Here is a 1,144,318-nt window from a genome sequence, read left to right as displayed (position 1 = left end):
ACTTATCCTGTGATCATGATATGAAAGTATCAGTATTGTCTTGTTACAGTACCAAATACAGTGTTGGTCATTGCATTTTAACAAGTTTTTAACATATGTTCCCTCATGACTCTAAAGCTTTAGTTTAAACATCTCCCTGCTCACGCACACTTGAAGTAAACACCACTGGTCCTGTGAGCAATTTTACTGCCCACATACACATGTTCAAATGAAACCGAGACAGCCTGTAATTTAATGGTCTGTAGCAGAAACTGTGTTCATAACCAACATATATAATTAGTTTTTCTTTCATTTGCTTACTTCATTGATGTTTACTCTATGTTCCGAAAAGAGTATTGCTGATATAAGATAAATAAACAAGCTCTGTTCTCATTGGCTGCCATGTATTGTACCTCGTTCCAAAAGTAGTCTATTAAACTCATAGGGGATGCATTAATTAATCCAAAACAGGTTAATTCAACTTAGGCTTTGACCTAAATGGATCTGTACTCCTTCATTAGTATTGCGTTATATAGAAGTGATTTATTTTTGTTCTCTAATTGGTGCCAGAAACACTGGTGGACTTGGACACTGCCTCATCATTAACATGCGGCTGCAACGGTCACATAAACAACCTTGTGAGTGGCTGAGCTGTATTTAGATTTAGACATGGCTCAGTCACTTACGTGTTTGTTTATGCAACTGGTATTGCTGCATGTTGCTAATGGGAACGTGTCTGAATACATGTTTGGTTCATACAATTTTACACACAAATGAAGTGAATTATGAACTAAAATTAGTTGTTAAAAAAACAGTTTAAACTTTCATATGTTTCTAGGATGTTTTTACACCTGCAATTTTTTGAAGTCTGTTTAAGCAAGACTGGTTTGGCCAGGTGTAAATACAGTTATCACACATTGTGGTGAGAACAGGATCTGACCTTGATTCAATCCCACAGCCCCACAGTTTAACCTTGTATATTACCCAGATAATTACTACATCTATGAACAAATGCTGTTCTAGTTTAGAACACAGGGCCTTCTTCCTGTATTTACTTTTTTTGCTTCTAGCCCAGACAGCTCTAAAAGTACAAGAACTGGACCTGTGTGAGTGCTTAGATATTTCCCTGTTTGAAAACAACACAGACACAGACTTTTTTCACGTGTGTGAAAGGGAGTGGGCTCCCATCAAACTTATTTCACCTCTGACTACTGTAAAGTATATCCATGTCTGGTAAAAAATAAAAAACACAGAGGATGAATGAGTGAAATACCAATGTTGCAAAGTTTAAAATCATTAAAACAAAAAGCAAGTCTGCAGAAGTTTCCCACTGGCCAGCAAAAACATAAACTGTGACTGAAAGCTGATAAGAGTGAGCCGTGCACCAGAATAACTCAATTATTCAAGAATGGGAGAACACCACACTAGGATTGGACTTCATTTGACTTGATTTGTTTTGCACTGTAGCAATTTCCTTTTCCAAAAGCATTTCCTTAAAGCACTCACAGATCTAATCACAAGATATTGCTTAATTTTGTTTCCCCTCTTGAAGTGACGCAAAAATGCAAAATGCTGTTATCCAAACACATTCTCTGGCAAAAAAATGATCATCCAGCAATATAAATTCCCATATTTACTGAGCCTAAAGTCATAAAGTCAAATAAGGATAAGCCTCTGGTGCATGAAAGGAATGCTGTTTAATGTAAATGAGTCCTTTGCTCAGAGTTAAATGCAGTGGTTAAGCTAATGTAGCACATTTTCTCAGGACATGGCTTGGCAAACACTTCTGGCAACTGTTGGAGATGCTTGAAAAATGTTACATTCCCTTCTAGTTGGAATCTAAACGTGGTTTAGCTATCATTTTTATTAATGCACTGGCCAGAGGACTGGAAGTGTTTATGTTGTGGCATAAATGGTGTCATTTAAAGGGTAAAACATTAGTTTTGGTCATGTACAAGAGTTTTTTAAAAACATGACAGAACCTGTTGTGCTGAGGTTTACAGTATTACCTGCGTTGACCAACACACAGTACAATAGGCAAGTCAGTGTCACTTTTTTCAGTCAACCAAGGTTTTTACAGATAGAGACTGAGGTGCAGCCATCCAATAAAGAAGTCTGACACCTTCAAGCTCCACTGCAGTTTGGAGATGATCCCAGGGACTAGAAGAAGCGTTCTAAAGGAAAGTTGTTTGGTGGCATTAATGGCAAAAGAAATGTTTGAAGTAGAAAATGAGAAAGTGAGGCATTCAATTCCAAGAACATTAAATCAGCTGTTTAGCATGGTGGTGGTAGCATCACGATGATTAAATAAGGACACTTTACAATTCAACACTCCACACACTCCTTTTACACTCCACACAACACACACAACTGCGTACTTGCTACCAAAAAGAACCATCGACCTGGCAAACTACACTGGACACTGGGGAACTGACCCACTGCAAATCCATATATGGGTGTACAGACATACACATACAGTATATACTCACACATATAAGGGCAATTTGATGTTTTTGAACTGTGGGAGGAAACCCACACAGACACAGGGGTAACATAGAAACTGCTCACTGAACCCAGGACCTCATTACTGGGAGGAAAATGTGTTAACCACCAATCCACTATACTGCCCAACACACTAAGGGCTGTTTAAGAAAGAGGAGCACCTTACCTCAGCTTACCTTCAGGAATTCTTCAGCATAACTTTAAAGCACTCAATTTAAACAATGATCTCACTATTAAAGCAGGCTAACATTTATGTTAGCTTATGGGATGGCCTTCTAGAAGACCTGTCCTCAAATATGAGGACAGTGCTTAATGTCCCTGCCCGGAAACTAAGAAATTAAAATGAACTTTTAAAAACATCCATATTGAGTTCTGCCTAAAGCTTGTCATCAGCTACCAAAAGAATCTGGCCAAGATATAAATTACTGAGAGACGTTTAACTGAATATTAGGTGTTCCATACGTATTATTTAGACTCAAAATTCTTGTGTTTTCTGTATGTTGCTGTAGGTTGCTACTCATTCTTCAACCCCAAAAAAAGAACAGTTATTGTAAAGCTTAATATTACCATGGCCACTTACCATGATATCATATCTATCATGAGTGCATGTAATCGTCTGACCTTGACTCATATCCTTCGTTGGCTTAGCAAATTAATTGTTTATCTGTAGTCATGGTGACAGCAGCTTCCTCCTACCGCAAGACAGTCACAAGGGTGTCCCCAGGTTTACCCCTGCATTCATATCCTCTCCCTTCATTAGGAAAGCCCTTGGCCCCACAGCTGCGACTAATAGAGTCTTAGTGGGAGAGACCAGTTTGGGAAAGGCTGACAGCCTCTGGCCCTCTCTGGCCCTCTCTGTCTTTTTCTCTTCTGCCTCTGTCTCTTACTGTCTCTTAGTTACTGTCCCTCTCTTTTTTTAGTATATGTCACTGAGACCCTTTTTTCTGTATCAGATTTGACGGATCTGGTTCGCATTCAGGATTACTTTCTTCTTTCTGCCCAAGTTTCAGGACCTGAACATGTGTTAATCTCTGTGCCCCCAAAACGTCTCGGATGGGGTAAACATTCTGTGAGGTGAAACAGCACCATGTTTGGCTGTATAAGGCCTTCAGTGCTTCCCCGCTCCTGCTCTTGACCGTGGAATGTTCTGGAGAGTCGAGGCCGGGCACGGAGCCACAGAGCCTCAGACGGGCCATCACATACACTGCAGCCACAGGCTCCAGCCTGGTCCTCTGAGTGCTGTCGCTTTGGAAGTCATACAACAGCCTGAGAGACTGAGGCTGCCTCTGTTCTCTGTGGAAAGTTTTAAGAGCTCAGTGTGACTGTGAGACCATGAGCATCACGCGACAGAGAGAAGGTAGTGGGATACAGCGTTCAAAGATGAGATTTCTCTTCACAGTGGATAAGCTTTGTACACTAAGGGTAGAGAGATACTTGCTGTTAACTATGTGATACCGTGTGCATGATGGCTGCCTTGCATTCCCTGCATCAGTACGCAAGATGCAGTACACACAATACTAATACCGGTAGTGCAGGCACACAGCAGCTCCTTAATGGCTGAAAGTTGTGAAGAAAGAGTACTCGTGTCTGCATGATGTGTCCTTGCAGCTGTAGCTGCAGCTCTTGGAAACCTCCAGTAACTCACGTAGCACACAGGCAAGTATATAAACAGCTACTCTGCGTTCACAATGCCGCCAGCTGTCTATGCAATTGCATGGCCAAAAATCAAGTATATCTCAAGCCTGAAAATGGCTTGAAGGACAAGGAGGTTTATAAGGAAGAAGAGAATCTGATGAATAAGACCGAATAAGAATGTTAAGAGCTTTATACCTCGGCCAAAGAATTCTGAAGTGCATGCAATACTTTACAGGAAGGCAGCGAAGACTGTGGAGAATGGGTGTAATGTGATGAAATGACCAAGAATGAGAGAGAAGACCAGCAGCACTACTGGGCATCTGAAACCTGTGAAAATAAGAAGCACGAATGCCAGCAAGAGCAGATTTGCAAAAGCTGAAGCAGCTCGAGATGAAAGCACAAGATTTAACAAGTTGACTTGGGCACCAAATAAGAGAGTCGAGTCTCGGATGACACCCAAGGGATAGAGAAGCTACTATGACATCTGAGGAGAGTTTTCCTTGGCTGACCTGTTGGATCTCTGGTGCTCTAATACAGCAGTGGCTTCTTCCCTTTTCAAGATGTTCCAAGCTCTTATAATACCTGGCTTGCTTTTCTCCTATAGATAACGCTTTTTTCTCTTTTCCCTAGGTCTTCGTGTTGGTGTATCCTTTTTTAAAGACTAACACAGTATTTACAGGCCTAACTCATGGGTCAAACCAAGACTTGACACTAAGAACCTGTTATTGTTTAAAGCTGTGGAAAGTCTCTCAAAAGTGAACTAGGTCTAGTGCCTCTGCAGAATGGTTGCAGTATGATATAAAGCTTTACCCATCCTCAACTGTTTCGATGAAAAAACAGCCAATGTTCAATCACATTTCATGCTCTAAACTGTCTGTTTTTCGAAAATGTAGAAATGTAATAAACATAGTACATTTACTGGACAAATGTTCCAATGGCAGAAAAAGTATTTCATCTCAGTCATATGGTGTAAGGTGTTTAGGATGACGATCATTAAAAAAAAACAGCTGTATTTCAAATTACCACAAATTTTTTATCTTTGCTTATGCAAATTATCAAACAGTTATGAAATTATGAATAATATGTTGATGAGGTCTCTCCAGCACCAAACAGAAAGCAGATGTTCCCATTCATTTATCTGATCTGGTCCGCACACACAAGGGTAGCTGTGTCCAAAAGCTGCTTCTATTTGTGCTTCTATTGTGTTCAACTCTTTCTTGTAAATTTCCACAGGGCATGATAGGAAGAAAATCTTTAAAGAAACGTAGTCTTGTTAATAGTGGCACTGCAAGAATTTCTGTATGTGCAGAGTAATGGCAGATTTTCTTTAGATGTAAGTGAATGTTACACTTTAGTCTTTTAAAAGAAACTTTTCGAAGACTTATAGTGCATGGTTGGCACTAAGCTGTACTGTAAACTCAATGAAGGTGGTCTGAGATGCATGGTCTGGGAGAAGAGGATGGGCCTATCAAATCAATAGGCAAGCCTGGCTCCACCTGTGGTCTCCACTGTGCAGACTCTGCTTAAATAAATTTGGCAACATGGCAGACATTTTTTGCTTTATTTCTATAGACAAAAATGGCATCACACTACAGTCAGTTAGCAGGGTTAAAATATAGTAAAGTTAGATTTAGATATATATGTGAGTAAATAAATGTTAAAATATCGATTGACTGTTTTATATTATAATTATTTTAATCCCTTGGTCTGAAACCTAAAAATCCTCATAGCAAAAACACAATAACTGGTCTTTTTATGGGATCAGTTTTAGTGAGAGTTAGATTGCATTTGAAAGCACAAAGAATGAATCAGTCTTCTCTATTTTTAACATGAGGAAGTTATGTTTCATCCTGTGATAAGCCAGTTTTCAAATGTCTAAAGGGTGGATTTTTAATGGATTTAGTTCTTAAATAAATCTACTGGTCATTAGGGTGAAAGTGAAAATCTAAGGGGAGTATATAACTAATGAATATGGAGAAAGGAGAAAAAAGGAGGCTTTCAGAGTGAGGATACACATAAAAAAAAGAAAATATATCTTGATACACAGTAGTTTCTACAGTGGTCAAGATTCTAGTGCTCAGGTATGTGACTTACAACAAGATATTTTATGATTTAGATTACATATAATAGGACATCGGAGCCAAAAATAGCACTGTACTTTTACTTTTGATACTTAAGTACACTTTATGGCACATACTTTAATACTTTTACTCAAGTATAACTTGAATATGTGGTTTGTGTACTTTGTCCACAACCCTATGTGTGTATAAAAATCAGGTTCTTTAGCTATAAATATTCTTCTATAGACCAAGGTTATATGGTCATAGGTTTTGCATTTGTTTCCTGTTACACATCACTCCAACTATTGCCACTGCAGCACAGAAGCGTAAATTCCTGAGTGTGCCTGTCTATTTCTACACCTACACTCCCGCCATCACAAACACACATGCTAGCATTAAGATTCCACCGTCTACCACACTTCAGGGGTAATTAGGCGGAGATTTGTGTACAGACGTCAGATGTGTAATTGAAGAAAAGTAGGAATAAGTTAGTTCAGATGGTGTAAACATTCATTTTCTCTACCCAGACAGTAGAAAGATCACTGAGCTGTTTGTTGTTTGCTTGTTTTGGTGATGTATACTGTATGTGCTGTTTGGTCATGCTGTTACAGTAACTGTGAGAGGGAAAAGATAAGTGAGGAAACTTACGTGAGGAAAGTAGACGTGAATGCGCTTATCTTACAATATATCTCTGGCTGTCAGAGCCAGAGGGAAGGAGAAGGAGGGTCAGTTCATTGTTTGTCTGTGTGCGTTGGTTTGTTTTTACACATTTTTAGAGCACAAATGTCCCGACTGTAGGAAAAGCAGAGATAAACAAGATTAAACCCAAGATTGACAGACCCAACAAGCTCAAGGTACATTTACAAACAAGCCCCATTACTCTTTACAAGGCCCACTCTTTAGACTACTTAGAAAATGACACCTTTAATGGCAAAAGTCCCAACATTTAGTTGAGTAAAACTTTAGGAACAAACACTGACGCGCCAAAATTCATGGGATAGCAATATGTTAAATGGATCATGAATTGGTGGATGGCTTGGAAATGCCCACATCTGTATATGTTGTAAGATGTTATCTTGTTCTTGAAAAATTAGAAAAAAAAATGACTAGCATGCTCATTGCAAGAAAACAAGAATTATTGGAGTCCAGGCGAGGCCTGATATACACACACACACACACACATATATACATTATATATATATATATATATATATATATATATATATATATATATATATATATATATATATATATATATATATATATTATATAAGACACACAGGTAATTTACATAATTTGATCTACAGTGTTATGTCCAAACTGAAAATACATAATAGAAGCCATTATCGCCACAGTGGACAGTGTAGTGTGTGGTAATGATTGTGACTGGTGGCATCTGGCTAGAACTGTCCATGCAACAAGAAAAGTGACTCTGGCAGAAAACACATTCGGATTAACACACATATCCCACATATGATAGGTGTCCTGTATACAGATTCTCCCACCTGAGCTGTGGATCTCTGCAGCTCCTCCAGAGTGACCATGAACCTCTTGGCTGCTTCTCTGATCAGTGCTCTCCTTGCTCGATCTGTCAGTTTGGGTGAATGACCATGATTTGGTAGGTTTGCAGGTGTAGAATACTTTTTTCTACTTTTGAATGATGGATTATACAGTGCTCCTTGGGATGCTCAAAGCTTGGGATATGTTTTTAGAACCTAACCCTTTAATCTTCTTTATCTCTGACCTGTCTGGTGAGTTCCTTTGTCTTCACGATGCTGTTTGTTCACTAGTGTTCTCTAACAAACCACTGAGGCCTGCACAGAACTGCTGTATTTATATTGAGACTAAATTACATACAGCTGGACTCTTTTAACTAATTAAGTGACTTCTGAAGGTCAGTTGATTGCACTGGATTTTATTTAGGGGTTTTAGTGTAAAGAGAGCTGAATACTTTTGCACGTCACCCTTTTCAGATTTTTATTTCATAAAAGTTTTAAAAACCATGTATCATTTTTGTTCTACTTCACTCTTATGCAATATTTTGTGTTTGTCTATCACTTAAAATCTCAATAAAATCGTTTAAGTTTGTGGTTGTAAGGTGAAAAAATGTGGAAAAGTACAAGGGGTATGAATACTTTTGCAAGCCACTGTACTTCTGCTGATGAAGTCTTTTGTTGTGATTTAAGTCATTGCCTTGCTGTATGATAAACTTCCTTCTGATTAGATTGGACGTGCTTCTCTGTAAACCGGCAGACAGAGTGTTTGTCTAGATGTCTGGCTTCATTCTCCCCCACCATCATGCGTTATATCATAATAAAGATTGGTGATTCCGTTCCAGAAGCTGTGACACTACCTCCACCATGCTTGACCCATGAGCTCATATGTTTTAGGTCGTGAGCAGACCTTAACTTTCTCCATACATTGGCCTATCCATCACTTTGTTAGAGGTTAATCTTGGTCTCATCAATACACAAAACTAATTTCAATATAAACTTATGATTTCAACTGCTGATGAATGTGCTTTGTGTTGTGCTGTGGTTTCTATTTTTATATGTCAATGTATTTTCGGTTTGTGATACCTTCACCCCTACCCCATGAAGGTAACTGATGAAGGGACTGACTGTTGTTTTGGGGGTTTTCTTCACAGCTCTCACACTGTTTCTGTCATTAATGGCTGTAGATTTTATTAGAGTTTTCCTTATAGACCTTGTGGTTAAAACAAAGGCTAAACTCATGTCCAAACACTGTTAAAATAGTCAGTGTACACCTGGAAAAGACCTGTCATTCAGTTTTTTTTTTTAAACTTTGGAACATTATTATGAGAATTTGACTCCATTCAATGACAGTGTTAATAAGATGTAACAAAATGTTCAATGATCACCACATCACCTCTTCCTCAATCCCCTGTATCATCTTTAATACACCTCTAATCCATGCCTGACACTAGACAGGGTTCCAGTAGGTTTATGTTTATCCAAAGAGTTCTATTTTATTGGCAGTACTCTTTTAACAGATGCTCAACAAACAATGTGTGTGCATTTGCATACCTGTGTTCTGTGTGCAATGAGTGCAGCTTACAGGTAACTAGATGCTAAATGTATTCTTAAAAAAGGGGTGTCCACAAATATATATATATATTTAAAATTCTTAAAATATAATTAAAATAAAACTGAAGTACTAATTTATTGTCTTATTCATCTTTTGATCTTAAACCCTTATATCCTACATAAAAAAACAAAAGAACTAGCCCTGCCACTCCAATCGCCCCCTTATCCGTCACACCCACTTTCAAGAGTTTGTTTCTTCTGCCTTTGTGTTAGAATTTCCGGCCATTTCATATCATATTTTGAGAGGATGCAGTCTGATGTAGGCTACTGCTCTGGATTATACTGTAACTAAATACCAGTCTTATGCCAGTTCACAGCTTTTCTGAACTAGTTCAAGTTCAGTTCATACATGCTCAAAGTGAACAGTTCACGTTCAAAGTTCACAATTTTAATTCTGAACTAGTTCAAAGTTCAGTTCATTTTACTTTTTTCGTGAGATATTCAAATAAATACTTTTTTTCACACTACAAGCTAGAAATCACTATACGTTTTTTGAAACTGCTTATTGTAGACATTTTATCATGACACTGCAATTGTGGGTTTCTTACCAGGTGAGGAAAATGTTCATTAGGAGAATTGGTGTCTGTCTCTGTGCCATCACTTCCACTAGCCATTTTTTTAATTGCAGCGCTTTCTCTCACTCCCGTCACTGGTCTCTCTCTCTCTCTCTGTATCTCTTTCTCTCTCTCTCACCCTCGCGCTCCGCGCTCTTGTCGTCGGTCTCTCTCTCTTTCTCTCTCTCGCCCTCGCGCTCCGCGCTCTCGTCACTGGTCTCTCTCTCTCTCTCTCTCTGTATCTCTCTGTATTTTTTTCTCTCTCTCTCGCGCTCCGCGCTCTTGTCGTCGGTCTCTCTCTCTCTCTCTCTCTCTCTCTCTCTCTCTCTCTCTCTCTCTCTCCCTCGCGCTCCGCGCTCTTGTCGTCAGTCTCTCTCTCTCTCTCTCTCTCTCGCTCGCTCTCGCGCTCCGGTCGTTGGTCTCTCTCTCTCTTCTCGCATTCTTTTGAACTATTTCAAGCACAACACTGCTAAATACTAAATATTATGTTAACCTACTTAATGCATAGCTAACTAGTCATGTTGTGGTGCACCATACTTACATTGCCCGCTTCCAAAGAAGAGATTTGTCTGTGCTAGATGGTGCCAAATTTAAAACCTACACAGAAGTCAATACTTCTGTCCTTGTATGCTCAAATTGGACAGTAAATTGGTTATGAAGATTCAGTGAACTAGATTTGTTGGTTTCAAGCGAAGATATTGGGTAAGACATTAGCATATTTAAGAGCTAACTTTCACCTAAGAATACTGTGTTTACTACTAACTGTGAACATGTTTCTACAGTGTTTTGGATGTGCAAAATACTGTATAATGATATTGGAAACAATGCTAACAATGAAAACCTAGAGCATAAATTGGGGTATATTTTGGTTGTATTTATCATAAAACAGTGGTAAATGATTATCAGTTTGTTGTGGGTACTCTGAGGTTTACTCTGAGGTTTAGGTTAGGGTTAGGGTTAGGGTAAGGCAAGGGTAAGGTTTTTGATGATAGTGATGGTTTTCCTCCAAAAAAAACCTTTGGGTCAGTGATGATTCTAGAGTCTGCTGGGCCCTATAACCAGCGTTCATTCATTTCTTAGTCCAAAAGATAACACTGAAATATATTTTTAAAAAATCACACATAGTTGCCAGTGCCAAAAACATAAGTAATGATTCTAAGGAAGGATGATAAAGTGATATAGTATTCTTTTTGGCTATATATTTCACTGTTCATTGTTACTTATAAACCACTCATTTTCTTCCTTCCCCTCTTCATTTTATATGAACACCACTTGCAACAGAACTGCTGTAGATTAAAGTTTTGGTGCCCTCAGTGACACTCCACTGGCCTTGAGCATCAAGCATTACAACATTCCTATCTTTTTATGTTGTGTATGTTTCTAACACTCTTGATCAAGTGAAATTCTCTTTTTTGTATGATTATAAAACGTTCTAATTAAGCATATTATACTACTTACTTTGTATGTTTATTATTTCTGAGTACTTTTAGAGTTAGAGTTATTTTGCCCCTGTCCAAAGAAAAACATGCAACTTTAAGAGACAGAAAAAAGTCATTTTGTAGCATTTAATTGGTCCATTACGTGTGGCCTTTTGATAAAATGTAAAGGACAGTGGCTGTGTTTATATGATGTGGTAAGCTAAACATAGACAAAAATGAAGACACATCTTCTTTTTTTGAACAGTGACAGTTTATTTATTTATTCTTAAAGCTGTATGTATGATCCATAACTTTATTCAGAAAACATTACACTTACTGCTCTTTGACCACATGTCCTGATATTGTACAAAAACAAGTGTGTGTGCCTACACACACACACATGAACAGCCTAGGCCTTGGGCCAGAGGTCAGACTGTGACATTCCTCACAGCTCTAGACACACAATCTTGACCTCTATTTTTTCCAGCGCTGACCACACACTGAAAATAGGCTAAACTAAGTAAACACACACACGGTTACATAAGCTGTCCTCTTCAGTGTTATCACATCAGCAGATTCAGGATTAGGGATGGGTTTTGCTTTTTCCACAGGATCTGAAGCCTCTTGAAAGCCCAACCTGCAAACTGGCCACCTTCAGCCACACCTCACGGCACACGGCTGCTCAGAGGAATACAGACTGAGGGAGACCAATTTAGCACATCCCAACAGAAAGAAAAACAAGCAAGACCTCAGTGGCAATCCGTTATTTTTACTTCTACTCAGGGAGACACCAGCCCGGCCGTGTAGCTGAGTGTGTATGTGCAGTCTTTCCTGTTGCAGGCTCACAGCAGCGCGGGCCGGCCCTCGCCATTGTCTATTGTCCTGTGGCCTGAGACACACTTCCTGACAGGCCAGAATTCACGGAAACAGGAACGCAGTCCAAACAAATTCCTTTAGGTTACACCTCCACCTCTGTCTCAGAGCACCCCGCCATCCAAAGATCTCAGAGAGGGCCCTGTTCCCAACAGGATGTTAATTAGCGACACAGTCTTCAGGAAGCCAAGGACGGAGCAGGTGGAGACGGAGAAAGTATACACCAAAGATTGGCTTCTTCTGCACATGAGACTCATTACTGTGATTTTTAGCTATTAAATCAGGAGCCTGTGGAACTTAGTATGTGGAGCCAGGCATCAGTGTACTCTCTGCAAGTATATTAACCATACTCAGCTATACTCACTGTAGAGAACATTACTGTCACCACAACATTTTGTGCAATTAGTTTACTCTTAGAAAACTAAGGCAATTCATCATTGCCCAATTATTTCATGCCATGTTAAAAAACTGATCAATTGTGCTCTAATGAAAAGCTTATTTTACTGCTTACAAGCTGAATCAAATCATACTCTACTAGAGATGCAAGTATGGATTGGCTATATATCTGTATTGGACGGTTCTGAGCCCAGATCAACGATCAGCAATCATCTGACTTAAACTCCAATATTTGTAAAAAAACAAACAAACAAACAAAAAACTAGTGGCCTGAAGACTTATAACATCATTAACTGGATTCCCCTCTCGAGAGTACATCACTCAGCCCAGTATAGTAAGTGTCACAGGATCACAGCAGAGGTAAAAAAAAAAAAACACTGCTTAAGACACTCAGAGCTCCACATTGCACTTCTCTACGGAAATTCTCAGGCTCTTGCAACTGGTGCTCAGAGTTTGATAGGTGTTTTTAATGTGGTTGATTCCAAGGTGTAAAACCTGCATGAAGTAGCTTTAATAATTAATGCCTGAAAGGGAAAGGGAAACTAATAACAATAGAAGTTGATAACAATGCGTTATCCAGGTTTGTGCACATTCAAACAGTATAAAAAACATGTGGACAGATAGAAGACACTACTGTCTGTGTGTATGATTAATTTAATGAGATACAAATAGATCCAGAAATAGAAGTCCTAATTGGATTCTAAACTCAGGGTTGGTGAGACTATCTTGATTTTCCTAGAAGGAATTCAATCTGCAATAAATTTCCAGTTAAATTTCTTGCTTGAAACTAGCGAATTCCGACATTTGAGCACATATAGAATGTAACAAAGGTTTTGTTCTTGGTAGCCACATTAACCTAGCATGTTTTGTTCTAAAACATGTCAATTTACGTTTAAACCAGGCTACTTCAGGGATGAGCAATAAATCAAGGTCATTTGAATGTCCTCTATTCCTTTAAGGACTGCAATTTACCTTTTTACATTGTCATCATGGTGGGAAAACAGATGAGATGAGATATCAGAATTTGGAAGATTTTGTAATACAAGCCCCTAGACTCCACTTGGTGTCTCCCTGCTGGATAACCTCATCAAAACCATCAGCTAATTACCGAGACTTCCTGAGAGTAAGTAGGTGTGGTAAAGGATAGTAAACAGAGATACTCCACCATCAGGGCTGGTGTGGGAACCACTGTGTGAAAGTAGTAATGAGTTCATACAACACAACACAACACAACCAAAACTGCCTTCATTGATCATCTCTAATAAAACCAAAGCTATTTGGAGTCTTGGTTGTGAAGAGTCTCTCTCAGGCCCCGCCCTCGCCGCAGCTCCCCCTTTAACCGCTTTCCTTCTCAGACGGCAACATCTGGCTTTCATAACCCAAGCCAACGCTGCTTTCCAGCTCCTAATGGACTTCAAATAGCGAGCCACTGGGCTCCGTGTCTGCAGCCTGGCGTTACAATTACATAAATATTTGCTTTTAGGGGAAAATTGATGGAGGGAAATATGAAACAAAAGGTTACAGAATTTGTGTCCCTCAAATTCAAGTGGTGGTTGACAGCTAATTACATTAGTTGGAAACAACAACCGCAAACCCAACAAGCAGCATTCGCACAAAAATGTCCAGTTGTCCACAGCACACACACTCAACCACACACACACACATACACACACACACACACACACACACATATGCCTGAGCATTTTTTCAAATGCATATACTCATACTGTACTACTGAGCTGAGAGGGAAGTGTGGATGAGGAAACAGTCTCTGTAAAAACAAGTCTGCTAAGATTTTCAGCAAGCTAATAATTCACAGCCGTGACCCCTGAAACCATCGCTCATTTCGCAGCTCAGAAACAGTGAAGGCTCCTGAAGAAACTTCTCATATAGGCCTGCCCAAAGTGTTAAGCCTAAGAAACACAGTAGCTTTCTTTGAAAAAAGGATATAATTGTGGGGCACTCGATTTTTACTATTTTTACTGTTGGACCCAGAAGGAATGTGGATGTCAGGTGAAGACAATCAACGAATGTGTCTGTGGACAACAAACCAGTGGTACCAGTGTACCAGTGGTCTGCACAAAGATGAACGTTTTGTTGTAACGCTTTACACATCCAGAAAATCTGGTGTCCTGGTATGAGTTGCAATTCCATTACCTTCCAGATCACATTTGGTCTTGTAAACAGTGGTCCTACCTTTTCTAAACACACACTCCTGTGTGTCATTCCAGCAAGACAATGCTAATCTGCACACTGCTGCCATCTCTTGAGCTCACATATGATATGCCATGGCCAATGCATCCCCAGATCTATTCCTGACTTAAAATGTGTTGGATGCTATTGGACATGCTATTAACTCTCCAATGCTTCTATCACAAAATCTGGAGGAACTACATGAGAATAATCAAGCTACATTGTACGGAATATCTACAATGTCTGGCATGTTGCATTATACAGTATAACCAAGAGTTGGTTATAGGTCTAAATATAAATTAGTAACTTTTATTTTCCTTCCGAATAGCATAGCAATTCAACACTTACTTCTGAGTGCACTTTTTTGCAACTGGAATGAGTGCAAATGAAACAATGGTCTTGAGAGTGTAGTTCTACAGCAGCACACACAATGTTGTAACCATGAGCTTAAGGCGACATCGATTGTAATGACAGCTGTTACGGGGAACTCGCCACAGAGGACGTCCAACCAGAGAGGAACTGTACTTTAGAGACAACATAACTGATCACGACACCAGGCAGACTGTCACTTCTCCTTCTCTCTGACTTTTGTTGACTGCATATGAGAAGATTGAGTCCATTGGTAGTGTAGACTCTTCAGGGGCTTAAATTTTGGCAGGGTGTATAACCTGTGTGAAAGTAATTTCCTGAACAGTCATCCTTTTTTTTCTCCTGGAAATATGCCTTTTTATTACCCCCCTCCCACCAGCCACTCCTCCACTCTTCCTTTCTACTGCTTGTCTGCGCTCTAAGTAAAGCTCATCCCTTTTCCTTCCATTGTGGGCTACTACTTTCTCACTTCACTACAACCCAGTTTCAATGTAGTAAAGGGACACATGCAAAGAATATACAGCTCTGGAAAAAAATTAAGAGACCACTTTTGTTTCTGAATAAGTTTCTTTAATTGTACTATTTATAGGTATATGCTTGAGTAAAATTAGCGTTGTTGTTTCATTCTATAAACTACAGACAACATTTCTCCCAAATTCCAAATAAAAATATAGTCATTAGGAGCATTTATTTGCAAAAAAAAAAAAAAAAAAATAGGCAAAAATAATAAAAAGGATGCAGAGTTTTCAGACCTCAAATAGTGCAAAGAAAACAAGTTCATTTTCATAAAGGTTTGGGAGTTCAGAAATCAATATTTGGTGGAATAACCCTGGTTTTTAATCACAGTTTTTTTTATGTATCTTGGCATATTCTCCTCCACCAGTCTTACACACTGCTTTTGAATAACTTTATGCCACTCCTGGTGCGAAAAGTCAAGCAGATCAGCTCGGTTTGATGGCTTGTGATCATAACTTTCCTTATGTTCCAGATTATATTCCAGAGGTTTCCAATTTAGTAAAATCAAACAAACTCATATTTTTTAAGTGGTCTCTTATTTTTTTCCAGAACTGTATAAAATAGCAGAAAATATAAAGTGATACGATTTAATGACTACCAAGTGTTCTCTTTCTCTATACTGTAATCAATGTCTTAACTTAGCAAGAATGAGCAATGAGATATACATTAATCATTAAACTGGTTGTTGTGGTAAAAACAGGGGAATGCAAAGCTAAGGGCAAAATATTCCAACTGACATGGCCTATTGATCCCCCTACTGATTCCTTTAAACCTACTCATGCAATTGTATTTTTACAAATTTGTCCAAACTACCGAGTAAATTCATGGCGATATTATCTAGTAATTTTAGCCCAGCAGTTTGCTTCAAGCCAGGCGCTGAATGTTGATCACATGGCCAAGCAAAGGGCAAAGAGACATAAAAACCCAAGCATGTGAGAGTCAACACAGTCTCACAGTTTCCACCGAAGTTCAGCCCCCGGTGGCCTTCTCTGATTCTCCCTGATGTTTCCCTATTTGTTACAGTAATTACTCTCTCATCATGCTCAGGAAACGGCAGCATGATCCGTATCGGTACAAAGGGATGCTGGCGTAGTCTAAACACCACGGAGACGCAGTCTCGCCTGGCTGCATGATCACCAGGCATGGACATCAGCCGCAGTCACACGAACAACAGAGAGCAGCATTCTCATAGGCCGGAGCGACACGCCCGAGTTAGTGATCAAGAAGCAGAACAGAGGGGCCTGTTTTGTAACGGCCAAGCATATCAACAGCTGGAGAGTAAACAAGCAAAGAACAAAGCAGACAAACACACTTAGCTTAAGGCAGCAGAGTCCTTGAGTCCTTGATTGCCCCAAGACCAGGCCTGCATTACAGGATAACGCCTCCGAAGCTTAAAGAGCCCATAGTATTGAAAGTGAATTTACCTGTTTGATGTTCAATGTACACACTGTTAACATTTTGCTTCCAAGTTCACACTTATATTTGTCCAAATATTTGTGGACATTAGGGTGTCCAAACGTCCGTATTTCCCGGGACATGTCCGTATTTCACGTCCTGTCCCGGGCGTCCCAGGTTTTTTTTTTCAGAAAGTGAGGAAATCCTGTTTTTTAAAATACCTTCATTGGACCAGAGAGCAGTAGACCGCGTGACTGTCAGCGTGGAGCCCTCCGTCCCTCCCCTTCCGGTGCAGTCTCATAATAGTAGCACACACACAACCCTCCACACCTCCCCGCTACCAGGTGTCCTGGTTTACCCAAATGAAAATATGGTCACCCTAGTGGACATCCTTTCTAATGAATACGTTCAGAGACTTGCAAGGTTGCTTTAACCAATTTTGCAAGTGCACACACACAAAGGTGCTAGACTGCTCAAGGAAGCGAGACCATATCATGCCAGTTTTAGCCTCCCTCTACTTGCTCCCTGTTTGCTACAGGGTCCTGGCTGTTTCTCGGTCTCGGCTAAAGCTCAGGGGTAATCAAGCTTTTGCAGTCGCAGCACAGCGACTTTAGAATAGCTTACCACTGGACATTAGGTCCGCCCTCTCTGTTTCAGTTTTCAAAACAAGGCTGAAAACGTATTTTTATCATTGTGCTTTTTTTATCTGCTTGATGTTTTGGGTTGTACTTTTTTCTCTTGGATTGTAATTGTACAGCACTTTGTTTTTAAATGGGCTTTACAAATAAATTTTACTTACTTACTCATTTACACAGAGCTTGTCTAGTTCCTGTAGTGAAGAAATATTAACCATATAATATAACAAACCTCTTTGGATCAGATAAAAAAGAACACCATGTACTTGCACTATTCCTAATGCCAGACGTGGGCTAGAGGTGTATAAATAAACCAATTCAGCATTGTACCGTAGAGCAGTGAAACTGTATTTTCTGGAACGAATTCACTGCAATGCGCCTTCCCTGGACAATTGAGACAGTTACGCCAACAAAAGCAGGACAAACTCTTTTTTAATACCCTTAATTTCAGAAAAAAAACAATGAATGAGTATGTGTCCCAATACGTTTATCCATATAATGTATGTTAAAGCTAAGGTGTAAACACAGCTCATGAGCACATCACTGTGAATACACCTTGATGCTTAGATTCTTATTCATGTTGAAGCTATAGTGATGTCACTGCAAATGAAGTTGGCTATGGGTGGGAGAAAAACTTTGGCTATATTCAAAAAAATTACACAATTGAAAAAAATGTGAGGTTAAGTATGAACATTACTAAGGTTTCAGTTTGAACTCTTATGCTAAAACTGCATTTTGAATGTTCAATAAAGGCATGATATATAATAGGATTATATAACGTCAGAAGACCTTAAAAGTATAGTAAGAAAACTGGTTTATTTCTAACAAGGTTGGAACCTGGTTATATAAAAATGAATTACAATTGTTTTGGTACATTAAACCATACAAATATGTAACCTGTATTTGTACAGGTTATATAACAAATATGTAAATATGTATTTTTAAACCATACAAATATGTAATGTAAAGGCACAAAAAATACAGTACAAATGCAGAATATGGGTCCTTTGAAAGATGCACCACTTTAACAATAATAAGAACTGACTGTGGGAACGTAAGTTGGAGGGGGATATAATTCAAAATCTCAATGTTTTCTCCAAGGTCGTTTTCACAGCTGAGGCATGAGTGAAAATAAGTCAGAGTGTGTTTAAACGGCTTTCTTTTTTTTTAAAAGCCTTCCTGATGCGATTTGTGGTGTTATAAACTTCAGCGCTCTCTGTTTGTTGTCCCAGTCTTCATTACGAAGCACTGTGGATAGTCAGCCCCAGGACATCCATCAAGCTTGGGCTTAATAAACATTTCCATGATAAGCTAAAAATTCAGTGTTGGATTGGTTCCCTTTTGGCTCCTCACTCGACACAGGATTCACAGCAGAGGGCTTGAATACCAGCGGTTTGTGTGCAGAGGGACCACAGAAGAAACCGAGAGAGAAATGCTACATGTGAGAATAAGTGTGTGCAATGAATACTGAACAGTAGGCATACAATATAATAGCCAGTTTACAACAGACAACCTCAAAAGGTGAATAAGATGAGGGGACACTGCTCTGTAAACAGCCCTTCTTAATGAAATCATTAAGATCACATACGGTAACTTAAATACTACAAAAATTTGGGATCACTTAGGCTGGTTGAGCCAACTTAACTTTAAAATAAATTTTAAGATGCACACGTCAACTTTTTGGTATATTTTGGCTGGTGAACAGAGTGGTTTCTATAGACCACTGAAGTCATGCTGTCATTTTGTTGTCTGTTATGCCCATATTTGGAAGTTTGGGTTTGACTGTACTTTTAATGGCACACTTAAACAAACTGACATAACTTTACAGGGATTTTTTAAAAGTACTGCTTTAATCAAATACAGAACACTGCTGTAAATACAGCACTCCAATGTGAGAATTACTACTGCCAATTACAGTAACTAACAACACATAGCACTAGCTACCTGCAAGAGCTGGTCTTGAACTGTACAGGTTAACTCAATGTATTCAAGTTGCAAAATTGTTTTTAAATATATTGTTCAGTATTTCAGGTACATTCAGCTTTAAACCTTTCCATTTGTTTTACAAAATTGAATCTATATTTTTCAAAAAGGCACTGGGTTGCCTGGCCATTTTTAGGTTAGCTAAACTTACTGGTTCTAGGCTTACAGAATAGATGCGATTGAATCAACATCCACAGGGGCTGACACAGACACATGGGTGGGTCCTTTGAACTTATGAGAAAGGAAGGGCAGGAAGAGAGATGACGGAGGGAAAGATGGACTGTGGAGAAGTCAAACGCAGGGCTAAAAATGTAACCCGGCCTCCCTCAGGGGACCAACTTCTGAACCACGTCCAAAAACGACATGTTTTTCAGAGCAAATAGCTGGCATGCTTAAGCAGAAGCAATTGTTTACACTAGAATTGAGATGGGGTTGTTTCAAGGGGCAAACCGAGAATTTTTTGGACAGAGAGAAACATGATTAGCATCAAGGCCTAGCTTTCGACATAGTAGTACTATCCTCCTCTTATCTACAGAACACAATTTCGTCATGAACCTAGAGAGGAATGCGCAAAAAAGTCCAATCAATTTTCCAATAGACTTTGGATAATTAACAACAGCTGATGAATAACAGGGTTCCCATCGATCTGGTTATTCACTTAGACCAAACAACAGTGCTTTAGGTTATAAATGGTATTGAACTAACCAAACTTGGCACCAGAAATAAAGCAGCCAGTGCTTGCAGGCGTAGATGACCTCTTCTGACAGTCCTGCTAAAAGCAAATAGAGCAGCCCGAGGCTTCATGTTTCTGGGTAGCTGATCGAACCATACACTTTTTGTAGGCCCTGTTAGTAGGCCAACACTGATTCAGTCTGGGGTAGCACAGGGTAACGCTTTATATTTCTCTGGTACTGATACACATAGTGATATGCTTAGGTTCTGATTTTAGAACAAAACATTCTCAATATTGTGTGTTATTATTTTTACTGACTGCAATGAACAGCAGGAATTCAGGGAACACCATGGTCAATTAAAAAAGTTCTGATATTGACATGTTTGGAAAGGATATTTTAAAATAATTAGTAAGCATGTTAGTAGTAGTTTAGCATGGTTAAACTTATTTTAATGCAATTATATTAATATTTTCAACCTACATTTGGCATTTAGGTAGTTTGGATAAACTGAAAAAAATTAAAAACAGCTAAATTTATTTATTTTGATCAGCTACATCACTGGTCCTCCGGGTTTTTTTTTTTTTTTTAATTGCAGTCCGGATGCAAGAGTTTTATCACTGAGTAGAAGTGTGAAATATTTTTCACAGGCGCCCCCTGAGAAACTAATCCCATCTGGATATGACTTAAAATTATCAGAGGACCACGGAGTTTAGCGAAAAAGAGTAGCTAGGTAATTTAGCCTGTAATTTTCAGCACGTCTGAGAGAAACACATACATGGTCCTTCCGGATGGGAATAAAATCACAGAGGACCCCATAAAAGAGAAAAAGAAATCCGGGCGGGATAGGGCTTTATAAAAGTAGTATAACACTAAAAGTGTGTGATAGGTCGAAGTGACCGAACTCCCAGTGGGATTTTTTGTTGGTCATGTTTGCTGATAATGGTCGCTGGAGAGTCTCTGCTCTGCTCACTGCTGTTCCTAAAATAAGAGTTTTACTCAATGCCTGAAAAAACCCGCCCCTTTTTGTCCCTTGTCCAAATTCGCCCTCTCCTTGAGCTGTGTGTGTGTGTGTGTGTGTGTGTGCGTGCGTGTATGTGCATGTGTGTGTTTCAGCCCCAGCGGTTCATGGTAAGAGCAGAAGGCTGCCTCAGTGGGAGAGTGTGTGTGTCAGGGTCTGGACGCTCACTGGAATATAACCACATACATGGACTAAAAACACGTGAATAAGAGAGAGAAGCGCGTTCATATTCACCAGGTAAGCGGCTAAAAAAAGCTAACTTCCCGCTCTGTAAACAATTGGAACTGATGAACTGGTCTGTTTATAAACTGGTTAAATAGAGGCTAACGTAGACTAACGTTAGAAAAGGTCTAACTAAAGCTACCTAAAGTTTTATGAATGGAGTAAGTGTGAAAATGTGGCTTTTGGATGATTTACATGTAGTGAGGGTTGCTGGAGCTACCCTGTGTACTAATGTTATATGTGCAAAAACTTCATAACGTTACTATTTAATTTCTCTTCTCTATTCTACAGTTATTCATATAATTTAGAATACACACTGTATTTTAGAGAAAAGAGAAAAGGAGAAAAGAGTAAGCTTATTGAAAGTAACTTGCCTTTTTAAATACAATTTAAAACCATTAAAAGCTGCCATTCTAGAGGGAAGAATGGGAAGAGGAAGAGATTAGATGCATATAAAAGCCTCTATTTAATACAGTGAAACAGTACACAGAATTCTTACACAAACTGTTAATGGTAAATTACCACTGTGTGTGACTTTCATTAGAAGCAAATTGTAAATTCCACAACAAAACATGAAGCAGGTCTTCTGAGGCATCCCCAGTAAGTGGTATTAGTGTTCATTTACCAGTTACCTGAATGTGCTTTAGTACAGGGCAACTGGTGAACCGACCAAGCGAGTCTTGGGCATCCAAGACTCACTAATGCGATTCACAAAAGCTCCACCTTGAAATATATATGAATTCAGTTTTATGCTGAATGTCTTGGTGCCAGATTCCACAGGACACCTTCAGAGGTTGAAAAGGTTAAGAGTCCATGCCTTGACAGGTCAGAGTTCCTTTGGCGACACAAAAGTGGTCTACACAATTTTAGAAAGTTGTTTTTGCTGTGCAAGAAAAATATGCTAAAAGAATTATCCCATAATAGTGAAATGCGTCACGAGTGCCATGTGTAAAACAAAAATACTATCAAAAATGAGTGGAATTATTTTCATTTAGCATTTCACATCCTATCCAGGATTTCCCAGAATTGTCCTGAATCCCAGAAGTTTTTTAAATAAGCTAGCACTTTTTAGGTTAAGCCATTCAGTTTATTGAACCAAATCATAAAGTTGGAAACATTTTGACTGGCTTAAAATCCTATCATGTACTTTTGAAAAAGTACACAGTTAAGGCTCATTTATACTACTATTTATACTATACCACTGTTTATCTATAATAATGAACACACACATGTTGTAATTGTCACTACATGCATACATCTATGCATCCTTTACATTGGCATACATAGGCAGTACATAGGCAGAGTCAAATATTTATAACAACCACCAGGGCAAAGTGGAGATTGTTTATTAACATCATAATACTATTTTAATAGACTGCTCCTTATCAAGTTTGTATTCATAAGCTTTCAAAAATGTGTACAAATAAGGACAAAATGAATGCAGAATATGGACAAAAGGCTCTGTCAGTATCCATATCTGTGTTTAATGATATATTAAGGAATAAGGCAGCACCAGAGCCACAAGACTAGATTCTGTATCTGAGCTGACATCTGTTTATGTATTATGGCATAATTACCCATCCATGGAATATAGTAAACAATCAAGCCAATGATTGAGAGTCCAGGAACTTAATTTTATACTCAAATGGATAATCGTATTTGTAGATATTGTGGTAGATATTGTAGAACTACTGAACTATTCTGTTCTATGTACTTATTAAATTAATGTTGGCTTGGTTCACAGTCAGTATTTGAAAACTAAACATTTTGAATGGAGATTTTCTAATCTAATAATCTAGTCTAATAATCTAGGTTTAGGAATAATCCCTGTCTAAGAAACTGACAATATATATCAAAATGTTTGTGGACACATGAATTCAGCTACTTTTAGTTGCACCTGTTTGTAACACAGATATGCAAATACACACACATAGCTTATCTTGTCCTTGTAGTACTGCCCATAGTTAAACATGAAGCTATTGGCACCATGCCTAATAAATAGACTAGATGGAAATATAAAGACCATATCATTGCGCTGTGAAAGTTTGTTCTCTAGAATTAAGTACTTTTTTAAAGTTAGGGGTGAGGTTTGGTGGTGATCAATCAATGTTCTGACTTCACCAAGAGAATATCAAAGTATCCTAAAAAACAAACTCTGATCTACAAAACAATCTCTGAATAAGGAGAAAAGAGAACAAAAAGGACTTGAATGGTTGAACAGACTAAATCACTGCCAGTTCCAAATTTGAATGCTGCTGCTAGTCAAAAGCAGCCAGAGTCTGAGCAAGCACAGCTGGTCATGCTCTCGCTGGATGGGTAGACTCCTAGTGTTATGTTGGTCAGCACAGGAATCTGTTAGCTGATGTATCAGAGCTGGGTTGCTGTGCTTTCCTTTTCTACTTCAGCGGCAGTTCAAAAAAGGCTGTGACTGGCTTCACATGTATCAGAGGAGGTTTTAACCTGCCTTCACCCTTTTAGTGTTGGGGCATTACTAGTAATTGAGGGGAGTTCTCATGAGAGAGTCTTCCAAAATTGTGAAGAAAAGGGGAATGAAGTATGATTAAATTATTAACATGGATATATAAGGGTAATTTTGCAGAAGAATCAATAATATAAGTGATACAGTTGTGAGTCTAAGAACCAGTAGTGGGACTAGCTTTTCACAGGTAATAAAAGAATTACTGATGAAATATGAACATGTGCTTATTATCTTGTTTTATTTATGATAAGTTATTTATGATATCAGATATCTGATCATGACAAAAAAAAAATCATGAGGTGGTTAACGAGTGAATTTGCATATTTCATCCCACACAGCAATTAGATTTCAGTCTGACTAACTGGAGACATATTTGACTACCTAATATCTTATCAGGGCACAAACAGTGGCATAGTATAAGCCCTCGTTTTTTCATTAATTTTGAAGGAAACATGGGAAATACCATAGTTTCCATCTATAGTGTTATAGATTTGTGTATATTAGGTGTATATTCATTTCTGTAGATTCTGTAGAAGCAAAAACGTGCATATTAAAGGTGTGCAAAGGTTATTCTAACAGTACTCTGTAGTATATGTGCAGACTGAGTAGCAAAGTTCACAGTGTGCAAACCATCCCAGACGTACATGATACCACCATGCATGCCTCTGCTACATTCCTCACATGAGGTGTCATTGACTAGTAGCCAAATAGCTTTGACGTTGAAGTACACAATATAGACAAAAGTATTGAAACACCTACTCATTTATTGTTTTCTTCTGAAGTTAAGGGAATTGAAAAAGTATTTCCTGCTTTGTTGGGTAAATTTAATTGAATTTAGTAACGATAGCATTACTGAGGTCAGGATGTTGGATGATTAACATCCCACCTCATCTCCAACTCTACAGCCCACCAAAGACAACATAGTTTCACTGCTCCACAGCTCAATTCTGGGGGCGTTATTATACCCCTCTAGCCCACTCATGGCATTAGGCATGGGGTTAATAGGTTCACAGTTATCTGCTCAAGAGATCCTTATTCTAGTGGCAGTACTCCTCCACAGTGACTAGTCAACCTGTGGAAGAGTGCCTTTGCACATCTGTGTTGACAATGAGTGCAACTTAAATAAAATAGATAAATGTCTTGGTTAAAGGTTGTTCACAAATATTAAGACACAAATATAGTGAATTTAAAAAGGAGTAGATTGGATCAGATTGGCCAACTAGTCAGGCTAAACGTGTGTTATTAGACAAAAGGACTTAAAGACAATGTTTTGTAAACTTGGATTTTAGTTTTAGGTGTCGTTTGTGTTGTTAGAAATTCTTGGCTCGGTTGTAGAGGCCTGTTGATGCTATTCAGATTAAGCAGTCACCCTGAGTGGGAAGGGGACACTCAGCTAAGGTCACTGGATGAAGATAAATGTGTTGTTATCTTGTATGTTTGTTCACCTGGTTAACTCAGTTAAAGAGTACAGGGAAGTTTGGAGGAGGGAGTTTGGCAGGAACAATTAGGTGGAACTGTTGGAGAAAAGAGTCTTGAAAAAGAGAGCAGGATTTAAGACTATGACTTGGAACACACCAGGAACTAGGGCTTTTTGTATTTTCTTATATTGTCAAACATAACAGTCCAACTAATGCGCTTAGCATATACGGGCATGCCAAATATCTTGGGACACAAACTAGTAATGAATGAAAGTAAAAGAATTAGACTAAAGAACACTGCACTGACTAAGTCGCTGGTCTGTTCGCATGGACAGTTCAAGCCAGATGCCGCTGGTCATGATCATTACCACCCACTGCTGTGCTGTCCACTGTGGGTGGTAATGCCTTAGTTAAGCTTTGATCATTTATTTTGCACTTTTATGAGCCTACTGCCCCATGTTAAACATCGCTCATGTGTAGAGTCTGGAGGTATATTAATTAATTTGATTAAAAAATAGCTTGCACATAATTTTAAATGGTGCTGTCTGTTAGAAATAAAATCTTAATTGTAATAGTATTGCTTATCTATTTGAAGAATATTAAGATTACTTTTTTATTGCCCAGCCTTACTCACAATTTACAGAGATATGAGCATTCCCAAGCCATTCCTTGAGGTAACCTTTCATGATAAATTTATAAATTACTTAACATGAATTTTGTCCGTATATTTGTGTTGGTTGTCTTGTCTATATTTCACTACTGTGTGAATTGTTCTACCAATTTTGAATTGTACCTAAAAATGAATCAATCAAAACTTTTTTGAAAAATCAAATTGTGAAATTAGAGATTTTAAACTCAGGAACCTGTTATAGGCTAGATTAGGTTTAGAGCCCACTTAGAGCAAATGTATATCTGTATCTATACATCGGACAGGCTGATGTTGGTCGGCGGAGAGAACATGGAGCATGGAGAAGAACCCAAATGTGTTTCCAATCTCGGACGGGGATGCTCTTCAGTGGAGGGAGTCCAGTGATATTGTTCCCAGGAATGTGTTCACACACACGGGTCCCATTATTCTGCGGTTTCAGAGGTTTACATGCACATCTCCTTTATGGCAGCACTTCTCCTTCTGCTTTCCAGATCCCAGCCGTGATTGCTCTGTTTGTATGTTTTGTGTTGCATCAGGACAAGGTTTATGCTGTGTTTGCTTCAGCAGGCCTGTGTCTAATCTGGCCACTTGATGTGGTTTCAGGAGCATTACGCTCAAATGTCATGTAGCATCTGTGACCTCCACAGCAATGCTAATTGACAGTATGCTGAGCAGAAACTACTTAAATACGTCTCTTTTACTTTGTTTATGAAAGACATGGATTAGGTCCCTGGTGACAATTTCAAGTGAAGGCCAACTGGTAGTGCTGGTAGTGGGTATCAAATGGATTGGGCTGCTCTTTGATGCTCAAAGTGGCTGAAAAGCTAGTGATCCATGAGAGAACATACCCTATACTAGTGCACCAATAGCTAACCTGGTTTACCTAGGGTATGTCATCTTTTTTTTGGTATTTCTTATTTGTGTAGGGTTGTCCAGGGTTATTCATTAATTTCACATCATCAGTGTTTTCTTCTCTCTTCTTTACAGCTTTAAATCAATTCTATTGATCTACATGAAATTGAATCTACATCAACCATTGGTCTAAATACGACCTGCCACAGAGGATTGACCATAGCCTAAAAATGCCTAAACACTTGCGTCAGTACACATACACACCCATTAGTTTGACTTTATCTAGTTAGTTTAACTACATCCGCATAAAAATCATGTCATGTAAAGGTAGTATACGTGGAAAAGGGCAGTCTTGGTTAATCAGTAAATATTTTTGTATTAACAGTTATTAGATTATTAGTATAGTTGTATGATTTTAGAGATATTAAACTCCCTCCTACCCTCACACACACACAGCCTCAGTTTTACAACCAAGGTGTGTGTCTTCTCAATGTCAATCTTGTAGTTAATAAAAAAAATCTATCTAATCTGTCTAAGGGACTGTGGTTCTCTTTTTTAGTTTTGCACAAATTATACAAGTCATACCAACAACCAATAACATCGTAAAAATTGTATGACTAAATCCTCACACACTTTTCTCAAACCCTGCTGTTGTTAAGCAATTTCAAATAGACCTACTTATGCTGTTCTGTTCAGTGTTCTGTTCACTGTTCCCTATAAATATTGGTACTTGTTAAGTTTTTAACTATGCTACATACATTTGTGCATGTTAACAGCACACAGCAGTGTGACACAGTGTTAAAAAGTTTGAGATTACTTAACAACCCAGTGTGATGTTATGAAAGCATGTGGTGATTTAGAGAGGCAAGGATGCAGCTACTACAAACTCCAATTATCTTTGGACTTTAATACTAAAGAAGGTAGTTTCATGTACCAAACACGTCTTACTTGATTAAATACATGTGGGATGAATCAAGGACAATTATGTAAATAATTTTATACTTCTGTGAAGCAACATGAAGAGAGTGATAATGACATTAACAATGATCTTTCTCCTCAGGGACACTGACTGTCAGACCAGCCACACCAGCCACCCACGCAGCCAAAAGCCAAACAGACTGAGGGAGGCCGAGGGGATTGAAAAGAGGGACGAGAGGAGATGGGCGATTAGCCACTAATCCAAGACAAGACCAATCCTTAAGGAGTCAATCTTTTTGCCCCTTGAGACAGACTGTCGTGAAGATTACCGCATTTACTTATTATTGCCTTTAAAATCCTTCTTTCTTCATTTTTTTTTTGGCCGGAGTCGCCTGGATTTGTGGGACTTTAAGCATGGAGAAGGGGAGCCCATGGCCAGGACACAGTGTGTTAATGCAGGGATAAATTAGTGAGCCTTTGTGGGGTGCCCTGGACTCCCCCCACTAAAAGAGCACACCACAGCGGGACACTGAGTAAACTGGGATTAAAGCAGTGCACAGTCCGGCTAATTAGTCACGGGAGCTGTGTCTTTATTTTACCAGGATAAAGCAAAGTACTTCAAATGATGTTATGCTCATGATTCAGAGGGCTTTGGGTTTCCACGCTTCGCTGCTTGGTCAGAAAGCGGGCTTGTGGGTGGATGTCACAAGAGGTTTTGTAGGGAGACGCCAGCACAAGACTCTTTATCAACACAGTCTAGAATTGCACAGTTAGTGTTCTGCAAACAGAGGACTTGTTGAAGTGCTGTGGGCTAAATAGAACATCATAGCTGAGCTCTTCACCATATGAGGGCATGAGACCTACTGCCATGTGCCAATAGCACAACTTTAAAGCTCCTCTTTAAAAGAAGAGACGGATAAAATAAAAGGGCCAGGATCTGGAATGCGGGCAAGGCCAAATTAATAGGCCATTTAAAAGCTGATGTAGTCCTGTTGGAGCGGCGTAATAACTCATTAATGAAGTCGAACTAACATGTGTGGGAGGCCAGTCTTGGCAGAAAGCTCGTAAAACACGCAGGCCTGTAAATGTGCTCTACTTTGTCAAAATGTTTAAGGAGCAATGGCCATTATACATTCCAGCTTGAAATAACAGCAAAAGAAAACAGCAGCAGGGCATTGTCGAAGACTTTTATTTTTCTTTAAAAGAAGTTGGTGAAGCGAGTCTTTATCTGATACCACTCAGTATCTTGGGTGCTTTTGGCTGTATATAAGCCCATATTTTGAATAAGCTTTAGGCTGCTCTTTGTAAAGAGCTTGGCCTTTTCCAGTTTCTCAGGCTCACTCACAGATTGAGAAACTCCACTTAAGGGGTAGGAGGCTTATTTGCAGCAAGATATATTGCTAATAAATGACCAAGATACTATTTGTTACTTGCCAAAAACAAATACTCCCCCCCTTTTTGATTTAGGGTCCATGACCACGAAGCCATTTGGAATTTGGACACTCGAAGAGCAATGGACTTTAGCCTGGGGAATTTGGCATAGAACATAACCTAGTTTTCCAAAGCCTAGAATCAGCAGGATAACTAACTGTGCAGCAGAAACGTCCCCATTATTTTTGTATCTCAGCACTACCCACTCATACCGCATGCACCACGTCACTTTCTTTTTTTGCACAAAAAGAAGCTTGCATATATTTTCTTAACATTTGATCTTCCTCAACACGCAGCGGTGGACGCTCTCAGATTCAAATAGAAGGAGTTTCATGGTTCCAGTTCTGAACCACAAAAGATATCTGCAGCTGGAGCTGGATTTATTTCTGAGCTTGTGTTTTCTGAGCCAGAAACCCCAAAACAACTGCGCGTCCCAGCATCTCTGACCACATACTCGACCAAGGTTTCCAGGATTGGGGACATGCATATTTTCAACTCGCATCCATCTCAACTGGAGCATTTTGGACATGGACAAGAACCGGCAACGAAATGCGTACTTTCTCATGGAAAAAGCCTTTCTGAGAAACATCTCTCTCAGCTGCAGTTTTTTCAGTTTTGCTCTGAGGAGCCCTGAGCCAGGCATAGTTTTGCATGAATGGTAATGTGTGGATCATTTCCTGTCTACATTAGGCCAGATTCTTTTCACTGCATAGGAGAAATCCTGAACTGCTGGATTTTTACTGGAATAGCAGAACGTCCAGCTCAAAGTATTTTGAGTGTTTTTGTTTGTTTGTTTGTTTCGTGTGGGTAATTCTCATTGTCAGCCCAGGAAAACGCTGCAGTCATGAACTTGGGCAAGCTGTCAGGACTAAAGGGCCTGGTGTCCCACTCATCAGGCAAGCGCCGCTTTAAGGGTGATTTGACCCCGGAGATGATCAGCCCACCGCTGGGTGACTTCCGCCACACCATGCACGTGGGCAGAGGGGGCGATGTTTTCGGAGACACATCATTCCTTAGCAACCACGGAGGAGCAGGGAATGCTGGAGATGGAGACTCCATCACTGCCTCAGAGAAAAGTGAAGGCTTCTTTTCTCGAACCCTGCGCCATGTCCGCAAAACCCCAGAGAGGCCACGGGGAAGCACCAAAGACCTTTCTCCCCCACCTCCACCCATTTCCCCCATCATAAAGAACGCAATATCTCTCCCTCGTCTGGATGTGGACACGCCCAACGGCTGCCCTGTTAAAGTGCTGTTCCCCAGCACGCCCAAATCACCCGAAGACTCTACATACTCCTATGGTAAGACCTGTACCACTCCACCCAGCTCCTTTTACCACTTAAAAACATTCAACATTCGGGTAATACTAGCATACATACCTACTACCTCACTGCATACTGTTACTGACATTATATGAGATGATATTTCTCAAAAACAGATAGGTGCCTTACTTTAAACATACCTTTATCTGTTTTTACAGTTGCATATGCAGTGGTATACAGATGGTATATCTAAGAATAAGCAAACATTAAGACAAGACAGAATATGCATCAAGTAGATTTTACCCCACACTACCAATTTAATTTATTTTGGTTGGAAAGCATTCTGAATAGATGGAACTCAGTCAGAATCATTCTGTTTTTGACTAGACATATAATGCAGTACTTGTAATATGTGTAATATGTCAGTGCTCCAATCTGGAGTCGTTATCTAGGGCTGTTTCTTGTAAGCTTTTAAAACTTTCAATCAGTAATTAATAAAGACCTTGAAGCACCACAGTGGACATTCTCTCCCACTCACACTCCCTTTACCTCATTACAAGATAAGAGAAATCCAGACGCTACAAATCACAGTGTCTGAATTCCAGTCTTACTCATATAAACCCCAGCCAAGCCTCGCTGTCTGCTCTAACCCGCTTCTCTCTCACACACAGACGTACACACACATGCCAGACAGTTATGGATGGATGTATATATAAGACCAGACACTTTCTCCACATGTTAGGAGGCGTAGAGTTACTGTGAGCTGCCAGAATGCAGCTTTCTAAAAAACCTCACTGAAAATGATTTAGTCTTAATTCTCACTCCCACACTCTGTGCCATTCATCCTCTGGAGCTCAGTGGGATTGAACTTGCTGAGTCATCTTGTCTGAGTTAGATGTTTTTTTTCAGAGTGGTGTATGGCAGTGTGTTGGAATGGCACAGAAGCAGGCAGAGGCAGATTTATTCAGCAGACTAACTGACAGATGCTACTGATAAATAGTGTCACAGATGTAAAGGTTAAAAGTTTTATCATGAAACTGTTACCATTCATTTTATCCAGACACAGACCAAATTTACTTGAAGCAAACAGCATGAAAACATTTTCACTTTAGCACATGAATGACTTAATAACCAGTATATAAATATAAACTTGATTTACTTTAGGGAGTACAAAATATGTGCCCCTGTTTTACTGGCCATTAGCAGCTCACTGAGGTCAGATACTGTAACATGGCAGGAAAGTTGTCCTGAGCCTCTTAGTCTTCAATGCCACCTGCTGGTGAAAGGGTCATAACATTGTAAATAGGGTTGAACATTGAAGTTGTTGGATAATAAACACAGCTCTGGAAAAAAATAAGAGACCACTTTAGTTTCTGAATCAGTTTATCTGATTTTGCTATTTATAGGTATATGTTGTTTTAAAAATGTTGTTTTATTCTATAAACTATGGAAAACATTTCTCACAAATACCAAATAGAAATATCGTCATTTAGAGCATTTATTTGGAGAAAATGAAAAATGGCTCAAATATAAAAAGATGCAGAGCTTTCAGACCTCAAATAATGCACAGAAAACAAGTTCATATTCATAAAGTTTCAAGAGTTCAGAAATTAATATTTGGTGGAATAACCCTGGTTTTTAATCACAGTTTTATGTATCTTGGCATGTTCTCCTCCACCAGTCTTACACACTGCCACTCCTGGTGCAAAGATTCAAGCAGTTTAGCTTGGTTTGATGGCTTATGATCATCCAGCTTCCTCTTGATTATGTTTCAGGGGTTTTCAATTTGGTAAAATCAAAGAAACTCATCATTTTTAGGTGGTCTCTTATTTCTTCCAAAGCTGTATAAAAAGCAGGAAGGGAGCAGAATAACTGTTCAGCAGCTCACTTATCATTGTCAATTTTCCACTTGAGACACTTCATATAATTTTTATACTAGGCAATCCCATCAGAGTGAAGAATGGGTTTGCTTGATATTAAACCAGGGGGGGGGGGGGGGGGGGGCTACTAAATCTAATAAACTGGTTGGTTTTAGATTGGTTGCATATGAAAACAATTAGTGTACAGAGTACACTAGATGGAGTGTCTTACAAAATTAAATTATCATTAAAAAAGTATTGGTACACCTACTTATTTATCCTTCTTTAAAATCTAGAGCATCAAAAAAACTTGCTGAAGTTTTGCTGAGGTAACTGTCTCTACTGTCCAGAAAATGGTAATAGTTTTCTACTAGATTTTGCAGCATTGCTGGTTGCATTCAGCAACAGAATACCCCAACAAATAATCTCAAAACTGAGTTTATTTTACTGCTCCATAGCTCAGTGTTGGGGCTTCATACCCCTCTAGCCCATGCCAGACATTAAGCATGGTGCCTAATGTTTTTTCTGTCCAAGTGTTTTGAAACCTATTTCACTGGCAATACTCCTATATAGACACTTAACACGGTGTATAAGTGCATTTGCACCTTTGTGTCAGCAATGGGTGTAACTTACAGTAGCTTAATGCATTCATTACCAGGTGTGTCCATTTAGTGTTCATATATCAATAGTTACTTCTTTACTATGTAGCAGCTTATCTATTAAACTCTTATGCAGTCACTTTACATGAAGTATGACTATCTAAACATAAAAAAATATAAAAAAAATACTGTACATAACTGTGGAATCATTTTAGTTATTTTCTAGGCCAGCATAACTCGTCATGTACCATGTAATTTTAAATATTATCAACTATAAATTAGATTTTTATATTTTCCTCACAATTTCAAGTATTTTTGTAACAGAAATAATATAACAGTATAACAAAAATTCTTATGTATATATTGAATGTTATTGCTGTTCTCCATCTCTCTGCAGGTTTGGAGTCTGGTTTTGTCACGCTGCCCCGGTTGTCCCGCACTGAACGTTCAACGCAGGGCAGCTCCCCCACTGGCTGTTCTGCCCAGATCCACCGTGGCTCCATCACTGACAACAACGCCATCCCGTCCTTCTCCTGCCCAGATACCCTCGGCCGCTCTGACTCCATCTCCTCCTTCACTGTGGATCTCGGTCCCTCCCTCATGTCTGAGGTTTTTGGCATGATTGACAGCCCCACTGACCAACAGGAAGTCACTGAAGTCTCTGAGGTTGAGCACGAGCCCAAGGCTCTGTTTGGGTTGTCCAATGGCAAAGCTGGAATTGACCTGGATGCTAAAACGTCACTGGTGGATTCCCTTTTGAGGGAGGATTCTGAGGGCCGGAGCCGCTTGTATGGTGTAGAATGGGGGCGTGGGGACGTAATGAACAGAGAAACCCCGAAAAGGCCTACAGGTGTGCCTGGTGACCTGGTGCAATCTTACACTGCAGGAGAACACGGCATGGAGGCTGAGAGATTTCAGAAGGCTGCAGATGTGCTGGCACGTCACTACGGCAGCGGGACTCGCAAGAACATTGACATTAGCTGCTCTCAAAAGAGAGGGAATTACACTTACCTGGATGAAGAGGAAGAGATCAAAGTCTAGCCTAAAGAAAGGATGCTCTTGAGATTATCAAAAATATTTTTAAATGATTTAATTTCATGGTATTAAGACATTAAGATATTTTAAGGATTTAAAAGGATTACAAAACTTAATATGGATACCGAGTGTCTTTTCAGTGTGAATGTGTTTAAAATGCAAAATACATTTTCATGGCACTCTCTTCAAAATAAAAAATAAAATAAATAATAAAAAGGAGGACCCTAGGATTTGACAGAAAAGGAAAAAGACTGTTTTATCATGGCTGTGGATATTATTGAATTTAAAGAGTCAGGCAGTGGCTTAGTGTTTTGTCTAAGGGAGGCATCACACCACACAGTTGAAGTTGTAACACTTGAAGTGTTAATTTAACACTGAGAGTGTTGGTTTAGCTCCCAGTGATGCTGAATTGGCAGCAGTTGGAAAATAAGTGGTGGTTGACTTCACATGTTTTGGAGGAGGCATGTGTTAATCTTTACCCTCATAGTGTTAGGGACATTAGTAATAATAGAGGAAGTTTATATTAATGAGGATTTGGCTTTCCAAATTGGGAAGGAAATGGGTTAAATTTAGCATTTACCACTGACAAATTTACTGTAGACTTCCTAATGTTAGATTCTGATACTGCAACCTTGAGTGTCTGCTGATGCTGATATCAAATCAACAGCTTGTTTTTTCTCTTCAACTAAGCTGTTAACAACGTATTTGTCTGAATGCACTTTGCCTGTGCTCAAGCTGTGAACAAAATATTCTACTTCCTTATTAAGTCTAGAATACTGGCAAGCAGACTTAAACACGTGTAGGGTTGGGTTATAGGATTAAAATGACTATGTTTTTCCTCCGATATTCGATTCAGTAATTCTGGACATCATTACGACAATGCTGATGCTATTATCAGATTGATACAATCCTAGTTTTATCCACAGCCATGATACAATACAACATTTTTCATTTTAAAAACAGAAACTTAAAAATTCCTTTTTGTACTTAAGTTGGACTGAGAGCAACAGACATGTAGCTGGAAATGTGTGGTGAATGAGGCATGTATGGAGTCATTGAGTCAGGTGTGGATGGTGCTTTAAAGGGAACAATGAGAGTTGAAAGAATGTAGAATAGATGTTGAAGAATATGATGAATCTTTTTTATTTTTAGTTTGGACATGTTGTATGATAATACTTGTTGAAGTGATTGAGTAAGTGATAGAAAGTCTTTTTCTCCTAATTATAAACATTAGTTATATTCAATAGCCAGATCCCAAAGCCAAACATGAGTGCCTCCTGCCAGAGATACATTCTATACACTTTTATGTGCCAGGTTATATATATACATTATTTTTTTCTTTCTTTTTAAGAGCTAAGCTTCTTATAGTTCTGTTTTTTTTAGCATTTAGCACAATTTATTAAACCAAACTGCATTGTTTTTCTTTTCAAAAGGTATGTTTAAAAATAACCTAAACAATATGAACTATTCCAGAACTTATGGTATACTCTTAATTTTTGCGCCAGTACTCTTGGTGCATTTGAATGGTTTATTACACATGTATTATGCTTCATGTAAACTTTGATTAAGCCTTATTCCAAACAAATATAATGGGAAAGCAGTTTTATTAATCAAATTATGCTGTGAGCTGTGATTTCTGGGCAAATCAACAGGGCAAAAACATTTTTTATGGTTCTGGAAATTCTGTTTCTCATTTAGTTTATTAGGCAATAAATATTTGTGTCCACAAATAACCAACAAAATCATAAAACACTCAAGTTTTGTCATAAGAAGGTCTTTTTACAATATTTGTTTGACACACCAAAGTTTTAGATTATAACAGCTTATATGATGTTTATATAAATTTATTTTTTTTTACTATGACAGAGGAGTTGACTTCTCGATGATGTCATCTATACTGTATATACACGAATGTGCTCTTTTTGCACAGGAACTACACACAGACCTAATGTATTCTTATAAAAATATCAACTGTTTCTAATAAAAAAATAAAGACAACAGTAAAAAATGACTGAAATCACTATTTACATTAATGATTATAATTACTATTCTGCTGTACTACAGCTAAAAAAAATCCTTGAATCGGTGAAGTTGTACAGAGAACCTGCAAAGCTGAAACTAAATGAGGTGAGTTTGCACTTTGTATTATATATGCTCCATGTAGAGGCCATTGCTATGGAACTGGGCCTCATTAAGCTAAAAGACACACTGAATACCCATACTGTCCAGCAAGTGTAATGTATAAATAAAAGTGCAGTTCATGTAAGTTTAATTACAATTCAGCTGCTCAAAGTAATCAACAGAAACTCTGCAATGCTGGTCCTCCAAACAGTCACCTCCAGCCAAGGCTGTCAATAGACTTCTTATGATAAAAGTAGAATAATGTTTTAAAACTGATTTCTGGGGGGAAATAAAAATGTGCACAGGGAAATCTAACTGTTAAAATAGAGATGGAAAGACAGTTTAGAAGCGAAAAATAAGATGCAAATGAGCTGTTTTTTTTTCTTTAAAACATAAGGTGGATATGCAGACATCATACTGCAGCCAGCCAGCAGACATGCTAAAACTGTGGTTGCTTCTCTTTTGAGACGTTATGATGTCACTTTTTCCACAGTCATTGGAGGTAACCAAATGTGTTTTACAAACTGAAGGTGCCAGTAGGTCAGTTTTAAAAGTAAACTCAATTTAAAGACATTTTTGGCTGGACTAATACTTTTTTGATCTGTAGATCAGCCCCAAGGTATGCATTTTTCCCCTCAGTACATGAGACTCCCTTCAAATCTATCTTGAAAGCCATCAGTTTGACTTCAGGGGTAAGAATCTAAAAAAAAACTCTTGAAACTAGCTAACTAATGTTAGCTTAGCTTCCCCTGATATCAGTAGGTGCTCGTAGTAAATTACAATATAAATAACAATACTTCAGTAATTATATGTTGAGCACTGTACTTAGGTATTTCAAAAGAGAATTTAAAATAGGCAACAATATAAAATGTAGACCTTCAGAGTAGCAAGTACAAATCAGGCCCAAGAGATTTTTCACTTTTACTCTTGACAACCAGTAAAGTTATCTTTGGTCTTTGATGGATGCTACCTCCACTAGTCACCATGTTACATTTGATTTGCTTGAAAAAAAAAAATACTGTCTCAGGTAATGATGTTTAAATAATGTTACGTCATTATTACAGTTTCTCTTTTTAAAGGAACAAGACTTAGTAGCTGTAATGCTAAGTAATGCTAACTTTAATGCAAACTGCAAGCGTGACAGTCTGTCCTGAGTCCAGGTTTTGAAAGTGAACATTTTCTATTTAAAAAATACTAAACGCCACACTTTCTTTAGACAACTACATTCACATTACTTACGTGGCAGATAAATATTAGGGGATGGCTGAGGGGAAGTCAATCAAAAAGTGAAGTGAAACTGGGGCCAGAAAACCAGTCTCCTTTTCACACCTGCAGTGTCAGGTCATACAGAGGCTGCGTTGACTAACTGATTGTAGTTAAAGTCATTAGTTAGAATTCTAAGCCAAGAAAGCCAACAAATAGTAGAGTAGAAACTGAAATTCTGTCAGAATGGTTAAGATGTAAGTGGGACTGAGTGTTATGCTAACACAAAATGCTAGTAGACACAAATATAAAACCAAAATTATGTTGTAAAACCCCAGGTCTAAAAGTGATTCTGGCTCTGCAGATCTGCAGACGAATGCACCCAGACTTACTGGGCCGAGGATGAGAGCTGCTTGGGCAGTTGCTGAGGCGGCAGTGGAGGAGGGACATTGGGTCTTCTGCCAGGGGCCTTTCTCTGCGGACCTCCTTCAGGCAGTGAAGCTGGAGGGGCAGGCGGAGCTTGGGCCTTGGCTGCAGGCTGTGCTTGTGCTTCGGGAACTGTGGGCAGGGCTGACGGAAAGCTTCTTGGCACTGGTGTCGGAGGAATTCCAGCTTGACTCAAGGAAGCAACAGGGGCTTTGGGTTTGATAAAGCTTATGGACACAGCTTCTTTATTTGGCCTGGCCTGAATAAAAGATCTCCTTGCTGTAAAATATCAGAAGAAAGAATAATTAAGTATCAGTAGAGGAAAACGTCATGGATTCTTATTGCACTGTCTTTGTGTCACTGCAGTGAATTCCTAAACTGGTCTTGGAACAACGCTATCTCAGATTTGTCCTGTGTTGGGAGTGTGTGCATTAAGAGCAGAGAAAACATGATTTAAAGATAAAAGGCAAAATGTACACAAAGATCAAGAAAGGAAATGTTTACTGGAAGCCATACGTTTGAATGGAGTGGTGATTTTCAGTGTGGGCTCAGGGGAACTGCAACCTTCTGCAGGTCTTGGCTCCTTCGTCTGAGGAGGGGCCTGTTTCTGAGGCTGAGGTTGGGTTTGTTCTCTTTTCTGGGCTTGTGAATTCCGACTGACTGGAATGGTGTTACTCTCCCAAACTGTTGCACCATGGTTCACTGGGCTTGTCTTAATGTCATCAAATGAAGTTATGCTAGATTGGATACAAAATGGGGTTAATGTAAACGTGTTGTATTTCTCACTGGAAATATTGATCATATTTCAAAATGAAGGTTGAAGATGTATTTATTGAACAGACATCAAGCAGCAGCCGTTTAATTAGGTATTGGCGTTTACTTCAATTCTAGGCAAAAAATGTATTAGAATGATCTGTAAATATGTTTTTTGCACAAATGCACTATGAATTGTCCTGTTATGCCATGAAATAAAATAAAAAATATATAAGAAAGATAAATTAACTAACATGGCCATAGTTCACATAAACAATTCATTGATGGGCAAGAGTAATGACTACCTGTCAGTTTTGGAGACAGAAGCATGAGAGGAGGCAGGTGGAGAGGATGGAAAGACACTGTCAGACAAGCTTCTCTGGGATATAGATGGAGACAGCTCTGGCAGTTCTGGAATCTCAAAATCAACTTCTGCAAAGAAGTACAATGCCTAGTTAGTTACTCTGAACACTGATCAGTTCTTTCAGTTTATACAACAGCTTCGACAACGTATGTCTTTCAGTGGTGCTGGTCTTTCAGTGTATGTATTCCACCGATCACTGGTTGCTAAGTAACAGGTAACAAGAAAAATAGTAAAATAGAATATATTTTGTCACTGCCCCATAGCCAGCTTTTGGCAAATGACAGCAGCATAACACTTTTGGTATAACTATAAAAGAAGATGCAAAAATCCAATGCATCTTTAGTTCCTTTGCTTATCTGTTGTGAATGTTGCTGACAAAGATGTGCAGATGCACACACACACAGCTTATCTAGTCCCTGTAGGGAAAGAAGTGGCAATAGCAGAAAGGACTATCTGTAACAGATATCTACTATACTACTAGTCTGTTTTTTTATTTTTTTGATCTGACAAAGGCGGTTGAGACATAAAAAACGCCTGGGAATCAGGTAAGTCTCCCTTTAAAGTGTTTATTTGCGAAGACACAAAAAAATAGAAGCAGGTGGACACTAAACTGTGCAAACTGTTAATTACGCTATATTCATACTTTAATAATAACATTTGCATGCATGCAAATCTTGGAGGTCCAGTTAAGTATATTTGTAAACAATGTTGGGATCTTTTTCATAGTTTTATTTCTTTTTTCCTTACACAGGTACCTCAGCTCCCATTCCCTAGAACAACCCTTGGTTTCTACCTAACCATTAAGTGTCTAATAGTGCTCTATCTAAATGTTTGGAATGAGATGGTGTGCTGATTATCCCAAATTCTGACCTCACCTGACACTCACTGACATCAAATTCTTAGGTGTTCTTTAAATAGACCTTAAGTGTTCCTTAAATGTAACATAAAATCTACATATTATACACTCTCAATTAAAAAAAATCTATTAACAATTCTCTGCGTCAAAATTTCATCACTATTGTTTCCATTATGAGGAATGGTGCATATTCATTTATTTTGATTTACTTAAACTTATTTTATCTTTTGTATCTTTTTCAACAATCAAATTCTGAACATTTTTCTCTACATTTTACTTTTTTACATTTTACTTTTTTACAGCTTGAAATACATTAAAGCAATACCTTCAGGAAACAGACTCTTTGAGTACTGAATCAGCGGTTCTATCACCTGCACAACCTGCACTGAGGAGGCAGACGCCATGTCCAGCAAGGAGGTCTCGCTGAGACAGGGCAAGAAAGAGAGGGAAAAAATAATGTTTCATTACTTTTTAATACATGGGTGTACACTTAAAATATTCTGGTGCATTGATATATACTGTATGTGTGTGTGCATCTGTGTGTTATACAGACCCCTCAGTGCGAGGCCACAGTAGGTTAGGTCCAAGAACTATGGCAATATTACTTGGAGTCATCCTGTTCACAGCCTGGTGCTCAGACAAACATGCCAGAAACTGAACAAGGTATCTGAGCAACAAAGAAAGAGAAAGAGAGTGCTGGTCTTAAAGCAGTGCTTCAGCTCATTTATTTTATAGCCACAAAACGCAGTTCTGATATAATGAACCTAACAATAATGGAAGTGTATAACCATCACTTTAGCACTGTGCAAACTGTATACAGACCATTCCACCATATGGGTGCCATTTGGAGGAAAATACATGTATAAATGTGCACACAAAATAACTTTTTTTTATTATTAAGCATAGTGTACATTGTACATACTTTTACACTGACCTAATTGCAAAAGTAAGTTATGTAATTAAATAAATTACTAAAAACTACTTAGACCACTGAAAAAATTGCATTGGTTACCTGCCAAAACTCTCTAACTCTAAACTTTAACATGAAATATAATTATTAGAATCCTTCAGAGATCCCATCTCCAAATAACAAATCAATAATATTTAAGTTTAAATACACATTTTATTTGTGTCCCTGGGTTTTACTCATTTCTGTTGCCATAAAACATTACCCCATCTAAAAAACTTTGGAACATTCCACAAGTCACATCTATAAGGGGAAGTGACATCAGTTGGTTCTTCTGAAGACCACGGGAAGACCAAAATAAAGTTTCTTAGTTTATTTTTCTGTATATTTTCATACCTGTCAAGTTTTAGATTTAAAAATAAGGGATATTTTCCTCTGTCCGCTTAAAGCCGTCCCATCAGCCCAACGAAGGTTCAGTATCCCTTACATTTTAAGACAGGTTTACAAAAAATCTAAAATAACCACATGTGAACCACTTACACACTACAATTAGATTATCAGAATCTGAAATGTTGTGGACATTCCTACATATGTCATTCTTTTAATACAGCCAAATTAAAAATCCTTTTCTAGATATAAAAAAGTTAAGATTTCATGTCTTTTTTGCCATAATGCACTCTTTTATATTATATAATTATTTATTTAATAGATTTAAAATTTAACAAAGGGTGCACAAATTCTGCAAAATGACTGTAGGTGACCTAAAAATAGCATTATGAGCTTTTACTAAAAGGACATGGACCACATATAATTCATCAAAAAATTAATCCTAAGTGGCCTACACAATTAATATTTTTTAATTAATACTTCTTTCTTTTGATCACTCCACCCCTGATCAGTTCAGTTCATTTCGGTCCTCTCCACATTTCTAGTTAAACTGAGTCACAAGCTGTATTTTTTTATTTTAAAAGGTTTAATCTGTGTGTTTTATTTCGGAGACAAGTATTTTTAAGCAGCTATCAGAAAAATCTCATCACAGTTTACATGATTAGCCTACCGTTACCTTTCTTTAAGAAAAATCGCTGTATATCCAGATGTGTTTTAACATCAGCTGCTCCGACTAGCTGCCTGAACTCACAGCGACGCTGACCCTCCTTTGCCAGCTGATTGGCTGTTTCTCCTGAAAGGCGGGACTTTCTCCTTGAACCGGCTCCACGATTGGTTAAGAGACACAGAGCGGTCAGTGCCCTGTCTCCTCAATAATATATATTTTTAAATATTAATATAATACGGGACATTTACGGGAAAATACTAATACGGGAGGACGGCGGGAAAGAGGAGTAAAATACGGTAGTTTCCCGGCCAAAACGGGAGACTTGACAGGTATGTATTTTATGTTATTGTAACTGTATGACTGAGAAGGTCAATCTCAACACTCATTCCTGTTACCTAAATTAATTTCTAGATCTTATTTATTTATTTTTAAAATACTAATTTTGGAAAATTATTAGAATGTGCTTGGTGTCCTCATGCTATCAGCATAGCCACCATTTAGCTATTTTTCTGTTTTTGCTAATTCTATGCTGAAAACGTATTCCTGTTACGTAAAACATAAAAAAGTAACAGAAATAAGTGCCACTAACAGGAGTGAGTTCCAGTTACAGGAGTGAGTGCCATTAACAGGAGTGATTTTTTGTCATAAATATCAATTATTTGAACATGCAGTCAACCAGTTCTTTACAATAAACACTTTCTTGGGAGGAAATCAAAGGAATTAGTGGACTTGCTTTTAAACATGCTTTTTAATTGTCACGTTTTGTAACCCTCTTCAGTTTAGAAACCTCGTACAAAAATTAAGCAAAGCTGAGTTTGACCAGTACATGTTTTAAATAGTTAAATATATGTTTTTAGATTAGAATTTTTTTTTTTTTAAGTTTAATTTGGAAAAGTTACAACAAGCAGATGGCACCCATTCAGTGGAATGGCCATACACACATCATTACACACTCAGAACACATCAAGCTGTGGAATAGTCATAGACATAAAGGTAAGAAAAGCCTATTTGTTGGCTTAATCACCCAGAACTGATCTGCAAGACTTAACAAACTTCACCAAATGTTTTTTTCCTGGGCACTGAGGTGGTGCCTACCCACTTTTCTTAACCACTAGTGTGTGGGCGTGTATTCACTGCCACATTTTAGTTAAATTAGTAAACAGATAAATTGAGGTCAAATCCTGTTGTGCTGATGTGCAATGGTACAGTAACTTGTACTTGATTTTTCTTTATAATAGTCGGTCTCTAAGTGGCATGGTTATAAACTATATATATTATCAACTATATGTATTTAATTTGGTCTTGTTTTACAGTAAAAAAAAACACATGGTTGTTTTTTTTGTACAAGGATTAAGCCTAGTTTTTGACTATATTTACTTTTTAAGGCAAATACTCTATTCAAAATGCTGTGTAGTCCAAGACTAGGCTTAATCCTGTTCTGGTAAAGTGCCCCATATAGTCAATTTGATATTACTTAAAATGAAACGTTAAAATTACTTTTTGATATTTTATATAACGTAAAACCTGGGAAAATCTGGGACTAATTTCTTTCAGCCATATACACTGACATTGGAAGTGTCATAGGATATTAGTAGGTAAACTCATGATCATAAAATGTTATGTCAGGGGATGGTTTGTGAAAGATTAAACACTCACAAATATGATATTGGGGTTCAAGGCGTGGCCTGAAAGCACGTGCCAGATTAATGGGACGTTCCATTTCCATAGTTGTGCCGGTATTTAACATATCTCAATCTACAGTGTGACGAGTGAACGAATGACTCTGACAGGTATATAGTGCAGTGTTCTTTATCTTGCATGAGACTGAGGAAAATGATTTTAGCTTTAACTTTACCTTTAACTTGTTTTGTTTGCATTATTTGAGGTCTGAAAGCTCTGCCTCTGTTTTATTATTTAGACATTTCTTATTTTCTGCAAATAAATGCTCTAAATGACAATATTTTATTCAACTTAGTCCGCAATTTATAGAAAAAACAACAATGTTCATTTTATTCAATCATATAGCTATAAAAAGCAAAATCAAACAAACTGATTCAGAAACTAAAGTGGTCTCTTAATTTTTTCCAGAGCTGTATATCTTGTTTTCTATCAGTAATTTTATCTCTCTGGATTTTTTTTGCATAACCCTAATGCTGTTAACAAGCTAGGAAACAAACATTGTTTCTAAGATTCTCACCTTCAACAAGGGGTTTTCCTAGAACTGAACTCAGGAAATCTTACGCTAGAGACTAGACACAATGCTATAAAGAGCCAAATAGGTATGTTTAGATGTAGCGATAAGATGAAGGAATGTTACTTTATACTTTTTGGATATAGTGCTGCATTACCCAATGACATTTAACCACAGAGTTTGCACATTGCTAACAGATGGGGTATATAAATAACTGTCCGTTATTTATTAAATATAGTATATTAGTCTTGTAGCTCCAGTGCACCAATTAGGTCTTATTTCAACAAGTGTGTTTGATTTAGATTAGAAATTCTCTCACAATTTCAATATACATTAACATTTATTTAAATGAAACAATTAAAAACATTTAAATGAAACTGATCACATGGAGATGCAGACTAGCGTACCGGAGGTTGTTGTAGTTCTCTTGAGGAAGTTTTTTCAGTATTGCCCGCAACTGCTCCAATTTGTCCTCTAATTCTTTCTCTCTAAGAAATAAGAGTTGGAGACACAGAATTATCATCATATTTCACACTTAAGCATTAAATGTGGTAAACAAACCATCAAATGTATTGTTACTTCCAGCCACAAAAGAATTTACCCCGCTGCTTTGAACCAGTCGTTGTACAGTTCAGACGTCATGAGAGGTTCTGGCAGCTCTCTCAGGTAGGACTTCAGAGCACCTGAGAACACATTAATTAAACAGTACATTGCAAATACCCTGCAAAAATCATTTACATTTACCGCAAGTCTCCACCTTAAATGGACATTATTACACTAATTAAGTCATGCTGTATATTGTCTGCTGTAGTGGAAACTTCTTCAACTTTGGTCAGTTCTTACCACCTAATACATCTCTTGCATCCCCAAGCTTTAACAACCACAGACCTCAGAGCATGACATCACACTGTGAAATCTTGCTGGTGGCTGGTGCTAATGTGAACCATTCAACTCTTCATACAAACATACAATGCATGCACACTTCCTTTCAAAAGGTTGGGTACAACAGTATTGTTGTAATGCACCCTTAAAAATTCAGATGCTATAAATTGTTCTTTGAGAAAGTTCATACAAAAAACATTATATAGATTTAATAAAGAACCCTTTTTTTTTAAATATGCAACAGTGCTTTGTTTTTTAATTGATAAAAGACATTTATATCTGCTTGCTCAACTTTTTGATTGTTTTCATATCTATTTTTATGACAAAGTCATTAATGGCGTTGCTGCACATCATACAAGGCATCAGGCCCAGAGAGGGTGTAGATTAGTATGTGCTTTCTCCTAAGCATCCCTGCATCTTTTTAAACTGCCGGTAATGCAGTGCAAATATACACTGTATAATGTACACTTGTATATGACTCTTATAAGAGAACAATAACTGCAAGTTCTGTTAGATTGTGATAAGCCAATTATACTCTCTGTCCTTATAGAGTGGGCGTCGCCACCATTAAATCTGAGGAGGGCGTGTCCGCTTTACATTTGAACCTCCCTGCATTTAACATATTAAATAATATGCAGCCCTGTTGAATTTCCCTGTTATTTAAATAAGGTTTTAGAAGAAATTCTACAAAACGTTCATTTTTATTTGTACATTGTACATTTATTTGTACGTTTATTTGTGCTCACACATTTTAATTCACTACTTTCTGTTAAAATAGGTTCAATTGCCTGTCAGTCAAAAGCCTGACTAGAGGGCAGGGCTATGAGGTGCCTTGGGAGCAGCAGAGAGCAAAGAGAGAACAACAGAGAGAGAGTGAGAGAGAGAGAGAGACGAGCAGAGTCTAAAATGTGGCTAACGGACAGTTAAACCTTCCGTATGACACTTTAAAGTATATTTATTGAGGTAAATTGTGTTTACATTGTGTCAATGTAGCTTTTGGTTTGCTTAGCAGCCATGCTAGCTATCTCAGTAGTCCTAAAATATGATGTGTAGCTGCTTTTTCCACACACAAGCAGCTACACATCATACTTTAGCACTACTGAAATAGCTAGCATGGCATGTGGTTAAAAGTTTAGCTTAACTAAGCTGCTTAATTTTGTAAATACACACACAGTGTTTCTGAAGAGCCTAATGAGTTGCACAGAGCTAGAGCTACTTATAGGTGAGCTAAAATTAAATAAAGTCAATTTTGTAGATGAAATTAGATGTTTAATGATCTGTTAAAATACACCAGGATGCAGGAAATGGCACCTAATCCACACATATATATATGTATATATATATATATATATTTTTTTTTCGGACCCCAGACCAACAACCATAACACTGCCTCTGCCTAATACCAAACAGATTTAAATACAGCATTTCAATATCATTTTTATTCCTTATTTCAAAAGTATCGGTTAGGACATTCCAAATAATAAAACTAGATGTGTTTATACAGCTATCACGATACCTGCTACAGCATGAGGGTCTGTGTAAAACTCGGAGTGGTCCACTGTCCCTGAGTCCAGGCTGCTCTTCAGCTTCTTCACCACAGAGGCAGCTGCTGCCAGCCTGAACAAACCCTGCAGAGATGTCAGAATATGTAAATATATTACACTACCACAGCTACCGTTTGTTGTTTTTAGCTATGCGTGTTTCTGTGTCTGTGGGTGAGTGCTAATGTGCATGTCCTGTGGTCACTTATAGCAGCATTTCTGTGGTTAAAAATATACAGCTTCAGTGGACTCAAAGCATTTGTATAGAGCTGGTTTTGTTTTATTATTGTTCTGTGACTCTACTCATCTTATTTTAATAAAGATTATTTGGCAATCTTCCAGTATAGAGTAATATTGAACAAAATAACCTAAATGACATGTATGTGTCCACACAATCTACATACAATTTTAAAACAAATAGAAAATAATTAAAATTCAAGAAAAAATGTCAAACATTTTGTGACAATAGCATCCTGTGTTCTACATGAAATAATCCCCCAAAACCCCACTGCCAAGTGCACAAACAACCTGGACACGGCAGCCCTGAATCAGGCAATGCCTGCACATGCAAAGAGAAGGGCAAAACAAAACCCACAGTCTGCCTGTGCTGTTTTAGAATTTCTGTGTATTATAAGCCAGTACTGCACATCACCTCTTCTCTGAGTCCTGTACGCAGCAGCATGTTAACACATTCCCGAATGGGCAGAGCAATCTCTTGACCACAGGACTCCAGATGAGAGCACAAAGACGTCCCGTAGACCTTTCCAGCTGAAACACCCACCTGGCACTCTGTGTTCAAATGCAGACAAACACATTTTGGTATATTAATTAGAGGTGGCACGATGCCACTTGCTGATACAGCAACCTTGAGTGTCTGCAGAGGCAAGTATTAATCAGACGCCCTCTCCTAAATTAAGATGTCTGAATGAACTTTGCTTAACATAGCCATCTAAATATCATCATACTCAAACTGTGAAACAAACGTTGCACCTCCTTATGAAGCCTAGAATACTGGCATGCAGGCTTTAACACACGTAGGCTAGGGTTTTTAAATTTAAGCATTTACAGTGAAAGAAAAAAATATTTGATTTTATAAGTTTGACAAAGACAAAGACATGAAAAACACAAGTCTATAATTTTAGGGGAAGGTTAATTTTAACAGTGATAGATAGTATATAAATAATAAAATCTAGAAAATCTTAAATCACACTGTATAAATTATATATATTTATTTGCATTTTATTTAAGCATTTGATCTCTCTGGCAAACAAGACTTAATACTTGGTTGCAAGCACAGAAGTCTTGTAGCTGATGATGGTGTGTAGCTGATGATGCACATGTCAGGAGAAGTTTTGCAGATCATCTCTAAATCATTAATGATCATCCAAATCATATTTTAACCCCTAATCATCCATGAACTTGATGTGCTTCTTTTGAGCCACTCCTTTGTTGCCTCAACAGAATGTTTAGGGTCACTGTCATGCTGGAAGACCCAGCCACGATCCATTTTTTAATGTCCTGGAAGAGGGAAGGAGGTTGTCATCCAGGATTTTACGGTGCATGGCTTTATTGATTCTCCCATTGATGCTATGTAGTATTCCTATGCCCTTAACAGAGATCTAATAATTAATTAATTCCTTCACTGTATGTAACAGTGTAGGCTAATGGATCACATTGGATTATACTTTTGTGATCCAGTGATTTTGGCCAGTATCAGACTTGTCCAGTCTACTTGAGACTACTTACCAACTGAATTAAGTTTAAGGCAAGCGTGTAACATTTGGTATGTAGTGTTTATTCTGCTTATTCAGTAGTTATAAAGTTCCATTACTTAAATACATAACTGACAAATGGATGGTACATTTTGCTGTAATTTTTCTCACCTGTTTGGCTCTGACTTTCCTTGATCTCAGTGATATTTTTGGCCAAGAATTCATGAGAGACTCTGTGATATTCAGCTTGGAGCTCTAAAAGCTAAAAGAAAATCACTGTAAGAAACTTATAGAACATAAATTTGTGCATTTCTCCGTTTGAACATACATACTAAAATAGAAGTATGTACTATAAGTACTCACACGAATGAAGTAGTTAGCATACTCATCTTCTTTAGTGGCAAAATGGTAAAGATCTGCTGAATACTGATCCTGTGGGCGAAAAAACATGCATTATCAGTGTGTACACAGTTAAAAGAAAAACTAAATGAACCCCCGATTAGAATGACCTGGATTTCTACATTAGTTACTAATTAAATGTGGTCATCATTACCTAAATCACAATTTAAGACAAACATATTTTAATTCAATTAATAACAGAGTCCTTTGCTCATTAAATACAGGCACACATAGCCAAATCTGTTCTTCTTAAGAAATATTGGTTAGTGTAAACCATGCCTAGATGCAAAAAATGCTTATAAGATGTGTTAAAAAGATGCAACAAGCAGTAAAAGTCATCAAAGGCTATGATTAAGACCTGGATGTACTTTAATCCACCATTAGTAACCACTATTAGTCACTATTAGAGTCATCCAGGTCATTTTAAAGTGTTCACTTACTTTGCATCCCAACTTAACCAGTATAGAATGCCAGACAAACAGTAACAATGATATTTAACCTTGATTGCCTCCAGTTTCCTCCAGGCTTCTTCCACTTCCTCTCTTAGTCCATCTTGCTTGGCCTGAGGACCTGTACTAGTCTGGGACCTGAAAAAATAAGATACACAAATATAAATGTTAAAGCTGCTGAAGAAAAAAAAATTGTTAAACTGTATTTGAAATGATACAGTCATTTGTGATCAATTATAAATATCTTTCTTGGCCTAAATTTGAATAAATGAATAATAAATACAATATCTGACTTTTTTACATATTGCAGCTCTGGAAAAAAATAAGAGATCACTTCAGTTTCTAATTCAGTTTCTCTGATTTTGCTTTTTATAGGTATGTGTTTGAGTAAAATGAACATTTTTGTTTTATTCAATAAACTATTGACAACATTTCTCCCAAATTCAAAACAAAAATATTGTCATTTAGAGCATTTATTTGCAGAAAATGAGAAATGGCTAAAATAACCAAAAAATGCAGAGCTTAAGTTTTTATTTATCTTGGCATGTTCTTCTCCACCAGTCTTACACCCTGCTTTTGGATAACTTTACGCCACTACTGATGCAAACATTCAAGCAGTTCAGCTTGGTTTGATGGTTTGTGATCATCCATCTTCCTCTTGATTATATTCCAGAGATTTTCAAGTTGGTAAAATCAAACTCAAAGAAACATTTTTAGGTGGTCTCTTTTTGCGCTTTTTGTCAAGAGCTGTATATATGAAGCCATGGTTTACTGTTTTATCGTCTATAATCCACTACTGTGTAAAAACTTCATCCATCCATGTTTACATATGATTTTTTTTGTTTTTGGATCAAACCAAAGTTTAATCAAACTGAAGTGAATCATGGAAATTAGAAAATATTTAGAAAATACCCAGAACTTTATCACACCATTAGATATTCCTAATAAATCACATGATTTTTCTCATCTGCTCTACAAATGAAGACATAAAGGAAATGTACTTGGTGCGTGCATTGTTCCAGTCTGTCGTAAATTTGGCGAACTGTTTCTTGTTCTTCAAAATTTCTGGCAGGTCATCCTGATTAGAGAAAAGGAACGTGGAATTAGTGATTTCTTGCTGATATGGAGCTAATGAGAAAATATGATGATATTAAAACACAAGTTCTTACCTCACTCAGTTTATTTAGAGGCTCCAGAACATCTTTTTCCAGCTTCATCTCAAAGTCTGCCAAAGTTTGTGCCAGAAAATTTTGCATGAAGCAGCACATTTCCAGAACTTTCCTGCAGGGAGACAGGATGGGTGTGGTTAGGAAAATTATGGAGCCATTTTTGTTTAACTTCAGGGAGCCATAGTCAATTTTTATAACCACACTAATTATCTCGGACTCTCTCAACAGGGTTGTTTTTGATATATGATCTCATTTTAACATTTACTTTTTTGAGATGCCCTCCTTCATTCCTCAGCAGAACAGCAGACCATACGCTGTGCTCTGCTGGGGCCTCCAGTAAGTAAGTAAGCAAGTAAGTATATAAATAATCATACAGATGATTAGATAATAATATGCAATGTGTGTTTAATGCTAAATAATGAAAAGAACCATAGAACCAATTAAACCCTGGGCTACTAAGCTGTACTATTCCTACTTTCAGGATTTTTTTTTGTAACTGATAAGCATGTTGTGTGAGTCCCACAGTTCTATTTTAGGACACACCAAACTAATATTAATTATAAGATTAATGCAGTTATAAGGGTGAGGAACTAAAGTTTTTGCCAACTTATAGATTTTCTTTTCAGCCAAGCAGAATCACATGTGATTAGCTGTTTGAAGTGAAATCAGGTTTTGCTGCTGGATGTTTATAATAAAAACCTGCAGCCACCCTGGCCATTTGAGGGTAAGACTGAACAACCCTAGTTTAAAGAGTAACAATTTCAGTTTTAAATCTGTTTCAAATACAAATACATATACAGTATCAGTCAAAAATTTGGACGCATCTTAAATAAAGCATATGACATTATTAAGTAAGCAAAAATGTGTTAAACAAACCAGAATATGTTTTACATTTAAAGCAGAACCTCTTGCTTAGATGACAGCTTTGCACATCTAGGCATTTTTTTCAGTCAGCTTTAAAAGTTAGAGCCTGGAATTCAGGCTTTCAGTAAACAGCTGTGCTGAACTTGACAAGAGTTCCCTCCTAATGTGTTTGAGAGCATCAGTTGTGTTGTGAAAAGGTAGAGTTTGTATAGAGTGAATAGGTCTATTTGAGTAATGTTCTAATTCATATTATGGCAACTAAGTAAACAAGAATTACTTTAAGACATAAGGGTCAATTGATCCGAAACCTTTCAAGAACTTTGAAAGTATCCTGAAGTGCAGTCGCAAAGTCCTCATTAGGACTGGCCCAGGAAATGAAGAGCAAGAGTTGCCTCTGTTGCACAGGATAAGATCATTTTTACCAGTAACCAGCCCCAGAAACCACAAGTTAACAGCACCTTAGAAAAAAGCCACTCTATTGCTTCACAGATTAAATTGGTTTGTTTAACACTTTTAATTTACTACATGATTATTTATGTGTTCCTTCATAGTCTAAATGACTTCAGCATTCAATTACAATGTAGAAAAAAAGAAAAACATTAAATAACAAGGTGTGTCCAAACTTTTGCCTGGTACTGTAGATATTTTGTGTTAAAGATAAATTGCACTGAAATGTTTAGATTTTGCAGATGTAGACACTCCACTATTCACCCTAATAGCAAAATATGGTGATATAGTTAAACTTTCTTCTTCCAGTGTAGTGCAAATCCAGTAACCATTTTTGGTTATTATATTGTTTTCTGAACATTAAAATTAACATTATTAGAATGTTTAAGCTGTCAAGTTCCTAGAATGTTTTACTCAATGTTTTTAAAAGTTCTTGTATCTGTCTCAATGTTAAACATTTTTAGTTTTGGGAATGCTACTTTTAACATTTCCAGAATGTTAGTATTTGTCTAGCTGGAAAAAATTGTGTGAAAAGGTTCTAATAACATTGAGGTGCAAACCATTATTATATCACACGTATTTAGAACGGTTCTGGAAAAATAAGGTCTGTAACACTACAGCCTAACCTTTCGGGAGTGTTTTTAAAATGTTACTTAATTTTCTTAGAACATTCTCTGTTAAGTGGGCATGTTCTGTCTAAAATTAAACAAGAACATGAGTTTGTGGGTGACCATTAAATCACACTCACCTAATAGAAGATTCTGCATCAAAATCTTTAAAGCTTTCAGCCATACTGACAGACAGCATCATGAGGGGAAGCTTTTTCTAGAAGATGACAGGAGAGAAAAAGACAAAACAAAAATAAAATGCTGATTAAATAGACATAAGTTATAAGAAATAAGTTAACGCTAAAGAGACTGTTCAGTTGAAGCACATTTAATTCCACACAAGGTCAGCCTGCTGAGGCTAATATTTCTAATAAGTAATTTAATAAGCTGGGATGTTTTGCATCATGAAAGCAGGCCAGAATTGTCTTGTACATCTTTGTAAATACTATAAATATAAAATCAGAAATCAAAGTATAATTAAAATAACTTTATGAGGTTTTCTTCATTTTGGCATGCACATAAAAATACAAATCTTAGACCAGGTATATAATATGGATATATTTATTATTTATGGAAAAAGCTGAGGAGGTATGGGTATGGAAAAAAGTGTTACCATGCGTTTTTCTGTATCCAGACCTTGCTGACTCTGTAGACAGCTGGTCAGCTTTTTATGAATGACCTGAGCCGCTTTCTTGGCCGGCTCCACACGCTGCTCCACCTGCACACAGCCAAATGTGCACAGGGCAACCAAGCATATGTAAAATAGCTGCACTAACTTTTGTAAAGATATGTATGTGAAATTTACCACCGAGACTTAATGACGCATTCTAAAGAGAGAAACAGGATGAATGAAGATATGAAAAGAACTCACCAAAACCAAATCTTCAGAGAGGAGGTCAGTTGCATCTTGTGACCTGCATTTTCAGAAGCAGTCACAGATATATATATATTAACTTTTACACCCCGTAAAATGTATTTGTATGCAAGCCAACACTTACACCTAAATAAATATACCACATAACTACTGATAATTTTAAAATAAAAAAAGGCCAAAGGTTGACTGGGGTTTTGCTGTTTTAAACCTGAATATAGTTCACATTGAATAACACACATGCATACAAAAACAAAAACACTGCATAAAAGTAATCATTAACTGGTCACTTTACTTACAACATTTTAACAGTTTACATTATTAAATATAAAGAGACATGTCATAATATGGTAATCTTAGTGTTGACATGACATAAATACTGCTGTTCTTTTCTTATTAAATTAAATGTTTGATGCTAAGGCTCTCTGTTAAACGTTTATCCAGCACATTTAAAAAACATCTAAACTAAAACTTGAGATATTATAAAGTAAATAAGTAAATCATTTCTAGTCTGTTTGTTAGAGATACCAAAACTTGTCATATATATATGGAAGTACTGATATTTAAACTTTAATCACAGAACCTCATTTAATTAATCACATTAATTTTATACTCGATTTGCACCACTAAAGAAGGTTTTTTTTTTTTTGAGTAACTATCTCTACTGTCCAGGATAAACAGTCTAACTGACTTTGTAGCATTGCTGTGAGAATTTGACTGAATGATCACCAAAACTCCTCCTCATCCCCAACTGAGCCCAAAAGTACTGAATGGAGCACCATCGTTCCAGAAAACACAGGTATACAGATCTACAGGTCAGTGCTGGGAGACTTAGAGGTCTCCTTCCTTTTTCTTTATTTTTTGTGAAATACAATAGGTCTCTCTGAGTTTGCTATCTTGTGTAAGTAACAATAGGTTTAAATCGGATCTCCAGTGGATTTTCGCGTTTTACCAAGACCTTATATATACAAGGGAGGCACGGTTTGACAAGGTAGCACAAATTGACAGATGATTGCACTTTCCCTGCAGCATTGACAACATTTCTCTCCCGTGGAGAGCATTTCGGCCGCGGGGCCACTCACTCGCGAATCTGATGTTAAGCAAAGTTTAAGGGTTAACTTTACCTAACACTCAGTGATATATCTTCATAACTAAGGCTGCATCTCTGAAAACATTTTATCCTTTGAGTTTTAGAGATGCAAAATTGACTGTGAGGGGAAGGCAGGTAACATTCTCTGCTGCAGTGCTGTTAGCCATTTAGAGCCAATATGTTTGCATGTATGAATATTCATGAGCAAGAGCCAAAATAATGTCTTTCTTCAGAGACCTCTAATTCAGTGATCTAAAGCAGGGCTAAATAGAAACACTGGAGCACTTTTTTCCCACAAAAAAAACGCCTCCTATGACATTCATTCATACTAGAGATACCACAACTAGACATTTTAAAATTAATTTTAAAAAATAATGTAATGAGACCTTCAACACCACTCTAGTCTCTGAGCGCATTTGTGTTAATACTGAAGGCATAGACATCTTAAAGCATCAGACAGTGTGGCTAAAGTGAGAAAATGACATCTGTTTTCTGATTATTGGCTTGTCGCAAGCATCTCTTCCGTTGCATCAGGCAGGCGAACTCTAACATCCTAAAATTAGACAGTGAGGGGTGCTGTGGTTAGGAAGCAGGCCAAAGAGAATGGAGGGGAAGTGGCCTGCAAGCTGAAACACACAAACCGTCTAGTGCAGCATTTACTGTCACTTTTACTTCCAAGTACTACATTAGGATATAAAACATTTTAATGGATTTAGGAAGACTGAAAGTAACAGTACATGTTTCAGATTACCATCCTACAGTAGCCATTGCTATAAGTTAATCATTAATCATACTGCGACTCTGTGTGTGATTAACTAAAACTCTGCAGTAACAGACGAGATCCGGCTCATATCAGATACATCTACACGATTCCCACAACATGGCAGGAGACAAAGTCTTGAGAGAAACCACTCTTCTCAAAGAGAGGATGCCACTCCCTGTTGTTGGGGTCACGCTGATGTCACCTCAAGCACGTCACATCTTGCTAACTGTTTGTGTTGATTATCTTGTTATGTTTTTGTTTGATCAAGCTCAGAGATAGAGAAGACAGAGTCTCTTATCTGATGCTAACTACGGTTTTTACCACTCGACAGTAGCCTTAACTAACAGCTATGTGTACAGAGGTGGAAAAGACCTCACAGACTGTTTTATATAATATAAGACGGTGTGGCAACCATATTGCTGGTCTACATCTTTCTCTAAGCGGTAGCCAGCATAGCAAACACAACATTTTTGTTCAGATTAAATATAAGTTTATAAGTATATATTATTTGACCTGATGTTCTTATAGTTAAAAAAGAAAGTGAACAAGGACAGGGCTATGAAACTGCTTACCTGAATTGCCGTTGTGGTAACTGAGGCCGTCGTGGTATCTAATATGGGCGATGTTAATTAAAGTTGGTGACTTAAAAACATCTAGGTTAGAATGTAGCCTAACAGTATGAGCACAGACCTATCAAGAGGACTGTGTTTTATTTCATATAAAGGCTGTAGCCTGGTAAGTTGTAATGTAGCACAGATACATTTTTCCCGCCATGCAATGGAGTGTTTGGTAGTTAGCCTAATGTCGTGAATACACAAATTAAGCCATAGTTTTCTAGTCTTTCTAGACTTAAATTAGTTTCTTCATATAAAGGACTTCCAGAAAATTAAGTATTTTAGCTGGTGGAATGTTTTCAAACAGTTCTTTCATATTTGCAACCCTATGAAAGTTATTTCTGGTGGTTAAAAGTGCAGGGCAGTCTACTAAGATGTGTTTAGTAATGTCAGTAACGCGTTATGAGTAACAAGTAATCTAATGCATTACTTTTTCAAATCAGTAATCAGATTAAAGTTACTTATTCAACGGCGCCGAGTGGTCCAGCGGTCTAAAGCACTGCCACTATAAGCAGGCGGTAGCAGGTTCAAACCCCAGCTCATGCAGCTTTGCCATCAAGCTGCCGGTGCTCCCACTGGGTGGGTAGATGGCGCTCTCTCCCCACATCACTCCTACGGTGAAGTCTGCAGCACAGGGCGTCTGTGAGCTGATGTACTGGAACTGAGCCGCTGCGCTTTTCTCCGAGCGTGCTGTGATGCTGCTCGGCAATGCTGCATCAGCAGCAGCTCGAAAAGAAGCGGTGGCTGACTTCACATGTATTGAAGGAAGCATGTGTTAGTCTTTACCCTCCTGGAGTGTTGGGGCATTACTAGTGATAGGGGGAGTTCTAATGAGTGGGTTGGGTAATTGGCTGTGTAAATTGAGAAGAAAATGGGAAATATTTTAATGTAAAAATAAAATTATATTTAAAAAAAAATCGTTCAGGATGGACGAAAAAGGTGTTTACAGTCGTTCCCTTATTGCTGGTTGCGTTCAGTCACAGACACGCCAAAATAACAACAGGCTAGCAAGTTAAAACTAGCACTATACTATAACTAGCAGAATACACACATTCACACAGCGTGCCCCCCTCTCTCTCCACCTCACCACACACACAGCCTCCCTTCTTCTGCTCCTAACACACACACACACACACACACACATAGAGACCCCGCATTCTCTCGCAGTGCCCCTCTACACTCTCCCCCAATCAAACGCTTGTCTTGTACCCTAAACACAAAACCAGTATATTTTAACAGTCAGTAAATACAGAACATTACTGCAGATTCGCTACAGTATATTTTTACTTTCTTCTTGCATCTCAGGGAGTAAAGTCTGGCCTGTGCGACACACATGTTGTAGCTGTAAATATAGCCACACTAGGAGTGTTGTCTAGTTAGCAGCTGCTAAACTAATAAAGTAACTTGTCATCTAACTTAGTTACTTTTAAAATCAAGTACTCCATACAGTACTTTTTCAAAGTTACTATTCCACACTGTATTTAGAAGTGGAAATTTGCAAAAAATAAATAAATAAATAAATGTATGAGTTTGCTACTGTTATAAGATAGAATGACAACAATATGATGTAAACCACTTACAAAAAGTGCTAATGATACTGGGTACGTTACACTATGGATGTAACCTATGGAATGATGAAGCATCTGGTGCTTATGTGGTGGTACGGGGTTCGCAAATGAAATTCTGCTTAGAGCCCCATAAACCCATGGGCCGGCCCTGCTGTAGTGTATTCTACAACACTGATTATCATATACAATACTAAGAGAGGGTTGAAAGCGGTTAGATAATGAGTGGGGTCTGTAGCAGCGTTGGCGGGTGCTTCTTTCTGTTTTAGACCCAGCACAATTGTTCTATGCTATACTGTTAACTGTGTTAGCTGAGCAGGATGCAAAACGTGCACCTTGCCCTGCAGCATGCAGCTTACAGTGAGCAGCAGCTCAGCACAAGCATTCATCAGAGCAACAATATGTCCAACAATATGCACTCAGTATCACATAAAACATACAGCTCTGGAAAAAAAAGAGATCAGTTCAGTTTCTAAATCAGTTTCTCAGATTTTGCTATTTATAGGTATATATTTGTGTAGAATGAACATTTATTCTATAAACTACAAATTCCAAATAAAAATATTGTAATTTAGAGCATTTATTTGCAGAAAATGAGAAATGGCTGAAATAACAAAAAAGACCCAGAGCTTTAAGGCCTCAAATAATGCTAAGAAAACAATTTCATATTCATAAAGTTTAAGAGTTCAGAAATCAATATTTGGTGGAATAACCCTGGTTTTTAATCACAGTTTAATGCATTTTGGCATGTTCTCCTCCACCAGTCTTACACACTGCTTTTGGATAACTTTATGTCACTCCTTGTGCAAAAAGTCAGGCAGTTCAGTTTGGTTTGATGGCTTGTGATCATCCATCTTCCTCTTGATTTTATTCCAGAGGTTTTTAATTTGGTAAAATAAAAAAACTCATCATTTTTAAGTGGTCTCTTATTTTTCCAGAGCTGTATTTGTGAAAAATAAAAATAATTACATTAAAATAATTATTAATAGTACACAATGAGCCAAATTTAATTAATTAAAGTTAACATAGGATAGTTTTGAACATATAGTTTTTGCTTCAATGAGTCACAAGCTGCTACAAACCTCTAGTTTATTTAAAGTGAGTTTGAAAAAGAACATAAAGGAACTTAGGCTAAAATCCCAGGTTTACGAAACTCTGTGAGTCTCCATCACAGCAAATGCCACACAGCCCGATTTAGTCAAGATCATGCTTAAGTTCATTGTACAAATGTACAAATTTAGACATTTGCAAATGAATACAACAGTAATCGAACAACAGCAAGGTAAAAAAAACGGCAATCTACAGCTGTTGTGTAAATTACGATAAAACACGAACATCAGTAAATGTCAGACGAAAGTACTTACTTCCCCACACCTCCAAACTGCTTTAGGATGTTAAAAGGCTTAAGCATAGTTATGGTTAACTTTCCAACCACTCCTGTAGTCCGTTTTTCTCAGGATCACGTCACAGGCTCCTTACTTTCATTTGATGGTTGAATTTAGTCTATGATTCATATAAATAAGAAAATACGCTGTCATTCACTCAAGTTCTCCATTTCAAACACTTCACAGCAAAACTTCTCATGCACACACGCCTCATCAAGTCAGAAAGAAGAGGAAGTTACAACATGCTCACAGGGAAGGAGATCAGTGTATCACGCTGTGAAACTCTAGATCTCAGCTACTGTGAAAACAGAACTATGATCGCCAACACTCACCGTCCGTTTTTAGACAACTCTCTAGACGTTGATGTATGATGACACATTTATATGACTGATGCTATGTTAGATTAGAGAAGAACTAATAGATCTTCTCAAATAGTTTACATTCAAATATCCCAATCTAAAACATATAACATTTACTGCAGCACTATATGACTGCAGGCCCAGGAATGGCTGGTGTTGGCTAAGTTATTTCTTTACTTAAGCTGCATTATGAGCATGTTTGAAGTTGTAAGCTGTTGGTTGATTAATTCATTACGCTTCTTTAAAAAATATATACCATTCTTTACCACCACTCACTGTACCTAATTTGTACTTTGTGCACATGGTTGTAATAGCCCTGAAACAAACTGAAACAAATCTGATGTGAAAAAGCAGGATGTGAGACCAGTTGGGTAAACAGAACCCTCATACCTTTTAAGTCATGTGTTACAATACTGATCTTATCATTTGTACTGACATGCCAAAAGTCATGGGACAGGAACTAGTATTGGGTTCACGGTAATTACCACACACTGCGCTGTTGATGATATTGATGGTGGTTTTGAAGACATTAATGCTATACAAGAACTTTAGTTTCTTCTAAGTACCACATTTAGATTTGAGAACAGATCTCTCACACTTTTCTATTTGATCTCAGTGACTTCATGAGTCTCGAAGGAGCTCCTGGAAGTGCTGAAAAATAGTTGCTGCTTTTCCGTTACCAAATCACCAATCTCAGTTGGGTTTAGGTCAGGGGATTGTGGAGAATTAATTTTTTCCCATTTCCTCTCCAATTTACACAGCCAATTACCCAACCCACTCATTAGGACTCCTCCTATCACTGGTGAGTGAAGTCTAGCCTCCTCTGATACATGTGAAGTATCTATAACTGCCTCTTTTTTTAAACTGCTGCTGATGCAGCATTCCAGAGTGGCATCACAGTGCACTCGGAGGAAAACGCAGCTCACAAATGCCTTGTACTGATCAATATCATGAACAGGATTCGAGCCGGCGATCTCCTGACCATGGTGGCAGCGCTTAGCCCGCTGGACCACTCGGGTCCCCCCCCAAACACTTCTTTTGTTCGCTACATTATTCCATATGTGGCCCTAATTTTTTTTGTCTTTAATATTGATCTACAACATACAAAATAAATTAGATATAGAAATAAGGGAAAACATTAAATAAAATGTGTCCAAACTTTTGATTGGTACTAAACTGTAATGTTTGATGACCTTAATATTGCCCATTAGGTTTAGTTCCAGTACTTCTTAGCAAGTTATATGTAACTTTAATATCTTTATATTTTTGATCATTAAAATTGAATTGCTCCTTTAAATATCTATTAAAGAGAACATTGATAACAATAATATCAGTTATTCATCAATATCAATTACTTCTAGAACAATACATCCTCCAAACAAAAATGTAATTGTGGCAGTCTTAGTAATTGCATTATCATATTACATTATCATTATATTATTGCCACTCAATGATGTTAAAATGACAATTTATAGTTTATCACACTTATTTCTGGGAAACTTTTTTGTCCAAACCTAGTAACTGCAACAGGACTACTCACAATATAACACCTTACAACTTATACAGGTGTGTGGTAACACTGCATGATCAATTTAAACATGTATACATTTGAATACAGTACCAGTTAAAAGTTTGGACACAAAAAAAGTTTTCTTTATTTCATTTATTTTCTACATTGTAGATTAATATTTAGGATATGAAAACAATTAAGGGACACATGAAATTCTGCATTAAGCACAAAAGGTGTTTGGCCTCCATAATCCCCTGATCTATACTGAGACAAGTGATTTGGGTTGCTTTAAGATCAGCTGGAGCTCACAGCGTTTGTTTAACTATTCTTGAGCAATTATTGTTCAGTACCTCCAGGAACTCCTCCAAGAGTTTGCAGCTCTGTCCTTAAAGCTAAATATGGCTACTTATTAGAACATTCTGGTTTGTTTAACATTTTTTGTTTATAATATAATTCCTCGTGTGTTCCTGTATAGCTTTATTGTCAAGATTAAATTTAAGATGTACAAAATTTAGAAAAAAAAAATTTATTAAAAAGTGTCCAAATAGGGCGCCAATTGGCCCTGCTCCCTCTGGGTGGGTAGATGGTGCTCTCTCCCCACATCACTCCTAGGGTGATGTTCACAGCACAGGGCGTCTGTGAGCTGATGTACCGGAGCAGCTCTAAAAGAAGCGGTGGCTGACTTCACATGTATCGGAGGAAGCATGTGTTACTCTTCACCCTCCTGGTGTATTGGGGCATCACTAGTGATAGGGGGAGTCTTAATGGGTGGGTTGGGTAATTGCCGTGTAAATTGGGGAGAAAATAGGAAAAAATAGGAACAAAAAAAAACAACTTTTGACTATGTATCAATATATAGTGAAAAGTGTTTAGTACAATTATTCAAATGAATACAAGTCATGTTTAATGTCAAAAGTGTACTTATTTTTTTTCTAAAGCTCAAATGTTTCTGAAATAAAACAAATCAACAGTTGCACATTGCTAGATCTGGAAAACAAATATTTAGTCCATTAATATAAATTCATTTCATAACTTTATAGCTACATTTATGTTAAAGCACCAGCATAAAACAAATTTTCTGATAAACCATTTGGTAAAGCTTCAAAGAATTAAAAATATTCAAAAGTATTACTGCCCCTCAGTGGCCAGAACCAGGTCTTAAAAGCATTGGTGGCACAAGAAAGACTAATCTCACTTCTCTACAGCCTGTATCTCCCTCTACAATGTAGAACACTTTGCAGTATAACAAACTATTCTTTTTTCCAGGTTTTTTTTGGCCTTGTAAAAAACTTTTAATTAGGTATGACATTCAAACCTTTTGTTCAAGTGAACAATTGATAATCTTCTTTTATGACCTGTCAAACTGTTAGGATAAACAGTACATATTAAGCAGCAAGTGAACAGTGAGTTGTTTAAGGTAATTAAGTCACTTTCATAAGGTCCAATTTGTAATAGCTACACAACTGGATCAGAGCATCTCAAAAACATGAAGGTGAGCCAGCAAAGGGTCATGGTCACTGCTGCATGTGGAGAGCAAAAGCTAACTTGTTTGGACAGGATCTGCTGATAACATCTTGGTGCTAAATAGCACTGGACATATTCCAATGTCTTTTAAAGTCAATCCATCCAAGGGTCAGATCTGTTTATTATTGCTTTATATACATTCACACTCTTTAAATAAAAAGGAGCCACTGTCATGTAAGAAAAATCTGTAAACTGGGCTCTGTTTGACCTGCTTTTTGCCTATTCAATAAATAAAAGTTTAAATAATAGCGGTATGTTCTCTGCTTCTAATACCGGTATGTTCTATGCAGCCTAGAGCAATAGAACATGTTGTAATCAGGATATGTAATACCTGTAGACAGTAGGCTATCCTAATTACATTAATGGACACTAGCTAATACAAAAAAAATAAGGTTCAACATTTGGTCCACTTTTGATACTCTTATTTCATTGGTGGTTCTTCATTTTGTGATCCCATAACAAACTTAAAAGCACTGATTATTTACTAGTAAATATGTACTTAAATGTTTTAGATATTATGAAGTATAGTTCACATACATAAAGAGACAATACAGTACTGTATATATTACACATATAAGGCTATGGTTTTATAGGTAACAAACCCAGTCTTTGACACAATGACAGACAATCAATTTAATGTACTAATGAATTTATTTCTATACAACAAATCAAGATAGGATACAAGTGAATAATATTCTTCCTATCAATACCTCATAATGTAAATACTTTCTTAGTCCTGGAGAGCACTTTACAAATGTTCACTTTTCAAAATGTATACATTTTTGAGCTGAGCTAAATGTTGCATCACCTGCATCAGTGTAGTATTGCTTTCCTTACTGTTCAAGGCAAGTCAGGTCCCACAAAAAGGCTGAAGCATACAATATTCACACAAGAGATATCTCTCGAGTGGGTCATGGACAATTAAAGGCAAAAAAAAAAAGATTATTTTTTTAGAGGAAAGCATGAACACCAAGTGGATAAAACAAGAAGTAAACCTTTTCTGCTTAAAATATCTATATATTGTGAACATTACAAAAGATGGTGGATTAATACTGCTGATGCCCTGTTCATAGGCAAATCAACTTTTTACTTATTAATGGAATAATACATAATCTTCTGTGAATCAGCAAAATGACATTTGATACATCAAAAAACTGACATGCACGCGAAAAATATGCTCATTCAGAGCAGGTGAATCTTTCTCTAGGTAGCTTATGCATTTGAAAATTAAGAAACATGATGCCACAGAAGTGGGCACAGGCCAGAACAGGAGCAGATGGTGTTCTACAGGTGCTACAGGTTTGCTAGTGTTTCTCCATTCTCTACTTTACCCCACTCCTTTAGTACAGGTCAGGAGACATCATTAAGGGCACAACCCGCCCAAACCTTCAACAGTATCCCAATCAGAGGTACATTAAAATATATCAAAAGAGCTAATTTGTAAGAGTAAACTCCAGCAGCTTTAGGATCAGAGCACAGTGGAGGTGTGGGGGCAAAAAGGGCATTACGGTGCTCCATACCAACCTCTATTTTAAGGAGTTTTAGCTCCTGCCTTTAACCCCCACTTCTAGCCGACTCTTTAAAATGTCCAAATCGCCGTCCTGTCCCGCTCCAGTGGAGGATGAAAAGACGGTGTGCCTGGACACCCCTGAGCTGAATCCCTAATTAATTTGGTCCCTTCCCTCCCACCCCAGTGAAGCCCTGTCCTGAGGGGTGGGAAGGAGGCTAACGTTTAGACTTGGCCTCCTGTGCCTCTTTTTCTGAAAAACATAAAAAGAAAGAAAGACAACATTTAAGCTTTTGGCTCAAACACACTCAAGCCAACAGGCAGCATAGTTCTCAAACTATAATACAATTTGATTTACTTCTTGTTTCATCTTACAGTCCCTGAAAATTATTAACTGCAATGCCAGTATTGTGCTTAATATCATACAGTCCTAATCTTTATTATTACAAAAAAAAAGAAAACATGGAAAATTTTCATTTATTGACTTTTTATCCAAAACAAAAGCATCTGCAAATGTTGTAAACATGCTAAATGAGGAAGGCCTGCATGACTAGTACACTAACATAACTTTCAACCTACAGTGAGAAAGAATAGACTCACCTTTCCTCATTTCTTCTCTTTTTTTGGCTGCATCTTCTCTTTGTTTCTTAATAATAGCAAGTCTAGCCAAATCTGCCCTGGCCTGCTCAGTCTTCCCCTCTAGATGCAGCTTCATGTAGCGCTCCTTTGCTTTCTGTTTCTCAATCTCCTCTCTGCAATGAAGACATATGTAAATTAACAATATTCATAGTGTTCAGCCTATGAAGGTTTATCTATTTGTTGCCACAAACCTTTCTCTGCGCGAGAGCTCTTTTGGCGCATTGTCGTCTATTTCTGTAACTTTTTTGCTTTTCTGGGAGATACGATTTGGATTCTCGATTTCAATCAATCCTGCCACTCCACTCTTCTTTTGGTCCTTTAACAACAGACATTGAGAACTAGTAAGTCTGATGATCAACATGTGATGAGAGTACAGGACAATTTTTCTGGGTGCCTTTTATGCATTAAAAAAAATATATCCATCTCCATGCTTTGTACTTACTTGCTCATCTTCACTGCTGCTTTCCTCCTCAGAGTCTGAAGCACTTTCACGTTCTACACCACCATTTGCCTCCTACAAAAAAAATGTTAAGACATTCATCCTCAGATTAGCTTGGATCAAAGTGTGTATTCCTTGATGAACAAGCTTAAATGAAGAGCTGGGAGAATTTCTTTTCACAAAATCTATTTAGATTCTAATTTTGGCATTTATTCACAGAATAGTTTGAATATATGAAGTTTGGGAATCTTTAACAATATTCACATCATAGGTTAAACTTATTTAATATTACAAAGCATAGAATTTGCAGGGGGACCAAAAACAACACTTACTTTTTCCCTCTGTGCTCGCATCTGTCGGTCAATTTCTTCAGGATTGCTGAACTGTTTGCCACGACCTTTGTAGCCTTTTTTTCCTAAGGGCATATCAGTGACAAGTCAGATATATGCAATGAATAACTAACACTTATAGGCAGATTCTTTCCCCAGGTCACCATAATCCAACTGAATAAGAACCCTTCTTTCACATTTCACAACTGTAATCAGATTCTCATCCATTTTAGCAAACAATACTATGGAAAGGAATTGGTGCCAAATAAAAAAAAACAAACACTACTGTGGAACACCATAAAATGCATTTCACATAAAATGCAAGTGCATTTAACTGCACTTGATATTATTGAACAATACACGAATTACAATACAAAACAATACAAGAATTTGCGTTTTCAAAACCAAACACTGAATTCGTGTCAGAATTGTACACAAATCTCATTAAACGCAAGCAGTTTAGCTGAACTATATTTGTACTGTGTGGCGCTACAAATGTTTAAAAGCAAATCACAATGCACAGGATTGCATTTCGTCTAGGAGCAGCGCTGCAATGTTCATTCAGGACCAAACTTACCAAAGCCCTGGAGAAAGCACAGCCTAGTGTGAAAACATCCTAAGTGTGAGAAACGGACCTGTTTTAAAATCTACATAACAACCTAAAAGCAAGCAGTCGTCTATAACTTTTCCAGCCTTAATTTATAGAAATAGTGTGTTTATTTCCTCTTATATCCTGTAATGAAATACCTTTTCTCTGGTTTAAAGTACAGCTATGAGTGCTCACATCTGACTGGTTTCTCAGCCTCATCCCAACTTCAGTAGTGGGTTCTGATTGGACAGTGTTTACATTTCATTTTGGCATGAATACTGTGCTGGTTAATCTGGTTTTTAAAGTGTACATTTTTTTCCAATAAAGAGGTCAAGTGCAGTGAAATGTAATGTAATAGTGGTTTTGAATTTTATTTATTTTGACACCTATTCAGTATGTTAGAGTAGAAAAGCAATGCATCTTGTGGACTGCATTTACATTTTTCCACAGTAGTGTTTGCTTTTAAATTTGGCACCAATTCCTCTCCATACACTACAATATGCATGATATAGATCCACTTTATGTTCTTTGCATGCACTTGTGCTTCTAAACTATGAATTTATCATTTTAGACAAAAACACATATACTCAAACACACTGTACATGTACAGTCACATCACTCATATATTCAATCGTACATACCATTTATAAAATTCGATGCAAAGATATTGTGAAATTAAGTTTTGCTGCATATTTTAAACATTAAAACAGCTTGTGCACAACTATCATTTTTCACTGGGGAAAACATCCATTTGCACAGTGTTGTATAAATATTTGCATAAGTGCACATGGGCAGGAGAGCTCCGCAGGTTAAATACCTGGGTTTGGCAAGCTGCCATTGTTATGTCCTTGAGCAAGACCCTTAACCCTCACTGTTCCCCAGGCTCAACAATAATGGCTGCCCATCACCATTATTCCTGTAATTCTGACTAGTAAAAATTCCATGTTTAATTATCTGTAAAGGAATTCTGTTTAGAACAAACGCTAATATCTGCATCTGCAATTTCTACTAGCGTAGTATTTTTTACACATAAAATTGTAATTATAGAGCGTGAATCTCCATGCAAATCTGTGGTAACATGATTAGTCAGAATCACATGAACCCTCTATAGCATGAAATTTGTATTTGTTGAGAATAAAATTCTGACCAAATTTAAAGCTTGGGGGTAGGGTTGTGCCATATTTTTGAATGTTGGGAACGATTTATACCCTGAAATATCATGCCATACCACCCACCCCTAATTATCACATCAGGATACTTTTTTTTGCTGTTTTTAGCTAAAGAAAAACTTACACTGTTCTTATTTCCCATTATATATCTACTAGAGACAAATTTTATCTGTTCAGTATCATTCATTGTACTTAATTATTGGATATGTAGAGATATTATTAGTATCAGGGCAATCTGGACCATTGACTATTGTTCATATTGTATGCAATAATAAAATTACATTTTCATGTTGTTGGTGTATTCTTGTTTCTTCTTTTTTGTGTTTTGTCATACATTATCAAAAAAATACAATGAAATATTGTGACATTATTTTAGGGCCATATCACCCACTCCTACTTTGGGGTCCTTGTTATTTTAATAAAAATGAGAACCACTGCTTTAGTATGTTTACTCTTTGGTGAAACTGTGTAATGTTGGCCTAAAGCAACAGATACAAAAATACCTGTAAATAAAAGCAAAAAAGCCAAAAATAGGCTTTTAAATATACTTCTTTAAATAATAAAAGCACAAAGGAGAGTTTAATAAGCAAAAAGGGCAACAGCATCCCATATAGGGTTAAGGAGACTTCTGTTGTGACTAGTCAAAATTGTTTACAGATCTATTTATCTAGCTATAATCTCTGATAGTCCAAAATATTGTTTTAGGCAGAAAAGGCTCGCTATAAACGCGCGCATTAACAGCGCATGTATCATGGCAACGGATTCGACTCAGATTACAAAAAAAACATACTTCACGCATGCGCAGTGCGATTGGCGGTTAGCGACAAGCTATCTAGCTGACTAGTAGCTAGGTTAGCTAGCGGCGGTGGCCTGCCCTGTAAAAACACATTAAAAACACAAAACTGTGAAAACAATACGGTCCGCGTATAGAAGAGACCAGTTACAACTGGGGAACAGTGGTCTCAACAAAAGTCTTAAGCGTTTACTAAACTAGCGTTAGTTAACCACGGCTAACTAGCTAGATTATTACCTCACCCACACGGACCGCTACCCAGATGCCGCCAGAGATGCGAAGCTAAGCTAGCGTTAGCTGGTCTAGCTAGTTTAGAAAAGGCTATCTCGCCCAACATGAGGAGTACAGCTTTTTTTACCTAACTGAATGGTAATGTCGTCGTATCTATACACTTGGTTATATTATAACCTGGTAACTAACTTACTACTGAAGCAGAACTAGTTACTGCAGCTACATAGCTAGCTAACCGCTCTGCGCGAAGGAAACCTCTGCTAGCTGGGTTGGCTAACAAATGGAAAACCAGGCGGGTTCAGACCGTTTCATAACTCAGACTAGTTTTAACTTAATTATATTTAATAGCTAAATAACACAGTGAGTAAGCACTGTGGTGTTGTACTCACTGTGCTTCAGCGCCTGAAGCGAACTGATGCCAACTTAGCCAAGCCAAGTTATGGATGTGACAGATTGAGAAAGTAAGCGGCATGTTAACACGTTTCTCCTCCAGTTAGCTTCGTGTTTTTCTCCGGCTAAAACAATTCAACTACCAACCCCCTCCATCCACTCACCTCCTCTGGGCATTGTTAACGTAGTCCGGAACCGCGAGAGAGAAACCTGCGAACTAAATCTAGCTCTTGTGAGTGTTTTATTTATTTTATATTAAAATGATGAGTTTTGTTCTCAAGGCCCTCGACTGCTGGATGTGCTCGAAGAACAACGTTGCCGCTTCCTGAGTGAGTCACGTTGAACAAAGCAGAAACCTCGAGCCATAGCCAATCAACAGCCGGACAGCTGACAGACACGGGATTTAACCAATTAAAATGCGCCGTAGGCTGACTATGGCAAGTCAGAGCAAATGAAAGAGCTAATAGCTGCAACGGGGCGGGTCTCATGCCTCCTACCGTGCATTTCATTGCCAGGCGGTTTTCTGAATGAGAAAACATGACGTGAAGAAATATTTAAGGTAAGAAATAAACATAAGCAACTTAAAAAGAAAGGAGGGACATATATACCTATACACGGAATCTCTCCAGCTAAAAATGATTTCGTACAATTTCAGCACAACACTGAATCTAGCAACTACCCCGTCATTTTTTGGCAAAGTCAATATATTTTACATTTATGCAAAACCTTATGTGTTTATTATTCATAAGAGTAATGAAAATATTTTGTTTTGTAGAAGGATGTATTATTGGTTGTTTTAAGGAATGACAGATAAACAAACATGCATATTTAAATATCTAGCTTATACTTTTATTTTTAAGTTGTTTTTTTTGTCATATATATATATATATATACATATATATATATATATATGTAAACTCACATAAAAAAGATCTTTTTGTTGCCTTTAAAAAAGACATAAAACATTGCATTACTCTTATACTACCAAAAGAGAAGCTAGATTTTAAACTGTTTAAAATTTGTGTAGTTTTATGTCTACACAAGCAATATTTATGCATCATGTACACTATTATATGTATATAATATTTATATGCATCATTATATGCATATGCATGTACTGATTTGTTTCCATTTAATAAAGAATACACAGCTAAAACAACAGAATTATTCATTCTGAATAATCTTTAAATAAGTTTAATTTATTTTTGTTTTATTAAAGTAGCGTTCTATACAATCATTGTCCTGTAAATGTGATGAATAAATATATTTAATAAATAAACCATCTGTAGAATGTCAGTATAAAAAGCAAAATCTGGGGTTTTAGGAGGAGGTACCTGCATAAAATAGTTATTGATCTGCAACAAAAGAGAATAATTATTCTCATTTATAATTAGACATAAGTAACATTGAATTACTAAAACATATCTAATGTTAAACTCAGATGACAGAATTTTCAAGTTTGAGTGGGAACTTCAGTATCCAAAATGGCTGCACCAGTAGTAAAATTAATATTGTGGTGTTGTACAGTTTATTATTATTATTATCTATTTGTGTGTCATTAGTCCGGTCATACACACAGTACTGTCCAGCTACTATCTGTGAATATGCCGAACACACAATATACTGTATAATGCTTTGTTACCAACTAGTATCCCCAACAGCGCTAACCTCGATTTACCATAAACAGTGTCAACAAGACTGGAATGCCTTCAACATAGTGTAACTTTGTAATTGTGTAATTCCGAGAGGTGACCTCCAACTTCCGTGATAAATGGAACGCGTAGGTTTTGCAACTTAGGATTAGGGACTTAGGATTTGCAACTTAAGTAGCTGACTACTTAGATATACACTACTAGCTGTCTAGACATGATAATTACCACAATAAAGTTTAAAAAACATATTGATTTAAATGTAAAAACAACCACTTACACTTTTATATCTGAATAACTGAACTAAATTTCCCATCAATTTACATTGTGCACGTTGTAATCTTACACCTCTATCTTTCATTATCTTTTATGGCACAGTTGGATTCATGGCTATTATGGTTATGTTCAGTATGGTTGCTCTCAATATCAGAGTCTTCTCCCAAGCCTGTGTCCTTATTCCTTCGTCGCTTGAGGCAGCGATATGATGCTACAGTAAGGAATATGCCAGCCGTGATCAGCTCTCCTCCAGCCATATAGAAAATCAGCTCATAGTTCTTGTAAGCATCCACTAAACGCCCTGTAGGGAAATATAGCGGCAAAAACATATGTTAAAATAAATAAATAAAAAACAGAAGCCATAAGATAAGAAGATGGACTTTCATTAATAACATCTAATGTCTGACTGGCTGATTTTAACTGCCATGTCAAAATCTGTCAAAATCAATGCAGGATTGCTAGCTTTACATTGTAATCATTTTTCATCACATAGGCAAATATTTCCTTATTTACATACGATAAAATGCCTTTACACCAGTGTACAGCAGTTTTGTTTGTACATTATACTATACATTTAACTTTCTAGATATGTAAGGTTTTGTTCCTGCAATAAAACACTATAGATAAACTCACCAGCAGAAGGAGGTCCAATGAGTACTGCCACTGCCTCAAAAAGAAGCACCAGTCCCAGGGCGCTGGAAAAAGTGTCAGTTCCTGTAATACCCATCAGCACTTCAAACTGCAGAGCTCCCACCATACCATATGAAAGCCCAAAGAACACACAGAAGATAACCAGTCCTTTGTAGTCTGTACTTCTGGCTGAGCAAACATCTGTAAGGCCATTAAAAAGTAAGGCTATGCTGAAGAAATAGGGCATCTTGGGCCTTACCCATTTTAGGCCTGCCACTATGCCACATGTTGGGCGAGCAAAAATATCAATGAATCCAATAATGGAAAGCAAAAAGGCTGCATCCTTGTCGGGAATACCTTGGTCTTTGGCATAGTTGACCAAGAGAATTGTTGGAACAAACAAACCAAGGACGACTATGAATTTGGCAATAATATAAATTACAAGTCCCTTATCACGAAGCACACTGAAATCAAGGAGCTTCTTTTTCTTGTTGTTTTCCTTATTAGCTTTAGTATTTACATTGCTGTTCTCCTGGCCAGGTTTTGATGGGAGCATCTCTTTCAGCTCTAGAGCATTCGCCTCACCCCTGGCTGCAGTTGTCCTAACTCTGCATCTCAGTGGTCTCATAACAGCTCCACAGGTGCAGCAGTTAAGCAGCAAGCCGCCCATGATGAGGAAGCCACCTCTCCAGCCATAGCGTTCCAGCAGTACTTGTCCTAGTGGAGAGAGAACTGATAGAAAGACTGGACTCCCAGCAGCAGCCAGTCCGTTGGCCAGAGGCCTGCGCTTATCAAAATAGCATCCAAGCATAATTAAAGAGGGCTGGAAATTCAGAGCCAGGCCAAGACCTATAGAGAAGAACACATTGGATTAAATTGCATGCCATTTTTCAGATCGTGCTTTCCACTCAAATGTTTTTTTTTCTTTTTGTTGGACACTTCTTAAGGCTCATATTTCTTCCTTCACATACAAAAAAGGAACTAACTACATGATTATATTACATATTTTACATTGGCATGGATGTTAACCAATACAGGGCAGTTCTGAGCCAAATGTTATGTCTTTAACAAGTGAAGGAAGTACTGATAGTGTACTTATAATTACAATTAAACCTGCATCTCCATAAAAGTTGTCAGCAGAGGGGAAACATGAAGATTTTGTGGGAAAACACTGCACTGACTTTAGACTTGATATAACACAGTAGACCAACACCAGCAGATGACATGGCTCTCCAGTAATTGTGGAAACTTCACACTAGACCTCAAGCAGCTTGGAATGTGTGCCTCTCTCTACTGTTCCTCCAGAATTTTATTTCTAAATGAAATGCAAAATTTTGTGATGGTTAATGATGGTTTGTTACCTGTGATTACCCCAGCTGTGAGGTAAAGTTGAATGATGTTGGTGGTAAAAGAAGCCCCAATCATCCCAGCTGATGCCAACAGTCCCCCAAAGAGCATGACTGGACGACAGCCATACCTGTTCACCATAATACTAGAAACTGGGCCTGTTTAATTAAAGCAAAATGGCTCATTCAATTAAAATACAGAACCAAAACTTTATACATATTAAATCAAAATGTTTATTTATATCACTCCCCAATTTAGTTATTTAATAGTATCTAATAATAATGTTCGGTTTGGAGCCACAAGACAGGTATATCTAAAATGTATTTGAAGTCTATGTCACCCATACAGATTATATTATTACCCTTGTAGCTTCAGTTCAAAAATTAAGAGGAAGAAGTAAACCTCAGACTTGCTTAGGGGTAATTATGTGCAATGTCTTATATATGTGTAATGTTACTGTTGCTCACCTGAGCCATACAGCATGGCCAGCATGATGGAGGAAATCCATGCCGTGTCGCTGTAGCCACACCCAAAGTCTCGCATCAGTTCCTTAAAGTACACACTTATGGCTTTAGGAAAGGCATAGGAGAAGCCTGTGATGACGAAACCCCCAAGAAGCACGATCCAGCCCCAGCCTCCATCTGGAGGCTTCACTTTATCTACAACACCAGCCCCCATCCTCCTGCTGATGGAGGTGATTCCTGCAGAAATCACAAGAATAATATGTAAATTGTCTGATTTTAATACATTTTATGATAAATGACCTAGTAGAAAAAGTTAATAAAAAAATAACCAAATTGACCAGACATACAGATAGGTGCAGTGCAGATATCAAAAAGACTGGTTCATCTTCATCACTGCATTTGATAGTTTACCCTCACCAATGACTTATTAAAAGTGAATGAACTCTTTATAATACTGTTAAAATCATGTATTCCCTTTCTGTGTAACCAGTATGACTTCTTGAAACAGTTCATTAGCAGAATGTAAGCTGATTAGACCAGTCTAAACTTGACTGATCTTATTCTGAGGGTTAGAAAGGTTCATTCAACACTGGTTTTTGAACTTGTGTCATGTACTGTTCAAATAATCCCTTTATTCAGAATATATACTGTATTTGATATATATTTACAGAATGTATACTTCCAGTCAAACATACAGTGTGATGATTTGATTAGATACATGTATTCAATTATTTCAATATGTTAGTCAATTGGATAGTCAAGGAAAAAATAATAAAGAAAATAGCTCTAAAAAAATCTAAAACGAATGACAAAATAGTATAAAGCAGTATATAAAAAATATAGAAGTATATAAAGCTATCATCCATAATAACTAACGTAAACAAACAATACATTCTTAAAATAATGTCGACTTTAATATAATCAAAACATAAAAATATATATATCTATATTAATAGTCATAGTAATATTCAGTTATATTATAAGGTCCAAGCTTTTTACTGTACCTAGAAGAAGAAGAAGTCACGTAGGAGCTCTCCAAAAACTGACTGTATTGGCTACTTCAGCACCTCAGTTTCCAGAGGTAGATGAGCAGATAAAATCAATATGAACAAATGTTCTTCAGTCTCATTCATTTTCACACTTACAAGCAGGCCAGAGTTTTTAGATGACCCCTAAAATGGATAAAGTATTTCCAATCTTAAAAAATGAATGAATCATGTAAAATATTTCCAATCTTCCAATTCAGCCCAGTTCTCCACTTCTCTCCTAGCACCAATCCTGTTCTGATTTGCCAAATAAACTGCCAAATAAACCCTCTGTTCCTGAGCGAGAGGGAGGGCCCTGTCACACAACTCCCCAGCTAATCATGAGTAATTCCGCAAAAAGCTCATATTTTACTGGATCTGAGGTTCAATTTGTACTGTAGATTAAGCTAAATTACGAAACCTGTTTACAATTATACAGCTTTCTTGCACTAGACATTTCTTTAAGCATAACAACAACAGTGGGGTTAGAAACCGGGCTTTAGATCTGCCGGTTGATTCTGGTCTGAGTCAGATTTTTTGTTTGTTTGTTTTGATGGAGCTGATGTTTGAACAAATACATTTGAACACTTAAGGGTCACTATCAAAATACTGTTTCTTTGGCCTCAAAGCTGTATAATGTATGATCCAATCTGTAGGATCTGTATTACTTTTATCAAAAAAGCTTTTAAAAGACCTCAGACTACACAGTAATTATTTTACTTTTTATTTCTTGTCATGCATGTATCCATCCTGTCAAGGCAAGCTTCAAAGTGTTGACAATGAGAGGATGAACCGTGACAGGTTGGGCAGTGTTAATGAAAATTGGCAATTGAGTTATAAACATTTTGAATTGTTCAGGTGTTTGTGTTTTCTCAAAAAAACTAAAGTGTTTAGGAGTACAGTCCCAGATAACATGCCCATGTGAGAACTGTATGGGTAACCCGACTGAGGACCAGAAGGCTTTATCCCAACATGTAAGCCCAACATATGGACGTCAGTACTGGACCTCATAAACAAAGGCCCCCACCTTGGTTGTACATTGCACATGGGACCTACATGCAACCAACGTGAGATTAAGGTGGGCTGTACAAAGGGGACCCTATTGGGAAGTCCAATTGGTTTCCTCCCACCCAGCTCACATTCCAACCATGTGAGTCCCACATGAGCTTCTTGGGTGGGATGATTCTGAACATAAAGCCAAACAACCCAGAAGTGATTGAGCAAGGAAAAGTTTTACAATGGCCAATACCACAATAACAGTTGTTTAAATTAGCTGTGTAGTACCGGTGCTAAATAAAAAAAGCAAACCTCAGACAGCAAATGGCTGTTGGCGGAAATTTTTAGAAGAAAAAAAGAAAAACAACCAGTCCTTGAAATACTGATGCAAGCCCAGTAGAGTACGTGCCTCACACTGCATATGAAAATTCCTAGAACACACGCACACAATCCAAGTAATCTTCTTTTCCTAATGCCAAAGAATACGTGTGATTGTTCTCTATACATTTGGATGAATGCATAAGTACATTATGAAGCAGGGAGACTTTAGGATTACTGACATGTAAGAGAACTTCCGGGGATCGGGGATATACTAGCACCTCAGAGATGTACTGCGTAATCTGATGATAAAACCTGGCAATTCCTTTGCAGTTGTACAGTACAGTATTTTGAATGGAGAATTTTCAATAAAATAAAATGTAGTCTACAACCATTCTGGGAAACCAACCCAACCTGTACTTTAAAAGAATTGGCTTTTAATTTAAATGAGGAAGGGCCCCATGTTTCTTGTAAGTTTATCAAATCCCCTAATACAACGCTATGAACAAATGAAATTATTAATGGGGCAAGCATGCTCAGACAGGGTATGAGACAAATAGGCGAACTGCCAGTACACTCCTGCACTCTAGATTATCACATCACAACTAGGCTACATTATATGTTAGCATAATGGACAACACTTCTGTCCTCAATGTTGTAGACTTTGCATGCCAAATGATGCACAAGTAAAATGCAAAGGTGTAAACATAACTGTATGCAGTGTGTGAGAGGATCCAATGTAAAGCATAAAAAAGAAAGACTTATCAAGAAATTGGACATTGATGTTTATTTATTAAGAAGGACCTGATACAAAAATGCCACACCCATAAAAAGTATGCTCACCTTGGATGTGCTCCCCTTTTACCGATCTTATTAATGGAATTACTGTGCACTACAGTAGTAGTGATTTCTATAGTCTTTTGTTCATAAAATCTAAAAAATAAAATCTATATAAAACAATACAATTTAGTGTCTGACATATGTCAAATATTATAAGAACTCAAAAAAGGTGGTGATAAGATCAGATGCCAAAACAGAATTAATTAACCAGATATACAAGAAGCATGAAGACTAAGTTACTCATCCAAGGAAAGGCAAACCATTACATAGGCTGCACCTCCCCCACACAAAACTAACCAAATAACAAATATTTCATACAATGATCATATAAAGTAAAAATATATACATATCTGCAGTGTATAAATTAACATCTCTTTTGTTTGGTTTCCAATCAACTGTAGACATTTACGAAAATTCACAAAACATAAGATCAAGATTTGAAATCCTTTTCTTTTTCATCACTTCTTTCTTTTGTAATGATTCTTCATGTCTTCTAGTTCCTTCAGTACTAGATGTGACTCTGCTGTGGTTTCTGTCAGCTAAAAGAGATACAATGGGATTAGATACAGACTGAGAAAATATATAAAATTAATAAAATATGTTTTTGCATTCTTACAATAGATCAAACTATGGAGGCAAAGCAGCCAACCTAACCTTGACAGAAACTCACCATATCCAACAATAGTTCAATCTTAAGCTTCAAAAGATTATTTTCCTCTTCTAACTGAAGGTTTCTCTTTTTCAGCTTCTGCACCTCTTTGCTGGACATGTTGCCTCCTGACTCTGTGAGTAAGAGAGTAGCATACTTCATACCACATCCAAGAAGTTACAAGAAGAAAAAACAAATACATGCAATATATGGAATTGTACATCATGTATTAACACTTACCGGTAATCCACTGTCCTTCTTCAAATTTTAAACTCTGACCTCCAATATTCAATACAGGTGCTCCATACTCCACACCCAACTCTACCTCCCTAGTGGATCGATCTAACTGTTAGAAAGTAAATACAAGTTACACCATCATCTTAATTTATTTTTATTATCATATTGTTGTAAATAAACATACCATTATCAGCACAAATTCATTCATTTACTCTCTGCAGGACAGTATAGGATGTCTGAGTATTCTGTGAGCACAGATGTAGATATTGTCAACTTACTGTGTGAAGACTGTTGAGAGATGCTGATTTTCGAGGTGGTGTCTTCTTAGGACTGAATGTGTTGCCAAAAAGAGGCATTTTGGCTTAAAGCTGTGGCTCTTCTGCACTGCAAGAACAAAACCTGGACAAAAAGAGAAGCGTTATTATTAATAAACACACCACACTGTTCCTCTGATCTTATCTATAAAGAATACTGCAATAACAGAGCGTGCAGGAAAACACGATGGTCAACCAGAACGAGCAGCCCAAAGCTAGAGGACCTGAGTAACTAGCCCTCGGGAAAACTCGGAGACGAATAAACTGATTATTTTACGTGATCGAGTAAAATTATATTTAGTCAATAGGTGTTCTATATTTATTTATTTTTAATCAGACAGACAGAAAGCAGCTTACCCTTAGACCTCCACACAAAACCGTGTAAACACCGAGCTACTTCCGGAGCTGCTTAGCAACGATGCATTTAATAAAAGTCCCTTACAATATACTTCATACTGAAAACACATAAAGCACCTCGGTGACTTTTAAACTACACGATGTTTATACCATAAATTCAATATAAATATGTATAATTATATAGCTGTATATTTAAATAAATATATATTTTTTATTTTGGTGTCACACAATTGAAGTAGGACAATATCATAAAAAATAACAGGCCATGATCATTATCTACAGCTCTGGAAAAGAATTAAGAGACCACTTCAGTTTCTAAATCCGGTATAGGTATATGTTTGAGTAAAATGAACATTATTGTTTTATTCTATAAACTACGGCCAAATTTCAAATAAAAATATTGTCATTTAGAGCGTTTATTTTAAGAATTTTTGGGGGCATTGTGTGAGAAATGATGTGCGTAGTTTATTGAATAAAACAAAATCAGAGAAACTGAAGTGGTCTCTTAATTTTTTTTTCCAGAGCTGTATATTCAGAAAAGCCCATCATGGTCGTTGAGTGTTATAGAACATGTTTTGAAGAGTCATCTCAATTATGCTGTTTATTTTTAAAAACTATTAAACAGCATAATCAGTCATATTAAATAAGTTATTTAATCTGCCGAAAAATGCATACAACTGTAAATACAGTTTTATGTATTCCATTAACTATTAAATAATGAATGAGTCGGGAGTCGCTCGGTTGGTTCTGAGTGTGCTCTGTGTTCTCAGAGCGCCCTCTGTTGAGAGGAACGCAGCGTTTACTTTCAACCAGCGGCCATCCGCCTTTAGGACCCCGCGGTCTGATCAGCGGCCCGATTAAACTTGAGCGCAACTTGGACAAAACCGACTGGGAAGTATCACATGTTCCGTCCAGATTCTTCAACCGTATTTTGGAAGCAAGTGGACACTTCTAAAAGCATGATTTTAGAAGAATAAAAAACATCACGCGTCTCTTCTTTGCAGCTCGACTTTGCCTGGATTTCACGTGTGTTAAAGCAGACTGTGGGAGTGAGCTCGGCTTTGCCCTTTAGGTGGGTGAGCGATCGATCGTGCAGAAAAACAAGCTAACCTACTACTTTTAATTAATTGTGCATTGGCAACGATAGCTGGGTAACACACAGTCTGTTTGTTAGAATTCAATGAAATTTATGTTTTTGTTATTTGAGTAAATTTAACGCTAATAAGCTGCAGTGTTTGGAAGTTCATCTGCTAACGACAACTTAGACTAGACGCTAGCAAGGCTAGCCAACCCAGTTAGCTATGCTAGCTACAGTACACACAGGCGCTCTCACGACGCTGTTGTCTAAAAGCGTCGCACAGTACGTTCAGATTAAATACACACCCAAACACATGTTAAAATGATAACTGTGCTGTTTATCTGGCTAACCGCGCTGTTATCCCGCGGGTCCGGTTAACGGTAACTTACTCCCTGTTTTAGCTAGCGGCCCAGTTTGGCTAGCCTCGGTTTATAGCGGGTGTTGCTTTTTTATGTCTCTGATTTCGGGAAACTTTAAACATGTTTTTGATTGTGTGCATTTTATCTTAGGCGAGATAGTGACTCAGGTCTTCCAGGCTTAAACCGATAAATATGCAGCACCAAAACACTAAACTTAGTTGTGGCTCAGCACCGGTGTGTAAACAAATCCAGGTTGACAGAGCGCAGATGTAGCTAGCCAGTGGTCTGTCCAATTGTGCTACCCATCGATGTATGTTATCTACCGTTCTGCGCATGCGCCGAAAATTCAAATAGTTTTTGTTTTTTTTCTGGTTTTAATCATTATAGCTTAAATGTTATTCATTGCGTGAGTGCTACAAAAGAGTAAACTATTTAAACGATGTAAGTAAATACAAACCTGCTGGCAGCATTCTCTGAACTAATGCTAAGTATTCTAACTTACCTGGTGTTTTTTTTGCATTAATACAGCTAACCTAGGTTAGCTAGTTAGCTAGCTAGCTAAGTTAGCTATACCATGGTAACACGATTTGACAAGGTATCACAAATCGACAGAACACCGGCGAGCTACAGAACTAGCGGGCTAGCTAGCTATATGGCTAATTGTCATTAGCAGCAGCGGCTACCGTTAGATCCTAGCTAGTTGAAAAAGTACGTTAAGCTCTAAAATAAATGGTTAGCTGGCTAATCAAGTGAACTTTTTAAAAAAAAGATGAGGGACACTGAGAGCTTTCGAAACAGCCTGCGAAATAGGCAGGTGATAAAAAGAAGGCCGGTGGTTCTCGGGTTGGTTCGGTTCTGTATTTTACTTGTGCGGGAGGTGTTAGCCCAGCCGCTAGCCAGCCTGCTCCGGTCGGCCCTCTCCCCTGGAAAGAGCGGGGATCCGCTGAAAACTGCTACGCCTCAAAAACACACAGGCCGCACTGAGAAAGTGGAGCCACTTCGACTTCTGTTTATTCGCTGTGACTGTTGTAGTTGATTAAAATTTTGATTTGTAAGTGATTATATTTAATATCAAAGTTGAAGACCAGTTATAAGACAACCCACATCAAGATAATTATTGTTTAAATGTGATAATACGAATTAAGACACTAAATATTTGTTTATATAATTTCTTTAAATTAGATTTAGACTGAAAAAGGGGCAGTTAAAGGGGAAATCCCGTGTGAATTGGACTTGGGGTGTAGTGTAACATGATGACCAGTACAAACTTCTGTCGAAGTTTCCCCCCAGCATTCTGAAATACATAAAATACATTTTTAGTCGATGCTCTCCCAACAGGTTTACAATGCTAAAGATAGGGGCAAACCATGGCCCATGCAAAGGAATTACTGTTTTTTTTATTACACCTTTAACAGGCTAAAAAGTATCTTTATGCTTTAGTGGTTGAATTATGAGACTCTGACATTAAAAACCACTGAGAACTTTAAAAGTGCACAGATAGGTTAGTAAAAAACACTGTTTATACAAATTGAAATTAAATCACAATAAGTCGACTGTCAAGCGTTAATAGGGGATTAAATTGCAAAATGAATGCTGTGGAAATGCTTATATTATAGAGATATTTTAACTGCTTAATTAATTTTGCGATCTGTTCCCTTATCCTACCTATTCATTCGTGATCGTAAGTCGACTTATCGTGGCTTAATTTTGAGATTGTTGTGCCTGGAGAACTGCCTCAATGTACTGTGTTTTTTTTTTTTTTTTCCTAAATAAACTACTCATGCACTTGCAAAGTTCTCAGTGTCTTGTTTTAAATTTGCATTTCGCACCAGACTTCTCTTTTAACCTTATGTTCCTCTCTTCACCACATTTGCACATTAGATAAATGTTGATCTGAGGAAAATCTGCCACTGATGCCTTTTTGATTTCTGAATGTTGCAGCTATGGACCCAGAAAGACAGAAGCGCAAGGAAGAAATAGAAAAAGCTCTTGGATTCATACAGTATGTTACTTTCTTCTTTTTAATTATTTATGCATCAGTGAACACATGAACATTGCCCACAAGTAAACTTGATAGCTGCTATGATATCTCTAAGTTCTTCCTTTGTTGCAGCAGGTCGTCTTTGCCTTTTCCTGATCCTGAAGGTTATGAGGTCAGTGAGCCTTCAGGTTATTTGTGTAAATTGTTATTAGAATCCTGTAACCATTCCATTATTAATGCTGTAATTTGAGTGTTGATAATCTGTTGTTCTGCTTTCTTTCTAGGCATTTTTGACTCAGTTAGTGTGTAATTTGCTGGACGAAGGTAACACAGTCTTTCGTGATGGAGATTGGAGACAGGCGGCCTCACATTACAGCGAAGGTGTAAACGTAGCCCGCTATGCCCAGTCTGAAGCATTGGTGATTCCTGCAGAACTGCTGGAAAGTCTGTATGTTAACCGGGCAGCTGCACACTATAGTCTAGTAAGTAGCCACCTTTGACTGGTATCCATGTCTCATGTTGAGTTCTGTTAGTAATATGCAAAAAAGTTAATGTTTTTTGGACTTAAATCTGTCACAGTGCATGTATTAGTTTCAGTACAGCAGTCCATACTATATTTTTTTAGGAAAGGGACGGAGAGAGAAATATATATAAGTGGCTAAAACCTTTGGGCTTTGGACTTTCAGCAGTTTTGTTAGTTTACGTTTGTCAGCATGTAGTGGATATTTTTCACGGCAGGATAAACTGCAGGTACAAAAAGTCATTGCTGTGTGATTTCATATATTAATTTATATATCTTCAGCAAACCACTGAAACAAAATAGTACTATAACTGTTTTTTATAAACAAGTAATTTTATATTTTATAAGTTTTGATTGTTTGACTAACCTAACAATGTGACTGTTTTAGTTAAATAAAAATGTATATATAGCAAAAGAAACTAAAGCTGGAAATTCATGATCAAAATATAAAAAGCATTTGCTTTTGTTGTTGCTACATCAAATGTATGAAATGTATATAAATATATTATAATGTGTAGAAATGTGTTAGTATATTTGTACTTTATTTTTCTGCGTTCTCTGCACCATAGTTTATTTTTTTTCTTTGTGTCTTGTCTTGTTTAGGGTGAGTATGAGCGAGGGGTGCAGGACTGTGACAGCGCGCTGTGCGTGTCTGAGGGCAGTCGTAGGGCACTCTACAGGAAGGCCCTGTGCCTTAGAGAGCTGGGCCGGTTCAGAGAGGCTTATGAGTGTGGCACTGGCTGCTTGCTCACTGCACCTCATGTAAGTACTTTTTTCATAGGACTTGAGCACATTTCTGCCTTGGAGATGCTGCTTTGAATATGCCTTTTTATTTTTTATTACTATTAGTTTATTTAGGAATTTATTTTTTATATAATTAGATTAGTATTGGTTAAATATCTAAACAACATTTTTAGTATTGTTTTAGTACATGAGTGACATCCATTATTATTGTTATTTTTGTACATGCTAACACATTGTTAGCCTTTTTGATCAGTAAGGATCATAGCAGACATAGATGAAGTAGATGGACATACTAAGATTAGATGAACATACTAAGTAAACCCAAATTGTAGGTTTAATCAAATTATTAGGCTAAGTCTTAACCATGGTATATGCAATTCTTAGATACACTAAAGACAGCTTGAAAGCGATGTAAAGAAATATTGTTTAATTTTCTCTGCAGGACAGACAAGTCGGTGAGTTGGCTCAGGACTTGGCCAAGAAACTTGGCCTGAAAATCCGCAAAGCCTACATCAGCTCCCAGGTGTGTAATGTGCACTTATCTCATTCTGCTTAAAGGTTGTGGGAAAAGCACAGAGAAACAGTAATTATAAAAAATATGAAAGGCTTTGATGTAAATGCATTTTTAAAATATTTACTAATTTAATATTTATTTATTTATTTATTTTCCCCCTGTTTCATTTTTGTGTTCAGGGTGATTCTACAACATCTCAGCCAGATAGTAATGGAGAAACTCCTCCTTCTACAGGAGAGGTAAAGGACTTCTGGTCTGCTCAAAAACTGGGAAATTCATGCTTTCTGAATGCAAAATTTCAAATCCCCCCCCCCCCCCCCCCCCATTCCTCACTCTCTGTTTTTCTCCAGACGTCTTCAAACGGGCTTGAGTCTGTGACAGAGACCGGATCAGGTAATGCTGCTGTCTTAGATACTCAAACCTATGTTGGTCAGTGCTGCTTGGATACTTAAGTGTAATGCTCATTTGCGCTCCCCACACACCACTCGTTCTTTAAGCTTTTAATCTCTTACAGAAAATGCCCAGTGCATCCCTGCACCATTGGCTACTCCAATTCCAGTCAGTGATGATCCTCCAATGCCACCACTAAGTCCAATAGTGCCCCCGGAGACGCCCGAGAGCCCGAGCCAAGGGCCCACGGGGCGGGTACAGTATTCTGTGCCAGTTTCAGAGCAAATGGGTGAATGCGTGATAAATGAGGATCTGGAAAGCCTGCTGGAAAACATTCCTAAAGGAGCTGAGGTCAGCGTGGTGAGTGAAATGGAGAACAGCACTGAGGGATTGCTGAACAGTTATGCACTCTACTTTATCAGCCTAGCAGTATTTTGGTTTGCTTAATAATTTGCGTATGGACAATATTATAAAATGATGTTTTGCTACCAAACCAATTAGTTTATTCTGTTTCAAATGCAGTAAAATAAGCCATAAACAACTGATTATTTTCTTTGTGTAAATCAAACTTATCTAAAGGCACATATAAAATATATTTTTTGCTGACAGTTTATACAACAGTTGATATTACATTAAATTTGTTCTTTCATTTTTCCTTTGTTATTAGAACCCAGTTCAGGGTGCCATTCCTACTAACCTTCCAAACACAGCAGTGGGTTTGCGTCCTCCCTACCCCTCTGGTCTCCCACCTTCTTCCTCCCAACTCACCCCCCCTTATTTTGGCTCTGCTGTCAGCCCCCTCACTCAGCTGGACTCTTTCTCCACACTTGGTCAGAGTGAGAGTTCCACACAAGCGATGGAGTCTCTTATCCCTTTTGGTTCTGCGTCTGGGGCTGCAGACGCTGCAGGGAGGGCTAGAGCTGGATCACTGAGCACGGAAGGGCTTGACTCGCTTTCTGAGTACACACTGCCAGGTAATCTAAGATGTTTAGTTTTTGTATGGCTTGTGTTAAAGTGCTTAATTTATCTGTGAAACGGAGAAGTGAAATAATTTAAACAAACACTTTAAAATATGCTGATTTCTGTTTCTGTATTTAGGAGGAAGAATCAATACCAGTTTCATCCCTGGATTACGCAACCATGCCATCCATACGGTAAGCATATTTTCTGGATTCCCCACACCCAGATAGATGCATTACCTATTAGTGGTGTAACTGATCCAGGATAATCCATGATTGGTACATTTTGTAAACAGTGTGTCAACGAGAACTAAAAGGCAACACATCAAGCATGGCCCTATGTCTGCAGTGACGTAACTTAACCTCTTAATTCAAAACAAACAATGTCAAAATAAAAGTCACTAATACATAAACACTGATACAGTGTTATGTGATATGGCCTTAAAATAATATTACTATATTTTAGGGTATATTTGTGGTAATATTTTTGGATATAAGACAGAACACTGCAGAAATATAATACTGCAACAAAAATGTTTTGTCTTTTTTGTATTAAAAAAACAAAAGCTATAGTAACTTTCCAAGACTCAATTTTGTATTTAATAATAATGTAACAAAATATCTCACGGAAAGTTAAAAAATAAAGCTACCATGCGCTAAAATGTGCAGTATTTAGTGCATGCATATAAACCCCCTAATGCTTCACAGTAAGTAGCAAAACAAAATGAGAATAGGCTGCAGAATACCACTATTTTCACAAAATAGATTTTTCATTTGAAAAAATAAAAATATATAAAATGTATAATGATATTAGTTTATGCTATATGATATGGCACATGCCAGATGATATGATTATTTTGTGATCTGTTACACCACTGTTACCCAACAAGCTTTAGTATAACATTGCAATGTAATATGTTGTTTGATAACCAGATTTTATTTTTAATCCTTGCAGAATGGTTCAGCTGCCACTAACCTTTCACTGCTGTCCCGCAATCCACTGGCTGCCACCCACGAGTTCAGACAGGCCTGCCATGCCTGCTACAGTCGCATAGGTAATGTGTCAGGCAGTGCAGTAATGCTCAGAGCTTGTATGTAAGTTCAGAGTGCTGTATGTATATGACCTCTTAGAGATAAATGGACTGTCATTCTCTTATAAAGGTCCCCGGGTCATGGATTACAAGTACCAGCCTGAAGCAGCTCATCGCTGTAAGAGAGATGTGCTGCTCTGCCGCCTCAAGACCTCAGACGACACCACTTGGAAGAGGATACGACCTCGCCCTGCCCGCAATAATTTCTTAGGAGCATTTGTTCTCTGCAAAGGTATTTTTTTCTGTTACAGTGTGTACCATGTCTGTTTATTTGGGGGGGGGGGCTCTGTTGCCTGACACACACACATCCCTTAGGAATGTACATATGTTTTCAGCAACATACACTGCAAGAACTGATTGTTGTTCTTGGTAGTATTGTATTTCTACAGTCGCTGACATTTAATTCATTCGGTTGGACCATCAGATTCAAACCTCTTTAGGTGTGTGCCAAACAGTGCTATGTATGCTCCAGGAATCTTAAGGCCTCGTTAAAACACACAAAAAGGTAAAGGAAAGAAATGTCAGTTTATTGTTCAGACAGGGAGTGCACAACTAGTTACACCAGTCTTGTTGCAGAAATTATAGAAAGAGCAACGGTTGTTTAACAGTCATTAGTTCCAACTCCATCATTAGTTTCAGCTGTCATCATTTGGCATAGAAACCTCATCGCTAACTAATAATTTAGTAATTATATGCAAATCAGTGCAGATATACAAATGCTCACACATGATGCTGGTAATAAACATAAACATGCTCACAGCAGCGGTGGGGCAGGCTTTTTTTGTAGACTGTTTCGGAAAAGAAGCATAAGTCAGCCCTAATCTCTGTATTCAGTTAAATTTTATTTGTTTATATAGTACTTTTTACAAAAGATAAACTTAACAGGGGTACATGTCTAATTGAGGTCTAAGTCTTTTGAGTAAGCACAAAAGCATAAAAGGCTAAGTGTTAGAGGAAAACTTTCTTGGACTGATATGAAGAAGTCTCAAGTGGAACCAAAGTTTTTATATTATGTGAGCAATAGTTTACCAGCTTCATGTTTTGGGATAGCTGGGAGATACAGCCTTGAATTTGGGAGACCTTAAGCACAAGCCTCAGCAAAGGCACAGACATTTGTGACCGGAGATGCAAGAGAGCATCACCAACCTTGTTTTCCCTTCATGTAAAGCTAGACAACATCGGCATTGCTGCTGCTGCTTCAACAGAACTGGCAGTTAATGATCTCCTGCAAGCATGTTGAGCTAGTTGGTGGGTATTAGGCTAAGGCATTAAATTAAATGGACATTTCTTGAGTTTGTTTCTCCTTCCCTGGTTTGCTTTGCTTTTAGATCAGCTGAGTTGTTGCACAAACTAAAGTATCCACCATTTATTGTAAACAAAAATGTTCACTGGTGGACACATTGTGTGTATTTTGTTGTAATGAATAGTAATGTTACAGTTACTACTGTAATTTTCTATCTTTTTCTTCTCACCACAAGAGCAATGTCGATAATATCCCAGTTGACCAATTCAAATATTTATATTAGTTTAGTCCCTGCTTTTGGGGTAAATCATTTGTGAAAATTCGTAAAAAAAACTACTACTTTTACAAATGAGCCTTCACTGTTTGTGAGAAAAATATATAATTTGGAAACTATAAGCCTTTCATGGACAATGTGATTACATTGTAAAATACCATTCCAAGGAAAATGTAAATGATACAAAACCTAAACATAACTTATTATTATTTTCTTTGTTTGTTTGTTTTATCTAATTTGGTGCCTTACTTATTTCACCCCATGCAGAGGTGCAGGAGCGCCAAGAGTGCCAGTACGGAGAGAATTGCACCTTTGCCTATTGCCAGGAGGAGATAGACGTGTGGACTCAGGAGAGAAAAGGAGCTCTTAGCCGAGAACTTCTGTTCGATCCCCTGGGCACAAACGAGAGAAGAGCACTTAGTGTCACCCGTCTGCTACAGCTTCATATGGGCATGTTCATGTTCCTCTGTGAGGTAGAGTACCACTAGACCACAGTGCTCACAAATTAACTCAAACTAATTTGTGAACACGTAGGTTTTAATCTGAATTAAATGTATCACATCTTTGTTCTTTTGTTGCTCTAGGAATGTTTTGACAGTAAGCCTCGCATTATAAGCAAGCGTAGCAAAGAGAACCTAGGGGTCTGCTCCAACCTTACTGCTAGACATCCTTTTGATGACAACAAGTAAGCTATATCTCTTCTATATACTTCAAAAATTGTGCATGTTTGGGATTTTCTACCTGGTTTGGCATTATTTCCTACACATAATAAACATACTCTAGTGTGTATTTTTATAAATTGGGTAACAAAAAGTCATGTTTGTGTTGTGCTTTCTGGCAGGTGCCTGGTGCACGTGGTCCGCTCAGCCAACGTGCGCTACAGTAAGATTCGGCCGCTGCACCCATTGTGCCAGTTCGATGTGTGTCGCCATGAGGTGCGCTACGGTTGCCAGAGAGAAGACAGCTGTTCCTTTGCTCACTCAGTCATTGAGCTTAAGTGCTGGGTGCTGCAGCAGGACACAGGTACATAATACATGCACACTGCATAATGCATATTCTGTAATACCTACAGGCTGCTCTTACAGTCCAGTTTGCCAAAATGTAAAAAGAGATTGCTAAGCCAGGAAAGAAAAAAAAAAGAAAAACCCTTTTGTAATTGGCAGACAATAGTAATGTTGAACACTGTCCTTCACCTTCTACTCACACCTTTTACTACTGCTTTTGAAAAACAGCTGCTGTGTTTATTTTGTTTTTGTTGATTTTAGATTTTGTTTTTTATAGATTTCTAACTTATTTTACTTTTAATGTGGATAAGAGTATGGAGCTCTGTGGAGATAGCAGTTGTAATGGGCATTTTCATTTTTTGAGGTTGACAGTTCACATGGTTTAGGTGATATTAGGATGGATTTGATTATCACTCTGATGACCTGAATCTACATGGCCTATGATGTTATCCATTCGCTTTAGACCCCTGGTTATATGGTGGTGCCCAGTCTCTTCTAAGGACCCTGTCTGCATATCATCGTGTGTAGACTCATAGGTTTGTAGCTATTGGTTATAAGGCCCGCCTTTGTGGTGGTGTCTCCAAACTTCATGGTCCTCCAGATGGGTTGAAGATGCAGTTGTTTGTGTCGAACCTAAAGAGCAAGATTGAGAACGTGACAGATTTTCATCTGATTTCTTTTTTTTATTTCAGTTTAAAAATGATGTCTAATGTTAGAGTTGGAGTCAGATTTGGCATTTCATTGGCAGATAAAATCTGGCCCTGAGAACCTGGGCAGTTTGACCTGCAGAAGCTCTGGTGCAACCACAGTGTTTTATAGAATAAAATAAAATGAGCTAAAATAGCTTTCTAGTAGGCTTGGAACAGAACTTTAAAAACAACAGTAAATACAGAGGACAGGTTGATAATTAAGAAGTTACACTATATGGAGTTTTGCCCTATTCCAAAGTTCAAGTGCCAAAAATATTGACTAATCAATCAGCTTCTAAGACTGTAAATCCACAATGCTTGGAGAACGTTTAAATTAACCGAATTACTGTCTTTCTCGTTTGTGCTTAGGTATTACTCATGAGGAGATGGTACAGGAGTCTAAGAGACACTGGCAAAGACTGGAGCAGAATGCTCAGCGGCAGAAGGTGAGAATTTTACAGATGCTGAATCTTGACTTGGGTAGAATTTTTCAATTTGGCTGGAGACATAATTGTTACACTAAATACAGAATTATACTGACTTTCTAATGTTATGAATTTTAGTACTTTTTGTTTTGTTTCTATAACTATGCTTGTTTTCTGTCTTTCGCTCTCTTAGCCCATGCATGTGCCTCATCACACCAGCAGCAGTAGCAGCAGTGCTGTAAGTGCTGGTGTAGGGAGTGGAGGAGTGGCTGGAGGTGGTGGTGACGGCATCGGAGGCGGCGGCTCAGGGGGAGGCAGCTGTGGCCGAGGTCGTGGGCTTAACCTGAAAATGAAGTTTGTGTGTGGTCAGTGCTGGAGGGAAGGCCAGGTCAATGAGCCGGACAAGGCACTGAAATACTGTACTGCCAAAGCTAAACACAGGTTAGACCTTCACAGCTGTGACAAGTGTATTTGAGAATACTCAGACTTAAAGTTACTTTGAAATGGATGCATCAAAAATCAGAATTTCTGTGAAGTGTTCTTTGCTTGATTACAGTATATTAAAAAATTCAACTGATAATCCTTGTAAATTTCAGCTGGACAAAAGAGCGCCGGGTGCTGTTAGTAAAATCGTTTGAGAAGAAGAAGTGGGTAGTAGTACGACCTCTGCCTTTCTCTCGGACCTACCCCCAGCAGTATGACGTAAGTCCTGAGCATTTATTTCTTTTCAGTGGACACTAAGCTTAAACTGACATGGATTTAAAGAAATGTCCCAAAATTATGTCTGACTATAAAACTCAACAGTAAAGTAATAATGAGTTTGTGTCTGTAGATGTGTGTTCACGTGATGAAACAGAAGAAGTGCCACTACATTGGGAACTGCTCTTTTGCGCACAGTTTGGAAGAGAGGGATGTGTGGACCTACATGAAGAACAACAGTTGTAAGAATCAGTTCTTATTTCTTGTTTAATGTTCTGTTATTTTCAGGTTGTAGTCAGTTTCTATTTGTAGCTGTAGAAGTTATTGATTTTGTTGCCCCTAATCTGGTATTACGGTCAGCCACTATTATAGCTGGGTATCAAAATTCAGGTCTTTTTTGGAACAAAACAAATGACTTCAAAACACAGCTTTTGTTTTCTGGAAATATGCAGCAGCTTTGCTGTATTAAGATATATTTAAGTTATGTGCCTTAAATTTGTTTGCAAAACAGCTGGAAATATGGTTTGGGCCAAATAAAAATTAATTGGGCCTTGTAAATTAGTTACTTAATTTTTTTTTTACTTTTTGTGTTAGTGGGGTGTTAATGTTACATTGTGTTTCAGTTTCAAACTGGAAACTTTTTTTTTTTTTTTTACTTTTTCTTTCTGTAACTTCACAGTGAGAGACATGCAGCAGATGTATGATCTGTGGTTATCGTTAACCAATCAGAACCGTCGACCAGATGGCACCCTGATGACTCCCCCTCCTGAAGAGAAACCCAGCACTATGCCAGCTGACTACACAGAGGCAATGGTTGGTAACAGTAACACTTATAGGGTTTGATGCTGACACAAATTTGTTTATTCTAAAAGGGCGTTTTTATATGTGCATGTTTATACATGTTTGTGTTTCACTAGTAATCAAACAAATACTTCTGTTAATATAAAAAAAAAATTCTTCACTCATTTTCACTAAATAATACATAGTATGCATATCAGGGCAATTATTTTACGACAAAAATACTTCAGTGTTTTATGTCATAACAACCCTTAACCTTAAATTGAGTGTCAATATTTTTACTTAAAATTAAATTGTTATAACAATGGCAAAACTTTAGGCTATTCTTTCATTTGTACACGACCTAAATAAAACCTAAATATGGAACACTTTTAGATAACAATTTTACCATTACACTTTTATATAGCGCCTTCCTGCCACTCAAGGCACTTAAGGATGCTTACAATTACATTTTACACACAACTGGTAAGATGCAGCAACCATGTGTGCATAGTGTACATTCAACCGGAACGACCGTCCACCTGGAGAACTGGCCAATTTAGAATATCCACTTAACCTGATCTCCATGTTTTGGAGCTGTGGGAGGAAACCGGAGTCTCCGGAGGAAACCCGTGTTAAAACAGAAAGAGCATAGAAAACTTCACCCAGATAGGGACCTGAACCCAAGACCCGAGCGCTGGGAGGTGAATGTGTTAATCGCTAAGCCACTGTGCTACCAACCACCGATTACTGTAACAACAGGTTATGAAGACAGCACTTAAACTTTTATGCTGCTGTCTTGACAAAGCACTTTGGGATGCTTTTTCTTTAAATACATCGTTGCATCCCTAACCGCATACTCTTCTATACTTTTCTTCTAACATGAATGCACACAGATCTAATAGCAATGCTCTGTCTCGATCTCTAACGCAATATTAAGTGTGGTAATGAGCGGTTTGGGACACCTGTCTGTTTTTCAGAGGACACCTGAGGGAGTTGATTACATCAGCGAGTTGCTTTGGCTCTGTCTCACACTATCTGACTTATCATACAATAAAAATAAACAGACTCTCATATCTAAAACAGTAGTAGACACACCACAGCATGAATTTGGATTTTGAACAGTGTAGCAGTTTGAACTATTACTAAGTAAGATGTTTGACTTGTCTATGGCTTTGGTTGACAGGCTGGGCAGCGGTTGTCGGGGAGTGGAGATCTGTGATCCTGGCCAAAGTGTTGAGTGGCAACCCATGCGGTGACCTGGATGAGGCTTCCTGCAACAAGATTCAGCCATTCTCCAGATGTCAGTTTGTATGCCCTTGTTCCTTTCGGTGCAAATAGGAAGCACTTTGTCCTCCTGCACTGCGGACAGCCTGACTGTAGTACTAATGTGGTGATCGTGAACATGCACGCACATACATGCTTTCTCATTAATGCCCAAATGTTCTTATTCACTGACATTACATCAGGCTACAAATACATGCCATGTCATTTGACAGCCTATGTAATTTCTGGCCTATTATGAAGGCCAAAAATAAAGATGCCAATTAAACAAAAATTAAACATTTATTTGCCCCTCCTAATACTATGCTATTTAAACTTGTGCTCAGGCAAATGCCAACTAAGTCCCCCAACTGACCAACTGTTTCATTAGAGTGCATCATATCAGACAGCGGAACAAAAGCTAACTGCTTTCTAAGTAGATTTCTATGATTTCCCCCAGCATTTTATTGAATGAGTGGTGCCTCACTCTCTCTACCTGCCATATTGGCAGAACAAATCTGAATGTATAGCCAGCAAAAGGCCATGAATAAGAATGTAGAATGTATTAGAGACACCTTGGCAAAACAAAAAAAATAGTTGTTTAAAAAATAATAATAATAAATCCCTTCTTACCCCTTCTTGCGTTTTCTTAACTCATAGAGCTAGCATGTAGGTTTACTGCTTGTGTAACTCCACCTGCTAGTCTTGCGTGCACGTACATGCATTAACATTTAGTTTGCACTGAGCGAGCTGTAAAAGAGGCAGTGTTTGGATGATGCTGAAGAACTATTTGCACAAAGTGATGAGGGCAATAGTCTCTGCTGCTTCACTCTAGTGGGATCTAGCTAGTCTTATTTAAGCTGTTCAGAAGCTGAATTGTTGTAGGCTTTTGAGATGAGAAGCAATTTAAAGAGGGCAAGTGATTGGATGTAGTTTTGTTTAGGCTTATTGGACCCTGTGCTTTTGGAAGCTATGGTGAAATATTTGAAACTCGCAGGGTTATATATTACGGTTCAGTCATGAATTCTTTACAGTTCAGATTGGGTCAGAACCACCACCACTATTAGTATCTGGTGTTAGTTGATTTTTAGAGTCAAACTTGCAAGGAAGTGGGCAAACAAGCTCATGCGTGGTGTGCCTATGCGTAATTATATTCCCTCCAATAATAATATATCCTCACAGCATACCTTGTTATCTTGCTAGTAAGTCTGCCTTTGTGGTGGACGTAATGTATACACATACATACAAACATACAAACATACATACATATTTACTATATCGGTATACTACTAATGATTATTGATAACTTAGCAGTTAAGCTTAATTAAATATAACCTGACCTTGTATTGATTATATAGAACCTCTTGTTATTGAGCTATGCTATATGAACTGTATTGCTGAATAGATGATTAGTGATTTTTTTTTTTCTTTGGCTTTCGTGAGGGTCATTCCAGAAAAGCTTGGATCTGTAAGCTGTTCCCAGCCCAAACTGCCACAATAGAGAAGGTAATAATTGTAATAAGTGTATGAAGCTGGAATATAATTCAGTAAGAATATGATAAAGGGGCAGGATTTGTAGGGAACCAAATTTGAGTTTAACTGGAAAGGAATATTTTGAAGGATTTTCTGGAATGGCCTAGATGTATGCTTCTCTGAGGGATCGTATTATTACTACTACTATTACTACTATTATTATGATGATAATGATTGCTATTATGACTTTCTATCCTCCTATATTCTATTGATATATGTATATGTTAATTGCAATGTATAACTCTCTCTTTAAATATATGTATCCATGTATGAATATAAAAAACTTAACAGTGAATAGTCTATGTATGCTGAGTCACATTTTCAGTTTAGGGAAGGGAGACTGTAGATACATGTGCTTGAGGTAATATGATGCTTATGATTTAGTTTGTATTTAAACTGGAATAGAAGTGCAAAGATTGTCCCATTGGACCTGGTTTAGCGCAGGTTATGTTACAGAGTCCACTCTGTGTTTTAGTTGGCGTGTCTTTAGTTTTGGACTTTAGTATCAGTGGTCGAGAAATTGTTTCCTGTAGAGGAGAGATTTCAGGATTTTTGGTTGGTTGTTTTTCTTTAAATGCAGTAAGACTTAATTCTGATACTATGTTATTGAGCTATTCTACTCTTCCAAGGCCTTTAGTTGTGATAAACCTCAAGCACATGTATTTGTCAGCTGTATCGTAAGAAAATACTAAGCATACATATTTGTTTGTTTGCATAGCGCCTTATACAATATAAACATATATACAGTTATAAATATCCTAATATGTATAATCTTTCCCCTTCAGTATATAATTATATACACACTTAGACAACTTGGATAAGAAAATAGATGCAAGGTGATGGATGTGTGTTTCTTTTTTTTTTTTTTTTTTTTTTCGTAACTTGCTCTGTTGGCTGTTTGCTGAAGTCAGAAGCTAATTTGATCGGTTATTAATGGCATGCGACACGAGCTCTAGAGTATTCTCGTGGGTTGTGGATCCAGTGGATTGTTGGTCGCATTTCACAGCGATTTTGATGCCGTTTAAGCTTTTGGCCGAAGCTAGACAATCAGAGAATGTGTCAGTAAGCTAAGAGAAAAGGACAGAGAGGTTTAGTCTATAGATACCGTCTCAGTCATGATAGTGTTTGTAAAGAGTCATATCAAATGATAAGAATCTCTTCCCACCAGCTAGTCAAGGGGCTAGAAAGAACATTATCCACTCGAACCAACCCACCCATACACACCCACCCCACCAACCCATCCATTGTTTTCAACTTGAGTTTACTTCATTTAAATGTGAACTAGTAACTTTCTATACCATCTTGGACTTGGACCTCTAGCCAAGTATGTTAAAATCAGTGAGGAAAGATTGCACATGGTTAAATGACCTTTGCGTTTAATGGCCTCTAACCTCTGTCTTGATGAATGGGAGATGTGATTGTACCAAATTCACCCTGAAAAGACTTGTCTTTTCTACAGAACATGAATATACACAGTTAGATTGATGTTCAAAATGCTGTTTCTGTCAAAAGTTATTTTTCAACTGCTTGAGATAACTGATGAAAAAAAAAATCAGAGTTTTGAAAGACAAAAACAATGCCTCTTTTTGTACTGTATTTTTACATTTGTTTTTGTTTTGTTTCTCCTTTTTTTGCTCCCTGGTTGGAAGTGAATAATCACAGTGGACCAAATCTCATGAGTGTATAACAATAAACAGACTGTTTTAGCAAATGTGTGTTGCTTGTTTTTTTTCCATATGCCATATGATGAAACGTGACACTGTGAAATTACAGGGTTGGGACTGTTGACTAGTGCCCACATTGTCTAAAAACGTGACAAAAACTGGATTGTAGTACATAAATTGATATTAAAGGCCTGATATTTTGTGCTGAAGCAGTACATTTTATCATGATGATCAACGGATTTGGAATTCATTTATCTATTATTTCAGATAATTGGCACGAGAAGGCTCATGACCCTCCTTTATACTGATCTGCCCTCAGGAGCTTTAATAGCTGCCATGTGCTTTGCACAACAGGGAAGAGCTCACGTGTTGGAACTCAGTACACATATATAATTCATCTTGATTAAAGGCATTGACAACAAACTGTGCATGGCATTAGGATTAAGCGTCTGATAAAGTCCTGAAATGCAGTTAAATATAAGTTTTTAAATTAAAAATATATTAGTATTTTTTCATTTCTATTGGAATAAATGTAGTTAGAATGTCTAATTTTAAATAAGAACAGGTCAAACCCACTTCATATTATTGCTACAGCTTTTTTGTATTATTTTTATTATATAAAAAATGATTTAACCCCAAAAACGGCGCTTTCATAATTTCATAACAGCGACGTAGACGGATGTATTGAGTTTGTTACGCTTAGATAACTTGTCTTCGCTACTATTGGCTGTTCGCGGATAGTTGGCAACTCTTGCAACCAATCGTAGACTATCACTTGTTGAATATTCATTCTTGGAGAGGCTCTGAAGACGTTTATTGGTCAGACCCGGTCTCCATGGATATAATGATTTTTAGGCGGGTCTGGTTAAGTAAGCCTAAACCTTGTGACACTCTGAAAGTTTCATATCTGACCTTGCCTCTCAACCTTGCCTGTGTTTTATTTTATTCGTCAGCTGTGTGGTTTAGTAATTTCTGAGATGTCTGCAGATATCCCGGAGATATTCAAGGCCCTGCTCGAGCACCCTTTCTCAGTCCCCTCCTTTATTGACGGTAAGATTAATAGTGGACTATAATGAGCTGTTTATAATATATTGTTATAGCTATATTAATGTATAGTGGTACTAACTTTTGCTGACTAGTCCATTCTGATTGCACTGCAGTCCAAGGACATTAAAACAATTTTTAAGAATATAAAATTTGAGTTTTTATTTAAAATGTATTAGATTTGCAACATTTGTACATTTTGAAAGGTTTTTGAAGAAGCTGCGCTAAAAAAAGTAAATGGGACAGCTTTTAAAGGCTTGTAAAAACTTTTTAGCTAGATAATATCAGAAGAATCTGGAATGGTTCATACTACCTAAAGAGTTAGTGTACTTAGTAGTGCATGAAACTAATGTATTTATATCCATGTGTAAAACACTGCATGTTAGCTACCTAAAATGAATTGCTGCGTGCGTAAATACTCTCATTATTAGCTAATATTGCACATTCACTAATGTTACTTATGAACTATTTGTGTGCATTAGTAATTATTTCGCGCCCTATATATCTAGTGCAGTAAATAGGGGGTAATTGATCTCTGGGAAAAGTGAGATGCGTGTATTTAAGTGTTATTTCAGTTAAGACTAAAGGTGGGTAACACAGGTCCAGAAAGTAAAAATCCATCCCAGCTGCAGCAGAGCAGCGCAGGCAGTTGGTACAAAAGCCCGGGGTGGATTTGTACTTTTTTGGACCTGGGTTACCCACCTCTAGTTCAGACACCGTTTATTCATAGATATTGCTAAGGTATGTGGGATATTCTCTTGGCGGGTACTCATACCGCTGTCTATTGAAACAAGCCCACAAAGACACGACTTGTCTTGAGATTGAAGTATGAGAAATGAGCAGGCATGCATTGGCTTGTCATGATGCGTGAATTATGTTTATGCTCTTTATTTCTGAATCAATAAGCCAGTGTCACTGTGCTGCAGCATGCTATGTTTGTCTAACGATAGCTGCTTGTGCACCAGAAGTATTCTAGTCACCACTGCATCATTAATTATTAATTAATTAATTAACTAGTTAACTAATTATCAAAAACCGCTGCACTACAGCCACATCCCATTATCGTATTTTATTATAAGAATACAAATAGAATAACAATGCTAGTTAAATAAATTAAAGTGTTACGTATGGACCCCCCCCCCCTTTATTTTATTTCCGCCCCGTCGCCTCTGCGCATGCGCTGGCACACCACAGCACGTGCTCGACACACGTGCGCGCAGATGTTTTTGTTGACTATTGTCAACATAATATAAATTTTTAAAGCAGCCAGAAATTAAAACGCGTTATTTCAGCTTGCCTAAAATATTTGTTTGGTTTATTTAGTTATTTATTGTTTTAATAAAAGTACAAGCAGACTTAGCTACAAATAGTATAAATTAACTTATTGGCCTGCAGATCTTAAATTGTATGGAAAAACAATTTAATCGAAAATATTTTGATGGAACGAGTGTCCTATTCTTTTAACCCAAAATATAAATTCTACTATGAAATGTGGGACAATGCAGTAGAATGTTTAAATCTGAATGACTTGCAGCTATGTAATATTTTTTATACTTCTGTTTTTATTGCTTTATTTATTTTATATAATCTTTTAGTGCTTATAACATTGGTGCTCATTATCTTTGGTGTACTACCAACAAATGTTTTTGCTTCTTCTTTGAGGTTGATTAATGTGCTATTTTCCTTTATTTGTAATTACTTTGAAACCAATAAAACATTAAAAAGAAAATATATTTAAATATTTACATTATAACATTTGTAACTTGCTAGTGAATTGATCAATAGTGGATGATTTTGCCAATGTAGAGCAGTGGGTCAGTTCTTATCCGCCTTCGACACGTTTTTTCCAGTGTTTTCGACGAGAACTGCATATGTAACACTCTTAACCGGCCAATGGCATTTGTCTGCAGTGAGCTAACACCCACTTTAGGGGTGTGTGTCCGCTTACTTGTCTCTGGAATGGTGAATAAATTATATTGAAAAGGTGTGAGTGGCCTATCAGCGTCTGTATACAGAGTGTGTGTGGAGATCAGGGCTGCTGGCCTCATTCAGCATGGAGAATCGGGTTAAATGAGGGAACCGCTTCAGTAGGGCGCGGCGAAAGCTTCCGCAGTTCTTTTAGTTTACAAGAAGTAGCTAGGCACTAAAAGTAAATTATATACTTATCATACGGGTTATCACAGGAAAAGCAGATAAAATGTCAGTGGAACCGGTATCCGTTAGTACGGACGAAGGTCCTGACACCACAGCTGCATTTCCAGTAGTGTTAAAGAAAATTCTGGAGACTCCTCCACCCATCCTCTTCTCTGGTGAAGACGGTAAGTGTTTATGAGGTTTAAGCGGGGTTGTTTTAGGGTGGGTGTGACCGAATGAACCATAAACATGTAATCTAAACAGGGCTTTGGTACACAGACAAATTCAAACTGTAGTTTATATAAATTTAAACGGTTACTAGACAAAAAGCTGACATTAGATTCCCATTGTAATTTTCCGATCCACCTTAAATAATGCAGCTAGCGGTGCTGTAGTCCCCGCACAGACTGTCGAATGTAGCCAAACTGCTGCACCATTTAAGGTGGAACAGAAAATTCCAATTTTAGCTTCACAAGGAATAGGATGTACTTAAAAGTTTAGCGTGTTTCTGCTAGGGGTGTAAGAGTACACAATTTCATGTTTAATAAAATTGGTTTGGCTCAGAAAAAATATACAGCTCTGGAAATGTTGATGAGTTTCTTTAATTTTAACAAATTGTATTCCCCTGCAATTGATCAAGAGGAATATGCCATCAATCCAAGCTGAACTGCTTATTTTTTTGCAACAGGAGTGGCATAAAGTTATCCAAAAGCAGCGTGTAAGACTGGTGGAGGAGAACTTGCCAAGATGCATGAAAACTGTGATTAAAAACCAGGGTTATTCTACCAAGTATTGATTTCTGAAGTCTTAAACCTTTATGAATATAAAATTGTTTTCTTTGCATTATTTGAGGTCTGAAAGTATCTGCATCTTTGTTATTTCAGCCATTTCTCAATTTCTGCAAATAAATGCTCTAAATGTCAATATTTATATTTGGAATTTGGGAAAAATATTGTTCGAAGTTTATAGAATAAAACAACAATGGTAATTTTATTTAAACATATACCTGTAAATAGCTAAATCAGTGAAACAGATTCAGAAACTGAAGTGGTCTCTTAATATTTCCCTGAGCTATATATATAAATAAAATATTGTTAGAGATCAACCAGTTTATTAGTGGTAGTTTTAACTGTACATACTTTAAAATATATATTAAATCTTTTCAATACAGTAACTAAAGTTTTTACACTTGGTTTTATGCTGTAATACTCTTACTTTGACTTTGTGAGTGTTTGATATGTTTGTGTTACTTTGTAAGTTTGGTAAAAAAAAAAAAAAAAGTATGTTATACAAAAGCGCAAATCTTTTTGACAAATGTTTAGACTTGGATGGAGCTCTGTCATGGAAACCCGCTCAATGAAGCTCTCTACATTCTACTGTTCTTGAGCTAATCTAAAGGACACATGAAGTTAGTAGGTCTGTAGTGATTGTCTATGATCTGCAAAAAGTTAGGCACCTCTGTGCATTATGCACCTCAGCTGACCCCGCTCAGTCGTTTTACGATGTAAGTTCTAATATCACTGACAGTTGACTGTGGAATATTTAGTAGTGAGGAAATTTCACTACTGCACAGGTGGCGGGATCCTATCACAGTACCACGCTGAAATTCATTGAGCTCCTGAGTAACCTATTCTTTTACTAATGTTTGTAGGAGGACTCTGCATGTCTAGGTGTCTGGTCTTTTGCACCTGTGGCTATCAAAATGATTAGAAACTGAGTTCAATGATTTGGATGAGTGAGCGAATATTTTAGCCAATATAGTGTATTTTACATCTTTCAGTGTCATCTTGTGTCTTTGTGTCAAATCATCTTCAAATGATTTGACACAAAAAATATGACAATATTTGGACATTGTGTCCATGTGTTTTGATATTTCAGAAAATGAAAAAGATAAGCTGTTGGGAGATGATCCAGACAGCGGAGGAGGGGTCAGTGGACTTGGGCCTTCAGCCGCCTTGACCCCTGCAATCTGGGATAAGACTATTCCCTACGATGGTGAGACCTTCCACTTGGAGTACATGGATCTGGAGGAGTTTCTGATAGAGAATGGTATTCCTGCTTCATCTGAAGAAGCCCAGGTAAAAGAGCTGACCAAGGAAAGCTCCCAGCAGACACCTGAGAAGCCAGTTGATGTCATTTCGAAGACAGAGCCAGCCCCAGTCTCTCTGTTGCCAGTCGTAGAACTGGACCAGTGTCAGGAAGAGGTTATCACAACCACTGCATCAAGCACAGACTCAGTAGAGACCAAAACAGGTCAGTATGGTAAAATTTCAGTACAATAATGTTGAACTAACATGCAGCATATGAGAAAATAACTTCTGCTTACAGACAATGACCGGTTGACGCCGGAGCCTGTTGACCCGGAAGACATTGAGGTGGAAGTGAACTTCGAGCCAGATCCTACAGACCTCGTCCTGTCCAGCGTACCTGGAGGAGAACTGTTCGATCCCCGCAAACATCGCTTTACTGAAGAGGAGCTCAAGCCACAGCCCATGATCAAAAAAGCAAAGAAAGTCTTTGTGCCAGAAGAGCATAAGGTATACTTTATTCATTAGCTTACAGTCAAACCTTAAGGGCTTTTTTGTGAACCCAGTTTATCTCACATTATATAAACATATAATTTTTTGTTTTGTAATTACTAAGTATTTACTGTAAAATACAAGTACAAATGACAGAAAAAAGTGTTCTATTTTTAAAAGAATAATAATTATGTAATAACTGTTAATATCAATTTTAATATACACTGAAGCAGCACATTTTAAATGTTAAATAGGATTGCCACTTATAAACCAATCTGGCTGTGTGAATGGAACTGTATCATGATTGGTGTTATAAACCATTCCAGGATGAGAAATACTGGCAGAGAAGGAAGAAGAACAATATTGCAGCTAAACGTTCACGAGATGCCCGGCGCCTGAAGGAGAATCAGATCACGGTCCGTGCTGCCTTCCTGGAGCGGGAGAACACAGCGCTGAGGCAGGAGGTGTCTGAGCTGCGCAAGGACTTTGGGCGCTGCAAGACTACTTTGTCACGCTATGAAGCCAAATATGGACCACTGTAAGAGACAGCTAACACTATACAACACTGTCAGCCAGTGTAGGCCAGTTCCTGCCTAAACTGACTGTAGTCACATCACTTGTAGCCTGCAAGGATAGAACTGTTAACAGTTTCCAGTTTACAGAATTAACATTTCAAATCTACAAATATGTATGAATCCACCATATTTCAATAATTTACTGCATTGTCAGAGCAAGAGTTTGGAACATTTAAATGTTTAGAAATTAAGGCAATTTCACTGTGTGATGGTAACTGATAACATCTTTCTCTTTCTCTTTCAAGTGCTCCAGCTGAAGACCAGTAGAATGTTTTACTAACTTTAAGAGATGTTATACATTAAAGGAGCATTCATTCTAAATCCATCACCCAATACATGAGGGCGAAACGTCAGTTTAGGAGAATGTAACTGACCCCTAGCCATTTTGTAGCTGAAAGTAAATCTGATGCAGAAGTTCAAGTTGGGGCAAATTGGAGGTCTTGTAACATGAGCTGTGTCTATTACTGCTCTATTAACTATTCCTTGTCTTGTTTTACACGTTCCCATGTCTTCAATGCATTGTTCAGATGCACTAACATCAATTTTGTGGCACACATTAGGTAACATATGCTTAACTAGCTAGATTCCAGATTCAATCAGTACCACAAAGTAGAAGTTTGATTCTGACTAACTGCAGCGTTACTTATACAACTGACAGAAAGCTAAAATACAAACCGTTTTCTTATGCTAGCTGCTGTGACCATCAAGCTAGGCTAATGCTAGCTTAATTAGCAGGCACAAAAAGCCCACACCACAGTTCAATCCAAACTATAGGGTTCCAGACAAGAGTTAGTGGATAAAGACTCGAAAGAGAGTAAAGTGAATTATTTTTGGAACAGCTACGTGTTATGTGGTGTGTGCGTAGCTCTAAGCCTGTCAGCTATCACTTAGCCCTATTCAGGCACTGGTTTTCTGGTATTTCCTAGCAGCTTAGCTCATAGCTTAATGAATCTGATGCAGAACAGCCATATAAAAAACATTGTTTTTCTACAAGGGGAAATAAAATCCTTTTGTTCTTTTTTTTTTTGTAAACGTTAAACACATATACACTGTTCACACCATGCTTGTATTGTCTCTGGTGTTACCCGCAATTGTCCCCAAGGTTAAAAAATTACCACGAACCTTTAGTCAGAAATGTAATACAAAAAATTGGATTTTGAATTGAACACTCTTTCTAATGTGAAAAAGAATGATATTAGAGTGTACTGTGCGGAGAGGAAGATGGTGAAGAGGAAGAACAGACAGGATGCTGGTGAGGAGTGAATTTGTGGTTTACCAGTGATCAGTATCTTGTTTAAAGTTGTTTTAATATCATGGTTTGCACTAGGTAAAGGCTTTTTTAGTGCAAATAGTAGGGGTGTCACGATCTCGATATTTTATCGAAATCGAATCGAAATGAGGTCACGATCTCGAGTATCGAAGTCAAAAAGAGGATCGACGATCCCTCCCGCGCGCGCTACGCAAATAGCGCAGCGCGCTACGCAAATGGCGCGGCACCAACACAGCGCATCCTATTCATTTAAATAGAGATAGCCACTGCATGAGCGCAGTCGGCGGGAGTGTGATCACTGTTTTTATCTGTCCAACGGGGGAGGGGGGGCGGGGGTTGGGCGCGCAGGTTTTGTATCTGTATCTAACGGAGGGGTGGGTGCGCGCAGGTGAGAGCGTGTGAACTCGCTGAAATGCGTGTGTCAGTGTGACTTGAGAACACTGACTATAGATCACAGTGAGGTGGATTAAAAATCTTAAACTTATAATTGACTACACCTGTTGCTTTCCATTGAATTAAAAAAACATCTTTCTCTCAGATAAAGTAAACACAAGCGTGTTTCTGACTAAAATAAAAGCTTTTCAGGAGAGATATAAGTTATGTGTAAATATTTATAAGACAATACCCACATCACTTATCTAACCAGCCTGTACTGATTTCTGCCCCCCAATAATGCTTTCAATAACCTCTTGTAACCCCTGGGAGCCAGGGGTTACACTCTAATAGCCTTTAATAGTCTTCAGTAGCCTTTAAAAGACTTACCTGGCGGCCGTGGTGTGTCCACTAAACTCCGTAGTTATAAACATCCTGAGGTTAGCAGCGCGCTAACTGACCTGTTTCTAATGTAATCCGAGCAGTGCCTCCGTGTCGGCTGTTCTAACCTGCTGCTGTTAGCTGCTTGGGCTGAAAGATGAACTGTAGTGAGCTGTATTATCCGGTTAGTGGGGTTAAAACCTTTATTTGTTTACAGAAACAGTAAAAACGGACTGGCTGAGCTCTGTAGCCCGTGGCTGGGCTGTACTGAAGTAGTGACTGAGTGAAGAGAGCGGGGCTTGTGCTGCTGCTGCTAGTGGTTGGATGAAGAACTGCAGCTTCATGTAATGAGCAGTTTCACCAGCCATCCACACACAGCTCTGATAAACTGCTTGTTTTAATAGTGCACACTGTTGCTACCAAAAAAAGTCACTAGATGGCATTACCATATATATCTTAATAAATAATAATAATAATATTTATAATATTTATAATAATAATAATAATAAATATATTATTTAAATTTTATGAGGCATAAAATAATAACAAGAAAAAAAAACAAGAAAATCGAGAATCGAATCGAATCGTGACCCTCAAATCGAAAATGAAATCGAATCGAGGATTTAGAGAATCGTGACACCCCTAGCAAATAGATAAATGGAGTGAAGTGACCTTTTGCCCTTTCTTGTTCTTATTCTGGGGATACAAGAACATTTGGGACGATTATTACAGAAAAATGGCTTTGTAGCTCGTTGTACGTTCTTTGTCTTTTTTTCTACATTGTTTCTCTGGAGTTTACTTGTTTGTGTATAAATGCAGGGTGTAACACAAATTGTAGATATATAACTGGATATCATTAGACAGAGCATGATCAAAAGTAAACGTGTAAACGTTCCTCTTGTGTTTTTTGTGCTGTGAACAGGTTGTAATTGTCTGTGTGTCCATTTAACATGTATCCAAACCCTGTAGTGTCTTAAGAGATTTGTTTTGTGTGTTTTTTTTTTTTTATAACAAGTCAGTAACAACAAAACAGTTATTTTTTTGTAATCTTGCTTCATGTAACTTGTTCCCTCAACCTTGATTAACATCAGGCATTATTTACCCCACCAAATGCAATAGAGGTTAATTCTGCCTCAAAGCCATGTGGTTTGGTCAGAACAGAGCAGAAACTTGATTATTATGTTATTAAATCAAGGGAGGGTGTACAACAAAAAATACTGTAAATAGTTCTTTGTGTGTAAATAAGAGTTTATTCTGTTCCAATTCTGAGCTTGTTTTCTGTAACAATAACACATTTCACACTGTAAACTGAGCCTAACTAATACAGCAACCTCATATGTTTAAGGCTCTTGCTGTGTGCATATCAACCCAACAGTTAACCCAACATATAAATATCTGCTTGTTTACAAAAGGGCAAAAAAAAAAGGTATATTATAAATCATTATCTTGTATTAGTGTGTGTGTGTGTATGTGTATATATATATATATACACATACACACATACATACACCTTAGTCTCCCCCATTAGACATGTCTAAAGATCATCACTGTGTGCTTCCAGGTTTTATATATATATATATATATATATATATATATATATATATATATATATATATATATATATATATATATATATACTACAAACCCATATATCAACAATAATCTCATGATCTCTTCATGTTTTAAATATTGTTTCTGTTCTGTGACAGGCTAAAAGGGATTAAACATTTCTAACCAATGTCTGTTATGTTTTACAGTTCTACAGTAATAACTTTCACTCCTATTTGATGTCGGAGATTAATTTCCAAAAAATTGGAAAATTGTCTTAGATAAGGCGTGGCTTACCTTTTTTTTTCTTTGAGAGAGTTTGGTTGAAAATGATTTGTAAAGCATGTTTGATATTTTCAGTAGCTAGCAGTTAGCATTTATGTACATATTTGACTGTTTTACAAGTATTTGGTTTTGGATATTTTAGAAAGCAGGATTTCTCTGTTAACCAGATAACTTAAGCCTAAACATGAGGTCTGTACTGATTCATATATAAAAACAAACCTTAATATAATATTGAAATAAATTTAACATTACATATCACCAAAATTAGAATTACAAAAAGAAGAAAAAATGTATCCGGTTTCAGCTATTTATGAAACATTTATTAACTTAAGACTTAATTTTCTACTTTTTGTATTATCTGAATATGTTGGTTGGCCTGTTTGCCTGTAGTATCCCCCTCATGCTTTTATACATAGGTTTGTTTTAATGTAAAACTGTTGATGTAAATCTGTTAAACTGTCCTGATAACCCCCTGTTGTACATATTAATAAAGAAAAAGATGTCGACATTAAAAAAATTCTCTGTCATAATTCAGACTCCCTGTGTGATCATAGTTCACCTTAGCAGAAAAAAACATCAATGACATATTGCAAAACAAGTAGTTTTTTAATACACTGAAAACACAATAAAAAAATTATTCTTTACAGAAGAAAGGGTTTTGAAAACTACATCAGGAAGGCCTTCTTCGAAATCTTCACCTCTTTTTGAAGCCATACTTTTTTCTCTCGTAAAAGAGGTCAGTCTTTGAGCTTCCCAGGTTGACAATCTTCGGGCAGCCGTCTCTCTGAAGAGAAGAAATATATAAATGTGTTAGGAACTACGTTAAAACTATCGCATGCAATGTTTTTTATGATCAGATCACATCTAAATTATGTACTTTGAAAGTCAACTAGTACTAAAATTCTTCATTACTGTGACTGGATTAAATATTACTTTCTGAAGTAAAAAGCACAAACATGCTTTGTCCTCTTAAAAATGTACTAGTCATCTGTTACAACCAATGTATAATTCTTAACTTTGGCCAAAATTGAAAGGGCTGGTTTAAACTTATTTCTGTATGCCTTCAGTGGCTAAAATTCTAACAGCGCCCAGTGTAAAGAAGCTCCTGTACAGCATAGCGTGTGTTCAACGAGCTTTACCATATATTGCAAATTATCTTTTCAAATGTAAAATCTAAATTAACATTATCTACATTTCCTCTCCGATCTTATTTATCTCCCCAATCAAACTTCTTGCGTGCCTTGTTTCAAATTAAAAGCCCTTTGCCAAGTTTTGCTATTGCAATGGCATTCATTTTTTACAAAATATAGCAGCTGTAATAATTTACATAAAAATAAATATATTGCAAAAACAGAAACACAGTAAAACTCAAATAAATGTCTCTTTATCACATTTTCTTCAGGAAAGAGCCATGGGCTTTTCATAAACACACTTAGAATTCATTATATACTTTGCTATGCCTTCTGTAACGTTTTAGTCTTCACTGTTTATCCTCCAACAAGTAACATGCTGGGTGAGTGTGCCAGGAAGAGGGGTGTTTTGAACATGCCAATCAGTTAACAGTATGATCTGTTCAAACTATATCAGATAGACCAAATATACCCAAACTAAGGAAAAAAAAATAATATATATATATATATATATATATATATATATATATATATATATATATATATATATATATATATATATATAATTATTTTTTTTTCCTTAGTTTGGGTATATTTGGTCTATCTGATATAGTTTGAACAGATCATACTGTTAACTGATTGGCATGTTCAAAACACCCCTCTTCCTGGCACACTCACCCAGTATATATATATATATAATAATCACTCACGTCTTTCTCCTGAATGGTGCATTCTTTGCAATAGTACGCGTCTGACACCCCTGGGCCTCCGCAAATCACACAGCGCCCTTGGTAGGACCCGTAATTACACTCATCACAAATGCGCACAAGTGTGCAAGGTCTGACATAGGAATCACAGATAACACATTTCCCATCACCTGAAGAGGAAAAGAAAGAACATAGTCATGGTTGTTAAATATAACTTTGACATAAGCATGATATGAAAGAATACACAGTTTCTCAGTACTTTTGTTAAAGCTTCATTGCCGAAGGTCAAACGTAAATCTTATGCACAAACTTGACCAACACAAGCTACACCTTGTGAAACAAAAACTAATAACCATGATAGTTCCCCTACACTACTAATCCTCTACTGTCTAGACATGCTTATTACTAAAAACAATTCAATGTCAGTGGTTGGTGTAGGATAGTGGGCAATACTTCTACCCTTCAGAGGGCAAACATTTGCTTCCCTGCTCAAATAAGACCACCACAGTACACAAAGTTTACATTTCCTTTTCTCAGTAATATTATTAAACTTTAAGTGGTCATGGAAAATACTAGCATCTCCCAACAACTGTTAATGTAAACATCAGTATAACTGATATTGGTGGACACTTCGTGGCATTATGAGAAATCAAAACGGAACACACGTTTCAAGTAAGACCTTTACTATCAGTGTGAAACCTTAAATGCTCACAAAGAGTGAAGTATTATCTGCACTGGTGTACTGGCTACACAGACACAGAAGATGAAATACAAAATATAACGATCTCCACAAACTGACTGCATGAAGCTACATGATTCTCTTTTGCCAAAATATATAATACACATAAAATGTTCAAAGTAATAGATACTCCAAAAACTTACATTTTTCACACAGCCTCCCGATAGCTATAAAGATAAAAACACAAATAAGGAGTTAGTAATTTACAAGACAATAGTACACACGAACTGATAAATGTAAAATAAACAAAGACTACTTAAATAGACAACTACCTGATTTTGTAAAATAGGTTACCAGCCGAAATAAATTAACCAGCTAGCAAATATTCACACGATAGTAGAGGGGAGATTTAATTTAGTTTAGAGACCATCACAGACAATCACAATTATTGTTGTAAGCTCAGAGTTAAAGTTTTTTGTTTTCAAAAAATGCCATAGAAAGGCGTCAACAGCTTATCCGCAGTGCTGTTCTGTAAAAGTAGGTCAATATTTATAATAAACAAAAGTATAAAATGTACTTTATTACGTGAAATAAACTATATTTCCCTCTTTAAACACAGTGGAGCTCGTTCGCCTGTTCTGGATCTACAGCAGCGAGCCTGGCTACGCTAGCGTAACGTTGGCAGATGGCAGCTAGTTAATACATCTATTCGCCTGTTAGGACTAAAATAATGATTACGGAATTCCAAAACTCGTTAAAACAAAATCAGTACTTTCTAATTTTTTTGTCTTTCTTACCGACACCGGCCTGTTTCCTACAGAAGATTAGATCTGGATGATGTTTAGCCATCGCGGGTTAGCACACAGTGTGGACTACAGCGGCGGAACCCATTCACTTTTACCATCGCGGCTCTGCTCACAGCGCCACCCGCAGGCCCGGCGGGTCCACTGACGCGTTATAAAACCAGTTGAATACCGAATTTAGAGGTTAGTTAATCCTTGTATTGCCGTATTGTAGATATAAACCATTCTTCAAATGTGTGTAAATATCGAGGTGTTTAAAAACAGTCGCCATTTTTTGTATAGTTAATAAATAACATTAGCGCCAGTCTAGGACTAACCTTGTTTAGTGGTCAGTTTGGGGTAACTTATACCTCTGCATTCGTGTGGAGCCAGTTTTATCGGAAAAACGAATTTCCCTTCGAAGCGGGATCCTCCTCATTCACACTGACATTTTTGATGCAGGACAAAATGAACGAGTTGTGGCATAAACGCTTTTCAGCGTCATTAAGCATGTTAACAATGGCGGTGAGTAACCCAGGTCCAGAATGTAAAAATCCAGCCCAGGAGTTTGTACCAACTACCTGAGTGGCTCTGCTGCAGCGGAGTTAGTACAAAAACCTGGGCTGGAGTTTTACTTACTCGACCCGGAATGCCCACCTCAAGTAAACAAAATATCAAACATTTTTTTTTTTTTTTGTCCGATATTCTAATAGCAACACACTTTTTAAACATCTACAATCACTATATATATTTGATTAAGCTTAAAAAATATATAAAAAAATCTATTTTTGTTTCATACACAAACCATATGAAACGCGGCCAAGTCGTGGAACGACTTCTATTTCTGAGAAGCGCACGTGACTGCAGCACAATTCACAAACACCGATGAGGAGGACAGCAAGACACCGGAGCAGGTGTGCGGAGTATAGGTATAAAACTGAGATTTCATAAAAAAATACATGTCACTTCAATAAATTATTAAATTATTTTAATAGGTTGTTACGTATAAACGAAGGAAAGTCCTTTAAAATGCACTTCTCTGGCTTTATTGGGGGTATATAGTTTATAGGGTAAAAACTTGTTTCTTCTATTGTTGTGGTACATTTTCTTTAGTGAAATACATTTCGTATTTATCCATTGCTATAATCTAGATAAAAAAAAAATATTAGCCACTAAAACTGTTGTCCATCCCCAAAATGTTCATAAATTATGTGACTTCGTAATTAAAAGAATAAAAGATAAAAGAATCCCATTTGGAATTTCTGTTGTAACTTAATTCTAAAACATGTGTGTATTTTTCATGAAGCTTTTTATTTATGCCCATAATGGGTTAACGTCCAAGTACCTCCCTATTCTGAACTCCACCAGGGAAACCTGTAGTGTAATTACAAGTAACACTTTTAAGTTTATTTCCCTGGTAATGGCTTTCTTTTATGTGGCTGCAAAATGTTTGAGTGAACATGAACTTCAACTTTTTATAAACAAATGTCTAATGTTTTATTAAAATGTGTAAAGTTGATTCTCGTATTAATGTCTGTGATATTATTATCAGTTTTATGAATGATTTATAATAGTATGGGTTTAATTTATGTGACATATTATATTTTGATTTTATTCATGTGACGAATTGGGATGCAAGATTATTTGAATTACCAAAATTCCCACATTGCTGCATATTTAAGTTAAAATACACATTTAGGGTTTCACTCAGTCCTCAATACTGTTACCCCATCTGAAACATCTGGAACATTCTACAAGTCACATGTACAACAGGAAGTGACATCAGTTGTTTTTTCTGAAGACCATGGGAAGACCAAAATTAATTTCCCTCATTTATTTTTTTGTATATTTAATCTTATTGTAACTATGTCTGAGGAGGTCAATTTCACTCATTCCTGTTACCTACATTATTTTTTAGATCTTTTTTCTTTATTTTTAAAATGAAAAAAAAAGGAAAATTACTAGAATCTGTTCAGTGTCCCAAAAGGGATTCCCCCCCCCCCCCACACATATATATATATATATATATATATATATATATATATATATATATATATATATATATATATATATTATACACATTTAGACAAAATAAAGAGACCACCTAAGTTTCTGAATCAGTTTCTCTGATTATGAAATGAACATTGTTGTTTTATTCTATAAACTACAACAGTTCTCCCAAATTCCAAGTAAATATCTTGTCATTTAGAGCATTTATTTGCAGAAAATGAGAAATAGCTGATATGACAAAAAAGATGCGATGAGTTTCTAGACCTCAAATAATACAAAGAAAACAAGTTCATAAAGTTTTAAGACTTCAGAAATCAATATTTGGTGGAATAACCCTTGTTTTTAATCACAGTTTTTATGCATCTTGGCATGTTCTCCTCCACCAGCCTTTGAATAATTTTATGGCACTCCTGGTCTAAATATTCAAGCAGTTCAGCTTGGTTTGATGGTTTGTGAGCATCCATCTTCCTCTTGATTATATTCCAGAGGTTTTCAAATTGGTCAAATCAAAGAAACTCATAATTTTTAAGTGGTATCTTATGTAAATTAATATATATTAATATATATCAATTTAGAATTGTTATAATTTATACATTTATTGGAATTAAAGTAAAAGTCACACTACAGATCTGGTGAAATTTAGGTTTTAGGTTTATCCTAAAGGATAACTCTTATTTGTTATTTACGGTACCGGAGTTTCTCTAGAGACCGGTATTTGTGTGTAAAATAATAGATTGTAATCTGAAACTCTCTCTCTCTCTCTCCCTCTCTCTCTACACAGGCGGAGGGAGGCTTTAAAACCCCGACGTCATAACCAGGCGTCACATCTTTGTCAGTGAACAAAATGGCATCGTACTGCTTGACTGTGGCCCGGCTTCAGGTATGTGTAAAAACAGCGGTTTAGCCCGGTCCTGCCGGCGGGTCTGTGTGTAGAGCTGGGCTGGAGGACGGAGCGGGAGCTCGGGGTGTGTGGGGGCTGTTTAAGGGGCTGTTTTGTGCGAGTTTGGTGAGGAGTTATGGTCAGTCAGCTCTCAGGTCACCCGCTCCAAGGATGTAGCAGTGTGTGTGTGTGTGAGAGAGAGAGAGAGTTAGTGTACCTGTGAGTGTGTGTGTGTCCTACACGCAGGTCAGCGCAGTACAGAGGAGGATTATACATACACAGTTATAAAATCACTGCTTTACAATGGCCCTGATAGCCGTGTTTAAGTGCTGCTGTGTCTGAGGGAGAAGGTCAGATGGTTTATTACAAGGTGAACACAAGGTTACAGAGAGACCGCTGGAGCTGGAGCACACAGAGCTACAGGATCACTGAAGCTACAACAGAAGAGGGGAAAAATATAAAATATACAAAGATACAGGGTGACAGTTAGCTAAATATACAGATAAATGACAGAAATAAAGTGTAAAAAATTAGAAATGAATTTGTCTTTAGTGCTCAACTAAAATTACATTTGATGATGTATTTCACAGACCCTTCAAAGCTGTGTAATGGTACTTGCAGCACTCTGTCCTTTACTTTAACTCATGAAGTTTCTAGATGACACATACTTTACATCCTGTCTTCATTCATCCCACCTTATTTACATAATATAGGAGTGCTGGAGACAAAACTAGCTTCTTTTAAAAGTGTACTTTTTGCTTTTACAGTTCTGTTACAACCATTTAACCATTCAAATGCTTAAATTAAATGTTTTCTGTTGCATATAACAAGTTCTGAAATGATTTCTGAACTTAAATTTTTAAATACAAGTCATGAAAGTATTGTTATTTGTTACATCAACATTTTAACCTTAAAATATTAAGTCATATGTCTAGAATATAAAGCAAACATGAAAGAGCTGCTCACTAAATGTGTATATTAATATTAATGACCAGCCCTATTTGATGCTGTCACATGCTGTTTTTTGTAAGGTGACGTTTTTAAAACCTTTAATAGGTAATGAAATGGTAAATAAAAATGTTTTGTTCAAAGCTTTTTGGGATCATTTCTATTGCTCTATTTTATTGGCTTTGTGAATTATGTATTTTTATTATAAGTACAGCTTTATTTTGACATTAGTTGTCAAGAATGGCCACAGTGGAGGTCTTTACCTACAAACCTCTTATTTACTTTACTTGCTATTTGCCATGTCATTTAGTGACAGTGCTTGGATAATGTATTGACACTTGTGTCAATACTTGTGGAAATGTGTCTAAAAATAATTTAATCGTTATTAAAACAGTTTTTACAGCCTTTCTTGGCGCTGTCGCGAAACTTGCATTTTTTTTAAATGGCAACTTTACCAGAAGTAGGGGTTGTAGTTTTTCTTGGTTGTATTTTGGTTGTTTGTCTTTCAAAATAGTGCTGCAATAGCTCCATAATGAACAGTTTTTTTTAGTTGAATAATTATGTGCTTGTCTTAAATTATTGTAAACAGAGGTTCTCTGTTTTGACAGGTCATCCTGGGGCATGGCGCCCGGCGCCTGCACGTGTCCGCGGCCTTCAGTGCCAAAGCGAAGGTGGCCATGAGCCGCTTTGAGTCCAACTCCTTCGTCAACTACGAAAAAATGCAGTCGAATGTAAACATTGTGCGCAAAAGGTCAGACTGCCACACAAGCTTTTTCACTCGCTCTTGTTTGTTTTTCCTCCCTTATCAGCATTGGCCTGTTTTATCACAACTTTCACTATTGATTTTCCTGCTTGTTGGAAGCCTCCCTGTTTTCCTTTTTTTTAATATAAAATTTAAATTGTATTTTTAAAAAGTGTTTGCTACTTTAACCCTGTGACTCTGCATCCTATAGGCTGAACAGACCCCTCACTCTGTCAGAGAAGATTGTTTATGGCCATCTGGATGACCCTGCAGGTCAGGAAATAGCTAGAGGGCGTACATACCTGCGCCTGCGGCCAGACAGAGTGGCCATGCAGGACGCAACAGCGCAGATGGCCATGTTGCAGTTTATCAGCAGTGGACTGCCCAAAGTAGCTGTGCCCTCCACCATCCACTGCGACCATCTTATCGAGGCTCAAGTGGGAGGAGCCCAGGACCTGCAAAGAGCAAAGGTGAGTAGAAATTCACCACTGGTCTACATCAACATAAACATCAACATCAGTGATTTACTAAAATGTATGGTTATGTTGTGGAGAATCACAGACAGAGCTTTAGTTATTGAAGGTTGAATGTTACTGACATTTCCAACAGTCCCAGTTTAGTGAACTGAATTTAGTTTTTATTATCATTGTTTTTTTTAGGTTTGTTAGTTTTATTGTATCGTCCAGATTGATGCTTATTGGATGCTTTAACTGTTAATGGTAAAACTTGATTGTTGATAGTGATGATTATGATTAGTATAGTGTTTTATGTATAATTGGTTGTGTAATAATAATAATTAAAGAAAGTGTTGTAGCAGTTGTTTTATTAGTGGTGGTAGTAGCTGTAGAACAGGGATGGGCAACTTCCATGATGGAGAGGGCCACATTTTTTTCAGCATGACCATTGGAGGGCCACATGACCTCGCACTTCAAATAATTGAATATGAAAAACGCTACAAATGATTTTCAATAAGAACAAATTTTATATGAATTTATATCTGTATGTTTACAGCACCAACATTTATCAACAACTATTTTCTTCTGCATATTAATGCATTTTAATACGGCAAAAGACAAACCGTTTGCTAAAAAAAAGTGCAAAAAGGAAGTCCTTCATATCAAAGAACAAAAAGTTTGCTTAAAAAACTGATTGCAAATACAGTAGTTCCTCTGTGTAAAATAAGTTCATTATAACAAGTCCTTCATAAGCAACAAGGACAAAACATTTGCTTATAAAAGTGCAAAAGGCATTCAATAATAGCAGAAAACTAGACCACAGAGGCCCAACATTTATTGAAGCTAATGAGAGAGCTGTGGTTTGGCCTGCTGGCTCACAATGGACTGGATGTCAATGTCAATTTTCGTGTTTTTTTTTTTTTTTTTTTTTTTTTTTTTTATTATTTTTTTATAATTATGAAATTATTTTTGATCTATTCGCGGGCCGCACTGAGTGATGACGAGGGCCGTGTGCGGCCCCCGGGCCGCCAGTTGCCCATCCCTGCTGTAGAATATTAGTTTTTCTATTTATTATTTTAGCCTAAATGAATTAAATACACTAATGTTATGGTCAGTTATGTTAAATGGACTGAACGCACCAAAATAATAAAATGTCATTAAATGATTTACTGTAATTTGAGTAGATGGTAACGAGTTCAGAGATTTATCAGTGTGATAAGTCACTGAATATGGTTTATTTATTTCTGCCGCTCGCCTTCTTATTCAGGATGTGAATCAGGAGGTTTATAATTTCCTTGCCAGTGCTGGAGCTAAATACGGTGTTGGTTTCTGGAAACCTGGTTCTGGGATCATCCATCAGGTACAGTTTAAGACCACTATGTAGTACTAATAACAGGTTGAGACTAAAGTCCCCCCCAAACCCTTAAAATAGCGAAGTATTCAAGATTCTTACTGTTAAAGAATCTGAAATCTTACACCCTTCTCTCAGATTATCCTGGAAAACTATGCGTACCCTGGAGTAATGCTGATCGGTACAGACTCTCACACTCCTAATGGTGGTGGATTAGGCAGCATCTGCATTGGAGTCGGTGGAGCTGATGCAGTTGATGTTATGGCAGGAATTCCCTGGGAGCTTAAGTGTCCCAAGGTGAGCTTACAGATGCACACAGTCCAACACTACGTTAATTACGCTTTTTAATTGACCATGATGATTATTATGATTATGATGATTATTATGATGATGTTTGTGTTTGTGCAGGTCATTGGGGTGAAGTTGACAGGCACTCTGTCAGGTTGGACTTCACCAAAAGATGTGATCCTGAAAGTGGCTGGAATCCTGACTGTAAAAGGTGGAACTGGTGCCATTGTGGAGTACCATGGTCCTGGCGTGGACTCCATTTCTTGCACTGGTGAGAGCTTCCACAACAATCACGAAACATTTAATCCAAACATGCTGTTTGATATGTTTTATTACATGTTTTGATTGCATTTTCTTTTTTCACAGGAATGGCTACTATCTGTAATATGGGGGCTGAGATTGGAGCCACTACCTCAGTTTTCCCTTATAATCACAGAATGAGAACCTACTTAAACAAAACAGGCCGTGAAGGTTAGTATTTTAACTTTAGTAAACTCTTATGAGGCTTAAATTGCCCTTGAATTCCAAACGTGTACCTATTGCTTGCTTCTTTCAATTAATATTAATTTTTGTTTGCTCAGATATTGCTGCTTTGGCTGATGAGTACCAGGACCTCCTGGTCCCTGACCCTGGCTGTGAATATGACCAGCTGATTGAGCTCAACCTAAGTGAGGTAAGGACGTTAGTGCTGCAGTTTTAACAAAAAATAACTTTTCCTTTTATTCTGATCAAGCAGGATTATATTTCATTACACTTTTTGGTCTCAATCTTCAAACAAGTGATTATATTTATGAAGTGAGCTCCGGCTCTTTGGGAGTAACTGTCTTTTTGAGTAACTGTAGATTTATGGCCATTATGTTATGACCACTTAATCAACTATGATCTTTAATTTGTATTATTCTAACAAAATAGGGCTTCTTTCACTTGTTTGTTCAGGATTGTTTGTTGCTGAATTCTTAACGGTACTTTGGGCACATTTAGACTAACTGATCTCTTGCAGCTGAAACCACACATAAACGGTCCCTTTACTCCTGACCTGGCTCACCCAGTCTCAGATATTGGAGCTGTTGCAGAGAAAAATGGCTGGCCCCTGGATGTTAAAGTTGGTAAGTACTGCAAGATCAGCATGTGTGGGTATAGCTATTAAAAAAAATCTATATATTTATTTATGAACTTTTAAGCACACAATTGTATTGTGCAAATGACTGTACATTGTCTTTGTAAAGTTATATTACTGTTTTATTAAAAATTCATTTCTGAGAACCCCCCCAGCAATTTCAGAGATGATATTTTAATTTATGCCAATTGATTATTAATGTGAAAACCTGCCAATTGCATAATATTTAGCATAACATTCTTTATTTATGTACAATATATGGTCTCTGAATCTTGTAACTGACTTATTTATAAAGTTACAATTTAATTTTGAGCATAAAACTCATGATGTGTTATGAGTGAGCTTGTCTTTTATTTTTATTTTTTTTTATCTAGGTCTGATTGGAAGTTGCACCAACTCAAGTTACGAAGACATGGGTAGAGCTGCCTCTCTGGCCAAGCAGGCTCTGGACAAAGGACTCGCCTGCAAGTCCATATTCACAGTCTCTCCAGGCTCTGAACAGATTCGTGCCACCATTGAAAGGGACGGCTATGTGAGTTTGTTGTATTTGTACCTATGTTATACCATTGCTCATCATAGTTCAATACCTGCTTGATATACCAAAGAGGTTAGCAGACTTTTTTTTTTTTTACTAGTAATCTCGTTTTTTCTGGTTACAGGCAAAGATTTTGAGAGATGTTGGAGGTGTCGTCATGGCTAATGCCTGTGGACCATGCATTGGTCAATGGGATAGGTAATTTCAGAGGAGACTTACACCCCCTTTTTTTCTTTTTTTTCACTTTGCAATCCATAGATTGAAAATATGCTGTGAAATTATTTTAAATGTGTTGCTTTTCTTATTTTACAAGAACCAACTTTATTAAACTATCCCCACCTATTTCACCTACTATAGTTTATCCCCGCCCACTCATAAGGCAGTTGTACAGAGGGGTTGAGGAATAAGTTGCTTTTGAATGTATTGGAGTTAATTTATCTGATGTCTGTAGTAAATTCCCAGTAACAGAATCAATCTTCTCAATTCTAACAAACAGATTTGTTGGTCTTACAAATACATTATGTTTAAAAACAGTCACACAATATTTATATTTTTCAGACGAGATGTTAAGAAAGGGGAGAAGAACACAATTGTGACCTCCTTTAACAGAAACTTCACAGCAAGAAATGATGCCAACCCTGCCACCCACGCATTTGTCACTTCTCCAGAGGTACTACATTGATATGTTGAACAATTATTTATATTCTTGGTTAACCTTTTTCCACTTTAATGACAAATATGTTCTGTCTCAGTAAGAAACACACTATTCAAGGATTCAAGGAGATTTTATTGTCATTCGCATCACATGTGGTACATGAGGTGGAACGAAATTGTGATCTCACGATCCAGTTTTACACCCAAAGAGCTGTTATTAATAGATATATACTGCAATACTCTCTATATACAATACTCACTATACTCTCTGCAAGTATGATGGCAGAAACAAGTAAGCAGTATTTAACACTGCGACTGTGAGATGGCAACAAAACTCTTAAAGTGACTAAAACTGAAATATTTTAGTTGATGTAAGTTTTATATTGCATTTAGATGTGTATATAAAAAAGCCACTGTTTGGGTTTTACGTGGTGTTTCCCTTATATTATTCTGTGAGGTGCATGAACAGATTCAGTAATGGATATAAATATTTATTTTATTCTCATGGTTCATTGTTGTAGATTCTACTTTTATGTATATTAATCTCTTCTCTTGTTTTCTTGTATTTTGCTGTTTAGATTGTCACAGCTCTTGCTATTGCTGGCACCCTTAAATTCAACCCTGAGACAGACTTCCTCACAGCTCCTAATGGAGAAAAATTCAAACTGGAGCCCCCAACAGGAGATGAGTTGCCCGCCCGAGACTTTGACCCAGGCCAGGACACGTATCAGCACCCCCCATCTGACGGCTCTGGCCTGCGTGTGGATGTTAACCCACAGAGCAACCGACTGCAGCTTCTGGAGCCCTTCGACAAATGGCAAGGTGGAGACCTGGATAACCTACAAGTTCTCATAAAGGTAATGTGGAAAATCTGATTCCTGTTTAAGTTTATCGTTCAAATTGTTTCTTAATTCTTCTCTAGGCCAACTCTACACTCTTTCTTTCCTCAGGTGAAGGGTAAGTGCACCACAGACCATATCAGTGCTGCTGGACCTTGGCTGAAATTCCGTGGTCATCTGGACAACATCTCCAACAATCTGCTCATTGGAGCCGTTAACATTGAGAACGAGGCTGTCAATAAAATTCGTAACCAGCTGACTGGAGAGTACGGCGCTGTGCCTGATGTAGCCCGTCATTACAAGGTAGTACTTTGAGCAGTATCCCCCCCCTTTGTACGGGTCAATTTTTGTGTGTTACCGTAAAGACACATTACATTACATTTTACCCCCATAATATATATTTTTGTAAATGTAAATAAATTCAAGCACAAATATAAACAAGTGTGATAAATGTGTGTATAGTCTTGAAAGTGTCAGTAGTTAATGATGTTCATCTCGGATCCCCTTTGTAGAGTAAAGGCATTTCATGGGTTGTGGTTGGAGATGAGAACTACGGTGAGGGCTCTAGCAGAGAACATGCTGCTCTGGAACCCAGGCATTTAGGTGGCAGGGCCATCATTGTGAAGAGCTTTGCCAGAATCCATGGTGAGTGTTTTGCTACTACTTAATCTTTCTCCTCTCTGTTAGTACAGTGAATGTAAGTTTTATTTGATGCATATCGCCAACATAAATTGCCCTGTACTAAAAAAAAAAAAAGGGTACAAAGGACCAGCGTTTATATATTAACATTTTAACGTTTAAATATATTAACATTTTATTACATTATCTTCTATTTTTATGTCACTATTTTACTTACAATAAGTGCACTGTCAAAGTGAACTATAAGCGTCTGGCTAACTTTTGACTTTTCTGCACAGAAACAAACTTGAAAAAGCAAGGACTGCTTCCTCTCACATTTGCCAACCCTGCCGATTATGACAAAATCCGCCCAGATGACAAAATCTCAATTACAGGCCTCAAGACTTTTACTCCTGGAAAGGTGAGTCAGATATGCATTGATCTTATTTCAGATTTTGTTTAATTTTCTGAATTGACGCTGTACACCATTTTTTTTATTGTTAATTAACACTTTGTCTTGATTCTAATATAAAATCACAGCTCTAAATAATGTTAATTTTTTTGTTGTATGTCACATCTGTACAATTTACAGTTACTGCATCCCAACGTGATTCACACGTTTTAACTGAGGCAAGCTAAAACCTCAGCAAGTTTAATTTAAAGTGTGCAGGTCTGCATAGTCTCCAAGGTGAAGTGGGTGATGTGGGAAGATGTAAATGACATGATATTTGCGTAGATGCCTTTTGATCAGTACTTCATACAAATGTGTTAGAAACAGACCAAGACCCACATGAGTTTGAAAGGAAGGATTAACACGCCCCAGTAAACTGAACACCAGAGTTTGTTTTAATTGAACCAAAGCAGACAAGTATAAACTCACCTTTTAGCATCCAGTGTGTATTTTCTGTCTTAATGTATATGCTTTGCTTTAATTGTCAGCCTTTGTTAAAAGAACTTTTTGACTTACTTACCCATTAACTTGTCTGTCTGTGCTTCTAGCCTCTGCAGGCCATCATCAAGCACATTGATGGCAGCAAGGAGACCATCGAGTTGAATCACACTTTCAACGAGACTCAGATCGAGTGGTTTCAGGCTGGCTCTGCCCTGAACAGGATGAAGCAACTGCAGCATTAAAGAGAGACTGATTGTGAAGGAGGAGCTCCGCATGCACATTGGAGTGGGAGGGATCAGATAACAAGCTGAGGGATCATATTTTTAAAATTGATGATCCTCTCTGGTTGACTTTACTGTATGTTCCCAGTAACAGATAAAAACTATAAGGTTTTAAGACAGATTAAGCATAGTCTAGCACTAAAAAGTAATTGACAAATTTAAAAGACTGCCTTGAATTAAGCTTAATCTATTTCTGGGAAACCAGCTCTGAGTGTTACCTAAAGATATATACAAATACATAAACAGGCACAAGGGCACATGCAGAGGGTAAATGTGGGTGAAGGGCATGGCATTGTACTCACATGGATTGACATGGTTGTTTTCAAGTGAATTGAGTGTCTTTTTGTATTTTACACATTTGAAAAAAAAATTTATTTTGAAACTCCAAGACATCAAAACTCTGTATCAAGGATGATCACTTTGTTCCACTGAGGAACACTGCCATTCTCTTTGGTCCCTCATTGCCCTAATATGTAATCAGATGTTCTCCCAAGGGCAGATGCTTATCAGTACCCTCCCTTTTTTACGCTAGTCACATAAATCAGTATTGCAATGAAAACTGCTTGTGAATAGTGTTCTGTAATCAGCCGTGCTCATTGGCGTTTCACACACTCTCGTTTGCCAGTCCACACCTTCTCGACTGTCAAGGTTGGGCAAGTGATCTGCTGTAACCACATGATTAATGTTTATGACTCCGAGTACATAGTTGTATTAACATGGAGAGGGGTTTGGCTGGCTCTGCTGTCTCACCAGTTCAGCAGCACAGAGCAAGTTCATGCAACACAACGCTTCATATGACAAATCTCTTCAATATTTTAAAAATGCTTATTTATTAATAGAATCAATGAAAAAGCAAATTCTGTATCTATCAAAATATTTAATGTTCATAACTGTTGATTAAAGCTCCAAAGGTAGACATCTTGACCTGGCATCATTTTTCATTCTGTAACTTTTGTGAAGCTGTGTGTTTGCTTATTTGTGGAAGTATAGGACATGCCGTTCCCATCACTATACTGGTAAATGCTAACCTTGTGACTGACACTATTTTACTTCAATCTAAGTCTGCTCTATTAAATGGATCAAGTTGTACTGTTCATTAGTGATTTTTTTTTTCTGCTGCTAGAATGCAGTGTACCTTCCCTGCTATGTTTTTCTTTCCTTTTTGGCAGTTGGAGTTATAGGGTTGCTGCAAAAAAATTACACACATTCAAGATTATGTTGTCTTCTATTCATCTTGTGATGGTGTTCATTTTCTAAGAGCAAATAGGCTTAGCTCTATATTCTTTGCTTCATGTCCTACTGATTTCTGAACTTGTTTCCCTATTCTCCCCAGAGATTATCTGTCACCCGGGCCCCTATTTTTATTACACTTTTCCGCAGAATTTTACCTACGCTATACGACTGTACTTGGTCCTTGGACTTGATAGCTTTCCACTGAACAGTAACTGGTAATGGCTAAAGTGACAGCCCTTTCTGATCAATCAGTGCTCTGTATGCTTTACACATTACATTTTGCTCCCTATTTAGCTCACTTGGAACAAAGCAAATAGGTTCAGCTCTTTATTTTCTGTCCTTATCCAACACAATACTTTCATAAATGTTTGCTATAGTAATGGGGTGTCACAGACCAAATACCTGATTTCCTATGTAATGAACAGATGGCAGGCCTTCTTTTTGTTGTTGAGAAGAGAAGAATCACCGCATTGTGTCTGTGTTTAAGCAAGAGCCGCAATAAAGTGTAAGCCCAATGTGGAACAATTAAGTACATCTCTGTTTGCTCTGCACTAACGTAACATTGCAAATCATAAAAAGTCTTGTGCTGGGAACTGCCATTGTCACACATTTTTAAATAATGATAATAAAAAAATCATTTTAATGTGTTAAATTCTAACAAATCATAAACACCTTTTTAAAACACTGTTTATGTAAACACTGTGGAGATATCAGTGATAACTAAATTAAAGATGTATTACACTCTTTCATCAGAAACCAGTGAGCGCTCAAATTAATAACCAAGCTTAAATGGGGTCAAACCCCTCCAATCTAATTATAACTTTGGGCCTTTGATCGGAGTGACCGTGGCCCCAGATACATTGTTCAGTCAAGCACATCTAGCCATACAAAAGAGAGATTTCCTAAATTCTCAGTCAAATGTTGTGAAACAAAGGTTAAATAAGGCTCTAGGGCTCCTCAATTTAAGCCATATGGTGTAAAAAAAAATTGACAAAGAACCTCAGAATATCAAATAAAGAACAGCAGGCCTTTCTTGTCTGAGCGACAATGGGATCCTTGGCTTGAGTTATGAACAGATTGATCTAAATTGGCTGGCATATGCACCCTGTTATGTCTGGTGAACACTGCTTTTTAAAGTACAACCCACATACCCAATATGATTATTATCTTAGGCTGTGCTGTGTTAATTTCAGAATGGGTACCGATAGTTAATGTTGACCCCAGTATAATAAAGGTGTCAAATTTAGGGATGCTACAAAAAATCCAGCTCAAGGCAAGCTGGTCACCCAGAAAAAACATACACTAACAAGACCTGGTTAAGGAGCTAGCCTACCAGCATAAGTTTTTTTCGGGATTAACAGTTAGTCTTGAGATGTTAATTATTCATCAATGATTAGATTATTTTTAAAGTCATGCCACAGCATCTCAAAAGGATTCGGGTTAGGACCTTGACTAGGACACACCAAAATCTTTACTTCGTTTTTGCTTTAGCCATTCAGATATGGACTTGCTGGTGCATTTTGGATCATTTTTCTGCTGCAGAACCCAATTTAGTTTCAGTTTGAGGTCACAAATAGATGGCAGGTGACTTTTTGGTAGAAAGCAGAATGCATGGTATCCTTTTATCACAGCAAGTTTTCCAGGAAGCAGCAAAATAGCCCTAGACCATCACACTACCACCACCATGTTTTACTCTAGCTATGATGTTCTTTTTTTTAAATGTGTGTAACAGGACAAACACCTTACAAAAAGGTCAGATTTTGTGTCATCAGTCCAAAGATTGTTTTTTCCCAAAAGGAGATCATCAAGGCGTTTTCTGGAAAAATGTAGCAATGCCTTAATGTTCATTTGCTCAGCAGTGGTTAAAATCTTGGCACGCCACCATTTTTTCCCAGTCTCTTTCTTATTGTGGAGTCATGAACACTAACCTTAACTGAGATGAGTGAGGCCTGCAGTATTCTGGATGTTGTTTTGATGTCTTGGATAAGTTGTCACTGCACTCTTGGGGTAATTTTGGCTGGCCAGACCCTCCTGGGAAGGTTCAACACTGTTCCATATTTTCACCATTTGTGGATAATGGCTCTCACTGAGTTGCTAATCTTTAGAAATGGCTTTATAACCTTTTCCAAACTGATTGATCTCAGTTACTTTCTTTCTCATTTGTTCCTGAATTACTTTGGATATTGGCATGGTATCTATCTTTTGAGTATCTTTTGGTGTACTTAGCTTTGTTAGGCAGGTCCTGTTAAAGTGATTTTTGATTGACAACAGGTGTGGCAGTAATCAGGCCTGGGTGTGGCTAGATAAATTGAACAAAACTGTGGTGTGATAAACCACAGTTATGTTTTAACTTTGCAGTCACAGCAAACCAGTCTAGCACATTATGCCACAGAAATAAGATTTCTTAGGACCTTAGTAGGACCAGGTTGTAATAGAAAGGTTACAAATCCACTGCTAAGTTCTACATAATCACAATTAGAGCTGTGTTGTGTAAAATTACCTTGGAAGTGACAAAGAGCCTAAACTGAAGGAACATGATCCATGGTATCCATGGCACAATGAATCACAATGAAGATCTGACACATAAACCCTATTAGGTGTAATGAGCACTGCTTTGTAAACTAAGAACCAATCAGTAAGAATTTCCTGTGAAGCATGGTGGTGGAACTGTAATGGCCGGATGAGACATTATGGGAATAAATGCATTTCGATTTTTTTTTTGTCAATGTAACAAACATTAACTGATTTTAACAATAACATGAAAGCAGATTAATTGTAATTACACAAAAATAATGCAACTATTGTTTTAAGCGTTTGACAACCATAGGAAATGTTTTGTTTATTATGTAGTGCATATAAACATGTTTAGGTGGATATTGATGGTTGGTGACTGTTGGTGATTCAGGCTGAAGGCTCTCAGTTTTTATCCGCATGTTGTTTGTAAGGTTTTTGTGTGTGTTTTTTGTCTTTTTCTGTGTAAAAAAAATTACGGCTTCGTGTGACTGAAAGCAGTATGGTGGGAATGAATGAGTGTGCTGATGAGTCTGACTGGGCTTTATTCTTTGGGGACCCCGGGCTCCCCCCTCCTCCTCCTCCTCCCGCTCTGTCGTCGAGTCTCCTCAGTCTCCTGACCGAGCCGCGGAGGAGAATGGAGGGCATGATTAGCTCAGGAGATGGGGGACAGCAGCTCACTGACTGATTTCCTGGATGCTATGTGAGGATTGTGGCTGTGTTCAGTCGCTGCTGAGACTCTGAAGAGGACTATTATATTGGAGGACCGTTTCTAAACACGGTAAGGGCGATATTTAGGTCTTTAGCCTAGCCAGCCCGCGCCCATACTCGGCTAGCGCTGCTCCGGAGCCGCCGCGGTACTCTAATAATAATGGAGTCACACGGAGAGGAGGAGGAGGAGGAGGAGGAGGAGAACAGGGCGAGGACCATTCCTCCACATTCACCGCGGTTTATCGGCTCTGTCAGAGGCCCATTTGGGTTACTGCTGCCTGAAAAATACAAAACTAGACCATTCACACTTAAATAAAGCCTGAAACTGTAGCGCTAGTCCTTTATTTCTGATGTATTTAACAATCTCGCTAACATGACTGGTTGTTATTCACCTGCTGCAGTCTGTGAGTCTCTTCTCTTCATTGATTTTCTGACAGAAAGAAACAGCTTCCTCTGTTTATTATGCTGCAGTAAGTAGAGGAAAGCTTGTTTTAAGGCCCCTATAGCAATTTAATTGAATTTAATTATGTCAATATATCATTTGTACACAATATTATTGTATAGCTTTGGTTTAGAACAGTGTTTCTCGGCCTGTGTCCGTGTCTTTATTTCAGAGTGATCCCAGTATACTGAGGGTAGGGCTGGTCAAATATTTTTTTTTTTATCATTGTTTATCGCTACATAAAATGTTTTAAATTATTTTTTTTTCATGTATTTATTTCTTTATACAGTTCTGGAAAAAATTAGGGGACCCCTTCAGTTTCTGAATCTGTTTCTCTGATTTTGCTATTTATGGGTATATGTTTGAGTAAAATGAACCTTGTTGTTTTATTCTATAAACTACGGACATTTCTCCAAAATTCCAAATAAAAATATTGTCATGTGGAGCATTTATTTGCAAAAAATGAGAAATGGCTGACATAACAAAAAAATAAATCAATATTTGGTGGAACAAACCTGTTTTTTATCACAGTTTTGGCATGTTCTTCTCCACCAGTCTTACACACTGCTTTTGGATAACTTTATGCCATTCTAGCAGTTGAGCTTGGTGTGATAGCTTGTGATCATCCATCTTCCTCTTGATTATATTCCAGAGGTTTTGAAGTAAAATTACAGAAACTTATTTTTAAGTCGCCTATTTCTTTTAGAGCTGTATACATTATCTACTGTGTTTGTTACTGATGGGTTAATTAAATAATGCATTTGGTGAGTATTTATATGTTTGGCTGTTGTTCACCTGCTGCGAATCCATGGGCCTTTATTGATTTTCTGCTTAGGTTCAATTGCTATAGGGGCCCTAAAACATGCCGATGAGTAAGGGTGGCATGTATGTACCCAATATTGTTGTTTTGCTGTGTCTTTATTTCAGAATGAGTACTGACAGTTGTTAACACTGGCCCTAGTTTACTAAAGATATAAAAAAGTAGGGATGCACAATGATTTTAGAATCATGGGTCATATCAGATTGTTAGAATTGTGACTGTACTGAATCTAAATATGATGGCTAGGATGACTAAACCCACCGCCCACAAACACACATCTATCTATTGTTTACTACTGTGACTCTTCTCTGAAATAAATATCATAAAATCATATGCACCTCAGTGTTTAGCTGCCTTATGGGCAGAGTAAGCAGATACATCACTGTGAAATGTTCCTGATGTTTTGTGACGTACTGAATCTTTTCTTAAAGAGTCATTATTAAATTTAATGAATGCACAGTGAGAGATTTACACCCCTACAATAGACTCCAGCTGGTGTTGTAACTGATCTGCTCTGTTTGCAGCCGCTGACGCCTGAGGCTTCAGAACTTCCTGATTTCTCCAAGCGATGGCTGACTCGGATACTTCATCACCACCATCTGAGCCCCCGCTGCACTGCCCCCGCACACCACTCTCGCTCTCCTTCCCCTTCCTGAGAGAGGGCAGTCGCGTCTGGGAAAAGAAACCTCCACAGCCTGGAGAGCCACCTAGTCCACTGCCTACCAAGCGTAACCGCACTTACTCAGCGTGAGTACACAACAACATGCAGGAAAATGACACTATAGTAGTGTGTTTGTTTTTATGAATCATTGTCTTGATTTTAAAAGAGAAAAGCTCAGTTAATATGTAACACAATATTATTAAGATACAGTTCAGACCACTGTTTTAGTACGGGGGAGAACAAACACAGAAAATGAAAAGGTACATCAATCAAAGTAAAAAATTAAAAAGGTTGAAAGCACGAAAGACTCAGAGACTAATTATAAAGGTACTGAACCAGTTCTATGTTGTGTGATCTAATTATGCTTTTAAGCATAAAAACATTCAAGCAACACCATTTAGCATTTTAAAAATTAACAGTTAAAACAACAGTTTCAAAATCTTTATGAAGCTCCACTGATGGTAATAGGGAGTATAAAGTCATTGTTGATACTACTGCATGCTCCAAATGCTGTATAATTAAAGTCAAATATGTAGTCATATATCAGTCAATATATATAAATATATCAGTCAACATACTTCTTACACTTGCGGTCCTGTATCTCTTGTCCAAAAAAAGCATGTTTTTTTTTTTATTGGTGGCTCCTAGGTGAGCCCAGCAGTAACAAATGAAAGTTTCCATTGTGCTGTTTTAAAATATTTCCACCCAGATAATTATAATTATTGAAAATAATTATTTATTTTTGAATGTAGGCACATTGACTGGCTAAAACTAACCCCACTTTGTGGAGGCTGTACTTTATCCTAGCTAGTTATTTATATGCTAAAAATAATAATTAATTTGAAATAATAGTAATATTACATTTCACTAAGAATGTTATTAAATTAAAATGTACTATATTCTGTGAACAGTGTAAAAAAATTACAGTTGGCATGAAGATTATAAAATGACCAAAAGCATGTGTCACTTGAATGTGTTCACCTACGTAAAAGTCAATGTTACCTTTTAACCCACATTAATTCTCCCCTACTTCTGCTGCTAACATACTGCATACACGCTGAAATTACAACAGTTAAATTCCAAGGATTCTGATTAATCATTCATGACATTGGATGTGTGAAATACATGAATGAATGTAATGGGTTTGTCTTTTATAGAAACCCAGGTTACTTTTACATTACATTACATTGCATTTTGTTCAAAGCGACTTACAATACTTACTTGTTTGCAGGTATCTCATCACTGCAGTCTCAGTGAAAGAGCTGTTTGGAGCAAAACCGTTGTGCATTGTGTGTGAATAGGGTTATATCTTTAGTAATAAACATTCAAAACATTCTTTATTTATTGTCTCTGTCTAATCAGTACGGTTAGGGCCAGGTCTGGACCGGTTTTCAAGGGGGTCTGCAAGAACTTCTCCAGGTCCCAGGGCCATGGCTTCATCCGCCCTGCCCATGGAGGAGAGGACATATTTGTTCACATCTCAGAGTGAGTGTGATTCCTTACTGCAGACATCTGGTTATTATAAAGTATCATACTGTATTAGTGACCCATAATAACACACACACACAGTCTCACTAGAAAAGTTAATACATGTTAATGGATCAGTGAATTAGGACTGCAGATGATCCAGATATATTTTTCTAGATTTTAATATAAATGCATATATATTGCCTAGGGCTGTAAGATATGGCCATATATTATTTCATTTTGTTTGATATAATATAATCCTGATCTTTTTGTGCTCTATTCACACCACTATTATAGTGCCAGTTACATACAGAAGTGACAGAAGTATGAATGTAATTAAGGCCTTTTCAGTTATTTTATTTATTCTCCAAAGGCACAAGTGAATATGGTATTTTCTGGAATGATGTGTTGATGGTGGTAAATCCTAAATCTCTAAATCTACCATAAATGCTCTAAATTTTACATGAAAGCTTTTGCTTTTGCGTTAGCTTTGAGCTTAATAATAAATGTATGTAGAAAACTTGTCCGAATTCCTCTTTAACCACTGTAATTTTAGAGTTGTTTTATCACTGTGCAATGGATTACGTATTTACTGAGATAATAATGTGCATTTTTCTGCTTCTCAGCGTTGAGGGTGAATATGTGCCAATGGAGGGGGATGAGGTGACCTACAAAGTGTGCCCTGTGCCTCCGAAGAACCTGAAGGTCCAGGCTGTGGAGGTGGTCATCACCAACCTTACACCCGGTACGAAGCACGAGACCTGGTCCGGACAAGTGATCAGCTCCTAGCTCATCCTTTAAACCCTGACAGAATGAAGAACAGACGTTTGGACGGGAAGGGTTCTGACACAAGAGAGGGAGAACGCTAGCATATGGAACAATAGATAGCTAAAGGGAGTAAATTAATATGTAAAAGGGGGCTAATGAGGACAAACTGGATGCAGGAGCTTGAAATGGCATTATGTGTAAGTAGGTTATGGATGGAATGGGAATTAGGGTTACGTAACTTCTGTTTCTGTAGCTTGGCAAATGTGGTGAAGGAACAAGCGTCAGTGGGAGGTCTCCTTTGGAACGAACTGGACTCTTGGCAAGGTCAACTGATCTGTGAATTGGCAGCAGCAACAATTTAAACAAAAGGTTTCCTCTGGGTAGCATTGACTCTGTCTGTGTTGTCATTTTATTTATTTGTGTATTTATTTTTATTTCAGGGAACTGAGATTTTGTTTTTTTAGGGGCACTTAAACCTAGAGTGAGGTCATCTTAGAGAGTGGCTCTTTCATTACATGTTTTACTGTTAAACAGAACTTTAAGGATCACTTAGATAAATAGTGCTAGTTATTATAATAAATAATAATTTTAGAATTTTGCTTAAACTAAATTCTGATAATTTGTTGGTGCAAAGCACTTCAACATTCGTTTTGTCACACCTTGTCCTCACACGTTTAACAGATAATGTGCATTAAGAAACATTACCCCACATTTGACTTGACTCTTGTGTTGATCATTGTGACCGTGTTTGTTTGATCATTACATGAAAGGTTCTTTTTAAATAAATTCTTTCATGATGTAACATTTCCAATCTTCGTTTTACAGTTTTGTCCCACTTAGACATACACTGTCTTAGACATACCACAAGTCTAATATGGCAAAGGTCATGGGACAGGAAATAGAAACATGTCCCATGGTAACAGAAAGCTTTACTGACCTGCAGGATATGCTTTTGGAGCATCCTGCATTTGATATGGATGTGATGTATGCCAGAGTCGTTTGTCTGTTTGCACAGACAATACTAGCCAGATTGCCACCTGCTGCACACTGTCTGTTGTTTGTGGTAAAGTCTTCTATGACGTATTCCCAGTACACTCTACATCATTCCCAGTACACTCTATATCAGAGAATGTTAAACATCTGCACGACTTAAGAAATTTATTTTTCTCAAACCCTCACTCAAATTTCAAAAATATTTATTTCCAGTCACAAAATAACACCTTACAACGTATAAAGGTGTGAGTATTCCTAAATTGCCCTCTGATGTTAAACTTTGTGACAATACTAAACCTGTTAATTCTGCTTCTAAAGTCTGGAGTTCCTTTCAAATCCCCATTTTAGTTTAATGCAAATCTGGGGTGCAAATCAGGTCTAAAGAGTTTATAATAATCCTTTCAGGCAATATACTGCAATGCTAAATATTGCTTTATATTTCTAAATCAAAACTAGAAAATTAGCAATATAATTAACAGAAACACAAAGCATACTTTTCTGATACTGACACATTCAGAATACACTAACTGGACACTTTCGAACAAAATCCAAAAGAAACCATTTAACAAACCTTTACTGACCAAATAGTATCTGCCTTCTTGTTTATAGCTACCAGACAAGATTTATTATATTGTACCATAGTAAAAACAATAACACTGTTAAGAAAAGGCATAAGTCACTTATTGCTTTTTCAAGGCTAAGTCTCTTATGAATTAACCTGGTAAGTAAAACAAGCATGTAGGTTAAATGGTGTCCAGAACGATGCTGCAGTGCAGAAGGATGCTGGGAGCTGAATGGGTTAAAAGCTGAAGTGTGGTCGTATGTGCTGACGTAAAATGGTGCAACAGCTCTGATGGAGCTGTGATAAGAATGAAAAGTGGAGAGAAAAGCCATGAGACCAGACTTCACACATCACAAATCTGAATAATGTAGACCAAAAGCAACACACTCACTAGCATGTCTAGCAATTTCCACCCTTCCACTGTGGTTTTCCATAGTTCTTTTAAAGTTTATTTAATTTTGACTAATATCTGTGTTGATGTTTTTAACACGTATAAATACATGTTTCAGTTAAACTCAATGCAGACCAGAAAAAATAGCTTTCCACACAACTGCCTTATGTATAAGCCCTCCTTATTAAAAATATATACATGGTGTACTGCAATGCCTGGTTTTAAAAATCTTTTTATATTTCATGTTTTTTAATGAGTGGTATTAACTGGCCCAAACACTTCTTACACCAGCACACCACCTCCACCAGCAAGTTGAGTTAATCACTTCTAGCTGTTCTAACACCAAATTCTGACTCAACCATCACTGTTCCTCAACAGAAATCCAGATTTGTTTTCCAGTCGTCAGCTGTCTCGCTTTAATGATCCTGGAGAAGCTTCAGCTTCAGCTTTCGAGCTTGTTCATCCAACACAAAGAATAAAGAAGTTATATAGTTGCAAAGGCCCTTCATTAACCATTTAAATCCTAAAAAGAAATATGTATAGGCCCATACATCAATTCCTCTCCACAAATTAGTTACTGAATTATAAGGTACTAGATAATTCCCAGCAGATACTAATCATTTACAGCAGGTACAGAATCAATTACAGCTGATAATAATCATTTATTGTAGACATTTAATCATTTAGAGTATACTAAACATTTACAGCAGTTACTGAGTCATTTTCAACAGTTACTGAATCATTTATAGTAGTTACTGAATCGTTTACAACAGTTACTAAATCCTTTATAGCAGACACTGAATATTTTACAGCATACTAATCATTTATAGGATGTAATTAATCATTTACAGTTTATACTTATCGTTTATAGTAGGTACGCAATCAATTACAGCAGACAATAATTATCGTAGATATTGAATCATTTACAGCATACTAAACATTTACAGCATATTAGTCATTTATAGCAGGTACTGAAATATTTACAGCATAATTAATTTATTGGATAAAATAATTAATTACAGTTGATGCTAATAATTTATATCAGGTAGTGAAATATTTACAGCATACTAATAATTTATAGCATGTACTGAAATATTTACAGCATACTAATAATTTATAGCATGTACTGAAATATTTACAGCAGATACTCTACAGTGACTGATAGGTCTTAAAATGAAAACTCAAAATAAGCCTGGGGTGTAAAAGATAATATTAAAATTGTTCTACAATATAATTTATAGGAAAATAAAAAAGCGCATTCTGAGTATAATACCTACTTCCTCTAAATCTTACACATTAATTTTATCTCAAACAAAACTCAACAGATTTATGGTGACCGCTTACAACTTCCCTCGCAGTCTAAAAGAGCTTGTGAGCGTGTCAGTAGAAAATAAATCAAAAACAACATTCAGAACCATTCAAAAGGCCTTTTCTGTAATTAACTGAACAGTACATTCATATTGCTTAGTCTGCCATAGAGGACTCAAGTTTTAGTGCGGAATCTGTGCGCCCTATGCAGCCCGAGCATGTTTATTCTTCTGTGTGCTACACTGCAGTTTACTCTGCAAGGGCGGGAATGTGTGGACGGCTCAGAAGGCCAATCATATGTAGCTACATTTCTGGTTAGGTTTGGAAAAAAGGACAAGAACATAAGCATTTATATTAGTGTGCTGCTTTGTGGTGTAGTGTTTGCAGAAGTGAGGAGATTCACACCTTATCTAGCGAGGCGTAGGGGTGTCCAAGAGTGTTGTGGGGACCCTGGCAGAACTGCCAGTCACTGGATGTTTTTGAGTAAACAATGCAGATCAACAGGGTGGACGCGATGATAACAGCCAGGAATCACATAAGAGGGACAGGACAGCCTCTTTGGTAACAGCCGGGCTCAGCAGAGTGCAGCCAGTCAGGTAGATGTGATTCTAACAGACTCAGCTGCTGGGTTAGCCATGATGCTAATAGCTGGGCTCAGCAGAGTTGGAGTAAGTGAGCTCTGGTGGTAACCACTGCTCTCAGCTGAGCTGAAACAGGATAACTGCAGCAGTCAGGTAAATCAGAAATCACACAAAAGTAGCATACAAAAGCTGAACATGAGGAAAAATAGCTTTTTAGAGAAATGCCAGCATATATGCTGAAAATGCTAGCTAACATAATCAGTGCCTGCTGTGACTGAAGGCTGGTACTGAGTGCAGCTTTAAAGGGATTTATCTTTTTAGTATTTTATTAAATGGTTAAGTTGTTAATAAAGCCATTCAGGGTGGTTTGTGTAAAACACTTCATTCTATTTCCCTATTTGTTTCACAAATTCTAATTTAAAAACATCACAAATCAATCAATATTGTACAATAGTAAATGTCTGTTAATGCTTTGATACATTATTCCTATCACAGTCAAATACTTACTTAATACATAATTCTTCATTTCATATTAAACCTTTGTTTACAGTAAAGTTTCCACACTTATGTGTGTAAATCTGTGTAATTAACATACAGTTTAATAAGACATTATTTCATTATTAGCATAACTGTTATAAATGTAGTATAATATAGCAATATTCTTTAAAGAAGAGCTTAGTCAGTGTTGTATTTAAAATGTACATACAATTTCCCCTCTTCAAAATCTGTTTTTAACAGGTAAACAACACAAAGCAGACCGCAGCTGCTTTTATGGCACTTAACTCAGCAGCATAATCGTATCACAGCACCCCAACCACAACCTTCGCTCCTTAAAAAAAGTCATTAGTTTCTTCCTTTTTCCTTCCTGTTGTCCCGACATCTGAGATTTAGCCCTGTATTCAGTAACTCCTTATTGTTTCTGACAAGTAAAATAAAGATGTATTTCATTATTTTCTAGTGTTTCAACATTACAAAGGTGAAACTGCCTGCTTATTTAGATGCAGTATTGAAGCTCCTTTATTGAGGCAGTAAATCTGGTCACATAAAATGAAGCCACGTCCACTTATCATATCAGTTGTTCATAACAGTTCAGTTTCAATTACAGGACTGTTGTTTAGTTCATTCTTGCATCACTTTTACCACGTTTCTGATGAACCATGCTTCAGTGAAAAAACATCACACCCCAGAAACGTACTAACCTACTTCTCTCCTGTCCTATCTTTTAAAACACCAGTTAAAATATCAAAGGAGCGCATGAGCACCAAAAGGGATACATGACCTGCTGCAGAGCAACAGAGCATTCAACTAGCTGCCCTAAAAATGAGCTGGGACAGTTCCTGCTGTAGGGTGCTGTAGCAGAATGATTAATAATAGAGGTGTCGATTGTAGCTGCTAAAAAAGCGCAATCTCTCCCTCTATTAAACCATGTCAGAATAGCAGCAGAGTGATGCACACTTAAGGATATATATAAAATGGACATTTAAAAAAGGTTTGAAAGGTGTGAAAGGAAGAAGGTTCTAGACCAGGGGTCTTAAACTCAAATGGGCTGGGGGCCACTAGCTAGGCAGTATCTTTACAGGAGGACAGTATCACATACATGATGAGGACTGAGGAAATCCACAGACTGTTTCTCTAAGAGAAAAGCAAAGGTTTTATCTAGAGATACTGACATAAAGTGTCCCACTGAAATATAGAGCAGAGCTCTTATCTATACAGCACTTGTTTTAATGGCTAAGGTCACATATGATTTAGGTCTACAGCCCAGAGTAGAAGCTTTGACGATAGCTGTTGATCATTAACACTGAAATGACTGGAAAGAGGAGCTGTTAGGCTGGTAGAACAGATGAGCAGATAGACAGTGTACAGTTCACCTCAGCTTTAGGCACACTAGTGCTTCCGTCCTTAATGTTGTTCCATGGCTGTGGTGTTTAAAATCTGTATTCTCAGCTACAGGATCTTCAACTTTATTAGTCTGTAACTGTCTTACATTTCACCTTTAATTTTTTTATTTGCCCTGTTTTTGTCAAACAACGCTCAATGGAGGACGCTGTAACACCCTAACATGACGTTGGGGGCCTAGCTAGCTTCTAGTGTGAAGTTGGTCATCTGGGTCAGCTGTGCTTGTCCACTGACTGGGAACAGCTGATAATTGAAAATGCGGTACTGGCTGATAGTTTTTGCACTGTGGACCTTTCCAGCTGGATCTCTCCTTATGACTTCATCCTGCCTCAATGGAGAGTACATGATGAACGTGGTGTTACTGCAGGACGGCGTCTCACCCTGGAGTATGGAGTTTGTGCAGCCATATGTGGTAGATGCTATTGAAGAAGACGCCCAAATCAACTTAAATTATAGTAAAGTATTATTTTTTTACTAAGTGTTAAATCATATTGATTGATAGCCTATTGAAACTGTAATGTTTTCATTGTTGATTTTGGTTATGCTAGGTCTTACCAGGCATTAAGGTTGCACAGACTGGACATTAGAGGGGTGGTGGTTATCTAGTCTGGTGATTAAGACCTGCTGGCCATACTGGTCACTTGGTGCGGTCGTGCTGGTCAAGCTTGTACACCAGCTAAACCACCAAACTCAAACAATAACATGTCCTGTGCTGGTCAGATACTAAGCTGGTCTACTAGCTTAACTATCTTCACCAACATGAGCTGGCCAGGCTGATTTTCTCAGCAGACTAGTGAAGCAAATTAACAGCAGCAGTATATTTATCACAGCTGCATGGAGCCAAACATTATTATATTCCTCTTTTTTCACTGTAGAAAAAAACTTAAACAAATATTTTTGTTTAAGATTTAGAATTTTAGTCTTTGGATATAATTAAAATAAATAGGCTTAAGGTGTTAAGAAGGTACGACTTAAAATTATCAGTTACTCGTTATTTAATATATTAAATGCGCTTTAGTAAATTAATTGAAAAAATGTATAAGTTACCAAGATTAAAAGTAGAGTATCTTCCTAAAATCAGATTTCACATACAAAATAAATCACTTATAGCTCTAGACTACTGCATGTTTAAATGCTTTGATTCAGCTCTTTTTTAATTTTGCTTTCATAAAAGAAGGTTTTTGGAGAATAGCTTTTTAAAAACATTTTTGTGAACTTGTGAACTTTATCTGAAATGTATGTTTTTCTTAGGAACGATGTTGTGATTACAGAACCTGATATCTAAAGATATAACATTTTGTAATAGTTTTAGTCCAAACACATTTATAAAACACATTCATGCCAGAGAAATTGGTACTGTAGAGCATGTTTTTAATACATTTACTGTAAATGATATTTTCCACATTTTCCATTATTTTACCCTCATCAACATCACACACAAATCTTATCTACAGTGAAATAATTAACATTAAATCAGTCAGAATGTTCAGTTGTATTTGTTTTTTGTAGAAATGTGGTAATAATGTAGTTTTGTGAAAACTGTATTAGAGTGTTGAATATTTTTTTTAAACCTTTGTCTAAAAAAAAATCAGTATTTTTAATTAAATTTTCATCATTAAAGGTGTGAATCGCAATCTCACTGCCAGCTACAATGGCTTTCAGACCATGTATTACCTGCAGAAAGGCTGCACCAGTAGCACCTGTGAGGCTGTAGAGACCCTGAAAATTCTAAAGGTGAGTTTTTTAAGTAATCATTTGAGTGGTATTCCAATATTTTCATGTACATTGTTTTAATTATCCAGAAGATGAATATTGTGACACAGAAATATTTTAAATGGCAAAATTTGTTAATCTAATTCTAGCCTAGCATAGCATCGTGTGGTGCAGTTAGCTAGCTAGATAGAATAGCTGAATAGATGGCAATAGATGGTATTAGCTTTTAGCCTAACGTAGATATTTATATAGCAATGCAGAGTAAAATACTGTTTTTTAGGACACTTCTGAAAATTATTCCTAAATATGGCTTTTTTGTGCTTTGTGCAACTGTTCTAAATATGTTTACCTACAAAGGTAATTTGTAACTGAACCATAACTAAACTTTGTTTAACAACAAATTATCATATCAATATTTCTCCTTTTTTGGGAAAAATCACTTATTTTATTTTAAGAGTCTTTATGACAAAAGACATATGAGTATTATATATAATTAATTATTGGAAGGGAACGTCATACCTGTTTTCTCACAACATATTTCCAGTTATTACATTACACCCTAACCCTGTCTGTGGCACAGGTTCATAATGTATGCCATGTTAAATCTCAGAGACAACTTTCTGTTACAGGATTCAAAAATGGTGGGCTGTGCTCTGCTGGGGCCAACCTGTACTTATGCAACCTTCCAGCTGGTGGAGTGAGTACAGTTAAGACTGTAGTTTGTAAAAGTGCCTGTCCTTAAGTGTGATATGTTTACTTTATATTAACAAGACAGAAGACATCATGTGGTGAATTAATATAATTTGTGTCTATCAAACTGTTTCTAACTGTAAGAGAGAGCAGTGGGAAAATATACTATATACATTACTGTCAAAAACATTTTTAAAATATCACAGCTGAATTACATTTAGGATTTGTTTAATCAGTTAATCACAACAGCCTAACAGTATGTGTGTGTGTTTGGCAGTCTTGACGTTGGTCTGGAGCTCAATATGCCCATCATCTCAGCGGGAAGCTTTGGTCTGTCATGTGACTACAAGACTAACCTGACACGCTTATTGCCTCCTGCTCGCAAAGTTGCCAGCTTCTTTATCAACTTCTGGAACTTTACAGACCATCTGAAGCCAGTTTGGAAAAATACATACATCTACAAGAAAACCGAGAATACAGAGGATTGCTTCTGGTGAGTGGTTGCGTTTGGATTACAAACCCTTTTCAATTCCTGTTTTTTGTTGTACAAAATGCTCTACAGAAAACATAGTTCACTTCTTCCATTTTAATAGACAGCTATTGTTTATTTGCTTAATTTAACACTTATTTAAATACATTAACATGTCAATTCATGGGATGGCAGTATGTAATTAATAATGAAGCATTGCTTCTCAAGAATGCTCAGACCTGTGCAAGTTGAGGAGTGATCTTGTATGGAAGAGTGAACAATGGTTCACAGCAAGTTGACACAATTAGTTACAAATAAAGCAAGGTCTGGGTCCCAGAAGGATGAAGATTTTTTCTCTTGTCCTGTAACATTGCCATTTTGGAAATTTGTGTGGAAATGTGGTTGGTCTGCATAGCTGTATTGTAATATTGACAGACTTTGTTATGATCCTGTCAGTTATAAAACTAATAGGGTAATCGGTTTTATAGACTCATTAAATAACAAAAGTGTAATAAACTTACAACCCTGAAGTTTAATAAAAAATATTAAAAACTTTATAAAAAGTTATAAAAAAGTTGTTTAAATAGCCCAAATTATGACAACCAATTTTACTAATTACAGTAAGACATTTTGCAGAAGCTTTTAAAGATACTGGGAAAATTCTTCATCAACAAAAACTGCAAAAAAAACTGGCTGAATACTTCATACAGAGAGAACAATCAGCTATGATTGTATAATAGGATCAATTTTAATCAATTATTTTCAACCAGACTGTGAAGTTTAATTTATTAATGATGACAGCTCTAAAAAAGTTACTATTGTTTTCCGTTTCTGTAGGTACATGAATGCACTTGAGTCTGATTCAGGACCCTTTGCTCACTACGCTGAGAAGCGAGAGATTCTAAGAACGGAAGATAAGCTCAGTGCTGCTATGACAGACAGTCGAAGGACTAGTAACTGTGAGTCATTCTGTTATTGTTTCATGTTCTTTTTTAGATAAGGATAAGTCTATACATTATTAACAGATTTGTGCATTTTTGAAATGTGCTCTTTTCACACAGTGTTCATTTTATGTGGCACTCCTGATGACATAATTGATTTGAAGAATGGATCCATGGACTCTGACCCACGCACTGCTTTTCTTCTGATCGATCTGTACAGGTCAGTCCTGATGTGAATCTTTAACTGTGCATTGAAAAAAACATAAATGGAAAAAGCTAAAGAGGTGTAAAGGATATGAACATTTTATTGATAAGAAATGTGTCAGAGGGGCTCAATCCTTGTCCTTGGGATCTGACACCCAACAGCTGCACACAAATTAAAGACCACTATCGCCCGATATGTATGAAGATATTATGTATAGAAATATTAAATTGAGGGAAATATTTCTGTGGCAATAGAAGTCCACGCGTCACAAGTTAGAGCGATAGTACCTGGCACGCCCCCGGAACTGGGCCTAGAATCAACCTGGAGCCGACTTAAATCAGGCCTGGTGTGTGGCTTTTTAAAATCATTTTATTTCTATTTTTTCCCATGTTCTCCCCAATTTTGCACAGCCAATTACCCAAACCATTCATTAGGATCATATTGGCAGCGCCTTAGCCACTCGGCGCAGTATCTGGGCACAAAATCTGAGATATATAACACCAAATTGTGTTATCTAGAGTGTTGAATTACCGTTCACTTTGGAAGCTTGATGGACAAGAGAAATAATGGGGCTGATTTTCAGGGTGATTGCTACAGCATTAGGGTTGCAGCGGTAACCGGTTTCACGGTATACCATGGTATCAAAATGCACGGTTATCATACCGTGTGTGTTTGCTTATTACCGGTAAAACGCAAGCCAGCGGAGAAACTCACCCGCACATGCGCAACTCTGCTCCGCTTCAGCTCCTCAGCACACAGCGTTGAGAACAGCAGAAAGTGCATCAGACTAAACATTATCTCCGTCCGCCTTAAAAAAGGCTAAACTAAAATCAGCAGTGTGGGACTATTTCGGATACCCGCCGAACGCACCCGAGGATGGTTATCTGATTTGTAATCAATGTGGACGTAAAGTCACAGCTAAAGGTGGACATACGTCAAACCTGTTCTCCCATCTCCGAGAACACCACCCCACTGTGCAGCGCAAAGTATGTGTTTAGTTTATAATTTTAATCTGAACCTAAATAAAACCTCTTTGTAGTCGTGCACAACCCATGCGGTAAGCGCCCGCAAAAGCGCTGAGTTATCCGAAATTTGGGCACGCAGGTACAGGCGTGAAGTGCGTGCTACGACGGATTCACGTGTCCGTGCATAGGTCCTGGCCGGACTGGATGTGAAAGACGCCATTCATTTACATGCGTTCATTTTCAAATCCTGACGTGCCTGTTTTTCATATGTTAAAACCAGACTCGGTGTGAAAGCCTTAAAATAGAAATCTCTATTGTGAGGATCATGTCAGAAATAAATCCCCTCTTTCTGCAGTATCTGCTTATATACCAACTTGGCAGTAAAACGGACGTTTACAACAGTTGTTGATCAGACACTGACCCAGGCTCAGTTTATCAGATATTAAATAATTTAAACTTAAATAATTGTACTGAATATTTTAAATACAGGATCTTTACTTCTTAGAGGACATGTAATGTGTGTAACGTGTGTGGGTGTGTGTGTGTGTGTGTGTATATATATATATTATATATTTATATATATATTTTTTTATATACACTCTTAATGCCCTTAAGAGTAGTGGAAAAAACTAATTTCCTTCACCTGATGGTGTACAGCTTTTTTTTTTAAGGAGACATTAAATTATAATTGTTCCAGGTTTCTACAATAAATAGTTAATTGAACAAAAAACCTTTGTTGTAATTTCTTTAAGGGTCAGTTTAATAATATATGTAACAAACTGTGATACCGTGATAACCGTGATACCGCGGTATTTTCTGAGACGGTTATTATACCGTGAAAATCTCATACCGTTGCAACCCTATACAGCATTCAAAGACCTTTTAAACAATAACTGCATATGTTTAAAAAATAAATAAATAAATAAATAACATGAGTATCCTAACACCCCAAATTCCATATATATTAATAGTGACAGATACTACACTGAAGCGTCCAATTCTGCTATGAGGAATGTCCTGGTGTTGACCATGCCCAATACAAGGAACTACACCGTCAGCACAAACAACACGGTCAGTAACTGCTTTGATATATTAAACCTTGGTTTGATATTATCTGAACTAATATCACTGAGCTATTTTAAAAATATTTACTTAATGTATAAAGCAAGAAAGTCTGATTGCTTCCCCTGTAGTTCACTTCTGCATGAATTAGAAGAGTTAAACCTGCTGCAACCTGAATCAGACTTTGTATACCAATTAACTGTTTTTACTGTTTGTTATTTTTTATATTCTATTGGCAATACGTCTCTACAATGACTAGTTAATGAGATGTTAACAGAATTGCCATACTATATCAAATTATATTTACTGTATTTAATAATTTAAAATGAGAAGGCAATTTGGTTTTCTTGACATGGACTGTTTAATATATATAAATTAATTTAAAACTTGAATCAACCAATTTAAATCAGTAAACCAAATATCTATTGTTTTTCTGTATTGTAAATATCTTCTGTCTGTTCATTTGGTTCTTCTACATGTAGATGAACGATTATATTGCAGCATATCATGACGGGGTGCTGCTGTTTGGTCAGATTATGAGGGCAATCTGGAGCATTCCCGCATTAGAACTTCAAGACGTAGAATCCGTCAACATCAACTACTTTAGAAACGTGTCGTTTAAAGGTGAGTGAAACATGTTGAAATGCCAGTTTATTTTATGAACCCATATGGTGTTCAGTTGTTTGATTTATACATGTGTGTTTGTGTGTGTGATCACAGGGATGGCAGGAGTTTATGAGTTAGATGAGCATGGTGATAGAGATGTGGTGTTTTCACTGATTTACACCAATGCCAACAATGAGGTAGGCAATAAATCTCACTCTTCCAATCAAAACAGATTGATTACTATTGTCTGACAGGTTCCGAAAGTGTGTGAATCAATCATAAAGTCATTACTTTATTACTCTGAGTAAGCATGCACATTTCTATGGCGACAGGGTGCAGTGGATGTGTGTTATCTGGTATAAACACTGACGTTCCTTTGTCTGTCTTTTAGTACAAAGTTCTTTATGAGTTCAACACCACGGTTAATCAAACAGAGCTGGTCGAGAACAACCCCTCCTTTATCTGGCTCTCCGGGCTCCTTCCTGACGATCGGCCCAATAGTGATCGCAAAGGTGCTGTGCTGTCCAGTGCTCTCCTTATTTTGACAAAGTTAGACTTAGACTGGAGGAGTACTCTTTAAAAGAAGTGTAATTTGTGTTTTTAATATTTATCATTTAACATTTTTATGTTGTAGTAGGTAAGTCAGAGGGTAGGTCAGAAATGCCATTAGAGTAAGACTTTGTCAGTTTTAAAAGTCCCATGTGTTATTTATATGTTCATTTGAAAATATAGAACATCTTATGGACATAAGGTGCATTTACCAAAAGTACTTTGTACGCTAGTACTTAAGATGTATTCTTAAAATTACAAGCATTTCCTTCATAACTAACATAGTAATTCATCATTTTGAAAACTAACTTTTGGGAAAGTTACATAGTCTATAATCTGGAAGATTTATAAGATTAATCGTTATTGTGAAAATAACATAAAGAAAAAAGCTGCTGATCTGGGCATTAATTTTACTTTGGCAGGTGGGGTTATGCAATTATAACCAGAGTTTCTTAGGCCACATTCACATTACCAAGTGACCCAAATCCGATTTATTGCTCAATGTGGCACAGATCTGATTTTTTCACGGCTGTGTGAATGTGCCAAATCCAATTGTTTCCAGTCAGATTTGAGTCACTTTTATATGTGGTCTTAAATGGGATACATATCCAATCCATGGACATGTGAAATGAAGGTGAACGGTCATTCACGCTTCTTTTTGCTTTTACACATGTGCTACGTGCTTCTCTCTTGTATCCACACATCTCTTAAAGCAGCTGTGCAGCTATAGCTGCAAAAACAGCAAAAGCAAACCACCTGGCCTTTTGTCAACTCCTCGACCTGAGCATGAACTTTAGATCAGCTGTTTGCTGTTTCTCCACTCCATCAAAAGATGCTCCACATATGAGCTGCTAACTCATCAATTTTACCTTTTAAGTTACGAGTCATCTCTCTAATATGAGTTTTATTTTGTTGTTGGTGAAGAAGACGATGTTTATACATGTATCAATGTGCGCATGTGAGGCGTTTCAGGGACAGATTCGTTCACATTACACACATACACAGATCACTTACATTTGTGAATGTGAACCGCCAAATCTAAAGCAATGTGGCTTGTAAAGTGAAAGTAGACATTTTTAGGGATTGTGCGCTCCCACATCAGTTAGGATTCTGTAAAAATAACATCAATATAACATATTAATTATGTGTGAATACACAGGTGGTTAAGTATTTTGTGATTTTTAAAAAATAAGTTTTAGTGTTTTCTCAAGTATAGAGGTGCTCAAAAATGCATTTAGTTTATAATGCCTGCCATAGATACCTCTGGTCATTCAAGCTCAGTCAAACCAGAAGACAATCCAAAGGACCATCAAATACCCCCATACTCACTATATAATGAACTACAGAAGTCATAAAGCTACAGTGTCTACATGTAGATGTTACTAGATTTCAGATTTATGTATATATTAAAATATATAATGTTCTATTAGGCTTTCAGTTGACTTGACTTGCATAGTAGGGATTAGTGTGTAATTTTGGATATAACCTCTGTTTTTCTTTTGTAAAGTAATATCACCCGCACAAGTTAGCCTCTCTATGTGGACAATTATGTTTAAAAACGAAATGTTTAAATTATGTATGTGGACAGTGCTTTAATCAGTCAAAAAGGGCATTTAAAAGGACATTTCTTCAAAATATCTGCTATCGCTTTGCTTAAAAAATCTGACAAACAGCATTTTTTAAATATTAATAAAACTTACTTAGTACAGCAATTACTTTTATCACTATAAAGAAGATTATATATATATATATTTTATTTTTCTCTGATATGGTCTTTTTATTGTTATGTCTAACCAATTGTATTGTTATGTTCAGGTCTGTGGATGCAGGAGATCATTGTTATAGTACTGGGATCCATAATTGTAGCAGTAATAGCTTCAGTTGCATTCGGCTTCTACTGGTGAGAAAGTCAGATTTGATTTAATCACTTCACCATTTTGTAATATTATCTGTTTTAATCTGTTTTAAATATTATCTGTTTTAAATATTATCTGTGGATGGAGCATGGACTGACTAATTATTTGCCTTATGCTTTCTCAGGCAGAACAGGTCATACCGCCAAAAGCAGAGGCAATGGTCCCACATCCCTACAGAGCTCATCACACCTATAGAGTTTAGTGAGAGGAGCATGGTGTCTTTAAAGGTGATGTGACCTGTTGAGGATTCAGACATTATTCTTTCACATCTTTTACACCTTGAAACATCTAAATTACATAGCAGTGTTTCAGTTTTTCTTAAGCTGTGTCCGGAAACTCTCTACAAAGGGCACTGACCTTTTCTTTTAGTGTGTAATATCTGTATTACACGGGTACATTCCAATGTATGTAACTGAACCAGCAGATATATAACTGCAGTGTTTCTGTTCATTCAGATTGATGAAGATTCACGGAAGGATAAACGCTACAAAATCCGCTGTGCACGATACGATAAAAAGGTACTTTATCTTTTTCCCAGTAGCTTCTCATCAATTTTTATGTATCCAGGTATTCATTGCTCCAACACAACTGTGTGCCTTTAATTGCAGATTGTGTTCCTTAAGAAGGTGAAGCACTCGGACGGCTCCTTCAGCGAAAGTCAGAGAATAGAGCTTAATGCAGTAAGAATAGAATTCTTATGTATCCTTATGAGTTTTGTGCTTTGTGCTGCTATTATTGTGTTTTTGTTTTACTGTTTGAATTACAGGGACCCTTATTTTTCGATTTGAATGTAATTAAACAAAGAACTCTAACTTAAGGAGTATTTTAACACCTAATTATATCAGAAAAGGGTTCTGAATGTGAGCTTTACGATTTTTTTTACGATTCTTTTCAAATATACATGTACCTTTTGGTACATCATTGCTGTCACACAAAAATCTCCACAATGGCAACTTTACTGGTGAAAATATATACGTTCTTTACTTTTCAATTAATAAATATTTTGTTCTTTATAAGTCACTTTTAGCGATGACAATATGCACAACTGAAAAGGCAAAAGTCTTCTAAGAGACATTTAAGAAATCTAAGACAGTATGTAAATTTAAGGCAGATATAAAATATTAAATTTCTTTAAGTTATTTGTTTTTTGTCTTTTTTGGTCAGATTGTCTTCAGTATGTTTCAACAGAAAAACAAATAATAAATCATAACAATGAATAACAAAATAATCATTTTTTCCAGCTGTTGCAAATAGATTATTACAACCTGATAAAATTCTATGGCACCATCAAGCTGGAGCAAGAAGTTCTTGGAGTGTTTGAGTATGGTGAGCGAGGATCTCTGAGGGTGCGTACAACAGTGTTTATCTTTACTTTACAGCTAATTGCACTAATTTGCACAAGTCCAAACATATTTTACAAATAAACATTGTAAAACATTACATTCATTTTATGTATTTTTTTTTTTCAGTACCTACTTGATGACAGGATTTCATACCCAGAGGAAACCTTCATGGACTGGGAGTACAAAATCTCTGTCATGTATGACATTGCAAAGGTATGTAGACTAGAGTTCTATTGGCATGGGAGTAATTAATGTAACTTTAAGTAATGGACAGGACACTTTGATTTAGTGCAGTAATGTAGTTTGTACATCATCCTTTTAAAGGGCATGTCCTACCTTCACTCGAGCAAAATTGAAGTCCATGGTCACCTGAAATCCACCAACTGTGTGATTGACAATCGTATGGTGGTGAAAATCACTGGTTTTGGCTTTAATACCATTTTCAGCCCAGACAGAGGTAATGACTTTCATTCATCAAAAATCTATTTTTTTTTAATCAACAAATATCTATTTTTTACAATAAAATACTGTTTTGAAAACAAGATATGTACATAAACAATAAAAAAATTCAATAAACAAAATTTAGACCAAATAAAGGTAGGAAAATGATAAAGAATAATTGGAAATATAATATTTAAAATCCTTTAGAAAAGGATTTTGTGGTGTGAAATGCATAGTCCTAGAAACATTTCCTGAATCATAGTTGAATAAAAACTGATGTCCAAAGAGTTAACTGAAGTGTTATTGTTTTTTTATTATATATATATTTTTTTACGTGAAGTGGTTGGTTCACAGGTCATTTTGGATTGTAAATACACTGACATGCCAAATGTCATGAAAAAGGTACTAGTTTTGAGTCTCATGCTGCACTGTGTGTTTGCACATCCAGTTTTTGCCAGATCCCGTCAGTCATGATCATTAGTTTTAATGCGTTGTACTCTGTGAAAGGTATTGCCTTTTTTAGGATGTATTCCCAGTTGACACATGCATATGTGGATAAAGGAATGTTAAATGGCTGTCCATGGATGTCCATCCATTTGGCAACCACTATTAGGCTTTGTTTGAACTTTGATAATTCACGTCAAATTTTCATAAGCACGCTAGCCCCTCTCACAAGAAAACACCTCACAAAATATACAGGTGGGAGAGTTCCCAAGCCATCCCCAGAGGTAACAATTCACGATCAATTTACATACTGATATCTCATGACTTTTGGTATGTCAGTGTAAAATGGCAATATATAGTCCAATTCGTATGGGATAAGTTTCTCAGGGGGACATCTGTGAAAAATATTTTACACTTCTACTCAGTGATAAAACTCTTGCATCCGGACTACAATAAAAAAAAAACAAGAGGGTCAGTGAGTTTTTAGGCTTTCTTGGTCACATGACATTGCGTTCAGTAGCTCCTCCATTTCCACTCACTGTTGTGTTTATGTGGATATCTGTGACGCCCAAAGTGTCATTATGGTGCGTGGCAGTGGACAAAAAGCTATTTTATTAAATGCGGGTTGTTGCAAAATGCGGGGAGTTCAGCAAAAACAGTAGGTAATTCAGCTTGTCTTTTTTTCAAAAGAGGTCTGAGAAAAACACATACATGGTCGTTCCGGATGGGAATAAAATCACAAAGGACCATAAAAGAAAATAATTACCCCACAATCTACTGAGAAACTAATCCCGTCCAGATAGGGATTTAGAGGAAGGAGGAAGTGAAAAATTTCATTTTTTTTATTTAACATTCATTTTAAATTTCTCATAGATCTTTGGACTGCCCCAGAACACCTACGGAAAGAGGGGATCTCTCAGAAAGGGGATGTCTATAGTTTTGCCATAATTGCGCAGGAAATCATGCTGAGACAGTGCACATTCTACACCAGAGACTGTTCAGACCAAGCTGGTGAGAGATCATGTGCTTTACAACTCAGATCGTACATATAGTGCCCCCTGCAGTTTAACCACAGATCAGATTAACTGGCCACTTTACTTCCTGCTGACAAATAATAAGTGCTGATTTATTGACCTATTTTTATCTACCATTAACAGAAAAGCTGGGTCATGTTCAGTATCCCAGAATGATGTCTTATTTTAGACCTGATCTGAACTTTGAAACTGCGAGTGAGAAAGAATTGGAGGTATTTTCTCTTAAGCTTTCATTCATTTTTTTTTTACACAAATGTACTGTTGTAATAAACCAGAATGTAATTCATATTGATTCCCCTATTGTCTCTTTTGTGTCTGTGTACATTTAACCCAGGTCTTCATGCTAATCAGAAACTGTTGGGATGAGGATCCTGAGAGAAGACCAGATTTCAAAAAGATTGAAAGCACTTTGGGAAAGATTGTCAGGTAACTTTTGGTCACAATTTCAGTTCGCTTGTTTTTAGAATTGACAAAAGCTTAATTAGAGGTTGGTAGAGTAAAATATCAGGGCCAAAAGCTTCTCAAATATTGCCTTCTAAAAAGAGTGGGAACATTGAAAGTAAATTAGTACATTGGTCCAAATACAACAAAAGTTTTTGTACAAATGTTATTTGCACAAATGTACCAAACTGAATGTAACAATCCTTCTTTTATTTTGCTGCTGAAAGTCTGCATAACCAGGCCAATGAGAGCTACATGGGTAATCTGATCCGGCGGCTGCAGATGTACTCCCGTAACCTGGAGCACCTGGTGGAAGAGCGCACCGCCCTCTACAAGGCAGAGAGAGACAGAGCGGATAATCTTAACTTCATGCTGCTTCCAGGGTTAGTCTCAACACTGAGGGTCTGTATAGAGTAAGCCAACATCAGAGAGCCTGGTAATTTATGGCTAAATTATTAGAAGAAAAGGAGACTAAACATTTGTGTTCACAAAAAAATCTGTCACATATAAGATTTAACCATAATCATCTCTCTCTTTATGTAATAAATCAGTTTCATGTTTGAGGTGTAAAACATTCAATTACATCCTATTTGATAGATGACTTTTGATCATCCCTATTCTTTTGATTATCCCTATTCTAAATTCTGAACAAAAAAATCTAACCTGAACTCACGTGTTTGTGTGTGTGTGCCTGTGTGTGTCTGTCAGGCCTGTGGTGCGCTCTCTGAAGGAGACGGGCAGGGTTCAGCCTGAGCTGTTTGAAGAGGTCACGATCTACTTCAGTGACATTGTGGGCTTCACCACTCTTTGCCACTACAGCACACCTATGGAGGTGGTGGACATGCTTAACGACATTTACAAACACTTCGACAGCATCCTTGACCATCATGATGTTTACAAGGTGAACTTTTCTGTCTGTCGTTTTTTGTAGCGTCTGACTGAATTTGAGCAGTAGAGTATAGCTGTACTTCTAATAGTCACATTAAACCCTTAAAATGCCATGTCCCGTATACACGCTACAAGTGTAGGTAATACAAAACCATTTTTTCTGCAGTAAAATAACTAAAAAAAAAAAAAATCGAGGGCTTTGAAATATCCTACAGGCCACTTGGAGAAGCTGCCTGTTTTCTCTCTACTCCACTTAATAACTCCAGATCAGTAACAGGAATTAACCTCTAGAATCAAATTCTGCATGTTTAAAATATATGTAAAAGCTAGACAAATATAACAAAACTAAAGGTTTAGAGGACATGAACTGTTTGATCTGCATTCATGAAAATATTGCCAATATAGCCAATTTTATTATTTTATTCATTATATTTTGACCTTATTTGGTTTACTTTTTTATATTTTCTATTACAGTTACACTTTTGCTTTTCAGTAATGTTTCTTATCAATCATGAAAGCTTTTCATATACAGCAATGCTTAAATAGCAATCCTCATGATTTAGTTTTGTATTGTTAGGCAGACAATTGACAAAAATTCTGGCCTGTTAATATAAATAATAAAAATCAGTGACCCAGTTTCAATAGTAGCTTCACAAACCTATGTCATAATACTGCCACCGTGTTTAACAGATGATGAAGTACTGCTTTGGATCTTTCTTTCTAGTTAATTTGGATCATTATTCTAGTTAATCTTGGTTTCAGAAAAATGTGCCTAAAACTGAGCAAGAGTTTTTTCATTATTTTTTGTTTTATCAAATAATCTTATGAGCTTTATTGAGCGGTATCAGGGGTTTGTCTAGTCACTGTAGATTTTCTCAGTCACCTGACTGCCACCTTAAACATCATCTTGACTTAAAGAATTTTGCTTTAATCCACTTTAATTGTCTTTTGTGGTCTTCAAGGTGTTGCTGAGTGTACCAGTGCATACCTTTTTTGATAGTGATTGTATTAAGCTGTTCCACTGTAAAATATAATTATTCAATGCATAATTTACTCTGACATTGTCTATTTCAGGTCGAGACCATAGGTGACGCGTACATGGTGGCCTCTGGTCTCCCGAGGAGAAATGGGAATAGACACGCTATGGACATTTCCCACATGGCGCTGGACATCCTGTCATTTGTGGGCACGTTTGAGCTACGCCACCTGCCTGGCCTGCCCCTATGGATTCGTATAGGGGTGCACTCAGGTACCTTTCAGAGACAGACTGTTTCATAGAGGGTCAGTTACATTAAATAATTAATGCAACATGGATAACCTTTATTTGTTTAGAAATCCTACACCTACAATTAATTAATAATTAATGCTCATCAGTGTGCATAACGCATGTACTGTATGTTTTAATAGTAGGGACCAGGTTACTAAGCATTGTTTTACAGCCTTTAAGCTTTCCTTCACTTGAAATACCATAAGTAATTCTGCACCCTGAAACCTAAAATTCTAGGATATTGTGTTGACATTTGTTTTGGTGTTATAAGTTAAATATATAGCCAATCATAAACTAGCACATTTTAAGTTTTTATTCTTCTAATAAATGTAGATCCTGTTGGCTTTTATATGATTACATTAATAAATATAAAAAATGTAAAACAATGTGTAGAATAACATATACACATGATTTTGCAAACGTCAGAGACACTTGATTTGTTTTTGAATGTTCAGGAAATATTTAGGGTTAGACAGAGGTGCAAAAACGGATTAAGACAACTCATAACTGTAGGTCTAAAAAGACATGAAGCTGATCAAAATGCTCTTAGGGAAAAAAAGGCTAATAGATAGAAAAGAACCAAAGATGCTGCTGCTCTCAAAACATTGTACTGACCATTCCGGAGCCCAGACCTCAGCGTCATTGAATGACTTTGGGATGATATATGAGAAGCAGGAAACTAAAACTTCCTTTGCACTTGTATTTTTTTATCATTAGGTCTGATAACTGAGAATGCAGCTGTGGAGTATTTTTTTTATGTATGTATGTATGTATGTAAAAATGTGGCCCAACAGTTATCTTCTTATCTGCTGAAAAGATGTCCCTTGTACATAAAAGATTGTGTGTCTGTTTTAAATTTAATTTTTTTCTGATATTTCCCTACTCACTTCTCCTGAATTTCATTTGCGTTTTTTTGTGTGGCTAAGTTTGTTGAGTGCTCAGCGTGCCTAAAACTCTGATCTGAGAATCCGCCCTGTATGTGGGATAGGTCTAAATTTTTACAATGACAGATATGACTTATGTCCATGCATTTCTGCATAGTGTTTATCACAGGTTTGCTACTCTGTGAAATAAACGTTTTATATTTTTCTGTATGGAAAGGCCCGTGTGCTGCAGGTGTGGTGGGGCTTAAGATGCCCAGGTACTGCCTGTTTGGAGACACAGTGAACACGGCCTCTCGAATGGAGTCGACAGGATTACGTAAGCAGCCCACCAGGACTACACACTACTTTCCTTCTGTTTGCCTTGATCAAAGACAACAGCTCATCTTTCTTGTAGGAATGTCTAGAATGCTAATTTGAAGTTGTTAATATTTACCTGCACAAGTTGAGAAAACTCAAAATTTCAAGGCAACTTACTTAACTAGATTTTTGCATTTTAAAGACAACTCAAACTTAAAAAATACAAAAAAAAAACAGACAACTGTGCCAACTAGGAATCTTTAGTTCAGATAATTTATTTTTCATATGCATGAAAAAGTGGCAACTTACATGCTGACTTTTCTGCTCTTCATCACCTTTTCATCACTCAGCCCTGCGAATCCATGTGAGTCAGTCAACCATCAACATTCTCAAGCGTGCCAACTGCAAGTTTGAGTGTGAGATGCGGGGAGAGACATATTTAAAGGTCTGTGTGATTTCTGAAAGCATTAAAATGTACAGATTGCATATGTAAACATGGTTAAGACACTATCTCTTTCAGCATTGTGTAAATAGAGTATATTTGTTTTTTTATCATTAGGGTAAAGGCAAGGAGATGACATACTGGTTAACAGGAGTCACAGGGAAAAACTACAACCTGCCAGTACCCCCAACCGCGTAAGTCAGCAACCCTTCCACGCATTTCTTCACATTCTTCACTCACACTGGATATACTGGAGTTTACAAGCACTGTAATCAGGCTGCTTTGGAAGATTTAAATCAGCTGTCAATATATCAGAATGTGTTCAATACTAATGTAACCCTTAAAGTTTGAGTGTAATTCCTAGTAACTTCAAGTCTCTTTTTCTGAGAAGTGTGAAATGGTCGGGTTACAAGGTTGAGGTAGAAATCGTACGGCTATGGACAGTATCATTAGCAACAGCAAGCTAACACACTCTCTCTCTCTCCCTCTCCCTCTGTGGGTGCTTTTCCACCGGCATGGTGCCGGTGTTCTGTCGAATTCTGCTACCTTGTCGAACCGTGCTGCCCCAATGTATATTTAACTGTAAAAATACAAAAGAAGCACTATTTTAGGGCATGTACCCAGTGATATTCCAGTAGATGTACGTTATTAGATTTGGATTGCATAATTCATTGTACCATGGCAAAGCTATAGTAAATATAGCTCATTACAAACTGCTTTTGTATTTATTTATGATAATAAGTGTAATTTTTAGTTTCCATTTACACTTTTGTGCAATGATAGTGCGTCCAGGTCGTTTAATGCATATAAACCCCCCTAAACCCGAGTAATTATACATAAAACTCGAGAAATAATTAAATTGTGTAGGTCGGCGCATGCGCAGTACCTTTGGGAAGCATGTATCGATGGGTAGGAAAATTCGACAGAACACCGGTGCTGGTGCCAGGTTCGCGAACGGTTCTTTGCGTTTCCACCGCAAAATCACAGGTTCCGGGCCAGAAAAGCCGGTTCCGTTCTGGCCCCACAATCTTGCTGGTCTGGAACCAGCGAACCTGTGACCAGGGTTGCCAGGTCCAACAAAAATATCCGGTCCAAAGTCAGTCTAAACTTAACTAGCCCAAAATATATGTCTGACAGACGTTTGAAGCAAATGACTAAACAACTATGAGTGTACGACTTAATATTTTGTTTATAAGGGATTTATTATCAGTATTGATATTTATCTTTCATTAATAATTTTGTAACATTAGTGTTTTATTAGTTATTTTATAACAGTTTATATCCCAGTTACGAACATTTAATAGTAAGTTAACATAATTAGTTAAAAAATGATTTTTACTTAAACCCCCACTTTTTTTTTTAAAGTAGCCCAACAAACGCATCCCGCCATCCTTGAATTTTCACCCGCGACTGGATTTTCAAACAAGCCCAATTTGGCAGGAAAACCGCGAACTTGGCAACTCTGCCTGTGACGCGTGCGGGGCAAAGTTGTTTACAAACCTCATTTCCATTCACTGCTAAGAGCAGCAGAAGCAGCTAATGAATGGAAATGAATTAACAGTGCTCCACCGAGAAGAGCAGCACAAGTTTCAAGAGGAGCTCTGGTTCCGCCGTGTTGTTTTAAAATCGCCCCCCGGCTTCTGCCTACGCCCACATTCACATATGTAGTGAGTGACTCCTTAGAGCAGTTGAAACACGGGCCGGTTCTTAAAAGGTTCGCAGGAACCAGCTCCGGCTCAGCCCTTTGTCGGTGAAAAAGAGGTATGTGTGCGCTAGGGTCTAGCTCTGGGGTGTGTGAGTGTGGGTGTCCCTCAATTAGTCCCCCCTACAAGTCTGCACATAGGAACTAAACATCAGGGCTGCAATGCTGTGCTACTGGAATTATTCTCAACAGTTTAAATTGCATCACCCCACATTTTAACTATTATTTTTAAACTATAAAATTAACACTGGATTATAAACATAATATACAATATAACATTATTATCAACTAAATATACAAATGATTTACCTCTCACACTAACACTAACCTATTATAATCTGTTAAATGTATTAACTTTTCCTAATGATCTATTGGGGGAAAAAAACAACAAAAAAGTACATTTAGATTCTTCTGAAATGGTGTGTGCTAGGGCATCCAATACCTTTGGGATGAATGTAATCAAATCCTTACAGAATTGCTCTTCAAAGTTTTATATAAAGACTTTCCTGCTGAACAGTAGACAGTAAATCACACAAAAGCAAGATAAAGTCTTTTAAATACACCTTGATTTCAGTAGAACTGGTAAATAAATTAAGTGCCCTGATACTGTTCTCCATGTAGTGTAGTAACAGACATCAGTACAGTCTGTAATTGTAAAACTAAAAGCTGTACCTAGGTGGTGCCCTTTTATTAAAAATGAAATGGACTAATAAACTTAGTGTCCCCACAAAGAACATACATTAGTAAAGTTTTTTAAGCTCTAGGTTTGCAGCTCTCTGTTTAGTGTTTATCGTGTAAATGCTGTTACTGAAAATAAGATTATCTTGCCTTGGCTAGGCACAATAATTACACTTTTTAATGAATATATATTGATTATTGTTCAAACATATTTTGCACACACAATTATGCATCATAATAAGGTCAGCAGCAAATAATAAAAAAAAGATGTTGACCATAATAATACAATGAATTCATATATAATGATAGATAGAAAACTGTTACAGTTAGTATGAAAATAGAAAATGTAGTTTTATAATTACACTTTTTTTTCTGACCTCAGTATTATCCATTAAAGTATATTCCAGTAAAAATCTATGAATATTCTTGATAATTAAAGTTCATTTCTTAAGAGAAGGGTGTCACTGCATTACTTTACTAGAAATAAATGAAATGTTTGTAGTATTGATTAGTGCAGTTTTGCATCCAAACAAAATTATATATCGTGACAGGCCTAATCTTAATGTACAGTACTTTCCTCTTCCCAATGTTAGAGAAAACTTTCAGCGACTGCAGCAGGACCTGGCCCAGATGATAAAGATGAGTCTAGAAAAGCGATTTCCGAGGCTGGAGAGGAGGAAAACTCTTTCAGCACGGCAGAGGAGACTCAGAGGAAACTCCATGTTGGGTGATTCAGAGCAGCCAGAGTACCTGCAGCTGGTTACTGTAGATAATGTGAGCACTTACCTGTAGCACCTCAGTACACTCTCAGTAACAACCACACCACAGTAAAACACTGCTGCCCACCGTCCAATTCTGTACGTACTTTATACCTCCTATTCCCTAGTTCTATTCTATTGATATGCTAGTTTTAACTTTGCCTGAGTACTTTGTTTCTGTTTGTTTCTTTGTGCTCTGTTTGAAGTTGGCTGTAACATTTACTGACAAAATGAATGTGCGTTTTAAGATACAGTTTTCAGTCATATAATGAATAGGTGTAATATAACCCATATTTTATTGTTATGATACATCTCTATTAATGCATGCAATAATATCAGGATCAGCACTTAGACAATTGCACTTACAGACATATTTAGATATTTACTGATATTTAATTTTTATTTATTGTACTCTAGACTTTTAGTCCCAAATTCAACATTTTATATACGTCAATTTACAATCACTATCTTAATGCAATTTTTTAAATTGTGTGGTTAGGTGTCAGTTTTTATTTATTTACTAAATTTAATGTTATGTTTTATATATTTCTCAATTTTGTACTTAACTACTGTATATTTTGCCATATTGCTCACCCGTACTATCACAATTTCTTTCAACAACAAAAACACTTCATTAAAACTTTTCTTTTATTTGAAAAAAGAATTTATTTGAATGCTGCGTTTATCCGCTAGTCACACAACGATGCATGGATTTTCTAGTGTAAATGTGATTGTTTTGTATGCTTAACAAAATAGTCTTGGAAAATGCACTGATCCAAATTTCTTTGGTCTATGTACAATATTTATGAACAATAAATGTTAAGACTACAAACTTGATTGTTTATCACACAAGGAAATTTCTAATCTGTTTTTCATAAAATCTTTGTAATGTTAAACTGATAAGCAAATCTATGATTTATACACATGGAACAGCTAGTTCAGATTTACCAAATCAACTACAAAAATAAATAAAAAAAGGCAAAAAAAGAAATTAAAGTAAACAAGTAAACAGTATGTTCTGTACAAACAATGAATAAATAAATCCAAAAATAAGGCAAAAAAATACAGAAAGAAATCTTAGTTACTGTACAGAGGGCAAACTTTACCAGAGTATCATCTCCAAACATCCATTAGTATAAACTTAACGGTTTAGGAGTGACTCAGTGACCTTATAAAACACATTCACAACTTTTTTCCACAAAAAAGGCATTTAAAAAACAAAACAAAAATACAGTTGAGGTCATTTACCGGTAATCCATTACTCTGACCCGGAACCCGATGTGCAAAACCAAATGCAACGGATTTCAACACAAAGAAGTATTTCATAACAGAATAATTCATCATAAGGCTTAAAATAATAAAAAACAAACCAATTGTTCTATTGAAGTTAAATTAAATCTACTGTATAGGGTCATGGCTTTTTGTGTTCATAAATAAGAGGCGCTTCTTAAAAAAAAAAAAAAAAAAAAATCAAAATATTTCTAATGTTGACCACAGTAGAGCACAGTGTATTGATTCAAGAAAAAAAAATGCTTCACATCTAAGCCATGTTATTGATATACACTCTAAAAAAGTGTGTTAATTGAACAACAAAATTGGATTGCTCCCTTTCCAGTACTTCAATATGCTCTACTAAGGACATGCTGTCTTTTTAGTCGACACACACACACACACACACACACACACCCCTAATTGGAATTGACTGACCCACTAAAGCACTGGCCTATTCTAACATTATGATTAAAAAATGCCTCTTGGCTGGGCACTGAGGATGGGTATCGCAGAGTAAACCATTTTAACATTCAGAATGATTGGAAATGCACACACATTTCATAGTGTTACAATACAGACCCTTAACATGCTTTAGTCTTCACATAAAAAGAAAACAAACAAAACTACATAATGGGTTCTGAACAAGCTCAGACTGATTACAGCACAAACACAGAGGAACGCTGAGCTAACCTTCACCTGAAGGAAGCACAATGTGCTTATTCTCATTCGCATTATTCTGTGTAGAACTGAGGCTTGCTGTTTAAGTTGAATCTTACAGAAACTCTCCAGCATTTCTATTTTAAACCTTATCTCTCTGCTCAATCTGTAGCACACGGTCAGTTACTATGGGCATTAGCAAAAACAAATGGTCTGTAGCTATTTGCATTCCAATATTAAGTTAACAATGAACTGGAACTGTACATTACAGATTGTATGACACATTGCCTATTTTCACATAAATTACATACTGTAATTGATCCAAATTGAACCAACTGCCAGTGAACAAAAGCACAAAGTGTCTTAGCTAACGTTAAATAAAAGAAAGCATGTGATGATATCCTTAGTTCATAATGTTTTCTAATACGATTAACATAATTGTGTCCCTACTGCAGACTACAGACTTTTTTTTTTTAACCGGTGGGCTAAACAGGTAGTTAGTTATTGGTACCTAAAGGACACAAAGCACACTGTTAGAGTACAGTTGCAAAAAACAAAGTAGTTTTAAATAGCTGATATCGGATCCCAAAGCTGAGTGGATTTCCCCAGAGGCAACCAGAATTTCCCTCTGGGATCAATAAAGTATTTATCTATTTGGAGTCACGTTAAAGAAAGTACCCCTCCCACCCACCACAGCATTTTGGAGCCTTTTAATCAGTCTATATACTATTTGTAAAAAAATAGTTAGATGTGGATCCAGTTCATAATTCTAGTCTGCATTTAAACCCTTCCTACCTTTCAGGCTGTTTTCCTGTATTTAGAAAGAAAAAGAAAATCTGTTCACATAGCCGGCAGATCTGTTTTCTGTTCTAACAGTAGTAACTGACCACAGATACACTACAGATGGACCAGATAGAGATTTGGCTGAAAAATTCATGAGTACTCCTTTAATTGAGGCCTTCTGCGTTAAATAAATAGGACCTTTTTCTTCAGGACAGAAAACTCTGTCTACTACCTTAACCTACAACAATCTGACCTCACATTATCATCCTGTAGTCCAGTGTTAGCTTATAGCACTGCAGCACTCCCTTGGCTTTTATTCTGCTGTGGGCAGAGTGATGCTGGCATCATGCCAGGGTGACACTGTAAGGACATGTCCACTAAGGCTGATGCACACATGCTAGCAGGACCTAACAGTACATGACTGGTGCCTTTTTACTGCCAGACATGATACAGCACTAAAACTCAGCAAAAAAATTGTACAGCTTTGTATTGTTAATTGCCAATCGTATTCCACAATTAGGTTGATCTTTGGTCACAGGTTACTAAGATGCACATGCTTCCTTTCGTTAAGCAGTAATACTTTCTCCCAAATACCTTAACATCTCCTGTTAAGACATCCTTTATACACAGTTCCAAACTTCTTCTTGTGTCTTTATGCTGCTGGTTGTAAGCTGGATCATTTTCTCCCACTGCCTTCTGAGAGGGACAATTATGTAATTCTATAAAGGAATTATGATAGAAAACAGGATCTAAAAACTTGACAAAAGTCAAAATAAATGTACTCTACATCCGAGATCCATGAATCTGGAAAAGCTGTTGATAAAGAAGAAAGAAAGCGAGACTGTTAGAGGGAATATAATGACAACCGAATAACTACGCTGCACAGTGCACTGAGAATAAACTAAACTTGTTTCACATCAGTAATCGCAATGACAGCTGAATGAAGTCTGGGGATGCAGGTGAAGATGAAAGTGACTGAATGAGTTTATGGAGCTGAGACTGATGGACAGCTATAGAAAACTACACCCTGACAATTTATGTAGAATTCCGTATCAGCAATTATGAACCACCAGTGCCCTGATGCATTAGGTACAGTGCACGTGTAGCAGGAACCACAGATGACCTTTAAAATTTAATTAAATGTTTAAACTAAGATATGAACATCAGCAATTACCACCAATTATAAAAAAAATGCTAATACTGTTACTATTACTACTTCTACTAATAATAATAATAATATCACCACTGATAAATACTGAGAAGGATGCAACTATGCTTGCACATGTGTTAAGGAGGATGTCTGGGCTATTTCACTGCATCCTGTTTAAGTAAATGTCTAAGGACAACTGTCATTATATTGTTTTCACAAAACAGTCTCAACTAATGTTCATAAACATCTTTAAGATTGATTACACAAAATACAACTTTTAGCATTTTGATATTTTTTAATTCAGTTATTTGTACCACATTATGATAAATTGTCTTATGGAGGGTTCGTGTAGGTTTATGTTTTTGAGACTTGTCACAAGACTATTTTTTCAGGCGAGCCTCAGCATGTTTTATACTCTCCAAGGAACCTCAGCTCAGTCTTCCACCCACTGCTTTATATAATTAACCGTGTTACTTTTTAATCTGGTCCCATTTTCAAAATATTGGACATGTGTACAAAATATTGTTACTTAAAGGAAAACTCCGGTGTAAAATGGACTTTTGGTGTAGTAAAACAAGATAAGTATTTACCTTTAATGAATAGCACACCTCCGTTCTCCCAGAGCAATCCGAGATTCAAAGATTTTAACAATTTGTCCAAACACCCTTCAGACACAAGTGAATGGAGGTGGGCTATCCGACAAATGTTTGTACTGGTTATCATGTTCCAGTACAACCCAAGTCCATTTTACCCTGGATTTCTCCTTTAAGTAACAGTATTTTGTCCACAGTGGAAGAGTATTAAACATGCTGAAGTCTAGTGCCCACTTTGCTCGTTATCATGTTTCTCTACACCAAGTCTATTTCACATCATATTTCTATGTTAATATCTGTATTCTGAATTTGTTCTATCCAAACCTTGCTTTAATAGAAGTAAGTGCCTTTCTTATCAACTTCAACCATTTCTCACATACCTAGTTTTATCCATAGTTCCTTTCATACTTTGTGTTTAATTGATAAATTAATGAAAGCATTGATTTAGGGATATGGTGGCTTTAGAAACCTTTTTTGAGTGGGGGTAAAGAGTAAGGCACTATCTTCGCAAAACAATTGACATTAACTCTCTACATTAAATACGAAAATGTGAAATTAGATGAAATGAAACTCCCCAGCATCCTCCAAATATAGCTCAGTTGGGATTTCTACATCTACAACCAACACACAGAGCTAGTGTTTGTCCTCACCCATCGCTGTGATTGGAACAGTGACACAAGCCTCCTAATCTCTAATCCACTCATTGGGGCTGGCATTTCTCTCTCTCTCCTCCTCCTGCTGCTCGCCCTGCTCCTCCTTTGCTCCTTCCTCCTCCTGAGTCTCTGATGTCTTGGCGTTTAATGGATGGTAGACAGGGAAAACAAAAAGGACCACAACCACAGAAGTGACAAATAAAGAAGAATGCTTCAGAGAAATCACCAAAGAAAAAATGTGTAGATGGTTTTTACTAAAGAGAAAACATAAAACCCATACTGACGTGATGCTGAATGGAGCGTGATAAAACACTGAATGTAATAAAGCATACACAAACATGGTACTGTAGCTTTAATGATAATACCAGTGTGTAAAATGCATGGCATTGTGGCTGGCTGAAAATGTCAAACTGGCCAATGGATACAGCGCAGCAGTGTGTATAGAGGTTCTGTTCTAACCTTAGTCTTGTGGCTCTGCTCAGTACCCAGACCACTGCCAGATGTGTGCAGCTCTTTGGACACAACACAGAGAAATTCAGCCTGGTCCTCAGTACCGTAGCTGTAGGACGAGCCGATGTTCACCATCTACAACATCGAGAGGAGTGAGAAAGATAGTCTTCCATTAGTGCAGGTCCTACGCAAAATCAGGCACTATTAAATCTTGCTTTAATTCCAAGAAATGCACAGTTATTACTTCCACTTTGATATAACCTAACTGATTTTGTCAGTAATCTGATCACTTGAGTATTTAGATAATAGGGAAACTCCAGGTATTCATGAGATGGGCAAAAAACAGATTTGTGCTTGTGTTTGTCAATTTCAAACATTCTGTAACTGCTTTTTGTGAACATGTACCTCCTGTACATCTATGCTTTCTACCTAAAATGGTACCTAAAATGGCTATGTTTGTGCACATAAACTCCAGAACAATCAAGAAAATCAAGTAAATGTATACATGTGCTGAACAATCCAAATGCTACGCTAAAATCCAGCGCCCTTCATAACCGACTTCTAACCCTTAACTGGATCTATAAATACCAGTGTATACTGTTTACATGGCCACTTGAATAACTGGTAGATGCAGAAACCATGATTTCTTTTTTGTTATATTTATTTTGCTTGATATTTTTAAATAAGTTTCAACATGCTTGAGTTTTCACACATTTATGTTTTATTATTAATTATTTGTAAGAATGTAGAGGACATTTTACTTTCTGCAAAACTCTGACAAGCTGTTTAATAAAATGTCCTGTTATATCAGATCACTTTTAAATTTAGCACCATAATATATTAAATAAGGTGATTATTATTAGATATGTCAAAATAAATGATCATGTCCCATGACTTTTGCCATGTCCCATGAAAACTAAAGAAAACTGACCTGAAAGACATGCATGTGGGGCCTCCTACATTAAAATTTAATGTGATTTAATTTGTCTGTTTGCATGGAAAATTATAGCCAGTCACCACTAGTCATGATTATTACCACCCACTGTGCTGTCCACTGTGAGTGGTAATGCCTTTGCTGTATTCCTAACAGTGTGGATTGAGGAATATTAAAATACCCACACTCCAATGGAAATGGAATATCCCATCTATTTGTCACCTGTAATCAGGCCTCCCTCAAACTATGATCGTTCATGTGTTCAACCTCACTCACAAGATAACACCTCAGATAACATTGCCTTTACTTAAGAGTGCAATGTGTGGCTGTGACACCACATTAACCATAGGTGGCACTGCACCCATCAGGTACATAAGTGGACTCTTGAGTTCTGGAGGGACAGCAGGGGGAGGGAAATCAACTCGGTGTCAGTCCAACCCACAGTCCAGAGCAGTCCGGGGCGGGGCTTTCGGCAGGCGCGCACGCTGACCTGCTCAAACTTCCAGCCGTCCGACATGGTGGACACCATCTGGGTCAGCTCTTCCTCCTGGCACTGCAACACCCTGTACACGTGCTTCGGCGGTACCTGCTGTGAGAGCGAGACAGAGAGAGAGACAGTGAGTGAGAGTAAGGACAGTAAAGAGACAGGCAAGATAGCAGAGATGACAAAGAGAAGAGTCTTAGTGTAAGTGAAGAACGTGTGTTGCAGAGGAAAGATAGAGAGCAGTTGAAAAAGGTGCAAATGGAGAAGCAGAGTGAGGAGAGAGTGGGAGAAAGACTAAGGGGGATGTTGAACAAGAGGCTGAATACTGTGAAGAGATGGCTGTGAAACAGTGTACATGGAGAAGCTAAAGATCTAACATACGCTCTTAAAGAAAAGGGTGCCAGAAGGTTCTTTGCGCAATGAGACCCAATTTTCAGTGGATTGTTCTTTGAAGAGTTATTTTTTGGAAATAAGGTGCTTTCACACCTACATAGTTTTGATTAGACTTTCTGATTTTGTCAAAACCAACATTTCTGGTGGTAACTAAATCTGAGGGAAAAATTGGCTAGTAACCAAGTTCTATATCTATAAATAATATAGCTTGTGGGGCCCGGCTTATATACAATATGGACAAAAGAGATTATTCTGCTTTTCTTTTAGAAGTATTTATCTAAAAAGGCTAGACAAGCTGTGTGTGTTGAGTGTATTCCCACATCTGTGTCAGAAACGGATGCAACTTATGCACTGAATGCATAATTTTTGTCCATTTGATGTTTGATGTAAAGCTCCTTACCTGGGAGGCTTTACAGTCCCGTTCTAGGATCCTCTCTTTAATTAATTTTATTAATGGAGTTATGTTGTAGAATTCCGCCTCTTCCAAGACACCTAAAGTTACAGAAAGACTTTTGTTAAAAAAACATTGTCATGCTATTTAATATTGCTAAAAATATCAACAATAAAACACACCTTCTTCAGCCAGTTCCTTGTTGTACACTAGCTTCCCATGCCGAAGGTAGTTGAGTATAGGACCGAAATACGTCGGGTCTCTGTCGATCACGTAGGCGCCCGTTTCATCCTACACACAAACATTCAGCCTTAGTCAGGATTTCAAAATGTCACGGATGTAGCCTGACACGTAAACCATCTTTATTCACACAGTTATGTAAGCCTTTATCTCACCATACCTGGCCCTGGGTAAAAGGAAATGGTAAAAACTGCATTGCTGAGAATGTATGAACAGCCACAGATTAGAGTTATAAAAACCCCAAAAAGCATACAGTTTAAAATTTTAGTTACTTCAATTGCCCTGTATGATTACTAGTCTTTATTAATACAGAATGTCAGAAAACATTGCTGGTACATTATTACAGTAAACCAACACAGTTTTTGTGTCTTACAAATGTAATACCTGTGTTGAGCTGTTTTTTTATTTATTTGTCTTTGTTGCAATGCAAGTTTTCTTAAATCCGTTACGTCATCAGAGAAATGATTGTCATAGCAATATTACAATTTCTATATTATACATACAGTGTTAAACAAATACATATGTTCACAGATGAATAATTTAGTGGTTCCTATTCGTAATCGTGTTTTTCTACTGCTTGTAGTTTCAAGTCCAATGAGTTCAGTGCTACAGTAAATTTGGGAAATACTAGGCATGCCTGTTTTATCTACATATATGCCCATTGAAAATTAATGCATTCTAGTACAATGCATATATATTAAGGAAGCTTAGTTGGGACATTCTCATCTTCATACTAGGCTACGTACGTCTGCTATGTTTGTGCTGGAGTGTGGCATGACGTGCAGATGTGATGAATCGTGTATAAACCAATAGGGTGTCAGAATGGTCTATGTTTATACTTCACATTCACCCACAATCAAATTTAGCCTATCTGGATGGAGAAATTTATCTGGCTAGGGATTTTTTGTATGAGATGCCGGAATGAAAACAAGCTGAAATTAAATAGGAGTAATGAGTAATAGGAACAGAAGTAAAAGGTAGTCTAAAAAATAATTTGTCCAGTTAAGTATACATAACCAAAATATTTACTTAATGAAATATTTGTAGTTTGTTACTCGACACCCCTGCTGCTTACTGATATCATGATAGGAAACTTTTAGTTTAGTCTCATCCAATCAATGGAGAATGTAAACAGTGACTGAGAGAAAAAAGAAATGTCAAAGGAAAAAGCACACAGGGAAGCTGTGACTGCATGTCTCATCAGCAGAGGTACTGTAATTGCCTTGCATATCTGAGTGGCTGCTCTCTGCAGTGAATTAACCTTAAGAGCTCAGCAGGGTACCCGCAGGGCCCGTTACCTTCACTTCACTTGGCCTTTTCTTAGCTCAGAGATAAGGGCTCTCCTTTAAATCATGCCCTGTGGAGAACATTACACAACCCAGCCTCAGCATCACCGCACTGTGAGAGTGAGAAAGAGAGACTGAGAGAGCATGAGACACTCACTATACAGAACCACATGGCAACAAACGTGCGTCTGTACCTCACAATAATACTCCAAACATGAAACAATCTGAGCTGCAATGGTCTGTGAATCTTTACCTGACCTTAGATCTGCACAAGCTCAGTCACAGGCAGAATCAGAGATGACTCCCTGGGTGGACTGGGCAAATTGACCAACTCTTGGAGAGAGTGTAGTTGAGTTTTATATCCATTATTGCATTGACCAACACACTACAAAATGCTCAAGGACCTTTGAACCTTGTCAGAAACACTGTATGTTTTAAAGCCATTTATAAACATGAGCCTATTCCAAAATTAGTTACAAAATTTGAACATTAGGAGATTAAGAGGCACTGAAATAAGATCCAAACTATCAACTTCAGCTAAAAGAAAACTGAGGCCATAATTACACTATTAGGATGTTAAAAAAGGGGGTGGTAGCATTTTCTAAAAATACATGCAAAAGTAAAAAATAAAGCACAAACATGAAAAAGAAAATGATTGAAAATCCATTACAAAAAAAAGAAAATAATACAAAAACAAAATACAGACCATGTAAAAATGAACACCCTCACAATGACATTCCCCAAAAAATACCAAATACAATTACAATTACAATCTGACTAAACCAAAAATGCTTGAAATTGAGATTATTTTGAAGTATTAATGGGGGTAAAGTCGCTCCTTCACAGCAAATGACCTGGCGCATACAGTCTACTGCACCAACTGGACTGTTTTTTTTCTGTTTTTTTTTCTTTTAATAATATAAAAATCTGAAAACTAATTTTGGCCAGGGTAACCAAAACTTTTGCAAGTGACCCCCCCCCCCCCCCCCCCCTCTTATCTGATTCTAAATCCATAGTCCATAGAAACTGATGTGCCATCTCTACTTGGTTGCACATTTCAAACCCATGTGTTTTGAATGCTATGAATGCATAGCAGTCAAGCAAAAGAAAGGTCATTTACATATACAAGGCAAATCTGAAAGGCACTCTAAGAAAAAGAACTGGAGGTTGGAAATGGTAATGTATTAATATACCTTAATTATGACAGTTTTACATAACACATTATATAAGTGGACTTCAGGAAAAACAAGCTCCCCTCCTACTCACTGAAACAGTATGGCAAACCCAATGTGCACAAATACCGTATACACACCCACATGGAGAGAACAAGCTCCAGGAATGCTTTTCAGCTGCAGACACCTCCACACTGGATGTGACTGGACTGACAACACCTGCGCAGGACTCATCAGTAAGAGGACCATAATACACAAATGTGCCAAAACAACCTGGGAATTCAGCACAGTAAGAGCCCTTATATTACTATTAACGTTTCCTCAAACCAGGGTATTTCCACAGAAGCAAGCACCCTATGAGTCAACGCTCATCCTGGGATCATTTGCACATGGAAATAAGAAGAGCAAGTCCCTGTAGCAAAGCACCTGGCTCCCAGAGGAACTACCTGGTGAGCAAACAAAGAACTTGTTTATATCAACATGAGCAAGCATATTATCTCTTTCCCTGTGCTGATCCATCCTTTTCATTGTCACCTGATGCTTTGTGTTGTTTTCCCACACTTAACTTTTAAGCTGCGGGCATGTTATTCATTATTAATAAACTATTATAAATTATTCTGCAACTACTGGAGCTGGGCAACGTTATTGTTTTCTCTGAGCACTCTGACCAGTCAAAGAGTTTACTGAGTAGGGAGTGATTTGTATTCATAAATGTATTTTGGATTTCTTTCTAGGTGAAATGTTAAATTTAACCAGTGCAGAATACAGAGTGAGTTTGTAAAATGTTTGGCTGAGATGAGTTTGTACCCTCTGACAATGTAAGTTCCTTGCGTTTTAATTCCTCACTGTCATACCTACCTAAATGAACCAATATTAAAAATGACATGACATGGGATAGGAACTAGTATCATATGTAAGTCTGAGTTCGCACAAACAGGAAGAGTAGCTAAACAAGAAAAGACAATCTGCATTATATGCCTCAAAACAGTACAAAATATTAACTACTCACTCAACCGTGTACTCTTTTAAGGTTTGAGGGTGTTTTTCTAAACATTGCTGGCTAGAAGTTCAAGACACAACAGAACCAGAAACATTAGGCTTTTCTATCACTTCAACACAAGACACTCGAATTCACTCTCTCAGACACACACTTTAATCAGCAGTGTTTATGTCAGTCTAGCTTTTCAAGCGAGGTACAGAACCCATGGAAAATTTACTTTCAGCTTTTTGTGACCCAGCAGTCACTTATTCTGAGTTATTCTGGTTAAAATGTTTAGAAGTGATATTTTTAGGACATACACAGTGTGTTCTGTGGTAAACAAGATGTTAGCCATCATGCTAGCAAAACAAACTCTTTGATTCTAGCATTTGTTATAGCCTAAGTGACCTTTCATCATAAATTGTATGATTAATTTAAGTGTGCAGGGTTCATTTAGTCTGTGACCCTGTAAACTAATTTAATTTTGGATTTTATTGGTTTTTACTTGTGAAACAACCCAGAATTAGGCTATGTTCACAATACCAGTCTGAAGTGACTCAGATCAGATTTTTTTGGTCAATGTGGCTCAGATCAGATTTTTTCATGGCTGTGTGAACGTGCCAAATCCGATTTTTTCAATATGTGGTCCTAAATTCCCTTTGTAAAGCAACAAGTTGTCTCTCAAATATGACGTTTTTTTTGTTGCTGGTGAATAAAGCAACATTTATACACAAATCAATGTGCACATGTGAGGCGTTTCAGGGACAGATTCGTTCACATTACACACAGATACAGTTCACTTACATTTGTGAATTTGTCAAGATCTAACCAAAACATCAGATTTGAGCAACGTGGCTTGTAATGTGAACGTAGCCTTAGATGGTATGGTAGTCATGTAATCACAGGTAAATCTGTGCTTCTTGTACAGCTCACAAATCCTGCCCTTGGTAATAAAGATACCGCACAACCCTTCTATGAAGCATTCTCTGTACACACAGGAATGTTGAGGAATGTTAAATGTCTGCATAGTTTTCGGATTAAACCTCCAATCTATCTGGCATGTTACTGCCACACATGACTTTTGGCATATCAGTGTAGTTTCACAGTAGTTATTAAGTCTTAGGCATTAATAAATAACATGTTCATGTAATAATTAAATAATAAGATTAAGGTTCATGTAGTTCACAACATTACTCACATGCGTTTGGCCATAAACGGCAAAAAGAGAAAACAATCCTGCAGTATGAAAAAAGCAAAGAAAAGAAAAGCAGAACCCAGAATAGAAGCGAAAATGCTCCGTAGATATTTTTGGCCAGAAGTCTGGCAGCCTTCAAGGTGCCATGCTTCTAATCTTATTACAAGAATAATGCATGGTCAGTGAGTGTGTACACAACAGAGCAGGGCCAAGGGAAGCAGAGCCTCGGCATTACAACAAATCTTTAACACAAACAGCTAAATCAATACGTGGTTCTCAGTAGACTAAACAGTTGTTTGTGAACACAGGCCTTCAGACAAATCTGATGTCAAAGAGCAAGCACAACCTTACTAAGACGCTCTCTCTGGAATGACTATTAAGGATGGCTTCTAAAGCCGAGGGATGATGAACCAGAGATGGAAGTGAAGAGCAAATGATGGTGTGTGTGTGTATACAAGCGAGAAGAAAAGGATTTGAGAGACAAGAGACAAGGAGGATGAGACAAGAAAGTAGAAGACAGATGCTGTTCTACTGAGCACATTCTCACTGTAGCTGTTTTTAGCTGATTTTTTAGAATGATGCTACAGCCCAGAAAGTTGGAAATCTCAACTGGCCCTTACAGGTTAAACACAACATAACTGTCTGCCACCAATCTTTTGTGTAAACTAAGACTGCAGGCCAGTTTTGTAGTATTTTTTTGATAGTTTGATGTATGTTTATTCACATAAAATGTAATTCATTACTAAAGTGTAATTGAGATTTCATGGAGATAGCTGCACCAGCCAGATATTGTTCTTAATTTTAAGATGATCCTAAAATTCACTAAGGCTTTCTGTACTCTCTATCGCCTAAACACTACAAAAAAAGGCAAAACAGCAGATCGAATTGCCCAAAGAACATTTAAATTCAGAATATGCTTAAATTCTGTGACTAATGTTATGTAATTGGTTGTGTTGTACTTGTGCAGACACAGAGACCAAAACCGAATTGAGTGAATGGTTGAGCCCTCCTTCCCCAATCATCATTTACAGAGGCTGGGCTGTGCTCATATGTGTAGTCATATGCACTCAAGGACAAGGTCAAGATAACATTTTTCGAGCTAAATCACTCGCTGACAGTACATGACAGTTGATGGCACTGAGCTGGTTAGATATGGTAAGTCTTGTTTTGTATTATTTTATGCGCAATATATCCATAAACTATGCATAAAGGTCCAAAACCACAGTATGAAAAGTGTTCAAATTAAAATTGATACTGTAATTTTGAAAATCAAAACATAACATTGCAATTTCAATTATATCAATTATATTGAGTCATCACGTCAATTTTTTTTTTTCAAGTTTATGATTTAATCTGGGTCTGTGAAATTTGTATTGGCTTGTAGATATCCAACATTTCCTCTGAAATTAAGGATATTAATAAAGACTTTCCCACCTCCATTCCTTATTAGAGGTAATAGCAACTCTTTATATTAATAATAGCAAATTCTTTTGAAAACTAGATACTGGAGCCCAGATGTAAGGATTTGACTGCATTCGGCCACAAGAGCATTAGTGTGGGTCAGGTGCTGATGTTGGATGATTAGTTCTGCATGACAAATGCCATCTCATCCCCAAGGTACTTCCAGAAAATGCAGTTCCACATCTCCACAGCTCAGTACTGGGGGGCTTTATACCCATCTAGCTAATGCAGTGACTTTAGGCTCATTCATGAGCAGCTCATGGCTACATCCTATGGCTATACTATGGGTTAAAAACAAAAGCTGTATATTCACTGTATATAAAGTTTGGTCTGCAGAAGGAAAGACAGTGGGCGTGAAATCAGTGCAGTGAGCGTGCTCCAGCTGGTCAGGGATGCTGCACTGAGAGAGCAGATGCTGTATTAATAGCTCAGCGTGGCACTGCAGAGCACATGCATGTCCATCTGACTCTCAAGCTTCACGCTCTCTCACTATCTCACTGTAAAAGGAGTCAGGGGGAGGCTGAAGAGGGCTTTGTGTTATGCATGTTATGTTCGTGCCACCTTAAATACTGCAGCAGCAGTGGTGGGCTGTTTGAAGGGCAGTGGTGAAAATATCTAAAGTGCACCTCTTCTTCATCCTTGCTTAAGGATACAGGATAAACTCTATATTCAAAACCTCAAAGAAAGCTCGCCTGATTACCTTCTCACACACTGCAGGAGGATGTTGTAGTAATAGCTCAGACTGAACATTCTAAAGGAGGGTGGTTAAAACTGAAAACCTAAAGGGCATCCAATCACCTTTTCTTCACATAACAGGCTTCCACTAGGAAACATTAGAAATTGCTCATTTGGAACACCACTTACAGGACTGCATTATATTTAATCCATTGGAGGGACACTTTTCCATGAAAGAAGCACCTAATTGGCCACCTGTTCATGTTTTCTCACCTGTAGGAGAACCATGTACATCACCTTTTGCCATATTTTCTACTGGGATGACTACCTTTTGGGACTAAGTCTAGTAGGAAGGGCGTAGAAGGCACTTCATAAATGCACCCGTTTCTATTTAAAGGGCAGAGGACCAACCAAATAAGAGCACTTTTTAAGTCACATCATCATAAGTTGCCCCACCCCACAAGTACCCCATCTGGGCTGAACAATGCACACGGGGCCTACATATAACTCATGTAGTATTGTGAGGCCCAATGATTTTAGAAGACAAACTGGGTCCCAATAAAAACGTACAAACCCACTTTGTCATCGCCAAAAGAACAACTTTACAGGACAGAGATAATAATACCTTCTAGACTATCAATTAACATTAATGTAAAAGAGTTTATTTCAGGTCTTTTTTGAAGACTTTTTATTGATTCATTAATGAAGAAATTGAGACACATTTTAAGAGACAATTCGTAATAGTAATGTAATGAATTAAGAGACAATACAAAATGTAGCAAACTACAAATTGACAGAAATGGAGATACAAATTTTTCACTGGATATGAATGGCCTTTTCAGAGGAAGTGATCTGGCCAGGACAGGGGGTTAAAGACTAATGTTTATACACATTCTTTTTATACTGGTACTGTCATTCCCTCTTTAATCCCCCCATCATACCTAACTGGTACACTCTCACTCTTGTGTATGGCACTATTGTCTTGTGTCTCTTGTCTCATGTATGTCTATATCAGTGAACTTTGTTGTATTGTACATTTAGTGTCTCTCATTCTTTCATTATTTATAATTTTATTTTGCTGTACCTGCTGCAACTTTGGGATGGAGAGTAATGTAATTTCAATCCTCTGCATGTCCTATAAATATGCAGTATTGACAATAAAACTACTTGACTTAAACAAGGTTCCAATATGAGCTGAACAATGCACATGGGGCCTACATGTAACTCATGTAGTTTTATGTTGCCCAATGATTTTAGAAGACACGTGTAGAAGTCCTCTTTGTCATGGCCAAAAGAGAATCTTCACAGGACAGAGATAATAACGTTACCTTTTAGACTCTGAAATTATGACAGAGAGTAAAGGACAGTTCAGTGGTAAACTAAAAAAACATTTGTTTTTGTGGGGCCAACCTGGAACCTGTGTAGAACACTTTCTGGTTCCCAGTTAAGCTAGCTACAAATACAGGCACCATATGGGATATTATATAGTCTCACTGTGTACTGAGAGTAAACTAGGCTGGATGTGGCGTCTTGTTGTGATCATCCGTTCCACCTTAAATGCTGCAGCAGTCACGTTCAGTGACAGCCTGTGGCGCCAGAATGTCAGCGCTGCAGCATTTAAGGTGGGACGGAACGCTTGCAGACGGTAATAAGATATCTTCAGCTTCACAATATAAGAAAAGATGATTGGGGTATTAGAGACTTGCTACAGCCCCCACAGCACGTCTAAATAACCCGGTTTATTGAGAAACCTGTAGAGGTGACAGTCACGCACCCGCATCCCAGCCCAATCCATCCGAGTGGACCTTACCGTGTCAGAATGGAGGTCCTGCTGCTGGCACAGGCGGTACAGAAACGAGGTCTGCTCCTTCAGCAGCGTCTGCCGTGTGGTCAGAAACACCGTGCCGCCCACGTTCAGCCGGACCCACTTGCCGTTTCCGTTCCCCCCGCTAGCCCCCTTGCCGCCGCAGCCGCCGCCCGCAAGGCTGTTCTCCGCGCCGCTCGCCTCAACGGGCGCCGCCGTGGCGGTGGATGCCGCCCCTTCGCTCGCCTCACTGTCTTTGTTGTTGTTGTTATTGTTGTTGTTGTTGCTGTTATGGTTGCTAAGCGCTGGAAGAGCAGGAGCGCTTTCCGGTACAGCCTGAAGCGCCGTTTTCCGTTTCTCCTCCGCAGCCATCGGTTAATAATGTGAGAATGAACCGGCGTGACGCGCCTGGACGGACTTTCTCTGGCCGCCGATAGAGACTCTCCACGGCTCTGTGTGGAGCGCCGCTCTCCGCTGCTGGTGATCTGGTAACCCCACCCACCGCTCCGCACTGCGCAGACTCCGACACTCGTCTCCTTGGAGATGATTGATTAGCTAATGTAGCCTAGCCTAGCCTAGCCTAGCTCCTCAGCTCAAAATGGAGCTTTGTTACATTTTTTATTCAGATTCAGTACAAACTACTGTCGTATATAATTGTTTAAAAAGTCGATTATATCTTGGTGATTTGTAATGATCAACAGTTATGTGAAAAAGTATTTTCCTCCTTACACATTTCTTCACATTACACATCCGCACCAACCTGGCCCTGTGTAAAAAAAATAATTGTCCCCCACTACAGTAAGTTCAGACCCTGCAATGTGATTGGCTGAGAGGTGTTTAATGAGTGCTGCTATCAGCCGGTAGCACTATAACCGAAGCACTCCATGTGTAAAAAAATCGGATGGGAAGAGACAAGGGGAGACTTATTGCCAGTTATCCAAATGCTTGATTGCAGCTGCCAAGCAAGTTATGAGGTTTAAAGGGCAAATACTTTGTAACATAGTGCCAGGTTGGTTATTTTTCCCCTTAATAAATTAAATTATCATTTAATATTTTAAAAAATGAAAAAAATGTTTTGCTAATTTTAAAAATGTAAGTATGACAAAATAAATCTGTGGGGGAGCAAATACTGTTTCACAGCTAAAAGTATTTTTTATATTTCATGAATACATTTTAATTAATGTATGATGTATCAGGGGGTGTAGCTAAACAATAAAACCTAAAACGGAAATCATAAAAGGCCATTTTACCCCCATTATGCTAAATATGCCACACTAAGAGTCTTGGAAAAGCCTCTGAAAATTATTTTAAACGACTGAAGTTGGACACTCTCTTACATCTACAGACATTCTCTTATTACTCTGCATAGATTGAAAATCTGGCAGTGTCACAATTTTTCAAGACAGCAACTACATTTATATTGACATAGTTTTTCTGTGACTGACTGAGAGATGTGTTTTTGTTCTTTAAAGTTATTATTTTATGGTATATTTTCAACAATTCAACCTGTACTGTGCCAAAGTTAAAGTCCATTTTCTTATTCAGTTTCAAGTAAAAACTATTAGGAAGGACAAATTATTTATTTTCAGAATCAGGAAAAAATATATATGACAAAAATATATATATATCTATTTAGAATAAATAACATTTATGAGGTTTTATAAAAACAAACATATCCATTGATGTGGCTGTCTGGAATTGCTAAAATGTCTAAGGTAAACCAAGTACACAGTAAAACTATTATTGTTTTTCCCTAAATACATTTTGCACACAAGAGCTCTTCAAACGTACTGTACAAAATCACAGTGCTTTACTTGAGAGATTCCCAAAGTGTATGAATCATTGTTTCTATGTCTATACTCTTGTCTGTGTTCCTACAAGCTGACACCTATGGCAAACATCTGCCTTTAGGGGAGAAACAGAGAAGGCTGCATTGTGACAAAGGAAAAGTTATAAATCAAAGGAAGCCCATGATGTGCAGTCTGGTTAAAACGACTCCAAGTAAAAGGTGGCAAGCCATTTTGAGTGGTGGGACCGTTTACAGCCTCAGCCACAAGCTTCCTGGCCATGTGATAATCGGTGACCTGTAAGGAAGATAAGAGAAATATTTGCAAAAGACAACATATGAACATTTGTAATGAGGTCTTTGGAATTTTGTACCTTGGTGTCAAAACATCCTCCTGGAAAGGGCCTTCTAAGCCTTAGGTCATTTCGGCAACAGATGGTCTTACACGGGTGTCTCTTGGAGTACGGATCGTTCTTGTAATCTGGAACAACATTACTCATGAACTTGCTTGACTGAATAATAAGACAATACAATTCACTTAAACATAACAAAGATAAACATCAGAGGACTCACCATTGTATCTCATTATGTACTTCAAGGAGGCCAGATCTGTGACCTTTGCTTGGTCTCTGCGAAAAATCTTGGCTCGGGGACAAAGGTCATAGGAGAAGTCCTCCCAGTGTATTTCCCACATCACCCCATAACCACTCAAAGTGTAAATATCGGAGTGGAAGGGTATATTATAAGATGACCAGTAACCTGGTGAAAGAGTATATAAAGAGGACCTGAAAACACATTCATATTAATATTTTATATTTTAGTTAGCAGTTTAAAGAGACTGTATGAGGAAACAGCCTTTTGGCTGTGGCCTATAACTCAAATTTGAGTGGCTTCTAAAAGACTGAGAAACAAGAAGCATTTAGAGTGATGTCAGGGTATGAAAATGCTGTCAAAGGAAATGGGCAGTAGACATTATATTTACATGGCAAAAGTCATGGGATAGCAGTATGTAAATTGATTATGAAGTTGTACATCAGGAGATGGCTTGGGAACACCAGTATAACACCTGTATTAACTATTAAGTGTTATCCTGTGAATGAGGCTGAACACTGGTTAGTGTGTTTATTAAAGGTGACATTAATGATCAGAGTTTGACTGATTGCCTAATTTTGGGTGTCAGAAGGATGGGACATTACATTTCCGAAGTTGTGCAGGCGCTGAACATTCCTCAGCCTGCAATATTACATATGTACTGGAATATGTCATAGAATGTATTACCACCCACAGTGGACAGCACAGTGGGTAGCAATGCATGACATGCATGAAAAATAAAAATCATGAGATAAAAGTTATTATTATTGGAACGCAGCATATATGGGACTGTGTGTGTGTGTGTGTGTGTGTGTGTGTGTGTGTGTGTGTGTGTGTGTGTGTGAGAATATACTGTTTTCTCTACCATGCCGCAGTGCCTGTGTCTGGTCCGAGTACACCACAAGCCCTGGTATCTGCTCCACCACAGTCAGAGCGCCATCCTTAATCTCCCTGCCTAGCAACACCCTGTTCAGGTCCACCACCATATACTGGTTATTATACGTACCTGTGAGACAGAAAGTAATCTCCTGAGACAAAACTGTATCCAAGAAAACAGCTCAAAAATAATCACATAATGTTGGTTAACTTTCATAACTGCCAGATTGTCAAGCAACATTTTAGTATAATGTATAATTTATTAATCAAAAACGTGTGTCTGTGTATAAAGCCCATATTATTTATAACAGTCGTACCAGAGTTATATCTGGAAAACACCTGGGCCCACTCCTCCCCTGTGTGGGCAAGAGAGTTTGCGAGACGCACCCTCTGCCAGGCAAGCAGGGCCTCTGGGGTTACCAGTGCGTACAGGGAGGTATTAAACACACTGTTTGTGGTTTGGGTAATAAGCAGTCCATTACCCAACAGATAGAAGTCATCCAAAGATGAGAGCAGTCCTGTTAAACACGAGATGTTGCACATAAATAGTTAAGCAAATTATACATAAAAGTAAAGCTTATTTTACACAAAAATCACATACATAGTATACAGTCATTGAAGAATTCAGTCATAAGATTTGCCTGAATTATAAACATTGCAAACAAAGATTGTTAGTCTGTATTTTAATTGAAAACCAATTGTGCTTTTCAGTTTTATACAACTTATAAAAAAAAAGAATAATAATAATAACACTTGTTGGATTGCAAGTTTATTGAGAAGAAAGATAAAGGTTAACATGAACTAAAAATATATTTTTTTTATTTATGCTGATAAAGGTAATATTTAGTGAGCCACATAAACAGAGGTACTGTGTAAAAACGTAAATATGTATTATTTGTCAGCATATCTTTAAAAACTATGCTAAACTGATAAATCCTCTTCAGACTAATACTTGGTAGATCTACCTTCTGCTGCAAACTGCTTTAAGTCTGTTGGAAGGAAATTTTAGCAGAAAAGTTTGAAAAAAAAAAAAAAAGTGAAAAGTGATTTACATAGATTATTTTTCACAGGTTATTTGGACGATGGTTCTGTACCAAAATATCCAGTTATCAATTTCCTTGCTACTTAAAGGAGCTCATTTATTAGCCTTTAAAGAGTCAGAAAATATATAAAAAAGACTCAACCTTATTCCATGACTTTGGGCATGTCAGCATACCTGAACACATTTAATTCAATCATGGTTATATCTGCTGTTGTACTTTGTGGTCTAAATTTTATTTTAATGCAGATGATTTTAACATATTTGGCTTATTAATTATTTTGGTTGAAATTATGTTAAAACAATAATTATTTGTGTTTGTATTAATAATACTGGTATTAATACCAGTCCCTATGACATAAGGAACATTTCTTCTGACTTTACTGTACTAAAGATGTACAAGTTGTTGTGTGAAGCCATTATAAATATTGCTAAAACACTTTAGATTAATGTATTATTTGTTACTTATTACTTACAAAACATTGTAAGATGTTTTGTAAGTAATATCTAACTAATGTTAGATTATATTAATGTTAGAATAGACAAATTAGATTTTGTCATTTTCTGCCACATAAGATACAGTTGTACCACATATAAGAGCCAGTATAAACTATGGCATAATACCAGGGTAGCTACTGAAGGACACCTTGCCAGTGCCAGTGTGACTGTTGCTCTGTTTGAAGTCCCAGTGTTTGTAGATTCTCATGCTGGCAGCATAGGTATACCAGCTGGAGTGAGCAAACAACAGATTCTCATAGCCGGGTAACATCTGAGAATGAGAAGACAACAGAGTTCAGCTCAGACTGTGAGATACAAAAATTTCAGAAAGATTTTTATAAGAATGGGGTGGACAGTCTGCTTAGTTCTAAACTCGAGAGGAAATGCAGACGAGAGGCTTCAGCTCTGACCTTAATGAGAGCGGAGCAGTGGCCCATTCCTGGCATTCTGAAGGAATCAAGAAAGAAGCTGGAGCGACTTCTGAGAACAGGGATTAGGTCCAGTAGGTCCCCGATAGCATTAAGGAACTGAACCGCAAACACTGACAGAGGCTAATGGATTAAAAAAGAATTGATTTGCCTACAGATTAGTAATTTTTTACATTGGAAGTTGAGGCAAAATTATAGAAATATAACAAAAATATTTTTACACTTTTTTTAGGAACATCTGTAAATCTATTAATTTGGGTAATTAACTAATTAGCCAATCAGAATAGGGATGAAAGATGATTGCAGTGATTTTGAGCATGGCATGATTGTTGGTGCCAGACAGCCTGGTGTAAGTGTTTCAAGTACTCAAAACATAACACATCCAGTGAGCAACAGTTCTGTAGAGGTGAAATGGCTTGTTGATGGGAGAGATCAATGAGGAATTGCCAGACTGGTTAGAGCTGACAGAAAGGCTACCGTAACTTAGATAAGCACTCTGTACTATTGCAGTAAACAGAAACACATATCAAACCCTGAAGCAGATGGGGTACAACAGAAGACCATGTTTCAATTATGTCAACATGAATTCGAATCTCAAAGTGATGTATCAAACAGCTTGTTTTGAGAGCAAATGAGGTCAGTATTAGTACAGTGTTTCTAATAAAGTGCTCAGGGAGGTTACATGTGACATTTTTTTTACATCCAATGAGGACCTGCATACATCATAACTACTGGTAGATTTGAATTAGGATAAAGCCAAAGTAAGTGTCAAATACTTGAATACTCCTGAGCAAAACTACAAAAGCAAACACAAACAAACAATTGCAGACATGCGCTGGTTGATGACTACTGGTAAAATGAAGGGAAAACAGTTTAAAAGAAAATGTAATTACACTGACCCTTTTATGTCTGCTTCTGGCCCAGTGTGCAGCCCCAGCATGCAGTCCATCCAACTGAGCCAGTGTTAGCCCTACTTGCTGCCAAAGTGGATCATTATTCTCATTTAATCTCACCTGCTCCCGAGCCCAAGAATCCTGGTCACTGAGAAATGGAAAAGATGAAAGCTGAGGTTCTGTGATCATGAATTCAAATTGAAAGATCAGCATCAGATAAAAAAAACCTAAATCCAGTCAATCTACTCTGAAAAATGTAAAATGAAGATTTATAATAAGCATTTAATAACCGTGTTTGAACTAGATTGCTACAGCAACTGTAACAATGATTTCAAATACATACAGTGTAACATTATTAATCACTGCTTAAATTACACAGCATATTATACAAACTTTTACAATAAAAACAAGGATCTGAATAAATGGATTTTACTTACCTTAAGAACTTCTTTAGAGGATTGAGAACCTTTTTATCCTTTATTAAGTGAGAGTGCATGTTGAGATAGTGGCTGGCCATCTGTCTGTCAGTGAAAAAAAAATGGTTCAATTCATAAATGATGCATTAAAAACCAGACATCATCCACTTGATCGCATAGGTCACATACGGAACACCTCGTAAATTAAAGCATCATTATGTAGCATTTTTACCTTTAAAAACATGTTGATGTTCCATTGACCTTATACATCCATAGTAAGGAGAACAGAGAGCACACATAGGCAGAGGTGTCAAGTAACTAAGTACAAATTATTTGGTATCTTACTTATGTAGAAATGTAGGTTATCTATATTTTACTTGAATAATTATTTTTCAGTCAACTTTTTACTACTATGTACATTTCATTATTATCTTTTATTATGAATTATCTATTATTTCTACTTTTAAAAATAGCTTCATTACTCCTACAAAAACCTAAGATACCTTAGGTTTTTAACCTCATATAAATCCCTCCATCTGGATATGTGATCCATCACACCTGCATGTCACGTCACACTCCAGCAAAGACACAGCAGACATTAACATTTTAATATAACATTATAGTCATTATGGCTTTTAGAAAAATGTGGATTAGGGAAGTGGGGTAGTACACTATAGGCCCCTGTGGCTGGCCTAAGCTTTTGTCCTTGTAATGGCATTTTTCCTTAGGTTAAAAGCTAGGAGTATTTTTAAACTCTAGTATCTATACCTCCACCTGAATAATATATGTGAATTCTTTTGACACCTTTGCACACCTGGTCTAGTTTCTGAAGTGCATCCTGATAAGATTGTGGCCACATGCATTTACACTTTGTAGTCAAATGTTATTATGGTTAACCGGACTGAAATCTGATCACTGTGTAAGACTGTGTAATATTTAAATGTGCTCATTACGAAGCAGTCAGTTCATTTCAAATGGATGCTGGGGGTCAGGGCACATGCCCATGATGCAAATAAATATAATATATATTTTAATAAAATATATTTTACTTAGAATTGTGAATAATATTTAATATAGTGAGTAATAGTTTCTCTAAAATTCTACTTCGTATTTTTTGTGTGTAAGACTTAGGAATCTTTTGCACAATGTGTCTTTTGTGTCACTCACAAAACAAACAAAAACCTCCAGAGTGATGGAAGAGTGGGGGTCCAAGACACTGTTACTGACAATGACCACAGTAATCAACACAGATACATTTGTAATTTCTGCACACACAAATCTGATCTAATCACTTGCAAATAACAGTGTGGACAGTCATCTCATCAAATCTAATTTAATAAATACGATTTGATCATGTGTCTTGGCTTCATCCAGATATAATCCTGATCCCTAAGACCAATTGTGACAAGTGGCAAGTTTAGAGATGTAAAACTTTAAGTGAGGAGCTCACTCATGGGGCAGTGAGGTAGCCCTCGAGGTATCCAGCCAGAAAGTAGGTGATGTCATCACTGTGCTCTGTCTGGCCGTAGCCTGCACGCAGCTCCAGCACTCCCCAGCCTGTGTGCTCTAGGCTGTGGTTGTAGAAGCCATAGACCACAGAGTCCTCCCTCAACACTTCCTCCAGCAACACACTCTGCTGCACTGGCTCCCAGGAAACAGAGGCTACAACTTGTTCTGATGAAAATAAAAACAATATAATATAAGCAAACAATAACTATTACATGATTACTGAATACATCATATTTCTTAATTAATTATATTAAACCCCTAAAATTATTTACAAATTATCATTAGACACCAAATTATGTTTTAATATAATTTTTTTTATTAATTTCCGACCCAATTGAGAAGTCCAATTACCCAAACCAGTCATATGAAAATGAAAATGTCTTTGTCATCCAGAACTAAACTTTACCTTCTAGACCTTCACTATAACTGTTAACTGCCATTTATTTAACACATTATGAATTGAAAAAAAAAAAATTACCTTAAATCTGAAATTAATCTGTTTTGCCTGAAATCATTAAAAACATTTATAAAACAACTTACGCTGAGCTCCTGCGCAGGTTACCAGAGCCCACAAAGCAAGTACTCCCCCTGTAAAACACACCATTCTCTTATATCACTGTTTCATCTAAGTTCACTTCACTGTCCAACCATCACTGTTTGCTGTTCACTGTCTACTCCTACTGTCCAGTATTCACTCTGTACTGTCCAATCATCACTGCCAGCTCTTCTCTGTCTGCGATTCACTGTTACAGTGTCTACACTGTCCACTTTCCAGTGTCCATATTTTTCTGCTCAGTCTTCTTTGTCCACTCTTCATTGTTGTTTTTTTGTCCACTCTTTGTTGTCCACACTCCTGTGTCCATTCCTTGTTCACACCTCTCTATCACTCTACATCGCCCAGACTGTTCTTTGTCTGCTCTTTACTGTCCACTCTTTGCTCCTCACTGTTCTTTCTTCATTATCTACTGGTTTTGTCCACTTGTCAGCATCTATATTTTACTGTCCACTCTTCACTCCCTACTTTTTAGTGTCCACTCTTCACAGCCCATTTTTCAGCATCTATTCTTCCCTTTTTTAGTGTCCACTATTTAATGTTCACCCTTAATTGTTTACTTTTTATTGTCCACTTTTTTTAGTGTCCAATCTTCACTGTGCACTCTCCACTTTTTAGTGTTCATTCTTCATCATCAACTCTTCCCTTTTTTAGTGTCCAATCTTCACTGTCCACCTTTCAGCATCCACTCTTCACTTTTTTAGTGTCCACTCTTGAATGTTCTTTATTGTCCACTTTTTATCGTCCAGTCTTTACTGTTTACCCTTCTCTTTTTTAGTATCGACACTTCACTGTCCACTCTTCACTGTCCTCTTTTTAGCGTCCAGGCGTCATTGTCCACCACTTTTTGTCCACTTTCTGATGCTGGCTCGAGGAGAAGAGGAGCAGGGACTTGCTTCTCTGCTGATGATTTCCAGAGTGGAGCTGCACTTCAGTCCTAATACTGATATAAAAGATTTTGAAGATATTCGATGCGAGCAGATCCACGAGCATAGTTTCCACAAATTCAGCTTCTAAGAACAGCAGAACGAAATCACTGCAGACTCGAATCCACAAATGCCAGGTTTTAGGAAGGTCGGCGTACTGAATGCAGCTTTCTGAATCCTATATTGAAACACTGAAACACTGAATCACTCGCTTCAGAAAATGATTCACTGCTACTGAAGGTTCAAAATATTGCTCGATGGCGCCGCTTGGTGATTAAACATGCACTTAAACAAAAAAGAAAATCTAAAAGCTTAAATACAGTGATTTATAAGCAATATTGTTGGTCTGTTTTAAACTGCACTACTCACATTCAACAGGCTAACAGACAATTCAACTACTAAAAACTTTAATTAACGGTAAACCATTTTTGGCCTTATTTAAAAAAAAATAGACCAGAAAATAAATCACGGATATAAGTTCATTTAAAGTAGCCTATTGGATGGATCAGCATCAATCCAGAGAGCACAGTTCAACTGATCCACAGCTCAAAACTGAGAAGATTTTAATCCCTCTAACCCACACCTGACGTTAGGCATGATGGCAATAGTTTCATGATTATTTACCCCTGGGGTTGAGTCCTTGTCTATAGGATGTATGGCTCTACAGGGACTATAGTATCAGTAATGGATGCACTTTAAGGTAGCGGACGGCTTTTATTTTAAGGGGCGTTCACAAACATTGTAAAGAAATGTTTTTTTTAAAAGGGCTCAAAATGGCCACTAGATAGCAGCACAGTTCAGTGTTTAAAGCTCACCTTCCGTCGTTTTTTCTTTCATTTTAAAATGTCTAGTTGTGGTCTCTAGTATGAATGAATGACATGTGAGCCGTTTTTGTAAAAAAAAAAGTGCTCAGGTGTCTCTGTATAGCTCTTTTTTAATGGACTGTTTTAGGGGTGTGTCCAAAATGACCGGATTCCAGCTTTGCTCATGAATATTCATACATGCAAACAGCATGCAAATATCTCTCCTCTGATTGGCTAGGAGCACTGCGACGCCCCTCCACCGCTCTGCCGCTCACTGCCTCCCACCTCCTAAAGGTGCTTACACACTGAACGCGGTACACCGCGCTGTATTCCGCTGTGCCGCCGCTCCGCTGGACCCTGGCCAGTTGTTGTTGCGTTGGGCTGCTGCTGAAGCCAAGCGTCTCCTGCTGATAATAGGCGGAGTTTTCTAAAAACCCGCCACCTCTGCGGCCGGTGTTTTGTAGTTTTGAGTCTCTACAGCCTCTGTGGATCTGTATCTTCTTTCTCAGCGTCAGAACAAAGCTCTGATTCTGCTCTTCCTCCTGTTATCTTTAAATGAGTGTAGGGAAGTGATGTACAGCTGAGGGGATTCACTAATCGCTATTATTAGTCTCTCGCGCACGTTTATTGTTGTGTGGACTACAGTTTCTCTCTAGTCGCGTGAGTTCACGTCATGCGTTTTCTGCCGAGGTACCGCTTGCCGCGAGGTCAAAGTTGAACCATGTTGAACTTTGCCCGCGGTAAGCGGTAGCGCGGTGGAGGCGTGGTTATGGGCGGGGAAACGCGCCGTTTTCCGCTCTGCTCCGCGGCAGCGACGCACCGCTCTACCGCTCTAGACACTATTGAATCCTATGGGGGTCAGCGTACCGCGCCGCACTTAACTGATGAGCGGTGATGTTGCGTCGCTTCAGCTCCGCCTCTGGGAGTTTCTCGAGCCAAGGTGGGCTGGTCTGTGAGTTTCTGCCTACGTAGGCAGAAAGATAATTCAAAATTCACCCGTTTTTCGGAGGGGGGGAGGGGGGATTTCTTTGCTTAGCTCCTGCAGACAATGGGGGCTGCAAAACAGTTTAATGTGCAGGTGTACACATTCAACTCGGAGAGACCTACTGTATTCCACAAAAAACAAGAAAAATCGGATTTTCGCGGAAGGTGACCTTTAAACAGAGACACGCTGAAGCCTTCAATAGTTGCAATTAAGAGTTGTATTCCTGCTAGGTCGGCAGTACAACTTTTAAAGACACAGCCCTCCAGTAGGCCTGAAGGTTGGCCCCTGCTTTACTAGATACATTCATGTCTGTGTATCTAATAATGCAATTGGATTTACTTTAACTGAATATTGTAAATTCAGTTAAAATATAAATTCGTGCTCTGAGATGTGGAGAGAAATTGTCGAATTTCAGTTTTATTATCTGTAGAGGATATGCTGACTAATCTGCATCGGGGCTGCAGCGATTAGTCGATATAATTGACAATTTCAATATCACCTCATCGTTAATGTGTGGGCTCATACAGGCACCACACTCTCTGTGTCTTCAAGATAAGATTAACACATCCGATAAGGGACAAGACAACAGCCGTAGCCACTGTAAATCAGCTTATTATACATTTAAACTGCATTCTCTGTGTTTTAAATCACACATTTAGTGAATTCTGTAGTCTTTGGAGTGATAGAGAGAAAGCAAACAGAGAGTTTGCGGAAGCTGCAGCCAGGGTTGCCAAGTCTGTTTCCACTTTGCCCGTCAGATTTATTCCAACATCTAAGGTTGCCACAGACCTTTACAACACAGTAGTTTCTTTTTTTAACAGCCTGAGATAAAGGCTTGAGATAAAGGTAGCCCAAAAAAACGCACCTCTGGCACTCATGACTATCAAACAAGCTTCCTTAATATAGAAGAAACTTATTACATTTTTTATTTAAAAACATGGTCAAATGTGAAGTAATATTGTCTGTTAATATTTACATCCCATTTAAATATATTTAAATCAATCGCCTGCTGTTCGGGCTGCAATTCACTAGATGCTGAAGGAACAAAAAAAAAAAGACTCAATGTCCAGACAATATAGAGTTCTGTATTAAAAACAAAAGAAGCATTTATTCAATTAGCAATTGGAAATGTGTACATGTTTTGTGAAATTTTGTTCATGCAGCTCAGAAAATCCTTTTTTGTTCCACATGCACAATGTATTAAATTTATTTGATAACCAGAAAGAGCACTCAAGTGTCACAGAGGGTTTATTTGGCCAAACATGCCAAAGGAGAGATGAAGAACCTAGAGGCAGATTTGTTAAGTGTCTGTGTGCATGTTAAAGATGTAAATGCATTATTTTTGGAAGAAAATAAAGCGCGACACTGCATTGATTAGCTGCCTCAAACACAATTTTCCATCAACTGCTGAGGAAAAGGTGCTACTGGCCAAAAATGGTCCATGAATCCCATTTAGCTGTACATTACCATTGTTTGGCCTGAAAAAAGGCTTATGAAAACTGCAAGAATCTGATTAGCCTGCAGCTGCAGCACCATGTCGAAAGAAAGTCAGACTGGGAGTTTTAAGGCGCTTTATCTGTGAAAACACTCCTCAACCTTCAACTGTATAGTTCTCCGTGCATGTTTTAAGATTAAATGTTACGAATCTCTCAAAATGAACAGTCTGTAATTAATTCCCTGTTATGTTTTGTGTGCCAACTGGTATATATCCTTTAAAAAAGCAAGAACTTATTATGGTTTAGAGCATTATTGTTATTTTATGCAACAATCAGTTCCAACCACACAATCTGACTCGTGGTAAATCATTTTATCTATGATCTCATATCTGATAAGAGCAGTTTTTGTTACCATGCTTGCATTATTACACAGATCAACCGCTAATAATTCACAACAACAGTTCCTTTACTGTAAGCAGCTGGAACTACTTTTCAAATTTTCAATATCAAAAACACAGTTAAGTTACACAAAAGCAAAAGCACGCTCAAAGCTTTGTGTTCACAGGTGATTGGGGTCGAGATGATCTTAAATAGGCTAGCACCTGTGACTAAACCACAACCATAATATAATTCATAAAAACTTCCTCTTATGGGTCATACATTATATTTAGGTTCTGTCCACATGTATTCGGATACTTATGTTAAAACATTCTCTCTCAGTTTCAGGAAAATATTGTCCACATCCACAACAGAAAATGACCCAAGCTAAAATGCTAACGTTAGCATAACAGGGGACATAAAATTCTTATGTGTAATAGTAAAACAGAGCTAGTTAACTAGCCGGGGATAAAGAACATTTTCTGCAACAACAAAGTTCCTGTTATAATAATGTGTTATTTAATAAGCAGTATCTCTCTCACACACATTCATATCATTTTTAAGAGCAGAAGGACCCCAAAACACCAAGCTAGCAAGCTAGCTATGTTTTAAAACACCCGGTTACGTGTGGTGTTAGTTAATGGAGTAATTGTGCTAAATTTCAACATCTGCATTGCAATAATGCAAGTTGCAGATCATTTAACCTTAAAAATGATCTTGTATGTTACTCCTGTGCCTTATATACATCAAAAGCATATCATAGCTGCAATTTATACAAGTTTTTCAAAACAGAACTCAAGCGAATAAAGAGAACGCTGCCAATTACATGTCAACCCCTAGCTGTGCCCTGCTTTGGTATTTGTGTAGCCTTTTGTCCTTCCCTTGATGATTTACTGATTCATGATTTGACAACACAGTATAATCAGATAATGTAACTCAGAACGTGTTTCACAAGGCAGTTTCAGCAAGCAAGATAAAGAATGCCAATCAAGATAAAGAATGACTAAGAGTACTGACTGTCCAACTGGGCTAGTCATCACTTCCTTTTCTATTGGAGAGTCTTGTTACTGGCTTATGTAATATCTGATAATGTCCATTATCATGCTAGACTGACTAGATCTGACATACTGACTAGATCTGACTGTAAACAGCTGGAGCACCAGCTATCCAGACTTCAGCTTTACACACACCCAGACACACACACACACCTCAGTTCTTTCCTTACATTTAAACAGACTGAATGCAAGCTTAATGCAACCAACACAGTTGGTCAGATGAAGCATTTTTCAAGGTCCATCAACATACCTGTTAAATACAGCGGAACAATCTTAATTTAAAGCAAATTTTACCCCCCTTTTACTGTTTTGGTTTAAAGGTTCTGAGTCACGGTTTAAAGCATGGTTAGCTCAAAACACATAAAAAATATTTTTTTATTTAATACAACAAATTTATTTTTCAAAATGTTTAAAAAGTTGAATAAAGTTGTTTATTTTGATATGTGGATTTGTAGTTTGTACAATAGGGGCAGTTTTTACATTCTTAGTATAAACTGGGTGCTGTCAAATGAGAGGAGAATTTCAGGAAACCTTTTCCACCTTTAACTAATTTGTTTTCTGTGATCACTTGACCACATTTTGATCAGACTGTGATCAAAACATACATTTGGAGGTGGAGACACATCTAAACTGCATTTAAGCCAAATGCAAACAGAATGTGTTTCCCAAATACAGTTGGGCAAGCTAAAATGCATTAACTGAAAAAGTTAACACAAGTGCTATTTACCATAATAGATACTGGTTTCTCTTTGTGTAATCTCAATAATGCGCATGTGCCAGTAGATGGTCAATCACTAAATCTAAAATTTAAAACTTTGGAGAAAGTGAAATTGAATGCCACCAGCCCACACCGGGGATGCATTTTTGTGGAAAGTGTAAACAAGACAGAATCTGGCCAAAGTATGTCCAAATACTAACTAGATAAGAAACTCATGTTAATGCCAGGTGTAAACAGCCTTGCCATATATAAAGTGCTGCACCCATATGAGGAAAACACCGCAGTGTTCCACCTCATTTAGCACACCTAATTTAACCCATGTAAACAGCAAGGCATTTGGGATGTGACTACAGGTGGAAAGTGCTGATCTTTGCAGCTGTGTGCTAAAAGGAGCCCAATTTGACACAAATTTAGCGTTCAATTTGCATGCATGAGAAGTAGGGGCTTGTCCAAGTGCCCTTAGCAAGAAAGACAGACAAACAAACAAACAAATAAAAGTACAATCATATCATGCACACCATGCGCCAAACCGTGACCTGAAGAACCACAAAACCGTTACAGCTCTACCGGCTACTTTCTGGACCATGACAAGAAAAAGCAACAAGCGGAATGATGCTATTGCTGATGCTGCTACTGAAGTGTTTTGCATGTGGGTCTTATTCTTCTTAGATTCATTTCCTTCCTGTTTTGCTGGCAGTGGTGTGAAATTTAACTAGCTCATAATGCAGACCTTTCAAACATTCACAGAAGCATCTGTGTGTATCTGCTTTAAAAGAACTTCATAAAAAAGGACATCACAGCATTCTGAAAGTATTATGTTGTAAAGGACCATGTAAACATATCCCAGAGTTAAATATTAAAAGTGATAACAGTCTTGGGAAAACAAATCAGCTCCTTTACTCCTCCATAGCTGACCAAGCCTCCTCAGCCTTCATATAGTACTGATTAGCCAGTCTGCCTTTCATTGCCTCCATGGCTGCTTCAGCTGCCTCAGTGAACAGATCACCTGCAAAGAAAGAATGGTGGAAATCACTTTTACTTCTAAATGCTGTAAAAGAAAGTAATAGAGACAATGTCATGTTTAACAAACAAGTGCTACAAATTCCTAAGAATATCAGATATTAAACAGCAGCCTTAATATTTTTAAAACATGGTAAACTTATTTCCAGTTACTGAATAGAATATTAACAGAATCATTTCATTTTTTTATGTACAGTATGTACTGATGAAGAGCTGAATTCTCTTTGTAGCTTGCTTACCTGCTCTCTGAGGGTCTGCTGTTAGGTTAAACCCTCCCATCTGAAACAGTTCAGCTTCACGAGCGAGTAGAAGATATCGTGGGTCATCCTGCATACCGTCAAACTCTCCACCCTCATCATAGTCTGTCATATTCAAAACACAATCATACCACTGCACGGCTTCCTCCCAGTCCTGAGTCCTACATTTTGGGAACACAGGTAAAAACAGAACATTACTTCATGCATGTATTAAAATAAAAGCACATTAACTATCACACAACAACAACAATTTACAGTGTTGAGACTGCTTTGACATTTACTCAAATGTTTATTTAGATTATAGTTTTGTGGCCTGGTTTGGTAACTAATTATGTATTTACTGTACTGATTTTTGTTATCATGAATCTGCATATAAATCTGCATATAGTCTGCATATAGCAATGTGATGTACATTATACACACTATAGACCCGAAAAAAATATTTCTAAAAAGCTATGTTCATGGCTGTAATATGTGTGCAATTATTTGATCTCAGCAGAACAGTACTTAGAATGCCCCTTAGTCCTACATCTGTATGGTAAGGCTGAAAACCACGGGTCATTTTTGCTTCCCTGTAAAAATGTGTGATACTTAGTTACCAAGATTTGTTGCAGGATTAAAATATTGTCACTATTGTCAGAACAAAACAAAAACAACTGTATATATTGACCAGTCCACAGTATAGTACATTCAGATATGCTTTAGGGGACTGTAGTGGCATGCTGGGTCATTGATCACAGGGTTGTGGGGTCAATATCTGGTTGCGCAAAGTTGTCACTATTGGGTCTATGATCAAAGCCATTATCTGCTAGCTTTGCTAAACTTGTGGTTTGACATGCAATGAGAACCTTTTTCATGTATAATAACAATAAAGCTAGCTAAATGATTAGTCCTGTCTTTGGACAAAAGTCAATGTACTAGAGACTTTTACTGCTGCTTTTACTGGCACTACTAAAGCATTCTGTCCATGTGTCAAAATATTGTGATACATGTGGTGTATTGTAAAAGTGTCTTTAGCTATTGTGATCTAATATTTTTGTCATATTGTCCCCAGTTACCTCCCACAAATGTATTCATATAATTCAGCAAATGCACAATGGCCTCTGTTGTATATGACTTTTCACGTTTTGAGCTCTTGGTTCTTCTTTAATTGAAATAGAGAAACACATAGAGTCTGTTGTAATCAACATTACAATGCTTGTGTTGGATAGAGATAAGGCTAAAAAACATGCAAGAGTTTCTTTATATAACACATTGGTGACCATTCTTACGCACCTGTCAGATGGGAGGTTGATGCCTGTGTCAAACGCTCTGGCCACTAACATCATGCTGGGTCTGTCTCCAGCTTCAGCCGCCTGAAGTAGAAAACGGAAGCCTTTCTTTCTGTTCTCATCACTGTCCTGTTGTTATAGTGAACAAAGTGTTACCAGTTAAAACCCAGAGACATTTTGTAAAATGGGATTAGAGGATTAAATGGTGATCTTCTGTTTTGTAAAGACAGAGAAAGAAAATTACCTCCAGTTCGAGCTCAGATAGAATGTGATGTGGCAGCTGCAGATAGCACTGGCCAAGAGCTACAATAGCCTCCAGCTCGCCACACATGGCTGCCCTTTCCAAATGATACAAAGCTGACTTCTGGTCCCATGGTGCATCCTTCTCACAGAATCTTCCGGCCTCATGGTACCGGACCATGGCTAGGTGAACCTGAACATTCACAAGCAAAAAAATCCAGACTTTAGAGATTGAGTATTTAGGATTAGAAATTTAACTGCTTCAATACTGAAAAGACAGTGATAGTTAGGAAATAATCAAATGTAATTTAATTTCTACATGTAGATTATTATTAAAGACATGAAAACAATTAAGGAACACATATGGAATTACGCAGTAAACAAAAAAAAGTTCGGCCTCCACAATCCCCTGACATAAGACAACTGAGATGGGTGATTAGGGATGAGCTGGACACTTTGAAAAAGGTGTATCCAAACTTTTGACTGGGACTGTACTTTCATGTATTACAAATTGTTCTAATTCAAATAAATTGTATGCATTACTTATAATATGCTATATTTCTTTTACTGAAATGGAATTAAAGTGACATTAGCTCTCAGAGTTACCGTCCAACACCTAAGTTATGTCTGATGATTTGATCAATGTTATACTGGTTAATTTACAATAAGGGCTTAATAAGTAAGAACTGAAAAAAGATTCAAGATTCAGTTTTAATAATTTATTTACAACTCGATGCATAAAAATGCTGTATAAACAGCAAGTAATTTTTATGGCAGTTTTGTTAGATTAGTTAATGTGGCCGTGTATAACTGCATCACTCATATGTGTTTCCTAAAAATCTTTGGTGGTGTCCTAATCAGTTGACGTATTGAAAAGTGAACAAGTCAATGAATTAACCATTTTGAACAGAGTGAGCTTCTGGAGGAACTAAACAAATATTTACAGTGTCTGGAGGTCACAGAGAAATCAGCAACCAAACCGGTGTTTTATTCTTTTGAATAAAAACAATTACCTTGCCCAAAACAGACTTGCCGATTTTCCTTTCAAGCATCAGATTGTTCAATCTCTCCACCTCTACTGCTACACAGGAGGGTCTGTGAATATGGGCACGGGATGAATGGAAGAAACTCCATTTTTCCTCTGTGAGCTGAAGGGTAAAAAAATAGAAAAGATATTAGCATAGTTGTACCGAGTCTGTAAATGAAGAGATACTATTCACATATGTGCAATGAATGCATATTCTCTTCAATGCAAAAACAAGCTCTACTGTCAGGGATACAAGCTCAAATCAAAGTTATGTAATGCATTATGTAATGTATTTAATGCACTGTATTTGCTGGAGAGAGCAGTAACTCTGCTCTTCAGCTAAAGCATTCACAGGACCGGAGTGCTCTCCTTTAAAGTATGCTGCATAATCCACCATGCAGTGTTTTAAACTCCAGCTTCTTTCTAAAATACTCCAAACATGCACAGTCCTGTAGAGCCTCTGTTGTACCGAATTTTGTCTTATAAAAAGTAAAGGAAAGTACTTGTACAGCTTATTGACCCACAATGCTCTCAGGCTACAGTGCGCACTCTCTCTCTCTCTCTCTCTCTTTCTAACAGCAGGAGTGATACTGCACATGTGAGTACACTTTAAGAGCTGAAGGCAGTCATGCTGATAACACACAGCTGTACAAATATAAAATAAAGAAGGGACTTATTCCAGTCATTTCACTATCTTTTTCAGTATACATTAGGAATATTATGTTCTGTCCTTATTTGTTACATATTAATGTGTCTGTTCTGAGTTTCCCCTCACAGACCACATGACCAAGTCCTGCTTCACCTTGGATAAACATACTGCCTGACAGGCACTTGAAAGCAGAGTGAGTGTTCTAACAATCACAGTTTACACAAGAACTTACATTAGTGTCTTTGGATGAAGTGTGTTTCGAAAAACGATTACATGGTTACGTTGCTTTTTTGTGGGATCACATTTGTATTTGTTTAAATGCGTACTGGGTGCATTTCCATGTTTTTATATTTTTGTAACTTGGTTTTATCAAGATATAATCCTGATACTCAAGAAGCATGAAGTGACCAGTTGTAAACATGGCCTATGTATGTACATAGAACTGCACTTCATTAACATATCTTCTATCTCCAAAGCAAAAAAAAGAATTGGTAGCAATTAAAGAATTGGCTTGATATGATTTAAATGATTCATCTGGACAGTAAATGAAAGTAGGCAAGCCTCAGAGCTCTGTATCCTGGCTGTGTGGAGTCTCCCAAAAGCTACAGCTGGGGAAAATTAAATCAATCTTCCAAGTTAACCTAGAATTGTCGACACTGTCCCCAAAGAAACTAAATGAAAAGGTGAAAAAGAAACACAAAATCACTAGAGGTTAAATTTTTTTTTTAATTATTCTAACAAATTAAAAAGCCAAAGTACGAATGTTCTTCACAAAAAATGCTTTAGCCTGGTCCAACAAGCAAATACTTTATATCATATTTTCAATACCAAAGAAAGAAGCAAACAAAACATTATCTGGTTCTATGTTAAATTTTCAGAAAGAATAGATCAACCTCTCAATATGGAAGAAAGTATGAGACAGAGGGTAAGGGAATGCAGGGATACCAGTGTTTTAGTATTCATTCACCAAACACAGTGCAATGCTGACTGTGGTGCATGCAGGAAATCACCGTGTGAGAGTCAGGGCTGTTTACAGTAAGGGACAGCTTGCTGGCATTAAGCACCGCTTTCTGCTGGGGAAGGTGAGAGGAGGGTGAGACTGATGAACATTAGAGATTATTGGTAATGCAGGTAGTGCTAAAGATAGAACCACCGTAAATCAGTGTGAGAAGACAAGAGGTTAGACAGATGAGGGAATGGGAGTATACTGGATTAAGTGATTATGGATTAGACTCTGAAACAGGAAACGCTTGTATTTACCCTGCGAACACTGTCTTCATCCGATTCGGAATAATGTCTGTTGTAGGCGGGTCGAGCCTACGTCAACGTATTAAAAAAAACATGCTGTCATCTGTAGAATCCAGTCAGCACTGCATTCAGTCCTTGCAATGGACTGAACATTTACTTTTTTGAAATAAATCACAATCTGTCATATCCATAGCTTATGGTGTCTATACATATCTCTGTCACACAAGAAAACTACAAAACAGCAACTTTACTGAAGGAGGAAATTAGTGTAACCAGATTTTGAAGCCAGTCAAATTTAATGGTCCAAATTTGACATAACATAAAGAACAACTTCCAAATTAAACAATTGTCAAAATTTCTAAAACGTTAAACTGACCAATACAGTGAGCAGGAAAAAGAGAAAAATAAATACCCGGTCATGATGTTCAGCCAGGTCTCCTTCACTGCGTCTTTCACTGGGGTATCCACTGTCTCCTCCACTGTCTGAAGCCTGGGAATGGAAAATCATTTAGTCTCCAGCCGTCATGCCTCATGACATCGATACTTATGTTACACTAACGCTAATACGCTTACTAAAACTTCACACTCCACAGCATGAGGCACTCTTCACACTCCTACCTTGTGGTCTGTGTTGTTTCTGTCTCCTTCGTTCATTTCATTCATGAATGACCAACCTGCAAGTATACGAAAGCACATATAGGGAAACAATATAAAGGCAGACAACTTGATAACCATAAAAACAAAATAGGCTAGTATAGCAGAGAACTGATTTAGAACAGTGGAACTGATTAAAATTGTATTACAACATTATAATTACTGTTTATCATTATGGGCAAGCAACCAACTATGTAATTTTTTATTGTGTTGAAACTGAGTGATGAATGACCAATAGAAATGCTTTAAAATAAAAAAAAAAGATACCATTTGACTTTTTAAAGTCAGGGTAAGAAATGTGGCATAAATGCTTTATTTTTCGGATTCTTTTGGACAAAATAAATTATTTAAAAAATGTTAGCAAAACTGCTGATTTTTATTCAACATCCTATACAAACCCCATAAACAGGACAAATGTATGCTCTTTTTTAATAACAGAACATGCAACAAATTCTGACAGTTTCCTAAGAAAAGCATTGTGTAGTGCTGTGATGTAATTTACCCTGATCTTGGTAACTGATCTTATCGTGATAATTGGATTGGTAAGAGGTGTTCTAAAGAATCCTAATTCAATCAAATCCATGTGAGATTTTACCCAATGGCGATCGGTCCACAGAGACGCCGAGACTAAGGGGAGAGCAGGGAACTGATTCTGCATCACTGAGGTTCTCATCAGCTGAGGAGGTTTCCGAAAGGCGGGAGAGATGAGGGGACATATGGGTGAAAGAGGTGGTCCGAACCCTGGGGGAACCACACTGTTCCTCACAGCCACGGAGCATGGTCTTGGCTGACTGCTGCACAGCAAGATAATAAACAAGTATGAATCAGAATTTTGCCATTTCTGAATTACACCACAAAACTAAACGTTTAATTGTTTTTTACTTATTATTTTTCTAATTTTATCCCACTTTTCACCCAATTTAGCAACACCAATATTCTACCCACTCAGCTTTATTCCCCCTATCACTAGCAATTCTGCAACAACAGGAAGGTGCTGCTGTTGTAGAATTACAGAGTAGCCAGGGCTCCGATACATCAGCTCATAGATGCCAAGGCCAATTGTGCTCTCTCAGGGCTCTGGCTGCTGATGGCTATAGTGGCAGTGCCTTAGTCCACTCAACCAGTCGGAGCCCAGAATGTTGTTTTTATAAAGGTAACAAGTAAGCTTGGTCTACTAAAAACTTTAATCACATTTAATTTATATTTACAAAAATAAACCAAAGAAAATATATTTAAAACAATGATGTAAAAATGGGCCAACAACCAATCTGTTGCTTGTTACTATGTAGTTTGTCCTTATATTGTATACTAATCATTCAAAATCTCTCTAGAAATTGTCCAATTCTATTAGAAAACAACTATTTATTTAAATTAAATGACGTCTGAATTTTTTGTGTCCTGTAAGGATTAATGATACCTTTCTAAACTCAAGTTTTGCAGGACAGTTCTGATGGTATTAAGAATATTAAAAATACTTAAGACACTTAAGAACTAACCAGCAGCTTATTGGTGCAGTCCAGCTGAGTGCTTTCTGCAGGGGCCACATCAAAAGGTGTGAGACCCATACTCTTACAGATCTTGTTACATAGGTGAGAGTGGAAGAACAGGGCCATGCCACGAACACCTTAAAGAAACAAGGCACACAAACAGAGACAACACTTGAAACTATTTTAGTTCTACTATTATATGCATACTTTGACTCTGAGCTTGTTTACTCTACTGTCACTAAATGACTTTTACTAAATGACTGCATGCACAGAAAACTGAGCAATTATGAAAGTGGTTGCTGAAAAGATAAGCAGAGATAAATACCCAAGTTGCCATCACCAAAGTCTGTTCCCTTCTCTGTGTGGATCTGAGGGTCTGTGTAGAGATCGCCAACTCCCTGAATGTCCACAACTATCAGCTGGTGACCAGAACGCTCGAATGTGAAGTGACTGAATGCCTATAAAGATAACAGTGGTCACGTATTAAACAGACAGCTGGTGGAAAAAAAACAATTAAAAAACATGTACATCAGAGCTACTGTTGTCAATGTTAAAAACAGGTCAACAGACCACTTTTATTTGTTTAATTTTCAGTTTGTTAGATATAAAGCAATTTATTTGCAAAAGGCCTCAAATAATGTGTGGGGCTGTGCAACAAGCTCTTACTGTGAAAAGCTCAAACAATAAAAGAATTTTGATCAAATCCAACTTCTGAAGCTAGTGATATTCTCAGAATAAAGGTATGTCCAATATTTACTAATCTATTAAAAATGTTTGAAAGTTACATAGATGTTGAGAAGCAGAATTTTTATTCCACCTTTCAGAACTGAACTTTGGAGATGTGAAAAATCTTAAAATGAAACTCATTAGGACACCCCAGAGCTCTCCTAGCAGTGCTGGGAACGTGAAGACTAGCTTGTACTTCCGTGGAATCAAATAAAGCCAGCCAACACATCTTATTAAACTGCTACTAAAGCAACATCCTGACAATTTTGATACGTCAGCAAACAGACACCAGCACTGGCTAGTATTGTGCCTACCCACAGAGACAGAGTCTTTTTATGCTCCTTGTCACAAATGGCAAAGGTTTGATCTCTAAATAAAATGCCAACGCTTTGACAGCTATACCACTCAGAAACCCCATTAATGGAAATTAAATTACTGAGGAGTGGTCTCTGATATTTGCACCGTAACATTATATATATTCAATGTATCTTATGTATAAGATGTTTTTTGAGTCTTTTATGTGCATTTTCAATTACTGTACCTGGGGTGTGAGCCGTATATTATCATCCCTCACGAAGCCAGAGTTGGAATTGTATTTGATGTACTGCCCCTCGATGTAGTGCTCCAGGTGGTAAAGTGGTTTCCCTGGGCGAGATGCCATTTCCACAACACACATCTGCATAATGTCCACCTGATGGCCAACAGGAAGAGGACAAAACAGACAATGGAATAAACAGTGTGGTTTCTGGAGTAAACGCTTTACACAGTTTGTTAAAAGCAGAACTAAAGATCTAAACATCTATAAATAGGTACCTGTTTTGGAGGCCTGTGGCGATTGTACTCCTCACCCCACAATTTAGCTTCCATTTGTAACCTTACATCCTCAAAGTAAACGTCTCTGTCCACAGTCTCCATGTACCGCTTAGCCACATAGTTTGAGGCACATTTCCAGTTGCTGCTGTGAGAGAAGTTTGACAACTTCTTTCTGCAAAAAACAAACAAAGAAACAAAAAAAAAAAAAAAAAATCACCAAATGGATAGAGATATGCATGAAGAACAACATAGAACAACATGTGAGGAAGGAGCCCTTGCAAGTTGTCTGGTCAATATTATAAACTAGTACAGACAAAGCAAACAAAATTTTATATATACAAAATATATATATATACACATATATAAAAGTCTCTTTAAGACTAGACATCAGTATTGCCATTATTGTGACAACTACATTGACGTTTGAATGTACATTAGCTACAGCGCTTAAGGCAACATTACATAACACACTGTGAAGGACTCCTTTCAGGGGGCAAAGTTATCACCTGATCAGGAATTTGTGGAATGCAATTCTGGGTAAAGAGTGAAATTTAACACCACTTACGTTCGGTAGCACTCTCTCATGGCCCCTTTTCCAAAAGGCTGTAAAAGAAATATATTTCTAAATGTTAGTAAATAATAAAATAATAGCTATAGTGGCTCCCACAATTTTGGAACCATCTGATCAAAATATTATATTTCTGGGATTACCTAATTGCGTGAACAATAAAGTAACAGACATCTTAATAATATATTCACACAATTTTACATGCCACATCTAATTAATTTAAATGGATGATCTATAATAAATACATAAAATAATAATAATAATAATAATAATGTTGTAAAAAGGTGCCATAATACCTGAGAGGACATCTTAATGAACACTTGGTCCTGTACCCAGTCACCTGTAATGGCATTATACCTAAAACATAAACAAGAGCATTTAGTCAAACTGATAAGATGTTTAAGGGTGATCATGCAAATGTGTTATAAATGCAAAACGAAAGCTTATGTCTATACTACCTAAAGTAACCTGTAATTTTTATTGCAATACCGGCCTCTGCAGCTCATTTTAAACAGTGTGCTACATACTACATTAAAACAATTATCCACTTTTTTTTTTGGTGTCCAGATTACTCAAGGTTTTATGAACAAACATAAATGAATATGGTCTTTTATAATCAGGTTGCATCAAGAAATGGTTCACCAATTTGTTGAAATTGAAATATTGTAAGACGTACAACAAAAAGTGCTACATAGCAGTATAATTATGAAGTATTAAACAATATACAGGCCATGTTTTATTAAAAGGCTTAACTGAAGGAATAAATGAATTAATTAATTAATCAAATCAGTAATGCTACACAGTTCAGTCAAGTATGTCAGTGTCACTATTTTCCTATTTATACTAAAATAAAAAGATAAATCATAGGAGAGGACAGAGACGTGCAAGACATGCACAACCGCTCTAGCACACAGCCTTTATTTTCACATGTAAAGTTTGCACACGCTGTACCATGTGAAGAATTCCATCAGGCGCACAACTCGTGCGTCTGTGTGTGTATGTGTGTGTCTGCACAGGCACACAGCCACTAGCTGTACATCAAGATTGGAAGGGAATTACGTTACAGCCGTTTTTAAAGTTGGCACATAAAAGGGAACATAAATCCACATGTCTCTCTGCAAGTCCAGCTTCATATCGCTGTTATCGATTACTACACATAAACACCCATTTGTTCAAAGGCATTTAGCTGATGTGAAAATGGAACTGGGTCAGTCGAACAGGGTTTAAAAAACTGATCATTTATTTCTCTCCATACAGACTGTATTAATACATGATTCAAGCGCATGAAACAACCACAAATTACTGAATTTAAATATACCAAAAAAGACTATAGTCAAGACAGGACTCAATTTGTCTGTGTCATTAACATAGTAAATAAAACCAAGAAGTGTCAGTGTAGGGCAGTATGTTCATTACAATATAAAACATGTCGATATTAAAATTGAACAGGTTGTCTTCTGTAGATGTAGTGACAAGATGACCTCCACATTTTCGGATACAGGATGCTTAACTTTCTATCAGTTTTATGTGTACAGTTAAGAAGATGAGTGACATTGTAGAATAGAAATATGAGATCATTATTTACACAATGCATTACACTACTGAGATGAAAAAAAAGAAAAAGGCTAGGTTTATAAAGTAAATGAATAAATTGGAAATATTCTATGGTAACACTACATGATATTTTGCCATCTGAATGAGAACAATTTGATGATTGTATATGTAAAAATTAAATGTTTGAAAACTGCAAAATAACTCTTAAACGTTATGAATTTAAATTGGCCCGTTGAAAATACTTAAAATAATATATGTTCTTGACCCAGATACTGATAATATTATTTAGGGTCCCAACATGGAGGCTGTTGTTGCTGGTGGACAAGAAAAGTAACACGTAATGCTACAAACCTGTATCTAATGCAGGGCTCAGTCTCAACTTCTTCCAAATGGAACTCGGCCCAGGGGTCTGGCATAGCTCTAGCTTTTTCAATAGCATGTTTCCAAGTGGCCTATGGCAGAGAGAAACAGTGCTCAGATTTCAGCTTCTCTGCAAAAGCCTCAGTATTCCTCCCACACAAGCACTCCCATACTATTACATCTGGACAATGATGATTGATGTTTTTCCTTTTTCCTGTGTAGGATTTAAATAGCAAATGTGCAATCAAAACAGTGGGATAAAAGGAAAGGAGCACAGACAGGCATGGGTAGCAATACGTGAGGAATGCTATAATAAATCTAAAGACAGAATTATCAAAATAAAATAAATTAATAGGTCATTAAAAGGTCCACCGAGCACTTTACTAGGAACACTATACTATAACTGGTAAACACACTCTCCTCTTTGGCTCAATTCTTAACAGCATGAATTCCACAAGATTTAGGAAACATTGTCTCTGGTCCATTCTAGTCCATTTTGACATAATTGTGTAACACAAATCCTGTAGGTCTTTCAGGGGAACTTTTACACTACCATTCTCCCTGCCAATCTACCCCATTCATAGAGTGTTCTATTGGATTTAGATCCACTGAAAAAACACTGAACTCATGGTCAAATTTCTGAAGCCAATTGTTTTAAGTTTTGCTTTGTGCATGGGCTGGACATGGGCTGGACATACGCCATGAAGATGGGTGAACTGGGCTGAGAAGGAATGCACATGGTCAGCAACAATACTAGCATTTAGGCGGTGGCATTCAAGCGATGACTGATCGATACTGACAAGCCTAATATGTGCCAAGAAAACATTCCTGATTCTTGTCAAAATTCCTGATGCTGCAGGCCTGCACATGTATGACTTTATGCACTGCACAGCTCCCACACTGGCTGTTTTTTATAATTGAATTTGAATGAATTTGACTATATGAATTTGACTATAAATACTACTAATAAAGTGCTTAGTGAGTGTAAAGCAGTTCGTGGTTCTGCATGCAATGCTACATCAATGAAAAGCAGACATGCCTTAGATACTGTATACAAGTAAACAAGATACTGTAGCAGAGTACCGGTAGCCTATTTTTAGCCATTTGGATCATCCGCGCCGACCAGCGAGTACGTGTAGATATACATGTGTTCCCTATTTACAGAGAACTCCATCTAGAAGTCATGAGATCACGTCAGAAAGTAATACGCACATACAAATATACCTTGTTAGATATAATTCCAAGTAATCATGAGGCTAATGCAAATGTATGAAAGTGCTATCCCTTCATTTATCTATTGGTACATGCGCCCAGACATTTTTCAGTAAGACATTACAGACTGTACTGTAATCGGTTTATCATTATTTGGACCAAAAACAAATATATGATACTATGTTAAGCACTAAACATTAATTAAATTATTACTAAATAATAATTATTCAACATTTATGATTTCATGATTACTTTTCAGTGGTTTATTTAATTTCATTATGGTTGTTTTCTTGTGGGGGGTAAGCTGCTAAAACACTGAGCAGGAACAGGTGACGCAGAAAAGGGGGTGGAACTCCTATTGTGAAGGAACAGCATGCGTACCAAAGGAAGCCAGAGAAAGAATGGATTAATGAGTAAGGGAAAAGAAAGAAGTGAACAGTGCAGAGAGGCTAGAAAGTACTGAACGTTGAAAAACTTGAATGTTGAACATACCCGACCTTTCTCAGTTAAAGAACCAAACCTGACCGATCGCACCTCTGGCTCCTTATTTTTGTTCTAAATAGATAGGGGAGGAGGAGGTAGACACAGTGGAGAGTTAGAAAGACGTAAACTACACAGTAGCTACATTAGGATTGCTAAATACTAAATAACTTCAATGCCTAGATTTTTTAAAATGGACCACAACTGAATCTGAAAAGACCAGGCTTGCATGCATCAGTATTCAGAGCCTAACTGTGCTGAAGAAGGACTTAAACAAAACCCAAATGTATAAAAAGACAGGACACCATGTGTCATGACATGCATCGAGAGACTTGAGTGCTTGTCTAAACCTACCCACAGAGATAAAACACTGTGTCATGACTTCCTGTTCTTTAAACAAGGTTTAGTGAAGCAGCTGCTGGTTACCCTTGAAGCATGTGTTTCAGACAGGGCTCCTTCTCCATATATGGGAGAAAGATTGTACAAGAGAATGCACGACCATTTGTAACGGTATTGTAAAAACAATATGTTGTGAAAGGATTGCAGCATTAGGAACACCTTTAATTAGCAATAAGATGCTACTAAGATTATTGTAATATGTTCTAAAGCTTACATTAAAGGCTTCTTTGTATTTTATGTAAATTAAAGAGCCCAACCTGTTGTGACTGACAAGGACGTGTCATAATAAAGATACATCACTGACTAGGGGGTGCTATTTTTAACCCAAAAAAGCCCATGCTGATATATATGTCACACGCCCTTTGAAAGATGTGTAAAGTTCCTAACATCACAGAACAGTATGTGAACTGGTATTTATGCAACTCATCTTATTTTTTTTTATAGAATGTAGGAGTGTTGGGTTAGTGCTGGATATAAAACTAGCTCCTTTTAAAAGTGCATTACTTGCTTCTATAGCTCAGTTACAACCATTTAACTATTCAAATGCTTAAATCAATGTTTTACGTTCCTTAGAACTATTTCTGACCTGATTTCAAGAACAAAAATGTTAGAAAAAATGGTTAGGAAATTGGTGGTGTCATTTATGTTACATCATAATTTTAACCTCAAAATATTTAGTCATGTGCCCACAATAAGAAACAAACATGAACGAGCTGCTCACTGTTTTTATCTGATTAAATTCATTTTGGATTTGGTATCAATATTCCGAAATGTGTCTTGGCTCTTATGGGTTAATATTTCAAGAAAACTTCTCATAAATGAAAAATCAACTTAATTAACAAAAAATATTTTTTATATATATATTTAAAGTTGTTTTCATTCACATATTTTTAATAAATTCAAGTAAAGCTTCGTTGTTTGGTATAAATTGTTCTGTCTTTTTGGCAGAACAGTGGAAGTGTTTTTTAGCGGTTTTCGGGCAAACAGTTTTGATCGCCTAATGTGTCAACGCATCTCTATTAAATACGTAAGACATGAGGAACACATTAATGAAACATACAAAATAAAATGTTCCTCACCTTGTAAGTGAAAGAGTTTTTGGGCAGGGAGTTAGAAAGCTGCCTGTTGTTGGCAATGTTCTTGAGGTAATCGCAAATTTCCTTAGTAGGACTGACAGGGTCATCAGTGATGGGGCAGATATAGAAGTCGTCATCGTCATCATCAACTGAAGGGTCGCGTCCAAAACGCACAACCCGTTCACCACTACTCCTTTTTAGGCTGCCCACCTCCTCCATACTGAACATCAGCTCGTCGTCTGCCATGGTGTTGTTGTTGGTGTTATTGAGTGAGTGACAGGCTGGAACTTGCAGGATTGTTGACAGCTGAAATACATACATGAACACAAAATTTAGGCAAGTCTAACAGGACAATGAATGACAATAACTCTCAGAAAGTCTTGGTAGCTAGGTTCACGTAGCTGTGACATATTTAGCTAAATGAACACCTATTCAGGTAGGTTAAACTACACATTGAAAACGCTTATTTTTGTTTATAGTAAACTTAAATGGCTTTACCTAGCATGCATGTGAATAAACAGCTTTAAAATATACATATAAATAGAGTTTTTAAGCTAAGGTTAGCATATTAGCAACAGTATTAGCTAACTGCCATATGCATCTGAATAGCTTAGTTAAACTAGCTGTCCAATCCCCACATATTCGACTCAAATGAGCCAATCAACATAAAGTAGCAAGCAGGAATAAATACAAAACCCCTACTCGTGTAACCTAGCTAGTTCTGGAAAGCTGTTCAGATTGTGTGGAGCTACAGAAATGAAGCTGCTACCAGCTAAAGAACACAATGTGTCATTGTATGAGCTGCAATCTAAAGTAAACATAAGAGGACGCGGATGGCTACACGCCTACCTTTGGCTTGTATAAACCAGGCTATTCACGGGAAGAAGGCATGTCTGTCGTTCACAGGTGGAGCTTCTTCTCTTCCTTTCTCTGCTGTCCAGGCCCAGGTGCAGGTGCGTTAAATCCTGTGAACGCTTGTTGATTTGAGCTCTTCGTTTCAAGGGAAATTTCAGCTGCACTGTGTGACTGACTATCCCTGAAACAGCTCTCGTCCCATTTAAAGGTGCAACGTGTCCTCCTCCCCCAGCCGCAGCAGCAGCAGCTCTGCCTGCCCTGCTGCCTGTTTTTGAATGCACTTTCAGGGAGGTGGGGGCAGTAACATTAGCCTGCTCCACTGCACTGTCACCCTGCCATGACCCTGCTGCGCCCTCTAGAGGACCAAACCCCCACTCTCTGACTTGGTGAGGGTTACAAAAGAATAAATAAATAAACCCAATATAATAAAACAGTACAGTGTTGTCTGGATGTGCCCCATAAGCATAAGCATGTTTTTCGAAGCTTAAACTCCTGTTTAGAGCTGTAGCTGAATACATAGCTCTAACACTCTCAGCCTTCAGATTAACGCTGTGTTATTAGTGCAGGTTTCCTCCTGCAGGGATTATAGTTACTGTTAATAGGGGAGTAGTGGTGCTGGCAACAGTGGACCACCAGAGGTCCCAGTGAGCGACACAAGCAGGCCGTGATTAGAGTACAGCCCGTCCACAGCGCCATGCTTTTGAGTACACGCCATGCTTTGAGTACACGGAGTGCACGTAGCGCACACGCCCACTAACACACACATACACACTCAGAGAGAGAGAGAGAGAGAGAGGGAGAGGCGGACAGAAGCAGCACACATAGCTATCTACAAAAATACACATACGTATGCCAAACCTCAGGGGTGCTTGTGGTGTTAGGAGAAGTGAAAAGTAAACACGAGGTCCCCCTTTCTCTTAGTGTAAAATAAAAACATAATTTCAAAGCTACAGTTTTGCACCTTTAGCCCAAGTTAAAGGCCCAATTAGCCACCAGGATATCTAACTAACCTAGCCACTTCACTATGGTTTACAGTTTTACTTATTTTTGTAACTTAGGCTGATTTATCCCAATTCACAGACCACACTGCAAACCTAAAATATCCTGCAAAATGAAGCAATGCAAACAAAACTATATGTAGCATTATCAGAATCAGAACAAAATAGCACCCACTTAATTCATTTCACCAGATTGTTCTGCTGTTTTAACTGCAAAACGTGTGTAAAGCAGAAAATGTGTTTTAAGTGTTGGAGACTTGAGTGTGGCAGTGTGGCAGTTTAAATAATTCTGATATGAACTTGTTTTCTTTGCATTATTTGAGGTATGAAAGCTCTGCATCTTTTTTGTTATTTCAGCTATTTCTCATTTTCTGCAAATAAATGTTCTAAATGATTATATTTGTATTTGGAATTTGGGAGAAATGTCTGTAGATTATAGGACAAAACAACAATGTACACTTTACTCAAACATATACCTTTAAATAGCAAAATCAGAGAAACTCATTCAGAGACTGTAGCGATCTCTTAGATTTTTTCAGAGCTGTAAGTTATATCAATATAACATTAACATAAATAGCCTAGCGCTAGCTAACTAGCACGTTGACTACTGGTTAAGACGTTTCGGTTAATTATCACTTAACCAACCAATTTTATCTTTGTTAATAACATAGAGTAAACTAACACTGTGCAGGACGTGACTAATGCTAACGTCTGGAGCATGTTTCACAGAAAATAAATGTTGAGAAATGTTTGCTAGCCAGTTAACGTTAAAACTATGAGAATCCATTAACGCCATTCATGTAGCCATAGTTAGATAACTTAGCTAGCGCAGCTAACATACCTAGCTAGCTGAATAACTAAAGTTACAGTTTAAGACATTTCGGGGAATTATCATTTAACCAACCACCGTTAGCGTTGCTATTTATACATATTTTTAAAACTGTTAAACTGTAACTTTACAGGACATACTTAACATCTGGAGCACGTTAGCTAAGTTCAGATAGTTAACGTTAGCTAGGTTGGCTAACTAGCTTAGTTTTCTAGGTAACTTAGGTTGTTTAACGAGCGAGCAACAACAGTGAGTAAGACCTATGTAAATGAATTTACCTCAGCTCTGTGTCTTACAAATAATAAACATAACAAATAATAAATAAATCAGTGTACGCTAAATCCCAAATTCTCACATACATTTGTAACCAATAAGTTTAACTAATTTTAAACGAACTATTAACGATTATAAAATATGATCTGCAGGTCTTAGTTTCTTAAGCCCGAGTTCAAACGCTGCTCCTCTGCGGTAGCGTGGCCGAGTGGTCTAAGGCGCTGGATTTAGGCTCCAGTCATTTCGATGGCGTGGGTTCGAATCCCACCGCTGCCAAACCCTTTTGAGCTTTTTTTAAACGAAGCTGAAACACATTTTGACTGTAAGGATATTAATATCATCACTACCACCAGCGACAAAACAGGGGTCAGTTATTTCAGTCAGACTGCGCTTTCTCTTCGGGTCTCCCCTTAATAATTTGCAGTCCGCGTGCCTCTCTACACTGTTCAGTTCAGCTGCAGCGCCACACCGTGGTTAACTTTTATCATCTTTTATTTGTGTTTTCAGAACAGAACTCAGGCTTTTTCATTTCTTATGACACCACCTTTATGTGTTTTAGTGTAATTTTAGTATTTATTACACAGCAAATGCCGTATAGAACTAATGTAAATGTTATTAATATATATATATATATATATATATATATATATATATATATATATATATATATATATATATATATATTTTTTTTTTTTTACTTTTTCCACAACTATTTGTATGAATGTTTGAGCTGATGCTGTCAAATGCAGCTTTTAGTCTTTTTCCCCCTGATGTGTTTGCTCTTTGTGTATACAGATTAAAAACCTGGAATATAAGGATGATCACAAGTCATCAAACCAAACTGAACTGCTTGAATTTGAAATCAATTGAAATATTGATTTCATGACTCTTAAAACTTTATGAATATGAGCTTGTTTTCTTTGCATTATTTGAGGTCTGAGTGCTCTGCATCTTTTTTGTTATTTCAGCCATTTGTCATTTTCTGCAAATAAATGCTCTAAATGACAATAGTTTTATTTGGAATTTGGGAGAAATGTTGTCCGTAGTTTATTGAATAAAACAACAATGTTCAATTTAGTCAAACATATACCTATAAATAGCAAAATCAGAGAAACTGATACAGAAACTGAAGTGGTCTCTTATTTTTTTCCAGAGCTGTATATGTAAATAAGTGTAGAGTGTGTAATAAGGTGTACTTTTTCTTTTCTGATACCAACACTGGAAACTCCTAAATTAAAATTTGTTTGCATCATACCAAGACTTGACTGGATAATTTCTTTCTTGGTACCGATATTAGATTAAGCATTTTCTATTTAAAGAAATCTATTCTTCAAGAGTTGTTTCATTAGATGCATTGTTTCAAAATTAACCCATGAACATTGTTTGAATAGCTAACTGATTCGTTGTCTAGATATAATATGTTTTTGTATATTTCAGAGAACATTCTACAGTGATTCTACAACGCTATGCAAAATTATGGAATTCACCACTCTTGGATGAAGTTATTTCAATTGTTTTTTTCCAACTTTTTAGAAATAAAAATAAATCACAGGGACATCTCACAAAACTATCCTTCTTCTAAATTATAACATTCTGTTATTCTGAAAAATGTTTTGTACTTACTTTTAGACCAAGTAGAAGAAAGAATATGGAATCACTCAATTCTGAAGAAAATATCATGGACCATCTCAGTAATTTACAGTTCTAAATCAAACACGCTGTCATAATATTAAATCTGCTAATTAGTCTTCAGTTAAAAAAGAGTGCTGAAACCTTGGAGAGCTGTAGCACAAAACAGAGTGACATGAATCGTGGCTTCAAAAAACAAAAGATGTCAGTTGAAATATAGGAGAGGATTATAAACTTCCTTGAGAAGTTAAATCATCATGGAATGTTGCAAAAGATGTTGGTTGTTCCCAGCCAGATGTGTCTAAAACAAAATGGGAAGGTTGTAAATGAGAGGCATACAGGTAGAACAAGAAAGGCATTGAGGTTTCAAGATGGAAAACTTGTAGCAACAACAGAAAATTCACTGGACTCAATGTCTCAAAACTGGAATCAATCTGTGACTGAACTGTAAGAAATGACCTAAAAGAAATGTGGATCACATACAGTAAAGCTTCATTAACACCTAAACTGAAAAGAACAAGGTTTCAGTGGGCTAAAGCAAATCAATCATGGAGTGTAAATGGTTGCATGTCATTGATGATATGGGTCTGCATGTCAGGTAAAGACCCAGATGATATGACAGTCATTACATTTTCAATAAATGGCAAAGTCTACATTCTTATCAAAACAACTGAAAGGATGTATGGTAATGATAACTTTTTTCAAGATAACAAAGGACATGACAACTTTTCTTCTAGAAAGACATCTAATGTCAATGGCATGGCCTTCAAATAGTTCGGATCTCAAACCAGTTGGACATCTCTGGTGAAGAAAATGGTCAATGACAAGGCACCAAACTGCAAAGCTGATCTGGCAGCAGCAATAAAAGAGAAACAGATTGATGAAAAATACTATTTGTCATTAGTTCAGTCCATGCCTCGGAGAATTCAAGCTGTTATAAAAGCCAGAGATGGTGCAACAAAGTACTAATGGTGCAGTGGTTTTCCTCGTAATTCTATAAGATTTTCCTCAGAATTAAGTGATTAATTTTTTCCTTATTTCTTAAAACTCCAGAAGGTTGGGGTTTTGAAAAAAGAGAGTTTTGTGTCATGTCTCTGTGATTTATTTGTTGCTGAGGAATGAAACAATTATAAGAACATGATCCAAGAGTGGTGATTACATATTTCTTGCCAGGGGTTATATATAGAATTGCTTCTGTATAGTACCAAAAATAGTTTTGATAGTCACAGAACCATTTCCTGCGTATATAAATATAGATGCATATATTAAATGTCATGATACTGTCAGAGATCATAAAAAAAAACGATCTAATCATCATTACCATCCTTCACTTTCACCTTAGTTTATTTGTCTCGGCCTCATTATCCCAGAAATTCACAATGAACCTCCTCTAGCTCTACATGTTGCTCTCCTTTTCCTCTACAGAAATGACAGAACTGCATAATTACTGCTGATGAACAGTCATCTCTTACAAAAAGCTCATTCTCTCACTTCTTTTCTCGAAATACTGACCGTTGCTAAGGAAACAAGAGATGGATTCGTACAGGGATGAAGCTCACAAAGAGATGGATAAAACTGAAAGTGGCACAGGAGACAAGCTATAAATATCTGACTGAGGTTTCATCTTTGAGGGGGTGGCTAGCATTGGTATCTTTGCTTACAAAGACTGTTCAAGTACAGCAGGAACACACACATTCTCAGCTGTGCAAGCAATGTTAGATCCTCCTGCCTTTAGCATTATGTCCAAAAAAATGTGCATTTAACTTTGAAAACTATTCTAATGCCACAGTACATAAATTCAGTTTTAGGAGAAAACTTGACTCTTTGGAGACAAATCGCCTGGAAATCATACCCAAAAAAAAAGACAGAAACATTGGCCTTAATCAAGTGTTGTTTTAAATAAACTGAGCTGAAAAAGGAAAAAAAAAATACATGGCAGATTGTAATAAATCACAGAAAAGTAACATACAACAATGTACAACACAGTGCTTTCTAAAGCAGTCCTAAAGAATACCGCAGAATACAAGAATATGTACTTTGCATCATTCCTGTCCATCTGAAATGACTACCCTAAGGAATGGAAATGTAGAACTATTAACAAAAAACTTATTTTACAATCAGTATCGGTGCATTTATAGAAATCCTGAAAGATCATACACATTTACAACATATATAAATCAAGCAATAAAAAAAATAGTAATAATAAACACAAAAACAATACATGGATTGAAAACACCACTGGCATTGTTTCAAGACCTCTAACATCCTCTCATCTATGATTTGATAGCTGTTTCAGGGTATTCTGATAGGTCAGTCCTTCTCAGTTTACCTATTTTCCTATTGTTTTTGTCCTTGTGGATTCATCAGACATATGTATAGAATTTTTTTATGTGCATTAATTTAGTCTTTGCTCAACTTGTTGACCCAATCTGGTAGCTAAAAGAGGCATGTGAACAAATAGTGGACTGTAAAATCGGGGTTTCTGGTCCTCCAGTAAAGGTAATAATTATACACTGATCAGCCTCAATATTAAACCTTATGACCAGTGATGTTACTATCTTTAATTATTTGGTTACTGTCAAGGAGTGGGATCTGAAACTAAGAATCTGAAACACTTAAGAGCCAAATATCAATAACTAGATGACTGAGTTACATGGAGTGCATCTCCAAATTATCAGGCAGATTTTGTGGGGTGTTCCCATTATTAAGTGCCAGCAACTGGGTCTTGGTCACAAAAGGCTCAGATGAGCAGAGCAATGCTAAATTAGGCAAGTGATGATTTTTTTTTATGGCGGCTGATCAGAGTATATAAAACCATTACAACCCAACCAATAATTTGAATGCTTAATTGATTCTTCTCTTTGGATAAACTGTTGTGTATGGATCTTTCATGAACCATTGAATATACCAGTTATATAAAATAAGGTTACATAGTACACAGTACCAGCACTGCTAAAAGTCCTTCAGAACCTTTTTTGACTATGCAGAATTCTTTAATGTTTTGTCTTGAGTTTATGATTTAAATTATGACTGGGAAACAAACTGTGAATATGACATCTCAAGTAAACCAATATGGTAACACTAAATGGAAATACTTCAAACAAAACAAAAAATATCAAATTTGTACAGTGTGTAACTCATTCTATTGGTCAGTTGTCAGGCATCAAAGTGAAGTCATCTTTTATTATCCCAGTGAAGCACACATTTAACAATGAACTTAAATTTAATCATCTCAGATAAGGTTACTAACCATTAAGGCCTTGCACATTTTACAGTATACCCCTGCCTCAGTTAGACCAACCAACCATATTAACATCAGTGGCATCCCTTAAACAAATGTGATCTCAATGCAAGGATCATGTGAGGAGCTGATTTTCAAAACCAATGCAAAAAAACAATAGTTAATACAATAGTCTGTTCTGTTACTATATGTGCAGACAGTGACCTATCCACCAGGCCTCATCAGTGTGAGTAAAATACTGTATAATCTCTTCTTTGAATCTTCATGGGATAAGTTTGTCGTCTTCTAGGAACACCAACTTTCCGCCAAGAAAAAGAGAGACCTTTGTTTTATAATCCAAGCAAATCAATTGCAGAGATGTTTCAGCCAGGCAGACACACCTTTCCAGCAAACAATAGTCCAACAATTGTGAAAAATATTGATAAAACAAAAAGTACATAAGATGATCCCACAACTGTGTTGTTAGGCAACTTGTAAGGCTGTCCTCCAACTTCATTGATGTAAAATCCAGTTGGAAATATGAGGGCAGCCATGCAAAAAAAGACCACTGTAAAACAAGGAAGGAGACAATTATTAGAAATGCATTCTTTTTAAACTGACACTTTAAGCCAAACTTCAAGAAGTGCTACCTACTTCCCGTGAAAGCAATCCAGCGGGCGTACTTTGTTGTTTCCTGATGCCAGTGTGACAGCACCAGCAGGACACATGTAACTGAGAGAGAGATGATGCCCATAATAATGAAGAAGAGAGTGGTGATCCATTCTGGGGGAAGACGTGGTGGCATACATATCTTTTCCCGTCCATGAATTGTCTGGCACTGCCGAACAAGCCCCATCGTCAAGGCACCTGCATTTAAAAGGACATCAGTGCATTTTAGAGATTTATTTATTTCCATTACTGTACATATATATGACTTCATACACTTTATTTTAGTATGTAGTTTGGTACTACTGAACAAGTCTGCAGAGCATAAAAAAGTACTCTATGGTTAAATGAGGTTCTAGCACTGGACTGTGCTAGCCAGAACAGTAGTCGATTTTTTTAAATCAGATTTTATCACTGATTATTCTGATGCTCAGTTTTAAGGTTTAATTTTTGTTCCTCCCTATTAATACAGTTAGACGCTAGCAGCCTTGCAAAGGTGGCTCTTGAATGAACAGACCTTCCTATTAGAACTTCACCCATAGCCAGCATTAACGAGTTAACTGAAGGTAGTTTATTAAAATATGACCATGACTTTAAGACATACCACAAATATGATTAACATGTTAGTAAGATATAGAAAACTTCTTAGAGTTAAATGACATTTTTTTGCTACATTTATCTGAAATTATATGTAGAAAAAACTTTGTGAGTTTCTTCACAGGTCATTGATTAATGACTTTTCCTATCATTAATCTGGAGTTCTATTCTGGCTACTGTGTGATTCACACTGGTCTGGTCTGTCAACTTTCTTAACAAATCCCCTGAATCTGGACAAACCGGCTGGATTTTGTAAGGCTGAGGTCTAATAACCTCCCATTTGAAATCAGGCTTCCTGCCCCAGCTCCCCTGAGACTCAACAAAAACGTCCATGCCTGAGAGTTGGTATGGGAACAGACCCCCAGGAACAAGGGCCTGTGGCTGAAGGCCAATGACAGGAGCCCCTGGGGCTTCCACAAATGAAGAGGGTACGCAATGTCTGAACCCAAACATCCTTTGAACTAAACAGTAAAAAAAGATAAGTCACAATGTGGTGAAATGAAGATAATCAACAGGCCAAGATGGGAATTGTTATAACTATTTTTAATCAATTTTAACCATTTCATACTACATTCAAACTGCCTGTCCAATAAAATATAAATATACATTTATGACAAATCAATTTGTCAATGTTTAGTTGTTTCCCATTCCCATTCCAATTCTCATTTGATTATAATCAGACAGCTTTGTATTAAATCTGTAAAAACATCAGTCATTGTACTTATTGAGTTTATAGCTTTACATTGTTGTTTTTCCCCTATTTTATTTTTATTTAATGTTTTATTTTAATTTAGTTTAATTTATGTATGTATATATTTATTTAGTTATTTATTTCTTCTCTCTTCTAAAGTTAGACACTAATTGCAGCTCGGCCTGCTCAGCTTAGTGCTTCACAAGCCTTATTTGAGAGAAAGCAGATCAAAGGCCGAGACCAAATCATATTTGGTAAGCCTAATAAGATAAAATGGCTGAGATGAAGGATATAATTGGATACGCAAGCTAGGTCTCAAGAGACACAAGAGGGAACCATTAAAGTGAGTGAAAGGCCGAACAGATGAGTTTTTCAATAAATCACAGACACAAGGACATAGTTTTGACTTTTCTAAGATTAAGCTCAATCTTTTCGTGAGAAACTTTAACCTGATCTTTAGCCTATTGCTATGCTTTATCTCAAGCAATGTTATGAGAATTTGTTTTAATGAGAAACTGATTACATGGAATAAATGGCTTCCTCCGAGACTCTGTGGTGTATCAAGATATAACTAGATTTACAGCCGCTAGCCGGAAGTCCCAAAAAGAGCTGCTGACCTCCATCTCTCTGGGCAGTTAGGATGGTTCCTCCTCATTGTGTAACGCTAGTCCGCGTATTTTGAGCTGCCCAACGATACTGTGTTAGCTATTGGCAGTTCCAAAAAATCTGGTGGCTGGCTCCATTTAACTTAATATGGGGAACATATGCTAGCTTTTACTCTTATGTGAATCACTGAGGGCATCTTAGCTAGTGGATGGCAACTGGATATGACTCAAATTAGAACTGATGAACTAATGTCACTTAGGCTATGTCACATCGCAGGTAAATGTGGCCCAAATCCGATCTTTTACATCATATGTGATTGTGTTGTTTGTGTGGCTGTGTAAACAGCTAAAAACATTAAATCAGACTTTCAATTGCGATTTGGGTCACTTTAATACGTGGCTTTGAAATGCGATTTGTAGCAATGCGACTCTGCCGGAACATCCAGGTCGGCATTTCACTTTTTTTACCGTAACTGTTAGAAGACTATGAAACAACAGCAACAGTGATTTGAGGACTGAAGTGGCGGAAAAATTACATAACAGACCTCAGATAAATATTGATGGATTGATGTGTTTCTTCCAATAATGTTAGAAGTCTCGTGTTGCAGCTGTGCTGTGTTCCTAATAAATTAGCAAAACACAGCTACAGACTGTGGCTGGAGTGTCAAACGAAAAAAAAAAAAAAAAACTGTGCATGGAAGAATAATGTGTCCTTTTCAGCGAGCCATGCTGCTTAGCTGCTGTCTGATAGCTCTTGAGAATCTTACAAAAATTAAAACAAAACTCAACATGAAGCATTGCTCTGTTGCACTTTGTTGCTCTGGTGGCACTAACAAAGTGTAAACTAATCTAAATATTGAATTTGTACTACTTTTACCTGGTGTGTGAACGTTGTGCTTGTGCTGACCGTTATGCTATGCATTATGTTGCAACATAAAAAGGAGGCTTGTTGCTCTGGCTGTTACTTGCAGCATACTTAAGATTCCTTTTGTTGGGCTGTTTTTATTTGTTCTACATTGAGGTTTCTGTGCTTCCTTTTAGCATTGTTGGCTGAATTTGATTCTTTCCCAGGGCTTTGTCTGCTTTGATATCTGTGTTTGAGATTTACTGAATGTAAAATTTTGCTAATTTAGGTGTCTCTAATATTTTTTTAGCACAAAATTTTGCTGGAAATGTTTGGTAAAGCTAAAAGTGTTAAAGAACACCTGATAAAGCTCATCAGTATGCAACTGCCTGAAACGCTGAGGTACACACACATTCATTTTTTAAATCTTTTTTTTAAACAAATTTTTGTGTACTTTTGAGTGTACCTGGACCCTGTGAGAACGAATACTGATCAACCCTCAGCCCCAGCGCCACGAAGCTGTGTGGTACATACACTACTTGCTGTGGCACTGTTCTCCAAAATTACTTTTCATAAACTACCATTAAAAGTTAGGAATGCTTGCCTTGTCGAGCAACGTTCCCGTTTTGGAGACTCATGGTTTTATTGGGACTCCGACAAAATGCTCTCATGCCTGATTTGTTGTAAAATTTTGGCTCACTTTGAAACAGGATGTGGCGGCTTACTGTAATCCTAGTTGTACCTGTAAACCTAATCAGAACATGCCAGATTCTCCACATGCACCCCATACTTGCTTTTCATGAACCACTCAATGAAGTGTTTGTACACTGTGTTCAAAATGCCAAGATGGCCATTTTTAGTATCTCCCATGATAGTTTTAGGATTAAGAGTGACAATTTTTTTCACACCACTGTAAATAAACATGAAAGCTGCATGTGAGGTGAATCTTCAGCTAATGGTGATGTTATAATTGTTTAATCAGCTGATTTCCACCACATCAGGCTAACATGGTATAAGAACCATCTAAACCATCTAAACATCAAAACTCTGAGCTTTTATTAGGCAGCCTTTATTTGTGCTCACGTGATGACAGTGAGATGCCCAGGAGTAAAGTAGCTTAATATATCTAAGGCACAGAAAGTGTAAGAGGTAACTGATGTAATTAACGGAATTGTTTCCTGATGTTCCAAGCAAGACAAATTTGATTAACCATACCATGTGTAAATGTGATGATGGATTAACTAACTCAAATATACTGTATATTTATTAATCTACAACCATTTTAACACACAGACTCCTTGCACCAAATAAGCATACAAAAATGTATGCTAATTAAATACATTTTTGTTGTTCCAAACTTTGAAAGTGTGCTCCAAAGTGGATTCAACTTCTCTGCATCGACTGCACCTGTAGTAGACACTAGGGCTGGACCCGAATATTCGGGTATTCGGATATTCGTTCGTTGAGTAGGTATTCGGTTTTTAATTTTGGTATTCGTTTTTTTTTCTCCTTTCCAGAGTTCCACCTCACTCTAACCACTTCTGTTCTCGCGGGTCCCGTCAGAATATCTTGCGCGCGGGACAGAACTGAACTGTTATTGGCTGGAGCGGGAGTTTAATCCAGACGATGCGGGAGCAAATTAATAAATAGTTAAGAAAACTGTAATAATTGTAAAAAAAAAAAAAAACCTAAAGAAAACTCTCAACGCACAGGATGGACCGACACACACACGCACACACCGATGGTGTTTGGACTGGGGTAAGGAACGGGACCACACTATTCAGCGCTGCTGTTTTAATAAATATATAAGTAAATTTGAAGCATTAAATGTAGTTTATTTAATTTATATTAGGAACGTGGGGCGGGAGCGGCAGAAATGTGTATGTGGCGGGCGGGCGCGGGATTAAAAGAAGCTATTTTTTTGCGGCGCGGTAACGAGACAGAAACGCGGGAGCGTGGAAGAGTGGGTTTAAAAATCAGTCTCGCGCAGACCTCTATTATACATGATAAAAAAAAATGCAGGCTCTTCGAAACTGATTTATATAATAAAACGTAAGGGGTAATGTGGCAACAGTAGGGGCTAAATCGGTTACAAAGGCCTGGCCTACAAAAATGATGTCTGAACAAATTTCCTCTTATCTTATATAATTTAAAATGGTTTAAAAATGTAAAATAATTTCTAAGCAAACGAAATATTTAATATTGAGCTTATAGCCCAAGTGCAAAAATACAAAATCAGTAATACGGCTATGCCCTCCTTAAACCGAAATAGACCAAGTACAATAACGTCATTAACAATGACTTTCCTCTACTCTAATATAATTTAACATGGTTTAAAAATATAAAATAATTTCTAAACAAACGAAATATTTAATATTGAGCTTATAGCCCTAGTGCAAAAATACAAAATCAGTAATACGGCTATGCCCTGCACAATCCTTTAACCGAAATAGACCAAGTACAGTTTACAATGACTGTCCTCTAATATAATTAACAATGTTTAAGAATATAAAATACTTCCTGAACAAACGTTTTTTTTGTTTGTTTTTTTAAGCAAATAGCCTAAGTGTGAAAACACAAACAGCAATTTACTGGGCTGGCTTGCGCAGCGGAGAAACCGTGCAGCAGCAGCCTCGATGTGGGGCAGCAGAAATTCCGGGATGAAAACACAAAGAAATCTGGGCTAAAAACACAGAAAAAATATGGGGTGAAAACACAAAAATCCAGGATAAAAACACCAAAAATCCGGGGTGAATATGTCTCGTCGGTCAGAGCAAATTGAACATTTTTCAGTGGATTAAAGGGGCCGTGATTTGCTTTTTTTTTTTTTTTTTTTACCTCTTTTTTTTAAAACGAATATTCGAATATTCGCGAATCAGTGCCGAATATCCGGAGCTCAAAAAACGCTATTCGGGCCAGCCCTAGTAGACACCTCAATTAATGACAAAATAAAGAGAATGTTTCTGCTATTATGTAGCAGTGGGCAGAGACCTTCCAAATGTAAGTGCTCTCGTTGGCTGCTGATGCAATGTAAAAGCTTTGGACTGGCTCTTTTCTCCTGTGCTTGCTCGTCACGAGGTCCCATCTCCACACGCTAGTTATCGACCCCTAACATGCATTTTCAAGCTTGCTGAGTAGGCAGAAGACCTGCTGATACTAAGGGAGAATATACTCTTTAAAGGCATGGGTACATCATGACATGTTAAGCATCTTATCTGTTCCCTTCTTTAGTTTAGAACAGGAGATGATCGTCTAACACTGCTTCCAAACACTGGACTTGACCTGCCACCATTCTCATTTCAGTAATAACACACCACAGTGCATCCCTTAAGTACTTTAAATCACATCCAGATCTTCATTTGTTTGGCACAGACAGTTTGCTCAGTATGCTGACAGTTTGTGTTTATTAAAGAAATGGACATTGTGGTCTAGTTTAAAGCTTTTCTGTAAATTTTGCAGCCAAAAATTTACATTTTTGTAAAGGTTTTTAGTTTTTTTTTATTATTTACTTAGGATTTTATATTTTTATAGTCCAATTGCAATGTTTTAATAATCCTAATAATAAAATGTTAAAATTAAATTATTGACGTAAAATTGTATCAATATGACAATAATATTCTATCCAAAAATGCATATAGTCATTATGTCATGCCTAATTTACAGTGTTCAGACTGGTGAAAGTCCAAATCCAGCGTCTGTTAGCACTGTTTCTTTGCAGCTCATTTGTTCAGTTGATTTTTCACCAAACCACTCCTTTGAGCAGACTCCACATCCTTTTCCTGTTAGAGAATGGAATTTGTCTGCTTGGACATCCCTATGTCTACCAGTTCATAAGTTTTTGGATTCTGTACTGTATTGATCACGGAGGTTAAATTCTAAAGTAGACTAAAGCGGATTCTTATCCTTTGTCCAGAGTAGACAACTGTATTTAATTGGGAAGGATGTGCCAATAAATAAGCTCAGCTAATGTTAAAGAGCTTTACTAAAGAGATTAATTAAAGGTACATCTTACATACAAACAACATGATCTGCCAACACAACAATACACACCTCTCATCAAGTAGTGGATTAAGTCGAGGATTGAGTATGTTTAAGTGATGGCTAAATACAGAACTGTTGATAATGTAAGCAAAGGTAAAACTATACTATAGAGTGACTTTTATGAAAATTTGACAGGAGTGCTGTATGGCAGACATCAAGGCCAGAAAAGGACCTAGACAATTTTGATAGACACTCCGAGATGTTTGTTTTGGTTTTGTAAATTACTTTTGGCATGCATCACAGATTATAAAGAAACACAATTTGACAATATTTTACTAAAGCTGATAAGGTGTGGGCAGCCATTTAACTTCTCTTCCACCTCTCCATTCATGTTACCACAGAGATGAGGTCAGGGGAGATTATGCAACTAGATCAGTGAAGTGCTTTATTTACAAACATGAGGTGACTTATACATTTAGATATAGTTTAAATAGTCTTGGCGGTCATATCTGTATGCATTCCAAGAGCAAAAAGCTATTTTAAGCAGGACGATGCTAACAAACATATTTCCATCTCTATCCAGCGGCACCAGTACGATCTGGTGCACAGAAAAAATACAAGCAAGGAACTTTAACTAGAAAAAAGTGTGTAAACAATGTGATATTTACAATTCAATCACACTGTTTATTAATGATAAGGTTATGATTTGTCAGTTTATGAAGATAATGTAAACCCAACTAGCTGATGGGAGGACAGATGACAGAGATTCCTATTTTGAAAAACTCTACTTTGGGATAAAATAATTAGGCTGAGTGAAAATGTTATAATGACATAGTATAGGAAATAGCAATGTAACCACCCAAGAAAAGGTCAGGTTTAGTCCTGTCAGTGAGCTGTAAAGTAAATGTAATTTTGCGAGACACAAAAAAGGTATAAAAAGTAAAGATTGTCACCCTCAATTGAATAAATTATATTTTTGGGGAGAAAAAAAATCCACCTTTATTTGGGATACTTTGTTGTTGTGAACATCTTTTAGACCCTTTTTTTTATTGATAACTGAATATTATCTGATTATTTTAATCATCACTGCTTTATTATGATGGCCCTAACAAACGTTATCTAAACAAAAACATTGAAAAAACATTGTTTTAGTAAGTTCACACCAATAATGTAAAATATAGTAAGAATATAAACAGCCAATTATGTTAGCTACATATTCTTGTACATACACATAATTTCTGTAGTTCTCATTGTATTTTATAAAGATTCCTTAGAACATTATATTACAAATACAATAAATTAATACATGATAATAAATAAAGTATTGCATGGAATGGAGTAATAACCAAAATATGATTTGAAGGAGGGCAACAACATGTCTTAAAAGGGTTAAAGGACTTGATTTACTATAAACTACAGTTAATAAATTGAACTCAACAATGGTTTACATGTCAATACATGTTGGCTGGGTTTATTAAGCTTACTTCTTTAGTTAGCTAACCAGGTTTTAAACGGGTAGCGTTAGTTAATTTAACTAAAGATTTTGGGTGATTTCCATAATGAGTTCCATAAGTGTTAAGTTAGCTAACCTAAGCTAGCTAACAACATTAGCCTTTTAGCTCCATAACAAAACTAAAGAAACAAACTTCAGACACTCAGTTAAATAAATAAAATAATAACTGGCGAACATGTATGTTCCAATCTTAGGACATTAGGAGAGAGAGATAACACTTTTATTCAGATTTTTCTGGTAAATAATGTGTTTAATCTCTGTGACAGGCGACTTTTACCTTCTGCTTCTCCAGTGTTGATCCAGTCCGGGTTCGCCACACTGGCAATGGCAAAGATATCGGCGGCGAGGAACAAACATCCTGAAATAATGGTGAGTTTATCCATTTTCCATAATTTCCAGAAGGCAGTGAGGTCGGGGCCTGTCCGCTGTCTCCTGTGGTGAACTGTACAGAGGGAGAGAAGCAGCTTTCTCCCCCCGGTCAGGGGGAGACCCGCCGGGCTGTGTTTAGTTCACCATGGCAGCATCCTGGAGCTCAGCCGCCGGAGAGACGCGGGGAGAAGAGCCAGACTCAGCACATTTAAACCCGCCTCAGCGGTGTCTTACAGCCGCTACGGATCCGGAGTCAGCAGTCGTGGTCGGTGCTTTACTCGCTGTAATAATCCAGAACAAAACAATCCGGTTCTTTTCAGCCTTTAGCTATAACTGAGAAATGATGAATAATTCTGTTTAAGCTATCTTAGCTAAGTAGAAATTTTGCACTAACGGTCCACAAAGCCACCGTCCCCTCCCTCCCTCCCTCCCTCCCTCCCTCCCTCCCTCCTTCCTTCCTTTAGGCTAACTCAAGCATTCACCTCCAGCAGATTATACAGCTTCAATAACCTACAGATATCTCCACTGTGTCTATAAGAGCTTTCCTTTACAAAAACGGCCCCGTCTTTCTTTGTTAAGCGAACTAACAGCTAGAGCTAACCTGGCTAAAGCGTTTCTCTGCGCCGAGGACGCTCCTCCGCTCCGCTCTCCTCCACGTTCCTCTCAAAACATTGCATATGCCAGTCTGACCACTCCTCGCGAGACGTCCGTTCCCTGGAAAAGGAAACGGGATTTCGTCATTGAGAGAAAATAAATAAATAAATAAAATAAATAAAATAAACAAATAAAGCCCTGCTTATACGTGTCGGCGTCATTGGTGACGTCTGCTACAACCCAGATGAAAGGCAGTACCAGGCTCACCATCTTCTTAATCAATAAATCACTAAAAAATTTAACTGCTATTTAGCTACCGTTCCAAAATATACCGTTCAATAACTTAACGCTAACTCTGTATACAGAGTGCATGAAAACTGTGAATAAAAACCAGGGTTATTCCACCAAATATTGATTTATGAGCTCTTAAAACTTTATGAATATGAACTTGTTTTCTTTGCATTATTTGATTTCTGAAAGCTCTACATCTTTTTGTTATTTTGGCCATTTCTCATTTTCTGTAAATAAATGCTCTAAATGACAATATTTCTATTTGGAATTTGGGATAAATGTTTTCCGTAGTTTTTTAGAATAAAACAACAATGTTCATTTTACTCAAACATATAACATATAAATAGCGAAATCAGAGAAAATGATTCAGAAACTGAAGTGCTCTCTTAATAATAATATAATACATTTGTCCAGTATAATAATATTTGTCCAGAGCTGTAGGTAGCCCAACTGGGAACTAGGGCTGGAAGGTTAATCACAATAATTTGATTAATCAAATTGTAACTGTTTTAATAAAGATACTGTTTTAATAAATATTTTACATGTAGAAGCTTCTTCCAGAGAGAATCTCAGTAGATAAGCATTTGCTTCTGTCAGAAACCTGTAAAGAACTCTTTTATGCGGCAGTGATTTTCATATTTTCCACTTTGTCCTTTACTGATATACAAGGAGGTTATTTATTTTCTACCGTATTTAATATAAAAGCTGCATGTAAGGTTAAAGGGGGCTGCCTACTATTCGTTAAAAAATATTAAAAAATGAGAAAAAATAGCTTGCACATTATATGGTTCTATCTCTTTTTATGTAAGAAATAAAAATCTAAATTGTAATTGAGAATCTCTTTAGCATTTTAGCATTTTAAGAATACTAACCAAAAGATGGTTTGAAGGAGGGCATAGAGGGTTAAAGGCCATGTCTCTTTCGCAGCTCGCTGAACTGACTATTAGCAGAGCGTGACTACAATTATAGCCATATAAAACTCAGTGCAGTTAAATAAGCTTAAGATAAGTAAGGACATATAAAGTTAATTAAATATTGTCAAATATGAAGGTATATACAGGGCTATCTCAAAAAATTTTGAATATCTTTGAAAAGTTACTTTATTTCAGTAATTCAGTTCAAAATGTGAAACTCATATATTATATAGATGTATTACACACAGAGTGATTTAATTTAAGTTTTTATTTATTTTATTATTGATAATAATGGCTTACAGCCAATGAAACCCAAAAATCAGTGTCTCAGAAAATGTTTAATATTATATAAGACCAATTGGTACTTTCTGCAGTGTGCCAAGTCCTGCTGGAAAATGAAATCTGCATCTCCATAAAAGCTGTCAGCAGAGGGAAGCATGGAGTACTGTAAGATTTTGTGGGATAACACTGCACTGACTTTAGACTTGATATAACACAGTGGATCAACACCAGCAGATAACATGTCTCTCCAAACCATCACTGATCATCAGTAAATTTTACATTTCATTTGTAAATCAAGAGATCAATCTGGAGAAAGAGTGGAGAGACACACAGTCCAAACTGCTTGAGGTCTAGTGTGAAGTTTCCACAATCAGTGATGGCTTGGAGAGACAAGTTATCTACTGGTGTTGATCCACTGTGTTATATCAAGTCCAAAGTCAGTGCAGTGTTTTCCCAGAAAATCTTATAGCACTTCATGCTTCCCTCTGCTGATAGCTTTTATAGAGATGCGGATTTCGGCTGAAATTATGCTTAATAATAAAAAAAGGCCAAAGGCTTCCTATTCATCAACGTTCATTCGTTATATTATGTAATTTTATTGTTTGTTCTCTCTATCGGTTGGTTTCACTTTTAACACATTTAAACTAATTTATCTTCCTTAAAGCGAACACATATTGCATTTCTTCCCACTTATGATGCATTTTATTAACCAAAAGCATTGTCATTCATTTTAACATTCCATCATTTCCCCGCTGTTTATGTCTCTTACAAATCAACTCACTATAAATTTTAGATATGCAAATAACAACTCTGATTGGCTGACCTGTATGTATCATGTCCCATCAAAAATGCAGTCTTTAAATACATATTATATCATGGAAGGGCAAATAAGGGCTAGATTACAGCAGTTCAATTATTTCTCAGATCTAGAAAAACAACTGAACCTGTTAATATGCTGATGATTGGTGACTGAGCAGCCTGGTCACTTTACTCTTCAAGAATCCTTCCATAAATTCAGTGTTCATATGTTTTCTTTTCATTAAGTAAAAACAACCTCCTTTACAGAATACTGGAATTTGGTAAAGAACGATCAAGCAGGTAAAACCTTCTGGTTGTGGTGTTTGAAGAACATATTGCTGACACAGAAAAACACATTTTTCCCCGAACAAATATGTTTTATTAGTTTACATGTTCTATACAGTTCAGATGGACAGTGGTAGAGTCTTTCCTCTTATTTAATGTTTTTCCACTTCATAAAATAATATTTTAACATCAAACATTATTACTCTGGACAAGTGCTGGGACTGGTATCAAGATTGTTTTCTTGCATCCTCTCTGAATCGGAGGAGCACTGGAGGTCAATTAGATTTCATCCAGGAAAGGGGTGTTCACCAGATGTCCACTGGCAGCCATTGCCTTCTTGCCGGACACAAACTTTTTTGCGGCCTGAAGAAAGGGAACAGAAGATTGTTAAAAAGCATCAATATCAATGTTAATAAATATATACAAAGAGGAACTGCATGTTCTCCTTAAACTCAGATCTGAGGTGCGGCTTACATTAATAACATCACTAGAAGACACAGCATCAACTTTTTGGGTTATCGCCTCTGGGGAATGGTAGGTGCCCTCGGTTAATGCTTGTGTCCCAATAGTTTCCAACAGGCTTTCTGAGCTTTCAATAGACATAAGGTACTCAGCCTTCAGCTGGGCTCTAGATACACACAAACAAATGCAAAGACATTGAGTAATCTCATCAATAACCACATGTAAGCATCTACAGATCACAAACTATATTTTGTATTTACTTACTTGGCTCTGCTGAGGTCTGATGCAGCAAGGTTTCCCTGTGCGATGGAACTGACCTGGCCAATGGCAGCCTTGATCACCTGAGGAACAAACATGTTGGAGAAAGCAAAGCCACAACCAGCTATATAACTCAATTGCTCTAATAAAAAAAAAAAGATAAGTTCCTTTCTGACACTTTAAAACAGCAATGTGACTTACATCTCTAGTTGTAGCGGCCTGTGAGATGGTGTATACTCCAAACAGACCAGAGTCAGAGTAGCTGGCATTAAATGCGGAGGCCTGTGTGGAGAGGCACAATAAGCTATACTGTAATCAACTGTGAAAAATTAGGAAACCATAACTACTACTTGAAGCAAAAAATAATAAAAGGGAAACATTTTCACTGATATCGTGTGTGTGCATGTGTGTGTGTGTGTGTGTGTGTGTGAGAGAAATACACAATAGTAACTACACAAATAGACTTACACATGTATTTTGAGTGATATGATTTTTCATTTACTGTTAAAGTTTACATTTCTCTGTAACATGAATCCATATAGATTTACTCCCAATATTTTTCCAATTTCAAAACGTTAGATACATAATCAGTATTATGCAATTTAAAAATAAGTGCTGCTTAATTTTTAATGACTTTGGAGAAGGAGCTTAGAAACTATTTTTCATGGCAAATGAAAATTTCACATGAAAATTCCAAAATGCACAGTTATCTTATTTTTTTTACACTATAAGGTGCATTGGATTATAAGGCGCACAAACAATACATGTCTATTTTCTAGTCTATTGTTATACATGAGGTGCACCTGATTATAAGACCCATTTTATGTAAGTAAGGCACAAATGTGTCACAATGTTTTCTTTCTAATTTGGCAGGTCTCATCGATCTGTGTCGAGACCTGTAAAGCTAAGCTAAGTTAAGCTAAGTTTAAAAAAAAAAAAACAACTTTCAGACAAGTTAGATGAGTCAAACGAGCACTGTATGTTAATCTACACAGATTTCTCTCCTGAAGCTAATTGGGGGTTGAGCGCTTCCATTTATTTAGAGTAGGCTTAGAATTCCAGATTTCAACTAAAGCTGGAGCATTAGCATTAGTGGCTATCCGCTCACAGTAATGCTAATACTACTCCGCCAGTGCTAGCCGGGGTTAGCAGCAGGCTCCAGGTCAATAATACTCCCTCTGAACAGCCAAAGAGCTAGTGCTTAGCACGGTTAGTGGCTAATGCTAATGCTGCTCCAGCAGTAAAAGCCGGGCTTTGCAGCAGGCTACAGGCTGATAATACGTACCTCTATACAGTCAAAGAGCTAGCACGTTGTGCGGTTAAAGGCTATTGCTAATACTGCTGGAGAAATAAACTGAAACTTTTTTAGAACCCTGTATTTTAGCAGAGTGGCTTTACTGCTCCTTACAACCTGACCTAAACCTAAAATTTAAACATAAGGCGCACCAGAATTTTAAGGCGCACTGACTTATCTATTTATGATTACTGATTATTTGATTACTTTCCAAGTACTTTCCTCTCAAGAACTTGCACAACTACTTTCACTTATATAAAAGAAACACACTTCACACAACAAATTACAAACTCACCAAAGCAGGCCATGTTGTGTGTGTGTGTGTTCTAGTCACTGACTTTACTTACATCAAAAGGCTGAGTTGAGACCTTAGATATGGCCTGGTCCAGCAGGCTGGTGGTGTTGGAGCCTCTCTTGACACGTGGTCCCACCCCCAGAACATGCTGCAGCACTCCGAAGGCTGTGGCCTCAGCAGAGCTCACTGCTGCTCCTTCAGCCACCAGAGCTGCATGTACCAAGCTGTCCCCTGTCTGTTGCCGCAGCTCACCTACGCAAAGACATGCACAGTTTCTGACTAAGGTACTAAGGTTCAAGTCTATTGATTTATTAAAGCTACAGTTTTTGGATTCATGAAGTGCTCAAAATAATATTGATTTCAGAATTTATAAGTCCCTTTGCAAAAGTCTAAAATCTCTTTAATTTCTGTACAACATTTGCCACCAGGGGCTGGTACGCCTGTAGGTTTTCAATCTAAACAATTAGCAACAAAACTGATTGTTTTAACTATCAATCAATCAGTCATTTCTCAAATAACTGTTCACATGTAATTCTGCTTGGCTACAATGTAAAAATATAGCCAAATTGGACGTTTGAGGATAAGTTAGACACACTGATCTACCCAACATTTAGAACCTCTAATCAGTGTAATCTGTGTAACTGAAATAATCAACACAATCTTGTCAGTCATTTTGTTGTTTAGTTTTGTAATTCTGTTATACCTTTTCCCCACTTTTTGTTTATGTACCCTCCCCTTAAAAACACACCATCATATCATGTGTCTAGTTAAATGGCTTAGCACTGTCCAGCCTGCTAAAAAGAAATGAATTATAATGCTTACCTCCATGATACACAGCATTTGACCCAGCAGTGCCTGTTCCACTACGGATGTTAAGGAACTGCTCTCCTACTTGCTTAAGAACAGCATGGTCCACACCTGTGTAAGAGTAAAAACAAAAACAAAATAGGTTTAGGAGTATAACACCAGCTAGCACACTTGGTAAATACACTCTGATAATCTAAAATGGATTATTTTAACTAAATAAAGCCCCAAAGTGGAGACTATCCAGCAGGAATGTCTCCTATGGGACATACTTGACCCTGGGGCTTCAGTCATCCTACTTTGTAAACTACACCCCACCCCATGTGAAAATCTAAAACATGCCATACCCAGTCCAACAAGAGCCATTCTTCCACTTGTAAAATTGTTCTGAACAAAGGTGTGCATCTGTAATTAAGATGGGAAAAAAGTTAATATAGTTAAGCACAACTTTACTGCACATCTACACCCGTTACATCTGCAAGTCTTACCTGGTCTGTGGAGATTTTGCCAACCATGTAATCTGGACAGTACAGAGAGTTGGAGAGCGCATTCTTGTAAGCAGCAGCATGCAGATTCTCAAGGACACCTTTGGAGAATCAGAGTGATAAATCACACATTAGTGCATATGGATTTTAAAAGCATTTTTGTGTAGATAAAAAAAGAAAAAAAAACATAATAAAACTAATACTTGTAGTATTAAACGCACCAATCTGCACGCTCTTGCTTGCAATGGCATTGTCTAGTTTCACCCTGGGTGTGAGCTCAGCCAGTTCCCAGGGTCGAAACTCTGGAGCAGTGGTCACATTGATCAGATATTCCATGACTGTGTCTCTACAAACAGACAAATACAAACAAAAGAAAAGTTAGTTAAATGTTAAAAGAATGTCCAAATGATCTTTTATTTTAGCTAGGCCAATTGTCCCACCCATTCAGCTGCTAGTAAGCAGTATATCCCCCATCACAAGTGATGCCACAACACCAGGAGGGTGAAGACTAGCACATGCCTCCTCTGATACATGTGAAGACAGCCACCCCCTGTGTTCAAACTGTTGCTGATGCAGCATTGTTGAGTAGCCAAAGTGCTCGGAGAAAAGCACAGAGACTCGGTTCCGATACATCAGCTCACAGAAACAAGTGATGAGGGGAGTGACGTGGGGATAGAGTGCCATCTACCCACCCAGAGAGAGCAATGCCAATTGTGCGCTCTCAGGGCTCCGGTAGCTGATGGCAAGCTTCATGACCGGGATTCAAACCAGCGATCTCCCCATTATAGTGGCAACGCTTTAGACAATCAAACCACTTAGCACCACTGTCTAAATGAAAGTTACTTACATCTGATCTCTCAGACAGTCCACGGTGTACAGCATGGTTTCTCTGGTGGTAGTCACACTGTATAAAAATATAAAGAAGACATAAGGCTACAAAACCTAAACCATATATTTCTAAAAATTACTTTTCATATGCATACAGCAGAGCCAGACACATATAAACAATGTAGAAATTTGGACTACTTCTTTAATAATTTAAACATCTATTTAAATTGTTCCAAAACCGCAACAGCTAAATATAGATGAAACTGAGCTACAGATTGTTGTTTGGAGGACCGAAATGGAATGACCATTTTTAGAATCAAATAACAGTTTGCAATATTGGCTAATTCTAAACATTTGCCTGCAGTTACCAACACATGCGACATTATATAGTTGTTATAAAATGATTATAAAAAAAATGATATGTTGTTATGAAATAAGTTTTGGGAGTAGGAATGTGCCTAAAGCTCCTCCCCTTTCCAATCTAACAGGCTTTGAAATCACTGGATTCTCTTATGTGTCATCTCCTCTCTTTTTACTCCAACTCTAACCTTCCTGCCTTTACTTAAAGAAGAGTGGGGGGCTCGCTTTCTGCGACAAGTCAAAGCTATTTAAACTTCAGTCTAAAGGTCTCTAAGTTTTCCTCCTTCTTGTTTTTCTCTTTTCAGATAGCCATAAGTTGATGTTTTAAACTAGCAAATAAATAATTTGAGCATGAATATAACTAAGCCAATATAACTAAACCAATCAATTATGTTTATATGATATTATAAAGCCTTTTTTATCTCTGACAACTTCAAAAGACTATTTTAATATTTGTTTGCTTTTTTTAAGGCGCAAATAAGGTGTAAAACTCGGCATTCAACATGTTATATTTCTTTATGCTTATATTTTGGATTTTTGTGTTCCATGCTGTTTCTGTTGTGTAATGGTCTACAGGAATGCAATGAGGGCTGCAATGATATCAGCAGATGAAATGAAGAGAGTTGGCTATCCCTTGTAAAAATAAAAAAAAGTGTATTAAGTATATATATTTTTAAGTATGCCTAACATGAAAAAGTACATACTTTTTAAAATTAGAATATGTACTTAAAAACACCTACTGTCACCGACTGTCCTGTAGAGCTCTTTAACTGTATCGCGGAGCTTTTTAACTGTCTCGCGGAGTTCATCTACTGTCCTGCAGAGCTCTTTAACTGTTAAATGTAAAATCCTCCGCGGTACAGTTAAAAAGCTCCGCGAGACAGTTAAAAAGCTCCGCGAGACAGTAGCTGAGCTCTGCTGGACAGGTGAGTGGCACGAGGCAGCAACAGGACAGGAAAAGTTTTTGCTCTTACTGCCTCTCCCTGTTAGGCTACAGAGGGGTGTGTAGTATCGTGTTATGGTGTTTGCTGTTGCGCCGCTAAAGTATGGAGGATGAAGAAAAAGAAATCCAACCGATTTGAAAGAATCGGAAAAAAATCTAATCGTGAACCCAAGAATCGATTCTAAATCGAATTGTGGGATTCCCAAAGATGTACAGCCCTACTCTTAAGTATATTTCCTTTTCACTAGGTATGGGAAAAATAAAGGATAAAAATACAGATAAAACAGAATACAAACCCAAGACTTCCTCCTACAGCTTCAATCCCACGGCAGATCCTAAAAGCAGAGGCTCCTTTGGTAGTCTGGAGATAGCAGCACATGAAAAAGTGAATATTAAGTGACTTTGTACACTTAAGTACACTCTAGACATGTTCATTCTCTGACACCATCGCTACCTACCAGACCACTCGCCAGTCGAAGCAGGTGTGTAACACCCAGGCTGTCCAAGGTTTCATAGCGACTGCCAGCCCTCACCAGCACACCAATGCGAGACGCAGGGGAGTAATTTTCCAGAGAAGCGATGACCAACCCACTGGGCAGTTTAGTCACCTAAAAAGTGTGAAATGATTTGCTTGGTTTGGTTTGTGTGTAAAATTGCTGACAAAATCATAAAAACACCAAATTGTTATTTTGCCAAAGTTTGCATGATGTGCTCTAGTCTGTAGTTAGAGTCGCGCCCTAGACTCTAATTAGTCCTCATCATTCTGAGAATTCTTATAGGTATATACACACAACTGTTAAATGCTTAAAATACAGTAAGATTATAGAAAAAAACATTTAGATTACTTTATTTTAATGGTGAATAAAGTGCAAAAATAAATGAAAACCTGCAAACTTTGTTCGGTTTCAGACAAAATTTTCATTTTGTGCATTCCTAGTACCGTGATTGGTCTTCGTCATCACAATGTTGGTTGTGAGACCTCCATCTTACTACAATTCTTATCATTTCTCATCATTGCAGGATTCAGAATGAACACTTCTCTGACTGTAATCGGTCCTTAAAACTGCAATGTTTCTTCTGAGACATCCCATCCCACTGCAATATGTGTTTTGATGCTTTCAAGTGGTGTCAGTTTTATTGTATCCCATCCCAAAAGAAGACACCACATGTGCACTTTATAAAGTCGAACACATCAAATCTGTGAGACAAATGTTATTTCCAAAATATCTGAACAGTTCATCAATGATTAGATTTAAAATAATAATTTTATTTAATTATATAATGTTATAATAATCTGATTAAGATCATTCCCTGCCACTGGGTTGTATATTTTGAGACGTCCCTCTGACTGTGATTGGTCCTGATCACTGCAAAATGTGTTCAAAGACTGACCCCTGATTGTTATTGTTCCAATTAGGTGTGGGCAATATGGCCCTAAAATAATATTACGATATATCATGGTATTTTCGCAATAAAAAAAAAACTGAATTAAAAAACATATTTCAAGAATACACTACAGCAACAAATAAAAGTTATATTTTATTATTGCATACAATATGATATGGCACAGCCCTAACTGAAAATTTCATTAGATTTGTAACAAACGTCAAATATTTCAGGGTATAATATCATTTAGGATATTAAAAATGTTGGTGATATTATTGCGTACAATACGATATCTCCCTAACTGTGATTGGTCCTAATTACTGCATTGTTTGTCCTAAGACTGTCTTGACGGAAATTTCATTAATTCAAAATCTTGTATGACTACAACTCAGCCATGACACTTTTCTCCCATATCAGGTACACAGACACACGAACACACATACATGTACATCCTGGTACATGTGGACGGCACCCGCAGACACCTTAAGGCCCGACAGAGGCTCACTCAAGGGTGGGTGGCTTGAAGTGGCCGCAAAGGCCCGTCTCTGTGGAGAGAGAGAAAAGTCAACAATCACTGACCTGCACCTCCTGCGGCAGAAACTTTACTGGCTCCGCTGCCTCCACCTTACGGGCAGCCTGGGCGGCATAAAGCCTCCTCTGCAAATCAGAAAAGGAAGAGGCGGCATCATGCCGTAATTACGCCTGAGCACTTCAACTATATACCAAAACAAAAGACTGATCTCTTTCGATGTTTGAAATAATCTATAATGTGTAAAATAAAATAACTTAAATAAAAACATACTTGAGTAAAAAAAAAAAAAAGAATGGATAAAAAAAATGGAGAGTGATGTAATATGACCTATTATGTAATAATCATAAAGCAAGGACTATTCTTCTGTATTATTTAACTATTAATGCTGCAGATGAAAAAAAAACACATAAAAAGTATGTTGTATAATAACACTTCACAGACACACAGAAATAACCTTAAAGGCCTCTTCACACTAAGTACAATTTTCTTCCAATGGAAAAAAACAGATGCCTAGTGGAACCTTCACACCAAGTCTGAAGATTTTTTGCTCATTCATAAGGCAAACTGAAGTTTGTGTTTTTTGTGTGGACATGAATATACTAGGACATTGTTTGCACCTGATCATGTCATGCATCTTGAGTAAAGGGATTATATTTGGATAAGGCCAAGACACATAAAATTACAAATGTAAACTCACCCAAAACACATTTAGAACAGATACAAATCAGATCACGCAAAACCACTTTAGGAGACACATTTGAGCCTTGTTATAGCACTGTAAACACATTCACTTCTTCAAGATGCATTCAACAACCAGCACAATTACAAAAACACTGATACCTGCTTGGAATAGAGCAAACTTGCATATTCCATTCCATACAACAACCAGATTTCAGAGTGTCTAACCAGCAATGCATTTAACTTTTAAGTGTTTTCAAATGCATGCGGCTAAAATCTTATCAGGACACAATACAGATACTAATCTCTTACCTTTCAAACTCTGCGTGAAAAACAATGATATACGTGTGCTTGTGTTCAGAACTGACACGTGTAAGAGAGAAAGAGGAGATCCATGCGACCACTACATCACAAACAAACTAAAAGTAACTAATACACACAAACAAACAAAAAAGCATTTAAATATAAAAGTTACTAATACAAACAAGCAGAGGTTGCAGGAAGACCATGTTGAATTAATCACTAATATAACTGCAAAAATATTTAAATTAAAAGCTACAAATCTCATCTCGTGTTTGTCTTCCCTTTTTTTTTTCTTTTGCTAATCCAAAAATTGATCCAATCCGTGACATTTGTATAGGTAAAATGCCAGGTTGGTTTCTTTAGTTTCTTCAGTTCAGATCTAATTCAAATAAATAAACAGACAAATGTACTCAAGCTTGTAAGTACATAAAGCAAACATATTTTAAAGAGACTACTATCAACAAATCATTAGCTGAAACAACATTAGTATATTCTGGTCAGAAGAAAGAGTGTACAGGTTGGTGGGTGTAAAGCGTGTGGTGGAAAATCTTCTGCATGAACTTTCTGGCTTTGGAACCTGTTTATATAGAAGGCTCTGAAGAATTTAAATTAATCTGTGAACGAAAACACATCAGTCTATACCGTAAAAGGAAAATATTAAACAAAATTAAACAAATCAGACTAATATTAGACAATCCTCATTAATTGCAATAAAAAAAAAACAACTCAAATTAAAGCTCTGATATGTTACACACGTTCCAAGACCACGACAACGCAAGCAGCTAAGAGTGGTCATCATTATCCTAAATGAAACAGTGTTTTGATGACTACATACATTAATATATAATTATTTATAAAATATTGTCTTTATATCATATACCTTTTGTGAACTATGTTCTACAAACATTTGATTAAAAACATAAACACTAAAAAAGAAAACCATGCATGCATGAGTCTAGAGGAAAAAATAAAGCTCTTACAAAAGAGTGAAACATTACAAAAACCTGCATTAAATAAAACATTTTACATGGAATCTCAAAACTGAAAAAATTAATAAATAAAATATATATTTTTTTCCTTCATATATTGTGTTTTCCATTTTATACATTGAAGGAGATACCTTTGGAGATGGGTTAACCCAAAGAGCCCATAGAGATGTATGTGTCACAGAACCTTTCAAAGCTGTGTAAAGGTCCTTACAGAACTCTGTCCTTCACTTTAACTAATGAAGTTCCAAAGTGATTTATACTGTCCATCCTAAAAGCATCACTACTGCACAGTATGTTTACAGAAATGTATTTACAGAATGTAGGAGTGCTGGCTTTAGTGCTGAAAATATAACTAATAAGTAAGTATAATTAATAAGTGTATTATTTGCTTCTACAGGTCTGTTCCAATCCAACCATTAGAACACACAAATAATGTTTCACTTTCCATAGAACTAGTTCCATATAAATAGTTAGGAATTTGTTGTGTCATTCATGTTTCACCATGATTGTAACCTTTAATATATTTACAGTTATCTGTCTACAATAAGTAACAAACATGGCTGAGCTGCTCCCTGAATTTATCTGATTTAGTTTTGAATTTAGTGTCAATATTCAGAAATCGGTGTGGGTTCTATAATAAGTAATGATAGCTACATTTTTTCGTGAAACACTAATCTTACTCTCCTTTTGTTGGTTGTTTAAATTGTTTAAATGGACAACTCACCAAATTAATCATATTTAAGAAATGTTTAATTGCCCAATATTAATCAGTAAATCAGACAAAACAGGCAGAGTGTCTGAAAGCTCCAGTTTCTCCAGTTTTGGTCTGGAGCTGTAAGGCTACTGTCTCTGTCACTCCAGGGTAAAACCACAGCAGCTGTGTTTAAATAATAAAACATATGTATAATAAGATAAACATACTGAATTACAGTTTTAGTGAATTAATCCTCTAGCTATCTAGGTTAAGTAATGTAAGTTAATAATGTCTATAATCAGAGCCACTGAAGCCAGGGTTAGATACAGCAGGCTGAGGCTCACTCTGGGCTCTATTAACCCTTCACTCCTGTAGCAGATCAAATCCCTCATATCCACACCAGCAAATCATCCTCCAATAACTGACATGTATAAAATGAGATCCTCACCGATACTTGACTTATCCCCCGAATCCCCTTCATGTTCTCTCTCTCTCCTTCAACTCCAACCGAGAACTAATATGTCTGACCTGGACGTCCTTCCCACAACCGCCTGCGTTTCCCTGCAGCGCAGCTGAACCTGCAGCACAGCCCCCTACCGGAGCGGAGCGGACACGTGTTCTGTCGAGGTGTGCTAGCCTGTCAAATCGTGCAACTATGGTGTTTAAAAACTGTTAAAAACTATAATCCTAAACAAAACGCGTTTTTTTCTTTCTTGGCATATATACTAGGTGTGCAAGACACTGTTTCGTTTTCATTTAATTAGTAAAATCACAAAAAACATGTATTTTTTTTTTACAAATAGTCACCTTCACCCTTGGAGATTTTATATTAAACACAGTACAAACATAACCTCGAGGATTCAAGGAGATTTTGTTGTCATTCACCTCACATGTGGTACATGAGGTGGACTGAAATTGTAATCTTATGATCCAGTTACACCCAAGAACAATTGTTTTGTGGATAAAATAAAACAAGAATAAAATATAATATGAAATAAATAATAAGATAAATACACATACACATATACAAAGTGAGACTAGGGAAGTAGGAGCAACATAGGAGAAACAATAAGTGCGAGTTCATAAGGCACTTTTGCCACAGCAGCGTGGATAATGGTGAAAGAATAGCAGTAACATGATAAAGTGTCTCAGTGTTGTTTGAAATAACATTTTAAAAAACTTGAAATAAAACTACACATAAAATAGTTATTTACAGGTTTATGACAACAGCAAATGTCTATCTACTGGTATTTACTCTGCAGCTTCTATATGTAAAGAAGTACAATCTTGATTATACCATTTTTTAAAATCCTTAATTCGATTAATCAAATCAATACTATTAACCTCCCAGCCCTAATTTGGAATGCCTAAAAAGATAAATCAGGGTACATATGAATTTCAGTTCATATAACATCAATAAGCTCGTTTTATATAATTCACCAGATGAGAACAAATTATTAATAAAAAATATGAGAATAAAACGATTGTGTGTCAGCGCATGCGCAGAATAGCTAAGTAGCACATATCGATGGGTAGCAAAATTCGACAGAACACCTGGTTACTACGATAACATATACGGAAATCATTTGAAACCTAATCTGAAAAAACAATAAAAAGAATATCGGTGAGAGTTTATCTGTCACCGTAAATAATTTAACCAGCAATGCTAGCTAACAATGTGCGGCGAGTTTAGTGTGAACAGGATCCATCCTGCGCATGCGCAGTCACACACAACCAAACACGTGTTGGAAGCGGCGGTAGTTCAGCTCGTCCAGCTTAAACAGCTCAGTTCAGTCGCGAGTTTTTGTATCGTGTTTTGTGAGTGTTTTTTCAGCTTTTAGCTTAAAGTAATCGTTGTTTGTCCTCCGTGAAGCATTCGCCGAGAGGACTCGAATACGTCATCAATCATGGTGAGTAAAAGAACATGCTGTTTTACAGTCAGGTCACAAAAGAGAGAATTGAACACGAGACTGAGTGAGTGAATGGATGAATAACACAATGAACCGGATAAACTGACCAAAATAATTATATAGAATCTTTAAGTTAAAGGTTACGTGAAAACGTATCATATGCATTAAATGCTGCTGTAAACAACTCAAGATACTGAATCAGAGTGTGTGTGTAACTTTAATCGTCTTTTAAAGCTGGAAACTTAGCAAGTAATTTTAAAGTTACAATGTAATTAAGTCATTGATCTGTAGATAAAGTAATCCAGAGTGTTTTGATGCAAAATGTTAAACTACATGACGAAAAAAAAAGAGTGATCAGATGTTTTCACATTGAATGGAACCAGGATCACGTGGTATACAATACAAATGTGGCTATTTACAGCTCTGGAAAAAAATAACTCGCCACTTAAAAATGATGAGTTGACCAAATTATAAAACCTCTAGAACATAATCAAGACAAATATGGATGATCACAAGCCATCAAATCAAGCTGAACTGCTTATTTTTGTAAAAAGTGGCATAAAGTTATCCAAAACCAGTGTGTAAGAATGGTGGAGGACATGCCAAGATTCATAAAAACTGTGATTAAAAACCAGGGTTATTCCACCAAATATTGATTACTGAACTCTTAAACCTTATTAATACAAACGTTTTCTTTGCATTATTTTAGGTCTGAAAGCTCTGCATCTTTTTGTTATTTCAGCCATTTCTTATTTTCTGCAAAAGAATGCTCTAAATGATAATATTTTTATTTGAAATTTGAGAAAAATGTTGTCTGTAGTTTATAGAATACAACAACAATGTTCATTTTACTTAAACATATACCTATAAATAGCAAAAAACGAAAAACTGATTCAGAAACTGAAGTGGTCTCTTACTTTTTTTTCCAGCTGTAATCTCAAATGAAATGAAATCATGTTGGTTATATTAGACCAAAACAACAATGTGTTTGGTATACATAACTTTCTTGTAGTATACATTTGTGAGAAGATGTTTTAGGTGGTTCAGGTTTAGCTGTCTGGTTTCTCTAACCTATTGAACATTTATGAACAAGCAAGTTTCACTAAACGGTGCATTTCCACCCAAAAACCCAACAAATTATCAGTAGTGAATTAATTCTAACCATGTATGCTCCTTTTGTTTTCCTTTCCTCCCCAGAGTGAAACTGAGGTGAATCCCAAAGCCTATCCTTTGGCTGATGCCACTCTGAGCAAAACTATTCTGGACCTTGTTCAGCAGGCATCGAACTACAAACAACTGCGCAAAGGAGCCAATGAATGTAAGAAATTGTCATTATTATTAGCATTATCTTTATTTAAGACCTTTTGGATCAAGAACATACTACATATTGGCCTGGACCTATTCACACTTCAGGACCCCTAATGCAGAAATGCTGTTTCCATACTTTTTTCCATTGAGTTAGACATGGAAACAAAGCTTATAATTTGTTTTTGCATTGTCACGAAGTCCATTTTATGTATGGTTGTATTTAATGTACAGACATTTAGTGGAACTAAGTAAGTTAATGTTTGAACTGCTTTTTAAACAAATTACAATACTGGACAGCAAATTGTTCAGAGATCACATAAGTGAACTTTTGGGGAAGGGTTGAATACAACTTGGGGGGTGTGAATATAGGGTTGTGTATGTTGTCTGGGTCTGGGCTTAATTTCCTATATGTATTTTTTGTATTGTTCACATTTACAGCCACCAAAACTCTGAACCGAGGAATTTCAGAGTTTATCGTCATGGCTGCTGATGCCGAACCACTGGAGATCATCCTGCATCTTCCACTGCTATGTGAGGACAAGAACGTGCCTTATGTCTTTGTGAGGTCAAAGCAAGCCCTTGGACGGGCATGTGGGGTGTCGAGACCTATCATTGCTACATCCGTCACCATTAAGGAAGGATCACAGCTGAAACCTCAAATTCAGTCTGTGCAGATGGCTATTGAGAGACTATTGGTCTGAGCATGTTGTGATTTTATATCTTCATATGTTTTTGTGTAAGTTTTAAACTGTTTCTGTACATCTATACAGAAATCATATGGGTTTTATTGTAATGTGATATAGGAGTTAATTTTCTAACATGTAAGTAATGCTGAGTTACAACAACCAAAATAAATTTTGGTTATTTGTAAACCATGTGCTTGGCTGGTTTCTTCAAAAAATGTTGGTAAACATTCAATAAAATTGTTTAGAGACGGGACTATCCCAATGAGTATGATCTAATTTGGAAGTGCTCCTCATTTCCCACTAATTTTTCTCCCCACTGAGCGTCAAAATGCTGTATACTTATCTACACATAGCCTATGAGCTGTCTTGGCGTTAAACCTCCAATACTACTACTTCTAAGCTAAATAATGTTGGATTTAATCTCATTACTAGTTTTGGTACCCTTGGCTAAATGCCATTTTGTAATTGGCTTTTTTATTATTATTGAGAAATAGTAAACATAGCCTCAAAGTTTAGTTTTTGCTCTGTCATAACTTTGTGGAGTTATGAATATAACTTAATTTTGGGAGATTACTTTACTCCTCCCATTGCCTGCTCTATATAAAACCTCATTCCTCTCTACCTGTGTGTCGAACTTCGCACCCATCTCCTTCCCACCTTCCTCTTTTCCTTCTCCATTTTCTTTTCCGGTGTCTCTTCTTGTGGGGGGCTTCACGCTTCCCAGCGAAGCTACCCCGAACTCCTCCCTTTTCATTCCAGTCCAATGGTGTGGAAAATACTAGCAAATTATTATTTGTGTTGGGATTACGAAAGCTGCTTTTTAAGTTTTATTTTGCATTTCTTAAGGTAGTCTGTAGTGGATTTTAGGATATACTGTGAATCTTGTTCTAGAAACCACTCCCTTTTCTCTCTGGAATGGTGCACCACTTTCTGCATCTTCATGCAGGTTCTTGGAGGCGGTCATGGCATATCAGCAGTAATTTTCAGCATATCAGCAGTAATCTTCAAGCTGTTTGATTAGATGCAGAGGCTGCTTTACTACATCTCCATGAAGTACAAGCTTATGCACACTTACATAAGTTGGCTTTTCCATATGCCCTGTATAAAACACAATAACAAAAAGTATGACTTTTCCTGTCAAATGGATTAAATGGATTGGCTGTGTAAAAAAAAAAAACACACACACACACTCCTGTACTATTACAGTCTACTTTTTGAACTTGTATGTTGGAATTTCTGAGTTTCATGTAGCAAATTTTAAATGAAACCCCACAAGCTGTATTTATTACTTGGAAAGTTAGAAGAGCTTCACAAACCCTGAGTTCAGAATCCAAGATGACTGCACCTTACATAAACAGTAGTTAAATCAGTACTGCAGTGTTTATCATTTTAGCCATTTTTACCTCAATAACAGACATCCCAAGTTGCAAAAATAAATTTTAGGGAGGTACCCCTGGACCACATTAACTCATATTGACATGCATTTTGCAATCATTTATTCCTTGTGGGCAATGCTAAAATCATTATTACAAACTGTACAGTAGACAAGACTCTTAGTGTTTTTACGTTTACCAGACATGGATATACTTTACAGTAGTCAGAGGTGAAATGAGTTTTGATGGGAGCCATGATGATCCTTTCTTTAATTACTGAACACATCCCGTTCAGGAGGGGAAATAAAACACTGCCCGCCCACACTAAAAACTGAATAGCTGACTCACAAATTCTTTGTAGAGAACAAGCCAATCAGAAACCTCTCTGTTTTGCATGTGCTTTATGAATATGCACACAAGGGGAGCGCCTTTCTTTCCCTCTTCCTCACACACGATGGGGGGGAAAGTCAGTTGCCTGTGTGCGCATTTGTGTTCACTCTTGGGCCACTTATTCTAGATTCTGGGAATTTTTTTACTGAGTTGCGGACATCAGGGAGCCACTATTAATATGCGGTAGACTTCCACAACTTCCAGGAGACTTGGGACGCCTGCATTAAATAAGTTGTACACAAAAGTACTTTAGAAACTTTCTCTGTAAACATGGTATTCATGGTGTTTGGATGTGCAAAAAGCTGAATATTATATTACCAACTGGAATAACGCTAACCTGGGGTACAAAAAGTGCGACATATTTTGTTTGGATTCACCATGGTAATTTATTACATTTTATGGCATTTCATGAACATTTGGACTGTGTTGTTTTGGTCCTTCAGCTTAAATAAAAAAAATGGGGTCTGTGGGTTTTGTAGTCTAGTTTCCGAAGTGTTCACAGGTGTAAACAAATGTGCTGTAAATAAGATAATACCTGTAAAATCCAGGTAACATTCCTTTAGTCCTATCCTATAGTTTCTCTCGACTCCTCCACCGACTAATGCAGCGTTATAGCGGATAACCAGAGCACTTTTTTCACCAAAAAAAACAGCTCACTTAGCATTAATTTATTCTAGAGACCATAACTAGACATTTTAAAATAAATGAAAAAAAAACGATGGAATGAGGCCTTTAACTCGCGTGACTGTGAACGACCGATTTAATTAGCTACTATAAATCTAGTACACTATTGAGTGAACTTTCTGTGGAGGCAGTGCTACGACTCGGTTTGGGACGCAGCTTTTATTTTACAGTAATATGAGCGGATTCAGCTATTGGCTGAGGCTGTTCATGTGACCCGGTGAGACCCCGCACGGTACTTCAGGAACTCCCTGCTCACCTTCACACACATGAAGGAGTTCGTAAACAGAGCTGGAACAGCCTTTCCAGACTGCAGGGAGTGAACCGGGGCAGGCTGGGGAAATGTCTCGGCAGCCGGTGTTCCTGAGCGACGGTGTGGTGGCCGGACTGCTCCGCTATGAGGAGCTGATACCGCGGCTGGAGGAGGCTCTGGGGAAGTTCTCGCTCCGCCGGAGCTCTGAGCTCCTGCAGCCGGTCAGATCAGTGATGCCCTTACAGAACCACAGCGGGTACTAGAGCATAACCTGAGCCCTCAGAGCTTTATTTATCAGGAGAACCGCTCTATTAACCAGAGCCTGTATTAACCAGATCTTCTGTTCACAGGTTCCTGGGGCTGATGCCTTCTTACATGCCGAATGAAGGCATTCTGTGTACGAAGATGTTGACCTTCTACAGGCGTGAAGCTGGATCTAGTTTACCATCAACTCAGGCCAGTGTGCTGCTCTTTGACCCTGAGTATGGAAACGTTACAGCGGTGAGTTTAAATATTTTACTGTAATTTAGACTCGCCAGGATTGTAAAAGGGAGTTTACATACAGGGAGCCCGGTCTCACTTATAGGAGTGCCCTAAATTTGGCATAAAGTTATCCAAAAGCAGCGTATAAGACTGGTGGAGGAGAACATGCCAAGATGCATGAAAGCTGTGATTATAAACCAGGGTTATTCCACCAAATATTAATTCCTGAACTCTCAAACGTTATGAATATGAAAATGTTTTCTTTGCATTATTTGATGTCTGAAAGATCTGCATCTTTTCATTATTTCCGCCATTTCTCATTTTCTGCAAATAAATGCTCTATATGACAATATTTTTATTTGGAATTTAAGAGAAATGTTGTCCGTAGTTTATAGAATAAAACAACAATGTTTATTTTACCCAAACATATACCTATTAATAGCAAAATCAGAGAAACTGATTCAGAAACTGAAGTGGTCTATTAATTTTTTCCAGAGCTGTATATTAAACATCACATGTGGCCTTTTTAGTCAAATGTAGGGATGCATCAATGTGGGAATTCTGGGCCCATGACAATATCTGATTTTACACATGTATATATCGGCAGATGCTGATATACAGTACATATGTATAACTTACAGAAAGACTACACACTCTGGTATAACTTTAAAAACAAATGTAACAATTTATATACCTTGCATTTTAGCTTTCCAACCAAAGAAAAACACATACTATTGTACTATTGCTGCGTTCTAATTGAACTGTCAGAATTCAGATTGTAAAAGAGAATGTGTACAATTAGAGGGCAAAGTCCAATTTAAGGAGCCCTGACAACACACCCGTAAAAGACATGCTGAGTTCCAAAGGACATACATCCTCAGGGCACTTTATTAGGAACTTGTGCACCTACTCTTTCATTCAATTGTTTAAAAATCACTGTGTAATGTGATCATTTCAGCATGGCCAACATCTTGTGGAATCCATGGCATAAGGAACTGATTTTTTTTGAGAACAAGAGAAGGAGTAGTATTAGTGCAATATTACTAATAAAGTGCTTAGTGATTGCACACATCTGAAATATCTTTTTGAGGACTACATCCATCTCAATTAGCATTTCAGGGAAGAACAACATGTATAGTAGGGGTGTCCGATATTAGAATGAACACAGTAATAGCATCATCGAAACAAATAGCTGTATTCTGTCTATAACAGTCTATGTTTTATTTGTTTTACTATTTACTGTTACACAGTTGTGTGGTATTTTTGGTTACATAATTTTTGTTTTCTTTGTAAAATGTAACATTTCATACAATATACAAAATCAGTCTTTGTAAGCTACTGTTGTTTACAAAGTAGGCAAAGGTTTATAGATTTTTTTTGACATATGTAAATATCCATTTTTCCCCAATTTATACGGCCAATTACCCAAACCACTTATTAAGACTCCCCCTATAACTAGTGATGCCTTTACACCAGGAGGGTGAAGACTAGCACATGCGTCCTCCGATACATGTGAAGTCAGCCACCACCTCTTTTTGAACTGCTGCTGATGCATCATTGCCGAGTAGCATCACAGTGTGCTTGGAGGAAAGCGCAGTGACTCTGTTCCAAAACATCAGCTCACAGATGCCTTGCACTGCAGACATCACCCTTTGGGGTGATGTAGGGAGAGAGCTTCATCTACCCACCCAGAGAGAGCAAGGCCAATTGTGCTCTCTCAGGGCTCTGGTAACTGATGGCAAGCTACATGAACAGGATTCGAACACCTGATCATAGTGGCAGAGCTTAGGCCGCTGTAAATATATATTAACATTTATTTTGTTGCAGTTCTATATTATTAAATTTTGTTTCAATATTTTTCAGTCATCTCTAGAATATTGTTGATATTATTTCAGGGCCATATTGCCCGCCACTAGTTTGTAGAGTTGCAAATGCAGTAAAAGGTGCAATATAAAAATATTGTTCAGTGTCTTTTATGTTTTTTACTTTGATGTTATTCAGTGTTGGCTTGCTTGTTTGCATAAAGCTCATAAAGCTCATGATAAGCATAGATTAAAGATTAGTAGATATGGGGTAAAGCAAAACTCCCAGCACGTCTATCAGATAATCTAAAACTTATTCTATTAGCAGTCATGCTCTTCAGGTTCCTGATTTGTAGCCTAGTGACCACTGGGTTTATATGACCATGAAAATGTCCTGATGTACTGTACTGATGTACAGTAGTTACTCAATTCAGTGTTGCTGTTGCTTTTACGGCAGGTTATGGATGGATTAGACATCACGCATAAGAGGACAGCGGCTGTATCAGCCATATCTGCTAAAGTAAGTCCCTTAACACTCTCTTATGGGTTTATAATAATACATCATGATTGTGTAATGTGAAGCAGCAATAACATTATTTACTCTTATGTTTCCACTTTTTTTTTAAGCTTTTAAAGCCAGCTCAGTTAGACATACTGTGCATCCTAGGCTCTGGACACCAGGCTCTGAGCCATTATGAAGTCTTCACACTGCTCTTTTCATTTAAAGAGGTAATGCAGACAGAGATTGAAGAAAAGAATACACATAGGTTATAAAGGTACCACTGAAGACTTATGCCTGCTTGGCCAATAGAGGTGTAAGAAAATATCTATATATGCAAGTATTGCGATATTTTGTTTTGCAATACTGTATTAATTTTAAAAACCCAATATTAAGCCCTATCTGGACAAGACTAGTTTCTTAGGGGGTCCTGGGGTAATTTTCTCTTTTATTTCTCTGGGATTTTATTCCCGTCTGGAACAACCATGTATGTGTTTTTCTCAGACGTCCTCTGAGAAAATTACAGACTAAATTACCTACTGTTTTTCACTGAACTTCGTGGTCCTCCAGTAATCTTAGTCCCTTCCGGACTCACGTCTCTGAGTTTCGTTACCTCGCGTTTAATAAAATAGCTATTTGTCCCATGCTACGCACCGTAATTACACTTTGGGCGTGAGTTTCCACAGGGATACATGTAAACACAACAGCGAGTGGAAATGGAGGAGCTACTGAACGCAATGTCATGGGACCGAGAAAGCCTAAAAACTCACTGGTCCTCCTGTTTTATCACTGAGTTGAAGTGTGAAATAGTATTCACATATGTCCCCCTGAAAAAACTAATCCCGCCCTGATAGGTCTTCATTTATTTTATAATTATTAGTTTACATGTAAGGAGGAAGTGGTTAAATCTGTGTTATTGATAATTCTGACTATTAGATAATTGTTATATACTGTCAAAAGAACCCACTGTCATAATTGAATAAAAAGTTTTTTTTTCAATTTTGCGATATATTGAATCACAACTGCTGCATCATGATACGAATTGTATTTCCAACAGCCCTTTAAGGAACTTTAAGAAATCTGACAATTTCCATCAGATAACTTAATTAATGACTGATAAGCTGTCATCAAGCACTGTAATTACATCCTTCTTTCCCTTCATTTAAAGTCTAAATTCTTCTATTGTGACAATCCTAGTTGCTGTGTCTTCTTCAGGTCCGTGTGTGGAGCAGGAGAATGGAGTCGGCAACACGATTTGCTGCCAGTGTCAAGGGTCCCGTCACAGTGTGTTCATCTGTTAAAGAAGCCGTTAATGGAGCCGACGTAATCATCACTGTCACCAGCTCAAGTGAACCTGTACTTTTTGGGAACTGGGTTAAGCCTGGTGCTCATGTTGCAGGTAAGGAACGAGTGAGTGGACTCTGGGGGACAAATGTAGCTGAACCCTGAGAAAAGCTTGGGCCCACTGAATATACAACTGGGTTTTAGTCCTAGTGTTAAAGAAACCACTGTCCTACAGAAGCAAGCGATTAATCTGGAAGTTCTCCACAAATATCACTTTTTATATCTTGAGGAATTTGTTGTGTTTTAATAATGTAAACAGTGGTTAATATGTTAGGGCTATTCAGTAATTTTCAGTGCAATTTAACAGGATTAAAAATATACTTCACTTGTACACTAATGTGATTTGTTTGGGCAAGTGTGGATCTGGTAATCACACTTGGATGTGGACCAAAACATGACAAGCAAAAGCTTTGTGCGGTTAATGCATCGTCGGACAATGAGCTTAGTAGCAGAACAGTAACTACTTGTTCTGATACCACAGCTAACACACCCCACACTTGTTTGCATAGAGCAAATGGATGGGGGAAATCCTCCCTGTTCAGGGAAGAAGAGTGATATGTAGGTTACTACATTATTTGGAAAACCCAGTGTGATCACACACTGAAGCAGTGTCAAGTAAAGTCTTTGAAAATAGACCTGCTCATGGAGTTTTTCAGTAAGAACTTAAAAGAATGTACAATTAAAAACAGTAGTTGTTTGTAAAGAAGACAGTGTCATAGTGTCAGAAAAAGCACATCAGCAAGATTACTTTTAAAGATTACTTGACGTACAAAAAGGCTGGCGTGTAATCTTCTACTGCTTGTTAGCTACAATAGTATTGTTAAAAAAAAGAGATTTAAGATTAATTTACATACAGTTACACCATAATGAAACAATTTAACAATGTAAATTTCTACATTTGTAAATGCAGCGGTGGGGGCATGCCGACCGAACTGGAGGGAACTGGATGACGATTTGATGAGAGACGCTGTGATCTATGTGGACAGCAGAGAAGGAGCTGACACAGAGTCTGGCGACATTATTCTGTCTGGGGTATGTTTTAGTTGTGATTAATCACGAAACCTTCACAGTGCATCATTAAACTTAAGTCACATATTTATGTGAAACATTATCCAACACCACAGATTCGCTACCTTGTTTTTTTTAATGCGTTTTAAACGAACAATACATTAAAAGTTTATTACTATACCTTTATTTTCCCATTCGTGTTCAATCACAGTAGAATTATCTAAAGAAGCACTAGCACAAAATATTCACTTGGTTTTAAACATGGAGGTCTGGTGTTTGCTTTGGACATTGTTTTATTAAACATTAAATCAGTGGTCTAAATGTAACTGCTGTGATTCGATTTTTATTTTCTATTCTATTTTTTTTCTCAGGCTAAAGTTTTTGCAGAAATTGGGGAGGTTATAAATGGAACAGCGCCTGCCTTCTGTGAGAAGACGACCGTGTTTAAATCTCTGGGTAAGTTTTGTTTCGTTTTTTTTAACCATAAGATTTAAGATGAGAATCACGTACAATTAAGAAAATCTAAAGGAAAATTCCCACAAACAGTCTGAATTCCTGTGGTAAGAAAGAGCGTGCTGCAGTTCTCAGCAGTGTTTGCTCTTTGATAGTCTTGATATTTGTCTGGTTCCTTTCCCTCGAGACAAAAAGGAACTGTGCGTGTTTTCTTTTAGTCTATTTAAAGCCAAGATGTTCACAAGGTTAAGCTTTTTCCAGATGGTGAAAATACTTGTAGGATATATATGTTATCCTTCTAATGCTAACCATACACTTGAAGACTTAGAAAAGACTCAATCACAACTAAAGACAATCTGTCTGCAAGGTCATTATTTGCAAGGCTGCGACTAGATTGCTTTTGAGGTTTTATTTTCCATTATGCTCCTGGTGCAAGTTTATGAACTACTGTTGAACAAATGAGCACAAACAGGAGCATCTTTTGGTTACAGCTGTGTGCACAGTAGTTTGTTTGGAACAAGAAAAAAAAATGGTGACTGGGGTGTGTGGGGGTTGCAGAGTGTTTATCTATTGGTTTACTTCAATTTGCTTAAAGCAAAGGTAAAAACTTGTAATACATAATATGGCTGATTGTATCAGAACAAGTCAAGAAAAAGACTAGTCATCCTGACTAGGAGTCAGGGACAATATCATATACAGCTTCGGAAAAAAATAAGAGACCACTTAAATAAAGAGTTTCTTTGATTTTACCAAATTAAAAACCTCTGCAATATAATCAAGAAGAAGTATTTGCCAATTCAAGAGTATGTTATTCTCATCAGTAACACAGATGGCACGAACAATTATAACAAGTACATGTGATATTGTGAGTATATATTGTGACACTGCCTCATGAAATGCCCTGAGATTCCCACCCCAACTCTGACCTTTTTTAACCAAACTGTCAAGATGACAGGAGGGTGCCACATCTCTGACATTTATCTGTTTGAAATGGCTTAAGCTTGGTGTAAAGCTGGAATTAGTCACAGACTGTGATTTTGCAAAGACTGAGAATCTTGTGTGGTCAGTCTTTGCAAGACTAGTTTGCAACTACATTTATTTTGATATTATTTCCCATCGTGATCCTGGTGAAAATTTAAAAAGAATCTGCTGATGCCCTTAAAACTCAAAACAGAAACAGAAAAAGCAACAACTGCCAAGGGGGGATAGACAGGATTATAGACAGGATTTTTTGCTGCTTCCTCTCTTGTGCTTGAGAGAGCAATTCTCAATGTCCACATCACAGCTGGCCTTAGCCCACTTTATGATATTTAAACATAGTTGATTATCAGAACATCAAGGTGTGCGTTAAAACAACCGTTATATTATTTCCACTTTACACCAAATGATCAAGACTAGACCACGCTGCAACAGTGAACTTGCTTAATAAGTAATTAGGTGTAAGGCTGATATGAGCTTTGTGGACTAAGGTTAAGCCTGTCATCATAGTTGTGCTACAAAATCTCTTGCATGTGTGAAGGCCTTAAGATCTGGCATGTAATTGTTTTTTGCTTTTCTGCACTGCAGGCATGGGGATACAAGATGCGGTATCAGCTAAACTTGTTTTCGACAAGTGGAAGAGCCAGCAGTGAAGAAGACACTATTCACATCTGAAGATGAATCACTTGCCTTTCTTTTGTAGTTATATTCTCCTGAGAATGAACTTTGACTTCTATAATAGAAGAGAATGAAACATAACTGGATAATCATTAACCAGCCCATACGACTGACTACAATAATGAGCACTCATGCTTGAGACTGAAGATCAGTATTGTTTAACACTTTTATAGTACCTCAAATCACTTAAAGGACTTAAGAGACATGGGATACGAAAGAACATTTAACTACAGGTAAAATGTTACTATAGGTCAGGGGTCGGCAACCTATGGCACGCGTGCCACTGCTGGCACGCCAAGGCATAATCACTGGCACGCGACACGCTGGACCAGCATCAGCAAAAAAAAAAATCAGACTGACAGCACAATCCTCCAATCGAATTTGCTCCTCAACGCTCTGCACTCAGCTCCCACCCACTTTCCCACAGACCCATATTTAAATTTAGCCTAATCAAAGTCAGTTAGCCCACCTAATAGCGTTACAAGAGATGATAGAGCCTCCGGCTTAAAAAAACAAAGCTAGGGCATTTCAGCCCTCCTGGATGGAAGGCTATGGTTTTGTGTATCGCAGCTCTGATCAACTGGATGGATGGACAGGACGTGAAGATGCAGCTGAAGAGCTCGCCACTGTGGGCACGCTGGACATCTGCACCAGAAAAGTTCGGCTGTCTCAAGAGCATTGCATTGGCCTTGTGTCAGTGTTCGGCTCAACCTACCTGTGTGAGCAGGTATTTTCGCACATGAAAAGTGTGCTCAGCCCTATCCGCAGCTGTTTGACGACGGACAATTTCGAGTCATGTTTACGATTAAAAGTGACAAACTACAACCCCCAAAGCAAGGACAGGGATCACACTCGCTGGTAGGCAAGGCATTCATTCAGTGCAAGTTACGCTTATCTATAAAGCCACGTTAATTCAGAGCTGGACTCACTGTTATTCTGATTACACAAAAAAAAAAAAAAATTATAATAATAATTTTATTTTTAAAGCACATTTTCTATGTAAAAAAAATCCAAATTTGTAGAACATATTCCCTTAGTTTGTGTGTGTTTTTTTATTATTTATTATTGTTGATAGTGGCACACTCATTGACTAGAAATGTTAAAGTTGGCACTCCATGTGTCAAAGGTTGCCGACCCCTGCTATAGGTAATGGTTAATACACAATACTGTTAAATAGTTAAAACAGTTAAAGCTGATACAGTCACAGAGTAAGATGAGATTTATTTTTGTAAAAATTGCATTGGGAAACAAACTTGATTACTTCATTATTTATCCACCTACAGAATAGACTTCAAATGTGTTCTGTGAGTATTATTTCCATTTCATTTGATGATCTGAGATTCTTGGCTGCTTAACTGATGGACACATTTCTTACTCCCTAAATATATGCAGTGTTGATTTGCCTCTGATTTTATAGGATTATAGAGGATATTGCTGTAATCAAATGAAGTACAGTCTTTGTACAATACTGTGGTAGATTAATAAAAACTTCTAACTCTGATAATGGCTCTCTGACTAAATATATGATGACATGAGCCAAATTTGTGCCCAGACAGCAGTAAAACAACAAATATGTGTTTTGCTGGCTTAATATTGGTAAAGCAAGTGCCTGACCACACATACTAAATTCAAAACAAACACAAAATTAATAACTGTCAGAAACTACTGTACTGTCCATGTAAGTGTCTTTCTTCAAGAGTTCTAGGAATTAGTTGTTGCCTAAGGGTTTCAAGTTTAGTGTGCCCTTTTTAAAGTAAAAGCCATTACAGGTAGGTTTAGGTTTTGGCAATTCTTCATTTTCTATGAAAAAAAAAAGAAGAAAAAAAAGAAAGTAATAAAAGCAAAAAGAACAAAATATATGTTGTGACATGGAGGGAAGAAAATAAAGAAAGGAGTGTTTTGTTTAAGTTTACATAAACATGAAAAAGTACATTATTAGAAGGCAGCAGGAATTTCTTAGTGTGAGGGGACATTAACTAGGAAAAGCCATCCACCATCTCCTGGAGACGAGTACGGAGCCTCCAGGAGTAGCCTAAGATAGAGTCAGTTATACAGAAGTAAGTCTAATTGCAATACATGAGTGAGAGAGACATATTTGTATGGGTATGATTCATCACAGAGTCTTCCCTCGTGCCCCTTACACATACTCCCCACCGTTCCTGACTCCTCTTCTCAGGTGAGCTCAGATTGCAGCTGATGTATGTATTCGTGCTTGGTCACTTCAGAGCAGCAAACACTTCCTCTTCCTCTTCTTGACTGGCGGTGGGCACAGTACTGCACGGATGGCTTCGTCAAACACTGTCTTAAGGCCACGCTGAGTTAAGGCTGAGCACTCCAGATACTTTACAGCTCCTGCACGACAAACAGAACAGTCAGATTTAATCCAATGTAAATGAATTCTGCAGAGTGCACTATATCAGGACAATATCAGCCACAGTGATACTGATATCCCAAAGTTCAACAATATGCAAACTAGTCTAACCTAACAAATCAGTGTGGTAGGACAGCAGGGATTCACAAATTCAGTTTAAACAGTGTTGCAGTCAAAGAAGTGAAGGGGGGGGGGACTGCCTGTATTTCATCATTATATGCTACAACAATTGCAAGGCTCATTTTAAGCAGCTTTTACAGCCCTATATATAAATAAATAAATAAAACAAATGTAGTAGACAATCTTGCAGGACCACTACTAACCGATTTCCTTAGCCATAGCAAGGCCTTGAGGGTACGTGATGGGAGTGAGCTTCTTCTCTTTCAGCTTCTCAATAGTGTCCTTGTCGTCTCTTAAATCAAGCTTGGTCCCAACAAGAATGATTGGGGTATTGGGGCAGTGATGTCTGACCTCAGGATACCACTGTTGGCAAAAAAATGTGACTGATCAATTATTGTACAACTGTGTTAGACAAACTTAATCATTAGGTCCTTTGGACAGAACTGGCAACTTACAACTAACTGAATTACAATACTAGACTTCCAAATGTCTATTGCTGATTTTTTATGTTATGTATAACTGATAAAAGCCCTGATAATAATGGAAGCTGACAGAATTTCTTTCAGATCGTAGTATGTAAATATCAGCACTTGTGGCTCTCCGCTAATACAGTTAATGCAATCATTCCATCAGAGTTTTATAAAATAGCATGAAATTGCTTTTTATAAGCACACATGGGCACCTGTCAGATAAATAGATTTTACCACTAATGACTAATGCATGTTATCTCCAGTTAAGAAGAAATACTGTCACAAAACATGAATTTTATTGAGCAATTTCATTGTATGTAAATGTTGGCCACAAACCACCACAGTTTTAATTATTTATACCCAATTCTCCACAGCATTTAAATGAATAAAATAAATATGCTATCATTAATAAGCTTAGTAGGACAAAACTGTTGTCTACAACAGTTACAGAGACAGACACAAAATAATATAATTTCTTGGTCCTATAAATAAATGTTTGCTGGCACAAATGAGACAAGACTTTGTGCAGAGACTAAGAAACCCCACTATATTCTGCAATTTGTTTTTAGCTCCAAGAACTTGCTCTTTGTGCATTCTTTGGAAGCTTTTTTGGAACAGCTTTATGCAATGAACCAGAAATCCAGACAGATTATTTCAGGATCTTCCTCTTTTATTTTTAGCTTTGTTTAGACTTTTTTCCGCTAATGGTCAGCACTTTATTTGAACTTTCTTTCATAGCCAAAGAGCTCGGTTTTATAAAATCACCTGTTGCATCACATGTTGGCAAGTTCAAACTTAGAAAAATTATTAATAATGTTAAAGGTTTCTTTCCAACAGAACACAGGTATAGGTGAAGTCCAGGGGTGTTAATTATGAGACTGATGCTCTGGCTGTGTTTAGTTAAATTAACTGTCTATTCACGATAGATTCTTAAAAAAAAGTAAATATCTTAATGCTTTAAGTTGTAATCAATAAAACATTTTTTGTAGTCTGTGTACAAAATATTTTCTGTAAATAACTAAATACTTACTATCTTATACTGTTTTCCCCTCCACTGAATTAAAATAATACTAGCTTAGACAGGACATACTGATTTGTTGTGCAGATTAGGTAATCTAACAGTTTCAATTTTAACTATTTTAACTTAAATTTGAGTTAAAAAAAGCCCATGCAACAGTGTAACCCAGTTTAGACTCAATAACTTTTTGATTATTTCTCTGCTTAAAAACTTCTAAGTCAAGCGTTGGTTGGCGTATCTAAATAACATAAGCACCAAACTGTCCCTTCGGTACCTACTACTGTTTCATGGAGGAATTTTCTTACCTTGGCACGAACATTCTCAAACGAGGCAGGGCTCACAAGTGAGAAGCAAATCAAAAACACATCCTATCAAAAAAAGAAATAAAACAAAAACAACCAGGTTATTATCTTGAAATATGTAAAATATGATCAATATAAAACATTTAGAAACATTACTTCACATAAATAAACAACTAAACTTCCTTTTCTTATTTGTTGTCTTTTCTGCTTTATCACTTATGCACTTGTTTAACTGGTATATAAATAGAAACAGACACCAAACAGAGTTGATAGCAAACAGAGAAGCCATTCAATTTCAGTGTCCAAATGCGTAGTGGTTATGAGACAATAGGCTACTTTATGTACTGTGTACAGATTTTTATAGCAATCAGCAATAGCACAGTAGATACTGAAGCCTTGCTTAAAATTAGAAGGTCTGTTAAAAAAAAGTTGGATGACTATACAAAAAAAAAAAAAAAAAAAAACATGCCTTTTTGTAGTTTGGAAACAATATATAGTTTTAACCAAATGTTCTTTTCATAATAGCTCCCATTATAAGTACTGATTTATAATTAAACGAATTTCAAAAACACACTGCCAACTTGCCCTTTCCAACTATTTACTGTACATAGTTATGATCATCATTGTACCGTTTGAGGATAGGAGAGCGGTCTGAGTCTGTCATAGTCCTCCTGTCCTGCTGTATCCCATAGCCCCAGATTCACTGGTTTCCCATCGACCATCACATTTGCAGAATAATTATCAAATCTGTAAAATGCACAAAATTGTTCAGGAACACATATCAAAACAGATGCATTACACAAAACTGGAATGCCTGGTCATTTTATCAGCAGATTTTGTCCACATACACTGTGGGGATGTACTCCCCGGGGAAAGCATTGGTGGTGTAGCTGATCAGGAGGCATGTTTTTCCGACGGCTCTGTATAAAACAAACACAAAAATAGAGAAGTCAACCATCAATAACAAGCATCAGTTTATGTTCACTTGCAATTTTTTTTTCTTCGTTTCAGAGACTGATACAAATGCAAACAGAATTCATGGACTAAATCTTGAAAAAACTCTCAGCTAAGAATCTGCCCTACGAGGTTAAAAGTAATCGTGAATGGATCATATATTTGAAAAAAATTTAAGATCGTACTTTATTATAATATTGCCTAGCTCTACTAAGAATTTTCAGGTCACAGTTTTAAAACTTTTATTCTGTTTGTATCTGACATACCTGCAATAACAGCCTTTTTTTACTTGTACACATTCAATGCAAGATTAGCCTGGTTTTCTTTAAAGACCATTTAGATAATTCATCTAAAATTTAGTGTAGAGTAACAGTAAAAAACAAAAACCTGTTGGGAACCACAAGTAAAATCATTAATGTATTTTTTTTATTAAATGTTTAACATAACATTAACGTTTTTATATGCATGTAATTTAATTGCAGTTCCTTTCTTGGAGCTTCAGTTTGCTCAACAAATAAGCAAATTTGCTTAAAACCTCACAGTATAGACCTAATAAAACTAGTGTAGTAAAGTTTTAACTAGCAGAAACTAATTTTAGAGATCAACTGTTTGCTCTTCTCTGTATGATCACTGTAATTCTGACTAGTACAACTGTATAAATATTACAATTTTAATTAGATTTTAGATACACTCAATTGTATTATAACCACATAAAACTGAATACATCCTAAACGTGTTTTACAACTAGCCAAAGCTACAATAGATATCTTAAGTTTGAGCGTTTGTACTGGTCGGAATTCATTGATGAATATGTAAACACATTTTAGTCAGAAATGAATAAAGAATAAAACAATAAACATATATTCCTCGTTAACTAGCTTTTGACCAGCATAGGGTATGAGGTTTTTTCTTGGTGATCAGCTGGTCTTGAGCTGGATTTTTTAGATGTCTTCTTTTTAAGCTTTCACTAAAAAATTAGCTAATTATATACACAAGAGGGAGTAAATTCGACGTAGATTAATGGGAACTACGAGTAGTCAAAATAACATTTAGGATATGTTGTCCTGGTAAAATGACTAGTCAAAATGAGTTTATAGATTTGGTTACAAATAAAAAGTTCGTAGCTGATAACGTTACCTGTAATTAGAATTTCACAGCATTACACTAACGTTACTATGAATAAGTAACAAAAAGTTGTTTGTATTAACTTATAAAAGTTAGATGGTAACGCGGTTTTCCATACTGTTTGTCTAATTTTAAGAATAGAAAATGATCAAAGTATTTACTAGCCAACCTAGCTAACAGTAACTGTGCTGTGTTTGACTCCTCCGTTAGGGTGGTTAAATCACGGCTAAAGGAGGATAAAGGAATGCGGAAAGTAACTTGGACAGACACAACATTAGCTAACCTAGCTAGATAACATTTAGGTTAGCTAGATGAAGTAAAACCCCAAGAAAAACGTTTGCTTTTGTTTTCTTGTGTTGTAACGGGTTGTAGTCTTGTAGAAATCGTTTAATGTGTAGATAGCTAAGCTAAGCTAACTACTTATTCACACAGTGTTTGTGATATGGTTAAAAAAGTCAGCCAGTTAGCTTAGCTTAATTTAGCTAAGTTAACGTTACCTAGCTACAGTTAGCTACAGCTAGCTAGCTTATCAGCGGTCCGTCCGCTTTGGTAAGAGAAACAGTTTGGTAACCGCTCGAGTTAGCTACTCCGTTTGTTAGAAAGTTTATGCGCTTTTCTATTTTGTCAATATTAATCGAAACACTCCAGAGCAAATGTTAAATATAACAGTATTCATTTACTATACGGTTTTTGTAACTATCGCCATAATAAAGCGAAGTATTACTGTTGGAAAGACGGTGACAAAGAAATGCGTACGCTAGCTTTATAAGCTAACCTAGCGAGCTAAAGAGCTAAGCTAAGCTAACACGGCTAGCCTAGCGTCGGTAATGCAGGGTAAAGTAACCGCCGATAGAGGTTTAATGTGTTAATTAATGGAAACCAGAAGATGATAAGACAGCTCTCAGACTTTAAAACCGAAGAGCGAGAGACACAGACTCACCCGTCGCCGACGACCACACACTTTATGGCCTGCATTTGTGAAGGGTGTCCTCTCGCTCGGACTTGGCTACTGAGCGAGTCAGCTTTAGGAGCAGTGGAGTAAAGGAGCGGTGCTGTGGATCAGCAAATAAAGCAGCTCCTTCACCCGGTTTAACGGGTTTATCTCCGCGCCGGGAAAACGGAGAAGCAACAAAAAAACTAGAAAGTTCAAACTACGACCTGAAAAAGACTCGAAAACCCGATCTAACAAACCGCATTCCACAGCACTTGTCGACTTCCAGCTATACAAACAGCCACCACCCAAAATCTGAGCGCTCGGTCATCGGGATAAAATCACAGCGGCTCTACCCAAGTACGTCTCGCTGCAGCCTGTAGGAAGGCGGAGTTGGACATCCAACTCCGCCCACATCCAACCCCGCCCACATGTGCTCTTGTACGCCAACCCCCCTACTTTTTTGTTCAAGAAGCACTGTGTGCCACGTGAAATACGCATATAACGCCGATGTTGCGCTAAATTTACGCATATCTTGTGAGTAGTTCCACCACGTAGCCTTGGCTACAGCACTACACATGCTGTAGTGTAATGCACAGATATCACAAAAAATAGGCTATATATACAGTACCAGCCAAAAGTTTGGAAACACTTTCTCATTCATTTTTGGTTTAACATTGTAAATAAAGTAATACATAAGGAATCATGTGAACTTAAAAGTGTGTGATTTTATTGTTTTTCTTATATGGCATGCTGCTAACTTGTGGTTTATGAGGCTGGTAACTCATTCTGTGTAACAGAGGGAACTCTTGCTCTTCTTTTTCATCACGTGTGCCATTTCTCCTTTATTTTATACAATAAGCAAATAATTGCATACAACAATTTGCTGTTTCCAAAAGATCAATTGGCTCTGTCCTGTATATCACAATACATTATACATTAATCTGTCCCACTCACCAGCAGAGTAAGCCATTATTTCACTGCATTAATCCTTACATTTAAATTTGTTAAACTAGTTGCCAGAGTGTGTAGATTTTATAAATTTATTTTAGACTGGTAAATATCTCCAGAATTATTGATTAGCTATCATAGGAATCATTATTTACTTATTATATAAAGTTAAAACTTACGATATACAGTTTTGGTTATGTTCCATATGAAATAAAGAGCACATTATCAATCATGGCTTTGCACTGGTAGAGGCTGGTCAAAGGGTGCATCTGATTATTAAAGTGTTTGATTGTTAGATCACACCTGTTCTTTGTACTGTAATGCTCTATACTTCATATTACAGATAGACAGTGCTTCTTATCACCACTCAGCAGGGGGAAGGCTATTTGTGTCATAGGCATAGCTAATATATAATAATGATATTAGAAGTAATTCTGCATCTTCACTGTCAACAGGGTGCTGAAAATATTACAGATGAGAATGACACAGCTGCACTGTATAGCATACAATTTAGGACCACCACAGAGCAGCTATTATGTGGCTTGTTGGTTATTCACAACACTACAGTGACACTGACATAGTGGTGTTAAGAGCTGTGTTGGTATGAGTGGATCCGACAAAGTAGTGCCTCTGGAGAATTTAAACACCTCATTGTCACTACTGGACAGGAAATGCTCCATCAACCAGCATCATGTGGGCAGCGTCCTGTATTCAGCATCAAGTAGGCAGCATCCCATGGGCACTGATGAAGAATTTGCAGATTTGCAACAAACTGTGCAGCAACAGATTTAAAGATTCTGTCTCTGACTTTTCACTCACAATGTAAAGCAGCTGTTGGTAGAAGTGTCTAATAGAGTGAACAGTGTTTTATACCTATTGTATATTATACACCAGTAAACCATTATGCAACTAAAGTGTCCTAGATGCTAATTGGAGCTAAAAAAAAAAGAATAATAGAAGCAGAAACAAGCAGGTGGTAATAATGGTATGCTGGATAGTGTATAACGATAGAGTACAATATATCAAATGCTGTGGTTTCAGAAATTAAAATATCATATGTATACATAGCTATTTTGTCAATAATAATAATAATAATAATAATAATAATAATAATAATAATAATAAATGATATCCCTCTCCTGCTTCTCCTCTCCCAATTTTGTATGGCTGACAGTAGTTCCCAGGGAAATTAACTCCATTTACAAACACTTTGTCCAAGCTAATACAATATCTTTATTGGCATTTATTGGCACACTAGCCTTTAAAATGTTTGGTTACATGCTTTGGTCAAACAAATACAGAAGTCTTTATTTAAAAATGCAACACCCAGCCACTCACACACCCAGCCACTCACACACCCAGCCACTCACACACCCAGCCACTCACACACCCAGCCCAGCCACTCACACACCCAGCCACTCACACACCCAGCCACTCACACACCCAGCCACTCACACACCCAGCCCAGCCACTCACACACCCAGCCACTCACACACCCAGCCACTCACACACCCAGCCACTCACACACCCAGCCACTCACACACCCAGCCATTCATGAAGCTGGCTGCAGAATCCAGGGTGCTCGTTTTCGCTGTAAAATGCCACAAGCTCCCCTCGTCTCCCATGCCCAACGTAGCCTGTAATATAAGTAAAAACACACACTTTCACAAAGTAACAATCTCTCAAGCCCCAATACCTTAAATATATTGACTTACCAATTTCTGACCTCAGGAAAAAATTATCAAAATTTATTTAGAACAAACATACCCAGTATGTAGTCTTTATAAGTTTCTTGACAGTTCTGGCAGCACTGCAGTTCGTACATCCTGCGAAACTCGTCTTTACATGCAGCACTGTGATGTTTTCATGGCACTACACCTGTAGGTTTAAAAAAAATCAAGAATTTTAAAATGATTTCAAAATCAGTGAGTGTAATTCCTTTTCTAAGGGAAAACAAACATCTTAACTGTACTGAAATATCATGCTTACTGTCAAGCCACTCGAAATGTGCCCGGGCCCGGAATGATTGTTGTCCAAACAATGTCCCGGAAGAGACGACAAACCAGTGACAGCTTTAAAAAAGCTTTGTCACCCTCATCCAGCACTGTATCTATGAGAATAAGGGGCATCTGTGAAAAACATTATAGAAGCATGTAGATTTTGATTCATGAAAATTATAGTAATTGAAAAAAATGAACAGATAACATTCTAAGGCTGCAACCAATTACTATTTTGGTATTCTATTAATCTGAGTTGGAACTTATTATTTCAATCATATCCCCAATCTCTGATTACTGTAGGAATGGCTAGCATTTTTGCCTGAAGACTGTAGTCAGCGTCATTCTGTTGACTAATCTCTGCCTTAACGTAACAAAACAGCTCTCTGCTTTTCTATCCCTTTAAAATGATAGCTCTCCAATAGCTTATGGGCTTCAAATGCCCTTGAAATGACTAGTCAACACTAGGTCAAGTTGAAATTTCAAATAATGTCAACTTATCTTTTCAGCCCAATTCAGACTTTTGAAAACAAACCACAACAGTAAAACAATTTAAATGGCCCAGTTAAATTAACCCGAAATAAAAAACACACATCCACACCCTCACACCTGTTCAAAGGAGACGTTGCCCATTCTATCTCCTTCATCAGTCACACGTTCAACACGCTGAACTTTCCTGAGAGAAAATATAATAATTAATATAATTAATACCATGCACAGAGGAAGCAAGACCAGAACTGGGAGAAGGTGTATCAGGAGTAGCTGGCAGAGGGGGAGCTGGACGTGCATCAGAAGTAGCAACAGTCTGTGGATTAAACACTTCTGCTATAATGGTCTTGGTTGCACTGCTGCACAGAGATACATGATGTCTGAACTGGTCTTTGCATAGTATTGTATGGCTGCAATAGACACAATAAAAGTGTGCTGTAGGTGTGCAGTTTAGAGATGAAGGAAACTGTAAGACCAAAATGCACACAACATGCAATTAAGCCTATAAATATTAATATTCTTCAACTCATTATGCCCATCAATTGAGTGTAAGATGTAAGTGCATTTGTTGATTCAAGATATTACATTTACATGTTTATTTGTTATAGCCAATAAAATCAATATCTCTCTCTCTGTTTAAAGAAATACTTCCCCATACCGTTATTCTCGACTGCTTGTTTGATATGGTTTTGTAGATGTAGGCTGTTATTAAATCGCTGGTCAGTGTCAAAACTGAAGCAGGGGCATTTGAAAACACCACACTGGCCAAACCGTGAAGGGTCAGGAGTGGCCTGGACATGTGTTGGATGCTGTAAAACAGAAAGCAACAAAACACAACATGAGCTTACAATTACTATATCGGTGCACATTAATTGTAACTACATTCAGTACAAAGGTAATAAATGTGGATCGACTTAACCCTCCTGTTACGTTACGGGTCAAATTGATCCATTTAGTAAGATAGTAAAAGTATTTTTTCTGTATGAAACGTCTTCAGCTTGCCTTTATTTGTATAATTAACATATAACATGAAAATGGTTAATTTCATATTTGCAACAACCCCCTGCAAAAACTAAAACGAAATTGTAATGTTATGTTTCATTTATATGTAAAAATATTGTGTTGGTCGTTTAAAAGTAACAAAGTAGTAAAACAAAAAAAAAAGTAAGATTTTCTTAAATGGAAAAACAAGTGAATTATCCTAATTGAACTATTACCTCTATTGTACACTATTGTACTAAATGTTGATAGAACAATCAGCAATGGAGTTAGTTATTAAATATTTACTCTAAACTCTGGTTAGGATTATTTTGGTTTCAGAAATATTTTGGATAATTAAAAATGAACCAGGTCAAATTAACCCGGGAATACCATTGCTATTCCTGACCAATTAAATAGGAGGATTAAGCATTGATATCTTCAAATATTTATTTGTATGACTAAGACTTTGAACCAATTTTAGTTAGCTAGATTATCTTGCTATCTTGTTAGCCAATTAACTTCTTGTATAGACAGTTTAAACAGTTTTTTAGGTTAGCTGACTATAACCCCTAGCTATGCCTTAAAAACAAAACTGATGCCTAGCTCACTACTAGCTATGAGAGTTTATCTGTGATACCATTAATTGGTAGCATTTTAGCCCATAAAACAGAAGGTAAGATAACTAAAGTTTGAATTAGACAAGACTGGGTGCAATTCTGCATTAGAATCCATAAAAAAAAAACGGCAATATGACTAGCTAGAAGCAAACAAACCACATGGTACACGCGCCGATGTAGAACCTTCATGTGCGTATCAACGACTCACCGTTTATTCATAAAATATAATATAGAAAAACAAGAGGACATTATAAAAATAGCTCTGTTAACTTAAAAAATAACTCAATATTTGTACTTACCGCCATAACCGGAGATATAAATCAGATAGATGCTTTAGCTGCTTTCTCGGCTACAATTCCTGTTTACCGGGAGTAAATGTAGGCGTTCGTGACGGACGTAAGGTGGGTGTTGCTTTAGACGTAAGGCGGAGTTGGACATGGGCGGAGTTGGATGTGGGCGGGGTTGGATGTCCAACTCCGCCTTCCTACAGGCTGCAGCGAGCGGCTCCTCGCTCTACCGCCCTCCTCTCAGTCCCAGGGGAAAACCTCCTCCCTCCTCCTGATAACACACAGCCCGTCGGACAGGATCAACAGCGCCGCCCTGAGGAACCACACTGCCCCTAAACACAGCCTGCTAACAGAGCACATACTGAACACAGGCAGTCTAAACCCACACTGTGACTGTGACAGTAATAATCACAATAACAATGACTCAGGAAAAAACATATTAGGCGTAAAACATCATCATCCACCTAAATAGACGTTAAACATGTAAACACAGGGCCGCCGCTCTGCATACGCAGACAACGCAGCCAGCGTTAGGCCTCAACCATTTTGCAGTTGCAGGGAGCCAAATTGACTGAGAATGAAATGTGTTGAAATTATGACATTATTAAATTTAAAACCCAATGTGAATTATTTATGATACGCTCATATTTTTTGTCTTTAAACATTGCATGGGGCACCTACTCTACTACTTAAAAGCGGCACGTTATTATTTTTGTGCATAATATAATGCCCCCACCCCTATTGCCTGAAATGGCACGGCTCGGTTTGCTCTGTTGGTTGTTGCCAGATGTGACATTTTCCAGTCAAATAAATAATCAAAAAATGCATGGAGGCGCTAAATCTTGCGCATGTTTAACCATTTTTAAAGTGTATGTGGCCATTCTATACAAAAACTTGTCCAGTGCAATATTTGTGTAAGTTAAAAACTTAAAATAAAATAAACAAATAGGATGAAAAATCGTAACTTATCTGGCAACCTTAGTCCTAACTAAAGTAGCAACGCTACTTGAGTTTGGCAGGAGACAAGTTCACCGCGCGAAGTTGCTACTAAATGGTAATTCAACTATGAAGCGACGGTTTGAGTCTGGAGCTGAGAAGAAGAAAAAGAAGCAGAAAGATGAGGCCCATGCATCCCTTTCTGGTGAGTAACTTCGATGATAAAGGTTTAAATAGTTTTGATTACTTCATGTTCAGTGGTGTTGCCTGAGCTAGTTACGTTGGCTTTGCTGATTTGGTAGCTTTAAACGCTTAACTAGAAACTAATCTGGGTATTGCAAGGCACGTGGCACGTTTGCAAATAGTAGTAGTGTAGTTTGAAGATTTTTAGTGACTTTAATAAAAAATTAATAAACAGAGTAGCCTACCTATTGACTAATGCCGTCAGTGCACTATCCAAATGGTCTGTATGACAGCAGGATCAGACAGCTCTATAGATTTTGACAGGCTGATATAAATACACCACGAATATAAACGATAATTTCATAACCTTTAAGGCTGGCTTGTGTAAAGGACGTGTCCACTGCTTAAAATAGACATGCATCGTTTCATTTATTATTTATACATTATAAATAGTACTCTTGTGCTGTTCTTCACTGTTATTGGCCTTACTTATAACGTTGTAAATATTCACAGTTACATGTGTAATTTTAATAAATAGTAAAATTTTGCGTAAACCTTTTGTGTTTGTGTGTGTGTGTGTGTTTTTTTTTTTTTTTTTTTTTTTTTTGGGGGGGGGGGGGGGTGGCCTCCCTGACCAGTTATGCTTAGGGCCTCCAAAACCTTAGCAGCGGCCCTGTGTAAACAAATATACAACTCTGGAAAAAATGAAGAGACCACTTCAGTTTCTGAATCAGTTTTTCTGATTTTGCTATTTATAGGTATATGTTTGAGTAAAATGAACATTCTTGTTTTATTCTATAAACTACGGACAACATTTCTCCCAACTTCCAAATAAAAATATTGTAATATAGAGCATTTATTTGCAGACAATTAGAAACGGCTGAAATAACAAAAAAGATGTTCAAGTAATGCAAAGAAAACAAGTTCACAAGTTCCGAAATCAACATTTGGTGAAATAGCCCTGTTTTTTAATCACAGTTTTCATGTATCTTGGCATGTTGTCCTCCACCAGTCTTACACACTGCTTTTGGATAACTTTATGCAACTGCTGGTCCAAAAATCAAGCAGTTCAGCTTGGTTTGATGGCTTGTGATCATCCATCTTCCTCTTGATTATAGTCCAGAGTTATCAAAATGATGAGTTATCAAAATAACTCATAATTTTTAAATGGTCCCTTATTTTTTTGTATATATTGTATAGACAGTACTCGCCAAATGTTTGGACACACCTTCTATTTTTCAATGCAGTGAGAATCTACAATATAGTCATGAAAATAAAGAAAACGCATTGACTGAGAAGGTGTGTCCAAACTTTTGGCCTATACTGTATATTTTATACAAATTCTTAACATAGAGAGCCCTTAAAAGGCTTCTGTTTCTTGTTTTTTGTTTCAACCTGAAGTCTATTGTTACACAAATTGTGTATTTATCTATCTACCGCATTTAACCATTGCTTTTAAATCTCATGTTGAGCTATTTCTATTAGCTGTTTTTAGAGATGGAGGACATGGCAGAAATAGTAGTCAACGAATCGATTAATCCATCAAAAAATCATCAAAGTAGTCAACTACCAAAATAATTATTAGTTGCAGCCCTAATACCATTTCGTTCTTTATATGTAAATAAAAAGGCTGTTTTTGTTAAAGATTAAACCTTTAAAATGATTTATTACTCTTTTTTTTTAATGATATAAAACTTTTTGAAAATAGTTTGAATTAGTTTTCAAATCAATTTGAATCTTTTGAAACGTAGTTCAAATAATGTTTCAAAGAAATTCATAGCTTATAACCCATTTCGAAGTTGTAACCCATGTAAATTTAACACAATACACAAAAGGATTTAATCCAGTAATGTAGCACCTCATCTACAGGCAGGGCTTTCCCCCTCACTTTTTTCAAGTTTCTCCTCTTTGAATGTGTGGTCAAATGTGCACAGTGTGAAACTGATTTGAACTGATTTAAATCACTTTTTAAATTATTTATATTAGTCAGTGGAAATGTTAAAAAAGCCACCTACAGAAAATAAAATAAAATAATTTAAATGGGTGATTTGAAAGTGTTTGTTAAATTTCATAATGCAGGGCATTCAGCTTTATGACATCATGTGATTGTCACTTCCTACACTTACAGTTGTGATCAAATGTGTACTGCACTTATTACATGGACACGAACATTGTGGCAAGTATTTGTGGAAATCGCACAGCATCTCAAAATACAATATCATGATACATTGCCTCTAATAATATTATGATACTGTGATACTCAATATATTGCAAAAAAATCTCTTTAAACCTTTTACAGCATTTGTTACTAAAGAGGATAAAATACACCTAAATATATTGAGATATTGAAATTTTGTCCAATCCTAGTGCCAAAACTGGGGTGTCAGTCATATCAATTTTGAATTGGCATGGACTCAAGAAAGTTGAGGTCAAACTTAACTAGAATTTGCAGTTAACCACATATTAACCAAAGAAGCCTTCTGGAAGAAAGTGTTGTCAGATGAGACTATTAATTGATTAGTTGTTTGAGCTGCATTATTACAATTTACATTATTACATTATTACAATTATTACAATTTGGCACTCTGTGCCTAACTTTAATTTCAATGACTGAAAACAATCAAGTCTTTAAAAGAAAAACTGTCCCCATTACATAATATGCTCCAAATCCTATACATTTGCTTCTGTGTACATTTTTCTCCTGTACTTAAATATTAGTTGTTTTTAAAGTCAGGTGTTTATCTGGATTTTCCCCTCTTTTAATACTTTAGTGATAATCCTTGAAGGATGATAAACCTAAATGTGATATGACCACTAAAGCCTGCTAACTTACTGATGAAAGAAAATACCCTACTATATAGAATTTTATAAAAAGCAATTAAATTCTGCCACTGAACATCTGGCATAATTGCAACTAATTACATACTAAAAAAGCAGTCCTCAACTAAAGTGTATTGCGCTGTATGAGCGGGTGTTTCCGAGTGTGAGGGTAATCCCAACTGAAAGTCTGGCTGATCTGGTTAGGCTGGTTCACCAGTTCAGCTCTTGACCAGCAAAGAGCATGTTTTGGTTGGGGGTTAAAGGTTTAGCTGGTCTTCAAGCAAGATCAACCTGATCAAGCTAGACAACCAATATGCCCAAGATTTACTATGCTGTTTACTTTGCAGCCTGACCAAAATCAAATGTAAAATATACTATGCGGATAAAACGCTGGTAACCTGCTGGCTTACCAGTATGAGGTATCCATTATTTGTGTTTTACATATTTCATATACATTTCCCTCTAAAAAAGACGCAATGCTGTTGCGCTCATTTCAATGTGCAAAATTTACTCTGTTTAAAAAGATCTCATTTCATATATTAAAAAGGAAAGGGGCAGTTTCTGACCCCTTCCTTTTCAATAAATGCAAAAGTCATCTTAAATTGCTTAACAGCACACACAACATTTTTAAAAAATTACTCTTTATTTAAACATTCCACACAACCAAAATATAGCTTCATTGCAAAAGCCAACCTGTGGTCCCTTAATTACAAAATTATTTGAAAAGTATTTACAAAAATACACAATACAAAGTCTTACTAAGATCAACTCAAAATACACAAAAAATAAATAGTGATTAATAAACAGCCTTGTTTCGCTGAGCATTTGAAACTCATTACACTATGCAGGTAAGGGGCAAAAAGCAAATTATTAGCCGTGCTTAAAGCTGACAAACTATTAACAACATTTACAACATGTAGTTTAAAATACATTCTAGTCCATTTTATTTAGGTTTGACTTACTGAGTGTTTGAGTGCAATTCAGACCAATCCCGGTTATTCTGCCGGGTGCCCGCTGTTGGCCGAATACAAGAGGAGCTTAACCGAGTACAAGTCTCGTACGAGATATACAGGAGTACAAAATGCAGAGGAGCAAATCTAAAGGTTTAGCAAGCAGTCAGTTAGCCCGTCTCCAGACTGGACCAGATGGACTGATGGTACGCTGCCTCCTCTGTGAAACTCCAGTCTTAACCATGAAGTCCTGATCCAGCTCAGTCTTTGATCATTGCTGTGCAGGTTCGCCGTGCACCCGGAAACGGTAGAGGCAGGTATATTCCGGATGACCCCAGTTACTCAGCACTCTCAGCTCAATGATCTGGTAGGCCTTAGTGTTATCCTGGGGGGAAAAGGGGGAAATATTATACCTTATTAAACCAAAACAAAAACTAACCAAAAGGTGACAAAAACAGAACTGAGCAAGAAAAATACATAAAATACAAAAAATTTACTTAATATATTTATCTCTTCATAAAAATAGTGATGTACGTTTCAAGGAGGCCTTACTTTATATATCTAATACTTTTATGATGAAAAACAAATAAAATCCTCCAAAATGACTTTTGGAAATGGTAGCACTCCCACTAATAGTACCTTAGTCTCAGATTATTAAAATAAAAATCAAATGCTTAACAGTTCACAAAGTCCCAAAAATATTTACCATAAATTCTTTTAAAAACATATCAGGATAGCGTTAAAAATCATTTTAAGCAACACTAAAACTTAAAAAGAATTTGAAGAATAGAGAACTAAGCAATCAGCTTTTTAAAGTTAACATCCAGCAGGTGGAGCGCTCACTAGTTTTCAAGCTGATAAAATGACATGAAAAATACACCAGGAGGTTTCACATATTTTAATATATCCTGTTTAATGATTCAATCAGTCAAACTCTAGTAAAAGCAAATTAATCAAATACCCTAGCTTCTCTTCAAGATGGAAAAAAACAATTAAAGAACAAGTCTGCATTGCCTGTTCCCAATGAGTGCCCAGCAATCTCAGAATATTTTACAAATGCCATTTCCTGTCAAAGCAGGTTTTACTCCTTCAATACAACAAAAGGTTTTGTGCAATACGACACACTCTTTTTTACTGTTTTACTGACACATTACACATCATTATAAACAGAGCTTGTTTCCATTTTTAGCTCTTTTAATATGACAAAGGTTTTCTACAGAATCGAAACTGACATGGCATTATGCCTGAAGAATTCAAGCAGAGAAGTATTTGGACTTGCCCATCATGCAGACAAAAGCTGAACTAATGCAAATTACTTTTTAAGATAATTTAATCTAACAGATACACATTCCTGTTACTGTGTGTAAGTGGAATGTGGATTAATCTTATCTGTACAAAATCTGTGTATGAGACGCATGAAGAAACACGTGTAAGCTTGTCTATCAAACACGATACAGAGATGTAACCATGTCTCATCTTGCCACTAAAAGCCCTAAAAACCCTCCATTTAGGCACAGCGCCCCCTCTGCCTCCCTCCCCAGACACTCACCGTGACATGGTAGGTCTGAAGAGGCTCTCCGTCTTCCTGGTAGACATATCGTCCCAGAATCTGTCCCTCTTCCTGCTGCTCATCTTCCAGGCCCTTTACAACAGGAAGACATAAAAATAACTGATTCAGTACAGCATTACTAATATTTCTTTAAATTTCACACTTCTCCCCTCACTTTACATAAAACACAGCTTTCAAAAGGGAAGCGTGTAGCCACAGTCACCACATGCTTTAGAAGTCAGTTTGTGGTGACTGAGTACGAAGATACTATAAATTGAAGAAGTAGATCGTGCTGATTCTGCAATTTTGTCTGTTATTAATAAAATGCACAGCAGTTTCCACTGCATTTGTTAAAAACTCTCTGAAACGTGAATAGAAAGTCTTATTTTTTTACTTTATGCCAATGAGATTTTATAAATATTTTACTGTAAACTCATTATTTTTGATAAACATCAAATCTAGTACAATTGGGATGTGCTTAACATTCATGCCAACATAAAAGGAAGATGGAAAATGTGTGCAAAGACTGTTATAAAGTTTAAAACTAATGTTTGAGTTTGTATGCAGTAACTTTTCATGTTGCAGTCGTGCATCGAAACAAACTAACAATCAATTACATGGTGAAAATTAAATAAACACAGACTAACAATAAAGTTTGGATACACAATGGGCATTATTAATATCAAGAAATGCTGGATTATTGATATCTGCTGACTTCAGGTGAACATTTCTGTATTCTGTAAGATTTCATTATAGTGATAAAAAAATAGCAATGTCATTTTTCCAATATTGTGTAGTCCTAATATAGTTTCAAACTAATTAAATTAATACTTTAATAACAAACGTTAAAATATTGGTTCTGATCTCACTGCAACCTTTTGGATATTTTTCTTTCTAAGTTTCTGAGCCCACATTAGTGACAATACTGGAAACAATACAAATGATTCAGACCATTTAGCTAGCTATCAGATAACCTGTACATTAGCATGTCTTACATAGACAGTGAAGTTCCGTGGAGCACTGCTGATGTTGCCGGTCGGTGAGAGGGTTTTGGGGATGTGCTCCACAGAAAAGGCTGTGGGCACGATCTTCATGGAGAGACGGATCACAAGATATCCATGAGAACCTCTAAATGCCCAGCAGTTACCAGGATGTACATCCGGCTGAAGATAGAGAGAATAAAAGTAGCAAAATGAGAAAGTGAGACTGTGAGCAAAAGTATATAAACAAAAAATAAAAAAAGAATGTGCAAACCTTCAGTAATCATAAGTGAAAATGAGCTCACCTGTATGACAGCACGAGGAGACTGAGAGAAGTACCACAGCGGCAGGCCAAACAGACTCATCAGTGCAGTTTTGGTCTCGTAGGTCTCTGAACAACGCGTACTCAGTACACTGCCACCTAAAGTCATATTAAATTTATTTGAATGCATTTATATAGATTTTTAGTTAAAAAAAAAAAAGGATCTATCAAATGGTATCAAGTCTTTCCAGTTTAGTACTTCAGAGAATGCATCATTTACATAACTTGAGCTTTTCTAGTAAAATTATTTAAATATGACTTTACCCATGGCTTCTGTATATTTACATGTTCAAGCAAGTGCTGATTTAGGTCCATAAATGCATCTACAAACATAAGTAATCGTAAAACCTAAGCTGTGACTTAATATGATAAAGAAATTATCTGTCAACACCAATACGATTAATACAATCCTACCAAATATATACTGAACAAAGTGGTTATTAATTGCAGCTTATTATAAACAATCAATATTAAAGCTTATTGATAACATGATATGATTACTGTACCTCCAGACTCCAGAGCATAATCCACAAGTCCAATGCGATCCTGTGAATAGAGCTTCAGAGCATTCTGCACAATCAGCTGCACTTGCTGGCAAGAAAAGAGGAAAACAAAAATGAGTGGGAGTTGAACAATTAAGACTTTTCACTGTCCTGGCACATTAGCAGTGGAACCAACATCACACAGCAGAATGCACGCTTTCTTCAAACACCCACAGAAGACCCAGTTCTTTCAAGAGACGCTAACTGAACACTAATCTTGTGCTTGTTATAAAGGCTTGTGACTGCACTTAAAATGTTTTAGCGCTACACATATTCAGAGGAATCATGCCTAGGGATAGTAAATTGTGAACTAAGCACTTCTCTTAGTCACTCTGGGTGAGTGCCATACATTTTTAATCTAACCAAAATTTTATTATTATTATTATTATTATTAATATTCACTTTTATAAATGATTACCGTTTCTGATAAGCCTGCATCGCCAGTGGTTTTTAGCACAGCCTTAGTGACAGTTTCTGCACAGGGCTTCTGCTGCGTCTGCTCCACCTGCAGAGACACGTTACCCAGAATGCTCCTCTCCAGGGCAGCGAGTGATGCCTGCAGGTCTGAGCTGCTCACAAATCGAGTCGACAGCCACTGCAGCAAAGACTCCGGCAGCTCAGTTCCTGCTTCCTGGTCTCGGCCGTACAGCAGAGACCGCAGCTCCTGTCTAACCTGCTCAGACACCTGCAGGGCAAAAGAACAACCATTACTGATCCACTGGGAACTAGCTGAAAGATCTTGTATATATTACATTATACTTTAACAGACAAGAAATCAACCCTGTCCTGCCTTTACACCAGGCATGTCACTTACTGTGTCATGTAAAGAGTCCAGATGTTCACATCTGCCCTTACAGCCCATCACTCCCTGAAGGTCAGTCTTGATTCCTCCCAGGGCCTCTTCCAGCCGGCGCACCTCCGCCAACAGAGCCAAATAGGACGCCTCATCCGTTTCCCCACTGAGGAGAGACACATTCAGACAGTTAAAAGAAGCACTGCTGGAATATCTCCATTTATACAGAAGCAAAACCCATGGACAGTAAATTCTGAAACACACTGATATACTGACCTGACAATGGCTGGAGCTTTGACCTCTTGTGTTCTCTGTAACTCCTAAAAATATCAAAATCAATTATTAGCAAACATGCATAAAGTACTAGAGACTCAGACTTGAGTAAAAGTACAAGTGCTTTCTATCATTCTTTAAGCGCCACACTTAAGTTATTTTTTTGTACTTCGGTGTCGCAAGTAGTTTATGAGTGTAAGGCAGAACAGGAGCAGCATGGTCTTTTAATAAGATCAGCTTGATTCACTTAAATGTTTGTGGAAAACCCTGTAAATGAATGCATTGAGCTACCTCAATGCATTCCACTCACTCACTGCTGACATAGAAGTGCAAACACACTCAAACATCTTGTCTAGACCCGGTAGATGGGAGAGAAGGACCCTCTGGAGCAGGTATATATAATTTAATATAAAGTTGCCGCATGCCTAATGCCAGATGTGGGCTAGAGGATATAAAGGAACTAACTGTTCTCTAGAATGATTATGCTTAATCCGGTACTTTAGAGATGAATTTAGGAAGAAGTGGTGATCGTCTGCTATCTTGACCTCACTTTTGCTCAGCAATAAATGTAATTAACTTCTCACAGTTTATACCTGACAGTAGTGTGGTTCTTAAAATATGAATTCACACTTAGCATCTCTTCACTTTGGTTCCACTGAAAACGTTTTTTGACCAAATGAAAAAAAATATCACCACCACATTGCCCAAATGTATTTTGTTCATCCTTTAAAAAAAATATTAAATTTAAAAATATTAAAACACTTATTTTAACAGACCAGCAGGCAAGGCAACAAAACGAAATACTCTTATGAATTTACACAGTGCAGGTTATGTCATTTTAGTAAAAACACATTCATATAAATTTTTGCAATGTTGAAAAAAGTTGCCAAATTTTTAAACTAATTTTGGTGGATCCCTACAAAAGCATGCAAATTAGAATACCTCTGTTTTGAGCGCCACGTTCCTAATAAGCTCTTCAACTTTGGCAAGCCGTAACTCCTGAGCCCGATTCTCTTCTTTGAACTCGTTTTGATTCTAGAGGAAAATAACAAATAAAAAATTAGACAAAGCCAAAAATTAATTAAACTCTTTCTTCATCTTCACTGGTTAGAAAGCCAGTTCTGCTTTAAGTGCTCTCACCTGCTGCGTCTGCTGTGTCTCCTTCTCCATTTCTGTCCTCAGCAGGCCGACTCTTTGCTCCATTAGATTGTTTATCCACAGGCTCAGGCTGTCTCTGTCTGTGTTCTTGTCTAGCTCGTCTTTCAGAACACTGTAGAGACTGAGTACCTCTCCGTGGCGCTCCTCCTGCTTGCTGCCCGTTGCTGCTACCTGCTCCCACAGTTGTGACAGGCTCTTCTCTAATCGTTCCAGCCTCTCCAAGTGTGCTGCAGATACTTCAGTCTTACCCTACAGAGCGGGTAATGTGACAGTTCAGTATTATAATAAAATGTTTTTATCACTTCAAAACCTGCAATGCAAATGAAAATAAACTAAATAAACCATGTACCTCATAGTGTTGATATGGTGGAGTGATGCCAGGATGACCTTCACTAGCTGTATCGATAGGTGTGTGCGCTGTTGTGGTGGAGTCAAGCGTAGAGTCAGTCCTCCACACAGTCGTGTTAGCTGCAGGCAAAATGGCCCAGAGACCAGACAGACCCCAGTACCAAAGAGCTACATAAAAAAGAGGACAACAAATTAGGCCAGACTCTTATATACCTTCTTTTACACACAACAAAACACTTCCACTACACAAAACATCAAAGTCTGAGCTTTTAGGAGACGCATGTGGGCAGCTGAACTTACCAAACAGCAGCAGAAAAGGAAGAAGTATCAGAAGAAGCTTACGCAATATGGGTAGGCACCTGAAGGAGTAGATAAAGTACATGTAACATGTATTTAGTTGCTAAACAGACAGATAAAGAGAAAATGTATGTAATAAAAACAATATGCTTAAAAAGAACCTCATAAAACAGAAAGAAAATAAAGATAGCACAGCTAGACTAGCTGATGTGAGAGTGTTGCAGAAACAATGCAAATATACTCTAGAAAAAAAAATTAAAATCCACATTTTAAAAGAACACTTTTCTGTCTGTTGATACTAGGGCTGCAACGATTAGTCGATATAATTGATAATGTTGATTAACATTTTTGTATCCAAATGGCCATTCTTGATTCTTAATTGTTAATTTGTAGCACTACACAAATTGCTAGGGACAAAAACTAAATTAAAGAGAGATAATGGTCTCTCACACACAGTGTACACTCAACTCGGCCTGCGTTTCCAACAGTGCAGAAACACAACAGATTACATATTTTGCACTAAATAGCAGCAAATTTAAAAGGTAATGTTCAGGACATTTTAATTTCCACATTCTGCCGTTTCTATCTTTTGAAGTGATAGAGAAAGCTAGAAACAGAGATCGTAATCTAATCATAATATTACTGTCAGATTAGCTGACTACTTATATAATATCATTAGTTGCAGCCGTAGTTGATAGACTGATGCAAAGGTATACATTGAGTACAATACCTTTTATTTTGCCTCACAATTAGGTGGTTTTCTCATACAGCAACACAGGCATTCACCTCTTTTTTCACTGGCTTGTTTTGGTCACTTAAAATAATTACAGCCGCATAGTTTATAGCTTGGAATAGTTTACCACTGTAGGAACAAATGAACAAATTTGGTAATAACAGTTTTGTTGAACAGTGTTGCCAGTCTCTTGTCTCAGTGTGTTGTTGGCTCAATGAAGGTATTATAGTCCGCTTATGATTAACTTATGATTAAGCCCTTTCAGCCTCCAGACAACTACACTGGAGCTTAAGCTAGTCAGCCTAGCATTAGCTTTTAGCCTTTTCAGGCTTTCTTTTTCTATTCTGCAACAGTACCCACCAGATTTAGCCTCAAAACTTTTGATACTAGACTGGCTATACATAAAGTTTGGAGGATATAAGTGACCCAAGAGTGTTATATGGGAATTCTGAATTTATTTTAATAAGCTTGTTTTCCACTTTCCAATACCTTCTGAAAACTAACTGAGCTGAAATTGAGAACAACCGTTCATTAACGGTTAAGGCAAGATACAGATATCTAGGTAGACAGTTAGCTAGGAAGATAGATGGATAATGTTTTTTTTTTTAAACCGGGCTAAAATCATGCTTATATGAACTCACCTTGTCAAAATAAAGACGTTCAGCAGAGACATGAGCATCACAAGCTGGTACCATGCTGTTCCCAGCCACCAGAATGCTCCTGAAGCTACCTTGCCTACAGTCAGACACACAAACACACACAGTCTGATATAAAGTAGCACACAGAACGGATTAGACACTGGACTAGGGAGGTAAAGGAGCTGCAGCGACAGAGATTAGAGTGAGTAATCAGCTGAGAGAAAAGTAGGAAGCCACATCTGCAGGTTACTATGTTAGTCATACAAACACACACACACACCCACCCAACCCTCCCACATTGAGGGGAGAGAAAAGCACAAATCAATATAGAGCTAAAACAGCTCAGATTCAAGTCTGACTGCCCTCTCATCTCCATCTTCTACTGCAAGAGGACAGGATGCAGAGAAATACATTTAAAACATGATTTCAATTTCTCTACAGAGAGCCACAATCAGGAAACAATCAGTTTAAAAATTGCAGGCCTGTTTATTTTCAGATTGATGGCAGTTGTGTTTCCATTCAAAAAGCTTGTTTTTACAGATTCCCCTGATTGTGGCTTTGTCTAAACAACATGTCAACACCTCCTTTCCTAGGAACTGGCAAAGCTGGAAGAAATCTCATTAGCCACATGAGGGCCCTCTGCAAAGTCAAGTCAAACCAGCATAAACTGTTCACACCACACCATAAGCTTGCTGAGAATAATCTGACTTTGATTTGATAGAAAATACACACCAGAGAGAGGGAAGGCACAGTGTAACACAAAAGGGAGCCATGTTGAAAAGGAAGGTTTGGCTAAAAATCTAAATTTACACAATTTTGTTTTAAAAATGTTATGTGTCCTGTTTATAAAGTTCACTTTTTTTTAGTTTTGCCCTGGATGTACTTTCAAAGTAGTATACCATTTTTTTCATAACAAATGCCATAAACAAATGCCATTATCCCACAAAATTCATTCTATCACTTAAAATGTTGCAATGTCGGTTACCAAGTTTTTTTTAATGTTTTAAAATTTTTCTTTCAAATTTTGAACAGAAGATGGAAGTTTCTCATTAATTAACCTTAAATCCCAATTAAAAAAAATTTAGGGTGGACCTTTGAAGAGATACAATTCCATATTTGAACTACAATTCACAAACAAGGTTGCTGAACTTTGGTGCTTCTCTGCCCTCACTACAGACTGACAAGATCATCTACAGAGGAGTAGTAGTAGTCTAGTAATGAAATATTGTTTGTATTGATTGATTTATTTATTTTAAAGAGATATTGATTTCTTAAAGGGTTGTCCCATTTCTTAAGTGGGAGGAGTTAAACAGTCCTTTGTAGGAATCACTCAAAAACAAGGGGTAGGGGTATATATGAGAAACAGGATTGGGTCTAACAAGTGATGGATGGTTTTTGATCATTACCTCTAATCATCCATCATTACCACACATTAACATCACAAATTGTCTAAAGTAGCTATTTTGGAACAAACCTTCCCTTTAACAGACAAACAGAACTCTCAGTGAGGGTAGAGTTGACACACAGGGACATGAAGTGTTCTTGTTGGACACAGCATCTCATGCAGGGACTTTTAAAAAGCCTAAAAATCACATTTAAAAATGACCTGGAGACACGGCAGCCAAATACATGACAGACAGAATCTTCCGTGTGATAAGCCAGCCTGCTGAAAGAAGCCTCTGCCCCGCCCTCAGCAGACTGCTGCCTGGACATCACCAATGGGGAAAGAAGATTCAGGATCAAAATCAATATGCATTATCTTGGGGTAAACATTTACCATAAAAGGCTTACCAATGTATTCAAAAAGATAAAATCATTAATATTTATGAAGCACATGCATAGAAGATTAATACAACTAAGTGCACACAACCTGTGAAAATTACAAGGAACCACAGAGCCCCTAAGAGCTGCTGAGCCCTGGATGAATGTGTGCTGACCACACTCGTCTTCAGAGTCTGCTTCCCTTTACAGTCGTCACCTGTTGTGATTTAAGAGGTGAGACAAACAGAAAAAGAAAAAACAAAAACACAAAGCTAAATGAAAATGGACTAAAAACAACTGGGGATGCTGGTGAAGATGATGGCAATTATGCATGATAAAATTCAGCAGACACTAAAATAAAAATAATAACATGCATATATTGTGACTACATGTACAGTTGTGGTCAGAAGTCACTATACACTCACCATAAGGACATGAATGAGTGTTTACTTAATCTCTGAACTGCTTTTTTTGTTTTCATGCCACAAACAAAACCAAAAAAATTACATACATTAACCCACCATAAACTCATCTACCACCATTGAACAGATGACTGGAGTAGGTGTGTATGTGAATGAAAGCTCAGGCTGCTTGACTGAAGGTTACAACACTTTCTGTTTGCATTAGTGTGAATGAGTCACGACAGTTTTGTTTGGGGTGTGAGAGGACATGACTAACATCCCTTTGTGCCCAACACTGGGCACAAATGATCAACGCCAGCTATAGAGAAGACCTAATGGCTGCTGGGATGCAGCTGGACATACACAGCTTAGTGATGTCTTTTTTAGCAAATTCTGGGAACAGTTTGCTAAAAGATTTTCAGAGGTTCTCAGAATGCTATTCAGTATATTATATATTACCTCTGATAGAAAAAAACCCTAATGTTAGTGTATGTATGTATATATATGTATATATGTATATATATATATATATATATATATATATATATATATATATATATATATATATATATATATATATATATATATATACACACACACACACAAACACATATACCTGAAAAAATAAAAATATTTAATAAAATATTAAATGTCACTGTTATAGATCCACACTAAACATCTACAGTGGATGGGTCTCGATATTACAGTGTGAGCAGACATATAAATTATAGATATGTACTTACACAGGGGGCCACTGAGAGTTTGGTGTTCCGTCTGAGTCACCAGTTCATTTACATTCATGGTCCCACAATAACCAGCGTGACCTACAAAAAAGGAGGGCAACAAAAAAAAATAACATCAAATCACTCTGTTCTCTGAATTCAGCCGTCAGTCTTGCCCTTAACCCTGTGATCAGAGCCTGGGATGTGCAGTGGTTGGAAGAGAAAAAGAAATGCAGAATTTGCATGTAACCAAGGCAATTCCCACAGGAGGGGGAGCCATTTGGTTATGTGCAATATGTCAAGCTCGGTTAGAGTAACACGAAGCGCTGCTGCTGAAAGGGTTAAAGTGTGCTGGACACAGTGAGACAGCAGCTAAATAGGAAGGAAAATCTGCAGATGAGATGTCAGATTCAAAGCACTCTATTAAGTGAAGGAGGTTAATAAAGGATGAGAGGATTTGACTCTGCAGTTTCTGAGGCCCTCAGGGTGATGTGGGTTCATACTGGACTCAGCAAAAATACCCTCCAAAACCACAGAGAGATAGACAGCTTCCAGAACAGGCAGAGGCTAAAAGAGATAGGTTAGGAGACATGAGTCGTGGAGGAAGACAGCAGATGACCCAGACGCTTAGAAAAAAGAAACGCGATTTGCGCTTAGTGCAGCATTTATGGAGGCAATGTTTGACAGTTTGGTGATCAAACTACTCAAACGCACCTGCTTTAACTCACCTGTTCATTAACAGGTTTAGAGGGCGTGTTTGAGAAGGGAAAACACCAATATCAGTTCTCAAAAACAGAATGGAAAGAACACATGCCTATGTATTCAGCTACATGAACTGAAACCTTCCAGTGAACAATCATTTATCAACCTTTTTTTTATGAGAAACTGTTTAAGCATTAAAAAATATTTGCCGGTAAGTGGTTTAATTTAGACTTAAATTTTTTCATTTAACTTCCAAAAAATTATTCATTTTTCCCCAAAATAACTATTCAGTGGAAGGCCTCAAGTTAAAAAATAAATAAAATGAAGTACATAAAATAGGCAGATAGCAAAAAGACCCAAACCAATATAATCTGGCTGTAGTCATTATTTTATATAAGATTTCCATAGCTTTTTCTGCATTTTTTAAATTTTGTACAGTGTAAACCATAGACATGTCTTCAATTTAACTGTTTATATTATTTGTTAGATGCTTGTTTTATGTTTAAGACCTGACCAATGAACCAGTCAGTCGGACAATTAAAAAATAATAATAAAAAATAAAACCCGGGTCCATTTACTTTTGTCCACATTACAATATATACGGACAGGACTTTGTACATATGAATTGAGTACTGAACCCTCCATTAGTACCTCCATTAGCATTGACATTGCTGGAAGCTTTCAGCAGAGCAGACCCAGACAGCAGTGTGAGGGCTGCTGCAGAGGAACTGGCCACTCTCCTGAACACACTCACACACCAGTTGGTCACTGACTGCAGGGCTGTAGAGAGATTATTATATAACATTAATACATTTAAAGTGAACGCCACAAATCAATAAAACATGAAGTCAAATTCTGTACACTGGAAGAAAAATGGCAATGCCATGGTGATGAGAACCAGTGCTCACATTATGGACAAACAAATATAGCTATTTACATTTAACATCTACCAATAAGCACCAACCTACATCTGTCTTTACAGATCTTAGAAGAGTCACAGAGCGCGTTTACATGCATTTCATAACTAGATTACTGCAGAACATCACTGATGGAGGAGTGGAACATGGCTTGAACATGCACCACTGTTAACATGCAATATTGAGTCATTAAATATCTGACTGCTAAAAATTGCCATTTGACCCTGCTATTCTTGTACATTTTTCACAGCAAACCACTTCATTTACTTCTTTTCGGTAAAAAAGGTACAATAAAGCCTAGGAAATGCATGGTGATGTTAGTGGTAAAAGGTTTAAAGAAGGTTGTTTACACCAGTGTGAAAGCACCACAGTTCCCTCTTCCCTGGGTGATTTACATGCAGTGGAAATCTCAGTCTATAGTGCTGATACCACTCAATTCACATCAGCAGTGGAGCCCAGCCCACACAGGTGTACTAGTGCAAACTTATATCTGAACAAATTATTATTAAAATACCATAATTCTGTGATTTATGTAGCCCCTACACAGTGTAAAATATAAATGTCACACAGTTTTCCTATTAAGGAAGAAGAAACACCATCAAGTTGAATACAAGAGGTTTCAGCCAAAAGAAGAAGCGGTGGCCATTGCAATAAAGAACCAAAATAAAGCCTAGTTAAAGAATCATTAACTGCTCCAGAGAGAGAAAGAGCGTGAGGCTGAAGTCACAGCAAGACAGGTGCTGAGTTTAGGGCAGGAGTAAGGCTGGTACCTTGGCCCTTGTGAGAGGTCTTCGTCAGAATGCTCTGCATGAGCAGTGTGAACATACACACTACAGAGGTAGCAGCTTTTCTGCTATAATGCAGGCAGTACTCCGAGAGCAACCCCAGCACACCTACAGATAAAATACACTACTGCTTTAAAACACAGACAAGCATAACTGATGATGCACAATTCCACAAACCATGACACAAAAACCTAAGAGACCAAAAACAAAGAGTCCTTCGAAAGTATCCCGGCAACATTTAGAGCAATAAGCAGGACAACAGTATTTAAACAATAAAAAAAAATAAAAAAAAAATAATAAAATCAATACAAAAGTGCTATTAATGGCAAAAAGGCCATTACCAAATGCTGGCTTCAAAAAAAAGAAAAAAAAAAAAAAAAAAAACCTACAGTTGGTACTTTTCATTGTTAAACAATTGCACCTTTTAGAACAGATTACCTTTTCAATACGACACCAGAAGGAACTGGGAGAAAAAAAGATGGGGTAAATGGTGCGTTTATTTAACCAAACTGAAGGATAGCCCATATAGATTTTGATTTAAATTAAGAATATTCTTTTTGTTCTCTCATCCTTCTTATTATTTGTCCCCTTTCTCAAAACTGTGACTTGTTTACCTGTACCAAATGGTTGTATTGTATTTCAAAATTGTGCAAAAAAAAAAGAAAAGAAAAAAAAAAGTAGAGCTATGAATGGATCTGCAAAGCAAACAGACCTTTAGGGTGAACAAAAATCCATTAAAAAAAGGTGTCATTCTACAGGCTTGTATACATCATCTTTAAATAGGCATTTGAAAAGTTTCTGGTTATTAGTTATTAGTCAATTTAAAACAGTTATTTTTTATGGCTTAGCCCTCTTAAAACACTTAAACTTAATACCAAAATTAATACCCTACTACAGTGTTCTAAAATCTAAATTCAGTATCCAGATAAATAATGAACTGATATTATGCTTCTCTGAACAAAATACTATTCAATTATTGCTATTATTTCTGAGACAGTAAATAGGTTTAGTCCTGGACTAATTGTTTTGTCATTCAGTGGAGAAACCTCATTTAGAAAGCAGTTGTGTCCAGACTAGGCTTTATCACTGTTTGGAAAAACAGCCTTTAGTGTTTATCTATGGCTGTAACCAATCAAAAGCCTTGACAGAAAACAAGTTAGGAGGGGAATCTCTAATATTATGCATTCTATGGAGAAACCCAGTATTATGAAACATCCCTCAGGAGGGTTAAGGCTGAAAGAAATCAATATATGAGAGGCTTGAATAGTTCAGAGCCAAAACCGGGAATCACTGTACTAAACTGAGCAGAGTAGCTCTGACCAGCCACAGGGAAAAATTAATAAATAATAACACCCCTTTGTGAGTAACACATCTTTGAGAGAGCCCTGTGCTGCAAGTTCTACATAATTATTTCTCTCACCGGATTTGTGTCGGCGGCTCTTCTCTCTGCTGTATACTGTAGTGTAGGGAGAGGAGGCTCCATCCTCAGTGGCAAGATGCTGAGCAGACGAGGAGAAGTAGGAGCAGGAGGTGGATATGCAGGGTTTGGAGGAAGAGTAGGCCAGCAAAGTGTCTCGACCGTCAGTGCGGGTGGAGGCGCAGTCCTTGCAGATGTAAGTGCTGTTCATAGTGGTTTTCTGAGACTGAGAAGAAGTGTTCATATCACCGTTGTTCACCGAAGTGAAGCTGCGCTCCACGTGGACAGTCTGATCTGAGGACCATACAGAGTAAAATGTTTTACATATTTTGGAATAACATATTAAAGCAAAATAATCCGATTAAATTGCTTTAAAATACAAATGATCCCACAGCAAAAATACTCATAATTCAATTAAAATTTTCTTTGTCAATTTACCTTTGAGATCTCCATCCTCATCCAATCCTAAATGATAAAAAAAGAAAGTATTATTCTGTAAGCACCATGTGGCACACAAAAAAACAAAACAGTTGTGCATATAAATAACAGGCAGACTTGTGCTGACCCCAGAAGCTGTCAACGAGAGTGCGCTCCTGTATGCACGACTCGTCAAGCAGGGACGACAGGAGTGAGGCATCGCTGGCAGTGCAGCTGCGCAGGCTGCTGTTGTGAGCCTGCAGCACAGAGGTAGACTGACTCTTTACTGGAGTCTGAAGCAGCGAGCCTGAACCGGCTGAGGAGCGATGAGACCTCCTGCTCTTTAAGGTCCTGAAAATGAGAAAAAAATAAAAGTTAAGATTTATATTTACACATTAGCCTTAATGCTAATACTGTTTAATGTTTAATTATTACATTGTAAAAATGTCTCTTGGATTTTATGTACATGAAAAATTATGAATATTGGTACCAGCGAACAACTCATTTATGATTCCAGTGTAAAACTAAAAAGGTAAACTTCAGACACAAAAATGTATTTTGCATACTGCACCTTTTTAAGGTAACAGATCAGAAATGTAGTTTTTACAATTACTTCCTATATAAAAACAACACAAGCTCTTAAGGCTAAAATCAGCCTACTCCACTCCTTTTCCAGACATAAAGGCAGCTCACTTGCTCTCCTGATGAACAGAACCTCCAGAACTGTAGGAGATGCTGTGGTTGTGTGAAGAGTCCAGTAAGCTGTCATCACGGTAGTGAGTGCTGCCTGCGTGCAGCCGAAGGCTGCGGCGTGACATCCTGGGTGAGTCAAACACGGGAGCCAGTCGATGCTCCCTCTCGTAATCCAGCGCTGTTGTGGAGTAGCTGGAGCTGAAACGGATAGAATAAGCTTATTAATACAGTGTGGGCTGGATTTGTGGTGTTAGCCTTAGACTAAATGGCAATAGCATAGATGTTAGAAAACATTATTACGATTGTTATTAAATTATACAATAATATTTCTTTTAGAGTGCCAGGGGGTGTGTTAAGCAGGGAAATCACTAAAGTGTGAGAGACAGGGTGCCTAAAGAATCAAGGCTGAGAAATAATGATTAAAAGCAAATAAGGCACTCTATAAAATGTTTGTTTGCCACCCCCCCCCCCCCAACATTAAACTGTCATGGTGATAGACAATATATTATTAGTGTCTTTTACACTATAAATAGAATAACATCATATAAAATTAAAATTACTGTGACAAAAACAAAATACCTGAACAAATTGTTGTTTTAATTCCTTAATTGCTTAAATGAATTAATAAAAACAAACCAAGCAAGCAACCAAATATATTTATAAATTCATAAACAGAAATAGTCAACAAATCTATAATCATTAGTCACAGCTATGTGTGTAACTATATTGCTGCTAGCACACACAACTTTGCATTTTGTTGTTGTTTGTTTTTCCATTTTCTAAAATAATATAACTAAGACCTGTTCTCTACACACTGTGAAAATGATAATGAATTAAACATTTTACGTTGAATTCCGCCCCTTTCCTGTAAAAGTTTCCAGTTAGGAGATACAAGGTTAATGCATAACGGCACCAATAATCAATTTTAAGTTATATATTAAATTCTGACCTTGAGAGCAGGATTCTAAATAAGCTTTAACATGTTCTACAATGTTAGCCTGTAAAAAGCAGGGTAGTAAACTATACTGCAAAAATCTGAAATCTGAGCTTTTGTGATGCAATGGCTATTTTGGAACTAAAGAACCCTTTAGACTGACTTAGCAAAATTGTTCTAAGATCAGCAATTTGTACCCTATTCTACACACAAACAGACACACAACATCTGAACATTCCTCACCTGTCTGACAACAAACAGATAATTTGTTTTCTGTGGAATATTACTAAGTAAAATGTATTCCATAGGTAACTTCTCGGCATGCAGCAATCTTATTTTTTTTAAATACACCACTGTGGCACTTCATAACCTGCTGACACAGCATTAGCCCATTTCTCAGTTTTGGTGACATGGCCAAAACAAACAACAAAAAAAAGTATTTCACACGCCCAACTCGGGAGGGAACGTGCCTCCCTCAAATACAGTCACAATACTGCAACTACAGCAACGTTTTCATGCTCTATTATACAAGACACATTTCAACCGCTTCTTTTTCTGAGGACACTATGCCAGGTTAAAAATTATTTGGTATCTGCATATTCTTTAATAAATAAATAAATATTTAAACAAAATAAAATGTATCCAATCTCTTAGGAAAATACATTCAGTACCTGCTATTTATTGTCTACTTTAAATGAAAAGTAATATTAAAAATCAAGGGATTTCAGTATTTGACCAAATCAGTGAAAAGAATAATTTATACAGATCAAGGAATAATTAGTAAAATCATATTGTTTCCCTTAACGTTAGGATTTTTTTTAAAGTGGCAGCATTAGACAACCATCTATTTACAAACTGACTGTTTTCCAGCTGAACAATAAAAGCTGATCAGGGCTAGAACCGTAACATTAAATTAGGTAAGTGTTTTTTTTTACCAAAGATTGGCTCCCTTTCTTTGGGTAAATCACAGTCATATGTGACTTGGGTGGCATTGCGGAGAAAACGTATGACTGAAATTGTTCTTCAGAGGTAAATCCAGTATTAGAATAGCACTGCTGAGTCCAAGCTTGCACTGCGCCATGTGTCTGCATGCTATATTTAAAATTTTAATTACTGAAAAGCTGTAAAAGCCTCCTTGTTTGGTTTTGATTTGACTTTTGTATCCCTAATAATGTTTTTGAAGTAAATGCCTACACACAGGCCTTCAGGGCACAACAGAACTGGGTCAAAAATTAAAACAGATGATGCCCAGTGCATTAAAATATGCCTAGATCTGCATCCATTAGGTACTGGGTATTAGCATTTATTTAAAAGGGTTTGAGATATTTTATCACAGACCCAATTGACAGACATTGTGTGCAAGTCTGTTTACTGACATACAAGCTGGTATTTCACTACATTATAGGCAGTATTAAAAGTGAAAGCTCAAGCTAGCATCTTAATTTGATTTGTAAATATTTCACCGTTGACCTAATGCTGCAGTGAGGAAATGCAAGCTGACGAGGTAAAGCCTACACTCTCCCTACTACTGGATTTTGTTATGCAACTTTACTGTCAAGCATAAAATTAGTATCTGCTGAGGCAAATTTAGAAACACCAGCAGTGCCTTTGGGCAAACGTTCCCGATCACACTTCCAAAATATATAGAGCACACAGAACATCAAGCTTGCTATTTTTTTCTCCAACTGGTGTTACAAGTGTACAGCAGCGCTAAGTATCACAATGAAATAGGACGTATTAAACGTTTTTAAAAGGTTTTTAAAGAGTTTGAAATTATTATTTTTTTATTATTTTGATATTCTTAAATAGTAGCAAGTTGTGCAGCTCTACAGCTAAAATCAAAATCCTGGGGAACCCTCAACAGCAACACTGCTATGCATCACACATTCGGAGAAAGCTGTAATTTCAAGGTTTCATAAGTCTACCTTACATAAACAAATGTAGCACACTGTAGTCCCAAAATTAAATAACAAGCATCACTCAGGCTGTTTTCACACCTTGTTTGTTCAGGTTTAGGTTTGTATCACAGCATTTTTCATTAGTCTTGGCTGATTAAACATGGTGGTAAAAATGTAACTGTACAGGAATCTGGTAGGAATTTTGTGTGGCAAAGGAAACATTTAATTATTTTAAGTCTACAATAAATATATTGGCCCATTTGTTATGCTGCATTACAGTATGTCATGTTTACTGCTGCCATTTACATGCAGCAGTTTGGAAAACTGTATAAAATAAAATGAGGGAAAAATAAGTAAAATAAAAACACAATAGAAACATAAGGAAACATTTTACTGCTACATGTAGAGCACAGTTTCTATTAACTTTATGAATGTAATTCATTAAACAAAAAAGGAAAACATAAAATGTGCCAAGGCCAAAAGCGTAATCACACAGTACACTTGCCACACAGAATTTGCAGCTCAGATGAGCTTCTGCACTGAATTTAGGAACTGGGTTAAAGTCAAATAAATTCCAACCTTTATAGCATTCCTCAGTATGCAGACTGCTTCACTGCTCTGAAAAACGCACACAGTTGAATAAACTGAGAAACAAACAGAGGAAGGCAATAGAACAATATTTAGCATCATAGTGATAATTTGTGCCACAAAACACTAACATATTGTGATTAGAACACAGTAAAATTTTCCTCTGCAGTTTTAAAAGTTTCTAAAGGATATTTGCCTGCATAAGTGTGCTTAACCAAACACATATCTGATTTTGACTAAACAGCACCTACAAAACTTGGGTTATTTGGAAAAATGTTCTGTATAACAAACATTCGAATGCTTAAACTGTTCCTGTCTTAAAATGGTTCTTCAATAAAGAATTTGTTATTATATGAACTGTTCTTTATTCCAAAACTTTAGCTACAGTTCCACTACTGTTACAAGTAAAAGAACCCTTTTCTCTTCATTATATAACAAACTTTTTGGCTTTATAAAAAAACAAAAATACAAACAAGCAACAACAAAAAAAAAATCAAATAAAATGTCTAATATGTTTTATGCCTAAGCAAATGCTTAGAAACTGAATTGTCAAAAAAGAAAATTGTGCTAAAACCTTAAAAGAAAGAGCCCTGTCTGTAAGCTCTAGCTTATCAACAACAACCATCTTGATAAAGATCATCTATATTAAAAGAGTTCTTGACATGTGGAATAGGGGTGTGCCGTATTGTATCATTCATAACAGTTTTAAAATGCATACTGTGATGCTTATAGTAAAACCTTAATATTTTATCTTGAGAACAGATTGTTAAATTTGTTTTGTTCATTATAACGAAGGGTTGTTTACAGTTTATATGCATGCACTATATATTCTGCACTTCACATTGTGGTAGAGTTTTTACATTATTGTTACTATTTCATTCAAAATCTTGTACAAAGTTTTGATGTGTTTATAATATAAATGATCACAATTTTATTTCTACTGAATGTTTTAATAGGTCATATTAAATTAAATGTGTAAACAGATTTTGTTGAAAAAAATATATATATATTCTTGAAATGAATTAAATATTCATATTTGACATCCACTGTTGTAATGTCATAGTTTCACTGCTTCACAAACGGTGTCAAGCTAAAATCTGAACTGTCTTCATACTACTTTTTCAAAACCAGCTTATCCCCAGCCATGCCATATGCACAAAAGGATAAAAGAGTAGGTAGCTTGAAATAGCTTAATCTCCCTAAATAAAGGCTAAGCAGAGCGGCTGCTGCTACTGTACTCGAGCGCAGGATGGGCAGCGCCAGGAGCAGACAAACAATGAAAAAGGCAGGAAGGCCCAATAACAGGGGAATACGCTCAACTCCATAAACAGAAGAATCCCACACCCCTACCCAAACAAAACCACAAAACTCAGCCACACAGTTACAACACAGGAGTAAAAAGGGGTGGGCTATTTTCCACACACTGTGCCCGGCTATGATTTCTAGAGCACTGAATGTCTCCAGTGAGGAAGAAGAAAAAAAACAGCAACTGCCATCCCTCTGGAAACAATCCCAGCATTCATGTGCCTGAACTTTGGAGCGGTTCTCATTGCAGCAGGCTTGCTACATTTGCGTAGGACATTTGAGACAGCTGAATACAGCGGACTGGCAGGAAAACAATAAACGGTAACTTCCAGTTGTTCCAAGTCGTGCTCCAGGATAAACTGCTAGGTTTGAAACCTGGAAAAACCTTTTGTTTTTAAAACAAAACCCTAGTGCTAACTGAGAAGACTAGACACACAGCACTTTCAAAGAGACAGGAAGAGAAGGAAAGCTATACACACAGCAGAGTCCAGCCCCAGCTCTCCAGATCCCACCTGTCGTCAACGCTCATGCCACGGACAACCTCCGCACGCACACATTACTGTGTACACACGCTGCTCGCGCTTACATGCTCCCGCTGTGTAGCTCATCAGCAGATCAGAACAGCCACAGAGGGAGGGAAATCAAGGATTTACTCTATTTACACTGTTCACTTCCGGTACAACAAACTTAATGACTCAACGGTTCCCTCCCTCCCTTCTTCCCTCCCTCCTTCCCACAGGACGTACTGCGTCTCAGAACCTTTCTTCCAGTCTTCCACCGTTGTTCACTTTAACTGTCCTACTTCACATATAAACACTATGTTGACCTTTGGAAGTCATGAAGCTGATAAAAGATGATTTTGTTTGAAATTCAAATTAGGCATGTAGGGATTTGGAAACTGTAGGCCCACATTCAAACACAGTTTCTTGCAAAATCTAAAATCAGAAAAGTCTTGTCCCAGAAATTACATTTAAATATTTCCCTGCTGGCCTGTCAAATAATTCGAAAAAAAAAATTAGGTAAATGAATGTTCTAGAAAATGTGGTTTTACTGCTACTCCTAAATCAATAAGTGGAGTGGACGCTCATAAATATCAAAACGTCCCTAAAAGCGCACAGTGTTCAAAAACCAGCTGTCCTCAGCCTGAAGGCAGTATGTTTTCAAATATTTGTGAGAATGGCTTTTAGGTAACTTATTTTATGTTCTGAGACTTGTTTTAAAGCAAGAGATTTTCCAGTTATGGGACGCAGTAATGGTATGATAATCTTTAAGAAAACTTGAATTTAGCTCACTTGATGATAAAAATAATTATGAACATGAAGGATCACAGAGATACACACATGCACTGGATGGCTGCTATAAGATTTAAACTGGACTGTTTTTAGCTGTTTTTCTGCCTGAGAATTGTTGACAAGCTAAGGGTTGGTTAGATATAGTAAGTCTTGCTGTATGCTATGATACATAGCTCATGTCTGTAGGTTATGAAGCCTAGAATAGTGAGTTAGCATTTTGGTAAACCATGTTATAAATGTTAGGGGGGGTAAAAAGACCCATGTCCATACAGCCTATTTACAAAAAGTTTGTGCTCAAAAAAGCTTTAAAAAAAAGGCAGCTAATTTATTCCATGTCCTTTAGCCTGAGACTAAGCTTATACCCCTTGCAGAAGGTATAATGTACCAAATACAAGCTCAAAAAAGGTTTAGGAATGCAATATTAAATCGATTGTGCAATTTAGAGACATTCCCAGTCAAATCTGTAAAATTTGAAAATTTGTAAATATTGTATACACTAAGCAAACATATAGTGCAACATAACTTCTTATATCCCTACTTGAATGAAAGTGGTCAAATCTAAACATCCACCTGAAGACAAACTAATACAGTAATGATGTCTGTTAAATGTGCCTGAAAACAATAAAAACTCTGACACCAAGCAGTCGACTTAACTTGTACACTTAAGAATAATCCTTTATCTACAGAATGTGTGTAATTTGGACCTCAGTTAGCTGGAGCAAAGTCTGTGTTATAGTATGAGCCTGTAAGCTAGCTAACAGCCAAACATCTCCAGCCAGCTATGAGTTCAAACACGGCAGAAGCGGTCACATTTAGCCTGGGTCATTTCAACAGCTTTCTTAGACAACAGTTTTATTGTCAATACGGGTCAGTTGGTCAACAGCAGCTGCACTAAGCTGTCTGACACAGTGAATCTGTAGCCAAGCTAACTTAGCAAGTGGGCAAAGGCTAGCTTAGCAAAAGGGCTAGCAAAACACACCACACAGCCCATCCAACAGCAGTTGTTCAGTTAATCACGCCTAAATGTTTCTAAGTGGAGTTTTACTCAGACGTTTGTGTACTATTGTGAAAAGAATGGTAACATGCTGCTAGCAAGGCTTATGCTAGTCTTCTTATTTCTCTTGATTTAGAGAATTACAGCAATTTTCAGACTGACAATTTAACATTGACCTACTTAATTATCATCATTTAAAAGCATGTAAGGTAAATGAATGTGGTATTTAATAATTTTTCAATTTGGAAGAAAAAATAAATAAATAAAAATAAATAAATAAATAAAAACACAGAACAATGTTTATTCCAATGATATATTTTTTTAGTTATCACACTCCAAATAAGCCTATTTAAAGGTCAAGGCTATACAAACAAATAAGAAAATATTTATTCAGTTTGAATTACCTACAGAAAAACAATGCATGTTATCATCTTTGGCATTTTAAAAGTTTTTGAAAAACAGAAAAAAAAATGTTCCCCCCACAAATAGTCCTAATGCAGCTTTCTAAGCAGATACTAGTATTTCATTACTTTTACACAATAGTTTGAACTTGCTGTATACCCAGTCAGTTTTAATCATAATTTATTTTTATTCTAGGCAATGTGTTGCAATTTTATGCCATAAATAATGTACGCCACAGACACGCAAGCTGGATTTGAATGCTGCTATTGTAGTAGTTTGCCAATATCACCATCTGTTTGGAAAGAATTCTAAATGTTTGTTTCATAATCAGTTATTCTATTTCACTCATAAAACAGCAGAGCAGAAGCAATAATATGATTTATTTTCTATTTGCTAACTGCTGCTTTAAAAAAAAAAAAAAAGAAAGAAAAACACACACCTGTGACTAGTCATGATCAGTTTTTTTTGCCCATAAAGTAAAAACTTCTGTTTTGTTTAGATCAATAAGGACATTCCCAGCACAAAATGAACCCTCTCTTTCTGTCACTCTCTCACCCACCCACTTTTTCACTCACTCTCTCCATCATGTTGGCTTACACAGGTGCTTAGGATTAAAGGGGTCAGAACTGACCTGAACCAATTATGTTTCATCCTGCTGCTGCTGCTGCTGCTTTATGACCTGTCTACTCCCTGAGCAGCAGGTAGACTAACACATGCAAAAATCTAACTACTATTCTGGGTCAAAGCCAATTCAGCACAACAAATGTGCTTCAGCACTGAGGGGCTGCACTGGAGGAAGCCAGCCAGGTCCTAAATGACCAAGCAAAACAGAGCTCACTATTCTGAGTGCAATGTCAGAGTTCAAGGCAGTTGGTTTGTCTAAATGTATCTGCTTTTCATTGGCGTGTAAGAAACTACTGATATGTAAAGTATCACAAAAGAATGTTTTATAATACTGTACTGGTTCTGTAAATTTTAAAAAGTTTTCCAATGAATATGAAAAAACATGTACTACTGCTTTTTGATCGCACATTTCTGACTGAATATAAAAGCAAGGTTTCTTTTAATCAGATTTAATATATTAAATACATATATACAAAAGTCATAGCACAACAGTTTGTACATTGATCATTAAGTATAACCTTGGCAATTTAAACAATTTAATTTAGCCTAGCACAATGTACGGTTTAATTAAGCACAGTCATTGCAATGTGGCTGTCATATTTAATGTCTATCAGAGGAAGATTATACCTGCCTAATACCATGCCCTGCAGACATGGTGTGAACTGTTAATATCATGACAAGGGGTGTAATATTTTTTATGCAGTGAAAATATTTGGCAGAAACAGCACAAAATGAACCATTTGGCTAAAAGCCAAATACCTAAACAGTTTTCACTATATTTCCATTCATTTTAACACTTTTTACCACTGCATGAATTACTGTCTTGTTTTTCAAAGGAAAAGCTATTAGAAGACTACTGTGTAAAAATGTGTATAGACCACAAAAGCACAATACTGTTCAATATAACTTTTGTTCAGTACAATGTGATTCAAGTCCAAAAACACACACACAACTGCACATATGCTGCATCGAAAATCTTTAAGACTGACGTACCCCAGTACAATAGATCTACAATAGAGAAAAGGAAAAGCTGTTTTTGTTATCTAAGCAGAGCAGGACCCTGCAGGCTTTTCTGACTCACTGCAAAATACAAGGGGGAGTGTGTAATGTCAAACGTGTGATACGAACAATGTCATTCCTCTGTCCTGACACCACACACAAGAATGACACAAACTTAGCCGCTGTCACTCAAACACTATCTTTGCTCCTTTCCCACACCCTACAATCCCCCTCAACCCCCCCACACACAACTTGTGCAAATTGTTTCAGTTATTGACAAAATAATAATAATAATAATAATAATAATAATAAAATCCAACAGACTGATGTAAAACAAAACAAAACAAACCAAACAATCTCACAATCTGAAATCTATCCTAAACAAAAAGAAAATAAACTGTCTGCATTCTGTCAAGTTTTGCTCTGGACAAAATAGCAAACCAATGCATCAGCCAAAAGGCAAATGTCCAAGGCAGGGAGTCAGTCATTCATTTGATTATAAACAAAAACTAACAAGTAATTACTGCAGTCTGTTGTTCAGATCTGCATATACGTTTTTTTTTTTTTTTCTAAATATATTTTCTTATTTTGACAGACCTAACTGCAGTTAGTTTATAAGAAGACCTTTTTTGTGACCTAATTAAAATATAAAAAATTATGCAGATTTCTGTTTATTAGCTTTTTGTTTAACCAAGTTTTCTATTTAAGCCTAAATCATGTGCGTTTTAATGAAAGCGGTTGCTGTGTCTCTTTATAGTGGGATTCCTTAACCCAGAATACATGCCAGCAGCACTCAAATTTTTCATCAGTTTTATATGAAACAGAACTAAACTAAAGCTCCGCCCCACAATTTGTCCTACTGACTGATACATATTGGGTATGTTGGAGCTTTGCCACACACAAGTGTCTGCAATCTCAAAATGCTTTGCCCATATTGAAATCAATGGGAAACTGTCAATTTCTGACACATGCAGTAACACCTTCATGTGACCTAGCACTAAGAAATGACTGATTCAGGAACACACCCGTGTCAAGCTGCTAATGAGAAGAAAAGAAAAGAAAGAAAGAGGGGAAAGAAAGCCCTAAGCATTTCTGCCTAATGATGATAATGATTCCACTCCCGACATACACTCAATGAAGCCATGTCTGTTTCATAAAACTACAAATTTGCCACTTTATCACTAAACTCATACATATATTTATATAATAGTATGATTTAGCTGCAACGTCAGTTACAAAAGATCCCTATGAAAATGTCAAGTATTACTACTGTGGTTACCCTACATGCCTCAGTGACTCACCAGCAACAGCACTACACACACACTTATGTGCTTATGACTACACACCAGACACACCCTTTTGCAAGAACTTACTCAGCCACAGTTACATTTCCATCTCAAACTTCTGTTTTCATTTTTAAAAGGGGAACACTCCTCTAATCTCAGACACTTACTAAAGATTTTAAGAAACATTCTGAGTTGATTACTCCCTTCAGTGTCTCTTCATCACATTTAACTGGTATATAGTATGTAGAAACAGCTATAGTTACCAACCTGTTCTGAACACTTAGGTCTGTTCCCCTGTGCCACACCCCAACCTCAAGACATTCAGGTGGAATGCCACCAACACTGTACAGTCACTCCACCAAGTCAGTTCATGCACTTCAAGACCAGACTAAAGCCTGAACGTGAGTGCCCTGGAGACAAATTTGTAGGAACGCACGCCCTGCAATAACTCTCAGTACAATGTTGTTGAGTTGTGCAACGCCCATGCCCCAGAGCAGTGGTGTGGAATTCACCCCCACCACCTGCTATAAGACACCCCTGTCTAAATCATTTATGAACACATGCAACTTAAATCAGACTTGTTTTTTTTGTGAGTAGGCTAGACATGAATTAGCATCCTGGAAACAAACCATCGCATGCTCACCTGAGAGAGTAGGTGTAGCCCGTATTCTCTGCTTCAAGCTCTTGAGTAGTGTGTGTGCGTACTCTAGAAAACGCCATGGTGTCCCTTCAGTTCAGACTGCAAGAATCAAGGCAGGGGAGTTTACCCTTGATACAAATTGCAACAACTTTTCGCAGAAAGAAACTCACCCAGTGAGGCAACATAACCCTTTTGCGTTCTGGTGAGGTAATAACTCCACTTTAACCTACAGTGGGTACTAAATAGGCTGTGCAGTGTTTTGAATTGCCTCTTAAGATTAATAACAAAGTAAGGAATGCACTGATATTGGAACTGAGAACAGCATTACAAGAACTGCAGATGTAAGAACTTACAAATTGGGAACAAGTCCACCTGAATTAGCAATTAGGTAGAATTACACATACAGTAAAATAAAAAAAAAATGCAACATCAAAAAAAATTCTGTTCTTTAGGGGTAGGACATAAAACAACAAGTTCTTACAGAGATGTTTGCTTAATGCTTACAAATGATATTACAAAAAAAAATCTATAAAATAAAAACTTAAAAAGAAAATTATGATTTGAATTTCACTTATAACACCCTGTTTGTTAGAAATTGAGAATACCAATATAATTCCAATATCATTGTGCATCCTCACTAAAATAATAAAACAATAAAACACTTTCTAAAAATACTACCACCACTAATACTAACAAAAATAATTCCACCAACACTACTAAAGGTTAGAAACTATTATCTACTACTACTACTACTACTACTACTACTACTACTAACAGTTACTTCTACTACTACTACTACTACTACTACTAATAATAATAATAATAATAATAATAATAATAATAGCATGAGTTTTCAAATACAGGCTGGAAAGCATTATATTATAATAAAAGCAGCTGAAATGCTGTCTCCACAGTAAATGCCAACTACGTTCTAAAATCCCAAAAGCAATCTTAAATCCTGACAGTCCAAAAGACGAGTTATTCTTGCTGCAATTTAACTCACCATATACTCAGCGACGATACCTACCTTCAGAAATAAATTATAACCCTTAGCTACAGTAAACAAGGCCATGTGGAGTAAACCGGGCAGTCTGAAACTGCATTCAAACAACGTTTGATTTACAACGTTTCAGGCAAATCAGCTGCCTTGGCTGTAGCTACGCCATAGCACGGTTTATTTTTGGCTGCCTGCAACGAACAGGGATTCAATAACACAGAGGTGAAAGCTAACTAACTAACCATCCAGCCGCTCAAACCACATTACCAACAATAATCCAGCCCTAAAACGGGTTTACAGCAGGAGCACATGAGCGAGACAGGCAGAACCGGAGAAACGTACCTTTTTAAAGGCAGGTCTGAGCCATCACGGCGCTGTACGAGGCGCTGAGTGCGAATTTAAGAGACACTACAGACACTGCTAACGCAAAACACACAAAAACAAGCTGTCCAGATTTCGCTTCTTACTCCGAGGACTGTCCACCTAGCTCGACTTCGCGCCGCAATCTGACAAAAGCCATGACGCTGAGGTGTGGAGAAGTGGGCGGGAGTGAAAGCGCACGAAAACTAGCTCAGGAAAAGGGAACTCGGGAGAAAAAAGGACGCCAACTAATTCAGACCACACGCACCAAAATGGCCTCTCAGCAGCAAAGAAAAGGAGCTGGGACTTCAGCCGTTGATCCCTCCCGTCTTAAATAGACAGTACACCCTCCCCCGGTCAGCGCAGTGTCCAGCACGCGCACACACCCCAGCTACAACATGCACCATGTACTGCAGTATTAACAACATGGATAGAATTATATTTAGGAATTTAGTGTATTTTCCGTTTTTGTCCTGTGTTTGGGTTTTGAGGTAATGTGATTGCTAAACCCATGTGACTCCAATTAAAAACCCACAAAGCTGCATCTGCCCCAGTATGTCTTAGGCTTGTAATGTAATGCTAGGTTAGCTAACGCAGCTCAGCGACACACAGCCACGCAGAACTGCAGTTTACCATAAAAACAGAGCAAAATGCATTACTGCATTAGCTAAACAGATAGCTAAAACTCCACTTTAAAAAAGAGAGAAAATCGGGTGGATATGCGCATTAGATACAATATCTGTAGAAACTGGAAACATACTGGAGTCTCCTTGAAGGAGCAAACCTGGCTGCTTGAACGCAGCTCGGCATACTGGACTGATTAAAAAAGGAACGGGGCGGGTTGACTTTCTGCCGCGAAATACAAAATCATCCATTATAATATTATACAACAAACCAACCACAATTAAACACTATCTGTAGCGTTATACAATATTACATACTCCAACACGCTCCTAGTATTTATAACTCAGTTCAGTATGAATACCGTGGTGCCCAACAATAGCAGCTGGAAAATCAAGAATTGTTCCAATTAACTCTTACATTAAAACAACTTTGGACAGTTGGATAGTTAGGTAGGCTAATATATAAATTAAACTGTGCCAAACTGCAATGAATCTTAGGTTAACAGTCTCACATAAAAATGTTATAATAAAGAAATGAGGCATACCCAGCTAACGTTAATCTAATTGTTTAACACTGCCAAGGAGCTGGCTCAGTGTAACGTTTATTCGTCCAGTTTCTGACCGTTTGTTGCTAAATACAAAAATATAAAACTGGGTGTTACACTGGTCAGTGTAACATTTAGCAGTTTAATTTTCTGACTGTATCAAGCTTAATTTGAAATGAAGAAGTAATGGGGTTTTATCCAATTATTCAATTATCAATCGATTTTCAGATTTGTCTATTTTGTATCTTGGAACACTAATCTGATGGCATAATCCAACTTGCAAAATGCAAAAAAAAAAAAAAAGAAAAATCAGAAATGAAGAAAATATACTTTTTTATTTTTTCCTGAAATAACAATTGTGAGGGGCAGAGATGAAAAAACTAAAATTTAAAAAATAGATGAAAACCTTTTTCTTGTACACTGCACTACATTAAAAAAACGAAATTAGTTTTTACATTCAATTTTATATTTTTAGATTTAGCCTCAAACGGTCAGAACATTAAATTAATGTAGGTTACACTAACCAACACGTCTTTTTTTTATATTTTTCTACTACAAGAGTAGTGAAGAAAAGAAGGGGGTTCATTTTTTTCTAATTGCTATTTTAAATTTCTGCTCCTCACATTTTAAACTTTAAAATTAATAAATTTCTGATTTATCTATTTGTGTATGTTGAATTCAAAGCAGGTTGGATTATACCAGCAGTTTATTTTATCTACAAGATGCAAACATCTAAAAATCAGAAAATCTCGAAAATCGAGTGTAGGAAGCAGAATTTCAAAACTACAACAATTTATGAATTGATGAAAAATATTTATTTTTTATTATACTAATCGAATTTAGTCTCAGACAGTCAGAAAAGTGAACTGATGAACGTTACACTGTTAGAGTTGCTTCCCAGTGACGCAGATCAACAGCTAGTTAGCATTAGATAGGCTAGGCTAGCTTACCTAGCTAGCTACATGTAGGTTAGCTAGTTAGCTTAGTTTGTAAATGGCGTTTGCAGCAACACTATCATACAACAATGCTGGTACCCAAATATTACCTTAAACCCGTGTTTACAACTGTTGTGTATATATAAAACAAGCTGCACAAATTGTAGTTAGTTAGTATGTTTGTTGACTTGTTAGCAAGCGAGCTAACCTAGCTAAGCTAACTCCATTTCTAACCAATTAGGAAAATCCTTCCTCGGCTAACTCAAATCTAGAGTCAGTTCGTGTTTGCCAGCTTAACGTTACCTTCGCTCCAGAAGTCTCCAGTTATGTTGAGAAAATGATTCGCGATAAATAAAACACTTTAGAAGTTAAAACAATAAGGGACAGGTTGTCAGGAAGAAGTTCAGGCAGCATCAGGTGTTCACTTAGTTAAATTAAGGTGTACCGTTAGCGCTACCCATCTCTCCTGACGTGAGCGGATGTATTAACTACGTTACTTACAGGTGACCACGCCCACTGCGCATAAATCACATTACATACAGCTCTGAGAGACCACTTCAGTTTCTGAATCAGTTAAAAACAATACAATACAAAAACAATAGCTTGCGCATCATTTTAAATGGTGCTGTCTGTTTACAAATAAAAAATAAAGTTTATAAGAACCAAAAATCTAAATTCTAATCAAGAATCACTCATATATATTTGAAAATTATTTTAATTTAATTTTAATTTAGTTTTTTTTAGCTTATTGCCCAGCCCTAGTCTTGTGTAAAAAATACAATGATCAGAAAATTAACTTACATGACAACACCTTTTAAATTTTTTTACATTTAAAAACTCAGTCGTGTAGCCTAAATGTGTTTTTAAATGAATTTGAATGAATGTAACTACTTTATTGTATTAATTTACTAAGGTTATTAAAATTAAAAGCTATATTTGTAATCATGTATATCTGAGAATTAAGTTTTATAGATGATTAAAAACAGTTCACTTTTTTACATGTAGTTGTATATTTAGAAAATGTAAATGTGAATGCATTTGGTTGTAATGTTCTCTTTATTTATTTAATAGACAGTAAAATGCTATCAATAAAGTATATTTACTTTTTTGGCCAAATAATATGTTCAACCACACAGCTAAATTTGTGATTCTACTATTAGTAATGCTGACAATACTGATTCTGGAAGACAATACCACACCACATTTGTGCAGGTAAATTTAAATGTAACTTTATTAGAAAACCGTGCAAATATTTTGAACAATATAGTTGTTTAATTATTTAAACACTTTGGCGCAATGCCTAGTGCCAGCTATGGGATAGAAGGGTATGAAGGACCCCAGCATTGAGCTGTGTAAAACTGAAACTGTGTTTTCCATAATGATGGTGCTCCATCCAATAATTTTTGGCTGAGTTGGGGAATTTATTCTTCTCTGGACAGTAGAGAGTTACGTCAACAAAAGCAGGATAAACTTTTTTTAATACAATGAATAAAAGCAGGCATCCTAGTACATTTCCTTATATAATATGCAGATAATATTGTCTAAAATACAATAATATAAATCTGTAAAAAGAAGAACCCTTTGCTAACTGGGTTATGGGTTCTGGGCAATACTAGTACTATCAATAATTAAAATTCTATGGATCCGAGTGGTTCACCAGGCTAAATTTTTTTTAGAGTTTGCTAAATTTTTTAATACTAAAATCCACAATATCAGGCAAGACATCAGTACATCTATATTCACCAACGAGCCCTCGTGCTCTCCAAAACCATGCATCATAGTCAACATGTCCCAATTTAGCACTATTAATGAAGAAGTTTTAATTGATACAGTGAGTCACCTCAAATCATCCACCTGCAGTCTTGATACATTACCAACCAAGTTTTTAAAGAATGTTTTTTACTCAATATCAGAAGACATTCTTCAAATAGTAAATACCTCACTCATGTCAGGTGTTTTCCCAAATGCATTAAAAACAGCCGTTGTGAAGCCTCTCTTAAAAAAGAAAAATTTAGATACAAACTTATTAAACAATTACAGACCAATCTCTAATCTACCATTCATTGGAAAAATAATTGAAAAAATTGTCTTCAAGCAAGTTATGCACTTCCTGTCCATAAATAACTGTCTAGACCAATTTCAGTCAGGTTTCCGGCCCAATCATAGTACTGAGACTGCGCTTATTAAGGTTATCAATGACATTCGCTTAAACACAGACTCAGGAAAAATGTCTATTCTACTACTGCTGGATCTCAGTGCTGCTTTTGACACCATTGACCACAACATTCTCATAGATAGACTTGAGAACCGGGTTGGAATTTCTGGAACTGTCCTAAAATGGTTTAGTTCATACCTTCAAGGAAGGAAATACTTTGTGGAAATGGAAAATAATGTTTCTGAGACTGTGCCAGTGACCTGTGGTGTACCCCAGGGTTCAATTCTTGGGCCACTCTTATTTAATTTATATATGATTCCTCTGGGTGAAATCATGCATGAATATGGGATATCTTACCACAGCTATGCAGATGACACTCAGATCTACATGGCCCTCTGCCCAAACAACTATGGTCCCATTGACTCACTGTGTAAATGCCTTGAGCAGATAAATAAATGGATGGGACAGAACTTTCTGCAGTTAAACAAAGATAAAACAGAGATTATTTTATTTGGGAATAGTAATGAGAGGCACAGACTAGCTGCCTATCTGGATTCAAAAAGCCTGAAATCTAAAGAACTAGTGCGTAATCTTGGTGTACAAATGGACTCTGATCTCACTTTTAACAGTCACGTCAAAGCCGTCACCAAATCAGCATTTTATCACCTAAAGAACATAAATAAGATCAGAGATTTTCTGTCTAAAGCAGATCTGGAGAAACTCATCCACGCCTTTATTTCTAGTAGGATTGATTACTGTAATGGACTCCTAACTGGACTCCCAAAAAAGACCATCAAACAGCTTCAGCTGATTCAGAATGCAGCAGCCAGAGTTCTGACTAGAAGTAAAAGAAGAGAGCACATCACCCCCATCCTTAAATCCCTGCACTGGATACCAGTATGTTACAGAATAGACTTTAAGGTTCTGTTACTGGTCTATAAATGTGTTAATGGTGCAGGACCAGCATATTTATCTAATGAGCTCCAGCAGTATGAGCCGAGCAGAACTCTCAGATCATCAGGAACTGCTCAGCTAGAGCTGCCTAAAGTAAAAACTAAACACGGAGAGGCAGCGTTTAGTTACTACGCTGCTCTTAAATGGAACCAGTTAACAGAGAGCATTAGAAGAGCCCCAACACTAAACATGTTTAAATCCAGACTGAAAACCTACATGTTTGATCAGGCTTTCAGCTCAGCTTAAAACACTGCAGCTCCGCCCACTTTTATTCTGTAACGGCACTTTTATATTATGTTTTTTTCTTATTTTAATTTTATTTCCAATTCCTTGTTGTTCTTTTACATGTTTTTAATTTTACTTCTCTTTGTTTTAATCATGTATGTTTTATTCATGCTTTATTCTTATTTTATTTTTATTTAAAATTCCTTGTTGTTCTTTTACATATTTTTAATTTGACTTATCTTTGTTTTAATCATGTTTGAATCAATCATGCTTTACTCTTATTTTAGTTTTTATTTTCCATTTTTACTGTTATTCTTTTACATGTTTTTTTTTATTTTTATTTTTATATGACTTCTCTGTGTATTTTCTAGTTTGTAAAGCACTTTGAATGACCGCTGTGTATGAAAGGTGCTATATAAATAAACTTGCCTTGCCTTGCCTTGCCTAAGCGCTGCCACTTTGATCAGGAGATTGCTGGTTCAAATCCTGTTCATGTAGCTTGCCATTGGCTAGCTGTGAGAGCACAATTGGCCTTGCTCTCTCTGGGTGGGTAGATGGCGCTCTCTCCCCACATCACTCCAAAGGGTGATGTCGATCAGCACAAGGCGTCTGTGAGCTGATGTATCAGAACCGAGTCACTGTGTTTTCCTTCAAGCACGCTGTGATGCTACTCGGCAATACTACATCAGCAGCATTTGGAAAAAGGCGGTGGCTGACTTTACATGTATCGGAGGAGGCATGTGCTAGTCTTCACCCTCCTGGTGTTGGCTTCACTAGTGATAGGGGGAGTCCTTAATGAGTCGGTTGGGTAATTGGCTATGTAAATTGGGGAGAAAATGGAAAAAAAATAGAAATTACTAATAGTGTTTATAAACTTTAAAAAATGTGAATCCCTGTAACAGTGCAATGGTTTTCTAATCCCATCTAAAATATGTGCTTTCTTTTACTTGAGGACATGGGTTTGGTTTCAGTGTTTGTATCTCTCTCTCTCTCTGAGACAGAGCGGTTTACACCACTACAGGATAGGAGTTGATAGATTCTTTACTTTGTGTCCCGTCCTGTACATAAGTAAACTGCTGGTTCCAAAAAATTACGGTTATATATGCTGTACAGTGGCTACTTTACATTGTGTCAAAGTATCATATCTTCAGTGTTGCCCTATAAAAAGATTTAGTAAAATATTAGAAAAAAAGTGAGGACTGTGCTTGCTTGTGAGATATTGCAAATGTCTACAGCAGCACTTGTATACTAGGTATATAAGGCGTTTTAATGAGTTAATTGTGCATCATATGGGGCAGCTAGTCAGAATAGAGACTTTACATACCATTGCTGTCACAAAAAGAGTTTCTATCACTTTCACCATTTGTTTTTACTTTTGACATAATGTGTATTTAGCAGTTGTTCTTTACAGAATGTTAAAAATCTTGAATACACAGTAACAACAATATTTTTGTTTACGTCAGAAACAAGAGTTTAGACATAGTCATGTAAATATGAATATATATTTACATTGTTTGGTGAATAATCCTAGACGAACACTGTATTGACAAAAACACAATAGAAAAATATATGATGTAAGCCTTTTATTGTAGGAACTGATTCAAAACACTAAGAAATGTATATTTATTTCATACACCACATCCATATATTATTATTACACACATTATTTAATTTGACTTTTTTTCACTGCAGCATAAACCAAAGATAATTCATGTTTTGTTTGGTCAACCAAAAAAACAAAAAAAAAATCACTCCTCTCTACTAATGCTCCCAGTCTGTATTTACTTATATTCTATCAGGAATATTTACTGCTAAAATACTGTATTCGTCACTGTCCTTGCATGTTACTGACATTGTGAATACCTATATGTCAAAGCATGTTACATATCTCTGCACCATATCCTCACCACACACATTAAGATTATTCTCGTTTTATGTTTTCATGTTTTCCTGGACATGTAATTCTGCTTTACTCTGTCAGTCTGTAACTCTTGACTTGACTTTTATTATAACACAAAATAACATGTGAAACACTTGAATGCTTGGTATCCTTGGTGCCAAACGTCTTTTAATCATTGTAAAAAGTAACGGCAACATTACAAAGAGGTAAATCCTTTATCATCCCAACTTTGTTTGGAATGTGATGCAGGCTTGAAATGCAGGAATTGATTTAACAAATAAAATGAAGGTGATATAAATTAGACAAAATAGGAAATATATTGGGTTCATACTGTCTGCAATGAAATAAAAGTAAAATAAAATGCGAAAAACACTGCATTTTTATTTGCATGTCCCATACTGTACCAACCCTTTCTGACTGGGATTATGCATCACAGAAAAAAGTTGAAATATAAAATCTGAAATGTGGCTTAATGGAGCCAGTAAACATTGCATACAGGTGTCAGAAATGTGAAATGTGACTGACAGTAAAAGAGCTGAGATGGTAGTGAACCAGTTGGGTTATGTAACAGACTACTGGACTAATTAGTTCCATAAAAATTGGCTAAAATATGTAATCTAGGAACCTAAAATTAAACATTTAGTTGCTGGCATTTTAAAATACTTTTGATCTGTAGATATAAAACCTATATTCTCTTGGTTTGTCGCTTATCCATCGCCACACTCGTTGAAACACAGGTTCATCTCATTGAAAAGGCTTCACAATTTTCATTGAAATGTAGTTCTGAAAGAATAAAACACAAACAGTGAATTTATTAATAGGCTGAGCTTACCATAAAAAATCATCACCTCAGCTGAAGCAAAGCCTGTCCTTACCGGTAATGAATAGAGAAGGATCCCAATAAACAGCAGCACTAAGATTAACAAGAGCAGGCCAATGAAAAGCCACTTGAACCTCCGCCACACAATGAACTTCATGGTCTTGCATGGATTAGTAAACCAGAAAAATGACGTTTCAGGTCGGCTAAATTGATGCAAAGAAAAAGAAAGCTGTTAGCATTACATAAAGACATACTGGCATGTTCAATCTCAATATAGACAGACACCATGCTGATTGCATTACTTGGGAGGATTCAGCTTTGGATTCATGTTGGGTTCTTCTCTGCCTTTCCCTGCTGGCCTTTCCTCTGCCTCCTTCTCGTGTACTATCTCCAGTGTCATCTCCACTTTCCCCTGGAAATATCACACACATAATCAGTTCAACAGTGTACATAGTAAAGTCCGATGGGTAGCATGTGACACTAATTGAAAGGGCTAATAATAATATTTTTATATATTGAGGTTGGGGTTAAGACCATTCTAAAGAATCAAAGTTAGCCTGCTTAATCCACTATAATGAAAATCGTAATAAACTTTTTTTGTATTGAGTAATATAATACAGGAAATTGACAAATCCTGCACCTAACAGCTGGGGTTATGCATAGGGCTCAGCCAGGATCTACTACTCACTCAACTAACAACAATAGCAAAACCACCACAATCTGATACTGGCTCGACAAGAATCCAGAAGCACAGCCTAACACTATGTTCATGGTCCATTGCCTCAACTGCCAAGTAACAGACCTACCAAAAAATAACCTATGAACACATAGAATCCCTCCTTAATCTAAGCTCACTTCCTTTAACTATGGCAACAACACACTTACCTAAGCACAATCACACACAATAAATCACATTATAAGTTGCGTGAGCAGAACACAGCAACCACTACCATCTGATACTGGCTCGACAAGAATCCAGAAGCATAGCGAACTATGTTCATGGTCCGTGCCTCAACTGCCAAGTACTCAGACGTCTACAAAAACTCATGAGACAAATTATTACAAGAGCAGGACCACACCAATCCCCTTCATCCAAACTTTAACACAAACTTCAGTGCAAGCTCTTCTCAGGGGTCATCAGGCAGGCATGTGCATGTAATAGTGGGATAATAATCTATGCAAAATAACAGGCAAAAAAGGGAGGTAGAGAGTGAGAAAAAAAACTTAGGAAAAACAAGAAAAAAAACAAAGGGAAAATAAATTGGTGAGAAATAAGACAAAATATAGCAAAAAAAGGACAAATATTAAGATACAACAACAAAGAGAGCAAAACAGCTACAAAAAAATAGAGAAATAAATAATTAAGTTTTGTATGTGGAAATAAATAGAGATAAAAGTGGTAGAATGGTAAATGGTAGAGAAAGAGAGGGGAAAAAGGACAAATATCTCCCTAATCTGTGTGTATTTGTGTATAGGAACATTTGGGTAGAGGTGTTACATGTATAGGATAGTTACAAGTGTAAAATTGTTGTCTTAGTGGTGTGTTGAAGACATCGTTTTAAACATTGTTTAAAACAAAAAATCTTATTTTTTACATGTATCAGATGTGGATATAGCCTCAGTGTTTCTCAAACCTGGTCTTGGAGTCACTCTGCCCTATTTATTTGTTATTACTTTGCTTTAAAAACCTCATTCAAATAATACGTTTATTAAAATGTCTTTTCATAGTAGTGGGTGAGAAGCAGGAGAATTATTCAAATGTGCAAAACAAGGTGCCTCCAGAACCAGGATTAATAAAACTTGTCTAGCTGGAGGTTTGAGTTTATGCAAAAAAGGGTGATTTACACTTTAGTCAAGCTTGCAGGTGGTTGATTTTGAAACAGAAGAGTCTTTATTTGATAGCAGCTTCTCATTCCATGGAGACGTAACAGTTTGGGTTTTCATCTAGATCTTGTTTAAAAGTCTATACATCCCAATAACTTGTACCTATATATAGTTTTTTAAACTGAGGATCCTGAAAGCTGCATTTGTTTAGAAATGGTTACATAACATTCTATATAAATTGTGATTTTAAATTGACTGTGAATTTAAGATCTACTCTGTGCTTCCTGAACTTCCCCATTGTACTGTGAGTCGAACCAATGAGTTCAAACCCTTTTTATGTGGCACAGAGTAGCTACCAGCTGTAGCCACGTATGATTATTAAGAACAGCAGCACTCATTTATGTGTATATTCCATTTACTCTGTACGTACAATTTGCAACTAGTGTTTATTTGAGACACCCTTAAGTGAAAACCTCATTTATTTATTTATATTAAATTTGTGTGCTGTACCCAACCACAACTACATGGGGTAACATAAGGTTTAGGTATTAAGGCATATACATTATTGATTAATGATTAATCAGAAATTGATTTAAGTATTAATCTAAGCAATATCCCAACAGAAGACCACATATTTGCCCTGACCAACCTAAAGTAAGTGAATGATGAAATATTCTTATGTGTAGCATTGCACACTAAAACAATAAATACACACAAGTGTATATATACCTACCCCAAGTTCCTTTTTGCCATCTTTTTCAATGTAGCAAGGCCACCATCCTCTGACCGATTTCTGGGCAAATAGGGACTTTGAACTGTCAAACTTCAGTGGCGATTTACTGGCTTTTGCTTGTTCCAGCATTTTCAGGTTGCACTTCTCAGGCATTTTAGCAGGTGAGATGAGGTGGTGCAGGTCAAGTTCGACCGTCCCTGTTACACAGTATAGAATGAACCCTACATTCTAACACAGTCAGGTCTATGTAGTTCATTCACACAGTGTATATGTAAGACTTCTTACCAAGGTAATCATCCAGTGAGAATTTATCATTGTCCCATATCTGAATGATCAGCTGAGGTGGGATTTTAAACTCAGTTTTGTCCAGACTCCAGAAGTGTTCCTGTTCAGAAAGCATATCTTTTTAGCGTATTTAAACAGTGCAATCTTGGTAGTAGTCATTTACATTTACATTTATGGCATTTGGCCTAATGCTCCCATCCAAATCTACTTACATTTGAATAATAGCTGTAGTTTTGGAGGAGGAACACGCCTGAAGCGGCTCCTCCTCACAATGTAATGTCTTTTAAATTTCCATCTCTACCTTCCATGTCCTATGTGGTAATGTAACCAGCAGTTTCACGTGTGACAAATGTAACCAGTGTAATCTCACCTAAAATATGAATTTATAAGAATAAGCATATTCTACTCGTTAATTTGAAGTCTTTCTCCTACCTTACAACATCACTCTCAAATAAAGATAGCTCTTTTTTCCAAGTTTCAGTCCCTTTCAGAATGAGGGGGTTAAGGGTTCTGTCAATTTTATTCAAATAAACTGATGCTGGCCACGCCATGTATACACTGAGGGTTTGCCACACATTAGTTTTAGCTCGTGCTAAAAGGCAAAACACAGTGCTTTTTTTCGTGCTTATCTGTAAAAGAAGCATAAGACTCATTATTTAAAAGTACTTACATCTCCCTTATCTGCTGACTTGCTACAGACCCACCTTGACTTGCCACAGATCCCTCCCTCAGACAAAGTCTGCCGGCTAATTCTGCTGTGTATTGTCTGAGGTTCTCCACCAGCAGACTCAAATGCTGAATGAATGGTGATGCCAGGGTAGTTCTATGCAGGTTTCCTTATTGTAAAGTCACAATAAGGGAGCCATTTAAACCGCTCATAGAAGCATATGATTCCTGACACAACACTCTTTCAGCTGAAAACGGATGGATGATTTTTTTTGTGCCTGGAGTTTTAATATGGGCAGTCAAACCCCATGTTGAAATATAAAAACACGCGAAAAAGGAGTTTTGCATAATTTTTCCCCTTTAAATACATATGTTTCATACATTTTCTTCCCATGCTATAGTTTAATCACATGCTGACAGCATAATTAGTTTGTGGTTTTAAATCACAAACAATGTATTGGGTGACTTAAAACAGTGTAAATTTGAGTATATTGTTAGGAATAAAGTTTATTTAATCTATACTATTTTTTCTTACAATTGACATTACCTTTTTAGAAACAAGGCACAGTTGCTCAGCAGGCAGGTAGTCAAACTCATAGATGAACCTCCAGTTGAAGTTTCCATCGCCGTCGAGAGATCTATAGTGAACATCAGTCTTCTGCTTGTCTTCTTCCTTGCCTGGCATCCAGCTGAGAATTAAACATTAAATACAAGTCCAATAAAACACAAAGTTTTAAAAGCACCAAAACATATGAAACAGAGTGAATTCGTTTTTTAAAGTACCCCTTCACATAGATGTCACTCATACGCTCTCCGGTGATGCTTGTTTCATCCAAAATGACGTTAGTAGTGTTCCAAACAATTACCCGCAAAACATACCTGATGGAAAGAGCAGAAAGATGATTAGAGTTTTTTTAGCAGCAGGAAGTGTATTGAGTATTGAGAGTTGTTAATAATTTACGTACTTTTTTGCCTTGCGTGGGGATATATCAAAAGGAGGTCCAGGAAGTCCCAGGCTTTTGGGGAAAACATCGACCCACATTTGAAGACATCCCTACACACACACACACACACACACACACACACAGTATATTTGATATATATGAAATAAGATAACCATAACAGTCAGATCCAATATATTTTGGATTGGATTATTATGGAGTACCAAGGACTTCATATGTATACAAATACAGTTTTTTCCAGCTACTTAACAGTAGGCTACAGTTTCCAAGTTGGTCTGCACCTGAGAGAGAGTGGGCTGGAAGGTGCTGTAGAGTGTTCTGGTTTCCACGTGTTCTGGAATCAGGCCCTGTGTGCGGAGAACATGGAGCGAGATCCGCTCAGTGGCAGGACCCAGGTGCTGATGAAGCTCTTTGTTCGCCTCTGTAAATAAATAAATAAGCAACAAAATAAATGAATGAAGTCATGACAGAATGAGCTGAACCAAATCCCCCCCAAAAAAAAAACAAAAAACAGGAAAATTACCAAAGTCCGAAAGGCGATATTCTTGGCCATTGAAAGCTAAAGTGTTTCCATTGTCTTCTGATCTAGGAGGAGATACTCCTTTCAGGCGTGCAACATTCTGGAGAATCTGGGATGGTTTCAACTGATCCCGCCACTGGTTTAAGCCAGATCTATTTCAGGAATAACATATTAGCCAGGCAGGAACCTTCGTCAGGAGAACTCAAATTAAAAGTCAGCAGAAGGGATCTCTTCATTGTGTCAAGAATGGTGTCAAACTCAGTTCCTGGAGGGCCACAGTCTGCATAGATTCAAGCTTTGCCTCTTTGAATACTCTCAAAATCACTCATTCAAGCCTTTGTGGCAAACCTACCCACAATCTGCTGCCTAATAAATAAATAGCAGATGTTGCAAGGTTTGATGAGCTTTAGAGTACATTACCAAAATGTAGTTTTCACCTCATTGTAATGAGTGGCTACCTATTTACCTACATGTTTTCTTATTTTCAGGAAACTCAGTTCAAAGGAAAAAGGCAGCATTGAATTCTTAGAATGTAGACAAGCTTGTTTGTCTTGGTAACTGGTTGCGAGTGGTGTAGAAAGTGAGGCAAATTTGTCCACTTGTGATAAATAACACAAATTGTTAACACTTACTCTGCAGTACTGTTGACCTCCAGGACTGGGCTCTGACAGCTTCGTATTAAAGGATACTCACATGCAGTACGTCTGCGGTAGACCACAGTAGGAGCCAAAACGAGAGAGGAGCCGGTTCTCCAGGTCAATCACAGTCTCTCCTACTTTCTCATCATGAGTGAGCAGGTCAAAGTCATACACAGAGATCTTTAAGTCTTTGTCCTGAGGTAGGAAGCAGGACACCTCAAACATTCTGTAAATAAAACATAATTAAAACATGGTTATTTTTATCAAGATACAGAACACAATCACAAGAGCCAAATACTTAAATTAACTCTTCAATACCTTCCAAACACTGGGTTCAAAGTGTTCGGTACATAATTATCTCTGTCATCCACAATCTTCTTTCCCAAAGAAATCTTGATGTATGGGTCACACTATGTAAAAACATACAAAATTAGTGTATGCAATATGTCTACTTTTAATAAAATATTTAATGTAAGCCTATATGCAAGCAATTAAACTGCCTTTATTGGTCATTTTTTTTCAATCTGTCTATCAAACTGTTTTCATAACTGTGCTTTTAAGATATATATTCTCTAATACGAGAAAACTTTGCATTCCAAATTGATAACTTTACAGGAGAAGGTAAAAACCTTTTCTTAGAGCATTTCTATTTGTCCATTCATTATACAAAAAAATCACAATGTAAAGAACTGTTAGATTAAAATGATGTAAAAAAAAAAAAAAAAAAAAAGAGCAAAAACAGTGATGGTATGCAAATGAACTGAACAAATGAACTGAAGTGAAACTGGACTGGGCTAAACTGCTATAGCCAGACTAACTCAATATATTAACGCTTTTGATCATGTATCGATGATAATGTTGAACAGTATACTGGTATGACTGGTACTTGTGAGTGATGGGTTTATCACAAAACCGTGCATGCTGGTGGAACTGCTTCTCAGGGACAAATTACCTTTTTGTAAAGATTTATTGGCTAATTTATTGACACTGTAGTAAAAAATATATATTTATAATATATATTTTTTAAAAACATACCAAACCATTGTTGTCTTTGGGCTGCAAGTCAATTCCTCTGACCACATAGATCCTGACCACACACTCTTGTGGTCCACTGTCTGGTAACTCTCTAAATTGCCGTGGAGGCGAGGGAATGGCCGGATCATCTGACAGTGGATAGACTTTGAAAGAGCCCTAAAAGCAAGTGAATTGGTCACATACACTTACATATATGTGTATATACTTCATTCATATATATATATAGTTAATTTTGTAAAAGGTCCTCAATAGACCTTATTTAAACATGCTCTCTACTATAGTAGCATACAATTTAACGTAAAATAAGAACATGTAACATTTAATATAAAAACATTTTGTGTTTACAAAGAAATTTGCGTTCTAAACCACATCCATTTACATGTGGCAAAAAAAGAAAGATCTGGATGCAGTTTAAATACGTTTAGAGGTTTTTGTCTTTGTGTATTTATAGAGATAACATGGGTGTCAGTCTTGTGCTAACCCTGCACCTCCTGTTTTAAACTTAACAAGCATACTTGTCTTGGATAATCAACTGCCCGTTTTATGACCGTTTAAAAATAGAAAATTGAGTGTAAAACTTATATATTTAATTTTTCACATTTAGTACAGTGATGAAGAAATAGACTCTAATCCATTTTTACCAAACTTTTAGTTTTTCATTTCTACCCACACAATCAGGAAAAGTTTAGTTGATTATTTGATTTTTTTTTGCATCTTGTAACAGTAGTATGTTGGATTGCTCTATCAGAATTGTGTCACAAGATGGAAAAATCCAAATGTTTCCCGAAATTCTGAATGTGTAGGGCGAAAATTAATTGGGAATTGGGAAATTATTAAATTTAACACCCATTTTTCAGTTTTTGAATTTGGACTCAAATGGTTAGAAAATTAAACTGATAAACTTTACACAGAGCATAAAGGATAAAAGAGAATCTGTTTCTTTGCCTATTCATAATAATAGAAAGGGAAGCTGTATTGTGTGGTTTCTCACCTTTTAAAACATCATTTGGAAAAAATAAATAAACAGGTTATTACCTTGAACTCTCCAACCACCGTGGGGTCATCTTCATCATCCTCAGTCTTACCGCGGTACAGTTTAAAGGTGTTGCAGAAGTCAGTCAGCCCCTTATACTCAGTAACATTTTCCAGTTCATTTTCGAACACCTGAAGCAAAATGCAGGGATATGCGTCTCATCAGACTGAATATTAATAAGCACACTTCTGCAGATCTTCATTTTCCTAATCAAATGTTGGTTTTAGAAGTTAATTACAGAGCATGTCATCTTTCTCATGTTGTTACACACTCAAGTCACTTACACAGCTTACACAGTATGAACCACTCCTTTAATGTAAATATTTAACATACAGTTACTGAAGCTTACTTTCAGGGTGTCATATCCTTTCTGAAGATATGGGCCACATTTTTCATGTTCTCCAATGGAAGCATAAAACTTACTCCACCAGTCAATCGTCTCTTTTTCCTGTACGAAAATGTCAAATAAAAAATGATGTCTATGTATGTTTAAAACACAGCATATTAAATAAATAACACAATTTTTAAACATAAATAGAGATATTGCTCTATAATCTGTCTACAAAATACTAGAAGATAAAATAAATCATTTTAAATGAATCTACAAAACAATTTTGCTCTGTAGAGTACATGAACATGAAATATTGCACAAGCAGGAAGAAATGAAAACAATATTTGCATAAAAAATCTCACCTTCTCTTGCTGTTGAGTTTGATTCCGTGAGCAAAAAAAACACAAAACAGTGTTAGAAGTGTTAGATGGGCAAAATATATTTTGTTGCAATCGGAACAAAACCTTGTATTTTTTACAAGAGAAAGGAAAACAGCTTGGCTCCCCAATTTAGTCACTTCCAATTCCACCCATAAAATATCTCTCTATCAGCGTTGGGTGGGTAAAGGCTGACTATTGCTTCTTTTTTATACATACTGTATATATACTTATCTGTATCAGGACATGACAGAAAAATTAGGAACAACAGACCTGACAAAGAACATAAGAATAATAAAAGATGCCTTTATCAACTTTCTATCTATGATAGTATATAAAAGTAACCGAGTTTACATACAGATAGAGAACTGAAAACGAATTGGAGCTGGTATAGGGGCACACTAGTCAAGCACCCTTTTCTTTTTTTTATCTTTATATTTTTATCTTTCCAAATTTTATCTTTGTTTGACCAGTGCTTCGGATTGCTTCAGTGACACGGATTGCCTAGTGTGAGTACACACCCAGTCTACTCACACAGAGACCGAGGCCAGTTATGCTTTCTAGGACACGCAGCAATGGACTACTGTGGCAACACTGAGGATAAAACTGTCAATCTCCTGACAATAGAGTCTTGTATTAGATGACTGCACCAGATAACTCCAGTGTCCAGGGAAATGTAAATGAATGTTAAAAAAAAATTCATTTTGAAATTTTGAAGAATTTAAGATACAAGGTTTTGATCTAAAAGCAATGACACATACACCGTAGAAGGCACACAGAACTTGGAAAGCAGAGCAGAATTTAAATGATTAAATCAGATTACTCCAGATAACCCATGTTACAACAAATCAGCTGGACGTTGTGCTACAGACAGCAGAATCGACCTCACTGCTAAAGATTATCGTGATTGCTCCTGGATTTAGATTAGTGTGATTGTTTTACTGATCAGCTGAATTTCTGAATCAGCCAAACGTATCAAGCTCAAGCGAAAGTACAGATTGTACTACAGCTTAGTTTGCTTACAATGTTAATGCCATACATACACTGAGTGAATTGGATGGGGCCATTTTGTCAACAGCTGCTGAGATGCCATACATGAGCTGGAAGTCACAATGCTTACAGTGAAAAAAGAGCTAATAAATGCGTGCAATAGAGCCTACAAGTAAGTCACGCTTTTTCATTAGATGAAAAGTGTGGAATTGCTAAACTGAAACTGAAACTGAAAAATCCTTTATAAAGGATACTAAAACTTTATTAATAATACCCTACCTGAGTCTCAAGAAGAGGCCTTTCCTCAATGTTTATGTGGAGCTCCTGGGGGGCAGCCGCCATCAAAGCCACTTTAAGAACAGAAATTATGCTTCAGTGTAAAAGTGAATAACAATACAAACTCATAACAAACCTGACACAAAGATTTTCTGTTAGAGCCAGGGTGTGTAAAACCTACTGCACTTCAACTCATCTTTATTACTGATTAAAATGTAAACTTTACCATACCAGTGTTTGCAAATGTTACAACTTGCTATACAAAATATTTGTATTCAGGTAAATATGAGTAGTAAAAAAATAATATTTAAGTAAAAGAATAAAAGTGCAATAATATTAACATTTACAGCATGTTTTTTATATATGACATACATCAAGGCTATGGTATTTAGTACGAGTAGTTATAAAGCTTTGTTAAAGAGAGAAAGAGAAACATTGATAATATTTATTCAGATACCACTGAACCACATCTAATTCTTCTTAAGAGGGTGCTGCAGGTTTGTCAACGTGGTGTAAGGCACATAATGACTTACTGTCAACTATTAAAACCAAATTCTGTCTGAAATGTCTCCCTCTAGTGAAGTTTTGGGTAGTAGTCAGCAGTGAGTGTTAAATCACACTTCTAGATTTAGTGCATTAAACATTTGGCTGGTCATTGGTGTGCCTCATTCGGATACAAACATCTAATACTAATTCGTTTTTAAATATGAAGTATGTGGTATAGATAGATTTAATACAAAATGTTAGGGTCTGATTGGAGACATTGTTCTACATCTTTACAGTGTATACTGTAAGAAGGTCAGTGTAATGTATTTTGTCACACAAATCTAACGGTATAATCCAACTTGCAAAATGGAAAAATCTATGAAATTATGATTGTGAGGGACAGAGATGAAAAAACTAAAATTGGAAAAAAGGATAAAAAATGTATTTCTTGTACACTGCACTACATTAAAAAAATGAAATAATGAGTTTTTTTTCATCCAGTTTTCAATTTCTGCATTCAGCCTCAAACTGTCAGAAAATTAAATTAAATTAAATTAATAACATTACACAGACCTAAGAATACTATAAGAATATAGTGTACAAATCAGCCATACTGTAGTGTAGCTGATGTGTGACTAAGATAGAGCTAAGAATCTAATAGAGCTAAGAATCTAAGAATCTAATAATGGTACAAAAGGGGAACCTTTAGATGTCATTGCCACTTCAGCCACTGTGCCATAGGGGTCACATCGATATTCCTCCAGTGAGTTGATGGTGCACTGCCCTACAACAGGCTTCCTCCCAAACGGCCTGTGATCGATCACTTTCAGCACAATTGGAGGCGTGTACATCTCTTCTTTAGGCAGGAGCTTCAGGAGCAGGGAGAAAAAGCTTTAGTGTATTGCAGCTTTAGCACAGTTACAACTTCTATAACTATTTGATTCCAAGTAAAAGAGGTCCATGTTATATTACCACTTTTAACTGAAGAACGTTTCCAGAGAAATTGGGGCTTTTCTTTATGTTCTTGATGACCGCAGACTGAACCCTCTCTCCTCCACACTCCACCACCAGGCTCGGGGAGGAGACAGGTGCCAACTGGTACATCTTCATGTTGCGCAATCCCCAGGCCAGGATCTGCACACATTATGTCAAAAGACTCAAAAATCATAAATTGATCCTCAAGTGTTACCATAGGAAATGGGGCTGAAACATCCACAACTGTATAAGTTGTGAGGTGTTATCTTGTAAGTGATGTTAAATCTTTGCAAGGGTGCTCATGGCAAGGAAGCGCATAGAAGGCATTACCACCCACAGTTGACAGTGCAGTGTGTTGTAAAGATTGTGCCTGGCAGTGTCTGGCTGGAATAAAATATAATTAAAAATACTATTATATAATATTATTTATTTTATTATAATTTGGTCCTTTTTGAACAAAATTGACTGTTCAGGGGTCACTTTCTCAAAGGAATCTTTGTGTTAAGTTCATCGTAAGCAGTAGAGAGAGATAATTTAAGAATTTAAGTCTTTTGTGAAATCCAGCCCAGGCTTTTTTCTTATGTAGAAAAAATTACCTCATTTTTTCACTGCTGTACAAATATTTCATCATGTTACACTTTTACATTAAATTTCACACGTAATATTTTTTTTTACCAAAAATATCTTGCTAATCTTGCTCATGTCAGACTTTTTGTCATTTTTCTTCCTGATATTACACGCCTACATCTTGAGGATATCTATTCAAGCATTACATAAAAAGGTTTCATATTTGATAAAAAACATTACTGAAAATCTGAATTTATTTTTTTTAAACAATATTTAAAAATGTTTAATTAAATCTGCAACTGTAGATAATAAAATGGTAGTGAATAAAACTCACAAAATGGACCTTTGCTAAGCTTCGTTTTAAAATCAGTATTTTTGTGAATACAAATCAAACATTTAATATCCTCCAAAACTTTTATTTTGTTATGGTCTAGTCTAGTTTTTATGTCTATTTTCAAACATTTTTTAAACAAATTATTAGGTGGAGTAGACAGTGAACAGGCAGCTTCTCCAAGAGTCCTGTAGGAGAGTCTCCAACACCCTCAAAGTTTTTAGATTTTAAATAGCTTATTTTGCTGCAGAGAAAAAGGGTTTAATATCACCTACACTCGTAGCCCATATATGGACTGAGGCCTGTTAAGGGGGTAAAATAACTAATGCACAACCGAATCAAGCAAAGAGTTGCAAATATAATATATATATATATATATATATATATATATATATATATATTTTAAATGTACAAACTGAACAGATTAATTAGATGTGCTCCTATTTAAATACATCAAAATGTGCAGCATTTGCATAAACTCTAATTGTATTCAAATATACTCAAGAAGATAATGTGTGAAGTTTACCTCTATTGCAGTGAGTTGCACTACGGGACGGACCCCCTGAGGAACCATGTACAGTTCGTCCCCTCTTTTGGGGGGAACAAGAGGAAGATCAGTCTCACCAGTCTGTGGAAATTGACAGGAACAGTATATTTTATATTATAATGTGGGCTTCATAAGCACTTTATAATTTATAATAATATGTGCTTAATGGAAATTAGTAGATGAAATTCAGAATGAACAGCCACCTTGTTTCTTAGAATCAGTTCAGCTGACACCAGCACCTCTCCAGCAGGCGTTCCCTTGTGAATGACAGGGCGCCACAGCAGTTTCGGAGGTGTGTCCATGCCAGGGTCCAGTTTCACTAAAGGCGGACAGGTGCTTCTTCCCAGCAGCTCATCTTTACCCTAAAGTATGAATTTTTATGGTAGTGTTACACTTTAAACTACATCAAACCTCTAGAATTGATTAATTAAAAATTAATCAATAATTTAATGATAATAATAATATAAAAGATAAAATCTGAAGAACATCCAGAAATAAGTCAAAATCTAAAATATCTCAAGCTCACACGTAATGATTACGTCTAGAGACATAATAGTTTACAGTAAATTACTACAAAAAGATAATTGCAGCATACTATATAGCTTTATCCAAATTATTATATCCAACATCCTATTATTCAGTACATCATAAAAGTAATGCATTCACTATTGAATTGTATTGGAAGCACAATAAAAAATAGCTTATTTTAGACTTATTCTAAACATTTTTTACAAATGATAACAAATGCCGCTAATCAGAAAAGAAATGTTTCTAAGTTCCTAAGTAAGAATGAGAGATGCTAGACTAATGTTGCTATCAAACTATGGAAATGCATCTATAGAATCTATAGAAAGAACAAGTAAAAAAGTACATACAATTTAAATGGCATAGGGAGCCCTTATAATATTTAAGCTAAAACCAGTCACCTGTAAAAAGTTAAAGAGGTAACTCAATATAGCTTAACCTCAACAATTTGTTTGTGGAAACACATGTATTTCTCTAGACAGTTTAGGTGGGTTGAGACGTTTTTGGTATGTGTTTTCCGAAAGCTATCAACATTAGCCTAGTATCTCCGTTTCTCTAAACATGAACTTACAGAACTACTAAGTATTTTCCATTTCAGAATCACTTTGCGATCACTAAGAAGTATTTTACCTACTATTATAGTAGAATAACGATTTAAAGACTGACCACTTGGTCACTGTCGAAAATCTCCAGCACAACTTGCGGTGGGTCACGGGCGATCGTTTGAGGGTCACCATAGATTTCCACTCTGTTGAATATAAGGGTTTGATCCCACATCGGGTTCAAGGAAGCCTTGATGATTTCTGTGGTCTGGCTCATGTGTAGAAATGATACATGTACATATGGATCTGTAAGTGAATCAGTATAAGAAATTAAAGACATACAAAAACGAGACTGAAACATTATAATAAGTTGTTCAAAAAATTTATTTACGCTATATTTGCTTCATACTCTCTTTCTTTAGGTTTACACTGAAACTGTGAGGCCTAAAAAGTAATGAAGGTCATTAGAACAGGGGTTCATAGGGCCCTATCTTGAACCCTGTGCAATGTGTGTTGTGATGCTTATTTCTATCTTAGACCTCTTTAAGCCCTTTATTTTCATAGCAAAGATGCTTACGAATATATCTATGCTGACAGGCATAAAAAGACAAACTTGGGTGTTTTTTAATAGCATGACGCTCGGTTGACGACTTGCATATAGACTGCTAAAATAGGGTCCTAAATCTTCTTTGTAGTGCGACCCCTTTTAGGGGTTCAAAATGTTTCATGGCCTTCCCAAAGTGCTGCAAAAATGATGACGGCCTGGTCGCTCATTTCCCACAACAAAGACGTGTTTATGTGTACTTGCTGCACATTACGTACTTGCCTGTATATCCGAATTTCTGCCACCAGTCTCTGTTCAATAGTCTCTATTTTCTTGCTTAGAGACACAGGGCCGTGACTCTATGTGTAAAGTAATTATTCCCGTAGGGATGGATGTGACTTTAGCAATATGTCAGGTATTATTCTCTTTAACTTTTGAAGAGAAAACGCTTTTTATTAGCATCACTCTAACGACCCCCTTGGTACTATGTCAGGACCCACTTTGGAGTTTAGAAAACCCTGTGCCAGTGTAAAACTAAAAAAGCAAACTTCAGACTACAAACCCATATTGACTTGTTACGTAAGTGTAGGGTAAGAAAAAGCATTATTTTAAAAAAGAAAAAAAAACAAGCATTAACCTGAGAAACTGTCTTTGTCCAAGGCCATCAGATTCCTGGCCTGGTAAACGTAGACCCGTAGGTGGTATTCATAGCCCTCTTCAAAGACAACAGGTCCAACATTACTCAAACACATTACATTATAAACAGAGATTATAAAAGCAAATTTGGAATAACCGCCCCAGGACTTACGGTCAAAAACACATGACACATTGGGTGTGTTGGCATCCAGCAAGTTAATTGCGTCTGATTTGGATCCTTTGTCATCCCCCTTTCCTTCTGTATCAATTCCCTGTTAGTAAAAAATTCAAACATCCATGATGTTTATCTGTATGAGGTACACTGCATGTCTTAATGTTTCTATACACACCTTCTAAAGAATACATACAGTTTCTTTAACACACAGGTTGTCGTGTCTCTGTAGAATAGTAGTATCAGTAGAATAGGATTTTCAGCAGCTGATGAACATAACCCTTTTGGCACTATAAAGCCCCGGAGTATTGAGATTTGGGGCAGTTGAATTGCCTGAATTCTCTGGAAACTCTCTAAAATTTTTTTACCTCAAATCCAATACAAATCAATTCCCCACAGCAATATTTTTTATTATTATTTATAGCGTATTTTTATCACTATAAGGTGCACCGCATTATAAGGCACACTATCAATGAACGTCTATTTTCTGGTCTTTTTTCATACATAAGGCGCACCGAATTATAAGGCACATTTTAAGAGACACTATAAGGAACTTCTAATTCAGCAGGTCTCGCCGCTGGGTGGTGGTGGTGGGTAGCTAACTAAGTTAAGTAAAGCGAAGCTAAGTAAACAAAACTGTATAAAAAAGACTTTCTTTTAAACTCATTCAATCGCTGAGTGCAAATCTACACAGATTTCTCTCCTGAAAATTATTTATTTGGGTGAGTAAAGCGCTTCAGTTTATTTACAGTAAACTTAGATTCCCAAATTTCTCAAGCACTAAGGCTGGAGCATTAGCATTAGCGGCTAACCAATCCAGCAGTGCTAGCCAGGGATAGCAGCAGGCTACAGACCAATAATAATCCCCTCTGTGAAAAATACATAATAGAACACCTTTTTCTGGACAGTAGAGACAGTCACTCAGACAAAAGAAGAATAACATCTTTTTAATACCCATTTTTTTGGTCGAAACAGTGAATGAGCTGGTGTCCCAGTACTTTTGCCCACATAGTGCGGAGACAATTCTGCCTCTAGGCAATTCTACACCTGGGTGTATTGTTAGTTAGGTGTAATAAGTGTGCTCACCAGCGACCCCTCCAGTTTAAAGATGGCAGAAGCCCCAACTCGATCAGAAGGAGCCATCTTCCTTATCCAGCGGCGCCGGCGGAAACTATCGGAGGATCTCTCCTTTTTATGGAACTTCCAGCCAACAAGTGTAGAGAACTCCCAGTCCTCTGAGTCTCCTGTACTTTTCCTCTAACAATATAGTGAAAGACAATATATTTTTTTATTTAAATAAATCAAAGAATTCAATACAGCTGGATATACACATTGGGATAAGACAAAAACTAACGATTCATTCAAAAGGACATAATAAATCAATGGTCCCACAAAGAGATGGTTTTAACATCCCCCTTTTATGCCAAATGTAATTGATTAGTGCTTAGTTTAGTGTATATCTTTTAGTTGTTTAGGAGTTACAAAGCTAGTTCTTATGAGGGTCAGAGATTACATATACTAACTACAGCTTTAAGTTGCACTTACTGCTGATACAAATACGCAAATGCACACACACAGCTTGTCTAGTCTTTGTAGAGAAGAATAGGACTCTCTGGAGCAGATAAACCTATTAGTAACTTGCCTAATGCCAGGTATGAGCTAGAGGGGTATAAAACAGTGGAACTGTGTCCTCTAGAATAATGGTGCTCCATCCAACACTTCTAATAAGAAGTATATATATGTCAATAGAAAATATATATTTTTTATTTTATTTGAGTCATTTTGGAGCATTGGTCCATTGATTATAACCAAAAGATTTTGAGCCATCGGTGTCCAGTAGCTCCAGTATGACAAAGAAGAAGCAAACATCAGACACCCAACATACTTAACTGATTACAGCTTGGGCTTGAAACTGTTTCAATTGAATCCAATCATCAGAACTATTAACTACCAGTTCTATTATAAAAACATTGATGTAAAAAAAAAAAAAAACTATAATTATTACAATTTCAGATAAGATTTTTTCACACAGAACCTGAGACAGCCATACCTCAGTGGCTGCAGTGCCACCAGCCACTTTTTTGCGCGGCCTGATCTTTCTCCTACGACGGTGAACGTGGTACATCTTCTCAGCTGCCACCCATGACTTAGGCTTATCATCAGGAGGAATAGTGATGCCATACTCCCAACCTTGATTCAGATATGCACAGTTATTTATTAATTCACATACAAAACGCTGTAAATCCATTTGGATGTGGATTTGGTACACTGCTCATTCCATATGGCATATTACAAAAGTAGAACAATTAAAACAATAACTGTGCCTAAACATTTAATGATCTACCCGCATGCTAATATGTCAGCTAACATGGTAGCCACAATACAATACAATGTGTTGTGATACAATACTACACAATGTACTGTTATATCCCAAGTTACTATGTGCTTTATATAAGAAAGACAACCTCTCTCATCTACAGCCCGTTTGTCATCGAAGGTCCACTCATCCATCCATTTCCATCCAGGAGGGCACTCCAGCTCGTCTGGGCGATGGGATTTCTCTCCATTCTGCAAGAGCAAACAGGTTCAATACCTGCGATTCTTAGATATAAGAGCCCTGATACATAATTTATTTAATTTTGCGTAGAGAGGGCATAAAATTAATTCAATATAAGTACCATAGAAAACCACTAATGGACATATACAACTGTCAGTATATTAGCAGAGTTTGGTAGATCATGCTTGTGTCAGTAATGTGATTATATTATGTAGTAAAAAACTACATATATTGTGTGGCCTATTTTGCTTATCATACATGGCCCCTGGTCAGGAAGGGGATGGATTAAACATTAGGATTGGAAGGGAAAGGAGGTTTCCATTTTTCTTTTGACTTCCTTTAAATCCATGTTATTGTGTTAATTAACTGTCTGATTAATAGAAAATACAATAAAAATGTATACAGCCCTGGTCCAGTGGCGCATAGTCTCACCACATCTGTGTAAGGCTCTGCAGCATCTTTCCACTCTCCTCCAGGGAACCGCGTCTGATTCTCATACACCTCATCCACAAACTCACTGTGCCCCGCATCAGCCTCTGTTAACAGACTACACACAATACACACAATCAAGATAATAATTACCTTATATAAACAACATTGTAAAATAATTTTAAGAACCTTTATTTGCTCCTTTTTCTATGTTTCCTATTGTCAGTCCCATTATAACTATTAGTGATGTAACCATTTATTATTATAGCAGCCAATATTACAGCTCTGGAAAAAAATAAGAGACCACTTAAAGATGATGAGTTTCTTTGATTTTACCAAATTGAAAACCTCTGGAATATAATCAAGAGGAAGATGGATGATCACACGCCATCAAACCAAGTTGAACTGCTTGAATTTTTGCAGCAGTGTGTAAGACTGGTGGAGGAGAACATGCCAATATGCATTAAACTGTGATTAAAAACCAGGGTTATTTCATCCAAATGTTGATTTCTGAACTCTTAAAACATTATAAATATGAACTTGTTTTTTTGTATATTTGAGGTTGGAAAGCTCTGCATCTTTTTTGTTATTTCAGCCATTTCTCATTTTCTGCAAATAAATGCTCTAAATGATAATATTTTTATTTGGAATTTTGAAGAAATGTTGTCGGTAGTTTATAGAATAAAACAACAATGTTCTTTATACTCAAACATATACCTATAAATAGCAACATCAGAAAAACTGATTCAGAAACTGAAGTGGTCTCTTAATTTTTCCAGAGCTGTATATACATTCATACATATATAATATAGTTTGTACGAAAGCTGTGCTTTATCAGGTCCAAAATGACACCTTACCTAGGTTTACGTCATTTACTTACAGTACTACAGTACTTACCTTTTTTGTGGTTCCACCATCCAGTCCCCCTCCCACTGCCAGCCTCTAGGGGGCAAAAAATACTCATGCTTGAGCTTCACTTTTCCAGTGACATCAGAGAACTTGCTGCGATTCAACAGACCCGTGGTGCCCCACTTCCCCAGCACCTTCGCCTGGTTCTCATACTGTTTAAAAACAAAGACAAAACTTTTCTAATCAATCACTGTTCACTGTTAGCATGCATTTATAAAATGTGAAAAATGACTTTACCAGTTCTGCAGAAACAGTGAACAGTCCCGAAGCAAACGCATTGAATTTCTGCTCATGTGTGGATAATCCCAGCCACATATTCACTCGGACTTGAGCAGGAAGCTTGGAACCCTTGTTTTTGTCCATGGGGTACTGTATAAAAATAACAAAGAATCTATAGAAGTGCATAGAGACACACTAAATTTAACTTAAGCTGTATTGTTTTAAGTGGAGTAGTAATGTAATGTGAATTTAATCCAATATGAAGCAACAATGTCTGTTTTTTATATTTATTCTAATAATATTACTAATCTCACTAATAATATTCATTTAAGCTACATTATCAGGGCTGTCAGAACATGCCAAATCCAGCCTTTTTAAATCAGATTGGAGTTACCTTCATATGTAGTCTTAGATCAGATACATATCTGTTTTTGGGGACCTGTACTTGATCTGACAAAAACCTCACAGAATCGTTTGTAGCATCTGGCTAAATAATGAACAAAAATTATAGCTTTTGACCTTGTGCAAAACACTGACGGCTTCCACACTTACATGTTGACCCTCCATTTGTGGCTGTTTGTGTGGAAGGATGTCATTTTTGAGACTTTATACATATACATAATGCCATATTCTTTGCAAACATACTTTAGCCTAGCTTTCTAATTATTAACATCTCTCCAGAAGTGAAGTACATATGCGTGTAAATTTAAGAATGTGTGAGATACAGGTCTGTCAAAATCAGAAAATCTAGATTGATTAATGAGGCTTATAAGATGATCATAGCCTTAAAGAGAACTGGTATTTTGGTACTGGTATTGGTAGCTGGGAGTATAATTTATTGTTCCATAATTGAATTACAATACAAATCACAGATGGGCAGGTGAACATGTGTCTTTGTTGACAAGCAGAGATGCAGAACAACTATAGGAAGTGAAAGCATTCCAAGCGAAAGAATGTGGACTGAGTGTAATCTTACAGAAAACATAATATAAAAGAAAACAAACGTGACTTTGGTTGCACAAGCGTATTCAGTTCTCGCACTTGCTTAACCAGAATCACACAGTGCAGTACTAGAGTTACAGGCAAGAAGTGGCAGTCAATAAATTGTTGTAGTCAATGAGAAACATCTAAATGAAGACACATACATACTCTACAATCGTACAAATACAGGTGCTAAAATAATATCTTTTAGCAAAGCAAACGAAAAACAATTTATTTTTAAACCTATTTAGAAGGTTCTTCACCTTTAATATATAAGCACCTCCAATCAGTACTTAAAGAAAAGAGATATAGAAAGGAAAGAGATATAAGAAAGGTGCCTCATTGGCAGAAGTGTCTTAATTAGAATGAAGAATACCTGCAGGAAGATTGTCTGTGTTTTTCCGCAGTACTGTCCACAGGCCTGCTCGCCCAAAACTGAATACAGAACCTGATGTGCCGGGACCCGGCTGTAGGCCACCCTCTTCTCTCCTCTCAACATCCAGATAATCACATCAGGCATGCTGTTCTGAGGCTGCGGGAACATGTGTAGAGTCCATGTAATGCAGAATATGCAATATGATACATATAAAAACAGCTTTAATGCTGTTTCATTTAAGATGTTGAGTAAAAATAGATTAGTGTGATGAATTGTGGGGAAATAGAACTACAAGCTGAGAGTTTGGTGGCAAATCTAACTACTGTTCAAATGATAATAAACAGTAATATGTTTACTACACAGAACCAATGTCTGCATCAAAATCGTAAAATCAATTGACTTTGTTAATTTTACCTGCAGCTCAAATATATAATATATATATACAGCTCTGGAAAAAACTAATAGACCACTTCAAAATAATTAGCTTCTCTTATTTTGCTATTTATATGTATGTTATATGTAAGTTTGAGTAAAATTTCCAATTTCCAAACAAAAATATTATAATTTAGAGCATTTATTTGCAGAAAATGAAAAATGGCAAAAAAAGATGCAAAGCTTTCAGACCTCAAATAATGCAAAACAAGTTCATATTCATAACGTTTTAAGACTTCAGAAATGAATATTTGGTGGAATAACCCTGGTTTTTAATCACAGTTTTCATGCATCTTGGCATGTTTTCCTCCACCAGTCTTACACACTGCTTTTGGATAAATTAATGCCACTCCTTGTGCAAAAAATGAAGCAGTTCAGCTTGGTTTGATAGCTTGTGATCATCCATCTACCTCTTGATTATATTCCAAAGATTTTAAATTTGGTAAAATCAAAGAAACTCTTATTTTTTCCAGAGCTGTAGATTAGGACATGACACAAACAAAGCTAATAACAGTCTATTTATTTATATATAAACTAGAGGTCACTGATCATATTTATTGTCATAAATAGTAATTAGTATTTATTTATATTTCCTAAGGAATCATAATTAAGTTGAATCCTGTGTTTAAGATGTATAATTCAGAATTATTATGATATCCTGTGGATGAACAGTGACAAGACAAACATAAGGTACAGTGAAGAGATTATTAACAACCTCCTCTGCTAGTTGCTTAAGTTTGTCCAGCCAACCGTCGATGGTGGCCATGGCCTCCTTTAGATCAACACCATCCTGGAACAGGCGCTCAGCTGCAGTCCTGATGCTCTTCAGAGAATTGTCCCGCAGCTTCTTAATCTGAATGTCCAGTGTTGTGAGGTTAGCCTTGCCCTCCAGCTCCGGCAGCCTACAGCTGAGGAGAGTCATTTACAAGAGTTTAGAAACTAGACATTAAATTTACTGGAGCTGTAATAATGTAGCATAATGATGTAATGCTTTTGTCTATATGCTTTCCACTTACATCTAGATGTTTCTTTTAGCCTTGTTTATGTTGTTTATGTGTTTGACAATAATTCTGAATCATCCAAAGATTTACTACATTGCCACTAAAGGCCCTCAGACCCAGAGACTTGAAAAATTAAAATCAGATCTTTTAAGACGCAGAGCTTTTAGACCTCAAATAATGCAAAGAAAGCAAGTTCATATTCATAAAGTTTTAAGAGTTCAGAAATCAATATTTGGGGAATAACCCTGGTTTCTAATTCCTGTTTTCATGCATCTTGGCATGTTCTCCTCCACCAGTCTTACACACGGCTTTTGAATCAAGCAGTTCAGCTTGGTTTAATGGCTTTATAATCATCCATCTTCCTCTTTATTATATTCCAGAGGTTTTTTAATTTGGCAAAATCAAGAAAACATCTTCAGTAAATGTTCTTTTTATTTTTTTTCCAGAGCTGTATACTCTTTAAGAATAAACATGAAAAAAGCTTTTCATTATTTTTTTTTTAGCAGGATTAGTCTATTTTTCTCAGCAACAGCCACAGGTTCCTCTAAGCAGCTGTCCAAGCTAAATTATAGCTAAAAGGTCTAGATATGTTTGAATATGCATTTAAAGTGCTTACCTATCTGTGATAAAAAAGGACTAAGATAAAAAATAACTTTTGACTTCTATTCAGTAGGTATTATATTCAGGTGTTTTCAGGTGATTTCTAAATCTATATTTAATTAAATGTTACAAAAAATCTCATATTTTTATCTACTGGTGCCAGTAACACTTGCAATAAGGTGTTAAAATGGTTTTCAAATAAGACTTTCATATCAGTTCATCCTATATACGAATAATAGTATACTATCATAACCTGAACAGATTAGAAGGGAAATAAAATAAAGCACACCTGCTGATGTCCTCCAGCACCTGACTGACAAGCTTTTGCCAAATCTCTGCCAGTCTTAAGTCCGGGGCTTTAGCCTGCACTGCAGTCTTCAGCTCAGTGATGTTACATTCCTAGAATCAGAGACACTATTATGCAAAACTGTTCAGATTGCAGTTTAATGCCAGAATGAACATAATTAAGTAAATAATTAACTGATAATAAACTTACCAAGCGGTTTGCTATGTTGAGAAGGATGTTAACAGCATCGAGACGATGACTGATATCCTCCCAAAATGACATAATGGCTACAACAGGCTTGGTGTCGGCCCAGGGCAAGTAGTAGTAGTGGTTACCTGTTACAAATTCAACAGATTGATTTTGCATTCAGAGCCCTAAAATTACTACTGATTATTCAAATTCAATTACTGTGACCATTTGAATACATTTAGCCCATATTTTAAAAGAGATAGGTGTGATTTTTTTTTTATGTTGTATAATTAAATCATTATTACTGTAAAGAAATTAGGTACGTTTCTTTGCAATGCACCATTTCACACTAAACCATTTTGTTCACAATAATATATAACAAATTTTATTTTAAATAACATACAGATTCCTTAACTCAAAAATGACTATATTATACTTATATATTTAATAAATATTTATGATGATGACAGTATTTTTTTATGGTATTGTGCTCTTTTATTGTCTCATTTACGTCTAAAAGAGTGACTCTCTTTTGTATGTCTGTGTATTTTTCCTGCCCTCCTGTTTGTTTATTTACCATTTTTCTTCCATACATGTGTTCTTTCCACACGTGCTCCCCTGCACGCGGCCCTGTGTGTTCCTGCCGTGTCTCTGCCTTAGTGTTTTCACCTGTGTTCATTTGTTTCTCCGCCTCCTCATTACCTGTCCCCAGGTGTTTCCTGTCTACTTCTCTGTATATATAGCCCCTTTTTTCTGTGATGACTTTCTGTGTTTTTTTGTATGTCTTTACATCTGTTAGGTTGTTGGTTTTCCTTTCAGAGTTTCTAGTCTTTGTTTATTCCTTGTTTCTATGTTTTATTTTTAGATTTTATTTTCTGGTTCATTGTCTGTTTTCTGTTTATTAAATTCATATATTTGCATTTGCGTTCGTCTCCTCGTCTCCCTGCTTCACACACCCTGACAGTATGTATATTTGCTAATTTAGATGAACACTATATTTATATTAGTAAGTAAAGCTGACTTGGTACTAAAATGTAACATTAATAATGATGATATGAATAGTGATAATATGAGTTAAAGCACTCTGAATCTGTACTCTACTTTCAGTTCACTAGTTTAGTAGCAGTTTATTACTAGCCTCACCATCGAACACAGCACAGCTGTACTGAGTGGTTGAAGCCAGAGGTTTGCAGGTTGAGTCCAGCTTGTTGCCATAATTGCCGATACTCACTTCAAACTGAATAGGCTCACCGGGCTCCAGGATCATGGTGGCACTGTGAAACACAGCACACAGACAGTACTTTCTCCTGCGCTGGTATTTCTGTATGGAGACAAACAGAAATACATCACATGATGCCCAACTGAAGATCAATAAAAAGAAGAATGCTTAAATTATTTAATATTAAATATTATAACTACATCATACTGCTTGTCTGAAATAATTGTAACTAAGTTAAGTAAAGCTAAGCTAAGTGAACAAAACTGTAATTCTTAAAAAAATATATCTATCCTGAAAACTGTTTCTTTAGGAGTAAAGCGCTTTCGTTTATTTACAGTAAGCTCCAGAAGGCTGGGTGCAGCAGCATTAGCATTAGCGCTACCCTAAGTGTTCCGATAAGCCATGACGCGATCAGCTAGCGGTTCGTCCCATGTAGCGTGTTTTAACACTGTAAACACACAGGCTACAGGCCAATAATGCTCACCTCTGTGGTTAGCGTAGCGGCTAATGCTAATACTGTTCCAGCCTTAGTGCTGGGGAACTAAACAAAAACTTTAATTATTAAAGGATTATTAAAGGATTACCTTAGTGCACCTTATAGTGCGAAAAATACGATAATCTGAAAATGCTAATATTGCTACCTGAGCAACCAAGATGTCATCATTTGATATTGCCTCTACATCTGTGTCTGCCTTGCCATCCAGTTTAGTAGAAAGCTCAATTAGAACTCTCCCTCTGTATGCTGCTCCTTCTCCCTGCAGGAAACACAGAACAAGGCTTATGAATAGATTATAAACTGTATTTTATGAGGGTTTATTTTAAAATGGTCAGTCTATCTGACTTGATAAAGCACCCCAGACTCGCCTTTCCAAAGTTGAGGTCTTCATAAGGATCAGGAAGGCCAGTGAATTCTCTTGGGCTGCCATACAGGTTAATATAGCTGGGTCCAAAAGCTGGAAGAAAGCCAACATCAGGCTCCCCTGTTTCTGCTGTGAGAAAAAGAGAGACATATATTTCTTATCTTCTCCTACATTCCCCATGAGTCTCACAATGGTGTCAGGTGATGAGTTAGTGGAGTTAATGCATTCCAGGGGAGACGGCGTCTGGAATGAGCTACAACAGCGGCACTGTTGTAGTTTTTGCGTAATTTAAGCATGTTGTTAAAAAGACAAAGATTTATTGTTAGATTATTTTAAAGATATAGACGACAGTGGAACAACATATTCAATATTACAGTGTTATTAACAACACGTTGAAGCAAAAACCTAAAATTAACTACTAATTTAACATACACGGACATGCCAAAACTCATGGGATGAAGGTGTGTAAATTAATTGTGATGTGTTACCCCAGGGGATGGATTGGGAACACCCAATAGTATATAAGTTGTGAGGTATTATCTCATGAGGCTGAACACTGGCCAGTGTGCTCATGGCAAGGTGAAGTGAATTATCTATCATAAGTGAGTTAAAGTGAGGCCTGATTGTGGGTGCAAGATAAATGGGATGTTCCATTTCTGAAGCTGTGCAGACATTTAACATTTCTTGATCCATAGGGTCTTGTCTGTACCCTGAATATGTCATAGAAGACATTACCACTCAAAGTGGACAGTGCAGTGGGTTGTAATGATCATGGCGGGCAGATTCCCGCAGGAATCACTTCCACATTTCCGTGCAGGTCAACCTGTATGTCCAGGCGGTGTTTGCTTTGTTTTTAAGGTTTAGCAGGAATGACAAAAGTCATGGGACATGATACTAGTTCCTGTCCAATGAGATTTGGCAGGTAAGTGTTGGAAACAATGTGAATAGAAACATCTGCATCACTCTTCTTTATATATTACTACTATATAAAAATTTGTTAAAATATTTTGGAAATGTAACCTCCTAGGATCTGCCGTCCACATGTGTGGACATTACATTTTGAATTGTCTAGACCACAACACTAAATTTTCTCTACAAGGGCCTATTGATGGGGTAAAAAGCAATTTCAAATAATGGGACTAGGAAAATCTTGGGGGCAATGTCGCCAATAGTTCAAGCTAAACAAGATCATTGCCATACAGACACAATAGAGAAGAAACTTTGGCAGAACTTTTACACTACAATGTTATAGTAAGCCCAGTATTTCAATCTCCTCCACTGTCACCATGTTTGTTGTGGTTAAAAAAGTTTGACTCCAAACTGTTCTCAAGTGGATGTACTGCTTAACATCCAAGCCAATGTAAAGGACACAGATGTATGTGGGCAGTAATAGTTATATGATCATCAAAATATTTTTAATATAAGAAACAACACATTTATTATTATGATTCATTGTCTTAGAAGCGTTAAATTATTGAAGTAGATTTGCGTGCAAAGCATGAGCATCACTTTATTAATCTGACATATGCAGCACAATATATATGACACAACTAAGGCAGCCGATGCAAAGCGTTTACAACTGATTCAAGCGCATTTCATGTTGAATGATATTCATCATGTTATAACACAGACAGCTTTATAAAGCCTGTGTTACAGCTAACATGCTGAAGGACACAATACACAACATAACTGCAACCCTTTAAGCACAGCACACTATACTCAAATCATTTAGTTTTAACATGTAACTAACCAATACAAAAATAACACAGATAAATAAATAGAATACATAAACACAAAAATACACTACTCCTCATAAATGAAAGAGTGTATTTTTGTAAATCAAAATTTTCTACATCTGTAAAATTATGGACAGAACTCTAAGGGTTACAGATATGCTGGAAACAGGTGAACCTATTTAACCTTCATTTCCTGGTAACTCATGTCCTGGATGATCCTCTGGTGCAGCAGGGAAAAAAGGAGGGGTCATTAGAAAAGGAAATCAGTTCAAAAAGAGGAGTTCACGACACGTTTTGACATACACATTTTTTACACTAGGGATACACCAAGAAGAATTTTTTGTCTGGAACTGAAACTGAACAAAATGAAACATTTAACCATTACATAAATAAATCTTGTTTTTTTTTAGAAAATCTAATTACAAAACTAACATTTAAAAACATAAGTAACACAATGTGTCAAGGCAGCAAAATATAGAGAAAAAAGGATCTGAATATGTTAACTTAGGCACAATCCCATTTTACCCCTTGGCCCTACCACTTACCCCTACCCCTCTGATTTGTGTGCTCACGCCAAGGGGTAGGGGTGTCCCGATTCTTGTTAAGCTGGAAGGGAAGAGGGAACATCTGCAACATCTCCTACATTTCTGAAGACATACAATGCCCTATAATTAACTAGTTAACCAGCAGCTAGGTTACTGAACTTGAGCGCTCCTGATGGTGTATCGGATGCTTGAAGGATTGTCTCAATTCTTAGCGGAAGAATTTTACCCCACCCCTCTGTTCCAAGCGGAAGGGTTACACTTGAAAAAAAGAAGGGATAGGGTTAAGTGGTATAGCCAGAGGGTGAAATGGGATTGGGCCTTAGCCATATTTGAGTGAAATTAAAGAATATACACCTACACATTTTATGGTGCATAAAAGTAAACATTTTTGAAACTAATAATGTAAAATATTTCCCTGCACTAAAAAGCAATACTACTACTAACAATAATTAAGTGGGCCATGAAAGTATCAGAACAGGTTTGGACACACCTCTTCTCATTCAGCATGTTTTCTTTCTTTCTGTATGATTTTTTACATTCTAAATTTGATATAAAATACATTAAAGCTATTCAGAATTATTATGTAGACAAAACGTGTTAAACAAACCAGAATATATTTTCTACTTTAGAGTCTTGAAGGAGTTCCTGAAGGTGCTGAACAATAGTTGCTGCTTTTCTTTTTTTCTATAAAGCTCCAGCTCATCTAAGTCACCCATTTCAGTTGGGGTTTGGTCATGTGTTTAAAATAAATCCACATGTATTTCATATTAATCTACAGTGTAGAAACGATATAAAGACAAGCATTGAATGAGATGGTGTGTCCAGTCTTATTGACTGGTACTGTATACTGTATACTGGGGCTGCAACATTTAGTCAATATAATCGACACTGCCGATTATTTAAATGTGTCAAATACAAATATCATTGTTGACTGATTTTTAACAGCACCGCATTACACAAAGTGCTGGGGACAGAAGTGCAATGAGAGATGGGTAAATGACTCACTCATACAGTTTACACTCAACTTAGTCTGTCTCCAAAAGTGCCCAAACACAACAGATTACATATTTACTCAGTAAACCTATATCAGTACTTTCCACATTTAAACAACAGCTAGACATTTAAATGCCTTTTAAATCTCAGCCGTTTCTATCGTTTTTAGAGATGGAGGACATGGCAGAAATAATCTATGACTAATCGACTAATCGAAAAATAATCATCAGATTAGTCGACTACCAAAATAATCATTAGTTGCAGCCCTATTTTTTACGCCACTAAAGAAGAAGAGCTTAAAACTTCAATAAAGTTTACCAGAGATTATAATGCTGAAGTGTCCAAACCCTTTTAGGGGGCCACTGTACATATTTCCAATACTGCCCATACTGATACTGTACAACACTGACAGCTAATTCTGTCAGCATCCAGAGGTCATACCTTCCACTTCTCCACCAGAGGACGCTATCTTGGTCAGATTTAAGTACGTAGTGCCAACAGCATCGTTCCTCGTCAGACGATCCCTAAAGAAAGAGGGGGAAGGGACTCAGACTCATAAAGGCTTAAATGACTGAGCATGTAAAGCAGCCACAGCACAGACTCTGGATCTCCTCAGATTTTCCACTGCCCTCTCAGCGGACTCTGGCAGGATTTAGCAGAGGAATGCTCTGTGGTGAAGAGAGGGAGGGAGGGACTGACTCATTCTGCCTGTCGGGATACACCCAGCTTCAACACTGACCATGACCTAACTCCACCATTAAACACAGTCCCAGAAGATAAGATAACCCCAGATTCCTGAAGACAGATCCCCCACAGCTTCATTCTCATTCAATCTCCTCTACAACATCCCATCATAGGCACCAACCACTAAAACATTATAGTACATCAATGTTTATACACATTACTACATTATTTACATTAAAAGTAGCATCAGTTTTGTATGCCCTGACAAACAACCCCTGCAGGAACGTTGTTTCATATGTTTCAAGCAGTTCATTGATTATTTAAGTGTTTTTTTTCTGTGCTATATTCTTATACATCAGATACAGCTCTGGAAAAAATGATGAGTTTCTTTGATTTTACAAAACAAAAAAAAACTCTGGAAAATAATCAAGAGCATGATGGATGATCACAAGCCATAAAACCAAGCTGAACTGCTTAAATTTGTGCACCAGGAGTGACATAAAATTACCCAAAAGCAGTGTGTAAGAATGGTGGAGGAGCTGCATTAGTGACTCACCAATCATACACAGTCAATTTGATCCGTTCACACATAGATGGGAACTAAGCAAAAAAAAAAAAGAAGATATAGGTTAACAATATTACAAGAACAATATTAGGTTAATCAATAAATAAATGTGACAGAAACAATATCTTAAGCAACGTTAAGGAAAAAACATTCAATATCACCTTAACATGCAGATTAACCAACTGGTTCCATTCAGGGTTTGCGTTGCTCTCAATAATTTTTGTGCAAATCTAAAGAGAGACAAAAAACCCCCCATAAATCCCAAGATGCACAGCACTCACATATGAAAAAAGCTCACAGTGCAGGATAGATACCTTCTTGCCAGCAAACCAGGCTTCTAAGAATGGATCCACTAGATTCTTTTTATCACCCGTCCCACCAAAAGCAGCTTTTAATGACTGGGAAATGGAGTCGTCCACTGGAAAAAGAGTTTTGTTACAGGATGAAATAGAGAATATGTATTCATTCTTACAGTCTAGTTAAAAAAAACATATTTTAGATACAATGTTGATTAACTGCATTAAAGTTATTGTATTTTGTAGCTTTGACAAGCTCAAAGCAGTGGTGGAAAACTAGCTGCAAGAAACAGTAAATATGCAATGTCTGAAAGACGCTCAAATTATGTCTGTATCATGTCAGTTAGTCCACACCCTTTCTTCTGTGTCTGGTGGATGTACAAAACAGGTGCAATATCTGAACATCTGACTTGGACCTCTGTTGGATGTCTGTAGACGTGCAAGATCGGTTTACTATCTGAACGTCTGACTCGGACCTCTGTTGATTTTACACAAAAATCCAATTTTAACTGTGAAACAAGGTGGAGAGTGCATGATGGTTTAGGGTGGTTTTAAAGCCTGCATTATCTGTGATTACTGAAGTAATAATATAATAATAAATACAATGGTATATAAAAACATTTCATTAGAGAAAAGAGACATTGGGTATAGCCACAAGACAATGACCCACAGCACATAAGTAAAACAGCTAAAAAATGGTTTAAAAAGAAGAGCATTTGTGTTTTGGAATGTTTTTGAAGTGAAATCCTGACCTTAACCCTATCAAAATATTGTGGCATGACCTAAACAGGTCTGTGCATGCAAGAAATCCCAGAATGATGGAATTGAAAAACTGTACCACATCTGTAGGATAGAATGGTCCAAAATTCTTTTTTCAACATTGTTTAAATCTTATTTGCAGCATTTGGGAAGCATTTCAGTGGATGTCATTCCTGGATCTACTTATTTTCAAATTCGCTTCACTTCTTTGTCTAGTATGCACTGTGGCTGTTTATTTAACATGCTTAGGTAAAGACATGACCAAATGTTATTGCAGTGTTGGGGAATAACAGACTGAATGTTACAGTGATGTCATGTGACAGTTCTATTCTCTGTATTTCTCTCAATTTTAGTAGGTGGCAAGTAATTAAAAAGTAACTAAAAGTAACCAGATTATGTTGTTTTTTTAAAAACAGATATCTATTAGATTGAGTTATAATTACATGAATAATAACATTTTTAAAGTCACCCTCCCAAACCTGATTATTAGTGTAGTTTAATTATGCTTGTCTATAATTGTGACAGTGAAGTATTTTATAAAAACAGGCCTACCCAGTATTGACACAATGCAAAAATCTGTATACTGATCTAATGCACTAAGCTGAGCAATATGAGAAATACTGTTTGATAAATGAAATATGACTGGCTTACTCCGGGGAATGTCCTCAGCACGAAACACTTTCAACTGCAGGGTGACCCATCTCAGAGCGATTCCAGCAGGTAGCAGAAGGTTACTCTCCACATCATCACTATCAGTGTCTCGATCCGTTTTCTCTACCTATTTAATAAACCGATAAAATTACTGAGCTCAGCACCTACACAAATGGCAATAGAAAAAAATCACAAGATGAACCTGAAAGCACCTCTTTTTCAGTGTTTCCTTACACACTTGGGGCCATACTTTTGTGATCTACAGATGAGCCATCAACCGCATGCCACACTGCTTCATTTATGGTGTATCAGTGTGTCTTTGCTATAATTATGACTGAAAAAAAATACGGCTTGCATGGCTCAAAAAGCGCAAAAGTCATGTACTAATTCTATTAATTAGTAATGGGTGTGTTTTGGACGTAAGTTAAAATAAACCAATCAGCCTGTCACTTGCCATTCCCTTTAAAAGTCAGGTATGCTCTGACTTTGGCAGATTGTTATTTTATTGGGGCAGCACTGTAGCACGTCTCAGCAGAGGAAACTGGGATTCATGGGAAACATTTATGGGAAGAGCAATGTTATTTTGTTTTGTATTCTGTTTATTGTTGATGCAAAAGTTGGGTTTGTGCACTGCACCATGTTCTTGTGTGTGAAAGTGCACTGCGTATCTGCATTGCAAGATAGCAATATGCCAGAAAAGCACCTGAACACACCTTCCTTGCGGACCACCACACCCATTAGCGTAGATATATTCACAAGCACTGTTGCTATTTAAACAGTGCAGCAGGAAAGTGTGAAAATAGATATTTGTGGAATGTAAGGTAGCAATGAGCATTGCAACGTGCTTCATGTAAGATAGGGCCCTTGGATTTTTTTTTTCTGGTTCAAGAAACAATTCTTCAATTTTTTTTTTACATTTATGTTTGACTGTGAGTTTACTAAGAAATAAAAAACAGTACCGGAGGATCATCTCCTGTCCCCACGATGAATGCGCTGACTTTGAGGTAGCCTTTTGCTCCACAGCTTGAGTTGTCCGGGTCGTTTAGGAGCAGCCATTTCCTCATGACACAGTGAGCTGTTGTCAGAAAGCACACAGGGTGTCTGTAAACAACTAGACATTATGCAAATTTAGTGGGGAACATATTCATAATCATTAATTCCTGGAACACACCTGGTTCATCGTAGATGTAGCCGATATCAATCTGAGGAAAGATGAAGGAAGTAAAGCATATAAATATATATATTTTTACTTTATTAACGATTACTGCATAATTTCTGATTAAATACATTAATCCAGGAATAAGGAATATTGTATAAAAACTGACTGCAATACCTTAAATTCTCCCATGAGGCTGTCAGCTCTGAGGGAGGATGAATTATACACCTGCACAGAGAGAAATAATAGCATGTTATTTACCTAGTACAGTTAATAGGGACTTGCCTACTGTTTACACTGAACATAAACTCCAGGCAATGCTAAATTTAACTCATTAGTGAATAGACTGAAACAAACTCCAAAAACGTTCCACAGACTTAAACATTAGGTCTAAGTGTGGGATATTTTTTATCAGCATATATACACCAGTGTTGTCTCTAAGTAGATTAAAATGTGAAATGTAAGTGTTGTATATAAAAGTAAGTAAATTAAAATATTTTTTATTTACCCGTATGCTGACGTGTTGATCGAAGAGTTCTGAGGGAAGCATGTGGACATTGTAAAAGAAAATCTGTAAAAATATAAAATTCCATAAACTTTTACGAACTTTAGAATTAATGCATATTAAATTGTCTATAGTAACTTATAAAATGATCAGGATGTGTAATCAGATATTAAGGAAACATGCTAAGTTTAAGCTCTGGCAACTCTTGACAGAGATGCTTTAGACTCTTTCATGTATTGTCCGTTACCAAGTGAAAATCAGTGTCTTATCCTTTGATCCCACCCCATCTCCACACATGGGGTTGCCAGGTATGAATAGCACGGTATAGGTGGTCCTATACCGTGCTATTCAGAATAAAATCCTTAGATCCAATAATTCTGGAAAAACCTTAATGTTTGCAGTAACAACATTATTTGGACTTTTTTAAAATTGTAATGTCAGAAAGCATTTGAATTAGTGATTTCAGAAAACCTAAATCTGCTAACCTCGTTAAAGAATGGATTATTTCCTCTTTTGATGCGAGTTCTGTGAGTTTCTCCACAAACGTTTACTTTGACTACAGGCTTAATGTTGTTTCCCGGCAGCTGGCGCCCCTCGATAACTCGGACCCGGATCTTAAAAATGAAGAAAAAACATGAATCAATATTCACAGGAGCTATAATAATAAAACTCATGTAAGGGATGTAAAAATGTATAATTACACGTGCACTAGTGTCAGTTAGACAGAGCAGAATATATGCAATATTCTAATTACACCCTAAACAAGCTATTGAAGAAATATATATATATATATATATATATATATATATATATATATATATATATATATATATATAGATATATATGTATATACAACTTATTCCCTATTCCTCACACATTATTGCATGTGAAAAACACACACTATGTAAAAACTCTATTTCTCTATAACACTATTACACGCAAAAGAAAACTGAGTGCAATATAAATATATCTTAAAGATACGTAATCAGATTGAACTGGCCACTCTACCTGAAAGTCCTGAGGTTTATTGGATAAAGGCCGCTGCTGTTTTCTGCTCCTCCACTGAACTCTCTGGTTCTGCTGAGAGGAGGATGGTACACCCCCAATATCAGTGGTGTCTCCTCCATCTCCTCCATCAACACCACCTGCTCAAACAATCAGCACAAAATAAATAAATAAAAAAGCTAAAACTTGTACATCAGCAATTTATTTGACTATTTTAGTATACTTATTTTTAATTCCTTTATTTTATTATTCACTGAGAAATGTTTAAGATTAAGAAACACATGGACAGCTCAATTCTAGAGAAATGGTAAAATTATAATGATATTATTTTTATTTTTGTACATTAATATTAAACATAAAAACAGCCATCAAAAATAAAGATTAAAATAAATAATATTTAATAATTTAATAATAATAACTGTTTTTTACATTTTGTATTAACGTAATACGTAATTAATTTATTTGTACTTAATATCCTCCACTGAACAGGATCTTTTGTCACTACACAGGCACAGGCACAAAATATTAACCTGCATTTCACTTTCAGTGACAGTTCTGTATCAGCTTGTCCAGAAATGCATGTGAAAGTGTGCCATTCAGGAAAGGATTACAAGTACTCACATCAGCAAAGCTAACTGCTGAACAAACTTTTATCCATCCACTCAAAATAATTGAATATAAACCTTCTTGTTTCCATTTAAACTGGCTAAACAGGACTGGAAAGCTCTCACCAAAAACTAAAGTCAATGACAGAAACCAGCGTTTTAACTTACTCTGGTGTAATGAGAACTGTCAGCAATAGGATAGCCTGTAATACTTGGCACAGAGTGATGCAATTTTCCACTAGGAAACACTGAAAAGGTGTGATTCAACATTCCAAACAGGATTAAAGCCATTGCTTAACCCCCACTGATCCATCATAATATTATCTGCTACGCTCTATACTCACCTGCTCTATGCTCAACAGCCAAGAGCATTACACAAAAGACAAAATGGAACTGAGTTAAAATACAGCATACCTGTGTTTCCTTCCCCATCCGGCTGATCGTTTGGGTTGGGAGCAGAATTGGCTGGGGGTTCATATCCAATAACCAGGTCAATAGTGCCCTAAAAATAGTACAGAAGAGAGAAGAGTTCTCTGAGAATTTTCTGCTTCTAAATATCCAATTAGACATACAAGCTAATTCAATGAAGTTAATGATCTGTACATTTTTTGGAGAATAACAGCCCAATTTTACCAAATGTTTTTCTTGTGTGTCTGATTGCTTTTTCTGTAGGGGTTTCTTGATCAGCTAAAATGCATTTTTTTATTTATTTAATTATTTACATTTCCTCTTCTTTCTGCAAGTAGCTTATATTGTATCTAATCATTTAATATCACCTGAAAATGAATCCCTTGTTCTGGCTTTTTAACTTAAATATGATGGTCTCTTGACTTTTTCACAGTAAGATGGTAACTATCACTAAATCTAAAAGTACTGTTTACCTTTCCTGCACATTCCCTAAACAGATTGATCGCGGCTCAAAAGACTTTGACATTTCTAACAAAAAAACTGTGTTTTCAACCATGAAGAACCTCATTTTAAGTTTAATGAGTTATTAAAAGTTCATGTAACCATTTCACCTTTAAAGGCAAGTATGTGTACCCATACTCTAATACTCACACAATGTGAAATCATTTAAAGCAGCTACTGACACAATTACAGTACATAATACAATACAAAATACAATAACTGAATAATTCATAGCAGGTACTTAATTATTTGTTACTACTAGTAACTACATATTTCATGGTAAATATGGAATATTTTATTGTAGATGCAGAATAATTTATAATGGAAAGAGAATCATTTATAGTAGATACTGAATCATTTACTGTAGAAATAGAATCATTTATAGTAGATACTGAATCATTTACTGTAGAAACATAACCATCTTAATAAGATCTAAAAATAGGATTAGAGTTAAAGATGTTAAAAAGGCAATGGTAATTGCCTAAATAATTTTTTTTAACTCCTATTAAATTAATATAAAAATATACATTTTTATAAAATCTAAAATGTATTGTCCCTCTATATGCCTACTTACTTAATAGAAAATTATTTGAATTTATTTATAAAGATAAAAAAAAAAACACTTACTCCAATATTTTGCCCACTGTCACCGAGCAAAGCCAAATTTTTGGAAGGGAGTGACTTTGCTTGTCCACTTGCAAGATCTTTCAAATAGATTTTAGCTGATCCTATTAACCTGGAAAATGGAACAAACCTGTTAGCATGATGCTAGTTTCTTTTACTTGTAAATCCAGTGCAACAGGAAAAAAGCAATTAGCATCATTCACAAACTGTCCTTGAAAAGAAATGTATGCAGATTTTAAAAAGATTGTCATATTTACCAGCATTTTCTTTTCGTTTGGGATTTGTGAAATATATGAGAACCTGGGATCTATAAGTCTAACAGTACTGTGTTTTTCCCACTATAAGGTGCACCCTATTATATGGCTCACTATCAATAAATGTCTATTTTCTGGTCTATTTTATACATAAGGCGCACTGTTATAAAACGCATTATGCCACACTAGTAAGAAACAGGGTGTGGTGGTCACCATCTTAAGTAAACAAAACGGTAATTCTTAAAAAAAAAAAACATTTTCTATTAAAGTCAAAAGAGCACTGGATATTAATCTACACAGATTTCTCTCCTGAAAACTGTTTATTTGGGTGAGTAAAAAAGCGCTTATGTTTATTTATAGTAAGCTTAGATTCACAGATTTCCACTACTGCCACCCAACAGAGCTAGGAACTGAGAAACCCTGAGTGCTCTGGTAAGCCAGGGTGATATTAGCTAGCAGTTCTTCCCACGTAGCTTTTTTTTAACACGGTACACATGCATAATACAGTCCTATATTTTTGCCTCTGAATGGCAAAAGAGCTAGCGCTTAGCATGGTTAGTGGCTAATGCTGCTTCAGCAGTGCTAGCCAGGTTTGCAGCAGCAGGCAGGCTGATAATACTTACTTTTGGACGGCAAAAGAGCTAGCGCTTAGCGTGGTTAGCGGCTAATGCTAATACTGCTCCAGGCTCGAGTCTCTGTGCTGTAGAAACTAAACTGAATCTCCTGTATAACACTGTACTTCAGCGTAGAGGCTTTACTGCTCCTTACAACCTGACTGCTAAAATTCATACATAAAGCACATCAGATTATAAGACAAGAAACTTAAAAATATGTTATACCTGTTAGTAAGTCAGACACATCAGGAATCTTACATTTTTTTACAACTTTATTGGGAACTTATGTAAGAAAATTCTTAGTAAGATCTTGGAGAATGAGGCTTATTGTTCAGAAACCAAGTTTCTACTAGTTTTAGGGTAAAGTGAAATATCAGGGCTATAACAGTATGATGTAATACACCTGAGATAAACTAAGAAAAAGAAGCATGAGCTAGTATTTGGCCCTGAGTTACATAGTAAGTCAAGGCCAGGTTGCTGTTGACACATTTTCATAAGGTAGAGACTGAACGCCTAGGACTCTGCTCACATCTCCGGACAGAAAGGTCAGAGGAACAGCTGAGATTTGGCATTCTCAGCTCTATAAAAACCTCATAAACTGAAAAGTGAGTCTGAGTCCAGCCATGTGATTGTAGTGAGCTGAAAAATCCTAAAGCCCCGGGTGTGCTTTGTGAAATCACTCATGCTCCCGGCCAAATGAAAGCCTCCTCCCAACGCAAACAAACTCCTCCACAGCCCACACCAGCCCGTCATTCGGGACTATTTTCAAAGGAGTCCCTCACCCGGTTTTCCTTCTTTGCCACAGAACTGTGTGTGTGTATATACAGACTGGGAGTGCTTCAGTGGCAAACACTGCATTGCGATGATCACACCCACTGTATATTGACATGCTGAGCTGCCTTAAGCACACATATTAATTGAGTATTTATACAGTACCATCAGGAAGCGTTTTTTAAAAGTCAGATACAGGTACACAGTGGCAGGAAGAGGAGCCCTGCTGCTGCAGCTGGTGGTGGTGATTTAAAGGCCAGTGGGGTAAAAACAATATGGAGGACAGTATTTCATCAACACTACAATTAAGGCCTGGGGAAATACCCAAGCACTTTTCAAACTAATCTGGCACAGGTTAGTTAGCAGCTACAGTGTTTTCAATGGCAAGCATAGCCAAAAAGTACATAGCACTGACTGAAAAATATACAGCTCTGGAAAAGATTAAGAGACCACTTCAGTTTCTGAATCAGTTTTCTCTGATTTTACTATGTACAGGTAGATGTTTGAGTAAAATGAACATTGTAGTTTTATTCTATTAACTACAGACAAAATCTCTCCCAAATTCCAAATAAAAATATGGTCAAAAAAGATGCAGAGTTTTTAATCACAGTTTTCATGCATCTTGGCATGTTCTTCTCCACCAGTCTTCTCCACCTGCTTTTGGATAATTTATGTCACTCCTGGTGCAAAAATCCAAGCAGTTCAGGTTTGGTTGGTTTGATGGCTTGTGATCATACATCGTCCTCTTGATTATATTCTAGAGGTTTTCAATTTGGTAAACTCAAAGAAACTCATCATTTGTAAGTGGTCTCTTATGTTTTTTTCCAGAGCTGTTTATCCCTAATTGAATCTTTTTTCATAGCATATATTGTGAGGGGATATCTTATTAGGGAGGCATTAAAACATTACTTAATCAACATTGTTTTGAAAACTTTATAGAAGGCAATTCCATCCACAGTGGACAGTGCAGCTGATGGTAATGTTTCGTAACCACCAGAATCTGGCTAGAACTGTCTGTGTGAACAGACTAGCGACTCTAACAGAACTCATTGAACATCCATTTATCCTTTTTATAAGATAAATAATGCTGCCATTAACTGTGGCGTGACACAGAGTAAAAATTTAGCCACAATGCCCAGCCCAAAATAACCAACCACTAATCCATGTCAGTGTAAGCAAATGTCTTGACTGCACCCTTCAACACAAACACTTCTTATTATTCTACTTCCTTGTTACAAGTTGGTAATTAAGGCACTTATCCTGAGGCCATTTCTAGTAGGATGGATTTGGTCAATGATTTTTGTGGATACTGAGAAACTGTTTGATTTTGGTGGAATTTATTAGTGGCCCCGAAATATGAAACTGAGCCACACTATGATTTTGTTCTTCGTCAGATTAGTCAAAATTAAGTCACATTAATTAAAATAGTCACAATAATAAAAAAAATACTCATACTCAAGTCAGACATCCCACCTCTCCCTCAACTCATGGGAATTTCCTGCATACTGATAGTGACTCCTTGACACCTGGAAATTAAGACTCACTTTTTGAGAGTGATCGAGTGAGACAGACCCAGTAAATGAAAAATTATTGGTCAATCTTTGTGCTCAGTGTGCTTTACATTTATGATTTATAATTGAATTTGTTTACTGACAAAATAACCTATTTTGCTAATTACCTGAAATTAGCTTTTGTAGGGTGGGCTAAGTGCTCATATATCACTTTTTTCGGTGTAACAATTTTGGTATCACTTTATTTGGATGGTCCATGCCTCTAACCTAACGCCTGCAATAAAGGCAGAAATGTTTGGACAAGTAGGAAGAAGTGGTGAGATATTGACTGCTGCCTAATGACTATAACAGAACCTTCTGTTCCCCAAACTCTCAGTGAATTGAAAAGAGAGGCTTAAACAAACAATAAGGAATTGTTGCATGAACATGTGTTATATAATGAGCTATTTCCTCTCTGCCTTTCTTCTATAGAAAGAGCTGTGCCCTCTTTCTGAACTGACGGGTTCCTGATAACGGCATTACAGAGATGTGGCCTAAAACTGGTAAGGAAGCACGGACATCATTGTACTTTATCATTGGGTTAAATTGCCAGGGACAATCAGCACACTGCACACTCTTTCCTCTCACAGTGTGTGTGATCAGTCCGCCCTGAGAATATGTACTTTATGTGACTAATACTATTTCAGCTTAGCGCACTCAACAGTCTAAAGCAAACAGCAACTTAGATAACCTACATTTTAAAGACATGAACAAAGACATGTGAACAGATATGAGGATCTTTAAAGAAAATAGCCAATAACCTTATGTTTGCATAGGATGAAATAGCATGCACTGCTTTTTAACTGCTTTTTTTTTGTTGTTTTCCAGGTAAACGTTACAGATAGACCTGGATCGACAGCTGATTTAAATAAACACAAAAAGATACTGGAATTAAAAGATGTCAGATGTCACAGTGATCAGTAGGGGAGTCAACATTCAGAAAATAACCACCCAACATTGGGTCAAACAAGTCAGGTTTAGAACAACAAAATTGTCATTTGCCAACATAAAATGGCATAGTAACAATGGTAGATGCTGGTGCAATGGAAAACACCATTAACTGCTAGTAAGCATTCTGGGGGGTTGGGTTCAATTCCTGGTCTGTGTAACTGTGCTGTTCTACATCAATAAGAGACCTTCAACACTCTTAACACTACATTGGCCTACCTTTGTAATACCAGGAAGTTGCTGGATAAAGGCTAATTTATACTCCTGAGCAATGTGTATGCAGGTACACAAGGCTCAAAGGACCAATCCTTATGTAGAAGTAGGTTAAATTTCCTAAATTTAAATGAAAACATTGCATGTTTTACCTACACTCCCTAGCCAAAAACAAAGGTCACACACTAATATTGAATTGGGCCGCCTTTAGCTTTGATTGCAGCTCGCATTTATTGTGGCAATGATTATATACGCTTCTGCAATGTCACAAGATTTATTTTAATTCAATGTTGTATTAATTTTTCACCAAGATCTTGCAGCATTGATGATGGTAGAGTCTGACCTCTGTACAGAGTGTTCTCCAGCACATCCCAAAGATTCTCAATGGGGTTAAGATCTGGACTCTGTGGTGAACAATCCATGTGTGAAAATGATGATCTCATGCTTCCTGAATCACACTTCCAGCCCCAACGAATCCTGGCATTGTCATTTTGGAATATGCCAATTCCATCAGGGAAGAAAAAAAAATCCATTGATGAAATAACCTGGTCTGTATTCAGTATATTCAGGTAGTCAGCTGACCTCATTCTTTCAGCGCATACTGTTGCTGAACCCAGACCTGACCAACCGCAGTAACCCCATATCATTTACTTAGTTTAGTCCAGATGGAGATTTTTTTTTGGTCAGGCAGTGTAAATGCTACATGTAAACAAATTAAGTCGGACATTTTTTGTCCTTTCAGTGTTGGACTGAGCATTCTTTCTCCTCTCCAAATGCTTGGAATGAATCTTGTGTCCACCCTCCCTATCCGCCCTCCTATTTGGAAATCATGAGCCTGAACAAGGCACATCCTCATATGATCTTTCTACAGACTCTAACTGAACTCAATGAAGAGAGCATGGTCATCTATTACCCTCTGCCCACTGAGCTCAACTGGTATCACTGCCTGCCTCTAATTATGGTATCGTCCCAAAACGACATGGCTGAGAGATTCTAAATTTGCATGTGCAAATCTAACAAAGGACAATAGATTAAGATGAAGACATGCTCTCCTCGAGCACAGCTGTCTCTCACTGAATCATTCACTCATCCACTATTGCCAAACATTTGTCTCAACTTTCTTCCCCCACACTTGTTAGCAGAGCAAGTCTGAACGTGGTTGATTCAGGGGTGTGGACCTACAACGTGAGACCAACAATGCAGTCTAGAGACACACCTGAGAGTTTCAGACAATCCTGCCATTTCCCAACAGACTGCTGTTGTTGAAAAAGCAAAAACCACATACTTCGGAAAAGTACTTTACACAAAGTGTGAGAAAGTAGTACAGCTGGTGTCACTGTTGCTATTTGTAAGTTAACTGTCTTTTTGTATGTGACATCTTTCAAAACATATAACTGTTATATACTAAGAATGCACCAAAATGAAACTTTTCAGCTAAAACCAAAATATAACAGTAGAGACTGAATAATGAACACGGTTTTCACTGGTTTATATAACACTTGCAACGGTTTTCAACACTAAATTGATTTTTAAGCCTAAACATGTTTTGTCTTGCTTTGCAAAGAAAAGCACATACACAATTTTAGTCATAAATGTACCTCAGCAGTGCTACTGAAGTGACATGTGAGTAGAATTCACACAGAGAATAGCAGACAGTATTTTGGTATACATACATGCTAATGTTAAATTAGCTCAGCTAGCCCTACACAGCTTGATTTTTCACCACTCATACCAAGCATGATGAGTGATGCTGAACGCTTTATTTAATTTAATTTATGCGAGTAGATTTTATTTAGCTCTCCCATCCGACTCTCTCACACACTCCCTCCCCATTCTGTACACAGCAGCACTTGGACAGGCTGCCAGAAGTGAGAGAAGACTCTGGGCCTGCTGCTACAGCTGGAAGCATCTTAACTTTAGCAGAAATACTGCCAATATGGCTTCAAATAAATGAATCATTTTTCTGTATAAATTATTAGTTGTTTTGCTTTTTCGGATGAACATCAAAAGTGCTTGTTTTTGCCATTTTGGCCCAATATTTTTCCAATCCAAAACTAAATCCAAGAAAACAATTAAAACAATGTGATGCTAAAAAAATGATCTAGTAGATGTACAAATTGGGACAGCTCATGTTTTATAGCACAGTTTGTGTGAATCATTCTCTAGCTTTTCATCATTGGACGATTTCCAACCACAGGACCAGTGGGCCTCTCAAAACCTACTGGGTATTTTTGGGTGGTGGACCAATCTCAACCTAGCGCCCACACTGAAGTGTTACAAAGCATCCCAGTAACACTGTTGTGTCTGATACACTCTGTTACTAACCATTCCACCCACGTGGTAGTGTTACTGCTATCTGTCACTAATATCTGCTCAGCAGTGGGGCTGTGACTGTCTCTTTCCACTGATGGGCGGGGCAGAGGGGGGCTGATTTTTTTTTTTTTGAGCAAAGAGCTTTGTGGCTAAAGAAAGTTACTGTAATCTTACAATAGCCATTCTGTGTAGGTACATGGCAGACTTGATAAACTAGCAAATCAGTTTAAATTATAGAGATATACCTTTATCCAATAGCGAAAAACCGTCAACTCTATCCACTGTCAGAAAGCTGTCAAATTTGAAAAAAAAGTGAAAAACTAGCCTTTTTTCCCATGGGCTTTGCTTTCTAGCTAGAAAACAGTCCTGATCATTAACACTGTGGATGGTAATGCCTTCCATGATATATTATATATTATGCAACCCAGTATCAGGCCTTGCTTAACCTCTATAATTCATGTTGCCTGGACATGAGCACAAATTATACCGGTATGACCATTTCCAATACGGGACAGTTTCTGCAGTGTTGCAGTAGGCATTGTCCTGCGTGATTAGGTAGGCGATACATGTCAAAAATATCTACATGAACGGCAGGATCCAATGTTTCCAAACAGAAGACTGCCAGAGCATAACACTACCTCAGCCAGCTGGCTTCTTTCCACCATTTACATCCTGGTACATGCCTTCTCCAGGTAAGTGACACACACACACACACACACACACAGCGATCCACATTATGCAACACAAAGCATGATTCATCCCATTCATCCCCAGCTAGCTTATAATAATGTTCCATGGTCTAGTTTTGATGCTGGCTGCCCACTGTATGTTTTCCATGGTGAATGGGATCAGCATGGGCACTCTGACTCGTCTGCACTGTGTGTTCTAAAACTTTAATGTGAAAATATATTTTCCAGATATTTGGTGCTAGATCTTATGCGTGCTAGACCCCAGGCAAATCAATGACAGGTTCACTGGCTGGTGTCTAACAAGACATGCCCTATGTTTTGAAGATTTTCTGACCCATCATAATGACTCTTGTCAAGGCGTCTCAGATCCTTATGCTTGCCGATTTTTCCTGCTTCCACCTTCAATAACTGACTGTTCATTTGATGCCTGATATGTAAATACCACCTCACAACAGGAGCACACAGTCACAAGATATTTAATTTAATTTTTTATCACCTCTCAGTTTTAGTGTTGTGGCTGATCTGTAAATATCCACTGTATTGTATATGTGCAAAAATGGGCACACTATACAGTTTTGGAAAAAATTAAAAGACCACTTTCTGAATCAGTTTCTCTGATTCAACTATTTATAGGTAAATGTTTGAATACAATGAACATTGTTGTTTTATTCTATAAACTACGACAAAAGATTTTCCCAAATTCCAAATAAAAATATTGTCATTTAAAGCATTTATTTGCAGAAAATGAGAATTGGTCAAAATAACAAAAAAGATGCAGAGCTTTCAGACTTCAAATAATGCAAAGAAAAAAAAAGTTTATGATCATAAAGTTTTAAGAGTTCAGAAATCAATATTTGGTGGAATAACCCTGGTTTTAATCACAGTTTACATGCATCTTGGCATGTTCTCCTCCACCAGTCTTACATACTGCTTTTGGATTTTTAAATGGTCTCTTATTTTTTTCCAGAGCTGTATATTATTACTGTATTAAAAGCATATTATATCAAGTGGTATTTTCTGTATCCCTGCCGTCTCACCAGACAGCAAATATTCAATAATAAAGTCATGTAGGTAATGGCATGATGCCCATTAAAACTGTAAAACAGGATTCCAGGAATGAATGAAGGGAAGTTGAAGGACACTGTTTAAACAAAGTATAACAGCACCATTTAAAAGCACCAATATTTTGTAACTTAAATATAAAAATGAGGTGGAAGGAAATTATAATAAACAAGGGTCCTAAAAAGAATTGATCCAGTTTTTGTTAAAGGCATCTACTGTCCAGCCAAGCCTTTCTGCATTTCTGTGGAGCATTTCTGTTGATCATTACCTCACCTCATCCTGTATTCCCCAACTTTAAATGTGTTTGCACATCTGTGTCAGCAATTGGAACGACTTAAATTGGATGAATGCGCTTATTAGAAGGGGTGTCCACGAGCATTTGAACATATACTGTATTATTATAATTTTTATATATGTATTGTTGTTCTTACTACATTATTGTTACAACATTATAAACAAAGATAGAAACATAAGGCAATGTAAGTTTAGATTTTTGTATATTTAGATACCTGCAAAATAATAGTCTCTTTAATAATGCCACTTGTAGCTGTTCCAGCTAATTCCATTAGCATTAACTGCAATGCATCTGATTTGGTTACAGCGTCCCGAAAATACAGTTACAAAAACAGCTTCAACTTTCAACAGCTCCATATACCTGCACTGTTTATCTAGTATTAAAATTACAGTTCCAGTTCTTAGCACTGTTAAACTGGACTTACTTGTCTTTTCCAATAGTCTCAAAGTCTTTCACAATCACATCAATGAAGGAAGAAGAATCGAGAGGGGAACCCTTCAAATCAAACTCAAGTGTCTGAAAGAAAAAAACATTACAGTTTACAAAACTGTTCAGTATTTACTGAGGAGTTTAATATGCAGCACTGTGTAAAAGCAATAGTGATGACAAGTGAGAAAATAGGATATAAGTTACACACACTATATATATATATATGTACACACACACAGTACATGGTCTCTTTTGAGCATGTGCCTACCTCCTTCCAGACTGGGTTGACTTCACTGTTAATGGAGCGAGTTTTCTTTGTTTCACCTAAAAGAAGGACAAAAGACGTTTAACTTATGGTTACACATTACCTAAGCCTAATCATATAACAAATGTTCTGAACTTGCATTAGGGGCCTGTCAGGGTGTGTCCAAAACTTCTTCCACATAGAGTTAAGCATGGAAGTTACAAACATTTTTGTCTGTTTCTATTAGTAGTAAATAAAGCCTCTGTCAACCTAATCAAATAAATCATTTCATAATAAACTCCCAATGCACATCTTTCATAAAATTAGGAAATAAAAATCTCAATTTAAATTAATCTTAAAATTATTAATCTCAATTTCTGTTAAAAAAGTCCGAGAACTTTATTCATGCCAGGTCAGAAGCATGTCGCCATTTGCAATTAGGAACTGAGAGTGATGGTTCACCTAACTCAACATTTAAAATTTTACAAACAGAGCAGCAATGGAACTATTTTAACTTGCTGAGCGTTTACAACCAAACAGATCGATTTTTCTCATCCTCTTTGAATCAACATATTTCAATAAACAGTGATAATGGAACTGTGTTATAATCGCAATAATACACACAAGGTCTGTGCTATAACGTGTTATATGGCACTGCTGTGCTGATGTACGACCGCAACATAGCAGTGCCAATATTACACGTTATAGCACAAACCTCGAGTGTATTATTGCTTAAGTAAGTTAGAAGAAACTGCATTTCACGAAAAGAACTACAAAGCATGGGGGTGGATATGCATTAGCAATATAGCACAGTGGTCCTCTCACAGTCCTTAAAACTAAATATGTTATAATATTTATAAATAAATATTATGTTAATGTATTATGTAAATGTAAGGAAAAACAATCCTATTACAGAACTACAGGATTTCTGCAAAGAATTTTATAAAAAAAAAAGAAAAATCGAATTACAACTGAAATTGGCATTTTGTTGCTGTAGATGTATTTATAAGTGGGTGTGTCCTGTGAGTTCAGATTCCTCAAACTGATACAATGATTTATATTTTTCCATGGGTGCATAAATGTTTTATTTAATGATTGAAGTATCTGAGATATTCCTTTTAAAATGTTTTTCTTTACAAGACAAGCTTCCATATTTAACAGTGAGTATTTCAACCAGGTCACAGGCAGTTTCTACTGAGAGACTGTTCCAAAACACAGGCATGCCATCACACCTAGGTCAGAATAACATTGTGAATTTAAAGTATTTCCCCAGAATTTTACCATCACACCTTTACTAAAGAATCAGTTATCTAGTCTTGTAGCACCATCTCAAGATAAGCAACTGCCATGCACTGAATAAGAGCAGTAATGCAAATATCCATTCAGTGTTTGAGAATTTGCATCATATCCGTGCGTATATCATGCTGTTTCTGTAAATGATTCAATAGTTAATAGTTGCAAGAAAAAGTATGTGAAGACTTTTTTAGTGAGCTGAATTACTGCATGGATCACTAATACAATGTGGTTTTTAGATAACAGTTGTAGATACTATCTAAATAATTAGCACACAAACCACAGTGCAAGCTGAAAAAAGAGCAGAGACTGGAATGGAAATAAGGATTTCACAGATACTTTGCTCAAAGGCAAGTAGATACTAGGGATGGGACAATGTATCGTATCATTTTGGTTGTATCGCATCAAATCAATATGTGGCGTCAAATACAAATATTTTTACTGAAACATCTTTAGATGTTGGTAAATTCTCCCAAAAACTCCCAATCTGATTTGCTAAAGTTACCACTTCATTACTCCACATGGTGGAGAATGTCTGAAAAAGAAGAACATGTGAGTTTTATAATGGCCAAATTGGTAAAATCAATTATCAAGGATAATGTCAACAGCGTTTATTTTTATTTCGTAGACTGGATTTAGGCCTGATTAGGAGACCTGATAAAAAGAGCTGTATTTTAGCTCAGTAACAGGATTTCTCAGCATTTACTCTGACTTTTTTATTAGTTTTGGTATGAACATGCACATTATTGGATATGACAGATGCTTGTGCACTAAAAATATCTGCCGTATTATTATAGAAGCTGTTAGAAGGACAGTGATGCATACTATTAGAAACCACAAAACACAAAGATCCATATTTGCCAATAAAGTAAGTACATGTTTACAAATCCATGATGAGATTTATTTATATGAGTTATTTTGGGCACCCATGATTATTTTCATGATTTTTCTTTATAAATCATTGGTTTTTCAGATCAGGAAGTTCATCATATAGCAAACAAGCACAATGATATTTGAGAAGTGAAATGAAGTTTAAAGGATTTACAGAAAGTTTGCAATAATTCTCTTTGGGCACCCCAACAGAAAAAATACATCAATATTTAATAGATCCTCCTTTTGCAGAAATAACAGCTTCTAAATGCTTCCTATGGAGTCTGGCGGGGTTTTTTTTTTATCATTTTCTTTACAAAACATCTCCAGTTCAGTCAGGTTTGATGGTTCCTAAGCATGAACAGCCCAATAAAGTGCTTTAAATCACACCACAGATTTTCAATAATAATTAATAATATTCAAGTACTTGCTCCTCTCCATTAATACTTTAGTAAATTTTGTGCAGTGTTTAGGATCGTTGTCTTGTTAAAAGTATCCAGGCCCGGCGCTACTACAACTTTGTCACTGATTCTTAAACATTGTTCTCAAGAATCTGCTGATATTGACTGAAATCTGTGCGACTCTCAACTTTAACAAGATTCCCATTACCTGCACTGATCACACAGCCCCACAGCATGATGAAACCACCACCAAATTTTACTGTGGGGAGCAATAAAGTGTTTGTCCTGTGTTTATGCTGTGTTCTTTTTCCGCCATGCATACCACCCTCCAAATAACTAAATTTTGGTTTCATCAGTCCATGGAACCTTATTCCAAAATGAAGTTGGCTTGTCCAAATGTGCTTTAGCATACCTGGAACGACTCTGTTTGTGGCATTTGTTTGCGCAGAAAAGGCTTCTTCTGCATTATTTTCCCATACCTCCCAGCCTCTCTTTATGCAAAGTGCGCTGAATAGCTGAACGATGCACAGTGACAACATCTGCGGCAAGATGATGATGTAGGTGTTTGGAGCTGGTCTGTAGGTTGACTATGACTGTTCTCACCATCCTTCTCCTCTGCTTATCTGAGATTTTTCTTGGCCTGCCACTTTGAGCCTTAACTAGAACTAGAAATGTTCCACACAGTGAAAACTGAAAGCTGAAATCTCTGATGTAGCTTTTTGTATTCTTCCTCTAAACCATGATGTTGACCAATCTTTGTTTTCAGGTCATTTAAGAGTTGTTTTCAGAGAAGATGCAAAGAGGAGAGGTCAATGAGCTTACCAAACAAGGTTTGTGTTCCAATAATTAGTATTAAATTTATTCAAATCAATAAAATGACAAGGGTGCTCAAATTTATGTTCCAGCCTAATTTTGTTTAAAGAATTATTGCAAACTTTCTGTAAATCCTATAAACTTAATTTCTCTTCTGAAAAATCACTGTGTTCATCTGCTATATGATATATTTAACTAAAATTGCTGATCTAAACAACCAATGATATAAGGGAAAATCATGAACATTATCAGGGGTGCCTAATCTTGGTCTAAACAGCAGTTTAAATGGAAGTTTCCCACAGAAAGGAAGGAAACAAAGTCTAGCACTAGGGTTTTACCTCAGTCCCAGAATCTGCCTCATAGAATAAGTAAAAATCTTTACCTTTAAAGAGGATGTAAGTGATGGGGTCTGGATTTCCAAGATTCTTCTTGGGGAGTCCTGAGGCGGACTCAACAACAACACGCAGCATGACTGCAGTCTGTCTCTTATCCAGTCATAACTCTGCTGCAGCTCCTCTTCTCCACAGTGAAGTGTGTTGAGTTCAGTTCAGTGAGGAACTCTGCTGGTGTGGCTGATCTAACTGAGGGTGTGGATTTCCACCCATTTCCCCAACACTGAGCCTACCTGCACCAATACAACTCACAATTACACCGTTTTAGTGAACAGGAAAACACACTAACACCGTTTAATTCTTTATTTAGAAGCTGGTACTGGTGTAGTTTTGTATTGTTAAGAAATGATGTTTGACCGCATGAAGCTGGTAAATTACTTCCACGAGCATCGCATTAAAAGCGTTAAAATAAATAAATAAATAAATAAATGGTTGGATCAGATTTCACTGCTGTGCCTCGCAACACTCTGACTCCCTCTGCCGGCCAACTCTTCCACTAACCACATCCTGGTGCTCTGGCCTACTTCAGTGAAGCTGACCCCTCATAAAGCTCTGCAATAAAATAAGAGATCACTTCAGTTTCTGAATCTGTTTCTCTGATTTAGCTATTTATAGGTATATGTTTGAGTAAAATAAACAGTCATTTTATTCTATTAACTACGAACAACATTTCTCCCAAATTCCGAAAAAATATTGTCATTTAAAGCATTTATTTGCAGCAAATGAGAAACGGCTGAAATAACAAAAAGATGCAGAGCTTTCAGACCTCGAATAATGAAAAGAAAACAAGTTTATATTCATAAAGCCTTAAGAGTGCAGTCAAACAATATTTGGAATAACCCTGTGTTTTAATCACAGTTTTCATGCATCGGGGCATGTTCTCCTCCACCAGTCTTACACAATGCTTTTGGATAACTTTATGCCACTTCTGGTGCAAAACTTCAAGCAGCTCAGCTTGGATTGACGGCTTTCAATTTGGTAAAATCAAAGAAACTCATATTTTTTATTCCTTTTAGAGCTGTATAATCAAAAACGAAAATGAGAGATATTAAACATTTTATTTGCTGATATTGTTATTTAGAAATTAAACATTTGTTTTTACATACCAGTTATGTAACAAAGCCTCATCTGTGGTCAAACTGCACCAAAGTGGTCTCGTTTGCTAGTGCTGGTCTGTACTGTTAAAATAAATGTTTGTGCTATTTTAGTTTTTGTGTTATTAGGTGTAAATTATTTAATGGATGACATCACACAACCCCTCAGTGGTGTCCAAACCGCACCCAAGTAGTCTCATTTGTAAGTGTTGCGTTTGTGCTGATTTGGGCTGTTAAAATAAATGTTTTAGGCTTTTGACTTAGTTGTCCTGTGGAGACATTCTCTGTAGCCCCTCCATGGGCTTGGGATATGTTTTTATAACCTAACCCTGCTGTAAATTTCTCCACAACTTTATCTCTGACCTGTCTGGTGAGTTCCTTGATCTTAATGATGCTGTTTGTTCACTATTGTTTGCTAACAAACCACTGACGCCTTCATAGGCCAAATTACACACAGCTATTAAATTAAAACTAAGTGACTTCTGAAGGCAATTGATTGCACTGGAATTAATGTAGGGGGTTCAGAGTAAACAGGTCTGCATACTTTTACATGTCAGACTTTTCAGATTATAATTTGATACAAAAAAAAAAAAAAATAATAATAATAATAATAATTCCACTTCACCTTTATGGGCTACTTCGAGTTTGTACTTGTTTGTGGTTGTAAGGTGACAAAATGGGGTATGAATACTTTTGCAAGCCACGGTAAGTGTGGGCAGCAAGGTATCAAGTCATTTCTTGATTTCTTGTCACTTTATGGCCAGTTTGGGAGGAAATTGCAGCACACAGGTAGACATATCACATGACATGACATCAACACACTTATTGAGGAAATATTTACAAACAAATGTTTAAAAATGACAGTTGATCAGATTTGTCACTGAGGTTTATTGCCTTCACATTGTAATAGCAACAAGACTTTGTACATACCCCTTAAATAATGACTTCATGAAATAAAGAATAAAGAAAAACGCACATGATATAACCAGGGCTGAAGTCATTGATCCAATGTTTTAGGAGAGAACAGCTCGCTCATTACGGCTACGCATTTAACAGCAACACAAAAGAGGCACACAATGACCACGCAGCCAAGCAAATACTTTAACTGTACAGTAAAAAAAAAGTTTTGTAATGTTACACACATTAATATTAGTTTATTATTAGGTACACAGTTTTCATTTTTAACATACCATAAGAATAACATGTTGCACACTTTATAAAAGTCCTTAGCATTATTACGCAGCAGCTTTTTGGCTCCTCTCAATAGCCATCCGCTCCAGACGCTCAGTGTAGAATCCATTGAAGTCTAACCTGTAAAAATAGAAATGCATCACAGAGAGCAGGAGACTACACATTAAGTATGTGGTTGTATTTTCTAAATTCAAAGAAAAACTTCTGTCTTAAATGGCAGCTTTAATAAAGAAAAGGAAAACCCTTTCTGAACTTTTAATGAAAGTCAATGTAGATTTTATTCGTAATTAGGTCATTAGTTTATTAGAAAATGTAAAGAACAGTTGACAGACCCTAATGCACAGCCAAGGCCTACAAACCTGTAAATGATGTTGATCATGCTGTGCTCGCAGTCGTTGGTGCTGTAGATACTCAGCTTGTCCAGCAGATCCAACAACAGTGTGCTGAAATTACTGTCAAACTTACTGATCGTGCCTTCAAAGTTCGAATCAGACTGCAGGGATTCCACATGCTCAGCTAAAAACTGAAATCAGAGCAAAAAAAATTTTTTAGGTTAAATGAATTTGCAACAGATTTTTCAGCACCAAAAAAATTTGAAAGACCGAAATGTGTGTTTATAGAAAAGAACGTTTTCTACTAAAACTAAAAATGAAATTATCTGATATCAAACGTGTTGGATGATTAACGGAATATTTTTTTAACAATATATAACAATAAACACACTAAATTCAATCTTATTGCCACAGGTATAGACCCTAGCCATGCAGTCTGCCTTAACAACATTATTGAAAGAAAGGCAGGTGTGGGTTTGGGTGCCCCAATACTTTTGTCCATATTGGGTTGTTTTCACAGGAAAATATCCATAGTGTATGTTCATAAATGTGCAGTGATTTGAATCATAAAATAATACAGCAAAATAATAAGTATTATTCTTTTCTAAACCAGTAAATTTATAATAGGTAATAACATAAAAACCCAAACTCTGTATTAGCCCCTTACTTTGGAGGCAAGTTTCTTTTTTTCAGCTTCCTCAGTGCGTTCATTCCGAGTTGGAGGGCCCTCCATGGTTCCATGTTCCAGACGGTTCATCTCACTGTCCATCCTCATGCTCTGGGTGAATCGCTACAACAAAATACATCACATATTTTAAGAAGCTACTTTTGTGACACTGTTTTTTCACATTTCCATGGTGTGAAATAGCAATCTTATTCCAGTACTTCATTTTCAGAACTTCATCTCTATGCGAATAAGAGAAAAATATAGTCTGTGTCCCATTCTAGCCTACCTATGGTGAACAAGTTTGCAACTTGAATTAGCCTCAAACCAATCACTTAATCATGTATTGTGTTCTGTGAAGGTTGGGGACCATCACAGATGTTCAAAATATTGAGCTGCTGCCTAAAACCTTTTGGTAATAGTTTTGCATATTTTGTGGTGTTTCACAGGTTTTTCTATTTTTTTCTTAACATCTTAACAAAAAAAAATTACTACGAGAAGATGAGGCAGAAGATGAGCCTTATTTGTTTTTAGATCAAAATATTTTACAAACACATTTGGGATATGTTTTTATAACCTAACCCTGCTTTAAACTTCTCCACAACTTTATCTCTGATCTGTCTGGTGAGTTCCTTGGTCTTCATGATACCGTTTGGTCTCTACTGTTTGCTAACAAATCCACTGAGGCCTTCCCAGAACAGGTAATTATACTGTGACCAATTAACGCACAGCTATTAAATAAGTAAGTGACTTTCGAAAGCAATTAATTGCACTGGAATTTACTTAGAGGTTTTAGAGTAAACGGCTGAATTCTTTGCATGTCATACTTTTCAGATTATTATTTGATAAAAAACAAAAAAAACAAGCATCCTTTTTAAGCCATTTCACAATTATGTGCTACTTTGTGTCGGTTATCACTTAAATTCTCAATAAAACACAGTTGAGTTTGTGGTTGTAAGGTGACAAAATATGAAAAAGTTCAAGGGGTATAAATACTATATTTCTGTGTACCTAACGGGAGCAGGTAAAAAACTAATTCCTCCTCCTTATTCGCATAGAGATGCAGTAGTTGTTTCTTAATATTTCAAGAAAACTACATTTTACTATGAGAATATAATATTATTTATTTGAGATCAAAATATTTTCCACACAGATTTCTCCATGTGTCTCTTTATTACTATTTTCTCAAACTGAGAATTATGATAAATTGTGTGTCTGTGTATACATGTCACAAGAAACAGTTATTTGGGCTTCTTTCTCTCTTTTTTTGCCTGTTGATGTGATCACGCCTGCACACTGCATGCTGTCCTTATAGTTTTGATTCAATCAACTAGCCACGTGTTCCATTCAGGAGTAAAGCAGAGGGCTTTAACCAGTAGGGCTGTATGCTCAGTAGGGCAGGGGAGCAGTAAGCAGCTGAGCCCTGTGTTTTCTATAATGACATACTACAGAGTGCCAGCTTGCAGTGTGTTTGCTCTGAGAGTGAAAAGACGTGGAATTTATCACGTCTCGCACCACAGCAAAAGAAGAAGAAAAAAAAAAACGTGAGGAGCCTTAGAGAAGTAAATGAAAACGTTAGGTGTTACTCACAATAATTTTCTGTGATTAATCATGAATTATCACAAGCTAAAATGACAATACTTTTGTATTTTTGGGAGAGAGAACAATGTGTAGTTTTATATGTATTGCAATATAATGCCTTCAATTGGCTTGAGTAAATTTCTCATTTTATTACAATATCTAAATGTAGTTATGCTGACTTATTTTTCGCACTGTAATTAGCATTAGCATTACCCGCTAACCGTGCTAGCTCTTTCACTGTTCAGAGGTGAGTATTATCGGTCTGTCGCCTGCTCCTAACCCTGGCTAGCACTGCTAGAGCAACATTAGCATTACCTGCTAACGGGGCCACTTATGCTAATGCGGGAATCTAAGCTTACTGTAAATAAATGTAAGCACTTTACTCACCCAAATAAACAGGTTTTAAGAGAAAAATCTATGTAGATTAACATCCAAGGCCCGTCTGACTTTAAAAGAAAGTCCTTTTTTATTCGTTTTGTTTACTTAGCTTAGCTTTACTTAATTTAGTTTGCTACCCACCACCACCACCCAGCGACCTGCTGAATTTGAAGTTTCTTAGAGTGTCTCTTAAAATGTGCCTTATAATTCAGTGCGCTTTATGTAAGAAAAAAAAAAAAAAGACAGATTAATAATATACTTTAAAAAACTGTAAATTAGAATCTTATTAGGTTTCATGAAGAGTGTTAGCATCAAACACAATGAAGTTCAACATATAGATAAGATAGGATAGATAAGGAGAGGAGAACTTAATGAGATTTAATCCATATTTTAAACCAGAAATAAAATGTAATCTACCTTCTGGTTTCAGCAGTATCAATGCCTTGTTTACGCCACTAAATAATACCACTAATACGCCACCAGGTTCTGTAAAAGACTGAATGATGGAAAGAAGCTGGGGCCAAACTTGCTCAAAATTAATAATTTGCATTATTTTTTTTTAGCCATTTTGCATTTACTCACCTGCATACAGTTGGTGAACATGACGCAGACAGACATGAGCTTAGAGAAGATCTTTAGAAGTTCAGGGTTGGTCAGCATGCAGTCCTTCAGACAGTTATCCAGGAAACTGGTGTGATGGCAAAGCACATCATCAATATTTGACGCCTGTAGGGAAGGGGGGGGGGGAAAAAAAGTTTTTTTTTTAATTTTTTTTTTTATTGCATTTATCTCACGATTTACCTCCCTTTGGAACAAAATGTTCATATATGGTCACAATGCTACTCTGAATATAAAAAAAAAATCGAACTTGTTTACTCTGTTCTCACCGATTTCAGGTTGTTCTCCATGACGTGCCATGTGGGTTCCATGACTTCAAACATCATGTAGTACTGGATGTTCTGCACAAAGTTCAGCATGCGCTGCCTGAGAGCGAACGCACCAGCAAACCTACATTTCAGAGATTGAAAAGAGCAAGATATATTTAGATATATATTCAGGGATTCCACCTTAAAATGTACATGCTGCAGCTGCTGCAATATTTAATGCACAATGTAAGAAGGTAACTGCTGCCTCATTTTAGTAGGCATGAAAAATTGGAGGTAGGGAGGCAAAGTTAAGCTCAGCTAAGTTCAGATCTAAACCTTGTTGTAAACATGACGCAGCAACAACAACAAGCAATACACAGAACAGAAGCTAAAAACATTTGTTGGTTACTATATCTTCTATGGATGATTTAAACAATTATTTTATAAAATGTTTCTCTGGATTCTGCTGCTTTTGTCCACAACCCAAAATAACTTTGTTTACTTTGTTTTTTCCAATGACAAAATGATTCCTTTTCATTAAATACATTTCGAAAGATATACTCCTATCCCAACTATAATTACTAATTACTCTTGGTTCTATCAAAAATTTCATTTATTTATATATTTGTAAATTTAGTTTTACATAAAATACATTTATTTTGGAGCTCAGAGTGGACCAGCAGACTAAGCGCCATCACTATTATCAGGAGATTGCTGGTTCCAATCTCATTCATGTAGCTTGCCCTCTCTCTAGGTGGATAGATGGCACTCTCTCCCTACATCACTCCAAAGGCAAAGGGTGATGTTGTTCTGCATAAGGCATCTGTGAGCTGATGTATCAGAACCAAGTCACTACACTTTCTACTGAGTGCGCTTTGATGCTACTCTGCAATGTTGCATCAGCAGCAGTTGGAAAAGAGGCTATAGGAGGCATTCGCTAGTCTTAACCCTCCTGGTGTTGTGGAGTCACTAATGTAAGGGGGCGTTCTAATGAGTGAGTTGGGTAATTGGCTTTGCAAATTGGGGGAAAATGGGATTTTAAAAAATTTATAACAACAACTACTTCAAACCAGACATAAAAAATAAACCTATTACCCTATTAGTGGGACCAGTCTTTGGTTCTTGGCTACGACTGAAAAGCATGTTTAGAACAGAGAGAATGCATATTTATGTGCGCATACAAACAAGAAATATGCAATCAATCTAGGACTGTATGTTTGATCCATTACTATACTTCAAAAAATTCTAAAAATGTAAAAAAAAAAGGACAAATCTTGCTGCATAAGAATATAAAAACTTAAAAGGTCATATAACCTTAAATCAATTGTTACAATAAATGGTTCGTTTTACTGTCAAGGGCTTTCCCATAAATATCTGGGTGCAAAATGAAACTGTCAAGTCTGAAGAAGAAGAAGTAGTCTGCTGCTGAGATGTCAGACAATCAATTTATGAAAATGTCAAGTGGAGAGGAGAAAAAAAACTAATTTGAAGAAACTAGTGATGTTCATGACAAGCCCAGGTCAGGCAGACCCTGTAAGACAAGTGTTCTAGAGAAGAGCTCATTGCTCTTTTTTCCAGTGCCAGTCTTTTTTCACTGCATCAGAGCTACATGTAAACTGGTCACCAGAAACCCCTGTATCTACAAGAAGAGTTAGTCAAATCTCACACACAGTGGCCTCCATGCCAGAATTAGTGCTCACAAACCAGCACTGAACAGAAGAAAACAAACAATTTGTGTTGCATTTGCCAAGGCCCACAGCTTGCAGAAAGGATGGACAGTGAAAAACTGTCAAAAGTTAGATTTTTTTAATGAATCATCCATTGAACTGCATCCCAAACACCGCAAATACTACAGAAAACCCCTTTTGGAACCTGCATGGACCCAAGGTTCAAAAATTCAATTAAGTTTGAAGGAGGAAAAAAACAAAATCACGATTTGGAGTCCAGTAATATGGAGGTTTGTAATAAATCTGAAAGAGAATGGCAACAGCCTGAAGCATCAAGAAACGCTTGCTGCTCATTACATTCCAAACCACATGTGGGCAAATTCTTCAGCAGGATGGCGTTCCTTCTCATACTACAGCCTCCACCTCAAAATTCCTGAAAGCCAAGAAGGTCTAGATGCTCCAGAATTGGCCAGCCTCATCACCAGACATAACATTATTGAGTATGTCTGGTGTGAGATGAAACCAAAGAATCTTGAGGAACTCTGGGAGTCACACAAGACGGCTTTCTTTGCCATTCTAGATGACTTCATCAATAAGTTATTTGAGTCAATAACGAAGATGTACGGATGCAGTTTTCCAACCTCCTGGGTGTCATACACAATATTAATACTTTTCCCCTGGCACTGTGGCTTTAAGTTCTGATGTTCATATTGTAGCATGTTTGTGTATCAAAATAAAGTATAATTTCTACCATACATTATGTATTGTATGCAATAGGACTTTGTCCAATCAAAATCTGACCTTTATGTCCTAATTATTAATACAACTCAAAGAATGCTACACAGATTTATTTTGGTATAAGAACTACAATCTACAGTTTTTTTAATATTATTTCCATATAAGCCATTTCTGATTCCAACTGATCCACTACAAGTCTGATCAAATACATGTCAAGTTATTATTTGTTATTCCTACAACTTGGATTAGTGACAGGACTTTTGTCAGGGACCGCAGTGTTCGATCACAAAATCTGTAATTCTGGTCCGTCTTCTCACATCTCACATCTCATGCATCGCTTCTAAAACCCACTAGGGCTGCACGATATATGGTTTGAACATCATCACAATGTGCGCATGCGCAATAGTCACATCACAGGACATGTGGGGGTGTGGTTGTAAACATGAGGTAACCGCATGGCCTCTACATGGCTGGTCACACACAGCCTGCCGAAAGCTGTGCACCTTAGTTCAGTTTTATAGATTTTTTTTTTTTTTTTAGATATTTCCAGTAACAGACGAAATCCCGTTTTTTAAATCCCAGAAAAACGCTCTTATTTACCTTTTAAAAGTTCATTTAAATGCCTGATTAAAGGGCAGATTATTGTTTTTTGCTGTTTTTTTACTCTGGTTTTGAGTAATCGGCTGACTCTAAAGCACTGACTCAGCTTTCGTCAGTCGGAATCTCTGACGCGAGACAGCTCATGGGTGGGGGCAGGGCTGGTGAAGTCACAGGTCCTGCACTGTATAATACCACAATATACAGAAAATAAACTGACAATAAACTGACAGGTTAAATCTCTGAGACAACTTTTTAAATCCTTCCCCTGAACAACTATGTTGAACAATCTTTGTTTTTAGATCATTTGAGAGTTGTTTTGATGAGCCCATGATGCCACTCTTCAGAGGAGATTCAAATAGGAGAACAACTTGCAATTGGCCACCTTAAATACCTTTTCTCATGATTGGATACACCTGGCTATGAAGTTCAAAGCTCAATGAGGTTACCAAACCAATTTTGTGCTTCAGTAAGTCAGTAAAAAGTAGTTAGGAGTATTCAAATCAATAAAATGATAAAGGGTGCCCATACTTTTGCACCGTATAAATTTTAGTTTAATGCATGTTGCACATTTTCTGTTAGTACAATAAACCTCATTTCAATCCTGAAATATTACTGTGTCCATCAGTTTTTAGATATATCAAACTGAAATGGCTGTTGCAAACACCCAAATATTTAAAACTAAAAATGATTAAGATTAATAGGGGTGCACAAACTTTTCTTATATGACTGTATATGGTCATTGCAATGTCAAACTATTCCAATATCATACAGCCCTAAAACCCACATACCTTTCAGCAAAAACAAAACCGACCTTGCTGTCTCAATATTTTCAGAGAAGACTTTACATTCATACTTTAGTGTTATCACTTATCAAAATAGTATCAAATATACCCAATATTAAATTTTCCACCATCACTTCATCAGCATTTTATCTTACCACTTAGCAGAGTGCAAGGAGTACTGCTTGACTGACTTGTTGCTGATCCAAAAATTGCACAGCAGTCTCTCAACATGTTTGCAGTAGAACAAGTGTCTGAACAGCATCTGGTATCTTGTCAGTGCTTTCCTGTTGGGAAAAAGTTCAATGTATGGAAAAAAAAGTTAAATGTATTTTCTATCATTTCAAGTATGTATCATTATTGTGAAGCATCATTATCGATCATTTGAAAGTCGCTTTAGATAAAAGCATCCGCTAAATACAATGTAATGTTGAAAGAAGAAAAAAAAAAAAAACACATTAAACCACTCTCTTATACAGAACATGTATTTGTATACCATGAATTACAAGGCGGTTTACCTGTTGATTATAAGTGATAGTGGCCATTTTACAATGTAATCAAAAGAGAAAGCCTCCAGGCCACTTAGGGCCACATCAGTAGGGTCAGCATTGATTATAGCCTTTTCCTGCTTAGTCTCAATGGCCAGCACCCGCAACAGCTGAGTAATGACATCATGGGGCATCAGGTCAATCTGAAAAGCAGCAGGAACAACAGGAACATTTCAAAGCATTATTACTTTGAACAGGTACCAAAATAGATTGTAAAATAGACAAATAGACCATGCTGTTAATGACAGTTGGTAAATTTCATATGCTGCTTCCATGCCATCTAAAGTCATATTAATAGCTAATAGCTAATGATACAGGAGGGGATATTAAATTACTTCAATTGAATTTAGGTAGCTCTTTAGGCAGAGACAAATATCCTTTAGTAGCTCACCTTTAGATCATCTTTAAAGGGGTCTGTGTTGGCCGTGCTCATTCTAAGAGCCAGCTCCAGCAGAGCCTCCAGCCGAGGAGGGATGATGTCATCAACGGGTTTCTTCAGCTCCTCCTCAGTGAGGTCCATGAAGTGCACAAAGAAGTCTCCCTTGTCCATTAAAAAGTAGTGCTTAATGGACCTTAAACACATACAGAAAATGGTAATTCAATGCTTTCATTGACCTGAAACAACTCAGGACAATTTCACAGATATAGATTAATCCAAAGCCAAGGCTGAAAAGGATTCTGATTGATGATTCATCACTGGCACTGCAATTAAAAGTCCAAGACAGCACTTAATCCACAACGCAAACCTGCCCTCAGACATGCTAATAATACTCATCTTTATGCAGACACTTTACCTCAGTCGTGACACCAGCTCCTTCTCCTCCATAAGAAAGTCCAGAAGGACCTTACTGGCGTAGTTGTAGGCTTTTTCAATTTGTTCCACATATGCTCTCTCTTTTAAGGTGTATAGTACTTCCTTAGCATCTGGACAGGTCACATCACGCCCACATTCCCTTACAACATTCAAGTACTTCCCTAAGGGATTAAAATAATAATAAATAAAATAATCAAAAACAAGGCTCTATGATTCAGTTTGATTCAACATACTTTTGCTGAGAAACAACACAGCTTTTTGAATATTAGCTGGTGCAAGCTCACTTAAGTCTTACCTGTGCTGAGTATTTTATCTGCCATTTTTTGGAGGAAAGATGGGATTTTGTGCTGCACAATGGTGTATCTTTGATCCCAGTATTTATCGTTATAGTCCTCCTGAATCTTCTCCTTTTGAAGCTCATGTTCTTCAACCATGAATTCTCTACCAGAAGAAGAAGATTCAAATGGTCACTCAAATTAAATAACTTGTATAATTACTGATGATCAAGAAATTTAAATTAAAATGAACAGAAGAAAAATGGCAACATTACTTGAGCTGAGAATCAAATACATTTTTGGTCCATTTTGAAATTCTTTGTAGCACAATTATTTTTAGGAGTGTAACTCAAACAAAAGACACCAGACACAGAAGCAATACTGGATAAAAACCAAATGAAAAGGCTCTGTACCCATAAGGGTCTTTGATGATTCCACGGTAGATCCACTTCTCTAGTATTTCAAAGTATGGAACGCTGGCTGCTTTGGTGAGATAGAGACACAGCTCTTGGGCCTGGCTGTCCCCAGTGTAATTAAAAGTGCGGTCATGGAGCAGACTTAATGTTGAACCACCCATACATTCTCCTTTCTCCACTGATGTAGCTGCACAAAGAGAAGAACACAGACTATTATCTAGATCTGTCGAACACAAATAAACCAGAATAAAGATCATTTGCATAGCATTCATAATTCCAAAAGCTTCAAAATGTCTTATGAGCTCCTTTTGAAGGTTTTCAGACAATAACAAGTATGCGAACAAATGTATGAACAGATTTCAGTATGTCAAAACTTCTGATAGACTACAGTTGAATTTATCTAATTATCAGTTACAATTTGTACTGATTGCAAAGACAGACATACCAATGGAGGCCAAGACCTCAATGGTGCGCATTGTAGGCTGAATGTAGAACCAGAGCTTCTGCAGGGAGAGCATGCCCTGCCTGTGTAGGTGTTCGAGCTGGGTCACCAGAATTAGATACTCCTTCATCAAAGTCCTCATTGCAGCAGTGAGAGCATGGTTGACCTGGCCATACTCAAAGGACGACTTCTCCTCTGTGAAGCTGAAAAGTCATTTAGAAGATCATATTAGGCATATGTTGTGACACATTAGAAATATTCTCTTTTGGTTCCAACAAGCATTCTCTGTAGGGATGGAAAACTCTAGGAACCTTAAATTTCGATTCAGTTTTGATTCAGAGGTCTGTGATTATGAAAGAAAAAAAAAAAAAAAGCGTTTAGAATATTTAGGGAAAAAAATAGTTTTTTTTTTTTTTTTTTAATTAATCAAATGATTAATACACAAATATAGAATTGATGATGTTAGGGCAGTATTCAAAAAAGCTACAAGGAAAACAGAAACAAGAAGGAGATTATAATGTTATTGCTGACCAGTGTAATGTATATATGGAGCTGTTTTTAATGTTGTTGCTGTAAGTACTTTGATTTTTGTTTATCTCATGGCAGTTTTGATGCTTTTTAAATGAGAAAATTGTGATGTGCCGAGTGACTGAGTGTAACTGAGATCTTTAATAGTGGAAATAAATGCTAGTGTAGCTGTATTTTCCAACCTACCCTAAAAAGAAGAAATGCGCAATCATCTTTTATTTGTGTCAGAGAGAGTGAGGGAGTAAGTGAGAGACACCGAATGAGAGGGAGAGAGAGAATGCTTGAGAGTCTTCATCACAGCGGTGCTGATACAGTTTGGAGGAAAGTAGCGAATGGCTTGATAGGTAGTTTGCTGGATTAACGTTCATGCTAAACAGCGGGTTTGACACTGTAGAAAACTAAAATGGAGAAAAGTACAGCAAACAGTATAGCTATGGATCAAGACATCTCTATTACAGAGGGAAGTCATCCCTTCTACTAACCGTGTGATTGTGGAGTAACAGGATGCCACTGGTAAGACCCGGTTTACCAGCTCCTTAATAGACATGTCCAGAGAAGGGTCTACTATGAAGGAGCGACTCTGTCGGCCAAGCACAGGCTGGGCTGTGACGTCTCTTCCATCCACACCAATAAGTACGTACAGCAAGTCTTCAACCAGAGCCTGCTCCTGGACAGGCAGTGGCATTGTCCCTGTGAAGACATAATTAATAAACAGATTTTTATCTAAGAATTGTAAAAGTTAAATTAGGTTGAGAGAGATAATGCAATAATGAACCTGCCTAAAAAGAGAAGAAAAACAAAAAATATAAGCATGCAGGCTGAGGGCTTGCATGTGTTCCCCTATAAGCACATAAACACTATATGCACTACTGGCATGTAGCATTGCCAATGGCAGACTATTTTTACTAGTTGTGATTGCACTACACTAAACACATGAAGTTCATGAGCTTACCAATCGCCACAACTGGATCCCCCATTGGTGTAGGACTGGTCATAAAATCTCCAATAAGTGCAGGTCTGTCATACACCCAGTTTGGAAACACAGGAATAGGCTGTGTGGGATTCTTCTTGTTGTGTCTGTCTCTTAGCATCTTACGAATAACTTCAGCAGACTGAAAAATAAAACATTTCAAAGTCAGTCTGAGCAGCTTAACATAGATTTATTATACAATACCATTGCAATGTTTTATTTTAGAGAGGATTAAATGTTGTTTGTTAAATAAGTAAACACCTGGGGAACATTGGTGCTGGCTGTTACATTCCCAAGCTTTTTGCGCAGTTCCTCCAACTCCTGCATTGACATCTTGGTGCTGGTGGTGGGAATACTGAAGGATGTTGTGCTGCTTGATGTTGCATTTGCAGACATCTCTGATCTCTCCTTGGCATTTTGTTGCAGACATTTCAGGGTCTGGGACCAAACACATTTCACATTCGTTAGGTAGGCGTCAAAAAAAAGGTTAATGCAAATACATTACAATATCAGGCAAAAATACATTTATTAAAAGGGTACCTCTTTATCTTCTGTGAGTTTTGAAAGAAGGTAAACAAGTGGATCCAAGTTGCGTGCATTTTTTGACTTCAGTTCTTCATATTTCCTCAAAAAGTCCTCAGGTGTTTTAGAGTGCTCTGCAATCTTAACCTGTAAAAAGACTGCAATTTTAAATCATAGAGCAGCAAAATATATATAACTTACTGTTGACTGAGCTCTTTAACCAAACAACGTATACAGAAAACTTCCAGACATTGCATTATAGCTAATTTTACTACAACTTAAATCACAGCTTATATGCATTTTATTTAATATCCCCATCCCTACCTTAGCACTGTGTGCAGACACTGTAGTGGTGACATATGGAGTCCTGTTCTTCTGCAGTAAATCAATATAGACCTCAGCCCCATCTCCTCCTCGAACATGAAGGAGGCTGAGCAGTTCGTTGACATCATGATGTATCCTGAATTCACTCATGGTGTCACATCGACCACCTGCAATAGCCTAAACATTTTTTGGGGTTATTTAACAACAATTATATGACTTTATCATACATTCTTCTTCAGCTAAAAAAAAAAATCGATAATTGGGGTTATTCAAGAAAAAAAAAATCTAATTCACATGGGAGAAATTTTGAGACCACATTACACTTAAAGAAAATATAAGCCAGGTTTTCCTAATTGCCACAAAATGTACAAATACTGCAAATCAGAAATTCAATGATTTCAGAAATCTTAACCCCCTATGGCATGAATTACATGTTTCTGGAGGAAAAGATAGACAGAACGATAGAACGATAGAACGATAGAACGATAGATAGATAGATAGATAGATAGATAGATAGATAGATAGATAGATAGATCGATAGATAGAAATACAGACAATCTGATAGTATGGAAAAGTGTAATAACCAAAAAAATGGTGTGTTGCCTCAGAGCAACTTTATGTCATAGAGGGTTCAATTGTAGCGTCATTTCTTCTACTTTACTTCAGATACAGTATTGTTAACAGAAATCAATCATGCTTTTTCCCAGTGAATATTTTCAGTAAAGGAATTCCAATAAAATCCCAGCATTTCTCATATTGTACAGTATTAGCAGCTACGACAGAACAGCTCACTGGCTAGCTGGTCAAAGTTAACAGCTTAACGTTACATACCGTTAGAAAACATGGAGCATCAACAGATTCAAAACACTGCGGGGTAGACAGCTATGGTTACCCAACTAGCTAGCTAAGTTAGCTAAATTACATCTAAATTCATTAGAGAAAATGGACACAAATGGGTTCGCAGACTGCAAGCAACACATTAACTTTGGTCAGTTGTTTCTAGCCAACAAACATAACCTAGTTAACTGGCAAATATAGCCAATGTCCTCAGTTAGCTTAGCGTAGCTTACTTAGCTAACGTTACAGCAGCTCCTCTGCCTAACTTTAGCATTAGCTCGTTAGCTGCTAGCATCAGTGAAGGCGGAGGGTTTATTTGACCAAAAACAGGCTGTTGAGTAAAAACAGACATTTAATCAGCTGAAACGCGTCTTAGCGCACACGATATATCTGTAATAAACATTAGAAAAACAGTCAGCCTTACCTCAGTTGCAGAAGCGCGCAGCTATCGTGTAAATAACACTGACATTGCTAACTAACAAGATATCAGAGACTCTTATTATTTTTTCGAAGAACCGCCAAAACGACCGCCGTTACAAAATAAAAGTCTCTTACTTGGAGGATAAAAAATATAGCTATATACTTGAGCTGTTGGGTAGGTAACAGCATGTGCTGCTCTGAGCAGCTGGGAAAATGATAAACAGATGAGTGGGGAAATAGAGGCTAAATGAGGAGATAAGGCTGTAATTGATTAAGTAATTACATTTACAAAGGACAGATAATAGATGAATGATATTAGCTAAGTTACATAAGCAGAGCTCCCCAGAGAACATCTCTTTTAGTATCACAATTTTCCATATTTGTTTTTCTACATGATGTTAATTGTTAAATGTGTTTGTTCTTTACAAATCCTGAAAAATACTTTAAAATATTTGAAAAAAAAGCTTTAATAGTTGAAACATAAAAATACATTACAAAGAGATGGAACTTGGTGTATTTGGTCTAGACAAGACTGCAGTTGCAGTAGAGATTAAGATAAATAACACTGGGCTTTATCTATGCCTGCTACAGTCATCTGCAGTTAATGTCTACAAATTACTAATAATGCTTCTGATTCAGTTATGACCTGACTACAACAAGCTGGATTGACATTTCTGCTGCCTCCAGTATATTAACTTTACTTGGATATTACAGATACTGTATTATTTACAGCATGAGTTGTTTACACCTATGAACACCTTTCCAGTCTAATCTATAAAACCCACTACATTTTTTTCATTTTGGCTGAAGAACCAAAACAGCACAGAACAACTTTCTTAACACCAAACTAAACACACTTTACTGAATTACCTGTTGTTTTCCCTTTTGCTCATATCTTAAATTAGGCTACGTCTACATTAAAAGCCATATTTCTTAAATCAGATTTTTTGCTCAGATCGGATTTGAAGGTTCACAATCACAAATGTAAGTGCCTGTATCTGTGTGTAATGTCAACGAATCTGTCCCTGAAACGTCTCACATGCGCACATTGATACCTGTATAAACGTCAACTTCACCAACAACAAAAAAACATCATATTTAAGAGACGACTCGTAGCTTTATAAAGGTGAAATGGCTGCTTCAGCAGCTCATATGTGGAGCATCTTTTGCTCAAGTGGAGAGCAAACAGCTCATTTGAAGTACATGCTCAGGTCAAGAAGGTGAAAAAAGGGCAGGCGGCTTTCTGCACTAAGAGATGTGTTGATACGAGAGAGAGAAGCAAGTAGCGCATGCGTAAAAGAAAAAAGATGCATGAAATCCGATTTGACCATTCACAATTATGTCGCATGTCTATGGATCAGATATGTATTCTATTTAGGACCACATATGAAAGTGACTCAAATCTGATTTGAAAAAATCTGATTTGGCACGTTCACACAGCCATGAAAAAATCAGATTTGAGTCACTTCAGCCTGGTAATGTGAACATAGCCTTTAGAGGCTTAGGATTAGTGTTAGCAATAACATTATCAGTGTTCAGTATTGACTTCCACAACTGCACAGTTCAACATAGGACACAAATCTATATAAGGCTAAATCTTTGCCTAGTTGATATAATAATGGTAAGTTATCAAAACTTGAAAAAAAAAACCCACAACACTAAAACAACCACCCTAAAACATCTCTTTCAAAACAAACTAACATCACAAACTAAACTGAAAGTCCTTTCTTATTATCATCTATTACTTGTTTACTAGAAGCTACCAGTAAAAGCAGCCACCAAGTTACTAACTCACTAACGGCCTCTTCAAAATAATACGCTGGAAAAACTGACTGCAGTTCCAACATAAGTTAAGTTTGTAAAAATGTTTCATAAAGAGATCAGGGTAGAACATTAAAACCACAGATTTCCCTACTATAACTGTTCTTTCCAAGTGTTTTCTTGTTGAATTTATTGGTTTTATACATTCACAGATTGCAACATTTCCCAAATGATTACATGTCTGTGAAAAGGCCATGGAAGTTATATAAGGCACAATCTCTGCCTAGTTTACAACATGATGGTTAGTGGTCAAAACCAAACAACCACATAAAAAAATTAAAAACTAACACCACAAAACCTGCTTGACAACCCTCCAACCCACTTTGATGATTCTGCCATTTAATGCAACTCTCAGGTGTTAATGATGAAGACATGAAGACAAGTAGTTCAAAAGCATGTAACTATTTTATTAGAGCAAGCTTTCGCACATTCTACCTAGCATCTGTTACACTCTCAGATCTATGTAAATGAGGTGTATTGTGGGGGATTGATTTGTTCTTCAGCATCAGACTGTATGTCAGAGCTGAGCTGTGAATAGAGAGCAGTCTAATATCTGTCCCAGAGCACAATGCATCACGCTACCTCCTGGGACGTTTCTCAGTAGGATTAATGACTCACCGCCAGCATTACAGAGAAAAAAAGGAAAAAAATGAAGTGCCATCTCACCAATTCATTCCACATCCCACATGACGCCCCCCCAATGAGCTGATCTAGTCAGTCCCCCCCAATAAATTATGCTTAAAAAAACACAGACAATGGAAGAAGAATAGAGCTGACTTTGTTGTGCCTCAGTCAAATCCCAAGATCTTGCTAAGATGATTATTAGGCATATCAATGGTAAGAAATGAGAATCACAACAGTGAAATTAATAAAACTTCTCTATCAAATGCTTGTTCTTCCCTCAAATTAAAAATGAAAGTCGAACTTAATAAAGAGACCTCGAAAACATAAAAGAACCAATGCTCCGTGGACATTAATATGCGGGCAGAAAGGGTTTCCTGACATTTTTATGTACCTGAATTCAATGCCAGTGAAATACACTAAGCCTTGTGGTTCTTAATCCTGGTCATGAGACCAGAGTACCTCTGCTTGTTTTAGTGTTTTCCTGCTGTGGGTGTAACCGCTGTGACTCCCCACAACTGTGATATATATCAAGCATACCCTGCACATAAACTTCTGACCACAGCTGTATACTGACCACTAATTTATGTTGAAATGTCTGTTTAGAAACATCCAGGTCACTTTTCTAGCCGTGCATTTTCCAGGTAAATACCTAAAGCATAATCTATGATTTAGCAAAGAACATCAGGTTAAAATGACTGATACAGGCTGTGAGCAGCATGGTTGGAGGAGTGATGGAGTCTGCAGAGTGTCCCATCACTCATCTCAGTATTACTACAGAGAAGACCTGAGATTGACGATGCAGGAAATTAATGCCCTGCAAAAACTGCTAATGCCATGAAATTTTACATAAGCTTCCTGAAAGTTGATATTTGGCCGCACTGTGTTAAGAGTGCTCTACTCTACGGTGTTTCAGTGAGCTTGGCAGTTTTATACAGTTGGAACAGGAGAGTCGGTTACACAACTTTTTTATAAGACAATTTCCAGGACATTTGGAGAGGGTTTAGACATGCACTTCTTCATCCATCTTCTACATATTTAGGCTCTATTCTTTTTGCTCTATAGTTATAGAACTGTTTGACAGTTCATACAGCTTTAGGCTTCCAGGCCTTTAACCTATTCTTCCAACAGCTAATAGATTTTTTCTCTCCCTCCCTATCATTGTCATGTAATGATTTTGTAGTTAAACCCTTTTGACATTGAGTTGTTGAGCAGAGATGTATGAAAGAGGACCGAGACAATTCTCACTTGAAGCCATTCTGTTTCATAGCAGCCAGTCTGCCATGAGTAATAAAGGGCTTTGCAGGTTGCAGTAACCTTTATTATGACCCAAATGTCATTAAGGAGGTACTTATTATCCACTTGAGTTGGCTAATGTTTTGTGAAGATGATAAGCATTGAAGTATTTGCCATATTTTTACCTGACCTACCTTATCAGCAACAGAATAGAAGCACAGATCAGTGGTCTTGCAATTGTTTTCTACATTCTATAAAAAATAAAGATGAACATACCAATGGCTGTAGAAAAGAATGGACTTTACAGCGTCTTTCAAAAGTGAAACCACCACAGTTCCAGCCCCTCTGATGACTGCACTGTAACCAACTGCTGATTTTTTTTTTTACAGTAAAATCATACAGTAAATAACTGTTTTTTTTCGTTGAAAAACTGTAGAACTGTGAACTGTACAGTAGTCTAAGACATTTGGTCTAGGAGAAGGGGGCAGATCTACCAATTTAAATGAACATAACTCACTTAGCATCTAAACATACTTTCATTTCTATAAAAGATAAGGAAGAACCAAAACATTCATGTTTTATATTGGAATATAATGTTTTTATTACCTCCATCCAATGAACCACCATACACTCTACAGAAGGACGACATTTTGCTTATAATTAGTGTCACAACATGTTTACTTAATGTCTACTATTTAAGTGTACCTAAAGCACAGCTTTATTTACTCAATATAGTTGAGTTGCTCTGACTTTGAATAGTGTAGTAATATTAACTTTACCAAGGGTAAGATAACCCTGGTGGGAAAAAACTGCACACTGATGGTTAGTTAGTTGTGGGTGACATGCCCATTATGCAAATAAATGAGGCACAGAACCAAAAGGGAAAATGCTGTAGATCTTAAAATGGTGGAGTGTAGTTTACTTAAGTGTCTTTTATACAAAATTAGAGCTTTATTACAAATACATGAGTTAAATCATTGGAATATAATTAAATATATTAAGTTCAGTAATGTTATTTGGGAAAGATCTTTTTTTACAGATTATATATTCTGTATACAGTTTACACACACACACACAAACACACACACATATATACATATTTAATTTTACCTTCCTATAAGGACATACTGTATTGTGCCACTGTGACAGCAGCAGGCTTATTTGTTGCTTATTCGTAATCACTTGAGTAGATTAAAGTCCCACCCACAGAGCGTCTCCATTTTTATCTCTCAGTGTGAGTGTGTGAAGTAGAGTCGGCGTCTGCTTTTAACTCACACCATTAGCACTCAGGCTTTGAGCTCATGTGTGATGCTGTTTTGCGCTCCCTCAGGTGGAGTGCAGGGATGAGTGCGGGGGCTCTAAAGCATTAATCTGTCGTGACTCTGACGTTAAAAGTTTGTTTTTCACAGGTTCTGCCATTTCAAAATGTGTGTATTATCTGTAAGGTTACTGCAAGGTCATCTCGGTAATAAGTAGAGGCAAACCGTGACTGTTACAGCACGGCAATAATGCTAATATCTACTGCTGCCCCTGTGGGTTTTCTGATAATATGTTAAGCTGCGTTTACATGACTGGTTTTTCTGTGTTGAAATGACAGAAATTTCCTGCACCACCAGCAGACAAGTTTTCCCGATTCCCAACTTCATCAGTGGATTAAACTGATTGTTAACTGGAATCATAGAGAGCAGCGAGAGCTTTGCAGTAAAATCATACAGTAAATAACTACTGTATGTATGTAAAATGTTGGCACTTACTTTGTTTGGTTAGAGTTTACTCCATATTTTAAGTAAATATTTTCTAAATTGACCAGCTAAGACACACAAAAAAATCTTTGTATGTCACACAAAAGTTTCTTATTTCGCTATTGGCCCCTGACATCCTTTATTTTGCAAAATGGGTGTGTCCCTCACCCCTAATGCCAATCACGGACAATACAATTTTTTTTCTTTTATTCATCTTTGTTTTGTGTCTTACTCGGATAACTGGTAACACTACACCTTAGTCACCGACCAATCATCGTCCACGTAGAAAAGTCCTTGCGTAAGTTCGTAGGTCATCACGGAAGCGGAGCAAAGAATCTAATAATCATGGCTACAGGAGCCCTTTGTGTGATGTTGTCGGTTTTGTGCTTCGAAAAACACCTAACAGGCTCACAATACTAGTAATAAGGACATAGCCTTGCCCATCATGCAAATACATTTTACTATTTTTACACCATCTACAAGCTCAAAATAGCTCCACATTTAAAATGAGGCACAGAGAACTTTGAAAGTGCACAGCTTCAGACATCCCAAGTTGAAAAAGTTGATTTCAGGGAGGTTACCCCTAGCCACAACATCAAAAACATTTCATATCATATTACAATAGTTATATATATTGCCCCTGCCATGATCTGCTTTCTCTCGCTCACTGAAAACACTGCCCCCCCCACACTAAAAACTGATTGGCGGTCTCACAGACTCTTTGCAGAGAACAGGCCAATCAGAACCCTCTCGGTTTTCTCTCTCTCCTTCCCACACGCGATTAGAGAAAAAAAGTCTGTCGCCTGTGTGCAGTTTGGGGCACTCGTTCTGAATTCCGGGAGATTATATGTGACTCGCGGGCATCAGGGAGCCACTACCGAAATGCGGGAGACTTCCGCAGCTTCAGGGAGACTTGGTTTGTCTGCAGCTTGTCAGTCCATGTATCGTGATACATACTGTGTGTATTAACAGTGTTTTTTGATTAACTACCTGGGCACTTTAAGAGTTCTCAGTAGCTTGTTCTCTTGGGCTGGTGTATTAACTTAGTATCGTAATATAGGGCTCCCCACAACACACACTGCTACCAGTGCTGGGAGAGTAAGTGCAGAGAAAGAGTGTGGCTAGTTGTGCTCTCTGGGACTCCTCAGACACAGATGGCCATGAAATCACTGGGGAACCAGACTGGAATCCCCTGATGACAAGGCCAGTGCACACAGACCCTACACTACACTCAGTGCAGCTGCATTTAAACCAACATTATGTGAGAAGAGATATTTGTCTAAATGTCTAAAAGCATGATTTATGCTTTAAACAACCATTAGGATCCTTTTTACACATCCATTTCTGGACAAGCTAAGAGATACCAAACTGTCACTGAAAGTGAAGCGAGCATGTGGACCGGTGTGGTGGAGTAGTATTACAGGATTTTACACAATTACGACTACAGCTATGTTCTTGTGAGCATTATTCTGCCTGTTCAATCAAAGTTGCAAATAGCAGTTAGCAGCATTCCGGACTGGAGTACAAACACGGGGACATTTTTCTCTTCTACTACAGTCAGTGGAATGATTTCTGACTGTTTGCTCCTGTGCTCCCCTTCACTTGGGGAGTAATTGACCTTTACACCACTGGCATCATCAGGGCTTACATCAATGCTTTTAGCTCCCTCTAAAGTCAGTGCTCATGGCCGTTATTGCTTTCAGCTATTCAGTGCACTGTCCAGCTGTACTCATACTCTTGTACTCTGTATTATCAGTATATGCAGGTTAACAGACCATTTATTATGTGTTTAATTGCGACTGTTTAACAGCTCAGTATGGTTTGAGTCAAGTGTATGATGATGATTTAGGGCTGCAATCTGTGCAGTGCTAATTTGCATAGATAAACGTCTATAATGTGTTAGCTATATAAACTCCAGTGTGATGGAAAAGAAGCAATCATGGACACCAAACATGTTCTGGTTGGAGTTGGGGGGAAATTTGGGTACATTTCTGACTGAGCTTTAATAGCTTTAATATAGGCAGTAAAATCATCTGTATTTAACAGGAAATGAACAATATGATACGGTGTGTTTTATAACAGAATGCAGTGCACAGATAACAGGATGTTATATTTAACTCTCTTTGATGGGTGTAAATGTTTGCTCTGAGGGATCCCATCTGGCAGGGGAAAATGTGAGGAGAAACACACTCGGCTGTGAGATGCTGAAGCATTCCGAACAGCAGTGCCCACCATGATCGACACACTGTGTGTGGGTCAGTTCGGGATAGAGACAGTGTGTTTCTTAGGATTGTAATTTGAAGTGCAGTGTGGGCACTCGCAGCATGCAGCTTTCATAGTGTGTGTGTGTGTGAGCAGCAGACAGTCTATTAGGACCCTATTGCTCTCACCACAAGATTCACTTTCACATCAGTCTGTGCAGCACATGTTGTTTAAGGTCATGTCCCTCTCTCTGTGTAATAAAACTCCAAAACAGAACAGAAGGCTATTTCGCATATGATTATAATTAAAGCTGAGTTTGATAATCATACTGTGAATAATAATAAAAAATATTATGAATATTACTGATTGTACTTTTTGACAAATGTTACATTTGGCACTTGTTCTATACATTGTGTCAATTTATGATGAATGGGCTAATATATATGTTCTTTTTACATAAAGATCTTTTTACATTGATTTCCATTTAAATGTAGGAGTTGTCTTTTTCTTTAACGTTGTCATTTTGCAATTTTTTTTGACAATGGCAATTAATTCATATTATACTATTCATCTAGATATAAGATGTCATTTATTTGCCTTGTCTTTGTAAATTACCCTTTTCCCTCTTTGTATTTAATGTTTTACTAAAATGCACTATAAGCCTGATTCAAACAGTTGCTATATCAATTAAATATTGATTTAAAGATGCATTGTTTTGTTGTTTTTAAATAGATATAAGAACAAAAATATTTCAGGTTCTGTCTATTAAACACTCATCATGGACATTGGATCAATGCACAATAATATAATTCAATGATTCTTTGAATAGTTAATTGTATGGGACATAATTAGTGCATATAACTATAACTATCAACTTTCAATAGAAAACACAAGGCATTACTGCACATTATTTATTTTTGGGGACCTTTTTTAATCAACATTTAATAAATGGATGTCTATATTCTCTAAAGGGTATATGTCAATTTTATTTTCATTTTTACATTTTGCCAGATTGTAGTGCCAGATTGAACAAACAAGCTAACGAGTGTGAGCTTGATGAAACAAGCGAACGAGTGTCCTTGATGAGATCTATCAACCTAAATAGGCCTGTTGTGAATGACTAGATCAATTTCTAAGTAAAAACATTTTAAACCTAAAACATTATTAATTTGCCATACATAGATCTTTCCATTCACACATGTGCCATATTTGAACTTTGAGTTTGCAGGTAAGATTTTCTTGTTATTGCCTTTCCATGAAGATCATGTTTGTGTAACAGTAGAAACATCAATATTGATTCAGTTAAATCCCCTTGCAGGTTCTTGTCAGTCAAATAGATTTGCCTTTCTTGCCAGCACATGAGCAGTTTTATCCACAGCTTTACCTCCACAGCTTTACCTGTTCTTTCCTTTTTAATAATTGTAGGGTCCATGCCACACTGACTGGATAACACAACAAAGACTCAAACAATCACACACACACACACACACACACACACACATACACCAGCACAACTGGTCCAAACTGCTCTTTTAGTCGGTTTTACTCTTTGTTTTAAGATCTTTAAGATATTTCTTAACTTTTTTTATTAGAGGTTTGTGCCCTGTTTCAGACAGGTAAGCCAATACATCCCACACCACTTCGCATCACGGATGTTTTAGAATGTGTAATTGTTTTTAAAAGCACTGCTGTAAATAAAGCTCTCTCATGAATTTTACTTGATTTTACAGTTTTTTATTAAAGGTGGTGCATGTTGGAGATTTCTGATTCGAATATCCTGTTCATGTAGCTTGCCATCGGCTCTCTCTCCCTACATCACTCCAAAGGATGATGTCGAGCAGCACAAGGCGTCTGTGAGCTGATGTATTAGAACCGAGTCGCTGCACTTTCCTCCGAGTGTGCTGTGATGCTACTCTGCAATGCTACATCAGCAGCAGTTCAAAAAGAGGCGGTGGCTGACTTCACATGTATCTGAGGAGGCATGTGCTAGTCTACACCCTTCTAGTGTTGGGTCATCACTAGTGATAGGGGGAGTCGTAATGAGTGTGTTGGGTAATTGGCCATGTATATTGGGAAGAAAATGGGAAAAAAAATAATTATTAAAAAGAAAGATGGTGCATGTATTAAATTCTATATTGTCAAAACCACAGGCTTCTTGCAGCTTTCCCCTGCCTATGGGCCCTAATATCTTTTGTTTTCAGATCTTCAGACGGTTGTTTAGAGGTCCATGTTTAATGAGTATTAGTACTCTTCAGTGTTTGGCGACTCTGATAATTTATATAGCAATGAAATTTGATTCAACTGACAGTTCCCAAATAAAGTTGGATACTTCTCTCATTTGATTTGAAGATCTGAGACTTGGTCAATAACATCCAAGCCTCTGCAAGCCTTTAAATCTGTGAATTAGGATTTGTGGAAAATATTGTGTGTTATGTCTCATTACGTATGTGTGGATTAGACTGTGAGTAGACAGTGTTTTCAATAAAACAGCAAAATGGTTCATTTGGGCAAAAGTGCTCAAACTTCTGCATGCAAACTGCACTGTCCTTTAGGGCCATGCTATTCAGACTCCGGCCCTAGCAACTCTTCAGAAGCCTTAAAATGTACATTTACCAGTAAACACATTATTATTGAGCACAGTAGGAGGTAGAAAAGATGTGACGCATGCTGGCTAGTTTAGTGAAACAGCAAATTCAAACACGCTGTGTTCCTGCTGATAAAAATGAACACTGAAATCACAGAGAATGGAATTATTCATAGTTTCTCGTTCTCCAGTTGCCTTCATGCACATCTTGAAAGTACAATAGCCACAGGGTATTGCGCTTTGTGGTTGTTGAGCAGATAGCATTATTGATACTTTAATAAAACATAAACTCAGTTCTCTTTTTTAAAAAGTTGATTTTTTTTAATATAATGTCACAAGGAAAGCCTCCATCAAATAAAATGAGGGGGAAGAATTTGGTTTAACATTCTACCTGCAGGTGGACCAATCTTTTTAATAACCAAAGCCACATCTGACGCAATGCTAGTAATCCATAGAATAAATATAATGTTCTATTGTGTTGAAATTTTAATACTTTGAAGCTAAAATAATAAAATATGTATATGCGCAACAATATGTAATAAAATATTCTCAGTTTTTTTATTACATTTTTTCATCTATTTTAACTGTTTCAGACCTATTTTTCCTCCAAATAAAGTAATATAAATGCCATACTCTTCAAACTTTATGGTAACACTTGCAAACTATAAGCTCATTTAAGCAGCTATCAACTATCAGTGTGGCAAAAGTTATGGGACAGGAACTAGTATCATAAAGAATGTTAGTGTATTTTTCCTATGTATCAGTATAGGAACAGTAATTCATTACTGGTTTATTATTTTTGGTGCAACATTGTAACTACATTGCTCAAACTAAATATTATATCTGTTGGCCTCTCGAGCGCAGTTCTGTGTTTGACTGCTGTTTGAATTGTTTTAGTGATACTTCACAGAATCAGTATCACAGAACTGTTAGTAAATACTTCAGTGGTGACAAATAGAAAGAAATGAAACACAAGATTAAAATTACAAATATGTTATATAAGACTGTTTATCAGTGCTTGGCCAGACACCACCACAGTTGGACAGACTAGTGTGTTTTATACAACAGGCTATCCCTGGGACTAACTATCCTGGGACTAAGGGAAAGTTCAAATACATACTTCTATTTGCTCTTTTTATAGATGCATATACAACATATCATGCGTGCAGCATGTGGTTAGAATGTCCTCTTGAAAATTGCTTAAACTGTCTTGGAAAAGATGAGGTCTTGAAGGCAGCATATGTTGTTGAGACCTAAGATGTATGCTGCATCACAGCTTGCCCTATCCCAACTTTTAATTAACATTTAGAGTGGTGGATTTGTGTGTAATGTCTTTCACAGGATTGTTCACAGTGGTAGTGAATGGGACCAGCGCTCTAAAATTATCTCTAAAATACGTTTTTAAACCCAAGAACACAATACATTGTATGTAGTTTCTTTCATTATGTCACACACTTCCATCCACCATCAACAGTAGAGTCCAAAGTCTGACACCACTGAAAAAAAACTTATTTGCCTAACTCCTACATTGTATATTAATACTGAATTCATTAAAACTATGAAGGAACACATAAGGAATCATGTAGTAACTTAAAAGTGCTAAATAAACCAAAATACTGTGCACAGCATTTGGGTAGGCTCTTATCTTGGGTGCTGTTGACTAGTGGTTTCTAAGTCTGATGAACATATCCTGTGCAACAATGACAACTCTTGGTCTTCCATTCCTGCAGAAGTCCTGATGAGAGACAGTTTCATCATGTTTTTGATGGTCTTTTGCAAATGCACTTGAGGATGCTTTTAAAGTCCTTTTTTTCTGATTGACTGACCTTCATTTATTAAAGTATTATTTTCTTTACTTTCTTATCTTTCTTGTCTGCAATTTAATGAAAGTTTTTAAAAAATCACTGCAGGCTATATCATAAGCATACAGTCCCAACTTTTTTATGATTTGGGGATGTACAGTATATTTGTAAAGTGTCTAAAAATTCTTTCGTCAATAAAAAATATATACATTATTCAGCCTATTATTTATTATAATATAATCTAATGCTTACTGTAATACTTTTATTACCTATTAAGTTTTCTCCACCCACCTTAAATGCGAGCAGTCAATCGTTGCACATTGTGGGCGGGGCTTGTCTGAATGCGGGTGGAAGAAACGAAGACGATTCTCTTCAGCGCTTCCAGACAGAGAGGAGCGGCGAGAACACACACTTTCACACACACCGAACCGGAGCCGCGCGCGACCTGCCACGATGGAGAAGAGCGCGAGGTGTGTTTGGTTTAGTTTAATCCGTTCTCCTCAGTAAATTAATCCTGTTTTCTACACGTTTTAAACCAACTGCGTTTTGGCGAGTTTTTTTTTTCTTCACTTTTCTAACATTTAAAAAAACGTGTATTCATCGTTTTTAACATCTAATGGAAAGGTGTATTTTTTATTTTTAAATCCATTTTTTGTGGTTTGTTTGTTTTTGGAGTTTGAATTAATGAAACGAGGCTGAAAGGATGAGGACATGAATTTTTCAAGCCTCTTCGCCACATCGGGACCCCCAGGTCTCTCCAACTCGTCCCTCCGGACCCCCAGCAGCCACAACAGCAGCGCGTCTGTTCCTGCTCACCCTCCTTTACCTCCCTCTCCGCTTCCTCCTCCTCCTCACCCTCACCTCCCCCCTATGGACGTGCTGTTCTCCGGGCGCGAGCCTGGCACGGTTCTCCTGGCGCTGATGTACGTGGCCTCGTTCCTGACGGGTCTGGCGGGGAACGTGACGGCTCTGCTTGCGCTGGGTGGCGGGAGGAAGGGCAGCAGGATGAAGGTGCTGAGGATGAGGAGCGCGTCCTCCGCCACGCGGCGCCTGCTGGCCAACCTGGCAGCGTGCGACACCCTGGTGGTGTGCGTGTGCATGCCGGCCAATCTGGGCCACCACGTGCACCGCGCGTGGCCGTTCGGGGAGCCGCTATGTCGCGCGGTGCCCTTCGTGCAGGCGGTGTCGGTGTCGGCCAGCGTGCTCAGTCTGGCCGCGCTGGGACTCAGCCGCTACTGCGGCGTCCACAGCCCGTTGCGCGCGCGCCACGCCTTCACGGGGGCGCGCGTGGGCGTCGTGATCGCCGCCGTGTGGGCCGTGTCGTCGGGACTGTGCCTGCCGCTGCTCTTTACCAACGAGACGCGCACGCTCGAGCTCCCGGACGGCGCGCGCTCCGTGACGCTGTGCGTGGAGAGCTGGTCGGAGGCGCGCCTGCGCCAGGGCTACAACTTCCTTCTGTTCTGCGCGCTCTACGCCTTCCCCGTGCTCTTCAACCTGGTCATCTGCTCGCTCACCGTGCGCAAACTCTGGGGGGCAAAGCACGAGGCCGCCGAGTTCGGATTCACCCGCTCGGGTTCGCGCCTGGAAACGCGCAAGAGGATCGCCAAGATGGTGCTGGTGCTCGTGTTGCTCTTCACCTTCTCGTGGCTGCCGCTGTACGTGGTGGACATCTGGCTGGACTTCCACATGCCCGCGGACCGGGGGGGCGTGCCGGAGCGCGTGGAGCACGAGTGGGTGCTGCAGGGCCGGCCGTTCGCGCAGTGGCTCGGACTCACCAACTCTGCGCTGAACCCGCTCTGCTACTGCTTCGTGGGCGAGCTGAGGCGATCCGCGCGCAGACTGGCCGCCAGCTACAGGCTGAGGGTCTCCGGACTATTCAGGAAGACCAAGGACTCAAAGAGCAGCAAGGCGCCCGAGAGGGAGTGTGTGTGAGCGCGCGTTACTGGTTAAAATGGGAGTTCCACCAATTTAACATCGACCATTTCATTAAGATCAGCCATTCATTATAATTTAGATCAGCCGTTCATTTAAGATTAACCATTCAGTTATGACCAGTCATTTAGTTAGGATCAATCATTCAGCTAAGATCAGCCATTCAACTAAGATCAGCCATATATTCAGTTAAAGTCAGCCATTCATTTAAGATCAATTATTCAATTGCGATCAGTCATTCATTCATTTGATCAGTCATTCAATTAAGATCAGTCATTCATATTCAGTTAAGGTCAGCCATTCATTTAAGATCAGTTATTCAATTAAGATCAGTCATTCATTTAAGATCAGTCATTCATTCATTTAAGATCAGTCATTCAATTAAGGTCAGTCATTCATTCATTTAAGATCAGTCATTCATTTAAGATGAGTCATTCAATTAAGATCAGCCATTCATTAAAGATCAGTCATAATGCCACACCCTTCCATCCAATATCAACAGGGAGTCCAAAAGTCTAAGACCACTGAAACAAAAAAAAACATTTTTTCCTAATTTAACAAAAAAAAAAATATTTTCTGTAAAAAACGTAACTTAACGAATTTCAGAATGTGTTTGATGTGTGTCCAATCCTTGCCATAATGATGATTACAGTGGAGCTGAACAAACTCACAACAAAAATTTGATGAGGGGCTCAGATCCATCTCCGCTCTGAGGAGCTCAGACAGTTGAAAAGCTCACATTAACATAGATTTGAATTTTTTTTTTTTTAAGAGCAGAAAATTAACAATTAAAGTATTACCTAATTTACGTAACTATACAATTGATAATTTCCAACAAATAACTGCATATCCACCATTTCTCCCTTTTGGGAGAAATCAGTTTTGCTTTTTTTGTAGATTTATTTACATTAAAAAGTTTTATGCAACATATATATCCTAATTTATAAATGCAATGGTCATTTTATTAAAACCATTTTTTTTACCCACAGAATTATTGGACCGTGTTTATTATTAGATTTTAATAAAAAATATATAATGTGATCTCAGATATTTAGACCCCACTATTACCTCACTTGCAATTAGTAATGCAGATCAAGTGAACCTCTGGTTCATGCTGGGAGTGTACAGGGTTGAAGTAACACCTTCATTATCTCAGTAATATCTGGATAAATCCAAAACAGTTATTATAGGTGTTGATTTAACAGAAGCGGGTGTAGAAGTGAGTAAGTATGAAAGATGCATTTGCCTTAGGTTTATGAAACGCCTACACTGCTATAATGAAAACCATTTCATTGAATTACCCACTTCATATCTGTTCAAATCGTTCTCGAGGTCATGGGGTTCATTGAACACTGTGTGTGTTAGGTGTAGCTGTGTGTGTGTGTGTGAGTGTGTGATAGACAGAGAGAGAAAGAGAGAGAGACTGAGAAACAGAGAAAGATTGGGAGAGTGAGGTGAGGTCAAGTGAGGAGGTGGGATACGACATACAATCCTTATATCTAAAATTTAAAATTCGAAATCAATATTTTTTGAGAATCAATTAATGATCAATGTTTTTGAGAATCAATTATTTTTTTGCAAAACATGATGTTGCAAGATATGTCAAAACAAGATATTTCCTTACAAGCCTTAATTTAACATTTGCCGGTGTTGCTTCAATGCTGTGGATTATGCTGTGTTGTTACCCAATACACATCTCCATTACTTTTAGGATTTGATTGATTAAAGTCTTCAGGAGTGTCTTGCTGGACAGGGATTGGTTTTAGTTTTGGACTAGACAGAATTTTTACAGAAGATTTTTTTTTTACTGAAAGGTAAATGTCATTGTTATTAAAACAATCCACAGTTTCTAGCTGGGAATACCTTAGATGTTAATATAAGAGGTTCAGAGATACTTTAGCACTATAGTTCTTCATTCTCTTGATCAGGTTTTACTGAACTGAGTCCAATGTGTGGAATTTACAACACATTTTGTGTGTTTTGTTTGGCGTCTTTTAATATTATTTTTATATGAAATGGTGTACAAAAGTAGCTAATTATAACACATATTTGTTTAAATAGTCACTTCTATTTTTTAAGGAGTTTGGTTTGGACAAAACTCTGAAGTCAGAGTAAATATGATTTTGCTATTAAAGTGTGTGTTTTACTTACTGTTTGTGTGAGATGTGGCACAGCTGCAATTTTTCCTCATTTTTATGTGAAGTTATTAATTTGTAACCCCATACCACCATACCAAACACAACTCATATACACCCCTGTAGTTGAGTAAACACAACATTATACTTTCTTGAGAAGGCATATTCAATATTTCAGTACTTTTACATCATCCGACACAGATGTGTTATCTGTACGGTGGTGTGAACAGCAAAACATATTGAATCTGACATTTGCAGCTCCATTTTGGGACACTTTTATGTGTGGTGTTGAAATCTCATGCATATCTTATATGCGGTAATGTAACTTAGTCTGAAAGCTTAACTCTGTGTGTTTAAAGAAATTTCTAAAGATTTGTCTGCAATTACAGTGTTAAAATAAGCCATAAAATAAAAAGCCATAAGTCACATTAATAAGAATATTACCTGCTGAGTATATGTAGCCTTAAGCCCTATCAGGACAGGATTAGTTTCTCAGAAAAATATTTCACACTTCTACTCAGTGATAAAACTTTTGCATCTGGACTACAATTGAAAAAACAGGAGGACCAGTGAGTTTTTTGGCTTTTCGGGTCACATGACATCACGCTCAGTAGCTCCTCCATTTCCACTCGCTGTTGTGTTTACGTGGATCTTACTGGAAACATGCGTCCAAAGTGTAGTTATGGTGTGTGGCAGTGGACAAATAGCTATTTTATTAAACGCGAGGTGATGAAACTCACAGATGGGAATCCAGATGGAACTAAAATGACCTTACAATCATGGAGTTCAGTGAAAAACAGTAGGTAATTTAGCCTGTAATTAAAAACAAGTACATGGCCGATCTGGACGAGAATAAAATCACAGAGGACCCCCCATAAAAGAGAAAACTACCCCAGGACCCCCTGAGGAACTAATCCTATCCTGATAGAGCTTTAGATTTAACCTAGATGTGGATTAAGGTAAGATACTACTTTCCTGCTCTATCAGTAAGGTGTATTCATCAGCTATGCATATTCAGGATGTAAATTAATTATCTATTTTGCTTGCTACTTTTGTCAAAATGCAGCCAGATCTTTATGTGTTTTAAACACATGAAAACATAAAAATCTCACTCCACACAGCTAAATGGTTAGGCAGGCATTTTGCTCAACTGGTCCATTTTAATGCTAGTTTCCATTTGAAATCAGATATCGTAATTTCCAATTAGAAAAAAACTGAAATACTGAAATACCTCCAGAAATCAGATGTCATACTCAGAAACTCAAAAGAACCAAACAGCTGCAAGCTTAGATTCTAAGATGGATGCACTGCACATACACAGTTATAAAGCAGTAGTATTAAAGAGTTTAATAGCGATTTTACATTTGTTTTACTAAATCAATCATATGCACAGTATAGTCCATTCATCTATTTGTGGACATGTTTTAAAGGGCATTAACCCTTGGCTCATATTTAAAAAAGGCAAAAAATGGGAGGGGAAGTTTGGGAGGGGCACTGAGTGAAGTGATGTATGGGTTTAGAGGCAGATCAGCAGGCAGAGCTGTTCGGTTGAGCTGCATCAACAGCCAATCAGCACTTTGAAAGTTGTGAGTCCTAGATGGTCAAACGTCAGCAGTGGGGCGGTATTATTGATAGACTGATCTGCAGGGACACATCATCCTGACCTATTGCACAGTTGATTTTGAGAGGGCGCTGCAGAGGCGGAAATTACCACAACAAAAGCATTTTTTTTAAAGGTTAGGAAATGTTTATATAAATTCTAAGCGGGACTGGTATGTTTCATTACAGAACACATTTCAGCTATTAATGCAAAAAATATGGTTTAGGGTTTAGTGGTTCTTTAAGATGTCTGAGTGCATGAAATACTACATAATGCATTGTTATCCCTTAGTATAGCTTACATTACTAACCTGGGATATAAATACCTCAACAGTTTTAAGCTAACTGTTTTAAAAAAGTGATAAGTGTTAAGAAATAAAGTGTAAATTTATCAATAACTCTAACTGGAATGCTGTGTACTCGGGTGTAATGTCATTGTCAGCTCTGACATCCTGACTGACTTCTGAGGTAAACCTAACGCAGCATTAGCTTAGCAGTTGGTGTGATGTAGTAGCTTACAACAAAGCCATACCACAATGCACCAATAAGTGTCCAATAAGGGTTTGTTTTTTACTATATAGATTTTTTAAATAAATAATTTATGGTTTTGACATATATACACCAGGGTGAGTGACATGAGTATGTCTGTTAGCAATGATAGCTTAGCCACTCCTGTTGCAATCTAAAAAAAAAGCATCAAATACTGAAGTAAATGTCTTAACTGCATCTGGGATAAACAATAAATGATGTTTAGTGTTTAAGTTTAGTTTTTTGCACAACTACTCTTTAAATCACTGAAAGTATCTAAGAACTAAATATATAAGTAGACAAGCATCCCAGAATAAGTGTTGGTGCCTACTTTAAATGATTCAACTTACAAATGATACCGGATGCTACAGAACACTCAAGCAGCCTTGGTTCATTTCAAGGAGACACTCAGAGTTCTAAGAAATGTTGCCCATAATTATGAAGGCCACTCAGTGTAAGCCCTGTGCTTTGTTAACATTAGCTCCAACAAGCCTAGTTATTATACACACTGAATAATGTGCTGCACTGAAATGACTTTCAAATGTGTTCCTCATATTCACATGAATAAAATATATCACATCATTGTCTTTTAGTTTTATCTAATTTTGATAATAATTACTTTGATGTAATATATTTTATTCATGTGCAAATAACAGTGCAGCACTTTATTCAGGGCAGTCTCTTCAGTTTACCATGAAATATTTTCACAAAAGCAACACTTAAAGAGATTACCCTGCATGCATGAACATCATTTTAAATACATATACCAGGGCATGCCCTCTTCTAAGAAATCATATTCAGCACTTAGATTAAAGGCCATTGTCTTTGGTCCTTCACTATTATATGCTCCATATCTCAGAAAACGTTAAAAGCCAAATGAGGGAAATATGAAATCAACACAATACTTGAAAAACAACTAGATTTAATAGGATGCATCTGTGGTGATGTAACATATTATTTTTGCACAAGTACTTTTACAATTTTAAATCATTAATTATGTTTATAGTTTTGATAAGGTAGAAACTTGGCAACCAGAGCAGAAAAGCTGATGTCACATGTAAAGTATAAATTATTTATTGATTGCCTTTTAGAGTGTATTTAACTGCTTAATTAATTATCTGTACATTGTAACAGGGACTCATTTTGGCTGGTTATTTTGTTAAATATGTAAAGCTTCATTCATTAAAATGTTCTTGCAATGAGAATTTTATGAAATATGAAACAAAGATAAATGCATCTACTGATTTCTAGTACAAATACACTTCTAAAATACACTTCTAATTTTGTTAGGATTTGTTTCTGTATTGCAGAAAATCTCTTTTTGAATAATTTTTAAGAAATGTTTTTTAGTTTTTCTTAATAGCACCAAAAATGTTTATACTACACACAGTGACACAGTTTGAGCACATTTACTCAAGTTTCTGTTAATAGTGTGAATGGTTGAGTTGAAGATGAAAAAATATGGTGATGTGACAAACCAAAACCCCTGTTTGACAGCAAAAGTATAATTTAGGAAAGTAGTGGTGCACTATTGTATTGTGCAACAAATACATGCACAGTAAAAACTACAGCTCTGGAAAAAAATAAGAGACTTAAAACTTAAAAATGTTTCTTTGATTTATCCAAATTGAAAATCTTTGGAATATAGTAAAAGGAAGATGGATGATCACAAGCCATCAAACCAAGCTGAACAGCTTGAATTTTTGCACTAGAAGTAGAGTAAGAAAAGTTATCCAAAATCAGTGTGTAAAACTGGTGGAGGAGAAAATGCCAAGATGCATGAAAACTGTGATTAAAAAACAGGCTTATTCCACCAAATACTGGTTTCTAAACTCTTGAAACTTTATGAATATGAACTTATTTTCTTTGCATTATTTGAGGTCTGAAAGCTCTGCACATTTTTTGTTAATTCTAGCCATTTCTTATTTTCTGCAAATAAATGCTCTAATTGACAATATTTTTATTTGGATTTTGGGAGAAATGTTGTTCCGTAGTTTATAGAATAAAACAACATTTTTTTCTTTTACTCAAACATATACCTATAAATAGCAAAATCAGAGAAACTGATTCAGAAACTGAAGTGGTCTCTTAATTTTTTCCTGAGCAGTATTCCTACCCTAATAAAACACTTAAACATTGATATTATGCTATGACATATACAGTAAGACACTGTAAAGATACTGATGTGCAATAGTATTCTTGATGCTATTTACAGATCAGACATAACTGTTTAAGGCAATTAAAGAAACTGCTTGAGACAAAGTCAACCGGAACAACACAATTTTTGTTTGAGATTCAGAATCTTGTTGATTTCACAGATGGCACTGAATATGATAGGAGCTACGGGCTTCGACGCTAAAGGAGTCTGTGAAGATGGAACAAAAAGATCAGGAAATCTGAAGCCAACTGGCAGGCGAGTGCGTGGCTTAGTTGGGGATTAATGGTACTGCTGAGGGCGCTTAGTCTAGATATGTGGTTTACTGCTGCTGCCCACCGGTTCCGCTCTGGCAGAAACGTGAAGTGTTTTAAACAAATAAATCTTTCCCCCTACTCTGCACATCGACGACGGCATCATCACGACTTATATCTCTTCTCCATCTTCTGTAAACCTACAACTCATATACTGCGCCAGACCGCTTCTGGAGATGCAGCGTTTTTGACTGGAAAATGAGAGCTTATAGGAAATCGTAACCAAGCTCAATGAATGCGGTTGAGTATATGGACAAGTAGCAATGTAAAGAAACAGTGCGGTAGATGTAGAAACTACCAGAAAAAATATACACTAGAGTCTGGATCAGAGTGGAGTACTTCTTTGAACAGATTTAAATACATTTGTTCTGTAATGCATTAAAAGTGAATTTCAACAAAAAACAAATTTAAGGTTTATCAAATAAAAAAACATGCACATTAGATGCAGTATGTAAATGTTATGTTTTAAAATGTACCATTCACTCCTACCAGAACACACAGTCCATATCGTCGCTGTCCAATGAAAAACACTTATCTCCAAAACAGCAACTTTACAGGAGAGGGAAAAAACCTTGTAAACTTTCAATGGAAGTCAATGTAAAAACAGTTTATTTCAGGTAATTTTGAAGAGTTTCTATTGGTCCGTTCATCAAGAAATTTTGACACAGTGTAAAAGACAGTTTGTCTGTTCAAATTATGTACTAAACTGAAAATCGACAAAAATGGAGATAAGTGTTTTTCATAGGACAGCGACGATATGAAGTTAAAGATTTTTTGTATTTATATATACTTTTTATTTATATTTATACTTTTTATTTATTTATAATCGCTGTAATAACTGTAATTCTGCAAATGGTGTTCATTGGAACATCCTGCAGCTTTAATAGACTGCAGGCAACAGCAGCAAGCTGATGTGTGAGGGAGGTGTACACTGATTGGTCCTTATTGGGATTGGGATTGATTTATAATGAGATTTTCAAACTTCAATAAAACTGTCATTAACATTATAGATATTCTGTGGTAAAATTACATTAGCCCAACACACCAAGTAAAACTAGTGCTTTTCCTTTCCCTACGGATCCTTTGTTGTTTCATTGCAAATAAGAAGAAACTACTTCCCGATATCCTCTGGGATTCTTTGTACTTTCCCTTTGCTCTAAGGTATTTGGCCTTAATTAAGTGTTAGAATAATATTGCAAATAATTGATCTATTTCTCATTTATTATTGTCTTTGTTCTAATTAAAGGAGTTATATCTGCATCATCGCTAGTTTTTCAAATTGTATGCTAGTCAGTGATTTGCAGTTTAGTGAATTCCACTCTAAATCCATCTACACTTCACTTCTACTACACTTGCTTTATTTATTGTGGCCATGCTCCACTTTAAGACTTACTTTTCATCGCTTCAGTTTATCCTGCTGATCGGGTTTTCCAAAGGGTTCCCACTCAAAGCTGGAGCTGCCAAAACCTTGTGTGTTGATGGAGGCCTCAGTCTCACCTTATGTAAGTCTGTTTAAGTCTTCTAATTCTAATAGCTCTCTCAAATTCCTTATATCTAATCTCCTGCATTTTCACTTTATATTCCATGACTTTTCAAATCACACCCATTTTCACCATTTTTAAACTGCCTTAATGTAGTGTATTTAAACCTGTTGTGGGGCAAAACTGTAATAGTTTATATAGAGTACACAGTACCAGTCAAAGGTTTGGACACACCTTCTCATTTAATGGGTTTTTTATCTTTGTTTCTACATTGCAAATTAATACTGAAGTCATCTTGAATTATTACTATGAAGGAACTAATAAAAAATCATCTACAGTAGTAACTTAAAAGTGTTAAACAATCCAAAATACTCTGTGAAGCATTAAGGTGCTCTTATCTGGGGTGCTGTTAACTTGCTGGGTTGCTGAGGCTGGTAAACTCTGATGACCTTCTTTGTTTGGTCCAATATAGGTGTGAAAGTGGCCGTAAATCAGGCTCTCGGGGCAAAGGACCAAAATTTGGTCAGACTAAGAGAATTGGTCTCAGTCTGAATCTACTAACCCCTGGTTCAGTTCATCTGCAGTTTGAAAGCATTTTTCCCGATTTTTTTTTAGACTTTTGGACCAATTACAGGATGCAGAAGCAGGCTGTCCTCAGTGTTAAAACAAGCCAGTGGTTTCATATGGATTTCTTGTTATTTCCCAAGAGCTTCAATGTGTATTCCTTTATTAAAATCAAAATAATTAATCTATTGCCAATACGTATTGTCTATGTATGTTCTTACTACACAGTTACTACACCAGTCACATGGTATTGTAGATTATTTAGAGTAATTATGCATAAATAAATACATTATAATGATGTAATCATTCTTTACTAAAACCATCTTAGTCTTTAGTTGTCACTGAAGTACTGTAAATGTACAATAACATTACTGCATCACAGTTCTCAGCCAGCCTGCAAATAAAGCAGGTCAGTGGCTAATAGATAAGATGTTATTTGTAATGGGTCTTAGCTGTTCAAATTAGGTAGTATTTACTCAAAATATGAAGTAAACTCTTCCCAAACAATGAGAACACATTGTTGCTTCATAATTATTGAGTAGATTATGTATGTTACTTGTCACAGTCTGTAATTGGGTAAAATGTTGGAAGCTTCTGCATGTAGTTGAGTTGTTTTGTTTTGACTAGTGAGTAGTCTTATAGCACAGCTGTAAATTTTTGGGAAACATCTTAAACATAACCACACTTGACCCGTGTTGATGATGGGGACTTCGCCAAAGACTTTTTACTACAAATCAAAGACATTTTACCTCAGATATTTTTCCTAATCCAATTGTAAAGATTTCATCTACATTAAATGTTCTTATTTTGTATGATTTCCTCTGAAGTCAGCTGGTAAAACTGATAATCTTTTATTTTTTAAGCACTAGAGGTTCTTAATGGATTATTGTTAGCAGAGGTCAGTGATAAATGGTTAGACTGGTTGGAGGTGGCAGAAAGGTTACAGTAACTCTGTTAAGCATTCTGTACAAAAAATCTCAGACATCCAGCCTTGAGGTTGATGGTCTGCATCATACTGCTTCGAGTACTGCTTTTAATAAATTGCTTAGTGAGTGTTTGTAGATTTATGGAAATCATTTTAATCATGTCTGTTTCTTCTAATTATTCTTCCAATTAACATCATTAAACACACTTTCTACACCACCATCATTAATTAATTCAAAACGAATTTAGACAGAAGACAATATTGCTATCATAAGGCAAAATCAAATATTGTAACATGATACCTTGTCCCACATACATAATACTCTTGTAGTGCTTTGTATATACTTTTAGTGAGCAATCAATATAGCTAGCTTGTTACCTAGGCAGTTAGCTAGCTGTATTATGCTGTAAATGTCAGGTTGCAGGAAGGAGAGGATGCAGAAAGCGGACGCAAATGCGAGCATTTATTGAAATAAACAAATTAACAAACAAACAAGCCAAAGAAATAGGGAAACACTGAGTACATGGAGACAATTATAACAAAAGAAACACGAAACCTGACTGACGATAAACGTACAAGAACCGACAAAGGAAACAGGAAACACAGGGCTATAAATAAACACACAAGGCGGGAAAGGAAACAGAGAACACCTGGGGAAAGGTAATGAGGGGGCAGAGCTACAGATGTAACACAGATGAAGGCACTATATGGGGGCTGAGACATGGAAGAACACACAGCAGAGCACATGGAGAAGATAAACAAACAGAAGGGCAGTAAAAACACGGAGACAGAACAGGGCCAGGGCGTGACATTGGGGGAATTGTTATGGTTTAGTCCTGACTCAGACTTTTGAATAGATTTTTCCAGCTTTTGTTCTTCGTTTATACTTCATTTTTGTTGCTCTTGGTCTTGACTCAAATTCACCTTCTAGTTTTAATGCGAATATAGTTTAGTAGTTAGTTTTTGATTCCATCTCAAATTGTCAATTTCTACAGGTATTAGTTTTATTTAGTCTTGAATCTGACCTCCTCTACCACTCAGGATGATAAAATAATTTCAATAAGTGTGGCTCTCATCGTTATATAGATTTTGCGAATACAAGATTACCACAGAATGTTACATGAAGTGAAACAATGCTACCCGTGCACTGAAGGAGCTTTTGAGCTTTAGTATAACAGTCTTTAGCTTCAGGCTTTGTCAGATCAAATGCACATTAACCCTCTTTCGTTTTTCCTCCCTAATTAGGTTCGTATATCAAACCGTGTTAAGCCCCCTTTGGGTACAGACTGTTGTACAAAGGAGACATCAAGATCAGAGGTAAGATTTAGAAACTATTACTTTAAAGGCTCATTTCAAATCATTCATCTCTGATGTGTTAAACACAACAACTGTACTAAATTCAACTGTTAAGGTTTAATGTACTTATTTATTTATGTACTAATGGGTCAACATTGGGTCAATTTTGTACCCCTTTTCTTGGCTATAGTATTTAGCTGTATAACCCCCATCACTGGTGATGCCACAACACCAGGAGGGTGAATACTAGCACATGCCTCCTCTGATAAATGTGAAGTCAGGCACCGTCTCTTTTTGAACTGCTGCTGATGCAGCATTGCCGAGTAGCACCACAGCACGCTCGAAGGAAAGTGCAGCGACTCGGTTCTGATACATCAGCTCACAGATACATCAGCCTTGTGCTGATCGACATCACCCTTTGGAGTGATGAGCACCGTCTACCCACCAGCAACTGATGGCAAGCTGAATGACTGGGAGTTGAACCAGCAATCTCCCATCATAGTGGCAGCCAGTGACCGGCCAATAGGTCCATGCGTGTACTTGTAGGGTGCGTTGATTACCAACCTAATATTAGTGTGATAGCTATAAAAATGATATAAAATCTATGTTACATGTGTAATACCATTTTGTTTGTGTTATTTAATATAATTTTAAAAATCTATTTTTATCATGTTATCTTGGTGCTCTTAGTACATAAGCAGTCGCATAACTTAAGTACACCTTGGGCCGGCTCTGGAACCATGTGATATGGAAATATTCTTTCAGACAATTCATTAAATTATTATTCATTTTAATCTACACTCTTTTGGGTTAAAGTTCTGTATGTCCTGAATAACCCAGGCACTCTGTGGTTCTCTGTGTTTAGAGACTAGTATTTCATTCATTATCACATTTCCTCTCAGGCAGATAGCAGAGCAGATACAGCCCATCTGTCTGTTCTTGAGTAAGAACTGTATTTCATCTTTCGACATTTTCCTCTGCTGTACTTAGAGCGCTAATCACTCATTCTAAATCCTTTTATCTAATATTGTCGAAGGCACTTACTGAACCATCATATCATGTTTATAATTATAAATTACACAGATCTACACTGTTCTGAACACAAGGAATACAGAAATCCATGTTTCTGTAACACATGAATAATGCACGGAGAGTAATTTAACATGTTTTTTGGTCCTTAAGACTGAAAAAAATGTACATTTCAAAAGATATCCTGGAGTTCCTTTAACATTAACTCTTTATCAAAGGTTTAGAAGAAGGCCCTAAATGGTGTAGCTGTATAATACTCTGTTTTCTTAAAATAGCCTGTTCAAATCCCAGCATTATAGGTAGTCAAATATAGTATAACTGGTTGTGCTTAATGCAGCATTTTTTTGCATTTCTACTTTAAAATGACAGCTTTAAAACCATTGTAATGATCCACTGACCAGTGATATGCGGATTAGCATCTCTATCATGCATCGTATATTCCAGGCTCAGCATACTGCTAACTGCACACAGTGAGCTTGATATAGCAGATAGAAGAGTGTGCAGGAAATCCAAATAATGCTGCATAATCTTAGTCATACTGTGTTAAATCCCTTAATATTACTCCACCATGATAGTCCACATGCTTCTTTTATTTTCAGTGATGGCTCTGTATCTCTCAGCTTGTCCAGAAATGTATGTGCAAAGTATGTCCTTTAGGACAAGCTGAGAGCACTGGGTCAAGCTGTGAATTAAACTTCTGTACTGGGACTGTAGGGGGATGCCAATGTTTGTATAATGTTGATTTAAGTATTTTTAAAGTGCAATAGGAAAATTGTAGAACTGCTCACAGTTTCACAGCCTTTTTGAAATGTGTCACTGCTGTTTTACTGGGGCTTTGTGCCTGTTCCAACTCTGGAAATGTTCCTGTGATATTTTTGGTATATTGTCCACTGTTGCAGGTATTGATCTCTGATTGCAGCCGAAAATGTGTGAAGCTCTAAATTCACACCCACTCTGGGCCTGAGGACCAACCGTTGTGTTTCAATCACTGAGGCTATCCCTTTTCTTTCTGCCATGACTGCACAGCTGATGGCTTCCTTTCAGAGAAAGAGAGAGAGAAAAAAAGAGAGAGAGAAGTAACACAAGGGTGTGCACCAGAACCCCAAGTGATTAATTCCATGCTCTGATGGACACCATATGGACAAATGGGACATTTACACATTGCAGCAACTGGAATTTTATACCATCGCCATTCTAATTCCATAGGCATTAATATAGAGCATCAATATTACTCTTCTGTAAAGGCTTTTTATAGTTTTTTTTGTTAAGTAAACCTGTGGGAAGCTTTGCCCATTCATCCAAAATAGCATTTGTGAAGTCAGACACTGATGTAGGTCAAGATTCTGCACAAACTGCACACACCAAACTCACTCAACCATAACTTTTTAGACCTTGCATTGCTCACTGGGGTACAGACATGCTGGAACAGAAAAAGGCCTCCACAGAAATCTTTACACACCGTTCAAATAAATACAGTTGCCCAAAATGCACAGGACCTAAGAGGGCTATAGGACAACCCCTGAAAAACATACCTATAGCATTATCCCTTCTCTACCAAACTTTACAGTTGGCAAACTACGGTAAGTCAGGTAACATTTTCCTGCCATTTATAAAACTCAGACTCATTAATTAGAGTGACTCATCACACAGAGAGAAGTGTGATGTGTCACTCCACACAACATGTTTCCACTGTTCCAGAGTCTAGTAATGGTGTACTCTACACTACTCTATCTCTACTCCTCTATCTACTGCTTGTGGATTATCTAGGAGGGAAGAATTTACATTGACTGAATCAAGGTGCTTGATTACCTGTGGCAATAGTACTTAATGAAACTCCTGAGTTCAATTATTAAACATTTGCTTCACATTTAATTGTACTAATCACAGCAATAATCTCTAATTAATATTGAATAAAATTATGAATACTTTAAATATTATAATTATATATTATATATTATATTATATATTCTTCTCTGTATTTTGTATGGGGGGATGATATTTGTTTTTTGGTATGGCATTTGGTGTGGCACAAAAGCTTAATCCAGAAGAAGAAGAAGGTTGCAGCTCTGTGTGTGTGTATGAGTATGTGTGAGAGAGAGAAAGAGAGAACGATAGGGAGGGGTAATAGAGCGAGAGTTAGGTACGAGATTTAATGGAGCTCCGAGTGGTCCAGCTGTGATCAGGAGATCACCGGTTCGACTTCCGTTTATATAGCTTGTGATCAGCTACTGGAGCCCTGGGAGAGCACAATTGGCCTTGCTCTCTCTGGGTGGGTAGATGTCACTCTCTCCCCACATTACTCCAAAGGGTGATGTCGATCAACACAAGGCATCTGTGAGCTGATGCATCGGAACCGAGTCGCTGCGCTTTCCTCCGAGTGCGCTGTGATGCTATTCAGCAAAGCTGCATCAGCAGCAGTTCAAAAAGAGGTGGTGGCTGACTTCACATGTATCGGAGGAGGCATGTGCTAGTCTTCACCCTCATGGTGTGTAATAGGGGAAGTCCTAATGAGTGGGTTGGGTAATTGGCCGTGTAAATTGGGAGAAAATTGGAAAAAAGTGAAGTAAAATGAGATTTAATTCATATTTCAGCATAAAGCAATTAAAAGTGAATTCAAAAGTAGCAATGTTGTGTTTACATTGCTAAATAAAACTGTTAACACATTATCAAAAATAAACTAATAAAAGTTTACAGAATAATCACACGTGTTAACGACTTAATCTTAATAGCAATAAACTTAGGGTGTTATTAGAATTAGCAAAGTATTAGAAGGGAGGATTTGAAAAGAAAAAAATTGTAGATTGTCTTAGTAGACAGTCTTGATTCAATGTGCTGAATTCCCCCATTAGAAATCTGGCCTTGCACTGGATATGTGGCTCTGCTCCCACTCTGTTTGTGAGCATGGGAGGTCAGAGTATGATTGATCTATCTATCTTTCCAAATAAGGACTTTCCCTGTGCAGACAGAACAAAGGCTTTTAAATGGATTGGCGTGAGCTGCTACAGCATGTGCTCTTGTGTAAGACTGAAAAAACTGAAACCTGGGCTATAAGAGCCACCTCTTTATAATAAACAAATTAATGGCACATTTTATTGATATTTAATGATGTGTCTCTTTGTTCCGGATTTGCCTGCACTTGAATAATGGTTTTGAGCTGGTGTTGTGTCCATGAAGAAAATAAACTGGTATGACAGATCAGTTCTGTTTTGCACCTAAACACGAATGTATTGTGTTTTTTAAAAATAATGTAATTTATTTGTTTTGAAACTTCCACACACAAGGTATAATCTGGCATGCCTTTCCTCTCAAGCTACATTCCTCTATGTGGTTACTTGTAATTCATATTAGGTTGGGGCTTATCTGGTCTCTCTATTGTAGGCTGTAGGAGCAAGTTACCACTTACACTTACTTACCATATTTAGCTGTGTTTTTGTCACACAAGCGTTTGTTAGTTCCAAAAAGATATTTTGGCATAAAGATGACCCAAATCAGGTATGTATGACCACCGGCCATGATTAAATTAAGATAGTTTAAAGCACTTTTTTGTGAGAGTGAAATTGGGGGGGCCTGGATATCAATTGGGATCCTGTCTGGCCAACTGTTGTACATATTGCTAGGTTAAAATGATCTTGGTGCCGAGTGGTCCAGCGGTCTAAAACGCTGCCACTGTGATAGAGTCCTAGTGAGTGGGTTGGGTAATTGGGAAAAATTGGCACTGGTTGATCTTTGGTGCGCCACTTGAGTGGAGCGCCAGGAACCTTTCCTATGGTTTCCTACTATTTTAAAGCAGATGATTATAAAGAGGAGGAGGCTGCAGTATTTACTTTTAAGCTTACACAGCTAGTGAATTTCCAAAATGATTGAGCGCTGAGCTGTGTGGAGCTTCAGCTAGTCCTCCATGATAACTCTCTGACTGGTTGGAAGGGGCTGGAGGATAGTGAGTCTGGTTCTTCTCCATGAGGCTGCTGGCGATCCCTGTGAGGTCCTCAAATACAAAAGTGCACGCTTGTTTTCAGTGTAGGGTTGTGCAGAGGGCTGTGGCCACTACATGTTATGTAGCGTCAATCGATCCCAATAGAGAGAGACTGTTCCTGCTGCTGCAGTGAGGGAATGACGAGCACTGTTTTTGTAGTGGTGTGGAATATTATAGAGGGGTAGTTTTAACATGCTGCTTTATGATAGGTCAAGCTAGTGTTGTCTGGATGTTATCTGGATTCTGAACAAAATTGATGTGAAGATGGGGCTCAAGTTTGAGCCTTTTTTTAAGATGGTCCAATTATTTAAAATATTGAAACAATTGAAATATTGTCTGTTTAAGACTAGGGCTGGGTATCAAAACTGCATTTTCCATATACTGTCCCAACTTTTATAGATTTGGGTTTGTATATTACACATGTTGGCCCACATTTTGACCCATGTGCATGTGTGTGAGTGAGTAAGTGTGTATATCTGTGTGTGTGGACTGGCTCAAGACAGAAATCCCCTTCCCACAGCTAGATCACTGGGTCTTAGCCCTTCAGCCCACCACCTTGGCTTTCCTCTATAATATCCCATAGAAAGCACAGAATTAAACTCCTGTGAATTTCTCTGGTTATCAGACTCAGAAGGACAGCAGTGTCCGTGATAATCCAAGGGGAATACCGTATGTACCAGACTGACTCAGACCACTGTCAGACGACATCTTATTACAGGAACTGGCAGAGGCGCTGGTGCCGAGATGGCACTGGACTCCAGTCTGCTCATTATAAATGTGTGACTGAGCAGAGGAGGATTTGAGGGGGACTAACATGTTGACAGTTTTTGCATGGAAAATCTGTTGAATAATTTGGACAAGCTCAGAATAACTTAAGTAGGTTACTGAGAACTCTCCCGAAACACGATTTCTCAGCCATAACCGTCCTCAGAATATGTCCTCAGTTATAATAAATTATAATCCATAGTATTTTAATGTAATATATATTATTTTGTTATGTTTGACTGTTGAGGGTGCTTGTGCCAGTTAAGCAAGTGTCAGAGCTCAGGTTTTTTAAGGTTTATCCTTCATTTTAGACCAAAAATTTGTCAAAAGTATTTTTTGTCATTTTACAGTATATCATTGTTATGATGCCAATTTAGAAAGATTTTTAATTTAATTTGGAGTATTTCTAATAATCTGCTAATCACAAAATGTAAACAAAATTTAAAGAGAAACAGCCAGATTTACGTTAGGTTAAAAACCAAAAATGACGTGATAATATTCTGTATGTAATACGTTCTAGTGCAGTTCTCAATAATTACTTCATGCAAAAGAGTTTTCTTTTAACAATAGTATCTTTTATTGTTTAATTTTTTTTTTTTTTGCATTCCAAAGCCACTATATTACATGTGCCTAATAGCATTTCAATAGCATTTCAAATAGCATTCCAATACAATAGAATGAACATTTGAACATTAACAAAGAAAGGAGGTTTTTTATAGGTTTTAAAAACTGTATTTTTTTTTTAATTACCAAATGTGAAGAGTGGGACAGAACAGAAATCTATCATTTTATAAAAGTATTTTATAGCACAAACAAAGTAAGATTTTGGAGGTAACAAAGCTGTCTTAGAAAATGATTGCACTCCCCAGGAGCTGTCAACCCACTTTTATTACCCTAAAGCTGGACATTTTTAGCTGTGTAAAATGAATCATGCAGGGACTGAATAGTAAAATGCTAATCCTTCTGCTGTGTCCAAAACAGGCCATGCATTTGCTTATACAACTGAGAAACAAACCAGTAAACAGAGAGTGCCCGGCGCGAGGCCACCGGATGTAAAACTCAAGACCACACTGCCATCTAGTGTTTGTGATCTCAAATTACCTCAAGAGTCTAAAAGTTTGTCCTCTTTTATTAATAGATGGATTAGAAGTCATGGATGGATTAGAAATTCATTAATGTCTCATTTCAGTCCTTGAATAAAATACACTATGTGTAAACCCGGCTCATCATGCTCATGTGGGGGACATATGGGTGGAACACACAGGGTAAGTGGGTTTCAGGTGGGTATGTGTCAGGGTTGACCCAGGCAGGAAGACGAGGAGACGACGTAAGTGCAAGTGTAAGTTAGAAAGGAATTTAATAACTAAACAACAAATAAACAAATAGACGGGTAAACACGGAACAATGAAATGAATAAGAAAACCAACGTGATATAAAACTAACATAAACAAACAAGAAATACTATAAAACTGGGCAGGATAAACTAAAACAGGGCAAGGGAATAAACTAGGGAAAAGACAGGGAACTTAAAAAATAATAAAGGATAAACAAAAAGATATACAAAGATATACACTAAGGAGGGAACTAAGGAGCACGAGAATAAACAAGATAAATATAAACTACAAACAAAGAGGGAGACTATACAAGGAAAACAAATGAATAATGAAACAAGACTATGAACAAAACAAAGCAGAGACAATTACCAGGAATAAACAAGATAAACAAGGAACTAAAACAAGACGGGATAAACACAGAGCAGAAAACCTAGGAGCACAGGAATAAACACAAGAAACAGAGGTACGACAAACAACAGGGGTTAGTGCAAAGACCGACGAAGGACAAGTGACAGAGGAGGGCTATTTAACACACAAGGGAAGTGGAAACACCTGGGGCTAGGGGGCGGAGCTACAAATTGACACAGGTGGAAAAGTACTGGGACAGAACACAGAGGCACAGGTCACGTGGAACACACACAGGCACGAGGACAGACAGGACATGACAGTATGGGCTATAAATGTTTGTACATGTGTTGTTACTGGAACCCAGTCAGTCTCTTTAAATGGGCCCCATTATTACAGTCCACCGTAATCTCACAAAGGTCTCATCTAAACCCCACGTATACAGTATACAATCCAGATGGGGTCCAAAAATAACCCCCCTAATCCCATATGCAGGGCCAACATTAATACATTTCTGTTTTGTTTTGTAATATTACACTTTAGACTTAATCTGTTTGAGTTGGTTTTCAGAAATCCTGATTATGTTTTCAGGTTAAACAGTTAAGAAATATGAAATAATATCTGTAAGCACAAATGAAGAAGTTACACAGCAGACCTGCACAGTTAAAACAACCTTGATTTTGAGGTAGTGGGTTGGGTTGGGTTGAGTTGAGGTGGGCTGGGATATGGTGGGGAATTACCAAAACAATCTTAAGAAGGGAATTATATAGAAATTATGTTATATAGAAATTATATTGAAATATATAGAAAAATATTATTCTAAAAAAAAAAAAATCTGGAAATATTTGCTGAATTTAGATTTTAGACAAATTACAATAGGTGAGACTATAGTATTTAAATATAAATGATTTGATTATTTAAGAGTGTTTTTACAAAAAGATCATAGGACATTATAAACATATTAAATCATTGTAGATTTAATTGTAGATGTTAAAGTCTAAATTTCTATCTATCTATCTATCTAATTCACTTGATTCAAACATGTTTATCACTACTATATGATTAAAATACAGTACGACCACATGTATGCAAATGTAAAATTAAACGTGTGTAGATGAGATATTTTATTTTCATTACATATTTATATGGGAATGATGAAAAAAAATTACTCAGTTTTTAATTAATAATATATATATATATATATATATATATATATATATATATATATATATATATATATATATATATATATATATATATATATATTTTCTTTTTTTTTGATGTTTAAAGCTGAGTCTCCCCCTGTTACTCAGCAGTAATGAGCTCAGTGCTGTATCTGCTCTGTAGGGATCGCGTTTCCTTTACTTCAGTCTTTTGAGTCACAGGAGTGACGTAATTTACGGGATGTCAAACCCGTCCAAGCCCCGCCTGTTTTGTGTTAGGGGGGCGGGGCTCTGCGGCTCCTTTTCTTGTTCATGTCGGTCTTTCTGTTTTTATAACATGTGAAGAGGGATTACTGTGAGGACACGCCATGCAGTTTATTACTGTTATTACTGCTCTTATCCTCTCCTCTCTGCCTGACTGGGGTAAGTTTTATTTATAATCTCTTTCACTTTCTTTTTCAGCTCTTATTTTTGACAGAACTTGCTCGACTAGACTTAAACTCCCAGAAAACGTGTTTATTTTAAAGTAACTTTATAGTCTCACTTAGAAGCTTTTACAAACAACCTGAGATATAAAAGTGTCAGCTATAAAACCCTGAAGTGTTAAGTGTTCTCTAAAACTACAGAGGAATTAACTACTACATTACTACAATCAGCATGTACTGTATCAGCACTGCAGCTGCTGAAGCAAATACACTGTGTTCTTCTCTAGTTTGGACCTTTTAAAAATGATTATGCTTAAATTAAAATGATGAATGTGAACAGATAAGCAGTTAAACAAATTAAACAAATATCAGGAGTAATAATAATATGGTATAATATTGTTGCAGTTATCAAATATAAAATAAAACAGATACAACAACAAATATAGATAAATAAAGATGAAATTGTCCTGTATATAAACGTAAAGTAGAAATATTGTATATAACTAAAATAATGTGCAAATAAACAGCAAGTCAAAATATGTGCAGTCGAGATATTACAGATGCAATCAGTGTTCTAGTACTGATGTACCAGTGCTGTAAATACATAAGGTATGACAAATATATGTAAAAATTTATGTAAAAATAATAATGTAATAAAAATATGTAATAATTGAAGTGCCCTTAGCAATATATAAATGTAATTTTTTTAAAATATAAAATGTGAGTTGCAATATAGTTGAGTTTTGGAGAAAGTGGGGAGAGACTCTATATATATAAATGAAAAAATTAGAGACCACCTAAAAATGATGAGTTTCTTTGATTTTACCAAATTGAAAACCTCTGGAATATAATCAAGAGAAAGTTTCCCAAAAGCAGTGTGTAAGACTGGTGGAGTAGAACATGCCAAAATGCATGAAAACTGTAATTAAAAATCAAGGTTATTCAACCAAATATTAATTTCTTGTTTTCTTTGCATTATTTGAGGTATGAAAGCTCTGCATATGTTTTGTTATTTCCGCCATTTCTCATTTTCTGCAAATAAATGCTGTAAATGACAATATTTTTATTTGGAATTTGGGAGAAATGTACGTAGTTGTTTATTTTGTCTGCTAGAAGAACAGGCATATTTAAGCTTTTGTCTTTACACTTGTACAAGTGTCTGTAATAACTGTGTATTTACACATTATCAACCCCAGCAATAACACCGTGAGGACTGGTGATGAAACCACTGTTACAGGCACATTACAGTAGTACAGCTTGCGTAATTACACACTTGCCTCAGCTTCAGTTTGACTCAATAAACGACATAAAAGTGTATCTTAATAACTGTGAAAGGAAGTTTAGAAGTTCATATAAATAAAGTTACTCTCCTGTCATTACACATTTAAGAGCTATTGAGAGGCACTTCAGAACTGAAGTTAGTACAAATGTGTATTGGAAAAGTATGCTGCACTTCAGTTTTTTTGGCAGATTATTGTTATATTACTTCATTTCTGTTACCTTTGTTAATTTGTTACACTATTATTGATTCATTTAAAATCAGATTTTTCAGAAGTTGCTGTTTAAAAAAATAGACATTTAAACATGTTTAGATTGGTTAGTTTCTGCCCCGAACCCACAACTATGTAATCAGTAACACAGAACCTCTGTGCCACCACTAACCTAAATGTGGTTAGAGGAGCCACAAAGTGAGTGAAACGTTCTTATGTGTGCTGTAAACCCAAAAAGAGTTCCTCCAGTCTTGCAAATGGGAGTACTGACCTTCTCTCCATTCATACTTCTAATGGCTAATCAACTAGTTCACTTATTTTGGTATTATAAAAGTAATTTTAGATTATAATTTAACCAGTATTAATCATACAACATTTCATTAATTTCCCAGCCTGTTAGTTTTATCTCAGGACTTTTTTATTTCCAGGATGCTTCTCTGAGACTGTCCGTACACTGAGCCATGTGGAGAGATACAATGTAATAAGACTTCAGAAACTGAGCAGCCGGAGCCGGAGGAGCATCTCTAACCAGGTAGACCCCTTACATCCCACTAAATGCAGCTGTTCTAGACACTAACACAACAACTTCTTATAACATTTGCAGCTACCAGCTTTACCCTTAGTCTGGGTTATGTTTTCTGAAAAATAAAAACAGTAACATATCTGCTACATAAATATTATCATATTTATTTAATCCAACAGGAACCAGAGCAGTATCCTGAGAATCTTCGCTATCAGTTGTTCATGGATGGAAATAGTCACACAATTAATTTGGAGAAAAACAGGTAAAACCGTTTAAAATTGTGCTGCATTGTGCAACTACCATATCAGCTACAATATTGGTTCAGTTCTTTTTTAAATTATTTTGCATGGCTTATTTCTTGTATAGTAATATTTAACATTTTGTTGAACATTTAGACTGCTGGTTGGACATAATTACACTGAAATATTTTATAAAGAGGATGGATCAACTGTGAACACGTTTCCCAGTCTTGAGGTAAGTTGATCTCTTTATCTCTTTATAATACTGGAAAACAGTGCCCAGTGGTCAGATCAACTTCTTGTGATTTAACCTCTTAAACCGCATCAGTTCAGTTCTGCTTTATTGTAATTTGTCACATAAGCTTTAAAATGCCTTCATCTTAATTTAAAAGTTACAATGTACAATGGTACAATGTATTTTATACATTGCCAAAAAAAGTAATTATGGGTTCCTTTCTATTTGCTGTATATTTAGTCAGCTGTACTGATATCATGTATAATGTATATTGTAATTTGTTTTATGTATCATTAATAAGGCTAATAAGTAAAAATGAAGAGCTTTCTGTTTTGCAGGATCACTGTTATTATCACGGCCATATTGAGGGTATGGAGGACTCGTCAGTTAGTGTTGGAATCTGCTCTGGAATGAGGTATTTACTGAAATCATTAAAATGTGAGCACACAACCACTCCAGAAAATGCAGAGTGATTGAGGCTGATTTGCTTTTCCTGACATTGGTGAAAAGTCTCCCGATATCAGAGTGATTGTAAACGTTATAAAAAGTTCTTTCCAGATTATCCCGTAGCAATTTTTATCTCCACCCCAGTTGTGAATCATAAATATGAAGCATTGCTAAAGTTTATGACTCAGTATCCTACAGATTCTCTGGTGGAAAACGGGACTTTGACCTCATGACTGAAAACTGTCAACCAATAAGAGCTAAGCTAAACGGCTACACAGGGTGTATAGAGGTGTTTTTTTAAGTGAACAGTATACACTGCCTGACCAAAAAAAAAGTCACCTCCTAAGCAAACTTTAACTAAAAAACTAAAAAAAAAAGTCGTCACCTGGATTTAACTAAGAAAATGATCTGAGGTTGCTGCAGTTGGTCAGGTCTGGGTTTAGCAACAGTATGTGAATGAAAAAATGAGGTCAGCTGACTACCTGAATAAATAAAGATCTTGGTGAAAAATGAATGCAACTCTGGACCAGTGAGTTTTGTGGCTTTCTCGGTCACATGACATCAGTTTAATGTAGCTCCTCCATATCCACTCGCTGTTGTGTTTACATGGATCTCCGTGGAAACGCGTTCCCAAAGTGTAATTATGGTGCATAGCAGTGGACAAATAGCTATTTTATTAAATGAGAAGAGACGAAACTCAGAGTCTGGAAAGGACTAAAATTACCGGAGGACCACGGAGTTTAGTGAAAAACGGTAGGTAATTCAGCCTGTAATTGTCTTAGGGGACGTATGAGAAAAACACGTACATGGTTGTTCCGGATGGGAATAAAATCACAGAGGACCACCTCCAAAAAAGAGAAAATGACCCCAGGACCCCCTGAGAAACTAATCCCGCCCACATAGGGCTTTGGAGTGTGTGATTTTTTTTTTGCCAGGCAGTGTATATACATTTAGATAACTATAGCCGTATCTTAAACTTATGTGTGCAGCGTAAATATGTATGTATAGATGTGTATATTCACCTCAAGCTCACATTGCAGTACATATATGTTCTGCTGACTCTTTCTGTTGAGCCATGGATGGTTTCATGAACAGAATGAGCTCACAACTACCATAACCATAGATTGTGTACATACAGTTTGTGAAAAATTTCCAGAAGGTTTTGAGGACCATAGCCACTGGATGGGGTTGGTGAATGATGTTAAAGTGTGTGCTGTTTTATTCAGGGCAGATAGTGTAGTGTGTGTGTGAAGGGTGATAACCAACAATTCGCTCACATTTTCAATATAATGATAAAAAAAAATCCTGGTGTGATAGTATGAGCCAGGTTTAATACATGATTGTGACAGTAACACACAAGATGTTTCTGTTTTTGTTTCTGCAGAGGTTTTGTTCGGGCTGAGCAGCAGTTGTACCTGATTGAGCCCTTGAGTGACAGCACTGAGGGAGACCATGCCCTCTATAAGCAAGAAGATCTGAGGAGGAATAAGAGAGGGACAAATAACACTGTTTACGACCATGAACCCAGATTGGCAGCCCTTTTCAAACGCAGTAGCAGGGTGTGTATTTTGATTTTTACTGCAGTAAGAAATGGATTCACCCCCCTCTCTGTGCTCTACCCATGAATGTGTTCAGGCATAGATTCAGTTGGTAGATTGGACAAGCTTTACAGCTTTTCTTTTCATCTGACAAAGTAACTGATTTTAACCCTTAAAATGTATATATATATATATATATATATATATATATATATATATATATTGTATAATGTATATAAATATATATATTTTTTTCTTTTATTATTCTTGTTATTTAATAACTAGAGTGACTCACCTGTGCTCGAGCTTCATAAGTGAATAATATATGCTTAGACCACAGTCTGATTCAGGGTTGTAAAGTCCTACTGGTTAAACATCAATAACTACATTATTAGTCAAAAGTTTGGACACACTATCACGCTCAGTGTTTTCATTTATTTATTTATTTTTTTCCTACATTGTAAGTTACTACTAAAGTCATCCAGGCTTTGAAGGAACACATACGGATTAATGTAGTAACTTAAAAGTGTTAAATAAAAATACTCTGTGCAACATCTAAGGGGGTTCTTATGTGGGGTGCTGCTAACTGGCAGTTTCTGAGGCTGGTAAATCTAATAAAGAGGTTACTCTTGGTCTTCCTTTATTTGGGAGGTCCTGATGAGAGCCAGTTTCATCATTAAATTTTTGAAGTGTTTTTTCTTTACTAAGTTGAGTAGATCTTGCCACAATATGGATTAGAACATTGTTTAAATAGAGCTGTTCACATTCTACCAACTCTACCTCTTCACAACACAGCTGATGCTCTCAAACATCAGTTATCTAAGTAAGAGGTGCCTACTTTGAATAATATTAAACTTATTTTAAAATAGTTTAACATCTTATCCATATTTTTTCTTCAAGGTTTGGATGTGTTAATATATTAGTATTATTCTACAATGCAATTATTTTTATATATATTTTTTTCCAGAAAGGCAGTTCTGCATTTCGTACAAGGAGATATGTGGAGTTGTTCCTTGTCGTGGACAATGCTGAGGTAAGAACATTTTTAAGTACCTGAAAAATATTATTGAACAGGTTTTTGTTTTTGTTTCTGTAATCTAGTCACACTCGAATAACAATCATAAACTATTTTGTTTCTGTTGCAGTACAAAAACTTTGACTCAAACGCTGGTAGAGTTCGAGCGAGGATGCTGGAAGTCATGAATCATGTTGATAAGGTGACTTTTCTTACTGTTTGCTTCCAAATTGCATGTGGATAGACTGCACATGATATGCAGAAGTGACAACATGTACTGCAAAAAATGTATTGGGAAGTCAAGTACAGTTTGGGTCTTCCTAGCATATATATGTATATGATTTGAAGAAATTGATCAAACTCCTGTAATAATTGTTTCTCTAGATATATTTGTTAAAAAAAATCAACTTTAGTTAAGTTGTCGGAAATGTGAGAACCATTTCTTAGCAAAAGTAATCTAATTAAATACTGGTGAAGCCAAAGAATTACACCGTTTGAATTGGTTGAATGTGGTTTATACACGGCCTGGCCAAAAAAAAAAGGCCACACACTCTAATATTTTGTCGGACCACCTTTAACTTTGATTGAGGGGCACATTCACTGTGGCATTGTTTCAATAAGCTTCTGCAATTTTACAAAATTGATTTCAATACAGTGTTGCATTAATTTTTCACCAAGATCGTGCAGCAGAGTCTGACCTCTGCACAAAGCCTTCTCTATTCAGCACATCCCAAAGATTCTCAATGAGGTTAAGGTTTGGACTCTGTGGTGGAGAATCCATGTGTGAAAATGATGATCCTATGCTGCCTGAACTTTGCACTCTTTCACAATTCCAGCCCCATGAATCCTGGCATTGTCATCTTGGAATTAAAAAATCTATTGATGGAATAACCTGGTCTATATTCAGTATATTCAGGTAGTCAGCTGACCTTATTCTTTCAGCACATACTGTTGCTGAACCCAGACCTGACCAACTGCAGCATCAACCCCACATCATTTACTTAGTTAAATCCAGGTGGAGAGTTTTTTTTTGGCCAGGAAGTGTATTTCAGTATTTTGTTCATCAGTATGTTACTAAATTCAGATCTTCCCCTCCTCCTCAGCTGTATCGTCCACATAATATTCGAGTGATGCTGGTGGGGTTGGAAGTGTGGACAGCAGGAGATCAGTTTTTGGTCAGTGTGAGTTCTGATGACACTCTTACCAGGTTTATTGAGTGGCGCAAGGACAACCTGTTGAAAAGAGTCAAGCATGATAATGCGCAGTTTGTGACGTGAGTATAACACAAGAGGATCTGGATCATAGTGTTGATTGTGTCATGCAGCTCTGTAGATGATTTTATAATGTTTTTTTCTTCTTTTTGTACAGTGGAATAGACTTTTTGGGTGAAACTGTGGGACTAGCAAACAAGTATGCTATGTGTGCTGTAGGCTCTGGAGGCGTTAATCAGGTATAGTATTTATCTTATAGCAATTAAATATATGTGATGTGCATTTTTTTGCACACATAAAATGACATTCATACTTACATTTTAAACATGTACTTCATTTTAACCTGGGTGGAATTTTAATCATAACATTTTTGGGTGTACATATTTGAAGTACAATTCAAGTACAATTTGTAATTGCAAAAAAAATAAATAAAAAATTTGAGCCAAGAAAACGATTATGTTTATCCCTTTATTACTCAGGATCATAACTCAGATCCTGTGGGCTTGGCCGCCACCATTGCACACGAGATGGGACACAACATGGGCATGTCCCATGATGGGTCACACTGCAGCTGTGGTCTGTTCAACCTTGACTGCATCATGACGGAACGCGTGGGGTGAGATTCTCTTTCATACAAATCAATTATGTGTTTTAATATGTAAATGGAACACTACATACTGTAAATAATAGACAATAGAACCAAAATCCTGCCTAAAAGCTAATTTAACACACATTTTACTTGTTTTAAACTTGTTATTCCCAGTTTAAACTAGTGTTGCCCCAAAATGGATTTGTTTTGTCCGAAACTGATAAAAATTAAACATTTAGAGAAAGACTTATTAATGAATACTTATCATGATTTTCATTTTAGTTTTTGTTTTATTTTGTCTCTTTGATACCATTGCATAATTAAAGAAAAAATTGTATTTTTTTCTTTCTTTTATAAGAAAAAGGCATTACAAAACTACAATTTATGATTAATTATTGAACACTGAACATATATAGGCAGAAATACCCACAAAGCACAGTACATTTTTAGAATTATTCTCCTCAAACCTGCAGCAGTGGGCTCCTCTATTGGCTTCTCATTTTCTAATTTTACAAGCCCAATTACCCAACCCACTCATTAGGGCACTAGTAATACCCCAACACCAGGAGGATGAAGACTAACGCATGCCTCCTACGATGCATGTAGTCAGCCACTGCCTCTTTTTGAACTACTGCTGATGCAGTAGCGGAGGAAAGCGCACCGGCTCGGTTCTGATACATCAGCTCACAGACGCAGCCTTGTGCTGAGCGACATCACCCTTTGGAGTGATTTAGGGGGAGAGCGCCATCTACCTACCTATAGATAGCAAGACCAATTGTGCTCTCTCAGGGCTCTGGCAGCTAATGACAAGGGTCTCCATTGCTGAGACATCATTTTAAGAGAGAATCACTACTTGTTGTTGTTTATTTAATGGTCACTGGTCATTTCTAGCTGTTAAACATGGGAATGGATGGGTCATTCTTTAGGCTTATACTATTACTAATACTATTACTAAAACTAGCAAATTCTAAAGCACCTAAAAGCATAAAAAGGATGAAGATAAAAGAGAATAAATGGATTCTACTGCAGATAATAATCCTTCTTCATACTTCTCAATATCCACAATCCACATTAGATGACCTCAAGAGGTGTAAGCTAAGGCTTTTGCCATGGCTCTCACAAACTCCGACCTAACCATCATCAAGAAAGAATGAAAGAACTGAGAAATCACTTTCAAATCACTCTTTCCTTTGTCCACCTTCTGCCATTTTTCCATTCCAGCAACAGAAACTTTCCGCAGGTCTTCAGTGACTGCAGCCTGGATGAACTGAGTGTGTTTCTGGAGAATGCCAACCCGAGCTGCCTGCTGGATCCCCCCCGCTCAGACAGGCTGTACCAGGGCTCTGTCTGCGGCAATGCTTTCCTGGACCCTGGAGAGGAGTGTGACTGTGGAAGTGTGGAGGTGAGTGCACACATCATCTCCTCCGTCTGACCTCCGTTTAACAGTCCGATCTCTGCATTAATCATCGTATTTCTGCCAGTCAGTCCACTGGGACGTTTAGTCTGTTAAAACATTCTCATACTCAGAGCAGTGTGAGTAATGTAATTGTATGATGACCTCATCTGGTTCAGTGGTGATGACCTGTGTAACGTGTCCTGTTCTCTTGCAGGAGTGTGAGAACCCATGCTGTAACCCCAGAACCTGCACATTTTCGGAGGGTTCTCAGTGTGCGGAGGGAGACTGCTGTGAGAACTGCCAGGTACAGTCTTACAAAACAAAGCAACACAATCTTATTTTGATATCAGGTAGGAGGTGTCAAGTAACCAGTGTTGTGCCAGTTCACAGCTTTTCTGAACTAGTTTAAGTTCAGTTCATACATGCTCAAAGTGAACAGTTCACGTTCAAAGTTTTTGTCCTTAATGGTATTTTTTCCTCACATTACTTTTACTTTTATACTTTAAGTACTTTTAAAAGCAGTACTTTTACACAACCAGGTATCTACCCATACACACTTCCGCTCAGGTACAGCCTTTAAACTTGCCTATAAATGGCAACAGTAACAGTGTATGCTAGTTGTGTTTTAAGTCACGCCCATATGGCTGCATGATTCCCTGGAAGGAAATGACAAATGTGTGTTTAAAGGAAATATTCTCTAAAGGGGAATGCATGGGGGGGGGGGGTTAAAGAGTAGATTATTCAAAAAGTTTGCTATTTTTGCCATTTTTGGTATCACTATTACAACTATATTAATGTGCTCAGACTTACTTGTATAAACTGCCGCAGGAAAATAGAGTGATATTATTATCAGTGGAAAGCGGATGAGCAGAAACACCACAGAGAACCTGCAGTATTTTTTTTTAGAAAACAGAGGGTGGTGCTGTCAAATCTGAGGAGATTAATGACAGTGAAAAGACGTGTACATAAAGGAAGTATAGTAATATTGAAAAAAAAAAACTATTACATAAAATAATGGCATTAAAAACCCATATTAACAAATTAAACATGACCTCTTTATCATTATTATGTGCAGGTTCAAAATTAATTTAAAGTAATTATCAGGTCAGAATATTCTTTTATTTTTAAGTTATTATGTGAGTATTGCATTCCTTGCTCCCGGGCTTCCCTTACAGTTGGAAAGTAGAATTTGCACTTTGAGCCACCCTACACGAAGTAAAAGCTTTACACATGCATTCCTGGACAAGAAGAAAAAGGCACAGCGCTACTACTGAAACGTGAAGGAAGCATGTGGACTGAGGCGGTAGACTAAAATTACTGGATTTTACATGAATATAACTCAAAAGTGTTATGCAGTTCTTGTGAGAATTTCCACGCTTCACAAGAGTACAGAGTAAAAAATTAAGAGAATCATTTCTGTTTCAGTTTTTCTGATTTTGCTGTTTATAGGTATATGCTTGAGTAAAATGAACATTATTGTTTTTTTCTATGAACTTCGGACAACATTTCTCCCAAATTTCAAATTAAAATATTGTCATTTAGAGCATTTATTTGCAGAAAATGAGAAATGGCTGAAATAACAAAAAAGATGACCTCAAATAATGCAGAAAGAAAACTAGTTCATATTCATAAAGTTTTAAGAGTTCAGAAATCAATATTTGGTGGAATAACCCTGTTTTTTTATTCATAGTTTTCATGCATCTTTGCATGTTCTTCTCCACCAGTCTTACACACTGCTTTTGGATAACTTTATGCCTTTACTCCTGGTGCAAAAAATTTAAGCAGTTCAGCTTGGTTTGATGGTTTGTGATCATCCATTATATTCCAGAGGTTTTCAATTTGGTAAAATCAAAGAAACTCATCGTTTTTAAGTGGCCTCTTATTTTTTTATCCAGAGCTGTGGATGCTATTCTATTGAAGACACTGCAGGTATTTTTTGTGGTAAAACACTACAAATTAAGAGTTTATTTTTATTTTTAAACATGGTGACCTTTAGAAAACAGTCACTTAAGAGTGGCTTAGTGCATAATACAAGTCCCTCACTCATAACCCCTCTTACTTCAGTCTGATAGGCTGCAACCAGATGACTAATTCTTCTGGTCATTGAAGGTTTCCACGAAATACGTTAAATAAGAGGTTCATCAGAAGAAGTGGTTTTAAGAAGTTAAATTATAAATAGTTCTGTGGTTGAATCTGTTCCTCTTCTTCTGCTTTCCAGATAAAACAGGCTGGCAGTGTGTGCAGGGCCTCAGCGAGTGACTGTGATCTGGAGGAGTACTGCACTGGACTGTCAGAGAAGTGTCCTGAAGATGACTTTAAAATGAACGGTATCCCCTGTGGCTTTGGTAGCAGTTACTGCTATAATGGCCAATGCCCAACTCATCTCCAGCACTGTCAGAGGCTGTGGGGAAAAGGTAATTTACACAACACTCTGTGATAACCTGCTGCAGCCAGTAGACATGACAGTCCTACTGCTTTTTAAAGCATAAAATGATAATATTTGAGTCATAATTTTCAATAATATGGGTCATGCTAATTTTATTCGCTTAATTTTATTTATAAAATCATTTAGACTATGCACATTGAAATAGTAACCACTTAATGTTTGGAATTTTATTTGTATAATAGTTCAGTTTATTTTAAACATACCACAGAATGCATTAATTTAAGAACATATTGAAAGTATGTGAGGTTGGTTGGGGGAAAATGCTCAAATAAGTCGAGAGGATAATCAGAAACTATCAAACCAAGCTAAACTGCTTGAACGTTTACACCAGGAGTGGCATAAAGTTATCCAAAAGCAGTGTGTAAGACTGGTGAAGGAGAACATGCTAAGATGCATGAAAACTGTGATTAAAAAACAGGGTTATTCCACCAAATATTGATTTCTGAACTATTAAAACTTTATGAATATGAACTTGTTTTCTTTGTATTATTTGAGGTCTGAAATCTCTGCATCTTTTATGTTATTTCAGCCATTTCTCATTTTCTGCAAATAAATGCTCTAAATGACAATATTTTTATTTGTTATTTGGGAGAAATGTTGTCTGTAGTTTATTGAATAAAACAACAAAGTTCATTATACTCAAACATACAACTATAAATAGCAAAATCAGAGAAACTGATTCAGAAACTGAAGTGGTCTCTTAATTTTTTCCCAGAGCTGTATATATAAAAAAGCTCTGGTTTACATCCATGAGATGGCCCACATTCACATACAAGCAAACGTAGAGTCTATAATGGATAATCTTGCCAGCACCTCATTACTTCTTTTTAGGTTTTATGAGTAAATGTATGTTCTGACTGTTATGTAACAGTTTGGGAATTTTGGACCTTTTTACAGTTGTTTTGTTTTTGCAGTAGGAGACTGCAGTGCTTAAGTTTAAGAAAACGTCTATTCCACAACAAAAGTGCTTATATCAAATAAAAAGTGATGATTGCAGATTTAAAGAGTAGTCGGTAACCTTTGTGATACAGTATAAATGGACCCCTGCCTTTTCTTTTTGCAGACGCTAAAGTGGCTTCAGACACTTGCTTCTTCAAGAACACCTTTGGGCACAGTGATTCTCACTGTGGAAGGACTAAAGATGGCTTTAAACCCTGTGAAGTAGAGTAAGTTACCATTCTCTCAATCAATGAGTTCACAGAATAATTCAGTTATACAAAAATTAAATCCTGTGTTAAGAAAATTACATTACATTTGGCAGACGCTTTTGTCCAAAGCGACTTACAATATTGAACTTTACATTACAATTTTGAACACATTACAATTTCAAACTTCCACTTCGTGTCACAATCTAACATTAAATTTAATGTTAATTTAATTATAAAATTATGCACTTCCGATTTGATCACAGTTGACTTTAAATCACTTGAAGACTTTTATACATTAGGTTAATTGTAATTTATTATAATCAATTCTGATATTTCACAATCAATGTATCATAAACTTCAGATAAATGTATCCCACCACTTTGTATAATATATACAATTCTTCAGTTTTGTTGGTTACTGAGTGTTGTGATGTTATTTGTGCAGAGATATGCACTGTGGAAGTATATTTTGCGTTGGAGGAAATACGCTCCCTGTCACCGGGCTGAAAGCTACTCTGCAGATTAAAGATAAGATCTGTAACATAGTCGGCGAGCGGTTCGAGGAAGATGAACTGAGCATGGTGCCGACGGGAACCAAATGTGGGCATAATAAAGTAAGTATTTCAGATCACTGTGTTTGGACTGTGATGTAGCTGCTCGTGACTCTGAAATGTAAATTTAGTTGCATTTTGTTTTGGATTCAACAGGTGTGTTTTGCTAATGTGTGCCAAGATTTGAAAGTGTACGATATGAGAGACGACTGCTCGTCAAAGTGCAGCGGCCGCGGGGTGAGACTCTTAACATATCAAATGAATATAATACGGCAGTAATAGGTAGTATTGTGACCAAAATTACTTATTGTCATGGTGTTGTTAAAATATGTGGAAGTATTTTAAGAAGCACTAGAACACAGGAGGCAGATCTGTACAATATTAGACTTAAAGTATATAGATATTTTAATGTTTTGGCCTATTGGAATACATTACTTTTTGAAGTTTTGTTCCCAAAATGTTTTTAATTATTTAAAATAATTCTTAACTGCTCTTAATTTTACAGTAACTACTATAACTAATAAGAAGCTTTTTTTTAGAAACCCCTATAAACTGTCCAGTAACTACTATGGATCATTCAGTATTTAATATGAGTTTTTCAGTTACTACTATAGATTGTTTAGTATCTACTATGACTTTTTCTGTATTTACTATAGCTTATTCAGTATCCACTATGAATGTTCCAGTATTTACTATGGATCTTTCACTATCCACTATGAATTTCTCAGTTACTGCTATGGATTGGTGAGCACCCATTATGAATTTTTCAGTATTAACTATGAATTTTTCGGTATTTACTATTGATTGTTCAGTATTTACTAGGATTTTTTCTGAATGTACAATTTACTTTTCAGTACGGTTCCAATCACCACTATGGCTTAATCAGTTTCCATTATGAATCTGTTCAAAAACTACAGTGGATTAATCAGTATCTACTATGATTTTATTCAGTTACTGCTATAGATTATTCAGTACCATTATAAAAGTTCCAGTAACCACTATGGAGTATTCAGTTTCTGCTATGAATTTTTCATTAACTACTATGAATAATCCAGTATCCACTATGATTTTTTTTCTTTACTGGCACCATTTTTCTTTACTGATAATCCATTGTAAATACTGAAAAATAAAATTTAATATCCACTATTAATTTTTCGGTTACAACAATGGATAATCCAGTATCCGCTCTGAATTTCTTTCCTTTGCTGAAACATTCATAGTGGATACAGAATAATCCATAGTAAATACTGAAAAAATCTGATTAGTATCCACTATGAATCTATCAGGTATCACTATGGATAATCCAGTGTTTACTATGATTTTTTTCTTTACTGAAAGTTTATGGTGGATACCAAATAATCCATAGTAAGTTCGCTAAGTTTTTTTCAGTAGATACCATACATTATTCAGTACGACCACAAACATTACAGTAACCACTATGGATTATTCAGTATTATATATATTAACAATATAGTAACTATTATCAGTTATTCATAATCCATTGTAAATGAAGTAGTATCCACTATGAATGATTAGATTTTAGAGTTTAAGTGAGGATTGAAAGTGTGCATACAGGTCATTAGGGGTTAAAGGGTTAAACCCATCTTTCTGTGTCTGTATCGGCAGGTTTGTGATCACAGGAAACAGTGCCACTGTGATTCTGGTTGGGCTCCACCGTACTGTGATATCAAATACACTGACCTGCCTTCTGGTAAATCCCTCAGCTTTACTCATGATCTCACAGATGAGTCGCCCGCAGTTTTAACAGAGAGGCATTCTAGTGCAGTTCTCCTGATGATTTTTTACATTTCGTTTCACAGGAAAAGAGGCAATCATCGGCGTCTCAGCAGCGGTGGGAGTGCTGCTGCTGCTGCTGGCTGCAGGTTTTGGAGGTTGGATTTATCATAAAAGGAAAACGAACACCAGATCTAGTCAGAACATGTGAGTTACCTTACTGTTTTAGGGCCAAAAAGAAGACTTTGAGAATAAAATCAGAATATTTAGAGAATAATGTTGTATTATTTTAAGATTAAAGTGGCATCCTACCAGGAATATTGTATTATTATGCATTAGAGTTTGTAAAACAAAAGGGTAACCACTTCAAGACAGCAAGAGAAATCACTGGCAGTGCCCGTCTACAGGACTATCAGCTGTTATATCTCCAGCATATTAGTGTGGTGCCGTGTTGTCTGATTTTTGGGAAACTCTATGGCCATAATATTTGAATTTTCCTGCTTACAGAAACACTTATATAATTAAAGTTATAATTTTATGACTGTAATTTCAAAATAACTGTGACTTTATTCTTAAAGTATTCTGAAATTATTCTCAAAATATTACAAATGTATTCGCAAAATATTATGACAATTCTTATATGTTTACAAATGTATTCTCAAAATATTTCAAATTTATTCTCAAAATAGTATGACTTTATTTTCAAAATATATAACATTTATTTGTGAACTATAATTACTTTATTCACAAAAATAAGATTTTTTGTCTAAATATTATAATTTTATTCTTAAAATATTATCACTATTCTCTTAATACGCTATTCTCTTCTCTTATTCTCGAAATATTGAATTGAATATTGAAACATTTATTTATGAAATATGACTTAATTCTCAAAGTACTATGACATAATTCTTAAAATATAAAAAAAATATTTGTAAAATATAACGGCTTTATTCTCAAAATATTATGATTTTAGTGTCAAAATATTTTAACTTCACTTTCAAAATATTACAACTTTATTCTCGAAATAATTTTATTCTAAAAATATTGTGATATATAAAAAATATAGTAAAGTTAATTTTTAATCATTTTAATCATCCAATTTTTAATCAATTTTAATCATTCAGGTATCTTCCAGGTTAGCTATTATAGTTTGTGTGTTCTAAATGTCTGTCTGTCTGTTTGGTTGCTGTTTTCAGTAATGAAGAGCAGTTGAATCCTGGTTATAGAAAACGGCCTCAGATCAGCCAACCTACTTTCATCGAGTCAACTGCAACTCAGGCATGCACCCCCCTTACAGTCCTAATTGCCCCCACACAGGTAAATGATAGATCCCGCCATCTGTTTGACGGCATTCCTGTTTGTCTATTAAGAATCATTCATTAGGGCACACAGAGCTAGTTATCATTCCAAACTGCGCATTTCTATTTACAATGTTACAAAGTTTTAAAAAACTTTAATTTGTATCAGAAAGTTTCCATTTCTAAATGATGTACGGGACAAAGAAGAGAAAATAATATTGATCATCTCTTTGATGATGCATCCGGGGAAAGTTAACTATTGAACTAAAATGTATTTGTTTGTTGCAGACTGCAGAGGATGAAGTGAAAATTGCACGTAGGCCTCCAACCATACCAAGAAGATGACTAGTGGAGGAATCATCATGTAAATCAACAATAGACTGCTCAGTCTCTACCTGACAGCACTGTGGAGGATAGCTTGAGTGACACACAGGATCTGGGTCTGTGTGCTTTTGTTTTAATTCCGAGAGCAGGATCACGTTGGAACCTGCTTAGAATATGTGTGGTGCACTCAGCTAGACTTGAATGTATAAGAAAAAGTTTTAGACTACAGATTTATAGACAGGCAACCACTTTAAAGACCAAACCTGCATTTTTGTTGGGTTTTTGTTTGTTTTGATCCACACTGTCTTAATGTAAAGCACTAAATGTACTGTATATTATTATTTATTATTATTTTATATTCATTGGCACTTTTGTATTATGTGTATATTTAAAAACTGTGAATAAAACTTTTGGTTTTTACTTTTGACTTTTATGAGGCGAAATACACTGCCTGGCCAAAAAAAAAAAAAGTCGTCACCTGGATTTAACTAAGAAAATGATCTGGGGTTGCTGCATTTGGTCAGGTCTGGGTTTATTAACAGTATGTGCTGAAAGAATGAGGTCAGCTGACTACCTGAATATACTGAATGGCCAGGTTATTCAATCAATGGACTTTTTCTATCCTGATGACACAGACATATTCCAAGGATTAATGGGGCTGGAAGTGTGACAGAGTGATTCAGGGAGCATGAGATCATCATGTTCACACATGGATTGAGAGTTCACCACAAAGTCCAGACCTTAATCTTATTGAGAAACTTTGGGATGTGCTAGATGGAGAAGACTTTGTGCAGTGGTCAGACTCTACCATCATCAATGCTGCAAGATCTTGGTGAAAAATGTATGCAACACAGGATTGAAATAAATCTTGTCACATTGCATAAGCTTATCAAAACAATGACACAATGAATCTGTGCCACAATCAAAGCTAAAGGTGGTCCAACGAAATATTAGAGTGTGTGACCTTTTTTTGGTCAGTCAGTTTATTTGATGTGACAGCAAACAAGGGAAAGAAAAACACTAGAGAGTGTTTCCTGTCCTGCCCCACACTGAGGACATTGAACCTACACAGATCACAAGCCAAGTTTAGAACTTTTGCAGCAGCAACATATATTACCTAGTTAAGGTTATTTATTTGCATTTCATTCCATCTCTGGTCCTGAAGGTTTTTCGGAAGGATGTCAAGACTGCAGTACATCCATGTTTTTCTGCAATTGTGTTGTATACCTGGCAACCTGAGGTGTGGAATAGGACTGGGCAATGGACAGAGGGCAATTCACAGACAATTAAAAGAAAAGAGCATACTACCTCTAGCACTGCTGTCAAGAGATGCCAGTGATGAAACATAGTATGTGAAGACATATCCTGATGTTATATTACAGAAAATATAACACACATTATTTTTTTAAATATTTCTATTGCTTCTTTTACACACAGTAACCCAGAACCTTTCTCAGACATTACCTGGAGGAAATATAATTGTGAATGCAAAAGTAATTATATCAACTGCACCAGATTCCCGAACTATGAATAAATACCAAAGTCTGGGTAATGTCTGAATGAGCACATGTGTAAATAGAGCAGATTGTTTCTCAGAGAATTTAAAGTGCGTCATGCCACGGATCCTGCATGCTCCACACAGGCCAGCCTCTTAAGCCTTCTTACACAAGTCTTAAACAATGTGAAACATTTCCTGCATTGAGAATGTATCTAACACAGAAAATATCCAGCTGTTTACTACATGTGTAAACAGGCTACTGCAGAAAATGTACTAGCCTCATTCTACAGACAGAGCTCTGGAGACCACTTCAGTTTCAGTTTAGTATGTAGTACATTTATATATAATATTCAGAATACCTTCTTTTAACATGTTTTAGTCTTTAACTTCCTAAGTCTTAAGAAATGTTTACTTATCTTCTATGCACATGCTTGTGAAATGCTTGTAATTTGAGGTCAGGATCAGTTGTTAGTATGCTGCTGCTTCTGCTTTTTTCTTATTCCTGATGAATTAGAGCATAAATGTTCTACTGCATAACTGCAGACTTAAGACTAAGAATTTATACAGCAATTAGCCATAACATTAATACGATTCGCAGTTGAGGTGAAGAACACTGATTTTCTGCTTCCAGAAAGCAGTTTTAACTAAATTAATTAAAGCTAAGCAAAATAAACAAAACTGTAATTCTTAAAAAATAATAATATATTCAAACGAGTGCTGTATGTTAATCGACACTTATTTCTCTACAGAAACCCATTTATTTGGGTAAGTAAAGCGCTTTTGTTTATTTACAGTAACCTTAAATTTTCAGATTTCTACTAATGCTGGATGCAGCAGCATTAGCATTAGCGGCTAACCGCTAGCAGAGCATAAATGCCACTCAACAGCCTTACAATATGGAAACATGAGTGTTTCAGTAAGCCATATTAGCGATGTTAGCTAGCGGTTCATCCTGCATAGCTTGTTTTAACAGTAATTATGCAGACTACAGGGCGACAATACTCACCTCTGAACGGTGCACAAGCTAGCGCTTAGTGTGGTTAGTGGCTAATGCTAATGCTGCTCCAGCAGTGCTAACTGGGGTTATCAGTAGGCTACAGGCCAAAATACTTACCTCTGATCAGTGAAAGAGCTTAGCGGCTAATGCTAACATTGCTTCAGCCTCAGTGTTGGAGTACTGAAAACTAAAACTTCTGTTTAATGTTGTTCTTCAGCAGAGTGGCTTTACTGCTCCTTACAACCAGACAAGTATAATTTATACATAAGATGCACTGGATTATAAGACACACTGATGATTTTTGGGAAAATTAAAGGATTCCCTGCTCTGGGAATGAAGTTCATTACTCTTGATGTTAAAAAATCCATTGTGACAACTTACCCCATACAGTAATTTCCCACCTGATGGGGCGAGCTGTCACAAGTACACACCCTTTACTCAACTGTCCATAAATCTGAATAATGGTTTCTGATGTAAACAGGCAAAAACAGGTCAAATCAACATGAAGGAACAATTTAAATACGATAAAAATCAGATAAAAATAAACAAGGCATTGAAACCATAATTCTCTAAGTGGTGTTCTTAAATAACTTGTCCCAATTGCATAATACACACAAAGCTACTACTGTATAAGCAGCATACTATTAGCTAATCTTAATATTACACAAGTACACTGAATCTATTTTGTACTAACAGGAAGTGATGAAGCATTTCTATGTAAATAAGGTCACCACTGCAACTTCCCCTGCTGCCCTCACAACTACACTTGTATCGTTATCCACCTTTTTTTTCTAATAATTGCTCTAGACATGAATAGCTTCCTTCTTCCGTTTCACAATGCACTGTGGGAGAATAACAGTGTTTACCGTAACTACACTTAAACCCAAAACCTAACCAGATATAAGAATGTATCTTTGATATTGACTATAATCAACTTCAACACTTATTTAACATCCTATTCCCATAGGTTTAATTGAGCAATGTTTAGAAAAGGTTCTAGGAAGGTTAACCTGTAATGTTAATAAAAATCCTTTTATAACTTTCTACTGAGTATTATGTATATAAATCTTAACTTACTTTAATATGTTTTGTAAGTCTGTAAATAACTGTAAATTAATGTAAATGTACATTAGACAGTACATGTTGTTATTTTGACAGGTAATTTATGTATTTGTAACATTTCTGACAGTTCATTTAAACTTGCGCTTTTTTAATCTAATCAACTTTTAAGCCCCTCCTCCTAATCTACTGTTCTATAAATTGCAGATCTATCATGTTTACATGTCTACATTACTTTACATGAATTCTTCACACCAACCCTCTCTCCTTCATTTGAATTCTAACATATCTCTCATGCATGGCTCCACCTATTAGAGAAGAGACTTGATTTCTTCCATCAACCACAAAGCAGAAGCCACCTGAACTCAGGTCCAAAGTTCTCAGAGTTCTCTTCCTCTCTTACGGTTTCCTCCCTTGTTAAATCAACACTGTCTTACTATGAATTGTCACTGATGATCCCTTTATTGCAGCCTTCCTGAATCCTCATCCTGATTCACTGTAAAATTACACATCTCAGTGTTTTCCCATGCAGTAATTAACACCTGATTAATCTTACCTAATCACTAAACCCTGCATGACCTGGATCAGGTGGACTGGAACAGGAAGACACTCATCTCCTGATTGGGGAACAATGTTTTATTGCACTTCAGCAGATTTGCCAGTTAATTACTTCAAAGTCCCCGTGTGAAACAACATTCATCAAGTTTCATCAGAAAATAATCACGCAACATCAGCCATCGACTACCAAACACGAGAGAAGAAAAAAGAGTCCTCTGAGAAAATTACAGGCTGAATTACCTACTTCACTAAACTCTGTGGTCCTCCTGTAATTTTAGTCCCGTCCGGACGCACATCAAAGTTTTGTCACTTTGCGCTTAATAAAATAGCTATTTGTCCACTGCCACGCACCGTATTTACACTTTGGGCGCGTGTTTCAACGGAGATCCGCGTAAACACAACAGCGAGTGGAAATGGAGGAGCTACTGAACATGATGTCATATGACCAAGAGGCCAAAAAAACTCGTGTTTTTTCAATTGCAGTCCAGATGCAAGAGTTTTATCTTAGAAGTGTAAAATATTTTTCACAGACGCTCCCCTAAGAAACTAATCCCGTCCGGATAGGGCTTAAAAGTACATGTTCACATATGCCCACTGTTACATGAGATTTACTGTTTTCTGAGTCAACAAACAATCCTCACCTTATTAAAGCTCTTAATTCTGACACCAACCATTCCACAGCCCTCGGGTGCATTTTGCAGCACAGTATAAAGTGCAGGATGCAGGTATGTTATGACTCAGGGTTGATTCAGAGGCAGCATAGTTATTATGGGGAGGAATTGAAGCCCTGTTTAAAAGCATCATTCATTCAGGGAGGTGGGGAGACTAATAAAAAGGCTTGTCTGTGCTAGTACTGATTCTGCTATTATATATCTGACTGGATATTTGTCATGTAACTTACAAGAAAGCATCAAGGTTAAAATGGCAAGACTGCATTCAGCCAACACTCCATGTTTGCAGTTTCCCCATCAGGGATTAAGTCTAGTCTTAGATTATATTTTCCTTTTAACAGAATTTGCAGTGTAGACCAAGACTAGACTTAATCTCTGTCTGGGGAAAGTGCCCCCTCAGAGAGCTGTATTGAATGATGATTAAAACAAGCAGTAAGGTGCTTTATACAGCTATTGTACACTGCCATCTAGTAGAGAGAACTTGTATTGCTCTTAGATGCGGAACATGCTTAAATTCTAAAGTAGAGACAGAACCAGGGTCATTTTTACATTAAACATTTAAGCATTTTATTTTACTTCAAGCACCCAAACCACTCCAGTTAATATTATGTTGTATGTAAAAATTAAATGTATTTTGGGAAATACAAACAGTAAAAAAAAGTGCAGATAAGAGGGAAATACATAGTTTCTTTGACTTTTATTTCATTGCAGACAGTATGAACAAGTGCAGGGCAATGTGGTAAAATTATAGTATAACTATTTAAAGAATGTTTCACTATACACAATATTTATCATCGTATTTATCCCATATCACATGGCAAAACAATTTAGTAGCCATAGAATTAAAACAATGCTAATTATTAAATTATAGGACATACAGTTATTTAAGTGTGACACTTTATCAATATAAACAAGACTAATTACACTGTCTAAAATTACATGTGCTCAGAGAGGCATATAATTTATCACAATAACAAATTTATCATTGCCATATTGCACAGCTCTAGTGTGAACCCATTTGTTAATATACATCCATTCCTGCATAACAGCATAACAGAAGTGTCAGCACCTTCTTAATCAGCATGTAAGCAATGTAAGGCTTTTGAAAAGTAATTATTGGATCATAAGAAAGAAACAAGCTGAATTTTTTATGGCCGTATCCCAAAAGAGAGAAATGAGTCTGGAGAAAATGTGCTGTAGGAATGTGCTCATCCTGTAGGTGCCCTTGGTTCCCTCTGCTGCTGATAAGTCTGGTTATGACCCCGCTTTTTTCAGGAAATCCTGTAAAAAAAAAAAAAAATGGACATCAGCTTAAAAAAGGAAATGTTGGGATGTGAAGAGTAATATATTGTTGTCACGTTGAGTCCAAATTATGAAAATAGTTTGTTTTTTGCTCATATCAGTGAGAATGTTACATGTGTTAATACACACAAACATATATATATATATATAAAGTCTTTTTTCCGCTAATATAATTATATGTACTTTGGAAATACAGTGCTTGTTACAGGCTTTTTTATTTATTGCACATTAACTAATTAAATACTGTTTGATGAAAGTAAGAACTTTTCTTCACTGAACTCTATCACTCTTAACTTAAACCTTTGCCCCTTAGTTTCAGGCAGCATTAATTAAGCTCTAGCCTGAAAATATTTTACAAGAAAGTAATTATCTCTGTTTTGTTGGATTCAAAGTACTGGGAATCACGAGACAGCCCTTTTTGCAGGGGTTGCACTTTTCCTCTTACTCTGGTCACAGTGCTGTCCTGTCAACATTTTTTTTCTAAGTGCTATACACACTTTTCACAGAAAGGGAAAGATGGACAGCAACAAAGCGAGGGCTCCTCCACTAAGCCCTCCAGAAGAAGATTTCAGGGAGGAAAAAATCTACGGGAACGTTTTTGCAGAACTTGAATTAGTAGAGCTGCCTCTGGGAACAACCTTAAGGTACAACTGTTAGTATTTGTATTAATTTTTGATCAATAGTTTGTAATGAAATCACTGTTTATATATATAAATTATATTAACTATACATAATAAAGCTGCATTATCACTCATGTCATTTAAAAAAAAAAAACAGGCCTGGACTGAAATTGACTGGAAAATACCAGTAAAGTCTGTATCTCAAAAACTAAGCTTTGTAAAATTCAATATTTTATTTTTTTTTCTACTTTTTTTTTCTATACTCTTCATGTGGCATACTTGGCAAGGAGAAAAAATCATTGTACAATGAAACTTGCTTCTTTACTGTGCAAATGACAATACTCTTTAAATTTTGAATCTTGGAATCTTTTCCTGTCAGACACTAATACTAAAACTCTCACTGTACTGATGAGCAGCTAAAACAGTCAATTATAAGCTAAACACAGTCTAATGCTTGTGTTCTTTGTATTTTTACATTTAGGTCACTTCATATGCACCTACTACTGATTTACTGGACTAATTACTGCTTCCACTACTATTGCTGCTACAACTACTATTGCTCCTAAAAACTCCTAATATTTATTTCTAACAACTGTTACTCCTACTACTGTTGCATCTACTAACTATACAACAGATTCACACTGCTAGTGTTTTTTTAACACTAATATTGTTCAGTACTGAGCAATAACTGGTTAACTGTGTGCTACTACTTTTATGGCTCTCCAAACGTGCTTTGGATCTCCAAGTAACAGTATTAGGAGTAATAGTCGTTAGTAATAATAAGACTTGTTAGGAGTAATAGTACTATAGCTGTAGCAGCAATAGTAGTGGAAGCAGTAATTAGTCTAGAAGGTGCTTCCCTCTGCTGACAACTTTTAAGAAGTTTTCAACTTTTAAGATTTCATTTTTCAGCAGTACCAATTGGTCTTATATAATGTTCCAATTTTTGGAGAAAGTGATTTTTGGGTTTTCATTGGCTGTAACCATAAAATAGATATGGGTTTCACATTTTGAACAGAATAACTGAAATAAAGTGACTTTTTCAATTATATTATAGTTTTTTTGAGCTGCATTTGTATAATATAAATGGGTCATTCTCCATTTGGAGTGGGAATTCAAGTGGATACATTTTAAAAAATCGATTTAATTTGTCCAGGAAACAAACAACCTTAAAATGTCTATTAACAACTCCACTTACCAAATATGCAAAATGGAGAACTTAATTCCAAATAAATGTAATATATTTTAACATAAAATGTTTTGCTCAATTTGTTACTAGTGTTATTCCATCTTGAAGAATTTATTTCAAAATACAATGTGGCTGAATGTGAAAAAGAAATTGCATTTAACTTAACATGTTACCAAAATATGTTTATAAACAAGCACTAAAATTAACTAAAATAAAGCGGTCTTTCTTTATACTTAAAGGCATCTTCCTATACTATTAAAAAAATAATAATAATACATTTTTTTAAATATAAGAATGAATAATTCTAACATTTCATGCATGATATGTTTATTAAAAATTTAAAAACATATAAAAGGACAAACATCACATGGTCACACATCTGTGACACCAGTGACATTATAGTTAAATTGGAGGATTTTGTGAAAAGCCTGCCTCATTGGCAGTCAAGAGACTGAGAGCAATGAAATAGAAGACATATGGCAATATATTTGATAAAAAAAAGTTACCTGATAAAGCAAAATACTGTCAAATTGATAAAATAAAATGAGCAAGTATGGACCTACCTTCTCATGCCTTGAGATGCTTATTCTTTGAAGACCTGTGACCCAAGAAACAGTTTAACAGAGCTAACAATATCTATGACAAAATATAATATAAGAGTCCTGATAACACCAGTGACCAAAATCTTTGTGACAAAAATATATTTTTTAAATAGAAAATATATATTTTTTAATGTAGTATAATGTTAATCATGTACATAGTAAGTGTGGATTTGTTTTATGAAATCTCAAAAGTTAAACATTTTTAATATTTCTTTTCACTAAAAATGTTTGCTCAAGTGTTGAAAATTGGTTGTGACGAGTTATTTTACATACGTAAAATAAAGAAATATTTTTAAATTTAAAAAAGGAAAATCTAAGAAATCATAAGGAAAATGTGGTTTTCATCTTAGGTTAACTGTCAAAATGTATATACTGACTCTTGAAATTGCCCCTAATATTTTAGGCTTTTTTTTAACCTTCCAACCTTTGTGACATGGTTTCCCACTCCAAATGGAGAATGATACTAATATTACTACTCCTGGTACTGGCTGGAGGCTGGGGAGTATTTTATAATAAACAGGGATGATCCTCAGCTTTTCTCCTCCTGGGCAGTTCTGGTTTTAGGTGTAAATAATCGCGCTAAATTTATAAATCCTGCTGTACTAAACTCCACACGCTGACCTCCTGTTGGCCCTTACTGTGTGCGCGAGCGCGATGCTCCTGAATGGAGAGGGGGGGCTCTCTGTCTCCACCTGTCGGCTGCCCCCCCCTCACTGCGCCTCCCGCCGCATTCTCACAACACACAGCCAACATGGCGGAGAGCGAAACCTTGGAGACTGTTACGGAGCATGAGCGCATTCTGCAGGAGATTGAGAGCACGGACACAGCCTGCGTTGGTCCGACGCTTCGGTAGGAGGCTTTGAGCTTGTTGTTTTGTCCGGGTTGTTGTTTGGTGAGGCGCTGTCTGTGTTCGCCGGGGAGGACGGATGGAGTTGGGCCTTTGTTTGCTAAAGAGAATCTAACGCTGTTAGTCTGCAGAATGACTGACTGACTGAGCGGTCCGTTACACAGCGCTGAGCGGAGGAATAAACCAGCTTCCGCTGACCGCCCCGCTAAAACCATTAGTTCTGAATCATGTCTGAGGGGGCTGGGATGGATGGGTGGATTGGGGCAGTTGACGGGCCGGGAGGCTGGCAGGATGGCAGGATGTGGGCACCTGATAGCCTGTGAGCCGCTGCCGGTGTTCTGTCGGGTTCTGTTACCTGTCGATATGTGCTGTTTCGCTGTTCTGCGCACGCGCGTACCCGCAATTTTAAATGTTAGTCATGATTCATGGGATTTATAAGAGAAAATGTTTCTGTTGTATTCTGCAGTTTTAGCTTACCGTTATTATTATTGTTGGGTAGTTTAAGAGTTAAAAAAAAAAAAAAAACCTACTTAAATATAAAAACCTGTATGGCACAGATTATTATTTTTTTTTAAAGAAAATGATAACCACCACTGCTTTAGCTAGCATTATTTAAACTACAGTGGTTTGGCTGCATGATGTCGCCCTCTGAGATTTAGTTGATTTTTATTGTCCATGTCTGCACTGATGCTTTAAAATCGTATGGTCATGAGAATTTGCCTTAAAGGTATGGAAAATTAATTGTAATTTATTGGTCAAAGAGTGTATGAACCCTGCTATGAATATACACTATGGTAGCACGATTTGACAAGGGAGCACAGTTAGGCACAACACCGGTTCAGGATGATACTGGTTGACTAGCTAGCTAACGTTACAGCTGGCTCAGCTAGCTTGGCAGTTTTCTTTCCGTTAGAGGATGAAATACGTCGGCGTGCGACTGTATGATGACTGATAACGTTAACGATATTTCTTATAGTGTACGTTGGTCATATATAGCGTTACATTGCTGTAAGTTAAGTGGTGGATAGTGGGAGCTTTAGCTGGGCTGTAGTCATCTCCTTGTCTGTCTATCTGTCTGTGGTCAGAATCGCAGGATGTGGCTGGTTCTGAATAAACACTTCATCCTAAACAAAGCCTGTGAAAACTAATCCACAAAAGCACAACCTAAAAATATTTGTTGTGATTTGATTTGGCTTAATAATCATTAGCGGGCGAGCTAGGTTATCTCTTAAGACCACCAGTGTCAGAATAGCGTAGGTTAGCTGGCTAGCTAGCGTATCTAGCTAGCCGATGTCCAGTTTCGCAGATCTGTATACCATACACAGAGCACAGTTGTGTGGAGGAGCATGTGTAGATCAGCGATTCTGCGCAGGACTGCGGGAAGTCTCCTGTTCACCCGCTGATGAAAGGAAGGTTGACTTACATAGCTAGTTCGCTATCTATCTAGGTTTACAGCGGTGTTTTAACAACGCTGGGACACATAAAGAGCATTTTTACACATTATTTAGCTCAGTCCAGCAGTGCTGGTGATTTACAGAGCAGACTTTGGATCTTGACATTGACGCCGCTCGTTAAGTGAAGCAGGTGACTGACTGACTGTCAGTGGGTGTGGTGGTCACGTTAGCCAGGAAGCTAACCTAGCTATTAAACCTTACAGTGAACATACTGAGTATACATCATTCAGTGAGTCTTTATTACCAAATGAAAATACGTGTTTTAGACCCTTTAGACTTTAGACAAGTTGTTCACTGAGATAAGTGATACTTTAGCTCTGTCACAGGTAAAGAAGTAGGCCAGGTGTGCTCAAATATAGCTCTGGAAAAAAATAAGAGATCACTTCAGTTTCTAAATAGGTTTCTCTGATTTTGCTATTTATAGTTATATGTTTGAGTGAAATGAACATTGTGGTTTTATTCTATATACTACTGATGACATTTCTTTCAAATTCCAAATAAAAATATTGTCATTTAGAGCATTTATTTTCAGAAAATGAGAATGTAGATTTTACAAAATTAACAAAAAATAAATAAAATAATGCAAAGAAATAAAAGTTAATATTCGTTTAGAAACCACTGCAATACTAAAGTCTTATATAAGGAGTTTACGATCAATAATTGGTAGAATAACCCAGATTTTTAACCACAGCTCTCATGTGTCTCAACATGCTCTCCGCCAGTCTTTCACACTGCTTTTGGGTGACCTTATGCCACCACTCCTGGTGCAAAAAAATCAGCTTTGTTTGATGGCCTGTGAACATCTATCTTGCTCTTGATTTCATTCCATAGGTTTTCTATGGGGTTCAGGGCTGGAGATTGTGATTGCCATGACACTGTCTTGATTTAGTGTTTTCTCATCCACACCTTAATTGATCTAGCTTTGTGGAATTGAGCATTATCCTGCTGGAAAAAAAACAGTCCTCAGAGTTGGGAAACATTGTCAGAGCAGATGGAAGCAAACTTTCTTCCAGGATAACCTTGAATGTGGCTTGATTCATGCGTCATTCACAAAGACCAAACTGCGCAATTGCTGAAGCATCCCCAGGTCATCACCTATCCTTAACCAAATTTCACAGTGGATTGCAAGTACACCATAGCAGGTCTCTATCTGAACATTTGATGGCCAGGTGTTGAGCAAAGCTGAAAATTGGACATCTTCTCTGAAAATTAAAGAAGATGACCAAACTCCAGTCCTCTATAGTCCAATTCTTATGATCTTTTGCAAACTTCAGCCTGGCTCTTCTTAGGAGTCCTACCCTAGGGGATTGTTTCGAACTTTCTATGTACTTCACCCCAGCTGGCATTTGCCATTCTTTTTATAGGTCTCTTAATGCTGGCTGGCATTTAAATAAGTTGACGATAAATCTCCAGACCTGAACCGCATTGAAAAACCTCCTGATTGTAATCATGTAAGATGTAAGTTGTTCTCAAGCCATTTTTGTGCCAGGAGTGGAATAAGGTCACCCAAAAGCAGTGTGAAAGACCGCCACTATGATTGGGAGATTGCTGGTTCCAATCCATGTCATGTAGCTTGCCATCAGCTGCTGGAGCCCTCAGAGAGCACATTGCTTGGTCCTTTTCCAGCATATTGTTTGAAATATCTAGACATCGGCCGATGCAATGATTCTAAAAGTAATTAAGCAATTAAAAAAGTAACTAAAAGCAATTATCGTACCGTAGTATCATGCATCCCTAGAAAGTACATTACTGTACTGTTGTTTTTCTAAACAACTGTCTCAGCATTGCTGCTGTTGTTTAGACGTTTTACATTGTATTAAAGTAGATCTTCTGGAGCTGGCATAAAGCTGTGGTCTATTCACAGGTCATACAAGTTTCTCCATATTTTTCAAGAGGTTTACTAATTAGAAATGCACATCATATGAATAAAGCCTTGTGGTATCTGTAAGAAAGTGTTAAAGCTGCAGTGCACAGCTAGCTTCCTTTTGACTAGCCCTGAGGCAATCTCTTTGCTACATGCTAATTTCACAGATAAAAATCAGTTCATTTTCTCTTCTTCTCATCTCTTCTGAAACTCAGCATGTCTGCAGTTTTCATAATTTAAAGTCTTCGTGAACCTTTCAGTGTCATTTTATTCCTCTGATTCCACTACGAGAAGTGTTTTGGTCCTGTTAGAGCCAAGAGCTTCTCAATAGCTTAGCCCTACACCTGCAGTGTCCAAATCCACATACCATTCTCAACTGTACTGTATTCCAAAATAATACAATATGCAATCCTTTCTATGCTTGAATATACAGTACTTTACTGTGGAGTACTGTGCATTAAGTTTGTTATAATACACCATTCTTTACTGCCCTATACTGTGCTTCACTCAAACATGGTTCAGGATATTTGTAATTTGAGTTTACCAACTTTAACTTGTTTACAGTTTTCATATTTATGAGTTAAGGTTTACAGCAGCCAGGGGCAATTCTAGGATCAGAAATTGCGGAAAGTCCCCAAGAGGGGTGAGTGTGTCATATCAGAAGAAATACTATAGTTTAGGTCATACCAACTATTATGTCCAGGGGACAGGTGTGTTCCTTAATTTTAAAACTTTCTTCAGCAGATAAATCTCTTCAGCTGGAAGAGGATATTGGATAGGGCTGATTGTCAGCCTGCAACATTAGCATCAGACAATACCAGCTTCAATAGTGCTGTTTTAATATGTGTGTATGTGCTCATTGCATGGCATAGTGGAGAGAAAATATATTGTACTATTTGTGCAGTGAGAAGGGACTGCTGTATTCATTATAAAAAAAAGTGTTGAATGATATACGTTCTTAGATTTAAATTTTAGATTTTATTTTAAGCTTTTTAGAGACTATCTTCCATTTGAAATAAACTTTTTTGATTGTCATGTTTTACACCTACTACATTGTACAGTATGCTATGTAATCTCGTACTGTTTGAAACAGTACTATACATTCTGTACAATGAATACTATACTCAACTTGACTTTCTTTACCAGTGGTTACCAGCGGTCCTTGTGGAGGTCTGCTGCCTTATTAATTTGATGTACAAAGCTTGCACACTCAGTACCGTATTTTTTAGACTATAGGGTGCACTTAAAATTTTTCTTTAATTTTCTAACCCTGTCTAGCACCGCTGGAGCAGCATTAGCATTAGCCACTAACCGTGCTAAGCGATTGCTCTTTTGCTGTTCATAGGCGAATATATCTGCCTGTAGTCTGCGCGTTTAACCTGTTAAAACAAGCTATGTGGGACGAACTGCTACCTAATATTGACCTGGCTTACCGGAACACTCAGGGTTCCTCAGTGGAGCACTGTTGGGCGGTGGTTAGCCCCTAATGCTAATGCTACTGCTCCAAGCCTTTGTGGAGATCTGGACATTTAAGCTTACTGTAAATAAACAGATTCACTTTATTCAGAAGAGAAATCTGACTAGATTAACATCCAGCACCTGTTTCACTTTGAAAGAAAATGTTTTTTTAAGAATTAAACTTAAAACTTATAAGTTTTGTTTACCTAGCTTAGCTTTTCTTAATGTAGGTAACCCACCACCACCCAGCACTTTATAATCTGGTGCACCTTAGGTATGAAAATAGACCAGAAAATAGATGTTCATTGATAGTGTGCCTTGTAATCTGGTGCGCTTTAGAGTGCAAAAAATAAGGTAGATGTGTTTGGAGGGTGACTGTAGTCTGCAGGAAGGAATATAAGATTGTGCTACAAATGCTGATTTTGCTCAGTAGCTCTGAATGCAATGTGTCTTCTGTGTCTGAAAGCACTGGTAATGAAATACCAGTTAACGTAGTTGTGTATTTGACTTTTCTTCCGGCAGAAGGAAGGAAGATAGTACCCTTGAGTTTAGAGGCCTCAAAAACAGGAAGGAGGAAATGTTTGGAGCATGGGCTTTCTTACGCTTCTTCTGTGTCTGTGTATGTATGTGTGTAAAAAAGAGAGGGACCATGTCTCTGTTGCCTAGTTCCCATCTTGTTTTAGCTTTAATGAGTGTATCTACTTGGGTTTAAGCTCTAGACTGCAGAACAGCAAACAGTGAGTGTATTTGTCAGCAGATAGCTGCAGACTTGTTGAATCATTTACTGACTAAGGGAAAAAAAATATTTGTGCTCAAGGCTGCCATTCACACTTCATTTGAAATTGAGAGGACGGAAAAAGATAGAAATGGTTGCTTTGGCAACACAGCCTTCATCTGTTATCGTCTAGCAGTCCCTGGGGTAAAGAGCTGTGTACGGGACTCTCTAGGAATTCAGAGAAAATGCTGCAGAATGTAGAGATTATGGGGGGACAGTTTTGGTTATTTAGTCCAGGTCATGATTTGTGGCTCCTTTTAACACCTGCTTTCTGACTTTGCGGTTTTGTTTGAAGCCAAACAGCAGGTGGGAAAGGTGCTGCAAACCATGGCCTGGACCAAATCCTCAATCTTAATTAACTGAACCACGCTCTAATTCATCTGCAAGTGTGAAAACACTTGTTTGGATGATTCAGACCAGTTAATATGGAAAGTTATGAAGAACAAGAAATAATACCTGTCGTATTTTTTGCTCTATAAGGCGCACCTAAAATCCTTTAATTTCACTGTGCCTTATGTATGAATTTTACCAGTCAGGTTGTAAGAAGCAGTAAAACCACTCTGCTGAAGTACAGTGTTATACAGGAGTTTCAGTAAAGTTTCTCCAGCAGTATTAGCATTAGCTGCTAACTGTGCCCTGTTCAGAGGTGAGTATTATTGGCCTGTAGCCTGCTGCTAACCCCAGCTAGAAATGGTGAAGCAGCATTAGCCGCTAACCACAGTACTAGCTATTTTGCTGTTCAGAGGTAAGTATATCAGACTGTAGCCTGCACATTTACTATGTTAAAACAAGCTATGTGGGACGAACGGCAAGCTAATATCGCCCTGGCTTACCGGAACACTCATGGTTCCTCAGTGAATCTTTGTCGGGTGGCATTAGTCGCTAACCACTAGCATTAATGCAAATGCTCCAGCTTTAGTGGACATCTGTAAATTTAATATTACTGTAAATAAATGGAGGCACTTTATTCACCCAAATAAACAATTTTTTTCAAGAGAAAATTAGAATTAGAGTTTTGTTTACTTAACTTAGCTGAGAAGAAACATGGTGACACCCCTGTTCCTACTACTAGTTTTTAGTTACTGGTGTTCCATACAGTGCGTCTTAAAATCCTTATGTATGAAAATAGACCAGAAAATAGACGTGTATTGATATGGCACCTTATAGTGTGAAAAATACAGTATTTTGTGTCACGCTTGTATTTACCATACAGGTGTGCAGTGTATCAGTGTTTTAGTGATATTGTGATACATTGTATGAAGCACCCCTGGTTAAAGTTTCTGTTACTGTGAATAGCTGAACAAAAGATGACCTGATTCAAGAAAACTCAAGAAGTTCATGAAGATACAAGAGGTGTTTGGGAAACTTGTATGGTCAGTATTTGGGGGAAAAAAATCCTTATTGGTACTTGAAATAAACATAATGAAGGCCTAGTGGGGCTCCAGACTGCTTATTTCATCCTGGTGTTTACTGCGTTTCCTCCCTGTCTGTGAGGGCCTATATGTTTACACGGGTCCATCAGTCTGATGAAGCTCACCTAGGGAACACTGGGCTGAGCGTTTCTTACTCATTGCCACACAGGTTGGCTGTTTGCCCGATTTGACCACCATGTTATAAATAAATCCCACCTGCTAGTGATTGCGTGTCCTGTACAATTTTCCCTTCTAACAACTGCTCCTGCAAAATGATTCATTTTTAATCATTTCAGCTCAGCAAACCAATTCAAACTGTTTAATAAGGTGTCTGCTATTGAAAGTAACATGAGTGTAAGAGTACTTATATCAGCATTAGCTCACGCTAGTGTCGAGTAGCAGCCAAGCTGTTTGTAACCTCCACCCAGCCCAGAACAAAGGCCATACAGGGCTAGCAGGAAACACCTGTAGCCTGGCCCTGCTCAGCCTTCACTTCCACTGTGGAAAGAGCCGGGGGGGGCAGTTGTGTATTTGTGTGTGTGTCTGCGTGTGTGTCACATCTGAATCTGAGGCTTGTGTTGTATTGGAGTACCTTTAGACAGACAGCAGGAAACTGGAACAGCTTAATGACCTTGAGTGTCATAAATGTATTTCACTACAGGACACACATGTTAATATTTCACTCAGTTTATATGACCTGGTTGAGTTAACTCAGTGAAGTGTGTCATAAGATATTTCTACACAGCAAATTCTGTTTTCAACTCATTTTAAGTGTATTTGTGTGACCATCGAATGCACTCTATTTCAGAGTTTAAGTAACTCTTTTCTGGTAGTTGGCCTTTTAACTCTGTTCAGGAGTTAACTCTGAACTTATTTCTCTCATCTAGAGTAAAATACAGCTCTCAGCTGGAGTTAATTTGAGCATAAACAGTGTTAAAAAAAAGAATGCAAACATAATTGTGTTAATGAATATCATTAAAAAACATTGTAACATTAACACTGCAGTTGTCAGGGCACTGTCAGCACTTTGTCACATTTTGCAGTGCAGAATATGGTAACTTGCTCTTATAGCCAATAAAATGTTAGGTAGGCAAATTACCATTATATAAAATACAATGGACTACCCCATGGAAGGTAGCCCTGGTATGGAAGCCATGGAAGGTTCACACTGATGGTAAGCTAGGATTGGGGGACACGCCCATTAGAGAGTTCACACTCCTTAACACCTTGGAATAAACTCTGAAATACTACACCGCGTTCCTAACTTTAGTTTAATTTGGAGAATAAATTCACACAAACACTTTTACACATTTTCTGTGTATGTTTTAATATGTGGAGACTGATTTGTAATGGCAGTGTGTGTACTTAAAATATATAATGTGCACTATAAAATGCACTGGATTATATGGACCACTATGAATTAGAGTTGCACGGTGTACCGAAGGTTCGATTCTTTTTCGATACTACGTCATCACAAACGATTCGGTTCTTTAGCGTTCGATGCTTTCGATACTGTATATAGCCCAGTCACTAGCTTCAAATGAGTCAAATTAGTATGCGCGATTTGATTCAGTTCATAAGAAAACTGATTCACACCGCAGCAGTCGGTGTGGCAGGATTCAGATAAACTTAGTGTTCTGAACAACTGAATCGATTCACGCGCAAGCCAGCAGAGCAGCAGCGAGTGTAGAATGGCGACGGCTAAAATAACAGATGTCTCTCGTCCGCGACTTGTGGACAAAACGGGCGCGAGGAGTGAAGTGTGGGAAAATAGTCTGAGATGTAGGCATCTGTTTTTTATTTATATTTTTATTTTTAAATAAAATAACGAAAATAACGAAAACTGAAAGTGAAACTAAACTACTTTATTTATTAGCGCTGTTTTCACTCCCGCAGCGGGGGGTGTTGTGCCGATTCTGTCCGCGAAGCGGGAGTCGTATTCAGTAGCGGATTCGGCACAAGCGCGGCGGCACCTCGCGGTCCGCGGTGTTAGTTGTAAGCGCTCGCGCTAGCCGCAAAATACGACAGAAAACACTGAGGGAGCTGCAGACTTATGTGTGGGACTAGAATATGAGCACGAGGAGATAAAAGAGATCCTTTACCTGTGAGTAGCTCACATCAGAACACGCAAATCTCTCTCTCTCTCTCTCTCTCTCTCTCTCTCTCTCACTCTCGCTGTGTCTCTTTCTCTGTTTCTCTCTCTCTCGCACGTGAACGTCTCCGCGTTTGACCTGCAGCAGTGTGTTTAGCTGTTCTTAAAAATCATTTTAATTAAATAATAGTTCTATGCTTCTATGTTACAGTGTTATTTAACATAATAGCAGACAAGCACCCTGATCTCTACAAAGAGCTGAGAAGTCGACAGGTTAGTGGAGTTAGTCAAGATACACTCTGTCTGTAGTTTTACTAAGATTTACTAGCGACTGCTTATTAAAAACGGTAAACGGTTGATTAATAAAACGGAGCAGTGAGTGTTAAAATGAACATAATAACATTGTAATGTTCTTCTGTCTCTTTATTTTCCTTATTCAGAACTTAACTTCTGCCCGCCCGTCAGGTTCACATAGTCAGGCTACCATTACCTCTGGTTTTAGTTTTTAGGAAGTGTTTAGATAATTATGTTATAGTTAAGGTTATAATAACGAAACTTGTTTTTTGTTCAAATGTTTCATTTTAGAATAAAAACGTTTGCACCTATTGTTCAGTGTTCAATCCAGTTCAGTCAAAAATAAACATTTTATGTTGAGATATTTTTATTGTTTTTTTTTCTTCCAAGTATCGTTTTGGTATCGAGAATCGTGATACTACAGTTGGTATCGGTATCGAAGTCAAAATTTTGGTATCGTGACAACCCTACTATGAATGATTGATTGTCTATTTTCTGCTCTATTTTCACACACAAGATACACCGGATTAAAAGGCGCATTATGCGACACTAATAAGGAACAGGGGTGTCACCATGTTTTCCTTCTCATCCAGCAGGTCTGGTTTCTGAGTGGTGGTGGGGGTAGCTTAGCTAATTAAGTTAAGTAAAGCTAAGCTAAGTAAACAAAATAACAAAGTAAACTGGAATTCTTAAAAATAACATTCTCTTTTAAAGTCAAATGAGCACTGGATGTTAATCTACATAGATTTTTCTACTGAAAACTGTTTATTTGGGTGAGTAATATGATTCTGTTTAGTTACAGTAAGCTTCCACTAAGGCTGGGTGCTGAAGCATTAGCATTAGCCGCTAAATTACTACTCTGAGAGACCCTAAGTGTTCATAGCAGCTAATACCTCTTTAGCAATGCTAGCTGGGGTTAGCAGCAGGCTACAGGTCAACAAAACTCCTCTATGAAAGGCGAAAGAGCTAGCACTTATCGTGGTTAGCACCTAATGCTAATACTGCTCCAGCCTTGGTTACTCGGGCTAAACTGAAACTCCTGTATAACTCTGCACTTCAGCGAAATGGCTTTACTGCTCCTTACAACCTGACTGGTTAAATTAATACATAAGGCGCACCGGCCTTATAGTGTGATAAATAAAATAATTACCAAATGTTTCATAGGCCCTAAAATACCACAATTCCCAAAACGTTTGCATTAGGATTGTTTGCTTAATTTTTTATCAGGGGTAGAGCTGGACAATACAGTATATCAATATTTTATTGTATTGCAATAAATGTTCTTATCGTATCCAAAATAAGCATATCAAGGATATAATCAGAGCTTAAAGAGCACTGTGACCCAACTGTACATTTCACTAAACAGACTGTAACAAATACTGTTAAATTGGCTGTATTACAGCAAAAAAAAACACTTTATTATTAATGAAAGAGCATTTGAATACAAAATCTGCCTCTGCTGCTGCATTTTGTCTGTGTCAAAATACATGCTTAGTTTTATTATTTTAGTTTAGTAATTTAGTAAAGCCTGGTAAACTAATTTAATTTCTCTTTGTATATAGAGCTGTTGTGTATTTGTTTCTTTTTATTGTATTTATTAATTATACCTCATTTCTGTCATACAGAAAAAGCTTAGATTTTAGCTTAGTTGTTATTTTGCTGACCATTTTTGTCCACAAGGTGGTGCACTTGTATCATTTTCAGTGCATTCTTCACTCAGTATTGTTACAGAAGCCTGATAACCAGAGGTGGATTAAATGCACATTTTATATGATTATTACTGTGGACATCTGTTTTTCACTTGGGCACAACATGTATTTGTCCCTGTGTGACCATTTTTTAATAATACATAATACTTTTATATATGGATTTTATACATTTTTATGATTTTTCTTTAGAGTGGAAATGTTACAGGATTTATATAGTTAGAGTTGGGGAAATTTATAGTAAAGTGAATCTGGCTACACATGGGAATAAAGATTTGCACACATTAAATATTAAACTGATCTGATCTCAGCAGAGAAATCTGGGTTTATTTTAAGTGTAATATAAGTATTTTTGTTACAGAGTGTAGAACACATTGACTAGGCTTTTATAAAGTGTGAGGCTGCACAACATTGACAGAAAAGCAGTGGAACTGTGTGTTCTGTGGTATGATTGATTTCCGTGCAGTACTATTTAGATCCCAAACTAATAAAGACGTAGGGACAGGTGAAAAATGTTGATTAACTCTGAAAAATTTAAATAAATAATGTGACAATATTATTAATGTATTTAAAAGTAATTTCACATTTTTGTGCATTGTTTGGCCAGATGCTACAAACTTTTCCTGATTTTTTTTTTTGTCAGTGATGTAAAATACGTTTTTGAAACAGTAACATGACTTTTTGTTTTAGGTACTTTAGTCTCTCCATTCAAAGAGATTGGAGGCTGGTCTTGTGTGACTGAAAACGGCCTACTAGCACAGCAAAGGTTGCCGCCATAGACTTTCCTATTAATGCTCTGGGTTCCATCACTAACAGCATGAAGCTCTGTTCACATTTATGCCACTTGGCCAATTTCTATTGGTCTATTCATCAAGGAATTTTGACAGTGTGTGTTATGTAGTAAACTAAAAACACAAAAATGGAAATGCCTGTTTTTTATTTTACAGTGACTATATTAAAGTGATTCAAACCAGTGTAAATCAATTTGGCATGTTCACAAAGCCTTAAAAATCATATCTGCTCCACATTAAAGCAAAAAAAAAATATGTTTAAGTAACTTCAGCCTCTTCTCTTGCTTTTTATGATTTTGTTCATATTGTAAATTTAATATTGAAGATTATAATAAATCTATAAAGGGTCACATGCTGAATTATTCTGTAAGCAAAAGTGTTATATGTTCCGTGTAGAATATTTTTTTATACAATAGATTCTTCTAAGTACCACATTTATCTTTGAGGACAGATCTGCACGCTCTTGTGTTTTTTTCTCAGTATCTTTTTATGAGGTAGAGTCACCTGGAATAGTTTTCTTAGCATCTTAAAGGAGTTCCTGGAGGTGCTGAACAATAGTTGCTGCTTTTTCTTCACTCTTTGAAGCTCCAGCTCATCCCAAATCACCTCAAATCACCATCTCAGTTGATCAGGTTTAGATCAGGAGATTGAGAAAGACAAACATTTTTTTTGTTTACTACGTAATTATATATATAAACCTTAATTATTTTTATGTCGTTTTTATTAATCTACAATGTACAAAATAGAATAGATTAATTAAAGAAATAAAGAAAAACAGTGAATCTTAAGAGGTTGAATGTTAAAATGTTCAAAGATAAATAAAAAAAAACTATAAAAGAAGGTTAAAAGACAAAAAAAGTTAACTAAAAATAAATAAGACCAACAACAAATCAAACATACCAAAAATCAAATAAAAAAGTAAAAACTATAAGAGTGGCAGGCTGTCTAAACGTGGTTAGAGACTAGAAGTTTAAAATTATTTTGTGTTTTGTGTCAGATAACAATGTTGTTTTAATAAATATAGATCCAGTATATGTGATTGGTTAGAGAATGTAACTTTTACAGTATATTTTAACAGTATATTTCTTTAACAGTATATTTTTAACAATATATTTCTGTGATGTCTTGTGAAGGGTTAACAGATGATATCGTGGCACCCTGTGCACGACTCGCCATCTGGAGCAGTTCATCCAGGGCCAGAGAGCTGAACAGGACAGGATTTTACCTCCCAGTGCTTTTGCTACACACTGCACAACACTGAGCACCTGTTCACCTCACCCCACCTGCTCCTTTTAGTTCCTGAGAAAAAACATAGCTAACAATACAGAACTGCACTGCTAGATCTGCACAGTATAATAGATTTATTTATTATTTTAAAATGTGCAGTAGACTTCTAGTCCTACAATAATCGTAGAATCTACAGGTAGTTCTTGTCAGAGCTGATTAAATCCAGTATCTATCATGAAGAAAGCACACAATTTAGATTTTTACCAAAAGTAACGTAAAGTATTAGTCTGAAAATGGCATAAAAAGCTATGTAATTTGTAACGACCTGTAACTTCATTATATTTATCAAACATTTTATCATGCAAAACATAAACAATTTTATTTATCCACTGAAAGAAAGTAGGGAGACGAGGGTCCTTCCATCTGAGCACTATTAATCAGGAGAGCTATTAAAGTGCAGAATGCTAGTATATTACTTTTAGCGTTGCTTAATTGGTGACACAATACCAAACTTTGCTGCTGTATATGAAGAATAATCTATTGTTCTCTCCAGTACTTCAGTACAAAATAAAATGTATAAGTCCAAAACGACTTCTTTATTTTAAATCCTAAAAGATTGTGTTGTGGCAGGAGCCGTGACACACCCACACTCCACCCAACTGCACTGCTGAGCTATGTTTATGACTGAAATAGCACTGATAAAATAACTGTATGATTAATATAGGACTGTTAATTCAAGCTGAGGTTTGTTTGTATGCCAGCTGGGATGTGTTGCGCATATATATTTTTTTATTTATGTATTTTTTTTCTTTTTTTTTTTTGCCTGCCACCACCCCCCCTCTTCGGGGGACCAATTTAGCTTTATTGTTTATTAGTGTTTATACAAAGTTTTAGGTACTGTGGGCATTGTGAGAAGAAGACAAAAAATATAATAGTATTAAACATTTCTAATATGTGTTTCAGGTCTGTATACGATGACCAGCCTAACGCACACAAGAGGTTTATGGAGAAACTTGATGCCCGAATACGAAACCACGACCGGGAGATCGAGAAGATGTGCAACTTCCACCATCAGGGTTTCGTCGATGCCATCACAGAGCTGCTTAAAGTCCGTGCAGATGCTGAGAAACTGATGGTAAGCAGGAGTCAAGATTACTGTGGCTTTTTACACCAGGCTCAAAAAATCTTTGTCTATGATCTGTGTATCTTTAGTTTATCGATTTTCATTTCAATAACCATTTTGGAAAATGGGAAATTTAATTTTCTTGGTTTTATTTTGCTCATTTTACAGTTTAATAAAACGATTATAAAATCAAGTGCTTAGGGCTTTAGGCTGTGTCCTGTTTCTACACCGACAGTAACAGAACCAAAACCTCTTTTTCAGTGCTGGATTTTAAAATGAGAATTAAAAGACTAAAGGTTAATGGATCGTACAGTACCAACATATTGTGTGTTACTTATATTCCACTGATTAAAATATCATTTATTATTATTATTTTTTTTTTTTATTGATTATTCATTTTTAATTAATAACTCTTATTTTTGGACCAGGGCATTGTGTGGTTGTGTATGAAATCGTGTTTTGTAGATTAAAGTACATTAGATATCTCTGCAAATACATGTGGTAAAATACAAAAAATGTGGTAAATACAAAAACAAAATCTGCATGTATGTCTGAAAATTTAGACCAAACACTTCTCATTTATGTAATAATTGCCACTAAATTAAATTTAAGAGGTTGTAAATTCTTCAGGTTACGTTAAAGCACGCTAAATAACTTCAACTTTATTAATAGTGAATGAAATCAGGAATGAAATGTCCCTTTTAATATCTATTTTTATTTGACTTTCTTCTGTAGCTTAAATGGTTTTCTTGCAGAGGGATCATTTTCTGGTGTTGGTTTTCATTAAGATAATAAGTGTTAGTGATTAGCATTATCAGTAAGTATCGTAATAATATTTGGCTGTATTAAAAGATATATGTTTATATACAGATTTAATTTGAGAAAAAAAACGGTTGTAATTTTAAAGAGAATTTGAAATATAAAGATTTCTCAATTTAATTTACTGGTAATAAAAGTTAAAGATAAAACATCATATCTAGATTCCTAATTATACAAAAGATTTTCTAATGTTTCCTAAATGAAAATACAAAGGGAGTTGTATTAAATCTTAATAGAACCGAAAATTAAATCTTCTTGGGTTTTGCATTTTTACCAGATTAAACCAATTAAAATGATTGCTGCTAAAAGAAAACAGCTACTATCAACTTTCTAAAGACAATTAAACCATTGTCTCTTCTGTGGGCTAAGTCTGGCTAAACACATTACCTGTTGTTACTGTGGTCAATCACCACGGTAAACCCCCTCAGCTGCAGGGCGGGATTAAGCTGGGATTGTGGGGTCATTCATTAGTTCCCTCAGGACTACAAAGAATTTACTAAACAGAGGTTAAATGTGGCTAGCAGACAGAAAGCTAAGAAAAAGAATTAAGATATTGTGTGTAACAATATGAAGCTAAATGATATAACCATAGTGTACAGATCATTATGATACTTTTCTAATAATAAATTACAATATGAGCATTATGTGTTTAAATGAAGCATATGGTGTTGACTGAGTGTTAAAAAGCAATGTTTATGTGTTTTTGCACCAGGAGTGGCATAACGTTATCCAGAAGCAGTGTGTAAGACTGGTGGAGGAGAACATGCCAAGATGTATTAAAAACTGTGATTAAAAACCAGGGTTATTCCACCAAATATTGATTTCTGAACTCTTAAAACTTTATTTCTTAAAACTTTCTGCATTATTTGAGGTCTGAAAGCTCTGCATTTTTTTTGTTGTTTTAGCCATTTCTCATTTTCTGCAAAAAAAAAGGCTCTAAATGACAACATTTTATTTGGAATTTGGGAGAAATGTTGTTTGTAGTTTATAGAAAAAAAACAATGTTCATTTTACTCAAACATATACCTATAAATAGCAAAATCTTATTCTTAGAGAAACTTATTCAGAAACTGAAGGGGTCTCTTCATTTTTTTCCAGAGCTGTTTATAAAACAAAGTGTATTTACTCTGTCAAGCAGTAGTATAATCTTTATCAAATTTTTCCCATCTTTCCTTTTCACAAACAGTGAATGCCCACTACCTAGCCAGCTTCCCGAGTGCACGGAACAGCGCGGTCAGCTTCAGCCAAATCGCACGCCAATACTCTTTAGCTCCCTTTACACTTCCGAGAGTGAAAGATGCGCACCAAATGGTGCAGGAGTGGCTCACCAAAGGTTTTAATTAGAGCCACATTATATAAAGCATATTCAGATAACAAGTGGCATCAATGAGGTCGCTGAGCTCTCTTTGTCCAGGCATAAATGAGATTTTTAATAAAGCCCAAAATGCGCTTCCTTATTACGATGACCTAATGAGACGTCCTATGTGGGAAAGTCTGTGGCCGTGCGGTCCCTGCACCTGCGGCGCTGTACTGGTGCAGTGTTGTGGAGGTCTCCACATTGGATGTTAATCAACCACCCAGTGTTTGTATTCAGCAAAAAATGAATGTTTAATTACCAGAAAATGCTATCCGCTCTTTGCCCCAGACAATGAATGGCACATAGAGCTCATTGAGGTTATCAAGAAGGGACCAGTGGTCAATTGGGTCATTGATTTGAATTGTTTGACAGACCCGGAGGAACAAGTAAAGTTCAAAAATCCCAAGTAGAATTGAGAAGTTTGTCACAGAATCTGTTAGAAAGGGCTGTCATAAGCGATTACCGCGCTTAAAAGCTCCCCGCCGACCAAAAGTTCAAGTTCCCGCTGCACATTTAATTTGAATTTGCATGGCTTTGTTCCTGACTCCTCATGAAGCATGATCTGATTACAAGGGTGAGCAGTTACAACAGGGAATTGTGGGCTTATTTGTCTAACAAAAGTGATATTATGTTTTTAGGGCCAAGTGACCGACACCAATCGAAGACTTCAAGACGCCGGGAGAGAGGTATGGTCCCGTTCTGCTTTTTGTGAGCGCGTCTGCCGTTAGAGCGGCAAAGAAAAGAGCGCAGCGTGATTGGACAATAGCGCAGGGTGAAATAAATGTCTTGTTAATTATGAGGGCTCTGCACTCTTTGACCTTCCCTTATGTAAGGTGACGGCCCAAACGGAGGAGGTCATTCGCTGCAGGATCCAGCAGAGGAACATGGCCACCACAGTGGAGAAGCTACAGCTGTGTATCCCTGGTAAGCCTCGGAAAGTTAAAGTGTCTGAAGGGAGCTTCTGTAGGTTTGCGTTGGAAATACTAAAGCTAATGGAAGCGTGTATATCGTCGCTATCTAGTGAATAACACACAAACGCTTCCTTTCACTCTCTCAACATTTATTTATGAATGAACCAAAAGAAATTCTCCAAAATGATCTGAAATGAACTCTTTTTACATTGACTCTTTACTGTAAAATTGCTGTTTGGGCGATACATGTTTTTCATTGGACAGTGACGATAAACATAGGCCTGCCATGATTGTATTAATATACGATAATACAATTGCAAGAGAAAGTATGTGAACCCTTTGGGATTACTTGGATTTCTGCATAAATTGGTCATTAAATGTGTTCTGATCTTCATCTAAAGTCACAACAATAGACAAACACAGTCTGCTTAAAGTAATACCACACAGAAAATGATATGTTTGCATGGTTTTATTGAACACAACATGTTAACATTTACAGTGCAGGGTGGAAAATGTATGTGAACCCCTAGGCTAATGACTTTTCTAAGACAAAAACAAAAAAAACATGCAAATATATACTTTTTGTGTGGTATTATTTTAAGCAGACTGTGTTTGGCTATTGTTGTGACTTAGATAAAGATCAGAACACATTTAATGATCAATTTATGCAGAAATCCAAGTAATCCCAAAGGGTTCACATACTTTTTCTTGCAACTGTATATTATCCCCAGAAATATTTGTTACAGCAATTAACTATTTTATTCCATTTTACTTTCTATACTAATATTAAAGCAGCATAATAACACAATCACACACTTTTAATTGGAGCAATTAATTCCTAGGTACTAATAGTTTCTACTGCCTTTTAACAGCCCTGTGAAGCACCTTATAGTCCTGAGTAACACATCTTCACATAGTAGTTGTAGTATAAAGATGCAATTATTGATTAATTGGTCATAATATAATTGATCAAAAAATATGTTTAATGTTAATGTAATGCTTTTATAAACAAACTTTCAAATAAACCAAATGATCAATATTGATTTCAGCAAAAACAATTGAGCATTGAGCACTCATTAGGGCCATGTATTGCCATGAACATAGTGAAACAATATGTATCATGATACAGGGGTTACGATACAGTATATTGTGATACCACAGGCAAGGCAATAAATATATTGCTCTATAGTGCGTTTTTAAATCAAATCAAATATAAGTAAAAGAAGCACAGGTGTTTCGCCAGAGCACGAACAAAAAGTTTCATTTCATTGCTGACAGAGAATGGTTTATAATTAGTTAGGTCTGGGTAATAATTTGGGTAAAATGCTCCACACAACATTTTATTGATACTACCTTAAATTAAAGCCATACACAGTAGATCACGTGTGTTTTTACACAGAGAAAATCAGCCAGTCTTTTGATAAACAATTACTAAGGCTAAGCTAACTAACATGACAATCCTAACCCTGAAAATCTGATGTATTTCACTTATTTCAAGTATTATATATAAAGTAATATGAGTAAGTGATGCAATTTGTAATAATGGAACATTTACAACAGTGCTTGAATATGGAACAGATAAGTTCCAATTTTGTGTTTGTGAATCACATTCTAAAAATGTGCCATCAGGATGCTTTTTTATACACTTAAACGAAAAAAATATTTTTAACCGTTTAAAAGCGTTTAAACTATTTATTAAAAACTCCAAATTGTACATGTACTGGTACCAGTGTTCCCTGAGAGTGGATCTGTCACCAATTGCATATCAAGGATGTCATCAGTGCTTAAAGAACAATGACATTTTATTACAGAGAGTGTGAAACACCCTGTTTAATTAGATGATGTGCAGCAAAAGTTCAATAAAAATCACTGTACTAAATATGAGAAAGTATTTGAATAGCATTAAAGTTTTTAAGAATCTGACACTAAAAATATTGCTTGCATTTAATGTCTTTAAATATTGGGATGTAAAACAGATCGCCCATCTCTAATCCTTTATCTAATCCTATCTAACCCTAGTGTGTTAGATAATGTACAGCATGGGCAATGACATTTATATCAGTACTATTCATTTTGATAACAGAATTATATTGTATCGACCAAAATGAAGAAATAAATCGTGAAATGCATTTTAGCCATATCGTCCAGCCCTAAGATAAGATATGGTTTTTATTCTGAAATATAAATATAGTAATTCAAATAATGTAAAAGTTTTGCAGTGATACTATTGATCCGTCTTGAGTAAAAAAAAAAAATATATATATATATATATATATATAAATTTGTTTGTTAAAACTGATACTTTTTTCTTTGTAGATGGATAAAATAAAAACAGTCTGGATTCATTCATTTTTAAGAGTTAAACTTTATGGATTGTGTGATACTAAATCATTTTTGTTGTATCTGTTGTTTTGCTCTTTTTTTCTGTTTTCTTCTTTTCACAGTTCTGGAAATGTACAGCAAACTGAAGGAACAGCTTGAATCCAAAAGGTATCCAGATTATATCTTCTGCTCCTCTGTTTTGTATTTTAGATATAATAGCTCTTGATCTCTCAGGTCATGACTCTGTAGGAAGCCTGCTGGATCAGTCACGTTGCTTTAGTTCTGTGGAAAAACAAGTGAAAGATTGGAAGAAACTGGTCCCTTCGGCAGAGAGGCAGGGGGTCGGTTCGGGGTCACGCCGAATCTGAAAATAATGACCCTTCTTTGTGCATCAACGTCGTCTCGGCCGGTCATAACACATCATAAATGAGTAAACTATTCAAACGCAAAGACAATTGACCTTGTGTGTGCCCTTCTTCACAGCACTGGCCCACTCCAGCGCGCCCTTCACAGGCCTCCTCCAAATGGAGGCAATTAGCGCAATGTGTCCCTCCATTAATCTGTGGGTCACCCCTGCTCGCTAATGACCGGGCCCGGACATGGTCTAATCAGCCAGGGATTCTTTCACAGTTCACATGTAACACTTGCTGGGAAGGGCACTGTACTGGCCCTCCACTGGAGAACATGCACACTTCTAAACAGGTTCGGTGTAAATTATCAGAACTTTGATATTTTTGGGTATGTAAGTAAATACTAGGGATATTTTAGATATTTTGACTAATTTGGTTAAATTATTTTGACGCTGGCTCCGAGTGGTCCAGCAGGCTAAGCTCTGCCACTATGATCAGGAGATCGACGGTTCGAATCCTGTTTATGTAGCCTGCCATCAGTTACTGGAGCCCTGCGAGAGTACAATTGGCCTTGCTCTCTCTGGGTGGGTAGATGGCGCTCTCTCCCCACATCACTCCAAAGGGTGATGTCGATCAGCACAAGGCTGCGTCTGTGAGCTGATGTATCAGAACCGAGTCCCTGCGCTTTCCTCAGAGTTCGCTGAGATGCTGCTTGGCAATGCTGCATCTGAAGCAGTTTAAAAAGAGGTGGTGGCTGACTTCACATGTATCGGAGGAGGCATGTGCTGGTGTGTTGGGGCATCACTAGTGATAGGGGGAGTCCTAATAATCTGTGTAATTTGTGGAGAAAATAGAGAAACAATTTTAATAGAAAAAAAAAATAATATTAATAATTTTGACGCAAAATAATTACACAAGTTTATTTCATGCGACTGTTCTATATTGACATGCCAGAAGTGATGAGATAGCATCATGTAAATTGAACAAGAAGTGTTACTTTACCTTGTTTGGGAACCCCCAAACTTGTATAAGCTGGTAAAAGGTGTGTATATAAGGTGTTATCTTGTGAGTTTTCTATCATCTTCCTGCAGTTTTTACGTATTTCTTCTTAATTAAATCTTTCTAAAGCTTTTATCAGTTCATTTTTATTTATTTTGTAGTTTGATTTTTTTTTTAGCTGACCTGATTAAATACTTTTTTACATTTTACTTTTTAATTTTACATTTTCAGTCCCTTTAACTTAAAAATGAGGCTTTCCCTCAATGTACTTCTGAGTAAAAATAAAGGTTAATTGATTTATGAATTGATTTCTCAATAGTGCATTAATATGAAACCAGCATTGGATAGAAATGCATACAATATAATAACTAAACTCATTGCTTTTTAACACATGGCAAACTATCGTGTCCTATTTGTTTAAAATGGGTCTGAAATAATTAGGTGAATGAGTGTATAAATATCAAATATAAATTGGCATGTTGTATATGCTTCAAGCTATTTAAAATATTCTGGTTAATACATTTTTGTGTTTCTTGTATTTTATATTTTTATTGTTATTTTGTGGTTATAATGTTATAGTTGTTATTGTTATGTTAATATTTTGTTTCTTTTCAACTTGAAACATATTTCAGATTGTGCTTTTAAATTGTCCATATTCTGTTTTTTAACAACTGTCAAATTGTAACATAAAATAACATTTGCTTGACTTTTTGAATAATGAAGTATTAAAAAATGCTACTAACATTAAAGATTGTTAATGTTGGTTTAGATTAGGTAATCTGTTTATGTAAAATCTTTATTTATCTCTACACTAGATATTACGCTGCACTGAAGACCATGGAGCAGCTGGAGAACATCTACATCCCCAGAGTGAGCCAGTATCGCTTCTGTCAGATCATGGCTGAGACGCTCCCTAAACTTCGGGAGGAGATAAAGGAAATTTCCATGTCTGACCTGAAGGACTTCCTGGAGAGCATCCGAAAGCACTCGGATAAGATCGGAGAAACGGCCATGAGACAGGTGAGAGAGTCTGCCATGTGAATCAAGCATTCTTACTGAAATGTAGTTGTTTGATGGATGATGGATGGATGACATGGTGAACTGTGGTTCTCTTCATGCAGGCTCAGCAGCACAGAACATTCATCAGTGCTGTTCAGAAGCAGGCGAGTCTGGGATGTGCTAAACCTCTGTACAGCTTGAACGGCAGAACTACCCTCCAGCACAACGGACTGGTTGGGGAGGATGCAGCTGATGAAGAGGAGGGTGATGATGAAGTAGGAATACTGATCTTTTTGTTGTTCAGAAGTGGAGTGAACTAGGTAATAAATAGATGGGAACTATAGCAACACTATGGAATTTTGGCAATTAGGTCAAAGTATAAGACACTATGCTTAATAAGAAACAATATTTTTAAGTTATTTTGTTTGCACATTGTAATTTTCTGGGGAGAGCAAAATATGCCTTTACCAGATGTTACATGAATATGACTACACACAGTTCTTACAAGAGTTGACTGACAGCTGCTCCAAAGTTACACAGTGCAGTTAGAAGTGTGCTGCCCGAGAGTAGCGACAACAGCAGTGTTGTTCTCCTTCTTATAGAATTCAATGCAGAATTCAATTTAATACACGGACTCTTCTAGACCCAAATTTAAAGCAATTTAGCATTATTGCTAACAAGCACTTGACCTTCTTTTGTCAGAAATCATCTCATACTAAAAAAAAAAAAAACAAGCTTGACACTAGTTTTTTACAAAACAACTAATTCAGCTATCCTGAATTAGCACGCTCAGAGCACCGAGTCAGAAACTTCACTCTTTGGTTTGGTTTCCTTGTTTTTACTTTGAGTGAATGAACATTGAGGTCTGAGTTTCTCCTTCTGAAGTCTCCATTGCCCTACCAGCCTTTTACGTTCAGTAAAACTGAGCCGGATCCTCTTTTAGAGGCTGTACGTGTGACGTAAGGACATAAAGACGCGTGACGTGGCCAGAAGAACTCTTGCGAAAAAAGAACCAGACACCCCAGTTTTTAGAGGGAATATATTAGGTTTTAGGCTTAGAAGGGATGGTCGCTCCAGAACACTTGGTACCATTAAACACAATATTTTGTAGCTTCTCCGCTCAGAAATGCTTCTGCTTTCAGTTTAGAAACAAAATAATACAGACTGTCACTTTAAAAGTCTCATCATAAAAATTAACAGGTAGATTTCATTTTAGTTTGGCCCAGATGTTCTTTATCAGTGTGTTCTTGTTGAGAACATGTGTCTGCATTACCTGAGTAGGAACTTGCAGTGAGTGAATGTCTTTGTTTTCCCTGTTCAGGTTTTAACAGCGCAGGATCTGGTGGACTTCTCTCCTGTGTACCGGTGTCTTCACATCTACTCTGTGCTGGTACGTAGCACTGCGCTCCGTTATGCTAACTCCTGCATTCCGATCATAGTGAAGGCAGCACACTTGATGTTATGAGCCCCAGTCGTTGTGGAGCACTGTGTTCATATGAATGGCTGTTTGTGAAATATCGCTCCACGTAACATTATTGTTGTTTTTTTTACCTTCATTGAGAAACATTCCTGCAGGGCGCTCTGCTCGCTCGTCCTCTTTCTGAGTTGACAGTGTGTTATCAGTGAAACGCTTCTCTCCCAAGTGGCTCACCAAACATTAATGGCTTATGTAAGCCGAGGGATTTCCAGAGTTTTGACTGGCGTGCCATCACTATTCTCTCTCTCATAAACCCAAGGCAAACAAGATGGAGTACAGGGCGAGTTTGTTAGCGCTTTGCTGCTCTGTACCATCGCTCATCTGGTGAGAACTAATCCTGTGTCCTTAAACGCGGCGAGAAAAAAAAAAAGAAAGAAAGAGAAGAAGAAGAAGGGGGGAATAGACTGCAGCGTCTAATAGGATTGACCGAGCAGTAACCCCCTTTCGTTGTAAAAACAAAACAGAGAGAAAGGGCTGAGCTTTGGGCATTCATGTTGCGCACGAACTGCGCGTTCACTGGGCGGAGGATGAGTCAATGGCGCGCGGTTTGCCCCGAATGGCTCGGTTAATGAGAACACGGGGGGCTTTCGACCGCAGCGCTACCCCGCCGCTCACACACACACACACACACAGACCCACACACTCACAAACACTCTAAAGACGAAGAGACTGAGCAATGGTTAGTGTTATGTTTGGGAAAAAGTTAGGGCTGCATGAAATAAAACAATAAAAATGAACATTATACAGTTCTTGGACCACTCTTATATATAATCAAGAAGAAGATGAATAATCGCAAGCCATCAAATCAAGATGAACTGCTTGAATCTTTGCACCAGGAGTGGCATAAAGTTATCCAAAAGCAGTGTGTAAGACTGGTGGAGTTTTCTTTGCATTATTTGAGATCTGAAAGATCTATACCTTTTTTCTTATTTTAGCCATTTCTAATTTTCTGCAAATATATGCTCTAAATAGCAATATTTTGTTTTCAGTAATTGATAGAATAAAACCACACTGTTCATTTTACTCAAACATAAACCTATAAATAGTAAAATCAAATAAACTGATTATTTTAAAGTGGTCTCCTAATTTCTTCCAGAGCTGTATATATTTTTTTGCAGTATACACTGCCTGGACAAAAAAAACTTCAACATTTGTTTGGACCCCCTTAATTTTGATTACAGCATTACAGCAGATTGACATTGTTTCCACAAATCTTATGCAGTGTCACAGCATTCATTTCTGTTTAGAGCTGCATTCATTTTTCACCAAGATCTTGCAGCATTGATGATATGGAATACTGGACCACTGTGCAAAGTCTTCTCCAGCACATCATAAAGATTCACAATGGGGTTAAGGTCTGGACTCTGTGCCATCAGGGAAGAAAAAAAATCCATCCATTGATGGAATAACCTGGTCTGTATTCAGAATATTCAGGTGGTCAGCTGACCTCATTCTTTCAGCACATACTGTTGCTGAACCAAGACCTGACTCGTCAGACCACATGACTTTTTTTACATTAGATGTTGTTTAAAGAAAGAGAAGCTACTCACTGCATTAGTTCAGGTCAAAAACTTGTTAGCAGCTGAAACATAGTCACCCATGCAGGCTGTTATCTATTTGCTTAGTTGAATCCAGGCAGTGTATATTACAATATAAAAGGAATATTAAATTCTAAACTCAGTATCGTCTGCAGATTTTCCAGGGTTTCAGCAGTGTTCTTTTTTCATGTTTCTATTTAAAGGATTACCTTTGCATAAATTGTATTAGGACTTACGCCACATCCACACATCCAGATTTAATGTATGTTTTCTGTCCATCCCCAGCGTCTCCATTTTCGGAAAAAGTGTTAGACCACACAAAAACAACGCAAATAAGGACCATAAAGCATGTGCCCCCACAAGAGGGCACTAATACCCCACAAAGATTTACAAAATAGTTCCAACTTTTTTCAAAGAAACAAGCATTACGGCCAAAACAGACCTAAAAAAAAAAGTAAAGCTGAAGATGTGTGTTATTCAGACAGCATCATTGTGTCACACACACACACACACACACACACACTAAAATATTGTTTGTTGCTATGGAAATCTTCCAGGTTTTTTTCAAATATCAGCACAGACTGTTTCTGTCACAGTGTACTGAAAGAATAAACCTTGCAAAAGGTTTTAGGCATTCTGACTAGCATGCTCTTCCTCTCTCGGTCATAATCTCTTCTTCTGTCTCCCTGTTCATGCTCTCTCTCTCTCTCTCTCTCTCTCTCTTTCTTTCTTTCTTTCTCTCTCTCTCTCTCTCTCTCTCTCTCTGACCCACATTCTCCACATATCAAATTTTATTGATCTGATCTGTTTATCGATTTGGCCCTCTGGCTTTCAGCATCCACAACTCCCACTGTATTTTATGATTCAGCTTATTCAGCTTATTCTCTGCTTTAGGAGTGGGGGCTTAGAATAAATCTGGTGTAGCATTCCCCATGTGTCTATTTTTACCACCTAGAACTAAATTAGGGATTATTATGGGATTATGGGAACTCTTAAGTTAAACTGTATGTATGATTGTTTTTTTGCCTTCCATTAGCATCCGCAGAATGTATTGTGGTGCTGCTTTGGGAAAAAAAACACTCCACAAAAACTCAATTCTCTTTTTTTCTCATTTATTTATTTTGTTTCATTTCACAATTTGTCTGCCAGCTTCAAATAAAATCTGTTTTGATTAGGAGCATAATTTTTACCTATGTGAAATCAGGGTGCAAATGTGAGACAGGATAAGATGCCATGTACTTCCCTGCCCTGAAACAGTATGCCAAAGCCTTATTTATGATTTGGCTCTGTAGTAAAAAAAAAAAGCCAATGATAATGTGTTTGTCTCTCCCTTTAACCAAATCTAAATCCTGCATTTGTTGAAATCATTAAATGTGTGATGTGATGCTGTTTTTTAGGGTGACCGAGAGACATTTGAAAATTACTACAGGAAGCAAAGAAAAAAACAGGCGAGGTTGGTGCTGCAGCCTCAATCAAACATGGTGAGTATTTCAGTACGTTACTGTATGTTACTGAGTGCTGACATTGTTTTATTGCACCCTAGTTTCAGTTTTAAAGACTCTGTGTTTTGTTCTTTTTCTAGCATGAAACAGTGGAAGGCTACAGAAAGTACTTCAACCAGATTGTTGGGTAGGTTTTAACATGTTTTTTTAAATATGATGCATCATGCAGAAAGATTTTATAGATGATGTTTTATGGTAGGCCTGGGTGTTATGGTTAAAAAAAATCCATTACAATATTTAAAAACAGTTTTACAGTGTGAGTTATTATCTTGATACACATGATGATATGCAATGATATGCATGATCAAAAGGTATCAGTAGCGACAGAACCTTGAAACAAATTCAATTCAAAAATACAACTTAAATACTAGTCCAACACTCACAGTGCTCCTTTTTTGCACTGATTATGTCCTTGATATGCGTAAAAAGAATATTATCAATCAATAAAAAAGGAATACAATACAATGAAATATCGTCATATCACCCACCTCTATTTTACAGTGATTTCTCCATAGTTACCGGGTCGTTTTGGGCATGTCTTGACCATTAGGCCTTCTTAAACATTGCAAAATAATTATATATCACAGATTCTTGAGTGTTTTATAGCTTGATACTTCTAGGTATCCATACAGATATTTATATAGCAGCATGTAGTTTGATATACTACAAATTAGATTAGGATATTTTCAAAATAAAAACAAAGCACTTGTAAGTTGCTCTGGATAAGGGTGTCTGCTTAATGTCTTCAATGTAAATGTATTAATAACAAGCAGTGTAGCTGACAGTTGTCTGTGGTTGTCAAACAAGTAATGATTATTCCATAAAGAAGATAATACTTTAATAACTTGTAAGCTGTAAGAAAATAGAATTCAGATCCGGTATGTGTATATTAAATGTGTTTTATATTTTAGAACAGCAGCAATGTGTTTAATAAATAGATATAACAGACTTTAACACTGCATGTCTCTGCAGGTTTTTTGTGGTGGAGGATCACATACTGCACGCCACTCAAGGCCTAGTCACCAGAGCTTTCACAGACGAGTTGTGGAACATGGCCCTGTCCAAAATCATCGCCGTTCTCCGCACACACTCAGTGAGTAGTGCAAACACGAACACACAAGGTGGCAGCGTGCTGGAAGGTGAGGGGCTCTGATGTGAGGGTTTGAAGGCCCCCTCACCGTTCCACTCCCTGTGTTAGCTCCATGGCCCGGGCCGGAGAGCCTCTTTCTCTCTTTTTGTGATTGAAAGTTAGCTAGCAGCGGGAGTGGCCCGGCTTGACCCTTTTGTTTGGGCCGCAGGACCCAGGCTGTGAGCCCCAGCCGCGGGGCATTTGCATAATCCCTCACTGATTTACAACTGACTGGGCCCTCCAAACACACTCTTAGCCCCGGCGGTTTAGAATATTCACAGTTAATCTGCTGTTATTGTTGCAATCTGTCCTCATTAGGCCCAACTGACCTCTCCATTAGATCAGATTGAATAGATCGCCACTGAAAGGGCTCACCAGGAAATGGAGCAATTATCATTCCCAATGTCTTGTTTTAAAAAAAATAAACTTTTTTTTTTTAAAATAAAGATTATGGGGACCTAAACTTTTCTATTTTATTTGGACTTGCTCTGTTTGTAAAAGCTAGAAAGTTTGATCTGGGGCATGTATTTAAGAAAGCCAAGTTAGTGAATGTAGAATGCCAATTGTTTTACTTTTTTATTTTTTCTCTCTGTTAATTTCTGGACTCAAAATTGACTTAACTCACTTTGACTTTGTTCTTTGAAATGTGGCAAGATTTCTTGATGAGTGCACCAATAGAAATGCTCCTAAATTACTTGTAAATAAAATCTTTTTTTATATTGACTTTCATTAAAAAGATAAAGGGCATTTGATTTGCTTGTACTTTAAATTGCATACAAATTTGGAGGCACTATATATTATATGGATGTTCCAGTAAAACCCTGTTCCCTATAAGTTCCATGTAAGTGTGCCTGTGTGTGTACAAAGACAAAAAGAGAAAGTGTATCTCAGAGAGAGTGTGTGTGTGTGGGTGTGTGTGTCTGTTGGCCTGTGTAAACGGTGAGAGGTGTGCTGCCTGAGGTGTGGACTGACGCTGTGTGTCACAGTTTGGGCGACGCTCATTTAGCGCTGTGATTTACACACTCGCTCGCTGCTTCTCAGAGGCAGGCCACTGGTCCCTATGTCAATGTTTAACAAGGGGACCACGCTAGCACGGTGGATCATAAATCAAACCGGCAGCATGCACCCATACAGCCTGCCTCTCTCTCTCTCCCTCTCTCACTCTCTCCCTCTATCTCTCTCTCTCTCTCTCTCTCTCTCTCTCCGTTCGCCACCAGCATGCCAGCCATATAGGTCTCCCCTCCACTTTACACACTGAGGAGCCTCAGCAGAAACAGGCTGGTACTGTGATGATAAAGACTAAAGCAGTGACTGGGACAGTGTGTTTTTTCTTTTCTTTCTAGTGGTTTCTATTTGAAAATAGTCACCGTCCAATGAAAAACAAGTATCTCTAAAACAGCCGCTTTACAGTAGAGAGAGAAAAAACCTTCTTAACATTATAAAATGCCTTGTCTTGTATACGAGCTGCATGGGAAAAAATGTGTCCACTTGAAGATTGAAAATCTCTGGAATAAGATGGATGACCACAATCCATCAAACCAAGCTGAACTGCTTGAATTTTTACACCAGTAGTGGCATAAAGTTATCCAAAAGCAGTGTGTAAGACTGGTGGAGGAGAACATGCCAAGATGGAGGAAAACTGTGATTAAAAAACAGGGTTATTCCACCAAATATTGATTTCTGGACAGTTAAAAATGTATGAATATGAACTTGTTTTCTTTGCATTATTTGAGGTCTGAAAGCTCTGCATCTTTTTTGTTGTTTCAGCCATTTCTCATTTTCTGCAAATAAATGCTTTAAATGACAATATTTTTATTTGGAATTTGGGAGAAATGTTGTTCATAGTTTATAGAATAAAACAACAATGTTCATTTTACTCAAACATATACCTATAAATAGCAAAATCAGAGAAACTGATTTAGAAACTGAAGTGCTCTCTTAATTTTTTTCTAGAGCTGTAATTGTACTACTAATCATTTTCCTGAATGCAATATTAATATTGTGACATGTTGGATTGTTGACTTCTGGTGATAATTCCTGTATTTTGTAACATTAAGGTATGCAGTATATTGCAGAAAAATATTTGTTTCTGTTCTATCTTGTAGCTCTATATTATAGTACTGTTTATCTCAAGATTTTTTGCAATGTGAACAGAATTGAAACAGCTTCAATAGACTGATGAAGTCGAATTAAACTCTCACTCCCTAAAAAAGAGCCTCATTTCATGACATGAACACCTTGCCAACTGTTTAGCATGGGTAGGATCCATCATGCTTTGGGAATGTGTTGTAGCCAGTGGTATTGGCAGTGTTATACAAGTGGGGAAATGTCATTAAACAAGGGAAATGTCATTGCAGACCTATTACAGACCCTTCAAACGTTGGACACCTTTGGAAACTTTAAGAAAAGTATCCACCTGATGTCTGTTTTATAAAACTATTAACCTAAGAAGCTATTCAGATCTCAGATTCTTCTCACTCACACAAAGGTGGAGGTACTAAATCCCATTCCGCACCGAGGCCGTGTTTTGCAGGACAGCATGGGTGGTGGGTGGGCGAGTGGGAGAAAGGAGCAGTGTGTGTGCAGGCATTCACTAATCCAGTCAGTCATCACTCCCCTGCCGGGGTCAAGCGCCGTGCTCCCCTCTTCAACCTCACACACACACACACACACACAGGCTAAACCCCATCAGAAGGCCCTAAGCCCTGCACGGGGGAAGGAGAGCAGCGCTATGACCATTCATATGCTAATAGCTTTTAAAGACTCATTAATACACCAGAGTATTTGATCAATAAGTGACTGGCTGCCAGTTACCCATTTAGAAGCTAATTCTGAGGCTAAACTAATTTGGTGATGTTTTCTTTCAGGTGTTTGTATGGCAGACACTGATTTGATAATCCGACAACAATTAGCTCAGGATGCAGATAAAACATGTACATCAAGCATATTTTAAAACAGTGTAGAGTATATAGTATGAATTACGACTACACTTGGGTCATTATGAAAAATTCCAGAATCCATTTCGAAATATCTGTTTGATGCCAATATGGCAGATGAAGATGGCCAAGTGTTTTTTATATTGTGAAATGCTATTGTGAAATAGCAGTTAACAGGAACTGTGGAAATCAAGTTGAGATCTGGTACACCAATAGTGTTTTTTCACTGCATAATACCTGCACTACTTAACTTTACTTGACTTTCACCTTTCCGTTTAGTGCCTGGTCCCTGACATCTTTTCAATACAATAGATACCCACCCCTAAAATGTAGCTGGTGACACTGAAGCTCCTGCTGCCTTCTTTCATCAGCCACCAACAGCACTATTTTTATAAGCTGCCATTGTAAGTTAAATTAAAAAAAAGTAATCGTTACTGTACCTTTCGTAGGAGATTTTACAAACCACTAGTTTGGCTGGATGTCTGTATTGCACCACACAGAGTGATTGATTATTTTTTTCTAGCCAGTCCGCACTCTGCAAGGTGTATACATCCCTTTATAGTCCTTGTTCCACAAGCGAGCATATACTAACAAGTATGCTTAAATATTAAAAGGGGTAGTAGAGGAGTTGTGTGGTTACTTGCAGTGGAAAAGCTCTAGGAAATAAAATTGGCTTAAGTTTGGACACAGGAACCAGAAAACCTTGACCACTGACTTTCTGTGCTTATTTTGAGATTAAATTGCTTAAAACAAGATGAAAAGTAAGACTAAGTAAGTGAAGTAAGATTACGATTATAATTCCTAAAATAATCAAAATCAATAATCCTCTTTTCATTACAGTCCTACTGTAACGATCCTGACCTGGTCCTGGAGCTGAAGAACCTGATTGTTATATTTGCAGACACGTTACAGGTATTTCACACCTTGCAGTCATGATTCCTCACAGTTTGCAGCAATCTGTCCATCAATTGAATATGTACACAACTGTCCCTATATCAGCACATTATTCCATATGATTGTAATCTTACAGCTTAAGTCTAATTCTAAGTGTTCTTCTCTTTCTTGTGTTGTGAGCAGGGTTACGGTTTCTCAGTGAACCGACTGTTTGACCTTTTGTTTGAGATTCGAGATCAATATAATGAAACACTTTTGAAGAAGTGGGCTCTCGTTTTTAGGTAAGGCAACATTAACTGGATTTTAGCTGTAGCTCCACATTTGGAAAAGGCTGTATGTAATTAATCGTGAGGTATATTTGATATATTTTTTCATTTTGTTACTTCTTTGTTGAACCAGAGAGATATTCGAGGAGGACAACTACAGCCCCATTCCTGTAGAAACTGAAGAAGAGTACAAGTCTGTGATCAGTAGATTCCCCTTCCACGATGCAGAGATTGAAAAGGTTTGTGCTTTTTTTTTTTTTTATACCAAAAGCTCCGTTATAGTAAAATCTTTTGAGATTTACATGGGGGGAGAAAGCGCCATCTACCCACTCAGAGAGAGTAAGGCCAATTGTGCTGTCTTAGGGCTCTGGTTGCCGATGGCAAGCTACATGAACAGGATTCAAACCAGTAATCTCCGATCACAGTAGCAGCGCTTAACCCGCTAGACCACTCGGAGACCTGTAAATGGGGTTTCTGCAGGAATTGCTTGTCAATGTGCTTGGACATTTCTAGCCACTCACTTACTGCACTGCACTGTCTACTGGGGGTAGTAATACCTGCTATGATTTATTCCTGATACGCATAAGACACTGTGGATCAAGAAATATTAAATGTCTGCTTAGCTGCACCCATCCATGTGCCCCCCACTCCCACTATCAGGCCTTGCTCGAACTTTGATAAGTGAAAGTAACTGTTAAAAGAAGTCTCCTCTTTATCTTGTGCTTCGTTCTGTAGCAACCATTTCCAAAGAAGCTCCCGATGTCCCAGTCAGTGCCTCAAATCTACATTCAGGTGAAGGAATTCATCTACGCCAGCCTAAAGTTCTCCGAATCACTACATCGCAGGTGAGTGCACTTTAAATTCCCACCAGTCTTTAAAAGAGATCTTGTTCAGTGATTTACACTTACAGCGAGCACTTCGTTAGAAATATCTTTTCAGGTTGTAAATCTCTGTTCTACCACATTTCTATCAGATTCAGAACCAATGACTGGGATCAGCCCTGAAGAATAGTGGTGGGACAAATATTGATATCACTATATATTGTGTTGTTTACATTTGCAATGCGTTTGATATGTGGCGTCAATACTCCATGTGGTGGTGCTAATAAAATAAATAGGGTAAACCTCCAGTGAAGAATATTGGTTGTCAAATTCTGTGAAACTGATGAAAAATAAATTTAGAATTCCTGGTATTTGATTATTTGGGAGTATTTTATTCACTTCAGTAACACAGATGCTGTGAAGTATAGTAAAGAACTGTATTTTGATTAGGGCTGGGTATTGCAATTCGATACCAAAAAAGGCACCAAACCAAATCTAAAAAATCTCTCTACCCTGAGATATTATAAAACAGTAAAAAAAAAAAAATAGTCTAGTCTGCCAGACCTAAATAACAATGCTCTATTATTGCTGTCCACTCACAATAATACTGGGAAATTCCAGCATAAACAAAATGTGGATTATTTTAATTAAGTCTTAACTCTCTGACACTACTAAAACTGATGCATCCAGTAATATTCTTAGGGAAAAATATTTTATGTTTAAGCAGTTAAAGCAACGCTGTTTTTTTTTAAGAAAGTGCCGCAAACATCCTCAAAAAGTAAAAAACAAAAAACAAGATCCAAAAGTATGGCAGCCTCTCATGATGACAGTATGAGAATGAGATATCTCATGTCGGCTGTTAAATAAATACATTGTGCCAGAATAATTATCACTTTTTGGTTTCAATTTATTTTTTGGTTGCAATTTAGAAAAAGGGATTGAAAAAAGTACTGTTTAGGTATCGATATCGAAAAATTTAAAACAATACCCAGCCCTACTTGTGATATACATAGTACCACAGAATTAGAGTATTGTGAAATCATAGTTATTGTGGGCATCGTATTGAGATAAGATCATATTGAGATAATGTATTATCGTTCATCGTTCATTACCCCCTACTAAAGAATAATAGATTTGTGACTTGATGGATTATTTTGCTGGAAGTAGCCAATAGCTAGTTAACCAAATAGCTAGCGTAGCATTAAAGCTAATGATGCAAACAAACTTAAAATGAAACTTTTTCCTGAAACCAAACATAATCAAACATTTGACCAAAAACCTAATACAAAACATTATTTTTAGTGGGTTTACATAATTTACCATTGTTTGTACTGAATAACCTATATGTTTTTTTGTCTTAAGGTTTATAGAAAAAACATTGCAAAACTAGATTGAAAATAAATACATCACAGCATACATACCATCAAAGTACAATATGGATGCTATGGGATTTAAATAGGGAAAAGAGTGCTTTTTACCCAGTTTTTCCCAGCTGGATTACTTAGTTATGCTTGATGACAGATCAAAGGTACAACGCAGGTTAGATTATAGGTGGAAGGGTGATGTATGTAATTTACTATGATCTTCTAAAGTTTTAAAGCTCAGAATACTGGCATGTTACCCGGCACAGCTTGTTACAATAAATCATTAAGTCATACTTTGATAGAAATGATTTGTTAAGAATCATTTCATCTGCCAAAAAATTGGTGCATCCCATATGTACTATCGCCAAGCATCTCCCCTCTGCTGAGCAGAATCTGAGAAGCTGCTTATTTCACTTGTCACTCATCTCCTGTTAGTACTGGCCTGCGGAGCTGTTATCTGAGATAGGAATAGGAATAAAGAGAGAGTAAGTAAGTAAGTTGACCCTGAACCGAAACCCCTTTTAGACCCTGAGTCCGAACTGCCTGTGACATTATCCACAGCCAGACGAGAGGGAGCTCCTTGCTGCCCTCCACCTCTAGCCTTCTTCACTGCCAATATTTGCTCTCTTTAAGCTCTGTGGCATTCAACATAGCATTGTGAGGGGTCTGTGTTGTGCTTGTCATGGGATCCTCAAATCCTTTCCCCAGGGAGCTTAACCTTTCGCCCTGCGAGATGGACCATAATGCGTAAAGAGATATATAGTGTTACGTTTAGCTGTGGTTTGCAGCTGATATTGATCTTGCCTCCTTCTGCTTCTCTATTGTTTTAAAGGCAAATACTCCAATGACTACTAACTAGGGATGCACCGAATATCTGTCAACCAAACTGTAAAATGGCGAGAAAAAAGCATGTTTGATGGTCAGCTGAATAAATGAAAAGACGGTGACTAATATATTTAATATAAAAAGTCATATTACAGTTTCTTTGCTAAAGTTAGGATTTTTTTAAGCAGCAGCGGCAGCGGCCTACACTCCGCACACCCTCATCCTCCAGCCTCTACTGAATACAATACAGAGAGTGAGAGAGGGAGCCGTTTAGCAGCAGGTTTGAGTTGACTTTTGAGTTGACTACCAATCTCTTTTTCCATTTGAGAGGTACAAGCTGTACAGGGCTAAGATTAGGACTAACATTAGCTGAGGTGACTTTGCCTTCTTTGTTTAACCCTTTCAGACCTGAATTATCTCCAATGATGGGAAAAATGTAGATAAGAATGCTGTTTTCTGTCTGTACTATAAAATCTATAATAAATAAATCCAGTTAACTAATAACGATTAGTTTTGTTTTTGTTCATTTCCATTGCATTGAGAGCATGTGTGCGATATTTTAGATTTCATATTGACCTTTTTATTTTAATAACATTCCAGAAACATTGAAAAAAAAAACATGATTATATAGTGTTCTAAATCAAATCTAAATGTTCTAAAATAAAAATTAGCTGTTACTTTGTGGGTGGGACCAAATTACTGTTTTATTGGTTTCTAAACTTGTTCATTGGCTGGTTCATGGTCTGTTCTAATGGACAACAGGTCTAAAATAGTGCAAATAGTGTTATGTGCAACAAAACATAAAAACAAATAAATAAAGAGAATATGTCAATTGTAATGGATGCTAGGTTTTAAAGGGTTAAATTTCACTTACGTGTGACTTGAGTAGCACTACTAAGATACATTTCTGACTACAATTGCGCTGCTGAGGTAAATTGTGTGATTAGGATAGCACAGTGGAAATAAATTCATACGTAAAATAGCACTGCTGGGGTATATATTTTAAATTGTAATACATTTTTCTTTGTAATTTAATTTATTAAATGATGAAATAAGTGGCAATATGAAATTAACCTTGGAAAAACATGTTCAGTCTTCAGTATTCGAACAAATATTTTATTTGGTTTGGTTTTGGCCAAGACTTTTCATTTAGGTGCATCTCTTACTATTAACAAACAATACACCGCTCATCCCCGATCTCTGGCAGCATCCGCAGCATGGAGCCAGGGTTCCCACGAGCACCAGGCACACTACACTGGATGTGGCACCAGTGATGGGAATGTTGTTAATATTCTGTGGGTTTCTCTCCGGAGCTGCAGCTCTGTGGTCCTGGGTTGTAATCCCTGTTGGTAGCACCACTGAGCCCCATGTTGCTGCTTGTTATGTCAGTATGGTCAGGCTGCTCCAGCCTGGTCTCCTGGCAGGAGAAACAGCGGTCGGTTGGGTAACAGTATGGAGTGTGTGTGTGTGGGTGCTGTTGACAGCGATGCAGGCGGCTGATCTTAACGCTGTGTCTTTCCCCGCTGGCTCTGCAGTAATCAATGCAAATGACCGCAAATTTCACACTCCGCTCTAATTGTTTCTTTGTCATGTTAAGGGAGTGGTAATGAGCGGCCTCTGGACCTTTCTATTGAGTGTTTGCTTACCTGATCCCTCCCTCCTAATCAACACCTCTCTCTCTCTCCCACACACACACACAAACTCACACACACACACAGACCCTGTCTGCAAAATCAACAGACACTAGCAGCATCCTGCTAATACTCGCACCTAGTTGCTGCTGCTGAGCCAGACAGCGGGGAGACAAGTTCAGGGTTAAAGTCTGTTATAGGATATAAGTGTATGGAGGTCCTAATCTATAATAGAGAACTGAGTCAAGGGACGGTCTATAAATAAATATTTGACCTAAAATTATTAGATATATTAATATTGTATTAAAACGAACCATTGCATTGCAATAAAATGACTTTTTCACTATTTTCCTTCACATTTTCCCCATTAGAGATGTTAGCACACATCAGGCATGTGCAATTATTTCTCTATACCAAAGTATTGCAATATTATATTTTGCAAAACTTTGGCCTATTGCTAGGGGTGGGCGATATGGCCTAAAATAACATCACAAAAGTGAATAGTATTTTCGCGATAACGATACTTTTGGCGATAGGACAAAACACTGAATTAGAAAAATTATTTCAAAAATGAATTACTGCAACAAAATTACCATTTTTAATAAGAAAAAACCCTATTTAAGATATTTAAAAAATTGTAACAGAAGTCTATGATCCAGAATGTCATGATACTAATAATGCACTCCAAATTTCTCCATATATCCAGGATAAAAGTAAAATAAATAATACAGGACAGATGTAATCTGTCTGTAGTAGATATATATTTGGAAATGAGAACAGTGTTAATTTTTCTTTTGCTAAAAACAGCAAGAAAAAAACAGTACTTTTAAGGTAATAATTGAAGGTGGTTGATATGGCACCATATTTCAGGGTATAATATTGTTCACAATATTCAAAAATGTTGGCGATATCGTTGTGCACAATACGATATAGCACACCCCTACCTTTCGCAATAAAAATTCTTTATCCCATAATAAAAATATATTGTCCCAGAAATTATAAAAATAAACATCATCATTGTAGTTTTAAGACCATTAGTTGATATTAGTTAAGATGTTGTTAATCAATACAAAATTACAATATAAAACTTTAATATTTATTAATGTTTAATAATGTCTTAACTAGTGTCAGATACTAATTAGTTGAGACATTATTTAGCCATTTGAAAATGTTTATAACTGTCAAAAGTACTGATATTTGTGACCATGATTTAATATTCAACATTAATTTAACAATACTTAATTATTGACATGATTATTTATTTATTTTTATTATTTATTTATTTTTAAACCATAAAGGACTAGTGGATGACCAACACCAACTGTGAGACTAAGCAACTAATGAGCCTTTGTCTCTGTCTCTGAGTACATTAACAAGATGGAACAGCTAGGTAGAAGTTTCTTATTGAGTGGAGAGTAGTGAGTGAACACTATGTTTAAGAACCCCAGCAGCACTGCTGTGTCTGATCCACTTTTACTAGCCCAACACACACTAACTAACCAAATCTCATACACCACCACCATGCCAATTAGTGTCACTGGTGGAAAAACAGATACAGAACTACAGTCTATTGTTGTAGAACTACAAGGTTTTCCTGTATGCTCTGAGGAGCAGAAAAAATGGATAATGGGTGTAGAAAAAAAGGAGTTGGTCAGAAGAAACGGAAGTTTAAATACTTTTGTCCATATGTTGTCAAAAAATGTTATTTTGTGAAAGCTGAATTTTCTTTTCTTTCTTCTTCTTCTTCTTCTTTCTCTTCAGCTCTACTGAGATTGACGACATGCTTCGTAAATCTACTAACCTCCTGCTGACCAGGACGCTGAGCGGCTGCTTACAGAACCTCATCAAAAAGCCCCACATAGGATTAACCGAGGTCAGAGCCGCGTCCCTGCAGACATAACTCGCGTATGAAAAAACACTTTGAGAGTCTGCGAGTGCTACTTGAACAAGTCTTGACAGTGTGAGCTTGTGTTTTGCAGTTGGTTCAGATCATTATAAACACCACGCACTTAGAGCAAGCATGTAAATACCTGGAGGACTTCATCACGAACATCACCAACGTCTCTCCGGAAACCGTTCACACCACAAGACTCTACGGGCTCTCCACCTTTAAGGTTAGACAATCGGCGAAGCCGCTCTGTAATGATGTTTTTGTTTTCTTCCTCTGGGTGTAAATTGATGTGCGATGACATCTGGAATGACGTAGTAACACACGGGTTATCGCTCCAGGAGCTGTCATAAACTTTACAGAACAGTTGCTGCTTCAGGCGTTATGAACTCCAGCAAGACCTCCATGCCAAGTGTCTTGATCAGAAGCCAATTTTTTTTCATTTGTAACCATAAAATGGTAACTAAGCAGACAGCATTTAATTCCTAACCACACTCTTACGCTTTCAGTAAACTAGTGACAACATGTTCAGATCGCGGTAGCTCTTTCATATCAATGCAGCACCCAAATTCAGCTCGGGAATTAACACATCTTAACAGGCTTAACAAAATAAAAGACACTCATTTATACAGTGAGTATTCTTTGATTGCTGAGAAATCTTACTTTTATACTTATGTAGTTATCATTATTGCTTCCAATAGTGCCAAAATAATTATTTTGTATTTTAACTTATTAAAGGCTGCAGGAACAATGCGTAAGAGTCTGTCAGAACATGCAAAGCATGTAGAAAAGCATTCTCAAAAGCATGTTGTTCGTTTTCAGATGTTTTAATCCAAAAAAACAATGGTGATATGTGTCACATATGACACAAAAGGAACATCCGGAGAGCATTACAGGAAAATGTGGGGCAGTGTGATATTCTGACTTCATTTACAGATTGTTTAAGTGCTAAGTTAGTGCTCAAGCTCCTTTTAAAACTTTTTTTTTTTTGCATATACAGGTTTTGTTTCAACAATTTTAACAATTAATTTTTTTTAATGAAATGTCTCATATTGTCATACAGTGGCAAGTGACGACAAGTCTTACTCTGTAGCTAATCAGTAAATATGGTGGTGGTGGTGGTGGTGGTAAATTACTTAGCATGTAGTCAAAATGTTCAGCAACCTTACTGAAGCTCAGTGATTACTTGTTCAGCAGAAGAATAACCTGCTTGCTCATTTCCATGGCTGTAGCACACTGTTCGCATGCTGTTGTCCTTAATTCATCTGTAATTGTACCTTAACTGATTCAGTTTTGAATTTTTGGTAAATATTCAGGACTGGTTCTAGGCTTTCATGGTTTAAGCTGGTTTTTCTTTTTCAAGTTTTGAACAAGGATTTAACAATCAGTAACATTGGCATGGGGTTAAATACATATAATGTGGTAAACATGAATTGGTACATTGCTTACCCTCCATACCACTCATTCGTCCAGAAAGGGGGTGCCCGTGTAAATGTAAGTTTAGTTGAGCCTAATAAACTGCCTAAAATCTACATGGTTTGAGGCAAGTGCAAAACTGATAGTGTATGCAGGTTGTCCAATGCTAAAAGATGTAGGGCTTCCTGTACTTTTTTAGCTACGTTAACCTCTGAGCTTCAGTGCAGAACTAGAGGAAACTGAACAGTAAATTGGACAGTAGATGAAGTGAGGATGTCTCTGACTCATCTGCAGGACGCGAGGCACGCAGCTGAAGGAGAAATCTACACCAAGCTCAACCAGAAGATCGACGAGTTCATCCAGCTGGCCGACTACGAGTGGAACATGGGCGAGTCGGACGGCCGGGCCAGTGGCTACCTCATGGACCTCATCAATTTCCTGCGCAGCACCTTCCAGGTCTTCACACACCTTCCGGTAAGGTGCACTCAGCCCAGATATCACTCAGCTCAGTACACACTGTGTTGTCCTGGTTCTGGTGTGGTCCTTTACATGGTCCAGTGTGTGTTTCTGTTGGGGTTTTTAGTGTACTTGTTCAGCTGCTCCTCCTCTCTGTGTGGTGGCTTTGTAGCGTACGTGTTATTGCATGGTTGGAGTTGAAGGCTGATGTTTTTTCTTTTGTTGTTTTGCAGTCACAGTGTCATTGCAGCAGATGCACCTTTAGCAATAAAAGCAAGAAATATTTTGTTACACAGAGGGGTAAAAAAAGGAGAAAGTCTTTATTTTAAATGTTTTGATGGTTACAGTGGAAGGACATGGTGTTTGACATGGTGTCTCCAATATCAGATTGAAACTACATCTACAGAGTCTCACACTAAGCTCCTGGAACTTCAGTGTAACATCTTGTAAATTGTTGTAAATATTAATTATATTAGACAGTAAAAAGCTAAACAGAAATGCACCATATTAATGAGCAGATCCTGAGCAAGCCGATTTTAAATTCATACTTTACTTTTTGTAAAAAGGCAAAACAAGGACGTCTTTTCAATTAAAAGGAAAAGAAACTGAATGGCAGTGTCTGTGAATGGGTTCAGAAGTCTGTTTTGAAACATAGATAATGCAAAATAATTTGTCAGTGAATAGCTGCTTATTTAATGGGAAGATTAAATTGAATTACCAGCGCTACACTGGATCCTCTTTACAGAGCCATAGAAGAGCCACTTTTGTTTCCTCAAACAAACAACCCTCCAACAATCTCATAAATAAGATATTAGTGTAAATAAACTTAAGAAGTAGAGGGTAGGACAGGGAGTATAATAAAGGGGACTATATGATATTATAACAGCTTATTGGTGTGTTGATTCTCTATGTTAAACAATAAGAAGAATGAAACTAAAGAAATGGTACATATAATTACTGGTAGTTTTTTATGTCAAATTGGTGCATGGAAAACCTCCTTAAAGGAGAACTCCGACATGAAATTGATTTTGGTGTAGTAAAACATGATACAGAGTACTAAACTTTGTTAAACAGGCCACCTCTGCTCTCTTGCGGCTTTCCAAGATCCAGCAATTTTGTGTAGTTTGTCCAAACAGGCTAGAATAGGTTTTAATGGGGCATATTCATGTCCATGCAGATAAATCGCTTTTTACACCGTTATCCAGGCTCAAAGTAGCTCCAGACCTCATTGGTAGAATCCAGAGAGCCCTGCCATTTAAATCAAGGCATTAATCATTTTAAAAGTGCACAAAAAGTTTATCAAAAAACATAGTTTACAACCCGTAGCGTAAACTACATCTCCGGCTGCCGCCATCTTAAAGTAAAGTCATGATCAGTAGAGTGACATGAGATTTAAAAGGCATTTAAATATGTAATCTGTTGTGTTTGGGCACTTTTGGAGACAAAAACTTTAAGTTAAGTGTGACCTGAGTGAGCGATTTACCCATCTCCCATTAAACTTCTTTCCCCAGCACTTTGTGTAACATTGTCTATTATATAGACTAATTGTTGCAGCCCTAGTTAAAAGTTTTTTAATAAACTTCATTTTTCAATAAACTTCTTCTGCACTTTAAAAGTTCTTAATGCCTCGTTTTAAATGTCATTAATGCCTTGTTTTAAATGTCAGGGCTCTCTGGATTCTACCAATGAAGGTGTGGAGCTTCTTTTAGCCTGAATAATGGTGTAAAGAGCACTTTATGTGCAGGGGTAGAATATGCCCAATTAAAACCCATGCTACCCTGTTTGGACAAACTGCACAAAATTGCTGGATCTCGGTAAGCTGCAGGAGAGCGTAGGTGGGCTATTCAACAAAGGGTGGTACTCTTTATCATGTTTTACTACACCACAAGTCAATTTCACACCAGACTTCTTCTTTAATGGCCATATTCTGCTTGAAAACTCAAAACCCTTGTTTATGAAATCAAAATGGTTCTTGTGTGGCTTCAGTTAAAGAACCCTTCTTGTTGGCATCTTTATGTGTAAGAGTGTGATATTGCCCCTGAACCCTCCATTCACCCATTCAGCACAGGTAACTCCCAAACCACCCTCCTTCTTTTCTTTAATAAAGACAGAGTGCCTGCCTGCTTCCCTCCTGTGCTCATGAAGCTCTTACTTTACCTCCAGTTTGGTTTCCACTGCTGTTCAGTTGGTCAGTTTGTTTTATCCAGGAATGTCCTCTCTTTGTTTGTTTCTTTCTTTCTTTCTCTCTCTTTCTTTCCTCCAAGTAACTCTAGCCTTCTATTTGGTTCTGCCAGGCATGCTTGTTTATCAGATCTTTCTTTATCTGTCCATTTATTGTTGCCATACTTTCTTTCCCTGTCTGTGTTTTATTTTGTTGGGGGTTCTGCTCAGAATAACAACAATGATCATGCAGCGATGTCGGTAAGTAAACCCTCCTTACACCCCCAGAGGGGAAAACTAAAAAAATAAATGGTTAAAAAGTAAACCGCATGCTCGTGTCCGCTGTGTGGACCCGCCTCCAGGCTTGCTTTGCTTTATTTCTCCACGTGTCATGCCAAAACATGAACCAGATCAACTGTTGTGCCCACCTGATCTGTTTCCCCTGACTGTCTTAGTGTGGATGCCAGCATCTGCTGAATGCAGAACTGATTATTACTTAATATTCACTTGTGGAGGTTTTCCAGGTCTTATACGTCCCCTGTGTGTTAGCTGTGTCTCAAGTCTGAATGCTGCTTGATCATTGACAGCCTTATCCAAACCTGTGGTCTGAAACATCCTGCAGCAAATGTGCTTAGAAGTAGACTGAAGGAGCCTTAAAGGAACATTAAAATGCTTTCAACTTGATCTCTCCTTGCTGCATCTGTAGCTTTGGGTCTTTTACTTTGGCCATTGGGTTCTATTATAGCTGCATTGTGAGTTGTTAGGTTTTCACCTGACAGTATTAAGCCAAAGAAAATAGTTGTAGTGTTCAGCCATATTAGACCAAATTAAAAAAATGAAAGACAAAACACCAAAAAAGTATTATTTAGTATTATTATTTCAGTCTTTTCTCTAACAAAGGAACAGAGGAATTTTAAGCAGCAGCAGCAGGCTTTGTTGGTTTTTCTGAGATATTCAAAGACTTATCTAAGTGTTCAATAAATATAATATATATAATTTGAATTGTATTAAATTTCCAAACAAAATGCGCATGGGCTATTTTAGTTATTCAGTGTGGTTTGTAAGTTATTCAGTTTCAGTTTTGGTTAAGTCAGAAAATCTCCAGTCAACTGCATTTCCAGTTTTCAAAGAAAAGCATGCCAAGATTATTGTCCATGGTAATTGACGAGACCCCACAGATGTAGATGATGGACAGTTTCAAAACATAGATTAGGCTGAAAGACGTTAAGCGCATTCTTTTAGGAGTTACAGGTCAGGTAGCATGACTTATCAGCACACAGTTTTCAACAGAGTTAAATAAATAAAGTGAAAAAGGAAAAAAAATATTGTACACAACCTCCTAAGAATGATTATATTGGAACTGACACACAGCTCAGACTCCAGATTTGCCATTTACATGCATTGTACTGCAGTGTAAACAAGCTTATATTTCAAACAAGATATGGTTTTAGCTTAATTTGTTAAAAAAAATATATATATATATATATATATATTCCGTTCTGCTTCTTGTGAAACCTGTTCTATTCACTCATCTCCATTCCTCAAGGCAACTTTGACTATAGCACAAAACTGCCTATGTCACTGTGATGTGGAAGTATAGGAGAGTAACAGATAATAGTGGGTATAGAATAGTATAGGGAGGAATGGGCAGTATATGGAATATAAGATAATATATCTAAAATTATAGAGAAGTATAGGATAGTGTCAGGTTGTATAAAATAGTGTCTGGTAGTATAGAGAGCATAGTGTAGTGTAGAGAGTATAGGATATTGGGTATTATGGGGAGTATATAGTATGATATTATCAGGTAGTATAGGGTAATATAGGAAATAATTGGTGTAAAGCATAACAGTAGTTCATCGTTGTTTTTACATCGTATTTTAAACAGTAAGAATAAAACTAAATCACGCCCACTCATGAGCTCCAGTAATTTACTGATATAAAAGGAAAACAGAAAGTGGTCAGACTCTACTTAAAAAGCTCTGGCCATGCAAGAGGTGTGTTTAGGACCTGTGGTTCTCTCTTTCTGTGATCCTATTGGCTGTAAGTAGCCGCTGCTCCTGACTCCCGGTTGCCGACTGGGTCCGATATCTAGCATGCCAAATTATTGCCACGTCTATCAGTAATTCACACTACAGGACTGAGCGAGCACTAAGTGAACACCGATTTGCCTCATAGCAAAAAAATTTGGCGTTCACCGAAAATCTGTCGGCGACTGAAAAACTGGGCGAAAATCATGTAGTTTGAACCTGGCATTAGTCACTGAAGTCTTCATGCCTGAATATTTCTCCCGCATACAACATGTCAAATGAGAACTGATCAGTTACTGTCTGCCATATAAACCCCACATCATAATCTGCACTGAGTGGTCATAATGTTTTGGCCTGTTGTTGTACAGGGGTTGGACAATGAAACTGAAACACCTGTCATCATTTTAGTGTGGGAGGTTTGATGGCTAAATTGTAGCAGCCTGGTGTCCAATCTTCATTAACTGCACATTGCACCAGTAAGAGCAGAGTGTGAAGGTTCAATTAGCAGGGTAAGAGCACAGTTTTGCTCAAAATATTGCAATGCACACAACATTACGTGTGACATACCAGAGTTCAAAAGAGGACAAATTGCACGTCTTCCTGGCACATCTGTGACCAAGACGGCAAGTCTTTGTGATGTATCAAGAGCCACGGTATCCAGGGTAATGTCAGCATACCACCAAGAAGAACAAACCACATCCAACAGGATTAACTGTGGACGCTGTAAGAGGAAGTTGTCTGAAAGGGATGTTCGGGTGCTAACCCTGATTGTATCCAGAAAAAAACATAAACCCACGGCTGCTCAAATCACGGCAGAATTCAATGTGCACCTCAACTCTCCGGTTTCCACCAGAACTGTCCGTCACCACAATAAATTATTGTGGTCTAAAACCAGGTGTTTCAGTTTCATTGTCCTACCTCTGTATATTTACACATAACTGTGCTATCATCTAAGGAACATTTGAGATATAAAAAAAAGATTAGTGAATCTCGGTATATGACCGTGATGATGTATTGATAAGCTCTTTGTGGGCTAAGCTTGCACATATATTAATTGTAAGCATTGAAATGCATGTGCTTGGGTAGTCCACTTAACCTGTATATCATAAAATAAAGCTAATAATCAATACAAATCCAGTGTCTGTGTCAGGCGATTCTGATTGATTCTGATGTTGCACCTCTTGTATCAGCATGTCTCTGATAATGTAGCATGGGTATTGTGCAGGTCTTACACTGTGTTCTTCACACTACATCATTTGGTCGTGTTGTTAAAAATCATTGGCTAATGTGAGAAACACCACTTAAGCATATCACTCGTGATGACATGTCTCTAATCAGTATTAAAAGCATCCTGAGGATGAACAGGGTTGTTGTGTTGAAGTTCTTCTGCCTGTCTGCTGGAAAAGCTCTTTAGTTTTGTTAAGTTAAAGATTGTATTAGGTCCAAGAAGATAAAAAATATGATTTTATTTGTATATTTTTTTTGTTGTTGTTGGTCATCAGCATGTATATTGGTGTAGAAGCTACTGCATGGGTGTTTGTTGTGTGTGTGTGTGAGTGTGTTGAATATGGTTGGTTGATCTTGCCTTCTGTACAGCCCTGCTCATTATGAGCCCTGTCAACCTGCATGATTGGTCATTAGCTGTGTAATATACTGGTGTGTGTTTTTATTGATGTAATATATAATTTATATAAGTAAATATATTGATCTTCTATAATACTGTGCTTACTACACTTTTTTGAGGGACCATATTAAAGATGATTAAAGTTAGCTAATTACGTATTTATAATTTATTAATATTGAAATTTGTCTAATATTTTTGTGATATACTGCTCTGGACAAAATAAGAGAACACTGCAGTTTCTGAATCAGTTTCTCTGATTTTGCTAATTATAGGTATACAGTATATTTGAGTAAAATGAACATTGTTGTTCATTGTTGTTTTATACTATAAACTACATTTCTCCCAAATGCCAAATAAAAATATTGTAATTTAGAGCATTTATGTGAAGAAAATGAGAAATGCCTGAACAAAAAAAACAAAAACAAAGATGCAGAGCTTTCAGACCTCAATAAATACAAAGAAAACAAGTTCATATTCATAATGTTTTAAAAGTTCAGAAATCAATATTTGGTGGAATAACCCTGGTTTTTAATCACAGTTTTCATGCATCTCGTCATGTTCTCCTCCACCAGTTTTACACACTGCTTTTGGATAACTTTATCCAACTCCTGGTGCAAAAATTCAAGCAGTTCAGCTTGGTTTGATGGCTTGTGATCATCCATCTTCCTCTTGATTTTATTCCAGAGGTTTTCAATATGGTAAAATCAAAGAAACTCATAATTTTTAAGTGGTCTCTTATTTTTTCCAGAGCTGTATGTATCGAACTTCTGAAAAGATTATTAAGATGATAAGTGAAATGTACTATCGACGCATTTTAGTCTGCATATATAGTCCCCAATATTGATGCACATACTAACTGCATTTCTTTCATTAAAGCTTATACAGCCCCAGTCAAAAGTTTGGACACACCTCGTCCCATTCAATGTGTTTTATTTCTTTTTATTAATATAATATAATACAATTAATATTGAAGACATTAAAGCTATACAGAAATACATGGAATTATTTTGTAAACAAAAAAAGTGTTAAGCAAACCAGAATATATATTTTTAAGTTTTGTACTTTAGATACTTTTAAGTAGCACATTTAGCTTTTAGGACAGATCTGCAGACTCTTGGTTTTTAATCTCCGTGCCTTTATGAGGGAGAGTCACCTGGAATAGATTTTTCTGCGTCTTGAAGTTTCTGGAGGTGCCGAACAATAGTTGGTGCTTTTCCTTCATGCTGTGAAGCTCCAGCTCATCCCAGATCCCCCATCTCAGTTGTTCAGGTTTAGATCAGGGAACACTTTTTTACTGTTTACAACATCATTCTGCATGTGTCTTTTAATTGTTTTCATGTATTTAATATTAATATACAATGTAGAAAATAAATTAAACAAAGAAATAAAGAAAAACACTGAATGAGGAGGTGTGTCCAAACTTTTGACTGGTACTGTATATAATGGATCAAATTCAATAGCTTAAACAGAACAGTCATAATCATATTTTTTAGTATAACTGAGGTACTTATAAATGCATTCTTCCTAAATTCAGTTTACAAAATATGCAAGACCCTGTTTACACCTGGTTATTTCCTTCATCTGAGTATCAGGATTATATCTATATAAGGTCAAGCCACATAAATACAACAAACTCACACAGCAATTTTAAATCTTATCAGGATATAATCCAGATACTAGGATGGGATTAATTTCTCAGGGGGTCGTCTGTGAAAAATATTCCACAATTCTACCAGAGAGATTTTTTTTGGCTTTTTCTGTCACATGGTATCACGTTCAGTAGCTCCTCCATTTCCACTCGCTGTTGGGTTTACACGGATCTCCATGGAAACACGCACCCAAAGTGTAATTGCAGTGCGTGGCAGTGGACAAATAGCTATTTTATTTAACGCAAGGTGACAAAACTCACAGATGTGAGTCCGGATGGGACTAAAATTACCAGAGGACCATGGAGTTCAATGAAAAACAGTAGGAAATTTAGCCTGAAATTTTCACAGATGACGTCTGGAAAAAAAAACAAATACTTAATCCTGTCCTGATAGGGCTTAAGGGAGCGGGTGTAAACAGGGTGTAAGAAAACAAATAAAAAGAAAAAAAAAAAAAGAGTTAAACAGCTGTGACTAATTACAAGGTTATGTAGCATCAACTAATGTCGCCTGTTTTGTCCCTGTGTGATTGTGTGTGTGTGTGTTTGTGTGTGTGTGTGTGCTCTATAGGGGAAGGTGGCTCAGACGGCCTGCATGTCGGCATGCAAGCACCTTGCCACCTCGCTGATGCAGATGCTGCTGGACACCGAGCTCAAGCAGATCAGCATGGGGGCCATCCAGCAGTTCAACCTGGATGTCATACAGTGTGAACGTGAGTAAAATGTTGTGTTTAAAACTGTTCATATCAATAATGCTGCTGGTCTCACTCTCTGGCCTCTACTGGAGGAAGGGATGGCCCTCGGTGTCCCTCCCTTCATTTAGTTTTGTCCTTTGAGACCTCTGATTATACAGCAGGACTTGATTTTTCCTCAAAAGATAAAGAAGGCATGTTTCTAACTTGCTAACATCAAGACTTACCTGTATCTACTCTTACTTAATATACAGGGTAAGTAAAAAAAAATATTAAAATCATTTTGAACAGATGTCGTTCATTCAGACAGCCCAAAAGTGTTTTAAATAGTTCAGATTTAATGCTCTACTTACTAAAAAAATCAGGTTTAAATGGGGCTCGGGCTCATAATGACAGTTTTTGGGGCAGGTCAGGGTTTGGCCTGGCTGGGCTGGATTTTTGGGGCCCGAACTAAGCTCTACTGCAAATATGGGTTCAGTTTTTTTCTGGACAGAAATAATCCTAGTTATAGACTATATTTTCCATTTAATATTCTGTCTAGACCAAGAGAAGGCTTATTGTTTAACCCCTGTCTGGAGAAACTACCCCATTATGTGTGAAGTCATGGCCTTTAAAAAGAAAGTTGACAGTTTTTTATGTCGTGAGAAGCAGTGGAATATTTATAAAATCTTTTAAAACTACTATAAACAAGGGCCATTCTTTCCACACACAGATTAAGCGTCTTCTAAATTACGTTGATGGAGGGGGATTCCTTAAATCTACTTTTTAAGTCAAGAACTAGATTAAAACTCTGGGGAAAAGAAAAAACATCTGTAGGCAGCTTGAAACTGCAGTAAGTGTAAAGAGGCTGTTCTGGGTGGATGTGCGTGAACATAAGCGCAGTTGGATTTCCTAGATGTTATCTTCTCAGGGTAGTAGGCACTCCAAAGGGCCGTGGCTTTGTTGCCCGAGAAAAAAAAGACCCACTTCCTTTAAGAATCACTTTGCTCACCACGACGCCTGTGCCCCATTTCAAACGCCTGCGTGCCTGTTGGTGGATTTAGCCCAGACGCTGTAATTGCTGCTTTCAGAAACTTGTCTAAAATAAACAGACACACATCTAAGGCATGTAGCACATTTCTAATGATCTCTTTTCCCTTTGTAGCCGCAAACCCTTTGAGCTCGGTATTGAGTTTAATGACTGTGAACCGGCCCGACCTTTTTCACACATCGTATTTGCACGGAGACCCAGCCGTGCACAGACATGACCTTAGAGTGATACTGCTGGCGCTCAGGCAGACGACCGTGCTTCACGTGCCTGAGTACCCGACTTCCTTCTCGTGACAGACTCCACCATACAGTATACATCCATCATCGCTGTCACATTACCAGCTCCACTGGAACCGTTTATGGCTAATGGACCAATAGAAATACAGTGCAGTAGAAGATAAAGTATTGTATTGTGTAGACAGGTCTAACTTATCTGTCTCATATCTGTCTGGGTAGAATGGTTTATTTTTTTCATACATAAATCTAAAAAAAAAAAAATAATACTTGGGATTAGGTGTGAGCGTGTGTGTGGGATTATCATAGATCTATAAATCACCCTTGAAAAAAGGCCAGTGTTTACAGTCACAATCTAATGCGTTGTTTATGTAACCAACCCATCATTAGAGTAAAGCAGATGAGCTAGCTGCTGGAGGAACTGAACAAATCCATTCACAAGGAGTTCACAGGGATGCCAGCAAAAAAAACAGTGTTTTTCCAAAGGCTCATTTATGCTTAGTGTTAAATACAGGGTACCACTTTAAAATAAGACTACCTTTATAATAGGTTTATAAATGGTTTACAATTAGTTTATTAATGGTTATTAATTAGTTTGTAATTTACTTAAAAATCATTGATAATCAGTTATAACACATACGTAGAAGGGGCAACAATATATATGGCTGTGGGTTCACTATTTGGCAAACAACAGGTCATTGTTGCCCTTTCTAATGAGGGTACAAGGATTTTGCATTATAGTGACAATATCTTAATGCCGTTGTTCAAAAACGTTTTGTTGGGAAAGATCACAGGACTCTCCTATTTGGCCAGACTTTGTGGGACGACTGTAGGAGTGCAGTGCCTAATTAATATTATTTAGCCATTTGAGCATTCATATCCTGCACAACTGTCAGAGGCAGAAATACAGCTCTGGCAAAAAATTAAGAGACCACTTCAGTTTCTGAATCAGTTTCTCTGATTTTATTATTTATACGTATATGTTTGATTAAACTAAATATTGTTGTTTTATTCTATAAACTACAGACAACATTTCTCCGAAATTGCAAATAAAAATATTGTCATTTAGAGCATTTATGTGCAGAAAATGAGAAATGGCTGAAATAACAAAAAAGATGCAGAGCTTTCAGACCTCAAATAATCCGAAGAAGACAATTTTATATTCATAAAGTTTTAAGAGTTCAGAAATCTATATTTGGTGGAATAACCCTGTTATTTTTATTTACAGTTTCCATGCATCTTGGCATGTTCTCCTCCACCAGTCTTACACACTGCTTTTGGATAACTTTACGCCACTTCTGGTGCAAAATATTCAAGCAGTTCAGCTTGGTTTGATGGCTTGAGATCATTCATCTTCATCTTGATTATATTTCAGAGGTTTTCAGTTTGGTAAAATCAAAGAAACTATTTTTCTTTTATTATTTTTGAGGAATCTCTTATTTTTTTCCAGAGCTGTAAGCTTGCGTGTGTGTGTGCTCTTGTTGTTCGTTGCTGCCCCTGTAGAGCCCTGCAGCAGGTATCACAGGGTGAACCAGAGTTCATAGCTGGGTTCATCAGCACAGATACAGCAGGGAATACCCGAGCCCTCTGGCCTGCAGTGAATAGAGGAGTGGGAGAAGAGCTCGTCATGTTACGATCCTGTTCAATTCACCGGTGGTTCAACTTCCACCGGTCAAAACACTGAGTCACTTTAGCATCCGCAACCTTTGTTCACGCAAACAATGCATATCTGAGATCTGTCGCTGTTCGTGCGCTGAGTGAATGCCTGGCTGGTGTGTTTATCGTTTTCCTTGTCATCTGTGTGGTAATTGGATATGTTTTGAAAGTTGTGGTCATTTTTGAAGGGGAACAATGCGGTGTTACGCAATAAAGCTAATGGTTACACAGAGAATTCCCCAAGGAATATTGGAAATAGAAATGAAACTCTACATTTAATACCATTTTAAATTTCTGATCTACAGTGATCGACTGAAAGCACGGCAAATTATATACTCACTGTAAATGTTAACGAATGCAGAAATAGTGTAAAGCCTAGTATTACATGAGATTATTAAATGCTGAGTAATTGGAGATGACTGTAACAATAAAACACTCACACTGCTGTTCTTTTTTACAGTGTTTGCCAGTTCAGAGCCTGTACCAGGATTCCAGGGGGACACTCTACAGCTGGCATTCATTGACCTTCGACAGGTACGCACCCATCTCCTAATTGAGTAGACATTAGCGTTAAACATTGGAGTTAAACATTTTGTTAACTGTTCTGGGTTCTAATTGGTCAGTGGCGCACCTTTGATTTCTGTTGGCAAGATAGCAACACGCCAGAAATTTACCCGCACATAAAAGCAATGCCAAAGAAGCACACTGGTACAGCTTGCTAGCTAACTCTAGCCAGTTAGCATACCTGGCTAACACACTACAGTAATGGTATCTCAGCTCTGTGGAGTCAAAAGCTTATCTTACTCTGTCCTACCTGAAGAGAAATGAGAGCAGCACTTTATCTGAGAAGCTCCTGCTGCTGTTACTTACTGAATGAACAACAGCAAACAGCAATTAATCACTCAGAAAAGAGAGTAATGGAACTGTGCAATCGATCCACAACTCTGAAAAGGTTCCTCTCATTTCCCAGACGAGCCCAAATACGCTCTTGGGTACAGAATCATTATTTAGCACAAGTGATAAAACTCCCTTAAACACTGGATACAAGGTGCAAAAAAGCTTCAAGAGCACCAACTATAGCTCTTTTAAATACACAGTAAGTAAATGTCATGTCATGTGATGTACCTCATATAAAATAGACAGACAGCATCCCAAATTTTTCAACTTTTACAATACACAGTATGTACAAACAGTAGCATATGTGATAATATGTGTAGAATTTGCACGTAAAATATAAAAATGTGTTTTTTGTGATGCGGCACAAAAAACAAGGTGCAGCCAAATTGTCACTGGACTTCTCATCTCTTACTTTAGCACAAATACTTGTATTGCTTTTTTTTTTTTTTTTTTTTTTTGAATACCCCAAACATGACAAGACAAGACAGTCTTTTCCATACTTCTTCAAAGCTTTCTGGAGATGTTCTGAGTAATGCAGTCTCCTTTTACAGCCATTTAACCTATTCTTTTAGTGTAATCATCCTCCTATAAGAGGTGCTAACAGGTGTGCTTAGCTTAGCGCGGTTATTGATTTTGGACTGGGATCAGATAATAGTAGCAGGGATATATCAGGCGTGGACCGTTTGTTGTCATTTCTGAGATGCGTAAAGCCTGAAAAATATTTCCTCCTGTGTTGTGTTTGGAGTGTAACTGAATATGAGTAAGCTGCATATTTGGAAGGGTGTGTGAGCGTCAGAACTGACACTGGCAAGATATAGAAGCGGCGTTCTCAGACAGCATTCATTAGAGATTCTTCCTCTTATGTCTGCCCTGTCTGTTGATCATATATATAGACTTTATACCTGTCTGCACGTTTGCAGCCAGCGTACCTCAATGTTGTTTGGCAGACGTCCTTGCTGCTGGCTGTGGGGAATCACGCACAGGTTGGAGCAGCAGCAGCATGTCACAATTAACAGATTGTCTGTATTTGCTTCAAGCTAAACACATAAACAGATAAAGTGCAGATGAAAAGCTAACCAAATTGGCTAATTAGTTAAATTCCTATTGAATGTGTAGGTCTAAACTGCTAGTTTAAACAAAATAAGCAGTATAGGTGTCACTATCACTGTGGTTGTTACTCATAAGAGGCTTGGACCTGTATCTCTGTAAATCTGCTTTGTGACGCTTAAATAAATACAGAAATGCACTGACATGTTTGTCAGAAGTCTTATGATGCTTGCCACGCCTAAAAAAGCTTAGGAACACTGCATTGATCTGCAGGATATAAGTTTAAATATTGTTCATTTAGCCAAATGCCACCAGAAACAATAATTTCCAGCTTTATTTCTGATACACACGACACTGTGGATCAAGGAATTTTAAATGCTTTTAAAACTTCATATATTACTGTATTTTTCAGACTATAAGGTGCACTTAAAACCCTTTTATTTTTCCCAAAAATCGACAGTATGTATGTATGTCGTATGTATGAATCCTACCAGTCAGGTTTTAAAGGAGCAGTAAAGCCACTCCACTGAAGTACAGTGTTACAAGGGTGAGTTTTCAGTAAAGTTTCTCCAGCAATAATGCTGAATGTGGCAGCATTAAAATTAGCATTAGCCGCAGCGGTAGCTCTTTTGCCGTTCAGAGTATTATGGGTTGTCGTCTGCGTGGGACAAAACAGTTTTGTTCACTTGGGCGCCTTCCCCAGCTTCCCTATTAGAAGAGAAACATGGTGGCACACCTGTCACTACTATTGCGCCTTATAATACGATGAGCCCTATAAATGAAAATAGACCAGATAATGGACGTTCACTGATAGTGCCCCTTAGTCTGAAATTTACGGTAAATGTTCCATCCATCGCTCCATTCGACTATCAGGCCTCACTCAAACTTGAACAATAATTTCTGTCACCTTGTCATGAACACGCTGGTTAGTGTATGATCTCACTCACAAGATAACACCTCACAACGTATGCGAATGTAGGCGCTAAAAGCCATCTTACCCAGAGGTAACACCTCGGTTTACGAACTAAGTTTACTGCTATACTGCTAGCCCATGACTTTTGGCACATGAGTTGGTTTTATTATGCAATACCTTAATGTTTAATAAATACAGCACATCAACAGTTCACAGTCACTCTAGGCTTAACGTATGACCCTCAGAACATATGATTACTTTGTGCGCTTAGCCACAGTCTACATATTAAAAGCACACTGCAAGTGGTAATTCTCAGGTCCAAGCGCTGCACAGCATTAAAAAGCAAGTAGAGCACAAATAATGATTTATAATGCAGTGTTTTTTTTTTAATTGGCCCCTCGTTCATAATAGCAGTGGGGTCTCAAAAGAGGAATAAGGCAGCCTAACCACAGACCACATAATAGCCCGTGTTTGAAAATACTACACAACATGCCACAGCGATACACCTGAGAGCTGCTCGCTCTTGTTTGCCTGAGATTCTTGGCCAGATTACCGCATGTGCCACCCGGCTTTGATCCTCGCCAGGTTTTCTCAGGAGGGCTCGCTGACAACTCTTTTCAAGTGCACTCTTGCTTCCTTTCATGCGGCTGCAGCGGGCGGAGAGCGCCGTGGTCAGGGTCAGGCTCCCCGGTCGCAGATAAGGAGAGGAGAGCGCCAGTGGTCAGGCTTTACCTCCTCACCCCAGCCTGCCCCCTTTCCAGAGGTTAACCACTCGTTCCGCACGTGCCGCTCAACTGAAGCGCCAGTGGGGGCGGAGGGGGGTGTGCTTAGGTATCGATTTTGACAAGGGCCACAGGCAGCACACAGGATGGATCCACTGGAATTGGTGTGTTTGAGGATGTGCTGACCCCAGATGGAGAGGTCACAATGTTCCTGCCAATCATGGGAAGCCTAATGGAGACTTTGTTTACTCTGAGCTGTTTTAAACAATTTCTTAAGCCTTTGTTAGCTGTAACTCAATCCTGTGAATGTAGCAGTGGCGTGTAAGGCCAGGGTAGAGCTGAGTGACCAAACTCTTAGAAATGTTTGAGAACATTTGTTAGAACAGTGTATTTTGTGAGCAAAATTTATATGCACAAGAATTTTGGGAGGATTTTACCATATTGAAAACCTCTGGAATATAATCAAGAGGAAGATGGATGATTACAAGCCATCAAACCAAGCAGAACTGCATGAATTTTTGCATAAAATTATCCAAAAGCAGTGTGTAAGACTGGTGGAGGAGAACATGCCAGGATGAATGAAAACTGTGATTAAAAAACAGGTTTATTTCACCAAATACTGATGATTTTTTGGATTAACTTTTAAAATTTTATGAATATGAACATGTTTTCTTTGCATTATTTGAGGTCTGAATGCCTCAAATTCCACCTGCAAAGTGCAAACCTTTTAAGAACCGATCTGTGTTTTCACTGCTTTAAGGAATCACTTAGTACGTATGTGAATGTGGCCGTGTTTAGCTGAAAATGGCGGTAAGGTTTGTAAACAATGCTTGAACGCCCTGCTTTGGTTTGGCCGCTTGTGTCATCAGTTTACTGGTGGTTACTGGTTCCAGACCAGCAAAATTGTGGGGCTGAAATGGCACTGACCTTTCTGGATGAGAATCTGTGATTTTGCGGTGAAAAAGCACAGAACCGCTCTGGAACTTGGCACCAACACCGGTACCGCCACCATGCTGACGAAAAAGCACCCTGTGTCATGTGTGCTTACCTCTTTGGCCACTGGAGGCTGTAGTGGAAGCTTCCAGTAACACTTGTAGCACATAGGCAAGTATTTGAAATTAGTAGCTGTTTACATAATTTTATTTCAATAAATTTTTTTTCCCATTTACTCCCTAATTTACACGGCCAATTAGCCAACCCACTCATTAGGACTCCCCCCATCACTAGTGATGCCCCAACACCAGCAGGGTGAATACTAGCACATGCCTCCTCCCATCCCATACATGTAAAGTCAGCCACCATTGCCGAGTAGCATCAAAGCTCGCTCGGAGGAAAGCGCAGCGACTCTGTTCTGATACATCAGCTCACAGACGCCTTGTGCTGATAGACATCACCCTTTTGGAGTGATGTGGGGAGAGAGAGCACCATCTACCCAAGGCCAATTGTGCTCTCTTAGGGCTCCGGCAGCTGATGGCAAGCTACATTGAACTTAGTAGCTGTTCTATTCATGTCGCAGCAGGTTGTCTACATGAACACATAGCCAAACAGCAAACATATCTATACCTTCAGACGTCCGTTTAATTTATTATGGTCGTTATTATGGGATCTCTCATTTCTCACATTCTCAGAAGTAAAGCCCTCAGTCTGAAGATTGCATCAACTGTGGAGGTGAATTCATTCTACTTTTAATTAAATGCCTCAGGGGGAGCACATCACTATCAGATAAGTAGCATATGAGGAATGTGCCCCGCATTCAACATGTTGATCAGGCTCATATCGTGACTGCATCTTTCTGAAACGCCATCTTCAGACAGCAGCTGAAGATCGAGCATGTGTTTGCCTGAGAGCTGCTGCTTTCTGCACAGTCTTTTAATTCACGGGGACCTGTCTCGGCTGTCAACACGAATGAGGAATTCAGATAACAAAAGCCAGAAGATGAAGAGTGGCTTGCTCTGTGTGCGAGGGGTGCGCTGAGGCAGGCCGTGAAGGAGCGACGGTGGACTACAGGGGAGTCAGGCAGCATGGGCTATAGGTCCTGACAGGTCTAAATGCTGCTGCTGCTGCTGTGCACTCAGGCAGGGGCTTTGCCCTGTGGGTGAAATGCAATATAGAGGGGATTAGAATCAGCCCAACTAAAGGCCTGGCAAAGAGTCAGAGGTGCTGTGATACCATCTAAAACACTTCACTAGCAACCAATCGCACTAAAACTGGAGACGGTTCTTCGATTCAACCACGTCCCAAAGAGTTACATTGGATACAGATGATGGTACATCGAAGGCCACTGTGTATCATGTCGGAAGTAGCCATTAGAAGATAATAAAGGTAGTTTGTGGTCATGAAGGGATGCACATGGTCAGCAACAACATTGTTGACTCATGTTGTGAGTTTATGGATTAATGGATTAATGATTTTGGCGCTAGTTTATTAGCCTATTATCTGTGTGCCTCTTCTGAGCCTCTTCAGCCTCAGCTTTCTGTTCTTGGTTGACAGAACTGGACCTTAATATAGTTTCTGCTGTTGCATTCCATCCACCTCAAGATTGGACATGATATTCATTTTAAGATTCTTTTCTGCTCACCACAATTGTATAGAGTGGTTATTTAAGTTATTGTAGTTTTTCTGTCAGCTCCAACCTGTCTGCCTGTCTATTAAGCAGCTAGACCTCTGGTACAGTAATAGATAAGGGGCATATCATAGACAACAAGTACAGTAGAGACAATACAGACAACAAAACACTACATATATGTTGTCCAGTGATATAATTGGACAAATGTTTTTTAAAATAATTTATTCAGTGCTGGCCCTGGCATTCCACTGCCCTGCAAATTCCAAGTGTTTCTTTTCTTTTCAGCATAACTGTGGAGTCCCAGTTTCAATAGGAGTGACGAAATGTTTAATTTTATTGAAGCTATGAAATATGGGGTTATCCACTATGCAGTTTCACTCATCTCACAAAGTTTGTTACCTCTAGTTACTATACAAGCCCAAAAAGGGCATCAAGCAATTAACCATAGATGGCTGTGACCATTATGCATCAATCCAAGTATGATTTAGGCCTGCTATTCTAGTATTAGACTGATTATAATTCATATTTTTTTAATACATTAGCCACCAAAATACGAAGCACCACTAAGGATAATTACATTGCCCTGTTTGGATGGATATTGCACCATTAGCAACCCAAATGTATTCCACTGTGTCTAAGGCTACGTTCACATTACAAGCCACATTGCTCAAATCTGATTTTTTGCTCAGATCTTGATACACATTGATATGTGTATAAACATCGCCTTCTTCACCAACAACAAAAATTGACAAATTTGAGAGACGACTCATAGATTTAAAAAAGGAAATGGATGAGTTAGCAGCTCATATGTGGAGCATCTTTTGCTGGAAAAAAAAAAACTCTGGTCTGAAGTATATGCTCAGGTGGAGGGGAAGAAAAAAGGTCAGACAGTGTGCTTTTGCTGTTTTTGCAGCTATAGCTGCACAGCTGCACTGAGAGATGTGTGGGTACAAGAGAGAAGCACGTAGCGCATAGGGAAAAAAAAGCAAAGAAACGCATGAATTCCGAATTCATAAATTTGATTGTTCACATTCATGTCACATATCCATGGATCGAATACGCATCCGAGTTAGAACCACTTTATTAAATAATTTGGCAAGTTCATACAGCTATGAAAAAATCTGATATGAACCACATTGAGCAAAAAAAAATCAGATATAAGTCACTTCAGCCTGGTAATGGCTCAGAGCCTCAGAGTCTAAGGCACCCTAAGATCTGATTTTATTGCCATTTCCAAACACTGGCAGGGTCTCAACCACTGACCCACCCCAGTGTCCTCCTCAGTGTAGCAGCAGCAATGCTGCAGCCCAGCAGGAACAGCAAACAGCACTACATGATGCTCCGGCAAACAGGCCTCCCCAATACGGACCACATGGCAGGTGTGAAATGGCATTAGCTCTGAAGCCCACCCTTTCAGAGCCCCTCCATAATGAACGAGCCGGCCAGCAATTGTCCCCCTATTGATTCATATCAATTAGCATACATTGAAGGGAGCGATCTCTCCCTGCTAGAGGCTTAAGCACAATGCGTCTGAGGCCTGGGCCCTGGTTTACATTTGGAGGTGCAAAGTGGTAGGAAGGCGTGTAGCAGTGTGACTGCAGGCCATAGTGGAGCTAGGATTAGTCCCTGTGCAGGTTATCTAGAGGTCACCAAGGGATTTCTCTGCTTTTTTGCATTTTAAGTGCCAGCTCCCAGCTTCCAACAAGTACTCCAGGACTAACCCCCACCAGCAGCTCAAACGGCCCACCTCCCCCACCCTCCAAACCAAGGAGCATCAACATTTTTCAGTGAATTAAGATTAGCAGTAATTCTGGCTTATTGTCTTCATGTTAATTGCCATGTTTATGTATGTCTTGCATTATCATTATCTGAACCTGCTGTTATTTGTTTCGCAGCTCCTAGACCTGTTCATGGTGTGGGATTGGTCCACGTACCTGGCAGACTATGGCCAGCCCACCTCCAAGTATCTGCGGGTCAACCCCTCCACTGCACTAGCACTTTTGGAAAAGTGGGTATCATCATAGTCATCATCATCATCATCATCGTATATTAAACTCTTTAACTGTTAATTAAGTTGCTCTGTATTGTTTCTGCACTAGTAAAGTAGCTTAAACATCTGTTTCTTTACAAGAAGTGTTGTTGGCAAATTCTACAAGACTGTAATTATAGAAGTCATTTCATGGTACAACTTGTTCCTGTTAATTAGAAGCTAATATGCAGTTTTCCTCCCCTTTCTTTCTCTTTTACTGCTATCAAACACCAGGGTCAACAGAGGGTAGGTAGAAGCAGTTTCATACTGACTTCACTCTTGGAATGTCCTGACATGCTCTCAAATGGAGTTCTGTGTTTCATCATAGACTTACATTTACTGTATATATATGAGTCTAAAATATGGCTGGGCAATATATTGTAAATATACAGCTCTGGAAAAAAATTAGTAAAACACACCAGTTTCTCTGATTTTGCTATTTATAGGTATATGTTTGAGTAAAATGAGAAATAACAAAAAAGATGCACAGCTTTCAGACCTCAAATAATGCAAAGACAACTAGTTCATATTTATAAAGATTTAAGAGTTCAGAAATCAATATTTGGTGGAATAACCCTGGTTTTTAATTAGTTTTCTTGCATCTTGACTTGTTTCCTCCACCAGTCTTACACAATGCTTTTGGATAACTTTATGCCACTCCTGGTGCAAAAATTCAAGCAGTTCAGCTTGGTTTGATGGCTTGTGATCATCCATCTTCCTCTTGATTATATTACAGAGGTTTTTAATTTAGTAACATTAAAGAAACTCATAATTTCTAAGTGGTTTCTTATTTTTTCCAAAGCTGTATATTTGAGACTATTTTATTCAGTGCATTAAAAATAAATCAACAATAACATAAGATCATAAGATCAACTCTGCTAAACATGTTACCATTTGTGTACAGTTTAATTCCAAAAGACTTCTTGTGGTCATTTGTGTAGAAATGGTTTGGTTTCTGGATGTACAGACTCTCTACAGAGTACAGCCTTGTACACATTTTGTTATAGAAACCTAATGCATAATGAGTTCAACATATTAAACATAATCTAGTGCAGTTTACTGAGTCAGTGAAATACCACAAATATAAAAAAACATCTATTCTACCTTATCAATTTTTATTTTTTATTCATTTTAAGCATATCGCCCAGTCCTAGTCTGAAAGCTTAAACATGATTCCATTTACTGTGTTATTTTCACCACTTCTGATAGTATTTATATCAACAGCTTTTTCTGTTTGTTAATGTTAGTAATTGAAATAATCCAGCCCTTCTACTTTCATAGAACTCCATTCAGTGCTAAATGTTCCTCACCCTCTTACTCAAGAGACATTCAAGAAGCCTAAAACCTTTGCATGCTAACATCACACACAAATGTGTTCATCCATATTAGTCACGTCTAACCTTTTGTTGTTGTAGTTTAGTTCAACTGGGATACAATAAACCCCATTCTGAGCATGCTCAGTGTTCGCGCTGAAAACGATTTAGAAAAATATTATTTATTTTTCCTTTACTCTGAAACTTAGTGTTTTAAGTTTGCTTTTTTACATTTGAAGCTATGAGGCTAATACAGCTTACAAGTAAAAAAAAAAAAAAAAAAGATCCACCAGCTATAGATATAACTAGTCCACTAAATCACATATACATACTTAGTGCCCCCTAGCGGAAGCCTTCTGTAACCCCCATAGCACACAGGCAAGTATGTGAATAGTTCCGTTCAGGACACAGCTTCTTGTCTACACGATCGCATGGCCAAACAGCCAAAAATAACTTGCTTAAGTAATCTCTAGCCTAAGGGTTTTACAAATTTATGAATGATGATTACAGCTTAGATCGGGCCCAAAAAATCCAACCTGGCCAGAGCCCGTGCACGCTCTGCCCAAGCCCAACATTTGTTTGTAAGTAGAGCGTTAAAACTGAGCTTTTAAAAAACATTTTCGGGCTGTTTGAATGAGCAAAATCTGTTCAGAATGATGTTAATTAACATTGCAACACTGAAGAAGCATAGACCTGTTATTTAACAAAAACATATTATTTAAGAACAGCTACACACAGCACTGCAAGTCAAATGTGGACCAGTAGAGAAGCTTACGTGTGCGTGAGCCTCAGAGCTGCGTGATTTGTAACATTCTAACTTTTGCAACTTTTATATAAAAAAAAAAGTTTGATTAGTTACTTAACTATATTGTGAGAATCATAGCATAGTTTTATATAAAAACAAAAATAGCTTTAAAAAAACGGATGCCTACGTCACATACTATTTTATTGAGCCTGACCCAACCCGAGGAAAGTGGTGGGAAATCTCGGCCCGCCCCGGACGGGTTCGGGCAGAGCATCTAAGCTCTATTGATGATGAGGTCGGATTGCCCTCTAATGATTTGTTATTGTATTGTTCCTCTAGGATGAAGGACACAAGCAAAAAGAACAACATCTTCTCGCAGTTCAGGAAGAACGACCGTGACAAGCAGAAGCTGATTGAGACGGTGGTGAAGCAGCTGAGGAGTCTGGTGAACGGCATGTCCCAGCACTCCTAAACACCCCCCTCCCCCCAACCCCTACCCAGTCGCTGCATCACACTTCATGGTTCTTACCCGTTACCAGGCTTTTTTTCAGCAGCAGTGTGTGTGGTGAACAAAGCATGGTGCGGACTTGTGGACGTCCATTTGTCCCTCATTTCAGAGTGTGATGGCATTGTTCACTATGTTTGGTGTGCAGCTGCTCAGGGTGATGCAGTTCTGAAGTTCATGCAGCTGCGTTCCTCATGTTGTCTGCCAAAACATCTCCCACTGTGTGACTTTTCATTTCTGACTGGACTGATAGTGTGTAAATACGGGACAAAAGCAGTGAAAAGTGTGGAGGTGGGGACAGAATGCAGAACACAGTGAAGCAGCAGTTCTGTTCTTTCTTTTTTTTTTTCTTGCAATGTATTTTTAATGGCTGAGAACTATGTTTTGTATATTGTGTAAGTGGAAAAAAATGATTGTATCGCTAAAATGGAGCGTGTTCTTCAGAGTGCAGGTGTGAGAATGAGAGAGTTAAGGCTGAGGGACCATGAAGTCCATCTACGAGACTGATGTTCACGTTGAGATCCTGAGATTCTCTGTGGTGTGATGGGGGATGATGTTTTTACTGTACATATTTTTAAATATATTTAACACTACTGTAAACTCATGCTCTCTCCACTGGTCTGGTTTGAGTGAAATTAACAGGATACTCTGATAGGGTAACTCGGTGGGGACAAGAACACTTTGCATGAGTATGTTTTTCTTTTTTTAATATTTAAAGAAGGCCAGAGGACCTTTTCATAACTTATAAACTTTTAACTCAGAACCTTTTTTTTTCTTCAAGTAAGGGAAGATGAGCTTCAGTCATCGAAACATTTCATCAGACACAATGTCCAGAGCACTTCCTTTGTGTCTTCAACGCTCCATAGAGTTAGTTTTTTTTTTCATTTTTAATTTCCTCAGGGTGAAATAAATGAAAGCTTTTGAGTTTAAAACGCTTTAGAGTCTCTCGCTAAACCTAAAAAGAGCAATAATTGGTCGAGTTACAGGTCCAGAAACCTGTATTTCATGATTGAGTTGGTCTTGGGTTTTTCAGCAGGCATTTTGCACTGAATATTATTTAAGTTTGCCTTTCCAAAAAGAAAAAAAAAAAAAAATATATATATAAAATGTGTATATATATTATGTAATTAAAATGTCACTGTATATACCACATTTTTTCGTTTAATTGAATGTAGGTATTCTCTACATCAATTTCAGGGAAGGGTTCTTCCATTCCCAAAATCTAAACTATGTACAGTAGACTTAAAAAAAAAAAAAAAAAAAAATTCAAATTCTCAGCGATGCCTCATGTGCTTTAAGAGGTTGAGCTCAGTTTTATGGCTGAAACACAAGAAGCTACTTAAACCCCTGCATCATTCCAGTGTCAAAAAGAAAAGTGTCCAAGAAATGTCTGACTGGCAGTTAGCTGTAGCATCTCTGCCATGAATTTCAGTGAGCGCTTGTTTCCAGAATCCATTTGTTTTTCTTTGTGTGCTTTAATAAAATGTGGATCACCAAACTGCTGCTGTTTCTTTTTCTCACCATTATTCATCATTGTAGATCATTTGGTGGTGGACTGACTGCTTGTGGACAAATATCTTCTTGTCTCATTATATGGATTTTTTTTTTTTTTTTTTTTGCAAGATAAACCTTTTTTTCACTTTCTCGAATTCCAACAGAACAGTGAAGTGATTCAAGTTCTGGTTTTAAAAAATATTCACCGTAAGCCCTATCCGGACGGGTAATTTTCTCTTTTATGCGGGGTCCTGCAGGGAAAGCATGTAAAACAGGTAAATGCTTTCTTATTGGTGAAGGCTTTAAAGCAGTGGACAATCTTTATCCATTTATCCAGGAGCAGGGTTTGGTGCTCACTGCTGTTTTTAAGAATGAAAGTCACCAGTGTCTACCAGTCAGTATAACATAATGTATGTATTTGTGCAATAATAACGACCTATTTAATGTAGGTTAATGTATGTTTACCTAAATGTGTCCCTGGTCACGTGATTCACGCTGTAGATAAATAAGTTTTTTTTTCTTCAGTAATTTAGTCTCTAGTCTAAATGTAGATATATCTGTGGGGTGAAGAGAAAGTCACATTATGGGGAAGGGGGGGGGGGGGTTAAAAAAAGTCGGAGTTCCGCCACCCAGACTCCAATTAAAACTTTTTTTTTCTACACAAGTGAAAAGCCTGTTTATCTCTTGACCCAATTAGAAGATCCTGTATGTCCTGTCTTTAATTGTGCCCTTCTGCTTTTTCATGATTGACAGCCAGAGAATAGGTCGCACTGCGGGTAATTGCTGCCTGCTCGAGCTCCCCTATCTCGTTATTTGACGGACAGTGAACTTGGCGAGCTCTGAGCCGGAGTTCACAGAGATGTCAGGGTCCGCCTTGTAGGTCACAAGCGGGTCAGCTGCTTGGGAACTGGAGGAGGATAAACAGGGCGGGGTTTATTTAACCACCCATATTCCGACAAGCCCCGCCCTCCCGCGCTACGACTGGCCAGTAGTTCATACGCGTGGATGTTTTATACAGCTGTGAGATGAGAGAAACTTAAACTTAATAAATGACAAGCTAATTTGCTGCATTTTCCCGATGAAAAAAACATAAAACACCTTTATTTAATCCCTTACAGACTCTCAAACCCTTATTTAACCCCTTACAGACTCTCAATTCTGCATTCAACCCCGTACAGACTCTCAATACTTTAGTTAACCCATTGCAGACTCTTAATTCTTTATTTAACTTTACAGACTCTCAACTTTTATTTAACGCCATACAGACGTTCAAACATTTTATTTAACCCCTTACAAACTCTCAAAACCATTTATTTAACTCCTTTTAGACTCAAATCTGTATTTAAGTCCTTACAGGCTCTCAAACCTCTATTTAACCACTTACAAACTCTCAAAACTCTTTATTTAACTTCTTATAGACTCTCAAACCTTTATTTAACCCCTTACAGACTCTCAAATTCTTTATTTAACCCCTTACAGACTCTTAAACAGTGGTTACCTGTCCGGGTCTATGCAGTAATTAGTAATGGATTAGGTTAGTGACCGGTCTTATCAGGCGAGCTGAAGTGTAAATAAGATTCTCCAATCTTGGAGCTGAGAAGGCGTGGCTAAGCGGAATACAGGTGGTGGTAAACAGCCAATCATAGCGCACGAGGCGTGGCTTGTGAGGCGCGAGGGCTTGAGCGCGCCTGATTTGAAATCTCATGCGAGAGAGCTGTGTGCGGCTGTATGTTGGTTCTTCAACTTCAACTGTTAACTACATTATAATCTGAAATTAATAAACTAAAACGAAATAAAACTAGGTTTTAACACAGTCTAACAATTGTATGTAAAATGTAAAGAATAAAACTCACTGTCAGAAATAATAAAATAATACTTAGCAGCCCTGCAAAGGTATCGTCATCTGGCTAATTTGTGAAAACATCTTATAATTAAATGCCTTACCACGCCTAATCCATGATACTTTGTGTTGAAGACGGCTTGTTTTTACAAAAGCTGTTTAGAACATGTTATAATTTTCCCTTAATCTCTGCTAAATAATCCCGTTTACAGCTAGTTTCTCAACCAGAGAAAAACATACCCATATGCTGGTAAGATAGCTAGTTAACTAGCTCTTCACCAGCATAGGGGATGTTTTTGTTTCCAGATGACCAGATATTTTTGGTAGGGATATTTTAGGTCATATAAGAAACTCGTAGAGTAGGTTAAAAGATGAAATACTTTTAATTATTCACGCCTCCAGCTGACAGAGGTTCATTGCAAGTCTAGCCTCAACGCAATGCTTGCTGCCTTCTAAGGTAGATACTGAATTATGAGACAGCACATATAGCAAGGATTGCTCCACACCTTCAACACAGAAACGTGTCGCTGTGTTAAAAACATAATATTAATTTATTATGATTTTTTTTTTCTTGTAAACATGATCCTTGACCGTAGGTATTTAAAACAGATAAGGCGGACTGATACTTAGCTACAGCTACAGAGTTTTTTTTTTGTCCATCACTGGAGATAATTCAGGTCTGAAAGGGTTAAGGTGCCTTTCAGCCAATTATATTTACAAAGTCGAAACTACCTGTGTAGCCTAATGATAATTTACATTATCATTCACTTTTTTTGCAATCTCGAATTGTAGTTAATTATTAAATATCGTGTGTAATCTATCAGGCCCGTTTCTGCACACTACAGCATGTGAGTGCTCTCTGTGTCTCAGGTAAACTGCTGTGTAATTGAACTATACTTGAACTTCAGGTAGCATGACTTGCAGTTCAGCGAGGCCAGAGTCCGCCATTAGTGTAAGCATTTCTCACATTATTAACGATTCTAACGAGGAAAGACGAGGCACTCATTCCACCATTCACAAAGAAAGAAGGCCAAGTCTGCAGAACCGGAGAGCGCATTCTTCAAGGCCGCCTCTCTGTTTTAAACCAAGTAAACATAGCAATGGCCACCTAATGGTTTAACACGCGAACGCTCTGTTTAAATAAACATGACTTAAAATAGCCCCCCAGACTCGGGGGTCTCATGCATCTCGTCCTCCTCACGCCATCAAGACCTCAAAGGACTGAGGGGTGAAATGCGGGGCAGCAGCGGCTCGGGCTGCTAACTAGCCGCTCCCGGAATGAAGAAAGGGAAATCCATAAAGTTTGCTGTAAAATCTGGAGCCCTCCTGTCTCACTGACGGCCTGTCCCCCCACCTCCCCTCCTCGTTATAGCAGTCGTAAAAGACAGTGGTCCTCAGTGCTGTGGGTGGGTTCTCTTTGGTGTTTACTCTTCGTGTACCGGTAACCTTGCTGCTTCTCTCCGTCACTCTTTAAGCTGACCCAGGTTTGAACCCGTCATATATTTTTATGTCCACGTGTGTGTGAGACCTAGTAACTGCGACTAAAGTCCAACATGAGGTCTTGAAAAATAAGCTTAGTGTGGTCTAATATAGCTAGCTGTTTTATTCTATAAACTACGGACAGCATTTCTCCCAAATTCCAAATAAAATATTGTAATTTAGAGCATGTATTTGCAGAAAATGGGAAATGAATGAAATAACAAAAAATATGCAATGTTTAGCCCTCAAACAATGCAAAGAAAACAAGTTCATACTCATAAAGTTTTTTCAATATTTGTGGAACAACCCTGGTTGTTAATCACACTCCTTCACCAGTCTTACACACTGCTTTTGGATAACTTTATGCCACTCTTGGTGCAAAAATTCAAGCAGTTTAGCTTGGTTTGATGGCTTGTAATCATCCATCTTCCTCTTGATTATATTCTCAGGTTCCCAGTTTGGTAAAATCAAAGAAACTCATCATTTTTAAGTGGTCTCTTATTTTTCCAGAGCTGTATATCCTGCAATATATACTGTCCAATGTAAAACAAGCCAATCTTTAATTTTTTGTCTATTTTTAGTTTACAGCATAATTTGAACACCAATGTCCCACACACTGTTTCAAAATATCTGGATGATTACATCAATAGAGATTCTCCAAAATTACCTGTAATGAACGTTTTTTTATTTATATTTTTTATTTATATATATATATATCAAAAGTTGTTTTTTTCTGTCTACTGTAAAGTTGCTGTTGCTGTTAGAGATGTAGGTTTTGTGCCTACATATGTAAATAATTTATTAACTATAATGAAATAAATGTATACATGTTTTTTTAACAGCGTGAAACTGTTGAATAATAGTATTAAAACGCAAGCTAAAATACATTTGATTTTATGTTTTATTTAATTATGCATTATACATTCAATATATTTTACACCGTACTATACTCACCTTCACACCTGTGGTATTATTATTGCCCTAAAATTATAAAAATTAAAACAGATTTTTTATTCAAACATCTCTGCGCCCCCATGTCGTCTTGTATACTATTTTATTAGATATTAAACTGTACAAAAAAGTTAAGACGCTTTTCATTTTTTAATCTGTTCAGGTTCAGTCGACTAACGAGTGTAAATATTGAGCACAAAGGAGCCGTACTCTCGTCCCCCTTTGTGCCGGGGGGCATTAACACCTTTTCAAAGTGCAAATCCTCGGGATTGTCTGGCTGCTACAGGAGGTGCTGCTGCTGCTGCTGCTGCTGCTGCTATTAAAATGCGCCTCTGTAACAAATGGCGCGGAGGGTTTGAGGGTTTGGAGCGGAGGCAGCGGCTCCTGGCCCCGTGGGGCGGGGCGACACCGCACCACAATTAAAGATGAACTTTGCGTGAACTAATTTATCTGAGCAAGGTAACAGGAGGCCGAGACGCGGGGAATGGGTATAAAAGGGTGCATAACCCCGGAGACTCTCAGCAGTTCAGCACCAGCGCTCCTTTCTGAGTGATCTCTCTCTCTCTCTCTCTAGTGTTTATTATTTTTTTTTGTGAGTGAGCGACTGTCAGTGGGTGTGCGCGCGCTCTCTATCTCACTATGGGTCTATACACTTTACTGGTAACCTTGCTGTGCACGGTGGTGCTCCCAGTGCTGCTGTTTCTGGCCGCGGTGAAGCTGTGGGAGGTGCTGGTGGTCAGAGGGATTGATCCGGGCTGTCGGAGCCCCGTTCCTCCAGGGACCATGGGCTTACCGTTTATTGGAGAGACGCTGCAGCTCATCCTGCAGGTAAAAAGAAACGTTAATTTGATTGCACGTTGATTTTTTTAGGCTATCCTTATTTTGATTACCCTACTATTTTTTTTTTACCTTTCTAGTGCTAATCATGCAATTTGTGTTTTCTTTCATAGAGAAGAAAATTTCTCCGGATGAAGCGACAGAAATACGGATTTATCTACAAAACTCACCTATTCGGTAACCCCACGGTGAGGGTGATGGGGGCGGACAACGTGAGGCAGATTCTGCTGGGGGAACACAAACTTGTTGCTGTTCAGTGGCCGGCATCAGTCAGGACCATCCTGGGCTCTGACACGCTCTCTAATGTCCACGGCAGCCAGCATAAAAACAAAAAGAAGGTAAGGCTGATTCGTCAACCTTAGAAAGTAGAGTTTTTTTTTTTTTTTTTTTTTTTAGCATTTTTTTAGTAATAGCTGGAGCCACAGACAACTTTAAACGTTTGTGTGTGTTTTTTGTTGCTTAAACTATCTGTTCTTCACTATCACCTATCCTCCACTAACTGAGCCCGACTCTTTCTCTGTGTTCAGGCGGTGATGAAGGCATTCTCCCGGGATGCTCTGGAGCACTACATCCCGGTGATCCGGGAGGAGGTGCGGAGCGCCGTGCAGGACTGGCTGCAGCGCGCCCCCTGCGTGCTCGTCTACCCCGACATGAAGCGCCTCATGTTCCGCATCGCCATGAGGATTTTACTGGGCTTCGAGCCGGACCAGATCAAGACCGACGAGCAGGAGCTGGTCGAAGCCTTCGAGGAGATGATCAAGAACCTGTTCTCTCTTCCCATTGACGTCCCTTTCAGCGGTTTATATCGGGTAAATAATAAAATATATATATATTTTTTAAATTACAAGCTTTTTGACGCATACAAATATCTAGAACCTATTGTTTCCGTTTTTTTCCATTTCTAACTAGTTTATGTTTCTGTTAAAAGGGGCTGAAAGCGCGAAACTTCATCCACGCCAAAATAGAGGAGAATATTAAAAAGAAAATCCAAGATGGCGACAACGAAAACGAACCAAAACACAAGGACGCGCTTCAGCTGTTGATTGAAAACAGCAGGAAGAGTAATGAGCCACTTAGCATGCAGGTAAATTCCCACTGTTAATTACCTTTTAAATACATTTTTTAAATTAATTTATGAGTAAAGCTCACATGTTTTTTAAAAACGTAGATAATAACCCTGTTTCTATTTTCTAATCTTTCAGGCTATGAAGGAGTCCGCAACTGAACTACTCTTTGGAGGCCACGAGACCACAGCTAGCACAGCTACTTCTCTAGTCATGTTCCTGGGGCTGAATCCAGAGGTGGTTGAACGAATTAGAGACGAGCTGAAAGAGCAGGTAGGATCTTCTATCTGTGTACAACACACCTTGTGTGACCTTTTGATTGACAGGTTAAGAATGAGTGCTAAAGAGTTCCTCTTTTCCTTCTCCACACAGGATATTTCCAGCTTGCATTCACCTGGGAAAGCTCTAAACATGGAGATCCTGGAACAGCTAAAATACACTGGCTGTGTCCTTAAGGAAACACTCAGAATAAATCCACCTGTACCTGGAGGATTTCGTGTGGCACTTAAGACGTTTGAGCTCAATGTAAGTTCATATTTTAGACTGTACTCTTGTCTAGTGAGAAAAAAAACACATTGCCTGGCTTTTGCAGCAGCATCTTAGCATGAAGTTGATTCATAAACAATAGAGCAAGCAACACACACACACACACACACTCGATACTCTGCTAGCTCTATTGATAATGCTGCAGTAATTAATTTGACACATAAGTAAGAATCATCATCCTTTCGAGATATATGTACCTACTAGAGAATTCTCCCCTACTTGATGGACACCTTTTTTAATTATCGTTTTGTATCTTTTGTTTTCTCCAGGGCTACCAGATTCCCAAAGGATGGAATGTCATTTACAGCATTTGTGACACACACGATGTTGCAGATGTCTTCCCCAACAAAGAGGAATTCCAGCCGGAGCGATTCATGACCAAAGGCTTGGAGGACAGTTCCAGGTTTAACTACATCCCCTTCGGAGGAGGCTCCAGGATGTGTGTGGGCAAAGAGTTTGCCAAAGTGCTGCTCAAGATCTTTTTAGTCGAGCTAGTGCAGCAGTGCAACTGGACACTTTTAAACGGACCTCCGACAATGAAAACGGGCCCAACAGTGTACCCCGTGGACAATCTTCCCACAAAGTTCACCCCTTACATCAGCAATTAATCCATTAACTCCGGCTTGAGCTGCTAGCGTAAGCATTGTACATAGGCATTAGATGAAATGTGACGTATGACATTTTTATATTTTGGTTTATATAATAGATCTGTATATATCCATTTTTAACAAAGGGCACTACTCTTTCATGGATCACTTTATTTCTTTGAGGTGTCTGTGATGTATATTTGTAATGTAGCTTTGTTTTTATATATATATTTAGTGTTTTGTACTGAATGCAACTTATTTAAATTACTATTTGCTGTATGGGCTTTATTTAATAAAACATTGTGACTACATTGCAAAACCTTTTTGTCTTTATTGAGAATCATTATGTTTAAAACACAATCAACTACATTTATATGTTGATTTATATAGTGTAATTTTCTAAAGTAGTAAACTGGTACTGAATGGTATGAAATGTAAGGCAGCACAGACAAGAAGTTATGGCTGCTATGATGACTTTACTACATGAGGTTCCTCACACTAGTAGATATTTAATGTGTGTGTGTGTGTGTGTGTATAAAAATTATATCTAATAATGATCATTTGTTTGGGCAGAACCTGGGAACTGACTACAAAAAATAAGTATAACCATATTTGAAGCACCGAAGGTACACTAGATGTCAAATATATTTTGTGGCTACCTCTTCTAATGAATATGCAAATGCATGTGTACATACACACACTTTTTCTAGCCCCTGTAGTATTAAGTATTGGCAATAGAATAGGACACTCTGGACACTCTAGAACTATACCAGCACTTAATTCAATGTAGGAGATGGGTAAGTTTCCCACACAGTGATTGTGCCTTGTCTTCGACTATGCAACATTTTAAATAGAGATTTTCTATTGAAAGGCTTAATGCTTGTCCGGGAAACTGCCCCATAGAGCCCCCAGTATACAGCTGTGAAACAGTGGATGGAACTTTTGGGATGAGTTGGGGAGTTGGGCATGCAATAGTGTAGTGATCATTCCAAATCCTGATTTCTCTGATGCTGCTATCATTAAAAACAATTATATCATCTAGTGGAAAAAAGCCTTACCTGGACAGTAACAATAAACTCTTTTTGATTTGAATTAATGAACAGATGTCCTAATACTTGTGTGTATATAGTGTAGTGTATATAAAACTAGATGGAGCAAGATACCCAAATGCACTTGTTTTATAAATAGGGAATCAATATCAGTATAACATAAGAGTTTAAAATAGGACAAATTACATAAGATCTATTTAGAATCCAGGTTCAGTTTAAGCTCATATGGAGGATGACCTTTTAATTCAACACATCAGCTCAGGCTGTTTTTTTTTTTAGATAGTGTACTGAAAACACAGGTCTGTGGACCACAGCCTATTTCCATTACTCTGATAGATAAATAAATGGGTATGGGAGGGCCTGGGAACAGATGAAATGAACGGAAGCTTTGCGAGGATAATAAGCAGCCCGGTGTGATTTCAGTGACGTGGGCCACAGTGAAAGAGGTAAGAGGGTGGTGGAGAGTTCACACCGGAGATGGAAGGAGAAAGGGAAGGCGGGGGGTGGAGGACGTGTTGGGCGATATCGCAACTGCTTGTCGTGCCGTATTTCCACAAAAGAGCAGTTCCATGTGAATGTTGGGACAGGAGGTGACTTGAATGGAATGATAAAGGTCTAGCACTATAGAATAAGCCGTTTAAGTGTGGCCTCACCCTCTCTGCCGAATGCCTCAAAGGAGCAAAATTTCACAAATTACGCCATTAAAAAGAAGAAGAGATGGTTCGAGGAGGAGGAGGTATAAAAAAAGGGCTGCCTGGGCGGCATACCTGTCAAGTCTCCCGTTTTGGCCGGGAACCTACCGTATTTTACTCCTCTTTCCCGCCGTCCTCCCGTATTATTATTTTCCCGTAAATTTCCCGTATTATATTAAAATAATATATATATATATATATATATATATTATTGAGGAGACAGGGCACTGACCGCTCTGTGTCTCTTAACCAATCGTGGAGCCGGTTCAAGGAGAAAGTCCCGCCTTTCAGGAGAAACAGCCAATCAGCTTGCAAAGGAGGGTCAGTGTGGGGAAGCCCCCCGTCGCGGTGAGTTCAGGCAGCTCGTCGGAGCAGCTGATGTTAAAACCTATCTGTATATACAGCGATTTTTCTAAAAGAAATGTAACGGTAGGCTAATGGAAACTATGATGAGATTTTTCTGATAGCTGCTTAAAAATACTCGTCTCCGAAATAAAACACACAGATTAAACCTTTTAAAATTATAAAAATAAAGTTTGTGACTCAGTTTAACTTGAAATTTGTAGAGGACCGAAATGAACTGAACTGATCAGGAGTGATCAAAAGAAAGAAGTATTAATTAAAAATTATTAATTGTGTAGGCCCATTAGGACTAATTTTTACTGATGGAATATATCTGGTCCATGTCCTTTTAGTAAAAGCTCATGATACTATTTTTTAGGTCACCTACAGTCATTTTGTAGAATTTGTGCACCCTTTGTTCAATTTTAAATCCATTAAATAAAAAAATACATATATCATATAAAAGAGTGCATTATGCCAAAAAAGACATGAAATCTTAACTTTTTTTAAAATATCTAGAAAAGGATTTTTAATTTGGCTGTATTAAAAGAATGACATATGTAGGAATGTCCACAACATTTCAGATTCTGATAATCTAATTGTAGTGTGTAAGTGGTTCACATGTGGTTATTTTAGATTTTTGGAAACCTGTCTTAAAATGTAAGGGATACTGAACCTTCGTTGGGCTGGTGGGACGGCTTTAAGTGGACAGAGGAAAATATCCCTTATTTTTAATCTAAAACTTGACAGGTATGCTGGGCGGGCTTGTATCCCAGCACACAGGCAGGGGCGTAGCAGCAAATTCTGGGCCCTGTACACTCTCAATGTCAGTGGGCCCCTGTCCATGCCAGTACACAATGAACGTGGATTTTCATGGGCCCCTCTTTTTACTCGGGCCCTGTGTAGTCAGGTCCACTTTTCCCCCCACTACCACGCCCATGCACACAGGGGTCATGTGGAAGAGACTTGTCCTTGCGTGACACTGAGAAGCAGAAGAGAGAAAGCGAGGGGAAAGAATCAGAGAAGCTCTGGCGGCCTGGCAGATGCCTCTGTTAGCCATTTCTCTGCCCTGTTCTGTTCTCCGGGCTCCTGATTTACATCTGCCTGACTGCATGGCTGACACCTTTATGTCCAACCGTCCTATCCGAGCAGACCCGGGCCCTTTGATAGATGCAGCTGAACTTTTCCTCCTATCACCTTGTAAAGAACCTCCGCCCGGCCTATTGTTTAACATCGAGGGGCGACAGCAGAACTTTTTATCCGCAGAGCCATTTTTTGTCTAAATTTGTGAGTATATACTGAATTTATAGCTGCTAAATGAAAGCCATTTCAGACACTCTTGTTTTTATGCAGTTCCTCAAGCCTGGGATCAAGTAAATCAATGTAATTGCGGCTGGACCTGCATTGTAACGATTCCTGTTCGGGCACTGTGCTATTTGCACAGTTTGCATAGAAACGATTGCCTGTTTCTGCACTGTAGTTCTGCACAGAAGGGCTTTCTTGGCCTCCAAAGCAGAAAAAAACATTTCTGGTCAAAAGTGAATTTGGAACTATATACAGTGATGGGTTTAACATGTGCCTGGACAACAGCAGGAGACAAATCCTAGACAATCTCCCACCTAAAAGCCACAATTTGTCATTTGAACTCTATCTGACTCCTCATGTCACGTCGTTCTAAGAAATGAGGTCTTTAGTGGCCCAGCAAGTTTAATGTGCCCTTAAACATAACCGGCTCCAACTAAAATTAGCTCGGCACTGTAATGGACAGGGTGTAAAAGAGCTGTTCCATCGACAGAGATAGGGCTCCCCGGCTCCGAAGTGAAAATGGCTTTTTCATTACCACAAAAGTCAATGCAAACGCTCCTAACAGCATTTACATGTCTGCTGCACTCTTGCCCTCCTGACGAATCATATCAGACCTTTTCCAGCACTCATTTGGATTACCTATTAGCGGCCCGCTGCTATTACTTATAATCAAGTGGGGGCTTTTCACGGGTCCCAAGGGTCAGGAAAAGTTCACTCATTTACAAAAAGAGGCATGACCTCACGGCCACATTAAACTGTCCATTTCTCAAGAGTTTGAGCTTCTGCGAGTCCTAGAAACGAATGATGATGAAAACGGATTTGAAATGACTCGAGGCGTAAAGAGAAAGGAACGTGTGAGACTAAGGACAGCGGTGAAATACATCACTATGTAAATGAAAACTCATTCAGGGTAAAACCACAAATAATAAAGGAAGAAGAAGGAAGAGAAATTAGAGTAATAGTTGAGTAATAATTGAGAGTTAAACAGTCCACACAGCTGGTGAATTATCTACAAAGGAACTAACCCACAAAAATTCTCATGAGCTTCAGCATTGTTGCTGTTTGATGGCTACGAAAACAAGCACAGCGGCATGTGTCACTGAAAAGAAGTGATAGAAATCTTTTTTCCTTCAGTTTTCCTTCAGAAATACCATCATCACGTGCAGGACCGTGGAGCTGTGGGACAACTCTTGGGGTCAAAAAACTAATGATGAACAATTCCATTCACTGACGGTCCAAGGGGCCACACCCAGACACGGTTCAAGTGGAATCGATCTTCGGGGGCCGACCATCACAGCATTCTCAGTTTTCAGTGTAACAGTAGCCTGAACGATAACTGCAACCCATTTAGCTTTTAAAATAACAGAGGAAAAAGGAGAAAGGCATCACTGATGAAGCCAAACAAGTGAAAACGAATTCCCCGAGTCCTTTCGGGAAGGAAACTCGATTCCTGCTTGGGTGGCGGAGCATCAGGAGTCCATTGAGAAAGATGAAGATTAATGACTCGTACCTGTAGCTTGTCAGGTTAAGTGGCATGACTCTCACTTCTTCTCCTGAATCGCTGGACTGCCTTTATGTCTGCCTGTGTGACCCCACCTTAATGTGGAAGAAAACACACCAGCCTCATCACCATTATCAGCCTTTAACCCTTTCTTACCCAACATGTGATCAATGATACATTTAGAGACTTTGGCTTTGACAGGGAATCATATATGGATGAATTCATTCCGATTCTAGAATCTGATTGAGGTGTTTGTATGTACACTTGTACACCCAATAGTTTGAGTAAAACTCTCCAATTATATGCATGCTACAAGTAATCTGATCAAACACGACGTGCATATGTAGCACTCATAGTGTACCTGTAACCATGACAATGACAATAAGCATCAAGTGATAGCAGCCAGGGTGAAAAGAGCAACAGCAACTGGCTAACTAGATATGTTTCCAATTGGTATGTTTGCAATTGGTATCATGAGGTATCATTAGCTTACCTTAGGGGTAAGCTAATTTGGGAAAACCAAAACCTGTATAAGTTGTGAGGTGTTATCATGTTATGAGTGAGGCTGAACACTGGCCAATGGGCTAATGGTAACTTGACATGTATAACTGAAGTCTGACTGAGGCCATGATTTGGTCAGTACATCAGTAAACCACACCCATCCACTAGGACTTTCCTATTGCTTGCAATGCTTTAAACACTAGAAGTATAAAAACTATAAAAACATGCCTCTTCCAATACATCTGTCAGTCAGTTGTAGCATCATTAGGCATCTAAAGCAGTCCCTTAGAGGAAAGTGCCAGATCCCTAGCTCTGATACATTAGCTAACAGACACCTGTGCTGGCCAGCAGCACAATAAGAGTAATAAGGCGAGACAGCGCCATCTATGCATTCTCACTGGCTCTGCATGCTCAAGCTTAGACACTGCTAAATACAGAAGTGAGTATGGATGCCTAGAAGAAAAGTGCTAATTTTAGCAATTTAGGAATAGGAATAGTCTTTCGTCTGCGTTTAAAGTGAAAGTTCATTCCACCACCTTGGTGCCTGTACAAAAAAAAGCCTGAATATCTTCCAAAGCTTTAAAAGATGGTGGGTCAAGCTGAGCCACACTGAAATCTTAAAAAAGCTCTTGGTACAGATCTGGCTTTGGTCCATATGGTCCAAGTCTGGTCCATTTTGGCATTGTAGGCCAGCTTTAAGGGTTTGATGAGTTCTGGATAAAATGCAGCAAAGGAGTTACTGTACATGACTGAACTTAGAATCTTAAAACCACAGTGTCACGGTCTAGGTCCGCTAAACTACTTAAATCCCTCCATTTCTGAAGTTGAGTATCCATAGTGACATCCATAGTGTCAATTGTGTACCAGGAATACATCACAGAAGGTATTACCACCTACAGTGGACAGTACAGTGGGTGATAATGATCGTGACCGGCAGTGTCTGGCTAGAACTTTCCATTTAAACAGACATGCAATTCTGGCTGAAATCACATCACCATTCAATGCAGACACACAATAGACACACATATTGTGAGGGTCAATACAGTCTGCTTTAGCTTCCATTGGAAAAGGCAAAAGTAATGGAACATGATATTAGTTTTTAGAAAATGTTATTTCTAATTTTTATCCCATTTTTATCTCCCCAATTTACACAGCCAATTACCCAACCAACTCATTAGGACTCCCCCTATCACTAGTGATGACCCAACATCAGGAAGGTGAAGACTAGCACATGCTAAATACATCAAAATATATCAATTTAAATGAATACTTTAAGTGCAAAGGGATTGTTAAAAACTTGGCAAATACATTTTAACAAAAATTGGAAAGTAGGAGAAAATAGTGGGATGATTTAATTTAAAAATGATTTATATGATTTATATGACATCTAGAGTCCAATTCTGTGTAAAAACCTCCACATAATTAACTTTTATTTAATTAAATAGGGGGATGTGAACTTTTTTGTGAATCTCTAGTAGCATTTTAGTAGGTTAGAAGTTTAGTAACACTCTGAAATTAAGCTTGCTGTGTGGAAGCTGTGCTTAAGCCTGGTTAACTCTGTAAATCACTGTGAGTAATTTATAAGCTTCTAAATGATACAGTATTACATTCTTATACAACATGGCTAATCATTTAGGCTAGTCATTTAGAAAATCACTAAAAGTTACCCCTGGAACCCCTGCAGTGCAGAAATGGTCAAAAGCAATGGCTTGAAGGGATGAACTGTTTTGATTACCATCCTAAAATGACGTCAATGGCTGTTGCCCCAAGTTTGACTTGAATATTCGAGTTACACCTTCAGTGTATCGCCAGTTAAAAACAACAATTATCTCAGTTAGATCCTCTTCCCTCCCGAATAAGCTTGCATTTTGAAACGGTCCCAAAACACCCCGAGATATCTACAAGAGAAATAAGACGAGCAGCTCCAGCAGGATCCGCGGAGGTGAAAGATAATGAACGGCTTTGTAAGAAAACATCTGCAATTGCAGCATTCCAACTGTAATGTCTGCCACGCTTCTGAAAACAAGTTCAAACATTTCTCAAAGTCTCAGAGTGACTGACAGCGGCCTCCGGCTGCTCCTCTTGAAGTTGGCGGCTTTCATATGCCCCGAACTCCCAGCCCAGAGCTGGCATGAATGGGATCAGAAGTACATGACTTTCTCGTACACCCTCAGCTTATGACAGAGAATTTGCTACACTGATCACAACAGGATATCTATGTCAAAAACACTCCCTAGATCAAGACTGGCTTGGTAACTTAGCTAACTTTGCTCAATAAACATTACTCGGAAACGTACAACCTAGCTTCCGTATTTCCTGGAATTATTTCAGCAGATAAAATCAACAATCCAGAACTATAGTTATGTATTTATTTAACAAAAACAAGAAAGCTCTTGGTTGTTCTTGATTGTAAAAAGGTGAAATAACCGTATATTATGAATCATGTGGCAATTAAAAGGGAAATATTGTTCCTGATGACCGAAAAAGGTACAAAACCAATGGTGAGTCAGCTTTAGATGAGTTCTGATTAGTTTATGAGTAACACAACATCTCCCTCAGGCCTGCTATGGTTTATCTGAGGTATTTGAGAGTTAAGGTCAAAGAGAGTTCAAACCAATGAACCCTTATGAACCACTTGTTGTTTTTGTTTACTTGTATTGTGCTTGGCCTTCAGTGGAAAAGGAAACTGCTGAAAAAGCCCGCAGGCTATCTCTCAGGGGCCGAGTGGAGCGCGGCGTGTTGTGTAAGCTACGGCGTTAAGAGTCTGATTTCGACTGTAGCGCAATGTCACATACCTCCAAAAGTTCAAAAGTTCAGCCTAGCCATGAACTTTGTCAGCACTCGTTATGTCGTTCAACAAAGTCAGATCACTGCCAGGCAGGCAGGAAGAAACCACCTTGCCCTCAGAGGACGCAAACTGTGATGTTAATGCCATATTTTTATTTTTTTTACCTGGAATGAACTGTCATCTTCGCATGATAGTTCAGAGATCAGTGCTCATGTAACGTGACCCATATTCAGAAGATTGTGTGGGTTTTGGGCCCTCAATGGAAATGCCGAGCCTTGCATTTTCTGCTTGGTTAAAGTGCAATTCCTTTTTTTGTTACCAGTCGAAGAACCATCAGCTTTTGAAGGTTAGAAGTGCATGTTTTATATTATAAACTAGGGCTTTCAAAGTTAAATCATTAACCCACATGATTCATTTGGAATTAATAACACGTTATTATTCTTTTAAATCATGAAAGACTTCTGTCATAATTTTCCCTGTCTCCTGCCCAACGCGCAGATTTTTTTCTGGATGGGTTCACTTGTGGTGAGGGCGTGCTCTGGTCTTGATCCGACCCAGCTTTCAAATATACATGTTTTTAATTGAGATAAACTGCTAATAAGGTGTTTAAGACAGTTTAATCTGTTATGTTAGCCAGTTTCACTGCACACTGCACACAGAATCTTCTAGCTATATTTACTTTCAGCTCCAGCACCAGACAGCTCTGACCAATCAGAGAAGACAATGTACTCGTCTGGTTTACTTGTGCACATTTTGGTGCGTTAGGTTTATGCCTGTGTGAAACCAAACCAAACAGTAGGAGAAAACTCTCCAAATAAACAAATTCATCAACTGACGAGTTCTCAGACCAGAGAAATGAACTACAGGTGTGAAAATGCCCTTTTATAATCAGCAAATTAATCTCTGAATCGAATTCTGAAACCCTTACAACAAAGCTGAGATGTTTACAATAAAGTAAAAAAAAATTTTTTATCCAATTTGTCACGCATTCTTTATTCCAGTGCCCCATGTTGATTTTATCTCCACTCAAACATACAAGTATATACTAGTATTTTAATTGACACCACTAATATAAATATAATAAATACATTTTACACTTCTCTCATCCATTCTTTTATTAACATTTAAATATCTTATAAATATCTAATAGTAACTATAAAAAACGTGTGTCTTAAAAAGAACAAGTGTGATTAATCACAGTTAATCACAGAATATTGTTGTGATAAGTCTAATTAATTTTCTAATTGATTGATACTACTAATAATATACTAATATAAACACATTAAATACTAAATATTAAACACATAATATAAACACATTTTACCTTTCTCCACTCGTTTTCTTTCTAACACTTCCATCACTTTCCATCACTACGCTTTAGTGATCAGTTTTGTGGCTCATACCCAGCTAACAGAGAACGTTATAAGAACATTTATCAACATTTTGTAAAAGGTTCCAGGAAGGTTAACCTGTAACGTTACTGGAAATAATGTTCTGGAAACATTGTGAAAACGTGTGACATCATAATGGTTTGCATCACAACTTTATTAGAACATTTATCACATAACCTTCCCCGCTGGACAAATACAGCTAGATGTATTCTAACGTCATGGAAACATTAAACGTAACATTCCCAAAACCAAAAATAAAAAAACATTGACAGAAGAGATGTTGCAGCAATGTTACATTATGTTTAAACATCCAAAAACATCCAGAAAACTTAAAAGATCCAACCTTCTAAGAACTTTAATTGTAACGTTCAGAAAATGTTCTACTAACCAAAAATTGCTAGCTGGGTTTCTGTATTTTTGAAAAATGATTTCTGGAAGTGTTTCTGAGCCTGTTCAGTAAATTCCAATAAAGAATTATAACTGTATCAAATAACAGCATCTAATACTGACTTCTAGCCTTGTCCTCTGTGCTCAGGGACTTCTCAAGATTTTCTTAATCTTTTGATGATATTTAGTAATAGAGAATATTCAGTCTTTACAATTTTACTTTGAGGAACATTTTTCTGAGATTGTTCTACTATTTTTACCCACAGTTTATCACAGATTGGTGAACATCTGCCCCCCCCCCCTTTAATTCTTAGTAAAATTAGTCAAGATTCTTTGAATTATTTAATGATAATATACACTGTAGAGAGAGATATAGAGGAAGAGGGAGAGAGATATATGCAGAGATATATGCAGATCCCTTTCATTGTCCTTTTTCTTTATATTAGCTATAAATATTTAATCCTAAACTGTAGATTCTCTGCCAATTTTTCTTCTGTAAAACGTCCAAGAGCCTTTTCTGGATACTGCTTTTGTACCAAATTATTATTACAAAAATCGATGGATATTATCTATTTGGTTTCACTTCATTTATTTATTTATTTATTTATTTATTTTTGTCAATCTTTATCCAAAGATCAAACCACTCCAAATTCCATTCCACTCCATTCCCACAGCCCTGACAGCAACCGCCAATATTGCTTTTCATTACATTCTTACTCATCACACGAAGAGAAATATTCCTTTTGACTTTATTCTGACTCCTTCACTCTGCATGTAAGTGCTGTCACTTCACCTTCACGTCAAGATGTGGAGTTAAGGTCGGCGGGTCTAATGGAGGCTGCCTGCAAATTAACCCTGAAATGAGCCGAGAGGAGTCTTTGAGGAATCTCTGCAGGCAGACAGAGCTGGAGATAAGAGCTCCTGCTCTGTCTCTTGCTTTGTTGGCTTTAATCTCTGCATCAACACTGCCAGGCACCGCCTCACTCAACTTCAACACAAACCTGCTCTCCTGATCTGGCTCAGCACTACCTACACCATGTGTTTCTTTTCCAGTTAAACGTGCCGCATCAATTCCAGTCTGTGGTCATGAAAAAAGGTCCAAAAAGGTTCAAAAAGAGGCGGTACCTGACTTCACATGTGCTAGTCTTCACCTTCCTTGTGTTTTGGCATCACCAGTGATGGGGTGATATACAGCTGAGTGGCAGCTGAATGGGTGGGACAATCAACCTAGCTAAATTGAGGGACAATGGAAAAAAAAGTGAAATACATAAACATAAGTCATAGTACATGTGTATTGTTTTACATTTACAATTCAGACTGATCTATTTTAATTCTGGAAATTAAAATGTAAAATAAAAAAAATACCTTTTAAAAAGCCAATTGGAACTTATGTAGATTTAAATATTACATGTAGAAAATATTCTAAACACATTTAGATACTTACTGTTGTGTTTTTTTTTTGTTTTGTTTTGTTTTGTTTTTTTTTACCAAAAAAGTTAAAGAGTTAGTTAAAGAGTGATTCAGGGAGCATGAGATCATCATTTTCACACATGGATTGAGAGTTCACCACAAAGTCCAGTCCTTAACCTCATTGATAATCTTTGGGATGTGATGGAGAAGGCTTTGTGCAGTGGTCAGACTCTACCATCATCAATACTGCAAGATCTTGGTGAAAAATAAATGCAATACTGGATTGAAATAAATATTGTGACATGGCAGAAGCTTATTTAAAAAGAAAAAACAAAGCCACAGTGAATGCGTGCTGCAATCAAAGCTAAAGGCGGTCAGGCAGTGTATTACTCTACAGTCTCTGTCTCTTTATCTGTCAGCTTGTCCAGAAATGTGTGTCCATAGTGAAAACTGTACTTTAAGCTGTTTTTCATTCAATGATAAATAAAAAAAAAAGTCTTGTCTTGGCTTGAGTTCTTCAAACACTGCTGGCTGAACACCTGATGCTGATGCTCCTCAGCTCTGGCTGTTGTTCTGAGCACCCCCCTCTTACTCAGTCATGTGGCCTGCACATGAACCCAGAGCTGACTTTCTCCCCTCTGCTCCCTGCCGGCTCAGAACAGGAGCAGCTGTCTCCACTGACCCTGCTCCTGCTCTCCTGCCCTCCCGCCTGCAGAACAGGAAAGTTAGCTACATTAGCGACACCACTGACAACACAGCAGCGTAAGGACGGATGGTGTGATGTCATGTTTGGCAAGCAGCTTTCCCATACTTCTTTCCCATCCTAAATCACAGGAAAGCAGCAGCAGCAGCAGAAATGTGGGGTTGGTTATATATCTGCTGCTGTGTTGAATGCATAAGAGATGGAGGACGGCTCTGCTGGTACTGTGCCATTGATCATTTTTACGACCGCTGGATTTATTTAGCAGTGTGTACGACCCGGCAGAGTGTGTATGAGTCCATAAACAAATCAAAGTTCATGAACTTTACGCATTACGTGCATGCGTTTTATTGGCTGATATATTAACCCAAAATATTGTCTATGTTGATATGTTTTGTCTGGTTAACTAACATTTTGTTTCCTAATATACATGAAGGCCTATCAATATAAGATCTTATTGTGAAATAAGAAATGATCGTGATAAACAATATTTTTGTTATTTTAAGATTAAATTTAAAGGAGAACTCCGGTGTAAAATTGACTTTGGGTGTAGTAAATTATTATACAGAGTATTAAACTTTGTTGAATAGCCCACCTCTGCTCTCCCACAACTTTCTGAGATCCAGCAATTTTGTGCAGTTTGTCCAAACAGGGTAGAATGGGTTTTAACGGGGCATATTTTTCCCTGGCAGATAAATTACTTTTTCCACCGTTATCCAGCTCAAAGTAGCTCCACACCTCCATTGGTATAATTGGTAGAGCCCTGACAGTTAAAACAAGGCATAAATAACTTTAAAAGTGCACAAGAAGCTTATTAAAAACACTGTTTACAACCCATAGCGTAGCCTAATCTCCGGGCACCGCCATCACTGTACTGATCATGACTTTACTTTAAGATGGAGATTAGGTTACACTACAGGTGGTAAACAGAGGTTTTTAATAAGCTTCTTGTGCACTTTCAAAGCTATTAATGTCTCATTTTAAATGTCAGGGCTCTCTGGATTCTACCAATGAGGCATGGAGCTACTTTGAGCCTGGATAACAGTGGAAAAAGCGATTTATTAAGTGGATGCCCTAAAGTAGCCGTTGTAAAGTGTGCTGGGCAAAAAGCAAAAAATTACTGGATCTCAGAAGCCGCAGGAGAACGGAGGTGGGATATTCAACAAAGGTTAGTAATCTTTTTCATGTTTTACTGCACCAAAAGTCAATTTCACACCAGAGTTCTCCTTAAATGCCACTGACTTAATGATAATAGAAAAGCATATCAAGGCAATTCTACTCTAAACTACTTTATTAATCATAGTTTGGGAGATATATACTTTTTTCATCACCTACTGCCGTCCACACTATGTGTATATAGTTGCATTTATTGAAGCATTGGTCATTTCATGACTGGCTAAAATACACTTTACTGTTATACATGTGAACAAACTTACAACTAAACACAATAGACCATATCATGATTGTGACAGGCCTAGAAACCACCATTCCTGCATTTCAGTCATGCAACACATCCCAAAATAAGCATTTATGTTTAAGTTAAAGCAAAATACGTTTTGGTACCACGTGTTTCAAGGGTTAATTTTCCCCATTCTTCATGGAAACATGTCTTAAGAAAAGTATCAGTAACTTTAATGTCACACAAAATGTTAAGCTCACACACTCTAGTGTTTTGTTGGACCCCTTTATCCTTCATTGGGTCAGGCATTCGCTGTGGCATTATTTCGATAAGCTTCTGTAGCGTCACAAGATTTATTTCAATCCAGTGTTGCATTAATTTTTTTTTATCAAGATCTTGCAGCAGCTTTGATGATGGTAGAGTCTGACCACTGCACAAAGTCTTCTCCATCCAGCACATCCCAAAAATTCTCAATGAGGTTAAGATATGTGAAAATGATGATCTCATGCTCCCTGAATCACTCTTTCACAATTCCAGCCTCATGAATCCTGACATTGTCATCTTGGAATATGCCCGTGCCATCAGGGAAGAAAAAAAACATTGATGGAATAACCTGGTCTATATTCAGTATATTCAGGTAGTCAGCTGACCTCATTCTTTCAGCACATACTGTTGCTGAACCTAGACCTGGCCAACTGCAACTTAGTTAAATCTAGGTGGTGACTTTTTTTTTTGGCCAGGCAGTGTATCCCTGTGCTGATGGATCTGACCTCCAGTAAATCTTCTATTCCATGGACAGGGCAGGTTGACAGCAGGGGAAATCTTAAGTTGTTTTAGGGATGTCAGAACAGGTAATGAAGCTTCTCAAGGAAGAAGAAGTGGAAGAAAAAAAACATTCATACTTTTTTTTTCCTGGCAGCTTGTTGAGCTTGTTGCTCTACTGGAGGCAGCAGCTGCCATGGTGGGATTTCGAAAGCAGGCGAGTATAAGGAAGACTGCCACAGTTCATTGGGAGGGCAAAAGCAATATAGAGTAGCATGCCTGTGACACCAGCTCTCACACACACACACACACATATGCTGAAAGAGTTACCTCGGTCTGTCCTGCCACAAATCTCCCGCTAAAACGGCGTGCTCATCTGAACAGCCATTATCAGGCCATGGGATTCTCACAGGGTTCAATCTCATGTCAGGTAGAGAGAGCTTCAATCGCTTCCTCCGACCATCACCGCTAATAGAAAACACGGACCCTGCTGGAAAGGCTTAGCTCACACGTACTTTCTTACTTCTCTTTGGAAGCTTTTACTTAATGATCAGAGCTGTGAGTTACCGTCTGCAGGCCGCAGAGGCTTTAGCGAGCATTGGACTCTAGCGGTGCAGGGACGGACTTGGTCTTTGGACGCCGTGAGGGGTAATTTAGTTATTTACATCTTGGTTGACCTCTTTTAGCTTATCAGTTGTATAAAACCGGAAAGGTAGACAGATTTACCTTAGCCGTCTCATCCTTCATCCGCTCCATTCGTCAACAGCAGCCTTTGTCGCCACCATTTCACTTAATCCTGCTTTTGATTCTGCACTTCGGGGGAGGTGAACCTTTTTCAGGGGTCCATGCACTGAACTGAACTCTCTCTCTCCATGTTAAGATATTCTTAATGCTAAGATACTTTTAGGAAAATTCACCCTGTTAAGGAATGAATGCATGAGATTTTAATGTCTTTTAAATATGAGAATTAATTTTCTAGTGTAACTACAACCTCAAATCTGAAAAATTTGAGGGCAGCGAGTGGGTATGATTGGGAGATCGCTGGTTCGAATCCCGGTCATCTAGCTTGCCATCGACTGCCGGAGCCCTGAGAGAGCACAATTGGCCTTACTCTCTTTGAGTGGGTAGATAGCGCTTCATATCATTCCCCACATCACTCCGAAAGGTGCTGTCAATCAGCACAAGGTGTCAGAACAGAGTCGCTGCACTTTCCTCCGAGTGCGCTGTGATGCTACTCGGCAATGCTGCATCAGCAGCAGTTCAAAAAGAGGCAGGGGCTGACCTCATATGTAACGGAGGAGGCATGTGCTAGTCTTCACCATCCTGGTGTTGGAGCATCACCAGTGATAGGGGGAGTCCTAATGAATGGTTTGGGTAATTGGCTGTGTAAATTGTGAGGAAAATGGGATTTTAAAAAATCTGAAAAAAGGTGTGACAATATAGAAAATGTAAATACTGTAAGATAAAAGCACAGTTTCATGTTTGGTCTGGTCAACTTGATGTTAATTATTAATATAGCCTTCTTCACTTCTTGTGTTTCAGAGTGCAACACAGGAATGCACATATCATTCATTTCTTCTGAAAAAAGATCAGCACTCAGTGCTGCTTCAGGACATGGTTACATTAGGCTTCTGTTTTTGCACAGAAATGTTTGTTAATATAATCCCATATTCTCAGCATAATTCTATAATTCCTTGCACATGTGGTTCTGTTTTTAAAGCAGCGTCATCTAACGGATCAAAGATCATAGGTGTTCAGTTTAGGATTGCACTCTTTAATTTTATACAGTGAAATTCCTCCCAATTTCTTGAATTTGTTTGTTTGAATATCATTATTTAATGATATTATAAACTGCAGAGAGAGAAATATGCAAATCCCAGCCAATCTTGGAGATCCTCAGACTATCTTTGCTTCTTTGCTCATTACTGATCTTAAATGTCTCATTTTTATATTTAAGAAATGCAGTTTTTCTCCTTTTTTTAACCTTGTGTTGGGGATAACAACCTGAAGTTGACCCCCTCAGAGCATGAGGAGCTCTACAGCTCCAACTTCAGCTTTTTACAGAGGGGAAGCACTGCTGCTCTGCTGTTCCACAGAGATCCCACTTCAGCTTCCTAGAAAATAAACACAACACACAGCATTTCTGTGATTTCCACACAGGCTGAGGGTTAGCAGTGGGAGTGTGAATTTCATCAGTGCTACACGATGCATCACTTCAAAAAGCTGCTGATTCAGATTCATCCTTCTTGGAATATTAGAGGGGATTAGAACTATAATTAATTCTAACACAATGACCAACAAAGTATAGATAGCATTCTGACTAGAATAACACTGATAATAAATTGAAATAATATTTAATTGGACAGTCAGCTGCTATGCTATGCGGAGTCTATGTATATGTATTTCTATGTCATTATCAGTACAGTAATGGCGGCACACAGAGCTGATGCTTGCATTATGGGATGTAAACATGGTTTTTAATGAGCTTCTTTTGTAATTTTTAAGTTATTAATGCCTCGTTTTAAATGTCAGGGCTCTCCGGATTCTAGCAAGGAGGTGCGGAGCTACTTTGAGCCTGAATAACGGAGGAAATAGTGATTTATCAGAGCTAATTATGCCCCGTGTCTCTCAGTCTGAAGGGTGTTTGGATGAACTGTTAACATTTCTGGATCCAGGAACGCTGAGGGAGAACGGAGGTGTGCTATTCATCAAAGGTAAGTACTTTTTATCATGTTTTACTACACCAAAAGTCCATTTACAAAGCAATGGGACGTCAATGCATGCACACATTATAAAGGCATGGATACTGAAGAAGAGCATACAGGTACTGGATTGGCTTGTATGCAGTCCTGACCTAGATGTACAGTATATTAATAAATTAAATTAAAAGTTACCAGGCAAAACATGAAATATCGTTCATATCTATCGCATTGTCTGCAATAAAATGAAGATAAAAGTCAAAGTAAATGTAAAATACACTGTGTTTTATTTTCTTTTGCATTTTCTGTTTGGGGCTGCACTCGTAAGGGTGGTACTACTACTTTTAAACACTCTCCCACTCGGATGTCAGGTCAAGTGAAGTGCGCTGTGTTTGAAAAAACGGGTTCAAAAGGGCAGGTTTTCAGGCCGACCATGAAAACCCGGCCAGCTGAGAGGCGCTGGGCAGCGTGACGCAAGACCGGTGTGGTGGTGTGGAGGTGTGGAGGGACCGAGCTGGGACTGAACCGAGCCAGAGCGGAAGAGTCCAGGTGGAGCTGAAGCCATGCTGAGACAGACAGGGACAGATGGGGGGTGTTGGGGGGGTTCACAGCTGGAAAACCAGTCAGTGCAGGCCTTCTGACCAGAGTGGCTCTCCATTGACTCGGCTGCCCTGCTCTGAGCCCTCCTGACCTGAACCTAACCCCTGTGATGCTAATGCTTATTTATTGCCCATTATAGCGCAATGTTTCATCCTCCCTAGCGCTACCTTGATTTATGCCAGATTCATCACACCTCGCACCACTGTCGCACCTTTCACATCCCGGTGCACATCACGCCTTTTACTCCGCTGGAGGATCTGCCTCTTTGATGGGTTAAAACCGCAGATTGTCTTTATTTACAGCTTAGATGGGTTCATAGAGCGTACCGTATCAGGGCAGATGTGTGAAAGTTTTTAATGTTTTAATGTTGATTACACAGTAGGACTGTGCGATATGGTAAAAAATAGTAAAAAATCATTATATTTGAAGATAATTTAATATACAATACATGATTTATTTGTCATCATATTGTATTTTCATTTGCACACACAAGTACACTAATTTGTATTCAAACTTTGCTGGATTTTTTAATTCAATTAAACAGGACTATTTACACGTTCTGTAATTCATTGAGCAGTTAAGCAATTTTTAAGCACCAATGAAATCAACTATATACTCTGAGAAATGTATCATGATATCATAAAATATAATAAATATAATAATATTGCTCAGCTCTACCATACAGTATACAGGATAAATACTTTAATATGTTGGTTGTTTTGTATATCTGTTTGGCTGGGGGTCTTAGAAATCTATTTAAATGAAGATAAATCTAAAATAAGTCTTTTTTAAAAGGTAAATATAGAAAGAGGAAACTACACAGTAAAATGCAAGGCTGCTTCTATAAGAAAAGTGTGTCATGTTGCGACGTGGGGGGTTTATATAACACAAAGCCGTCTAAAGTGGTACCTGCTAAGTGGCGTCATTAAGCTGGAGTCAAAGTGTCTAGATGGCTGCATTGTGCACCTCTGGCCCTGCTTCCTGCTCGGCCCGAAGATGTGGATTGTCCCGGGGCCCTTCACAGGTCAGGAGAAGACAAGAGGACAATGGGGCTTTGGAGGTGACGAGGAGATCCCGCAAGTCTGCCGTTCCTGCCATTAAGTCTAGTCCCCGAGTCTATCCTCCTCGCCTGTCTCAATCTCTGTCTTTTCTCTCTTGTCTCTCTCTTGTCTTGTTTGCAGCCGGTGTGAGGCCTACAGTAGCGAGACGCCGAGATGCCAAACCCACTGTTCGCACTTTCAATTAGAGACGTATTATATGGGACGACACCTCACCTTCTCGTGAAAAGAGGGAACAAAAGAGGCAGGATGGCACCTCGCCTCCTTTGAACTGGCTCCCCGGCTCCCTCCCCTCGGCCCTGTCACCGGTCTAGTTTGCATTTTACACCAGTGCGAGGCCAGTCCGACACACACTCGGGTCGTAATGAGGCTCCGAGTGTGACGGCAGCCTCAGAACTTCTGCCCCTTTGGGGATTGTAAAGGTGAAACAGCCCTCCCTGTAAACATGCTTTGATACACTCCGTTTTATGGGCCGTGGGTTTGTAAGAGGAAGTCATCATAGAGTTCAAGCCTATTCTGTCCTCAAGTCAATTGAGCTACACGCTCCGCCCATAATTGCAGCAACTGTCTGGATCCATTCAGTATCACTGTGAACAGCTTGCACTCGACTTGAATCTCCGAATCGCCTTTATTATCATTACACACTTTTATGATACAACATGATGATCAATAGCTCTCTTATCCTCACATATAGTAGCTTGGAAGGCTGGGGTCAGCGTGCAGGGTCAGCCATGCTATACAGGACACTGGAGCAGAGAGGGTTGGGATAGTGGCTGCTTAGCCGATGTGGGTATCAAGCCCCCAACATTGTAATAAATACCCTTATAATCTCAGCAAACACCAAGCCACCACTGTCCCACCTTACTGTATAAGTTTAAGTTAATTAAATCATTCAGAAATTTTGAATTCAGGGCATAGCATGAGCGTAAAAAAGTTACAGGTGACCTAGGATTCATGTGGTCTAGCTAAGTTGCTGAAACTATGATCTAACTATAATCTGACTATGATCGTTTACCATCAGCATCCGGATGCGTCTGAAAAAGTATGACTGGCTTTGCACTTTTAGGCATGGATATACAGGGGTTGGACAATGAAACTGAAACACCTGGTTTTAGATCACAATAATTTATTGTCCTGACGGACAGTTCTGGTGGAAACAGGAGAGTTGAGGTGCACATTGAATTCTGCCGTGATTTGAGCAGCCGGGGTTTTATGTTTTTTGGATACAATCTGGGTTAGCACCCGAACATTCCTTTCAGACAGCTTCCTCTTGAGTCCACAGTTAATCCTGTTGGATGTGGTTGGTCCTTCTTGGTGGTATGCTGACATTACCCTGGATACCGTGGCTCTTGATACATCACAAAGACTCGCTGTCTTGGTCACGGATGCGCCAGCAAGACGTTCACCAGCAATTTGTCCTCTTTTGAACTCTGGTATGTCCCCCATAATGTTGTGTGCATTGCAATATTTTGAGCAAAACTGTGCTCTTACCCTGCTAATTGAACCTTCACACTCTGCTCTTACTGGTGAAATAATGTGCAATTAATGAAGATTGGCCACCAGGCTGCTCCAATTTAGCCTCGAAACCTCCCACACTAAAATGACAAGTGTTTCAGTTTCATTGTCCAACCCCTGTATGAAGCATTCTAAACAGCCCAGGCATCTGTTAGCTGATGTTTCAGAGCTGGGGTGTAGCACTTCCGTCTAAGTGCACTCCTAGCTCTACCTGGGTGCTGCATCAGTGCCTTTATGTGACTATCTTTGCACTTTAAAATAGAAGATAGCGTGGCGTAGAATTATAAATAAATGTATGATAAAAACAACAGGGGACCTAGTGTCAGAGTGGTCCAGCGGACTAAGGCACCGTCACTTCCAAGGATTGCTGACTCGAATCTGGATAATACTACCCCACCATCAGCAGTCAGAGTCCTAGAGAGAGAGAGAGAGAGAGAGAGAGAGAGAGAGAGAGAGAGAGAGAGAGCACAACTGGCGATCAGAAGAGGGTAGATTCTAGTGTAATGTTGGTCAGCACAGATCTATGTTAAATGATGTATTGGAGCTTTCAGTTTAAAGTGGAGAGAAATTGGGGTAAAATTGGGAAAAATGGTTGGTGTCACTGTGCATAACACCACTATCTGCTAGAGACCTACCACATCATGTGGGAGACTGGGGTTCAATTCCCAGTCTGGGTGACTTTACTGCACTTCACCAGTAAGAATCATTGGGCAAGATTCCAAACATTACATGGGTCCACCTCTGTAATAGGAGTAACCTTGTAAGTCACTTTGGATGAGTGTCAGCTAAATGCCGTAAAAATGGTAAAATAGCAAAAAATAATAATAATAATAATAAAATTAAAAATAGAAAAACTAAACTTTTTTTATATATGAACTCCAGAAAAAGTTCAGAGAATTAAGTCTGGATATTGTCCTTACATGCCCTTTCACACAAAACACTGCTAAACAGGTTCTTACTACATAAAATGTTCCACATGATTTGGGCAAGTGGTGGCACTTGTGTAGCATGTGAGTTATGCATGAGATGACACACCCATGGAATACATTCTCCAATGAAATATCTGCTCTATTTAATCATGGGCTCTCTTTATACTACACAGAGTTTGTTCTAGAGGACTGGGCAGGGTAAAGTCTGGGTAATGTCCAGTGTAACAGACAACTGCATTCAGTTAAAGCTTTTTGGATAATATCTGTAAAGGTTACTGGGTTACTGTGCATCTTTAAACTCAATTAAAATACACTATATGAAAAAATACTGGGATATTGTTCATTTACTGTGTAATGTCTTCCAAAGAAAAAGGCATTAAAGTGAATATATTCTGCTTTTATTTGAGTAATTATCTCTACTGTGCTGGTAAGCATTGCTGTACACTGCAAAAAAACTAAATCTTAGCAAGTGAAATTTTCTAAATTTAAGGCAATTAATCTTTTTTTAATATTTTCTTCTCTGATAAGACTTTTTGTCTTACTAAGCATTGTAAGTGTTAGATTATTTTGCTTATTTTAGGGATAATTATCTTAATCATTCTCACTTAGAATTTTTACCTTATTTTAAGCAATTTGAACTCAAAATAAGTACAATCAAGCAGCAATCAAGTTATTCTGATTCTTGTGTCCAAAAACAGAGACTTTTTTGCTTGAGTTTGGTGTTACTTCACTCATTTTGAGACTTTGCCATTGCTTTTTGTAAGAAATCTTACCCCATTGTCAGATTTTTTTGCTTAATATACATATGTTTGTCTTAATTAGCACATATTTTGTCTGTTGTATGTTAAACTCTCCAACTCCAAATCCTAAAAGTAATGGATGGAGAAGCATCATTCCAGAGAATTCAGCTTCATTAACTGCTACACAGCTCAGCGCTGGTGAAGGGGGTGGGGGGGCTTCAAATCCCTGGTCTAGCTGTCTGGTTTATCTGATATGACTACAATACTTCTCTAGAAGGATTAGACAAGCTATGTGTGCATTTGCACTTCCCATCACATGTCAGCAATGGGTGTAATTTAAATTAGCCGAATGCATTTATCAGAAGCAGTGTCCACAAATATTCGTACTACATTCAGCTCTGGAAAAAAATGAGACCACTTACAAATTATGAATTTCTTTGATTTTACCAAACCGAAAACCTGGAATATAATCAAGAGGAAGATGGATGATCACAAGCCATTAAACCAAGCTGAACTGCTTGAATGTTTGCACCAGGAGTATGGGCATAAAGTTATCCAAAAGCAGTGTGTAAGACTGGTGGAGGAGAACAGGGCAAGATGCATGGAAACTGTGATTAAAAACCAGGGTTATTCCACCAAACTCTTAAAACTTTATGAATGTAAACTTGCATCTCTGCATCTTTTTTGTTATTTCAACTTTTTTCACATTTTCTGCAAGTTATTGCTCTAAATAACAATATTTTTATTAGGAATTTGTGAAGACTGTTGTCTGCAGTTTATACAATAAAGCAACAATGTTCATTTTACTCAAACATATACCTATAAATAGTAAAATCAGAAAAACTGGTTCAGAAACTGAAGTGTTCCCTTACTTTTTTTCCAGAGCTGTATGTATCAAGCTGCCGGTTGCTATTTTGAATTAAAGTGGCCTCTTAAACTGTGTGATGTTCATTATATTCTTAGGAAATATCCAAAGGTTCCCTGCAGCATTAGAAGGTCAACTGTGGAACTGAGGAACTGAGGAGACTGAAACGACGAGTTTACAAATTCGGTAAACATCACAACTGTAGCTACAACAGACCACATCAGATAATTGACAATTAAATTGATCCAAACAACAAAGCAGGTCTCTTTTCTTGGAACGAGGAATATCTAAAGATAAATATTTCCATTTCCACCAATATGGAGGGTCACAGTTTATCAGAATGTATACATTCGATTAACGATGGCTGCATGTTGTCTCTGAGTGGATACAAAGTGCACTTTTAAAGCAATGATGGATCATCATTCCAGTGCTGCCGTGCTCATTCCCCCTCCGACTGCAGGCTCAATTTGTGGGATGCTTTTCCGAAATAGTGTTCCTTTGAGACTTCCATTAGCTCGTTCTTTCAGCTCCGAGACCTCCCACCCCTGTGTGCTTTGCTATGCATTCATCATCCATTTTCACTTTTTGTTAAGGCCATGCATCAAATGATCAATCATAGCCGAGTGTTTGCTTTAGCATCGGCCATCTTTCATTGTCACCATCAAAGGACTGTCTTGTCTTCTTCTGTAGGGGTGAGAGAGAATGAGAGAGAGAGAGAGAGAGAGGTTAGAACAGGAGAGTCATAGAGCTGAATTCTGCAGAAGCAGAGTCTATTCAGCAGTTCAAGTTGAGAGGAAAACAAAAAGATGATTGTGTTGACTTTACAGAGGCAGCAGAGACCTGGAGGTGAGGATACTGGCCGTATATGGGCCACTCAATTAGGGGCTGCATTTGAGCTGTCACTACCAATTACATTACTTACCAATAACACAATTACAGCTATTTTTGTCATTTTGATAATTAAGTGCAAAATAATAATAATAACTGTGGTAACTGTCTTTAAACAAGTTTTTATTTAGTTTTACTTTACAATTGCATTAGACTTATTTTTTTAAATGGTCATTATCCTTTACATTAGTAATTTAATAAACTTGATTGAAGATTAATCATATAACATTTTTTAATACAGACAAAAAATATGCACATGATAAAATAATACTAAATAATGTACCAAAAAAAAAAACTAAATGGGAGAGATATTGATGCAATTGACTACAAACTTGATGCAGAACAAATTATTTTATAAATCCATTAATTTACAGGTTATTTTGGATGATTAGTCACTTAACCTATTAACAGGCCTCTGCCTGTATACGGGCTACAGGGGATGGTGATACAAAAAAAAAATCTGCAGTAAAATAAGTGATTTATGTTCTAAAATATATCTGTCTGTTTATTTTGTACTCTATATATACTTAATACTTTGAGATCAGTTTTAAAAGGAATCAGCCACAAATTATGCATGATTGAAAACAGACATAAAAACTAGAAAATGTAATGAAAGATGATTAATCATGTAATCACATGGGTCAGACAAAGAAATGCACATTACAGAATATTAAGTCCTATGTGAACTGTATATGGGTGTGTCTTCAGATTTTTTTTGAAGTCATTATCAGTTACAACACTAATCAAAACATATGTGATGATTAGTCACATAATCAGCTTTATTAAGCAAAAAAATACATGTTAAAAATGATAAGGAACCATGTTAACTATATAGGAGCGAGTTTTCAGTTAGTGATGCATTGGACTTTATTTTTTTTAATGGTCATTATCAGTTTCATTAGTGAACAAGTAATTTTTGACAATTAATGCATACTTAATTTTACAGGTATTTAAAAAACAGACTATGAAAATGCACTTAACTATAACAAAATACATGTGTACTGCAAATGGGCAAGTCATTACGTAGTGGTGCATTAGACTTAATTTTTAAATACATTAGTCATTGAGTAATATATGATGATTAATTGAATATGATTATTTTATTTTAAAGCCAAACAACAATGGGAACTCTATATGAGTGATTTATTGGTGTATTAGTGGTGCATTGGACATCATTTGTTTTAGCAATCGATTAATTTATTAAATAGTTTATATGATATAGTTTTTGATTATTAATCATATGACCACAGTTGTTTTAAAGACCAGACAACACAAATGGCAAAACATGTGAATTAGGAAGCTGCTACTATAAACTACTTAGTAATCACTTAATCTACTGGTTACACTTATAAATAAATTAATTATTAAGATTATCAATGAGTAAATTGCTGCAGTAATCTTAAATTAAATTTTTTTTTTAATTTAGTCATCGTAACAGCTTAATGTTGCTTAATGTAACATTCAAAAATAGAATAAAAAAATCTGACGTTTACTCTATTATGTTATAATGTTATAGTTCCATAATCAGGGTAATCATACAGTATTATATATGAATTATGATATAATTTAAGATGATTTTATTATAAGTTGTACTGCAGAAGTCAGAGCGTATCCTCCTCGGGGTGATGTGTGCACGCTTGGTTTGAAAGTGAGCTTGGAGATTTCTCACCAGGCCTGCCCTCTGGTTCACCTTCCGAAGCTGCTGAGACTACCATCCTTCTCCATCTGTCAGCAGCAGAGACGCTCTGTTTTACTGCTGCCGGAGTGCAGCTCTGCAGGCCTGAGTTCAGCCAGAATTCAGCAGGAATGCTCTTTAACAGCAGAGCACATGCTGCATGTGACCTCCACTCAGCCTCACTGCTCTCCATCTACTATAGAGACTGTTCGCTCACTCTCACACTCAGTTTATACAACTCAGAGAACAGCCAGGAAACTGTTACAGAAAACTTACAGAACATCACTGTGCTGGAGGAGCAGAGGAGCATCACAATATTACAGTATTAATACTGGTGTTAAAATGCATTATTATAGTAAAAATCAGGTACAATTATAGACAGTATACCCAAATTAGTAGGTGATGAGTGGACAGCATTCAGTGGAGATACAGTAGCCAGATACTCTGATTTTGAGACTAATCTCAGCCTGGAGGAACTGATCTGCTGTGGTGATTAAACATACTGAACTTTGTTATTACTGTACAACAGAGCTTCTTCACTTTTTTTACTCTAAAACTGACCAAAAAAAAGAGAATACATTGAAGTCTTCTATTGACTCTACTCTGAAAGTCAAATTTTCTGCAGGTAATAATGCACAGTAAAACAGTGCACCACCACTCCAGATTCAGCTGAACCACCTGAAGATCGTTTGCAGTGAAACAGAGGGTTTGATTTGTCTTTACTTATGATCACACATGTATGAAGTACTACACACTCAGACTTGAGTAAAAGTACAAAAGCTCTATCAAAAAAGTGAGTTGAGTAGAAGTTAAAGTGTTTCTTTAAGCTCCACAAAGTAAAAGTACTGAAGTATTCATACTGTTTTGTACCTAGGTGTGCAAGTAATTTATTCTAAAATGTACTTATCAGGTACTGGAAGTAAAAAAAATACAATATTGTGTTTTGTAGTTACTACAAAAAGCAGTGAGGTCTTCTTATAAGATCAGCTTGCTCACTTGATTTGCTCAATGATGAACAGTTTTATTAAACCTAATGGCAGTGCAGAGCATCTACTATGATTCTTAATATTTTTATAATTGTAACAAGAGTAATAACGCAGCACATAAAAATGTTTAAGAATATCAAATATGTAGTGAATTAAAAGTGAAAGTAGGACAAAAAAATAATACTCCAGTAGATATAGATACAGCATTTTAGTACTTAACTACAGTAGTGAAGTATTTCCACTTGTTACAATACATCTCTGCTTAAAATCATACTCTAACTACTTATAAACTTAAAAACAACTTATAAATACCCCATTTCTACACCACATATAAATGCACTCAATAAACAAATAACTGCAAAACAAATCAGATTTTGTCAGTAACCCAGCAACAGTAATATTTTTATTTTGCAGCAGATTTCTATATTGCAACCCAGACAATAATCACACAGAATCATGTAATGCAAGCCTCAAACTTGGATCATTGATTTTTTTTATGGTTGATAATAATACATAACAGTGCCCTTCACACAGCTTTCTCTATATTGCAGCATGAACAAGACAAGCTATTTTTAATAAGAATCTGTCTTATTTAGCTATTTTTATGTGCCTAAAAACTGAAAAAAAAAAAACTGTGCTTAGAAATAGGATTACTGAAATCCAGACTTCAATAAGATTTCTTAATCTGATTTCTAGACTTTAATCTGAGTACTAGTGTTTAAATGAACCCTTAAATATTGAGACAACTGGTCATTCTAACTGGTTGTAAGGAAGAAATCAGATTATTGCCTGATTCATGTAAACCCAGATTTTTCCTATTGTCCGTTGATCAGATTATATCAAATTGACAAAATCTGAATTTTCAGTTGTTATCTGATTAAGTGCACATACAGAAAGTGTGATATTTCCTGCTTGATTTGTTACAGTATTGAATCAGATTAAATCCTATTTCTCTCGTATATATATATATATATATATATATATATATATATATATATATATATATATATATATATATTCTGATCATGTCTCCCTGATGCTGATGCCATCTTGAACAACTGAGCTTCTGAACAATTATCTGCTGTTCTGTGGAAGTCCTTTGTCTTCCTCTGTAATTGTCAAATGGAGAGATTTTCCTGACCAAGCCTCAGAGCCAAGCGGCAGTGCCTCAATGCCAAAGCTATTTGAGGCTGCATCATAATAAAGCGCCGGGTGGGAGCCGTGCCCTGCACCCGCACTCACCCTGAACTGTGCGTGAACCCAGTGCTGATCACCAGAGACTCCATCTGAAGCTGACCTCAAACTAAATGCCACAATTTCCTCCACTGCATGCTTCACAGAGGAGCCAGAGGAATATGTAAAATATATTAGCAGTAAGTCCGTGTGTACTGTACATTTAGCAAAATGTGGAACAAACACAATTCAGTCTTTTATTAGCTTTGGATATTTATTGAAGTTGAACTTATATTTTGGGATTGTCTAAACTGAGTGACTGAACTGACCTTTAAAAAACCTTTTTATATTAATATTATTAAATTATATGCATATAGTTGTTTTTACTTTAAGTATCAGTGAATTCATCCTGAGAAACTTGTTTATTAAATAGATGAATGTTCACTTGATCCGTTATGGAATCCAATGTTGGGAAATGTTGTGTATCACCAAGCAGAAGTTTAATTAACTGAATTTGAACAAACTCAACCCTTTTATATCTATTTACATCCGAACCCAAACTCAACCTGAAGAAACTGTATCTGGATCCAAACTCTAAGCCTAAGAAAATTCTATCTTAACCCAAACTCAACCTAAGAAGATTCAATCTGAATCCAAACTCAGCCTAATACATTTTATCTGAATCCAACCACACCCTGAATAAACTCTATCTGAATCCAAACTCAGCCTGAGAAAATTCTATCTGAACACAAACTCAGCCTGACTAATTATCTGAATCCAACTACAGCCTCAATAAACTCTATTTAAATCCAAACTCAGCCTGAGTAAATTCAATTCAAATCCAAATTCATTCTCAGTAAATTCAATCTGAATCTAAACTCAGTCTCAGTAAATTCAATTTGAATTCAAATTCAGCCAGAGTAAATTCTATCTGAATCCAAACTCTGCCTGAGTAAATTCAATCTAAATTCAAACTCAGGTTGAGTATATTTTATTTGAACCCAAACTCAGCCTGAGTAAATTTAATCTGAATCCAAACTCTGCCTCAGTAAATTCAATCTGAATCCAAATTCAGTCTGAGTAAATTCAATCTGAACCCAAATGCAGTCTGAGTAAATTCAATCTGAACCCAAACTATGCTGAATCAGAATTCAACCACAACCAGAAGGAATTCTATCTGAATCCAAATACAGCCTTACAGAATACAATCTGAACCCAAACTCAGCCTGAAAATATTCAATCTGAATCCAAACTAAAGACTTGCTGTTTCTCATGCATCAATTTTACCAATGCCAATAGTAATGTTTGGTCGTTTGGGATGTCGAAAGATATGTTTAACTCCGATGCCCACTGTATTAATGTGCCAACCATGGCAAACTGTGGCCAAGCGTGGTCACTCGGGCAGCAAGATAAGGGGGCTTTGAATGTGGGGGACCCGCTGACAGGATGCTCCATTACATGGTGTAATTACAACCAGAAGCCACGGAGAGTGTGAAAGCGACTGATAAGATCGGGTCAAGTCAGCGGGCAGGAGTTCAGCGGGATGCAGGGAAGGGTTAGCAATGCACCTCTGACAATGTTTTTGTTGCCCTGGCCCTCACATCACCACCCGCATGCCTGAGGCGGACCCCCCCAACCTCTCCCCTGCCCCCTCCAATCAGTCCATCCCACCTAGTGCTCGCTATTAGCTCCAGCTTGTCCTGTGCTGGCAACACCTGCCGTAGTGCAGCGTAGCAGCGTATGGATGTGAGATAAACACGGCACAGGTGAGACAGTGCCATCCTATTGTAGCCATCGAATTCAACCACAACAAACACACACATATGCAACAAACACACACACTCCCCTCTCAATCTTCTGGGGAGGGGAGGTCGGCAAAGGGACACCCACAGGAAACCTCTCAGAGACACACACAGAGCCATCTCTCTCTCTCTCTCTCTCTCTCTCTCTCTCTCTCTCTCCTCTGCCCTCCACTTACCCTCACCCCCTTCAGCCCCGGCTGATTCCACAATCAGATTTGTCCATTTTATTTTGAGGTCTTGACCCCGGCGCCTTTGGGAATGCGAACTTTTCGTGTTTATTGGCGGCCGTCAGGCCGAGGCCTGCGAAGAACAGCTGTGTGTGTATGTGTGTGTGAGAGGGAGAGAGAGTAAAATGCTTCCATTTGGCTGGACGTGGATTGCTCCCATTAAGCTACAAAACCACAAGGCACCATTTCCCCAAAACCCCATTTCACACACAAAATAAGAACCCATCCAATTTTTGCGCTATCACACTGTGTGCTTTGCACAATCCCGTGACCTGTGTCTTCTCAGCATCTTTTCTGGCTTCACTGGGCAAAACTGTCCAACAAGGCAATCAGAGCAGGGATGGCCATTTGGACATACCTAAATGCCCTGGCCAGAATGGATAAGGTAAAAGGCAAATGACTTAGTTGTTGTATACTACACAAAAAAAAATTCTGAACTCAATCACAGTCCCACAGAACCCAAAAATAAACACAACTTAACTGCATCCTGACAACACTGTTCCCCAATTCCCACTGTAGTCTGACAGAATCCCAACTGTAACAAAATTAATCAAAATCCCACCCAAGCCTGACAAAATACAAGCCACTCCAACCAAAGCCTGAAAAAAAAATCCATCTCAATCCAGCTGTAGCCTAGCAAAATGTCCTCCAAATTCTAATGTGTCCTTACAAAATGTTCTCTCAATCTAACTACAGCCTGGCAATTCCACTCGAATCCAACCACAGCTTAGAAAATTCCATCTTTATCGAACCGCAGCCTAATAGAATTCCACCCAAATTACATCCGAATCCAACCGCAGTCTGACAATTTCCATCTCAATCCAAGTGTAGCCTGACAAAGCCCCATTCAAATTCAATCTTTCCTTTTTTAATTGTATTTAGCTGTAGCTTGGTTTTAAAATGTAGACAATTGAGATATGAGATTGATGAGCTTTTACCATCATTAGAGTTAGCTCTTAGTTGCCTGTTGAGTTTGAGCTCTTCTTCTGCAGACACTGGCGCATGAAAAGCTAGGTCCATTGCAGTCTCTGCATTGGCCATACAGAATTGGTCCTAATGTGGTTTGTATTCAGCAACTGGGTGTTGGTAAAAGCAGCATGGGCCGATTGCTCTACTATCCTCAGCAACTAGAGTTTTGGAACAAGTAGCACAGGTTGATTACTGTATTATACTTGGCAACTGGGGAGTTGGCACAAGCAGCATGGGCCGATTGCTGTATTATACTTGGCAACCGAGGTTTTGGCAAATGCAGGAATCAGCCCAGATGTGAGCCTGAACATCTGGGCCAAAATCAAGTCTAGATTTAAACCGTGCCCAGGCTGATGCAACTCAGGCTTGGGGATTTTTGCTATCTGGGCTGGGTTTTTTTTTCAGTAAATTTTCCAGTTATTCAATAAAACCTCTATGTACTGAACACATCATTTTTCAGGACTCTGGTCTTGAAGGAGACCTACTCTGCATATTTTAGTGGTTTCCGTGTTTTAACACACCTACTGAAAGAACTTGGTGAGAACTTATTTAGCTGATTAGTTGAATTAGGTGTGTTGAGAGAAGGGAAAGCTGTAAATGTGTAGGACGGGGTGTCTCCAGGCGCAGGACAGAGAAACACTGAATTGTACTAAAGAAAGTACAGTTTTCAACCAATTTCAAACAGATTCTGTATGTGATTAAATACATATTGCTCTGCATTTATGTGAATAATTTCCACTATGTTAATGTTAACTGCATTTATTACCATATCAATTTTTTTTTTACAACAATTAATACATTTGGGATTGGCAGAGGTGTACACAAAAAATACAAGATATTGTCATTAGTGCACACTTCCTATAGCCTTTGTGTTCCCCAAATCTAATTAGAATAAAGCAAAAAAGCAGCATCATCCATAATATCCCCATGATGCCCTTTCCCTGAACAGGACAGGAGAGGCCTTCACCTGTCCCGGGGCCTGCTGCTTTATTTGTTTGCCTGCTGCTCGTACGGGCGAAGGGTAGGCGGAGCAGCGTCCTGCAGGAGCTGAGCTGGTGCACTGTCTGCTGTCGGCAGCCTGGATTTATGACGCTTCCTCTCACTTTGAAGGGCACCTCTGTTTGCTTAGGCCCTCACTAACTGCTTCAAGTGGCCCGTCTCGACACACGCTCCCTTTGCGCAGGAGGGCCAGCCGAGGGCCCTAAGACAGCAGTTCAGAGCCCTTATTTTCACCTCTGCGTGCGTTTTAAATATGTTTTAGAGGGTATTCGCATCGGGCCCAATTAGATTACACTGATGTGAGGCGTAATGAAGGGGTTTATAGGGGTTATAGAGCTGCAGTTGCCACATAGAGAAACCTGACCTTTTCTTGCCCCTGAAATGGCCTGATAAGAGAGCAACAATAACAACAGATAGAGATAGTGTGCAGTGAACTAATGAGAGAAAGAAAGGAGAAATGCCGCCATCTGCACCTTTCTAGCACACACACACACACACACACACACACTTACACACACTCTGTCTACTGCAGCAACAGGAAGTCTCCGAAAGTTCAGCTGTGGGTCAGTGTAGCTATCACTCCGCCCCTTTTAGCCTCACCACCCTCCACACCCCCCCCCCCCCCACCGCACCCCCAATACACACACACACTCCCACCCACCTGAGTGGTCTTTGAGGGGTCAAGGGGGCTACTGAGGGGGGTGGGAGGCAGAAAAAAAGGGGACAACTACCGTATAATTCAAACAATTAAGAAAACATTTTGTGAGCAGCAGTTGATGGTGCTGTGTGTGTTAAGTGTGTGACTGACCTTTTCCTGAACCCGTTTATGAACTCTTGTTTTGGTTCCTGGTGTGTGTGTGTGTGTGCGTGCGTGCATGTGGCACATGTATCTTTGTGTGCCCAATCGACGCCCTTTGCTCTGTATAAGCAGCTATAAACATGTGCCACATAATGCTGGCTGTTTCATCTACTCTAATAAACGCAGACGGGAGGGAACCCAAACAGCTGTCAGTTCAACAATCTGACGTGCCACTGGTGCTTTTACACTGCCGTCAGTGTCTTTCTCTGTACATTAGTCATATTAGAGACATGAGTCATGTTACACAGGTAGCATGTACTCACTTTCTGTCCAATGATTGATTCAGTCTCTATTTACATATAAAAAAAATAAATATGTCCATATTAAACAGAGTGAACTCCACTGCCCACATGCTTCTATCAGAACTTAACACTGATATGGATGCTAAGCAACAAATCCTTCCACTAAAGGGCAAATAGTGTTACTGTTACTCACTATACTACAGCAAACACAGGTTTAGACTATGAATACATATTTCTATTCATATAGACACATTACACTAAGTACCTCTTACCCACGTGTCCCGGGTCTTGTGTGGGACCAGACAATATGCCTATATTTATCATTATTGTGATAAATTACGTCACAATCATTTACACTGTGCTTTTCCTCAAAATTACACTAAAAGTGTTTGTCCATTTCATCATATTGAACACTGATTCAGTTCTGTAGGAAACTTAAACTTTATTTAATACTAGGTGTGTGCCTATATTCGTGAACAATATATATATCCTGAAATATTGTGCCATATCACATATATGCCCCCCCCCCTTTTATTATCACATCAGGGTACTACTTTTTGTTTGTTTTTAGCAACAAAAAAAAAATCACAGTGTTCTCATTTTCCATTATATATCTACTAGAGACAGATTATATATGTATCACTTATTTTACTTCAGTCCTGGATATATGGAGATATTTGGAGTGCATTATTAGTATCATGACATTCTTGATCATTGACTTCTGTTACAAATCTGATTAAAAAAATATATACACACACATATATATATATATATATATATATATATATATATATATATATATCAGTTAGGGCTGTGTCATATCAAATTGTATGTAATAGATGAAATATAAATTTTATTATTTTGCAGTAGTGTATTCTTACATTTTTTTTAGTTGAAAAATGTTTTTTCATATTGCACAGCATTTAATTTGTCAATATAAGCAGGTCATTAATTAATTAGGTTAAATAACTGTTAAATAACTGAACACCTATTATTACACTATAGCACTGAAGTGGTGAAATTGTGGCTAGTTTAGATAGTAGTCAGTTATCAACAACTGGCTTGGTAAAGGCTTTAGATGGACATGTAATAATATTCTTCTGTACTGAGACAGGTAATAACATAATATGGGACATATTGCCCTGGACTGAATTAATCTGAATTGAATTAGCATTACAGTAAATATCACATTAAATGTATGGGTTATAACTGCAGTAAAATTAATACAACAAGAATATGTATGTTCAAGTAACAAATTAGTTTTGAAAGTGAAGAAAAATTTACTTTGCTAAACTTTATATAATTTGAATATTTTATGACTGATTAACTTACAATTACAATATTACATTAATAGTAGGTATTACAATATCTCATTTTTTAATTGACATTTTTTGTATTATTTCTTCTATCTATCTTAACTTTAAAGTTATTTTATCAATTGTTTGTAAAGCAGAACTAAAAAGTGCTAAATAAATATAAACATTTATATTGATTGATTAATTAATTGATTTCAGACCTTATACTTTAAAAGGGGTGAAGGTGAAAAAATATAACATTGCAATACTTAATAATACTTTCATTCATGCAAACATTTGTCATATGTTATACGGAGCACCATTTCTAACTACAACAGGCAGATTTACCAGGAACACAGAAGTTAATTTTATAAAGCATGTATAATAAAAGCTACATGAAAAGCTTTAGGTGCTTAAGAGTAACGGGCTAAATCTACTATTTTTACGAAAGGAGAGTTTGGCTCTAAGAGGTTGGTTAGGTCTTGTTAGAGGTAAATATAGTGCTAAAAGTAATAAAGTGTATTAATATTGACATTAATTGATATTAATAACAATACAAAGTGAATTTATTAGAGGGCTTCTGATTTAAGTGTGTTTAGGCCAAGATGGTCCCTCAGTAGGATGTCACTCAAAAAATATATTCAGTGTTTAGAAAAGGCCCTAACTAAAGGAATCATATAAGTGTTGTTGTAGCACCACCTGGTGAACACACAGTATATTTAACTCACACGCCTTATTGTGATACTGTAGAGATCTAATACATCAATCCATGAGTCATTCTAAAAGTGCAGGTACTTTTTGCATTTTCCCTAAACAATATTTATTGTATCAGTTTGAATAAAACTACTAATTTCATTAATTCTTTACTATTAATAATGATTTATGTAAAATTTAGGCACAATTAATACACAAAATATTAACTAAATGACTCACAGCCAACATATAATGGACAGTCTTCACCTCCTGATTTATATATTTAACCTTATTTTAGGCCATTCCACTGAATGGGTCCCATTTGCTTGTTGAAACTCCTCATTGAACTTAATATTTAAAAATATCTTTTTTAAACTCTGACTCTAATAACACATATATTTAACTGTTCAAAACATGTACTGATCAATTTCATGCAGCTTTACTTAATTTTTTTACAAGGTTTCTAAGCTGAAGATGGTTACAAAACTCGTGTCACATTTAAAAAGCATGTTTAAAAGCAAGTCCACCAATTCCTTTGATTTTCTGTCTAGAAAGTCTTTATTTTCAAAAAGTTTTTTACTGCATGTTCAAATAATTTATATTTCTGACCCAAAAAATCCCTCTTCTTACTAGCACTCACTCTTGTTACTTTTTATGTTTTGAGTAACAGGAATGAAAGTAACAGGAATGAGTTTTTAAACATAGAATTAGCAAAAACATGAAAAATAGCTAAATGCCATAAAGCCATAAAGCCACTAAGCACATTCTAGTGATTTTCCGAAATTTGTATTATTTAAAATAAGATTAAATATACACACTGATCTTCAGAAGAACCAACTGATGTCACTTCCTGTTGTAGATGTGACTTGTGGAATGTTCCAGGTTTTTCAGATGAAGTATGGTAACAGGAATGAGCGAAACCCATGGACACAAATAAAATGTGTATTTTAACTTAAATATTATGGATGTATTATTTTGTTTAAGCATATATGGGATTTGGAGTCACACAACAATGCAAGAAAAATACATCTCTGAAGGATTTTTATAATTATATTTAATGGTAAAGTTTATATTTAGAGAGTGGAGACAGGTAACAAATGCTATTTTTTCAGTGTTTTAAGTAGTTTTTATTATGTTTTAACTGCATATGTTTAAAATTAGCTCAATGCACAAGACAATATGCTTAATAATAAAATGTATTTTAAAGTTATGTTGTGTGCATATTTATACATGTAATTTCCTGGGGACAAAAATGGCACAAATTAGGCAGAATTTGCCTTTTGTATAAATTGATGTGAAATTCTGGTCCAGTCTGCTACCTCATCTAACTGCATCCAATCTACAAACAATACTTAGACCTGTGATCTGTACATTTCAAACAATGAGTGCATTTATATAAACTCAGAGGCATTAGTACGATGTGAGCTGAGAACGCACATATTTCAGCAGCAGCCTGATTAGTGACAAAACTGAAGGTTTAAAAGTATGGATCTCTCTCAGTGAAGACAGACAGAGACCAAGCAGAGAAACAAAAGCTAAGGTTAAGCTGCCATCTAGTGCTCGGACACTGTTATACGCGAGACAGCACTGAAATAAGTACACGTTTATTAAATACAGGCAAGGCGAACTTTAATTTTAAAAAATCTGTAGCAATAAAAAATAGTAATCAGTAGCATTAGCGGTTGCTAATTAATTAGTAAGCTAATGCTGAAGATGCTCTACTAGCCTTAGTGGAAATCTGGAAATTAAAGCTTACTGTAAATAAACAGAAGTGCTTTACTTACCCAAATAAACACTTTTCAGGAGAGAAATCTGTGTAGAATATCATCCAGTGCTCGTTTGACTTTAAAAGAAATGTATTTTTTTTATTATAGTTTTGTTTACTTAGCTTAGATTTACCTAACTTAGTTACCCTCCTACCACCACCACCCAGTGCAAGCCCTGCTGAATTAAAAGTCCCTTATAGGGTTGCGTAATGCGCCTTCTAATGCAGTGCGCCTTATAGTGCAAAACATACAGTATTTTTACTAGACACTGGATATACTGGCCCAAAAATGATCACAATGCATAATATTAAAACCAATTTATGATGATAGATATGATATGATTGCCTAATGATATAATTACACGCTTTTAAAGCGGCAGTCCGTAGTATTTTGAGTTGAGAAGGGACAAAATATTGAGTTCAATGGTACCAGTGTGCTTGAACGACCATCCCTGCTAAGCCTAATATCTAAAACTGGGGTGTCCGGTCGCTTTTCGCGAGAGTTCTTCTCACCACGTCACGTTTTTGCGTACTTACGTCACTTGCACAGCCTCTACGGTCCGTATATAAGTATATTGTACTGTATATAAGTATGGACAGGACGTCCCCATTCACTCTCATTACGGCGTCGTTTTGAAGCCTAAATATGACGGAAATGGAAGCTGCCATCTTGCGTGCGTTTGCGCAGTAGAGGCAAATTAGGGCCAGAACTGGCGCGGCGGAGATGGGAGGCGAGGCCATGTGACTGCTTAAACCCCGCCCTCCCACTCAATTACTCTTTGCGTGTCACAGTCATTTTCACCAAACAAGTTACTTAACTTAGCTAACCTAGTTAACTGCTAGGAGAAAGATCGGACTGTGAGCTCCGCGACTCAGCCACAGTGGCGGTGCACGTCAACGCTTTCAGGCGACCTGTCAATCAACTTGCCCTCAACTGTCAATCACCACAATGACTCCTATAAAACGTATTAACCTTACAGAAAAACACTGGGTTTTTTTTTTTTAACACAGGAGGAGGGCTTGCAGAATGTACAGAACCCAACTTCAAAAGAAAAATCCTGGATGTGTAATTTTAGATTAAAGATTCCGCCATCTCTTATTCAGAGCGAAAATATCTCAACTTTTTGCCGCTCGTTTCGCCTCGTTCGTGTCGCCACCGCTCCCAGAGTTCTGTGCGCGCCGCTGCTTCCGCTCTCCATAGAAAATAGTGCGAGGCGTAGCGAAAAACGCATCGCTGCAGTGCGAATGTACAATGAACGCCGTGTTGTGGTGCTGTTGATAACCGGTAACGTCCGCGACCAGTATTTCTCTGGTCGCGTGAGTTCATGTCATGCGTTTTCTGCAGTGGTACCGCTTGCCGCGAGGTCAAAGTTGAACCATGTTGAACTTTGTCCGCAGATAGTGGTAGCGCGGTGGAGGTGTGGTTATGTGCGGGAAAATGTGCGCACCCTGTTCCGCTCTGCTCCACTCTAGAAACAATTAAATCCTATGGGGGTCAGCGTACCGCTCCTCACCTACCGCGTGCAGCGTGTAAGCAGCTTCCCTCTCACGCACACATACAACTCGCACCCTAGCAGCTATAGAGCTTCCTGTAATTCTGAACATGCAATATAGAACATATTAAATTTGCCCTCTACTAATTATTATTTATTGCTCTTACAGTTCTATAAATAATATAGACACTGACAGAAAACAAGAAAACACTGAGGACATTGACAAAGTGTCGCAGGAGGACAATAAGGCGGAGCCCGAGAATTATGCCAAAAAGAAAGCACTCAAGCAGGAGAGTGTGAGGACGCCTCTGGATCAGTAGCGGTCAACAGGAATCAGATGGAATCAGTTAAGGTAAGTAGAAATCGGTAGGGGACAGAAGGAGTTGAAGCAGGTGAAGTCTAATAGAATCAGGAAACTCAGTAAATATCAGTAGGGCACAGAAGGAGCCAGTAAAGGTCAATGGTAGTCAGAAGGGTTAAGAGAAGTCAGTTGAGGTCAGTAGGGCTCCACATGGGTCAATAGGAGTAACCAGACTCAGTCAGAGTAAGATAGAATCAGTCAAAGTCAATAGAAATCAGATGGAATCCATATAGTTCAGTAGGGGTCAATGGGGTTTAGCAGGAGTCAGTAGGTGTCCCCAGAGGTCAATATGAGTCAGTAGTAGACAGTAAGGGTTAGGAGAAGACAGAAGGGGTCAGTACAAGTCAATAAAAAGCCCTTTTTTGCTTACTATACTTAATGGAAAGACTTGAACAATTGTTTTACACCCTTATTTTGTATTCAGTGCATTTTGTATAAATGTGAAAGTACTGCAGACCAGCCTTAGCAACAATATTTTGACATTACTGTACATTTACTTTATTGTAAAACAGAAAAAGAGCGGACTGTTCAGTGCCTGGTTTTCACTGTACCTGCAATTTCATAACATTCATCACAAATATTGTTCATTTTAGACATGTTTTTTATAAATTTCATTTTTTTATAATTAATTCAAGTATGTTTCAGGCCTAAGAGCCTGGGTTACACAAAATGGGAATAAGCAGCCTAGTCTTGTGATGTAGCTGGGGGTGTCACCTGGGGATACTCGTCCTTCCCATGTTTGTTAAACAGTTAAAAAAAAAAAACACCAAAAACAATTTGATTTCAAACTTTCAATGTTTATTCAATCATACCAGCACGTTAATTTAGACTTATGACACATTCAGACAAACATTCCCACATTTCATCCACCTGATATAGTGGATTGTAACACTTTGGTATATGTAGATAAGATGGTCCTCTTCCCAGACTAGGGGTACATTCTGCACTGAGATGATGGACAAGAAAATGATGAAAATGTGCAAAAAAGGAACCATCAGAAACGGAAACACAACCACACATTTAAAATGTAGTCCACCTTCACCAATACTTATAATAATATAATGATTTGAATCCCCTTCATTCATTTTGGTCTTTTTTCCTTTAATGGTAAGGGTCACTTTTGGTCTGATTGTATTCAAGTGTCAGTGTTATCATTATGCATTTAATTAGAAATGGAAAAAAAAATCTAATTTAAAATCTGTAATAAACAAGGCAGCACAAGAGACACACAAAACAACAAGAGCACAAAACCCACATCCGATAGAATACAGTTCTAGCTGTGAACACTTTAAACACTAGCAAATATAAAAATACTAATAGATTTGACTGAATGTCAAATTCAGAAAAAGGTCACCAAGCAATAAAAAAACTACAACAAGAAGAAAAGCCCCTGAAATTCCACATTATTGCTCATAATGTACATGTGCACACTCGTGTTTTTGGTTAAAACTTGGATTTTAATAAAATAAATATGTGTGTGTGTGTGTTGCATTAAAAACCTACAGGATGTTCAGCACAAGAATGGATCCCACAGCCATTAAAAGAAGAAGGTATTATTAACACTCATTAGGTTTCTGTGGATAGAGCTCTCCTGGGTCAGTAGTCACTGGTCAGTGCTGGCGTACGTCATAGTGTTCAGTACTGGCCTTCGCCGCCCTTTGATCTTCAGGGATCCATAACGGGCCTGCGACAGATACAGAATCAAAATTTATAACTGCCTTCCCTAAAAAGTGATACAATTATGACTACAGTCCTCACTTTCACACACAGTGCACAGTCAGGTCTAAAATACAGAGACATCTTTATTAGTTTGCTTCAGTAAATTTATACTGGATCTGAGAAAAAAAAAACTGTATGCTATAGTCGAGTGGGTTAACAAAAATACTGCATAAACAAACATCTTAAAATATAACTGCCAATATTTCATGATGACACTTGCTTACATTTATTGTACACTAGAAAAGAAAAGAAAAAAAGAAAAAGCGACACTGGCCGCACTACTGCAGTTGGCCAATACTGGTCATATTCATTGATTTAAGTCTTGTTTTTATTTATTTCATTAGTTTTCTTTTCTCTCTCTCTCTTACGTTATAAATGTTTAGACATTTGCTGATATATATACACACACACACACACACACACAAAATTAGAATATCATTGAAAAGTTACTCTATTTTAGTAATTCAGTTCAAAATGTGAAACAAACACCAGCAGATGACATGACTCTCCAAACCATCACTGATTGTGGAAACTTCACACTAGACCTCAAGCAGATTAGACTGTGTGCCTCTCTACTCTTCCTCCAGACTCTGGTCCCTTGATTCATATATGAAATGCAAAATTTACTGATGGTTTGGAGATACATGTCATCTGCTAGTGTTGATCCACTGTGTTTTATTATCAAGTCTAAAGTTAGAGCAGTGATTTTTTTCCAGAAAATCTTACAGCACTTTATGCTTCCCTCTGTTGACAACTTTTATGGAGGTGCACTGCTGAAAGTAACAATTGATCTTATCTAATATTCAAAATTTTGGGTTTTCTCATTGGCTGTAAGCCATAATAATCATCAACAAAAAAAATAGTTAAAATAGATCACTCTGTGTGTAATACATGTATATAATATATACGTTTCACATTTTAAACCGAACTACTGAAATAAAGTAGCTTTTCAATTATATTCCATTTTTTTAAGATGCACTTGTATTATTGGATATCTGCATTGGCCCAAATTCTTACACTGGTGCATACCTACTACATTCCTAAGAAGAGGAAATGCACTTAGCATTTAGCAACACAAAGCTTAGCTTAGCAACACAAAAGTCCTAGAAGATCAGACAAGACAATTATAGCAAATAGTTGTCAATTATGTCAATTGTCTACATGAATTTAAAATAGTGTGTTTACATAAAAAAGGGAATATTGAGAATGGTATCAGATTAGTTAAAAGTGTTAAATACATGAGTCCTAAAGAGTACAATCAGCCAGACATTCAGCACACTGAGTGAGCAGTCTTTACTGCCATCTAGCGGTTAACTGAGAAACTGCAGTATCTTGTGTTCTAGAACAGGGATTCTTAACCTTTTTTACTGTGTGACCCCCCTTATAGGCTCCAGAAAATTTCACGACCCCCCCCCCAAAAAAACACCCCCGAAACACAGATACACACATACAATCTTTGGCAGCACAAATAACAAGTTATTACAAGCTAAGTTTTCTTACTTAATGTGATGGTTGCGCCTGCATTGAAGCACAAAGATGTTCCGTGCGTGGCTTAGTAGGGCTCAGGAACAGTCGTAAATCATCTTCCACGTTGAGACGGGCTCTGTATTTGTTTTTTAGGAATGTAAGTGCAGAAAATCCAGATTCACACAGAAATGTTGATCCAAAGGGGAGGAGTTTTTTCAACGCCATTGAACTCAGTGATGGGAACTCCGTAAACAGGGAAATCCAGAAATCGGGCAGAGAGCGTTCTGTGAACCTCTGTTTCAGGGCTGTGTCTGTGGCCAGATCAATCAGTGACTCTTCTGCTTCAAGAGACAATCCTGCGTTCTTTGCAGAGAAAGGATTCCGTATCCATTCATCTCTTGCTGACACTGCACCGTTTTCAGGAAAGTACTCGCGAAACTGTGTCGTCATTCCATCAAGATGAGCCTGAATGACCACACATATCTCAGCCTTAGCAACTGTGCTGTTGTTCAAAAACTCCTCTAGAGCAGGAAATGCCTCAAAGTTTTCGTTTTCCAGACGAGATTTCCACAAGCACAGTTTTCTGATCCAAGCCTCAAGTTTGTCAGAAAGCGTGAAAACTGATGTGTTTTTCCCCTGCAGTCCTGCATTTAACTCATTGAGCCGTCTGAAAACGTCAGCCAGATAAGCTAACTGTGCAAGCCATTTTTCTTCAGAAAACTTAGCAGCTAGAGGAGAGCCTTTCTCCAATAAAAATGCCCTCACCTCATCGCGGAGCTCGTAAAGGCGACTTAGTACGTTACCCCTGGACAGCCATCGTACCTCGCTATGGTACAGCAGCTGGTGGTGCTCTGATCCCATTTCTTGACAGAGAATTTTGAAAAGTCGTCCACTTGTTGCACTTGCCTTGATGGAATTCACAGCACGAACAGATTCATCCATTACCAGTTTGAGATCAGCGGGCATTCTTTTAGCTGCGAGAGCTTGTCTGTGAATCATACAGTGTGTCCACAATGCAAGCGGGGCAACAGCCCGGACTTTTGTGACTAGCCCACTGTGTTTGCCAGTCATTGCTCGTGCGCCATCTGAGCATATTCCCACACACTTGCTCCAGTTAATGTCATGGTCACGTACGTAAGTATCCAGCAAAACAAAAATCTGTTCGCCAGTGGCTCGTCCGGGAAGGGGGCGACAAAACAGAAAATCCTCGCCAATTTCATTTTCTTCGACAAATCTGGCATAAACAAGCAATTGTGCCTCTCCAGACACATCTGTAGTTTCATCAAGCTGCAAAGCAAAGTACACACTTGACTTTATCTTGCTGATAACCTGCTCCTCGACATCTTTTGCCATACGGCCAATTCGGTTAGCCACTGTATCATTTGAGACTGGTATTAATGCTAGCTGGTCTGCAGCACTTTTTCCACACATTATTGAAACCGTTTCTTTAGCACACGGTAAGAAAAAAGTCTCACCTAGTGTGTGGGGCTTCCCAGTCTTTGCAATCCAGTGTGATATTACAAAAGAAGCCTTCAGAGCCTTTTGGTTAACAGTTGTGGCTTTTTGGAGTAAAAGTTTCTGGCCTCTTAGCTCCTGCAGTTTACGTTCAAAAAACTCCACAGGTTTTGACTGCAATGCTGAGTGCTTCGTCTGCAAATGGCGTAGCAACTTGGACGGCTTGAGACTTTCCTTGGCTAGCACTTCGCCACAAACCACACACTGCGGCCGTGCATCCTCTCCTTCGCTTGTCTGCGTAAATCCATATTCTATGTACTTTTCGTCATATTTTCTCGCTTTCTTAGTCTTTTTTGAAGTTTCTGGAAGCGGGCGTTTTGCCTCTCCACCTCGACCTTCTAAAAACCGCTCCATTTTAATCCAGCCTGGACTTGCAGAGCCACGGTGCGCATGTGTGAACCTGAATCAAGATTGAGATCGAAGAGTCGAGTACAGCGGCGAATGAGTCAGTTTGAATCAGTGAAAAGAAAAAAGTGACCTATTTTACGCATGCGGTACCTTGAATCATGAGTTGAATCAATGAGTTGTATTTACTCTTTTTTTTATCTACTTTTAGTTTGACGCCCAAATCTGATTCGTCGCAAATTTAGCTGAAAAAACGCGACCCCCCTGGAAGTATGTCGCGACCCCCAGGGGGGTCCCGACCCCCAGGTTAAGAACCCCTGTTCTAGAACAATGTTGCAGCAGCTTTATTATGTGAAACTTAAGAGACAAAGAAAAAAAAAGTAATTTCTAAACAGTTAATGCAGTATTTTTGCTAAATGAAAGTGGTCATTTTAATATCATAACTTTAAACAGCGGCACATACTTCTAGACCTGACAGTAGTAGCCATCCTAAATTACCTAAAATTAAGACTCCAAATTAAAAGGCCAAAAAGCTTAAAATCTAAACGTTTATACATGTTAAAAGTTTAAGAGTCCTACATCTTTGCGTAGTCTGGAGCGCGTCACTTTAACACTCTGAGATCTTCTGACTCCACGCTGCGTCAAAGCCTCGTCCTCGGAGAACACACCATCACCCTCGCCATCTTCATCTGTCCGCTCCTCCTGCTCATACTGGTAATAATCTGTCAGAAACACACACACACACACACACACACACACACACACACACAGACACACAGACACAGGCCTTATTAGCATTTGCTAAGCATAGCAGATAGTAGAAAGGAGTAAGATTTAAGAAAAGGGAGTAAGAAAATTGGTGCTTCCTTGTAGTTTCTAGTTGTAGTTACTGGTGTAGAGTGTTTAAAGTTTGGTTTTAACACGCTACTAAAATACTTTAAATGCTTATTGTTTTGTGATCAGCATTAAGAGATGTAACAGTGTGTATATTCGTAATGAACAGTCAAGGAACTGGGTGATGGTTCAGTGCACAGAATAACCCACAAAACAGAAAATACATGCTCCTAGGATACGTATGGAAATAATATATACTGGTGTTAATAGATAATAATAATAATAATAATAATAATAATAATAATAATAATAATAATAATAATAAAAAAATCGGATGAATTGTAAGCGGTTTCACTGTATTTTTATTTATTTATTTATTTTTTGCATTACTGGGCTTTAATATTGGTTTGTGAGTTACTCTACTGTTAGGAGTACATATAATATAAAACACTAAGGCTTTATATTAAGGCTCTGATTAGTATAGGGTTTAATTTGTCCCACAAAATTACACAATATATGAAGAAATCAGACTTTATTATCAGAGAAAACAGCTGAAGAACGCAGTTAAACAGTAGACCTCAAAAAGAGATACGCCAACAACTTTAAAACAGCTTCCTTTACAAAACAGAATACTTTAAATAGTTCCATAAACACTATAAATGGGCCTAAAGTTTAAGATTTCAAAGAGATATTTCTCAAAAGCTCTATTGCTTTAGTAAGTCACAAGTTTAATACACACGTTATTACTGAAGCCATTAGAGGCATAACAGTATAAAAACCAACCACAACTCCCTTTTTCTCCAGTTAAAAAATACATTTAAATCATCTTTCAAGGTACAGTATTAATATATTTAAAAGGGCTGTAGTTACTGCTCTATTTTACTGGGATAAAAACACTCATACAGTAGAAACAACAGCAAAAGCTGTCCTTATTTCTCTACACGCAGGACAGCACTAGACCAGCGTTTGACTCCACAGGTCTGCATGCTTCTTTGGCGGTGCTGTTCTACACGGGGCTCCGCAGCACATCTAGTGGTATGGTGGTATGAGAGAAACACATAGCAGTTATAGTTTCCGCTCCGGTAATCCGTGTGAACCAGTTTACCACCCAGCACTAGTGGATATGTAAATGTCAATGGAAGAATTAAAGCCAAGTGGAATTATATTTATAGTAGCGGGTCCAGTCAATTAAAAATAATGTAAACATAGAATATGCTAACAGTTATCCCTGACTGCTTAATAAGACAGTACAGGCTATTACTTAGCAAGGTGCTATACCTCACTAGATGGAACAAACTGTAACTTGCTTTTTTTTGTAAACTGTCTTTGCTAATTGCTCGCCCAAAGTGAGTTAGATGTTCCTCTCTTTCCCCACCTCATTTAGCATGTTGCTCGACAGTACAAGTGCCTTTCAGCTGATCTACTCAGGTCCAGGGAAACTGTGATAACAGCTAAAAAAAATATGACTTGTTTTATGTTCTAGGAAGCTTGAAAAACTCAGACTAATTTTAATGACAAAATGCTAGCATAACGTCCTTATTCTGAGGTGAGTATTATTGGCCTACAGTCTGCTGCTTACCTGCTAAGCGCTAGCTCTTTTGCCATTCACAGGTGACTATATTTCAGGAGAGAAATCTGTGCGGATTAACATCCAGCGATCGTTTGGCATGTTTAAAATTAAATTTTTTTATTAAAGTTTAGTTTACTTAACTTAGCTCAGTGTAGCTTAGCTTTACAGATGTCACCACCCAGCTGCTGAATTAGAAGGGAAACATGGCGATACCCCTGTTACTAACAAGTGTCACTTAAAATGAGCCTTATACAGGGTTCATACACTTTTTAAACAATACATTTCCAAGCCTTCAAGGCAAATCTTTATCACCATAAGATTTTTAAAACATCAGTGCAGAGATGGACAATAAAACCAAAAATCAACTATAACTACAGTCAAAATTGATTATAGTCAGCCTAAAATGATTCTGATAATGTTGACACACAATCTTCAATAGTAAAATGTGTGTCAGATCATGAGAGCTCCATTGTGTAGGGCTAAATTACTGAATTAACTGAACTCATTTTTCCAAAACTTATCCAGGCCTGGAAAATTGCTATTTTCAAATTCCACGACTTTTCCAGTTTTTTTTTTCATGATCGTACAATCCCTGCTTATAATCCGGTGCGCCTTATAGTGTGCAAAAAAACGGAACATAGCATAGTTAGCTGTGAGCTTTTCATCTTTACATATAAACTAAAAATTAAAATAGAAACTGTGTTTAAAAAAATTATAATAAATAGCACGATACTTTAACATTTTCTTACACATGCTATTATGCAAACTTATTTACATTTAGCTAGAACAAAACATCAGATTTCCAGCATGTCCTTTAGTGTCTCACAAGCTGCCAGAGTAATTCCATGTATATCAAGTGAACACTGTGAGGTATTTTTGTTTGTTTATAAGTAAACGGCACGGGTTTGTACTATAATCAGTGCTGCTGATGACTAATCAGTGCAGCCGAAAGAGAGAATGAGAGGGAGCGAGAGTAAAAGTGAGTGTGTGCGAGCAGCTGCAGCCCTTCGTCCTAGTCTCAGGCTGCTCCTGGCACGGCCTGCTCCCTCAGCTCGGTCGGAGCTCTGCAGGGCCAGTCTGTGCCAGGGAGCCAAATCACACTACTGCAGCCGCAGCCCACCGCACGCCACTCCACTCCTCTGCTTCCAGCACAGCAACGCCAGGGCCTACATAACCAGCACAGCACAGCAAAGCCAAGCAGTAAACACATTACCGTAGTTACATATTTTATGTTTCACCTGTGACCACTAGGGGGCGGAAGAGACACAGGTTGAGCTGCGTCTCCCCCAGCAGCTTTCTTTGTTTCTCCTCCACACCCCCACAAATGTTTTCCATTAGTGGAACAGAACAACTTCCGCTGGATTTAGCAAAGACGTTATTCATTTTCCAGAGCTCCAGTTCTCGCTGTTTGCCACAGTGGTCATATAAAACCTAATCAGAAGGTTTTGGTTTGGAATTATGAAGCCTATATAGAAACATCTGACGCAGAGCCGAGCTATTATAGGAGTCCAACGTTTCAACACCGTCTGCTCTGACATTTTCCCTAGATTTTATCCCTGCACTGTGAGTAGACAACACAAGCGCCTACATCTGGGTACAGCAAAAGCTGGATGACTGGAATCGGCTCTGTAAGCTCCATATCCAGGATTTTGATTTGGGTTATATCTGATAATAGCTGGCACTGTTCTGCACTGACTGACTGACTGGCCACAAGACCTCAGGCCTCGTGTGACTGAGGAATGTGACGACTGCAAGAAAAGGGGAGGGGGAGAAAAAGGGGAAAAAAAGAAAGAGTGTCTGAAGCACAAGAACAAAGAGAGAGCAATAAAAAGGCACTCTGAAGGCTTTCCCTCAGCTGACCCCTATTCCTCTACAAACATCAAAACAGGGTTGTTAATGACGGCCGGCTGAATGACACACTTACAACCCCTTTTGTCTCTGCTTTCTCTTTTCGAACGGGGAGGAAAAAAAAAGAAAAAGAAAAATCCACAATTAGCGCTTCCCTTCAACAGCAGACAACCTTGGCCGTCTCTCTCTCTGCCTCCTGAAAGGCAGTGGCATCGCTTTATTGTGGCTTCATCGTCGACGAGATGAAAATGACCTGGATGCCGGTGGAATTTCAAACATGGCCAGGGCATTTGCATACTGAGAGAGTGCATTAGGTATTCTGCTCAGACGATGCCTCAGTGCGATGCCCCTCCAGCCCCCACCCCTCCCACACACCCCACCACCTCACCACATCTTGGCACAAAGCTCCACTAGACCTTTCTTCGCCCTTGAGACAAATAAAAAAATCCATTCCATTTGCTGCAAGAGCTGGGAGTTGATGGCAATGATGTGCTTTCCAGGAGCTTTCTGGATCTGGTAAAAATGGCCATACAAAAAAAGAGGTTCATATATGTACAGTTCTGGGCGGGGGGTGGGGGGAGAGACCACTTCAAAATTTTAAGCTTCTTTTTTTGTGATCAAATGTTTGTGATTTTAAGAAGGATGAGCTATAAGGGTAAAAAAATGTTGAGTTTTTTTTATGTTACCAAATTGAAAACCTCTGGAATATAATCAAGAGAAAGATGGATGATCACAACCAATAAAAACCAAGCTGAACTGCTTGAATTTTTGCACAAGGAGTAACATAAAGTTATCCAAAAGCAGTGTGTAAGACTGGTGGAGGAAAACATGCCGAGATGCAGGAAAACTGTGATTGAAAATGTATATATATTTATATATATGGTTGTCGATAGTAGTGTTAAAAAAAATCCATACATTAAAACATGATTTGACAGATAAACAGGTGGATTTAACCTAATAATGATTATTATGGGAGTCGACTAATCTAGTGACTACCAAAAAGCAAATTTTTTGGAGTCAACTATTTTTTGTTATTTTTTATAACCAGCAATTGTCACTTATATTGACTAATTGTTGCATCCCTAAAGGTAAAATGACAAACTTATGCTTCACAGAAGCAGCAATGGGATGTGTGTGCACGCATGTGTGCGTGCATGCATGAGAGAGAGAGAGAGAGAGAGAGAGAGAGAAAGGGAGAGGAGGGAGGTATAAGACTGTGAGAGTTAGTTATGAGATTTAAACCATGTTTCAACATAAATAGAAAGCAATCTATGGCCGGATATTAGCAGAGAGCAAAACTGCTCATACGTCTGCATTCATCTGCAGCGAAGCTGTGTTTTCACTGCTAAATTACGGCCAAGTAGAATTTTTTTTAAAGGTTGTCAGCACTAAATACAAACACACAGACAGATATAAATATATACACACATGCTTCACAGAGCAACCTCCATCATGCTAGTCAGGCTAGACTGGAGGAACAAACGGCAAGCCAGTCTTCTCCGCGTGTACCACCTACACTGGTGGCACTAATTAATCTTCAAGGCAGCGGGGAGCAGCAGACCACCAGCGAAGGGGAAACAATAGCCTGGGCTTTAGGCTGGAGATCCAGCCCAGGGTTGCGTTTGTAGAGGAGTGGCGAGGTTAATCATTAAAGCCAGCGTTTACAGTAAGCTGAAAAAGAGAGAGAAAGAAATAGAAAGAGCACGCAAGCGTACCGACTACGTCGTGCTGGGTGGTGCCTGCGCCTCTCCTGGCCGGGTTAGAGCTGGAGTAGGCAGGGTACATCTGGCCGCCGGCCTCATCCTGCGGGATCTGGGTCAGGTCGGCCATGCTGAAGCTCCTCAGCTTCTCCGTGATGGCACCCTGCCCCTGAAGATAAAGAAAGCAGATGAGGTTAAGCAGCTACAAGCGTGCACACACACACTCACACACACTTATAAGGAAAAAAAACTTATGGTGGGTAAAAAACATAAATATAAACATATTTAAATACAGCTCTGAAAGAAAAATAAGAGACTACTTAAAAATGAGGAGTTTTTGATTTTTCCTTATTAAAAACCTCTGAACTACTTGAATTTTTGTACCAAAAGCAATGTGTAAGAATGGTGGAGGAGAACATGTGATTAGAACTGTGAAAACTTTGATTAAAAACCAGGGTTATGCCACCAAATATTAATTTCTGAACTCTTACAACTTTACGATTATGAACTTGTTTTCTTTGCATTGTTTGAGGTCTGAAAGCACTGCATCTTTTTTGTTATTTCAGCCATTTCCCATTTTCTGCAAATAAATGCTCTAAATGACTTTTTATTTGAAATTTGGGATAAATGCTGTCTTTAATTTATCGAATAAAACAACCATGTTAATTTTACTCAAACATATATATAACAAAATCAGAGACACCGATTCGGAAACTGAGTGTTCTCTTATTTTTTTTTTCAGAGCCATATATACACATGCATGCTCAATTGAAAATAATTGGTATAAAACGCCTAAAATACAAAAAGAATGTATTGGACTCATTGGTATGGTTCTGAATGGGCGTACGTGAGGCTAAATGAATGATGAGCTTTACTGAACAGATGTAGAGTGTGCTAATATGGAGAGATCATTAGTGGTTAACACCATATGTGTGAGTCAGTTTGAAAAATTACAGGAGGTAAAAAGAAAGGAGGGCATGGAAAAAAAAGCAGGAAAAAAAGGGGGGAAAGTATGAACATCTGTGTAAATGACACATCTTTCTCCATGCTTTAGACTGTATACCATTACCTCCACTGGAGAGAGCAGTAGGGCAGAGTTCCTATGGGACAGTATGTCAGTACAAAGTAAGAAGAGAGAGATCAACACCAGGATTAGGATTCAAGAAGGAGCAGGACAAAAAAAAAACAACAACATGGAGGAGGAATATAGACAGAAAGAGAAAACATCCTTTGAAAGCAGCAGCAGGAGAAGCATTAATAATAAAGGATGAATGAGGTGGGCATCATCCTCCTTCTCATTGCTTCACCACAAAAAAAAAGAAAAGAAAAAGAAAAAAGCATCCGCCTCTTCCTTGGCTGTTGCTCCTCCTCTGGCTGGGGCGGCATCAGGACAATGGACGAATCAGGCGCGGCACGCTGCTTTTGATTAAGATATCAGTCTGATTGCAGTCTGCTCCCGGCTAAATGCTTAAAAAGCTGGCGGATTGTATTACCGAAATGCTGACCTTTCTCTATGAATGGAGGCCATTAGTATGCTCTATTCCTGTGTGCCGGGGCTTTGTGCCTGTGAGCTTGTCGCTTTTTGTTGTAACAAGGATTGGGAGGAAATAAGGGGAAAAGAAAAGAACGAGCAGGAAAATAAATGAGAATCCTTCTGAAAGGACGTACTGGAAGTGTGAACCTACATGCATTACTAATACAAACAAAGGGAGGAGAGTACAGACAGAGTTGGCGGAGGTCCACAACTATGTACGCCCTTAGAAACACCACATACACTAGAACACACACACACACAAACACACCCAGAGACAAGACATGTATTGCACATAAATGAACAAACACACACACACACACACACACACACACACACACACAGAGATAGTCATGCAGTATGGCACTTGCCTTGACAGCTGCAGTGACAGCTGCAGTAGCTGCTATACTTAGTCCCTGCTTGCCAAAGTTCAGCATGGTCTCATAGCTGCGCTCTTTAGCTTGAACAATGTAGTCATCAATTTCCTAAAACACAACAGAGAGAGAGAGAGAGAGATTGAAAGAGAAAGAGAGTGAATCCCATGTTTACTGTAAACCGACAAAAAAAGAAGAAAAAGAGCAGCATAATCATCTTGGCAAGGACAAGGGCTGCAATCACACTTATGGTCACTTAATTTAAAACTACAGCTGCCGTTTTTATCACGAGGAATACAGACAGAGCGTAATTATGCTCTCCACCCGCTGACAGCTCTTACAATCTGATAAATCTCATAAAACTACCTAAATAAATCTAAAAAAAAAATCATATGCTCTCAAAACTAGCACATAACTAACCAAATCTGCATCAACCAGGTCTTTAATTAAAAAAAAAGAAAACTATAAAATTGCCATGTACAAAAATCTCCTTTTGAGACCCCTAAATTATTCTAATTCCAAGTTAGATCAAAAACCTTGTCCGTTATCATTATTCCACAACGGCGCATTACGCAGCACTTAAAAAATAAAGTATGTTTTAATTTTATTTAAAATAAGTAAAATAACTGAACTTCAAATTATCTCTAACTAGTTCCTAACTATGGCTGCAATATGGCCTTTAACAAAGGAAACTAAGCTATTAAAGCATACTGTGCTTTAGTATACACAAATATATATATATATATATATATATATATATATATATATATATATATATATATATATATACACCTAATATAATGTAACTCTCACAGTAATTATGACTAAATTATACATTTCAGACAAAACTAAAAATTAGCTTTCATGTTGACAATGCTTTCTTTTTTATTTTTAATTTTTAATCCCGTTTTAATCCTAAATCAGCTAAAGCCTTTTTTCAAACTGCTGCTGATGCAACATTGCCGAGTAGCATCACAAGGCACTCGGAGGAAAGCGCAGTGACTCTAGGAGTTATAAGGAGAAAGAGCGCCATCTACCCATCCAGAGAGAGCAACAACAATTGTGCTCTCTCAGGGCTCCTGTAGCCGATGGCAAGCTACATGAACAGGATTCGAACCGGCGATCTCCTGATTATAGTGGCAGCACCTTAGTCTGCTGGACCCCTTGGAGCTCTTGACAATGCTTTCTTTCACAAAATAATTTTTTAACATCAAACAGTGGAAGTTTAAGCTTAAGAAAGCTTAAATTTAAATGCCTTCCTCCCTCAGAACCCTCTGCTTGGAGCAGATCCAAAACGCCAAAATATAAAATCTGATCTGATTGATCCTTTAAAAAGGCAAATTTTGCCAAATTATGATTTAATTTGTACATATGATGTAATCTGATTGATAAGCCATGTGTTATATATTAGTGATGTTACATTTATAAAATCAACAGCAGAAAGCATTAAATCTTGTATTATTATTGTTAAGATGAGTTAAAGTATAATTACCCTTTCTCTTGAAGTCAGAAGAGGATGCAGGATCCTTCTGTAGATAAGACTGGCTCCTCTTGTGTAGGGCGACAGGAGCCAGATCACAAAGGCAATCTTTATTTCATAATACAGGGGAAACCTTCAAACAGAAAGAGCCACAGACGTACAGAGACTCAAATTACATCCTATTAATCAGACCACGTAATCACACTCATTAACACTGTGTTCCAACAAATTGATCCCAGGAATCCCGTATTAAAACGGCAACTTAATTTCATTAAAGCGTGATTGTGTTTCCTGCGTTGCTTGATCTGGGACAACAGCAGCAAGTTCGTAAAGCGTTTGATTTGTTTGTTTGGTTCGACACCAATCACACGCAATCAGGCAAATGAAACATCGGCATAAAGTAAGGTTAATGGGCATGATTAGCGTGCTGTCAGTCTTACCAGGCTACAGTGAGGTCTGTGATGGTCTCCACTACTGTGTAGAGTGCAAAAACAATCCAGTACATCATCCAGCGGACCTGCAGTGAAGAGAAACATATATTATGTACAATCTCACATACGGCCTGGTGTCAAAGTCTGGATAGCTGCGAACAAACTACAAATGATTTTTTTGATTTTTAAATCAAATTAACACATCCTCCACAGAAAAACACATCTGCACATTATACCATGTGAATCACTGGTATGGCACATTTAATAATCTGATTTAATAATGTTTGCTTTTCAATATATTAAGATGTACTCAATATATATTCAATAAAACATCAGGTCTGCCTGAGAATTTGCAGAAAAAAAATGCAAAAACATACTTAATTTTCATTCACCTTCGTCAGAAATTGCTTGTTATTAATGTATTTTTCACCAAAACCTTTGAAAAAGCTTTAGTAGTGAGGGTTTCACATAGTACAGTATTTTCACAGTATTTTTTTTTTTTTTGCACTTAAAATTCAGTAAATGCAGTAAAGACACTCCTCTGCTGAAGTACAGCGTTATAGAATTTCAGTTTAGTTCTCCAACAGGGAGACTCAAACTGAAGCAGTATTAGCATTAGCCGCTAACCGCGCTAAGCGCTAGCTCTTTTGCCATTAGAGGTTAGTATTATCGTCCTGTATTCTACTGCTAACCTCAGCTAGCACTGCTGGAACAGCATTAGCATTACTCGCTAACCACACTAATAATGATATTTTTTTTACAAATTAATTTCAAGAATATACAAGTGCAACAAAATAAATAAAGTTGTATTTAGTATAAATATATAAATCTATAAACATTGTCCTGTTTCGTACACACACAAACTTACCAAGACCACTGATTTTGTATAAAATAATAAAAGTACAACTAAAGTGTAGCATATTTAGCGCATATACATAAATGATACAATACAATATGGTACACCTATACATACAAGCCGCTAGGGGTGTGGCACATCATATCGTACACAATAATATCGTGAACATATCATGCACCACTAATTACCACATCAGGGTACTACTTTTTTGCTGTTTTTGGCAAAAGTAAAATTCACACTGTTCTTATTTCCCATAATACATCCATTAGAGACAGATTATATCTGTCCAGTATCATTTATTTTACATTAATACTGAATATATGGAGATATATGGAGTGCATTATTAGCATCATGACGTTCTGAATCATTGACTTTCATTTTCATTTTGGTGCAGTAGTGTATTCTTGAAATATTTTTAAAATTCAATGTTTTGTCGTATTGCCAAGAGTATCATTATCGCAAATATACCATAAAATATTGTGAAAGTATTTTAGGGTTATATTGTCCACCCCTACAAGCCACATTAAAAACTGATAATATTAACTGTTAATCTTTACTCTAAGCACAACATATATAGTTAAACAAAGAGCCTTCAGCCTATTAATGATCATGTATTAGATTTATGCTGTGAATGCAGTCAGGGTGTGCTGTATGCAGTTATAAGCAATGAGATTTAATGAGATTTAATGAGATATAATGAGAAAATGGAGTGAATAGCAGCTTACACCTGCGATTATACTAAAGCCAATTATGAACACGTTACTGCAGCATTACAACAAAACTCTGCGAGCCTCCGCCGGAGATCAGCGCAGAGCTCCAGCTTCAGAATATTATGAATATAACCCCACCCTGCTTACAATCTTCTTCTTTATATTTGCTCGGGAGAATGCCTAATCATACCACACAGAGTGGCTCCCTAATGTAAATCCAATCACACTCCTCTTCCTGGCACGAGACGGAACACAGCCGAGTGTAACGGAAAATCATTACGAGCGTGACTTTAATTTCCATTCCTCTTCTGCTGCTCTCGTTCATTCTCTCTCTCGCCCCCCACCGCCCCTCCTCTCTCGGTGCGGCAGGGCCTGCTTTGTATGCTCTGCCTTCCCTCTTTTTCCTCTCAGCTCGAAGCAGAGGCAGGCTTTCAGAGGGCTCCTTAGCATTTCAATTTCAAAAGGTAGTGCAGACGATCATGTGATCCCCCAGCCTTGGGCTGAGGCTCTCCGAGGTATTAGGTGATATTTTCAGCCTCGCTGAACAAAGTAAAATGAATCTATGCAGAGGCCGCATTACTGGCCTGACAGGCAGCATCACATTTAATTGGTGACCTCCCCGTGAACCTGCGGCGGTCCGGGAGTGATCGATGCATTGTTGCATCAGCGCGGTGGAATCACTGGTGTGGGGCAACAAACTGTCAATCGAAATCAGTTCAGCGTGATTCAGGAAATGTTCTCCTTTGGAATGTAGAAAATTGACCCGTTTCGTTTTCACTTCCTACTACTACTACTTCTACTACTACTACTCCTACTACTACTACTACTACTACTACTACATTACAGCTGTGTATTGGCAAGAACGTATGTGACCTGATACAATACAATACATTACATATTGCAATACTGTAAGCAAGGTGATTATACACAATTACACAAGCGTAATACTATGACCACCTTTAATATTCTTTATTATCCTTTTACCATCATCCTGTTCAGCCCTTCAATAGTCTTGTGGTGACCTGAGTGGCCTCAGGTGCCAGAATGTAACTGCTGCACCATTTAAGGTGGAACAAAAGCTAAGCACCCTCCCTAACCAACCTCCCTTAAGATAAATTAGGTCACTGTTTCTCTACAAAATCCTTTCCTAATTCCTTGGTAGTTTATAGATAATGTTATCGATTTTTAATTTCCCTGATCCGCCTTAAATCATGCAGATGCCTCAGGTGCCAGAATGTAACTGCTGCACCATTTAAAGTGGAACAAAATTTAAGCAACCTCACTTAAAAGGGGATGCATCAGTATTCATTACCATCCATTCATTTCTAATTCATAGAAAGTTGAGGGATAAAGCTAGGAATCAGACACAGCTTTGCTGCTGGAGTTTTTAAACACTGTGTCCACTCACTGCACACACGCTGACTATTAAGAGGCGTTTTCACACCAGCACTTTTTGGTCTGGTTTAAACAGACTCTGGTTCATTTGTGCCCTTAGTGTGGTTTGGAGCAGTTTGCTTGTGGTGAGAACATGATCCATCTTGATCTGACCCAGCTATTAAATTTACTCCTTTTATTTGAGCTGATAAACTGCTGATAAGGCACAGTTTAATCTGATATATTAGCCACAAATAATGCAATTTACCACAACTATGAACAAACGCTGTCTCTGCTGCTCCATGCTGTTTACACGCACGGTCTGTGCTGCGTTCACTACTCACAGGTGCGACAGCTGCAGGACTCCGTTTACTATGTGTACTTCTGCGCTGCATGCCTTACTGAAAACACTGTAAAAGTGCAGCGTTTTAGCGTATAGTGTTAAAGCAGTTTAAAACTGCAAAAATTTACACGCCGGAACACCGAACCTTCCCACTATATTTACTTTCGCCAGACAGCTCTGACCAATCAGAGGGGACAATGTGCTTGCCTGGTTTATTCGTGCGCATTTTGGTGCGTTTAGGTTTATGCCTGTGTGAAAACTAAACCAAACAGAGAGAAAAAACACTCCAAATAAACAAACTCATTAACTGATCCGGACCAAAGAAACCAACTACAGGAGTAAAAAAAGCCCTAGAACTTCTACTAAGCTGCTCCACCATGTAAACGTAAAGACAGAGACAGAAGCTCATCTATTGTTGCAGAGTTTGTATTGGTCATCCTCTAGTTCTTCATCAGTAATCACAGAACACTACAATGACCCACTACCAAATAATACCTGCTCTGAGGTGAACCATTGAAGAACAGAGTAAAGGGAGGATAAACTATAAGGTATGCAGGGAAACAGATGGAGAACTACAGTCTATTATTATAAAACTACACTGTGCTCCTATATGATCAATAGAGCTGTTAAAATAGATAATAAATGTAGAAACAAGGTAGTGGTTATAATGTTATGCATAATTTATATACTGCTGTTTTATAATCAAATTTTAGGTAAACTAATAGTATAAAGCAATACAAATACAAACAATACAAATAATATCACTAAATAAACTTGATCCAATCCAATTAGAACGGGGGGATAAGTGCTGTTACGTAGTGGTGGGGTAAATCACAACATTAAATGTGTTTTTGAGAATCAATACAGCTTTGAAAACAAAATATTGCAATATTTTGATCTCTCAGTATTTTCTCACACTCTTACAACTATACCTACATATAAAAAATGGATGGTGGCCTTTTTAGTTCTTTTTAAATCCTCTGGGCAAACCTATTTATTAGCAGTCAGCAATTACCCAGTGTTCATTAGAAAGGTATGCGGGATGTAAGCAAAATTTCAGCTGGACATTTAGTTCTACCTTGCAGAAGAGGTAATGTGAGAGAACAGGGTTCAGGACAGCTTCAGCTACGGGACCGCGTCCAAAACAAGCATTCCTTTCCTGTCCAAAAGCTGCCGGAGGACTAGCACAGCCCGGTCCTCTAAAAAACAAGCTTTGAAACAACTTGGTTGTGTGTGTAGTTTCTGTAGTATCTGTACAACAGCTAGGCTTTGTTTAACCACAGCTGAACAACCAGTGTATGAATCATACTGCTGCATTGTGTGCAACAGATTTAAAAAATGAATAAAGAGCCTGCAGGAGTTTGAAGATGTTTGATTTTGGCCCTATTCCATTTCTTATTTGAACCCATACCCCTTGTTTTTGAGTGTCACCTACTGAGTTCCATGGAGAAGTGGTTGAAATCCTCCTTCAAAGAAATGGTTCCTTTGTGGAACCAGATACATCGCCACAATGAATAAATAAATAATAATTCAAAAAAGATTTATTACCAGGCTACCAGTCTGTTGTGACAGCAGAGGATTAGCAGTAAAGTAGATGAACTACTTTACCACTAGGGCTAGCGGTTAGCGGCTAATGGGGGTCCAACAGGGTTAAACTGAGAAAGGAACCCTGAGTGTTCCGGTAAGCCAGGGCAATTTTAGCTAGGGGTTCATCCCACATAGCTTGTTTTACCGTGGTAAATGCGCAGGATACAGGTCGATAATACTCACCTCTGAATGGCAAAAGAGCTAGCTTAGCAGCTAATGCTAATACTGCTCCAGCCCTACTGCTAGCTGGGGTTTTCAGCAGCAGGATACAGTTTGATAACACTCACTTCTGAATGTTGAAAGAGCTAGCTCCAGCCTCAGTGTTGAAGAACTAAACTGAAACTCCTGTATAATAATGCACTTCAGTGGACTGGCTTTACTGCTCCTTACAACCTGACTGATAGAATTCATACATAAGGTGAACCGGAATATAAAACGCACTGACTATTTTAGGGGAAATTAAAGGATTTTAAGTACGCCTTATAGTGTGAACAATACAGTTCCTGTCTAGAGCAACAGAGAGCTGCTCACGCTACAGCATGTGCTCACATTACACATCAAGGCTGGAGGCAGACAGAGGTCCACAAATGAGTACATCCAAGCCAATAGCAAATAAAAAATAAAAAAACATTATCGTGTTCCACTTTGATATTGGGATTTACAACAGCAATATTTCACATCACATTTTCTGTCCATATTATACAACCCTAATAGAAGAAAGGAGTGAAATGGGATTGTGCCCATTGGTACACCATACTGATTCTCTGTGAATGAACAGAAAATAGAGCAAAGGGTGGAGCGAGACCCAAATTTAAGACCTAAAACTGTACGTTAAACACAACAAAGGCCAGAACTTCTGTTAAACTGCCTTTAAACTTCAGCATAAACCAGCAACCCAGTGAACTTCCCTGGGGGAAAAAAAACAAAAAAACAGAAGAAGCACAAAGCATCATTTGTCCAGGCTATTTTGGAGATGATTTAAAAAGTCTCCGAGTCTCTGAATTACTGGCCTGCCATTCAGTCCGCACTCAAAGACAAACGCAACCACAGTCGTGACATGTTTGGGTAGTTAAAAAAAACTGCTTTCGTGGTAGAATGCTCTTTCTTCTGTTTTCCAAGGCCTTGCCAGTAAAACTCAGTCTAAGTACCCAAAATGTACTTTCCATTTGTACTTTCAATATTTTTGGGAACGGTATAAACATCTGTAACCTTTGGCTGCCGGTACCCTCGTTCCCTGACCCCCTCCCACCTCCACCCGCTAATTTAACACTGCTGAAAGTGACTAAGAAAGAACAACCAGTTTTTCCTGCTGCAGTTATCCAGGCAAGTTTCTGCTACTTTCATTGTTCTGAGCTGTTCAGAGTAGAGCTGAATGTGACTCACAAGCTTTTATCTGTTTAAAGAGCCAAAAAAAAGACAGAGGGCTGAACAAGCATTAACATTCCTAACCACGTATTGATCTCTTTCACCCAGACAGTAAAGTGAACGATGCACTAAATCTACTGCACAATTCTAGAAAACTCTTCAGTGGGTGGACGCATTTATCTTTACGTTCACAAAGACGAGCGAGAAATCCAGCTTAGCTTGCCACTCTATAGCAGGGCTACAGCTCCATTTGGATTCAGGCTAGAGTTGCTGCAGCCTTGAGGCTTCGTTTCTGAAATACTGCAATGAATTACATCATTCTGCTGCACATAAAAGAGAGTGTATTTGCACAAGCTTAGATAATGCTGATTAAAAGAGACACTGCAGCTCAGACCCCAAGTACACTGCACCAGAAACATTAAATATGGATACGGACAGGGACGGAGCGCTACGGCCATAATGTGCGTGCATGTATTTGTGCATATTCTCTAAAAGCTGACACTCGACGTCATGGAGGCGGTGTGACCAATAGTATTGGGTATTTTTTTTAATGATTTAAAATTATTAATACACAATATTACGAATTGATAAAACCCAGGTATAACCCAGTTATGTCATAGAAACGTTGAAAAAAAAAAAAAAAAAGGGAGCAGCATGGCAACTCGAATAACAAAAACCTTTTTTTATTATTGTAAAAAAATTAATGATTAAAACCCTAATATTCTTCAAATATATAAGAGATTCTCAAGTGCAATTTAGATTTTTAGTTCTTACATAAGAACTTCAGGTTTTTTTTTGTTAACAGACAGCACTATTTAATGGGAAGTGCAAGCAAATGTTTCCCTACGTTTCATTTCGAGTAATCAGCCCCCTGCAACCTTACATGTAGCTTTTATATAAAACACAGATTATAAATAACCTTCTTGTAAAACATAAAAATTATTCTTTACAGGTTTCTGATCAAAGCAAATGTCTCTGGCAGCTTCTACATATAAAGATGTACAAAGATCTCCATTGTCCCAGCATTTAAACAGTAATTTGGTCAATCAAATCAAATTAATTCTTTTAACCTTCCAGAATTATGTTAGAATAAACATGACTTAGAATCGTGCTTATATTCTTTTTGCTGTATTTCGGTGTTAAATATTGATATTCTCAATTATATTCAAATTTTCCTAGGCCAGTCACCATAGTTGCATCACTGACTTCTCTTATAATACTTCATCAATATTAAAGCCAATATAGTCAGTGTATCTTCTGTGGAAACTGAGTGTTTCTGAAAGAGCTGCTGAATAAATGGGATTGAACTGGAGGCAAGCAGCAACAGTTTCTCCACAGTGACTGAGAAAAACATAGTAACAGTTGAGCAGGAATATTGCCATGGTGCTCAAAACACACTTAGCTACAACATGAAGAAACATTTCAAGATACAAAGGATGGTGGGCAGTTTGTTTTCTGAGGTTTGTGAACAAGCTGGAGCACGCCACATATAAAGAAGCCCAAGAGTGTAATGTTTATTTCAGCGCGAACAGAAGAAAAAAATATTACTCTTTAATAACAACCACAATGTTTACTATTTTAAATGACTGATAATGCCCCATATGCTCACAAACATGGATTAAGACGTAAATAATTTCTATTAAATGTACTGTATTGTGCAACCTTAGCTCATAGCTCTATCCGGACGGGTTTAGTTTCTTAGGGGGACGTCTCACACTGTGTGTAATAAATCTATAATATATATGTTAGTTAGATAGGTTTCAACTTTTCAATTAAATTCAAAATATTCTGAGATGCATCTTCGTAAATTGCTGCTGCTAGCTTTCAAACAAACAAAAAAAGTGGGAACATAGATAAAGAATTGACGATTATGAAAGATGCTAATCTATGTAAAGCTAGTGGCTGAATAGCTTAATATAAAATAATATTTCCAGGACACTTTCAAAATGATCTAAACTGACTAGCTGGGCTTTCTCAATGAAAGCTTTTAAAATAGTTAAGTTAATGGTAAACCTTTATGCACTTAATGCAAAGACAACTGTGTATAACAACAGTGTATACTATACAATGACCTAATATGTAACAGGGTTTGTACACTTTTTAACCAATACATTTCCATGATTTTTTGTGAGTTTTCCTTCAAGGCGAATTTCATGACCGTACGTTTTTTAAACTTTGGTGCAGCCATGGACAATAAAAACAAAAATCAACTAAAACTACAATCAAAGTTGATTATAGTAGGTCTAACATGAATGTAATTAAAATGTTGACACACAATCTTCCATAATTAAATGTGTGTCAGATCCTAAGAGCTCTATTATGTAGACTAAATTACTGAATTAATTCTGAACTGATGTTCTGGGATTTTTATTTTTTCCAAAACTCCAGGCCTGGGAATTGCTATTTTCAAATTCCATGACTTTTCCAGGTATTTCATGACCATACGAATCCTGATATAACCCTTGATGATCAATGAAGCAGAGAAGGAGCCTCCATTCAAGCTATTGTTTAGTAGAAACGTTGCTGTGCTTGGCGGGGCCAGATTTAGCATTCCTGCAGCACCTGTTTGGTTCACTCACTGTAAGGACAGAGGGCCGGCCCTCGCAGGGCAACGACTCCAGTACAAGTCAACGCAGAGCGCCAATGTCAATCTGATCCAGTCACACAGGATGCGGCTCTCTCACGCCTTCTCACATGCCTGGACTTGTACAAAAACACTGTCAGGCCAGATAGATCATCAACAAGTATGTGCAGCAGCACCGCTTCTTACATAAACACTCGCACAACTCAACCTTCCATTCACAACGCAGGGAGAAGAGAGATTTCAGATGTCCTTTACTTACATATTCTTTGACATTTTTGGTTTTCACTGCTTTGTAGGAGTTGTACGCTGGGTAGAGGGTCCCAAAGACCAGCCTGTGATTGAAAAAGAAAAGAAAAAAGAGAGAGAGAGAGAGAAAACACATTAGAAAATATACTTCAGATGATTTATGATTTATCTGATAGGTAGGCCTGAAAAATAATTCAGCGTCAATATTTAACACAGTAGAAAACGCTTCAACACATTTTCAATACTGGTATTATGATCTTTGTAAACATATATGAAACAACAGAGCGTTCTCTATCTAACCAGTACAATGACATTGATCTGTTATCAACCATCAGTGAATAATCCAGCCCAGAAAAACTGAGTCCTGAGTCCACCGGCCAGTTCATATTAATAAAAAACATATACTGGTCTGGAAAAAAGAAATAGACTATTTCAAAGCGATAAGTTTTTTTTTTTTTTAACCAAATATAATCAAGAGGAAGATGGATGATTACAAGCCATCAAACCAAGTCGAACTGCTTGAATTTCTGCACCAAGAGTGTTATAAAGTTATCCAAAAGCAGTGTGTAAGACTGGTGGAGGAGAACATGCCAAGATGCATGAAAACTGTGATTAAAAAACAGGGTTATTCCACCAAACACTGGTTTTTAAACTTTTAAAACTTCATGAATATGAACATGTTTTCTTTGCATTATTTAAGGACTGAAAAAAATTGTCAGTGCTAAGAGATATACTCTATATAAATCATCTGTTACTGACTGTCATTACGGTCATTACATTACTGCCGTAATTTTACTGTATTCAAGCTGAGCAGAAAGAGCAGAACACCATAGGCTTTCGTAGCCTAGCAAGGTCAGAGGTCAGTGATTAAGCTCACCACAGGTAGAGGCTTTTAAACAGTTAATATCAATATTGGAATTCTATAGTATCAACCAGAATTAAGAAATATATTGACATATCTTCTAGGTCCACAGACATGAATATGAGTAATGGTTAAGGTTACAGAGATTGATTTGTCCAGCCTGTTAGCTAGACAACCTCTATATACAGTGTACATACATCTCTGGAAAATAAAGAGACCCCTTCAGTTTCTGCATCAGTTTCTCTAATTTTGCTATTTATCGGTCCATATTTGAGTAAAATGAACATTGTGTTTTTTTTTCTATAAACTACAGACAATATTCCTCCAAAAATCCAAAACAAATATTGTTATTTAGAGCAATTATTTGCAGAAATGCTCAAAAAGTTAATTCTCAAAAAGTTAAGAGTTCAGAAATCAATATTTGGTGGAATAACCCTGGTTTTTAATAACAGTTTTCATACATCTTGGCATGTTCTCCTCCACCAGTCTTACACACTGCTTTTGGATAACTTCATGCCACTCCTGGTACAAAAATTCAAGCAGTTCAGCTTGGTTCGATGGCTTGTGATCATTCATCTTTCTCTTGATTACATTTCAGAGGTTTTCAATTTGGTAAAATCAAAGAATCACAATGCATAAGTGGTCTCTTATATTTTTTCAGGGCAAAGAAATGTGAGCACAAGCTTCTGTCCAAGAAAATAGGGTCTCATGTGCAGCATATCACACATAGGGTACATAACGTCCAGCATAATGTACAGTTAATGCAGTCCAGGCCCATGTGTTTCTGGCAGGGGGACCGGGAGGGGAAGGCCGGGCGCAGCTGACCTGAGATCAGCCCGGCTGCCGGCAGATGGGCCCAGTGCCAGGCTTTCATCTGGAGGCTGCAGCTCTCAGCTGAGTCTCATTTATTATGTTCCACTCGGCTAAATTTGCGGGTGAGCCTGCGGAACAATGCACAGTGGAACCCGCCAGTGAAAGCAGCCTCCCCGGCCCCACCCTTCCCCTTTACGCTTCCCAGCAGCATTTAGCAATTAGTGCGCAGTGTGCAGTTACTCCACTGCACTCAAAGGGTGCCAAGCATGGAGGGAGCACAGCTGTGTTAGAACGTCTCCCTTTTATACTTCAGGGCAGGCATAAATATTGGAGTTAAACGGGACGAGGGGCGTAAACACGGGGGCGAACGCCCCAAACAATGCCTCGGACCGAGGTGGAGCTAAATTACGGAGCGCGATGAAAGAGAAAAGGCAGCTTTCGCTCGACGCTCGCGTTCGGCACTGGGAGCGCTAATCAATGCAGCGCTGACAGATGAAGAAAGCCTCAAACACAAGGGAAAGTCATGGCTTGTGTTCACATCGAGCCTGCTGGGGGAAGACTTCAGAAACATCACAGGCGAGGGATCAAGCCTAGACATTTCCCGACTAATGACGCTGCCCTCAGAAACTTCAGCAGTGCCCCGAGTGCAGCGCAGCTTAAACAGATTTAGAGGACTCTCATGAGTTGTACTTTCTGAGCAGGAGTCTGGCTGCTTGCAGGACTGTCGTGTTTGCAGGGGGCAGTGAATTTAGGACACTCAGGCCTGGACTGCTTGGATGCAGCAGCTTAATGCGTCCTGCTGCTGAAACTCTGCAGTCAGAGACAGTGTGCTTGACTCAGCACAGCTAAACAGAGAGACCGTTTGTGCCATGGTTCCGCTGCCAGATATAGGCCCAGGCTGTGTGACCTAGTAACTCAGCACGGTCTAAAAACAGTGACCTGAGGACAGAGCAAATGTTTTCAGTATTTTTTTTGGCCATTTTTATTTTTGAACAGAGTTTTGGGGGATATTTTGGATTTTGGCTTATGTTTAACCCTCCGGTTATCTTCAAATTTACTAACATCTTTTATGTTTTTTAAGCAATTACAGAAAATTATTATATTATAATACATTTTTTACCCAAATTTTGTCACATGCTATACTTGTTTATTGACTACTTAAATAGTTATTTAAAAACAATTCGACCCCCTCCATATATACAACCAGAATACATGTTTTACGACTATGGAGAAATCTGCACATCATAAAATCTCCTTGATTTACCTAAAATTGAAAACTGAGATTTTGTAAGTATTTTAATATCTTAATATAATTTCTAAGTAAAACTTTTTGTAAACTAAAACATTCAGAATGAAAAATAGTTATGTTAACCGCTGCTGACCGGGCCTGGCTAGCGCTGTTAACCGGGGCAGGCTAGTGCTGCTATCCAAAACTGGCTAGCGCTGCTAACCAAAACTGGCTAGCGCTGCTAACCAAAACTGGCTAGCGCTGCTAACCAAAACTGGCTAGCGCTGCTAACCACAGCTAGTGTTCACCCACACAAAATACTGGAATTCTAAGTTTACTGTAAATAAACGGAAGCACTTGACTCACCCAAATAAACAGTTTTCAGGAGAGAAATCTGTGTAGATTACAAACTCTTAGCTTCTTTGACTTTATGAGTTAAAGTTATTTTCTAAGAATTACAGTTTTGTTTATTTAGGCGCCCCCAGCAGCAAGACCTGCTGAATTAGAAGAAAAACATGGCGACACACTTGTTTACTTTAAGTATGCATGTATGAAAATTGATCAGAAAATAGACGCTGACTAATAGTGCGCCGTTTATTCTGATGCATAGGATAGTCTGAAAAATACAGTGTGTTTATGTTTCAATATTATGTTAATATTTCATAGTTTTATGTTTCCTCTTCAATCAAAAGGTTCCACTGACCCATCAGTAGACTCAAGTTATTGGTTTATAAACGACAAACAGTTATGTCTCCCTATAATTTTCAGTTTGAGTCATATATAGTTTGTTTCTCTCTGTCGGGAGATAAAGACGGGAAAGCTGGAGAAGAAATGAGAAGAACGGGCTGGGGGAGCCATGAGAACACATCCTTCCTCCCAAAACCATTACGAAATACAAATTTTTTTCCAAGCGGCTCGTAACCTCGTTTGGAAAGCATTTCACCAAATGTGTCGAGCGCATGCTTATATAAGACCAAACTTTCTCCCAGTCTTCTGCTCTCTGTGGCCCACATCCAGGGATCCACCTTGGCAGCAGTTTATTTTGCTGTTGCCATAGAAACAACAGAGCTGCAGGGCTCTAACAATAGTCTACGGTTCCAGGCTTTTCACAATACCACCCCCCCCCCCCCCCCCACAAACCTGCAACGCTATAATTTCAAGGTCCATGTAACTGCTACTTCCTTTAATGGGGGTCTGTGTGGTTAATAACTGGTATTTTTTATTCATGTGGCCATTGTCTTAATCAGCTTTGAATGAGAAAATTTACTCCACCCACATGCATGGCACTAGAACAAAGGGAGATCCTAACAAGCTCTTAAGCGCTTCATCAGCTAAACGTGGCCAGTGTTCTCCTGCCATCTAATGAGAGCTGCACTGTGAGATAAAGAAAGGTGCACGGAGGAGCTCAATCTGTCACTTAGAGAGGTTTACTCTCAGTTTCATTCTATTCTAAGGACCACAAATTAAACGTGATTACGCCAAGTGGGATGCGCATTCAAGGACATAGGTTGGAACAGTGTAGTAGTGGCTAACAGCTGTTCACACTCTCAGACTGTGGTTAGAGTCCCTATCTAACCAGGAAGAGCATACTACTACTACTACTACTACTACTACTACTACTACTACTACTACTACTACTGACAATAGCTCTTTTCTACTGTGCAGCATGGCACAGTGTCATGTATGCACCAGGAACATATCATAGAAAGCATTAGTACCCACAGTGGAGAGTAGAGTGGGTGGTAGGTGGTAATGACTGTGATTGCTGGTGTCTGGTTAGAACTGTCTGTCAGAATCACATCCACATTCAATGCAGGAGTTCCATATCTGTCAAGTCAGTGAAGCATTCTTTAGCTTAGCAACAGGTTGGAACAGTGTAGTGGGCAATGCCCGGCTATGCCAACAGACTGGGGTTTGGGTCCTAACCTAAACAAGAACAGCATACTATACCCATAAAAGCTCTTTTCTACTGTGCAGTGATGAACAGCGTCCTACCAACTGCTGCTAATATGTGATCCCTCATTGTGTCACGAGTTTTAGTGCTAAGCTAGTGCTGGGCGGTGTGACCAAAAATGTATATCACAGTATTTTCCAAGATTCTCATGGTTTAACTGTATATAACTATATATATTTTTGACTAGGCTTTGATATAGGTTTGTGACCTACTGTGCTGTTAGGAGTACATATAATACAATACAAAACACTAAAGCCTTAAATTACTATTGGGTTTACTTTTTCCCACAAAATTACACAATATATGACCCTAAATACTGGGTGTTTTAACATAAGAACACCTACTGAATTTGTTCAGAAGGACTGTGCACATACAGAGTGTTGGCCAGGAGTTGGTATATGAGCACTTGCATAAAGTACATTTCTGCCCTAAACAATTGTGCACCCTCTTAATTCCTATGGGAAAATTCTGTAAAAATCCATGGCTATGTTCCAGCCATATGTCTCATAAAAAAAAACTGTATACAAGCTCAAAACACACCATCAGATGAAGCAGGGCACAAAGCAGCTTTGCAAATGAGACAATGAATGTATTCAATGTAACAGTAGTCAGGACAGAAGAAAACAATAGGCGACCCCCCACAGTGCCCTCCCCTAACAACACAGAGAGCAGAAATTCCAACCTAAGCACTGAAGCCATCACATCTGTTCATGTTATTACTCTCCGCTGCGTTTCTGCCGACTCATTCCCTGTTTCTGCATGGAAAAGCTGCCTGGTGATGAGAGGGCAATAGGAACAAATGTGTCTTCTCAAATCATGACACATCCTGAAATGATTTTCACTAAAAGCCGCTCTTTCCTTAAATGGAAAAGGTGATCAGACTAGATGTATCGTGCCAAAAAGGCCTTTTTCTGCATGGGCATTCACACAGGAGTGCTGCAAACGAGCCACGGTTAAGACATTCTATATCAGAGTTCCGGACTCAAAACTACATTTTCGTTAAAGACCAACAGTTCTTTCACACTGTGTGAAGAGAAAAATTATACTATAACTATATTAAAATAATGACAGTACACATAGTTGGGCAGTACATGTAAGGATACATAATGATATGACATCATGTGCTTTAGAAAAACAATGAAAGTACTAAAGCAATCATTTTCTGCAGATGTGTAATGGAACTCTAAAATTACAGTATTCAGTTTACACGACAGTTTGGACACAGTTTTGGTTTAGAACAAACAGGAAAAACAAGCAATAAAACCAGAGAGCACTGCAGGCCAGCCTGTTATACCAGGGTCGTATAGTTCACCCTGAGGTAGCTGCTGCAGACTTATTGTGTAAAGCAACAAAATGCAAACAGCCATCATACAATATCAACATTAAAAGCTCATTAATGATGACGTTTTTCCTTGATTTTACCACATTGAAAACCTCTGGAATATAATCAAGAGGAAGATGGATAATCACAAGCCATCAAACCAAGCTGAACTGCTTGAATTTTGGCACAGGGAGTGACAAAGTTATCCATCAGAAGCAGTGTGTAAGACTGGTGGAGGAGAACATGCCAAGATGCATGAAAATTGTGATTAAAACCAGGGTTATTCCACCAAATACTGATTTCTGAGCTCTTAAAATTTTATGAATATAAACTTGTTTTCTTTGTATTGTTTGAGATTATAAAGCTTGGCACTTTTTTCCTGCAAATACATGCTCTAAAATTACAATATTTAATTTGGAACTTGGGAGAAATTACTGTAATTTATAGAATAAAACAATAATAATTTTACTCAAATATATACCTATAAATAGCAAAATCAGAGAAACCGATTTCATAAACTGAATTGGTCTCCTAATTTGTTTCTAGAGCTGTATATTTATGTACAAGATGTTTAAAATATGCATCTACACTTCCAAACGAGAGTATAATTTTAGAGAAAGAGGGCAGAATCATCATTCATATGTCTGTTTGTATACTAGGGTTGGATGGTATAACCGTAATGCTGTATATCGCTGTATTAAAATATTTTATCGGTATCCCCAAACAAGAAATTTCCTATTTAAATAATACAGACCAGAATAGTCAATTCATTCATGTGTAATTATTTTTCTGGCAAATTTGACGATGCTCTACAAAAAAAAAATGATGAAAAAACACAGGGCCGCCGTAGCAATGTGCTCTATTCTCTGTTCTCAATTTACACTTGGTCAATAGAAAAAGGCAATAAAAAAATATTTTCTATCTATTTTAACTGTCTTTCTAAAGAAAATGATTGATGTAGCTAAAACGCATTTAACATTGTGCTTTGTACTGCTGACAGCTGGTGTCTGGTGGTGTTCAATTCAATAAGACGCTTGAGAATAAATATGGGGATATGACAGTGACACATCACCTCCCAGTGTTTATATGGGGTGGGGCAATTATACACTTAGGGGCTCTAAATGGACTCTTCTCCCATGACAGCAGCACAGTTACCAACAGCCTAGTCACACAAGGGTGTTATTACCCTATAAAGGACAGTCATGCACACACCGTGCATTGAGCTGATTGCACATCAGCCTACCATCTGGACTATAGAGGGTATAAGCAGAGCAGTTAGTTAGTTACTGAGTGACAGCAGTATTAGTACCCCAGCAACTGCTTATATACACAGCAACTACCTTCTACAATCTATAATCCGAAGACGAAACAAATCGGATGGAAAAAAAAGAAGCTACGTGCTGCCACTGTGATCAGGAAATCGCTGTTGGTACGAATTACTTCAAAGGGTGATGTTGATCAGCACAAGGCGTCTGTGAGCTGATGTATCAGAACCGAGTCTATGCGCTTTCCTCTGAGCGTGCTGTGATGCTAGTCGGCAATGCAACATTAGCAGCAGTTTGAAAAGAGGCGATGGCTGGAAGCATGTGTTAGTCTTCACCCTCCTGGTGTTGGGGCATCACTAGTGATAGGGGGTCTCCTAATGAGTGGATTGCGTAATTAGCTTTGTGAAATTAGGAAGAAAATAGGAAATAAAATTTGGAAAAAAATCTATATATAAAATCCATATATATATGTGAGAACAAGAAAAACAACAATCTGTGCACTTGAGGGTCACGACTGATTAGGAAGATGTTTTAAAATTCGTTATGTTTTTCTTTTTTAAATTAAGACATATTATGGGCTATGGAAACCTTTGCTGAAATGTCTGCCTGTGTTTTCTGAGTCCCACAACAACAGAACTCACACGGCCCCTATGCTGTATAAATAAATGCGCTGCACATCATCGTCTGGCTGTTTCCACAGAGAAAAGCCCTCCTTCCTAGAGCCGGAGCCCTGGAGGAAACGGAGCCTGCCGAGAGACTTCTTGAAGCAATTTCTGCAAAACAGGACCTCGATCGCGCAGCTCCCAGCTGAAAAAATAAAACCTTCAGACAAGCCTTGACATTCTGCTTTAGGTCAACTTTGAGTTTCCTGCTAAGAAACACTGACACGGTACACCCACATGGCCGATGGCGTGGCCAGGCCGCCACACCGAGCCAGATGCTGGAGGCTCATAGTGAAGTAAAGCTAGAGATCCAAAAGGGCCTCAATTTCAACATCTGGTTCAGCTCACCAAGCTGCTCACGTTTTTTCCCTAAAAAGGCACAAGAGTAACAAAAGACCGCTCAGATTTATCGCTCTAACGTACTCCTTTCACATAAAACAGAAAAGCTAGTTGACATCGAGATAATGTTTTATTTCTCAGGCCATCAGCAAGATTTTGAGAGCCTCATGTGAACAGGTTTTATCCCAGGCTGATCTGATCATGATCTGAACATACTATCCAGAGAAACTCGGGCTAAACGGAACTTTGTTGTACAAACTCTGTTCTCTTTCAACAACAAATTTACATATTTAAACCTTTCCTATAACACAGGTCCTATAGCACTGTATTAACACCACCACAATCTGCAAAAGCAGCTACATAGCAGTTTGTTTCAATCAAACTGACTAAATTAAAACAAGTTACAGAATACTGTTATTTCATATGAAGCCTGTTATCTGTAGGGATGTAAAAAAATAGCAATAGTTTAAAGTATCACAATATAATGTTTCGAAATCCTGTATTGATTTAAAAAAACATAGTAATGAATTTACAATATTAGTTTACATGTGAATATTGTCAGCATGTGAATATTTTCCATTTATATTTTATTATATCAAAACTTTTATGTATTAATCAGTATTGCAGACCTGGTACATAAAAACAGGGTAATTTTTTACTGGACTAATAACAAAACACTGGTCAATAACAGAGCTGCACAATGATAGTGGAATTAAATTAGATATGGTCAATATTTAAAAACGATAGTTTTAAAAAGACCGAGCAACACTGGCCACAATATTTCAATTGGTCAACGCTGGACACACGACTTCAAAATGTATTGATTTAATCTTATTTCTAATCATTTTTATACATTTGAAAGTTGTAAAGTTATACCAGGGTGTCTAGACTCTGTGTATAAATATAGCTCTGAAAAAATCAAGAGACCACTTTAGTTTCTAAATAAGTTTTTTCTGATTTTGATATTTATAGGTATATGTTTGACTAAAATGAACATTGTTGTTTTATTCTATAAACTACGGACAAAGTTTCTCCCAAATTCCAAATAAAAATACTGTCATTAAGAGCATTTATTCGCAGAAAATGAGAAATGGCTGAAATGACAAAAAAGATGCAGAGCTTTTAGACCTCAAATAATGCAAAGAAAACAAGTTCAAATTCATAAGGTTTTAGGAGTAATCCATATTTGGTGGAATAACCCTGGTTTTAGTCACAGTTTTATGCATCTTGGCATGTTCTCCTCCACCAGTCTTACACACTGCTTTTGGATAACTTTATCCCACTCCTGGTGCAAAAATTCAAGCAGTTCATCTTGGTTTAATGGCTTGTGATCATTCATCTTTCTCCCTTCTTCCTTTTTAAGTGGTCTCTTTTTTTCAGAGCTGTATGTATGAGGGCATCTGCAGATATGCAGGCGTAGGCCTGGACAATAATTCGATATCGGTATTTATCGCGATAAGAAATGTTTCAATAACTGTGATATCATTTTTGTGGTATATCGATATGTATTATTTACAGAATCTGTCACGGACAGGCGTTTTACTGGCGTCAGCTCGCCGCACACCTGAACACAATCAGCCTCCGTAGCTGGACTATCTCTGTGCGTGATGATGCAATCACATAGGCACGTAGCCAGATAGGCTAGGCTAGATTTGGCTAGGCTAGGCTAGGCTCGGGTCCGCTACGCATCTAAAATGCCTCGCGCTGGAGCCAAACGGAGCCGGGACGAGCGGATCCAAGGCTAAGGTAGGCTCGGTTCGCATCTGAAATGCTCCGCGCTGGAGTGGAACGGAGCGGAACCAAGCCGAGCCTAGCCTAGCCTAGCCTAGCCTCGGGTCCGCTCGGTCCGCCCACGGGTCCGCTCGGTCAGCGGTCAGTCGTGGGTCCTCTCGGTCAGCCGCGGGTCCTCTTGGCTCCCAGCACGGGACATTTTTGATGCAAAATGAATGCCCCTGCCGCTTCCACAAGTGATCAATTGAAGGAGGGAGGTCTAATTCAGTGGTGAGGATTTGGTTCAACTCTCGAAGGTCTGCTAAACTTCAGTTTGCTGCAAATTGTGCCGGAGAGTGGAGCAGGTTAGCAGCGGTAACGTTAAAACATCTAATCTGTTCCACCACCTCAATCAGTTTCACTACATACAATATTTTCCTTATACTGGTTGAATCACTTTTATAGCGTATGTTGTAAGTTATTTAAGTTATTTAAAGTTTATGAATCCTTTAGGTTTGTTTATTTGACGGGGATATCATGTTCCTTTTATGTTTATAAAGAGTTGTATTTTGGCTGAAGCACTTTTGTAGCTTATATTGTAACTAAGTTATTTATAGTTGATAAAGCCTATAGGTTTGTTTATTTGACGGGAAAATCTTGTTGCTTTTATGTGTATAAAGGCTTCTTGTGTTCTTTATCCTAGTTGGAACACTTTTGTTTTGATCTGTTAAATTTGTTTACAAAAGAATAAGAAGCTCTGCTTCTGTCCTAATTTAAAGTTATTTTTATTGGTAATAGTTATATAGGCTTATGTTTGACAGGGATGTCATGTTTTTATTTTGCTATATGCAAATAAAATTGAGCATTGATTTATCTTGACTATTTTTTATTTCTTAAGTATTATAATGTTTTCGTGAAAGGAGGTTTCAAAGACTTAAATTAAATTTTCAGACAGTAGTAGGTACATATTTCCATTGCAGGGATTCTTCGCAGTTTTCTGTGGCCTTCTAAGTATTTATATCGATATCGAAATTATATCGTATCGACCCAAATTAAGGAATATATCGTGATATGAATTTTGGCCATATCGTCCAGCACTATGCAGGCGTAATACTGGGAATCAGCATCGACCTTGGACTTGGTAGCATTTGTACCTGGTCTTAGCCAGTGCTATCTTCAAATGTGTTTTTTCTTCTGGACGAGTACTAAAAATGTTAACGCATAATTTTAGCTTCTTTTAATCTGCACGACTCATTCACAACAGCTTCAGTTAATATTCAGTTAATATTAACAGCAAACTGTGGAAGAAACCATCATGCTAACATTAGCAATGTCTATGTCTATGTTTTTAGAGTTTAGAAGAACAGGTATACTGATGATAATGGAGATGAAGTTGCACTGTAGTATGTTACCAAATTTGAACTGGATGCAGATTCTTGGCACATTTCCTTGGAATTTCTATTTCCAACAGAAAATAGCTCACTGCAATGAATCCCACTGAAATCAATGTAACGTCACTCCTGAAAGCATGTAAAATCCTATCATGACTGTGGCTTGGGAGCTAAACATGTAGAGGCATTCCTTTTAAAATCACTCTCATTTTCTACTTCTCTGCTGTGCTGGGTGTGTTTGCTTTGCTGCATTAAAAACAACAAACACACTATCGTGTATCCTAATTTCCATATGCTTTTGGGAGTGTGCGATTTAGAATGCAGCCTTTGTGAGCCACATTTCCTAAGAGCCAGTTCAGCAAAATCTGAACAAAAAAACACTAAACTGGAATGTAAATGTGTTTTCCCCACCCAAAAAAACTCAATGCACTTTTCATTTTGACTCAATTTGACTGAATAAATTAAATAGTAAATACACTGTAAAACATTGTTTTTTTTATTATGATAGAAACAAAATTATTATATATAATAAAGTGATTTTATTTTAGTATGAATTAGTAGCATATAAACTTTACAACACACAATAAATGGATATAACCTTACTAATATTTGATAATCGTGATCCATTGTGTTTATTTGTATGGTTGTGTGTGTATATATATGTATATGCATGTATATGTATATGTATGTATATATAAAGAAAAAGTACAGCTCTATTTCCCAATCCATGTTTAATCAAAATGTTGTCTTTAAAGGGTATAATTCCTTCCTTGTGCTATTATACTAGCATTATGTGACATTAAATGGTCTTAAAATGATTACAATATTGTTTATTGCAATAATGTATTTGATGAGATATTATCCACAAACATTGTTAGTGACATGCCTAGTATCATCTTTCTAAAATTGGGTGTCTGAAATATTTATAGAAACAAAAAGATAAAATTAATATCAGGCTACACTGAGGTGGCTTTGATCACCATTAATCTTTCCTTACTAATTTGTCACTATTTTATAAACAGTTTACAAAAATGGCACTACATTTTACTGGTTGTCTCATTAGTACAGAAACAGAAAGACCCAAAAAGACAGTGACAGAATCAAACTAAATGATTAGGTATGTGAAACAAGTTAACCTAAAACATTTAATTTTTTGGGGCACTAAAAAAAGAGAGGGGGTGCACATTGAAATATTGTCTTATGTAATGTGAATGAGAGCCTCAAGCAGTGCTGTCACATTGAGAAAACCAAAGGAATTCTTTTCAAGAAATCTCAAAGCAAATCCTGAGAGGGTGGACCTCAGTGATTCAGATCTAAAACAATGTAGTCAGGTGTGTTCTTTCACATACTCTGCACACGCCCAGAACAAGACGAGCTTAGTTTATCTTCATCACATTAATATGAATAGTTCTAAACCACCTACTACTGTTTTGGTGTAAACATACTATGTAACAACATTGTAGTAAGTTTTTATTTAAACTCAAAAAAGTGTAAAACAGAACAAGATGTATGTACTATGTACTGTGTAGAAGTCAGGAATACAGTTCAATCTAGAAAAAAAAGTTTAAACAAAGACAGACTCGCTTTGGCCTGTCTTCTGCACAGTCAATATGGCTTTTAAATCTGGTAATTCATATTTGGGTTTACCAGTGGTTTTGTGGGGGACTTTGTCAATTCAGAACCAGAACCATATATCTCACTGGACCATGATAAACAGTCATGTTTAGATATACTGCAATGCCCATGTTTACTAGCTTGCTTTAGTGCTGAGAACCCACAACTATTCCACAGCATTTCAAACAGAGTTTAAACACAGCCCAGATCTCCCATATGCTGTTTCTCAAAATAGACAAACTCAAAATGTTACACTGAAAATAACATTGTAACCATGCTTTCCTACCAAGTCATTTACAAAAGTAGGTTCCTTTGTTCTTCTATTCCTTTATTTCTTTATTTTCTTTTTCTCCTTTTCCCAAAAGACTGGAACACAAAGAGCAAATTGTTCACACTGTAGCATCCTTATCAGTCATCCCTATATTCTACCCTATATTTTTAAAGTAGTGAACAACAGCACTGATTTGTGGATATGTAGCTATTCTTTGGGTATGTTTACATGCCTGGGTTTTTTGGATTGGTTTAATTTATAAGGAAAGTAGGATTCTAAACTTTAAACATTCATAAGATGTAGAATTGTTGTTAGGACTTTCATTAAAAAAGCGTTTTTAAAATATTTAAGAAAATATGGTTTAATTAGGTCCAATGTTTTTTTTAAGCAGGCCAGGGATAAAAACCAGTAAAACATTCAATGTTTTATTTGGATATCAATCAGCATTATTAAGGCTAGAATATTATATTATATATAAAAATATATATATAAAGAATTTGTTTTGATTATTTTAGTGTGAATTAGTAGTCTACAGGCTTGTAACAACAATTTTCTATCTATGATTAATTAAAATGGTGTTTTCTTTAAAGGATATAATTAATTTGTCATGCTATCATATTACCAGTATCTAGTATTTAATGGTCTTAAAATGACGAAAATATAGTTTATTTCAATCATTTCTTTAATGATATTTCGTCCACAAACAATTGTCAGTGACATGAAAATATTGGTGAATTAGGCCCATTGTTTTTTTTTTAGAAGGCTAGGAATACAAACAGTAAAACAGAAGCTAGAGAAACCAGAAATATAGAAATGTCCCTATTTAGATACAAAACACTAAAGAAGCTAAAATAGAGTTTAAGAGCTTAAACGAAACTACGCTTATCGGGAAAGACGTGTAAAAAAACAATATTCCGTGTTATAACTTAACCTAATTAGCTAACCAACTTGTTAGCTCGCTAGCTAACGTTAAATTTGTTAAAAACAGCAGTACCTTTGCAGTATCTCGGTTAATCTGGCTGTCACGGCGCACATGGAGGAAATACAGTTAAGGACACAGATGAGTAACAATCTTGTGATAAAGAACGCAATATCGCCTTCAAAGGCATCGGTTATAGCGAAAGTACAATATAACTTACCTGACCTACTAGCTAGCTAAGCATAGCTTTGTTTTTCTATTTAGCCTTAGCGTTACGTGACTGCGCACAAACGACAAAGCACCCCATCAACAAAGGGGTTTGTTTAGCTAGTGGAGCAGGTCGCGCTCAGGGTTAAGATTAGACACCTTATAGCTAGTTAGCTAACCTAACTCACTTATGAGGTTTAACTCACAATGCGGTTTATTTAACGCTATCTTGACACAGATCACGGTCTTTAATACATAAAGCTACTTGTTTAGCTGGCTAAGCTAGCTATATAACTTCGCTGAAGGTGTTTTAGCCATAAGACAGTAAAAGACCAAGCCAACAAGCTAGAGACACACACACACAACGTATACAAAGAGTAGGGTAGCTAACTAACTAGCTGGCTAATCATGGTTTAAAAAAAAAACAAATAAACTAGCTCACCTTAGCTAAAGTCAGACCCAGTAAGTTAGCTTAAAGATCACAACTTCAAGTTAGCTAAAATTAGATCTAGCTACAAAACAAGAATAGAAATAGGACACCGTACACAGCGATATTTAACGCCAGCTAGCTAATGCTAAGCTAACAAGCTTTAGCGAGATGCAGGTAACAACGTCCTATCTGTCTAGCTAGTTAACGTTACATATTATGTAGCCAACTAAGCTATCCAACTAATTTATTATAAACAAAAGCTGGCTAGCCAGCTATCGACGAAGCCAAGCATATAACGTTATATCCACACCATAAAAACGGCCGAACTTACACAACGGTCCTCGATATAATCCACGATACCATCTTCCTTCAGGTTGGCAGAGCATGAGAGTAAGAAGAAAGGCCCAGCGAAGTTGGAGAGCAACGTTAGCCGGCTAAGCTAGCTAGCTAACGGTTAGCTCGCTAACCCAGCACGGCTAGACTTGTTTAGCTGCGATCTCGGCGGCTAAAGTTCTGTTCCAAGCTCTAAAAACGGTGTTCTAATATAGACATGTCTGATCTACGAGCTCCGTAACCTGATCTAGAGGATCTCCGTGGCTAGTTTTGTTTTGGCTCGCCCAGCGCCTTCGATCCCTCCACCTAACCGACACTGCCTTGGGGCCGTACGGCTAGCAAGGTGCGCGCATTGACGTCAGAGATAATTTGATTCACTAGACCCGCCCTTCGCGTGTTGTAATTGGACCGCACGTTTTGTTTACATGGATAGCGAAAGACGATTGGTCAAAACGCGCGCTCTTCAAGCATTTGGGCTGGGGCTGAAAACAGAGACATGGCAACGAGTTCAACAACACTGCTCAAACCAACATGCGATTAGTCATAAATCGATAGGAGTCGAAAAAATCGAAAAAAGATAATACAAACATAAAAATACAAATAAAGTTACTTGTTTTTAATCTGGGTTTTTGAAAAAGAATATAATGCCACGAATACTCCGTGTCAAACGGAGAGCATTTCAATGATTGACATGCAGCCACATTTTTAATATACAATTGTACATACAACAACTGTTAATTAGTGTTAAATAATACTGAATTAAACATACAAGTATTTACATGATTTTGGAAATACTAAAGCATTTTATTACACTATTATTTTTTATGTATTTAAAACATACAGATTAAAATAGATTCTGTGTATAACATTTGACACAAGAATGCCAACTTAAACCACATAAAATACATTTCTCTATACAACATTCGCATATTTTATTTGCAACAAAAAAAAACACTTTCACTATGATTTTATAAAAGTGCTGAAAGTAGTAATCCCTCTTTTACCCCAAGGGGGATGAGGAGAACTGATTGAAATACATGCTTTCTAACTGATTGAAATACATGCTTACAGGGCACACATCAAGGGCAGTAGAACACGCTTGGCAACAGTTGACATCTGTGAATTGTGGCTTCTCCTGCTAATCTTGTTGTTATTCATGAGCATGTCTGCCATGGTGGGAATTTCCTTCCATGCCTAAGCATATCTATTCCTGCTGTAAGAAATCCAGCACAGAATAGCTGTAGGCCCTCAGGCTACAGAGCAACAGGCCTTTAGTTTTATAAAGTCTATATTGTGTTTGACGTGTTAATATCAAATTAAAGATCAAATGTGTTAGTTCCACAGTAACATATTAGTAACTGTAATTTCACGCGTGGAAGTAGGTGATACCTAATTAAAGAGATGCTCAGTTACTGAGAATCTAATACACTGTGACAAACAAGCCCCATTACCAAGTTGATTTTAGTGTAAGATGTATTGTAACCTACTGAATAACACCTACAGTGTTTCTTTAGTTCTTTCTGTAGGACACCTCACTGAGGATTCACTGCTGTTTTTCTATTCTGCTCACAGGAGAGCTTCTTCATGACCAGACAGGCAGGGCTTAACAACCGTCTCAGGAGCTATGATTTGTGATTCTATCAGCAGCCAGCTATCTTTCTCCATCTACTCCTCTGACCTGAAGGTGACACAAGGCTGATTGCTTCCAGTGGACATGCTTTACATACAACAGCACCCCCACCCCCTTCGTCCTCCTCGCCGCATGGCACTTGAGTGCAGAGCCTGAGGGGCAGCAATAAACGTGCAAAGGAGACGAAACGCAATAAAGTCTTTAAATTCTTGCTCTATAGTATGTAGCTAATATGTCAAAAAAGGTGGCATACTTTCTGTGCCTTTCAATTCATTTTTAGTTACCTTGCTGCTGCTATATGTGGCTAACCTACTAAAACCTACAGCACCATCCTGAACAACCATGTATGTGTTTTTCTCAGATGTCCTCTGAGAAAATTACAGGTTGAATTACCTACAGTTTTTCACTGAACTCCGTGGTCATAAGGTAATTTTTGTCCCGTCCGAACTAACATCTCTAAGTTTCTTCACTTCCCATTTAATAAAATAGCTATTTGTCCACTGCCACGCACCATAATTACACTTTGGGCGCACGTTTCCGCCGAGATCTGTGCAAACACAACAGTGAGTGGAAATGGAGGAGCTACTGAACACGATGTCTGTGACTGAGAAAGCCAAAAAACTCACTGGTCCTGCTGTTCTTTTTTTCAATTGCAGTCCGGATGCAAGAGTTTTATCGCTGAGCAGAAGTGTGAAATATTTTTCACAGACGTCCCCCCCTGAGAAATTAATTCCGTCCGGATAGGGCTTAAGATATTGGCAATTCTTTTAGAATTCTTATAATTCATCTATTTCACATATTTTAGATATGTAAGATTAATTATAATAAAAATGATTCTGATATTCTCACCATGATTTTGTATTTATCTAATAATTAATCTTATTTGTCCATGATACTTTCACAGTCAGGAAGGCTTTTCGTCTCTCATTGAGAATGAATGCGTCTGGCGGAAGAAGACGCGGTGTAAATAGTCGAGCAAGCGTACGGAGGGTAGGCGGAGGGATACCAAGCGTTCCCGTGGCAGTGATGCGTCCCAGTATTCAGTTTCATAGAGCGAAAAGAGCGAGTGTGTGCGGGTGGAGGCTGAAAACAGATTTAAATCCCTCCCCGGGTTGCGGTCGATACGGCGAGAAAAAGGGAAAAAGGGCAAAAATACTCTCTGTTTTTTTTTCTTTTTCTCTTTATTTCGTTTGGTTCCATCCACCGTTTTCATGCCCGAACGGTAAGGCATCGACGCTGAAGTTTTCCGAGGGGTTTTTCACTCTCCTGTGAAAGGCCATGGCGGGGGAAGCGCGGCCAGAGCTGGTGGGGAAGCGGTTCCTGTGCGTGAGCGGCGAGGAGCCGCTGGAGCTCTGCAACATCGGGCGCTGGGCTTGGAGAGCCGGAGTTATCCGCGCAGTCAGCCACCGAGACAACGACAACCCAGAGCTGACGGTAAGAAGCCAGTTTAAGCGGGTTTCACGCTAAACGTGACATCTCGACGCGTATTTAGGCTGTTTATTTGCGCGTTTTAACCGTCGAAACCACACACACTTTAAGGTTAGCGTTAGCTCTCCTGGAGACCCGAGTGGAGCTTTCGAGCTGTTTGTCAGTAACAGGGAAAGCTAACTAATTAACGCTAAAGACAGCGTTTGAACGGTAGTATTCTTATTTATTTTGATAGAAAATGCTGGCTGGTTATATCTTAACAGTTTAGCCAAACAAAGCACGGTTATTTCTCAATATTTTCTGTGAGCGTTTGGTCAGTGCTGGTCTGAGGAGAGCAGTAGTAATAGAGCCATGTTTTTGGTCAGTCAGGGACTGCTGCTATTAGCTAGCTACATTGTAGGCGCCTGCATTTGTTTTCAGTGACTGACTGACTTTTTTTTTGCCAGCTTCATCGTTTCTCCAGTATTTTAGCTGTCCACGAAATGTAAGGACGGTATGGTAAAATATTATGTCACGATATTTAAACACATTTTCACGATACATGATATTTACTGCGATATTTTGACACGCTAACAAAATCCAATAGTGGCTGCATATTTATAAAACTACTATTTAAATGTAATATAGTATTCAGTAACGTAAATATAGCAATTTTAGTCCAAATGTGCTTTACCTTATCCTGATAAATTAAACAGGACAAATTAGCTCTAGGTTACATTCTGTGTAATGAAATGTAACGTTATACAGTCAAGCACTGACAATATCTACAATATGCAAAAAAGTAGCTTATTTATCAAGGTAACAAAATGTAACACAATTCAGTAAATATTGCCTACGAATTCCATGGGAAACGTGTTTATAGTTTCTAGCTTTGTAAACAGACTAAACAGACAAAATACACATTATTTTGTTTTGTTGGCAGTGGAATTTGGACAGTTTTTCATCAGGAATCAAACAGAAAAACACTCCACTAGGCTATTTGTTTCCTTTGATTTTTGAATAATCTGAGCACGTTTGTGAAAGATATAACGAGCTATTTTAATTTTAGGTCCTCAAAGCTTTCCCAATTGGATCTAAAATGCCTCTATAGTGGAGGTGTTTTCTATTCCAGACGTAGTAGAGCCATTGAAGGAGGATGCCTGCCAGCTTTTGTTCTCCTCATTATTTTATTATTTTTCTCATTGCCAGTCTTGTCTCACATAGGAAGCAGTGTCAAATGCACATCGGTCTTATTTCATGATGTAGAGTTGCCTCAAATATCAAAGATGACTGATTACTAATCACAGGGCATCTACAATTGTCTAGCACTGTTTATAGCGAGGATATACTGTTGAGTGGTAAGCGTGTCTGAGAGAATAAAGAAAAAGGGATATTCTTGACCTTTTGAGATTCGTTCCTAGATACAGTAGAAATGCAGACAGGCAGGAAAGTGCCACCTTGCAAAAAGCGACAGAAGCTGGAGTGAATGGAGCGGCTCGGGCCATTGTGCTCATACGGTCGCTGTGATGTGTACAGTAGGGATGTGGCCTGAGGTCACCAACTGCATTAGTGCTAATCAGCACAAACTGGGTAGGGGAAGAATTTTCCACAGTGAATGGCCAGCCTGTTGAGGCTGAAAACGTGCAAATGTGTGACTGAACCTTGGCCTCCTTTGCTCAGAATCAAACCAGTCGTGCTATTAACAGTGGGCTTGTTGTCAGAAAAACATAAATCAATTTTAGGAATTTATAATTTTTATAATGTGTTGCTGAAAATGGTCGCTTACTACTAAAACAGACTCTGAGCACTCAATGAAAATAATGATTATGTGAACCCAACATATCTAGTTATTGTAGTTTTAAAAAAATTCTGGATAGGGTTTTTTGTCTCACATTTGTTCACTGATGCCTGCTCAAATGTCTACACATGCGATTGCTCTGCAGGTATCTTGCAGCAGATGATCCTCTATGCCAATTTGAATTGTAGCATTAACAGCGTTGCCTTAATACAGCTGGTTTTAAAACCTACAAAAATACAGCTCTTTGGGGCAGGCTTTGGTTATAGAGCCAGCAACTGGCTGTTAAGTGCTGGAAGTGGGCATGTGATTTGTGGCTTAGGAAAACAGCCTGTAACATGAGACCATGGTGGTCATTCCTAGCCCTCCCCCCACTGCACCACAACATAAAGACTGCTATGTTCAGAGACCCCTCCAACAACCCCCCCTCCTTACTTTTTTTTTTTTTTTAGCAAAATAGCTGTTCATTCTCGTAGTGTACACAATCTATTCCTTTGATAGCAGTCTTCGATTTTTTGCTATCCTTGAGCTTGGAGGCTCACAAGTAAAGCTCTTTGTTTAAATCTTCTGTAAATATCCTGATATCTTAAAACCATACTTTAGCACATTTCCTATCTTCATTAGATCTGAATTACATCACACTGATTTGACCTCGCGTAATCCTCGGCTGTCATAAAAGAGTGACTGGAGATATAAGCTTTATCAGTGTGAGAGATTTACTGTTGACATGCCTGAATGGACAAACGTTAAGCGGCACACACAAGCCTTGACCTACATGCAAATTGAATTAAGGTTTTTCCTTGCAGGAGTGGATTGCTACTCTATTAGTTGGGAGAGTGGAACAGTGTACAAGGATTTAAAGGAAATTAGAATTATGTCCAGATGCCATAGTATAAGTGCACGTTCAAATTGCGTAATATTTGCTATTAGTAACTAGTTTTGAGTAAAGATAAATGTTTGAAAGACTCAGAACTCAACCATTTTTGAGCATGGTTACGGTGGACACTGTGTCCCATAATACAGTACAAAACAAAGGAAAAGGGAGGAACTACTGATGTCTGGAACAATATTAGAATAAAATGGCAGATAGTAATGTAAGTGCAGTATAAGTATTGGTGCTTGGGTTGCAGCATAGTTGTTTATACTGATTTTCCTGGAACAGATATGAAATGCAGAAATTTAGACTAAATTTACTTGGGGACAGGGTGATTACATTACTGACCTCAATTTTGCCCTGTGTGTTTTCGTATAAAAAGGTAGCCCAATAACGTAAATAAGCTAGTATGCTGACATTGTTTAAAATAGGGGATTTTATTTAATCCATATTTTATTTTATTTTTTTAAAGCATGTTTTGACCATTCCACTGTCTGCATGCTCTTAATAATTAATGGTATTGTGCTATCGTATTATCATTATATTATAATTTTATATTATATTATTGTATTTCTGGGACATTAAGAATATGTTATCATAATAGGCCTTATCAAATGTAGACACTTTTTTTTGCAATTGTGTATCACTACCTAAATATCTGATCTGGTATTCAGTAAGTAACCCATCAAATGTCAGTCAGAAATATTGTCAAATTTAAAAACGTGTCCAATGGCACCTAAAAAGCCAGAATCTTACAGAAATGAAATTGTGAAATAAAACATTTTTTCAAGTTGGAAATGAGACATGTTAATATGAGTCAAAATAGACCAAAAGTATGGGATACACGCCATTTTAAAGATAATTATTACCAGAACCAATATATAGTAAGTCAGAATTATTCACCTTTAGTATGTTTAGTATGAAATGGTTTTGTTGATCGTTTGTATCAGTGTAAGTATCTTGTGTAATATTATAGTAATGTTCATGCTATAGATATTTTACAATGACAGTAATGATATAAATATATGTGTGCCACTGAGAGACAGTTGGAGAATATGACAGACTTTCCTCTGATAGAAAGTCAGTCAGAAGCTTGCTTTTCTCACGGAACAGGATATGTCTGAACTGTGGAGATCGCCGAAGGCTTGGCCTGCTTGTTGAAGTGCCGCCGGTTTAGCAACATTTCTCGCAAACAAAGCCACCGTCCCGTTCACCTTTCTTTCCAGTGTCTTCCACGTGCACGATCCCAGTATTGACCTGTGTAATTGGCCCCTGATGAAGGTCCTGTTTTTGCAGCTCGCCTGTCAGCCTCAGGTCCCTGTCTGCTGCATGTGTCAACAGTCGGCCGCCCCTGACAGGCGCTTTTCCCAGAATGTGGCCTCGCTAACCTAGAGTGACCTGCTTCCTGCAGCCGGGCCTCTCTTGGAAACACTGCTCGTTCAGCTGGCTGAGAGCCAGGAACACAGACCTGGAGGGAGGAATACTAAAGGCAGGCCATAGAACAATAGCATACTGGTGTTTGTTCTGGGCATGTTATTATTTCCAGTTCTTTGCTGCATAGGCAGATCAGCGGTCTGCGTTTCGAGTTGTGCTTAATAATGCAATCGAGTATCTCCATAACCATTTATCTTCTGTTAGCTGAGAAAGTGAATCGACTGCTGCTCTGTTGTAATCCTTAGTGCACGAAGGCCTAAAATACACTGTTTATTGTATGGATTATTTTTTTTAAAAACACGCTTCTACATAGAACACAAAGATTATTGTAGTATTTTGAAAAACATTTTGGTCAAATAGCCTTCAACTGTGGTCGTTGTGGAAAGCACAGTCCAAGATATCTCACTTAGCCGTAGACTATGCCTTCCTTTCAATGGAAAATCGCCATTCAAAATGCTGTGTAGACTGAGACTAGGCTTAATCCCTTTCTGTGAAATTGCCCTATAAATTGTTAGTTATGATCAGAAGAGTGAACAGTAGTAGCACTGTTCTATATTAAATGTGTTACAGATTTTGTTGTTGTGTTGCTATACCAGAGAATCAGTCAACATAATACACCTAATTAAATAATTACATTAATCTTTTAAAATAGCTTGATGCTAATAATTAGTATTAATAGGAACAAAGCAGGTATTTGCTGAGTAGTTATTCTGGCTAGGCTTTGAACCAACAGATACCCTAGATCAGAAAAGACTGAATAGATGGGTGAAAATTGTTATAAAATAATAAAACACTTTCATGATATTGCTGTATCCTATAATGTTTGAAACATGTCAGTGTTTTCATGCTAAAAAACATCTTTATTATATTAGGGATTTTATCATTTTTTGCTGCTTTTGTCACCAAATAAATAATTGTTATATTGTTATAATATTGTTATATTAGATGTGGCTTCATTTTGTACACTTTTGTCCATATTTATGTAACTGATATTGGCCCAGATTCACACAAGCCTTCTGAAAAATGGGTTTGTGCTCCTGATGTACATACAGGCGTTCTGTGCTCAGATTGTTTTTGCAGAAATTGAAGGATGGCTGAGTGACAGCAGAGAGTTCGTTCACTAGGCGCAGCTCTTTCACCAATGGCTGGACTGCATCCCATAGCAACAGCAGCTCAGCCGAGTGAATGACAGAGCCGCCTAGTCCGACAGTCTCTCTGGCTTTAACCCTCCGAGTGCCGCTACAAAGGGGCCGAGCCTGTTCTCTGTGCTGCGTGGACCATCTGGCTTGGTATTGCTTCAGCTACAGCAGCCTGTGTCTGTTACATTGGCTTAAAATGTGGAAATCCCTGATTGGATGGCACACTCAGTCGCTGCTTGAAGCACGGTCGGGTAGTAGTATTCTTGTGTGAAGAGTAAAGGAGTAAAGGATATGGTTTGTTCTGATATTTCACAAAAAAAGGATTGCGTTGCAAACAAGCTTAAGTAAAGAAGGAAAAGTGGTTGGTCGGTTTTTAAGGAGGAAAATAATTACTGCTTAATGTCAGTCGTTTAGGCTTCCAGCGAGCGGCCTAATGCAAACACTCAGCTCATAAAACATCAAAGCTTAACTGCGTTTATCAGAGCTCCACTGGTTGACCTCTCCATGTAAACTGACACATTAATGGTGTAACTGAATAGCGGCAGAATGATGCAACCAGACAGCAGTAACATCTGTCACACTTAGCAACAGAACCCACGCTGCACGTTTCCCAATCAGCCTTTTTTTTTATATGAGTTACTCATTTTACAGAGCCTCCAATTGTCAAGCAAGCATCTCATAAAGAGCAAGCTATCGCCACAGCTCTCGGCGTTGCTCTCTGATTGTATGACTCCCGCCCTTCCAGCCCCTGCCAGACTAACGTTGGTTCACACAGATACTTTATCTGTGGCAAAGTCTTTCCTGCGCCGCCTAAGACAGCAAACCATCAGCCATGAAACACAAACACTGTTAGTCATCCCTCTCTGGAGGTGGACTGGACATGTGAGCCAGCACAGACCTCCAGCCCCCTATCTCTCTTTGTACTGATCCGGCTGTGCTTTTGTTCGGCGCGGCCATAAGTGAAACCAGATGGCTTTGGTTTAGACTGCACTGTATATTCGTTTTTCAGTGCATACTTTCACAAATCAAATAAATGGACTTTTACCCCGAGGGCCGCGCTCAGAACGTTTTTGGCCGCCGTTCAAAATGCGTCCCGTGCCTCCAGCCCCTTATTTTCTCTCCAAGGTGGCAGCGTCGGTATTCGACGGGCCTGCGGGAATGTGCCCTTAATTAAATCTGCTCCCAAACAAGTTCGCTCTTGTTACCTCCTCAAGGTAGCCGGGCCAAGGGCGGAGGCACGAGGATGGCTTTTTCAGCAATACCATCTTATTTCCAGGATTAGAGCAATATCTCCACTTCCTGTTTTAATAGCCGCGCTCAGATTGCCCAATTAGGCTGCATGGACAGTGGTGGGAAAAGATGAACTGAGGCTTCGGTAATCTATCCCCAGCTAGATTTGGCGGCAGACGTGGGTGAGCCGTGAACACGTGAGGTGGAGAGAGAGAGGCACATCTGGAAAGTGAACGAGTGTAAGAGCTTGTTTTGTCTTTTTTTTGTCATGTTGTCATGGCTTTGTGGCTGTTTGGCAGGATCTGAGGAAGGCTGTTGAGCGTCTCCGTTTATTTAGTTGCGCTGCGCCTGAAGCGAAGAGAGAACCACCAGCGAGAGAGAGAGAGAGAGAGAGAGAGAGAGAGAGCGAGAGGCTGCGCTGTGGCAGTGCGACACACACCTTGAAAGAGGGGCCCAATGGGAGGCATGTACACGACTGGGAGCTGAAACAGCCTTTCAGACACTGGAGCCTAGGCACACACACACACACACACACACACACAACCTCTGTTCCTTCAGCATGTGAGGCACGTGATGTGGCTGCTGCACTTTGGAGCGAGCGAAAATCTCAGGGGAAATTTGAGTGCAATTATTGCGGGCAGTGGATTGTCCAGAACAATGCGGAATTCTGGCCTATTCATCAAGCTCTGGACCTGTCACATGGCCTCTCAAGAAACCTTTGATGCCTGTACCAGGATTCTACTCTGCATTGTCCTGCTTGAAAGAGTGTTGCTAGATTGGATGCTGTTAAACTGAATGCAGTCTGATTGGTGAATTTTGACTAGCTCTGGCACTGTGGGCAAGAATTAGTGTGGCTGTATTCCCAATTACATCACAACATAAGCTGATATTTTAGATTATATTAATGAAATTATGAAAAAACATATTTCTGTCATGCTAATCCAGATAGATGAAGTCCCAATTTCTCTTTATATGAATTTTTATACATTATACATCAGTACAATCTGATTAGGAACATGCTTATTTAGTACTCAGTATTGGTGTCAGTTTGATACTGGCCAAAATGACTGGATTAAATATCAAAATAGAAAAAAGTACGATCTGATATTATCTATTAGGAGTAAAAATTGGTATTTGACTGATCATGTCAGTATTATCAGTGTCGAATGTGAAAAAGTGTTATTGTGCCACCCTACACCAATTGGGTACATTGAAAATGTTGTACATGGGCTTTATCCCACAATTGTCATTTAGGCTCATTAGTTAAGTTTTGCAGTAACTTTCGAAATTGCAGTATCTGATCCCCATATTAAATACAGTGGGTGTATATTTTAACGGATGGCCTATCGGTTAGTTTTAGCCTAAAACAGTTAGGTTTCTTTGTTTTTAGCAAAGTGTTTCTTTTTTTTACATTGTAAATTTAATATTGAAGACAGTAAAGATATACAGGGACACATGTAGTCTTTCAATATTAATCTACAAGGAGATAAAATAAATTAAAGAAAGAAATAAAGAAAAACATTGAATGAGAAGGTGTGTCGAAGCTTTTGATTAATTCTGTGTGTAAATTTGTGTGTGTGTGTGTGTGTGTGTGTATATATTGCACTATTATCTAGTTACGTTTGAGGTAGGTTGGTTTTTGGCTGCTGTTACTCAGTGACGATGCACCATTTTGTCAGTTGTCAGCTCAGAGGAGCCCTTCTCTGCCCTGATTTGGTGCCTCTGCAAATTCAGCTCATTGGAAAAGCCATCCTTCACATGACTTCACTCTTTTGATGTAGGGAGCAGTGTCCTGAGGGGTTATCTTGCCTGGGGGCGAGTGAATCTGTAACACAAGTGTCCTTTAAAATGTAGGGCAAGGTTCCTTCTCCAGTGTGAAACACTATTCTTTGTTTGGAACGTCTTGTGGTGCTGAGGACTGTTCTATGGCCTCCATTGATTGGTTCCATACAGTGGAAACTTGACCTTTAGCAGATGTTTGAGGTTCTGCCAAGGCGCAGCGTGGTCTGCCCACCAGACAGCTTTTGCCTTGTTATGTCGGCAGAGCGGCACATCAATCTTTTAAGATATTCAAATCAACCAAATGCTAGCCTGTTAGAATTGATTGAAGGAAAAAACTGTGAAATGAAGATGGCTTTTGGAGGGAATAAGCTTTAGTGCTTGATATTCTAAGCCTGAATTGAATTGAAAAAGTGCTCAGCTAGGTTAGCATGACAATGTGCTGCAATTTATAGCTGTAGGAAATGTGTTTGGTGGAAAGGTTTCTTCATTAAACGACCTGCCTCCCAACAGCCTTCCCAAGGGATACTGAAAGGCTTCTGGTCTCAGTTGAAGAGGAACGGAAAACAAATAGACCCCCATGAATTTAAAATGTGCCTTTAGCTGAAGAAACACAAGGATAAGGATGGTGCATGAATGCTAATAGTATTTCTCCTCACATAGAAAATGGCTTTTGCCATTATTATTCTTTTTATTGAGGTGAAATTCTGAAATTTAAACGTAGAATTATGTATATATATATAATTTAATTCTGTTCTAATGAACATCTAAAACAACATTAGGTTTAATAATGTGTATTAATGTGGTAATGACAATTAGCATATGTTTTTTCAGTAGATAAATAATATGCTTATTCAGAAACATTTAGAAAATAACAGAGAATCATTAAAACCTATATTAAACACTTTGGCTACCAGTTAAGATATTCTGAAAAGATGTTTGCATTTCGTTTAGTACTCAATGCAGATCTGATGCCATTGTTGGGCTTTTATTCTGAAATTTGAAGTAGGTGCTTCTTACATGCAGTAACAGCTGTGGCAGTGATGTCATTACCCCTGCCCCATTTACCTTAGCTCTTTTTTAGTACAGACACTAACCTTCAACAGTTCAGCACTTGTCTCTTTCTATTGCTGGAGAACAGATTATGTGCTAATTCTGTTTATTGTGCGTTACTAATAACTATGTTGAAGTAGACAGTCACTACTAGTGCATTACACCATTGTTGGTCATCTACATGATTATTTTAGATATATGCATTTTCTGTTCTATGTGAAATCCAGGAAACTTGGATTTGTAGATGCTTTCTAATTTTGCTATATTGGCTGTGTACTTGTACCTAGTGCCAAGTAGTGCTTATTTTCTGTGGTAGACAGCAGTTGAATAAGGATAATATAGACTCTATGGACTAGTTTGGCCTGTCCAGTTCAGAACTACACAAGATCAGACCCTTTGCCTCCCTTTTTCTTCCAAAACAAACAAATAAACAATCCAAAAGAAGCAGAAAAAGAAAGAACTCCAGCTCATTTGCATTTTCCGAGAGGACCTTGTTTGCTGAGGAGAAGTGGCTAATCAAACAGACTTGGTTATGACGTGCCATTTGCAGGCCTGGCAGCTGAGCCGAGGAGTTGCTGTAGAGGATGTTGTGAATTTTATGTGAATGGAGGTCCCTGAAGGACAGCTAAATGGGGATGGGAGCAGACACGGCTGCCCTGCAGAGGGATTTGGGAATGAACAGTGTGCTTTGTGTTGTGTGTGGGTTTTATTTTATTTATTTTTTTTTAAACATACTTTCCCCCCCGCTCCCCCCTTAATACTTTCACCCCGTTCAGGCTGCCAGACCAGGAAAGAGCCAGTAAAGAGCCAGGGCTTCAGTGTGTGTATGCGCAAAACTCTCTAGATGCTTTCAGATACCCACTGTTAGATATTTGCCAACCTACACCTGCAGAAAGAAAAATCTGTGTCAGGCATGGATGGATAGAAAGAACTGCTGTAAAAATATGGAATAAAAATGGGCCCTATTGTTCAGGTGCTAATACCACATGCATTAGTGTTGCGCTTCAATATAGTGTTTTTTAAGCTTTCTGTGCTGGGATTAAACCACACAATATTTTACCCAACTTTAGCTCTTGATTCTCAGTGCTGGTTTCAGTTCTTCTGTGCTGGTTAAGTCTGTCATAGTAGTTATATATTGAAGTTTGTACAGTATATGGACATGACCTTAATAATTTTTTTGCAGCATGATCTCATCCATATCACCACTAGTGTCAGGTGAAGAATAAAGATGTTTGTTGTGTTTTAAAATTCATATTATCTATATCTCAGTGCCATTAATGTAATTTATTGCTACTTTTTGGAAAATATATTGTATATTGTTATATGTTTGGTGCTGATTCGTTCTAGTCTGCAGTTTTTGGAGTGGACAGATGGGAGACTTTGTTCTAGTGGAGTTCCCTCTGGCATCTGCTAGGTTCTATTAACAAAAAATGTTCTTGTAGTGTTTTTGTAGTACTCTGTTCTTTTGAATTGTTGCCCAAACTCTAAGAAGTTATGCTATTTTGACATGAACTAACAATAATAACATAAATAAGCTTAAATTAAATAATCAGTTGCTTTTATAATCAATTTTGTGGTATTAAAAATGTATCCTATCTTGACTTGTCACACCCTTGTTGTTCTTTGTCTGTGAATATCTTTTCTGCTGATTTGACCGCTTTCAATCCAGCTCAGCTTCCAGAAACCAGAGACGAGGAATCGGCTCAGTTATTCAGCAGTAAACTGAAAAACGTAATGACAGGCGAGTCGACCGCCACTGCAAAGCCCAGGGCGACTCTTTAGATTTGGTTATAAGCTCTGTCGCAGCCCAGCAAGATAAATGTGTGGTTAGGCCAACTTTTAGACCTTGTATGTGTGTTCATGTGCTCTTTCAGACAAGGTTTTAGCTCAGCATTTAAAGCCACGATAGTAAAGATAAAAATAACCAGGGTGAATAAGTCTGAGCCGAGTGCTGTGGCATAGCCTGTCCGCCTAAACGCGTTTTGAGTGAAATTAAGCTGCGGAATCAATGCACATCATGGCCCTGCAATGGGCGTTTATGCACAGTGCATGATGGGATTTGATGTTTTTTTTTTTTCTAGCTTTAAGTTCTAAAATCCTCAAAGACGCTAAACATGCTAAATTATGACACAGTCTGGGCCATGTCTCCATCTATAAAACCTTAAATCTGTTAAGATTATTTAGCACTGCTAATACGTTCTCGCCAGATCTTTGAGAGGAACACGTGCTTAACATGTTGAACTCTTTGCAGATGATTCACTTGTAATCTCTTTCTTTTTCTAAAGCTTTTGGGACATTTTATCATTTAATATACTATATTCTATTCCTTACCCATTAATGCTGAGAGATTCCCTATTTTTTTTGTTGGATAATTTGAGGGGAGGGGGTGACTGCTCTCTTTCTCTTAGACTCTCTTTCTCTCACCCTCTCTCTCTTTTTCTCTCTCTCACTTGCTCTGTTTTTTTATTTTCTGTTGGCTTGGTCTGACATCCTGCCAGAGGGCCTCATCTGGAACTTTGTTTGCTTTTGCAATACCCAGTCCTCAGCTAGCCACTTCCCCAGGCCTCTAGAAAGTGAGGTCCTGCTCAGAGTGTGTCATAGCATGGTTATGCACGAGTGTGGGTGTCACACTGTAAGAGCCTCTTGTGCTTAGGCAAGATCTTGTGCTTTTGTCAGCATGTGATACTGGCAGCTTTAGATGGGTTCTATTACTGAAGCACACATACAGTACATTAGCTCACCTTTATTTATTGGGACAGTATGTAGTTTGGACAGTGTGTAGTTTGCAAAAGCCTTATGCTAGTTAGTGAGCAAAGTAACTGCATAGTATCTTCTAGATCCAGGTGGTAGGAGGTTCAAAACTGACTTAACTAGACAACGGAGCAATTTGATGTTTTTTTGAGAGTATTGTTTTAATATATTGCATTCTAAGCACCTGACAGACAGCAGATATTAGAAGTATTCAATGATTTTGTGTTGGCATGGTGTCGACCAAGTTGACCAATCAGTTTCTCAGCAACTAAAAACATTTTTGTTTTTGTTATTTTACCAATTTCTCACACCAGTTTAGCTTATCTAGGTAATTAACTCACTCAATAGGACTACCTCATCACTTGCAATGAATGTTCTCAGTAATAGAAGAGTCAGGACAAGCGTCTGTGCCACCCGCGATACTTTTTAAACTGCTCCTAGCCAGTGCAAAATAACTGAGCATTTTGTCAGATTTAATCAGAGGAAAGTGTTAAATCATCAGTTTAGATACATGGGCCAACAGATGCATGTGTTGGTGAGCATAACAGTGATGATAAAGGGAGAGAGAATGCCAACTACCCACTCCAAAGGATCGTTTTACTCTCTCCAATGGCTGCTGCAGATGGGTAAGCAGCATGACCAGGATTCAAACCTGCAATCCTTGGACCACAGTTTCAGAAACAGTGGTTTTGTCTGATGTGTAGCTCTCACTTATATACATACTGGCAAAGTTGACTATGATGCGAATCCACATTTCTCTCTGATGTGGAATCAGGAATAAGAATAGCATAAAAGGTTAAATGACCATTAAAAGACCATGAGAAAGTAGACTAAGGATGCGAGGGAGGGCCTGTTCTACTGTATAACTATAAGCAGCAGTAGTGGTGGTGCGCTCTCACGCTGCAGCAGCTGTAGATCACTGACTCCTCATGCTATGCTAAAGGAGAACCAGAAACACCAGAATACACAAGAAGGGATTTTTTTAGGAGCGTTTTTCATGGTGGTGGTGGGGGTGGTTTCCTGTACGTACGTGGGACTGGGTGTAATTTAAGGCTTCTACGCTGGGACTTCCTGGGGTTCACACAGAGAGGCATGAGGCCTCCTTAGTCTCGGCCTGGCCATAGCTCATAGCTCCCAGGGGCTTCCTGCTTCCTCCCACTCTCTTCCCACCTTTTATACAGCACTCTCAGCCTCTGCATGAAAGATGTTTCCCCTCGTCGCTTTCCTCTTTAAATATGACTTTTTTTTTTTTGTTCTTTCTTGCTATCTTGGATTTTCCCTCTTATCTTTGTTACATCCGCTAGTCAGTCAGTGTTAAGGACATGTGGGAATTTTGGGTCACAGTTAGGCATGTCACAGTCATTAGATATTTTGTGACACAGAATTTGCATTTAAATCTGTTTTAGATTCCAAAAATAGACATTTGACATTGACCCAGTTTACACATGTCCACTTTTTGTGTCCTCACAATCAGGATTATATCTGAATATGACCCGAGATGGCCTGAGACTTAATTTATACCTGCTCACTTCATCAGTGTATTAGGATTACATTTGGATAAGTGTAAACTAGGGGTGGGCGATATCACGATATTTCATGTTTTTTTTTGTTTTTTTTGTGATAACGATACTTTTGGCAATATGACAAAACAATGAAATAAAAAATATGTATTTCATGAATACACTACTGCAACAAAATTTAAATTCCATTATTGCATACGATATGGTATGGCACACCCCTAACTAAGATTTTATCAAATTTGTAACAGAAGTCAATGATCCAGAATTTCATCAATCTAATAATGCACTCCAAATATCTCCATATATCCAGGATTACAGTAAAAAAATGATACTGGACAGATTATTTAACATAAAAATTGATGTGAGTTGAGACACTGTTTGTTTCATGTTTTATATTGATGATATTCTCTGGCATATTATCTAGCAGTCATGCTAACTTGTGGAGCTATCCCTTGAAGGCCTTGTCTGTTTGGGTTAGTAGGGCTGTGTTCTCTCCTGTAGACCTTCACCTAAGCCAACCCTGACAGCTGTCCTTGTCTTGGTCTTTTAAAACCCAGTTGATTTCCTCATGTTTTTAGCTGCTGCTACATGCACTGGGTATGTGTATACACTACCTTGGAAGGTTTTGTGCCCTTCCCTGCCCCCCTCAACCCCGTGGACACAGCTCTGTGTGCTGCTGAGGCTCTCTGCTTTTGGCCATGTCCTCATGGAATGTGACACACTGATAATGAAATGTAAGATTTTACTTGAGCGGCACTCGTTGGCTCAGCTTTGCTGGAAAATCCCATTGCTGTGAATTAGGCCATGCCTGAGAGGAAGGCAGTGACAGCAGGCATCTTAATACCAGGCTGAGCCTGGACGTCTGCCCACCTGTGCTAGCTAGTTGGGCCTCGTTGCAGCGTGACGGCATAATGTACGCTGCGGATCTGAGAAAACATGCTGCAGCAACAGCAGGCGAGAGAAGCAGCTAGTTTACTGCTTATGTGGAGTTAAACCCTAGAACATAGATATCAGTATTCTTCAGTAGTGTTTCAGTTGCAAAGATGAATGCTCTGAACTCAAGGTATATGTTCCAGTGAAAATATCTCCTCATGTCAGCACTGCAGTCACAGTGAAGATTATTGCGATTTGCCCGGATTAAAGGGGGGGTGGGGAGGGGTGTGGTTGTCTGCAAGGATGGAATCTCATTACCCGCATGGCTTTCGTTTATTTCGGAAAAAAGCTGGAAATGAAGTTTCCGTCCTACCTCCCAACCCCTGGCTTCGTTGTTTGTGTTTGGTGCGTTTTTGGCTGCAGGCCTTTGACCAGATGTGTGTCTTCTATTAGCAGGCCACAACACCCTGCTATGTTCCACTCTTGGCATGGGGATGTTCAGGATTTTGAAACGTCTCTGCTTGCGTTCTCCTGTTTATTGAGTAACATGTCTGCGAGCAATTGACAGAGCTTTTAGTGGGTGCTGTAAATGAAAACCATGCATGAGTGTAGGCCTGCTTGGGGTCACAGGCTATTTTCCTGACATTGCAAGTTTTCTCTGCTTGCCGGTAGATTGCATGACACAGGTCAGAAGATATAAATCTGTTGTTTTTTTAAACATGCAGCAGACTAAGGCTTATAAAAGCATTGTTATTTATAAGCAACGGTCAAGCACTGTCTATAAACTTGATATTGTTTAAAGCTCTGCAGCTCTGCGTGTCTCATTCTTTCTCGCTAAATCTCCAAGTAACGTAAAGCTACCCCGGCTGCCAGACGAGAAATGTGGTTCACACCCTTTAAGCGACTTACATAAGACGCATTGTTAATAGAGAAGCATCGCACATGTGCTGTGTTTACTATTGCACAAGTGAAGTAGGTCTAAATTGAGCAATGCACTCAAGCATTCGTAGGTGTCAACCTCTACAGATTGGAGAAGAAAGCGGTTCCACATCTCATTGCGATGCATGTGTGTTGCTGTGGCATAGCTGTGTGAAATTACAGTATTTTAGCACTATTTTATTTTAAGTGTTTTTTGTTTTAAACACACACTGACTTTAGTTGTTTCTCTAAGTTTGAGTTTGTTGGTACATACAGTAGCCAGAATACACCTGGACATCTATTACATATAGAACTCCAGAAAGACCTTTTAATAATATTGTAATTAATAATATTTTACATAAATATTTTATCATATATGGAGCCCTTTTATTTCTATGACGTGAAAAATACAGGTAGAATGCATTTTGAATATTTGTGCAAAAAAAAAAAAACTCAGAGGCGTCATAATAGGGCTTATGACTATTTTAGTAGTCGACTAATCTGATGATGTTTATTTTTTTGATTAGTCACAATTGCCCCCATAGCTCGTTCTTCATGTAGTTGCCATGATGTTGCTGTGTTTGCTGTGGTGTTTTAGGTGGTTGCTCAGTTGTTGCCAAGTGGTTGCTCTGGTACCCCGTATGAGTGATTGCATGTTGCAAGAGTATTTGTATCATTTGTCCATTTAAAGGATGCCAAAACCTTTTACACCCTGTTTATTCCTATAAGAAAAAACAGAAAGGCCTAATTTGCCCTCCTCTACCTGTCTGTTTCATAGCCACCATTATCAGTGTCAAAAAGCGAGGGACTTATGGTGTATGTGCATTCACAGGCTAATAATAAGACTTTCTTTCTGAAGTTTCTTTTAATCTTCAGATTTTATGATGACTGGGATTTCTTAATGTAAAATGAATGTTTCAAAAACTGTATCAAATCAGAAGTCTAGCTTCATATATTATCAATCTCACATCTGCATAGCTTCCAGTGGTTTGCAGGCTTCTCAAATGCAGTCATTTGAATGGAAGCAGCAGCAGCACCTTCAGCAGAACAGCTGAAATTCATTTGGCTTGATTTTTCCCGCCTGTTCCCTCCAAATGTGATTGGGGTGGTTGAGAAATTCAGTGGCCTCTCGACAGGAAACGCAGACAATGCCAGTAATGATTGCGAAAAATGGAGAGCTATTTTCCATGATGTCAGGCTCCAGCCCTGAGGTGAACTGGAATAGTGTGTGTGTGTATGTGTATATGTACATAGCCTCAGAAATCAAATTTCCTGTTCTGAGATTCACCTGGCCTGCTGGACGAGCACATGGGTGTGTATAAACCCCTTGTGCCAAAGAACACAGGAACGCTGATGGTCGTCCCACTGATGGACACTCTATGTCCACTACACTGACCTGCATTGTCCTCTGCAGAGCTTGTACATCCTTAGGGGGGCAGAGCAGGAGTGTGGAAATAAAGAGAGAGAAGTAAAAAGTGAGCAAGCGAGAGAGAGAGAGAGAGTGAGTGAGAAGGGAGTTTAGAGAGATTTATGCGATAGCAGCAGGAATTCGCATTTCTTCTCTACGCAGCTGAAAGACATTAAGGCTGCTGTGAAGCGGAGCCCCTGGCTCATGGGAGAGGAAACGGTAGAGTGCGGCACTCCCTCCTCAGCGAAAGGTCACTTGGTGTCACCTTGTAGACAACACCAATGTGTGTGAGAATCCTAGAGATCCAAGAAACCTCTTTTATTGGAAAGTTACAGAGATCCTGTGTTCAGGTCTCAGAGCTCACGCATTTCACATTTTCCATTTTGGCTTGTAGGCCTGTTTCCTTATTAGTTTCCAGGTTCAGATGTCCTGATTTTGTGAAGGTCAGGGTTCTCAAAGTGGGATGATGGTCTGATTTATTCATTAGCTTGATAAGTTCAGGTTGATTTGCCAATAATAATAAAAATCCAATAATTATTGAATTTGCCAATAATTGCATACAGTTTTAGCTGTTGAACTGGTTGAGTGATGAAATGCATTGTAATTGGGTGACTGGAATATATTGTGATACAGAATATCATACTGTGTTTCTTCAGCGACAGAGGCAGGCCAACATTATCAACCTCCCTGCCCTCCTTCTGACAGATGAACATAAATGGTGTTTAAATAATAAAGAGTGTAACTTATGAGAGCCCTGCTATTTAGACTGACATCCAGGAGACCAGATAAATGCCAGGTATATGTTTAAGTAATGTTATGATCTACATGCGTAAATGAAATAACACAAAGCTTTCAGAATCACTTATCACACTTGATATCAGTTTCCGTAGTTTACTACCTCTTCACAGTCTGGCTGTTTTCCAGCTGAACGATACAGACTGTAACAGAGTTACAAAGGGAAGGGTCAAAATCCAGGAGCATTCTTTTTTGGTTGCTTGTGCCATCCAGTGATTTCTTATAGCCCTCTGTTGAGAGTATGCCATTCTCTATTTGAAGGACCACGTATCCCTAACACTTTACCCTACCCTGCAAGCCTGCAAGTACAAAATCATTTGGACACTTGCTTACTCATCCATTGTTACTTCTGAAATCTGTTTCTGAAATTATTTCTATTCACGCCCTGGCATTAGACATGGTGCCAGTAGGTTCATATTTATCTGCTCTAGGGAGTTCTATTCTATTGATAAAAAGAAAATCCAATATGCTGAGGGCCTCTTCATGCTCACAGATGCTGAACAAAGATGTCCAGTGTGTGGCTACAGTCCTAATGAACTGATTTTTTTTCGGCTGAGCCGCATGTCATTGTGCCAAGAGGTTGATCTTACAGAGACAGGGACTGGCTAGGAGAGTCTAAACACTGATAGGATCTTGTCGTTGATTCAATCACTTTGTGTGTGTGTGTGTGTGTGTGTGTGCATGCCTGTGTGGGTGTAGTTGTAAAAAAAAAGAAAAGAAAAGCAGAGGGCTGATGATGTGCTGTGTGTCAGCCTCCTGCAGTGTGAGCACATGTGGCGTTAATACTGGGATAAATGCTTTCACTGTTTAGTCCTGCTTTTGGACAGATGGCTGAGGAGAGAGACACGGTTCTGTCTCTGAAAATAGTCTCGCTCCAGCTACCCTTTTCCAACTGTCTACTATGGAACAGTGGCGTGAGGAGGAATGCTGCAATGTTGCTGTAATCTCCACATAACAAAAGCACATCCAAGAAACTCACTTTAAACAAGCCCTACTGATGCTGGACCCTCTCTCGCTCTTTCTTTCTGTCTTTCTTTTCCTCCATTCACTTATATGCGCTCATGCGTGGCTTATAACAAGTGCGGTTAGGTAACTGTTTGAATATCCAATTATTCAGGAATGCTGCTGACCTGCTTTTCCTGGTGTCAGGCGAGGTCGGTGTGTGTCTATTGTTTTTGCAGGAAACAGGCAACACAGCTCTATGAGATGGTGTTGTAGATATTTCCAGCATGCCCGAGACCTATCCCTGCATGTTGATGTTTAAGAAGTACACATCTGAGCTCGTGTGATGCTTCATGCTTGGGCACTGTGGCAGGGGCTGAGCTATCGACAGTGAATTGCGCAGGGCTGTCTGGACCTGTTCTACATGCAAAACCCAGACATTCTTCACCTCACTCAGCAGCAAAACACTACGGCCGCAACCGCACTCAGTGCTCAAAACACTTAAACAGTCGGGACGGGGCAATCTACTGATGATTTTTTTTTTCTCTTTTCTCAGAACTTTTGTGTAATTAAATGGATAAGATATAAACATGTTTAGGGAGGCTTGGTGTAGAATGCGCTGCTCTAGAGCACTATACTAAGTCAGATTTGCTTACAGGGATACAGAGGTAAATGGTGTCAGATGTCTGAAGAGCTTAAAGCTTTAAGAAAAGATTTTGGCCTGAAAAATTCAGGTTTTTAATCCATTTCTATTGAAGTGGTATGTCCAGGGTGGCAAAATATTTAAAAAATAATATAATTTCACAAGATTTTACTCTTTACTGTTTAAGTATTATCAACTTTATTAATATTATATGTTAAAACTCAAACTCATCTTATTGAGATGTAATCGCAAAATGACTGAACAACTAGAGACTGTCGAAATAAAAAGTGATTGGTCTGAAGAGTACTTTACAGTAGGGCTGCCACAAACGATTATTTTTATAGTCGACTAATCACCGATTATTTTTTATGATTAGTCGACTAATCGGATCATACGTTAATTGAATATAAAACACAGTTTATCACAATAGAATGCAGCTGCTATTATACAACCAACATTAGATTTCAGCTATATGCTGAACTAAAAATAAAAACAATTAAAATCATAGTTCATTAAACCTTTAATGAAATATGCAGCTTGTTGTAACAGACAATTATTTTACTGTTTAGCATAAAGTGTAAACAACTGTGTAAAATAAGGATAAGGCACTGGCATTTATGAAACATCTCAACCGTGAGGTTGTTTGAACTATTATGAAAAAAAAGTATATTAATAAAAAATGCCTCTCTGTCCAGATATTGTGTACATTACCGTACACAGGGCAGCGGTCTGCACAGATCTGATTGGCAGAGGAGAGCGTTTGGTGATTTTACACCACACATGACTGATCTGTGAGTTTACTGCACCGAAAAGCACTGAAAACAGAAGCCACTGTCAGAATGAAATCCTTCTCTGTAGTTTATCGGTTTGGGACGGCATTTGTGACAACGTCTGGGTCCGGATCCGGATCGCGGTCCGCCTATTAGTGACCTCTGTTTTAAAGCTATCAAGATGAGTAAGTTAAGTACTAAGTTAACGCTCTGTTTACGCTAATTTTAGCAGCTAAATAGCAATTTAGCTTCTTCGTCATTTAATCAGCCACAACATGCCTCCTTTTCAGGTGCTCGTGCATCGCGGTTGTGCTGCCGAGGAAGGCAAGTTCTTCATTGCAGATATTGCATTGCACGCGTTTCACTTTTATTTTCTTGGTGATCCCACACTTTTGAGTTCTGTAGCGGGGTAGCCATGAAACCAGAGCCTGTCTGTATAATGTCCTGAGATGTCGTCCACTACCTACCCCGGTTTCCACTACTGCGCATGTGCGTCCAGGACAGAAAGGCAGTCGCAGCAGTTTGGAGAGAAAAACAAAGAAAAAAAAAAAAAACGACTAATCGACTATTAAATTAGTCGTCGACTATTTTAATAGTCGACATAATCGTGACTAGTCGACTAATCGTGGCAGCCCTACTTTACAGTAGGGGTGGGAATCTCCAATTACATTACGTCCTAATGACGATACTTTGCCCATGATAGCGATGATATCACAATACTGCGATTCTGTTATACTCATTTGATTAGCGCAATCAAGTACTATATTTCAATGCAATGTATATAGATTTTAATTTGATGCATTGTATCAGTGCAGTACAATACCTTGATATATTGTCTCACTGCTACTCTACAACATGTAAACCTATCTCTTCTTTTACTCAGCCGGGTTTGCATCCAAATGTTACATGTGCCACAGATTATGCACATTTTTTATAAAATCATGGCAGAGATTTATGTGAAACAAGTAATTTTTCTACCTACTAAAGGTATGCAAACAAAACTTTAGATGATGTAGGCTATTTCGATAAAAACAAACAAAAAAAAAACATAAGGGATAGGTTTAGCTTGGTCTTTACTTTTAGTGATTTACAGTTTTTATTTATGTTGCTAGGGAGAACAAGCAGTGACCCACAGAATGTGGACTGACATCCATTATGTCATCATATATGTGGGAGCACAAATGTACCAGACAGTTCTGGGAGAGCAGTGCAGAGTAATATTCAGATCAGCTTTCAGTTGCTTCCAGTCACTAGACACCTGTGCTATAGCTAGTATAATTAGCGTGTAGGATAGGGTAGTATAGGTAAGGTATAGATTAGGCTGTAAGGTATTATTAGGAGTATAGGGTAGTCTCAGGGAGAATGTGATTGATCATATTTGGAGCAAGGTTTGATTTTTGTACAAGTCTTTACTATATTTTACATACTATGGTTGTCCAGTTAGGATCTAGATGGCAGAGAAGAAAGCCAGCCCACAGCCTTAGCAAACTTTCTCACACATTCCACATGTTTGCACTGGGCTTTACATGCAATTGACCAAGCGGTGTAGGGGAACCTTATCAGAAGATTAACCTCAAAGCAGATGTTTTTCCCCCTAATCCTGCCAAGAGCCAACAGCAGTGCACTTGTTGAAAAGGCTGCTTAATCAGGTAATCTGAAGCAGAAACCTTCCTATGTGTACTTTTTTCCTTCTTCATTAGAAGGCCGTGATCTCAGTTCACCTCTGCGCTGCTTGTTTTTCTCTTTAAGCAAACAATTCCAGTGCGCTGGCCCTCTCGGCTACTTCAGAGGCTTCTTCCGGCTTCTTGAGTGCCCTCCAAATGGCATAATCACTACCTTCACACCCATAGGCCTTTCCACGCGTGAGCTTTCGGCCTCCTGGCCGTCGGCGCTCCTTCCTGCCGGTAGCGCGCCCCAATCAGCTGCTGAAACTTGACCTCGTCTCTCACGGCACTTTGAATTATTGATCGTTGCTCTGCTGGAGGAAGGTAGGGGAGGATTGCTTTACATGGAAACGACACCACGCCCGCACAAACATCTGGTCCGTGGCCCCGTTTCGCTAGCACATACAGTGAGGGCCATGTTTTATGACCTTGGGTTTAAACGACAGTGTTTCGCTCCGTCTATCTTGTCTATAATCTTATTCTTTTTCTTTTTGTCCCTTTTGGTTTATGAATAAATGACACTCTTGGCTATATCAGCAGTTGTTCAAACAAAACATGGATAAAGGGTTCTTCTGAAAAGCGAACAGAGTTTTCAGATCATGTGTTTTCTTTCCAGTGTTTTAAAGACCCTATGAAATTTAAAGCAGCAGTCCTAGAGACGTTTTTATTTTAAATTGAAATTAGTATTGTTCCTGACTGGGGAGAGTGGGGGGCAAAATATTATAATAAAAGGAATCTGTGCTTCTTCTATCAATCCTGCAAACCCAAACATATTTATGTTCAAAACGAGGTGACTGGTAGGTCTCTGAACCTTTTTTATGGCTTCAACATCTTTTCCTGGTTACCTGAGTAACTGTGGCACAGCTGATGGCGCTGATAAAAAAACCTCTGTGAACATGGAGAAAACAACAGCAAACTCAGTCTTCGCCTTCTCATTCACGATATTGTTAAAACAAAGAAATGCAGAATTGCACAACAATGCATGTTTTAAACCTTCAAACTTATTGAAAACAGAGTTTGCCACTTCTTGCTCTGTGCCTGCTAATAATTGTCTGGTCAGTGACCGATTCAGTTAATAATATATATAAACTGAAATATTGAGTGTGTTTAAAATATATCACTGTTATTGAAACAGTGATTGATAATGAATTAGTTTTCAGCCCTGCTCACACAGCTCGGCTCCCAAATTACACTATATTCAGCACAGTAGTAGATTCCAAAATGTTTTTTATCTTTCCATTAAACTCTTGAATAAATTCCCTGGAATGTTGCTTTTCTCCAATTTTCATTTTTGGAACACTTTTTTGGCAAATAATAACCACAGCAAACATGGAACACCCCACAAAACCTGCCTGAGGTTTTTGAGATCCTCTGTCCCAGTCGTCTAGACGTCACAATGTGGCTCCTATTAAAATTGCACGTATTCCTAAACTTGGCTATTTTCATGCTTCCAACATATTACCTTCAAGAGCGGCCTGTTCATTTGCTGCCTAATATGTATATCTCATCTTCGTGGCAGGAGCCATTGTAACCAGATAATCAGTATTCTTCAACTTACCTTCATTAGCTGATCAATCTATGTTATTTTAAAGATGGTTTAGGATATTACTTTTTTAATCTATTCCAGTTCTAACTTCATACATATATATTTTCTCTTTTTCTCGCCTGTGCTCTGTGGCTTTAAAACAGCAGGCCTGCTCCAGTGAAACTCCGCCCACCCCATCTTTGTTTGACACTGCTGCGATTGTGCAATGTGGAAAAGGCCTGGGAAGCAGTTTTTCACCTCGCCCCCAGGGCCACATTATTACACAGAGATGGTGTAACAGTAATAGTGCCAGATGCTAGCCAGGCCTTGTGCTCTGGGATCATTTTGCAATCAGGAAAAACACACTGAACCACTAAAGCTGGATTTAAACCTTGCCGCCAACGACCTACAAACAAAACCAGTGTCAGTGAAGTTTCAGCTCAGGAGCAGTGTGCATGCAGAATGCTAATGCAGAACACTAACGCAGAAATCATGTGGCGTTATCTGTGTATTTTAGGGCTGGATGATATGGCTAAAAAAAACTCAAAGCTCAATATGCTTAAGAGAAAAGGTGATCTATAGAAAGAAACTACATGATAAAAACCATACAGTTAACAAAGTGAATTGTTAATGCATTAGTATGTAAACATCTAACATATATATATATATATATTAGGGCTGTGCCGTTCCGTACACGATAATATCGTCAAAATATTTAAATATCGTGAACGATATTATACCTTAAAATATCGTGCCACATCACCCATCCCATTTCCCATTATATATCTACTAGAGACAGATTGTATTTGTCAAGTATCGTTTATTTTACTTTAATCCTGGATATATGGAGTGCATTATTATTATTATTATTATCATGACATTCTGGATCTCATTGACTTCTGTTACAAATCTGATAAAATTCTTGCATTTTTTAATATCTCACTTATTAAAAATAAGTGAGATATTAAATAAGTGCAGTATTATTTTGTATGTAATAATATTTTTTTTTTTATTTTCTTGCCGTGTATAGTGTATTTCTGAAATTGTTTTTTAGAAAGAGTTTTATCATATCGCCAAGAGTACCGCTATCACGAAAATAACAGGAAATATCGTGATATTATTTTAGGGCCATATCGCCCACCCCTAATATATATATATGTATATATATATATATATATATATATATATATATATATATATATATATATATATATATACATATATATATATATATATATATATATAAATTAAAATTGATATAAATAGTTTAAATATTTTTTGAAATAGGATTAATAGCTGTATAAGTAACCTAGGGTTCAAGGTTATGCCATGCAGACACATCGTCTTGCACTTGGAAGTTCACTGCTTTTAAATATGATATTTACTAGCCCTAGTATATTTACCTTGGAGGTGCTGTATTAATAGTTAGAGTCTTAATTTACTGGTTCCATATTGATATTTGTATATCCAAAGCTTTATCTCATGTCACTTTTTTCTTAATTTTTATAGTTTTGTCCAAAACATTTTTATTGATCTTAAAACTAAGTATCATAATGTAGACAACAATAATACCTTAAACTCTTGCGGTATTACTGCTTTCGAATATATCTATTTGTTTTATTTCTCAGTCCAAGTGTATATACAATTCTCCTTGAAACTACACCTTTTTTTTGTAACTCGGGCCACGTGAGTGCTAGCCCAGTTATTATTCAGCTTGTGAGCGAAACGAATTATTGTGTGAATAAATCATCCTAATTAGGCTGGCTGCTGTGTGTTGCTAGTGTAAAATGATCAGTCAGGACTATGTTGGAGAGCGCTTGCTAACAAACTAGCTCTAGACCCGGAGAGGAGGTGGTGGACTGTCCTCATCAGTGTCCGGTGGGAACAAAAGATGGTGTTTGGTGACAACTGCTGTGCTGAAACCCTTCCCCTAGCTCTTTTCTTTCTGTGCTTTCTCAGTGATTTGTGCTATTTTTGCTTGCATTGTCTCAGGTGGTGTAAGCGTAAAGATACATACATGCTTACAGCCGTGCTAATATGGTATTAGCATTACTGGAATCATGTATATATGATCTATGATAATTGATTTTAGATGCTGGGGAATGCATTCTAATAAATGAATTTATTCAGCTATTCATTCAGCGACAACACTTTGCTGATACAGATGTGCAACACAGCTTGTGCAGAAGTATTGCTTAAAAAATTGGACTCTCTGAAGCAGATAAACATGAACCTGTGAGCACCATGTCTAATGCTGGTTTTGGTATAGAGGGGTATTAAGCCCTCAAATAGATCTGTGGAGCAGTGGAATCTAATAGAAAGCCTTTCCTGGATAAGCAGGATTAACCCTCTTTTTTATATCTTTATATATAGAAGAAATTAAGATCAAGTGTCCCAAAACTTATTTTACACTGGTGGATGGACTAATGGATGGAATGGTGGATTGTGATTTGTTGGTGGATTGTGAATCGTGGATTTGTGGATTTAAAAAAAGATGGATGGTTGCATGGCTGGGTGGATGAATTGTTTGATGAATGAGTGGATGAATGGAGGAACTTTTTGGTAGGTGGGTGGATGCACGGGGGGATAGATAGACTGTTGGGTTGGTGGATGGACTGGTATATTGTGAATTGTTGGAAGATTGTGGATTCATGGATTAAAAAGGGTGGTTGGATGGGTGAGTGGATGAATAGATGAACTCCTTAGTGGGTGGGTGGATGAATGGGTGGGTGGGTGGATGAATGGGTGGGTGGGTGGATGAATGGGTGGATAGATGAACTGGTGGGTGGGTGGATTGACTGGAGGATTGTGAATTGTTGGTAGATTGTGGATTTATGGATTTAAAAAGGGTGGTTGGATGGGTGAGTGGATGAATGCATGAACTCTTTGGTGGGTGGGTGGATAAATGGATGGATAGATGGACTGTTGGGGGGGTGGATGGACTGGTGGATTGTGAGTTGTTGGTGAATTGTGAATTTGTGGATTAAAAAAAAAGATGGATGGTTGCATGGCTGGGTGGATCAATTGTTGGATAGGTGAGTGGATGAATTGTTAGATTAATGAGTGGATGAATGGATAAGCTATTTGGTAGGTGGGTGGATGAATGGATGGATAGATGGACTGTTTGGTGAGTGGATGGACTGGTGGATTGTGGATTGTTGGTAGATTGTGGATTTTTGTATTAAAAAGGGTGGTTGGATGGGTGAGTGGATGAATGGATGGATGAACTGTTTGGTGAGTGGGTGGGTGGATAGATCGACTGTTGGGTGGGTGGATGGACTGGTGGATTGTGAATTGCTGATAGATTGTGAATCATGGATTTAAAGAAGGGTGGTTGAATAGTTGGATAGATGGGTGGATTTATTTTTTGGATAGGTGAGTAGATGAATGGATGAACGCTTCGGTGGGTGGGTCGGTGGGTGGGTCGGTGGGTGGGTGGGTGGATGAACGGGTGTAGACATGGACTGTTGGGTGGGTGGATTTTCACAAAAGGTTAGTTTTGTTACAATCATCTACAATATGTTCTTAATCCTAGAAAAGAACCCTCTGAACCTTTTAACCGTTAATTTTTTATTTTTTTTTATTGACCTCAAAATTAAAGGTCATACCATTATTATCTTCTGCTATTGTGATGCTACTGTGGCTTTGTGCTCAGACTCGCCTTGTCTCTATGAAATGACCACAGGTTTTTATATATTTGTTTCTAGCTGTGTGTGTACGCAACCCTGTGGAACAAAGATTCCATAAAAGCAAGCTATTTCCACACAACACGAGACTACTGTAAGCTGATGCTAATGAGCTCCTGGGTAACAGCCGTGGTGTCATCTGCCATTCATAGTCTTGGTGGGGGCTTCTCAATTGAATTTGATGAGGTGTTGGATGAGTGTCAAGTCATAAGAGGAGTCTGGGAGGCAATTTGCACTTCATTATTAATGACTCTGCTCATCTCCAGACAACAGCTCTGAGGCTGGAGAGATTGGGAGGCGTTGTGTTGGCTCTCTAGGAGAAGCGTCCTCTTAGAAACATGATAAAACGCATCCACTGCTTGTATAAATGCTGGGGACAGCTTTTCAGGAGCGCAATGTGGTATGGTAATGTGAGTTTGTTTGTTTGTTTGCAGTAATGTAATGTTTATAAATATTGGAGTTGAAGCAGAATAAATTGGATGAAAATGGAATCATGCAGCAATCAGCAGCACAGGGGTTTAAACCATGTTGGTTTAAACCAAATGTTGAGGCAAACTGCATTTTAACATGTCCATTTAATGTCATTTTAATTGTTAGAAAAAATGCTTAAGGCCCTGAATTGGCTTGTAACTAGCCTATATGAATGTAATTGACATTCATATTGAATTGCATGACACTACCAGACTAAATAAATGTGTTAAAATAATGCACAGCCGTTAGAAATGTAGTAAATTAAGTATAGAAGTGTGTGGTTTGGGACGCAGACATGAATTTTCACATAGATCTTTACACAAGCATTGCCGAAATGATTTGCAATAAACAATATTATAATGCTATTATAAAATGAAATAATACTGCCTTTACAGTATTTATTTTGCAGAGGAATTAACCTTTTTAATAAAAAAAAACTAAATAAATAGTCAACATACCAACTTATTCAAGTAATGTGATTTTCTTGCTACTATGGAAACATTATGGGCAATACTGAGGTCACCAAAGATTATAGTAGAGGTAATGTCGTAATACTGTACGATTGCGCAATAGCGTAGTTATTGTGACAGGCCCAATTAAAGTGTTGCTATGACATAAAACATGTTATTGTTTTTGCTGTAGAATTATGGCCTGAACTGTGTGTGTGTGTGTGTGTGTGTGTGTGTGTGTGTGCGCTATTATTTATTTTTACAATTCAGCTATTTTGTATTCATGGAAGCACTCTTGGATCAGGTTCTCCAGAGTTTATTACATTAATCATCAAAGTAAAAAAAAATTAAAATAAAAAAAACATATCCCTGCTGTTATCAGCATGATTTCATTGAGACTTCATCTTGCATCCATTCATTTGTGTCCTACTTAACTGTAAAAGCTTGAAAAGTCAAATTACAAAGAGTGTAGTGTCCCCAGACTTTTGACAGGCAGTGTAGCTCCTGTGAATTGCTGCAGCCACGTTCTCAATTAACTTCTCCTCCTCTCCTCTCTGGTGCTGCAGTAACCCGACACTGCTTCTCACCGTGTGTTTCAGGCTGGCTGTAATTAAGCCGACCTGTGCGATGGGCCTCAGAACTGGTCTTTGCTGCTCGAGGCCTGTTTAGAGTTTAGGTTTCATGGTTGTAACACAGGAATCCTCCTGTGCTGCCGCTGCTGCTGGAGTAGGGAGGAGGATGTGTTTTTGTGTGTGTGTTTATGTGTTTGTGTGTTTGTGTGTGGGGGTGGGTGTTTTTGCACATTTACTGTGTCCTATAGCAAAAACGTATTTCTGCCCTTTGGTTCCTGAAGCTTAGATACTTATTATAAGTATCTAGTAGAGGTAAATGTTGGAGGTGGGTAAAATGGCCCTAAAATAATATATAACTTATACTACAGTTTATGCAAGTGCAGAATGGTTACTGCAAATATGCATATAAATTGCAATACTAAACAATTGTATTAAAATACCCTTAAAGCTGCACATTAAATGTAAATATATACAAGATATACTGCTATCAAAAACATGGCTATTATTACACAGGGGTGTAAAGAAGGTTTATATTTTCTAACCAAGATCAACCTAATGCCAGACACAAACAGGGTCAGGCTGAGAATTCACACCACTTTCCTTGGGCTTTGTTGGGTCAGGTTCAAGAAAATGGTCTGACGCAGACTTGTATGTAATATAACAAATTGGGTTTGGGTCGGCTTGGGTCTGGTCGGTCTGGATTTTCTACAGGGGTGTAAAAATATATAGATGTGTTGAAGTATCGCCACATTTTGTTTTGCGTTGGTGTGTTGATTTTTCAATTATTAGTGTACATGTAAAGATTAGTGTCAGACTGTGGTTCATGTTGTTTTGGGTTTAAAGTCTGACCACTAGTGGGCAGTGTAATTCCTGATACAGGAACTGTTTATGCCCCTCACAAAATCTTATTATATATTCTGGTTTACAGTATTGCGATATATTGAATCCTAAATTCTGTTTTGTGATACAAATTCTGTATTGTGAACAAAACAAGCCCTGTTATCACAATATGGACAACGATGATGATGATGATGATGATAGTATTGTATGCGATGCAGTGTACAATATGCTAGGGCACACACTTTTAGTTGGTACAACACTGTTCAGGTTCAGTATTACCCTAGACCCCACAAAGCTAGCAATACACACACATGGCTGCAGGGGTTCTGTGGTTGTAGGAAGGCGTTGCAGGTGGCGGTGTCTCCTGCTTTTATGTGTGTACGGACAGGCACGACAAGACCCAGCCCGGCAGTGGCTGTGAGAGGGCGGGGCCGCGGCCACTCCCTTCACTTGTAGCAGCCTGTTGGGTAATGAAGCGCCGCTGTCAGGGGGATCATCTGTCTTCAGCCCCGGCTCAAAAGCCAAACATCGGAAGGCGCCTGAAAAATGTGCCGTGCACTTAAAGCAACACCGACCTAATACAGTCCTCCAAGCCAAGCATGTGCGCAATGAGAAACAGAGGGGCTCTTTGTTCACACAGTGTGTGGAAAATCAGAGCCCTTTCCCCTCCACTCACTACAGATTTTTCTTGTTCTATTTATTTATTTTTTTTTTTAACTCTGGCTCGATAATGTATGTTTTTTATCCAAATTTAGCACGCTATCAGAAGAACAATCACTGAGCCATCACTCTGAGGTCTCTTTGGGGTGTTTCTTGACTTATGTTTGTGTTAGTGTTTTTAGCAGATGTCTTACAGTGTCGGTCAGATAAGGTGTTGGAAGTCGTGCCTGGGGAGCTTTATTGGACGTTTTACGCTGTTTTACATCCACAATCAACATGTGTTTTCGGGGTGTTTTTGAGGTACGTTTGGACAGCATAATCTGCTAGCTGTAAACCCGTCCAGGAGCCACACTATATCTGCTATTCCACTGCAAGGCTAAACAGTTAAACAGTAACTGGGCTAACAGGTCCGCACCAGCACAGAATGATGCTGTGTGGCCTTAGTAACAGTCTGACCCTGCAGTAGAAAAGTGGCATATGATAACCACTTAGTAGAGAACTAACTGACAGTTCTGTTGCTTCACTAGCATTGTGCTGAGTGATCGAGGAGATACCTGGCTTACCCACTCTCTTGAAAAAAAAAGAAAGGCTGTGGCATCACTGGGAATGAAGACTTTGTCTGAGGGAGGGATCTGTGGCAAGTCAGCAGATGAGGGAGATGTAAGTACCTTCATATAGTGATTTTTGTTTTTTATCGCAGTTAAGCATGAACTAGCTTGTTCGTGCTTTGCTAAAGAACTTCATTAACAAGTTTTGTATAGCCCATAGACTTCTTCTAATATAAATGCTGTTAGGAAGTATGAGGTCCCTTCTTAGGTAGACGTGTAGATGTAAAGACCTGACTTGTAACTCATTCTTTCGCTCACTAACATTTAGAAAGATTGTCCACAAGTCAGTGCTTTTAATGGAACCACAAAGGACACATACAAGTATTTGGGCAGTGACTGTTTGTGACGTTTGAATCAAATGTATTTTCAGCAAAGGTAGCGTGATCGTGCCATACCAAGGTTTCAGTACAGTACAGTACAGCTCGCATAAAATGCGCTGTGTAAGCCGACTCTGTATGGCCTGCTCTGGCTTTGTTCTTGCTCTGAATGTGGCCCGGTGTTCCTAGAAGCTTCTGCACCAGTGGTCAGGGATTTCTCGTCAGGAGCTGCATAGAGGCCTAATCCTCAGCCGTTCCGCTCCACTCCTCCTCACGCGTGAGCGAGCAGCGGGGGCGCTGAGGCCTGGGCAGGAGACGTGTCCGCCTCGAGAGAGAGAGAGAAAGAAAGGAGGAGACGAAGAGAAGGAGAAAAGCGGCCTGCCGTAAATTCATCTCAGCTTCCGCGTACTCCAGGAGGGGGGGGGGGTTGTCAAGGTTAGCAGGTGACAGCAATGGTGTCCTCAATCTAGCTGAGGCAGCGGTACATGGAGAAGAGCCTTCATGTGATAAATGGCCTGCCCACTGCTGCTTTAAAGGAGTCGTTCATTGAAAAATCACATTTACGCTTCTCCCTTCACCCCAAATGCAGTCAATTAGCTGACAGATTTGGTGTCTGAGATATGCTTTCGGACAAAGTGTGTAGTATAGTTCTCTCTGCAAATGGAGAAAAATAAAAAAAATGAGCATAGCTCAAGTTGATTGGTGTCTTAATATGGCAAGTGCAAGTGATCTCAGTAAAACATGAAGACCTGCTAGCTAGCTACTAAAAGATGGCTGTTTTGGAAAATTTAATTTGTATAATTCATTGTTGCAAGAATTTTATTGCATTTGGCGATAAGAGTGTTAATCATTGCATTGGTCCAAAAAGTATTGGATGGAGCACCATCCTTTCAAAGAACACAGTTCCACAGCTCAGTACAGAGGGGTTTATACCCCTCTAGCATGTATTTATAAGCAATGGCTCCAGCTTAATGTACCAGAATGCATTCATGAAAAGGAGTATCCTAAAGCATTTGGATTTAATGCAGCATATACATGACATTAAACCAGATTTTAAACACCAATATTCAGCAGTAATCTGCCTTTCCTTTTCCCTGGTGTGGTCTCTGGCTGTCAGCTGTGTCTATGTGCATCTGTTCTGAATGAGAATATGGTGAGGCCTGAGGTGAGCCGGCTCCTCAGGGCTTCGCTCGAGGAGCAGACAGCCGGCTGCCTTCACCACCAACCTCAGCACATCGGCTCCCTCGATCAGATTTGTAAACAAAGCCGCTGCGGCGGCCTTATGTCCTGCTCATCAGCCCCACCCTGCTCACTGCGGCCTTCGGCTAGTCCCTGATCAGCTGTGGTGAAATCTGTGCTGTCTGTGAGTGGAGGCCAAATGCAAATTGCGGAGTGAAAGTGTTCTTTGAGATCTGGTGTCAACATAAATTCCTGTTTTAATTCTTAGGTTCTTGTTTTTGTGACCTGGAAGCACTTGCTCTGCAGGATTGTTGCGTTTGGTCAGGTTTGGAAGCTGTTTCGTTCTTAAACCTGGGAGTGGTCTAGAGTTAAATTGATGTGGTGCTGCAGGTGTGGAAGCTATCTGCTCCCGGTGCTATGTGTGAGGTCAGGTGATTGATTAATTTTGACACAGGCCTGTAGTGAGGGTGCTGTAAATGAGTGCCCCAAATGAGTCGGATGGATGCGGACTCATTTATTCAGGACATGAATCCATGAATGATTGCATATCATGGCAACTTCTTGATTGACAGCCTCTGTCTTTATAGTATGGCTGATAAGCTTTACATTAACCCATATATACATGAGTGTGAGTCCGAAGACACTTGTGCACAAAGTAAACTAGGATGAGCTATGTTATTTGTGGCTAGTAATTTGTAGAAAGGGTTTGCGGTAATGGTCTTCTTCACATCTCTGAAAAATAAACTGACAGGCCAAAAAAGATGGGACATTACATTTGTGTTTTTTTAGTTGTGCAGACATTTATTCATCTTTCCTCAAGCCAGTGATACGTATGTACTGGTAATGTATTATAGAAGGCTTAACCTCCAGTGGACAGCAAGAATTGAGGGTGGTAATAATCATGACCAGCGGCATCTGGCTACAGTTGTCCGTGTGAACAGAAATCACATTCATATTTAATGCAGGAGGCCCCACGGTTTCCATAGATGCAGCTTTCTTTTACTTCTGAAGGATATGGCAACATTAGTATGGGTAAGTCTAGCTGCTTTTAAGTAGATCTAAACCTACTGTTCTGAAATTGCTCAGGAAAGCACAGTAAGTTTGTTCTAGCAGATCTAGCAAGGTTAATATTGTTCTTACAAGTGTGTGTGTGTGTGTGTGGCTTGTCTGGGCTAAATCATGATTAGAAAATAAGGGTGATCACAGAGGGAGTCTCGCCGAGATAAGACCAGTCATTTCCTCTCAGCAACAACACACAGTTTCCAGCCCTGCCCACATACAGCTGAGACACCATGTCTGGACCCCTGTGATGCTTAATGTTCTTCTCTCAGCCTTTTACTCTCACTCACCAACTCCCTCCCTCACTCACTCACTATCTCTCTGTCTTTCACTGCACATCTACTGCTCTGTACTGGCATACATTCTACTCTCTACTTTTCAGAGTAAACTGTTCTTTTGTTATTTCATTCATTTACTTATTTATTGTCTTTTGTCCTTCACAATAGGTTCTTATGGCTTTACACATTTGTATTGATGAAGTGTCATTGTGCCTCAGTTCTGAGCTTTTACAACATTGCATTACTTTTGAACACTGTGACTTTAACGGCGTTGGTTGTAATGAGCACCATATTGCTAAAGCTTTAACAATAACAAAATGACCGTAACAGCAACAAAAATGACAAAAGATCTCAACATCTTACTAATAAATACATATAGTAGTATTTTTAAAATGTATTGGTTCCAATTTATGATATGCAATTTTATGAATTCTATTCTTATAGAGCTTCTTTTTGGAATATCATTATTATTAAAGAATTAATAGAACCACAATACACTAGCATTAGTAATATGAATAATTTGTACACCCCTGGACAAATGATGTAGATATTATTATTTTAAGTACCAATCCTACAGAAAACCTAAAACAAAATATTTCCAAAAGTTATATATACAGCTCTGTAAAAAACAATGAGAGACTTGTTTTCGTTGCATTATTTGAGGTCTAAAAGCTCTGCATTAGTTTTGGTTATTTCAGCCATTTCTCATTTTCTGCAAATTAATGCTCTAAATGACAATTACTATTTGGAATTTGGGAGAAATGTTGTCTGTAGTTTATAGAATAAAACAACAATGTTTGTTTTACTCAAACATATACCTATAAATAGCAAAATCAGAGAAACTGATTCAGAAACTGAAGTGGTGTCTTGATTTTTTCCAGAGCTGTATATATTTTGTATTTGTATTAACATTAAGGGCATGTTTGAAGGTAAATTAATTCAGGGTTAAGACTCCTCTTAAAAGCAGCAACAGTAGTAGATCTCTCTCTGTCTCCTGTTGAGTGTGTATGAGTGAGTGTGTTTGTGTATGTTCAGTGCATATGGAGCCCCATATGTATAATGCAGGACACTCCAGCAGAGATTGGTCAGTACGGTGGCCTGCACTCTCTGTCCAGATGCCTGTAAATTGTGTGCATGATTCGCTGCAGGACAGTGTCCTTATGCATAACATTGTGGCGTCATTCAGCGTGGGAGTCATGTGGTGTCCCTGTTGACTTACTGCTGCGGACCCTGAAAGAGCGTGCATTCCATAATGTTCTGCTTCCTTCTCCCCCTCCCCCTCCCCCACTCCAGCCTCCTGTAAATATTGTGAAGACTGTTGTTGTGTCCCTCCTCCTTCCCCCAGTAGCCATTTTTAGGAAACGTGAGTGTGTGTGTGTGTGTGTGTGTGTGTGTCTGTAACAAACAGTCTCAGCTGAGCCTGTGTGGCCTGTTAGTTTACATTTCACTCTTATCTGGCCTGGCGGAATAATGCCTGCTTTCCTGCTCAGCTCAGGCTGCCGGTTTGCTCCCTTTGATCTTGTGAAAGTAAAGCATGCAGTGCACTTTATTGTTATGTATGTATTTATGTAGGTATTAATATGTATATAGATGTCTGTGTGTCTGTATTTATTTATTTATTGGAGGTGATGTTTAACATCCACACGTGGGACAGGCTTCAGCATTAAATTATCCTTCAGTGTGGAGGCCAGTAGAGATGCAGGAAAGAGGAGGGTATTTTCTCATGCTGCTAATGCCCCAGATTTCCAGCTGATAGATCGTCTGGAGATATGGCATAGCTATTTTTAGGATGTTTGCTTCATCAGGAAGAAACAGAATCACTCACATTTTGAATTAAAGCAACACTGTACAGTAAGGCTGAAGAATATTGGTAAAAAAAAGATATGTAAGATGTAAGATATGTACCAAAAATGTGATTGTGATACTGCTGTTGTGGAATGCAATAAATTAATTTTAAAGTACCTCAGAAGGCATACCAGCAAAGCACAATATTACTTAAAATGAATAAATAAGTCATTGTTTGCTAGAAATTATTCACTTTTTACTCGCTTTTGCTATTTTAATCTGAATCATTTTAGTTGCAGTATGTTTGGTGCAAAAAAAGCCTCATATGTATGATATAACTTGAGTTTTGTAACATTTGCATGTCACTTGATATGACTATTGTGCTTACACATTGCAATGGCCATACTGAAATGATATATTGTGCAGACATACAGCTTTAGAATCATGTTTATGCTTCACTAAATTTTATGGAGAACTGCAAATCTGTCCTTGTCATTCTGAGCCATATTGCTGCTTCTACTGCACTATGTAACTTTGGTGGAGCTGTCTGAGAAAGTAATAGCTGTGTAAAATCCTCTAACAGTAAGCTATGTAGGACTTGAGTGAGGCAAATAAATATTTTTATTGTTTGTGAATGTCCTGAAATTCAGTACAATAGCATTGTTGGTAGGAAAGTTGTATTGTGCTGTCAGCTTTAGTATAGATTTATTCAGTCTGAAGGAGAAAAAAGCAAAACATGCTGTAAATTCACTGCTTAGAGGAAAGAGGAGAAACAGCTTGCAGAACATCTGTGTAAAGAACGAGAAGAGCTGATTAGACCAGGGGAACCAGGTGTGCTCCTGATTGACTGCTATGAAAGCCTGTGTATACAATAGACCTTTTGTACATAAATTTGAAGACCCCTCTATTTTTAATGTTCCAAAACTTCGGCTGGATTAGCTGTTATGTTGGCTAGTTAGAAAATGTCTATACCTACGTAACACATATTTAAAGTTGTTTTGTCCTCTATTTTAAACATTATTCACCTTATTCAGCCTGAGAAGAAGCTGATAGGTTTTATAAAAAAGACTTTATATTTTTGAATGTTATAGTTTAGCTTTCTGCTAATAATACAAAAAAAGACCGGAGACTATCAACTAAGAATGCTTCATTTTTTATTATCTTCATCATCATTTACTAAAAAAGACAATTTATGACTTAAGCGATGGAAATATCAGCAAAAATAATTTGGTCACCCCTTATTTATATGATTGCTGTGCAAGGCAAGATATTTTAATCTATTTAGCAACCAGACATTTTTCTGTTTAGCTTCTTTTTGTTATTTTGTGTTTTAATATGGGTGTACGATATTTTCAATAAATGTGATGTGTGAATGCTGTTGTGGAATGCGATAAATTTAAGATTAATAATTAGTTTAAGCTCTTTGGAGGTTTGAGCTTGTTTTTCACATGATAAAAGCTATTTAGGTGTGTGTATTTTCACTGTGGTGCTCAATCACAATCTTGGTCTTGCTGTAGCTTTACCTCACTCTGCCTCTAGCCTTATGTCACATGATCACCTTATGCAACTTAAGTTAGCTGTTATTCACAATGCTATTGCAGCTCTTTTAATGTGTTTATCTTGATAACAGTAAAAATATGATTTATCTTACAGCTCTACCTATTATGATGTCATATTAGGCACCAGCCAATAAGCATCTTGTTGTAGCTTACTGTGCAGTTTATATGTAGTTACAGCAGTTTTATTTGTGTTCTAGAAGCACTGAAATATTGAAAAAACCTTAATGTGACAAAATTGATTGGCCCAGCCTTTTCTGTTGAGGACAGCCTTGTTTTCCTCTGAAGAGTGAAAAGACCTTCCAGCCAAAGCTGTAATTTTTTCTTTTCTGTGGGTTTAATTAGTTTCTGTGCTGCATTTTTGCGGCGTGCTGTTGAAATGTGGGCCTAACATTCGCCGGGTTGTGAGGAATTGCAGCGTGCCGAGGAGTTCAGTGCGCAAAATCTACTGAGATGTCATTATAACAGAAGCTGTCTTTTGCACTCTTGCTTGAGTGGAAAGCTTCAGAAGCACAAGGGTTATTTTTGGAGCTGCTGTGCTGGCCCCAGGGCGCACACACACACACACACACACACACACACAAACACAGGCATACACATCCACATCCATACACATCCATGCTCACTCACCCATTGGTGGATAGGGATTCGGGACACGGTGGCTGTGCTCATGGCTCTTTCTCCCTCTCGCGCTCTCCCTCGCTCACTCTCTCTCACTCTCTCGCTTATGCTCTGAAATGGGTTGACAGGTCTGACCTTGATGGGAAATAGATGCTTCTTGAGGCTGTCACTTAACGTTATTTCAGCCTCATCGATCTCTTTCTAGACATTTAATTTCTTCCAGAAACAGTTTTTAAAATATTTTTTTCCCCTAACTTTCCAACAGCCATGTTACATCAAAGTCTTCAGGCTTGTCTCTGTTTGCTACATTCTTGCGAAGCTTGTGCTTAAGCACTAAAAAATGCAGAATCATCCAGTCAGGACTGAGTTTTCTGAAATGATGTGAATGTCCTTAAAGAAATGCTTTGAGCCGTATCTATCTTTAGTGGCATATGCTTTCATTCATAGCTCTGTGGGGGCAGTTTGTGCCCAGAGGCTTTACTTGATGAACTTGGTAAAAAATAAACATGCATGTGTTTTCCTTTTTATTTTTAAATTAGATTACCAGTCAAGAAGTTGTTTCAAGCTTTAGGATGCATAAATATTATATTTATAATATAATCATATTTATACTGTAATATTTGTTTATATAAGCTTAATTGTACAACTAATAGCTTAATAATGAGCTAATTGTATATTGCTAACAGTAAAGGAAACAATGTAATAAAAAATACCATAATGTAGGGGTGTAAAAAAATATTGGTATATTATTGGTATAAGTATCCTTGTTTATATTTGCAGTATATTTGTAGTACTCTGTTGGTTCTCTAAAACACAGTATCTGTTTTCAAAAAATACATGATAAAGATGTCAGACTGTGGTTTATTTTGTGTTGCATTTAAACCTCAACCACTAGAGAGCAGTGTTGTACTCTGTCAATAGATTGCACTGATCAGATTCAATAAAAAGTTAACTTTCCTTTTTTCCCCCGATTGTATGCATACAGGTGCTTGTCAACGAATTAGAATAATTTGAAATAGTGCAATCATGAAATTCTTTGAATGCATTTTTTGTGCAGAAAGCAAATCAGGTGTTCACCGCACCTGTCCTACTCGTTAGACTAATCACAGAACTCGTTACCTGGAAAAAAATTTGCTCAGCTGAGCTTTCCAAAAGGCCCATTTAGGCCATTTAACTGTGACACTGTTGTTTTATTGAATTAGAATAATGGAGAAACCATTTCATTGAATTAGAATAAATGCTCGAATTTTTGTTTTCTGTTAAGAGTGTTCACTGTGCAGTATAAAGTCAGGGTTGAGTAGAATTTCTAAGTTGTAAAATCAATCATGGGTAAGCAGCGCGACCTCTAAACCGGAATAGTGGCTCAAATTCAAGCCCTTCGCCAACAAGGCTTGACCCAAACTAAAATTGCTGAGCAGCTCGGCATCAGCCAGTCTTCCGTCTGCAAAGCTCTCAAGAAAAACTGCAGCAAGCGCACCGACTGTTCCGGCGTCCGAAAAACTTCTGCTCGCGACAACAAGCAGCTGAGAAAGATCGCAGTCAGCAACCGGTTCAAGTCCACTTCTGAGCTCACCGACTTGTGGAACAAGCAGACCGGCGCTGACGTCTCCAGATCAACCACTTACCGTCGTCTGCGCGAACTCGGCTTCAAATCTCGCGTTCCAGCAGTAAAACCGATGCTGAACAAGAAACAAATGGAGAAACGGCTGAAGTGGGCCAAAGAACACGGCGAGTGGACTGCTGAAGACTGGCAGAAAGTGGTCTTCAGTGACGAATCACGCTTCTGCATCTCCTTCGGTGACCAAGGTCCTCGTGTCTGGCGTCGTGGTGGCGAAACCTACAACCACGAGTGCGTGAAAAGATCCGTCAAGTTTCCCCAGAGCGTTATGGTCTGGGGATGCATGTCCGCTCGAGGTGTAGGGAAACTCTGCTTCCTCAAGAAGACTGTCAATGCTGCCGTATATCAAGATGTTCTGGAAACGTTCCTGATTCCGACTGTTGAGGAACAGTTTGGCGAAGAAGACTTCATATTTCAACAGGATCTTGCACCGGCTCATGCGGCAAAGTCGACCAAAGATTGGTTCACTAAAAAACAGCTTGAAGTTTTGGCATGGCCGGCCAACTCGCCTGACCTCAATGTCATTGAAAATCTTTGGGCCATCGTCAAGCGTAAAATTCGCGACAGAAAGCCTACTACGCTGGACCAACTGAAGCAGAACATCGCCACTGCCTGGGAAGCTGTGAGTGCGGAAACTTGCGACAAGCTGGTCAAATCGATGCCGCGGAGACTTCAGGCAGTCATACAAGCCAAGGGGGCAGCCACAAAATACTGAGAAAGTGATGATTGTAATTATAATAAAAATTATTCTAATTCAATGAAACGGTTTCTCCATTATTCTAATTCAATAAAACAACAGTGTCACAGTTAAATGGCCTAAATGGGCCTTTTGGAAAGCTCAGCTGAGCAAATTTTTTTCCAGGTAAGGAGTTCTGTGATTAGTCTAACGAGTAGGACAGGTGCGGTGAACACCTGATTTGCTTTCTGCACAAAAAATGCATTCAAAGAATTTCATGATTGCACTATTTCAAATTATTCTAATTCGTTGACCAGCACCTGTATAGTATTGTGTTTTTCATATATGACAGCAGTATTACATTATTTACATTATCACAGTATATTAAGGGCGGCACGGTGCACTTCCGCCTCACAGCAAGACGGCCTGGGTTCGATTCCCAGCTGGTGCGACCCGGGTCTTTCTGTGTGGAGTTTGCACGTTCTCCCCGTCTCTGCGTGGGTTTCCTCCGGGTGCTCCGGTTTCCTCCCACAGTCCAAAGACGGCACGTTCAGGCTAATTGGATGTCGGATACAAAATTGCCCCCTAGGTGTGAGTGCGTGAGTGAATGTGTCTGTGTGTCTGTTTGTGTCTGTCTGCCCTGTGATGGATTGGCGGCCTGTCCAGGGTGTATCCTGCCTTCCGCCCGATGCCGGCTGGGATAGGCTCCAGCACCCCCCCGCGACCCTTAATGGATGAAGCGGTTGATAATGACTTGACTTGACTTGACAGTATATTAAAATGTAATTACTATATTGTAATACTTATATTGAATTGACAGTATCTTGCTAATATACAATAAACAGCTTACATATAGCTTAACTCCAGAGGCAGACTATTAGAATTTTTTTCATGTCTTAGAAGGCTATTATGTGAAATCTGACTGCAGTAGATGGCATGCGACCTCACAAGCCTGCTGTGTACTATACTCTTTTGAAAACCGATGTTTTTTTGTGGTCTCTCAAACTATTGTGCAGAATATCAGCTGGATTCTTATAGTCCTGTAATGTATTGGATATATAATATATAAATTGTACCCTAGAGCGTGAGCAGTGCCCATAAAAACCCATAAAGCAGTGCTGTATACAGAAGAAAATAAGATTAGCATTTCAGAAAGAAAAACAAACCTGTGTGACATAAAGTGTAAGAGCTTGCTTCTCATGTCATGAGTCATGAGTTCTGTTCCCTTAAGTGTTGAAATAAAAGGGATTAGAGGATCATTTCCAACACAGGAGCAGTCTGTGCACTGCACATCCATAGAACCATCAATCTAGATCATGTAATATAATAAACATTGTAATGTAATATTTCTATGGGCCCTCTGATAATGCCTGGTGTAGCTGCTGTATACTACACTATATTATCCTATCCTGTTGTTTATCAGTCCAGCAGTGCGTTCACTGTGTTCTTGTTTCTATGACAGCCGTGCGACAGTGTCCACGTGCAGCCAGAGCGCAGTGTTCAGCAAAGCTGCAATGTCAGGGAGGTCCCAAGTCCTGGTGTAACGGGAGCAAGCAGGGGTCTGGTTCAGGCAGCTGTGCTTCATAATGCAGCAAACAGCAATCTGTAGTCTGCAGCTGCAGTCTAAACACACGCCGATCATGCTGAGAGTGACTGCAAGGGTAAATTCAGTGGATTTCATTCAAACAGCATCTCTCCCTTTTCTTCCTTTCTTAGCAACTGTTGCTAGGCTATTGCTAGTACATCCCTATCTAGCAAGCAGGGCTTAAACAAAACGATCCACTGTTTTACCACCAATCTTCGTATTTAAATTATTAATTAAAAATCAATCAATACTGTGTTTATTAATATTCAGATACTTTGATGCATATTTTTTTCTTATACCTTGTTAATTTTCTTTTTTCCTCAGTGACATTCTAATTGAATTAGCTTAAAATATGCACAAATAGGAGAGCAGCAGAGTTAACTAACTATGCTAAAATCCAAACAACCGGCTCTTCGGCACTGTTTGCCTGGTTGTTGGTAGTTGGTAGCGGTTCATCACAAAACCTGGAGATATCGGCCAATAGCATTCGCTGAGGGAGGTGACTCTGACCCCGCCCCCAAACTGTCAAAACCACCCCTACATCTACATTTGATCGCAAAAGTCTCACTTGAGCAAAAAAAGCTGCGACAGGCAATTCGTATAGCGTGTGACAACTGTGAATTCAAGAGGAAAAAAGCAAAAGTAAAAAACACGCAAAATAACACGCAGGTTTTTTTTTTTTCCCACCAGGTTATTTTTTTCATTTTTGCGCCCAAGACTTTTGACATTGATTTGACACCATAGACATCTGACCAAAAATGTCCGATTTGGGTCACGTTTACCTGCTTAGTTGTCCATCAGTAAGCTAAAGAATCACTGTGTAAATAATTAGCATTATGCTAATAGCAAAAATCTGAAGACCCTGTATAGGCAATTAATAAGAATTAGTTCATCATTAATGAATGCAATATTTACAGCTGGCACCGTCATTCTTTCATGAATGTATATTTCACTGGTGTTCAGTGTCAGGATACAAATATTTAAAGTGTCCTAGGTCATGCTAGCCACCATTAGATACATGCTCAATGCTAATGTCCTATTCATGACCTGAGCTATGATGAGAATTGTGCTTTGTTCATAAAGCAAGATTCTATTCTTCTCTCTCTTGCTCTCTCTCTCTCTCTCTCTCTCTCTCTATTTCTCTCTATATTTCTCTCTCTCGCTCTCTCGCTCTCTGTCTGGGTCTCCTGTGTGTAATTGTGAGGCTGTGGTGGCTGCTGCTGAGTGTGTGTGTGTGTGTGTGTGTGTGTGTCTCCTGTGGCCCGATACTGATGCTGGTCATTGCTATGCCGCTCACGGTCTCCACAAACCTGCATCCCCTCCACGCTTCCAACACACTAACCAGCTTTGCACAGCAGCCGAGTCGCTGCCCGGCGCCGCGCCGACATTTTCCGAGCGCTGGTCCTCCTTGGAGAGCAGTGTCCGGCGGAACAGGATCGGGCGCAGCAGTGTGACAGCAGGCGTGTGAGAGCAGGCGGTGTGTTTTAATGACGTTAATTGTTTTGTTAAATGGACAAAAGTCACAGGGAAGATGTGCTGCCTGCCTTTTATGTCTCCCTCTGTTCTGCTTTAATGGCACCAGCAGCTGCAGTCACGTGTGTGTGTGTGTGTGTGTGTGTGTGTGTGCGCGTGCCTGTGTGTAAGGGTGAGTTAATTGGTGTGTCTCATCGCCAGGCGAGGAGTGTGTTGCCTGTTGGGAATGGCACGGCTCCAGAGGTTGAATGAAAAAGTATTTAATTGGATCTGCAATTTTTATTTCCTTTCATTTCTTTGCTCTCTCTCTCTGCCTTTCTCTTTTATGCTCTTTTCTTTCTTTTGTCTTATGTTATCTTTCTTTCTGTCTTTTGCTCTCATGTTCTCTCATGTTATCTTTAACTCTCTCTGTCCTGCTCTCACATTCTCTCTTATTCTCTTTCATTCTTTCACCATCTTGTGATTTTTTTCCCTTTTTTTTAACCTTTTCTTCTCTTTCATATTCTCTTGCTCTAAAATTCCTCTTACGTTATTTCATTTTCATTCTGTTCCTTTGATTCTGTTGCCTTCTTTCTCTCTTTTTTCCTATTATCCATGAATTGTATTTCTCTTTCTCTTTTACTGTCCTTCTTACTTGCAAACTCTCTCTTCCCTTGTCTATTGCGTTTTCTCTTTTGCTGTTTTTTCTCTACTTCTTTCATTCGTTCTTTCTTTTTCACACACTCTCTCTCTCTCTGTCTCTCTCTCTCTCGCTCTCTTCTTTTGCATTATTTCTCGTTCTTTCTAGCTCATGGTCTCTTGTTCTTTTTTCTCTTCCTCATTGTTTCTCTCTCTCTCTCTCTCTCTCTCTCTCTCTCTCTCTCTATCTTTCTCTCTGTATACATTTTGAGTCCTGACCAGGGGAGGCGCTCTTGAGCTCACTCCAATAAATGACTGACTCTGTCCTAGTAAGTCCAGTAGTGTTTGTTCCCGAGAGGCTTCAGCGCTGATCAATTAACGGCATCCTCTTAATGTTCTATTATAAGAGCGGGGAGACGCTCTCTAATGTGTGTTTGTCTGCTCATCACTGAGATGCAGCATAATCATATTTACTCCTCATTTCAGGCCCACAAGCTTCCGTAACTCATCTAATCTGAGCGGATTTAGTGTGGTATTTAGAGATGGGACCGATCCGATACAATATCGTTATCGGGGCCGATATTGACGTAATTCGACATATCGGATATCGGGCGAGCGCGTCCGATCCACTTACCGATCCATATTCCAGTCCACAGCTTGAGCTGGACAGTAAACCCGCCGTAACGTTGACACGAAACACATCACTGATCCAGGTTTCCAGTTCCACAGTTTACCCTGAACATCCAGCAGCTTCAGTCTGCAGCTGACTGAGTAAACATTAGCTATTTGTCTACAATAAAAATTCAATTATCTGGAGAGTTTTAACTTTGAAAACGCTGTACAGCAGAACGGTACATGTAAAGTCAGCGTCCAAATAAACAGATTAACACCAGCAGTCTGTTAGCCTAGCTAGCACTGAACTGACAGCAAATTATATTTATAATTCACATATCCTATAAAAACACAGGATCTACAAACACTAACCAGCACAAACACACCAGTTAGCCGTTAGCAAATGCATTCCGGCATTGTGAATGTAATAAATAACTATATTAAGTGAACTACAGCCATAATCCACATCTAATATCAAATCACAGATCCTACCAACCCTAACCAGCACTAAGAAATCAATCAGTTATTAAAAAACTGTGATTAATTCAGCTCGGAAATACAGTTAGCACCACCGGTTAGCCATTAGCTATTGCAGCTAATCCTCTATGTTACTTGTCAAAATAAAAGTCTCCTGCGCAACCGTAGCAAAACAATGCCCTGAATTTAATATTTAGCGTATTTAATATTTACCTTTTTTTAATATTTAATAAAAATTAAATCATTTAACTTGAAAGGAAACTACTGTGTATTTGCATATAAAGTATGTCAAATAAATGACTTTTGAATGCATTTACATTAAATGCACTTGTGTATACTCTTCAAAGGGCTGTGTGGTCTGTTTTAGCCTCATTATGAAACCTTAATCATAGTACTATTAATAAACTAAATGTATCGATATTTGTATCGGTATCGGCAATTTTATCAGTTTTGTATCGGTATCGGATCGGAGCTGAAAAAAGCGTATCATCCCATCACTAGTGGTATTACTCTGTGTATGGACATGCGAGTGTCAGTTCTGTGAAAAAATGGGTAAAATAAGAGAAAATGGCCCAGACAGGACATTAATGCTGCTGTTTAGCTTTCTTTCTGGTGATGCTTTAACACTGGGAGGGTTTTTCTTGGGGGACTGTGGGGGATGTTTTCTAGTGTCTCGTGCCTTTATGTCATTAATTTGCTTGTGTGTCAAAGCCCCCAGCTCTCCCTCACTCTCTCGCGATTGCTCTTGTTCCTTATTTATCCTCTTCACTGTGCCGGAGAATCAATCCACGGCCCCTATCACCAGCTATTAGATTTAGTAATGCAGCTACCCAGATCCATAATGCTGAGAAATCCATTGATGCGATCAAGGGCTCAGATCCCTAAGCAGCTGCTCCTCTGATGTATGGATAGGAGTTTGGTTATGTATTAGTGTGTATTAGTGTAGGGCTGTGCAATATATCTGTTCTTTTCTTTCTTGTATAGTACACAATCACATTCAGTGTTTTTACTGCAGGCTGGGATGTGGGATTTCTATCCCAGAGGAAACCACTAGCTCAAGCATGCTAACCTTGTATGCGGTATTAGTTTTAAATCTATTCTAAATCGAAATAAAGCATTTTATATGTAATTGAACAGTATGTACATTTTATTTTTGATATGTGTAGATGTTGTAGTTTTGTTATGTTATGTTGATAAGCATGCCTTTTTAAAAAGTGAAGAAATTATGTATTTATGTGAACAGGAGGCCAAAATGTAGCCAAAAATATGACCTCGGGGAAAGTGATGAATCATGTTCATTTGATTTATCGATGACTGTTTCTTTAAATGAAGTGATTCAGTTAAAAGCCTAGCAGCTTTTCTGAAGAAATATCGGGTGTGCTTACGTCAGGTGGTGGACATCTCCTTGATGTTCTCTTCTGTGATTTATTGCTGTATTAGTCGTTTTCTAGTGAGATTTATTAACAATAATGATTAAGAACCACGCTGAACTGAATCATTGCAAAGGCTGAGATTTAGTGATTCATTCTGAAGGAAATGACTCCTTTAAGGTCATGGAGGTCATGTGCTTTGTCTGTGTAGCTCAGTGAGTTTACAGTTTGGGTCTAAATGAGGTGGAACTTTAGTCTGTACACCTCTCTCTCACATACACACACACACACACACAAACACACACAGACCTGTGATTGCTGGCGCCGTTTGTGAATCGCTGAGTAGGCTGTGTGAGCTGAGGCTGCTGCTCAGTTCAAACACACTTATCTGTGGCGTGCAGGTGCTGTTCCCTGTCACTCGCTCTCCATTCTGACCACCCACAGACTGCTACACACACACACACACACACACACACGCACACGCTTGCACACAGTGACATGCTGAGTTCCCCTCCCAGTAAACCCCCAGACTGCTGAGCCATTGTAATAAAGATGAGAAATGGGACAGTAATCTTAATGATCATTTAAACTGCTGATATTAGACAGGCTTTCTCCCAGCAATATCCTATTAATAGTTTGGACCACTGCCACCACACCACTAGCTCCAGCAGTGTTTGGCAGCACTCTACAGCAAATTAAAGATGCAACTGCATTTGCTGAGACCTTCAGCTAAAGTGGATATCACTCAAAAGAGTGGTTCAGCCAGAACTCTTAACACATTTGACAGTCATGGAAGATTGATTGAGGCCATATGTGTGTATTTAATTAGCATTGCTGTCATGTAATAAGGTGTATCTGTATTTTTCCATGTGTTTTTTTGTATTTTATTTGGGACTGAGTTGATGGACCAATAGAAATGCTCTAAAACAATCTTTATATATTGACTTTCATTAGTTATTTTACTATTCCTCTAAAGTTGCCAATACTAATTGCTTTATTTAAAAAATAATTTGATACATTATTATATAGATACAGCTACAAATGTTGTACACCAAGACACTATGTTGTGTATATATATTATGTTAGATGTTGTATATACTATATTAATATTGATACTATCAAGCAAAACATTTACTTTTTCGCATAATCTGAATACAGCAGTTGTTCTTTTCTAGCAAATGCTTTTTGATTCTTTAAATTGTTTTAACCAATTGCTGACACAGTTAGGCTGATGTGCACACGACTTGTCTTATCCCTGTAGAGAAGTATCGCCAAAAGAATAAGACTGAATATAAGGGCAGATAAACATAAACACAATGTACTGATGGCACAATGCCTAATTCTAGGGGTGTTATAGAGGGGTATAAAGCCCCCTACACACACTCTATGCATAGAGCTGTGGATCTGTGGTCTCTGGGGTGGTGATCATCCAAAAACATTCTTCTAAAATCTAATAGCAATCTATCCTTGTATACACAGTCAAGACATTTTCTTCATTAAAAGCATGATAAACTCTTTAAGATGTTCCAATGTCCCAATATGTTTGTCCTTGTGGTTTATGGTATTAGTGTATTAGTAGCTGGAGTAATACAGTACAGTTAGCAGTGGTAGTAAATTAGTAGTACAGTTAATTTATATAATAATAATTGATGTTTGTGTAGTATAATAGTCCTGTTCTTTCTGTAACTTCAGTCCTTTCTCGAAAATGTTATAGTTGTTTTTTGGACGGAGGCAAAGAATTCTTGCACTCCCTTCCCCAGCGCACCACTTTCTCACCCCCACCCCCCTTATTTTTGTTCAGACAGAGTGCAGTCTGGATGAAGGGGCTCTTTTAGCAGTGCAGTGGAGATGTCTGTGGTTCAGTCAAGCTCAATAAATCCTACTGAATTTGGGCAAGCGTAGGCGGTATATAGCAAGCGTAGAGCCACACACTTATTATTCATGTGGAGAACAGCGTCTGGAACTACACACACACACACACACACACACACACAGACTCACACACTCATTCTTTGTGGAGTTATGTGGCCTAATCAGCTGCGAGGTCATCAGCGTTCGCTCTGTGTGTATATGGCTTTATTAGAGAGCTGTGTGGAAATCCCCGTCCCGCTGGCAGGAGCTGAGCACTGGCCAGGCCTCTCCTGGGGGCACGTGTGAGTCACGTTAGTGCAAAGAGAAAAGCTAACGGATTTCACACGCATACTTCCAAGCGGGCTCATTTATTTTCTTTACGATAGCTCACACAATTTTGGTTCTTTCGCAATCTACAAGTCTACTAGCTGTGTGAATCACAGATCTGACTCAGTTTAGGTTGATTCTTTAAAAAATTATTCAGTGCATCATGAATCATAATTTCGCAAAATGTTATTATTTTTAGGAAAACACTGATTATGGGATTTGTTGGCTGATCCTGATATCTGAGAAGGAGTTGATGGAATGGTATTAAACTTTTATATGTGTGACTGTAAGGATATATATTTAAGTGATTCAAATATTAGAATGAAAGGATTTGTTTGTGGGGGAAAATGGTGCAATTAAAAGAAGGCTGTAGTGCTCTGTTGGATATATATATAGCCTGGATACAAAATATGATACAGAATGGTTTGGTTTCTTTAAGTTAGTGCTAAATCTGGCAACCGGCAGATTCAATGCTGGTTCATGCCTCTGCGTTGAGTCAATACATTGTCTATGGCAGAGCCTGTGTGAGTTCTCTACTGTGATTGTTTGTACTTCTGCATTTGTGTGTTCTACATTGCTTTGCAGTTGTAGGCGGTAACATGAGTCTCAGTGGACCAATCACTGCTGTTTCTGTCCATGCATTCCTGGGGAGGTGTGCATCAGGCTGTGGCATAGGGTACACGGCTACGTGTTGGTTAGACGCAAAGATTAGACACAAAACTATAAAGGGAAGTATTGCAATCTGGTGAAGACATTCCTAGAAATCCCTTGTATTTAAGTGTATTTGAGTGAACATAATCTTTCTGAAAACTGTTGCCACTGAGCAGTTAATGTCTCTTGTTTCACTACCTGGTTATTTAAGTATTTACGTATAAGTATTTATCAGTCTCATTTTCTCATTCACAACAAAGCAGCACATTTTTCTTCTTCTCTCTGGCCAGCCGGGTGGTCGGTCAATCGGTCTGTCTGTCCTTCCCTTACAGGAAATGCCATGTAGAAAACAGAGCCTGCACGGCCTGAGCTCTCACACCTGCTCTCCGATTGCAATCTGGAGCCATAAATACCACAGGCCTCCCAAGCTTACAATCCACAGCACACATGCTTTCTTTCTCCCCCTCTGTCTTGTTTTTTTCTGATGGGCCTCCTAAACTCAACAGATGACCGAATCCAGCACTCTGATAGAGATCAGTATAACCATAACACTTTTCTGTCTTGCTTTCTCAAGTTGCACGATCGGTTTGTTTGATTTTTTTTTTTTTCGTGCTGTATTTGTTTGTAATTCAATAGTGCATGAGTTAACTCTTTTTGGAGTACAAAGCTGTATTTATTTTGGTGTAGTTGATGGACCAGTAAGGATTGTAATTTTTTGTAGTAACTCATAACATGATCAGGATGTCAGCAGAGCTTCAGCCAGTATTTTCTTGAACTGTGTGGTACATCATGGTAATCTGTGTGGGTTGTGGCCTCAGTCCCATTTCCATACCCTGGTTTGCCAGATATATAACTAATAACACGCAAACAGTGTGCTGCAGCCGCGGTAACGGGCTAGCTGGCTATTTTTCTGCTGAACAGGTAATCGGTAAGATTTTCAAGTAAGAGCTTCAGTAAGGTTGATAACCACAGCTGGGTAATTCACCAACACCACTATTGTAGTAAAGACGAGCATTTTAGACACTGCAGATGTATATGTATAATGAAAAGTTACAGAATAAGACTTGACACCGCTTTTCACTGTGTGTGTCAATCTGGCAAACTGTGTGAGCATATCGGGCAGAAAACTCTATCCAGTGATGGGAAATTGGACTGCTGTAGCCAGTTAACACACTTCCTCGCATTTATTACTGATTGTTCCTATACATAAGGAACGTTTGGAAAATAAAAGTGACAAACTTGTTTTGTTTTGTTTTTTTGTTTGAGGAATAAATGCCACAAGCAGAAAATGGCTGGGTGGAAGAGCAAGGTTAACTGGGTGGAAACACTGTTGGGTAGAGCTGGGCAATATCATGGTTATTTGAAAATTTTACCTTGATTATTATTGATAAACAATTGTTTTAAAGAACAATGAGCACAGTATTATTCTTTGATACAAACTGAGTCCATGGTGCTTCCATTATCGCAGACTGGATGAGGAGGAGTCCTGTGACAAATACTATAAGATAGACGTGCTTGTGTTTACTTGAAGTGACCTATATATTTTTGTTGTGTTTTTATTCCGTGTTACATTATATTCTGTACAGGCTTCACTGCTTAAGTTGAGTTTTAATGTACACCCCCCTCCCCCACACCTCACCCTTCCACAATGTCAGTGAACATATGGACAGAACACGGCAGCTAAGCAGTGTCTTGGCTAATCGCCTCCATTTGGAGTAAAGGGAGGCTTGTGCAAACTTGGCCAAGTGGTCGATTAAACCGCGGCTGATTTTCAAGGTGACAGCAGGCCCCGCATTCCCTCATCGTCCACCTCGTCTCTTACACGTCCCTGCCTCAGCCTCTTCACTGTCAGCGGAGAGAGCCGGCGGCTACGGCCTGCTAGGTTTTTGTGTGTGTGTGTGTGTGTGTGTGTGTGTGTGTGCTCGGTACGCTGTGCTCTAATAACTCTGAGCTTTGTACTGCTCTGCCTCTGCCTTTCCCTCAGTGATGAGAGGAGCAAGCCTAGCCTACATCCCTCTCACGCTTGTTTGGATGGAGAAATCGCTGTCCTTCCTTTTGTTTTTCCCACAGCAGGATGCACTGTTTACAGCACCTTTGGCTGTGCCCTGGCTTTGTTTGTGTTTGGAGGATCTTGAGGGGATCTGGAATGCTAAAAGCTTTTGTTTTATCACTGTAGACAAGTAGTGGCCTGAGAGTAGCACTGGATATTTTATGTGTTGAATTATATTATAATTGTTCTTATAACGTGTAGTGAAAAAGTAAATTCTATTCTTTAATTGAATAGGTACAGTATATTAAATTGAAGTGAATGTGCAAAAATAAATTGTGTGTATGAATTTGCATGTCTCTTTTGAAGTGGCTGTGTACCCCACATGTGGGGATTGTGTGCTGACAGCGGCTGGCCCATGATGCCCTGTCTCCAGCTGAGCTCAGCGTTGAGGAATGTGTGTGTGTTTGTCTGTGTGTGTGTGTGTGTGGGGGGGGGGAGGCGGGGCTCCATTAGAGTGCCAGTAAACAAAGCCATTGTTTAAATCCTGGTGTCAGGGGAAGGCATGAATCTCTCTCTCTCTTTCTCTCTCTCTTTCTCTCTCTCTCTCTCTCTCTCTCTCTCTCTCTCTCTCTCTCTCTCTCTCTCTCTCTCTCTCTCTCTCTCTCTCTCTCTATCCAGATGGTGCCTCAGGTCACGGCAGTGCTCGCTCTCTCTCATCTTTATTTTCAGGCCTGGCTGTTTGCTCTCCGTTGTATTTATTGTGTCGAGTTGTATTTTAGATCAGGAGGAAGTGCAGTCTTTTGGGGATTTGTCAGAAACCAGCTTTGACTGAAGATAATTTGAGTTGATATGTTTTTTGTGTGTGTGTGTGTTATTGTATTTGTGTGTATGCGACCCCCCTAGTGTGAACAGAACCTTCTGAGACTCAAGCGTGTTGAGGCTGTGATCCCAGCATTGCTGGTTTCATAATCAGGTCGTTGGTTTTGGATGCTGATATTTCTGCAGTTGTTTCCTTGCGTGTTTGGATTTGAGGCCGTATTAAATCTTAAAAAAACAAGAGCAGAATTCCAAACCAAACGTGAGTCTGTGTATCCTCACGGCTGGCAAACATGCTGCCTAGCAGACTTCCACACTGCTATGTCTTTTGTTTTGCTTGGCTGCTGCCACATGTCCTGATATTTTCACTTCACTGCTGCTCTTTTTTAAAGCTATGTTTTATTTGTTTTTGCCAGTTTGTTCTGCCAGTCAAATCCCATCATGTCTTTTCCAAGCTAGCCATTGTGGACTGTTAGCAAGCTGCTTGGTGTGGTGTGCACCGTACATATGTAGGATGGAATACAGTAGTCATTAGTTTGTACAACTGGTGGAGCTTGGGACTTAAGTATGTATTAACATATTAACTGTAGTTGAAGCAATTAGGCAGGTTTTTGAATGGATCCTCAAGTATAATCCTTACGTATAACAATAACTAAACTTTGGTTCAATATGATTAAGTGCATTATCATGGTAATGATTTATTTTTTTGTTTTTGCTAATGCACAATGCTGTACATTATTTACAATAGTGCAGTAAAATACAGTACACCACTTAGTATTGTATAGTACAATAAATTATATAATATATATCTTTTATATATCACAGTATACTGCCTTTTTTACAGTACCAAACAATACAGTATATAGAGAATAGTTTACACAATACTGTAGTATAATACAGTACAGCACATAGTACAGTGCAATATAATTTATAATATACTACAGTACAATACAATAGGCTGTTGTGCATTTTGTCACAATCTAATCAGCTTTATTGTTATATCCCTAATTTATACTTGTGAACTCCTCCAGCAGTTCAATAAAGTAATCATCTGGATTTATTGTAAGGTATTCGTTATAATTCATTCTTTTATTAGGTTGAGTAAGGGTCTGCCATATTGTATTGTATGCAATAAAATCACCAACATTTTTGAAGATTGTGAACGATATTATACCCTGAAATATCAGTCACCCCTACTTATTACATGAGGGTACTACTTTTTTGCTATTTTTATAAAAAAAAGGAAAATTCACACTGTTATTTCCCATCATATATTTACTAAAGACAGATGATATCTGTTCAGTGTCATTTATTTTATTTTTACTTATGGATATATGGAGATATTTGGAGTGCATTATTAGTATTATAACATTCTAGATCTTAGACTTCTGTTACAAATTTGATAAAATGTTTGTATTTTTTAATATCTCAGTTAGGGGTGTGCTATATTATATCGTAAGCAATAATTACATTTAATTTTAATTTTGTTGCAGTAGTGTATTCTTGAAATATTACAGTATTATGCAATAATTACATTTAATTTTCATTTTGTTGCAGTAGTGTTTTCTTGAAATAGTTTTTTAATTCAATGTTTTGTCACATCGCCAAGAGTAGCGTTATTGCAAATAATACCATGAAATATCATGTTATTTTAGGGACCCGCCCCTAAGGGTGAGTTAATGTTAATAGCAAAATAAAACGAGGACTGTCAAACTGAGACAGATTTGGAATCAGGATATGACACTTTAACTCAACACCTTGACCTTGATCTGGTTTGGATGACCGTGATTTGTTCAGGATGCTGAGAGCACACATTAAACAAACACTGTGATTGGTTTGTGGGCTCATTTGCGTTTTGTAGGCTTTTTTTGATGTCAGTATAGTGAAGGCTGGTGTTGCTGTGAACGAACAGTGTACAGATTGTACTGTTCTGATACTCACTTCAGAATCAGAGGTGAGGAGCAGCCATGCACTGAAATAACACACACCGCAAGTGTGTGGGTGTGTGTGTGTGTGTGTGTGTGTGTGAGACAGATGTGTTGAAGCTGTGACAGCTCGTGACAGGAGGGGAAAATGAGCACTGTGTGATATTCACAGCCTCACACACGGCCACTCTGAGCGTACAGGTGTTTCTCTCTCTTTTCCTTTTTTGATGCAGCATAAACAAAGACCCCCCTCCACATCCCCCCCCACCCTCCTGTGTCTCGAGGATCGTACAGAGTGACATTAACAGCTCATTTCATCATCAGCGCTACTGTGCCTTATTCTCCTCTCGCCTGAGGGATGATGCCTGTAAGATGAGAGAACACCTCGTGTCCTTACAAGCCAGCGCTGTAAAAGAAGCTTTCCTTAACACTAATCTGATGAAAAGAGAGGAAACGAGGGAACGCTCTCTCTCTCTCTATCTCTCTCTTTCTCTCTCACGCTCGCTCTCTCTCACTCTCTCTCTCTCTCTGCACTCCAGTGATTTGAAAGGCAGATTTAGCCATGCTGGGGAAGCTAGCAGTGTGTGTGCTTGCATCTCTGTGTGTGAGAGCAGTGTGTATGTGTGTGAGAGCAGTGTCTGGGTCCTCCGTGATTGGACTGCAGCGGCCTGAGCCCAGCCAGTCAGGGTAGTCCTGCTGCCTTTAGTGATGGGCAGATTTTCCTCCAGCTCCAGCAGCAGCAGCACAACACACTACAGTGGTACATACTACAGCGATACTACACGCTACCGTAGTAAACACTGTGCAGCGGTACATACTACAGAGGTGCACGCTACAGTATATATGCTGATTGCTGAATTTATACACCCTAGAGTGACCCGCTACAAGGGCAAGGGCATGGGGCAGATGGCTACAGCAGCACACCTTGCAAGAGTACAGTGCTAGCGGAGCTACAACTGTGTATACACTACAGCAGAACATGCAGCAGCTGTATATGCTACAGTACTGTGCACCATGGTGGTACACATTACAACAGGAGACACACTACTGCAGTTTTACACTCTATGGTGGTTTATGCTACGTAGGCCTGTCACAATAATTGCAATGTCGATTTATTGTACAATAAATTAACATAACCTCAATATTTTTTGATAATCGTGATATCGTCTATTGTGTTTATTTGTATGTTTGTTCACATATATAACAGTGAACAGTATTTTAGCCAGTCATGCTTCAATAACTGTGACTCCATTCACACAGTGTTGACTAAAGTAGGTGAAGAAGTAAGTTTATTATTCCCAAACTAATTATAATAAATAATTAATTCAAATTTTGTTTAAAAAGTGTATAATTGTTTTTTATGCTATTCTGTTATTATATCAGTGCCATTTAATAGTCATAAAATTAGAAAAATATTGTATATCGCAATAATTTCTGGGACAATATATTGTCCTAAAAAAATCGTACCGTGACTGGTCTAATTCTACGGCTCTACATGCTACAGCAGATGATGCTACAGCAGCTCACTGTTGTACACAGTGGTACATGCTTTAGCAGTATGCACTACAGCTGTATATACTGCAGTGGTAGATGCTATGGCTATATACGGTAAATGATATGGTGGGAAACACTAAAACACTACAATCTCTGACATCACAAGTTGCAAAAATTAATTTCAGGTAGGTTTCCTCAAGAATCCCCTGCCCCCCTACTTTTTTGAACCTTAATATAAGGTACAGCCCCAGCGACAAGCTTTGTACTCTTTTAAGTACAAATCTGTACTTATATTTCTTAGAGTGTATGGGCAATGCTAAAATCACTAGACATAGTGTCAGACTTGGATATACTTTAGAGTAGTGAGAGGTGAAATGAGTTTTGATGGGAGCCTTAATGCGCCATCTTTTACTTACTAAATGCATCCCTTCCAGGAGAGGGGAAAAAAAAACACTGCCTGCCCACGCTTAAAACTGATTGGCTAACTTACACACTCTTTGTGGAAAGCAGGACAATCAGAACCCTCTTTGTTTTGCATGCGCTTCATAAATATGCACATGAGGCGAGCACCTTTCTCTCCCTCTCCTTCTCTTTCACACACACGATTGGGGGAAAAAAACAATGTGTGTCGCCTGCGTGCACGTTTGTGGTTCGTTCTAGATTCCCGGAGATTTTATCTGACTTGCGGACATCAGGAAGCCGTTATTGATATGCGGTAGACTCCTGCAACTTCTGGGAGACTTGGGAAGTCTGCAATCTACAGCAGCAATAGAAAACACTATACAACACACGCTACATAACATTTGCAATGCAGTGTTCTGTCAATATTGGGCATCATTTCACTATACAGAGGAATTGTGACACAGCATGCAATATGTTTACTGATACAGGAGAACCAAGATATGATTACGAATTGGTAAGCATTACTTTTGTCATAGTTAAAACGTATTTAAGCGTATTTCTGTATCTTATTTGTTATTAACCAATACTTATTTTTTATTTTTTTTACCCTGAGGGCTTAATGTTTGCACTGATATTGCGCTGACAGTGGGAAGGCCTCACACTTACACACACACACACAGAATACTGTTTACTTAACTCTGTGTGCTTAATAAAAATGTGGCTGGAGGCGGTGCAGCCACGCTGTCCGGGTAATGTCTAGAGCTTGACTTCATGAAATTGGATGTTTGGTCATATGTAAATGCATATCTTTTTTTTTCTGCTGTTGGAAATGGCTATTAAATCACGCTATTAAATTTTGGGTACCACTTTAAAATATGACTACCTTTTATAAATGGTTTATAAATGGTTTACAATTAGTTTATTAATAGTTACTAATTAGGTTGTAAATGCCTTACAAATCATTAATAATCAGCTATAACACACGTAGTTTGTTGTTGTTTGCCAAATAGTGAACCCACATCCATCTATATTGTTGCCCTTTCTACGTATGTGTTATAACTGATTATTAATGATTTTTAAGGCATTTACAACCTAATTAGTAACTGTTAATAAACTGATTGTAAACCATTTATAAACCCTTTATAAAGGTCGTCTTATTTTAAGGTGGTACCAAATTTTGTTATTCAAAGCATCCAAGCTGATAAATATTATTATAATTTCTTCTGCTAGATTATTCTCTGGTAGATGTGGTCTTCTTTAATCATTTTCACTTGTCTATCTTTCATGTTTGGAGCCACTACTAGATTCACACTAAGTGTAAAACAGCACAAATGTTGTTTTGCCATTTAAAATCATGACAAACTACTTAACATTTGATTGCAGTAGCTCCTGTCTTTTTCAGAGCTTATATCCATATGCTTTGCCTCAAGCCTTTTGTGGTCTTGTCGCTTGACTAGACACTGGCCTAATTGTTTTCATTTGTCTTAATAAAAGTTGTGGCTGAAGGTAGCGCAGCAGCAGGGTCTAGGTAACGTCTAGAGATTAACCTTCACATTAATTTTGTTGTCAGGTCACAGGTATAAGTAAGCATAGAGTGATTATGAGTTGTGGGATGATGTTATGAAATTATTTATGTCTCTGGAAGAAAGCTGATGAACAATAATATTGTCATTTTAAATCATTAAGGCATTTTGAGCAGCTGATATAATAATATTATAGCATGATAACAAGTTATTCCCTTTATGTTTAAATGTCCTTGTGGCAGTCTATAAGTTTGGGGAATTTGGGTATTTAAAGACATCTCTTGTTCATGAATATTCATGAATAAGATTTTTGAACAGTTCTCATTCATGTTAATATACTCAAAGGGCAATACTAAGATCATCCAAAAATGAGTGGTGTTCCATATATATTGTTTAAGTTTAATACACAGTTATTGTTTCAGGCTTATACTTTAACAGATGCAGTGCACTAGGAATTACAAATCTGAATCATAAAATCAGTCCTTGACCGACATCTTGCTGTATTTATTAATGTATTGTATTCATAATGCTAATATATTGTCTCTGTATCTACATGCATTAGTAGGGGTATGAGAGTACACTCAGCCCACCACATGACGTGAGGGCTGTACTGATACACACAATAACACTGTCCTCAGTATCTTATTCTTCAGAAAGATGGAGGCAAAAGAAGAGAGAGAATAAAAGAGTGAAAGGCTGTATGTGCATGAGTAACCAAACAGTGTGTGTGTGCTGTTAGTTGCGTAGCAACCAGATCTTACATATCCTAGAGCCTGCACATTTTGTTGTGTTTCTGAGATCAGACTCCCCAGAATATTGCATCTCTCATTCTGTGTGTGTGTGTGTTTGTGTGTTTTTGTGTGTGTGTGTGTGTGTTTGTGTGTGTATGTGTCCAGTTAATTAAACTGAATTCATGAAAATACTGGCTGGCTTGTTAGGAACATTCACCTCAGGCTATCTATCTGCTTTCTCCACACATTCACACATGAGTGTTTAGTTTCATGAGTGTTCTTCGCTTTGTGAGTGTATGGATGCACTAAGGTTTAGATCCTACGTTTTCAGCTCTGTGAATGTTCAGCTGTGTGAGATGCGCGAGTGTCCTGGTTTTGCTAAAATATTAATGTGTGTTCAGATGTGAGTGTTTGGATGCGCGTGTGTTTGGTTGTGTGAGTGTTCGAATGCCAGGTGTCTCGGTTGTGCTAAAAGATTAATGTATGTTCGGATCGCTGAAGTGTTCGGATGCGCGAGTGTTCGGATGCGCGAGTGTTCGGATGCGCGAGTGCTTGCGTAGCTCGGATGCACGAGTGCTCGGATGCGCGAGTGTTTGGATGCGCGAGTGTTTGGATGCGCGAGTGTTTGGATGCGCGAGTGCTCGGATGCATGAGTGTTTGGATGCGCGAGTGCTCGCATGCGTGAGTGCTCGCATGCGTGAGTGCTCGCATGCGTGAGTGCTCGGATGCGTGAGTGCTCGGATGAGCGAGTGTTTGGATGGTGAGTGTTTGGATGCGCAAATGCTCGGATGCACGAGTGCGCGGATGCTTGAGTGGTCTGATGTGTGAGTGTTTTTGTCGTTCTTATTCTTATTCTGCCGCTGGTGTTGTCATATAATTGTCATATACAGTACTAGGCAAAAGTTTGGGCACATTCTCATTAATATTTGTAGATTAATATTAAAGACTCCTAAACTGTGAAGGAACACATGGGATTAGGTAATAGACACAAAAGTGACATAAAAACTCAACCCAGGTGATTTGGGTTGGGTTGGAGTGCAGAATGAAGGAATAATTGTGAATGTATTACTTCAAAGTTTTGATGTCTTCAATATGACCCGACAATGTAGAAAATGATAAATAAAAAATAAAGAAAAACAACATTCAATTAGAAGGTTTGTGTCCAAACTGTTGATTGGTACTGTATGATGAGACGTGTGTTCAGTGCTTTAAAGAAGGCTAATGTTGGACTACTTTTAGATTCTTAGATTTTAAAGCATTTTTAAACACAATGTATTTTAAATAATCAAGGTATATGATTGTAACCATTGGACCGAACTCACACCAGTCAAAATCAGGTTTAATAAAATGTGTCATTATATTATTATAACACATTATTCAATTATTATAGCTGCCCTGTTTTATTTGTTTACCAGCTTCGATCAGTATTCACCCTCTCAGCCTCTCTGTGCTCATTACACTAGCCTGAGCTCCCAGCCTGCCTAACCAATCCAAACTCTTATTTATTAATGCAGGAATTCAGCCTCTCCTGATTTGCCTTTTTCGGGCATTTCCACGCTCCAGTCCTGCCATCCATAAAATGGCCGAACGCTGGATGTTCTCATGGCCAGTCCGGTTCGCTCCGGCTCCAGCTCTTCGTCTGCAGCCTGTGCTGAGGGTTCAGCGGGCAGTCAGGCAGCCCCTGCTCTCTGGGCGTCTGACTGCAGTTATATAACACCTCCACAGCCAGCCTGCACTTGGAAGCGGTACAGGGCTTTATCCCTTATGCATGCGTGAACAGGCCGGGGCTGACCTTCCTAAACGTGTGCGTTCTGAACAGCTCCTGCATTCGGGCAGAGTGGGGTGCTGTAGTTTGTTTTATGGGCACATGATGGACTTGTTACAGAGTTACTGTAGAGTTCCTTCCTGTGTCTGTAATAAATGGAGAAGCATCCTGTTTCGTTAAGGTTTCTGTGTGGAGCTGGATTTTGGGTCAGCGGTGTAAAGCCAAACAGCCCACAGCCTGCTGACATTCCCAAAGGCTCATGTAGCCTGAGAGGCTGAGCGGTCAGCTGTGTGTAAGCATCCAGTCTGTATCTAGTCTGATTTCCTGGTTGTCTTTTATTTGCTGAGTAGTGGTATGTGGGATGTTTTTATGATGTGCATGACTGTCACCTCATTATCATCTCTTTTAGACTTATTATAACTAGCCTATAGTCTTGGAGTTTGGTCTGTCAGTGCCTTTTGAATGTTTGTGTGTTTGGATGTTCTGCTATCAGGTATATTAGGATAACTATATTAGAAACTACAACTCTGGGGAAAAATGAAGAAGCCACTTCAGTTTCTGAATCAGTTTCTTTGATTTTGCTGTTTATAGGTTTATGTTTGAGTAAAAAAAAATCTATAATTTCTATAGTTTTATTCTTTAAATTACAGACATAATTTCTCAGAAATTCCAAATAAAAATACTGTGATTTAGAGCATTTATTTGCAGAAAATGAGAAATAGCTGAAGTATAACAAAAAAGATGCTGAGCTTTCAGACCTCAAGTAATGCAAAGAAAACAAGTTCATATTCATAAAGTTTTAAGAATTCAGAAATTAATATTTGTTGTAATAACCCTGGTTTTTAATCACAGTTTTCATGCATTTTGGCATATTCTCCTTCACCAGTCTTACACACTGCTTTTGGATAACTTTATGCCGCTCCTGGAGTAAAAAGTCAAGCTGTTCATCTTGGTTTGATGGCTTGTGATCATCCATTTTCCTCTTAATTATATTCCAGAGGTTTTCAATATGGTAAAATCAAAGAAACTCACCTTTTTTAAGGGGTCTCTTATTTTTTTCCAGAGCTTTATTATGAGCAGGTTTCCTCTAATCCGACATGCTGGTGGACTACTGGGCAAGCTGCCACATTGAGGTCTTCTTTATTGCAGGAATACACTGATCTCCAGGTGTGTTTGTTTCACAGTGTCTGCTGTAGATCTCTCGTCACCAGCACAATCAGGGAGAGCTCTGAGAGAGATTGTTATCAGGGTGGGTGTATGTGTGCTTGGTCTTTGCTGGCACGGTGCTGCTACAGAGCTATTTTACATGTTTTTTTTTTTTATCTTTTCTGAATTCTCTAGTAGCGAGAGTGTGAAGGGTGGCGATTGTCAGATGCCGCTGATGTTGAGATAAGCTGCCGCAGATGCTAACCACAGGAGTGTGAGATTTTGTTGATCCCCTTTCACTGTGTTATCTGTAAGCCAGGTGAACTCTGCTCCGTCTATCAGCGGCCTTGAGCAATCTGAATGTAAATGTGAGGCCAAGACTGAGCGCTGGAGGTTACTGGCGTTCAACCAGGTCTGTGACGATGATTTATTCACCTGTCTGCTGTGCAAACTGCTTTCAGTGTCAACCTGTTCTTTATTTATACTGTGGATTCGCTGGGCGGGTGGGAGATATGGAAGAAATTTGACATGACCACACAGTGCATGATGGTGGTATTGTGATGCATGATGTGGATTTTGTGGGGTTTCTGAATAAGCTGGAATTAACAAAATGGACTAGCAGGTTTGGGAAAGTCTAGGATACCCGTGTAACTGTTATGATGCATCATAAACCTGCCATAACCTAACCCTACCTTCACTAAAGCCTATGCAATAGTCATGTTGCTCTCAGGTGCCCTCCTGTCCTGCTGGGGGTCAGCACTAAAAGTAGCTGCCGGACAGACTGAAGAAGCGCATGATGTCACTGAGCATTTGTGTGCGCTACAGTAAGAGGGGAATGTCCAAAGCTCAGACCACAGCCAGGATCACTGCTGAGCACAAAATCTGTTAATACAATCTTTCCCGACTGAAATAGAGGCCATACTGTAGAGCTGCAACTAGCGACAGTCTGTCTAGCAGAACAGGGACAGATTTTCTCTTAAAAATGATCAGTACTGGATACAAATTGTAATTTTAAACTGTAAATTATGAATGAATTTGTTACTACTCAACATTTTGTGTACATATGCTGTTAAAACGTTAGTGCTAAGACATGAATATAGAATATTATAGCAGAATATTAAACATTGTTGTCTAACAAATGCTGTCAACAATTGTGCATAGTGTATAAAGGCCTCACACTCTATATATCATCACTGTCCAATAAAACACAGGTATCTCCAAAGCAGATATTTTGAAGGAAAGAGATAAAATCTTTTAACAGAAGTCAATGTAAAAGTAGTTGGTGGAAATTTTGACACAGTGTAAGGGACAGTTTGTTTGTTTGTTTGTTCAAATTATGTATTAAAACGGAAAATCAACAAAAATGGAGATACTTGTTCTACATTGGACAATGACGATATCCTATACTGATCGTTTGTGTAAGCTTCTTTTTTTAGTTGTTTTAATCCATTGCTGACACAAATGCTTATTCAGTCACTGTAGAGAAGTCTTGCAATTAATTAGGACTCTCTGGAGCATATTATTTACACATATATACAAAGCTAGGCATGGTCTATAAAGGTGTAACGTCCCATAGCATAGAGCTGTGAAGCAGTGGGACTTAGGCCCAATCCCATTTCTCTTTTGTACCCCTACCCCTTGTTTTTAAGTGTCAAAGCGTCCCCCTGAGAATTGGGACAACCCCTTTTAGCACTCGATGAAGATATAGATATAGATAAAGCAGTGGGGCGCTAAAGTTCAGCAACTTAACTGCTGGTTAACTAGTTAACTTTAGGATATTGTATGTCTTCAGAAAGGGGGCAGGTGGTAAAGCAATTAATTATTAATCGTCTTTTCCTTTATTTCTCTGTGACTGTGATGCTGAAATGAGCTTTTATTAGCTTTTATTTTAGTTTTGCGTTCAACTTTAAATGCTGGAATAGGATAGATCATTAGCCAGCTAGCTGCTGAGACACACTAATTGTGATTTTTTTTTTATAATTGTTTTGAAGAAAATGTCCACGTTAAAATGACACATTAAACTGTGGTTATAAAGAGGCTATCATCATTTTAAATGAGGAAAATACTCCAATTTGAGTGTTTTTTTTTGGTAGCTTGTGCCGCCATCTTACCAGAGATTCTCAAAGCCCTTTGTTTTGAATGTGCATCTGAAAAATCTCAGTTTTAAGGTTCATGTAGACCTAACACTCCTCCCTACGTCTCAAGCCTAACAAGAATAGGGACACATTTCCCCTAGTCATGCGCATGCAAAACAGATGGGTAGGTCTAAGTGTTTGGGCCAAGGGTTGAAATGGGATTGGGCCTAATTGTTTTCTCTTGAGTGATGATGGTGCAGTTAATACTTTTGCGATGAGTTTTTGGAAGTTGGGAATAAGGTCTGGTAGTGATCATTCAGCATTCTGGCTTCAAACACTCTTTTTTTTGTAGCTAAATGACATCAGATTCTCACAGTTTGGCTCAGAAGTCCAAAATCTAGTAGAAGGCATTTACCTATACAGTAGAGACTGTAAACTTAAAACACTTTTACAGACCACTTAAAGCTAGTGCCAAGTGACAAGTACTGCTGGCATACTCCCCACAGAAGAGCCCAACTTCACTTTTGTCCGTGCTACACTTCTGTTCAGCAGTGGAGAGAAAGGAGAGGTCAGAGAGGAACAGACAGAGGGGGAAGCGAGTGTAGAGGAGACTTTCTTGGAGGGCACGTCTGTGCAGGGCTCCTCCGGGGATTAACAAGAGTACAGTAGAGAGACAGATGGTGCAGTTCTGTCCGATTCAGCAGGGGCTAGAGCACGTTCAGCTGACTGTCGTGTTGATTTGAGCTTATCTGACCACACACCAATAGACAGAGAGAAAGAGAGCGAGAAAGGAAGAAAGAGGAAGGAAAAAAAAACGAGCAAATGATTTAGAGGTCATGTTTGAATGCAGTGTGTGGTTTATTGTCTCCGCGCTTTATGTAATGAAAGCTTTGTTTGTGTGGCTGCAGAAGACAGGAAGTGGGTCAGCGCAGGTTACGGACCGCTCGCTCTCGAGGTCAGAACATTCTGCCCCGTCATTTACCAATACACTCGCAACCGGCCAACTCTACAGCTCTGCTATCTCTCTCTTTCAATCAGAGAGCTTTCTCGCTCCCTCGCTCTCTTCCTCTTTGTGGACTAGACCACATGTCTGGCCTTATGAATTTATTTCAGTCATGTTAGTCAGTGTCTGTTGGGAAATGACCTACATAGGCCTCTTGCTACTTCAGCTAATAAAAAGATCTTGGAATGAAGAATGATATTTTATTTATCTAAAACAAGCATGAAGATGGAGTTGTTGGAATGGAATGAAACTGTGCGTAAGGATGCACAGTATGTGATTACAATATTGAAGTTTATTGGGCAAAACTGTACAATACAGTCATTAAATTAGGGCTATATATATATTGCGATGTTAAACAATGCAGAACTCGTGACAGCCCCAGCCCCGCCCCATCGGCGCTCTGCCTCACGACAGAGATCCAGTCTGATCGAGAGCTCAGTCAGCGCTTTAGAGTCAGCCAAGCACTTAAAACAACAATAATGAGGCATTTAAATGCCTTTTTAACAGAGCGTTTTTTTCTGGGATTAAAAGCACTATTCCGTCTGTAACTGGAAATATCTGTGCAAAACTGTGCGGAACTGAGGTGCACAGCTTTGGACAGGCTGCCGCTGCTAAAAAGCATGTGTCCAACCTTGTGGAGGCCATGTGGTTACCTTGTGTTTACGCCTGCTCCCCCTCCCCCTCGCCCTTCTCAGCAGCAGCCTGACATTGCACGTCCCACGATGTGACTATTGCGCATGCGCCCATCACGATGATGATGCATAAACGATATATCGAGCAACTGTAATTTAAATGCTTAATTTGTGATGAATATGGCGAAGAAAGTGTTGCAATCTAGTGGAGATTGTCTTTGGAATCCTGATAATATTTGATGTGTGTGATCAAGCATTGATTTTACTGCTGAAAAATGCCATGCTAAGAATCTTGCTATGCTGTAAGTGTATCACTAAACGATAAAGGAAACCCCCTTAAACTCCCTTAGATCATCACACCAGTAGTTTATTGCTTGATTGAAGTGCCCATTGTCGTTGGCTCACAAACAGAACCTAGAGTTGTTTGTTGCTTAAAACTTGAAAAATAATCAGTCCATAGCAGTTCAACCACTGTGTGCTAGGGGTTAATAAACCCTCGCAAATGAATGGAACACTCATGTCCATGATGGGTGTTTGTGTTTGTGAACTTCTAGCCACAACAACTCCTCCCACAGTGCTCTGAAGACAATGTTTCAGTAGGTCACATGGCATGTGGGGAGTTACGTGGTTGTCAAAAGTAAAAGCCAACCTTGATTATCCCTGCAGTGGAAGCTGTTATAGGGGAGGGGCGTCCTGCTAGTGCCAACCATCGTAGAGTAGGGTGGTGGGGGATGGATGGTCACATGACCACATGACCCACACAGAGAGAGAGTACGAGGGAGAGAGGGAGAGAGAGAGAGAGAGAGAGAGAGAAAATGGGGCAGTAGCATCACTATCGCTCCAAAAGGGAAGTAGGGAAGTACACTAAGGTTAAAAGGAAAATGTGAGTAAGTAGTGGACCAGGAAGGATGAAGGGGGTCCGTTTGACATCTGTCCTACTCTTCACCTGCCCCCCCTCCCTCTCGCTCTGCCACACACTCTGGTGCACTGGTGTACACAGTGAAGAGTGAGGAGGAGGCTCTGAAGGCTGTCGGAGTGATTAAAAACGCAGCAGGCTCGGTGAATCATTTTTGGTTTGAGTCCATCCACATTATGCAACGGCCGTCTGTTAGCCAGCGTGGCGTGAGCTGCTGCTGCTGCTATGGGGCATTTCAGTGCATGTGCAGCAAGAGGAGAAGAAGGTGGAGATGAGGAGAGGAGATGAAGGAGGTTTCCCTCACCTTATATACACACACACATACACCACATTCCTTCAGCAAGGCTATACATGATCGTATAGTCGTAACATACAGCATAGGGCTATATTTATAAGAGGCTATTAATTGCTTTAGTGCCTCAGACAGCAGTGTTGTGATGAAGGTCTCTGTAACCCAATCATGAAGGCTGCAGTATGTTCTGATGTTGCCATGGTATTGATAGCCCACTGCAGGCTGTGTTAGCGTTAGGCGTTATCATTTTCCCAGCCAATAAAATGTAATTTAAGAAGGCCAGGGTACATCACGTCAGGTTATACATGGCTGTTTGATTCCGTGCTTTGGAATACTGCAGTAATAAACAGCGCTTTTTACATTTCTGATACAGCTGCTTTATTGATGCACGATGATTGTAGGTTTTCTGAAGTTCTAAGAAAGCTCTAGAACCACTGATGAGAAGGGATTTAGGAGATTTAACCCAATTAAATAGCTGTTATTTTGTTTTGTGAGCTGTGAAACAAGTTATGCACTAATAACTAGAATTCGCTTTGTGTCTTGTGGCTTTTGCCGTGTCCCATGGAAGCTATAAAACACAAAGTAAGTGACTTGTCTGTTTGCATGGACAGTCACTAACTCCCACTGTGCTGCTGTCCACTGTGGGTGACGATGTTTTTTGTGAAGTATTCGTGGTATATGGTCGTTCCGGACAGGAATAAAATCACAGAGGACCCCCCCATAAAAGAGAAAATGACCCCAGTGCCCCAGAGAAACTAATCCCGTCCAGATAGGGCTTATGACACCTTTTCCACATGCTATTTTGGTTCAAAACAGAATGAACAGACACCAGATTTTAAGGTCTAAACCAAATATTGTAGATGTGAAAGCACCCCTAAGACTCTTTCACACTTTCTTTACATATGAAAACAAATACAGTACATTAGTTTCAAACAATATAACTGTTGATTGGAATAAATGTTGAGCAATATTTCCACTAGAGGGCAGTTCAGAGAGAAACATTTCCAACAAACATTGATAACAAACAAATGTGCCAATGTACTTACTATAAAAAAGATGGAAGATGCAGCACTGTAAACTGAAAAATTCTACTATATACTTTTTTTGTTTGTTTGACGGCAGTTTCTTCTTCATTGGCATTGGTCCTGTTTCAGTTGAACTGTTGGCAACACTGACTTCACAGTTTCCAGTGGTACTGCTCAGTTATATTCTCTGTGTTTGTTTTATCTCCTTGTTGTAAGCATAAAAGAGACATTAGAGTTATTTCAAAGGAGACAGACAATTACTAGTCCATGTGATTCTGTCTGGGAGATGTTAAAGAGGTTGTCTATGCCTGACCCTGTCCCTTTTTTTAATCATTAGCCAGTAGATTGTTGAAGGCTCAGGAAAAACAAAAGGAATGAGATATTTTGGTTTCAGAAGTTCCAGCCAGCTTCAGCAGATTCTTGTCTGCGTCTGGAAGACTGTGAGCCAAAACAAAAGGAATGAGATATTTTGGTTTCAGAAGTTCCAGCCAGCTTCAGCAGATTCTTGTCTGCGTCTGGAAGACTGTGAGCCAAAACAGTTCGCCGCAGTGTTCAGAGATTCATTTAATCATTAATGTTTGTCCTCAGCAACGAGCAGTTACTTCTTGCGCCGTCTGAAAACACGAGCACTGCGGCGTTGCTGGGAATTCACGCCTCATTTCTCCTCATCCTTTCTCGCAAAGTCTCCACCTTCCACGTCCAGCTCCAAACAAGTGTGTTCGCTCTACTGCAGACTGTGATTAACTCTCCAATAGCAGTCTCTCTCTCTCTCTCTCTTCATTGAGTCTTTGGTCAGGGATTCCCCAAAGGCCAAACCTATCAGTCGTACAGATCTGCGAGACACAGCGCAAGTCTCTGGAACCTAGCGAGTTCATGCCAGCTTTGTAAACTTGGCTTAGACACTCTGACTTAAACAAACTTCCCCAACCCTTGATCCCTCCTCCCCTCCCCTCCCCTCCCCTCCCCCTTAACACTGAGAATAAACCTGGTGGGAAAAAGGAGCACTTCTTTAAGAAAAGTGTGTGGGTGAAAAAACTGGCTCTGCTGAAGGTTGTGTTGAACTAATCAGCCCACCTCTCTCTCTCTCTCTCTCTCTCTCTCTCTCTCTCTCTCTCTCCTGTTTTAGGTGTATGTGGAGTTTGACGATCTGGAGTGGGAGAAGCGTGAGTGGGTGAAAGTATACGAGGATTTCCGGATCTTTCTGTTGGAGCAGCAGCTCGTCTGGGCCAAGAGGAAGGAGGGTTCTCAGCTGCAGGTGACCCGTGCTAAGCAGATCCAGTGGCCCACTCTGGTGAGTTCTTTTAAAAAAAGCTCCAAAGCTCCACTTGGCTGAAATTGTAGTCTTTGCTGAGCAAATCTGGAACAGACACAACATAAAAGTTCAATAATATCGAATTCGTGGAAGTTTCATAGTTAGCAAATAACAGGAAAAACAACTGGACATGTGACAGGCTGGAAAAAACAATAAGCAAAAAAAAGTCAACAAACAAAATAACTTTATAGCGTCCTAGAATATTTGTGTCCTGTTGTTACTTAAACCCATTAGATAGGAAGCCTAGATAAAGTTATTTACAGCTCTGGAAAAAATTAAGAGGCCACTTCAGTTTCTGAATCAGTTTAAATAGAATCATTTTATTCTATAAACTACAGACAACATTTCTCCAAAATTCCAAATAAAAATACTGTAATTTAGAGCATTCATTTGCAGAAAATAAGAAATGGCTGAAATAACAAAAAAGATGCAGAGCTTTCAGACCTCAAATAATGCAACAAAATCAAATTAAAACATATTCCTGAAATTTTTAAGAGTTCAGAAATCAATATTTATTGGAATAACCCTAGTTTTAATAACCGTTTTCATGCACCTTGGCATGTTCTCCTCCACCATAAATTTATGCCACTCCTGGTGCAAAAATTCAAGAAGTTCAGTTTGGTTTGATGGTTTGTGATCATCCATCTTCATTTTGATTATATTCCAGAGGTTTTCAATTTGGTTAAATTAAAGAAACTCATCATTTTAAAGTGATCCCTTAATTTGTTCCAAAGCTGTATTTTAATGGATCAATCAGATCTGAATATAATGATAAAAAGATATAGATTGAAGTTTTTAAATTTTTAACAGTGGACTGTCAGCAACAAAGATAATAGATGGTTTAAATCTTAATAGAGAACTTTGTGTTTTGTGTTTGTGTATTTCAGATTATGTTGCAAATAAAACTGTTTGCTGAAAACCTTATGAGGCCTGTAAAGCAGAAATTGTCTGTATTTATTCTTTGATTGAGATTGAGATTACTTATATTGGTATAGTTATTGAGCAACTCAGTAACGTCTCCTCAATTTTAGTTTTAGTTTTAGTTTCAAAGTACATTAAAAAACTCTTTGCCTAGAAAAAAATTGTGCTTAGAACAGTACCAACTGACTCAACGTTACAGGGGCCTGGTTTCTGAGCTTCCGTGTTTTTGCACTGCTCATGGGTTTTCATGTCTGATAATAACATGTAGTGTCATTTGAATGAAAATGTGTGAGTAATTGTTGCACACCCTGTCATTATTCTCAGTGTTGTATCACTTGCTGTCTCACCCCATGGGTTTGACTGGAGAAAGGAATCAACCCTGAATCATGCAGTCAGTCAAATTACCACATATTCAGGCAGACATGCAAATGAAGCCTCTTGTGTTTGAGCACTTCTTTTTGTAGGTATAGAAATGTTGCAAATCTGATTAGTGGTAGTTTTCTGGTGATTTAACTTGCATTTCTATCCAGGCAGCTATTAAGCCGTTGTGTTTGTGTGGGGATGAAATAGCTGGACTTTGTGACTTGACTTGTAGGGCGAGATCACTTATTCCCAAAGTCCCTGTTAACTTTTACTGGGTTGTGGAAATGAACTTTGGAAGAGCACCAGCTGTTGCTGTATTATACTGCCCAGTTACACAAGAGTTGTTGTTGTTGACTGAAAGGACAATTTTCTGCTTGCTATCTGCCTAACGTTTACTATGTTGGACCAGAGTCAAATCTTGTAAAATGAGCATTAGGCAGTGGTTATTTGATATTTATGCGTTTTATTGTGTAGTATATGAATTAATAGGTGACTTGAGGAAAAATAAGTGTGGCTATGTGCTTAGTATAGAATTATTCATGTTTTAAAGCTTTTTGTTTGGAACATAGAGCTGTTCAAAATAGTAATATATTTTATGTATATTATGTTTAAAAAAGTCACTAATATTAACCTAATTAGCTCGATAATCATCTAGCTAGCTTTGCTCATTATATGACTGTACAATGCCAGAACAAGCATTGAGCTTGATCTTAATATAATTCTTAATTTTTGCTAATAATTGACATAATACCCATGACTGATCTGTCACATCTTAACTTGCATTGAAAATATTACAATTAAATATTAAAAGTATCTAGAAACTAAAATATCTATATATAAAGATTTAAGAGTGTTGATAGTTGGATGTAGTTAATGGGAAAATAACTACCTTCTTTATAAATATTTATGTAGGTTTTAATGGCATTTGTCATGAAAGGCTTGGGTATATAAAATGATAAACTCCAGCACTATAGTTACTGTTTGAATTCATTTTAAATGTAATGTCGCTAAGCTGGGCTTTCAACTCGGAAAAGAACAGAAAGGTATATATCTCAATATGAATTTTGTATCATAAAATGGTGCACGAATAGGTCTGTAATGATATTATATATTATATTGCTTATAATATATAAAAAGGGGTCTTATTGCGTCTCACTTTTTCTCTCTTGTTTATAGTGTTTGCAGATGTGTGTATGTGTGTTGTATTGAGTAAATCTGAAGTGGGGCACCCGTTTTTTGTCGTCTGTTCGGCTGCAGGGGCTTAATTTGGGGGTTCTGAGCTCTTTTAGCTTGTATCTCAAGTGACTCGCGTCTCACAATAAAGTCATTATTTGTTGGGAGGGTTTGTAGGCCCTGCTGTGCGGTTTGGGGTGGGTAGAACAGAGGGTGTAACGGCAGCTGAACGACAGTGACGTGACGGAGGGGCTGTGTGAGCGCGAGAGAGGCTGTAAAATGTTGAACAGTGCTCTCAGATGAGCTGAGGAAATGTGCGCAGCGGCGTTGTTTTGATTATGTAACGCTGTGCAGCACAGCGCCATCTGGCTCAGGCACAGGAGATAAGAGTTCAAAGAGAAGCCCTAGTCTCACACACACCCTCACTCATACACACACACTCACGCAAAAAAGAAACATAGACAACCCACCATGTGTCATCATCCACCTTTCCCCTGAGAACATGCATCTCGACTGTAAACCCCTCATTGTGTGAGCATTGATATTTCTGTCCTGTATTGAATCTGTAAGATTTTTTTTTTCAACAAACAAAAACATGGGACACACATGAGCTTATCAGATATGCGTTCATTGTGGTGTTAATGGTGCTTCTGATATTTTAATACCCTGCAGCGCCGCTCCTTTTTTAAACATGCCAGTCGTCTGCAGTGTTTACTTTACCTCCCCTTTTCCTGTAATATGCCATTTAACTGCCACAGAGATAATCTTATCTAGCATGAAAGGAAGCAGCCCGGTGGACAATGAGCCAGTGTTATCCTGGGTCACTTCTGAACGGACGTTGAACATACACTAGCAAAGGGAGCAATTCCTGTAATCATTCTAATCCCTATCTACCTCTGTATCAGATAGATGCTGTTGCATGGGAGGAGGGATATACACCCGAAAAAAAAAGTTGCACCAGAACAAAAGTAGAATAGCGGGAGGTCATGTTCATTGACGAGTCTCAGTTTTGCTGGTCATGTCCACCAAGACAAAAATATGTGTGGAGGCATTATAGCCCTACCTGGACGGAACTCGTTTCTTAGGGGGTCCTGGGGTAATTTTCCCTTTAATAGGGGGTCCTCTGTGATTTTAATCCTGTCCAGAACGACCATGTTTGAGTTTTTCTCAGATGTCCTCTTAGAAAATTACAGGCTGAATTACCTACTGTTTTTCACTGAACTTCACGGTCCTGCGGTAATTTTAGTCCAGTCCAGACTCACATCTCTGAGTTTTATCACCTCAAGTTGAATAAAATAGCTATTTGTCCCCTGCCACGCACCACGTAAACACAACAGCGAGTGGAAATGGACACAGACGCTCACAGATGCGTTTCTGTAGGACTTCCACACTTTGTGATTGTGAACTATACTTTCGAATTGTTACTAAAATTTGGCTTTGCTCCAAATCGAAATAAAATCCGTGTCTTTTCTCTGCTCCAGTGTCTTTTAGAGCTCTTAGACACTGCCATCATGTGACAATGTGATGTCATGTGACCGAGAAAACGCAAAAAACAGTCCGGATGCAATTGAAAAAAACAAAGTAAAACTGTGAAATATTTTTCACAGAAAATAAGAAAAAGAAAATAATCCCGTCCAGATAGGGCTTTTAAATGTCTCATGTTTGGGGTGCCAGATCATGTTTAGTCTTTATTACAGGCACTTCAACAACCCCACAGAACGTAAATTAGGTCCTGCACCAGTGGTCCTACCATACCTGAACACACACACTCCATTGCACCACTCCAACAGGACACTGCTTATCCACATACTGCTTCCATCTCAACAGCTTAAACATTGACATGTTTACTGAAGTCAGCCTGAGCTCAGTATGCATGACTCAGGTCACTCTATATGTAACAAAATGAATGCTAAAGAGGCTGTACTCCCACCTTTCTTTCTCTCGCTGCTGTGCCTCACACAATTGCATTCAGGCCTTCATTATTTATGGCTGCTGTTTCAGGAGAATGCAGACTTTTACTGCTGCTCGATTGCCCTTACTCAGCACCTCGCCCTTCTCTCTCTCTTCTCTCTCCTGCACGCTAGGGCTTTTGTCCGCTCAGGCTGTTTGATATATATAATCGTCCCTGTGATACTGAGACTGTCGATTGTTCTGTTATCTGCTAGCCGCCCCGCCCCTCACCCCGATCCCTGCTCCTTACTGCACGGGCCATGTCTATTGACAGAAGGTGATTTGGGACTTGCAGGCTGGGGACGAGTGCAAGCGTCATTCTCCTCAGGCCCCATTAAAGAGCTTTTGCTGTTGGCCTCCTGCCCAGGATATTTATGTCCTCCCTCTCCTCCCCCAGCTCTTTGCTTCCTCACCATGTCTTCATTTCACTCTTTCAGGAGAAGCTCCTCAGAGTTGTTTTGGTTCGTGGCCTGATTTCAAGTTTCAACTTGGCGTAGACGTTGAATTAGCAATAAGTCCTTATCTACCTTATATTTTCTAAGATTTGGATTCTTTCTCATTTCATTAATGGTATATTTGATATGGAGTCTGAGTCATACAAAGCACCATTGCTTCCTTTTAAGCTGCAACTAACACTGTTACCACAGTACCATTTATCGATTATCCGTGCAACAATTGCTTAATATTGACCCCAAGGAAATTATTTCCAGAGCAAAATCTGGATTAAAATTGAGGTAAACCTTTAGTATTGCCTGCCAGGCTGAACACAGCAGCACTGTAAAGCTCAGCACGCTTAGAGGAGAACATTTAACTGTCAAATATCCTTGGTAAGATAATCTACACATTTACTAGAATTAGGCCCAGTAATTGGTGGATAGTGAGGGCCAATGCAAAGAGAAGGAGACCAATTATACACAAGGATTTCAAGGATGTCATGAGAACTAATATTTCATGACCAAGTCGATACCATAATTCTTCTATTCCAAAAAAAAAAGCAAACTTCAAATCTACATCATCCAACTTAGAAATGCAGCATTATTATTCCTTCAATACTGATGAGGGCAGTATAACAAGCTTACACATGTAGAGAGAAGAGAACGAAAAAGGAAGGTAACCGTTCAAAAGAAAAGAAGATATAACTTAAACTTACTTAAACACCTCAAAACAGACATCCAGGTACAATTTTAGTTGTATTAGCACTGACTAGCATACACTGGGAATATTAGAGTGACTGGACCCTAGTAAATATGTGACCTTCTAAAGATGTTTTAGCTTTAATTATTTTTTAATCACACAAAACCCTGAATTGAATCCATTGCAAATAGAACTGACAGCCCTGCAGTCGTCTCTACCTGTCCTTCTCCAGTCTTTTGTGAATGTGCAGCTTTCCCTCTCAGTGTGACTAGTGAGTCTGAGAACAGTCTGTTCTGCTGTGGATATGCTGGAATGTTCTCAACACATGCTGTGTATATCTAATGAGACATGGAGTGTACAGTGACAGCAGTGGTTACGTCTTGTCTTGGAGATGGCTGCTGGCCCTTATCTCTGGCCAGGCTGTAATGTGTGTCATCTCATGAACCGCTGATAAGTTCCTTCTGCTGCATGCATTTTAAGTGCACTGGGCATCAGGTCATGATATGCCCACATCCCTCCTCTCCCGATAAATATGCTCCCATATGTTTCTTATTGTATGTGGTAACCTGCAGTGGACTGGTGACCTGTGTAGGGGGTATTCTTGTCTTGTGCAAGTATGCTTTAGACCCGCTGCACTCCACTGCACTACAGGTTTGTTCAGAGCAGCATAAAAGTCCATCACTGGTTTTCTTTGCTGTGAGCCAAGCACATTCCATGTCTCGGACACACTCACATGCACCCTATTTAGTGTTCCCCTATGCCATTCACGTGGTCCTGCTGTAACGCCTGCTGGATTAAGTGACGTGTGTGTCGGTCTGCTGTTGAGAGATGAAATTACTCCTGCGAGGAACAATGCGCCCGCTTATAATCTTCAAAGCAGTGGGGTGAAAACCTATTATTTTCATCGGCTGCCGTGGGGGACTTTAATGGAAGGCTAGGACCGTGTGTTTGGGGCTGATTTTGATCATGCAGACTGAAAAGTAACTCTTGACCAGAAAATTGCCTTTCTCCCTTTCTCCCTTTTCTTTGGATTGTTGAAACTCAACTAAGTTCGCAAGAGGTATATAACATTTTGAAAATCTAATGTGAAAGTCTTAAAAAAGCCAGCCTAGCTACAAGACAGTTATCCATTTTATTTGACATATTTATTTATTTTTCTATTTGTTTCCCCCATTTTTTCCACAGTTTACACAATCAATTACTACCCACCTTTTTTCGAACTGCTGCTGATGTAGCTTTGCCTTGCTTTCTTTCATTCATGATTCACTTAGAAATGCAGTTTTGACCTGTGAATGTGGTGGTTTTCCCTGGAATCTCTTGAATCCAAGCTGCTTCCTTTGTTCTAATTTCTGACAGTGTTTCTGCTTTCTTCTTGTTGTGAACAGGGCCTAGATTAATCCTTTTCATTAGCAAGAAGCTGTTTTCCCATTCTGGAGTTGGTCCCTCCTACTGCATTAGCCCTAGAGCAGGCTGTCAATAATGCCTGTCAGCATGATCCATGTCTTTCTTGTTTTTTTATTTTATTAGTTGCCAAGAAGCAACAAATTAGGCCACAACCCTTGTGTTCTGCCATGGAAATCAACTGCACTGTTAGCTCAGTTTGTTTAGACAATGTTGTGTGGTCTATGTTCTGTCTATCTGAGTGGCTTGTGGTGTTTTTGCTACTACGTTTTGTGGGGTTCTCTGCTGCTATTTGTCTAATCAAGTACACCTGTTCTTGCCCTACTTTAGATTAGTCTTTCTCTGTGTTCTCTTTGTAGACCTGCCTTACTGGGAATCATAGAGTCATTGACCGCTTTTCCACTGCAAGGCCAGGTTCATGCAACATTGTTTTGTGGCATTCACATGGTATATTAGCCACAGGTCTCATCCCAAATTGCTTCTGCAGTATTAGCACGACCCGGTGGTCAATAGGTAGATCTTTCAGACCTCTCAAGCCCTCCCACTAAATGATTTTTTGGTCCCAAGCACAGTTAACTAACCGTGTTGGAAAAATCAGGCCTAGTCCAGTTTCTAAGCCATCCACGCTAAACCATTGGCCATGCAGTAGAAACAAGACCACTGATTCACCGGTTTTGTGAAAATCTACAGCGCAATGGCAGTCAGAGGAAAACAGAGGAAGGTAGAAAAATGATGGGACTCTGCAGCTGATCCTTCACTGACAACAGCACAGCTGGCTGCGTAATGGCGCCAATCATGGGCAGGCAGCTTTTACGGCCCAGCCTGGTTGCTTTGTCCCGCCAGCACTAATAGCCAGGGGGATGGTGGGATGGGAGGAGCTTTGAGGGAAATGTCATGACTTCATGATGCAGATCTCAGCCCCCACACCCCATGTACCCTAACCACAGCTGGCTTTTATTTGTCTCTCCCATTATTCTGCTGTGACCCATGTAGTCTTGCATGCATTTGCTTCTGTGTCTCCCTATGGGTATGTCACAAGCTCTTATTTCAGACGATTGCAGTGCTATCCCTCCTCTATATTTAAAAGCCTATTTAGGGGTCCTCTAATCCAGACCCTAAATCCGGTTTCCAATCCTGGATTTTGTATTTGCTAGTACAACCGCCTAGTGCCGCTACTACCAGCCAGAACTGAAAACTGGATTCAGCTGGTGTTCCATGCAGTCAAGTGATGCCTGACCTCTTTTCTGTGGTTTAGAAAGGTTTTTTATTCTTTTTTACCTCTAAAACACAAAGGCTTCATTTTGCTTTTTGCAGTGGTGATTGGGGATTTCTCTCACACCAAGAGCTTGCTCTTGAAAATGTGATTCTGAGATTCGTCAAAAATGTTAGGCACCTCTTACCGACTTAGCAACATTAGCCTAACTGGTGTGATTGCAGGTTTTCATTTCAGGCAAGTCAAAGTTCATGTGATCAGTAGTTTGAAGTCGACCAACTAGCGTAATCAGATGTGCTGCTTTTTGCTTAGAATGAAACCCTGCAGCCACACTGTGCCAATGAGGAATTGCGAGGCTTTTGTTAGCTGGTGTGATTAAGCTTTAGCACGCTGATCCGATAATTCAGACGGGCTCAATCCTGGCCCTGGTGATATACTTTCCTTCAGACTTGCGCTTCGACACTTTACATTAATGCAAGGACTTCACTTCTGATTCAAGGAATGAAGACCTCCATGGTCATCTGAATGCTAGAGAACAGTGTGTTGGATCTGAACTCTTCAGAATAGTGGACCTCTAACAGGAATGGCTAATCCTCTGCTAGTTATTTTTGAAGGCCAGGAAGAAAGGAGGTTGCAGACTCCCTTGTGTATCTGTTTGTTTCCTTCATGGGATTTAGCATAGTTGTTGACAGCTTTATTAATATCTTCACTTTGAGCCTTAACCCAGTCTGTACCTACCACTTAACTCAAACAGTACTTTTTGTTCTCTTCCTGATTCCAGCCATTTTTTAGCCAGTTCTTTCTGGTTTAGAATTTGTCCACAAATGCAAGGCAATTTGATTTAAGGCATCAAGTGGCATGGGATTTGATAATCATAGGTCAGGAGTAAAAACATTTTGGTCCTGGAGTGCCAGATCCATGCACTCTCACACACTTGAGGTAATTTTCATGCTCAAGAAGAAGAACACCAGATTCAACCGATCTGTTAATTTGCCAGGTTTACAATGTTTGTTAGAGCAGGGCAATCAGCAAACTGGACAGGAATCTGGGACTCCAGGACCAGAATTCTCTACCCCTGCTTTAGATCAGAAGGGAACAATGTCCTTCCATTCTACAATGCTTGAACTCGAGTACAAGTAAGAATGTTTATTTGCTTCATCTGTTTTGGTTTAACTGAAGGAACAGTTTGCTTCATTTTTGAGGCTCAAGGTCAAGCAGTGGACAATGCTTGCAAGTTCTCATTGTACACCCGTTTGTTTATCTTTGTCATTGGAGCCTTGCCTGTGCTCTCTGCAGATGTGTGTGTGTGTGTGTGACACTAAAACCTTGTGTGTAGTCGCTTTAGTTCATATTGACCTTCTCCATCTGTGTTCCAAAGGACACAAAAGATGCTTTTTATATATACATACATACAGTATGAGCCTAGGCCTGCACAGGAGATGATTCACGGCCGATGGCAGGCATTAATAGTCGTCTTTCCTGATGGAGGAATGCCGGTCTTCATTTTAGCGTTTTTCTTTTTTTTTTTTTTTTTTTTGAAGTGTGGGAGTGGAGGCAGACCTTTAACTTATTTCTCAAGCTCTCAATCTGCTGTTTTATGAGACAGCGTGGAGCCGGCGCTTCGGAACCCGCCATTACACGATTTTGAGTTTTACACAACCTGAGGCTTCCCTTGCTGGAAGGGACGGATGGGTGTGTCGCTCTTCGCCGCAGTGTTTTGGGGCTTTTAAAAGCCGTGTGTAGTGGAAAAGAGGACACGTGTTAATGTCATATGGTGGTACTTGCTTGCTTTTAGCAGGCTGGCCGTGCCAGATTTGCGTGAGCAAGGACTTGTTACCGTGACAATAACTGTATCTTATTCTCCTGCTTTTGCTTTCTATTGCTTGCTGCTGCTCTCTCTCTTTGTCTGCTCTCAGTATGATTTCCCATACATCTGTATGATTGTCAGGTTTTGAATCATGAAGAGGGGATTTATATCTCCTATCTGATTTTTCTTTGGAGACCACATTATCATAGACCACAGATAATAAACGTATGGAACAGGAACGTATGGAGCAGGAACAGCATAACATTTTCATTACAACCACATAAAAAATCAGGCAACTGCCTGGCAACTGTGCATCAACCACTTGGAACACCATGTGTACAAATGTAACCACACGACATCCTTTGTAAATAGCATAGTAACTGCATAGCAACCACCTTGGTCTCCATGTTAACTATCTATAACCCAATATGAAGTCTTAGCAACAGTATAGCAACCACTTGGAACAGCACATCAACTGCCTAGTAACCACTTAGGATGTCTAAGGAGCTACATGAAAGCCGCGTGTTCAGACACCAATGCTATACTGTTTTTTAGCTACTTGGATAGCAATCAATTGGATTGACAAAGCAACAGTCTACCAACTATAATCCAACCATATTTTTTTACAGTTGTATATAATGTGAAATTCCTCTTAATATGAAAGTATGATTAATGAGATGAGTTTGTGTGATAAATACATTTTTGAGTGCTGACATGACTGTGCCGACTAAATTACAAGCGTGCCGTGTTTGAGCAGTTACATTGCCAGGAATGTAGTGTTGCTTAATATTAGAGCATCCTCGAGGGGGTGTTGAACCTTGGCGTCTTGTGTGTGTGTGTGTGTGTGTGTGTATAGGGAGTCACTTAACAGCTCTTCTACTGACAATTACAAAGCATTCACACACACACACATACACCACTGGAAAAAAAACTTATCCCTATCTGATAGCCTGTAAAAATGCTTTGAATGCAGTTACTGTTCTCACTCCCACCGTTGTTTGGTAAATGTTTAATGCAGAAATGGCTGCATCTGTTACAACAGATTTGCATCGCCACGAGGAGCTGTTTTATTTAAATGTATGTAGAAAAAGGTGTTTAGAAAGTGATCAGTTTAGCACCTTACTTTGCACAATAGTAAATGATGCTTTTGTAGTACTGCAAAGTTCAGCCGCATACAGCTCTGGGAAAAAATAAGAGACCACAGTTTCTAAATCAATTTCTCTGATATATATACCTATATATATATATATATATATATATATATATATATATATATATATATGTATATATATATATATATATATATATATATATATATATATAGGTATATGTTTTAGTAAAATAAACAATGAGCATTGCAAAGAAAAAAACACGTTCCAAACCCTGTTTTTTTAAATCACATTTTGCATGCATCTTGGCATGTTCTCCTCCACCAGTCTTACACACTGCTTTTGAATAACTTTTGCCACTTCTGGTGCAAAAATTCAAGCAGTTCAGCTTGGTTTGATGGCTTGTGATCATCCATCTTCCTCTTGATTTTAGGTTTTTAGTTTGATAAAAGCAAAGAAACTCATCATTTTTAAGTGGTCTCTTATTTTTTCCAAGAGCTGTAGTTATGCATAGAATCTTGTCGTCATCACAATTTCCAGCATTGCCCTTCTATTCAGCAGAGGTATGACTGAAAATTAATTGCTTTAAGGCCTTAATTTGAGGTGAAAGTAATCGCAAATATGCATTGATTATCTAACAATTCATAACAAGTCCAATCCGAATGTGAATAAAAAATATGTTGGGCACAATGATGTGGCTTGCATTGGAAAAAAAGAAAGGCAGACAATGTACAAATATTTGGAGAATAATCGGCACTTACTGTTTTTGTGAAATGCATAGCGGACATTTTTGCGGATGTTCACAATTAATGCACCAAGAGGAAGCAGTATATCTCTGGCCTTTTCTGTATATTCGAATTTAGATTTTATTTTTTCATACACAAAACATGGATCTTTTGAGGAACAATGTTTGATTGTCTTCTTAAAGCATTCTGAATATTTTGCAGAAATGTTTGTGAAATGTGGCCAAATGTCTTTCACAAACAGGCTCCTTTTACCCACCTTCCACATACATTGGCATTGGTTCAGCTAGTTGGCACTGACGCTGTGACTTTTCCTGTGTCCTCTTGTCTTTGATGTCTCTGTCTGCTGTCTCTCTGTTGAGTGCAGATTACAGTGAACTCTTGCTGTGACTGCTATTGAAAACCGCACGTCTGTCAGCCGCAGGGAGGTCTGTCACAGTAAGGCTCGTTCCCTCTCTTCTCCTCCCTTTTTTTTTTCTTTCTTTCCTTTTCCACGCTAGAGGAAGTGCTCCTGCTTGGTACCGTTTTCTTCACCTCTGCAATAGATATCCATGGCTTTCCTGACGATTATCTCCCCTCAGCCAGTGGGTTTTGTCTGGGCATGAAAGAGCAGGACTTTATTGAATTAAGCTCACAAAATGCAATGCCAGTGTTCAGGTGGGTTTGGGGTGTATGTTTGCGTGTTTCATGTCGCCATTTGTGTTTTGGAATGCTTTCTGCTCTCTCTCTCGCTCTCTCTCTCTCTCTCTCTCTCTCTCTCTCTCTCTCTCTCTCTCTCTCTCTCTGTCTGTCTATCACCACGCCTCAGTGATGTTCTCTTTGGGTGGGCTCTCCCAGCCCCCCACACTCCACAGACTTGAGAATCTCCCCTCGATCAGCTGCATCTTCTCCGTAGGTGGTAAATTCCCGCGCCAAGACCCTAATACATTTTACTCCCATTAGGGATTTATTTATAGAAGGGCTTCCGCTTCCAGTGTTCCGGCCCAGCGAGCCCCTCAGAGACGCTGCTGTTTACTTTAAAGCGGCGCAGCGCTGGAAGCGGCGGTCCTCACCCCGTGACCTCAGTGTGGTTTACATTGTTAACAAACCAGGCCACCTCCTCACCTGTGAGCAGAAACAAACAGTAAACTGAACTGACCTTTTAGGGTGTTTTCTGCTGGTCTTCTGTCCAGAAGGTGGGATCATGATGTTCCTCACAGAGCTGGGAGTGTGTCTTGTTTTGGGGTGAAGTGCAGATGGTGGAATCTGAGCATGACTTTTCCATATGCCTGTGTAAATATTGAACTTTGCTCGTGGGAGCTGTCGCCATGGTGTGTGTGTGTGTGTTTGTTTATTTGTTTGTTTGTGTTTGGAGTGACTGAGAATTGAGAATGATGCGCTTACCCCTCCGTAGCGTTTTAATGAAAGCCGCTCAAGGTAATATTAATCCGCTGCTTTGATTTGTTCACTGTGCCTTTTGGGAGTTCTTTTGCTCATTGTTTATGATTCAGATCAGCCAAAACATGATCACATGAGGTTTGCTTCTTTATAATCAGTTTTTAGCATCTGCTGTTCTCCTGGTCTGAATGTACCGTATTTTTTATGCTGTAAAGCGCACTTAAAATCCTTTAATTTTCCGAACAATAAGGAGTGCCCCCTGTTTTACCAGAATTTTACCAGTCAGTTTGTAAGAAGTAAAGCCACTCCGCTGAAGTGCAGCGTTATACAGGTGTTTCAATTTAATTCTCTAGCACCCGGGCTGGGGTAACATTAGCATTATCCTCTATAACCGCCTATATTATCGGCCTGTAGCCTGCTGCTAACCTCGACTAGCACTGCTGGTGCAGCATTATCATTAGCCGCTAACCATGCACACTCTTTCGTCATTCAGAGGTGAGCATATTGGACTGTAGCCTGCACGTTTACCATTTTAAATCAAGTTATGTGCGACAAACCGCTAGCTAATATCGCCCTGGCTTAGCAGAACACTCAGAGTTCCTCAGTTCAGCGCTGTCGTTCGACATTAGCTGCTAACTGCTAGCAGTTAGCCGTAAAGCTCCAGCCTTAGTGCTGAAGAATTTCAGGAATCTAAGCTTACTATAAATAAAAGGAAGCACTAAACTCAACCAAATAAACAGTTTTCAGGAGAGAAATCTGTGTAGACTAACATCCAGCGCTCGTTTGATTTTAAAAGATTTTTTTATTTATTTCAGTTTTGTTTACTTAGCTAAGATTGACATAACTTAGTCTCATTCTGGTAAAGCTGTTTGTGTGATTGAAGAAGATATAACAGTCTAATTATCAGTTCAGTGAACGGTAACTGTTGCATTATTCAAAATATTAATATTCAACATTTTATATTATTTACCACAGAAAGTAAGAGATGATTTGTTGTTGATTGAAAAGCCTGTTCATTTTGCCAATGAAAATCAAGGATGGAAACAAAGTGCCAAATATGGTTATGAAGAAAAAATGGAATGATGCAGATTTAGTTGTATACACTGTTTTAAACAGTAAAACAATAAAGTAACTTAATGTAAATCTGCAAATGTCATTGATCCAGACTGTGAAGAGTAGTGGCTTTTTTCACAGCAGGGTTTTCTAGAATGGAACAGAAAGTACAGTCTTGTACTTGATTTGAGGCTTCATGAGTGCTGCTATGCTTTTTGTGCTTTTCTGCTTTATTTATGCCCCCCACCGGTCTAATTGTACTCCTACACTGTAGAGAGGCAGTCTGAGTCATAGAGCAGAGGTGTGAGTTCACCCTGTCCCCACCACACACCACACACACACACACAGACTCAAACATAAAAAGACTTCATATGCCACCCACTGCGTGTGTGATGTGCCTGTGTTTCTTGTCCAGGGCTCACGTAATCCAACACCGCAGACGAGCAGTGTGTGAGACTGGCTCCCGGCAGTGTCAGGAAATTTGACAGCCAATCAGCTGACATGCAGGTTACAAAACGACACGCTCCGCACTGTCCACCCAGATCAGACCTCCAATGCATTCTAATCACACTCGTCAACGTGTGTTCTAGTGCCATGCTCGGTTACGCTCTCGACACTGCTGCATTTTACACACACACACACACACACATCTAAACACACACAGACAGCGTGGCATGATGCTTCTTAGCTGCGTTACTGAAATGGGATTAGTTTAGTTCTTAACCTAATGTTCAATGTGGTTCAGCAGCTAGTTTTTTTCTTGTAAGTTTTGCATTGAAACTAATGTAAAGTATCATGATGTGATCATATCATATTTATCCTGCCCACCCAGTGAGTGATATCATTTGTTCTCTGAGCTCTAATCTGCTGAATGTTAAGTTAAAACTTAGATTGTGATGTTTAATTAACACAGTTTATACTTTTTGAAATTATGACAATTCATATAGTAGTTGCCATGACCGAGTACACTGTATAGACTAAAGAATTGGGAAATCTGATAAATAATGTAATGTTTCTTCCATAATCAAGGGTATTTAAAGTAGTAATTCTGCTGTTTTTTAAATAACTGTCTTAAATTTACAAGAAAGGCTATATTAATACAAACAAATATGTATCTGAAAAAAAAAACAGGTAGGTTCAATAAAAGCTTCATACAAACAAACAAATTAATTTTATCATAATAAAGTACACAGCCACAAATACAAAACAAACAGACATTGCCAAATAAGGGTGTGTTATATCATATTGTACGCAATAATATTGTCAGAAAATTTTGTCACAATGAATAATTTCATATTGTGATATTGGAATGTTCTTTCAAGCAGTCCACTTTGTATGTTTAGCATGTTTAGCTAGTAAATGTATATTTTGTTAGCAGTTTACATGCACTAAATGTGTTACACTTTAGTTTTTGGTAGAATTTTGTTATTGCTCTCTCTTTGTTACATTTTTCATTTTGTTACACTATTTGTTACACTAACTTTTTCATGTATGGATCTATTATATTTAAACAAAAAAATATATATATTATTTATTTTGTTGCAGTAGTAGATTCTTAAAATGAAAAAAAAAGAATAATGTTTTCCAATATTACCACCTGTAATTTCAAAATAAAAGCCACTATTACAAACAAACTTTCAAAATAAAAGCCATTCATACAAGCATAGCAGCAACACAAAATAATTTAGAACTAAATTTATAACTAAATTATATCGATCAATGACCCAAAAAACATGATCTGATCTGAACTGTGTGTTCCTTTAAAACACTAATATTAGTTTTGTTAAGGAAAGATTATGCAGCTATTACTATTACTATTTTTATTTCACCATAAAAGCTAATACTAACAGCCTGAGCAGGGCATGGCGACAGCTAGCATTATCCACACATGCTAACCAGCTGTAATTCAACCAATTAATTCCTCGAAGCAGTTAAACCTGGTGCTGTTGATGCTATTTCTGTGTATTAGGTCTGGTGACCCGCAAGCTCTTAAGTGAAGCAACTGATCCAGGTGTTTAGGTCAGCACTAGACAGCGTGTTATGCAAGCGCTGGTCTAGTGATGTAATCAGTGCTGTTACATCACTGGCTGTTACTTCCTGTCGCTGGCGCAGGTGGACTTTGCCACATGACCAGTGATAGAGGAGGCTGTCTGGCTGTGCAGGAGGACAGAGGTACGTTTAGAAAAAATCAGGCAGAGGCTGTGAGGTGAAAGGCTGAGGGGGGAAAGGGAGGGAAGCGGAGGGGTTTGTGTTGGTTTGTTTTTTTGCGGGTGCGTTTTTGTTGATCTTCTGGCATGAAGACTTACCTTGCCTTGTGGAAGAGCTGGTTGCTTTCAGAACGAGGTGAGTTGGCTGTTTGTATCAGTTATGTTGGCATTAGTCATTAATGTGCGTTTAATGGATATAACTGAGTAATAGGAAGCCATGTATAACTTGCACTGAATACTTCATTGGAAGTCAGAAAGTAAAAATGGAAGATAATATTAGTTAGAAGATAAAAGGCAAAGTGTTAACTATGGGAAAACAGTTTGAAACAAACTCATTTGTAAGTTGAAGCAGTGCGATTACTTGAAGCTTCTATTCCACCTTAAATAATAAACCTGAAATAAAAAAGTTCAGCTCTTGAATTGTAACTACTAAACTAGTTAAGGTGGAATGTAGAGTTAGAATTTAAAGCCAAATACAGCTTTTTTTTAATGTATCCTGACTCGCAACATTAACACACTTGTTAGGTAAATAGTTAACAAATAATAATATGCAGAACCAGTCAATAGTTTGGACACACCTCTTCTCATTCAAGGTGATTTTTTCTTCTTATGATTCAAAATTAAAATGATTTTTAAAGACATTTAAATCTATGTAGGAATGCATGTGAATTAATTGTTCTGTAAACAAAATCAATGTTAAACAAACCAGAGTATATTTGTTTAATGTGTGTATACTTGCTACATTTAGGTTTGATGATAGATTTGCCCACTTTTGGAATTTTAATCTCAGGGTCTTCTTATGAGGTAGAGTCACCTGGAATTGTTTTTTTCACCGCCTTGAAGAAGTTCCTGGAGGTGCTAAACAATAGTTCTGCTTTTCCTTAACGATGTAAAGCTCCACCTTATCCTGTTTCAATAGTGTACACAAGTGATGGTGCAAATGAACTGAAATCTGCCATGGTTTCGCTTTGCAGTGGGCATTTTAATCTAATCCTGTGAGCCGAGTCCTGTGACTGTGTGTGTGTGTGCATTAGAGTAAGATTGAGAGAGATGGACAGTGTGCAGAGGTTTCCTGACTGACTCTCTGTCACTCAACGCGGAGGTCAGGTCGTAAAATGCAGGAATACGTCTAGACGCTCCTGCCCTTGTTTATTTTTTATGGCTCGAGGCATTTTCAGAGCCTTGATGATGAACATCCTCTTTGATCGCCTGGCCTGATGGGGCACTGCACTCGTCCATTATGTTCAGAGGAAGGACGCTGACTTGCGACGTGCGCGGAGATTGAAAAGGTTCACACAGATTAAGCTGAAAGCAGTTTGTAAACAGTCAGACAGATTCCGCTCTACAGCTGGCTTCCGTCCGCGCCGTTTTCCTCGTATACAGCGGTATGAACGCGAGGCTACAGATGTTTGTCTGTTGCAGCTCTGTGCCAGATATTACACCATCTGGACTGTGTTTGTTAGATCTGTGGATGTACTTGCTGGCCTCCTGAAGGTCAAGCAGCTCTGGCTGTCATTTGATCAGGCTGCAGTGGTGGCTGGAGTGAAGCTGGAGTGAAGCTGCAGTCTGCTGCGTCTAAAACTCAGACAGCAATTAATCCATCTGTCCCACGTGACCTGCCTTCTGCAGAGCGAGAGAAAGCATTGGAAAAGAGAACTCAAACTGACATACAGTAGATATGGTTAGTAATAAAATCTAAGTGGAGCTGTTAATTTGTATATGGTAGTGTATAACACAAAAATGGTTATCAAATCCTTTTCAGTACTATATGAAGCCTTTTTAATAAGAGTCTGCAACATATCGCCACACTGTGAAGTTATTAACGGGATTCTTTAGAGGTACTTTAGTAAAGACAAAGATTTATAACCATAAAAGTTCAAATAATCATCCACAAGGAACTTATAGAATGATTAAATGTTTTTTCACTGCAGTGATTCTTCAGCTACTAAATATTTATACACCAGAATATCCTTTTAACCAGGTAAAATTAATTACATAAATTAAATAAGCATCCAAACTGAGTCTCCTGACTCTGTATAGAAATACTAGCTTTACTAGCTTACGATCTGTTTGGTTATAAATACTCTGTGCTTTGAAATAGTTTCATTGCTACTCCGTTTGTAGCTGAGCTATTTGGCTTGTAAGCGCTGCATCGTTGCTAAGTTACTTGTATATGGTGGAGTAATACATGGAGAGCTTCTGATACAGTGTATTACCGGCTGATAATGACACTTATAGAACTGATTATGTTTGGAACTAACTGAAGTATAAAAATGAACAATATACAATATGTCATGTAAGGTAAATTGAACCCATTGTACAATTTGATATAACTTGCTTAATACAAAAGGGAAGTGTACACTCTTAATTTTCCATGACATTATTTATTTCACTTCAATTTATAGCACTTGTAAAATAAGTTTTGCAAGTCCTGTAGTAGGTGCAGAAAATATCTTTTCCATATTTAGCCGTTGTAAGATTGAGCTGCAGTCAGGAACAGCTCCTGTAATGAGAAATGACTCTCTCTACTAGGCTGGAAGAATACAAAGAGTGCTGTACAATGAAGGCACAATGACCTTGTCTACTGCCTACCGAGGGACAATGAGTGAGCCTGTCACACTTACACACTGGCACGTGAACACACTCCTACCTCTAGCAAGTCTGTTTTTTCCCTAGACTTTTCAATTTGTAGTTTAATATACTCCACATTTGTGCTGGTAGGCTTGAGCCCATTTGACAGCAGTAGTCAGTTTGCTTCCATCGCCAATCATGTTGGACGATTTGAAGGTCGAACTTTTATTATTTTATTTTAGACATGGTTTATACCTGTTCACTTCTTGTCACTGGTATTTGGATTATATTCTGATAGAATTTTAGCCTCATGCATATACACTAGTCAAATGCATCTCTGGTGGGTGGCACAGAGTATGCAGATTTGTTTAATTAATTATTGGTGTTTTGTTTGGTTGTACTGGAAGGACTTTAGGTTGCCATTTAAATGATGGACATGTTTTCATTGCTATGATGTGGCTCAAGTACGTCTCAGGCCACCTCCTAAAGATGTTTTAGTGATTAGATTTGTATCTGTTTTAAATAAGTCTTAGGGCGTTTTCACACCAGTGGACTCTGGTTCATTTGTACCCTTAGTGCGGTTCGATCGAGCAGGTGTGAAAACAGTAATCACACTTAAATGCGGATCAAAACAACCGGACCGAGACCTGCTAGAGGAGGTGGTCTCGGTCCGGTCTCATATGATTTTTGGACCTGTCAAATATACTCCTTTTATTTGAGCTAAAATGATAAGTCGCAGTTTAATCTGATATATTAGCCATATAACGCTAATTACCACAGCTATAAACAAACACTGTCTCTTTCCCATGCTGTTTACACACGCGGTCTGTGCAGCATTCACTGCTCACAGCCGTGCCACTCTGTTTACTCTGTGTACCTCTCCGTGCACAGGTATACGCAGGTTTATGCCTGTGTGAAATCAAACCAAACAGAGGGAGAAAAAAACAAGTGAACAAATTCATCAACTGATCCAGAACAAGCTACAGGTGTAAAAAAAGCCCTAATATGCATCAATCCACCGAACACAACAAGTTCAATGTTGGGGGACTTGTATATGTATTTTATATCACACTAGCCTTCGCCTGGCATTAGGCATGGTGCCAATAGGTTCATGTTCTTTTGCTCCAAAGGGTTCTCTTCAATTCTGTCTCTCAGCAATGGGTCTAACTTAAAGTAGCTGAAACACAACAGTTGCTAATGATCTTTTAGTGCCTTAAGTCATTAATCATGCTAGGCATGATAAGGTGTGTAAGTAATCCCTTGGTGTAGTATGTTAAGATGTAAGTGTACTCATACTTGTCATGCCAATGTTTTGGCCTGATTTGAACTAGAGAGAGAGAGAGAGAGAGAGATAGATAGAGAGAGAGAACAGAGTGCAGAGCCTGCATTAAAACCCTTGCCCTTCCTCTTGCTTCACAGATTTCTTTTTGGCTGCCTGCCTAGAGCTTCAGCTCAGAAAGACTCTGTTTGGCAGACTGCGCTGTCCCAATTCTAACGCTTTCATGTTGGACGAGAGAGGAAGGGGAGGGAGGGAGAGGGGGAGGTGGAGAAAAAACAGCTTATTCCAATTGAATTTATAGAAAATGCTGCTTTGTGGTTATTTTTAGCCTCATCTTGGCATATAATCCACATTTCATCCGTTTGTGTGATAGCATTAGCATGGTGCTGGATTCCCGGCGTTTGTTTAGCGTTGGTACAGACTGTTCGCTGGGCTCGTTCACTGCAGATACGTTGGCTTTTCCTTGGATTAAATTTTGACGCCGTGTTCTTTCAGAGCAGGTGGTATTCTGAACAATGCTATAGGTGGGTGGTACACAGCTGAGGGTGGGATGTGAATATATAAGGGTTATGTGGTTAAATGTGTAATTTTGATGTTTTCCAGTTGTTCCAGGCGTTGTCTGTTATTGTTATTGAGTGATTTTTTTTTTTTGTCGGAAGAGGCTTCGGTTGGAATAAACAGGTTTTTTTATGCAGTAAGAGTGAAGGTAAAGAAACTGTTGCTGCAAAGATTATATTTTTTTGTGAAGTGCAGAATAACATTAACTAGACACAGTAACAATATTTGAGCTCTGTTTTTTGTCATTGAATCAACACAAGGCCATATAGTTTAGTCAGTTGCAGATTTGTACTTTAAGAAATGCTTTCCTCTTTCTCCCTCTCCCTCCCTCTCCCTCTTTTTCTCTCTCTCGCTCTCTCCCTCTCTCTCTTTCAGTACACCTACAATTTTAGCTGACGCACTCATCCACAGTGGCTTATTACACTACACAAATGCAGCATTAACTCTAGCGCACATTCCATTCTGTATACTTTATTAATGACCGTGCTAGTCTGCAATCTGCTACGGTGAGTAAACATGCTGAACCCCAGCCACACCTACTTTTGATTCATAATGAAAAAGAAAGTTTCAAAATAAGGATATCATTATTTTATTGACTGTATCCTTCTAGGACATGCTGTTGAGGATATTACAAATCATACTAGAGATAGAGATGCACCAATCAATAATCAATGTGGTTAGAGCTGATCACCAATCACATATTTGTGCAGCTCACAAGTAGAAAATCACTGCTCTAAGCTCTGAAAAGTTCTGGACCTCTGTTTTTTATTTCTTTCATGAAAGATTTGGTAGAGCCGGTTTACTTAAACCCCTTAGTTGCATTACTGGGTATAAGAGAGTCTAATCTGTGTGTGAATAAATTTCAGAGATTTCAGAACAGGTAGTTTCTCTTGGTGTTTTCTTGATCTATACTATAGCATAGGGCTGGACAATTGATGGAACTGAAATTGACGGACATCCAAATTATTACTAAAATATGTCATAGAACATATTCTATACCCAAACACAGGACAGCACAGGGTGTGTTAATGATTGTGACTGGTGGCGTCTGGCTGGAATTATCCGTGCAACAGGCAAGCGCAATAGAAATTAGAAATTAAAAATTGTATTAACGTTCAGTGCAGGATGCCCCATGCACATATCCTGCAGGTTAGTGCAATCAATGTTCATTAGCTTCCATTAGACATAGGGAAAAATCGTGGGACACAATTCAGTATATGTGAAAGAAAAAGTCACATAAAAAACAAGTCTTTCTGCCGCTTGATTACCACCATCTTTAGGAAGCTCTGACATAATGGACACACACATAATTGGGCACATTAGGTCACCTAAATATTGCTATGTAAATGTCATATATACAGCTCTGGAAAAAAATAAGAGAATAAATTGATTTTACCAATTTAAAAACACCTGGAATATAATCAAGAGGAAGCTGGATAATCACAAGACATCAAACCAAGCTGAACTGCTTACATTTTTGCACCAGGAGTAGAATAAAGTTAACCAAAAGCAGTGTGTAAGACTGGTGGAGGACAGCATAGCAAGATGCATGAAAACTGTGATTAAAAACCAGGGTTATTCCACTAAATATTGATTTCTGAACTTTTTTTTTTTTTTGCATTATTTGAGATCTGAAAGCTTTGCATCTTTCTTTTTTGTTGTATATACCATTTTTTATTTTCTGCAAATAAATGCTCTAAATCACTATTTTTATTTGGAATTTGGGAGAAATGTCCGTAGTTTGTAGAATAAAACAACAATGCTCATTTGACTTAAACATATACCTATAAATAGCAAAATCAGAGAAACTGATTTAGAAACCGAAGTGTTATCTTAATTAATAATTTTTTTTCAGAGCTATATATATTTTATTGTTCAATTTTATGTCGACCATCCCTATTTTTTCCTAATTAACACATTTCTACATCTGCAGTGTAACGTGGCAGTTCACTGCTATAGGCAGCGCTGGTGTTTAGTGCTGCTCTGCGGTACTGTAGTTTCTGCAGGCTGCTGTTTGTGCAGAGTTTCTAGTTAATGGGTGTGGATGTATACAGTCTCCTATGCATCTTTATTATAGAAGCTCTGTTCCATTTTTGTTCGTATATAAACACGTATTTATAGAAGTCGTGAAATGTCCGCGCTCTGTAGGTACGAGTTTGTCCTCCCCAGTGTTTGCTTCCATTTTTGTGCTTGGAGACGACGGGGCTGAAAATACCTTGTTCTCAGAATACGCTCGCTGTGGTAGCTTTACATTATTTATAGCTTCACTTTTCATTTTTTCCGAGTGACCTCATTTTCGGGCGGCAGCGCAGCTCCAGCGCCGAGGATGATGAGTTTGACAGGGACCGCAGAGCCGAGTCGAGCGATAAAGAGCAGACACTGCTCAGCCTTCTTCTCCACTCAGCCCTCTGCAATTGGTGTGGGGGGGTGTGGGGGGGGGGGCGAGCGTGTCCCTCGTTCCTCTTAAGGGCCGACACGTTCTTCTCCTCCGTCGGCAGGACAAACACTCCGAACTGAGGACGACCGCCCTCCTGACGTATTGAAGGTGGTTTTCGCAGTCCGTCTGGCGAGAACATGCAAACGTCCTTTGTAATATTAATGGTTAATAAATGATGACTGGTATGGGGAGGGGGAGGGAGGAGGGGGGAGAAGGCGTGTTGTCGAGGGGAAGGGCACGAGGACGGCCTTCCCACAGGATGTTCTCTCTCACTTGCAGCAGGATCCTGCCTGAAAACCCTGCGCTTTGAAGTGGTTTTCCCTCCACAGGGAGATGCCGCAGAAATCCTGCGCGGATATATGAACCCTTGAAAGTGCCAGTGCTCTGTGAAGTCTGAAGATGATGATGCCAGAACTGTCGATACACGTTACAGCTTGCTTTGATTTGGGAGGTTAGTTGAGTTAGCCCAGTACAGATCCATAACCTTTAATTCAACCTTTATATGTCTAGTTCTGTTGGATGAGATTTCTAGAATCCTGAGACTTAAAAGTGCGTTGATTGAAAATGTTTACTCCTTCACATAGATCCTACTTTACACATGGGCACTTCATACATTTTGAGTTATTAGGACTATATATTGATAAAGCCAGGCCACATTAAATTCAAGTGTAAACACACCTAAGACGCAATTATTAAGACAAAATTTAAACACTTCCATCTCTCCAAGGGTCATTCATCAAAACTCATACCAATACAATTAAAACACTGGTAATACTTGCAATGCAGCAGTCAGATTTCAGTCTAATTGGAGACATATTTGACTATTAAGTGTAAAAGCATGTGATTAAAATCTAATCAAGTGAATCAGTGACCAAATTCCGCTTCAGTTATGCATGCCGTAACACGTTCTTGTGTAAAATAAAGGGAAATTAATCTTGTGAGAAATCTGCCAGACTCATTTATCTGTTTATCAGTACATGGACAATTTTAGACAGACACCGCTGGTCACGATCATTACCACCATTTGGAAGTCACATTGCCTTGAAAAGAGCATGCTGGCAGTTGTTTAGTCTCTCTCACAAATAAACACCTCACAAATCATACAGTCTGTTATGAGTAACATGTCATGTCTGTTAACATATTAGGCAGCAAGTATACACCCCAAAAATATGGGCAAGCCTGAGTGCCCACCAAAAATGCTCCAAAAAGTGCAAAAACAACCAGTGAACTGGCAATTTTGATTAATGCAGTCCATGGAAGTCTGCTGCTATAATACTTTTAGGTGCCAGATACAACAAAGAACCTAAAATATTAATAAACAGCTCTGGAAAACATTAAGAGACCACTTCAGTTTCTAAATCAGTTTCTCTGATTTTGCTATTTATAGGTATATGTTTGAGTAAAATGAACATTGTTGTTTTATTCTATAAACTACGGACATTTCTTCCAAATTCCAAATAAAAGCTTTTAGACTTCAAATAATGCAAATAAAACAAGTTCATATTCATAAAGTTTTAAGAGATCAGAAATCAATATTTGGTGGAATAACCCTGGTTTTTAATCACAGTTTTCATGCATCTTGGCATGTTCTCCTCCACCAGTCTTGCACACTGCTTTTGGATACATTTCTGCCACTCCTGGAGCAAAAATTCAAGCAGTTCCGCTTGGTTTGATGGCTTGTGATCATCCACCTTCTTCTTGGTTATATTCCAGAGGTTTTTTAATTTGGTAAAATCAAAGAAACTCATTTTTCTGTAGTATTATTTTTGTTATGCAGATTTATTAATGTTTTAATGTCACGTCTGATATATTAAGGTGCATATAACTGCCACACATTCTTATAAGCCACATAAGCAAGTCTATTGGAGATGACTTAACAAGCTGACACGCTTTGAGGCAAGTTAATGGCAATTGTTTGAATATTTAGGAGGCCGCACTCCCAGGGCTTCCCTGCTATTAGCGGATGATGTAATTATCCATCACGCCTTGCCGGTGAGAGAACGTCCATCGCCGCCGGCTCTCTAGAGATGGAGCTGTGCTCAGCTTCCGTACAGGCCGGGTGCTGGAGCACTGCGTAGCATGGTTACTGTTGGTGTGTGTATATGTGTGTAAGTGTGTGTACTGTATATTTGATCCGTCTAGCTCCCTGTTATATTCAGCAGCAGTCGTGGCTAAAATTAACGCTTCCAATTGCAGCCCCCAAATGGTGTGCCTTACAGTAGACCATCCAGGCCCTGCGGGTCTCCCAGAGACTCTGCTATATTTACACATCTGCCCTGGTACACACACACTCACACACACATACTCACACACACAAATTGATATCATGAGGCATGCCTAGCCACAGTCTGCCTTTTATCTGGGCTCTCTCCGAGAGCAACGTGTTCCAACCTCCGACGTGGAGACAAAGAAGCAAGTGTCTGAAGTGAAGTGGTTTCCTGCGAGCTCTGGAACGATCCTGCCGATAGCTCCAGAGATGGACGTGCTCCATTAGATACGCTTCGAGACTTTTGTTTATAGGTCTGTTCCTTACAGTGTTTCAGTGGACTGCAGTCCTGCACTTAGCATGTAAGTAAGATATCAGTCATAAAGCTCTGCTTACTGAAAATGGCTCACTTGCATTACATAATAGCTTTCCTTCCTGCTGTAGCAGCCTCTGAGAAAGAGTGTGTGTGTGTGTGTGTGTGTGTGTGTGTGTGTGTGCGCGCGTGTGTGTTTTGTGTCCTTATTTTAGAAGTCATCCGTAGTGATAGACACTGCAGGCAGGGCGGTGCCTATTGGTGGTTATTTGTGCATGTCTTCATAGCAACTTCACAGGCTTTCTCTCTCTCTGTATATATATGCTATGAGTTATGTATGTGTATAAATATATCTCATATGTGCATATATATACATATTTTAAAAAAATAACTTTGCATAGAAGGAGGAGGCAGATTGCTGTGCTATTTGAAAGGAAGATGAAGGTTAGCAGGTACAGTTAATGATTAAAAAGGTGCATACTGCAACTTACCAGACATCTCTGCGTGTTGTTATACAGTTGTAGAGGTTCCTAATAGTGTCTTGCTACCAGAGCCGTGAGAGAGCACAATTGGCCTTGCTCTCTCTGGGGGGGTAGATGGCGCTCTCTCCCCTCATTACTCCAAAGGGTGATGTCAATCAGCACGAGGCGTCTGTGAGCTGATGTATCGGAATTGAGTCGCTGCGCTTTCCTCCGAAAAGAGGCGGTGGCTGACTTCACATGTATCGGAGGAGGCAAGTGTTAGTGTTCACTCTCCTGGTGTTGGGGAATCACTAATGATAGAGGGAGTCCTAATAAGTGGGTTGGGTTACTGGCTGTGTAAATTGGGGAGAAAATGGGAAACAAATAAAAAATAAATAAAATTATATATAAAAATTATATAGTGTCTTGCAATAATCAATCACACACAGCTTAAATATTCCTACACCATTTTGTGGTTGGGGAGGGATTTTGTTAGTATTTGTGTCTTTAAGCCAAGCTCTTGTGATGACAGCAGTATGTGGATGAGCACTGTCCTGTTGTAATAGTGCATAAGAATGTATGTTCAGAAATGTTTTTTTTTTAAATATACTTTATTGTCCTCCTTTTACCATGTCCTGGATCATTCTCAGCACTGCAGTTACTCGGATGTGACATGGTGGCATGCGTGTGTTCGTGTTTAGTAGAGTTTAGGTGGTACAAGTGAATGGATCAGACACAGCAGTGCTTTTGGAGTTTTTAAACACCTTAAAGTCACTGCTAAACTAAGAATAGTCCACCATTCTGAAATATCCAGCATGATTTTGCTGCTGCTGCAGTTGAAGATCTGCTGGAATTTCAGTAGCTGCATGTGGAGGGTTTGGAGTGCCGGAGCTTAATGTCAGTGAGTTTTGGGTCCTGGTGAATTGTTTCATATGATAGCTGTTTTGTTTAATGACTACACTCAGCATTTGTTATGGATATAGGCCTGTGACAATAATTACATTATCAGCTTCAGTCATTTTAATCATTGTGTTTGCACTTACGAAATGCGCATATATTGTGACTGTGCCCCTGGGAATAGGTCCATCGTGACCCGGTAATGCGGAAGCACAGAGAGATACAGATACAGGGAATAAATGAATGACCCCAAACGTACCTTTATTAGAAAAACGCCCTACGCCAATGCCCAAAACACACTTAAAGAAACATAGTAACAGCCCAGAGCAGCTCTAGTCGCTTAACTTTAGTGCTTCTTAGGTTTGTGTTGTGTCACCATCAGCGTATCTCTCGAGTGAAGGCTGGGGCAAGGTCTTTATGCCCGTCCAATGTGGGCCAGCTGGGACAGACCGTGGATCCATCCTGTCTCTGCACTTTGCAATGTGTATAGTCTTTAAAAGGTTGTAATTACTTAGTTACAATATTATGTTATTATTATATTAGTGCCATTTAGTGGTCTTAAAATGCCAATAGTATCATTTATCGCAATAATTTCTGGGACAACATATCATTCACAAAAAAATTTTATTGTGACAGGCCTATATGTACACATTAGATATTAATTTACAGTGGATAATTGAGCTAATGTCATTGTGTGGTGTAATTGAGGATGTGTAAATAGATTTAATGTATTTATATGAAAATATCCTGAAATCAGTGCATTTGTGTGAGTTTGTGTGTGTGTGTGTATTTTATCCACGTACTACATATCCTTGCCCAAGGTCTCACGGGTACTTGGCTGTAATGCACTCAAGGTTTATAGTCTAGTCTGTTTTTTTTCAACACTGACTCTAATGATCTGACATTATAATTTGTGTGTGTGTGTGTGTGTGTGCGTGTCTGCTGGAGCTGAAGGTCATGATGACGAATGTGAAAAGCTGCAGTGCTGCCTGGCTGAGCAAGAGAAAGAGAGAGAGACGAGAGAAGAGAAGAGAGAGACAGTGGATGGGTAGAGAGAGAGAGAGAGAAAGAGAGAGAGAGAAAGGGAACAGAACAAAGGCGCTCCTGTCTGTCTCTGGTTGTCTAATGGCACAGATTGGCTCCCACAATCAGACCAACGTCAGCATGTTCCCGTCTCTGACGAACGAGCAAACGAATAAACGAGTAAACTAGTGCTTCCGCCGCTGCTCACACACTCAGAACCGTTCTGCTGTTTTTTCCTCTCTTCCAGCAGAAAAACAAGAACAAAGACAACAGTAAAGAATCTCTCTATCTCTGTAGTTCTCTCATTCATTCTCATCTGCTCTCTCTATCTCTCTCTGTCTCCATCTCTGCCATTTGTTAATCGAATGATTCTCTCATTCTGTCTTCGTCTTGCTCTCTTTTTTTCACAGTCTCTGTTGGTTCTCTTTCTCCTGCTCATTCTGTCTTGTTCTCATTGTCCTGCTCATTCTCATTCTGCTGCTCTCTTTTTATTTCTTAAATTTCTCTCAATTTTTCATTCTCTCATTCTTTTTCTCATTCTCTGACCCTCTGTTTTGTCCTTTTTTTCTTGCTCTTGTATTTTATCTGTCTCTTACTGTCTTTTATCTTACTTTCTCTAGTCTGTTCTCTTTTGATGTTTGTCTCTTACTCTCTCTTTCTCCAAGTCTTTCTCTTTCTGTCTCTCTGTCTGTCTGTCTCTCTCTCTCTCTCTCTCTCTCTCTCTCTCTGTCTCAGAAACAGAATGGTGGGGTTTGTGGAAATGAGGGCAGGAGTGGGGTGGGGGTGGTGGGGTGGTTTGAGATGAGTTGGTAAGACTGCGGTTCTGAGCCTTGCAGATGGAGATGAGTAAGGCTTATCCCTAGTCTCCTGCGGCGTGTGTGTGTGTGTGTGTGTGTGTGTGTGTGTGTGTGTGTGTGTGTTGAGTCTACCTGCCTGCTGTCGTGCCAGTGCAGCAGAGCAGGGGATTTGTCTTTACATGTGCATTGTGTGCTAACTCTCTGCAAAACTAACCGCTTCATTTGCGAGTGTGTGTCAGCGAGTGTGTGTGTGTATGGGTGCTTGTAAGTGCTGTGAGATGTGTGTATTGTGTTGATGTGTATTAGTGCTGATGCTGAGCAGAAGTGGATTTTGAGTTGGAGCTGAACTGCAGTGGATGTGCTGGACTGTGTGTGTGTGTGTGTGTGGCAGATGGAGTGCAGGGTGTTAGCTCAGAGCTCTGAGAGGGATTTTAGGGTCAGATGGCTGGGACAGGCCTGGGTGAGTAGGGGACGAGAACTGCTCCCTCAGTCTTCTTGTTCAGCCAGGCTTCCACTCCTGTGCTGCTTTAGTGCACATTGCATTTACTGATGTGTTATTATTATATTATGTTATTATATTATATTATTATTATTATGTTATTTTTGCAGTCTGTGTCTTGCAAAAAGCTGCAGTATGGCAGGACGAAAGCCCTCTACCTGATAACATGTTTGTGCTATATCCACTGATCTTTCTGACCTTCCTAACCAGATATGTTTAAAGACAGAAGTCAATCTTGATCTTGCTGAATGTAGTTCTGAGTGGCACAGGCTAGTATTTTAACTGTGTAACATCTTATTTCTTTTCAGGTACAGGGCTGGGTTAGAGTGGAGGCCTTGTTGTTAAAAAAAGCCCCCAGTTTCAGTAATGTTAGCATGCTAACACTTAGCTACCTAGACAATTGCAAATTCAAAAGTACCCATAATTTTAATAAAAGTAAATAAAAGTACCCAGAGTTTTAGTATGAAACTACATTATGTGGTCTGGGACATGGCTGATTTTTGTGTCCCCTCTCCTTAGTTAATGGAGATTTTGGAGAAAGTTTAGCAATTAGCATGCAATAAGATAAGAATACAATCTTACGACTGTGAGTCTTTCTTCCATGCTTGTGTTAGTTTGTTTAGATCCAGTGGTTGCAAAAATGGTTAGGTTTTTATTTATTGTATGTATGATTCATATGTATGTATTCATATATTTGCATTCACATTTTGACTACTTATCAGCCTCACAGTTGTTCATATTCCCTGGTGTGCTTTTGGGATGGTTTAAGGATAGTGAGAGGTGGGACAAGGGTGGTGATCATGTACTAAAATAGAATTTATTGTTCTACATTGAATTTAGCAGATTAAATCAAATCAGATTTATTTATATAGTGCTTTTTACAACTGATGCCGCAAAGCAGCTTTGCACCAATTGAACAGCTGGTCACATAATCAAACAAAACATGTAACATACTACACAGAACCTAAAGTGGGCAACAGAGGTAAGGCTAAAGCTGGAAGAGGAACCTTGGAGAAACCTTGAGAGAAATCAAGGCTAATTTATGAGGGGGGCCCATCCTCCTTTAGTCGGGTAACTTAAAATTAATTTGTACCATTCGTACAGTGTTTGTACTGTCTAGGGGTGGGCGATATCGTATACTGTCACAATCTATTCTGTACCTCACACTGTTCTGTTCAGTGGATGTACTTACACTGAATACTTTTGTATGTTTATTATAACTATATATTTTTTTAATTAAAGTCAATTCTGCTGGTCATATTGTTTAATTCTCTCAAGATCTCCGAATCAACAGCCATGCGTTCAAAATGGAGCTGAGAGGGAGAGTAACGGTGACCTCAGCGTGGAAGGGCAGCTTGAGCCAATTACCCAGAGTCCAGCACTGCTAAGATTTGCTGGGTGACATCTCAGGACAGGTTGAATGTGTAGAGTATACGGCAGGCAGGCAGGCAGCTGGCAGACAGATTAGCAGGCTCCGTGCAGGCTCTACAGCCAAAGGGGGATATTCCTGGGCCATTCACTGCTGTCAGTCACTGCACTTTAATTTTTGCCAGCAGCAGGTCAAATTTGATGTTTTATTCAGACTGTTGACACATTATCACATTATTCAGTATATGTGTAATGACTGAAATCTCTGCACTTTGCTAGTAGTATGTGAAGACATGAAAATATCTGAGAATTTTGAAGAATTTGCCTTGTAAATTTGACTTATGAAAGTCAAAAGTAATATAAGGCTTGTTTATGCTCCGTGATGAATACAGATACAGTGGGAACCATCTGTCTGTACTTTGCGTTGAACTTATTCATATTTTTGTGCCTTTTTGTGTGAGATATTTGTCCAAAATCTCCATTTTCTGAAAGCTTATGAATATGGACGGAACAGAGCAGTTGTCTAACTGGTTATCATGGGGACAGTGTAGCCAACCGTTTAAGTGAATCCAGATCCCAGCCAAATAGACACAACGAAGAATATTATGATCTTATGGTGGAACATTTTATTTTATATCGTTTATAGCCGTTACCTGTAACTGTTTTAATGCTACCTTCGTTTTTTCCTCGTTTAAGTTTCCGCTTTCTTTAATTGTTGTAGTATGTTCATTATCACAATCTCCTCCTCCGTCACTGTGTGCCCTCTAGTGGATGCATTTCTTAACATCCATGACAATGCATAAAAAAGTATGAGGGCAGTATTTGTCACTTTGTTTGAAAGCTGCGTTTGAATCATGCTTAGTTTCATAAATAAGTGAACATAAATGAGTCTGTAAGTCAGTATACTTGTTCAAGATCATTCCATTTGGCTCCTTTTAGAAGACCCCTCAGCTTCACACCAAGAAGAATGTGTTTTAAGTAAATTGGCAGTGTATTTCTCAACAAGAAGTTCCATTCAACCAACTGTTAAATTGCACAAAGTGTTTGGCAATAGTTTGTGAAAGGCATAGTCATTTTTGCGATAATTGCTGGAAGTTGGAAGTGTTGTAAGAATTTAAGATCAAAAGATAGACTGAGGTTTCTAATGAAAAACTGCAAAGATGTAAGTTACAACGTGATCTGAGGAAAACAGTGGGTCATAGTTGGTATAACATTCTATGTGTGTGGAATACGCTGTTGATTACAGGAAATTGTGTGTAGCTGTAAGAAGCTTGTGTTCTAGTGCTCTGTTTTAACATGTTCTGTAGACGGTGCACTGCGCTGCAGTCGGCCTCTTCAGTGCCTCGTTTTTCATCTCTCATCACGTCAGCCTGAGTGTGACTTCTGCGTCCTTGCCAGGGGAGTGGTTGCTTCTAGTTTCTAGGCCTCCCCACTGATAGCACAAACTGAATACCCCTACTGTTATATTCTCTCATTTAGCTGAGACAAAAGATGATTTGACAGAATTTAAAAATACAGTACTTGGATATGTTAACAGATTATTAATCAACCAGTCGATTCTATATGTTAATAATAAGTATAATAATAGAATTTAGTTTGTGCTTCAGATTTGTCATCTTCATCCTCTTTACCTTTTTTTATTGCACGATTCTGGATTGTACAGTTTTTTCTTAAAATGTATGGTCTTCATGTAGCAACACCTAAGCGACCACGTAAGACACCATATTAACCACTTGGGATATCTTCCTCCTAGCCACCTCCTAGCAACCACTGAACACTCTCATAGAAACCACCTGAAATACCACACCAGTCACTTTGCAATACTGTAACACTCATAAAGCAAGCAGTGAGCAACACCATAGCAACCATTGAGGATATCTTCCTCCTAGCCACCTTATAGCAACCACTAAACACTCTTATAGACACCACCTGAAATACCACACCAGTCACTTTGCAATACTGTTAACACTCATAGAGCAAGCAGTAAGCAACACCATAGCAACCACCTGGGATATCTTTTTCCTAACCACCTCCTAGCAACCACTAAACACTCTCATAAAAAAACACCTGAAATACCACACCAATCACTTTGCAATACTGTAACACTCATAAAGCAAGCAGTGAGCAACACCATAGCAACCATTGAGGATATATTCCTCCTAGCCACCTTATAGCAACCTCGAAACAGTATCATAGAAACCACCTGAAATACCACAGCAGTCACCTTGCAATGCTGTAACACTCTATCACCATATCACTCTATCATCATAACACCATAGCAACCACCTGGGATATCTTTCTCCTAGCCACCTTTTAGCAACTACTAAACACTCTCATAGAAACCACCTGAAATACAATACCACAGTGGTGTCACCTTGCAATACTGTAACATTCATCGATCAAGCAGTAAGCAACACCATAGCAACCACCTGGGATTCCGAAATAACCACCTATAAGGACCATAGCAACCAGCATTTTTGGTACTACTTACAACCTTACCTAAGCAGACACTTAGTAACACCATAGCGAGCAACCACCAGAGATACCATAGTGACCACCTAGATAGAAACACCCTAGAATCCACTTGTTACAGTATTGACTATCTAGATCATATTGACCAGAAACTGCCTGGTAATTGGGCCCACTTAAACTATGCAGTCATATATGTTCTGTTCAAAAACTTTTATTTTTTATTTTCTGGTTTATGCTGATATGCTGATAAGGATTTGACATTTGATATTTATTGTAATTATAAGAATCTATTTTTATAATTCCCACCCTTATGTTAAGCCGACTCACAGGGGAAGCAGCAAAATACCATGTGAGCCACCACAGACTGAAAGCACTGTGCAGACTCTGTGAAAGTGGTTTCTCAAGGTTTCTTCGAGGACTTGAAGCTGTGTGTGTGTGTGTGTGTGTGAGAGAGAGAGAGAGAGAGAGAGAGAGAGAGAGAGAAGGGGTAAGTCATTCTGCTTGGTGCTTGAAAGCAGAAAGTTTGGCTGTGCTGTGGTTTTAATGAGGCTGCGTGCGTATTGAAAAATTGAGCGCGTGGTTGTGATTTGAGGCTCCTTCAGGGATCGGCCGCTCTGACGTTTCTCTGAGTGGAAGTGGGCTTTGATCATGGCGGAGCGCTCTCTGGGCTTCTCTCTGAGCATGACAGCCCCGCTGCCAACAACACACTGCAGCAGCACACACTCTCCATACACTCCAACAGTAATAAAGAGAGAGAGAGAGAGAGAGAGAGAGAGAGAGAGAGAGAGCAAGAGGAGGGAATAGTGAAAGCATGAGAAGAAGTGAGAAACAGAAGGAGAGATGTAGAATGAAGAGAACCAAAAGAGAAAGAGGTGGTGGTCTAATAAGAGATCTAAAAGGAACACGATGGAGGAGAAAAGATGGGGAAATCATGGATGAGAAGTAGTAAGGGAAAATGTAAGAAAGGAAAATGGACAAGGACATGTAGATATAAGGTATAGATGAAGACTGAAAATGAAGGAAGGAAGAGACGGGAAGAGACGGAGAGTGAAGGTGAAGGATAGAAAGAAAGAATAAAAGATCAACAGAAAAAATTGTGAAAGGAATAGAAAAGAAAACAAGTAAAACCACAGAGAACACAAGATGGTGAAGAAATGACGGGTAAGAAAAGGGACAGATGAGGTAAAAGAAGATGGGTAAAGTAAGAGGAATGAAAAAACAACCACATGTAGATGGAGAGTAAAGAGAGAAACAGAAAACGTAAGAGAGAGATGGTATGTGAGGGGAAAGAGAAGAAAGAGAGAGAGACAGGTGGAAGGGAAGAAGGAAGAGTAAGACAGGTGGTGGGGAAGTCAATAGAGATATAAACATAAGGGTGAGATTAAAAGAAAATGAGAGATTAGTTGAGGACAAAATGTAAGACAGAAGGAAAGGAGAGAGTCATATGTAGGGAAGTAGGAATTGAGGAGAAAAAGTAAAAGAAGAGGGATTGAGAGAGACACAAGATGAGAAGAGATGTGAGATGGCAAAAGAGGAAAAAAAAGAAAAAACAAACAGAAAGGAAAGATAATGGAGGGTTGGACTAGTTGAAAAGAGGGACTGTGAAGGAGGGATGTGAGGAAAGAAAGCAGGATGGAGAAAGTGATATCAGTGTGTATTTATAGAGGGAGAGAGGTAAGAAAAGGGACAGATGAGGTGAAAGAACATAGGAAAAGAAAGACGAAGGAAAAGGCAACCACATGTACATGGGGAGTAAAAAGAGAAACTGAAAGAGTAAGAGAGACAGGTTAGAAGAGAGAAGAATTGAGAGAGGACAGAGAAAGACTGGAGAGAAAGAGAAGAAAGAGAGAGAGTGAGACAGGTGGTGGGGAGGACAATAGAGATATAAACATAAGGGGGAGATGAAAGGAGAGATTAGTGGAAGACAGAGTAAGACAAAAGGGAAGGAGAGAAAGACATATGTAGGGAAGTAGGAATTGAAGAAAAAAAAAGAAGAGGGATTGAGAGAGACAGAAAAAAAGATAAGAGATAAGTAGAGATGGCAAGGGTGGAAGATTAAAGGAAAAGAATCAGAAAGGAAAGATAATATGGAGTGTTGGACTAGATAAAAAGAGGGAATGTGAAGGAGGAATGTGAGGAAAGAAAGCAGGATGGAGAGAGTGATATCAGTGTGTATTTATAGAGAGATGGAGAGAGATAGAGAGGTGGTTATTTCTTGTTATGATGAGTGTCTGTCTGTGTGCTGTATCACAGCAGTGACTTTGAAAAGTGACTTGTAACCTTGAGGCGACCCGTGGCCAGTGGACTATAGAAGGAGACACACACACACACACACACACCCCTCTATTACAGGCCAAGAACACTCAACTCACACACTGTTTACACAAATAATAATATTCAGAACAACAACAACATAATAAGAATAATAAACTGATATTGTATATTATATTTTCCCCTGCAGGCTCTGAATTGCTGCAGTGACCTTCTGGCTATGGGTGGAGGGCCTCCTGCATTGATTATAGATGTAATTTCTGCTATAATCTCTATAACTCTATAACTCTGTTCACATGGACAGTTCTAGTCAGATGCCACCGGTCACTGTCGTTACCATCCACTGCACTGTCCACTGTGGGTAGTAATGCATAATGCATTCTATGAATGAAACTTCTATAAAATTCTACTGCTGTACCATGAGCACACTGGTCGGTGTTTAGGCTCTCTTACAAGATAGCACCTCACAAACTATACAGGGATGGGTGTTTCCAAATCCGTCACTGTGGTAACGCTTCATTATTAATTTACACACTGCTAGGGCTGCAACTAACGATTATTTGGGTAGTCAGTAGTCAATGATTATTTTTGCCATGTTCTCCATCTCTAAAAACGCTAGAAACAACTGAACATGAGATTTAAAAGGCCTTTAAGTGTCTGGATGTTGTTTTAATATGGAAAGTTATGATATTTAGTGATTAAATATGTAATCTGTTGTGTTTGGGCACTTCTGGAGACACAGACTAAGTCGAGTGTGACCTGTATGAGTGAGTCATCAACCCATCTCCCATTGCGCTTCTGTCCCCAGCACTTTGTGGAATGCAGTACTGTTACCAATGAACTTTTAGTCGACAATGAAATTAATTTGTAGTCGACAGATTTTTAAAAAATCGACATTGTCGATTATATCGACTAATCGTTGCAGCCCTATGCACTGCTGACTTTAGGAATATTAGTATATGTGCACAGTGAGAGTTTATTTGCTCAATTAGGCCCTGCATTGTCTTTTTGGATACTCAACTTTGGATACTTAACCTTACCTAGGCTTACTGTTGTGAGTCATTCTGGAAACGACCGTTTGGCTACCTGTGATTAGATTAGTTACACTGTACACACCACCACCCTTTTCCTGCTCCACCCCCACAACCACACTTACACACACACACACACACACACAAGTCATAAGTGCCTGTAAAAAAAGTCTCAACAGCTGAGAGAAGAGAGGAAAAGAGAGAGAACGACACAAAGTGAGGGATAGAGAGAGAGAACATAAGGAGGGAGGGTGGACAGGAAAAAAAGAGAAAAGTACAGAAGAAAAGGAGGGCCTGTACACTCATTTTTTCTTCTTTTTTTTTTACTCTGTGTATGTGTGTGTGTGTGTGGGTCTGAAGAGCTTCCTGTTGGCTGCAGTGCATGTACATGCGCAAGTGAGTGTGTGTGTGTGTGTGTGTGTGTGTGTATGTGTGTGTGTGTTTGTGTGAGGAAAAGAGAGAGAGCACAGAACAGTTGAGCGCTTGTGTAAGCAGGAGGAAGCGGGCGGCTCTGACCCAGATCCAGTCCGAGCCTCCGGAACCCTCGGACGCAGCGAGGGAGAAAGAGAGAGAGAGAGAAGAGGGTGTGTGTGTGTGTGTGTGTGTGTGCGCGTGAGCGTGTGGAAGAGAGAGAGAGACGAGTGAGCAAGCGAGCGAGATAGGAGGGAGAGAGTGAGAGAGGGAGAGTGGCTTTGCTTCTCCTTCCACTCGTCCTCCTCCTTGCCCTGTTTTCTCTCAGCTCTGCGGCAGTCGCCTTTTTTCTCTCCCTCTCTCTCGTTTTTTTTCCTCCCTCTCTCTCTCTTTTTTCCCTTTCCCTCTTTTCCTGGCGAGCCAGTTAAAATGTCGGCCATGCGGCCGGCACAGGGGCGAACACCTTGTCCTCTCGGAGCTCGTCACTTCAGCTTTTAATGACCCTCGTTTGAAGAAGCCGTTCGGGAAAAGAAAAAGAGTCGCTGTCCTTCCTTTGCCAATCGATCCTCTGCGAACGAACGAACGAACAAACGAACGAGGAGGACTTTCCTGTGATCTGAGACAGGACCACACTGGACATGAGAGAGACATTCCTGGTTTTGGATTTCCAAGCTTGTTTCTGAGGCCGGCAATTCGCAATAGAGGTAAAAAATACACGTCTGACCAAACAAATATGACGTTCTGTATGTGTAGTTGTTTCGTTAATTGTTTGTACGCAGTAGTCATCAGAGGTTAGTGTTAAAGTTTGACGTTGAAGGGTTAACTTCAGGCTGTGCTGTGTTCACGCCCTTTTTCTTCTTTCGGGAACAGTGTTTTGGGAACAGTTTGGACACGTGCACTCTGTTCTCGCAGGATGTTTATGGGCTGGAGTGAGCGATGGCCTCTGCAGCCGGAGGTTTTTTGCTCTCGTAGGTTAGAAGAGAGAGAGAGAGGAGTTTTATTTTAACCTTCTTCTTCGTGGGCTCGTCTACGTCAGCAGGCTTGTTGTGTAATAGCAGGCAGCAGGCTGAGAGCCATCTTGATTTATCCCTCTGTGTGTGTGTGTGTGTGTGGGTGGATGGGGGGGGGGGGGGGCTGCAAGGGACTTTTCCTGCCTAGTGCTTATTGAATCACTGCAGTGGATAGACAAGCTGTGTGTTTGTGAAAGAGAGAGAATCCAGACACCGTGTGTTCAGCCGGTGCAGCTGTGTGGAAAGCCCCTGGGCGGTGTTAAGGTTTTGATAAGGGTATGACACTGCGGAGGGCCCGGAGGCTCATCCAGCCAAACATAAAGGTGGTGTGGAGAACCACAACTAACCATTTACCTCAAAGTAACCTGTAGTCTCTGTTCAACCCAAACACATGTCCAGTAGAAGCCAATGAGCAAGAGCTTAAGATATGGGTCTCTCTGCAGTTGGGCAGTGGCCAGTGTTTTTTTTTTGTTGTGACTGACATCTTGATATTTTTCCAGAGTAAAGACAGGAAAGCACATGGGAAACAATGTCCCCAGTACACTACTGTCTGCGACAAAAATCAAAGATAGAGATTGTATAGACAATCACAGGAGAATTCCTTTTAACCTGCATTCTCCACCAATTACGCAAACTTTGGGGTGCTGTACCTATGTGCCATTTTTGGGTTGTTGGGTTTCTGGATTGTTCTATCAAGGTTCTACCCTCATTTTAACTGTGGTTGAAAGGTTTACCCTTCTTTACATGGGTAGGAACAGTTCTGATCTGTTCTACCATAATTCATACCACATAGTGTAGTAAAATATAGATGTAGGCTGTTGTACCCCAGTTTATACTGTTGTAGAATGTTCTATTTTGTACCACAGGGTATTAGGATGTTAATCCTGTCAGGAGTATGATGTCCAACTGTCATAATCAAATTTCTGGAATGTTCTTCCTTTATTCACACTGTAGTAGGGTGTGTTACCTATATACCCATGTACATGATGATAGGGTGTTATACTTTTATTCACACTATTGTAGAAGGTTCTATTCTCATTCACACTGTTGTAGAATGATCTAGTCTAATTCACACTGCTGTAGAGTGATCTAAACCCTTTCACTCTTGTAGAATGTTCTATTTTGGTTTACACTGTAGTAGAATGAGCTCATTCACACTGTAGTAGGGTGTGTTACCTATATACACATTATAATGGAGTGTTATACTCTTATTCACACTATTGTAGAATGATCCAATCTAGTTCACACTTTAGTAGAATTATCTAATTTACACTGTTGTAGAGTGATCTAATTAATGTTCTTATACACACTGTTGTAGAATGATCTACTCTCATTCACACTGTTGTAAAGTGATCTTATTCTCACTGGTGATCTACTCTCAATTGCACTGCTGTAGAATGTTTAAATCTCCTTCAATCTCCGCTTGTATGCACTTTTCTAGTACGTTCTATTCACATTGGTTCAGTTGGTTAATGAGTTAAAACTCTACAGCAGTATATGTGTAACTGCTGTTTATTATGGGCTGTGAGGTCATTGCCATTGGGGTGGATCACATTTAATGGACCCAGCCGGTTTATAACAGAGCTTGTATACAGGTGAAGTGATTTCAGTCTGCCTTATGAACCTGAACAGTGTTAACAAATTCACATCCGTGGATGAGTGTTTATATATATATATATATATATATATATATAGTTCTACTGATTTTACAATGTAGGGCAGGTCTCTCTCTCCCTTTTTTTTCTTTTTTCTCTCTGATTTTCTCAGTTTTCTCTTTCTTCTTTCTCTATCTGACCAACCCTTTCTCTTCTCTCTCTGCAGTGGTGGAAGGTAAAGTCTAGACACAGACATGGAGCACTGTGTAATCTGGCTGATCCACTGAGACATGCACTTTTGAAATGTGTGTGTGTGTGTGTGTGTGTGTAAGAGAGAGAAAGAAGAGAAGGAAATGGGGCAGGGCTGCACTATGACCCATTTAGCAAACAGTCTTCAATGCAGCTCTGTCCAGAGTGCGGCTGTTTGTAATTATGTCTTCTCACTCAGAGAGAGGGATAGAGAGAGAGTGAGAGAGAGGGAAGGAAAGAAAGAGAGGGAGAGAGAGAGAGAGGGAGAGCACTGCTGGTCTTTTTAAGTCATTCAGCTTTGAGTTGACTCATCACTGAGGTCATTGGAGTTCAGAGTGGTTGAAGGTTGAAGAGATTAGAGTGTGTTTATGCTGTTAGTGGGTGTGATGAGGTGATCGTTGTGGGGCCTAAGTGCACTATGCTGTATACCGTACACTCATATGATATGTATATACAGTACCAGTCAAAAGTTTTAAGACTCCTTTTTTTTTAAATAATTTTCTACAATACAGTTTAATATTGCATCATCAAGTTTGCCCATGTAAAACCTTGTTAAACAGTGTTATACTAGTGTTAAACCAACAACTTGAGCTATATAAACAAATATGGAATGAGTAATAAATATAAAACGTGTTAAACAGACAGAGATATGTTTTATACTTTAAATTCTTTTATGTAGCACCTTTAGCTTTAATTAAATATTTGCATATTCTTGCCATTTTCTTAGTCAGTTTCATGAGGTAATCAGCTGAAATGGTTTTACAGCAGTATTACTGAGAACCTTTTCCTTCTTTAGCAGCTCAGCTTAACAGGTTTAGGTCAGGTGATGGTGGAGGCCCAGTTCTGTTTTATTAGCTGCATTATTCCATATGCATTTCTTCCTTGTTTTGATTGATTCAATATTAGTCTACAATGCAATAGAAAAGGAACATTGAAAGGGTGTGTGTAAAAAACTTTTGAATGGTACTATCAAAAAATATTACATCTTCATTTCTGTTGTTTATCTATGTTTGATATAATAAGAACTGGCCATTTTTGCATTGATTCTGAATTTCATAATAAATAGAGCAATAGTAGTGCTTAAAAATGATATGGATTTAAATCGTTTCGACTTCCATTGAAATTTAAGAAGAGATTATTTTTTTTATATTCGTGTTAGGTTGCAAATTTGTACATATGAGGTTTTCACACAATATAGATTACAATTGACTCTTTCAGTTAGCTTTCATATATCTCTCTTTTGCGTATTTGCTCTGAAATGTGGTGACTAAAGTTCCCATGACTATTTTAAGGCAGGCAGCAGGGAAGCTATGTCTGGAGCAAGGGGCACACACAAACACACACACACACTGACAAACAGACACAAAGCTCTTTGGCACTACACAGGAGATCAGGAGACAGAAAATGTTCCTGTGGCTTTAAGAGAAGTTTTTCTCTTTCTATTTCTCTTAATCTCTTCATCTGCTATCTTTCTTGCTCCAGTCTTCAAATTGCCATATAAATGCCAATCTGAGATACACACACATGCACACACACTGCTGCTGCTCTGTCGTGACACTGGAACAACGAGCTACCAGGCTAAAAGCTGACAAATAATAAAGTAATCATTATAACTCCACACAAAAAATAGCCAACTAACCAGCAGAGACACAGTTTACATAGTGCTGATCAGTGACGTGTCCACTTCAGTAGAAGTGACTCTAAGCCTGAATGTGATTAGCTCAGATTGCAGATTTGAGCATAGCGTAGCGTAGTAAGGGCGTGTGTGTGTGTGGTGTGTGTAAAGGAGTGACCTGAATACGCCCTCAGGCTGAAGGGAAGCTTGCCGCAGAGTGTCTTTTTGATTCTGCTGCAACAGAAAAGTTGTTTACTTCCTTTCTCTTGTGAGGCACTCCGGTGTCGATGCTTTACATAATGAAAGATGTATAACCCGTCCGAGGAGGAGATGGCTTTTGACAGCTTGTGTGTGTGTGTATACGTCTGTGTTGTAGGGAAAGATAAAGAGAGTAAACATATAGTGAACAGTAGTTCAGCATGGACTTATTGACCAATATTGGCCAATTCATCAGTACCAGTAATAACTGTAATAGTAATTGTCAAGCCATCAAGACATGGGCTATAGGATTATAAAAGCCTCCAAGCATTAGGTTGAGTAGATACTAGTATACGTGTATATATGCACACACACACGTTTCTCCTCTAGTAGCTCCATGATTGTCCTAATAACACCAGAAAGGTGAAGACAAGCACATGCCTCCTCCGATACATGTGAAGTCAGCCACAGCTTCTTTTCTGACTGCTGCTGATGCAGCATTACAGAGTAGCATCACAGCGCACTCGAAGGAAAGTGCAGTGACTCGGTTCTGATACATCAGCTCACAGACGGCTCGTGCTGATCAACATCACCCTTTGGAGTAATGTGGGGAGAGAGCAAGGCCAATTGTGCTCTCTCGGGGCTCCAGCAGCTGATGGCAAACTGCATGAAAGGGATTTGAACCACCCTGAACCACTCGAGACAGCTGAACCACTCTGTGACCAAAACTATAGTTGTATAGGTTAATTCAGAATGTTCCAGAGTCTACGGTAATAGAAGATAAAACACTAATTAATTATCTCTTGATTACAGAAGAAACAGTGCATGAGCAGATGTCTACACTCTACTGATTAAGGTCATAGAGAGTACAGGAGTGTGTAGGCCGCTGTCAGCTTGTCTAACAGTCCTTATGTCTTATCAACTGATTCACAGCAGGGTGAACTGTGTGTGAACGAGTGTGTGTGTGTGTGGACAGTCTATGTGTGTGGGACTGTAGCTCGTGTTCCACGCTGACCTTCATCAGATACGGGCCTCCCATTTCCCCCCTGCCTGCTGAAACGTTTCGGAGAGTGATGGAAGCACCGGGCGCTCCGCATCACTTAGCTATGCATGAGCTCCAGCCAGCCTTTCTTCTTTACATTCCAGTGCACTCAGCCTTATAAAATATTTACTGCCGAATTACAGGCGGCCTCCCAGCGTCCGCCAAGGACAATATTTTTAGAAATGCTTTGTCTGCTCGCAGCTGCGTCTCTGCTTTCTCTGAACAAAAAGCACCGGTGACCATCCAAAACCATTTTTAAAGCTTTAGCAGAAGGATTGAGAGTTTATTGGTGTTGTCCTGTTTTGCTATTGTTGTTTTCTTTCCTGGCCTTTACATTACATCAATTTCACAGTGAATGGACAAAATCGAAGGTCCAGAATGAAAAGCTTGTTGCATTAACATAAAATCAATGTTTAGATTAAATGCAATGTTATAAGTAGCACATTTATATTTGTTGTACAGTCTACAGGATTGAGACTTTTGGTTTGTTTCCATTGCAAAAAATGATACTTAAATGATGAAAGACAGAGTTATCCAAAGTTAAGATGTTTGTTAACAACAAGATGTTTGTTATTTTTCCATTAATATTTTGACATCAGATTTTTTATTGGGAACTACCACTTGCTGCATTTTGTGAGAATATGAAAATATTGTGTTATGTTTTGTGTTTTGCAAAACCCTTGATGACATTTTTGCAAAACACAAAACATAATACAATATTTTCATATTCTCAAAAAATGCAGCAAGTGGTAGTTCCCAATAAAAAATCTGATGTCAAATCTCATAGTACTTTTATGTTTCATTAAATTTTTGACAATATCCGCAATATTTGTTTGCGATTATAAAACATGGCAGATTGCACCAACCTGCATTAACAGTATTAATAAGTACAGATATGTGATCTAATGCCCATCTTCAATGCTGTGATTTATCCCCACAGACCCTATATGTATGCAGAGAGATTTTCATTGTCAGATCCAAGTCATATTGTCATAATAACACAAGTTATGTATGCCCTAAGATTTAGCCCTGTGGGATCCCACAAGATCCTTTTCTGTATGTTTGTATTAGATTTCTAATAAAAGAAAAAAAAATGGCCATAATTTTGCCTCTTGTTTCATACTGGAAGAACCGATTAACTTTCATAGGGCCTTAAATAGAGCTTTGTGGAACTCCAGAGGTTGAGGTTAAGAGATTAATGTAAACAGCTCATTTTAGAACTAAAGGAAAGTACATGATCAGTCTCTTGTATCCACCTACAGGCACAATATTTGAATACTGTGTTGAGACAATACAGAGAATAGAGAACAATTAATATCTTTCCATGTCAAGTTCTGTGAGGTTTGATATTACATCAGTGGTGATACTCTAGTGTGTCTTATGTTTTTCAGGTGTTTTTTATAGGCAGGCTCCCAGCGGTCACTAATCATAGTGTGTCTGCCTGTCGGTGCTTTACGAGTGAAAGGTAGCTCCCTAATGACGTGTGGCAGATGTGACCCAAATTGCGGCTGCACAAGGAAGTGTGCGTGTGTGTTTATAGGATGTGCGCTTGTGTCTTTGCTGCTGTAGAGTTCGGACGTTTTCTCTTGGCCATTTTTATGGCTGTTAAATCTGCTCTGAATGTCAAATTCTAGTCTATATGTTGTACTATGTGGTGTACATCACAGAGAGGTAGGTCACAATGTGCCATGTTAGCGAAAGTGCTAGCGCACGCTAACACACACACACACACACACACATATGCTCAGTGCTGTGAAACCACATCTCCACCTGCATGGGCCCCGCCAACTGAACCCACTGACACAAGTGTTGTTGTTCAGCGTCTTTTAAGGTCCCCCACCACCACCACAGCTTCACGCTTTGCATGCCTCCAGCAGCTGCAGGGGCCTGCGTGTTTTCCGGGGGTTTATATTGGTTGTAAATGTTTTCATTACGGTGAGGAAGTGCTGTTTTTTCCTTTAAGATGCGTACCGGGTCGCCTTCTATATTTATCTGCCCTAGAAAGAAGAAGAAAAAAGAACTAGTGCTACTGTAGCCTTGTTTCAACTCCCAAAGCCACTGAGTACACAAGCCATGCTCAACATTCATAATCCTCCGCCTAGCTTTCTATTAATATACTGCTACTTCTGGAAGTGGGCTGTTTGTGGCATGTTCTTATTATTGTGATAAAGAAGAGGAAAGTATGTCATCACGTTTATCTTCAAAAAGTAAGGGATAAAATAAATGATGTTCTCATCCGTAAATCTATATATTGTGACCACAACATTATCTCATTCCCATTACTTTTATCAGTCCTATATCTTATTCATTCTGGGACATGACTTAATTATCGCAGTCCCACATCTTACTAAGCCATGGCTACGACTCAATAATCCCATTCTAATGCTTACTAAGTCTTGACAATGAGATAAATATCTTGTTCCTATATCTTATGAAGCTATGAACTAATTTACTGTAATGACTTGTTTCTATACCTTACTAAGTCATGGCTACGAATGAATGATCCCATTCCTATACTTTACTAAGGCTTGGACATGAGAAAAGTATCTTGTTCCTATATCTTATGAAGTTATTAACTAATTTACTGTAATTACTTGTTTCTATACCTTACTAAGCCAGGCTACGAATGAATTATCTCATTCCAATGAGTTGTGGCCATGATTTGACATGATTTTTTATTCATGCGGGATGTCTACAGAAGGGTTCTTTAAAAAGTAAGCTTTACACAAGAAGCAAAGCTCCTAACCTTCTTAAGTTTCAATGAAAATTGAAAAATGTACAGAAAAAGTAAAGAAAATTTGTATTATTTTTCCTCCTGTTTCTAAATTGAATTAGAAATGAAAAATATAGGTACTTAAGTTAGATTTACTGTATCTTTTCTATTGGTTGTAATGTGGCACTACTGTTTTATTTGGTCTTTTCCACCTTGTTAACAAATCCCTGTAAAAGAAAACATTATATGCACTCTACACTGGCAATAAAATGTCTGTCTTACAACGTTATATTTTCACCACATGTCTCGTCTTTATTGTCGCTTCCTGTGTTCAGCAGGTAACTAGCAGTCACGCTGTTAATTTCAGATTGAAATTGAAATGCTAGGCGTGGCTGTCATTCACCTTTTGTGACATTACCAAAAATATTCCCCCCAGGACTTTTATTCATGTATCTAATGAATAGCAGCACGGTGTAATTAAAGCTGAGGCAGTAATCGGGAGTTTTATTACAGCGTGTCAGTACATCAGAGATGTGCCAAATGCCTCTGTCTCTCTCTCTCTCCCTCTCACACACCACCACCCCCGACACATCCACCCTACTACCTCCCCCACTGGCCAAACACAGTCTCCTTTATGGAGCTGTTTATTTTAGCTGTGTTAACTTGCTGCTTGTCCTATTTTTGGATGCTGTTGCAGTTAACTTGCTGGCCAGGGGTCCACTTTGTTCTGCTAGCAGGTTTACAGTCTATTGAATGTGTGAACTAATTGAGGAAATTCATATTTGGTGGTTGAAGAATCCTATATGGTGAGAGGTTTACTGTTGTAGGGTATGGCAGTAATTATATATTTATAGTGGCTGGCAGTAGTTATACAGTCAATTTACGACGGAATAATGCAGTGTATTATATAGTGTATACTGATAAATATACAGTCATAGTGCATGTCAGTTATAATACAGTTATCATCATGGAGGTAGCTATAGACTGATGGTGTTTGGTGTGAGATATACACTACAGTCATAGTGTATGGTTGTAGTTATTCTGTGATTTAGTGTATGGTTGTAATTATACTTAAGCAATAATACACAAGAGCGAGTGCTATAACGTGTAATATTGGCACTGCTGTGCTGTGCGAACCTTGAGTGCATTATTGTGATCATACCACACTTTCATTATCGCTGTTTATTGAAAGATTTTGAGTTAAAGAGGACGAGAAAAAACAATCTGTTTGGTGTTAAAGTCTCTGCAAGTTAAAATAGTTCCATTGCGTCTCTGTTTGTAGATGCAGTGTTTGGCTTGTAAGCGCTGCATCTTTAATAGATTACTTGTAATACATGGTGAGCTTCTGTTACAGTGCATTACCGGCTGATAACGGCAATCACAGATTTAGTGTATGGTTGTAGTTATACTGTGAAGTTATATATGGTAGCAGTTGTTCATTCAGTGCATGGTGGTAGTTTTACAGCTGATTACAGCTGTGTTCAACAACGTACAGATAAACCAGTGTGGTGCACAGAGTTACATATATCTCCTCCAAGCCTTCATCCGCTTCCCCTAGCCACTGATCTGTGGTCAGCAGCGCTGAACTGAACTGAAAGCACTTCCTGCTGGTGGCTGTGGTCAGCTTTCGCTCTCAAGCGATAGTTCTGAGACATCACAAGGGCCGGAGTTCAGCTGTATCTTTCTGACAGAATGAAAGTGATGACCTTTTTAGATTTAACATACAAACCGTATAGGAGGTTCTATTTAAAGGGACCAGAAGAAGCAAAGAGTTCTTTGTTTGGAAATCTTATTCTGTCAGTGACTGTCTGAAGCCTGTGACCCATTTACAAGACTGCACTCTCAGGGGAGGGAAGGTATGACACTGTCAGTGGCATGGTAGCTTGCTTGTCACTGGGGTGCAACCCTCAAGGGTATCTCTTAGATTGTTACCTTGATAACCTTTTTGTTCTATATTTTGTTGCAGTTGTTTTTGTAGGTTATATTGCTTCCAAATGCTTCCAGTATTGTGTCCTGAATTTGAATGCATTTTTCTATTCAAAATATGTTATGAGTTATGAAGAGGTATAGAGTAGGGTTTTCTGTTAAAAAGAACCTAGCAATGCGGTACTAATCTTGCTATAGTGGTTATGATTCAATAGATTTTGATTTATTGCAAGATATTAAAGTGGCAGTCCGTATTATTTTGTTTCTAATCTGAAAGCATAAGCAGAGTGAAGAAGGGTTAAAATAGTGTGTTTAATGGTACCAGTGTGCTGCAACAACCATCACTGCTAAGCCTAATCCTTAATATATTCATTCTAAAAACTGGGGAGTTCTTCTGGCCACGTCATGTGTCTTTACGTACTTACGTCACATGTACAGTCTCTAAAAGAGAATCCTGATCAGTTTTACTGAACGCGTGCGGCTGGTGGAGCAATGGAGACTTCAAAAGGGGAAACTAAGAGCTCAGTAGCTCATTCACTCATAGTAAAACCAAAGAAACGAAGGAGTGAAGTTTCTGATTGAGTTCTCTCTGTCTCTCTCACTCTGACTGAACATAACCTGGAATCGGATTAATCCGCTCTGAAAGGAGACCGCATTACACCTGCCCAGTTTAAAATGATTCTTCCGCATGCTTGTTGCAATTACCCATTCTCACCAGAGAGGGCCCTAAATTCCAGAAATTCCGAAATTTACGGACATCAGCTTTAAATGCAATACATCGCTTGCTTACGCTTATGTTATAGGCAGTCAGAACAATAGGATTTAACACAACACAACATAAACCACTGTCTGACACCAATCTTTACATGTAAACTATAATAAAAAAATAATCAACAGAGTATTTTAAAACATAACATTGCGATACTTTTATATAGCAATATTTTTTCTTACACATCTAGTACAAATATGCCTTTTCTGTCTGTAGATTGTATGTAATGACCTTAAGGGCCATGATATGCCTTGGTGGATATATTGATGGATATATTGATACTGAGGAACAAAAATGTATCTATTCAGTAAAGTCCTTTCTGGCAGTGTAGACTGTGTTTCAGTGTAAAGCATTTTCTATGAGGATTTCTTGACAGGCTCATCATGTAACTAGTTTCGGTTCCTTAATGCATTAGGGGCTTTTTGCCTGTCTAATTACGTACACACTATTTTCTGAAAGATTGTGAAGCCGGTATTAATATAATCATACATTTAATTAAATAAATGTTGAATAATGTTAGTATGAATGAGTTAAGCTGTTCTCTGTCATACCTTGTTTTGATTTTACTCATTCTGATTCGTTCTGTTCTATTTCCCTTTAAATAACACCAAATACAACCTTATACACCATCGGAAAATTCTGTCAACTAGACAGAAGCCACATTTCCATAAGTGGAAAATGTCTATAGCTTAAGCACCCTGTACATGATGTGCACTATAGTTAACCATGTTATGAGTTATCTGATCAATAACACTGCTGCTAAAATATAATCAATATTGATGTGACACCAATTCCAGTATATTAGTATAGACAGTAGTGTTTAGCACCAATGCTAACGCAAAGAAACGACTGACCACATATACTCTAACCCCCCCCACACACACACACACAAGCTCAAACTCAAGGCCTATTGTCTAGTGTTAAGTCAAGAGGCAAGAGACACCGTCCTATCATTTTACGCGGACATGAGCAACGTACTGTCGCTGTCGGAACGAGACCTCATATCTCCGGAACAGTAACCTTATAGGAGAAGCAGGGAGAAAATACAATACACGTTCTCAGCTTCAATGTACGCTAATGTAATGAGATGTCAATCCCAATCGTTTTGAATACAGTCATTTATTTTGGTTCATTCATCAGGATACCTCCACACAATATAACTTTATCTCTTTGTTTGCACCATTAGCATTTTACCACTTTTACATGATGTTTCCTTAATGCTTTCCGATATCAGCTGTGGGCTATTAAAAAACATTTCTAATGCTTAACTGCTACAAGGAGGGAAAATATTTTAGCATTAGCTGACGACTAACTGACTAAAAATACTCTTATAAACATAAGGCTAAATAATAATGTTTGTCATGTTTTTACTCATAGCTAGCAAACTAGGCTTAGGTAAATAGGGCTATTAGATATTTTTTTTTATTTTAGGGCAAATCCATTTCTTTTTTAAAATGTCTGTGTTTGTTTTTTCACATTTCACATTTTTAGATTTTTAATAGTTCTGTCAGGCAATTAATAAAATAATAAATTAAAAAAATAATTGAATTCATGTTCTAGCTAGCTGTTGGTGCTAAGCACTAACTGGTGATGCTAAGGGCTAACAGGCAGTTCTAACAGCTAGCTGGTGGTGCTAATGGCTAGACAGCAATGCTGAGCGCTAACTGGTGTTGCTAAGCGCTAGAGGTATTCTTACCCACTACTACCAAGCTAATTAGCCTCAAATTATGGACAGTGTGGTGGTTGAAAAACAGCTTAAAAACGGCTGATCTGTAAAAACAAAGTGTTATGAAGTTCCATTAAGATAGAATGGATGGATTTTTTATACACTTTAACAATTATTGATTTTTTTTCACACATTATTATTATTATTGCTGTTCTATTCTGCTGAAATGCTAAAGACAGAGAGAGACACATCAAAGTCAATGGTTCTGCTTTTGAAGCACGTGGATTCCCCTCACTTGTGTGCTGGCTCTGTAGTTAATGATTTGTGTGTGTCTGTGTGTCTTTGTTTCTCTACAGACCTTTAAGCCTCTGGTGGGGAAGAGTGTGCTGGGCTCCATCACTGCTGTGGAGTTTTTCTCTGACAGACAGCTGGAATTCCTGACAGACGACGGAGCATTCCAGCCCTATCAGGTAAGTCCACTGAGCGTGTGCGTGTTTGTTGTGGTTCTGTTTTTGCTCTGAGAGGTGCTAGGTGACACTGACACCTGACACAGCTCATTGACACTGATTATTTACATGTATAGTATCTTCCTGTATATCGTATTGGATTTATTGAGGCATCCTATTCTACTGCTGGTCTCTCTTGCAGTTTAGGGAGGGTTTTCTGAAACACTTGTCCTGAACCACAAGGACAAACAAATACCCTTTTTTATGAGAGGGGTTCAGACAGAGTTCTGTTTTCTTTTTGCAAAATAGTAGACTACAGTTTTATCCATTTAAGTTTCGTTTTTTAATAGTAAATAGATGGTATGTCAGTGCTGCATCACAATAAATCATCATCGTAAAAGTTGAGCATCTGCAATAAGTCACATTTGAAGATGTGCAATATCATGTAAGGCTAAATTAATAAAATGTTGAAACCTTTTTGCTCTATGATACAAAAGGCAAATGTACAAAATGTACACAACATGCGATGTTCACTAAAGGCAGGTTATACCTACCCAATATTTTATTTTAAAATTAATTTTACTCTTTTTAATCTTTGATCATGCTTGACCACTGACTTCTGGTAAAATATGGTAAAATTGTCTGCAAAGTATTTTTTTCCAGATATCATACATCCCCTTACTATTTGTCATTATTATTAATCTGCAGTGGTTTTAGATTTGTACCTTCCACTGATTGGTTACCAGCACTCAATACAGTGATGTGCAGTGGTTTGGACAGGATGTGTGTTGAGCAGTCCTGGTGTAGGAAGCTACAGATGAGGAGGAACTTAAAGGAAAATGTGGCATTACATTGCTTAACACAACAAGCAGCATCCAAAGGTGCCAACAATGCCATGTTCAGACTCTCTAAACCTTCAAATGACCTACTGTTAGGGCTAAGTGATATAGGGGAGTGGGGATCTTGATGTTCTTTAAATATATTAGCATTTCTCAATTACGATTTTTAGTTCTTAAATAACTTTTTACATAACAGTTTTTTATTTGAAACAGACAGCACTACCTAAAGTGATGCACAAACTATTGTTTCCTTATATATTTTTTGTTGTTTGAATAGTAAGCAGATCATTCATCCTTACACATAGATTTTGTATTAAACACAGTTCAAACAAAACATCTTTGTATTTCAGGAGAGAAAAAGTGTCAAATATAAATATAAATACTGCCACATAACAGTAATTTGATTAATCAAATGAACTAAATTAACCTTAACACTTTTTAATACTGAAATTGATACAGTTCTGCAAGGGTTAATTGACAGTAATCTCTGCTAAGAATGTTCCGATCCAGTTTTTAATCTTGTCGATTTGAACACTTTATTTAAAGTGTCAGCTATTGTCGAACCTTCTATTATAAAACATAAAAAAAACAGTACAATTTAGCTAAAATTAGTTAGTTTTAAAAATGTATTGATTATGGTTTCAGATACCAGTTGCAAAAAGTAGCCTCAGTAAATTAACTTATTTTATATTTTAATATAACATATTTAAACTTAATGGTGTACAAGTTTGTCAGGTAAAAATACACACAGGTAAATACCAGTCACTACTCATGCAGCATTGCATCACTGTTGGCAGTAAAGCTAAACTCTTATCATACTTTTTGACATTTTAACCAGTTAAACACGTTCGTGAGAGAGTATTTTGTGCATACTTTTCTGATGGTGGTTAATTCATAGCAAACAACCAAAGTAAACAAACATGGAGTAACACATTTAAACAACCCATGTTTAGATGAAAAGCTTTCAGATATACAGTAGGTTTTTATTTCCCACTGTAGAATAGATCTGCAAATTGCTCTGACTTCTGAACACTCGCCTCACCGCCTCAGGCTGGAGATAATCTGTGCTTAACAGCTGAAGGAATCACTTGTTGCAGGGAACTTCATACAGTGACCAATGGAGAGGAACCCAAAAAGGGTTAATAGTAGATTAGATTAGATGATTAATCAGAGTAGAGTCATCAGGTTAATCCATTCTAGGAGGAATTTAGTTTCACTAACGACGGCTACAGTAGATCAGTGGCCCACTGATCACAGTGTTTCTGTTGACAGTAAGCACCCCCTCTCATTCCCCACTAAGCCACTCTCCCAGACTCCTTTATTTCCAGCGTTTGTAAAAGAACACAGTGATGCAGGAGCTTAGAAAGCAAACCCGTCAGGCACATGGAGAGGAGGGGTGTGTTCTCTCGGTTGTGTTCCTGCAGTGCTGGATTTATATGCACGTCGCATTTTAGCCTCTGTGTCTTACGCACGCCTCGGCACCATTTTGAAAAGCCATCTGCCAGCAAATTGCAGCCGTCTCCCTCCCACCTCCTAAAGTGGCCGCAACGCCCGCCATCATGTTGGCGCTGGAAAGAGAACTAATGTTTCGGATATATTGCGACAAACTGCGACGTGCCTTGCAGTTTATTGCGGCATGGGTAAAGAAAGCCCTAATACCGTAAATAAATTAAAATACCATCCATAATGCACTCAAATTTAACATTTGATTGGTCAAATTGGTCAAACAGCGTACAGTAAACAAGCATTGTGATTGGGTGTATGGCTTACTTGTATAAGGTTTTCCTTCATACTCCCTTCATAATAATATTATGTCACTTGATTTTACAAATATGATTAGTATTACAAGTTTGATAGTATTCTTTAAATAATAGTGGAGCGAGCAAACAAACAGAACAAACAAGATGCATCACTTCCTTTAGATGCTGTCAATTATTTAGGACTCTTGATATCAGACATTTGCTTCTTTAGTAAATAAAGGGAGATGCCAGGATAATGATGCTAACAAACTCTAAAAAAATTGACTTGATCTTGCTATTTATAGGTATATGTTTGAGTAAAATGATAATTGTTGTTTTATTCTATAAACTACAGACAACATTTCTCCCGAATTCAAAATTCAGTTCAGAAATCAGTATTTGGTGGAATAACCCTGGTTCATGCATCTTGGCATGTTCTCCTCCACCAGTCTTACACACTGCTTTTGGATAACTTTATACCACTCCCGGTGCAAAAAGTCAAGCAGTTCAGGTTGGTTTGATGGCTTGTGATCATCCATCTTCCTCCTAATTATATTACAGAGGTTTTCAATTAGGTAAAATCAAAGAAACTCATAATTTTTAAGTGGTCTCTTAAATTTTGTTCTAGAGTTTTAAATGTCTGCTTATGGAATTTGCCAAAACACTGCAAAAAACAGCTTCACACGACAGTTAAACATTCTTGTATGTACATTATACATTCTATAGAACAACCACTTTTGGTGAGTGTGAATTGCTTCTATTGCATATAGAGCCATATACAACTCCTTACATAAAACAACTGCCCATCATCCCATCCATGTATGTGCAGATACTGTGGATAGGTAGGTAGATTATTAGTTGGTCGAACCACATTTTAAATTACCTTAATTAGTCTCGGCCAAACGCATGAAGATCTGGAGGCATTTGGAGTGGATTAAGACATTTGTATGTATGTATGAGTGTATGTTTGCTAAGCTAAGATTGGTGATAGTGTAAGGCTAGTGTTTGTTAGCGTTTTTAGCCTTACGTCTCTTTTTCTAAAATGCAAAACTCTTCTTGGTTGATGGATCTGCATCTCAGGGAAATGATGAATCATTTTTTTTGACAAACTACCCCTTTAAACATAACACAAGCTCAGCAGTATACTGTGAGGCAGCTAATAACTGCTGCCTTTGAGTAATTACAGTTGTGTTTTTGATCACACCCTATAATGAATGATTTAGCTTGTTCCAGCCACACAACATCTAACTGCTTGCTATTTTGAAGCTCTACTTTGGAGGAGAAAAGAAGAATAAAAAGGATGGAGAAAGAGAGAGAGCAAGACAGAAAGAGAGGGAGAAAGAAGAAATGAGCGAGTGTGCCATGTGAAGGGTTTATAATAATAAAGCAAATCGATGTGTGATGTGCCATCCCCTGCAGGGCAATTTTAGTCTCTGTTTTCATTCGAGTTTCTCCTGGTGTGCAGCAGAACACTATGTTCTTGTCAGACTGCCTGGCCTTTAAAAAAAGAACACCCGCGCACACACACACACACACACCACTCACTCACTCACAAAATCACCACCGCTACTCGAAGGCTCACAATGGATGAGCCTGAAATGTAAAAAACATCTGGCTGGGTAATGAAAGGGCCAGAGAGCATTAAAAAAAAAAAAAAAAAACACAGAACCACACAGCTTCCACATCCAAAAGCCCTGCTTACTGACCAATGCCCAATGCCAGGGACAGGCAGAAACCCCCATAGGACATTAAACATTGCCACACTAAACATGCGGCTGCTGTAGTCAGTCCTCTTTGTTCACTTCTCTCTCTCTCACTCTCTCTCTCTCTCCCTCTCTTGCTCTCTTCCTTCCTTCATTCCTCAGTCCGTTCATGAGCCACAGCCTGTGAAATTCCTCCAGCAGAGCATTCCTCAAACCCGCCGCTGCCCTCCTCCCATCCCCGGAGGGCTTTGCTAGCATTCCTGAACGTGCCGCTTATTCATTCCACAATCTGCATTCTATCACTTTTTGATTTTCTTTTACTTTCCTTTTTTCCCTTCCTTCTAATGTTTGTTTTCCTTCTCAAAGTCTCCTGGGGTCATATGGTGTAGCAGTGATCATTAAGGATGAAATGATATGGAACTGTACTGTTATTATTGAGCAAAATGGCTTTCATGGTATTGTTGAATATTGTTTAAAGAGTTTTGCGTAGGTCATTTATTTATACAGGGTGATATTGACTAATATATCAACTTATATTAGCATGTCTTATGTTAGAACTGTACAACATAAATACAACAATATCTAGTATTGGGTCTTCCAACATGACAATGACCCAAAGCATACAGCCAGGATAACCAAGGATTTGCTCCGTAAGAAGCATATCAAGGTTCTAGAGTGGCCTAGTCAGTCTTTCTCGTAGGAGAAGTGGGAGAACTTGCAAACTCACAGGGTAGATAATTTTAATAAGACACATATACAATCATTACCACACACTGTACCCTCCCACTGTATTCCCAGTACACATGTAATACTGTGGCTTGAGGCATTTTAAATGCCTGCATAACTCCAGAAAGTGATGTTCCATCCATCTGACACCCCATCAGGCCTCGCTCGAGCTCTGATAACTCAAGTCACCTTGCCATGAGCACACTGACCCCTGTTCAGCTTCACTCACATGATATAACACCTTACAATTTCTTACAGGATTGGGCAGTATCAAGCCATCCCCTTAGGTCCCATTCTTTATTAGTGTATTTACTGCTGTTCTATGTCTTTTGGCCATGTAATTGTGTGTATTTACACTTACACATACAGATACCCTGCAACTGCCAGACAGGAACAACATATGGTATGTTGGGACTGATTGGCAGTTGTATGGTAGCTGTAAGATGCTTGTTCGATCCACCATTTGCTTACCATTACTGTTGTAGCGTAAACCAACATGTTTCCCCAAACAGCTGATACATATGAAAGAAGCAGGCAGGTCTTCTATTTGCACTTTCCAAGGTCAGATGCATACGTAAAAAAAAAAATAAAATAAAATAAAAAATCTTTTAAAGTCATATTAGCGCTGGATGTAAATCTTCACAGATTTCTCCCCTGAAAACTGTTTATTTGGATGAGTAACACACTTTCGTTTATTTACAGTGAGCTTAGATTTCCAATATTAGTTTATTTTAGCAGCAATGCACTCTACTGAGGAACCCTGAGTGTTCTGCTAACCCAGGGCATTATCAGCTAGTGGTTCGTCCTACGTAGCTTGTTTTAACACGGTTAAACTGCGGTTAGCGGCTAATGCTAATACTGCTCCAGCCTCGGTGCTGGAGAAACTTCACAGAAAATTCTTTATAACGCTGTACTTTAGAGGAGTGGCTTTACTGCTTCTTACAACCTGACTGGTAAAATTCATATATAAGATACAAAGGATTATAAGACTTGTTTTATCTAGTATTCGTATACATCTATGTATCTCTGTGTGTTACATGTGTGTATCTCTGTGCTTTACAGGAGCCCTGTAGCAGTAGACTATTTTAGGTCCACAGTCACCAGAATGATTCACACATGACTCAGTATGACTTTTATTGCTGTTAATATCACGGTACATTATTAAAACTGGTTAGGGCCCCGTCCGGTGCTTATTCAGTGAGCTGAGCAGTGGGAGGTGGCTGGCATTTCCATGCCCTCTCTCCAAAAACCAGGGTGGGGGTGCTGAACTATTGCAATCTGTTCAGCATAAAGACTACAATAGAGCCTCTGTGTAGGAGGCCAACTGGCTGGAGAGCTGGAGAAGGGGATAGAGAGAGAGAGAGAGTTGGGAAGGAAAAGTGAACTCTTGTGTTTCCATGTTAGTCAGCTGACTCCACCATCATATCTATCCATCACAGCAGCTGCACTAAAGCAGGTGACATAATGAAGTATTGATAAGTATTGCTAGTATCTATGTTTGATGTTATGAACTCCTGCTGCAACATGACTGAAATGGTATATAGTGTGGTGTGCTTTGTAACTATGAGAAGAACCATCTATTTTAATAGGAACGGTCTTTTAACTTGCATTCATAATCGATTACATGCCCAATTCCATTTTACCACTTAGCCCTACCCATCTGTTTTGCATGTGCATGACTAGAGGTAGGGTGTCTCAATTCTTGTCAGGATGTAGAGAAACAGAAACAGAGGACTATGAGAAAAACACAAATTTAAGTATTTTCTTTGTAAAAATGGGAACAACCACTATATTACCATATTTAGCGTGTTTCTGTGTTTTATGGGCATTTTCTTCATAACCAACAGGAAAAAATGCTAGCAGTTTGTCTATGTAGCTATATAGCCCAGAAAATATTTGTATATAGTGGTATGTATTCTGAACAGATCATTCACACTTAAAAAACGTTTGTGTTGTTTAATTATAACAATCTTTGCCACCATTAACTTAGAAGCCATTAACACAGAATTTAACTTACTTTTTCTAGCCTGCATTTGTATGTTAATTTTATGTGCTAAGTAGAAAACAGGTTCTTAGTTTAATTAGATGCATAAGTCGTATTTGTCTACAATTGTGATTTAGATGACCACCAGACTTATTAAGAACAACCTTGAACAAACTAAATTTCTGCATTGATTACAAATATGTCAGTATCAGCTGATGTGTAAAAGGCTCCATATAACATATCCATATTGTTGTGTATTTAGCGTCAAGAATGTGCAAAACAACTAGAATTTAATTTTTTTTTATGAAATTGTGATGCAGAGTTAAAAACAGCTATCAAATTACGTAAAAAATAAAATAAAAATAGAAATTGCATTCCTTGTTTCTTATTTTCCATTTTTCTATTTTTATAATAGCGCTGGTGTCTTCCTTGTTCTTCCGGACTGTGCTCAAACTTTTGACCCGTACTGTATAGAGGACACACAGTGTAAGGGTGGCACTGAGCCAAGCACTCAGTGACATTGCTGCACTGGAGGAGGTGGGAGGGGGAAGGGGCTTGCAGCTGTGTGTGAGTATGTTGCCTCTCTATGGCCTTGCCTGGCAGCACCACACACACAACAACCTTTCTGTCTGACCCTGCGGTGGTGGGGGGTGTATGGAACGGCCACACATTTGTGCATTCCCTTACACACACACACACATACGCGCAAACCTCATTTACAGAGGAGACATACATCAATCTGGTACATGCACAGCCTGTACAGTTTAATGAAGAAACACTCACACACACACATTCTCACAATCTCACGTTACAACGTCTACATGTCACATTCGTAGCCTGCACACAAAATAACAGAGCTATACTGAGACAAGCTAACATGCTAACAAAGACCTGCTTCAGTGTAGGTTAACCAGTTCCTCCACTCCAGTGTTCTGTATATGATCCTGCCAACAACTCCTACTTCTATATGCTGCACACGCATGCTCTCGCTCACACACACTCACGTTTATTACCCCAGCAACAAGCCTCTCTCACACACACCATCCGCCTCATGCGTAGTATTGCCATAGCAACAAGAGTGCCGTCTCTGCACTCCAACAAAGGCGTCCACGTGCCAGCGTGCCATTTTCCCCTCCGCTGCTCTTTAATTCCAACTGTATTTACCATCGTATTATAACACAGCTCCGTCAGGCTTTTAGCACCATTATCATCTGATTACTGCTGATCTCTCTCTCTCTCTTTTTCTCTCTCTCTCTCTCTCTCTCTCTCTCTTACTCCACGTTCTCTCCAAATTCTGTCGTTTTCATCTTGCCCAGATTGTCTCTTAGGTTTCCATTTTAAGTGCAAAGTCCTTCTCTGAAAGGCAGCTGTGAGAACACTCTGTCTCTTCTTCTTTCTTTCTCTCTTTCTCTCAGTCAAGCTATGCATCTGTCCGTCTCTATCTCTCAATTTCCATGTCCACTTGCATGTTTCTGTCGCTTTGTCTCTTACTGTTTGTCTCTCTCTCTCCCTTTGTCCATAACTGAGTCTCTATCTCTCTGACCATGTCTGAGTGTCTGTGTCCGTATTTGTCTGCCTGTGTTTCTGTGCCTCTTTCTATTCATGTCTCTCTGTCAGTGTCTCTACTCTCTATTTTCACGTCCAGGTGTTTGTCTCTGTCTTTGTCTCTCAGTGTCTGTCTCTCTGTCCATATCTGAGTCTTTGTGTATCTATGTATCTATGAGTTAATTTTTTTTTTGCTGCCTACTTCTCTATCCGTGTCTCTCTATCCGTGTCTCTAACTCTATTTCCATGTCAGTGTGTTTGTCTCTGTCTTTGTCTCTCAGTGTCTGTCTCTCTGTCCCTCTGTCCATATCTGAGTCTCCCTATGTGTCTGCCTGTGTCTCAGCCTGTGTCCAGGTATTTCGCTGCCTACCTCTCTATCCATGTCTCTCTGGCAATCTATATCTGTGTCTCTCTCTATGTCTGTGTCCTTGTATATTTCTGTGTTTCTGTATTTGTGTCTATATCCGTGTCCATTTCTCTTTGTCCAAGTCTGTGTCCCTGTTTCTTTGTCTACATCTGTGTCCCTTTCCCTGTACATATGTGTGCATGTCTCTCTGTTTATATCTGTGTCTATGTATCTGAAGTTGTCTTCGTTAATCTCTCACGCTGTCTCTTTTTGTCCGTTTCTCTCCTCTCGTCCGTGTCCATTTCTATTTTTTTCTGTAATCTTTCTGTGTCCATGAACCCCCCCTCCTCTCTGTCTGAGTGTTTACTCCTCTGTCTGATGCAAGTATTGTGTCATCTCTCTGGTGCTGCTCTGCCTCCATGGTAACAGTCTTCCATCTCCTGCTTATTTTCACTGCAGCAGCAGGACCATGTTTCTGTGAAGTGGACCTTATAGAAGAAAATATATAAAATATAAAAAATAACCCTTTGCAGTAAAAAAGTTTTTTTTTTTCCAATAGAATAAGACATTCTGAGCAGATAATCATGAACCTATCTGTATATGAACACCACCCAGTTGGGAGCAGTACTATTAGGATGCGTTGGGCATTTAAAGATGAGATTATGTGCACATTATCCAACATCCTGATACCACTAACACTCTTATCTTGCTTGATTTTCTTGCATTTATCAAAACTATTCATAAAAAACAATTTTACAATACCCTTGAACATCCCCAATTCCTTATAGCTTTGTTCATATAGTACATTATAACAGTATGACTTTGATCATTTCTTGTAGTCTGTTTGTAACAAAACTGTAAAGAGGAGCTGCTTCTTCAAAATGGAAAAATGCCTCTAAATGGAAGATGAAATGGATTGCTGTGGTTTTGATATGACAAGGATGCTACAGTCTGTCTGCTGTATTACTTCTCTGCTTTTTAACCTTTTATTTGTCTTCTATATGTCATTTGTTCATTTCCGTACATACCACTCCAGTTCTCTCCAACGAATGTCCAATATGAAAGATCATTACTGAGATCAAAGGCTGCTTTGTGATTTCAGGATATACCCTTGTTTTTGTTATTTTCTCTGAAGCTGTATTAAAAGGGTATGTGTGGCTGCTCTCCAGGCTGCAGCTCGGCTCTTGTTAGATTATTATTATTTTTTTTTTATTTGTTATCTGCATATCAGGTCTGGCCTGCTTTTTTTTTTTTTTTTGCTGTCACAGTAATTACCAATGAGGTGTAATTGCTCAGCAAAGCACAAGATGTGAAATTGACCTGTTAGCTTATGGAGAGGTTTTTAGTTTCCTGTCCCGGAGCGCTGGAGCTTCAGCATCCCTTGTGAAAGCGAGAACTGAAACCAGAACAGTGCAACGACATCAATCAGGCGGCTGCAGGCTTAGAAAAAGCCAGAGAGAAAGAGTGGAAAACAAGCAAACGTCAGGCTCTGGAAAGTAGAAGGAGAACAGTGAGGAAGAGACAGTGGAAATGGAAAACTTGAGAGTGGAGGACAAGTGTGCGAGTGTGAAATTGCAAATTTTCCACATATATTACTGTGGGTCGTGCCAAAAGTCATGGGATAGAAGTCTACAATTTGATAATGAAGTGTTACCTCAGAATTTAGCTTGGAAATGCTAATAGAAGTATGAGTTCTAAGGGGATGTTAACATTACATTTATGGCATTTAGCTGACATTTTTATCCAGAGCAACTTACATGGTCAGTGTAGTGTTGGGAGTCTTGTCCAAGGACTCTTATTGGTGCAGAGCAGCATTCAGTCACCCAGATTGGGAATTGAACTGCAGTCCCCTACATGTTCAATGTTTTATTAATGACAATATTTCAATATATATTATTTACAGCGTTCTTCACTGACAGACATTCATTACACGGCACATTTACATAAACTGGCAAATTAGGTTTTTTTTCTCCCTCCATTTGTAGCTCTGGAAAGAAAATTAAGAGACCACCTCAGTTTCTGAATCAGTTTCTCTGATGTTGCAATTTCTAGGTATATGTTTGAGTAAAATGAACATTGTTGTTTTATTCTATAAACTACGGACAACATTTCTCCCAAATACCAAAATAAAAATATTGTCATTTAAAGCCTTTATTTCAGGAAATAAAAAACAGATGCAGAGCTTTCAGACCTTAAATAATGCAAAGAAAAGTTCATATTTATAAGGCTAGAAATCAATATTTGGTTTAACAACCCTGGTTTTTAATCACAGCTTTCATGCATCTTGGCATGTTCTCCTCCACCAGTCTTACACACTGCTTTTGGATAACTTCATGCCACTCCTGGTGAACAAATTAAAGCTTATTTTTTTTGCAAATCTGTATGTTGTGGGTGTTCTAAATAGTATTTTTATATGTGTGTTGATATGATCATTTATTTTCAGTTTGTGATATCATTTAAATCTGGCAGTTTCTCTTTACCTTGTCTTAGCATTGTGTTACTAATGAGCCAATAACATTGCTTCAGCATTAGTTAGCTAGTTGGAATCATTTTAAATCATTTTTTACGTTGAATTACTTTTAATGTTGAGAAGGTTTGCTATCTGTACTCTGCTCTTCAGAAAAACAATAAATAAACCAGCAAATGTCTGTTTTGAAATATCAGTCATTCTAAACTAATAATCTGTTGATGTAAGGAATAATATGATGGTTAAATACAGAAATAATTCTTTGGTTATCAAGCAACCCAAGGGAAGTTTTAGGAACTGATTATTCAGTATTAAGCCCAATACCAAAACTCTGAAAACAGTACATGTTTGTGTGGTATCAAATTTGATTAATATATGTACAAAATTCTATTAATACTTTGTCTTGCTGTGTCCCATGGAAGTTGAGGCCTACAGGATATCAAGATTCACGGCTCACTATATATGGACACTTTTAGCCAGATGCCACCAGTCACAATAATTTCCACCCACTGTGCTGTCCACTATAGGTGTTAATACATTTTGTTTAAGTATCCTAGGATTTCTATTTATTGATTTCTAGTATCATGACATCCTTACTTAACCTTAGTAAACTGTATTGTTACATCTCCTCGTGTCTCGTCTATTGTTCCGGGTTTTAGTGCTTGATGATGCACACAGTTGAGAATAGATATCATGTATTGAGCTCATTTGGGTCGTCTTGGTTACACCGCAGACTGAGACGCTCTGAGCAGACAGAGTGGTGATTAGCCGTCCCAGGGGGTCACAGGAGTTCATTCTGGCCGTGATTTCAGAGCCGATTGCTTCCGCCTGCTGTAAAGAGCAGCCGGCGTTAGTGCTGTCATAGTAGCGGCGGCGTGCTAATGTCATGGATAATGAAAAGAATCAGCGGGTGAGAGAGAGAGAGCAGCGGAGGGGAGAGAAAGATGGAGCATGTTGTTTTCTTTTTTCCTGTCCCTTGCGTCAGTGCTGTACAACCGCCGCTAAAATGTTCTTCTCTGCTGATAAGAGCCCTCACCTCCGCGGGCCCAGATGGCCACAGGGCTCTCCAGCAGGCTCTGCGTCGTCCCCTGTGTCCTGGAGATCTGCTGTGAGAGCAAACGCTGAGGAGATCTGGTAGTATTCTGTTGGTGGCATCAGGGATTAGTTCTGAATGCTAGTGATGCTAATATAGAGAATGTGAGTAAAAAAAATATAAATTTATTTTTTATTCAAATGAATGTGTGTAAAGGTGATTAGGCAGTGGTTCATTTTGTGTTGTGCTTAGAACCCCACCCACTTTGTTATACTCCTTTTACCCTCTTCTCCAATGCTTAGGACCACTACAGACAGGTATTATTTGGGAGGTGGGTATATGACATACTGGTGCTGGTGTGCATCAGACACAGCCGTGCTGCTGGAGTTTTTAAACTCTGTGTTCACTCACTGTTTACTTTATTAGAAACTCTTGCTTAACTACTATATAAAGCTCTGGAAACAAATGAGACCACTTAAGCTTCTTTGATTTCACCAAATTGCAAACCTCTTGAAAATAATCAAGAGGAAGGTGGATGATCACAAGCCATCAACCCAAGCTAAACTGTTTGATTTTTTTGTATCAGGAGTGGCATAAAGTTATCCAAAAGCAGTGTGTAAGACTGGTGGAGGGGAACTTGCCAAGATGCATGAAAACTGTGATTAAAAACCAGGGTTATTCCACCATTGATATTGATTTTAGAATTCTTAAAACTTTATGAATATGAACATGTTTTCTTTACATTATTTGAGGTCTGAAAGCTCTGCACCTTTTTTGTTATTTCAGCCATCTCTCATTTTCTGCAAATAAATGTTCTAAATGACAATATTTTTATTTGTAATTTGGGAGAAATGTTGTCCGTAGTTTATAGAATAAAAGAACAACGTTCATTTTACTCAAATATATACCAATAAATAGTAAAACCAGAGAAACTGATTCAGAAACTGAAGTGCTCTCAATTTTTATATTGAACCATAACCCCTGTTTCGTAGTATGTAAATACTGTTTATCATTATTTGATCTACGTCATTCTAAATGTTCCTGCTTTGTGGTGTTTAAAGTAGGTCCAGTGTCCACTAATAATATAGTACTATTATAAAAATGGATGGCTCTCTCTGGCTATCTAGCAGTTTGCAGTAATTGTGATTTACGACATGAAATACTAAAATAGATTTTAACAGGGTTAGAATTTGGATGTTTCTAAGACACAGTCTTTTGGAGGCTTGGCGAGGTGTTCTAGAAGCTTCCAGAAGCCACGGCCAAGCGTTTTGGATGTGTGTGGAGTGTTTGCGGCACTTGGCCGGGACCGCGGTAAGGGACTGGGACTGACACACCCAGCCATGTTCCCAGAGAGAGAGAGAGGGGAAGGCGTGTGTATCTGGAGCAGAGCTCTGGATCTGGAAGCAGTTTTCCAGTTTCCCCAAAAACACCACACCTCCCTTATCCCTCTGTGTCTTCTATGCCGGAGCCATGTGGAAAATTCTGTAACACACACTGCCATTAAAGTGATGGATGTTGCAGGAGAGAAAGGACGAGAGGGTGTTAAAAAAAAGCAGGAGAGGGAGAGAGAGAGAACAGGATGTCTGCTCTGCCCTTCAGATGAGGCTGTGTGTGTGTGAGTGTGTGAGAATTGAGGGTGGGGTGGGCTGAACACTGGGAGAAAATTGAGGGAAGAAGCTGGAGACTGGGAGACAGATTACAGAGCTGTGTCCATTAAAGAAGAGCTGCTATATGATGAGATGAGATTGGAGCTCTTTCTTCACAGCGAGACTCAAACATAGTATAATATATAGTAATTTAATAGGGATTGTGATTAGGATGTGATCAGATTTCCCATATTGATATTGCAGAAGGTTATGAGAAGCAAAATTAGCTACATTTACATTGTGCTGTGCTGTAGGCATCCTGACCAGTAACACTTTCAGATCAGTGTAGATATGCAGGTAGATTATACAGTCTGATTACTGATACACTTATCTGCATCAGCTCAGTGTTTGAGCTAACGTAACCTGTATATATACTAATGACAATCCAAATATATTGTGTCTCGTTGTAAATTTCAGTTTCTGTTTCATCCTATTTGAACAGATTCCCATTCATTTAATTGCTAAACTCAATTTTGTCTAATTTGCCCAGAATATTAATTCCTGTTTTGTCCAATTTAAACAAAATCCATTTTTTATTCTCTTATTTTATCGATACCCAGTTCCCAATTTGTCTCATTTTAACAATATCCAATTGCTGTTTTATTCAATTTTAACAATATCTAGTTACCATATTATTACATTTTAATAAAATTAACACGTCTGTCTCACACACGTCATTTTGTTGAAAAAGGGAAGGAAACTGATTTTGTCTCTTTTTTGTCTGCTTTTAAGGAATTTTCTCATGATAGTAATTAATACAACTAATATCATTACTTATTAATCTAAAATGTGTGGAATTTTGAATGGAACTGGAGCATGCACACAGCACATTTACCTGTGTTAATTGAACACAATTACAGATAACTTAACACTTTAGTGTTAAACAAATGTTAACATTTGCCACTCATAGTGTTAATTTACCACTAATAGTATTAGATTAAAAAAGCTATTACCATTCACTTAATTAAAAAAAATAAATAAATCATGGCATTTGGGAGCTGTGGGAAACACTGGATTTAATACATGACAGACGCAGTATACAGTGTATATATCAGTGTGATGCAGCAGTAGCTGTGTCTGTTCTGTCTGTATTCAGTTCAGAACAGACTGTCTTTCATCCTTTCGCTGTTCATCCTGTCGTCTACCGAAACAAGACTTTTATTCACTCTTTAAACGTGACTTTAAAGCAGAGAGAGGCGTGGAGAGGCAGACAGGAGTGTAAGCTGATGTTGTTGTGAAGTGAGATGAAAGGCGCTTCTTACCCCCCTCCCACCACACCCCCTGTGTGTGGAAATATAGAAAGGCTTTAGGGGAGAAGCAGCACTTGCAGATTTCATTCTCTGACAACTGCTTGTTTAGAAGGTCTGTACAGGAAAGCAGGGAGAGAGAAAGTGCCCAGTGGAACCTGCAGCTCGATAAATAAATCATGTATTTCCCTCTGTGCCTCCAGGCCTAAAATAGAAACAGGAATGGAGGCGTTTGTGTGTGCGTATTTATGTGTGTGTGTGTGTGTTTTCTCAAAGGAACGGGAAGTGACACGCTATTCCGTTCAGGCTGAGCCCGCTGACGCTCAGTCGTTGCATCAGAGCAATTTGGTTACGAGTAACCACGGCTAACCTTGATGACCCAATGCTGCTCTATGGCTTCTCAGGAGCTCAACTCGTCACTGCAGTCGATCCTCTTCCTTTTTTATGGTTTCTCCTGACTGTTTTTGCCCAGATTTTGCAAGAAGCAGAAAAGCTCGCACTTCTCTAACGTGAATCACAGTGTGCTCCAGATTTCCAGCCTGATAGCGATAACTTTGCTCAGCAGCAATACACCACTGGTGACAGCCCTGCACCCACAGCTCTGCAGTCAGCAAGCCACTGACCACAGCACAGGGTTGTTATATCTGTGTCTGACTGTGTTTGTTAGTGGCTGAATGATGTGAAGATTTTGTCACTGGTGTCCTCTTGAAGGAGGTAATCATTCTGATAACATCAGATGATGTAATTCATATTTACCATATTTTTAGCACTATAAAGCACACCTAAATTCTTTTAATTTTTACAAAAAATGTGAGTGCGCCTTATGTATTAATGTTACCAGTCAGGTTATAAGGAGCAGTAAAGCCACTCCACTAAACTACAGCATTATAAAGGAGTTTCTCCAGCACTGAGGCTGGAGCAGTATTAGCATTAGCCGCTAACTGCAGTGCTAGCTCTTTTGCTGTTTAGAGATGAGTATATCGAACTGTAAAACAAGCTAGGTGTGACGAACCGTTAGCTGGTAGCGCCCTGGCTTACCAGAACAGTCAGGGTTCCTCAGTGTAGCGCTGTTGGTCAGCATTTACTAGCATTAAGCACTTCTAACCATGGCTAGCGCTGCTGCTAACCATGCTGTTAAAAATATTGGAAATCTAAGCTTACTGTAAATAAATGTAGACCCTTTAATCACCCAAATAAATGGTTTTCAGGAGCAAAATCTGAGTAGATTAATTTTTTTTTCAGATTACAGTTTTGCTTACTCAGGCTTGGACGAAATACACTGCTCACAAAATTAGAGCATTTCCTCTGGAGAACTTGCAGACTACACCAGAGATTACTAAAATTGTCCATATTCAGCATTGAATGTAACTGTTTGCTACTCAAGGCCTACACAAACCACCTAAAATCTTCAGCAGACCCCAAGAAGGTTTAACCAGTCTGATAATAATCCCAAAAATCTAAATTATTTGAAACCTTTCCATTTGGATCTACTTTTCCAGGGTAAATGATTAAATTTAATATAGTGTATAATAAGAAAAAAAGCTTCATATTGACTTAGCTGTGTCGGATATATTAGATCAATAAACAGGCTCAGTCTGCATCAGTAATTCTTAACTCTGGACCTACTTAACCACCAGTCCTGCACATTTTAGTGTTTACCTACCTCCCAACACTACTGATCCGAGAGCTAATTAAGAGCTAATGTTATGGTGTAGAAAACCACAAAAATGTGCAGACCAGAGGGTTCTCCAGGATCAGGGCTGGTTATTATTGATCTAAATTGTGATCCATCAATAATTGTGTGCTGCATCATGGGACAGAACCTAGTATCATGTCTCATGATGATTGCCACCTTTCATGGCATGTAGGGCATTCTACATTGAATGATGATGTGCATACACTCAGATAATTCATGTTATATTAAATTGTTTTCATAAGCACAAACAGTCCAGTGTTCACAGTTTTTACAGGATAACACCTTACAACTTGCACTGGTAAAACGGGTGTAAGCCTACACAGCATTGCGTGGTGTCACGCTGTTCTTGCAAGTGTTTTTCTGCCCACTTCATCAAAGTTAAATAGTGCAGTTAGCATCATGCCAAGCCCACAGTAGAGTAGTGTGATAGAGATGCTCCTATTCTTCCTATTTCTCCACTCACTCAGCGGATCATCATAATCTGATGCTGAAATAATTTGCTACACATTTATATTTAAAATGTCTTTATTAGCATTAATATTGATTGTCATGGTCAGTCAGTTGAGACATACCCTGGTTTGATCTCTCTGTGTTTGGGAAGCAAACCAGCATGATTCTTTCCATTCATCAGCCATGCTGTGTGTGAGTGCTTGTGTAAATAGGCTGAGTCTGCTTCTGTCAGGCTTCTGCCCCCCCGCCCTCCCTTTACTGGCCTCCTCCCACTCCTCATCACCAACAACAATTAATGGAAGTGGTGAGCGGATTTCCCTCTCACCCCGCCTGACCCCTGCCAACCACTCTCACACAAACACTCACACACACACCAGGCTGACTGCAGGCTCCTGTGAAGCGGAAACGTACTACAGAAGCGAGTGTGTGAAAGAGGTCGGAATCTGTAGATTGATTTGCCACTGAGGGGCCATTAGCTTTTCGGGTGCATAAACTGAAATGCCTGGACTTTCTGATTTGGAAATGTGTTTGTGTTTAAACAGAAATTCCACAGAGGTTCATAAGTTGACCTGTTGGAAAGTTTCTCGAGTCTTGTTGAAGAATATTTTTGAGCAATAATAATTTAGGGAAACCTGTGGAATTGGTCTTTGCAGCACAGCGGTGGATCGAAATTTCCTGCTCTCACTGCTGCCCTGAAGTGTCGCGAGACCCACCATTGATTGCATTGCATAGTGGTTGCGTGAGAATATCCAGCTTGCTCTTCATACCCTCATCTTCTGCATAACACACACTCATGGGAGACTCCTGAGCATTCCAATTAGCTCTTTTAGCATGTATATACATATAAATGCACTGCAGCCTTTAAAAGTCTATTGATTTTGTTTGTATTTTTTAGTCTGTTGCTTTATTTTTATTCTTTTCCCAATGGAAAACTATAAGCTCAACCCTCTTGACCCACTGATTCTCTTTAAAACTGTTGTTATTACTCTCTTGGATGGAGGGCATGGTTTTAGAGTTCATATTTATATAAAGTTTTGGCAGACAGTCTTACCCAAAATGAGAGATGGATAAAGTACAAAGAGGATTTCTGGCATAAGATAAATCCTACCTCGATTGAGTGCAAGTGTAGCTTGGGTCACAACGACTGCGCTATTTTATCTACAAATATATTAATAGAAAACACTAAGCATAGAGATATGTATTTTAACAATGGCAATTTTGACCAATATTGATGAACTTCTGAGAATGTTTACCTGATGACTGAAACTTCCCCAAGTTTAACAGTTGCTGTGTAGTTTGTTGGTTACTTATCCATAGGAAAGGATTTTATTTTTTGTCTTTAGTGAACATGCAGAGGGCAAAGCAAAGAAACAGTGGAATACTCATTTGTTAAAGACTATTGTCAGAATAATGCTAGCAGTGAAGGACAATAAGCAGTAAACAGCTGTTGGACTTTTGATTTTATTTTTTTAATTAAAGGTTGAAACAAGTGTAACTGAGTAATTGTTCTTGTCAGCAAACAATGAAAAATAAAAACTAAACGAGAGTCAAGTTCTTCAGTGAGAGGACCTTGAAATGATGGAAACTAGTGTGTGGAATTCAAACCGAGAGATTGAAAGAAGGGGGGAAAAAGGTGGTGTTCCTTCACATCAATCAGGGTCACTGTTGGGGTCAAGCAGTGAAGATAGGAGATGATGAGCCTGATGAGAGAATGGTGTGAGGGGAAAATCTTGACAATACATGAACTTCAATAATGCCCTACAATGTATTAAGATGAGTTAAGGATGTAGATCTTTCAGCAGCACAGACCAGGAGAGAGCTGTAAAGTTTCTGTTGGGCAATTGGTTGTTTCCCCAGGATGGATTCCCTTCTTCCTTTGGACCAGTCTGAGGAAGAAGATTACTACGCATTATTGCATTTTTCTTCCTGTTTGAAAACACCATTTTAGAAAGCTGGGAAGTAGACGCTGCCTGTTAGGAGTGTAAAAATATATTGATATATTAAAATATTATGATATTCCTGTACTGATAAAAAAATACTGCTCTCTTGGAGCTGCAGCCATGGTTTGCAATAAAAAACAATAAAACTGTTAAAATTCAATCTGTGAATTGAATGTTGTTGTCTTGTTCTAAATCGTGGTGGCATGCTCACATGTACCTCACACACACACACGTTGCTTGGATGCTAACTCGCTTTTGTCTGTTTGTCATGTCTCGCAGGATGAAGTGGACAGCTTGAGTCCTGTTCTCAGGGACAATCCACAGCTTCATGAAGAAGTGAAAGGCTGGGTGAAAGATCAGAAGGTGCAGGAAATTTTTATGCAAGGTAAGACTATCACAACACACGCTCCAGTAATTACGGTATGTTTTTGTTGGATCTTCTGATTGAGGAATTCTTTGTAACAAAGAGGCCGTCCGCATGTTTTCACTCGTTCCCTCCCCTGATAGGTTGTGGGTGTGGCGAGTATGTTTATGTGTGCTGTGCCCCTGAAGCTGCTTGACTGCTTAGCTGTACCTAACCTGCCTGCGCATGGGGAGCCTGTTCTGGTGGCTCTTGGCAAAAGGTCTTGTTTACAAGGTCCACAACAGCATTCCAGCCCCACAATTAGAGATAATTGTTGAACTTAGCAGCCAGCAGGGCATGGCAGAATGGAAAGAATCTCCCAGCCAAAGTTTTTGGTGGAGGGAGGGATGGATGGATGGATGGAGGGGGAAAATTGAGACGGTGAAAAGTAAAGTGTGGTTTTGTTCTGTGTTTGAGTCTGTGAATGTGGGGTGAGGGCTCTCACAGGAGTGTGTGTGTGTGTGTGTGTGTGTGTGTGTGTTCACGTGTATTATACGTGTGTGTGCTTGGTTTGCTGGCTTGGCAGAGGGCAGTGCAGAAGTATTGAGCAGTATTGAGAGAGAGAGAGAGAGAGAGAGAGAATGACCCGGCCTGCTGTAATGAGTTGCAGTGTTTGGGGATGGAGTTGGCAGACCGATGGTTCGCTCTGCGGCTAACGCGCCTTCATGACGGCGCTCATGACGGCCGCGGCCGAGCACAGGCCATTACTCAGGCATTTATAAGGCTGCGGTGGCAGCAAACTCCCCTTTTCATAACGTTATGGAAGCCTTGTGTGTTCCAGGTCTGAGCCTCTGAGGCAGAGACCTTCAGTCAGGCACTCAAGGACTAGCTTAGCTAACCCCTGCTCCTGCTCTCCCTCCTGGACTCAGACAGCTTTAATGTTTCTGCTTCTCGCGTGACTGAGCTCAGGCGTGCTGAGGAATAGAAGAGAGAAAAATGTGGACTGACTGGCGTTTCTCAGGAACTGGGTTAAAGGTTACATTTGTCTCGCATGTGATTCACATTACTAGTAAACTAAACAGAGTTTCTTTTAGGAAAGTTTTTTTTTTGCCTGTCAGCACTTCAAGGCATGATTGGTGTTTACTGGAGAAATGTGTAAAATTCCAGTCATGTGACAGTGTTAAAAATAAAGTGTTCAAAGCAAAGCAAAGTCATAGGAGAAATACACTTGTTTGATAGTTCTTCACACATAGCATTTACCCATCTCATTTAAAACATACTTGTTTCTTTATAGAAGCAAGGCTAGATCTGTGTGGTGAAAGATTAAAAAAAGGAGGAACCTGATGTAATAGGCTCGTACAGACTTCACCCTGTATGCATTACGTATTCTCAGATGACCTAAAATTAAAGGTCTTTGAGTTCAACAAGTTGATCAACATGTTCTTGTCAGGGCTTGGCTGCTCAGAACTATTTTGCATAAATAGTAGACCCCAAGCAAGTGTAAACACAGCAGAGACATACAGCTCTGGAAAACATTAAGTTTCTGAATCAGAGAAATCAGTTTATCTGATTTTGCTATTAATAGGTATATGCTTGTGTAAAATGAACATTGTTGTATTATTTTATAAACTAAACATTTTTTCCAAATTCTAAATAAAAATATTGTCATTTAGAGCATTTATTTGCAGAAAATGTGAAATGGCTGAAATAACAAAACAGATCTTCAAATTTGCAAAGAAAACAAGTTTATACTCATTAAGTTTTAAGAGTTCAGAAATCAGTATTTGGAGGAATAACCCTGGTTTTTAATCAGTTTTCATGTATCTTGGCATGTTCTCCTCCACCAGTCTTACACACTGCTTTTGGATAACTTTATGCCATTCCTGGTGCTAAAACTCAAGCAGTTTAGCTTGGTTTGATGGCTTGTGATCATCCATCTTCCTCTTAATTATATTCCAGAGGATTTAAATTTGGTAAAATCAAAGAAACTCATAATTTTTAAGTGGTCTTAAATTTTTAAGAGGTCTTATTATTTTTCCAGAGCTGTGTTTAGCGCAGATACAGATCTGAGATGCATTTGAGCCTAGAGTTTAGATTCTCTGCCTGAGCCTAAGTCTGACCAGATGCACAACCCGAATCACACAATGATAAGAAAATGTTATAATCACACAGCTCATTGAGTTAACAACAAGCTCCTCGCATGTCTTACACATTTTGGTGTTTTTTTCTGTTCAGAAAGTTCTCACTGTTCAGCTGATTAGCTGGATAATTTGTTTGGGGAGCAGGGTAAACACTAATAAGAATATTTATTTCTTTTATAATGATATATTTAGATATATCTATTAGAGGATGAAATTGAGTTAAATAAAATGTATTTGCTTCTGTGTTGTGTGTGTGTGTGTGGGTGTCACCTGAATGCTAACCGCTAATGCTTTTGTTCGCTTGCTTACTTTCCCACCTTTTCTTTCCCCAGGTCCCTATTCATTAAATGGATACCGCGTACGAGTTTACAGACAAGACTCAGCCACCCAGTGGTTCACAGGCATCATCACTCACCACGACCTCTTCAGCCGCACTATGGTCGTGATGAATGATCAGGTATTCAGCCACTTGGACCCTCTCTGTTACTATCAAACTCACTATTCCCATGAGACCAATTTTCTGCGGCACTTTATTATAAGGCCTGAGCTAACAAACTGAAACAGTGATACAACTGAGGGCCCATCCTCAATACTGTATTTTTATTGTTATTTTTTTACCATCTTTAATGCTTTTTGTGCTTTTATGTTCCAAAACCACTTAATTCAGTTCTACCCAGATTCCCATAATGTATCCAACCTTACATTATGCCTTTAAAACCTTTACAAAATAAAAACTCACAAATAAAGTTATTCACTTCTGAGAGGCCTGTCACTATAACTAGTACTGTTTGGACAAAATATTGTTTCAAAAAGAATTGCAGCAAATCATAATGATCATAATGACATTTATTCCAGTGGTCTCATAATATATAGATTGTAACATAAATACATAATAATACATGCAAATATTTTAAAATATTCTATGTAAATAGAAAATCATGAAAAAAGGTATATTTTTAAACAGAGTTGATGTACCGGCTCATTCATTTAATATAGGTGATCATTTATTCATTTAATAATTTCTTCTAGCTTGGAAAAACATAACTGACAAAATTGAGGTCAGCAAAATTGATTTTAGGACTGTATTATATTGAAAAAACACTGCAATTGCTATTTTTTGTTGTTCTGCTTTGTTTTTTTTTTTGTTTTTATATAAAAAATGATCCCACATGTCAAGATGTTGAGAAAAATGCAATCTTTGTATCAGTTATTGGAGTAAAATGAATAGTATTAGGTAGATGTAATTTATGTTAGATATTGTCATGCAAAATAAGAAAAGTGTGAATTATTTTGTGCATTTTTATGCAGCAAAATGTATTTATTGTCCTGCAATGTGACGGTGTGATATCGATCCTGAAACAATATATTGTGCACCCTTAATTCATATATAGGTTACCTATATAGAAGTATCTTCTCATCAAAATAGTATAAGCATATGAAACTATTAACATGCTAAATATGGTGAGATTCTCCTCATATTATAAAAAGACAAATGCTTGTTGTAACATAGATGCTTAATGTCCCATTTTAGCTCATTTTCTTAGTGTAGATTTGTATATATTTGCCAGGATTTTACATACTTTGGACCTGTGTGACCAGGCAAATCATTTTCTGTCGCATGCCTTAATGTTCATCTCTTCCATATGCAGGTACTAGAGCCTCAGAACGTAGACCCCTCTATGGTACAGATGACCTTTCTGGACGATGTGGTGCATTCTTTGCTAAAAGGAGAGAATATCGGTATCACATCCAGACGCAGGTCACGCTCTAGCCAGAACAGCAACACTGCCCACGTGAGTACTGCAACAGCTGCATAGAGACACACATTCACACACTTATATACACACACTGCCTGCCTGTCTGTCTGTCTGTGTTGTGAATATTGGTGATAAATATTCAGCATACATATTTTTTAAAGCTACTGTGTGTCCTCTGTGGAAATAGAATCTTTTTATTTGTATTAGTTGGTATTGTTTTTATCGTGCGTGTGCATTGCTGTGTGCATGTCAGTTTGTGCGTTTGTGTGTGTGTGTGTGTGTGTGTGTGCTGGCTGTTTGCTGCCTATGTGTGTGTAGCTAGCTTTTAAAGTAAAGTTCCTATGTGCTTAGAAGTCTTGTTTTTTTTCCTTTTTTGTAGCATTACTTTAAACGAAATAAAGCGTAGATCCTTGTAGAACAAATATATATCACTGGTCCCTTTTTTATTAACAAGACTTCTCTGTTCCACCTTGTTTTTGTTTGTTTTTTTTTCTGTTTTGTTTCTTCTCTTTTTTTTCCTGTTAAATTCATTAATTGGGGGATATGCAAGCAGACCACAGGAGGGAGACCAAGCGGCATCACAGCAAGCACTCAGGTACCGGGCCGCACCCCCCCTCTCAATAGCTCTAGAGCTGTATACTTAGAAACCTGCATATCCCTGTGTAACTCTGTAGATCTAGTAGCACTGTAACTTCTACCACTTTAGCACTGTTAGTTCTGTACCTCTGCAGTAGCTTTTTTAGCACAAATGAGATGAGTTTGTGGCAAGAGCTGTTCCACAAACTTGGCCTTAAGGTTAAATCACGGAGCAGAGAAGAGCCATAGGAACTCTCCTTTTAAGGCTAGTCCATTTTTTTGGATTAGGCTGTCTGTAGTCCAGCTGTTGACTGATGAGGAAGTGTTGAGATGAAGCTTTCTTTCATTTCCTTATATTCCTTGTGATGTATTTGGTATTGGTATTAGTGGTGCTAGTGGTTGTGGTATTTTGAACCCAGTGCTGGAATACAAAAAAAAAAGTGATGCACATTTGTCACAGTCTGGTGCCAAATCCTGTAAATCCAGTCTCCCTCATGGGTGACCTCCTGCGTCATTGTCGAATGTGTGTGTGTGTGTGTGTGTGTGTGTGTTTGCGTGCTGCCTGCAGGGTCATTACACACGCGCCCAGGCCAACAGTCCCAGACCAGTGATGAACTCGTCTGGCTCCACCCCTAAGCAGGGCTCTCAGGCCCAGCAGCAGCAATCTCAGCATGCTCAGCAGCAGCTATCCCAGCAGCACCAGCAACAGCAACAGCAGCAGCAGCAGCAGTCATCGCCGGGCCAGCAGCGTGGTTCCCGGTCATCCCGCAGGAAAGGTTCAGACAGCAGTGTCCCAGATGATGAAAAGATCAAGGAGGAGAAGATGGACACTGGAGGAGGAAAGGGAGGTAGTTACCCTTTCAAAACCTTAATCTAGAGTGTTGTTATATAAAGATCATACAATAAATATGCCATTTTATTTTACTAAGGTACAGGGGTTGGACAAGGAAACTAAAACACCTGTCATTTTAGTGTGGGAGGTTTCATGGCTAAATTGGAGCAGTCTGGTGGCCATCTTCATTATTTGCACATTGCACCAGCAAGAGCAGAGTGTGAAGGTTCAGTTATCAGGGTAAGAGCACAGTTGTGCTCAAAATATTGCAATGCACACAACATTATGGGTGACATACCAGAGTATCCAGGCCAAACAAGAGCCACTGTATCCAGGGTAATGTCAGCATACCACCAAGAAGGACCAACCACATCCAACAGGATTAACTGTGGACGCAAGAGGAAGCTGTCTGAAAGGGATGTTCGGGTGCTGACCCGGATTGTATCCAAAAAACATACAACCACGGCTGTCCAAATCACGGCAGAATTCAGTGTGTACCTCAACTGTCATATTTCCACCAGAACTGTCCGTCGAGACAATACATTTTTGTGGTCTAAAACCAGGTGTTTAAGTTTCACTGTCCAACCCCTTTACTTTACACTGCTTTTCAGTCATAGTCTATGCCTCTTCATTGACAACACACGCACTTGAAAGAGTTGAAAAAGTGCCATATGAGTGGCATGGTTACTTCAAGAATAACAGCAGTTGCACTCTTCTTTCCCCAGAAGCACCACATTATTCTTTATTCCATTATAGGGCAAATGCTGATGAGCAAATAATCACTAATTGCGTTCCCCCACTCAAGTGAATTAGAAATTCCACTCAGATTCATTGAATTTTCTGTTATTAGAAGATTTACTTCATACATTTAGTGTTAGAACTGGCTCACAAACTGGTTTCATGCTCTGTATCGGAGACTACAGAACCGTGCTCCAGCCAATACTATTAAGTCTGGATTTACTCCTAGTAAAACAAAAGCTTGCAGAGGAATCCAATAGTTGACCACTTCCAGGGCACATAATGCAAATCCACACCATCAGTTTGAGGGATGGGGTGTGTACAGTCGCTGCAGTGAAATGGACCTTTTAAGTGTGCACAACATAACCAGGAGCTCATCCGTCACTCGTCTAATGCAGCACTTAAGATTCAATCAGCATCTAACCCAAGTAGAGAGTGACCTCATCCTCTTGTTATAACCACTCATGAGAGCAGCACGCTTGAGCTCTCCACAGAGAGCCTTGTTTAAAAGACCTATTAGATCGCAGCTTCTCGTGCTCTGCTCTCGTGGGTGTTTCTAGTGGGTTTATGCAGCTTTCTGTCTTCAGGTGCTTAAGTTCCTGATCTTAGCAGACCAGTCTTACAGTTATCTCTCTTGCTTTGCAGATTTTTCTAGGAATAAATCAAAACAGATCATGAGCAAGCGGAGGAAAGCTGAGGAGGAGGAAAAAAAGAGCGGTCTAAAGCGGTTAAAGACTGAGGCTTCCGACCTGTCTGAGAGCAGCGACTCTGAGAACTCAAACAAGAGGCTTTTGGACTCATCATCTGAGCCAAGTTCAGAGAACGAGCTAAAGGTAAAAAGCGCTTTGAAGGCCAGCGAGGAAGACGAGGAGAAGCCCCAAGTCTGCAAGGTTCTTGAGGAACCAGCCGCCATCAGTAGGATTTCTCCCTGGGAGGAAATACAGTCAGTAGATAAGAGCAGCAGCAAGTTAGTGACCATGGAAGGGGTTCAGACAACGGAAAATGAGCGTCTGATTGAGAAAAGGTTGCCGGATGAAAGGCGGTCTCCTCTGCCCCCTTCCAGCCAGCCCCAGAGTTCAAGTCCTTCTGAAGTTCAAGGCTGCATTGTGGAAATGAAAAGCACTGTGAAAAATATGTCCAAGGACCATTATGGCACAGGGGCACCAAGGACGCAAACCCCCAAGTGTGTAATTGACATCACAGATGATGTTGCCACATCTCACCCAAGTTCCCGAGAAAGCTCAGAGGCTGTGTGTGCCCTGTTAGCCTCTCAAAAGTGTGAGGCCTACAGCTCTGAAACTGAAGAGTGCAGGAAGCCGGAGGCAGAGCCACAGCAGCTATTCCGAAGCTTGGGCAACAAGATCGAGTTTGCCCATTCTGAGGTCATCCGGCCAGTGACATCAGTCAGCGAGTCGGCAGCTGTGGCGGAGAGGGAGCGGGAGAAGGCACAGGCACAGGAGCAGTATGCCTCCATTGTGCCTTGCATTAAGAATACTGCATTAGCTGAGGAAATACGGAAGCCGCACAAGCTTAGCCCTTCACCCGACGTGGCTAAATCAAAATCCGACCCCTCGCCCGACACACTGAAGTCCCTGAAGCGCAACCCATCGCCTGATGCCATGAAGTCCAAAACCCATGGCGTCTTGGAAGCCCTGAAGCCGAAGCCAAACACATCCCCGGAGGTCTCGAGGCACAAATCAAGCCGGCACTCAGACATCCTTATTCCCTCAGTGGGACGGCCCATTTCCAAACAGGAGTCTGACTCCGCCCCCCGCTCCGGCTTTAAGCCCGTGCCGTCCACCAAGAGCCCGCTCATCATTGACAAGAACGAGCACTTCACTGTATACCGGGATCCGGCACTGGTGCGGCCAGAAACTGATAGCAATCACGTGGCTTACCTGCCCCCTCACTTGCACCCGCTTCATAGCTCCTCCCACGCCACCTGCCTGACGCCTGGCTCGCACCACCCCTCCCACCTTCTGCCCCCTACCTCCAATCTCAGCCCCCACCCGCACCCTTCGGTACATCACCCGTTGCTCCCCACTGTGTTGCCTGCAATGCCCCCTGCCTCTCTGCTGAGTGGCCACCCCCGTCTGGACTCGGGTGGCCTCAGCCACCTTGCCCTGGCTGCCCACCACCCACATCCCCACCAGCAGCAACAGCAATTCCTGCAGCAGCAGCCTCCTCCTCCTCCTCTGATGCCCCAGACACACGCCGGAGGCTCCTACAACCACCTGGGCCTCTACCCCATCATCTGGCAGTACCCCAATGGCACACACTCATACCCACCTGGGCTCGGCTTGCCGGGGTCAAAGTGGGTGCATCAGGAGAACGCTGTCAACTCAGAAGCCAGCCTACGAAGGGTAAGTCAGGTCTAAAATATCTACAGCTGTCAGAATCTTGACGCTAAATCCCAGCATAATCCGAGCATAATAAAGCAGTAGCCTGTGGTAGAGCATTTAGCCTATCAGTTAAAAATGGCTCCTTCCTGTCAATGTCAAGAGTGTTTCTTAGCCACACTGAAGGATCAAAATCTCAGCAGACTTTACAACAGTGAACAGGAATCTGGTTTGTAAGACTACTGTGCCACAGATCCGCCTTAATTAAAAGATTAAGGTCAGTGTCTATTAGGCTAATGGTAGATGTAGTGTTCCTGCATAGTATCCTCTTTTAAACGCTGTTTAAAACTATTAACGCTGTTTTAGATGTACTACTGTTAATCTTGCCTCTCTTCTCCTTACTAAGAAGGCTGTAGTGGTGCACACATGCTTTGCTATTAGAGCTCTGCAGGGTGCTTAGAGCATGCTTGCGAGCTGTGCTGTGCAGGCGAGGCAGGGAGCATGACTGAGAGAGCACTGACAGCCACTGGTTGTTAGGTTAGCTTGTTGAAACACAAGTCTCTTTTCCTTCCTTTGGCGCTCCCATGAGTTCACCCTGACAAACAATCCCCGCTTGACTCTAGCGCACAAAAGTGTGTATGTGCATGCGTCCATAGTGTCCAGACAGTTTGAGCCACAGTGACCAGACACTGCTTTAGCTGGTCATTTTGTGTAACCTGCTTGTGACTCAGGAGTCAGGAACACAAACGGGAATGACTAATAATGTGAGAAAGTCATTCGCACTCACACTGTCACTCTCCAGGGCGGCTTAGATTGATGGGTAGTGTCTGCATTGCCTTTAGCACATCATGACCCTGAATGCACGCATGTTTATATGTTCACGTCTTACAGAACACCCCCAGCCCCTGGCTCCATCAGCCCACCCCCGTGACCTCGGCCGATAGCCTGGGGATTCTGAGCCACGTCCCAGGTCGACCAGCCAGTGCCGAGACACATCGGCCCATCAAAATCAGCTCACACCCCAGCCCACCACTCTCCAAAACCTCTACAGATCACCATAAAGAGTAAGTGTACCATTTTTACATAAATGTATAACAGCTGTTCTTTACATTAGGTTCATTTACAGTGAAGCTTGAATCTTGTAGAAATTATATACAAAATAAACTACAAATACATTTGAGATGTCTAAACCCAGAACTATATAAGGTTACTCCTGCTTTTTCTGTTTTTCTAAGAATCTCAGGACAGTTCTTCTATGCAAACATAAAAAAGCAAGCAAACACAGAGTTGAACACACACACACACAGAGCTCTGGTTGTTAAAATACCTTGTGACCCGAGGTGGAACAAATGTGCAGTCATTCACTGATTGTGCTCATAACTGAACTATTCTCTTCCAGCTAAATATCGGAACTCAGTCACAGAAGCCTGACAGCCCCTCCCAAGTACAGTTTACCGGAAAGAACATCCCTTGCTCCCTCTTTATGTCTCTAGCTTTCCACCAGCTCTGATTGAGTTGCCAGCTTCTTTTATTTAAAGCGTGTTTTACTCTTTTAATTAGGCTTTCCGAGCTTGGCCTGCATGTTCAAAAATATCAGCAACGCTAACATAATGATATGGTCTATTTTAGAATGAGGGAAATGAAGAATGCAACTGGCAATGTTGCAATTTAGAGAAGTGAAAGGAATGGAGGCCTCTATTATATCAGGCCTGTAAGCAACAAATTTGATAGCCTTCCTGCTACAGAGTAGTATTTTTATGAAGTGGGAAGTGTCTAGAATCAGTTTCTTTTGTGCTATGGTTAGACATTTTTCAATTAAGATTTTTTTTTTATTACAGGTAGTCAACATGTAAAAAAAAAACTAACACATGCAATGTTTTACAGGTTGAAAACATTGCATGCTCAGAATCAGCTATGATTTTAAAATTAAATATGTGAACTTTAATCATCATGAAACTTTTAATAGTTTAATACACATGTTAATTTATTTTTGTCAACAGGGAGCTGGAGAGCAAGGTGTTTGTTGACCCCATGCGTGGCCTGGTGACGGCCCACTTAAAGCAAGAGCCAGACCGCAGTCGGACTCCTACCAGCAAAGACCTGCCACGTCTTTATATGGAGTCGACCCACCCTAAGCAGCAACAACAGCCTTCTCGTCTGCCTATGGACACACCTGACCGGTCCAGCAAGTACAAAGAGGAGAACCGGCGCATTTTGCAGGAGAGCAAAGATGTAGCTCCATTCACGGCCAAGATCCGGCCTGGTGAGCCTGAGCGTGAGCCTTATGCCCGAATCCCCTCACTTTCTAAAGGGCACGAAAAAGAGCCTGAGCATCCGCCCTCCGAGCTTTACAAGTATAAGCACTCTGGAGCGCAGTCCCTTCCCCAGAGCAACTATTTCACCACCTTGTCTAACAGCGTGGTGAATGAGCCCCCTCGCCTGTACCCCTCCAAAGAGCTTAACTCCCTGTTTGAAAAGGCACCTGCTTCCTCCAGCCCTCTAGGCTCCTACAGCAGCGCAAAGTCCCTGTCCAAGCCTCCCCCACTCATCAAGCACCAGCCAGAGGGTGAGGGCCTGGTGGGAAAGATTAGTGAACAGCTCAGCCAGCAGGTGGCCATGCACTCACATAGTACCTCAGTAGTGGCAGCAGCTGGCGACCGTCGCAGCCCTGCCGTCTCGCCCTCGGGCCAACTCAGGAGCATGCCCGCCCTGCACCGGGCACCCGTCTTTCACCCACCCACCCAGCAGACGCTGGACCGCAAGGAGACTGGGTATGGCCGCCTCTCACCTCCCACACTCACACCCATCCAGCCTGTTAGCACGGCAGCAGGGAAGGCATCTGAACAGCAAAAGCCGCCAACCCTGCTGCCTGAGCTCAGGGAGGTGAAGGGTGGGGTCGAACAGGGTGAGCCATGGAGGCCCGGCTCTGATCCTCAGGCCCAGTGGCATCAGGACAAGAGCAGAGGGAAACCACAGGCAGCTGTGGCGTCTGTCATCGTCCGCCCATCCACATGTATCAAGTATGATGGCTCACCAGGGCCTAAACCTGCCAACAAGGAAGTGACCGGTGGCAGGCCGTCGCCCTCGGGCAAGAACCCTGGACAGATAGACAGCCCCAAACCGGTTGAGGCCAGGGACAGCGTGAGGATCATCCAGTCCAACGCGAATATGGAAGATGTATTCTCGCAGTATAGGCAGAATTTCATTCGAGCTTCTCAAGGTGGTTTTCCCAGCTCTGTGGTGGCCGTTAATTCTGTGTGCAATAGTAGAACTGATATAACCCCTTCCACCACCACTTTCAGTGTGCTGAGTCGAGGCACACCTGAGCCACCCCATTCTAGCTTGAGCACCCCTAGCAGCAGCAGCACTAGCATTAGCACTAGCAGAATAGAGAATTCCACGTCCAAATGCAGGACACCCACTGGTCCAGAGCTCCAAGAAGGTGGATCCAGAACAACCTCTCCTGGAACCTTGGTGCCTCAGGCTTCTCAGGCTTACTCGGGTAGCTTCATGCACCCCAAGAAGCACAAAGCGGCTTTAGCTGCTGCCCATTCCCGTGGCTCCAGCAGTGCCTCCGAGAGTGAGAGCAGTGGCCGATCCACTCAGGATTCACCCACCATTGCGGTCCAGGAGAACTCCAGCAGCAAAGCTAGTCCCCTTCCCAACGGTCAACCGCCGCCCATGAGCCAAGCCCCCTTCCACAAACTGAAGAAAGCGTGGCTCACTCGTCACTCAGAGGAAGACCGAAACACAAACAAAGCAGAGAAGACAAGCGTAAGCTCAGTCTCTGAAATTATCAAGCCATGCTCGGTCAACCTAATAGCATCCACCTCCAGCGAAGCGGATTTAGGCAAGGACAGCAAAGATTCCCAGGACAGCAAGACTTCCCAGGAAGACAGGAAGTCGAGACGAGGCACAGCCAAGCGGGCGTACGAGTCGGGTTCAGACAGTGCTGAAGACTCGGATGCCAGCGACAGCAGGCTGGAGCAGAGGACTAAGCGGCAGCCCAAGCCTACATACAAGAAGAAGCAGAACGACATGCAGAAACGGAAAGGGGACGACAAGGAAGAGGACGATGTCAAGCCCAACGGTATTTTCAGGAGCGCTAAGGAGAAAACCAAACTCAAGCTTGCCAGCAGCAGTAAGTTATTCCTGTTTCTTTTCTTGGTTTTCCACTTTTTTCTTGTCCTTTCTGTAAAATGCGGGTATTTTTATGACCTGTGCTTTTTTCAGAACACATCAAATCCTTCTTTCAGCTCGCCATAACTCTACCCTGGCTGTACATTACAGAGGCCTCATTATAGCTTTTGGAATGTTTTCATGTCTTTGACACCCTGGATATGGGATACTTAATGCTGAGGTTATTGGTTCTTAAAGAGAAAGGTATTGCATGGCAGCAAGAGAAGTGGGGTTCAAGCGGGATGGGGGGTTGGGGGCGTGTACACACATCTGGACTGCAGCTGTGTGGGTTTCAAAGTCGTGGTTGGAATGTTCAACTTTAATGTGAAGTATCTTGCCAGGACATGTTAAGAGCTTTTAGCAGGCCTCTCAGATTATCGTTACATGCCGAAAGAAGCCTCCCTGTAACTGAATATACGTTCTAATGCACAAGGTCACACTGAATTGTCAGGTTTCATAGCTATGGTCATAATATGAAGCTGGTGGAGCTCTTGTTTTTTGTGACAGAATGGTGAAGATTCCGCTTCTTAGCAGTCACTTAGAACCTCACTGGCGTTCCATCTGGTCATGTTTTCATAAGGTGTTTAATATCGCACATCAGTCATTACTACAGCACAGCCCTGTAACCCAATAGCTGAAAAACATTCAGCGAAAAAAGTAAGCGGTTGTAAATGCTTTTAATAGGGTACAGTTCTGAATCTTTTTGCTTGCTGAGACTTGCTTGAGGAACCAGTCAACTGAAAATTTGCCAGTTTGTTTGCCAGGACAAAATGGTTGGTTACAGTCCTTTCACTAGACCAAGCTGTTGTTATTTTTTTTCTTTTTCTTTTTTATGAATTGCAAACTGTAGATGAAAAGATCACAGTTTGATTGTAGTTGTTGCTGTGCTGCATAATCCATTAATGCTTTTGTATTTGCTGTGTGTGTGTGTGTGTTCAGATGGTATCCCTCGCTCTGTGCTGAAAGACTGGAGGAAGGTGAAGAAGTTGAAACAGACGGGCGAGTCGTTCCTCCAGGATGACGCTTGTTCTGAGATTGGGCCGAATCTTCAGAAGTGCCGCGAGTGTCGCTCCATTCGCACCAAGAAAGGAGAAGAGTCCACTCATTCGCCGGTCTTCTGTCGCTTCTACTATTTCCGCCGGTGAGAGAGACAGACGCAAGAAATGACAGACATATGCCATTGTTGCCATGGAAACTAGTGTTGCTAATGCAGAAAGCTTAATGTTGCATGCTTTAGGACTCAGTTGGGAAATATGCATTGTAGTGTATTGTCTATAGAAAATACTCAGAAGTAGATTTATGTACATTACATATAAATACATGATAAAAAAATATAACTAGTATTGCTTGTATCAAAGAATGTGGAGCCTCCTGCCTTAATGTGGCCGTGGCATGGACAATTGTAGCCAGATGTCGCTGGTCATGATCATTACTACCCAGTGTGCTGTCCACTGTGGGTGATAATGCCCTCTAATAAGTTGTGTTGTCAGTACATACATGACCCTGTGATTTAAAAAATGTTAAACGCTGGCGCCCACTATCAGGCGTCGCTTGAACTTCAATAATGCATGATGCCTTGCCATGAGCATGTTGGCCAGTGTTTAGTAAAGAAACCTAGATCAAATTAGATACATTTTGTTCAGTATTTCAAAAATTCTGTGAACTTGAAGTGAAAAAACATGCTAACTAACATTCTGAAGTTTTCTTTAACATATATATTTTTTTATCTTAGCTAAAACACAAGTGGTGCTTTGTTCTTAGGTTCTGTACTAGACTAGGAAGCCAGTGTAGCAATGAGGCTAATGTAGCTATAAATGCATATGTACCTGAGTGTACACTGGGCAAGCTGCACATCACAGAATCCCTTCAAACCATTTAAGGATAAATAATTTCAAGCAGATTTTTGCTTTCTGATAGTATATATGACTCGTGCATATATTATACAGTGTATAGACACAATACACAGTGTGAAATTGCACAAGCAATCGTTTATCTCCATTTAAAATCCATCTCATCACAACACAGCCTCAATATCAGCCAGCTTGTCAGTAAAAGTTGCATCAGATCAGAAGTAAGGTCTTGTCCACAGGTTAGAGAAAGCTTGTTAGAGCCAGAGAAGCTGCTGTCCTGCTGCTTGTGCTGAAACATGGCTGCAGTGGCCTGGTTTAGCCCAGATTGGAAGACAACGCTTCCATTTTCTGGATATATTCATTTTTTTTTTTTCTGTCTCATCACTGAAGCGCTCCTGTTAGTCTTTAATCCTCTAACAGGAGCCTGAGCGTAGGGGAAATCTGCCAAAGAGGATTTTCTCCTGTGCTTAATCGTACTCGATGGCAGCCAGGCCGCCAAAGCTCACCATGTTGCAGCACTAACATTACTCCAGATTACAGGAATTTGGTCTGGTGTTCATCATTCATTCGTTTAGATTTTATTTTTATAAGGTTATTCGGCTGCCGGCCTGCACAGATATGGCAAGATTAGGAAAGACAAGTGGTTTAATATAGATCATTTTTACCAAGTTTTTATTTTCATAATAATTTTTGAATAATGAATATTGTTACAAAAGTTTGTTTTGTTTATGAAATTATAAGATGAACATCACTTAAGGCAGAGAAGACGTACATACCAATTTACTTAACAAAATTGTCGTCAGGTTTATATACAGCTCTAAAAAAAAAAAGGGACCACTACAGTTTCTGAATCAGTTTCTCTGATTTTGCTATTTATAGGTATATGTTTGAGTAAAATAAACATTGTTGTTTTATTCTATAAACTACAGACAACATTTCTCCCAAATTCCAAATAAAATATTGTCATTTAGTGCATTTATTTGCAGAAAATGAGAAATGACTAAAATAACAAAAAGAGCTTTCAAATTTCAAATAATGCAAAGAAAACAAGTTCATATTATAAAGTTTTAAGAATTTAGAAATCAATATTGGGTGGAATAACCCTGGTTTTTAATCAAAGTTCTCATGCATTCTGTCTTGTTCTCCTCCACCAGTCTTACACACTGCTTTTGGATCATTTTAAGCAGTTCAGTTTGGTTTGATGGTTTGTGATCATCCACCTTCCTCTTGATTATATTTCAGAGGTTTTCAATTTGGTAAAATCAAAGAAACTCATCATTTTCAAGTGGTCTCGTATTTTTTCCCTAGCTGTTTATTGTTAAATATCAGAGCTGCTTTACGAGAAAGATATGAACTCTAACTGAACTCTCTCTTTCTCCCTTTCTTCCCTGTCCTCGCTCTCTCTCATGCCAATTCTTTCCCTGCAGTCTTTCCTATAGTAAGAATGGAGTGATCAGGATTGATGGCTTCTCTTCCCCTGACCAGCATGATGAGGAGGCACTGAGTCTCTGGGCTCCTGATACAAGTGAGGAAAACGATCTGGACCTGGAGACGTCCAAATACATCCTCAGTTACATTGGAGACAAGTTCTGCCAGCTGGTTATGAGCGAGAGCACTGCGGCCACGTGGATCAAGAAAGACGGTAAATGAACATAACATATCTGATGTGTCCTCTATGCATGATCACTGACTTTAGCCTTATTTCGACATGATTCATTTTACATGATGGTAATGTATTTATTACTAGAGGTTTTCAGTCATTTTAGTCCCGTCCAAATACTAATTTTCCCCAGTGTGCAGTCACTTAAAGTAATATTTAGTTTTGCCATACATGGCAGAACTCCTTCTTTGGCAAACCTCAGGTGTTGTCAGAAATACAACACTCAATCCAGAAAACGAACCACAGAAAGACTTCTCAGAAGGCACCACACTAAAGACAGCTTTGTTGAGTAAATATAGTGTAGTGTAGCCTATAGTCCACATACAGGTTATGAACATTTAGCTGCTGATTTTCTATATAAAAGTGTATTTTTAGAATATGTGGGTTGTTACATTGGTTTTCATCATGTTTTTCGAAGGTGACAGCAGTGTATAAATGAGGTAGCCAGTCCCATCTCAGTTCTTCAGATTTCTTATCCTGTACAATCATACATTATATATCCTGGAGTAAAATACATTTCCACAGATTTTTCTAAGACCTCTTAATCTCTCTGAGACACTACTATTACACACTATTTATGGTGGAGTAGTTTACCAAAAAAGAAAAGACAATCATATGTGTCCAGTATTTGTGTTTGTCTAGGTTTTATATTAACATTAAATATATATACACTAATCATAAAAAGGTAGTTGTAACAAGAAGTGTTGCAATACTTTTTCTAAAAAAGAAAAATGTCAGGGTTACCTCCTGGAACAATGATTAAAAATGTTAAACTCTAAGTAATTTTTATTGGAGCTCTCAGTCATTATAGCAGCAGTATGTGCATGAGCATTGTCCTGTTGGAATAGTGGACTGCAATGTGTGTTCATATGAGATGCCGCCATTGGTGGTTGGTTGCTTAGTAACGTGACATTGGGCTGTCAAAGTGTCTGTAATGAAAATTAAAGGATTAGAAACATCTGGCATGTTGCCCTACACATGCATTATACTTATGTATGTGTAACTAAAATTTGCCCAGTCTAAAATTTTTTAAATCATTTATTGTTTCTGGTAACCTTTATCTTCCTTCTAAAAAAGCACTGAAACACTTCTGGGTGCAACATTTTTGATGAGTGTATTTACAATACTACATTTTAGTAAGTTTTCATATTATTTTTTGTAGTAATCCCTTTTTTAAGTGTTCTGAGAAGTCTTCTAGAGTCAAGAAGCAGGAACAGTCCTGTCTCTCTGTCTGTTGTCTTGAACAGCAGCAGTCTGTCTTGTAAATGTCCGTTTCATCCAAGTCTTGTTTGCATTGCCTTGCAGCCAAGATAGCGTGGAAGCGGGCAGTGAGGGGAGTGAGGGAGAGCTGTGATGCATGCGAAGCCACACTGTTCAACATCCACTGGGTCTGCCAGAAATGCGGATTTGTGGTGTGCTTGGACTGCTACAAGGCGAAGGAGAGGAAGAGTTCCAAAGGTCAGTGTCCATTTTGATAATTTTGTTTTTAAATTTGGGTAGGGCCATCGTGCTACTGTGCCCAGCTCTCTGTACCCAGGACTCTGCCTGCTGGGCCTCGGTTGTGGGCTGGTTGCCATTCTGGAGGTTTGACAGTGACAGTGCCACACAGCTCAGAGCTTATTACGATGACGCAGTGCAAGGTGTGTCGTACTGAAGACAAACTGGCAACCACACCACTATCAGTCTGCTGCCAAACAGAGTTTTCCTTTTATCATGAACACTGTTTATTGCCTAATATATGCTTATGTCTGAGGTTTGCCTTATGTGGATGTGATTTGCTTCTATGATGTGTGCCATATTGTATTGTACACAATAATTACGGCAACATTGTGAACGATATTAAACCCTGAAATATTATGTCATATCACACACCCCTAATTATCACATCAGGGTACTCCGTTTTTGCAGTTTTTAGCAAAAGAAAAATGTACATGGCTCACATTTCCTATTATAAGTCTACTACAGACAGATTATATCTGTCCAGTATCATTCATTTTACTTTAATCCTGGATATATGGAGATATTTGGAGTGCATTATTATTATTATTATTATTATTATTATTATTATTATTATTATTATTATTATCATGACATTCTGGATCATCTTAAAAATACATATTATATTTTTTAAATATCTCAGTTAGAGGGTGTGCCATATCATATCATATGCAGTAATAAAATGCAATTTTCAATTTTCAGTACTGCAAGTAAACAAAAGGGTAGCAATAAATAGCAACATACCAGAACGTAGAGCCAAAACCAGAGTCGGTACACAGTTAGTCAAGAAGCAGTAAAAGGGATAAGGCAAGAGAGTAGTCAAAGAGAAAAGCAAGGTCGGTAACTAAAGATCCACAACAAAACTAGAGGGCTAGGCAAGAGAGAAAACAGAGAGCAGAAAAGGGTTGATAATAAGAATGAAAGAAAGCGTGTCGTAACAGAGGTAGAGAAGTAGATAATACTCTGCGTAGAGCAAAGGAAACAGAGGGTTATTTATACAGGTGAACACGGGTGTGGGAAATGGAAATCAGGATAAGGCTGAACGCTGCAGAGTTACGTGTTCAGCAGATCATTGTAGTCCATGGGCTAAGAATGCTGGGAAATGGAATCTCTAGGAGAACAATTATCCTGAATGGGAAGACTGACAGTGATATTAATTTAGACATGAGACTGTGGATCGAGGAATGTTCTGAAATTCTAAAATTAAATGTCCCATCCTTCTGACATTCTCTATCAGACCTTACTCAAACTGAACTATTCTAGCCTAAAAACTTCAGCTATCCTTTTGCACGTACTCCCTGTTTCTCTTTTTCCATCTTCTCATCCTTCATTTTTGCTCCCATCACGTCAGCTCTCAGACTTCTGCCTCACTCACCGCCTCCATAGTGTGTGGAGTGGAGTCGACTCCATCAGAGGACCCCCACTGAGCTGTGTCATTAAATCCTGCCGCTCTTTCTGCTGAGTCATGCTTATGTTCTGATGTTCTGCCCCCCCCTCCATTCTGAATGGCTCATATTTACTTTGAGCTATAAACACTGAGGCTCCTCCACTCCACCGCAGAACAGGGAGAGCGTCTGAGTCTGTGCTGTTGCGTTTAACCAATGCCCATATCTTTCTTTTTCCCTTTTCTTTTCTTCCTTCCTTCCTCTTTTGAAGAAAGCTGTGACTGATTCCCCCATGTGAGTAATGTTCCTTTTATTGTTCCACAGACAAAGAGCTGTACGCCTGGCTGAAGTGCGTCAAGGGACAGCCGCACGATCACAAGCACTTGATGCCAACGCAGATAATTCCAGGAACCGGTACGGAGTCACTGTTTTTACACATTTTCATTCTTAAAAGTGGAGGGGAAAAAAAAAATCAGGTTTCCCAAATTTGATGGGAATTCTTAAGATAAGCTTCCTCACACAGTGAGCCTCGGCAGTTTCCTACTACTGGCAAGCCTAACACACACTCTCACCCACATGCCCAAACAACCACACCAGTCTCACCCACTCCTCCCTCTCTTCCAAAGTCAAACAGCATAAAAAAGCAGACCCTGTGAGTCTGGAACAAAGGGCTGCTTTGTGGGCCTCTCGGTGTGCTTGACACTGTGTCAAAACTGCACTGTATTTAGTTCACACTTGATGTGTAGGTACATGCTGAGTTCAGCAGTACAGATAGAGTTCTGTCCATCTTTTCTTTTGTACACTTTTTATGCAGTTTGACTGGGGTTCATGTGGTTGTAGTTAGCTGCTTAGAGCAGGGAATTTTTTTTTTTTTTTGTATTATTATTATTATTCTGTATTTATTATTTTTTGTGCTTTTTTGCAGTATTGATGGACCTGGTCAACAGCATGCACATGCTCAGGGAGAAGTATGGCATCAAAGCGCACTGTGCTTGTGTCAGCAGCAAGAACATCCTCCACAATAAGCTCCCGTCCACAAACGGCATCTCGCAGGTCAGTATGTATATACAGTACATTGACTCACTTACTATACTATACTATAGTGTGAAAACCGTAGTGTGTTTCTGCTTGAATACAGCAAAAACAAGGTGCAAAAAATGCATTTATTGTTATTTGATGTATAAATAGTTTGTTTGTAAAATGCATGTATGTGGTTTTACAAGCCAAGCTTATTTTCAGCCCTGTTTTTTACATCTGAATGAAATGCATGTCTTTCTTCTCTTGTGTAAAGAAATAAGGGCACTGCTTTGATAGGCTGGTTTATAACACCATTACAGGCCACAATCATTTAGTATAGCCTTGCCTAACTTAGCATAGCTTAGCATTCAATCAAATAATAATAAATAATTATTTCTTCTATTAACTCTTTCTGAATAGTGTCACTGTGTCCACGCCTTAGCGGCCTGCTTCGGTTGGGCTAGCATTAGCTTTTAGCCTCTCCAGAGGCTTCTGTTTGCTGGAAACCATATCAATCCTTACTTTAGCTAGCCTAGCATTAACATTTAGTTGTTTTAGCCATGCTTCTCCTGAAGAAAACTAGTGCTGTATATGTTTTGGGGACATAAAAACACTGAATAAAGATGTTACATACCAGTTTTAGGCTTTTTACACCCTGTTTTTACTTTAGGTTGGTTTTGCTTTTGAAAAGAGCACACAACAGGTTTATAAACTGTCATTATTCCACTATGTCAAATGAAATACATGTTTTTCATTCAAGGCTTCCTTTACAGTTCTTAAAATTCGTTAGGTTTTTAGCATTACAATATCCATTGCTGTCCACAAGCCACTCTAATAGTCGATAGTCTCCACTGTGACCCTTCATGTGCTTTCTTCATGCTTTATTCTCAGGTGCTCCAGAACGTGCTGAACCACAGCAACAAGCTATCTCTCTGTAAGCCTGAGAGTGGGCAGCACAACCTGCCTCAGAAGGTGGAGGCTAATGGAGGCAGCAGCCCTGCCAGTGACACAAGTACAGACAGCAAGCTCACACCACCCGAATCTCAGTCTCCGCTACATTTCCTGGCCGACCTGGCCGAGCAGAAGTCCCGTGAGGAGAAGAAAGGTAAGCTGAGAGGGTGAGAGTGGGGGGAGGGAAGGTTTAGGAGGTGGGAGAGGCAAATACACTTATTTCTCTGCCAAACTATTTTCAGGGTGGTTCCTACAAATAACTACTGTCACTGCTCAATATTATCATAGTCTATTTTAATGCATGCATGTGTGTGCAGAGCTAAACTGACCCAGTTTGAGGAATGGCAGCTGTGTGTACACTTGTCAGGCTGCCAGCATTCCACAAGACTTGCATTTAGTGGTATACATTACTGCCGCTCTCAGCCTACCGACTGCCACAGTCCAAAGAGCTTACTTAACCACATGTTTATCCAGCCCTTCAGCTGCTTTTACATGCTGCCCTGATAGACCTTGCTGGAATACGTCTCCGGATTCAGCTAACAGAATTTTTCGATTTAGGGGCTTCAGCTTTGCCCTGTCCTGCTGAAACAGCTCATTTACAGATTACAGCGTAACAGGGTTGTTCAATTGTCAAATTATTATTAAATCCAGCGTCTTTACAAAAAATAATGCCATGATAACAGCATGAGCTGTATATTTGTTTTCTCTTTTCTTGCCCTGACTCACTCTGGTAGTTTACAATCCCTTCATGAGCTCAGTGCAGTGTGTAGGGATTAATCCTCCCTCTCCTGCACTATTATTATACTGCCGACACAGACTAGTGTCTTGTTTTAGTAGTTATAATTACACTGTGTTTATTTATGGTAAGCGCAGCAGTGTGATTTGAGCATGTTGTTTATCGTGTGTGTGTGTGTGTGTTGCAGAGAATAAGGAGTCGTGTGTGGGAAAGGTGAAGGAGGAGAAGGAGTCTGAGGCTCTGGAGGCACTGCACTGTAAAGCTTCCTCTCTGGTAGCCAACAGCACCGAGCAGGGCTCCACACTCAGAGACCTGCTCACCACCACGGCTGGAAAACTGCGCCTGGGCTCCACCGATGCAGGCATTGCCTTCGCTCCGGTTTACTCCACAGCTTCACAGGTCAGAGGACAAACACAAACATGCATGCACCCACACAGAAAGTTCAGACAAAACTCTAAGACATTAATCAATAAATTCAGACAATCGCCACATACCGTATTTTTCCCACTGTAGGTATCATTGGTCTGTAGCCTGCTCCTAACCCCTGCTAGCACTGCTAAACTAATATATACTATACTAATATATTAAATATAAATGTAAAATTATAACATCTCCCCCAGTATTTCCAGCATTTCTCTATGGCCAGTTCTCAAGCGCTAGCAAAGTCATGCCCATCACACATGCCTCAAAGTTAACAAGAGGGAAACCTAGCACCGCTGCATCTTTTCAAACAGCTGTATCGTTGTAGACGATCTGCTACTACAGCTACAGGGGGTGATGAGGAGATTGAGGAGTAGATAGCTGTGGCATGTCGTATCTCTGGACAGTAGTAACATTAGTTTTAAAACTAGATTTATGATTTGTTCGTACTTAAAATGCCAGTCTTCTCATTTTCAGCTGTAGCTTCTTCATTGTGCTGACATGGTAAATGTGAAACTACCCAGGCTATAGAAATATATATATATATATATAGTTGTGTATTACTCCTAGTCAGCCAAACCTGCATTCAGACCTTCACAGAGGTATTCCTGAGGCCATTACTCATGTTGTTTGGTGTTTGGGAGAACCTGAAACCTTAGTGCTGACACAGCGATGACTCTCAGGAAGAAAACAGTCGTTAGAAGCACTTACCTCATCCTCACATAGCTGTGGAGTGTTAGATTTCTTATCCTGGCCCCCTGTCGTCCCTCCTGCAGACGGGAAAGAGCGGCCGCACCATGCCGAACATCCTGGATGACATCATCGCCTCGGTGGTGGAGAACAAGATCCCGGCGAGCCGCAGCTCCAAGCTGAACCTGAAGTGTGACCCGCCAGAAGAGGCCCGGGTCGAGCGGAAAAAGCCAGTCGAGGAAACGCCCAAACACCCCGACATCCCCCACTGCTGGCTTTATGAGCGCAGGCTGCTCTGGCTCAAAGACCATCGCAACAGCAACAACTGGAAACTCTTTAGAGAGTGCTGGAGCAAGGGCCAGGTCAGTCACACTGACATGCACTCACCCTCATACTAGCATAGTAGTATTAAAATTAAAGAAACACGAAGCATAACATAGCCTGGTCAAAATACCTGTAACTGGGATGGCTGTGGCATCTTTTTGTTTGTTTGTTTTTATAAAGATGGTGTGATGTTTGTTTCCAAATTTAGCTGCTGTTATAATTTGATCTGGCTGTAACACAAGCCTAAAACATGATGCATCCACCCCCATGCTTAGAAGCTGGAGAGGTGTCAACTTATCTTTTACGTACTTTACTATTCAGAGTAACACATTTTAACCAGGGGTGTCTAAGTGTATAAGGATTTTGTAGGGGGGAAATGCAACAATTACACATGCAGATTAGTATTGTCTTTCTGCTGATTGGTCGGACCTGTCCTGGGGAGGATTAAGAAAGGTTAAACTGCAGTTTAATCTGGAGCATCAGAAAAAGCTGTTTAGCCCACTATTTAAGCCACATTAGCCTCAGAGCTCTAGTACTAAAATTAATCTGAGCTGACATTTGGGGAAAATTGTATAAATATAAATCAAGTTTTGTCCGAACCATTGCATTAAAATGTAATCTTCATGTGGTGTATGCTGTAATAGCTAGCTAGCTGTGTGCTGGAAGTTCTTGTAAGTACAAATAAGCCATGTGTGCAGCTTTTAGCTCTAAAGTTTCATAAGAAACAATGGGTGGCAGAGAAATGAGGAAGCCTAGTGCACTTAGAGTGGTATAGTGTATACTCTTTGTTTTACCTTTGTCCTCTTTCTTTCTGTTGTGTCTGTCCCTCCTTCTTTCCTCTTCCCTTCCTCTTCCTTTCCTCCCCCTCAAAGCTTCTCCTGCTCCATGAGTCAAAATGACATTTATCGAGCTCTGCTCTCTGCACCAGGACTTTATAGCTCCACAGGAAGTGTACAGACCTAATAAAATGGAGCAGTGCTGACTGCACACCACGCTACACTCTTTCGAGGGATAGTCGGCTGCGTGTGCTGTTATCTATAAGTGCTGAGCAGGCACTCTGCATGTTTATGTTGTTCAGGAAGCATGTTTGTGTCAGAGTGAGCCAATCAGTCTCTGAATGCAGATGTGCTGTGGGAATATAAAGAACTATATCAATACTCTGCTAAAGTTTACCTGTACAATGGAAATAAAAACACAATAGTTGGTAAAAATGACCTAATCTACAGATTGCCTGATAATAATAATGCATATTTTAAATGCTCCAGCTTTCACCAGCACTTTCCCTACTTGTTGAAGTATTGCCTTATCATGCTGCAAGCATACTGTAGTAGTTAAGACATTTTTCCCTCATCTGCTTTGACCAGACTTCATATTTTCCCCCTCTCATACAGTCTGAGAGTTGCTGTGATTCTGGTTGTCATTAAAGTCTCATTTCCTCTCCATGGTGTTTTTCCAGCCCGTGCTCGTCTCAGGGGTACACAAGAAGCTCAACGCTAGCCTGTGGAAGGCTGAATCTTTCAACCAGGAGTTTGCTGACCACCAGGGGGACCTGTTAAACTGCAAGGATGGTGTGGCTTCTAACTCTGGCATCAAAGAGTTTTGGGACGGCTTTGAAGACCTTACAAGTGAGTGCCCTGAAAGTGCATCTATCTAACACGTGTATTACCATCATGTTCTCATTCATTCATCTTTAATCTCTTTATGTTGCTTTGTGCCTTTTTCTCTACAGAACGGCCAAAATCCAAAGATGGAGAGGCCATTGTGTACAGGTTAAAAGACTGGCCCTCAGGTGAAGAGTTCATGGCTCTGATGCCCTCTAGGTATGCTGTCCATTGCTTTTCTTTAGTAAAGATTTTGGCTTTTTATTGTTGCCATAAGTCTTTATTTTTTCACTAATCACCTAATCATTTATATAATTCCAGCTGCAAAAAGATGGGGCTCTGTGTAAAATGGACATTAATGTAAATACATACAGAATGCAATGATTTACAGATATCATACCTGCAGACTTACTACATATAGTTCTGTAAAAAAATGAACACTTCAGTTTATCTGATCTGTTTGAGTAAACAAACATTGTTGTTTTATTCTATAAACTGTGGTCAACATTTCTCCCGATATCCAAATAAAAAGAGCTTTTTTGCAGAAAATGTAAAAAAAATGCTGCAATCGGAGCAATTTGCAACTAACTCTCATCACTGGGTGTAAGAAGATCATTTTAGAGAGGCAGAACAAATTTTAGAAATTGTTCCTAAAAATACATTTTCAGAGGATCTGTAGAAGTCCATAAACACAAGGGACAACTAGGTCTTCATAGTCTTGTTTTTCTATATGAACCAAAGTTCTATTGGGTGCTGTGTACTCACTTACAGTTCTATGTAAAAGTAAGGACAGACATGATGGGTCTTAACGATGTGTGTTTGTGTGTGCAGGTACGATGATCTGATGAAGAATCTTCCTCTACCTGAGTATTCAGACCCAGAGGGAAATCTGAACCTGGCCTCCCACCTCCCCCCATTCTTTGTTCGGCCAGATTTGGGTCCGCGCCTGTGCTGCGCTTACGGTAAAACATCATGCTTGTCTTGATTCTTCTCTCTCTTCAAAGTTATCATGCCTAAATCTTAACATTATAGAGACAATAGCAGTACATATGTTGTTAAATGATGTATTGAGGTATGAAGCCGTTACATCTTTCTCAGTTTCATCTTGTATTGAAACAGCTTTATGCCTCATAGTTCTAAGATACTTATTTTTGAAGTTAAGTTGGACATATTGTAGTGTATTGCAGTGGGTCATATTAACTGCAGCGTTTATGTACTGTGATTTTTAGCTACACTTAGGCCTAAATCACTGAGATTTTTCTCTCGAATGTCTGCGATAGTGACCCCTAACAGGACCTCTTTAGTTTCCGTGACTAAAAGGGCAATGCAAAAGTGATCTCTAAAGCTGTAAGTGTGTGTATGTTGGTGTGTTGAAGGTGTGGCAGCGTCTCAGGAGCAGGACTTTGGCACTGCTAACCTGCACATGGAGGTGTCGGACATCGTCAGTGTTCTGGTTTACGTTGGAGTGGCCAAAGGAAACGGCGTCCTTTCAAAAACAGGTACGTTTCTCTATGTCCTTTAGCTTCAGCACACACCAGCCTGCTGGAAAACTGGGTCAGCCCTCATTTTCATGTAGAAAGCCAGTCAGAGAGGGAGAGAGAGCCTCTCGCTACTGCTTCCCCTCCCCCCCCCCCCCCCCTTTTGGTGCCAAGGCGTCCAAAGGCTTCAGTTTTTCTCTTGTTTTGAGCTGTGCCAAACGGCTCAGAAAAACATGCATGTGCACAGATTTGTTTTTATGAACTGTCAGAATGTGGGACGTATGTTTATAAATATGTATGGGGGTTTTTATATACATGGCACACACATACCCAGCCATACAGGTACTGTAAATAAAACAGGACTTGTTAGACTAGGCAGCATTATTCTATTGTTCCATGGTCCTCTTCTGGGGCTTGGTCTTCACAGACTCTGACACAGTCAGGAGAACCTTATGTTGATAAGTCTTGGATGTCTGGACCATTGTTGCTTGTTTATGGTTTGTTTCCCATCCCAATAGCACTTTCAGTAGGTATCAGTTGCTGCTCTAATCTAGTTGGAGGTTATAATAATTTGGACTTGTTGCTCAGGTCTTTATGCATTCCTATTGTTTTAGCATCCACCTCATTGCCAACTACTAATATACAGCTCTGGAGAAAAATTAGATCACCTACAAATAATGATTTTTTTTTCCCCAGAGCTGTATATCCCAGACCTGCACCATTCATGAAAGATTATTAACATTATTTGTGAATAGTCATAATGTTTTTGCTTGCATGAGTGAGTATAGTGAATGTATTTTATATGGATAGAATGTGTGCCTAACCTTTACCCTAGTTACCAAAAAGTGCATATTTGTTCACTCTGATCAGTTTTACTGATGCTTATATTGTAGAATATGCTTTTCTGTCATTTCTTCTTTCTTTCTTTTTCTTACAATGGGCATTTTTCTTACAAATGAACAGAAAAAACACCCCCTCACACACACTCTTCAGACATTAAAGCATTGTGAAAACAATGGAGTGTGGTTGAGGAAAGGCTGCAGAAAAGCATCTGGAAGGAGTTGCCAGAGTCTTTCCCAGCTCACGTGGCTCAGCCTGTCGCTGTTTTAGAGAACAGACAGACTGAGAAATTCTCTCCACACACAGACACGCATACACACACACACAGCACAGCAGTATCTGAACTGCAGCCCAGTCACACATTCCACCCCTCCACCTCCAGTGCTGAGTCCAAGCAATAGACTGACCTTGAGCAGTGTTGTGCTCCTTACGGGGAGGGAAGCAGCCTTAATGCCCGCAGCTGTCGCCTTCAGCATGAATGGCGCTGAAAGTTCCCCTCAGAAAACAGAAGGATTAGTGCACACTCTGCTCTTCAGTGCCAAACACCCCCATCTCCCCCTCTCCCCTCTCATGTTGGTGGTGCTGCAGCCTGGCACCAAGCCTCACTGCCCTGACTGCTGTACAGGAAACTTCACTCGGCTGGATCTCCTGCTCACTCACGCTCTCTCTCTTTACCTTATCCATTGCTTTCCTTTCTCTCTTCTTTTTCTCTTTCATCCTCTGTTACATTTTTATTCAGCAGTGCTGTTTTGTTTAATGCCATTAATATCACACAGATACATAGGAAAAATCAGACATGGGTGGCTATTAAAGATGGACATTTGTAAAATAGACAGACACGAGTGTCTTAAATATAGACATAAGAAAAATAGGTACAAAGTGTCTATTAAATAGACATTAGGATATACTTGTAGACATATGGAAAATGTATATACAGTATATTGCCAAAAAGTATTTGCTAATCCATCCAAATCATTGTAGTGTTTCCAATACCTTCAATGGCTATACATGTAGTATAAAACAAAGCACCTACGCATGCAGACGGCTTCTACAAACATTAGTGAAAGAAAGGATCACTCTCAGGAGCTCAGTGAATTCCAGTGTGCTACTGTAATGGGATGCTACCTGTGCAACATGTCCATTTGTGAAATTTCTTCACTACTAAGAATTCCACAGCCAACTGTCAGTGACAACCCTGGAAGCACAAGGCAGATGAGCGGATACTTCTGGCTATATAGTTAATATAGTGTAGGGTGTCTATTAAAAATAGATATTGGAAAAAAAAAATAGATATATGGTGTCTAAAAAAAAAAAAAGATAAAAATAGACAATAGATGTCGTAGAAAAGGTATAAGGTGTGTCCCAAATGAATACTTATTTGGCAAAAGGGGGCAAAGTTATATATGTTATATAAGTATATTCAAATCCACAATGCAAACGTAGAACTGGTTGGTTCTGACTGTGGTTAGGACGGACACTTAACCTACAATACAGACAGTACGAAACAGAAAGGGAGAAGCTACTTGCCTCTGGAAACAAGCTTAATCACTTTCTGTTAGTTGGTTAATATTGGTGTACTAACCTAGTATCTATTAATATTAGTGTATAGCACCAATACATAAACATGCTAAAGGTTGAGCAAGGTCTGATAGGTGAACAGGACATTACATTTCTAAAGTCAAATAGGCCATTCTGCACAACCTTCACAGAACTGTGTCTACCAGAAGTACATCAAAATAGGCATTACCACCCACGGTAAACAGTGCAGTGGGTGTTAATGATAATGGCTGGCAGTTTCTGGCTAGAACTGGCCCTTTACATTTATATTCCCTTTGAAAAGTAGTATAATCTATAGTAGTAACAGCTATTTTTTTATTAAATGTAAGTGCAGATGCTCAGATTTTATAGAATACGCTGCATGGAAGTGTTGGGATGTTTCACATTCCTACAGAAAGTGCAGGTCTGCCAGACTGCACTGCTGTTTCTCCCCCTCCCTGCTTTCTCTGCTCTATTTATAGCAGAGTGTCTGCTGGGCTTAGTGTGGAGGGAGTGTATTAGGAAAAAGGCAGACGCCCACACTCTCTCTCCCTTCCTCACTCTCCTCATCAGCATTCATTTTTAAACTTTGCTCTCTCTTCAAAGGAGAACTGTCAGGCTCGCTGTCTTTGTTGTAAATTAAGCTGACTGTGTGATATCGCGTGCGTGCGTGTGTGTGCGAGAGAGATAATGTATTCATGTGTTTGTGCTCTGTGTTTAGGAGTGCTGAAGAGGCTGGAGGAGGAAGACCTGGATGACAACATGAAGAAGAGATTAAAGGACTCAAGTGAAACTCCTGGAGCTTTATGGCACGTCTACGTGAGCAAAGACGTGGAGAAAGTCAAAGAGTTTCTGCACAAGGTTAGTTACTCACTTCATCACCCTCCTTCATCCTACCCCACTGCTGAACACACTCCATTTCTACCTCCTTCTTTATTCTGTCTCCTTTAGTTTTAGCCTCCCTTTCATGCCTTCTCTTTTTGCTTATCTCTTCTACACTTTTTCTCTCCCTTTCAACTCCTACTACTCTTGTTCTCTCCTATTTCTCTCTCTCCTGTCCTACTCTTTCTATCCTCTCCATTTCTTTCTTTACCCCTTTTCTCGCTCTGCATCCTTCCTGCTCCCTCTGTCATGCTTCTTATACAGTGGCTTACAAAAGTACTTGAACTTCTTCACATTTTATCCTTACACCGTACAACCACAAACTATTTTATTTAGGTTTTAATTTGTAGACCCACATAAAGTAGCATGTAATTGTGAAGTGTAACGAAAATGATACAGGGTTTTTACATTATTAAATCATATACAAATCTGAAAAGTGTGGTGTGCAAAAGTATTCAACCTCTGAACCCCCAAATAAAATCCAGTACCATCAACTTCCTTTAGAAATCACTGAATTACTGAATCACTGAATGCAGCTCTGTGTAATTTAGTCTCAGTATAATACAGCTGTTCTGTGAATGACTCAGTGGTTTGTTAGAGAACAGTAATGAGCAAACTGCATCATAAAAACCAAGTGACTCACCAGACTGGTCAGAGGTATAGATGTGGAGAAATTGCTGTTTACAGACACTCTCCATCCAACCTGGCTGAGCTTTAGTTATTTTATAAAAGAAGTACGGAGGAAAATCTCAGTCTGCACAAAGCTGGTACTGACGTACCCTAAAAGACTGCAGCTGTAATTGCGGTGAAAGGTGGCTCTACTAAGTATTGATGTGAGGGGGATGAATACTTATGCATGTCACATTTTTCAGATTTTTATTTGATAGAAATTTTTAAAACGATGTATCATTTTCTTTCCACTTCACAATTGTGTGATACTTTGTGTTGGTCTATAATTTAAGATCTTGGTAAAATACATAAAGTTTGTAGATGTAAGGTGACAAAATGTGGAAGTTTAAGGGAACGATTAATAATTTTGCGAGTCACTGTACCTCCTTCCTTCCCTCTCTGACTTTCTCTCCCTGATGCTCTACCTCTCCCTCCTCTTGTTCTCTCACTCTGTATCCCTTCTGCTCTCTTGCCTCTTCTTTATTTCTGTCTTGCTACTTATACTGCTCTTCTCGCCCTTACTTTATCTCCCCATCTCCCTCCTCTACCTCTCTTTCCCCTCTTTCTCTCGCTCTATATCTCTTCTGCTCTCCTCTCTTCTTTCTTTCACTCCCTCCTTCCCTCTGTTACTCCCTCTTTACTTAGTCCTTTTCTGTCTCCTCTCTTTATTCTCTCCTTTACTTCTGCCTCCTTACTTCTCTGTGTGTGTGTGTGGTGGATGTCCTTATAAAACAGTGTATTTCTCCTGAGGGGGTTTTATAGGGTACATTTAATTACCTTCCCTCTCTTGAACTGAGTGTTCTGCTCTGTGAGGCTCTTGGATGGATGCTGTGATGCAGAAGAACGGCTGAATTAACAGAACGGCTCTCAGAGCTGTCCTCAGCCTGACCTTGCATTTACACACACCAATTACACAGCAGATGGAAGCTTAAACGCCCTTACAGCCCACACACATCTGATATGAATAAAGGGGACTTATCAGACTTTGTTAAATGTGTATCATACTACTATGCACTTGGACAAGACTCTGGACCTGCACTTACCTAGTTACTGTCTTGCAGATTGCTAAGGAGCAGGGTGTGGACATCCCACCAGAGCATGATCCAATCAGGGAGCCGGGCTGGTACCTGAGCCGAAAGCTGCGTCGGCGGCTGCTGGAGGAGCACGGTGTTCAGGGCTGGACCATCGTTCAGTTTCTGGGAGACTCTGTCCTCATCCCCGCTGGAGCCCTGCACCAGGTCAGAATCACCACAACTTCAACTTCCTCACAGAACACTCTTACATTCTTCTGGTCATGTATAGTGTAAATAACAGCAAAAAGTAAAGAATACAAATGAATTGAATCTAAATTAAACACTTTAGAAGTTCAAAATGATCCCCACTCTAATGTATGGGAATAGAGCTGCAAAATTAGCATCATGTCACAATAACACATTAATGTAAGACTGTTCATATACTTACAGCTGTCATTTACATTTACAAATGCATTTACATGTTCTTTATAATCCAATTACAGCACAACATTGTCAGTAACCCGATTAAAGTGTTAACATGAACATTATCAGATCATGTAAAACTCCAACTATACGAGTCAGACAATAATCAGATTTTTTATTTGCAACTAGCCAATAAATCTGCCCTAAAATTTATTAAAAATAAAGATGTGAAGTAAACACCATGTAAATCCAAAACTTAATGGTGCAGATTTTTTAACCCCTTCAGACCTGACTTATGGTCCAGTCTGTAATGAACACAAAAATAAGACACTAGTATCCTAATACAAAATCTATATAAAAATAAATCCAATTAACTATTTTTTTTATTACTTGATCTTGAATTACTTGGATTACGTTCAACCTTGTGTCACTCTCCAAAAAATGTATGGGTCTGATTGTAAGTATTTACTGTAAAATAATACATTTAAGAGAGTGTATAGGGACAAGTCTTTTCAAAGCAACCTGCTTAACTCTGTTCTAAACTAGCTAAAATGTCATGCGTCATATTGGTTTAGGTGCATTAATTAAGAATTCAGTGGCACTACAGAGTGCAGTGAATATGGGAGGTGTGGTGTTGTAGAACAGTGTCAGACTCACCCGCTGTTTGTGTTCTCTACAGGTGCAGAATCTGCACAGCTGTGTGCAGGTCATCAATGACTTTGTGTCTCCGGAGCACGTGGTGCACTCCTTCCACTTAACCCAGGAGCTCCGCTCCTCCAAAGAAGAAATCAACTATGAAGATAAGCTACAGGTAAGAGGCTCCTCACATCCCTCCTTCAGCTGAAGAGGAGCTGAGGGGCTTCCTGAACTCCTTCATATCATCAGCATGCACTCCTGTCCCTGTAGAGGATCTACAATAAAATGCAAAACAGTGTTATTAATGTGTTTGATTGATTGATAAGGGGTTGGTGATTATTACAGACTGCAACATCTTGCCGTGTAGGTTAACACAGACTCATGGACAAACAGCTGTCCATTGCTGTATAAATTAATCTACACAAAATTACAGTGTCCAGAAGTTCGAACCTGATTAAGATCTATTCACACAGACTTATTGCTGTGAAGGGGTGAATGTTTGTCTAATCACTTCTTCCAGGAGTGGCATAAAGTTATCCAAAAGCAGTGTGTAGGATGCATGAAAACTTTGATAAAAAAAAAATCAAGTATATTTCACCAAATATTGATTACTGAACTCTTAAAACTTCATGAATATTAACTTGTTTTCTTTGCATTAGTTGAGGTCTCAAAGTTCTGCATCTTTTTTGTTATTTCAGCCAAGTCTCATTTCCTGCAAATAAATGCTCTAAATGACTATTTTATTAAGAATTTGGGAGAAATGTTGTTTGTAGTTTCTTGAATAAAACAATGGTCATTTTACTCAAACATTACAAATAGTAAAATCAGAGAAACTGATTCAGATACTGAAGTGCTCTCTTATTTGTTTCTAAAGCTGTCTCTCTTATTTTAAAGTGATTTTTATATATAAAGCAGTGCAAGGGGAAACAACCCATTTTTTTTAATCTGTTTTTCTTTTTTGAAGTTTATGTACTGGGTTTTCTAATGCAGTAAAACAGCACAGTGGTTTATGTAAGCTGTTGTGGTGAGTAGTTTCCACCTGTAACAGCTGAGCTTGTGTAAGTCATTAGAGTGTCAGTAGTCCAGACGCAGTACACACTGCTAATAGCTGTTTTTCAGCGGCGGGAGGCTCTGCGCTAAGTGCATGACGTCCATTAACGAGCTGCTGTGTCATTTAGTATTTTCACCCCTATTTCCTTTTAGCAGTCTGTTCAGCCTATTTCAGGAACATGAGTCACAGTCTGGCCGTCATCCATAATGTCACAGACACTCTCTCTCTCACACACATTCTCCGTCATCTTCCCTTCTCACTCTCACTCTCTCTCTCCCTTTCTCTCAGGTCAAGAACATCTTTTACCACTGTGTAAAGGATGCTGTGGGAACATTAAAGCGGTGCAGTGCAGAGGGGCCGGGGGACGAAGGCTCCAACTCATGACCTTGGACCCCTCGTTGCCGTTGGAACGCCTTCATCACTTAACCCCAAATATGCACACTAATCTCCACATCACAAACCTCCAGTGCCAAGCAGACTTTCAGAGCAGACGCCTGAGAGAAAGACAGGAAATGCTATTTATGTTACTGACACCACAGCAGTATCGCCCCCACGCATCAGGATTACTGTGATTTTACAGAGGAATAACAACAGATCATCTGCAAGCTACAGCACTGCTGTTCACACTCTAGTATTTGTTTGTCTTTGTCAGTTTGTTTCCTTCGTTTTTGTCGTTTCCTTCTTTTTTTGCTTTCATACTGTATATTGTTTCAGTGAAATGATGTATTTATTTTTTAGGAGTTCTACGCTATGTTCTAGATCAAATGTAAATGTGACTTGTACAGTTTGCTAATCGTACAGGATCCTAACGCAGCTCACTACATTTGAGACGGTTACTGTGAGAGAGGATCCGAACACCAGCTATTGCCTGTACTTTGGGAATCGTTGCTGAAATTGCAGTCCTCATGCCATATCTTTAAAAAGAAAAAAAAAAGTTTTAACTGCCAAACTATTGTAAACATTGTAAAGTTATATTATGTAAAGCCTAAATGAATAACACACTTCAGCATTTTATTAAGAAGTATTCACTGTAAAATGGAGACATTTACAAAAAAGTTGTAATTTATTTAAGAAAAATGTTCTTGTTTCTTTTTTCTCTTTTTTTTGTTAAGATTTACTATGGTGAAGTTTTGAAGTTGATAATGATAAAAAAAATGAAAGACTTACTATGCTGTGTAAATATATACATATATACATTCACTGATGTATTTTTTTAAAAACATGGCTTGCTTCAATTTCAAAATTTTAAAAGTGCAAGTGTTACATGCTTTGTACATTGAAGTTCAAAGGGTTTTACATTTTCCATTAAAATGGATTTATCAAATGACTGGCTGGTGCCCTTTATACTGTGGAATAACAGCAATAATAATAATAATAATAATAATAATAATAATAATAATAATAATAATAATAGGCACAAGCTATTTGCACCCAGGTCTAAGTAACAGTGTGTACTATTAGTAAAAAAAAAGTCTATGGAAGTCAGTGTAAAAAGTGTTTGTTCCAAGTTTAGTCTGGTTTTTGTCCATTCATCCTGGTATTTTTACATAATTTTAAGAAAAAATATGTAAAAATGAGAGACAAAAAAAATATATACAAGGTTGTCTGACAATATTGGCAATTTACATTCTTTTTCACAATTTAGCAACTAGAATCTCTTATTTAAATCACACCTAATTACTAGATTTGTTTAAATACAAAGGCCATTTTAAAATCTATAATTTATACTAATATTTACGGATATAATTAATCATTATTATAAAGTTCACTAAGGCTGTGGACACTGGAGAACTGCCCTGACAAAGTACATGTTTGGTTTCTACTGGGCCACAACAGCAGAATAAAAAATTAAACAGTAGAATAAAACAAAATTGTGAATATTAGCACTGGGGAAACTAACAACTGGAATTAGACACTAAAGATACAGGCGTTTAGTGGAGTAACAAGATTTACATTTGGCAGTTTTGTTATTAAAACATATTGGGATGTGTGCAGATACATATTACTGACATTACCAGACAGCAGAGGCCTGCAGAGTTTTCACTTTTTAACCTATTATCTTTGGCTTCAATTTGACCCCATTTAATGTTTAAAGCCTGTAAAAAAAAGGGTTGACGTTAGGTTTGTGATTCATATTTACCGTCTTCTCCTAATTTGATAAAGACAATAAGTAAAACATAAGATGTTTTAAATATATATCAACTTCAATGTCTGTTTTATTAGGCTGTTTTATTGGCGTAAAACATAAGAAATATAAAAATTACACACATATTTGTGTGGTAATAATGTCAAGTTTACTATTACATTCAGTTTTATCGTTCTCTAAACTTACCTTCAGTTTAGGCCCTGACTTAACAACACAATACTTATAAGACTTATATAATAGTAATAAACCACTGCTAATTTGTCAAATAAACATAAAAAATGGTAACGTTAAGTGAACTTTGCTAACATGTTTAATTATCTGGAATTATAATCATTTTTGGAGGTTTAAATTGCTGGGATCATATTGAGCCAGAGAATATAGGGTGTAAATTGGAGGATAGCAGGAGGGTTAAAAAAAGCTGCACTGTTTAGGCTTATATACAATCATTATGTTAAACTAATGACTGTTGATCTGAAGTTTATAAAACTAAAGGAAACAATTAAGCATCAGATGACTAGTGCCCCTAGAAAATGTATGTTCTGCTGAAAACAGTTGCCGTTTTTGGTTCATTTTTATTCAATTTCTGTTTAACCTAGCATATATTTTGATTCAAAAGTTTTTAATCAAACATTGTGATTGTTGGTGTTTTTAAGAAGAGTTGGCTACATTGAAGCAATCATGAGAACATGGACCAGCATCTTAAGGTGTTTACACACTGCACGCGGTAGGTGCGGCGCGGTGCGCTGACCCCTATATGATTCAATTGTTTCTAAAGCGATAGAGCGGTGCGTCGCTTGGTTTTAACTTTGACCTCGCGGCAAGCGTTACCGCGGCAGAAAACGCATGACATGAACTCACGCGACCAGAGAGAAACTGTAGTCCAAACAACTATAAACACGCGCGAGAGACTGATATTAGTAATTAGTCAACATCCTCAGCTGTACATTACTTCCCTACACTCATATAGAGAGAATAAGAGGAAGATCAGAATCAGAGCTTTATTCTGAGACTGAGAGACAGATACAGAACTACAGAGGCTGTAGAGACTCAAAACTACAAAACACCGGTCGCGGACGTAACGAGTTTTAGAAAACTCCGCCTATTATCAGCAGGAGACGCTCGGCGTCAGCAGCAGCACAACGCAACAACAACTGACCAGCGTCCAGCAGAGCGGCAACACGTGCGGAATACAACGCGGTACCTACACAGGAATCCATGCCCACTGAAGCTAGTGTTAATAAGCAAATAAAAGATCTACCCAGGAGCAGCTGTAGCCTCCAGTGTGTTTAATAAAGTGCTCAGCAATGTGGGTGAGGTACAATGAACTGCTAACCTCAAAACCCCCATACATAAGATAATCGGATCCCAAGCAGAACCTGGATGTAGTGTCACAATACCAAAATTAAGAAGTTGGATACAATACCTTCCTAAATATCTTAATACAAACGCAGAAATTATACCACTGCAAAAATTAAACCTCAGAAATTAATAAAATAATAGAAGATCAAACATAAAACTAAAATTATCATCTTGAATATATATTCCCCAATAACACCATGTTATCTCTTTTATATCTTATTTAGAATTTCGGCATTGTAAATATTAATTTCCTAGAAATTCCACCAGCTAAAATCGCTACTACTAAATAATAAAAAAATGTACTAAATACATTTACCATCTGCAATTATGGATTTTATTAACACATCTTTTCCAAAAACCTTTACATAAAATGTACAAATTAATACCAAAACCAGACCCAAAAATTACAACACTGCCAATTAAACAATGGAAAGAAGACCCATCCATTATCCCTGTGCTGATTTGAGTATATAGATACATGAGGAAGACAGAACTTCCTCATGATCACAAGCACTAATCTACAGCTTATACAATATAAAGTCTTTCACAGAACTCACTACACCAGACAAAAGATGTGAAGAAACGTGATTCACCAATTCTGAAATCTGCCGACACTGCACCCAGAACACCACAGATAATTACATCCACACCATGTGGCACTGCACACCCATACAACACTTCACACTGACAAGAAATGATCAGCATATTAACTGAATAACCTCAATATCACCATCAGTCTACCCCCAGAATTATGTATTAGATATTTGTTGGGAATTTCAGCATGTATTTATTACTCAGGTAATCATGGATGTTGTGTGTGTTAACAGTGAGTGTATATTGATTTTAAGAGCTAACAGTTATCAGTGTATGGTGTGTTTATCTCAGACTTGATGACAGATTGGATTATTACAGGTAGTGAGGAGCTTAGGTACAGAGGGAGCGAGAAAGAGAGAAAGAAGTTCTTTGTATGTCTCTCTCTCTCTCTCTGTTTAACAGTCCACGCTGGCAGGCTGGGCCCCGCTCTGAGCTCCTGCACCGCTGCAGAGGAGTGTGTACCGGCCGGTCTTGCTAATGGGCCCTGAACATCAAAGGCTTAAGCTCCTGGTGCACATGTGACTGACTGTGCTTGATCTGCCTCTCGTGCTCTGAGAGAAACAGAGAAAAGCAGGAGCAGCCGAGTGATGAGCTAAAGGTCCCTGGGAACGTCTAACTCCAGCTTTAATTAGCCTGCCTCGCTCGTGACTGCTGCTGCTGCTGAACACACCACCACTACACAGTACTGAAGAATAACACAGCCTTTAATATCACACACAGGCCCAGCCCCACAGGGACATTTAGCAGAGCAGTGCCAAGCACCACCCATCCAAACATCACCCCCACTAATCACTACTGATGTAATTCCATTATTATTTAAAATACAGCAGCTATAGGAACTATTTCTTAAACCATCTGAGAAAATAGAATACTTAAACGTTACATTCTTTACTCAAAACATGTTAGTAGCTCACTCTGAGGAGCCAAATCATTCTGTGGAGCCTAAATAATACTTTGTAATAGGGCTGAGAGGTTCATATAATTACTGTTTTAATGTGATTTTCATATTTTACATTTTCGTTACTGAAATACTAGAATGTTATGTTTGGGCTGTGTTTAATACAAAAGCTGCATGAAAGGTTGAAGGTTGCTGCTTACTATTTGTAAAAATAAAGTTAAATATTAATTAAATGTAAAGGAAAGAGTAGTATTCACAGTTCACTAATTTAATTTCTAATATACAGTACAGGCCAAAAGTTTGGACACACCTTCTCATTCAATGTGTTTTCTTTATTTTCATGACTATTTATATTGTAGATTCTCACTGAAGGCATCAAAACTATGAATGAACACATGTGGAGTTTTATGTACTTAACAAAAAACGACCTGGCCTGGTCCTCACCGGACCCGAACCCCATTCGAGTGAAGGCAAAGGGGCAACAAGTGCTAAAACACCTCTGGGAACTACTTCAAGACTGTTGGAAAACTATTTCAGGTGACTCTACCTCTTAAAGCTCATTGAGAGAATGCCAAGAGTGTGCAAAGCAGTTATCAGAGTAAAGGGTGGCTATTTTGAAGAAACTAGAATATAATTATTATTTTTTTAATAATTTCACCTTTTTTGGTAAGTACAACTCCACATGTGATGATTCATAGTTTTGATGCCTTCAGTGAAAATCTACAATATAAATAGTCATGAAAATAAAGAAAACGCATTGAAAAAGAGAAGGTTTGTCCAAACCTTTTGCCTGTACTGTACACAGCTTTGAAAAAAAAATAAGAGACCACTTCAAATGAGGAGTGAAACTGATTACTTAAAACCTATTTAAAAACCTGTTACAACAGTCTGATAGAGCATCACTAATAATGAGGAATGATAATGTGTGCCTCAAATGCAGTACATTTATAAAAAAAAAAAACGTGTCACACACTTACTATTAGACTTCTTGTCCTTTTTTCAGCAATGTTTGAGCTGCTTGTTCACTTCTGCATCTCCATTCTCTGGCTGTTCTTGGTCCAGGTTAGTGACTACAAGCAGCACCTTCAAAATTAAATCAGATAAATTCAGTGAGCAGCTCATTCACGTTTACTTATTGTGAGAAAAATGACTTAAAATTTTAATTGGCAACAACAATTTCAGAACTTACATTTTAACATTTTGTTCTAGAAATCGTATCAGAATATATAAAACATTTAATTAAAATGTGTGAATTGCTAACCTGGTTGGAACAGACAAGTAAAGGTGCTTACACCATACCTGTTAAGTTTTGGATTTAAAAATAAAGGAAATTTTTCCGCCGCCCGCTTAAAGCCATCCCACTAGCCCAACAGAGGTTCCGTATCCCTTTCATTTTAAGACAGGTTTACAAAAAATCTAAAATAACCACATGTGAACCACTTACAGACTACAATTAGATTATTAGAATCTGATAGGTCTACCTTTGTGGACACTGAAATGTCGTGGACATTGCTACATATGTTAATTTTTTAATACAATCAATTTAAAAACCTTAACTTTTTTTGGCAGGAATGGACTCTTTTATGATATATTTATTTATTTAATGGATTTAAAATTGAAAGGGTGCACAAACTAAATGACTGTTGGTGACCTAAAAATAGTATTATGAGCTTTTACCAAAAACACATGGACCAGATATATTCCATCAGTAAATATTAGTCCTTAGGGGCCTACCAAATTAAAAATCTTTTATTAATGCTTCTTTCTTTTAATCAGTCCACTCCTGATCAGCTCAGTTAATTTCAGTCCTCTCCACATTTTCTCTTTCTTCAGCTCAACCATCTCTTCTACCCCTTCTAAAATACATATTACACCACAATACTTCAGATTTAAACAAATTCTAACAAACCCTAAAACTAGCCCTGAACTATTATAATAAATTAATTTTACAACATTCACAACACAGATCTAAAACTTAAGCAGTGTTTCTTTTGCAACATTCTTTCTTATACTTCTCACTAACTTGCTTAAACATTGTCACACTATTGACTAAATTGCTGTATAGTTGCTCAAAAATACAATTGCATTAAAAAAAATGCAGAAAAAAAAACATTTGTATTTGTGTGAATCCCTCTATTTACTCAGGACATGTGGTCTTACTGTGATCTTACTGTGAACTACACATGAACAGAAGTAAAGCAGTATTTATCAACCCTTAATAAACTTAATAAAGTAAAGTTAAATAAATAAATAAATTTTAATATAATACGTGAAATTTACGGGAAAACACTAACACGGGCGGGAAAACGCACCGCGTTCCGCTCTGCTCCGCGGCTCTACCGCTAGAGAAACAATTGAATACTATGGGGGACCGCGTGCAGTGTGTTCATTTACATAGTGTATTTTTTTTTCTCCCATAAAACCATAATTCATGCAATAGAGGGTTAAAGTAACCGGTTTGTTTTGGCAATGTATTTAGTTATATGCTATGGTATTATTTACACAATAAAACAGTATATGTGTGCGGGTTTAAAATATGTAATTAAAGTGTTTGAACTGTTAAACAGATTGGAACTAGAAGCTAGTTTCACCTCCAGCAATGACCCAAAACACCAGAACCTTCTTGAGGGTGCTGTGAGGGAGCTACGGCTATCCGGGGGCACACCTCCCAGGCACCGCCTATGAACCCACCCCTCGCTCCACCTATGAATTTACCCGTGTTGTCTCAGTTTAGCCGTTTAGTTAATCTCCTGCTGGTCGTGCTGCGGTATTTTTTAAAGCGCCTGTTAAGTCACTGAATATTCTTACTGAAAAAGGTCTTACCCCAGTTCCTCTGTTATTTATTGTGCCACTTCTGGAGGCAGTGTGTCTCAGCGCTGTTACCGGAGACCCGCCGCCCTGCTGTTAGCGTTCTCCGCTCTTAGCACACCTGACCCAAACAATCACATCATTAACACACCGTTCTTTCATCTGGCTGTTTTTTTCCGAGGCTCCCCCTGCAGGCCGGGGGTATAAATGCTCACCGTCGCGCTGCGGTTCCTACTCTTCACTGGCGGCTCTAGGGGCGGGGCCACAGGGGCATTTGCTGGTAATGATATCAAACCCAAACTGACTGCATTTAGTACATGCAGGTAATGCCACTATTTAAAATTAATAATAAAAAGAAAAACTCAACATGTGGTTTGTTTTTGTTGCATTTTTTAGGAATAAGCATATGTCAGCATATTATAGGTAAATATTAATACATTTAGCATGTTATGGCATTAAGGCTGCGTTCGCATTACCAGGCTGAAGTGACTCAAATCTGTTTGTTTTGCTCAATGTGGCTCAGATATGATTTTTTTCATAGTTTCATAGTGTGAACGTGCCAAATCAATTTTTTTTTAATCAGATTTGAGTAACTTGCAAATGCAAATCCGATCCATGGACATGCAACATGTATGTGAACGGTCAAATTGGAATTCATGCGTCTTGTTGCTTTTACGCATGTGCTACGTTTTTGGCTGTATTAAATCTCGAACTGGTTAAACAAGCACTTCAGAGTACAATTGTCAATGTCAATCCATTCAGAAAAAAGGGGGTTATTTGTTTTTGTTTTAATTGTCAATAAAAGTGTATTTTTGACGTCAATCTCTGCCTCATTAGATTAGATTAGTTTTATTGTGGTGCAGGGTTCTCCCACCTTTTAAAATGGGAGTGGGGTAGTCAGTTATTATTGGTGTAGTGCATGGGTAACAAAAATGGCTAATTAATAGAAGTCACCACTCGTAGCCACCACATAAAGCTACGAGTCGTCTCTTAATTATGACGTTTTTTGTTGTTGGTGAAGAAGGCAGAGTTTATCCACGTATCAATGTACGCATGTGAGGCGATTCAAGGACAAATTCGTTCACATTACACACAAATACAGGTTACTTATATATATATATTTTTTAAATCAAGGCTTATTTGCTGAATTGGTAACAAACTGTATATCAAGTAAAAAAGGTTGTTAAAGTTTAAATCATTTCTCACATTCACTCATCTCTTTTGCAAACATGGTTCTTTATGATATTTAATATGTTCTCTTATTGCACTACGTACTCTTTTCAAGAGACATTTTGCATATTTTTCAGACCCTTTACAGGAAACACACCTAACAACTACAAGCTAAGTTTTTGGGACCGGTGAAATAGTTGGTGATAGAATCAAATAATTAGTTACCGCAAATAATTATTACATAAAATTTAATTACGAACATGAGATACATGTTTTCTGCCCCCTGGTGGAATGTCAGTTCAGAAGGTCATATTACTCAAGGAATCTGATTTTTTTGCTAATTATTTAATGTTTTAGGTTATATTTAAAGTTGTAATATACATATTGCCATTTTAGAGCAGAACTTGTGTTAATTTGCTGAAGTTACATAATAACATACCTGCACTTATTTAATTAACCACAATATTACTATTCACAATTGTACAAAGTTATTACACCCATTCAGCCATTTATTCAGTTGTTATTTTAGTTGTGCTGAAAATGTGTGTGCAATTCCTCTGTTGATGAAACTCACCTTTTCAATTTGGAAATATTTACCTGTGTACTTTTGTTAAATTCCAGTGAATTTTCCCAAATCTCAAATACACTCCATGTTATCCTAATAACAACACATGTGAATGCAGATACTGTATCACATTTATATAACATACTACCAATATAGGCGTTCTGAAAAAATGCTCAGTCTAGATCAAAATCAGTGAAAATCATGAAATCTTCAAGCCACAAAGTGTCATATACTGATACAACACTAGAGGGAGCAGTTAGGTAATGCCTACAAAATGTGCAGGCTGATTTTCCCAGATTGCAGACCCACTCACTAGATCATAACAATACTATAAAATACAAAATAAAAGCAAGCATACATGTGAGCCGTGACATAAATCCTCATTTTAATATCTTATCCATCATATACTTATAGCTACAACTGCCATTCATGCATGAAACAAAAAAGTTACACTTTCATCATATGATTCTTGAAGATTTTTACATCACACAGAAACAAACAAAATGGAAGAGAAAACAATTCAGATGCACCCTGATTACTGCTGTAAACCAAGAATTCAATTTCAACATTAAATTAAAAAAAGTGGATTTGGTTCCCTCTTCGTGACACAAATATGATTCATTTCAGATCATCTCTGCATCACATTAAAAAAATAAAATAAAACTAAACATGAAGCACTCCTTGTTCTCTCTCGCATGTGGCACTAGTTAAATTACTCTCGATTAGTGTGATGTAGCGTAACCTGACATTGTTATATGCTGTGTGATTGTGTATGCACTCACTCATCCTGCATATTCAAAGTAAAAACACACAGTTACCTGAAAAATATTAACTGTGTGATCAAAACAATCAATTGTTGATTGATTACAGTACAAATTAGGCATCAGAAAAACAAAAAACAAACAAAATATTTATATATATTATATTAAAACAACTTTATGTTTGAGATAGTTCGCAAATATCCTGACTTGGACAGTTGGGAAAGGCTTCAGTTTCTTCCATTTCCATTTCGACGTGGCTGTGGAACTGAGACTAGAGATTTGTGCAGCTACTGCGATTCCAAAACGCCACAAAATGACTAAGTTACAATAAAGACACACGGACAAAAAAATGCATTGGAAAGCCCCCTTTATGATGAATGACTGCGCTTCCTTGCGTAACTGGAGACTGTATCATGTTATTGCTTGATTGGTTAGTTGGTAGATGGTTGTTTGTCAATTTGTTTTTATTGGTTCCAGAAATCAACACAACATTTTTTGTGGTGGGGAAATTCTTCACAAGCAGGTTTTGTGTGAAGCTGGATAAAATGTGTGTGTCAAATTCATAACTAAGACTATAACTGCACAGAAGACGTCCAGCTTTAAGACACTGGTCTCCACAGGACAGACTACTGAAAAAAATCATCCTGTAGCTGTTTCTCAGGTGGACACTGGAAATGACAGGACACAAACAGAGGCAATGAAACTCCACGTTTACAATTTTCACAATTTGCAACAAGTCAGGAAACCACACAAACACGCAATCACACACACTCTGTATCTCATTCTAACACACACACACTTTCTGATGTAGTTCACAGTGCTCACTGTCTGTGTCTGTGTGGGGAGAAAAAAATATCTTTTGCATTTTAAACAGGGGGTCTCTGAAAGCCCCTAGTTTATTCCTGACGAATGCCAGTCTGAACAAATCAGTCGAGCGCTTCCAGCACTTTTTTTTTTTTTTACAATCAAGCTTCCACAAAGCAACATATATTCTTGTCATCAGTCATCAGTCCCTTTTTTTCTTTTATCTCATAGGACTTAATTACACCATAGAAATATTTAAAAAGGCACAAGTCTTGCAAAATGAGTTCATAATGTTTTTAGTTTGTTTCATCTTATATCAAATAGCTGCAGTACCTTGGAAGGGAAAGGAGGGGGATCATTAAAGAGAGAGAAAAAAAAACAAACAAAAAAAAACAATAAAGCATCTGATGGCTTAACACAAGCCATTTATGCCATCTAGAGCTATGCCACTGTGCAGGCCAGAAATTCACTAAATTTCCCTGTCTGCAAACTTCTGACAGACAGCACGATCGTCTCCCTTTGGCAAGTGAACGGGCAGGTGCCTAGAGCTTCTCTCCATCTAGCAGCTCTTGAAGCTCCTGCTGGATGTCCTCAGGCAGCTCCAGAGCAGGCAGGTCCTCCAGAGGGATCTCCTGAGGCATCTCTAGTGGCGGCAGGTGCGGGATGGGAATGTCCTTAGCCTTGCGCTCCTCGGCCGCGTGCGGCAGCACCCAAAGCTCCGACTTCTCCACAAAGTCAGCATCAGCGTATGGCTCTTTGCGCAGCCGGGAGTTTTCCGCCCGCAACCTTTCGTTGTCCCGAGTGAGCTGCTCATTCTCACCCACCAGCCGGTCCACCAAACGCCGCAAGTCATCAATGGTGGTCTGCTGTTCCTCCAGCCGCGTCTTGTCGTCTTTGTGGGCCTTGCTGCCGGGGCACGGCTCCTGGTGGGGGCTCTTGTTCTTCAGCAGGTACAGCCAAGTGTCGTACTCACGTTCACGGTCTGAACTGGCAGCTAGGCCAGGAGAAGCAGAGGCACCGGGCTGGAGGTGAGGGGGCTGCTCTGAGGACAGGGTGGTCTGGAGAATTCTTGGCTTGCCCTCTCGCCTGGACCGCTTCCACCTCTCCTCGATCAGTCGCTGCTGCTTCACATGACTGTCCCTCTGCAGCTCCAGAGACAGGCGAGCCTTAACAGGCGTACACAAGATACGTTTAGAGTACTTTACTGAAGTGATGAGAAAAAAATCATTAACAAAAGTATTTTTTTAATAAAATTAATACAGCAGTCAATAGTCAGAATGTGCTGTTAGTCAGCAAAGCAATTGAAAGGTCAGAAGACACGTTATGGGTTTGTTAAGGTTCTTCAGCAGCTCACCTGTTTAATTTTAATGATGAACTAATTAGATAAGCTATGAGTATGGACTATGAATAAAGTCACTAAAAAACACTAAACTAATCATCCTATTCCTGAAACCAGTTTGAGATGTGGCAATAAAAGAAATGCACACAGTCAACAACAATAGGTAAACAACATTAAAGCAACGCTTGATAGGTATTTATAGCTCAAGCGTGCCAAGAATACCTTTCTCACATTATTACACCACCGACACCAGCCTGGAGTAGGCAGGTTAGGATCATGGATTCACAAAAGTCTGACACTACCATCTGTGTGTCTCACCAGAAATCCAGATTGATAATACTAAGCATTTTTCCCAGTCTTCTACTGTACAGGTTTGGAGATGCGCCCACTGCCGCCTCAGCATTCTGTTCTTAGTTGAGTTGACAGAGCTGGAAATCAACCTTATTCTCTGCTGCTGTTGCCCATCTGTCTAAAGCTTTGAAATGTGGTGCATTTTAAGATGCTATTCTGTTCATCACAATCAGACTGAGTTTTTTTTTTTTTTTTTTACACTATTTAGAGTAAACTCTAGAGACTTTTGTGCTAAAAATTCCAGCAGACCTAGACATCTTCTACCGAACCTTTCTGACACAAATCAAAATCAGAGAAGCTAACTGTTGAGCCATTGAATTTATAGAAAATCAGACAAGATAATGAAAACCTCTTGAGATTTTGTTTTTCCGAAATGAAGTCTCAACATCTCTTATTACATCAATAAACTGAGCGAATATTAGTATGTACTGATATTTTTGCTTTCTGCTTCCAACAGAGCAGCAAGTTCATTGATAACATAAGACATCAGTTCACGAAAAAAAAAAAAAAAAAATTGACGGCAAGATTGAAATTTTAAACCTCGTTTACACCTGGTCACGTCATGTGACTAGTATCTGGATTGTATTTTCATAAGATTTTAGCCACATATATTTACATTGGGAACAGTGTCAGTTGTGGAATCTTGGAGTCTTGGAGACACAGATGCATTTACTTTTCTAGCTTTTTTACAGGTCTGCAGTTTTCTTAATAAAATCCTTTATTTCCTTTTCATGGGTTTTATGAAAAGAAAAAAAAGAAAAACATATAAAGCAATTCTACCAAAAATGATTATTAATTCTAAATACAGATCCTTTTCCTGAACCTTTTTGAATATTTATGCATTATATCAACATGTACACTAGGGGTCAGTGTTGGGTTTCCCACACCAAAATCTCACTGTTGTTAAGTTGTTGTAAAGAAATGATGTTTACTGGCAATAGGTGTGACCCTCCTCAACCTGTCCTCCATGTGCTTTATTTTTCTAGTGTGCTCCTAAATAATTATTGCATTTTGTTCCATTTTAGATATGATCCTTCCTGACATGTGTGCCTCTTTAAAATTTAGCTATAACTCAAAACACAAACACATCAAAGTACAGGCTAGTAAAACATTTGATAGAAGCGTTATTTATGGTTAATGCAGAGAAGCCTATCAATGTTTTTTACATCTCCATGTTGTTTTAATTATTTAGTAAGAACACCAGAACACCAGAAACAACAGGAGAAATTGGTCATGTGTGTAAAACTCTTAGTAAATTGCAGTAAAGAAAGGTAAAGCCTACCTGTTCACATTCTGTGAGCTTCATTGCATCCTTCAGAAGTTCTAAGACATGGAAAAACATGTTAAACTTGTTACCTTTTCTCATACTTACACAAAACAAAGACTTTACTACTGTACATGAAACAGAAACAAAAATCACTGTGTTTCTGTAGAGAACTACTGACAGTATAATAGGGCCTCTTTTGGCTAGAAGGGTATAAAGAAGTAGAAATGCTCCATCCAGTAGTTTTGGGATGAGTTTGGGATTTAGGGATAAGGTGGTAAAGGTAACGATCATCCAACATTCTGATTTTATTTAATTCATCACAATATCACAAATAAAAGCTATACTACCAAACCTTAGATTTAGATGTGAAACTTTGGTCAGAAACACACTGATTACAGATGCAAGGTTCATATCAGGTAAAATTAATTTGAATTGTACAGTTTAAAATACTTTCTTGGCGAAAAGTGATGGATGTGATTAATTTAGATTAATCACAGAGCATGTAATTAGTTTGACATATGTTTTAAATCACTTATCAGCACCAATCACTTATTATGTTGATAGAAACAAACTAGATGATCTTGAAAGATCAAATATGTTTAAAATTCATGCTAGAAGCAGATACAGGATCCAGTTTGTTAAACTGATTTAGGATTATATCATACTAGGATTGTATCATACTAATTTTACTTATTATGCTTTTTCAGAAGGAAGTCTCAACAATAGAAGAATGTCTTACTTAACGATTATGAATTAATGAAAATAATAATTCATGACTTAATGAAAATGATTAAATCATCAAATCATACATAATCAAATAATACACCATTTATTACAACAATAAACAGAGCCAAAAACACAGCACACTGGATATTTACATAGTCCAGACCTGCCTCTGAATCTGTGTTATATATATTTTATGCCAATTGCATTTTGGTGGTATTTGATTGACTCTGCACTAGATTATGTTGTTTCAAATGGAGAAATAAAGTTACTATGCTGTTACCTTTAATTACAATGTTTCTACAACATAATTAGCACAAGAACAATTAATGCCAATTTTGTTTTCTTCAAATTAATTCACACACAGAAGGTAACCTGCATAGCAGACATGACATTTTAATATTTTGGGTCAATTTCAAAAAGTTTCAAATACATTAATATTTATGATACACTGCCTAGCCTTTAGTTTTGTCCCCTAAAAAAACTGGTGAAGTTCTGGTTTCTTGGTTGGTTACAAGAATAAACAATGTGCATATAACCTGCAGCCTTTCTATGGCAAGAGATGGCCTCTTCATACTTCCCAGCAGCCAGAAAGCGGTCTGCTTTTCTGCACTGCTGATGGGCCTGAAAAGAGCAGAGGGCAGAGAATCAAGACTGGCACTACAACCTTCAAACAGCATAGTCTCTGTTGCTGTATAAAAAAGTATAACTATTTCACTAATGTACTTAACAACTAAACTGCTGTACCTGTATCTACTGGATTATTACTGAAGCATTACTTTTTTTCTCCTACTTCCACTTTCACTTCACTATAAATCTTTGATGAATTTAATACTTTTACTCTGATACATTTTTATGCGCTGCATTGTTACTCATTACAATTAAAAAAAGGTTATGAATAATTTAGAACCCACATTATCACTTAAGTCAGAGTGGTAGATGCTCTACACTGTCACCAGATAAAGTTAAACTTAAAAGAAACTGTGCTGTTCCTGTTCTGCTTTTCAACTGTCCACTGCTTTCTGTAATAACTACATAACACAACATTTTACTTTTACTTTCAGTATGTGAGTAGTACATTATAGAATAAACTACTTGCAATACTTGATTATAACAAATAATGAACACTTTAGTTATTCTACTTAAGTGTGGAGCTTAAACAACACTTGAGCTTCTACTTAAGTCACTTATTTAAGATAACACCTATACTTTTATTTAAGTCTGAGTATCTAGTACTATATACATGTCTTTTAATGGATTAGACACTTAGAGAGATGTTGCCTCCACATATAATAGAATCATAACTAGGTTGCTAGCTAGTCACACATGACTCCTTTGATTATCTTAGTCACAATAAACCATGCTATGCTTATTTATAATCCTTAAGTATATTTAAAGACGAATAATTTTCAACTTTTACCCATGTTGAGGTATAGAGTGAGGACTTTTACCTTGAATATCTCTCTCTATCTAAACATGGTTTAGGTCACTACCTTTGCTACCAACACAACATTAGCTACACTCACTAACGTTACATGTATTAAAAATGTGACAAATACTACTACTAATACTATTAATTATATATTTTAGTGAAGGAAACTTAAGGGCTTTTCACAGGACTACGATTGTTATTGATTATTGGCTAATGTCCAACATAAGATAAGGCTAACAGAACCAGCTAGTTTGATATCTAGGTAGTCAACTAATTAGCTAAAGCTAGCTATTTCTTATTTGACTAGCTAACTGTCTAAGTGAGTTTTTATTTTTTATTTTAATATTCACATAATTTCAGTTAAGATAAATATACCGTGAAATAAATAAACACACTAACTAACCTAGCTAAATGTACATTTAAGATAATACGCTAAGTTAACTTAGCTAAGCTAACGCTAGCTAAATAGCTCAATATAGTAAGACAACCAAGCACAGAAAAACAGTGCTAGCTAGCATGCTACGCTAAGCTAGCTAGCTCCAAATCCCGAGACGGTTTCTGTAGAAGTTTAACCGTCAGAAATAATGACAGGTCCTCCGACAGGAAGCTGAGACTCTCTGGAAGTCTGTCAGGTCGTTGTACAGAATTATAAACCATAAACGCCGGTTTATTTCAGGGCGTTACACGGCTAACGCTAGCCAGGATAAGCCTCAGGCAGTCCGCTTGCTCGCTAGCAAGCAGGCTAACCTGACCATAAACAGTGACTTACGAGGTTCAGAGGACTGTCCACCACCTCCATTCCTTATCAGAGTAGAGACCATTAACTACATCAGAGTGCGCGGTGCTGCTCACACACGGTCATTGGCACTGGGTTTAGTCCGGAACCAGGTGCTCTGGTTACACCGGACTGATCACAGCAGAGACGGAGAGAAACAACAGACTCAGGAGTCTCTCTCTCGCTCGCTCTCTCCAGGGTTGCCAGGTCCAACAAAAATATCCAGCCCAAACTCCGTTTTCATGCATCTTGGCAAAAATTCAAGCAATTTGGTTTGATGGCTTGTGATCATCCATCTTCCTCCTGATTTATTCCAGAGAAACTCATAATTTGTAAGTTGTTTATAAGGGTATTTTGTTTACAAGGGATTTATTATCAGTATTGCTATTTATCTTAAAGTCATTCTTTATATTGTGACATTAGTGTTTTATTATTTCTTTTCTAACAGTTTTATATCCCAGTCGAGAACAATTAATAGTAACATAATCAGCATCCTTTTCATGCTGTCCTTTATCTCGTTATGTTTGGGAGATAAATCCTGCAAAAATGAAACTTAAATGAAAACGCGTGTATAAATATTATATAAACAAATTAAATTCAATTAAATAACTTCATTTGCAACTCAATTTTATAATTGAGCATGGGTCATATGTAACAAAAATAACGTTTAAATTAGCAAAGCTTTTTGCCATTTCTTTCATTGCACAGTCAAATCTAAAATAAAAAAAGCTAATTGTTTTTAAAAAAAAACGTACCCGCCACCCCTACATTTTTACCCACGACTGAATTTCGAACAAGCGCAATTTAGCGGGAAAACAGCGAACCTGGCAACTCTATCTTTCTCTCTCTCACACACAGCAGAAATACAAACTCCTGTCGTCACGTCCTGCTTTATTTATAAACTCTTTGTTTGTACTTCTTTTATTAGATGGAAAAGTGACTCACACTCACAGGTGACTCAGAAGTAAAGACACATATTATAACAGTCATAGAAAAACCGAGTATAACTGCGGTAACACCCTTATTACTGACGGCTTGTTGAGCTGTAATAACTGTTTCTTCGTTTTTTGTGTGTGCAACTGTGTGTGTTGACCGTTGGATGGCGCCACAGCACCATTTAACAGATTAAATAGGACTAACGTCTAATCCCAGCTGATAAGACAGCAGTGGACAAACAGGACAAACAGTTGACAGTACCAGTCAAACGTTGCATGTTTAAACACACCTCTTCTCATTCAATGTGTTATTTTTATTATAATTTTTTTACACTTTAAATTTAACACTGAATATATTCGCTATATAATATATAAAGCTATACAGGGACATGTGGAATTTTGTTTTGTAAACAAAAAGTGTATTCTATTGCATTCGACTTAAAAATGCCATATTACTATTTACAATGTCTAAATTTATGCTATTTTCTTTTTTTTTTTGCACAGGCATAACTGGAACTACACTCACAACTGCCTCAAAACATCCCACTACAACTGCTTTTGAGTCCATAAATACTTGCATCTGTATGTGTTCATATAGTGACATACAGTATCACTCAAAAGTTTGGACACACCTCTTCTTATTCAATGTGTTTTCTTTCTTTTTATGATTTTTATATTGTAAACACTGAATATTAAATATTGTAAATTTTAAACAGACAAAACATGTTAAATAGACCAGAATATGTTTTACACCTTAGATTCTTCTAAGTACCACATTTAGCTTTGATGACAGATCTGCACACTATTTTCTCAGTGTTTTCGTGAGGAAATAGTTTTCTCAGTGTCTTGAAGGAGTTCCTGGAGGTGCTGAACAATAGTTTGTTGCTTTTCTCTCACTCTGTGAAGCTCCAGCTTATCCCAGATCACCATCTCGGTTTGGTTTAGGTCAGGGAATCATGGAGGACATCATTTCTAATTTTACTACATAATAAATTCCATGTGTCCCTTGATTGTGTCATGTGTTTAATATTAATCTGCAACATAGAAAACAAATTAAATAAAATTAAGTAAAGATAAATACTGAATGAGAAGAGGTATATATACACATATATATATATTTATTTATTTATACATATATTTTTTTGGAAGAGACAAGTAGATGAAAAGGTGTTTATTCTCGTTCCTTTTTAAACTTGCTGTCAAAACAGGTGTTTTTTCAAGAGTGAAAAACTGTGACCCTTGAGCACAGTGACTATGAACCTACTCAGACAGCCTTGTGGCACATGGGCCCACCTAAAACCCAGCCACTCTCTGGGTTAAATAACAATAACATTCAATAACTAAAAAACATAATTAGCAAATGTACAGCAGGAATGACTAAGACTAAGCCACACACATGACATCAATTTGACCAAGGTGAGAAAATCAGAGGGTTGTTTCTCAGGAGCTGAATTTCATAAACAGGAGAAAACAGTCACCCTGAGAACTTTCCACTGCTTTCTGTGATAATTACACAACACAGTATTGTACTTTTTCAGTACCCGAGAAGTACATTTTAGAATGAACTATTAGCAATACTTAAGTACGTCTACTTAAGTGTGGTCTTTAAAGAACACTTCAGCTTCTATTCAAGTCACATTTTTATGGAGCATTTCTTTGCTGTCCAATGAAAAATACTTATTTCCATTTCTGTTGATTTTTAGTTTACTACATAATTTGAACAGAAAACTGTTCCTTACACTGTGCTAAAATTTCTTGATGAACAATGTTTACAATGTTTTTTTCTCTCTCCTGTAAAGTTGCTGTCTTGGAGATAAGTGTTTTTAACTGGACAGCGACAATTTGTACTTTTACATAAGTCTGAGTCTCTAGTACCTTATTGACTATGATAAATAATAAAACAAAGAAGAGATTTTAACTTAATTATTTATTTCTTCTTCTTGTATTACCATTCTTCCTACTGCTCTTGTTTATGATTAATTTATCTGATGATGACCTTTTTGTTTTGATCAGATCCTAGATCAGCACTCCCCCTCAGAAAAGCTCTGTGTCTGCAGGCCATGCTCTGTGCTATGCTGCGAAATCCCCACCTGCATTCAAATGAACTGTGTGTGTGTTACCTCAACTCTGGGGATTTTGCTGCATAATGACAGTGAATGTAATTAGTCAATATTAAAATATGCTAATTATTGCAGATTGTTGCCTTAGTGAAGTATTTATTTTTAAGATTTCTAAAAACATATTTTGAAAGAGACAGTAGCATCCCCACCAGGCTGCCCACCATTAGGGTGCACTACAGTTTAGTGAATGCGTGAATAAAGGTATAAATAAATGAATAACTAATAACAAACAACTCTCTTTATGTTATGTCACTTTATATCTCATAGAAACACTAAACTATACATCATGGGGTATTTATGTCATTATTCTGCTATATTAAATATAATAGCTTGAGTTGACAGCAGTGTTGCCCAATTTCAGGCATTCTCCCCTACCCTGGAAACACCATTCATATTGAATTATTGTGGTTGTTTCATCTTATTTATTTATACTGTATTTAGTGTAGACTTGATTTAATATGAATTTGACATTATAAACAGCACGCCAAGTGCTTTAATACATCTAAATCAGTATTTCAAACATTGTAGGAACAGTAACAAAATCACAGGTTGAATCAATATTGTAAATTATTATATTAATTTATGCCCTGAGAAAGATATCCAGCTTTGGAAAAAAAATAAGAGAAAACTCCTGGAATATAATCAAGAGGAAGATGGATGATCACAAGCAATCAAACCAAGATGAACTGCTTGAATTGTTGCACCAGGAGTGGCATAAAGTTATCCAAAAGCAGTGTGTAAGACTGGTGGAGAAGAACTTGCCAAGACGCACGAAAACCGTGATTAAAAACCAGTGTTATTCCACCAAATACTGATTTTAAACTCTTAAAACTTTATGAAAATAAACAAGTTTTCTTTGCATTATTTGAGGTCTAACAGCTCTGCATTTTTTTGTCATTTCAGCTATTTCTCATTTTCTGCAAATAAATGCTCTAAATGACAAAATGTTTATTCGGAATTTGGGAGAAATGTTGTCTGTAGTTTATAGAATAAAACAACGTTTATTTTACTCAAACATATAGCTATAAATAGCAAAATCAGAGAAACTGAAGTGGTCTTTTAATTTTTTCTAAAGCTGAATCTCTTATTTCAACATTAATTTCTGATCTGAATGTCAATTTGTCAGTTAAACACCGACTATTTTTTTATGTGAATCTGGCATTTACCATTATATAATTCACTAAACAAACACTTATTATATTTTTGTTTGTATTACATCTTGTAAAAAAACTACTTACTTTTAATTATAATTCCAAGCGTGTACATGTTGATGAAGTCTAACTGCTAAATTATTCACTAATATTCAAAGTATCAGTTTAAATAGATCTCTCTGATGCAATGCAAAAGTCCTAAACCACACATCTGCTAAAAGAAGTAAAGATTAAAACAAAGAAACCTCAGCGGAACCTCGGCTGGAAATTCCTTCCAAAGCATCTCTCCCCTTCACACAGCAGTGCGGTTATTTTTAATAGATGACATCATCTGCTCGAGTGCTTTGTTTACGTTGGTCAGCACTGTTGCTTCTGCCGAGTGTATCAGAATTATAGCTGATAGACAGTAGAGTAATCTCAGGTAAGATCTGATGACTCAGAGCTTAAAGCCCTACAGCATTATATCTGTATACATACAGACCCATGAGGGGAAAATGAAGAAGTTATAAAGCTTTTACAAGAGATCAATTACTACAGTATTGTGCAACTGAGCCCCTCAAATAAATAACCATATAACTATTTCTCTCTTTTTGGAGAACATGGTTCCTCACTTTATTTCATGAATGAAGAAATATAAGATTTTTTCACATTTATTTTTTATGTATTAAAAGTTTGGATGGTCCAGGTATGGATATTCGTTAAATGGACTAATCAGCATGTGTGAGTGTAATGATAAAAATGTTCAGAAAACTTAGAACAATGGGTTTATCCACTGTGTAAAAAAACATTCTTCCTAAAATCTCCTTTTTAACAAAGCCTTTGACATTCACCAATGTTTTCTTATTTTTACATCTGTTTAATTTATGATCCATAAATGTGATTTAATATTGGAAGAGCAGAGCAGTGAACATTTGCGCTTTAAACACACATCAATATCTGAAATAGACTCTTTAGCCCTATCTAGAAGGGATTAGTTTTTCAGGGGGTTCTGAAAATTACAGGCTGAATTACCTAGTGTGTTTTGTCACCTCATGTTTAATAATATAGCTATTAGTCCACTGCCATACACCGTAATTACACTTTGGGTGAGCATTTCCAGGAAGATCCACGTAAACACAACAGAGAGTGGAAATGGAGGAGCTACTAAACGCATCGTCATGTGACCAAGAAAGCTTTAAAAAACGTACTGGTCATCCTGTTTTTTCAATTGCAGTCCGGATGCAAGAATTTTAAAGTGTGAAATTTTTTTTTATATTTTTCCCTGAGAAAATAATCCCGTCCGGATAGGGATTTTGTTACAACTTTTCTTAAGAATAATTTAAGAAACTCCTCATCTTTGAAGGATATTGGTGGGAAAGACTCAATATTTATGATATTAACTGTCACTAGTCTTTTTTGTTTGTTTTATTTTTGTTATGAAGTTGCACCAACAAATTACAATTTCCCCTCACTGTGAATGTTTATATGTTGTGTTCAATAAAACCATGCAACATATATTTTTTGTGTGGTATTAGTTTAAGCAGACCCTGTTTGTCTATTGACTTAGATAAATTTCAGAACAAATTTAATGACAAATTTATGCAGAAATCCAAGTAATCCCAAAGGGTTAACAAACTTTTTCTTGCAACTGTAAATGTAAAAACATATGATGTCATAATGGATTGAAATCCAATCAGCTTCATGCATACATAAGTTGCATCCCAAGGCCTGGTAGACCGCAGAAAAGACTTTTACAAAACTGAAGGACCAAAAGATCTGGTGAAAAATGTATCACATCATTGTTTATCATGAAAACGGTAACAGCCTAGTTTATAGCAGCCCTGCTGATCAGTGGGTAACACATTCTCACCGCACTGGACTGATAACCTGTACCTGAATTCTGTTCAGCATCAGTAGGTCAGTGGTTGTATATGTGAGCTGTGTGGTTTGGATTGTTTGGACTGACTCTTTGGGACAGGCATGAATATCCTGATTTAATGGGTGATGTGCAAAGCTGGTTCTGTTCTCTCAGCACAATGTGTTCAACTAGATGCAGCTGAGTGGAACTCTGTGGGTGTCCAGCAAGAACGGACAGACAAATGTGAATCGAGTCATAACTCATTGAAAAAAGGATGGAATAGAAGCCGTCTTGTTCTGTCTGCGGAGCTGCAAGACCAGCCTAATGTACTGCTGTTCTACTTCAAAACAGACAGGCGTCTCTCAGAGAAACACATATAATTAAACATCATTGTGAGCCACTTAATATATGTGTTTATTTATAAATGTAAATATTTGTTTTTTGTTTTATTTTTTTTTATTGCTGTAAATAGCTCATTAATTGTTTCTTCTTTTATCAAAACAGATTGTATTCTGTTTTGTTACAGTTATTGTCTCTGCTGTCCAGAAAAGGCTTTCTACTAGATTTTGAAACATTATTATGATGATTTGATTGTTTTAGCAAAAAGAGCTTTAATGAGGTAAAGATATAGGATGATCAACACTCCATCTCATCCCTAACTTCCCAACTCATCACAAAAGTATTGGATGAAGCACCATTCATCTAGAGAACACAGCCCCACTGCTCCAAGAAATGCATGCTTTTTCACATCAATGTCAGCAGTGGGTGCAACCTAAAGCAACAGAATGCATTCATTAGAAAAGGGGAACTTACAAAACTTTGGACAATCTTGCGATCCTATATTTTGTGATCTGATCAGTCATAACATTACACCACCGATAGTTGAATAAAAGAACACTGATTATCTGGTCACAATGGTATCTGTTCAGAAGTGAGATATACATATTAGGCAGCACGTGATGGTGATGAGAATACAAAGCATAAGAATACAAGAATTCATTTGGACAATTTTCAGCTTTTGTGGCTAGGTGACTGGGCCAGAACAACTCAAAAACATCAGGCAGGTGTTGTAGGGTGTTCCCAATATGCAGTGGTTGGTAATAGCTAAAATAATTGCCACTAAATTGGCCAGATCTCAATCCAATCAAGCATATATGGGCTGTACAAGTTCAAACCATGAAGCCACACCTCACAAATTACGAGACGTAGTGTTCTTTAGTTTCCATAGTACATGGCAAAAGTTGAGGGACATAATACTAATTCATGTCCATTGACCTATTCAATCTCAGTGTATTAAAAATATGTATTTCTAATATAATAAGTAGCTTAATTAAAATGAAATAGTAGATCATCATCAGTAGCATCACTAGAAAAGAAGGAATCATTACAAATAATCATTTTTACACTGGAATATGCCTTTAAAAAAGACTTTAAATGGTTCCCAGTATAAAAGTTCCTCATAAAGCCTGTAAAGAACCTTCCTTTGAAGAAAGCATTCAGTATACAGACTCACTGCAACATGGAAGTACTATTTGATGCCCTGGTCATCAAAAGCACAATAAATAGACACACCTGAATCACAATGTGGGTGTCCTACTTCACCTAACCTCACCTTATTAGTGATGAAAATGACTGATTCAGATCTATGACTCACAGTGTCCAATTTCACCATTTTCTGTGGACATCCATGTGTATTAATCCTGTGGGGCTGACTACTGTGACAGCTGGACACCCCAGCCAACCTGAATCCTCTGTATAAACACCTGTATTAATTGTGAGGTGTTGAACACTGGCCAGCATGCTTGTGCCAATGCAACTTGAATAATCGTTGAAGTTGGAGCGAGGCCAGATATTGGTTTCAGATGGATGGCATTTAAGATTCCTAAATCCACAGGTTCACTGGTATACCAGGAAAACTTCACAAAAGGCATTACCACCAACAGTGGACAGCACAGTTGGTGGTAATGATGGTAAGTGGCTGCATCTGACTAAAATTGTCCATGCATTCAAACAAGCAACTCTAGCAGAAATCACATCCTTATTCAGTGCAGGAGACCCCCCCATATCACACACATATACCATATTCCACAGGTCAGTGCAGCAATTATTATTAGCTTCCATGGAAAATGTCAAAAGTCACGAGACACACTAATCATTGCTGTTCAATGATATGCGCCATTCAGATTCACAGTGTGAGTATGGGAACATCATCTCTGGAATAACATTGTCCATCTGAATAAAGCCGGACACCGAGCATCTGTTTGTTTGTAACCAAACTGCCCACTCGTTCTGTGATCTGATAGTTCATCCTGTCAGGCTGACTCCCGCGGCGGCGCAGATGACAGCTGGACACCCGAGCCGTCCCGAATCCTCTGGAATCTGGGTGTAGGAGGACGAGCCGCCGTGCTTTTTCACCTGGGTGAAAAGTAAGTGATGAGCCAGCTCGGCTCCTTGGGAGGCAGGACGCTCCAGCCCACGCTTCGGCCACGCTCTCGTCTTTGTCCTCCTTTCTCCCCTGTCCTGAAGGCCGTGGATTCTGCTTAGGCTGGCCATTTTTGGGCGGCTGAGGAGTAAGAGCAAGTTCCTGTGTGCTTTTACAGCCTCTGTATGGGGAAGCCCACACAGCCTCCCACACAGACAGGCCCCAAAGAGAGAAAGGGAAGGCGAGGGGCTTTTGAAGGCAGTCCCCTTGTGCACAATGGGAACCCCTCGGTGAGCTAATGTGCTCCACAAATATTCCTTTCTTTACACTACACATGTTAAAGCTAGCAGACTGCCCTTAGCTCCTGAAACAGTGTCAGGTGTTCCGCCTACTCTCCAGAGTATGCATTGCATCCTTAAAGACTGACACAAGCTCTAATACACTGAAAGAAAAGGCTGCTGTGGATTGACTTGAAATATGGCTGACAGATCAGGACAAGTACCTCCAAAAATAAGAGCATTTTACTGTGCACCTTTATACATTTTTTATTTTTAAAAAATTATAAAAACTTTTTTAACGTTTTTAACAGGGGCATCAGAATCAGTAAAATCTGTAAAATATTATAAAAAATGGCCACCTTCTGACAGCAGGGTTGCCAGAAAAAACACTTATTTTCTCATATAATACTCAATATTCTTGCAGTTGTAAACTGTATTTGACAGTGATATATCGTCATAACATCAGTAATTATTGGTAAAATTGCAGAAAATGTTTAAAAACAGTAATAAAATAATACAAATAAATACAAATAATAAAAATAAATTAAAATTAAAAAGTGAAAATAACTGAATGATTAGCTTTTAAATCGCCATTTAGACACTGTTAAATATAGATAACTCATATATTCCACAAATTGTTTTGTAAAATCACATGGAACATTTCATTCCTATTTTCCAGAAAAACAAATATTGAGAAAATATGAAGAAAAAATGATTGGGAAATGCCAATAAAAAAATAGACATTTAGCATTTTATTTCACATTTTTGTTTAAAACTTTACTTACTCAAATGTAATATATAACGTATAGCAACTCACTGAATGATAACCCCTAACAGGCGTGTATTTACAAGCCAACTTCTCCTCTCCCTCTTGATTAAACAGCTGTTTTTCTCAGCCATTATGACCATTGATTTTTGACTTTGAGTTGCCTATTTCATTTATACCATAGACATTAGATTTCTTTTCCCTTGATTGTTACAGTGGGTGGGTCACTATGGTCAGATCCAAAGAGCCCATTCAGAAAAGAAGGTTGTAGATAGAGATGAGTCTAAGAAGGGATTTAAAAAGATCTCAAATCTCTTAGAAATCAGCTGTTTGACAATAATAAAGTATAACAAAATAAAAAGTATAACGGTTAGGTAATCCTAGCTTTACACATGCAAATAAGCTGAAAATAATACCTTTATATGGAACCTAAAAGTACTTTCCAATGAGAAAAGTAAGAGTTGGACTAAAAATTGGTCCCAATGAAAACCTTTGCCTTTGTCTTTCTGAACATATTTAATAATTTGGATATTTGAGCTTTATTTGAACTGTATTGAGAGATTCAGCTCATATTATTAAGGAAAACGTTATTGCCCTCCATTGCCCTAACAGCTGGTACTTCCTTCTAATTTAGCGTTTGGTTTTGAAAATGTTAATTCTTGTGTATTGTTTTTTAATAAAAAGATCAAGCACAGTGAAATGCAATGTAATAGTGCTTTTACATTTAATTTTGACACACATTCTGCATGTGGAAAAGCAATGCATCTTGTGGATTGCTTTTACATTTTTACATTTTTTGTGTTTGCTTTTCAATTTGGCAATAATTCCTCTCCATGAAATAACCTCATTTAGATGTTTCCTATAACGATCTGCTAGCCTCTGACACTGACTGGGAAATGTTTTTTTTCCCACTCCTCCATTCAGAATTCTTTCAGCTGAATGATGCTTCATCTTCAGTGTTTTTATAGATGGTCTAATCATTTTCTTAAGTACCCTCTGATACAGTGAAGAATTTATATTGGATCTGCATGAAAGCTACCCCATACCATGACATTTCAACCTTCATTTGAAACTTCAGTGGAACATCTGATTTCTAATTGTTTAGGGAGCTTTATAATTGCCTTTACATCCTACTTTCTGAATGCCTCAGTGAGCTCTCTGGATCTGGCCCTAGTAATCTATGCACTTTAACAAGAAAACCAAACTAAATGTCTAAAGTTTAAATAAAACAGGCACCTCCAAAAACACTCTAATGGTTGTCAATCTAATGGTTGTCAATGGTTGATGTAATTTTCTACAATTTAACACTTTCAGATCTAAATTATATGCCATTTTTGGAATATTTAATAATGCCATTTTCTCTGCCAAAGGAAGACTTTTATATTACAACCTAAAATATATATTAACATTAAATCCAATTAACTAAAATAAGTAACTGTTTTTCTTTTATGTCTATTGGATTGAAGACCTGTGCTTAACATTTTTATTTTAGATTTGATAGTGACCTTTTTGTTCACAAGCCATTCCTTAGCACTAAAATAAACATGAAAAAAGTGTTCTAAATTACATACAATTAGTAAAAATTAGCTCAATTTGCCTCTTTGGCTTTAGTGCTGTTTTTGAGTTCAGTGCAGTGAACAGGGCTAAGCTATTGCTTCATTGGCTTATAATTTGTTTTTTCTTTAGCTCATTCATAGTCTATTCTGATTTTGAAATTATTCAGAAAAGCATAATACCTGTGACAAATACATGCATACATACACCAGTATGTATGCATGTATTTGTCACAGGTATGATGCTTTTCTGAAAATTTCAAATGCTGACACTTTCACTTCTGCTTGTGGAGGCCTACATTTCTTGCATTCTGTTTGGTCACATTACTTCCTAATTCCATTTCTCTGATTAATTTCACTCTGTTCTTTTGATTCAGAACCTAGAAACATTATTGCTGTTGCTCACATCTCTACCTCTAACTACCAATATTGACCCCCTTCATTTCAGACCTCTTTTTTTTGACCCTCCTTTTCAAAACAGGAATATAGACAGATGCTGTGTAGCGTACATGTTTTACCCAGGTTGATGTTTTTTTTCCTGGAAGCTACTTTTACTTCTACTTGAGTCAGAGTAGCAGCACTTTTACTTCAGCATACTTCAGACTATTCTGTCTGTTTTGAGCATCACCAAAATAGAGAAGGAGAAGATTGTCTGGGGGCTGACAGACAGACAGACAGAGAGACAGACAGACAGTTATTACTAACCACATTGAACTCTGTTTGACCACGAGGTCAAGCTGAGGTTTAGAGAAGTTTAAAGTCAAATCAGGTCAATCCCATTACTGATTACTTATTATGAAACTTGCAAACCAACATTCTATGATCCAAAAGAATTAGTGCACTTTAGATACACATTTCAGATTTGGATGACCATAACATTTCTATTCTATAATTCTAAAAACATACATAATTAATGTATTTATCACTGTAGATAGTTTCATTCTGTACATACAGCTCTGGAAAAAAAATAACAGACCACTTAAAAATGATGAGTTTCTTTGATTTTACCAAATTGAAACATCTGGAATATAACTAAGAAGAAGATGGAGGATCACAAGCCACCAAGCCAAGATGAACTGCTTGATTTTTTGTACCAGGAGTGACATAAAGTTATCTAAAAGCAGTGTGTAAGACTGGTGGAGGAGAACCTATAAACAGCAAAATCAGAGAAACTGATTCAGAAACTAAGTGGTCTCTTAATTTTTTCCAGAGCTGTACACTGTCAGGATTTAAGAGGTTAATATGATAGCTGAAATATGTTTCACTGCGTGGTTGACTTTTGAGAGTTATTTGCGATGATGAGGAAAGATGAATCACTGAATCTTACTTTCTCATACTTCCTCTTCAGTGTCACTGAATATGAAATATGACTGACAGAGTTTCCCCTAGAGATTGACAGATATCTTAATTCTTAACTAGCGGCAATCCCAAAGGCCTGATATTGAAAGTGCTGCCACACTGAGACTTCCTTACGCTATTTTGTTAAGGAAATAAAAGCTCTGCATTGAACATAACTCATAATGCTAATGATTCCATAAATGGCTTTTCTATATTGCGCTAGGAGAAAGATACATTTACAGTGCTGTAGGCATTATTGCAGTCATAACTCTACTGACTGGAGCAATGGTAATGAAATATTAGAAATATGAATATAAAAACATTTCTAAGGATCCAGAATAAATCTCATTCACTAAAACAGATGGATGCGTTTAAGTTCTGACGTGTGGAGTTAAATCTTGTGTAGTCTGGATTGGTTTGCTCTCAGACAGAGAAGTGGCTTTCATAGAATAGAACACTTACAGTCTCAGAACAGTGCATACAAGCATGGTTAATTATGTATGCGTCTATTTGTACATACTGTATGAGGTGCACTTTACTGTATACTGAAATTGACTGTACTCCATTTGTTCATCTAGCCAGTCTATTAACGTAAAGGGACCAACACAGGACCACCACTCTCGACATATCATGTGATGGTGATGGACTCTTCTCAGATCAGCAGTGAAAGTGCAGTCAGTGGCAGTGGTGTGGTAGTGTGTGTGTGTGTGGTACTGGTATGAGTGTATCGACCACAGCAATGCTGCTGGTGTTTTTGAACACATCAGTGTCACTGCAAAAATGAGATCACCCCCACTTTCCGTCCCCCTCATAATTCCTTATTTCGTAAAAGCTGTTAAACAACTTTTTAAAAAGCTTTCATTCAACTCTTGCACTAAAATAAAGGTGCTTTTTTGTTTCCATAAGGTTCACAAGGTTTCAAGAAGTCAATGTTAATGTTTTTTACTACTTCAAAGGTTCCATATACTCACAACTTCTTCATCACTCCAAAAACCCTTTCCAGATAGCATGAAGTATACAGAGAGTATGAAATACGCAGAATTGGTCCAAATTTGGTTAACACTCAGCAATTGTAGAGTTAGAAAAAGCAGCTTGGGTAGATGTGCATATTATACTTAGCAACCTAAGTATTTGCATAAACAGCTCAGACCAATTTCTATATTATAATTGGCAACCGGGGTGTAAGCACAAGCAGCTTGTGCTGATTGCCATATTACACTTGGCAACCGGGGTGTTGGCTCAGGTCAATACCCATATTATCCTAAACAACTGGGGTGCTGGCACCTGCAGCACTTAGCCTGGATGTGGGTCAAGTATTCAGGACAGAAATCGGGCCTTTTGCTGTTTGAAAATGTATGAAGAAATTATTAGACAGTAAAACAAATTATTAGTTGAAAGAAATAAAGGCAATATTTTGCATCATTTAAACCTCAGCAAAACTTCTGCCAAAATTGTATTTTCAGTTTAAGAGTGCATCCTCCTCAATAAACACACTTTTTAATTTTTCAGCAATTAATACAAATCATTTTACTTAATATTTCTCATATTGTCTCTAAATTTAAAGGTAAAGCTTAAGCTTTCCATACTGTTGTGGTATAATATCAAAGTAATGAAATTTACCTTTGAAACAGAACAAGATCATCATAAATTGGAACAATCACATTTTCAATAAATGCTAATTTTCACAAAAAAAAACACCCTGTTATTGTTGCATGCATGACAAGAAATAAAAAGTAAAAATGATTTCCTGGTACATATGATTTATTTGTAGTCTATGTAGTCTTATAGTCAAAAATTATGTTTGAGGGCCAAAAGACACAATAATCTAATATTTCCATTACAGAATTCTACACTTTTAGAAGTAGTACTAAAACAGTGCATTTTTGTTACAGTAACAACACACTTTACACCTTGTTCAGCACATGCTCTGCTCCTAGATTCTGTAAGTAGGTAAGCATGTTGAAGAGGATGGGTGCGAGAACAGCTGTATCACAGCTCCAGGTCTAACTGTCTGAGACATTACCGCACAGTGGAAGGTAGGTGGACCTAATAAAGTGTCCTCTGACTGTAAACAGGCTCCGGGGGTTGTTGCAGTGGTTTTGTGGTAGTGTGAGGGTTATTAAAATGAGCGAGAGTTGTCGAGGTGTTGTGGGTGTCCAGAGGAAATCCCCACTCCACCAGCCTCCCACTGCTGCTGCTCAGAAGTCTGGCAGCGGCCCATCACTATCTGCACGCCTGGGATTTTCCTCATGCTTAAATAAGATTACTGATCAGAAACAGCTCCACCGACTCTTTGATCTGCGGCCGACGTGCAACAGTCCTTAACACGTTTCAGCCTCTGCTTTATTAGAACAGGAATCTAATATGAGCATCGTCACACAACAATGACTTTTTTTAACTGATTCAATTTACTGTAGAAGCCTGTGGATCACAGTGGAGGCGTGATGAAGGCCGATTTTCTATTACTATATGTAATTCTTCTCTGTTCTGTGTTGGCATAGTGTTAAATAAACAGTATGTGTTTATTTTCTGTATCAAAGAAAAAGGTAAAATCCCTAAAGATGTATTAATGTGAATATTTTGGAATGCTTCATATGAAAGAAAAATTAACTTTACAAATACAGCTCTGGAAATTAAGAGACCACTTTAGTTTCTGAGTTTCTGCACAACGCTTCTTCCAAATTTTAAATAAAAAAAATGTCATTTAGAGCATTTATTTGCAGAAAATGAGAAATGGCTGAAATAACAAAAAGGATGCAAAGCCTTCAGACCTCAAATAATGCAAAGAAAACACGTTTATATTCATAAAGTTTAAATAGTTTAAAAATCAATATTTGGTGGAATAACTCTGAGTTTTAATCACAGTTTTCATGCATCTTGGCATGTTCTCCTCCACCAAACTTACACACTGCTTTTGAATAACTTTATTCCATCCCTGGTGCAAAAAATCGAGCAGTTCAGTTTGGTTTGATGGCTTATGATCATCCATCTTCCTCTTGATTATATTTCAGAGATTTTCAATTTGGTCTCAATTTGTTTTTTGAGTAAATATATTAGTAATAAAGGAAGGGGGAAAGCAGATTTCTACCAGATATCATCATTTGGGGATCTCAACATTTTTATGAATAAAGTTTTTTGAACATTCTGTAAAGCACTACAGCTCTATTGTCCTGTGTGTGTGTGTTACATGTTGAAGGACATAGCTCTAATTCACAGTATGATGTTGAAGGCTGGTGAGAATTAGTGATAAACAAGCCTCTCAAACAGAGAGACAGACAGACAAATATGGCAGACAAAAAAAAACAAAACCGGACATAAACATCACTACTACACTTAAATTTAATTTATAAAGTACTTACAAATGATAAAACTACATATCACATCATGTCATAGAGAGACAGAAAAGGTGACAGAAATACTAATGTGAATATTTACTTGTTCATATTGCTAAATTGACTAAATTGGTATCACAGTGCAGCTACTAATAGAAATACTTTCTCCTAATCTTTTCCCTACTGGTATAACTTAGAAACAACTCAAATAAACAAATAAACACATTCCAATCATTTGTCCCTTCATTTGTAAATGTGCTTAATTTACATATATTTATTCATAAAGGCACGTATAGAAGAAGGGAAAAAATAACCGATTTTTTCGGAAAGTGAGAAATTATTTATTTATTGTTATTTGTTGAAAGTGGTCAGTTAGCTCCAGCATCAACATGTGACACGGAAGCTGCTCTGCTGCAGACAGGAAAGCTCTGCAGAGGGTGGTGAAGGCACCACAGACATCTACACCTCCAGATGCAGGAAAATATGCTGCTATAGCAATTTGCACTTTGGACTTTATGTTGCTGCTACTTTCCTCCTCCCCTTATGTTTTGTGTATGATATCTATTTTATTCTATTTTTATTTTTAGTATATTTTATTTTCATTTCATTTTTATATTCACCTTATTTTAACAATTGCTCTTTTGGATGTATACTGGACCGTGAGATTACAATTTCGTTCCACCTCATGTACCACATGTGATGTGAATGACAATAAAGTCTGATTAATTCCTTGAATCCTTATTAAGCCTTTGGGTGTACAACATTAATGAAGCAAAAAGGGTTCATTAAAAAAATATATATATATATATTTTTAAATGTATTTTAAAATTTCTTTCCTGTTCTCGATTCACCTTTTCTGCAGAATATTTTACGATGATTAGATCACTAATTATAAGCCACAATTACCTTAACTTACTTTACTATAGGCAAAAATGACAACTGGTTCTGGATATTCTTTAGACGTTTGAGTAATTTGTCATGTGACATTGAAGTGTCTAATGTCAACTGCAAATGGAATTAACCTTCAAATATATATATATATATATATATATATATTTACTTATTTCAGTCTTTCATTATTTCACTTCCACTTGTGTTAGTATGTTTCCAAATTAGGAACTTTAATTAAATAATTTTAATAAAAGCCAATCATTTAATGTCCTGTATCCCTGCTAGTAAAAGCTGATCTCTTTTACAGATATGCCTGTCATCTTTGTTCACATATCTATAGCACAAATGCAATTCCTTTGCCTAAAATGACTACATTGTTTTACAATCAGAACTAGAAATCTGCAGCTGCATTGCATATTATTTCTATTCCTATTATTCTTATTGGAAAAAATATCTGAAGATCATTTTTTAACATTACAGTTTTCTCGATTACACAATAAAATAGTGACATCCAACAGTCTGTATGTGTTTGTAATTATTTTTAGATTGGACTCTGGTGAATGCTTTCATTAGATGCATTTAACATTAACATACTGTACATATTTCTGTTTACCAACACCAGGAATGAATATACTCTACTTAAGCACTTAAACTGAACTCCTCTATTAATGCACACAATTACCCAACAGTAATCATTAGACCACATGCTCATTACAGTTTACTTACAGAATAATGACTTAATTAACACCTTAATCACACCACTGCCTTCATACACACATTTAAACATGCACTCATGTGATTTTAGAGTGTTATATTTATCTATTGTCTATTGTGTGTTGTCAATGCATGTTGTTCTATGTCTAAAGGGTTTTACTATTGTCACATGTCCTTTATCTGCTGCTCTGGAGATTTAGTCTAACAGTGTTTTGTGGTACTGTTCAACCAAGTATGAGTATAACTAAGCAATAATACACGAGAAAGAGTGCTATAACGTGTAATATTGGCCTGAGGCCTCGTGTCTACAACCGCAGCACAGCAGTGCCAATATTACGTATTATAGCACAAACCTCAAGTGTATTATTGCGATTATACCACAGTTCAACAGTACAACTGTTTATTAAAAGATTTTAAGTTAAAGAGGACGAAAAAATAGGATCTGTTTGGTTATAAACTCTCCAGGAGTTAAAATAGTCAGTCCCATTGCTGCTCTGTTTGTAGCTGCACTGTTTGGCTGGTAAGCACTGCATTGTGCATGTGGCAGAGTAATACATGGAGAGCTTTGGTTACAGTGCATTACCGGCTGATAACGGCACTCATAAAACACCTCTCAGCCAATCACATTGCAGGGTTGGAACTAACTGCGATATAATGACAATTAAACTTACATTTACATCTGAATATATATTTGAATTGACATGGATTGATGTCTTAATTTAATGAGAGAGTTTAATGAGCATTTTAATTATTAAATTAGTTTTTTCGAGATTATGCAGAATAATGCAACATTATATTTGTCTGAATGTATGGTTTTGTAAATTCAAAAATACTAGAATATTAGCAAGAATTAAAATAAGTATTGTTTGAAAAAAATAAACCCTTCAGGAGTAGTTGTAAAATGTTGTTTTATTAGTGAGCAGCAAAGTGTGATTATAGCATGATTTTCTTCTCTATTAATGTAACTGTGCTGGAGATAAAGGGTTTTAATTTTCAACAAAAAATTAAGAAAGAAAATAAATCAGAAAGTCGACAAGAACTATATCCACCCACTCTTTTAGTATTTAAATTAATAAAGTGGTATTTTAGATCAGCTCACACTGATGTAGGTTAATAGGAAAAAAGTATATCAAACTGTCTATAAAAGTTTATCCATTAATACACAGGCCCTTCCTGTGGTTTTGTGTTGTTTGTGTCATTAATATTTCAAATAAAGTCCATCGCATGTGGGCGTGTTTCTCGTAAAACTGAAGCTCACCCACTCGCCGTAACGGTCTTTGCTATAGTATCAAATTTCATTAGCGTACGTCTGTTCAGACTCTGTATTTTGGGTTGCGGCCTTCACCCCTGAGAGACGAACGCCTGCTTATGCAAATATTAGCCCAGCAATTACACTGACACATGACTGGTAATCAAACGGTGACCTTTGACCCCGAGCCTTCCCGACTGTCATTTGATTCGCCGGCAGCCCGAGCTAATCAGCCCTCTACAGAAAAGACTGGAGGTAAGTTCACTTTTAATAAGCCGCGAGATTACGCTGCCCTGAGATGCCGCATGCATAAACACCTTGTATGATTTCATTAAGCGCCTCGTAATGACGCTCGCAAGCTCACATTTCTCCTGAATAGAATTGATAGGAAACAATATCGGCCCTAAAGTACGCCTAATGCTGTTAGGGAAGAGTGGGAGGAACTGGGGGGAAATATAGCCACCAAAGTCTTTCATTTAGCCAAAAACGAGTGGGCGGCAGAGGCATTACTAGGGCCAGCCTAAAAAAAGAGAGAGAGAAAGAGAGGAGAGACAGAGAGAAGGAGAGAGAGAGAAAGAGTGTGCGAGAGAGAGAGAGAGAGAGAGAGAGAATAGATGGGGGGGGGGGGGCTGCTAATGTTTGTACATCAGAGTAGGAGTAAATTAGTCAGTGTGAGTCCCTGACTGCTAATACAAGTTAAACTGAATGCTGATCAGTTCCTTCAAATAACAAGGTGTGAACAAGAACCCTGAAATCACGTACTGGAGTATGTGGATCACGAGGACAGAAAAGGTCACATGACCTGTAACTATGGTCTGTAACTATGTAAACTATATAAAGTTTGTAATGATCACTTGTTTCTTTCTATTAGGATCTGATCATATTTGATCATATCTGATCAGATTCCTTTTATTTCTGTTTATAAATAAGGGTTAATCTACTGTTTTATTAAATAAATGAGTCTAAGTGTTTGCTGCGTGGCATGCCTACACACCAAGGGAAGTCGGATTTCGGCACAACACCCATTCTTTTTTCAGTACCACTTTAAAATAAGACTACCTTTAAGTGTTTATAAATGATTTAGTGAATTAGTTTATTAATGGTTACTTATTAGGTTGTAAATGCCTTAAAATCATTAATAATCAGTTATAACACATACCTAGAAAGGGCAACAATGACCTGTTGTTTGCAAAATAGTGAACCCACAGCCATCTATATTGTTGCCCTTTTTATGTATGTGCTGATTATTAACGATTTTTAAAGCATTTACAACCTAATTAGTAATCTTTAATAAAATAATTGCAAACCATTTATAAACACTTTACAAAGGTAGTCTTATTTTAAAGTGGAACCCTTTTTTCCTCTGATTTGTTTGAAGACTTGACTGACTATTCTGTAAATGAGTCCAAACCATCGAGAAAAGTGTTTCACACTGCAGGAGAACCGGACCATGGTTCAGTAGATCCAGATTGAAGAAGCTTTCATACTTATCTTGTTTGGTCTGGACTTTCAGACTTTTCTGTTTGGTTCAAACCAATGATGCTGGTGTAAAAGGGTTTTAAGTTTAAAAACTGGTGTAAAACTTTTAAGTTTTAAAAACGTCCTGAGACCACCGCTTTCAGTCGCACCAAACTCTGGGCCTTTTGTCCAGATTGTAGTTCAGCGGTTTGCAGCCATTTTCATGTCTGTTTATTTTGTTTGGACTAAATTACAAAGTCAGAAAATCCAGACAAAACATTATAGGTGTGAAAGGACCCTTAGGGTGTTTCACACCTGTAGTTGGTCAATTACAAAACAGGCCAATTACATTAAACTTTAAACAATTTTTTTTTTTTGGTGGACAAGATAAGACAAATAGAGACAAGATAAGACAAATAGTACCGTGAGGACAAAAACACAGCAACCCCATACTCTTTTTACTAAATACAAAAGAGTACTAAATATTTTTTACTAAACATTATTATTGTTAATAAGCCACCACTCATCCCATCCAGTAAATAATTTCAAGTGAACAGTGTGAGAAACACAGTTTATCAGAGTGGCTCGAATTAGTTTGTCGTAAAAAAAACATATTTGATTTGAACTTCATTACAGAAACCATCAGCATTAGCTGAACTAATTTCCTTCATGACATCTACACCATGAACGGATAAAAAAAAAAAAAACATTATCAAGAAATATTATCTAATCCTCAAACAGCATATTTGTAGTCATTTTGTCATTCTTTTGATTCTTCTCTACTCTGAATAATTATGAATCCTAGAACTGACCACTCAGAACTGTAATATTTGGCCTATTTATTATAATTATGTGGGTTCTTTCCAAAAGCCCCGTTATCTTCCTTGCTTTGTCTGGTCTTTGATTTTACAGATTTCTCAAACTTCCTCTTTTTAATATTAGAGATCACATCATATAAGATAAATACGGCAGTTAGTTCAGCACCTGCATCCTATGATAGAGAGGAAAAGAGCATTACAGTATTTATTAGATTTGCTGTCACCAGAGAATAGAGCAAATTCCCATCATTCGCATTTAGAAATATGATGCAGCTGCCTGAGCTCTTCCTAACTGTTTTTAATTGGTGAGAAATAGGAGTCTGAGGCAAAAACATCATTACAGGATAAACTTCCACATCGGGGTATTACTGATTTTATTACACGCTTTATTGCCTCATTTTGCTTGAGAGGACAAGAACGTTGAAGAGTTTTGAGCTGTTTCTTGTTCAGCGATGCATGGCATTGATCCAAATGATATCTATCACAAAACAATTAGGCTGTCTCGCAGAAATGACTGTTTAATAGAAACTGATTCTGGGACATTCTTCAAAACACAAAAATCTGATAACGCTAGATTTTAATCTCCAAAACGGCTCAACTCTACAGCAAAAGTGAAACGTGGAATTTTTCAAACTCTTAGCTCAGTTCCATCGTTGGACTTATTGATACGCTTTTCAGCTTTTGTTTTTCATTACTGACTGCAGAGGATATTAACTGTCCTATCCAGTTAGCGAGCACAGTGAATTCTGCGCCGTCTCTAAGAGAGGAGTACTAATGCTTTCCTCAAGCAAAGCAGGCACAGCTCAATCACCCCACAGCAGGACTGGGGGGGTAATAAATGGCCCGGTGCCCATCCTCATATCCCTGGCAGGCAATTTACGCTTGTAACGATCCTTCCAATCACTGACATCTTTATAGATGTTGCAATACTGGCAATTGTAGTAATTCTATTTCAGCTCAATCCAATGCTAACTTTTGCACATTAATCTATCCCAGCAATATTTTCTCCTTGACTAGTTCGGCTAACGTCCTGAACGTATTTGATTTCTCCTCTGCCACTATAAAAATCGCTCTCTTGTTTCTTCTGATTATGTATGAGGATAAGACCCAAGGTAAAAAAAAACAAACAAATAAAAAACAAACAATGATGACAACAATGATAGTTTTAAAATTTTAAATCTACAAACTGATATAAACCTAAATATTTTTCATATTTTCATCCAGCAGGTTCAGGATAGAAAAGGTGATATTCAAAATAAAAGTTATATTTAACGTAAAATTTTGAAAACATTCTGTTATATTTCTCTCTAAGGTTGCTTGGTTTCTCCATGTCACTAAAAAAAGGAAAATGTACTGAGCAGTTCAGCACACTCCGAATAAGTATCTCAAACTATGTCTGTCATTCAAAAATGTCCCAATTTATCATTAATCTTTTTTAATATGTTTACTTAACAATAGACATAGAATAGAAAAATATCTGAGATAAGTCCAACAAATCAGAAAGAACCCCCATATGATTACAAAGACCTTGTCTTAAAAGTTTAGTTTAAAAGTGGCGTATTGTTCCACTGTGCAGCACAGCTGAAACAAATATCTTGTCAAATGTAAAGCATGGGGGTGGATGTACTGCATCGCGCTTTGGGTTGTGTTGCAGCAGGCAACATTGGAATATATTAGAAGGAGGAAAGAATTGACTCCCTAAAATACCGTTTTTTAGGCTGAAAAGAGGATAATGATAAGGCAGTATAATGATAATGATGACGAAAACTTGAGGAGACACACAAATGGGAAACAAATAAGAGTATAAAATTACAATAAATCAATAAATGACAGTGTATACAATGTACTTAGTTTTAACATATGAAAACATTAATATATATTCATATTTTTAATTTTAGTCCAATTACTAATAAAAAATACATAGGCCTCACATCTTCAATTATGACGGATACGTTACATTGGCTTAAATCACTAGAGGCAGGTAGTCAAGATGGCAACCTGAGGACTGAGTGGGGACTTCTTCAGTCTCATTGTCATCGTCTTGACGCGATTTCCTCCTAAAAGCACCGACACGCGTGTCTCCATCAGCAGAAATTTGTCCCGGCCGGGTGGAGGGACCCAGTTTGACACTTCCTGCTTCCTGCCCGGCTGAGAAACTTTCACTGTAGTGCGAGGACGAGCGGTTTGATGATTAGCTGACTCAGTCTGGTCCCGGGCCGCAGGACGCCTTGTCGTCCAATCAAGGCCTCCTCCGTCATGGTCGCTGCGAGTGGCTCTCTGCCTTCTCCAGTCTGATGGGATGAAGACGGAGCACCCGGCAAGCTAATTGGACATGGCACGTTACAAGCTGAGAACAAGCTAAGTGGAGCTAGCCGTCAGGAGAGACTGATTAGCCCGGGGGTTCGGGGTGGGGTTCTTCCACTAGAAGCACAACGTCAGTTCCTGCTACTGGTTGAACATTAACATGCCGGCTAAAGCAAACCTCCTCCAGCAGATCCTGATCCATGTGGAGATCAGACCTGCTAGAGGAAGTGGGCGCTTTGAATATAGAGGCGTCTGTCAGGGGGGCCTGTGTGGCCACAACAAAGCCATCAATCAGACACTCTTTGTTTTTGTGAGCACAACAAGATTGCCAGTGAATGTCAGCGAAAATTGCCCTGTCTGTACTTTCTCTATACTGTATGAGGGACATTCATGCACTGGGAGGAGAATGGGAAGATGGGAAGGTGCTGGAAGAGGCAGGAAGCTGTACAAAGAAAGAAAAATCCACAGAAAAACACACAGCCCTGCTGACAAGTGAGGAAATTACCAACTGAATAAAGGGAGTCTGCCTGAGTTGATATGATGAAAAAGTTGGATAAAGTGGTATGGACTGATTCATAATGCTATGGATTGAGCCTACCTTCAGTGAATTAGACAAAATGGAAAAAATTGAAGCTTACAGCTTACAATGACTCTGCTGGGATGTTCAGCTTAGCCATTTTCTCTAGAGTCTCTTCACCCCCTGTAGCCCGAGCCATAAAATTGGTACTGCCATATGCAAAGAGCAAAATGGTTCTCTCATGCATGCGTTTGTGATTTGGCAAGTGGCTGGTTCTCTTCTTGTTCAGTACTTGTCCTTTTCATGCATAAGCCAGAATATTGAGGAAGCACTGCAAAGTTACAGACAGAGAGAGAGGTATTGATAGACTTGTACATCACCAATCTCCTTTACCTATAGTTGTAAAATTCCACAAATAAACACAATTTACACTGGTATACAGCTCTGGAAAGAATTAAGACACCACTTCAGTTTCTGAATCAGTTTCTCTGATTTTGATATTTATTAGTATATGTTTGAATATAATGAACATTGTTTTTTTATTCTAAAAACTACGGACAACATTTCTCCCAAATTCCAAAAAAATATTTTGTCATTTAGAGCATTTATTTGCAGAAAAATGAGAAATGGCTGAAATAACAAAACAGATTCAGAGCTTTCAGACCTCAAATAATGCAATTAAACAATTTCATACTCATAAAGATTTCAGAAATCAATATTTGGTGGAATAAACATATTTTTTATTTGTTCCCCTCCACCAGTTTTACACACTGCTTTTGGATAACTTTATGCCACTCCTGGTGCAAAAATTCAAGCATGGCTTGTGACCATCCATCTTCCTCTATATTACATTCCAGAGGTTTTCAAATTTGGTAAGATCAAAGAGACTCATAATTTTTTAAGTGATCTCTTATTTTTTCCAGAGCTGTATAAACACTTCATTATTATATACCAGAAAACAACAAACCTTGTAACCCCCTAGAATCTGGATGTTTAACCACACTCTATCACAAGCACAACTACATTATTGTTGCAATTAACATCAGTTTCATAGGCCCTTTACCAAATACTTCATAATAAAAGGCAGAATGATAAACCTAGGGCTCGAAGAATTAACTACATTTAGCAGAGTAGAAAACACAAGACAGAAAACACATCCACCAACTACAGTGGGGGTATGCCTCAGGCCTGATTTGCATGTCAAGAATCAAAACTTAGGCAGGCTGCACTTATGGTGTCCAAACTTCAAAATTACTTGGAATAAACTTTATGTACATTCACTAGGCCTGAATTTCTTTTTAAGGTTTTTTTTTTCAGATGACAACAATATGCTTGTTGACTGTTCTAAGGCTTGAAGCTGTAGGCGATTACTAAACACGTTCTTTGTGTTTAAACCAACAACAGGGATTGTGAACAGAGTCCGGGTGTGAGAAAACAAAGGAAAAACTAAACCCTGCATCCTCTCCTCTTCTGTTTAATTAACGCAGATGGGTCATTAGGGGGATGGAGAAAGAGGTAACTGAACCCCAGATTAAAACAGAACGAGAGGCCGAGGAGGCCAAAAACACACTCATTTACTGATAAACTTTCCGCATTAATAGTGTCATTAAAGAATAGGATTGTGGAAAGCAATAACAGCTTATAGAATTACACAAATGGGGGGGAATATTCCGACGTGCTAATGAGCTTCTCTGCTGAGGCTGCTCTTAATGGGCTTCTGCATGAGCGTTATTACCCACACTGCTCCACACCGGATCCCTCCACGAGGAGAAGAGGAGAGTCCGATAGCCGCGCTGATATAATTGTCAGCCCGGAGTCTCTGGGTTTAGGCTTCGTGATTCATCTCCATTCAAATGGGCAGAGACGGCAGCTCAGACTGCACCTCCATCATCATCCACAGCGCTACCAATTCCCTGGAAAATAATGAATCGCAGCTTCATTTGTAACTGTCAGAAAGACTCCCTGCTCTGCGCTGTTCCTTCCCTCTGAGAGGGGAGCGACTGGTGGCCGAGTTAGTGAGGGTTTAGTGCGGCTGTAATGTGAGCTGGATCCTGGGATTTGTTTGTTCTGTTGTGTCTTTGTCATGATGCTCAATATTGTTCAAAATGACATTTAGGCCACTTGTTTTACAGCATCTTCATTTCTCTCTCTATCTCTCGGCCTCACACACAATAGCTTTTCAAATAATAATGTTTTATTATATACCTTCTTAACTTTCAATGGAAGTCAATGTAAAAACATTTATATATATTAACAGCTCTGGAAAAACTTAAGAGACCATTTCAGTTTCTATCAATCAATATTTGTTGGAATAACCCTGGTTTTTAATCACAGTTTTCATGCATCTTGGCATTTTCTCCTCCACCAGTCTTACACACTGCTTTTGGATACCTTTATGTCACTGCTGGTGCAAACATTCAAGCAGTTCAGCTTGGTTTGATGGCTTGTGATAATCCATCTTCCTCTTGATTATATTCCAGATTTTCTGAAATGATAAACGGGCCAATAAAGATAGCAAATCACTTGATACTTGCAAAATTACTTGAAAAGTATTTCAAAAATATTTGTTTCTTCATCTCCTTTGCAAACGTTGTTTTTAAGAAAAATCGTTTTTCCACGACACAATGCTATGCCTCTCTGATACTTGTCCTGAAACACTCACAGAAAGGGGTAGAGTTGGTATAGGGTTAGGAGAGAAAAAGAGAGAGGGAGAGAGAGAAAGGTAGAGAATTGATAGAGAGAGTTGCGCTTTTTGTTGTCTGTTTTTCTCTTGTTAATGACAGGACTCTGAGCCGTCAGATCCTCTCAGAGGTCGTCCATCTTCCTCGGCCGTCCGCCCACTCCTGCAGCAGCGCTGCACACACTGCTCAGGCCGGCCTATCCCGGCCCTGTAGACCACCATTATGGCCGTGTCAGGGTGCGCCCCCCTCCTCAGCCCCTAGTGATTAATCATCATTTGGAGAGTGCTGGCAGGCCGTTCAGGAGAGAACCCCCCTTGCCCCAGGTGGTACACAGGGTCCGGAAGAGAAAGGAGCACGCTGCTGGGCCTTTATACACTCACCCCTGGAGCACTAGGGAGAGAGAGAGTCAGACTCATAGAGAGAGTAAAAGAGAGAGTCAGAGACCTTACCACCTGAGGGACTTAACTGAGCCTGGTCGTTATCAGCACAAACACATTGTAAAAAAAAAAAAAAAAAAAAAAAAGTTAATATTAAATATGCACATATAGCTCTGGAAAAAAAACTAAACCACTTAGAAAAGATCAGTTTCTTTGATTTTACCAAATTGTAAACCTCTGGAATATAATCAAGAGGAAGATTGATGATCACAAGCCATCAAACCAAGCTGACCTGCGTGAGTATTTGCACCAGGAGTGGCATAAAGTAATTCAAAAGCAGTGTGTAAAACTGGTGGAGGAGAACATGCCAAGATGCATGAAAACTGTGATTAAAACCAGGGTTATTCCACCAAATATTGATTTCTGAACTCTTAAAAATGTATGTATATGAATTTGTTTTCTTTGCATTATTTGAGGTCTGACCGCTGCACATCTTTTTTGTTATTTCAGCCATTTCTCTAAATGACAATATTTTTATTTGGAATTTGGGAGAAATGTTGTCTGTAGTTTATAGAATAAAACAACAATGTTCATTTTAAACATCTTAAACATGTTCCTATAAATAGCAAAATCTGAGAAACAGATTCAGAAACTGAAGTTTGAACTTATTTTTTTCCAGAGCTGTATACATATTGGATTATCAGTAGTAAACTATACATGTTTATGGTGGCATGCAGCACTTTCATCCCCTGGTCAAATTTAATTTCTGTTACTCTAAACCCCTAAAAGCTCCAATGAGCAAAAAAGTGTTTGGAGAGAAAAAAGGTGCAGAATTTTATGAACAAAAACATTTCTCAAACTGTTAAGCATGGGGACGGGTGAATCATTCATTCTTGGGGCTTGTGTTCGAGCCAGTGTCAAAGAGAACATTTTACAGGTAGAGGGAGTTTATAAACATTATGTTTATGTAAAATCTGTGTTTGATTGAATAACTGTAAATTTACAATAACATTTAAAAAACTGACACTAAGATAAAATTAGTTTTAGTAGCCAATCCTGCAAGTTAAGTTAAGCACATTCTTATTAATGTTTTCTCACCGCTTCTTCCACCACTGCTCTTCTCATGACTCAACTAATCCTTTTCTTCCCACACTCTGACTCTGAGGTTTCTGTTCGCATCTCAGCATGTCTGGCTGACATCTCATCATGGATGTCAGCCCTCCATTTGATGCTGAAGCTGCCAGCAGATAGCAGTGCAGAAAAGTTACAGGGAATTATAGCATTTTCACTAATTTCAGTTATATCAGTATGGCCATGCTGTGAATCCCAACATAATTAAACTGGCCAGGATAACTTAACCTGAGGACTACAGTTGTAGTAGACATGTCTGGTTATGGTGTGGTCTGGTTCTTGATCCACACGTGTCATGTGCGTACATGGAATACATTCTGGAAGGCATTACCACCCACGGTGGACATGGACACAATGCAGTGGGTGATAATGATCGTGAGAGGCACTGTCTGGCTAGAACTGTCCATGTCAACAGACAAGCAACTCAGACTCTGTCAGAAATCACATCCACATTTAATGCATTTAAACGCACATTTAATGTTGTGCATAATTGAGTTTGAGAGAGTGAATGCCATTCATGTTTTGCTGCACGTTGCATGATGCCTCCATAAACACAGCCAAGTACATAGGGGTACCAGTGGTTGATAAAAAGAGCATGAGTTGGTTTATTTGCGCATTAGAATCAGTTTTTTTTATAGAAGTTTGGTTGTCAGGAATTTAAAGGAGAAATCCAGTGTGAAATGGACTTGGAGTGTAATGAAACATAACAATAAGCAGTACAAACTTTTGTTGAATAGCCCACCTCCATTCTCCCCCAGCATTCTGAAATACAGAGCTTTAACCCGATGCTCCCAACTGGATTACAGTGCTGGTAAAAATGTTTTTACACCATAAACAAGCTCAAAGTAGCTCCACCCTTTATTGGTAGAATTCTGAGGGCCCTGAAATTTAAAACGGGACGCTAAGAACTTTGAAAAATACTGTTTGCCACCTTGAAATTAAGTCAACAATAATGTGACTGAGGAGCATTAATGAATAGGTAGGATAGAGGAACAGATTGCAAAATAAATTCTGAGAGAACGCATAAAATCTAGCTAAAACATATCTCTATAATATTGATACTTTTTCATTGAATTGAATGGGCAATGCTATGCCCCAATTGTGAGCATTATAAGCCTATTCGGAGCATTGGCTAAAAGCATTGTATTTCAGAATCATATCATTTTCACTACACATTTTACACTGGATTTCTCCTTTAAATCAGTTAAATGCAACTTCTTTAATTGTGTCTGCGTCGTTAGGGAAACTCTTCCATAGGACTCTATGTACGAATGAACAAAAAAAAACAACATTTGGTTACTCCAGATTGTACATGTGATGAAAATGAACTAAAATGAAACTTAACTTTCTTATAACATTTATACTTTTAAATGGGATGCAACACATTTACTGTAATGCAAAACACTACTAACATCTTACGCAGCTCACTCAGCACTGCACCAGCATGCTGTAGCTTTTAAAGTGAGAGTACACCTATTTTCTACTTGTAAACAAATAGAGCATGAAGATATCTGTGTTTGTATAAACAGTACAGGTGCACTAATGGCATCTTATTACTATGTTAAGCAGCAATATATGTAATGAACTAATTATTTCACACATAGTCTTAATGCTTTGGCTTCTACAAGGATAAAATGAACTTATATTAAGTATATTTTCAGTGTGAACTGGAACAAAACTGATGGTTGATTATGTGCATCCTCAGTTTCCTTTTGTTTTAATAATAAAATAAAAAACATGGCCTTCCTAATTAAAATCTTCACTTCAGGCTTTTCCCTTCAATACTGCTGTTTGTTGTTTTTATGAAGAAAGATAAAAAAAAGTAAGATGCTTAGAGTTGGGTGAAGGATGAGAATGAGTGAAAGAGAGAAAGAGAGGGAGAGATTATGCAAAATGTGAACTCCTGATTACCACAGTAAACAGTCCAGTCCTTCATTATTAACAGAAGCTCAATATGAAATCCTTTCCTTTGATAAACAAAGCTCTGTTCATTTATGCAATGAATCAAAATCAACACACTCTTCTGTCCGGCCACTTGAGTCTCTTTCCCCCATTAACCTGAACAGAACATTAAGAGGCTTTTTAATGACAGTGTTTAATATTCGTAAGCCTTCGGTTCATAAAGACCTAATGACACTGATGCACGCAATTCATTACCGGCCACATCAAGAAATGATGGATATGCGGCTTAATGGCTAAACTTTGACTGGGTCTGCACGAGGCTACGACTTTAACAAGGCGCCGCCTTCTTGAAACAGTGGCACCAAATTAAAGAACCATTTAGCCCAACCGTTTATTAGTGCAGCCTGACACGCGGCCGTCTCCTCTGAGGCCTCCACACACACACACACTCTCTTCTCTCTCTCTCTCTCCCTCACACATTCACACAGGCCCCATCATTCCTGCACCCCTCACAGGTAAAGATTAACGCCTTTAATGGCACCATTTGCTTAATGTTCTGCTGCACAGTTTTTCCCTCATAAAGAGTTGTGTTGGGCAGCGTTGTTTCTCTGCTCTGAATTTCTACTTTCACTCACTGTCTGGAATCTCTGGTAACACTTATTGTGGTCAGGCTTCTAAAACTGAACTGAACTTAATACCCTGCTGAAAACACCACAGACCAGTATAGCAAAAAACAGCTTATGTTTTGGCAAAAACTAAAATGATATAATAATAATATAATTTAAGTGATATATAATAGTAATATCTAATTTGATTAGTTTATTAGGGGGGCATCATTTTCAACATCCATAAAGAGTTGATGTTGAATAAAACTGTAAAAAATAGTTCATACTTCTACTCAGTGATAAAACTCCTGTATCTGGACTGCAATTGAAAAATGAGTAGGACCAGTACGTTTTTTGGCTTTCTCAGTCACATGACATGACGGTGTACAGTAGCTCCTCCATTTCCACTTGCTGTTGTGTTTAAGTGGATCTCCATGGAAATTTGCACCCAAAATAATTATGGTGTGTGGCAGTGGATAAATAGATATTTTATTAAACGCGACATGACGAAACTCAGGTTTGTGCATCCGGACTGGAATACAATTACCGGAGGGCCATGGAGTTCAACAAAAAAACAGTAGATAATTCAGCCGGTAATTTTCTCAGAGGACGTCTGAGAAAAACACATACATGGTCGTTCCGGACGGGAATAAAATCACAGAGGACTCCCTCCACAAAAGAGAAAATTACCCCAGGGCCCCTTAAGAAACTAATCCCGTCTGGTTAGGGCTTGAATCTACAAAAGAGAACTGTATTTTAGCTTAATAACTGGATATCCATGCACATGTATACACTAACTCTGATTTTCCTTATATAGAGAAATATAATATAAGGAAAACATTTTGTGTACTATTAGAAATCATATGGTGAAAATCCACATTTGTTAGTAAAGTGGGTCCATGTTTACAAAAAGTCACAACAGTTTCAATTTAGGCCAATTAGACATCTGATTTATACCTGAATCATATAAACCCATAACTGTCCAATAATCTTATTTGTCATGTAAATGCTTTGATCAGATTACTAAAATAAAATAGGATTTTCTGCAGTTATCAGAATCACACTCATTAACTACAAACATGAGAGCGTACATGAAATCCTTTTATTGTGGTGTGTTATGTTTTTTTTCTGTTATTAATCATATATTTGCTTGTTTATTTATGTATTTATTATTTATTCATTCATTAACTGTTTAATTAACTTTTTGTGTGTAAAGGCAGTTGTTGAACAGATATATCTGAAAAAAAAACTTTTTTCAGGACTATGTAAAAAAAAGTTTTGAATATAGTGTACATACATTTATTCACATTAATTACTAATTTGTTCAGTTTGTATGCTGAGTAACATACATATGTTCATATGTCTGTCTATGTTTCCTGTCAGAAAATGTAGTGAATGCCAGGTTGAGATTCACTTCTGTGTTCTGCTTAACTCTGCTTCCAGTCTGGAGGCGTGCCAAGTTTTGTGAAGTGTGTAAACCTGCTCAGAGCTTTAATGGAAGTGAACTGTACCCGAGTGTGTCTCGGTGGACCCTGCCCTGCCACAGCGGTCAGAACACTCCTGCGTCCAGCGTCCAGTCTCTCCGCCGCTCTGCAGAACATTAGTGTTAATGGCTGCTGGAGCTGATTGAGGAGGCAGAAGTCAATGATGGAGAGGATGCTGGGTAATGAGGGAGATGGTGCTGGGCTGTGACCCGTAGCCCCTCAGCCACGTGCCCATGCTCTGAGAGAGAAAGTGAAAGAGAGAGAGAGAGAGAGAGAGAGAGAGATCCAGGTAAGCCTTGTGGTCAGAAGTATAGGCCCTTTTTTTTCTCTATGGCAGAATGGGAAAACAGCATACATTGTATATAATTACATTTTTTAGCGTTTTCTGAAATAACACATGGTAGAAAAGACAACCGTATTTTTCACAATATAAGACGCACTTAAAATCCTTAAATTTTCCCAAAAATCGCCAGTTGTGCCATATGTATATGTATTATGTATTATGTAGATTTACCAGTCAGGTTGTAAGGAGCAGTAAAGCCATTCCGCAGAAGTCCAGCATTATAAAGGAGTTTCAGTGAAGTTTCTCCAGCACTGAGGCTGAAGCAGTATTAGCATTAGCCGCTAACCGCAGCGCTGGTTACTTTGTCGTACAAATATTGGACTGTAGCCTGTGTAATTAAAACAAGCTACATGAGAAAAACCGCTAGCTGACAGCACCCTAGCTTACAGAACACTCAGGGTTCCTCAGTGTAGCTCTTTTGGGCAGCATTTACTAGCGCTAACTACGGCTAGCGCTGCTGCTAACTATGGCTAGCACTGCTGCTAACCGCTCTGTTGAAAATATTGTAAATCTAAGCTTATTATAAACTATAAACGGAAGTGCTTTACTCACCCAAATAAACAGTTTTCAGGAGAGAAATCTGTGTAGATTAACATACAGAATATTTTTTTTTTTGCTTACCCAGCTTCCCTATTAGAAGGGAAACATGGCGACATTCTTGTTACTATCGTCACATAAAATGCGCATTATAATCCGGTGTGCCTTATGTATGAAAATAGACCAGAAAACAGATGTTCATTGATAGTCCGCTCTTATAATACGGTGCGCCTATAGCACAAGAAATACGGTACATAGATTATTAATTGAGTAGAACAAAAAGTTCTATAATGTATTTTAACTTGCTATGTAAGAGGCCTCCTAACTTCCTTTCTATCATGATTGACTACAGCAGGTAGCTTCTCTACACATACTACACTCTAATACAATGAGGTATATACTCTATACTGTTTTAATCATATGGATTTAACAGATTAGTACCCAAAAGTGACCACAATCAAAACAGATCTGAGAAGAATAATCGTATATAATTGCAGGTTTACACAAATCAGGCATCAATCACCAGTACATACTGTTTTGTAGGTAGAACTGGTGCCAGTACCAACCTGTCACCCTCAGCTGAGAGGAAACTTGGTACAGATGATCAGAAGGAACAACGAAATAATTCCCAAAGCACAGATCTGCCATGAACTACAAGACACTAGAACATCAGTTCTCTGTTTACAGTCACGCAATGTTATATCGCCATGAAGTGGGAGTGAAATAAGCACCAGTACCTTAAAACTGATCATCTCCTTCAAGTTGGAATAAAGTTAGCAGATCATCTCATGGACAAAGACAGAGCTTTCTGAAGGGACATTTTAACAGAAGAAGAGACAAAGGCTTGAGTTGTTTCACCACAATGACCAAAGTTATATCTAGTGTAGTAAAGGTAAGGAAAGGCATTGAATCCCAAGAATGCTGCACCAACTGTTTAGCATGGCGATGGCAGTATAAAACTTTAGCCAGTACGAAGAAACTTTTTAAAACTAGAGTATAACATTAATTTTAGTCCCAATTATCAATATAAGATACCATATAAGATTAGAATGACTAGGAATGGGGCAGTACATTGTTATCACAATATATTATATCAATCATATTATATCAATACATGGTGCCAAATATCTATACTTTTACTGAAACATAGGTGCTTACAAATTTAACAGTTTAATATTGACTGTCAAATTCTGTGAAACTATCACCAATAAATACATTTAAACAAAATTACATTTAAATTTCTGGTATTTGCTTTGCCTGTGATTTCCAGCCTAATTAATGATACTATACAACACTCATTGTCAGTTTTAGTATGAATTATGGTGGTTGTGGCCAAAACTGGTCTCGTCCTCTGAGGGTGGGTAAAATGCCTCATTACAGTGCAATGCTTGTCAGTACAGGCATCTATAAACTGCACATTACTGTCCCTCCTCCAAGCGTGTTGATCTCCAGTGACATGCAGTTAGCAGCAGCCAGTATTCACCCTCCCTGTTCTGGTTACATGGTTTGACAAGGGGAGACCTAGTTAGCGGTTGGGCATTAAATTAGACATGACTGAATTGGAGGGGTGAAAGTGTGTGAGAACTTGACCGATTGGCAGCAGAGTAATCTCGTCATGTGAGAAGTCATTGAGATTTTTAGTATGGTCTTTGAAGGTCTAAAAAAAAGTAATTAAAGTATTTTTTTTTACTGGATGAGTAGTTGAGAAAAATTTAAGAGAAAAGTAATAAAGTGTTTATTTTTACAGTGTAAAGTAACAAAATACAAAGCCAAATCAGAAAATGTTAAGACAGTATTTTTCTTACATTTATTTTAGTTTCATTGCAAAGATACTCAGTGGTTTGCCTAGTCAACTTAGTTTAACTTGAATAAGAATTAATTTCTGCATTTTTGGCCTACAGCACAGTAAAATAATGTAAAGTAAAAGTAAAGACAGTAAGGTAATTCCTTTCACAACATTTAAAAGACATTTAAATACTAAGGGATAAAGCGTTTCAGGCATTATATTCTCCATCCTGTCTATCCTGTAAACACGTCTTAAGGTATGCAAAACTACAGTGTAGAGTTTAGATTCCCTGCCTGAGCCCGAGCTGAGCCGAACTCTGGCCAAGATTTCCCACCACTTTTCTTGGGCTGGGTCGGGTCGGGCTCAAGAAAATGATTTGTGATGTAGCTGTCTGTTTTTTAGTACTCTTTTTTTTTATATAAAGATAAGCCATGATAATCACAATATAGCAAATAACAATTCAAAGTGTGTTTTAAAAAAATTGCACAAGTTATAAAGAATGTTATGTCTGCATTATGCACTTGACTTGCAGTGTATAGCCTTATTGCTGTTTTTTTGTGTGTTTTCGAACGTAGGCTATATGCAATACATTAAAATGTTTATATGTTAAAAAAGTGTTTTTTAGTCTTAAACCTTGTTAATTATATTAGAGTAGAGGAAAGTCATTGTAAATTATGTTATTGTTCTTGTGCAGTGCATAGTCGCATTGATGTTTTTTGTGTTTTTGCACTTAGGCTATAAGCCCAATATAAAAAGTTTGTTTGTTTAGAAAGTATTTTATATTCTTAAACCAGGTTAAATTATATTAGATTATAGGAAAGTCATTCAGACATCATTCTTTTAGCCTAATTTACTGATGTGACTGTGGACGGTGAGACAAGGTGGGCGAGGCCATTAATTCACGAGTTGATGTAGACACGGTGCTTTTCCTGATCAACTTGACTGAAATTCCTCCTGATTGTTCGACTCTTTCATTGCTATTATGCACTGTAGAGGGAGAGATTATTGCACGCCTGTAATGCAGGAATGGATGTATATTAATAAATGAAATTAAGTTGACAAATCATGAAATAAATGTAACAAACACTGTGCTTTTATATTTTATTTGCATTTTCTATACAGTCCCACCTTGATTCTGAGGTTGTACAACTTTTTGAGGAGCTTTTAAAAAGTGAGAGCGAAAGAATAGAAACGACAACTTTTTTGCAAACTAAACACATCCATACTTCACACCCTGCTGATGAGATTAACCAATTTATATAAGCAACGTAAATCCTAGAAGCCCCCCACTGCCCATATGGGCCGACACTGCTATTATATGTTCAATCCCGGTGTCAGGATGAGGAGGTGCGTGTGACACATGAGTGACACCAACACCTACAGGTCCCTCCATCACAACTCTACAACTCACGCAGCTCCCACACCTCGCACGCTCCATTACCATGACAATTTCAATGTCAAAGATGTGGCGTGTATAAGGAGAGGCACTATTGTCTTGAGTTTCCTTGATTTTTTTTTGTTACACCCCCTTAGAGAGAGAGAGAAAGAGAAAGAGAAAGAGAGAGAGGAAGAGAGAGAGAGAGACTGCTCATATAGCCCATTGGTAGAATATAGATAATCAGTTTGGAGAGCGATCAGATCGGAAGAGGAGCGCACAAGCCATCCCAAGAGTGTGTGTGAGCGTGTGTGTGTGAGAAAAAAAGTGTGCGAGAGTGTGTTGTTATTGGAGCAATGTAATGCTCTTGGAGGAGCCCACTCATGTGATGGAGATTCACAAAGAGCCACTTCTCTCCAAGCCCTCATAATGTGAGTATAGCCCCTAACACTTCTTACTGTGTGTGTGTGTTAGTGTGAAAGAGAGAGAGAGAGAGTGAGAGAGAGAGAGTGAGAGAGGGAGAGTGAGAGAGTGAGTAAGTGCTTGCTTTAAGGTGCATGAGGTGATACGCACGTGTGTGTGTGTGTGTGTGTGTGTGTGTGTGTGTGTGTGTGTTTGTATGTGTGGACCTGCTGCACTTTGCACTGAGAGCACAGACCCTCTTCATTTAGATAATGCAAGTAAATGTGCAGCCTGAATGAACGCATTACAACAGCAGACACAGCGCTGCACCACCACCGCCTCTGTACAGAGCCTGGGGCTGTTTTGCATGCAATTATTCTCATCTGTGCACTTGCAGTGTTCTTAATGGTAGCCTGTGATTTTAATGCAATTTATGAGGAAAATTAATAGGACCACAAAAAGAGGGTAAAATATGGGAATAAAATTAATATTTACGAGAGTTTTCATTTCACCATTACCTGATATGAGGGGAAAAAGGCAACAGTTAAAATGTTCAAACATCAATAGATAAGCAGCTGAAAATGAGTCAAGCAAACTAAACTGAAACTTTTTTATGGGAACATGTTCGTTCTGTAAATCCTGAATTAATGGAGTACAGTACATAAATAAATATATATTTTTTTTACAGATTTTACTAACTGAAGTTAAGGTACCATTTAATTTTTGTTACAGCAATATTCATGGCGTTGAAAATTAGCAAACTGGCACTGGCATCCTGAATTACCGTAGTACATTACAGAATTGCTGGACACTATTATTACAATTGTCACTTATTGAAGTTAAGGCGACAGTTAAATTGTTGTTACAGCAATATTCAGGCAGGTTAAAATCAGCCAAGGGGCTAAACTGACCCTTTTTTATGGAAACAAGTTTGTAAATTACCATAGTACAGTACAGTAATACAGAATTGTATTACAGATTTTAGTAAATGAAGTTAAGAAAACAGCCATATTGTTGTTACAGCAATAATCAAGCAGCTGAAAATAAGCCAGAACATTTTACGGAAACATGTTTGTTCTGCAAAAGCCCTAAATTACTGTAGTACAGTAATGTGCAGTAATACAGTATTATTAAACTTTTTACTAATTGAAGTTAAGGCAACAGTTAAATTGTTGTAACAGCAATAGTTAAGCAGCTACAAAAATTAGCCAGGCAAGCTAAACTGCCACTTTTACAGAAACAAGTAAATCCTGAATTACCTTAGCACATTACAGTTTTACTAGTTGAAGTTATGGCAACAGTTAAATTGGTGATATAGTATATATTTAGTCAGCTGAACATTAGCCATGTAGGCTAAACTGGCACTTTTACGGAAACAAATTTGCAAATTTGAATTATTGCAGTACAGTACAGTAATACAGAATTTTGTAAAAGATTGTATTAACTGAAGTTAAGGCTACAATTAACTTGTTGTATAAGTACCATAGTACAGTATAGTTATACAGTATTACAAATTTTACTAATTGATATTAAGATATCAGTTAAAATGATTGTAACAGCAATAGTTAAGCAGCAGAAATTAGCCAAGCAATCTAAACTGGCATTTTTATGGAAACACATCTGTTCCGTAAAACCTGAATTACTGTAGTACAGTATTATACGTTTCAATTAATGAAGTTTAGCTAATGTACTCTCAGCAAAAGTAGCCAGGGGCAGTTTTGCATGCAGTTTTCCTCACCTGTGCACTTCAGCTGATCTTAATGGTAATTATGGTAATAATTATGGTAATAATGATAATTATTAATTATATTTTACTGCAAATAATGAAGGTGAAATACAGAAATTTAATGAATACAAACTGTGAGTTTTCAACTTCATTCTTTCCTGATATGTGAGGAAAGGTGTAAAAGTGGTGTAAAAGTAACAGTTAAACATTGTAAAAAAAATGTCATGTGGCCTAAATTGGCACTTTTATGGAAATATGTTTGCTCACCAAATTCTGAATTACAGAAATACAATATCACTACAAAAGTACACAAGGGCTGTTTTGCATGCAGTTCTTCTCACCTGTGCACTTTGAGTGATCTTAATGGTAGCCTGGGATGTATTGCAATTTCTGAGTGAAATGAATTAAAGACCACCAAAAGTGGGCACAGTACAGAATACAGAGATAAATACAGAGGAAAAAAGCAAGCGCTGTAAAAAACAAAACAAAAAAAAACCAATAATAACAAAAGGGGGCTAAACGTGCACTTTTACTGGAACATATTTGCTCCCTAAATCCTTAATTACAGTAAAACATGCATCATACATTTAAACTTTAAACCAAAAAGTATACTATAGTGTACAAAATGGGATTTACTTGTTTTACAAAAACATTAGCAGAAACCTTGGTTAGAGTTTACTAGAAGTTAAACTGATCCCATTATAGAGGAGATGCCATTGACACATTCTGACTTCCCTTTTTTAATTTATCGTGGCTCTATATACAACTACAGCTATAGAAAAAAATAAGATTTTACTTAAAAATTATGAGTTTCTAAAATTGAAAACCTCTGGAATATAATCAAGAGGAAGATGGATGATCACAAGCCATCAAACCAAGCTGAACTGCTTGAATTTTTGCACCAGGATTGACATAAAGTTATCCAAAAGCAGTGTGTAAGACTGGTGGAGGAGAACATGCCAAGAAGCATGAAATCTGCAATTAAAGAGTTATTCCACCAAATATTAATTTCTGAACTCCTAAATCTTTATGAATATGAACTTGTTTTCTTTACATAATTTGAGGTCTGAAAGCTCTGCATCTTTTTTGTTATATCAGCCAGAGAAATGAAAAATGCTGTCTGTAGTTTATAGAATAAAACAACAATGTTAATGTTACTCAAACATATACCTATAAATAGCAAAATCAAAGAAAATGATTCAGAAACTGAAGTGGTCTCTTCATTTTTTCCTGAGCTGTATGATTGCATATTGTTTTGTGAGCTATATTAAATTCTAGGCACATTATTAATCTGCTTATAGAAAACACAGTTAAAGCAATGATAAAAGGTTTGAAATTCATTATAACCTTTCACTCTATAAATAGAATGCGTTTCATTTAGGTTTTTCTTTTTTCAAAATCAAGCATCACAACAATCTAACCCTAAATAATGCTTTAAAGAGGGAATTTCTCACTGTTTGTTCGCTCACCCTGCACGCCACTAAACACAAACTGCTGAGTCCTTTGATGGCGAAGCGTCTATAGAAAAGTAACACCTACGCAGATCCACCAAGAAAAACAGCCTCCCACTCGATAAAGAGAGAACAATTCGTGTCGTTGCGGCCTCTCCCACGGCTTGTCTTTAGATCCTAGCCGCCGCTGAAGCAGGTTGGTGTCCATTCACTCCTCCTCGATGGGGCCTCATCTGAATTTTGTGGGCGGAACTTGACAGGTTGCTTTATGCTGCCTTGTCATATGCCTGACCAGCGCTTGAGCGAGGGAGCTACGCGGAGCATTCCGTTCCCATTGCGGTTTTTACTCTCTCTACAAAAGCGGCCTGCTCTTCTTTCTCGCTTCGTAATAAACGATAGCGACACGAGTGTTTTTGTGTTGACTCAAAGTGGTGATTCACAACACAGCATAGTGAATTCTTTATTTTACTGGACTGCTGATAGAACAGACAAACAGTTTATACATTAACCGCCATAACTATAGACTTATTGTTCAGCTATCAGTTATTATTATTTTACTGCTACATTTAAAATTAGACTAATGTACAATACTATGAATAGTAGAATACATATTACTATGTATTACTACTATTAAAACATTATTAACAACTTATTTAAAAAAAACACTTCTCATTAAACTTTTGTATGATAAAATGACTGATTTGCAGACCCACATAGAGGCCCAGGTTATCTAAAAGGAGCAATATATTTAGTTTGGCATTTCATATGTAATTACATTGTAATTACACATGACTACACTATTACACAATTTTTCTGACATATAAGAAAAATGTTTTAATAAAAAAAAAATGTTAATTTTTAAAATGTCTAATTTTATTCTTTATTTAATCTGTACTTTGTGAGTCTGTTATTAAACTCATGGAACATTCTAAATTCTCTTTGAGGTTAATTATTATCTATCTAATTTTACACTAATGGCACATCTAACTTTTAATTAAACAATAATACAACAGAAAATGAGATAATAATTAATAAGATTAATAAGTAATAATTATTGATTACATCAGGCCTTTGTTATTGTCAGCATTCAAATTAGTGCTCCAAAGTTAGTAATTTTTTCTACTAAACTAATCTATACAAAGCAGAACTGGGATTGGGTAGCCTCGGGCTAAATGTTAAAAGGTTAGTTATATTTTAATGATGATGAGGATGATGATGTTGAAAGTTGATTATATAGAATCAGAAGGGCGTGATTGACTGGCATTAGCAGGCATGTGAGGAGCTCTTCTAACATTTGGACGTACTTGTCACGCAGCTGAAGATACACCCTGACATCCCTGATTAGGAGCATTTAATGAAAAAGCTGCAAATGCAAAAGGAGAGTACAAAGAGAGAAAGCGAGGGAGAGAGAAAAGGTCACTCGATATATCCTCGCATGCAGTGGTCATTTGACCCCGGGTGACCCCGAGCACATGCAGGAGAGAAAGCTCCTGAATTCAGCGGCTGTTGGCCGTGGGCGTCCAGCACGCTGAGCCCCATCATTCCCGACGGGACCTGCCAGAGTCCGCCGGCCAAATGGGCTGAGCGGCAGGCCCGGGCCGCTTCTGCACAGTGTGCAAACATTTTTGCATCCGTGGGTGCATAACAAAGGACAAGAGCATCTCAAGAAGTTTCCTTCTTTCAGCGCTTGGGGGAGGATGCAAGAATCCCTGCAAATGCGAGACATTCCGCTGCGGCGCTTCGCGGCAAAGGATCATCACTGTTCTGGGCAGAATTGGGCGCTTTTATGCGTTTGCCATACAGTCACAATCATCCATTGAGAACAAACGGCGCTGTGGGTCTCACAATGGAGTTTGTAATTATAGCAGCTGTAAAATATGAAGGGGTCAGTTCATGCCCTGCGGCGATGACTGATAACGTCCAGCTTAATCTCTTGTTCTGTCACGCTAAGCGAAAGCCAACAGGGTGGATTTATTCGGCATTCATTATCCACCTGCATAACCCCCCGCAGGATCACGCTGTAGATCATAAAGCAAGAACCATTTACATCTTAAAAAACTCACTCGGATTCTCGCTCGACCTGGTGTCGCTCAAAGGGTTATCTATAGCCTGTGCCCTCTTGCGATTGCCCTGCAATTAATACAGGCTTTACAAATGGGCCAGGATTCATTAGCACTCCCCTCATTATGGAGGTTCAGGTACAGAGACAGCGTTGGGAGGACTTCCCTCATTAACAATGGCTGACACGCACCCTAATCGCCCCGGCCAGGGTCGCTCTGTCACCCGCCTGTCACATTACCGGCCCGCCGGGGCTGAAAAAAGCACCTCTCCGGTCCTAAACGTCTGCGGGAGGGGATGTAAATGCGACGTGTCACTGGCCCAGGCCCGCTATCGAGCGACCGGGGTGATTTGCGGAGCGCCTCTCCAGTCGATATCCACCGAGGTGTCGTTATGATGCCGCTCCGAACACAACCTCTAAACTAATCGCCCGGGCCCGGTGACACAGGCCATAAAAGAAGGCAGCTCGTGGCAGTGTGGGCTGGAGGAGCCCCCAGACAGAGAATGGATCAAGATGCTGCTAAATCAGTCTCCACCATGCCTAAACACAGCATGTGATAACGGAAGGAAGCTGAGGTTCATGTTTACCGTAGGAATTAAATATAAGAAACACTACAAGCAATGGAAATCCACCATTGTGAAAAAAATTGGGTTTCATCCTCTATTTCCATAATACATCCTGCATTGAAAGCTGATGACATTTCAGGTGACCTTAAAGCACTGGTGGACGTGCATCAGGCAGTACAATCTAAGTAGATAAGCACGTGTTTCCCCAACCTGCACATCTAAGATCTCTGTGGGGAGATTTTCCCACACCTTCAACATTCAGAGATAGAATACAGAGCATTTCCTGCTTCTCACAAACAAACATATCCAAAACACATTCAACATTCAATGGAATGGATTCTTGATTCAAGAACATCAGCAGCTTCTTTGTCTGATTTGCAAATATTCTTCTTTTTGTCTATTCAGTTAGAACTTCTTGATTCTTTCAAATCAAAAGCATCGAGACATATTTCACAGTGTTAGAATGAAGAGAAACACATGTTGATATTTTTAGATTTAAAGTGAAAGTGGAGCTTGATTTTCACTCCTCTCTCAAAAAGGCAACCAACCAGAGTCTAGAGAACTGAAGCCTTACAGATTCCTATAAAGCGTTTATTAAAGAGTTATATGTACATCTGGCCCCCTAAACAGTTTTGCACTTTTGGGAGATAGATGTATATACAGCTCTGGAAAAAATAAGAGACCACTTCAGTTTCTGAATCAGTTTCTCTGATTTTGCTATTTATAGGTTTATGTTTGAGTGAAATTAACATTGTTGTTTTATTCTACAAACTACAGACAACATTTCTCCCAAATTCCAAATAAAAATATTGTCATTTAGAATATTTAATTGCAGAAAATGAGAAATGGCTGAAATAACAAAAAAGATGCAGAGCTTTCAGACCTCAAAAAATGCAAAGAAAACAAGTTCATATTTATAAAGGTTTAAGAGTTTAGAAATCAATATTTGCTGCAATAACCCTGGTTTTTCCCAGTTTTCATGCATCTTGGCATTTTCTCCTCCACCAGTCTTACACACTGCTTTTGGATAACTTTATACCACTCCTGATGCAACAATTCAAGCAGTTCAGTTTGGTTTGATGGCTTGTGATCATCCATCTTCCTCTTGATTATATTCCAGAGGTGTTCAATTTGGTAAAATAAAAAAAACTCATCATTTTTAAGTGGTCTTATTCTTTCCAAAGCTGTATGTAAAAGCATCTATGGCAATTAAAGCGTTTACAGGGTTAACTGTACGTCTATTTCAATACGCATTTATGAATGTTCAGTCAATGAAACATTTTATTTGGACATGAAGGTAATCAAGAGCCAAGAAACAGAAGTGGCACCGTCATACAACAAGGCGGCACCTAACTAAGTACTAGTAATGATATTCATGCTATGACAAAAATCATTGCTGTTTGTACACTAAAAATCATGAGGTGTTATCTCAGGACACGGCTTGGGAACTCCTACAACCTGTATAAGTTGTAAGGTGTTATCTTGAGAGTAAGGTTGAACAGTAGCCAGTATACTCTGGGCAAGGCAGCATTAATTGTCGGGAGTTTGAGTAAGGCCTGATAGTGGGTGTCAGATAAAAGAAACATTACATTTCTGAGACTGTGTGGAGATTACACATTTCTCAAACCACAGTATCGCATGTGTCCTGGGAATACATAATAGAAGTTATTATCACCCACAGTGGACACCGCAGTGTTTTTTCATGCATTCTGTCATTTTCTCCTCCACGAGTCTTACACACTGCTTTTGGATAACTTTATGCCACTCCTGGGGCAAAAATTCAAGCGGTTCAGCTTGGTTTGATGGCTTGAGATCATCCATCTTCCTCTTGATTATATTTCAGGGGTTTTCAATTGGGTAAAATTAAAAAAACTCATAATTTTTTAGTTTTTATCCAGAGCTGTATATACATCTTGTAGCATATGATTTTTGAATGAAACAGTTTGCACTTATATTTTAAGTGCAGAATCAAAAATCAGACTTCTTTGTAACCTACAAAAACAGTCTTTTTTTTGTCTGTGATTCTGAAGGCAATATACTATCAGAATTTTACAGGGCACAAAATACCCTTTTTAACTTTCTATGGAAAGTATTTTATTCCATGTCTTCAAGGATGTTTTAGACCATTTCTGTCAATCTGATCATCATTATTTACACAATGTAAGGCAGATTGCATGTTCAGATGGCTTAAAAACAATAATAGCATTGACGAAATCCATACTACGTATGGAATTTTCAGCCCAGCTTGGCTTTTTTCCTGTAAAATTCAAAGTTGGTGCACTGAGAGCAGACCAAGACTCGACACAAGCCGCTGTTGGCTCCGTCTGGTCCTTGAAAGCCATCTGAGCAACACCAACCCACGAGTGCAAAGCCAGTGTGGCGGCAACAGATGGCCCTGTTTGTAACATGGATAAAAATCGTTCTGACGCCACGGTCTCCCGAGTTGTATTAAGAATCATGAACTGATCACCAGCCATGGCTGTTGATGATGACAGCAACACCCCTGCAAAAAATAACTAGAGCTTGCATGGGCGGCGACAAAAATACATGTGATTGAATGGCAACAGGATGCTCTGAGATATTTAGGGGGTTTTAGTGGCTGAAATAAAACCATGAGGTTTCCTGTGTTGTAGGTTACCATTTAGAGGTTAACTAAGATCATACTCGAAGAAGGAGGAGTATAGGGATGCAACAGGAACTGTGTCTGTAGAGCTAACTGTAAAATTTCCCCATGAACGATGTAGAAATCTGCTTAGATAATATCCACATAATACTTCAAAGGCTCCCTCTGATCTTATTTCAGCTTTCTCTTCAATGATATCATAAATCAAAAGCATTTTTAGCAGACAAACAGAAAAATGGGTCAGATGCGAGCCACCACAGGCTTCTTTGAACTAGGCCTACAATTCTCACTTTATTTCCTTTACATTTCTGCTAACGCGATCATGCAGCGGACATCATTTTAAGCGTCTCTTTGTCACATCTTTAATGTCTCTTAAAAGTGAGCATGAAAGTGAGGCTGGCTGTGGACTGAGCACAGTAGTAACATTCATACTGGTAGACCTGGGGTCAGACACATCAGACTCTCCTCTGAGCACAACTGAGACAGGGTCAGCTTTTGACTTCATTTTGTGAAGACTAGGATTGTGTGAGCAGTGAAGAACTGACCCAAGATCAGAGAGATGAATAACAGCTGCCTTTTAGAACAACCGGTGTGTAGTCATAGCTGAGGTTCATGAAAAAGGAACTCATTGCCAAATGAGATATAAAGTGCATAAAAGTGTTATAAAACGCACCTTTTCACGAAAAACCATATATCAATCAGCCTTTAGGGAGAAATCTGTTTTTGAATTTTTAATAATAAAAAGCTAAAATGTGCTTTATTTAGACTTAAACTGTTTTATTTATAAAGGCACTTAAAATAAAAATAATTATCAATAAAAAAAGAAAATTGATTTTTCAATCGTTGAAAGTGTGTATTGTATATAAAGGTTTTTTTTTCACTGGTTAAAAGACTATAGCATAAGAGCACAAACAGAATGCAAGAAATGCAAAATGTGAATTCAAATAGCTGTAACTTTTTTTTACACCACTAATAGATACAGTACAATCCATGTCCCTCCTATATTCCAGATGTGCTACCAGTGTCCCCACCAATCAATTTCAATAATTTATCAGTTAATTTGTCAAAGGTACAACTGGTTGTAAATAAACTACTGAGTTATAAACAATGTGATTTAGACTGGTTTGATGTAAAATGGGGACAGGGGTTACGATATTTGTATTTTATGGGTAATAACACACCTTGCCTGCAGAGGGCTTTCAATCCACCATGATTTCATGAAAAGTTAAAAAATGTGCTTAAAAACCTGGATCAGAAAAAGCCCAAAACAGAAAAACAACAAACAGGCAAATATAAAAAAGTATACTACAACAAGGTGGAAAGATCAGAAAGACAAAGATAAATTGCAAAAGAGTGAAGGAATGTTTAGGAGTTTAAAAACCTTCTTAACTTTTAGTGGAAGTCAATGTAAAAAGATTGCATGACTCAAGTCAGTTTTGGTGCATTATTATTAGTCCATTAGGAGTCCATTAGGAGTTATTATTAGTCCAGGAGGAGTTGAAGAATATTCAGCGTGAACTCAAGTCCTGCTTAAAGGAGGCTAAGGAGACCTACAGGAAGAAGGTTGAGCAGAAGTTACAAGTTAAAAACATGAAGGAAGTTTGGGACGGTATGAGGACAATCACAGGGTGCAAGCCAAAGAGTGATAGTGCAACAGCTGGTGGTGTGGAGAGAGCGAACGAACTCAATCTCTTCTATAACCGGTTTGATTGCCCTGTTTCATCCTCACCTGCTTCTGTCTGTCCTGCTATCTCAGCAACCTCAGCCTCTGCCCCACTGGACACCTCCCTACCTCTTCTGAGTGCTGCTCAGGTCTCCCTCTCACAGACTGTCAGCACATCCAGTCCGCCCCCCCCCCTCACCTCCCCCCTCCACCTCTCTGCAGACCAGGTCACAGGGGCGCTGAGGAGACTCCGCTCAGGGAAATCAGCTGGACCTGACGAGGTGAGCCCGAGACTTCTTAAGGCTTGCGCCTTTGAACTTGGGTTACCCTTGTCGAATATCTTCAACATGAGCCTGCAGTTGGGGAGGGTTCCTACGCTGTGGAAAACGTCATGCCTGGTCCCTGTTCCCAAGAAACCTCGCCCCAGTGAGCTCAATGACTTCAGGCCGGTAGCTTTGACCTCGCACATTATGAAGACCATGGAACGACTGCTTCTCCCACTCCTCAGACCCCAGGTACAGCATGCACTGGACCCTCTCCAGTTTGCATATCGGGAGAAGATTGGTGTTGAGGATGCAGTCATCTACCTCCTCCACCGAACCTACTCTCATCTTGACAAGGGGAGTAGTGCTGTGAGAATCATGTTTTTTGATTTCTCCAGTGCTTTTAACACCATCCAGCCTCCACTTCTCAGAGACAAGCTGGTGAAGATGAATGTGGATCCTCACCTGGTGTCCTGGATCACAGACTACCTCACCTGCAGACCACAGTACGTGAGGCTCACTGACGGCACATCGGAGACTGTGGTCAGTAGCACTGGAGCACCACAGGGGACTGTGCTCTCCCCCTTCCTCTTCACTCTCTACACATCAGACTTCCAGTACAACTCTGAGATGTGCCACCTGCAGAAATTCTCGGATGACACTGCCATCGTTGGGTGTGTGAAGGGTGGTCAGGAGGAGGAGTACAAGAGACAGGTGGATGACTTTGTTGCTTGGTGCCGACTGAACCAACTGCAGTTGAACATATCCAAGACCAAGGAGATGGTGGTGGACTTCCGTAGGTCTGGACCACCCTTGCAGCCAGTCTCCATCGAGGGGGTTGATGTGGAGACAGTAAAGACCTACAAGTACCTTGGTCTGCAGCTGGACAACAAACTGGATTGGTCAACAAATACAGACACCCTGTACAGGAAGGGACAGAGCCGGCTCTATTTCTTGAGGAGACTGCGGTCCTTTAACATCTGTAAGAAGCTTCTGCAGATGTTCTACCAATCAATCGTGGCCAGCATTCTCTTCTACGCTGTGGTGTGCTGGGGAGGCAACATGAAGAGGAGAGATGCATCACGGCTGGACAAGCTGGTCAGGAGGGCCGGGGCAGTGGTTGGAATGGAGCTGGACTCTCTGGTTACAATAGCTGAGAGAAGGACTTTGGATAAACTGCTTTCTATCATGAACAATGATAGTCACCCACTTCACACCACCATCATGAAGCAGAGGAGTGTGTTCAGTGGCAGACTGCTGTCACAGAGCTGCACAACAGACAGACTCAGAAAATCCTTCATTCCGAGAGCCATCAGACTCTTTAACTCCTCCCATCGGGGACGGGATGCTGCTGACGACTGAGTTTAATCCAGGCACACCACTTGGACATTATTCAACAACTTAATTATTTATATTAACACTTCCCCAACCTCGCTTACATTTAAGTATACCTTACTCATGATTGGGTATTCACATTTTCACATTCTCTTTTTAGAACTGCAACATCTACTGCACTGCTCCGTTTACAGATAGATCCTTACCTTGTATAGTTAGGTTTTTTTATTTTTATATAGCCTTATATATTTTCTATTCTTCTGTGTTTTGATTTGTCTGAGTATGTTTCTTATTGTATTGTGTTGTTGCTGCTGGATGCCTAAATTTCCTTCGGGATAAATAAAGTATCTATCTATCTATCTATCTATCTATCTATCTATCTATCTATCTATCTATCTATCTATCTATCTATCTATTCATGATTCTTTTTAATTGTTTCCATTTTTTCATGATGCACAGAACAAAATAAGTAAAAAATGCAAAAAAAAAAAAAAAAAGAAGATACAAGGTTTTGCACAATATTTATAGTATTATTTTAAATTGCACCCATTGCTGACACACAACTTGTATAGTTCCTGTAGAGAAGCACTGCCAGTGGAATAGAATAAACATAAATTTATTGGCACTATGACTAATGCCCAGCATGTGCTAAAGGGGTATAGAGCACACCAGCACTGAGCAGTGGATCAGTGGTGATAATCCAACATCCAACATATATCATGATTACAAGCCATCAAACCAAGCTGAACAGCTTGAATTTTTGCAGTGGCATAAAGGTTATCCAAAAGCAGTGTGTAAGACTGGTGGAGGAGAACATGCCAAGATGCATGAAAACTGTGATTAAAAACCAGGGTTATTCCACCAAATATTGATTTCAGAACTCTTAAAACTTTATGAATATGAACTTGTTTATTTTTGCATTATTTGAAGTCTGAAAGCTCTGCATATTCATTTCTCATTTACTGCAAATAAATGCAAATAAAAGCAAAATCAGAGAAACTGATAAAAACTTAAGTGGTGTATGTATAGTCCTGTTCTAGGCAATAATAAGCTATTTTTCATACATGTGATACGCTTCACTGTTTTAGTTCCAAAACTCTTACAATTTAGCTGAAGCATTTTTCAGATAAAGACGAGAACTAGCAGACCATAAGTGTGACTAATACAGGCATTGTTTTTCTACATATACAGAAATACATGGTAAGGATTATAAAAACAAAACCACATGGAGTGAATTTAGGAGGCCAAGCTGCTCAGAGGATTACAATGGATTTATAACAAAAACACAATAATAATAACACAAAAAAAAACACAATAAGATCACATAGCCAAGATGTGGCTTAAATCTTAGATAAAAAATATATAAATCACATGCTTATTATGCCCAACTTATTATTGATAATCCTGTGGTTATGTTTTACATTCTGTGCTGCCCACATTCTAGCACACAATGTACAGCACCTCACAGAGTACAGCACTGCTTCTCTCACTGTATCCAAACCCTGATCTACTCTGACAGAAACACACCAGACTCCAGACAGATGAGTGTAAATGGCTAGCTCCTACCCTTTACTTCCACAAATGCTGTGTGAACAGCAGGGCAGAGGGCGTTGTGTGAGTTTGTGTGTGCGAGGGGTGCACACTACTGCCCTCTAGCTATTGACTGAGAAACCACATCTCTTTTCCTGGAGCATATACAGCTCTGTAAAAAATAAGAGACCACTTAAACATTATGAGTCTCTTTGATTTTACCAAATTGAAAACCTCTGGAATATAATCAAGAGGAAGATGGATGGTCACAAGCCATCAAACCAAGCTGAACTGCTTATATTTTTGCACCAGGAGTGGCATAAAGTTACTCAAAAGCATTGTGTAAGACTGGTGGAGGAGAAAATGCCAAGATGCATTAAAAACTCTGATTACAAACCAGGGTTATTTCACCAAATATTGATTTCTGAACTCTTAAAAGTGTACATGATTTGCATTATTTGAGGTCTGAAAGCTCTACTTTTTTATTTTTATTTCAGCCAATTCCCATTTTCTGCAAATAACTGCTCTAAATGACAATATTTTTATTGGGAATTTGGGAGAAATGTTGTCTGTCATTTATAGAATAAAACAACAATGTTCATTTTACTTAAACATATACCTATACATAGCAAAATCAGAGAAACTGATTCAGAAACTGAGTTGGTCTCTTAATTTTTTTTTCAGAGCTGTATTTAAATAGCTATATTTAAATTTTACATGTTTATAAAAAATAATAACCTAACTACGTTTTTCAATTCAGGACACAAAAAAACATATCAGTTTCTATGGCTATTTAAAAATTAGCAATGGTTTAAGAGGATAGTTTATCATACAGTAATAGTAACATTTTAACAGCCACAAATTGTAGAGCATTTCTAGTTAACTTTATGGACTTAGCTATTTTTGTGACTAAAATGCAGAATAAAAAACTCAATAAAACTTAAAAGCCATGACTAAACAACTATACCGTGTGTTTAACTGATAGTCTTTATTAATAAGAAGCAAACTTTATATAATTATAGTAAAAATTTAATCACTTACCAATTGGGAACAAGCCCTGAATCATGTAAATTAGTTTAGCGAAGGTAGCTGCCATTTAGGACAGCTATTAAAGTCACATTTTATTTTGACTTATATATATAAAAAAGCTAATACATTAGCTTAAGCCACTTTTCACATAGGCCATAATGGGGTAGAATCAGGTGATCTTTTCAACTAAGGGTGTAGGTGATTTTACCACAAGCATCATAACTTAAGAAATGGCCTTTATATCTCAGAATGCAGGTTTTAGAATTGCTATGTGTTGCTTAGCGTTTGGTTTAATTTTTAGGTTTAGGATTAGGATTAGTATGGTTAAAATAAAGGTGTAGGATAGGCATCACTCTGTTACAATAATACAGTGTACTTCTTCAGAAAACGCTATATCAAAGACTTTTATTATGAAAAATTGCGTATTTTGTGCATATATTCTATGTAAAACGGATACCTCTGATAAATAATTACTAATCTGAATTTAATTGTATGACCAGATACATTGTGCTCCGATTTAATCCAGCCTGTGTTTATCAGTAAACTCTCAGTTTAAAAAAAAGAAAGGGTTAAACTATGGTTCAGTTCTCATTAGGTTTAATTAAAAATAAATAAATAAATAAGGACTCTGATTTTGCTTTATCGACACTTTTCTCCTCATATTTCCCGTTAACTCAGCAGCGTGCACAATAGCATCATATATCGTGGGTTCATGTTGGTGGTAAATGGAGAGAAACTCAATGGATGCAGGGCAAACAGGTTACTGACAGTGTGTCACTTAAGTGTGTAAAAGTGTGACTGTGTAAAAAGCATTCATTAAACTAAACTGTGGTGTAAGTAGTGTAAATGTTTACTCTGTGCAGAACCTGTCCGGTACAACTGTTTTCAATAGACTGGTCATTGCCTATAGATTTTTGGGGGAGTGATTACAGTACAGTAATATATGTAATTCACTGTATCTCACACTGCCTCTGTTTTCCTAGCTCAGGCTTTGTAAAAGTGTGGGACTGGTGTTTAGTGTGCTGCGTGGCCTGTAACATACTGTATATGTGAGAATATAAAGACAGATCTTCTGAGTTTATATGTGTGTCATGTTTTCTGTGCCCTCCTCCCCCACACCTCTAAGAGGAGTTTCTAAACCCACGGGGGGATTTCAGGCCTGAGGCAGCAGTCTGGAACACTTCTACTCTATATTTAGAGGAGCCCGAGCTCACTTTGGGCCACTTTAGGAAACTTTTAGTCTCATCTTAGTTTTGGAACGAGTCAAGAGGTGCAATGAAGATCTTTATCATTTATATATGTACATTAGACCACTGCCTGACCCTGATTGGTCAGTCTGATTTTACCATAACAAGCAGGACTATCAGGTAACACTCAGGTAATTGATAAGAAATTCCCAATATCAGTTCACTTTTAGTAACTACATTAGAAATAATAATAATAATAATAATAATAGTGTGATTATTGTTACTCTTGTGGTATAAAGCTAATAAAATAATAATCGTAATTATGCAGGCTAAATAATATAGCCTACAAATAATACTAATGTTTAATAATTAACAAATATATTTATTTACATCATCACCTAGGCCTGGGCGATATTGTAAAAAAACAAAATCGATATTTTTCAAATGTATGTATGTATATATACATGTACATGCTTAATTACAGTGTTTAGTTCTTGCATAACAACTTCAGTTTTTTTTTCTGTAAACAGACAGCACCATTTAAAGTGATGCACAAGTTATTCATTTCCTTTTTTATTTATTTTTCGAATTTTGTATTTTTTTAATAGAAAGCAGCCCTCTTCGACTTTACATGCAGCTTTTATATTAAACACAGTGTAAACATATACTAGTTATCATCATAATACTAATAATAATAATAATAATAATAATAATAATAATAATAAATAATAATAATAAAAAACGGGAAAATGCTGATTTAAAAAATAATTTATGATTTTTCTTTCATCAAAATACATTTAATAACACAAAACAATAATTAAATCCTAAAAAAAGAAAATTAATAATCCAAACATTGCAGATCATAACATTAATAATACTATGTTTTATTAATAAAAACTGTTAATTTTTTAATAATAAAACCAGAAGCATCAATAATAGCCTCACTTTCCAACTGCACCCTAAAAATAGCCTGGAGTTGCTAAAACTGTTTCTCTCTTTCCAAAACCCGGAGCTATTCAAATAGACCCAGCGCACACTGTGTCTGTGTCTCTCTCACACTCTGTGTTTCCGACAGAGAGGCAGTAGAGGTAGAAATTCCGTGATTGTGTGGCTCATTTGTTTGTGGTTTAGAGCTACTCGGCAGGACCCGCCAGTTTCCGCAGCGGCTCCGGAATGAAGCTCCATATGCGCGCGGAGGGGGCGGGGCCACGGGGCCGGATGACCATGTATGGAGAGCACCGCCGGAATACAGTCAAACTCACACAACAACGTTAAACCGCTTATTTACACAGTTTTTATACATTTTATCATGTTCTGCTGAAGCCAGAAGGGTGTTTGATTTCGCTCGTGCAGTCCTGTGCTCGGTGTGTGTGTCCGTGTTTATCTTTATATGTTTTATGGTTTATTTCTTCTGCTGCGTGAGTTTTCCTCGCAGGCTCTCGGGCCGGGGCTTCTCCATTGACAAAAAGTGCGGCTGTGACGACACGGGGAGAGCGGGCCAATCAGCGGCGGCAGCGCTCCCCTCGCTCTCCATCTATGGGCAGTGACGTAACGGGACTCGGAAAGCGCCGCATAAATACAAAGTCGCGAGTAGCCCGTGCGATCACACGCTCATGCTTACACACACACTCTACATCTCGCGCAACACATTTACTCACACACTGATCTCAGTCAGTCTGACAGGCAGAGAGTTTGATAGGTGAGTTTAAAAAAAAGGCTGTGAGAGAAAAGCTAGAGAAACAGAACAGCAGCTCTGCGTGGATGTGGAGGAGTGTGTGTGTGAGGTGAGAGTGGGTGGTAGTAGTGATGGTGGTGGGAGGGTAAAGACCCCAACACTCACATACTACTCCTTAGTATTACTATAGCAGACAAACACAGAGAGCGAGAGAGAGAGAGACATCAGCAGCAAACAACAACAAAGAAAAGGAAAACTCTCCGCGTGCTTTTTTATTAATAAATAAAAAAGCATATACAACTCCGCTCGGTTCTTCGTGCGCGCGTGAACCATGACGGCGAAGACCCTGGAGAAAAGCCCCGTGTTCGTGCACCCGCTGGCCGAGAGCATCTACTCTGTGGATGAGCTCAGCGCCCCCCTCAGCGTCTTCCCCGGCGGAGACGCGCCGGTACACTACGAGCACATGAGTGCAGGTAAGAATACTGAAGCTGTAGGTTTGGTGGCAGCGCGCCTCAAACCTGCCCCATAAACTTGCTGCTGCTGCAGGTGCTGCAGCTGCTCCTGCTGTTGCCTTTCTGTATGGTCCTCTGTTGGCTTTCCTGCTGAAGTTTGTGATCGATGCATTTTTTCTAAATACTGAAATCAGCAGTGAAGTGTCTCAGCTGTACTGTGATTGTGTTCATTGTATATTATGTGCGAGGTATAGAAAGATATGCATAGAGGCACTGTAAAAACTCTAGTGATGCTCGACTGAAACAGCTAGTCTATTTGCTAGTCTATACTGTAAAAAAGTGAAAAAGTAACACTGTTACAATAACTATGCTAGGAGTTGCTGTACAGTATACGGACAAAACCTTAATACTGTATTTTTTATTTTTTTGCAGACCTTATATATCCCATTATGTGTACTTTCCAAAAAGAGCCAATTATCATGAATGAGCCAGTGTGTTGACTTATTGACTTTGTTTAAAACAGTGATTTATTTGATTTATGGTTTGTTAATATAGAGTATTTTGCCATATTTAATAAGTTCATTGCTATTTCAAAGTGATCAGTAATGCATTATTATGCTATTGTATTATCAGTACATCAGTGGTGAGAAATGGTCTTAAAATGGCAAAAGTATCATTTATCACAATTATTTTTTTAAAACAATATATTGTCCAAACAATAAGACACTATGACATGGTTATAGGACGTGTCAGAAGTTGATTTAAGGTTTGAAAAAAAAGGAAAATATAAATTTTGCTCGTCTAAAATAATTATTGAATTTAAAGTATTTGAGTAATTTCTGAGAATACCAAAACTGTGTTTCAGTTTATATTATTCTATGTTGATTTTTATACATATTTGTTTGCTACAAATTTGAAGCAAATCAAATCAAAACAATCTAAGCAGTCCTATCTGAAGCTTTTTCTGTGGCACTTTACTGCTGATTTCAGTATCAAACTGCAGTGACCTGTAGGTGCTGCTGCATCACACACAAACTCAAACTCTTGACTGACTTATTTAGACTGTTGCTTTGGAGTGGATTCCAGCAAGACGCGCAGGAATTTCTTGTGTACGCATGGGATGTGATCTTAACAACTGTTTTCTGTTGCTCTTCTCGTGCAGATGGCTTGATCAACGGTGATATGAGTGCAGAGAAGCGGTCCCTAGACTTGTCCTACGCCAGCAGCTTCGCTCAGCCGGCAGCTCCCCGTAACCAGACCCTTACCTACATGGGCAAGTTCTCCATCGAACCGCAGTACCCGGCCAACTGGAACCCAGAAGGGGTGATCAACATTGTCAGCGCGGGTTTCCTGGGCATGACCCAGCCTTCCTCTGCCTCCTCCTCTCCATCCTCCTCTGTGTCTCCGGGCCACTTCTCTAGCACCCTCAGCTGCACGGCAGCACAGACTCAGGCAGACATGGACCACATCTATTCCCCTCCACCACCTTATTCAGGTTGTGGCGAAATGTACCAGGACCCGTCAGCATTCCTCTCAACATCAGCGTGCCCCATCTCCTCATACCCTCCGCCATCTTACTCCTCACCCAAAGCCACAGCAGACGGCCCCGGCGTCTTTCCCATCATCCCGGACTATGCCAGCTTCTTCCAGCCGACATGCCAGAGAGATATTCCGTCCATTCCAGAAAGGAAGCCCTTCTCCTGCCCCCTGGACTCTTTCCGGGTGGCTCCACCACTCACCCCACTCAACACAATCCGGAACTTTACCCTGGGTGCACCCCCTGTACCCGAGGGTCCCCGGCTCCCTGCAGCAGCATACGGTCCCCAGAACCTTCCGCTGAGGCCGATCCTGCGGCCCCGGAAGTACCCAAACCGCCCCAGCAAGACTCCAGTGCACGAGAGGCCATACCCATGCCCGGCAGAGGGCTGCGACAGACGCTTCTCTCGCTCTGATGAACTCACACGCCACATTCGCATCCACACCGGCCACAAGCCCTTCCAGTGCCGGATATGCATGCGCAACTTCAGCCGCAGTGACCACTTGACCACACACATTCGCACACACACAGGCGAGAAGCCCTTTGCCTGCGATTTCTGTGGACGAAAGTTTGCCCGCAGCGATGAGCGGAAGAGGCACACCAAGATCCACTTGAGACAGAAGGAGAGGAAGTCGTCTGCTGCCCCCTCAAACTCTGAGCGCTCCATTGGCATCGGATCCTCAGCGGTCTGCTCATCCAGCTCGGGCCACTAAGTTCCCCTAGTTAGTTCTGTGGTTTCCAGACCCGGGTACTTAGAGTAACCCTGTCTCTGCATAGATTGGTGTTTCTTCCCTGCTCTCCCTGCACAATTTATCTGACTAATCAGCTAATTAACAAGCCTTTCCTGAGTTTAAGTGGGGGTATCAGAGCAAGGAAAGCAAATGTCAAATGTGCAGATCTGAACAGGACACCAAGGCAAGGTTTGGGGTCAACTGCCCTACATTACTAGCAGGGGAGCATGCAACACTAGGCAATATCCACGATCCAAACTTGCTGTGAAGCCAGGGGGGACCAGTTGAACACAGAAAAGCCAAAGGACATAAATGAGGGACATTGACGACAAGTACAATTCCTCAACCGGCACGTTCCTTTGACTGCTTCTTCTATCCCCCTTAGTATCGGTCGCATGTTGACTGACAAAATCGCACTTTGTTTATGATATTTAGGTCAAATAATTTAATGAAATATAACTTGCAGCAGCATGTGGGACTGTGTGTTCTAAAGTGCACGTTTGGTTGAGAGAGGACTTTGTGGAGGTCATTCCAACGTGACAGCTTCAAACTTGCAATAATGCAGACACTTGTGAACTTGTCACAACCGTGTTTTCTCGGCAAGCTGAAACTAACAGATTTATCGTGCCTTTGTATTGTGTCTTTTTGTAAATAGCCGCATACCTGAAGAGGCTTTGAAATAAAATTGTACAGTGGTCCTTTAATAAGAAAGTTTTTGAGATAAAAAAATATATATTTTTGTATAAACTTTGTTTTGTGTCGCAAGTGTTTCCATTGTGGTAAAAAAACAACAGGAATGTAAATAACTGGACTTATATATGTGAAGCTTGTTTTTGTAGATGTTTTCACTGATATGTTGTGTTGGGAATGAGCTAACTAATGCAGGTCCGTGACTTGCTGGCCTAACTTTCTGTCATTGTGAAAGAAATAATAAATAAAACTTGAATTAAGATATGTTTGTTGTAAGCCTATGGTTGCATTATTTTGAGTGGAGGAAAATATGAAGTGGACCCGAAGGGGGATTCCCGCTTTTGCATCCGTCACTTCTGACTCACCACCTCACAATGGTGAGCACCCACACACACTATTGGATTTACAGTAATGTAGCAGTTATTGTGTGTTAACATCTGTCAACATAGTTCTGTGAAGGTTTTAAGCTGAGAAAAAATAACTATAATGAACATGTCAGGCTGGAAAAGAGGTCAATCAATTCAGCTTTAGGAAGATTCAGTAACACTTTGTGCAGAGATGCTGGATGCTCTCTCTGAAACATTCAGTACAGTCTTCCGAATGGTTTGTCCTCAAAACCACATGTAGCAGATTTCAGAGCAACAGAGTGGTGGCAGCATTAGCATAAAACAGCGCTGGGAAATGAGTCCTCAGGAAGTTTATTAACAAAATAAAAATAAAATTCCTCTGAAGAGCATTTTAACATTGTTTACAACCCAGCCTGGTCCCAATCCTTTTCATCTCTTCTCTTTAGGCTCTGTATGGAGTATCAGAACTTTAACTGTTTAAGATGACATCTACAAGGGGTTTAATCTTAAAAACTTATACAACAAAAACTCCATGTAAATAAATATGACTTCCGATGATCTCATGTGAAAGCAGAAAGGGAAAACACTTGTGTTCATGTTGTGACCTGAATGTGGTCTAAAATTTAACACTATATCACTTTGACAGAGGCGGGGACAATCCCAGGTTAAAACAGGAAGCTGTATTGGCATCTAAATATACAGTAACATTTGATGAGCAAACAAATTTAAATAGGACTTACATGTTTTGAATGACCTCAATAGAACAGAAAGAACACCATATCATATATTACATAAATGCTTGACTTGGACTACGTTCCCATTACAAGCTTCATTAAGCAGTTCTGACTATTTGCTCAGATTGAGTCCTGAGTGTTCACATTAATAAATGTGAGCAACCTCTATCTGTCATGTTTCTACTTTTGACTGACACACAGCTGTTCTTCTCTACCATAGTTGTTTCTCCACTCTGTCGGTGCTGGCTGATGATGACCACACTATGTGCATTAAAAAGTGCATAATATTTATGTTGCATGCCCACAAATTAAGACGCGTACTGATCTGAGACCACATATGAAAGGCTATGTTCAGCAGGACAGAAATCAGATGCTTCTCAAATCAGATATGTTAAGATGACTGTCCACACTGTTATTTGCAAGTGATCAGATCAGATTTATGTGTGTAACCTTTCTGTATGTAATCAAAATTTTGGAATATACCCCACATAAAATCAAAATATGGATCCAAACCACATTGGAGGTGATTTAAAATGAGAGTGTCATCATATTTGTAGAGATTTGTCTCAGTCTGAATGATGTTGATGATAATGATGTTGTTTGTTGTGTTGCAAGGGATGCTAAAAAATGTTTTAATTTGATTTGAGTAGGAAAAACATGCAGACTGAGATGCATCTGTTGTCATTTCAAACTGTGGTTGAAACTGATTAGCCAAAAGTACATTTTATGTATTTTTTTCTGTCCAGACTTTTAAAATAAATCAAGTTACTTAAATTTGATTTGAAAAGTTTGGATTTGGCATGCAGTCAGATGTCATATTAAGGTAAAAAAAAAATATTAAAGTTAATTCAGATTAGTAATATGAATGCAGCCTTATACAAGGGATTTAACTTGAAATCAGCAAAGAGACCATAAGCTTTAAAAGCTTTAGATCACTGTTTTGAAGGACAGTGTCAGAGTAACTGTGAATCACTGTCCCACATCTCTCTTTTTCTTACCAACAAAATGCTCTTGTTTTGTGTGAGCTATGCACTGGCACCAACTCACCAAGCCGATTCGCCGCAATCTTCTGGAAGATAATTATAAGCAATTACCATCCAAAGAGTCCAAAATCAGATTACTGCACATGAACATGCTCCCAACAGTGGAACAGTTAGGCTGGACATAAGGAAGTTCAGGAGAACACAATGTTCCATTTTACTGAGTTCATGGAACGGCATGTGTTAAACTGAAGCCTACAAAGAAAGATGAAGGAACCAAATCTGTTAAGATCATTATTAAAAATTAAAACAATGCCTTTCATTTCACTAAAAGTCACAGTAATACCACATTCGAATGACCATTTTCCAATTTTCAAGCAATTATGATCATACATGTATTATATGTATGAATTGAGCAAATAAAGTGTTCATGTCAGTACTGATAATACTGCAAAAAAAAAAAAAATGCTACAAGTTAAATAAACAAGTCCACAATTAACCCTTTTTTACTGTTAACCCAAATTTACTGTAAACGAAAATTGCTAATTTTTTGGAGACATCTAAAAATAATGTAAGAACTGTAATTTTCCAGCAAAGCTGGGTCTGACCCTCCTAACACTAATAAACTGAGCAACCTAGGAGTTCATGAGCTTATTTGATAGATTTTTGAGCACATAAACCAACCCATTTTGACCTAAGCAAGGCTATTTTCCAGCCTGTTCCTTTTCTTTAATAAAAAAAAAAAAACACATAAATGATATAATCACTGGCAGGCTATCAGAGAAACCACTTCAGAAATGACCACATCCTAAATCTTTAGTTTTCGTTGTTTGTAATTTGTCCAGATCAGTAAATCTGACATAAAAGAAAGAAAGAAATCGTCTGGGTTTGAGTGTGCCTGAAAGAGAAAAAAAAAAGCACGGAGAAGATGTGAACATCTTATTGAGCATCTTAAAGAAGCCTTGGAATGGAAAATGTATTTTAGCAGAATACTTGGTGGTGACAAGCAACAAGTAGCACCCAGTTCCTGAGAATATGGTGCATTTGGTAGTCTTGTATTTAATTTTCAGACATTCATTCCCACAACTGCATATATGTAGCAGTGATGGGCAAAACATCACCACCAAATTCTGCTTAATACTGGAAAGTATGAGACCTCAGGTTGCTCAGGTGACTGACTATATCTGATGCCAGTAAGTATGGAAGAAACATCAAGAGCAGTGTGCAAGGAAGGAAGCAAAACCACAGCAAAAGGGTATCAATGCTAGGTTAAAAGCTAAACCTAGCCTAGCAGCCTTTCAAAAGAAGTCATTCAGTTAGCTGGGATAACTAAACAAGATAGTGCCATTATCCATGAAGACTTGTTTGAGCAGGTATAATTAGTTATAATGCTAAAAACAAAGTCATTAGCCATTGTACACATTGTTGGTCAGTATAATACTTATTATACTAAATAAAAACAATGTCTAACACTTTACACTTACAGCTAAAGCATTATTATAAAACGCTGCACTTTTGAATGGTTAAAGGCTGTTGCACGGACAGTTTGACATAGGCATGTTTTCACATACAGCTTTTTTTTGTTGTATTATATTAAATGCAGTAGACTGATATTGGAAGTGTGGGACATATATGCCAATTTTTATATTTATAACAGTTTACAGAATATAAAAAAAATAATATAGAATCTGCGTGAACTAGCCTGAATTAAAATGCTAAAACACAGTTATCTGACCGTACACAGTAATTTTGACAGTGTTTAATCAACAGTGTTAATGTTGAATTCTGCACTGTGCACTGAACATTTATTGATTTCCCTTCTCAACACACTGAATAGATAGTTTGTTACTGTGTCAGTGGGTGTGTTAAAGCACTAAACCACTAAAATGTGCAGGGCAACGCACCTCCAGTACCAGGACTAAGAAGCACGGTCATATACAGAGGTGATTTTACCAGGCTCAGTCCAGATTATCCCAGGTGTAAGGCCCTCAGCACAGACATTACACACACCAGTCATTTCAGAATCACAAAAAGTAAATCAGACTGAGCCATAAAGACTATTGCTCCATGAAACTGTAAGTTTCCATGAATTTACTATACATCACCAACTTCCTCTATGTGCGTGATTAACCGTTTTTTTTCCTCCCCTCAATCTCACGCATGCAGTCACCAGTGACATCGCACCACCCATGACAGCTTCCAAGCGATTCATAATGACAAGTCAAAGTGAGGAGGCGAAGTCGGTTCACACAGAAAGCTGCAATTACACAGTGAACAATGTAGACTGGGCTACTTGATGAACACCACAGCCAACACTATAAATGCTAACTTCATTTACATACTGCAGGCTCTGCAGCTGCTTCAACTGAACCAATAAAATCCTGGCATTATCAAGGATTTCCCCTTCTCTGGTCTTAAACCATGAGAGAGTAACCCATGCCATAATAGAGCCAGTGGAGGAGGGCTGGTGCTTTTACAAGCAAGCTACACTGACCAGGCAATAAATGTTCAGAGGACCAGATTAAAAAATGAAAAAAATGAATAGGGTATCATAAACATTTTAATTTTTTGTGTTTTAAAGTCAATATATAAACTTTTAGCAAGAATATGATTTATAACTGATTGTACGAACAAATAAAACACTTTGCTATAAATAAATAATGCACGTCCATAATAATATTAATAGTAATACAGGCTATGTAGTGTTTAGTTAGACAAGAGTATAAACTTTAAAGGCAAGATAACATTCAATATTTTAAGAAAGGCAACTGGTCTTCAAGTTATGTTCAATGTTATTGGTCACTTATGTCAGTCAATTTTTGTAGAAAAATGTTTCCAAATCCTCAGGCATTAAGGTCGTCTTGATCAACCTTTAGCTCTGCCTGAAGGCCAGAAGAGGGGTGTGTATATACTGTCTGTGATGTAGGTTAGTGGCATGAGGCTGTTGAGAGGTCAATGCTCCTGGAGACAACGACCAAGGTCTCAACGACTAAGCTTGGACTAAAACTGGATTCCAGTGCTGGATAAAGTTCAGGCCAAAGCTGTCCTCGGATCTTAAATTAAAGGGAAACCTCTGGCCCGGGGTAAGGCTCTCCCCCACACCAGAAGTCATCAGGCTGGGGGATCTCCAGCAGCAGCAACATCTCCTCCTCCACCTCCTCCTCCTTGCTGTTTCTCTCAGTGTGTATGACCCTGTAGTAGTGGCAGTCCCTCCCCTCATCAGGATCGTAAGGTGGTGCCAGGATGTCAAGGAAGGCGGCTGGACCTTCTATCGCCTCGATCTGGTGCAGGTTGTCCCTCAAAGGAGTCAGCAAACAGGGGCTGCTGTGCTCTGTGAACTCGCTGGTGGATCTGAGCTCAGCCTGCCACACAGGAGAGGCTTCTTGGGAAGGAGACTGTGAGGACTGGGGCTGGGAAGGCCCTCCTCCCCCATCCTCAGAGACCCCAGCATTCTGGGGTCTCTCCAGCTTATCAAAGCACCTGATCCGTACCTTCCCATAAAGCACCTTCAGCATGCCGTGCATGTCCGGGTGGTCGTGCAGTGGAATAGAGCAACCGCTCCTCAGTAGGAAGACCCCCATGCTGAAGGCGTCAGTCTCACAGATGTGCATGTAGGTGACCGGCGCCGCGCTGGAGCCGGAGCCCGAGTTGGAGCTCTTCTTGGGCGGCGAGATGTTGAGGTCTGCGGCCCGGAGCTCCGCCAGCAGAGCGGAGAGCTCCGAGCGCCGAGCGGAGAAGTCTTTACTGTCCGCGGGAGAGCAGCTTTTATAGGCCAAGTTAGCCTTGTTAGCTATCTGCTGGATAAGCGAGGACTTGCCGTTCAGTGGCATTCTTGCCGTTCTTTTAGCTTTTTGCTACGTATCTTCACGGTTCTTGCTGAAAGGAACACAAAACAACACAAAAAAAAACAGCCACAAATCCTCCTGCTGTCCCCCACAACACCCTAACTCCACCGCGCTGCTCACCGCAGGAGTCAGTTAAACCTCTTCAACGCCTCAAAACTTCCCATTCCCGGGTCACATTTTCATTTTTAAGCTTTTATTTATGACGGTTAGTCAGTTAACGCTACTAGCTCCGTCCCGCACACTCTCCCTTCCACCGCCCCATTCATGTCTATCTGATCCACACGTCCGCAGCTACAGCGCCTGCGTAAACAAAGCAAAGCACCGTGGGAAATTGAGTTTATTTATATTTCCACGCTGCTTCTAAACTCGTGCTCTGTCTCACACAGGTAAACATTAACAACATCACGTTTCATCAGGCACACAAACAATGTGTCATACAGTAAAACTAAACACAAGGACGCTCTGGTTTGAGTGTATTGAAAAACTCGTTCTGTGATCGAACTACATTACCCAAAAGCCACACGCGCATCCCCAATCTGAGGCGATAGGGGGGTCCGTTGGGCCATTCAACCCTGTCCCTTCCCCCTACAGCCTCTTTACACATCAACCTTATGTTTTTCTCTCATCCCTGGCCTCGCCTCATTCATTATTGATATAATGTATATAATCTGATTACCTGAGGCTTCAGAAATGATAATATATATAAACAGCTCTGGAAAAATTAAAAGACCACTTCATTTTCTAAATCAGTTTCTCTGATTTTGCTATTTATAGGTATATGTTTGAGTAAAATGAAAATTGTTGTTTTATTCTATAAACTATGAGCAACATTTTTCCCAAATTCCAAATACAAATATTGTAATTTAGAGCATTTATTTGCAGAAAATAAGAAATGGCTGAAATAACAAAAAAGGTGCAGAGCTTTCAGATCTCAAATAATGCAAAGAAAACAAGTTCATAATTATAAAGTTTTAAGAGCTCAGAAATCAATACTTGGTGGAATAACCCTGGTTTATAATCACACTTTTCTCCTCCACCAGTCTTAAACAGTGCTTTTGGATATATTTATGCCACTCCTGGTGTAATAATTCAAGCAGTTCAGCTTGGTTTGATGGCTTGTGATCATCAATCTTCCTCTTGATTATATTCCAGAAAAATTTAAATTTTAAGTTGTCTCCTATTTTTTCCAGAGCTGTATATATGACACACTGTGTTCAATATTAATGTTTAAAACACCAATGTCCATATCATCACTGTCCAATTTGAACAGCATCTCAATTTTTGTAAATTCTTAGTTTACTACATCATCTGAACACACTGTTTCTTAAACTGTGTCAAAATGTCTTGAGGAAGGGAGCAATAGAAATTCTTAAAAATCACCTAAAATAAACTCTTTTTACATTGACTTCTCTTAACAGCTTAGAAGGTTTTAGCTCTCTCTTCTGTATAGTTGCTGTTTTGGAAAAACTTCATTGGACAGTGATGATATACTAAATTATATACATTATAAAACATCAATAAAGTCCATACAGAAAAAGTGTTAGGCTAAACATATGACATCCAGATATTAAAACAGTATGAAACATATATAATATCCATATATAAAATTTTATAAAATACATGTATAATGTCCATTAACTAAACTGTATTTTATACAGTTGTTAGCCGTTTACATTACATTACATTTAAAGCCAATATTTTTTATCTACATACATTCTTCCCAAAGCAGTGACATACTACATAATTTGTCTTGTGAATATTTTCTGTAAATGTTACGCTTCAATCCAAACAGTGTACAAAAAACTTTAATCCCCACAAAGTGCTTTCTGTGTATCTTAGCTGAGAATATGCTTTGTTTATTCAGTTTATTGAACACAGGCCTTGTTCAAGACGCACAAGCCCATGCTACATTTAATCTTATTAAGTGAAGCAGGCAGTAAACAGTCATTTTGGTTTAAAGGGAGAGCGTGAGAGACAGAGAAAGAAAGAAAAAGAAAGAAAAGGAAAGAGAGGGACAGAGAGAGAGAGAGAGAAAGAGAGAGAGTGAGGTAAGGTAGTGTGGCTGGACAGAGCCTGGCTCTGATTGTTCAGTGAAGTGTACCTTTGCATGGCGCCACAAAAGACCATCCTCTTGAGAAATAATGAGGCCTGCTCATTTACTCTGAACTCTTTACTCTGGCACTTCCATATACCACTTCCGGCAGTGCTAATTCAATTAGGTCTCTACTCGCAGCAGCCAGGATATGGAAATCAGCAACAATGACACAAAACGAGAGATCTTTTCTCCACAGAACAGTCTTAAGGAGAGATATTTGGTCTGCGGTGAAGGAGAACAGCATAGAATAGCATCTGTAATATATTTATTTTGTTGCCGTACAGAGAAAGTGAGCACATATTAAATGTTATGTTAAAAATAGAAAAATAGGAAGTATATATATTTCACTGTCTGACAAAATGGCAACTACAGGAGAAGAAAAAAAACCCACTAAATTTATTTCTACTACAGCCTTTCTTTTTGTTCATTCATCATGACATGTTGAAACAATATAAAGAAAAAAAAGTCCAGATCTGCGTTACTAGAAAAAGTGTGATAACCACATGAGGACATTTGGTTTAATTCCATCTCAATTTTGAAAATAAATTACACTGTCTCCCATATACATCCACACATAATGTTACATCATTTTATTTATTTATATATCTTTAATACCTTTTTTCATTTAAACTTCAGAAATATCTGAATTAATTCCTGAACAATTCAACTAAAAATTCCTGTCAAGATTTTTCCCCCTTGATATCTGAGTTGAGCTTTTTCATTGGCTTGGCCTTCAGGAAAAGAACTGAAAGCCTTCTATTTCCAAGTAGTAACATAATTAGGATTTCACCAAAAAGGAAATCAAGCACACTTTTTTACAATGAGACTGTTTCCAGGAGGTAGCCCAATCAATGTTAGAAATGGAAAGCAGCTCTGTGTAGGAACTGTAACAAAGAGTCACTGGCCTCTTTTCGATGGTTCTGAGCACTAAGATTTATCGTTCTGGTGCTTTTTTTTGCTCATACAAACACGATTCGGTGTAGAACATTTACAAGCCGAGTCAAGTTGTTATCTTAGGCTATGTTCACATTACAAGCCACATTGTTCAAAACATTGTTGCTCAGATTGGATATGGCTATCTTAACTGTTCACATTCACAAATGTAAGTGACCTGTATCTGTGTGTACCTGTATTTGGCACTTTCACACAGCCATGAAAAAATCAGATCTGAGCGACATTTAACAAAAAATCTGATTTAAGTCACTGCAGTTAGTTAACTGGACTTGTGGCGCAGAGTGTATTATGTGCAGTACTGTTTTCTCCATTTTACATTTAATTAGTGTGCTTCATTTCCAAAGTTTGTATGGCAGGAATGATGATAGCAAATGTGGTGTATAATTATGAGAAGTTGAGCACTTCCAAATTCTGATTTAGCAACACAGCAAATGGATAAAGAAACTATCCAACGCACATAGGTAAGACACACCATGGTCTTGGTAACCATTTGCAATGACAAGAAGAAGTTTAACAAGAAGTTTAAACTGCTACACATAGGGTAAAATATATGTATATGCAGGCGAGGACATGTTGCAGATGTACGCTATGTTTACTGCATTTCACTTACAGTTCTCCCATTGTTATCAGAGACACATCTGAGACTTGCATGTGTCCATTTGTTGACAATAAGCAAGTTTTTCCAAGCCAGATGTAATCGCTCTCAGTGGCTAATGTCCCGGGCAGATAAAGGCAACATTATTCTCCGATGTTTAAAATGTGCATGACTTACATAGCGCAGGAGTCAGCTAGACTGGACTTCATACTTCTCCGAGAATTCCAGCCAAGAGCCTGAATGAGCGGAGTGATTCTTTCCCTCAAAGCAATCCTCACAGAGGACAAAAAAATGAAATGCTCACACGTCCCCGTGATGAACGTCCTCATTGTTGAGCTCAATCTGTTGTCTGTTCTGTCATGATTGTTAGTTTATGCATACTTCGTTCTTTACTGCTTTCCTACTCTTTTTTCCCCCCTGAACTAAAGAAATGCACCGAATCGTTCGGAACACTAAAGGAAAATGCTAGCAGTTTCTATGGATGATAAAAATTCATGAGCTGGAGGAAATATCTGCATCACTAAAAGGAGAAAGCCAATGAAAATATTTGTTCTTTACATAGAGTGGGTGCTGTCTGAGGTCTAGATCATTTCAGCGTGTTGTGAATAGGTGGTTGTTCTGAACGCGGTACATACGTCTGCTTTTCGTCATCAGTTTAGCTTCTAAAATTCGGGTCCCACAATGAAATGATCCCATTTATGCCACAAATGGATACTCCCATAATGGGGCCAAAACAAGTTATGCGACACCTTTCACAGGCATGAAAGCATTTCAAGTGTGTGAACAGTGCTCGCATTAGGGCTGTAGCATCTCACAGGATGGGTACTCTATAATGATGATTAATACCAATACGTATCTGTATTTGAAGCTTTTACCATTTATTATTAAAGTAAAATTATGTATTTGAATGAAGAAAAGTAATAAATGATAAAGGTATGAATTAAAACAGACTGTGACAGATGACTAAATACAGTTTGAAAATGTATCAATTTAGTTTAAACCTAACTTAAAAAAATGTATTTTCTACTAAAACAGGGAAAAAAGTTGCTTTGCAGGCAAAAAAATAAATATTCCTCAGTAAGAAAGGTGCAACACTCTGGACAACACCTGTCCTTAATGTGTAATAGTCTGACGAAAGCCTTGAGGCACGGGTCAAAACGTCATGTTTGTATTTACTGAAGGCCAGAATCTGCAGATCTCAGATCACGTGTTGGAACATAAACAGACAGGTAGTCAGTGAGGTATGCTGGTGCCCAGCTTTTAAAGCTACAAAACAAAGTATATGTGCTGGTGGTGATCAGTGTCATTTTGTTTTAGTTATTTAGTATTAGTTAGGATTCCTGTTGATGTATTTTACTGGAATTGTATTGTTTTTGTACAGGATGTATTTTTTTCTAACAAAGCCCATTTACAATAATCAGTTTTACATTGGACAAATGTAAAAGAAGGTTTCTCTGTATTGCATTACCCTGGGAGATAAAAGGACTAACTTTAGTAATATTCCTTAAAGGATGGCTGCTCTAATAACTGCATTTACATAAGGGATAAAACAGAATCTAAAATTACACCCAGGTTTCATATTTCAGCTTTGATGTACTGTAGAAAGTAAAGTGGGCTAGTTTCTCACAATACAGCTTTCTCAGTATCTCAGTACCAAGAATCAATCTGGATTGCAGATTTTTTTTATTTGATTACAGTACATTTACTGTGAAATACCTGACCCACAACTGGTTAGCATGTCAATAGAGAGTCTTTATTTTCAAAAGGAAAGAAGAAGCATAACTGTGTGGAATCAACGTAGCGAGGAAAACTGATCTCATGCTTACTGATGACATTAGTTGATATGATATCCTGGTCACATGTGCACTCTAAGCATAAAGGTTGTTACTTAGGAATTGAAATGTTTCTTTACAATGGTAAGGCTCTATTACCTCTACAAAAATAAACCATTAAATAATAAAATAAAGAGAACAGAAAATTGTACTCTGAAATAAAAACATAAACTAGTTTTACCTTACCATTCTAATTTGTCCAAGTTAATCTGCACTGTGTAAAAAACACTATATTGGCTCCCTACATTAATATCTAAGCCCTAAAGAATTCTAGGTCACTAACTGCTCACTGCTGTCTGTGGGTCACAGGCCAATGGCAGATAATGCCAAAAACAGACACAAAGAGTGTGCTAACCCCTAAAAACGCTGGCCCAGCGGATGTAATGCTGGATATTGGATGCAGTCTATTTTTAAATGTGCTATTACACACGCACAGTCATGATATTTTGTGACTGTCCTAATTATTTACATTCAACATAAAACTGTAAAAAAATTTAACATTGGTTCCAAAAATGCATATTTTTAATTAAACTGGCATGATTCTATAAGTTAACATGTTAACATTTACAAAAATGCAGTAATTTTATGCATGCATTTTTAATTAGTTAAACAGCTTGCTAATTACAGAACTAAAACAGACATACTACAGTTAGCTGGGGACACTCAAATATCTGTAAATCGAAAATAGGGCAGAAGCTAGCTAATTTTTCATCAATCTACTTGTTTTTGTTTATAGTTTTTGCCATTTAAAGGTAAAATCAATACATTTATTTGAATCACTGCTTTGTAAATATGTTAGCATACTGAATACTGCGCACTTGCAACTTCAAGCACAGTTTGATTTATTATTTTGCTATATTGTGATTATCACACCATAGCTTTATATAAAATAAATATAGCATAAAAAAACAGACGCCTACGTCACAGACCATTATCTTAAGGAAAGTGGTAGGAAACCAAGTTCCGGTCGGGCCTCTGGTCGGGTCGGGATCAGGCAGAGAATTTAAGATCTAGGGTAGCTTGTGCTGTAGCTACAAAACATTTTATCACCATTTTATATGATTGAAATTTAATAATCCTGTAGTTACTTCTATTCATTTTATATTTTGGTTGTACAAAAGAATCTATCTGAATTTAAATGCACACCCTCCTGTAGGAAACGAATAGCTGCTTGTCGCTTTGTTGCCTGCCAGATTAAGCACAGGGTTAGAAGGTGATTCTACAACAAATGATTTTGAAACTGCTGAAATCACCAAGCTCCTAAACTAGCCTGACCAGGTTCACCAAGCTAGTTGCCCAGCATGACCAGCCTGACCAAGCTGGCTGACCATCATGGCCAACAAGACCAAGCTTGTCCACGAGCCTGAACAACAAAAGATCATGCTTATCTACTTGTATGAACAAACATGTTGACTAGCATGAGATTAGATTCAACAAGCTTTACAGAATATTCTGCTATAGTATAAAAATGAGAGTGTTTCTAAACAAACCAATGGATAACATTCACTGCACTGATTCATGCCTTTAATATAAATCCTGAGGTTGTAAAGAATTGTTCACAAGTCTAACTGCAAAGCATTAAATGAAAAAAAAAAAAAAATAGACAGAATTGTGTGTTCTTGTTTAAGCTTTTGGTTCTTGTTTGGAGAAGACTGTCAGAAGCTCTGGTGGTCAGGTGGGAAAACAGCTGCCTGCCTCTATGGCTGACGTATTTACCCAGGATGAAGCTGTTGAAGGAGGCCGTGGGCTTTGAGCAACAGGTCCTGACAAGACCAGTAAGATCCTATCTATCACAGAGAGAGGGTCTCACCGTCTTTCATGCTTGGCCTCTGAACCGGAACAGGCTTTACATGCGGCCCTGAATTAGAAAAGATGAGGTCTGATGTTCTGCCACCCAAGGAAGGTGTAATAGGTGTTTTTCTTATCACTTAGTAGATCAGAGGTCTGACAGGCATACAGTGAGAGGGATGAGTCTTGGTCAAAGCCTTGCCCCCGGAGTCAATAGGGCCCATTTATTCTTGGATGAATACAGACAAGCTATAGAACCAAGCCATGGAGCAGAACAGCAGCAGCTACAAAAACGCCACAGAAACAGCAGAGAGATTCAGTGATTTTAGTCATGTTTTTGGTTTACATTGTAACACTAATGATTATACAGCTCTGAAAAATATAAGAGAGCACTTTAAAATAATGAGTTTCTTTGATTTTACCAAATTGAAAACCTCTGAAATATAATCAAAAGGAAGATGGATGATCACAAGGCATCAAACCAAGCTGATCTGCTTGAATGTTCGCAGCAGGAGTGGCATAAAGATATCCAAAAACAGTGTGTAAGACTGGTGGAGGAGAACATGCCAAGATGAATGAAAACTGTGATTACAAACCAGGGTTATTCCACCAAATATTGATTTCTGAACTCTTAAAACTTTATGAATATGAGCTTGTTTTTTTTTTTTGCATTATTTGAGATCTCTGCATCTGTTTTGTTATTTCAGCCATTTCTCATTTTCTGCAAATAAATGCTCTAATGATTATATTTTAATTGGAATTTGGGAGAAATGTCTGTAGTTTTTAGAATAAAACAACAATGTTAATTTTTCACAAACATTTACCTATAGATAGCAAAATCAGAGAAACAATCTTATGATTATTTTCCAGAATGTTTGTTTTTCCAGCCTTAGAATGACTTATTTTATGTGACCATAAACATTGGGTCAATATCTTATATTGGGGGCTGTTGCTTTATTTATATTGATAGTGACACTACAACTTTACTAATGAAGTAAATAATGTGTCTTTTGTGTCTCGGCATATTGGTTTAAAACACTGTGTACAAATATATTTTACAATACTCTAAACTAACATATTACAAATATACAAAAATGTAAAGCTTCCCTTTAAAGCAATTTTGTATGCTTAATACAGTTTTCTTTGGTGTGGGGTTAGGAAAGACATTTTACAGAAGTTTGAGTTTCACCTGTAGTTATATTTTGCTGTTATTTCAAAGAATTACTAGAGAACTGAAAAATGAAGTTTCATTATGAACCTCTCCTTCGACCTCGTACAGTGGTGGTGTACATTTATACATTTTGCATGTTTTCCCTGTCAATGTCCTGTCAACACTAAGGAAAGCTCCTGTTGATTGTTGGTCAGTAAGAGCATAAGGCCTCTCTAGGTCAGCTGAGAATGAATGAGTACATATATATTCAGAGGACACTTCTGAGAGCATTACTTATGTAAATGGCTTCAGAAATTCAGCTGAAGAGCTCATTTGGCTTTAAATATAACCCAAGACCCGCAACAGATTTATGTATTATGTCAGAGAAACCCTTTTAAAGGGACCATTGGAAGTATGCTTATCTTTTTACAGTTATTGGAAGATCAGAGTTAAAAATGTTACTCATAGTTTGGGCAGAAATTTAAATAAAATAGAGTTTGGACACTGCAGTCTTGGTCGACTGTTGAGTTCAGAAAGAATTTTGTTGAGCTAAATTTTTGTTCAAAATTATTAGACTATTGTTAGACTACAGTTGGGTCGAGACAAACTATTTTTGGGCTACAGGTGGGTTCAGACTAAAATTTGTTGGGCTACATTTGGGATCAGACAGTAGTTTGATGGGTACCGTTGGGTGGAGACAAACTTTTTTTGGGCTACAGTTGGGTTCAGACAGATATTTACTGGGCTACAATTGGGATCAGGCAGACTTTTGTTGGGCTGCAGTTGGGTCCAGATAAACATTTTTTGAGCTACAGTTGGGTTCAGACAGATATTTGCTGGGCTACATTTGGGATCAGAGAGTAGTTTGTTGGGCCACAGTTGGGATCAGACATTGATTTATTGGGCTACATTTGGGACCAGACAGTAGTTTGTTTGGCTACAGTTGTTGGACTACAGTCGGGATCGGACAGTAATTTATTAGGCTACAGTTGGAATCCGACAGAATTTTTTTTTGGCTACAGTTGGGTTCAGGCAAACTATTGTTTGGCTACATTTGGATTCAGGCAAACCATTGTTGGGCTGCAGTTGGGTTAAGGCACTAATTTATTGAGCTACAGTTAGGATCAGACTGTATTTTGATGGGTTTCAACTGAGTTAAGACAGAATGTTGTTGGGCTACAGTTGGGTTCAAGCAGACTTGCGTGTGACTAAAGTTGGGTTTAGACAGTATTTTAATAGGTTACAATTGGGTTAACACAGTATGTTGTTGGGCTAGAGTTGGGGTTCTGCCCACATACATTTGGGGTAAGACCAAATTTTGTTATGCAATATAGAATTTTAATAAACATGTTGAAGCTCTACCTGAGTTTGATACGATGGGTTAGGTTGGACTGTGTCAAATGATCTTGAGTTTACAATCAAAATAACAGGTCTGATTAAATATGTACTGTATAGTTCGAGGGCCAACTATTACTGACAGTTATACTGTACTAGAGGTGTAACAGTGGAGGGGGGCTGCAGACTCACTTACAATTTCTGTCCCTGTCAGGCCTAAGGGGCTCCCCATAGCTATGCTAATTTCCCCCCTTGTCAGCGGAAGCTGGCCCTGTCAAGGTGGACCGACATGGAGGGAGGGGCCAGTGGGCAGGAAGGAGCTCCATCCCCACTACAGGGGGCTTTCAAGCTTTGTGAAGAAAATGATGTATGAGACAGCGTCTCCTTTGGATCCCGAGGAGAACACGACAGAGAGGGCCGATGCAAGAGAAAACACCGTCGGCGTAATGGAGACTGATGGCCTTGTCCTGTCTCCCGGTTATTGTCAGGGATCAAGATTGAAATGGGCCCTTCATACGAGGAACCTCATCCAGTGGCAGCCGCCGTCTGCCTTGCACGCTGCGCTGTCCACCAACCTTCCATCCGCCGCCACTGAAAGTGACGGCTCAGAGGTCCCTTGCTTTCTCCGTGGCACTTTGAGGCATTCCTGGCATTTTCCCCACATTACTTTCCCAGGTGCGGGAGAGTCCCGAGAAAGGATGGTGGCCCAACCATTTTTTTATGTGAACCACAGAACAAACCAGCAACCAAACATTGCATAAAGAACCAGTGTAGCTTTAGTAGTCTATCACTGTATAAGAAATAGTAACATTCTGTGCATATATTCTTAGTATAAACACATTATGCATTTAATATTAACACTTTATGGATACATAGTTTGAATGGTATTCTATTCTATTCTACTCATTCATTCTACCGTATCATGTTGCAGTAAAAAAGAGATATTTAATGTAGGCCTACTAATTCAGGAAAAATGTGCATAAAAAGATAAATGACAAGCAATGACCTGCTATGGACAGGTATGATTGCTGGACTATAGACAGGGAAACCAGGTTTCCTCCACCTTTTAAATCATGGCAGGTCTGTGACTTGAAGGTTTTTTGGTTGTTTCTGACCATCCAAGCCAATTTCTTAAGGCTACTTAAAAGGCTATATTTCCTATAATGTATGAGTTTGACCTTGTGTTGATTTCAGAAACACCTCAAAATTATTTCCTTTGTTATTAAATACGTATAATGTATTTCATTTAGCTGTAGAGTGGCATAAAGTTATCCAAAAGCATTGTGTAAGACTGGTGGAGGAGAATATGCCAAGATGAAAACTGTGATTAAAAACCAGGATTATCCCACCAAATATTGAATTCTGAACTCTTAAAACATTATATATAATATGAACTTGGTTTCTTTGCATTATTTGAGGTCTGAGGGCTTTGCATCTTTTTTGTTATTTCAGCCATTTCTCATTTTCTGCAAATAAATATGTCTGTAAATGACTTTATGATACATCGTATCCTGATAAGCACAAAAACAAGTGTGTATGTGAAGAGAGCGTGTGCTAGAGTGTCTGTGTCTAGAAGAGTCCCTCAATGAATGAAGAGCCCCGAGATGAATGAACAGTCCCGTGGTGAATGAAGAGTCCCTCAAAAAAATGAAGAGGGCACGCTAACAGCTGAATGCATCCAGCAAAAGCTTTCACTTCCTCCAGCTGATGAGATGTGTGTGTGTGTGTAGGTGTTTGCATGTGTGTGTGGGGGTGAGGGTGGGTGTGAGTGTGTGTTAATGAGCACGCCCATGAGAGAGAGTGAGAGTGTACGTGAGCGGCTGTCGAAGAATAATGGATGTTTGCCAGGAAACAGATATGAAGTTGGAACAATGTAGTGGACTGTGCTGCTTCGTGACTCTAATCAAATGGTCCGCTCAGGGAGGGGGGAATAATATAATAATGACAGCACAAATATCTTAATAAAAACAGGGCTGATGTGATGATTCATTTCCTGCCATCATGCCAGAGTAGGCACTGTATCTATTCGACCGTATTTTTCATCAGGGGTGTTTGAAATGACAAGTGCGGTATATATTTACTAATGGAGCATGAGCAGACTGCCAGCGTCCATTACCTTCCTTTAATCACACTGTCCAGTCCTCCCCCTTTTCCGTCTCCTATCACTACAGAAGCAAAATAAATGATAACAACCAAAAAAGAAGGAACATGTTGTGTAATGCAATATCCACCCTAATATATATATCCCTCCATAACCAAGCCACCCACTTAAAAGTTAGCAAGTTCTCTTCACGTGAAACTGACTTGTTCTTTTCTTAATATTACTCATTGTTTTTACTGCTGTATTGTTCCCCTTTTATCAGTTTGCACAATAATGTTGATACATGTTTAACAATGCATTTTCATGCCATGTATGGCAGTTTCTGAAGGGAACTGGCATACATTACCATAAAAACCCCAAGGCCAGTGTAGTATATCACTGTCCAAAACATTTATCTTCAAAATAGCAGAAGGAAAAAACTTCTCAACTTGCAATTAAAGTCAATGTAAAAAGATAAATTTGGGGCATTTCTATTGGTCTAGTCACTATGAAATATTAAGAAAAAAGGAAAGTTACTGTGTTAAATGTATGTAAGCAAAAAATCATCAATAAACTTTGGACAGCAACGGTAGGTACTATAATAGATTTTCAAAAGAAAATTCTGGTAAAAAATATATTTTTGAGTTGAGCAGAACACAATTTATTTGTTAGCTAAATACTAAATTAACCATTCTAAATGTATTTAATAAGTATATATGAAGCTCTGGAAAAAATAAGCATCAGTTTCTCTGATTTTGCTATTTATGGGTATATGTTTAAGTAAAATTAACATTGTTGTTATTTAATAAAATACGGACAATATTTCTCCCAAATTCCAAATAATAACATTTATTCTGGCTGAATGGCTGAAATAACAAAAAAAGATGCAGAGCTTTCAGACCATAAATAATGCAAAGTAAACAAGTTCATGTTCATAAAGTTTTAAGATTTCAGAAATCAACATTTGGTGGAATAACCCTGGTTTTAACAGTTTTCATCATGGAATATTCTCCTCCACCAGTCTTACACACTGCTTTTGGATAACTTTATGCCACTCCTGGTGCAAAAATTCAAGCAGTTCAGCTTGGTTTGATGGCTTGTGATCATCCATCTTCCTCTTGATTATATTCCAGAGGTATTTAATTTCGTAAAATCAAAATTTGGCATACTGTCAATTACATTCATACTGCATTACATTCATCTCATATTTATGTATAATGTTGTAACATTACTGTATGTGTAATATTATTGTATGTTATACTTTATTGTACATGTACACTGCGAACATCTCTTCACTGTTCGTCAAAATTGCACTATATACAATTTTACCTGTTTCATATTAACAACCAAATAATGAATGTCTTCAATGCATTTAACAAGCTGATATAATATGGCTATGATGTAACCTTTTGTACGGGAACAAGCTGACTTTCTAAATTCAACTAACTGAAAATTATGACTTTTTTTGTGTTTTAGATGGAATTCATAAATTTCCTATATTCCCATTTCATGTTAACTGCAGTGGTGCTTTCCACATATTAAAAACAATATTGTTTTGGCTCTGAAATCAGGTGCATCATTTTCACTTTTATTTTGTGGAATGTGGTATCCTGTTCTGTTCTGTTCTCAGGCTTCACTCGTCGCAGAAGAGGGGTCTCAGAGTCAGACCACGACAAACTGAATAAAAACAATTTCACAGAACATAGAGACAGCAGTGAAGTGAACCTGCTATCAGACTGTCAGAGAACAAGTGAGAGAGAGAGAAAGAGAGAGAAATGGAAATAGAGGGCTATGATATTGCTGCTACTTTATGATCCCCATTGCCCCAAACAGGGTAGCCTGAACTCAGTGCGGGGGCAGCGAGTTAAGCAAAGAGCAGAAGGGCATGGAGCAGTCAGGGGGAATCCACAGGGCCTCTAAACAAGGATCTGAAACCCGCCAGGCAGAACTCTCCCCGCAAAAGGTCAAAGGCTGCCCTTTTAAGGCTGTTTCTAAAGCTGCTTGTGTAGCTAAAATTAATATCACTCTGCTATGATTAAGAGAAGAGTGACTAATGGCACAATACTCCAAAACACAAACCACAAATGCTCTTGTGATTGACAAGCAAATAAAGGAAGCAAACTGTGAGGTAAACAACTGAACTGCATGTTGTACAGAACATTCCTCTGTACAGTTTAACTGACTGAACTGTCTAAAGCCTTTTCTTTATATTGTAGCCCATGATCACTGAACAGACACTGTCAATTTGAACTGACAAAAATAAAAATGAGAACATAATTTTCTTATAAATTAACTATACAATCAAGAAGAAGTTGTTGAAATGGAAGTAAGCTTTATATGTGTGAATGTAATGGAAATATATGAAAGTTTATTGGGGAGAACTCTACAACTGTTCGAAGGAGGATTTAGTACCCTGTTGGAATGCCTCTAGCCTGGATCCACCCGATATTAGAAACAGGTAAATTTGTCCCACCCAAACTGTTTTAAAACAAATATCACATTTGTCGCACTACAAGGTGCGATGAATGCCTATTTTCTGGTCTATTTTCATACATAAGTCACACCGGATTATAAGGTGCATTTGCAACACTAGTAAGGAGCAAGGGTGTCGCCATGTTTCCCTTCTAATTTAGCAAGTCTCGCCGCTGGGAAGAAGGGGGATGTAACTAAGTTAAGTAAAGCTAAAATAAGTAAAAAAGATTTTCTTTTAAAGTCAAATGAGTGCTGGATATTAATCTTCACAGATTTCTCCTGAAAACTGTTTATTTGGGTGAGTAAAGTTTTAGTTTAAAGTTTCCGTTTACTTACAGTAAGCTTAGATTTACAGATTTACACTAAGGCTAGGTGCAGCAGGGTTAGCATTAGCGGCTGACCTCAGCATTTGCGGGATGTAAATGGCACCCAACACTGAGGAACCCTAAGAGTTTTGGTAAGCCAGGGTGATATTAGCTAGTGGTTTATCCCACGTAGCTTGTTTCGACATAGTAAATGTGCAGGCTACAGTCCGATATACTCCCCTCTGAATGGCGAAAGAGCTAGCGCTTAGCCCAGTTAGTGTCTAATCCTAATGCTGCTCCAGCAGCGCTAGCCGGTGTTAGCAGTAGGCTAGAGGCCGATAATACTTACCTCTGAACGAAAATGAGCAAGTGCTTAGGGTAGTTAGTGGCTAATGGAGAAAAACTTCACTAAACGCCTGTATAACACTGGACTTCAGTGGAGTGGCTCTACTGCTTTTATAACCTGACTGGTTAAATTCATACTTAAGATGCACCGGATTATAAGGCGCAGTGAGGATTTTGGGGAAGATTAAAGGATTTTAGGTGCGCATTATAGTGTGAAAAATGCAATTGCATCTTTCTTTTACATTGTTATGGCTAACAATGTTGTTGCCAACAAAGCAACTTTTCAGTCCACTCAAGCAAGTTACTACATATACTTTCACAGAGGATTTCACTAAACCTAAATGTAAGTGTGAGTAAACTACTCTTATGAGTAAACACCACAGCGATGGTTGCAACAGTGGCTAGGAAAAACTCCCTTATTATAAGAGGAAGAAACCTTAGAAGGAACCAAGACTCAATAAGAGGAATCCATTTCCCTCGGGTCAACCCGGACAGTACAAACAAATAACAGAAGTAAAAAAAATGTGATAAGGGGGAACGATAGCTAATGTAGAAACAGGTTTTAAGAGTCCAGACAGTTTAAACATCTATACAGTTATGAAGTGTGGCAGGAATAGATCAGAGCACGGTTCTATAGCAGCAGTGCAGTGGAGAGTCAGACTGGGAAACATCAGAAATAAGGCATCTCCATAATGCCAACTGCAAGTTTTTCACCTCGTTGCATCATCTCTGAAGAGTGCCAACAGGAGAGCCTCAAAACAACTCTCAAATGACCTGAAAACAAAAATTGTTCTACATTATGGTTTAGAAGAAGGAAAAAGAAAAAACTCAGATAAGCAGAGGAGAAGGATTGTGAGAACAGTCATAGTCAACCCACAGATCAAAAGCTCCAAAGACCTACAATATTATCTTGCTGCAGATGCAGTCACAGTGCATCGTTCAACTATTCAGTGCACTTTACACAAGGGCTGTATGGGAGAGTAATGCAGAGGAAGCCTTTTCTGCGCACACGCCACAAACAGAGTCACTTGAGGTATGCTAAAGCGCCTTTAGACAAGCCAGCTTCCTTTTGGAAAAGGTTGTTCGGACTGATGAAACTAAAATTTAGTTATTTGGAAGGCGGATTGGAAAAGAACACAGCATCCTTACCCTCATCATTAACAACACTTTCATAGACTTTTTAGACCCTAAAATAGAACCCTCTGGTACTCCACACAACAGGCTTCAAAATAATTCATAGTAGTTTTTGCTTTAGTAACAAGATACCTAAGCTTATGGATGTTGTGAAGATTAAACAATGAACACATTCAGATTATTCAAAGGCCTACATGTGGTAAACAGAAAGATACATAGTTTCCTACATACACACTCACAGATAAAGCGTCAACGCTACAGTGTGATGCACAGGCCTCGCTAGCTTAACTTTGAGGTTTTCTCTGCTATTGTTCAAAGGAACTTGCTGCTGGGTCAGTGAGCTGGAAACTAGGTGCCGTTAAGTTGGCCGCCACATTCATCTCAGTTCACGCCGCGCGAGGTGTGTCTGATGGAGTTTGGTCATCGTGCTGAAATGAGTGATCATTCCACCTTAAACCACTACTACAGTGAAAGTGGCCCAATTCATCAGGGCAAAGTTAGAGCAGCGCATAGGTGGGTGTAGGGGAAGGGGGGCAGGGGGGTTCAGACTTTCTTTTCCGTGACAGAATGGTTTGATCCTCCCCCGAGCAAGCAGGCCTCTGATGTATGAGCGTTGTTTTCTTGAGTCTTCAGAGAGTCTTTGAGAGCCCATTCACCAACTCTGAGGACATACATCACCATGAGGAGTTATCCTGTGGCAAAAACCACTCATTTTTCAAACAAGATGGTGTAGAACTGTGGAGTGATCAGTCCTGTACTGCTTACATCAGGCGCAATTACAACTTGTAAGCTGCTTGAGCAAAGTCTATAATTTGAACCTGAACAATTAACTGTAGTAGGTTTTAGTTATAGCTCTATACACTGTACTGGGTAGTTGGGTTAGTTTCACATGGGGAGGAGGGGTCATTTTTTTAGTCCAATCCGAATGCTCTGTGTCAGTAATTTTTACAGACTGAGCACTTGTGAGTCAGTAAAGACTCCAGTGTCTTTTGCCTTCTGTAAATAAAGCCATACAAATATCCTTAGGATATAACAACCCTGTCTAATTTAACATATATTTAAACATTCTGTAAAATCCTGTGGAAAAACATTTTTCTCATTATTACTATTGTAATTACCAAGTCATTATAATGAGTCATCATGTGTTGACTCATTTTGTTGGTTATTGGTACTCCCATCACAATATTTTTTTAAATACATTTTACAGACATCCTGTAATATAAATTAAAAACTCCACCTCCTAGTATAAACCCAATCCTGTCCAGAAAGGGTTTAAAGGTCTCATTGATCCGGTGATCCGGTATAGCGGTACTTCATTCCGGTGGAGGAGTGGGCGGGGAGAAACAATAGGATTTCGGCCCTTGCTTATGAATATGGGTGGATCAACCGGGGTGGCATAGAAAGCCTTGCCACCTCAGAACTAAAAGAAAAGTTATTATGGCTAATTTGACATTTACGAAAGCAAATCTCCGATGTCAGACTGCAGTAAATTAGAATGAAAGCATTGTGCTAGTATAGTTGCAGTGCTGATTTTAAGCTTATAAAAATCTTATTTTGCAACTGTAATATGTATTGTTTGCTAGTTCCAATTATATCAGTTACTTCATGTCAGTAACCGCAGTGTATATATCTCTGCCATACGTTGCCATCCTCAAAAGTTCCTGCATCTCCCTTGCCACCCATAAATATTTTTTTTAGATCCGCCCATGCTTATGAATATTCATACATTCAAACATTGGCTAACAGCACTGCGACACCAGGAGTCGGACAACAGTTGGAAAATAAAAATAAATACATTTTTACACTAATTCAGCCTCTGACCTAGATTTAGACCTAGGTTTATTTAAACCTGTGTGTAAACACACAGAGGTGGGTAGTCCAGATCCAGAAAGTAAAAATCCACTCTGCTGAGGCGCAGCAGAGCTGCCCAGGCAGTTCGAACAAAACCCAGAGTGGATTTTTACTTTTAACTAGTGTAAACAGAACTGTTTTAAACATACACCTATGTATCTCACTTGTACTTCGCTACTGGTGTTTCATAGACAAATTCTAACCATTTAGTAAGTTAGTAAATTTGTACTCAAATTAGTACTCAAAATTAATTCAAGGGTTGTAGGTCTGTATTAGGTACATATTTGTTAATTGATCAATTTAATTTATTCCAAACTTTTGTGCAGTAAGGTTTACTATTCTCTGACTGTTTAATATAAATTCTTGGCCAAATCAGAATTGTATTTGAGTTTGGTGAAGTTTGCACTGTAATTGCAGAAATATGTGTTAAGTTCATCAGTCAGACGAGGCTCATGTCGCGTGCTCAGGCCTGCCAGCTGCGTTCGGCTGCAGTGAAAGAGAGTGCATTGTCCCGGCCCCACACACGTCCACTGGGTATATGCAGGAAGCAGAGCCGCTTCAGAACTACTGCATTCATGCTCTGCTGTCCCCAAGGTGATGCTTTTCTCAGAATCACTGATTTGCTTCTCTCACATTGTTTCACTTACTCTTTTTCTCTGATTCTTGTTATTTGGAGGGAATGCCAGCCTTAACCGAATCAGACATTGTGCTTGTGATCTTGTTTGTTACTTGCAGGAAAAGACATAATGTGCTAGCAGACCTGGCTCGGTTTTCCCCGTTAGCTTGCTGTCAGTAGCGGTACAGCACTGTGGAGCTTGCAGGGCTGTGTGCTGTTCCTACGCTCTGAACTTTGCAGTGTTACACTGAGTGCGCAAGTCTTGCCCACACAACTTGCTGCCAGACTAGAACTCAGCAGGAGCTAAAATGACCTTATGCAACTGATCTGAGATCAGTTCCACAACCTCACAGTCACAGTCTAGGCACAGTTTCGGGCAGTGGGAGCTGACCACAGCTTTTCAAGATGAACCGAGCAGAAGGAACGTTATGTGTCTTTTTCAGTGTTAGCCAGTGGAAGAACCAGTAGACCACAACGTCTCACACTTGAGTCATGCTTTGACAGATGCTTTGCTTTTCTGGTGGCCTGTGCCGAGTGTCTCTAAGGGGCAAGGCCGCCTTGGGCCCAACTAATGGAAAGCGTTTGCTATCTTGGGCCATTTATTTACCTTGGCCTGGAGCACTGCTATCACTCTTTACCAAGGCCTCTCTCCCTCTGCTCTGTTTATATGGGTGTTTATTGACGGTCACTCAGAAGTAAACAATAACGCAGTGTAACAGTCTAACACTATTCGAACATTCTCTTATTCCACGATAATACAAATAAAGCTGTAAACAATCAACTGAGCAGCAGATTGAATATTTGAACTGTTGCCAGGAAAGCAGAAAGATCATTCACATCAATAACTGTATAAATATGGCTCTTATGCATACACTACCTTCCATTCTACTAAAGCAAAAATGGTTAGCAGACTTGCCAAATCATTTGGTAGGCCCATCCATTCTCCCAGACCACACTTACCCAACCTATTCATAGGGACTCCCCCCCCCCAATCACTGGTAATGCCTCCAACACTAGGAGGGTGAACACTTGCACATGCCTCCTCTGACACATGTGAAGTAAGTAAGCCACTGTCTCTTTTTGAACTGCCACTGTTGCAGGATTATTGGGTGGCAGCGATCCAGCTCTAGAACATCATCCAACAGACGCCTGTGCTGACCAACATAACCTTGGAACCGATGTGAGGACAGAGAACAATCTATCCACACAGAGGTAGCAAGGCCAATTGTTCTCTCTCAGACTCTGGCTGCTGATGGCTAGAAGCACAACCTGGGATTCCAACCAGCGATCCTTGGATCAGGAGGCCCAAGGTCTGTACTGACCAACATCAACTTGGAAGCGATGTGAGAAAGGAGCACTATCTATCCACCCAGTAAAGCAAGGCCAATTATGGTCTCTCAGACTCTGGCTGCTGATGGTTAGAAGCACAACCCGGGATTCGCACCAGTGATCCTCGGATCAGAAGTCTTCCTTGGACACTAGAGACAACTGCTCTAACACAAACAGGTTCAACTCTTTTTAATAACCGTGATTTCTGAAAACACGATGAATGAACTGATGTCCCAATACATACAGCTCTGGAAATAAATTAAGAGACCACTTCAGTTTCTGAATCAGTTTCTCTGATTGTGCTATTTATAGATATATGTTTGAGTAAAATTAACATTGTTGTTTTATTCTATAAACTACGGACAGCATTTCTCCCACTGTCATTTAGAGCATTTATTTGCAGAAAATTCGAAATGGCTGAAATAACAAAAAAGATGCAGTGCTTTCAAAACTTATTCATAAAGTTTTATGAGTTCAGAAATCAATATTTGGAGGAAAAACCTTGGTTCTTAATTACAGTTTTCATGCAAATTGGTATTTTCCAAACCTCTAGCAGTCTTACATACTGCTTTTGGATAACTTTATGCCACTCTTGGTGCAAAAATTCAAGCAGTTCAGCTTGGTTTGATGGCTTGTCATCATCCATCTTGCTCTTGATTATAATTCAGAGGTTTTCAATTTGGTAAAATAAAAAAAAAACTCATAATTTTAAGTGGTCCCTTATTTTTTTTCCAGAGCTGTATATCCACTCCAGTATTTGGCTTTTAGCACAATTACATGAATGTTCATTTAAATAAAATCCAATGTTTCGGTCTATATTTAACAAATAAACTAGCGTGAAAGCTTAACTTCATATACCAGTCCAAGTCTGAGTACATGGGAAACTGCTAAGCAATGACAGGAGGCCCAAAGAGTTTCCATTTTTATGGCTGTATTTACAACTATTTAGGCTGCGTTTTATTCAAGCACTCCATCTCCCACATTCTCATCACTGACCAACCATGTGAGCGCCTCTTGATTTACAATGCTGGTGCACAGCGGATGTTCAAGAACTAACAAATGATGAGTTCAGTCCTCAGTCATTTTTACGACCTCTGGATATGATACAGCCACATTATGTAAATAGCTCTAAGCTTCTTAAGTTGTTAAGATGTAGAATTAAATTATTGTATATCTGAGAAGTGGAATATCTTATTTGAGCTCAATAACTGAGTCACTTAAAGACAAATTTGAAAATGACAAATCTACATTTACAGAACGTTACACTGGCAGGTATTTATTACACATACTGTAAACACATTGCATTCAAGTTCATACTCAGGACACCTCCTAATCATACTGCATCTAATCATTTTATATTATAAAAGAGGAAAAAACTCTAATTATTATCTATTAATTCCAACCAGACAGTCGTGTTAATAAACCAAGACATGACCTCATCTCTTCTGACAGCTATTATTATCTGAAGTGAACACTGTTGAAAGGTGAGCTGAAACAACAACCATACCGATTACCTCTGGATATGACTCACAAGAATTTCCTTCAGTTTTCACACTTTTCACACGTATCAACAACAAACAAAAAAAGCACGGTTTCAATTAATATTAACTGTTTCTAATTCAAACACTATATGGACAAAACTATTGGGACTGTTAATAAATGTTCACAGGCATTAAAAAAGAGTTTACTGTGCTTTTGTTGGAGTAACTGTATCTGCTGTCCAGAGAACAGTTTTTGCTAGCTCATGGAGCATAGCTGTAAGAATTTGATGGCATTCACCTGCAACAACAGCCGTGTCAGCAATAGCTGCTTTAAAAAGTAGCTGTCCACAATCCTTTCGACAAGTAGTGTAGAAACAAGCTCAGTAGTTTTGCTGTTCTGTTGTATTATACACCCTGTACGTTTTTGCAACTAAAATAATTAAAACTTTTATTAAGAGTTAAAGCTAATGAAAATATATTAATTAGCAAAAGAATAATATTAGACAAAGTCATGGGATAGAAGTATGTAAATTGATCATAAAGTAACTGATGATAAAGTGATCCCTCAGGGGAAGGTTTGAAAACACTCCCACCTGTATAAGTTGATGAACTATCATGTGAGTGAAGCTGAACACTGGCCAGCAGACTTATGCCAAGGCAGCATAAATTATCGAGTCTAAGTGAGGTCTGATAGTGGGTGCTAGAGCTTAGATTCCCCACCACTTAGATTTCCCACCACGTTCCTCGGGCCGGGTCGGATCAGGTTCAAGAAAATTGTCTGTGACTTAGTCGACTGTTTTTTAATAATATTTTTATTTAATATAAAGCTATGGCGTGATAATTACAATATAGCTGCATTATGCACTTGACTTGCAGTGCTGTGTGTAACTGTTCTTAATAAACATTTTCTTAAATAATAGGTCTATGCTTCTTCAGTGTTGCAATTTTATATAACATCATTCTGAACAGATTTCACTCATTAAAAGAGACGGAAAAATGTTTTTAAAAAGCTCAGTGTTACCACCCCACTTACTAAAAAATGTCGGTTTTTAAATCAGGCTCGGGCTCATAATGACAATTTATGGGGGTCGGGTCGAATTTTTTGGGCCTAGTGGGTGCCAGTGAAAGGGATATACCATTTCTGATGCTGTGCAGGCACTTATCATTCTACGATCCACACTGACACAAAAGCCATTACCACTTACAGTGGACAGCATAGTCTACATAGTGACTGGCAGCATCAAGCAAGATTTGTCCTTGTAAACAGACAAGCGACTCTAGCAGAAATCACATTCACATACAATACAGAAGCCCCCATATTCTGCACCACAAAGGGCCTGAAGATCCCCAGCATCCAACATTGACTTAAGAATGTCTCTAGATTCTCTGAATCTTAAATCTTTTGATATTATGTTCTGTAGATTGTGAGATCTCAAATTTAACATTCACATGTCACGTCCTGACTCTGTTTCGTGTCTCTCCTATTCTGTCTCTGTGTTTTTACTGCTCTCTCTGTGTTTGTTTACCTTTCCTCCTCTGTGTCATGCCTCACATGGTCCTGTGTGTTCCTCCTGTGTCTCCGCCTCAAGTGTTTTCACCTGTGTTTTAATTGTAGCTCCGGCCCCCTCGTTACCTGTGCTCAGGTGTTCCCAGTTTGCTTTCCCGCCTTCTTTCTGTATTTAAAGTTATGTGTTTCCTGTTTGCTTTGTCTGTTCTTTTACGTCTTCAAGTCTGTTCAGGTTGCATGTTTTCTTAGTCTCAGTTTACTTTTTTTATTGTTTGTTTCTTTGTTTATTAATAAATTACTTGCATTTGTGTCTGCTCTCCACGTCCTCTCCTCCCTGCTGCACCGCATCCTGACATGACATGTGTTTAAAATTCTTCCAAAATTTAAGACACATTTTTATTGCAGATTGTTAGACTTTATTAGTGTGTTGCCATTGTGTGAACAAAATTAGATCTGAACTAGCCAATAAAACTTAATTTAAGTACATAATTAATTATGTAACTAACTGTATATTTAGTTCTGTATTTATGTTATTTTGTGTAAATGGTTGTGTAAAGCAAATTGAATGCATTAGAATCAGAGGTGGGTGAGATATATGAAAGTGAGTTGAAATGAGAGCGATCTTGCAAATTCTGAAAGTGAAACTTCGTCAGGACCTTTAAGACAAAGTGGCCCCGAGCAGAGAGATTAAGAACCTAAAGCAAGGTCACAAGAGGTGCTATAAGGTCACAAGACAGCATAAGGCAACCCAGCTGCCTGGCTGGTTCAGGTGCTCATCAAACGAGGCCCTCATTAGCAGTGCTATGAAGACTAGGTAGAGCAGGATCTTCTCTCGAGGGTCAGGCATTGTCCCTGCCGCTGACGAACGCCTTTCCTTTTCACACGGCTCCGAGCGGCCATACTAGCGCTAATTACCTGAGGGCCTCTTCAGAGATGAGACGGGTGCGTTCGCTTTTTCCTGATGAAAAACTCAAGCTCACAATAGGCCCTTGTAGGAGTGCTCACTTGGCACAGGGCCCTCAAAGGGAGTTGAGGACAGTTCTGAGAACAGCACGAGTCCCCAAGGGCCCTCGTGGATGAGACCCACCTGATCTGTGAGCCCCTCGCTAGGCTAGCACTGTGGTGTGAAGGACTGGTGACGTTACTGAGTCCAATGGCTGGCTAACACATCAAGGAGCTGGCCATTAGCAAGACAGATCTATACCGCACAGCTGAGCGAGCTGCTGCTGCCTTAATGCATCTTGTTCTATGTATGTACATTTGCAGATGAGTGAGATGTACCTTTAGCAAGTCATGCTAAGAGTTTCTTATGGTTTGGGGTTGAAGAGTTTATTGCATTAGTATTGTTGTTGTTTTTAGTATTGAAATGTCAGGTCTAAAATATATACCCTGTCCTTAACAGTTCTTGGTAAAGAAAAAAAAAACTTCTTCAAAAAGTTGGGACGAAGCAACAAGCAGCTGGAAAAGTAAGTGGTACTAATAAAAAACAACAATAGGAGCAATTTGCAACTAACGCAAATGGTTGGGTATAAGAAGAGCATTTTGGAGAGTTTAGAGTCCCTCAGAAGCAAAGTATCTACTGTATCTAAAGAATCCACATTTTAAACAAATGTCCCTCAACGTAAAAAAGTAGGAGACTTTTGATATCTCAACATCTACAGCACATATCATCAAAAGATTCTAGAGAAAGAATCTAGAGAAATCCCTGTGTTAATATTAGGTGCTGGTGATCTTTGGGCCCTCAGGTGGTGCTGCATTAAAAAGGCATGGGCTTAGGAAAACTTCCAGAAAACACTCTCTATACATAGAAATTGCCCTGCAATCCAAAAACGCAAGTTAAAGCTGTATCAAAGGAGAATTCACAACTAAACAATCCTGAAATGTCACTGTTTTCTGATAATATGACCACAGAACAGTTTTCCATTTTGCCTTTGTTTTGAACGCTTTGTTTTACGCAATCTTTACGCTTGCCCATTTTTCATCCTATTAACACATCACCCTCACAAACAGATGTCAGTGTTTTTTTTGTTATGGTACATCAGTGTAAATCTTTCTTTACACTAAACCCTGAAAGAACCCTTCACTGAAAGGGAACTAACTGAAATCTCTGAGGAACCAAAAATCAAGAATCTGTACCGTAAACCGCAGTGGGCTTCCTTTTTAACACTTATTCTATCTGCACGTCCTAATGTGCGTTCCTGCTCATTGAAAGTTTCTTCTGAAGTCAAGGGTATTCATTTGACCTTCTTCCTATGCTGTAGTAACATTATCTGTAGGAATACTTTACACTAGTAGATATTGAAGAATCTATGTATAGTAAGCAAATGATTGCACTTGTCCCAGATATGTCTGATGGAGCTCCGTCACTCCAGAAATACAAAAACAGTACCTCAGCTCCACATCCAAATGCTGGAGTTCTTTGTACCCCGGTATCTGACTCCTCCCATTTGAAATGATGGTTTTAGGTGCTCACAGGTTTTTCAAGGAGGGGTGGATGATATGGCTCTAAAATAAGCTTATCACAGTATGTAATTTTGAGATAAAACAAAATCTTGGCAAAGTGACAAAACACTGAAAGATATTAAAATAATTAATTAATTCCAATAATATACTACTGTAACAAAATAAAGTTAACTTTTTATTTATCATTTAATTATTTATCAAATCTGTAAACTTTTTTCTATTTTGCAAACAACAGTTACTTACCATTTCCTTCTTCCCCTCCTGCACTTTTTCTATCCCCTTACTTCCCTTCGACCTCCTTTAAGCCCTATCTAAACAATGTTTTACCTTTAACTTCTATTACTTTTGTACTTGACTATTGTAAGTCGCTTTGGACAAAAGCGTCTGCCAAATGTAATGTAATGTAATGTAATGTAATGTAAAATGTATACCACAATTTTGTATGAAATAATAATAATGTTAAAATTGATGTAACATAAAATAATTTAATGTGACTACAACAACTACTACGATACAAAAAGTGCAGAATATTCAGTGTTAAAATATAAACTAAAGTCAGTTTATGTGGACTGAATGTTAAATTTAGTGATAACTGAAATGACAAAAACAACAGCAACAAATGTTTATATGGTAGAACATGTAAAGAACTATGGCTTCCCACATCAGTTAATCCAAATAAATATGAATTAGTTTTTTATACTGCATTACAAAAGAAAACTTGGTTCCATTTTTTCCAAGAATGCCTTGCTGACTTAATTTAAAATGTATTAAAATGTATTGCTTGGACTTTTGTTTAGGCTTTGTGCTTTATATAAACTTTTTGTTTTTACAGTGAACAACATTATCATAGATATTATTGAACAAAATGTGAAGATTTTATGTTTGTTCATAATGAATAAATAAACGCAATATGATTTTTAGTTGAAGTTTCAATATTGCTGTGCCTTTCATTTAAGCATACATAGTTTGTTTGTAAAACAGTACAGTAAAAAGAATACCAAAAACACCACAGCCTTGTTTTGCCCCATTTAGTTATGAAGCAGCGCCACCTTTTGGACAAAAGGATTAATTGCCAAATGCTGGTTTTATTTTTACAGATACAAACTTAGAGAAGCATAACTTCTGCTGACAAGGATCCTCCAAATCAAAGGCATGTTCAATGCAAGCCTTTAGGGTTGTAACACAAGGCCTCATGACCTTCTGGATCAAACTCTGGGGAACTAAAACTTTAGATCTCACAAATGAGAACGAATTAGGTCAATATCACAATATGTCACAATATGACAAACTGAAACATAAAATACCATCATGAAAATGAAAAGCAGTTCACATCTTTTATTTCCTTGCCGCTTGTCTCAGGGCATCAAAGAAATTGAGAACAAACCCCATTCATTGGTGACTACCATCACAACTTCCTCCTTACTGTCTCTCTTTGATTTCCTCAGCCCAGTAAAAGGACTGTAAGACCACCGCTCACCCGCGCCCTCCCACTCTGCCATAATGGACTACGCCAACAGGGCACGGGTGATTGCCTTGGCCTTTGTAAGCGAGAAATAAAGAGAACAGTTTCTTGCAGGCTTTGTGCAACTGGGTTATTCACTGTGAATGATCCATTACCCTGATCTTCAGAGATTATAAAATAAGATCTGCCTACAGCTGCATTAGAATATATAAAGTCTTGAAATGCACACTGATTACATTTGTAATTGGAACTTCACCACTTCACCAAGCTGTCTTGCCTTTGGTCTGAGATTGTGTGGCAGTTCTGAATGGATCAAATGAGGTCAGGTCAACATGTCCATCTTTGTGGTGAGAAACTGGTCATGGATGAATTTGGCCTAGAGATAGATGATATAACAATGTGCATCAGATGAACTATAGTTTCTGTATACACCAGCAAGATGGAGCTTGTACATGTATTTGCATTAAAACTGGTGAAGTAACGGCTCCTTTCTTCTACACAACTGGGTCATAATGTGTGCAGAGTTTACCTGAGATGGCAAGAACAATGAATCTGATATGGTCATGACGTGCTTCTAAAATCTTGGTGTCAGATACCAGAGGACACATTCAGAGTACTGTAGAGTAAGCTGTTTTAGTGGTACCATATTTTACGGACTATAAGGCACACATTCAATAAACGTCAATTTTTTTGGTCTATTTTCATACATATAGGCACACCAGATTATAAGGCGCATTTTATGTGACAATAATAAGAATGCATACTTAAAGTGAACAAGGGTTTCGCCATGCTTCTGTTTAAGCAGGTCTCGTAATTCTTAACAAATAAAAAAAACTTTTTAAGTCAAACAAGCGCTGGATGTTAATCTACACAGATTTCTGTCCTGAAAATTGTTTATTTGAGTGAGTAAAGTACTTCTGTTAGGCTTAAATTTTCAGTATTTTAGCATAGCTAGCTGCAGTTAGCAGCACTTAGCATTAGTAAAAGCAGTTTTTTATTTTTTTTTAAGTTTTTTCCTAACCCAGGTTGCTGTCAGCTAACGGTTCGTCCCACGTAGCTTGTTTTAACACTGTAAACACGCAGAATAATGCTCAAATCTGAAATGAGAAAGAGTTAGCGCTGCCGTTAGCAGCTAATGCTAATAATGCTTTAGCGTCAGTGCTTGTGGACTACACTAAAACTCCTGTATAATGCTGCACTTCAGCAGAGTGGCTTTACTGCTCCTTACAAACTGTGCACTGAATTATAAGGCGCACTGTGGATTTTTGGGAAAATGTAAGAATTTTAAGTGCTCTTCATAAAGCAGAAAATACCATACATGAAATACTAAATGCCAATGGGCTTGTTTTTTTTGTTTTAGGCAGCTAACGCTGGCTATCAGGCTAAAATAACAAGTTTGTTATTGCAATAATATACTCAATTGTAATAGTATAGTCAATTGTCAGTGTTTTACTAAATTAGTCAAAAAGGAATGGGTGATGTTTAAAAAGAAAAATCTAAATATTCTTCAAATATGTAAGAAATTCTCAATTTTTAGTTCTAACATAACTTTTTTAACTTTTTTTTGTAAACAGACAGCACCATTTACTGTGATGTCCCTTTACATTTAATTTCATTTTTATACAAGGATAGTAAGCACTTAAATGCAGCTTTTATATTAAATACTGTGCAAACATAACTTCCTTGCACTTTAGTAATGAAAATCATAGTAATAAATATATTTAGTATATAAGAATATTTAGTAATATGAAAATCACTGCCACATAAAACAGTTCTCTACAGGTTTCTAACAGAAGCAAATGTCTTTGCAGCTTCTATATGTAAATGTGATGTCACTGTAATTCTAAAAATTAATAAGTTAAGAATGTTACTAGAACTATGTTGCAAGCTTAAAATGTTTGTGTTTAAGCTAGATAGCAATAAACCCACTGTGTGAAACAAACTGTACAATAATGCTAGCTTGGTGCTAATGTAATCTTAACATCCTGATTGGACAATTTGATTAAACATTATTAAAACATTTTATTATGTTGTTCTCATTAATAAGTTGGAATCAAGTTTGTTTAAATATGTTTACAATAAACAGATTTTTTTTATTGGTTTTGATGAACACTATTAGTATTGATGTAGTACAAAGCTTAGAGGGAAGAGGTCAACACCACACTTTCTATATCTAAATTTTCACAGGTGTAAACACATCTGTCTATTTTTTATTTGATTAATGTATTTCCTTTTTTACAGTGGCAACAAACGTAAAAGCTTACATAAAATATGTTAAAAGGCGGTATTTCACTTTTTGCATTACAAATTTATTTTAATATTTTTATTTATTTAAATAAATAATGGTCTCAACATCCTAACCAGTGTCACCAGTGTCTTCTTTTTGAAAAATAAAAATATGGCCACATTTTACACAGAATTTAAAACAAACTTGAGACAAACAAACACTTGAGATCTTATCTTGCTGAATCTCTAAAGCTAAACTGTGTTTTCGGAGTGACATCTAGTGTTCACTTCTGAGAACTTCCTCTAAAAAGCAATGAGCAATCACGCTTTGTAACACTAGAAGGAGATGTTCAGTACATGTTGAGTTTCACAGTGTGTTGTATAATTTCTAATCTATATTTGGAGCCTGAACAGCTTCAGCCTGACCATTTTGCTCTTACAGAACACAGAACATACCATGCAGTAAATGCTTCAGAAGTTACCATCAATTATTATAGCTCTTCGGCTCTGCTGGTTTTAAAACAGCAACAAAAGAGCCAGGTCTTAAATAAATACTATAGTCACCTTCATAAAGAAATATATGGACATTTTTTTTTATTTATGCAAGATACAATTACATAAGTTACATTTAAAAAGCATTTTTAAATTTCAAAATGCATTTCAATATATAAATATATATATATACAGTTAAATATAAACAATAAGACACACCTTCTCATTTAGTGTTATTTATGTTTTCCCTAAATTGTAATGAATGTTAATATAACGGAACACATAATATGTAATTTAGTAAACTTAAAAGTGGGCCTACTTTGAAGAACCTAAAATAGAACACTTTTTTACTAAATCAATCCATATATTTTTCTTAATAGTTAATAATAGCATGATTTTTTTATTAATCTACAATGCAGAAAAGTTTGAAATAATGAAAAATTTAAATTAAGTCCAAACTTTTGGCTTCATATTTTACATTTATACAATTACAAAAATACATATTCCTTTACATTACATCAGATACATGTCCAGACTCATTCTAGTCATTCCAGGAACTACTTTTACTGTAATCACTGCATAGTTAGAGTGATTGTTTTTTTTTTTTTTCATGTTTGAATTCATGAAGTCAAGCATAATTCCCCTAAACAGCTGTAATCTGTTGTCCAGTCATGTCCATTAAAATCCTTTACCCTGCCAGGACATTCTAACTCAAACCATGTGCACCTTAAACTCAGAGCTAAAAGTGAGAGTCGAGGTTTTATAGCTTTTTAAAACAGTGAGATTAATTAGACATGTTTAAAATAGTAATTTTCTGTACATGAGTGATGAGAGAAATTGGCACTACTCTGCTAAGTATCACACTCAGACAGAATAAATGAGCTACTGGAAGAAGCCCAAACCTAATGAAAGAGGGCTGATGTTTCATAAAGGCCTTTTTTGGTGACTGGATCATCTGAATTTCGGTAAACGAGGCACACGCCCATTTACATGTGTGTGAGCTGAAAAACAGTCTGTGATGAGATACGGAGTGGAGATGGAGTGGCCTGCCAGCTCAGCACTGCTTCTTTATAATTATGTGAATAGTGAAACAGAGTGATTGTGCCACCCCACCCTGGGCAGATAGGAACACGTGGCACTTTCCAATTAATTTAGAACAGGATGGAGCCTATTTTCAACACTTTATTAATATAATTTCAGTATATTTGTCTAAACTGCTCATTTACTAGAAACACATTTAAATTAGTTTAATTTGTTCTAGTCCCAGAATGAACAAATAAGTAGTTATTATGAATAATAATAATACGAAGAAAAACACTACCGTAATTTAGGGCATTACAAGTCATAATTTACCAGTACATGTAATACTATATATGGGTCATTTCACAGAAGGGGTGCCATTTCTGTCCCCAGGAAATTTATAATGTATAATGTATAAATGTATATGTATAATGATATGAAATGTATAACATGTATAAATGTGCACATAAAATAACTTTAAAATACATTTATTATTAAGCAAATTGTCTTGTACATTGACCTAACTGCAAAAGTAAGATATGTAAAAAAAATATTAATAAAAACTACTTAGAACACTGAAAAAATAGTTACATTTTCCCTCTCTCTAACTATAAACTTTACCATGAAACATAATTATTAAAATCCTTCAGAGATGTAATTTTCTGCATTGTTGTGTGACTGCAAATCCCATCTATGCTTTAAAAAATATTTCATAATAAATCCATAATATTTAAGATAAAATACACATTTCAGTTGTGTCTCTTGTGCTGTAGCCACTAAACCACCACTACGCTGAATAGTGTTATTTCTGCAGGAAGTAGGGGAGAAGAGGCAATAAACTTTCATGGGTTAAAATACAACAGTGTTCTCTAATGAAAGCAATGTGTTTAGACCTTTACTAGCTCAGTGAAGTGTTTCTGAACTTGGCAGGATAGGACTGTGGGTTATTTAGTACTGTGTGGTAGCAGTATTAAATTCTAGCCTTCCAGCTGCACCGGTTACTGACTAGTGTTTCACCTTATAGCTGTGATAAAGAATGTGGTAAGGCACACTTTACGCCAAAGGGTTTCATCAAGTCCATCACGAACCTGCGGGATATGTGTGAGGGCATCGAATATGGATGTGTAGATTTCTACAAGAGCTTCCTGTCTGTTTGCTTGGACAATTTGTTGGTCACAATAATCTACAGGAAGTGACATCAGTTGGTTCTTCTGAAGATCATGCGAAGACCAAAATTAAGTTCTTTCATTAGTTTTTCTGTATATTTGATCTTATTGTAACTATGACTGAGAAGGTTAATCTCAATACTCATTCATGTAACCTACATTAATTCTTAGATCTTATTTGTTTATTTTTAAAATACACATTTTTGGAAAATCACTAGAATGTGATCAGTGTCCTCATGGTATTAGCATAGCCACCATTTTTCACCAGCTTTTTTGTTTTTGCCAATTCTATGCTACAAACACATTCCTGTTACTTTCATTCCTGTTATTTAAAACATAAAGAGTAACAGGAATAAGTGCCAGTGACAGGAGGGAGTTCTAGTAACATGAATGAGTGCCAATAACAGGAGTGATTTTTTTGTCAGAAATATAAATTATTTGAACATGCAGTTAAACATTTCTTTAAAATAAAAAAAATCTTGAGTGAAAATCTAATGAATTAGTGGACTTACTTTAAACATGCCTTCAAATGTCACATGAGTTTTGTAACCATCTTCAGATAAAAAAACTTTATAAAAAATAATAAAATAAGTAAAGCTGCCTGAGACTGACCAGTACATGTTTTGAATAGGTAAATATATGTGTTCTAGATTCAGAGTTGAAAGAAGAAAAAAATAATAAGTTTAATTTGGAAGAGATACAAAAAGCAAATGGCTCCCATATAGAGGTTATAAAAGTAGTCAGCAACTGTAAGTACAAGGAAGTTTTTTCAAATTAAGGATAAAACGAATGTATTATCTCTCCTTGCTGCTGTTTTTAATACATTAAATCGTTAAAATGGCAAATGTGAAGATTGACCCACAGGCCGAACCCAGAACTAATGCAATCTTAACCGTATGCAAAATATCAGAACAAAATCCCCAATTCAATTTTCTCTGTGTAAATATGAAAACATATAAAGTAGCCCAGACTTTGCCAGATTAGAGTAATGAGTGCTGTCGGTGAAGAGAGACATTCCTGCGGCTGCCCTGTTAAAAGCAGCTGCCTGCTCTATAGCACTCCGAATGTTGCCGTACTTTGTGGTTTATTTATCCACTGTGGGAACCTGATTGAGCCCATACATCCAACCACAGGCTGTCTACCAGTCATAGCTTGCCCCAGAAATATCCCTACATTACTCTCCAAACCACAGCCACAAGCTAGTTGTGGCTAATAAATCAGTTATTTTGAGATCGAATAGAAGGCCTAGTACATGCAATCTTATGTTAGGCTTTGTGAACTGATGCTGCCCTTTAACTGGCATGGAAGCATGACCACTCAGCGTGGTCTTGAAGCCTTTAATGATTTTAAAATCTAAATCACAGCTGGTTATTACATAAAATGACTAGGAATATTCTTTCTGGTGCCTGGGACACTGTTGTATCTTGGTTTTGAGATAGGGTTTGATGTAAAAAGGTTTGATGTTTTCTAAAGTTCATTCATGGTAAAGATATATATTTTTTCTTTACCACTATCAACATTACAAATAACGAGATATGTAGGGGGTTACTGGTGGTTTTAAACATGAAATAGCTGTATGTGTATGCTTTCTAAGCTCTGAGTCAAGTAAATGGATGACTAACCCATTTCACATTGTATTTTCCTGTTGAATGTGAATGAGAATGAATGAGAAGCCAAACCTCCACCAATTTTACAATGATGTAAAGGGGTAACACAACCACCACTAGACAACACCTGAGCAACCACTTAGCAACATCATGGCAATTGCCTGAAAAACCATTTCAATCATCTTGGCATGCTGTGGAACCCATCCATTGGGACTTCCATTCATTTTGAAGCATCATACACTCTAAAAGGTGATTGTGTTTTAGGCAGAAAAACTAATATTATCTTAAGTTGAGTGAAATTAGCAGCCAGTATATAGCAGTGTATAGCAACAAGTTAGCAGGCTCCTAGCAACACCACTGCAAACAACTAGCAACATCACAGATATTATCTTCTATTGTTTAGAACAGGCTGTTTCTGTTATTTGCCTTTAAAACTGATATAATTACTTGTTTGAATCAACTTTATACATTGAACAATTTTTTTTCAGTGCAGCCAGCATGAAGCATGGTTTATCAAAATATGGTAAAACAGTAACAATGAATAAAATTAAATATGAAAGAGTATAAAAAGTCCTTGCTCCTTAAGGATGCTGTGAATGATTCTCAATAAAACGTGTGGAAAGCTCTTTCCCACGCACCTTTCATTCCTCACCTCATGTCTCCAGCATGCTATGAATTATGATAACATCCGCAGAGACAATTAACAATGACGAGAGTTTTTTTTCTGAGAAAAGCGAAGGGCAAAGGGAAGCAGGCATTACCCATCTGGAGAGCTGGAGTGAGCAGAAGCGGAAAAGAGACTCAGAAAGATGCCTCAGATCTGCTGCCAGACCAATATGAAAGAGCGCAAATAACAAACGTTCTCATTAAGTCATGACATTTCCAGCCAGTCTCGTTCAATGCCATTTCTGTTACGATTCGACTTGAGACTTGGACCCCCACCTCCCTCCTGTGTTCCCCTGTCAACTGTTAAAACTGTAGAAATAACTCCAAATCCTGAAAATCATCTGAGCCTTCAAAAGACTTGCTCTTTGAAAATGCCCCTCTCTAAGAGGTACTGTACTCCCAGAAATAAATGGTGATGTACCTTAACATCTGCAAAGCTCTTTGTGTGTTTGGTGTATGTCTGTGTGTGTGTGTGTGTATAAAGGGCTGCGTAATAAAGGCTGGTATTGTGGAGTACAGTGTGGGAAAACACTTCCCATCCTGCTCTGCTCGGCTCACTACTGAATGAGCCGCCTTTATAAGGAGCCACTCTGACTCACTGTGCTCTTTCCGCTCACTGCCCTCTGTTCACACACTCGCTCCACCTGGACACACACACACATACACTACGTGAGAATTGGCATCTCTTGCTACTGCGCTCCCCCAACAGTCAGCAAGTGGAATTGGAGCACTGAGCCACCCCTTAAAAAGGCTTACACACAATTTTCTGGACATGAGGGATGCTAAAACATATGTAAAAGTGAACATAGCAAAAGTAATATTACAGGATTTTACACAAATATGGCTGTGTTACACATTTTCTGTGAGTGTTGTCTTGCCCATTTCCTGGACTAAATGCCTGATCTCACATTAATTTTTAAAAGAAACTTTATTTACAAAAAGTTTAAACACAGTTCAAACTAAAAAAATGTGTAAATGTTAATAAAATTAATGGAACAATGGAGCATGCAGAAGTAGGGCCCTATGAAATCTGTTTAATTTCTTTGCAAATTCAGTTCAATTTTTTTCTGTTTTCAGTTTTCAAACTTGTTTTTAAAAGTGCTGTCAGGTGTTTAAAAAATAATCAAATTAATTACATGCTCTGTGATTAATTAATTTAAATCACATCCAGCAAAGTATTTTAAACTGTACAATTCAATTTAATTTTAGCTGAGGAGAAAAATAATGAATGATTAACTGACATAGACTTAAAAGCTCCCTTTAATGAAAATCAGTGAATATCTCTTATAAACCTTAATGAGTTTTATAGCTGTCACTTTTATTCTCATAAAAAATTGTCTTTTGTGAAACCGCAGTCATACACTGTGGTAAAATTTAGTGTGAAAAAAATCCGGATTTAGCGGATATCTAACATAAAAAAAATAAAAAGTTATTTTGATGATTTAAGCTTGAGGTCTAAACATAATGTAAATATTAATTTCAGAACATGGCAGCCAGCCATGTTTGTGATTCCTGCAGCCGGCAAAATATGAAACTTCAGCAGTCAGTAAGCTTTACAGCTAACAGGAGTAAGTAATAGTTTACATTGGATAAATTAAGCCTAAATGTAAAAATGGTGTAATTTATCAGCAGGTAGGTAAGCAACAAATATATGAGAAATATAAGTAATGTTTAAATTTGCTTGGCGCTCCAAAATGTCTTGAAACGGTCCTGCCTGGGATTGAACCATGGCGAGCTCACACAGCAGAATCAAATACCGCAGAATTCATATTCAAACAATGAACTTAGAATGAATTAAGAAGACACAGTCACTTTAACCATGCACACACAAAAACCTTCAAACCTCACCAGTGCACAGTGGATTTACAGACTAGTCATTTTAAAGTGTGCACACAAGTTAGTTAAATAGACATTGTCTGGTTTAACGGTAGAGCTGCCATACCTCTATATCCATTGCTCAGTCATGAAGCACCACCCATCGCCGCAATCCGTGCAGACTCAATTCGAAACAAGAAGCTGTCCGGCCTTTGGGTTTCACCAAGCCTCCAACAGCCTCCACCGGGTTTTGGTAAAAAGCAGAATCTGACAGATCTCCACTGGAAACCTGAGAATGTGAATAAACAGTGACTCAAATTATAATGTGTCAAAAAGAAAAACAAACTCAGACTGAACTTTCTGTAAAAAACATACAACAAACTAGACACCTTAGTGTTACGCTCCAACAAAAATTCTGGGTTGACACACTGTGAACTCTGCGTACCTAAAGTTAGCCTCGGCAAAGGACTCGGTAAAGAATCCAGCAATAGCCTTGTGTACCGGGACTTAAAATGCGGAATCTGGTGTTCTGATTGGTTGTGCTAGCTTTACTAGTGTAAATTTAAAGGTAAAATTATAAAAAAAACAAACATGCACTATATTAAAATATGCTTTCAAAAGTATAATTAGATAATTTATCTTATTATAAGTATCAGGGCAAAATTAGGATAATAAGACATGATTAGATGAACAAATTTGTTTTGTATTTTTAATTGCTTATTGTTATTTTTATTTTTATTAGTAATTGCTATTAACGTTTTTGTATCATCCAGGCAAATAATGACTGTGAGTTCAGGTTGTTTAAAGACCGCAAGAAAAATTATCATGAACAAAAAACAAAAAATCATAAAAAAAATGTTGGCATGCGCATGGCCAATACAGGTAAGAAGCACAAATCAATGGGTAATGTGTGTTACTCATCGAGTCTTCCTACCGAGAGCTTTTCCGAGGGCTACTGTGACATACGCATATTATTTTTACATCAGTATTCAGCATTCGCCCATGTTTTCTTTTGGATTCACAGTAAATATTGTTATTTAACATAGTTAATAATACTATAACTTGAGTCTTTTTGCACTTTATTGTGTTTTGTCGAAAACTTTTTAAACATTTTTGGTGTATACACTATGAAAGCCCAGCTAAATATTACTATTTGCTCAATGCTCATTTCTAACATGTAGACGGTCCAAATGACTGCTAGTCAGTTTTTTTTAAATATTGCCAATATATAACCACGCCCTCTTTTATCATTTCATCCCACACTAAGTGGTTAGTTGATTGACCTCGAAAAGAGCACTTAACGTTTAACATTCGTTCAGTTTGGCTGTTTTACATTTACAGACACGTAGTATAGCTATACCTGTGACACAGAAGGCAGTGTTGTTTTAACTTACATTGAATTTAAAACGTTTAACTGTTTCTATTACAGCCTACAGCAGGTTTGTAAGACATTCCTTCTATATCTCTAAAGACGTGTGTTGTGGTAACTTAGGAAACTTCGATATGGTAGCACGATTCGACAGACACATCTATAAATAGGCTCTACATTACACCATTCAGTTTATTGTCCTCACCAGTGTTGTGTTCATATTTGTTGTAAAAGCTGAACTGAACAGCTCAGTTTACAAACGGTGAACATGAGCCCGAGCCCTGCATTTACCTCAGAAAATTACCGCGAACCGCTAGAGGGAGCCCGCGAGCGAGTCTAAAATGAATGGGAGTAAATGGAGCTAAACGACTAAAACTCTAATCAATGGAAAGAAGGGGTTTCCATTGAAAAATAATAGCAGACTATATATTAAGAGGAAAAAAACCTAAATGAACGCGAACTAGCTATTTTTTTAAACTGTGAACTTTAGTACTTTTTAAGGAAATCTTAAAAAAGAGGGGGTATCACCAAGTGTGGCTTAGTGGTTGTGTTGTGTACACCCTTTGTTGTAGAAAAATAACAAAACCAGTCTGCACAGGCTAAAACAGCAAACTAAACTGTTTTAGTCTTGAGTCTTAGTGGATTCTTTTCAGGAGGTTGAATGTCAGGTTAAAAACAACCAAACCTCCCCAATAAATAACATGTGCCACAAAAACAGCTGCCAATACCTGACTAAGTCACTTAAGGAGATCTTCAAAAACATACCACAGAACTTATGCCAACTGTTATAACAAAGTTTAAGATTCATAATAGTTTTTGTAGTCATAGTTAACTACATGAGGGTGAGTGCTCAAAATCCCCCCAAAAAAGCCCCAAAACACCAAATCAACCACACTAAAATGTCTCATTTTAACACAAACTTACACCACAACACCTACTTTATAAACCTCCAACTAAAAGAGTCCTTGCCTATTCATTAAACAAAAAAATGAAAGGCACTGCAATGCATTATGGGAACAATCATATTCCACTTCATCACCAAGTGTGGCTCAGTGGTTGTGTTGTGTACAACATTTATTGTAGAAAAATGACAAAACCAGTCAAAAACTTTTTTCTGTCTTTTATATGAAAAGAGATCACACTTGAAAAGCACAGTAAAAACATTTGTTTCAATAAATGTTCTGTAAAAGCCAGCTGAAATCTGTAAATTTAAACAACAAGAATTCTCTGTACAATTTTTAAGGTGTTTGAATCTTAATTTATGGGGTCTCAGTGTAAAAGCACAGTCACTGATATATAAACAATTTTTTTGTGTAAAAATACAGACCAGTAAAGTAGGTATATATTTTTTACACATAAAACAAAACCAAATGAATATTAATTTAACAGAACTGTTCCATAAAATTACTTTTTATATATTGTAATAAAACTTTACAACTGCAAATCTTATTTTAATAACAACAGGCCTTATCAAAAGTGGAATTATAGTGAAACATTAATGATTTAAATACACTATATAGCCGACAGTATTTGCTAACCTATACAAAATATTTAATGGCGGTTCAGAAACATTAATAAAAAAAATTGTGACTCTCAGGAGCTTAACATTTCTCTTCTCTTATTATGTAATTGTACACTGGCACTTTGGTTAACAAACCAGCTGTAAAGTAAGCTAAACAACATACTTTCACCAATTTTGGCTGGAATGTATCGTGGCGGCACTTATGGCCTTTTTAAGGCTGTCTATGGGGAGTGGCTATGTTAATTAGATGCTTAGCATAGAGGGATTACCATGATGTAGTTTCATAGCAGTTTTATCTACCTGGCTGGGTTTTGGCCTTTTGGAATTTATGTGGTTTTGCTCTTGACATACTTTGCACTGCTTTAAACATTTAGTAAACCTAATATTAAAGGGTCTTCAAATCAATTCATGTTGTTTATATCTGCATCTTCTTGGCAAAAGCTTGATTTAGTGAGTGATTGGGCCAATGAATGTTAATATTTAGAAAACAGCAAAAAAAAAATCTTTCTTTACTTATAAAACACTATAAATTGTAGTTTATCTGTAAAATTATGCAATAAAGCCACTTATTGAGAACTTAAAATATTTAAATATCAGCAAAATTACTTACTTTTACTTTTCAAGTGACATAATTATGCTGTTACTTAAATTATGTCAACCTTTAAATAACATTAAATGTATTAATGCAGTATTTTATTGATTTTTTTTTACATTTTACGAAAGTTTACTAACAGAAAAAAAAAACATGTAATTTACTATACATTGACTGTAAAATTTCAGAAAACATATACAAGGAAAGGCTGTAATTTTACAGGAAGTCATTGTTAAATTAGGTACAGTAATTTTCTGTATTTTTATGGTAACTGTTTTGCTTCCAGACATTCTACAGTTTTTTAACATTTTTATTAACTCTTTGCTTTAGTCTTGATTCTTAGTGGATTCTTTTCAGGATCTTGAATGTCAGGTTAAAAACAACCAAAGCTCCCCAATTAAATAAGTAACATGTGCCACTTGTTTACAAACAGCTGCCAATTTCAGGCTAACTTACTTAAATGATCAACAAACATAAATTATTTTATTTAAATTAGTATAAACTGATCTTTGAACAAAATTTAGGGCATTTTCAATGTGCACTGGCACAACACTGGTCCATACATCAGCACTATCCATACCTCAGCAGCAGTAGTGTTCCTGGTTTAAATTCTAAAATAAAAAATATTAATTTTAAAACCCTACATTTGTCATTTGCCCATATTTGTGCGTCAGAAAGCCAGTAAAACTTTTGCGCAACATCACTGGAGAAACAATTTGCTTTAATAATATTTACTGAATAGACTTGCTCATTGAGAAAAATGGCAGAGCAGTGTTAAAATGAGTAACAACGTCCAGTTCATTTCCATGCAGCCACAAACCACATTACACACCAACACATGACAAATAACAGTCCAAACTCTGTCAAACATAAAACATCTGTTAGAGCGAGCCTGACCAAATTATCAGGAGAGTCCTCCAAAACAAGCGCTGAAACCAAACCAGACGGCAAGGCCTTTCCACCAGGTCACCTGAAAATGTGACAGAACCGTGGGAAATGATTCGCCTGTACCTGCACAACCTAATAAAGAACGAGGAATGGCTTTGGCCAAACCAACACCGGGATGAAAGGCAAGGTAATAAGAAAGAATAAGTGTTTTTGGCTGTGTGACATTTTCCGTGAAGTGGAGAACGAGAGAGAGAGAGGGAATAGTGTACGTGTTCCAGACCGCGTGTGACAGGTCCAAGAACCAAACCCTTCGGGGGAATTACTCAAATAACAGTAATTGCTCTGTATTTTTCCTATATGACATCTCATACAAGGATTTTATTCAAATACCTCTTCCATGTTGTCTCTAATAATGCTGTCAATAGCACACATACAGCTTACGGTATTTTACTGCAAGCTATTTACTACAGTAGCTATATTGCATCTAATATCCTTTTGCATTATTCATACAAACGGCAAGTTAAAGAGTAAAGCTGAAGCACATTTCCTCTGTATTCTCCTTTAATGACAGACTTCTGGCCTAAAATGAGATTCTTAAAGTCATTTTGATGACTGTAAAAGTTTAAAATAACATAAGTGTCCCATTTGGAGCTGCATTTTTGATCGAATTTGACAGAAAAGGTTATGCAGCCCATGCAGTAGTATGAGTATCTGTGTGTTTGTGTGTGTGCGTGTGTATATGTGTGTGAACAGGCTATAATAAACTTCAAGAGCAGTGAGTCTGATTTCACGATGTTCTCCAAAGGGACGCACTGAAATGATGAAGAGTTGCCTTTAGTGGGTTTCAGGGAAATATTTCCATTTCAAAGTGGAGCGGGGTGGGCCGTTATTTATGCTCCGAGTGCAGCACAGGCCATTCCTACACAGCATTTAAGAGTGTAGAGTTTCCTGCAGTCTGTTTCAGTGCTGTGCTACAGTGCTGTTGTTTCGGTGCTTTAGATTATTAGAAAGCCCCCCCACTCTGACCCTCCTTTGAGACTCCTGGTGATTGGTTCCATATGCGCCGCCCACACCGCCGCAACTGTAGCATGTAGCTCTGCACTCATGGAAAACTTTACAACAACAGGACGTTTTTCTTTTCCTCGTACAGATGGTCAGATACATTTTATAAGGGCCGTGGAGCTTGTAAGGGAAACACTGTTATTCTTTTATCAGGTACGATCGGCATGGCACAGTCTGTGAACCCGAATGGGAACCAGCCTCGGTACCCAGCGCACCTCGCAGCGCTCCACTTTAAAATGTCACTCACACCCCATTCGTGTTTTCTTATTATTGCTAAAGCGAAACCAGATGTGACGAGCGTTGTATTGAAGATGGTCCAATAGCTCCATTTGGGATTTCATTTTACATTTTATCATCCGGGCTAGTAGTTTTCTCAGCCCTCAGGCAACACACATGACTCTGATTACATGACTAAGGAAATGTATATACTGCATAAAAATAAATGTTAACCTACCACAGTTTGGAATTTCCTTAAAGGGTCCATAACCTACATTTTTTCCCTCAATTTTTATTATTTTACTCAAAGTCCACGTACAGCCTCATTGATTTTTATTTGACCAGATTCCAACAGATCTTTATCCTTGATGTATGTAATTGACCTCTCTTCTCTCTTCTGACTGACTGCCTTGATTTAATAGCAGGTTAAGAGCTCTGCAGTTCTTAAAGCTGATGTCTGTACGTTTTTACCTCTCTGGTGAGAATGGGTAACTGCACAAGCGGAATGCGGAAGACACCCCAGTTTTTAGAATGAATATAATAGGTATTAGGTTTAGCAGGGATGGTTGTTCCAGCACACTGATACCATTAAACACCATATATGTATAGAACCACTGAACTACTGATTTGTGTGGTGAACGGTTCTTTAAATAAAAGCACGAATCATAGTAGATGTTTTTGAGTCATTTGAAGCACCTGAAAGGGTCCTACAGTTGTATGAATGAATCATTTTCATTTCTATATAGTTCAAGTGTTTTTAGCAAAAAAAACAACAACAAAAAAAACATTTTAAATATTGTTCACATACTATTTTAAGATATTTAATTTCCACGATGTTAGCTTTAATTGAATTTAATTCTGGGTTTAATTTACAACAGATTTACTGCACACACCATGGATGATTTAATTATGGCAATGAAACTATTCATCAATTTGGCAGATCGTCATGCTCCACCAAACCATTGCGCATATTATCATCATTCCAATCTCAAAAACTCTCCAGCACAAACCCTGGACAAAAAGAAGGAGTTAGAGATTCAAAACATACTCTGCTGTCTTCCATTTTCTCTTTGATCCATCTGCTGTGTAAAAAGCACTTGAAGAGCAGGGAATACAGCCTGTTTACAGCGGCAGTCGTATCCAAAATGACGTTCAATTACTGCACAGAAAAGGCCTGACGGAGCAACAGCGGAACGATTTCTGAGAAAATGTGCCTGAGCTGAAGGACTCTCACCAAAGAGCAAACTCTGCTTCTGTGAAAGTGGGGTTACTTCTCTGAGCAATCATATTATTATCAAAAAAAGAAAGAAAGTGATTTAATTTAAGAATGCTGAAGCAATCATGAGAGCTTCTGTTTATTTTTATAGGGGAGAGTGAGGAACAAACTAATACAGGTTATAGGAAACATGGATTTTTATTGTAGATATTAGGTTCAAGTTAAACATGTTTTGTACATCTTTTCATACTCGCTAAAGTTATCTGTGTGTTGATGCTGAGGGGATTTCAGTGGTCTGGTCTTGGCTTTTTGCGGGCCTGGCTGTTTATATTCTCATTTGAAGGCCACTGAAAAAAATATTGCTCAAATACAAATAATGATTCAAAAATGTAGCAAAACATAAAATATGTTAGACAGTGCCACACTCTCAAGCAAGTGACAATATATATCTGTCTTACTCCATATTATTCTATATTATACTGGTAGATGTGTTTGTCGAAATGTGCAAGCAATTGCACAGAGAATACATTATATGCAATGTTAGGCTAAATATAGTCTAATTATATTTCAAAAGGGGCCAACTTGTTTTAATCTTGTACTATTTTATCTGTATCTGTATCAACTACAACAGCTGTTTTTATTTTTTCCTAAATTGTAAATTAATACTGAATTCATCCAGACTATGAAGTATACTATGAAATGTAAAAGTGTTTAAAACAATACTCTGTAAAGCATTTAGGTGCTCTTATCTGGGCTGCTGTTAACTTGCAGGTTCTGAGGCTGGTAACTCTGATAAAATTATTCTGTGCAGCAGAGGGAACTCTAGTCTTCACCCTCCTGGTGTTGGGGCATCACTAGTGATAGGGAGAGTCGTAATGAGTGGCTTGGGTAACTGCCGTGTAAATTGGGGAGAAAATAGGATAATACCTATGCCAAGAAAAATGCCAAGATGTGCAAATCTGTCTTCTAAGATAGAGGTGCCAACTTCGAAGAAACTAAAATGTAAAACATATTCTGGTTTGTTTAACACTTTTTTGTTTACAAAATAATTCTATCTGTTTTTTTTCAGTTTGTATTAATCTACAATGCAGAAAAATATTAAATAATTAAAAAAATGGTCCTGTACATGTACATTCAAGCTATTTTTCCACCATTGTGCTTCATATGGAAAACTAGGCAACTAAGCAAATAAATAGGCAAGACAAATTAAACACATTATGACTTCATACATCATTCAAGCTATTAATCTGCCCTTATGACATTTCTTTTCTTCAGCTGCCAGAGTCACTTGCCTACTTGTGCATGCAGCTGTTTCAATCCAACTGGTTTGGACTAAAGTACCAAACAACCCAATGACAGTTTTTATATATTATAAATATAAAAAAGTAATTACACCCTGGAGAAGTCGTGGGCTGAGTGTTTTTGACTAGTTAGCTGAAGAGGTGTATTTTTCATATCCTTGCTTTTTCAAGGCTGTGCCGAGAGAATGGTTTTAGACTAAATTCGAGTTGGCTCTTGGCAGAAAGCCCCTACTCCAGGACGAGCCATTCGCTTATATGCAAAAGTTTTACCTTTTAACAGCTCAGAAACATATAGCGTGGGCAGAGACGGTGCCTGCAGTTCAAGCAGGCTATGACTGAAATGACGCATGACAGGCCATCTGCAGTGCTGCATCACCCTCAGCACCTTTCAGAATCCTTTGGACCATTTCCTCATGACACCGACTGGGGTGTCGCTTCAGCCTACATTCAAATCTGTTTGTAAATTGTTGTGGAATGTGCTGCGAAGAAAAGCAGACCTGGTGTCAGAGAGTCGCATCCAAGCCTTCTAAATGCCTCACCAAGTGCGCACATCACCACCCGCAGCCAAGAGCTCAGCCTGAGACACCAGAGGCAATAATAAGAATACGAATTAGACGCAAGCTGAATGCAGTGCTGGTACAATGCAGTCATTCATAGAGCGATCACACCCCAGTGCAGGCAGGCCTGTTCAGATCTGGCAGTAATAAGTGTGTGAAATCAAAACACATTTTTAATAACAGGCCGTAACATTCAGGCCTTCATTTCTGCAATGTGAAATCAATACACACATTCTTTCATAGTACATGCTGTACAGCATCATTAACAACTAGAAAATATGTTTTTAAGGGTTTTTATAGAACAAGGAACAAATAATATAAAAATTTAAAATAATGAATGTAAAGTACTGTATTTTTCGCATGTTTTAAATTTTCGTCAATTTTCTGGTCTATTTTCATACAAAAAGGCGCACTGGATTTTAGGGCACATTTTAAGCTTTACTAGTAAGGAACTACTAATTCAGCAAGTCTCACCGCTGGGTGGTGGTGGTGGGGAGGTGGCGAGCTAAATTAAGTGAAGCTAAATTAAGTTAAGTAAACAAAACTGTAATAAAATTTACTTTTTTTAAAGTCAAATGAGTGCTGGATGTTAATCTACACAGATTTCTCTCCTGAAAACAGTTTATTTGGGTGAGTAATGTGCTTATGTTTATTTACAGTAAGCTTAGATTAGCAACTTGTATTAGCATTACAGGCTAACTGCTAGAGGCCAACATCGATACACTGAGTAACACGGAGTGCTCCAGTAAGCTAGCTAGCGGTTCATTCCATGTAGCTTGTTTTAACACGGTAAACGTGCAGGATACAGTCCAATAATACTCATCTCTGAACGATGAAAGAGAGTGCGGTTAGTGGGTAATGCTAAGGGTTAGCAGTGAGCTACAGGCCGATAATACTCCCCTCTGAACAGCCAAAGAGCTATTGTTTAGCGTGGGTAGCGGCTAATGCTAATGCTACTCCAGTTCCGCTGCTGGAAACACTAAACAGTGGAGTGGAGTGGCTTTACTGGTCCTTATAACCTGACTGGTAAAATTTACACATAAGGCACACCGGATTAAAAGGTGTACTGAGGATTTTTGGAAAAATTAAAGGATTTTAAGTGCACCTTATAGTGCGAAAAATACTGGTATATGAGAAAACATATGATCTACATACGCAAACAATGGGATAGCAGTACATAAATTGATCATAAATGTTACCTTAAGGAATAGCCACAGCTGTGTAAGTTGTGAGGTGTTATCTTGGATGTAGGTGAGGTTGAACACCAGTCAGGGCAAACATCAGCCAAAACGCATCAATCCAGATTTAGATATAGATGCTATAATCTGACATCAACTGTGGCAAGATGTACTTGCAGGTTCTGCATGGTATACAGCAACATATCATAAACACTCTTGTCTGCAGTTCTGACCTTCTCCTGAGGGTAAGTCACTTCTGACAGCTATGTTCCTGACAAATGTATCACTTAAGATGTCTGTCTAGCTTTTGAGCTATAAATACAAAACCAAACTAGTGTCTGAGTTCTCGAATTTTAATCTGACCTTGGTTCTGTACGAGCAGGTGGAAAAGGCCGGACAGACAGCCTTGGCTCCAGATGGCCATGCTAATGTAGATTTGCTAGTGGCAGCTTCTCAATCAGAACACAGGAAGCTAGCTGCCACGGTCACAGAGTATTAAAAAAGACAGAAGCTGTGTTTGAGGCTGCAGCCCGGGGTGGTGTGTTCTTGTTAGAACTGTCCTATGAAGATTCCTTCTCAGTCTAGTGGTCACATATATAGTCTAACAAGGCTGTGTGATGGACATTTAATAAAATAAAAAATAAAAAATCAGGTTTTATATGGTTATATTAAATGGTTCTGGCATTATTATAAGTATTTTATTTGAGTTATATAAGTATTATAAGTATTGAGTTGTTAAAGTGAAGGGACATTTACAGAAAGATTATAAAACTCAATATCATAGGGACCTCAACATTATTACCAAACAAATATGTGTAAAATATTGATATTTCTTATGTTTTATGCCAATAAAACAGCACACATATACATATATATATATATATATATATATATATATATATATATATATATATATATATATATATATATATATATATATCACAAAAGTAATGTCAACTATTTTTTTTTAATACTTTAAACACTAAATGGGTAATAACATAAAAGGAGGGTTAAACCACACTGCTCCTGAGGTGCTGCAGCGATGGCTGTTCACCACTCTGGGCATGTGTACTCACTAGTGTGTTCACAGATGGGGTAATGGTGAGGCCAAATTCCACCTGTGCCTATCACAAGATTGATGTCTTGTCTTCTCTTATCTTTTCAAAATCATCAGAAATATTTGCACCCTCTTAAATTCTGTGTTTACTGGGAATTACACACTATTTGAGCATGCTCACGTTTGAAACATCATACAAAAAAATAGTTTATATTACCAATAAGAATGCAATTGGGATATGACCAATGGGTTCCCTGTGCTGAAATTCCTATTTGCCTTATTATTCTAAATTAAATGAATTGCCAAAAGTGTGAGGAATTTAAAAGCAGTTAAGGGCAGAGGGGAAAAATCTTGCATCACTACAGCTGTATCTCAGGGCTTGTTGGATTCTATTTACCTGCTTATTCTCAGGGCTATATTAAGTCAGCATGAACTTGGCACTTAATCAGATATCCTGTATTTTACATAACACCCTCCTCGCGAGGTTTCTAAGCACAGGAAATACAGCACACCATTACATAATTCTGACCCTTCAGGTGTATGGCTATATTTACATGAGTGGTGTTGAAGTGAGTGAGGGGGAATTCTTTCTGTTAAGACCATCTTAACAATTCTTTAGTGCTTCGTCACTTCATCTACCAGGGCTTTTTTGTGTCCTTAAATTAGGCATGGTTACTGAGGCTATTTTAAAATGCAGTTTAAAAAAGCTTTTTTTTTAAGAACAGTTGAAAAATAGGTAGAGCAATTTTTGGATCAGGCCATACTTAGGCCAAAAATAAAGGATATGGTGCTTGTTAAAAAATGCTAGAATTTTAGAATTTAGAAGCTAATGCTGGCAGTCACCAAACATTTAAGCAGCTAACGCTTTTTAACATACACTGACATGTCAAAAGTCATAAAATAGACATATGAATGTAAATTAATCACAGCAAATTAGCTTCCGGGAGTCCAATACTTATGCAAATAGTTTGTTTTTAATCTGTGTTTTTGGCTATAGATTTTACACTGTAAGTAAAGATTTACAGACAGTCAAAGTTCATGACACAAGTTGAATATTACAACATTTATTACAGTACTTTTGTGTCAGCAAGAGTTTGGTAAACTGATTTCAAGCTGTAAAACTGTCTTTCCATATATCTAAAAATATATTTTTACAGGACATATGAAGAATTTCTAAAATCAAACTTCTTCAGGTTTTGGGAAGATTATCTCTTCACACAGGTGGGGAGAGATTTAAAATTATTCTGAACATTTAGATGTAAAATGTATATTTACATGCCAATTAAAAAGTTATTTAAGAAATTATATACAAAAATTAAGAAAAAGCCATTAGAGGTCAGGGCACCCATTGGCATAAATGGGTCACTCTCATTTTGACACACTTTCATATTTTCAGGCAGCTCATCATTATAATTTATTGCGAGAAGGGGCACCCTAGGGGACACTATCATTTTCCTCATGTGATTCAAGTTGTTGCAATTAAATATCAGGGGGATGCCTAGACTGTGCAAAGGCCTGTGTCTCAGACAGAGAATAAATTTCACTTAATGCAATCTTTACCAAATATTTGTAAAATGAAGGCCAAATTAGAATCATATTTTATCATGACAGCCTATGCTCTATTAAAAATAATAGAACCGGTAAACTGTATTAAGTACTACATTGCACAAGTAAAGGCATTTTCACACCTAAAAGTCTAGACCAAAGTCAGCACTGAGGTTTGTTGTTTTACAATGGGGAAAGCTGCTATTTCCCATCACGATCAGCTGCGTTAACTTTACAGGTGTTGTGCTGAATTCTGTATTCCAGAAACAATCCTACTCCCTTTGAGTGCCTATCTTCACTGTCCCATAAAAAACGTATCTCTAAAACAGTTTACAGGATAATTTACATTTTATTTTTTTTAATGGAAGTCAATGTAAAAAGAGTTTCTTTCAAGTCATTCTGAATTTCTATTGGTCCATTCATCAAGAAACCTTGACTGACCATCAGTAAATTTTGCATTTGCTTTGAAAATCAAGGACCAGATTCTGGAGGAAGAGTGGAGAGACACACAGTCATGCAAGCTGTCTGAGGTCTAGTGTAAAGTTTCCACAATCAGTGATGGTTTGGAGAGACATGTCATCTGCTGGTGTTGATCCACTGTGTTTTATCAAGTCCAAAGTCAGTGAAGTGTTTTCCCAGAAAATCGGATTTCATTTTTCAGCAGGACTCAGCACACTGTCCCCACTGCCAAAAGTACCAACGGGTCTTATATAATATTCTAATCTGGTGAGACACTGTATTTTAGATTTTCATTGGCTGTAAGCCATAATCATCAACAATAAAATAAAAAAGCTTAAAATAGATCACACAGCGGCCTTGTTAGTCTTGCACATAGAATAAAGTTTACATTGATTACATGCTGAACAGTCCTGAAAGCCCTCAAGTCTATATTTTAACAGGGTGCTTTTCTATTTTATTTGGTGGCCTATTTAATGTTAGCTACCGGGTGCATTTTGTAAGCTAGCTAACTTAACTAACCTCTCCAGAATATAAACTCAACTGCAGGCTTGGTTAATGTTGACAAAACATTCTGTAATATTGTAACATGCCAACCTACCTTAGTGTTGTTTTTCTTTTCTTCCAGCTTCTTCTGTTTTCTTTTCTCTGCTCCAGAGGGATTAATTTTTCACTTCACAACATAACAGTGCCAGCAGCCAACAGCAAGCAACTATGAAACATAATGTAATCATTGTTTTTACGTGTGTAATATCTTTTTGATTGTATTCATAAATGTTATTTTTAAAGATTTGTTTTATCATGATATCTAGGTGCTCTTAGGGCCCCCTGGTGGCGTGGAGGCCCAGAGCGCCCGCGTAATTTAAGTATGCCTCGACCAGCTCTGATTTAAACCTCTGGTTTAGAGTATTTTGGTCTCTCCACAGACAGACAGACAGACAGACAAAAAAGGCAAAAAAAAAGTTGGTATTAACAACCCATGAATAATTAACAGAGCGAAAAATAAAATGAGTGTGGGTCATTCTCCATTTGGAGTGTCAACATGTTAAGTTAAATTTAATTTCTTTATCACATTCAATGAAAAAAAAAAAGATGAAAAAATAAATTATTCAAGATGGGGTAACACCAGTGACAAATTGACCAAAACTTTGCATTTTATGTTAAAATATATTAAAATCTATTTGGAATTAAGCTCTCCATTTTGCATATTTGGTAAGTGGAGTTGTTAATAGACATTTTAAGGTTGATTGTTTCTGGGACAAATAAAATAGATTTTTTTCAAATGTATCCACTTGAATTCCCACTCCAAATTGAGAATGAGCCGTATACGCAGCCATTTACATGTACCACCTCTGTACCACATTTAATTAAATGTTCTTAAAGAACCTTTGATGCAAAACTTTCCTCATTGCTGTCATCCATTTCCCATTCTTTCATTTTTCTTCTCCTTGATGTAAAAGTTGCATGGATTGTAATCTGGCTGACCAGGCAGAGTCACACTGCTGTGTATCGTATATATGTCAAATTTTAGTTCCATATATGAACGCGACCAAAAATGAAAAAATGTCAGATTTAATGTTTCCAGTTTTTTTTTTGGTTCACACTGCCACATAGAAAACACGTGTGTTACTTATGACAAGATCAGATTTGCCCCTGCTTACCTGCTGTGTGAACATAGCATGGAGAATGCATAAATAACATCTGTAACATAAATAATACAATTAATTAATTATGCTCCGTATTAACCCCTGTACTGAGTTTAGTATATGAACAATATTTGTCTTTATAAGGACTATACAAGACAGCAGTTTTGGCTTATCACACATTCAAGGCGGACGGAGGTTAAATTTTAAACATTAAGTTTTCATGAGGGGAGAGAGAAAAAGGCCAAAAGGCACATTTTTCAACATGCTGGGCAGCTTTGACTTGATTTACTTGGTTTGTTAAGACCTCAGCTATTCTTGTGCGAAATACATCTGGCATTTCCCACGAGGTTATTTTTCCTGCCTGGCGGTTTTCCTGTGGTTCCCCTTAGTCAATACTCTGCAGAATGCCTTTAACTCTGAGCAGCCTCTTCATTAGAAAACACACTTTCTCTGCCGTATGAGCCAAGCCAGTGCGGCGGATCGACACTTTTATTGGCATGGCTAAATCCGGCTGATAAGCAGATTTAATAACAGTTTGAGAACAGGGATGGAGATGCTGTTGATGGGTTATTTAAACAAAGCAGAGTTGGGATTGAGACGTGTTATAAGGATCCCTGTGGCAGCAGCTGCTCTGTGTCTTTGTTTTTTTTAATGAACATTTGCTAAACCATGCTTTTTGTGGTGGAGCAGAGGCTCAGCAATTGCACTGGAAAGGCTGAAGCCGCTTGATTTCCTGTATGAGTGGTGAAAATAACAGTGGATAAAGGCGATTTAGGGGTGAAACTGTATACCGTAGTGAGCTGAGCTGATGAATAGCTGGTGCAGTATTGCACAAGGCAGCAGATTATCAGAGCACAGCTGCTGAGTGTAGGACTAACACAAGCAGCTGTGCCATCAGGCCTAACAAACAATGGCCTGTCGTCCACTCTGCAGCGTGCTCCGGCTTTCCACACACCTCTCACACGTCGGACAAATAGCTAACCGGCGAGGTAAAATCCACCTGGGCTTTCAGGAGTCATTGACTTCATTATGGTCTATGAGAGGTCGTACCAAAAAGCCTTTTCTGCAGGTTTGAAAAACAGAAAGTTCTACGCTGTATTTAAGCTACACAGCTGTGCAGTGATCCACAACCAATACTATTATAATTTTACATGAGAGATTTTAGGTATATCTCATTGTTTTTTTTGTTTTTTTTTTTACAAAAAAAAAAAAAATAGAATCAGCTATTTTTAGTGCTTTATTAAGCTTTTTTCTTTCTCACCCTCCAGAAACATGCTGACACAGTCCCAACTGTTAATGAATGACTTCAGAAGCTAAAAATATGCTGTTTGGAAGCCTTCCTCCCTTTTATAGTGTTTGGCCAGAGGTTATGTTGAAAGTTTATGTCAGCGCTTGTAGTTTCTCCTGTCCACCTCGAGGTGTCGCTGCACTCGAACCACTCTGATAGTTTCTCTAAAATTTCCTGGAGTGCAGCATTCAGAAAACACAGCCAGTTTCATTCATTCATTTATTCATTTCTTTCTTTTTTTCACAGATACACAAGCCATCAAACCAAGCTGAACTGAAGTTTTTGCGTCAGAAGTGGCATAAAGTTACCCAAAAGCAGTGTGTAAGACTGGTGGAGGAGAACATGCCAATATGCATGAAAACTGATTAAAACCAGAGTTATTCCACCAAATATTGTTTTTTGAACTCTTAGTACCTGAATTTAAACTTGTTTTCTTTGCATTATTTGAGGTCTGAAAGCTCTGCATCTTTTTTGTTATTTCAGCCATTTCTCATTTTATGCAAATAAATGCTCTAAATGACAATATTTTAATCGGAATTTGGGGGAAATGCTGTTCGTAGTTTATAGAATAAAACAACAATGGTCATTTTACTCAAACATGTACCTATAAATAGCAAAGTTAGATAAACTGATTCAGAAACTGAAGTGGTCTCAATTTTTTCCAGAGATGTATATTATCATGTAAGCATTTGTATCATGTGTGCAGCATTTGCCAGCTAGAGCTGGAGTTTACCTTTCACATTCCTGCAAGATTTAACAAGTCCTTCTTAACTGATTTTCAGCTAGGTAGTAGGAAGACTATACAGAATTCTAGGCTCATGCTGATATCCTAAAGTGACCTGCTGAGTTCTCTTTTAATGGCATCTAAAAGTTAGAGTTACATTTCAAGATTTTGCAGACATTCTAGCTCAGGGGTGTCCAAACTTTTTTTGTTGGGGGCCAGAAGGAGAAATATATTTGAAGTCACGGGCCACAGACTCTGTAATAAAACAAATAATGAAATATACCACTTTTTCCTGATTATTTAATTTACACACCATTTAACTTGACTTACTATCTTTATCTTTGACAGTGTTGTGTAAACTAAGATTTTTCAAATTGATGTTTAATTTCATGATGTCTCTTAATATTAAACTCTTAATTACGGCAACTTTTAGACTCTTTGGCCCCGTTTTTTCTGCGCTTGAAATGCGCACCCTCTCCGCTTTTAGATTCTTTTGCCCCGTTTTTCTGCGCTAGAAATGCACACTCTCTCCACTTTTAGACTCTTTGGGGAAATTTGGAGTGATTTTGAGGGCACAACTGATGTATCCTTCCTGGTCCTTGGTTACCTATACATTTCAATGCATACAGCTCTGGAAAAAAAAAACAAGAGACCACTTAATGATAATGTTTGTCCTTGATTTTACCAAATTGAAAACCTCTGAAATATAATTAAGAGAAAGATGGTGTGTGTAAGACTGATGAAGGAGAACATGCCAAGGCGCATGAAAATTGTAATTAAAAAACAAGTTTTTTCACCAAATATACTCTTAAAACTTTATGAATTCATGAACATAGACCTGTTTTCTTTGCATTATTTGAGGTCTAAAAGCTCTGCATTTTTTTGTTATTTTAGCCATTTCTCATTTTCTGCAAGTAAATGCGCTAAATGAAAATATATATTTTTTACATTTGGGAGAAATGTCTGTACTTTATAGAATAAAACAATAATGTTCAGTTTTACTCAAACACATACCTATTAATAACAAAATTAGAGAAACTCATTTAGGAACTGAAGTGGTCTCTTAATTTTCCCAGAGCTGTACATCACAAATGAAAAATAACAGCATCACAAAACTGTGCAGAAATAACAGAAAGTGACTGCAATCTAAACTCTGAAATATATATGTACATATTCTCTAACTTCAACTTGTTCAGAAAATACAACAAAGAATTTAATGATTTTCTTTTGGCCTGGGTGTTAATCTATTGTGTGGATGTGTGTGTTTGTAGAGAATGTGATTTATTTACACCTAAAATATCACTAAAAATTAAAAAGTAAGTGTAAGACTTAGGGGGAGAAGGAAATTTGAATGGAAAATAAAGTCTACATTTAGGCTTAATCCCTGTCTGGGAAACTAAGGCCAATTTTTCCAGGGTTACCATTACAGAGATATATAATTACTCTTTACAGTAAAGGTCCATAAATTAACATAATGTATGAGAGAAGGTCTCAGCTAATTAATAATTGACACTAGTTAAAAAATTATTAATTCGTAAAAACATAAAACATTTTAACTAACATCTCAATTTCTTATTAACAGGATTTTCAACATTCCTAAGTATTAAAATAATTACAATTTAGTAATGGTTGTTAATGTATTAAATTTGGTCAATTAATAACTAGTTGAGACATTACTTAAATATTTAACAATGTTTATTACTGTTGTAAGTGCTGTTAATTGAGGTATGTTTATTGTAAAGGGTTATCTTTATTTCTGTAGGCTACGAATGCAGTAGAAATAACTCTGAAAGACTGAACATCTATACCTGCTGATTAGGAGTGGGCAATATGGCTCTAAAATAATATCACGATATTTCAGGGTATTTTTGCGATAACGATATACTTGGCGATATAGTAAAGCAGAAAAATAATGTAATAATTTCAGGAATATAGTATAATAGTATAACAGTATAATCAATGTGGCAAAATAAATAATATAGCATAAAATAATATAATAAAAAATATTACAGAATATTTAGTGCATGCATATAAACTGCAAATGAAAATAATTATACAAAAATACAATTAAAGCTTCACAGTAAATAACAGACTACTTTTAAGACAGAACAGCCCTATTATCACGATATGGATTTTTAATATCCTGATCTTTCTGTGTCACAATCTTTCTGTGATATATTGTATATGATACAATATTGCCCACCCCTACTGCTGATACCAATATAATTTGGATGCAATTGTGCATCCTTAGTAGTTACGTTTCTGCTGTTTACCGGACTTTTCCAGTTTGCTTGATATCCTTAAACCAAACTCAATCTGATAAACAGGCAGTCACATTATGCTAATCAGAAACGTATAGATTCAGTGAGCTTGCTGTTCACATGGTTTTCTTGGCAGAACATTTGATGTTGATTATTCACAAGAAAATGACATTTCTCCTAGCGGTTGACAGGACAGGAGGAGGAGGAGAACATGAGCTCAGTGTTCCTGTGTGGAAAACTGCGCCATGTAGGAAACAGAATGATTTCCACCAGTTCGCACCCAACATATATTTTAATCACCAAAACACCGAGAGGCAGGAAACAGCGTCCACTGGCCTTCTCCTCTGAGTCAACACGAGTGACCAACTGTGAAACTGAGGGAGCAGGACTGTTTACCTCACTGGGGTTGAAAGCTATTTAAAAACACCACTATTGTATGTGTGTGCTCAGGATTTTCTCACAGGTACTATTAAATTCATTATTTTTATATATTCTTCTGTTAGAGCCACCGAGTGTACAGTCCATGTCCAGTCTATATATATAGCTCTGATGTTGCTATTTATAGGTATATACATACATTTCTCCCACATTCCAAATAAAAAATTGGTTTTTAATCACAGTTTTCATGCATCTTGGCATGTTCTCCTCCACCAGTCTTACACACTGCTTTTGGATAACTTTAAATTTAAGCAGTTCAGCTTGGTTTGATGGCTTGTGATCATCAATCTTCCACTTGATTATATTCCAGAGGTTTTCAATTTAGTAAAATCAAATAAACTCATCATTTTTAAGTGGTCTCTTATTTTTTTCCAGAGTTGTATGTAGTCAGTGGTTAATAACAGTTTTTTTGCAGACCCCCCTTCTTCGCCCCTGCCTTCCCCCTCCTGGGCCTCCTCTAAAATCCAGACTCTCACAGAACAAGCAGCCTGTAATTAAAGCTGCTGATCCTCCTGACTACATGTGATTCAACCACTAGAGGGTGCATCAAAAGCATGGAAAATCATTGCTGGGGTGTTTTACATTTTAATGAAGTGCAGTTATTTCAAGGTTGACATGTTGTTCTCAAAATATTGGCTGTATTATTAAGAGCACTTGAAGTGGTAGGCCTGCATTTCAATCACGCATATTTGCTGCGGCCCGGCCACATGGCTTCTATTACCTATGCTGCTCTAGCATTTATAAACCAGACTGTGGCTGAAGCGCACTGAGCCGTTCTTTACTGCACAAGATCTGAACGAGATGAGGTCATGCATTTTTCAAGCACTTTAAGCTTTGCTTAAAGTGCTTGAAAAATGATCAGGTTAAAATAATCAACAAAGCAGAGAATGCACAAAAGGCCTATACCAAACAATTCTTAGTGTAAATTCCTGTAATGTTTTTGTACATGGTAAATGCAGACCCTTAAAAAGTCTAAAATCAATTTATCTGTTTTAAAAAAAGGCCTTAATTTTGTTTTAAAATGTCTTAAATCCATCTCCCTTACGCATTTAAAATGCTACAGACAGTGAATACAATTTTGGTGTTATTTTCATACATGGCATTTTGCAGATTCCAAATTTGATATGCAACTTAGCGGACTGATTTAACAGCAGACTGAACTTAGCGGAACCAATGGCATTATTTATGGCTTCGAGGGGGGCTGTATGAGGGGTGATATGTTCATAACTTGCTGTAAGCGAATGAAGACGGAAACATTACAATTACATAACTCCTGTTTTGCACCGGACTGTATTTTACTTTTGTCAGTGAAAAACTGTTCAAGTTTGTCAAAAATATAGTTTTGCCATAAATTAGAGGAATCACAAGCACACAAAGTGGTATTAATAGTCTTAATTACCTCCCACAGACCTGATCAAAAAAAATCTGTGAGAATATACTATGATACTATTTATATGATATAAAGTTTACTTTACCCTTTGGGTTGGGGGTCCTTGTTTACTGTGTTAGAAAGTCTGCTGCAACAGCAGATTCACTGGTATTAGCTGTGACTGAAATAGCTCCCTATTTTTGTTTTGTTGCCATTTTTTTTGAGTGTCTGAATCTCAAAGTGGAATTTGAAAGTGATTTTAATAGCACCATAAACTCTAAGAATGCACTCAAAATTTATATTAAACTTTATAGTTCACTATGTGAGCTGAATATGGACCAAAATACATTATACGCCTTGTTACTAAGCAACAGACGTAGTTAATTAATGAGTTTATGTTTCTAAATAACGAAATAAATATCAGTCAAGCATTATTCCATGAACATCTCAGTGCTTTTTACTTTTAACATTTATTCAGAACTTTAATCACAGCTCAGCCAATTATACATATGTTTATGCGACCTGAATTAACAACGGTTTCTCCCTGTATAGTACAGTACTTATGAAGGAGTGGGGATCTATTTCAGTCACAGCCATATATAACAACCACACAGATTAAAAAGAAGCTCAGTTAGAGGATGGCATTATTCTGAGAATTTCGTGTGAACAGCAGTGTATCGAACACAACACAAAAAGATCAGAGTGTTTTAAGGCTCCATATGAACTGCTTCTGTGGCTAACTAGATTAAGTAAAGCTAAGCTAAGTAAACAAAACTGTAATATAAAAATACTCATTCGAGCTCTGGGTGTGAATCTACACAAATTTACTTTTACTGAAAGCTGTTTATTTGAGTGAGTAAAGCGCTTCTGTTTATTTACAGTAAACTTAGATTACCGTATTTCTCCATCACAAGTCTGGATCATTAGCATTAGCGGCTAACCGTTAGCGGGTAATGCTTATGCTACTCAAGCAGTACTAGCCGGGGATAGGAGCAAGCTACAAACCGATAATACTCCCCTCTGAACAGGGAAATAGCGGTTAGCAGCTAATGCTAATGCTACTCCAGCTCCAGTGCTGGAGAACCAAACTGAAACTCCTGTATAACGCTGTTCCTTTACTGCTCATGCAAAAGTTAAAAAGCGTACTGACGATTTTATGGAAAAATAAAGATTAAAGAGTTTAAGTGTGCAAAATACAATAATATCTTACCAGTTGGTGACCTGACAGCCTTACTAGCACCTTAGCAAATGATGAGACCTTTCACTTTACTGATGTGAATATCCATATTCAGCTGAGACTGAGGTGAGTACAGGCTGACCAAAGGAAGTGAAGTCACATGTGAAACATTAATTGGACCAAAGTGAAAAAATCCAAAGGTTGTTTCTCAGGAGCTACATTTTAAGAGAAAAAAAAAATCTGAATAATGTTAATTATCTCATATCTCATAAACACATCTGTCTAGGAAAACTAAATGAAATTATAGGAGCTGATAATTAATTAGAATTATTATTTTCTCTTAAGCTATTAAACAAACAAAGAGAAACAAAAAACTAACTAACTCAAACTCATTGGCATTGGCTCATTTTTTGTGAAAAACATATATCAAAACACATTTTCGATAAACACACACTGTACACCCCCCCCCCCCCACACACACACATTTATATTACATACAGTATGTTTGGCCAAGGGCTAATAAACATTGCTTCATTTGTAAATTTGAAACTAAACAAATTTTCTACTCATATCTTGAGTTTAATTCATTTTATTTTACATTTTATTAAAAAAACTAATAAAAAAGAGTAGCACTTTTTAAAAGAAATGTAACATAAGAAAGGTAAAGGGCAAATATTAACCATGTAAGCTGTTTATATTGCTTGCAATTTAGGTGAAGCAAGCATGCGTAAAGCATTTTAATGTAAAATTGTTTAATTTTGCTGAATTAAATACAAGTAACAAAGTAAACGAGTAACAAAATTATGAACACCACACAAGGGTTAAAGACATGCTGAAGACACGAACTCTAACCCTGCAAACACAGCTGGCCGTGACAATCCAACACTGAGCGAGCTACTTTAAACGCTTCTGACAAACATTCTAATTACGGGGCCTCGAAAAAGTCCCAGCTCTCATTACAATTATAATGAACATGGTAAACTACAGCAGATGTGCTCCAGGACAGGGTCCTTTCAGCATGCGGGTGATTACAGTACCAAACCAGGGGTGACTTTCTCCTCCTGCACAAGCTCCAGAGAAACATCCGCTTTATAGAGGCCTCTGACTCTCTCTGTGACTTTGTGTACACAGAGTGAAATGATGCTTCAGGGTTTGTTTTGATCAGGCTTTCATTTCCCGTAAATAAAGGAAGAGAATCTGAGGAGCTTAATAGAGCTAAACAACAAGATTCATCACTTTCAGAGCAGTTCGTTTTTTTTTTTTTTTTTCTATTTTGCGTTTAAAAAGAACTTGGTTGGCCAGACTCACTAGAGAGTAAAGCTGGGCAACCATGTGCTGTTTACCATTATTGTGATATATTACAACACCTTACGAGTGGGCTTGCTCATGATTACTATTATATTGTTAATTATATTATGGCCCCATTGTAAAATTTATAAACATGACCGCATAGTTAGTTTTTGCTGACCTCAAGATTGACTATTGTGTTTACTTGCATGCAGATGTTTTATAAATTAGGAGATTAGTCACTAGTTGAAATATGAATTTTCATAACATTGAAAATGTCAGTTTACACAGGCTTCCCAAGTCTTACGGAAGTTGCCGAAGTTTACCGCATATCAATAACGGCTCCCTGATGCCCGCAGGTCAGATAAATCTCACAGAATCTAGAATGAGTGGCCCAAGAGTGAACACAAACACGCACGCAGGCGACACACAGACTTTTCCCCCACTAGAGCACATGTGTCAAACACAAGGCCCGCGGGCCAAATGTGGCCCGCCACGTCCTTTTATGTGGCCCGCGAGAGCTTGTAAAATCTTAGTGTCTATAATAAATAGGTCAGAAGCGTTCTTTGACCAAAAACTACATTTCCCACAATGCTTGTCGATTGTATTACCCGCGAAGTTACGGCTTACTGCCACTACACGGCAGTGTAGTCATTGATGTGGAAACCCTGCCGGAGGGAAGGCGTAAATTCGCGGGTGGAATTGAGACATACAAATGTTTGTCCCATAATGTCCAGAAAAGAAAAGTTGATGCGGACGGCTGTGCTTCAAGGCGAAAGACCGGTATGCATTTTGTGTTACGAAGAGTGTTACTGACCAAAATAAACGCTTTTTAGGAGAGATATAAGTTATGTGTAAATATTTATAAGACAATAGCTGACAAAATCTGTTTTAATGATGTTAATAAACATCACTGTGACAGCGCTAGTCGCAGTTTCACCTCAGCAAAGGACGAGGACGTGAATCCCTTATCTAACCAGCCTGTACTGATTTCTGCCCCAATAACCCTTTCAATAACCTCCAATAGACTTTAATAGTCTTCAGTAGCCTTCAACAGTCTAACCTTGCAGCCGTGATGTGTTCACTAAACTCGTAGTTATAAACATCATGAGGTTATCAGCGCGCTAACTGACCTGTTTATAATGTAATCCGAGCAGTGACTCCGTGACGCTGCTCTAAACTGCTGCTGTTAGCTGCTTGGGCTGAAAGATGAACTGTAGAGAGCTGTATTATCCAGTTATTGGGGTTAAAACCTTTATTTCATACACGGAAGAACTTAAAATTTTAAAAACGCTCCAGACTGGCTCAGCTGAGTCCTGTAGCCCGTGGCTGGGCTGTAGCTCTGACTCAGTAAAGCAGGGGTCTCAAACTCATTTTTGCCGAGGGCCACATTGGCATATTGGCTGTCCTCTGAGGGCCAGATGTAACTTATAAATATAAGAAAATGTAACCAGATGTAATACAAAATGAATGTAATTACTCCTTAATGTTAAATAACTCTCAATATACTATTTATTCAATCAAATATTACAGTTGCATGGAAAAATGGTTGCTTGTTGCTCTATTAACATAAATCCTTTTAATTTATAAGTTATATTAACTTTGATCAAAACGTTTGATACTGAAATAAGGCTTAATAAATATAAAATCAAAAATTGTGAGCTGTGACAGATTTAGCATTTCCTCAGATTTAGCAGTTCCTCATCCAACCACTAGTCGGAGCTGCAGCTGCAGCACCACAAGCCCGCAGTCTTTGCTTAGTCAGAGCTGCAGCCCAGCCACGGGCTACAGGGCTCAGCTGAGCCAGTCTGGAGCATTTTTAAAAATTTGTAAGTTCTTCTGTGTATGAAATAAAATAACCCCACTAACCGGATAATACAGCTCTCTACAGTTCATCTTTCAGCCCAAGCAGCTAACAGCAGCAGTTTAGAGCAGCGTCACGGAGGCACTGCTCGGATTACATTATAAACAGGTCAGTTAGCGCGCTGCTAACCTCAGGATGTTTATAACTACGGAGTTTAGTGGACACACCACGGCTGCAAGGTTAGACTGTTGAAGGCTACTGAAGACTACTAAAGCAGGCAACGCAGCGTAAGCAAAAAAAAAACAAAAACCACACACACACACCAAAATACAAGTTAAGATAAAATATGAAAACGAACATAATAAAGCATAAATAATTAAATTGAATTGCGGGCCAGATGTATGTTTATTTTGTTAACCCGTGAGGGGCCGTATGAAACTGCGTCGCGGGCCGCATGTGGCCCGCGGGCCGCTACTTTGAGACCCCTGCAGTAAAGACTGTGGGCTTGTGCTGCTGCTGCTGCAGCTCCCACTAGTGGTTGGATGAGGAACTGATCTGTCACATGTTCTTAACAGCTCACAATTTTTGATTTTATATTTATTAAGCCTTATTTCAGTATCAAACGTTTTGATCAAAGTTAATATAACTTGTATTTTATGTCATTTCTATTCACTTGAATAGTTTGGTTCTTGATTGATGGAGTTTTTGGATTTTATAACATGACAAATTAAAAGGATTTATGTTAATAGAGCAACAAGCAAACATTTTTTTCCATGCAACTGTAATATTTGATTGAATAAATAATATATTGAGAGTTATCTAACATTAAGGAGTAATTACATTCATTTTATATTACATCTGGTTAAATTTTCTTACATTTATAAGTTACATCTGGCCCTCAGAGGACAGCCAATATGCCAATGTGGCCCTCGGCCAAAATGAGTTTGACACCCCTGCACTAGAGTGTTTGAAAGATAGAGAGAGAAAGGTGCACTGCTCGCATATTCATGAAGCGCATGCAAAACAGAGAGGGTTCTGATTGGCCTGTTCTCTGCAAAGAGTCTGTGAGTCAGCCAATCAGTTTTTAGTGTGGATGGCCAGTGTTTTTTCTCCTTTTGTACGGGATGCATTCTTGAGCATCATGGCTCCTATCAGAACTCATTTCACCTCTGAATTCTCTAAAGTATATCCATGTCTGGTAAAAGTATAAAACAACAAAAAAGGCTTGCCCACGGTACAGTTTGTAATAGTGATTTTAGCATTACTCACGGGGGACTAAATGACTGCAAAAGTTTTTTGGCAGGGGATGGGGATTGGTAAATGTAAATGGAGGACCATCCACCCCAGGTAATACAGTAAACCATACAAACATTGAGACACAGACTGATGGTGTGAAAACATGGATACCACCCAACCCTTGTATTGTGAACAGTGATGTTCAATACTGTGATGTTATTTTCAAGCCATAACTGCCATTCCTATATGCAACAGAAGCAAGTACAAAACATACCCGGATAAATTGACTTTAAGTTATAAAACGGTTTATTTCTTATTAAAAATGTTACATAGCAACCTTGAGTGCTACCCCAAACACAGTTGGAGCAAATACATTTCTTGAACTTTTAAGTTTTATTTCTCCTACTCCCATACATCAAAAAAAGAAAGAGAAAAGAAAAGAAAATTGATTACCCCTAGGAGGATTGTGTCACTTTCATAATCATGTTGGTTCTTTTCCAAAATTCTTTGTGCAAAGAAAGTTTGTATAACTGACAACCATGTTCTGCAGTTTCACATCATTTAACACAGACCTTTTCGAAGAACTGACCACTGCCAATACAGACATTTTTTTCCAATATATTTTAAAGTAATTTTGACACCAACTGCTATACATCTTTTATTATAAACAATCAAGAAGGGCCTTTGTGTGCTTCACTAAATGCTCCTAAAACTCCCCTTCCCACCCACCCCTACATCCCCAGGTGTAGTCTTAAACCCTGGTAAATCCCTTGAAAAGAATTCCTCTGAGTAAACTGTGAAAGTGTGTGCCTGCAAAGAAAAAGCCACCAAAGTAGTCCTGGACATGGTACTTCATCCCTTCACGAGCAAAGCGATCCCATTTTAGAACTTGTGGTTCTGTGCAGTCAGAAATTACAGTAGCCAGTGAATATGATACAAAGTGTTTTTTTTTCAGTTTGCAAGGGTTATGTACAAGCACCTCGGTCCTACATTTGACAAACACATTCCACGTTGCCCTGGCAAATGGGAGGGAACTTCGCTGAGTGTGAGAGGAACAGAAAGGGGATGCCAGAGGATGGTGGTCAGAAAAGCGTGTGAAACCTAACTCACATTTTTTCATCAATGTATAAGATTCTTTCAAGAAAAGCTTAGTTAGTTTTATTTACATGTAGCCGTGTAACACACCAAACTGCAATGTTCTGATCTCTCGTGGTTCTTGCGCGTTTGGAACAAAAAATCTGATCTTACCTGTTGAACCCCTGCAGGCTTGAAATATGAGCACTAAACTACCACACTGATACATAAAAAGATGCACAGTAAGGATTAATATGCAAAGGTACAATAGTTCCAACAGGCAGCTCTTCTGCATTATGTCAAAATAGTGTTTCAAAACAGAGTTCTGCGGATTGATTGAAATAGCACTGCTGAAATTGCATTGATTTGTCACTCAACTTGTTTATATCCTTTGGACATCCAGAAGTTCAGTGAGAATTCCTCCTGTTCCTCCACTGGGACACAATAACCTACTGCTAACTCCAGCGCTCATTCCAAGGCAACCCTTATTCAGGCCAGACATCTGACGCCTTCAGACAGCGTGGTGAGAACAAGACACAATCAGCCCAGCTGGCCCATGTTCAAAGAAATGTGCAAATCATAAACTTGAGTGGCAAGAAAGACACATAACAGAAATATCCTTAAAGCGCCTCTAGGCCGTGGCTAGCGTGTCATTGGAAATGGGGACCATTTGAGTGTCAGTCAGAAGGAGTGTCTTCTAAGCCTCTCCAGCTACCGGAATGTCAGGCTCCTCTAGGAGAGTTTGGTGCTGGGGTGAACTGAAGAGAGCTGTGGGGGACTGAAAGCAGGCTGGGGGTTAAGGGCTGACATGGGATAGAGGCCATGGTGAAGAATGTCCCCGTATGAAGTCCCAACTGGGTGCCTGTACAGGTGGGCTGGATTGGCCGCCTGGGCCAAGAACTGTCTCTGCATCATTATGGAATGAATGGCAAAAGGGGGCATAAGGGGTGAAATGACAGCCTGGTTCTTCAAGTACTGCAGTGGATGTGAGTAACCAGGGGGTACGTGGGGGCCCAGGCTGTCACACATGTCCTGTACCTGAGATACGAAAGCCCCAGGATACAGCCCTGGGAAGATGGGGGAGTGCAGAGGGAACTTGTGTCCCTCAGCAGCATAGCTATTGATATGCACCGCGTGTGCCGGCTCTGCCGGCTTCATGGATTCGTTGTCGGGCTCCGGGGTCCGCACTTTCACCGAGGTGTCTCTAGGCGTGGAGCAATGCATGGGCGTCACAGCACGGATCTTCTTCTCGGTGGGCCCGTTCTCCAGCTCCTCCAGGTTTCTTTTCAGCGGCCGTGCAGCACCAACGTTCTGCGGACTACTTTTGGTGGTCAGAATGGGCCGAGCCATCTCATCTAATTTGTAGCTCAGTGCCTCATCCGCTCTGCCGCTGTGTGCTTTGGGCTGAGGTTCAACCACTTTCTTAGGGGTGGAAACAGTCATGGGGGGTACGCGGCAGGCTCTGGGGTGGTAGTCTAAGCTAGCACTCTGACTGTTGCCTGCCTGAAAGAGAGGAGTGCTTTTAACATCCTGCTGTATCATGGAATGTGGGAGGCCACTCAGCGAAGGCGTAGAGGAGCGGTGCAGTTTGTGTGATGAGGGTTTCGGGAGGCTCAGATCTGTGGGTTGCTCCTCTGCCACCCTTTCACTAGGAGGGCCTTTTTCTTTCTGATTGAGACTGGCACAGTATGTCAGGCTTCCACTGTCGGGCTGCTGGCTCTGTGGGAAACCATGTGCAATCTCAGAGTCCCGTGGATAAGCCTCTCTACTTAGGTACTTGCTAAGCTGTTCTTTGCTCAGATGGTGCTCAGCTTGGCGGTAGAGGTTGTGCAGGTGAGTCGAGGAGTAGAAATCGCCAAGGAAGCTAGGCGCTTGTCCAGGACGTGGTATCTCTGTGGATTTCTCAACACTGGAGTGAGGGCTGGCCCTCACAATATAGGGCTCTCTGGTGGGGCTGGTCTGGGACTGATGGAGAGGCTGGTGCTGGGGTGGCTCTGAATCCCCTTCACTACGTGCCTCTCTCTGAGAAGCCTCCACAGAAGGCTTTCTGTCCTCAGTGCCTCGAGGCTTGAAGCTCTGAGCGTGCTGGATGACAGAAGGACGCTTGATTACCACACTCGCCTCACTTGCTGTAGAAGGGACCTGGGGTCCATGCTGTCCAGCAGCTGTTTCCTCTGTACTACTGGCAGATGCCTTTTTGTTGACTAATGGAGGAGGTGGACCATAGGGGTAATTACTGGGCAAGCCAGTGCCACTGACTTGGGACAGCATCTTTTTCTTGGCTAAGGGGGACATTATGCCAGGGTTGATTCTAGGGTAAAGAAGCGAGTTGTAGCTGAAGCTCTCCTCCTTTGTGGGCAGTTCAGCCCTCTCTGTTGGGATCTTTGGCACTGAGAGGGGCTGCAGAGGTCTTTGCTTCAAAGTGGGTAGCACCATTCCTACATGATTCTGATTCTCAGTCTGTTCAATATTTCCCAAGGTGTACGCAGGTACCTTGTACTCCGGTGTTCCATGCTGCCATTGGTCCTGTGTGTGAGGGTGCGCGAAGGGGTTAGAGTGGCGTAATGGCATTGATGCAGCAACAGGGAACACGTCGGAGTCCTCTGATTTGAGGGGCGTGCCATCCTGTGGTAGTGATGCATGCTTGCTCCTACTGACTGGTTCGTGTGGGCTGCTGTCCCAGGGGACTTTCTGGAGCATCAATTTCTCCTCTATATCCTCCTTGATTATCAGCTGCACGTCGTCATCCTCCAAGGAGGGACTGATGACCTCGCCTTCCCTCTGGACCGGAAGCTGGGACTTCTGGGGCTTCTGCTTCAGCAGCAAGTCCTCCTGGAGTTGCTCCTTGTCCTCTATGTCCTCAGCACCCTGGAGACACAAGGACACAAGACAAAAAAGTTACTTAGGGACTGATTTTGGTACTACAGAGGTATATAATCAAACTGTACTATATTGTATTTGGCAGCTAACAGATGACCAAACCTTCAAAGCAAATCAAGCTAGGCTAAAGGATTTGCACTGGACTGACTTTGCAGCTGTTTGGCATGATTTAAAGTTTATTTGACTCATCAGCAAAGCAGTAGTCCCAACGATTTTTCCTTTTAAATAAAAAAACAGTAATATTCTTGAGTAGGAAAGGGTGCGATTGGAGACCACCTTTCATCTGTCCGTGATAAATCACTCTCAATCTCTAAAAAGCACTCCAGTCTAAATGAAAAGCAAAAATAAGAAGTCAGCATAGTGCTGTGGAAGTGACAGCACACATCTGCTAATGACCTTAAATCTCCAGGCAAACTTCAGATTTCTCTAATGAGCAGACACGTGACATAGCATCAGCTACATAGCGTCACTGACACATGCACTTGTCTATTCATTACCTGCGCTGGTTGAAGAAAGGCACAGATGTTTAACATCAGTTACTAATCAGATAAAGTGTTGGCTCATCTCTTTCACTCCATTCCCATAGTCAGTCCAGATAAGTATGCAATGGCTTCTGAATAATGGCTTGTGCAAACATATATCAAATTACTCCACTCCCAAACATCAAGTCCTTTTTGTCTTTTTGTAGATGTGAAAGAGGAGTGATACCCTTATCTGGTGTCTGATTACAGACTTTTTTTGCACAGTTTGTATGGGACTGTACTCAGGAAGTGAATGAATATGCTCCCATCTTTTGTACGTCTTTTCTGCTGATAAAGAGCATGTGTTGCTTGATGACCCCTGACCTGCAAGCTCACTCAATCTCTTATCCTGGGGCTGTGTTCTGACATGCCCTTAATACAATGTCGAATGGGGGTCTTAGAAGCTGGTGACTAACAGCCAAGATTACACAGTCGTAATGGGGTGTGACTGCTTGTTGGCAAGGCATGTATCACTCAATAGCCCTGATTGTCTTTGCTGCCTGAGGAAAGACTGAATTAACACAGCTCACAATGCTCTGATTCTTACCAGAGCAGCATCCCTATATTTGTACATGTCCTGATTATATTCCACCGAGACGGGGGGCTGTGATGCAATCCCAGCATCTGCCTCACCAAATATTTCCAGCAGCTGAGATCTATAACTTTGATTGAAATGTTAAGTGTTTTGTTCCTGTATTTTCCCTCCCTCTCAGCCAATCGCGTTGGCGCTGTCTCAGACAGAGAATTCCATTTTCATTTTCTCGCTTGTACAATGTACAATCAATTATCTGGAGAGGGCTTTCAAATTACAGAACATACCAGACAGATGAGCTAGGCATGCCACTGGAAAAGCAGTCAGCCCCTACAACAGCCTTCTTTGTTTCCACGCCGCAGCCGATCACTCATTTCATGCACGGCAGAAATGAATATGTGCCGTGCAGCAGCTCTGAAATGTGTCGAAATCTGACACTTCAAGAGAAAAATTCAAACGGCCCTTTCATCTTCTCTGTAATCATTTGGTTATTCATGTGAAAATAATAACTCAATTTTCATTCCCCTCGCAGAGTCGTGCGCACCCCCCCTTCTTTTTTTCATATTTTCGCTTAACTGGAAAGACATTTGCAAATCACCATGGATTTATTGGCTTTCAGGGATAAAAATAAACCTGCGGTTTATATAAGAACTAAAATATGGCATCAATTCGCTCAGCATGTGATGGCCGGTCAGATCTGATAGCAGGCATTTCCAGCCCGGCCCTCCCCTCAGCGCTGCTCTCTGCACAATAGGTCTCGTCAATAACAGCAACTTGTTCTTGATCTTTTCTCCTCTACTTGATTTGTGAGGTAAAACTAGAAGGCTGAGAGGGCGGTAGAAAGCCCAGTGTGCGGCAGTCCAGCGGTTCACAGAGAGAATATAACCGAATCAGGCAAAGCGTAAAAATCGCCTGGAGTCAGTGAGGCAGGGAAATACCACTTGATTTACCACGCTGCATCACAGCGTCCCGAGCCTCCGATTCAGCTCAAATAATTATGTTAAAACCAGCTGCTCCTGACAGCGCTATTCTTACAGGCCTTTGACAGCTTATTTGTTAAAGAGACAAAAGACAGTCAGCCTGAAGTGGCCTGTCATGTTTTTCCCTCTCGCTCTCTTTCTTCTGTGTGTTTTGAAAAGGAAAGTATTGCTGTGCAGCATCTCTTCTGCGAGAGAATGGCGAACTGACCGGCTCTGAAACTTTGGCTGAAGCGTCCTTTTCACTGCGGCCCTTCGGATTCTGGTCGTCTTTCAGGCGCTTTGTGGACGGGACCTTTGTCTTGGCACCCCCCTCCTGGGCGCCGGCCTCTTGCTTTCTGGGTTTGATGGGGGGTAGTGGCTTGTCCTCCTCTCCTTTCGTGAATCTCTCATAGGGCAGAATTAGCCTGCGGAGAGGGGAAGTGAGACAGGTTAGCACTCTGGCCTAAATACACAGGCTGACTCACGAGTGCTCTTTTTGCATTTTGCCGGCTCTCTCACCACATTAAACACAACGTCTCCTCTCTTTATTCTACTGGAACAATGACGGATCAGGAAAATTAATTTCTCATTTTTAAAAAGAGAAAAGTTAAGATCTTGAGAGCTCAGTTCAAGTACAAAGCTTTGTTCCACATTTTTTCTAGATGCTCCCAACCAGGCTGTGTACACTACATGCGTTACAATTCAATATATCACAATAAATATTGCAATACTGTAGGAAAGGTGATATATTGACATTTTCTTACATTTTGGGCTTTATATTGACAATACTTTATCTACTAAAATTTGCTCGGAGCAGTCTTAATTCTGATCAAGATGGGCCACCCCCAGTTCACATTTCTCTTAGTTTATCACAAAGAAATTTTGATATGCCTATACACCCACAATCAGCTTAATGAGACAACAGTTACTAGATACAACAGCCACGGATATGTCCATTTAGTGATGAGGGAGAGTACTTAGTTACCTTTCCCTTCCCATGAGACTCAGGTAGTGCATGTGAAGTGCTAAGGGCACAGCTGTGATTCTAACCTTTTTTATAAAAGATTTTTATTAGATCTATTATAGGATTTGCACAGAAGACCAGAGCAACAGGATGATCTACACACATGCACACACACACATACATACACACACACTCCCTCCCTCCCCTTTCTCTCCCTCTCTCTGAAATACCTTGTCCCCAATGAAGCATGCAGGGCAAATGGGGAATAATGCACTTGATCCTAATTAAAAGCATTTCGGTTCCCAGCAGCTGATGACATACAGCCCCCTCGCTTACCCCCACTCTCTCGCTCGTCTCATCAGGCTAGCCTTTCACCTGCACCTACCTAACCCAGATGAGATTTTACATTACGCATTAGGGCTGTGTATTACGTTACGCACACGATACACCATAAGAGTTACAATTTAATATATAACATTATATTGTGCTACTCTCGCAACTCTAAGCAAAACAATATTCTGTTTTTGTTTAATATAAAAAACGTCTATAAAAATGTCTATAAAATCAGAGTAAAAAAGTGGGATTTGAAGACAATATAAAAAAACTACTGCCTTCTAAAGGCCAGGGTTTAAACACATCACAAAATAAACCACTGTCTGACACCTTTATGGCATCTTTATATCTAAACTAATCCTATTTTTTTGATACATTGAAATTATATACAAGGCTCTTACTTCATTTTAAAAGTCAATTTTAATACTTTTAATACCTTTTTGAAAGATCTCAATAAATATCATTTAGGGCCAAAAAATGTAGCTATAACGTCTTAAAACTTAATGTTTCCCATTTGTTATCAATTTTCTTTTTCAATTTTGTTCTGTTGTTATGCAGGACATGTTAGCATGCTAGCTAGCTCACCGCTAATGTTAGCTAGCTCTCTGCTAACCCTAGTTTTCTCCCCAGTAACGTAGCTAACTAGTATGCTAGTATGTTAGCTAGCTCGTCGCTAATGTTAACTCAGCTAACCGTGTCTCCCTGTTAATGTTAGCTAGCTACTCTAACCTTAGCTCTCTCCTCAGTAACATTAGCTAGCTCACACCTAATGTAAGCTAGCTCTCCGCTAACCTTAGTTCTCTCCTCAGTAATGTTAGCTAGCTCACACCTAATGTAAGCTAGCTCTCCGCTAACCTTTGTTCTCTCCCCAGTAACTCGCTGCTAATGTAAGTATGCGCTTTTCCACTGGCATTTAACACATCTAAAAATGTAATACCTACAGCAAATTTGGAGTTAATTTAAGATCTTAATTATCAAGATTTTAATTTAAGACATTTTAAGGACCTGCGGGAACCCTGATGTATACTGCAGAACAACTTCTCCCAGCTTCTCCTTGTCCAAGCATGAACTGAACACACGGAGATCCAGGCTGCTGCTCTCAGCCTTGTCTCTGGCTTTTGCTGATGGAGAAGCTTGATAGAGGCTGTGGTAATTGGACGGGGTGATACACAGCACTGTAATCTGCCGCTCTGCTCATGCAGTTTGAAGTTTTTATAATGTGGCTCAGTGTGATTAATGAGTCCGGGTGGGAACTGTCAGAGGCACGCAGAATTATAAATATCCACCGTGAGATGGCAGCCATAATCAAAATAATATTTATTTATTTATTATTTTTATTTTTTTTACATCTCAAGCATCGCAATCTGGGAATGCCAGAGAAGAGGAGCCGACAGAACAGGGGATGCGCTAAATACGTCAGACCTCTCTATCTCAATTATTTAGAGAAGCTTTTGTTGTTGTTGGTGTTTTTTTTTTGTTTCCTTCATCCTTTCATCATATCACTAGAAATCTCCCCCCTCCTGCACTGTGTAATCTCTCTCTCTCTCTCTCTCTCTCTCTCTCTCTCACACACCCCCCTCTTCCTATTTATCTCGTCTTTCTTCTCCTGTTTAATAAAATCTGCAAGGCATCTCCAGAGGAATTCATTTCCGCTATTTTGCTTGGCTGGGTGTTTACTCAACAGCGAGGCCAACAGTGTCCAGGCCTCTTGGAGCTGCGAGCGGCGCGGATGCACTGAGCATGCTCAGGCAGAGGGGGGAAGAGGAGGAGGAGGCATGCGGGAGAACTATGCTATGCTGGCTGGGGTTTGGCAGCCAGCCAACGGCAAAGCTAAGCAGGAGCCCAGAGGGAACATTCATCTTCAGATCCCATTACCAAAAGAGTTTAAACATGTTACAGCTGCTAAAACTGGAAAACGGCTCGCTCCACGCGGTCAAATCAAAATAGCGGGCAGCTGCCAAATACCTGATTCCCACTGTAATGTTTCAGTTCATGTTTATATAATAGAGGCATAATAACACACACAAAGACTTATCTTGTTTGCAGCTAATCCTCTGAAATCTTCAATATCCACCCTTCCCTTCCGTACCCCCCTGCCCCCCCCACTTCAACACCCCTGGGAGCCCTCCCTAAGCTTTAAGCAGGTCTTATGACCCCTTTAGAGTTTGTGTACAATGGCCAAAATTAAGCTTAAATTAAGCTGACCTCATATTTCCTTGTTTTCAAGAGTTCCAGCGGATAATTGATATCAGATGTTGCCACTTAATTTGAGTATTTATGCGGGTACTTTTTTTTTTTTGTTCCTGTGCTTGATTGTTGAGATAATGTAATGGGAATAGTCCAAACTGCAAGGTGAGAAGTGAAAGAGAATAAATTTCAAAACAAACAAAAGACAGTTCCAAGAAAAATCAGTTCTCCACATGTCCATGTATGGCTATCCCATGTCACGGTTCCCTTCCCTTTTCACTTTAAGAGAATAATCTACACCTTACAAGTTCAACCACAGCATATTTCCTCAGCCAGGGATGAAAAAATGCTTTTAAGAGGTCGTGAAGGCCTGCACAACTTTAATTTTTGATTTTTTTTTTTCATTGAGCTCAGCAGCTGGCAGCTAGACAGCAGCAGAGCTACATTCCATACAGCTGGTAAACGGCATAGCGCCAAGAACAGGAAATCTGCAATTAAATGTTCCTTTATGAGAACGAGGGAGGGGAGAGAGAGAGAGAGCAAGAGGGAGGGTTGAACAAAAAGAACGAGTAAAGAGAAAAAGAGACAACAGAAGAAAAAAATGTGGAATGAGGGGAAAAAAATGCTAAATCCATTAATGGCCTGGTCTGTGCAGCCGTCCCTTTTAGAACAAATAATAAATAACGAATCAGGTTCAGGAAAAGGTACCTTTCTGTCACAAAGGTGTTACAGGAATCCATTTCACTGGGAAATGAACCAGAACCACCCTGATGGTCCTAATGTGAACTCGCTCGACAGACAGAAAAAAAAAAAAAAAAAAAAAAAAAACCTGCTTTGAGTGCCTGCACAAAGTATTTCATTCCATTTACTGTACTCAGGAAGAGCAACCCCCCCCCCCCCCCCCCACCACCACCCCACTGCTCCCATGCTGTCAACAACCCACACCACATCTCCACAGTGACTGATTACATCTCTGAGCAGGACTTTAATGTAATGGTGAGCATGGGGCCTACCAGCTAGCTTGGGGAGGAAGAGGGAACATGCTGGATGAGTCTTTTACATCAGCCTATGCTTCACTATCAGTCCATTACAGTCACCGTACCACTTCAGTAAAGACACTTCACACTTCACACACACACACACACACACACACACACACACTGCAGCATGATAAAAACTAAACAGTTCAGATGGTACCGATGGTTAATACTCAATACAGTTGAGGACAGGGCCTTTTAATAAACATGGTGTTGGCGGTATGGCTGGTAATATACATTTAATTTTCCAAAACTTCTACTAATGGATGTACAAATACGTCTGTTCTAAAGGCCCAGTGGATGCATTCTTTTGCACCTTTAAAACTTGCTCATGCAATCAAAAAACGCCTTTGTTTTGCAAACAGGGCTTGAAACTCCATACATTAAAAAAAGTCATTCATTTTTTCTCTGCTCCCTGTCTGTTTTCTCCTCCTTTTAGCCTCGTATGCACTATTGCAAGGTAAGCTATAATTATTTATTGGTACATTGTAAACTTGAACATACTTGATGCACTGACACAAACTTAAAAACTGCTACATAAAGTCTCGTTATTGGTCATAATTTTCTAACCTTTTAGCTCTGCTTTCTCATTTTTACAGTCAACATGTTTCTTGTTGTATAAGCTTTTGTATTTTGTGTTTTGCTACGAACACCACAAGCTGTTCTGACTGGTAAAGCTCATTTTAACACCCAACACAGCACAAAAAAAAACCCCAAAAACATTTACACAGTCCGTCAGATTTTTGTATGTTCATTTAATTAGTTTTTTTTTCTAATTATACCCCACTTTTTTATCACAATTACTCAATCTCTGTTCATACCAACTCCCCCTTACACGAGTAATGAAGGACATAGTAAATGAGGGTAAGTCTAGCATGTGCCTCCTCTTATACATGTAAATCCAGCCACTACCTCTTTTCAAGGTGCTGCTAATACAGCATTACTGGGTAGCAGCAATACAGTTACACCCAGCTATGATACACCAGCATACAGATGCCTGTGCAGATACACATCATATTAGGAGTGGAGAGCCAAGAGAGAGCTATGGCAAATTGTGCTCTCTCAGATTCTGGCTGCTGATGGAAAGAAGCATGATTCTGGTTTTGAACCGGTGATCCTCAGATCATAGTGACAGATCTTTAGCCCACTGGACCAGTCAGAGCTCTGGTATTTTTTAAAATCCGCTGTGTATTTTTTGTTGGTAAAAATCGTACTTGGTGTAAAAGGGCCTTAAGTGTCAGAAGAACATCTTTAGTCAAGACTGTTGACACTGAAATGTCAAATGGCTCAGAAGAAGAAAGGACCCAGGAAGCAGGAAACCACATATGAACACAAAATGTGCAGTTATTTTAAGTCCGTCGTTTGGCTGCTCTGCCCGGCCAGGTTCAGCGTTAGGCCAAATAAACATGCAGCAGCGCCTCTGGCCAGGCTCAGGTGTTCCCGCAGCCTGAGCCAACAGGCCGCTTCTGCACTGCAGCAGGAAGCAGACGCTTATTTAAAGAAGGTTGTCTTTCTCACAAGCACCAGCTCTTTGAGCTCGGCCTGGCTGCACCTGCGGACTAAAAGCCCTCACAAACACACACACACCCTTTCCCCACTTCAACAAGCACTCACTGGGGGCTCCCTCTTCACTTACATAGGTTTCTCGCTATCCTCCTTTGAGAAGAACAACAGGCACAGCTTTTAAAGGAGAGAGGTTGGAAGTTTTTTGGTGAGAGAAGGTGAGGCATTGAGTTGGTGTTGATTAAGTGGGGCCTGAGTAAGGTTGGCTGGAGTAAAGCCTAGCAGGCGGAGATAGATCACTAATGACCAGCAGACCCCAAGCAAAAATTCTGGGTAAAGTGTATGAGTGTGTGACTGAGCAGGGATGCAAATTGAAATACACAGTCCCATGACTGCTGCCATGGTCCATTGAATCTAAAGGACATCACACTGACTGTGGAATATGCACGTGGGGCATCCTAAATAGATTGCACAGACCTATCCAGAACTACACTGTCCACTGTATGTGGTAATGCCCTCTGTGACGTATTCCTGGTTCACGCGTGACATTGTGTTCGAGGAATGTTAAATGCCCACATTTCAGAACTTCAGAAATGAAATGTCTCAATTATCTGGCACCCATTATAAACCTTGCCATGAGCATGCTGACAAGTGATCAGCCTAACTCACAAGATAACACCTCACAACATATACAGATGTGTATATTCCTAAGCCGTTCCCTCAGGTAACACCTCCAAAATCAATTTATATACTGCTGTCTCATGACTACTGTTCTAGATTAGAACAATATTCATTAAAATATGAAGAGTTTGGTTCCAAAACGCTATAAATCCATTTTTATCAATTTGAGTAAAAAAGGGTTTTCTTTAGCGAGAAAGTGGTAGGCTGAAAACCACTGTTTTCTGTTTCAAACTATCAAATACCATACTAAGGTTAAAATAACACAAAAAAATCAAATCAAGATTTTAATATTTAAAGATTTATTTTTAAAAATAATTCGTTTTTTCGCAAAACGCAATAAATCCATGCCAAGTTTTTTTTTCAAAATGTCTTATATATCCTTTGGCATCAATAGAATTTTTTTTTATTAATAATGTGCAAAATACAATATTAAATAACAGTAAATTGTACATCTGAATATAATAGTTTAACCATTGGGCCTAAAAACACAAATTTCAAAACATTTCTTTTCGAAAAAGTGCAAAATTTCATTAACGAACAAGACATTAAGACTATAAAATCCCCAAAATCACGTTACATTAATGTGCTGTAGTGTAGTGTAGTGTAGTATAGTGTGTATTATAGTGTGTGTGTGTGTGTGTGTGTGTGTGTGAACTGCAGATGACAGCTGGCATTTCCCCCCCTCCTGAATGCCTCATTTTCTTTACCTTTTCACATACATGAGACTTTTTTGATGGCTTTCTCTTTTTTTTCAATAACTGCTTCACGAACAGGCTCCTCTATACCATCAAAACCGTTCATTTTCGCGGACTTTGAGAGTGAAAAACGAAAGTGGATTGGATTGGATGAGTGGAGATGTGGCGTTCTGCGGGAAAACAAGACTGGCGTTTATCGCGTTTTGGAAAGAAAGAGAAAAAGCAGGGCAGTATTACACGGCGGATGTGGCGTTTTGATGAAAATTGAATATTGGCTTTTCAAGCGTGGTCACATAACATTCTGATTCTGGCTCTAACTCATTTTTTTTTTAAATGCCGTTTATCGCGTTTTGGAATCAAACTCTTCATATACAGAGACTACTTTTTTCAAATTTCTTTGATCTTTGATTTTACCAAATTGAAAACCTCTGGAATACAATCAAGAGGAAGATGGATGATCACAAGCCATGAAACCAAGCTGACCTGCTTGAATGTTTGCACCAGGAGTGGCATAAAGTTATCCAAAAGCAGTGTGTAAGACTGGTGGAGGAGAACATGCCAAAATGCATGAAAACTGTGATTAAAATCCAGGGTTATTCCACCAAATATTGATTGTTTTCTTTGCATTATTACAAATGCTCTAAATGAAAATATTTTTATTTTGAATTTGGGAGAAATGTTTTCCGTACTTTATAGAATAAAACAACAATGGTCATTTTACTTAAACATATACCTATAAATAGCAAAATCAGAGAAACTGATTCAGAAACTAAAGTGGTCTCTTAATTTTATCCAGAGCTGTATATTAAAATATAGTAAATCCTGGTCAGGAACCTGATCGGGCCAAAGCCTACTTGGAATTAATGGCCACAAAGGAAGAAATACTTCTGGGAACTGTGCCAGCCTATCGAAGGCTAATATACACATCTATTCAATTATACACTTACACCCAGGGCTAACTTAGAATGGCCAGTTCACCTGCCATGTATATTTTTGGGAGGCCGGAAGAAACTAAAGCATTTAATAAGAATCCACTGAATCATTTTTAAAGGAATCATAAATGATTTGAATCTTTATGATGTAAATACCCATATGTATACCCATAACAAACACACCAGTGAAACATCCCATGCCACACAAACAATACAATACAAATATACAGCTTTAATAAAGAGAATAATATCATAATAAGAAATTTCAGGGTTTTAAAGTAACAAATTATCAATTAGCTCCCCGAAGAGTAAATAAATCAGCCTGACCAGAGGACCAAGCTTAGGGTAATGCTACAATCTGAATACATGTATGAATAGATGCTATTAGACAGGCAAATCAGGCACATTTGCATTTTTTAAAGGCAAATAAATATATTCATGGCCTTTGAATGATTAGTATGACTACATGAATTTGTCTAAATTGAATTCATCCTGCATTGGGGTGACTCTTTTATGCATAACAGTTCTCCATCATTAATTCAAACGTGTAATTACTTCAGGAATCGTGGGGAGAATAAAGGACTCTTCATAATGCTGACAGATAAGGGCACTGCCACAGAGACGGCAGCCTGGCTGAAAACCACGAGCAAGCGTGTGTGCGCGCACGTGAGCGAGTGTGTGTGTGTGTGTGTGTGTGTGTGTGCGCGCCTATCTCCGCTGGGAGTGCTGCTGAGTGGGTAATAAGATTCTGTTGCAGCATCTCTCTGTCCTTGCGGCCTTTAATCCTGCCTCTTACGTAACGCTCATTTCCACAGTGAGCATTTCCCAAAAAAATAAAAACCTTCCCCCTCCCCTCTTTAAAATAATCACATTTAAAGAACCCAATAATTACAGAAAGTGCTGCATTTACCCTCAAAACATCTCCAGTGCCGTTCACAGCCCTGACGTCAATCCCCCTGGATGGAGGGGGTGAGCCTCCAATCTGCTCTCCAAATAAATATAGGCCAGTGAGAAAGACGAGTCAATGATGGGGAGGATTTTAACTCTCAATCCCACACGAAGTCGTAATCTCCAAAACGCTAACTTTATAGAAGAAGACAAAAACAGTTGTAGCTTTTGATATAATTATTGTTGGAGTGTTTCTATTTGCCCATCCATCACCACATATATCCACCATCCATATATATATATATATATATATATATATATATAGTGGCATTGAAGACTGCTTAAAGTGCACCTTAGTGTATTTTTTTTGCAGTAGCATTAAGGTGCACACAACATGCACATCAATATGCAAAGTAGTACATTTACAATATACTTCAAGCTGAAAAAAGCACTCACAAGCACAACTTAATTATTTTATTATTATTATTATTTGTTTAAATATAATAAGCTTAATTACAACTAAAATATACTCAAGTCACCATAAGTTGTTCCAAAATTGTACTTTTAGTATGCATTTAAGTACATATTTTAATGTTTAAAACTATGTACCTTTCCATGTTAAGTATACTTTTAAAAAATATACTTAAATACACTTTTCTTTTACAAGGGAAGTTATAATAGACAAATATGGAGGTATTTGTTTTTCATTAGACAGCGACAATATATAATGTTCACATTAAAAAAATAATTTGTTTCAAACACGAGGGTTACATTTTTACACCATTTCCAAACAGAGAATAATTTTCTATTCCACACTACAGGATAATTTGTGAAGATCATCATTCACAATTACTTTAAAATCAGAAAAAAAAAATGCGATTTTACATCTGAAAGAGCAAATAGGCTTTAAAATAGCCCTGATTATCTTGCAGTGTGAGTCAGACAGACAGACAGACAGGTAACTGCAAACTGGATTTTTTTGCTTTTGCAATATCCTCCTGAGGGGGTTTTTCTGTTATGGGGCAGGAAGCAGGCCTGAGGTCAGTGGGGTATTCTTCCTGCGCAGCGGGGGAGGAGGGAGGACCTGAAACTTTCCTGCCACTCGTATATGCTTGTGTGTACCCACAACTGACCGGTGTGCGAGTTTAGCAGGAATGAGACGCTTAACCAACAGCATCTCTCAGAGAGACAGAAATAGCAAACCTGAAGTTCAGCTACAAAAAGAGAAGGCCTGTGCATAGCTTAAAATGCAGCTGTAGAAGATGATGTTAAAAACTGCTACCCTTTTTCATGCCTTATACTGTATATGCTTGATATCTTGTCCTATTGTCCTGGATTCGTGTGACACTCGTTGCAAAAAAGCACTTTATAAATAAATATGAAAACTAGAGCTTTCAGCTTTTAAACTGAATTGCTATTTAATTTCTATTTATCACTCATGTGAAAAATGTGCTGGGTGTTAAAATGATTAAAGCCCAGAAGCTGTTTTTTATTCACTTCTCTGTGCTGCAAAGAAAAGCTCAGCAGAGCTTAATTACTAGCATTTAACAGCACTGCTGAGAATGTCATCTCTGCACAAGATACCACAATCAATACTCCGCTTTTTTCCTTTGTTAACTAAAATAGCATGCACGGATGGCTTTGTTGGTTTATATAACCATTACGTAATCCCATAGGATCACATTTGAGGGGGGCTTTGGGAGGGGGGGGGCGTTGGACAATTGAATGTTGCCACAGTAACAGACAAATATGCAGCACAAATTCATCACAGAGAAATATGTTACATAAACTGACATTTGAACACATATGTGGGCAGCTACATATGCGTCAATAAAATCACAACAGAGCTGATTTTTCCTCCTCCAACTCGATTTGTGAACTACAATTAAAAACATCTGACAGTCTAATAAAGAACAGAGGACACAGAGGCCACAGAGACAAGATTAAGATTATTTCTGACAGAATAACCAATAAAATAATTGGCATTCGGGCTATAATGCAAACGAGAGCATAACTGTGTGAGAAGTGTGTCAGTTTTGGCATTAATATTTTAATGAATGTAATTCCTGGCTGGTTTAATATCTCTGCAATGCTTCTTGCAGATGCTGGAGTTCTGCGGCATGGCCACAAGATGGCACACCTTCCAGCAGCACTGATAGATTAGTTTCCTTGAAAAATGCAGGGAAATACAGTATTATAACAACACACACATTCAAAAGCTAATCCACAAGCTAATCAAGCCTATTTCCAGCCATCCTGTTTTTTTGAAACATCTCAGATAGTAGCAGTGGGTAGAGTGCGGAAGAAAAAAAAGAACCCCCACCTCCTCCTCTTCCTCCTCTCTAGAACTCGGCACAATAATATCCAAGACAAATGGTTGTTGACACCAACAATTTTATTCCCCCATTCATCTCATTCTGGGCCTTTGGCTCCGATGGCTGGGAGGGGGAGGGGGGAGGACAGGGGGACTGGACGTGCCTGGGATCAAACACATAGACTGCATATTAAAGAAACTGTCCGACTCAGCCTGAAGTTCGCTGGGGCTTCCTTCCATGTGAAAAGTGCCTCTAATGACTGGCTACTGAAATGCCACTGCCTGTAAATCACAGGAGGGAGAGGAGAGGAGGGGGATGGTGGCTGGATGGCAGTGCAGCAGCTTGCTTTTCTATGATGCTAAATGAATGTTAAACAAACAACTGGAGGCTTGTGATTGAATGTAATGGAGAGCGCAGCTGAGCGCCAGGCCCGAGGCGGTGCAGCATGGCGTAGAGCAGCACGGCCCAGCCCGAAAACCTCTGCTGTAAAACAGCGTTTTCATCACCACGTCTGGAAGAGCTGGGATCAAGCATCAGCAGCTTCAGAAACAGGAAATAATTCCATATATTTGGAGGAAAAGAAAGAAGGACAGAAACAGAGCAAGAGAGAGAGAGCACAGCATGCTTTTATTCTCTGCAGGGGGAAAACGTTGAATTAATCACAGAGACTGACGAGAGAGAGAGAGAGAGAGAGAGAGAGAAAGAATGCTGGACTGTGTGTGTGTATATATATATATAAATATATGAGAGAGTGGGAGGCAGGAGAAAAACAGACATTGTTCCATAAGCTCTGCAGGATCCCTGAAAAGTTTTTTTATTTTTTATGGAGATGTCGACCCTTGAACTAATCTAAATTCCCGCAGTTAAACAGGGTGAATGCTGGGTAAAGCTATAGCAGGGCCCTTTTTGTCATTGCTGGCTTTTGGACCTAAAATTACCTCACTCCTTCCCTAAAGGCACAAACTCATTAACTTTCAAAAAGCCAGATTCAATTACAAAGCCTGGCCAGTAATACGTAAACCAGCGCAAAGTTCTTGTACTGTATGTGCCGGACGGTCAAAAATCCTCGGCAACAGAATATTTCACAGTCGGAATTTTGCTCGGATGCTGTCCAAATGAGAGCCAGATTCTTCCGTAATGATTTAAAGACCAGCCCTGGGCTCTCCACTTCCAGCTCCTTTGAACACGCTGGCTCTCTCGCTGGTCCAAAACAAACACAGGCCCCTCTCTCCCTCTTTCTTCCTCTCTCCAACCTTCTGAGGACAATCAAAAGTGATAAAGCATAAATAAGCCCTCCAATGAATACGAAACTACATCAATACTGCGGCTGCTAACAGGGGGGAGAGGGAGGGGGGGAGAAAAAAAAATCCTTGTTCCAAAACAAAGCCTTGAAAAGAGCCTTTTTAATCTCCACTTTATAAATAGCTGAGGAACCTGAGCGCATGGCACCTATGAAAGCAAAGACTAACCTTAGTAAATGTTTAATATGGGTCAGTTACACATCCCGGGGCCGAGCGCGAATCACAAAATCTATTAAAGCTACCAGACAAAGTCAAACGCAGACGACGGCTCGAGTCCACACTCCTGCACTAATGATCAGCATGGCCTCGTCAGTGAAAACGCACCTAAGAGCATTAGCTTCATTGAGAGACACGGCTGACACCAGTCCTGCTCAGGCCCCCACTATCAAACCAGACGCTTTTGTCTGGCAGAACAATGAAAGTGACGGCGTCTTACTAGGGCAAATGAGGCTGCAAATCTCCATGCAAATTGCAACGATAAACAAATTAGATCTATCAGGGATTTAATTAGGATTTGTCAGCTTCGAACACCCACCACGTCACACCGGGGTCCTTTCCATTAGGTAAATTTCATCAAGGCTGTAAATACAGATACACAGATAATCACAAACACAAGCCTGTCAATACTTGGCATTTTGCTAAGTGCAAGTCTTTCTGAAAGTGACATTATGGGAGCTGATTGTGCGGGCGGCGTTTTATCAATCCGGAGCATCGCTGTACTCTTTGAATAGCAACAGAGCATCATAATTCATGCAATATCGCTATTGTACGCTCCAGCTTGTGAGCTCAAATGAAACGCTGACCTCTCCGGGGACATAAACAAGCTAATGCAATACTCAGAGGACGCGGTGCTACTTCAAAGGCGGATCATTAAAATTTACTTAAAGGGCCTGCATTAAAAAGCTGTCATACCGGCTGTAGGTCCACGGAAGTTAGGCTCCTTTGAATTTAGAGCAAACATTAATTCCAAAGAGGGTAGAAAAATCAATAAAGCACTGGAAGGGACGGACATGTTTATTTTTTGCTCCCTCTCTCTCTCTCTCTCTCTCTCCTTCACAGTCTCTCAAAATGCCGCAGCTCATTTTGTCATACATTAACATACCTTTCAGTTGATCTTTGTAAATGAGAAGCCAAATAATGCAATAACATTACGTAACTCTGCAAATTTCAACATTACACAGAACGAGTGATGCATTATTCCATTGACCTGGACACTTCAGTAGGGCTGGGGCGTGAAGCAATTTTGAAAAGTTGATCCATTTCAAAATATCAATAAGTATTTTAAGCCATGGGTATTTTAATATCCAGAGTTTCTGGACTGATTCCAGTGGTGCCAAAGGTGAGAACAAAAAGTCAAATATTGATCAAGTATTATTCATACTGAGAGTACTGTATAAGTGTATTCTAAACATTTGCAAGTAACTAGAGCACACTTAAGAAAAAATTAAAAGAAGAAAGAAGGCTGTCCTCTCATTTTAACCTGTAATATACACTGACATGCCACATGTCATGGGACAAGGACTTGTATTGTGCCCCCATGATGTTTTTCATGTCCCATGGAAGCTAAATAATGCTGCACTGTCTGCTTCTTGTCTGTTTGCACAAGCAATTCTAGCCAGCCACCACTAACCATGATTATTACTACTTTCCGCACTGTCCACTGTGTGTGGCAATGCCTTCCATGACATACTCCCGGTACACAATTGACACACTTTTAAAACACAATATTAGTGACCCTTCCTGTGGCACCCACTATCAGACTTCTATTAAATTCATATCACTTATAATAATTCCCCCTCACTTTACCAAGAGCTTGCTGGCCACTGTTTAACCTCACTCCCAAGAAAAACACCTCAAAAATTGCACTATGACTTTCAGCACATCAGTGTACACGAAATCAGGAGATCCGGCTTTCTTACTTTCTTCCTGTATTCTCAAATTGGTCCCAAAATGTCCAGGTTTTGCTACACTTGCAACACACTGGAATAGAATAGATATATGGACCACTATCCACTGTTTACCTTAGGGGCAACATTTTGAAATGTATGGTTATTAAAGTGCTTTCCAGGAAACAGTTTTCAATCCAGTCCTCAGTGACCCTCATATGGGCCTCTTTTGTACTTTAGTTTTTCTGGGTTGCCTAGTTTTAGTGGCCAAAAAGCCAAATCAGGTCAGATAATGTTCAAACATAACAAAGTTTACACCCTTCATTGTCCCAGATCAGTTTTTTTTTTTTTTTACACTGAAGCTCAATAACTTTAACATTTTGAAATATTGGCTATATTTTGTCTGTAATACATGTCCATCAGAAGAAGATACAATATGTAATATAATACAGGGGTTACGATTTAATACATTGCAATATATTGGAATGCTGTAAGCAAGGCGATATATTTCGATTGTTTAATTTTGATTTTAGTAAAAAAATATTTTTTATATTTATATTCTGTAACAACACAGTACAAAAACAGCAGCATTAAACAAAATATTACAATACTTCCATATATACAGCTCTAGAAAAAAGAGACCACTTCAGATTGTGCTATTTATAGAGTATTTATTTGCAGAAAATGAGAAATGGCTGAAATAACAAAAAAGATGCAGAGATTTCAAACCTCAATTAATGCAAAGAAAACAAGTTCATATTCATAAAGAGTTCAGAAATCAATATCTTGGCATGTTCTCCTCCACCAGTCTTACACACTGCTTTTGGATAAATGTATGCCACTCCTGATGAAAATATTCAAGCAGGTCAGCTTGGTTTAATGGCTTGTGGTCATCCTCTTGATTATATATTATACATTTTTTCCAGAGCTGTATATAAGTATTTTCTTACACCTTCATCAGCAGACAAGTTACTCATATTTACTGTTATCTCAACATGTCCTTTGGCATCCTCGGGAGGAGGATTACTATTTTGAATCCAACTCAACTTACGACACAGAAATCGAGTGAAAATATGGACCATGTGGGCTTGTGTCCCTGAGGACTGCACTTTTAAAGTACGATTTAAAAGATTAAAGTAAGATTTAAAGTACGTTAATAACAATAAAAAGTTGTCTTCAAAGTAGGTTTGGAACTTTTTGGACAGTGTATATGACTGAAAGGATTTTTTAACACATTCAAATGGACCTAAAGTTTCCTTCGGTTTATGAGAACAGCCACACAAGCAATTGTAGAGCTTTAAAGAAACAGTGATTTTTATTATTTTATTTACACAGAACTAGAATCTTGGTATCTCAGACTGATAGATGCTAGTTGCTAGATAAGTGCTATTAGAAAAGTGCTAGGGAATGCAGTTATCTGCAGAATGTTACTGGAACAAAGTGCTCTCTCTGAGAGGTGAAGGAGGATTAAATAAATAAGCCAGGCCTGATTGATCAGGGCCACTGACCTACATAATTAAAAAAGCAGCGGGGAAGGGAGGGAGGAATGCCGCAGTCTCTCTCAAGGTTATTCATGTCATTTTTATGACCCAATTTGCAATCTATGTTTCATTCTTTCTCTTTTTTTCACCTTCCTGCCCCTCCTTCCTTCTTCCTCTCCAGCAGCAGATAGCTAAACTGATGACGGAGCTAAATAAATATCAGTAGGAGTGGTCTGAGTCCGACTGCTGGGACTGCTGGGACTGCAGGAGATATTAATATTGATCAACAGCTGTTCTGGGTTGATCTGTTATACTGGCCTAAAGGCCAAACCAGGCCAGATTACATTTAAACATTTAAACATCCACCAATCCTCTCTGGCCAGTTTTCACATTATAGCTACACAACCTTTAACATACTGAAACTGACACCGAACGCTTGTTCCAGACCGCAGAACATGGTGAGAAAAGTGTTCGGCCTTCTTTCATCCACTTTAAGGGTTTGGTCAAATTAAAAGAAAGGGAAAGGGGGAGGAAGAAAGTCCTCTAGTTAGAAGAGAGGAGAAATCCTCATTCCCGTTTGTAGCTCTCGTTTTGGCAGTGGTGCTGCCAGAGGAGTTCCACTGAAAAGCCACTTCAGCTCAGCTCCTCAGTGTGGAGCCTGTTGCTAAACAAAGGCTGCCCAATCCTTTGGCGCGAAAAAGGGAGGACACTTAAACAATACTGAGGACATGCCCATTAGGTGTTTGAAAGCGCATGGATCTTTAAAAGATCCCAAAAAAAAAAACAGATTCCTCACTGAACCCAAATGATTTATGAAGAAAAGGGATTTTGTGATTCAACAAATAATTACAAAAAAAAATCACAATCAAATCAATGTAAGGTCACACATTTACAAAACTAACTGAATAAAAAAAGGATTTTCTGATTCAGTTAACTCTAAATCCCCACTATTTACACCACTAATTGCATAAAATACATTTTAATGATGTACTGAATCACTTTTTAAAGAACTACAATAATTGTACAATTGTTTTTCCACTCATAGTCAAATCAAAGTTAAGCCACATATTTATACCACTAAAAGAATCAAAACAGTGGTTAAGTTCAAGATTTAATGATGTACTGAATCACATCTTAAAGAACTGTAATCAAATTGAATCATTTTTCCACTCATAGTCAAATCAAAATTAAGCCACATATTTATACCACTAAAGGAATCAAAACAGTTGTACTCATGTACTGAATCATTTTCAAAAGAATTATAATAAAATTGAATTGTTATGAAGTGATCAGTTCCCTAACTAAATCAAACCTAACTGAATCTTCATAAAATAAGAGATTTCATGAGGAAAAGAATCGCTTTTTGAGGAACTCTAATCTAATTATAATCCTATCAAATCGTTGCCCACAATAGCCATTCAGTCTGCTGCCTACAGTAAGAACAGCTTCATCTTGTGGGCAAATGAATCTGATTAATCACTGCTATGTCTCACAGCTGCACGAGTGAATGAACACCTCAGCACGTTCCCCGTCTGCTCCAGTAGGCTTTTGGCAGCACGTGATTCGCTGGGCAGAGATTTCATACATGGGTATCGATTGAGCAGCAGGTTAAGAACAGAGGGGCTGGAGGGAGGCCAGGTGCCACAAACTCGTCCACACCAACACCGGTGACCTCCACTCTCCGCTCCCTCCGGTCCAAGCGAATACAGGCTCCTCACAAATCTTAAAGGTCGCATTCTATTGCTTTTCAAATAAGTAAAAGGAGGCCCTTTGCCACCGCACACTCACTGATCCATGCCAGAACCAATACTGAGCTCAGCACGCTACACAAGAAAAACACAGAAAAATAAACACAAGCACTCAAAACTCAGGAGATCTGCACACTTCCTGCTCTCTTTTAACTCTCTCAACATTTACGTACATTATCATTTCAATAAGAACTGAACTCTTTCCTGTGGGAGCGCCACAGGCTCCTCCCCTTCTCTTCTCTTAATTGATGAGACTCTGAGATAACGTCAGGGCGTATCTCACATCTTCAAAAATCATTAACAGGAGAGATAAGGCACGAAGCTTGGCTGTACAAAGTCAAAATGACAAGACAATGGGAACAAAAGAAGTGGCCATGAAATTGATACACTGCCGCCGCTCCTGGTTATTAGTATGAGGATTGTAATCCACACCCCCTCATTACCATGTTCTAAATGATTCATTAACTGCCTGTATTAATTAAGTAATGCAGGGAATCGGCTCACTCAAGACTTAGCTGTACATGTGTGAGCCTCAAGAGTAGGACACTTTTGTGCTGTGAATTTATGAGTCTCCCAATTCTTTATATTCTAAACTGCAGTCCTCCCCGTTCGATTTACACAGCTAATCTTCACATCTTTCCAGTGTCATCGCTGTTATTTATGTTATTATACTGTCTACACTGTTATGTTATAAATGATCAGATTAGATAATGTGTGTTACAGGCTATGCTTCATTTTATGGCTTAGCCTCATTGCTACACAGTGCTTTAACAGTGACCCAGGCACTGGCAACTCCGTCTAGACACATATTTACTGTGAATAATTAAAACATAATAAAATAAAGCTCTGACTGAAATGGATCCCTATTTGTGTCTGAACTGGAAAATGGAATTGTATGGATTTTGTTAGATTCTAATGATCTAAAAGTAAATTGTCTACCACAGTTCACTTTCAGGTCAACATTAAATTCAATATATGAGCGATAATGATAATAATATATGAACTGAATTGTGAGTCCCTTGTTAAGATGCAACATTATGTTGTAAGGGAGATATATGCATTCATGCATGCTCTCACATGACTAATCACCAGAGTATTGACTTCACCTGTTCACCTCTCTATATATACTTCACTCACCCACTGTTGAGTATTTTTAAAGTAACCAAATAAGCAAATAAGATGCATCAGTGTTCAAAATTAACAGTTTAACATACTTTTTCTGTAATTTAACAAACATAATAGTTAACTACTATAAAGCAAGTGTCTCTCATTAAAGCATTATGTTCAAACTTTACTCACATAACTGTGCTTAAAGACATTTGTGACAGAAACTCTTTTGACTTTCTACTGCACTATAGTGATTTTGTCAATGTGTGTCTGTACCTCTCGTAGTGTCTCCGTGTGCATGTGGCGGCACTCGTGCTGCCCGGGTTTCCACCCAGCTCGTCGTAAACATTTTTCCACTGTCGGCGGGCTGTGATCTGCCAAGAGACGGAGACGGTCATGAGAGAGGGACAATGGCATTCATTCAAACAGCAGTAACAATGAAGTACAGCAGTACACCAGAACCAGCAGACTACTGGAACAGTGATGATTGACACTGGTTTTGTTGTTTGGTTCAGTGATGCTACACAATACAGGCTGTGGAGATAGACTGTAAAACCGACGCTGCTTCTGGGAGTTTCTTTGAGTCTGTTTGAAGCTGGAAGACTGGCAGTAATGCTGTTTTTAGCTTAACACACGGTGCTGAGGTGTCTTCTGCTGGATACATATCTTCTCTACTTAGACCTGTTTCAATAACTGGGCCATTCCACCAAATGGGTGCCATTTGCTTGTTGTAAATCTTCCAAATTAAACTTATTTTTTTAAAACTTTTTTTAACTCTGAATCTAATAACACATGTATTTAACTATTCAAAACATTTTTTTCGTAGCAAAATGATTGGTCTATGTTCCTAAAGTATTAACTATTAATGATCTCCACAGTATACTTAGAAGTTAACTCTAACAGGACGTTAGTAGCACATCATACTATCTGTTTATTCAGCAAGCATTTTGAATTCTATGGTTATACTCAAGAAAGTCTTTATGTTAAAGAACTGGTTGACTGAATGTTCAAATAATTGATATTTATTACAAAAAATAATTCCTGTTACTGGCACTCATTCCTGTTACTTTTTATGTTTTGAGTAACAGAACTGAAAGTTACAGAAATTAGTTTTTAGCACAGAATTAGCAAAAACATGAAAAATAGCTAAATGGTGGCTATGCTAATAGCATGAGGACATTGAGCACACTCTAGTGATTTTCTCAAAATGTGTATTTTAAACATAAACAAATAAGATCTAAGAAATTAATTCATTCATTAATTTGTGTAACAGGACATTGAGATAGGCCTCCTCAGTCATAGTCACAATAAGATCAAATATACAGTAAAACAAATGAGGGAACTTAATTTTGGTGTTTCGATGATCAGATTCTTCAGAAGACCCACCTGATGTCACATCAGGTTGTAGTTAATGTGTTACAGTAACAGGGATGAGTGAAACCGAGGGACAACTAAAATGTGTATTTTAACTTAAATATTTTGGATTTATTATGAAAAAATATTTTTAAAGCATAGATTGGATTATGGAAGGATAATATATTTTATGGTTTATGGTAAAGTTTATATTAAGAGAGTGGGGAAAAGTAACAAATGCTATTTTTCAGTGTTTCAGTTTCAGTGTTTATTATTATTTGTAATTACATATTTTACTTTTGCAATTAGGTCCAGGTACAAGACACTAAGTTTAATAATAAAATGTATTTTGTTATAAAGTTATTTTGTGTGAACATTTATACATGTAATTTCCTGGGGACAGAAATGGCACTGATTCTGTGGAATATGCCCACTATTTTTGCACTAATATGATTATTAACATAAGGTTACACAATTTTAGAATACAATGAATGTTTAATTATTAAGAAAGGTACTGACATATATTTAGAATACATGTTTAAATATTCTAAATGCATAAAACATAAATAAAAAAGGTTGACGTACCAGACCATTCATGTTTATGGGCTCTCTTTATTAAGAAAAACTAAATAGGTAATACTGAGCTCAGCAAAAATGATTGAGGTCATGTTGATTACACAATAACTTGATAATATAATGATCATTAACAGGCCTCTACTATCTGCTGGTAATAAAACCTTTACATAACTCCAGCACTGTTACAGCCTCACACTCTCTAAGCTCAGACACAAGAGCAGTAGTAGTCGTGTGTATAACACGAGACAAGCGGATGCAAATAGATGCCATTTTACCAAGGTCACTCATGTCTAACGACTCGATTATGCAGAATCTCCTGTACTGATATTCAAGTCAAAACCAATAAACCAGCAGCATCTACTGAACCAAAAGGCCACCATCACTTGATTAGCATAATGAATGTACAGCGCACAGATATTCATGAGAAACCTGCGCCACATCGCGAGTGTTCAGGGTTAAAAGATTTATAATGGGCTGTTCCCAGCTGCTAATGGCAGTCTATCTGAATAGACGTACATCTTTCATGTAAATGCCAATTCTCTTAATATTCAGCAAATGTGCTCTACAAGAGGACACCATAACAGATAACATGCCCATGTTTACTGTAGGATATTAGTGTCCATCACTAATGTTATATATCAGCTATATATTTAATTCAGAATACATTCAAAGTTTTTATGTTTGGTGTCCAAAGTTAGCTTTTTTAGTTTTGCATTATAAGAATAACCATAGAACCATAGAATTCAAAATATATACATACAGCTCTGAAAAAAATAAATAAGATACCACTTAAAAAGTATAAAGAGTTTCTTTGATTTCACCACATTTAAAACATCAAGAATATAATCAAGAGGAAGATGGATAATCACAAGCCATCAAACCAAGCTGATAACAAAGTTATCCAAAAGCAGTGTGTAAGACTGGTGGAGGAGAACATGCCAAGATGCATGAAAACTGTGATTAAAAAACAAGATTATTCCACCAAATATTGATTTCTGAACTCTTAAAACTTTATGAATATGAACTTGTTTTCTTTGCATTATTTGAGGTCTAAAAGCTCTGCATCTTTTATAAATAGTTTTATAGTGTAATGAATGTGCTGTTTAGTGTTAATTTAAACCTAAAGAAATGCATAGGCAGCGTCTGATGTTCAAGAGGAAAGAGGTGGTTTAATCTATTTCTATACATGGTTTAGGTGACGGGGACAGAAAATAGCAGAAAATAGACAAACATCTGGAGGAAAGGCAGCTTAACACACAGGCAAAGCATTTATATACAGAAAAAATTAAGAGAGCACTGGATCATGTGTCTGAATATGTGTCTAGCACTGATTTTGCTATTTATAGGTTTATGTTTGAGTAAAATCAACATGGTTGTTTTATTGTATAAACTACGGACAACATTCTCCTAAATTCCATATAACAAAAAAATGTAACTTAGAGCATTTATTTTCAGAAAATGAGAAATGGCTGAAATAACAAAACAGATGCAGAGCTTTTAGACCTCGAATAATGCAAAGAAATTAAATTCATGCTCTCCTCCACCAGTCTTACACACTGCTTTTGGATAACTTTTTTGCCACTCCTGGTGAAAAACATTCAGGTAGTTCAGTTTGGTTTGATGGCTTGTGATCATCCATCTTTTTCTTGATTATATTCCAGAGATTTTCAATTTGGTAAAATCAAAGAAACTCATGATTTGTAAGTGGTCTCCTATTTTATTTATTTTTTGTTCTACATTTTACAGTTTTAAATAAAGCATAAATGATAATGATTGTACAAACTGAAGGGTTAAAAAATGATAACGAAACGATGATACATCACATAGTTTTGTCCTAACCTATTTTGGTTGAGCTGTTGATTGGCCAGACTCGTGCTTTTAGTGAACCCTATTAGCTATACATTGTTAGCTGGGCTCGTTCACAAGAAACAGGCTGTTACTACAGTAAGTAGGAGAGCAGGGCAGACTCACCGGCCATCCCTGCTCTCCATTAAACGCTTCAGCCCTAATATCCCCTGACTGCTGTTTGTTTTAACACGGCTATTGTGGACTCGGGGCGGGCCTTGAAACCGCGGCCCTATAGGCAGTCAGGAAGTGTCGGGAGTTCAGCCCTGGCAGAGGTGCATGATCTCGTCACTGTGGACAGTGGAAACATTTCCAGTGACATCATTGAAATCCCTCAAAAACACAAGCCACCCCCCCACCCCCATCTTATATTGCACTGATTTGTGTTACAGATGTCAGCTGCGTCAGAGCCTCAGAGCCATGAGGAATCTTTAAGTGTCTCAAACAGCAGTCTCACTAATGTACATGGGTACTAATTTCATTACAGAGCCTACAGACGGCGGCGGGCTTCCTGTGCCTCGCAGGCAAGCAGCCTGTAGTATTGATAAGCAAGATAAAAGGACCCGAGAGGGCGACAGAGAACGAGAGCGGGCAAGTCGGCGAGAGGAAACAAGGAGACCTTGACTAGAAAGCAACAACTTGGCCCTCTTTTTTTTGTTCCTCTTGACGAATAAAACGGTGTGAATCTGAGCGTAACCTTTACTGATTAAATGGAAAGGTAATGTTTTCGACATATTATTGCTGAGTTGCCGTCAGATGGGCTGCCAAGTAAATTCCCTGCGCTGCTCCACTCGCCGCTTGCGGAATAATAGCCCCTTAAGAGGCTCGACATGGGTGCCCAACAGGCCCTACCAATTTCCTCCCCAGCAGAAGGTTTACACATGTTTTCCACTTGTAGATTTCTTTTTTAGGACGACCGCAAGGAGCCTGTGCCAAACCTGGAGCTGAGCAAGGGCCCAAAGCTTTGGTCTGGTAAACACGCGTCACGGACGGGCCGAGAAAGATCTGCAAAATCCTCCCGCCTGTTTTTCCGGAATCAGACCGAGCCAAACAGAGAAAAACTACCGCCAGTGGCACTGAAAAAAAGTTCAAGCAGATCAAAGTGTAAACACTTACCAATTCGTATCCTCCCAGCTTCTGAGCAGCTTGAAACATAGTCCAAAGGTTTACTGTTAGAAGGACAATAAGCATAAAGATCAATACCAGAGGAGAAGAAAGGGGGAAAAGAGAAATAGTCACACACACACTGACACACACACACACACAGTCATCCAATCAAGCACACTTCAAATGAGAACCGAAACATGACTCAAAGCACTTGTCAACAATCCATTCCCCGCTATTCCATTGTCGTGCCTTGTTGCGAATGCTAAGCAGAGGAGCTTTCAGCAAAGAAAACTAAATAAATTAGTGATTTAATGATGCGGCACCATAGTACGTGTATGAATAAGGCAGAGCTGAAATTAATGAGAGAATTTTGCTGCTGGGGAGACTAATCAATCAAGATTCAATCACCACACAAACACACACACTCATACACACACACACACAGACACACACACAAACAAAGCCTGCTGCATTTGTCAGAGTGGCGTTCTCCTATCCCCATATCTGGCAATATTGATTTTCACCTCCTCCCCAGCAGCTATTTCAGATGGACTGCAGGATTACGCCGCCAGTTCTTTTTTAGTCCTGTGAATGACATTAGGCCTGCAGCTTAGAGCTCTGCACTCCACCGCCAGGCTTTTATGCATCAGCAATATATGACACACACACACACACACACACACACACACATCCACTCACGATCATACACTGTGAAGGATGTGTGAATATTAGCTAAAGTCAAATATCAAAAATGATGTAAACATGTACTATTACACTGAAGTATTTTCCGAAGAAAAAAAAGCAGCCATAATTGTATTGCATTTTAAATTCAGTTAATTCAGATATCAGTGTAACCAGTTCTGTATCTGTATGAGTACGTAACAGTATTGAATCAATATCAGTAGAAACATAAAAGAGTGTTTGAATTAGATAATGATATGACATCATCTATGCATATTAAGCAAAGCCCATCAATTTGATATACATTATATTTTCAAAAGTATTCACTTACCCACCCAAGATTTGGTAGTGAAATTCTCATGGAATTCCTCACAACTAAATATTCCACAGTCAACTGTCACTGCTATTATTATTATTATTATTATTATTATTATTATTATAATTATTATTATTATTATTATTATTATGTTATTAAAGTAATAGAGCAGGGACAGTGTATGCTGAGGCACATTTTGCACTGAGGTCGTCAGACACTACAGACCACCAAACATCTTGTGGCTTTCAGATTATAGGCAAGTGGATACTTTTGGTTATATAGTGTATCTTGTCATTATTAATCGATATTGATCTATTTATATGGAAACAAAAGTTGTTTACACTTTTTAAAATGGCAGAAGCTTTTATTGTTTATGTGTATAATTTACTATACTAGATGATCAAATAATATTATAGTGAACAATTATAAAAAAAAAGAAACATTGTTTTTGTGAAGAATTGTCTCAAATTCCTAAGACACAAAAGTGTTTTTCAGATGTGAGGCCAACACTCTTAACCTAGTTTACTGTGATTTACCAGTGTGAGATTTTTCCTTGTTGTTCTCTGTTCTAGTCTCACTTCTGTAAATGTTAATCTGACCACTTTTCACTCTCTCAAAACAAATGTAAAGTATGTCTGACATAAAAATTTGCTTTAATTTTGTGAAATTATCCTAAATTATGTTGCTATCTCAGTAGGAAAAGGTTCCGTTTTCTTAAGATCTTGTTGTGATATGAATACAAAAACCTTGAGATTTTGAGGAAGCAAGTAAATAACTTCATTTTTTTTACTATAAAAAAATTATATTATTTAATTGTTTTTTCCATTTTCTTCCCAATTTACACAGCCAATTACCCAACCCACTCATTAGAACTCCCCCTATTACTAGTGATGCCCCAACACCAGGAGGATGAAGACTCCAACATGTGAAGTCAGCCACCGCCTCTTTTTAAACTGCTGCTGATGTTTATTTGCTGAGTAGCATAACAAGGTTAATTGTGCTCTCTCAGGGCTCCGGTAGCCGATGTCAAGCAACATGAACAGGATTCGAACCGGCGATCTCCTGATCATAGTGGCAGCGCATTAGCCCACTGGATTTTACTATAAAATTCTTAGTATAAAATTCAACAAGTAAGAGTGTAGAGTCAGCCATGCTACGGCGCACCTTTAGCAGAGAAATTAATTGTTTGACTATGGCAGCATATTGGATTTGGGTATGAAATGTATACAGGTTGTAATTGGGTCTGCACTATACTGCATATGGTTTAAACATCCATAGCACAATGTACACTATAGTTACAGGCTTGTATCATGTCAAATTCACAGTTTAAATACTTTTTCTTCTTGATAGAAGCGGACAATTCCATGTACCTGAGGCGGTACATTATATCTGTCCAATATGATTTATTTTATTCCAATCTTTATTTTAATATACAGAGTGCATTATTAATATTGTGACATGTTGAATAACTACATTTTGGTGAAATTTGGTGCATTGCATGTTTATTTTTTCCCATATACGTTCCCATAATTCTAGCCACCAAACAAGTTCTGCTTTAATTATAAGACCGGAGACTATACATATATGTAAATATACTATTATATACATATGTTAAGTCTTTCTAGACTGCAGACTTACTCATATTACATACTGTTAAGCACTGCATCTTTAAATCCTGCTCTATGTTCTATCACCCTGTGTAACTGACCCCATGACCCTGTGTGAGATGTGATTCATCCTCCATATTAAATGTTTTTTTTTTCTTCTTGTGCTGCAGCAGATTAAATGAATAAAAAAAGAACAGAAAAAGAACATCCTACTCCTGAGCTGTTTTCGGTGTAATCAGCTATGAGGTAGCGGCGGGCTGAAGGCTGATGTGACACGAGGGGAAGAAAACAAACTAGGGCTTTTTTTGATGACTATGTACATCCATTCAGCTGTTTATCTATTCTCCCAGCCCCAGAGGCACCTCAATGGCTGCGGTTTATGTGCAAGTGTGTGTGTGTTTGTGGAGGGTGGGGGATTGGGTTGGGGGGGGGGGGTATTTGTGTCAATGGACTCAGATCCAGCAACAGTAACAACAAAAGGTGCCTCGGCGTGCATGTGAAATAATATGTTGCAGCCTGGCAGACTATCAATGAGCTATTGATGCCTATTTGCAGCACATAAATGCTGCTGTTCAAACCAACAGCAAAATGTGTTGTGTGTGTGTGTGTGTGTGTGTGTGTGTGTACGTAGAAATACAAAAAGATTAGAAGAGTAGAAAAGTGTAAAAGGAAAAAAAGGAAAGTGTTTGGGCTTGAAGTCTTTCTATCACACAGAAGTAGCTTGAATTGGGGGTAATTAGGTTTGGAATAAACTACTTGTCAATTCAGGTCAGATATGGTGCACACATATCCATATTCATGAACTGCTGGATGTTTTCATTGATGACTGCGGCAGAATCAAGGGGGGGAATGAAAATGAATATTAGCATTTTCGCTCTCAGCGTTTAGATAGCGAAGGGCGTCTTCTGACTCTCGAACTGCTTGGCGATTCACGTCATGTATTCGCTGAGAAAGGAGCTGAAGACTTAGGCGAATTTGAATGGGGTAGAGCTGACTAGCAATAATTGTCTCCACACTTCCTTAAGTTACACTCGACCTACTTTTCAACCCAGCTGGGCAGACTGCAACTGCTTTTTTTTTTTGTTGTTTGTTTGTTTGTTTGAAAGCGAATACCAATTAGCCTCTAAGTGAAGGAAAGGACATTTCCAGGAACACTGCGCCGCGTTTAGCGCACACTGGTCCCTCAGATAATGTCCCTTTTCAGCGTTTAAGGAGGAAAATCTGGAGGCCTCGGCTTATCTGGGGAAGTGGATACTCCCCAGACTGCTTGGCTTTCTCAGTTGAGCCATCAGTGTGTTTGTAATGTCAGCTGTCAACCATGTGGGTCTGCCATGTCCTTTTGCACTCAGGTTACTGGGGGTTGCACTGACAAAGCAGCACTTGACCCTTAGAGAGAGTGAGCGATAGAGAGAGAAAGAGAGAGAGAGAATTGTTCCTAAAATGTACATAGTTTATCAGAAACACCTGTACACTCACTAATATATGATACTATTGTATTCAGCAATTTGTGTGGCAGGGCAGCAATACTTTACATAAAATGATGCAGGTTAATATCAAAATGGTGCAATAAAGAAAATAAAGAAATCCATCACGTTTGTGGCAGTTCTACAGATGAAAGTGCCTTGTTGGTTGGACACCTCATTGACCGTGTTGATGGCCATACTGAAACTGATACTGGAGCTAGTAGAAATGCTACAGGTATGCAGGTAGCAACTATATTTCATTGTGGTGATCGAAAAAAAAGCCTCTCATAATAACCAATACATCAAAAACATAGAAAACCATATTGTGTTTAATTCTTTTAGCCAAGAACAGAAAGCTGAGGCTGCAAGGGGCATTCTGTTGAGGCTAGGGCTGCAACTGATGATTATTCTGGTAGTCGACTAATCTGAAGATATATATTTCTTCCAGTAATCCTCATTTATGTCCAAGCAGTGCTTGAAGAAATTTGAGGCATAAACATTATAATAGCGAATACAATCTGCTATAAAACAAGTTTCACGTGGTCTGCAGCTTACTAACGTGCACCAGACAGCAGAGCTGTTACTATTATAACTCACCAGTGAAAGGGAGGAGTTTATAATTTTACATGGTGCAAAAACACTTCATCAATATAAATATTTTATTTTATGGATCTGAAAATTATAAATAAAAATAGAAAATCTGAAAAGCGCCTGTATTTGTTCTTGTTTTTTCGCATATTTTGACCATTACAAGGTTGAGTTGAATAATTGCAAGTGTTTTCAATTAATTTTGTAAAGGCTTCTAAGTAATATTAATTCATAAAATTGCCTCTGAATTATTTAATATTAGGGTGAAAGCCCTAAAATTAGGGTAGGTAATTTCACATATTATGTAGTTTACCAATTAGCCGACAATGAAATATGTAGTCAACAAATTAAATTAATTGACATTATCGATTATATCGACTTGAAGCCCTAGTTAAGGCAAATCTATGGTAGGGTCAGAATTTGTGTTAGAAAAGTTAAAAATGGCTGAAAACTAGAGACGTACATGTCAGATATCAGACATGATTGGGCTGATTCATTGCAATTGGAGTAAGCTAGCTACTACTTTTAAGAGATTTTTTCTTTAGGAAGTGTGTGGATTAGAAGACCCCAAACACTATAGATAGGAAGCAATTCTTTTTAATCATTGATTTTAAAAAGAAAAAAAAAACTTTAGGGAAGCATAATGAAGCAGTGTGAGGTCCACTCAGGTAATTAAAACAGGCTCAAGTGCTTTGGCAACACTGTACCTTAATATGGTAATGCCAACAAATCGTTGTGAGTTGAGTTGTGTGGTGTGGAGACAGGGCACAGTGCACTTACTCTGCTTGAAGCCTAGGTAGGGTATCCGCTCGATGGGAGTTTTCCTCTCTTTCATGTACTTGTACAGAGCCACTAGAAAGGCTTGCTCCTCCGCCCGGCACTCCTCACCTCCTTCCTCCTTGGGTTTCTCCTCGTTGTGGGCTTGACGCTTGCTGCTACTGCTGCTGCCGCTGCTGCTCTTGGGTTTGGACACTATGGCCTTTGAGTCTCCTTTCACCTGGACAGTGGTGAGCAGCAGAGCAGCGATCAGTAATACTGTAGGTTAGGGGCTATAATGTGACACATGGAATTAATAAGCAATTATAAAAACTGCTTTATATTTCAGATTCTTTAAAGTAGCACATTCCCATTTGCCCTGAAGCTTTTTACAGACTTGGCATCCTCTCAAGAAGCTTCACAAGGAGCCACCTGGACTGCTTTTCTAACAGCCTTGAAGATGTTCCACATATGCTGAGCACTTGTTGCTGGACTCAACTACCTGTTTAAGGGACATTTAAAAATAGAGATACAAAGACCTTGTATCTCCAAAATGGCAAAATTCTTAATTGTATTTCAAGGTTTATGTAAAAAGGCTTTATTCATTCCAACTGTGTAACATTTCTATTGGTAGAACTAGATTCTAATTCTGTTAAAAATTCTTTTGAATTCATTTTTTGAAAATGAAGATATATTTTTTGATATGCTGAGGATATACATGCTATAGAGTTTTCACATATTTCACAAGGAGCCACCTGGACTGCTTTACTAACAATGTTGAAGATGTTTCACATATACTGAGCGCTTGCTGATTGATAAAAACTACCTGTTTGGATTTATTTTTAAAAAAGCATCTAAAAGTGTGTAAACAAGTGAAAACTGTAAAAAAAAAAAATCTATTTTTGATTATTCGGTGTACCACTAAGCTTGGCATCCTATCAAGAAGCTTCATATGGAGCCACCTGTGCGGCTTTTCTAACAGTTTTGTGCCACATACAGCTCTGGAAAATACACAAGACCACTTAAAAATGATGAGTTTCTTTGATTTTACCAAATTAAAACCAAAATTTGATCGAATTTATCAAATTGGAATATAATCAAGAGGAAGATGGGTGATCACAAGCCATCAAACCAAGCTGAACTGCTTGAACTGTTTTTGCACCAGGAGTGCCATTAAGTTATCCAAACGCAGTGTGTAAGACTGGTGGAGGAGAACATGCCAAGATGAATGAAAACCGTGATTAAAAACCAGGTTTATTCCACCAAATATTAATTTCTGAAATTGTAAAACTTTATGAATATGAATTTATTTTCTTTGTATTTCAGCCATTTCTCATTTTCTGCAAATAAATGCTCTAAATGACAGTGTTTTTATTTGGAAGTTGGGAGAAATGTTGTCCATAGTTTACAGAATAAAACAACAATGTTCATTTTACTGAGACATATACCAATAAATAGCAAAATCAGAAAATACTGATTCAGAAACTGAAGTGGTCTCTTAATTTTTTCCCCAAAGATGTATGCCATCTGAAAAACTACCTATTTGAGGGCATATACAAAATTAGAAAAAAAATCATAAAGAGATATCTGGGCTGCTTTTCTAACAGCCTTGAAGACATTTTATATATCATCACTGCTGCAAAACATCTCCAAAACAGCTTTGCAGTAAAAATCAAAAAATCCTTTAGAGCATTTATTGGAGGTCAATGTAATTTTTTAATCCAGGCAATTTTGGAGCATTTCTATTGGTCCATTAATCATGATTTTTTTCTATTTAAGGTTCTTAAAGCATATAAAAACCTTACAATGATCTGATAACTTGAAGCTTTTCTTGCTATTCACTAGTTTCATTGTGTAGTCAGTCTAACCTGGTCAAGGCGATGGATAACCTCACTGGCTTCTGACTGACCTTTTAAAATTCAGCTGCCTCTTCCTCTGTCGTGCATGACTCCACTACAGATCTGCGCCTAAACTATTTAGAGCTTCAGGCTGCAGTCAGAAGCCTGGAGCTGTGGGGCTAAATGAGTGGAGAGCGTTTCAGAGGTGCAGGCCACACTCTAGCCTACGTATGAAACATCTTGCGTATTTGGAGCTCCGATGTGTTTTAAAAAATAGACGCATTGATACGCTCACGATCCAGCTCCTCGGTTTCTAAGCACTGGAGCGGCGGAGGTGGGCGTCTGACCCAGTGGGTGATCGAGAGTCAGATCCCGAGTGGCGGTTTCAATCGTGCCGTCACACTCGGCAGTCGGCGCTGGCCCACACACGTCTGCTTAGCCATCTGCTCCCGACAATCAAGCGCATTTATTTTCCAAAAGGAGCTATCAAGGCTAACAGTCTATATGAATGAACAACACAACACAAAAAAAGGGAACGGTGGAAATGTTAGTTCACGTTCTTACAAAATAAACACGACTCGGAACTGGCGCCACATCCAACCACAGAGCGGGATGTTCTTAAGAGATCAGTGTGCTAACGTGCTAGCATACGAGAGCAATTTCACATCGAACAATAAGGCCTTTCTGCTGCTCATTAACATTGTTTATTAGTAAGACTAAAATACTTCAATACCTCTCCTCTCTTCTTTACTGTAGCACAAACAGTGCTCAACTCATTTGGCACTTATACTTATACTGCTCCTATTTAAAAAAGATACAGCCAATACAGCCATCACAGACTAGTCTGATCAAATGTATGGAGTGAATTAGCCACTGTTTGGAGGGCTTGCACTGTGTATATATATACAGTGGCTAAAATAAGAAGCCTGAAATGCTGGCAGCTAAAGGTGCAGGAAATGGCACGTGGGAACAAAGGTCCATGAAATAACAAGAGGAAAAATACTTGTGGATGAAGGCTTGACAGAAGCCCTTTAATTAAATATTACAGAGATCTGAGAGAACGGCTACTCCGGGCTGCCAAGAGAAGTGAGGAGCTGAGAAAAGTGCTGAGAAAGTGAGGGAGGGAGTACACTGTAGATCATGTATAGTGTTGAACTCTGAGAAGTTATTGCCAGCACTATCAAAAGCATGCTGACACCTTATATTAATGATATCGTATTTGTAGCACATTGAAACAAGCTGTGAACTGTAATAATGCAAAAAAAAAAAACTTCCAGTGTGTACTGAGAGCCAGAAGGGCAAACTCAAACCTGTCAATAGAGAATGTATGTGCACTGATCAGCCACAGCATTAACACCACCTACTTTTTTAGATTTTTAATAACTTTCTTTCTCTCTGTTCTTCAATGGTCAGGACCCACATACATACCCAACACAGAGAAGGTACTATACTATATTTGGGTGGTCACTGAATCATTATTTTCTAGTACTGTAGTCAGTGTAGTAACACTGACATGATGGTGATGTAGAATTAGTAGTATTAGTTGCACTGGTAAGAGTGGATCAGACACAGAAGTGCTGCTGGAGTTTTTAAACAACTTGTTTACAGTTTACAGTACACCAATCAGAAATATCCAGCTAATAGTGTCATTTGGGCATGTTTAATGTTGTGTCTGATTGGTGTACATGCTAAAAAATGCACTGAAATGAAAATTCTGGGCTGATATATAAACATATATGAAACTAAACTCAATTGTCTTAAAATTAAAGGAGAACTCCTGTGTGAAATTGACTTAGGGTGTAGTAAAGCATAATAGAGTACTAACCTTTGTTGAATGGCCTACCTCAACTTTCCAGCAATTTTGTGCAGTTTGTCCAAACAGGCTAAAATAAGATAAATCACTTTTTTATATCGTTATCCAGGCTTAAAGTAGCTCCACATCTCAAAAGAACTTTAAAAGTGAACAAGAAGTTTATTAAAAAACACTCTTTACATCTCATAGCATAACCTACATCTCTGTGCAATGCCATCTTAAAGTAAAGTAATGATCAGTAGAGTGACGAGCAGTAGACTCATCTGCAGGGGCGGGAATATGCCCCATTAAAACCCATCCTGTTTGGACAAACTGCACAAAATTGCACAAAATCTCACAGAATCTGCGCAAAATCTCAGAAAGCTCATGTTTTATTCGAACCAGCAATCTCCTGAGCCTCCATCATAATGTTTTTGATGGTCTTTCTGACTGCACTTACTTTAATTTTTTTTCTTTAATTAGTTGAGTAGTTATTGCCATTATATGGATTAGAACATTAATTAAAGAAGGTTATTCTTTGTATACCACCAACTCTACCTCTTCACAACTTTACAACTGATGCTCTCAAAAGACATTTAGAGGCAAGAAATTCGAGTAATTAACAAGTTCAGCACAGCTGTTAACTGAAAGCCTGAATTCCAAGTGACACTACCTCATAAATCTGACTGAGAAAATCCAGCCAAGATACAGTGCAAAGCTGTCATCTAAGCAAGAGGTGCCTACTTTGAAGAATCTAAAATATAAAACTTTTTTTGTTCACAGAATAATTCCATATGTTTTTCTTAGTTCATAGTTTGAATGACTTTACTGTTAATCTACAATGCAGATATTGAAGGTGTGGACAAACTTTTGTACTGTATGCTTTACATAGAACACAGTTGGATCAATATTGGTATGTTTAAAATAACGTTTTCTTAATACTACATAGAACATAAGAAGATTAGAACATAAAAAAGCAACAAACTAAGATTGCTCACTTTAAAACAGTTCAATAATTTGCTACTATTATTGACTGTAATTGTCAACTGTCAAATGTGCTACAGCAGGAAAACAGAGTGATGTGTATTTTTACACACATAATTAACACCAGTGCTACCTTGGACTTGCCCTCCGCACTGCCGGACTCCTTGCCATTTCCGCTCTGGCCCTGCGAGTCCCTGCGCTGGGAGATGGAGAGCTTCTTCTTGCGGGGCCGGCCCTTCAGGTTAGGAGCTGCAGAGAGAGCAGTAAAAGCCACTTACAGTCCAGCAGGCAGTGACAGTGATTGCAACAACACACCCACTCACCCTACAGGCTCCTGACACACACTCCCAGGCCTATAGGCCCCATACAGCCACACCAGAGCAGCAAATAAGCCGTCACTGCTAACCAAAATACAGTAATGATGAGCTTTTTCTAAAAATGTGGACATCTGCTCAGGTGGGTACGAGCCCTGTCTGTAATAATAATATGCTGCTGCTGTACTGTACTGTACCACTGGTTTTGGAGCTGGATAATAGCCTTTATATACAGTATATATATATTCAGCTCTGTACAAAATAAGAGGTCACTTAAAAATGATGAGTTTCTTTGATTTTACCAAATTGAAAACCTCTGGAATATAATCAAGAGGAAGATGGATGATCATAAGCCATCAAACCAAGCTGAACTGCTTAAATATCTGCACCAGGAGTGGCATAAAGTTATCCAAAAGCAGTGTGTAAGACTGGTGGAGGAGAACATGCCAAGATGCATGAAAACTGCAATTAAAAAACAGGGTTATTCCACCAAATATTGATTTCTGAACTCTTAAAACTTTATAAATATGAACTTGTTTTCTTTGCATTATTTGAGGTCTGAAAGCTCTGAATCTTTTTTTTTTATATCAGCCATTTTTAATTTTCTGCAAATAAATGCAAGTAACATTTTATTTGGAATTTGAGAGAAATGTTTTCCATAGTTTATAGAATAAAACAACAATGTTCATTTTACTCAAATATATACCTATAAATAGCAAAATCAAAGAAACCGATTCAGAAACTGAAGTAGGCTCTACATTTTTTCCAGAGCTGTATGTGCTTATAAATGATTGGAGTGATATTTAATTCGTTATTACAGCATGTAAAGAAGGTATGCCAGCAATGTAAGCTATGGCAGCATGTGTCAATAACTAGGTGAGATTAGGTAGCAGGCGATAGTCAGGTGAGAAAATTCCTGACGCGCCAGCTCTCTAAATAACATTTCAAGGAAATGTTAGCACACGTTCACACACTGTTAGAGTGTCTGAGTGTGTGTGTGTGTGTGTGTGTGTGTGTGTTTCATGGTCTGACACCATCTCAAATGTATGAAAAGATTTAAATGCCAAACGGAATGTTTTCAGTTCGAACAGAAAGCCAAGAGGGTGGCTGGATCACATTTCTGGAATTTTCATAGAATCACAAGGCATTTTAGTTATTTTTCCATGGAGTATTATTGTTTTATTTCTACAGAAATATTGAAAGTATTTCACATGTCTGAGAATGACTACAAACATGCAGCAGAGGCGTTCTTAATCCAACAAAGTGAACAAGAATTCACAGTAACACTTCCTATGAATCCTATATTAATCTTCTATCATTTATAATGCAGCATATTATATGCTGTAGCATACAAATTAACTTATAATAACCATCAATCACAAATACAGCTCTTATAACAATATATATATATAACAATATATATATAACAATATATATATATATATATATATATATATATATATATATATATATATATATATATATATATATATATATATATATATATATAACATGTTATAATGTGTAAATATGTGATTTCATAAAGACATGTTTCAAAATGCCTTTATATTAGTATGTTTAATATTCTTATAAATATAAATATATATTATTGAACAGCTCTGGAAAAAAAAATAAGAGACCACTTCAGTTTCTGAATCAGTTTCTCTGATTTTGCTATTTATAGGTATATGTTTGAGTAAAATAAAAGATATAATCGTTTAGAGAATTTATTTGCAGAAAATGAGAAATTGCTGAAATAAAAAAGAGCTTTCAGACCTCACATAATGCAAAGAAAACAAGTTCAACTTATAAAGTTTTAAGAGTTCAGAAATTAATATTTGGTGGAATAACCCAGTTCTTTAAAACAAGTTTTCATGCATCTTGACATGTTTTCCTCCACCAGTCTTACACACTGCTTTTTGTATAACTTCATGCCACTCCTGATGCAAGAATTCAAGCAGTTCAGCTTGGTTTGATGGCTTGTGATCATCCATCTTCCTCCTGAGGCATTATTATGACACTTCCCCTTAAGTTACATAATCATACTTTTTTTTACATACCGGTACTATGTATGTGTTAATAAGTCCCTAAATAGTGGGTTATCATAATAGTCATTATAAGGTATTTGTATGCCATATAATGTAGTGTAAATGCATTCCTAATGAAGTGTTACAGAAAAACAAAAACACAAATGTCTATTAGGCTCTATAAACATACTGATAACAAATTATAATGCATTTATACAGCTCTGTAAACCTGGTTATATATGCTTATACAAATGTATAATGAATTGTGACCATAATGCTTTATCAGCTGTGTTTATAAAATTGCTATAATAGAAACTGTGCTATAATTATGACATTTTAAACTACTTAGAATTATAATAGTTTAATATTACAATACTATGAATGCATTATAATGTGTTATCAGTATGTTTATGGAGTCTAATAGAGATAACATTCATTGAAATTGTTACTATAAACACTGCAGTATTTGGGATCATGGATTTGGGAGGGCTCAGACGGCTGATTCTGAGTGTGCTGATGATTAAACCGCGGTCAAGGTTAGCCTGGGCCCAGGGCTACAGTCACGCTGCCACATCTCCTAATAGACTTTGAGGAGGCGCAAACTAAAGAAAAACACGGCTGTTAGTCGGGAGGAAAACAAAGTTTTAACACACACTAATCAGTGAAGGTCAAATTTTTCCTCTCTCTTTCTCTTTTTTCTTCCTTTAGTATTCCAATTGCATGCACATTATGCCATCATTCTCTTTGTGTAATTGCTCAGTGAGCAGCAGGGGGTGGCGAGAAATAAACGCCACCTGAAATGAAACCCTTTCTTATGAGAATAAACATTTATGTGGGAGCTTATTTCTTTTTTTTTCGGTCACCTTGGCAACAGGCGAGACTGTTTTGTTTTTTTTTGTTTGTTTTTTTTCCGCAGGCCTTCGCGACGAGCACGTTTGCGCAGGAATCAGATACAGGTCCCAGTGAGCCCCAGTGAGGTAACAGGGACATATTCTAGGGGCCTGGATTGCTTCTTACTCAAATATCAGTTTGTCTTTGTCCCTGAGATTAATGTACTCTCACAGTTCTACACACCACCCCTCCCTTCACCCCCCTTCCCAACCCCGTCCTCCCCTGTAGTACTAAGTCACACCATAATTCGAATTCCAGCCCTGTGAGTAATGCCTTGCTCATGATTGCTGGACTACATTAGCACGTATTCTCTGTGCTTGCTTTTTCTTTTTGCGTATGAGTGGTTTGTGTATGAGGATGTGGTTTCTGGTGAGTTTCACATGTGTGTTATTATATTCCAAAGAGCAGCAGAATGGATTTACAGCAATATCCCAGAGATTATTCTTAACCTCTTTTTATAGCTCCATCTGCTTCATGTGTATCACAGGCTTAGAAAAAGCAAATAATATTTATATATCTAATATGCTTATCTATATTTAGGAAAGAATACAAAACCTGTTGAATCAGAATAGATTTAATAGAAACCAATGGGAAGATTCCCAAGCAACTTCCTATTGGCTTTAATAAGGACTGCCGTGATTATTGTATTGCTGATTAATTGTACAATATATGGATATGACATCAATTTTTTAGCTGACTTTGATTTCTACCATTAAATATTATTTGTGATTTACTTATTTAGGATATTTAAAAACATATAATTGTTTTTCAGTTCCACTGTTGGAACATTTTTAATAATTAAAAGCTCACTGTGCTTTAAATGGTGTAATTACACTATTATGCTATTGTATCAGCTATCATATTATATCAGTGGCATAAATTGGTGTGTTTTAATAGAGTTAGGGCTCAGATAACACAAATAAAAAATATCGATCTGCTTACGCTTATCTATATTGAGAAAAGAACACAAACCTGTTGAATAAGAAAGGTATTAAAAGAAACCAATGTGCAGATTATGAAGCAACTTTCTATTGGCTCCAGTGACAATTACATTACACTGACTTATTCTACAATATATGGGCATGACGTCAATTACTTTGCTGACTTTAATATCACCCACTATGTTTTTTTTGGCAAGGGAAGGCATTAACATGAATTAATCAGTATGCTGACTTTGTTTAATAACATCAGTTTAATTGTATTTATTAATCATTTATTTTTCTGTTTTAATGCTGGAGTACTACTAAGAATTGATAGTTCATAGCATTTTTTAAAGGGTGCACAATTAAATTTGTATATTATTATATTAGCCATCCTTACAGTACTGGCATAGAATTGTCATAAAATTACAATAATATAGTTTATCACAATTATTTATGTTGTTATTTGCATATATTGTTCAAACAGTAAGCGTGACAGGCCTAGGCATGATGGTTTTAAGTTTTCTGGACTTTAATATCACCTATTATGGCTGCACATTAAATGTATTTATAATTATTATTATTTTTATAATTATTTTCTAATCTGAAATATATTTAAGAATTAAACAATTTTTTGCACTTTAAAAGGGTGTAATTGCACTATTATGCTATCATATTATGTAAATGGCATAAAACGATCTTAAAATGACAATAATACAGTTTATTGCAATTATTTATACTGTTATTTTTATGTATTGTTCAAACAGTAAGCGTGATAGGCTGATTTTGATATCACATATTACGTTTTTCTTAGCAAAGGGAGCCCTTTAACTCTATTTATAATTTTTTCAAAATCTGTTGTTGGAATAATTTTAAGAATGAAACATTTTTTGCACTTACATAAAGTGTGTACTTGCACTATTATGATATCATACTATATTGGCATAAAATGATCTTAAAATAATATATAAAATATATATATTGTATATAATATAATTTATCGCAATTCTTTCTGGGACAATCATCCAAACACAAAAACGTTGTTGTAACGTAGCTCTAATTATATGTGTTTTTTATAGAGATTAAGCTGACTTACACTGGAGCATGACTTTAATAAGTATGTTTACAGTAAAGTAAATGGGAACGGACAGGAACGAGCCAAGAAAGACAGCATAGCATCACATGCTCTGCAGCAAACATCTGCCTCTTTTATTCACCATCTCAAATCCTACTGTGAAATTACAGCAAAAGGAGGAAGCTGGGAGACTTTGGAGAGACAGACAGAGAGAGAGAGAGAGAAAGAGTGTGTTAGTCCTGTTTCTCTCTCTCGCATTAGCACTCCGCTCAGCTTCCCCACTGCGCAGGCTGTACAGGCATATGACAGGCGCTGGGCAGGCCGAGGCTGCAGATTTTTGGGCCGCTGCACTGCAGGGAGGAAAGATTGCTATTGGACCTCCATTACTCACGCATAAACAGATTACCGGCTGCCCAACACCGGCATGCAGCAACCAGACTTCTCCACAACTGTCAGTGCTGAGCACCGTATCCCTCACTCCATCCCCGACTCTCCTCAGGACTGACATAACAGCTGGACTGCAGTGAGAACAAAAGCCAATATAGTGTTCGTGCTGAGAAAGGATTGGCCCCAGCGCTCCCAGAAACTCAACCTCCACCTCTGGGTGCTTCCTTTTCTTCACGTCCTTCTACTTGTCCACAAACTGACAAGCAACTATGTGACGAATGTAATTAGGGCTGATTAGCGTGACTCAATGATGGGTCTGTGGTATTTGTGCCAAGTTATTCATCCAGAAATGACATAAAAGAGACATACAGCTCTGGATAAAAATAACAGACCACTTAAAAACGATAAGTTTCTTTGATTTTACCAAATTTAAAACCTCTGGAATAAAATCAAGAGGAAGATGGATGATCACAAGCCATCAAACTAAGCTGAACTGCTTGAATTTGTACACAAGGAGTGGCATAAAGTTATTCAAAAGCACTGTGTATGACTGGTGGAGGAGACCATGCCAATTTGGGTTATTCAATCAAATATTGATTTCTGAACTCTTAAAACTTTTACGAATATGAACTTGTTTTCTTTGCATTATTTAAGGTCTGAAAGCTTTGCATCAGCCATTTCTCATTTTATGACAATACGTTTTTTTTGGGAGAAATGTTGTCTGTTGTTTATAGAATAAATTAATGTTTATTTTACTCAAACATAAACCTATAATTAGCAAAATCAGAAAGATTATTTTTTACAGAGCTGTACAAGATATTAGAACTAGAACCATTAACCAGGCTTTGGGTTACTTGGGCTGCGCCACACAGGCTAGAAATTAGTACCATAACAAATACAACTTAAGTTGATACAACTTAATATTTAAATAAGCTATTTTGGACCGTTTTTACTGGTTCACTAAGGGCTGTTCAATAATTCACTATCAATATCAGTCGCATGAATTAATTGTATATTGTCACTGTCTAATAGAAAAAAACATATTTTTGACGATTTTCAGTTTACTACATTAGTTTACAGTTTTAACAAACACACTGTTCATTTACACAAACTGCCAGAATTTTCTGATGAATGGATCAATAGAAATTTCTCCAAAATTGTGTGAAATAAACTGTTTTTTACATTGACTTCCATTATATTTTTGAAGGTTTTATCTCTCTCCTGAAATGTTTCTGTTTTGGAGATACTTGTTTTTTTTATTGGATAGCGATGATATGTAGAATGTGAAATACATATGCATAATGTATAAGTACATTACATAAACTATCTAACTAGGTTTATATATAAAAGTTTATATATTATATATTATATATTTAACAGGTTGAAACACTCTTCTGTGGATCAAAACAACACTATACAAACTCAGACACTGTCTGTCCTGGAGACCATCTCGTCTATCTTTCTTTCAGATCCAGTATCTGCTCATGCATTCCTGTGGTCATGTTTGTTCCTTGAGTGAATATGTTTCGAGCATATCTGCAGACTCTCCAGCCAAAGATTCGGACTGAGCCATCTGAAGGGAAGTCTCAAAGGAAACCAAGTTACATGCATTGCCTCAGAGTGTTACTCAACCCCTCCACCCTGCACCTCAGAAACACAAACACACGCACGGTCCAGAATGCGAAAAATGCCCTGTGTCTTATCTCCCTCCTACGATGCTAAAAAAACATCTGAATCCTCTTCTTCATACAGTCATAAAATACGGCCAGACAGACCATCTGCCAGTGTCAATAAGATGTGCGGCAATGCTATCGAGTTCCTGTCCTGGTATTTGTATAGAAGCCTTTGGTTATGTTCTGGGTTTAGGACTGGAAGCCTCTTCTTGTAGTCCCAGCGCTCCAGCCCTGCTGCTGCACTAACTAGCATACAAACACATTGCAGCCGCGATCAATGCGGCACTGCTCCGACAACTTCATCTATAATGCAGCCCGCCTCTCCTCGCGTGTCTTCTTCTCATTCCAGGTGTCTGTTACCGGCAATTTGTTCACATTATTCTGAAAGACGATTCATTAAAAAAGCCCTGCCAAGGACCAAGGAACCTCGGATTTATCATTTATAACAGGAACACGGCGGATTCTTTAAATTATTTTAAAATAGCTACATTGGATATGTGACAGTGAATAAGCAGAGAGAGAGACAGAGAAAGAGAGACAGACATACAGGTGTTGAAGCGTACATTACTTTTACTTAATACAAGGACCAGGGATGCAATGAATATTTGGCTACCAAAATTATTAGACAAAATAGGTAAAAAAATGTATTAGTGTTGTTAGTGAAAAGAGAAAAGACTTAATAAAGAACAGACCTAAGTAATAGAAATACTAATAATGGTAACCTGTTAAAACAAAGTTTGTATTCATTTTTAGATATTCAGCCTTCGGATATTTAGATAAATTTTCATTTAGTTTCATTTAGCTCAATTTCATCTTGTTAGGTCACAAAATCAGCAATTCCTGTGAGGTATATGGGTTATAGCCAAATTTGAGGACAAGGGCTGCAAAAATAAAAAAGACATTGCAATATGTTGTTATTTTTCAATAGACTTTAAAACGTATAGTTTCTGATTTGACTATTTATAGGTATATTTTTGAGTAAAATGAACATCATTATTGTTTTATTATATAAACTACTGACAATATTTCTCCCAAATTTCAAATAAAAATATTGTCATTTAGACATTTAGAGCATTTATTTGCAAAAAATAAGAAACATCAAACAATCAAAATAGCGAAAAAGACTTAAGAGACCTTTCAGACCTCAAATAATGCAAATAAAACAAGCTCATATTCATTTAGAAACAACTATATTAATGTTTTCAGTCAGGAACAGTTCAGAAATCAATATTTGGTGGAATAACCCTGATTTTTAATCACAGCTTTCAAGCATCTTGGCATGTTCTCCTCCACCAGTCTTACACACTGCTTTTGGGTGACCTTATGCCACTCCTGGAGCAAAGATGTAAGGAGTTCAGCTTTGTTTGATGGCTTGTGACCTTTTAATGGCTTTTAAAATGGCTTTTTGTGGTACAGGTTTGGAGAATGGGCTGGCATTGACAGGGTTTTGATCTGGTGGTCTTAAATGTTTTAATATTTGATAGGTTTAAATGCTTCTACTTGTTTTCTACTATATTTTCTATCTACAAATGTAATGTAAAAACTAAAAAAATCTATATAGGAATCAAGAATCACTCAAGATTTTTTTTTTTTCAATATTGCTCAGCCCTACTTATCTATACTACTCCAATCTCAAACCACATTTCATCACGTTTCATCATCATCATCATCCTCATTATGATCATCATCACTGCCATCATCGCAGCTTCATCCCAGGTAATTCAGTTCATAATTTGACTGAACGTGCCCATGGCCTAGACAGATTATATGAATATCTACATGACAGAAACATTCATGTCAATGTAGTAGAGCAGGAAGGAGTGGTCTGTTACTTCACATCTATCCACATATCACACAGCGTGCCATCTGTAACAGAGACAGGAGGAAATAAATCTCCACCTATTCCCTCCCTCTGCCTGTTCACCCCCCCTCCCACCATCACATCCCACCACCCAACTCTGATTTAATTCCCTCTCTCTTCTTCTTCTACTTCTTCTTCTTCTTTTTCTCTCCCTCTAACCACTCCCCCCATCCTCCACTCTCTGATTTAATACAACGCTATACAGCAGATGGCAGTGTGAGGCACAGAAGGAGCAAAACATACACGATGAATAAATGATATCGTCCTCGCTAAATAATGCTGTGTGCTACTAAATCCCCATCTGAAACGGCAACTGTTCCATCTTTTAATCTCGCAGAGCAGCGTTCAGCGCTCGGCGTTCAGCTTTCGGAAGAGGAGAGGAATCGGCGAGAGGAGCGCTGCTGTGGAGCGACGTTTACAACGCCACAAACAGACGCCGGGAGAACAATGAATGAGTGGATGTCAGCCCATGACACACGTGCCAAGGTCATATGCTAATTTACGTGGGAGCAAGTGATACAGTTGCAGTACAAAGGTTGCAGCTGTGAGCAAACACACAGATAAACACAAACACAAACATATATAAATAAATAAATAAATACATACAAACATACATACATACATACATACATACATATATATATATATATATATATATATATATATATATTAATATATATAGACAATATTTCCCCCAAATTCCGAATAAAAATATTGTCATTTAGAGCATTTATTTGCTAAAAATGAGACTGAAATGACTGAAATAACAAAAAAAGATATAGAGCTTTCAGACCTCAAATAATGCTAAGAAAACATATTTGGTGGAATAAACCATTAATGTTTTGTTTAATCACAGCTTTCATGCATTTTGGCTTGTTCTCCTCCACCAGTCTTACACACTACTTTTGGATAACTATATGCCACCCCTGGTGCAACAATCCAAGCTTGGTTTCAGCTTGGTTTGATGGCTTGTGATCATCCACAATCTTCCTCTTGATTATATTCCAGAGGTTTTCAATTTGATAAAATGAAATATCCTCATCCTCAAATATTTAAGTGGTCTCTTACTTTTTTTTTCCAGAGCCGTATATAGTATACACTTTAAGCTGCACACCATGTTTCACAGGCACTCTCACAAATACAAGTTCACACATGGTTGGACACCTAGCTAGCCATTTCCCCATCATCCCCACAAGGTGGCTGCTATTTCTTTATTTATTTCTGTGTGTGTGTGTGTGTCTGCTTACCTATTTATTTATTTATTTGTTTGTTTATATCCACCGCAGCCGGCAGTGTTATGTCATTGGCCAGCTCCAGTGCATGGTGAGAGAATGCTGTGTCAGCTGTAACTCACACTATTCCCCTGCCTGCAGTCCTGGGTCAATTCATTCACCTCTTCACCACTTCAATATTTCCAAATCTATAATACTCAGCTGACCTGAACGCCCCGCTCTCGCCATCTGTTTTTAATATCAGCCCTGGAAGCAGAATGCTGAATGATGTAGGTAATGTATAAATATAAACCGATAGCGCAAACTGCCGAGCACCTCACAGTACATTACAGATACACGATATGACTTCTCTCAGCAGAGAGTGAGACTAATCCGATATTTTTCCTCACAATAAGAAAATAAGCTACTTGTAATTGCTCCAGAGAACCCTGAGTGGCTGCTGTGTTGGTGGCCTCACTGTTGTTGCTGCATTTAATATAATAATGATGAATGTGATCAGCAAAGCTAAAATTTATTTATTAAATTCATTAAGTTACTGTCAATTTAAAGCTAATTTTAACAAGAAAACACATAAATCTAAACATAAGTCACTTATGTTTAGATTACAGTTAGATTACAGTTACTAAACATTACTAAAGACAGATAAAACATTCTGTCTGAATGTTATGTCTATTAAACTCTATAAACATTCTCATAACACATTATAATGCATGTATAAGACATTATAAACATTGCTATACATATTTTTTTTAAAACGCACAACGCATGTTTAATATGCATTATGAATTGTGATTATAAACCATTGCAAGCTGTGCTTGTAATATTTAGCATTACGAATATAACAATACTATATCTGTCACTATTAACACATTTTAATGCTGGGCATCCTTCACTTGGTTTGTACCGTATAATAACGCATTATAATACAATATAAATTCATAGTAACTGTGATTTTGCTATTTATAAGTATATGTTTGAGTAAAATGAGCATTGTTGTTTTATTCTATAAACTACGTACAAAATTTCTCCCAAATTCCAAATAAAAATATTGTCATTTACAGCATTTATTAGCAGAAAATTAAAAATGGCTGAAATAACAAAAAAAGATGCAGCGCTTTCGGACCTCAAATAATGCAAAGAAAACAGGTTTATGTTTTCATGCATCTTGGCATGTTCTCCTCCACCAGTCTTACACACTGCTTTTGGATCACTTAATGCCACTCCTGCTGCAAATTTCAATTCAAGCAATTCAGCTTGGTTTGATGGCTTGTGATCATCCATCTTCCTTTTGATTATATTCCAGAGGTTTTCAATTTGGTAAAATCAAAGAAACTCATCATTTTAAGTGGTATTTTTTTTTTTTTTCAGAGCTGTTTTGTGCAATCCTGTCATGTACTAACACCTTTAATCACTAACAAACCTTTAATGGCCAATTGCCAATTTTACAAGTCTGTAAACAGGCTGTTATACCGGTCTGTCAAAGTCTATCCCTCAGCACACACAAACAGACACAAGAGCCAGTGAATTCAGCAGTAGATATATTACAGCCACCAAACTATGTAAGAGAAGCAAAGCAAAAAAAAAAGAAAATACAACACGACTAATCCAATTATGGCTACAGCTTCATCCGCCCTTTGTTCTTGTTCCACAGGAGCGCTTTTGTACAGCTCCGCACAGCGATGCACCCCATGCATATTTCAGCTAGTCTTATTAACTCCTGACTAACAGTTATTTGATCTTTACCTAAAATAATCCAGTGTGAGTCAGCTTCCCCACACACTCGCGCACCACAGCTGATTATCTTCCCAATATATATATATATATATATATATATATATATATATATATATATATATATATATATATATATATATATATGTATATAGATACATTTATTCCGTTACTGTGATATAAGGCACTATTTATACATACAGTACAGAACACAAAGAACACTACATATGTATGCAAATATGGATTTAACTCCATCTATAAAATAAAACCTCCATATTTACATTTACATTCCTCTCTGAGGCTTCTGTAAGCACAGGCGCCGGTATTAAAAAGAGAAGAGGAATAAATGGCAGCATTGCTGGAGATTTGCCTTGAATTATTTATACCCGTCATGTTAGAGAAGTCATCTCATTGACAGCCAGTTGCCCTCTAGTGTCACTGAGAGGTATTGCTCTGGGCAATAATGACCTCAACACACACACACACACACACACACACACAAGAGAGAGACTGCAGTGCTATAAGATATTACATTAACCCCTTCCTGGCTCCGTCAGATAACAAATAGGGCAATATCCTAATGGATGGCTCCTGAGCATCCCACTAAAAAAGAGCTAAAAGAAAGGCAGACAGACAGGCTCTCTCTCTCTCAGGAGCTGTGACTGTAATCATGTTAAGCTGCATTAGATCATCTGAAACACAGCAGAAACGAGATGCATAACAGAGACCATCTTAAACACAGCATTAATGCACCCAAAGCATCATGTTAGAAAATAACAATAATTTTAGAGCAGTCTTCCAATGAAGATCAATTTCATACAAATGCTCTTTAAAAAAATAGCAACAAATCATTGAGTTATGGTTATTATTTAAATGGTATATGCATAGCAATACACACAATTCAATATTTGATTTAATACAGTGCAGTTGTGTCTCGATGTAATACTGCCAAAAGAAGAGCTGCCTTGTGTTGATATGATGATTATGATGATGCTGATGATATATATATATATATATATATATATATATATATATATATATATATATATATGCATAGCATGTGCATATCATATATATATATATATACCAAAATAAAGCTGTAAAAGCTGACAAAATAAAGCTGTAAAATCAACCAAGAATTTATAAATCTGCATATCATAAGCCCCTCGCCATGTTCACAGATTTTATTCTGATTGGCTGAACACAGATGCATATTTATGTCTTTGACTACAAGTTTTTTTCCAAAAATATAATTAAATACAGTGCAGAGTTTGTGTTTAATCTACAAATACAGCTAAAGCTAGACCTACCACGATAATTACGTTATCGGTTTATCATATGATATATTGACATGACATGATATATTGAATATTGAATGATCTCGATATTGTCTATTATGTTTTTTTTTAGCTTTAGGAGACCATTCTGATTGGCTGAACACAGATGCTTATTTTAGGTCTTTGACTTTTTTTTCAGGTTTTTATGAAATATGATAAATGAGAGACACTTGTATAAATGATTAAATGAGACCGATGCAGTTTTAAATATGATTACACTTCTTTCAAATGTGCTGAAAATTCATAGCACATTATATTAATAGTACTTAGTAAACAGGTGCAGTTTTGACTGATAAAACTGGGTGATAACGTACAAATTTCTGACATAATTTTGCTGTCACAGAAAACCTGTATCTCCGTTTTTGACGTTTTTTTTTTCCTTTTTTACATGACTGCTGTTCACACTGTCACAATTTCACAATCGATGAACCAATAAAAATGCTCCAAAATTACTTTTTACATTGACTTCCACATTGACTTTAAGACATTTTTGTCCTTCTCTTCTAAAGCTGCTATTCTGAATATATTAAGATTTAATTTAACAATATATGATTGAACTATAACATTATTTGATCATGTTGTATGTTCCTGCAGTTTGTATGCATTAGAAATGGCCACTATGTCAGTAGATAAATCACTGAATAACAAACTGTTAAAGTGTTTTAAAATTATTATCACCATTATTTTTGATACTAAACTAAACTAATTTGTTTTATATCCAAATTTTAATTCATTTTTTTCTAATTTCTATAATCTCCATGTGACAATATTCCGATGTAAAACTATTCAGAGCAGCCCACATTATGTTTGTGTGTGTGACTGAGCATGATGGAAGGAAAACAAATCCCACCCACCCCGCACTAAGATGAATCCCCCAACAGCTCACATTTAACAACAGTACAGACAGTAATGTAATAGGCCAGTGGGACCGAAGCCGTTAAGACGTGCATTAATCTGAGCCGGTCGCTGCTCTGCGGTGCGCCTGGCAGGGTGTCCGAGCGAGGGTCAATTTATGGACGTACAAATTAACGGTCCCCACCGAACAACAGATGCGGCGTCACCTGATCCCACCCTCCGCCGTTTACTTAGCGCCTTCGTCCATAGGCCGCATTTCATCCTCTTTTAGCAGTGCCACATTCCTGGGGGGGTTGTTAGTGGAGCGGGGAGGGTCACGGGCCTGTAAGTGTATCCACATTTCAGGCCTAGGTGTGTGTAATATCCACCAGACCAATTTCTCATAAATCTCATTTATTTTTACAGCCCTCGCCCTCTTTTTTTTAACCCCCCCCTCCTCCAAAGCCGACCCTCTTCCCCGGCTAAATGAAGACTCACATGCAGCACTGCTTTGACTGAGTGCTAGCCATCTGTGTTGACGTTCAATGCCCTGGACAGTTAGCACTTATGTTACAGTGGAATTTAATGTGCTCTGGGAATACGTGTGTCACGTACAGAGAGCTGTTTGGCAGATACGGATGTATAAGTAGAGAAAAAAACTACAAAAAAAAAACAAAAAAAACAAAGCCATATCTACATACGACTGTAATCTACAGTCTGTAATGGATCTTTTGAATAAAGGAACACAAACAGTCCTCAGCGAGGACCCGTGGGAGGAAGCTTATCCGTGCTCGGAAAGGTGCGGAATAGCGTAGCGTACGTGTTCTATGGTAAATTCATCAAAATAAATTGCATGGTATCCATGGGGAGGAGAAGAATGTGTGGTGTGAAATTTGCATTAGAATTGCTGATGCAACTGTGTTACTGGCAGTGCGGGGCATAGTGCAAATCAGGGAGGGGCGGGAAGGTGGGGGCATGTGCTGCAGATACTTAGCTAAAAGTGCGGAGTTTGTGTTTCATCTACAAATATGGCTGAAGCTTCAATTTATCATACAGCATATTGACGTGCCCTCTAGAATTTTAACTAATCTCACTATTGCCCATTATGTTTTCCTTAGTGTTAAGAGACCATTAAAATATATAAGCCAGTATTTTTACATTTACATGTTTAAATAAAAAAAACAACAATTTTGTTTTACATTTTACTCGTTAGGGAAATATAAAATATATTTTTAAAACTAAATAGTGCATGGTGTTATAAAAGGGAGTAAAATAATACCATTATTATGGTAAATTATTATTATCATTATATCAATTACATTAAATGGCCTTAAAATGACTACAATTATAACAATTATTCCTATAATGATAAATCAAATAACTCATAAACGATAATCTGCTAATCAAACCACTGCTACTATCAATCTGCCTCATCAGTAAACCATTATTTACTGCTACCTACCTAGAACCTTTTGTGTGAGAGAGTATGTGTGTATACATGTACAGCTCTGGAAAAAAATAAGAGACCACTTCAGTTTCTGAATCAGTTTCTCTGATTTTGCTATTTATAGGTATATGTTTGAGTAAAATGAACATTGTTGTTTTACTATAGAAACTTTAAACAACATTTCTCCCATATTCCAAATAAATTATTGTCATTTAAAGCATTTATTTGCAGAAAATGAGAAATGGATGAAATAACAAAAAAGATTCAGAGCTTCCAGACCTCAAATAATGCAAAGAAAACAAGTTTATATTCCTAAAGTTTTACGAGTTATCAATACTTGGTGGTCTTACACACTGCTTTTGGATAACTTCCATTTAAGCAGTTCAGTTTGGTTTGATGGCGTGTGATCATCCATCTTCCTCTTGATTATATTCCAGAGGTTTTCAATTTGGTAAAATCAAAGAAACTCATCATTTTAAAGTGGTCTCTTATTTTCTTTTTCCAGAGCTCTATATAATGTGTATGTGTTTTCTCCTTGTATAAGGATGTGGGACAACCTAGGCAGGCTTTCCATCTTACCAGCCTGTCCTGTCACGGTGGGGGTGGAGGCGGGGGTTTGGGACAGCAGCAAGAAGGAGCAAGTTACACAGCATATGCAGCTGCAGTGTACACAGACACACACACACACACACACACACACACACTAAACATCCAGTATATCACAGGTCTGCTACTGTATATGAGCTAGGCAATGTAAACGATGGTCCTAATTGAGTGTGTTGATTTGTGCGCGCTGGTTTATGCACTGCTGATGAGATACGCTAGATGCTAACATGATAAGATGTGTAATAAGATGAGTTGTTCGGATTTCGGTAATGAGCACTTTGTTAGCGTAACAGAAAATAGCTTGGGCATAAATTGGGGCTATAAATGCACAAGGCACCAAGCAGAGTGACCATGCAGTCTGCATCAAAGACTGACTTTTTTTCCACAAAAGAAAACGTTTTTTTTGGTCTTAACCACCAAAATGTCCCTAAAGCCATTAAATATTCTCTTTACACACGCCCAATTTAGGTTGTCACTCTCAAAAGAGCAGCATAGAGAGATAGAGAGAGAGCAAGGGACTGTGTGAGAGAGAGAGGGAAAAAGAGAGAAAGTGAGAGAGTGAGGAGCTGAATATAACTATTGCTGTTTGTTCACTCCTGCTGACATAATGTGAATTCCACGGTGGCTGCGATTACCAGGGAGATAGGGCAGCGTATAAAAGATCTTCTGCCTGCCTCTCAAACTTTGATTTTCGCTGAATATAATTACATGGCCCAGCATGTGCTCTTTGTCAAAGTCAACACAAAAGGAGGGCATATCATAATCCTTCACTGTGCTTCAGCCACTAATGATTTTCATTACTGCCCAAGCAAGGTTAATCTCCCCATGCATCTGCACAAAAATGCAGTTATTTACCTGCTGCCTTTGTTTGTGCAGCCAGGTGAACATTGCCGCTTGAGTTAAAGCAATGATTTACATCAATAAGCAAAAAATCGTTTACGATATTGTCCCTGTTATCCAAAATGATAATATCTGTGAGTGTGTGTTTGTGAGTGTTGGCTATTCTATATACAGTGGTGCTTGAAAGTTTGTGAGATATTTAGAATTTTCTTTATTTCTGCACGAATATGATCTAAACCTTCATCAGATTTTGAAGTCCTAAAATTAGATAAGGAGAATCAACACAAATAAATGAGGCAAATAAATACAAGTCTTTGTCACAATCCAATATTACATATTTGATTGTGACATTCTGTCTGTTAAATTATCTCGTTTGATGTATTTATTGTATTTACTGTAGTGTTATAGTTCAATGTTGCACAGACAAAATTTTCCATGAGCAGAATCTCAAGAATAAGTGGGTCATGCAGCAAGACAATGACCCTAAGCACATCCAAAACATAAAGTTTATATTTTGGAAAGGCCAAATCGAAGTTCTAACCATAATCCAATTGAAATTTTATAAGACGGCCAGAAGCAAGCAGTGTATTGTGAGAAACAGTTCAATATAAATGAGATGAAGCTATTTTATGAAGCAATGGGCAAAAAGTATAGTCATAAAGTTTTACGTTTTAGAGATCAGAAATAACCCTGTTTTTAAATCAAAGTTTTCATGCATCCTCCACCAGTCTTACACACTGCTTTTTGATGATTGTATGCCACTCCTGGTGCAAAAATTCAAGCATTTCAGCTTGGTTTGATGGCTTGTGATCATCCATCTTCCTCTTGATTATATTCTAGAGGATTTCAATTTGGTAAAATCAAAGAAACTCATCATTTTAAATGGTCTTGTTTTTTCTAGGGCTGTATATGATATTGGATAGTTTTCCCCAATAAATAATCATCTAATGGCTAATATTTTTTGTCTTATTTGTGTGATTTGGTCCTCCTTATGTACATATCAAAGCCTGTTTAGATAGTTAACGGTCACAAAGTGAGGCAAAATTGCAATGAATTAGGTCTGCAGTTCATTGGCTATAAGCTTTAATTTCTCATTAGCTACATTAGCTTGAAATATACAGTGCAAAAATGAAGAAGCAAAAATCACAAAACAAACCCAAACCCTAAACCTATTAAAGACTTTAATGGCAGAGGGATAAAGTCTGAGAAAAAAAAGAGGAGGAGCTTTTTCTTATCTGCATGTGTGATTTGAGATGGTTGGCTCAGAGCCAGGAGCTAATCGCCATCATGTAGTTTGACTGCAGATCCCATTCCACTGTATCCCCATGACAACCGGGCTACCGGCAGCACATGTATATTTACCAGAAACTTAATATAACTTTGAAGTCGGCGCCCCCCCGCTATAGGTGAGCCGTTTGAGAAAGGCTGGCTGGGATTGATTCGATCGTTGCGCTCCCGCAGAGAGACGGAATATTACAGCCTCGTTTAGGAATTAGCAGCAGAGGGGGGAACTGCTGCTGAAGCCGTGAAGAGGCTTTAGAACTGTGATATAATTTATCAGCATTTGTTCTCGCGCTCTTTTTTTTAAAGCTTCTCTTTCCAGTGGAAGAAAGACTTCCGTCCCATTTTCCTTTGAACATGCCTCTGCCGCCTCTTTATAAATCTGGCGTGTTTCCTTAGGCGGCAGCCTAAGCTAAGGCAAGTCATCCTGGTTTGTAACTCTTGCAGTGTCATCCGCGCTGTCAGACGAGCTGGATCGTTCTGTTCACTCTGACTTTTCTGAAATGTCACGAGAGCTGATTTTAATGCGCTGGTGGATTCTAGCGGGACGGCAGTTAAAAGCCTCCAGAATATACATTCGCTTTAAGCCGAGGGCTTGTAGACGTTGTATCGTACAATTTGTACAATATTAGAGCAGTGCTGCTGGGCCTCAAATACTGAAGCACAGATACAGCCTCGTCCCAGTTCCTCCTCAAAAAAGAGGATGAGATCCAGACTTGCTAGCCTACGGCACAGAAGAATCAATGCCCGCCAATTACATTCACCATTCTAGGAGGTTTGATAATGAGGAGGCAGCAGCAGCTCCAAGTACTCACCTTTTGGCCCCACCCTCCTTTGCCTTTCTCGATCCTCTCTACCACTCACAACAAAGCAACAAAGTCATTTGCATAACACTGTCAAAATCTGAATCAGCAACTTCCACACTTCCACATGGTGTGATGGGTCAACCTGGTGTGGACCTCTTCGCCAGGAAGGTCCAGCAAAATGACAGCCAGACCGCTGATTTGTCTCATAAGCAAAAAAAAAAAAAAAAAAAAAAAAAAAAAAAAATCCACCCAGGAGCGGATCCGCTCCATTGGCCGACGGGGATATTTGAATAAGCCCTTGCTTATACGTTTGCATATGCATAAATAAAACATTCCAATAACGAGGCACGGACAAACGCGGAGGAAGGATACTGGGTCAACGCATGATTCCCCCCCTTTATGATGCTGCTTTGTTTAAACGGGAATTAATTATAGTCTGCGAAAAACTATATAGTATCCCTGCAAGCACTTAAAGCAGACCTGCTCCTTTTGAATTTCTGCACTCTCGCTCCATCTTTTATTAATGCCCACAAAGAAGGGAAATAAGCCATTCCAGGAAGAGGTAATTAAACAACTCAAGGAACTATTGTTCACTCTCAGCTCATTCATTCTGACGCTGAAAAAAAAAAAAAAAAAAAAAAAAAAAAAAACTAAACAGAAAAGCTCCAGGTTCTCACAACAAAACATGCTGAAGCTCAGCGGGTAGCAACCTCTGCAATATTAAAGCAATACATCAAAAGGGCATATTATGCTGTCCTACACTTTAACGCAGAGATAGAACCTGCGAATCCAGTATGCATCTTCAAATTCCAGCAATCCAAATAGCTCAGCACTTCTCCTCAGAGCTATACTTTAAGGCTCAATGAATGAATGCCCTGAAGGACATGAACTCATCTCTCACGATTACATGATTATCTGTAAGTACTGGCTACTACACACAGTCTACTGTATCTGTATCTGCCTCTCTCTCTCTCTCTCTGTGCTCTTGGGCTCCTCAGTCTGACGCAGCACATAACTGTTGTGCTGGAATTTGGCAGAGAGGACGCTCAATGGCAAAGCTACTGAATGACAGTGGGCCGAGTGCTGGAGAAAGCATTGGTATTCAGCACGCGCGGCGTAATTTAGTTACTTGGCCGGTAATAAACCATCTTGCCGCCTCTGTAAAGTGTATTCTAGCAGAACCCTAGCGGAGCTGGGGAGAGCGAGAGTGAATATGTCACAAGGTCTCAGAACTGACCTTTAAAATGACTAAAGTGTGGGGAGCTGTGAAATAATAGTTTGTCGCAAAGAGGCGAAGCCGCGAAAGCCGCAACCACTCCAGGAGTGTTTAATCATTACGTTGTGGAAATAATGAAGTAGCGCGATGGCACCGTTGCCAAATGAAATTAAACCAAGGTTGGGGGGGGATTGATGAGGGTGGGGGTGGGAAAAAATTCTCCACGTATTTGCGAGAATGTGAGGTAGGCATTACCACATGATTTTTAAAGACTCTCTTCTGCTTCTCTTTTTTTTCTTCTTTTCTTCTTCTCGTTGTTGCTGGATCTCTTCCACAGGGATCTTTTGGGTGCTGTTCTGAGAGTATGAACTTCTTTGATCTGTTGCTGCATCCCGCAATTTCCTGGCGCTGCTTCACCTTTTCTTCTGAGAGAGCAGACGAGCGCGAGCCGGACCACGAGCTTCATAAAAAATAAATAAATCAAAAACGGGACACAGTTCAAACACTAATCTCTCACATCAACACCATCTCATTTAGACCAATGAGCCTTTTTTTATTCCACGAGAGCTTCTCGTGTTGTAATTATTCTGTACATGCCTTTTTGAAATGACCTTGTTGAAACGGCTCCTATCCACAGAATGATGTATGATTTGGCTGCGGCTCCACCGCTCACAATGGCTGGGGAGGCACAATGCACCAACTAATTGTTTAACTGAAGCAGCAGGCTATTAAGGCTGCGATTGTACAGCTCTTCAAAATGGTAGTCTATTATTTCTGCATGAACGACCCTGCGCTATGCAAAACTCAAATTAGGGCTCTCCCGAGTCAATCCAGTGCCTCTAACTCTCATCATTCGGATAAATATCGAACGTATACACGATAAAAATGAAAAAATGAAAGAATGAAAATAAACACAGACCCAAATCGGACGGGTTATTACCCTATTATTCAGGATGGAAGGCCCCCCTTTTTTAATTTCCCAAGCAGCACAAGCCACTCGACATAATGACAGTTAATTACAGTGAAATACAACACGGGCCGAAGGCGTCCCTCCGGGTTACTGATATGTCAGCGTGGTATGCAAAGCGAACATAAAGCCTGGCACAGCGGAGCGCAGCCACGACAACCATTATCTGTGCAAAGACGGAGGCAAGCGGCTGGGACACCTACCACAGCTTTCACATCCTTCACTCACACAGAGTGCATCCAAACAATGCAGAAAAGGAAGTGGAAATATAGTCATTTTCCAGGCTGCTGAAATATACAGTACACATATCCAAGTATACACATATAGTCATGCTATATAAGACATAAAGTGACAAAAATATACATATACAACTAACAATTCAATGCTTATGTGTTTTATAAGTGCATTTTAGAAGTGCAAGGGTGATTTGGTCATTATTTTTAAGTTTACGTTTTGCTGCTACAAAACACAAAATTGCCTAATGTAAGTGTTGCCAAAGATGTGCTTCCTAAACATGACCAAAAAAAGCAGAATTAATGCCTAGAACAGCTTTTCCCTGTGCCAACTAAGCTATTTTACTTATACAGCTGTAGTTAGCTACATACAGAAAGAGTAAAAATATACAGGCATATGACAAACTAGCATGTTTGCACATCATCCAATGAGAATAAAACATCTCAGTCACCTCAGTTATTAGCAAAAGAACACATACTTTCTATATATTTTCTTCAGACTCATTACATTTTTAAAGATAAAAAAACTAACCCCCTAACACCAGTTATATCTTCTATGTGTACGTGTACAAGAATGTGTACAGCTCTCTTTTATTTTTAGAAAAAACTAACAAAAAAAACCAACTGTTGAACTCTTATAATAGTTCTACCAATAAAATGTTCCCTGCAGCACTAGCTGCCAAACAAATCCAACCCCATGCTTAACAGGTGGAAAGGTATCCTTTACATTAAAACCTGGATTCTTTAATTTTCAAACATACCTTTAATTATTGAAGCCAGATGTATATTTTTGTATATACGTATCAATATATACTCTAATGCTATGTTTATAATGCTTTGTTTTTAGTAGAGTATCTATCGCTATTTATCTATAGAGAGAGATCTTGTCACCTCAAACAGGAAATGAGACTGAAGGCAAGTGCAGACAGCAGTTTATTCCACAAAACAATCCAAAATCCCACGCAAACAGGGTTATCAAAGGACGAAACTGTGATGTAATCATCAAACACAAGCAAAAGGTCAGAATACTGAAATACACACTAGAAATATAACGCTCAGTGTTTAGAGTTCAAAAGAAATGCTAAAACCTCACCAAGAGTCTTTTGGCTGGGACTCCTTTATAGAGCGTGTTAGTGGCCAGTAATCAGAACTCAGGTGACGCCGAGCGCTGTTGGGCAGGAGAGGGTGGAGTCAGTGGGCTGACAAATTTACCCTTACTCATTTGTTATGTTGACTTAACATCTGACTTAGACTCTAGCTTAAAGAGTCGGGACTTGCGGACTTTGATTATTAAATGTTACTACAAAAATAATTGAAAAATGAATTTTTTGGTGCGTATGTAAGAGTATTTGCGCCTGTTGTTTCTCACACAAAGTACAAAGCACAAAGTATTTGTGCGGGTGTTGCTGCACATTAAAATAGTGCACCACTACCATCAGAATCTACAGTTCTTTGCAGGAGTTCTGGGTTCCAGCTTAACAAGTTTAACCGCCCTCAACTTGACCACCACTATTCTAGATAACTGACACTTTGTTAACAGTTACCTGCAAACACGTTGCAAATTTATGACTAGCACGTATTTAAAGAACACTTCCAACTGTGGTGTTTTTAAATATTTTATGTAGGCTGTCACACGGTCAGCAGCGACTGCTGTACTACTACTCAACAATGCCGTCACATCACATGCTTACTTTTTGCCGTGTTCAGTAAATCTAATGTCCTTTATGGTTTAATTAGGTCAGACACTTTTATTCTGTAGATAAAGCGCACACTGCATGTAGATCATTTTAGTACATACAGAACATACACCCTATATAGAGCAGAAACTGTGAAACAGAGGCGGCCACCTGACCAACAGATGGTGCTTCTCCTTATAGCAAGAGACATAATGGCCTTCAGAAGAAGGAGTAAGGAGTAAATCAGTGATACGCGCTGCCTGTCATAACAGTAATGTATCAAGATTAGAGATTAGTTATCGTTCAGAATGTTTACATTATCACTAAAAACATTCTCCAGAGGCAGGAACAATGACAGCTCTCTGCTAACCTAAATTAGCTTCTATATTTGGAAAGTTAATGGGGTAAGTCAACAGAGGAGAGAGAGAGAGAGAGAGAGAGATTCTGCTGTCAAACAGTAAATTAACTTTTTCATAAATGTATTAGGCAATGGGGAGGTGGACACTAATGGCTCTTACTGTTCAGTATACACAATATGAAAGTCCCTGTAATCCACAGAATACTAAATAGCTAAATCAAACTCACCACTCAATTATAATTTTAGAACAATATCTATACAAAGCGGTGTTTATGCATTCGTTCAGAGTATTATGGGCTAGAAAGAGAAAGCACAGCATTTCCTTATAGTGGCTATAAAAAAAACAGATAACTTAAACTCATAAAGGGACAAGCAGATAACCTGCTTCTTTTATCAATGGTTTTCTTATTGATTCCTGGCACACTTATTTTTATATTCATGGGTCTATATGCCAATTCTACTGTAACTCTACTGCTTGTCCTAAACCTTGACTGTCTTTTTAGAGCTGAATGGTACTGGAAAAAATAAACAACCAAATATATCAAGCTATTACTGTATAAAATTATACTGAAGTTGAAATGAATGAACTTGACGAACCCATGCAACTGACTATTTTAACAGTTGAATAATATATCAATTACTGAAACCAACAATCTAATATTCAGATTATGAATCCCTTAATTATCAACATAAGTTTTAAATATATGTTAAAAATTCACTGTTTTAATGATATTTCCTGCTAAAATGACAAATAGTTTACACTTAAATATACAGCTCTGCAGAGCACTTAAAAATGACGAGCTTCTTTAAATTTTACCAAATTGAAAACCTCTGGAATAAAATCAAGAGGAAGGTGAATGATCACAAGCCATCAAACCAAGATGAACTGTTTGACGTTTTGCACCAGGAGTGGCATGAAGTTATCCAAAAGCAGTGTGTAAGAATGGTGGAGGAGAAGGTGCATGATTATAACTGTGATTTAAAACCACCGTTATTCCACCAAATATTGATTTCTAAACTCTTAAAACTTTATGAATATGAACTTGTTTTCTTTGCATTATTTGAGGTCTGAAAGCTCTGCATATTTTTTGTTATTTCAGCCATTTCTCATTTTCTACAAATAAAAGCCCTAAATGACAATATTTTTATTCGTAATTTGGGAGAAATGTTGTTCGTAGTTTATAGAATAAAACTACAATGTTCATTTTACTCAAACATATACCTATAAATAGCAAAATCAGAGAAACTGATTCAGAAACTGAAGTGGCATCAGCAATAAGTCAGACAAAAGGAAGACAAATGTGAGACAAATATTTCTAATAAGTATTTTTTGTTACTGTCACATTTCTATTAGATACCTTTATTTTAACACAGCCTGTTTTTATTTGATATTAATTAATATTTTATTTATTTATTTAAGTTTCATTAAGAGAATTATGCATGATGACAAAAATTATGGTGATAAAAATTTATTTACTATTAAATTAGCTAGTGTTCAGCCTTACTTATAAGCTAATACCTTGCAACACATAAGGATGTAAACATTTCCATGCTTCCATCTTTATGATCAAATTACATAATGCTGTTCCATTACGTTTGGCATACCATTGTATTTTGAAATAAATAACATAAATAGTTTTCAAAACCTATTATTTTTTATTAATGAAATATTATTAGGATGTTTATTTCTATGTACCCCAGCCTTTTGCACATTACTGTCTGTAGGACATCTTCAGTAAACACAGTCTGACATTATTAAAGTTTACTTCTCACTGGAAGCTAATGTCACAAGCCTCCCACCTGAATAGGACTTTAAAAATGTCTCTTGACCTAGCGCAAGCTAAACAGTGTTTGAGTCTGTTTGGGAACACTAATCCCTCTCTGTTCTTAGTAATGCATGGCTGAGCAAGTGTGGACGTGTGTGTGAGAGAGAGAGAGAGAGAGAAAAGGAGGGGAGAGGGGAAAAAAAGAGAGGCAGAAAGAGAGAGAGAGAGAGAGAGAGAGGGAGACAGAGGGCCTGAGTATCCCCACTGCTCATTAATGCACATCACAGTCAGAGAGAGCACATAAGGGGCTTTGAACTGAACCCCTCACCATTCGCTCTAACCACTAATCCAGCCTCCACCTCTGGCCCTCCCAGCCGTCCCAGCCCCTTAACCTGGCTCCCACTTAGAGGCCCCACCGCTCACTTTGACTCAGAGCCATCACCCTGCGACCTCTCCGCCAGACCAGAGACGAATACTGATGTCCTCACTTAGGCGGAGCTCCGTTTCACTAATTGTACACAAGGCTAGTTTGTACATTTGCTGAAAAAAAGTATTAATTTGCTGCAAAGCTCAACTCGACAAACTAAATCTTGCCACTAGATGCCATACATATGCCAACCTGCAACATCTGCTGCTAACCCCGGCTAGCACTGCTGGAGCAGCATAAGCATTACCCGCTAACTGCACTAGCAATTTGGCCGTTCAGAGGTGAGTAATATGAGCCTGTAGTCTGCTGCTAACCCTGGTTTGTCCTGCTGGAGCAGCATTAGCATTACCCGCTAACAGTGCTAGCCATTTGGCCGTTCAGAGGTGAGTATTATCGACCTGTAGCCTGCGCGTTTACCACGTTAAAACAAGTTACGTCGGACGAGCCGTTAGATAATATCGCCCTGGGTTCCTCAATGTAGCGCTGTTGGGCGGCAGTTAGGCGGCATTAGCGGTTATCCGATAATGCTATTGCTCCAGCCTTAGTGGAAATCTAAGCTTACTGCAAAAAAACGGAAGTGCTTTACGCACCAAAATAAACAGATTTTCATCTGTGTATATTAACATGTATCGTCTAAAAATATGTTTTTGTTTTTTTTAAAAGAATTATAGTTTTGTTTACTTAGCTTAGCTTTACAGGTCTTCCTACACAGCGTCAAGACCTGCTAAGTTAGGAGGAAAACATGGCAACACCTTTGTTCCTTACTAGTGTCGCATAATGCGTCTAACATCCGGTGTGCCTTATCTATAAAAATAGACCAGAAAAAAGACGTTCATTTATTCATAGATTGATTCATTGCACCTTATAATCTGGTGTGCCGTATAGTGCAAAAAATATGGTACTTGTAATCACATATATCATCATTACATTCACACATAACTGAAGTCTCATTCCATTCCAGTACCTCCTTCTAGGTGCATTAGATTTAATTTCATTGAGTGTATTTTACACCCCTCTGCTCACCAGTATTGTATATGCCGATGACATAAAAGCAATTAAGCAACATTACAGCACAGCTCTCCATCATGCAGGCACGTACACACTCCAAGAGCATTCCAGTTGCTTGTAGCAGCAGCAGCACTATGTTTCCCGATTCCTGACAAGCCCACGAAGACAAGAACACACAGTCCCAACTGCTTCTTTGGTGACAGTTGCTAATAGGCATGTCTTTCGGGCTCTTCCTGATGCAGTTTAATTTCTGAAACAGCGCTAGAACAGAGCAGCACCAGCTCCTATGATAATAACACTGGAACATGAAACTGAGAAAAGAGGCAATGGGGAAAAATGATTCATCGGAATGTGGCACTATAAATATACAGCTGAGTGACAAGCACATGCTATTGAAGTTCCTCTTTGAGCAGCTTAGCCATGGGCTGCACTGTTTATTGGTCATTGTTTAGACAGGCAGAAAAGCCTTTTAGGGATTAATGTGACATGAAAAATGGCCCAAAATAGAGAGCGAACAACTGTGCGGGGTGGCATTTAAGAGCATTACAAATTACGTAAGTTTTTATATACAGTATACAAACCGACCAGCCACTACATTAAAACCACAACTGGATATCTGATTCCAATAACAGCTGTGCAACAAGATGATGTAGCAAGTGAACAGTTCAGAAAAAAGGAAAATGTGAGAATCTATGAATCTGAGACACTTTAACAATGGCAACATTGTACTGGCTAGATGTCTGGATCAGAGCGCCAGTCAAAAGCATGTTCAAAGCAGGTCTTGTGGGGTGTTTCTGGTATGCAGTGGTCAGTAATTATCAAAAGTGCTCAGAGGAAGAATAACTTGTGAACAGGTGACAAAGCCATGTGCACCTAAAGACTACTGATGCACCCGAGGAGTGAAGGAATTCTGTCAATTTCTTAATGAGTTTGGACTGTTTTGGCAGGAAAAAGGGGACTTAATATAATATTAGCTGGATATTAAGTGTATACTACATTGATATATACATCGACATGCCAAAAATTATTGGGTAGCAGTAGTAGTATATTGGATAGACCATGAAGTGTTACCTTAGGAGACAGCTTGGGAATGAACAAACCTGTATAAGCAAATGTGCTCATGGCAAGATGATCTGGACCTGCATCATCTGGCTAGAACTGTCTGTCCAGACAGACAAGTGATTTAATATAAAGAGAATTCTTTAGCTTCCATAGGGCATGGCATGCATAAAAGTTAAGCATACGTTTGTTAGGTATACGTTAGTATAATATTATGATATGTAAGTGTAGCTTAATAACGGTACTATTGGGAAAACATTCTGATTCTGAGTTTAAAACTCTGAAAATTCTCAGTCGATTACCTGAGAAGTCAGCAGACTAATCCATGCTAAAAATAATCATCATTATCTGGAAATAAAATAGTTTAAAAGATCTTCACTTAATATGCAGCTTTTTACTAAATTATTTTTAAAAGGGAGACACTTTTTATACTTCTGTTTATAAATAGTTTCAAACATTAACTACAGCAGAAGAACAACAACAAATGGAAGAATTGTGAAATACTATACACTAGGGCTGGGAGATTAATGGAATTACTGTTTTAATGAGATAGGAGGGAATAAAACTGAATAATCAAGATTGTATATCTTTACATATTAAAGCTGCCACTGAGTAAATCTCAGTAGATATACGCTTACAATAAATGCACCAATTTAAAAGGTGGTGTCAAACTAAAGTTGATATATAGGAACTAAAATACGAGAATCACTCATATATATATATATATATTTTTTACAGTATCAATATAATGCCCAGTCCTACTGTATACTGAGTAAGATCTCACACTCTCACTGTGATATGTCTTGAGATTATTATCATACTGTGAGTATATCATACCATTGCAACCCTGCATGTGACAAAATACTAGTTTCTCTCTGTGGCGCAACCGTAAAAAAATGAATGTGCTATTTATAGGCATATGTTTGAATAAAATGAACATTGTTATTTTATTCTATAAACTACAAACAACATTTCTCCCAAATTATAAATAAAATATTGTCATTTAGAGCATTTATTTGCAGAAAATGAGAAATGGCTGAAATAACAAAAAGATGCAGAGCTTTCAGACCTCGAATAATGCAAAAAAAAACAAATGATATATATATTCATAAAGTTTTAAGTTTTTAGTTCAGAAATAAATATTTGGTGGAATAACCCTGGTTTTTAATCACAGTTTTCATGCATTTTAGCATGTTCTCCTCCACCAGTCTTACACACTGCTTTTGGATAACTTTATGCCACTCCTGGTGCAAAGATTCAAGCAGTTCAGTTTGGTTTGATGGTTTGTGATCATCCATCTTCCTCTTGATTATATTCTAGAGCAGGGGTCACCAACCTTTTTGAACCTGAGAGCTACTTCTTGGGTACCAATTAATGCGAAGGGCTACCAGTTTGATACACACTCGTGAAATTACAAATTTTCTCAATTTACCTTTAATTATATGTTATTATTAATAATTAATGACATTCATCTATGTGAAGACACAGATATCAATAGGCAACACTATTATTATAAATCTCTGCAAGTGTTTACATTTTATATTATATTTTAATATAATATTACATATTATATTACATTATATTGTATAATAATATATAAACTATAGGCTATCTCTAAGCTAATATTAATGTAATATAATCTAAAATTACATCAATGCAACTGTGATTTAAAAAAAAAAGAATAGCAACAAAAATGCTATTTTTAGACCAGGCCTGCGGGCTACTCATAAGGTCCTTGCGGGCTACCTGGTGCCCGCGGGCACCATGTTGGTGACCCCTGTTCTAGAGGTTTTCATTTTGGTCAAATCAAAGAAACTCATTATTTTTAAATGGCCTCTTAAATTTTTTTTCCAGAAACATATATTTATAATATAATTTAATGCATTACTTTCAACTGCCAGTAACTTGCTCACACCAGACAATCCAGCGCTGTTTTCCAAGCTGGCTGCAAATTAAAAAACACAGCCTGTGATATCTGTCTTCACTTACTAGCAATTTCACAGAGCGTCTGTAAACAGATAAATCTCTCCATAAACATGTTTGAGGGAACAATCGGAAATGCTGTTTGCGCGTTGCAATATTTACACCAGGCACCACCTGAATCCACAGATACATGATGCATTTAACGTCAATAACCCTTAATTACTTGGGACCAAAAATAATGAGAGGAACAAGATTTGAGGCAAAGAAGAAAAGAAAAAAACAGAAAGACTGAATCAGAGACAGAGAGAGAGGGAGAGATAGTGAACGAGAAACAGAGAGAGGCATCAGCTGTTTTGAGACCTGTTTCACTGTTCAGAGAACCAATGCGATCAAATTTATTTATACAGCTTCTGACAAAAAAAAAAGGCTGGCGTTATCCAAAATATCAAATTACAATTTCAAATGACTTCATATGGCCTGTGGCAGCCCCGCATAATAACATCTTTAAACGTGACACCACCTATCACCATCCGCCTGACTATTATGATCTAGAAAAAAAGCTTTTACTGGGGGCCAATTTTCAGACCAACCCCCTCACATTCCTTTAGTAAAAGCCTCTAGGAGGGAGAGGGAGAGGGGAGCGACATAGAGAAAGAGAGAGAGAGAGAGAAAGAGACTAAAAATATATAATGAAAACAAAGCAATTGAGCAGCCAAGTAACGAGGAAGTAATGTTTTCCCGATGGTCCTGCAACACACCGAGCGAGTCCTTGAACCCCCTTGCTTGCTTTAAAGCCATTATCAGAGACTTTGCTGCGCATTTCTTCCACGTCCGCCGCTACAGCCTCATTAAATGTTTATGGCGGGATGCGTCGACATCTTCGTGAATCACAGCACACACACACACACACCCTCAAAAGTGCTGTATGAAAACACTGGGTCAAGGAAAGCAGGTTGTGAAAGAGAAAACAAAAAACTGCATCATCAAGTTTTGAAAACTAGAAAAAATAGAACACTGCATTTATTTTGGCATAGTTCAAAAACAAAAGTTCAGTACACAGACGTGACATACCATAAACCATAATCAAACACTACCATTCCCTCATTAAAAGGAAATTATGGCAGAACCAAAACAGAGCTTATTATGGGCCAATCCCAAATCCTCAATCTAACCTTATGTAAGAGTCTATCTGAAAAACGATCAAACACAATCACCAGTAAGCCTGTCCCGATAATTACGTCACAACATCTGATGCAATATATCGACATGAACTTTCCCTGAATATTTCACAACCTCAAAACTTAAGCAATAATACACACACAAGAGGGAGTGCTATAAAGTGGAATATTGGCACTGCTGCGCTGCAGTTGTAGGCATGAGGCTGCAGGCCTCGAGTGTATTATTGTGATTATACCACAGTGTTCCATTATCACTGTTTATTAAAAGATTTTGAGAAAAATAAGATCTGTTTGGTTACAAAAACTCCGCAAGTAAAAATAGTTCCATTGCTGATCTGTTTGTAGGTGCGCTGTTTGGGAGTAATACATGGAGAGCATCGGTTACAGTGCATTACTGGCTGATAATGTCACTCATAGAACGTCTCTTACCCAATTACATTGCAGGGTCAGAACTAACTGTGGTATAATACCCATTATATTTCTGGTAGCAAAGAGGGCCTATTACCACAAATGAGCCAGTATATCAGCTCTGTTTAACAACAGACAGAATTCAATTTAGGATATTTAAACATTTATTATTTATTTTTTAGTTATTCCAAGTCTAATGTCTAATGCATGTATAGTCACATGACTCAACCATGTCCACTCTGCAACATAGAGCAACGAGGAGGAGAACTCAAACACTGAGCCAAGTGAGCCAGTCAAGCAAAAATAAATAATCATTAATCATAATCAAGGTAAAAATGTCTGATTTAATTGCAATATTGATTTGAGATCATATTGCTCAGCTTTAATACTTACTGATTTTTACAGGAAGCCCAATGTAAACTGCTAAAGGCTATGACACTGTTAAAGAGGCTCTGCACCACCAACTTCTGTCTATGAGCCAAAAACTCACACTGGCAGTACCAGTAGATTAAAAAAATAATAAATCACACTCGGGACTCCTGAAAGGAAGGTTCCATTTTTTTCGCCATGAATAATTTATGTCGTCTGTAAGTAGTCTGTTGGGGATATGCGGGCCCAAAAAAATCAAGCTCAATATTTTTCTTTCACGGCACAGCGTTCGGAATCAATGCACATCATGGCTGCAATTGTGCGCCAACTTAATAACGCCAGCGTGGGGCTCCTTTCAGGAAAGCAAAAAGAAGGGCGAGAAGAAACGTCAGCTCGAGGCGCTCCTCCTGAGGACTTATTGCCAAGAACGAGCTTTCGTTACCAAACGGGAGCGCCGGTGGCATAATTAGTCCAAATCGCAGAGGAGGACGCTAAAAATAATCAGTGCAGCCTCAAATGTCACGTCTAACAGATCATCCATTCCAACAGAGCAGGCCTCAGTGAGATCCTGTTCCAGGACCTGCCAGAGCATTCAAAAATCTGCAGTGTTATTATGATTATTATTATTATAAAGGTGTTGCAGGGTAAAAACAGAGGCTGATGCCTCGCGCTGGATGCCTGTCAGAGTTATTCCGCCTGCGTTCCTTGCATTCGAAGCCTTCCGGCCACAGGAGGCCGTCCGCTGCACCACCAGACGCTCAACACACAATTTGTGGGGCTGTGGTGATGATGTCATTCATAGCCACGGGCTTAAAGACAAAAAAGGAATCAGAGGTGGTTGTTTAAGTGAGTGAACACGTGTGTTAGTGTGTGTGTGTGTGTGTATGTGTGAGTGTGTGTTTAAGGGCTCTGAGCACTTTAATAAAGTACTCTGTACCACTCACAGCTGTCAGAATGCAGAGGCTCATAGGCCCTGTGCAACATTAGGTCCAAATAATGGCAATTTGGATTTAATTTGACGTGATGCATTACAAACACACATTAGAAAAGCTCTGAAGGGGAAAAGAACCCCTCCTTCCCTCCCTCCTTCCCTCTATCCTTTCTCTGTAAGAAGCTGCTCAGACAAGTCAGATTTTATATGACGTTCAAAAATGTACTGCAGGCCTGAGTGGACAGCAAACGGAGGCATCCACAGATGAAGCGATTCAGTGTTTTTATTACATTACACAGCTCTGCCAGGATGATGCCATGTGAACCGGGCAGACCAATGTGACACACCCCCAAGATCATAATACTGAAGCTGCATTTACACTGGGGGATGGAAATCTGGCTGATCCATAGCTCTACTTACACATCCGCTTTCTCTCTGGAATGCTATAGTAATAAAACAGGAGAAGGTAACGTGTGAACACAAGCCAGTAGAGTAGTAATCAAAATATTCTACCTGAAATGAGACATAGAACCTAGCGCTGGGCGATTATGACCTAAAAAAATAGGTTTACCTGTAAAAAAAACCCCAAACAAACAAAAAAATTATACATATATTTTTGGTGTTCAGATGCTTTGGGTTGAATCGACTCATTAAGTGAATCAATGATTCAAAACATTGCTTACAAGCTCCTCACGTACACACAGCCGCTGAGTTTCTCACACACTGACACTGGATTATACTTCAGAACGCAGGTTTGTGACTGAAAACTGAGAAATAATGCACTAAACAAGTCACAGAAAATTTTTTAAGAAGAGATTATTATTGTTTTCCACAATTAATCACAGATCACGCTCGTTCTCACCGGAGAGCGATGACACTGCAGTTTTTAAAAACTGTAGGATTTATTTCTAGCTAAATATATGCTTTATAGGTTTTTGTGTCAGAATGTTTAGAAAATATGTGCGTGTTAGTCTGTGGGAGGCGCCGGTAACAAAGACGGATAAACACTTCAGAAATGAGTTTTTTTATGTTAAAAAAGATAAAATGGCTGTATGTAAAATCGAGATTACTCCATTTAGAAAATCGCATTAAAACTGTAATTCGAATTATCCGAATTAGTCGTGTAAATCGCCCAGCACTACTAGAAGAATTCACAGGCTTTTACTTGGAGGGATCATGTGTGAACAGAAGCCAAATACTATATTTTTCTTACTTTGAATATTCCAGTACATTAAAAGAAAGCAATATATAGTTGATGACTAAGCTTAATCCTTGTTTGGAAATCTGACCCTCAAAGTTAAAGTCTAGGTCTATCAGTTTATATCCAACCAAACTGAAAGAAATAAGAAATATATAGACTTCACAACACTTTTCAGGATAAAACAGTGGCCAACATCCTAATTTCACACTCAATCAGGACAGCCTGGCAGCAAATCAAATCAAACATAACGTTTCCTCTTTTCCAAAAGGGGGTAAAAGGTTTTCAATGTCCAAAGTGTGTTTCTTTACTCTTACACTGGAGATTCAATGCAAACAATTAAGGCACCATTGAGGATCATGTAACCTGCATGTGTAAATCATCACACACTCACCTCAGACCACATGTAATCTCATACATGCCTGCTTACATGGGTTCTGTCACTGTATGACATACTGTCCCTACCTCAACATTCTAATAAATGATGTATTATATGACACAGTGTAACAATAGGCAATAAATAGCACATCCTATAGACACAATACTACAACAGCCTGTTTTAGGCCGGATTAGGACTGTACTTCAGTTCATTTCTACAGGAAGAAAAGTGTGTCAGAAACCACAAGCATGTCTGTTTGAGAACACTAACTATTTGATGTGGTTTAGGTATGAACTTTGCACAATGCAAATTTTTGTGCACTTTACATATTGCTAGTTACTTTGTGCAATTTTCACAACTATTACATTTTTTTTTACAGTGGACTTTAAGAATGATATTATTGTGCATTTTTTTCAATACTAATTTAATAAGAACTTTGCACAATGCATATATGCTCATTTCTGGTGCAGTGCTGATTTGATGTTTACTTTTCACAGTTCTGATTTATAATAAACTATGCAATCATTTTCTTCATAGTAAATGTTCTAGTTTTCTTGCTTTGCATTCCTGCATTTAATACATATTTGTTTATTACGCATCAGCAGAAGCAAAATATGAAAAATACTGGATATCAACTTCCGCATATACAGCTTTGAAAAAAAAAGACCACTAAAAATAATGATTTTCTTTGATTTTACCTAATTGAAAAACTTTGGATTATAATCCAGAGGAAGATGGATGACCACAAACCATCAAACCAAGCAGAACTGCTTGAATTTTCGCAACAGGACCCAGATAGCAAAAGTGATCTGGCCCGGATCCGGCACAATTCAAAACGGATCTGGCCCAGTGTCCTTTTGCACAGTGGGGAGTGACATAAAGCTATCCAAAAGCAGTGTGTAAGACTGGTGGAGGAGACTGTGATGAAAAAAAACTTTAGGAATATGAACTTGTCTTCTCTGCATTATTTGAGGTCTGAAAGCTCTGCATCTTTTTTGTTATTTCAGCCATTTCTCATTTTCTCCAAACAATTGCTCTTAATGATGATATTTTTATTTGGAATTTGTCAAAAATATTGTTAGTTGTCATTGTAGTTTATAGAATAAAACAACAGTGTTCATTTTACTCAAACATATACTCAAACATCTTAATGTTTTCCAGAGCTGTATATTCCTGTATTGGTGCACCCCAAACTACATCAAGTTACATCAGCTTTGAATCAGCTCTAGTTTAAAACTGAGAGACAAACATATCAGACCTGGGAAATGCCTTGTCTACTGTATTTGGGCTGAGGGGGAAAACTGTGTGCATGTGATTTTCTGTCTAACTATTCCTTCCCAGTGATGGTGTAGGAAGTCCTGTAAATGTCCAACATGACACTGTGAACTCCATCAGATGGTCCTGCTGGCGGCGCGCAGAACAAGAAACCGCCAAACAATCTGGCCTGCAAGTGAATTGCGAAGCTTGGCACTGTAAAACGCTTTTGAACGGATGATACTGACCCTGCAGTAACAGCAGAAAACCACAAAGCACATGAACAGGACACCATACACACACTCACACACACACACATACACTCCTTTAGCCAGTGCTGGTTCTCAAGGTTCCACTTTGCGCACACAGCTTGCAATCATGCATCTGGAAGGCCTGCATGTTATTCATTACACAATCAGAGGGAATATTGTACTTCACCAGACAATTATGCAAATTCCAGTCAGGGGTAAAACGCTTACAGATTTTAAGAGGCATTTTTATTTCAAACAGGCAGAAGAGAGGACAGAGGGATAGAAAGGGAAAAAAACATAACTTTTGATAGAGAGGAAAAAAAATGCCTTTCGCATTGGCCTTGAATTCTTAATATGACACATGGATGAGGCATATGGGCTATTAAAAAATGCATGACCTTTAGTAATTCAATCCAGATTGGGAAATGGGTGAGAAAAAAAAGGCCTGAATCATCAAACCTAATGCAGAAAACAGTGTTTGAGTACATGCGTCAAACGAAAGTAGTCCATGAAAATGGAGATAGTGACAAAGCGAGAGAGAGTAAGATAAAAACACGTACAAGTGCCCAGGAACGAGAGCTGGTCTGAAAATGCTGTAATGCTGGACTCTGTATGCTTCTGTATGTTTTTTCTTCCTCCTGTGTTTTAATGCAAATGATCTCTGTAAAAGCTTGTGCCGGGGCTAATTGTATGGTTTGTGCTGGAGGGAAAACAGTAATCATTTTACATTGTGTTTATTTAACTGCTCATACGGTTCTTCTTGAGTGTATTAAGTGATTAGTGGGGATGGAGCCTGTCTCAGCTTGTCTTTGCTTTCAGTGTGAAATAGATCTGACTCCAACATCTGGACGGCATTAATAACCTGCATTAAATCTAGCGCAGACAAACACAAGCTAGTACAAGAAAGAGAGAGAGAGAGAGAGAGAAGGTCTGTGATGGAATTTGAGAAATATTTCTTTTGTTATAATAAAGAAAAGCAGTGGGACACAAAGCAGGAAAGCAAACAACAAACCACCAGGATTTCATTTCCAATGAAGATGACAAAGAATCTCATATATATGGTCAAACAGAAACAGACATAAATATGACGAGAGAGCGCGAGAGAGAGAGAGAGAGAGAGAGAGAGAGGGTGCTTCAAATTCTCTGGAAAGTCTTAATGCTGAATCAAATTTGAGAGAAAGCTTTGTTTACTTAAGCCGCAAGCCTGAGGACCGGATCCGATTGCAAAAGGAACTAGGTAATAGGTAATTCTGCCTCAAATCTTTTTTTCCCCCCTCTTCCTCGATAAAACAGCACAGGGGATGGAAGGGTGGGGCTGCACAATGTTTCTCAATATTCCAAAAAGTCTCTTCCGTACGCGGCCGGGATGATAAATCTTTTCCCTGCATCTGATTATTCAAATATTCCCTGAGCCACATGTTCGCACAAGCATCCAGTCAGTGCCCACTTCCTTCAAGGCCCTGCTGGAGCCTCTGTACTGCACATTGCCTGTTCCTTTAAAGAGCAAACACACAGGCCTGCAGGCACAATATTAATACTCCTTTCCACAAGCAGCCCCCCTCAGATGCCTCAACACTCCTCTGAAATATGGTATCAATCAAACTCCTGACAAAATCCTGGAATGTCCACAGAAAAAAAAAATAGCTGGGCAAAAAAAAATAAAAACAAATTATACAGTCACACAGTCAACATGTCTAATGTCTTAAGGCTGCTTTATTTCTGCACTGAAGCTACAAGGCTAATGAAGGAAGCTAACTCCACACCAATTAGCATTGCGCTACCTGTTTCCTAAATCACTACATGCTTTCTAAAAACCACACTTAAAGTTGAGTTGTTAAGTAAGTTGTGATGTCAAACAGATTTGAAAAAAAAAAAAAAACGCATTCTAGATCATGAGGATTTGTTTGGCTAATTAATGAGCTCATGCACAATCTGAATCATAACAAAGTAGGATTATATTGGTGCAGGCTGGCAAATACAAAATCAGAGTTAAACACAGCCTGCATTTGTTTAAAACAACTTTGGCTAAGTTGGCTAATTGACTTAAAGGCTAATCCAATAATAAAAGTGAGGCTTTAAATTTTAATGTTTACTGCAGGATTAACTGTTGAACTTCACTGTTGAAATACACTGACATTCCAAAAAAACTAGTATTCTGTCCCATTACTTTTGCCCTGTCGCGTGAAAGCTGAAGACCTGTGGCATATGTGTGTGGGCCTGCTGCATTGAAAGTGAATATGAAGTTGTCTGTTTGTCATTAACAGACTCAAACTCAATCTCAAACGCTCCCTGCCATTAGCATGCTGGCCAGTGTTCAGCTTCACTCACAACATAACACCTCACAACTTATACATGTGTGTTATACAGGTGTGGGTTCGGTACAGATACAGGTAAAGGTTAAGAGCCAAAGTAGTTTAACATTATCAGACTGAAGTGACTCAAGTCTGATTTTTTGCTTATTGTGGCTCAGATCAGTTTTTTTTCATGGCTGTGTGAACATGCCAAATCCGAGTTTTTAAATCAGATTGGATTCACTTTCATATGTGGTCCATTTTAGTTTTACACATGTGCAGCTGTGCAGCTATAGATGCAAAAACAGCAAAAGCAAACAGCCTGGGCTTTTTTCTTTTCCTCGACCTGAGCATGTACTTCAGACCCGCTGTTTGCTGTTTCTCCACTCCAGCAAAAGATGCTCCACATATGAGCTGCTAACACATTAATTTCCCTTTATAAAGCTACGAGTCGTCTCTCAAATATGAAGTTTTTTAGTTGTTGGTGAAGAAGGTGACTTTTATACATGTATCAATGTGCGCATGTGAGGCATTTTAGGGACAGATTTGTTCACATTAGACACACAGATACAGGTCACTTACATTTGTGAATGTGAACCGTCAAGCCAAATCCGATCTGAGCAAAAAAACGGATTTTAGCAACGTGGGGTGTAATGTGAACGCACACACACACAGTGCAACTGCTTCCTTTCAGGGGAGGAAAATAAATGACCCATTTTTATTGTAGTGTATGTGGTAAACAATTCCCTAAATGAGGCAGAGGATGGAATCGGAGCGCCGGTTGGGCGTTCAGAACCCGGTCAAAGACGGAAGGACTGCACTGCCGGCCCACAAATTTGATTTAGTTAAGTGCAAATTATTAACACTCCTGAACAATGGCTGCGACAAAAGAGGACCCTTAATGATAAACAACAATGGGCTTCTTTGTGAATCCCCCACTCTCTCCACTAGACAACAGGCTATCATTAATTCATTTTCCTTATTGCTATGCAACCAATCATAGCTGATAATCATACATGCTGCATTCCTGTCACATCACTGCACCAGGCCACTGGAATAACTAGCCTCAATAGTGTTTTATTAAAATATAAAATAAAAAAATTATAGAAACAAAGAAACGCTTCAATTTAATTGCTCTTATTCGAAGCTACAATCATTCTGCCTCTGCATATCCTTAACCTGACACCGCAAACCAGTCCCAAGTACCGAGTACAAAGAGATACAGCCTTAAGAGCTTGTTGAGAGGGTGAGAACATCACCCCGATCCCTACAAAACATATGTCCTAACAACGGGAACAACCGTCGAACATTAATGCCTTCTCTCTCTGCTGTAACCCGTTTTTCACCCCCCTCTCTCCACTCCATAATGCAGTTATTATGCAGTAAGTCTGTGCTTCACTGTGCAATCATTAAGCATATGCCCACATAATAATACTGACTTCCTAAAAATAAACCTCCTCTGAGACAGGAAATGAATCAGGAGGGGACGAATAACAGTGTGGCCATTACAGAGCATCCACGTACAAACACTCTTCAATAATTCACCCCCGACCATTAACCACGTCCCTCTAAATAGGCACTTCCTGTCTCTCTCTCTCTCTCTCTCTGAGCCTTTGTCAGAGCACATGCCTGTGGCTTTCTGTGAGGGCTTAGATTTGCTAGTGGCCATCCAAAAAAGGGCTGGTGGTCACAGATAAAAAGCAGTGCAATGTAAACACAGTGCAATGTATGCTGTTTATATTTTGGAATGCATTCAATTTTTAAAGGTGCCAGCTTTTATCCAGGAGTGCTGATATCAGTTCTGTGGTACAAAAAAAAAAGTGCAACAGCCTGAGAGGAATGTGACAGAGGTGACGGTTGAGATTGCCGTTAGGATTCACATGACTCATAGGGGTCAGACCTAAATCTAACCCTAACACTGGCCACAGAACTGGCCTATTTTGCCTTGAAGCTACACTAACCAGTCTAGACCTATTTCCTATTGTCTAGGGTCCACATTTAACATTTGTTTCAGTTTCTGAACCAAAATAGTCATGTTCTTAACATGTTTATATGACTTTTTTTAGTATCAAACAGTTTCTCAATCTAGTGTCGTACAGGTTCCCTGAGGTAGTTTGTACAGTCTATAGTTTTAAATGTGTATTATAACTCCACATACTCTCAGATTATTTTTGTATGAATAATAATTTAACACATAAATAAGAGCCCAGACCCATTTTTGAATATTGATACCAATTTCAAAAATGCTGGCACATGATTGTAAATATTTTACTGTTAAAACCTTGATGTAACATAAATGACACAAAAATTTCATAACTATTATTCACATTTTGTTCTAGAAATCATTTCAAATCTTGTTCTATGGTAAGTAAAACATTTCTTTAAGCATTTGAAGGGTTAATTTGTTGAAAAGAGCTAGTTTTATCTCCAGCACTAAGCCCAGCACTCCTACATTATGTAAATAAGGTGAAATAAATGAACACATATTCAAAACTGTTCTGTAGTGATGCTTTCAGATTGCTCAGTATGTGTAACTTTATGAGTTAGTAAAGTAAAGGACAGACAGAAGCTGTAAAAAAAAACTTTACAAAGCTTTTAAAGTATTTGTGGGTTCTTATGGCAAAGGCAATAGATTAAAGTTGGCTGGAACAAAAACAGACTAATAAAAAAATAATTTGGGTGCTTTTACTTTATTCTATATTCAAACATTTGACACCAAAGTCAAACCCTTTCAAATAAAACAAAATCTCTGTATCATCATAGACTAGGATTGGGTGGTATTCACTTTTTTTATAAAATATTTTCAAATCTTTACAAAATATTACAACAGTATAGGGATATTAGGCTGTGCAAGTAACACAGATGGCCCTGCATTTATTTGGCTTCTATACAATAGCATACTGTATTATTAAAAACTAAACTAAAAAGACTAAATATTAAGTTTAGTCACAGACTAAGTGAACACAAGTGAACAATTTTAAATCAGTAATTCAATAAATATTACACAGTCAGTCAATTGACAGTGAAATGACAATTACAAATGTTAAACTGCTGCGAAAACAAGGAAGAATCTTGTTAGCATTAGCTCAACTAGCAAGACTAGCAAGATAACACTCTGTTTACCACAGAACACATTAAGTCCTGGCTGACTAAAAAAACAACACTTGTTGTTTAGACAAAAATGTATCAGACTGAGCTACTGCTCAAAAAATTTTCAAATTTTTTTTCTTGTGGTGTTTTTGTTTTGTAGCTCACTTTGCTTAGCTAGCTCAGATACAGATCCACTATCAAACAGCACAATGCAGCTGCTTGCTGTTGGCTAACTGACACAAGTATTTACGGTAAAAACTTGGGTCTGAAAGAGTGAAGATAAGCAACTTGTTTTGGAGTGTCAGAAAGGCTAAATGTGACCAGATATGCTAAGCTTAGATAAGTTAGCTAGCTAACAGGCCAAACACCACATCCCAGGCTGCGTTCCAGCTAACTGAGACACAAATCACACATGTTTAGTGGATAAAGCCTGGCTAACTGCCATTTCATTACATAGAGTGTAATTAGTCTTCTTTAATTGGGTTGAGTGCAGCAGATTTTGAATACAAATCACTGTATTAAGTATGGGATATAGGGCTGCACGATATTGGACAATATTAAAATATGTGATATTTTGTTGTCCTGCGATTATAGCAATTTGTATTGCAATATTAATAATGCAATCTGTGTTTTAGTGATTAGAGAAAAACAAATTAAATTGGGTATATATAATCATAAAATAAAATTGCACTGCCTTTGTGACTTTTGTGTATGTGCACATTTTGATATCGATTCTGAAATTATTTATTGTGCAGCCCTACTGGGATGGTATTTGAATAAATCTGCATACATTTTAAAAATCACCTGCTACTGGTGCGTTTTATCTGCATGTCAGAATATCATATTAAATATAATGTGATATTAAAAATAGAGGTGAGTCGATATGGCCCCATAATAATATCACAATATTTAATGAAGATACCCTTGGAAATATAATAAAACACTGAAAAAAAAATACACTACTGCAACAAAATTAAAATCTAATTTTACTATTGCATATGATATATAAAGGCCCCTAACTGAGATATAAAAAAAAATACAAGGATTTTATCAGATTTGTAACAGAAGCCAATGATCCAGAATGTCATGATACTAATAATGCATTTCAAATATCTTTACATATCCAGGATTAAAGTAAAATAAATGATACTGGACAGATATAATCTGTCTCTAGTAGACTTCTAATAGGAAATGAGAACAATGTGAATTTTTCTTTTGCTAAAAACAGTAAAAAAGTAGTACCCTGATGTGATAATTAGGGCTGGGGGATATGGCACAATATATCAGGGTTTAATATTGTATGTATATATATATGGCACACTGCTAATTTAAATGTCTTTAAATATTGTGATATATTACCATATCGCCCACCGTTATGGCCAGCATGGACAGAGTAAACGAAATAAAACACAGCTTTACTATGATATATATATATATACCCTGACTGCATTTAGAACACATTTATTCATTATGTTCCATACAGTGTCCAGCCTCTATCCACCTGGCCCAGAAGCCAATCATGTGTGAATAAGACCTTAGTCAATTTACTACTAGAGAAAAAGAGAGAGAGAGAGAGAGAGAGAGAGAGCGCAAGACAGGCACTGAGATTGACATGTGGCCAAAGGAGCAGGCAGGCACGGCAAAGCCTGTGGATATTTCCATTAAAAGACAGAGCAGATGAAACTGGAATTGGCAGGGGATGTCCAGGATAGACTTACTAAAAATATGTGTGAGATGAGAGCGGCCGGCGAGCTACACCGCTGCTTCCACATTTTCCTGAAACAATGCTGGCCTTTTGTCCGTAATGTGCTGGAACCTCCTCAAAACCGGCGCACACCTCTCCGAATTGCCAAGGCTTTCTAAGCCCTGTTATTCACTTCAGAAAGTTAATGGCTAGGCTAAACGTGGAAGATTCGTTCGCCAAGTATCCGTCACTCTGGGCATTAAAAAGGAAAAAAACTGTTTTTTTCTCTCTCTCTCTCTTTTGCTCGCTCTGATTTTCTCATCTGTCTCCGATGTGCCTCAAATCTACCCCTTTGTGAGCAGCCCAGCGCTCAGGAATCCCTTTACATGAGCAATGACTTCATGCGCTTACTTCACAGCTTAATAAATAACACGCCCTTGTAAGTTAAATAGAATTACGGCTTGTTATATGGCCCTTATTACAATGCGCCTCGGCGCAGTTTAAAGCACGGACTGGAGGAAAGAAAGCGTTTTCATCAAAGAACGCGAATCTTATCCACAAGCTGTCAGGTTGGAGAACAAACACTGCGCACGAACCCAGCAGAAAAAAATGCTGTTTATAACAGAATTAAGATTGCGTCCACGATATTTTCCAGTAATTAAAGAAATCCGGAGCTATTCATAGCCGACTCCCGCGTCCTTTATATACAACAGATAAACCATTAAGCACACTGTGAGCCATTTACGCAAATCTGTTCTTGCTGCAAGTTATTATGTAAACAACCCGAGCCCTCCTTTTACAGCACAAAACAGCGACTGCCTCAGTATGCAGCCAGTTGGAAAGTCCTAATCCTAATTTCTGCGCGCTCATGAGCTGACCCTTTGGCAAAGTAACTCAATTGGAAGCACACGCTGCTCACGTCCAACAAGTAACAATGAAGTACAGTAAGCTTCCTGAGATGCAATGAGTAGTGCTCAATGAAATATTCATGTCATTGTTAAGGGTATGTTCATGTATAATGCATGCTGTATTTAAACATTTATACTTCAATGCAACATTAGCATATACGGGTTGCCTATATTAAAGAGTTGCAATGCAATTTCTCAATGCAATGCCTCCTTAAAAATGACCTGCAATTAAATATTCCTATAATATTCCTTGCAATTTACAAGAAAAATTACAGTTTAATGTGGTATAATTAAAAGTCTATCTAGCTGCAACTGTAACTGCAAAGAATATTTACCTTTGATTCATAAAAATAAATACAGACACATCTGCAACTGTGATTGTGCACTAGGGCTGCAACGATTAGTCAATATAATCGACAATGTTGATTATTTATATTTGTCGACTAAAAATGTAGTTGTTGACAACTGTTGTACCACATTACATAAAGCGCTGGGGATAGAAGTGCAATGGAAGATGGGAAAAGGCCTCACTCACACAGTTTATGCCTAAATTAGTTTGTGTCTCCAAAAGTGCCCAAACACAACAGAATACATTACATTTTTACTTAATAAATATCAGTTCTTTCCACTTTTAAACAACATCCAGACATTAAAATGCCTTTTAAATCTCATGTTCAACTGTTTCTATTGTTTTTAGAGATGGAGGACATTGCAGAAACAATCATGTGACTACTGACTAATCGAAAAAATAATCATCAGATTAGTCAACTACCAAAATAATCATTAGTTGCAGCCCTATTGTGCACCTAAGTAAGTTTTGAGGAATTGTTCTGTAAGACTGAACACCGGACACATATCCTGCAGGACAATTTAGCTTTTTTTAGCTTCCACATGACATGGCAAAAGTCAGGGGACACTATACTAGTTCCTGTCCTATGACTTTTGCCATGTCACTGTATTACACAATAGTAAAATACATGTAATACAGAAAGATCAGATGTTATAGTTATAGTTACACATAAGTTCTCTCTATTCGTACAAACAGCAACATGTGAGAAATCTTGTGGCCTGCCATGTGATGAGCAGTGAAGCATAAAAAAAAGATACACTTAGTAGGGAAACACCCTATTTTAGTGAGTGCTCTTTTAATTTGATATTTAAAAGCTGTCTGAGCATCACTTCAGACTCTAATAGCAGCTTCTTCAAGTGTGCCAGTGGCTGCTTCACTTTCAAAATCAGGTCGAACAGGCCACTGCAGACAGCACGCAACCGCACACACACACACAGGGAGCTCTTGGACGATCAACCCAACAGAAGCACAGATGGTGCCTCTTCTCCATCATCAAGGCACTCCTCCATAAGAAGCCTGAGGTCAGGAGTGTATCTGACAGAGTATTCCACCCTGTTCTGACCCCAGGCGTAAAAAAGCACACCCTTCACTTCTACTAAGGACAAGGCTCCATCGCAGAGAATAGCCTCCCGTGCCCTCATTGTCTGGTTATGGCCAAGGGCTAACGGCCACACCAAGACCAAACGTGTACATAAATCAATTACCACTGGTGTGATCCATGCAGCTCCAAGTCATTAATTCCTGTTCTGTGCAAGCGCCAGAGCCCATCACCCTGCCAACGGCTCTCCTGCGAGAGTTTAGCGGACATCAGGTAATTAAGATAAACCTTCATATACACATTTGTTGGCTCAGTGGTTTCAGGTTTTCTTTCCATTGGTTTTCTTTCATTCTTTCATTCTCTCAATCACACAATGACCCATTCATTAATTTACTCACTCACTCCTTCATTCATTTATTTAGACATACTGACAAAGCCACGGAAACACGTATTTGATTTTTTGATATAATCTGGATTTCGTTGTTGTTTCTCACATTGTAGCACAATCTCATAATAAACAGACCAAAAGAAACACTTCTGTCTCCTATAAATTTGCAATTTCTGAGATTTTGGGTTTTTTTGTGTGACAGCAGCAACATATTTGTTTGCTTATTCATTTAACCCTCATTCCTCCACAGCCACAAATGGCATCAACATTGCTGCTCTACACTAGTGTTTGCACTCTAAAAAACACACTATATAAAGGGTTCTTTATGTGAAAAGGAGCTGTGAAAGTAAAGAATTATGGGATATGACATTTATAGTAAAACTAATTAAATGACTCTTCATGCATGTATTTTTATGTTACCAATAAAAGTTAATCTATAGCACTACTAAAGGAAAAATTGCAGTTGTTCCAATATGCATTTCTTCATTAAAAATACTTTTGCTAGGTTGGACAGGTTTTATGAGACATTATCAAAAATACCATTAAAATCTAGAAAAGTGCATTTTATGAAAAAATAAATAAATAAATAAATAAAAATCTCATTCATTCCTATAGGAATAACAATCAACAAAAAGCTGTTGCTAAGCAGAAACTGTTGTGTCTGTTGGGCGTCATGAACAATCTGGATACCAACAATCTGGAGTTGCAACAGTGTTCAATACTCTGTGCCGTGTTAAGCCGCAAAAAAATCTGGTTAAATTTTTTTTAAAAGAGCAATTTTGGTAAATAGGAACGCACAGCGACACAAATATCTATTATAAGTACTTTTTCGCATGTTCACTGCAATTACATATTCTCACCAGAAAGGTCCCCAAATCCCCTAAATGTACAAACTAGAGCTTCAATAACTTTTATGTGAAGGGTTGTTACACTAGAGCGGATCTACATAATTTCAGTTTTTTTTTGTAATTAGAGCTGCAGCGATTAGTCGATATAATCAACGATATCGATTATGTAAATTTATCGGCTCCAAATGTTCACTGTCGACTAATCGTTAATTTGCAGCGCTACACAAAGTGCTGGGGACTCTCACACAGTTTACACTCAGCGTCTTCAAAAGTGCCCAAACACAAAAGACTACACATTTCCTTACTAAATAGCAGCACTTTTCACATTTAAAAGGCATTCAAATCCCTTGTTCAGCTGTTTCTATCGATTTGAAACGAAAACGGAGCAAGCAGAGATGGAGGGTATGGCAGAAATAATCGTTTACTAATAGACGAATCGGAAAAATCATTGCCAGATTATTTGACTAACAAAATAATCAATAGTTTCAGCCCTATTAGTAATGTATCAAGGTTCTACCTGGCATGCTAACTTGACAGTTTTCGATATTTTAACATTTTTATTGGAGTTCTGTAAAGCTCTCCATTCTCACAAGATAAGCTGCTAATGCTAGTGCATTTGGAGGCAGAGCAATAACAGCTGATTCAAATACTAGCTGAGAATAGGCAATTAGCAATTAACAGGGCAATTAGTGCAGTTCTGTCCTTTTATATATTACCACATGCAGGCTGCTTACCAAACTCATCGCAGATGCTCTCGTTCTCCAGTAGCGTGGGGTGTTCGAAGGTGTCCCTACAGTAGAGGATCTGCGTGTTGCTGGTGAGCGAAGCGATGCCCCCCAGTGCCAGCACCACCTGGTCTGTCAGGAGGGAGGCCGGCCGCTCCCGGAGCCGTGCGATGATGGAGCGGTAGCGACAGTACTGCGGATAACTAAGCACCAGAACTCTCTTTTCTTCAGCATCTTCACCTGCAAAGCACACGAGCAAAGAGAGAGGTCGTGAGCATCATTCAGTTTACAGTGCGGAACTGATCACCGTATCAAACAGAGAACCGGTTTAGATTTACCTTGGCAAGCATGTGCTGCTGTTTTTATGTCTTTTTTTTTTTTTACAACATGGACATAACTACGTAAACTGCTGAGCCAACTGCAAACTGCACACAGGGCAAAAGGTCAGTGCTGACACATCACAGTCCGAACGTTCCTTTATTTAATCAAGGAATTTCTCCTAAAGCTGGAGAAACCGCAACTCGAATTCACACTGTTTATCCATCCAGACAGAAGGACTTCTGCTCGCGTTTGAAATATAGATGTGCGAGATATAATGTTTTACTACAGCCCAAACTGCTGTTTTAACATGACAGCCCTCTGTTAGGATTGGCAATATAAAAGCCTCTGGGCAAGGAGCCACGTCATTCTGGACTGCACCATCAGAGTGAAAAGCAAGCAAGTGTGTGTACTTCCTTATTCTTCCATCACGACTTCCCTAGGCTGTGTCGAAAGACATTACAGAAAAACAACATCATTTTTTACATGTAAAAAAGGAATAATAATAATTGTACTCCTGACAGTATGCAGTCCTAAATCCCTGCAAGCTCAGAATACAGACTCTGGTAATCACACACCACACAAGTTGCAAAAAGCTCAGCTCAGCTCCGCTCAGCTCAGCAAGTGGATCTCCCTAGACTGGAGCGCTCCACAGTTTTGCGGACATAGCAGACAGCTTAGAACAGGCTGCTGGGGAGCCGTAAAACATGATCCACTTAACGTAGTCAAAAGTAAGTTTACATCTGTCGCCCCAGTCAAAAGGCAAAAGCAGGGGAAGCCTGATGCACGGCCAGGTGGACACAAGAGAATAGTCTGGATGAGCCATGTTGTTGAGATGGATTAAGATAATAATAATAATATATCAGGGGTGTAGGAAATGTGAGTAATGTCATGCCTGGTGTCAAATGATGAGTTTCTATAATATAATAAATAAATATAATCAAGAGGAAGATGGATTCACAGACCATCAAACCAAGCTGAACTGCTTGAATTTTTGCACCAGGAGTGGCATAATGTTATCCAAAAGCAGCAGTGTAAGACTGGTGGAGGAGAACAAGCCAAGATGCATGAAAACTGTGATGAAAACAGGGTTATTCCACCAAATATTGATTTCTGAACTTAAAACTTAAAACTACGAATGTGAACTTGTTTTCTTTGCATTATTTAAGGTCTGAAACTCTGCATCATATGACGGAATTATTAATGTATTCAGGAAAGTATATTGTTATATTGTTATTACAGTGACAATTAAGGCTTTACAATAATGGTCACAAAACATTTTAACATTGTTATCACGATTAAGATAATAATAATATATCAGGGGTGTAGGAAATGTGGTTAATAACCTGTTCTGCAGTACTTTATCAATTCTCAAAAATCAAAGTGTTGATTTATAATAAACAGTTTCAGTTCCTATGACAAGCCTGGTGTCATAAGTGGTTTATTTACTGTTGTGTTCAAACCCTTAGCAGTGTTGTACTTTTCTTCAGATCCCATGTGTTCTGATTATGTAACAACTAAACTGTTATTTTTCTCAAACTGTATGCATATTATATAATATGTGTTGTATATTATTAAATACAATTAAATTCAATTCAGTTTAATGCTGTAATTATACTCCTACAGGGTTGTACAGTAAAACTAGGCTATTAGGCTAAGACTCCAGAGCAGTAATCAATTACAAACATGGGGGAAATAATGCAAGGGCAATAGACAAAACTGAAGGTATAAACACAGTAAGTTCTTTGACATTATTCCCAAAAAAGAATTTAAAAAATAAAATAAAATACTCTCTTTCTAAAGGTAATCACAATATATCACATTATATTAAATTGTTACACCCTCTATCAAAATACAAATTATATTGCCAGGTTCCTACCAATACCCAGCTCTACAATATTTTGGCAATTGTTATCATGATGTGCACATGTGCAATGTCAAACTAATGAAAACAATGTTTTTAAATGCTTAATACTAGAGAAAGAAGATTATAGTTGAAATTTATATTATAAATTACATAATTATTGCACAATAATATATCGTAAGTTATTTTACGTTGATTTTAACATTGGACAAACAGTAATAATAACATGACAGCTGACTCTTTTTCTTTTTTATTTGTGACATATATTGCTACATTAAAAATACAGGAATGTGTGATGTCAATATTGCACTTGCACACATTGCAATGACCATGCTGAGTAATGCAACAAAAATACAACAACAATTTTGTTGCTGTGCATTAAGCATCCTGATCAATCCCACCTTCAGGTGTTCAAGGGTTTAAAAAAAAATGCTGGTCAATCTCTTTTTCCCTTCTCATTATTGATTCTTCAACATGTTTTTAATATAGTGCACAGTATATTAAGCAGCAGTATTCTATCCACATCCTGTAGAGCACATGTGTCAAACACAAGGCCCGCGGGCCAAATGTGGCCCGCCACGTCCTTTTATGTGGCCAGCGAGAGCTTGTAAAATCTTAGTGTCTATAATAAATAGGTCAGAAGCGTTCTTTTATCAAAAACTACATTTCCCACAATGCTTGTCGATTGTATTACCCTCGAAGTTACGGCTTACTGTGTAGTCATTGATGTGGAAACCCTGCCGGAGGGAAGGCGTAAATTCGCGGGTGGAATTGAGACATACAAATGTTTATCCCATAATGTCCAGAAAAAGAAAAGTTGATGCAGACGGACGGCTGTGCTTCAAGGCGAAAGACCGGTATGCATTTTGTGTTACGAAGAGTGTTACTGACCAAAATAAACGCTTTTTAGGAGAGATATAAGTTCTGTGTAAATATTTATAAGACAATAGCTGACAAAATCTGTTTTAATGATGTTAATAAACATCACTGTGACAGCGCTAGTCGCAGTTTCACCACAGCAAAGGACGAGGACGTGAATCACTTATCTAACCAGCCTTTACTGATTTTTTCCCCCAATAACCCTTTCGATAACCTCCAATAGACTTTAATAGTCTTCAGTAGCCTTCAACAGTCTAACCTTGCAGCCGTGATGTGTTCACTAAACTCGTAGTTATAAACATCATGAGGTTATCAGCGCGCTAACTGACCTGTTTATAATGTAATCCGAGCAGTGACTCCGTGACGGCTGCTCTAAACTGCTGCTGTTAGCTGCTTGGGCTGAAAGATGAACTGTAGAGAGCAGTATTATCCAGTTATTGGGGTTAAAACCTTTATTTCATACACGGAAGAACTTAAAATTTTAAAAACGCTCCAGACTGGCTCAGCTGAGTCCTGTAGCCCGTGGCTGGGCTGTAGCTCTGACTCAGTAAAGACTGCGGGCTTGTGCTGCTGCTGCTGCAGCTCCCACTAGTGGTTGGATGAGGAACTGATCTGTCACATGTTCTTAACAGCTCACAATTTTTGATTTTATATTTATTAAGCCTTATTTCAGTATCAAACGTTTTGATCAAAGTTAATATAACTTGTATTTTATGTCATTTCTATTCACTTGAATAGTTTGGTTCTTGATTGATGGAGTTTTTGGATTTTATAACATGACAAATTAAAAGGATTTATGTTAATAGAGCAACAAGCAAACACTTTTTCCATGCAACTGTAATATTTGATTGAATAAATCATATATTGAGAGTTATTTAACATTAAGGAGTAATTACATTCATTTTATATTACATCTGGTTAAATTTTATTACATTTATAAGTTACATTTGGCCCTCAGAGGACAGCCAATATGCCAATGTGGCCCTCGGCCAAAATGAGTTTGACACCCCTGCTGTAGAGTCTACCAGGCAGTCTGGAGAACAAGATGTCGGAACCTTTCAACAATGTTTTTATGGACGATCAGATTGTTCTTTTTAATGTTTTTTAGAAAAAAGGAGGATGCAAAAGCAACAGGAAGCAGGCTGCTGTGAGCCTCTAGCTGAACTTCAAATGCACACGAGTGCTGTTGCTCTTCTGTGCCTGATAGATGGAAAAAAGCTAAAGTCTGAAGCTCTGATTTATTTGCTTATCCTTTTCATGGAGTTTTATTGCTCTATTACACTTATCCACTGAGCAGAGCACATATTCTCTTCTATTCGTTTTCCATCTCTCTCATAATGACTGCGGATGGACACAAACGCAAAACAACATATCCTTAAGTAAGTGCTACCAATGGACTGACTGAGCGGTAAGTGACTTTCACATTGTGTACACAGAAGTGTCCATTCAGAACAAGCATAGCCCCCCCTTTACTGCTAAAATCCAAAACAGCAACTTTACAGGAGAGAAAAAACCTTCTAAACCTTCAATGGAAGTCAATGTAAAAAGAGTATATTTCAGGTCATTTTTAAGTATTTCTTTTGGTCTGTTCATCAGGAAGTTTTGGCACAGTGTAAAGGACAGTTTGTAGGTTCAAATTATCAGTAAATACATGTTTTTCATTGGACAGCAACAATATGTTTTTGGTGAGAATGCGTAATTGCACAGAGCATGTGGAAAAGTATGTTTAAAACATACATTGTGGTGCAGGTTCTTTTCAGAGCGGATGAGTTTGCTGTTCTGATTTCTCCATGTGTCAGGGTGCAGCAAGGAGAGAACGCGGAGAGTGGACGCCATCGCAAGTAATTTATTTACAAAAGTAGAAAACAAACAAACAATGAACCAAAACTAAAACTAAAACCACAAGATAAAATACACATGGGGAGAACAGAAAACAAGAAACACCTGGGGACAGGTAATGAGGGGGCAGAGCTACAAATGAACACAGGTGGGAGCACTGGTTTTTAGGAGAGGTAAATACACAAACAGGAGGGCAGGAAAATCACAGAGACAGACAGGAGACACAGAGCAGAGGACAAGAATGTGTCGCCATGTTTGCAGTAGCTCTTGTATCAGCACTGTTAGCAGCACATCAGTTGCTCAGGTAACCTGCAAAAGCTGTAATGGCCAGAAATAGGTCCTGGACGACCATCCAGACCATTCTGTTTTTAAAATGAATATGTTTGGCTTTGCAGGGATGACAAATCACATAAGTATAATATGTTGTCCCCTCTCCACTCAGGAATACTACTGCTTTTAACTTAATCTTAAAAATCTTAAATACTGCTGCTTTAACTTAAAAAATAATAAAATACAGTTTGACATGAGACTCTCTCACTCTTTAGTGCATTAGCACTATCTCCCTCTCCGTCCCTCCCTCCCTTGTCTAGCCTCTTTTACTCTCCTTTTCACTTGCAATTAGCACAGCTGACGTCGGTCTCAAAATGTCCAGCTTTTTATGGGCCACCCCGGCCGGTGTTAATCGCCCAGGGATCCTGCGAACATTTTCTTGATTAGATTTCGCTCCGGGCCACAGCAGAGACCAGAGAAGAAAAAAAAGAGGAAGAAGAAGAAGAAGCAGCAAACGCTGCTCCCCTGCCACACAGTCACTTCGCTCATAAAATCTAACCTTTCCCAAAGAAAGGCATTCTTATCTCTTTCCTATTTAATTGGTGAGGGTTGCACTATCATTAGAGAGCACTGGAAATCGCATTATGCAATTTTCCTTTAATACCCTTGACAAGGGGCCCTTGTCATGAGGTGGAGGATATGGAGAAGGAGGGGTGGGGTTGAGCAGGAAAGGAGGGGTGCAGGTAGGCACTGATTGGTCGCAAAATCAAGCCTCCGAATCTGCACGACTAAGCCCTGCACGCCTCAGCAGATCCCTGGTTAGGGACTCTGTCTCTTTAACTACGGCAATGTTCTCCTCGTTTACAGCTCAAGTGCTCCACAAAATGTCAAATGGCCCTCTGTGGGAATATATTTACATAACACCTCTCCACTCTGCACCCCTGCCAAAGAGGGCCAATTAAACATGAAAACCTGGACGTATGTGATAAAACGCCTCTGAATTTTAATAATTCATGTTATTTCGTCCTATATAGTTTTTGGAGGTAGGATCAGGGAGGTACAATATCAGTCTAAAAAGAAGATAGAATTCTGAAAGGGAATTTTAGGTACAGGTTTTAGGTAAAGTAGTATGTACAGCTCTGCAACAAAATAAAAGACCATTTAAAAATGATGAGTTTCTTTGATTTTACCAAATTAAAAACCTCTGGAATATAATCAAGAGGAAGATGGATGATCACAAGCCATCAAACCAAGCTGAACTGCTTGAATTTTTGCACCAGGGGTGGTATAAAGTTATCCAAAAGCAGTGTGTAAGACTGGTGGAGGAGAATTAAAAATCTAAAAAAATCAAAATCAAAATATTGATTTTGGAACTCTTAAAACTTTATGAATATGCACTTGTTACATTATTTGAGGTCTGAAAGCTCTGGATCTGTTGTTTTATTATTTCAGCATAAAATAATAATGTTAATTTTACTCAATCATATACCTATAAATAGCACAATAAGAGAAACTGATTTAGAAACTGATGTGGTCTCTTATTTTTTCCAGAGCTGTCTAATACTATGATGGATCCTTCCCACTGTATGGAATTGTATTGACTTTGTTTTTTTAATTTTCTGTTAAAATACATAACATTTTGCAGCTGGTACTTGGAAACAGGTATCTTTTTGTGTTCTTTTTCAGTTTTATCTCAATTTAAAAAATGCCAATTGCCCAACCCAAAAAACACTGTTATGCTAAATCTCTGGCACAGTAAAGGACATGGGGCAATAGTGCAAGTGCACTATTTTAAGTTGCACAGACAATAAATACCATGTCTAGTACTAGTGTTATTATATTAGTTTAGCAGCTTGATGATATTAATAATTATGTTAATTATATCACCACTTAGCTAAAAAAAATCTCTATAATAAAGACATATAAATGTATATAGTAAATGAAAGCAGACATGACCCAGATAAACATTTAACAGTCTAACAATGTCTGTGTACAGCTTTAGCTCTCGTACCTGCCCGAGCTTGTCATGGAAGTTTACAGAGTCGTCACTCCAAATCACTTGTCGGGACTGTTACCTTTCCAGCTCGAGCTTTCTTCCTCAGGACCCTCCCACAATTATAAATATCTGAATGGTGATGGATGCCAGCAACATCAAAAGAGCCTTTTGATTATCCTGAAGGGAAACCTGAGTGCTTGCTAAGACGTTGTTCTGTATAGGCTCCAGTCACCACCACAACCGCCCCCGCCACCGCCCACCCCCCTCCCCAACATCTGCCCGGGTGCAGTGACTAACGTTTAAGAAAAACAACTTCCAGTGCGCATCAGCCGCTAATGTACATGCAGAAGCTTCAAAGCCTCTTTAAACGGCCTGGTGGATTCCCAGCAAGTCAAACAGAGGTGATGAGATGCATTCCAGTATAGCCTCGCCCCTCCCGGCCCAGTGCGTTCCTGCTGCCGAATGAATCAGGCTTGACAAACGAGCTTTAATAGTTACCTGTCTGTTTGAAATGTGCAGGTCAAAATATCAATTCCAGCACAGGGCTGAGGAGAGCGAGAGAGAGCAGGAGAGAGAGAGAGAGAGAGAAAGAGAGAGAGAACAAGACAAGAGAGTGAAACGTATCCCTGGCTGAAGCTGCTTATTAGATGTCCTGGTTACGGGAGCCTATTAAAACAGGCGAGCGCTGATGCTGAGGTTATTGGCATGTGTTATTATTGATACTAACACGCCGCAGCACACAGCGGAGGGGGAAATGTGTGTCATTGCCACAGCAACTGTTCTAATGGAAGACTTCTCGTCAATAATGGCTAACACAATTACACTTCGGTCATAAACCCATGAATCAATGCCCCCGATGTGTTTAAGGAGTGTCTGCGCCCTGTAACTTGGGGTGTCTGCGTGACTGCATGTTATTAGCGAGTTATAAGCAGTGCTGTGAGGCAGGGGAGAAAAATTCTAATTAAATTCTCTTTTTTATTTGTCATAAACAACAAAAACAAAATATCCTTGAAGATTTATCACAGCTTATCTAGGTACAATTAATCTTTTACCAATTATTTAATTACTACACACAAATCAAGCACAGCCTTTGCCAGGGCCGAATAACATTGTTTCTATTCATTTGGCAAACGGCTCGAACCACCACACCCTGGTTGGGTCATTAACAGGATAGAATTTTAACAGTTTATAGTTCACTGGCTTGAAGGCCAAACGCATGATATCACAGGCTATTCACAGAAGTGCTAATCTGCGCAGTCAGACGACACCAGACTAGCCCAGACGTATTGTAAAGTAGGCCAAACTGGTTTTATATCTATATAAACAAATACGCATACGCAGCACTATGACCCTGTTTACACCTGGCCACACATGGCATGTTGAGTATCAGGATTACCTCTAGATAAGAGCAGGTGTTACGTTACATTAGTGCTGGGCATTATGATTAAATATGTATATCATGGTTTCATGGTACATCACGGTATATTTATTTATATATATATATATTATTTTTATATTTATATATATATATTTTTTTTGCATTACTGCATTACCTATTACATTTATATAGGTTTATAACTTACTCTACTGTTAGGAGTAGATATAATATAAACACTAAGGGTTCAAATTAAGGCTTTGATTAGTATAGGGTTCCCTTTGTCCCACAAAATGACAAAATATATAAAAACATCAGACTTTATTAGCAGAAAAACAGCTGAGGAATGTAAACAATAGACCTTAAAAAGAGATACGCCTATAACTTTAACACAGCTTTCTTTTCAAATCTAAATATTTAAAATAGTTCAATAAACACTTAAAACAGACCTAAAATATGTATTGTTTAAATGTTTAAAAGATATATTTCTCAAACGCTCTATTGCGCAAGTAAGACACAAGTTTAATATTAAAATTACAAAGCCATTAGAGGCATTAAAGTATTAAAATCAGCCACAATTCCCTTCTTTCTCCATTTAAAAATAAATCAAGTCAGTGTGCATAAAAATTATCCTTCAAGCTACAGTATTAATATATTTAAAAGGGTCTCTTTTCTGAGTGAATAATTGCCGTTTGCTGTTGTTTTTCTATTTAACTCGGATAAAAAACACTCATGCAGTGAGAAACAGCAGCCGAAGCTCCTCAGACAAAGTGCTGTTTTTATTTATCTCCAAGCAGGACAGAGTGAGACTTCACAGAGCTGAGCTTCCAGTGTGTTAGCTTGCTATGCTAACTGGCTAGCATTAATTAGTGAGCTGTATCTCCACAGTGCCTTAACTTTTCCCTCTCGTACACTAGAGCAGCACCCACTAGCCCAGCACTACGTTACATAAAAAAAAAAAAAAAAAAACATTTAAAACTGTTGGGATACTCTAACTCTGACAGCTCAAACCACTTAATAAGTCTAACACACATCTGAGTCATATGTTTTGTTAAACTAAGATTTTGCTATATGTTTAAAAATTACGATATACAACACGATACAATAGGATTTTACATTAATAAACATACGATTCTATATGTTATTTTGCTGACTCAGCAAACAGACCAAGATTAAATTGTTGAAAAGAAGTCGCCATGCTGCTCCTTTAATCACGATGTCTCTATGGTATCATTTATTAAAAAGGCTGTACTCTGTACAGAATCCAAACCACTCTTACACAAATGATCCATACACATTCTTAACATGCTATCCACTATAATCCTCATTAGCCAGTTTCTGACTTGGAAACCACCAAATATTTTGGGGATGACGGCTTTTTTATGGATCTGTGGGAAATTAAATACTTAAGACTGTTCTTTCTCCTGCTTCTACTGGTGGCTTGTCCTCTGCCAGTGTCACCCACCACACAAAGGTAAGATACAGCAATCAGCAGGCCATCAGTCCTCTCAAGCTGTTTTATTCTCTTTAGCTTCCAGGTATGGAGCCACCAGCCGTCAGCCCACTCACCCTGCCACGTTCTCACGTTACCTACATATACCAAGCTTTTCACATTCAAATGACTCTAATTCGCCTTCCGCTGGGCGCGTATTCTCTTCGCAATAATGTGTCGCCAAAAATCTTAAAGTGGACGCCTCAGCCCAGAGTTTGTTCCTGAGCTCAATTACCGAGAAATGCGCACGCCCGCTTGTTAAAATTTGTGTGACTGCGTTTCGAGTGCCAAGAGCAACAGTGGAAGATCTGAGCCTAACAGATCGCTCGGGTCGCTGGAGACGCACACGGGCGGCAGCGCGGGTCCCGGCGCAGCACACACCTCCGTAACGCGAATCTTTTTTCAACCTCAACGTCTTTGTCCCTATTCCAGCCTCCAATTGCCCTGAGTCAAGTAGTTCCACACTATCCCCCTGATGTCCATGTAAAACACTTTCCTCCTGATTTATGTTACCTGCTGATATTTTATTGGAATGGCCTTAAAGCTCCAGAAGTATGAGTCTGTAGAGCTTCACTGAAACAAGCCAGAGTTTCAGTTTCAAGAGCTAAAGCGATGCCAGCTTCACATCTACATGCCTGTATCACTGATAAGCAAATTACAAACGTTGCATAGCAATAGTTATCGTAACAGGAGACAGAACAGGCCTCAGGAAGAGAGCTTAAAAAACTAAGAATTCTAAGTTCACTATGGGGGTGTGCCATATCGTATTGTACACTTTTTTAATATTGTGGACAATATTATACCCTGAAATATCGTGCCATATCACATCAGGGTACTACATTTTTGCTGGTTTCAGCAAAAGAAAAATTCACACTGTTCTCATATCCCATGATATTTCTACTATAGACAGATTATATCTGTTCAGTATCATTTATTTTACGTTAATCCTAGATATATGGAGATATATGGAGTGCATTATTAGTATCACGAAATTCTGGATCATTGACTTCTATTACAAATCTGATAATCTGATAAAATTCTTATTTTTTAGGGGTGTGCCATATTATATAATATGCAATAAGATGAATAAATCACACATTTCATTTTTGTTAAATATTTTTTGTAATTAAGTGTTTTCTCATATTGCCAAGAGTATCATTATTGTTAAAAAAAAATTACATATTGTGATATTATTTAAGGGCCATATCGCCCACCCCGAGTTCACTTAAATAAAAATAATTTTAATAATTTGTACACTGTTAAAATTATAGTATTGAGAACCTGTGGAAGAAACTCTTAAGGTATTTTAGAATCTGAAAACTAAAAACTTAAAACATAAACTCTTGTAAAACTTTTTTTTTACTTTAAGGGATTTCTCCACAGGGGTTTTAAACCGAAGTATCCCTGAAAGTTCCTCCAGGAACTTGTACTTCTAACAGTGTGGAACACAGTAAACCTGTATACACAGTAGGTGGGCAATAAGGCCCTAAAATAATATCACAATATTTAAGGGTATATTTGCGATATTTTAAAATCGTTGTCGATATTATTGCAGACAATACGCTATGGCACATCCCTAACACACAGTATAAAACACAGTAACAGCAGCTGGATTTTCTTCTTCAGCGCTAGAGAGCGTGAGAAGTTTTGCTTGCTCAAATGTTTCAAGGGAACTAATTGCCTTGGGTCGTCCCATTGTTCAAGAGATGTGAGTTAAGTAACCGTAGCTTTAATAACCCAAGGCGATTTTATACGAGTGAACTCTGAGGCTTGTGTTTTTACTGTGAAGCGAGCATTCTCTTTGAGCTCAGCCTGCAGGAAAAATACAGCACTGACCTCTACGGAGCACTGCTACTGCTTTATCCCCGAGTTACAGCCATAAATCAGTAATAGAGCTGAAATGTTGAGTTACAGTGATAGAGCTGTAATGGGGGTTACATTTTGAGTTATCGTAATAAAGTTGGCATGGAGCTGGAATGTTAAGTTACACTAATAATTTGTAATGGGGATGAAATTTTGAGTTACAGTGATAAATCTGTAATGGGAATGAAATTTTGAGTTATAGTGATAAATCTGTAATGGGAATGAAACTTTGAGTTATAGTGATAAATTTGTAATGAGGATGAAATGTTGAGTTATTTTCATGCAATCGTGACTTGCAGTAATAAAACCCATCTCATGGTAAAAATAACACAGCTATATATAACACAGTTATAACACAGCTGGAACTAAGCTGGAATTTTGTTCCTAATACAATTAGGTGACTAATACAGGTGCTGCTTGTATCTGAGCAGGAATTTGAGTTACAATAATACAATAATATTTGAGTTACAATAATAAACCTAGTTTGTTTTAGAGAAGAAACATGTTAAGTATGTTAAAGAAGCTGGAACTGAGCAGAAGGAATTCTTGCAGGAATTTTGAGCTATACTGACAAAAGTCGGAACTGGGCAGGAATTTCAAGCTACGGTGTCACAGATACAAGAAGGTAGAAATGAGTGACTTTTGAGTTTCAAGTCATTTTTAGAAGGTTGAGTTGGAAGCTTTGAGTCACAGAGATAAAGCTGTAACTAAGTGGGAATATTTAGTCAGTGAATATGATGAATTAGCTTGATTTTGAGTAAGTGATAATGAAACTGAAAATAAGATGAAAGCTGTACTTTCCATCTGCCTGTAAAAAAAACAGATTTGTTTCAGGTTGAGTTGAGGCAATAAAACCACTGTTATGGGATGTCCATGTTCAAAGCAAAGTCACCACACATCTATTTGAAGATTCCCACTGCTTTCTAGGTCCCCAGACAGGCCCTAAAATGAAACAAGTGACTTGTTTTCTAGAAAATGCATCTTTCATGAAACACAATAAGCACATTTACGCCGGGCACACAACAGATTGGCAGCACTGCTGCTTCACAGGATATGAATGCGAGTCACGGGAATGGTATGTATTTTTGATTGCGTTTGAACAAGCTCTCCGGCAAACTGCTATGAATTGTTTAAAAGTCACTAACGCGGAACATCGTTTCATAGCCGCTCACTTCAAAAGCACTTTGAAACGTGAGGAGCCCATGGGACACACATCCTTAAGACAGATTATTTTCTCGTTCCACATCTCTGTTACTTCAATGAAGAACTGACCTTATTTCAGTGATAGCCTGTTAAATACACTTTAATGTAGCAACTTCACCAAAGGCTAAGTTGACCTAATTGCAAATACACTGGTGAACAGCAGCGTTATTATGTTCCGGTAATGAATCTTTACGTGTGGCCCATATTGAGCTGATATGATCTCAGGCTTAATCCAAAGCGAGGCCAAGCTTTAAAAAGCTAGCATGTCGTTCTGCGGCCTGCGATTGCACTGCACCTCACAAATATTTGTTTTTCTGCGCGGCTTTTAATAAGCAATTTAAATATGTATTAACTCAGGACGCAGGTGTCAAACAAAAAGCTACAAAGACGAGAGCTTTGGTAAAATGGAAAGCTGCGTTCGCTGGCAAGCCTTGCGCCGCACGATGACAGCTCTCTGTATTTTAACACGCGAGTGGGAGAAAATGATTACAGTTTACACTGCGCTGAGAGAATGGCAGGCAAAAACGGCATTACTCGATGAAACCAATTAAAAAGCATTTAGAACACGACACAAAGGAGTGGATTAGATGCCAGGAGGGGATAAGAAGATAGTACGCTATCAATGCGCCATTGTGTCGATTTCTTGAGCCACACTTACTGCTAGACAAGGCCTTTTCAATTACTGCCCAAAGAAGAAATCGTTCATAATTGCAGGGGCTGTCAAACATACTAAACAAAAGCAAAAAAAAAAAAAAAAAAAGAAAGAACACGCACACTAAAGGATTTTCCTGCTGCCTCCAGTGGCCTGCTGCTGTTCCTCAGCTTTGAGAAAATAAACAGAACAGACAGGCAGCGCTTGATTTTTATTTTTAATTTCTCACTTGCTGAGTCTGATCAAAGACAATCCAAGCAAATCCATCCCTTTCTGTTCTGTAGCTACAAAGCAGGATAATAAAGAAGAAGAAGAACAAAAAGAAGCAGGGAGATGAAGTATGAAGTGTGGAGTGACCTCAGTCTGGCAAACACCCGTCACCATATGTTACAAGATTCTCAACTAATATTATTTATTTAGAATTTTTTATCGTCATCACAATAGTGAGGCTTTATTTTTTCCTAAATAAGCATATTATGTAATTATTGTGTTCCGAAGTATTTTCTCATACCCAGAATCAGTTCACAACGAATTATATAAAAATATATATCAAGCAGAGTTAAAGAACTGCTGAGTAAAGACCTAAGTCCTGTTGAGAGGTACTAGGTATTGATTGTTTAAAATACTAAATACTATTCTCCATTATTTATTTGTCTTAAAAAAGCTTGTTGAAAAAAACTGCAGCTGTCTGCCCCTCCATTGTTAGAAGAGTAAAATGATAAGATTTTTAAACTGTAGCAAGGTTTCTATCCAAATATTTTGTTGATGTGATTGTGTACAATTGCAAATATTATCAGTATTTTTATTATTATTATTTATTCTTTTTTTGGCACAACTAAGCTTAAATATAGGTCTGTGACTTAATGTTTTGATAGGAGTACATATGAAATAAAACATTAAGGCTCTGATTACTATTGGGTTTACTTTGTCCCACAAAAATACACAATATATGAAGAAATCAGACTGCATTTGCAGAAAGACAACTGAGGACTGAACAATAGACTTTAAAAAGAGATACACCAACAAAACTTTAACACGGCTTCCTTTTTAAAATTAATATTTTAAAAAGTTCTATAAACACTATAAATACATATGTGTAAGTATTCAAAAGAGATGTTCTCAAATATTATATTGCACAAGTAAGACACAAGTTTAATATCAATTTACAATATATTCTAATTGAAGCCATTAGAAGCATTTAAGTATTTAAGCAGCTGTTTATCAGTTTATCAAAATTCCCTTGGTTCTCCAGACAACAAACACATTCAGTTCAGTGTGCATTAATATTATCCTTCAAGCTACAGTATTAATATATTTAAAAGGGCTATAGTTACTTATATAGCAAGGAGCAGCAGCAGAAGTTCCAGGAGTTCAGTTCTCATGTTTCTCATGTAAAAAGCACTATACCAATTAGTTTAATATAATATAATGTATTGTCAGTATATAGGTACATACTACAATTATCCACTACTGGTTCAGCTGTATTTATTTACCCACATGGAGCATAAATGTATTGAAGCAGAAGAATGAGGGCGGCCACATTGATCATGAATAGCTGTTATTCATTATGTCACTGGCCCCAACGCTCACAGGCCAGGGCCAAAGGTCAAGCTGACAAGCGGTGAAGGCTAGCAAAGCCCTGATTGGCTGCAAACTGCAGGGCCACAGTCTCAGAACTGTGTTCAGTCATGGCAATAAGAGAGAGAGCAGCCAGAGCACAGCTGACTAGATAAATGTGGCCCAGAGAGCTTTTCCGGGCAGGGTGGCGTTAGGTGAGGCGGGCACGGTGGGAAATTTGTCACCACTTTGAACACACACTGCTCCCTGTGCCTTCCCCCGTCAGGGATTACAAATCAACCTGACGCCTGTCACTGGGGGAAAGAGGGAGGGAGCCCCTAAGCACATAAAAAAGAGAGATAAAAGAAAAACACACTAAAAGATGTTCGTTTAGGCTCTTTTGACAACATTTGATTGCTTTGCTGGTTTGCAAGCATATTCTATAGCAACACTCAGTTAGAGCCTCTTCCTTTTACCACTTAATGAACTCTGAATGTAGCAACTGATTCAGTTTATCAGGCCTTCAGCATCATCTGAATGTAAAACTCAAGTGGATATGAATAAAAATCCACAGCGAGCAAGGCTGTTGTAAAGCTCCTGCTTCACGATATGCAGTCGTTCATTTATTGTTCGGTCTGAAATCATAGGTATTAAAAAGAGTTTATCCTGCTTGAATTAGCTGTCTCTGTAGCACAGGAAATGCTTTCTACTACATTTTGGAACTCTGGTGTGACGATCTGATTGCATTCAGTGACAAAAGCGCTAGTGAATTCAGGACGTTGGATGATTACCATCCCAACTCATCCCCCACTCCAAAAATATTGGGTGGAGCACCATTATTTAATAGAACACATACAGTTCTACTGATCCACAGCTCAATTCTTTAATTCTGTTGGCAATACTTTGTTATCTGAATGGGTCTATCCAGCACAATTGTTCCTAGGAGCAATCTAGTCTAGGGGCTCTGAGTGGTCCAGCGGTCTAAAGTGCTACCATTATGATCAGGAGATCGCTGGTTCGAATCCCGTTCATGTTGTTTGTTATCAGCTGCCGGAGCCCTGAGAGAGCACAATTGTCCTGGCTCTCTCTTTGGGTGGGTAGATGGTAGAGACGCTCTCTCCCATCATTCCAAAGGGTGATGTCGATCAGCACAAGGCATCTGTGAGCTGATGTATCTGAATCGAGTCGCTGCGCTTTGCTTCAAGCGTGCTGTGATGCTACTCGGCAATGCTGCATCAGCAGCAGTTCAAAAAAAGACAATGGCTGACCCTTCTGATGTTAGGGCATCACTAGTGATAGGGGGAGTCCTAATGAGTAGGTTGGGTAACTGGACTTGTAAAATTTGAGAAAAAAATGGGATAAATCTAAAATTAACCAAAACAAAAAAAAGAAAGAAAAGTCTGGTCTATTCTCACACTGAAATTCAGTGGTAATTGCTGTGGAATTATTACGTTAATTGAGTTTAACAGCTATGCAAATTCAGGTCAAGTTCAAGAACCTCTTTTTGAGAGCCCACATCTAACATAAATAAGGCCAGTCTCAAAACATGCCCATCATTTCTGCTCTACTGCCTCCATTAAAGACAACAGTGCTTGGACCCCTGATGATTGCCACCTGCAGTGCAAGTTAAAGATAGACGCTCAGTTCTCTCTGCAGTTTTAAAAGCCCATAGAAAATCAACATCAATTCTACATACATTTAGGATTAGACTAAATAAAACCTGGTTGTTTATAGTGATTATTAATACAGATTAAGTTTTCTCACCCACTGTTAGTTCTGTTAAGTATGTTGATGAAAGACAGACAGTATGAATATGAAAAAAACCTGTAAAAACAACTTTCTATTTAATTTTTATTTAAAAAGTGTTATAACTTTATCTTAGTTCTGATTGGATCATAAATTGATTTAAAAAAGAACATATTTTATGGGTTGGGCAAACAACAACATAGGGGAGGGGAGACTCTTTCTTAGAATGTTATGTTAGAAGCACCCTTCCTCCTTTCAAATCTATAATTAAATGCATTTTTATGCAGATCTCAGATCTCAGAGCAATTTTCTAGTGTATTTTATTAGATTAATTAACATAATGGGGGCGAGGGGGCATTAAACAAATGTGCCAGAATCTTTGTAGATTATTTTGGTATATTTTTCAGTATGATAAATTCAATACAATAAAGCACATTAACTATACGTGTGCATTACTGTATTAATATAAAACATTTTATTTTGCCAAAACATTTTATTTTATCTGCGATGGCAAAACTGATATTAAGATGAAGCAGGAGCAGAAATGTGTAAATCTGATTAGTAAATAATTCAACATTTTATGTGTATATGTACATAGTATTTTATGACTAAACTAAAGTGAGCTGGCACTCTGGATGCAACTAGGAATCTCCTGCCAAATACGATGATAATTGGCCCTAGAAGAACAGAGTGTGCAAATTCCAAGACGTTTAATATTTAAAGCAAGACTTCCTGAGTTTCGCAACTGCCACCCCCGACCGCATGCCCAACGTGCAGTGAGTGATTGGCTGGCAATAATAACAGTCAGGATTAGTCATCCTGACTGAATGGGGTTTGGCACTGCAATACCATAAAAAAAAAGCTGCATTGTACTTTTCTGACAAACAGAGCCGACCCCCTCGGGTTCAAATGCATAATTCCACAATGGGCTGCCTGGAGGTGGTGGGCTACTTACTATAACAGGACACTGAGGTATTAACATTTAATTGAATTTCCCTGGTTTTAAAATGCAGCTGTTAAGGAGGGAGGGGGTGAGGGGAAAATGTAATAAAGTCGTCAGATAAATGATTTTCCATGTTAGTAACCTTCAAGAAGCTTGCAGGGAGTTTCCTCGCTGTTTTGGAGGCTATTTTCATGTTCAAAAATAAGGGGAGGAGAGGGAGTCATGTCAATAACTTGACTGTTGTTTCAGACTCAGTTAATGGACAGACAATAAAAGTATTCATTTCCTCAAAGGTCAGAGCTGGGAGACATGCACATTGTTCTGAGTGATGAGCTGGCATGACTGCTATCTCCAGGCTTGGGTCTGAGCCTGCTGGAAGAGCCAGAAAAAAAATGGAGCAAAGCTAAAAAAAAAACAAAAAAAACAAATGCCTTGAAACTCAGTAATGAATAACAAAGATTATAGCTCATACTGTTTCTACTGGAAGATGAAAAAAAAGCCATTATTAGCAACCTGACAGACTTTTTCCACATCAGTCCCTCAGCAGATTTAGAAACGCTGGCACTGAGCCACAGTGTAGTCATACGGGGAATAACGATATGAGCAGATCAGTGGGTTATAATGGACAATAAATAAACCCAGTACATTTGCAAATGGGCCTGCCAATAATCAAAACAAATTTATTACAGGAAATGTGAACAGAGAGACCTGGCGCAGCTTTACCGACACTTTAAAATAAAGTAAAAAAATGATTGTTTCTCAAAATAAAAGACTGTTTAGTTTGGATGCTGACTATAACCACACTACGACTTCAAGTGTGTACTTCATTTGTACTTCACTGAACTGCAACGCTGCGCTGTCTTCGCACGACGAGCCCGCAATCTGTTTTGTAGCAGAACGCAGAAAGAGCCGCTTCCGCAGCTGAAATATTATAATTTCAGACATAAAGAAATATGTGTAGAGTATCTGCATAATAATGTGTTTGGTTATACGCAGCCCGAATATAGGACACGATTTCCCGCTCGCGATCCGCATGTAGCAACATAATTTGTATTTAGTGCAGAATATATTACCTTGGCTGTGAGTGCTAACATGTCATCTGTTTTTTCTCTCTTTCGCCCTCTCTCGCATTAGCCTCCTGCCTGTGTCAGCACGAACGTTCCGCGGCCTGCCATTTCCAGGACATACGAAAATGAAAATCACACAGATCCCTCTGTTCCAAATCAAATGCAGCATTGAAGCCTTTTCTCTTTTTTTTTTCCTCCCTTCTTTTTTTGACGTGAATGTCATTTAATTGGCAGGCTCTGCCAGCGTCCCCCAAGCACGACAGGGAGCCCGAAACATTCCTCCGCGTATTCAGACAGAATCCAGCGAGAGGCCCCACGCCAAATACAGTTACGGTAGATGAATTACTGCCATCTCTTTTACTTCTGTTGCTGCTGCTGCAGATGATGATGATGATGATGATGATGATGGGCAACTGGCCGGCCAGTTTAAAGCAAATAGGGCCTTCACCACAAATCAAAGCGGGGATACGGCATGAGACGGAATGGAATAAACATGTGCGAAGCTCCGGTCAATCGGGCTCAACGCAGAAGATTCAGAAGCTACCGAGTTCACAATCTCGCCGTCTGCCCTACTTCCAGCTGATCCTGCCTGACCCATACTGATGGCTGGAAAGAGATGGAGGACTGAAAGAAATATGAAATATGGAAGAGAGAGACAGAAATGGATGGATGTTTGAATGGACAGTTGAATGGGTTGGATGAGGGATGGAAGGACGGACGAACGGACTGACGGGACAGATATATAGTACTCGCATGAAAGCACAAACAGCAGGGGGTAAAAAATCCATCAATGCATCTACAAGCATCTGCGATCTAAAGCAGCAGTTCAGCCACACTGACTGTGAAATGTGCGTATAGATATTAATCAGTTAGAATAACGTTCAACATAGCCTGCTCTCATTTCATTTTTTGGCCTAAATAAATTCTTAAAACATTTACCAGCTGAGAGACATTGAGAGATGTACACCCCTTCGCCCAAATTAATGAGTTAATGACTTAAAACCTTTTAAAATATACAATAAGCCTTTTTAGTTCCATAGAAGACAGTTGATTTCTGGAATTAATATGTTTAACAGATTAATACATGTAAATTATGAGTACACCTTTTTAAAAAGGGGTTCTTTAAAGGTTCTTTTCTCATAAAGGCAAAGACTGTACATAAAACAATGGCAAGTCAAAGAATCATTCATTTGTTTCTTTGCCTGTTTGTTGCATGTGATTACTTAGGTTTGCTTACAGTGGACTGTATGGATATCGGTGTTTCTTGGTGCCATCATGTAGGGGTGGGCGATATGACCCTGAAATAATATCATGATATTTCATGTTTTTTTTTTTTTTTCATAAATGAACTCTTAGCGATATGAAAAAACATTGTAAAAAATTCAAGAATATACTAATGCAACAAAATAAATATTTACTTATTTAATTTAATTTTTATCAGATTTGTAACAGAAGTCAATAATCAATGATCCAGAATGTCACGATACTAATAATGCACTTCAAATATTTCCATATATCCAGATTAAAGTCAAATAAATGATACAGCACAGATATAATCTGTCTTTAGAATATATATATATAATGGAAAATGAGAACAGTGTACATTTTTTTAGTTTTTTGCTAAAAAAAAAAAAAAACAGCAAAAATGTAGTATCCTGATGTGATAATTATGAGTGTGCGATATTGCACGATATTTTAAGGTATAATATTTTTCACGATATATAAACATCTTGGCGATATTATTGCATACGACACGATATGGCACACCCCTACTGTCATGTCTGTGTTACCTTCTGGCTCGCTCCTTTCATTTAGGCTGTTAATCACAATGTCAATCACAGCCTATCTGTACTCAATAAATGTAAACAGTGCTACATGTTATAAGTTAATGACTGCCCACCTGATCGGCCTGACACTGACACCATAACAAGAGACAAATGTGGATAATAAATAATAAGCGGTTTTGATCAGAGAAGAACAGTTCCCTCACTTTGTGTGTTTTAGATGTGTGGATTTTACATTCAAACTCAATGTATTCAACTGAATTTTAAAATTTAATCCATTAATAATTGATGTGTGACGTTTGGAGAAGGAATATCACAGTAGTGGATGATTTGTATAAAATTCCCATTTTTTCACATTCTAATAGCTGTTGGGCTGAAAGTGCAATCTCTTTTTCACCCTGATGTTGTGAGCAGTCGAGGTATCCAACAGTGAGCAGGTATCGCATGACTGACAGGCCAAACATAAAAACGCTTCTTTAATAAACCATGCAAGGCAAATAAATATTCAGATTTATTCCTCCACCATATTGCCAGCACTGTCAGGCTACATTAATATCATCTCACATAACTAAGAGAGAAAAGCCCCTCCTCCCTGCGTACTTGTCCACACAGTTTGACAGGCAGGCTGTTAGGTGCCATTGTTCGGGGGCTGGAGGAGTAATTGTGCAGGTACATCTTGTTCTCTGTGAACGAGAAGACTCTCAGATATATTGCTGTCCTCCGGCAGCTGCGTTCTCAAACAGCGCACGCAAACGACTAGACTCCTGAATCAGCCCCTTGTTAGTCTTATAGCCACAGATCCACCCTGGTGTTAGATTACACCTCTCACCCAGCTTCCTCTGATAGTTCAGAAGGGTGTGCTCCAAACAACCTGAGAAATCCACAATGCTCACCTATTGTTCACACACAAACACTCAAATACACTAAAAAAACACTTTTCTATAACACTGTGATTACAATACTATAGGCCTGTCACAATAAATATGTTATCAATTATACAATAAATGGACAAGATCTGAAGATTTTTTTTCTGACCTGATATTGTATTTCTCATTGTGTTTTCTCGCTTGTTTGTTTGCATAGGAATAAACTTAAATTTTGTATATTAAACAATATTTTAGCCATTTGCACAATGACCAATAATACACCAATAACACTGCCTACATACACAGAAAGCAGACTGTTAAAAGGGGAAAAATATTTAAACTATTACTACAATGGCACATAAATTAACTTAAATAATCAGCTCTGGGAAAAAATTAAGAGACCACTTCAGTTTCTAAATCAATGCTATTTACTGGTATATGTTTGAGTACAATGAACATTGTTGTTTTATTCTATAAACCTTGGACAACGTTTCTCTCAAATTTCAAATAAAAATATTGTAATTTAGAGCATTTATTTGAAGAAAATGAGAAATGGCGGAAATAACAAAAAAGACACAGAGCTTTCAGACCTCGAATAATGCAAAGAAAACAGGTTCATATTCAAAACGTTTTAAGAGTTCATGAATCAAAATTTGGTGGTTTAAATCAATAACTCTAGTTTTTAATCTTGGCATGTTCTCCGCCACCAGTCTTACACACTGCTTTTGGATAACTTTACGCCTTTCCTGGTGCAAAAGCAGTTCAGCTTGGTTTGATGGCTTGTGATCATCTGCCTTCCTCTTGATTATATTCCAGAGGCTTTTAATTTGGTAAAATCAAAGAAACTCATTGTTTTATGTGGTCTCTAAATCTTTCCAGAGCTGTATTGTTTCATAAAAGGGTTATCAGTGTACCAATACTGGCCTATCATTATTGCACAATCAGCTGACTGTAGCTAAGTAAGCTGAACTAAAACAACAAATATTCTGTACAGTAACAACAGAAACAAATCATGCTAAACAGGATTTTCAGCATAAGGAAGATTCTGAAGGTTTTTTTTTGTTAGCTGATTAGCTAATGCTAAGCCAGTTGCCATACTGTATATAGTTGTAGAAGGAGTGTTTTTGCTGACATTTTCTCAAGAGGAAACACATGATGATTCTGTGAAAATGAAAACATCTGTGTTTTCTGTGAGATCTGTGCACACAGTACAGAATATGCTCCAAAATGACTTAATACAGAATAAACTCTTTCCACATTGATACATTTTTTACTCTTTTTATTTTTGACTGGATTTGGCTATATTGAGGGTTCACACTCGCACATAGAATTGAAGTGGCCTGTATCTGTCTGTAATGTAAACGAATCTGAATTCCTGAAACAACATGCATTTGCACATGGATACGCTAATGTAGATTTCCTTCATTGCTGTCTGTTGCACTGCTGCTGCCAGTTAGGGCTGCACCGATTAGTCGATAAAATCGACAATACTGATTATTTAATTTTGTTGACTACATTTCAATTTAGTTTGTAACAGTACTGCATTACATTACAAGTGCTGGGGACAGAAGCACAATGGAAGATGGGTAAATGGCTCACTCACAAAAATGACACTCAATTTTTCTGTTTGTGTCTCAAAAAGTGCCCAAACACAACATTATTACATATGTACTCACTAAATATTAGCACCTTCTACATTTAAACAACATCCAGACATTTAAATGCATTTTAAATGTCATGTTAAGCTGTTTCTATTGTTTTTCTATTTGTTTTTATTGTTTTTAGAGATGGAGGACAAGGCAGAAATAACCGAAAAAATAATCAGATTAGTCGACTACCAAAATAAGCATTAGTTGCAGCCCTACTGCCAGTGCCAGTGATGTGGGCATAACTTACACTTAGCTACCTAAATAGCTAACTGTCTAATTAGCTGGTGGCTGAATGATAAGATAAATGGATTGGATAGATACTTTATAGGTACAAAAGGAAATTTAGGACTTTAGAACGCTAATGTGTTCACAATATCTCCATTTGTGGGAACAGCCAATCTCACCCTCTGCCATTGTTGCCTAATTACATTCGTGCTGCACATTTACAGTCACATTACTAAAGAAAACTGTGAAGAAATGTAAAAAAAAAAAAAACCACAAAACCTAATTGGCCTAAATCTAGATTCCTAGAAACACAGTGGATCTCAATGACACACACAAAAGGCCTCTATCTATAGCTAGAATTCATGCTGAGCATTCGTAGCACTAAAAGCTTTGCATACTAGCGGACAGACCAACTGACAGACAGACAGACAGACAGATGCTTCCTCCAGTTAGACTTGTGACCTGAATCCCATCCGGACGCACAGTAATGAGCTGAAGGAGAAGAGCTATCTGCATCGGAATTTAATGAGGGAAAATATATCCTTAAGACACAAAGTCAAACTTCATCTGAATATAACAAGGCCAGAAGGGAGATACTTTAATTACAAGATCAGGAATACATCAAGTCAATTTTCAAGTTGTTTTGCTTTTCTCTTCCACCCCCCCCCCCCCCTTTTTCTCCTCATCCCCCCCTCCTCCTCCTGTGTTCAGCTTCAGTGAAAGTCATTAAACTTCTTGTTTTTTATCTAAGACAACAACTTGGCAGCTGATATGTGAAATATGAGCATGTATAAGCATGCGCCGCTGCGCTGTGTTTGCAATTACTGGACTGCAGTGACTCTATAGGTGAAGTATTTTTATGCCACTTCGTGTGTAGGTCGTTATGTTCCTTGTGCTTATTTGCATCTTTCTTCGTGCTTCTTGTTAATGTACTGAATGAACTGTAGGAATAAAGATATTATTATGGATTCATATCATTATATATAAGAACACAATACACTGAGAGCAACTGAGAGCCTTCAAATAGCTAACTTAATTTAAAAGAAAAAATAATTATACTATGTTTTGAAATACTGTATAGATTCTTTAAAACACAGTTTTAACTTTTAATTAATAGTAGTTCTGGGCGACGTGACCTTACATCAATATTACAATAAATTTCATGTTTTACATTGATGTTTTTAATAAATGATGGACACCTCCAATCATATACCATTTTTTTGGGGGTATAAACTGTATAAACTGAGTTTCTTTACTGTATAAACTGAGCTTTGTGTCCCCCTCCATGGAGTCATATAGTGACAATAGTATCTTTTAATAACTTTAAAAATATATTAAAAACAATATTATGTCACTTATTTTGACAGCACGAGATTACATCAGTATTTTAATATTTGCTTAACCCTTTTTGAACTATGACAGTTTGACAATCTGATGAAACAAATATTATAATCACAATAGACTTGCTTACAGTATCACAATACAGACCTCTTTAGTTTTTGAATCAGTTTCTCTGATTTTGATATTTATAGGTATATGTTTGAGTAAAATGAACATGGTTGTTTTATTCTATAAACTACAGACAACATTTCTCCCATATTCCAAAAAAGAATAAAATATTGTCGCTTATTTGCAGAAAATGAGAAATGGCTAAAATAAGAAAAAGGATGCAGAGCTTTCATAGTTATTCAACAAATTATTAATATTTATAAAGTTTTAAGACTTCAGAAATCAATATTTGGTGGTATAACTCAGGTTTTTAATCACAGTTTTCATGCATCTTGGCATGTTCTTCTCCACCAGTCTTACACACTGCTTTTGAATTTTTTTACTTTATGCCAATCCTGGTGCACAAATTCAAGCAGTTTAGATTGTTTTGGTAGCTTGTGATCATTTATCTTCCTCTTGATTATGTTTCAAAATATTTTTAATTTGGTAAAATCAAAGAAACTCATCATTTTTAAGTGATGTCTTATTTTTTTCCAGAGCTGTATATATTGCAGTATATTAAATTGTAACCCCTGTAATATGCATGATATCTATCATATTGCTGGGTTTTTCCTAGTTGAAAGACAGACCATCATTAGTTTAAAGTCTAAGTTTCTCAGACTTTTAAGAGAAAGTTTTTTTAAACCTAACTATGACAGCAAAGCTGCCTGTTTGGATCAGAACACGCGATCTCTGACACGGCCTTGACAGGCTAAGCGACTCCATTGATCGCCAAAACGGCCGGCAAATTGTGACGGGGATGATAAGCGTGGTGTAAATTGATTGCGGACGCAAATGAGCTCTTTGGCCCAATATAAGAGCAAGTTATCTTTTATGAGGCTCTCTCGCACTCACCTTCTGGCACACTTACTGTACGTCCACACCGAACGCGATAAAATCGCTCTGTGTCGCTCGTGCAGCAGGCGATGAGTCGCTTGGGGGCGTGTCTCACTCAACGAGCTGTCGCTGGTGGGCGTTTCCAAACACAGGCACTCAGACAGCAAGAATACAGAAACAGCCTGTCTACACAATTCTAAAACATTATACACTCGTACAAACGTTTCGCATTATTTAAAATGCACGTCATATGCATAAAAATGATTATCTATTAATCTCCTTATGTGTTAAAACATTTATTAATGTAAAATGTGTTAAACCTGGCTTTCAACGAATGAGGTAAGCCCTCTGCTCTGAACACAAAAAGCTGGCACTGAATCTGTTGATTTCTTTTAACCAATAAGCAGTGTTCCCTCAAAAAACGAAACAAATGGAGGGAAACTGTACTACATAAATACTAAACCCCTCTCAAAACCTCCATTTTGCGAGCGGAATAAATCTTCAGTAGGAACAGAAAATCAGATCAGCGATTTCAGGCCGGACACCGGACATATGAGAATCTGTTTCTGATTGGTAGTCGCCGCCGCGCGTCACTGCTCATTTGCATAAAGTTGAGCTCTCGTCAACTCTCTCGCATCGCTCAAACCGCCCGCTTCGCGTCGCGCCGCGCCGCGTCGCTGCCCGTCGCCCAGTGTCGCTCGCTCTCATTGAAAATGAATGACTTCCGGCTGCTTTGTCGCTCGCGTCGCGTTCGGTGTGGACGCACAGTTACACTCTACCACTGGCTGTCATCCACGTACGAGAATGTGCGCGGAAAAAAAAAAATCCTTCTCTCCTTTAATTATTAAAACACTCCCCATTTCTGCAGGTGAACAATTGCTTTTTTATTCCAGGGCTTCAATTATAACCAAACTTTCCCTTTATTTCTTTCTTTCTTTCTCTCTCTCTCTTTCTTTTCTTCCTCTCTGTTCAACCTATATGTGCTTTGTGCTTTTTCACTTATGATCAAGGCAATTTCCACATCAATTGGCAGACAGCTCTTTTCTTCTCTTCACCTGCATTAAGCAGTGCTAAAAAATCACTCCAGTCTGAGAAAACAGATGGAAGAGCCATCATCTGAAATCAGAACGCGCCCCCGTTTTTCCAAATCATTCTGCCTGTGATTTGGAAATTAAAAAGCAAATTAGTTTATTCCGTGCCACTTGCAATTTGCGCTGATTCAATACACCCTTCAGAAAGATAAATAGACTTCAGCAGAAGGTCAAAACCGAGCCCAAAATTGACATGTCTAATTCATGTGGCAGTTTCAATTAATGGTTTATTTCCCATCAGCGGAGCTGCTTTTTAAGTCGGCTTTCTGCAACTGAAAAGCGCTGCCCTGCTGAATGATCCCTTTCTTTCTGTGGGTAACAAAGAAAATTGAGAGGGAGAGAGACACACAAACACACACACACACACACACAGAAACAGAGATGGCCTCTGGTCCTCCGCCAGCAGATTTTGCTTACCAAGCGTATCTGCAGGCACTTTGAGTAAGTGCATTGAGAATCCTGACAACATAAACAGGCTAATACTGTCATTAAAAAGCAACTTATTAACATTAGAGAAGCGCATCCTCCCAATATGCAGATATAATAAGGTTAGGAGAGTGTCAGTAAATAAATCACGCATCTTTTTTTTTTTTGTGTATTGTTGTTGCCCTCCTATCGATTCGCATCGCAGCTGTAGCCTCCATGTAAGCTTAAGTGACAAAGCATCCATTATTGATTCCCCTATCTAATCTCGGCATAGGCAGCTAATACATCAGCCAATTCAAGGGCAATTTAACATTTGCTTCCACGGACTGAAACAAAGCTGTATGCAAATCCCAGCAACTGGCAAAGTCAGCCCCGTCCACTGCTGTATAATTACTCCCTGCCGCTAAATGGGGAAATATGTAAGTATAGCTCTCTTAGATGTCTTTTCAATCTGTTGGTCTGGAGCAGAGAAAAAAAAAAAGAAAAAAAAAGAGAAAAGTGAACACTTCGCAGTTCCAGCCCTTCGACTACTAAAAATAAGGCACTTCACAAAAAAATTAAAAATAAATAAATAAATAAAACACAGTACATAGATATTCCGGTTTGGCCATTCCTCGGCTTACAGGAGGTATCTGCTATGCAGGAACGGGAAAGCAGCCAAAACGACATATTTATACGGCCGTAAAGCTCGCACCACCGCGTTTACGCTCCGCGGCGAAGGACTCAGCGAAAACTGAAGCATGTTACAGATGTATAAATGTGTTGCTTCAAACTGTACTCTACAACGCAATAAAAAAAAATAATAAAAAAATAAAAACAGCGAACATGCTGGTAACACTTTACTTGGCATCTTCTTTTTTCCCCCCTCTCTTAACAATGCAATCAGAGATGAAACACAATCACGCAGAGAAACGCACGCTCATAAATTAATGAACGTTTAGACACCATATTGTTCAGAGCCGAACAAGAGAGATGTAAACAAAAGAAAAGGAGAGGGAACTGGAGGGAATACTAATGAGGAGAGGGCATGAGTCTAGCATTATTACTGGCATTTTGCTTTTTAATTGGATGTGTTCAAGTATTTATTTTTTAATTACATATACTACACGTATTATATAATTACTGGCATCATTTGTTATTTGATGAACTACAGAAGCACTGCAGTTGTATTTTAAATTAAAGGTGATTCCACATTAAGTCACATTAGTGTAGCATTGCCATTAACTTTGAACAGTCTAAACATACTGTTGATTCAATATATAAAGCTCTAGAAAAAAATAGAGACCACTTAATTTCTTTGATTTTACCTAATTAAAACCTCTGGAATATAATCAAGAGGAAGATGGATGATCACAAGCCATCAAACCAAGCAGAACTGCTTGACGTTTTGGAGCAGGAGTAGCATAAAGTTATTCAAAAGCAGTGTGTAAGACTGGTGGAGAAGAACACGCATAAAAACTGTGATTAAAAACCAGGGTTATTCCAGCAAATATTGATTTCTGAACTTTATGAATATGAACTTGTTCTCCTTGCATTATTTAAAGTCTATTAGTTCTGCATCTTTTTGTAATGTCAGTCATTTCTCATTTCCTGCAAATAAATGCTTTAAATTACAATATTTTTATTTGGAATTTGGGAAAAATGTTGTCTGTAGTTTATTAAATAAAACAACAATATCCATTTTACTCAAATACCCATACATAGCAACATCAGAGAAACTGATTCAGAAACTGAAGTGGACTCATATTTCCCAAATGGCAAGTCATTTTAGAGCATTTCTATTGGTCCACTTCTCATGACAATTTAACAAAATATATAGATTACCTGCTATAATCACACTCACAAACACCAAATTGGAGCAACAGAAAATGTAACCTTTTACAGCTTATATAATTACACATTAACTACACAGTCGGTTTTATAAAGAACTATACTTATATTTTATTTACATTCTTTATCAGGTTTATCAGGTGTCTCACTTCTCACTTTGGTTTCAGAAGCCCTATTTAGTTTCAGAAATGAACTAGTGTTTAACTGCAACATCTGTAATAAAAACGGTTTATTTTTATTATCTCTCCTCAGTGATAAAACTCTTGCTTACACATGTCAATAAAATCACAACAGGTCATGTTCAGTACGTTCAGGTTGGCAACTCATGGTCACGTGATCATATTTATTATATAACATCATAACATATCTGCATGTCAACGACTCTCATATAAAGGTTAGAGTGAAGCAAAATACCAACAATAATTTGATTTCATTTTCACTTCATCTTCATTTCAGGAAGTTTATTGGTCTATTGGGAAGTCAGAAAGTGTTTAATTTTTTGTGAAAGATCTCTGATACATGTGCTCAGAGACTAAATACGACTCCAATAACCTTTCTTTTTTTAATGCTAGACACCAACTGAAAGAGTAAACAGAGATATTCATATCTGGACAAGACTAAAATTATCAGATGAAAGCTGAGTTATGTGGAAATCCATAATTTATCTGTAATTTTCCCACAGGAGGAGGGAGAAAAACACAGATATGACAAATGCAGACTGATTTAATCTCTATTCAGACTGGATTAGTTGAAAAAATGGACATATGTAACAAAGTAAATGCTCTTAATAAAACTATCACAGGGAAATCATGTTTCTAGTCATTGAATTTTGTCACAACAGTCACTGGCTCTTATTTCAGTTCAGGGCTACATGAACTTGCATAGAAACACTCATATAGGTCAATGGTTTCAGTCCAAAAATACAAACTGTGTGGCTGTCTTTTTACTCAATGACAGGTTGTGTGTGTGATTTTACTCAAGGTCTGAACAATATTATACTGTAGTGATGTGAGGAAAGAACACTGAGCATCTACCCACCCAGAAAGAGCAGGGTCAGTTGTGCTCGCTCGGACTCTGGCTGCTGATGACTTGCAGCATGATCTGAGATTCAAACCGGCAAGACTTGGGTCACAGTGACGGGGCCTTAGTCAGCTGGACCACTCAGAGCCTGGCTAGAGTTAACTTTAATACAGAGTAGATTCTCTTCTCTGTATTCATTTCTTCATTTGCAAAAAACGATTAGACTGTAAACCCAATTAGTTGACTAAACTCAAAACTTTTGTTTTAACTGATCACCTAATAAATTTCACGTTCATGTAATATCATTTTTAAGTCCATTGAACTTAACAAACACATATACATCTATGTTTAAAATTAAGATTTTCTTGAATTTATATATTTTTTTTACTCAAGTACTGTATACTACATTGGTCTTAGTAGGAATTACATAATTAATATAATTTCCACCAATCTAACCAGAACACAAATATATTATTTTATAAAATAATATATTATTTTTTTTAACTATTTATATCAATTGCTTTGCATAGTAATTCTACTTTGAATGTGATGGTCATATGAGTAAAAATTGAAAATTTATATTTAAATACTAACAGAAAAGTAGATAAAAAAGAAAACAGTACAGAATTAACAGTACTGTGAGCACAGCCAACACAGAGTTACTGCAGCTCACAAAGTGATGCTTGTTCTTACAGCCTACAACACAGAGGCCAAGCTATAAATCATAATATATGATCTACAACTGTACCTATGGTATCCCAGGGGGAATCACTACACACTGATGTGAAGTGTCAGAAACTGGGGAACACACCCAGTATGCAAATGGATTGTGACAGAAGCCAATGGAAAAGAAGCTGTTAATGGCAACAGACTAAACTCAGTTTTTATAAGTTGGTTCAACTCAAAGATCTCCGTTTGAATGTATTTGCGCATACAAACATTTATCTAACTCAAAATAGTTGAGTAATGATCTGGGTTTACAGTATATTATGGATTACCCAGGAGAATAGGGTAAAGGAAAGTTCTAACAACAATCTGAATGCATTTTATTTCATAACTTGAAGATGACCTTGCATATTTACACTCAGAGACTAAATACGGAGGTTAATGGCAGTTTTTTCAGTGTAACCATTCTATACCAAGTACATTTTTCAGTGTTAAATCAACACTGCTTGTGTTGAATTACCACTGTAAGCGCCAAAATTGCACACATCCTGTGTTAGTTTAACATTAAAAGTGTTAATTTAGCCACAAATTCACATTTACAACTAATTTGCATGTGCTCGCAATAATTTTAAATAAAAGCATTGTCTTCTACAGTATTCAATTTGATGTCAATTAAAAAAGTTTAGAATCCACAGATTCTCTCACTTGGATTCTGAACTTTCAGTTGACACCACACTGAAAACTGTACAAGGCTTCCGCACTGTGATGAACCCCAAAGGGTTCAGACTAGTTAAGTGCGATATGACGATAAATAACGCGGGGACGATAGAAAAGTGTCTATCGTCCTACTTCCCTATTGTTTCTACAGTAATTTCATAAATTATTCATGCAAATATATATTGCCGTGGTCACTTTGCATAAACTCGGTTTATATAAGTGATAATAAAGTAATCTTCGCAAAAAAAGCTCCATAATGTGGTTTTGCGACATGACGATGCTTTACGTTATTTGACGGAACCTTTAAAAAATGTTAATTGAGTTTATTTTGATTACTTAATTTAAACACCTGTATTTTTTTTTAATTAGCTACTGCATCTACCTCATCTGTTTTTAATTGATTCATACATATTGCTGCACTAAAAGGTAGTAGTAGTGCATTCTCATTTGTGAAAGTTTGGTTTAATGTCCAAAATGTAAAAAGGAAAAATTAAGCAATGATATTATTTTGTCATATTTTTTTATAGAAGAATAACTGAAAACATACTCAAATGTGGTATATCATGATATATATATTGTTATCATGATATAAAATCCCATAAATTCTATATTGTGATATATGATTTTTCCCAGCACTGGTTCAGACAACTGCTTACCCAACCTGGTAGCAGCTCAGCTCCATTCTCGGTTAGCAAAAGTAGCTTTGAAAATGTCTGTGTTTCTCTGTGGCAGTTTACCAAGTCGGCCAAAGAACACGAACAAGACTACGGCACTTATATCTGTAAAGACATCCTGTTTGTCTCGGCTAACTACAAACACTGCTTGGCTCTGGGATGCAGGTTAAATGCCCACTTGAAATGGGTTGCAAATATTTGAGCGATTAAGAGCTCCTGATGATTGATCGTGGGTCTTAGGGAGTACATTTTTCCGCACCAGGAGGTAAACACCGGCCGGAGTGCAGCGCGCTTTATCTACAGTCAGTCCTTTCTTTGAATCTGTCGAGCGCTTATGAATGAGGAGTGCTGTCATAAAGCCCTGGCAGCTTGGCCTTCTTATACAAGATAGCCTTGAAGCGAGTGAGAAGGATGGCCTCGAATACTGGCGTCGTAGTATCGACATTGTCTCAGCATCAGGTTCTTTTAAGGTCCTGTACGACTGAGGGCTCCGGCTGGAATGATGGGGATTACAGGGCCATTTGCCACTCGTTTAAGCTTTGCTATGCTATGGAAAAAATTGATTAAATACCACTGTAGTTATATATGCTACAGCTTAAGAGTATTGTATGCCTCAATGTATTATATGAATAATAAAGCCCTAAGGTGATATAAATAAAGACCTTCATGCTTCATGCTTCATGGTTCAGCCAAAGCTGAACAATATATTGGTTTTAATGGTAATCACAACATTGATCTTTTTACTAAACTATTAAAGACTATGCTTGCCATAACCAGGAGTATGATTTGCAAAAATAAGCAATGAAACAGAGTCAAAGTCTCACTTTACCAGTGCTTTCCTGACAGTGGTTAGACTGAATCAGAACTTGGGCTTGCGTGAATAAGCTGATATTTGCCACAGTTATTTGCCACTGCCTGTTTCATGTAATTTTGCACATCCTCTTTGCACATCAAATTTCACAATAACAAAGGGCTGCAACAGTGAACTGACACTGGCAATGATACTTACATTACAGAATCATCTACAACAAATTATGTTTTAGGTTATTTAAAAAAATACAGATGACAGAAATCAGTACAGAAGAAAGTGTGATTAATCACAGAAAACAAAACCCATACTGCATAGTATAGTGTAAAAGCTTAGCCTATTAGTATTGTGAGGGAAATAAGATATGAAAACAAAGCTTAAAATACAATTAAATATCTAAAATACCTTGTGGTTGTCCAATTTCAGCTAACTCTATTTTAGGCCATGCTCACACATATCCAGATTTTTTTAAATAGGGAGATTTCCCTCTCTCTGTTTTTTTATTATTTTTTTATTTCCATCCATAACTGCTATTTCCCTGTTCAGAGGTGAGTATTATTGACCTGTAGCCTGCTCCTAACCCCCAACTAGCACTGCTGGAATAGCATTAGCATTAGCCACTCACTGCGCTCACTATTTACCCCTTCAGAGGCGAGTATTATCGGCCTGTAGCCTGCTGCAAACCCCTGGTGGTACTACTGGAGTAGTTAGCTGCTAAAGCTGGAGAAATTCGCTAATCTAAGCTGTACATAAACAGAAGCGCTTTACTCACCCAAATAATCAGGAGAGAAATCTGTGTAGATTAACATTCATTGCTCGTTTGACTTTAAAACATATATATTTTTTATTACTGTTTTGTTTACTTAGCTTAGCTTTACTTAACTTAGTTAGCTACCCACCCCACCACCACCACCACCCAGCGGCGAGACCTGCTGAATTACAAGTTCCTTATAGTGTCTCTTAAAATGCCCTTTATAATCCAGTGCGCCTTATGTATGAAAAAAGACCAGAAAATAGACATTCATTGATAGTGTGCCTTATAACACGGTGTGACGTATTATAATGCGAAAAATACAATACATACTACTACCACTACTACTAAGTAGTGTACTATGCAATGCTATGCATGCATCTGCATGTTGTTGCTAATATCAACAATAATGATATAAGTTTGTCAAACTGAGAATATTTAGAGGTTTACAATATTTTGTCTTTGTTTTTTCTAATTTTCTAGTTTAAACACCCAGAAAGTCCTGTAGTACCAGTGCAGAACTACCAGCATTACCCATATAGAGGAAGGTTATTTGTTGCTATGATGCACCACTGCTTTGTCCTGTGCTGATACTGATCAGTGATGAACACTGATATGATGTCTACCACTGTTTAGTGTGTGTGCGTGTGTGTGACTGTATTAACCAATCACAGTTCCTTATAAGCTGTGGGTTTCTGCATTTTTACTGTATTAAAAATAGTACAAAAAGTGAGCTATATATAATAACTACAATAAAAGCCACTGATGGTTGTTACCTAGTTCAGCCTTCTCCCTCAGAACGTCCTTGAAGTTGAGGCCGCTGTTGAGGGTGGACTCTCTGTATCGGTGGAGGGCTTCTTTCTGGCCATTCTTGCCCAGCTCCTTGAGCGTGGAGGGCTTCAAGGGCATGGCCCTTAGGCCCGTCTTCCAGCATGAGGCTTCCCACACAGTCCATTTCACCAGGTCATCTAACTTCACTATGACCTTCTCTGACACTGCGATCACCTCGTCCTGCAGGGAGAAAAGGTAAGGCATTAGACTAGGTTACAGGGATCCAGAGCAAAGGGGGAGACAATATGTGTGTGTGTGTGTGTGTTATGTGTGTGTGTCTTGTGTGTGTTCCTATGTGGGTTCCTCAGAACATGCAGCAAAGTGCAAGCAGCGAGTCAGCGCTCACAGTGCAATCTAATTACACCATCAGAACACCATGTAACTGTTTAATTGAAAGTAGTCTGAGGCACAGAAACAAACAAAGGCCCCGAATGTAGTTTGGATAATTTGTTCCATTATGACACTCAGCTTACGCAAGTTTTATTGCAAAATGTCATAATTGGGAGCACAACAGTGATCAAACATTGCCAGAGCATTTCTATTCCTAGCATCAACATTGCTCATTGCTCTGCAAGACTAACTAGGTTAAACTGACAAAAGAAGCAATAAAAAGAAGTGCGCTCCTCCATGACCTGCTTGAGGACAACAGAAAAGAAAATCTGGGGAACAGAGACATCAGTATGTCCCGGCAGACTCGATCAAGCGCTTTTGACTGATTCACCAGCATTCCCTCCTAGTGGAGTAACTCTGCAGAGTCACTAACTTCTTCCTGCCCACATGACGTTTCCAAGACAAGAAAACACAGATCACAGGGAGTACAGTCTTTACAAGACCTGAAAATAGCTGCAAGCTTTCTCATAGCAGTGTTTCCATTTTCCATACTGCACATCGCTGCTGCTTCAGAGTTTTATGAAATGCCATGAAATTTCAAATAACGGATAGAGAGAGTGGAGATGCACGCAGGCTCTTCATGACTCTGAGCACCATAATGCACTGTGCAGCATTTTGACAGTACTACGTGAAAAAAATGCATTATACACATAGAAAGGAAGACGTCTTTTAAAGTCTTAGTAAACAAACAAATGCTAAGGCATTGTTCAAGTTAGTCAGCTAATGTTACTACCCTTTTCTCAATCCTAATGTTACTATTTTAAAAACATTGCTATTTTTTGTATCAAGCCACAAACAGCATGTGTTTTGACTATGTTTGCCTTTGTTGGCATTAAACATCCTGCACTATGACTATTGCACATGCACACATTGTAATCATGAAGCAAATACTGCACATTAATCAATGTAGCCAATTTAAATGATTGATAGGTTTTGAAAGACCCTGTTTTTATTAATTTATCTATAATAACAATAGAATAGCAACATTTCACTAAGTCTTACAATATTATTGATTTAACTTTAACCAGTTAGCTAGTGATGCCCCAACACCAGGAGGGTGAATGCCTCCTCCGATACATGTGAAATCCACCACTGCCTCTTTTTGAACTGCTGCTGATGTAGCATTGCCGAGTAGCATCACAGCTCACTCGGAGGAAAGCACAGCGACTCGGTTCTAATACATCAGCTCACAGACGCCTAGTGCTGATCAACATCACTCTTTGGAGTGATGTGGAGAGAGAGCGCCATCTACCCACCCAGAGAGAGAGCAAGGCCAGTTGTGCTCTCTCAGGGCTCCGGTAGCAGATGGCAAGCTACATGAGCAGGATTCGAACCGCTGATCTCCTGATCATAGTGGCAGTGCCGAATAATATGTTTTCATATTTGTAAACAAAAAATAGGAAATAAAGGTTGACATTCATTACTTTGAAGAGTAATTGTATTTGCTGATCAAACCATATGCAATTAATGTGGTTTTCAGCTGAAACATGAGATTTATCTACTTGTCTGCTTGCGTTCTGTAAACAATAGAGGCCATTGTCTAAAACAAATAAAACTAAAAGAGAGTCATATGGGCAACAGAGCTGTACTTGAGCAATACATTGAAACATCTACTGGCTTGCACTACGCTATGAAACCATACCTCATAAAAAGCTTTTTTTTTTGTTTTTTATTTTCAATCGCTGAAAGAATTATTACACAACAGCCTCAAACCAGGCTACACTGTGTCGCCATGTCAGTGGGGTCAGCTGTTAATAAAAGCAGCGAGGATATGAATGTGATGTCTCTAATTTCCTTTAATTTTCCGTGGAGGAGGGGGTGCGTCCACATTCCAGTAGGTTTACATAGCATTCCTCCTCTGACTGCAGTCCAAGTATTACTGCAGTCTAAACAACATTTTTTCATTCTCCCCACAAATGGAAACATGGCCTCCCTGCGGGCTCTCCAGATTACGCACCTTAAAGTTATTGCAGCACAACAGCGAGTGCAGCCCTGTGCATAATAACCACTTAAGCGCAAAGGCATCTGTTTCTATGCCCCTATAAAGCTAAGTGGGTCAAACACTGTTAATCCTAATGGCGACACAGCAAACTTTACTATGAGATCATGAGCTCTAGCCCGCTGCTTTGAAGATCTGACACTGCTCCTTTGGCTTTGATCGCAATGTTGCTGCCAGTCTTATTACATTATGTATTTATTAGGCCTGTTAAAATACTAACTATTCAAATAACGAATTACAATTAATCACACTGTTTTACAGCGTGAATCTGGGTTTACTCTTCATTTAAAAAGCCGTTTCTTTTGTTATGGCTGTATAAGTGAAGAGAATAAGCCTTCAGTGTTCTAGTATTTCACTCCTACACAACGGGAGCCGGTAGCCTTTTGCTCTCGTTCATACACCTCATAGAGGGGAACTTGAGCTGCTGTTTTTGTTAGTTTGCTTTACAGTAGGTCTGTCTACCATACTGTGCTGAAGGAGCTGAACGCCATGAATCTTTATGAATATGAACTTGTTTTCTTTGCATTATTTGTTATTTCAGCCATTTCTCATTTCCTGCAAATAAATAACAATTTTTGTTATTTGAAATTTGGGAGAAATATCTGTAGTTTATATAATAAATAAATAAAAGTTCATTTTACTCAAACATATACCTATAAATAGCAGAGCTGTATAAGTGGTACAACATCATCTGGAATTTATTACTGTGCATGTATATTAACATTAATGTATTGTACAATAAAACAAGGAAATCACAAGCTCAAATCAGAAAATAAATCACAATAAACAGTGGAAAATTAAAAAAAATGTCTAGTCAGTTTCATTTAATTTGTTAATTTACATCAGTTCCTGCATTTCAAGCCTGTAACACATTTCAAAAATCACAAATATTTGGAACAGTAAAGCATTTACCATCACTGTCTCATTTTTAATGGCACAATTCTCCACACAGGGGACAGATAAGGACAGCAGACAGGCCAGTGCAGGCAGCACATGCTGCTGGAAGATCTCAGGGTTCTTTTCTGCATTAATGCTGAATCACAGAAATGTACTGACACAACTCCAATGTACAGTGACAGAGGCTGACTTTTGAACTTGTTGCTCATAAATAACAGCGTGTATAATCCTTTTTTATGGTCTGGAGGACACAGCACCCATTTCTTCCAAAAACGATCTGAATTACGAATACATCTGACCACAATACACATTTCCACTGTGTGAAGATCCATCCCAGATGCCTTCAAGCCCAGAAAAGTAGATGTAGTTTTGGACACAGTCAACATAAGGCTTAAAAAACAGTGTTATTTTCTAACAATAAAGTTGTACAGTGCCCTTGTGGTTCTATGAGCCATTTCTGAATGAAAGTTCCACAGAAAAAAACTAACTGTTGCTACAAACTTCTGCAATATAAATGTACCAATTTTTTTTATTAATTTGACAAGCTTATTTTTACGGCTGCATAATATGGACTTATATAAAAGCCACCGCCCTTTGTGCATGTAATCGCACACTGAGAGTTGAGTGATATAGTGAGAAGATTATATCACACTTTTTAAAGACATTTTCACAATACACAGTATTTAGCTTGCGTTGACAAGCAGAAAACGCATCAGTAGTGCACTGTAAGCCCCGATAAGTTGAATTTACTTTAAAATTTTGAGGAAACCGGTTGCCTTAAAAAAGTTAAGTAAGGGGTAAAACTTAAGTTAACATAATTTAGAACATCAAGTTATTACAACTAAAGGAGAAGTTGATTTAACTTTTTTATTTTTGTTATACTGTAAGACCAGATAAGTTGAGTTTACTTGTCTAAAGGGAACTTGATTTATTTGTAAGGTAGCCCAGGGAGAGTAACTACACACTAATGGTGAATGTTAGTCAGAAACTGTTTGACACACCCAGTATGCAAATAGATTGTGACAGAAGCCAATGGAAAAGAAGCTGCCAATGACAACAGACTAAACTCAGTTATAGTTGGTTCAACTTTAAGATCTCTGTTTGAATGTATATATGTGCCCACAAAAGTTCAGCTAACTCAAAATAGTTGAGTTTTGTTTAGAAATTTCCAATTTTATGTAAAACAGACTTAAATCATTTAAGTTTAAACAACGTATGGGTTTACAGTGTGGCAGATTACATTTTTTGTAGCACATCATGTATTAAACAGGATTTTTACTTTATTTTTACTTTCTCTGTAATTAAATGTACAGATGGATCAGTGTTCTTTAAACAAGATGATGATATCCTCTGTATTCTTAAAAAATATATATTGTTCATTTTGTCATGATACAATAAAATATCAATATATTCCCTATCTCTACTTTATATTTGGTTTACAGTATCTGTAATGACAGAAAAGTCAAAGTAAATGTAAGATACACTGCCTTTTTTGTTGTTGCTTTGTTTTTAATTTGCCTTTTCCATATTTATACAACTTTTTCTGATTCTTTCTATTGCAAATACGATCAGTGTGACAATTCGAGAAAAAAAAACTTTTTTTAATAATTTTAATATGAATTCCAGAATTTTTTGCTTATTTTTTGAAGTGCAGATGCCTCTGAATAGTCTACATTCAATAATAGACTCAAAAACACATCTGACCTTCTTGTAGAAAAAAATCAATACCTCAAAGTTGCTCACATTTAAATATTTGGCATCAAATGTAGAAATGTTTTGTTTGTCCTTACTATGCTTATTATCATAACTGTTTTTTTTTATGTTAAAACATCCAGATTAAAATGAATAAAAAAAAACAGATCTTGACTGTGGTCTCACACTTTCAGACCCCACTGTATGTTAAGAAGGACTCTGAAGAGCTTTATTCTGTTTGGTGAAAGAAGTACGCTGTGTTTTATGTTTGGGGTTGGGGTTTTGCAGTAATAACAACTGGCTCCTTGTAATTAGACCTTAAAGGGGAGTTGAGGGAGGGGGGGGGGTAATCAGTTGCCCAGAATGGAGCAGTAAAGTAGCCCAGCAAAGCCCCTCGAACAGCATCACACTGAGTCTGTCTCACTCCACTGAGTCGGGGGGTCAGGCCAAGAATTCCCCAGGTCATTGCAGATTTGTACACCTGCTCGCATGCCTATTGAATTATTGACCTGGTAACATGAAAAATGTGGCTTGCGGATCGGGAGGAAGCTCCTGCTGAAAGAACTTCTAAATGAACTACTTTTTTCTCTGACGTTCATTTATCTCACCCTGAGATCAAGTTAATCACTTTGTCATGCTCGACCCAAAAAATTTAATGAAATAAATAAATAAATAAATGAGAACCAAGCTAATAGACTAAGAGACATGAAAGCAAAACAGGGCAGTCAGGACGGCGTGACCCAGATGTAACCTGCACTGATATCTCTGATGAAGCCTTCTAGGTTTCAGCAGAGTTTCATCATACTTGATAAGTATTCGCATGTGTAAAACACTCAGAGCTCACGTTAAAGACTTTCTTAATACCCGCTTGGTAATTGAGTGCCCTAGGCAGGACCTCGTCAAAGCGGTACAGCTCTTGTGTACAGTATTATCACGGCAAATTCTGTTTCTCACTTGTCACACTTGGGAGGAGGTATGGCACAGATCTATACTTCTGCAATTAGCACTTATCGGTGTCAGGGAAACAGCACCATCGGCTGAGACATAAATAACTTCCAAATGCGCAACTGAAATCTGCTCTGTATCAAATGCCACTTAGCATACAGACAATAGACATTTGTGTGAATTTGGATGTGAGGGCGCACCGTGGAGTACTGTGAAATATGATGACACCATATAACCAAATTAAAGCCATTTGTCATGAAACACTAGATCTCAGAAAGACACGCAATGCAAATGTGTGTTCTCTGAGCCCCAGGGGGGGAAACAGCAAGAGCGAAAACCTAGACGACAAAACGACTTTTCTCTTTTTTTGTGCTGTTTGGCCTCCCTGTGGTTAACAGACAACCAGCATTGCAGAGGGCTGATTAAAATACAACTCAAAAATGCACCTCAGTACAGAACTATACTACTATACTGTGCTGATAACACTAAATAGCCCAATGTCATTTCCAAAAAAATAACATAGTATCAGTTGATTAGTTGATTTTCAATAATACTGAAATAATATTAAATAATATTACAGATTATGCTACAATCCTATCATAGCTTGATTTTATTCGACTGCTTCGCTCTCTTTAATTGAAATCCTGGGGCGTCAGAAGATAGCAATCCATGTGAGTATCGTAATATTATGTTTGCAATACGGTACCAATTCACAAAAACACCGTATCAGCCTTTAATGAATATTAAAGGCTGATACGCAAATACACATAACAGCAATATCAAGATCGTCATATATGATCAACATTATATGTATAAGTCGATAATGTAATTATTTAGACAGGCCTATTGGAAAGTAATCCCTGCATCATAATAACTACAATATCACCAGGTTCTTCCCACTAGACAGCTAAATAAATCATGCTCGTTATTTACTTGTCTTATGCATTTTAAACAAGGGGACGACCTATAATTAGCTGGATCAATAATCATAACCGATATTCAGCTTTTTCCCCCATTATTAGAAAAAGCAGACAGCAAATCAACCTCTTATGTTGCTCCAAAGCTCACAAATAATTATACTACTTAGACAGCTATATATATTGTTTTCCCATTAATTTCCATTTATAAACCCCAAATTAACAAATGGCACAAAGTGTGAAAAAATACTTGGCATCAATTTGTTTCAGCATATCTTGTGAACTCCCACAGGGTTCTGTAGGAGTGTACTGTAGGGCCTATGAAACTGTGATGTTAATTATGACAGTACTGTAGTTATGAGAGAGAAGTACTTAGGTGTCAGCTTACATTAAAAGATCACTTAAAATAAATTAATATATTAATCCACAATTTTGCAGCCTAAAGCTTACTTTCATTTTCACAATGTAATGGGCAGGAATTCCACTGGTGTGAATTTTCACACAACAAACATCACATTTATGCTTAATGAATTTTGGCACAAATATTGGCTGTCATGTCCTTGTTTATTAATAATCAGTATCAGTAAGACCATACTGATGAATCCATATTTTAAACTAAATCTGAAGCTCTCAGCAAATTTTTCAATAATGCTAATACTGAAAATCAATCTCTTTTTAACAAGTCTGTAACAACCTTTGCATCAACACAAACCCATTTTAACTTATTTCTATAAATTATAATTTAAAATACTAAAAGTACTGGATTGTTTGCAAAAATATAGAGTATTAATCAAGTTTTAAACTCTCAATACTGCACACAGCTCTACCCAGCACTCCCTGACCGTCAGCCTGGAAATCCAGTTTTTACTGTTTCAGTTTGCGACCAGGTGACTGAGCCAAGCAATATCAGGCACTTGTGTGTCACATTCTCCAGCTTATGTGAAGCGTAAAAACTTCAAGCTGAAGAAAAAAGAATGTTACCTTTAGAAAGAGTGAGAGAGAGAGAGAGAGAGAAAAAAAAGAAAGAGGAAAAACTGATGATCTCATTTGAACTATAAATATGTCCCAGGCATCAAAACACAAACATGGACTTCTGCCAGGCAGAAAAGACGGGTTTGGATCCCTGCCACGAACTCACCTCCGCAAAAGTCCCAGGCTCAAAGGCCTAGCTGTTTTTTTATTTATTTTATTGCTCCAATAACAGAAGAGAAAGTAGTAACTAATTAGACATTACCACCGTTCCCTAGATCCACTCAATGCAACAGCGCATGGACACTATGGAGATTGTATGCAAATGCACGACCACTATCAGTGCACGTGCTGCGTCGGCCTGTGTGCAGCGCTGCAGGTTGCATGCGGCTATGCAAACTATGGCGAGATAGAGAAAGCGTTGGGCGCTTGCTGGAATCTGATATGGAACCTATTTATAATGCGCAAACCCCCATTTAGTTCTGCCCTTATGTCACATAAGCGCTATTCAAGACTATTGCCAATGTCGACGCAGCGTTCGCTCCTGCCAAATCGCTGATATTACGAGCAGAGCGAGCAACAAAGCTGCAGAACAACTGGGTCCAATTAAATACGGGGGAGAGAGAGAAAGAGAGAGAGAATGAAAGACACAGAGAGAGAAAAAAGCCACTGTGGAAGCAGTAGTATCTGCTCACTGAATAAAATTTTTTTTCTAAGTAAATCAGATCTATTTGCTCTAAAGAATAATCATAAACACAAAAAAACTACAGCTCCACTTTTATGCAAAGATCCAATCTAGAGAGATAAAAGAATAAAAGAAGATGAGGAGGGGAAAAAAGGTAACTCCTTGCAAGGAGACGAACACAACAGTGCTCAGGGGATCAGGTTTGTGAAATGCCTGCAGGAGCAGATACAGGCAGTTAGCTCCACAAAGCAGAACAGCACGACTGAACGAGAGCGTAATGTTGCCCTCTCTAGGCTCAAGGCCTAAGTGTTAAATTCTATAGGCCAAGTGCCAGAAAGGGGATGGGTGAGCGAGTGAGTGAGAGAGAGAGAGAGAGAGAGAGAGAGAGAGAGAGAGAGAGAGAGAGAGAGAGAGAGAGAGAGAGAGAGCACTGAACACTGCGGGCCCTTGCGCTGTTACACTGCCACCACTGCTATCCTCCTAATGAATGACTAACTCCAGCCAGAGGGGAAATTACATCACCTGGGTGTAGAAACAAAAAAGCATCTGGAAACACAGTGCCCTGCTTTTATCCCAGCAATCATTGCTATTTACTGATTGCATATACACACACACACACACATATCTACACACACCAACATACACTAAACATTAGCACATCAGCTGTCATTTTCAGTGAAAAGCAAGATTATTGGACCTATTCTTGTGAGCGATCGCTGCTATTTGGAATGTGGTTTAGGCTTAAAAAAAAAAGAGATGTATTCCAAATGCTCGAAGGGAGAGAGTATTGAGCACAAAGAGCTGTTGCATATCATTTATTTTAAGAACAAGACGCCCAGAGTGACAGAAACAAAAAAAAAAGAAAAAAAATCAGCGCCATGTTCTCCCACACTGACTTTATGCAGACGCAGTGTTGGGTGCAAATGCAAATGTAATTTAATTGGACAATCTGCTGAGTGCACCGAGCCCGGTAGAGGCGGAGGCGCTGAGCAGCTCACATTACTGCAGGTGGTTGGGGTTGGGTTGACACTCAATCTCATTGTTATTTAAATGTTGCATGTCTCATTTAGCGACTACATAAAGGACACAAAGTACAAAAGACGTATCCGATGCGTATCCCTCTCGGGTCTTGGTCCAGGACCGGAGTGCAGTGCAGCCGGACTAGGCAAAACGCGACTAAACACGTCCATCCCGCCTAAAAATAGGCGGCCAGCAGCTGCTGACAGATAAAAATCTCTTTCCCCTGCGCTGTGAAGTAGGCTAACAGCCTGAAAAAAGTCCAGAGCATTGTCCTTGGGCCTTGTAATCCTATATCTCTCTCTCTCTTTTTCTCTCTCTCTCTCTTTTATTTTTTTTGCTGCTCTATCTGTCTGTACGCTGCCAGTGAGAGATCAGCAATCAAGAGTGTGTAATAAATTTGAAAAGCAAATAGTTGGCAATGCTCATGAGTGAGGTGGGGAGATGGGGCAAGCTTGCTGGAAGAGAAGAGGAGTAGGAGGGGGCATGTGTCAAATTGGAAAGAGGACAGGGGGTCTGATCAAGTGAACAAACAGAGCGTTAAGTCCTAATGCCCCCCCCCCAATCATCATCACCACCACCACCACCACCACCCCTCCTCTTTCCACCTCAGAGATCTGTTATGTCAACAGCTTGGCTTGCTTGCTTGCTTTTAATACACAATACTATCGATAGTATCGACAGTAGTGCCCCAAATATCATTACCCCCCTGTTCCACCCCCTTCCTTTAGCCTACATTTTAATGAGGCCTAATATCGCACCCCCTCCCTGTCCACCTCACATGTCTGTTGTGTCAACAACTTGGCTTGCACGCTTGCTTTTGATTAGGGCTGGACGATATGGCCAAAGTTGATATCATAATAATTTTTTTTTTTTTGCATTTTTTGATATAATGACATAATTCTGATATGAATATGAATATAGTAAGTTGTATATGAAAAACATATGTTTGTCTGTACCTACAAATATCTGAGACTTTTATTTGCCACTTCAAGTAAAGCGCCCTGTAATGACTGTCAGTGTTAGTCAGCAACAGATGCTGTAAATAATGTATAATGAAATATTGGAAATCACAATATTTCATGGTATTTTCGCAACAACAATATGCAATATGACAAAGCACTGAATAAAAAAAAAACAATATTTCAAGAAGAATACACAACTACAACAAAATAAAAATTTAATGTTATTATCGCATACGATATGATATGGCACACCCCTAACTGAGATGTTAAAAAATACAAGAATCTTTATCAGCTTTGTAATACTAATAATGCACTCCAATATGATTGCGTACGACATGATATGACACATCCTTACTATGTGAAATGTGTTTATAAACACATCAATGTTACTGAAAAAGTTTCCATCCTGTATAACAAAGGTTTTCAAACATTTCGGCCGTGTACCACCAATGACCAAACTAAAACTTCCAAGTACCACCTACAAGCCATTTCACAGGAACACATCTACCACACACATGCTTATTACACATCATATCTTTCACCAATTGTTCTTCATCTCTTGTGTGGAGTTTGAAAGTGGTTTGATTTAATTTACATGAAATGTACAGGTGGACGATTTCAGTTTTTAATATTTTAATGCAATAAGTTTTTTTTTCCTGAGGTCATCCAGTGTAGCACCTTGGGATTCCTCAAGGACCACCAGTGGTACTCATACCACAGTCTTAACATACTTAAGACAGAATTACTACCGTCCAGCTCTACTTTTGATGCAGTACACTATCAATACCAATGACAGAATCCCAAACCCAAACTTTTTTCCTCAGTCTACATTAATCAGGTTCAGATGTGAAGCGTCCGCACAGTGTTTAAAACCTGTTGCTGATTATGAACAGAAAATCTGATACCAAAGAATCCTCTAGAGAAAAAAAAAGAAGAGGGAAGAAAAAGTACAATAGAAAAAGTTCAACAGTGACTTTTTTGTCTCCTGCCTCTCTCTCTCTCTCTCTCTCTCTCTGATTACACTGGCAGTGCAAGATAAAACAGGTACAGAGCATGTAAGCCAGCAGCTGGGCTGAACTAAAAAAATAAAAAAATAAAAGCGTGTATTGCAACACAATTGGGGAGGGGGAAGAGAGGAGGCGGAGATGAAGGGGAAAACTAAACACGTTCAGTATGTGACGGGTTAAATCCCCATGACAAATGGACATTTAGCTAGCTTTTTTTCTCTCCTGGTTTGTACATATCGCTTAAGAGAGATTGATAGATTAGATAACTAGTTAGATATGCACAGCCCGTGTTTATGTTTATGTGTGTGTGTGTGTGTGTGTGTGTGTGTGTGTGTGTGTGTGTGTGTGTGTGTGTGTTTGTGTGCGGATTCAGAGCAGACCCAGCGATGAGGCTGCAGCACTTTTGACACAATAACCTTCATAAATGTCACCCGATGCCTTTAAGGCAGTGAATGCAGCGTGGATCAGATCAGCGGTGCCATTTATTCATCGATTTGTCCTAAAAAACAATAACCGTAACAGCGCTACAGTAATAACAGCGCTAGCGCTAATATTACAGTGGAGCCTAATAAATATAGTTAACGCTAGGTCATAATGTAACGTTTACAAACCATAAATTAGAGCGTATTTTTGGCTGAATGTTGCTGTTGTTTAGTTAATGTTTAATGTTAATTTGTGTGCAGCAGTCCTGCCAGTACTGTACTAAAAGCTAATAGCTAGGTTAGTTATATTATTAGCTCACCACACACACACTAAGAAGCCTCACTCTCTCGCCTTTCGTAATTTCCGCACTGTTCTCGCTAAAGCTAGCGATATGAAACGGCGCAGATCCAAAAAAGACCACATTTACACTTTAACGAAACCACACATAATGTCCATATTCTGTCTGAGTGTGAGGAGGGCGACTAAACACACAGCACACACCACACACATGTCGAGGGGTACAGTGTATTCATGTCATATGTGGGTCTGTTTCACCACAGAGAGTCGAGTCAGGGGTTATATAGCCAGGTTAGCTTATATCTGACGAGCTATCAGAGCTGATATGATCTTAGTTTAGAAATCGCCTCATGCCTCCTCCTCCACATTCAGAGCGATTCAACAACACAAGCAGCAAATAGCAGAAAACGGAATTACACAAGGCGTGAAACACACAAAAACAGCAACATATATTATTATACACGCACATATAACGTTATATATATAAATATACAAAATACACACTCATAAACAGCAAGTGTGGAAAGTGTGGTAACATTAGCGTTAGTTCCCCAGCTGGCACACAACCGACCTTCAACGTTGAAATGTGGTTGAAATATGAGTGTTTGTCGTTGAAACAACATTTAATGTTGTTAAATGGTTGTGCAGACGTTACACTTTTAACGTTGAATCAACGTAACGTCCTCATCATTACATTTTATCATCATACAATAAAAAAACAGTAGGATGGAGGGATGAAAAAGTGATTTTACTTCAATTTGCAGTAATTGCTTTTTAATTTGGCACCAATTCCTCTTCTTCTTCACCATACCTGGAGGTATGTTCATGTTCTATTTGATTTACTTTTGTGTTTTTGAGATCACATGTTTCATCAAAAAGACTGTTAGTGGTGGGTAGTATCTTTATACTCTGTAGCTTTACTAGAGTGATTAGTAAGTTTATTGTTAACACTCCGTTAATAACAGGATTTACTAGTTTTAGTGAGCTATGGTTTATTAAAGGTTGACCGTACAACGTTCAAAACCAACACCTAATCCAACGCTGATTCAACCATAACATCAAACGCGTTAAGCAACGCTACGAAAGCAGCAGGAAACGAGCGGAGAGAAACCCAGCAAAAATAATAAAGGTGTGATTATTATTCAACGCAAAGACGTAACAAAGCGAACGCTAAATAAATACCTCGCCGTGAGTGACAGTCCTTCCCTGGGGAGTGTCTTCTGGGAGAAAATAAAGTTTAGAGCTGGATAAAAGTTGCTTGCTCGTCCTTTCCTCCCACAGCAGCTGGAGCTCCGCTATGCACACCGGGTCCCCGGGTTTACACCGTACGAAGAAAAAGTCCCCGAGCGATAAAATCCTCGCTTTGCCTTCAAGGTTAAACCTGAACGCTTTGTAGAAAATGTACGGTCCGTGCAGACCACAAGGCGAGCCTACCCACTGCGGGAGAGAGGAGAGGAGAAAACAGCATAAACACAAACAAGTCATTCATTAATTCGTTAACTAAATAAATAGCTAGGTTAGCCACACGCGTTATATTGTTTAATCTCATGACATGAGCTCAGGCTCACAAATCTCCAAACAAACGCCAATGCGATAACATAAGGTTATAAACAGAGCAGCACCACCGCCATTCAGCACCGATAACACACAGCACGGAGCAGCTCACAGTAACTAATGAGTAATAAAATCTGAACTTTTCAGCCCCAGTTCCCCCTATTTGTACAGTATCGCCCAGCCAAGGCTCTCTGCGCTCTACCTAAATGTCTAAACCAGTCTGTCACCGCTCCAAATTCCCCTAAAACGAGGTGTAAATAACAGCAGCAGATGATGATAGCTAATACCGTGAGTGAGTCGGGCTCCATCTCGACGCTCTGAATTGATTAAACTCAACATTCACTCCAAACTTGTTGGCTTGAATGGATCGCTGCGCGGTCCTGGAAGGGCAAAATATCTGCGCCCTCGGCGGCTCGCAGCCTGCCAATATGAGATCGACGCCGAGAAAACCTGAGCGACATAAAATGTGCGCAATGGAGGTCCAATATTTTTTCACACGTCGCCGTTTCGTTCTGCACCCTTTCGGCGAAGCTCCGTGCCCGAAACGATCATATTAAATTCGAAACACGGTGCGGACGGGAGGCTCGGTCCGTGCAGGAAGAAGACCGACGTCTATTGATAAATGTTTTAGGCTTTTTCGCATCGCTATCTGCTCTGAGCTTGTATTGTATTAGCGAAAACAAATAATTATAGTTGATTATTATTTTTTAATGTACAATTTGTGACGATAATATCGCGAAATGTAAAAATATGGGTTTATGCATCTGCAAGGACCTGTGTTGGGGACGTTATGTGTATGTGTGTGTATATGTGTGTGTAATAAAGAGAGCATTTCCTGCAGACCTGCAGAGATTCAGGGGCGCTCTTTTCTCGTTTTATTTCATTTTCTCTTCTCTTAAACACTCTATTCTGCTTTTGCGGCGTGTTGTAACTGAGATATCTGTTTCACAATGATCGCGCGACCCGCGGCGCAGCGCACTTAGAGAAACAGGGGGACGGTAACGTTAGATATCAACAGTACTGCATCCAGATAAAGCTGTGGTGTGCTCTGTGCTGTTATTATTAATGAGCGCTCCTGCTCTGAATCGCTGCCATTAGGAGGGTTTGATAATGATCATACGACCCGTGTAGAACAGCTTCTTTTAACGAAATACCGACCACGACACATCCTTTAAAACCAACAGGCTGTCCGCGTTATCATTAATTACAGCGTTTCTTCATAATATCAGTTCCCAGTGGAGACGTTTTGTAGCTATATGAGGTATCACAGGGCTAACTAGATTAGCGTACGTAGGTTACGTTGGCCAGCGAACGACTTCATTCACAGCGCGTTTAATAATAAGGGAATAGCGTTAAAAATCCATAAAAAAGCCATACAGCAGTTTCAGGAGGAACCTCGCTAGGCGAAATAGGGCTGTTGCTATTATTTGTCGGTCGTGTAATAAAAAAAACAGCGAGGGCTATAAGGGGATATCTATTATATCAGCGAACAGTACAATATAATATAAATAAATATTGATTTTATAAAAGTAATGTCGATTCAAACGAGTATTTCCTCAGAAATTTCGAAGAAATTCCTCGTCAGTGCCACGAAGGGAGAAAAAAAAGTTGCAGCATATCAACTATAGCCTAAATTACAGGATGTAGCGTTTACGTCAGCGTTCTGTGTGTGTGTGTGAGAGAGAGAGAGAGAGAGAGAGAGAGAGAGAGAGAGAGAGAGTGTGTGTGTCTTATGCAATGTTTTATCTCGAGTCACGAGGAGAACGGCTTGTAATTGTAGATTGGAGATGGCAGTCACAAGAAACTTGAGCTGATGGGGTTAACCATTGTGGGGAGGAGGAGAAGGCAGCAGCTACAGTGTGAGAAACTCAACTGAAATATGAAAGATTTTTAGTCTTTCATATCTAAGCATTTCAGATCACTAGGGGGATGGTCTTCAAAGCAGCTTCAAAGCACTCCGAGTATTAGTAAGAAGAAGTGATAAAGCAGAATGTAAAATCCACTTTAGACTACATATATCTTGAGGAAAAGTTAGACTCTCAGAGAAATGTGTTCATAAAAATTACTGACTGCTTTAATTTAACTGGCACTACTGACCAATGCAGGAAACACGGTGCCTAGGAGTAAGCAGTATCTGTAATAACGATGTATATCAATCATATGATTAACAGAGCATGAAATACAGGACTACTTTTTTAATAATGCCCATCAAATGCAAAAATCTCTTGTCCCCTTGTGTTTTAAATAGTCGAAAAATCAATGTCACAAAATTCAAGTCATTTGCATGTATGCATCTAATTATCATATATTAGTTTAGCCCCTCCCATCACGCTCAACGTCTGCTCTGTTAAATATGTTATATGGTATGTTATATACTGCTCTGGAAAAAAAGAGATCACTTCAAAATGATCAGTTTTTCTTATGTATCTATTTAAAAGTATATATTTGAGTAAAATTAACATTGTGGTTTTATTCTATAAACCACTGACAACATTTCTACCAAGTTACAAATACAAACAAAGCTGGCACACATCCGACCTTCAACGTTGAAATGTGGTTGAAATATGACTAAAGTAATGTGTGTTGTTGTTTCAACGTTGAATCAACATTTAATGTTCAACGGTTGTGCTAACGTTGAAATTTTAATGTTGAATCAGCATAATCTCCTCAACCTTTTGAATCAGCCATTTACATTTTATCATCATATAATTTCTAAAAACAGTTGGATGGAGGGAGAAAACAGTGTTTTATTTCTATTTGCAGTAACTGCTTTTTAATTTATCATCACAGTTTTACGGTTTTAGTGTTTTTGTGATCAGATGTTGAATCAGATTGGTAGTGGTGGGTAACTTTCTTTATACTCAGCTTTACTACAGTGATGTAAGTTTATTGTTAACACTTTGTTAACCATAGGATTTTCTGATTTTAGTGAGCTATGATTTATTAAAGGTTGAACATAAGATGTTGAAACAAGTTGCCATATTAATGTTGATTCACTTTTCAAAATCAACAGTTGATTCAACGTTGATTCAACCATAACATCTATGTTGATCAACGTTGATAATGAAAAAAGTTCAAACCTTAAACAATGCAAAACAAGGACCTGAAGTGAGCAGTTAATGTGAGGAAACAAACCAACAACAATTCTAGAGTTGAAGCTGTTCTGTGTGGAGGAATAGGATAAAGTTCCTCCAGTTATCAGAAATATTTTGCTGTAGTTATTGCTGCAAAGGGGGGTCTGAAACTAAAAGCAAAGGTTCACATACTTTTGCCACTCACAAATATGTAATACTGGATCATTTTCTTCAATAAATAAATTACAACATATAATATTTTTTGTCTCATTTGTTTAACTGGGTTATCTTTATCTATTTTATCTATTTATCTTATGATGTTTTAGGTCATATTTACACAGAAATACAGACAATTTTAAAGGTTCACAAACTTTCAAGCACTGCTGTAAATTGAACGGTAACAGGCAATCGTATTTATTTAGGTCGTATTTACAAGTGAGAAATTAAACTTTCAGATTTCTTCAGGAATTGCAGATGATACAGGAGTTAACAAGATGTGACAAATGCCACACACACATTAAACCTATGTTTTTAAACTCCAACACCATCCCAGAGTTCAGAATCCACAAGGGCTGCACTGCACATGAACAAAATCAATCAATTAATCAATCAATTAGAAGTATTACATAATTTATTACCCCTGAAATCAGTTGATTTTATTTTACCTCTATCTGTGGACATGTTTCTATAGTATCTGCATGGTGTGTAAATCATTGCATAATGCAGTTGCTATCCCTTGTATAATTGCTATCAATGGGTATCACTAACAATGCAACAATGCTTTGAAATCTTTACAAACAGTGGAAATTATTAAACTGGAAACTGGAATGGCACCAAGTTGGGTGGGATGTAATTTCCAGCCCCAACATCCGCCTTCCAAGGTAAATGGAATGCAGTTATTATACAAGGTGGCCATTTTTGTCTTAAAGACACAGTATTAAAAACAGATTCAATTCAAAAAGTTAAAAGAGCAGTTGGGATATGTTTATGTAAAAGTAATTGTGTTTTTCTATTGGCACATAACTTTAGAAAACGGCAAAAGGAAAATACATAAAATACAATTCAACAATAATGAAGGAAATAGGCTTTTTAAGTCTGGCAGCAGCATAATTGCCAAAACCGTGTAACACAACACTGTACATTACCGGCTGTGGCATTACTGCAGACCTTTATGATTGGAGGAGTGCATGGCACAGTCATGTCGAGCAATGATTAAGCTCCTTTATTTGAGACAGTGAGCGGTAAGAGCGAGAGCATTCAGCCGTGCCATCAATCATCCGGCGCAGACCTAAGGTTTTTCGCTGTCACATGCTGACACGAGGGGGGGCGAGGAACGACCCTGCAGGGGCTTCGCTTCCTCTCAGGGCCCGACATGCTAAAGCATCTGGCATGATCACACTGGAGATATTTCACTAGAGAACAACAAAACAAAAGGAGTTGATTTTGCCACCATTTTTCTGTCATTGAGCGGGCAAAAAACAGATTTACCAAACAAATCTAACCCTGTGATAAGCCTGCTGCTTATGGAAGTAATATTGGAAGGTAAAGTGAAAAGAATGTACTGATGAATTATGGAGATATATGCAAAAAATCAGATGGAAATATACAGCTCTGGAAAAAAAATAAGGGACCACTTAAAAATACCAAATTGAAAACCCCTGCAATATAATCAAGACGACAAGCCACCAAATCAACCTGAACTGCTTGGATTTTTGCACCACGAGTGGCATAAAGTTATCAAAAAGCATTGTGTAAGACTAGTGGAGGAAAACATGTCAAGATGCATGAAAACTGCAATTAAAAAACTGGGTTATTACACCAAATATTGATTTCTGAACTCTTAAAACTTTATGAATATGAACTTTGTTGTTTTCATTGCATTATTTGAAAAGGTCTGAAAGCTCTGCATCATTTTTTGTTATTTCAGCCATTTCTCATTTTCTGCAAATAAATGCTGTAAATGACAATATTTTTATTTGGAATTTGTGAGAAATGTTGTCCGTAGTTTATAGAATAAAACAACCATGTTTATTTTACTCAAACATCTACCTATAAATAGCAAAATCAAAGAAACTGATTCAGAAACTAAAGTCTTTTATTTTTTTCCAGACCTGAATATACAAATAAACTGTCTTGAATTGTGCTGAGCTTGCACAGTAGCTCACCATTCAGTACACTGTCCGATTTTAAAGTTAAGGTGTTAATCTAGAGGATATCTGTGGTCTTTCATATAGACTTCATATAGATGTTGCTGACTGCAAATATTCAATGTCTTATTTTATTTAGCAAATCAAGCTGCTCAGGTTATTTCTGGCCATTGAAGCGCTTCTAAATATTCTTCTCCCTACTGATTGCTCAGTCCGTCATTATAATAAACGAGCAGGACAACAACGTTAGGAATGATTTGCTTTACAGATTGTGCGCTTCAGTATCTGCTGTGCAGCATGGATTTCTGCTGCCCAGTGACAATATGAGTAGAGTAGATTGATAGCCTAATCCTTCTTTTGGAGCTGCAAGGCACATTTGCTTGTGGGGGGAAAAATTGAATTCCTTCGGCCTATGTGTGTATGTGTGTGTGTGTGTGTGTGTGTGTGTGTGTGTGTGTGTGTGTGTGTGTGTGTGCTTGGTGTGTCAATATGTTATTTTAGATGGGTAAGTGCTCTTCAGGTTAACAGTCCATTGATCCACATATCTCTTTCTTTGGAGCAATGGAATATATAAAATAGTTGATTTCTACACCATAGGCTTCGTGCAGTGATGTGCATTGCGATTCAGTATTTCCCAAACGCATTAGTGTACTTCTTCACTTCTTTATCAGCTCCAATATAATTACACATTGTCCTCCCTGGTTTCACAGAGTAGTTTTGAGTTGGAGTGAGAAAGCATTTAAAGAGATTGCTCCAGGCCATTCAAATGCTGCTCACCTAACCGTTAGTAATTCGCTGGGTGGGAGAGAAAAGCATGTCAGCAGTTTTCCCCCCTCTCCTTTCTCCCCTTTGGAGATAACATATAAATTAATGACAATCACTGTGAGCTCCACGCTGCTGTCAGTGGCAGGAATCATGTACTGCACCTCTCTCCCCAATGGGCTCAGCTTCACCCAAGATAAGATAAGATGTGATAACATAAAATAAGACAGACAGACAGACAGACAGACAGACAGACAGACAGACAGATAGCTAGATAGATAGATAGATAGATAGATAGATAGATAGATAGATAGATAGATAGATAGATAGATAGATAGATAGATAGATAGATAGATAGATAGTGCAAGAAAACAAGTTCATATTCATAAAGCTTTAAGAGTTCAGAAATCACAATTTGGTGGAGTAACCCTGATTTTTAAACATATTTTTTATGCATCTTGGAATGTTCTCCTCCAACAGTCTTACACACTGCTTTTGGATAACGTTATGCCTTTACTCCTGGTGCAAAAATTCAAGCAGTTCAGCTTGGTTTGATGGCTTGTGATCATCCAGGTTTTCAATTTGCTAAAATCAAAGAAACTTATCATTTTAAGTGGTCTCTTATTTTTATATAATGTTTATTACTATAGAAAATGTTCAGCAACAATTATATGAAAGTGGATTAAGAATACATTTCTGAAATTGCAGTATATATTGTTTACAGCATCTGTCACTATAACTGATGTTCATTACAGAGTGCATTACATGCACTGACAACGGTTGTGGACATTCTTGACAATTTTTTCCTTTTGCTGTGTCTTTTATATTGCTCATAACAAAATCACAGTTATATCGTTTTGAGCAAAATAAGGAAATATATTGTGATATAAATTTTGGTCATATCACACAGCTCTTGTGTCAGCCGTGTGTGCACTTTAATTCACTAACAAGTGAATAAGGTGTGACCACAAACGTTTGGACAGGGGGTGTATCTGTGAACAGATACACGGGCAGCTGTTTACTTGGTGATGAATGGTCTTTTATTGCAGGTGAAGCCCTAATATACTGGAAGGCTTTGCTTAATATTGTCTGACAAAAAATTTAGCCGAAAAAAATATTTACCTTCTGCTTCTGTATAAATGTCAGCTATGTTTAAGTCTGACAACTGTGTGTGTGTGTGTGTGTGCTCGTGTTTATGTATGCTGATATTAAGCATCTACAGCAGATTAGCAGCATTTATGTCTGCGAGGCTCGATAATTTGAAATGAATAACACATATTTTCAGTCGCTCGCCCACAAACACAATTGGTTATAGAAATCGTGCCATCCACTGAGCTTCACAGTCTTCAGTCCTGGGCCAAAGAAGAATGAAAAAAAAGGGAAAAGGGCTGCCAGATCTGAGTAACAGATGAATATATGTTTAAAGCACATGTGTGGAGCAGCACGCTGGGCCATAGAAAGCCATATAAGGAGAAGATCAGACGAGAGGCCGCCTGTTCTGGATTCGGCCTGTTGTTTATTTATTTATTAGCTATGGGAACCAAATATTCCTAATCTCTCACTGCACCAATTTACCGTAAAAAGACGGTCAGGACGTTAAGAGCGTCTATCAATCATCCTTATAAGCACCATCTGTTCCTTTATTTTTTTTCTTCTTCTATCGTTTGGATGCAACGACACAAGTAAACAAGATGATCTATGGAATTGGCAAGCGCAGTGACAATAGGCAGCGAATGCAACGCCCTAAAAATAGCAACGTCATTATAAGCAATATCATTATGCTCTTCAAAGGCAGCCATCAGTCACTCTTATCTGCAGGTTATCTTGGACGTACACTAAAGGAGAAAGGGATACTCTTCAGCAATGGTTAAAAAAAACAACCTCCCCTATCAAACCCTATGAGACTCTGTTTCATGTCACACATGCATGTGGTTTGTATTAATTTCCCCCCTCTAAACCACTTCTTGATCTCTTGGCCATTAGAAAGAAACACTCCTGGTTTGTGGAACATTCACGGCTAATTTCTCACGTGGAGATAAAATCTTTCCCAGTTTTAAGATATAGCCACTCTACTGTATATTATTATGACTTGGCCGAGCATGTCTGTTGTCTGCTGTTCTCCATACTACAAAAAAATGATGAGAACCACATGCCTTCCTCGCACTTCATCTCTTCCCAGAGAAGCGAAACACGGGCTCCCGCAGGATGTTACAACCGGCGGACCTCTCCACGTCCGTTCAGCTCTCGAAAAACGATTCGCTTCACAGGTTTCCCAGAAAAGAAGCCGACTGCAGGTCGCCGCTTGCATACACCTCCGTTCGAGACAATATGGCTGGCAAAGGCAAACAGCCATAAGTACATCATAAATACTCTCGTTAATGGGGCTTGGTCTATCTGCGAGGCCGTGGAAAGTAATAGTCATCAGCTCGACTTGACGGAGGGCTATCATTAACACATGGATGGATGGCTTTAATTTGGGGATCGACAGAGGAATTCACAGGGAAGATTAGGCCTCGCCTCTTTCTGCCTTTCTGGACGCAGAATATTTAGAGCTCTGCTTTGCGCCAGTTGCCCTGGTGATTCTCTGATAAGGTTGTTAAAACTCAGAAAATGTCACAGCTACAAAATAAGTAACCAAAGATGAAACAAAACATTTTTCTGTAGCTATTTTATCTTTTAAGCTGCAGTCGAGTGGGTTCAAAGAATCGGGAACATTTCTGGAACAGAAAAAAAAAGATACTTTTTACAAAGAAAACAGAACATTCATTTTATTTTTCATGGCAACAGTGGAAGGGGCCATCTTTATTTACTCTGTGTTAAAGCATCTGGTGGTACATACAGAGGACATATGGGGGTAGGGAGTTATTATCAGAATATTGTGCTTTTTGGCCTCAAAACTTAAACAAAAAACAACTATTTATCACATTTATAATATCGGACCACAGAGAAATCATATTTTTCAGCTTTATCACTATCATATTTTTACTTTTATTTCCTCTCATGGCAAGCTGCAAGGCATGGTGGACAATGACAAGGTGAAAAATGTTTGTGAAAATTAGCATTTAGCGTAAACAGCATTGATTTAGAGTTGCACACACGTTGAATTGTTCATGGTGACATTGTTCTGTTTCAAATCTACATTTTGATTTAAATAATTAAAATAATTTTTAATTATCCTGATATTTTACCACAACAGAACAGAACGTTTAAGCTTTACTTCAGCTAAGTATGAAGAGAATATGAATGAATTGTTGAATATGCAACAATTCATGCAACAATATAGCAAAGGTTACTTTCTTATAAATAAATAACCGCACTGGGCACCCGCTGCTACGCCAGGAGGCAGGCTATGCGGTGTCTATGTATATATGTCTATGACATTATTAGTACAATGGTGGCGGTGCCCGGAAGTTTAACCTGCACTATGAGACAGTGTTTTTAAATAAGCTTCTTGTGCTAAAGCAATTTATTGGGGCAAAATATGCTCCAAAGAGGCAGTTGTACAGAGTGCTGGGAAAAAAAGCACAAAATTACTGGATCTCAGATAGCTGTAGAAAGGTTCAGCAAAGATTAGTAGTCTTTATCATGTTTTGATACATTAAAAGTTAATTTAACACTAGAGTTCACCTTTAAGGGGGTGTTTAATCCACGATGACAGTGTGGACAGAAAATTCTTAAACACATTTAACACGAAGAAAAAAGCTAAACGAATAATTAAAATTGCTAAATTATATATATTATATAAAGTGGTTAAATAACAGTTAATAAAGATAACCCTATGAAATGTATTTTAAAATTAAGATAATTTCTCTATTTTTGTAATAATGTGTTAATTCAGAATAAATCTTAAAAAAATTATTGATACACAGTGTTAGGCTGTAATATATATTAAAAAAAAACAGCACATTGAAATTAACACTGATACAGTTTAAACTACAGCAATAAACATACTAAATGAGTACCTGTAGTGTAATACAGATTGTATTAGTTTCTCATAAGGGAGAGTGATCACTCCTCAGTGATAAAAGTCTTTATCATTCCATAAAACTATTTATCTGTATCCGAAAGCCAATAAATTCACCAGTGATTGAGCGAGTTTATCATGTTCATTCATGTTGTCACATGATCACATTCACAACAGCTTTCATTAATCGGTCAAATAATGGTTGGTTCCAACAACAATTTGATTCCATTTAGCGGTACATTTTAGAAAATAGTTGTTTAGCGATTTGGGGACAACAGTTCTTAATATCAGGAGGAGCAGCCAAAATGTTTTTTTTTCCAACACTAGCTGATGTGTGCCTTGGGAAACACATCAGAGACTTGAATCTGCTCAGCACTAAAAAGATCAGACAACCACTGAGTTTATTGAATAACAGTAGATAATACAACCTGAAAAGGACAAAAGGACAAAAGAGAAAAAATTCTGTTGATCTGAATGGGAATAAAAACACAGTGAAGAGATTTACCCCACAACCCCATGCAATTGACCCCATTCTAATATAGATTTAGGTTAAATACACTAAAATATCCACCCAATAATCCGATTTTACCATTTTACTAAGGGGAAACCATCATCAGAACAGCCTTGACAGAAAAAACACAATATGACCTTTTACTACTTTATTTGACTTAAAATATATAAAACTGAGAGAACTTCAGTTTCTGAATCAGTTTCTCTGATTTTGCTATTTATAGCTATATGTTTGAGTAAAATGAACATTGTTGTTTTATTCTATAAACTACAGACAACATTTCTCCCAAATTTCAAATACAAATAATGACATTTAGAGCATTTATTTGCAGAAAATGAGAAATTGCTGAAATAACATAAAAAGATGCAAAGCTTTCACACCTCAAATAATGCAAAAAAAAAACAAGTTCATATTCATAAAGTTTTAAGAGTTCACAAATCAGTATTTGGTGGAATAATCCTGGTTTATAATCACAGTTTTTATTGCATCTTGGCATGTTCTACTCCACCAGTCTTACACACTGCTTTTGGAAAATTTATGCCACTCCTAGTAAAAAAAAATCAAGCAGTTCAGTTTGGTTTGATGGCTTGTGATCATCCATCTTCCTCTTGATTATATTCCAGAGGTTTTCGATTTGGTAAACTCAAGTTGAAGCTGTAGGTGACTGTAGCAGGAGGAGGATAACACTTTCTTGTATGTCCCCTCAAACTGAGCCCTCTATTAAAAAGGCTATTATTTCTATAACTACTATATAACTACTAATATGTAACTTATACAGGTATAAACTCACACATAGACCCCTAGGATTTAAGATATCCGTTCAGTTCTACATTGTAAACCCACAGTTAGATGGAACTCACATACATTAAGTCTATTTTACATAAATTTGCATATTTCCATTTCCATATTACTCAACCATTTTGAGAAAGGTGAACGTCTGTGGCCATATTATACATTCATGCAAATAACTTTAAGTTGATCAACTTGTAAAAAAACAAATTTAGTAAATTCTGTTGCCACTGACCCCTTCTTTTCTATTGGCTTTTGGGACCATCTATTTGCATACTGGGTTTGTCCTTCTGTTTCTGACACTTACCTTCTGTGTGTAGTTACTACCCCCAGTAAATTATGTTGTAGGTCATTTCCAAGTCATTACGTGGCGGGCCACAAAAAATAATCTATTTTGAATAGTGAAGTGTAATGGGATGGAGTGCTACAGACTAGTAGCTCTCCAGCCCAGAGGGCAGTTGAACCCAATTGCAAAACAGTTGAATTTAAAGCAGGTAAACCCAAGAAGAAAGGAAAAAATAAATAAATAAACACACAGCTCCTCACGCGAGATCGAACCCGTGTTGTCATGGTTGTGGTCCAGTACACTATGTAGACACTGGGAACTTTAAAAGTGCACCGGAAGTTTATTAAAATAGTCTGTTCACATTACGTAGAACTACACTATATTTTCGGACACCACCATCTTAAAGTTAAGTCTGGAGAACTTAATAAACTTAATAAACTTAATAAACCTCCGGTGCTCAATGTCTTGTTTTAAATGTCTAGGCTATCTGTATTCTCCCAATGAAGTTTGGACCTATTTTGAGCTTGTTAGCAGTGAAAAAAGTGAATGCCCCTTTAGCGCCCATTCTAAAATCTGTTTGGAGAACCTGAAAAAAATCTGCATTTCGAAATGCTGTCTGCAAATGGAGGTCAGCTATTCAACAAAGTGAACAGAGTTCTCCTTTAAGTAAACTCTCCTGTTGTGTCCTGCAGATCATGAGGCTGATAGGTGGTTAGAGGAGTACGCCAGGTTCTGTTGCGTAACCAGAAAAAATCATAGTCCTCGGCAATTATTATTATAACTGGTGGAAACAGCAGCCCTCGTGACCCGTGATATTCGGACATCACAGGTTAACAGAGCGGAGGACACGCTGTTCCGGACGAATGGCGCCCTCCCTGTCCTCCCTCCCTCACTGCATGAGTCAGACGAATCTATTTGCTGACAAGCACTCAATGTGTGCCTTGGAGAATATGACACCGGCCTGATAATATTAGATCAATATCCACGTCTACTCCTACAGCTGCACTCGCGCTCCATCATCCAGGCTCATATTGGATTTTATTGTATTACTGCTTAAAGGGCCTTCCTTTGAAATGAAGCTAATTGGAGGTGTTGTTTTATTTTATTTTATTTTTTTTTTATGATGTGGCCATGATTGATCGTGCCTCTGCGCATGGGATGAATATGCTTACCGAGCAGGCGGCGCTGGATACAGTCATTACCATACAGTGCAAGGCCTAGCGAAGCCTTTGCATAATTCAAACTCCTGCATGTAATAATGCAATTCATTACAGAGGAGCGCCCGCGCTTTAAGGATTGTTATTAAAAATGCATTATTCGCCTTGTTATACAACACACGTTCCGTCTGTCACAGAGGCACAAAACTGCTTTGCATTATATAAACCTTAACGATAACCCAATCCCAATATGGATTAAGCAACACGCAGACCAGCGAGCGAGCGTGTGAGAGAGAGAAACAGAGCTGCTGCAAGGCAGTGCAGCTAACTGCAGAGTCAGGCCTTGATGTGGTTTAAAATTTCTCATTCTGCTGCCTTGCCTTTCTCAGGGGTGGAAAAAATACAGAGAAACAGCACTAAAGCGAAAGTATGGCCAAAGTATTGAAATCCAATTTAGTTAAATGTAAAAGTTAGGGTTTGAAACATACATACTTAAGAAACTTACATAAAGTACAGCATCAATAATCATTTTAGAAATTTAGTTTTATGGGTTTGTTAATTTGATACTATGTAGGCCTGTCTCAATAATTATGCAGGAACCTGTAATAAATCATGTAGTAACATAAAAGTGTTAAACAAACCAAAACACTCTGAATCATTTAGGTACTCTTATCTGAGGTGCTGTTAACTTGCGGTTTCTGAGCTTATCCTGTGCAACAGAGGTAACCCTTTCTTTTCTAGGCCGGTCCTGATGAGAGCCAGTTTCATTATAATATTTTTGATGTTTTTTGCAACTGCACTTGAGGATACTTAAAATGAAATATTTCAGATTGACTGACCTTCATTTCTTAAAGTATTTTTTGCTTGTTAAACAACTCCATATGTTTTTTTTTCGTAGTTTAGATGACTTTAGTATTAATCTACAATGCAGACAATTTTAAAATAAGGAAAAAACACTTAATTAAAGCGGTGTCCAAACTTTTGATCCAGACTGTAAGGATTTGACCTCAATTTTTTTTTACTAATCTCAACATTGTCTATTGTGTTTTTTTTTTCAGAAAGCAGAAAGCAATGGCCTGTCTCATAATAATACATTAAATAAATAAATAAATAATAAAAAATAATAATATTTTACATTTTTTATTTCAATTTTTGTAATTATTATTTTCCAATTCCAATGTCAAAAAAACTAATTTTAAAAGTTCATTGCTCCATAACAGTGCATAACTGCATTATTATGCTCTTATAGTATGATAATATCAGTGACATAAAATAATCTTAAAATGACAATAATATCATAAGTCTCAATTATTGAAAACTTGGAAACCTGAATTGTTCTGTTTCATTTTTTTCTTGCAAAAATTATTGTATTATTGTTTATATATTAATTCCTATGTTAATAAATTAATTGCTAAATTTGTTCGGGATCAATAAAGTATCTACCTACCTACCTATCTATATTTAACAATGACAGGGTGGACACATTAAGTGTTACTTCAGTATGGAGACAATATAATAAATAGTAAGCAAAATTAATATTATTAATTGCTGAACATGCAGCATGTAGAGTGTCATGAACTGAAAAGAAAATAGTATGAAGGTTCTGATGTCACAGATGTCAAATGTTACTTTTTTAAAAGGGCTGTTAATCCAAGAATTTTTGGGCACATTTAAATAGCTAGATTTTAGATGAAAATAGTGGAATGAATAATCGAATGAACTAAATTATATATATAAAAAAAAACATTTTCAACACAATAAGTAAATGTAATTTGTATTAATAGAAAAAATTAAAAGAATCATTCAAATTAACAAGGCAGCAGTGTGGACATGGCAAAAAACACTCCCGACTGTATAAAATGTACAAAAGGTACATTAAAGTGAAAAATCTTAAAAGTTAATGTTCCTCTGTATTTGTAATTATGTGTTCACATAATGTGCACATCATTTCTATACAAAAAAAGGCTGCAATACAAAAAGCATGTTTTATTGATTTTGACCCAGTCATGATATTAAATAACTGATGTGTAGATGGGGAAAAATGCACAAAAAATGACTGATTATTAACTAGAACTTTAAAGGTCAAAATTCAAATGTACGGAGTTAATATTCAAAATAACACTTTTGTATAGTAACAGAGCAGTATTTAGAGTAGCATGTTCTAGTAAGCTGACCGTACTGTAGTGGTTTATGTGTAATCAGTGTGTCCCGTCCCTCCCTGACATACTATTTCCACTTTTTCATGAAAGCAAACATTCCTCTTTGGTGTTCCAGGTTATGACATGAACAAACACCCACGCTCTCATTTCACAATGTAGATGAAAAGGCTTGAAGCCTTCTCCAAAGTCTGTGCTGACAAGCAGCAGTGCTAATGTGGGACTGCTCCTGCCACTGATCAGAGGCAAACACAACACAGCCCGCCTCGCATATTCACTCCGCGCTCATGTGCTCAGAAACCAGCGGCGGCTCGTTGATATTAACACCTAAATGTCATTTCCTTTATATAGACTGAGTGCAATAAGTAAATGTTTGCCACATTACGGATTGTGAATCACACACGCGGCACCGGCGCTCTGCGTTTCCAATCACGGGACAAAGAAAGTTACTGTCTGGCTCCAGCTGTAATGACCTTTTTATGGGCTTCTGGTTTATTGACAGGAAACATAAAGTGTTCGGTGTACACTCTTGGCTCGAATAAACGCAACACATCTATTGGATGTTTTCAAACACAATGGGCGATTTTATCTTATCAACGTAACCAAGTGCTGCTCGCGAGATCCTGACCTCAAAAACTCTGACCTTCTCGCTGATATACGAGCAAACAGAGGTGTATCAAATCATTTACACGGCGCCACTTTCAGAGCCGGGGAGAATATGGCATTTTTCACATGTTCCAGCACATTTCACACTGGAGACTGACTCCAGCACTCTTTTAATAGAAATCGGAAAGGACGAGAATGTCAATACAAAAAAAAGCCAACCTCCACTACTTTTGTTTTGTCTCTTTGTCTTTGGTCTCTCCCTCTTTTTTTTTCTTTACTGCTTGTTTGAAAGTGTTTTTCCAGATAAGACCAGCACTAAAACATTTAAAGCAATCAAATAAATCCCTGAAAAAACAGAGAGAAAAAGAGAGAGAGAGAGAGTAGAGGCGCGGGGTGGAGCCGCTTTACCACAGCTTGTACGAGGAGGAATTAATGATTTATACACTCAATGAATTTCATTATGTAAGCAACGTTAATGGCGCCTAACAGAAACTTGAGATGAATATAAACTACGGGAACAGATAATGGAGGCCGACCTGCAGGGGCTGCCGAATTCAGCTGAAAAACACAGGAAGCATATTGTTAGTGTTAAAGTGTCAAGTTTCTGAAGAGGAACTATTTTTATGTAAATGATACGGGGAGCGGCAGTTGAAATGACACGAGTTCCATGGAAACAAAAGCAAAGTGATGTGGGGCATTTGCATGGATATAAGAGCGAGGCAATAATCGTGGCAAAACACTAAACCTGCTCGCTTTAAACAGAGGCTTATATCAGAGCACGCCTGTCTACACGTTTTATTACCGCTGCGGAAGCGGCAATTTCGCCCGCTTTCCAGCAACAATGCAAACATTATTTCTGTGTTCAGTAACGCGACTGTAACTGCAGCGAATTGACTGCGGCTCTCCGGCGCTCTGCAATGAAAACAAGGTCTTAAATTACATGGTAATTTAGGAATGTGCGGAAAGCCAAAAAGGCTACCAGTCAGGCAATCTGGATTACCCCCATAACCTTCCCTTCCCTCACTCAGAGAAAATCTAACATCTGCTCCCAGCACCCAGTACCAGTGCTCAGTGCCAGTGCTGGACTCCTCTCAGACCTTTTCCTCTCAAGATGTTCAGTGTTCACACTCTCAGCGAAAAAAGTAAACGCTACTATAAAAAGTTCTATGACTGTAAGGACAAAAGAGACCTCTTACAGACCTCTTTGGTGCTGAACTGAAGCATTTAAAAGGTTCTTTTATTAAAAGGTCTAATAACACTTTTTCACTTTCACTCCATTACATTTCAAAGCAAGATATTCAACTTTAATATTCAAGATATTCACCCCATTACTTCCTGTATGATTGAGTCATTACTCATCCAAAAGCATTTTCATTAAAAACCCCTTCCCTAATTACTGATCCCGCACCTAAGTACTATCACAGCTTAGAAACTGTAAATAGGCAGGGGCACAAATGAGAAGCTTACAGAATTAAAATATCCTATAACTTGATTTACATGTTATAACCTGAAGATACTATCAGACCATGTAGAAGACTGCACTAAACATAATACACTAAAATATTATAGAGTATAGCATTAATGCTATGTAACAAACATATTAGCATTTTTACTATTTTTAACTTTTTTTTTCACACAGCAGAGGTGTACATATACAGATTTGGAAAAAAAGAAACAAGAGGCCACCTAAAAATGATGAGTTTCTTTGATTTGACCAAATTGAAAACCTCTGGAATATAATCAAGAAGAAGATGGATGATCACAAGCCATCAAACCAAGCTGCTTGAGTTTTTGCACCAATAGTGGCAAAAAGTTATCCAAAAGCAGTGTGTAAAACTGGTGAATGAGAACATGCCAAGATGCAAAAAAACTGTGATTAAAACCATGATAATTCCACCAAATATTGGTTTCTAAACTCTTAAAACTTTATGAATATGAACTTGTTTTCTTTGCATTATTTGAGGTCTGAAAGCTCTCATTTTCTGCATTTTGTTTAACTCTCAAAAATACAATACTGATTGATTATTAGTTTCATGTAAAGATCACCCCAAGTGCTAGATAGTACTGTAGTACTTAGCTTTTTTTTTTAGATCCCACTGTTCTGATTGTCTAGGTAATATAACCTTTATTTTTCTGACATTGTATGAATAAAAAAGCCCTATTCAAACGATTAGTTTCTCAGGAGGGTCTTCTTTTATGGGGGGGTCCTCTGTGGTTTTATTCCCATCTGGAACAACTATGTATGTTTTTTACAGACATCCTCTGAGAAAATTACAGGCTGAATTACCTACTGTTTTACACTGAACTCCGTGATCCTCTGGTAATTTTAGTCTGGACGCACATCTCAGAGATTGGTCAACTCGAGTTTAATAAAATAGCTATTTGTCCACTGCCACACACTGTAATTACACTTTGGGCGCACGTTTCCACAGAGATCCATGTACACAAAACAGAGAGTGGAAATGGAGGAGCTACTGAACGCGATGTCATGTGAGCAAGAAGCCAAAAAGCTCACTGGTCCTCCTGTTTTTTTCAGTTGCAGTCTAGGTGCAAGAGTTTAATCACTTAGTAGAAGTGTGAAAAATCTTCACAGGCGCCCCCTCTGAAAAACTAATCCTGTCCGGATAGGGCTTACTATTTGTTTTTATTCTATAAGAAAAAATCACAATATATTGCCTTGTATAAAGTATCACAATATACCACAATATAGTTATATATGTTTTTTTCGTGTTCCAAAAAGTTCGTAATGCTAAGTAATATGTATAATGTGTCCTCATATTTCTTAAAATTGTCTCCCAAAACCATTTAGAACTACTGCAGTATTTGAATTCATTAATAAATTGAAGAGTATTCTGACACATTTGTAGCGCATTAAGTAAAGGTTTAGTTCTCTTGAAAATCTGAAAAACACTAATTTTTGAAAATTAATATCTTATATTAATAATATATTTTTGAAAACGCAATTGCATCACATACACTACATCCAATGCCACATCCAACACAAATCAAATCTACTAGCCTGAATAATGTAGTAGGTATGTTCTTTCTATTGCACAGACTAGCTGTGTGTATCATTATGTGGTAGATAGAATTACATCCTCACACTATGAAGGTCCTTAGTTGAGTTCTGAGCATAAATGTGTATAGTGTTTCATTTTATTCCATGTAATGAAATATATTTACTGCATTTTTCACTATAGTAGTAGCAGTAGTAAATGTTGTAGCATTACAGGTTATGTTGTTTCTTGCATTATCCTTCAATTATTTTTCTTTGGAAAAGAGTATTTTTTAGTTTCTGTCTGTGCTGCTAGTTTCCCATGCTTCTCTATGAATGCCTCATAGGCTATAAACTGTAGACTACAGTCTAAGAATGCTTTTGAAAAACAATCCCAAACATTCTTAAAGTTAAAATGTCTTCAAAGCTGTTCATAAATCACTAAGACTGATACTAGCTTTTGGGAAACGCACCTCCATTGTTTTTACTCAAGTAGAACTGTAAACAAAGGACAGGTCTTTTGTAATTTGTACATGATTGCAAAATAAAAATTAACTAATGGTAAAAAGAGCATCCAATCACAAACAAAGTAGCAACAGCAATGGCACATATCAAAAGTAAAAGTTGTATTTCTTAGAGTTTAGTATTGATCTTCAATGCAGAATATTTCAAAATAATGTAAAAACACAGAATTTAATGTATCCATACTTTTGACTGGTGCTGTACATACTGCTGAACTGTTCCAGGTGGGTCAGTGTATCGATTATTAATTACATTTTCTGACCGGTGGAGGCTAAATGCAAAAATAGAACATTTCAAGTAAAAATTATTTTTTGCATTGTACAAGAAAAGTTTTCATACATTTTTCCAATTTTAGTTTTTTCATCTCTGCTACTCACAATCAGAATTTCAGGAAAAAATAAAAAATGAATCTTCTTTATTTTCTGATTTTCTAATTTTTGCATTTTGCAAGTTGGATTATACCATCAGATTTGTGTTACAAGATACAAAAATTGACGAATCTGAAAATCGAGTTAAGATTTAATTTTTCATTCTTCTTAAAATTCTGTTTGTGAAAGGCTAAAATGAAAAAAGTAGATAATTGAAAAAATGGATAAAAACATATTTCTTTTTCACTATACTGAATGGAAAATAAATATTAAGTTTAATACCCAATTTTCTACTTTCAAATTTAGCTTGACATGGTCAGAAAATTACACTGCTAAATGTTACACTGACCCAGGTGGTCATGCTGTTGAAATATAAGTGTATAATTTATTTCTCTGCAGATATTGTTAACTGTATATGGAGGTTATTTGGGTAAATATACAGTATAAAACTGGTTATGCCAGTATTTTACTGTAATTCCAGGTTATAGAGTAACTACTGTAAAATAATTGGGGTAGTAAAAACTTAATAAGTACCTCTGCTGCCAGTTGTTTACTGTATAATTTCACTTTGTCACACTTTGGGTGAAATGCTAAAGCTGAAGCTTTTCACTGCAGCTCCAGACAGTTTCACAAAACCATTTATTGTGTTTTTCCCGTTTGTCTGCCCAAGCCAACGGTGGAATAACTTTCATCAACAGGAAGGAAAATGATCACAATTCAGCGTTCTGGACTTCATTGTGTTCAGGCTGGCAGGCGACTGCAGTCATTCAACCACCACAAAAGGCCCTGTGACTCACGTTTTGAATTACAGGGGTATTTTGAGAAGTAATAAACTCATTTGCTTAAGGAAGAACAAGTCAACTCAATAAAACACGCTTTCTTCTATAGGCAGCTCTCTTCTATCCGCCCCCAGTCTGACATTAAGAATATTATCATGGTTGAAGCTGGAGGCAAGACGTAAAAATAAAGCAAAGCAGGAGCTGATAGCACACGTTTATGTTCACAGCCTGGTCCTCAGCAGCCGTCTCATTTTTAACAAGGTCTTATTCTGCAGGCAAACTTGAGCCCTGACGCAGCCCGGGCCCATGAGAAACCAGCAGATTAGGTTTCACAGGGCGGCGCAGATATGCACTTGTGTGCAGGAGGAAGTATTCACAAAGGCATTTGATGGCAATTAATAGCATTCTGAATGAGATCAGTACGAAGGGAGGGGGAGGAGAATAGGAATAGAGTGGTGCGGCTGTGAGAAAACTGTATGAATTCAGCTGTTGATGTGCTACTCATATGCAGCTGCTGCTATATCATTATATTAGCAATCAAACAATTAATTAATGAGTAATCTTTACTATGAATAATGTGACATTGGCATAGATTTGGCCCCCCTTCAGGGCCCTTCAGCTGACCTAATAGCTGACACTGACAGTTAACACCTACTCCAAGTGTGTTGAGCCTGATGCAATATGTTACATATTATTAGCCATTTCATTGATTTTTTTCAATGTTTAAATGATTCAATAGTTGATTAGCCCTTTCAGACCTAAATTATCTCCAGTGATGGAAAAAAAAAATAAGAACACTGTTTCCTATCTGTAATGCACAGAAAAAGACGCTAATATTCTACTGTAAGATTTAAATAGCAACTAAATCCAATTAACTATTTTTTTTCCATTGCATTGGAGACATGTGTGTAATATTTTATATTTCTAATTTCAAAACCTTTTAGTTTTATTACTTAAAATATGATTAAAAAGTGTTCTAAATCACATCTAATTAGTAAAAATTAGCTGTTACTTTGCCTCAATGCTTGTAGTACTGCTGTCTTTCCAGTGCAGTGGGCACATGGGGGACAAGCTACTGTTTCATTGGTTAATAAACTTGTTCATTGGCTGGTTCATGGTCTATTCTGATGGACAACAGCTCTCAAAATGTGTTCTGTGCAACAAAACTAAAAAGAAAAAAATGAAAATACATGATGTCCATTGTAATGGATGCAGGGTCTAAAAGGGACGATAGTTTATAGACTGAAATTTTCTCATACGATCATCAGGCATTAGACATAGACACTTATGAAATAATATACTGAGTGGATGTTTAGCAGCACTAAACTCATCAGGTATCTTGATCACCACCACTGTATAAACAATGATTAATCAGCAAGTTTCAAATCACTGTAAATGTGTTTTTTTTTTATTTGTTTACTTCTCAACCTTGTCATCTTTTTCAACAACTGTATAACACATGGAATCTCTGGTTCAATATGCTTCCGTTTTATTGAGCTAAAGCCCAAAAATGTCAGACGTGTTGTCAAATTTGCAGTCTAGGAAATAGTGAACAGAGGTGGAGCCAGAGTTATTTGGTAGACCCAACCCCTTCTCCCAGACCAATGAGGTACTGAGGAATGACTAGAAAGTTTAAAAGAGAAAAAATAATTGAAATTGGGCTCTTTGGTTATTAAAACATATTGGGATGGGTGGAGCAACAGATCATACTGCAACCAGCCAGTAGAGGCTGCAGAAGCAACATCTGTAGTGGCCTTAGTTATAAGAAACATAAAAAAGAGTTGTCCACTGGTGGAGGCCAACTGCAGGTTCTAAAACATAATAAAAACAAACTTCACTTAAAAACTAGGACGTTTGTTGGTCTTTACTGTGCTCAGATTTTCCCCAAATTATTTCTATTACAAGGCATTAAAGAATCCAGTAATCTGAAAGTGAAGACGCCACTCGACACCCAGACCCGCTAGTGTTAGTGGTAGTCTAAAACATTGCTGTGTAGCTTTACATGTCTTACCTAAAGCACATGCTAGCTTCCACCCTGATGTGGAGACCTATCTAGCAGAAATGTTAACATTTCTCATAGATTTCTTATACTACAGCTCTGAGAAAAATAAGAGACCACTTAAAAATGATGAGTTTCTTTGATTTTACCAGATTGAAAACCTTTGGAATATAATTAAGAGGAAGATGGATGATCACAAGCCAAAAGCAGTGTGTAAGACTGGTGGAGGAGAACATGCCAATATGCATGAAAACTGTGATTAAAAACCAGGGTTATTTCACCAAATATTGATTTCTTAACTCTTAAAATTTTCTGAATATGAACTTGTTTTCTTTGAATTTTTTAAGCTCTTTCAAAATTAGTTATTTCTCATTTTCTTCAAAAACATGCTCTACATTACAATATTTTTATTTGAAATTTGGTAGAAATGTTGTTCATAGTTTATAGAATTAAAAAAATGTTCATTTTACTCAAACATATATCTATAAATAGCAGAGAAAATAAAAATGATAAAAATAAAAATCAGATAATAATCAGAGGAACTTATTCAGAAACTAAAGTGGTCTCTTAATTTTTTTCAGAGCTGTATAAAAACAACTACCTATACAGTCCTACATAAGCAACATATGTCTCTCAGCCAATTTGACCTTGTTATTTTTCCACCAAGTTCCACTGCTTGATGAAAGGTGACAGTAACAAAGCCTTTTTTGTCTGAACTGAAGACGTTGTGAAATGTTTTACACAGAAGCCTCTGTTGTCATCGCTGTGATTAATGTGCATTTTTTTGTCTTGATTAAAAACATAAATCTGGATGTCGTGTATCATTTAGGATTCAGTGAGATGTAAGACATACAATACTTAAACGATGATGCCATCTATTTTTAATTAGCTCGACGGTTAACCACATATGGCCCTTTTACAGCAAACATATTATAAACAAGGCTTTGTATTTGACATTCGACCGTGGAGCAAATCCCCACCGGCGCTGACGAGAGGCAGGAGCGTACCAACTGCAGAGGAGAGAAATGTAAACACGTCACATAAAGCGCGTGTTTACGCTGCCGCGAAAGAGCAGGCCATTAAAGCCTGAGATTATGCACTGGACTGAAAGGAGCTCCCTGAGGAACGCCGTGCAGCGGCGCTTGTTTCATCAGCCTTGAGTTCACTATACATAAGAGAAAAGGGCCAAAGAAACTGGACCCCTCCCACTGATATCCTTTTGTCAACATTAAAGGCAGGTGAAAAACTGTCCACAGCCTCATCTGCGCAGTGGGTGATAGATGTGTAATGTGGTGCAGCGGCCAGCAGAGGGACTGTTTTTCATCTGCTCAGTGAACTGAGGAAAAGGTCACTGAGCTCTTGGCTCAGTAACGACTCTATCAATCAGTTTGAGAGAAAAAAAGAAAAGAAAAGAAAAAAAAGATTCCAAACAACAAGCTGTACGAACATGTTCTTCAGGAATTCAGGCTAAGTAACTCAGTTTACCCCACTGTGTCAACATGAAGGCCTGCGGGCTAATGAAGAACTAAATCAACAAGGCATGGAGAAAAGAAGCGTGGCGAAGACGCGGGCGAATATTACTGTAATCTGATATTGTGTCAACTAAACACACACTTAGAAGTTTATCTGCCCCATAAATTGCAGTCTGTTTTAAATATACAGAGCAGTCCAAAAGCGTGAGAACACAGTGACTACCTGGACTATTCAGTTTTTTTTATTTTTTATAATTTAAACCTGAACTATCTTGTTCAAAAGATAGACAAAAATTAAAACCAGGAAATGTTCTCATAAAAGAATGAGAAACTATGAAAAGGTGTGTATTAAAACGAAAGTACACTGTGGCCGTGTTACGGTATTTACCACTGAAGGTTGTGTTCAGTCATACAGATGGATCTGATTTGTACATCAGGTGCTGTATTACACAAACCTGCATTCATAAACAAATGTTTATGTTCAAGCTTGTGATTTTCACTATTTTTTTTATAAATAGTATTATAATTAATGAAATTTGAGGAAAACATTGAGGTTATAATAAATAATAAACATAGAAGAATACGACTGAGCACCCAACAACACTGTAAATCTTTGGGGTGTTTTGATTTCCCAGCGTAGAATTTTAAGGACTTTAAGGAGAATTCTAATTCTAATTAAAAACATACTGAATTTTAAAAAATGGCAAAACATTTTTGCATTTTACTCTCAGAAGAGGTTCCTAAAGCATTTTACTAAGGTTTCTGACATCATAAGCACCACAATACAATAATATAAAAAAAAAGAAATGAGAATGAAACTGATGTACTAATGGTATCATTTCTAAAGAAAAATCTATTTTATTATAAAACAAAGGCAAACCCCCAGCATTTAAAAGACTGGAATATAATCAAGAGAAAAATAGATGATCACAAGCAACAAACCAATCTGAACTGCTTGAATTTTGGCATAAAGTTATCCAAAAGCAGTGTGTAAGACTGGTGGAGGAGAACATGCCAACATGCATGAAAAGTGTTGCTCTCTTAATTTTTTCCAGAGCTGTATAATAAGAAATACAATGACAGATATTTTTTTTTTCAAACACTCTATTTTCAGTCAAATTGTTACACTGATTTAATTTCTAATACAAACACGTTGCAATGAATTGTTAAAAAAAGGCAAAACATGAATATTTCATATAAACATGAAGCCTATTGTATATAATAAGATATAACTATTAACTATACAACTACTTAAAAAAATAAAAATCAAAGAAGGCTAAAAAAATTTCTTGCGGTCTCAAAGCTTTGGTCCCCTCTGCATTATAATAATTCTAATGCGTGTAATATAATAAGACAAAATTATATAACGCTACTGTTAATGTGCCCTTAAGGTAAAGTGGGGAGCATATGGGCGTGACGAAATGCTTGGACATGTAAAAGTATTGCATAAATAAAAAATGGGGGGAAACGGCATCAGCAGAGAGAAAGGGAGAAATATTTTATCAGCATTTTTTTGCGATACACTGCAGTGTATATTTATAGTTGTAAGTGGATTTTTTTTTCAAATGCTGTGGAAAAGCCACTATTCAGCTTTAATAATACATCACTTTATATGGCAACTCAGCTATTTAGCCTCTGAGTTACATTGCGTTGCCATAGTGCTGGGCTGCTTTCAGACAGCTAATGACTTGTGGGAAAAGCTCCACGCAAACATTATACAAACCACTCAATTAGATATTCCGTTTGCTCGCTGGCTGTTAAAGCTGGGATATTCTAGCTCCAGCATTTTACCTTGGCTGTTTAAGAACAAACGTCTTTCTGAGAGAAATGTCTTCGAGTTAACTGTCAACACTGCAGGGACTGACATAACTCAAACCTGTGTAAAGGGGAAAATCACATTCTCTGTAAATCAGGATCACACTGCTTCTTCACGAACGATTGTGCATAACTCTACTGTGTAGCTCTACTGCAGCAGAAAAAGACAGGAGGATGGTTGGTAATGTGATTTAGTTAATAAAAGCTCGGTGGAAAATCTCCCTCCAGGTCTGTCTGCGCTGTTATTTGGACGCCACCCTCTTAAGGCTGTCTAACCTGGAGACGTAGGAGTCCTCGAGAATGCGCAGCCGCTCTGTGAAGTCGGCCTGTGGGACAGAACAAGAATGTGTACATTCAGAAAACTACTGAAATCCAGCAGCCTGAAGTCATGGAATAAACACTTAGTGACATGCATTCATGAACATCGAGGTCACAGATTCAACACACACCAGCACATGAAACAGTGATCTCTGCATGCTTATATACACAGTTTACAAACACAAGTCTCCCATCAGGAAACATTAAAGAAAAAAAAAAGAATGTAAAAAAAAGAACAAGTGGTCTAATCTTTAATGGGGGAGTGAAGTTTCCTTTCCCTGATTCTCATTGTACACACAGGCCTATTAAATGCCTTCAGCGCACATCTGGAATGGTAACAATATGGTTGGGAAGTCACCCACAGCATTTCCAGCATTCGCCTTTTTCAGAGTTTCTACCATATAAGGTATGATGAGATCCACATGAGTTATGACACTCCTGGGAACTTTCGCAACTAAAATATCCCAGAGAGGAGGGAAAAAAACGGATGTTATTAAGCTTCGCTGAACAGAGAAAGAGGAGCAGTTCTAGTGGCAGACTTAATCCACATCAAAATCAAATGCTTCAAACAAGCCGGAGCAGAACGTGATGCTAAGCTTACTATTCAGTGACTTAACACGCTCCCGAGAGAAAAGCCACAAACGAGAATGAGGGGAGGAGAAAGGGGGAAAAAAAATAGAAAAAAAGAAAACAAACACACAACAGCCAGTCAATGTGATCTGCTCGAGCTGGAAGCGAGATTTCTTACCAGCCACTTCGCGCAAGGCTATATTTGGCTTTGAGTGAAATATGTAATTGACCTTCCGCAGACATTAAAGTGGGATAAGCTCGGGAGAATTGATGGAAATAGCACCAATCTTACAGCCGATCATTCAAACACAAGCCTCTCCGCACAGCCGACTCTCTGCCGAACATGTGATATAAATTATCGGAGGGATAAGAAAGGTCTTCGTGTACCATGCCAGTGGACTCAACTGACTCTACAATATTAATCCCGACAAGACGGAGTCTTTTTTTATCTACACGTTACTCTCTGAAACCAACGCGTCGGGCTTGTGAAAACGTACGCTGTGGATGATACAATTGAGCAATCCGCCGGGCTGTTTTCTGCAACCGCAGCACAGCCGGTAATTCGATTCCACCTTAAGTCTACCGTAAAATTAATCAGAATATCTGCCAGGAGCTGTCTAATGCAGTCCATGTTATGCAGAGAATACCAATGATATTAAGCTGGGAATCATTACTCAAGTTTTAATATTAGATTTTTTTTTTTTTGGGCATAATCACTTGGAGGAGTGGGAGGAGGCCTGTTGGAAAAGAGACAGTATGATGAGCTCAGAGGTGATATTCTCTCTAATATCATCTCTGTCTACAGCCGCCAGCTTCTCCCTGCGGCCTATACCCTCCACTCTTAACTCTTGCCCCAATATCTGATCATTGTTTTTATTATTTGCATGCTTGTGAAAGGACATTTCACAAGTTTGCATATTGCACAGTGCATTTTTTACTTTATATACTCACTGACTAAAAAGAATCATGCAAAAAGATGAACTTGTTTATGTCTGACTGTGATAATAATACAGTATATTTCATATACAGCTCTGGTAAAAAATAAGAGACCAAATTGAAAACCTCTGGAATATAATCAAGAGGAAGATGGATGATCACAAGCCATCAAACCAAGCTGAACTGCTTGAATTTTTGCACCAGGAGTGGAATAAAGTTATTCAAAAGCAGTGTGTAAGACTGGTGGAGGAAACCATGCCAAGATGCATGAAAAATGTGTATGATTATAATATTGATTTCTGAACTCTTAAAACTTTTCAAATATAAACTTGTTTTCTTTGCATTATTTGAGGCCTGAAAGCTCTGAATCTTTTATTATTTCAGCCATTTCACATTTTCTGTAAATAAATGCTCTAAATAACAATATTTTTACTGGGAATTTGGGAGAAATGTCTGTAATTTATAGAATAAAACAACAATGTTATTTTACTCAAACATATAAATAGCAAAATGAAAAAGGTCTCTTATTTTTTTCCAGAGCTGTATAAGTGATTACAATATTAGTGATTGTGAGTTATTGCGGAAAGTTATGTACAATTAAAAGTAGTTCTAAAAACCTGTTAAACTGTCTCTAGTCTGAATAAAAGATGAGTACGAGTACAATTAGGTATGGAGGCATACAGGTTCTTTCTGTATGGCATCCTGCAACACATTTGCCCACAGATGTTGCAGCTAGACCTGTAGATCCTGTATAATTGTCGATTGTTAAAGCTGGCATTCCAGCTGCTCCTATAAATGGACTCATGCTGAAACTTATGCTGTGTGTGGGTGAGCATTATCCTGCTGTAAAAAGTTAGAAGCTCTGCTATTGGGTGTGCACAGTGTTCTGCACAAATCACAGAGCTGTTATTGTCCCTTGTATAAATGCTAAGGTTGGCAGCCTGTCTTCTGTATATTGCAGCTATCCAATGGAAAAACAAGTATCTCCAAAACTGCAACGTTACAGGAGAGAGAAAAAAACTTGTAAACTTTCAATGGAAGTCAATGTAAAAGGAGTTTATTTCAGGTCATTTTGAAGAGTTTCTATTGGTCTGTTTATCAAGAAATTTTAGCACAGTGTAAGGGACAGTTTGACTGTTCAAATTATGTAGTAAACTAAAAATCGTTGGACAGTGACGATATGCATTGTCGAAAATGCAATGTCCAATCAGATTAAACTTATAATCAGTTACAAGGAAAATATATATCTGCATGAGACATAACTGCATGCTGCATGTTTCTGTAGGGTGTTTTTTTTTTTGTCAATGAGTGCATTTAGTATTTGTTCTAAGAGCAGCTGCAGATGCTATGAAAGGGATTCCTGTTTCGACAGAGTGTACCTACCTGAAGTTTAGCTAGCATCTCTTTGGTCACATCTCCAAGCATTTCTTGGACATCTTCTACGCCATAGTCTTCTGGGATTTCGTGTATTTCCCCCTGTTGATATTCTTTAGGTTCTTCTTCATCCTTTATTAGACATTCTTCCTTCCCCTGAATGGATTAAAGCATATTATGCTTCAAAAAAAAAAAAAAACTTACACAATGTACAAAGTTTATATGCCAAGTTTGGGACATTCTTGATCAAACAGCACATTTTGTTGTTATTATTTATTTATTTTTTATTAAATAAAATAGCGCAATTGTGTTCTACTGATTTGGGAAATTTGAATTTACAAGCAAAAACATTAAATGAACAAGCAAAAACATGTCAGACCAACATATTTTACATTGATATTGTGCAAACAATTTTGTTCATAGCAATTTTGTGTTTCGCACAAAAAATATAAAATGAAAGTGTCCCCACCCCTATTTACTCAATTTATAGTCATTTTCCCCAAGCTACCTCTTTCTATCTATACTCACATAATATTTCACTTAATAGTTTAAGTGCTGCAGACTATAAGAGCAAGTTACCATATTCTGTGCTACAGAGCAGGGCTAAATGCTGGCTGAATACAGCATTGCTCACCAATGATTGCCAATGGCTATACTGTCATTTTTATGCATAGGAAATTAAATAGAAGACTCCTTCTTTGAAATTTGTTGAACAAATTAGATTAGTGAGGGCAAAATAAAAATTGTAATGCAAATTTCAACATAACATTGTATTGCTTAGTTCTTTCAACAATTTCATTGATTCACTGAAGTTAAAATTTATTGTAAAAACTATTAAAAACTATATAAAAACTATTAAAAACAAACAAAAAAACCCGCAAAAAAATTAAGCAAATCACAATTTGACCATGTTATTTTTATATTTTTTACTCTTATTTCTTAAAGTTACAATTCTTGCTTCACCTAGATCCACTAGGTCTAGATTGCCCAAACCTCTCCATACACAGTTGGCAAAGTGTCCTTTCATTAAATACAGTTCTCATTTTTCCCAAATTTAAAAAAAGTTTGTGCACCAACTTACTTCAGGTTTCTGGCAGTATAATGTGGTTCTGATTTGCCTGTCTTACCAGCATACAAGCAGATAATTTAGAGAGTTTGCTCGTTCATATCTCATTCTGATCTCCACTGATGTTCCTCTAAAAAGTTACTTCTTTAACATAGTTCACACTGTATAAACCACAAACTTAAAACACTTGGCTATCTTTGCATAGCTTTCCCATGCGATGTGGGGACCAATTACCAGTACTATCATTTCCAGATCTTTAGACTGTTCCTCACAAAAGCCGGTGTTGTGTGTTGAGTGCTGATAGAAGGTTTGAAGAGTCAGAGAATGTATAAAGCTTGGAAATTTGTCTCAGCTGACAGTTTCCTAATTGCAGTTGGGGACAGGCCTCAGGCCTGAGCTGCTAATCAAGGTCTGAGACCTTGTCAAAAACAATATGAGCTGTTGAAGAGCTTAAGGCATAACATGCAACATTGGCAGAGCCTGTACTGCTTATTATTTGTTATGAAAGAGATAAAAACTATGCATAAAATGGTTTATATACACATACAGTTCTGGAAAAAAATAAGAGACCACTTAAAATTGATGAGTTTCTTTGATTTTACCTAATTAAAAACCTCTGGAATATAATCAAGAGGAAGATGATCACAAGCCATCAAACCAAGCTGAACTGCTTGATGTTTTGCACCAGGAGTGGCATAAAGTTATCCAAAAGCAGTGTGTAAGACTGGTAGAGGAGAACATGCTGATTTTTGAACTTGTTTTCTCTGCATTGTTTGAGGTCTGAAAGCTCTGCCTCTTTTTTGCTATTTCAGCCATTTTTTTGCAAATAAATGCTCCAAATAACAATATTGTTATTAGGAATTTGGAAGAAATGTTGTGTGTAGTTTATAGAATAAAACAACAATGTTTATTTTACTCAATCATATACCTATAAATAGCTAAATCAGAGAAACTGATTCAGAAACTGAAGTGGTCTCTTTTTTTTCCAGAGATGTATGTCTTTGTTGGATGTTGGATTATAACCTGATAATATGAGGTAGAAAATACTTGTGTCTTGCCATATTTCTAATATAAATGTTCATAAATGAAATAAGACTTTGAATAACCATAAAACACTACAACCAGCAACACATAAACATTTATCTCTGACAAACATAAAAATCACTTCAGCTTAAATACTGCATCATGAACCTATAACAGGCAGTAGAGCACCTACATGTGGCCCTGCTTTGAACTGCATGTCAAAGGACAGAAGACCAGTCCAGAGTCCAGCAGTCTTCAGAGGTTCTAATTCATGAGTGTCTCTTTAATGTTCTTGTTTTGGGAAAAAAAAACTGTGTGTGTGTTTTGTGTATTAGTCATATGCTATTCTTAAATACAACAGTTTAACATATAATACACACACTTTTATATTTGAAAGGGTGCTTTTGAGCAAAATAAGAGGGGATTTTGAGTGGAATTTTGGCCTGAGGACAGAGAGCGGATTATTTGTGAAGTACAGTCACTCTCCTCCCTCAGAGCAGGGCCTGCGTTTTCCAGCTGGAGAGCAGTGCGGTGTGAGCGAAAAAGGAAAAATGTTACTCATACTTGGAACCAGATTCATGTTTCCTCTTCAAAATGATTCACATGTGAAACACATTTTCTTACTAACTGCTCATATCACCAGTCCAAAAGTGAACTATGCAGTACAAGAACAACAACATGACTGTTTGAATCAGTGTGTGCTCAGCTCGGACGGTGAGTGATGCACTGGATTTACATCTTTTCCATATAAACAAAAATATTTTACTCCCACATAACTTTAATAATAGCTGTTAATTTTTTTCACAAAAAAAAATAAAATGTTTGTTAATTTTCTCACAATTTACATGGCCAAATACCCAACCCTCATTTATTAAAACCCCCATATCACTAGTGATGCCCCAACACCAGGAAAGTGAAGAATAGTCCATGCCTCCTCCGACACATGTAAAGTCAGCCACCAACTCTTTTTTGAACTGCTGCTGATGCAGCGTTACATTAGCATCACAGCGCGTTCAGAGGAAAGTGTAGAAACTCAATTCTGATACATCAGCTCACAGACGCCTTGTGCTAATCGACATCACCTTTGGAGTGATGTGAAGAGAGAGCGCCATCTACCCACCCAAAAAGAGCAAGGCCAATTGTGCTTTCTCAGGGCTCTGGTAGCCGATGGCAAGCAGCATGAACAGGATTCGAACCGGTGATCTCCTGATCATAGTGGCAGCGCTGGACCACTTGGAGCCTGTGTTTCCTTTTTTGACATAATGGGAATGTGGCAGTTGTTTACTATATTGTGTCCACATTTTATAAGGAATGGGCCAAAATAAATGCTCCAAAAATTTCTACTTTTAAATGTATTTTTTTTATGTTTCCATTTTGTCACTAATTTGAAACGCTAATTACCCAAACCACTCTTTGGACTGCCCCTATCACTAGATGGTGAAGACTAGCAGGCTCCTGAAACGGCTGCTGATGCAGCATCACTGAATAGTCAGTACGCTCACAAGGAAAGGCAGGAATACATCAGACAACAGACTTCAATGTCATGTATTCTTGTTTATATGTATGTGATAAGTTCAGTTGAATTGCAGCCTTCTCTTTTATGATCTGTGTAAAGAATCTTAAACTCAGAGGAGAAACATACACAAAGTGATTACCTGAGGGGGAGAAGCAGCAGGGGAGGGGGCCAGGCCGATGTCGTCCAGTTCAGGAGGCATGCCTTCCTCCAGGGGAGCAGCGAAATCAGCTGAATTTGCCACCTCAATGCTTCTCTGCAACATCAAATACAAACACTGCAAATGTCCGTCACACCACATGACCATGATCATGCCTGGTTTACCCAGCAATGAAGTATAAAGAGAGTGATGCTCTATTTATTGATTACATCACCACACATATAACCTCACCCTACCCCCTTAAACATACACACACACACAAAAAACCACACACACACAAAGCCCAATGGAGAGCTTAGTTTTACCTTCTTTAGCTTCCATGAAATTTTATAATATTTTATGGATAACAAATCAAATTAAAATCAAATTTCTATTCAATAAAGTCAATAAAGCGTTCCCGATATTCCACATATGAAAATAAAAACACAGAATAGAGGTCGCTTTCTGCTGGAACAAATTAATAATATACATCCATCAGGCTGTATATTCTTTCTTTACTTAAACAGTTACTATCATCTAATACTTTTTTTATTATTTTCACCCAAAACTTTTATAATTGCATTCTTACTGGCTACTTTTATCTTGTTTTATACATACAGCTCTGGAAATAAATAAGAGACCACTTCAGTTTCTGAATCAGTTTCTCTGATTTTGCTATTTATAGGTATATGTTTGAGTAAAATCGACATTGTTGTTTTATTCTATAAACTACGGATGACATTTCTCCCAAATTCCAAATAAAAATATTGTCATTTAGTGCATTTATTTGCAGAAAATGAGAAATGGCTGAAAACAAGTTCATATTCATAAAGTTTTAAGAGTTCTGAAATCAATATTTGATGGTATAACCCTGTTTTTTAATTACAGTTTTCATGCATCTTGGCATGTTCTCCTCCACCAGTCTTACACACTGCTTTTTGCCACTTCTGGTGCAAAAATTCAAGCATTTCAGCTTGGATTGATGGCTTGTGATCATCCTTCTTCCTCTTGATTATATTCCAGAGGTTTTTAAGTGGTCTCTTATTTTTTTATTCCAGGACTATATATATATATATATATATATATATATATATATATATATCTTTTCATGCTATTGTTTTTTTTTTTTATTCATTTAATATTTATTATATTCACACTGTGTTTACTGATTATATTTACTGATATGACATGAATCTGGCAGTTGTTCTGTTTGTTGTTTCATAATTTCATGATGAATGGGCCAAAAGAAATGCTCCAGAATGACTTATATGGAATAAAATCAGTTTACTCTGACATCCATTGAAACCTAACATGTTTATTTTCTTCTTTAGTAATGTAGCCACTTTATTCATATAAAGTTTTGTGTGACTACAATGATATGCATGGTTTATACAGAACAATTCTGCATAATTTAAGAGGAGTGATGTACTTAAAGTGTTCGGTATGATTTTCAGTTCAAACTGTGTTTTTCATGAGCACTGGAGGAGATGAAGTCTGGCGTTAAGGCTGGGAGTTAAATGTTCTCGTCATTTAGCTGGAGCGCTTTTACAGTTCACTTGGCAGCGAGCCCTTTCCCCAGAACACAAACTCGGCTCAATAAGAAAAACAAAGGCTCCATGGTTTACATACTGGGGATAATTACAGTGTCAAATGGAGAGAGAGGGAGAAGAACAATGCGCCTTCATTACTCTATTGCTTCACATTATTCCCGCTGACATGATTCATGCTTTTTCATCTCCCACGATAAACGAATTAAACGTCAGTGGCATCAGTTTAATGGTGGCAAAAATAGAACGCTCGCCACAATTCATTGTCCTGTTTTGCTTTTGTGTGATTTGTTAAACGTCTTGGTTTAGTTAAATGTTTCCAAAGGAAAGTATGGAGGGGGGAGGAAGGGAGCGAGAGAGGGGAGAGCGAGGGAGGGGGGGGGCAGAAAGTACACATTAATATTCAAACAGAGCTTTGAACTCTCCATCAAAACAAATAAAAAGAACGCTTTCGTTATATGACATTCGGGACCCATTATATCTGTGGTGCAGTGCTTGACCTAGATTTGGTTTCTGATCCCCCCTCCCTCGTCTCACTGCAGGATGCTCAACAGCAAATATCATTATTTGCTCGCAGCAGCTTAAAGCACCGTTCAGGCACTAAACAAATCTGCCGCTTGTCTTCCGACGCTGCGCCTTTCTGATGTAATGAGTTTTTCCCCCATTTCAGGAGATCCCGCTTTATGTTTCCCAGTCAGACAGGCACTGTACACCGTCAACATGAATATTAATGGCCACTTGGACTAAAAAATATTAGCAATATGCTTCTCCTCCTGTCTGACATTTCCAAAACGTTGTATGGAACATAATCACTACACGTTAATAATGGATGAGCAAATCAGCTGAGAGGCAGGCTGAGCTCGGCTCCAGTTGAATTTCAAAACGCGTGCATCGAGAGAGCTAGACAGAGAGATGACGGCTCTTGTAAATGCAATTCGGCACCTGCGGAAGAGAGAAGCGAGAGAGACAAGGGGCAGGATCTAATGCGGATGAGCTGGGAAGGCAAATTACTGTTGCTTTAATTTGCAACAGCATCTGGGTTATCTTATTTTAGAAGTAACCGGTGGCTAAATTGCTCTCGCCTTTTTAAAGAGGTCTGATTCCTGAATGTTTGCACGGCCTATTAACACGCCACGATAAATGAATTTGTACAAGCCGCTATCTGCAGCCGGTGAGTCACTGCAGGCGCAATTATGACAGTTTACCGTAACCTACACACACACCTAACATGTCAGTCAGCCTCAATAACAGTTGGGAGCAAAGCAATTAAAATGAGGATAAGATCACAATCAAATCACGTGAGTGAACAGCGGCCACGTTTCACTATGCATCACATAAAAGCTGAAAAAGGAAAAAAAACAAAAAAAAAAACAAGGCAGGCAGGTATAGCTAATCCCTAATCACATTAGAAAGGTGAGAACTACTGCTGCTGTCTTTGTAGCGAGGCACTTTGTAGCGTTTCTGCTATAGTTTGAGTCATCAAAGGCAGTCCATGGCAACTGAGTCTTAAAAAAATAAAAGAACAGAAGAAGAAGAAGGCTTTGCGAGTGCGCTGTGTTTGATTGTGAATGAGAGATAGCATATCAGTGGGAACAAACACAGGAAAAAGGCTGGCCTCTGTCCATAATCACTGCCCTTCCCCGTAACTCTATTTAGGTTTCTGTCTTCACTACACACTTCCTCATACTAGTGTGACGGTAATGTGTGGCTAGAAATGATTAGACTTCTTTCTTGATTACATCAGAGAGGAAGTGTGGAGCGATATTTAAATAGTCCCAATGGTGAGGATTTTTTTTTTTGAATGCAGAGAATAAAAAAATATATAATTATATTTTATTATATTTTATATATTAATTTGAAAAACATAAAGAGCGGCTGATGTTGTTGATATATATATATATATGTGGTGGGTTATGTATTTGAATCCATAATCATGATAGCATCAACTGAAATCCAATAAATCTATAAATATGTTCATAATCACCTCCATTCTAAGGATCATCTCCTCTCTCGGCTGAGTGAAGAGGAACTGATATAGTCTGTAGTGCTGGAAAAGACTGAAGCACAAAAAAACACACAGTTAAAACAGCACTGAGAAGCAGAGAATGATGCAGGTAGGCCCTCTGCTGTGCGCAGGGAGGAGTTGCCCTGACATGTGCTAATCTAGCATTTTGAAGGCAAGTTCTATTACTTGCATCCTCTGTTTCTGACCACTAGGTGGCAGGCATTCTCCCATGAAAAAAAAGCATAATAAATTAATTTAAATCATTAGCAGTATTTAACATTACTTTGCATTTGCATTTTTAGGTTTAATTAAACAGGAAGGTTCAGGTACATTCTTACTAATACCTTCAATAGTTACAACAAGATATACACTATATGGACAGAAATATTGGGACAACTGTTTATTCTTTGTTTGTTCTAAAATCAAAAAAGCCAAATAGGACATTCCTTTTCAGTCGTTGTCTGAATATTTAACATTTCTCGGTCCATGGTGTTGTGTGTATCGGGAATATGTCATTAAAGGCAATTCCACCCAAGTGGACAATGCAGATGGTTTTACTGATCATGACCGACAGAATGTGACTAGATATGTCCATGCAAACAGACTAGAGACTCATGCAGGAGGCCCCATTAGCACATCCACATAGGTGGTTATACCAGTGATGCATTCTTTAGCATGATAATAATTCCTGTCACAAGAATTCTATAACACATTGGTGGAATTTACAGCATTCAACAACTTTTATTAAAAATCATATATTTTAGCCATATTCGGATGGGATAAGTTTCTCAGGGGGACGTCTGTAAAAAATATTTCACACTACTCAATGATATAACTCTTGCATCCGTTTTACAATTGCAAAAAAAATTGAGGACCAGACAGTTTTTTATGGCTTTCTCGGTCACATAACTTTGTGCAGTGTCACATGAGGAATTTGTTCAGTAGCTCCTCCATTTCCACTTACTGTTGTGTTTACATGCATCTCCATGGAAAATTGTAATTACAGTGTGTGGTAGTGGACAAACAGCTATTTTATTAAACGTGAGGTGACAAAACTCAGAGATGTGCGTCCGTACAGGACTAAAATTACTGGAGGACCACAGAGTTCAGCGAAAAACAATTTTTTTAGTGCACGTCTGAGGAAAAACTCATACATGATCGTTTCAGACCATGAAACGGTAATAAAAAAACAGAGGACCCACGATAAAAGAGAAAATAACCTCAGGACCCCCTGAGAAACTAATCCCATCTGGATAGGGCTTAAATTTAAATCTAAATCTAAATTGTGCAGCCCTAGTAACTTTGTTAAAGCATGGAGACCTTGAGATACCGATGATTCTTAAACACAAGCAAACCAGATGGAACTAACACCTGCTTTGCCAGCAGAAAACATTTCCATACATAACAGCTATTGTTTATGCTTTAAAGTCAAACCACAGTAAACAGGAGCGGCGATAATATTGCTCCTGAATGAACACACCAGCGAAGGTAACCTTGATAAAAAAATCTTACAGATTGGGGCCTCTGAGTTTAAGACAAATTAATATTCATCTGGTCAGCTGGGGAGAACTATTTATCGCCCGCTATTTTTCAGCTAGGAAATGTGTCTGGCGTTGAGATCTAGATCTAACAGAGTTACAGTGCTTGTCCATTCCAGATGTTCATAAACTTTATGAAGCATGCGAAGGACCTGTAATAGATTACTGTTTGTTATTTTATCTCCATTCAAAGACGGGCTATTAAAATGACTGCGGAAAACAAACTAGCCAAACTACACAAAAGCTGCATTTTTGGGCCCCGACTGTAGTCAAGCTGTGCAGCCACGGCTAAATCAGATATATGAGATTAATGGTGCTAAAAGGAAGTCAAGCACACAACACAACACTGGCTTATGTTGTTATACTCATCTATATTCTACCTCTTGCTGCTGCAAACAGTCCATTTTTCACAACGAAAGCATTAAGAGACTGCAGGAATGACCTAATAAGACACAGCCACTAATGAGGGCTTCAGAGGGAGGCCTTAAGAAAACAGGGTTCCTGTGGCTTTCAGGCAAGCAGGAAAATCAATTCATTCTTGCTGATTACACCAACATTCTTTGCACGTGTTTCTGCCGCTCTTTGCGACTTTTTCAAGACTGACAATGTCTGTGAAACTTGTTATGCACAGCAGTAGCCTACATGCATCACAACCCATTGGTTTATGAATTATGCATAGTATTAATTAAAGAGGATATAAAAAGGATTCAATTTAGTTGTTGCTGGTTGTCTATGAGCAAAGGAAAGACTATCTCTCAGTGCGTAATAACGTGAGCAGGAGAAAAAGAATGATCTCATTTATATTCATCACATCAACACATAATTTAAAGATAATTACAGCACATTCAGGGCAGTGCTATATAAAACAATATGGGATTAGCATAGAAATATTACCTGCTCTTGAAGTAATCCGTAATGGATTTGATTTGATCCACATCAAATAACGGATTAACAGCAGTGTCTGATGATGACATTCTGGTTGCGAGCAGGTTCTGGGTAAACGCCTTGAAATTCTCAGCAAAGGGCATCTGCTTGTCTGAAACAGAGTGAACTGTGTGCTGTGTGCTTAAATAACCCTGAGTTGACTGACTTTATACTGCAGTGTTCCCATCTGAAACTGCTTTTCACTGCAAATAAAACCTCACTCCACATAAACACAACATCCTGACCAAGCAGAATTTACAATCAAACAAACTCATATTTATGCAAACTAGTAAAAACCTACCTTTTATGTTGTCGAGTAACAGTTGTAAAAGAGCCATGATAAATGAGCTTTGCTGACAGGTGAAGTTCATCTCTTTGGCCCACCAAAATCCTCCAACAAAGTAGTCTAACAGGGCTGCCTCCTTCAAGCATGTCTGATGTTTTTTTAAACAGAATATGTCCTCAAATTTCCTGAAGGAGTGAAAAGAAAAAGTAACTGAAACGTGACCGTAAACAACCACAACAAATGTAAGGGAACAGGTTTAGATTTGTTTAAACAAACACAAAAGCAGATGCAGAATGAACAGCACACTCACTATGTTCTCATTTAACCCCCTTCAACAGGTGGGCAAACAATGAATACGTAAATGAAGTGAGGTATTATATATTCCAACATTAAACACACTTAAATTATACACACTGTTGATTTTGGAACTCAACAGGAAAACAAACACCCCTTTTTTCAGTACTCATTCAAAAGCTTTACAAGCTGCCCTCTTAATGCACGCACCTGCAGATAAAAAAAAGCCTTTTAAATTATTTATTACTCCAAATAAGACTACTGTTAAGTCTGCTCTGCCTCACTCTACATCCAGTCTTATGATGTCATGTGAGCTTGTTCTGCAGTGTAAAGCACTCCCTCTGTTGCTAAACATGGGAAATGCAATTTGAGTTTTTCACAATGTTATTCACAATGTTATCACAGCCAATTTAATGTGTTTATCATGATAACGATAAATAATACATGCATACAAATATCTTACAGCCCTTCTACTGTGCTACAAAACATTTATATGGAGCCATGAGGTCATAAAACCCTTCACAAATGTTGTAAAATCAAATACTACGAAATTACTGTCTAGAATAGTGTTGTGTTTCTCTGTCTCAGTCCCTTTGTTTGTTTCCGTTTTAGAGAGCCAAGACGACCTTAGTAAATGAACAACCGCAGACATTGTGCTAAGGCTTCGCTCACTGTGTTGTGCACACAGCAGCCGGGTGAACTCTGCGGACAAACACACTACGCAATGAGGTCTGTGACTAAAACAAACTCAGACAACTTAAAAAAGCACTTCATAAAAAAAGAGAGCAGCAAAAACAGGTCTACCTTCTCTTTTTCTTAAAGCATATGTTTATACTTGCTGGCCATTGTTGTGTCTTGTGTCCCAATTTGGTCTCTGATACACTAGGGTAATGATGGCTTCAACATGTAGCCATGCTGAATGTATTGCTGCACATGGTCACATGGCTGTCTCTAGTCATAGTCTCTACATACTCTAATGATGTTGTCCACCATCCTTTCTTTGCAATAATCATGTGTTACATGAAAGCCAAAACGCTCTACACTTCTTTTCACAGTATGCTATGCTAATGCATAAAACACAAACATTAGACGTTTTTCCAGTGTGTAAGCAGAACAGAAAATCTTTGAAAACATTTACTGGATTTTACTATATGCAAACTAAATTGAAATAATTTACACTGCCTTTGTGTGACATAATGTGATGTAGCCTTGTCTTAATCTGTCAAGTAAAAAAAAAACAGACTGTGTTTTTCTGATAACTTTAAAGGCTTCATTCCATCGTTTTTTCATTCATTTTAAAATATCTAGTTATGGTCTCTAGTATAAATTAATGCCATGTGAGCTGTTTTTTTTTATGGGAAAAAAAGTGCTCCAGTGATCCGGTATAACCGTGCTTTGGTCCTGTGGAGGAGGGGAAACAATAGGGTTTCAGCTCTTGCTCATAAATATTTATACATGCAAACATGTCACCTCTGATTGGCTAACATCACTGCAAGGCAGCAAGACAGACAACAGTTAGAAATGTTTTAAAATAGACATTTTACACAAAAATCCAACCCTGAGATGTTCCTTTGCTCTGAATTACTGGACAAAGCATATAACACTGACGTGTTATTTGCACAATGGAAAAGTTTCATATGCAGCATCTATATACAGATGCTGATTAAGGCAAACTCCAGACAATATACAGACAATATACAATATACAGACAATACAGTCTGGAGGTTGCAGAAAAGTTTCATATGCAGCATCCAAATACAACACAGAGAGACCCATTGTATTTCACAAAGAACATGAAAAAGGGGATTTTACCGGAAGGAGAGTTTTAATAATATGAAATGTAAAAATGGTCACAGGTTATATTAATTTAGTGCAAACAGCCATTACACAAATTTGTTCAACCTTTTCAAGGGATGGAGGTCCTCAAGTCTGTTGCACAGGTGGAAAACCTTAATTGTGCGATAAATCTTGAAGATTTTCCAAAAGACTTGTAAGAGATTCCATCCTTAAAGCAGCTGTAGCGCTGTACTGCATTCTTAGGTGAAAGGTATTAAATTGTAAAACAGACTAGATAGATAGATAGATAGATAGATACTTTATTGATCCCCGGGGGGAAATTCTTGGCATCCAGCAGCAGGTTACACAATACACAAAGTTAAAAAAGATAAAATATAAAATATAAAGATACATATAAATACAATCAAATAAGAAATAGAATATACATTTTGGTAAATTGCTCAAACTAATCCTGTCCAAATAGTGCTTTAGTCTGTTTATATGTTCAGAACTGTCTTTCATTTGGTGTACTTACAACTGGACATCGTCCGCTGAGAGCTTCAGTAGCACAGCAATTTCACCATGTGGTAGAAGTGTCCACTCAAGGAACATCTTGATGGGTTTGTTCACCTTCAACACAAAGTGAGAGCAACAGACAGACACTTAAGTAAGCTTCCACTTTAAATCTGTCTTGATTGATTTCTTCTGGCACCCAATATCACACCTTGCTTTACAGATCAGTTTACATACTACTACCCCATGACTTCTGGTATTTCAGTGTAGAAAAAAAGCTAATAAGATTAAAACACTTTTTGGTCCATACTTAAAGGGAATTTTTTTTAAAGCTACAGTTCAATGCAAGGTTTTGGCAATCTTATAGTCAAATGCCTCATATGCATGTCTTTTTTTTAAAGATCCTCTATAGCAAATCATAAAAAAGTTACGCTGTTGTTCTGAAAACGAAACTAAGAAATGCCCAAAAGGCAGGGAAAGACAGACAAGAACTTTTAGCTTGCGGTTTGTACATTGCCCATTATAATTGAAATGGCAGTTCACTGGAACAGTGGATGTCAAGATAAGATCTGCGAGAGTGAGAAAAGGCTTAGAAAGAAATGTTCAAGAGAAAGACAACATACAAGGTTGACAGCAAGCTTCATCTGTCCATAGCACATTTCTCCAGAAGTCCTGTTCCCATTTGCATAAAACACCTAAAGTAAATTTAGCCCTTAAGTTTGTGGTTAACTATCCAATAAAAATAAGTGTTATGTAAGGGCTTTCTTAAGGGAAATTTCCATTAAGTCATTCCTTAAGTGTTTAGGGCCCTATAAAATACTTTTTTTTTTTTTTTCAAGAAAATAATTAAACAAACCGTAGATAATGGTAACTTTATGAATATTGGAACATCAATACCATTACGCAAATATAGTACATGGATTATGCTGTTCCCTGGATTTTGCATTTAAGTATGTATTTAATAGTTCAGTTAACTAGTTTTGCCAAATTCACTAAGTTAGAAACAAACTCAAACAGCAGTGTGCAAGGACGTTTATTTATTAACATTAACAAGTTATTGATGTTGTTAAAATGGAATTTTCCCGCAGTAAAACTTAAGTCACTGCAGTAAACCCCTTACTGTTTCCCCTTAGTTAGGTAAACGCCTGAGGGATTTTATGCAACACACTTAAGTAATTCTCTTGGGTTAGGAAAAATCTTTCCTTAAGGTTTATTCTTAGAATTGTTGGGACACTTCTCCACACATCTGTGTCCTGCTTTTGGGCCTGCCACTTGCTAGGACAGCCTGACCTGCCCATCGAGTTTACCTATAACATTATGGTTTTAAATGTATAGTGTGTATTAAAGTTTACTTAGATTCAATATGTATATCCAGTGTGTATTCCATTTTTACAGCATGTAATGTGGTTCTGCAGTATATTAAGGGACATGGAAACAATCCATTGATGGAACAACCTGGTCTATATTCAGTATATTCAGGTAGTCAGCTGACCTCATTCTTTCAGCGCATACTGTTGCTGAACCCAGACCTGACCAACTGCAGCGACCCCAGATCATTTTTATATATATACACACACATTGAGACATCAAAAAATTGAGACAGATAACGTTATATGGTGCCATGTTCAAATACGTTAAAAAGGCAAAGTTATTCATTTATTCATGGTTGTCTTCAACGACAGTTGTGGAAAAATACAGAGTAAAATACAGAGACCATATAGTTACATGGCCTCACCTACAGGCACTCCATTTTAGACAAAAATAAATTAACATTTCTTATACTAAAGACGTTAGACAAAAACAGTTGATTAAGTTTTATCAACACAGGGACACATTATTGCTTTAGTTTGTTAGACAGCAAGCTAGTTAATTTGTTAAGGCAGCTAAATTAAAAAATTCCCAGTCATTAGCTAACGCTAACCTACCTAGCTAAAGTTAGTTAACCTAACCTAACCTAGTAAGGTTAGATAAGCGCGCGTGTGTTGCAGCAGTTAGCTTAGCTAGGTTAGTTACGTTACTTAGCCAGACAGCTGCCCGGTTAGTTTTTAAACTTTCGTGTCTGAACACTTGAAATTTACTTATGTGTGAAGAGTTAGTTAGCTATAGAAGTTGTAGAGAATATTAACCACATGTAGAGCGGGTTTAGCTGGTAGAAAAACTCTTCTCAGGCAGGCTCTGCGCTTCTCTCACTCCCTCTTTCTCTGTCGCGTCCAGACATGTTGAATACTATTCCTGTTGCCCAGGTAACTGGAGGCAGGACCACGCGGAATGACTGACAGATGAGGAGGCCTATCAGAACACTTTGATTAGACTCAATTTACTAAAAAATATTTACATTTTTGTATGTACATGTTTTTAATAGTTTTAATAGTTATTTTATTTAATATTAATTTTAAATTACTATTTAATATTCCTGTAATCACATGCAAATTTTGCCACATTGTTTAACCCAACCAACTTTTTTTTGTAATACTAAGGTACACAAGGGTAATATACAAAAAAAAAAAGCAAAAACTTAACATGTTACAAATTAATGTATTGTTAAAATCTAAAGAGCTTTCAGTCTGATAAACAAGCCTCTGCCAGAAGAAAAAAAAATCACAACTAAAATACTAGTAAGATACACACATACAATGGAATGTAAATGTTGTAAATCGTTTTAATAAACGTTTTGGGTGACTAAAATTTCCAAAAAAAAAGTTTTGTCTGGTGGATAAAATAGACAAAATCACACACGTTTAAGTGGAGATACTTAAAGTACACTCAATGTCCTGCCTTCAGAAATTCACTTAAGTACAACAGTATTTGCTTTCAAATGTACTCAAGCATAAGCACTCCTACAACTTTACACTGTACAAGAAAAAAAGTTAAATACAGTAACCAATTACATTTACTTTATATAAATGTTTTACACTTAAATGCATGTGTTGGGTTCAGTTCAATAAAAACAATCCTGAGAAACTGCAACTCTATATTTTGTGGTCGCTGCCACCACAAACACCCTCTCCTCCTGGTCCTGGTCTTGTTAAACTCCACCTCTTTGGAAGAGGAGGAAGATGGACTGTCATTCTACATTCGAGAGAGAGAGAGAGAGAGAGAGAGAGAGAGAGAGAGAGAGAGAGAGAGAGAGAGAGAGAGAGAGAGAGAGAGAGAGAGAGACAGAGAGAGAGACAGAGAGACAGACAGACAGACAGACAGAGAGACAGACAGAGAGACAGACAGACAGACAGACAGACAGACAGACAGACAGAGAAAAAACTCTTAGATTATTAAGTTTGAATGGGCTAAAATTTTCCAAAAACTCATTTCAGTTGCCGGGGCTCAGTAAAATGCAGAATCCAGCAATAGCATTGTGTACCAATCTTGAGTTGCACAAGATAACTAGTATTGATATAAAAAGTAACTTTTTCCAGTGATTTCATGAGCAAACAATATAAGAGAGACTTTAATAAAGTAAACTGATCCATTGTTTACTTACTTCAGGTTCCACTTTCCCCGACCCGCATTCAATGCTCTCTTTGCAAGGCCTGGATTGGTTTCTTGCATTTAAAAGGTTTCCTAACAAAAAAAAAAAAAACAAGTCTTAACTTTAAAGCATTATACCTGCCCTGTTAAAAGAAAACACTACCCATTAAAACTATATAGTTCAGCTTTTAACCTGTTTTTATATGAAAGCTAAGCATTAAAAAACTTACCCACAACAGCTATGGAACACTGGCAAACAGAATTACCTGTAGGAACCAGCACATTTATAGGGGAGTTTCCCGCCTTTGGGAGTGGAAGATACCATTCCTGAAGTTGTGGCAGAGGAAGTTTTATAATGCAGCCTCATGTTTCTTCCATATAAGAACATTTATTTGTTTATGATTTAGTGTCTAACTTAAGCTTCAGTGTTTATAATATCTGGGTTTATAACCTTCAAATATTCTATCAAGTTTACATGTTTGATAATTTAGTTAATTGAAGCTTCTTCAGTAGGACTGACCTGGGGGAGGGGCTAAGACTTTATAAAGAGTGAGCTCAGGCTCTAAAGACTGTGTGAAGATTATTTACTCCTAGGAGAATTTACAGGTTTAATCTATTGGTCCATCTAAGAGATTTTAAAAAGGTTTGCTCCTTGAGGGTTCATGTGCACAACACACACCCCCCTGTTCAAAATAAAAAAATTGTGTGGAACTCAGAAATGCATGTTATTTTTTATTTACATCTACCTTCAGAGCTTTTATAGTTTCTGGTTGTTCCATCTCAGAACAAATACTCAAGTGTTCTCAATGCTGGAAGCCGGTGCTGTCTTATAAGATCAGCTTGATCACTTGATTTGCTCAAGGATGAGATGCTTCATCAAACCAGGTGACGGTGCAGAACATTTTTATAATTGTAATATATACATAAAAAGTGTATTGGAGTAAAAGTATAAACCCTTCCAGACCCTTTCAATCCTTTCAAATGTTTTGTTGCTCTGAACACTAACTGAGACCAGTTGTTAATCAGAACAGACTATAAAGAGCCAAAGAAAAAGTTCATAAGCCAATGAAACAATAGCTTAGCCCCACCCACTGGAATAAAAACCCAGCACAAGAGCCAAATTAAAAGAGCTAATTTTTACTAATTGTATTTTACTAAAAGTAATTTAGAACACTTTGTTTATTTAAGTGTTTAGGGATGGCTTGTGAACAAAAAGGTCAATATCAAATGTAAAATAAAAATTTTAAGGCTTGGAATCCAGTATACATTTTGTTTTGGTTGATTTAATATTAATATATATTGTGTATTATACTATTAGAGTCTGTCTTTGTGTGCATTACAGACAGAAAACAGCATTTTTTTCACAACAATGGTGCATAATTCAGGTCTCAAGGTTTAAAATCATCGAAAATATGTAGTACATTAATAGAAAATAGCACAATCTCATAAAAAAAAACATTTGTGGATAGCACACCAATCAAAATAAGCGTTAGTGTTATTTAAATATTATATAAAATAAATACAGAAGTATAAAAAAATTATACAAGTCAAGCCAAATTAAATATTTTACTGCCTTGTTCCACATTTTATAGTATAATTTATATTCTGGGTTTCATTGTTTCATTTAAATATTTATTAAATCCTTTCCCATGCAGTTAAAGGTGGTGGTCATGGCTCTTTCCACAAAAGTAAAATTCTTTCCTTGAAAATGAATGAAGATAAAATTCATTTTCGCTATTGCTAAGTTTACATACAGAGGGGTTAACATTTGTTTTTTAGATAAATGGTCAGTAATATTTATTTAGAAAAGTATTACACATAGGCCATAAGGACTAACATATGGAGAAGTGACCATTCTTTTGTTATATCTCCATCCAGACATGTATAAAGTACTAGACAATCAGACTTTACTAAAAGTACAGTACAGGGACCGTGATGTTCAAGAGAGAGAACATGTGCATGGATTCTTTAGCTAGTGCTCTAAACAAAACCATCGAAGAGAGGCTAAACAGAACTGGCAGCAAGTCATTAGAATAGTTTAACCAATTTGGCAGAAAGGTTTACTAGGTAGTTAATCACAATCATAAAAATCCCCATTTAGAGAATGCCTCTCTTCTCTGCTTGGGCTTTGGTCTCCATAGTTTTTTCTCTTTTTAAACTGGTGTGCATTAAGTGGTCATATTTAGAAAGTTCAGAATAATCTTAGTTTTTTTTAATTGAATGCACTCAGTCTTACTCTCCTATGGCTAAAACTAACCCTGCAATAATAAAAAGCAGCTTTCAGGCTGCTGATGCTAAAAGGTGTTTTTAACCAAACAGAAAACTTCAATTGTTTTCCATGGACATGAGCATGTTACTTGCATTTGTGTTCCCCTCAAAGAATTTTACAGCATGCATAACACCAAAAACATTTGAAAGTCATATTTATTTCTGTAAGTCAGACAAAATTAGCCATACATTTTTTACACCCAACCAACCTTTTTTGTACTACTGCGGTACATCAGAAGGGAACATACAATAAAAATAAAATTAGCTAAGATGTAGCATGCTACACAAATAAATATACTTTTAATGAACAGCTCTCAGCCTGACGAACAAGTCTGTTTGTCAGAAAACAAAATTACAACTGTGGTAAAATCAGCAAAATACAAATCTTGTACACCAACACAATGGGTTGTAAATGTTGTAAATCTTAATCTTAATAAAACTTTCAGGTAACAGCTTTTTAAAACAGTATTTTGTCTGATGAAGCAAAAAAAAAAACAAAAAAACACAAGTGGAGACACTCAAAGTAAACCCAAAGTTCAGCAAATTACTTCAACTGTTTGCCTCAAAATGTACTTAAGCATAGACACACAACTTTAAACAAAAACTAAATCATTAAGTACAGTAACAGATTACATTTCCTTTATACACTTAAAAAAAGCATGTGTTAAGCTTCAGTTCAGGGAAGGAAGGGGGAGGGGGAAAAAAAAAAAAAAGGTAGTCCTCAAAACTGCAACTCAGTATTTTGTAGTCACCACCGCCACCACCTCTGCCTTCTCCTGGTTCTGGTCTTCTTTAACTCCACATCTTCAGAAAGTGATGAGGATAGACTGCCTTTTTCTACATTTAAAAAGAGAGAAAAAAAAACTTAGCTATGAAGCTATGAAGCTCTCCGTCCAAGACATTTAAAAAAAAAGGTTTGTTTCTTGAGGCTTCCTTTGCACAAAAGCCTCCCTCTGCTGCTCAGAATCTTTGTCATTTCAACTATTTGTGTTTTTCAATAGTGTCAGTATAGGAAATATCACTGCTAATAATAGAAATATGCTGGTTAAAACTGGTGTACAATGCTAAGTATTACTCCTCTGATGCACCTTAGCAATACAAAAAAAAAGTATTTTGATGGCTAAGTTTGTATAAATGATTCCAGAGTTATTTTTGGTGTGTTGTAAATACAGGAAAAAAAATGGGAATACTCCAACAGAATACAGATGGTGTTTTTTTAAGTACTTAAGTATTCTTAATAAGAATTTTGAAATGTGTATACTATGCATTAGTGTACTCCTTGTATTAGAACACCCCCATTTTTTGTTTCCCTTCATTTTTGTCATTTAAGCTCTTCAGTTCCAGTCAATAACAGGAAATGGTTCAAAATCCAATGTTCAAAATCCCCCCCAAAAATTACGAAATTAAACAAAAGTAATTTTAGTACTGTAGAAAAAGCAAAAAGAAAAGTGTATTTGCAAAGTATATTGTAAAAAAAAACTTATCATTTTAAGTTTGAACAAGCTAACAGTATACAAACACATTGGAAACTTCTTTGTCACTGAGGCTCAATAAAAATGCAGAATCCAGCCATAACATAGTGTACCAATCTTGAACTACACAGGACAACCAGTATTAGACATAAAACCTAACATTTCCAGTGACATGAACAATCATCATAATAAACTAATTCTTTAATAAAGTAAACTTTACCCCATCAAGAGTTATATAGCTTAGCTTTTAAACTGTTTTTGTATAGAAATTAAGCAACCTGCACTTACCTATAGCATTCTTGGGACACTCACAAACAGCACTAACTCTACAAACCAGCCCATTTATAGGAGAGTTTCCCGCCTTTAGGAGTGGAACATACCATTTCTGAAGTAGGGGCAGTAGGGTATTATAATGTAGCCTTATATTTTTAATAGGAACATTTATTTGTTTATGCTTTAGTGTCTATCTTAAGCTTCAGTGTTTATAATATCTGGGTTTATAGCCTTTAATTCACTATAAAGATTACATGTTTGATAATTTAGTTAATTGAAACTTCTTCAGTTGGATTGGCCTGGGGGAGGGGCTAAAACTTTATAAAGAGCCCCAGTACTAACGCAAGTTAGGAGTTGTTATTCCTGGGAGAAGCAAGCTATGAAGCTATGAAGCTATGAAGCTATGAAGCTATGAAGCTATGAAGCTATGAAGCTATGAAGCTATGAAGCTATGAAGCTATGAAGCTATGAAGCTATGAAGCTATGAAGCTATGAAGCTATGAAGCTATGAAGCTATGAAGCTATGAAGCTATGAAGCTCTCCGTCCAAGACATTTAAAAAAAAAGGTTTGTTTCTTGAGGCTTCCTTTGCACAAAAGCCTCCCTCTGCTGCTCAGAATCTTTGTCATTTCAACTATTTGTGTTTTTCAATAGTGTCAGTATAGGAAATATCACTGCTAATAATAGAAATATGCTGGTTAAAACTGGTGTACAATGCTAAGTATTACTCCTCTGATGCACCTTAGCAATACAAAAAAAAAGTATTTTGATGGCTAAGTTTGTATAAATGATTCCAGAGTTATTTTTGGTGTGTTGTAAATACAGGAAAAAAAATGGGAATACTCCAACAGAATACAGATGGTGTTTTTTTAAGTACTTAAGTATTCTTAATAAGAATTTTGAAATGTGTATACTATGCATTAGTGTACTCCTTGTATTAGAACACCCCCATTTTTTGTTTCCCTTCATTTTTGTCATTTAAGCTCTTCAGTTCCAGTCAATAACAGGAAATGGTTCAAAATCCAATGTTCAAAATCCCCCCCAAAAATTACGAAATTAAACAAAAGTAATTTTAGTACTGTAGAAAAAGCAAAAAGAAAAGTGTATTTGCAAAGTATATTGTAAAAAAAAAATCCTATATGTAAAAGGGGAGGGGGGGATTTTTCAGTAAACAATTAATTGTTTAACAGCTTACAGCTGGTAAGTAGAAAATGGAAATAAACTGAGCTTTGGAACTGGATTAAAAAATGTCTGTTTACAAAGCCTTTGTCTGTATTAAAGCAGTGCTGGAACAGATGTTACTGCTGTTACTCACAACTGTAGCATTTACACACTTACACACAGCACATTCACGCTTTCCTCATAATAACTAAAAAAAGACACAAACACAGATAACTCTAACTCTGTAACTGTAACTAAAGGAGAAGCCTTTTCTTTAGAGAAATTACAGATAAATCCAGAAAGTATTGAGTACTGTTTCCTACTCATTCAAAATACTTTTGAAAACTGTAGAAAACTGGTACAGGAAGAGGTCTGGCTGACCCACATGGCTATGCTTTTAGGTCTTAAGCTTAACATTGGACTAAGTCTCAGTTTCAGCAGTAAAGAGAAGAGTTAGAGGTCTGACAGGTGAAGTGCAGTAAAACAAGTGTACAGAAGTGTACATTATACAATACAAAACTTCTGTTTTATTTAAAACATAGCCAACTGTGCAAAAAAGCAATTAATACTTAATCAATAATAATAATAATACAAGGGGGTTACCATACATTTTATTCTTCCATAATTATATTAATTCTTATGGATGTATAGTTTATTTGTCTGGGCAGTATGACCTTTTTTTTAATTCATTCCTTATGAGTAAAACAAAATTATTATTTTTTAAGTCTATAAACTACAGCTAGAAAAAAAAGCATGGTCCCATCACAAATATTTGTAGGTTAAGTTCTACATTGGTATATTTATCTATTATCTTCCTTTCTTTTAGGTTTGGAATCCACCCTTCAAATCAAGTTTTCTTTGATTCTGTGCTTTGATTCTCAGGGCTGTGCTGGGAAGTGGGGGTGGACTGGGATGAGGGGGCTGTTCCTTGGAACTCGTCCTGAACGTGGAGGATCAAGGTGTCGGATAGCTCCTCGTGCCCTGCAGCCACTAGACGACTGAGAGAGAAAGAGAGAGCGGGAGAGACAGACAGAGACAGAGAGAGAGAGAGAGGGAGAGGAGTGCTCTGGACTGTGCCGAGGGTCCCTGCCGTGCTCTAAGGGTCACCGAGCTGTTGCCTGTGCTTGAGCGTCTTCCTCCAGCCATGCTCCTGAAGTTCCTCTGCGCTGTGATCACCAGAGCCCTGTTCATCCTGATCTCGCTGATCGGTGTGTGGAGGGTGACCTGGGTGAAGAACAATAAGCTCTACTGGTTTCTCACAATCCTATACCTGCCCCTCGTGATTGAGCTGATTTTGACTCTGAGGAGAAGAAAAGGGAAGGACTACAAGTGGTGAGTACACACTGTAAACGTATTATTTCAATATTTCAGTTCAAACTTTATCCATTCAAAGTAAAACCGGACATTCCTACTTATTTTTACTTAGCTGTATTGAGATAGGTGAACATTTGTGGTCATTTATATTTTATTTATACACTGTACCAGTCTAAAGTTTGGCACACCTTCTCATTCAGTGATTTTCTTTATTTATTTTTTCTCTACATTGAAAATTAATATTAAAGGCATAACAATACAATTAAGAAACACATTTGGAATTTCGTAGTAAACAAAAAAGTGTTTATCCTCCACAAACCTCTGATCTAAACCTGATCAACTGAGATGAGTGATTTTGTGATTTGGGATGAGCTGGAGCTTCACAGCATGAAGGAATAGCAGCAGCTATTGTTAAGCACCTCCAGGAACTCCTTCAGGATGCTGAGAAAACTATTCCAGGTGACTCTACCTAATGAATATACTGAAAATTCTGGTTTGTTTAACACTGGCTTTGTTTACAGAATAATTCCATGTGTGTTCATGTATAGCTTTAATATAGTCTTCAATATTAAATTTACAATGTAAAAAATCATACAAAAAGAAAGAAAACACATTGAATGAGAAGAGGTTTTCAAAATTATAACTGTACTGTCCATCCAAATGGAATCTAATGCGTTGAATCAATGTTTTATCATTGATTTAGTTATAATAATTTAGTTCATTGATATTTTCTTTATTCTAGATTTTAAACTGGACTAATTACTGGACTTTTTCATGTATTACACTTTCATTTAAAACAATAATTCATTGTTAATTTCATTTTCTGGAGATATCAGTGAGAGGATTTCACAAAACTGGATCTCAAAAAAAAAAAGATTCAAAGATATAAGAAAATAAAATCCAAAGATTTTATTAAATACTTTGAATGAATCAATGGTTTGTTGATAGTATTTTAGTAAAATATCACTTGTGTGCAGCCATACAAGCTTTATTTTGGTTGTTTTCTTGTGTGGGGCTTATAACCATTGTGCAAGATCTTGAAGATGACCAAATCTGCTTTATCTGATATACAGCACATAGGCTGATGTTTTCATTACTGAGGCAGAGGAGGGAAATCCATCTCCACTCACACTCAGAACAAAATGGTGACCACGTAATGTGTTTTTATAAGAAACGAAAGAACAATAGACCCATTCTAAATGTGGAAGCTGCTGCTGTTCTCAGAACAGTGGACTTGCTGCCACAGAGTCCACACCTCAGCATCGTTGAATGTGTTAATTTACTTGAATAGTAAAAAGCAGACAATGCAGATAATTGTGTGGGAGTGGGACAATCTCCCAGCAGATGTCTGAAGAAACATTGTGATGTAAAATGATGTATATAAATAATTAAAATGGAGACTCACTGAAATATCTGAAATTGTATTTATTTGTTGAGGCTTCTGTGCAATTCCCTGTTGAATACAGTATATGCTTTGTCCTTTTAGAATGTCTATGGACACCCTTGTAAATGAATGTTTTTAGCTAATTTAGGTTTCACCAATTGCTGCCACAGGTATGCAAATGCGCGCACACACAGCTGGTCTAGTTCCTAGCGAAGTATTGCCAACAGTTTAGGAATGGTGAGGATGAGAGTAAACCTGAGCCTACCGTAATCTATATGTCCCTCCACAGGTTTTCTCCTGCAATCTTCCTCTTCCTCATCAGTATCATTCCCACAATTTGGATTCTTGAACTGCATCATCAGCAGAACAGAAGCAGTGATGCTAAGGTACTATTAAACAAAAAGGGCAATTATTTTATGTTGAGTTATTTCATATTAAATTATTTACAGTTTAACTCTGAACTTTTTATTCCTTTTTTTCAGTGTGCGAAACTTGATTCATCGGAGAGCATCAAAGACATTTTTAGTAACTGGAAAAACTCCAGCTCCAACACAACTGAAGTTTTTAAGGTATGCTTTAATTATGCTTTAATTTGTGCTGTTTTCTACCATCACTTTACATTTTCCACAGACTGGTCTAGACTCGCCTTTGCATCCACTCCCGTAACTCTGAGGGGCTTTTGTAAGCCACGGCGACAAAGTTTATTTATACTCCTTTGCCCTGAATTGCTCTTGCAGACGCGGTTTACTTGTAAATGAAATATAAGTCCCCCACCCTTCAATAAAAACATGCTGGCCTCAGTGTCACACAGGCTTTCTTATTCTTACTTGTGGGCTACTGCTCTCATGTAGCACACAGTCGACTCCTGTTAGATTTCCCTCAGCGCTTTTAATGGAGATCATTAGGAGATGCTTTGCTGATGTAATTCTGACCTCAGTTTGCAATGTCTACGTCCCCTCTGTACTGCTGATGAGATCCCAGCAAAGCATCTTCATTGTCAAATATTGAATATTTCCTCATGTACATACATTCCTATATATCTATATACAAGTCCAACTTATCAGCTCCACTGAGCTTACTGAATAGTGCGCTATGTAGAGACAGAAGCTCTGTGATTTGCGATGCTGCCACTATGATCAGGAGATTGTTGGTTTGAATCCCGGTCATGCAGCTTGTCATCAGCTGCTGGAGCCCTGAGAAAGCACAATTGGCCTTGCTCTCTCTGGGTGGGTAGATGGTGCTCTCTTTCCCCACATCACTCCAAAGGGTGATGTCGATCAGCACAAGGGTGTCTGTGAGCTGTATCAGAACCAAGTCGCTGCGCTTTCCTCTGAGCGCACTGTGATGCTACTCAGCAATGCTGCATCAACAGCAATTTGCAAAGAGGTGCAGGTTGACTTTTGGTACACCAAAGTCGTTTCCATTGGTCCTGCTTTGTTTCGTTCTTATCTGTAAGCTTTCAGAGAATTTGCACAAATGCAGACAAGCACAGATAGAAGTACATAAAGAAATGTATATATTTTTTGCATTGTGAAATGATCCTTCCTTTTTTCCTGTAGTTTTTTCGGGACTCAGAGAAGATCTTGTCGTCGGTGTGCGCCAATGACTGGATCCTGGCCCTGCACCAGATCCTGCTCATCCTGCTGATCGTGGGAAAGTGGTTGATGCCCATTGGAGTGGGGGTCACCCGGGACGAGCTCTCCCAGCTGCTGCTCATCTTCGTGGGCACAGCTGCTGACATCTTGGAGTTCACCAGCGAGACACTGTCTGACGTGAAGTATGCTGGTTTTTTTTCTTCTTATGTTCTTTTTCTCTATATTGTCACACACCTACAAGCAAACAGTTGTCAAAAACAAGCAATTAATTAGATTAAACTTGGAAAATACAGTAATTTACAAAAATCATTGCACCATGGATTGCTGCAAAACTCAACATGAAGTTACTGTATGTCTCAGGTGCACATGTAAAAGATTACAAGTCTGCCACAACATGGCATAAAAATGGTTCTCCTGCTGCCTGATAAAAAAATCTCTCAGAGGCTACTTTTGGGTAGTTGTACCTCTTGTGGAGAGATAGACATTTTACACAGACAGACTCTCACTGGACTGAGAAAAGCAGGATGGTAATTTAGACTCTGTCAGCCACCTACCACTGCCTGTGTTTGCAGTGGTTTTGCAAACAAGAAACTTTGACTGCTACAGATTGGATATGTATCGTCTTTAGTAATACATTTTAGTTCTGTTTGGGATGCGACAGTGGACGGTCTTGTGTGGAACACTTTAGTATATAAATTATACTAAAGTTTATTAAGTCTGCTATTATTAATATACAGCTCTGGAAAAAATAAAAGACCATTTTTTACCAAATTGAAAACCTCTGAAATACAATTAAGAGGAAGATGGATGATCACAAGCCATCAAACCAAGCTGAACTGCTTGAATTTTTGGCATGAAGTTATCCAAAAGCAGTGTGTAAGACTGATGGAGGAGAACATGCCAAGGTGCGTGAAAACTGTGATAAAAAACTTGGGTTATTCCACAAAAATAATTAGGAATATGAACTTGTTTTCTTTGCATTATTTGAGGTCATAAAGCTCTGCATCTTTTTTATTTAAGCTATTTCTCATTATCTGCAAGTAAAGCTCTAAATGACAATATTTTTATTTGGAATTTGGGAGAAATGTAGTCTGTAGTTTATAGAATAAAACAACAATGTTAATTTTACCCAAACATATACCTATAAATAGCTAAATCAGTTGCATTATTATACAGTGTGACAGCCCTAGTATTAGCTGCATTGATTGGATCTTAGGCATATCATTAACAGTATTAACAGTATAGACTGTTCTACACACAGTGATTCCTTTGTGGACATTTTTATACATCAACTGCTGTTTTTCTGTTATGCATTTTAAGCCAAATATATTAAATCAAATTAATGCAACACATTTGCATTGATTGTCAAAAAGAAACCATGTCAAAACGCATCTTTTCAGCACTAGCTTTTCACCATGAAGCTGAGTTTAAGACTGGATAGAAGTCTGGGTATTCTCTCATCTCTCAGGCCTGCCTTACAGATTGTTTCACAGTTTCTAATATTTCATTTCTGCCACACTTTTTCTCATCAGTCTTTAACATACATTTTTTTATTTGTTTATTCATTACCAGAGATAATAGTCCACAGTTGGTCTACATTATTCTAGCTGTCTGGACATGGAGTATGCTGCAGTTCCCCTTTCATCTCTCAGGTATGTACCATCTCAAATTTGAAAATATTAATGTTAAAGGTAAAAAAAATTAATAAACTACAAAAATGTACTATTAATATTTGGACGTGACATTGGATAGTAATTGCTGAATGACTTGTACCTGTAATTTTCCGCAACCATTCAATTAATGAGATTTTAAATAAAAAAACTTTCTCAAAGTGACAGCGTTTTACCTGTAAGGGAGAAGAGGTGAGGTGCATTCTAATCCACAGGGTCCCCAAACAGTCCCCTTGTGTTCCTTACATGCTGATAATGGGATATCAGCTAAGGGAACTATAGTCAAATTTGCTTAAATTCCCTAACTTGGAATGTCCTGCAGTTTCTTAATGTAAAAGACTGAGCAACACATTGGCAAAAATCTTTGACCGCTTCTTTGCTTTCTAAAGTAACAAGCAAAATAATGTATTGTAGGTTTGTACCTTATTGTGTATTTACATTGGTAATAAATGGGATTTTATGTAGTGACGGGCAAATCCACCTTTTTTCATGTGCGCTCTGATTCTGATACACAATAAAAAATTCTACTCAAGTTCTTTATATATAATGTTTTGGTTTGTTTTTATTTGGCATATTACACATTGTTCAGGTTTTCTGCTTCAGTGTAATTAGTTTGTGGAAAGCATAAACCAGCGAAGATGGCCATCAAACCAAGCTACTCAATTTTTTTTTTGCAGACTTTTATCCAAAAGCATTGTGGAAGACTGGTGGAGGAGCTTATACCAAGATTGCATGAAAACTGTGATAAAAACCAGGGTTATTCCACCAGATAACAACAAATATTTTCTAAAACTGATTTAATTTTTTTCAGATTAAAATAGGTCAAAACAAAAACAAAATTTTAATCAAATTAACTGCTAATTTTAGCTAATAACAGTTTAATCAGTTACAGACTGGAGCTGCTGTTGCTATCTACTGACACGTTCATTACCTGTGGTTTAAAAGTTAACTTAAAAGGCCGTATTACTTCTGTATAGAGGCAGAGTGTGGTAGGGTTTAAACACTAACATGCCTAATATAATGGGGCAGGAACTAAATTTGCGGCCTCTAACGTTTGCCATCTCCAATGGAAGCCAGAGAATGATGCACTGACCTGTGAATATGGATTTGATTTTGGCCAAAGTTGTTGTTCTTTTTGCACAGCCGGTTACAGTCATTACCACCCACAGAATTCGGTGTCCAATGTGGGTGGTAAGGCCTTCTATAATATATTCCCAGTACACATGTGACTCTTTGAAATGAGGAATTCCTGAATGCCTGCACAACTTCTGTATTTAAATGCTTGTCAAAGAGATCAGATGCAGGTTTGTTTGGGCTTTGAATGCAAGTATCATGGCTCTGAATCTGATATGGGTATCTGCAGGAAGCCAGAGCTTAACAGTGTGATTTAGATCTCTGCTGAAAGTCAGTTTTATGTAAGGTTTGATGGTTTAGCTGGTCTACCAGCATATATGATCTGACCAAGCTGATCAACCAAGTTTTTGACCAACGTGAATGAGGTTATATATCAGCATGACTGAGGTGATCAGGCTGGTGACCACCTTGGCCATCCTGACATGTTTAAAGACAAAAAAATAAGTTAAAATTGAAAACATACAATATCCATGTCAAAGGTTAATGTGGTATACTGGTTTACCAGTATAGGGTGTTATGTTTTCACCTGATGAACAACCAGCTCTTTAACCACTTTGACCATCAAGAACCAGCTTACACCATGTAAAGAAACCAGCCACCAGCAAAAACTGGTCTTGAGCTGGATTTTTCAGCATGCATGTTAGAGAAAGTAGGGGACTCTGTGGAATGCAGTACAGTGTAATGGCTGTTGCTGACATAAACATCTGGACTATCTGTGGTAATTAGCAGAAATTAAGCCGGTATGTTGATCTATATGAATCGCCCCATAAGGTCCCTTACAAATGACCCATAATGACCTCCCCTGGAGAATATAGTCCAGTTCCAACAGTGTTTTCTGACTGTTTGTGCTTTTCTTGGCTTTTTATATCCACAAATTACACAAATTTAGGACAGTATGGAAAATGCCAAATTAAAAATACAGTGTTCTTTTCATTTTCTTTTGACTTTTTAGGATTGCAGACAGTATGAACCCAATATATGTAATGTTTTGTCTGTTTATTTTCATTTTATTTGTTAATATAACGGTTGCAGTTTCTGAAATAAAAGGGTGTCCTGCAATTTTTTGACTCACCCATGTACAGCCATTCTTGCATAATAGGCCTACAACACTTTCACAAAAAAAGTTGGGATGGGGCAATTCAGGGCTAGTGATGGTAAACATATTAAAATGTTTAAAAACAATTTTCCAGAAACAAAGATTTGAAAAGATTTGCATATTTAAACAATTAAACAATTCAAGGATTGTTTATGCAAGAATTTCAGTGCATAATAAGACCGTTTAAAAAAAGCTGTGAACACCCTTGATTTATGAGATCTTAGGGCAACAAGACATTGCTAAACCCAGTGCTGCACATATTACAAAGGCATGTGGACGAAAAAGATGCATGTATTGCACTGGCCTGCTTGCAGTCCTGATCAATATCCTATATAGAATGTGTGGAGAATTTTGAGACAAAAACTTGATGGCGAGCCTGTAGTGTTGCAGTGCGTCAAATTAACACCTGAAACACCTCATCGCTTGCTGTCCTCAGTGCCAAGCACCTTTTAAGTGTTGTACGTAGGAATCACAACATTATGAAGTGATAAATACTGCCAGTAAATCAATCAACCCATATTTTCACTCTCGAATACATTAAGGGTAACCCTCATTTACATTGCAGCTTGTAAAAGGGATGAACATATTTAATAAGAAATTAGAAATAAGTATAGTAAAATAGTAAAAAATAAATAAATAAAAGAAATACAAATTTTAAATCAACATGTAATAAAAATAGGAAATTTTAAAAAAGACCATAAGAAAATTTACGCAAAAAAGTAAAGAATTTATAAAATAAGAAATGAAGAAAAGATAATAGTAAAGGTAAAGTAAAATGATAGGAAATGATGAAATGAATAATAATGAACATAGGAATCAAAATGAAAACACACAAATAAAAAACTGAATAAATAAATAAATTCAAATAAATAAAACAATTTAAAAAATAAAAAGACAAACTCATTTATACGTTTGCTATCCTCAGTGCCAGGCACCTTTTTTGTTTGTTTTGTTTTTTTCCTCTTTCTTTCCCTTTTTCTTCCCCCAATTTACATGGCCAATTACCCAACCAACTCATTAGGACTCCCCCTATCACTAGTAATGACCTAACACCATGAGGGTGAAGACTAGCACATGCCTCCTCTTTTTGAACTGCTGCTGATACAGCATTGCCAAGTAGCATCACAGCAAGCTCGGAGGAAAACGCAGCGACTTGTTCTGATACATGAGCTCACAGATGCCTTGAGCTGAGTGACATCACCCTTTGTAGTGATGTGGGGAGAGAGCGCCATCTACCCACCCAGAGAGAGCAAGGCCAATTGTGCTTTCTCAGGGCTGATGTAGCCGATGGCCAGCTACATGAACAGGATTCGAACCACTGATCTCCTGATCATAGTGACTCTGAGCCCCCATGGCAAGCACCTTTTAAGTGTTGAGTAGGAATCACAACTTAATAAAGTGGTAAATACTACCAGTAAATACCATTCCAACTTTTTTGGAATGTTTTGCCAGCCTGGAATGATTGAATGACTGAATGAATGACTAAATGAATGAAACTAAGTTGAGTAGACAAAACATGCAATACCTTGGGTTCATACTGTCTGCAATCAAATAAAAATCAATAGTAAAATTAAGTTTAACTTAACAACTTTTTACAACTTTTCATCTTTGTCTATCTTCTTCCACCAACAGTGGTTAATTCAAGAGACGATGATGAGTGTGAGAATCAAGGCGACTCTGTCCTCACCAAACACAGGACAGACTTTTGGACTGTGGTGGAGACCCTCTTCATTCAGGACGGCCCTTTTCTGGTGGTTCGCCTGACTGTCATGATCCATTATGCGATCGTCCACCAAATGCTGGTCTTCTTTGCTATCAAGAACTTCCTGGTGGTGACACTGAACATCTACCGGATGTGGGTCATTTTTCAGGACTACAGGTCCATCTGAGTGTCCAGGGTGCACTTGCAGGTCCGTTCATATGACTTTATGGCCCATAAATGGAAATATGCTTGGTGTGTGGACTGGCAGTAGTTTTGATTGTATGCTGTCTGCTATTGGAATTATTTGGGCACCATTAATTACTTACTCTGATACTGTGACTCACAGCAGCGGTAAACAGTTGCACAATAAAACATTCCCACAATAGCATAGTTACAGTAGAATTGCTGATAATCTTGTAGAAACATATCACAGAAAAAAAGTTGATGTTTTAAATATTTTGTTATAAGATTAACATAGTTGCTTACATATCTGTCTATTCAGTAAAGAACACTTTAGTTTAGTTAGCTGAAGTTATAAGTAGTGTTTCAACCCCATTTTATTGAGCCACAATAATGAGCATACACTGACATATTGCTGTAGGAGCTGCATTGTCCATGTCAAAAAAATCAATAAATAATTAAATATTGCAGAATGTTTTTACATCTGTATTTTTCAGTCTGAAAAAAGGAGAACTCTTGTGTATAATGGACCTGAGGTGTAGTGAAACAAGATAACAAGTTCAAACTTTTGTCAAATAATCCACCTCCGTTCACCTCCAGCATTCTGAAATACAGCACTTTTAGCCGAAGCTCCCAACAGCTCCCTTACAGTGATGGTGATGCATAAAATAGCTTTTTTTAACACCATTAACAAGTTCAAAGTAGCTCCACACTTTACTACTGCTAGAATGCAGAAAGCCCTGACAAAACAAGGCTCTGAGAACTTAGATAGTACACAGGTTGTTTATAATGAAGTCGACTGATAAGCACAAACAAAAAGGTAGGATTGGGGAACGGATTGCACATTTTATTCTGTGGAAATGCATGATTTCCAGCAGTTTCCAAGGAATTTATTTTGCAGTCTGTGTCCCTATTCTACCTATTTAAAGTTCTTACTAGTTATCATGTTTTACTTCACCTAAATTCTCCATTAAATCCTAATGCTTAATTTTCATCATTAGTGTGATTCATTTGGGCAAATGTGATTTGGCATGTTTTATGTGTTGTTGATTGATCTTCTTTTTACTAGTTTTATGAAGCTGCTTTGCAAGAACATCAGTTATATAAAGTGTTGTAAATTATTGTAAATTTTACAGTATTAATTATAATGTAATGCCACAGATGTACAGATGCTTCACAGCGATGGAAAAAATGAAAAGACCACTTCAGTTTACTTCAGTATAGGTTTGAGTAAAATGAACATTGCTGTTTTGTTCTAAACTATGGACAACATTTCTCCAAAATTTTAAATAAAACTATTGTCATTTAGAGCATTTATTTGGCAAAAAAATAAAAACGACTGAAATAATAATAATAAGATACAGAACTTTCAGACCTCAAATAATGCAAAGAAAGTTCATTCATAAAGTTTTATAAGTTCAGAATATATATATATCAATATTTGGTGGAATAACCCTGGTTTTTAATCACTGTTTTCATGCATTTTGGCTTGTTCTCCACCAGTCTAACACACTGCTTTTGGATAATTTTATGCCACTCCAGGTGGAAAAAGTCAAGCAGTTCAGCTTGATTTGTTTGATGGCTTGTGATCATCCATCTTCCTCTTGATTATATTCCAGAGGTTTTTAATTTGGTAAAATAAAAAAATCATCCTTTTTAAGTGGTCTCTTATTTTTTCCAGAGCTGTATCATAGCTAGCTAAAATGGGCATCACTGCTAAAAGATGTGAATTATGGTAGCTAAAAGAGAAAAGGCCTTTTAAACCAAAGTGTAGAAATGTAGTTTAGATTACAGAAAAAGAAAACTACATCAGTACAGCCACCTTTATTTAATCACCTCTACTTTTTCTCTCTATTTGACTGCATTCTCTGTCTGTGTGATGGTTATTGGTGCCACACGAACAGGTGCTGTTGGTATAATCTGATATTTTTAGCGTGGGAACAATAACTGTTTTGTGCCTGCATGCTTGTTTAAACTAACCCTTGGCACAGGATGTAGGTAGGTGGCTTTTTCCACTGCACTTTATTTCATGCTGTTACTTGTCACTTGTCTGACAACTTCACCTCAGCTTTCAGAGACTCCAAGACCAAGCCCTTCTTGTATTCTCTGGAACACTCTGGAACTGGAGCTCTGTAGTAATATGCTTGCTTCACAGCAGTGACTCCATCAACAAGCCGCATGTATTTACACAAGTGTCTGATGCTCACACTCCCAAAAACACTTCCAAACAAAGGACAAACTTGATTAGCTAGGAAATGAGTCCTTGCGAGAAACAAGCGGCTGTTTGCCTTCGGACATCACCTGCAGGAAGGCCCAGTGGTGGCCCTGGCAGCTGATGGCGATGGTGTTGGGGTGAAACGAAGGTCCTGTGGATGTTGGCTGGAAGAATGCGTGCCATAGAGTTAAGTCAATAAACAAACGCACGCCTTGCTTGCTGCTTTCCCTAATGACTCACTGATGTAATGGCATTCGATGAGTCTAAACAGATAAAGTCACTTTGTTGCCTATCTGCCTAAACTGGCCTCTCTAGCCTTTATTTCCTTGCAATTAGCTGACAGGAAGTCTGCCCCAATTTCCTGAAATTGTGTATTTCAGACACATTTTTTACCAACCTCTGATAAGAGCTGAGCCACATATCCGAGAATCACAATTCCAAGTCAAGAGTTTCATAGTTCTTACTGGAACTGTTCAGGACACACTTTAATAAAAGTGTCAAAAACGAAAACAGGAAAATGTTTTTTCTTAATTATTGCAAAAATGTTTTTCTACTGATTTTATCAGTCACAAAAATGGGCATATTATTCTATATTTGGGCACATCTAGTCAAATTACATGTATTGTTGAGTTTGTAAATAAAAGTAAGTACAAATTCTCTATAAAGAAACCTTAAAGTAATACACTGCTCAAATATTATATTATTATTATTATATTATTATTATATTAATATATGTATTACATTCCACTATGTGATAAAGATTTTCAACAAGGGGTCAATAAATAGATGCAGACAGATCGTTTTGTGAACCGCATACACTTCTGTTATTGATACAACCACATTTGAACACTTGCAGGTTGTTATTAGATAACTATTATACAACAGTTAGTTCCGACCTTACAATCTGATTGGTTGAGAAGTGTTTTAGCCGTGATGATATTTGTGATAACATCACGGCCTTCTCACACTAAACTTGTATTACTCTGCCAACGCGTTGCCGAGTAACGGCGTATACACACAGGACACCTGCAGCAGCGTTAGCTTAGCACTGGCTAGCGCTCAGCCGCGGCGCGCTCGCCCGCAGTGCTGGCTCGACTTTTGTGGAAAAAAGGGAAAGAAAATCGCTCGGTTAATGCCGTCTGACAGCCAGAACGCTAACCAGCCAGGCTAGGCTAAGCTAATGCTGAGCTAAAGCAAGCTACGCTAACCTAACCACAGTCCAGCTAACTTAGCTAAAACCAACACCACCCAGCAAAACAGGCAGAAATGCTCAAAAAAATGCACAGCTTTCACCTGAAGACGACTCCACAAAGCAGGAGAGGAGAGTATTAGCGTTATTTTACGGTCCTAACGTTACCGTCTTCGCTTATTCCCAATTTTGATTTCAAGCTAACTTTTTTGGTGTTAGTATAAACCATTCACCGTGTTGTAGTTAAGTTTCAGTTCTGTTACAGTTTTTGTGGAACTACTTTTTGGCGGAAGGCACAGTCCATATTAAAGCATATTCAAACTGAATTTTTTAAAGCTCTTTGATTTATTTTTTTTTATTCATTTTGTAAAAAAAAAAAAAATCTTGTATAAAAGCAATAGAACACTCGAGGTTGTGTGTTATCACGAGTTATTCGTGATGACACACTCCCTCTTGTGTTCTATTGCTTAAATAAAATCACTAGCAATAAATGAAAAAATAAAAAGTTTAGTATGTTTCACAGTTTTCACCTTAACGTGCCTCACCTTAAACTGTACACCGGGCAAGACTAGCCGACATCAGGGAGCTGTTATCGATATGTGGTAGACTCCTGCAACTTCCGGAAGACTTAAGAAGTCTGTAAACTACAACCCTAAATGTGTCATTGACAAATAAAATTTGTAAAATTATATGTGTTGATGTTCTGGCATGGGCTAACCATGTTTTTGATCAACTTGAGGACTTTGGAAAGGGCATTTTTAAAATAAAAAAGCTTAACAGGGGTGTCCACAAACATTTAGACATAGTGTAGCAAAAACTACATAAAACTTCAAAGAATCTAGCATGTATATTCAATTTATCCACCACCATACTCTTCTACATGATCTTCTCTATGTTCACACCAACCTCATCTCCGGTGTTGGATGACAAAATATGCTGCTCATAGGATCAGTCTGTGGTTTAACAATGGAGGTTATTGTCTGGCAGCTCTTCTGTCGTCTGCTGGCTCGGGATTTTAGAGACATGTTGACTTCTCGACACTCGTCCAACTTCTACAATTCCCAAACTGTAATCCTTGGACAAAGTTCTGCCTCTTGATCTGTTCCTCTTACAGTGTGTGGGGGTAAAATACACTGTGTGAAAGTCTTTGTAAATCATTTCCTGATTTATGACAGTTTTTTTTTCTATCATTTTCCTCGTCTTTCCTTTGATCTTTTAAATGAGCGCCTGGCAAACAGTTTATAACCCAATGAAATAATGAAAAAAAAATTATAACAGTGTTTCAAGTTATGTATAATCTTCCATAAAAAACTCTGTTTCTCTTCTATAAAATGTCTTCTGTGTTTTGACTATGTCTCTATACCCTTGTGGGTGAGGGGGAAATATATTTAAATGAATCAATAAAATTATGGGACCAATGAGTTTAGAAAAGCATGGACAGTTGCATTATCTGAGAGGTTGGGACCCCCAGGGTCCTACTCAATACTACTACTAAATAGTTTTTAAGTATATAATATGGAATATAGATAAATGTCATTACACTCGAAATATAATAGAAACACAGAATTTTGCAGGATCGTCGGACCTATACACGATTAGGTTGCTTGTGCTTTTTGGAGCGATATATTGTCTGAATTGTATACAGCTGACGTTTTTTAAGGCTTGGACATTTCCCTATAGGGATCCATTCAAACATGTCTACAAACTTTTGGACACTTTAGAGGGGGAAGCAGGAGAGGCAGTAAAGAGATTTTTTTTTTTGTGAAGATTAGGTTGGAAATGTCTTAATTATTTTTAATTACTCTGAATCCCCATGATGTCATCGCCTCAGCAGTATGACATCATCAGAGGGGTGAAGTGGAACTCTAAGCTCAGTTCCTCCGCTGACTGTATTTACAGGTTTCTAGCTTTTTATATATATAAACTTTTTTGTTTATAATGATGTTATTAGCACGCTTTGCCAAGCAAACTTAAAGTTCTTAAAGTTCAAACTTTCTTTTTATAGTTTGTTATTTAATATCATATGTGTCATTACCAGAGGTGGAAAGTAATGAATTACATTTACTCACATTACTGTAATTGAGTAGATTTTATGAGTATTTATGAGAATTTTTTTTTACTTAACTACATTTTAACACAAGTTGATACTTCGCTACATTGCAAAACTCCCTGTTACTGAGTAAAAAATAAAATGCTGGGGATTTTTTTTTTTTTTTATTAAACGTCCTCATGCAATGCAAAATGTGCCCCGCCAGACAGAGCTGTTAGCTTTCAAAACTTCCACATCCAACCTGCGAAAGCATGTGGTGGTAAGTATTTTTATCATTAAACAATCTGCTTGAATAAATAAAAAAAACATGTAAATAGCAGTTAAAGCATAGCAATGGCAAGTTAAAAAATAATAATAAACTGTAAAACTATAAAATTACGGTGTATAGTCACCTATATGACCATACCTTTTAACAGTAAAGAAAAAAATGTATCATAGAAACCTATGCCACTTGTTCTTAAAAAAAATTTATGGGCTGGTCTGAACAAATACTGCCTGAAAGATTCAAATTATTATGTGGAATAATATTTCATTAAAAACTATTTAATTACATCAAATAATTAAAAATAACTATGTAACTTTTACTCAAAGTACATTTTAAAGTTTAAAGTTTACTTTTACTCGAGTAGATTTTTAGATGGGTACTTTTACTTTTACTTGAGTAGAATTTTAGCAAAGTAAAGGTACTTTTACTTAATTACAATTTTTCAGTACTTTTTCCACGTCTGGTCATCATTACACTCTAAGTCATTATACTCTAGTTAATTTTGATCATGATGGTCTGTCATCCCGCAATGCAATGTGAAAGAGAAAGGGATGAGCTACTCATGAAAATATGTTATAAATAATTATAACACAAGCACAATGATAATGATGGTTAACGTATGTTGGTAAAGCAACACTTCCTCAGTTCCTGTTAGACGTAAATTAATTACTATGTTAAAACTGTTTGAACCAACCTGCCAAATCCTTAATTTGCTGTCAAGATTACTTTATAGTCTATATGCATAGTATTAGTGTGTAGTCTGGAACTGGGACACAGCCGATCAGCTTAGAAGCAATGAACCTTTCCTGATGATGTATTTATGAATGTGTAAGTGCATTATATAATAGAGCTGCATGCAGGTTGAGGGAGGTGATGCAAAAAAAAAAAAAAAAAAAAAGAAGCTGTGTTGACAAAACTCACCCAGCAGAGGGAGACATATATCTCTTTTGAGATATTTCACATTTTTATCACATCTGCTTTGTGTGGTTGCCAGAATACTTTCCTCTAGTGTGTTTAGATTAGAGTGTTAAGACTGTTAAAATTCAACTTGCTAAAGCAGTCCATTTACCTTCAACACTCTAAGTCAAATTTTTTTATATGTTTAATTCTAATATTAGTTGTATATAAAAAAGTAAACACACACATATATATATATATATATATATATATATATATATATATATATATATATATATATATATATATAAATACAGTAAAAGCTGTTTTGTTTATTATACAGCTCTGGAAAAAATGATGAATTTAACTTTTGGATAAAGTTATCCAAAAGCAGTGTGAAAAACTGGTGAAGGAGAGCATGCCAAGATGCATGAAAACTGTGATTAAAAACTAGGGTAATTCCAACAAATATTGATTTTTGAACTCTTAATACTTAAAGAATTTGAAACATATACCTATAAATAACAAAATCTCTTCATTTTTTCCAAAGCTGTATGTACCCTCCCATTCATTCATTATAAACTTCATTCATTATTTCTTCTTCTTTCAATACTACAATATGGACTTGTTTTGTGTGATTTTCAGCAGTCTGTCCTTTATACAGGTTCCAGTAAATTAATAATTCATGCATTTCCTTTCACTGCTGTGATATATTTAATAAGAGATTAGCACAGATTTAAACAGCTTTTTCCATGTCATCTCATATGATCACATAAATCAGTTCTGCTGTTATGTAATCCTAAAAAAAAGAGTAAGTTATGCAATGTTGTTATGGAAATGGCTCAGTGGCAGCGCCGGGGTCATCAGTCAGGTTCCACCGTTATTCTGTGGATTCGTTTTCTGGGTCACTGACATCCAGTGAGCAACACCAGCAGATCAGAACTCGCAGAACGGCTCAGACACACTCCGCAGGTCCGCTCTGAAGGACGGCCGAGAGGAGAGGCGTCATCAAGAAGGCAGGGCCTTTTCTAGGTCAGCTCAGCAGAAACTAAGAGTGACCTTGAGAGAGAGAGAGAGAGAGAGGCTCTGTCTCTAAAAGCAGCCGACAGCAATCACTCTTTACTCGCTCTGTTTTTAGCATCAATAAGCATCTTCTGATTTAGTAATCCTCATGGCGGAAGGCTGCATTCATTCAGCCTGGATTCTGTCTGCCTCTGCACACCCACAGTGTTTTAGTCAGTGGACTAGACTAGATCTGGGGCTTTGATCTGACAGTCAGCTAGTCATGCACTTGATGCACATGTCTAACTTGATCAGGACAGCTGAATACAATCAAGCTCATCCACCTCTGGTCAAGATATCTGCTACTGTGAATAGCTAAGCAAGTAAAACTTAATAAAATAGGGAAGTAGCTTTCTATGTGGTCTGTGTTACCAGATCTTTTACCACCTCTTTTAGTTGTTTCTCTTGTAAAAAAACAACAACAAAAAAAAAGACTTCTCGTTGTGCAAAAAGATTTTTGACCTCAAAAATGCACTGCAATATTGAGGTCAATCTAATTATTTTCAGTATTTTCAATAATGAGCCTGTAGCTCTTGAGGTAGTCCATTGTTGGACTGAAGGTGTTTAGGACTGTTTTTTTCTGCTGTAGAAAACATAATCCTTTAATCTTCAACTTCTGTACAGAGTTTGCTGATGTACAATTCCCAGATAGCTTAAAAATCTGTCCAAGCTCAGTTGATGTATAGCAGCATTGTCTTAGACTTGCTATTGGCCATGAAAATTAGACTGAAAGTTCACACTCAGCTACTGGAAAGCTTGCACAAATGACTCAGGCCGATTGTTGTTTTATACTTGGCACCCGGGGTGTTGTCACAAGCAGCTCGGGGTTGATCCTTGTATTATTTTCAGCAACCAGGGTGTTGGCACAAGCAGCTCAGGGATAATTCCTGTTTCATATTTAGCAATCAGGGTGTTGGCACAAGCAGCATAGAGACAGTTCCTGTATTATATTCAGCAAACGGGGTGTTGGCACGAGCAGCTTGGGGACGATACCTGTATTATATGTGGCAACTAGGGTATTGGCACAAGCAGCTTGGGGACGATTCCTGTATTATATTCGACAACCGGGGTGTTGGCACAAGCAGCATAGGGACAATTCCTGTATTATATTTTGCAATCAGGGTATTGGCACAGAACAGTTTAGGGTCAATTGTCATTTTACACTTGGCAACCAGGGTGTCAGCACAAGCGGCTCACCAGGCCAATTCCTGTACTATATTCAGCACCCGGGTGTTGTCTCAAACGGCACTCAGCCTGGATGGGAGCTGAGCATTTGGGCCAGAATCAGGCATCAGTCGGACAGAATACCACACACTTAGCCTGAATTTCAAAGGCCCAATTTGAACTTACAATTTTTGATATCTGGATTAAATCCTAAACCTTTCATTTACAACATTCCCTTTTTGATTGGCTAGAACAAAAGCTCAAAGCATGATGCCATTCACACTATAAGTTATATGGCAGAAAATAGACCACATAAAGTGCATTCTAGACATTCTAGACTCTTTTAGAAGCTGTATGGTTGTGCAGAAATTATGGCAAGCATTTTCAAGTAGTTTGGCCTTATCCAGATATAACCCTGATACATAAGAAGAATGAAGGGAACTGGTGTAAACATAGTCTAACTCAAAAACCAACTCAAATTTCTCCTGCAGTGCCCAGACTGAGCCTATTTAACTGGAAATAGCTTTACAATTACAGCAGTTAACTATCCTGTTAAATCTGCCTTTGATCATAAAAATGAACTAAAGGCTGTCAAAACTCAAATAAGCAAGTCTATTGAGCCATGGAAATACAGCATGTCTATGAATAGCGAACAGCTATTGACCGCTTTGTCCTGGGACAACAGTAACTAAATATGCCAACCTCACACAACAATAGACTGCAGGCTACACTGGTACACCAAACTCTAACAAAAATAACAGTATCCAGTGTGTGTGCCAATCAGTTTACACATCTACTCATGCCAATTTACACACTAAATGTATACAGTATATTATTTGGACAAAGAGTTGGGAGACGTGCTCTTTCTTTTTTTTATCAGAAAGCAAGAGTATTAATATGATTTTTTTTCTGCTTTCATTAGAGTAACAGTTTATATTATATTATATTATAGTATAGTATAGTATAGTATTGTGGGCCTGTAGCCTGCAGATAACCCTGGCTAGCACTGTAGCAGGAGCAACATTAGCATTAGCCACTTACTGTGCTAAGCACTAGCTCTTTTGCTTTTCAGAGCTGAGTATTATCGACATGAAGCCTGCTGCTAACCCTGGCTAGCACTGCTGGAGCAGGAGCAGCAATAACATTAGCCACTAACCGTGCTAAGTGCTAGCTTTTTCTCCGTTCAGAGGAGAGTATATCAGACTGTAGCCTGCATGTTTACCTTGTTAAAACAAGCTACGTATGTAGGAAAAAACACTAGCTGTTATTGCCCTGGCTAACCAGAACACTCAGGGTTCCTCAGTGTAGCATTGTCGGGTAGCATTTACTAATGCTAACCTTGGCTAGCACCTACCTTAGTGGACATCAGGAAATCTTAGCTTACTGTAAATTAAACTGTAAAGTGTTTTTCTCACCCAAATAAATAAACAGTTTTCAGGAGAGAAATCTGTGTAGTTTAACATCCAGCGCTCGTTTGACTTTGACTCGTTAGACCTGCTGAATTAGAAGGGAAACATGGTGATACCCCTGTTCCTTACTAGTGTCACAATAATGCGCCTTATAATCTGATGCTCTTTATGTATAAAAATAGTCCAGAAAGTAAACGTTCATTGATAGTGTGCCTTATAATCTGGTACGCCGCATAGTGCAAAAAAATACGGTAATAACAAATCTGCTGTAGTTCATTGACAACATGTCATCATCAAGAGTAGCTAACATGTCTTAACATGTTTGCCTCCCTATGCGCCGTCGCCCTGGTTACGACGGACATGTGACTCCCGATCTTCCCGCTTTTTAGCCACAGTAGGATCGTCGCAGTCTGCCAGGCCTCAGCATTAACATGAGTCCTCAGCCGACATGAAAACCCCTCTACACACACACCACACACACACACACACACACACACACACACACAGACAGCCTGCACAAGTCAAAGTTATATAACAGAGATTTTCCCCAATCTTGTATGTGTGTGTGTGTGTGTGTGTGTGTGTGTGTAAATCGCCATGGTTTAAGCGGAATAGCTCTTCACACTGAACTGTATGTTGCAGACGGATTAGAGTGGGCTCACGCTCTCACGCCCTTATATGCCATGGCCTGCATTCCTATACAAATATTCATGTATATATATACACATATATACATATACAAATACAAATATATGCAATAATTTTGTACACACCTAAATTCAGTGTTTTTTTTATTTTTAAAATGTTCTGCATTGTAGAAAAACATATAGTATTATTTGCTATACAAAAAGTGTTAATCAAACCAGGTTATATTTTAGATTTTAAGTAGCACCTCTTGATTAGATGAAAACTTTGCACATCTTGGCTGTATTTTCTCAGTCAGCTTTATGAAGTAGAGTCACCTGGAATGCTTTTCAGTTAGCAGCTGTGCTCAACTTGTTGAGAGTTAATTAGTTGAATTTCTTGCATCTTAATGTGTTTGAGAGCATCAGTTGTAAAGTTGTAAGGAGGTAGAGTTGGTGGTATACAGTGAGTAGCCCTATTTGAGTAACGTTCTAATCCTAATCCATATTATGGCAAGAATTACTCTACTTAGTAAAGAAGAAGAAAAATTAAGCTCAGTCAATCCGAAAAATTTCAAGAACTTTGAAAGGATTATCAAGTGCAGTTGCAAAAACCATCAAAAACACTTTGATGAAACTGGCTCTCATCAGGAAATGTCCTGTAAAGGGAAGACCAAGCGTTCTTTCTGTTGCACTCGATAACCAGCCTCAGAAACCGCAAGTTAACAAGACCTCAGGTAAGAGCTGCCTAAATGCTGTACACAGTATTTTGGTTCGTTTTAACACTTAAAAAACTACATGATTCCTTATGTGTTCCTTCATAGTCTGTATGGCTTCAGTATTAATTTACAATGTTTGAAACAATGAAATGAAAGAATTAAATAATCCAAAGTTTTTATTGGTTCTGTACTGGTTTTAGTGTTAATTTTGAATAGACTTAGCTGTAAACATGGTCATTCATAGTGTTTATAGTGTAAAACAGCTGTAAAGACATTTACATATTTGGGTTTCCCAGCAGTGGTGGTGACAGAAGTTAGTTTTCCCAACACAAATGTAGCAGTTTTTATGATTGTGATTGTAAGAAACATGTTAATTCATAAAACAATATCTTAGATATTAGTGTATTTATAACCCTATGTTTTGGTAGCTTTTCTTCTTCTTATTATTATTATTACAATTATGACTCATTAATTGTACACCTGGTTACTTCATGTGACTATAGTACATTGTAAACTAATAAGATTTTAGCCACATGCGTTTACATTAAGTAGTCAAAAGTGCCTCAGATTAGCCAGATTAAAATGGGATTAAAATGGTTTGCACTCAGCAAAAATAGTTCTGTGACTATTAGCCTTAAATAGCCTTATTTGACTTATTTGTATCAGTGCTGTAGGCAGTTTTGGTTCTACATACATCCATTATTTAATTTTTTTAAGTATCTAAAACAGGTTTAGAATATTCAGTACTAGAACTTCATCCAGGTGAGCAGACTGTTTAAGCTCTGGAGTTAAGGCTGTTATTCCAGGTGTTGGCGCTGCCCGGAAAGTGGTGGGTAGTGGGTAGTGGGCAGAAACGCTCCGATGCCAGGAATGACAAGCATACCAGGAATTTGCTTTGGCAACAAGGTGCAAGACAGCCGTCCCAGCAAGGGCATGCATGACATCCACTCAACATGACAGGACATGCTGGACATCGAGACATACTTTTAGAATCTTATTACAACAAATATGCTTATGTTTTCCTTATATATCTGTCATTTTAGAGTTATAGCAGTATTAGTAATATTAGTAATGGAGCAGCAGATTAATATTATAACATTATTGAGTTTAAAGTGGACTGATTTCAGCTTGTTCAATTTAGTTCAATTATTCAACAAGCAAAGAGTAAATGGTGTAGTGCAGCATTATAATCCATTTACTTGGATTTCAATTGAGTTGGAAATTTATTTAAGGTGCATAATTCTTTAAGCACATTAATAATGTAGTCCTATTTGAACAAATAGTCATTTATATTCCTTTCAGTAATTTGTTTTACTGAGCAAAAGTACAAGTAAACTATAATTTGGATACTAGACAATTTGAATACATTGTATTGTTTCATAAGATGCATTGTTAATATGCTGTTTTTATATTTTTACATTTTTATACTCCATGTTTATTATTATTTTTTTAAATACTTTTATTACCTGGGCTGAGTCCTGGATCTTTGCATACCCAGGCAATGCCTCTGGGTGATATTATCGATAGGATTGTCCAGTAAGAAGCAGTAGCGTGTAGTGTGTACATGTCTGATTTTGTCATGTGTGAATGAGGGTAAATCATAGTGCGTGTTCAGAATGGTTCACTCATTAACTACATACATCATTATTTACTACACAGCACTAACTATGCAGTCAACTGTCTAGGAAACAAACAAACAACAAAATAAACTAAGGTCTTTAGAGGACCTCTGAAACGACACCACTGCACTGCATTATGGTATATATTAGAAATTCTAGTGTACATCATCTGTACACATGTAAAATGCAACATTTACTGATGGTCAGTGATGGTTTGGAGAGTCATGTCATCTGCTGGTGTTGATCCACTGTGTTTTATCAAGTCCAAAGTCAGTGCAGTGTTTTCCCAGAAAATCTTCAGTGCTTCATGCTCACTTGTGCTGACAGCTTTTATGGAGATGCGGATTTCATTTTCCAGCAGGACTTGGCACACTGCCCACACTGCCAAAAGTACCAATTGATCTTATATAATATTCAAATTTTCTGAGGCACTGATTTTTGGGTTTTCATTGGCTGTACACCATGATCATCAACAATAAAAGACATAAATGATTAAAATAGATCACTCTGTTTGTAATACAGCTATATAATATAAGAGTTTCACATTTTAAACTGAATTGCTGAAGTAAAGTAATTTTTTAATAATATTCAGATTTTTTTTTCTTGATGAAAAATGACGCAGAGAAGTGGTGTAACTCTGGACGAGTGCCGGGACATTCTCACAGATCTCCCGCATTAAGGTGCTGCGTCAGGATCTCCATTCCGTCCATCCGTCCATCTAAAATTAGAGTAGTTATAAACCTGTTTCTTCTCTCTGCCCTTTAGCAGCTATTTTGATGAATTGCAATCTCTGTTTGCTGCTCAACATATTTCAGTACAGTGTTCAATTAGAACATATATTAAATTTTACTCCTTTTTTTTTTTTTACCACAGCGCCACTAACAGTGCTGTTCCTCCTATTAGCAACAAAACCAAACCACATCACAGAGCTCTGCTTTAATTAAGCGTTTACCATTTCAGCTAAAACTTTTACTACTGCTGTTATTTTTTTATTACTATGTTGTTCCTGCAACTTTGAAGATTTACATACAAATCAAATACTGCTGGAGACAGTGCTGACACAGCAGATACAGTATGTGCAATATGTGCATTAACTGAGGAACTTAAGAGGTCTAAAACATTCATGGTAGAAAGGTAATTTGTTTTTACTATAAAAATTATATTAACTGTGACTCTGTTTATAAAAGCACGAAAATTAAAAAATCATCTATGGGAGTGAATCTTTATAGGCACTATATTAGCAGTACAGACAGGGGAACAGTTTCAGTAGTTAATTATGGTTCTCTGAATTTCAAGTTTTGCCTTGTTGTATATTTATTTGTGTCAATATATCAATGCCTTTTCTGTCCACAATATAGATTTTTTAATTTTATACAAACGCTGTGTACCATAAACCTTCACTTTAATGCACTTTTTATACATTTTAAGGAGCTTTCTTTGATGTTGTGTGGGTTTTTGCCATGTCTGCAGTGATGCCAAGTTAAATTGAATAATTTTTTTAACTATGAAAATAACACTTTTTAAAAATGTATTATCTTTTCAATATATTTTTTTCTCAGCGTTTTTCATAAAAACATCAAGCTATTTTTTAGGGTATATTAAACTCGGATGTGAAAATATGAAAAGATGACCATTTAGGCAAAGTTTAGAATGTGAAACATAATAAAGTTTGGTGGAAAAAACTATCAGCATTACAGATATATAAAAGGAACATAAATGAATAGATACACTACAAAAGAGTAAAAGTAAATAGTAAAATTATAACTCAATAGATCAATAAATTTACAACCCAGGGAAAGAGAAGAGAGAGAGAGAGAGAGAGAGAGAGAGAGAGAGAGAAATGAAATGCCAGACGAGTGGGTGAGGATGCTTGGGCGTCTCCTCCCCTAACCCAACAATTTAAACATGCTCAAAAATTTTCTTAGAATAACCATGGCATTAATAAATAACCATTCATATCCGTGATAAACTTCATTTTTCTACTTATATCTTAAATTAAGCTGAGATAAATCTTCAGTTGTTCACCCTGTCTTGGTAAAATATCAAGGTGATTAAATTGTTATTAAAAAACGCTCCAAAAGCAATTCTAGGTCAACCACTTTTTTTAATCAAATGCCAATTTTCTTTTTTTGCCAGTAGAAAGAAGAAAACAATGAGTGACTGTGAGAGACTTTTAAAGGACAGAAAACTTCAGCTTCAGAAACTGTGGAGGTGTTGTGTGGGAGACAATGGAAGTGAACTGACTTTGTGATGGCAGTTTGGTGATGCCAGGATGTGTAGGCCTGTGTAAGAGTCGCTCTGTTCTCTTCTTTGTTCTGAAGTAACTCTCAGTCTAAAACTAAGAACTGATTGCTATTAACAGTGCTGACAGTGCTGGCAAGGAGGCTCCCTGTCCAATTACTCACATTCTAAAAAGTCCACAGCTCCACAAGAACAGCTGTGTTTCAGTGAAAAACAAAGAATCAGAAAACAAAAAGACTGCAAAACTTTGTCTTTGACTTTATTGTCAGTGTTGTTTGCTCTTTTTCTGAACAGCTAAAAAGCAGAGGAACAAACAAAGTTTTAAAAAAAGAAAGTAAAACATATAGGTTGACAAACTGTCAGGAGCAATAGTGAGCTTCTTTATAGCTTTTTCATAGGAGAAAGTGATCAGCCTTACTCTCTGTTGGTGGGCAGGATGATCCTCCCTCTTCACCCATCACTCAGCTCCCTGTCAGCCTCTGCATGTGTCTGTTAGCTGATATAACAGTGGAGCTGTAGGAACCACCGTGATCAATAATCTTTCCTGGTGTTACCAAAACTTGCTAAATAAGGTAGATTAGATAACATACTAAAATTTTGCTTAAATTGTTATTCTAATATTGACTTAAATTGACATACATTAGAAAATACAGAAAACCCTTAATTTGTAGTTTACTTTTACTTTTAAATGAACACTGTTATGGTAGGCCTTAGTTCCAGTACTATTTAAAATAACAAAATGGCTCTTTTTTATAACTTGTAGTAGTGTTCATTTGAGATTATGGTGCATGCTGACACACTTTTATCTCACAAATCCTGTAAATTTCTAGTAGCACTTTTATGCTGCAAATCTATCATTCCTTTCACATTCCAAAATTGTTCTGTTGGATCTGTTTAGATTTGGCAACTGGAAAGCCATCTGAAAAACACATTATGTTTATTATAATGAGTATATAAGCAATGAGACTTTTGCTTTGTGACATTGTGGTATTTTCATGCCAGAAAAGGAGAAATGGCTGAAATAAAAAAAAAGATGCAGAGCTTTCAGACCTCAAATAATGCAAAGAAAACAAGTTCATATTCATAAAGTTTTTGATGGAATAAACCCTGTTTTTTAATCACAGTTCTCATGTTCTCCTCCACCAGTCTTACACACTGCTTTTGGATAACTTTATGCCACTCCTGGTGCAAAAAATCAAGCAGTTCAGCTTGGTTTGATGGCTTGTGATCATCCATCTTTTCAATTTGGTAAAATCACAGAAACTTATCATTTTTAAGTGATCTCATATTTTTTTCCAGAGCTGTATGTACACTATATGTCCAAATGTTTGTGAACAACGCTTCTGATGTATGGATTCAGCAACTTTAAGTTGCACCCATTATGGACATGTGTGGTTATCGATGCAGAGAAGGAAGTATCGTCGATAGAATAGGACTCTCTGAAGCAGATTAAAATTAATCTTTTGGCACCATGCCTAATACCATGTGTGGTTTAAAGGGGTACAAAGCTCCCCAGCATTAAGCACTGGAGCAGTGGAACTGAGCAGTGTTTTTTTTTTTTTGCTTTTTGGATAAGTTTAGCCGGGTAACTGGGGATGACGCGGGGTGGTGATCATCCGATATCTTGACCACACTAATTAATGAGAAGGCTTTTTTATTTTGCTCACTAAAAAAACACACAAACACAACGTGATGCATAATTAAATTGATAATTTATTAAATAACATTTGGTTTATAAAATAAATACATAAATAAATAAAGAAAGAAATGGTACGTACATAAATAAACAACCAACATTAAAGATAATGACCAGCAAGATCAAAGGCCTTTTGACAGCGAGAACCAAATGAACCAGCCACTTGGTCTGTAGCAGCTAACGACGGTCAACACCAATTCTGCCAAGATCACTGAGAGAGAAAAAAACGACCACATCATTATGCACTAGTGAGCATCATCATCTACGTATTATTTTGGTGAACTAAAGACGAACTACGTGACGTAACTGACGTAAAAATAAATAAAAACATTCTTTTAACATTTTTTCAAGTATTAAGTTTCCCCTTTATCCTTTGGCGAGATGAACCACCTGTCCTGTCTTGCCTGGTTTTGGGATACATTAACAATGATGGCGTGTTGTACACAAACACCCATGTGTTCTTTACAGCAGAGTACATATACCAAGAGAGTATACTGACCAACACTAACTATGAACCGGAGAGATCCTCAGCATATCATTCTTCATATGAGCGCATCTACATTCATCATCATACACATTCTATGCCAGGAAACTGCCGAGGAACCCCCGGTTTCTTTAAGCTTAAACACAGATGACAATCTTTGATGTGTAAATAAAGTTACAATCTACTACAGTATATGTAACTTCTAGCACAATCACGGTGAAGGTACTATATGTGACTGGTGGTTATGGATTGTTATGTCTGTTGGTTAAGGTTTGTTCGTTTTCAAGTAAACCCTGAACTAAGCCATAGTGCTAAGCCCTTCTAATAATAAGAGTGAGCCTTTTATTCAGCCATAGCAGTTCACGCTGTGCTGTGTGAACAGGAACGGAGGAGGCTATAGAAAAATACAGGACTAGCTACGTCAGCTGAAGTCTTCCCTGCCACTATAGGTAGTCCACTGGTAGGATTTGGCCCTTGTGACCTACGCCGATTGAGTTATTGCATTGATGTACCTGATGTTCTACACAGGGCTGGTACTAAAGAGAGCCGCTGTAAACGTGGACGCTCGCGATTTACTTAAAACAGCACACGACCACGGCGGCTCGCGAATCTACAGTGAACACTTACTCCCTGCCATGCTGACAGCTTGCTCCATTTTTTTTGAGGTCGCAAAGTGTCGCAAAGCTCGATATCAGAGAAGGTAGTTTAGCGACGGTGGTGTCAGAATGTGAATCTTCTAAAACGCTGATTGTACTAAGCTACATTTTAATTCAAGTGTTCAGAGTTTGTTTTTTTTATTTATTAGTAGCATAGCAATTGCAATTTAGCACTTGAAGAACTGTACAAAGGATGCGCACCTAGACCTACTGTATAAGGGAAAAGCAAGAGTATGTTTTTTTTTCTATAGGATACAAAGGGAATCACAGAACTGAGACTTAAAATGTATTTCTGATTTCTGATAAAATATGGCAAAAAGACAATGTTTTGCACAATGTTTTGTACCTACAGACCTATCAAAGGACAATGCAACGTAACATAGGGTCCTATGTGGATTTCTGTGATGCAAAAATGCAGACACATCATGGAATTGTGGCTTAAAATGAATCCTAGCTATTAAGACAAAAAAATGAGAAAAAAAATATATAAAAAAAATAATAGTTCTGGGTGACATTCCATTTATGGTGTGTGTGTATACTGTGGTGGCTACTGTGAGGCACACAAGCAAGCCTAAAACATGATTATTATTATTGTTATTGATATTATTGAATAACTGAATTATTATTACACATATTGACTCATTATTATTCATTCATTCATTCATTCATTTAGTCATTGATCTCACCTCTTATTAAAACTACACTGCCAATAGATTCTACCAATAAAGAGTTTCGCAGGACAACAGCATACAATGTGTCGACCTGTATTATTTGGACACATTTGGATTGTGCTCTGAACCATTTGGACGTCTGCTTGACCTATTACTACTGCGCAGGAGTTTAGAAAAAAGAAAAAAAAAAAAGAAGAAAAAGATGACATTGCATTGTCAGATCCATTATCTGAAAGTTAAGACAGAAAATGCTAGCGTTAGCAGGACGGCCCTGAGGGAGGTGCTGTCTCTCTCTCAGGCCACTGCGGGAGAGGTGCTCCAGAAGCACCAGCGGCGGCGCGAGTGATGCTTGTTCAGGACCACGTCCTCCTTCTCGCGCTCCTTCTTCACCCGCTGGTAGTGGTCCTCCTCTTTCAGGTACCAGACTGGAGGCCAGCGGTGCTTCTCAAAGTACTCCTGGTTCTCTGCTCACATCAGAACACAGCAGAAAGAGGACATAGATCAGTGATGGATAACAGTAGGGCTACATCATAAAGGGGGATAACAATTATGCCGATGGTTAAAATGAAAATGGTTAAAAGGATCTTAAACTTTGTGGAACTACCGGTGGTTCCCGGTACAGTATAACAAAGGCCCATTGCACAGTTAAGCACAATAACCAATGGTTAAAACAAACTGACGATATTTCATAGCATCTAAATGATTTATTATGTATTTTTCACACTATAAGACACACCATATTATATAAGGTGCACTATCAATTAACGTCTTTTTTTGGTCTTTTTTTATACATAAGGCACACTGGATTATAAGGCGCCTTTTAATAGACAATATAAATAGCTTCTAATCCAGCAGTTCTTGCCGGTGGGGGGAGGGTAGCTAATTAAGTTAAGTAAAGCTAAGCTAAGTAAACAAAACTGTAATAAAAATACTTTCTTTTAAAATCAAACAAGCACTGGCTGTAAATCTAAACAGATTCCTCCCCTGAAAACTGTTTATTTAGGTGAGTAAAGCGCTTCTGTTTATTTACAGTAAGATTAGATTACTGAATTTCTCCAGCTGGAGCATTAGCATTAGCGGCTAACCACTCCAGCAGTGCTAGCTGGGATTAACAGCAGGCTACAGACCGATAATAACACAGATTGTGCTCTGAACCATTTGGACGTCTGCTTGACCTATTACTACGCAGGAGTTTTGAAAAAAGTTAAGTTAAGTTAAGTTAAGACAGAAAATTATAAGGACGGCCCAGAATTTCTATATCCAGTCCAGACCGAAGGTAAAACTTCTCAGTGAATTTTATGCTTAAAGAGAAATAAAAAATGCACAAGCAAGCAAACACCAAGCAAAAGCCCGGGTCTCAGGTGTTTAAGAAATGTAAATGCTCCAAAATACATTTTTTTTACTTTGATTTACACTAAAAGTTAAGTATTTTTCTTCTCCTGTTTAATTGCAATTTTAGAGTTGCCAATTTATAGATACTAGGTAAATTTTGTCTCTAGACAAAATTATCTGCCAACTCAATTGAAAACACTTCTCAAATAAATCTGCTTAAAACAACTAAAAACATCAGATTTATGTCCAACCAATTGCTTTAAGATACCAAAAGCAACTCATAAGTTAAATATCCTTTTATAATAATAAGCCTTTCTGGGTTCAGTTAGAGGTGCTTGAGCAGGGAGAGCATTATACCAGGCAGTGCTGTAGCAAACTGCTGTTTATAATGAACTAATATCACAGATGAAGGTCAGGTGCTAATCCTCACAAAGTCATTAGAAAGACTATTATTGCAGTCTGAACAAAAAATATATACATTACTGTGCAAAAGTTTTAAAAGATCCCTATTTTATAGTTGTCCAATAGCAGTGCTGTATGGCCTAGACAACAGCTGTTTTTTCATCCTAGCAATGACTTTATTACTGCACTTCTATGGTCAGACCTAAGCCTTCTCTTCAATGCTTAAACTGATACTTAGCCCAGTGTTACGCTGAGCTAAAGCTGTTGCCATGTGGGTCAGCCAGACCTCTTTAAACAGTCTTTTAAAAGTGTTCTAAAACTTTTAACCGGTAGTGTAAATACATTTTTGAAACTTGTCTAATGTTCTTTAACACAATTAACACTAGTACTGTTCTTACCTGGTGATTTGGACTTGATCTCTTTGCGATAATTGGCACATATACAATTGTAATTAGTGCAGATGTGATGCAAGCACCAGGCAGCAAGTTGGCTGGCATTATGGAACTAGAAGAGAACAGAAGACAAATAGGTTATCATACTTGTTGAGTAAGTTACATGATGTGCTTAATATGGTATTAATATAACATTTAACATAAATTTATGTATTTATTACATTGATTATACAGTGCACTATATAATCAATAGTAATGTGTTAATAATGCGATACACTATACATTATTACATGCCTTTTTTTTCACACTGTTAGCACTTATTATTTCTTAGTCATCACTAGTATGAAGCTCATCTACTCGCTTGCAGTGTGCTGCTATGATATCATGGGCCATGGGCCCTCTCATTCAAATACAGCTTTTGTTCATTTGTTCCACTAGACAACATCCACTTAAACTACAATACGAGCTGCATGAATGAGAGCAATATATATATATATATATATATATATATATATATATATATATATATATATATATATATATATATATATATATATATATATATATATATCACTTCAGGTCTGAATCAGTTTCTCAGATTTTGCTATGTACAGGTATATTTGTGTTTGAGTAAAAAAAAAAAAACATTGTTGTTTTAAAATAAAAAGTTTGTCATTTAAAGCATTTATTTGCAGAAAATGAGAAACGGTTGGAATAAAAAAAAGATGCAGAGCTTTCAGATCTCGAATAATTCAAAGAAAACAAGTTCATATTCATAAAGTTTTAAGAGTTCAGAAATCAATATTTGCTAGAATAACCATGGTTTTTAATCACAGTTTTCATGCATATTGGCATGTTCTCCTCCACCAGTCTTACACACTGCTTTTGAATAACTTTATGCCACTCCTGGTGCAAAAATTCAAGGAGTTCAGCTTGGTTTGATGGCTTGTGATCATCCATCTTCCTCTTGATTATATTCCAGAGGTTTTCAATTTGGAAAAATCAAAGAAACTCATCATTTTTAAGTGACCTCTTATTTTTTCAATTTTCAGGTTTACAAGCACTCTGCATTTACTCTGCATTGCACACAAATTCTGTCATCAATCTGCCACTGACTACCAGACCTCTGTCAAACTCTGATAATTCACATCACCATGCCAGTGTTTGACTCTGTTTAGAAGATAACACATTTTATACCAAAAGATATACAGGTGTGGGTATTCTATAGCCATCCAATGAGAAAACACTTCATGATCAATTTACATACTACTATCCCAAGACTTTTAGCATGTCAGCGTATTCTGATTTGTGTCTAAAAATATATTTCTGTTAAAATATATAAAATATGTTTCCTTAAGTTTAAATTGCAGTGAATAAGATGATGAATCACAATTATTAATGATTAATTGCAATTGCTCACAATTAACTGCAAAAATGTAAACAAACAAGCACAATTGTAAATTAAAATGAAAAGAATGTAAACACCTGAGCAAGCTCCAGATAGGTGAGCACTTCACCATCGATGTCTTGTCCATCTTTAAAGGCTTTCACCAACTCGCTCACAGCGTATTGCTCTGTAAAGACAGCGCGTATTAAAACAGCTGAATACCTTTACAAGGTTATCTTATACCATTCTTCATGCGGCGCAGTAACTGCAAATGTAATATGATTTTTTTTTATAAGAATACATCAATGGAATGCTTAAACATTATGATGTCTGGCTGCATCTGAGCACAAAACAGCGTCAGGAAATTGATTATTTCTGTTGACTGAGGCTCCGGATTGGCGCCACAAAGCCTGAAGTAAACCTTCGCCTACGCTGGAGCCATAGATCAATGTCAAACTGTCACCATTACTGCTTTATGTGAATGTTTGATGACGTTAACTGGACAGCTTGCAATCTGCGCTCTAGCAGGCGGGTGGATTCAGACTCTGGCTTTTTTCCCCCCTCGGAGTCCTGACGTAGCTCGTCGCTAGGCAACACTGCGTAGAGGAACCAAAACGGCAGTTTGATTCGAGTTTGTATTGGCCACATGGCTTTGGTCTGTGCTTGAAGAGTTGTCTGTGTGTGTGTGTGTGTGTGTGTGTGTGAGATAGAGGGCCCACCTGTCAGGGCAATGAGGCGGGGAAGGCACAGTCTGTTTGCCAGAGCGATTAACTCCATTGGGTCCAGGTCGGCCATGGGCGACAGCTGATTGGTGTAAAGGTACTCCAGCACTACCTGCATACACACCCTGCTGGTGTTGGGGAAGGAAACCTGGCAACACCACATGCACACAAACACAAACACACACACATATATATATATGAGCAAAGGGCAAAGAAGCAAAATAAAGCTTCAATAAATCTATACATAACTGCGGCTCTAACTACACTGGGAATTTTTCAAGATAAAGTAATCACTAAAACAAATGTCAATAGCATAATACTGGACTTCTGGCTGAAAAGCACTGGAATAAATAAGGTAATATGCAAATACATGATGTGATGTGGGGATATGCAATATTAGCAGATAACTGCACACTACAACGAAGCATAAAAAATGACTATATCCAAAGTTACAGTCTGTACATTTTGGTGATTTGGGGATTTGAAAACTTCTCTGGTGAGAATGTGTAATTTTACAGAGTATGAGGAAGGGTTCTTTTAACCTTCTAGGACCTGGCGTCCACATGTGTTGACATCACATTTTGGGTTGTCTAGACCACAACACTAAATTTCGCTCTACCAAGGTCTGGTGTTCTCTTATGAGGCCAATATACTGCCACCTAGTGGTGTCAGAAGGGTTTACTGTACTGTTTTTTTTTTTTTTACGAGGAACATTCATTTTGGGAAAAAAATGTGTCTTGTGCATGGCATTAAATCAGTTCCTGCATGATTTTTGAAAACACTGTACAGAATTCAACGTAACACATACAACTTTTTTTATTAAACTAATTGAGCCAAAATGTTTTAACAAAAGTCTGAGTAACAGTGTGTTACATTAGGGATCTATATAGTAACTATTGATTTTTTTTTACAGTGTATAATCATACAGACTCTTCATGAGTTCCTCTGTGATTTTATTCCTGTCCGGTATGACCGTGTATGTGTTTTTCTCAGACGCCCTCTGAGAAAATTAATGACTGAATTACTGAGTTTTGTCATCTCACGTTTAATAAAATAGCTATTTGTCCACTGCCACGCACCTTAATTACACTTTGGGTGTGCATTTCCATGGAGATCCACGTAAACACAACAGCGAATGGAAATGGAGGAGCTACTGAACGTGATGTGACTGAGAAAGCCAAAAAACTCACTGGTCCTCCTGTTTTTTCAACTGCAGTCCAGATGCAAGAGTTTTATCACTGAGTAGAAGTGTGAAGTTTTCCTGATTTTTAGGGTGAATGGGAGAAAATGTGCATCACACATTAAACAACTAGAGATAATTCACTACTGAGCATGCCCCAACACCTTACCTAAGAGATGCAGGGTATTTATAGAAGAACAACAGCTCTCTGGCATCCTAATATCTTCAAAAAGTAAACACGGGAGACAAATCTGCAGACTAGAGCCAACCAGAACAAACTCCAACAGAGCTGAGAATCAGGGGTAAAACTGTGTCAAAAATCACGTGCTGTAACCCGACACAGGGTCAGAGTTAATTTGGTTGCTGATCAGTCGTGTAGAGTGCAAACCACAACCACTAAAAGATTAACAAGACAGTGTGTAGTGCAGTGTGAAGAGTACAATGATCTGACAACTCTGAAAATCATGGCTTTAGTAAGTGAAGATAAGGTGATTTTCAAAAGATGCAAGGCCCTATTTTTGGAAGCTGTCAACTGCACACCACACAGCCTGATTTAGGGCATGTCAGTTTGTCTTTGCTATCGTAACGACGGGAAAAGTATGCCTTAATGCAGCTCGAAGCATTACTCGAAGCAAACTTTTTTGAAAATTAATCATAAGTGTGTTTCGGGTGTGACGTGAAATAAACCAATCAGCATGCCACTTGCCATTCCCTTTAAAAGCCAGGTGCACTATATAAAAGTTGAATTTGTACACTGCTGTGTGTCTTTGTGTGTGTGTAACACACAGCTGCGTAGCTAAGAATGGACATCTAACTGTTGACTGCTGTCAGGGTTTAAATCAGTCAGTGGCGTACCTGTGCTTTCTGTTGCTAAAATACCAAAACGACAGAAATTTACCTGAACAAACCTCACATTTAGACCACCATGGACATCCGCGTGGATATATTCAAAAGTGCCTTTGCTATTTAAACAGGGCAGGCACAACGTGTGAAAATAGACTGTTTGTGGGATGTGACGATTGCGATGTGCCTTGCGCAGTATGTAAGATAGGACCTACAAAGTTAAAAGTTTCAAAATGTTACAAAAATATATAACTGAGAGTATATAATGTAGAGTAGTAATAAGTACAATAACATGAAGTAGTAATAAGTACAATAACATGAATTTTAATGCATCCTTTTTAAAATTCCATATTTGTCGTACTATAAGGCGCACTTAAAATCCTTTAATTTTTCCAAAAATTGTCAGTGTTCTCTAGCAGTATTAGCATTAGCCGCTAACTGCACTAAGTGCAAGCTCTTTGGCTGTTCAGAGATGAGTTTTATTGACCTGTTGCCTGCTGCTAACCCCGGCTAGCACTGCTGGAACAGTATTAGTATTAGCTCCAGCTTTAGTGGAAATCTGTAAATCTAAGCTTACTGTAAATAAACAGAAGTGCTTCACTCACCTAAATAAACAGTTTTCAGGAGAAAATCTGTGTAGATTTACCTCTAGCGCTCCTTTGACTTGTCTGACTCGTCTAAAAACTTTTTTTTTAAGAATCACAGTTTTGTTTACTTAACTTAGCTTAGTTACAAGGAAAACCCCTGTTCCTACTACTTGTTAGTAGTGTCAAATAAAATGCTACTTATAATCCAGTGTAAGGTAAATAGACTTTCATGGATAGTACGCCTTATAGGGCAAAAAATTAAGGTACAATATGTTTTTAACAATCATTTCACATTATTAGTTGTTCTGCCTTTTTTTTTGGTAATATTTAAAATTACTTCATAGTATCTCATTCCTTTACTAAAAGATGACACCAAAACAGTTACAGTTTAAAAACAGGAAGATCAACAACTGGCGCTCTTTCTTTAATGAGCACAGTCATTTGTTAAATTATTAAATGCTGCTCTCTCTCTCTCTCTCTCTCTCTCTTTGTCTAATCTGACTGTATGACTGAAGGTGTTGATCTTTCTCTCTGTGACCACCGGCAGTGAGCAGATGTCCTTCCCTCTGGTAATCTCAGTGGAATCGATGACAGGCTTACCTCAGACCATTACTAAGCACATTTTAGCAGAGCACGCAGCGAGAGAGCACTGTAGCGACGTAACGTGTTACATAACACGCTTCAAAGGGAGAACTCAGGTGAGGGAGCGGTGAAAAGTCGCATATTCAGAATACTTCTTCTGTGATTCAAATGTGAACTACATAGGGGAAGTAGGACGGCGCCGTCCCTAAAATAAAGCTGTCCCAATTGTGACTCTGGCATGTGCTGTTGGCCAAGCGCACCACTGAGCAGAAAAAAAAGTAGGCCTGGCATTTGCAGCAGCAGCATCCTCCGCGTAAGAGCCGGCCGTGGAGGAAAACTCGGATGTCTCTGAATGACGTCTGTTTCCCCTCGTTAGAAAGAGAAAAAAAAAATCAGTCTGCTTTTTTTCCATCAGCAGTTTAACAGCAATGCTGGAGTTGATATGCTCCATCAGTCCCACAGGGCATATTTTCCTTAACTACACATGTAAGTGTGGTCATGACCGGATTGCCGCGCTAATAAACGCTTGCTGCAAGGCCTTAATGGTCTCTAAAGGTCTAGCAGCTTTGCACTGGCACAGCCAGAGGAAACCAAGGACATGATTTTAATTAGAGAAAGGCTTTTTTATCCTCTGATATTCAGTGATATACCAGGGTTAGGATATTTTAATTATTAACAAGTGTGATGCAGTTTGCCAAGCCTTGAATGTATGATGAATGTGCGTAGGCTCTGGTCTGCATCTTTTGAGGATGTGTGTGTGTGTGTGTGTGTGTGTGTGAGAGAGTCTGTGAGTGTGTGCTGAAGTGTTTGTCTGTATCTTGGCAGAGCGACCTTGCACCATCTGGTTGAAGACTAAAAAAGATTCGACATTAATCCTGTGCGAAGTGGTAAAATATTCCATAAACGTATTCGTGCTCTGACTGTAGCTCATTATACACCGCTTTCACACTCACCTCATTGTTTGCACTCTCAATGAACGAGCCTCCAAACAGAGCAGCCATCCAATCACAGCTGGAGATCAGCAAAGGCTTATGTGCGTTGATGGTGCCGTCATCCAGCCTGAACACCACATCTTCCAGGAGAGCCAGACAACACAAACACGTACATTGTTATCATTGTGATGATCAGCCATAACACATACATAACATTAAAACTACCTGTTTTATATTATGTAGATTCTCATTGTGCCACCCAAACTGCTCTGAGCTGCTGATTCATGGACTCCACAAGACAAGGCAGTTGTATAAGCGTTCTTCTTTTGTGTGATCAAACCATGTGGGCAAGTCTTTTTTGGTAAGTACTGAACATACACATAATAGAGAGAGACACCCCACAAGACTTGCAGGATGTATTTGAAATGTTCTGATCCTGACCTAGATTGGGTATACAATGAATAGTCTTAATAAGGTACTATTCTAATTTATATTAAGGAAAGAACTACTCAACTAAGTAAATAAAACAATTACTAAAAGTGGCAGTTCGTATTATTTTCTTTCTAAACTGTGGAAAAGGGACAAAATATTGTGTTTAATGGTACCAGTGTGTTGGAACGACCATCCCTGCTAAGTCAAATATTTTCATTCTAAAAACTGAAGTGTTGGGTTGCTTTTTGCAAGAGTTCTTCTGGCCACGTGACACGTCTTTACAAACTTATGTCACACGTACAGCCTCTAAAAGAGGATCCAGCTCAGTTTTACTGAACGCAAGTGGCTGGTGGAGCAATGGAGACTTCAGAAGGGGAAACTCAGACCTCATTAGCTCATTTACAAACAGTAAAACCAAAGAAACAAAGAAGTAATGTTTCTGACTAAGCGCACTCTTTCTCTCTCTCTCTCTCTCTCTCTCTCTCTCTCTCTGACTGAACATAACCTGGAATCGGATTCATCCGCTCTGAAAGGAGACCGCATCACACCCGCCCAGTTTAAAATGATTCTCCCGCATGCTCTGTGCAATTACCCATTCTCACCAGAGAGGGCACAAATTCCCCAAATTCCACAATGTCCAGCTTTAAAAAATTAAAGGTCAATCAATCTGAAACATTCTAAAAAAAAGTATTCTCAAGTGCTGTCACAAAGACCATCAATTGTTTTGATGAAACTGGCTCTCCCTGGCCAGGAAAGGAAGACCAAGAGTTACCTCTGTTAAACACTTTAGTACAAGTTTAATACATGATTCCTTATGTGTTCTATTATTGCTAATAAAAGGGAAGGTGTATCCAAACTTTGGTCTGGTATTGTATGTAAATTGTATCCCTTAACATATGCCATTATGTTAAGGGATTGCTGTGGGAAGGGAAGAGATGGAAACCAAACAGTAGACAAGTTGTGTTGGATATGGAAGAGAAAGAAAAGATCTGATTCACTTCAAGAAGAGCCAGTGATATTCTGATGACTGGGTCAGAACAATTCCAAAAAGGCAAGGCTTTTAGATGCTGCTGGTCAGCAATGGTCAGTACCAACCCTCAGTGGCTCAAGGACAAATCACACATACTGTGCATCTGTCTCTAACTTTACATCTACAAGGTGGACCAGCTACCATAGGTGTTTAAAAACCCTGGTATCACTGCACTGCTGGGAATGACCCACCACCCATATAAATGGTGGTGGTCTTGAGGGGTCCAGACGATTGAGAAACAGGGTAAAAAGAGGATAACAAAGTATGCAGACAAAAATAAGGACTACAGTCTGTAATTATATATACTACAAAGTGCTCTTATATAGTCAATGGAGCTGGAAAATTGGACAGTGAATGTAGAAACAAGAAAGTGGTATTAATGTTGTGTCTGGTGTATTTCTTATTTTGAAGATATTTGCACTTCCACACTTTGATCTTTTTATTTATGATACTGATACAGATTTCTTATTTAAACAACAAAGAATTGCACTAAATTAATTGAGATATATTAATTTACCAGACATAGTAATTGCTAGAACAAGCCCCTCACACCATTAAAAATAGATTTAGATTGATCTTGCCTAAGGCGGTAGTTGTATTGTTTATGACATGGCTCAGGGTTGAATAGTTCATTAACAGCTAGTGCTGGAAAAAAATATAAATGTTCGTAGCAGAGAAATACAACTCTAAAATGCATGTTTAAGATAATAATTTCTTTCTATTTAGATACATTTCTTTACCTGTGAAATTGTTCTTGGCCAGACACTCCTTAATCCTGTTGGCTTTCCTCACATGGAACGCTTTTGTGATCTCCTGATTCATGAAACCCTCTTTGTTCATGATGTTCTCAACCATCATCCTCAGGTCAAACACCTCCAGGATCTCAGCAATCTGAGCAACCTTCATCAGATCCTTCTCCTTCTCGTCCAGCTCCCCCGTGTACAGAAACCGCAGCACTGCGCTGAAAGGCCCCAGCTGGATGGAGTGGTCCATCTTCACCACCGTCATCGGAGCTGGAGTGCCCGTCACTGGGTTGACCACAGTTTCTCTGTGGATGCTGTAGAACGCTTTACTCCAGGACGCCAGGGACAGCTTAGTGCGACGATGTCTTCCGCTAAAGCTCATTATCTTCAGAGTCCCGTCACTCTTGGAAGCGCGTAGGGAACAGGGCGAAAGATTGGGCAACACAGCCACGTCTTCCTCCGTGTCCAAGCTGAGAGTCCGCATCAGCTGGTCCCGCCCGTGGCGCTCCGTCACCACCAAGCACTGGGACTCATCAGAGAAGTCCATCTGGAAAAGGTCGTAGAACTTGGAGGACGAGGTAGACAAGTATATCTTGTGGGCAAACACGTGGATGTGCTCTTGAATGATGAACATGACGTCAGCACAGAGGGGGTTCTCTAGAAGCTGCCTGGGTCCGTCCCGGTTGTTCAGGGGACATTCTGGGATCTTGATCAGTGGCGGAGGGGCCTTGGGAGGGAGGAAGGGCGCCTGCAGTAATGGCTTCTGGACCCTCCGCAGATGGGACTTCCAGAACTGAAGGTGGCGTCTAGAGATGAGAGCGGCTCGGATGGCGTTGTCAAAGATGTCTTTGATGCCAAACTGATCGAAGACACTTGTTTCATAATATGGAATGCCTAGCTCTTTGGCCACTTCTCGTCCTCGCTCTGGAGGCAAAATGTCTCCAGGTTTTATAGGCCTGTTAGAGACCGTTCATTGAGATTAGTTCAATGGTACAAACATTTGATACTATGGCTTCCATTATTTTCTAGAGAATTACTTACAGCTTTCTACAGAAATCTTCAAAGAGACTTTTCACACTTCCAAGCTTCAGTCTTCGAAAGTCATTCCAAACAAATTCAGTGATGTTGAGGTCTGGACACTGGGGTTGCCAGCCAATTGTTTTTTTTTTGGTCCATTCGGATCCATATTGGTAAGTAATTTCTCCTATGTTCTTCTATCTCTCACACCAGATCAGACTCTAAACCAAGGCTCATGCTTTTGGTACATTGTATACATTTGTTCCAATTAGTTATGGTTTTACAATGCAGTTTAGCAAGAAGCTTAAATAACTTTTAATATGTTCTACCATCAATACATATAAAGACTGCGTCTCCTTATATTTGACACTGATTGGTTTGTAGAAGGACATGCGTTGGATGGTGGCATGTTGTAAGTTTGGAGAGATGCCTTTCCATGTGTTGTGCCAAATTCTACCTCCTTTTTCTGAACTAATTAAAAAAGTGTATTTACACTGCAAACAAACCTTACTTTGGTTTAGTTGGTCCATACTGAGGTTTACAGCAGCTTTCACTCCAGCTATGTTGTAAACTAGTCTGGACCAAGCAAGGTAAGTGTGAAAGCACTTATGAAGATGAAGACTGAAGCTTCTTAAATTGTATCTACTATACCTAGAAATACAATGTCTTTTAAAATGTCTTATTTTGCTGGTATCCAATATAACTTTGCAGCCTTTTATGTGCTGAAACTTGAAGCACAGCAGAAATCCAAGTAACAATGGAACAAGTCAGTACCTTGCTAATGGTCGTCTGGCTCGGTTGACGGCCTCCAAGTCTGCGTAGCGTAGATCGAGCTGACACCCCACGAGAATGACGGGAGTACGTGGGCAGAAGTGTTTGATCTCCAGGTACCACATGGTCTTGACGTGATGGAGGGAGTTGGGGTTGGCGATGGAAAAGCAGAGAACCACCACGTCAGACCTTAGGATTTGGAAAAAAACAAAAAACAAAACAAGATGCAGAACAGGTGACTCAAGCTACTGCTCATCCATAGAGCATAGATCATCATACTAACAAAATGCAAGACATCACTAGACACAGCATGCTGACAGGATGTGCAGCAAAGAGTGCTGTACATGACAGGCGCCAAGCGGTATCCGTAGCAACACCACAGTCCCGCAGTGTTTGGCATGCAGAGAAGGGACCCGCCCCGGCGGTCTCAATGCCAGCCCTGACATTGACCTTCTGACAGGAAATGAAAAGATTGCCTCTGGCTCACACCCACGTCCTTGGAGACGTCTGACGCTCGCAGCAATGAACACCTTCGGCAATGCTTTTTCAGGGCTGCGTCAGTGGAGACCGTTTCAGACATGGGAAACAAAATGACAGAAACCAAACCATAAAAAAAGAAAGAAGAAAAAAAAAAGGAGATCATGCAGACATACTGACACGTGGCTGGCATACCTTCTGGGAGTGAGGTTAGTACACTGTCTATGCTGACGGTAGGCAACACCGGCAACCACACAAGAACAGTGAACAATGTATGATCACCCCCTTCGCCACCATCCACCAAAAAGGAATAGTGCAGTACTCGCTGACAGGGCAAGCGACGGACGCAGCTACCACACCACACAGTCAGACTGGAAATGCAGAGAGTTATGAAGACGCTAGCGGACTGGCAGACTTACAGTGTCTCGGCTACGTTTCTCAGGCTCGCATTAAGACCATAGGTGCCCTACAAACAGAAACAGGCACAGAACAATGCTACGTAGTAGTTGGCCTTTATTTAAAAAAAAGTCAAAAAGCACAATATTCTGGGAATGGCATCTGGTGTGAGAACAGAGGTCACCTTATTATTTTCATGATACACAGATATCACAATCATATTAAGTTTCATTATGAAAAAAGTGAAACTCAAAACCTGAATCCTTCATCATGCAGCATTTGGCTCTGAGGAATGCTAGATAATAGGTAGTAGGGCTGGGTAAAAATAAATTAAACATAATAAATGAGAGACTGTCATTTTTAAACCTGTCGATTTAAACCTCTATATTTTTTAAACAAATGAGTGATTGCCATTTATGAATTTTGAATTTATAGTTTTTATATAACAACTGAAAAAGGAACCATACAAGCACTATAAAACAAAACTTTAATTGAGCTATTTTTTTATTAATAGCCAGTGGCTCCTTCAATCATACAAATGATTTTAAATTAAACAAATTGCAAACTTGTATTTCAGTTAAGGAAAAGTGCAAATCTGAAAATAACATAAAATACATAAAATAGTTCTTTACAGATTTACCTTTAAAAAAATAAAAATAAATAAACAAGCCTATCTACTGCCCTCTGGCAGGTTCTATATGTAAAGATACAATACCAGTCAAAAATTTGAGCACACCCCTTCTCATTTAATGTGTTTTCAAACTTTTTTAGGATTTTTTACATTGTAAATTTAATATTAAAGACATTAAACAAACCAGAATCTATTTTATACTTTAGATTCTTCTAAGTAGACACTTTTAGCTTTGATGGCAGATTTGCCCACTCTTGGTATTTTCTCAGTGTTTTTCTCAGAGTTCCTTGAGGTTTCTTCACGCTTCACGATGATTTTGAAAATCGCATAAAAAAAACCTTGGAATTTGAACAAAATTAATTTGAATGAATTGCCCAGCACAACTAAAGAAGCAAACATCTTACAGTAAGACGGTTGCAGGTCATGTAAAAATACCATTATATGGACAGAGGATAAGCACTGTGAAACACTTGATACGTGAGATATGACACAGCTCAGATAACAACTGCTGAGCTAAGGGCCTACGCAGAAAGTCAATGGCTTACTGAAAGCACAGCCTCTCAGGCCAAAGTGGAGCTGATAGGAAATCAACTGTGGAGTGCAGGCGTATCTCTTTCTTGCCCGGGGATCAATGTGGAGCTGGAGAAACATGTATAATTTGGGAAGTGTAGGGAGTGTAGGGAGTAAGCCTCTCCTCCGACCTCGTTCACCTCCAAACAGCATGTAGTCTTGTCTGAGGAGAGCCTAATCCATCTTGTCAATACACCTACATCTACCTTACCTAAGAAAACAGCAGCTTTGATCAATCTGCTAATCAGTGGCTCTGCAATCGCGTTCGCTGGCCAGATCTCAGTCAGCAGCTCAGGTATAATGTTAGCGCGCAACAGCCTTAATACCAGCTAATCAGTCTGCTACCTGTCAGAAGTAGACAGTACAAAAGCAAAGCTAATACAGCCCTCTCCAGGTCATAAATCAACTAGCACTGAGCCTGTATTGGTAATCTAGGAGTGGCTTAGGGTTTCATCCACCCTGTCTCTTTCAGAACACAGCACTGACAAACTACAGAGGATAAACACCTGGATATATGGCCTGCTGTTTACGACCCAGTGTCTCATTACTCATCGCTAATTCAGCTTCAAGCATTCAGCAGACAAGGCACTTTCACTCTCCTTGCATGACTGTGGGCAGAGAAAAAGTGGTAGAAAGAAATCCAAGCAATGGGAAACACTGTCGATTCCAGTGCCGTGTATGTAAATTAGGGCAAGATTTCTGTTACTGTAAATACAGCATGTAAAGGGAGTGTTCACACCAGCACTTCCTAGTCTGGTTAAATTGGACACTAGTTTGTTTTCGCCCTTGTTTTGATTCATTTGGGCAGGTGTGAATGCAGTAATCGCGTTTGGATGAGGACCTTCCTGTATTTACTTGCTTGCTCCTGCCCCATACAGATCTGAACACTAGGAGGACAGACTTTCCTCAAATGTTTTTTGCTGTGGTGCATATCCTTAATTTTGTACTTATATCTCCAACAAGTTTACAACAGACAGAGGAAAGAGCTATTTGAAGAAGATCTACTATCTTCTTATAGACTGTGTCTGCTTTGTGAGTATCAATTATTTACATTTTCTGAATTCTAAAGAAGCCCAAGCTAAGTGGAGCAACTTGCATTTCCTGGCCTTTTCTAATAATGACAGTGACCAACCCATATCCCTAACATGCTAATTAAGTTAATTAGGTTTTAGATGTTCCTGATATATATATATTTTTTTTACTATAGAATTGTACCAAACAAAACTATGTTACCTTTGCATTAAATGTGAAAAAGTTTCATCTTTCACTTTAGACTTTGACTTCTTGATCTACATACTTAACTATTCATAGATGTTTTGACCTGAACTTTGGCATGCTACTGCATATCAGTAGTCAATTATTCTGCTGTCTTTCACTGGGATAGTCCCCTTATGGATACTTATTTAGTTAGTTACCATTAACCTCTTAAACTGTGCTGAACTTCCAGTGTTTCCTGGCTTTCCCGCCACAGGCAGGCCCAGTGCAATAGGACAGGCAACCCAAGCAATTGCTTGGGGCCCCAAACTGGCCTGGAATCCCTAGACAACAACTGATTATGAATTTAATTCATATTTGTAGTTGCCATAGGTGTTTAATAGGTGTTTAATAAAAGCAGGGAGGTGTTTAATACAAGTCACAGAGCATAAGGGGTTAAACGTTTCTTGGAGGGTGTTAGGGGTTCATGTTGTATTTCTGAATGTACATTTTACACTGATCATAAGCTAAGTTTAGACAGTGAGGCGAGAATTAAATGAAATTGTGCAGTATCATCATTCTTAATCTTAGGCTTGCTCTGTGTCCAAAAATACATCCTCCAAATTTCCCCGCTCATCTCTTTTGATGGCGGTGGACTGGGTTATTGGGTTGCTTCAGGGGCTAAAGGAGTTCAGCTATTACCTAGAGGCTATTCTCATATCTCCAGGAGCGTGGGTCTGGCTTTATGGCTCGTGGTCCCGGTGCTTTTGTTTTATTTTTAGGATGCAATAAAGCAGGGACAGGAGATATCGGCTCCACAGAATGGAAATGTAATTCTGCTGAGAGGATGACTGGCCCAAGGACGAGGTGCATGGCACCGTGCGCCCGCTTATAATGGGCGACCGTGTGTGTGTGTGTGCTTGTCTGAGATCTGACCAACGCACTAAATCAAGGAGGAAACATCCCCTAATTTACGATTAGAGAACAAACAAAGACGTCAAGCTACATGATTGCTGTTGTCCTGCTTTCTTAAAAGTCTCCCTCGCAACTGTCAGCGGGAAGGAGGACCAATACACCCTCACATCAGTGCGTGCTCAAGCCGCCAAGCACCATCTGTCGCACACATCCAGAGAACACAAAGGCTTTGTTGGGACCCATCAATATGACACTCCTTCCTTAAATAGGATTCTGAGTGGCCGACAACCAGTGAAAGTTCATCCTATGCATGTTAAATACCGTCTACTGTTCACTTATCAAAAAACACCTCACTCATCATGTATCTCTTTTGTACAGTATGCTCGCTGTGTAGTGAGGACGTCCTTACATAGGAGTCAGAACACACACACACACTCAGATTTACAGTGTAGTAGACTTCTTACAAACTTCCTAAAGGTTGCCTGATTGTCAGGATAGCATAAAAAAAATAACAGACCTACTTCATTAACATTAGAAGGGGGTCATTTAGAGGATGCATCAATGAGGATATCATTATTAACTCCAACTACAATGCAGCCATGAGATGTTACATTCCACACAAACTCATAACACACACACAAAAAAAGAAGATGCTGTCTGGGTGCCCTGGCCTGAAAACAGCGGGAAAAGAAGGCACGAGCTACGATGGGAATGGGATGTAAAAGAAATCCAAAGCAAAACCAGTTAAATGAGTGAGTGCTCTACAGGATGTTTGAGATGACTCATATCAAAAGTGTATCATGTCATATACAGTGTATATAATGGGTCTGATACCAATGCAAATGATATCTGAAAAGAATGATAATCACAATTTTGCCAATTTACAACACTCAAACAATAACTGAGATTATGTATAAAAAATATGTTAATGTTAATAAACACAGTGTAATTTAGGTGTGCATTTAGTGACCAAAAAGGCCAGTTTTACCTGCCGTATGCAAAGCGTCTGTCCTTGTGGTGGTCTCCAAATGTGTCCCAGAGCCTGAGGGAGACACTGACATCATCCACCACGTCTCTGGAACGCTCCAACACCTGTAAGCAGACAGACTTTACTTTACTACACTGAATTACCCTACACTGGTGTAAATGTTATATACAGCTCTGGAAAAAAATTAGACCACTTAAAAATCAAAGAGTTTCCTTGATTTTACCAAATGGAAAACCTCTGGAATATAATCGAGAGGAAGATGGATGATCACAAGACATCAAACCAAACTGAACTGCTTGAATTGTTGCACCAGGAGCGGCATAAAGTTATCCAAAAGCAGTGTGGAGGAGAACATGCCAAGATGCATTAAAACTGTAATTAAAACCAGGGTTATTTCACCAAAAATTGATTTCTGAACTCTTAAAACTGTATGAATATGAACTTTGTATTTTGTTGTACTATTTGAGATCTTAATAGTAAAACCAGAGAAACTGATTCAGAAACTGAAGTGATCTCTTAGTTTTTTCCAGAGCTGTATGTGAATAAATTAACATACAAATAAACACAATAGACAATATCACACTTAGCAAATAATATTGAGGTCATGTCCATTTATTGTACAATAGGTCAATGATAAAATTACCATGACAGGCAGAAGTGTAAGTATTATAAGTAGATATCAGTATTATATTACATACAAATTCTGCTTTAAATCATTTCAAACTGATATGTTCAACATATTCTTTCAAACCAGCACTATAAACTGAATTTTCCTTTTTTTTTAAACACTTTGTCCATTCATAATTGAGTAATCAAGTTTAATAAAAGTCTTTTTAAGTGATCCTAAAACCTATTCAAATTTACCACAACTCATTTGTGTGTAAATCAGGTAATCTTTACCTCTTGGCAGACTCTGTACTGATCGATGGCCCAGACGGTGGGGACGTGGGTGGCCAGTAGCTGGTATTGGGTCAAGGTGGTGTTGCAGGCTCGGGCACAAATAAGGCGCGTCTTCCCCACAGCGTTGTCACCGACGACGACACACTTGATTGTTTCAACGTTGGGTCTTTCGTAATCCATTCTTCACTTCAGTCCTAGAGGTGAAGAGCAGATCTGATATTAGGCCACAGGAAGTTGTAGGCCACCTTGACCGAGAAGCAGATTTGATTTCAGGTTTCTATATACGTGAGCCTCGGAGAACGCTGACCTTGGCTGTGGGTCAGTGAAACCTCAATGTAATACAGGACATCATCTTTTCACACTCCTAAAATAGTTGCCCTGTATCTGGTTCTTGCTGAGCTTGGCGGTTCAAAACGTCCCGTATTAGCTTCCATAGCATGTTGACATTCAAGAAAAATCCATATAATGCATGAAAGAATCCACATATCTGAATGATACTCCCTACTGTTTATTTCAAATGATGTAGTTCATATCCTATAGATGTTTTCATATTTGTTGAAATTATGTTGGAATTATATGGTATAAATAATAGAATTATGAGTCTACATGTTTGGGTAGTCGTACAGAAGAGCTACCTTAAAAAAGTAAATACTTGGTGCTTACATGAGGTGCTCACACTTAGGAAAAGAATAGTTTTAAAAAGCTCCTCTTTACACCTGGACCCTTCATGTGACTAGATTATGAATTGTGTCCTGATAATATTTTATCCACATACATTTATACTAAAGATGTACTGAAAAACAAAATAGACAAAACCAAAAACTAACGTGATGAAACATTTGATTGAAATCAACATACACATTTTCATAAATTTGGACACTTGTTAATACTGAACAGTGTAATACATACAGTACAGGTCAAAAGTTTGGACACACCTTCTTATTCAATGCGTTTTCATGAATATTTACATTGTAGATTATCACTGAAGGCATCAAAACTATGAACGAACACATGTGGAGGCCACTGGACCGCAGAGTGAAGGCAAAGGGGCCAACAAGTGCTAAACACCTCTGGGAACTCCTTCAAAATTGTTGGAAAAGCATTTCAGGTGACCACCTCTTAAAGCTCATTGAGAGAATGCCAAGAGTGTGCAAAGCAGTAATCAGAGCAAAGGGTGGCTATTTTGAAGAAACTAGAATATAAAACATGTTTTCAGTTATTTCACCTTTTTTGTTAAGTACATAAATCCACAATTCATTCATAGTTTTGATGCCTTCAGTGAGAAGCTACAACGTAAATAGCCATGAAAATAAATAAAACACATTGAAAAAGAGAAGGTGTGTCCAAACTTTTGGCCTGTACTGTATATTTTGTATTGCTTTTCTAAAACAAATCCATAATACAAAACTACAATTTAAAAGTATATATTGAACACAATTCTTTTTATATCCCAACAGACATACCAACAAAGCACAAAAGTGCATTTACGGTACCGTAGCAGTGATAGCTACCATTCTAAACATGAATTACTTCAACAATGCTGGATAGCCTACTCAAACCTAGTTAAACTAGCAAGCTACCTAACTAGTTAGCAGTCTTAGCAGAGCAATTTTAGTTGTAAATTTACCTCAGAAGTTCTACTTAAGGCACTTGTGTTGAATCTACACAGAGAAAGTCAGCCACTCTTTTGCTAATCAAAGAAGGACTGAAGGAAATATCACATACATGCATTAATCAACAGGGTGGAGTTAAATTATATGATTTCATTAGACATTACATCCCCCAGCATTGAGCTATGGAGCAGTGGAATTGTGTTCTCTGGAATGGGGATGAGTTGAGGAGTTCAGGATGATTTGACTCTAATATCCTGACTTCATATACACTCTTGCCACCCTTGTTGAATGCAATCAAATCTAGTAGAAAGCCTTCCCTGGACAGTGGAGACAGTTACCCCAACAAAAGCAGGTTAAAATAATTTTGTCAAAAACTGCATGAGTAGATGTCCCAATACTTTGGTCTTTTCTATAGCCATGTCTGGTAAAAGTAAAAATCAATGAAAGCCTTGCCCCTGTACACCTTGTTATAATGATTTTAGCATTGCCCACAGGGAACAACTGATTGTAAAAGGCATGTTGACGTGAGTTAATGTGACTATATGTATTCAGTGCCTTGCAAAAGTATTTGGCCCCCTTGAACTTTGAGTTGTGTTTAAAGTGTAGAGAGCATCATGAAGAGCAATGAACATACCAGGCAGGTCCGAGATACTGTTGTGAAGAAGTTTAAAGACGGATTTGAATGGGCAAAAATGTCGGTCGGTGTGCAAAACTGATAGAGACATACCCCAAGCAAAAGGTGGCACTACAAAGTATTAACACAAGGGGGCTGAATAATATTGCACGCCCCACTTTTTTAGTTTTTTATTTCTAAGAAAAGTTTTAAATATCCAATAAATGTTGTTTCACTTCGCGATTGTGTACCACTTGCTGTTAACTCTTCACAAAAAAATTAAAATTTCATATCTTTATGTTTGAAGCCTGAAATGTGGTTATGGGAGCCAAATACTTTTGCAAAGCACTGTATAAAAGCCAAAAGTTAAAGTTCTGTTATCCTTTGGTATCGTTTAGTGTGTGAGTGAGGTTTTTTTTGGGGGCAGGTGATTGGGGGCGAGAGGTTAACGTCCAGGTCCGGGGGTACCTCCCTAAATTAAATTTTTGCAACTTTGGACGTCTGCATATCAATCCACTCAGCACATGCAGGCAGACAATTCAGAACATCATATAAACAGCAGCTGAACTTCAACGTGCATCCAAATAACCTTATTAACAGGGATTATTATCATACTGTCATTACTCACGGCATCACTGTAAGTGAACTAGACTGTTTATCTGATTACACAGCGTGACATCACATTATTGATGTCGTCCTTTAATCACTTCAGTCATTGCAGAGCACAGAGCAGACAGAGAGAAATGAGTGGTTCTCTCTGTATAGTGTTTTATCTGTAGAATTTCATCATTTCATTCACTTCATTCATGAAGACATCTGTCATTCTGCCAGCAGACGCAGCACAGTCACCCAGCCCACTCTGATCCGTCCTGCTGCTTTATTAACTTGTCAGGCTTTGTTTCTAAAGAGCCGTCTATCAATACTACAGTCCTCTATCAGTTCACACAAGGAAAAGAGCTCATTGATGGAAATTATCTATGGAACCTTTCGCAAGACATGCGAAAGACATGTTCACACTTCTAATCGGATACACAGCATCACAGGAGATTAGTCAATGCTGTGACGAAATCTATATCTAACAAATACAAACAAACTGATGATAACAGCACATAACATGACTACATGCCAACTCTTAAAAGTAAACACCCTTACAAAGGCTCTTTAATCAATGCCATAAGAAAATCTGTTTTTGCAACAAAAAAAAAAGTTTTAAAAAGCTTTTAAAGTTTTGAAAAAGTTAACGTAAAGCAAATGTAATTTAATGCAAACATATCTTTAAGAAACAATCAATGGTTCTTCTAGTTACAATCATAGCCAAACGTATTGGAACTTCAGATTTTTTTCCCCCAGAAAAATAAAAATATTTCTTCCAGAAAATGATTGCAATTACACACGTTTTGTCTATACATGTTTATTGCCTTTATGTGAATTGAAACAAACCAGAAAGAGCAAAGAAAAATGTGGCTAAATTACTTTGTTTTAAGCATTTGATGCTCACTTAAACTCACCTATGGCAAGTAACAGGCATGGGCAATAGAAAAATCTAATCTGAAACCAGATAAAAAGGAAAGAAGTTGACTAATCTTCGCATTGTGTTTGTGTGTACCACCCTAAATATGGGGAACAGAAAGATCCTTGAGAATCAAAATAGTGGAAAATATCATCATCTCAAGGTTACAGTTCCATCTCCAGAGATATTGATGTTTACTTGTCCAGGGTACGCAACATAATCAAGAAGTTTACAACACATGGCTCTTCAGCTAATCTCCCTGGAGAATTTTGTCTTTTTTCGTAGTTTTTCGTGTTATTCCAATACACACAAAGGAAATAAACATGCATTTGACATAGCAAGTGTAATTGCAATATTTTTTGGGAAAATGTTTTTTTTCTGGAGAATTGTCAGGGGTACCAGCACTTTCGTCCATGACTGAATATGACTTTGACTAGCACTACGACATGCACCATGGAAGAAATTAAGAGACCAGTTTCTGAATCAGTTTCTCAGATTGTATAAGTTTGAGTAAACTGAAGATTGTTGTTTTATTCTAATAACTACGGACAACATTTCTCCCAAATTCCAAATAAAAACATTTCATTTAGAGCATTTATTTGCAGAAAATGATGCAGAGCTTTTAGATCTCAAATAATTCAAAAAAGTTTTAAGAGTTCAGAAATCAGTATTTGGTGGAATAACCCTGGTTTTTAATCAGTTTTTCATGCATCTTGGCATGTTTCCCTCCACCAGTCTTACACGGCTTTTGGATAACTTTATGCCACTCCTGGTGTAAAAATTCAAGCTTTTGATTATATTCCAGAGGTTTTCAATTCGGTAAAATCAAAGAAACTCGTAATTTTAAAGTGTTCTCTTATTTTTTTCCAGAGCTGTATGTGCATTTGTGCACACCTGAGCCAGCAAAGGGTTAAAAGCAACTTAAACGCAACTCCAGAGCAGATGAATGCATTCATTAGAAGGGATGTCTACAAACACAGATACGTTGCACAGATAAGTAATTATTAATGCCTAAAACTCCACATTAATAATAAAAAGCCTAGAATAGTCTGAAATAATATGAATGGATGCGTAATGAGATTCAGAGTTCATAGAGCTGATGCAACTCTATGCAGCATCAGACTAAATAAAGCTCGTAAGGAAGGAGCAGCAGTGTTGTACATAACGGTGTGCCATAATAATATTAATAGATTTATAATAGTAATAATGGCAACATAGTAACACTCGGTTATAATGCACAATGCAATCAATGCAATACTAATGCAATGTTTAATAGATTAACACTGTGCAGTTATACATTATACTTGCAGATGCAACTTAATATATAACTGAATATAGCTGAAGCAATGACAGCAGTGGTGCATGCATGCACTGCACTGGGAGCATGTACACACACACACACACACACACACACACACGCACAAATCACATGCACATAACACACCACGTAACTGCAGTATAGTAACAGTCCACACAAAGCACTGACTGACTGACCCTGCACTGCACTGTACTGTACTGTACTGTGAGTGGACTGACTGCACCTGTCCGGATAGAGCAGACTCTCCTCACCGTGTCTTTGGGTTTGTGTGCGTTTCTTCGTCTTCTTTCTTTCAGCAGCTTCTTCTTTTTCTTCTCGCAGTGAAGAACTGATGAAGTGAAGAGACTTGGACAAGTGCAAACAGACAGACAGGCGGACAGAAAGACAGACAAACAGGAGGACGGTGGCTCTTATTTCTACTGTAAAGGAGAATATTCCCTGCACGCTGAACGCCGCGCGCTCATTTCGTAACCGCTGTGACGTCCCGCTCTGTCAGAACTGACTGTTAATCCGGTTTGTCCGAAGCTGAAGGGGCTCTGGGTCGGAGCAGCCTTCATATACACTCTGCTCTCTCTTCACCCATTCAAATGCTCTTTTGAGGCGTTGTTATTGTCGGGTTTTTTTACTACACACCTCTTTTCTGGACAAGCCCCGCCCCCTCTACGCTACCATTGGTCCACGCGCTGTGCAACGCACACGATAAAGCCGGTGTTCTGTGCTTTACTAGTGTCCATTTAACTGCAAAAAAAAAACAAAAGAAGCACTGTATTATAGCATGTTACCAGGAGAAGTACCAGTAGACCATAAACCACTGTATTATAGTAACGGTATGGCAAGGAGAGGTCATTACAAACAGCTTTTTTATATAAACATTATTGTGTATTATTATAATTATATTAATATATTATTATATTATATTATATTATGCAATGGCCGTGGATCCAGGTTGTATAATTCACAAAAAAAAACAGATGTATTATAAAAAAAAAAAGAATACGAGAAATTATTTAAAAAATAGGCAGCGCATGCGCAGTGCCTTTAAGAAGCACGTATCGATGGCTCGCATAACTCGACAGAACACCGGGATAACCAATCCCGGCGCACGGAGGGCAGGGACTATCGTAAATAGGCGTTCTGGAGCCGTCGCCGCCTCGCGCTCCACAACGCCGGCTTGGCCAATCGCGATGACGGCGGTGTTCCGAATACGGGCGGAGAAAAAAAAGACAGAGAGATAAAAATAAAAAATAAAAAATAAAAACACATGACGCTTCTGAGAGAGTCGACGCGGCGTCCATTGTGACGCCATCAGCCCCCCCTCCCGTTCTATTAATAGCGAGCGCGCGCGGGTTCATTCACGAAAACAAGGCGCTGTGGACGCGTCTGGTATCTTCAGTCTGAATTAAAAAACAGACCGACACAAGGGGGAGAGGTGCGCTTTAGAGCTTTAGAGCTGATAAATATCAGGACAGCAGGTTTATTAGCTCCTGCTGCTGCTCGGCTCTGGCAGGCCGGACTGTCTGATTACAAAAGCGCTCAGTAGAGCAGGACAAGAGGAGCGGGGCTGGATCAGTCAGAGATAGCTCACCCTGAGCAGCTCCAGCTAAAAACACTGACTGCTGATGACTGCTGCTGACCTGAAATGCTATTCAATCAGTCACATGATTCAAACTTTATTCATAATACACCTTGCAGCAACTATTAGTTACATGCTTTGATGACAGCTGCGTAATCACACAAAACAGTACAACTTCATGTAACATAAAATATAGAAACTATAAAGCTAAAACAAACACTCCAAAATAACGTAAAAAGGTGCAGGATATTTTATGTAGAGACAATATTAAAATTAGTGGTGTCAATCGATTGCAGGACTGCCTTATTAAACCCGCTCCTGCCCACTCTCACTCGTTTTAGTCCCGTTACTGCCTGCTCCCGCCAAAAAAAACTTTGTTTTAATCCCACACATGCCCGCCATATAAACATTTTTGCCGCTTCCATCCGCTGCCCTTATATGAATTGAATTATTACATTTTTGCTTGAAATATACTTATGTATTTATTAAAACAGCAATATAGCGCTGGATAGCGCTGGCTCATTTCTTACCACAGTCTAAACACATGCTGTCAGGTAAATTAGAGATGCTGAAATTGTCCCATCTGTGTGTGTGTCTGTTGGTCCATCCTCCACTTTGATATTTATCAGCAATATCTTTTTTTTAAGTTTTTTTTTTTTGCTTGCATTGGCTATTAACTTAAAACTTCCTTTTTTCTTTGCAGTTTTCCTTGAGTGCCATTTGTGCATCTGTTATACTTTGTTGTAAGTTTGTTGTAAAAGTATTAAATTATTAAAATTTCTTTGAGTTATTCTCAGTGCTGGATGCATTGATCAAGATTTAAGTATTGATTGCATCTAGATCAAGAATCCTATAGTAGAGGTGGATTTAGGCCTGAACACTGGATGAAGGGATTGATTTAAGGATAGAACTTAATTTGCTGAGTAGAAAAGGGCATTTTTACACCTGTAGTTGGTTTCTATGGTCCGGATCAGTTGATGAGTTTGTTTAGTTGAAGTGTTTTCTCTCTCTGTTTGGTTTGGTTTCACACAGGCATAAACCTAAACACATCAAAATGCGCACCAATAAACCACGCGAGCACATTGTCTCCTCTGATTGGTCAGAGCTTTCAGGTGCAGCAAGAAAGTAAATATATTGAGAATATTCTGTCTTCCAGCGTGTATATCTCTACAGTGTGAAGCTGCTTTAACACAGAATGCTAACAAAATTTCCCGCTGCGCTTTCAAATAGATTGTTTTTAATGGGACGTGCAGAGCAGAATTAGCAGCTGCGAGTAGTGAACACTGGCGGCTGGTGGAAATTTGGTGATATATGTTGGCAAAGCCATCCTTAATCACTTTGTTTGTTTTTTTTAACCAAAAAATACTATTGACTACATAACATATACTATTGCAGCATATATGGTATAGTATTCGTGTGTTTATGTTTATTATGTAATTGGATGGAACCAAGACTTAACAGTGGGACCAACATGCATAGTGAAATCTAGTATTCCTAGAATACTAAACACACACACACACACACAGCCACGCGCACACACTTCATTCCTTTCCAATACGCTGTCCGACTGTACCCTGCTGTTTGATTTTAATCCAAATGAGCAGATTATAGACTCATTTCCGATATTATCTTCCCCCTACGCAAGCCAAACTGAGGGCTGAGGGCACACGCTTTTTCCTGACTGAACAACCCCCCTCCTCACCCAGCAGTTTAACACATCATCAGAATGGTCCCGGAGTGAATACGGAAAATGAATACGGCTGCAGGGACAAGGCAGCACGTTCCAGCTCCACATCTCACTGGAGTTCTCGGTGTGTGCTCACCAACTTGGAGCAGCGTGGCTAGAATTATGAATGAAGGCGAGTCGGTGGAGCTGGAAGCCCCTGGAGATCTAGATCAAGGGCTCTCTAAAGCTGTGCGGGCCCTGTGAATCACGCAGGAAAGGTGCAGCAGAGTTATATATATATTTATAACTTGGGCCTGATCTCTTTGTTTGTCAGGCTGAAGCAGTGGCTGTTTGGAGTGCGGCCGTGTCCCGTAAACAGGATTACTGAGCCTCTTGACCTGGGAAGGTTGAAACTGCCTACAGCTACTGTTGTGTATGAGAGTATACAGAGTGCAGCATGCAGAGAAGGTGAACGAGTTGATTAGTTTATATACTATGCTCGAGCTCTTCATATACTGCAGGCTAAGGTTTTCATCTCGCCAGTGTTATTGGAACAACTGTATATACACAACCCTTTGGGATTACTTGGATTTTTGCATAGATTGGTCATTAAATGTGTTCTCATCTTCATCTAAGTCACAACAATAGACAAACACAGTCTGCTTAAACTAATACCACACAAAAAAATGATATGTTTGCATGGTTTTATTGAACACAACATGTTAAATTTCACAGTGAGGGTGGAAAAAGTATGTGAACTCCTAGGCTAATGACTTTTCTAAGAGCTAATTGAAGCCAGAGTAAGATGAGATTGGATGTGTTGTTTAAAGCTGCCCTATAAAAACAAACACACACACACACCAGTTTTATGTTTGCTGTTCTTAAGAAGCATTGCTTGATGTCAATCATGCCTCCCACAAAAGAGCTCTTAAAAGACCTACGTTCAAGAATTGTTGACTTGCATGAAGCTGGAAAGGGTTACAAAAGTATCTCTAAAAGCCTTGCTGTTCGTGTGTCCACTGTAAGACACACAGTCTAAAAATAAAGAGAAAGTTCAGCACTCTGCTACTCTCGCTAGGCGTGGTCGTCCTGTAAAAGTGACCGCAAGAGCACACCACAGAATGATCAACGAGGTGAGGAAGAATCCTAGAGTGTCAGCTAAAGACTTATAGAAATCTCTGGCACAGGCTAACATTTTTATTGCCAAACCTACAATAAGGAAAAAAAACATTAAATAAGGATGGAGTTCATGGGGACAGATGAAACCAAAATTAAGTTGTTTGGAAGGCGCACACAATGCTATGTGCGGAGAAAGAGGAAGTAAATCAACAACCAAACGGCTTCAACAGAAGAACATACGCCTTCTGGAGAGTCCTGACCTCAACCCATTAATGATGACGCCAGGAGAGCGATTCACACCAGATATTCCAAGAATATTGCTGTACTGAAACAGTTTTGTGAAGAGGAATGGTCCAAAATTTCTGCAACTACAGGAAAAGTTTGTTTGAGGTTGAGGTCTCACTGTGTATGTTAACATGTTGTGTTCAATAAAACCATGCAAACATATAATTTTGTGTGGTATTAGTTTAAGCAGAATATGTTTGTCTATTGTTGTGACTTAGATAAAGATCAGAACACATTTAATGACCAATTCATGCAGAAATCCAAGTAATCCCAAAGCGTTCACATACTTTTTCTTGCAACTATATTTACAGATTTCTTTTCAAAGGGGCTACAGAGGACAGTACAACCCTCCTCACACCCTACCCATCCAACCCAGGCGCTGACTGACAGCAACATTATCAGCCATGGCTGCAAATGCATCAGAATCTTCTTCTACTGAGTTTATTAGCTCCATTCATGTGGTATACGTGACAGCCAGGTCTTGATCCTGAAGTCAATCAAGATAACCAGCAGTGAGGATATTGAGAATCCTGCTAAGCTTTTAAAGCTCTTGATGCTGCTGACATGCCTGGCAGGTGAGTGTGCTAATCACACATTAGCCTCTGGCATAGTTAGACTTCACCCAATGGTTCTGATGTCATGGAAAAATCAAGAATCTTCTTTAAAAGTGCACACTTTTTTATGGTTGCTGAGCGCTGAACTGAAGCATATACAGTAGGTGTGAGCAATATGGGCCTGAAATAATACTTTTATTAAAAAGTACAAAGTACAAAACAATCTGTAAACTTTTGTCTATTCTGTAAACAACAGTGCCATACAAAAATGCATAAAATAGTGATAATGTTCCATAAAAATATTGAAATGTAAAAAATATGTACCATATAAACTGCAGAATATTTAATGAATACATTATCACAATATGTTTTTTAAGCATTTAAAAAATTTGAAGGTTATTATCGCGTACTCCAATATACAGTGTACAGTGTAGCTAATATACACTCCATTGCATGGCAGCAAAATGAATGCTTCAATTTATTTATTAATGTGAGGGTATTTGATGGAGTTAATGTATCTTAACATCCTAACCTTATACATATTTGTCTGCTATTAGATCGCTGATAGTTATAACATTATTATATTATTATTATTACTTTAATTACTGAATGGCTGTTGATATGTGCTTGCTGTGGTATATCAGGTGGTTGCTATGGTGTTCCTAAGCAGCTGCTAAGTAGTTTCTGTGATATCCCAGGTGGTTGCTATGGTGTTCCTAAGCAGCTGCAAGTAGTTTCTGTGATATCCCAGGTGGTTGCTAAGGTGCTAGTTTGCAGTTCCTATCTAGCGTTGGAATGCTGTCGAAATCCTAATGATTGCATAAAGAGTTATGTGTCAAAAATTCAGCAGAATATAATAACAGTTATAACAACAATAAAACTAATATAACATTTAAAAATCAATTATATGTCATTTTTTCCAAAATTCATTTACTAGGAAAATAGCATTTACTAGCCTTATCAAACAAAAGAGTTAAATAATCTATATAAGCACAAATAATTCAATAAGTACCAGTCACTTCTAAATCCTGACAGTGGGTTTATCACACCAGGTGGTTCACAGTGCTGAAGAGATTCTGCTTTAAGAAAAAAAGGCCCCTAAAAAAAGGACTAAAATATCTGGGGCAGCTTACATCAAAGCAGGCCTCTTTTTCACAGTCTCAGACGCAACCATCACCTGCACATGAATCACTTGTGTTCAGGCAGGTGGTACCTGGCCCTATGGCTGAGGTCAGTGATCTCTGGTAAATGCACTTTACTAGACAAAAGAATTGCTTATTTATGGTGTTATCAATTTATTTAATTAGAATTTTTGTCTAGAATGAATCCCTTAGTACTATGTGCATTAGTGGTATTAACAAGTGCTAATAATCTGGATAACACTTCTGTTGTTACTACTGTTTTATTACTGATTTATGGAGTACAGTAAGTGTGAACAGAGTATCAGATTGCGGCTAGCAACACTGGCAGATTCAACTAAAACAGGCTAACTTAAAAGAGTGAGCCAAAGGTAACATAGACATGAGAGTACCCGAAATATTGGTATACTAATACTACATGTACATGACCATCCACAAGCCTCATACGCCATTCGCTGAGGCTTGCCAACTGTTTAGAATGTGTCTAAAGCAGTGTTAGACAACCTCCAGTCCTGGAGGGCTTGATTCCTCCACAGTTTCATGTTGTTCCTTCTCAAGTACGTCATTCAACATCCTTGTTAAATGACAGGTTTAATAGGTCAGCAAACTATGCTGGTCCACAATTGAATATTCCTGGTCTAAAGGAGCCTAAATAACCCACTTTTTGGTGGAGCATTAACCAACCAGACATTGTTAGATACATTGCTGATTAAGTTGAGGAGTGAGGATGTTTACATGACATGGCTCTCTCTCTCTTAAATGATTTCCAGAATATTATATATGACTGGTGGGCAACCACTAGATAACAAGCCCTTTTCAGGCCCGTATAGATAGCTCACCTGGAAACCAGAAAGTCTTGTTCACTTGGTCGATATATATTTTTTTCTCCATTTTCTCCCCAATTTACATGGCCAATTACCCAATCCACTCATTAGGACACCCCTATCACTAGTGATGCCCCAACACCAGGAGGGTGAAAACCAGCACATGCCTCCTCCGATACATTTTGAAGTAACCAGCATGCTCAGAGGAAAGCGCAGCGACTCAGTTCCGATACATCAGGTCACAGGCGCCTTGTGCTGAGCGACATCACCTTTTGGAGTGATGTCGGGAGACAACGCCATCTACCCACCCAGAAGGCAAGTTGTGCTCTCTCAGGGCTCCGGCAGCTGGTGGCAAGCTACATAAACAGGATTCGAACCGGCAAACTCCTGATCATGGTGGCAGCGCCGTGGTCCACTAGACCACTTGGAGCCTCTCGCTACTGGTTCCATGTTGATCCCTCATTTGGATGCCCACCAGGGTCAATGATGGAATCAGTAGGGGTTAAACAGAAGCCCCAGCATACTTAGCACTTAGCCCACGTTCCACTAATGTAAGCCCCACATGTGCACGTTGGCCTGGAAGATCTACACCAAAGTCCAGGGACCAGACCACCCTTTCTCTTTCAGTCAAAACAACCTTTAAGTACAAGTTAATGATTTTCAGGAGATATTTATGTGGGGATTAGTGCGAGGATAATCCACTTGCATAAGGAAGAGTAAAGCCAAAAGACAACAAGGAGTTTCCAAAACTGCAGCTCAAAAATGATTAAAAGATACAGAGAAAAGGGGACTACCCAGAACCATGCAAGACCTGGTACAACACCAAAACAACTCTCATCAGGTAAATAAGACGGAAAGCTTTTACGAAAAAAAACAAGCTTTAGTACCATTTCAGATCTGAACTTGTGAACATCCACAAGTGTTTCTGTCTATCCTTCCACGGTGAAAAGATGAGTCAACACTGCACGCGGTCTGATAGGATTAGAAGTTGATCAAGAACCTTATTAAAGGAATTAACCAGTCAGAACATCTGATCAAATCTAACTGCAAAAGCTTTTGGTGGAAAAATGGATCATGGCAACATGATCTTAAAGGAGAACCCCATAGTCGTAAAGTGAACATTAAATTGAAATGCCTGCCTGTCACAGTTAAATAGAACAAAAAAAACAAAAAAAATAAAAATAATAAATTAAAGGGTGTTTTAACACCTCCACAATTTAATCTGGTTAGAGACAAGACAAAACAACCATATACACCATACTTATGCTGGGCACAGATAGAATTTGCCCTTCGCCTTTAACCCATCCATGCAGTACATTCAGAAGACACACACAGGGATTTTGTGAGGGCACGTGTCTGGATAGGTCTACAAAATGAATCTACAATAAATTACACAGAAATATGCACCTGTCCAGAACACAGGACCTTCTTCTTTTGTTAGCTTTCTCCCTCCCACCCCAAACAGCTCTGACCAATAAGCAGAGAGAACATTCTCACATGGTTTGTTGTGCTGAAGGAAAGTATGATCCATATTTACAAACTCTCTAACTGATTTAGACCAAAGCAAACCAACCGTAGAAGTAAAAATGCTCTAAAATGCTTTGTAGAAATGTAATGTGATGATGTAATATAATGCAATTCAAGCTTTCATCACAATAAGTATATTTATGTCCTAAATGATAGTTACCTTGTCTATAATTAGTCTATAATTAGTCCACGAGCCTACATGAGTGTTGTAGGATGAAGCATAGTGACGGATGTCCACCATGCCCATAGATGGTGTGGTGGCATCTGTGCTCTAAACACGGCACAGACGAAAACAGTCTAAACAGAGTCTAAACAGCTAAACTGCTAAGAAATAAACAGATGGCAAAAGCCAAAACCAAACTTAATCAGCCTCTGCAAAGTCTGTCCAAATAGCCACATTACGTAAGCCTGATGCACTAGTAGGCACGTTTTCCAAAAAAAAAAGAAAAAGAAAAAAAAAACTACTTAGATCAGAGGATTTATCCTTTCTGCCCACCAATCACTGCTCCATCTGGCACATAAACATAATTCCACCTCCTAGTGTCCACTGCCATTGCTAGAGCACATGTGCACACACATAGCAGGCTGCTTGTTAGCATGGTGTAAAAAGACTCTGAATAGGCCTCTAAGAGCCAGATGGCAGTCTAGGTAAGAAAGAGCCAATCAAGACTCCTCTGTCTAAAAACCTGTAAAATTACAATAATTAACTCTCTTATGGCCTACAACACTGCAGCCAGGCAGTCACACAATACACAATACATAAAATATAATGGAGTATCCAATGGAAGGTAGACCTGGTGGGCAAGACCACACATTGATGGTGATGCCAGGAGCCAATAGGAGAGATGGACATTTTGTGTAAAGTAACAATTTTTAAAAAATATACTGACAACAAGAAACTATCAATATATATGTCAAATTACAACTACCTAGTCCTTATCATATACTCTGTGCAAGGTGCATTGTGATGCTTGTTGCTATCTTACACCCTGTCATTACTCTATTTTCACACTTTGCACCCCCGCCGTTAAAATAGCTTTAGAGTTTAGGAATATATCTACACTAATATGTGTGGTGATCTGAAAGGGAGGTGTGTTTAGATTAAATTAAATTTAAATTTCTGGCGTGTTGCTATTTTGGTGGTGGGTGCGTCACTGACTTAAAAAAAACAGCCAATCGTCTTAGCTACGTGTGCCGTGCACAATTTAGCATGCATACACCCCCACTTCTTACACACACAAGGACCCACTGCAGCCTTTACATCAATAAACAATGAACTAAATAAAGAATAAAATAACTTGGGTATTCCCATTAATTACCTGCTGGCATACCTTTACAGCCTGAACGAGCATGTCAGTTTCCTCTGCTGAGATGCGCAAAAGCGCAAAGCGCTGTTAAGATACGAACGCGCCAAAGTCATTGCACACCTGTCTCTTTAAGGGAATAAGGACTGGCAAACTGATTGGTTTATTTCATGTTACGCCCAAAACACACCCATGATAAATTAAGAGAATAAGTAAAGGCTTTTTGCATATTTTTTGGGTCCCCACAATATCAAAGAAACACCAACATGCCCTTAATCCAGCTGCGTGATACGCAAATTATCGGTGCACTATAGATCTGTAAAATAACAGTACTTTATTTTTAAAACGAATATATTGGATGTTGCATGGATATTTTTGCCAGAACACTGATATCATTAATTACATTATTTGTCCCCTTCCCAATTAGGAATTCTTCTGCCTTCTGTTTAAAGGAAGCTTATTGGGACTGCTGCTTTAAAAGACAGCGAATTTTGCCTTTATAAGTAATTCATGACACTCCACATGTGATGAGGTCTTCTTGACATTTATAAAAAGTAACTGGGTAGTATTAATGGAATGCCACATGCTCCACTGACTTGCTGTATTCTAAAACAACATTGCCCTCTGCTGGATTTGCAGGGTGTCAAAACTCAGGCCTTATATCCCACACACACTCAAATGGGGTGTCTTATGTCTTTCTGTGCCACATTAAACAATGAAATGAAGGCTGATGAATGTAGTTATATGAATAATCCAGTGGTTCACAGTCCTGGAGAACTGCTGAACAGCATGGTTTAGCATTTTCACAGTTTTACCACAGCCAATTCAGCTCAGAGGAGGATTGTTAGGTAGTTAGGGTATTGTATTAGGTGGGGGTGAAAACAAAAACATTTAGGGCTCCAGGACTAAGGGTGTATTGTGAAGCACTGGAATAGTCAATAGTCAATAGTCTGCTGTCAACGAAGAGCTTTTGATCACAGGGTTGTGGGTTCAGTACTTGCTCTGACCACAGCTTTCTAAGATAGAAAATGATATGAGAATAATTTTACTATACTGAATAATGAAAATAAAGCTCCTTGCACAATTTCTTTAAGGCTGTGGATGTGCAGTGGGTAGCAGCTGTATAGGTTATAAATAAATAACCAAATCTTCTTTTATTTTTTTGGAAAACATATCTGTTTGTCTGTTCAAATTATGTAGTAAACTAAAAATCAACATTGGACAGCAACGATATGCACTAGTGCAACACAAAAATCAATAACACCAATTGGTACTTTTGACAGTGCGGGCAGTGTGCCAAGTCCTGCTGGAAAATGAAATCTGCATCTCCAAAAAAGTTGGCAGCAGAGGGACGCATGAATTGCTGTAAGATTTTCTAGGAAAACACTGCACTACTGACTTTGGACTTAAATGATAAAACACAGTGGATCAACACCAGCAGGTGACATGTCTCTCCGAACCATCACTGATTGTGGAAACTACACACTAGACCTCAAGCAGTTTGGACTGTGTGTCTCTCCACTCTTCCTCCAGACTCTGGTCCCTTGATTCCCAAATGAAATGTAAAATGTACTGATGGTCAGTGATTGTTTGGAGAGCCATATCATTTATCAATACATGAGCCACCAAATCATATAAGGTGGTAATAGCTAAGGATTTGGATAGTAGTGAATGCATTGAAATGTTTTTTTTATTACATTAAATTAGCTAATTCACAGCATATCAATGGGTACTCCATTATTGTGCTTTTCTGGGTTTACTCTTGTAAGATAGCTTGTCAAGAACATGAGTCCATTCTTTGTTTTCTTGTTATGGAGAAACAGACAGTTCTGTAGTTAATGTTTATTAACTACAGAACTACATATATGAGTGGAGGAACTGTGGTGTGTGAAGGGCTTTTGGCGCCTTTCTGTTTGAATCTGTAGAATCTGTGTGTGTGTGTTAGAGAGGGGCAGAGCTCACTGCCTAAACTAAGCACTCCAAACCCAGCCTACCCAGCAGGAGAGCAGCTTCTTCTACCCCACTGTCTCTCTATCTACCCCTCTCAGACCGCGGCTTCACCTCCACACAGAGCAGCAGCAGCAGCAGCAGCAGGCTGAACCTGCAGGAGCTCCGAGCTCTCCCGCCCTCAGTTCATGGATTTAGCAGAAACTTCCCCACAGCTGTGAGAACCTGTACAGTCTCCTGAGAGCCTCTACAACATGGCTTCCGCCAACACAGGTGAAACCGACTCCGTACAGGTGAGAGCACGGGCTCCTCAGAGCGCTCTGTTCACTTTTCCCTTAATTAAAGCAAAAACACAAACCTGTCAGCCACAAGTTAGCTGCTGTGTGAGCAGAGCTTTTCCGTCCGCAAATCCTCTAATGAGCTGTTTCTAAGCCATACATACTGCAGCGAAGTTCACACTGACTCCAAGCTGCAGGTACACGTCTCACAGAGTAAGTTAATGGCATTAAACTTAACTAGCTGAAGAAAAAATTGCTTTTTTTCACTTTTATTACAAAAAAAAAAGAAAACACTGCTGAACTCGTGGTGAGTCGTTATTAATAAGCAAGCTAAACACTGGGAAGTCTCTCATTAGTTCAGGTTTCACTCTTTCTTGCTTCACTTCTTCCCTGGCTGAGAAAGGTAGCATTTAGCTTCAGCAGCTGAGGTGGGTGGAGTAGCAGCAGCCAGCCATACTCTGAGTTAAAGTTAAAGCCTGGCTAGTTACAGTTAAAAAGGACTAAAAGTAGCCCACATAGCTAGTTACACTAACATACTTCAGTAGGTTAAACTAAGGACTTAAGAAAGGACTAAAGGTAGCCCACAAAAACAGCTTCAGGTCCACAACACTGCACTGAAACCTCCTACTTTATCCTACATCTGTCAGCAAGTGAAGTTTGTTTTTGTTTATGTGAACTAAGACAACAATGAACTGAGTAATTACCCTATAGGCATTACCCAGTTGTGTTTAGCTTTTGGTCATGCATTATTAATGGGTAAAATGTTTTACCTCTGGCTGTATTATTGTGTTATTGCCATAGACTGCTATGAGTTGTTTTAATCTTTGATCAAGCCATGTTCATATTTTTTTGTTGTTGTTGTTGCTGTAATATGCTGCAAACCAAACATCATTCACACAGTTAATTTTTTTTAAAGATAATATCTGCCCAATATATTTTATTTTACTCCAATATTAGATTTACAGAGTTCACTATTAATATTAATATCAAAGTATATTGCAGAAATAAATTATATTTCAATGTCAGTCAATGCAATGTCACAATATTGTGCAAGCATATTACAGCAACAACCATTATATGCTTATATACAATATATTTAAAGTACATTAAACACCAGCTGAAAGTTTGGGCACAACTTCCCAATCAATGGTTTTTATTTTTTCCCAACATTGTTTATTAATACTGAAGTCGTCCAGTCTATAAATGAACACACAAGGAAGCATGTAGTAACTTCAAATAATTAAACTAACCAAAATACTCTTAGATGCATTTGGGTTGCTCTTATCTAAGGTGCTGTTAACTTTCGGTTTCTGAGACTGGTAACTCTGATAAACTATTGCTTTTCTTTCCTTGGGTTGTCCTGATGAGTGCCAGTTTCATCCTAACATTTTTGATGGTCCTTGTGACTGCACTTGAGGATACTTTCAAAGTTCTTGATTTTTTCAGATTGACTGAGATTGAATTTTTTTCTTTACTTAGTTGAGTAGTTCTTGCCTAAATATGGATTAGGATTAGGGCATTACTCCAATAGGGCTAGTCACTGTGTACCAACTCTACATCTTTACAACATAACTGATACTCTCAAACACATTAAGATTCAAGAAATTTGAGTAATTAACTCTTGACAAGCTCAGCACAGCTGTTAACTGAAAGCCATTCCAGGTGATTTTACCTCATAAAGCTGACTGAGAAAATCCAGCCAAGATGTGCACTGCTGTCATCTAAGCAAGAGGTTCCTACTTTGAAAAATCTAAAATATAAAACATATTCTGCTTTGTTTAACACTTTTTGTTCACTAAGTAATTCCATTTTTCTTCAAAATTTGGATGATTTTAGCATTAGTCTACAATGCAGAACATTTTAAATACATGAGAAAACTAAAAAGTTTTTGTCCACACAACTTTTTACTAGTACTGTATATTATTATATTATTATAATATTTCAGTTTTTGATGTTTTCCACTTTTTGACATAATATAAATATGAGATGTTGTGGTATATTATGTCATGTTATACTATAATATGGTAATGATATAGTAATTATATAACATCCATCATGGAACCAGTAGCCTATAAGATACTTAAAGATTCCACAAAGGTCACATATGATACTTCGTAACTGAATTTAGATCATGATAATACTGTTTATAGCTGTAACTCTTAAGATAATAATGCTTAAGCTTAGGCTATCTAGGTCATCTCAGATAAATGCTAAGAGTAACCTGATTCTGTGATTTATTGTTATGTATTATCGGAGGATACATGATTTAATATTTTGTTCCTTTATTATACCAACATTTACTTTCCCGCTGATTCATATTACATATTACAGTTGAGTCCTCCAGTGATTGATTACATCTGGAATCTTTGCCGAGCTCTTCACAGAGACCGGATGTTTGGTGTTTAACAGATCTGGCCTAGTGGCATTGAAAAGGTTAATGGTGTATTTATTGCATGTGTAAACTCAGGAACTGACAGGAAGCACCCAGAAACTGGTTTATTTGCACTTGATCACACTACAGTAAGAAAAGCCTTATTATTCTTGAGCTGGAGATTTTTTAGGGGGTCTGTGCAACCTGAATTGATCTGACTGGAAGTGAGAAGCTGTCCAGCTGCGTTTCCAGCCCATCTATGGAAAGCAGCCTGTGACAGAGATCAGTGTGTGTATGTGGGCCTGTTCCGTGTGTGAGTGTGTTCCTTATTACACCTGACAAATGTCTTTTTAAGACATGTCCAGAACCTCTGTTTACACTTATGAAGAAATCAGGGTCTGAGTGATTGACAATGATTGATCGGGTTTCATAAATGTATCAACTTTAGCACAATAATGCTGCCTACAGCATACTGTACATCAAAAATGCTTTGGTTTTAGTATAGACTATATACTCTATTTAGTACAATAAAGTAGTGTTGTATGGCATGGTATGGTAGAAACATTTTAAAAGGATTTTTTACAAATGTGAAGAACGCTTCAACCAGGCAAAGAACCATTTAAGTTTCTTAATAAAACTCTGAGATAGCTTAGTTTTATGTGAGATCATTGCTTTACTAAAAGTGGCACTAAAAGACCCCTTGAAGAACCCTGATTTAATGTTATAAGTTAGTATAATCTGTTAGAGTTGTTCTAAAAATGGAAGTATAAAACCTTCTTAACTTTCAATGAAGGTTAAAATAAAAATAATTTGTTTTAGGTCATTTGGGAGAATTTTTCTTAATTTGTTTATCAAGAAAATGTTGACGCACTGAACATTACATGAGTTACATTCATTACATTTATTTTTTTTACTAGGAGGGTAAAGTAGTTCATGTGGGAGGGGCACATCATGGTGGTGACTATATAGTGGTTAAACAGGTCTGAAGGACAGGCAAGCAAGATCTTGTGATCAAGGTCGTTCCTGCACCAATAGCATGCTGAGGGTCAGGTGTCCAGCTCAATAGATGAACACATGAATAGTTCTAAAAGAAGAAGGAGAAAGGGCCCTGTCGTTTATATTTTACACCCCTTCAAATAGCATCAGAGTTTAGGAATAAACCTACAATGATTGGTGTGTTGGTTTGGAAGAGAGGTGTGTTCAGGTAAATATCTGGCGTGTTTCTATCTTGGAGGCGAAAAACACAGGTGCGCCACTGACTAATTAAAACCCTAACAACAGTCAACAGTCAGTTTCCTCTGCTGAGAAGCGCAAAATGCTGCACTATTAAGATATCAACACACCAATTTTAGAGCACATCTGGCTCTTAAATAGAATGACAAGTGACACGCTGATTGGTTTATTATTTATTTCATGTTATGCCCAAAACACACCTAACTAATTATGAGATACCAAAGACATGTTAACTCCAAAAGCTGCACGGTGCACAATTGACGGCTCACCTATAGATTGCTAAAATAGGGCCCAATTAATTTAAAAATCATAAAAGGAACACATAAAGCCACATAAAAGTAAAATGCTGCATGCTTCTGGAAGTGAATGGCTTATTGAAAATTTCACAGCATGTTTGTACTGTATACGTAACTTTCCTATTTTTACACATATTTGTTTATAATTTGGTTAGCCTTCTGCATGCCCTACATGACTGAATATCAAGTATAAACAGCACACTAATAATAATAGGCTAATTTTAGATGTTAAAGGGCAGAAGTGTTGTAAAACACAATATATTCAGTTGTAGTGTTATGGAAAAAGGCATGGGTGTAGCAGTGATGCCACCCTCTAGTTCTGTGGGGGTTTTAAAAAATAAATGTAGGGATGCACCAATGTGGGAAGTCTGGTCTGATGTTCATATCCGATATTACACATGTACAGCTCTGGAAACAAAATAAGAGACCACTGGAAAATGATGAGTTTCTTTGATTTCACCAAATTTAAAAAACTCTGGAATATAATCAAGAGGAAGATGGATGATCACAAGCCACCAAACCAATCTGAACTGCTTGGATTTTTGCATCAGAAGTGGCATAAAGTTATCCAAAAGCAGTGTGTAAGACTGGTGGAGGAGAACATGTCAAAATACATTAAATCTGTGATTAAAACCAGGGTTATTCCACCAAATATTGATTTCTGAATTCTTAAAACTTTATTAATATGAACTTGTCTTCTTTGCATTATTTAAGATCTAAAAGCTCTGCATCTGTTTTGCTATTTCATCTATTTCTCATTTTCGGCAAATAAATGCTCTAAATAACAATATTTTTATTTGGAATTTGGGAGAAATGTTGTCCGTTGTTTATAGCAAAATCAGAGAAACGGATTCAGAAACTGAAGTGCTCTCTTTATTTTTTTCTAGAGCTGTATTTGTACCTTTGTAATGATAGCAGCTGATACTAGGTATCCAATTTCTCTTTTTAAAATAGATATTCCATGCTTATAATCAGTCAGGTCTTGCACTGCTGATAAAAAAACAATAGCTCAGGTTTCCTTGGAAATTCCATAGAAACAGAGCTGAATGTGGATGGCAGTTGTGATAGCGGCAGACACTGGGCCTGCTCCGCGTCACCTCTGGAGATACACAAATGACCCATTGATGAGAAGATGGAGGCGCTGTGTGTGCTGAGTATAGTGACCGGCTGAGCCAGCGCTTAGTCTGACAGCCTCAGCGTGTGCTGTGTGACCCGGAGCGAGGCTGTGAAAACAGAGGGCATTCCCTCTGGCTCGGCTCTTTTCTCAGGCCGGGATGACTCTCGCCGCGCTGATGACCAGTACTTCTGCATGATGCCAACGGTCATGAGACGCGACTTCCCTCAGCTCTGCTGTGAATCCCGAGTCATAAAAACAACAAGCCTCTTCTGTGTGTGAAGAATTGCTCATGCTGATGTAAGAGGCACATCTGCCAAGGCCTGAGTGCCCAGTGGTAGCAGTGCTTTACCACAGCACTGACTGGAATGTGAAAAGAGAAGTGTATTTAATTGGCTTGATTTGGATCTAAATATGAGAATGTTTTTGTACTTCTGCAGTCCAGTGATTGAGTATGAACTTGTTATTCTCTATGATACTTCAGAATCAGATAAGATACTCCTAAATAAGCAAATATCCGGAATTATGGAATTATTGGTGTCAGATGGACAGAATTTGACAACCAATATTTTTCATTGCAGATTTACCATATTCGTTTATTAGTGACACCATGTGAAACAGTAACTTTAGTAAGTCAAATCAGATTTTTTGATCAGATTGGATTTGGCCATCTAGATGGTTCACATTCACAAATGTAAATGATCTGTATCTGTGTGTAATGTGAACGAATCTGCCCCTGAAATACCTCACATGCGCACATTGATACGTGTATAAACGTCGCCTTCTTCACCGACAAAAAAAACGTCATATTTATATTTGAGAGACGACTCTTAGCTTTATAAAGGGAAATAGATGCGTTAGCAGCTCATATGTGGAGCATCTTTTGCTCAAGTGGTGAGCACGTTCACACAGCCATAAAAAAAAATCTAATCCGAGCAAAAAATCAGATTTGTGTCACTTCAGCCTGGTAATGTGAACATAGCCTTAGTGAGCTAAGAGTGCCTATGTTTCAGTATAAATATAGATTTTTAACAGCACATATAGATAAAGTATTGCAAACAAAAAACTGTACAATATATTGTGTTATCGATATTTTATCCAGCCCCTACTGTGCAGAGTAGAGTGAGAGTTAGAATGATGCTAAAGAGTGTATCCTCTCATATGTAATAGGTCATTTCAAGTACAATGAGGCAAAGTACAGACACTTACACACACACACACACACACACAGTGCTGATGCCTTCCTGTCCGTGTGACAGTAATGTGCTAAAAGACTGCCAGAGGAATGTAAGAGAGAGCACATGCAGTAAAGTTATACTAGTCCACACTCAGGACATTTTTTTTCTTATATTGTCAGATTTGACTAAGACCTGGTAGCGATTCTACTCAGACTTGTTCTGGTCGCCTGCCATTTAAATGACTCAAACTAATTCCAAAGACCCAGAGCTAGTATAGGCTTGGTAAAGAAAACTAGTTCTTGACTTGTTTTTTTTACTTTCATGTGGACTCGGCCTGACTTGTGTTATTTTTCCATATTTTGCACTTAGACTTGTCCTGTCACTGTGTTTGCCTTCTGAGTGTACTGAGTGGTGTGAATGTTTGTGTTTACTGCCTAGATGGGTTAAAAGAAGAGATTGTAAATTTCCCCACTGTGGGACTAAAGCCCTATCTGGACGGGATTAGTTTCTCAGGGGAGCGTCTGTGAAAAATATTTCACACTTCTACTCAGTGATAAAACTCTTGCATCCGGTCTGCAATTGAAAAAACAGGAGGAGCAGTGAGTTTTTTAGCTTTCTAGGTCACATGACATCACGTTCAGGAGCTCCTCCATTTCCACTCACTGTTGTGTTTATGTGAATCTCCGTGGAAACACACACCCAAAGTGTAATTATGGTGCACGACAGTGAACAAATAGCTATTTTATCAGACGCAAGGTGATGAAACTCGGTAAGAAGGTGTCAATGTGAGTCCGGACGTCTGAGAAAAACACATACATGGTTGTTCCAGATGGGAATAAAATTACAGGGGACCCCCCATAAAAGAGACAATTACCCCAGGACCCCTGAGAAACTAATCCCGTCCGAATAGGGCTTGATAATATATTAAGTGAATAAACTCTAAACAAATGAATGACGTGCTTGTAGTTCACTGCACAGAATAAATACTGTGTAAAGAATCCTTAGTGTTTTCTCTCACTCCATACTAGGGTTGCAACGGTATGAGATTTTCACGGTATGATAACCGTCTCGGAAAATACCGCGGTATCACGGTTATCACGGTATCACAGTTTGTTACATATATTATTTTTTTTTGTTCAATTAACTATTTATTGTAGAAACTACACCATCAGGTGAAGGAAACCATGTTTTTCCACTACTCTTAAGGGCATTAAGAGTGTATATATTAAAAAAAGTTGGTATATAACCAGATACTGCAGAAAGAGGGGATTTATTTCTGACATGATCCTCACAATAGAGATTTCTATTTTAAGGCTTTCACTACTTAAAACCTTCAACATATGAAAAACAGGCACGTCAGAATTAGAAAATGAACGCATGTAAATGAATGGCGTCTTTTACGTCCAGTCCGGCCAGTACCTTTACACGGACACGTGAATCCATCGTAGCACGCACTTCACGCCTGTACCTGCGTGCCCGAATTTCGGATAACTCAGCGCTTTTGCACGGGTTATGCACGACTACAAAGAGGTTTTATTTATGTTCAGATTAAAATTATAAACTGAACACATACTTTGCGCTGCACAGCGGGGTGGTGTTCTCGGAGATGGGAGAACAGGTTTGATGTATTTCCTCCTTTAGCTGTGACTACGGCCACATTGATTACAAGCTTGTTGATTACAAGATTACAAGTCTGTTTTCAGGCTGTTTGAATGAGCGAAATATGATCAGAATTATGTAAATTAACACTGTAACATAGAAGCATAGAACTATTATTTAATTAAAATTATTTTTAAGAGCAGCTAAACACAGTGCGGAGAAGTTCACGTGCGAGAGAGAGAGAGAGATTGAGAGAGAGAGAGAGAGAGAGAGATTTGCGTGTTCTGATGTGAGCTACTCACAGGTAAAGGTTATCTTTTATCTCCTCGTGCTTATTTTAGTCCAATACATAATTCTGCAGTTTCTCAGTGTTTTCTGTCGTATTTTGCGGCTAGCGCGAGCGCTTACAACTAACACCGCGGACCGCGAGGTGCAGCCGTGCTGCCGCTGTTATGCCGAATCCGACTCCCTGCTCAATCCGACTCCTGCTTCGCGGACAGAATCGGCACAACACCCCCCGCTGTAGAACTGCGGGAGTGAAAACAGAGCTTATAATTAAGTTAGTTAAGTTTCAGTTTTCGTTATTTGGTTCGTTTTCATTAACAATAATAATTGGTTACTTAGCATTAACATTGTGATTATCACACCAGAGCTTTATTTAAAAATAAAATATATAATTAAAAAACAGATGCCTACATCTCAGACTATTTTCTAGAGCCCAACCCGACCCGGCCCGAG

At 37.9% G+C, this 1,144,318-nt stretch overlaps 35 protein-coding genes, 3 long non-coding RNA genes and 2 other non-coding genes across 73 annotated transcripts; 16 read left to right on the top strand and 24 right to left on the bottom strand.

Moving 5' to 3' along the window:
* Window positions 1-21,374: 21,374 nt before the first annotated feature.
* Window positions 21,375-36,039, top strand: cdc42ep1a (CDC42 effector protein (Rho GTPase binding) 1a). The gene is made up of 3 exons (XM_007251265.4): window positions 21,375-21,544; window positions 27,988-30,574; window positions 33,391-36,039. Exons 2-3 carry the CDS (start codon window positions 30,121-30,123, stop codon window positions 34,032-34,034), a joined length of 1,098 nt encoding a protein of 365 aa, XP_007251327.3. The 5' UTR covers window positions 21,375-21,544; window positions 27,988-30,120; the 3' UTR covers window positions 34,035-36,039.
* Window positions 35,787-58,508, bottom strand: sh3bp1 (SH3-domain binding protein 1). Its single transcript, XM_007251266.4, has 18 exons — window positions 58,242-58,508; window positions 52,846-52,888; window positions 52,588-52,692; window positions 52,115-52,191; window positions 50,056-50,167; window positions 49,888-49,964; window positions 48,937-49,024; window positions 48,402-48,470; window positions 48,210-48,300; window positions 46,979-47,115; window positions 46,302-46,413; window positions 44,505-44,586; window positions 44,311-44,391; window positions 40,305-40,418; window positions 40,077-40,174; window positions 38,837-38,963; window positions 38,295-38,515; window positions 35,787-38,057 (listed from the first exon to the last, which is right to left on the bottom strand). Exons 1-18 carry the CDS (start codon window positions 58,286-58,288, stop codon window positions 37,741-37,743), a joined length of 1,998 nt encoding a protein of 665 aa, XP_007251328.3. The 5' UTR covers window positions 58,289-58,508; the 3' UTR covers window positions 35,787-37,740.
* Window positions 58,509-62,287: 3,779 nt separating this feature from the next.
* pdap1a (pdgfa associated protein 1a) lies at window positions 62,288-68,083 on the bottom strand. Its single transcript, XM_007251267.4, has 6 exons — window positions 67,906-68,083; window positions 64,573-64,655; window positions 64,244-64,315; window positions 63,993-64,117; window positions 63,763-63,914; window positions 62,288-63,415 (listed from the first exon to the last, which is right to left on the bottom strand). The coding sequence occupies exons 1-6, from the start codon at window positions 67,916-67,918 to the stop codon at window positions 63,381-63,383; spliced, it is 480 nt and encodes a 159-aa protein (XP_007251329.1). The 5' UTR covers window positions 67,919-68,083; the 3' UTR covers window positions 62,288-63,380.
* Window positions 68,084-69,039: 956 nt separating this feature from the next.
* slc16a8 (solute carrier family 16 member 8) lies at window positions 69,040-72,340 on the bottom strand. Its single transcript, XM_015606314.3, has 4 exons — window positions 72,111-72,340; window positions 71,658-71,801; window positions 70,300-71,145; window positions 69,040-69,967 (listed from the first exon to the last, which is right to left on the bottom strand). Exons 1-4 carry the CDS (start codon window positions 72,319-72,321, stop codon window positions 69,741-69,743), a joined length of 1,428 nt encoding a protein of 475 aa, XP_015461800.2. The 5' UTR covers window positions 72,322-72,340; the 3' UTR covers window positions 69,040-69,740.
* Window positions 72,341-75,218: 2,878 nt separating this feature from the next.
* On the bottom strand, window positions 75,219-76,958 carry cby1 (chibby homolog 1 (Drosophila)). The gene is made up of 5 exons (XM_015606315.3): window positions 76,844-76,958; window positions 76,451-76,571; window positions 76,176-76,281; window positions 75,957-76,069; window positions 75,219-75,825 (listed from the first exon to the last, which is right to left on the bottom strand). Exons 2-5 carry the CDS (start codon window positions 76,526-76,528, stop codon window positions 75,745-75,747), a joined length of 378 nt encoding a protein of 125 aa, XP_015461801.3. The 5' UTR covers window positions 76,529-76,571; window positions 76,844-76,958; the 3' UTR covers window positions 75,219-75,744.
* A 679-nt stretch (window positions 76,959-77,637) lies between these two features.
* zc3h7bb (zinc finger CCCH-type containing 7Bb) lies at window positions 77,638-94,097 on the top strand. Of its 2 annotated transcripts, none has more exons than XM_049464698.1 (22): window positions 77,638-77,915; window positions 80,222-80,282; window positions 80,397-80,433; window positions 80,546-80,743; window positions 81,385-81,543; window positions 81,968-82,048; window positions 82,219-82,278; window positions 82,390-82,432; window positions 82,554-82,789; window positions 83,097-83,403; window positions 83,528-83,583; window positions 84,344-84,443; window positions 84,550-84,711; window positions 86,264-86,469; window positions 86,581-86,681; window positions 86,838-87,019; window positions 88,059-88,135; window positions 88,308-88,555; window positions 88,711-88,816; window positions 88,947-89,055; window positions 89,493-89,626; window positions 90,777-94,097. In XM_049464698.1, the coding sequence occupies exons 2-22, from the start codon at window positions 80,224-80,226 to the stop codon at window positions 90,810-90,812; spliced, it is 2,697 nt and encodes an 898-aa protein (XP_049320655.1). In that variant the 5' UTR covers window positions 77,638-77,915; window positions 80,222-80,223; the 3' UTR covers window positions 90,813-94,097. The 2 variants fall into 2 exon arrangements, with proteins under 2 accessions (XP_049320655.1, XP_049320654.1); XM_049464697.1 differs by having other exon boundaries at window positions 80,394-80,433.
* An 832-nt stretch (window positions 94,098-94,929) lies between these two features.
* tefa (TEF transcription factor, PAR bZIP family member a) lies at window positions 94,930-101,673 on the top strand. Of its 2 annotated transcripts, none has more exons than XM_007251272.4 (5): window positions 94,930-95,100; window positions 99,106-99,480; window positions 99,556-99,764; window positions 100,073-100,284; window positions 100,567-101,673. In XM_007251272.4, the coding sequence occupies exons 1-5, from the start codon at window positions 95,028-95,030 to the stop codon at window positions 100,586-100,588; spliced, it is 891 nt and encodes a 296-aa protein (XP_007251334.3). In that variant the 5' UTR covers window positions 94,930-95,027; the 3' UTR covers window positions 100,589-101,673. The 2 variants fall into 2 exon arrangements, with proteins under 2 accessions (XP_007251334.3, XP_007251332.3); XM_007251270.4 differs by lacking the exon at window positions 94,930-95,100 and adding an exon at window positions 97,117-97,412.
* A 3,091-nt stretch (window positions 101,674-104,764) lies between these two features.
* phf5a (PHD finger protein 5A) lies at window positions 104,765-107,640 on the bottom strand. Its single transcript, XM_007251273.4, has 4 exons — window positions 107,491-107,640; window positions 106,897-106,920; window positions 106,018-106,184; window positions 104,765-104,961 (listed from the first exon to the last, which is right to left on the bottom strand). Exons 1-4 carry the CDS (start codon window positions 107,540-107,542, stop codon window positions 104,872-104,874), a joined length of 333 nt encoding a protein of 110 aa, XP_007251335.1. The 5' UTR covers window positions 107,543-107,640; the 3' UTR covers window positions 104,765-104,871.
* Window positions 107,641-110,266: 2,626 nt separating this feature from the next.
* aco2 (aconitase 2, mitochondrial) lies at window positions 110,267-120,179 on the top strand. Its single transcript, XM_007251274.4, has 17 exons — window positions 110,267-110,365; window positions 111,922-112,064; window positions 112,267-112,525; window positions 113,778-113,870; window positions 114,000-114,158; window positions 114,270-114,420; window positions 114,516-114,620; window positions 114,731-114,822; window positions 115,150-115,255; window positions 115,641-115,798; window positions 115,926-115,999; window positions 116,360-116,471; window positions 117,034-117,312; window positions 117,406-117,597; window positions 117,807-117,939; window positions 118,212-118,333; window positions 118,912-120,179. The coding sequence occupies exons 1-17, from the start codon at window positions 110,330-110,332 to the stop codon at window positions 119,044-119,046; spliced, it is 2,349 nt and encodes a 782-aa protein (XP_007251336.1). The 5' UTR covers window positions 110,267-110,329; the 3' UTR covers window positions 119,047-120,179.
* A 3,244-nt stretch (window positions 120,180-123,423) lies between these two features.
* csdc2a (cold shock domain containing C2, RNA binding a) lies at window positions 123,424-128,504 on the top strand. Its single transcript, XM_007251275.4, has 4 exons — window positions 123,424-123,610; window positions 125,327-125,549; window positions 126,826-126,948; window positions 127,557-128,504. The coding sequence occupies exons 2-4, from the start codon at window positions 125,371-125,373 to the stop codon at window positions 127,717-127,719; spliced, it is 465 nt and encodes a 154-aa protein (XP_007251337.2). The 5' UTR covers window positions 123,424-123,610; window positions 125,327-125,370; the 3' UTR covers window positions 127,720-128,504.
* Window positions 128,505-133,365: 4,861 nt separating this feature from the next.
* gucy2cb (guanylate cyclase 2Cb) lies at window positions 133,366-154,004 on the top strand. Its single transcript, XM_007251319.3, has 27 exons — window positions 133,366-133,887; window positions 135,054-135,166; window positions 135,775-135,842; window positions 136,113-136,328; window positions 137,142-137,263; window positions 137,366-137,465; window positions 139,387-139,486; window positions 139,960-140,101; window positions 140,198-140,280; window positions 140,475-140,595; window positions 142,448-142,532; window positions 142,673-142,775; window positions 143,004-143,066; window positions 143,157-143,228; window positions 143,790-143,894; window positions 144,018-144,104; window positions 144,216-144,348; window positions 145,650-145,787; window positions 145,934-146,022; window positions 146,145-146,236; window positions 146,479-146,634; window positions 146,960-147,152; window positions 148,214-148,388; window positions 149,508-149,606; window positions 149,938-150,032; window positions 150,147-150,223; window positions 153,003-154,004. Exons 1-27 carry the CDS (start codon window positions 133,689-133,691, stop codon window positions 153,199-153,201), a joined length of 3,225 nt encoding a protein of 1,074 aa, XP_007251381.3. The 5' UTR covers window positions 133,366-133,688; the 3' UTR covers window positions 153,202-154,004.
* kctd17 (potassium channel tetramerization domain containing 17) lies at window positions 153,809-170,576 on the bottom strand. 3 transcript variants are annotated; one of them, XM_007251276.4, is made up of 7 exons: window positions 169,746-170,548; window positions 161,110-161,218; window positions 160,937-161,028; window positions 160,102-160,248; window positions 158,735-158,860; window positions 158,273-158,411; window positions 153,809-156,692 (listed from the first exon to the last, which is right to left on the bottom strand). In XM_007251276.4, the coding sequence occupies exons 1-6, from the start codon at window positions 170,109-170,111 to the stop codon at window positions 158,307-158,309; spliced, it is 945 nt and encodes a 314-aa protein (XP_007251338.3). In that variant the 5' UTR covers window positions 170,112-170,548; the 3' UTR covers window positions 153,809-156,692; window positions 158,273-158,306. The 3 variants fall into 3 exon arrangements, with proteins under 3 accessions (XP_007251338.3, XP_007251339.3, XP_007251340.3); XM_007251277.4 differs by having other exon boundaries at window positions 160,150-160,248; window positions 169,746-170,444; XM_007251278.4 differs by lacking the exon at window positions 158,273-158,411 and having other exon boundaries at window positions 169,746-170,576.
* A 259-nt stretch (window positions 170,577-170,835) lies between these two features.
* plbd1b (phospholipase B domain containing 1b) lies at window positions 170,836-179,531 on the bottom strand. The gene is made up of 11 exons (XM_049464777.1): window positions 178,316-179,531; window positions 177,717-177,940; window positions 176,288-176,367; window positions 175,857-175,998; window positions 174,940-175,080; window positions 174,656-174,800; window positions 173,310-173,510; window positions 172,982-173,122; window positions 172,099-172,284; window positions 171,900-172,006; window positions 170,836-171,823 (listed from the first exon to the last, which is right to left on the bottom strand). Exons 3-11 carry the CDS (start codon window positions 176,365-176,367, stop codon window positions 171,647-171,649), a joined length of 1,320 nt encoding a protein of 439 aa, XP_049320734.1. The 5' UTR covers window positions 177,717-177,940; window positions 178,316-179,531; the 3' UTR covers window positions 170,836-171,646.
* Window positions 179,532-182,118: 2,587 nt separating this feature from the next.
* eef2k (eukaryotic elongation factor 2 kinase) lies at window positions 182,119-200,833 on the bottom strand. Of its 6 annotated transcripts, none has more exons than XM_022669212.2 (20): window positions 200,520-200,833; window positions 199,674-199,976; window positions 198,208-198,270; window positions 196,495-196,595; window positions 194,886-194,946; window positions 194,587-194,624; window positions 194,022-194,193; window positions 193,750-193,899; window positions 192,808-192,940; window positions 192,492-192,619; window positions 191,591-191,789; window positions 190,960-191,015; window positions 190,754-190,831; window positions 190,354-190,410; window positions 190,104-190,166; window positions 188,431-188,565; window positions 187,422-187,610; window positions 187,182-187,306; window positions 185,889-186,067; window positions 182,119-185,635 (listed from the first exon to the last, which is right to left on the bottom strand). In XM_022669212.2, the coding sequence occupies exons 2-20, from the start codon at window positions 199,914-199,916 to the stop codon at window positions 185,526-185,528; spliced, it is 2,280 nt and encodes a 759-aa protein (XP_022524933.2). In that variant the 5' UTR covers window positions 199,917-199,976; window positions 200,520-200,833; the 3' UTR covers window positions 182,119-185,525. The 6 variants fall into 6 exon arrangements, with proteins under 6 accessions (XP_022524933.2, XP_015461813.3, XP_022524934.2 ...); XM_015606327.3 differs by having other exon boundaries at window positions 190,104-190,163; window positions 200,520-200,832; XM_022669213.2 differs by lacking the exon at window positions 198,208-198,270 and having other exon boundaries at window positions 200,520-200,831.
* Window positions 200,834-202,819: 1,986 nt separating this feature from the next.
* Window positions 202,820-202,901, top strand: trnal-uag (transfer RNA leucine (anticodon UAG)). Its single transcript has one exon. It is a non-coding gene; the product is annotated as a tRNA-Leu (tRNA).
* Window positions 202,902-206,132: 3,231 nt separating this feature from the next.
* On the bottom strand, window positions 206,133-217,487 carry LOC103032462 (uncharacterized protein C16orf52 homolog A). Its single transcript, XM_007251284.4, has 4 exons — window positions 217,342-217,487; window positions 216,649-217,021; window positions 208,129-208,341; window positions 206,133-208,042 (listed from the first exon to the last, which is right to left on the bottom strand). The coding sequence occupies exons 2-4, from the start codon at window positions 216,752-216,754 to the stop codon at window positions 207,858-207,860; spliced, it is 504 nt and encodes a 167-aa protein (XP_007251346.2). The 5' UTR covers window positions 216,755-217,021; window positions 217,342-217,487; the 3' UTR covers window positions 206,133-207,857.
* Window positions 217,488-219,975: 2,488 nt separating this feature from the next.
* On the bottom strand, window positions 219,976-230,787 carry LOC103033077 (cytochrome b-c1 complex subunit 2, mitochondrial). 2 transcript variants are annotated; one of them, XM_007251287.4, is made up of 14 exons: window positions 230,664-230,787; window positions 227,463-227,564; window positions 226,092-226,241; window positions 225,930-225,994; window positions 224,350-224,406; window positions 223,724-223,848; window positions 223,506-223,603; window positions 223,365-223,422; window positions 223,036-223,131; window positions 222,266-222,465; window positions 220,826-220,906; window positions 220,631-220,707; window positions 220,379-220,532; window positions 219,976-220,267 (listed from the first exon to the last, which is right to left on the bottom strand). In XM_007251287.4, exons 1-14 carry the CDS (start codon window positions 230,694-230,696, stop codon window positions 220,184-220,186), a joined length of 1,380 nt encoding a protein of 459 aa, XP_007251349.3. In that variant the 5' UTR covers window positions 230,697-230,787; the 3' UTR covers window positions 219,976-220,183. The 2 variants fall into 2 exon arrangements, with proteins under 2 accessions (XP_007251349.3, XP_007251351.3); XM_007251289.3 differs by lacking the exon at window positions 227,463-227,564 and adding an exon at window positions 227,599-227,676 and having other exon boundaries at window positions 230,664-230,784.
* A 1,144-nt stretch (window positions 230,788-231,931) lies between these two features.
* On the top strand, window positions 231,932-234,305 carry snu13b (SNU13 homolog, small nuclear ribonucleoprotein b (U4/U6.U5)). Its single transcript, XM_007251285.4, has 3 exons — window positions 231,932-232,125; window positions 233,323-233,443; window positions 233,872-234,305. The coding sequence occupies exons 1-3, from the start codon at window positions 232,123-232,125 to the stop codon at window positions 234,132-234,134; spliced, it is 387 nt and encodes a 128-aa protein (XP_007251347.1). The 5' UTR covers window positions 231,932-232,122; the 3' UTR covers window positions 234,135-234,305.
* Window positions 234,306-236,785: 2,480 nt separating this feature from the next.
* On the top strand, window positions 236,786-245,891 carry crym (crystallin, mu). Of its 2 annotated transcripts, XM_049464344.1 has the most exons (9): window positions 236,788-237,072; window positions 237,167-237,317; window positions 239,559-239,621; window positions 239,729-239,830; window positions 240,816-240,999; window positions 241,855-241,976; window positions 242,324-242,408; window positions 243,972-244,311; window positions 245,208-245,891. In XM_049464344.1, the coding sequence occupies exons 1-8, from the start codon at window positions 236,906-236,908 to the stop codon at window positions 244,034-244,036; spliced, it is 939 nt and encodes a 312-aa protein (XP_049320301.1). In that variant the 5' UTR covers window positions 236,788-236,905; the 3' UTR covers window positions 244,037-244,311; window positions 245,208-245,891. The 2 variants fall into 2 exon arrangements, with proteins under 2 accessions (XP_049320303.1, XP_049320301.1); XM_049464346.1 differs by lacking the exon at window positions 239,729-239,830 and having other exon boundaries at window positions 236,786-237,072.
* On the bottom strand, window positions 245,266-251,707 carry rac1a (Rac family small GTPase 1a). Its single transcript, XM_007251290.4, has 6 exons — window positions 251,362-251,707; window positions 249,191-249,262; window positions 248,972-249,089; window positions 248,346-248,408; window positions 246,756-246,915; window positions 245,266-246,413 (listed from the first exon to the last, which is right to left on the bottom strand). Exons 1-6 carry the CDS (start codon window positions 251,394-251,396, stop codon window positions 246,283-246,285), a joined length of 579 nt encoding a protein of 192 aa, XP_007251352.1. The 5' UTR covers window positions 251,397-251,707; the 3' UTR covers window positions 245,266-246,282.
* A 1,805-nt stretch (window positions 251,708-253,512) lies between these two features.
* LOC111197523 (uncharacterized) lies at window positions 253,513-254,409 on the bottom strand. Its single transcript, XR_007424522.1, has 3 exons — window positions 254,293-254,409; window positions 254,071-254,181; window positions 253,513-253,940 (listed from the first exon to the last, which is right to left on the bottom strand). It is a non-coding gene; the product is annotated as an uncharacterized LOC111197523 (long non-coding RNA).
* A 141-nt stretch (window positions 254,410-254,550) lies between these two features.
* LOC125781286 (uncharacterized) lies at window positions 254,551-256,898 on the bottom strand. The gene is made up of 3 exons (XR_007424496.1): window positions 256,687-256,898; window positions 255,448-255,598; window positions 254,551-254,976 (listed from the first exon to the last, which is right to left on the bottom strand). It is a non-coding gene; the product is annotated as an uncharacterized LOC125781286 (long non-coding RNA).
* Window positions 256,899-261,237: 4,339 nt separating this feature from the next.
* sun1a (Sad1 and UNC84 domain containing 1a) lies at window positions 261,238-291,888 on the bottom strand. 9 transcript variants are annotated; one of them, XM_049464671.1, is made up of 24 exons: window positions 291,737-291,880; window positions 287,977-288,072; window positions 277,012-277,209; window positions 276,467-276,669; window positions 276,340-276,366; window positions 275,905-276,195; window positions 274,470-274,592; window positions 273,434-273,562; window positions 272,102-272,182; window positions 271,067-271,174; window positions 270,803-270,901; window positions 269,200-269,293; window positions 267,829-267,887; window positions 267,530-267,696; window positions 267,163-267,429; window positions 266,965-267,057; window positions 266,026-266,069; window positions 265,771-265,915; window positions 265,375-265,641; window positions 264,921-265,005; window positions 264,398-264,513; window positions 264,108-264,275; window positions 263,113-263,205; window positions 261,238-261,948 (listed from the first exon to the last, which is right to left on the bottom strand). In XM_049464671.1, the coding sequence occupies exons 2-24, from the start codon at window positions 288,051-288,053 to the stop codon at window positions 261,835-261,837; spliced, it is 3,048 nt and encodes a 1,015-aa protein (XP_049320628.1). In that variant the 5' UTR covers window positions 288,054-288,072; window positions 291,737-291,880; the 3' UTR covers window positions 261,238-261,834. The 9 variants fall into 9 exon arrangements, with proteins under 9 accessions (XP_049320628.1, XP_049320627.1, XP_049320632.1 ...); XM_049464670.1 differs by lacking the exon at window positions 291,737-291,880 and adding an exon at window positions 289,313-289,648; XM_049464675.1 differs by lacking the exon at window positions 287,977-288,072 and having other exon boundaries at window positions 291,737-291,888.
* Window positions 291,889-296,335: 4,447 nt separating this feature from the next.
* myof (myoferlin) lies at window positions 296,336-347,044 on the bottom strand. Its single transcript, XM_049464842.1, has 55 exons — window positions 346,715-347,044; window positions 342,980-343,035; window positions 342,707-342,798; window positions 333,577-333,685; window positions 332,455-332,542; window positions 331,439-331,575; window positions 330,916-331,044; window positions 330,434-330,496; window positions 330,103-330,153; window positions 329,941-329,971; window positions 329,729-329,844; window positions 328,770-328,896; window positions 327,378-327,481; window positions 327,225-327,293; window positions 327,055-327,098; window positions 326,256-326,338; window positions 324,461-324,496; window positions 322,541-322,669; window positions 322,322-322,431; window positions 321,605-321,782; window positions 320,483-320,607; window positions 320,276-320,385; window positions 319,101-319,293; window positions 317,954-318,109; window positions 316,615-316,746; window positions 316,366-316,529; window positions 315,472-315,586; window positions 314,948-315,050; window positions 314,533-314,672; window positions 313,569-313,739; window positions 312,483-312,582; window positions 312,312-312,389; window positions 311,255-311,436; window positions 310,267-310,425; window positions 310,043-310,144; window positions 308,616-308,777; window positions 308,347-308,512; window positions 307,161-307,231; window positions 306,935-306,991; window positions 305,877-305,885; window positions 305,533-305,631; window positions 305,186-305,314; window positions 304,151-304,306; window positions 303,434-303,525; window positions 303,171-303,341; window positions 302,481-302,629; window positions 302,239-302,378; window positions 301,961-302,049; window positions 301,779-301,874; window positions 301,543-301,684; window positions 300,330-300,429; window positions 300,045-300,241; window positions 297,790-297,899; window positions 297,543-297,690; window positions 296,336-297,450 (listed from the first exon to the last, which is right to left on the bottom strand). The coding sequence occupies exons 1-55, from the start codon at window positions 346,800-346,802 to the stop codon at window positions 297,412-297,414; spliced, it is 6,192 nt and encodes a 2,063-aa protein (XP_049320799.1). The 5' UTR covers window positions 346,803-347,044; the 3' UTR covers window positions 296,336-297,411.
* Window positions 347,045-348,686: 1,642 nt separating this feature from the next.
* Window positions 348,687-362,808, bottom strand: tubgcp2 (tubulin, gamma complex associated protein 2). Its single transcript, XM_007251304.4, has 18 exons — window positions 362,715-362,808; window positions 361,454-361,630; window positions 361,148-361,276; window positions 360,869-361,045; window positions 360,590-360,749; window positions 360,120-360,327; window positions 359,113-359,312; window positions 358,665-358,854; window positions 358,272-358,417; window positions 357,957-358,137; window positions 357,554-357,734; window positions 357,133-357,305; window positions 356,773-356,901; window positions 352,852-352,972; window positions 352,547-352,690; window positions 350,009-350,131; window positions 349,369-349,532; window positions 348,687-349,129 (listed from the first exon to the last, which is right to left on the bottom strand). The coding sequence occupies exons 2-18, from the start codon at window positions 361,601-361,603 to the stop codon at window positions 349,054-349,056; spliced, it is 2,652 nt and encodes an 883-aa protein (XP_007251366.2). The 5' UTR covers window positions 361,604-361,630; window positions 362,715-362,808; the 3' UTR covers window positions 348,687-349,053.
* A 12,513-nt stretch (window positions 362,809-375,321) lies between these two features.
* On the top strand, window positions 375,322-378,674 carry LOC103043629 (gastrin/cholecystokinin type B receptor). Its single transcript, XM_022669417.2, has one exon. The coding sequence runs from the start codon at window positions 375,430-375,432 to the stop codon at window positions 376,648-376,650; it is 1,221 nt and encodes a 406-aa protein (XP_022525138.2). The 5' UTR covers window positions 375,322-375,429; the 3' UTR covers window positions 376,651-378,674.
* A 17,700-nt stretch (window positions 378,675-396,374) lies between these two features.
* adam8b (ADAM metallopeptidase domain 8b) lies at window positions 396,375-415,080 on the top strand. Its single transcript, XM_007251305.4, has 21 exons — window positions 396,375-396,679; window positions 398,600-398,703; window positions 398,874-398,956; window positions 399,090-399,168; window positions 399,507-399,583; window positions 401,000-401,174; window positions 402,121-402,186; window positions 402,299-402,370; window positions 403,272-403,441; window positions 403,537-403,618; window positions 403,859-403,995; window positions 405,190-405,370; window positions 405,579-405,668; window positions 407,583-407,778; window positions 408,874-408,976; window positions 409,403-409,571; window positions 409,665-409,745; window positions 411,135-411,219; window positions 411,329-411,449; window positions 412,442-412,562; window positions 412,832-415,080. Exons 1-21 carry the CDS (start codon window positions 396,625-396,627, stop codon window positions 412,886-412,888), a joined length of 2,304 nt encoding a protein of 767 aa, XP_007251367.3. The 5' UTR covers window positions 396,375-396,624; the 3' UTR covers window positions 412,889-415,080.
* Window positions 398,345-398,464, bottom strand: LOC125781371 (U6atac minor spliceosomal RNA). The gene has a single exon (XR_007424602.1). It is a non-coding gene; the product is annotated as a U6atac minor spliceosomal RNA (small nuclear RNA).
* A 4,378-nt stretch (window positions 415,081-419,458) lies between the features above and the next one.
* On the top strand, window positions 419,459-485,611 carry exoc6 (exocyst complex component 6). 6 transcript variants are annotated; one of them, XM_022669208.2, is made up of 24 exons: window positions 419,459-419,596; window positions 436,247-436,418; window positions 439,221-439,268; window positions 439,416-439,506; window positions 441,938-441,983; window positions 443,980-444,184; window positions 444,286-444,438; window positions 445,485-445,553; window positions 448,576-448,659; window positions 448,761-448,807; window positions 449,653-449,773; window positions 453,586-453,657; window positions 453,823-453,920; window positions 454,039-454,144; window positions 454,641-454,750; window positions 460,308-460,419; window positions 460,526-460,660; window positions 462,145-462,324; window positions 464,698-464,727; window positions 470,337-470,478; window positions 473,837-473,910; window positions 481,417-481,529; window positions 481,785-481,796; window positions 483,948-485,611. In XM_022669208.2, the coding sequence occupies exons 1-24, from the start codon at window positions 419,469-419,471 to the stop codon at window positions 484,078-484,080; spliced, it is 2,481 nt and encodes an 826-aa protein (XP_022524929.2). In that variant the 5' UTR covers window positions 419,459-419,468; the 3' UTR covers window positions 484,081-485,611. The 6 variants fall into 6 exon arrangements, with proteins under 6 accessions (XP_022524929.2, XP_022524930.2, XP_022524925.2 ...); XM_022669204.2 differs by lacking the exon at window positions 419,459-419,596 and adding an exon at window positions 421,973-422,212; XM_022669205.2 differs by lacking the exons at window positions 419,459-419,596; window positions 481,785-481,796 and adding an exon at window positions 421,974-422,212.
* A 4,647-nt stretch (window positions 485,612-490,258) lies between these two features.
* Window positions 490,259-493,230, top strand: LOC103044660 (cytochrome P450 26A1). Its single transcript, XM_007255111.4, has 7 exons — window positions 490,259-490,705; window positions 490,828-491,052; window positions 491,242-491,523; window positions 491,643-491,798; window positions 491,917-492,051; window positions 492,151-492,303; window positions 492,594-493,230. Exons 1-7 carry the CDS (start codon window positions 490,517-490,519, stop codon window positions 492,930-492,932), a joined length of 1,479 nt encoding a protein of 492 aa, XP_007255173.1. The 5' UTR covers window positions 490,259-490,516; the 3' UTR covers window positions 492,933-493,230.
* Window positions 493,231-531,747: 38,517 nt separating this feature from the next.
* reep3b (receptor accessory protein 3b) lies at window positions 531,748-570,522 on the bottom strand. 2 transcript variants are annotated; one of them, XM_022669202.2, is made up of 9 exons: window positions 570,168-570,522; window positions 568,296-568,375; window positions 554,864-554,936; window positions 545,795-545,871; window positions 545,367-545,487; window positions 543,872-543,985; window positions 541,985-542,138; window positions 536,597-536,739; window positions 531,748-532,655 (listed from the first exon to the last, which is right to left on the bottom strand). In XM_022669202.2, exons 2-9 carry the CDS (start codon window positions 568,301-568,303, stop codon window positions 532,575-532,577), a joined length of 771 nt encoding a protein of 256 aa, XP_022524923.1. In that variant the 5' UTR covers window positions 568,304-568,375; window positions 570,168-570,522; the 3' UTR covers window positions 531,748-532,574. The 2 variants fall into 2 exon arrangements, with proteins under 2 accessions (XP_022524923.1, XP_007255174.1); XM_007255112.4 differs by lacking the exon at window positions 568,296-568,375 and having other exon boundaries at window positions 570,168-570,521.
* Window positions 570,523-572,838: 2,316 nt separating this feature from the next.
* Window positions 572,839-744,887, top strand: jmjd1cb (jumonji domain containing 1Cb). Of its 2 annotated transcripts, XM_049464843.1 has the most exons (27): window positions 572,839-573,233; window positions 640,520-640,684; window positions 690,890-691,003; window positions 710,620-710,725; window positions 713,157-713,281; window positions 714,474-714,617; window positions 715,135-715,176; window positions 715,726-716,005; window positions 717,373-719,090; window positions 719,958-720,130; window positions 721,067-723,207; window positions 724,185-724,386; window positions 726,523-726,737; window positions 728,061-728,213; window positions 729,962-730,051; window positions 730,563-730,690; window positions 731,546-731,759; window positions 732,529-732,740; window positions 733,538-733,813; window positions 735,232-735,400; window positions 735,505-735,595; window positions 736,208-736,338; window positions 736,753-736,875; window positions 739,952-740,091; window positions 741,843-742,019; window positions 742,897-743,028; window positions 744,193-744,887. In XM_049464843.1, exons 1-27 carry the CDS (start codon window positions 573,078-573,080, stop codon window positions 744,286-744,288), a joined length of 7,713 nt encoding a protein of 2,570 aa, XP_049320800.1. In that variant the 5' UTR covers window positions 572,839-573,077; the 3' UTR covers window positions 744,289-744,887. The 2 variants fall into 2 exon arrangements, with proteins under 2 accessions (XP_049320800.1, XP_049320801.1); XM_049464844.1 differs by lacking the exon at window positions 715,135-715,176.
* On the bottom strand, window positions 743,028-751,835 carry LOC111192379 (uncharacterized). Its single transcript, XR_002649884.2, has 3 exons — window positions 751,725-751,835; window positions 749,879-749,984; window positions 743,028-743,128 (listed from the first exon to the last, which is right to left on the bottom strand). It is a non-coding gene; the product is annotated as an uncharacterized LOC111192379 (long non-coding RNA).
* A 1,973-nt stretch (window positions 751,836-753,808) lies between these two features.
* On the bottom strand, window positions 753,809-873,086 carry nrbf2b (nuclear receptor binding factor 2b). 2 transcript variants are annotated; one of them, XM_007255119.4, is made up of 6 exons: window positions 872,972-873,086; window positions 859,539-859,700; window positions 792,787-792,997; window positions 759,229-759,313; window positions 757,982-758,022; window positions 753,809-756,175 (listed from the first exon to the last, which is right to left on the bottom strand). In XM_007255119.4, exons 3-6 carry the CDS (start codon window positions 792,874-792,876, stop codon window positions 755,552-755,554), a joined length of 840 nt encoding a protein of 279 aa, XP_007255181.2. In that variant the 5' UTR covers window positions 792,877-792,997; window positions 859,539-859,700; window positions 872,972-873,086; the 3' UTR covers window positions 753,809-755,551. The 2 variants fall into 2 exon arrangements, with proteins under 2 accessions (XP_007255181.2, XP_007255182.2); XM_007255120.4 differs by lacking the exons at window positions 792,787-792,997; window positions 859,539-859,700; window positions 872,972-873,086 and adding an exon at window positions 760,891-761,094.
* On the top strand, window positions 797,140-817,983 carry egr2b (early growth response 2b). 2 transcript variants are annotated; one of them, XM_015607335.3, is made up of 2 exons: window positions 797,140-797,231; window positions 815,924-817,983. In XM_015607335.3, the coding sequence occupies exon 2, from the start codon at window positions 815,944-815,946 to the stop codon at window positions 817,009-817,011; it is 1,068 nt and encodes a 355-aa protein (XP_015462821.2). In that variant the 5' UTR covers window positions 797,140-797,231; window positions 815,924-815,943; the 3' UTR covers window positions 817,012-817,983. The 2 variants fall into 2 exon arrangements, with proteins under 2 accessions (XP_015462821.2, XP_007255179.2); XM_007255117.4 differs by lacking the exon at window positions 797,140-797,231 and adding an exon at window positions 814,159-814,782.
* adoa (2-aminoethanethiol (cysteamine) dioxygenase a) lies at window positions 820,311-823,914 on the bottom strand. The gene has a single exon (XM_007255116.4). It carries the CDS (start codon window positions 823,608-823,610, stop codon window positions 822,840-822,842), a length of 771 nt encoding a protein of 256 aa, XP_007255178.3. The 5' UTR covers window positions 823,611-823,914; the 3' UTR covers window positions 820,311-822,839.
* Window positions 873,087-885,879: 12,793 nt separating the features above from the next.
* Window positions 885,880-1,021,581, bottom strand: arid5b (AT-rich interaction domain 5B). Its single transcript, XM_022669199.2, has 10 exons — window positions 1,021,487-1,021,581; window positions 1,020,828-1,021,082; window positions 1,007,388-1,007,622; window positions 972,725-972,955; window positions 925,664-925,779; window positions 920,941-921,157; window positions 915,515-915,567; window positions 910,901-910,998; window positions 891,796-891,991; window positions 885,880-889,542 (listed from the first exon to the last, which is right to left on the bottom strand). Exons 1-10 carry the CDS (start codon window positions 1,021,505-1,021,507, stop codon window positions 887,407-887,409), a joined length of 3,558 nt encoding a protein of 1,185 aa, XP_022524920.2. The 5' UTR covers window positions 1,021,508-1,021,581; the 3' UTR covers window positions 885,880-887,406.
* Window positions 1,021,582-1,045,621: 24,040 nt separating this feature from the next.
* Window positions 1,045,622-1,066,137, bottom strand: cabcoco1 (ciliary associated calcium binding coiled-coil 1). 5 transcript variants are annotated; one of them, XM_049465012.1, is made up of 9 exons: window positions 1,066,119-1,066,137; window positions 1,065,160-1,065,492; window positions 1,062,446-1,062,540; window positions 1,059,856-1,060,025; window positions 1,059,525-1,059,681; window positions 1,057,072-1,057,144; window positions 1,053,544-1,053,657; window positions 1,049,809-1,049,955; window positions 1,045,622-1,046,927 (listed from the first exon to the last, which is right to left on the bottom strand). In XM_049465012.1, the coding sequence occupies exons 3-9, from the start codon at window positions 1,062,520-1,062,522 to the stop codon at window positions 1,046,844-1,046,846; spliced, it is 822 nt and encodes a 273-aa protein (XP_049320969.1). In that variant the 5' UTR covers window positions 1,062,523-1,062,540; window positions 1,065,160-1,065,492; window positions 1,066,119-1,066,137; the 3' UTR covers window positions 1,045,622-1,046,843. The 5 variants fall into 5 exon arrangements, with proteins under 5 accessions (XP_049320969.1, XP_049320970.1, XP_049320967.1 ...); XM_049465013.1 differs by lacking the exons at window positions 1,065,160-1,065,492; window positions 1,066,119-1,066,137 and adding an exon at window positions 1,064,550-1,064,730 and having other exon boundaries at window positions 1,045,622-1,046,662; window positions 1,046,878-1,046,927; XM_049465010.1 differs by lacking the exons at window positions 1,065,160-1,065,492; window positions 1,066,119-1,066,137 and adding an exon at window positions 1,064,550-1,064,727.
* A 5,780-nt stretch (window positions 1,066,138-1,071,917) lies between these two features.
* On the top strand, window positions 1,071,918-1,081,609 carry tmem26b (transmembrane protein 26b). The gene is made up of 6 exons (XM_007255123.4): window positions 1,071,918-1,072,393; window positions 1,074,049-1,074,145; window positions 1,074,242-1,074,328; window positions 1,075,319-1,075,536; window positions 1,076,927-1,077,006; window positions 1,080,887-1,081,609. The coding sequence occupies exons 1-6, from the start codon at window positions 1,072,206-1,072,208 to the stop codon at window positions 1,081,141-1,081,143; spliced, it is 927 nt and encodes a 308-aa protein (XP_007255185.3). The 5' UTR covers window positions 1,071,918-1,072,205; the 3' UTR covers window positions 1,081,144-1,081,609.
* A 16,281-nt stretch (window positions 1,081,610-1,097,890) lies between these two features.
* rhobtb1 (Rho related BTB domain containing 1) lies at window positions 1,097,891-1,124,183 on the bottom strand. 2 transcript variants are annotated; one of them, XM_007255127.3, is made up of 10 exons: window positions 1,123,825-1,124,183; window positions 1,118,520-1,118,713; window positions 1,117,620-1,117,723; window positions 1,112,452-1,112,637; window positions 1,110,658-1,111,616; window positions 1,108,477-1,108,595; window positions 1,104,329-1,104,479; window positions 1,103,708-1,103,796; window positions 1,102,229-1,102,334; window positions 1,097,891-1,100,560 (listed from the first exon to the last, which is right to left on the bottom strand). In XM_007255127.3, exons 2-10 carry the CDS (start codon window positions 1,118,697-1,118,699, stop codon window positions 1,100,391-1,100,393), a joined length of 2,064 nt encoding a protein of 687 aa, XP_007255189.2. In that variant the 5' UTR covers window positions 1,118,700-1,118,713; window positions 1,123,825-1,124,183; the 3' UTR covers window positions 1,097,891-1,100,390. The 2 variants fall into 2 exon arrangements, with proteins under 2 accessions (XP_007255189.2, XP_022524911.1); XM_022669190.2 differs by lacking the exons at window positions 1,118,520-1,118,713; window positions 1,123,825-1,124,183 and adding an exon at window positions 1,113,345-1,113,391 and having other exon boundaries at window positions 1,117,620-1,117,704.
* Window positions 1,124,184-1,144,318: the final 20,135 nt, after the last annotated feature.

The sequence above is a fragment of the Astyanax mexicanus genome, chromosome 15 (assembly GCF_023375975.1).
Source record: "Astyanax mexicanus isolate ESR-SI-001 chromosome 15, AstMex3_surface, whole genome shotgun sequence".
NCBI lineage: Eukaryota > Metazoa > Chordata > Actinopteri > Characiformes > Acestrorhamphidae > Astyanax > Astyanax mexicanus.
Note: the sequence above shows the minus strand (reverse complement) of the source record. Positions and strands in the feature narration are given on the sequence as shown.

Bases quoted from the DNA above. Each gene is read 5' to 3' on its own strand.
- cdc42ep1a (XM_007251265.4), top strand. From the start codon at position 30,121: ATGAACTTGGGCAAGCTGTCAGGACTAAAGGGCCTGGTGTCCCACTCA. The intron at 30,575-33,390 runs GTAAGACCTGTA...ATCTCTCTGCAG, and splicing joins AGACTCTACATACTCCTATG to GTTTGGAGTCTGGTTTTGTC.
- sh3bp1 (XM_007251266.4), bottom strand. From the start codon at position 58,288: ATGCTTAAGCCTTTTAACATCCTAAAGCAGTTTGGAGGTGTGGGGAA. The intron at 47,116-48,209 runs GTGAGAAAAATT...ATTTGAACACAG, and splicing joins GGAAAGTCAGAGCCAAACAG to AGTGCCAGGTGGGTGTTTCA. The intron at 46,414-46,978 runs GTGATGTGCAGT...ACATCTCTGCAG, and splicing joins GTACAGGACTCAGAGAAGAG to GGTTTGTTCAGGCTGGCAGC.
- pdap1a (XM_007251267.4), bottom strand. The intron at 64,118-64,243 runs GTAAGTACAAAG...CTGTTGTTAAAG, and splicing joins GCAGCAGTGAAGATGAGCAA to GACCAAAAGAAGAGTGGAGT. The intron at 63,915-63,992 runs GTTTGTGGCAAC...TCTTCATTGCAG, and splicing joins GAGCTCTCGCGCAGAGAAAG to AGAGGAGATTGAGAAACAGA.
- slc16a8 (XM_015606314.3), bottom strand. From the start codon at position 72,321: ATGGGGGCTGGTGTTGTAGATAAAGTGAAGCCTCCAGATGGAGGCTGG. The intron at 71,802-72,110 runs GTGAGCAACAGT...TTAATTAAACAG, and splicing joins GGCCATGCTGTATGGCTCAG to GCCCAGTTTCTAGTATTATG. The intron at 69,968-70,299 runs GTGAGTTTATCT...ATTTCCCTACAG, and splicing joins CATTGGACCTCCTTCTGCTG to GGCGTTTAGTGGATGCTTAC.
- cby1 (XM_015606315.3), bottom strand. From the start codon at position 76,528: ATGCCTCTTTTTGGCAACACATTCAGTCCTAAGAAGACACCACCTCGA. The intron at 76,070-76,175 runs GTAAGTGTTAAT...TCTTACTCACAG, and splicing joins AGAAGGACAGTGGATTACCG to AGTCAGGAGGCAACATGTCC. The intron at 75,826-75,956 runs GTGAGTTTCTGT...TATCTCTTTTAG, and splicing joins TTGAACTATTGTTGGATATG to CTGACAGAAACCACAGCAGA.
- zc3h7bb (XM_049464697.1), top strand. From the start codon at position 80,224: ATGGACCCAGAAAGACAGAAGCGCAAGGAAGAAATAGAAAAAGCTCTT. The intron at 87,020-88,058 runs GTACATAATACA...GTTTGTGCTTAG, and splicing joins GGTGCTGCAGCAGGACACAG to GTATTACTCATGAGGAGATG. The intron at 89,056-89,492 runs GTAAGAATCAGT...GTAACTTCACAG, and splicing joins CTACATGAAGAACAACAGTT to TGAGAGACATGCAGCAGATG.
- tefa (XM_007251270.4), top strand. From the start codon at position 97,292: ATGTCAGTGGAACCGGTATCCGTTAGTACGGACGAAGGTCCTGACACC. The intron at 97,413-99,105 runs GTAAGTGTTTAT...TTGATATTTCAG, and splicing joins CCTCTTCTCTGGTGAAGACG to AAAATGAAAAAGATAAGCTG. The intron at 100,285-100,566 runs GTAAGAGACAGC...TTCTCTTTCAAG, and splicing joins GAAGCCAAATATGGACCACT to TGCTCCAGCTGAAGACCAGT.
- phf5a (XM_007251273.4), bottom strand. From the start codon at position 107,542: ATGGCTAAACATCATCCAGATCTAATCTTCTGTAGGAAACAGGCCGGT. The intron at 106,921-107,490 runs GTAAGAAAGACA...TTATCTTTATAG, and splicing joins TAGGAAACAGGCCGGTGTCG to CTATCGGGAGGCTGTGTGAA. The intron at 104,962-106,017 runs GTGAGTGATTAT...TCTTCTCTTCAG, and splicing joins GCACCATTCAGGAGAAAGAC to AGAGACGGCTGCCCGAAGAT.
- aco2 (XM_007251274.4), top strand. From the start codon at position 110,330: ATGGCATCGTACTGCTTGACTGTGGCCCGGCTTCAG. The intron at 114,421-114,515 runs GTGAGAGCTTCC...CTTTTTTCACAG, and splicing joins GGACTCCATTTCTTGCACTG to GAATGGCTACTATCTGTAAT. The intron at 118,334-118,911 runs GTGAGTCAGATA...CTGTGCTTCTAG, and splicing joins AGACTTTTACTCCTGGAAAG to CCTCTGCAGGCCATCATCAA.
- csdc2a (XM_007251275.4), top strand. From the start codon at position 125,371: ATGGCTGACTCGGATACTTCATCACCACCATCTGAGCCCCCGCTGCAC. The intron at 125,550-126,825 runs GTGAGTACACAA...CTGTCTAATCAG, and splicing joins CGTAACCGCACTTACTCAGC to TACGGTTAGGGCCAGGTCTG. The intron at 126,949-127,556 runs GTGAGTGTGATT...TCTGCTTCTCAG, and splicing joins ATATTTGTTCACATCTCAGA to CGTTGAGGGTGAATATGTGC.
- gucy2cb (XM_007251319.3), top strand. From the start codon at position 133,689: ATGCGGTACTGGCTGATAGTTTTTGCACTGTGGACCTTTCCAGCTGGA. The intron at 135,167-135,774 runs GTGAGTTTTTTA...TTTCTGTTACAG, and splicing joins AGACCCTGAAAATTCTAAAG to GATTCAAAAATGGTGGGCTG. The intron at 140,596-142,447 runs GTGCTGTGCTGT...TGTTATGTTCAG, and splicing joins GCCCAATAGTGATCGCAAAG to GTCTGTGGATGCAGGAGATC.
- kctd17 (XM_007251276.4), bottom strand. From the start codon at position 170,111: ATGGCTGCGGAGGAGAAACGGAAAACGGCGCTTCAGGCTGTACCGGAA. The intron at 160,249-160,936 runs GTAAGGAGCTTT...TCGCTCTCACAG, and splicing joins GGGACTGTAAAGCCTCCCAG to CAGGTACCGCCGAAGCACGT. The intron at 158,861-160,101 runs GTGGGTTGGACT...TCGATGTTGTAG, and splicing joins GCCCCGGACTGCTCTGGACT to ATGGTGAACATCGGCTCGTC.
- plbd1b (XM_049464777.1), bottom strand. From the start codon at position 176,367: ATGGCCAGCCACTATCTCAACATGCACTCTCACTTAATAAAGGATAAA. The intron at 174,801-174,939 runs GTCAGAGCTGAA...TCTCATTCTCAG, and splicing joins ACTGCTCCGCTCTCATTAAG to ATGTTACCCGGCTATGAGAA. The intron at 171,824-171,899 runs GTACAAAATTCC...TCTTCCTTACAG, and splicing joins GAGGATGTTTTGACACCAAG to GTCACCGATTATCACATGGC.
- eef2k (XM_022669212.2), bottom strand. From the start codon at position 199,916: ATGGCAGACGACGAGCTGATGTTCAGTATGGAGGAGGTGGGCAGCCTA. The intron at 198,271-199,673 runs GTGAGGAACATT...CTATCTATTTAG, and splicing joins AAAACTCTTTCACTTACAAG to AACAAAAATAAGGAGCCAGA. The intron at 196,596-198,207 runs GTATGTTCAACA...TCTCTGCCATAG, and splicing joins CTTTAACTGAGAAAGGTCGG to GCCACTTGGAAACATGCTAT.
- LOC103032462 (XM_007251284.4), bottom strand. From the start codon at position 216,754: ATGGATAAACTCACCATTATTTCAGGATGTTTGTTCCTCGCCGCCGAT. The intron at 208,342-216,648 runs GTAAAAGTCGCC...TTTTAAATGCAG, and splicing joins CAACACTGGAGAAGCAGAAG to GTGCCTTGACGATGGGGCTT. The intron at 208,043-208,128 runs GTAGGTAGCACT...CTTGTTTTACAG, and splicing joins CTGGATTGCTTTCACGGGAA to TGGTCTTTTTTTGCATGGCT.
- LOC103033077 (XM_007251287.4), bottom strand. From the start codon at position 230,696: ATGAAGGGGATTCGGGGGATAAGTCAAGTATCG. The intron at 224,407-225,929 runs GTTTGTATTCTG...ATTTTTATACAG, and splicing joins GCTGTAGGAGGAAGTCTTGG to TGTGACTACCACCAGAGAAA. The intron at 223,132-223,364 runs GTATGGCATGTT...ACTCTTACACAG, and splicing joins AATGGCTCTTGTTGGACTGG to GTGTGGACCATGCTGTTCTT.
- snu13b (XM_007251285.4), top strand. The intron at 233,444-233,871 runs GTAAGAAATTGT...TCACATTTACAG, and splicing joins GCGCAAAGGAGCCAATGAAT to CCACCAAAACTCTGAACCGA.
- crym (XM_049464344.1), top strand. From the start codon at position 236,906: ATGTCTCGGCAGCCGGTGTTCCTGAGCGACGGTGTGGTGGCCGGACTG. The intron at 237,073-237,166 runs GTACTAGAGCAT...TTCTGTTCACAG, and splicing joins CCCTTACAGAACCACAGCGG to GTTCCTGGGGCTGATGCCTT. The intron at 237,318-239,558 runs GTGAGTTTAAAT...CTTTTACGGCAG, and splicing joins AGTATGGAAACGTTACAGCG to GTTATGGATGGATTAGACAT.
- rac1a (XM_007251290.4), bottom strand. From the start codon at position 251,396: ATGCAGGCCATAAAGTGTGTGGTCGTCGGCGACGG. The intron at 248,409-248,971 runs GTACAATGATGA...TTTTTTTGATAG, and splicing joins CGCTCTCCTATCCTCAAACG to GATGTGTTTTTGATTTGCTT. The intron at 246,916-248,345 runs GTAAGAAAATTC...TTTTGCCAACAG, and splicing joins TTGAGAATGTTCGTGCCAAG to TGGTATCCTGAGGTCAGACA.
- sun1a (XM_049464671.1), bottom strand. From the start codon at position 288,053: ATGGCGTTTTCTAGAGTACGCACACACACTACTCAAGAGCTTGAAGCA. The intron at 271,175-272,101 runs GTAAGTACATAT...AAATCACAACAG, and splicing joins AACTCTCAGTGGCCCCCTGT to GTGACGACTGTAAAGGGAAG. The intron at 265,642-265,770 runs GTAAGTGACATG...TTTGCCCTGCAG, and splicing joins TGGACTCTTTACATGACACA to GTGTCTGAGCAGGTTAGACA.
- myof (XM_049464842.1), bottom strand. From the start codon at position 346,802: ATGCTGCGTGTTGTTGTTGAGTCCGCCTCAGGACTCCCCAAGAAGAAT. The intron at 322,670-324,460 runs GTTAAATAGGTT...TTTTTCTCACAG, and splicing joins TGAGTTACCAGGAAATGAAG to CAGAAACAGGGGAGCCTGAT. The intron at 312,583-313,568 runs GTGAGCACACTT...TTTTACTAACAG, and splicing joins TTAAACTGGAGGGGTCGCTG to GGAATTGATACAGAAGGAAA.
- tubgcp2 (XM_007251304.4), bottom strand. From the start codon at position 361,603: ATGAGTGAATTCAGGATACATCATGATGTCAACGAACTGCTCAGCCTC. The intron at 357,306-357,553 runs GTGAGCTACTAA...GCTGCTTTTCAG, and splicing joins CCTTTAAAGATGATCTAAAG to ATTGACCTGATGCCCCATGA. The intron at 349,533-350,008 runs GTAAGGGGCTAA...CTCTGATTTCAG, and splicing joins AAAAGAAACTTGCCTCCAAA to TTTTTAGCTGAGCATGTGGA.
- LOC103043629 (XM_022669417.2), top strand. From the start codon at position 375,430: ATGAATTTTTCAAGCCTCTTCGCCACATCGGGACCCCCAGGTCTCTCC.
- adam8b (XM_007251305.4), top strand. From the start codon at position 396,625: ATGCAGTTTATTACTGTTATTACTGCTCTTATCCTCTCCTCTCTGCCT. The intron at 403,996-405,189 runs GTGAGATTCTCT...TTTCCATTCCAG, and splicing joins ATCATGACGGAACGCGTGGG to CAACAGAAACTTTCCGCAGG. The intron at 412,563-412,831 runs GTAAATGATAGA...TGTTTGTTGCAG, and splicing joins TCCTAATTGCCCCCACACAG to ACTGCAGAGGATGAAGTGAA.
- exoc6 (XM_022669204.2), top strand. From the start codon at position 422,028: ATGGAGAGGGGGGGCTCTCTGTCTCCACCTGTCGGCTGCCCCCCCCTC. The intron at 441,984-443,979 runs GTATCCAGATTA...TCTCTACACTAG, and splicing joins GAACAGCTTGAATCCAAAAG to ATATTACGCTGCACTGAAGA. The intron at 453,921-454,038 runs GTAAGGCAACAT...TTGTTGAACCAG, and splicing joins AAGTGGGCTCTCGTTTTTAG to AGAGATATTCGAGGAGGACA.
- LOC103044660 (XM_007255111.4), top strand. From the start codon at position 490,517: ATGGGTCTATACACTTTACTGGTAACCTTGCTGTGCACGGTGGTGCTC. The intron at 490,706-490,827 runs GTAAAAAGAAAC...TTTCTTTCATAG, and splicing joins CGCTGCAGCTCATCCTGCAG to AGAAGAAAATTTCTCCGGAT. The intron at 492,304-492,593 runs GTAAGTTCATAT...TGTTTTCTCCAG, and splicing joins TTAAGACGTTTGAGCTCAAT to GGCTACCAGATTCCCAAAGG.
- reep3b (XM_007255112.4), bottom strand. From the start codon at position 570,199: ATGGTATCGTGGATTATATCGAGGACCGTTGT. The intron at 554,937-570,167 runs GTAAGTTCGGCC...TTTCAATCACAG, and splicing joins ATTATATCGAGGACCGTTGT to GCTGGTCTTTGGGACCCTCT. The intron at 536,740-541,984 runs GTACGCTTGCGT...TGTTTCTGACAG, and splicing joins CACCCAGCACGACGTAGTCG to ATTATTACCAGTATGAGCAG.
- jmjd1cb (XM_049464843.1), top strand. From the start codon at position 573,078: ATGGCGGGGGAAGCGCGGCCAGAGCTGGTGGGGAAGCGGTTCCTGTGC. The intron at 573,234-640,519 runs GTAAGAAGCCAG...CTCCTGTTTTAG, and splicing joins ACGACAACCCAGAGCTGACG to GTGTATGTGGAGTTTGACGA. The intron at 728,214-729,961 runs GTCAGTGTCCAT...ATTGTTCCACAG, and splicing joins GGAGAGGAAGAGTTCCAAAG to ACAAAGAGCTGTACGCCTGG.
- nrbf2b (XM_007255119.4), bottom strand. From the start codon at position 792,876: ATGTTCTGCAGAGCGGCGGAGAGACTGGACGCTGGACGCAGGAGTGTT. The intron at 759,314-792,786 runs GTACAGTTCACT...TGCTCTTTTCAG, and splicing joins GTCCACCGAGACACACTCGG to GCCCATCAGCAGTGCAGAAA. The intron at 756,176-757,981 runs GTAGGCTTTACC...ACGCCTGTTAAG, and splicing joins AGCTCACAGAATGTGAACAG to GCTCGCCTGTCTCTGGAGCT.
- egr2b (XM_007255117.4), top strand. From the start codon at position 814,641: ATGACGGCGAAGACCCTGGAGAAAAGCCCCGTGTTCGTGCACCCGCTG. The intron at 814,783-815,923 runs GTAAGAATACTG...CTTCTCGTGCAG, and splicing joins CTACGAGCACATGAGTGCAG to ATGGCTTGATCAACGGTGAT.
- adoa (XM_007255116.4), bottom strand. From the start codon at position 823,610: ATGCCACTGAACGGCAAGTCCTCGCTTATCCAGCAGATAGCTAACAAG.
- arid5b (XM_022669199.2), bottom strand. From the start codon at position 1,021,507: ATGGAGCCCGACTCACTCACG. The intron at 915,568-920,940 runs GTAAGTGCACTG...TCCTTCTAACAG, and splicing joins CTACCTAGGCTTCAAGCAGA to TAAACCTTTGGACTATGTTT. The intron at 891,992-910,900 runs GTACAGACACAC...CCCTCTCCGCAG, and splicing joins ACACGGAGACACTACGAGAG to GCTAATTCTGCCCTATGAGA.
- cabcoco1 (XM_049465012.1), bottom strand. From the start codon at position 1,062,522: ATGTTCCTTGAGTGGACACTTCTACCACATGGTGAAATTGCTGTGCTA. The intron at 1,059,682-1,059,855 runs GTAGGTTTTTAC...CACAGCACACAG, and splicing joins GTTACTCGACAACATAAAAG to TTCACTCTGTTTCAGACAAG. The intron at 1,053,658-1,057,071 runs GTGATTATGAAC...TTGATGTTGCAG, and splicing joins AGATGATCCTTAGAATGGAG to AGAAGCATTGAGGTGGCAAA.
- tmem26b (XM_007255123.4), top strand. From the start codon at position 1,072,206: ATGCTCCTGAAGTTCCTCTGCGCTGTGATCACCAGAGCCCTGTTCATC. The intron at 1,072,394-1,074,048 runs GTGAGTACACAC...GTCCCTCCACAG, and splicing joins AAAGGGAAGGACTACAAGTG to GTTTTCTCCTGCAATCTTCC. The intron at 1,075,537-1,076,926 runs GTATGCTGGTTT...ATTCATTACCAG, and splicing joins GAGACACTGTCTGACGTGAA to AGATAATAGTCCACAGTTGG.
- rhobtb1 (XM_007255127.3), bottom strand. From the start codon at position 1,118,699: ATGGATTACGAAAGACCCAACGTTGAAACAATCAAGTGTGTCGTCGTC. The intron at 1,111,617-1,112,451 runs GTACTGACTTGT...GGTCTCTAACAG, and splicing joins GCCAGACGACCATTAGCAAG to GCCTATAAAACCTGGAGACA. The intron at 1,108,596-1,110,657 runs GTAAAGAAATGT...CTCTCCTGGAAG, and splicing joins GGCCAAGAACAATTTCACAG to ATGTGGTGTTCAGGCTGGAT.